The following is a 1002320-nucleotide window of genomic DNA, read 5'->3' on the forward strand; positions in this document are numbered from 1 at the left end:
GTTATGCTTCATAAGATATTTCCTTTGCTATAATTAGATCCATTTTCTTCTAATATGTTTTTTGACTTTATTATTTACCAACAAGTAATCTGGGATTTATTTTTGTTTGTGGTAAGTGATGTATCCAAATATGTTTGTTTTTCCGAACGTCTAACTAATTATTTTAGAGAAATTTGTCAAATAACTCATTTATTATCTGCTGACTTAAAATGTTACTTTATTTCATATATATGATGACATATATATCTATGGAATTTTTGATGGGATTTCTATTCATTTCCACTGACCTGCATATTCTGTTTTATTACTTTTTTCAACTTTTATTATAGATACAAGGGTACACATACAGGATAGTTACATAGGAATATTGTACCCAGGTAGTGAGAATAGTACCCAATGGGTAGTTTTTCAACCCATGCCACCCTTCCTCCCCACTTTAGTAGTTTACAGTGCCTATTTTTCCCATGTTTTTGTCCACGTGTGCTCAAAGTTTAACTCTCACTTATAAGTGAGAACATGTGATATTGGTTTTCTGTTCCTATGTTAATTCACTTAGGATAATGGCCTCCAGCTCCATCCATGTTTCTCCTGCAAATGACATGATTTCATTCTTTTTTATGGCTGCATAGTGTTCCATGCAGTATATGTACCACATTTTCTTCATCCAATCCACTCTTGTTAAGCACCTAGACTGATTCCATGTCTTTGCTATTGTGAATAGCATGGCAATGAATGCACAACTGCAGGTGTCTTTTCAGTATAATGACCGATTTTCCTCTGGGTATATACACAGTACTGAGATTGCTGGGTTGAATGGTAGCTCTGTTTTAAGCTCTGTGAGAAATCCCCAACTGCTTTCCACAGTGGCTGAACTAATGTACATCCCCACCAACAGTACATAAGTGTTCCCTTTTCTCTGTAGTCTTGCCAGCTTATGTGTTTGTTTGTTTGTTTTTTTTTTTTTTTGGTTTGTTTGTTTGTTTGTTTTTTGACTTTTTAGTAATAGTCATTTGACTGGTATGAGATGTTATCTCATTATGGTTTTGGTTTACATTTCTCTGATGATTAGTGACAAGCATTCTTTATATTTACTGGCCACTTTTATGTCTTCTTATTTTCTTTATGTTCTTTGCCCAATTTTTAATGGGGTTACTTGTTTTTTGCATGTTGATTTGTTTAAGTTCTTTATAGATTGTTGTTATTAGACTTTTTTTGTTGGATGCATAGGTTGTGAATATTTTCTCCCATTCTATATCTTATCTGTTTACTCTGTTGATGGTTTCTTTTGATGTGCACAAGCTCTTTAATTTAAACTAAAGTAGGTCCTATTTGTCTATTTCTGTTTTTATTGCAGTTGTTATTACAGGCTTAGTCAAAAATCCTTTGCCAAGGCCAATGTCAAGGAGTGGTTTTCTTGATTTTCTTCTAGTATTTTTATAGCTTGAGGTCTTATGTTTAAATTTTCAATCCATCTTGAGTAATTTTTGTATATCATGAAAGGTAAGGTCATGCTTCAGTCTGCATATGGCTAGTGCGTTATCCCAGCACTATTTATTGAATAGAGAGTCCTTTTGCCATTGTTTGTTTCTGTTGGCCTTGTCAAAGATCAGATGGTTGTAGATGTGAGACTTTACTTCTGAGCTTTCTATTCTGGTCCATTGGTCTATGTGTCTGTATTTGTATCAGTACCATGCTGTTTTGATTGCTTTTGCCTGATAAAATAGTTTGAAGCCAGGTAGTATGATGCCTCTAGCTTTGTTCTTTTTGCTTAGGATTGCTTCGGCTATGTAGGCCGGATCAGACTGATTCACAGCCAAATTCTATCAGACATACAAAGAAGAGTTGGTATCAGTCCTACTGAAGGTATTCCAAAAAATCAAAGAAGAGCTACTTCTTCTCCTATAAAACCAGCATCAGTTTTACACCAAAATCTGGTGGAGACATGACAAGTAAGAAACCTTCAGGTCAACATCCATGATGAACATACAGGCAAAAATTCTCAACAAAATACTAGCAAACCAAATCCAGTAGCCCATCAAAAACTTAATTCACCCCACAATCAAGTAGATTTTATTCCTGGGATGCAAGTTTGGTTCAACATGTGCAAATTAATAAGTGTAATTCACCACAAAAACAGAAATAAAAGCAAAAACCATATGATCACCTCAATAGATGCAGAAACAGCTTTTGATAAATTCCAACATCCCTTCATGATACAAATTCTCAACAAAGTAGGAATCAAAGGAACATACCTCAAAATAATAAGAGCCATCTATGACAAACTCATAGCCAACATCACATGAAACAGGCAAAGGCCAAAAGCATTCCCTTTGAGAACTGGAACAAGGCAAGGATGCTCACTCTTACCACTCCTATTCAACATAGTATGAGACATCCTAGCCAGAGCAATCAAATAATAGGCATTGAAATAGAAAAAGAAGAAGTCAAACTATCTCTCTTTACTGATGATTATTCTATACTTAGGAAACCCTAAAGATTCCACCAAAAGGCTACTAGAGCTGACAAACAATTTTAGCAGGATTTCAGATACAAAATCTGTGTGCAAAAATGAGTAGCATTTCTATACACCAATAACATCCAGGTGGAGAGTCAAATCAAGAACACAATCCCATTTACAATAGCCACAAACAAAATGAAATGCCTAGGAATATAGGTAACCAAATAGGTGGAAGGTCTCTACAAGGAGAACTGCAAAACACTCCTGAAATAAATCGGAGATGAGTCAGATAAATGGGAAAACATTCCATGCTCATGGATAGGAAGAATCAATATTGTTAAAATAACCATATTGTTCAAAGTAATTTACAGATTTGATACTATTCCTATCAAGCTACCAACGCCATTCTTCACAGAATTAGGAAAAAGATAGTCTAACATTCAGGTGTTTTGTCTTCATTCTATTTTCATTGTAATTGCTTGTAGTATATAGTGTATTTTAGTATTTGGTAGAGTAAATCTTGTTCCATTAGTCATCTTTTCTGAAAAATGTTTTTATATTCATCTGCTTATTAAAGAATGATGGAGTATTTTAAGTTTTGAAAATTAAGGATTTGGCCAGGCATGGTGGCTCATGCCAGCACTTTGGGAGACCGAGATGGGATAATTTCTTGAGCCCAGGAGTTCAAGACAAGTTTGGACAACGTAGGGAGACTCCGTCTCTACAAAAAATAGAAAATAATTAGCCAGGTGTGGTGGTGCATGCCTGTGGTCCCAACTACTCAGGAGGCTGAGGTGGGAGGATCACTTGGGCCTGGGAAGTTGAAACTGATTGAGCTGTGATTGTGCCACTGCACTCCAGCGTGGGTGACAGAGTAAGACACTGTCTCATAAATAAATACATAAATATTAAGAATTTAAGTTATTTTTATAAAATACATAAATTTATTTTGAGAGATTTTGTATTTTATACTTTAGTGAGTCTTTTTTTATCGGGAATATGGTAGAACTGTCTAATAAAATCTTGTTTCACCACCTTTAATAATTTTATATTATCTTCATATAACTAAAAATTTCTTGCTGAGTTTAGTAATATATGTCACAGTTTTGTCTTCACTGTGCAGTTTAATCAATATGAAATAATCTTTGATTCAATACATTTTAAAAATTATTCTTTATGACCTCCTTTTACTTTATATTTGTATAAGTCTTTCAATCTTTTCACTTTTAATCTTTGTTATTTCACTAGATATTGGTGAATCTCTTATAAACACAATGCAATATCATCTTAGTCAATGAATTTAAGAACCTATTTTACCTTTTTAAAGAAATATGGTTTATGTGTATTTATTATTATTGACATATTTATTTTGCTTTATCATCTTATATATTTTTATTTTTGTTTACTACTTCTATAGTCGTCAAATGCATTATTTTCTCTGTATCTTTTTAAAGTCTGTTAGTCTAAGAGTTATAAATTTTATGTCATTTGCAGGTTATCTTGTTTCTCAAAAAAGCATTAACTAGAATTCTCCATTCAGTTGAACATAAACTGAATTCATAACTTTTTATTTCTCTTTATTTAAAATACATAATCAAACATAATTGTGCTTTCATCTAAGCTTAGAGTCATGCACTTATCTTTGTTCATGTACACCAATATTAAAATAAGATTATCATTTATTAAAATGTACATATTACACTCACTGCTTTCAGAATGATTTTGACATTGTAACATTTAATTTTAAACCTATATATGAAATAATCATTTAAAATGAGTCTGTGTTTAATGTGTTTCTTTACTTATTGCGTGTCCTTCAATTTTTTAATTTAACCTTATTTCTGGATTTTTAGGTCTTCAATTTCAAGTATATGAAAGGCAGTATATTTTCAGTGTTGTTACATATCTAAGAATATATTTTCTTCATATGTGAAAGAGAAACTTTCTGTCCTCTTACACTACAAAAGTATCTACTCAGATGTCTTCATTACCCTTGATGAGTACTGTGAAGAGAAAGTCACATGCCATTGTGATAATATTCACAGGGCTCGAGGAGATTTTCATAATCTTCGTATTTCAAATATTTCTTCTTCTTTTAGTTATCTAGCATAGAAAATGGGGAAACCTACACATTTGCTAATGTGAGTATTTTTTAGTCCAGAATATTTTCTCAAGTTATGTTATTGATTTTGACCAACACTTTTTACTCCTTCTTTAAATGCTTCTCTTAAACTTACATTTTTATTTTATTATCTGTTGTCCAAATCTCTCTTGGATTTTATTATACGTAATAATAAAATTAAATTAAATTAAAATTAACCCATAAATAAAATAAAAACATAAGTATAAAAGATAATAAATATAAAAATAAAACCATAAGTATAAATGATGCATTTGAAGCTCCTAAGCTGTAGGGTAATTTGCAAGTCTGTACACTGAATGACTAATTAAATTTTCTGCTTTGTCAGTTTTGTATTTTACTACCTCGAGTACTTGCATATTTGTTTCTTAGAGGTATTTCTTATTTATATCTGTTTATAATCTATTCTATTGACTTCTTATTTTAGATTTTTTTCTCTTAATGGTTTAAAAGCATTATAGTGGCCTTATCTTTAAATTTTATTGAATGTTTCAATTTGTTTCCTGAAATATTTTTTCTGTTTCCAAAGTAGATCTATTTTTAGAGATTTCTTTTTAGGGCTTCTTACTCCATTGTTTATAAACACCATTTTCTAAAGCTATTTTATTTTTACTGTGATCTTACTCAAATTAGGTGAGATATCTTCAGACTTAATATTCACTAATGCATATGAGTCTGGACTACTTGAAGTTGGAAGATGATCAATTTTCTCCTGTGATTTTTCTTAGCCAGATTCAAGTTGACTTGCACAGAACCTATATAATTCTCTACTTTTGGTAGGCATTAACACACTGTTTAATAACCAGTGGAGCATATAAAATGCTACACTACTAAGCTGGTAGTGCTCCAGGCTCCATTTTATCTCTGTTTGACCTAATGCACTTTACTTGTAGGAACCATATACCTCTTAAGCTGCAAAGCAAGCTTATTTTCAACTTACTGCCTTTTTGGCTTTTGTAATTTACTAAACTTGCATGGATGTGAATAGCTAGGCTTGAAGAGTACAGACAGGCACAGTCTTCAGGCTTCTCTCAAAAGTAGTGCCTTATGAGAATTGATTTGGCATAGGCTGCGGGTCTCTTTCTGAGATAATATGAAATATAGCATATTTACTTATTCTTTTTGTAGGCAGGATGCATTGAAAAGCAAAGCTTGGGTAAGATGTTTTTCCAAATCAAACTCATCTGCCTTCCACTGGTGGGATTCTGGCATATATTGTCTTTCTTCTATATCAGTGTTGGTTTGTGAGTTTTTATTTTTTTAACTGTCTCTGTAAGTTTTCTTAAATTGGAATTTGTGAGGATCTGCATTTAGAACTAGGGCTGAGGTCAATTTTTATATGTCCACGTTTAGGTTTTTAGAAAAACGTAGTGCTTGTGAATTATGCACTTAAGCTATGTAAAATTACATGACTAATAAAAAAATTACATGACTGTATTGTTGACAATTTCTAAATCTATTTACAAGTATCAACCAATAGTTTGGTAATAGGCAATAGCCAAAATGATAATAATTTATACCTTAAAATATTTTCAATTTATTAATCAAAATTTATATTTCATAACTTAGTATCAATGTCATCAGAAGCACTATAATAATATCCAAAATGGCATCAATGATTCTCTCCCAAACTTAAGCACTCAGAGATGCCTAGAAAGATCAAATACCATTCCAATGCTTCCCTATGCTCTACCTCCTGCCAAACCATGCTTGACATTCCAAATTTAGAAGTAGTCGGGTTTAAATTCTGCTAGGGATTTATTCATCTTAATGCTCTGGTTTCTGGTAAATCACTTGGGTTAGAGCACTTAAAACTCTCATCATATATTTATATCTCCCTCTGAAGAGGATGTAGGCTTGAGACATAGAAGAGAGGGGAAGATTGAGGAGCGAAGCTGCATCCCCAGGGTGAAGAGATGCTTCCACTATTTGGGGAAAAAATCAGAGAACACAGAAGACAAAGGATAAATATGAAAAGCAGTCTTTACCCACATTACAGTTTTGCTTCGAGCTAACACTAACCTGACTCCATGTTAGTCTACAAATAATTTCTTATCCACTACAAATCAGAATGTGATTCCATAGATAATGTCCTATGTGGGGGTGGAGTATTTGATCAAACAATACTCAGGAGATAGACTTCAATTGCCATGCCCTGATTGTTGAGGTTTTGAGATGTTCTACTTGCCACAGCTTTTAACATGGCTTAAACCTTCTGAACTCGTTTTAAAATTTCTCTTAACCTGAATCTGCATGTGAAAAACTTTTTTTTTTTAAAAAGCTCATTAAAAACAAAGCTCTACAGGGACAGGGACTTTTTATTTTTCCCTTCTGTATTCCTGGCATTTAGGGGAGTGTTTGAAACATAATAGTTCCTCAGCAAAGATCTGTTGATTGGATAAGTGGATAAATAAGAGATGAAGGAAGTCAGGAATCAACAAAGGGAAGTATGAAGATTGTCAAATGTTAGGAAGAGTCTTTTGTAATGAACAGAGCACTGGAAGAGACATCAGAACTGGATTCTTATTTGTGGCATGGGGCCATGGGGCTAAACGGCTGTGTAACATTTGATCAACAACTTTATCCCAAACTATTGAGTTTCTCCCAGCCTAAGGTTTCCTTTCTGTAATATAAGTTCTGAGAGAGTGTTTAATGAATATAATTAGTACAAACTTCTCCACAAACCCAAGTAAGCAAATATAGCCATAGCCATAGGTATGGTTTTTTTCCCCAATAAATTGCTCTAATATCACATGTATCATGTTAGCCAGAATATGTTTCTCTCTTCCCCTGAATCTTCTGTTGACCTTAGGGCTTATGCAATACAAAGGGAGAGAGAGAACATAGAGTCTCACCTGTCTGCTCCTATTGCTTTGCGCTGCCACATGGTATCTGTCACATTTGACAGATGGCACCAGGCCATCCAGCGATGATGCTCCTTTAGTCCACGTATCTGGCCCTCCTGCCATGGCTCTAAGGGAGGGAGAATAATTGTAATCATCTGAGTCAGCTTGGGTAGCTCTTAGGTTGCAACAATTAGTGTTCAACTCTGAATCCTAAACCAACTGGCTCCCAGAATGCAGAGCTAGCATCAGGACATGATTTGTTCCAGTATTTGACATCTTTTTGAAGCAGAATGATCACCCTCTTCCCTTTGCAGTGTTCATACCTACAGAGAGTGGGTTGATTTTCTTTAAACCCACAGAGCATAGGTTGTCTGGTCATCATATCTGTTTAATATAAGACACACCTGATTTCACATATTTCAATTTAAATTTTAATATATTTAAGGACTGCCCTCCTGCTGACATCCAGGCTGGCTCTTTTTACACAGTCTTTCACCACCCCAGGGGAATGTCAGAAAGCCAAGAAGCCCCTACCTAAAAGCCCTGTGGCTTCATCAAGGCTTGATAGTCTCTTTTATCTGAGAAGGAGAGGGGCGGAATAGTAACTGAAATCAACTCTGACCAGCTGTCTGGGAGCAGCTTGAAGCATATTGGTACAGAGGGGGTAATTGTATTTTATACTCTGGCAGATATGCCTTTCCTCTGGCAGTGGGACACTTTGCCAACCTTCTAAGAAAAATATCTCTAGGTGCTTCCAGAGATTCCAAAACCCACCTTTTGGAAGGAAGGCAGCTTCTTTCCAAAGATGATTTCCCATTTTAGGAATTAGAACAATAACACACAATTGTTATTCATCTCTGGGCAATGAAAATAAAGAAAAACAAAACATTGTCCATGGAATTGGCAAGCTGTAACATGTCTAAATTTAATTTGGAGTCTCATTGTCAAAGCCAATTTCAGGGAAAATTATGACACAGATAGATCCCTACTCTAAACACTTTGCCCTAGCTCAGCATCTCCCTTTTCTATTCTATCATTCTGTTCCCTAAAATTCCAACGCTCAGGCACTCAGGACTTCACACATGTATGTTTCTCTCTTTCTGTCAGTATGTTCCCAACTAATTCCTGCTGAGACTTAAGGTAATAACTATGGTATTGTTCACTGTTAGATATTAAGGAAAAAGATAGTATAAAGAGAATTTGCATTGCTGAGTCTTTTGATAGCTGACAGGTTTAATATGTTTGAGGGGAACATTGGCCTAATATTTCAAGTTGACCTGGGTGCACTTCTACTGAAAAGGCTTTTGAAAAATGTCAGGACTCCAGCTCAGTCTCCCAGCCTTGTGGCTAGGGACTCTCTGAACATCTGGTCGTAGCCTGTTTGGCTTCATTGAAAACCTTTTCTGATTCTCATTCTTCCTACAGTATATGAAACGTTATGCTGAAAACCCACTCATAAGGTTGTGTGTGTGTGTGTGTGTGTGTGTGTGTGTGTGTGTGTGTCTGTGTGTGTTGTATGTGTATGGGAAGTTTGACACTCTAGTAGCCGCCTTCACGTCCTACCTTTATTGAGAGACTTGCTCTGTGTGTTTCTACTGTGTCATTGAGGTAGTGAATAAAATGAAGAATTGGAAGCCTCTTCAGAAAGGTTATTTCACTATAAAGCAAAATATTATTATCTACATTTTCCTGTTTTTCTTTATCAATGTACTTACCTTTTTCTGCTTTGCCTACTAGCCATTCTAAAATTAAAAACATAAGCATATTTAATTGCAACCCACTCACACAGTCAACACCATGTCAATAGCTAGACCATCGTGACAAGAGCCTCATGGGTGGGTAGTAAGCCTCTTTCCATAGCCAGATTCTGGTAGTTATTGCCAGAACACAATCCTACACATGGTATTAAATGCAAGTATTTTGATCGGCTCATCAAATGTAGTGTGAAGGGAGGGGGAAAGAGGTTTTAATACAATATTGCATTTGAAGGGACTTTCCCAGCATTAATTGATACAACAAAATTTGTAAAGGGTGAAAGTCATGGATCTAATTTTAAGTATGGTTGCCCACATAAGTTTACGTTCTACATGCTTTAGTTGCCAGTTTTGAAATTGCTTACTTTGTGGTCAGGTTACAGGTAAGGGGGGATAAAGAGGAAAGGACACTTACCCAAACTGCAATCGAAGTTGGACAATGTTTCATTCTTATTTCCACTTAAACTTGGAGGATATTTTGGTAGGCTATATTTAAAATCTGTATCTCTAGCACACACCCTAAGTCCTGACTCGTTTTTATTAATAATGCAGAACTGTTTTCTTTTTTAGGAGGGGTGAAATAATTGCATAGACTTTCTTCAATTATATTGTACCATATGTTGTAAGATAAGTTATATGAGCATATGTGTTTCATTATGAATATGAGCATATCAAGAAGAGAACACAAGATATTTGGACACTTATGCTGCATGCCATCTCTTCTCCAACCCCATCGAAACCTCTGAAGTCTCAGAAAATTTGGATGATAATCACCTGTGAATCTTCTCACATAAAATTTCCAGTAGTTCCTGAAGTTAATACAACCAAAAATGCCAATAGAACAGACTTTGCTATATTACAGAACATCTGGTTCTGATCCTGGCAAGAGAAAATGAAAAGTAATGGAAACCAATATTTTGCCAGGATATGTTTTTTTCAAGGATTTTTTTAGAAATGGGCAGAGATTCAATGGGCATCAATTCCCGGAATCGTTTGTTCCCTCCCCATTTTCGGTTCTATAGCTCTTTCAATTATGCACACACCCAGATTTATATGTAGCCATATCTTCTTTTATTTGTAGAGCAAATCTTTACTTCACTCGAAATTTCCGATCTATAAGGTGGTACACTTGCAACAGAGTCAACGTGATAAATCTTTCAAGTAAGAGGATTATAGCTATTAATTAGAATCTGTTTTTGCATTTACTATTTTAAAAACAAGCGGTGGGTGTTCATAAGATGTCAGGGACACTGGCCTCTTATTATATTCATATTTCTCAAAGCTTATAAATCCTCAAGAGATCTCATGTTTCACAGAAACAACACAGTTCTAAAGACAAAATATGTTATTATGTTTGCCGTTGAAAAAAGGAATTTTTTAATTCAACATTTAAAAATAGCAAAATAGTATGTGTGTGTATGTGAGTGTGTATATGTCTCCACATGTAACAAATATATTTAATTTTACATAAAAGAAAAGATCATTTTCTTTTAGATACATTAATGAAAAGGAATACATTTGTTTATGGATTTAATATTACAGGAATATTTATCAAAAAGCCACATTCCTAGAGAATTCTGAAGAGGGTTTAGCCAGGTATAATAAGATGTTTGTCTGGGGATGCTTTACATTCATTTTATATGAAATTAAAGCCACAGAATGGTCAGATGTTTGTGACTTTGCTAGGAAAAGAGAATATTTTCATTTTCCCATAGCTGTATACCCCTCCTTCCCTGTAATCGAAGTAGATTTTTTTTTGTGAAAAGTGGAATTTTAGCTACTTTGAACAGAGAAAGATGGCTTTGTGGAAACAAAGGGACAATATGAAAGAAATCACACAAGACATGTGGAAGAAATAGGAATGAGGAAAAACCAGGAATTCAGAAAATTGGAGCTACAATCCTTCTAAAGCAATCTGTGGCATTACAAAACTTTTGTTTTTAAACTGATATCATGTTCCTATCATATTTATATCATTTTACCTTTTCATGGTTCATGTTACTAAAGATTTCCGGTATAGAGATTTAATCCTAATCAACTCAAACAACATTTCTCTGAAGTATTTTTATTCAACTTCCTAATTTTTATTCAACTTCCTAATTTTAGAAGATCAGATCTGCTGGAATCGGTAAAATATTGGGAAAACAAAAGATTTAGGGTCTTTCCAAGCTTTTCTAGAAGACTGGTCTAATTCTGTGAAATGTGCCCTCCTCTCTGCCCCCGGCAGCCTGTGAGTCAAATGGAGCTCTCGTCCACAATGTGCCTTTCTCCTCAAAGCTTGTGTTTGTTCAAGGTACTCACACCATCCTCCTTTTCTCATATCAGCAAATTTCCTAGGAATGGAGAAAAACTTGCACTAAATCCTTCAAAACATTAAGTCCTGTGTAACCAAAATGAAACCTACACAAAATATTTTTCAAAGTTTTCAGCAGTCCCTGTTTTCCTTCCATATGCTCAGTGTTTGTTTTTTATACTAAACAAATAAAAAGGGGAAACTTGTGTTAAGAGAAGTATGCTAGAGTTACTTTAGTGAAGTACTGCGTAACTATCAAAGCCATTCTCAGTTTTGGTGCAGAAATAGATGCAAAATTTAATTAATACGTATATTCAATATCATGGCACGAAAAACGTATGCATCACAAAGGCTTAGGCAGGCCACGATCTGTCAGGTAAATACATGTTTTGATGCGTGTCCAAACCCCAAATAAAATTTTGAAACCATGTGGGAAGGTCTCAAGTAAATGTTCTTGATATTTAAAATATGCTCTGCCTTACCATATGTTTGAAGAATTATGAATATTGGCCAGTTTCTCTTCGCGAACAGTTGCAGTGCTAGGACTGACTTTTAGAAATTCCTCACTACAGGATAGTGTCTCAAGGATCATTTGAATTCTGTGTGTATGAACTATACGAAATTTTAAGTTTGGAAGGATTTGTAGCAGGGCAGTTGTGTTGGTTTAAATGCAAGGACTTGGAGGCAAAATTGGTTGCAAAGAAGCAAGGTGTATTCTTCGAAAATGGCAACATAATAGGCACTCTGCAGCAACACTCTGCCTCTCTTTTTTGTGAGCAACTGGAACAATTCCCTGGAGCCACAGAAAAGGGGTGAAGGCAAAGTGCTGTGAGACCCATGCAGTGAAGAGCAGAGCACACCACAGGTGTAGCTGAAGACCACCCACTCTATGTCTTAAAGACAGCTGAGGAGCAGTATGTGATGAACAGTAGAGAAGGACCCTTACAACCACATGAACTGGCTTTCCGTTCCAAATCAGACTTTCTCTTTGGTAGTTCTGGGTAAGCTGCTTAACTTCTCAGACCTTTAGTTTCCTCATCTGTAAAATGGGACTAATCATCAAATCAATCTATACAGAGTTATATTAAGGATAAATGAGCTAACCAGTGAATATATCAAGCACATGTTATTCTTTCAATAGGAATTCTCTTATTGAAGAGAATAAAATCATGCAAGGAAGGTATTCTCTTTCAGCATACCATCCTTGCATGATTTTATCCAAGCTTGAGATTTAAACTGAAATATGTAACGATAACTCCCAAATCTCTAATTCCAACCTTGCCTTCTCTCCAGAGTTTCAGACTCACACAACCAGGCACCCTTTTATCTCTCAACTGGGCTAACACAACAGTTCCCTAAACAGTCTCCCTGCCATATCGCCTCAAATGCATCCTCCACACACTAGGCAAAGTGATCTATCTAAAATGCAAATCAAAATGTTCTGCTCCTTTAAAAATAATTCAGTCATGCCCCATCACTTGCTAAAAGAACCTGCAATCTACAGCCCAAAGGCCACAGAAAAGAGTGTCCAACAAGATTACATGTAGTTCATAAAGGCTAAAATATTTACTATCTGGACCTTTACAGAAAAAAAAATCTGCCAACATGGCACTCTTTAAGTCTTGATGCCCACACAGCTCTCCTAATCTTTCTCATTCTCTTCCTTACTTTCAGCCAGACTGAACCACTGATATGGTGTTTAGTCAAATAGAATCTACAATTCCATGCCTCTACACCATAGTAAAGTCTGTGGTTTCTGTCACAAATGCCTTTTCTCTTACCTTCACCTGACTAACACCTACTCATTCTTCAATTTTTGCATTAGCTCTCATCTCCTCCAGGAAGCCTTTGAGTATCTGCCTCACCCATACTTACCAAGCAGAGTTAATTGTCTTTTCTGCTGCATTCCCATAATTTCTTATGAATGTTCCTATTTTAGTCCCTTTAGGCTGCTATAACAAATGTACCATTGACTGGGTAGTATATACGCAACAGAAATTTATTCCTCACAGTTCTGGAGGCTAGGAAGTCCAAGATCAAGGTGCTAGGAGATTTGATGTCTAGTGAGGGCCTGATTCCCATAGATGGCAACTTCTAGTTGTGTCCTCATATGCCAGAAGGAGCAAACAGGCTTCCTTGAGCCTCTTTTATAAGGTCACTAATCCAATTCATGAGGGCCCCACCCTCATGATCTAATAAATTCCCAAAGGCACCAGTACATAATACCATCACTTTGGGGGTTAGGTTTCAACATGTGGATGGGGGTGGAGGGACACACACATTCAGACCATAGCAGTATCTAATATTATAGTAATTCATATTATATGATTTTTCTCACTATGAGTCCTACTTTCCAGCTTTTTTGTATGCCTGATGATACCTGACTGGATGCTAGACATTGTGAATTTAATCCTGTTGGGTATGGATATTTCCATATTCTTATAAATAGTTTGAACTTTGTTCTGAGGCATCTGTAAGTTACTTAGAAAGAGTTTGATCTATTTGGGTCTTGGTTTTAAGTTTTGTTAACTTGGACCAGAGCAGCCTTTTGGGCTAACTTTGAGCCACTACTGAGCAGTCTACCTAATGCTCTGTGAATTATGAAGTTCTTCACTCTGGTTGGTGGGAAAAAAAATCATTCTCAATCCTATGTGAACTCCAAGTATTATTTCTTTTAATACTTTCAAGTGGTTCTTTTCTTGACCTTGAATGGTTCCCTCAGATACATGTGCTAATCACTACTGGGTTGAAGACTGGGAGAGAACTCTCTTAAATCTCCAGGGCCCTTTCTCTGTGCGGTAATTTTCTTTCCTATAGTCTACCATGAGAACTCTAGCTGCTTGTTCTCCCTGAACTCTCAGCACCAACCTAAACTCAAGGGATCCGCTGGGCTCTGACTGGGTTCCTCCTCCCTACACCATGGCTTGGAAACTTCCTCCAGGCAGTAAGTTGGGGCTATCACATATGGCTCATCTTACAATACAAATCATCTCATGTCTCAGAGATCTTTGTTGCCTGATGTTAAATGTCTTTTTAAAAAATGTCTTTTATATATATTGAACATTTTTTAAAAAGTTGCTTCAACAGAAGGGTAAATTCCTGTCCCTTCACCTTGATCAGAGGTGAAAGTGTCTTATAATTATTGAATTATGATTACACTATGGTCTGAATGTGTGGATCTTCTCAAAATACATATGTTGACATTGTAACCTCCAAGGTGACAGTATTAGAAGGAGGGACATTTGGGGAGTGATTAGGTCATAATGGTGAAGACTTCATGAATGAAATCAGTGCCCTTATAAAGAAAGCTCTTTATTCCCTTCTGCCATGTTAGAACATAGCAACAAGAAAGTCATTTGTGAACAAGAAAGGAGGCCCTCACCAATAAATTTTGCCAGAACCTTGATCCTATACTTCCCAGCCTCCATAGCTGTGAGAAATAAGTTACTGTAAACCACCCAGCCTATGGTATTTTTGTTATAGCAGCCCAAGCCGACTAAGGTAAACTGTGTTACTAAACCCTGTGATCTTTAATAGCAGGGATTTGTATGCCTAGCACCTGGCACTGCATTGTGTTTCACACACAGTAGTTTCTCAACAACTTTTTTAAACAAATTACTGTAATGACAGAAAAGTGAAGAAGAGAGAGACAGAAAATTAAATGGATTCTACGTCTTGTATAGGGTTCTCCAGAACACTGTTATTGCCAGTACTCTCTTCAAACACAAGGTTGAAAGCTTTCTAATACTAACTTTAAAGCAAGCCTGCCTACAAAGCCACATAACAAATGGAAATCAATACATAGCACATGTATTATTTATCACTATTAATCAGAGCCCACAAAAATATGCTATAATAAGGTGAAAATCAAATGTAGTTTGACTTGATAATAAGTACTGAAGCTCCCTGAATTACAGAGTTTCTTTCATTGATAACCATTTGACCTCTTCTAGTCATACTGCTATGTTGTAGGAAGACAATTATATGATGTTTAACTAAAGAAATGTTTCAGTAATTGCTTTCATTAAATATCTCATGTAGATTGCTATATGAGATATTAACACCTGACAAACTGACAAACCTGCACTCTTTAGTGGAAGAAAATGGTATCAGATTAACGAATATTAGCATTAAATCCCTAGTTTTACAAAAAGCTGTCACTACCAGAGATGACTTAAAATACTTTTATGGGTTGAATCATGATCTCTCAAAATTCATACCTTCAAGTACTAACCCTGGAATGTGAGTACATCAGAATGTGACTTTATTTGGAAATGTGGTTGTTGCAGATGGAATGAGTTATATGAAGTCTTACTGAAATAGGCTGGACCCTAATCCACTCTGATTGGCCTTCTTATAAAAAAGGGAAGTTTAGACACAGACATGCACACAGAGAGAATGCCATGTGAAGATGAAAGCAGAGATCAGAGTGATGGTTTTACAAACCAAGAAATGCCAAGGATTGTCTGCAAACCAGTATAAGATAAGCAAGAAGGATGGGACAAATTTCTTTCCCACAGTATTCAAAAGAAACTAACCTTGCTGGCATCTTGATCTCAGACTTCTAGCCTCTAGAACTGTGTGAGCTAATAAATTTCTTTTGTTAAGCCACTCAGTTTGCGTTACTTTATTGTCAACCTTGCAAATTAAGGCAAATACTAAGTTATTCAAGTTCAAATATCCATTAAAGATTATCTAGTTCAAGGGCAGGAAGTTGGAAATTAGCATCTCTTGAGCTTCCACCCTGGTAATAGTATCTCATTTAAGTATTACATTTCCTTGATGTAAGGCTTCTCATCCTTGTTCTAAATTGAGACTCAGATTAAATATCTTGTTCAAATCAGAATTCAAACCCTTGTTTGTTCTATCCAAAGTCCATATTTCTCCAATAATACTACTGTGCCCTTCAAATGTCAGACATGGAAAAGGAAGGAAATGGAAGCATAGAAGTCAGCTGATAAACAACCTTAATCCCATCTGCAACCTTATTTTCCCTTTGCCATGTAGGGTTATATATTTGAAGGCTCCAGGGATTACCGCATGTTTGTTTAGGGGGCGGGGCATTATTCTGCCTCCCACAGGTCTAAGTCAGGTTATATGGGGCTTACAACAAGCCCATGTCGAATTAGAGCAGAATTATTTAACGTTTTAGAACAAAGCCTTCATCTTTATTAAGTGTTTATTCTCCTTTTGGGAAACAGCTAATAGTTTGGCTTGCTACTGAACTCTCATGGAGACTGAATCCACAACTATGGAACGTCAGGTGAAAATGTTTTGGAAGACAATTCTCCATGGGTCTCTCATGTTTCTGCACATCTCATTTTCAGGTCTATGTTTCGAACTCTCTCTAAGGATGTTTTCGGGGGAAACAGTCTTGGAAGATGGAGATTATGTGGCCCTCTGATACAAAGGTTGTGCAAGTTTGCTAGCGGCCCCTTTTAAAGATTAGGGTTTCAGCTGGGAGTGGTAGCTCACACCTGTAATCCTAACACTTTGTGGGGCACAGGTTAGAAGATTGCTTGAAGCCAGGAGTTCAAGACCAGCCTGAGCAAAATAGTAAGACCCTGCCTCTATAAGAATTAAACAAATTAGCTGGCAGGTGGTATGCACCTGTAGTCCTAGCTACTTGGGAGGCTGAGGCAGGAGTATCTCTTGAGCCCAGGAGTTGGAGATTACAGTGAGCTATGATAAATCATGCCACTGCACTCCAGCCTGGGTGACAGAGAAAGACCCTGTGTCTGGCAAAAAAAAAAAAAAAAAAAAAAAAAAAAAAAAAAAATGGTGTTTCCTAAGTGCAGGCCTCCTTAGCTGTTATGCAAACCCATTGTGTGTGATCCACCTGGGCCCTCTGGGACTTTGAAGGAAAAGAGAACCAATACAGATAAGAAGCTTTGTCTACTTACTCTGCCCTGAGTAATAGAGTCCTTTGTCTCTAACAGAGGAATTGTGTGTCTTCTGCCAACAGCTATGAAAATAATGGCAGGCTACTTTGTTAGCTTGTCAGAAGGGTCAAATCTCAGACTCTTGAAAGTTCTTGAAAGTTTTGGTGACAAGGATGGGATGCTGACAGACTTGGCTTTCTAAAAGACAAAAGGACAAGGGGTTTTTGTGAGCTGGGTTAGGGAGTATGGGATGCCTTCCCAGCATCCAATAGGGAATGCTTTCACCCAAGTGGTGGGTTAGATGGAGCTCAGAGGATCCACCACTGCCTTACCATTCAGTGAGACTGAGGTCCAGGATGTAGGATAGCAACAAGCTGCCTGAATGGTATGTTTGCTGTTCATTCTCCTCCAGGCATCAAGAGAAACAGTAAGGGGTCTCTAAAGCTTAAAACTCAAAGTCTCAGCTGGAACAGAAGCTTTAGAATTTCACTGGGTTGAGCCATGATACAGTTACTCAAAACCAGAGTGCCTTGCTTGCTTACTCTTTTGGAGGATGCCTCTCTCTCTCTCTCTCCCTCTCTCTCTCTCTCTCTCTTTCTGTGATCCCACTCCTTCACTCTCACTTGACCTCAACTATAGCTACTTCCTGAATGTGCCGGGGAACGGCCTACAGAAACCCAAGGGAGAAAGATTACCTGTGATATTGTTTGGATTTGTGTCCCTGCCCAAATCTCATGTTGAATTGTAATCCCCAATGTTGGACGAGGGGCCTGGTGGGAGGTGATTGGATTATGTGGCCAGAGTCCCCATGCTTTTCTCATGATAGTGAGTGAGTTTTCATGAGATCTGTTATTTAAGTGTGTAGCTCCTCCCTCTTCATTCTTTTCCTCCTGCTCCAGCCATGTAAGATGTACTTGCTTCCTCTTCACCTTCCGCCATGATTGAAAGTTTCCTGAGGCCTCCCCAGCCATGCTTCCTGTACAGCCTGTGGAACTGTGAGTTAATTAAACCCTTTTTCTTTATAAATTATCCAGTCTCTGGTAGTTCTTTATAGCAGTGTGAGAATGGAGTAATGGAGCCTGGACCCCAATGATGGGGTTTGAGCAGGGATCCTGATGAGGGAGAGAAGTTAACAAGACCTGCTGAGGGGGTCCTTCAGCCAATTCAAAGTATTGTTTTTATTGTTTCCACTAATTGATGTGTTATATGCTGTACTTCCTTGTCACATTAGTGCCAAGGCAGATTATCCCAGTCTGGGAAAAGCTGCAGATAGAAAAGTGGTAGTGGGGACAAATTCCATTGCCATTTGTCACTGGAGGGCTTCAGGACTGAATATGAGTGTTATCTCTTTCCTCTGATATACAAAACTTTCACTATAGAGATGGAGACCTTTTGTTTGGCAAATCAGAAGTCCCAGTCTCAGTAACCCTCACTAAGAAGTGTACTACACCTCTACCAAAAGTGATGGCTGATAAACTCTGAGAATACTTGGGTTTGCCAAGTAAAGCTTTTTGGAGCTATGAGGATGGATTTGTAAAGCTCAATGTCAAGGAACAGTCAGCATCAGTCAAGGAACAACTGTTGTTTCTTTGGTGTCTTACCACAAAAAGGAGGTGCAGCACCTTGTTGGACCCACAAATCTCTGGAACTGATGATTTTACCAAATGTAGCCTTTAGCAAAGTGAGGAAGCCTCTCCCTGGAGGCAGCCCTTGCAGCTTTAAATCTGTGGCCTTCCAGATAAGTCTACAAGGCAAATACATTTTGAAAAGTAGCTACTAGCTTGCTACTGAGCTTGTGTTAAAACTTTATGTCTGGCCATGAAAGCCTTGTGATTCTTTGGCTTGACATTCCATTTTGAGTGGGTTAATTTGGAGTCAATAACTAATGAGGTAGACAGGGTTCAGAAGAACTAATTGTCAAATGGGAATGGTATATTTAAGAATGTACCCCACCTGTCCCTAGCAGCAACTCAGTTTTACATGAAAATGTGACAGCTATCCTTCTGGGAGAAACTTTATCTCCTGCTCTTCAATGTGAAACTAAGCTACCGGCTCAATAAGGCCCTGATTTTCAAAGATTTTCTTAAATTCCTGCGTCTGGTTTACCAATGTTGACATTTTTTTCAGGACTACTGATTAGCCGACTCCAGATGCACCAGTGTAGACCCTGAAATATATCTGTGGCATGTCTTTGGCTTTCCGAACCATTTGCCATCAAACAATAATGCAGCTTTTTATCACAAAAGCTACTTCCCTTAGTTCTGGTTCCCCTAATCCATGCACCTTAGCAATGCAGTTTGGTCATTGGATGCAGCTGTTCCCAGAAATAGCTAATCTCTTTTCAGCTGTGCAGGGTGATTACCAAAATGAGAGAGGCTGGAGGTCTTACAGTTATATTTTGAACATTCACGATTCCATCTTGAGCATGACTGTGAATGGTGCATCTTTATATTCCCCAACAAGAAATCCAGGTGAGCCTGGTGGGCCTATCCTCCAGGTAGAAATTTATCCAGAAGAGAGCCTAGAGAAATCAAGCTTAATTCTGGGTAATTTGATTTAAAAAAATGCCATTGTATATCTGGGACCTGACCCTTCCAGATGATGAGTCTGGATAAAGCATGACTGGGGAAAGGGAGAGCTTATAGCTGCTTAAATGGGACACAGTGATTTTGTGGTAAGGGAGGGATAACAACACCCTGGCACCTGAAGATGGGCCTCCTTATACCCTGGAAAGTGTGAGAAAGGGAGGGACATTAATGCTTTCGGCATCTTCTTCCAAAGGGACAACACCAGTGCCTAAAAATGAACTGCATGCTGGCCTGCCATTCCCAGCCAGATGGCTTTAACCATGATTTGAATGCCACTGCCTGTACTCTGACCATGAAGTTTATCAGAGGCAGCAGGGGATGGCCTAGGTTCCAGCACCTCCCACACAAAGCATGAGTCAACAGCTATGGATGTTGTCTCCACTCCTTATTTACTGTGGTAGGTCAATGCCACCTAGCTGATGGCATGGATGAATAGGATTCCTCCTCAGGCAGCTCCTCCAACAAGTACTAGACCCAATTATTTACACTGAACTAAGAATTGTAAGGCTCACCAGCCAGAAAAGAGACCACATACAACGCACTGTGAGCCTGTGTCACTGACTGATATCTCTCTGAGTGTCCCAACACCTGTAAGCACTTTCCTTCCAGAAACACTGCAGCTACCCGTAGGATTGTACTTCTTTTGTGAAATCCAGGCATTGATTTGTTTACCTCCTTAAAACACAAACCCACTGTGCATGCAGGACCCATCTGAGTCTACTTCCATATTGACCCCCTGGGACTCTGGGGCAAAAGAAATTTGATACAAACATGAAGTTTAGGCTACCTGCTTGCCATGAGTTATAAAGTCCTTTGTCTCTGATCCAGGAGTCTCATGTCTCCCTCCTATGAAACTGTGGCAGTCTAACCTCTTAGCTTGCAGTCAGGATAAATTCTTAGATCCTTCATAGGTATTGACAAGCTGCCATCATGAACTGGGTGTTATCACTACTTTCGACTGTAAAGTTGGACACACACAGTAGCCATCAAATGGAAATAGCATCTACAAAAACAGTTATAAGCTAGCTGGCCAGAAAGTCAAAGTTAGCTACATGTGCCTTTAGCTTTTCAAGTACTGCATTGCTTCCTCTTTCTTAATTCCTTCGGCTTTATGGAGAATTTCCTATGATCAGTTGACTGGGCATGAAGAAAATCTCAAGCCTAGTATATTGGCTTTTCTTGATAAGTTAGCACAAGCTAAAGTGGACTGCTGTGGTATTACAGCCCCATTCAGTATGACCCTAAAATTTTCTCAGTAGGTCTATAGTGATTTCTGGCTAGTGACTAATACTCTGGCTGGGTCTTCAGTTTATATATAGACATTCTCTAAAAATAGGACCAGAACATGAGAATATTTACATCTCAGATGATTACTCAATAAAAATTTTTCCCAAAATTATGCCATCTCCATGTAATTTATTATATTTTTTTCTTTATATATCTGAACTTTGCTGCATTCAAGAATTTGCATTTCTTTTTCTTTTCCTTCCTTCCTTCTTTCCTTCCTTCCTTCCTTCCTTCCTTCCTTCCTTCCTTCCTTCCTTCGTTCTTTCCTTCCTTCCTTCCTTTTTTTCTTTCTTCTTTAGAGATAGGGTCACTGTGTTGCCCAGGCTGGCCACTGCACCTGGCTAAGAATCTGTATTTCATGAGTCAGTCATTTTTATAGCAAATTTGTGGTAAAAATCGCTATTCACAAGTGCCAGTGGTCTATATATTTTATAGAAGCTATCAACAGCCCTAAATTCTCACTAACTTTCAAGATCTAATCTCATTTTGTCTGGCTTATCCTAATTTTATCTAGAAAATTTACCAAACTTTGTGTTTCTATTCTAGCATGTCACAATACACTAAAAACTACTTCAAATAATTGTATTTCAGCATATTTAATTGTTTCACCAAGTAGTTTTTGTGGTCTTACAATTTATACAATATTGCCTTAGGGTTTAGGGAATGGAAAGATGCAGGAGACAGAATCTTATCCTTAGAACATTAGCAATTATAGAAAGTGTCACCATTCACTCAGTGAAAGATTCTCTTAAAATTCTAAAATGTTTGAATCTGAAGAAAATGCTAAAGACTCATAGCTAGAATAACATTCTCTAGGGTACAAGAAAACAATATTAGCCTAAAGATAAACTAATGCTCATAGACTGCCTCCCCCACTAAACCACCTACATTCTGTTAAATATAGATACTAAACCAGAAAGTCATATTTAGATTAATTTGGAGTTCTTTATGTTCCTTACTGACAGCCTGATGAGCTGTTCAATTTCTCCTCTGAGAAGTTTGAATGGTGGTGTCTCTAAGAACTTAAAATTTTAACTTTGTATTTCTATTTTGTTTAATAAGCACTTTTCATAAACCATCATTTCAACTATTAGTTTGAGAAAAGTAAGTTCTATTACAACATTTCACCAAATTTTGGAAGACTTTAAAAAAAAACTAGTCTCCAACAGGCAAGGGAATTATCATCTACTGCAACATTAACTAGAATGAAGTTAAAAATAGTAAAACCTATTTCAAAAGTTGACATTTTCTTTACAATTCTTCCCAATGTTTTTCTTTCTTAACAATTTATGTTATAATTTTTTAAATCTTCACAAAAATGATATAACTGCTGCACAGCTAGGTTATAATGACTGCACAGTTATGATTTCCAAGTATCTTGCTCTTTGTTCAGTATATTTCTTTGCTCCTTGAGAAAAGGTTATTGTACAATAATTACACACCTTGTTATACCTTATTACCTTAGTATTTTACACTCTTCCCTCTTACCTTATTAGCAAAAAGGAAGGGATGTGACACAGGACTAATGGAAGTATTGACAAAAATAAGCCCTTAATAATTCCTGGCTCCAATCAGAAGCACCAATTATGATGAACATAATTAGATTAAATGAATAAAAAATATAGCTAATATATCCAACTACCTTCAGATTTCTTTCCTCTTCTTCTCCAGAATATAGACACTTTTAATAAAAAAAAGTTGAGAAGATTAGTGTTAAGCAGAGGGAAATGAAGAGGAAGGACTTCATTCCTCACTCCATATCTAAGTTCCTCACTATCTAAATTCTGGTTGCCATTCAAGCAGAAGATCATAGAATTAGCCTATACTATTCCTTGTTTCCCTCTCTATCTCCCAGTTTTTAGTTATTTTCTCTTCCTTAACTCATTGAGTTTAAGACCAACAGCTAACGGATATCATCTCAACCTCCACTATAATTGTTCAGGAGTTATTCGGTATTATTACGTCAGTCTCAGATGAGCCCTGGCACAGTATTTCAGGCAATCAATAAGAGGACAAAACCTCACTCATTCAAATACTTATTGAATGCTCATTATGAACTAGGCCCTGGTCAAGTACTACAAATTAATTGGTGAGAAAGACGGATATAATCCATGCATTCATGAAGCTTATGGTCAAGAAGAGATAAATGCTGAACAAGAAATTAAGATGCAAGTGTCATGAAGGAGAAGTATAGGGTAGAAGCATGTAATGAGGAACTAAATTACTCTGGGGTGGGACAAACTGACTTGGAGAAAGTGAGGAAAGGCATCCTGGTAGGAAATACAACTTTAAATTAATCACTGAAGCCCTGCAGAAGTTAGGGAAAATGTTTGAAAATGGGAAAAGGAAGTTGATGAAGATTAAAAACAATTCAGGAAGAGAAAACCTTTGCAGAAGTCTAGAAAAGGGAAACTGTATGCCACAGTCCATGAACTGAAAGACAGTTAATATGACAGAGTGTTGAGAACACATGGGGCTTTCCTTAAAGGATTTCCTTGAATCTCTGTCCTAAGCCCACTTTTCTTTCATTTTATACTGTTTTTATTGGCTTCAATGGACCACTGCTTTTATTATGACCTACTAGGTCATAATTTTACAATTTTTTTTCTGAATGTCACACATTTCCTTTGAACTCTAGATTGTTATATACTACAGTCTATTCAAGGTTTCCAATTAACTTCTTCAAAGGCACCCCAAATCCCACGTGTATAAAATCAGACTCATCCTCCTCCTCTGAAAATCAGTCCTCCTTCATTGGCCCCTGTCTTCCCATTATCTTGGCTTATAGACAAGAAACAGGAGTAATTCTGGACAATTGTCTCCATCCTCCTCCTGGTGATGGACTGCATGTTTGTGATCCCCACCCCGAATTCTTATGTTGAAACCCTAATCCCTCCCCATTATGGTGGGATTTGGAGTGGGAACTTTTGGGAAGTAGTTAGACTTAGATTAGGTCATGAGGGCAGGGCCTTCATGATGAGATTAAGGCCCTTATAAAAGAGAAAAAGGACAGGGGATCCATCTCTCTTGGTTCTGCCATATAAGGATACAGCAAGAAAGCAATAATTAACTTTCGTAAATGAGAAAATACGCCCTTACCAGATTCAAATATGTTGGCACCTTAATCTTGAACTTTCCACACTTACCCAACCTCTGGAACTGTGTGAAATAAATTTTTGTTGTTTAAATCACCCAGTTTGTGGTTTTGTTATAGCAAGCCAAACGAAGATACTCCTTTACACATCCAATATGTAATCAAATGTCTTTATCTCCATCATCACCACCTTAGCCTACATAATTATCAGCTTACCACTGGACTATTAAAGACATACTGCCTAGTTTTTCTCCATTCATTCTAGCTATGCAATATTTATTCTCCACACTGGAACAATGAAATAATTCATACAGGCCGGGCACAGTGGCTCACACCTGTGTTCCCAGCACTTTGGGAGGCCAAGGTGGGTGGATCACTTGAGATCAGGAGTTCAAGACCAGCCTGGCCAACATGGTGAAACCCCATCTCTATTAAACATACAAAAATTAGCTGGGCATGGTGAAGCACACTTGTAGTCCCAGCTACTCTGGAGGCTGAGGCAGGAGAATGCTTGAACCTGGGGGACGGAGGTTGCAGTAAGCCAAGGTTGTGCCACTGCACTCCAGCCTGGGTGACAGCAACACTTCGTCTCAAAAAAACAAAATAATAATAATAATAATAATAATAATAATAATAATAATTTATGCGCTACAATATACATTTTCTGCTTCTGTTTAGGATGGAAAATACTAGAAAGAAAATATCTTCTAATCTTAAAAAACAAACAAACAAACAAAAACAGGATAATCTGCAAATTCCCATGATTTTTTTTTTGAACCACATATTGAGCAAAGATCACAGAGTAAACCACTAACCTGAATCTAAGGAATACAGGTGCTTGCAAAGGGAGCATGTGTTAACACAGAGCAATGGTAAGAATAATTCAGCTAAAAATTTTAAGAAATAGGAGAAAACTCAGCCAACATCATACTGAATGGGCAATACTGAATGGGCAGAAGCTGAAAGCATTCCCCTTGAGAACCAGAACAAGACAATGATGCCTACTCTCACCACTCCTATTTAATACAGTACTGAAAGTCCTGGTCAGAGCAATCAAGCAAGAGAAAGAAATAAAAGACATTCAAATAAGAAAAGAGGAAATCAAACTATCTCTGTTTGCAAATGACATGATTCTATACCTATAAAACCCCATAGTCTCTGTGCAACTGCTCCTAGGTCTGATAAACTACTTCAGCAAAGTTTCAGAATACAAAATTAATGTACAAAATCAGTGACATTTCTGTACACCAATAATGTCCAAGCTGAGAGCCAAATCAAGAATGCAATTTCATTCACAACAGTCAAAAAAGAAAAAAATACCTAGGCATACAGCTACTCAGGGAGGTAAAAATATCTACAATGAGAGTTATAAACTATCTATGAAAGAAATCAGAGATGACACAAACAAATGGAAAAATATCCCATGCTCATGGATAGGAATAATCGGTATTGTTATAACAGCCAAATGGCCCTCCAAAATTTATAGATTCAATGCTATTTCTATTAAACTACCAAAGACATTCTTGACAGAAATAGAAAAAACTATTATAAAATACATATGAAACAAAAAGAGCACAAGTAACCAAAGCAATCTTAAGCAACAGAACAAAGCTGGAGACATCACTTTACCTGAGTTCAAACTAGACTAGAAAGCTACAGTAATTGAAGCAACATGGCACTCATACAAAAACAGACACATAAACCAATGGAACAGAATAGAAAGCACAGAAATAATGCCACACCCCTAAACCATCTGATCTCTGACAAAGTTGACAAGAACAGGCAACGGGAAAAGGACTGCCTATTCAGCAAAAGTGCTGGGATAGCTAGCTAGCCATAGGCAGAAGATTGAAACTGGACTCCTTCCATACACCATATACAAAAATCAACTCAAAATAGATTAAAGACTTAAATGTGAAACCTAAAGCTCTAAAACCCTGGAAAATAACCTAAGAAATACCATTCTGGATATAGGCCCTAGCAAAGATTTCATCACAAACATACCAAAGGCAGTTGCAACAAAAACAAAAATTGACAAATGGTACCTAATTAAACCAAAGAGCTTCTGCACAGCAAAATTAACTATCAACAGAGTAAACAGACAATCTACAGAATACAAGAACATATTTGCAAACTATGCATCCGACAAAGGTCTAGTATCTAGAATCTTTAAGAAACTTAAACAATTTTACAAGCAAAAACCAAACAATCCCATTAACAAGTGGCCAAAGAACATGAAAAGACACTTTTTCAAAAGAAGACATACATGTGGCCAACAAGTATATGAAAAAATGCTTAGCATCACCAATAGTTAGAGAAATGCAAATCAAAACCACAGTGAGATACCATCTCATGGTGACAGAATAACTATTATTAAAAAGTCAGAAATTAACAGATGCTGGTGAAGTTGCAGAGAAAAGGAAAGGTTTATGCATTGCTGGTGGTAATGCAAATTATGCAGCTGGAAGAGAGTAACAGAAGCAAACCGCCTACCCCTGGAATAGGGGCAGGAATATATGCTGTGCCAAGAAGTAAGGCTGCAAAAGGACAGGAGCACTGAGAAGGCCACAAACCTTAATCCCAGGGACAGAGAGCACTTGCCATGAGACTTACTGAGAAAAACAGTGAATACACCACACTGTCTCTTACCACCAGATTAACGGGTTTAGAGTAAGAAGTAACTACAGTGTAGTGGTTTAAGAGGGGCAAGAACATGAAGAGAGATCCTCTCAGAGTAACAGAACAAAACAGAGAGCTACAACTCAGGTTGGAACAGATGCTGAGAAAAACTCTCTAGCAAATCAACTCCCACTTAAATACAAAGTGATGTTGGAGGTATTTGAAGTCTGTGGTGCTCCTTATAATAACTGTAGCAGCAACATATCTACATCTGGCTCAACTCAAAAAGTAGACTCAAAATCTCACACTAAAGACTTAGAACAAGGAAATGTATACCTAGTTCCAGCCATAAAACCTCAGCCTCTGCTGTCCTAAATATGGTGTATGTACATGTTTCAACTAAACACTGAAAGGCATACACAAAATCAAGGAAAGGCAATACAATAACAACAGACAAAGCAATATGTGATTTTAATCAGACTCAGGTATGACAAATGTTGGAACTATCATGACAGGTAACTTGAAATAACTATAGTTAATACTTCAAGTGCTCTAATGAAAAAGGTGGAAAACAAATAGGATGAGATAAATTATGTTAGCATAGACATATAAACTATAAGAAATGATCCAATGAAATGCTATAATTGTGTTTTTATACAATAAGAGAGATGAAGAATGTTCCCAATGAGTCCGTAAGTAGATTCAGTACAGACAAAGAAAGATCAGAGGTCTGAAGATAAATCAATTGAATTTATCTGAAATTAAACAGGAGGAAGACGAACTATCTGTTTGCAAACAATGTGATTCTATATCTGAGAGAATAAAATCTCTCACATATAGAGAATCATGTCATTTGCAAATAGAGAGGAGTGGAGGGACAAAGAACAAAACATTCCATAACTTTAGCACAATATCAAATTGGAATCACAGAAAAACTACAGCGATGCAAACAGCAGAATTACTTGAGAAAATAATGCCTGAGAATTTCTAAAAATCAATGATAGACAGCAAACTGTAGACACAAAAACTCCAGGGAACAACACAAACAAAAAAATCTAGGCATATTCTACTTAAACTGTTGAAAACTAAAGACAGAATAAAATCTTGAACACAGAAGGGATTGGGGTGGAGAAGATACATTACCTACACAGAAACAAAAAATAAGAAAATAGAAGACTTCTCATCAGAAATTATACAAACTGGTAGAAAACAGAATGACAGCTCTAAAGTACTGAATGAAATATCATGTCAACTAAAAATTCTACAGCCAATGAAAATATTTTCCAAAAACAAATGAACAATTAAGACATCATTAACTAAAAAACAAAAACTGAGAGAATTATTTGCCATTAGACCTCTTAATGAAGTTCTCTAGGCAAGATACATATAATAATTTTTTTCTACACAAAGAAATAAAGAGTGTTGGAAGTAAAATAAATATAGGTAAATATAAAATTTAATTTTTATTATTTTAATTCCCCTAAAATATCATAGACTGCCTAAAGCAAAAATAATGGCAATGTATTATGTGTTTATTGCATATGTAGAGGTAAAATGTATGAAAAAAATAGCACAAAGAATAGAGGGGATAAATTGGTAATATAAGGTTGTAAGGTCCTGAATCTACTTATGAACCAATATAATATTTTAAGGTAGAATGATGAATTAAAGATGTAGATTATAAAATCTAAAGAAATGACAAAAAATGTAGTTTGAAGAGTGTAAATAATAAGCCAATAGCGGAGAGAAATGGAATCACAAAAATTACCCAAGTAATCTAAAAGATGGCAAATAATAAGGGACAAAGCAAAGAACAGATGGAACAAATAGAAAGCTTGCTATATGGCAGATTTTAATTCAACCATATAATGATTATAATAAATGTAAATGGTGTAAACACACTAAGTAAATAACAGAGATAGATCAGATTTGATGAAAAAAAGTTCAACCCGCTTTAAAGGCATGGATATATTAAAAATAAAAGGATGAAAAAGATACACCATGCAAACTCTACATAGCTATAATAATATCAGACAAAGTGAACTTTAGAATAATAAATATTACCTGGAATTAATAGGGCCAGTTCATAATAATAAAGGAGTCAATTCTGTAGGAAGGTATAACAATCCAAATGTGTAATCATCCAAAAACATAGTTTCAAAATATATGAAGCAAAAATGGATTAAGCTGAAAAAAAAAAACAATAGACAAACCCACAGTTATGTTTGGAATCTTCAACATTTCTCTCTCAGTGATTGATGGAAAAAGAAGACAATGAGCGAATAAGGATACAGAAGACCTGAAAAGCACTATCAAGCATTATTAACTATTTGACATTTGTAGAACATTCTACCCAACAATAGCAGCATATGTGTTCAAAGACAGAATAGACTCTAGGTCATAAAACAAATTTAAACAGAGTATATTCTCTGATAGTAACAGAAATCGAAATAAAAGACAGATATCAATAAAAGATATTAATAGAAATCAGTAAGAGAAAGATATCTGGAAAATTCAAAGTAAAAGACAATTGAACAAAATACTTCTAAATAATCAGTGGGTCAAGGAGGAACTCTCAAGTCAAATAAAAAACCATTATCAACTGAAAGAAAATGAAAATAGAACATACCAACTTTGTGTGGTGCAGTGAAAACAACGCTTAGAGGAAAGCACAATCTTAAATCTTAAATTCTTATATTAGAAAAGAAGATAAGTCTCAAAACAGTAATCTAAGATTTACCTTAAGAAATTAGACAACGAAGAGCAAATGAAGCCAAAACAACCATAAAGAAGTAAATTAAATCACTGAGAAGAGAAATCAGTGAAATTGAAGATAGAAGCACAGGAAAAAAATCAATGAAACCAAGAGCTAGTTCTTTGGAAAAAAAAAAAAAAACCACTAAATTAATAAACCACTCACCAGCTTAACTAAGCAAAAATAGAGAAGACATAAATTGCCACTATGAGAAATTAAAAAAGAGAAGATCACTACAGACCCAAACGACATCAGAAAATATTAGAAGAATACTATGAATAACTATATACCCATAAGTTTGGCAACATAGACAAAATGGATCAATTTCTTAAATACACAAACTACAAAAACCTAGTGGAAAAGAAATACACAGACTAAACTGATAATCACAAAGGAGTCAATTCTCTGGAAAGGTATAACAATTCAAATGTGTAATCACATAAAAACATAGTTTCAAAATATATGAAGCCAAAGTGGATAAACCTGAAAAAAATATAGACAAATCCACAATTATGTTTGGAATCTGTGTATTTAAAGCAAACCTATGTATATCAAAGCAATTAAGCTCTTAGTCAAGTACCTTCCAAACAGTAAAACTCCTGGCCCTGATGGTTTTTCTGGTAAATACTACCAATATTTCAAAAAGAAATTATACCAAATATACACAGCCACTTTCAGAAACTAGGAGGTTGGAACAGTTCATATATCATTTTAAGAGACCAGCATCCCTGGAAACCAAACAGGGCAAACATATTGCAAAATACAAAAGTGTAGAACAACAAATTTCATGAACATCAATGCAAAAATATATTTAACAAAATGTTAGCAAACCGAGACCAGCAATATATTAAAAAAGACAATATGTTGTACATACATGCATTACCAAATGACTGTATTCAAGAAATTCATGGTCAGTTTGGTATTCAAAAATAAACCAGTGCAATTTGCTTTATTAAAAGACTGAATAATGAAAACAATACCAGCATCTTAATTGTAATGGTATTTGACAGAATTTGGCATCCATTATAAAATATCTTTTCAAATCTATAATAGAAAAGAATATCCTTACTATGATTAGGAGCCTCTACAAAATTCTTACAGCCACCATAGTATTTAATGGTGAAATATAATGAAATGAAATATTCCCCTCCACTCCAAATCTGGAAGACAGCAAAGATACCTCTGTCACTACTTCTTTCCACCATTGTGTTTGAAGCCCTAAACAGTGCAATAAGGCAAGAAAATTTTTTGGAAGAAGAAATAAAGCAATATTTACTGGAAGAAGAAATAAAGCATTTTTTTATAGCAGAGGCATAACTGTCTACACAGAAAAAATTCCCCCTCCCGATTCCAATAAATGTTTTTAGAACAAATAAGTGAATTTGATAAGGGCACTGCCTACGAGGTCAGTATACAAAAGTCAATCATATTCCTTCACACTAGAAATGAACACTTGGAATTTAATTGGAATTCTCTTATTGCTGGTGGGCACACACAATGGCATGGAAATCTGAAAAGTAATTTATTTTAAGGTTAAACACACACTTAACTTATAACCCCAAATGCTACTACCAGTTGGTGTTTATCCAAGAGAAATAAAGACATTTTTCACATAAAAACCTATATGTGAATGTGTATAGCAGCTTTATTAATAATAATAGCAAACTAGAAGCAATCTAAAATATCCTTCAACAACTGAATGGATAAACTTTGGTATATTTATACAATGAAATACACTTCAGCAATACAAATGAACAGACTGTTGAAACATGCTACAACAGGCATGATGCTGAGTGAAAGAAGCCAGATCCTCAAAGTTACATGCTGCATCAGATAATTTATATGACATTTGGAAAAAGACAAAATTATAAAGACAAAGAGCAAGCTAGTGGTTGTCAGACTTTGGGAGTGGAGGGTGTATTTAACACAAAGAGGGAGGGGGGTGGAAAGAAATTTGGGATGTGATAAAAATGTTAATGTTTTGTTTCTCGAGTGTGGTGGTGGATACATAACTACATTGCTCAAAACTCATGGAATTGCACACCACAGATTGCATTCTACTCTATGTAAATTTTAAATGTCTTGAAATATTTTTATAGCTTCCTCCTATTTTTACAAGAACAAAAAAATCTTTAACATTATCTCAATGGCTCTATATGGTCTGATTCCTCCTTACATCTCCATCCTAATTGTGTATCAGGGTAACCCTACTCTCAAAGCCCTTAATACATCCTTCTTTCACTCTTTGAATACACAATGCTTTCTCTTATTTGGAGATTTTGAGATATGGTTTACACTGTATCGAAATCTCTTCCCCCATCTAGCTTGCATGCTATTATCTTAGTTGTTTTCTATTCTTCCTTCAGATTCCTGTGGAATTATTATTTTTTCAGAGAAGATTTCTCTCATCTTCCTCTATTACAAGCTTTGTATTTTCCAATCTCTTGTTCATAGAATTTACTTTCAATAGCATTAATTATTTTGTTAATGTTTTTCTTACCCACTAGTCCCAAGTATAGTGCATGACATATAGCAGGTGCTAAATAAATGATTTTCTTGATGGAATAGACATGTAAACACATTTTTCTCTAATTTACAAATAAAAACTGTATATAGTTATGTTGTACGACATGATGTTTTGATATGGTAATATATGCATATGTTGTGGAATGGCTAAATCAAGCTAATTAGGATAACCATTACCTCACATACTTATAATTTTGTGGAAAGAATATTTAAAATCTATTCTTTTAGCAGTTTACAAATATGTAGTACACTAATATTAGTTATTATGTGCAAAAGATCTCTTGACCTTGTTCCTCCTAACAGAAATTTTATATCCTTTGACCAACATTTCCCCAATTCCAGCCCCTGGTAACCACCATTCTACTCTCTGCTTCTACAGGTTCAACTTATTTAGATTCATATATAAGTGAGATCATGATGTATTTGTCTTTCTGTGCCTGGATTATTTCACTTAACCTAATGTCCTCTGGTTTCATTCATGTTGTTGCAAGTGAAAGGATTTTCTTCTTTTTTAAAGGGTATACAGTACTTCATTGTGTATATGTACTACATTTTCTTCATCCTTTCATCTGTTGATAGACACTAAGGTTGAGTCCATATCTTGGCTATTGTGAATAGTGTTGCAATAAGCATGGAAATGAAGGTATCTCTTTTAACATACTAATTTAATTTTCTTTGGATATATACTCAATAGTAGGGTTTCTGAATCATATAGTCATTTTATTTTTAATTTTTTGAGAAACCTCCATGTTTTTCATAATGGGTGTATGAGTTAACATTCCCACCAACAGTGTGCAAGGGTTCCCTTTTCCCCACATTCTTGCCAACACTTGTTATTGTTAGTCTTTTTGATAAAAGCCATTCTAACAAGTGTGAGGTAATATCTCATTGTGGTTTTAACCTGCAATATCTGCTTAATGAGATAGGAAATACTGGAGAAGGCAGGATTTCTAGGATGCAGAATACAAAGCTCCTCAGAGCATCTATCCAGAATGATCATTTAACTGCTGAAAATTACAAACAAAAAAGTATAAGAACCCCTGGAGATTGTCATAACAACATAGAATGAATAGAGAAAAAAGTTATATAAGAAAATCTAATTACTTCTCAACAAGAAAAGCAAAAATCTTGGCATCTGAGCCATGGTTGCTATTTTAACACCCCTCTTCCAGTTCTGTGCTAGGAAAGCTCTACCCCAGGCATTCTACTTCAGCAAGTTGTAATCATGAAGATAGGACTCCTCGCCCTTTCATCTGTTATTCTGGAGCTATGGTTTTACCCTGGGAGTGTCAGGCCAACAGTATTTCTCATGCTTCCAACCCTCAGCTCTGTGTTACAAAAGGTCTGTTCGAGGTAAGTATAGTAGAGGACTAGGTCTCCTTTTTCCCACTCAGTCTCCACTTACAGGGTGGAAGTCCTTTTCCAGATGTGACAGGCTGAGAATACTGCATTCACATCTGCCCCTACCTAGCTTGCTTAGGTTTCATGCCACTAGGAAAACTAGAAGCAAGCTACTACCCCAGGGCCTATTCATGCCCATTCATACAGTGGGAGTGCATGCCTTCTCCCCCAAGTTCCAATGTAATGGCTCAAGGGTCTGCCCCAGTGGGAAAAGCAGGCTACTTTTGAAGGATACTTTAGGGTTCTGGTGCTCTGCCTGAAGGAACCAACTTTACTTAGAACAGAGCAAGGAGAATCCATACCTAAAGGCACTGCCAAACAGTAAACATCTAGGTAGTTCCATGATACCTGCAAGACAACAGAACAGCCAGAAGTTTAATAGACAAAATCAGGGAAAGAGACAATCAAGAAGAGCCCTTTGGGAAACACAGTCAATCCTGGATGTTAGGAAGATTGTGCACATGCACAGAGTTGCATCCACTCTGAATCAATCAGAGCAGAACATGGAGTAGATTTGAAAGTTTTCCCCAAGGCAAACACAATCCCAAAAACATACAGTGGAAACCTCACTGGTGAAAGTGGCTTAAGCACAATCTCTGATCAAACACTGACTGAAAAATAAATTAGTCTAGCCAAGGGGTGACTCCTAGGAAGCCAGGGTTAAAAAATAAAATCACACTCATTTCTGTCAGTCTGAGAAATTACGTATATGCCCCAGGCTGCACCCTTTCAGAAAGGATCAGAGTAAAATTCTGTAAGCCACTAGCCCCTAATTGAACATGGGTTAAAAAAATAATAATAAGGTAAACTCACTGAACTCTGTTAGCAGCCTCCAAGCCATAAATATATTCACAGTAAAAGCTTAAATTCTGACTGGCAAAGGGGACTTAATCACAACCTTTAACATATAAGTGACTTACGTTGACACCAGTGCAACCCTAGATGTGAAACTAAACATTTTGCTAGGGATAAAGATAGTCACTTTATAATGATAAAATATTATTTTTTCAAGAAGAAACAGCAGTTATATAAACATACATGCATTTAACAACAAAGCTCCAAAATACATGAAGCAAAAACAATTGGAGGGACAAATAAAGAACTAAACAGGCTGGGGACGTTGGCTCACGCCTGTAATCCCAGCACTTTGGGAGGCCAAGGCGGGTAGATCACCTGAGGTCAGGAGTTTGAGACCAGCCTGGCCAACATGGTGAAACCCCGTGTCTACTAAAAATACAAAAGTTAGCTGGGCATGGGTGTGCATGCCTGTAATCCCAGCTACTCGGGAGGCTGAGGTGGGAGAATCGCTTGAACCCAGGAGGCAGAGGTTGCAGTGAGTGGAGATCGTGCCACTGAACTCCAGCCTGGGTGACAAAGCGAGACTTCGTCTCAAAAAAAGAAAAAGTAAAAATAAAAAGAAAAGAATTAAACAAAAACAGTTGAGGACTTCAATACTCCACTTTAAATAAAAGTTAGAATAACTAGCACAGTGTATCAAACTCTATGGAATGCAGCTACCACTGTGCTTAGAGGGAAATTTAAAACTTCAAATGCCCATAATAATCAAGAAGGAAGATCTTAAATGATATTGCAGTATTCTGCTTTCAGAAACAAAAAAAGCAGAGCAAACACACCTGAAGAGAAGGAAATAAAATGAAGGATAGAGTGAAAACAAATGAAGTACAGAATAGAAGACTAACAGTGGATATCAAAAACCACCAAAACTTTGTATTTTAGAACAATCAGAAAAATCTGAAAACCTTTAGGTATGTTGACCAAGAAAAAAAAAAAAGAGAAAATACTCAAATTAGTAAAATCAAGAATAACAAAAGGGACATCACTACAATTTCTACAAAAATAAACAGGATTATAAGAGAATATTATGAACAACTGTATGCCAACAAACTAGATAACTTAGATTAAATAGATGAAGTCCTAAGAAGATATAGATGCTGAATTTAAATCAAGAAGAAAAGGAGAACCTGAATATACCTATGACAAGTAAACGGATTAAATTAGCAATCAGAAACTTTTCCCACAAAGAAAAGCCCAGGACCAAATGGTTTTGCTGGTAAATTCTATCAAACATTTAAAGAATGATTAATGCCAGTTCTTTACAAACTCTTCTGGAAAACAGACAGCAGGGAACACTTCTTAACTCTTTCAATAAACCTGTATTAACATGATACCAAAATCAGACAAAAACATCATGAGAAAACTATAAACAAGTATTTTTATGAATATAAACACAAAAATCCTTTAAAAAACACTAGCAAACCAATACAACAATATATAAAAAGAATTATATTCCATGACTAAGTAGGATTTTTTTTTGTAGGAATTCATGGTTGGTTTAATACATAAAAATCAATTGATGTACTACACCATAACAATAGAATAAGGAACAATAACAACTAGTCATCTCAGTAGATGCTGAAAAAGCATTTGACAAAAGTCAACACTCTTCTACAATTGAAATCCTCAAGAAACTACAAATAGAAATCTTTTTAACCTGATAAAGGGCATATAAAAACAAAACACAGCTAACATCATACTTAATGATGAAAAACTGAAACTTTCTCTTAAAATCTGGAACAAGACAAGAATGTCTGCTCTTAATACTTCTATCCAATATTGTGCTGTAGGCTCCATGCAGGGCCAATAGGTAAGAAAAAGAAATAAAAGGAATCAGATCAGAAAGAAAGTAAAACAATGTCTCTTTGCAGGTGACATAGTCTTATATATAGAAAATCCTGAGGAATTTAGTAGAAGACTATTAGGAATAATAAACAAATTTACAAGATCAACATGTAAAAATCAATTGCTTATCTTATACTCTAGAAATTCACATTTCAAACATGAAATTTTTAAAAATTCCATTTACAATAGCATCAAAAAGAATAAAATACTTAAGTATAAATTTTTTAAATGTATAAGACTTGTATAACTTAAACATTTTTTTATTTTTCATTTTTATGGATACATAGTAGGTGTATATATTTATGGGGTACATGAGATGTTTTGATACAGGAATGCAAGGTAAAATAAGCACATCATGGAGAATAGGGTACCTGTCTTCTCAAGCATTTATCCTTTGAGTTACAAACAATCCAATTACACTCTCTAAAGTTATTTTAAAATGTACAATTGTTATTGACTACAGTCACCCTATTGTGCTATTAAATAGTAGATCTTATTCATTCTTTCTAACAATTTTTTTTGTACCCATGAACCATCCCCATCTGACCCTGAGCCCTCCACTACCCTTCCTAGCCTCTGGTAACCATCCTTCTACTCTCTATTACCGTTACTTCTATTGTTTTGATTTTTAAATCCCACAAATAAGTGAAAACATGCAATGTGTGTCTTTCTGTGCCTGGTTTATTCCTTAAAAATATTTTTGAAAGAAATTAAAGAAAATATAATAAATGGAAAGACATCTCTAAGTCTATTTACAGATAGACATCTCAGACATCTGTAAGTCTATCTACAGATTCCATGTAATCCCTATCATAATCCCAGCTCATTTTTTTGTAGTAATTAACAGCATGATCCCAGAATTCATATAAACCTACAAAGAACCCAGAATTGCCAAAGCAGACTTAAAAATGAAGCACAAAATTGGATAACTCACACTTCTTGATTTCAAAACTTACTACAAGCTACAATAATCAAAATAGTATGCTACTGGCTTAATGACAGAAATATAAGCCAATGGAATAGAATATAAAGCCTAGAAATTAGTCTTTGCATACACAGTTAATTGATTTTTGATATGGGTGTCAACACCATCAATGCAAAAAGGACAGACTTTTCAACAAATGTTGCTGAGAAAACTGGATATCCACATGCCAAAGAATTAATTTCAACGCCTACCTCATACCATACATTATTCCAAACTCAAAATGAACCATAGACCTAAATGTAAGCTAAAACTACAAAACTCAAACAAAAGAGCTAAGTATGCCCATTAACAAATGAATGGATAAAGAAAACGTGGTACATATACTCAACGGAGTAGTATTCAGTCATAAAAAAAAAGAATGAGGTCCAGTCATTTTCAACAACATGGATGGAACTGAAGATCACCATGTTAAGTGAAATAAGCCAGGCACAGAAAGACAAAGATTGCATATTCTCACTTATTTGTGGGATCTGAAAGTTAAAACAATTGAACTCACGGTCATAGAGAGTAGAAGGATGGTTACCAAAGGCTGGCAAGAGTAGTGGTAGGTTGTGGGGAGGTGAGGGTAGTTAATGGGTACAAAAAAAAAAAAATAGAAAGAATGAGTAAGACTTACTTTTTTTTTTGCTTTTTTTTTTTTTTTTTTTTTTTTTTTTGAGACAGTCTCACTCTGTCATCCAGGACAAAGTGCAGTGGTGTAATCTCTGCTCACTGCAATCTCCACCTCCCAGGTTCAAGCAACTGTCATACCTCAGCCTCCTGAGTAGGTGGGAGGCATGCACCAACACACCTGGTTAATTTGTGTATTTTTAGTAGGGACAAGATTTCCCCATGTTGGCCAGGCTGGTTTCAAACTCCTCGCCTCAAGTGATCCACCCGCTTTGGCCTCCCAAAGTGTTGGGAGTATAAGCAAGAGCCACTGAGACCAGCCAAGACCTACTATTTGACAGCACAGTAGGGTAACTATAGTTAACAATACTTAATTGTATATTTTAAAATAACTTTAAAGAGTATAATTGGATTGTTTGTAACTCAAAGGATAAATGCTTGAGAGAATGGATACCCTATTCTTCATGATGTGCTCATTTCACTTTGCATTTCTCTATCAAAACATCCCATGTACCCCATATATACACCTACTATATACCCACAATTTTTAAAAACAATAATTTTTAAAAAATTGTTGTGACTTTGGGTTAGGCAATGGTCTCTTAGATATGATACCAAAACACAAGTGACAAAATAAAGAATAAGAGATATTGTACTACATCAAAATTAAAACCCTTTCACTGAAAACTATACTATCTATCAACAAAGAGGAAAATGCTGCTCACAGAATGAGAAAAAATATTTATAAATTAGATCTATAACACCTATATCCAGAGTATACAAACAACACATAACTCAACAATAAAAAGAAAACCCAATTTAGAAATGTATTAACTGTGTTTCTAGCTTCCGTAAGTTTGATGCTTTAACATCTGCCCTACATGTACATGCTGGACACACCTTGTTTCAGACAACTTGATAAAATGCCTAAGTCACCTGCTTTCCTCATCTCCCCCATCTTCTCCCCGGTTGGCTCCTCCCCCCAGGGATGTGCTTTTCAAATGCAAACCAATCAATCAGGAGTCCACAACCCAACCACCTCCTTTATAAAATTCTCACCTTCTGGGCCAGTATACACCTGCCTTGATGTATAGTGGCCCAGGGCCAGGTAACAGACAACTAGCGATAGCCTCTATACCCCATAGCTCACTGAAATTATTCAAATTAGCCAAACTAGCCTGCTTGCCCTGCCTCACTAGTTCCTTCCTGAAGAAACGGCAGTAAAGGCCTTGCCCTCAGTTCCCTCCTTTCTCCTCTCTTCCTCATCACTGACCCTGGTCTTCTTCTTCTGGCCCCATGTGGTGTCGCATGCCTCCTCTCCTTCAACTGTGAGTAATAAGTTGTCTTTTCAAAGGCAGTCATCTCTTGACCTATAGGCTGCCCCTCCCTCCCTCCCTCCCTCCCTCCCTCCCTCCCTCCCTTCTTCTTTCCTTCCTTCCTTCCTTTCTTCCTTCCTTCCATAAGGTATTTCTTTGTCACCCAGGATAGAGGCTAGAATGCAGTGTTACAATTATAGCTCACCACAGCCTTGAACTGCTGGGCTCCAGTGATCCTCCCTCACAGCTGGAACTACAGGTGCATGCCACCATGCCCAGCTAATTTTTTATTTTTGACATTTTTTAGAGACAGTGTCCCGCTATGTTACTGGTCTCAAAGGTCTCAAAGGTCTCAAAGGAATTTGAGACAGGCTGATCTCAAATTCCTGACCTCAAGGGAGCCTCCCACCTCAGTCTCCAGAGTAGCTGGGATTACAGACATGCCACTGTACCTGGCTCTAAATTTCTATTAATACAAGTATTTTAAAACAAATAAAGGGCCAAAAATTTGAATATATATATTTCCAAAGCAAATATCCAAATGACCAATAAGCACATAAAAGGATGTTCAACGTTAGTCATTAAGAAAATGCAAATCAAAACCACAGTGAGATTCTACCTCACAACAACTAGGACAGCTATAATAAAAAATACAAACAAGTATTTTTGTAACAAGTATTGGCAAAGATGGGAAGGGCTTGAAACCCTCACACATTACTGGTAGGGATGTAAAATGATTCTGCCACTGTGCAAAAGAGTTTGGCAATTCCTTAACATATTAAACAGAGTTACCACATGACCATGACTCGAATGTCCTACTCAATCCCATCTAATGAGTCAATTTCCCTATGTTTACCCAAGAGAAATGAAAACATACATCCACACACAAAAAAATTGTACACGAATTTTCACAGCAGCATTATTCATAATAGCCAAAAGGTAGAGACAACCCAAGTTTTCACCAACTACTGAACAGATAAACAAAATGTGCCATGTTCAAATAAAGAAATATTATTCAACCACAAAAGTAAATGAAGTACTGATAAGTATTACAACATGGATGGATCTTTTAAAAATCATCCTAAGTGAAAGAAGCCTATCACAAAAGATCAGACATTGTATGATTCCACTTATATAAAATGACTAGAATAGACAAATCTATATGGAGACATAAAGTAGATTAGTGGTTTCCTGAGGCTAGGAGGCTACGGGTAGGAAGTGACTGATAATTGATTTCTTTCAAGGAAGAAGAAAGTGTAAAATTAGATTGTGGTGATGGTTGCACAATGCTGTGCACTTACTGAAAAGCAATGAGTTTTATATTTCGGTGGATGAATTGCATAATATGTGAATTATATCTCAATAAAGCTATTAAAAATATTGAAAGAGTAGCGATTCCTTTGACATCCAAGGGAAGATACAAAGTTCCTGGCTGGAAATACTTATCTGATAGGCATTTGCACACAGGGAAAGACATATGAACTCACAGAGGGAGGCAAGGAGGTCAAAATAAGGGCTCAGTTGACTTTCTTCACTTTACTAATTCATCAAAGGGAATTTTCTTTCAACCCTTGAAAAAACTCAAAGTAAGAACTCAATACCATCTAATGAGTACATTTTTATTGTATTTATAATAATCACAGTTGCTACTGCAAGTGCATTGTGAATAGCTCACTTTTCTATGGGTTTTGCTATTTCAGTTGGCTTTGAAAGTGTCTTAATGGTATTATAAAGCTGGGCAGGGTTATTAGCCCATTTACAGACAATGTGCCTGGTTGAGGAGTAGAGGAAAGAAAAGCAGAAGAGAGAAGAGGGGGAGCAATAGATATAGTAACAACTTAATAACTCCATTAACATTCTTTATTAGGATGTTCTATGCTTTGGCAGCCACCCGATGAGTGAGATATTTGGTAGCTGGTGCTGGGGCATGGGGAAAATGAAATCAACCAAATCTCTAGTAACTCTGGTGACCAAATTTCAAACAATATCCATTTTTTCATTTATGACAATTTACAAATGTGTAACTGTATTTAAGAGGGTAATTAGACATTAAATAATTTTTGTAATAATAGAGAAGCTAGTATTTCACTTTCATTTATGGAATATTGTTTTCTCAAAGACACTTTTCAAGAGCAATGAATGCAACTGAATGCCAGCTGAGCAACAGTGTAGAAGGTTCTCACAGTCATGCTTCCCTCTGAGTGGAAATGATGAAGACCTTTCTAATAGAATTTCAATTATGTTTAATTAACTTGGCTAGAGAGTACAAGTAGAATTCAAATGAAATCTAGCAAAGTTGTTTAGGTATGTGTTCAAAAAAGCAGCTCATAATTAAAAAGAGGACACCCACAAGACTGGGGACAGGTGAGACAGCTTAAAAAGTTAACTACTAACTTCATTGTTGTGGAACATATCACAATTTCAAAGAAATATCCATGTCTAGTTACTGTGGAGGTACTCTTCACATTCTAGCTTTATGTTTTTCTTTCCTATCCTCACCCAGCTTCCCTACAAAGTGGGTAGAGATTGTGTGGAAGCACCCTAGCATATATTAATACTTAAGTCTGATATTCAGTAAGAGATTACACAGTAATAGCATATCAGAATTTATATAAGAGGTTGACAAATAAAGGGTGATTTTTAAAACACATTGTATTTGATAATTTTATATTGGAAAAAAAACTATTGTTCCTGTAAAACAAGAAAACTATATAGAATAAGAGTTATCAGCCAGGTGTAGTGGCTCACACCTGTAATCCCAGCACTTTGGGAGGCCAAGGTGTGTGGAGCACTCAAGGTCAGGAGTTCGAGACCAGCCTGGCCAACATGGTGAAACACCATCTCTGCTAAAAATACAAAAATTAGCCAGGTATGGTGGTGCATAACTGTGATTCCAGCTACTCAGGAGGCTAAGGCAGGGGGGAATCGCTTGAATCTGGGAGGCAGAGGTTGCAGTGAGCCAAGATCAGCAGGTCATTGCACCCCAGCCTGGGTGACAGAGTGAGACTCTGTCTCCAAAAAAAAAAAAAAAAAAGAAGAATAAAACTTATCAATATCTTACTGATCAGAAGGCACATTTGGACTCTTTTACAAAGAAAATACTCTTAAAGTATTGGCAGGTGTGTGTATGGAAAGTGCAGTTTTATCTAAAGGTGAAAATGTCTTTAAAGGTTCAGAAACTTTGCTTTAAATAAATTCTTAATTTATCAATATTGTAAGTTTGAATTTTCAGAGGCTTTAAATAAATTCTTAATTTATCAATATTGTAAGTTTGAATTTTCAGAGGTCTCTTTCTTCAAGCACATATATGCATAAGACATATATGTACCCATAAACACATATTTCCACCATATACATCATAATTTAAGTGATAGAGAGTTTCATAAACTAATTTAAAACAACTGACTTCTGTGGGGTTTTCTTGTTTTTAGGGTGTGTGGGTTTTTTTTTTTTTTTTTTTTTTTTGAGACGGAGTGTCACTCTTGTTGCCTAGGCTGGAGTGCAATGGCACGATCTCAGCTCACCGCAAACTCCACCTCCCAGGTTCAAGTGATTCTCCTGCCTCAGCCTCCTGAGTAGCTGGAATTACAGGCATGAGCCACCACAGCTGGCTAATTTTGTATTTTTAGTAGAGACAGGGTTTCTCTATGTAGGTCAGACTGGTCTCGAACTCCCAACCTCAGGTGATCCACCTGCCTCAGTCTCCCAAAGTGCTGGGATTACAGGCGTGAGCCACCATGTCCAGTAACTTCTGTGTTTTTAATGTAAAATATTTCCTACAGTATATGTTATAGTATTATGATTATTTAAGAATATGTTAGACAAATCCTTTCTACTCCTTTCTTTTAGGCAGCATATCTGGTTATAAGGAGATTTTTCCAGATTAGATCATGAATCAAAAAAAGAAGTCTCTGTCCAAATTAAACTGCATACATCTGGTCAGAATAACACCTGAAATAATCAGACAGGTGAGACTCTACTTAAGGAAGAAACTCTAGGGAAACTATGCCTATGACCTTGATATGATTTTGGCTACGTGTCCCCACCCAAATCTCATATTGAATTGTACTCCTATAATTCCCACGTGTTGTGGGAGGGACCCAGTGGGAGATAATTTAAATCATGGGGACAGTTTCCCCCATACTGTTCTCATGGTAGTGAATAAGTCTCACAAGATCTGATGGTTTTATCAGGGGTTTCTGCTTTTGCATCTTCCTCTTTTCTCTTGCCACCACCACGTAAGAAGTGCCTTTCACTTCCCGCCATGATTCTGAAGTCTCCCCAGCCATGTGGAACTGTAACTCCAATTAAACCTATTTTCTTCGCAGTCTCAGGTATGTCTTTATCAGCAGTGTGGAAACTAATACAGTTGAGGACTAATACAGACCTCAGCCACGGCTAATAACTCTCCTGTGTAAAATTTCTCCTTATACTTAAAAGGAATCATTGCTGATACACTGCATCTACAACAAATTTTTTTCTCTTTTCTAGAAGACAGACAATTATTAATTGGCCACCATCTTTCAAATGCCATTTTCATTTCTTCTCACAGTTTATTAAAATTTTTAGAATTAAATAAATGCAAAAAAAAAAAAAAAAAAAACCTCATTGGCTTTGGGAAAACACCAGACAGGGCTTCAAAACAAGGTTCCTCACATATTGGATGTGTAAATTAATATTATTCAATATTGGTCTCTTGGCTATAAAAGGGTATAGTCATATCTATCTCATAGGGTTACTGTAAGGTTTAAATGAGACAAAGCAAATAAGTGATATATCATAGACATTCAGCAAATGATATCTCTTATCATAGCATGGACGAAAATTGGTAGAGTTTGCAGATTCTGTTTCCTCTCTTCTCATAAGTGGGAAAGTGAAAACCACAAAGTCAGGCAACAACTCTAAAGTCATCCAGCATATTGATGACAGTATGAGAATCTAGGTCTCCTGACTCTCTCCTTCACCAGCCTCCAAGGGCTTCTAATTTCACACAGGAAAAATTCCAAATTCCTTAACAAGTCGTAAGGCTCTTAAGTGAGCTCTGCCTATCTACCTGTCCAGGCTCACTTCCTATCATGTAGCCCTTCATCCCTATACCCCAGATTGCAGAATTTTTCTAAAGTCTCAAGGGATTTCAAAATCTCGCCAGACTCCCAGACCTCCTGTGCTGTACTGGGTGACCCCTCCACTAGAAACTCTTCCTGATCGTCATCCTCCTCCAGATGGAACTGTCCACTCCCTCTTGCATACTTACTACACTGTGTTCTTTTTCTTTTTAATCTCATAGCACTGTGACTGCACTGCAGTGGCTTGTTTTGATGTCTGAATCTGTCTATTAGAACACAAGCTCCTGTGGAAAGCACTATAGTGAGGAGCACTTCTGTTTCTGCTTCTGATATAATCTCAACGGAGAAACGAAATGTAGGGCAGTTGGGAAGTGATTACTTTTGGCGTGAATATTCGAAAACAGCTGGGAGTGTTCCAATAAGGTCCTCTGAACAAATATGTATCTCCAAACATCATGGGAGGTAGGGGACTGTGTCAGTTATTCAAATAAATGTTGGAGTGGAGTCAGATGATAAATATTTACTCTCTTAGGAATAAAATGATTCCATGTGTATATTATGCTCAACTGGGGATTTCATCTACTATTTGTTTACTTTTCATGATTTTCATACTTATTCTAATTGTTAATACTTTACTTTCATCTTTAATAAACACAGCGTTTTAAAACTCTTCTTGGGTCTGTAATTGAAAAAAATACACTTATTACTTAGCAACCTACACAGAAGCAAACTCTAAAACTCTGACCTATTATATATATCTCAGACCTAGTTGGTAACTGATACACACAAGCTTTTTTATCCTCAGGAAAGTCTCATTATTCTTCCAATTCCTCTCTCTCTCCCCACACATATACACAGCCTTGTTCAGTATCTCTCTCCTCCCTCTCTTGTAGTACTTCTCGGCTGCCACAGAGTGAGTGACAGAAAAAAGGGGGGGAAAAAAACTAACAAAGACCAAAAGAAAGTACAGTGTGACAGGAGATGCAAAAAAGCAAAAAGGAAAACTTTAAGCAAAAATGAGATATGAGTGAGTGAGCGGCAGGGCTAAATTATGAGACAGTGTCATAGATTCAAAAACTTCAAAAACAAAGACCAAAATAATATAAAGGTTTGGCTGTGAATTAAATGAGGAAGGAAAATCAAGGATGTGTCAAAATACATAAAAACGCCTTTTCTCTTCAACAGGCAGATGGCTACACACGTCCATAGCCTCTGCTCTAAGCCTTTATGATGTATTTGAGTTTGTCTGTATGTATATATGTATGTACACAATTATGCCTAATTTTCTGATCATTTTTACTTTCTCAAAAAGAGTGAATTTAGGAAATCAAACATTCCCAAAGAAGTATCATGTGCAGATATTTTTTTCACGGAGTAATTATTATCAGATCTTCACTCAGGACCCAAATGAAGCAAACTAATAATTTGTGACCCTTTCAAAACAATCTTTAAGCAATATTCATTCAAATGTATTCAGTAAAGATGGAGAGGTACCAATTTTCTATTAATAAATATTGAATTCACATATACATTTGCTTACTAATATATTGCAGTGACTGAAGTAAAAAGGCAAAATGTTTTCTAATTTTTGAGGTTTACATTTCAACCCCAAATTTATTTTCTAAACCAGGTATGTTTCAGGAAGCAGCATAGTAAAGTGTTTAAAATTTAAGTAATGAGGAAAATCACTTGTTCTCAGTAAATAGCACTGTGCAACCACAATTGTGTTTCAGAATTTTAGCTGCTAGTTACTGCCAAGTTCAGGTGACTGTCTACTAGTTAGTTTCAGAGTTGGCTGGCAAAGACTTGAGTGTTGGGGTTTCTTTTTTGTTTTTAATTTTCATTCAGGGCAGCACCACTTTGGCGGGAGCAGGACCAATATTCATTTTGCCAATAATATAAGGAATTGCTTGTGGAAACCTGAGTTTTTTTGGCACCGCATATTTGATTTATTCCACTGAAGTTTTAGCGCCCTTACGGATTAGCACCCCTGGTGAGAACCAGCTGGCCCTGAATCCAGCTTGTCCCTCACTCAGAGAGCACTTGCTATTCGACATTGTTCTGGACTTCTTAGCACACTAGACAGGAAATAAGAGGTGTAAGGATCGGAAAGGAATAAACTAAATTGTCAGTGTTCTCAGATGCTATAAGTTTCTAAAAAAAAAAAAAAGGCCAAGTTAATCTATGAGAAAAAATGCAAAGTTTAGCAAGCTTGGAGGATTAATGGTGTTCCTACACCTCATTAACAAACAAGTATAAAAATTAATCACATAAGATGTTTAGGTTCAAAAATCACACAAAAGCTGTAATGCACTTAGGAATAAGTTTAACAAAATATATATAAGACCTTCATGTAGAAAGTTAGAATATTTATTTAAAAACGTGAAAGAAGATTCACCTAAATAAAGTGGCTCATGAATGATGATGTGAATATTCAATATTTTAACAGTGTAAGTCATCTCCAAATTAATCTGTACAGTTAACACAATCCCCAATGTTTTGAATGGGAGTTTACTGATTGGAAAATTCTGATGGACTAATAAAGGCTCAAGAAGAGCCAGTAATTTAAAAGAAAAAGAATAAGAAGTTGGCACTAAGAGTCATAAAAATATAATATAAAACTCTGGTAATTAAAACTATGTGGCATTGCAGTAGATATTAGAAAAAAAGATAATTAGACTATATTAAAGGGTTGTGGAAGAGCCCCAAGTGTGGAAGGGAATATGGTTTACAATAAGAGAAAAAGGACAGAATACCCAATGGATGGTGAAATTGTGCAGAGTTAACTGTCATTGTAGGAAACTAAAATTATATTTTTATCTTCCAATCCTCAGAAATACATTCTAGATGGATGAAAGTATAAATGAGAAAAGAAAAACTTTAAAACATTCAGAAGAAAATGCAAAGACTTTGTTTATGACTTCAGCATAGAGAATAACTTTTGAAAAAGGCATTAAAAAGCAAACTGTAATGACATTACAATAAAAGTTACTTTATGACACACATACACAGAGACACATAAAACCCACAGACTGAAAGAAGATAAATACAGTCCATACAACCAACAAAATTGGTGTTCAGAATAAATAAATAAATGACTACAAAACATAAGGAAAAAAGTAATCCACCAAAGAGGAAAATTGGCAAAGGATATGACTATTTAATTCACAGGAGGAAAAAAAATCATAAGCCAAATAAACATTTGGAAGGCCTACAGCTTCAGTGTTCAGCAGGTGAAATGGGTGGTATGGATTGACTCACTCTATGTCCATTCTTCCCTTCTTAATTGGAGAGGGAGAGAAAAATAAAAACACATTTCTAGACTTTCCTAGCTGTGAGGATTCTAGATAGCGATTAGGTCCTATCTATAAGGTGGACTCAAGAGAAATTCACAAGGCAAAGTGAAAAGGAAGCCATTTTCCCAGTCCATTTCAGCTGTTGTCCCAGGCAACCTGGGTGGAAAGAAACATGATCTTGCCTGCAACAGGGTTCAAATGTCCATTCTGCAGCTACCTGTGCTTTGAGAAGTATTTGCAGCTGATGCGGCAGTAGAAGGAATTTCTTGACTGTGGCTTTCTGGTCACTGGTTGGCAGCTATCAAGCATGTGATTTCAACTCATGATATCCAGCAATAGCCTCAGAACTGATAATTCTTCCAGAAGGGCAGTTCTGCTTTGCTCTGAAATTACTCCTGAAGAGCTAGCCTAAAGGCTGACCTTCAACTCTTCCAATAATTTTGTAAGCTCTCAATTTCTGTCTGAAATCCCTTCCTAATCAGTATACCTAGAAAGTCTTCTTTTTTTTTTCTGCACTGAACATTGATTGATACAACAGATACATGTAAATTAAAATTATGCTCATTTCACAGCCCTCCTATAGACAAAAATTTTCATTTCTGATACTAACCAAAATTGCTGAGGAGAGCAGGCAGTAGTCAGTGAGAAAGCTATCAATTAAGATTTTTAACATCAAAAAGATAGGAAACAGGTAATATAACTTACTGATTAAGGACATAGTTTCAGATCCAGATAAGCAACGGTTCAAATCATAGCTCTCCTAGTTACCTTGGAAAGTCTCTTTATCCAAATTTCAGTGTCCTCAGCTCTAATACGTATAATAGAAAAAAAACCAAAAAACCTAAGTATAGTAAGAGAATTAAATGCAATAATGAATAGTGTTTATTGTGTCTAAAACTATCAGACTATAATTCTAAAAAGTGAAACTGACAAAAATACAAAATACATGGGAAACAAAAGTGAAATTCCAGAAAATAATAAAACCTCTGGATATATTAGAACTTTGGAGGAAATGAGCAATTCACATCTCCTGGAGTTTTCAGATTGTGCTGAAGAATGAGATTACTCATTCTTTTTAAATATAATTTATTGTTTTATTTCCCCACTGATCTATTTTTCCCCACTGATCTGTTTTATTTCCCCACTGATCTATTTGCTACAACTATCACTCTCAAATTGTCTCCCTCAGTTTATTTCACTCCAGGCTTTCTGTCTCGATGTCAAGCTGTGGACACTGCCACCGACCTTCATGGGATGATGGGTGCCCTACTGAGCCCCGCTCTGCTCTGCGGTGATGGCCCCACTCTGACCATGGAGAAGAAGCGGTGATCTTAAAGTTTCCCAGAATATAACTCAGACCAAAGGGAGAATGCAAACAAGGCTTGCTGCAGGCTTGTGAAAAAGGATAATACACCAAATATCTTAAAAGTGCTTTAAGTTATGTCTCTTCTTAGAACTCCCATATTGAAAGCAAAAATCAGAGCCCTTGTGTTACACTGACAGTCGCTACACAGCAGTAATCAGCTGCTCTCTGACCACCAGGTTCTCTAGTTATCTCCAAACGGTAACATGTGGCCCAATCTCTTTCGGCCTACAGAAAAATGGAGATTTATTTCAGATCTTGCTCCAGGACAACTGTGGAACATTTTCATTTGTTTCAGGGAAAATTCTATACCTCAACATGAGTTTTGATGCCCCAAAATCTGTTAATAATTAAGTACAATGTTTTACACTGATAGGTTTTCTGATGTTGAACTACCTTTGCTTTCCAGAGATAAGCCAAAATTTGATCATAATGCATTATTCCTGTAATGAACTACTGCATTAATTTAACATATATAATTTTACATTTAGCTTTCTAGAGAAAATTGTCCCTCAGTTGGCCTTTTCTGTGAAGTTTTTGTCTGGTTTTGTATCTGAACAACGCTAACTTCAAAAAGTTAGTTCTATAACATGGCATCATTTTTAATATTCTGAAACAGATATAAAAAGTAGGAATTCCTGTTTCTTGATGATTTAGTGGACGTCTCCTGTAAAATCACCTTTGCCTTATATCTTTTTCTTTAAATTTCTGTGGATATGTAGTAGGTGTATATGTTTATGGGGGTACATTAGATGCATTGATACAGACATGCAGTAAGCAATAATCATATCATGGAAAATGGGGTATCCATCCCCTGAAGCATTTATCCTTTGTATTACCTTTTTAGTTATTTTCAAATGCACAATTAAATTATTATTGACTATAGTTACCCTATCGTGCTATCAAACACTAGGTCTTATTCATACTTATTCATACTTTCTTTTCCAAAACCACATTCCCCAACTGCCCTTCCCAGCCTTTGGTAACCATCCTTCTACTTTCTATCTCCATGAGTTCAATTGTTTTGATTTCTAGTACCCACAAATAAGTGAGAACATGCAAAGTTTGTCTTTTTGTGTCTGACTTATTTCACGTAACATAATGACTTCTAGTTCCATCCATGTTGTTGCAAATGACCGGATCTCATTTTTTTATGGCTAAATAGCACACCATTATGTATATGTACTACATTTTCTTTATCCAATCTTCTGTTTATGGACATTTAGGTTTATTCCAAATCTTGGCTATGGTGAATAGTGCTGCAACAAACATGGGAGGGCAGATATCTCTTCAATATCCTGATTTCCTTTCTTTTGGATACATACCCAGCAGTGGGATTGTTGGATCATATGGTAGCTCTATTTTTAGTTTTTTTGAGGAACCTCCAAATTGTTCGCCACAGGGTTGTACTAATTTACATTACTACAAACAGTATATGAGGGTTCTCTTTTCTCCACATCCTCACCAGCATTTGTTATTGCTTGCCTTTTGGATAAAAGCCATTTTTACTGGGGTGAGATGGTATCTCATTGTAGTTCTGATTTGCATTTGTCTCATGATCAGTGGTGTTGAGCACTTTTTCATATACCTGTTTGCCATCTGTATGTCTTCAAAAATTGAGAAATGTCTACTCAAATTTTTTGCCCATTTTTAATCGGATTATTAGTTTTTTTTTTTTTTCTATAGAGCTGTTTGAGCTTCTTACATATTTTGGTTATTAATTCCTTCTCTGATGGGTATTTTGCAAATATTTTCTCCCATTTTGTGGGTTGTCTCTGCACTTCGTTGACTGTTTCCTTTGAAGTGCAGAAGCTTTTAAACTTGTTGTGATCTCATTTGTCCATTTTTGCTTTGATTGCTTGAGCTTGGGGGGTATTACTTATGATATTTTTGCCCAGACCAACGTCCTAGAGAGTTTCCCCACTGTATTATTGCAATAGTTTCATAGTTCGACATCTTAGATTTAAGTCTTTAATCTGCTTTGATTTGATTTTTATATATGGCAAGAGTTAGGGGTCTAGTTTCATTCTTTTGCATATGGATATCCAGTTTTCCCAGCGCCATTTATTGAAAAGACTTTCCTTTGCCCAATGTCTGTTCTTGGTAGCTTTGTCAAAAATGAGTTCACCGTAGGTGTGTGGATTTGTTTCTGGGTTCTCTAGTCTGTTCATTGATCTATGTGTCTGTTACCTTTGCATTACCTCTATTGCAGGATGATGACATCACCATTTTACTTTCTCTTACTGTAATTGGTTCATTCAAGACTTTTTAAAATTAATTTATATCTCCCTATTTTTTTCATTTTATCTAGATTCCTTTTCCATTTCTGACGTTATTATTGCTTTCTGCTCTTGATTAGTTTTTCCAGGGTCTTGTCTACTTTGTTAGTTTTTGTAAAGAAAATTTTTTTGGATGTATTGATTACCATAATTGGCTTTTGTGTTTTATTTCATTATTTCTGTCTTATATTTATCTCATCTTTCATTTGGATTTATTTTATTTTCCTTCTAGCAGCTTCGGGAGTTGAACATGTAACTTGTTTATTTTTAATATTTTAAATTTATTAAGAAGGTTTGTATATGGTGTTTCTATGGTCATTCAATTGCAAATGTTTATAATTTCTATTCAGGGTTTCTTTTTAATCAATAATTTATGTATAAATGTGCTTTTTAGTTTCCAGATGGGGTGGGTTATTGGTTAATGAGTTTTCTGCAAAAAGAAAAGAAGTTGTACACATTACTTTCTACCCAAATAATAATTCTTTTGGTTATACAGCTTGTAGTGTAATTTGGTCATATGATATTCCATAATGCCAGTGATTCATAATTTATGTAGTCTTCCTCTTCGTGTTTGATTTTTAGCTTGGTTTTAATTTTTTCTTGTTAAAGTTAATGCTTTAATAACTTCACGCATAATGTTTTTTTTTTTTTTCCCTTCTGGAGAAAATGGAGCTTGGTATTGGTAAGAGAAACCTGAAAATCTGGGGCTTCACTAGGGAAAAGATTTAGGATAGTATCCTAATGCAGAATTAAATGTGGGGAAGGAATGCTGTCAGTACCACTAAAGGGATAATTTTCTCTTGCAAATAAGAGGAAATTCAAGGAATTAAGTATGGATGAATATCATTAAATTTAGTAAGCTATAATGACACGCAAGCCATGAAGAGAAATCAAGATAAATTTTAAATACAACACAGCGTATTATACAATACAGTATTCATAGTAGTCATGCCCAAGAAAATTGCTTTCTATGTCTCCTGGATTTTGAATGGGTCCTTGAGTAATCAGTTGTTGTTTTTATCTGGGCCACAGCATTTAGGTTTATTTTCCCAAGCATTTCACATCTCATTTGTAATTTCAAAAGCACATGAGGCATGGATGTGCAAAAAGTGCAGGACATGACAGACAAGAATCTTGCCACCAGTAAAGATCTCTTCCACCCTTGCCATTTTCAAGGACTTGCAGAGAGAAAGCGCTTTCCTCTTCTTCAGGACATTTCCATTTCCTCCAACTCCCCTGCTTGGATGTTTCTTTTTCTAAGTTTAATTGGTTTTTATTTATTTACTTATTTAATATTCAGATCTTTACAACAAAACAATGTTGTGCTCTTTTTTTTGATGGGAAGATGCTTTATTCTTTCTAAACAACAGCCCAAAAGCCAAAATGCATGTTACCTTTTCTTGACCCTTAGCAATGCCTTGTGACATACTCATCAAGAAGCCACTACCATGTCACCTTTCTGAGTGTCTTAATGAAAATGTAAAAACCACCTAAGTCCTTGTTAAAAGTCAAACTAGGTATATTTTGTTGATGTTTCTTGCCTGAAATGGATGTCTTACTTGCCTCCCTCTGCTTTATGTAACTTTGCCCAGCTCCAACCTGGAGGTTTGCACCATGTCTACAATCAAACATGGCAGAGAATGTGGATTTTAAATAACATTTTCCTTCATAAAGGAGCTGAGAAAAAAAACACCATTTCAGCAGTTCAAATGTGCTATTAGAGCAGGTAATATTAGCATTATCCTGGGAGGAAATCTAAAACTTGGTGGTCTCTTGAGTCACTCAAGTGAAAATTTTAGTGGATTCAACATTAAAAGGGATTTGAAACCATTAAGGGACTACAGTAGTGCTGCTGTTCTCAGAGTCTCCGTGCTTTTAATGACTTTTCTCTTTGCCTCCATGACCATGTCTCCTTCCTGACTTCTTATAAAATCAATGTAAAAATAATTTTAAAAGAGAAGATACATAGCTAAACAAAAAAGAATAAACTAGGTAAAAAATAGAGATGATTAAAACAAAGTTGACACCATAAAATAAAAGTTAGAAAGGTGAGGTAAAGAAATAAAATGAGATATTAGAAGAGTACTTAACATTTGTAAGTTGAGGAATAAAATAAATTAAATGAAATTAATATAATGGTAAAATCACAATTTTATTCTAAAGCAAAATCAAACAAACTAAAATCTTGGGGAAAAAGTTTAAAAAAATACACATTAACAGTGGTTTAAAAAGGATTAAACTAGTAAAAGAAAAAACTAAATTACAAACTAAGAGATTGAGAACAAGAAATAATTTGAGTAGTAAGGTATCTTTAAAGAGCAAAACTTTTTTTCCAGCCCCCCAACTCAAGGTCCCTTTAAGTAATTCTTTTCCTGTTCTCTATCTCGTGAGCCACAATATGGCTGGCAATGTCTTCGGCAGAAAAAAAACCACTCTACTCTCATCACTGCATGTGCTGTCCATTCTTTCCAAGAGTCTCATCAGGCCCAGGTGCATAGCGAGTTTGCCATACTGATGCTTTGGTTTTCACAGGCATGTCTGGAGGAACATGGTTTCTGTGCAAACTGAACTCCTTGGACTGCCATTACTTCTCTGTCATCTCCCTCCACTCCCCACCAACCTTCAGATTCTATATGAATACAAAAATGGTGAGAGCAGGACAGACAAATTCTTACTAAGCTGACCCTTGGGAGACACACTACGTGCCATTGCCAAGAGGAATCTGACACTGAGAATGCCAGTCCTGACTCCTGAGTTTCTAGGAATGGAGTGAGTTTGGAGGAACCAATGTTGGCCAAAGAGCCCCGAGGAATGGGTTAGTGTCTAGAGATTATTTCAAAACCTAAATACAATGCCCTGGGATTGACTGCATTAATTCAATGCTCTGAATTAGTCCTGCAGCTCCACCACCTCCCTAAGCACACTGGGATGGAGGCTGCAGAGTCTCAGGTCCCCCCACCCATTTGTATCCATCAACTCTTTCTCCCCCAAAGGCCTGCAAGGAAACATGCTATCTGGATATAAATAAACACATGCAAAGCCTCAGAGCAAATTCCCAAGTTCCCACTTCTCCTCAATAACTGTGCCCAGATAGCTCCTGCAAGGACATTCTGGAGCCACCATAAGCTCCACTAGAGGATTTCTAGGAGGCCTTGGAAGGCACCACCCATGGGGGCAGCAGTGGGACCTCCTGAGGAGGGCCCTCAGCACAGTGATGTCATTTAAGAAGCTGGCCAGAGAGTGGCAGCTTTGACACTCTGAAACAACCCCATTTCTCCTGATCACAGGAACCAGCAACAGCGAGAGTGACAATATGCATATTTACCTATTGATACTTAGTGGAGAAAGTGAAGAACAGCTGCATGAGTTTGTTCATGAATATACGTCAGACATCTCCTTAGGACCCCAAGGAATGAGTGGGAGGAGGGTACGTGGCAGGGCCTTGAAGACCTGTAATAATTGGAGGGTTGTAAAACAGAAAGCCAGCAAAATATTCCTCTCTATCCCATTTTTCCTCCAAGTTTGCTGTGGCTAGGGAAAATGTACAAAGGCATAAAGAAGGTAACTAAAAATGACAGTAGCCTGAAGTCCACAACTGAGATGAAGTCTGATATAAGTTGAACATTCTGTAATAATATCTCAGCCCTCAATTCTCTAACTCTCCTTAAGGTTTTATTCCTTAGGGAATCACTCTCTGTCATGATATAATATTGTCTTTACCCTACCAGTTTGCAAAGAAAAAGGAATGTCATGCTTAACAGATAACTTGGAGAAGGTCCAAAAGATCATAACAAAAATGAGCAGGGCTGTTAAAACGAACAATTAGAAAATGTTAAAGGAATCAGAGTGATGTGTCCTTGAGAAAAGAAAAGTAAGGATGGCTTCATAAGAAGTTCAGGAATTTCCTTTTCAGACCTGAATAAAAGTTTTTGATTAGATAGAGGGAGTACAGAGAGGGGATGCAGAGGAATGTCAATGGAGGTGTACACTGAAGGACAACTCTTCCTAGCAAACAGTGAAAAAAACAAAATTATCAATAACAAACACAACAAAAAGTGTGTGTGCAACAATTCATCTTTTAAAAATATACATTAAAACTCTACATTAAATTCAACCTCAAAATTTAGAAAGAAGATTAGATAGTATTTGAAACTTGGAGAGAGAGGTATTCTGTTACTAGGAACATATTAAGTAATATGAATTATTATTTGTCTTTGGACCTGTGAGAGGTGCTATAGAGAAAGATCTAGAACAAAAACAAAAAGCAATGTCTGGGACAAAGCAGAAAGAAATATATTACTAAACTTATTCCTGAGAAAATCATTTGATATACGTAGAAAAATATATGAATATAATATCTAGAAAATAAAAAGAATTTCTGAACTGCCATAAAGTTCAGAAGCCTGGGGCTTAGCAAGCCTGTCAAACTTCTTTTTAATATAAAAGAGAAAGAATTGGTCATGGAATGTTCTTCCTTAGGCAATTATATATTTCACATGACTGTTAGGCAGCTGTCAGTGTCACAATGACACTATGAAAATGGAAATCTTAAAAAAAGGTCCTGTTTATATTGATTAAAAAACTCTACTAACCAAGTGAAAGAAACACAATAATGAGAAAATATATGAGTAGTGATCCAAATACATAGTTCTTTATTATCCCTGAAGTTTCCCAAGAAAATTCTGATAGAAAGAAAGTGAATCTGAATTTGTCATAGAAGATAAGAGATAATATCAGATTTGAGTCAAAAGAGGATCACCTTTTTACTCCTCTCATTCTTTAAAACAATGAACGAAAGTTCACTAATAAAGATTTACGGCAACACCTCATCTTTTCATTTTACTTATTTTATGTATTTTACTTACAGCATTAGGCAAGGAAGGAGCAGCCAGTGACAGGCTTGCAATGGTCTGAGTCAAGCTCTGGCCTCCATAGACAGGTAAATTTCTGCATTAGCTGTTTGTCCATCCAGTTTGAAAGATTTCCATGGTTACAACTCCAAAATCTCCTCAACATTCCTATTTGTGGGGTTCTCCCTTTAGTCTAACTGGTGTTTACATATACAAATCAACCATCTTTTCTTGATTAGATACAGGCTGGTCTTTGTTATTGGTCTTTAATGTTCTCTTTGCCAGGTCAAATAGTAACAATTCCTTTAACCTTTCTTTGGTTGTTCTTGTCTGGACCACATCAACACTCATAGGAGGTCACGGTTTTTAAGGAAACAGACTTTTACAAAACTATTACACTGTACTACCAAAGGGTTCAAGGCAAGAGAAAGAAGGCAAATAGCTTCCCACTATTATGCATTTGGGCTTTATTTATTTAAGGGTGCCATATTGAGGGTCAAATTGAGCTATCTTAAAATAGCAGGATATTATTCATAATGGTTGGCCCGTAGGTCAGGTTACCTGGAAAAGAGGTGTTCTTTGTAAAAACAAAAATTCACACTCTCTCAAATCACATAACCCTGAAAATAAATAGGAATGAATTCATAAGAAACACTTATTTATATTCATACACAGAAACAAAGCATTAATTAAAGCTACAAATTGTTAACTCCAATAATCAAAGTAGAAAATAAAATGTAGAAATGTTCTCTTCCTTCCTCCTGTAGTTTTCAAATTCATGATCACTCCAGATACTCCTTTCTTCAGATTCCATGGCTTAGCACTGAAGCATAGTCAGAAAAAGTGATCAAATTTGGTGCACAGCACCTGCCAAGGACCTACTTTCTCCATTACCTATGCTACCCAGAGGCGAAATGGCAAATCAGCACCAGACAGCCACCTAGCTTCAAGGTAGGAAATAACCTACACTATAGATGTATTCATTCATGTTCCAGTATAATAAAATACTGGAACAAACAAACACAGCCTGGGCTTTCATTTTCAATAAAGTGGCATATAGCTATAGTCTCTTTTCTCCCCCTGGGCTTCAGGCCATGCCCTCCACTTGGCCAATGTCAGTCTGTCCACTACCCCTTCACACAATGCTTGACCTGGTAAGTCTATGATCCCCACAACTGGTGCACTCTCCTTCCCCTAGTTTGCCAACATCACTCATCTGATACTTTTACATAAAGACCTCTTCAGGCTCTACCTCCATGGTATGACTTTTTTTCTCATTAAATAAAAATAAAGCTTCTTCTCAATTAATGGCATAGAGCAACTCTTTATATCCTAACCTGTTGTACATGATAACCCTTAATTTTTTCCTTTCTGTTTGCTTTATGCTTTAATTCAGCATATAATCTCACAGTGGCTTGTTATCACTTTCCTCAGCCTATTGTCATCTGTTTTCAATTGCAAACTTTAAAGAGCAGCAGGGAGTGTGTCTGTGAACTGCGCTGTATGGTATCCAGCGCAGCACTACACAGAGGTCAATGTCGACTGGATGTTCATTAATGACAGTGTGCAGGAGGTTCTGTCTTCCCAGTTCCCTCTTTTATTGAACTGTCCACTAGTGAAAGAGTGTTTAGGAAAATTTTTTTTGTTAGAGTCTAATCAGAATGCCACAGCACTGTTTCCCTCTTTGTGCCATGCCCTACAGTGGCTCTGGCATTTGAGTGAGGGGCAAAGGAGAAAGAAGGCCAATGTTTCACGTTAGGCTATGATATAGAAGGTTTAAAACATGGTGTTTGATTGGTGGGGAATTACAATTCCATTTGAATTATACAAAATGCTCCTCGGCAAAGGGGCTTGGTTGCTTCCTTCTTTCCTTCTTTTCTTCCTTCCTTGCTTTCTTTCTCTTGATCCATTCAGCTTTGAACAATTACAGTGGAGAATATTTTATATCACCAAAGACATAATTACATGGTGAATGTAAGAAATAACAGTTTGGTACAAGTTTCTATAGAAAATGTATTTTGCATTGTTATTTCAAATACTTTCACCTTACCTTGAAAGAAAAGCTCTTTCAAAGAAGCGTTTGGTTTTTCATCACCTATCTGTTTAGCCATCGCTCCTGGTATATGCATATATAGGTTCTGTGAGTTAACAGAAACAACCCTTTTTGTTTCTCTTAAAGATATCTAACTAAAGTTTCAAGTAGCCAATTAGCTTTTTGACCTAAGCTTTGTTGGCTGCAGAAAGCCTGAATCCCAGGAACATTTGGTTCTCAAGGCATTTGGATCTCATAAGAAAGATTCAGTGCCAGCACCAATCAGAATGGCTGCCAGTTGTTATTCTTCTTCACAACTGGCGGCCATTTCCAGCACTGTTAAGGAGCCGTGATCAATCTCTGCACCTGTCTATCAGTGGATGTTCATAGAGAGAACAGTGTGGGCTGCATCTGCAGATACCACATGTAACTAAAGGGGAGAAAGGGGAGGGAGACTATAAACCCCTGAATATGTAAGTGAGAAAGGCTACAGGGAGAGAAAAAAATACACGAAAATATGCAACAACTAGGTATATGCCATTAAAGTCAAAATAAAAGAGGAAAAGAATGATCTATAATAGGATGTTTTTTGTTGGAATACTGTTTCCACCCCATGCGCAATGTGTAAACTTAGTCTTAACCCTTGAACAGATTATCTGAATGTTTCATATATTTATCTTCTTTGCAACAACATTTCAAGCTTCCTACCAAACCAGAAAGTCTTATTATATTTATATACCCTATATCCTGTGTTGTTAGACTCCTTCTGTGCCTATAATTATGTGCTACTGTGTAAGAACTTGGTATGTTCATTGTTTTCTACAGGTTTTTTTTTTTTTTGGTAAATCTGTTATCAACTTACTTCTTACAAACAAGAAAATTGAGTTATAATTGTGACAATTAATAAAAGAGACTGTAATATGCCTTTAACCAGGCATCTATAAAGTGTTCATGATATATACCTATCTTTTATATTTGTGAATGTTGTAACTCTTTCTTGAGACCTGTAACAGGAAATTCTAAAGAAAATATTAGACTTTAGCCAGGTGCAGTGGCTCACGCCTGTAATCCCAGCACTTTGGGAGGCCAAGGCAGGCAGATCACCTGAGGTCAGGAGTTCAAGACCAGCCTGACTAACATGGAGAAACTCCGTTTCTACTAAAAATACAAAATTAGTCTGGCGTGGTGGCACATGCCTGTAATCCCAACTAGTCGGGAGGCTGAGGCAGGAGAATTGCTTGAACTCAGGAGGCAGAGGTTGGTATGAGCCCAGATTGTACCATTGCTCTCTAGCCTGGGCAACAAGAGCGAAACTCCATCTCAACAACAACAACAACCACAACAACAAAATATTAGACTTCATTTAAAAGTATTGCTTTTTATATCTTTGCAAATGTATGTAGTTATGTCTTTCATATATTGAGTACAAGGTGCAATGTACGATTCCTGAAGCCCTTTAATTCTGTGTTGAAAGCTAAGTTCACATTGATGAAATTTCTGTTTAATTGACCTGCAATGAACTTTGCCCCTCAGCACTTCTCTCTCAGTGAGCTTAGAATGCTTTACATAGTCAATCAATAAAGTTAACAGTTTAATATTCCTTCTCTGATTTCATAATGTTGTTTTATAAGTATTCCTTTCAATTTCTGTGTTCAGTAAAACTTCTTTGAATAAATAGATTTGTGTTAGTTTAAAATTGGAATGGGGAGAAAGCATTTTCTGAAATCTTAACTCTAACAAGATGTCTCATATAGTTGAAAGATCAAACAGTCTGAAAGAAAGAGTGGAAACACAGACATATTTCAAATTTAACAAAACATTAAAAATATTCCACATATGTTTAGGGATCTCAGCCCTCTGTGGTACCAGTTGAATCAGATCAAGGAATAGGCATTTTAGGGAAAAAATGTATATATGTAGAAAAAAATATACATCTCTATCCATCTAAAAATCCGTATTTCTTGAGATTATGACCATACGGATTTTTAGACGGAAATGGGGAATAAAGGAAAAGATATCTGGAATTCTTGTGACTAGGATTGTCAAAGGTTGTAGGCAGATATATTATTTGATTTAATTCACAATATCTGTAGACCCTCCTCCTAAAAAAAGGCTCAGAAATAAATATTATTTTCAAGACAGCCTACAGCTCAGCTCATTTGATAAAACTTAGTCCAAAAGGATGGCAAGTTTTGTATCTTCTATGGTTAAACTATGTATTTCTTCTACAATAGAAACATTGTCTTTTATCAACTCTAGCAGAGCCTAATGTTAATTAAGACAGAATTCTCCTTAATAAAAGTCTCATCACTTACAGATTTTTCTCATATTTTCTAATGAAAAAGTAAACAAGACTTCTCAGGACTCAGCTGGGAAGAAAGCAAATGATTATATTACTTGGGTATCATTTTAAGAGATAGATGTTCAATATTTCTGTTTTGGAATATGGTCTTTTTATCTGGATGACAATAAAGACATGAGCTATCCCACAGAGTTAAGAATTCTGTAATTAATTTGCTGACTGCTATAGCCTGAATGTTACTGTCCCTCCAAAATTCATATGTTAGAGCTTAACCCCCAAGGTAATAATATTTAGAGATAGGCCTTTGGGAAATGATTTGGTAGTAAGTGCTCTACGCTCATGGATGGGATTAGCGCCCTGATAAAAGGGTTTCTGGGAGCAAGTTTAACTCCTTCTTCCACATGAGGAAGCGGCAAGAAGTAGCATCTATAAAACAGTGAGCCAATTCTGTGAAGAAACTCATTGGTAGCTTGATGGGGATGGCATTGAATCTATAAATAACCTCGGGCAGTAAAGTTCATATGGAACCAAAAAAGAGCCCGCATTGCCAAGACAATCCTAAGTCAAAAGGACAAAGCTGGAGGCATCACGCTACCTGACTTCAAACTATACTACAAGGCTACAGTAACCAAAACAGCATGGTACTGATACCAAAACAGAGATATAGACCAATGGAACAGAACAGAGTCCTCAGAAATAATACTACACATCTACAGCCATCTGATCTTTGACAAACCTGAGAGAAACAAGAAATGGGGAAAGGATTCCCTATTAAATGGTGCTGGGAAAATTGGCTAGCCATAAGTAGAAAGCTGAAACTGGATCCTTTCCTTACTCCTTATATGAAGATTAATTCAAGATGGATTAGAGACTTAAATGTTAGACCTAATACCATAAAAACCCTAGAAGAAAACCTAGGTAATACCATTCAGGACATAGGCATGGGCAAGGACTTCATGTCTAAAACACCAAAAGCAATGGCAGCAAAAGCCAAAATTGACAAATGGGATCTAATTAAACTAAAGAGCTTCTGCACAGCAAAAGAAACTACCATCAGAGTGAACAGGCAACCTACAGAATGGGAGAAAATTTTTGCAATCTACTCATCCAACAAAGGGCTAATATCCAGAATCTACAAAGAACTCAAACAAATATACAAGAAAAAAACAAACAACCCCATCAAAAAGTGGGCAAAGGATATGAACAGACATTTCTCAAAAGAAGACATTCATACAGCCAACAGACACATGAAAAAATGCTCATCATCACTCACCATCAGAGAAATGCAAATCAAAACCACAATGAGATACCATCTCACACCAGTTAGAATGGCAATCATTAAAAAGTCAGGAAACAACAGTTGTTGGAGAGGATGTGGAGAAATAGGAACACTTTTACACTGTTGGTGGGATTGTAAACTAGTTCAACCATTATGGAAAACAGTATGGCAATTCCTCAAGGATCTAGAACTAGATGTACCATATGACCCAGCCATCCCACTACTGGGTATATACCCAAAGGATTATAAATCATGCTGCTGTAAAGACACATGCACACGTATGTTTATTGCGGCACTATTCACAATAGCAAAGACTTGGAATCAACCCAAATGTCCATCTGTGACAGACTGGATTAAGAAAATGTGGCACATATACACCATGGAATACTATGCAGCCATAAAAAAGGATGAGTTTGCGTCCTTTGTAGGGACATGGATGCAGCTGGAAACCATCATTCTTAGCAAACTATCACAAGAACAGAAAACCAAACACCGCATGTTCTCACTCATAGGTGGGAACTGAACAATGAGATCACTTGGACTCGGGAAGGGGAACATCACACACTGGGGCCTATCATGGGGAGGGGGGAGGGGGGAGGGATTGCATTGGGAGTTATACCTGATATAAATGATGAATTGATGGGTGCTGACGAGTTGATGGGTGCAGCACACCAACATGGCACAAGTATACATATGTAACAAACCTGCACGTTATGCACATGTACCCTAGAACTTAAAGTATAATAAAAAAAAAATTAAAAAAAATAAAAAATAAAAAATAAAACAGCAAGCCTTCACTGGGTAACGAATTTGCTTGCACCTTGATCTTGGGCATCCCAGCCACCAGAACTATGAGAAATAAATTCCTATTATTTATGAACTACTAAGTAAGGTATTTTGTTATAGCCCAAATAGACAAAGACATCGACCATTAAGTGTTTCATACTACAGTCCTGAGATAATATAATTTCATGATCACTTGAAATTGATCATTTGAAACAGAGCATAGAGGAAGCCTCTGGGCAATTCGGTGAAGTGGTGAAGTTGGTCTTCAGCACCCTCCATTGCTCTTTCTGGGCATGCACTTCCCTTTTAGTGCTCACTATTATAGTATTCTTTGTGGGCAGCCCAGTGATCCCGATTTGGCTCTCATCTTTCTCAATGAAAGCTCCCGCTATCAAAACTTGGCAGTTTCGGCCGGGCACGGTGGCTCAAGCCTGTAATCCCAGCACTTTGGGAGGCCGAGACTGGCGGATCACGAGGTCAGGAGAACGAGACCATCCTGGCTAACACGGTGAAACCCCGTCTCTACTAAAAAAAAAAATACAAAAAAAAAAAAAAAACTAGCCGGGCGAAGTGGCGGGCGCCTGTAGTCCCAGCTGCTCGGGAGGCTCAGGCAGGAGAATGGCGTGAACCCGGGAGGCGGAGCTTGCAGTGAGCCGAGATCCGGCCACTGCACTCCAGGCTGGGAGACAGAGCGAGACTCCGTCTCAAAAAAAAAAAAAAAAAAAAAAAAAAAAAACTTGGCAGTTTCATGTCTAAATCCCTTGTTTCCAATAGGAAAAGTAAACTGATCAATTAACTGACTTTAACATTTGAGTGGTTCATAACAGTTTTATCCGATGTTCTTCCTCTCCAGTGACCTGAACATCATAATAGTAGAAGAATATGTACCACGGAGACTTTAAGCATGATGCAAGACAAGTGAGAAGATACCTGGGGCAAGAGTATCAGTGCCCATGAAATCAAAAAAATAAAGAGGGCTACTATTTCAAGAAGTCACACTTTCTACATGGATGCTGGGCCTTGAGGAAGGTGAAGACTTGCCAATCCTCACCACTTCTTGCATATTACTTTTGCTGCTAGTCCAATTTCTTAAACAATAGCAACCAGCCCAGTTGACTGTGTCTAGCTATCTTACTGCTCCTGGAGTTTGGAGGTGAAGATTCCTCCAGAACTAACCCATAATGTAAAACTTACGGCTTAAAACCATACTAACAATTTCTTCACCTTCCTCTGGCTTTGATTCCAGTCTTGTAGGCATGAGTTTCTGACATCCTGCTTTCTTCTGTGAGCACCTTAGCTTTACTTTCTTCACCTAACCATGAGAAACTGGCTGGCTGCTGATTGTCCCCAGAAGTTTGCGAAAAAGTGAAGGATGAAATAGTGTACGATTTATTTTTAGACTTTTATATGACCTTAATGAGGAAAAGAGAGTTTTGTATAACACCACAGGTCCATATACTGACAGCAAGGAAGCATACCTCCATATGGCATCAAATTCCTGCTGCAAGCAGAATTCAAGCAAATAAAAAAATAGAAGAGACAGTCACCTTTACTGCAATGTAACTTATCGTTATTTTCTTGCTGGAGTATAAAAGTGGCATGTAGAGATAAAGCCTCAAAGTATTATTTTATGAAGTCAACATTACTACTTTCAAGCCAAGTCAACATGCAATGACTGTTAACAAATCCACATTTCAGTGTCAATAAAATGTGAGATTACAAAATTGCTTTTATTATAAAAGAAATTCAATAAAAAGTTAATTATCAATCTGAAAAGTGCAAAGCAGAAAGGCTTCTAATCGATCAGTCATGCATTCACTAAATATCAATAAAACACCTACTTTGTACAATAAATAGTGTTTGTTATGAGTTTAGATATACTAACTCATTTAATCCTCAAAATAACCCCATGAAATCAACATGAGACTGAGAGAAGTTATGTAACTTGCCAGTACTCAGAATTATTTGGGGTATACAGATGCATGAGACATGTTTCTTGCCTTTGAGAATTTTCATTTTGGGAACAATTTCATTTGAGAATTATAATCAATGGAGGCAGAAGTCATGCATGTTCTATATTTGATCCTCCACTACCAGTACAGTATGTGGAACCTAATATATACTAAGAAAATATTTCTGGTAAGAATAAAATAATTAGCAGAATTCTTCTTGAGGAGAGTGTTAAGTACCTGCAAAGGACATTTAAATTGTTGAAGGGTCTCTGTGTAGGGGTAGATGAAGATAACTTAATTTAAAATATCATTTTATTTATTTTGAGATGGAATCTTGCTCTGTTACCCAGGCTGGAGTGCAGTGGCTCAATCTCGGCTCACTGCAACCTCCTCCTCCTGGATTAAAGCAATTCTCCTGCCTCAGCCTCCCGAATAGCTGAGACTACAGGCATGTGCCACCACACCCGGCTGATTTTTTGTATTTTTAGTAGAGACGGGGTTTCACCGTGTTAGCCAGGATGGCCTCGATCTCCTGACCTCGTGATCCACCCACCTAGGCCTCCCAAAGTGCTGGGATTACAGGCGTAAGCCACCGTGCCCCTCCTAAAAATATCATTTATTTAAAGTAAATATGATTAATATCAAATGTGTTTTGATGACATTGCTTTTTTAAAGCATCTTTAAGTAACTTTGACTTTTAAGTTCTAGTTTTTACTTGAAAGATAAGTCAAGGAATCCAAAATTGTCTGTTATGAGATTATAAGAGATCATAATCTAAATATCAAATTGTTGGAGGAAGTTTTAAAACAGAAAGTAATTGCCCTGGCGTGGTGGCTCACGCCTATAATCCTATCATTTTGGGAGGCCAAGGTGGGTGGATCAAATGAAGTCAGGAGTTCGAGACCAGCCTGGGCAACATGGTGAAACCCCATCTCTACTAAAAATACAAAAATTTGTGGGGTGTCATGGCAGACGCCTGTAACCCTAGCTACTCAGGAGGCTGAGGTGGGAGAATCGTTTGAACCCAGGAGGTGGAGGTTGCAGCGAGCTGAGATCGCGCCATTGTACTCTAGCCTGGGCAACAAGAGCAAAACTCCATCTCAAAAAGGAAAAAAAAAAAAAAAAAAGGAAAAAAAGTAATCAAAGAATAACCTAAAAATTATGAATCAAGGTTTTGGATCTTGTCATTCTCTGCCCTTAAAAATGATGACTCTTTTCCTTTATGGAAGAAAAGCAAATGTCTTTGCTTTGTATTCAAGTTCTGCCTCAACCTAATACCATCATTCAATACCAAACTCAAAAGCTGCCTCTCTTTTAAAGCCTTCCTAGATTCTCCCAGAGAACTAATTTTCTCTCTTCTCCTTGGCACAGCTACTTACATTGAAGTAATATATCTTTTACAATGTTTAATATAATACTCTACTTTGTATTAGAGCATTTTGTTATTTCTATATTAAGTGTGGATTGTTCCAATGAATAGAATATATCTTTCAACCACTCTTTTGGGGAGGGCTCTTTAGAAATTCACAAACTGCACTGATTATAGTTCAATGTCTTTCTGTTTTTACTTTCTGATAAAGACAATAACAAGAAAAGAAACAGTAATATGGTAGCCAACAGCTTAAGGAAATAATAATAATGGCGAACCAGAATCACCTTCAAACTGAGCCATATGCCTCTGATTACCTAAAAACACAAGCAGAATGTGATACAGAAACATCTGAATGAGGTGAAAGGAGAAAATTGTAGAAAAGACAATTGGGTAGGATCACTGAAAAAAAGAAATGACAGGAAGGAAGCTGTGCCATGTCATTTCCCCTGTATATCTTGGGAGTTCATGTTTTGAGCAAGAGTGGTTTCTATAATAACCAATGAAACACTTATTATTGAGCCCCTGCTATGCGACAAGTTCTGTTAGATTTTGAAATCACTGTAAAGTTTGACCGTAAGGAAAATGTTATTTAGGTTCCATCAAAGATGATATGTGAATAGGATTTACAGACACCAATTCTGTGATCAGAATCCCTTCTTATATTAAGGACTGCTAAACTAAATACAGCTGCATTTGGCTAGCACCACTGTGGACTTAGGCAAAGTTTCATTGATACCTAAGAAGACAAAGAGAGAAAGTGTGAGAAAGAACTCTTGAACAATTTTTACATGACACCTAATATCAAAACATTCTTTTAATTTTTACCGTAAGTCTCTTTTCCAATCAAAACACTACAAAAGTTATTAAAATATTTAAATTGCCTGATTTTGGCATTGGCTTTCCCCCCATTTTTTTGGACGTGTTTCCACTTAGTGCCTTCATTATTAGTTACATAAAATGAGAATAATATTTGCCAAATTTCATTATGGTATAGGGGAGGAAAAGACTTCTTTTTCTCACCCTTCAGTAGGTTCATACCTGAGGCCCCTATAACAAGAGACAGATTAACAAGAGAAAAGCAGACACATTTATGTAATATGGTTTATGTGACAAAAGAGCCTTTAGAAATGAAGACCCAAAGAAACAGGTAAACCTGGATCCTTTTATACTGAGTTTGATGGAGTGGACAGGCATTGAGAAGTATGAATGGATTTTTAAAAAGTATAATCTAACAGTAATTAACTGGGGGTAACTTAGAAAACCTTGTTTGTTCAGATTCTTTCCTGTGTCCTTGTGTCTTCTGAGATAAGGATGTTCTTTTCCTCCATAGGAAAGGCAACTCTGAGTTAGGGTCTTACAACCTTGCCTTAGGGAAGAGGAGTGAAGGGAAAGTAAGAGTGATCTTATTACTTCTGCTACTTTCCCAAATGCCAAGGTGCCATATATTGGGGTAGTATGTCCTGAACCTCATCATTAGCATTGCAGTGGGAACCAAACAAATATGCAAATGAGATAAATATGCATATGAGAGAAATAAATTTTCAAAACACAGGAACAATTATATTCACTTATACTGTAATTTATTATTCAAACATACTAATGACCCCAAAAAGGAACAAGAAAATGAAGCAAGAGATGTAAGTAATTGAGAAATTATTCAATTATGTCTTACTTTGTTTGGAAATAACATTATAAAGAAACTGAAATATAACATTGTCCATAGCACTTATGGATTAGAAAAATGAGCTTCATCCTGACTCAAAATTATGAATCAGGCTATTTAAATATTCATTCAATTATTTGGAGGGCAGGTGTGAAGGCTTTACTCTTTGGCTTCCCATTACATATAGAAGCTAATATGGTAGGGCTTCTTATTTCATATGGGAGTTAATATGAACTTTAAATTACTTCCAGAAAAATCATACCCTATGCATCTTTGAAGGAAATAATAGAGGCTTAAAATTATGAATTTTTTTGTTTGCCAATGGAAACTAACCTTCGGTTGAGGAAAACATTGGTTGTGTTTATACATCACCAAAAAGGCTACCCATTTTTTAAAAATCAGGTAAAAAAATTACTTAGCATTGCTTAAAAAAAAAAAGCAAACTCAATTAGTTTGACTAATTAGCTTCTCTGTTTCATTTAGCTTCATTTTCATTTAGCTTTGTTTCTTAATTCAGTCAGCTGGTCCCAGTTCCATAAGTTGAGTGAACTTGTCCTAAAAGGAAAGAACTGTAGTATGGTAGAAGGATGCGGCAGGGAGGCTTCACTTCCACACAGTCTGTGATTTAACCCTGCAGGAAGCAGGAACTACCTGGCTCTGTGAGTCTTGGAAAAGCAAGACTATTGCACTGTAACAAGAAATGACAGGGAATTGCCTGAGAACTGTCTTCAATAAATTAATGAGGAAAAATACAAGGAAAGGAGGGCATATTGTGAAATTTGGAGAGAAGTCATGCTCTTTCTCCTCACATAACATTGTTATGTTAATGATTGCAACTTAGTGCAGTTAGAAAAGGATTGAATAATCTATCACAAGCTAAGAAATTGTTGATACCTCTTTCTATTAGGAAAGGTTTGTCTACTGCTGGTTTTTAACTTTTGTTTTTAAGTTACATGTTAATAAATATGGGAGGATTAGATAATATCTACACATGTCTTCAACAGGAAAGGAAATGCATAAATAAAGCAAACAAACTTGTCTCTTAAGACTTTTTGTTTTGTACTTAACCTCATAGTCCTGATTTTAGAATAATAGTTACCTTTTATGTAATTTATCCTTCTTGGCTATAGTTGTGGTAATTCAGAAAAATTGAAATGAATTTTGAAGGTGACGCCCACATCGATCTTGATGATTTAAAGAGGTTGGGAGGTTGGCTTACCCCTCCTTTCATGCAGGATTATCTCTAATGTTTTCCAGGGAACCCAAGTGCATCCATGCAGTGGTTCCCTAAATCTTTTTCTCTACAAAATAACCAGCCAGAATTCTTGGGATGGGCGATGAGAGAGGCAGAGACATTAGGATTCTCCAATGCACTAATTGATTTAGCAGCAGTTTAAAACAATGTTGAGCATTGTCAGAGATGCTCCTTTGAGGTATTAAATCAAGTTTCCCAAGATGGATTGCATGCTAACCACATACTATCTAAAAATCTCCAGGGCTGTTTATTGTTCTGCAATTTATGATCGCCTTGTTAGAGGGTTGCACATCAGCTTCCCTAGAGCCTAGGAAGAAACAGAGACAAATAGCATGCAAACTATATTGAACAATTCATTATATTATACTGTAGAAACCTAAGCACAGTGTGGAGATAACCTTTTTATGCACACTGCCTTATTGAACAGTAATCACTCTGCAATGCTTTAGATATTTAAATCATATTTATAATAACACATATTAATGTAACATCCCTCATAAAATTCTCAAGGCATTTTATGGGATATATAAACCATGGAAAAATACAAAATTTTAAAATGCAGATATACCTACCCTGGGGTCTTTGAGGCAACCTAATGAGGAATATATACAAAATCCCAGGCTGACAGTTTAACTATTTAAATAGCATATAGAATAACTCAAACACATTTTAAGATATTGCTGGTTACGAACTCATTCTTTATCTAAATATTTGGCCAGGTTGTGTAAGTGCTTATTTTCAGTTTTACTGTTATGGGTAAAAAGGAAAAGGGATTAAAAAGGTTTAGAACATTTTCAATCAAAGCTTTCAAATTCACATGCCTGAAAATCAATCACTGATTTGGGTTTATGTATTCTGTAAAATTACATTATTAGAGCCTTGGGGTTAATTTTAAGGCAAATGAAGGCATTTATCTTTGCATGGCTTGCCTAGATTTAGTATAGTGCTGTGCGTTTATGTGTCTGATAGTTTGATAATTAGTTGTTGACTGATTAATCTGTTTATCTTCAAGGAAATGAAGAGTCTCCGTGTTTAATGGGGACATTCTGTCCCTTTCACAGTATGGGAGGTAGATCATAGGAGGTCTAAACCGACCTAGTTCCTTCACTCAAATTTTTCTTTCCGTTTTTAATGTAGTGGTGCAAGCATGCAGCATTGCTAGAATGACTGCTCCCCAGTCTTGAATGTTCCCACAGCAAGGACATCACCATTTAGTGGTCAGTTTGCAACTGATGTAACTGTATACGTGGTAGTATTTAAAGCATTGGGGTCATTTTTTAGCATTTTCTTATTTGTAACACTCAAGGCAGAAATAGTATGAGTTAAAGCATATTCTACTTTTGTTTTAGTTACCCTGCTTTCATATGAATAAGACACATAATTCATTTTCTAAAACTTACCATGTTCAAAATCATAGAGGAAAGAAAGTAAGAAGAGAACATCCTGAAAACAAGCCAGTCACACCATTAGTAGTTTTCTACCAGTTGTAGCCTTTCACTTCCCTTTACTGCACTTGGCTTGATTCTATTGTATGCATCCTTTATTCAGAGGCTAGGAACACATTGAGTGTTGTGAGAAAGCAACAGAATAAATGCAGAATAACCCAACTTGGTCAGGAGTTGTTCCAGGGTCAGAAGCCTTTCTCAACAACATCATCTGCAAGACATTATACAACTTAGAATGTTTCACATGAAGGACACATTACAGTGTGAATAAATGGTTTCCTTTTGGTTGGGAAAGAATGGAACCCAGAAGGAATCTGTTATTGGCATTGACAGTCAATTGTTTAGATATAATGAAAGTTTTTGCAGTGATATCCTGCAGGCTGTCTGGTTCTGTGTTCTTAATTTTTTAGAAAGCTGTTAAATCCAGAAGTCTGTTCACTAGCATTGCCGTAATCTGTTTAAGTTGCCGGGCAAGCCTCCTTTTATGAAATTAGGACTTTCTGGAAAAACAGCTAAGTTCAGGTCTGACAGTAAAAGAGAAACTCTTGAGAATGATGGGTAGCTCTGCTGTTTTAACTGGCACTCTCTAGACCACTTATCTTCAATTTCCTTAAGTTTGGAACTCAAGTCTCTGGAGTCAAAACATAAAATGACAAGAAAGATTAAAAACACTTCCAGAGGTCCTGAAACTTTAATAAACTCAATTCATTCTGGCTGAATGTTTTTACATAATTCCTAGGAATGACTACCTATTGCATTTACTGTGATCCATTCAGCAATTATTTATTGAGGTCCTGTTAGATGTAGGGTTCTGTGCTAGTGCTGGGAATTCAACTGCGAACACAGAATCCTTGACTGAATAGGTTTCCCAGCCTAAGCACTTCACATTTTCAGATGATTAGACAATTGGGGGATTGGGGAGAAGAAAACACAGATACAGATATAGGTGTCCAAAGTAGGTTATGCCTGTTTGCTTCAATGAAATAGACAGATATGGGCTGACATGTACTCTCTTATTGTAAGCCATTAGTCAAAATTCCTCATACATTATAATTGAGAACACCTCCAACAATATTACTTGAATTAGAGGGAGTGACAGTTCGCTGAGCACTCTTGCTAGTGCACATGCTAAGGGTGCTCGATGGACTGAGCTCTATGGAAATCTCCCTGATAAACTCCAGGAGCTCTGTCTTCTTCCCATTGCCAGTGTTACACTGATTCCTTTTAAAGTTGCCCCCAACAACCAATAAAGACACTATTTTCCATCCAAAATAAATCAGAGAGACTTCTTATTTATTTACTTTTTGTACTTTTTTTTTTTTTTAGAGACAGGATCTTGTTCTGTTACCCAGGCTGCAGTGTAGTGGAATGGTCTCGGTTCACTGCAGCCTGGATCTCCCAGGCTCAAGAGATCATCCCTTCTCAGCCCCCTGAGTAGCTGAGATTTTACGAGTGTGCACTACCACACCTGGCTATTTTTCTTTTTAACTTTTAGTAGACATGGGGCCTCCCTATGTTGCCCAGGCTGGTCTCTAACTCCTGAGCTCAAGAAATCCTCCTGCCTTTGCCTCCCAAAGTGCTGGGATTACAGACAAGACTTCAGATAATAGGTTTTTATCTAGTACCCTGTTTGTGAACAGCACTCCAGAGAAGCTACCCATGTTAAGGTGTTCATATAAATGGTTGATCAACAGACTAATTCCAAATCTGTCTCCACACTGTAACTTTTACTAAAAGCCCTTATTTGTGTCTTTGGATCAATCCAGAGTCAGCCTCCTTTCTTTATCACAGGATAGCTTTTAAAGTGTTTTAACCCAACTGTAATATTTTTTTCTAATCTCTTCATGAGACTAAACACATCCAGTTTCAACTACATCATTTGATGTCATTCAGGGATTTCCCAACATTATGATAATCCTTTTCTCTCTGATCCAATTTAAGTACTTCCTCAGTTCTCTACTCTGGAGGGATACTATTGATGAAACTTCTGAAGTCAAAAACCTTCCATAGTGCCTTAGATTTTGTCCAGTAATCTAGAATCTTTACGTAAGTTTCCCATTATGATTTCACCAATAATGACAAATGTGTGTGGCAGCAGTTATAGATGTGGGTCTGGAATTAAGCTTCCTGGATTCATATCTGACCTCTGCCGATTACTAGCTCTGTAACTTTGAACCAGTTGATGAACTTCTTATGGCTTTGTTTCTTAATGCATAAAATGAAGATGATAAGTATAGTGCCAAGTTCATATGGTTGTTGTGAGAGACAGCGCAATAAATGAAATAAAGTAATAAACACCTGAATGGAAACTGAAATACAGTAAGCATAGGAAGAGCTGTGAGCTATTTTATTAATGTCAAGAATATTTCCAGAAATGGCAAATAATCTGATACTTAAACCAGATAATCAAGTTTGTTTTTTGGCTCTGATTTTTTAAAATTAGAATATCTGGTTTTTAAGACATAATGTCTAAAATGATATAGGTCATATGTGAAATCAACTTGTGATTTCCCTTAATATTTGAAAGCTCCATTGAACTTTGAACATGATAGCTCATTCCAAATGTGACAGCATCATTGTTTAAAACGTCGTTGTCCCAAATGTGCACAGGTCTGATTCATATGTCTTAAGTATATATGGTTCTTTTTATAAGACTAGAAGAGATTTAGAAACACAACTTCATTTTCTTCCAAAATAGTCCTTGAGTTTAAATGAAGAAGATGGCAGTAATCCATATTTAGTAGGTGGAGAAACTGAGGAATTGAAGATTTAAGTGAGCTATGACCACTCTGCTACTTAAACATATAATGGATATTATAAAAAATGTTTCCTGTTTCCTGTGGAATTTGAGTTCTGTTGCTCCTAAGACTATTTTGAATAAGAAATCATATATATCCCATAAATCCTGAAAGATTAGCTTATAGAGGAAGTGAGCAAAACATCAGGTAAAGATATAAAGTAATTGGCATTGGTTAAAGCTTAAAGGAAATGGGACACAGTCTGCCAAAAACAACAAAAAGCAAATGACATAAAAAATAGTTAAACAAGGGATATTAAAATACCACCAGTAACAGCGAGCACAAAGTGAAAACTGAGTGTGAAATTTGTGTGACTTTGAAGTGGCCAAGATATTAAACTCATTTAAAAAAATCTCTTTAGCATAAAAAAAGAAATTGGGCTGCCAAGTCATGAAATCTTGCAAAAATATATTTCAACTGAAAGCCTGTTTGCGAAGTACATTTTCACTTGAACATAGATCAGTATGTCCAGATGACAGGGATCTAAGGGTATTAGTGTAAATGGCAAGTGAATTTTCTAAGCTTCTTACAATTATGTTAGAAGTCTCATGTAGTCACAGGATATGCTAAGAACTGTCTTGGCTGCTTTTCCCTTCCCAATCTCTTATAGTAAGTATTTAGGTGTAGGTTCCTATTTGGAGTCATCTAGTGACTGAATAAACAATCTAGCAGGTTTAAGTAATCCAGAGAGCTCACTGTTCCAGATATTTAGAAAGCTTCAACACTGCAATTTTGTTTATATATGAAATGACTTCTATTAGTAGATTAAGTCTTTGCTCATTTTAATACCCAACCTGATTATTCTTTTAATTAATATGTTCTTTCAATTCAATCAAAAGAATCAATTATTTTGTATGTGAACATATATAACACATGTGCATTAAATCAGATTTTGCTTAATTTTGAGGTTCTTGGGGAACCCAATTATCCTGGATTGAGTTTGCAAATCCAGGATAGAAGAACCAGAAAACTTGGTTTACAACTCTATTATGTCATTTTGAACGAGTCACTTCATTTCTCTCAGTCTTTGTTTCCTCATCTTTAAAGAGCTGTATCAGTCAAGATTGGGTAGGCTATGTTGCAGTAACAAATAATTTCTAAAACCTAATGATTCTTTATGGCAGTCACTCAAGGAGCCAGACTTACAGATGGTATATTCCCATGCTTTCATGATTGCTGCAGGAGAAGAAAAGTTGCTTGGTGATTAAGTGTTCCTGTCTGGAAGTGACATATGTCCTTCTACTCAGACTTCATTAGTTAAAGCAAGTCACATGGTTGTATCTAACGTCAAAGGGGTGGGGAAACACAAACCCACCATATGCTTGAAAGAAGATGAGCTAGTTTATTTATACTTAGTCCTATTCACTACCTAATAATTAGCTCTCTAGAATAAATGAAGCTACTTATTTGAAAATGCTTGGAATATGCTTAATTAATGACTGCATTTGGTTTGTTTGTATTTTTAAAGAAAAGGGAAACAGAATATCAGAAGAATTGTAATATATGAAATAGAATGACTGAACATGTTTAATCACATTTTAAGTTCAGATTTTATTATAATTTATCACCATTCTTATGCACAAAAGTTAAGGTCTCTCTAAAAACTTGAGAGGTCTCTCTAAATACTTGAGTCTCTCTAAAAACATAAACTGGAGCTCTATTTTTAAAATTAAAATACATCTTTTATTTTTCAAAATGAGAAAATAAGAACATTAATGTTAAATGAGGTAAAAAATTTTGAAAAAAAATTCAAATTTACTTGTATATGTGGACTTACTTTTTTACTTCCTCATGGTTTACATTTATATCTGTGAGGTAAATTAGAGAACAGAGGTAATTCAAGCAAAAGTTACTTCTGCTTCATTTTCGTGCAGACAAAATTACTAGGATAAATTACAGCAAAAATTAGTCAGAGGGCTGTGTTTAAAAAGAAAATGAGTTGCTTTCCTTAGTTTGAAAGTCATCAAATCCCTCCTATTTCTGTCTCTTTATTTTCCAGCGCAATGAAAGCTTCAAGCATGTAGAGAGAAAAACAACAGGACATCTCACCCAAAGAGATCAACCTCCGCAGTGGGCAAAGGTTGCCAAAATAGGCAACCTTCTACCTGGATCAATTTCCACAGTAGGCAATGCAGCCAAAGAAGCCATGGAGAAGTTAGTTTCCACCCAGTTATTCCTCTCCTGGCTCCATCCTTGCTTGAGAATTTCTTAATGAAAATGAGTCCTAGCTGAGCATAGAGAAAGCATGTCAAAGCAAATTCTCTCTGTATTAAGACCTATATACATTGCTAGCAAGATTCCACTATTTAGTGGGAAGCATACCTCTGTCACTTTAAAGATGTGTGACTTGAGCAAATTACTAAATCTCCATTTTCCTGTTGTAAAATGGGTAAAATGTTACTTATCTACACACCGTGCAGGATTTGGGAGAGAAACAAAGGAGATGAAGTTTGTAAAAGTAATCTGCAATGATAAAAATCAAACAAAAAATAAAATAAGATCATTTTTCTCTATCACTATGCCCTCTATGCTTGTTTATATTTCTTTCTACACATGAGATGACGTTGCCTACTGCAGCACTATCTTCATATGTGGCACAAAATCCAGGGTAATTGATAGCTGGATATTTCTTCCCATTCAAGAAAACCCAGCATAATTCAAGTGAATACAAGTGGTATTATTAAAGAATAAACTGGATTTCTGTAAATTCATTTTAAAAAGTACATAATTTGCAAATGTATGTACTTCAGTTTAGTGAAAACCCTTTGTGGCTTATCTCACAATAGATTATAACTCAACAGATCTAGACTCTGTGGTAAAAAGCCACTTTTCATTCACTTAGAAAAAGATGGATTTCTTACTAGTCAGGGTCATGCACACTCTCTGTTTTGGCATGAAGAGGTGGTATGTGTAACATCCGTTATTGACTCAGACGGTGAACAACAGCAGAGACCACAGTGGTAATAGTGAAGGCAGCATCCCAACACAGGAAGCTAACACTGACTCCTAAGATAGTGTTTGCCCAAGCATAAGAATCTGGCAGGTCTCTTTATAGGTTGAATAAATGATAGTGTGTTAGAGAAAGCAAGAATGGATAACAGGCTTGTATATGTCAGATTGTAGGTACCATTGGAGCTCTCACAAAGGGCATCAGTCATAAGAGGGGGACAAATTACAGAGAAATTCACCCATGACTTTCCACATCATTTCCCCAACACTTCTTCATCTCTCATCAAATCCAAAGAAAATGACTATTTTAGATCCTAACCTGAATGGAGTGTCTCCCCTTGCATCTTGTTGTTGTACCTTTTTCCTGTCTAGTCATAGTATGCACCAAAAACAACATGTGAGGAAAACTTTTACTTAGGATATACCCCGTGGCTCCAGCACATGGTTCATTATAGAGCTGCTAACAGTCAGAGGTTGGCAGTCTTACTTAATAGAATAACAGATAGAGAGCAAGGATAATAGCTCCCTTGTCTCTCAGTCTATTAATAGTGGAACCATTAATATTGCAAAATGACTGGTAATAAGAATATTTTAGGGGGGAAAAAGCCTTTGCAATAAGTGAACTTTTATAGCTAAAAGGCTTGTTAGCACACAAGTCTAATGCTTAAGAAAACAGAGCACCAGTTTACTGAATACACATATATTTATTATTTGTTATTATTGTTTGTTTACTATGTTATTCTTCCTTCCTAAAAAACATGTTTAGTCATTTCCCCCTTAGCATCAATGTCCAAAAAATACATGGCAATTCATGACCTAGGAATATATTTATATAACATCACCAACGTTTTCCATGGCAACAAGCCTTGTCAAGCTGTCAGATGCCATGAGACCGACTCCTGCGCAGTTCCCAAACAAATATAATTCTAATATAGAAATGAATAAGATCCCTGCTGCCTTACTGTAATATCTAATGCTGAACCCCCAAACATATAGGACTGTATATTGAAAAATGACATAAAATAAAAAGGGAAAAATGATTTACCTCCAAGATGCATGCCACATAAACATTGTCTCCTTGGGAGATGACATGTTGTCATTATCTGAACTCCACTTACTTGAATAGTAGTCTATTTTCAGAAGGTTTGACTATTGTCTTGAAATTCTGGTGATTTTTCTCAAAGAACCATGTTTCTTGAACAGTTAAAATTCAATAAAAGTTTTAGACACTCAGCAGTGAAAGTAACATTGGTGCCATTGATATTCCCCTTATGAAAATTGTAAAGACTTAAAATTAAGGTAATAATGGCAAAACTTTGCTTTTTCCATCTCAGCTCTCCTATACTTACTCATGGGCCAGAAAGCCACAGAGTAAAACAGACATTTGATATAGAATTGCAGTCTAGTTCGTTGGCCAAAAAATAGAAGGCCAAAAAAATAGAAATGGGTAGATAATATATAGGTGAAATGGATATGGATGGATGGATGAATGGATGGACAGATGGATGGATGGGTGACTGCTGGATCCATCTCATGGTTAAATGACAGCAGTCATTAAATCCAGGATATAGAGTACATTCTAGTCAACAAGTTATTTATTATACAAATTGTGCAGTTGAGAAAACAGGTCAAATAAGTACAGTTATTCATTCTGCATTCTTTATTAAGTTTTTATTAAAGAATAAACAGTATGAGTTCCTTGCCCTAGATGACCTACGTTCTAGAGCTCAGAAGACATAGATTTTTGTCCCGATTCCTCCACTGTTTTGATTAACTAATGCTATGTAACAAATTACCCTTAATCTTAATGACTTTAAAAAATTAAATTTCTTGGCCGGGCGCGGTGGCTCAAGCCTGTAATCCCAGCACTTTGGGAGGCCGAGACGGGCGGATCACGAGGTCAGGAGATCGAGACCATCCTGGCTAACCCGGTGAAAACCCGTCTCTACTAAAAAATACAAAAAACTAGCCGGGCGAGGTGGCGGGCGCCTGTAGTCCCAGCTACTCAGGAGGCTGAGGCAGGAGAATGGCGTGAACCCGGGAGGCGGAGCTTGCAGTGAGCGGAGATCCGGCCACTGCACTCCAGCCTGGGTGACAGAGCGAGACTCTGTCTCAAAAAAAAAAAAAAAAAAAAAAAAAAAAAAAAATTAAATTTCTTATGATTCTGTGGATTGGCAACATTTAGCTCAGCCCGGTCTGGAGGGTGATAATCTATGTGCTGCGTGTATCAGGGGGGTCACCTGGGGTTGGGACACTGGGTCAGCTGGATGCTGTCTCTCCCTGCAATGTGTCATAACCACTCCCTCTCTTTGTGACAGCTTCATTTGGTCTCTTCTACAGCATAGCCAGACCTCTAAATGGGGTTAAGGGATTCCAAGAGCACAAAAGCAGAAGTTTCCAGGTCATCTTAAAGCTTAGGCCTGGAAGTAGCACAGTGTCACTTTTGCCAAATACTATTCATTACTGTGAGTCGCAGATTCAAGAAGAAATAAATACATTACTATATCACAAATAGTGTAACCTAAATAATTGTTTCCTCAACTGTCAAACTAAGACGTTGGACTACATTAAAGTCTACCTTTAATAGCTCAAAGTTCCCTGAGCTGTTCAATACATTATTCCGTGAAAATGATCTCCAAAACCCATAAAGTCTTAAGCTTATTTTCAAATCCACATTGAACATCTTTGATGTCTGATGGAATTGGCAGGCATCTCAAATGAGCACATTTTAACTGTGATCTTACTTTTATATCTGCTCTTACCCTTATAGTCCCTATTTCAGTTGATGGCACCTCATACTCCTAGTCATCCTTGTCCAGAAACTGGAAATCATTCTTGACTCCTCTTCCCAAAAATATCCACTAATCAGTAAGTAATAACCACACAACGAAGAAGGTACTATGATTATCCCCACTTTTTAAACGAAGAAAATAAGACACAGGGAGGTTATAAACTGCCTAATGTCACAGAACTAAGCAGTGAAGATTTGTTCTTAATTATGATGCTGTGTTAGGAACAGTGACCTCAACAGCTCCCAAAAGGATGAGAAGATTTGAATTTCAACTTCATTATTGCAAAGACATGATTTTTTTTGGAAAGTATAATAGATGCACTTAGATTGTTTGTGTAATAGATAATTCATAAAATGTTCAGTTAATAGTGTAGGTCTAGGAGCATGACTTTAGGAAAAGAATCAACTGGCCATCTTAAAAATACTTTGTAGCCAATCATCTCACACACACACACGCATTCATACACACACACACACACACACACACATCCCAGCACTTTGGGAGGCCAAGGTGGGTGGATCATGAGGTCAAGAGATCGACCATCCTGGCCAACATGGTAAAACTCCGTCTCTACTAAAAATACAAAAATTAGCTGGGCATGGTGGTGCACACCTGTAGTCCCAGCTACCTGGGAGGCTGAGACAGGAGAATCTCTTGAACCCAGGAGGCAGAGGTTGCAGTGAGCTGAGATCACACCATTGCACCCCAGCCTGGTTACAGAGAGAGATGCTGTCTAAAAAGAGAAAAGAAAAAAGAAAACCACATTTTGTTTTAGTTACCTTATAAATTATACAGAGGGCTATAATATAAATTCTGTTTCATGGATGAGGAAGACTAAGATGCTCATGTTAAATGATTCAGCCCAGGGGAGCTGGCACTAGAATCAAGTGTAGAAACTGCTAGCAATGAGTAGCTAATAATTAATTAGCTGAAGGAACTTGGACATATGGCCTAGGTTAAAATTATTCAAAGGCCATGATGCTGAGGTCAGACTCTCAGTAACACAATTAATCTGTTACTTTGTATCTATTTTAGTTAAAACCATTGCAGAAAACTGAGGAATGTTAAGCAAGGATCATGTGCTACAAACTTGAACTAGCGAAATAGTTTTGAAACTATTTTTAATACAATGTTTGTGTTGGGGGTGTAAGATAAGGTCCCTAAGACACTTGAAGTATATATAAAGGCTTTTCTGGAAATAAGGGAAACTATTCTTGGAAATGTTTCTTCTCCTGAGAGTGAAATAAATCAACAAATTACTATTTAAAGCATGCGAATAATCCCCTTCCCCCAACTTTTTCAAATTGCTTGTTGTGGCTTTGCATATTTTTTTCCACGATTTTTCACTGCCAAAAGAAAAATACCACATTGGCAAGGATAAAGAAATTTTCCTTGCAGCCACTGAATGGTTACAGTGTGGCTAGTCACACTCTCCCTCTTCTTGTCTTCTGGCTGCCATTTGACAGGAGGACCCTCCCTTAGGACAATGAAGGAATTTCTTCCATCTTTGGTGTCTCCCGACGATATACATCAAAGACAATCAGGAAAGAACTTCACAAAGACTTAATAATCACTTATCTATATAGTCTCCTCAAATTCATGCGCTTTCGTTTCACTCAAAGATTGCTTAACTTCCTCAAACATTCCTCAGAGCTGCCCTCTGTTTGTGGTTCCCAATTTCATCCAGGCTTAATATAAGTTACCATTTAGTTTATGTTACCTCCTCCTCCATCCTAGCCTTCTGGCAATTCATAAGTCTACTACATCTAAATTCATCCATTGCTTGCTATTAAACTCCACTAAATTTATATGTAAAAAATACACATTCGCTACAATGAAAAAAGGAATATAGAAGTGTCCATTCCTCCTACTGCCCCAAATTAAGTGTGGAACTTTTTTTTTTTTCTTGCCACATATTCATCTAGAGCCAAGTCACGAGGAAAGAGCAGAAGAGGTTTATGAGGATGCTTTGATCTGAGGCTCAGAGTAAATTGTCCACTTCGCAACCCTATCCCAAGTGACCCAGTCAGAGTGCTTTCTCATGACATTTCTGACCTCATCCCAGGGAAACCATAAAATCTTCTGTATAATGCATAGTTCAGCTGGGTTTTCATCTAATAGAGATAAGTTATCTGAGTTTATATTTAGAAAAACAGAAACATTTTACTAATATATTTGGTCCAAATTCTAAAGCCAAAAAAGAGTTAATGAAGGGATCATCAAATTTCACGGCTGAAAGTGACTTCAGAGAGTATTATAGTCCAACTCCTAAAGATCCCTCAAAATCCATCCTCTTTTGTCTTTCTCCACTGTCACTGCCTCCACGTCAGCGGTGTCATCTCCCATGTGGGCTACTGATTCCTCTCCCTCTTCTCTGACTTCAGGCATCACACCCTCTCCCTGCCAACTGCCCCCCCTCTTCCTCTTCCACCACCACACACACACTTACTGCCAGAGTCCTTTTACTGAGACAGAAGCCTCACCTTATTCCCTGGCTTACAAATCTCCAGTGATTTGCCATTCCCTGTTGGATGAAACCTAAACAAAACAGCGTGGGCTTTCCAAACTGTTCCAACATCCCTTACAAGGCTTATCTCTATCTCCTTCCTTCTACCCTGTGTTTGGACAGGCCAGACATTTCACTGTTGCCCCAAAAGCATCATGGCCCTTCATAGCTTCTCACCTTTGCGCAGACTGTAATCTCTGTCTACCTGCCCTTCCTCTCCTGCTCCTCCCAGTAAACTCTTTATCTTTAAAGACCCAAATCAAACACTGTCTTTTTATGGCGCCTTTCCCATTATTCACAGGATAAGTTGATGTGTAGATTCTATGCTTCACTACCACTTCGTACATATATGTCCGCAAGAGCACCCACCATGCTATATCAGGACTAAATTTACTTCTCCCTACTGGACATCCAGCATAGGGGTCATATCTTTCTGTCTCACATCTTTCTGTCTTGATTAGTGCTTGCATAGAAGAAGCACTATACCTTTCTCTCTCTCTCTCTCTCTCTTTTTTTTTTTTTTTGTTTAAAAAAAAAAACGGAGTCACACTCTGTTGCCCAGGCTGGATTTCAGTGGCACAATGTCAGCTCACTGCAACCTCCGCCTCCCGGGTTCAAGCAATTCTCCTGCCTCAGCCTCCCAAGTAGCTGGAACTACAGGTGTGTGCCACCACGCCTGGCTAACTTTTTGTATTTTTAGTAGAGATGGGGTTTCAGCATGTTAGCCAGGATGGTCTCGATCTCCTGACCTCATGATCCGCCCACCTCAGCCTCCAAAAGTGCTGAAATTACAAGCGTGAGCCACCGTGCCCAGCCAGCACTATAGTTTTCATTCATTCATTCATCTTCTGAATAAACATGATATGACTGATATACACAGTGTTAGTACTGAAGAACATATCAGACATGGCTTCTGCTGTCATATAGATTATAATTAAGTTGGGGAGACAGACACTAGACAAACACAAATGAATATACAATTACTGTCTGTGATATGTACTTTTATAGAAAAGAGCAGAGCACAAGAAAGAGAATAAGGAATGGATAGAATAGCTAATTTAGATGGGGGGTGTGGGTGGCAGGAAAGATATCTCTGAGAATGTGGCATATAAGCTGGAATCTGAAGGATGAGGAGAGGGTAGCCAAGAAAAGAGTGAGAAAAAGCCTGTGTGAAGGTCTCGAGGCAGGAATGAGCTTGTGAAAGGAATTGGAAATAGGTCCAAGCAGCTAAAACCGATTGAGCGAGGGGAGTAGATTGTGGAGAGGCTGGAGGGACAGGCAGGGCCAAATCACAAAGGGTGGGGAATTTATCAGAAGTGCTTTGGGAAGCCCTCCAAGTGTTAATAAATGCTGAATGTAAGTTCCATGAACAGAGGGCACATTACCTTTGGAGTAACAAAAGACTTTGTTCCTCAGAGATCCTGGATGAGAGATGAATTGAGCTAATGCTAGGATACAGGCCCTGGGCAGGGGAGAGGTTATCACTTATTCTTATAGAGTGAAATTATTGCAAGTACCCTGGGGGCAAGCTGACTTTATTTGTCACCAAGAGCTACAGTTTCAAGTATCTGAAAAGTTATGAATCACCCCCTTATGACTGAGAAAAGCATGGAATAGGTCCTCAAAGGAGCAATATTCTGATGGAGTACCAGGTCACAAGTGTTGTATAACTAGCACATAATAAGCAGCACAATAGATAGAGATATTTACTGTAATTCAAAAAGTCACTTCCAACTCAATCTGCATAAGATGGGACATACCTTCCTCAGTCTCCCACCCTCCCACTGCTACCTATGTCTATCAGGCCTCCTCCCAGCGTTCCCTGTCTCAGTGCATGCTGGTCCCATAAATTCCAGGTATCAGCACTGATACCTTCCTGGCCCTCATCACCCAGAAACAATTCATCACTAAGTCCTGCTTATTTCACTTCCTAAAGATCTCTCAAATCTGTCAACATTCCTCCACCTCCACCACCATCACAGTCAAAGCTGTTATCACCTCTTGCTGAAACCATCTTTGTAAAATGATGACAGGAAGAGAAATCTGACATAGCTGACTCTATCTTGCTTCTGACCTCCAAGCTGTCCTTGGTCATTCCTGGGGCATAGACTAAGTTAACTTGGTGGGGGGGAATTTAGTTGATAGTTTAACATGAAAGCAAGGGTGATAATAGCTCCTCCTTAAAACTCACCCCATCTTTGCTCAGGGACCAAAAGCCACTTTTGTTAAGACTAATCAAAGTTTGAAACAGTAGGATTATGGGAGGGGCCTGAGCTCTACAAAGATGTAGGCATAGTTTCTATTATACTTTACTACTCAGGAGTCATGTGGCCAGAGATCACAAGATTTGTGACTTCTCCAATTGCTCCTATAGATAACATTGCTATCGTAGAACCTAAGATTGGCTTTTTTAGATATTTTTTGGACTGACCCTGCCTGGACCCATGACTAACGGCTCAACTGGTCCTGTGTCACCACCCAGAGGCTGACTCTGCACATGAGGATGATTTTCTACATCCCTCTGATTTCATCTCCAACCAGTCAATAGCACTCATTCCCTAGCCCCCACCAAATTGTCCATAAAAACCCTAACCTTTGACCACCAGGGAGAGTGATTTGAGTGATAACTCCAGTTCTTCTATGTGGGTCAGCTTTGTGTCAATAAAACTTTCTCTACTGCAATGCCAGGGTCTCAGTGAATTGATTTTGCCTATGCAGTGGGCAGGAAGAACCCATCGGATCAACACATTGCCTGGACCTCTGCAATAGCCTACTAATGGATCTCCACTGTCAACTCTTCAACCCTCATATGTTTAGTCTTCATCCCAAAGACAGAGGAAGTTCTAAAAATGCAAAATGGCTCATCCTCACCCTTGCCAGTGCTTAAGGCAAACTTGCAGAACAAAGTTTACTATGTACTGTATACTGTGACTTTGGATACACTAACTAGCCAAGGTTCTGTGTGTTCTTGCTTCTGTATACCTTTCTAGCTTCATCTTGTCTTATATTTTCCCCTAGCCCCTGCCACATTGTAGCTGTCATACAGTTTCATGAAGGCACTGTATTCGATCTTTCCACCAAACCTTTATGCAAAATGTTCCATCTGTTTGGAAAGACCTACCCACTCTTTGCCTTGCTAATACATATATGGTCTTCATTGGTCAGTTCAACCACTACTGAACTAAGTAAATCTTCCATTGCATCTTTAACTATTGCAAATCCCCTGGGTCAACCTGAAATCATCAGAAGAATTAGAACCCAATTTAAAATAAATTATTGAAGCACAAAGCTGAGATACACATCTGGGTAACACAAACTCCAAAGGAATGAGGTCAGTGCTCAGAAGCTGAAAAGTTGAGGTCTTGCTTGTATAGGCAGAAAACAAAGAAATTTAACAGAATTACCACATTTCCCAACAAGACTGGTTATGAATTACAGCAACTTGATTAGTTACAGCTTGTTTTCTCACTCTCTCTCTCTTTTTTTTTTTTTTTTTTTTTTTTTTTAACAATTTAATAGAGTATATTTAACACTCCATCTTAGACAACATGATTAGTTGCGGGGTCTTGGTATAAGGGAAGTAAGAGGGAAGTTAATGTACAATGAAGATCAACAGTTAAGAGAGAAGAAGTCTTCTCTGGCTTCGATTAGTCTTTCACAACGTCGTGCAAAACAATGTAGGTAAAGAAAAAACACTAGTCGATAATCAGAGGAACTAAGGTTACCGCTCTCTAGGTTATAGCTGCCTGTCACATGACTCAACTTTCGTAATTCTATTTCTTTAAGGCTCAAAATAATTTAAAGACACAACAGCTTTGATTCTGAATTACTTATTTTCACATCTGTAGTATTTTGTCATAGAGCTCTATATACCCATCTTGCATAACCTGTAGTTGATGTTTTAGATTTGATTAAGGTTTATCTCTCACTATACCATAAGTTCTAAATAGCATAAATCCTGTCTTCCTTGATTCTTTATCACATCCTGGTTGCCTAGAATGTAGTAGGTACACAAAATATCTATTTATTGAAGAAGTTAATGCTTATCAGTAGAAAATCATTGCCTGGGTGAAATGAAGTGCTCCTCCTCCCCACTCTGTGCTTTACTAGCCTCTAAACCTGTTTCTTCTCTGGGGTCTCTAAGAGACCTCTTAATAAGTCTGGGAGGAATTAAAATACCCCTCTCACTCAATGTTTTAAAATTCATTAACATATGTCTGCTCATTTCCTATATTAAATATCAGGTAATTCTTCTACCATTACTGAGTTTAGACGATCAACTTCTATTCTCTTACAGCGACGCAGAGTTGACCCTCCCCATGCCCACTCTTCCCCCATTTTTACTGGTTCTCTGGCTTTCCTAGAATGCGTCCAGAGATGACTTTCTAAAATGAAAAATTACCTAGCTCCACAAATTTCACTCAAGTTAATGTACAAACTCTTTCTAAGGCCTTTTATGAGTTGGCCCTACCTATTCCACCCCACCACTCCCTCTACCTCCTACTCCACACTCCCAAATCACCTGCTCTCACTCATTGTAGGGCCTTTAGACACTCCCTTCCTTCTGCCTCAGCTGTCCTCTCTAATCCATGGTCTACCCATATCACAGGTCTCAAACTTGGATGCTGCCTCTGCCAGCCCTTCCCATTCTCCTAGACTTTGCATTAGGTGATCCCAGAACACTTGTGAAATTCAATCTTCCAGCTCCTTTCATACAATATTGCAGGTTCTATGTAGTAGACATGGTTTTGGCCTGAGCCTAAAGTCATTCAGACTTGGCTGAGTAAATTGGATGAACAAATGATTGGTAGCCCTGTAAGATATCTTTAGGTATGAGTTGAACACAGTGATTTTCTGCTAAAGAATGAGAAAATGAGGGTGCGTAAAACTTCGAGTAGGATATTATGAGAAGGTGGTATTAGCACCCAGTTCCCTCACAGAATTCATACACAGGTTTTGAGAACTGAAACCATGGTAGGTAGCTTTATGATTTTGTGGGCTCTAGGCACTTTTGTTTTCATGCCCCACCCCCCAACACACACACACTGAGAGAGAGAGAGACAGAGAGAGAGAGAGAGAGAGAGAGGTCAAGAAATATATATATGACTATGTTGACATAAAGACAAATATATCAATATTACATAATAATAAAACATTTTCTTTAACCTAATAATTCACTTTTTTCTTCTGATTTAAAAAAGAGAAAGGATGTTCCTGGGCCCCTAATGGTATTATGGGCCCCTAGGTGCCGTGCCTCCTGGGGGAGTCAGTCCTCACCGAACGTCATGCATCCTGGTTTGGTGCCTGGAGTGTTTCGCAGGTCTTGAATGGTCTCGGTGGAGTGATGGTTACTGAAGTGGTAGGATGCTAGTGGGAGAAAGCAGATGCTCCAAATACACAACAGACACTAGAAATGCCAAAGGGAGGCTGGGAGGAGGATATTAGCCCGAGGGGCATGAATATGTTCTTGAAGATATGTGAGATGGTTTCTTATGAGACCCATAGGAAAGGGCTATCTTGTATGATTGTCAAGGTCCCAACAGAAAACAGATGGCACACTCAAATAGGGTAGTACATGGAGGGTTATTTATAAAGGTGATATTTACAAAGGTGTGGGTGTAAGAGAAGCAGAAATCAGTGGGAATGGAAACTGTCAACTTATTCTGTATGGGTCAACCTCCAGGGAAGAGAGCAGGGTAGACAGGAATGGAAGATGGGTCTGCAGGGGCAGTGGGAAATCTGATCATTTAATGCTAATGTGATTTACATTTGTATTCACAGGGTAAAGCTATCTGGGATAATTTAGGTTCAGCCCATTCATTGTTTATATTCTTCAGTAGACTGTGAAGATGGAAACTGTATCAGGCAGTCCACATTTATATCCTTAGCACCATTCTCAGTGTCTAACACATAGTAGTAGATGCTTAATAAAGATTTATTAAATAAATTAATAAATTAAAAAAACATATTTCTGAGGGTTTTCCTACTAAAGTCGGGGTTGCTAAAGATAATTAGAGAGGTACACATTTTTTCAAAAAGAAGACAGGGACCCAAATGTGGTTTGCACTGTGGTCAGAGGGAGCAAAATGCCTCTCAGACAAAGCACCCATAGCAGAGACCTGGAGCAGATCTGAGGATGGAGCTTCAGACTCTGGAGATTCTGCTACAGGTCTCCCATGACATGAGTATTTTTCTAGAGAAAGTAGTGCCTATGTGAGCATTTACTAACTTGTTTTTCCCTATGTGAAATGAAGTATGCCACGACTGATCTTCCACATGTGAATGGCCTTCCTTGTATCAGCTAACTTACCTAATGACTGAATATCTGTCCTGCCTCATATGAACTCCATCCCAAGAAACAGCAAAGCAGCAACACTGAAGTAAGCTGATGATATTACTCTTGTATATCTGTGTGGTTAATCTAGCTGAAATCTCTTAGGCTTATGTCAATGTGAGTCTTTGATACAGAATATATATATAAATGTTTTTTCTGAATTTCTATTCAAACTGTGAGCAATGTTTTTTATGACTATTTCTAAATGTGTGTATGTAGTGAACATCAAGTAACCATCCCGTTGAAACCCCATGAGAGGCTTTATTTCAGTGATAGATAGAATGAGCAGAGGAAGTTACTCATTAAGATAAATCAAGCTTTGTTCAAAAAAGAGCAGTCATTTTGATATTTTTGTTCCTGATTAGTTAGAGCAGGAAAACAGAGTAATTGATACTTGTGATACTTGTGACAATTACTATATTATATTTATTCTGTGCTATGTATAACATATTATTTACATAATAATATAGCATTATTAGGTAATAATATATTATTTATATCATATAAACAATATAAATATATAATAAAATCATATATAATAATATAAACATAATAAATATATAATAAATAATATAAATATATAACCAATATGTTATTTATTACATTATAGTATATATATTTTACTGGTATATATTGGTTTTATATTTATAGTATCAACCAACAGGTTGTTAATAATAAATAACCTATTACATATCCCAGAAAAAGTAAATATATGAATGATAATGGGATCAGATTTCTCATGTTTGGAAAACAGACCATAAGTATTGAAATCAAGATGCTAGAATAAGTGGTTTTTTATTAGAATTGGAAGTATCTTTATGAATGCATAGCAGAGAAATAGAGACAGAGAGAAAGAGACACATAAGTTTATGTCTAAGTATGTATGCATAGCCATAAATACATATACATACATACACCTCTAACTTTGTCCACTGAGAAGACTTGGGAGCAGCACATCTCAGTAGTACTAAACACATTTATCTCTCAGATCTTGGCTTCTAAATAGCATTCTGCACTACGAGGACCAAGGATCTTTGGAGAAAGGGTTGAGTCCAGGGCTGTGGCAAAGGAAGTATAAGATTATTCTGGAATATCTTTTTGTCCTGGAAATCAAGGAACTGTTCATAGAATGATTAAAACCGTCAAAAAGGATGTGGAAGGCAGCTTGAAGGGATGGCCACTGATCGAATCTGGGATAATTTAACATTAAAATAAATAACACTTATAACGAATTATAACTCATTGAACAAATTTGGAAACCATGAGTTCAAACAATTATATATGAACAAATGAAATAAAAGAAAATAATAAACGTAATATTTGATGAGAAACAAGCTATTTTACATCACTTCAGAGTACCCATAAAAATGCTTATTGTCTAAAAAGAAGAAGAGTAACTTTAAAGTAGGGAAAGCTGGCAGGCAGTGCTTTAAACAAGTGATCTAAATAAATATGAATAGTGGGTCTGTCAAAATCATGCTCCCTTAGATAAGATGCAATAAATACAGAATAGCACCATTCTGTGATTCTTTCTGTCAAAGATGCATGATCCATTCCTAATCATGAGAAAACACTAGACTAACCCAATTTGAGAGATATTCCACAAGATAACCAGCCTGTCATCTTTGAAAGTATCAAGGCCATGAAAGTTAAAACTGACAAACGATTCCAAAATGAAGGGAACTAAAGAGGTACAAAAAAGAAATCCAACTCAAGATTCTAAGTTGAATCCTTTTGTTATAAAAGACATTATGAGGACAACTGGAAAATTTTGAATGAGGTCTGAAGATTAAATGGTAGTAATTCATCAATGTTAATTTCCTGATTTTGATGGTTGTATTGTGGTTATGTAAGAAAATGTCCTTATTCATAGGAAATACACACTAATGTTTCAAGAGCAAAGGGGTATAGGTCAAAAAATCATTCTTCAATGATTCCAGGAAAAACAATTATCTTTGCACTATATTTGCAACTTTTTGTAAGCCTGTGAGCCTTTTAAAATTTAATCTAAAAAGTTTTTTTTATCATAAGCACTCTTCAGTGAGTATATCAGCTCTGACACAGGGGTTATCACTAGCTTAGGATGTGTATATCATAGGACACACAAGTAGATCAGTACATGCAACTAAACAAAGCAAAGAAATGAAAAGGGTTCAAACCAGAATCCCAACAGACACTACCCAGAACATGCCAAACTAAGAGATGTTCTGTTAATACTCTAGTAGTTAGGGATTGATAGTTACTGGTACTTGTCCTGTAAAAATACATTTGAGTAACTGTTCAAAATTTATTTAATGGTGAAGTTTCAGTTCATCTCAACTTCCTTTTGTTGAATTTTCAAAGTTCTGTATGTAGAAGATGTCAACTTGCAGGGATTCAGTGGTTCTTGCTCTTCTGGTGAACAAGTAGCATGCGTTCACAAATGATCACTGAGTAGAAAAAATTATCAGGAGCTCAACCCATTGAATTTGATGGAAGCCCAGTCTGCCTTATTCAAAAAGCCTATATGGCAAACCCTAGCTAGGCGTTTAAGTGAAGTAAAATTCTATTCATTTTTTTGAGAAAAAGAAACTCACTTCCAACTCACTCTACTTCTACTCAGTAGAAAAAACACAATACACATAATATACACACTTACACACAATATGTATACACACACTAAATATATATACATGCTATATATAGTTATTTAAAAAATAGAGTCAAGAGACTCCAAAGTTACCCCAATCTATTGAACATAAGTAAAAAATTGATTTTTTTGCAAATTTCTCAATTTCTAATTTTTAAATATTTACTAATGTAAAGTCATAACTTATATAATTTTATATCTAATGCAGAAAAATTCTTACAAATTTATTACTCTACATTCCATATTTCTAAATTACTGTCTTTTAAAAGTTGGTTTGCCTTTATTTCTTTTTCATTTGTCAAATTCCTTCTCTATAAAAATAGGGTTTATTTGGTGTTTCTCTACAAAATGGTAAATATAATAAAAATTTTCAGAACTATGATAACTAAAAATGTAGATATTTGAAATCACTGACATCTGTATCCACAGTTTACTTTAGCCTTTTTATTCCCCAAAGGGGGAATAAATCATGGATCCAGTGTAATTTAATCTGCAATGTAGAGTATAATGAAACACTTACTGTATTTTTTGCCTTCATATTATTGATTAATAAGAAAAAATGCTCATTTCCCTTTAAAATACACGTGTTTTTAAAGGAGAATAATAGATTTTTTTTTCCCAAATGGAACTCAAATACAGAATGCTAATTTCATCAAAGGTGCTAGCTAGTTGTAGTTTTTTTCCCCCATTTTTAACCTATAAGTGGCTTTCCCTGGCATTAATCACATCGTTCCATGTATCTATATTTATAATTTTAACAGATACTTCATAAATATGGAATCAGGCTATTATCTTAATAATGTGCCACTTTTCTATAAATACAGAGATAGGGTAATTACCACTAGAACTATTTGATAAAATTCAAAAATAGATAAATAATGAATAAGTCTTCCATTCAGTCATTAAAATTCAGAAAACAAAACAAAATATATTTAGCCATTATCCTTTTGATGAATTTGGCTCTCTGCCTTCAAACCACTACCAATTTCAGCTGGCATATAAGGAGCGTTTTATGAATACTGCCCAGTATGCGATGAACTGAACTGGAGACACTAGTCAATAACAGCCCATTAGCATTATCCAAATGAAGAGGCAAATTAAGCATGAAAAATATTTTAAACAATATAAAAATTGACATGAGAAATACAAAAATCTATGAAATTTTAAGTGAAGTTCAGCATGTTTTATAATCCAAATTATGTTTCGAAACTAGAATACAAGATTATTCATAGATATATTGTCAGGTGCTATCAATTCCTGTGTAAGTATTGCAGAATGATAACATGACTCTTTACCTGTTTAAAACTTTATTACTGTAATGTGATACGGCCACTATAAAGGGCTGATATGGTTTCAGGCTGCGTTAGTACTGGAGGGTCCCGTTAATGTGAATTAATCTCACTCTACATGATCCTCAAATTCGTATGTGGAGAATTGTGTTCAATCATTCATTCAAGAAATATTGTTTTCCTATTATGCAATGGGCCTTTATTTATTCAATACATTTCTCGACAAATATTTATTTGGAATGGGACCTGTGATAATTCTTGCAATACAACAGTGAATAAGACGTTTTTTCTGGTTGCTTAAATAAGTAGACAATTTTAAAACCACAGTAAGACTACGATGGTGTTAACCACTTTGTGCTACAAAAACATAGAGAGGAGAATCCAACTAGCCTTTAAAAAGGGATTTCTGCTGGAAAGACTACTTCTAAGAAACTTTTCTAGACTGCCTAGTGTATGTTAGATTGTGACACCCTTTGTCTTTTCTTGAGGCCAGGTTTTACACTTTGAAATTCCATGTCTATTTGAGAGGTTTTCCTGTTCAGTCTCCTCCATTCAATTTCAGGCTCCAAGAGAACAAGGGCAACCGATTTTGTATGCCATTGTTTCTCCATTACTTGGAACCTAGCATGTGTTTAATAAATGACTGTGTGAAAGAGATAATTTCACGTTTGAACTCCAAGGATAGCTAAAAGTGTGTTCAGTAAAAAAAGAAAGAAATTCATTTTTAATAGGTGGTCCAAAGGCATAAAACTGAAAAAAATCATAGTGTATTTACAAACTAAGGTGAATATAGTTGACTGAAAGGGAGTTGGGGCCAAGGGAAAGGTAGGAGTTGCATGAAGGAGGGAAGAGTTGCAAGAGTTAAAACTAAAGAAAGGAGCAGAGTCTAGACCCAGGAGAGTCTTGAGAAATAACTAAAACAATCTACATAAAGTGGTTAACAAAATATCTGGCACATATTAAGCATTTGATCTTTAATCATTAATTTATTCTTTCACTTAGCAAACATTTATTGATAGATCATAGGTTTCAGGAATTTTTCTAAATACGAGGGATTGGCATTTAACAAAATTCAATAGTTCCTTCATTCATGTAGTTTGCATTCTGGTGAGCGAGAGTGAGACAAGAGATAAGCAATAAATAAATAATTAAACCAGAAACCATACTGCGGTCATAAAAGCTGAGAATAAAACTGGGGGATGTGATGTAACAACTGGAAAGCTATGTAATATGGTCAAGAAAAGACTCTCTAAGAAGATGACTTTGAAGTTGAGAATGAGTGATAAGATAGGAACTGAAGACCTAGGAATGAGCATTCTGGGCAAATTTCTTTTTAATGTGGGATTCAGCTTGGTCCAAATTTTTTTTTTTTTTTTTTTTTTAATGTGGGAACCAGCTTGGCATGTTTCAGGAAGACAAACAGAACCAGTTTGATGGGAGTGTAGCGAGCTAGAAGAATCACTGATGGAGATGACTTTGAAGAGCTAGGCAGAAACCATATACTTCTTCTCATAATTAAAAATCTGAGCTTTATTTTTAGTGCAATGAAATAAATTAGTGTAATGAGGAAACAGAGGATTTTAAAAAAGAGGGGTTATATTAACAGACTAATATTTTAGAAATATTATTTTCAGTGATGTGAAATGACTAGATTTTATACTGAAGGGAATATGAAAAGATAAGTTAGCCATAGTGCCTGCTCAGTAGAGAAAAAATAAGTAAATAATTTTATAATATTATCTGGTGGGGATGTAATAAGGAAAGAGAAACATTTGCCCTTTGGGGGTAAAAGGCTTATCATAGATGATCCAAGTCATCACCCTCTCTCACATGTACTATTACAATAGTCTGTTAACCTGCCTCACCTCTTCCACCATTGCCCCCATTCAGTCTATTCCCAAAACAACCACCAGAGTGATCCTTTAAAACAGTCAAATCATCATGTCCTCCAGGTTCTTCCATGTAGTTGCAAATGACAGGTTTCCTTCTTTTTAAAGGCTGACTAGTGTTCCCTTTTGTATATATACCACATTTCTTTCTCCATTTGTCCACTAATGGACATGTAAGTTGATTCTATATATTGGTTATTATAAATAATACTGCAATAAACATGGGAGTACAGATAGCTCTCAACATGCTGATTTCATGTCATCTACATCTATACCTACTAGTAGGATTGCTGGATCATATGATAGTTCTATTTTCAATTTTTTGAGGAACCTCCATACTGTTTTCAATTATAGCTATGCCAATTTACAATCCCACTAACAGTGTGCAGGTGTTCCCTTTTCTCCACATCCTTGCCAACATGTATCATCTTTAGTCTTTATCTTGATCTTATCTTTAGTCTAACAAATGTGAAGTGATCTCTCATTGTGGTTTTAATCTGCACTCCCCTGATGATTAGTGATGGTGAGCACTTTTCATAAACTGGGTTAGCCATTTTTATGTCTTATTTTGAGAAATGTCTGTGTAGAGAGTAGAATGGTGGATACCAGGGAGGGGTGGTGGTTGGGAAAATGTTGGTCAATGATACAAAATTTCAATTAGATAGAAGTAATAAATTCAAGAGATTTATTGTACAACATGGTGACTATAGTTAATATTTTTTATTTTGCAAATCACTAAGAGAATACATTTTAAGTGTTCTCACCACAAAAACAGAGTATGTGAGAAAATATATGTTAATTAGTTCAACTGGGCCATTTCACAATGTATACATATGTCAAAATATCATGTTTTACATGATAAATATATATATTTATTTATTGTATTTGTCAATTTAAAAAATAAAATTACCATTTTTTTCAAGATGGTTGACCAGGGACTTCAGATACCAACTCTCCTCAGAAAGATCAAGTTACAGGTGAATGGCAATGATTTGAATGGAAAGCTGAGGAAAGAGAGCAGGACCTGTCAGAGCCCATGGAAAGAAGCTGGGTTACAGAAAAGGAAAGTAGCAAGTTTGGCAGAGATTGACCCTTGAGGAACCCAGAACCATATGGAAATGGTAGGTGGGGTGCTTCTCTGCTTCACTCCCTCCATGACAATTTGCTGACATCCAAAGTGTCAGCAAGCCACTCTGTCCTTGTGATCCTGAGAACCACTGTTGGTGGCAATTTAAAAACTTCCTGGAAACAGGAAACCAGGTGGCCAGCTCACATAGGTATGCTCACACTCCCCTCAGGCCTGAACTAAAATAGAAGACACCATATTGAACCTGCATCCTTTATGAACCATTGCCCTGCCCAGGGAACCTCAGCCCTTAGGTCACTGCATCACCAGGTCACCCACAAACTTACCCCACAACTCACTCTGACTTTGGCAACAAAAGGGGACTGGTAGGGCCCTGCCAGGTCCCTGCAGCTACAGGGTTCCCAGAAATCTAGACCTTGGCATGAACTTCCCCTAAGGGAGGGAGGAGCACAGTCCACCAAAGCCTGCCCCGAGACAACGAAAATGCGGGTGTGGCACCGTTCACTGAAGCAGGCAGCATCAGTGGCCAGGAACACATGTGAGGAGAGGATTATTTCCCCATCCATCTAACCCTGTTGTGGATGGAGGAGAGGCTCCCCTTCCTGGAAGCCAGTGCATGAACACTTAGAGACAGCCTTTTCATCATTTTGTTCTGCAGCTGCACCCTGTTGAAAGTGAGCCCATGCCACATGGGCTTCCACAAAGAATGGGCTCATCTCCCTCTCCTCACACACAACAGCAGTGTCCCAGCAACATAGGGCAGACAAGCTGCAGAGCTGTCTGCTCTGGACTAGGGGAAGAGGCTCTGCCCCAAACCCATTTTGGTGGTCAAGCTAGAGGAGTGTTTCCACAGTCCTCAGCCTTGACTGGGAGTCAAGGGACAACACCTAAATGAACTGAAGATCATGACTCTGCATCAGGGGTAATAGGAAAGTGGATTCCAGTCTTGCCTTCCTAGGATGAGGAACTGGTGCAGCCCCGACCATGCCCCTACCCCTGATACCTCAGCCACCCCAACATGATTCCCCCATCCCCACCCCTACCCACCATCAGGGTAGGCAGCTCCACTCATTAATGGGCACCTAAGGGTGAGCTGGCTCTTACTCTTAAGCACCACTTACTGGATAGGAGATTGAACTGCCCCACATAGTATACCTGTAATAGTAAACCTGCTGTCAGGACATAGCACTAGTATATGAGATAAGTTTCCTAAGATCTCCATACTCTTAGCACTGCAGAAGATAGTGTGTCAGCGCATACAACCAATATATCACTTTTAAAAAGCAGCATTTGAGAATGCAACCACACAAAAGCTACCTCAACAACCAAAAAACCCACATAGAGCCTCAGCCCATTGAAAGCACCCAGAAATGAAGTCAAATGACAGCGTATACCACAGTCATACACTCAAGGAAACAAATAATTTAAAAAATTTAAAAGGCCTATTCAAATTATAGCATATGCAAATTTAAGAAGCAACAGCTCCATCAGATGAGAAAGAATAAGTTCAAGAACTCTGGCAATAAAGACAAAGTGTTTTGACAGCTCCAAAGACTGCATTAGCGCTCTATGAATGAACCCTAACCAAAATGAAAATTCTGAAATGGCAGATAAATAATTCAAAGTATGAATTGCAATGAAACTCAGTTAAATTCAAGAGAAAGATGAAAACCACCACACACACACACAAAGACAGAAAAATGATTCAAGACATGAAAATGAGATAGCTATATTTTAAAAAAATAGAACTTCGAGAGTTAAAAAATTAACTGAATGAATGTGAAAATACGATTAAAGTCTTTAATAATAGACATGACCAAGCAGAAGAAAGAATTTTAGAGCTTGAATGCTGGTCTTTTGAATTAATATAATCAGACAAAAATGAAGAAAAAGAATTTTGCAAAATGAACAATGTCTTCAAGAAATATGGGATTATATACAGCAACCAAACCTGTGACTAATAGGCATTCCTGAGAGAGAAGAAAAAGTAAACAACTTGAAAAACATATTTAACATATTTAAGGGAATGATTCAGGAAAATTTCTCTAATCTTTGTAGAAGTAGACATTCAGATACAAGAAATTTAGAGAACACCTGTGAGATACTTTACAAGATAAATATCACCAAAGCAATATAGTCATCAGACTATCCAAGATAAACGCTAAAAAAGAAATCTTAAAGACAGCTAAAGAAAAGGATTAAATCACCTATAGAGATAAACCCACTGGACTAACAGCAGACTTTTCAGCAGAAACTTTATAAGCCAGAAAGGATTAGGGGCCCAATTTTAGCCTTCTTAAAAAAAAAAAAAAAAGACGCCAGCCAAGAATTTTGTATGCTGCTGAATAAGTTTCATAAACAAAGGAGCAATAAAGTCTTTCTCAGATAAGCAAATGCTAAGAGAATCTGTCACCACTAGACCAGACCTGTAAGAAATGCTCAACAGCATTCTAAAGACGGAATTGGGAGGACAATACTTGCTACCATAAAAGCATGCTTAAGTACAAAGTTCACAGATCTTATGAAGCAATTACACAATTGAGACAACAAAGCAACTAGCTAACAACATGACAGGAACAAAACCTCACACATAAATATTAATTTGAACATAAACAATCTAATCCTCCACTTACAAGATATTGGCTGGAAAATGGGATTTAAAAAAAGCAAGACCCAACCATCTGCTACTTTCAAGAAACCCATCTATGCACCCAACACCAGATCACACAGGTTTATAAAACAAATACTATTAAACATAAGCAAATAAACAGCCATACAATAAAAGTGGGAAAGTTCAACATCCAACTGACTGTACTACACAGACTATTGAGACAGAAAGCTAACAAAGAAACTCTGGACTTAAATTAGACTCTTGAACAAATGAACCTAATAGACATCTACAGAACATTCCACCCAACAACCACAGAATAAACACTTTTTCTCATCTGTGCATAGCACATTGTTCAGAATTGACCATATGCTTGGTCACAAAGCAAATCTCAATAAACTAAAAAAACTTGAAATTATATCAAGTGTTTTCTCAGACAACAGTGGAATAAAATTAGAAATCAATACCAAGAGGAACTCTCAAAGCACACAAGTTCATAGAAACAAAACAACTTGCTCCTGAATGACTTTTGGGTAAACAATGAAATTAAGGCAGAAATCAAAATAAATTTGAAACAAATGAAAATAGAGACAGCATACCAAAATCTCTAGGATACAGTAAAAGCAGTGTTAAGAGGAAAGTTTATAGCATCAAATGCCTACATCTTATAATGTACAAAGATTTCAAGTTAACAACCTAATGTCACACCTGAAGGAACTAGAAAAACAAGAACAAATCAAACCCAAAGCTAGCAGAAGAAAACAAATAACAAGGATCAGAGCAGAATTAAATGAAATTGAGATTTTAAAAAAGTCATACAATAGTTGAATGAAACAAAAGGTTAATTATTTGAAAAGATAAACAAAGTAGACTGTTAGCTGTATTAGCCAAGAAAAAAAGAGAAGATCCAAATAAGCAAAATTAGAAATAATAAAGATGACATGAGAACTGATACCATAGAATACAAGAGTTCCTCAGAGACTTACAATGAACACCTCTGTGCACAATCTATAAAACCTAGAGGAAATGGATAAATGTCTGGAAACATACAACCTCTCAAGATTAAACCAGGAAGAAATTGAAATCTTGAACAGACCAATAATTAGTTATAAAATTCGATCAGTAATAAAAAAAAAAATCTATCAACCAAAGAAAGTCAAGTAGCAGACGGATTCACAGCTGAATTCTACCAGACACACAAAGAAGAAGAGCTGTTACCAGTCTTATTGAACCTATTGCAAAAAAGTTGAGAAAGAGGGATTCCTCCCTAACTTATTCTACAAAACCAGTTCATTCTGATACCAAAATCTGTCAAGGACACACACACACACACAGACACACACACACACACACACACACACACAGAATATCAATAGGCCAATATCCCTGATGAACATAGACACAAAAATCCTCAAAAAATACTAACAAATCAAACACAGCAGAAAATGAAAAAGGTAATTCATCACAATTACATGGATCTTACACCAAGAATGCAATGTTGGTTCAACATATGCAAATAAATAAATATGATTCAACAAGAGAACTAAAAATGAAAATCATATGATCATCTCAACAGATACAGAAAAAGCACTTGATAAAATCCAACATTCCTTCATGATAAAGACCCTCAAGATTCTAGGCATTGAAGTAACATACCTCAAAATAATAAGAGCTATCTAAAACCCACAGTCAGCATCATACTGAACAGTACAAGTTAGAAGCATTTCCTCTAAGAATTAAGGCCAGGCACAGTGGCTCACACCTATAATCCTGGCACTTTGGGAGGCCGAGGCATGTGGAACACCTGAGGTCAGGATTTGAGACCAGCCTGGCCAATATGGTGAAATCCTGTCTCTACTAAAAATACAAAAAAAAAAAAAAAAAGTTAACCAGGCATGGTGGCAGGCACCTGTAATCCTACCTATTGGGGAGGCTGAGTCATGAGAATCACTTGAACCCAGGAAGAAGAGGTTGCAGTGAGCCAAGATTGCACTACTGCATTCCAGCCTGGGGGACAGAGTGAGACTTGGTCTCAAAAAACAAACAAACAAACAAAAAACAGAGTAATCAGGCAAGAAAGTTAAATAAAAGGTATCCAAATTAGAAATAAAAGACATCTATTAGAGAAGAGTAATGTTAAATTATCTCTGTTTGCTGATATAAGAGCTAATACCTAGAAAACTCTAAAGATTCCTCCAAAAAATTCCTAAATCTGATAAATGCCTTCAGTAAAGTTTCAGGATACAAAAGTAATGCATGAAAATTAGTTGCATTTCTATACACCAACAATGCTCAAGCTGAGAACCAAATCAAGTACTCATTCTCATTTACAATAGCCTAAAATATTAAAATACCTAGGAATATATTTAATTAACGAGGTGAAAGACTTCTACAAGGAGAACTACAAAACACTGATGAAACAAATTGTAGATGACATGAACAAATACGTAAACATCTCATTCTCATGGATAGGAAGAATCAACATTGTTAAAATGACTATACTGCCAAAAGCAATCTACAGATTCAACACAATTCCTATCAAGTTGCCAACATCATTTTTTACCGAATTAGAAAGACAATTCTAAAATTCATTTAAAACCAAAAAATAGCCCAAATAGCCAAAGCAACCCTAAGCAAAAAGAACAAAGCCAGAGGCATCACATTACCTGACTTCAAACTATACCTCTCAAGTCTATAGTAACCACAATAGCATGCTAGTGGTACAAAAATTGACACATAGATCAATGGAACAGAATAGGTAACCCAGAAATAAAGTCACACACCTACAACTAACTGATCTTTGGAAAAGTCAACACAAATATACACTGGGGAAAGGACACCCTATTCAATAAATGATGCTGGGAAAATTAGACAGCTATATGCAGAAGAGACTGGACTCTTATTTCTCACCATATACAAAAATTAATTCAAGATGAGTTAAAGATCTAAATGTAAGGCAAGAAACTATAAAAATACTAGAGGAAAAACTCTTCTGGATTATTGGCCTAGGCAAAGTCCACAATCAACTCCTCAAAAGCAAACACAACAAAAAAGAAAACAGACAAATGGGACTTCATTAAACTAAAGAGCTTCTGTATAGAAAAAAAAAAAATCAATGAGTAAACAAATAACCTACAGAACGAAATAAAATATTTGCCATCTATGCATCCAACTAAGGACTAATATCCAGAATCAATAATGTACTTAAGCAAATCAACAAGAAAAAAATAACTAATCTCATTTAAAAGTGGGCAAAGGACATGAACAGACACGTCTTAAAACAAGACATACAAGTGGGCAACAAACAAGAATGAGTGTTCAATATCACCAGTCATCAGAGAATGCAATGAGATACCACATCACATGAGTCAGAATGGCTATTACCAAAGTTTTAAAAAATAACAGATGTTGATGAGGATACCAAGGAAAAGGAACATTTATACCCTGTTGGTGGGAATGTAAATTAACTCAGCCTCTATGGAAAACAGTACGGAGATGTTTCCAAGAACTATAAATAGAACTACCATTCAACCCAGCAATCCTTCTACTGGGTGTCTACCCAAAGGAAAGGAAATAATTATACCAAAAATATACTTGTACTTGTATGTTTATTACAGCACTATTCACAAGGGCAAAATCATGGAATTAACCTAAGTGTTCATCAATGGTTGAATGCATAAAGAAAATGTGATTTATACGCAGCATTAAATACTATACAGCCATAAACAATAATGAAATCATGTCTTTTGCAGCAATACGTATGCAACCAGAGGTAAGTATCGTAAGTGAAATAACTCATAGAAAGTCAAACACTGCATACTTTCATTTATAAGTGGGAACTAAACAACGGGTACATACAGACATAAAGATAAAAATAGTAGACACTGGGAACTCCTAAAGGGGAGAGTATGGGAGGGAGACAAGGGTTGAAATACTACCTAGTGGGTGCTATGTTCACTATTTGAGTGACGGGTTCATCTGAAGCCAAAACCTCAGCATTACCTGTGTTAACAAATCTCCACATATACCCCTTGAATCTAAAATAAAATAACTAAATAAACAAACCGTGTGTGTTTGGCTGGTTCTTGTGTTGCTATAAAGAAATACCTAAGGCTGGGTAATTTATAAAGAAAATAGGTTTAATTAATTCGCAATTCTGCAGGATGTACACAAAGCACGGCATTGGCATTGCTCATCTTCTGGTAAGGCCTTGGTCTGCTTACAATCATGGCAGAAGGCAAAGGGGGAGCAGGCTTGCCACATGGCAAGAGCAGGGAGCAAGAGAGAGTGAAAGGGAGTGCCACACATTTTTTGAACAATAGAACCTAGGGAGAACTCACTCACTATCGTGAGGACAACACCAAAGGGATGGTGCTAAACTATTAATGAGAAATCCACCCCCATGATCCAGTCACCTCCCACCAGGTCACACCTCCATGATTGGGGATTACAGTTCTACATGAAATTTGGCAGGATAAATATCCACACTATATCATCACTACAACAACAACAAAATGGTCAGAATCCTCCAATGTCTTCGATGTCATTCAGAGTAACAGCCAAGGTCCATACAACAACCAGGCAGAACATACATAAGCAGACTCTCCTGCTACCTATTTTTATTCATCACCTAATACTCTCCTTCCCACTACTTCTACTCCAGTCTTTCTAGGCTTTTTGTGGTCTCTCAGGCCAACAAATAGGTCCTCACCTCAGAGCCTTTGCATTGACTATTTTTTTTTTTCTGCCAAGTCTCCTCTTCCTAAAACCATTTTTATGGCTCAATTCCTCTCTTTATTCTAGTTTTTGGTAAAACACCTCCTTTACCAGTAATGCTAATACTCATTGCTTGGATAAAACATACATAACACACATACTGTAGTTGGCTGATAATGGCCCCCAGGATATGGTCATGTCTTAATCCCTGGAACCTGTGAATATTACCTTATTTAGAAAAAAGGTCTTTGAAAGTGATTAACTCAAGGATCCTGATTTTGGATTATTCTAGATTATACCAGTGGGCCTTAAATTGCATCACAAGTGTTTTTATAATAGAGAGGCAAAGAGAGATTAGACACCCAACAGAGAACAAGGTGATATGGAGATGAAGACAAAGATTGAACTAATGTGGCCTCAAGCCAAAGAATGCCAACAGCTACCAGAAGCTGGAAGAGCCAAGGAACAGTTTCTAGCCCTAGAGCTGCTGGTATGAGTGTGGTCCTACTGAAAACTTGATTTCAGACTTCTGGCCTCCAGCAATGTTTAAGAATAAACTCCTGTTGTTTTAAGATACCAAGCTTGTGCGATTTGTTAAAACAATAATAGGAAACTACTACACATATCAAACACCTAGCCTCTTTACCTTCCTTTGTTTTTATTCCATAGAATCTCTTTTATCTCCCATAATATGCAATTGCTTTTGCTTGTGGTTTTAAATCACATGCTGCTAGAATGTGAACACCATAATGACGAGAACATTTTGTGTAGTACCCCATTCTAGAACAATGCCTGGGACATAGTTCTCAATGATTACTTGAGAGAGGGAGCAAAGAGAGGAAGAGAGGGTGGAAGGGAGGGACAAGGGAGGAAGAATTGAGTCTTAAATTTTTCCAGGTGGAAGAGGGATAGCACTCTATGGCAAGGAGGATGTGTCCTGTTCTTAGTACTCTCATTATAAGGGCAGGATAATTAAGTGTAGTTGGAGGAAAGCACCAATGATAGTGAAAGGAGTAGCACACTAATGTGTAAAATGTGATTGTAGGAGCTAGACGTCTCTAATTTAGAGAAGATAATTCTCGGTCTAAGTGTGGGAAATAGATTACAATGCAAATGGACCAATGATTAAAAGCTTTGTAAAAGTGTATTCTATCATAGAAATGGGGAGTAGAATGGGGGAGTAGAATGGTGTTTACCAGAGGCTGGTGTCAAAGGGATCAGGAAAGGGGACATGTTGGTCAAAGGGTACAAAGTTTCAGTTAGACTGGAGGAATAAGTTTTAGTGATCTGTTGGACTGCATGATGATCATAGTAATAACATTGTATATTTCAAAATTGCTAAAAGACTCGTTTTCAAATGTTCTTGCTGCAAAAAAATAAGTAGATGAGGTGATGGATATGTTAATTAGTTTGACGATTCCACAAGGTGTATATATATATATATATATATATCAAAACATTACATTGCACCCCATAAGTATATACAATTATTATTGTCAATTAAATTTTTTTTAATAAAAGCTTTGAAGAAATTCTAAAAGTTAACACTGAATGTATATTAGTACACCCTTTATGGAAAACAGTATGGAGATTTCTCAAATAACTTAAAATGGAACTACCATTCAATCCAGCAATCACACTACTGGGTATCTACCCAAAGGAAGAGGAATCATTCTATCAAAAAGATACCTGCACTTATATGTTTAAAGTAGCACTATTCACAATAGCAAAGATACGGAATCAATCTAAGTGTCTATCAATGGATGTTCAGATAAATAAAATGTGGTGTATATACAGAATTGAATATTATTTAGCTATAAAAAGAATGAAATCATATCTTTGGTAGCAACATAGATGAAACTGGAGGCCATTATCTTAAGTTAAACAACTCAGACACAGAGTCCAGTACCACATATTCTCACTTATAAGTGGGAGCTAAATAATGCACACACATGAGCATAGAGTGTGGAATGATAGATGTAGGAGACTCCAAAGGTTAGGAATGTGGGAGTGGAGTAAAGTATGAGAAATTGCTTAAAGGGTACAAGTACATTATTCAGGTGATGGATACAACAAAAGCCCAGATTTTACCATTAAGCAATATATCCATGTAACGAAACTGCATTTATATCCCTTCAATTTGTAGAAATTTTTAAAAAGAAAGAAAAGAGAGTGTTATCTATATTCGGACACTAGAATTGACTGCATCCATAACATATTTCATGAATGGAGAGATGGACAGGACTAGACTGGCTCAATATTCATCAGGAATATTATAGGAAAGATTCCCACATTATGTAGCAAGTTTGAAAGGCATCTAAAGTTGTTTTTATTTAAATTGGAAGAGAATTAATCACGCTAATAAATGTTTCTGCTCTGATTTAAACAGTAGATTAGGACACCAATTCTGAGATAGCACTGATTGTTCATAATAGTTTATCTATCAACCTTTTTGTTTTGATAAAACAGAGGAACAAATAAACTCCTATAAAAATGATGGGTCACTAGAGAGTGGTTTTCCACAGAATGGGGAGTACATCAGAATCTCCTAAGATGTGAGTGGAGTCATGTATAGTGTATAGTTTAGGGGGAAAAAAATGATGGTTCTGCTGTGCTCATTGAGCTGGACATGTCTCTGCACTTATTTATTGGCCTAAATCAAGGCTATCCTTTAAAAAAAATCTAATGATTATCCTTTTAAAATGAACTGAAACACTTGATTTTTGGAGGGAGGGGATCTTCCACCTTCTGTATGGTTCCTTATTTTTTCACTTTGGATAAGATTTAACGAGTACTAATAGTGATAATGAATGGAAGTGCTTACCTAAATCACTTTCTTTTTAGAAGTAAAACATTATTCAAAAGAAAGCTTAATGTTATTTAAATGATTCTTAAAAACTAACAATTATTTAAGAGAAATTGAGAAATTTAAGTTTTTTCATTTGCTTATTTAACATTAGATGGAAAGGGAGGAAAGGAAGGAAAAAAGGAAATAACTTACCAAAAATATTTTAAGAAGTTAGAAAACCTGAATAGCTGTATAAATGTTAAATCAAATAAAACAAAAATAAAATATTTTCACACACACACACAAAAACAGAAAAACACCAGACTCAGATTTTTTTTAAAAAATGAGTTCTACTGAACAGTTAAGGAACAACCAATTCTAATCTATACTATAAACTATACTAGAGTATAGAAAAGTAACATAATTCCCATCTCATTTCAGAAACTCAGCATAACCTTGATAATAAATTTTGACAAAGACATTATAAGAGAGGAAAATTATGAGACTAACAAACAATTACAGATGAAAAAGGTGCTAAAGAAAGTATTAGTAAACCAAATATGGCAATGTACAAAAATCATAAAAACTCATGACCTAATGAGTCATATTTTGGGAATGCAACATTGACTTAACATTAAAAATTAATCAGATTAAAAAAGAAAAGCCATATAATCACCTCAACCTATTTTTAAAAATTAGACAAAATTCAACACCTGTTAGATATTGTTAGTTAAACCTTGGCAAATTAGAAACACAAAAGAATTTCTTAACATGAAAGAGAATAACTATAAATAACAACGCAATCCTACCATTACATTGCAAAGGGTGAAATTATTTCTTTCAAACTTAGGGACGAGAGTTCTTGCTTTTCTCAATTTTATCAACATTGAATTAGAGGCATAGGCAGTACAGTAAGGCAAGAACAATAAATACAAGAAGTCAGACATAGAAAAAATAGAAATAGAAAGTCATTATGTAGAGATGACATGGTTTTGTACATAGAAATAAAAAATAATCAAAAGACATTATAAGAATTAATGAGAGGTTAGCAATATGGTGAGACATATAACTTAATACTATTTCTATACATCAGCAACCAAACGTTAGAAAATACAATCTGTAAACCAGACACCGCTTGGAAAGAACATTAAAAAATCTTTCTCAGAATCTATCTAATAAAAGTTGCACAGTTTTAAAATATGATTGCAAAATTGACAACCTTCCCATCCTGAGGAGGGATCTATGCCCTCTTCCTTGAATCTGGGCTCTGCAACTGCTTGACTATCAGAATCTGGTGAAAGTGATACTATGCCAGTTTCCAAATGCAGGTCTCAAAGAAACTGGCACCTCCATTTCCAGTCTCTCAGGATGCTGGCTCTTAGAACTCAGTACACCTTGCTGCAAGGAAATCCCTACCTACCCGTGTGGAGAGACCACAGGGAGAGATCTGTGACTGCATGAAGTGTCTGGCTATCTTTCGACTGCTGGACATTCCCCCTTCCCCATCATCCTTACCCCATCCAGCATCAGCCACCATCTCACTTCAACCATGAGAAAGATCTTGAGCCAGAACTGCCAGTTGAACCCAACCACAGAAACCATAAGGGGCAATAAGATGATTTTTATTGTTTTTAAGTCAGTAAGTTTTGGGATGATTTGTTACATCAACAATAGATAATTAGAGATGTCTCTATGGTGAAATTTTAAAATTTTGCTGACAACATAGATTCAATGCAACTGCACCAAAATCTCAACAATCTTTGTTGATGGTGCTCCTTAAGAACAAAGTGGGGTCTTTTCATATATCAAGAATCATTCTGAAGTTATAATAGTTCAGTGTGGTATTGGGGTAGACATAACAAATTCACTAAAACAAGGAAGAGCTCAGGAGCAGAATCACACGAATATGAAAAATTTCAATATGCTCTAAATCACATTACAGACTGGTTGAGAAAGAATAGCATTTTCAATAAATGTTGTGAGAACATTTGTTATTTGTGATGGAAAAGCAAGAGGACCTATACCTCACACCATATACAACCAGCATTTCCAGGTGGAATAAAGACTTATCTATGAATGATAAAATTATAAACTTTTAAGATACGTTATAGGAGACCTGCATTACAATGGTCTACTAAGAATTCTCCCAATGCATTAAGAACTTCTGTAAAACCTTAAGAAAAAGACAGACAACTCAAGAGAAAAATGAACAAAAGTTATGGGCAGGCATATCATAAAAGAGAAAGCCCAAATTGCCATTAAAATCTTAAGAAACCTAAAAAGGGTGAATTTTACTGTATGCAAATTATACCACAATAAACAAACCAAAATAAAAATGTGAAAAATATGACCCTTATGAGTAATCTTGGAAATACAATTTAAAATCACAATCAAAACATTTCTCACTACCAAATCAGCCAAGAAATAAAAATTCCAATAAAATAAAGTTTTGGCAAAGATATGAAGCAAATGGAACATCTATGTACTGCTGGTAGGAATACAAATTAGCACAATTTTGGAAAACAATTCAATGTTAATAAGCTACGGATGGCACAGCAATTCCTCTGCTGGTTTTACACCCTAAAGAAATTCCTACAAATGGGCACCAGAGTAAGGTAAGAGAATGTTGTAGCATTGTGTGAAATAGCAAGATTCTAGAAATAACTCCAATTTACCAATAGTAAAATAGCTAAATATATTGTGGAAACCAATAATGTAAAATATACATCAGTGGGAAAATCAAGGAACTAGATTCACAATAGTCTATAGGCAGTACGAGACCATTTATATATAATTTTAAATCATACAAAACAATGCTATGCTTTATTTAGTAATAGATATATTGTAAAGACACTTGATGTGTATGTTCATTGCAGCACTATTCGCAATAGCAAAGATATGAAATCAGCCTAAATGCCCATCAATGATAGACTGGATAAAGAAAATGTGGTACATATATACCACGGAATACTAACCTGCTATAAAAAAGAATGAGATCATGTCTTTCGCAGGGAAATGGATGGAACTGAAGGACATTATCCTTAGCAAACTAACACAAGAACAGAAAACCATATACCTCATGTTCCACTTATAAGCAGATGCAAAATGATGAGAACACATGGACACATAGAAGGGAACAACACTCACTGGGGTTTATGAGAGGGTGGAGAATGGCAGGAGGGAGAGGATCAGGTAAAATGACTAATGAGTACTACGCTTAATACCTGGGTGATAAAATAATCTGTACAACAAACCCCCATGACACAAGTTTACCTATGAAACAAACTTACACATGTACCTCTGAACTTAAAAGTTAAAAGAAGAGAGAGAAAAATAAATTTTAAAAAGTCATTTAACTGGTTACAAGATGGTCGAATAGGAACAGCTCCAGTCTACAGCTCCCAGCATGAGCGATGCAGAAGACGGGTGATTTCTGCATTTCCAACTGAGGTACAGGGTTCATCTCACTGGGGCTTGTCAAACAGTGGGTGCAGTCCACGGTGTGCGAGCCGAAGCAGGGCGGGGCATCGCCTCACCCGGGAAGTACAAGGGGTTAGGGAATTCCCTTTCCTAGCCAAGGGAAGCCATGACAGACTGTACCTGGAAAATTGGGACACTCCCACCCTAATACTGCACTTTTCCAACAGTGTAGTCTCCTGGCATACCAGGAGATTACATCCTACGCCTGGCTCAGAGGGTCTCATGCCCACGGAGCATCACTCACTGCTAGCACAACAGTCTGAGATCAAACTGCAAGGCGGCAACAAGGCTGGGGGATGGGTGCCTGCCATTGCTGAGGCTTGAGTAGGTAAACAAAGTGGCTGGGAGGCTCAAACTGGGTGGAGCCCACTACAGTTCAAGGAGGCCTGCTTGCCTCTGTAGACTTCACCTCTGGGGGCAGGGCATAGCTGAACAAAAGGCGGAAGAAACTTGTGCAGACTTAAACGTCCCTGTCTGACAACTTTGAAGAGAGTAGTGGTTCCTCCAGCACAGAGTTTGAGATCTGAGAATGGACAGACTGCCTCGTCAAGTGGGTCCCTGAACCCCAAGTAGCCTAACTGGGAGACACCTCCCATTAGGGGCCGACCGACACCTCATACAGCCAGGTGCCCCTCTGAGACAAAGCTTTCAGAGGAAGGATCAGGCAGCAACATTAGCTGTTCTGCAATATTTGCTGTTCTGCAGCCTCTGCTGGTGATACCCAGGCAAACAAGGTCTGGAGTAGACCTCCAGCAAACTCCAATAGACCTCCAGCTGAGGGTCCTGACTGTTAGAAGGAAAACTAACAAACAGAAATGATATCCACACCAACACCCCATCTGTATGTCACCATCATCAAAAACCAAAGGTAGAACCACAAAGATAGGGAGAAACCAGAGCAAAAAAGCTAAAAATTCTAAAAATCAGAGCACCTCTCCCCCTCCAAAGTAATGCAGCTCCTTGCTAGCAACAGAACAAAGCTGGATGGAGAATGACTTTGACGAGTTGAGAGAAGAAGGTTTCAGAGAGTCAATAATAACAAACTTCTCTGAGCTAATGGAAGTTGTTCAAACCCATTGCAAAGAAGCTAAAATCCTTGAAAAAAGATTAGAAGAATGGCTAACTAGAGAAAACAGCACAGAGAAGACCTTAAATGACCTGATGGAGCTGAAAACCATGGCATGAAAACTACATGGCGCAGGCACAAGCTTCAGTAACCGATTCAATCAAGGAGAAGAAAGGGTATCAGTGATTGAGGATCAAATGAATGAAATGAAGTGAGAAGAGAAGTTTAGAGAAAAAAGAGTAAAAAGAAACAAAGCTTCCACAAATATGGGACTATATGAAAATACCAAAACTATGTCTGATTGGTGTACTTAAAAGTGACAGGGAGAATGGAACCAAGTTGGAAAACATTCTGCAGGATATTATCCAGGAGAACTTTCCTAACGTAGCAAGGCAGGCCAACATTCAAATTCAGAAAATACAGAGAACGCCACAAAGATACTCCTCGAGAAGAGCAACTCCAAGACACATAATTGTCAGATTCACCAAAGTTGAAATGAAGGAAAAAATGTTAAGGGCAGCCAGAGAGAAATGTTGGGTTACCCACAAAGGGAAGCCCATCAGACTAATAGTGAATCTCTTGGCAGAAATTCTACAAGTCAGTAGAGAGTGGGGGGCCAATATTCAACATTCTTAAAGAAAAGAATTTTCAAACCAGAATTTCATATCAAGCAAAACTAAGCTTCATAAGTGAAGGAGAAATAAAATCCTTTACAGACAAGCAAATGCTGAGAGATTTTGCCTGCCTCACAAGAGGTCCTGAAGGAAGCACTGAACATAGAAAGGAACAACTGGTACCAGCCATTGCAAAAACATGCCAAACTGTAAAGACCATCAATGCTAGGAAGAAACCATCAACTAACGAGCAAAATAACCAGCTAACATCATAATGACAGGATCAAATTCACACATAACAATATTAACCTTAAATGTAAATGGGTTAAATGCTCCAATTAAAAGACACAGATTGGCAAATTGTATAAAAAGTCAAGACCCATCAGTGTGCTGTATTCAAGAGACCCATGTCACGTGCAGAGACACACATAGGCTCAAGATAAAGGGATGGAGGAAGATCTACCAAGCAAATGGAAAACAAAACCAAACAAAACAAAAAGCAAGGGGTTGAAATTCTACTCTCTGATAAAACAGACTTTAAACCAACAAAGATCAAAAGAGGCCATTACGTAATGGTAAAGGGATCAATTCAACAATAAGAGCTAACTATCCTAAATATATATGCACCCAATACAGGAGCACCCAGATTCATAAAGCAAGTCCTTAGAGACCTACAAAGAGACTTAGACTCCCACACAATAATAATGGGAGACTTTAACATCCCACTGTCAACATTAGACAGATCGAGGAGACAGAAAGTTAACAAGGATATCCAGGAATGGAACTCAGCTTTGCACCAAGAGGACCTAATAGACATCTACAGAACTCTCCACCCCAAATCAACAGAATATACATTCTTCTCAGCACCATATCTCACTTATTCCAAAACTGACCACATAGTTGGAAGTAAAGTATTCCTCAGCAAATGTAAAAGAACAGAAACTATAACAGTCTCTCAGACGACAGTGCAATCAAACTAGAACTCAGGATTAAGAAGTTCACTCAAAACCACTCAACTACATGGAAACTGAACAATCTGCTCCTGAATGACTGCTGGGTGCGTAACGTAATGAAGGCAGAAATAAAGATGTTCTTTGAAACCAGTGAGAACAAAGACACAATATACCAAACCTCTGGGACACATTTAAAGCAGTGTGTAGAGGGAAATTTATAGCATTAAATGCCCACAAGAGAAAGCAGGAAAGATCTAAAATGGACACCTTAACATCACAATTAAAAGAACTAGAGAAGCAACAGCAAACACATTCAAAAGCTAGCAGAAGGCAAGAAATAAGACCAGAGCAGAATTGAAGGAGATAGAGACACAAAAATCCTCCAAAAAAAATCAATGAATCCAGGAGCTACTTTTTTGAAAAGATCAACAAAATTGATAGACTGCTAGCAAGACTAATAAAGAAGAAAAGAGAGAAGAATCAAATAGATGCAATAAAAAATGATAAAGGAGATATCACCACTGACTCCTCAGAAATACAAACTACAATCAGAGAATACTATAAACACCTCTACACAAGTAAACTAGAAAATCTAGAAGAAATGGATAAATTCCTGGACACATACACCCTCCCAAGACTAAACCAGGAAGATGAATCCATGAATAGACCAATAACAGGCTCTGAAATTGAGGCAATAATTAATAGCCTACCAACCAAAAAAAGTCCAGGACCAGATGATTCACGGCCAAATTCTATCAGAGGTACAAAGAGAAGCTGGTACCATTCCTTCTGAAACTATTCCAATAAATAGAAAAAGAGGGAATCCTCCCTAACTCATTTTATGAGGCCAGCATCATCCTGATACCAAAGCCTTGTAGAGACATAACAGAAAAAGAAAATTTTAGAACAATATCTCTGCTGAACATCAATGTAAAAAAATTCTTAGTGAAATACTGGCAAACTGAATCCAGCAGCACATCAAAAAGTTTATCCACCACGATCAAGTTGTCTTCATCCCTGGGATGCAAGGCTGGTTTGACATATGCAAATTAATCAGTGTAATCCATCATATAAACAGAACCAAAGACAAAAACCACATGATTATCTCAATAGATGCAGAAAAGGCGTTTGACAAAGTTCAACAGCCCTTCATGCTAAAAACTCTCAATAAACTAGGTATTGATAGGACGTATCTCAAAATAATAAGAGCTATTTATGACAAACCCACAGCCAATATCATACTGAATGGGCAAAAACTGGAAGCATTCCCTTTGAAAACTGGCACAAGACAGGGATGCCCTCTCTCACCACTCCTATTCAACATAGTGTTGGAAGTTCTGGCTAGGGCAATCAGGCAGAAGAAAGAAATAAAAGGTATTCAATTAGGACAAGGGGAAGTCAAATTGTCCCTGTTTGCAGATGACATGATTGTATATTTAGAAAATCCCATTGTCTCAGCCCAAAATCTCCTTAAACTGATAAATAACTTCAGCAAAGTCTCATGCTACAAAATCAATGTGCAAAAATCACAAGCATTCCTATACACCAATAACAGACAAACAGAAAGTCAAATCATGGGTGAACTCTCATTCACAATGGCTTCAAAGAGAATAAAATACCCAGGAATCCAACTTACAAGGGATGTGAAGGACCTCTTCAAGGAGAACTACAAACCACTGCTCAGAGAAATAAAAGAGAACACAAACAAATGGAAGAACATTCCATGCTCATGGATAGAAGAATCAGTATCATGAAAAAGGCCATACTGCCCAAGGTAATTTATAGATTCAGTGCCATCCCCATCAAGCTACCAATGACTTTCTTCACAGAATTGGAAAAAAAACTACTTTAAAGTTCATATGGAACCAAAAAGAGCCTGTATAGCCAAGACAATCCTAAGCCAACAGAACAAAGCTGGAGGCATCACACTACCTGGCTTCAAACTATACTACAAGGCTACAGTAACCAAAACAGCATGGTACTGGTACCAAAACAGAGATATAGACCAATGGAACAAAACAGAGTCCTCAGAAATAATAACACACATCTAAAACCATCTGATCTTTGACAAACCTGACAAAAACAAGAAATGGAGAAAGGATTCCCTATTTAATAAATGGTGCTGGGAAAACTGGCTAGCCATATGAAGAAAGCTGAAACTGGATCCCTTCCTTACACCTTATACAAAAATTAATTCAAGATGGATTAAAGACTTAAATGTTAGACCTAAAACCATAAAACTCTAGAAGAAAACCTACACAATACCATTCAGGACATATGCATGGGCAAGGACTTCATGATTAAAACACCAAAAGCAATGGCAACTAAAGCCAAAATTGACAAATGGGATCTAATTAAACTAAAGAGCTTCTGCACAGCAAAAGAAACTACCATCAGAGTGAACAGGCAACCTACAGAATGGGAGACAATTTTTACAATCTACCCATCTGACAAAGGGCTAATATCCAAAATCTACAAAGAACTTAAACAAATTTACAAGAAAAAATCAAACAACCCCATCAAAAAGTGGGTGGAAGGATATGAACAGACACTTCTTAAAAGAAGACATTTATGCAGCCAACAGACATATGAAAAAATGCTCATCATCACTGGCCATCAGAGAAATGCAAATCAAAACCACAATGAGATACCATCACACACCAGTTAGAATGGCGATCATTAAAAAGTCAGGAAACAACAGGTGCTGGAGAGGATATGGAGAAATAGGAACACTTTTACACTGTTGGTGGGACTGTAAACTAGTTCAACCATTGTGGAAGACAGTGTGGCAATTCCTCAAGGATCTAGAACTAGAAATACCATTTGACCCCGCCATCCCATTACTGGGTATATACCTAAAGGAGTATAAATCATGCTGCTATAAACACACATGCACACGTATGCTTATTGCGGCACTATTCACAATAGCAAAGACTTGGAATCAACCCAAATGTCCATCAATGATAGACTGGATTAAGAAAATGTGGCAAATATATGCCATGGAATACTATGCAGCAATAAAAAAGGATGAGTTCATGTCCTTTGTAGGGACATGGATGAAGCTGGAAACCATTATTCTGAGCAAACTGTCACAAGGACAGATAACCAAACACTGCATGTACTCACTCACAGGTGAGAATTGAACAATGAGAACACTTGGACACAGGGTGGGGAACATCACACACTGAGGCCTGTCATGGGGTAGGGGGAGCGGGGAGGGACAGCATTATGAGATATACCTAATGTAAATGACGAGTTAGTGGGTGCAGCATGCCAACATAGTACATGTATACACATGAAACAAACTTGCACGTTGTGCATACGTACCCTAGAACTTAAAGTATATATATATACAAACATTCAAAAAAATCCATGAGGTTGATTTTAAAAATTCATGATTGTGGCTTTCTTGGGTTGTGCTATTGCATGAAACTGGTGGGGAGACACTTGCAGGATGACAAGTCTAGGCTGGGTGTCAAGCTTAGTGTCTAAAAAGTTGTTCAATATATTATTAACTATTTCTTTATTTTGTCTGAAGTAGTCCATAAATATTTTTGAATTTTTATGTCAGATGTTGATGGCCTGAAAAATTTACAGTTTTCTGTATATATGAGGCTATTACGCCAAGACAGGGTGGAGGATACGTATTTCAAAGTATGAATGTTAGTTTTATGAGAAAGTTGGATCATAATTTCTAGGAATTATGTTCTGTGATTTAGAGAGAGTTCAGAGGTTGACATTCTATTTTTAACTGAAAACAGACCTGTTAGCCCATGTTTCTACTTCAAAAGTATTCTTTCCAGGTGGCAGCAATGAAAATGTCTGAATCTAGAATAAGGGATAATTAATATTTATTAATCTCTTAAAGATAGGTAAGATTAAGACAATACAGGAAGGTTAAAAGATCAGGATCTTAGCATTGATTCTCAACTCTGAAACTGTGGTAGTCACTGAAAAATATAACTAAAAACAACCTCAGGGTCAAAATGATGCATCTGTTTGCTTTTTTTTTGAGATTGAAGATTCATGTTTGCTGACTCACTTTGAACTATTTGAATCTGGTTTATCTGCTTAAGATGAGACACAGGGATCCATGGTTATGTAGAATTTTCTTCATGTGATTGTAGTCTTTTAAAAAATCTGAGTAAAGATTTTTAAAATGTTAAATAGGGACACATTTTGATTGTATCTATGATTAAGCAGAAAGCAGAATGAGATCAGATGAGGGCCAATCTAAAGAGCAAGTTTATCAACTGAGAAAGAATGTACAGAAACCATTTTAAATAAAGCAACTTGAGTTAATTCCATTTATTGATGCCCTAAATACCTTGAGGGATTGACATTTGATTCTTTCAAGAACACTGAAGGTGGAAATATTATGTCATGGCCTACATGAAGGGTTAACACACATGCCAAATGTTTTCACCCTTTATTTTGCACCTTAAGTGGCAGAGCTTGGGGTAGAAGAAAGGGATGAGTCATATACATTAGGGAAAAGATGATGGGCTGTTCGGTCATGAAATCCCTACCCTGTTAAACACCTGAATTAGCCTTCTCTTTAGTCAAATAATATTTTGCCTACAACTTTCAATGTGTTACATTAACAATTTTTTTCTTATAAATTCCCATACTTAGGTTATCTTTTTGTGTCTGTCTAGCATTTTCCTCTTCTGGAATCATGACATCAGATACAGAATTTTGTTGACATGTTAGGTCTTTATTTTGCCGACTCTTTGATTATAATATCTCCATGTGACATTGTTTGGCATTTGCTCACATAGTAGATTTCCATACAATTTTTAATTATTTCATCCAGATCCCTAAATGTTTTGACAAGTTAAGCTGCTCTGATTCATTTGCAACAACCTCAGCTCTGAGAAAGAATGCCTTCAATTAAAATAATGAGTGAACAGTTCAAGGAAGATATTGTGGAAAAATAAAAAGGGATGCATAATACCATTGTCTATGCTTCACTGTTGAACACTCCAGCTTTTTTTCCATGGAGACATAACTTTCGGCTTCCTCTTTTACTATTAAAGATTCAAGGCACTTTATCTTAAACTACCATGCTCTAAAACTCTTTAAAAACGTTGATTTGTGGGCCAAGTTCCAGCAAAGAAAAGAAATCACATTGTATGTTGTTAAGATCCTATAAATTTAAGATTTCAGGATTAAGAATGGCCATGTTTTAATAAATTGCATGACTGGGTGCTGGCTGTCCCATTCCACAGGCTGTAGAATCAAAAGCATTCCACTCATACTGCTATGTTCCTATAAAATGAAACACAGTTTGAGTCAGTGTGATCAACTGCAGCAAAATGAAAGCTTGTCATTTACACCAATTTAGATGAATATGCCAAAAGGATCCAGTTATTAGCTACTGAAATATGGTTCTATGGGAAGACATGATTACTGAGCAGTAAGATCAGTCTATTTCAACTGAGATTTTTTTGTTTTTAAGACCATGTAAATCCTCAGGTCAATTGTTACACATATCCTCATTTTAGCTTTTTTTCCCTTTTAATGCAAAACATAGACAAGAATTGCTTTAATAATTTAAAATAATTGCAAAATATGTAGATAAATGAAAATTGTTGTAAAATCTAAAAATTCCTCCCTCAATTATTCATGCACAAATAGAACTTCAGAGAAAAAAGTTACAACTTCCTTTCAATGGGAAGTTAAAACTTATAAGAATACAAAAAAATAAACATAAAAACCACATTGGATCAAATCCATGGTCTAGCAAGCCCAAGATTCTATGTATTGTCACAACAAAATCTACTTAATGATTGCCATCAGTGATATCATCCTTAAAAATCAAGACTTTAATTTTATACAAATAAATCAATTAATCACGTGTATATCAATGATTAGTTATATACCTCTTTATCTCTTTACAAACATTCAGGTCTCTTATTGTCTACTGTAAACTCTTAAGGAAAATTTGGGCTTGCTAATATATCCCCATGCTTCTTGGGAAATATGAGGTAATTTGTTCTATTTGGATAAAAAGGAGCTTGCAGGCTGAGTTGTTTAATAGCCTTAGAATCTCTTGTACTGCTTTTACCTTGTATAGCACAAACAATATGGACATGGAATGTTAAAAGTAAAAGGTATTATTGGCTATTATAGCCAGAGAGATATTCAATCACATAATATATGTCCAGGATCTGATGAGGATTGGTTTTCATGTTGCACTCAGATGGAAAGTTACTGTTTTTCCATGAAAGAGTCAGAAGAGAAACTATATAATTACACCGTAAAGTAAGGAATATATACAAAGATGGGGGAAGAGGAGAAACAAGTTTGCTATACCAGAAAAGGAGCAGAACAAAGGAGAGATACTGTAAATATAAATATTTTATAAGATATTTCAAAGGGGAAGTAGTGTTAGCCAATAAAGTGAAAAGATGCAGGGTAACTTCTGAAAAGGAGGTTAAGGAAAATTATTATATTTAGACATTAAAAGACATAATTATGGTGAGAGAGGACCATGTCTCCAAATTTTTAGAAGAAAAACAATTGGGAAAATGATAGAATTATAACAAGCAACAGAAAGCAGTCATAAATCAGTTACAGTTTCCTCCTTGGTAATTGTGACTACTGAAAACCATATAAAAACTTTTTTCCCCCTGAGGATCTTTATGTGGGGAATGTATCTCCAGCAGCTGCTTTCTGTTTGCCATGCCTCCTTCATTTCTCTCACCTGGTTAAATCTGTCTTCCAGCATTTTGTCCACCCAATTAGGAGTTCCCAGAAGAGGTTAGATGGGGAACCCCCAAGCCATAGCATCTAGCAAGTCTGAGAGGATGAACCATTGACCAAGGGAAACACTGCAATTCTCCCTCTTCTTACCTCCATCAGAACCCCCAAATAGTTAACCTATATTAGATGGTTATAAATAAACCTAAAGGGAAGAGTTTTACAAAACGCTGTAGACAAAATTTGTATTTCATTGGACTGAGAAGAAATTCTATGGTGAGTAAACAGAGGCAATAACTGAATAACTGTAAGAGTTTTCCTGAGAAATTTATTGCTAAAGAGAGAGAGTGCAGCAATTCAAAGTTTAAATCATTAGCATAGCAAGAGGACATGCTAACTGGAGATGGTTGCTACAGAATTTTGTCTATGTTTGTGTGTTATTGGTGGATGATGCCTTTTTACATTATCGAATAATGCTTCTGATAAAAGAATCCTGTTTATGCTCAAGAATTAGCCTGCTGTTGTTTTAAAATGTTTTTCTATTATCTATAATCAACAAGTGTCATTGAAACATTCATGATCATTTTAACAAGCAAACCTTTAAAACACTTCATACCCTATTTACAGACATTAAAAATCCATTACTCACAAAGTAAAAATGGTAATATTCTAGACTTACCAAATTTGATTCTATTGCCAACACCTGATCCCTTCCCTTGCTTAATAGAAGAAAAGCATATTGACTACTGGATTTCAGAAATGGTCATTTGGTGTCACTCTATTCTTAGCCTCAAAATTATTAACACAGGAAAACATAGATATGTCATTATTATTTTTAGTGAGGTTTTTTTCCCGAGGTAGACTTCACCTTGGTGTGATAATGGCTTTGTTAAATGAAAGAGCTGACATACTTGTAGGGGGTTGTAAAAATTCAAAAGAGGAATACTTAAAGTGGAAATATTAAATTCATCTTTTGACAGGTTTTCCTATAGCAAGGATGAGAGGGAGACTTTAGAGGCAGGACTCTCCAATGAGGCTTTGAATGGTCTTATTTGGTCTGCATTGAGCTAATTACCTGGCTATCTGCCAAAAAGCCCCTTTACCTTGTGCTATGTAGAGTCTAATGTTAGATAATATCTAATTTTTAATGCTAAGAAGTGGCATTTGATGTTGTTACTAGTATCTGGTGGAAAGCAAGGGACAGGAGGTCAGAAACAGTTTCCTGGGAAGTGCTCTTAAACTGTTTCCTATGCAGCAGGGAAGGTGAACAAAGAGAAACCCTGTAGCCACCATTTCCTTATCCTTCATGAGAATAAAGAAAAAGGAAAAGATTTAACATAACCTGCTCAGCAGGAAACTCAACTTTACAGTTTCAGAACAGCATAATTTGGATATTTTATATTAGTCTATCGTATCCAAGCATTTCGAAAATAAAACAGGAACAGCTTTAATGCAATCTGTGTTTACTAATATGAGCTAATAAAATCTCATAATATTATTCGGTATTGCACTAATGGATATTGCATTATAGGATATTAGTTAAATCACCCATTATTTCAGTATTTGGTGTGTTATTCATAGTAGAAGCATACACACCATAGTATGAGAGATCTGAGGGGAAAAATAGGGTGCAGAAGAAAAGATGGCCTTTTAAATAGGTTGATATTAAGAGAAGGAAAGAAAGAGGGAACAATAAAGCAAACAGGGCATTCATTTATGGAAGCTCTAAACCTTATGAGGGAGGAGGCAAAATACAGCTTCTTAGATTGCCCTGGTGACTTACAGGTTGCTCCATTAAGAATATAAATTCAATGCTAATGGTGTTTTGAATGATGAGAATTCTATACCCTAAACTCTACCATCATCAAGTTTGCCATCTTCCTTTTATCTCCTCAAATCTAAACATACAAGCTTATATGCTGAGATGAAGTTGAGCCCAAACTTCTATGGATAATAAATGGTGGAATGCAGACATCACTGAGGCTATTCTGACCCCAGCCTACTATGTTACACTGCCTTCTTATCATAGTGTTTAAAAAATGCCATTACATATAATTCTGTGCCCAATCAGATACCATTACTCATTAGGGGGTACTGTGAGTGGTTGGAAGCAGGGATCAAACATTTAAGAAAAACACCCTGTGTTCCTGTACATCAATATTAATTCATATTTAATATTAATATTAATGTATAAATATTAAGCTAGACAAGATGATCCAGAGTCTAGAGACCTTTATCTATTTCATGAAACAATGTGATGAGAGATTGTGGATTCCTGTGAGTGGGGCAAGTCTACAGAACATTCCTTAAGAGCATGGATCTTGAAATCAGTGACAGCCTCTCTTCTTTCTCAGTTTGGCCTTTTCTAGATGTGTGACCACACGATGACAATTAAAATTTCTATCACTTGGTTTCTCTATCTAAAGTATTGGGATAATAAACATTTCCTTAAATATATTTTAATGGAATTAAATAAAATTATAACTAATATTTTTATTCAGTACCACAAATACAATAAATTCTCACTAAACAGACATAATAATTATTTTGAAATGCATAATAATAGCTGGTACTATGCACGGTGACTCACACTTGTAATTCTGGCACTTTGAGAGACTGAGGCAGAAGGATCACTTGGGGCCAGGAGACTGAGACCAGCCTGGGCAATATAGCAAGATCCTATCTCTACAAAAAATATAAAATAAAAAAACAGCTAGGTGTGATGGCACACGCCTATAGTTCTGGCTATTTGGGAGGCTGAGGTGGGAAGATCACTTGAGCTCAGGAGTTTAAGGCAGCTGCAGTGAGCCATGATTGCACCATTGCACTCCAGTCTGGGGGACAGAGCAACATCCTATCTCAAATAATTAATAATTAATTAAATTTAAAAAGTAATAGGTGGGATGACCTTACATCCTGCTTTGCCTGAAGCAGTCTTGTTCACACCTATTATTCCAGCAAAATTATTCATGTTGCTCTTTCGTTGTCAAAATTATCTTTGTTTGAACAATAAATTCTTTGGGTTCTTTAATGATAGCTATGACTTAATGAATACTTACAATATGCCACTCCTGTTTTTCTTAAATGCTTATTAACTCCCTTAATCCTTATAACACTTGAAAGGTAAATACTATTATTATCCCCATTTTATAGATTAAAACAAAATAAGGCATGTAGGAGTGAAATAGCTTGGGGATTTTAAAGCAAACTTTGCCATGAACTCCTAGAAATTTATTTTTTAACCGTGTGTTTATTTGGGTGACCTTAGCACTGTAACTGCTCAAACATAGAAAAATAAGGGAAAGAGTAGTGATGAAAAGAGGAGAGAAAAAAGAACAAATAATTCCTGGATCAGCTCCCTGCTCTGGATGCTATAACCATGCATTAGTTTTCTTAGTTGCAATCTCCAAAATTCTGAGCCCATTTGAAATAAAGTTTATTTGAGGCGCTGAGATATCTGAATTTCTATATTCAACTGTAACTTCCACAAACATTAATTCTTCTTCTTTTCTGTTATGATATGACAGTGGCATTTTATAAAGTTTCATATAATTTGGGTTCATCTGACTGTTTGCTCATGATTAGCTTTAGGTTATGCATTTGGGGAATAAATTCTACCTGAGCAATGTTGTTCCTTCTCATGATGTCACCAGAGGAGTATCAGGGTGTAAGTTTGTCCTGTTACTGCTGTTATATTTCATCACTTGGTTTAAGGTGGTATCCATCAAATTTTTCCATCATAAAGGTATGTGTATTTCACTTTATAGTTAATATATGACAGTTGGGAAATACTTGAAACTGTCTAAAAACATCCTGTTCTTCAAAAAACATCCTCCCATTGTTTCATCATGCATTGCTGATTCCTCCCTGAATTGATTATTCTATTGTAAATAGTTATTTCCTAACTATATTCCTTCAACATTTATTGATTGACATTCTATCATAAAACCAATCTTTCCCACTCATCTTTTCCCCCTCCCTGGGTTCATTGGGTTTTTTAAAATTAAACATTTTAAAAATTCAATGTATCATAATCAATTACTGACTTTAATCATTTTGCTGCTCAAACTGACCCAGGTTTGTCCAGCTAGGGTCCCATGAAGCTGGTCCCTGTGTCCTTTGAACATGTTCCTCCTTAGTTTCTGAGCATCTTCTTGCTCTCTAGTAAAGTAAGGTATTTCAAGCTCAGCTTGTTCTTGTTCTTTCTTAGCCCTGTAATGAATCATTGTATAACCTTCCCTTGTTCCTTTAAAACCAAGATTTGAATGCTAAATAAGTGCATTGCTACTGAGGTGTTATTGTTTCCAAGCCTTTTAATGGACAGAACTAATATAATACACACACACACACACACACACACACACACACACACACACACAGACACACAGAGTTGCATGCATTACGCATTTGAGTTATACATAGATCATAAAGCATAAATATATTATGTATATCACTGATGTGTCATGGATTCATATTACTAACCATAATTACAATTCTACATCACAAAATTCTTTCTTGCACTCCCTAATTCCTTATTGGTATCTCTCTTTACTAACAGTGAGAACCCTGGTTTCTGACAATATCAAAATATTTATAAAATTCCTGATTCCCACAATACTTAAGAATCATTTCAGGATTAGTATACCAACACCATTAAAAACAACTAATTTTACTAGGTAAAGTTAATCTCTGTTATGTATAGTTAGGTTTTTTCCTGTTTGTATTCATTTTTAGGAAGTTGTTTATCCTTGTTATTTTAAACTTCTTGGATCTGCAGAATGTGAATATGGTTCCAACATGAAAAGTATAAAAAAGAGTATACTCCAAGTGTTGCTGCCTCTCATATTCCTCCTATCTCATCCCTGTCTAACCCTTGTAGATAATCCATTTCTTTTTCTTTTTTGGATTATCCTTCTTGTTTTCTGTGTTTCTTTTTGTGCATGCATAAGCTTATTTGCCCTCCTTCCTATGATAGGTGTAGAAAGAAGTAGAGAAAATAAGCACAAACACACACACACACATATACACAGACGTATAATTTTATTACTTTTTCATATATTCTAAATATATAAAGTATATATTATTTATGTATATAGTATGATATACTATACATATTCTTTTGTATGTTGCTTTGCTAACTTAAAAATATATCCTGGAAATCACTGTATATTGGTTTCTAGAGATATTCCTGATTCTTTACTATTGGGTAGATATATGCCATTGTGTAGATACACCATAGTTTATTCAAGCAATCTCCTGTAGATAGACCTTCAATTGTTTACAAAATTTTGCAATTACATATAATGCAATAATTCTGCAGTAGTTCAGTGAATACCTTGTACATTTTTTCATATTAACATGATACCTTCAGGGTAAATATTCAGAGTTTACTAAACAAAATGTAGGTAGGAATGGAGGTTTTTTTTTTAGATATTACCAAATTCCATTTTATAGGTATCATATTTCATTGCGTTTCCTTAGGTATTGTATAAAAGTTCCTGTTTGTCCACAACCTCAACAACAGAGTGTGTGATCAATCTTAAACTTTTGCCAAACTGATAGGTAAAAATAGTGTTAAAATAATTAACAAAATAGCAATAGTAAATCCTTACCCATCAATAATTACTTTCAATGTAAATAGATTAAATTATCCAAGAAAAAGACATAGAGTGGCTGAATAAATAGAAAATAAGATCCAACTATATGCTGCCCACAAGATACTCATTTTAGATTTAAAGACATATATAATTTAAAAGTGAAGGGATGGAGGAAACTATTCCGTGCAAATAGTAATCAAAAGTGAGCAGAGGTGGCTAAAGTTATATGAGATAAAATACACTTCAAGTCAAAAACTGTCACAAGAGACAAAATAGGGTCACTACTTAATGATAAAGTGCTCAATTCATCAAGAGGGACATAACAGTTGTAAATATATATGCACCTAACATCAGAGCATATATGTGTGTGTGTGTGTGTGTGTGTGTGTGTGTGTGTGTGTACATATACATGGCAAAGTTTAATGGACATGAAGGGAAAAATAGCAATACAATAATAGAATAATAGTAGGAAACATCAATACTCCACTTCCAACAATGATCAATAAGACAAAGTTAATAAGCAAATGCTGGAATTGAAATGCACTTTAGGCAAAATGCACCTAACTGATGCATACAGAACTTTTCACTCAACAGCAGCAGCATACACATTCTTCTCTAGTGAATGTGTAATATTTTCCAGGATAGACCACATAGTAGGCTACAAAACAAGTCTTCACAAATTTAATAAGATCAAAATCATATTAAGTATTGTTTTCAATTACAATAATATAAAACTAGAATTTTGGAGAAATATTGAAAAATTCACAAATATGTGAAAATTAAACAATGGTCTCCTAAACAATCAATAAGTCAAAGAAATAATAAAAATATAGAAATATTTTGAGAGAAACAACAATGGAAACACAGCGTACCAAAATCCGTGGGACATGTTAAAAGCATTTTTAAGAGAGGTTTATAGCAATAAATGCCTACCTTACAAAAGAAGAAAAACCCCAAATAAATAGCCTAACATTATGTCACAAGGAAAAAGAAAAATAAACTAAACTCAAAGGTCACAGAAAGAAGGAAGTAATAAAGTTTAAAACAGAAATAGAAACTATAAAAACCATAGAAAAGATTAGTAAAAATAAGAGTTGATTTTTTAAAAAATAAGTAAAATCAGCAAACCTTTTGCTAGACTGAAGAACAAAGAAGACTCATATATATAAAATTAGAAATGAAAGTAGAGACATTACAACAGATGCCTTAGGAATAAAAAGGATCATAAGGGACTATTATGAACAAGTATATGACAACAAATTTCATAAAAAAGGAAATGGATAAATGTCTAACAAAATCTAGCATATCAAGCTTGAATCAAGAAGAAATAGAAAGTCTGAACAGACCAATAACAAAGAGATTAAAATAGTAAATAGAAACCTTCCAATAACTAAAAGCCCAGATGAGGTAGCCTGATGGCTGAATTCTACCAAATTCTCAAAAAAGAATTAATACCAGTACTTCTTAAACTCTTCCAAAAACTAGAGCTGGAAGGAGTACTTCCTAACAGGTATCAAGATGGTACTGGTCTTGTCAATGTGTTACAAGTCAGACATCAACACCAAAAGAAAAGAAACTATAGTCCAGTACTTCTGATAAATATTGATTCAAAAATCCTCAATAAAATAATAGAACATCAAATTTAACATCACATCAAAAATATTATACATCATGATAAAGGGGTATTTAATCCCTGGCATGCAAGTCTAGTTTAATACATGCAAATCAATCAATGTCATACATCATATTAACAGACTGAAAAACAAAAACCACATTATCATATCAAGGCAGAGAGGCATTTGACAAAATTTAAAGTTCATCTGTTCTTCCTGAAAACTCTTAATAGTTTAGGTACGGAAAGAAAGTTTCTCAACCTAATAAAGTCCATTTATGAAAATTACACAACTAACGTTATAATCAGTCAGGGGAAACTCAAAGCTTTTCCTCTAAGATCTAATATAGGGCAAGGATGCCCATTCTCAGCACTTCCAATCAACATAGAAATAAAAGATATCCAAATTGGAAAATATCTCTATTTGCAGATGACATAATCTTATATGTAGAAAACACCAAAGATTTCACCAAAAAACCTGTTAGACCTAATAAATGAATTCAGTAAAGTTGCAAGACATCAATTCAAAATACAAAAATTTATGGCATTTCTATACACAAATAATGACCTAGCCAAAAATAAATCAAGAAAACAATCCTATTAAGGATGGCATTAAAAATACTTAAGAATAAATATAACCAAGGAGATAAAAAATATGTACACTAAAAAGTATAAATTATTAATGAAAGAAATGAACACAGCACAAATAAATGGAAATATATACCATATTCATGGATCAGAAGAATATCATTAAAATGTCCATGCTACCCAAAGCAGTATATAGATTCAAAACAAATCCTATCAAAATCCCAGTGGCATTCTTCACAGAAATAAAACAAACAATCCAAAAATTCATATGGAACCACAAAATACCCCAAATAGCCAGAGCAATTCTGAAATAAAAGGAATTAGAGGCATCACACTTCCCTATTTAAAATTCTGTTATAAATCTATAGTAATCATAACAGCATAGTACTGGCATAAAAACAGACATGTAGGCTACTGGGACAAAATAGCCCAGAAATAAATCTAAACACATACAGTTAACTAATTTTTAGCATGGTCAACATGAAGACATAATGAGGAGAGGATGATCTCTTCAATTAATGGAACTGGGAAAATTAGATTTCCATATGTAAAAGAATGAAACTGGACCCTTATTTTAAACCATACACAAAAATTGACTTTTGTTTTTGCAGCCTGACTCAAAATGGATTGAAGACCTAAACGTCAGACTTACCACTATAAAACTCACAGAAGTAAACACAGGGGGAAAGCTCCTTGATATTGGCCTTGGCAATGATTTCTTGGTAACAAAAGTAAATAAATGAGACTACCTCAAACTAAACAGCTTTTGGACAGCAAGGGAAAGAAACAACAAAATAAAAAGGTAACCTAAAGCTTGGGAAAAAATATTTGCAAACCATGTATCTAATAGGGGGTTAATACCCAAGATTTATAAAGAACTTATACAACTTAATAGCAAGGAAATATATAACCTGGTTAAATAATATGTAAAAGATTTGAATAGATTTGAATAGAATGATTTGAACAGAATGTCATCTATCCAACGATGACATAAAAATGGTCAGCAGGTATATTAAAAGATATCCAACATCACTAATTATTAGGAAAATGAAAATGAAAACCACAATGATGTATCGCCTCACACCTGTCAGGATGGCTATTGTAAATGTTGGCAAGGGTGTGAGGAAAAGGAAACCCTTGTACACTGTTGGTGGGAATGTTGATTTGTACAGCCATTATGGAAAACATTGTGGAGGTTCCTAGAGAAACTAAAAACAGAATTACTATATGACCCATAATCTCTCTTCTGGGTATATACCCAAGAAATCATCACCCCATAAATATATCTGCACTCCCATGTTCATTGAAGTATTATTTCCAACAGCTAAGATATGGAAACAATTTAAATATTCATCAGTGGTGAATGGATAAAGAAATTATGGTATATATACAAGGGTATATTATTCAGCCTTAAAAAGGAGATCCTGCCACTTGCCACAACACAAATAGACTATGAATAGGGTACATTTTGCTGAGTGAAAAACACCAGACACAGAAAGAAAAATATTGCATAATCTCACACATATGTGGACTCTACAAAAAGAAAAGGTTAAAGGTGTAATATTGTGTTTTGGAATACGAATATGGCCATATCAACAGGCATCAAGGAGCTAAAGATAATAAAAGGTGACTTCTTTGATATGTCTAGTACCATATTAAAAATTGTCAGATCATCTGGGACAAGGATGGAAGTCTTAATAGTCTGCAACTGGACAGCCATTTGCATAAAGATGAAATTGGATTCATGCCTCACACTACATAGAAAAATAATCTCTAAGTCTAAATCTCTCATGAGAGGTCTGAATATACAAAGTAAAACTATACAAGTAGAAAAAGTGAATGAATCGCTTTAGAACCTGATGAGAGAGAGAAGGCTTTCCAATTGTGACTCAAAATCTATTTGTACTATAATTAAATATTGGTAAATTTAAATGTCTAAAAACAGAATTCTTATGAATGATAAATATCACCATTAGCAAATTCAAAAGGCAAATGACACGCTGGAAGAAAAGATTTGCAACGTAGGTTGTAAACGAGAGGCTAGCGCTTTTTATTTTTTGAAATGAATTTTATTGTGTATATTTAAGGTATGCCACATGATATTATAAGATACATATATAGTAAAATGGTTACTATAGTGAGACAGATTAACATATCAATTATTTCATATAGTTACACCCAATTTTCCCCCTTTGGCAAGAGCAGCTATCATCTGTTCATTTAGCAGAAATCCTGAATCCTGAAACATAATATTGGGGAAAAGAGCAAGCACAGTTACACGTTTTCATTTTAAAATACACACAAAACTAAAAACTGTATCTTAGCGTAGGGATACCTTTGTATATAGTACAACTATGAAGATATTCAAAGGAATGGTAAGTAAGAAATACTGCTTCTGTTTGAGGAAAGGTGAATGTGGGAAGTACATGGAGGGCTTCAAAGTTTTAGTAATATTTTATTTCTTAAGCTAGGTGTTGTTTTATTAACATTTGTTTCTACCTTATATTCCATTCCTTTATTTATTCCACAAAGATTTCATGATCACTTACTATGTGGCAGGCATTCAAGGCAATTGACACATGAATGAACAAAACAGATGAAAAATCATTACCTTTGTGGATTTTACGTTCTAGAGGAGAAATACAACAAAACAGATTTTAAAATATTATGTTAACAAAATTACATAGCATGTCAGATGGTGGTAAGGAGGGTCAGCAGTACAGGCATTAGAGGGGATATTCATTGTAAATAACTCAGGCTGGTAGGACTTTTGAGGTGACATTTAAGCAAGGACTTAAAGGAAATGAGCAAGCATAAAATATTTCAGAGGATAAGGATTTTGGCAGGTGCAACACTTTGTACAAAGCCCTAAGGCTGAAAGTCTTCAATATAGATGGAGCCGAGTGAGTGAAAGAGAAAGTTGGAGAAAATGAAGTCAGAAATGGCATGGGAGGTGATCAGAGGTATTCTAGGGCCCTGAAGGCAAGTGTAAGAATTTTGGCTTTTACTCTGAGTGAAATGGGGAGCTGTTGAGCAAAGAGTTGACATTTTTTGCTTACTTTTTAAAAAGTATCAGTCCAGCTGAGGTATGAAGAATAGACTGTGGGAGGATAGGGGTGGCGAGAGGGGCAAAAATGAAATCAGGTTAAGCGGTTAAAGAGCTGCTGCAGTCATCAAGGCAAGAGATGATGATGATTTGGAGCAAGGGAGATAGTACAAGAGGTGGTGTAAAGTAGATTCGATTCTGGACTTAGAGACCACAGGATTTCTGAAAGGATGAACACAGGATGGAAGAAAAAGAAAAGTCCAGGATAACTCTATAGATTTGAGCATGGGCAAAAGAAGCATGAAATTGTATTGAACTGACTTGGGGAAGACTGTGTGTATATTAATCTGCTAGGGTTGCCATAACAAAATAGTACAGACTGGGTGGCTTTAACAACATGAATTATTTTCTCACAGTTCTGGAGGCTAGAAGTCCAAGATCAAGATCAAGGTGTCAGCAGGTTTAGTTTCTTTTGAGGCCTCTCCCCTTAGCTTGCAGACAGCAGCCTTCTTGCTGTGTTCTCATATGGACATCCCTCTACGTCCACTGATGTCTAGCACTTGTCTACTTTTTTCTTTTTCTTTTTTTTTTTAGATGGAGTCTCGACACTGCAACTTCTGCCTCCCAGGTTCAAGCAATTCTTGTGCCTCAGCCTCCCAAGTGGCTGGGACTACAGGCATGCAAAACCACACCTGGCTAATTATTATTATTATTATTATTACTATTATTATTATTATTTTGTATTTTTAGTAGAGATGGGGTTTTGCCGTGTTGACCGGCTTGGTTTTGAATTCCTGGCCTCAAGTGATCTGCCTGCCTCAGCCTTCCAAAGTGCTTGGATTAGAGGTGTAAGCTGCCGCCCCTGGCTTTATGAGGCCACCAGTCAGATTGAATCAGGGCTCACCTGTACGATCTCATTTTACCATAATTACTTCATTAAAGGGCCCTATCTCCAAATGCAGTCACAATCTGAGGTGCTGGGGGTTACGACTTAAACATATGAATTTAGGAGGGCAGGAGAGACACAATTCAGCCCATCACAGTGTACGAGTAGGTTTGGGGATGGATATTAAAAAGTTAAGTTTCATGCATGTTAAATTGAGGTATCATGGATGTCTGCATAGGGATTTTGAGTAGGCAATGTGAAAAAGAAAGGGTCAAGGTTGGAGCCATCATGCCTCCAACAGTAAGTCATCAATGATCAGCAAGAAGCTCAAGGAAAACTAAGGAGAGACCAATAGGAGAAGAAAATTCAGTTAGCAAGACAAAAAAAAAAAAAATGGTTGCAAGGAAGAAATGATTGTACTAGTAAATGTTGCTGATAGGTCAAATAAAATGGGGTTCAAGAATTGGTCAACGTGAATGTAATTGATAAAATCTCTAAGTCTGTTCTATTGGTAAAGTGGTGAGGACAGAAGCCTGGTGGAGTGGGCTTAAGAGAGAATAAAATGAAAGAAGCTGGGCCGGGCACGGGGCTCACACCTGTAATCCCAGCACTTCGGGAGGCCGAAGCAGGGGGATCACAAAGTCAGGAGATCGACACCATCCTGGCTAACACGGTGAAACCCCGTCTCTACTAAAACCACAAAAACAAAATTAGCCGGGTGTGGTGGCGGGAGCCTGTAGTCCCAGCTACTCGGGAGGCTGAGGTGGGAGAATGGCGTGAACCCGGGAGGTGGAGCTTACAGTGAGCCGAGATCACGCCACTGCACTCCATCCAGCCTGGGTGACTGAGCGAGACTCCATCTCAAAAAAAAAAAAAAAAAAAAGAAAAGAAAAATAATAAATTGAAGTCAGAGTAAAGATGCTGGTTTCAAGAGAGTAGCAGAGAAAAAGAGTAGCTAATGGGGAAGATGGAGTTAAGAGAAAGTTTATTTTTATGATGGAAGAACAATAGCAAGTATGTGTGCTGATGGGAAAGATCCCATAGATAGGGGAAATCTGACGGTGTAGGAGAGAGAAAGGGGATTGCTGGGTCAATGTCTTCAAGTCAACGAGTAAAAATATCATCTACTAGAAGGATTATCTTTAAATAGGAAGAGGCAAAGATAATAACAGGGAAATATACATTTATATAATTTGTTATATACACATATTTATTTTAATATATTTACATTTATGTATCATATATTTATTTACCAATATATTAAATATGTCAGTCTTAAGTCTGGCTTAATGAATAGTTGCTGTTTTACTTGTTCTCCCTTCCCACCTTCATTCTATTATTCTGGAAAATGCTCCTTCATACCAAATGGGTGCTTCTGCAGAGTAGAGGTAGGCTGCCCATTGGCCTGAAAAATGAAGACATGATTCACAGTGGTTTACAGTAAGTGGTCCAGGTATGGTCATGGGATTCAGCTGGAACACTCAGTGTCTTTTCCTGAAATTTTCAAATGGAATTTGAGGAAAGGTTAATCATAGCACTGCAAGGTTGTAAGCTTGAAACTCATTGATGTGTGGATACGCTGTCCTAGAGAATGAAGCCAGTAAAGGGTCAGAGGAGATGGAGAAGAATGTATTCCTGACATTGTCCATGTCTATGGTTCTTGTTGCCCTCAAAGTCATTTCTGCAGAATCCTTCCCACTAAGCTGAACTGTAAATAATTTTTTTTTTTTTTTTAGCTTAAGCCAAAACAGGGTGGATATTCGAGATTCTCCAGGACCTACAGAGCTGATACAAATAGTGGTTCTTACCATTTGCTCCTGATGTTTCATCCACACTCTACTTAAAATTGTAGTCAACCTTTTCTCTTTGTCATTTCTCATCCCTCACATTCTAATCATTATCCAGTTCTTGAACCTCTACAATCCAACTATTTCCAGAGCCATGCCCCATCTCACCATCCTAGTCCTCTGCCATTCTAGTCCAAGTCACTCTCATTTCTCACCGTGTAAGGTAAACAAATGATTCTTACTCCCTAGATTTTTTCCTACATTTGTTCATGTTGTTTACTCCACCTGGAGTCTCCATCAACTCAGCCCAAAACTACACCCTGCTCTGCAGGGGATCCTGATCCCTACAACCTAAGTGACTTCTCCTTATTAAAACTTCTTACACTTCTCATATCATTTGTTTCATTTTTGCTTTGCCTTCCATTATTTGGATCTCTTTTAAGATGACAAGTACCCTAAGAGCTGTTTAGTCAATAATGTTTCATCTGTAGCCCCTTGTATTTATTACATTCTCAGTAAGTACATATTGTTCTAAGTTACTATAAATTAACCTAGTCTTTTTGTCATTTGGATAAGAGTATTTTACTGGGGGGAATATTATGATAAACACTACTACTACTCATAAAGTGACTTTTGGTAAATATCTGGATTCATAATGACAAGTGGTGAAAAGATATAAGAATTTATGCCTCTTGGCATGTTCCCTTCTCCACTTTAAATCTCAAGATTCAGAAAGTTGAGCAATAATGAAGGAAAAGAATGTGGAAATGTAGCATTTCAGAAAAGAACATGGATGTGCCATTATTCTTCAACTGCATTTTTTTGTTCTATAGAAAAATATCACTGTGACCTCAGTTCAAGATAGCCTTCTGAACAGAAACACATCAGTTCACATCTCCACATAATTGTTGACCTAGAAACTGCTATTCTAGCTTTATAAATATTGTCTCATTTCTGAAATGTATTTGCTTAAATAAAAGCTGCTGCTATGAGGCTTAGAGGTTAATTATGCCTATTCACCCAAAAAAATGTTTGTTTTAAATTTGTTGCTAAAAATTTCTGGGTTGAGTAGCAAAATTATGTTCACATAAAAATTTGTAGTTGAAGTGCTAATAGAGATAGCTGCCAATGACTCATTGATACTTTTACACCTTGAACCACTCATATCTCTCCTTTTAATACCACATTTTGTCAAATACACCAACATGAAATGATGGCAATTAAACAGCTTATGATTGTCTGCATAAAACCACTCTTTCAGCATTAACATTCATCCCAAACATCAGAAGATACCAAACTGAAAGGAATTCTAGTCCATGATCATTCATTTTAAAAATCCGGTTTTACAGATGGTGAACCTAAATAATAAAATGTATTATGCTATAAACATACACTAAGAAACCCCCACTGCATGATAAAGCTAATAGCTTGTCTCAGCTACAAAAGTGGAAAAGCAGCACTATTCGACTAGTAATGCCATATGATCTACCATGTAATGCAAATACCGAATATTCTATTCCTAAACAGAAAAAAGTGGGAATTTTGTTTCATGGTTATGGAATGTTGTATACTCTTTGGATTATCTTCTTTGCGCTCATTTTTATCCTGAGATAATGAAAGCTTTGCATGAGTAACCAAGGATAGACTATGGTCTTTTGAAACTAACTTTTTCTTACTGCCAACTAAATCTCTTTTAAATATGTTCTCTGTGAGGCAATCATGACATCCATTGGCCAACTGGATCTGGGGTTATGCCTGGATACTTTCCACATTGCACGTGGTCGTCAATTTGAATTGTGTATCAACTACCCATCATATTTGGCACATCTGTACTTAACATTGGCATTAATTTTACCCTATTGTTCTAATTGCAGTACTTTGATGTAATGACACCATTCAATTCACAGATGGTACTGGTGGGGGGTTTTCCCAAAAAAATATAATGTAATTTTAATTTGGAATCTGAGAATGCCAAAAATAACAGCTTCATTGATTAAGTTATCTCAGCCTGCTAAACAGTTGAACATTTGAACTAAATAGGAAAAACTGGGAAAGAGAACAGCAGGTTTCAGTACTACTGCAAGTGTTTTGTTTTTTGATTATAGTCTATGGGGCATGCAAGACTTATCTGTTCATAAACAAACTTTGACATACTTGAGAAAAATAAAATCTGTATTTTCGAATAAGATAAGGGCATTCTGTTAAAGATGAAGTCTTTGCGAATGGGAAGCCTGCAATTTGAAAGGTAATCATTTAATTTAAAATATTAAATGTAAAAATTATTTAAAATATCACAGATTTGACATGTATATATCTCTCTCTATACCTATCTTTTAAATATATATATTTACAAAGATTTACTGGAGTATCATTCTCACTATTTCCTATGACACCATTAAGTAATGCCTATCACAATTTACATTTTATAGAATCAAATCAGGGGATAATTAAGGAACTTTCCAAAGGTCACAGGACCCCTCACTGATGGAGGAATGACTAGAATACAAATCTTTATTTCTTACATGAATGTATTTTACGAGATGCTGCCAATTTTATTGAATTTAAAAAATGCTACCATGTTGTTTCAACAGGAAACAGACCACCTTTCCTGTTAAGAAGAGTGGCAAGAGGTGTGAATGTGAATTACACTTAGCTTTGGAATGGGGTTGGGAGAGAAGGACATTAAACCATAAGAATAACTCATTTTAGCAAGTTACCTAGAAATAAAAATTGGTGCTGGAAAAAATCATAAAGGCAGGGAGAGGCATCTGACTGCAGTATGAGTAAAAATCCAAAAGGACTTGCCACAAATCGTCAATTTACTTCAGTCAAATACTGGTAGCCAGGGTCCCAGTGAACTAAGAGAATTTTATCATAGCTGGTATGTTTGATGAAGTGATGGGATAGTAGACCTTTGAGGTGTGTGTGTGTGTGTGTGTGTGTGTGTGTGTGTGTGTGTGTGTGTGTGTATCCAGAGAAGGCTGCAAGATGTCAAATCTCTGGTCCTCCCCTAGCACTCTAGTTGGGCCCCATAGGAAACAGGCTGCAGATTGAAGCCAAAGGAGCTATTTTCATAATGGATATTTCTTTATCTTGGCATCATAAGCAGTACTTCTCCGGTGTGTGCAGGACAAAGTTCTTCCCACTTCTGGGTGAAAGACAGATGGCTTCAGTTCAATGATGGCATAGGAAATTCTGGGTTGTTTGGTACCATAAATGCTGATTGTATTAGCTCATACCTTTGCCACAGGGAGAAGTATGAAGTGACTCAGTATCATTCTCAAATAGCATTATAAGTAGCAGATATTAGAATGGGGTCCAGATTCTGGGAAGAGTCAAGGAGTATTTCTGAGTACATCTGACACACCTTGAAGTTCTGTCAGATATAACTGAATGAATGAAAATTTTGGAGGTAGATGAAGAACTTGTTCATTAACTTTCACTCACAACAGAAGGTTATGTTTTACACTTACTATAAAAATCATAGGCGGCCGGGCACAGTGGCTCACCCCTGTGATCCTGGAACTTTGGGAGGCTGAGGTGGGTAGATCATGAGCTCAAGAGTTTGAAACCACCCTGGCCAACATAGTAAAACCCCATCTCTACTAATAATATAAAGAAAAAGAAAATTCCAAGCACGGTGGCGGTTGCCTGTAATCCCAGCTACTCGGGAGGCTGAGGCAGGAGAATCGCTTGAACCCGGGAGGCAGAAGTTGCAGTGAGCTGAGATCGCACCACTGCAATGATGTCAGCCCGAGTGACAATGTGAGACTTCATTTCAGAAAACAACAACAACAACAAAACTCATAGGCTGAAATGTCTTGGGAAACTTGTTTTTAATGTGCAGTATTCTCAGAGCAGCGATCTCTCTAACACCTTGCTCCCTGCCAAGTGTCACAGGAGCCCCAGCCCATTAAAATTGCCAACTTGTGTTACTGCCCATAAAAGATATGCACACACTGTATAGATGGCTGACCTGGGAAGATGTAGAGATATGGAGGAATGCTGACTCACTGCAAGCATACTTTTGAAACTATCATCTGCATTTCTGTTCAAGCTCTTTCTTCTGAGCCCCTCCCACTTTTATATAAGAAGTAGTTATATCTTTAAATGGCATCTACCATGCAAAAAGTTATACTAAATTCTGTTTTAATTTCTCATTGTTTCTTATGAAATTTCAATATAAATCATCCCCAAATTAGTATTGCCCTTATCTGCAGGGATCATTATTAAAATGTTGGCCTACCTTTGATTTTTCTAGATCATGTCCTGAGTGGTAAATTCTGTCTCATGAGGTCAGTTAGAAGCCTCAGATGAGAAACCCCATTCCTACCTCATGGTGGCTTTTCAAATCCTTACACATTTTTATATGCAATGGACCCCAGGAAAAGCTAATTGTGGAGAGTACATGTGTGCTAAGAACTCAGTGGGCCATAAAAGAAGGTTCCTGATAGCATAAATTGCTCCCTCTACTCTTAGCTAATAGGCATCTTAATTTTAGACAGGCATCCTTTCTGAATAAGTAAACAAAGAGGGCACTTTGCATTTCTATATTTTACCACTTCTTTTTACCGTTACCTAGAATATATTTTCCTTCCAAAAATACCCTGCTACCTCTCCATTTAATTTAGGTTTATCTGTTTCTATATGTCTGTTACCATATTTTTTTTTTAAAAGTTTTATTTTCAGGTATATATTTTTATTTTACGTATACGTGTGCATGTGTGTGTATATATAAACTTCCTCATTTACTGCCAAAAGTTACTGCATTTTAGTTAATTTTTGAAGCTTGTGCAGCTGTTAATTAAAGTGTCCATTACAAGATGAGTTAGCATATAATTTTAGAATAGCATACTGCAAGTTTGAAAAGACCTACACCTGTGTTTACCTGAGTACTATAGCTGGTTTTAGGGAAATCCAGATGAGACCCAGGTGCCCAACCCACTTAGTTGCAATATTTACATTTTGCACTAAATGTGTTTATGCCTCACATTTCTAGTTACACAGTCATAATTATGATGAACAGTATTTCTATACTTTCCTCTGGGAAGTGGAATTGCTTTTTTTTCATGAAGCAGAAATACAAAATTGACTTATTGTTGTGCTAATTTTTCAAGCTTATTGGATGAAAATTCCAGAGCATTACTTTTCAATGACTCTCACTTTTAAGATAACTAAAGTAGTAAAGCATCTTTTACTACTGTTTGTAAGAGAAAAATAAGATACTAAGACATTGGAGGGAAGAAGTTTGATCAGACGAACTCAGAAGAATTGATAAAAGTTTGCATAGCTTTTGAGTCTACAATGTTAAATATTTATGCTAAGTAACATGTAATGCTTGATTTTTATTTATTTATTTTTTTGAGATGGAGTCTTGCTCTCTTGCCCAGGCTGGAGTGCAGTGGTACAATCTCAGCTCACAGTAGCCTCCACCCACCAGGTTCCAGCAATTCTCTTGCTTCAGCCTCCCAAGTAGCTGGGATTACAGGCACCCACCACCACGTTGGGCTAATTTTTTGTATTTTTAGTAGAGATAGGGTTTCACCATGTTGCCCAGGCTGGTCTTGAACTCCTGAGTTCCAATGATCCACCTACCTCAGCCTCCCAAAATGCTGGAATTACAGGTGTGAGCCATTGTGCCACTGCTTGATTTTTTAATTTGCACCACCGAGACTTTTGAATATACTCTCTGCTCCCTTTCTCTTCACTGTATTCATTTGATACTTGTTGTGATGAGAACTGAGAAATTCTGAAATGTGATATTCCAGCTGAAAAGTTCTGGTTACAGGTGATCAGATTTTAAAAATTCAGGCAGCTTCCAATTAATTTCCTGAAATTAAGTCTAGATTCACAATACTCAGAATATTTGGTTTTTAAGCAACCTGTTTTCCAACTAGCCTAAAATATGATACCAAATTAATGTAGGTTTAATCTCATTGTCTTAGTCATCACACAGGCTCTTCAGACACTAAAACGAAAAATATTTTCTTAGTTGTTTTTCATCTGGCCAGTCATTCATTTTGACCTAACGTGGGTGTCCTTTGCTCAAGATATGCTATAAGTAGCACAGTATGAATATATTTGTAGTAAGTCTGTGGGGTTATCCAATGACATCAGCATTTTCTGGCAAATGGAGTAAATCCTTCATGCGTATTTTTTCTGAGTTTTAGATGTTCATGATACTGATTTTTTAACTTGTCTATATAGTAAGGACTTTTTTCACACACAAGAGTACCTTTAAAACCACTAAATTCAGCATGCAATATTTTGAATGATCTGAAATCATTCACTGGGCTGATAATAAAACCCTATCATTTCGTTGCCATCATTTTAAAGTGATATTCTTGAGTCTTAACAAAATATTTCAACAATTTTAGGTGTGTGTGTGTGTGTGTGTGTGTGTGTGAATGTCTGAGCCTTGTCTGTGGGCACTAAGTTTCTTTATAGGAAACATTATAATATATATTATATCTATATTTATAATAATGTATATAATTATAAACATAATAATCACGATAGAAATGAGTTAAGGCTACTTAGCAGTTTCCTTTACATATTAGAACAACTTTTTTTTTCTAATGAGGGTTATGATGACATGAATTCAAAATATTTACTCTTTATTCCTTCTAAAAATGAAACAAAACTTATCACTACAGTCTACTGAGGTCATATCTTCTTTTGTTTTTGAGAAGGAGTCTCGCTCTGTCACCCAGGCTGGATTGCCGTGGCACAATCTTGGCTCATGGCAACCTCCACCTCCTGGGTTCAAGCGATTCTCCTGTCTCAGCCTACTGAGTAGCTGGGATTACAGGCATGTGCCACCACACCTGGCTAATTTTTCTATTTTAAGTGGAGACAGGGTTTCACCGTGATGGTCAGGCTAGTCTAGAACCCCTGACCTTAGGTGATCCACATGCCTCGGCCTCCCAAAATGCTGGGATTACAGGCGTGAGCCACCATGCCCAGCCACATCTTTTATAATGTTACTATTTCTTCATTCAAAACATATTATGACTTAAAAGTATGCAAAAGTTGTGATTAGATTGCCATTTTGTCATAATACCAACCCATTGTCCCATGCCTTCATGCTTGGACTTCCATCAGTCAGATATTCAAAGAAATATGAAGCATGATTCTCTCCTATTTAGAACACAATGCTTGATATTAATCAGTTAGAACAAGATAATATGTTTTAAATGAGAATCAACTGGCTGTTACTTGTGTCCCAAAGAAACGGGGAATGAAACTACAGCACAGTTATTTAATTGGCTGTGTTCTAAGTTCTAAGCTAAACATTTTACTTTTTTTTATTTGTTTACTCCTCATAAATGCCATGCAACATTATAAAATTCCAATTTTATAATTAAAAAAATAAATTTTGGAGAGTTAAGGCAATCTTCTCATGCTTTATCAACTACATCCTTATAAAATGTCTTAGAGTTGAATTTATATATACATCTTCCAATTACGAGAGGTCGCACTCAACTTTTGGGCAAAAGTCACTGGCAGAGGCTAAACGCATCCCTACGAATTTTATAAGACTAATCAGGGAAGAAGAGAGGGGAGAAATGAGAATATGCTCAGCCTGAGCATATTCAGCATTCATCATGAGATCAGCCGGTTCTCTGAGCTGCTTTCTCAGAGCGGTTTGCTGCCTAGCGCCTCAGAATCATGTAGACCCTGTCATAAGATTAGAGTTCCCCTAACCACCTATAGGTAATAGCTTAAGCACTGTGAAATATTGTTTTCCCTTTGAGATGTTCTTTCAGGTCCTGCATACCACTAACATCCACTGATCTAAAAGACCCAAAGAGGAGCTGAATCACCAAAGAAAGGAGTTTCTACATCCTAATGATTTCATCCCCCTTACCCCAACCAAGCAACGACCCCAGTTTTCCAGCCCCTTGCCTTCCATGATTCCCTTAGCAATCCTAGCCCAGATCTCCTAGGAGAGATCGATTTCAAGGGTCCCTCCCATCTCCTCATTTGGCCGCCCTGTGATCCTTAACCTATTTCTCTTCTGCAAACCCTGAGGTCTTGCTGTACTGGTCTGTTGTTGCACAGTTGGTGTATGAACTCATTGATCTTGTAACAAGGTATACAGCAAATTTTCAACATACCTAATTTTAAACTTCTCACAAAAACATCAGTTACATCTATATGTCAAGTAACATCAAGCTGAATTATATATCAGTTAGTGCTCTTAACATAATTATCAACAGACTTCTTAATTAACCTGCCAATTCTCTCCAAACTAAAGCTCACTTTGGCTTTATCTGTGAGAGTAGGTTAAGCACTTTTTCTTCCACTGAGTTTTTATTGGCTGTATTGGCTGCAGGGTCATATAGCCCAGGGGAATGTATGTTTGTCATAGCGACTATAGAAAACATATATATCATTTGCAGCACACACACAAGTGAGAACTTAAAATGTACTTTTTTTGTGACACTTCGTCACTTCATACACAGTTGAGATATTTATTTAAATAACGTAAGCTTTCTTTACCTTTTACGTGGATCACCCATGTTAAGCTACTCTTCTGTTTATTGAGTTTGATTTACTGTCAAAGACTCTGAGTGTGGAAATAAACCACAGGAATCAATTGAAAATGGGGGACAGAAATAGATCATGTCTAACTTCCCCTCCCAATTCTAACAGACAGGAGCTCTTTAATGTCACCTCTAGGATAATTCCCTATGCAGCATCATAATGAAGACTTATAACTAGAAATATACAATGTAAGAGAAAAATGGAAGCTACCAATTAGATAACACTTATTATGAGACAAAACTATGCCAGGAGTCAGCATACTTTTTCTGAAAAGGGCCAAATGGCAAGTATTTTAGGCATTACAAGCTATATGGTCTCTTTAGAAACTACAATCCTGCCATTATGACATTGAAGCAGGTTTTGCAAAAACTAAACAAATGAGAATGGTTTTATTTTAATAACATTTTCAGTAGAAAAACCTGCATTTGGCTGGGGCCTGGCAAATGATGTATATGTTTTCTGTAGTCGCTGTGACAAACATCAAAGAAAGGCATTATTTAATTCTGTAGATGAAGAAACGGGGATTCAAAGATATTTAGTATACATCAGATCTATCTGGGAAAACAGAACTGACCACCAGTAATTCGGTAGAGGGCATTTGATACAAAGCACTAGTTAAAAGGATGTTAGAAGTGCTAAGTGCTAAAGAAGGTACAGTAAGACAACCCCAAGGTTAGCAACAGAAGGAAGTTGCTATCATCCAAAAGGAGGCAGTGGCATTCACAGAGCCCAGAAGCTGTCCACCAGGGACCTCCCTGGAAAGGTATGTCCAGAGAGTCCTGGGATCCTGGAAGAGATCCAGCAGAATGGGGAAGAGGTGTCCTGTCATCCTGCTTCCTGCCCCCAAATCTCCCACCACAGTGGTGGATCTTAGCCCTGAATTTTAGTTTGCAGATAACAGCTTCTTGAAGTACAGAGCACAGCAGGGAATTTATCTCAGAGCACGCAAAAAGGATCAAGTCATAGTAACATTGTCATGAGTAGGATCTCGGCCTGTCTCCTCCAACTGCCATGCACTTTTACTGTACAACAGTGTAAGTAGAGCTTGCCTCTTATCTTTTCTTCTCACATTTTACAAATGTGATATTTCTCATGCTCAAAAATATAGCTCTTGAAATTTCTAGCTTCACTCTACAGCACTCAATATTCTCTTTCTGTAAAAAACAAAGGAGTGATGTCCATATCCACAGAAAAGTGAAGGTAATTCTTCTAATTTGCCAATGACTTATTTCACAGTGTTGAAAAGAATGTGTCTATAAAAATTTTAGCTGGTTTTCTATGTTATTTATTTAAATCTTCATATGGGATGCACATGAGGACCATCCTAATTTTATTTGAGTATTAAGATGGTAGATTTTCATTCCCCTTAAACCTAGTTTCACAAGATTATTTTCAGGATAGATAGTAAAATAGTCGTTGATAGCTTGACAGCCTTAGTAGTATCTACATACATTACTCAAAAGATAACCTGTCTTGCTGTTTGCTAAAGTCACTTTGAACATATGCAGCCTACATGACAGCTGGCAGAATGGTTAATTTTAAAGCTCCGGGGTGGGGGGGTTACAAGAAGGCAAGATGGACAATAAATTGAGATGCCCAGAAATTATCATTCACTCCAAGATTCTCTACCCTCTGGGGGAACCTTTTCCATCACATTTCAACATGGAAATTTTTCCTCAGAGTTAGGATCAGTAACATCATGAACAGACCAAGCAAATCAGTAAAAGTTTTTAAAGAGATAGTAAAGAAAGCTGTGGCACCACACGGACAGTGTGAGGGCTTTTCCCTCACACCAAAAAAAAAAAAAAAAAACAAAGAGGCAACAGGAATTTGCAGAATGTACAGTCGACCCTTGAACAACATAGGTTTGAACTGCGTGGATCCACTTATACACAGAGTTTTTCAATAAATATATTGGAAAAAATTTTGGAGATTTGAGACAATTTGAAAAAACTCACAGATGAACTGCATAGCCTAGAAATAGTTTTTAAAAATAAGAAAATGTCAAGTATGTCATGAATATATAAAATATATGTAGCTTCTAGTCTTATCATTTGCTACCATAAAACATACACAGATCTATTATAAAAAGTTAAAATTTATCAAAACTTACATACATAAACACACACTGTAATGGTGCCATTTGCAATCGAGAGAAATGTAAACAAATGTAAAGATGTGTTATTAAATTGCAAGTGCATAAAATCAATGGTAGTGCACATACTGTCCTACTGGAATAACTTTGTAGCCACTGCTTGTTGCTATGGTGGTGAGCTCAAGTGTTACCAGTGTCCGCTTAAGCCATGCTGTGACGCTAATCATTTCTGAGTGAGCAGTTCGTCTCTGCAGTAAATTGCGTGTCACAGTAAAAAGTGATCTCTTGTGGTTCTCGAGTATTTTTCATTGTGTTCAGTGCAAAACAGTAAACCTTGAATAACATCATGGGACCCATATGAAGTGCCACTAATGATGCTGGAAGTGTTCCCAAGAAGCAGAGAAAAGTCATGACATTACAAGAAAAAGTTGAATTGCTTGGTAGGTACCATAGATTGAGATCTGCAGCTGCAGTTGCCCACCTTTTGAGAAGGACGATTCATCTTGTAAACAGATGATGTAAACTTAAGGTATCCATATATACAGTACAATACTGTGAATGTGCTTTCTCTTCCTTATGATTTTCTTAATAACATTTTGTTTCCTTTAGCTCCCTTATTGTAAGAATACAGCACATAATACATATAGCATACAAAACGTGTGTTAACCGACTGTTTATGTTATCTGAGAGGCTTCCTGTCAACAGTAGGCTACTCATAGTTAGATATGGGGGAAGTGAAAAGTTACATGTGGATTTTTGATGGCATGAGGGTGTTGGCACCCCTAATCCCCACAGTGTTCAAGGATCAACTGTACTTAAAATGGAATCCTGTCACTTAAATATAAGTATAATTAAAAATCTAGAATCTGAATTCAGAATTTGAATTATAAACAATTGCAGATGGGAAGACTAAGAGTTCTCTGTGGTTGGAATTCTAACTCCAGTAACAAAATGCAATAATCACTCCACAAACTGACATGGAAACAAAGAGGAGGCCCAGGAGACATTTCAGACTTACACCCTGAGAGAAGACACTTGCTTTAGCCACACTCACCTCTATGCCACATCCACCACTTCCTGAGAAATTAAACAGAACTACACCATTTATTATTTACAATCAGCTATGTATTTATTTCCTTTTAGATGTTCTGAATAATTGACAGAATTTAGTTCTCATTTCAAACTCTGGCTACCTCTATTCTGAGTGGAGACCCTGAAATTTTCCCATAGTCCTGAATTAAAAGAAGAAATGTAATTGCTACTGAAGGAAAATATTTGGTTGTATCCAACTGGCAATTGCTCTTGAGTTTCTGTGCCCAGTGCGCTGATCAAGGGAACTGAATAATGTAGTCAGTAAAGGCAGGTGCTCTGGGTGCATGGGTTTGAATCCTACTCTGCCACTGACTCACTGCAGGCATTTAATTAATCCAAGTTCTTTGTGTCCTCTGTGCCTCAGTTCTCTCATCTATAAAATGAGGCTAATAATAGTACCTTCCCATATTGTTGTTGTAAGAATTAACCAAGTAATGCATTCTGATACAGTGCTTCTCAAACTTTAATGTTCTTTACAAATCACTTGGGAATCATGTTGAAATGCAAATTCTCTTTCAGTAAGTCTGGGGTGAGGACTGAAATTCTGCATTTTTAACAAACTCTAGATAATGCTGAAGGTATTCGTTTGTGAATCACGCTTAGAGTAGCAAGGTGTCATAAAAGTGCCTGGCACATAATAAAAGTTAAATAAGTACTATGTACAGTATTATTATTTCACGACATCCACTGTAGAATCGTGGCTCACTATATCTCGTCCTATCTGGCTGTCACATACTACATACATTATGTTGCAGATACCATCTTCAAGAGTAGTTACGTTTTTCTTCTACTGGCCTGCCTTAGTTGCCTCAGGCTGAGTCGTTTTACTTTTGCTGATCCTTCCTTTTCCTTACCATATCTACTGAAGAGGTCTTTCTCTATTTTCTCAATTATTATAGAACATATTTTCTCTAATATTTTTGCAAAATGACCATGTATCATCTTTTGAGAACTTTTATACTGTGTTAATATCTTTCTCTCCAAATAGATTGCACGTTCTCCTGTCTCATCAGCCTTCTGTATCAACCCCTTTTCCTAAGCTAAAGCTCTGTGTGTCTTAAGTGCTCAATTAATGTGTTTGGTCATTTGGAGTTGGAGAAGCCATTGCTCATCCATACTTTCTTCTTTCTAAGGTGAGCTGACAAAGGTTGGGATATGAGATCCTCTTTCTTTGTACAAGTCCTGGGATACCTGGCTTACTACATTTATTTTTCTAATCCAGTTTGAGAGAGAGATGCACAACATGTTTCTTTCCATTAGAAAGGAGGGCAATGTGAATAGATTCCTTCCAAACATCTCCTAGCACTGCCAAAATCTTTAAGGCTGCATATGAAAGATTTGAGGCTAAAAAGTCATATATATATTTTCAAATATTCTGAGTGTCACTTGTGCATCACAAGTTCTTCTGATAAGCGTTTTTGGTGTTTTCTGTCTCTGCTAAAAATTTTAATTTGCTTCATGTATGTGTCTGTGCTGGTGGTTGGATGATTTTATAAGCGATTCTTCTGACTTGAATGGAGTCTTTTTGGTACTTTCAACTTTATAGGTCTAAACAGAAGAGAACTTAAAGATGTAGACTTCACATTCATGAAGACCTAGGTTTTAATCCCATCTCCACTACTTCCTGACTCTGTGACTTAACAAGATACCTAAACTTTTTGTTCCTTAGGTTTCTCATTAACTACATTAGAGTAACTAATAATTTTTGTATATTTGTCCAGTGTCTGGCACAACAAAAGTGATCAATGAATCTGAGTCATTCTCGTTGAAGAGAATTATTTTCATCTTTATGAAAGTCAACCTGAAGTTTATGATAATCAAGTTCTTCCATAAAAGTCATCCAGTATATTCATTCCTCTCCTCTTTTATGAAGCTTCTTCTCCATAAATCAGAGCTTCACTCGAAAGCACGTAATTTATGGACCAATAAGGATTTATTGAATGCCAAATCAATTGAGTGTTTAGCACAACATAGGAACCATGAGTTGAATCAGAGGGAGTACAAGGAAGATTCATGTCCTAATATTATAATAATCCCATAAGATTATTATGTTGTTTTATTCTGAAGAGTTGTTTCTTTGCCTTGTTTTCTTTTTTAAAAGGTCAGGAATATTAAGATTGTCTTCAATTTTGGTCAATCAAAAGCATGAAGATAGGAAGAAATAAATAAAGGGAGAATAGCAACAACAGAAGTCAGGGAGGCAGGGACAGAGGGACAGTAGGGAAGGAAAGAAACCAATTGCGTTAAGAAGAAACTGATAAATAAGCAGTCAGGTGAAATCTCTCTAGAGAAAGGACAAATGAGCACAACTTGACTTTCATGTAACCCTTAATCTATTTAGAGAAGGAAGAATTGGGAAATGAAGTACTTCTCAGCAGTAGTTTAAGAACTAAAATTAATTTACTTGACTTTCCAGCTATGAGACTTGTTTATACTCTATAGAAACCACAATTTCACACTCCTAGATTCTAGAACAATGTTGACAAAACAAATTCCTTGAAAAATCAGGCAAACTATTCACCACCAACTGCACTGCATCCAAGATGTCTTTATTGTGTGAGATAATCACCCTTCTACTAATTGAATAAAGCAAACTCCTTTGGAACCCAGAAAAATATATTTGAAAGATGATGGACATGGTTACTAGGGTCTTAATTTAAAAGAATTGTTGTTACTTCACATTAATTTAAACAGCAAAAACTGTGAGAACTCTATCAATACAACTGAATACTTATACTGAGCCAACTTTTTAAAAATGTCAATGGTCTAAAAATTTTTAGGCTAAATAAAGAAGAACAAACTTTTAAAGCAAGAATGCACTTTTTATTTGAATTATTGGAATACTAAATGGATATTATTGATGCAATTTGATCCAAAAGTAAAATTATTGTAAACAAATCCAAAAATGAAATTATTGTAAATAACTATAGCCAAGATTTTTACTCTGAAAAACTGACCTCAAGAAAAAGTTAAATTTAAAACAAGTTGTATGCCAGATAATATTCTGCTATATTTGTATTAATAAATGTATATGAAATCATCATTTTTTGTATGATAAAAAACTAATGCAAAGGAGCTGGATCATTAGTTGCTACAGAATCTCCATGTATTACTGTTGTATTAGCTAGCTATTGCCAGAACAAAGCTACGTAACAAACAAACAAAAATCTCAGTGCCACACTATTAGAGACATTTTTTAAGGTAATATATCTGTGGGTGGGGAGGAAGTTTATTGACCCAGTTGGGTGCCTCTCATTCAAGTTGGGCATAGTTACCTGCTGGGGTTTCTGCTTAGGTTTACTTCGTGTGTGTTTATGCTTGAGCTCATGTTGACAAGTCAGCAGCTAATGAGAGGAAACTCCTCTCATGTCAATGGCAGACAGCACAAGAGGACAAGTAGAAATAGTCAAGGTCTCTCAAGGTCTGGCCCTGCAAATGGCATACCCTCACTGCTACCCCATTCAATTGGCCATAGCAGAAAAATTGTGGGAAGATCTGCAAAGTCACATGGCAAAGAGCATGGTTATAGGAAGGGCCTTTAATTATGGTCTGTTATGCAGCCCAACACCACAACCATCTTCATATAAAACAATATCATTGTTAGTAACAGGAAGGACCACAAAGGACAATTATAAATCTATGAATATTTCCAAAGAGATATCTGAATGGAAGTTGTCTAACTGGAAGAAGACCCAGTTAGAGAAATACACTATAGTATATCAGCGAGGAAAAAAGTAAGGTAAAGTCTCAACTCAAATAACTGAAGAATGATGCATTTAATATCTACTAGAAAGCTCAATATTTAAAAAGCAAGAATGTTAAAAATTGAATTTGGAAAAGGATCTATTCCTCAGCAAATTTTAAAATCCAGGTTTTTTCTGTTCTTTCTCTCTCAAATAAGAAGGGAAAACAATGCAATATTGAAAATATGCTTTATTCTTTCATGTTATATATATATGCACATATAAATATTTCATATATATATGTACTATATATATATACACACACACACAACACATATGAATGTGTCAATGTGTCAATTTAAAAATGCAGTCAGATGATGGTCTACCATTGAATGTTATGTTGATATAATCACTACAGTTGGAAGGTGCTGAGTGTCATGGTGAGGCTCAGATGGTACCATAAGAAGCCAGGGAAGAAAGTATGTGTTGGCTGGGCGCGGTGGCTCACGCTTGTAATCCCAGCACTTTGGGAGGCCAAGGCGGGTGGATCACGAGGTCAGGAGATCAAGACCATCCTGGCTAACACTGTGAAACCTCGTCTCTACTAAAAATACAAAAATTAGCCGGGCGTGGTGGTGGGCACCTGTAGTCCCAGCTACACCGGAGGCTGAGGCAGGAGAATGGCGTGAACCCGGGAGGCGGAGCTTGCAGTGAGTGGAGATGGCGCCACTGCACTCCAACCTGGGCGACAGAGAGAGACTCCGTTTCAAACAAACAAAAACAAAACAAAACAAAAAAGTATGTGTTAACTCTGCCCTGAATATTATCTACTTCCCTTTGGGGTTTTTAACGGAGAGAGCCAAACTCAGCTACCATTTCACTAGCTGAAGAGGCCCTAAAAATTGGGATGGTGACATCTGAACAGTCTTCAGTGAAGTTCAAAGAGTCGAACTCACAAATTCCTCTGAGCTTCCCTTCCTGGCAGAAGCAGCCCCTGTTCCACGATCTGAATCTAACCTCCCCTTGTCTGAAGACCTGTAATGACTTCTTATGAAGGCATGACTTTGAAAGGAACTGCTGGTCCTCCCTATGACCCATGTCTACTGCTTCTCAGTGTCTCTAGACTCAGATCTAATTAGATCAGAAGTACAAAGTGTGAACAGGTGGAGATACCACAGACCCCAAGAGAATTTCAAGATTTTTGCCAATTATTCCTGAGGAATACGTGTGTGTGTGTGTGTGTGTGTGTGTGTGTGTGTGTGTGTGTGTGTCTGTAGGTTCTAAAGATGATAGAACAGGGTGACAATAATGTGATATTTGATCTGATTGAATTTATCGATATTGGTACATTAACCAGAGATTGATAATTCAAAGGGGGATGATAATAATTTTATCAATTTACTTGAATGACAGCATAAACCTGAACCCACAGTACCCAGCAATAAATGAAGTATAAATGCCTGAACTTTCTTGGTATACTGTAGAATGGACACAGGTCAACAAAATGTAATTCATGGACCAAATCCAGCCTGCAAACTGTTTTAGTAAATAAAGTTTTATTGCCACACAGCTATACTTGTTATTTTATGTATTGTCTTTGGCAACTTCCATACCAAAACTACAGAGGTGGGTAGTTATGACACAGATCATATTGCCCACAATGCCTAATTTTTCTCATCTGGCCCTTTAACGAAAGTGTTTGCTGACCCCTGCCAAAATCCAAAAGTCAAGAGAGGGGCTGGAGTTAAACTTACTATATGTGATCTACTTACCTTCCCCATATCTATTTTTTTCTGGTGAATCTAGAGAACTCTTTTTTCACCAAGACCCTGAGAAATGCATAGGTAAAGGGAGCACCAAGATATCTGATAAACTCTACAAGTCAGGAATGCTGCTGGGAAACATTACTACTGAAAAGAGCTTCCAGATTCTAACAAAACAGATGGAATCCTGGAATAACAGAGGTCAAGTGGAATACTTAATTGCCAGTGACAAGGTGTGGATAATTACCGAGATGTGCAGCCAGACTGCAGCAATAATCTGAATGGCTTGACCTACAGAAACCTTTGTTAATGATTAAATGATTGTGGTGACCCTGCAACTGGTATAAATGGACATTCTACTAAAGTCTTACTTGATTTCTAAAAGCAAAGTGAGTCACAGCCCACAACACTCTTGCCAGCTAGAGTCAATCCACAGACTGATTGAAGTAGTTCTCTTTGAGGTTCTCTTTGAGGAAGAATCCTATTACACTGCCAAATATTTACATGGAAACATTCCTCCTAGCCTAACCAAAGGGACCTGTGTTCATTTTCTAGGGCAGTCATGCATGGGAAAAAAGGGAGAAAATACTTAAACTTTTCAAGGATTATGACCCTATATGTGAAATGATGCTAAACCCTTGGGACTCCAAATCTCACTGTGGTCCACTGGCCCATCAGAGTGTGGAATTATGGCAATTAAGTGAAAAATGGACTTTTGACTCAGATCCATCCTACAATAGGCCCAGTGGATTCCTGAACTCATTGTCTAGCAAGGCCATGTGTTTGTAACAAAGAATTAACCATTCAAAAAGCATCTCTTGGATGGCACTGGGCCACAGTAGAGAATAAGAACATAATCATGAAATATTGAATGACCATGCAACCAGATACGCTCATCATGAGCTAGGCATTGTCAAACCTACAAGTCATACATTTGCATCAGACACAGGAGCAAAGGTATATATTAAGATTGGACACAGGTAAATTACATGACCCAAACCTTATGTCATCTGTGTACATTACACTTATTCCTCTTCCTCTGCTCACATTTATTGCCTGATGGGGAATTTCCTATGATCAGTTGCCAGAAGATGAAAGATACCCAGGTTTGGTTCATCAATAACACAGTTCAATATGCTGCAAGACAAAATTAAAATGCTAACCCTTAAAGGCCTCCATGAGGGGTGGCCCTCAAAAACAGTGCTAGGAAATCCTCTCATTGGTAGAGATTCAAGCAATACCCCTGGTCTCCAACTTGGTGTGGAAGTGGAAACTGCCTAAGGTAAGAAAATAAATAGACCCTCTCAAATGGTTCAGTTGGTTGTTCATGGTCTAGAAGACAATTTTGAAGGACCAGGAAAAAGAAATCTGGTGAAAAAGCATGATGGTAGACTTATAGGAGTGGATTCAATGTGTCTCACATCAAGACCTCCCAGAAAGCATATGTTGCATAGAAGGTATTGCACAACGAGTTAGATGGGATGATTCATCTACAGTCTGTCCTTGACCAGCCCAGTACTTCTGCAATTGTCCAGTGATCCAAATGCCATGATGGCAAGAATGGAGGCTATACACGGGTCCCATAGCATGAACTTTCATTCATTAAGGCTTATATAGCTACTGCTGCTTCTGAATATCTGACTCAGATTTTCAGATTGATATCTTTTGAGTACATCAACCAGGCACTTACTGGCAAGTCAGTTATATCACACCATCCATCCTATGAGAGAGAGTGATATCACCTTGCTGAAATTGATAAGAGTCTGTTTGTGGGTTTGTTTTTCCTGCCCACCACTAGCACCACTACTACCTGTGCTGTTATCCAAGAACTCATCTATCATCATGGGTTCCTTTATAACATGTCCTTTGACCAAAAGACCCATTTTACATTGAATGAAGTATAGCAATGTATACACAACTATGGGGTACATTTGTCCTACCAAAAACCACATCACCAGAGCCTGCTAGCCTATTAAATGTAAAACTGAGGTTCCAGCTTGGGTGTCATACACAATAGGGTTAAGACACTTTTCTTCAAGATGAGTTCAGGCATGTAATGAGGGATGGTAGAGGAAATTGAGGATACTTGTAGGGAAATTGGCTTTTTCTTCCTGAGTGAAATGGGATGCCATTAGAGAGTTTGAACAAAAGAGTGAAATGGCTTAACTTATGTTGCACAGAAACCACTCTGACTGAAGTGGAGCAAGGACAGAGCAGGATGATCAGTTAGGTGACCTATTGTAATAAGCTATGCAAGGGACGATGATAGCTTCGCCCAGCTGGGAGCAATGCAGGTAGTGACAAATGATTGGATTTGGGCTATAATGTGATGTTAAAGCCACAGAATTTCTTCTTTTAATTTGCATTCATTTACTAGTGAGTTAAACATTTTATCAGGTAGATGGATCACATGCGTGCTTTCTTTGTGATTTTCCAATGTATTTGTTCCATCATAATAAAAAATGGCAGCCCAATGAAGGAAACAATTTTGATACTTATTTTCATTCAGTAAACAGATTCAAAATCCCCCAAACAGGACACTTAAAGACTCAGATTATGTTGCCTCTTCTCTGTAAAAGTCTCTTGAAAAACTCAAATCTTCATTAATCTTTCCTTTAGAATGCTTGGTTTGTGTCAATCCATCTGAAACCTGATTTTTTTTCTTATATTTTCTTTTATACTATTTTAAGTCCTTACATACCAGTTCTTTGTGATTTTTATGAACTGAATTTTATCTCCCACCCTCAAATTTATGTTGAAGTCCTAATCCCCAATATGACAGGGTTTAGAGATAGGGCCTTTAATGAGGCAAAGGTAAATGAGGTCATAAGGGCAGAGCCCTAATCCAATAGAATTGATGCCATTACAAAAAGAAGAAGAGAAACCACAGAGCACTCCCTCTGTCCAAGCAAGTACAGAGAAAAGGCCATATGAAGACACTATGAGAAGGTGGCAATCTGCAAGCCAGAAAGAAAGGCTTCACCAGACACCAACCCTGACAACACCTTGATCTTGGTCTTCTAGCCTCCAGAACTGTGAGCAAATAAATTTCTGTTGTTTAAGCCACCTCGTTTGTGATACTCTGTGATGACAGCTTTTGTAACTAAATACTCTTTATATATTTGGACACATGGCAATTGTTAAATAAAGTTTTGTTGAACTGATCAGAGGTGAAAATTAAAATACAGTATCTAGGATGGTTATAAAAAAGAAGCAGCATATGCAACAATGAATAAAACAGGAGGTTCTGTCTGTGTAAACAGGAAGTTTTGACCTCCAAATATTCTGCAAGTATTTATTGTTTGCAACCTTGAAGATATTTTCCTTTAGGAATAATGTGATAGCTACTAGTGAGATATAGCTTGTTCAGATCTTTTCATAGTCCATTCTTTGCTCCCACTCCCCTTCACCATGATTATTTTCTTATCATTGAAGTTTCAGCATAAATACTATTTCTCAAAGAGGTTTTTATCTCACGCACACTACCTGGAGTTGCCCTAGTCACTCTGTCTTATTATCCTGGTATATTTTCTCCATAACATTTATCTCAATTTGAAGTTATCTTATATGTTTGTTTTCTTTTTTTATTTCCCATGAAAATATAAATGCCACATGACCTTGTTTCTTGCTCACTGCCATATTTCTAGCATCTAAAAAACATCATAGGGATTCAATAAATATTATGTGAGAGAAATATTTTTAGAACTGACTCAAGAAATCACAGAACCAAATTTATGGTTTACAATATGGCCCACATTCTGTGAATTAACTTCAATGAATCCAACATTTCTACCCATATTTTCCTTTAGCATTAATCTTAGTTCATCTCACCATGTTACATACTTTGTAGATTGTCATTGTATCTAAATATCTTTGCAAATTGTTATAAACATGTTTTGAAGAAAGCATATAAATAAGCAAACAAAAATCAAAGTTAAAATTCGAGATTTTTATTCAAAGGTGTTTACTCTGTCATGAAAATGAAGTAGACCACAAAAGGAGTGTTTTGATTATAAACGACAACTATACACTATGTAGTATTTCTCCTAATGGCTTAAATACACTAGTTTGATTTTTCCAACTGTAGTAGCCTGCTGTTGTTCCCTGCCACCTACCCTTTTCTATGATTCATTATGTGCATTTCTCTGTCTTCCTCTCCATCCCACAGGGCTGACCTCCAGAGCTACATTGCTCAAGTCCCCTTGCCATCTGGCTTCCAGTTGGATTCAGCCAATGGCAGGAACTGACAGGAAAATGGAGGATGGGAGGAGACAGAAGTTGCGTATTTATCACCCTGGGTTCATGCCCATACGCTCTTCCTGCCTTGCCACTGTCCTGACAGTGACAACCTTCTGCTTTGACCTTGGATCCCATCAGACTCTTTGTCTTTCACAGCTCCAGCATCCTTCATGATTTAGGAACATCCTTCCTTCCCTTTACTCTCTCAGACCTAAGAGTGGCAATGACTTCTCACTGTTACTAATCTCTAAGGTGTTTTATCTCCTTGGCTTCCTTAGTCTTGGCCCACACAAATAATTCTTTCATTTACTACTCTTCAGTTAAACTCTTTGGATATGCCATCGTTTTCTTGCCAGCAAGGAACCTGATTGCATCTAATAATGAAAAGTTCCCTGGCTGTGTTTTGGTAGAAGAGGCAAGTAGTAAAACTACTCCTAACTATACCTTCATTCAGTACATATTGAGCATGTAACATATGCAATGCACTGTGCTCTTTGCTATAACAGCTACAATGCTGCATAAAACATGACTTCTGTTCTCAAGGGAATAAACAAAGGGGAAAGTAACATAAATTATTCTGTTTATTCTGACGTCAAAAGGGATGATTCTTTTTGTCTCTATATTGGCTGAGATCCCCAAATCTGAGAACAAAAGATATTGGTACCTTTTCACAATAAAAAATGTGTCAGAACATCCTTATAGAACAGAGACGACCCCCAAAATATCAGGCAACACTTAGCCATCACTCATTTTCAGACTACATAAGGATAGGGGAGAAAGAAGATGTCAAGAGAACCTTATTGGTACCTACTACAATGTCTTTATAAATATGAGAGATTTGGGAACTAGTATCTGACTTACGTCTGAAAAACAGTCTAAATTTTAAAAGCTGGCTAGGTCTTTGTTATTATAGAATATTCAGAAGAATGCACCACAATCTCATCTGCAGTGGAGAAAAGGTGTGCTTCCCTGGGACCAAATGAGAACTCTGATGAAGGGATATGATTCTGAATTATCTTGGAAGAAACTGTGCAAAACCTTAAACAGGGAAAAGTGGACTCAAAGAATCCAGGGACTGGGTAAGAGGCATAAGGAGATAGTGGATTGAAGCCAAAGTTCTTAGTGGAGGAATCTCTGAGAAACTCATTACAGGAAGGATCAGCATTTGGACAAGTGTTCCCATGCCAGACTGCACATTTACCAGTCAAGCAGTAGCTTTGTATCTACCCTCACCTCTTTTCTTCTCCCCATTTGCAGTGGACTGAAAGCTTATGTTTTCCCAAAATTTGTTTGTTGAAATCTTAATCCCCAAGGTGATGGTATTAGGAAGTGAGGCCTTTGAAAGAGCTCTGCCCTCATGATTGAGATTAGTGTCTTTATAAAAGAGACCCCAGAGGGTTAGAATCTAGTGAATCCCTTTCACCATGGGAGGACAGAGCAAAAACTGCCATCTATGTACCAGAAGTTTGGGCCCTACCAGATACCCAGTCCGCCTTGATCTTGGACTTCCCAGCCTCCAGAATTGAGAGAAATAAATGTCTGTTGTTTATAAGCCACTCCATTTATGATATTTTGCTATAGCACCTAAATAGACTAAGATGCCATTCTACTCCCAGAAGAACCCTGAGACCACACAGTGAATGGAGGTGATGAGTAGTAAGGCAGGGTGGGGAAAATAAGATTACTCAGGCTGAGCAGTGAGAGGAAATAAGTTTGAATTTCATGAGAGATTGAAGATCTAATAGAAAATGAGATAATTTGTTTATGTTTGAAAATGAAGATAAAGGATTTGGCATAATCCTAAAATATCACAAGATTAAGAAAAGACTTAGAAGTCCATGAAAGAAATGCAGTGGTATGAAAAAATGAAGTTGCTTTTTGGTTGGCCTCTCTCTAACCCAGTTTACTCAATAACCTCATTAATACTGTAACCGAAGGAAGAATGAGTGTTGTCTTAGTCTGTTCTCATGTTGCTAATAAATACATACCCAAAATGGGTAATTTATAAAGGAAAGAGGTTTAGTTGACTCACAGTTCCACGTGGCTGGGGAGGCCTCACAATCATGGCTGAAGGAGAAGCAAGACATGCCTTACATGGTGGCAAGCAAGGGAGCTTGTATAGGGGAACTTCCATTTATAAAACCATCAGATCTCATGAGACTTATTCACTGCCACGAGAACAGTATGGGGAAAACTGCCCCCGTGATTCAATTATTTCCATCTGGGCCTGCCCTTGGCCTGTGGGGTTTATTACAATTAAAGGTGAGATGTGGGTGGGGACACAGCCAAACCATATCAAGCGTGACAGGAGAAAGATCTCAAATTTACATTTTGGCTTGAATAAGACCATGTTTGCTCAGGCAATAGATATAAATACATTATTTAAATTTACCAGTTCCTACTAACCTGTTGGTAAAAATCATGTACAATTTAGCTGAGATAATTTTTTACCATATTACCCAAAGAATTCCAAGACTGTATTCAAACTTGCAACAAAATTTGCAGCAATTTTTAAAAAACCAGTTTTGCTAACTCTACTTTTGAATTTTCTTGTATATCAACCCTCTCATATGATTTTAATTTTTCTGGATCCAGGATCTAGGAAATTCAAGGCAACTTAAATATAGTACAAATAATAGTAATATAGTAATAATAGAAGTAGTACAATAATAATAACTTTTAAAGTGCTAGACACTTATGAAACTACTATGTGCTTCATATGTGATATATTTTAAAATTTCAAGATTCCTAGAATATACTAGATAATATTGTTTCAATTTCCAGATAAGTACATATGTTCTTAAAAGTCAGACCTGATTAAGATTTTTTAAAAAAAGGTAGTTCTCAACTGTAAAAGGCCATTAGTCTATAGTGAAAGCACATTTCACTGAGACTGTGATTTGTGAATTTTTCTTTTCCTACCACTTAATAAAGGCCATAACATAACCAATTTAGAGAAGACCATTCAATAGGGTATTTGTTAAATGAATTAGTAATAAAAAATGTTGAATGAATATGTAAGACTGAATTTTCTATACCTTGTAACAGAGGTTAAATAATATAAAATAAAATTTAATTCCTTGAAAAATGTCTATCTCAAGTAAATATAAATTCTTATGTGACAAAAAATGACAAAGAGGCTATCACCACTGGTCCCACCTAAATGAAAACTACCATCAGAGAATACTATAAACATCTCTACATAAATAAACTAGAAAATCCGGAAGAAATGGATACATTTCTCCCAAGACTAAACCAGAAAGAAGTTGAATCCCTGAATAGACCAATAACAAGTTCTGAAATTGAGGCAGTAGTTAATAGCCTACCAACCAAAAAAAGCCCAGGACCAGACGGATTCACAGCTGAATTCTACCAGAGATAAAAAGAGGAGCTGGTACCATTCCTCCTGAAACTATTCCAAATGATTGAAAAGGAGGGACTCATCCCTAACTCATTTTATAAGGCCAGCACCATCCTGATACCAAAACCTGGCAGAGACACAACAAAACAAGAAAACTTCAAGCCGATATCCCTGATGAACATCGATGCGAAAATCCTCAATAAAATACTGGCAAACCAAACCTAGCAGCTTATCAAAAAGCTTATCCACCACAATCAATCCCTGAGATGCAAGGCTGGTTCAACACAGCCAAATCAATAAATGTAATCCATCACATAAACAAAACCAATGACAAAAACCACACGATTATCTCAATAGATGCAGAAAAGGCCTTTGATAAAATTCAACACCACTTCATGCTAAAAACTCTCAATATACTAGGTATTGATGTAACATATCTAAAAATAATAAGAGCTATTTATGACAAACCCACAGCCAATATCATACTGGATGGGCAAAAGCTGGAAGCATTCCCTTTGAAAACCGGCACAAGATAAGGATGCCCTCTCTCACCACTCCTATTCAACATAGTATTGGAAATTCTGGCCAAGGCAATTAAGCAAAAGAAAGAAAGAAAGCATATACAAATAGGAAGAGAGGAAGTCAAATTGTCTCTGTTTGCAGATGACATGATTCTATATTTAGAAAAACCCATCATCTCAGTCCAAAAACTTAAGCTGATAAGCAACTTCAGCAACAGCTCAGGACACAAAATCAATGTGCAGAAATCACAACCACTCCTATATAGCAACAATAGACAAGCAAATCATTAATGAACTCCCATTCACAATTGCTACAAAGAGAATAAAATACCTAAGAAAGCAGCTAACAAGAGACGTGAAGGACCTCTTCAAGGAGAACTACAAACCACTGCTCAAGGAAATAAGAGAGGACACAAACAAATGGAAAAATATTCCATCCTCATGGATAGAAAGAATTAATATCATGAAAATGGTCATACGGCACAAAGTAATTTATAGATTCAGTGCTATTCCTAGCAAACTAACATTGACGTTATTCACAGAATTAGAAAAAAATATATATAATAAATTTCATATGGAATCAAAAAAAGAGCCCATATAGCCAAGACAATCATAAGCAAAAAGAACAAAACTGGAGGCATCGTGCTACCTGACTTCAAACTATACTACAAGGCTACAGTAACCAAAACAACATGGTACTGGTACCAAAACAGACATATAGACCAATGCAACAAAACAGAGACCCCAGAAATAACACCACACATCTACAATCATCTGATTTTCGACAAACTGGACAAACACATAATAAGGAAAGGATTTCCTACTCAGTAAATGGTGCTGGGAAAACTGGCTAGCCATATGAAGAAAACTGAAACTGGACCCCTTCCTTACACCTTATACAAAAATTAAGTCAAGATGGATTAAAGATTAAATGTATAACCCAAAACCATAAAAACCCTAGAAGAAAACCTAGGCAATACCATTCAGGACATAGGCATGCTCAAAGACATCATGGCGAAAATGCCAAAAGCAATTGCAACAAAAACCAAAACTGACAAATGGGATCTAATTAAACTAAAGACCTCCTGCACAGCAAAAGAAGCTGTCATCAGAGTGAACAGGCAACCTACAGAATGGGAGAAAATTTTTGCAATCTACCTATCTGACAAAGCTCTAACATCCAACATCCAGAATCTACAAAGAACTTAAACAAATCTACAAAAAAAAAAAAAACTCATCAAAAAGTGAGCAAAGTATATGAACAGACAATTCTCAAATGAAGACATTTATACTGCCAACAAATATGAAAAAAAGCTCAACTTTACTGATCATTAGATGTATGCAAATCAAAACACAATGAGATACTATCTCATGCCAGTCAGAACGGCAATTATTAAAATGTTGAGGAACAATAGATGCTGGTGAGGCTGTAAAGAAATAAGAATGCTTTTACACTGTTGGTAGGAGTGTAAATTAGTTCAACCATAGCGGAAGACAGTTTGACAATTCCTCCATGATATAGAACCAGAAATACCATTTGACCCAGCTATCCCATCACCTGGTATATGCCCAAAGGAAGTTAAATCATTCTACTATAAAGACACGAGCACATGTATGTTTGTTGCAGCACTGTTTACAATAGCAAAGATATGGAACCAACCCAAACGTCCATCAATGATAGACTGGATAAAGAAAATGTGGTACATATTTACCATGGAATACTATGTAGCCATAAAAAGGAGAGAAATTATGTCCTTTGCAGGGACATGGATCAAGCTGGAAGCCATCATCCTCACAAACTAACACAGGAACAGAAAACCAAACATCACATGTTCTCACTCATAAGTTAGAGTTGAATGATGGTAACACATGGACACAGGGAGGGGAGCAACATGCACCAGGGCCAGTCGGGTGGTGGGTGGCAAGGGGAGGGAGAGCATTAGGACAAATAGCTGATGCATGGGGAGCTTAAAACCTAGATGGTGGGTTGATAGGTGCGGCAAACCACCGCACATGTATACCTATGTAACAAACTTACACATTCTGCACTTGTATTCTGGAACTTAAAGTAAAATAATTAAATAAAAAACTCCTATGTAACTATTTCATCTCATTGATTTTAGCACTACTTATTTGCTGCTAAATGTGGTAAATATTCAGCTCAGCAGTTAAGGATATTAACATCTTGACAATCATGATGCCCTAATTGAGGTTAATTTGGGATCTATTAAAATCTGATTGAAATTTTAACCCTGTGAGAGAGATATTAACATTCAACAATATATTTTTTTAACCAGAAAGCTTAAGGCACCCTGATGGTAAGGACCTGATCTAAATGGACGAAAACTGTGAAACTGAAACATAGAGATTTCTAGCAACAGCTCTTAAGCAGTTGTACTGGAGGGTGTTCTGCACAATTCCCAAAGCATAACATGACATATTTGGCATTCTGCCTGTTGCATAGATGAAACAAACTCACAGTTCTCTAACTCCAAATTCTGCTCCAATTGCCGCATCCTTCATGGAACCTTCACTGAACTCCACAGACCAACGTAGTCTCTCTACCCTCTGTGCTCGTGTAGAACTTAGTTTAAACCGTTCAATCAGTAAAGAGCTGGGTTAAAAAAAATTAAAGCAAAAATATTAATATGAATGAGCACAGGACAACAATGTCCAATAGATTTTAGCCATTTCTGGATTAGTGTCCTGAGTTCATCCCTGGATTTCATCTTTAGAACAGAATAATGCAACAATGTGCAGATTTCCATGAGAAAGAAATAGGAAGAGGAAGACAGAAATGGCCACCTGTTGTCTTAACATCCTTTCCAGGAAACCTGCAGCTTGTATCTGATTCAAGATATAAACAAATCTAAATACTAAAGGATTGTGGTGGTATTTGGGATATGTGTGACTGCGAAGGAGGCTTAGATACAGTGTTTGTTTTTAAGAAGACAGCAAATTTGTGAAGAAGTAATCAGAGCTTCAGCTGCAATGCCTATTGCTTGATTTAGCAGAATACAGAAGATCAACAGGCATGCAGACCCTGGAGTCACTTCTTGTCTCAGGAAATGCTCTTTTCCTTAACCTTATGCACTGCTACATCCTATGCTGTTTTCACCTTCTCTCAGTATTTGAGAGTGGTACAAGTAAGTGTAAAGTTTTATATGTACACATACACATATTTATATAATTAGCTAAAATATACAACGGTGGGCAAAAATCATTGCAAAGGTAATATTAGAAAATAGAAGACTGTCCAAACAGTCATCCTCAAATCTCAAAACATAAACTAAACATTAGACTAGGTGTAAGAAAGGCTGAAAGTTTAAGTAAATAATCTTGTGTATTTCAGTGGATTCTTTCTAATGGGGATAATAAAACCAAATATCCAATTGTACTTTAGAAAAAGCGGTGATTTTGTGAGAAACCTTTTTAAATTATTGTACACTATTACCCCAATTTTTATAACAAGCTGCCATCTCTATTTGCAAAGGGAGGAACAAAAACATGTATCGTCCACTGGTGATGAACTCAAATAAGAGAATTTCAATTGTTCCAAATTTTAGTGGTTTATTTACATAATTCAGTCCTATTTAAGAATCTCTGATTGGTAACAAAGACAACTGAGTTTGGACCCAAGTATTTGCACTAAAGCATTGACACTTTAGATGTTTACTTTCTAATCTCTCTTAACTAAAAATTTTTCCTTCTGTATTTGGGGATAATATATTACAGAATTTGGGAAGTAACTTTTAACAATATATGAAAAGCACTTGGTTAAATGCCAGGTAGCTTGGAGGTCTCAATAAATTTTAGTAATAGCTATGCAGGCTATCTTAATTTTCAGTGGAAAACAATCACATTTTTTAGTCACATCTGATTTAACAGAATGATCTGGAGAAATGGTACTTAAGGGACTCACTGTTAGATAAGATCGAAATTCAATGGTTCTCTAAGCTGCAGCTTTGAGGGAGACATGCCCTGAGGTTGTCTCAAAGGAATAGTTACAGTTATTACAGTAATCCTAATAAATAATAAAGTGTGACTGATACAAAAGTAATTCATATTCATGGATTAGCTGGGTACATAGGTTTAATAATATTGACATTACAGTAATATGCTTAATAGCACATTGTCATAGTATCATCTGTTAAGTATTTCTTACCAATGCATTTCATATCCCTGCCTAATAATAATTTGTTAAAGGCAATGTAGCTGCACATATTAATTCTTTCATAAATGTGAACATCACATTCTTGAATGGCACATAACTTAATTCATGATAACTTGGGTTGCGATTACATGAATAAAAACTCAGCCTCATCTGAATTGGAAGATTGCACATTTGTAGCCTTATTATAGTTAGGAAATTGAAATGTGAAAGGAGTGACAACTGCTAAGATATGCAACAGAAAACATTTGACTACATGCAGTGTAACTGTTCTATGTCACCTTGCCACTCATCCCTTGCCATTTTAACCTCCGATTCTGAAATGTATAGCAAGATGGCTAAGAATGAAATGACCTCTCCCCTCAGACACTCAAATTATATATACATGTTCATTTCACCTTGCCTAGTTCAAAATAAAATCGATAGAGCTCAACTAGTTACATTTTCATCTATCTTACTTATAAGAGAATATTATGTTTCATTCACTTATTCAATAAGCATTTATTGATCACCTGCTACTCACCTGGCAATGGGTTAGACACTATAGATCCAAGATGAAAGTCAGATTTCCTGTCTACAAAGCACCGTAATCAAGAATAGAGATTATATAGCAAATTAGAGATGGAAGAGACAGATAATGGGCAAACTGCAGCAATACTTGTCAAAACTTCTTGTCCAAAATGTACCTACTTATGATTTTTAAAAACTCATCAAGCAAGTTGTTTGCCTTCTAAATAATGTTATTCTTATGAAAGACAATGAAATGCAAGATTACATAAAGATCCTTTAAATGATTGATGTTAAATATGGTAGGCAGGTCTGATTTTTATGTCTTCCCTATTACTCATCATATAAATCTTGCTAAAATCCATGAGATATCTCTTCTCCTGCCATGAGTATTCTCATTTTAAATATTTTATTTCTTGTATGACCTTTGATTTCACATACTTTATACAAAGTATCTCCCGTGATAAAACTGATAACCTTGAGACTTAAACAAATGGATCCATTTAGACTTCAATTGGGTTGTTCTCATTTTATTGAAAAGCATCAACAGAGAAGTAACAGATTGTTTCATCTTTTGTTTCTACACACAGATTATGTCTGCTTTGCTTTCCAGGTAGTGTGAATAAGGAATTAGGCAGATCCTATTATTTGTCTCATATTTTTCTCCTCCCCTCTCAGACAGCTATTGTTCTCATTTTTCACTCTCTATTATTTGCAGAAAAACAAAAACAAAAACAAAACAAGCTGATTCTAAAATTCATGTTGATATTCAAGGGACCAAATGTAGTCAAAATAATCTTGAAATAAAAAGTAAACAGCTGGAATACTCAGAATTCACAATTTTCAAGTTTACTACAAAGCTACAGGAATCAAGACAGTGTGGTACCCGCATGAGAACAAACATGTAAATCAACGGAATAGAATTGACAGTTCAGATATAAACCCTCCATTTACTATTGATTTTTTTAACTAGGGTTCCAAGACAATTAAATGGATAATAATAGTCTTATCAACAAAAGATGATAGAACAATTGAATACCACATGTAAAGAGTAATATTGGACCCTCTACTTCACATGGTACACAAAAATTAACTCAGAATGGATCCAAAGCCTAAAACTGTAAAACTCTTAGAAGAAACATTAAAGTAAATCTTCACGATCTTGGATTAAGCAATAATTCCTTAGATAGGTTCCCAAGTACACAAGAAACTAAAGAAAACACGTATAAACTGAACACCTTCAAAATGGAAAACTTCTTTGTGTCAAAGGACATTACCATAAAAGTAAAGAGATGATCTACAGAATGTGAGAGAATATTTGCAAATCATATCTCTGATGAGAGTCTTGTCTCTAGAATATAAAAGGAACTTTTACAATTTAATAATGAAAAAATAACAACCCAATTTTTAAAATGGACCAAGGATCTGAATAGAAACATTTTTCCAGTGAAAATATACAAATGACCAATAAACACATGAAAAGATGTACATTGTTAGCCATCATAGAAACGCAAGTAAAAACCACAATGGGACATCACTTGATTCCCAATAGGATGGCTATAATAAAAAAGACATAATAATAGATGTTGGTGAGGATGTGGAGAAACTGGACTCTCATACACTGTTGGTGATAATATAAAATGGTGCAGCCGTTTTAAAAAACAAAACAGCAGTTCCTCAAAAGATTGAATATAGAGTTACCATATGATCTATCAATTTCACTCCATGTATGTACTCAAGACAAATGAAAACATGTATCTACACAAAAGCTTGTATGTGAATGTTCATAGTAACATTTATATTTGCCAAATATCAAAAACAATCCAAATGTGCATTAACTAATTGATTACTTATTTCACTCAGTATAATGTTTTCAGTGTTCATCTATGTTATAGCATATATTAATACCTTATTTCTTGTGATAGATGAACAATATTACAATAAATGAAGATCTAGAGAGAGCAGCCAGTCAGATAAGAGGCTGACACAAAGAGAGTAGAGCACTGGTAGCTCTCTCTCTTTTAATATTTCTTTTTTTTTTTTTTTTTTTAATGTAATATTTTAATAATTACATAAAATACCTGCCAGTGGCCTTTAATCGGCCAATGTCATGAATATCCCAGCCATCATAGTGAGGTAGGTAACATAACATGTTAGAAAGAGCACAGGCTTTGGAGTCAACTGAACAGGGGTTCAAAACCGGACTCTGTCATTTCTTTTTTTTTTTTTTTTTTTTTTTTTTTTTTTATTATACTTTAAGTTCTAGGGTACATGTGCATAACGTGCAGGTTTGTTACATATGTATACTTATGCCATGTTGGTGTGCTGCACCCATCAACTCGTCAGCACCCATCAATTCATCATTTATATCATGTATAACTCCCCAATGCAATCCCTCCCTCCTCCCCCCTCCCCCCTCCCCATGATAGACCCCAGTGTGTGATGTTCCCCTTCCCGAGTCCAAGTGATCTCATTGTTCAGTTCCCACCTATGAGTGAGAACATGCGGTGTTTGGTTTTCTCTTCTTGTGATAGTTTGCTAAGAATGATGGTTTCCAGCTGCATCCATGTCCCTACAAAGGACGCAAACTCATCCTTTTTTATGGCTGCATAGTATTCCATGGTGTATATGTGCCACATTTTCTTAATCCAGTCTGTCACAGATGGACATTTGGGTTGATTCCAAGTCTTTGCTATTGTGAATAGTGCCGCAATAAACATACGTGTACATGTGTCTTTGTAGTAGACTAATTTATAATCCTTTGGGTATATACCCAGTAGTGGGATGGCTGGGTCATATGGTACATCTAGTTCTAGATCCTTGAGGAATTGCCATACTCTTTTCCATAATGGTTGAACTAGTTTACAATCCCACCAACAGTGTAAAAGTGTTCCTATTTCTCCACATCCTCTCCAACACCTGTTGTTTCCTGACTTCTTAATGATTGCCATTCTAACTGGTGTGAGATGGTATCTCATTGTGGTTTTGATTTGCATTTCTCTGATGGCCAGTGATGATGAGCATTTTTTCATGTGTCTGTTGGCTGTATGAATATCTTCTTTTGAGAAATGTCTGTTCATATCCTTTCCCCACTTTTTGATGGGGTTGTTTGTTTTTTTCTCGTATATTTGTTTGAGTTCTTTGTAGATTCTGGATATTAGCCCTTTGTCAGATGAGTAGGTTGCAAAAATTTTCTCCCATTCTGTAGGTTGCCTGTTCACTCTGATGGTAGTTTCTTTTGCTGTGCAAAAGCTCTTTAGTTTAATTAGATCCCATTTGTCAATTATGGCTTTTGCTGCCGTTGCTTTTGGTGTTTTAGACATGAAGTCCTTGCCCATGCCTATGTCCTGAATGGTACTACCTAGATTTTCTTCTAGGGTTTTTATGGTATTAGGTCTAACATTTAAGTCTCTAATCCATCTTGAATTAATCTTCGTATAAGGGGTAAGGAAAGGATCCAGTTTCAGCTTTCTACTTATGGCTAGCCAATTTTCCCAGCACCATTGATTAAATAGGGAATCCTTTCCCCATTTCTTGTTTCTCTCAGGTTTGTCAAAGATCAGATGGCTGTAGATGTGCGGTATTATTTCTGAGGACTCTGTTCTGTTCCATTGGTCTATATCTCTGTTTTGGTACCAGTACCATGCTGTTTTGGTGACTGTAGCCTTGTAGTATAGTTTGAAGTCAGGTAGCGTGACGCCTCCAGCTTTGTCCTTTTGACTTAGGATTGTCTTGGCAATGCGGGCTCTTTTTTGGTTCCATATGAACTTTAAAGCAGTTTTTTCCAATTCTGTGAAGAAAGTCATTGGTAGCTTGATGGGGATGGCATTGAATCTATAAATAACCTTGGGGAGTATGGCCATTTTCACGATATTGATTCTTCCTATCCATGAGCATGGTATGTTCTTCCATTTGTTTGTGTCCTCTTTGATTTCACTGAGCAGTGGTTTGTAGTTCTCCTTGAAGAGGTCCTTTACATCCCTTGTAAGCTGGATTCCTAGGTATTTTATTCTCTTTGAAGCAATTGTGAATGGAAGTTCATTCCTGATTTGGCTCTCTGCTTGTCTGTTGCTGGTGTATAAGAATGCTTGTGATTTTTGCACATTAATTTTGTATCCTGAGACTTTGCTGAAGTTGCTTATCAGCTTAAGGAGATTTTGGGCTGAGACGATGGGGTTTTCTAAATATACAATCATGTCATCTGCAAACAGGGACAATTTGACTTCTTCTTTTCCTAACTGGATACCCTTGATTTCTTTCTCTTGCCTGATTGCCCTAGCCAGAACTTCCAACACTATGTTGAATAGGAGTGGTGAGAGAGGGCATCCCTGTCTTGTGCCAGTTTTCAAAGGGAATTTTTCCAGTTTTTGCCCATTCAGTATGATATTAGCTGTGGGTTTGTCATAAATAGCTCTTATTATTTTGAGGTACGTTCCATCAATACCGAATTTATTGAGCGTTTTTAGCATGAAGGGCTGTTGAATTTTGTCAAAAGCCTTTTCTGCATCTATTGAGACAATCATGTGGTTCTTGTCTTTGGTTCTGTTTATATGCTGGATTACGTTTATTGATTTGCGAATGTTGAACCAGCCTTGCATCCCAGGGATGAAGCCCACTTGATCATGGTGGATAAGCTTTTTGATGTGCTGCTGAATCCGGTTTGCCAGTATTTTATTGAGGATTTTTGCATCAATGTTCATCAGGGATATTGGTCTAAAATTCTCTTTTTTTGTTGTGTCTCTGCCAGGCTTTGGTATCAGGATGATGTTGGCCTCATAAAATGAGTTAGGGAGGATTCCCTCTTTTTCTATTGATTGGAATAGTTTCAGAAGGAATGGTACCAGCTCCTCCTTGTACCTCTGGTAGAATTCAGCTGTGAATCCATCTGGTCCTGGACTTTTTTTGGTGGGTAGGCTATTAATTGTTGCCTCAATTTCAGAGCCTACTATTGGTCTATTCAGGGATTCAACTTCTTCCTGGTTTAGCCTTGGGAGAGTGTAAGTGTCCAGGAAATTATCCATTTCTTCTAGATTTTCTAGTTGATTTGCGTAGAGGCGTTTATAGTATTCTCTGATGGTAGTTTGTATTTCTGTGGGGTCAGTGGTGATATCCCCTTTATCATTTTTTATTGCATCTATTTGATTCCTCTCTCTTTTTTTCTTTATTAGCCTTGCTAGTGGTCTGTCAATTTTGTTGATCTTTTCAAAAAACCAACTCCTGGATTCATTGATTTTTTGGAGGGTTTTTTGTGTCTCTATCTCCTTCAGTTCTGCTCTGATCTTAGTTATTTCTTGCCTTCTGCTAGCTTTTGAATGTGATTGCTCTTGCCTCTCTAGTTCTTTTAATTGTGATGTTAGAGTGTCAATTTTAGATCTTTCCTGCTTTCTCTTGAGGGCATTTAGTGCTATAAATTTCCCTCTACACACTGCTTTAAATGTGTCCCAGAGATTCTGGTATGTTGTATCTTTGTTCTCATTGGTTTCAAAGAACATCTTTATTTCCGCTTTCATTTCGTTATGTACCCAGTAGTCATTCAGGAGCAGGTTGTTCAGTTTCCATGTAGTTGAGCGGTTTTGATTGAGTTTCTTAGTCCTGAGTTCTAGTTTGATTGCACTGTGGTCTGAGAGACAGTTTGTTATAATTTCTGTTCTTTTACATTTGCTGAGGAGTACTTTACTTCCAATTATGTGGTCAATTTTGGAATAAGTGCGATGTGGTGCTGAGAAGAATGTATATTCTGTTGATTTGGGGTGGAGAGTTCTATAGATGTCTATTAGGTCCGCTTGGTGCAGAGATGAGTTCAATTCCTGGATATCCTTGTTAACTTTCTGTCTCGTTGATCTGTCTAATGTTGACAGCGGAGTGTTGAAGTCCCCCATTATTATTGTATGGGAGTCTAAGTCTCTTTGTAAGTCTCTAAGGACTTGCTTTATGAATCTGGGTGCTCCTGTATTGGGTGCATATATATTTAGGAGAGTTAGCTCTTCCTGTTGAATTGATCCCTTTACCATTATGTAATGGCCTTCTTTGTCTCTTTTGATCTTTGATGGTTTAAAGTCTGTTTTATCAGAGACTAGGATTGCAACCCCTGCTTTTTTTTGTTCTCCATTTGCTTGGTAGATCTTCCTCCATCCCTTTATTTTGAGCCTATGTATGTCTCTGCATGTGAGATGGGTCTCCTGAATACAGCAGACTGATGGGTCTTGACTCTTTATCCAGTTTGCCAGTCTGTGTCTTTTAATTGGAGCATTTAGTCCATTAACATTTAAGGTTAATATTGTTATGTGTGAACTTGATCCTGCCATTATGATATTAACTGGTTATTTTGCTCGTTAGTCGATGCAGTTTCTTCCTAGCCTCGATGGTCTTTACATTTTGCCAAGTTTTTGCGATGGCTGGTACCGGTTGTTCCTTTCCATGTTTAGGGCTTCCTTCAGGGTCTCTTGTAAGGCAGGCCTGGTGGTGACAAAATCTCTAAGCATTTGCTTATCTGTAAAGGATTTTATTTCTCCTTCACTGACGAAACTTAGTTTGGCTGGATATGAAATTCTGGGTTGAAAATTCTTTTCTTTAAGAACGTTGAATATTGGCCCCCACTCTCTTCTGGCTTGTAGAGTTTCTGCCGAGAGATCTGCTGTTAGTCTGATGGGCTTCCCTTTGTGGGTGACCCGACCTTTCTCTCTGGCTGCCCTTAAGATTTTTTCCTTCATTTCAACTTTGGTGAATCTGGCAATTATGTGTCTTGGAGTTGCTCTTCTGGAGGAGTATCTTTGTGGCGTTCTCTGTATTTCCTGAATTTGAATGTTGGCCTGCCCTACTAGGTTGGGGAAGTTCTCCTGGATGATATCCTGAAGAGTGTTTTCCAACTTGGTTCCATTTTCCCCCTCACTTTCAGGCACCCCAATCAGACGTAGATTTGGTCTTTTTACGTAATCCCATACTTCTTGCAGGCTTTGCTCATTTCTTTTTCTTCTTTTTTCTTTTGGTTTCTCTTCTCGCTTCATTTCATTCATTTGATCTTCAATCGCTGATACTCTTTCTTCCAGTTGATCGAGTCGGTTACTGAAGCTTGTGCATTTGTCACGTATTTCTCGTGTCATGGTTTTCATCTCTGTCATTTCGTTTATGATCTTCTCTGCATTAATGAGTCTAGCTGTCAATTCTTCCACTCTTTTTTCAAGATTTTTAGTTTCTTTGCGCTGGGTACGTAATTCCTCCTTTAGCTCTGAGAAGTTTGATGGACTGAAGCCTTCTTCTCTCCTCTCGTCCAAGTCATTCTCTGACCAGCTTTGATCCGTTGCTGGTGATGGGCTGCGCTCCTTTGCAGGGGGAGATGCGCTCTTATTTTTTGAATTTCCAGCTTTTCTGCCCTGCTTCTTCCCCATCTTTGTGGTTTTATCTGTCTCTGGTCTTTGATGGTGGTGACGAACTGATGGGGTTTTGGTATAGGTGTCCTTCCTGTTTGATAGTTTTCCTTCTGACAGTCAGAAGGACTCTCTGTTGGTCTGTTGGAGATTGCTTGAGGTCCACTCCAGACCCTGTTTGCCTGGGTATCAGCAGCAGAGGTTGCCGAAGATAGAATATTGCTGAACAGCGAGTGTACCTGTCTGATTCTTCCTTTGGAAGTGTCCTCTCAGGGGTGTACTCCACCCTGTGAGGTGTGGGGTGTCAGACTGCCCCTAGTGGGGGATTTCTCCCAGCTAGGCTACTCAGGGGTCAGGGACACACCTGAGCAGGCAGTCTGTCCGTTCTCAGATCTCAAACTCCGCGTTGGGAGATCCGCGGCTCTCCCCAAAGCTGTCAGACAGAGTCGTTCGCGTCTGCACCGGCTCCCGCTACTTCCCCTGTTGGTCTTCAGCTGTGCGCTGTCCCCAGAGGTGCTTTAATATTTCAAAAGCATTTTGAAGATTAAGAAACTACCAACTCCATTAAATGACACTGAGACGTTGAATAAAATTAGGATTGAAAACTCCCCCTGAATATGTTGATAAATTAACCTTAACAGAGTTCTTTGAGTGAAATAGTTGGACTGAGTTCAGGAGAGAAAAGGAGAAAGCAGAGAAAACTAAGAAAACAAACATTGCCCAATCCTGTAAGGACGTTTATCACACAGAGAAGCAGAGAAATGCTGCAGAAACTGGAGAAAATATGTGGTTAAGGCTGTATGTTTGTAATTTTTAAAAGATCAGATATATTATGGTGTATAGAACACTAATGGAACAATCTAGTGAAGCTGGAGAAGTTGATGGTGTAAATAACCTAAGGCAACCAGATTCCATATCTCACTTCTGATCCTTTCAAGCCAACCACTTCTTCCAAGACATTATTACAAAGGCAACACTCATATAGATACAAATCTGCAAGAGGGAGACAGAAAATTTTATCTATCAGGTAATGGGAAAATGTGGAAGTTCTCTCCTGGTTGCTTCTGTTTTTATCAATGGAATATGAAGCATGCTTCTGAGTTGAGAGTGCGGAGGAGGATGGAATATTAAAATTTTTAGGTATGCAATAGTCACCTGGACAGTAAGGGAGTGAAGTAAATAGAAAAATAACTAAGAAAACATGATGACATTGGCAGGCACTATCAAGGGCCCATTAGCAGTTTGTGGTCACAAATTCAATTTGAGGCCAGACATTATAGATGTTTGACTATGATTGCCACATTCCACCCCTTGAATGTAAGCACACAGCAGAAGGAGAGTTGGAGTTGAAAAAGTTGGTTTTTTACCAGGTGTGTAATACAGAGGGAGAAAGAAAAGAAAGTAGAGATTCATGCGTGGGAATATGATAATAATGGATAAGGATGGACCATGCAATCTGAGCTTAGTTGGGAGAAATATGTCGATAAAAATGAAGTGATAGACAGTGCAAATGCAGTAGGGTCAATGGATTGGAGGTTCTGGTTTGGTAAAGAATTAAGGAAAGAAGACAACGTGAAAGGGAATTATAGCAGATAACAGTCAGAGAGTATAATAATTTAAACCGAGCAGCTGGAAATCCTGCAATTACTGGTGATGACTTGGATGAGGGTGAGACCTTGGGAGTGGGTGGCTGAGGTTAATGGAGAACAAGATCAGTGAAGGTGAGGAAGCCAATAGCTGAGGGGGTAGAACTTGTTTAAAATGGATTGTCCATGGAGATATTGAAATCACAAAGACAAGAAGAATAATGATTGCAAAATGGCTAGTGGAAGGAAAGCCAGCCACTATTAGAGAAAACTAAAAGGGAGCATTTTTGTTAGAACCAGCAGATTGTGATTAGGGCAAGAGAGTAAAGGGATTATTCAGCGAAGAGGCTGAAAATATAAGAGATTTTTATAAATATCTATGCCAGAACATATGTCTATAATAGGGAAATGTTTGGGATCTTGGGGAAGGTAGAAGATGTGGTCAGAATGGCATATACAGAGCTATGTAACAAGTACAGTGTGCATGGCTAGCTCAAGTTTACAAACTGTGTTTACAATCATACAGTAGTTTGAAAACCTTAAGACAACATAAATACATGAACTTTCATTTTCCATCAAAAGGAAAGATTTGAAAAGTTTAGCCATTTCATCTAATTTTGTGTTTGTGGAGGGAGATATGTCAGAACACCTAACCATGTGCTGGGAGATGCTGTATTGATTAGAATTCTTTTCATTTCCTTTGAGTATAGCCAAGAGCTTTTTTCCTCACACAGAATACATAAGGACTGAGTATCTGTTTGCCAGCGGACCACTGGATGGGATGAAGACAGCTCATTCTTTATTCCACTTCGATCTCTGGCCTGTCTGATGGTACTGTCAACAAGGGGGTGACACAATGCCAAGTATCGTTGTGATTTTTATGACCTGGACATCTGTCTAGTATGTACTAGACTAGGACCACAAGTTCTGTCACAGAGGCCATGGAAAAACTGCCAGATGGTAATGAATTTTAGCCACTGCTGACTTCAGCTGGATACAAACAAATGACCTAAGGGGACCAGATTCCATATCTCACTTCTAATCCTTTCAAGCTAACCACTCCTTCCAAGATATCATTACAAATGCAACAATCATGTAGAAACAAACATGAAGCCATGGAGGAGCATTAAGGTACATAATTTGGACAACACAGCAAATATAAAACATGTTTAGGCAGATATTGAACCAAAAATATTACGTTTTTTGTAAACCTTTGTATTCCCTTACCTCATCTCAAAAAGCCAGAAACAGAAATAATGAAAATTTGCCACGTTTGTTTTCTGTTCTGTTAACCCCAAAATAGAAAAGGTTATTGCAATCATTACCTCACTCACAACATTCACAGAATAATATATCTGAAAGATGAAACATTTTAAAACCAGGTGGCTTATAGCCAAAGGACAGATAATTTTGTTCTGACAAATGTAATTTTCTAATAAACGAAGTGTTTTGTTTCGTTTCTCTTTTCATTTTTGTTTTGGTTTCAAGTCTTACCAACTTATCCAAATGTCTAGGTACTTAATTCAACAACATAGTAAATGGAAATGACTATTTAATTGTCTGCAGAGCCTACTAATGAATCTTAGTTTGGATGGCAGAAGACAGTAGACTGGATTTATACTTACCATGGCCTAGTTATGTTCACAAATACGAGATCTTACTAATATGAGATTGAATTCCTCTATTTTTTCTCTCTCTCCCAGAAATGAGGAGAGAAATAATCCAACCTCATTTATGGTCAAAAATAGTCGGTGTTCAAACTAATTAGCTCCAACTAATTAGTGAACTGAGAGCTAAAAATAGTAACCTTATATCCCTAAGTTCACTTTCTAGACACAAATTCACATGGTAAATTGGGTGGGATCTTAGTAGGAACTGTGCAGAAAGAATGTGGTAGAAAAAGTAAGAAAGATCCAATTTTCAGTCATTTTTATTTTAACACACTGTCCAAATATGAGGACTTCAGGTCCTTTCTCCCATACGCCAAGTTGGGCTACAAAGGAAACTTTTTCCAGACAGATTCTCAAAGGCCTATGGCAAGTGATTCTTATTGTTCAGCTATTAGAAGTTTTGATAAAAGTTCAGTATGAAATGTTGGTTTAGAGGCTCCATATTTTAAGAGTAATGTAGAGAAGTAAAATAACATTTAAAATAAGTGCAGTCTGTGAAGAAATAGCCAAGAGGAAAATAGTTGCACAATCACCTGGATGTGAAGATCTCCTTTCCCAAAATTCTTCCTTGTATTTGTTTTGTTTTCTTTGGGTATTTGTCATATTAAGCTTTCTATATTTGATTGGCTTTTATTATATTTCGTCAAATCAAAGACTCAAGTGATTGTACAATGTACCCTATGTTATGTACTTCTAAGGAAGAAAAGAGATTTTGCCACTTAATCTATGACAACATCAGTTATAAGACTCATTTCGATTATAGAGATGTTAGAATATGTGGGGCAAGGAGAAGTGCATTTTTAGAATCAAGGGCATACCAGCTCTTATAATAAGATGCCCTATCTTATCTTTCCTACTGAGTCACAAATGTCTGTAAGGTGGGAACTATGGTCTCATCCGTCTGGCTGGTATTTTCCAGAGAGCCTTCTATACAACATGTGCTCAATAAATATGTGGTAAATAAATGAATTCCCTAAGAGAAGTATCTCCAGCAGCAATAAAGTTACAACCAGAAAGTTGTTGCTATTGTCTTTTAACTAACCAGTAAAGAAATTTATGAAATCAACCAGCCTATAAATTACATGTTAATTAGAAATTGCTTAACTACCTACAAGTAGGAATATTCCTAGGGGAAGCCAAAAACTAAAAATAAAAATGATAGTCCCTACAATTTAAAGCTAATAATCTAGGACAAATAAGAAATAAATATATAAAAGGAAACTAAAATAAACACACCAACTATTATGCAAGAGAATGTAAAGAGGAGTGGCATGGACCCAAGTAATATAGACAGTTGTTATCAAAATTATTGATGATCCATTAGGACTGTCTTTTTGGTAGGTATATCTATCGATATTTGCCATATTCAGTTCAAATAAAAATTTTAAAGAATTCATTACTTCACTCAAAATAATTAAAAATCATTAGAGGCTAATAGTAATATTTTATTTTGAGGACAAAATAGCTATATTTGTCAAAACCAAAAAAACTAAGAGCCACATAGACATTATTTCAAATCTCTTTAATGTCCAACTTAACAGAGGTAAGCTGAATTCTCACATTTCCTTCTGCATTGATTCTGTTGCAATCCCATATGCCATGTAGCCTCTGGAAATCTCCACACTATTTTCATGAAAGAATGAGAGAGAAAACAGCAAACAACATTTTATCATGATTATAAAAATTGTTTTGATGTTGCTGATCTCCTGAGAGGATGTGGTGGCTATAGGGTGACAGTTTCACACCTTGGGAATCCCAGATATAGAAAGCTAGGACAGACATAGCAAGTCAGAGAGAGGCGAGAGAGTGATGAGTCTGGAAGAGTAGGAGAAACTTTCACGGGATGTTTTCTGAAGTGTCTATGCTGGAAAGCATTCAAGTCTAAAGACGTAGAATTGAGACTTCATGAGTCATTTAAACATTTCTGCATTTCAATTTCATTGTCCGCACTTACCAAGGTTGCTGTGAGAATGTAATGAGCTAATATATATAAAAAGGCTTTGTGAAATATAAAGCTTTTTATACCTGCTATTACTTTTGTTTAGTAGGCTGGTGAATTAGGATTCAAAGGATGAATAATCAGCATATGGGTGTCTAGATCAGGGAGAATAGAATGTTCTATTTCCGTGTATGTCCAATGATCCACTTTAGTCCTCATTGAACTTGCCCTACCAAAATATTTGACCCTGTTGATCAGTCTTTCCCCCTTTAAATGCTGCCTTTATTGGGCCATCAGTCAGAACACTGCTCTCCTATTTTCCTACCTGGGGACTCTATTTCAGCTGTCTCTGCTGGCTCTTGCTCTTCTCTTGGAGCAATTACTGTTGGGGATCCCCAGACCACTGGTCTTGCCCTTCTCCAATCCATTTGCCCTCTCTCTGTAAGCAATTTTGCCCCATCTCATGGATCTCATGACCTGAAATAGCATCTCTGTGCTGATGAACCCCAAATTTGCATTCCTAAACCTGAATAACTAGCTGCCTATTTTACATACCTACCTGGATGTCCAATAGCAATCTTAACATGTCTAAAAACAACCTCTACCTTCACCTTACTGACTCCATCTCTTATTCCTAGCTCCCTTCCTGTTTCAATATACAGGATTCCTTGACCTTCCAACACACCTCACAGCCTCTTGCTCAAGACCTTTCCAGAGCTCTCCTCTCCTACACTGATCTTCCTGCAAATATGCCCCTGGCCCCTTCCCTATGGAATCTTTGCTGTGATGTCACTTTTGCAGTCAGACCTATTTAGAAGCTGCATGCTTATTAAAACTTTCAACTCTATGCTCCTCACCCTTTCCTGGCATTCTCTATCCTACTTAGTATCTATCTTAGCATACTATAGTATGTAGTACATGCTAAAAGATGGCATAACTATTTATTATGGATTTGTTTTTCTCTTGAGTTCTAATTTTATTCGTTTTCTTTCTACATAAGCTCCATAAGGATATAGATTTTTGGTTTATTCACTGACGTATATAATTCACAATAATGAAAGGTAAACCTTGAAATAGGCTTTTCAGGGATGCTACGAAGTCTTGTTCCATGGAGATTGCTAAAAATAGAGAGAGCCATTTGTAAGCCATTGCCTAGAGTAATCTATCTGGAGGCAGAGGCTGAATAAGATTCCTTGGTCCTTTGCAGTTCCATGTCTTGTGATATATGAATATGAATTTCAACTTGAAAAACGTGTCCCTCACTAGTCCAGTATGGGCCCAGTCTGTTACCTAATAATATAATATAGTTTAGATAAGTCTGTTTTTGAAAGACTCCAAATAAGAGAAAGAAAATGAATGGGAATATGCATTGAGGAGGATTTGAATTATCTTCTATGAGTTGTTTTTTAAGTTATATTTTTGTTTTGCCACGTTGCCAAAAATAAGGCTGGCAACTGGGTTTTCCATTTTTTTCAAAAGTCTCTATGGTTTTCTGTGCCATTACAAAGCATTTCCCAATCTTCAACAAAGATACATTTTTCAATAAGGGAAAACCTGTAGAACCAAGTTTGAAGGTTAAAAACTCAGTAATGAACGTTCTTGCTCTTCTGAGTTATCTCAGATCCTCAGCATTATTTTAATGTCATTTTTAATGTGAATTTCCATGCTATTTTAATTCATTAGTCATGGGCTATCATTTTTTGAAGTAATTACTGTAATTTCATCAAATGACATAATTATAGTAAATACTTTGATGTAATTACCATAAATATGGAAAGAGACACCCGAAGGTGTAATAATGTCACAAACTAAGATATTTATGATGCGTAAAGACAAATTATGATGACATTTATGACATGTAATAACATCACTGAGTTCTATGTTTATGTTGTATAAAGAATAATGATATAAATAGAATGTAAAATTACATCATGTAGATTAATTTCTTTTATAAATAGTATAGAAACTTGAGAACTCCACAAGGCCTCAGGTTCAGATAAATAGATCATTGCCACTTTTTAGCACTTTTCTCTTTGGACCCTAATAAATGACTATGCTATTTTATTGGGGTAAAAGCATTTGCCTTTTAAAAGCCTAGACATAGACACAAAGCAGAAACACAAGATGAGAACACATATTTAGTCCTTGAAAAAAATGTTCATTTGAAGAGTTGAAAATAATTATATGTTTGGGAAATAAGCCAATGTTTGGTCCATATTGTTGGTTCAGACTATCAGGTCACTTTAGCATTTTCTTAAAAAGGAATCAGCTTGGCCATTTGCTACTTACCAAAGCAGACATCTATTTAATTGAAATACTTCTTCTCTCATCAGATTGTTAAGTTTTAAGTTCACGAAGAAATAACTTTGAATGTCTTCATTCTGCCTATTTGAATAATGTGAAATAGGTTTTGAGAAAAAAATAAGGTAGAAGATCTCAAGCCTGAAACAAAGATTAATTTTGTGAACAATTTAGTTCTGGTTAGACTGAAGCAGACAAGTGCTGTAAAAAAAATTTCTACTGTAAAGCTGTAGCTCAGGCTGAGAAGTATTATGGCCATCAATCAATTTATTTATGGTACTATTACTGATTAGTCTCCTTTGTATACAAGGGAAATTCAATGACAGAAAATGATAGCCTTTTGCTAACATATTACAGGATTTTTTTTTTTTTTTTTTTTTTTTTAGCATTCACTCAATCTGATTATACTTTGAGCCTAGAACTTCATAGTTTGAATTAGTGATTCTTTCTTACTCTCCCATGCATCTTGAAAGATGCTTCCCATTCCACAGCCTTCATATCCTCCTGTCCTTGATAATGTTTTAGGGCATGGTAATTTTCCCTCCACGGATACTGAATTCCAGATGAGTACAAGAGATGATGCTGCTAAGTGTTTTGCAACTTTTTGCCATGAACTGCCCAGGCTCCAATCACTATATAGCAAGTGGATTATGCTTGTGTTTTGTTTGCAAAACCAACAAGACCCAAGAGTCAACCATGGATTCCTATTTCTTGGAAGGTTTGTTGAATGCAGGCACTTCTGATTGCAACTTCTGAATTTGTAAGTGTTCTTAATTGCAAACAACAGAATCGACTCCAGCTAGTTAAAGCAGTAAACAAATTACTCTGGAGTTTACATAATCACCATGAGGGCTAGAAAATTAGGCTCAGAAACTACACTATCAGGAAAAAAATCCAAATGATGCCACCAGACTGCTTGCAGGCACATCACTTTCACAGGGAAAGCTTAGCCCTTCCCTGGGAAGATGATCACAGAGCCTTGAAAAGTTACTGCTAGGACCTCTGTCCCTGCTATATCTGAAGCTCAATGTCCCTGTCCCATGTTCCTCTACACATGTCATCAACAGGATGGTTGCTGAACATGCCTCATTTCTCACATTGCTCTTTGCTGCAAGGAAGTCATTGCCTTTGTTTCATCTGCTTGTTGAAATCTGGGTCATGTGACTATCCCTCACCTACACAGGAGGTAGAAAGGTGAGGTCTTGGCCTCAAAATTGAAGAAGAAATGACAATGTGGAAAATTATCTTAGAATCTGATTTTCAAAAATGTGGGGGCTGACAGAAACTTTATGCAGATGCTTCTTAATTTACCGTTTTGTTATGTCCTGATAAGCCCACTGTAAGTAAAACATATCACTAGTTGAAATGTATGTAATATCCCAATAAAACCTAAAGTTAAAAAATCATTCAGTCAAACCATTATAAGTCAAGATGCGTTTTGACTAGTGACAGAATTATCCTCAAAACATAAACTTTCATAAAGTTTAACTTTTGTTTAAAGTTAAACATCAACAGGCTGAGTGCAGTGGCTCATGTCTGTAATCCCAGTGCTTTGGGAGCCCAAGGCCGGGGGATCACCCGAGGTGAGGAGTTCAAGACCAGCCTGGCCAAAATGGTGAAACCCCATCTCTACTAAAAATAAAAATAAAAAAAATTTAGCTGGGCAAGCTGGTGTGTGCCTGTAATCCCACCTCCTGGGGAGGCTGAGGTGAAGAATCAGTTGAACCAGGAGGCGGAGGTTGCAGTGAGCCAAGATCGTGCCACTGCACTCCAGCCTGGATGACAAAATGACACTCTGTCTCAAATAAATAAATAAATAAATAAATAAATAAATAAATAAAAAGTTAAACATAAACATATATAGAAATATAAACTTCCATAAAGTTGAAAAATGAAGTTATACCATTGGTAAGTTGGGGGCCATCTGTTCACATTCCCTATATCTAGGGGATAGTCTATGGGACTTCAAGTTTAGAAAACATGTGGTAATATCTTCAACTGTTCCCAAACTATGCTACTCCAGGTTTACTTTTTTGTTAAATTACAAAGACATTTACATGCTTTTGAGTTTCTCCCACTGTCTTAGTTACTCTGCCTCTTAGAATCAGGTTGTGGTGTGAAGAGGAGAACACAAATGAACTCTTTTCTGAATGGTTGCAAGAACGGGAAAACATTGTTCTGAAAACTAAATGTCATTGTAATTTATTACATTTCATCTGTTTTAATTTAGAATGCTTTTGATTTACACTAATTTACTGGGGTCACTACCATATATCTGCCACCAAATTGACCTATAGATACCATGAGTTCAGTTACGGTTTCTCACAGTGATTTGGACAGGCAGGAGAGTTCAGTACCAGCCAGTCACTGGGGTAGCCCTGAATGTTGGATCAACCTTCTTTTGAGCCAACAGGTTTCATTTTGGAGAAGAGAATTACAGTGATTTAGGATCATGCCATAAGTAAGTGTGTGTCCACACTCAGCTGACCCTGTTTTTGGACCAAGTTGCCCCCTACTTTAGCTCAAAGTTAAGTAGTTTTCCCAATAGAGAAGTTCACCTCACAATCCTGCAGGATGAGGATGCAGATAGGTTGAAACACAAACAAAATAGAAAGAAAAACTAGTACATACAAAATTTATGAGATTTTCCAGATATTTGGGAATGGGGTAAATTATTAAAAACTATCAGAAATTTAGTCTACTGTGTTGAAAAACACAAGGCCTACTTTGGAAAATTCCAGCTAAGCAGCTGAGGAATGAAAGTCAGAATAATCATTTTTATTAGAGTATTGAGAAGCAAATGACTGAATGTTTCAGAATGTATATATTTAGCAGAGATGACACAAGCAAAGTTAAAATTTGCAAGTAAAACTGGAGAGTACAACTAATATTTTTAGTGATTTTTAGTTTCCTATAGCGAATTATTTTCTTAAGTCTACTATCAGCGTGTCCAGTACAGATGTGGAAAATGCTGCACTTCAACTCCATTTTGCCTTGTATTCTTTTTAAGCCACATTGCACCAATAGTTTCTCAATCACTAGAATTTCTTGCTATCTAAGGCCTAAATGGTGTACTTGTAAGCATCTGTTCTATTTTCCACTTTATTCCTTCATATTGTTTGTTTGTTTGTTTGTTTGTTTTGAGACAGTCTGTCCCCCACGCTGGAATTCAGTGGCACGATCTCAGCTCACTGCAACCTCTGCCTCCAGGTTCAAGTGATTCTCCTTGCCTCAGCCTCCCAAGTGTCTTGGATGCACCACCATGCCTGGCTAATTTTTTTGTATTTTTAGTAGAGACGGGGTTTCACCATGTTGGTCAGCCTGGTCTCGAACCTCTGACCTCATGATCTACCTGCCTCGGCCTCCCAAAGTGCTGGGATTACAGGCATGAGCCACCACATCCAGCCTATTCCATTTTAAATTAGTTTTATGGCACAGAACTGTTTTGGAGGTTTGATTGAAGGCTCCACTTTCTCCACACCATCTTCAATGAGAAGATATCTGAATTAATAGACTTTCTGAAGAGGTTAGTTAGGATAATGAGTGCCACTAATTCTGAATATCAGATATCAGGAGTGCTGAAGGAGAGATGTTAAGCAGCCCAGAATGGGTGGTGTATTTAAGACCTGTTAATTTTTAATTTGCTTCCATTCCTGCCTTCCTGTGTGCTGCCCTGGACAGATAACCTAACCTCTCTTGCCTTGTTTCTGTTTTTGCTCATCTAGTGAATTAAGAATTGCTATGGTATGACATGAATATGTTCGAAACTAGTAGAACGTGTTCAGCCCATATCCTCAGCAAAATGAAACAAGCTCCCATTTTATTTTAAGAGTGAACTCGGTTGCCTGATTTATGCTGTCACATGTTTGCAAAGACTGTAAATTGATTTTCAAACAAAACAGACTGAAAAGTCAAAGTACTTGCCAAACTTGACATTACTAACCTGTTTGAAAATGCTCACCAAAACCCATGGAACCTGATGGACTATAAATGTTTAAATCAGACTCTTGGAGAGAGAAATTCTAACCAGAAGCATCTCACAGAAGTAAGCTAATTGTAAGCCATACAAGGAAACCAAAAAATTCTCCATAGAAGTGCAACACTCAGTTTTTCTCCAAACTGATTAATTCAGTACAACCAGACTGAAAAGGCCTTATACGTATTTATTTTGAGAAAACTAACTTCTCGCGGCAGATATGCAGGGTTTACATGGACCAACATTTTGTGGGGGAGGTAGTACTTTTTTAAAATGTAGTTGACTTGGGGTAGACTTGGAAGTTTCAGAATGCTGGAAAAAAACTCAGTAGGAACGTGACTTGCCATTTCGCTGTATGTAAACACGAAGGCTAAGAGCTTAATACAAGCTTTGGGCAACACTGGGTTTGAAATTAAGTTCTGTGATTTAATATTCTGTGCTTTTTTCATCATCTATGAGGTGGCAACGATAATGATTCTGACCTCATAGGGTTGTTGTGAGGGTTAAACAAGGTGAAGCCCACAAAGGGATCAACATGGTAAATGCTGAGTGAGTGGTTTTTAGCAACATCTATGAAATCAAAATTTCTTTTTATGCCTTCTTGAATAGGAAAGAAGGGAAATATGCTCCAGAATTTTTGCAGGGCTTTTCTAGAACAATCAACCATCCAGGTTTGTTTAAGGCTTGGCTATTATTATTATTATTACTTTGAGAATGTGAACATTCAATGCTAAAACCAGGAGAGTCCTTGGCAAACTGGAATAGTTGGTCGCCATAGCCTTTGCTAAGGAGAAACTAAGACCTAGTAGAGTCAGAATCATGCCAAAAGTTAGTGGGAGCCTGGAATAGAATCAAAACTGACTGTATGCTTTTTACTTGTCTACATATCCCTTGGTGTCATAAACATGAATCAGCAAATGAGTCCAGTCTTCTCATTCATTTAATCATTCAATGAATGAGAAGTGAACCAGATGACCAGATGTTTCCACAAACTTTTATTGAGGATCTGCTATCCTCAATAAGTAAATGTAGTTGGAATGATAAATATGTAACTTCATAAATGAGATAAAGTGTGACAGCTGCTACAATGAAGGTAAGTGCAAGGTACAGCACATAAACAAATTTAGCTTTATTGCCGAGCTCATAGTGCTATTTTCTGTTAACATGTGACTCTCTCGGCATATCCTAAACTCCTTGATAACAGGACTTGTGTGTGTCTTCTTCACCTGTAAGTCTGTGGTATCTACAGCAGTGCCTGCAATATAATAGTTGCCCTGTAGGCATTCATCAAACAAAGTATTACAGGACATTCAAAGCATGCTCCTACAGCACATTATCACATCATCATCAATAAGTATTTCTTACCAAGAGATATATTGAGTTTTATATGCCTATAAGATGACCAGATCAATATGTTTGTTTAGCAATATATACATACACAAATGCACGCTTATATAATATGTGTGTGTGTGTGTATCAGGGAAGAATCTGAACTAAAGATAATGAATTGGGGATTATCCACACAGAGGAAGTTGGTGAACACATTTTTAGACATCCTAAATGGAGAGATATAGATAGGATGGTAAAGTGACTGAAATAATATTTTTAAAAATAAGCTTTCATTGTTTGAATATTTTTCGATTTACAGAAAAAATGTAAAGACAGAGCAGGGAGTTTCCATGTACCCTGCACCCAGTTTCCTCTATTATTAACATCTTGCATTAGTGTGGTACACTTATCACAATATCAAGGTTGATATATCATTATTAACCAAAGCCCATACTTTATTCATATTTACTTCGTGTTTTCTTAACATCCTTGTCTGTTTTAGGATCTCATTCAGGATACCACATTACATTTAGGTGTTGTGTCTCTTTGGCTCCTCTTGGTTTTGACAGTTTCTCAGACTTTTTTCTTCTTGATGCCCTTGACAGTTTTGAGAAATACTTATCAGGTATTTTATAGAATGTCCTGTATTGGGATTTGTCTGAGGTTTTTCTTACGATTGGACTGGGGTTATGGGTTTTCAGGAAGAAGAACACTGAGGTAAAGTGCCACTTTCATCACATCATATCAAGGGTGCATGCTATCAACATGACTTATCGCTATGGATACTGAGCTTGATCACCTGTCTGAGATAGTGTTTGTCAGGTTTCTCTACTGTAAATAAGGTTTTATGTTTTTAATAATGAGTTTGAACTACACATATAATTTTCCTGAAAATTACTTAAAATTTTCAAGAAAATTAATTGAAATGAATCTGCAAGAGTTACTGAAAAGAGAATAATGTTTTCATATATAAGACATATTTGAGAGTTTTGTTTTATAGTGGTAGAACTTTACTCTTTCAGTTTTCCATTCTGCTGGTGGTTGAAGTTAGAGAACAATCTAGCCCTATGGAATGCACTCTGGGTAAGGGTGTCAAGGCAAATCAATGCATTCTCTAGACATTTGAATCTTCCACTAAGAAAGTAGTCAAAGCTGGTTCAATATGAGTGTGGCACTCCTAAGAAACTATTCATTAATTCTGACTATCTAGTTTTTCAAAGCTCTTTCAATTCCTCCTGTCCTTCTGGTTCTTCTTCTTTATTTTTTCCTTTGATTTTGTGACTGACTCTATTATCTTCCCATTTACCCATTCATTTTTTTCTTAATCTAGTTGGCTTCTGATGCTTACAGAGGAAAAAATCATTAGCTAATACAGTTATCTAAAAATAATAATGAAAAAGTTTATGTTTCAACATTAGATTATACTTCTCCCTTTTTCAGCTAATAAAAGCTGTCTCCCACTTTCTCCACTGCAGTTTTGTTAGTCGAGCTATTGTTTTATATTTTCATGCAATCTAATCGTAATGCTTAATCTGGGTTACAAGCAAACTTAGATCTTAATCGCTCAACAAAGGTTTTCCCTGACTCCTGCTCTATGTGCATCTCAGGTGTACCGGAGGCTCTGCTCCATGTGGCTTTACTCTAGATAGGATTTCCATATTCCCGACAGGCAGCAGTCTTCAGCAATGGAGAAAGAGAAATCCGAATTCCTGATAATTCTTGGGAATTTCCCAAATCATAGGTTAATCAGGATGCTTCATTGCACTCTACATACATATTATTTAAAATAAAAGACTGGTCATAGCAATAAAAAGTAAATCCTTTTTCTGTCATAGGGTTCTACTAAAAGTTTCAGAAGTTTTCCTTAAAGAGAAAAAAAAAGATTCTTTTGATGGGTATAAGGCTTCTTTTGACTGTGCTAATCATGTTAAAAAATTAGGTAGTAATGTTGTTTATACAACCCTGTCACTATACTTAAAACACTGAATTGTGTGCTTTGAAACAGTGAATTGTATGTATGTGAATTATATCTCATTAAGGGTGTTCTAAAAAAATAATAAAAGCATAGTTTATAATTATTATGAACCAATATATAATGAGATTTTATATAAAATATAGCCTAACAAAAATTTACTATATCATATAAATATATGTTATATAGTATATATTACTATTAACCAATAGGTGATACTATACATTTTTATATAGTATATATTAGAACATATATTACATAGTAAATATACAGCATACATATGTTCATTATATTATACTATATAATATGTACTCTAATATGTACACTATATACAAATATATGTAATCTTAAGATAATATACTGGTTAATATTAATAAACTAAATTTTGTTATATATAACTATACTTATAAAAGTATTTGTTGTAAATTGTATATATTATATGTAATTATATATACATATATATACATACACACCCATATAAGAATAACACATGAAAATTATATTTACCTAATATTGATGTTTGATAAAACATTTAAAAAAACATTATCCCTAAAATTAATGTCAAATAAACATAATTTAAATAATTGATAGATAAGATTGCAAGTATTTAAACTCCCCTGCCAACCTTACTATTTTTTGATGTTTAATTGGGGCTTGATATTTTTGGATGAGTGTAAGTTTATTCATCTATATGTACTAGCACACATTGAGAGAGTAATTATGTACGAGTACTGACACATGTCATTTGTTAAAGTACCTCTCAGACTTTCCCAATATCTCCAGTTTCCCCTGAGTCTCTCTAATTCCTTAATTTTCCTCAGTATTCTGAAATTCTGAGTATAATCCTCTCTAATATTAGTTTAGATGTTTCCTATTTTACTTGGTGTATATACCTATATTTAATATAATTTCCTACATCTCTTTTATATTATAGATTGAGTATCCCTAATCCAAAAAATCCAAAAATCAAAATGCGCCAAAATCTGAAACTTTTTGAGTGCTAACATTAAAATATGCAAAAGAAATGTTCATTGGAGCATTTAAGATTTTGGATTTGGGATACTGCACCAATAAGTATAATGCAAATGTTCTAGAACCTGAAAAAAATCAAAATACTTCTGATTCCAAGCATTTTAGGTAAGGGATACTCCACCTGTATTTCTTCTTCATTCATTTTTCTTTTTTGATTACTCAACAAAAAAAGCATTTTAATTATTTCCATCTATTAACTTGTAAGTTATACATTCTAATTTATAATTTAGACTATTGTTAGCTATACTTCTCCTGATTATCATAGAGATTACAACACACATTCATGGTTTAAGTGGAAATAATTAAAATTACTGTTTTAGCCACTTTACTAAACATGTAGAACCTTCTGACTTTTTTGTCTATTGATCCCCTCCTAATTTTTGTGTTTTTATTCTCTTGCATTTTAGCAGTGCATACATTTTAAATACTATAAGATGTTATTATTGTTATTTGGAACAGCCAATGTCCATTTCTAATTATCCACATATTTTTCTCATCTAGTTTTCATCCAGTCCCTCCTGTATTTCAATGTATCTATCTGGAATCAATTTTATTCCTCTAGAAGGGTTCTAGTTTTTGTTTGTTTGTCTCGTTTTGGTTTTAGTTTTTACATTTTAAGTCTGCTGTTGACCATTTTCTGTGTTTGTTTGAAAATGTCTTTATTTCATTTTCATTTTAAAAATAGTTGTTAAACAGCCTTCACAGCTCTTAAAAATATCACCCTATTGCCCTCTGATTTTTATTATTTCTGCTGAAAAATCAGCTGTCAGTCTTATTGCTACTTTGAAGGTAATGTGATTTTTTTTGCCAGTGGCTGTTTAGAGTTTCTCCTAATCTTTGCTTTATAGAAGTTTTACCCCACTGTGCATAGGTAGGGTTTTCTTTGTGTTTATTCTGAATTGGGATTCTCTGAGATTCTGAAATCTGTCAGTTGATGTGTTCTTTATCCCCATGAATTATGTTTCTGCACCACTCTCCTTCTCCTTCTGAATCTTCAGTTATATGTACATTAGAACTTTTAAGGATATCCAACATATCTCATGCTCATTTGTTTTTCTTTATTGAGATATAATCAATGTACCATGACATTCACCCTTTAAAACATTATAAGTGAAATAAGCCTGTCATGAAAGGACAAATATTGTGTGATTTCACTTACACAAGGACTTAGATGGGTTGAATTCATAGAGACAGAAAGTAGAATGGTAGTTGACCGAATTTGAGAAGAGGTGGAAATGGGGAGTTATTGCTTAATAGGTGCCGAGTTTCCGTTTTGCTGGATGAAAAATGTTTTGGAGATGAATGTTGATGATGGTTGCATAACATAGTGAATGTACTTAACACTACTGAACTGCATAATTAAAATGGCTAAAATGAGAGTGAGGCCAAAATGGCCAACTAGAAGTACTGACCTTCAGAGGCTCCCATCAAAAAAAAAAAGCACACATAATAAGCATGTGAATCCTTCACTGGCAACCAAGCTATCCAGGTTCTCTCATCAAAATTGACTAGAAGGCTGGTGTGACCCATGGACAGAAGGAAGAGCAGTGTGGTGTGTCCCACCTGAGAGCCACATGGGAAAGGGGAACCCCCTCTCCCCAGCCAAGGGAGGCGATGAATGAGTACACTACCCAGCTAGGGAAACTGTGCTTTTTCCATGATACTGTGCAACCCATGGATCCAAAGATCCCATGCATGAACCCAAGCCACTGGGGCCTAGCATCCCAACCTGGGAACGTAGAGACTCTTGTAGCCTCTCAGCTGGAATCTGCTTAAGCCTAATGAACTCCTGGGAGAAGGGGTGACTAGCACCACCTGTGCTGCCTGCTGTCTAAGCCTTTTGAGCTCCTTGTGGGAGGGGCAGTAGCCAGCAACTGGGACTCACAACTGCCTAATATGCTAAGCTCCCTGAGAGGGGAAGGGCGGCACTCATTTCTATAGCTCCAGGCTGCGCTTTTCCCCTGCTGGAGCCAGGGAGGCTGGACGGCTTGGTCCCAAGACTTGTCCCCACAGTCCAACATACTGGCTTAGGCAGTCTGTGGCCAGAGTGGCTCTTCAGGTCTAACCCTGACCCATTCTTCCTCATTGGACAGGGCTTCCTTACAGGATCTCCAATAACTCCAGCCAGAGGCTCAGGGACAAAATTCGGATCTCCCTGGGCCTGAGTCCCTCAGGGGAGGGGTGGTCACCGTCTCTGTGGAACAGCAGACCTAGCCCCTCCTCCTGGTAGTTCTGAGGAATCTGGGTAGCCCAAATGAGTGGGTTTTCCCCCAGCAAAGCACACCCTCTCCACCAAGGGACAAGGTACTTCATTAAATGAGTCCTATTCCCTGTGTCACCCAACTGGGTGAGGCCCTGTAACAGGGGTTGTCAGACACACTATACAGGAGCAATCCTACTGGCATCAGGTTGATGCCCCTTGAAGTCAGAGGTCCCACAAGAAGGAGCAGGCATCCATCTTTGCTGTTCTCCAGCCTCCTTAACTGACATCTCCACGCACAGGAGCAAATCAGAGAAATAGGGCTGGAAGTGAACCCCCAGCAATCTTCAGTAGCCCTACAGAAGATGGACTTGACTATCGAAAGAACAACAAACAAACAGAAAGTGACAACAACAGAATCAACAACAACAACAACAAAAAGCCTCCACAAAAACCCCATCCAAGGGTCAGTAACCTCAAATACAGAAACCAGACAAATTCATAAAAATGAGAAGCAATCAGTGGAAAAATGGTGAAAACCCAAAAGGCCAGAGTGCTTCTTCTCCTCCAAATGACAACAACATCTCTCCATCAAGGGTGCAGAACCAGGCAGAGGATCAGATGGATAAGTTGACAGAAGTAGGCTTCAGAAGAGGTTAACAAAAAACTACCTATGACGAGCTAAAGGAGCCTGTTCTAACCCAATGCAAATAAGCTAAGAACCTTGATAAAAGGTTAGAAGAAAGTTCTAATTAGAATAACCAGTTTAGAGAGGAATGTAAACAACCTGATGGAGATGAAAAACAGCCCAAAAACTTCATGAAGCATATACAAGAATCAACAGCCAAATCGACTAAGCAGAAGACAGGATATCAGTGTTTGAAGACCACCTTACTGAAATAAGACATGCAGACAAGAATAGAGAAAAAAGAATAAAAAGGAATGAACAAAGCCTCCACAAAATATGGGACTTTATAAAAAGACTCAACCTATGATTGATTGGAGTACCAGAAGGAGATGCGGGAATGGAAATGAATGAATGAATGAAATGAAATGGAATGAATGGAAATGAATGAAATGAATGAAATGAAACACACTTCAGGATATTATCCAGGAGAACTTCCCCAACTTAGCAAGATAGGCCAACATGCAAATTCAGGAAATACAGAGAACACCATTAAGATACTCAATGAGAAGGTCAATCCCAAGACATATAATCATCAGATTCTCCAAGGTTGAAATCAAGGAAACACTGTTAAGGGTGACCAGAGAGAAAGGCCAGGTCACATACAAAAGGGAAGCCCATCATACTAACAGAAGACCTATCAGCAGACACTCTACAAGCCAGAAGCGACTGGGGGCCAGTATTCAACATTCTTAAGAAAAGAATTTCAAACCCAGAATTTCATATCCAGCCAAACGAAGCTTCATAAGCAAAGGAGAAGTAAAATCCTTTCCAGACACGCAAATGCTGAGGGATTTTGTTACCACCAGGCCTGCCCTGCAAGAGCTCCTGAAAGAAGCACTAAATATGGAAAGGAAAAACCAGTATCAGCCACTGCAAAAACACAGAAAAATATGAAGAGCAATGACACTGTGAAGAAACTTCATCAACTATTGTGTAAATAGCATCATGATGACAGGATCAAATTTACACATAACAATACTAACCTTAAATGTGAGTGGGCTAAATGCCCCAATTAAAAGACACAGACTGACAAATTGAACAAGGAGTCAAGACCTATCTGTATGCTGTATTCAGGAGACCCATCTCATCTGCAAAAACACACACAGGCTCAAAATAAAGGGATGGAGGAAATTTTACCAAGCAAATGGAAAGCAAAAAACAGCAGGGGTTGTGATCCTAGTCTCTGACAAAACAGACTTTAAACCAACAAAGATCCAAAAAGACAAGGAAAGGCACAACATAATGATAAAGGAAACAATTTAACAAGAAGAGCTAACTCTTGTGTGTGTGTGTGTGTGTGTGTGTGTGTGTGTGTGTGTGTGTGTGTGTGTATCCAATACAGGAGCACCCAGATTCATAAAACAAGTTCTTAGAGACCTACAAAGAGACTTAAACTACCCCACAATAATAGTGGGAGACTGTAACACCCCACTCAGTATTAGACAGATCAATGAGACAGGAAATTAACAAGAATATTCAGGACTTGAACTCAGCTCTGGATCAAGTGGACCTAGTAGAGGTCTACAGAACTCTCTACCCCAAATCAATAGAATATACATTCTTCTCAGTGCCACATGACACTTATTTTAAAATCAACCACATAATTGGAAGTAAAAGACTCCTCAGCAAATGTAAAATAGCTGAAATCATGACAAATAATCTCTCAGACCACAGCAGAATCAAATTAGAACTAAGGATTAACAAACTCACTCAACTCACCAAAATCACACAATGTCATGGAAATTGAACAACCTGCTTCTGAGTGACTCCTGGGTAAATAATGAAATTAAGACAGAAATCAAGAAGCTCTTTGAAACCAATGAGAACAAAGAGACAACATACCAGAATCTCTGGGACACAGCTAAAGCAGTGTTAAGAGGGAAATTTATAGCAGTAAATGCCTACATCAGAAAGATAGAAAGCTCTCAAATCAACACCCTAACACCACAATTATAAGAGCTAGAGAGGCAACAGCAAACTAATCCAAAAGCTAGCAGAAGACAAGAAATAACTAAGATCAGAGAAGAATTGAAGGAGAGACACCAAAAAACCTCCAAAAAAAAAAAATCAATGAATCCAGGAGCTGTTTTCTTGAAAACAAAACAAAACAAAACAAAACAAAACAAAACAGATAGACTGCTAGCCAGACTAATAAAGAATAAAAGAGAGAAGAATCAAATAGACACAATAAAAAAACGATAAGGGAGATATCACCACTGACCTCACAGAAACACAAACTACCATTAGAAAATACTATAAACATCTCTATGCAAATAAACCAGAAAATCTAGAAGAAATGGATAAATTCCTGGATGCATACACCCTACCCAGACTAAACCGGAAAAAAAGTTGAATCCCTGAATAGACCAATAACAAGCCCCGAAATTAAGGCAGCAATTAACAGCCTACCAACAAAAATCAGAGGGATTCACTGCTGAATTTTATCAGAAATATAAAGAGGAGCTGGTACCATTCCTTCTGAAAATATTGCAAACATTGAAAAGGAGGGACTCCTCTCTAACTCATTTTATGAGGCCAGCATCATCTTGATACCAAAACCAGAATGAGACACAACAACAAAAAGCCTTCGGGCCAGTATCTCTGAACATCAACGTGGAAATCCTCAATAAAACAGTGGCAAACCAAATTAAGCAGCACATCAAAAAACTTATCCAGCACAATCAAGTCAGCTTCATCCCTAGGATGCAAGGCTCATTCAATATATGTAAACCAATAAATGTAATCCATCACATAAACAGAACAAAGACAAAAACCACATGATTATCTCAATAGATACAGAAAAGGCCTTTGATAAAATTCAACATCCCTTCATGTTAAAAACTGTCAACAAAGTAGGTATTAATGGAACACATCTCAAAATAATAAGAGCTATTTATAACATACCCACAGCCAATCATACTGAATGGGCTAAAGCTGGAAGCATTCCCTTTGAAAACCAGTACAAGACAAGGATGCCCTTTCTCACCACTCCTATTCAACATAAAACTGGAAGTTCTGGCCAGGGCAATCAGGCAAGAGAAAGAAATAAAGATTATTCAAATAGGAAGAAAGGAAGTCAAGTTGTCTCTGTTGCAGACAACATGATTTTGTACTTAGAAAATCCCATAATCTCAGCTGAGAAATTTCTTGAACTGATAAACGACTTCAGAAGTGTCTCAAGACACAAAATCAACGTGCAAAAATCACAAGCATTCTTTTACACCAATAACAGGCAAAAATAAAGCCAAATCATGAATTCCGATTCACCATTGCTACAAAGAGAATAAAATTCCTATTAATACAGCTATCAAGGGATGTGAAGGACCTCTTCAAGGAGAATTACAAATCACTGCTCAAGGAAATAAGACATGACACAAACAAATGAAAAAACATTCCATCCTCGTGGATAGGAAGAATCAATGTTGTGAAAATGGCCATACTGCCCAAAGTAATTCAAAGATTCAATGCTATTCCCATCACACTACCATTAACATTCTTCACAGAATTAGAAAAAAACTATTTTAAATTTCATATGGAATCAAAGAAGACCCTGTATAGCCAAGACAACTCTAAGCAAAAAGAACAAAACTGGAGGCATCATGCTACCTGACTTCAAACTATACTACAAGGCTATAGTCACCAAAACAGCATGGTACTGCTACCAAAAAAAGACATATGGACCAATGGAGCAGAACAGAGGTCTCAGAAATAACACTACACTTCTACAACCATCTGATTTTTGACAAACCAGACAAAAACAAGCAATGGGGAAAGGAGTGCCTATTCAGTAAATGATGCCAGAAAAACTGGCTAGCTATATGAAGAAAACTGAAACTGGACCCCTTCCTTATACCTTATACAAAAATTAATTCGAGATGGATAAAAAACTTAAACATAGCACCTAAAACCATAAAAAAATCCTAGAAGAAAACCTAGGCAATACTATTCAGGACATAGGCATGGTCAAAGACTTCAAGACAAAAATGCCAAAAGCAATAGCAACAAAAGCCAAAATTGACAAATGAGATCTAATTAAACTAAAGACCTCCTGCACAGCAAAAGAAACTATCATCAGAGTGAACAAGCAACCCACAGAAGGGGAGAAAATTTTTGCAATCCACCCATCTGACAAAGGTCTAATATCCAGAATTTACAAGGAACTTAAGCAAATTTACAAGAAAAAAGCAAACAACCCTTTCAATAAGTAGGCAAAGGATATGAACAGACACTTCTCAAAAGAAGACATTTACACAGCCAACAAATATATGAAAAAAAGCTCAACATCACTGATCAGAGAAATGCAAATCAAAATCACAATGAGATACCATCTTATGCCAGTCAGAATAGCAATTATTTAAAAATCAGGAAACAATAGATGCTGGCAAAGCTGTGGAGAACTAGGAACACTTTTACACTGTTGGTGGGAATGTAAATTAGTTCAACCATTGTGGAAGACAGTATGGCAGTTATTCAAGGATCTAGATAGATCTAGATCTAGAAATACCATCTGAACCAGCAATTCCATTACTGGGTATGTACCCAGAGGAAGTTAAATCATTCCACTATAAAAACACATGCACACATATGTTTACTGCAGCACTATTTACAATAGCAAAGACATGGAACCAATCCAAATGCCCATCAATGATAAACTGGATGAAGAAAATGTGGTGCCTATACACCATGGAATATTATGCAGCCATAAAAAGGAACAAGTTCATGTCCTTTGCAGGGACATGGATGAAGCTGGAAGCAATCATCCTCAGCAAACTAACACAGGGACAGAAAACCAAACCCCGCATGTTTTTACTTATAAGTGGGAGTTGAACAATGAGAACACATGGACACAGGGAGGGGAACAATACACACCAGGGCCTGTTGGGAGGATGGGGGGTGAGGGGAGGGAACTTAGAGGATGGGTCAATAGGTGCAGCAAACCACCATGGCACATGTATACCTATGTAACAAACCTGCACGTTCTGCACATGTATTCTGGCACTTTAAGTAAAATGCAGATTTTAATAATGTAATCATTTGGTGTCTGTGTTTTATGTTGCTCATTGTTTTGTTGTTCTGATTATTGTTTTCTCTGTCAATGTTTATTACTTTTTTTTTTTTTTTTTTTTTTTGAGACAGAGTCTCACTGTGTCACCCAGGCTGGAGTGTACTGGTGTGATCTTGGCTCACTGCAACCTCCACCTCCCAAGTGCAGGCAATTCTCCTGTCTGGACCACCCAAGTAGCTAGGACTACAGGCACCTACCACTATGCCTGGTTAATTTTTCTGTTTTTAGTAGAGAAAGGGTTTCACCATGTTAGCCAGGCTGGTCTTGAACTGCTGACCTCAGGTGATCCACCTGCCTCAGCCTCCCAAAGTGCTGAGATTACAGGTGTGAGCTACTGTACCTGGCCTGTTCAGTGATTTTTTTATTCAATTTTGTCATTATCTATAAAATAAACATAGAAATGTTATTTTGTCCAGAGATATTACCCTTTTTTTCTTTTAAACAAATAGAATGAGAGGCTGATTACCTCATTCAGGGATTCAGCTGGACCTGGCTGCATTGTCATTTTGGTAAAACTGAATCTATCTCGGGTGTCCCCTGTTTTTAGGGCACGGCTTTCTTGGGCTTTTGATTTAGAGGATGATGGAACTTTATCTCATTCATTATAAAGTACTTGAGGAAATTTAGTTCTGTCATTCAATTTCCTAGCCCAACTCTCCAGCATTGCACTCTGCAACCTCAAAATCTGGTAAATATTTTGAGGAGACAATGGACATGGTTTGATGTAGGCCCTTTCCCCATGGCAGGACTTTCCTAAGCACAGTGAGCCTGGGTTTTACATTCTGTGAAATCCCTGACCAACAGTGACCCAGGTTCTCACTCTCATGTCACTCTTGGAAAGGAGATGAGAAGTGTGCATTCAGTTATTCTCAAATAATCCACGTTTTTCAATAAAATTCTGAGAAAGTGAAAACTAAGTTTGAGTAATGCTGTGCCCTGTATCCCTGACTGTATATGATAACTCATCATAGCATATAAAAGCTCTGAAAAGAACTATAGTGAAGAAATTGTTTGACTTTGTTTAATCAGATACTTTCCCAAGTTTTAAAATCTCAGAACTCTATATTTAGAAGACCCATTTAATACTCTGCCCAACATATTCTGGGAAATGTTATTAGAAGATTGATAGTATCTGAACCATATAAATCTACCTATGACCTAACATGGTAATTGAGGATGTTTGTATATATGTTTGGTATCCAACCTTTACTTAATTTTAAATTATTTACAAAGATATATATAATTTAATATTGTAGTGCAAACTAAAACTGAAGTGACTGAAGGGGAAAAAGGGAGGTAAGAATGTTTTAAACCAGAAATGAGACAAGCTAAAACTACATGCTAAAATCAGTAAAGAGTTTTTTTTCCCCCAAGATGGCAGACTAGAGACTTTTAGTGTACCTCAGCCACTTGGAAATAGCAAGATAGTATGTAAAGATCAACTCTGTGTGCTTTACTTCAAAAAGAAAAATGAGAGTCCACTGGAATTGTGAAGGACACCCCAGATCCCACAGAGGATAATGCCGACAAACAACCCTTGTGTCGGCACACAGCTGATAAAAGTGAGTGAAGTTCCAGGCAAAGAGCCTCCTTCTGTCACTCTCCTTTCTACTGGGGATCCAAACAACCCAGACCTTTGTTATTCCCAAGCACTGGAGCTAACATGGGGAGAGGCTTGGAGATGCTGTGAGACAAAGATACCAAGAAAAGCTGTAGACATTTTCCCAGATCCGGGACCAAGAGCAAGATACCATTTTTAATCCAGATGCATGCAAAGTCAGCTATTCTTTGACAACTTGGCAGCATGGCTGTGCAGGTATTTTAGCCTTGGGCCAGACACTGGAGCACCTGTTCTGGAGTAGGGTAGGAAGCTTCACAGCCAGAACAGTAAAAGGCACCTCAGCAGTCACTGCTGGAATTGTGCTCTTTCCTGTCACAAGCCTGGGGTGGTAGTAGAGCTGCTACAGCTGGAGTTTCTGCTGGTTGGGGAGATTTGCAGCCAGGGCCAGCTGAACAACATGGAACTAATCCGCATGTGCCACAGCTAGGCGCCCTCCTCTGCCCCACCCTGATGTTGTGGTGCAACTAGGCCCACTTCACTCCAGCCCCAGGCAGAAATCCAGCTAGTTGAATCACTCATTTGCCTGGACAGCAGCCTCAGCTGCCCCACCCTTCCTGGACAGAGATCATGGTGAAGGGGGGTTGGCAGTGCCTCCGCTCCACACCCAGGAAGATCTCCAGGTAATTAGAGCACTTGCTCACCTGGATCAGCCACCTGATTCACCCCACCCTTCCTGTGCAGAGATCCTGGTGCAGGGAGGTCTTTTCTGCTTCACACCCAGGCAAATCTCCAGAAATTCAGAGCACCTTCTCATCTGCTTCAGCAGCCTGAGTCACTCCACCACTCCTGGACATAGATTGTGGTGTAGGGGAGCCCTTTTTCCTCCACACCCAGCCAGATCTCTAGGCATTCAGAGCACCAGCTCACCTGGACAACAGCCTGAGTCACCCCACCCTCTTATACAGAGCCCCTGGTGTAGGGCAGCCCTCTCTGCTCCACGCCCAGGCAGATCTCCAGCTATCTGGAGCACCCACTCTCCTGGATTAGGAATTTAGGATACAGAACAGAGAGCAGCCCCTGTACAGAGAACTTGGGGATGAGAGGTTTCCCAGCTGCATGCCTAGGCAAACCTCTGGGCACTTAGTAGTCACCCCCAGGACACTTCCTCATTGCTGGTACATATGCCTGCCATCAGTGGACCTGTAGGTCGACCCGCCTAATCTAGCCCTGCCCTTCATGGTTCCCAGCTCCCCAGGGGTCAGAAGGGAGCTCAGACCACTGCACATTTGAGAAATCGGTCCATTGCCTGAGGCAACGGAGAGCAACTGCCAGGTAAACAAGGATTAAGTATATACCCAGCCACATTGGCTACAGCCCACTCTTAACCTAGTGCTGGCTATCAACTACAGATTTGTATGTCAAACTTCACAGCCCAATATGAAACCTACTAATAAAAAGTGCATAGGGCTATTAAGAGCAAAACCAAAAGACCCTACCCAGCATTCCTTCTGTTGGACCCCCTATGAAGGCAGGAAAGAAAAGGTGGGCAAAACAACCCTGCAATATTATAGTGAGAGAATGAAAACAAAAAAGTCCTACCTGCGCAAAAATAATTACAAATATTAGAAGTGCCAGCATCTTCAGATGATAAGAAACTAGTGCAAAAATTCAGGTACCATGAAAAATATAAGCATAATGAAACCACCAAATGATTGCACTAGCTCTCTGGCATTGGTTCCTAACTAAAATGGAAATTCAGAAATGACAGATAAAGATTTCAACTCATGGATTGCTAGAAGGTGCAATTAAATCCAAGACAAGATTGAAAATCAATACACAAAAACATCTAAAGCAATCCAGGAAATGTTTATCTCTTTAGAGATAAACAACTTAAAATAAATCAAATCAAATAAATCAATCAGAGCTTCTGAAATTTAAAAAAAAAGAAAAAGAAAAAGAAAAAAAGAAAAAAACTCATTTAAGGAATTTCAAAAATACAATTGAAACCTTTATCAGTATACTGGATCAAGCAGTATAAAACATTTCAGGCGAGGCACAATGATTCACGCCTGTAATCCCAGCACTTTGGGAGGCCAAGGTGGGTGGATTACCTGAGGTCAGGAGTTCAAGACCAGCCTGGCCAACATGGTGAAACCCCATCTCTACTAAAAATACAAAAGTTAGCCAGATGTGGTCATGTGATCACAGCTATTCAGGAGGCTGAGGCACAAGAATTGTGTGAACCCAGAAGGCAGAGCTTGCAATGAGCCAGAGACAAGATTGTGCCACTGTATTCCAGCCTGGGCAACAAAGTGAGGTTCTGTCTCAAAAAAGAAAAAAAAAAAAAAAATCAGAGCTTGGAAAACAGTCTTTTGAAGTAACTGAGCGTGACAAAAATAAAAATAAATATTTTTAATGAGCAAAGCCTTTGAGAAATATGGGATTACGTAAAGTGATGAAACCTATGAATTATTGGCATTTATGAGCGAGAAGGAGAAAAAGTAAACAAACTAGAAAATATATTTGAGGGAAAATTCAAGAAAATTTCTGCCAGCGCAAACTTGTGGACATGGCTATCCTGCCCCCACCAGAGTGCACCTACACCCTGCACTCTACCCCCCGCCCCCGACACGCACACATGCTGCCACACTGCTGCCACTGCCGCCACTGCCAGCACTTACTTGTGTGGACATGCTGTTGTGGGCCTACCAGCACATGTGCACCTTGCCACACTGTCACTGCTGGCACACCTATGCACACAGACACTTCCACCCATCTTCATGTGGAGACCACCACCTCAGCCCCACCAGCATCCTGACCCTGGTGATGTGTGCACACTCCACCATGCAGCAACTGCTGATGGCATAGCCACACATACAGACGCCACAGCCATGCCCCCACTGGCACACTTATGCAATCTACATCACTGCCACTCTGCTGATGTATGCACATGTGTGTGGACACCCCCGCCTCACCCCTGCTTATGCCCCACCCTCATCAACATGTATGCACCCCACTGCATACCCCCACAGTTGGCAAATGAGTGCAAGCACAGACCCCACTACCAGCACCCTGACAAAGCACTTTGGTCCACACCCTCCAGAGGAGTGTTGTTGCCGGCAGACCAGGAGCAACTCAGACCCTCCAGCACAGCAGGGGCTTAACCACAAAGAACCAAAGAACAAAAGCTTGGGCCTGGCATCAGCCCCCCAGGGTTAGAGCATGCAGCCCAGAAGTGCTGAGCTGAGCCTTGGGCTTCTGAAATCTTCCAGAAATGAAGCCGGTAAACCCAACTATTACCACAATTAAACTGCAAAGGGGATAAAAGGATACAAAAGCAAAAAATCCTGGCAACTCAAAATTCCAGAGTATCTTTTTACCTCCAAACAACTGCACTAGTTCCCCAGCAATTATTCTTAAACAGGTTGAAATGGCCAAAATGACAGACATAGGATTCAGAATTCAGATTGGAATAAAGATCACTGAGATTCAGGAGAAAGTCTAAACCCAATCCAAAAAAATCTAAGAAATCCAGCAAACCAATATAGGAGCTTAAAGATGAAATAGCCATTTTAAGAAAGAACCTAACTCATCCAATAGAGCTGAAAAGCTGACTACAAAAACTTCATAATACAATTGCGAGTATTAACAGCAGAATAGACCAAGCCGAGGAAAAAAGTTGCAGAGTTTAAAGACCAGTTCTTCAAATTAACACAGTCACACAAAAATAAAGAAAACAGAATAAAAAACAAAGAGCAAAACCTCCAAGAAATATGGTATTATCTAAGGAGACTAAAGTTTGTGACTCATTGGTGGCCCTGAAAGAGAGAGAGAAAGAGGAGAGAGCAACATGGAAAACACGTTTGAGGATATTGTCCATGCTTGGACTCGGGAAGGGGAACATCACACACTGGGGCCTATCATGGGGAACGGGGAGGAGGGAGGGATTGCACTGGGGAGTTATACATGATATAAATGATGAATTGATGGGTGCTGACGAGTTGATGGGTGCAGCACACCAACATGGCACAAGTATACATACGTAACAAACCTGCACGTTATGCACATGTACCCTAGAACTTAAAGTATAATTAAAAAAAAAAAAAAAAGAAAATGTCCCCAACCTTGCTAGAGAGGTTGACATTCAAATTCAGGAAATGCAAAGAACCCCTATGAGATAATGCATGAGAAGACCATCCCCAAGACACATAGCCATCAGATTCTCCAAGGTCACTGAGAAAGAAAAAATATTAAAAGCATCTAGAGAGAATGGGTGGGTCACCTACAAAGGGAACCCCATCAGGCTAACAGCAGACCTTTCAGCAGAAATCCTGCAAGCCAGAAGAGATTACAAGCCTATATTCAGCATTCTTTTTTTTTTTTTTCTAATTGATGAATACAACAGATTTTATTGATGCAGATTTATCAGAAGCTTCAGTAACATCATCAGGATAAACAGGTCTTTGAGAAATAAGACCTCCAATAAAAAAGTTACTGGTTATCTTTTTTTTTTTTTTTTTTTAGCATTCTTAAAGAAAATAAATTTCAAACAAAAACTTTATATCCAAACTAAGCTTTAAGCTTCATAAGTAAAGAAGAAATAAGATCCTTTTTAGCCAAGTAAATGCTAAGTGAATTTGTAAGCACCGGACCTACCTTACAACAGGTCATTAAAGAAGTGCTAAGCATAGAAATGAAAGACTGTTAGAGGTCAACACAAAACCACACTTAAAAACATAGACAGTTAATACTGTAAAGCAATTACACAATCAAGTCTGTGTGATACCCAGCAAACAACACAATGGCAGTACGTATCAATATTAGCCTTGGACATAAATATCAATATTTGTAGTACATATCAGTATTAGTACATATCAATATTAGCCTTGAACATAAATGGACTAAATGCCCCCATTTAAAAGGCACAGAGTGGCAAGTTTGATAAAGAAGTTAAGACTCAACTTTATGCTATCTTTGAGAGAGCTATCTCACATGCAATGATACCCATAAGCTCAAGATAAAGAGATGGAGAAAAATCTACCAAGAAAATGGAAAACAAAAAAGATAAGGAATTCCTATCCTAATTTCAGACAAAATAGACTTTAAATCAACAATGATCAAAAAAGACAAAGAAAAGCATTACATAACGACAAAGGGTTTAATTTAACAAGAAGACTTAACTATCCTAAATATATACACACCCAACATTGGACCACACATAATCTTAAAATAAGTGCTTCAATACCTACAAAAAGACTTAGACAGCCCCACAATAGTAGTGGAGGACTTCAGAAGACAAAAATAAATAATAAAGATCAGAGCAGAAATAAATTAAATTGAAATGAATGAAACAATCCAAAAGATAAATGAAACGAAACTTTAGTTTTTGGAAGTCAAACAAAATTGACAAACCTTTAACAAGATTGAGAAAAAAAGAGAGGACCAAATAAATAAAATCAGAGATAAAGTAGTAGACATTACAACTGATACTCAAAGGATCATTAATGGCTACTAAAAGCAACTAAATGTCAATAAAATGGAAAATGTAGAATAAATGGACAAATTTCTAGATACATACAATCTACCAAAATTGAATCAAGAAGAAATCCAAAACCTGAACAGACCAGGTATGAGATTGAAACAGTAATCAAAAGTCTCCCAGCAAGGAAAAGCCTGGGGTCTGATGGCTTCTCTGCTGAATCCTACTAAACACTTAAACAAGAACTAACACCAATCCTACTCAAACTATTCCAAAAAAACAGAGGAACGGTAATAATTTCAAACTCATTCTACAAGGCCAGTATTACCCTGATACCAAAACCAGACAAAGACACTTCAAAAAAATAAAACTATATGCCAATATCCCTGATGAAATTGTTGCAAATATCCTCAACAAAATACTAGCAAACTGAATTCAAAAACACATTAAAAGTATTATTCATCATGACCAAGTGGAATTTATCCCTGGAATGCCAGGATGGTTCAACATACACCTATTAATCAATGGGATACATCATAGGAACAGAATGAAGGACAAAAATTATATGACCATTTTAACTGATGCTAGAAAAGCAGTTGACAAAATTTAATATCAATTCATGATTAAAAAATAAAAAAACTTCAAAAAACTGGATATTGAAGGAACATGCCTCAACATAGTAGAAGCCATATACAACAAACCCACAACTAGGATCATACTGAATGAGGAGAAACTGAAGGCCTTTCCTCTAAGATCTGAAACGTGACAAGCATGTCCACTTTCACCAGTGTTACTCAAAATAGTACCTCCAACTAGAGCAATCAGACAAGAGAATAAAAGAAAGAGCATACAAATTGGAAAGGAAGAAATTTTCATACAAATTTTCCTTATTTGCAGATGATATGATCTTATATTTGGAAATCCTAAAGACTCCATCAGAAAACTATTAGAACTGATAAACAAATTGACTAAAGTGACAGGATATAAAATCAACATACAAGTATCAGTAGCATTTCTATATGCCAACAGTGAGCAAAATGAAAAAGAAGTCAAAAAAGCAATTCCATTTACAATAGCTGCAGATAAAATTAAATACCTAGGAATTAAGGAAGTGAAAGATCTCTACAATGAAAACTATAAAACATTGATGAAATATATTAAAGAGGGCATCAAAACTGGAAAGATATTCCATGTCCATGGATTGGAGGAATCAATATTGTTAAAAATGTCTATACTACCCTGAGCAATCTACCAATTCAATGCAATCTCTATCAAAATACCAATGGCATTCCTCACAGAAATAGAAAAAATAACCCTAAAATTGATCTGGAGCCACAAAAGACTTAGAATAGTCACATCTATCCTAAGCAAAAAGAATAAAACTGAAGGAATCACATTACCTAACTTCAAATTATACCACAGAGCTATAGTAACCAAAACAGCATGGTACTGGGATAAAAACAGACACATAAACCAAAGCAACAGAGTACAGAACCCAGAAACAAATCCACACACTTATGGCAAACTCATTTTTGACAAAGTTGCCAAGTACTAGGGAAAAGAGAGTCTTTTCAATAAGTGATGCTAGGAAAACTGAATATCCATAAACAGAAGCATAAAAACAGATCCCCTATCTCTCACTATATATAAAAATTAAATCAAAATGCATTAATGAGTTAATTCATAGACCTCAAACTATGAAACTACTACAGAAACCATTGGAAAGATCTTCAGGATATGGGATGAGAAAAATTTTCTGAGTACTATCCCACAAGCACAGGCAACTGAAGCAAAGATGGACAAAACAGATCACATCAAGTTAAAAAAACTTCTGCCCTGCAAAAGAAACAATAAAGTGAAGAGACAACCCACAGAATGAGAGAAAATATTTACAAACTACCAAACTAAGAAGAGGTTAATAACCAGAATACATCAGGAGCTCAAACAACTCTACAGGAAAAAAAAAAAAAAAATCTACTAACCTGATTTAGAAATGGGCAAGAGATTTGAAGACATAGAAATGATAAACATGCACATGAAAAGTGCTCAAAATCATTGATCATCAGAGGAATGAAAATCAAAACTACAATGAAATATAATCTCACCCCAGGTAAAATGACTTTTATCCAAAAGACAGGCAATAACAAATGCTGGTGAGGATGTGGAGAAAAGGAAATTCTCACACATTGTTTTTGGGAATGTAAATTAGTACAACTACTATGGAGAACAATTTGGAGGTTTCTCAAAAAACTAAAAATTGACCTACCATAAAATCCAGCAATCTCACTGCTGAGTGAATACCCAAAAGAAAGGAAGTTGGTATATCAAATACATACCTACACTTTCATGTTTCATGCAATACTATTCATAATAGCCAAAATTTAGAAGTTATCTAACTGTTAATCAATGAATGAATAAATAAAATGTGGTACCTATATACAACGGAGTACTATGCAGCCATAAAAAATGAGATCGTGTCATTTACAACAACACTGATGGAACTGGATCCATTATGTTAATTGAAATAACCCAGGCACAGAAAGATGAACATTGGATATTCTCACTTGTGAGATCTAAAAATCAAAACAATTGAACAAATGGAGACAGAGAGTAGAAGGATGATTACTGGAGGCTGGGCAGAGTAGTGGGACAATGGCAGCAGAAATGGGAATGGTTAATTGGTACAAAAATAATTTGAAAGAATGAATAAGACCTGGTATTTGATAGCACAACAGGGTGACTCTAGTCAATAATAATTTAACTATACATTTTAAACAACTAAAAAATTACAGTTGGGTTGTTTATAACACAAAAGATAAATGAATGCTTGAGGGAATTGATATCTCATTTTACATGATGTGATTATTACACATTGCACGCCTATATCAAAATATCTAATGTACCCTATAATATATACATCTCCTATGTACCCCCAAAAATAAAAAATGTAATAAGTAGTGGGGGATTTCAATATCCCACTGTCAGCATTAGACAGGTCATCAAGGCAGAAACTAACAAAGAGTTTCTGCATTTAAACTAGATGCTTGACCACTTCGCCCTAATAGACATCTACAAAATACTCCACCCATCAACCACAGAATATACATTCATACAGAACATACTTCAAGATTGAGCATATGCTCAACCATTAAGCAAGTCTCAATAATTTTTTTAAAACTTGAAATACATGAACCATACTTTGAGAACATAGTTGAATAGAAATGGAAATCAATACCAAGAAGATCTCTCAAAACCACACAGTTATGTGAAAGTTAAACAACTTGCTCCTGAGTAACTTTTGGGTAAACCATGAAATTAAGGCAGAAATAAAAATATTGTTTAAAATAAATGAAAACAGAGACAAAACCTCCTGAAATCTCTGGGATGTAGCAAATCAGTGTTAAGAGAAAAGTTTAGAGTATTAGATGCTACTTCAAAAAGTTAGAAAGATCTCAAATTAATGATCTAACATCACACCTAAACCAACTAGCAAAACAAGAACAAGCCAAGTATAAAGCTAGCAGAAGAAAAGAAATGACTAAAATCAGGGCAGAACTGAATGAAATGCAGACTCAAAAATCCATACTAAGTATCAATAAAAACCAAAAGTTGATGCTTTGAAAGGATAAACAACATCAATAAGCCACTAGCTATATTAACAAAGAAAAAATAAATGAAGATCCAAATAAGCCCAATCAGAAATGACAAAGCTGGCATTACCACCAATCCGCAGAAATACAAAAGATCCTCAGAGACTATTATAAACACACACTTCTACTCACATAAACTGGAAATTCAAGAGGAAATGGATAAATTCCTCAAAAAACACAATCTCCCAAGATGGAATCAGGAAGGAATTGAAACCCTGAACAGACCAATAACAAGTTCTGAAATTGAATCAGTAATAAAAATCCTATCAACCAAAAAAGCCCTGGAGTGGATGGATATACAACCAAGTTTTGCCAGACATGCAAAGAAGAGCTGGTACCAATATAACTGAAACTATTTGATAAAACCAAGGAAGACAGATTCCTTCTTAACTCATTCTATGAACCAGCATCACTGCCATGCCCAAACCTGGCAAAAACACATTGAGAAAGGAAAACTTCAGGCCAGTATCCCTGATGAACATAGATTCAAAAATCCTCAACAGAATTATAGCAAACTGAATTCAACAGCACGTAAATATATTGATTCACCACAGTTACGTAGGCTTTATTCCTAGGACGCAAGATTGGTTCAACATACACAAATCAATAAATGTGATTCACCACATAAATAGAATTGAAAACAAAAAGCATATGATCATCTCAAAAGATTCAGAAAAAGCTTTTTGTAAAATTCAAAATCCTTTCGTGATAAAAATCCTCAATAAACTAGGCATCAAAGAAGCGTAGCTCAGAATAAGAGCCGTCTATGGCAAACCCACAGTCAAAATCATACCAAACAAGGAAAAATTGGAAGCGCTCCCCTTGAGAACTGGAACAAGACAAGGATGACCACTCTCACCACTCCTATTCAACCTAGTACTGGAAGTGCTAGTCAGAGCAATCAGGCAAGAGAAAAAAAATAAAAGGCATCCAAATAGGAAAAGAAGTTAAACTATCTTTCTTCATAGATTTATGATCCTACACCTAGAAAAACTTAAAGCCTGCCAAAAAAGCCCCTGGAACTGATGAACAATGTTAGTAAAGTTTCAGGATACAAAATCAATGTACAAAAATCACAAGCATTTCTACATACCAATAATCTTCAAGTTGAGGATGAAATCAAGAATGCAATCTCATTTACAATAGCCAAAAAATAATAATAAAATACCTAGGAATATAGCTAATCAAGAAGGCGAATGATCTCTACAAAGGAAACTACAAAACACTGCTAAAATAAATCATGGATGACACAAACAAATGGAAAAACAGTTCGTGCTTATGAATTGGAAGAATCAATATCATTAAAATGACTATACTACCTAAAGCAATATATAGATTAAATGTTATTCCTTTCAAACAATCAGTGTCATTTTTTTCACACAGTTGGAAAAACTATTCTAAAATTTACATGGAACCTGAAAATATCCCAATAGCTTAAGCAAAAAGAAAAAAAGTCAGAGGCATCACATCACCTGACTTCAAATTATACTATCGGACTACAGTAACCAAAACTGCATGATACTACTGGTACCAGAACAGGCACATAGGCCATCGGAATAGGTTAGGGAACCCAGAAATAAAGCTACATTTCTACAGCCATCTGATCTTTAGGAAAGTCAACAACAATAAGCAATGGGGAAAGAACTCCCTGTTCAGTAAATGGTGCTGGATAACTGGCTAGCCATATGCAGAAGAATGAAACTGGACCCCTACCTTTCACCATTTAAAAAAATTCACTCAAGATAGATTAAAGATTTAAATGTAAGACCTCAAACTATAAGAGTCCTAGAAGAAAGCCTAGGAAACACCATTCTGGACATCAGCCTTGGAAAAATAATTTACGATTAAGTCCTCAAAGGCAATTGCAACTAAAACAAAAGTTGACAAGTAGGACCTAATTAATCTAAAGAACTTCCGTACAGCAAAAGAAATTATCAACAGAGTAAACAGATAACTCACACAATTGGATTAAGTATTTATAAACCATGTGTCTGACAAAGATCTAATATCCAGAGTCATCTAAAAGGAACTTAATTCAACAAGAAAAATAAATAAATAACCCCATCAAAAAATGGGCAAATACATGAACAGACACTTCTCAAAAGAAATCGTACAAGCAGCCAAACAAACATGAAAAAATGCTTAACATTACTAATCATCAGAGAAATGCAAATCCAAGTCATAATGAGATACCATCTCATACCAGTCAGCATGGCTACTATGAAAAGGTCAAAATCAACAGATGCTAGCATGGCTATGGAGGAAAGGGAATGCTTAAACATTGTTGGTGAGAATGTAAATTAGTTCAGCCACTGAAGAAAGCAGTTTGGAGATTTCTCAAAGAACTTAAAAGGGAAATACCATTTGACCTAGCAATTCCATTACTGGGTATATATCTAAAAGAAAACAAATTGTTCTACCAAAACCACACATGCACTCATAAGTTCATCGCTGCATGGTTCACAACAGCAAAGACATGGAATCAACCTATGTGCCTATCAACAGAGGATTAGACAAAGAAAATATGCACCATAGAATATTATGCAACCACAAAAAAAGAATGAAATTATGTCCTTTGCAGTAACATAGATGCAGCTGGAGGCCATAATTCTAAATGAATGAAACCAGGAACAGAAAACCAAATAGCACATGTTCTCACTTATAAGTGGGAGCTAAGCACTGGGTACGTCTGTATATAAAGATGGCAACCATAGAAACTGGGGACTACTAGAAGGGGGAAGAAATTGGGGGAAAGGGTAGAAAAACTAACTGTTGGATATTATGCTCAGCACCTGAGTGATTCTTAACCCAAATCTCAGCATCACTCAATATACCCAGGCAACAAAACCAGCACATGTACCCCCTGTATCAAAAATAAAAATGAAAAAATAAAATGAATAGCACTTTTTTTTTTACTAGTGGACAATAAATTTCACTCAGGATTCTGATACCTAGAGCTAAAAATATAAACTAATGCCCTTCCACAATGTTGTTTTTATTATTCTTTATTATTGTAGTACATAATTACTTGTATTTTCACATATATTAATACGCTCTTCCCAATGACCTAACAAGGGAGAATTTATCAATATTTCTTTTATGTATGAGGACATTGAGACTTAGGAAAATATGTAATTTGACCAGGATTGCACAGCTACTAGATGCCATTTGACTAACTTATCGACTCCATATAATGTTCCAGGCACATTACTGTAAAAATTACAAACTTACAGCACATCTGAGAGCTAAGTATTATATAATCTACACTTTTTATTAATGAGTACATCTCAAATGTCCAACTGGCATAGAAGAACGCTTAATAACCACATTGTTACCTTAACAGGATAAATAATCAAATTAATTTGACCACTGGAGTTACTTGTGAAAACGAAGGAGCAGGAATTTTCCTTCAAACATAGTTTCCAATTAACCCTGCAACAAACAATGTTTCTAGAACCAGATAAACATGGCCCTATAATTTTTGGAAAGGTGGACCAAGGTGGAAGATAAAAAATGTGAAGACAAGCACATAATTTTGTTCCTAGCTTGCACTGTCCCTAAAAATTTAATAGAAAAGAAAATATTAGCTATGCCCTTGGTGATAAATTGGCTACTATCCTTAGCTTCTGTGGATACTTGGATCTTGCCTTCAAATAAAACTGCTTTGAGGCTTTTGTGTTGCCAGTAAAGTCTAAGGTCAGTAAGGTTGTCTTCCCTCTCTGTGCTGGAGAAATTTTGTGCTATGAAATTTATGAAATTTGTTTAATTGTGGAGCAGCAGTGGACAAAATTTCTTATGAAGGACACTCCAGTGTCTCAAGTAAGCTGCTCAAAGTTGCATCCAGAGTCATTAAACCTTTGACCTATACTGTCTGGGCATATGCCCAAATGAAACAAATAAAATAAAAAACCTCAACCCCATTACTACCTCTTGCCCTAAGCTCTTTGTCTTGGTGAATAATTTGTATGTGGCAGAATTATATCTCTTCTTGGCAAATGTTTGCTTACTTCCGTACTCAGGTGTCTTTTGAGATGACGAATATCCTCCACAAAACTGAAGCTTAATATTCTTACTTCATTCCTTCAGGTGAGAACATGGGAAGTACATAGAATTTTCAATATTATATACTTGTGCTTCTTCTACTGGTTCTTTTCATTTATTTATGTATAAGGGCAATTTCTGCAAGTCAGTGATTAAGCAAATAAAATTGTAATGCCAAGAAATAGCTCCTTGTACAGATCTTATTTTAAGACAATTAAATAGAGGGATAGTGAGGAAGAGAGGAAGGGGTTCTCAGGCAGCACAGAGAGAACTATTTTATATGTGTACACACGCATGATCTAACTTTGTTACTGATTGATTTTACATATAAAAATCCCTCAATTATAAATTTACATGTATCTCTTTTTTTGTATGTTCTCTTTAATTTTTATTTACACTCTTACTTAATGGGTGTTAAGTAAAATCTCCTTCTGTCTTATTCTAATATTGCCACTTTACCTCCATGCCCCCTACACTAACACAAGGAAACCAATTTACAACTGAGTATATAGATATATTTTCCATGCATTTGTAATTATATTAAATGAATATATGTATATGTGAACATAGGCACATATCTAAGGTGTTTTGGTCTTTGATATTGCTACCAACTGAATGGTGTCCCCTCCTACCAACCCCGAACTCATATGTTGAAGCCTTAACCACCAAAGTGATGATTGCTGGAGATGGAGTCTTTAGGAGATAATTAATGTTAAATGAGGTCATAAGGGTGGCACTCTAATTTGATAGGACTATCTCCTTATAAGAAGGGAAAGAACTCCTGACCTCAGGCAATCTGCCCTCCAAGGCGGTGAAACCTGTCTCTGCTAAACATAAAAAAAAAAAAAAATTAGCCGGGCGTGGTGGTGTGCACCTGTAATCCCAGCTATTAGGGAGGCTGAGGTGGAAGAATTGCTTGAACTAACCAGGGAGGTGGAGGTTACAGTGAGGCAAGATTGTGCCACTGCACTCTAGTCTGGATGACAGAGTGAGACTCCATCTCAAAAAAAAATAAAAAATAAAAAATAAAACAATGAAAAGGAAGATATTTTTCTCACTATCTGCCATGTGAGGGCACAATGAGAAGGTAGCCATCTGTATTAGTTCATTCTCCCCTTGCTATAAAGAACTACCCGAGACTGGGTAATTTATAAAGAAAAGAGGTTTAATTGGCTCACGATTCCACAGGCTGTGCAGAAGCAGGGCTGGGGAGGCCTCAAGAAACTTATAGCCATGGCAGAAAGTGAAGAGGAAGGAGTCATGTCTTACACGGCTGGCGCAGGAGCCAGAGAGAGAATGGGGAGGTGCCACCCACTTTTAAACAACTGGATCTCATGAGAATTCACTCACTATCACAAAAACAGCAAGGGGAAAATCCTCCTTCATGATCCAATCAACTCCCACTAGGACCCTCCTTCAACACTGGGTATTACAATTTGACATGAGATTTGGGCAGGGACACAAATCCAAACCATATTATCATCTACAAGACAGGAAGAGAGTCTTCCCCACAAACCCACCATAATGGGAGCCTAATCACAGACTTCCAACCTCCAGAACGATGAGAAAATAAATTTCTATGGTTTAAGCCATCTAGTCTGTGGTATTTTGTTATGGCAGCCTGAGTAGCCTAATACACACAATAAATATCTTTCTTACAACTCGTTCTTCCCTTTCAACAAAAGTTCTTGAAAATCCATTCAAGTCAAATGGTGTGATCCTAACTTACTCTTTTTAATGACTACAAAATATTCTAAAGTGTGGATTTACCATAATTTATTCAGTCTATCCCTATTCACAGTCATTCCATTTGTTTCCAGTTTTCTAAAATTCTAACAACTATGAATAATGCTGGAATAATTATCCTTGTACATATTTCCATACGCACTGGTGCTTTTCATTCCTTAGGATAGATGCCCAAGAGATGAATTACCAGGTCAAATCGTGTGACAGAGTAGGCTGGGCAGGATAACTCGGGCTCTGCCATCTTCAGGGGCACCCTCACTCACCAGCTTAGACAGCTGGAAGGAGAAAAGAGCACAGAGGAGCATATACCAAGTATGGGAGGTTTAGATGGGCTGGGCCTGGAAGAAGCACACACCAATCCTGCCACAACAATCCTGCTCACAGTCATTGGATATATCTGTAAAGTGAGGCCAGAAATTGCAATCTAACCACATGCCCAATAAGAAGAGGAAACATAGATTCTTGGAGAGCAGCAGACATTCTTTATCAGTGTGTGTGTGTGTGTGTGTGTGTGTGTGTGTGTGTGTGTGTGTGTGTGTAGAGCAGCAGACATTCTTTATCAATATGTGTGTGTGTGTGTGTGTGTGTGTTTATTTTACTAGATAATGCCTATTTGCTTTCTAAAGTGTCTGCAATTCCTCATTTCTTTATTGGATGAACATAGGTTTTTAACTTCAGATACTGTGCTAGTTTTACAGTGATACCTCATTTTTTAACTATAATTCACATTCATCTTTCCAACAAGTAAATTTGAACATCTTTTCAGATGGTTGCTGGCCACTGTGAGTTTGCGTCTCTATCAATTGCTACTTCATATTGTTTGCCCACTTTTTAAGTGAATAGTTTTTGCCTTCGTATCAATTTGCAAAAGTTTTGTTACAGTTATTAATTTCTAAATTGCAAATATTTTTTTTACTGTGTTTGCAGTACTCTTTCCTGTAAAAATAGTCGTTTTAAATATTAAAATATCTACCTTTTCTCTTACTGTTTTTGGTATGCCATCTTGGTTAAAAAATTCTACACCCTTCACCCCAGAGATTGGGCACATAATCTCTCACATTTTTATATGTAACTTTATTGTACTGATAAAGTTTAAATCTTTGATCTACCAGGGTATTATTCATGTTAGAGGAAGTGATAAAACTGTGGATATGAGTAGTAAAATTGAGTTAATCCAAACAAACACGTTGGCAGAACATTGGCCCGTATAGTGTAAGACAATCCAATTTTATTTTCTTCCAAATGTATAAGGGTCCAACCTCTAGGTTTTTATTTTTTCAAAAATATTTAAACCGATATTAAAATTTTTCTTGTCATTTTTTCCTATTGTCCTTCTCTTGGAGTGTGACAAAACAAGTCAAGGAGATCACTATAAAAAGTCCTTTGAGAATTTCTGAGGAAGTGAACATCTCCTATCTCATTGTAAAGAAGATATGCCTTATCCAGGCAAATCCAGGAACTGATCAAATTCTGTTTAATTCATCATTTGATGTCATAGGGAAAAATAGAACTATAAAAAGTTAATTACAGTTATGTGTCACTTATCGATGGGGACCTGAACTGAGACGTGCATAGTCACGTGTTTTGTCATTGTGGGAACATCCTAGAGTGGGCTTACACAAACCTAGGTGGTGTAAGATGGGCACAAACCTAGAACTCATTGTTCATGGGCTACAAACCTGTACAGCGTGTTACTTTTCTGAATACTGTAGGCATTTGGGACACAATGGTGTGTAGCTAAACATAGCTAAACATAGAAAAGGCACAGTAAAAATCTGGTATGAAAATTTTCTGGGACCACTGTCATATATGCAGTCTGCCCTTGACCAAACCAAAACTCTGAATGATAAAAGTAATACTACACATCTACACCATTAAGGAGACTACAAATGTGAATGTCTCACACATGAACATATTTTTTCCCCATCATTCTTTTTGCCTTTATGTTCAGGAAGTAATTGTGACCCACTCATTCTTTTCTTTCATTGTCAAAGAAAAATGTCAAGGTGAGAAACCACTTCCAGTCACATGACTGTGGAGCTTTACTCTGTTTTCTCCTTCCTCATTTAAAAGCCCTTTGCTTGGGCTTAGTAGGGCAAATTGAATGTCTAAGATCTAAAATGTCATAAAGAAATGCTCTTGTTAAAAAAAAATCACATTTCCATGAACAGAAATATTCAGAACACAAGGAGAGGATAGCACATTTTAAAATACCAGAGTAAACCATGGTATTCTTTCCCCAATCAGCTGTACACAGCTTCTGTTAGATTGTATGCTAACGGAGCCCTCACACACAGAATGTCACTGACATGAAGAAATTCTAAGAAAAATTTTTAAATGAAGTTTGATTTTCCTGGCAGACATTGCTAAAGCTATTTAGATGTTCTGAGCACAGCCCTGAATTTCAGCACTTCTCTAGTTTCAATCACTTCCACAGGCATATCTTTATTTAATCATTCCAGTTTGAAAGGCATATTTGTTGTCCATTTTAAGCACATTTCTTTCATTATCACTTTGTCACCCGAAAATAGTATTTTCTTGAGGGCTCATTTTTATTTAGCAAAAATGACCATAATGCCCTTTAAAAGTTGTGAAACCTTCTTTTGAATATTTTCAAATACCTAGAGCTGCACACTCAAAGATTTTCTGAATAATTTAACTCATATTCGTGTATCAGGCTAAAATATGTCTGGAGAAGAAATAAAATAGTGTGTGTAGTTGAGTGGTGATTTCTTCATTGTAAAATTTGAGACCACTCAAACAAACAATTTGTCAGGAATCTTTTCTGAAACTATTCTGTCCATCTTCTCAAAAGCATTTTCTAGTAAGAGAACCTTTGTGAGTTACCTGGTTTCTTGTTCCTCTTTTTGTAATGCTTTATGTTTAGAGAGTGGCTTGATTCAGTAGCTTCTCTGATGGCTATCAAACATTATTGCATCTAGATGTCATGAGAAATGTAATCACTTGATTATCTCCAATAGTGGCACTTATCTACTTGGGTTCTAGAAAATTCTGAGAAGCTGAGAAAAAGCAAGTTCTTTCTCTCATGAAGAATGAATATAAGAACAAACATTGGCAGGTTGGTGAGGTGTTTCTTCAACTTCATGAAGTCCATTAATTTAGACACTCTAAACATTAATTTCCTCTTTGAGGTAATCTATTCCTATATAACAATATTGTCCCAAGCTTTGTACTTAAAACTACACATACTGGCCAGGCATGGTGGCTCACACCTGTAATTCCAGCACTTTGGGAGGTAGAGGCAGGTGGATCACCTGAGGTCAGGAGTTCGAGACCAGACTGGCCAATGTGGCAAAACCCCATCTCTATTAAAAATATCAAAATTAGTTGGACATGGTGGCGGGCACCTGTAATCCCAGCTACTCGGAGGCTGAGGTAGGAAAATTGCTTGAATCCGGGAGGCGGAGGTTGCGGTGAGCTGAAACACCACAAAGAAAAACACCTGCACGTATTTATCTTCTCACAGTTTCTACACGTAGGTATTCAGGCTAAGTTTAGTAAGGTTCTCTATTTCAGAGTCTCACAAAGTTGCAGCCAAGAAAGGTGTTGGCTGGGCATGTGGTCTCATCTGAAGCTTGACTAGGGAAGAATCCTCTTCCAAATTGTGTGGTGTTGGCAGAGTTCAGTTCCTTCTAGGGCCTTGAGGTCCTCAGTATCTGGCCAGCTGTTGGTCAGAGGCTGCCCATCATGCCTTGCCACTTGGCCCTCTACATTGGGGTCCCCAACCCTCGGGCCACAGACTGGTAGTGGTCTATGGCCTGTTAGGAACCAGGTCACACAGCAGAGGGAGAGTGGCAGGCTAGCAAGCAAAGCTTCATCTGCATTTATAGCCATTCCCCATCACTCACATTACCACCTGAGCTCCGCCTCCTGTCACATCACTTGTGGCATTAGATTCACATAGAAGTGCAAACCCTGTTGTGAACGGCACGTGCAAGAGATCTAGGTTGTGTATTCCTTATGAGAACCTAATGCCTGATGATCTGTCACTGTCTCCCATCACCCCAAGATGGGATTGTCTAATTGCAGGAAAACAAGCTCAGGGCTCCCACTGAATCTACATATGGTGAGTTGTATAATTAATTCATTATACATTACAATGTAATAATAATGTAAATAAAGTACACAATAAATGTAATATACTTGAATCGTCCTGAAACCACCCCTGCTTCCCTGGTCCATGGATAAATTGTCTTCCATGAAACCGATCCCTGGTGCCAAAAAGACTGGGGACCACAGCTCTACATGGTCAACTCAAGACATTACAGCTGGCTTCAGTACAGCCAGCAAGGGAGAGAGAGTCTTCTAGCAAGACCATTTACAATATTAAGTAACATAATAATGCACTCATTAAACATACTTGCTGTCACCTTTGCAGTATTTTGCTTAGAAGCAAGCCACAGATTCCTCCTACACTCAAGAGAAGGAGAATCACACATAGGTATGAACACCAGGAGGTGGGATCAGGACAGCTGCCTTAGACTATGTCTGTCACACTCATCTTTAAAAAAATTGGGCATAAAAATGCCTGCAGTATCTTCCTTACGAAGTTGTAAAAAAGGTAGAAAAGAGATTACGTATAATAAGAGATTCTGAAGGGGCCATTTGTTTTAATGGGAAGGACCCTGATATGGTTTGGCTGTGTCCCCACCCAAATTTAATCTTAAATTATAGATCCCATAATTCCCACATGTCATGGGAGGGACCTGGTGGGAGGCAATTGAATCATAGGGGTGGGTCTTTCTCATGTTGTCTTCCTGATAGTGAATAAGCCCCATGAGGTCTGATGGTTTTATAAAGGGCAGTTCCCCTGCACATGCTCTCTTGCCTGCTGCCATGTAAAACGTGGCTTTGCTCCTTCTTTGCTTTCCATCAAGATTGTGAGGCCTTTCCAGCCATGTGGAACTGTGAGTCCATTAAACCACTTTTCTTTATACATTACCCAATCTCGGGTATGTCTTTATTAGTAGCATGAGAAGAGACTAATACATACCCCATACTTTGGCTGTCTGCAGGTTGTGTCAGCTGAGAAGGGGCTGGAGGAGTTTATACTGATTGAAAATTTTGCTGCCACAGGTACAAACAGGAGAAGCCCCTGTCTATGAGGAAAGCAAATTGTGGACGCATCACAAAAGAGATCAGAGATAGTGCTCTTCTTTTTTTTTTTTTTTTTTTTTTTGAGACAGGGTCTCACTCCTGTCAGCCAGTCTGGAGTGCAGTAGCATTATCTTGGCTCACTATAGCCTTGAACTCATGGGCTCAGATTATCCTCCCACCTCACCCTCCTAAGTAGCTGGAATCACCAGTGCGTACCACCATGACTCGCTACTTCTTTTTTTTTTTTTTTTTTTTGTATTTTCAGTAGAGATGGGGTTTCTCCATGTTGCCCAGGCTTGTCTTGAACTCCTGAGCTCAACTAATCTGCCCACCTCAGCCTCCCAAAGTGCTGGAATTACAGGTGTGAGCCACTGCGCCTGGCCTGATACTGCTCTTCTGATAATGGAGCCATGAAATCTGGAAGCACACCTGTAAATAAAGTCTGCTGGAAAAAAGGCAACTTCATCTGAATACTTTTGATTACTTTTGCCTAATGCTAAACCTAGTCTTAAAACCTCTTAATGGTTTGAATTTGAATTGTGGCTTCTTCAAATTTATTTTTAAATATATTTGGTTTATTTCTCAATCTCATTGTCTCTTTAATTGCTAATAATATTTTATATTACTTATGGTATTTTGTTGTTTTATTCTTTTAGATCTCTGCTTTTAAATATTTTAAAATATATCCTCTTTATGAATCCTTTCTTTATCCCAGGTAGTAGAAATGACCATTGTCTCCTCGGGGCCCACTTCATAATCTGAACATACTTCTATTGTGGTCATAATAATCATATTCTATATTTACATTGCCATGTTTGTCCTCCCCTTGTCAGATAGCATATTCGTTAAGGTCAGAAATGACCATTTCTTTTTATATTTACAGTGTCTGAAACTTAGAACGGTTTATAAATGTTTATAGCATGAATACATGAATGCAAAAATGAATTCTGCTTTTAATCACTCATTCTTAATGTATTTCATGTTAACCTATTTTATAGCTCTTTTTTAAAAAAAACACGTGTCTCATAATAATTACCCTTTAAAGTTTGTGTGCTAGATGCCATAACTGTTCTAAGCCCTTTACATGTAGACGCATTTAATACTTACAGCAAGCTGTGGAGTAGGTATTGGTCACGAGCCTCATTTCCAGATGAGGAAGCTGAGACACAGAGATTGAGTCATTTGACTAAATGGCACTGCATGTCTGTGGCAGGAATACTACTCAAACCCAGAGCGCCCGATTCCAGAGCATATTCTTAACCTTTATAATATGTTACTTCCAGTGCCAATCCTTCATTATTATATTTGATTCTTTTCTTTGCATTTTTTTCTCTTTTATCCTTATGTTTTCTTTTTGTCTTTTTTTGTTTTTTCTGAGATAAGGTCTTGCTCTGTCACCCAAGCTGGAGTGCAGGGGTGCAACCTCGGCTCACTGCAACCTCCATCTTTTGGGTTCAAGCAATTCTCCTACCTCAGCCTCCCGAGTAGCTGGGATTACAGGTGCCCACCACCACAGCAAGATAATTTTTGTATTTTTAGTAGAGACGGGGTTTCAACATGTTAGCCAGACTAGTCTCGAACTCCTAACCTCAGGTGATCCACCTACCTCAGCCTCACAAAGTGCTGGGATTACAAGTGTGAACCACCACACCCAGACTTATCTTTACATTTTCAATAAAATATCTCATTTTTGTATATTTATAACCTTATTTCCTTTGTCTTCCATAGTTTATTTTCACCAAAGTTTTATCATTAATATTTGCAACATATAATAATGCTGAAAGAACATTACATGAAAATCTCTATCCCCACCAGCTAGGTTCTACCTTTAATATTTTACTATACTGGATTTTTCACATATCTATGTATCTATATATCCCTCAATCTGTTTTATTTTATTTCTTTGTGTATTTCAGAGTGTAGACACAGCAGACCAATCTGGCTCAACTTTTGCATAACAAAGTTGTGAGTTGTTTTTCAATTGCCCTAAACCACCAGGCTGAAGATCATGTAAACTGAGCATGCCCAGATGAACCAAATGTACAACTGCAGGTAGAACCTAAGTATCAGACCAAGGAGTGGGGACTGAATTAAGAAGTGGACCTGCATGGCAGGATCCATGATCCAATCAGATTGAACTGTGGCATTACCCTATGGCAGGATCCAATCAGATTATGCCTCCTGGCATCACATCATTGTAAGATCCAATCACATCATGCCTCATTACCCTCCTCTGCCTATAAAACCTGCCCCAGCTCCCAGCTTGGGGAGACAGATTTAAATGTTTCCTCCTGACTCCTTGCCAGTGGATTATAATAAAGTTTTTCTTTTCTCAAAAGTCAGTGCCTTGGTATTGGCTTTTAGGCACATTGGACAGCAAGCCCATTTATTGCTCAGTAACCAAAGTAAGCTATTTTCTCATATAGTTGTGACTATAGGGTTTTGTTTGTTTTTGTTGTTTTGTTGTTGTTGAAGTCATTATATCCAAAGTTTCATTCCTTTTTAAGATTTTTCTTCTGCTATACTTTCTGTTATCTTAGGACATGGAAGATAGTAATGCCAATAAATTGTCAGCATTGTTACTATGAAACATTTGGACTTTTAAAATACTGCTATTTTCTCACAAGGTGGCCCATTAACTGCTCCTAAAAAAGTTATATGTTTAAATTTTGATCTGCATCTTTGTTAGACATGTAAACATATCAAACTACATAAACAGCTCACAGCAAAAGAAATGAAAAAAGGAAATAGTTGGGAGGTTCCTTGTAGGAAAGTGTTCTCAATTGAACTTCACAGATTTCATTTTCATAAAGATGTCTATGGTCTTGAGCATTCCATAAAAGTCAACTGGGGTGCAGTTAACAGGGCCAGCTGAGGCTGTGTAACCCTTCTCTACCAGCTACCTCGGACGTGTTTATTACCAAGATGATGCGCATCCTTCTAGCTATAACTTCAGAAGACTCTTCATAATACAAGGTTGAAAATTCCTTTAACTTATGACGGGAATGAAGTGAAGGTTGGGGGACAAGGGCTGCAATTATTCCCAGAAGGGGCTTTAGAGTGAAGGAGGTTGCACTTTCTTTTCTGCTGAGAATTATTTAGCTGCCATAAGGATCTTGCAAAAAGATCTTTTAAATTGAACAAATCAATAAACAGCAGCTCCAATCACCCTTTCCTCCAGAAAGTGCAAACCTTATCCAAATAGGTGTGTTACCTATTCAAAACTCATCGTTCATAAAGAATTGGTAGAGTTTAAACTTGCTGGGTGTCTTGGGTTAAAATTCTAAATGCCACTCAATGTTTTAATGTATTTTTAATTAAAATAATGATAATAATTCTGAATTTCTCAGTAGAATATGGAGTAAAAATTTAATAGTTCTAAAGTCCTTAAACACGTAACAGAAAGCTGTGCTCTGTATTTAAAACAGTTAAGTAGTTTTTATAAAATTGATGAGTTACTACGTATTACTTCTTATTTTTTTTCCTTTTTACAGAAAGGATTTGGGTTATATTTGTTATTTTCAAAAGGGACAGATTTATTGTTTCCAAGCCAAATTATCAGTTACTTCATGGGTAAGGTGATATTTATTAAATAATTTTAAAACCCCATTAGTACTATAAGAATTATATTAGTTATAGTAATATAAGAATTGTTCTCTCTAGTGCCTATGTTGCTCAAGGTTCTTGGGCGATAAGTTACCATGGAAGATGGGAAGAGGGAGAATTTAATGCTGGGTAAGGTGGTCACCAGAGGGCTTCAAAAAGATGATTCATAAAAATTTTTTGAAAGTAGTTATAAGTTTATAACTTACAGTTAAAAGATTGTCCAGTTCAATGACATCATTTTATAGATGTAAAAACTGACAAACATATCCTGAGTCATATGTACAGCTGGTAATAAAACTCGGCATTCAACTCTAGTCTGTCTCTACTCTTTCCACTTCATTTTGCTATTTCTGTCTTCAAGGATTTTCCAAGCAGAAATGGGGGTTTTGCTTGAGTCAGACTTATGAATTGGGTTGCAGAGAAGAGTCCTTTATCATAAATGGAGGTCACCCATTCTTTCAATGGAGATTCTAAACTCCTTACTTTCAAAACAAGAAAAATCTTTTCTGAGGCAAACTGAGTGGAGGCTTAGGGTGGGAGTTCAATTGCCTTAATGTGGGGATAGTACAAAATCGATTACAAGCTAACAGAGATGTAAATTTGTGCATTTTATGGAAGGAAATGTAGCCTGAAATTTTTTAAACAAGTTGTCTTACTAATACCTGTAAGAAAAAAAAAAAAAATCAAAGGCTTATATATGTAAATGTTCACAATATTATTTATAAAGCAAAAATTGAAAATTATCTATGTGTCTAAATAGAATGTTAAATAGAATGTTAAGATTTTAAACAAAAAGGGAAGTATTACATTTATTATATTCTCAATTTCATAAAATGCCATGTGTAGAACTAATTCTCCAGGGGTTAAAAACTCCACCATGACCATTTAATATTATTCCTGTTTTATACTGACAACATTCTTAGCACGTTACTTTTAAAAGCAGAAATAAATAGATAGGTGTATTTTATTTTATTTTATTTTATTTTTGAGACAGAGTCTCAGTCTGTGACCCAGGCTGGAGGGCAATGGCACGATCTGAGTTCACGGCAACCTCCGCCTCCCTAGTTTAAACAATTCTCTGCCTCAGTCTCCCAAGTAGCTGGGATTATAGGTGCGTGCTACCATACCTGGCTAATTTTTGTATTTTTAGTGGAGACAGGGTTTCACCATCTTGGCCATGAACTCCTGATCTCGGGATCCACCCACCTCGGCCTCCCAAAGTGGTAGGATTACAGGTGTGAGCCACCATGTCCGGTTTTTTAATTGGTGTTAATCCATACATTTTTGGATTATTAAATTAGAAGATTATGACATCTTAAATTGATATTTCTTTATTTCCTAAATCTCTTTGTTGGGTTAAGTCCATTCTGATATACGAGAAGTAGAACAATGACTTAGCAGATGGAACCATGCTAGTCGAAATCAAGTCAGGCCCAGTTGTGCTATCATTTTGGTAATTTGCAAGCTACCGCAAATGATAAGAATTCCTAAGCTGCCAGTAGATTATTGGCTTAAATGAATGCAGTTTCCATTTAACTAAACTCTTTAAGAGGATAGTCATTAATATTTTGAGAACCTCCATCATTTGTTATTCCTGAAGTTAAAGTCTATAAACTGTAAACTGTAATACAATAAAATAAATTTAAAATACTATATTAAAATAAAACAAGAGTTTTCATTTTTTCAGTTGTTTTTAAGGCACTAGATACTGGGCGACAAAGCTAGCACTACAAGAAATTTTGAAAACATTGCTTCAAAGAAAAGCTCTGTTATCTTATTGATAAACTGATATATTATTATTAAAACCATTTGCATTCAGTATTCAAATGTAACAGTCCTTTCAGAAATACTGGGAGATGCTTTAAGAATAATGCATTTTGTCCATCATTTACCTTCATCTGTCATTTAAACACTGATTTTTTTTTTTTTTTTCGGGAAAATAAAGAAAGTTTTACCACTGTTTTCAACATGCTGTCAAGGACATCTTTATTGTCATTCGAGGAGTTGTCTATGCAATTTCCCCCTCCCTGATAGGATAATATATTGACCTTCCTTATTCAGGCAGAATAAAGTAGGTTATGATGGTACTACCCACCTCCTACATAGAACTTCACTTTCTATCAGGAAAGAGACAAAAGAACCTTTGAGAATTAAAATCACTTCTACTTCATTTCCCCAGTGTTCCTTTCAGGTGGAATTTGGAAACTGAGGTGGAACAATAACTATGGTCTAAACATTTGCAAACTTCCTCTGAAAACCAACCCATTCATAAGTTGTCCTCTTCACTCATAAAAGAGAGAAAGCCACAAAGTATTTTATGAAATTTCAGAAACAGAACACATTCTTAAGACATGCCCAGGAAAAGTGGCAGTTCCAATACGCCTCCTCTTTGATTCTTCTTTAAGTAAGAAAATACATATATTATGAATGCTATAAAGGCACAGTTTCTGGGAGCAGGTTTTTGGTTTTTTTGTGTTTTTGTTAAATGGATAAACTTGTGTCTTAATTGTTCATATTGATTTTTCAGAAAATTAAGAGTTAGAGCTCGCTCTCAAAACTAGGAGCGAAGATCAAAGAACGTATAACAAACTATTTACTCAGATGGATTAATGAATTTAATAAGAATGACCTTTAAAACATCAATAGAATCAAGGCCTCAAGGCTGAGATGTAGTTAGCCCAGCTCTGGGGACAGGTTTACCAAGTGTCAACACAATAAGAGTATCACTCTTTAAAATTTAGTAACAATCTCACTGATGTCATTGAGACCACCTGTGCAAAAATTAAGATAGTAAGAAAAATCTGACATAGGAAATTTGTGACAGTGAAAGAAATCTAACCTAACAGATTCCATCTGGCTTCTAATCTCCAAGCTGTCCTTGTTCATTCCTGGGTGTAGGCCAAGCTAACTCTGGGAAGAAGTCAGCTTAAAGTTTACCTTTGAGACAGAGATAATAATGGCCCCTCCTTAAAGCAAAACCCTCCTGGCCTAAGGGCCAGATCACCTCTATAAAGCTAACAATTGGCCACTAGATTAGAAATTATTGTCTAGGAGTCATAACAGCCAGATGCCACAAGATTCCTAACCTCCCCAATTGCTTCTATACATAACATCACTATTATAAAACCTAAGATTGATGTTTGAGGTGTTTTTCAGACCTTGTAGTCTGATGGACTAGCTAGAACCACCCAGACTGGTAATCTGGCATAACTAGTTCTTCAGTCTCACCTGGGAACAGAAGACAGCAAGAAAAACCAGATATGACCCCATACAATTTCATCTTCAATCTAATCAATCAGTATTTCCCATTCCCTAACCCCTCCCTGCCTGACAAACTGTCTTTAAAGTACCCTAGCCTCTGAATTTTTTAGGAGGCTGGTTTTAGTACTCCAGTCTATCATTTAGCTTCCCTTACATGTAATAAACTCTTTCTCTATTGCAATTCCACTGTCCTGACAAATCAGCTCTATCTGGGCAGTGAGCAAGATGAAACTGTCATTTGGTTACATTATTGAAATCCTTAGTATTTTAACTTTTTTTTTTTTTTTTTTTTTGAGGGAGAGTCTCACTTTGTCATCCAGCCTGGAGTGCAGATCATGGCTCACTGCAGCCTCAACTTCCCAGGCTCAAGTAATCCCCCCACCCCAGCCTCCTGAGTAGCTGAGACTACAAGGCATGCACCACCATGCTGCTAATTTATTTTTTGTAGAGACAGGGTCTCTTTGTGTTACCCAGGCCGATCTCGAACTCCCATGAGCCACCAAGCCTGACCTTAAGTTAGCTTTTAAAGCAGTTGCTTTTGCAGATGAGAATAGAAGATTCATTTATATGAAACTATGAACAAGAATCATTAGTGAAATCTCCATGTCCATCATCCATCTATTCTTTATTATTTTATTTATTCTCCAAATTTTTTGTTTGTTTGTTTGTTTGTTTGTTTGTTTGTTTGTTTGTTTTGAGACGGAGTCTGGCTCTGTCGCCCAGGCTGGAGTGCAGTGGCCGGATCTCAGCTCACTGCAAGCTCCGCCTCCCAGGTTTACGCCATTCTCCTGCCTCCGCCTCCCAAGTAGCTGGGACTACAGGCACCCGCCTCGTCGCCCGGCTAGTTTTTTGTATTCTTTAGTAGAGACGGGGGTTTCACGGTGTTAGCCAGGATGGTCTCGATCTCCTGACCTTGTGATCCGCCCGTCTCAGCCTCCCAAAGTGCCGGGATTACAGGCTTGAGCCACCGCACCCGGCCCTCCAAAGTTATTGGCGAGTGTCATGTACTATTCTAGGCACCGATAATATGTCACCAAAAAAGATGCACTCCCTTCCCTCAAAGATATTCACACTTCAGGCCGGGCATGGTAAATCATGCCTGTGATCTCAATACATGGGGAGGTTGAGGTGGGTAGATCTCTTGAGCTCAGGGGTTTGAGATCAGCCTGGGCAACAAGGTGAAATCCCATCTCTACACAAAATACAATAAATTAGCTGGGTGTGGTGGCATGCCTCTGTAGTCCCAGCTACTTGGGAGGCTGAGGTTGGAGGACCACTTCAGCCTGGGAGGTGGAGGTTGCAGTGAGTCGAGATCACACCACTGCACTCCAGCCTGGGTGGTGGAGTGAGAGTCCATCTCAAAAAATGTTCACAGTCCAATTAGCAAAACATTTGCAAAATAATAAATACAATATTGTGTTTTAAATAATATTTTTAAAGTATACACAGCTTACAAAGTGACACAAAAGAATAACTTCTACTACAAAGAAGGAAAGGCAGAAGAGATTATGTGAAAAACATTTAAGCAGAGAATATAGCAAAGTTATCGAAAATGATGTCATTCCTCTTACCTTGAATCTTTACCAAAAAAAAACTGAGTATTACCATTACCTATTAGAACTTCAGCTCAAAGAGATTCATTAACTTGCCTGAAGTTGCTTAGTGACTAGAAGTAGTATCAGATTTTGAATCCAAAATGTTCTGTGCCCAAATCCCATGCTCTTTATTTTTTTTTAATTTATTTTAATAGTTTTGGGGGTATAGGTAGCTTTTGGTTACATGGATAAGCTCTCTAGTGGTTATTTCCGAGTTTCGGGTGCTCCCATCACCCCAGCAGTGTACACTGTACACAATGTGTCATCTCACTCTCACTTCCCTCCCAACCTTCCCCTGCCATCCCCAAACTCCATTATATCTTTTTTTTAAATTTTTTTTGAGATGGAGTCTCACTCTGTTGCCCAGGCTAGAGTGCAGTGGCATGACCTCAGCTCACCACAACCTCAGTTTCCCAGGTTCAAGTGATTCTTCTGCCTTAGCCTCCTGAGTAGCTGGGACTACAGGTGCATGCCACCACACAGGCTAATTCTTTTTTTTTTTTTTTTTTTTTTTTTTTTTTTTTTTTTTTTGCATTTTTAGTAGAGATAGAGTTTTACCATACTGGCCAGGCTAGTCTCAAACTCCTGACCTCGTGATCCACCTGCCTCAGCCCCTCAAAGTGCTGGGATTACAGGCATAAGCCACTGCACCTGGCCTCCATTATATCAGTCTTATGCCTTTGCATCCTCATAGCTTAGCTCCCATTTATAAGTGATGAGAACATACAATATCTGGTTTTCCATTCCTGAGTTACTTCCCTTAGAATAATGGCCTCTAGCTCCATCCAAGTTGCTGCAAAGGCCATTATTTCATTCATTTTTGTGGCTGAGTGGTATTCCATGGTGCATATATATATATATATAGCACATTTTCTTTATCCACTCATTGGTTGATGGGCATTTAGGTTGGTTCCATACTTTTGCAACTTTTAATTGTCCTGCTATAAACATACACGTGCACGTCTTTTCCAAATAATGACTTCTTTTCCTTTGGGTAGATACCCAGTAGTGAGATTGCTGGATTGAATGGTAGTTCTGCTTTTAGTTCCTTAAGGAACCTCCATACTGTTTTCCATAGTGGTTGTACTAGTTTATATTCCCACCAACAGTGTAAAAGTGTTCCCTTTTCACCCCATGCTCTTCTATATAATACCATTTGTAGCATGCCTCCTTGTCAGCGAGTCTGCCATGAAGATTTTTCTCCTCTCCTCTACTAACTTGTTTTTACACCATTGTTATTGAAGACATTTCTTCCTGTTTTGGACATTCATTGTATTAACTTGTTCAGTGAGCTATAGAACCTTAGAGTTGGAAGAGATATTTGAAGCCATCTAGTAATTAACACCCAACAGAAAACAAACAAAGAAGAGAACAGAGACATGACTTGAGAAAGATCCTAAAGTTAGTCAGTTGCAGAGTAGCTCCAGAACCACCTTCTCCAGCCATGTCCACTTAGGGCTGAGCTGTCACGTCTCTGAGTATCATAATGTCTGGTGCCTATCTTCAATGAATACTGTGTTTTAGGGAAAGAACTGGCTTTCTTCTTTTTTTGCTTCAAAAAAAAAAGTACTAAGTATGTGGAGGTAGGTAGCTTAGAGGGCAGGAGATGAAAGGCAAAAACAAAATAAATAACTCTATTTAGACTTAAGAAATGCAAAGGGTTTTGAGTATGAAAAAATGAAAGGAGAATCAAGAAATCGGAGCATTCAAGCTGGAGCCCCAAATTGTCAAGGCCAGAAGGCATTCTCAGAAGCATAATTGGCATTTTAATTTAGTTGTGTGGCTGCAAGTTGTATACTCTGTCTTCTTAAACTTTCAGAAAAACCTACCATGTATCCATCAATGTCTTGTAGAATGGAAATGAAAGGGAAAAAAATTACATTTCATTTCTGAATTTATTTTGTCAAATAAAAAACAAATCCAGATTTAGCAGGGAGAGACTATATTCTAAAGGACATGGCAAGGAGGGAGGTTGGGGTTTCAAGGGGGACAATGACAATAGAGAGAACTCTGACCATTGAATCTGTAAGAATCTCTGGAATTAGGCAAAAAGATGTTTATTATTTTATTTTATTTTATTTTTTTGAGAGAGAATTTTGCTCTGTCACTCAGGCTGGAGTGCAATGGCACGATCTTGGCTCACTGCAACCTCCACCTCCTGAGTTCCAGCGATTCTCCTGCCTCAGCCTCCTGAGTAGCTGGGACTACAGGAGTGTGCTGCCACACCCAGCTAATTTTTGTATTTTTAGTAGAAATGGGGTTTTGCCATGTTGGCCAGGCTGGTCTCGAACTCTTGACCTCGGATGATCCTCCTGCCTCAGCCTCCCAAAATGCTGGGATTATAGGTGTGAGCCACCACACCCCACCAAAGATGTTTCTTTTATAGTGAGGAATAAACAAACAAACACGGCTAGAAAGAACCAGGTGTGGGGAAGTGGGATGGAAGGCTAGCCTGATGAGCTAGTAGATACAGGCATGTTTGACCATGAGGCTGGGCTACTCTTAGAAGGGGCTACATGCTGGCTCAAACTGAGAGTGAGTCAATGTTCAGGGCCCGAGGGAAGGAGAGAAGCTTAACCAAAATTTGATAAACCAGCATTTTATTCTGATTGAGACAAGCAGTTCTGCTAACTATGAGGTGAAGACTGGAAATTTGAAAGACTGCATCTGGCCTTATCACAGGAAAACAGGGCAGGCATCCTTGAGTCTTATCTAAATCATTTGGGAAAGGGTAGTTCTTTGCAGTAAGCCATTTCCTGGAACACAAAGGGTTTCAGAAACTACTCTTCTCCAGGAACATAGGGATCAGGCAAGATTCAACACTGTCAACTTGGAGCAAGAAGGAAATAGCTGTGAGAAGTGACATGGGAGTCAGATAAGAGATCTGTGGAAGTAAGAATTGAAAGTCACCAAGATGATACCTGAAGCCTCCAGAAATGCATAGAAATCTTGTGCAAGCTTTGTGGATTAAACCATCAGGGTTGGTCCTCTTCCATTATAATAATTAACATGTGTCTGCCTCCACGCCAACACTAGACTGTAAGCTCCTAGAGGACAGATTGTCGTCTCTGTCTGTATCCATAGCACCTGACCCCAAACAAGTGCCAAAAACCAAACTTGTGTTTCTAGTGCCCTGTCCTTAATTCATGTCGTCATTATAGGGAAAGCACACAGGTTTTTCTTAGCCAAAGTAAAGCTGAACTTACTCTGTGGATGCATAATACAGCCATGGGAAGGAGCACCCGAGACGACAAGCCCAGCACCAGGTAATGTAGGTAGCGGACGGGCGGACACTGACTCCTCTACTGCGGGGGAAGCAGGAAGAACTGAGAACTAACAGGAGTCAGCAGTGGAGCAAAGGAGAGGAATTGCAAAAGCACCTGGTGTGAATAAGCCATGAATAAATGGAGACGTAAAAGTCAGGGACCCAGTTGTAGGACATAATGCATTTATTAACAATGGATAGGCAAGGCTTATGTTTTTTAAGCTCGTTGTTAGTGGGACAGCTGATGACTCACTCATATTGTTGTTGAGATTTTAGTCAGTTAATTCTTTCCTTCCAAAGTACTAAGTAAAATAATTTTTAGTGACATGGTGTCAATCATTAATGAACAACAAGCTAGGTGGTTAACATCCGGGTGTTTGAGGAAACTCCACCGTTGCTTGCATCAACACAATTGGTTTCACTCGGGTGGGTGTCCACCATTAAAGCTAGCCTGGCCACCTGGTCTTAAACACACATTTACCCACTTGGTGGAGATTTGTTGAAAAGACATGACAAAAAGAGCTTCACATCATTATTACCCAGACATAAGAGTGAGTATGCTCTCACGAGGGGACTGTATTATGATTGGGGTATGCTTTGCAGTGTTCGGTAAGCTCTAGTTAGTCTGTTAGAAGATAACACTAAGGTGAATTCAAACCTCCTGTTGTCATTATCTAAGTCAAGGCACAGCTGGAGGCCTCCAAAGCCCCGTCATGTCTTTCTTATTCCCTACTGTTTGCAGGAGGAGAGCTATAGAGGAGGAGAGAAGAAGCGCAAAGGGATATTCTAATTTGAGAGGAAAGCCCACAAAGAAAATGAGATAAAGCAGCAAAGGCTATATATAAGGTACAAAAAAATAAATAAAAGCAAGGGAAGAATTCATGCATTCAGAAAAACGAGGAGCAGAACAGAAGGTAGAGAAAGTACAGGAATAGAAAGAAGGGGAGAACAAAAATGCCACTAGCCACTTGGGCAATTTCTTTTTCCTGAAGCTTGTTATGGGGACAAAAGAATTCTCCATTACTTAGTTCATAATATGAAGAACTTGGAAAGGGACAAGAAAAGAGACTAGAAGTAGCCTGGAGGGGGCTTATGAAATCTGTTTGAGAAGAGAGTGCCCACACAAGAGTGCAGGAAGATCCCATGCACCAGAAGGAGGCAGTAGTGGATCCATCTCCCTGAAGACAGTCTGCTCTGGAAGGAAGAGAAAGCCCTGAGGTACCAGCCCACATGTGTTCCAATGGTAGCATTGGGAGAGCAAGTAGAACTCATAGACATGTGGTCATGCTAAGTTCTGTTACCTATATCTAGAAACAGATGGGGACACAGGAAAAATGAGCAAAGTGGAAATGAAGCAATGGTAATTAAGTAGATTCCAACAATTAGAAATATGTCAAAAAATGGTCAGAGGCAAGTGTACCAAGCAGAGAACAAACCATTTATTCCACATTGGGTAGCTATATTGCTAACTGGTAATTTTTAAAGTGTTACTATGGCTTTGGGGAACTAGGAGTCCTTGATATTGTTCTTAATTTCAAAAGATATTTCATCTTGTGCCTATGCTTTTGTTGGTGCCTCAGATCTCTGTTGGAAGCTGTAACAGCACAAATATAGTGTAAAGCAAAAATAAAATTCTAGGGTCTGTTTTCTGTAATGTGATGTTATATCAGAGTCAGGCCTTACCAATGGACTGAATGAAACCTCTTCTTGGCCAAGAGGACCCAAAGAAACCTGAAAAACTAGTTCAGGCCATGATGGGAATGTGGGGTGGGACATGCCTCATTATACTGTCCTCTATTTGGAGTTTAGGCACAACTGACCAGTATTAACATAATTTAGAGATCCTAAGACTGGCAGAACAGACTGTTCATAGCAATAAGATACTAAGTCCAACCTGACTCTGATGTAACATCACATGACAGGAAATAGACCCTAAAAGGAAATCAAAGTATTTTACTCCAAAATATATTTCTTTGACATATTTTGAAATGTTTCTCCAAAGCTGTCTCTTGTTGGGGAAATTTGCATTCTGTATAGAATCCCCTTTCCTTATTAGGTCTCTCTGGGGTCTGACACATTTGATAAGACACATTCACATCTATTCTCTTTGAAGCCTGCTACCTGGAGGCTTCATCTACATGACAAGACCCATGACTTCCACAACCCTGCCCCTTACCTTAACTAAAACTGACTTCAACTCTTCAGGGAGAGCATAACCCTTTCAATCAACTGCCAATCAGGAAATCTTTACATCCATCTATGATCTGGAAGCTCCGGCTTCCAGATGTCCCATCTTTCCAGGCTGAACCAAGGTACACCTTATATGTATTGATTTATATCTTTGCCTGTAACTTCTGTCTCCCTAAAACGTATAAAATCAAGTTGTAATCCAACCACCTTGATCTCCTGTTCTCAGAACTCCCTAAGGCTGTGTCATGGGTCATGATCCTTAACCTTGGCAAAATAAACTTCTAAAATGATTGAGACCTGTCTCAGATACTTTTTACTTTACAATAGAAAACTTGAGCATTTTCAATCACAATGGTCAGTTATAAATTGCTCAAAAGCAAATATTTGAGAATTTTTTTTTCTTTTCTTACAAATATACTTTTAGATTAAGTAAATGGAATATGTGATTTGTGTTTGGAACTTATTTAAAATACTTCATGATATCAAACTTATAAAATAAATGATGTGTTTTGAGAAGAACTGTGTCAGAACACAACTTATAATTCTCTGTTAGAAATACTATTACTAGTATTATTCAATACTATATATGATTAATTCTAAAATGCACTTTTTAAAATATTTTTAACATCTTTGGAACCAAGATTCATCTTGCAATCAATGTGACAAGAAATTATCATATTTTAGTTTAATTGGTGACTTTTTTTACTTTCTAAATGTCCATAGATTTAATGGTATGCTTTATAGAGGATGGCTGGAGTCTTTGAGTTAATGAAGATATATGTGTTGTTACTTCTTCCTGAATGTGCCTTTCAGTCAAATCTTTACCTGTGAATTACAGATTTTGCCTGTGAATAAGGAAAGGGAGCCCTCATTTAATAAGCCATATAATTCTCCTCCAACATCTCATGTTCCATGAGCTTCATGCAACCACAGTTTTGCTCATTTCCTTGCTCACTTGGATTACTTCATCAACCTCCTTGCTCATCTCTCTTTCTTCAGTGAAACCAAAGATAGGGCCATATACAATTCTGCAACTTAAAAAACAATCATGCCCTAATGGTAGACTAGGGCTGGGGGTTGAGAGAAATGAAGATTGGCTGCTAGTGGGTGCAGATGTCTTTCAGGTATGATAAAAATGCTATAAAATTGACTGTGAAGATGATAGCCCAACTCTGTGAATATGATAAAAACTATTTAATGAAAACTTTAAATGGGTGAATTGCATGGTATGTGAATTATGCCTCGATAAATCTGTTATACATTTAGTCTTAAAAAGTAATTATTATTTTCTATTTCTTAATATTTTCTGGATAAAATACAAATTTTTGTGATGTTCTTCTAAGAGAAGGAAATGAAAGTACTGGTTAAGAGCTCAGTGGCTGGAGGTGGGGGAAGAAAGATAGCCAAATAAAAGCCTCCACTGATCGTCCTCTCCACAGGAACACCAAATTTAACAACTATCTACACAAAAAGCAATTTCATAAGAACCAAAAGTCAGGTGAGCAATAACAGTACCTGGTTTTAACTTGATATCACCAAAAGAGGCAACAAAAAAGGTAGCAAAGACAGTCTTGTATCACTGACGCCACCTCTGCACCATTCTCTGGCAGCAGCTTTGTGGCTTGAAGACTCTGTACAGTCAGGTGAGGGAGAGCTCAGTGATTTTGGAATTTTGCACTGGAATTCAATCCCACTCAAACTATTCTGAAAAATAGAGGAGGAGGGAGTACTTCCAAACTTATTCTACAAGGCCAGTATTACCCTGACACCAAAACCAGAAAAAGATACATTAAAAAAACATAGAACTACAGGCCAGTATCCCCAAGGAACATTGATGCAAAAATCCTCAACAAAATACTAGCAAACTAAATTCAACGACACATTAAAAAGATCATTCATCATGACCAAGTGATATTTTCCTCAGGGATGCAAGGATGGGTCGAGATAAACATACCAATTAATGTGATACATCTTATCAACAGAATGAAGTATAAAAACTATGTGACCACTTTAGTTAATGCTGAAAAAGCATTTGATAAAATTCAATATCCCATCATGATAAAAAATACCCTAAAAACTGGTTATAGAAGGAACATATATCAACATAATAAGAGCCATATGTGACAGACCCATGGCTAACATCATACTGAATGGGGAAAAACTGAAAGCCTTTCCTTTAAGATCTGAAACACAGAAAGGATGCCCACTTTCACCACTGTTATTCAGCAATGTACTGGAAGACCTTACTAGAGCAATCAGACTAGAGAAAGCAATAAAGGGCATTCAAATTGGAAAGGAAGAGTCAAATTATCTCTGTTTGCAGATACAATAATCTTATATTTGAAGAAACACTAAAGACTCCAAGAAAAACTATTCAAATTGATAAACAAGTTTATTAAAGTGGCGGGATATAAAATCAACATACAAAACTCAGTAACTTTTTTTTTTTTTAGTTGGAGTCTTTCTCTGTAGTGCAGTGGCACGATCTCAGCTCACTGCAACCTCTATCTCCTGGGTTCAAGTGATTCTCATGCCTCAGCCTCCTGAGTAGCTGGGATTGCAGACGCCCACCACCACACTTGGTTACATTTGTATTTTTAGTAGAAACGGGGCTTTGTCATGTTGGACAGGCTGGTCTCGAACTCCTGATCTCAAGTGATCCACCCACCTCGGCCTCCCAAAATGATGGGATTACAGGTGTGAGCCACTGTGCCTGGCCCTCAATAGCATTTTTATGTGCCAACAGTAAGCAATATGAAAAAGAAAATTAAAAAAAAACTTATTTATAATAGCTATAGATAAATACCTATTAATGAACTTAATGAAAGAAGTGAAAGATCTCTACAATGAAAACTATAAAACATTGATGAAATAAATTGAAGAGGACACTGAAAATGGAAAGATGGTCCATGTTCATGGATTGGAGGAGTCAATATTGTTAAAATATCCCTACCTACCCAAAGCAATCTATAGATTCAATGCAATCTCTATCAAAATATCAAAAGTCATTCTTCACAGAAATAGAAAAAGGAATCCTAAAATTTATATGGAGCCACAAAAGACCCAGAATGGCCCAATCTATCCTAAGCAAAAAGAATAAAACTGGAGAAATCACATTACCTGACTTTAAATTACACTACAGAGCTATAGTAACCAAAACAGCACGGTATTGGCATAAAAACAGACACATGGACCACGGAATAGAATAGAGAACCCAGAAACAAATCCACACACCTACAGCAAACTCATTTTTGGCAAAGGTGCCAAGAAGGATAGTCATTTCAATAAATGGTGCTGGGAAACTGGATATTGATACACAGAAAAATGAAACTTGACTCCTATCTGTTGCCAAATACAAAAATCAAATCAAAATGGCTTAAAAACTTAAATCTAAGACCTCACACTATGAAACTATGACAAGAAAACTTTGGGGAAAATCTTTAGGGCATTGGACTGGGTAAAGATTTCTTGAGTAATATCCCACAAGCTCAGGAAACCAAAGCAAAAATGGACAAATGGGATTGCATCAAGTTAAAAAGCTTCTGCACTACAAAGGAAACAATCAACAAAGCAAAGAGACTTTATGACAAGGGATTAATAACCAGAATACATCAGGAGCTCAAACAATTTTATAGGAAAAATAATCTAATAATCTGATTAACAAATGGGCAAAATATCTGAATAGACATTTCCTAAAATAAGACATACAAATGGCAAATAGGTATATTAAAAGGTGCTCAACACTATTGATCATCAGAGAAATGCAAATCAAAATTACAATCAGATATCATCTCACCCCAGTTAAAATGGCTTCTATCTATAAAACAGGCAATAACAAATAATGGCCAGGAGGTGGAGAAAGGGCATCCTTGTACACTGTTGATGAGAATATAAATTAGTACAACCACTATTTGAGAACAGTTTGGAGGTTCCCCAAAGCTAAAAGTAGACCTACCATGTAATCCAGCAATCCTACTGCTAGGTATATATACCTAATAGAAAGGAAATCAGTATATTGAAGAGATATCTACACTCCTATGTTTATTGCTGCACTGTTTACCATAGCCAAGATTTGGAAGCAACGTAAGTGTTTCTCAACAAATGAATGGATAAAGAATGTGGTTCCTATACACAGTGGAGGACTATTCAGCCACAAAAAAGAATGAGATCCTACCATCTGCAACAACATGGATGGAAGTGGAGATCATTATGTTTAGTGAAATAAGTCAGGCACAGAAAGAAAAACTTCATTTTCACTTATCTGTGACAGATAAAAATTAAAGCAATTGAATTCATGGAGATAGAGAGTAGAAGGATGGTTGTCAGAGGCTGTGAAGGGTAGTGAAGAGAGGGAAAGGGGCAGGGGTGGTTAATGGATACAAAAATAGAAATAATAAATAAGACCTAGTATTCGATAGCACAACAGCGTTACTATAATCAATAATAATCTACTTGTACATTAAAAATAACTAAAAGAGTATAATTGGATTGTCTGTAACACAGAGGATAAATGCTTGAGGTGATGGATACCCCATTTAGTGTGATGTGATTATTACACATTACATGCCTGTATTAAACTCTCTTATGTACCCCATCAATATATGTACCTACTATGCACCCACAAAAGTTAAAATAAAAAATAACTTAGTGACTAACATAAAAGCAAACTGAATTTGAATACCATTTACAATTTATAATACCCTGAGCAAATTACTTATCTTGTACTTCAGTTTCCTCCATTACAAAATGTAGAAATTAATAGCACTTTACTCATTAATTAATAAAGATCAAGTTACATAATGCATGCAGCAATGTTCTGAACTGAACTGTGTCCCACCAAAATTCATATGTTGAAACCCTAAACTCCACTCTGACTATATTTGAAGATATGGCCTTGGGGAGGTATTTAGGGATAAATGAGGGCACAAGCATAGAGTTCTAATGCAATGGAATTGGTGGCTTTATAAAAGGAGGGAAGACATCAGAGAGCTCTTTCTCTTATTTGCGGGTACCAGGGAAAGACCATGTGAGGACACAGTGAGAAGGTGGCTATCTGCAAGCCAGAAAAGAGCCCCCACCAGAAACCCGATTTGTTAACACCTTCGTCATGAACATCTGACTTCCAGTACTGCGAGAAAATAAGTTTTTGTTGATTAAGGCACCCAATTTGTGTGTTTTTTTTTTCTTTTCCTTTTTTTTTTTTTTATAGTAGCCAGAGCTGAGTAATATAAACAGGTTTAGCATAGTTTCCACAATCTAGAAGCTGCTCAAAAAATGTTAGTAATATTAATAATGTTACAGGACTCCACCACTTACCCAAAGTTAGTCTTTGGGTTAGGGGTTTCCTTAGTGTCATGCCTTCTGTGGTCACCAGAAAGATGTTACAGGAAAGGGGTCCCAATCCAGATCCCAAGACAGGGTTCTTAAATCTCGTGCAAGAAATAATTCGGAGTCCACAGTGCAAAATGAAAGCAAGTTTATTAAGAAAGTAAAGAAGTGAAAGAATAACTACTCCATAGAAAGAGCAGCCCTGAGGACTGCTGGTTGCCCATTTTTATGGTTATTTCTTGATGATATGCTAAACAAGGGGTGGATTATTCATGCCTCTCCTTTTTAGATCATACAGGGTAACTTCCTGATGTTGCCATGGCATTTATAAACTGTCATGGTGCTGGTGGGAGTGTAGCAGTGAGGACAACCAGAGGTCACTCTAGTCGCCATCTTGGTTTTAGTGGGTTCTGGCCAGCTCCTTTACTGCAAACTGTTTTATCTGCAAGGTCTTTATGACCTGTATTTTGTGCCGACCTCCTATCTCATCCTGTGACTTAGAATGCCTTAACCGTGTGGGAATGCAGCCCAGAACGTTTCAGCCGTATTTTACCCAGCCCCTATTCAAGATGGAGTTGCTCCGGTTCACATGCCTCTGACAATAACAATACATGCATACATATATACACACACAATAAGATTCTACAGTTGTATAGTTTTCAAAAATAATTTCCCAAGGATCTTTTCAGTCAGGTTCTAACTTGTCTTCCCAGCCTGGTCTCCTGACAGCTTCCTCCGCATTATATGTACAAGGGGTCTACATCTCTGAAACTGCCATACATTTTCAGAAGCCCATGAGTCTGCTCACATTGTTTCCACGTAGGGAAACACCAGGCCTGCATTCTCTATATGACAAACTCAAATCTACCCATTAGGCCCCAACTCAAGTTTCATTTCTGGGAAATATTTCTTTGACATTTCTAGTGATAATTAATAAACTCTTTCCTTTTGCTCCCATTTCCTACAGCATGACTAAAATGATACTTAACAAATATCCAGTAATCACAGCTCAAATGCTTTCTTTCTGTGGAGAGATGCTTATGTAAATGTACAAAACAACCAGATGTAACAGCTGGGAGTGCTAGTATTGTTGTTGCCCAGTGGAGGAGTCAGGCCCAGCCTAAAGGCATTCTAATTTGGATTAAAAACAAAACAATGTGGCTGGACACAGTGGCTCATGCCTGTAATCCCAGCACTTTGGGAGGCCGAGGTGGATGGATTACCTTAAATCAGGAGTTCAAGACCAGCCTGGCCAAAATGGTGAAACCTCATCTCTACTAAAATTACAAAAATTAGCCGGGCGTGGTGCCGTGGACTTGTAGTCCCAGCTACTCAGGAGGCTGAGGCAGGAGAATCGCTTGAACCCTGGAGGCAGAGGTTGCAGTGAGCTGAGATCATGCCACTGCACTGCAGCCTGGGTGACAGAGAGAGACTCTGTCTCAAAAAAACCCCCCAAAAACCCAAAAACAACAATAAAAAAACAATGTGCCGGTGGAAAAAAAAAAAAACCACAGGATGGATTCACGTGGTAGCCTACCAGTTGACATCCTCAGTTCCATAGCTTCCCTCTTTTTGTTAGACTAAGAACTTTTGTGAGTAGACACTGTCTTTTATCTTCAGTGCTTTACCCAATGTCTGAAAAGCAGCCATTATTGAATGAATAAATGAATGAATGAATAATTAAAGCAATGTGCCCTTCTTTTTAATCAAAATCAAAACAATTGAACCAGCCAAGAATCCTATGATTGAAGCAAAACAAGGCGGTGTGGTAGCTCAAGAGACAAACTCATTTTGGACGGATGCTCTCAGAGAGTTGCATGGCCCACCGCTGACACTATGTGCTTTCATCCAGCCCACAAATATGTCAGTCACGCTTTAGTGAAAGAGACAGATGTGAAATAGTCTATATGAAAACTATTATCACAAATACCAATTTAATTTGGAAAAACACAGTGATTTTCTAAAAAGACTTACTAGCATTCTCCAAAGTACCTGGTAAGGTACCTGAACCAGTTAGGAAGAGTTCTCTGTCCTTCCTTCTGTGGTCTGAGAAGTTCTGAGTTTGTCCGTTTTACTTGTTTATGATAAAGGAAAGGAGAAGGAAAGGAAAAGGAAAAAGAAGAAAACGGAAAGTGAAATCTTCAAACCAAGGAGAGACATTGGAAGAAATCAACCTGCTAGCACCTTAATCTTGGACATCCAGCCTCCAGAACTGTAAAAAAAATATAGCAGCCTAAACTGACTGATACAGCAACTATTGCAGTAAGTGAAAAACAATGAAAAAGCTCATCTATTTTTCAAACGTCACTAAAAAGTAAAGGGATAACTTTGAAACCTGGATTTGAATTTCAGTGCTTATGCAATGGACAGCATTGGCCCACTTCATTTTATCATATTTATTCTCTTATTAACTAGAGAGACATAAGTTAAATTTTACACTGATCCTACCATTGAGGGTTCTCCTTATTTCTCTTTAAAATTCTTTTTCAATAATTTAAAAAATTAAGGGAAAAAAGAATTAGTTGACTGTTTCAGAGTCAGTTTACAATCTGGTCCAATCTCCAAACAAAGCCAAGAAGCCTGTTTACATACAGTTTGTCTGCAAAGGGTGACTCCATCTCTGCTTGAATGGATGATGGCATTCTTCCTGCAGTTCCACACTGGAGAACTCTAAGTATTTACCTCTCTAAACTGATTGGATACCTGATTTCTTGCAAATTCCATTGATCAATCTCCGTTGTATACTCTGCAACAACAGAGAATGAGGCCATTCCACCTATTTTGTGACAATCCTTAGAGTACCTAATGACATCTTTTGTGGTTGTGCCCCAGATCTTTCTGCAGGCTACTTTTCCCTGATTCATTCTGCTGCTCCTCAGTTGACATAGTTCTAGAACCCTCACCGTTCTTCCTATATATATGTTCCTTGTTTTGTTTTCCCTTTCAAGTATGAAACAATATTCTGGGAAGTTTCCCCCAGAATATTGTTATGATGTCCTTATATAAACAATTTAAAAATGGCTTTTAGTACACTAAAAATTACTACATAAATTTTATAGAAATATGATCATCACTGTATGCAATTCATTAATAGAATCTGATAGTAATTATAGAATAGGGTAGCCTAGCTTTATATATTTTAGAGAAGATACAAAAAGAAATTTGGCATATTTATTTTTAATCATTTCCTTCAGGCATTTCTTCTTTTTGTGCTTTCATCTTTTTCCTTTCAACTCTTAAATTATGTTAGTTCATGTATCATTTACATATATAACTTAGAGTAGATATTTTCTGTTTTGCCTTGTGAAGATTCCCTGATGTTCTTAGGCTTTAATACTATACTTTCTAATCTGTGGTTGTGGAGTGTAAATGAGATTGTTTGCATATCAGAGTAATTTTGTTGTATTCTTAACCTCATTCAAGAAGAGTCAGTTGTAAAAGATAGTAACCTGGTTCATTACTACAATTTTACAAAATTTAAAAAAACGATTACCTAAACAATGCCTCAGGTAGCATCATTTTAAAACTCAATTAAAAGGCTGCAATTAGACAAAATTGGTGATAGTTTTTCCATAATCTTATCTATTCCTAGAAACTTAACTACTATCATCTTATGAGTGAAATCTTCCTAAAGTACTGTAAGTGACTATGGCTTTCATGCTAAATAATTGCTCAATAATAAATAAATAATTGCTCAATAAATATAATTAATTCTATTGATCTTTTCAAAGAATCATTTTTATAGACTTGTTCCTTTTCTCCATCATTCATTTTGTCTTTCAGTGATTTATGTACTTATATTTACTGTTGCTTTTTTTTGTAATTTCCTTAGGTTTTATCATTTCCTCTAGCTTCTTGAAATGGAAACTTAAGTCATTTTTCTCATTTCCTTTTTTATAATTTACTTATTTAAGACCATGCACTTCCCTTAAGCACTGATTTAGATGCATTGCATGTTTTGATAGGTCTTATCTTCATTCTAGTGTAGTGAAAATTTTCTAATCATCATTTTGATTTTTTATTGATTTATGATATTATTTCATATCCATGTAGTTGCAATTTTTAAAGTTATATATATTACTTGTTTATTTTTCATTCAATTCCATTGTGGTCAGAGAATATACTCTGAATAATTTATGGTGCAGACTCTTGTCAATTTTGGCATATGTTCCACAGGCACTTGAAAAGAATTTTGTTTTGTTTTGTTTTGAAACTGAGTCTTGCTGTTTTTGCCCAGGCTGGAGTGCAATGGTGTGATCTCAGCTCACTGCAACCTCTGCCTCTTGAGTTCAAGGGATTCTCCTGCCTCAGCCTCCTGAGTAGCTGGGATTACAGGCACCCACCACCATGCTCAGCTGACTTTTTTGTATTTTTTAATAAAGATGGGGTTTCACCAAGTTAGCCAGGCTAGTCTCGAACTCCTGACCTCAGGTGATCCACCTGCCTTAGCCTCCCAAAGTGTTGGGATTACAGACATGAGCCACCACGCCCGGCCGGCACTTGAGAAGAATTTTAATTTTATCATTGTTGTGATCTGCCTTCCATATATGTCAATTAGGTCATGTTTGTTAATTCCATTGTTCAGATCTTCTATATCATCACTAATTATCTTTCAGCTTGTTCTAGCAGCAATTGAATGAACTGTATTAAAGCCTTTTGTTATGCTAGTGGACTTGTGTATTTTTTTATTCACTTCTGTCAATTTTATTTGTTTTATATCATTTGCAGTTATAATATTTAGTATATGTACACTTTTAAAATTCTCATATCTTCCTGTTGGATTGAATATTTTATCATTATCGTTGGTAACAATTCTATCTCCTTTAGTCTGATATGATTATAGCTACAGTAGCTTTTTTTTCATTAATGTTTGCATAATATAGCTTCTTCCATGCTTTTACTTCCAATTATTTTGGGGTGTGTATATATATATATATATTTTTTTTTTGTCCTAATTTTTTGTAGAGATAGGGTCTCACTATGTTGCCCAGACTTGTCTTGAACTGCTGGGCTCAAGTGATCCCCTCACTTTGGCTTCCCAAAGTGTTGAGATTACAAGCATAAGCAACCACACCTGGCTCCTGGGTTACATTTCTTGTGGTAGCATATAGTTGCTTTTTTTTTAAAATTGTATTCGCTCTGACAAGTTAAATTTCCTTTAGATCAAAATTTTTTATTTCTTTTTTCACTTCTGTGAATAAGTTAGTTGTACACTCTTTTTCACCATTCTATTTTTGATTAGAGATCAGAGCATGCATCATTGACTTCCTGATATTGTTAGAAATTTAGAATCTTTTAAATCCATTTAAACTTTTTGTCTTTCCATTATTATTGTCATGTGTTTACTTCTATATTTATTTAAAAATTGAGAAGGATTGTATACAGATTCACCTCATTTATATTAACACACATATGTTATCATTTTCAATTCTCTTTAGTTATAGCTTCAGTTCCATTTTTCATGTAGAATCATTCCCTTCAGCTTGAAGAAATTTATTTGATATTTCATTTAGTCAGATATGCTAGTGATGAATCCTGCAAACTTATTTGTCTGAAAATATCTTATTTCACCTTCATTGTGATACAGTAGTTTTTGTTGTGTCTAGAGTACTAGTCAGACACATTTTCTTGTGGCACTGTAAAATTGTGACTTCATTGTTTCTTGATTCCATTTTTCTATTGAGAAATCAGCTGTCGATCTTATGGTCACTTTTCTGAAGATAACATTTTCTTTTCTCTCATTACTTAAAAAAATTTATCTTTATCTTTGGTTTCCAATGGTTTCACTCTAATGTTATATGTGGGGTCTTTGTTTGTTTGTTTATACTGCTTGGATTACTTGGGTTTCTTGAATCTGTAGAATATCTTTGATCGGTTTTGAAAAATTCTCAACAATCACCAGTTTAAGTATGTCTTGTGATAAATATGTATATTTTAAAATTAAACTGTTTTACTTTTCACTAATCTTGTGCTTTTCCATTTAAATCTGATTATTTATAGCGTTCACCTTTTTATCTATTTTGAGGATTTTCATCAATTTTCTTGTATATATTAGGTATAGTTATGTTAACATCTTTATTTGCTAACATCACTATCAGTATCATTTGCATATCTGCTTCTAATGTTTGCTTTTCCTTTGATTAATTTTTGAAAATATAAATACATAATTTATTTAAAAATAATACATTTTATATAAAATAAAATACATTTTCAGGCATTTTTGTGTATTAATTTTTTAAAAATTAATTCCTAAGCATTTTATATAAAATTAACTACAAAGAACCCATAGATTTATCTTTCATCAGAGTGGAGTTTCTGATTATACTTTCTTATCTAATAGGACTAGGTCAAAGAGCTGATCACTTTAATCTTATCAGGGATTTAGCTGTGTTGAGGCTGATTGGCAGTTTAGTAGTACTCAGGCATCCTTTATTTTGTCTCAGGGCATGATTTTCCCAAGATTTGCTTGTGAACATGGCATTTGTCTCCTTAACCGTGAAAGACTACAGGGAATTCAGATCTGCTCTTCCAATGTTCCCAGCCCAACTTTCTAGTATCCTTACTCCTTCAAGATGAAATCTGGCAAACATCAAGAGGCAAACTAGCTATATGCTTGAGGTGGGTCCTCTCTTTCTGGTTTGTCTTTGTTTTTTAAGCAGTAAATGCTTTCAGTCTTTCTTTTAGAAACTCTGTCATACACTGTCAGCAGCATTCCACAAAGCCCTACAACTCATCAAATATGTTATCAGTAAAACTAGTCTTGCATTTCAGGTCCTCAGGACTCCAATTTGTCACTTTAGAGCTACACAACTGCTTTGCTGGTTTGCTTTCTTCCAGCAGTTGCCAAAGCTTTTATAGCAACACCCAGAATTTGCTTATGCCTTCACTAAATAAAAATGGCTAGCAATCATCAGTTTCACTTTGAATGGATTCTTGCTTCTCTAGAACTGTGGTTCATCTAGCTCTCATTTCTTCCAAAACTTTTTAATGTTTTTAAAACACAGTTTTTAAAATTTTCCAGCTTTTTCTAGTTCCAGTAAGAGGCTGGCCATTTACCACCTACTACATACTATTTGGAAGCAGAAGTCTCAGTAAATATTAAAATGATTCTTGTTTTCATTTGAAATCCTGTATCACTTAGTTTCTGGTTCATTAATCATTATCTTATATTGTTTTGTTACGTAATGTGTGTTGGTCTTATTTCCTTGCACATTACGAACTTTGAGGGAAGGATTATTGTTTTCTATCTTGTATAGACCTATCATTATACTACACATAGCATAATTAAAACTCAATTTGAAACACCTGATAGTTTAAAAATCTAGTCTGGTGACGTGATATTCATCATAATCACAATTCTTCCAGCTTTATCCTTGTAAATTCTTGTTTAATCATATATCCAGTTATCTATCTATATGTATACTATCTCTCTGACCCCTTGCAAATTGTCTTTATAAAACTCTGCTCAAGGACTGATATACATAAAACAAACCTACAGCTTTTGTATATCTATTTACCAAAAAAAGATGGGTATTTGAATTGTTTCTTATTCCTTAAATGTGAAATCTCTCAGAGAATTTATGGCAATGAAAGGCTTATTTCTCATTATAAACTTGCATGCTTCTTTCAATTAAGCAATACGAATTCTCTAATTCATGAAGTTTCTTATTTACTGTATCTGCTATGAAAATAAGATCTTGGAGTTGTTCTCATCAGTGTGTATACACACACACACACTTTTGTGTGTTATTGTATGTGCAGATATTTCTGTAAACACACATGTGCATGTATGTGTATATACACACATATATACATACACACATGTGTATGTTTGTCTAGTGTGTGGGTTGCTGTATGATTCCTTATTTCTTACTGCTTATCTTTTTTCTCTTTATTTGTGCTGTGTTAACTGTGTATTTATTGTAAGTCGAATCAAATTTTGAAAATGGATAAATGAGCCTATGAATTGACATAAGCTAACACAATGACCTAAGGTACCTGTGACTCATCAACTTTGGCAAGAATTAGGCTTTTCATTGTCAGATGGACCAGGTTAGCAGCATTCATTTAATATTTGCCAAATATTGAATCATTAAGACAAGAGAAAGACAAACCACAAAATCTCTTAAGGTTCCTTTTTCTTACCATTCATTTTTCCTGACTTGCATTTTTTGTTTATAAAAATGTCTAAAAATCTTTCCGTGATTCAAAGTCAGCCTTTATATGCTTAAACTTTGTGTGAAAAGTGTAAAATTTAGAAAGCTGTTTTGAGTTTGTTGACATGAACTTTGGGAATCTTGAAGTATTTGAAAAAATTAAGTGATCTTTTAAAGTTTTTACTATGACAATAAAAGACAAAGGTATATCTCCAGCAGAGGATTTGATAAGCCAGAGGTTAAGAGATAAGTGACATAATAGGCTATAATATCAAAACTTGTAGATCTATGGGATTAGTCAGTTAGGAGGAAATTGATCTCTTTAATGAGTACAATCTAAAATCTTCTCTTTGAAATCTACAGTTAAACACTTTTGTTCCCAAATTGTATACCACCAGAAATTTCAATCCATTTTCCAGATTTTAAGAAATATCTGCCAAAGAGTTCAAGACCAGTCTGGCCAACATGGTGAAACCCTGTCTCTACTAAAAATACAAAAATTAGCCAGGTGTGGTGATGCATACCTGTAATCCCAGCTACCTGGGAGGCTGAGGCACAAGAATTGCTTGAACCCGGGAGGTGGAGACTGCAGTGAGCCCAAATCATGCCACTACACTCCAGCCAACAGAATGAGACTGTGTCTCAAAAAACAAAACAAAACAAAAAAACCCCAAAAATCTGCCCATAGAAAACCACGTTGTTAATTCTGCTCATGTATGCCTACCCAGTAGAAGACAATGTTGCTAGGATCATTTCCAAATAAAAATGACAATTCGTGTATTTATTTGGGGTCTACTAGTGACTGACTGTAGTCCTAAAGAAATTTAAGACTAAAGAAACTTAGGTTCACACAACCAAAATTTTAAATTTGTACTCTACACAATTGTAGGTTTGAAATACAAGGCAAAAAGAATCCTTACTGAGGGTCAATGCTGGAGCAAGTTGAATACAGTCAGCCTTTGGTGTAAATAATTGCCTAAATATGTTCTATGGGTCCCCCTACCTTCTTGCAGGACCATGTGAATTTATAAAAAAATTATCACAGCAGTAATTTTTATAAACAAAAGACTTTATTTCAAATATATTTTACAGTTTGTGTGTAATTAGGATTGCTTTCCAGATTGTGAAATTTAAGAATAAATTGAACAAGCAATGTACAAAATAGTGGTGTTTACTTAGGCCTACTGAATTCCTACAATTGTTCTTGTAGTTTTTTTTCTTTTTAAATTGTATGGGTGGAGACATCAATGATAACACAAATTTCATCCTCTTGGTTATATTTTGAATAGCAACAAAGTACCATTCCATTCCATATTTGTTTGCATCTTTAGAAACTGGCAATAAGGGGAGTAAAATCTCATGTATCTGGACCTAATTGAAAAATGATAATGTATTGTTAACAGAGCTGAACCAATTCATTCTTTGTGGTAAAAAGTTTGCTAAGCAAATCGGTAGAATAACTAAAATTGTAGGACAGATGTTTAGCCTCCTTAAGAAAACATACTATTTTAGAGAACTTTTAGCAATACTATTGCATACACTTTACATACTAATTACAATGCTTACTTATAAAACAGGTCTTCTCAGCTAGCTATTAGATTGCTTTAGAAACTCAAGAAAATAGATTGGATTTTTTTCATAAACATTCTTTAAATCAGACATTGAACTAATAATTCATGCTTACCTTCACCTCCATTGTTATAATTGAGGTTTCAATGATGATGTGAAGTTATAGAGATGACTTCAGAACTTTTAAATTTGGTAAGAATGACAGTATACTGATTTTAAAAACACATACATGAACTTCAAACACCAGCAACTAAAATTAGCAAAATTGAGATTTTAAAAAAAGAAGGTGTTTCCTTTTCACTATTGCCAGTATTGTTTTTGTTGTTCAAGGCATTGGCAATAGGAAAATAATCTATTATTATATGCTAGTCATAAATATTACATAAGAAACCAAAAAACCAAGGAAAGAAGGTTTCCAAGTAAACTTTATTTGGTAGAAGAAAGAGGGTGGTGGTTGGGGCTTTCCACCTTGGTGAGCCAAGTTTCCTAAACAAGCAAGATTTTCCCCATCCACATAATACTTAGCATATCCTGGTAATGTTATTTCCTGAAGAAACGTAGGGTGAGATCATGACCAATGTAGTGATAGGTGGTCCATTCTAAACACTGTACAGAATGTTTACTTCTCAACTCCTACGATGGATAGTTTCCTTTCAAAGAACCTCAATTTGTTTTGCAAATATTCAGTGGGTTGTAGTTTTCTATGTGTGTTATATTTGTAGTGTTCCTCTTGCCTGGAGTCTCTGAAGTCTACTGCTTTGCCATGATGGGCAACACAAGACAGGGAAACAAGGAGTGGCAACGTGGTTCTGATGGACCAAATGCCCTCCAAACAATAAAGAGAGGGACTGGGAGCTCCTTAAAACCTCAAACCCTTGCCTACTTACTGACCCTGTTTCAAGGTTTTCTCAGAGGCCTAAAGAGAAAGTATGGTAGGTAATAGGAGTTGCAGAATTTGACATGCAAAGAAAAGGTAGGCAGAGGAAGAGAAAAATATCCCCACCTCCTGATTGTTTTGGAACATAAGAGTATGCAGAATTATTTAGAGCTGTTAAATAGCAAAAGCTTTGTTCTATCCCCAGAGATTCTGATTCACTACATCTGGGGTTGGGCCCAGGAATCTACATTTTTCACTGTTAATTCTGAAGTAGGTGGTCTATGGACCAGATTTTGTAAAATACTCCTGTTAAGGGATACAGTGGGCAGTGTTTCTAGAATAAACCCTTTTATATACTTGTATTCATTTGAACCAAATGTTACCTGACCCATTGTCTTGATACCTATTTAAAAAACCCACCCACCCACCCACCCACCCAACCAACCAACCAACCAACCAAACACCCTTATATGAAACTATTACATAGAGAACTATCAAGGTAGAAAAACATATTATGGTGGAAGAGACAAGCAAAAATGGCCATTGAAAGGAAAGGAGACTTCTTGTTTTTAACATTCACTAAAAAAGTTTAAGGTAGAACTCAGAGGCTAATGTTAAACAATTCAGAAATATCCATTATTCAAAATTAGATACCAGCGAGGTGAAAATTATTTATAGTTCTTAGTAATTTCATGATCTGAAATTTATAAATCTTCTATACAAAGAAAAGGATAAAGCACAATTCTAAAGCGTAGAAATCCTCCATCCCCCACCCAAGGATAGTGTCCAGCCAGGGAAAACAACAATATTAAAGGTGCTTTAGACTGTCGGGTTTTCAATTGTGTTGAATCAATTACATATAAGAACAGTATCTTTTGACAGTATGGTGAAGCTAGATCTGTCTGAGTGAAATGCATTATATCAAGTCCTGACTGTCTTTCCGGGAATGTCCACAGCTAAAAATTAAACCTTTAGTTCTCAAAGTCAACTTCAATAAGAGGGATTATTTATATTAAAAACAAGATTAAATTTCCATACTTTCGTTCTTTTCATAATAAAACTAATAATTACACCCTCATAACAATAATTGTGAAAAGAAACACAGTATAATAGGTAAAGAACACATTTGCTGTTTTTATTGGTGCCTTGCATGGCAGTAATACTGAAAAAGGAGAATGCAAAAAAATAAAATAAAATAAACAAAAAACAAAAACAAAAAACAGGTTGGTGGCAACCCACATCTTTTTTTAAGAGCACATAAACTCCTGTTTTATTTTTATTGTGGCATGAATGATAACATAAAACCAAAAACATGAAAATATACAACTTATATTACACTATGTGTTATGAACAAAATATAAATCTATAACTCTATGTTATATTTACATAATTATTTATTTCATTAAATTTCAAGTGAGATGGTAGGTTGCACATACTTTGTTTTAAGCTCCAGGCATTTGATTGTCTCTTTTCTATTTTTTTTTTTCCGTTTTTACTTGTAAAATCCAAAATGTTAGCAGGACTAAGAGCTTTAGAGCCAGTGGAGCTATATAAATACTGTTTTAGTGAACCAGTGACAGAAACACTGGGGAGGACAGGAATCAATCAGTAGGAAACTCAACACATCATCTTCAACCTGGGAAGTTGATAGTTACAGGAAACTTTAAAATTAAATACTGTAAAAGCCTGGCTAAACCAACAGCTATGTCCTACAAGACAAAGAGATACCTGAACCACTTTAAGTGGCCTTCATAGTTTTCCTTGTGGACCCCATAAGTTTTATTTTACTATTAATTTGATAGACAAATATCTTATAAACCTGTTTGTAAATATACAGTTGTTTATTACAATTCAATAATTTACCCATTAGAATGAATGAAAGTGTAATTATTTTTTGTTTTAAATGTGATATAAGAGGTTTCTTCTGGGAACAGTCACAGCTTCCGGATTACGAAAATATCTGAAGTTGGACCAAAAAATGGTTAACTTTCTTTAGATGAATTAAGGTAAAATTCTACTCCAGAAATCAAATCTATAAAATAGCTTCACCAAAGAAAACTTTTTTTTATATTTGTTCTTTATAAGAGGATTTGGTTTTAACAATGATGACTATGTTCTTTGGGAGGGATTTTATACATGGTTAACTCTTAACTGCAGATGCCCAATGAACTTTAAAAATGGACTTCAGTAATTTAGGTATAAATGTATTGAAGAATAGTTTTATATTTTATCCAATTGTAGTAACTTAATCACTAAGTTATTATTAGTAACTATAAATGAGTAACTTTATTTTCTCCAGTGATGTTGTCTTAGATTCATATGAAAACAGGACTATTTTTAGAGAAACTGACTACAACAACATTAAAAACCAGAATTCTGGCAAGATTATTTCTCAGTGTTGGGGCAAGTGTGTGTGTGTGTGTGTGTGTGTGTGTATGTGTGTGTGTGCGCGCGCATGTGAGAGAGGGAGAAAGGAAAAGAGATAAAGTGTGAACAGACAGATAAGAAAGCAGAGAGGAGGGAGACTGTTATGTTTTAGTCTGATCTTTTGATCTTACTCTCATTTTCTTTATCTTTTTTGGTCATTATGAGGCACAGAAAAAGAATACAGGGTTTTAGGATCCTTTACCAAAATTATAAATCAACCAATGCCAAAAAGGCAATGTAGTAACACAGTAAGTTGCTATTCATAGCACCTTTTATCAAGTGACTTCAAAGCACTTTCAATATTAATATAACTATTTTTGCTTTTGTTTTCCTTTGGGGAAAACTAGGGCAAAGAAAATTTGATATCCAGTGAATTAAACATCAGAACAAGAGAACAGAATGCAGGGCTATGAACTTGCTTTTTGTTTCAGTTCATGCACAGTTTAGTCTCGGACATAAACCTAACTAAAATCAACTTTTGAATTTCAGCAGTTAAAAGTCACCATTAACAATTTTGTTTTCCCCTTCAAATAAAACAAAATAAAACAAACAAACAAAAAAGACCAAACACCAACGTGTTGTCAATTCACTGGTAAGTGTGTTAGAATTGGTTTCAGCCACGAATGCCTTCAATGGCATCTACCTGGAGCTAAAACAAAGTATTCTTGTAGCCCAAAGTCATGAAATGAAAACAAAGCATCTTTTATAACATGGTGTAAAGTAAGTATCCAGCAAACGTGAGAGGTGAACCCACATAAATCAGAAGGAATTTGTTAACAAAGACAGAGAACAAATTTTTTAAAAATCTGTTTTCACATTGTACATAAAAATGATATAAAAACAAGTGTCTATTTTTTCCTTATCCAGAGTGCTTGAAAACAAAACAAACAGAAACAAAAAAAAAATTGGCTCTAGATGACTGTGGCAATTAAATAACTAAAATGAGTGATGAGAGCATAAGTTAATTAAGATTGAACACGACCCTCCTATTAATTCACTCCTTTGTTTTAAACATCAGAACTGATATTGTTGGGGCCAAAATTCTTAAAAAGGAGAAAACTTATGGAAGGAGAAGTAAAATTGTGGGTAAATGTGTGTGTGTGTGTATATATATATGTATATATATACATATACATACATATATGAGTTGGAGATGGAAATTTGTTTTAAATATCTAACAGCTTATTGGCTGCACTTCCAAATCAGAGCAGAATAAAATAGAAAGGGAGAAATAAAATAAATTATACATAACTTACTAATCTGGGAACAGCTGACCATTATTATTATTATTACTATTATTATTATTATTTTATCATCATCATCATTATTACAACACTAGCAAAAAGAGGCAGTTCAAATGAAAGTAAAGTCATCAAAAACAAACTGAAAAACAAACAAAATGAAATCTCTGACATGCAGGCTATGATCAGCTCCTCCAAGCAAAACCCCAGAGCAAGTCTTCTGAGAGAGAGAAAAATAAAAGGGATTTTTTAAAAATTATTATTTATACGTAAAAATCCGACTTTAGGGTGGTGTTTCGGGGGGTGAGATAGGAAAATGATGACTGGAGTGAAAACTATAGCACATCGAGCTACTAGTTGCAGTATTTACTATCTGATACTTCAATACAAATAATGGCAATTGACTTGAAATGATTTTGCATTTATTTGTACAGGCCCTACAACTGCCTTGGCATTTGGCTGGCAAAATCTACATAAGCAGTCCCATCACATTCAGTTGTTGCTCTTCGCAAATACTCTGCTCGAACCAAAGTTGGACTTCAGTGGATTCATCTGACAGCAGGGAAGAGCAGTGGCAAGAATCCCTGGGTGCAGTCAGGCTCCATTTTGTTGGACTGCAATGACTTTTAATTAAATCCTACTTTTTATGGCATGAACTACACATGGCCCACACTTCTGAAATGCTAAAGGCCTCCACCTCGTTTCATGGAGGGGTGAAAAATACCTTATAAAATCATCAGTTTCATTTCCTGATCGGGAAAGGATGGAATGTTGAAGAAATAAGCTAATTCTATTTGTCTGAAAAATGGCCAAATATATTCAATGAAAACAATGATTGTTTTGCTCGAAATATCAACAGGAAAAACAAAAATCACTAAGTAGCAAACGTTAATGGAACCAACTGACCAGGGAGAAAGGACATCTGGGAGCAGTTTGCTAGTAGCTTCCATGTTATACATGCACACCTCTATTACACAGGGCCACCTGATCCATCCAATAATCATCATATTAGACATTTAAAAATATAATTTCTGAGCCCTATACTTGGTTACGTTGTCATTTGAAGTGCAAAGTCAAGGTCAAGATTATTTCTAGACCAGTCACTTGGGAGGATGTGGGATTTCATCCCCAGATGTGGGTTTAACTCACAATGGTCCAACGTTATTCCTATTAGTACCATAATCACACACATACATACACACAAAAATCCAAGATCAGAAAATATTTTTCTCTAAATTTCTTATGTCTCTCTCTCTCTTTTCACCTGAGAACAGCACCTACAGTTTCCATTAAAAAAAAAAGTCAAATCTCACCAGCTGCTGGTATTTCAGGTTTTTCAAGGGATTGTCTAAGATTTAACACTGTCCTAACTTAAGAAGGAACAGGAAAAAGTAAAGGGAAAAAATGAACTTGGTCAACACTTCAGTACAAATTTGGCACTTGCTCAAAGATGTAGTGTGGTGTGCAATAGATAAAGAAAGTCCTCTAAAGAAAATAATTGCTTATTTTGTGGTGTGTAGCAAGGAAGTTAAAAACAGGCTCTTTTTCCCTCTTCCCCCTCATGCACAGACTTCCATCTTTAAAGTATAGAGATGGAGAAGGTGGAGAGAAGTAAAGAGAAATTCATTTTTCTTTTTTTTCTGTCAGGTGCATTACAAAGAAAAAAAAAATGAAAGGAAAGAAAAAGAAAAGGAAAAAACCCAGAAACCCCAAAAAACAAAACAAAACTTATTTCTTTTTAAAAATTGTAGCACAAAACAACAAAACACATTCACAAGCCACTTGTTGGCACTGTGTACCTGAGTGAGAATTTCTAGAACATTGTAGAACAAACAGCCATAAAGTTTATTTAAAAAAAAAAAAAAGTTGACGGGTAAGACTTCAGTGCTTGGATGTAGCAGCTGAATTACTGGCATTATTTTACCCATAGCTTATTTCAATCTCTTGTTGTTGATATTGTTGTTTGCTTGTTGTATTTTTTTTTCTTTCCAAGCCTTTTGAGGCTGAGGTCTATTAGTCAGCTGATGTCCCAACTATTTAAGACTAACAGTTAAAGTAACAGTCAGTGTATGAGAAAGTTAATGTGCTTGGCCACTGGTAAGGATGAACCAGTTAGGGCTTCTTTAAGTCCTAAGGTCACAACAATTTTTTGACCCTTATCAGTTGGCTTGTCCTGCAATATGGTTTTCACTGTCACTCCCATAATCTACATCTGGATCATCCTCTTCCTCGTCGTACTCATCATAAATTTCTCCATTGATGTCCTCGGCCTGTATCTCTTCTTTGATATGTGGCTCCTCTCCTTTCACACCATAAGTGCTCTGGATAACAGGCATCCCAGGCTCTGGGCTGCTAGACACGCTTGAGTGCTCCGAGGGCAGGTGAGGGGAGGGCATTCCAGCCATGGCGATGGCTCCAGGGTACACAACACCGGCAGTGGCAATGGGGATCTGTGCTTGTTGCCTGTCAAGAAAGGAATTCCCAAAAAGATATCATGGGTGAGTGAATAGTTAGATGTGGACTTTATTACATAATTAATTTGCTCAGCAATGTCCAATTCTAAGGTACTGATTTTATCTAATTGCCCAACATTTTTCAGACTGTATCCTACTTTGACTTTAATACCTTGTTGTTTTTTTTTGTTTTTGTTTTTGTTTTTTTTTGAGATGGAGTTTCACTTTTGTTGCCCAGGCTGGAATGCAATGGCATGATCTTGGCTCACTGCAACCTCTGCCTCCTGGGTTCAAGCGATTCTCCTGCCTCAGCCTCCCAAGTAGCTGGGATTACAGGCGTCTGCCACCACACCTGGCTAATTTTTGTATTTTTAGTAGAGACCAGGTTTCACCATGTTGGCCAGGCTGGTCTCGAACTCCTGACCTCAGGTGATCTGCCTGCCTCAGCCTCCCAATGTGTTGGGATTACAGGCATGAGCCACCACGCCCAGCCTAATACCTTACTTCTATGTAGTGCTTCATAGAGTACAAGACATTTACATGTGTTGTCCATCTTATTCTTAATCCTGTTTTGTTACTACTGTTTTATTAAAAAACTGAGGTGTAGAAAGTTGAAGCAGAAGAACCCAGGTCCTTCATTCCAAGTTCATTTTTCCTTCACTATAACATGCAGAAATAGTATTTTTCCCCAGAATTAAATGTAAAGATAATTAAATTTTAATGGGAAAATCCTAAAACATTAGAGTTCTCAAAATAAAACTTTACTGCCCAGAACACACCAGAGCTGAACAAATTCACACTATCCACTGAGTCTCTGAAACAGTTTTGGCCTCGTAGTGGTAGGAGGTAGGACCAGCTTCATGGATGTACAAACTGTGCAGCTACACTAAGGTCCCATACTTGATTTCAAGTTGTGCTGCCACAGACTTGAAATTCTTAATAACTTTTTAACAAGAGACCCTGTCTCCTCATTTTTGCACCTAGTCCTATAAATAACGTAGGTGGTCCTATTGGAAGGGATGAAGAGATGATGTTCATCTATGATTTTATTCATTCATATGTTTACCATTTGCCCAAGAACTGTTGGGCTCTGTGTTTAGCTTTGTAAGGAGTCATGTGCTTGCAATATGAATCACAGAGCCCTGGACAGAGCATGCAGCCTCTTCCAAGGAACTGGAGGGGACAGAGCAGATTCGAAAAGGTTTTTATGAGTTTTTCTCTGCCCACATTTAGAACAATATTTATTGTTCTAAGAAGCTCTTAGAAACTAACTTCTGTTTCAAATATGAACAACTTTATCTTGGGTTTTTTTTGAGAGAATTCTCTAGAAGCAATGCATTTCTGTAGCACATCTGCAACACTGTCAACAACCTGGCCACGGGAGAATTGTCAAACATCTCGGAGCTGCGTTCTCAATTCAGAATGAAACCTCCTGTTCACAACCTTGTTATGCTCTAAGTAGAATCCCTAGCTTGTGTGATCCACAAAGGTCACACGTGTACCTTGATAGTTCACTAACCTCTCTGTATTTAGAAATAAGTATTTTTTAATTTTGAAATGATTTTTATTTTGTATCGTCTAAACAAAGTTGTTAGTTTTAGAACTTATCATGGTGAAACTTAGGAAGTAATGCAAACCAATGAAGAAAAGAACCAGTTATACTTCTGAGTTTTTAATAGAAAACTTCAAAATTATTTACTTGTAGATATCTTGTTTTTAAACCAGTTGTTAACAAATCTCATGTTAGAGGAGGAACTTGCAGTGGATTCATACTGGCATATTTCTCAAGATCATGTGGGAGACTATTTGTCTCTGAAAATACTCTGAGCTCAGATTCTTTTTCAAAATGCCTCTTCGCAACTGAACAAATATGTTTTACATCCCATTAAGTATAACAGGAAGTTTGCTCCATGAGAAAAATAACTAAAAGGTCCATACCCAACATTGAAGTACTGCCGCATTTCCTGCCGCCTGTTGCGCATGATTGCCTTATATTCACCAATGCGCAGCTTTTTGCCATCCACGAGGCAGGTGCGCTTTGGCCTGGGCTTGTACTTATAATCAGGGTACTTCTCCAGGTGCTGCTTGCTGAGACGAGCTTGCTCCTCATAATATGGCTGTTTCTCTAGGTTTGTCATAGCTTTCCAGCGAGATCCTATGAAGAAAGGAGGTTAGGATTCCAATCTGCACAGCTTCTAAGCATTCTAAAAGAGATATAGCTGAGAACAAGAAAATCTAAAGTACAGATGTTGACCAAAACCCAGAAATACATAAACCTGTTTTTGGTTAGTGAGATCCCACAAGAACAGAGGTGGTGGTGGTTTTGTACCTAAAGACATAAACACTGGGCAGTATTTTTTTTTTTTTTTTTCTGGCTTGCATTCTAGTCAAACTTTTGTATTATGTACCTTAAAGCTCATAGATAATTTAATGGATATATTTCTCATTTATACATTAGATCATGATATAATTCACCTGCGAACAGAAAAGTTACATGATATGTTATCACACATTTTGAATCTGAGACTATCCAGTTACTGAATATTTTTATGTGGGAGATGTTTTTTACTATAAAAGTTCCCAACATATCTCATGTAGTCTCATCCTCCCCAAAATGTTTAAGTATTTTAAGCTTACAGGAATGGCAGTAATTAAAAATTCATTTTATTAAAACTTTATAATTAAAATTATAGTATTAATGAACATGGAGTGGGTAACTGCTATGTGCCAGATACTGTGCTAAAACCTTGACGTATGTTATATTTTTCCTACCTTTTACCTCAATCTTATAAAATAGACAGCATTTCTATTTTCATAGATGAGAAAATTGAGATTCAAACAGATGAACTAACTTAGCCAGGGTCATAATTATTGAAGTGCAGATCTGTGACTCAAACTCAGATTTGACATAACTTAAATTGTGCTATAATGTATGCCCTTTCCTACATATGGCCACCTACTATATAAAATATAGCAGAGGTCACAATTGCAGTAAATGTGTATTATGATTTTCTCTTAATAAATCAATTTCAATAACATACAAAGATGTCACTTCCCATGATACAGTCTGCATTAGTAATAATAACCCAAATTGTTTTCCCCCTTTCTTTTCACTATTAATTTTGCTGTGAATTTAGTTGGGATTAAAAGAGACAAGTTTGAAGCTTACATAGAATTAGTGTATGCTAATTCACATTTTAGATATGATTTAAAACTTGGATTCTGTCAGTATGGCTATGTGTAATAGAAGTAGTATTAATTTTTTTTTTATTAAGAGAGATTTAAGAATCTATTTGCAGATGAAGTGTGTTTATCTGCAAATAGTCATCTCAACTCAACGCGAGTGCATAAAGACTGAAAAACTGGAACTAGGATATCCCTACCAAATGGTCTTATACCTGCCTTCAAATGTCATCTAAGTAAGATCTTAGAAGCTTTCAAATGAGTTCATTACTCACCCATAACTCCATATCTTAAATGCAAATAGCTCACTGTTGAATAGCTCTTTCTTACACATGTAGAGAGTTCCTCAGTATGGGCTGTTACATTTATTAAAGCATGCAGTGAAAGAGGCAGTATCTCTTCCATTAGAAATGTTTCCATTGGAAGAGATATTGTATTACACAGGTATAAATATAGATTTTTCCAAATGTATAAATATAGATTTTTCCAAATCTAGAAAGCCAATATGAATTTATTCTATTTACAACATAAACTCAGGTTACAGTTCAAATAATAGAGTTTTTTTTTTTTTTTTTTTCTATTCCTTTCTTAAACTTCTGTTTAAATAGCATCATCCAACATTTTAAGTTGGTTGGTCAAGCCATATCATTTGTAGGTACAATCTCAAACTCCTTGTTGGCCCAGCATTATTCTCTGAAGATTCTTGAATACCATTATGTTATTCTCAGGACCTACATAAACACAGATATGGTTGTGATCCTATTGAACTAGCACAACCGTTTTAATGGATTTTCTTCCAAGCATTTATACCAGTTTTTTGAACTTCAGATCAGAGAGTGGAAAGTGAGCTTACCATAAATAACTCACAAATAGGAATACACTGAAAAATGGATCAAGGATGGTTGATCTAATATAAAATTTATTAGCTATCATTATCCCAAAATTCAAAAACAAAACCAGTATTTTCAATTAGAAGAGGAATTGACCAAGATTCTTCTCTAAGTTTAAATGATGTAAAGGCCAAAAGCTTTGGCCTCTCAAAGGAAAGAAAATATTTATGCTTTGAAGTAATCTGCCTTGGAATGCCAGAGCTGTTTGTGTATTTCCTACTATGTGCATAGTGTTGTATTAATTACTGAATATGTAGTAGTGAGTAAATAAGAAAGTTATAGTTCCTGTCTCTTTGGAGCTTATATCAGTCAGGGAATATACATTAAATATCTAATTACAAAATTTATTATTTTCCTTATAGTTGTGGGAAATACAGGAGGGTATGATAAGGAGGCAAGATCAATCCTCTGCAGGTCAGGAAGGCTTTGCTGTAGAAATTACTCCCATGGGGCTCAAAGAGAGAAGAACATCCTATTGAGGAAGAATATAATAGTTGAGGTCTTTCAGTGGAAAGAGGAATTAGACTAACTTAAAGAAAGCTGGTCTGGCTTAAGAAAAAAAAAAAGAGGAAAAAAAGATGCATGTATATAAAGAAATGGGATAATAAAAGATGTGTAAATTCTCAGATAAGTTGGCTTCCAAATCTGGCATGAACGGTAATTATAAAATAGTTTAACTCTTGATAGTATAATTTCTTTAAGAGTATCACTGACTCCTAAATTACAATTTAAAATATGGTCATATAAATCCAAGTCTTCAAAATTAAGAATCAAGATAGCCTAAGCACTAACTGGGTCAAATGGCTGACTACTACATTTTAGGACAGTACAGGGCAGTATTTCCATTTGGTGGTAAATCCAGTTTCATTTCAAAATCTTACCCTCAAATTAGGTTAACCAACTGAAAAGTTTGGTTTTGATTTCAATGGCTTTGCAGGTACAATAACCATTGTAGGCAGCTGAGGTGTTAACTAACCCCTGAAACACACTTGATGAGAATGGTAGGAAAGCATTTTGGATACCACCAAAAAAAAAAAGATAAAAAATATCTACTTGATTTGGGCGTGGCTGGCTGCTTACTCTGGACTGATGTACAGGGAGTTTACCCTGCTCCTTTCAAAAGGTTGTTCTTTTAGAATAAAAAAGCAGGGAAGGACAATTGGGTTTTCCTCCTGATGACAAAAGAGGAAGTTTCAATCAAAAGTATTTGATGCTCAAAATAGGGGAAAAAATAAGGTCTTATGATTATTCCTTTCCTTTCTAAATCTGGCAATCCACTGAAAGTGAAGAGTTTGGGCTGAGCAACACTGTCATCTCCACGGGGTCTGTAGTGAATTTGCACATTTTACTCCAACTACTGTATATCTAATCAGAAAAAGATGTCCCTCATCCCCTGATCTAGCGCCAAGCAGTAAAAGGTGATTCCTTATGTTAACAATTTCAGCAGAATGGCTTATTAAAACCAGATTTTAGGGTATTATAAAATGCTTAGAAGCCCTTTAAAATGTCAACCAGGATCCCCAGAGACTACGTAAAATGTCAACCCAGCTCAAGCGCCTGTTTTAAGCAGAATGAATTAGCGGCATGCTGTCGGAGGCTGTTATCCAAAACAATCAGCAAAGAGGAAAACATCAAGCTTTCTTTGTACTTTTGTATGAAATGGGTCATTTAGAATGATCTTGTGGATATTTGAAGATCACTTATTTATTTAAAGCTGTGACTAAATATTGAGGCCCACAACACCTCAATGTTTTATTTGTTCCCAAATATAAATGCTATATCTTTAAAGAATACATTTTCATCAGAAAGACTGAAATTAGGCAGTATTCTCTTTCATGTTGTCTATTATAATATAATCATATGGCCATTCTAATATTCTTTCCCTCACATCAGAAGGGAATTCTCTTAGCCAGTCATTTCTTTTCCATAGAGGCTTTTGCTGCATTTCCTAAAATATCATTTCCTATCATCAAAACTGATATTTCTCTTATAGTTAAGATAGTTTTAATTAATGATTATCACGTTTTTGGTATTCAGACACATGAATTGAGTAATATAAAGAGAGTTTTGAAATCTTAGTATTCAACTAGCTTTTTATTCTGACAATTTTGGATTTCTAATTTGGGAATAACTGATATATTAAAACGTGAAATATGCTTACATAAAGTATTCTTTTCTAGGGCTTTTCCAAATGAAACTGGTATGTTGTTTTTTAAAGACGGGAAATTTCATATGGAAGGTAGAATATAGTCACAAAAAGGAAAAATAGATCAGAGCTGGTAGAGATGTAAAAAATGTGTATTTCCTCTTGATCAGTTCAAGTTTTTGATTATGCATGATATATATTTTTACACACAGATTTTCATATTTTCTACGTATACTACTGAAAGCTTTGCATGTTCATGTCTTTTTAGATAACATTTAGGTGAAAAATGAGACACAATTTTAAGTGGCTAATGGTTTCTATTTTGATCCCATTACAAATGGACCTTGTGGACTAGGTGGCATCTATTACTTTTGTTGAGAATATGGGATCATAAAAACATGCAGCCAGGCGCATAATGCCTGTAATCCCAGCACTTTGGGAGGCCAAGGAGGGCGGATCACCTGAGGTCAGAAGTTTCAGACCAGCCTGGCCAAAATGGTGAAACCCTTTCTCTGCTAAAATACAAAAGTTAGTCAGGTATGGTTGGCCCGTGCCTGTCATCCCAGCTACTCAGGAGGCTGAGGCAGAAGAATTGCTTGAACCCAGGAGGCAGAGGTTGCAGTGCGCTGAGATCACACCACTGCACTCCAGCCTGGGTGACACAGCAGGACTCCATCTCCAAAACAAAACAAAACAAAAAACCTCATGCATATGTTAGCCACTTATAGATGATCAGTAATGAACCAAAAGTGATATTATCTTTATAAACTCCGTGCAATTCCAAGTGCCTTATGAATTTTAATAAAACTTTAATAATTTTGACAAATTTTGTTACTTATTTGTTAAAGCCAATGTTTTCTGGTAAAATGTTTCTCTTCTATTTTTGTCACTTAACTCTTAGAAGTCACAGAGTGAGTAATCAAAATTTTCTTATGTTGTCCCGTATCTGGCCATCAGGTTACTTGAAGATGAAGATGATGAAGACAAAGACAGTGATGACATTAGTGACAATGACAATGATAATGATGTCAGATAAGGTACGAAAGCAATGGAATCTTCTCTTTCCCCCGCCGTCCCTCCAGGACCTGAATTGGTCTATAATAGGTATCTTTCTAATCCGCACCCTTTCTCCCGCACCCTTTTTCTGTGTGCTTCAGTGTCTGTGTGGGTAGAGTAAATGTGTACTTTGTTTTCTGTTAAATTGAATGTTGCAATGGCAGAAAAGTATTTAGTATTACTAAAAGTACCTTGAGTACTTAAGGTTACTAAAAGTATAAATGTAAAAATGTACACTCTACATCTTCTTGTGTTCTGAGACACTAAAACTGATTTTCAATTATAGCACTGGAACAAACATCTTCCCCACCTCCACCCTCACCCCCACAACATGATGAATTCTGCAAACAACACTCCTTATCCTTCTGTTACAGAGGATGATGAGAGAGGAAGGAGGCCTTAAGATTAACAATAACTTGTCTCTAGTATGCAAGGAAATGAGTACAAATGATCAGTCGCAATATCTAGTGGCTCATGTGAAAGCAACTTTTTTCTCAGCCTTAGTAAAAATATTTCTAGATTTTTGCAGAAGATAAAGCATTAAAATAATTACTATGAAGACACACCGCTAAATGAGGTATAGAAATATGGTATATTTCTCAATGGACATAGAATGCTTCATCACCAGAAGAAGCCTCAATGATGATGTTTATTTTCTGGATAAGCAGATAACATGACCTGCAGGGCCTCCAAATTCAGGATCCTTCCACAGCTCCAGAAAACACAACAGTACCTTTATTCCATATGTCACTGAGTTCTTAATGTTTTCTTACCCAATATCTTGCTGATGTTGGAGTTGTGCATGTCAGGAAAGGCTTGAAGGATCTTTCTCCGTTCATCTTTAGCCCACACCATGAAGGCGTTCATTGGACGCTTTATGTGGGGTTCATTGCTGCCACGCCCTCTGGATTCCCTATAAATTCTTGACTCTGAAACTCCAGCACTTCCTGAAAACAGGAAACATCACTTAGTGTTAGTGTTAAAACTCTGGCAACTCTTTTCCTTGCATTCCTATTTTTCAGTCTATGAAGATATCTGAAACAAAAAGTACTTCTGATAATGGTACTGCCGGTTCTTAAGACAGATGCTTGTTTATGAAGTTTTTGTGATAAGCTTTGTGGTGGCAAATGTCCTATTTGTATTTTTAACTCATTTCTAATCTGTTCTCTCTTTCTTTCAATGGACTGTTTCACCATTTACTTTCAACAGCTCAAAATAAACTCTGATAAGGGATTTTTGATGCCATTCGGAAAGAGGATAGTTAGATTAAATCAATAGGCATACCAGTAGTGTGGAAATATTAAATAGGTAAAGAAGCACAAATCAATTTGGCAGAATGGATGATTATAGGGGAGGATATATCTTTGCTACTTAAAGAAGGTCTGAACATATAATACCTTATGTTCTTTTTCTCTCTCCGAGGTTACAAAAATAAAAACACCAACCAATTTTTTAGGTCAAAAACAATATATATATTTCCCTGTAATATAATTGGCTTTTCTTTGAAATTCTATGCTGACAAATGCATGACATATGCTGATACAGCAATGACAGGTCTGCCCCCAAAAATATATGTAAAAATGGTACGGAAAAGAACAAATGAACAATTAACATTACTCTAGTTTCTTAAGGAGTCTACAGTCACATGTTTAAGATGAGAAAAATAAAAATTTCCTTTGAATTTTCCCCCTCATATTTAAAGTTATCCAAAGAGTCCCATGCACAGTTACATTTCAATCAGTAAGATTCACAGATGATAAAACACAATTCATGAGTTAACAACAATATCTTTGGAAGCTGTATTCACTCCTCCAGCCTATGTGGCTCCTTAGAATGGCTTCAGCAGATTAAATAGCTTCCAAGATACTTGAGTTCAGGCAAAGAGAAAATAAGGAGAACCAGTAGAACTCTGACAGTAGGTTTTCACTGGTTATTACCACAAAATAAGTAGATGTATTTTGATAGTATCTAAAAATTTAAAAATACTTTGGAGACTTGTAGAGACTGTATTCTCAACAAAAGCACTGCTTTTCTTTTTTTGCTTTGTAGTCATTCCTCATCTTTTCTTTTTTTTTTTTTTTAAATCTGAGGACACAAGAATCAAACAAAATTGCCCAAACTTGAAGACCTCTATAGCAGCACATTCAAAACATAGCATACCTGTTGGTGAAGTTTCTCAACATTTCTCATTAATAACATGCTCTTTGGTTTAATGAAAAGTGGAAAATATTTCACAAACAGCATGATTGAATTTAGCTAGTGACAGCAACAAAAACTTTGATGTTTTAATGCTGATTACTGTGGGTATATTTTATCATGCTAATACAACTTAAAATTTATGAAATGTGTTATTACCAGTAATTGTCTTTTATTGACAAAATAAGTGCAAATATATGGCAACATCTTCCTAAAATGGGTTTGTAACTAGCAAATGATCATTTGCACATCTGCCTTTTCTTGTTCTTACACCTTACAGCAACATAAGCAATAAAATGAGCATTATGTGTCTTCATCAAATCTAAACAAGCTCTTTAAATGTACATAGACTCGGTTTATCTCAGCTAAGTGAAGCAGAAAATAGAAGAAAATATTTGCAACATTAGACCCAGGAAAATGCAAATTGAATCCAATTGAATAAAAATCAGTTTTGATAGAATTATGTGTTTCAACGTTCAGGTTTGTTTAGTCCCTCGACTAGTATAGACCTGGTTTTAAAAGTAGAATTGGCTCAAGGCACAGAGTAGACAGCTGTGTATACTGGAGGATTCAAGGGGGCCCCCTCTCAAAATATGCATCTCACTGATTTGCCCCTGTGCACTCCTCTCTATATGCAGGGAAATTCCCTGTAGTAGTACCAAAGTTGAGGTCGGTACCACCAAAGGAATGCCTAACATACATGGATGCCACCTGACAGTAGAGAGATGCTCCCCGCCAGGATGTTGTATAAGAAGAACAGCACTTCTTCTTTTTCCCTCTTTGCTATGCTCTTAAAAATCAGAGTATCGATTTAATTTGTTGTCACTGTCAGATGTTTAGAATATTCAGAGATGATACAGAAAACAGAAGTCTGGAGGCCTAGGAGAGGGGAGCATAAAGTTGTACAGCTGAATTCTAGCTAGGTTACGGAGAGTGGGCAGGACACTTGACTATGCAGTATATAGCACTGGGGAGAAGGGTTCCAAAATGGAAGAAACTATCCTGGAAATGTCCTCTGAGCCATGTATTCTGGTCAGGGCTTGACAAATGGAAACTTAAAAATGAGCCAATAGAAACAAATTTCTGAAAAAGTACATTTTGGGTACAAGAAATAGGGAAGTGAGGCCACGTGCAGTAGCTCACGCCTATAATACTAGCACTTTTGGAAGCTGAGGTGGAAGAATCACTCAAGCCCAGGAGTTTGAGACCAGCCTGGACAACATAGTGAGTCCTTGTCTCTTAAAAAAAAAAAATTGCTGGGCATGTTGGCATGCACCTATAGTCCCAGCTACTTGGGAGGCTGAGGTGGGAGGATCACTTGAGCCTGGGAAGCTAAGGCTGCAGTGAGCTGGGACTGCACCACTGCACTCCAGCATGGACTACAGAGCAGGACTCTGTCAAAAAAACAAAACAAAACAAACAAACAAAAAAGACAAAGAAGGAAACAAATAGGGAAGCGAGGAGAGGAATGGGGAAGATGATGATCAAGAGCATTTGCTTTAGAATCCTGCCATCTCGATTTAAATTCCTGCCTCTGGCACTTAGAGCCCTATGACGTGGGGAAAATGCTTCAAAACTCCTGAGGCTCAGACTCTTTCTCTGCAATGGGCCTGACTAGGAATTAAATGAGATGATTTATGCAAAACACTCAGCAGAGTGCTTGGCACATGGGAACTGCTCAGTATATGTGACCTCTTAAGGTAATGATCAGGTATGAGGTGGCTGTCTAGTCTATTTTTTAGCAGTTTTAATTGGCACTAAATAGACACTTTCTCACATTATTAGAATATATATGAACAATTTTCACAAACCATCAGAATCTCCACTCAGATTGAAATCCATCATTGCATGGCTAAATTTTCCTTCTTCATTCTGTTTAACTGCCAGTTGCTGAGTCAGACTCTCCAGTGTTGTTTTTTCCTTTAAAAAAATTATAATGAGAGATCAGTCTAGGAATTATAATTATTTGAAGACTTTCTTTTTCTTGGGCCATATATAATACATTAGCTCCTGGAAAGGATGCAGTGTTGATTTCTTCACCTTTTTACGTTCAGCACATTAACCTGAAGTCATTAAGAGAATGATCAGCAGGATCTTTGAAGGAGCTCTGATTCTCATAGACCCCTATAAAGTCTTGGCATTTGGGTTTGGTATGCCTAAAGGATATATGCCGGGATCCTTGGAGACAACCGTCCCAAATTACAAAATGTGCATAGAAATTTCATGGAAGCAACCTGTTTTACATTTGGAATGTCTGCTTTATTTTTGGCCAGACAGTAGAAGTATAGGAGTGGCATGAAGCCCAGAGAAAGTCTTCCAATAGTCAGGTGACCAAATAATAGAAACATAATTCACAGTAGTGCCCTCTGGTTGCCATCTTCCCAAATGCCATCTGTATTCCTCATGCAAGGGTAATGAAGACGTTTAAATATTCATTGCTAATTGCTTGTCAAGTCTCTGTACATCCAATGTGAGTGCCTGCTACTTGGACCACAATTTGATTTGGATTGCTAAGCCAAAATATTGAGTTGGCGAATTATTTGAGATACAAATATACCAAAATTAGATCTACAGAGACATCAAGTTGTTTAAGCATGCAGTGCACGATTCACATTCATGGAGAACATGGCATTACAAAATAAATTATTTTCAAGAAAAATATAATGCTTAATCTAAACCATATGAGACATTCCAAATTAAGAAACTGGGCGACTTTAGGAACAGAAAAAGCATATAATGAAAGGCTGATAACTTTCTCTTGAACTCTCCAGCATTGCTCTCAGGATGATGTAGTAGCAAAACAGTTTTAAGAAAAGCATCCATTGGATCTCATCACATTGTCTCAAGTTTCTTTATAATTATTCATCTCATTTTCTGAGGAACATAGCCATGAATCATACTAGTGAACAACATACACTGCAGAACTGCTATTGATACAATAAAATGTTCACAGAAAGTAATCAATGATTTAAGACAATTGTATTACAGGTAAAGGGCCCAACTAATGTTCCCACCAAGAACTAATAAGATATTGAAATTCTTCACACAGTACACGCTTTATCTCAATGAAGTCTCTGACAATGTGACAATTGTGCATACTAGATTAAAAAGTCTCTTAAGCCAGTGGCCTTGGAACTCCTGTACTCTATTCATCAAAGTATGTACATTATTTAATAGAAAACTATTTTTAAATTGTCAATCAGTATAAAATACAGTAGAGAAACTGGGACAAAATAGTTTATATTAACTTTAGTTGTATAGAATTAAATAGTATTAAAGTTGAAATAAGTTACGCATTTAACACTGTAGAATCTGACTCGATTTGTTTTGTGTGTGAGGTTGTTGTTTTCAGCTGTTTTATATGTTTTGGATGTCTTTTGCTGAGAGAGTCGGCTGTATATATTCAGCTGAGCTCAGGAGCATCAAGGACACCAGCTTAACAGACTTTCTTTACAGTAAATGTAGCTGTTAAAACAAAAGACAGTTACATTTGAAAACACACACACACACACACACACATTCCATCAACATGATCTGATAGTCCTCGGGTCAATGAAGACTTTACTGTACTCTCTTTGAGGAATGTACTGGGCTTGGATCACCTCTTAGCTTTTGATTTAACAGTATAGGGCAATAATACTACACATTTTCTAGAGAGTTTTCCATTCTGAAGAAAAGTCTTTCAAGAAGAAAAAGCAAAATGAACTCAATCAAAGTAGAAAAAGAATGACACGTTAAGTGACTTCCAAGGTTCTGAGTTCAGCTATACAGATGCCGTGCTGTCTTACCAAGAGGCTAAAATTAACAAACATGAGCAGGAAAGTCACACTCAGTTTTCACAATAAGTAACCTATAATTAGCCACCACTAATGTGCCTAATATTAATAAAATGATTAGCTACCCAAAAGTAAAACTTACTATGCTTCTCAAGAGGATGTCAGTGGCACATAGTGGAAGTCAACACAGCAAGCTGTACTTTCTCATAATAGTATAGTAATTTATACTATTTGTATAAATTTAAGTTTTTTGTATAGTAATTTAAGCTAACAGACATGTGAACAGGCAAAAGGAAAGGTGATTGCAGGAATTGGAGAACATGAGGTATGCCTTTAATTAAAGCAGATTACAACAGCATGTAAATCAAAATAACATTGCCACATTTTTTTAAAAAGTATGGACAATACATTCAGAAGACAAATAAACTGATGTGAGGAGGAGATAATAACAACTTAAGTAAAAAATAATTATCCTATAATTCCATATGAAAACTGATCCTATAAAGTTGATACATAGTACTTATGTATAAAAGTAGATATAAATTTATATGTGGTTAGGTGTCTAGGTAATATATTGAACCACCAAAAGAATGAATTGGATTTAAGAATAGTTCTCAAAAGTTTAAATGCAACTGAATGGCATATAGGAGGGGAAACAATCAGCCAAATGCTATAAAGCAGAAGTGCTGACACACTAGAAAAATCTCTCCTACTCTATCCTTTTAATCCCACCTGTCTCTGGCCATCCCCTCTCTGAAGGGTTCACCTATGCACTATCATGTATAAAGCTCAACCATTTGAGATTCTGTTCTGTGGGTTAAATATTTCCTTTTCTAAAAGTGTCTGTTCATAAGAGTAAATACTACTGGAAAAGGTAATATTTTGATTCTCAAAGTTCTTATAAATAAAATAATCTTTTCTAAATAGAGGCAGCTGGAACAAAACAAGGACAGTAGATTTCAGGTAAGCAGAGGGTTAAGAGGGAAGACGTTGAAAATGGGAAACACCCAAGAAACTGCTTTTGGGAAAACAAATATATGTTGATGGGCACAAGTGACCATTTTTTACCAATCTTATAATCTGATAAAAATCATGACTCTGATTAAAATCATGTTAGTCAAGAGTTTGTGCAGAAAAATAGCATCCCCTTCCCTGATTTAAAGATCAGTATTCTGGAACACAAATCCAGCCCAGCACTTAGAAATGTTGATATGAAAATGACAAGATTCATTGGTCTTTTCTCCTTTACCTTCTTTTTATTAGAGAGAAAGCAAAAAAAGAAGAAAAGTAAACACATTTAAAGGAATACTCTCCAAAATGCTAAATGCACTGAATGATGTCAGAATAGAGGGCAAAAATAGATTAATTACAACAAAGTAGTCAACATGTTAAAGTCCCGGGGTATGGGCCAAATAAGATGACCTGCATGCTTTCTCTCTTGAATAAAAACTAGCAATGGGATAACAACTAGATTCCTTTGGAAAGATGAGTCTTATCTGCCTAATCACGTCTTTACAACTCTGCAGGTTTGCTGAGATCAAGGAGAAACATTAGGTTAAGTCTGTTTAAAAACAGACTTGAAAAAATCTTCTGATTTTATGTTGACTTGAAAAAAGATCCAAGTGAATTGTATCTCATCGACAGAAGAAAGTTGTAGACCGCATGGTTTCCTGGGTGCAAATGAATAACTCCAAAATCTGACATACAAAAAGCTATTATTAATGTATTAATATTCACTTGGGGGACTTGGTAGCTGGTCTTGTGCTCTGTGACTTATCCACAGACTTGCATAATGGAAAACAGCATGTGTACTGTTTGCACATAATCCCAGGCTATGGTGGGAATAAAAAAGGAGAGCCAAGAAATAGCTAAAGAGATATGGACACTTTGTTGATTGGAAGTAGTCAGTATCAATTCATACTTCTAAGGCCAAAAACCATTCTGAATGACGAAAAGCCACAGGGATTCATGGGAAGAGGACATTTTTGAGGTTGGAAAATAATGAGTTTTGGCATCAGGAATATCACATTTTAACCAAACTCTCTGCCATATATATTAGCCATATTGCTTTAGACAAATTAGTTATCCTCCTTGAGTTCCAGAATCCTAGTTTGTAAAATGATAAACATGTGTTAGATTCTCATTACTTTGAAAAGTTTAAGATAGATATACTTTTAATATTATTTTTAAAATGTCAATGGGGAAAATTGAAAAGACAGGGAATCTAACATGTAATAATTATAGAAATAGTTAAATTTGAGTATTAAGTAGCCTGTTATGATGATAAACTCTATTCTGTATGACCAAATATGCATTATACAAGGGAATTTTAGTCATAACTCTAAATATTGTCAAAAGTTTTCCCTCTTTTTCCTACCATTTACCACAATATATTTGATCATTGTTTATTATTTCAATTTCATACTCAGGCATGATGAGTTAACAGTTCCAGACTGTAAATCTAGTACATAGTTTAACTGAAAAAATTTCCCTACTCCATTATTTCATCTTAAAACACATCGAAAACAACTGATAATTCACTATTTTTGCAAAGTTTCTAATAGGCATCCTATGTTGGTATTTCACAGAGCAGTCAAAACAAAGGAACACACAAACTATACTTTAGAGGTAGATATTTCCTTAGTTACCTAATCCTAAATTAAACAGTGCATGAGTAGATAAGTCTTCTATTACTCCCTGAAACTGGGATTCAGCTAAGTGATGAGCTTTGCTCTCTACCTGACAAACATACACAAAGAGATGGGCTGTGGATCAGCTATCATAATGGACATCCCTGAAATAAAGCTCACAAAGCTATAAAACTCATAAAAAGCACATGCATGAAATGACAGAATAGAGTGTGACTGTCAAATGTTGACTCAGTAACAGTTAAACCCCTTCTGGCTGCACTTCTTTATGGTCTCCTACTATATTAATGACATGGGAAGAAAGAAGAAACAAAAAAAGGTTTTCAACCCTCTAATTATGTGAACCTCACAGACCACCAAAGAAGATGAAAGATTATTTATAATGTCATACAATTTATCAGTTGGAGATTCTTTTCATCAGCTTAAGTATAAAGAAATAATTCACATGTCTACTCTTTAACCTCCTGGTTTCACTCTTGCTTATTAATATCTCAATTTTTTAGAAAATATCATCTACCCACATAATATAACACCGAAAATGGGAGAAAAGGCTTTCTTGTAAGTTATGTATAAATGACATATAAACTATGTATGTGTGCACACAAATACACACTCACATAAATACACATTTTCCTCTAACTCTAACAAAAGTACATGTTGAAGAGATCTGTCACTAATTTTACCTCTATTAAGTGTGAATTTATCCATTAGAATATCCATAGACCCTTTGGTATTCTGGAATTTAATAATCCTTGAAAAAAAGAGAATTTTTCTATTCATTTTCTCCATCGAGAATTATAGCGAGATATGAACTAAGGGGATGGAAAGGTCCATATACATCCTCTGGTCTAGTCATCCACAAAAACCGCCTGATTTAATTCTGACTTTTTTCCCTTTCTGAACTCCCTCATGAATTAAAACCCATAATTTTGTTCCACAATCTAATTTCCTCTTGTAAAATTTGGTAGCTAGCTTCATGAAAAGTTGCTTGTATAATTCTGACTCAACTTCTCAGCAGGTTAATTTCATCAGGCAATCTGATCATGTGAAATGTATCAGCAGATCAAGTTTTCTTAAGCAGTACTACAAAGTCAAAGATGGTTCAGAAACACACAGCGTAGAAACTTGAGAGTTTTGATCTTGGTGAATAACTTTTCAAAATCTTAAAATGACTTGATAATACTGATAAATCCTTATTAATGATTTTCAAAGAAGTGATTTTAAAATGGGAGCAATATTTCAAAACTGATGACAAATATCTAATTTTGATTTTTATGAAGAAAGAAAGAAATTTGAGGAAATATGACTTTAGCACCTAATGTATACTCCAGAAAAGATGGGGTTACCTATAAAGATTAGTTCAGAGCACTTGGTAGAGGCTGTGGTAATGACAGGAAGTTGGTATGGATTCACTAAAATAATGTTATAATAGCCTCATTTTCTTTTTAAATAGGTATTGGAATGCAGACCAGGGAAACTCAATGACAATAATTGTTTGGACTTAACTCAGTTTAACTCAGTTTTTTAGCATCCCCCTATCTCTTAAACCTTGTTGTCATAATGAAGAAATTACACAGGATACTGAAAAAAAGGGTTTGAATAGAGTAGGAAGAAAAAATCAACAATCATTGTCTTTAAGTATCTTAAGAACCTCCACGTTTAAAAAGAATAAACAGCTATTGTTTGTGAAATAGAGATAGAGTTTGTCCATATGTAGTTAGGAGATAGAACACTGATCAAAGACTGTAAGTTATCAGGTGAAAGATAATGAACTACTGAAGGAAGAGAGATCTAATAGTCAGAGCTGCCTATCCATTGAACGGGCTGTCTCAGGATGGAAGAAATTTCCACCTTCCTAGAGATTTTCAAGTGGTGGACATATGACTACCTGCCTAGCATATTACAGATACTGAAGAGGCAATTCAAGGTTGAATGATAGGCCCTTTTCATTTTCTTTCAAACCTTCAATTCTATGATTTTATGTCCTACTTGACTGAACTCAATATAACAAAACTGTTTTGACATATATCTCACAGAAAACAGGCTTTGATTCTTTTTAAACATGGAGCTGTGCAAGGTATTTAAAGACAACTATTGCTGATATTTTCTTTACACTCCACTGAAGTCTCTTTTTCAGGTTCTTGTGTAATTTGTCATACTTTTATACGTTCTCTATTCATAAAAGATAAATTTTCTCAAAAGTCATTAACAAGTTTCAACACTTAAAGCTATGGGTTTGTAATCAATAATTCCATAATTCTTTTCTTAAATTCAAGGAAGACATTTCAAATTATGAAAAAAACAAAAATCTGATTGCTTTTCGGACATATTTTGTGAAGAGACTATCCAACAGTAATTAGACTTACAAATTCAGGTACCTTGTTAAAGACACACTTAAACATTCCCAGTCAACATTACAAATTTAGTCGTTAAGACAGAAAACCACTGTCACAGGGAGGAAAAAATCCCTATGGCCAGAATGTGTAATGTACAGAAAAGCTACTCAAAAGAATGTATAGGAAACAAAGAATTCACTAAGAACTTTACACAAGAATACTATCACAGTAAAGTACGGGCCCTTGCTTCTTTGTCATGATGGTGCTTATGGTGTGTATATGTGGAAGAAGGGAGGCAGGAGGGGAAAAAAACAAAACCTGGGATTTTAAATGTCTTTATATATGGTCAGGCTACAGCCAACATCTAAAGAAAAGGTTGTGTTGTTCTTCCAAACCGTGGCAGACAGACATATTATAAATACTGAGTCAAATCAGAAGGGTTAATGTGAGAAAATCAGGAGGCCGACTAAGAAAAATAATAGAATTTGCAACCTACACAGGATGTCCAGTTGGTGGGAGGGCTACACAAATGTAAACACAAAAGTGGAATATTGTCTGATGATAATTATTCTATAAACAATGGGTAACTCAGTTCCTGAGCTACAGAAACATATAGGATTACTTTCTTCAAATTTTCCTTTTCATGGAATAAAAGCTATAAAACTGTCAGCATTCTTACAAATGTAGCCTCAGTAGCCAGTAGTTACTTCAGTTAAATAAATATAATCAGACCATTTTAAAGAGTCATGGCTTGGTTCAGAAATGCTGGGTCTGACAATAGAAACAGGCACATCAGGGTTATAGTTCTCTTTTCAACTATCCATGGTAGTTTTAAATACACAGAGAGAAAAATATATATTAGAATAGATATTTTAAATCTCTTTTTAATGAATAGCTGAAACTTCATCGCTTGTTTTATCAGAGCTGCTAGGAGAAACAAAGTAACTAGGATTGAGTATGTTGTTTTTGCTTTCTTGGCTTATTCGCCAGTGATGGGGTTTGGTGCACAGTGAAGACAGGAAGAAGGAAGGAAGGAGTAAAAACAGGAAAAATGAAGATTTGGAAACCAGATGTACAGATTGTGGAGATGGTGATTGCTTAAATGAAATATTTTTGATCAAGTCTCAAAAATGTGCTGAGGACTACACATGACCAATGCTGGGGCACAAGTGAATTGAACAGGAACTGGGTTACTTTCTGGAATTCCCTCTCCATATTCCATTAGAAAAGAGACTGGGGTTTGAGCTGTAAGAGTTCAATTGAAAGACTGGTCTACCACTTGAATTCCTCTAGTCTTCTCAAATCTCAAGTTTAAAAAGATGTTTTAAACAAAGAATACTGTTCTACTTACACTACAGAGTGAGACCAAAATATGATGGGAAAGCCCTGAGAAAATGTTAAGGTACGAAATCAATATCAACAGCTGTTATACTCCTATGACATAGGCATGAGCAAATCTTTTTTATTTGTAAAAGAGAAGAGATGTGATTGGAAAGATTCAATGAGACCCTTTAAATAAATGCTACATTCCTCATATTTTCCTAATAGCTTTAAATCCATACTGGTAAAATAGCTTGCAATAAATATAATAAAGAATCTATCTAGTAAATATATAGGATAACTGCAAAACAAACTTCTCCTTAATTATTTCAGTGTCTTAATGTGTAAGTGTCTTGAGGGCAGCTGTTTGATCTTGAGGAGAAGGAAGGAATCAAGGGGGAAAAGGAAGACTTCTCTTTGATAGGCCAGGCTTTTATAAAGAGCAATTCTGGCCCAACAACAAAAGTGAGTCTTACTTTACTTACTGAAAATTAGAAAATTCAGAAATGTGGAAATACATATGAAAACGTACAACCCCATAACCTTGGCATAACCACTGCTGACATTTTGTTGTATATTCTTTTAGTCTTTTATCTATGCATTATGGAAATAGACTTTAAAAAATATCGACATCATTCTATACATGGTGTTTTCAAACTTATTTTTTCATGAGTACTATTGTGAGCATATCCTCGAATCCCTAAACAAACAGACAATTTCAATCATCAGAGAGGCCTGTGGGTGTCTCTCTGAAAGCCCAATTTGGCATGCCCTATGAGTCTCATTTTATTGGACCATCCTACACTAACCCCTCTACCAGAATGATGTAAAGAACACAAGACTCTCTGTTTGAAAACATGCACAGCTTTTCTAGGCTAGAAAATTAAACCATAAAAAGTTTACTGGAAAAAAAAAAAAACCTTTAAAAAGCTCCTTAAAAACTCACACCATAATTGCTCCCCACCAAGCGTGGGCACTTGCTAGCTGCAAGTAGTGGCACTGTGACAAATGTAGCGAAACTGAAAGCAGGCTATACTAAGAGAAAGAAAAAGTCTTCCACTGGCCATCTGTGAAAATAAGGCATGTGGCCATTAAATGCAGAGGCTGTAAATATACACAAACTCCATGAAGCAAATGGCAAAAAAGGACTAAACTTCAAGCTCAAACAAATCAAAATGTTTAATGCATAGTTACCACTGCTGGACGAAAACAGCTCTGATCTTTGCAGTCTGCAAACTCGGCATGTATTTCAATTAAATACCCCCAAAAAGAAAAGAAATAGAGAGAAAGAAATGAAAAGACACAGAAGAAAACCGTCTAGAACAAAAGGCTACAGACAGCCTATACTCAATTTCTAAAAACAAACAGCCCCTTTAGCTTGCATCAGCCTGTCGAGAATGTCGATTGGAATTATTGAAAGGATGACATATAGAGTGATGGATGGTGATGACATAATACCTATTTGCCTTTTTGTCATGGTCTTTCAAAACTGGCTGCTCTGTGCTGATAATATTCACTAAGGGGTTTTCCTCTCCCCTCCTGTCCCATAAGAAGTGTTCCCTAGCTAAGACACTCAGAATTAAGAAGGTTTTATGAATGAAAAACAAAAGGAAAGAAAACCTAAGGATCAAATGCCAACTTGCACATAAAAAGCTGGTCTAGATGTTCTAATAATCAGTTGCCTAGAAAGCCGTTTCCCTTTCATTTTATATACATTTTCAGAGTAGAGAGACTCCAATAATAAGAAGGCAAATATTCAACTTCGGGTTTTGTGTATCTTTTAATTAAAGTCACCAAATAAATAATTACATGTAAATGTAGAGATTAAAAAATAATATATGCTCACTTTAAAAAGAGAAAATACTAATCACTTATGTTATTTTAATTTGTTCTTAGGCAAATTCTAACCAGAGGATTTAAAACATTGGGAATGTTTTTTAGAAACACACACACCCCTAGTAAAATCTGCTTTACCACACACTGTTGCAAAAGTCTGTCTTACTTTCCTCCAGAAGGATTTACCTAACATGCCTACTTCCTTTATACAATTTTTCTCTAGCTATTGAAATATCTATTTCTAATTTGACTTTTAGAATTCATTTTAGCTAAAGGCAACATTTATAAAACCCATCCGTAAATCATTCATTGAGGCATCTTCCACTGACTGAAGAGGCATGGGTTCCTTCATATTCACTTTTTTAAAGCGAAAACCTGTAATGCACAATTCCTCACAGGCCTTCTTCTTATCTAAGGGAAGGAACATGTGTTAGATAATGCTGAACTACATACATTGTGTCAGTTTCCGAAGAGTTAACACTGCTGGCCCCATCCATCAGATGGCCAGCGAAGCATCAGGAAAGAATGATGGATGTAAAATTATTACAGGGCTGCCATCCGATACACTTACTGCCATTTGTAACTAATGCTGGGAATGACACACTTTTTTTCATTATTAAACATCCACATTAAGTCAACATTGGTCACTGTCATTTCATGTTTGGCACTCTGTTAAAGGGAAAGAAGAGGGTTGACAATGGCAGGAAAGAGGTGGGTGTAATGGACGAGTTTCCCAGTGCCAGATAGATAAAATTAACCTTTGTTTACAATCAGCCTATATAGTCTGTGGTAAGGCTTCTTATGAATATGACTCAGAAAGCGTCAAAAATGAAACTATTGTCATTACTGAGTCAATTCTTAATTAAAATATACACGTTATTTACCAAATTTCCATCTTATTTGACAGAAAATTACGAAGAATTTTCACTAAAGCTCAGCAGAAAAAGTAAGACATTTTTCCAGCTATGATTTACAATGATAGATGAATTCATAGCACGCATTATATGTTTATATTCCAGGTACACTGTAGGCAATTAATGTTCAGTGAATAAATTCTCTTCCTTAAGAAATATATGCACACATATGCATGCTTATTTTTGTGAGTGACATCTGTTTTACATAAGAAAAGCAATACAGAAGTTGGTCTTAACATGTATAAGGTGTGTATGTGAATATACTTTTATAGATTTAACCTGTCATCAAGCAAAGTCTTCTTGTGCACATGCTCGTGTGTCATTTAATTCTTCGTGAACCCCAGACAAGGTATAAGAACCCTGGACATGGTCTAGGCACATTGGCTCATGCCTGTCATCCCAGCGCTTTGGGAGGTCAAGGTGGGCGGATCATGAGGTCAGGAGATTGAGAGCATCCTGGCTACTATGGTGAAACCCTGCCTCTACTAATAATACAAAAAATTAGCCAGGCGTGGTGGCACACACCTGTAGTCCCAGCTACTCAGGAGGCTGAGGCAGAAGAATCACTTGAACCCTGGAGGCAGAGCGTGCAGTGAGCCAGGATCGTGCCATTGCACTCCAGCCTGGGTGACAGAGCGAGACTTCGCCTCGGAGAAAAAAAAAAAAGAAAAAGACCCTGGACATGTAATAGTGGAAGAGCAAAAGACAGATAGATGGCAACAATTATAAAACAAACATAACCAACCAGTTTCATGAAGGAAATATTTGAGAGCTTTGATATCATTTTTTTTATATGCCTATGGCTGACAATCGCCTTTTCGTATGCAACAGCCATTGTCCTTTTCTTCCCAGCTAACATTACCTTCGATCTGAAGATAATCCCTTGATCTCAGAGAAGATAGGATTAGCTCTCTACTTTAGTGGTAAAAAATAATTTATGATCAATTTAAAGCAGTCTCTTTTCCTTTGGCCAGTAATGGTCTTAAAGATGTTCACATGACCCAGTTCTAGTCAATGAGATGTGTGTGGAAGTCAGCTTGAGAAGAGGAATGAAATACCCCCGTATGAATGAAGACTGAAGTTAGCAAAGAGAAAATGACTTCTCCTTCCTGAATCTGCCTGCCTTCATGCGGATGGGATAGCTGCAGGTGCAGCAACCATTTTGTGACCCAAAGGGAAAAGACAAGAGAATCACAGATTTCAACTCTGATATCAAGTTGATGAACTAATGCCACCAAACTCCTACTCCTGAACTTCATTATGTGATAAAAATGAACCACTATTTTTTTTTTTTTTTAATTTTTTTGGAACGGCGTTTCACTCTTGTTGCCCAGGCTGGAGTGCAGTGGCGCGATCTTGGCTCACCACAACCTCCGCCTCCCAGGTTCAAGTGATTCTCCTGCCTCAGCCTCTTGAGTAGCTGAGATTACAGGCAAGCGCCACTATGCCTGGTTAATTTCGTATTTTTTAGTAAAGACGGGTTTCATCATGTTGGCCAGGCTGGTCTCTAACTCCCAACCTCAGGTGATCCGCCTGTCTTAGATCCCAAAGTGCTGGGATGACAGGCGTGAGCCACCATGCCTGGCCATGAATCACTATTTAAGCTACCATATTCAGGTTTCCTGATACATGTAGTGAAACTCATTCCTAATAGCTATGACAGTATAGGTACAGTCTTTCCAGGATAACTATATTTGGAGTGAGTGACACAAACGGAAAAGCTTCTGGTCTATTTCTTATTTCAGCTGAGTGCACTGGTTCTCCATTGTATTAACACTGTCTGGTGGGATCAGGACAACAAAAACTGAGCTTTTTATAATCTCTTATTAATATGGATACTTTCAAACACAAGCTCAAGAACCTGTACTTGACTCTGTGAACAAAATTGTGCCATCTAGGTGGTAATGAAGCAAAGTGTGTTTTTTACAAAACAAAATATGAGAGGCTTCTTTCTGTTCCTTCATACCTGAGAAACTCACCTTTTCATCCACAACACTAATCTGTAACAAAGCCATGTGGCAAAAGATAACATTATTTGAACATAAAATCAGTCTACAATTAACCAGAGATGACAATTATAAATAATATTGTGTCCCAGAGTTTCCAAGAAACCTGACACACACAGTTCTTGGGTATGCTGAAACACTTCCAAGAAACGTAAAGAAATTTAAAAAAATCTCTTAGAAGTCTTCCATTAAAATGTGTTTCAGTAAAAATGACTTTCATGATGTGTTTTGGTACATATCACTGAGAAATCATTGGTCCCTATCTTCACACCTCTAATTGTTTTCACTGTCCAATTACAGCTTTTCAGAATTAAGACCTTCTAGCTGGGATAACCACGTGGCTGGCTATTTGAGATATGAAGAAAAGTTAATGTGTATAAGGCTGTGTACCCAAGAAAACAGATCTCCACCACAAGATTTCAATCATCTGGAGCTCAGGTCATGATATCTTTTAGGTTGATGTAAAGCACCAGGCTGAACTTCTTTTCTTTTTTTCCTTTCTCCCAGTTCCTTTCCTTCTTTCTTTCTGCTTTGTCTCTCTCAATCCTTACCTTACACATATTTTCTGGGTTTAGGGAGTTAGGAGTATTATTATTATTATTATTATTATTATTGTTATTATTATTTGAGATGGAGTCTCGCCCTGTTGCCCAGGTTGGAGTGCAATGGTGCGATCTTGGCTCACCGCAACCTCCGCCTCCCAGGTTCAAGCAGTTCTCCTGCCTCAACCTCCTGAGTAGCTGGGATTACAGGCGTGCATCACCACACCCGGGTAATTTTTTTGTATCGTTAGTAGAGACAGGGTTTCACCATATTGGCCAGGCTGGTCTCGAGCTCCTGACCTCATGATCCGCCCGCCTTGGCCACCCAAAGTGCTGGGATTACAGGCGTGAGTCACTGCGCCTGGCCAGCAGTATTCCTTTAGACAGAAAAAAATGCCCTTATTTTGGGATTCAAGTGATATATGATAGTACAAAATGTAAGAGGAATTTATCATATATTTTTTACATCTTTCACTAAACTCTATGGCAAAACTTCAAACCAATTACTAATCCACATATTTATTGGCCATAGATAATACTGAGTGATTATAAAAGTGTAATAAAATGATAAGTGTTAGAAAAATAACACAATATGCATAAATATATGGTTAATATGAGAGAAAACAACTCAAGTATATAACTGATTTGATACGGTCAGCAATATGGGGTCTTTATTCAACTCCTATGGGTGGGCTCACACACATAAATATGTAATGAGTAACAGTCAAATAATAATTTGATCCAAACTGTAAGCTCTATAAAGGCAGAACTCATATTTTCTGGTTTAATACAATACCTCCAGTACATACCACAGTCTCTAATACATAGCATGTGCTAATGTTGAATAATTACTAATTAAAAGATATAAGTGTGACATTATTATCTCATTTTCATGACTTACACAGACATAGATTGATCATTAATATTCTAGAAATGACACCCAAGTTATTTCAACAGGAAAAGTCAACCACAAACTACAGTAATACCTGCTTCAAAGAGTTTCAATAATCTCAATTTCATTTTCAGGTGTCAGGGTAACATAAGGGATGAGATAATTCAGATCCTTTGATTGAGAAGGTTTCCTTTTATATTACAAGAGTTTGTCATACTATTACAATAATGAAACTACTTCATTTCCATAATTTAAGTTTTTCACTTAAAAACTCATAAATTATAAGACTATAGCTCAAGATGTAACTCAACTGCATTGAAAGTACATGATGAAGAGATTCAGGAATGAAGATCTTCTTGAGAACAGAGACATCTTAACTGTCCAACAGGTTTTGGCAGGTATTATTTCAAAAACAGATTTTTTAAAAGTTGTTATAACGGTACAAAAGAGAAAGGAAAATTGAAGCAGTAGCTATCAACAGAGGCAACTCTCACTCCTGCAACCCAAGCAGGAGGTGCTAATCAGAGAAATAAAGTATGACTGTGGAGATGGAACGAGAAGTGGCAATAAGGTCGCCTAACAATGGACAAGTATGGAATAAAGTGAATGCAGATGGTTTCACTCCTGTTACTTAATCAAAAGGCTGTGCAGAGTCACTGGAGCCAGCATAAAGTCATGTGTTAGAACAACAGCTGATCTGTATTAGAGAAGATTAACTCACAGTGCCATGGTGGAGGGCCTAGGATTATTTTATGTACTTCCATTGCCTTACAAGCCGTCAGCACAATTATTGCCCTCCAATGTGAATGACTGATCTGTAACCACAGCTAAACAGCACGCTGCTTAGGGGCCTAGGAGCTTCATGAAGATGAATTTCCATACCATCAAAGCACTTTTAATGGGCTCCCTGATTCAACCACAAGGCCTGCTTTGCAAGTATATAGAACTCAGGATGAAGGCTTCCTGTCCAAAAGGATTTGGTCGGTTGTCACTTGACAATTCCCAGCCAGCACTGGGGAAGAGAAGGGGGAGATAGGTAGAGTTGTCTCTGCTTTGGAGGATTTAAAAAAAAAAAAAAAGGGTACAGATGCTTGCTGAATGCAACCAACTGCTGTATCCACAGCTGAATTCAATGCGCTTAACAAATAACGGCAATTTAGCTATGCTTGCGAGGAATAGCTTGAGTCACTTTGCATTAGCATCTGGCTGAGTGTTAAACTCATTTCTACGTGGGGAGCAGAGAAAAGGAATTTCTGTTCAAGCATCCTTTCAAGAATGTTTAAATATTTGAATATAAATTCCTTTATGCTTGCTATCATTCCTTCTTTAGATCTGTCACTTTGCTTTCTCCCTTCCTTTTGGTGCTTAGCTATAAAAATGTGCCCTTCTCAGGACACCAATGTCATACGTCTTATGTTGTAAGACTGCAAGGGATGTATACTGATCTATCCTTTGCTCTCCCCTCTGGACACACAATAGAATTGAAATCATTTCTCCATCCTTAATTTTTACCATATTAGGACCAGGGAAAGAGCAGTTGTGACAGGATCACCCATACATTTCACCTTCACTATGCAGATTGCCAGCTTCTTAGTGATTATACATCAAACTCCACATAAAACCTGGGAAACTAGAAAGCTATCCAAATTAGCAATCTGCTCATTCTGGACAATTCTGTTTGACTCATAAGCTTCCCATTATGATTAATTTTCCAGTTATTGCTAAGTAGCTGATCATTTTTTCTCTTATCTACTGGATCTATTTATCTAGAGGATTCTGTAAAGAGGACTGGGTAACATTTTAAAATTTCAATTTAAAACATATCAAATATTCCAAAAGTACATAATTCTGAGGATTTTACAACTTATAATATTTTTCTAAATAAAACACCATGTATGCTTAGACAAAAGGGCTTGAAATCACTGTCTCTCAAATTCAGAAGTTTCACTGGCCTTAGTTATAATACAAATAATGTCAAAGTTTTAATAAGTACATTTTGTTTTATGATAAAGTCAAAATTTCCAGTCATGAACTCATCTAACACTTGACAGTGCTTTACGCTGGAAACGTATTATGACAAGCTCAGGATCCTAAATACTTAGAATATGAGCATGGATATCATCCAAGCTTATGCTGATTAAGGAAGATTCAGCATTTCAAATCCAGCTCATCCCCAAATACAAGTTAAGCATCTCTGAAAAGCAAAACTTTTAGTCAGACTCAGATATTTCAAATGCCATTTTGTTTTAATACAAGCTGGTGGCATAAAAGGGGATATTCATTGTCAATAAGGTTTGGAGATGGATCAAGAGAATTATAACTCTATTTCCAGATGGTTTTGATTAGGAAGTTGATGAGGCCGTCTATATTAATGGAGGGAGAAAAGGGACAGAGAATCATTCTGAGGATGATAAGAAGATGGAAATATATATATATATTTTTTTTATAAAAGCATCAGGCGATTTAATTAAGTATTTCTAGAAAGTAAGTTATGTTATGAACTGACCTTTTCTGTCCGGCAGTTATTGAGACCCAGACTGTTCACAACAGCCACCTTCCCATCAAGCACCTGTTGTTCCCGTCGAAGTTGCTCCTTCATTTGCCGAGCTTCTTGGATTGCCTTGGTGACAGCATCATGGTCATTTAAGTAACCTGAACATGAGACAGATCAAAGGATATCTTTTGTATAAATGCATGTCTAGGCTAGCCTGTAACCATAAAAATCACTTCTTTTCTTGGTAACAGCTAGTGTCTGGCCTATAATGATTTCTCCATGGGATTTATCTAAAATGAATGAATGAATAATTGACAATGACTGATTCATATAGTCATACATAAATATGTTTCCAATATGTTCAAATATCTGTAATAAAAATATAATACCTAAGTGAAATATGGTTGTTTCCAACTATTTTGAAAGAAGTTGAAAATGTAATTTTTAAGTAAATGCTTTAGTTATTATTCGAATATTATTTTGTAGTGCAAATATAAAACCCATTTTTAATTTTTTTTTCCTGCAAGGAACTTTTGAATTTTAGCACAGGATTTAGGTATTCATAATTATAACTATGATTATTGAGTCTCTCCTAGTATTAGAAAGGCCACTTAAGAGGGTCTGTATAGCACTATTAGGTTATATACAGAAGAAATAAATCATTACTAACCGACTGAGGAGCATTTTCTTCCTAAAAATCCATTTATGGTGAAATAAACCACAGGTGGCAGTGGTTTGCTATGGATGCAAACTTGTAATAGTTAGGCTAAATTTCAAGCACAGAATGTAACCAAGCACCTGTAATTGTTTGATAAGAAATTGTGGCTACTCTTAACTATAGTCACACTTAATTCACACTCTTAATAAGATGGCCAAATGATCAGCTTATGCATGCAACTCCACAGTCCATGGTTAGTAATATACACTACCAAAATATTGTTTTTACAGAATAACAGATGTAACAACCAAAACTATTTTTATTTAATTTTATTTTTAACACTGGTCATTCATTTATTTGATGCATATTAGTATGATGATCTGCATTATATTAGAATAGAATACTGACGGAAAAAGATTGTTTTGCAAGTATTTAAAGAAAAGCTAATATCTCATCTTCCTCTCTCCCTATCTTTTAACTAGGGCATAAAATGGCATAAAATGAATCCGTAATATGAAATTGCCCAGAAAAGGGACTTGTTTGTGACACGAGGCTAAATCTAACCAGATCCATTGGTGAATTGTGACAGATGGAGGGACTGTGAGACAGAAGGCAGGCACTAATCACACATAAAATGACCGGCTTGCCTCAACATGTTCCATGGATTCCAGCAAACTTTACACCCTAATCCATTTTTAGAACAAAAAACATCTGGGCCATAAATCCTCTAATCTGCCAAAACACGCTATTAAATCCCATGATTTGTTGAAAAACACTAAGATTAAAGAAAGGAAATATAAAATGGCTAACTGCCGTGGTAGGAAAGTGTTATTAATACTCTTTGTCTCAATTATGAATGTTCTGGTACTAAGAGCCTTGTCTAATCATGTCAGATTACACATCCTTGTTGTATTGCTAGACTCTTCTATCTGATCTGCTGATTGCCAAAAAACATAGAATATTTTCTTGCTGCTTAAACGTTTCTATTGAAGAAACTGATGTCAGAAACTGATGCAGTACTTCAGTGCTGGCAGGTTTCTAAATGATCCATGCCTTTTCCCCTGTTACTATGCGCAGAGTAGACCTGGTCCTCTGATCTCCTTGAGGCAGAAAGAAAAGTTCCAGTGTAGGCGATAGAAAAGGGAAGCTTGACAGTGATTATATATTTTGCCTTTTAGAGCTAAATTCATTGGAACTTATTCAAAGAACAAAACATCTCTGCTCATTATAAACAACAGTGAATTGAAAACAACTCTAAACCTAGAACAGATCTTCAGGGCTAATATTTACTGTAAAAGATGGTTGTATTTTATTATCCTCAACATCCTAATTTGGATCTCCTGTACAACGTTCTTAATGTATAATTCTTGAACTTGTTCATGAACAATATTACTCTAGATAGAAATACAACTCTTACATGACCGTGACGGTCTTGGTATACGTTCATTTAGTAATATCTTAAGAAGATCAGTCTGATTTTCCTATGCTCTAACCCCTGTTTATACGCAACCTGGCATCATACATTTTTGTAGTCTATTTAGCTTCTATGTAGTCTAATTAGCTTCTCCAGAACACAAATACATTTGAAATGGCTTGGCACATGGCACTGAATAAAAGCATGAATTCTTTATGCTTTTTAGGGACTGCCAAGATAACATTGTGTAGGAAAAATGATTAATATAGATGCAAGAGGAATGTAAATTATTATGAGGGGGAGTAACTGACAGACCTATATTCTGTAATGGTTATTTCCAATTTGAGATGTGTGTTTCTGTGCAGGTAGAAATAACTGTTCACTTTAAAATAAACATTCTTGCTTTTAGAGACTCTTGAGTTTTCGTTATAATGCTATATGAAATGTTAACATTTGTCTGCTACGTTAAATCATAAAGCCATTTATATATGACAACATTCAATCTTAATAGGATTGTTTGCTGGTTCTTTACAGTTTGTTCTCCTCATAGTCACCAAATCCTTAACCCTGCTGACTCCGTCTCTCTCAGCAAATGGCCTTGCCTCTGATTTTGCAAAAAGCAGTAAGGCTGAACTCTCACCTTCCTGACCCTACCCACACTCTTACCTTCTGCTGCCTTCAAATTTATGTCCATTTATGCCTATTTTGCTCCTCCTGTTTCAGTAAAAATGGTCACTTTGCTTTCAATCAAGGCAAATCTCCTAATAAGAGTTCTAGATTTCTATACTTCTTCATTGATTATTCTGTTTCTCATTTGTATCATCTATCTAATTATCTCTACCCTCTCTACTACCTCAACCTGTAGATACTTAAGGTTCTCTTTTCTCCCAAAACAAGCAAATAAAGTGTCTTCTTTAACTTTGTTTTGCCCTCTCTTTCCAATACTGTTTCTCTTTTTATCTTTGAAGTCAAGCCTCTCAAAGATGTATTATCTCATAATCTCCCATTCCCTCCGTACTCTCCAGTTCTCACTGCAATCTTGTTTCTGGTGCTATTGGTCTTTAGTTGTCGAATAAATCCAGAGGACATTTTCCATTTCTTGAGAGGGATGACAGCATTGACCATCCTCTCATTATTGAATCTCATTTTAGCACTGTTCCTTTTTCCTCATTGCCTCTCCTCTGTGTTTGTATCCCTGCCTGGGACCCTTCCTTCACCTAATCCTTAGATTTTGATTCAAGATTCCAATTATTAGAAAAAGCATGTGTTCTGGAGCTGGGCAAGCCTGAATTAAAATCCTAGCTTTGACACTTACTAGCTACATAAATTATACAAGTTGTTTTACTTTTCTAAGTTTCAAGTAACTTATGAGTAATTTCTCATAAGTTAAATAGGGATAATACTCACTAGATAACAGAAATGTCAAGATTAAGTGAGGTTATATAGTCTTTCATCATAATAAATGGTCAATGAAAGTTATTCAGTAACTGTCACTTTATAAAATGGCATAGTAAAATAAGTAGAATTTGGAAATTGGATTCAACTGGATCTGGGATTTCCACTTCTTGGTAAGTGTGATATTTGACAAATTTTAATGCTCAATCTAAGTTTTCACTTCCCTTAACCACAAAATGAAGGTAAAGTTGATGGAAGAATTAGACGAAATAACACATGTGAAGGAGGAAATAGCACGTGGTATCTGCAGAGGCAGGAAAAGATGTTAGACTCCTTTCTTACTCTTTACACTTTCATTTCCCCTATATGTTCACTCTTAGCACTCTTGTTAACATGGCTTTGACTATTATGATGCAATCTGTGAGGAGATGTCATTCCTTGGCTGGCACAGAGGTTCAATTAAATGGGCGTCAGACCATAAAGGCCAAAGAGACACATAATGGCTATCTGATAGATACATTTTATTCTGCCTTCATTATAGATTCAAGCAACAATTGCATCTAAAGTCAGGATCAGATGGGAGGGCATGTGTATAGGAGAGGTTTGGTGAACCTCAGCCTTAAGAGGAAAACGAGATGGCAAAGGTTAATATAACTTCCAGTTAACATCTCAAATGAGATTTGGAAAATGTGGGTTAGAAATCAGTAATGTAAGAAATTTGTGAGATTCTGTAACTTTGTTAAATTCACTATAATGTTATTTATTTATTTAGTTAGTTTTGAAACAAGGTCTCACCCAGGCTGGAGTGCAGCGGCACGATCATAGCTCACTGCAAACTTGAACTTCTGGGCTCAAGCAATCCACCTGCCTCAGCCTCCTGAGTAGCTGGCACTATGGGCACTATTACCCCCAGTTCCTTTTTAAGTTTTTGAAGAGATAGAGTCTTGCTATGTTGCCCAGGCTGGTCTAGAACTCCTGGATTCACCCCGTTCTCCCGCCTTGGCCTCCCAAAGTGCTAGTGTTACGGGTGGGAGCCACCGCGCCTGGCCTGCAATTCCATGTTTTATGCTTTGGTGCTTCTTCTGAACCATCACCAAAAATATTCTCAAAATTCTTGTTTTTCTTAACGAAAAAGGTCCCTTATATATTTTTTCAGAGGCAGAAAAGAAGGGACAAACCAGAAAGTCTAATTTTTGAGGAGATCAACTCTAAAAGGAAAGAATTAGTAATGGCTGCTATACAAGGAAAGAAAATAAATACAAACCCACTTGTAATGGGTTGAATTTTGTCTGCCCAACAGATATATCCAAGTCCTAAACTTCATTATCTGTGACTCTGGCCTCTTTTGAAAACAAGGTATTTGAAGATGTAATTAAGGATCTCGAGGTGAGATCGCCCTGAAATTAAGGTTGATATTCGTCTAATCCAATAACCAGTTTCCTTAAAAGAGAGAGATTTGACCCATAGAAATAGGGGAGAAAGCAAAGTGAATAGGCAGGCAGAGATTGGAGTTATGCATCTATGAGCCAGGACTGTCTGCAGCATGGAGGCATGGAACAGATTCTCATTCAGAGCTTCCAGAAGGAACGAACCCTGCTGACACCTTGATTTCAGATTTCTAGTCCCGGGAATAGCAAGAGAATAAATTTCTGTTTCAACCCACCCAGTTTACAGTAATTTCTAATGGCAGCTCTAGGAAACCAATATGCCACCCCTGGTCTTTACCATGTCTCTAACAATTGAGAAATGATCCCAAGAACTGTAAAATAACTACTGCTTGCCTCAAACCCTTCCAGATTGCCAGATACATGTATCTGTTTATTCACTAAGCTTCTCTACTTGAATGTCCCATAAGTACCTGAAATACAGCTGTCTGGTATACAATTCATCATCTTTCCACAGCCTCAATCCCTGCTTTCTAAATTCCATAGACCTTGTCAGTTGCCCTTCCAATCCTTGGGAATAATTTAAGGTCTCTCCTCTACCCTCTAAAGATACAAGGCAAGCAAGCCCTGACAGCTGCACTTCTTCCTCAGCTCTCAAATTTGCTTCTCCATCCTCTGTTTTCATGAAAGTCACCTGATATCCCACTGTGCCTTAGCCTCCTAACTGGTTTTCCTGTCTTTAGGCTTACACTCTTTGAATTTGTGTCTACTCTCTTTCCAGATAAAGCATTTCAAAATATTTCAAAAAAAAAAAAAAAAAAAAAAAATGCCGGGTATGGTGGCACATGCCTCTAATCCCAGCACTTTGGGAGGCTGAGGTTCATAGATCACTTGACCTCAGGAGTTCGAAATCAGCCTGGGCAACATGGTGAAATCCCATCTCTACAAAAAAACACAAAAAATTAGTGGAGCTTGATGGTGCTTGCCTGTAGTCCCAGCTGCTTGGGGGGCTGAGGCAGAGAACTGCTTGAGCCTGGGAGGTAGAGGCTTCAGTGAGCCATGTTCACCTGCCACTGCACTTCACCTTGGGTGACAAAGCAAGAATCCGTCTAAAGATAAAAATAGAATATCTATTTATTTATCTATCTATGTGTATTAAAAAAAAATTGATGTCAAAATCCCTGATTACAAACTCTCCTCTGGTACCCTAGTGCTTCCAAAAACATTTCATAAAATAATGACCTGTAATAGCCCACGAAAAAATAATTCCACCCGGGCACGGTGGCTCATGCCAGTAATCCCAACACTTTGGGAGGCCGAGGCGGGTGGATCATGAGGTCAGGAGATCGAGACCATCCTGGCTAACACGGTGAAACCCCGTCTCTACTAAAAATACAAAAAAATAGCCGGGTGTGGTGGCGGGTGCCTGTAGTCCCAGCTACTAGGGAGGATGAAGCAGAAGAATGGCGTGAACCCGGGAGACGGAGCTTGCAGTGAGCTGAGATCCCGCCAATGCACTCCAGCCTGGGCGACAGAGTGAGACTCCGTCTCAAGAAAAAAAAAAAAAAAAAAAAAAGAAAAAGAAAAAATAATTCCATGTACAAGTAAGTGTAGGAAATACAAAATTTAAGTTAACAAGGCTTAATTGCATGAATTTTTAAAATCCTGAATATGTGAATGTGCATTGTGAATCTTCAAGAGATCACAGTGTACAGCTTTTACTGGAACTTTTAAAACTCTTCCATGTTCCCGGAAAATCATCATTCTGAGATAAGTCCCAAACTCTTTCACAAGGCCTAAGAATCTCCTCATGATATCAACTCTGCTTGTCTTTCCTGTGTCCCCTCTTGCCAGTCTGTCATGAGTCCCGTGTTTAAGCTGTACACGACATTCTCCCTTTTCCAAGGACAGGCCTTCATCCTTTCACTTCACACTCCTGTATCCCAAGTTTTCCTCTTTGGCTGAAAGGCTCTTTCTGGGGTGTGTGTGTGTGTGTGTGTGTGTGTGTGTGTGTGTGTGTGAATTTATTCAAACATCACCCCTTCTGTGGGAACTTCTCTCACATACCCTAGACATGTTCTTGGACAAGATTAGTGCTTCCCACACGTGTTCCTTCAAAACCTTGTGAATGTTTTTATTGTCATATTGTCTTGCATTTGTCTTTCATAGTGGTCTATGGACTACTTGGCATTTTTTAGTTCAATCTATTATTCCTTTGGCCCAGGGCAGGATCTGTTGAAGAAACAAATGCATATTCTAAGTTGAAAGTATCTGCCTTGATAATTCCAAGTCTATTGATCATTCCTGTCTTCTTATCAATAGAAGCCTGGACCATATGGTACAGATTTATTAAAATTCATGGATTTAACAGATGATATTAATGCAACACAAATTCTTATTTACTACATATTTATTTTATATAGGACTTTTCAGTTGTAAGTAAAAGTAATGGCATACGTGTTTCCAGTGGTTTTCAACAAATATATTTTTTTCTATTTTTGTGGTCATTGATAAGCATTACATTTTTGACACCCAGATAAATAGACAATTTTTTATCTGTGAAAGCTCACAGGAATTAGATAATACATGTGAAAGCAGTTTGCAAACTGTAAAGTGTTATGCAAATGTTAATTGCCAGATGTCTTTGAATGATATCTCCAACTTCCTGATAATCCAATGGCTTTCCATGAATCACAATATTCTTTTACATTCCTTCAATCACTTTCCCGCAAACAAGGTTTTTCTCATTAAAATCCTTGTATAAATTTTGCTTATTAAAAACCAGCTTGGCATAGTGACTCATGCCCGTAATCCCAGCACTTTGGGAGGCTGATGTGGGCGAATCCCTTGAGTCCAGGAGTATGAGGCCAGAGTGGACAACAAGGGGAAATCCATCTCTAAAAAAATGCAAAAATTGGCCAGGCGCGGTGGCTCACACCTGTAATCCCAGCACTTTGGGAGGCCGAGGTGGGTGGATCATGAGGTCAGGAGATCGAGATCATCCTGGCTAACACGGTGAAGCCCTGTCTCTACTAAAAATACAAAAAATTAGCTGGGCATGGTGGCGGGTGCCTATAGTACCAGCTAATCCGGAGGCTGAGGCAGGAGAATGATGTGAACCCAGGAGACGGAGCTTGCAGTGAGCCAAGATCGCGCCACTGCACTCCAGCCTGGGTGACAGAGCGAGACTCTGTCTCTCTCTCTCTCTCTATATATATTTTTTTTCATATTTTTGAATTTTTGGTGGTACATGCCTGTAGTCCTAGCTACTTGGGAGGCTCAGGTGGGAGGATCATTTGAGTCCAGGAGGTGGAGGTTGCAGTGAGCTAATATTGCACCACCACACTCCAGCCTGGGCAACAGACAGAGTAAGTTCCTGTCTCAAATAATAATAATAATAATAATAATAATAATAATAATAAATAAAATAAAAATGTAAACTAACAAACTTTCAAAATAATATTCTCCTTCAAATCATCATATATTAAACTGGATGCTGTACAAATCAAGTAGCCAATTAATGGACTTGGAAATATGACCCTTTGTTTTACTGGGTCAATGTGCATTTACTACATTTGCTCAGGTATAGTTAGTTTTCAAGTGTTAATGCCTCTGAGGAAGGAAGGCTAAGAACAGTACATTCCAATATGTTTCAAAGATGTGCTAGGAAAAAGACTGCAGGCACCGAAAGTCTCAGTCCAAGGCTGTTGTCTGCTTACCCTCCAGACTAAGCAAAACGTATGGCAAAGGGAGAGTATTTAAATCTCATTTGTTACATGTATGAGTGAAATGATAAATGACCCTAAAGAGCATCTAATGCAGAGTGGCTACTGAAAGGCAACAACTAAAAAGAATGAATGCCAACCAATAAATTATGGTTATAAGGCTCCAAAATCCATTAGCTCTAAGTCTGGATAAGTTACTAGATTTTTATGTACATTTATTTCCTTAAAATTAAAGCTGAGGTAATAGATATAGAATCATAGAATTGTCTACGCTCTGACAAAAAACTACTTCAAATCCCTAGGTAGACACATAGGTTCTTGAGGTCTGTGTTCCCTATTTGCTAAATAACAAGCTTTGACTAGATTATATGGATATCTACTCCATCTAGTTAAGGGTCTATAATTGTAGAACAGCTGCAGTGAGAAAATAGATGAAAAAAATGCTTTGAAAAAAAGTTAAAAGTGTTATACATATGTTCGATATAGGTGGAAAAAGCCAATAAGGGAAAGATAACATCTGGTCAAAAGATTCTAAAATTATCCATCATTCTTCTGAACTATTCATGCCTTTTAAGGATCTCCTTTCTTTGGAGCTGCCTATCATTTGCGTACCATATCAAAAGCATTCTTATAGAATACACTGTAATATTGGTCACCAACCTCAAAAAGTCACTTTCTATATTTGTAGCTAATAGATATATAGCAAAGAGCCACATGTCATTAACGATAACTTAAGTCATCTTTCAGTCCACAGTTTTCTGTGGTTTAATAATGGCATCACACACTAATTCTTCTTTCAGGAGTGACCTTTACAACACCATTAATCCTCACAGCTTTTATCCAACTACATTATTACTCATTAAAGTTTCAGCTTTCAACATCTGCATTTGTTGAAAAGAGAAAAGTAAATTGTAGTGGACTTAAATCCTTGGAAATTATGAGGGATGTGTATGTGGTGAAGGGACTTTTCAGAAAAAAAAAAAAGAGATGTTTTAGTAGTGGGGAAAGTCATGATAAATGACACTTAGTATGTTCTTGCCTTTCTAAAATACTTTGCCATACTTAATCCTTGGGAATGCTAAAGAAAAAATATTCATACATGCTACAAATAAAAACATATTAGTTATTCTACTAGTCACATATTCCAGTTCTAATAACATCGCAAAAGTTGCTCATGTACTAACACTATGACATTTATAAGCTTACATGTATATTAGGATAGTGAATGATTCTTGCCAAATAAAATATTTTTTCTTTTACATAGTACATAAAAGTAAATCTAATCTTGGAGCTCATTTAGGATGCTGAGCCGAGTAACTGGAGTTAGACCATAAGATGAAAAAGCACACATGTGTCTGAAACCTTTTTCAAACTTCTCCAAACTTCAGTTTTCACTGTTCCTCTTTTCACTGTGGCCCCACTGCCCAGATTGAATTCCTCTTAACAAATAATCTGGAATTCTACTTTGTGGAGATTAAAACATTTGATACACACTCCTTCAGCCTTCATTCTGATCATTCCAAAATTTCTCTGAAATTTTACCATTTATCTCTTCCTTTCCTTCAGTCTCAGGAAGAAGAAAAGTTTTTCTCCTTTACCAGGGTTAATCCCTTCCCATCACTTTTCGTATCTATACATGTCTTTTGCACTTTTTCATATCTATACATGGCTTTAACTCTTCTTCCTCTCCCCCCTTGAAGCGTAATATACATATTCCTATTTTAAAACCTCTCTCTACTTAGCCTTCTCAAAGTATTATCACTTTCCAACACCAAACTTAGAAAGAGATGAGTTTATGCCTCCAAATTAACTTTCTTTCCTCATAGTCTTCTGCTCTGTACAACTGGAAATCTATTCAAACCATTCTATTAAAGTTTCTCTGTCAGTCTACCTGTCCATGAACTCCAACCAAATCCTAAGGCTCTTATTCTTCACGTTCTTTAATTGTCCTGCAGAAGTTGCACCATTAGATAATCCCTCTTTTTTGAAACTTAGTTTTCCTAGGCTAGCATGACATTACCCTATCTTCACTCTTATTCTAAAATACCCACTTGCTCTTTATTCTTATTCTCAGACACTCAACTTACTCTTCATCAGTTTTGCATCTAAAAAAAGTATAGTTGTTCTAAAATATATCCAAAGATACTTTAATACTCTCTACTTCAGTTGGAGCCTAACTCTCCTTGCCTTGAGTTGGGCTGGATTTAATGATTCTCTTATAAGAAACAGAATAAAGCAGAATTGCCTCTAGATGAACTTGGAGAACAGGTTATAAAAGACACTGTGCCTTTCTCTTTGTTCTTCTCTTGGATCACTCACTCAGGAAGGTCCACTGTCATACTACAAGTAGCCCTAGGGACAGGCCTAATGTGGCAAGGAACCGAGACCTCCAGAAAACAGATAATAATAAATGTTAAACAATAAATAATAATACATTAGACAATAAATATTGGTTGTTTTCTGCTGCTAAGTTTTAGGTTAATTTGTTACACAGCAATAAATAATATATTAGTTATCTATATTATAATATTAATATCAGTTATCTATCTATTAGTATCTAATGCAATACCAGCTGCTAAGTTTTAGGTTAATTTGTTACATAGCAATAAATATTAGTTAGCTATATTATAATATTAATATTAGTTATCTATCTATTAGTATCTAATGCAATACCTATGATTCTTCACTCCACTTCTTTTCTTACCAAACACAGCCTTTTTTGGTGGACTTATTTGCTCTCCTGTGTTCAATCACCTCATCAAGGAATAATTTCCGTATCTAAAATTCTAGTACCCCTTTTACCTATGAGGCTTATATTTCCAGCTTCTTCCTGAACATGTCTACCTAAATAGTTCCTTGTGCTTATAATTCAACATATATTACATGTTTATGTCTTCTCCCAAACCTGCTCCAATTCTGGGCTCCCCTTTAATTGTTAATAGAGGCATAATAATCCTTGTTATTTCATAAATTCAAAATTCTAGTTTCCTCTGTCTACAACTTGACCTTTACCAGATATATTCTATTGTGACTGAATTATGTCAACTCTTCCTTAATTAATATCTTTTTAATCAATTCTCTCCTTTATCACTGCTTATTTCTATCTCATGTAACTTATTCTTGCCCTACACCTAAACAATGGTTTCCTGAATTCCAACATCATTCTGCCATCTCATCCTCTCAGCTTTGGCTGTGATCACTTTCCACCACATATTTTTTCTACAGTCTAGACAAATCAGTGCATTTCTCAAAAATATGCTATTTCACTTTGTGATTTTTTTCTTACTGTCTAGAATGCCTAGGGATCTATCCCTTCTTCAAGGCTCAGTTTGAATTAGGATATATCTAATTCATACTCTTCTGTATTCCTTCCCAGACAGAATCCAACAATCTCCTCTCTTTGTAGAATTTTATATGTGCTCTGCAATAGCACTTATTACAGCTGACTTATACCATAGAATGAATGACTTTCCTTTAACTAAACCATGAGCTCCTTGAGAGCTGGCCTCCTTAAAAATTGAATAAAAATAATAAAAATATCAATAAATCTGTGTTGAAATCAGTATATACAGTGCGATTTATGTATTCTGAAATTAAAATCATTGAATTTTTCAAAGTCAGCTTATAAAAGTGTTTTCTACTATTTTGTTTACTGAATTTACAATTATACAGAATCGAAGCTACCCACTCTTTATAATACTTTGGTGCTTGCAAATAATCCTCAAGCAGAATGAAAGTGAACAAACTTCACATCCTTATGGTTGACTGACGATAGAGGCAAAATGCATTTCATCATAATGTATACTTTGTGCAATTCACACAAAAAATGGAAATTTCAATGATGTAAAAGGTAAGTCACCTAACAATAACATTCTGGAACCATCACTGCTCACTGCAATTAGTCATTTAGTCTTCTTTTTATATTGTACGGACATAGTTAGAAATATAGGTATAACCTACACGATTAGATTTTCAGGAGGGCATTATAACTTAAGACTTTAGTGTGAAATTTCATTTGCATGTTTAAAACGGACCTAGATGAACTCAAGCCGTGTATAGAGTGTGTGTGATGTGCCATTTAAAGTTGATTCCATTCAATAGCCATAAACAGAAAATCAGCAAGAACAAAAGAAACAGAACTTACCTATTGTGCTAACTCTGGCTGAAGGGCTAGCTAACGCTGCTGGGACAGAGGCTTTGAGGGGGCCTGCCCCACTGTTTATTCTCAGAGCTGGCATATGGGGAGAGGTGGGTGATGTGGGTGATTTGCCATCAGAGGTCTTGGGTTTAGCTGATAGGTTCAGTGGCTGTGCCACTTCATCCTGCAATGATCATTAGAACATGAGCTGTGATAAGGAAAGGCTGATCAAAAATGCCTAGAAAAAAACAGGTATGCAGCCTGTCATTTCCCATCAAATTACTCTACCAATCAGTGATCTTAACATTCATTCTGAACATTACAGCATTTGGTTAGATGCCAACATAATGTCTCCTTCAACTACACATTCCAAATACCTTTCGTATAAGAGAAAATACATGTGTACTCAACTATCCACAGAAAGCAGATAATTTTTGTAACCTGTAAGAAATATTCTTAAAAAGCTACTCTTGGTACTATATTCATTTGTATTGAGAGACATTATACATTAAATTTGAAATATGATGTAGGTAGGCTTTTTTTTTTTTAATCTCCAAAGAAAAGGGGTTGGATCTGATGCATGTTTGTACGCTGGTGCCTAAGCAGAGCACCTGGAACACCCATGATGGAGGACCACAGATACTTGTGTGCCTCCGATCAGAACTGCTCTCCAAATTCAACACACACACAAGAAAAGTTCTAACTTTCTTAGAAAATAATCCTTTCTCCCTAGGTTTTGCAGAAACACCTTTGAAGTTGATCTAAAAATGAAAAGAAACATAATTAACATAACCCTAATATGTACAACTTATTTATATGTCATACTGTTCTAAACACTAAACAAACACCATGTTTTCAAAATCCAGATTTGTTTTCCAGGTTTTTCTTTTAGTATACTATATGTGTCATGAAGATCATGTGATCAGTTCAGCATGGTTGATGATTTCCAGCTGTTCTATGGTTTGACAGGTCAAAACACAGTTTATACTCAATTTTAAATCGTTCTCAGGTAATTTCATACATGAGACTTATGGATACAGTATCATTAAAATTTATATCACATCATATACAAATATAAGAATGAGATAATATTAACATTATATAACTTTTTAAATTAGAAATTGAAAAGGTTATTTTGTTCCTTTCCTGTGCTCTAACATTGGAATATCGTGCCACTTGTTTATATATCAATGTTTACAATATATAAAATTTTACATTAATATTATTGTAGAATAAAAATTTAGTTTCCACTTAGCTATTTCATGAGTTAAGAACATAAAATATTTACCAATAACAGGATGATCTGTTGAAAGTAGAAAAATTTTTAATCAAATGGGGTAGTCATGTGATATTAAAGTGTATGTTAATTACTGTATACAAAAGTTTAATGCACAGTTTTACCAAAAGAACCACTGAAATAAATCACTTTACAAAATGGTTAAATGGTAAAATATGACATCAATTTCAAGTTTATATATATATATACACACACACACACACACACACACACACACATATATACACACACATTTTTTTAACTTAATTTTTTTTTTTTTTTTTGAGATGGAGTCTTGCTCTGTTGCCCAGGCTGGAGTGCAGTGGTGCAATCTTGGTTCATTGTGATCTCCGCCTCCCAGTTCAAGTGATTCTCCTGCCTCAGCCTCCTGAGTAGCTGGGACTACAGGTGCACACCACCATGTCTGGCTAATTTTTGTATTTTTAGTAGAGATGGGGTTTCACCATGTTGGCCAGGCTAGTCTTGAACTCCTGACCTCAAGTGATCTGCCTGCCTTGGCCTCCCAAAGTGCTGGGATTACAGGTGTGAGCCATGGCACCTGGCATCAAGTCTATATTTTTAAGTGGCTTAATATTATTAGATTATTATTTGATTCTGTGGTTATGTGCACTTAAGAATCCCATGAACAGACTAGGAAAAAAATTACTCTTGTAATACATCTTATTTCAGTTTATATTGTTTGTTTCAGTAAAAGAAATTTTGAAAATTCATGAGATAATTCAAATTAGCAATCTTCTATGATGTCAGATACGTAAGAAATTAAAGATGATTATACCAAATCTATATTGATTCATAGGATCTTGACAGGAAATGAAATAATTCCATGATTGATGCAACATATAATTTGGAGAAGTTTACTTTAGCATTTTAAAAACTACAGGGGCAATGGCCGGGTGCAGTGGCTCACACCTGTAATCCCAGCACTTTGAGAGGCTGAGGCGGGCAGATCACAAGGTCAGGAGATCAAGACTATCCTGGCCAACATGGTGAAACCTTGTCTCTACTAAAAATAAAAAAAGTTAGCTGAGCATGGTAGCACACATCTGTAGTCCCAGCTACTCAGGAGGCTGAGGCAGGAAAATCACTTGAACCGGGGAGGCTGAGGCTGCAGAGAGTGAGATCGCGCCACTGCACTCCAGCCTAGGCAATAGAGTGAGACTGTGTCAGAAAAAAAAAAAAAAAAAAAAAAAAAAAAAGCTATAGGGGCAATATTATCCCTAAATTGTTCAATCTGAAACATGACCTGTTCAACCATAATCTCTATATATGATGTCATAATTGGCAGCAATATGGAAGTATTGTATCCTCACATTTTAATCTAGTATGAATGAATACTTCTCAAAATGTGGTTCACAGACTAGCACCATAAGCACACCTGGGAACTTGTTAGAAAGGCAAATTCTCCATCATAGAATCTCAGAGGATGGGTCTAGCAACCTGTGTTTAACAAGTATTCATTCCCAGGTGATTCTGATGTACACTTAAGCGTAAGAGCCACTGCCTCATCTATTAATAATATAAAGGGAGACTATTGAAAAAGTTTTATTAGACTTCCAAAGCCTTTAAAAAGCTTCTTCTGTATAAGAAGATAACATTAAAAATATGTAATATTACCTCAGTGTTTAAAATATAATTGGGACATATCATATGCTAATAATGGAAACATTCATATGCATAATAAATTGAATGTTACTGAGATTCCATGGGACAATAAAGATTAGAATCCAGATCTACTCTTGGTCAGTTAAGTCTAAATATCCTGACTGTCAGGGACTTTACTATTTACTACCCAGCTGTAAATATTCCAGGCACTGTTTTCCCCTCTCAATGTAGTATCTGTTTACTACCTTCTGTGTGAAACTGACTTCTGTCATGACGCCTTTAGAACTTCTTTTTGACATCATCATAACTCTTGCAAAAGTTTCGGGAGATGCTTGGATCAAAGATGGCTGTTTTACTTGAATGTGAAGAAAAGAAAAAGAAACAAAACAAAAAAAGCAAAACAAAGCAAAGAAAAGAGAAGGACTGTATTCCTAGAGTTGGAACAGGGAAGATTTTTATGAGCAGAGAGGAAACACAGTGTGAGTGTATAGTGAGGGGGGAATGGTGGTATTGATGAAGATGATGTGGATGTGGGTGCTGATGGGATGAAATTTCGTATGTCTTAGCTTTAAGCACTAATAACTATTATATGCCCATGCTGAAAGATAACTATTCAAAGCATTTATTAGAGCAAGAGACCCACTGAAACTCTTAGTATGCACCTTCATTCAAGGCAGCACAGATGTCTGAAAGCCAAAAAGTGCAAGGCCCCAAGGACATAATAGAGGTTGACAGTTCCAAAGTTGATATAAATGTCATTCAAAATTGCCCTTTCCTTCTCTTCCATTGTGTGACCAGGCTAATGGTATATTAATAAGAACTCACATTCTTGATCTTTATACTGGTAACTGTATAAATAATTTTGACCCATTATATGATATTATTTCACAATTTTGTTCTTTTAATAATTTACTACTGAGCTGCTATACCAAATGCCTATTATTTATGAAGAATACAAAAATTACACTAGTTTCCCATTTTATATTAATTGTTTTTCATTTGAGTAGATGAAAATTTAAAAATCTTAACTATAAAATGGACATGAACAATTTATTTCTGGAATGCATTCTTATAATATGAATATGTGCAAAAAATGCTGAAGGTAAGACTTTTCTTTTGTTTTTTACTTGTAATCCTATGTTGGAGAAATTTGAAAGCTTAACATGATTAACTCCTATTCTTACAAATAAAACACACATTTAAACATGTTAAATAAATTACTTATGAATAAAAGGATGTGAGTAATTTTCAAGGTCAAAAATAATTGAAAAAGATACTATTTCTATCAACTACACCATCAAGCAGTGAGCAAAGCAATTTCCTGTTAATTACTTGCCTAATAGTTAAATGAGGTTGCCAATTGGAACTTTTGAAAATAACATATTTCATAATTATTTCATTTATACACAAAGAGTTAAGAATTTAGTTATCTGCCTAGTAGCTCCAAACTTGTATATCATAAATATAAAGTAAGCATTTATGTTTAAGTAAATGTGTAAGTTAAACAAATTTTAACTAACAGAAGGCTATAATTTACATCTATAGGGTTCACTATAAATATTCCAAAGAATTTATTTAATCTTCAAGACTATGAAGTAATTACTAATCTTGTGGAGGAAAGTAAGGCTTAGAAAGTTCTAATGAAACCCAGGTTTTTGGACTCAACATACAATACTCTTTTAATTTCTGTGACAAATTTAATCTTAAATTTAAAAAGGCATTGATGGAATGTAACTTCTGAAATTCAGTCCTAGCTATATAATTCTGCTACACAATAACCGCATGAAAAATAATATATCTGCAATAAAATGATGTAATACAAACATTTGCCATTTTATACATAAAAAAGTTAAGGCACAAATTCACTTGTCTCAGTGAATTGTTTTGTGCTTCTCTGTCCTCTACGCTATGTAGCATTGAAAATTTCCTTTAATACTAAACAGTGGTTTGGACTATTCTTTTGGAAAAATCTCAAGAGTTCATGTACACATGGTACAAGAAAATAATATTTTAGAAGCTCACTCATGATATAACTTCTTCTAATCAATTACTAAGCTAATCTTAGTTTTCTGGGATAGAAGGCAAAGTAAGTAAAATCCAAATAAACATATAGGTCTGGGATGTTCCATTTACATAATTATAGCTACGATAACTTATCTGAAAGCTAACATCTCAATACCAGGTGGTCACAGTAGTAGAAATACTATAGAGGCCTTAATCAGTTAATCCCAGCCAATGACAATTTGCCACACAGATGAAAATAAATTGCATAAAGAATGTGGAACAAATATGTAGCCTTAGATGCACTGAGGGAATACCAGTTGTCACCATAAACTTATTCCATATAAAGTTAAACACTATAAAATAAATATACAAAGTTAAAATATATTTCATTTAGTTGGTTTTCAAATAATTTATTCTAGAAGAAAATATGTTACTGTCACATAATTGTATAAAAGTCATAATTTTATAATGTACAAACACCAAATGATTTAGAGAAATCAAACATAATTTAATAAACAGAAAGCAGTCTTAGCAATCCTGGGGTGTTATTTCTCTCTCCTCACTCCTTAGCTTTTCAATTCTTTGTTAAGGAGTTTTAATAGAGAACTAGATAATAGAGATCCAAGCATCCTAGAGAATTCTATTTGTTTCTGTTTCTCTGTTCTTCTTCTCACAACACGGAAATATACCCACATGTAGGTTGCTAGACCACAAAATGCACTACCGAGGACATGCACATGATTAAACCTTTCAGAATTTAAATTTCACCTTTATTTACATCTTTATTCACATCTTTATTCATTCTCATTATCTAATTGATGATTTGGTTCATTCCATATCACAGGTGTCTCAAAATTCCACTTCCTCAAATATTTACCTAAATTAATTATTGAAAATCAAAATTTATTTGGCAGTTAACACATGTATACCAGTCTAATGGCAACAGATAAGAACAGATACATTTATTCAATCATCCATACATTCATCCATTTATTATTTATCCAATGGTATTTCAACTATTTATTAATGGCTATTATATGCCAGGCATTAGAAACCCATAAACCAAAGGACATTTAGGCATGGAGCTTTGAGGCTTTTGTTTTACGTGGTCAGTAATAAAGAAAATAAGTCCACTTACTTTTTATTTAAAACCTAGATATATATTTAAGTGGAAGTGTGTGTATGTGTTTAAACTTCTTTGAGAACAGTTTGTCTTTATACTCAATATAATGTTTCATTTATAAAAATACTTTGATTCTTCAACAGCCACACAATGATTGAAAAAATAGATATACATATATATCTGTGTGTGTGTGTGTGTGTGTAAATAAAATTTCAGGCTTGTTCCTCTGCATGATTTGAAAATTGTGATTGTCCCCATGTTTATCATAAATACTCATGTGAAATAAATAGCAGTAATAACAAATGGGGATGAGTAAAGGCATTCATGAAACATGTTGCAAAATTAATCATGCTGCTGCTATTATCCTCTCTAATGAAATAATCGTATTAACCTAAGTAGGGAAGTTACACGACAGCCTGAATTACATAATGTGCGCTGTTGCTGCACCTCTCTTCCCTAGCTTGTGCACAACTCATCCTTTCTCATTCGTTTTCTACCTCAATGCACTGCGGGAGCCCTCTTTCACCTCTCCTACCCAAATAAGGCATTTCTTTGCTACAGGTCCATAGAGGTTTACTAGAAGAAACAAAACAAACAAATATCATGAGGATCTACAAAGAGATTGAAATGTACCTGCTCAGCAGAACTTAAAGGAGAAAAGGTTTACGTTTATGTGCAAGAGTCAAAGTAATCTAAGACAAAAATACTAACAATCTTGAAATTATTTTCTTAGTCCTCAAGGAATTAATAATCCTACTTACGTAGCCATCCCAACTCCTTATTTAATTAGTAGGTTCCTAAAATTCAAGTCTATCATTTTACATAGCACATAGTCTTGAAACCCCTTTTCATGAACAAATGCTTACTTTTAGATTTACAAATTGCAAAATGCTTTGTTAACCAGGCAGAAAGAGCTCCAGGAATTCTTTGATAGGTATGCGTTTCCTTTGTTAATGCTACCATTAGACTTGGTGGCCATTTAAATGTAAGTCTTACTTAGCTGAGGGTAATATGTTCTAGCATCTCATTTGGCTTCCTTATTTGCCATTTTACACTTTTGCTTAATATATACCTGCTTCTTTTAAAAGTAGATGCTAGTAGTGTGGTTGGGGACATGTGCTTCAATGTGGTAATTACATGTTGCTTTACATTTAATTTGCTGGCCCTTAATTAATTTAAAGGTATTCAAAGAGTACCCATCATTTTATTTGCTGTTTAAAATGCCCCCGCTCACTTTCCCTTAGTATCTCAATATTTTCCTTGTTTTCTGACTTTGTTGAATTAATGCCTCAATGCTGTAAATGATACACGCAAGCACACACATATATTTAAAAATAAATAAAGAATAGTGTGGCTTCTGAAATATCAACTATACTTCACATTCCCTTTTTTTCTTTTTTTTTTTTTTTTGAGATGGAGTCTCGCTCTGTCGCCAAGGCTGGAGTACAGTGGCGCGATCTCAGCTCACCACAAGTTCCGTCTCCCAGGTTCACACCATTCTCCTGCCTCAGCCTCCCGAGTAGAGACGGGGTTTCACTGTGTTAGCCAGGGTGGTCTCGATCTCCTGACCTCGTGATCCACCCACCGAGGCCTCCTAAAGTGTTGGGATTACAGGCGTGAGCCACCGTCCCTGACCCCACATTCACTTTTTAATTTCAAAAATTGCCTTGAATTAATCCAAATAGTGCCATACCATTCCTTTTTACATTTTCCTTCCTTCTCTTTTAATATTTATTCTCCTTTCCCTTTAAGATCTCTAATTTAGCTTTTGAATTTTTCATTTTAGATTAACTATCTAATCTTACTTTTTATTTCCAAAATGTCCTAAAAATACACCATATAAATACAGTTTCCACATATTTACCAAGAATAATGTCATATTAGAAGACATTTAACCCACAATATCACATGAAAACCCACTCATAGAAATTCCACAGAGTAAGTTTTTCTAACTATACTTGAAAAGAGGAAGAATGGGAGGAATACACGTGTCAACAATAATGTGTGATGAGAACAGTTATAGTTATAACATGAGCCAGTAGGAAATGTATGGTGTTTCCAATTCAACTTTGTTTAACCTCTGGTCCCCAGACAACTTCAAATTCCTAATAATAATGGCTATTTTGTCCTATAGTGTCCATTACAGCTGGATGATTGCTGTTATCTTTTGAAATGATTAACAGTTCTTCTACCAAGAGGCTAAAAGGAAGCATAGAGCAGTAAGAATTGATGTTAATAATCACACCAGTTCCTCTTTTTAACCTCTAAATGTAAATCTCCAAAATCTTTTAAAAATGCTTTAGAGAAATTAAGGAGTTGGTCGCTCTTGTACAAGAAAATGTAATGTGTTTTTGACACCACCTGGTAAGTCCTTAAATTTATAATTACAAAGCATTTGTCATTATTGCTTTCCTGTTAGTTCCACTTGAAGATCTGTATACAAACATAAGCCAAGAACTACAAAACTGTTAAATGATGGAACAGATTCATTAAAAAAAGTAAAACAGGAGCTCACAGAGCAATACAACTTTATAAAACAAAGAAATGGAAGTCATGCTGATCAAATTCTACTATCATCTCTATGTTGGAAATGGCATTTCCACCTGAACCTAAATGTACAAAAAGAGCACATCAGCATCTCTACTGGAATCTACAAAAGGAATTACTATCAAAAGGAAAGCAGAACAATATAACATCATCAAAGCAAATCAGTGGTAGAAGGTTTGATCCATTGGAGTCATATAAAAGAGAAGTAAAAATACCACATGAAGGCATGGATAGCCCATTGAGGCGGGGGAAGAAAAACTCATGAAAATATTAATGAAACACTGATGAACTTGAAACAAAACAAAATGAAACACTTTGAAGGAGTCTCAGAGGACTCCAAAATTCCTTTTCAAAATAGTTATCTATGGCTCTCTGAGAGATTTATGTTTTCTCAGATATTTGAAAAGTTTGGTCTGGTTATATGCAGATATACCATCTTTAGATAGCAACCTGGCAGAATGGGAGAAATAATAGAAAGCATCATTATGCATAAGTCATTTATTACGAGCTCCAATTAATTACATCAAAGAGTCATTCCCAGTGCTCACAAACATGCATGCACAGCTCCTATGGCACAAATCCCCAACAGTCTGGTGAACCCACTATAACTGACTGTTTAATGAGTAATGACAGTTACGACAATTAACTGATATAAACCATGCATTGGTTTATATTTGGGAGATGAGTGAAGGCCAAATTGTCTAAGGCACAGAACCTTGGAGAAGGACAGGTGTGTAGGGGTATGTGTGTGTGTGTGTGTGTGTGTGTGTGTGTTTAATGGATTAGACATTAGAATGAAACACGAAGCAAGAAAAGGCTAGGGAAGCCTAAGGCAGCACCCTAGTGTTATTGACTGTAACATTCATATCACTGTATTTCATTTTATTGTGTTGTTTTCTTGAATTGTTGATGGCTACATAATCAAATTTCAAATACTTTAAGAAAACTTTCCTTTTTAAAGTGTTCTGAGTATACTGTTTACACCCACATATACCTTGAATAGAAAAAAATTTACTAAATACTATTAACTACTAAATGTTTAATGGATAGTGGAGATTAATGAATAACTCGATTAATTCAAAGTTTTTCCTATTGTTTTTATTATAGCATTTCAAAAGTTATTTACCTTTATGTATGATGCACATACACATCCAGCAAATGTTACTTTGACTTGTGAATAATAGAATAGGAACATATGCAATATCAAAATGTATCTCTCTATATTTAAATCTCTTGTAATGAATTCTCCTCACCACTTGAATTTCAGTTCTTCTCAGTCTTCAGAACTTTGCTCCCTTGCTTTCCTCTTAAGAGTTGAAAGTTTGATGTCCCTGGGACTCACTGCTTTCTACTCAGAGATGTCTGCTAAGAAAGCCATTGTCAGGAACTACTTAGCCACAGGCTTCCTCCTATTCATGTAACTTGAGTCTTGACTAGGTCAGTACATCCAAACTACAACTCTTTTCATTCCATTCATTACAGATAGAGAAAAAGGGGCAGTCACTGAAGACAAAAGGTAAAAAGTCCAAAAATAAGTAAAAATAAAATTTAAATGCAAAACTCACTTCTCGTACCCTACTTACTTTAACCTAGACTGAGATCTACTCCTCAGGTTAAGAGCAGTACAGTAATAGTGATATAGGAGTTAGTAAGAAATTATTTAGGCAGTTAGTGAGAATAAAGGAGTTCTCAGTGGAATTTTCCTTTAATAAAAAGCAGCCCCTGAAACATTTCTAACAAAAAGCAGCCTGAGAAATCAAACTGCAAGCATAGATAAGCAAGCTAGAAGCTTGCATAGGTAAATGCCGGCAGCTATGCCAGAAGCCAGGTACCTTCAACATGGAGGATATCTCCTCCCTTCTCTTTGTCCCTGTGTGAGTGTCAGGGTACCTGCCAGATAAACTCCATTTGCATAATGAAAGATCACAGACTATGTAAATGGCACACCTGACACTGGGCAAAGCAATCTCCTGGGCCCAGTGTAAATCAAATACGACCTCCTCAAACCCCTCTGTAAAATGGACCACATCTCTTCCCAAACACAGAAACCCCTTTGAGCATCCGCAGGAGGAAGTGCTCTCACTCGTTCGTCCCCTTCCTCCGCAGGAGGAAGTGCTCTCACTCTCTCTCTCCCCTTTCTTTTGCCTATTAAATTTTCTGCTCTTAAACCCACGCCGTGTGTATGTGTCCGCAGTTTTGCTCTCCTTAGCACAAGATCACGAACCTTGAGTATTTCCCCAGACAACAAGGCCACTTAATTAGCAATTTTCCTTTATGAACACAAAATTAGAACAGTTGTGCCATCTACCCCTGTCTCTTCTTTTTCCCCCAAGTGGTGGGTTAATTCTTTAATTTGTTAGACAAACACTATTCCCAAGAGAGTGATAGGTCATGAGAGAGAAGAAATTTATACACTAGAAGATAAAACATTTTAAGGCAATGTAAGTGACTAGGAAACTTCGATAGTGAAATAAATATCATTATGATTAAAACAATGTCATGAAGGAAGAGTTTTACGGGGAAAAAAATTTCTTGCATTTCATTTCATTTGGATTATTTAGATTGAATTCTTCGTCACTAAAGTGATTGACTCTTGGATTTGAATTTTGGATATTAGGTGTTTAATTTTTTTAACTTTTCATAAAGTTATCAATTCCTTATTCTGTGAATCCTTAGACCACCTTTTTTGTTTTTTCTCGAAGAGTCTGAAGACTTAACAAAAATATATCAAGGGCATGAGTTGTTGGAAGATTAAGTCTCAAAAATTTGCTTTTTGGATTAGATGAATTTTTACTAGAAATGACCTAAAGAGTATTTTCCCCTCCTCGACATATTCATCAAATCAATTATTTGTCATTATGATTGACTTAAACTGTTTTTTCCTTTCTTCTTCTAATTAACCTATTAGTGAATAAATAAAAGGCACAGTATAAGTCTATTTGAATACAGGAATTATACATTATATATTTTTTACATATTTTTACCTGAGAACTTCTCCCTACACCAAAAGAAATGCTAATTTTATAATGCAATTTTGTCATGGAGAGAGCTAGTTTTTAAAAAAGAAATAAATGCTTAAAGCCCAATACACTATTTGTTATACAAACATTTTGAAGAGTAAGTTAAACATTAAAAAACTATGAAAGTATGTTTAGTGGGTTTCATAACCTAAAAACTTCTAACTTTTAAAAATAATTTAAATTATTATATAGCAGTTCACTTTTCAGGGCTGATTTTCTAACACGATTTACTCCTTGACATCAAAATTTTACAAGTTACAAAACATCTCCATATATTTTATTTTATTCTTAGAGCAAGAATACAAGATATCATCAACCCCACTTCACAGATAAAGAGAACGAGGTTGAAGATATTCAAAAATTTGCTAACAGTCATACCTTTAAGAAGCCTCCGACTTGAACCCAAGTCACAGAGGTGTAAGCTTAGGCAACTTTTCAAAGCTGCTTCTCTATTATTTAAATGCCAATAAGAAAAATAATCATTAAGTAATAATTTCTTTGAAAACTTAGACTGCAATAACGTAATTTCTTTTTAATTCTGAAGAATTTTTTTTTACCCCATAGATAGGGGCCTTGTAATACTCAATTTGAGTAATACTGGTCGAGACCCTCACAAAATTTTTATGACACTAAATCATGAAGTATTTTAACAAAGTAGCTATAATAAATTCAAGATGTATTCAGAATCCTAAAATTTATATCAAAAGAATACATATTTCAAATAAACACCATGAATATCCTTAACACTATTATTCATATAGACCTATTTGCCTTCAACTTAATACACATGTCAATTTATATACTTCCAATTCCTTTCCAGTCACTTGGAGAGGAACTAATACTGCAAGAAATGAAGGAGAGGATGGAAAAGACCTTTAGCCCACTTACTGGCTCAGCCAAAGGCTACAAATCCATTCCAGGTTTATTTCAAATCAGTTGTGTCAAAGGTTACCCACCGGCCATTTTATAGTGATTTATAGCTGATGTCTGCAAATCTCCTTTATTTTAATGATAACCTCAATACAGTCATTAAGGCATTCTTTGTCTTCATGGCAGTGACCAGGAGAGAACTGATGTCTTTAAAGAATTCCAAGGAGGATGACTATTTATACAGAATGTCAGTTAAGGCCAGTTTTTATGTTGTGCTCTGAAGACAAAATATTTTTTTCTCAACATATTAAAGATGCTTTGCTTGATGATATATTCTGCCTATTGATACTATAATGTTAAATTCAAGGTATGGGTCAAAGAAAATTCAATTAAAGATGAAAAGGCTTAGAACTGAGCATCAGGTAAGAGTTTGATCTTAATTATAACGATTTTGAATTTGTATTAAAGCTCTCACATCATAACGATTCTTAAGTGTCTATACTGAGTTAAGCATGTCATGAAGCATGAGGAATTGCAAGATTGATTTATCAGATATTCATTTAACAGTCAATTAAAATAATTAATGTGTAGTGAAACTCAGCTGTAATGCTCCTTGTTTAATTTTTCCCAGCCCATAACATTAAAAGAATAATACATTTAACAGTCTGAATTCCATAAAAGACTTTATATAGTAACTCTAATGACATCATTACAGAAGAGTTTTCATCACACCTTTTAGAATGAATTAAAGAGAAAGAATGAGTATATTTGCCATAGATTTTATCTTATTTTGAATGTTGCTTTGGTTCATTACATTGCCAGATAAAATTGATCTGTATTCTTGATTATTGTAGTATGGGATAGCACACACACACACACACACACACACACACACGTACACATATAAATATATGGTCATGTACTGTATAGGAACACCAACATTTTGGTCAACCATAGACTGTCTGTATGACAGTGGTCCCATAAGATTATACTACTATATTTTTACTGTACCTTTTCTATGTTTAGATACACAAACACCATTTTGTTACACCTGCCTAAACTATTCAGTAGAGTAACATACTGTACAGGTTTGCAGCCTAGAAGCAATAGGTTGTATCATGTAACCTAAGTGTGTAGTAGTCTATACCATCTAGGTTTGTATAAGTATATGCTATGATGTTTATGCAACAATGAAATCACCCAATAACATGTTTCTTAGGACATATCCCCGTCATTGTGTGTGTGACTATACATACATGTAATATATCCATACATATAATATAAATGAATATGTCTTTGTGTGGGTGGGAAGTTTCTCTGCCACTTTTGAGAACTTTTTTTGGCATAAAAGAGAAGCAGAGAAAAATAACCTTACAAAATGAAAGAAAATTTTTTCCCTCCTAAAATTTTATTTGAACTATCAATTAAACAATATAACAAAACTGGACACTATTTGTATAGGCTGGGTCTTTCATTTCAGGATCGACTTGATTCTTCAGCAGCTTGCGTAAGGGAGGTCACTCACTTAAAGATGTATTCATAGTATACTAACTCATGGAGGTAATGCATAAAACAGAATGCCCATTAATTCATTTATACATGACCTAAATATCGCTGAGTTTCCTACAGTACACCTTTTCTAATTTCAAGATATCTACAAAAGCCAACTTCACAATCAGAACCAGGGCAAAAAGAGGTAAATGGTGAATACTTTATTCAAAGCACAGTAAGGGCTGGGAAGTAAGGCATGGTTCACTATAGATAATAGCTCTCCAGTGATCAAAGGTTCATATTTCCTAAATCCAGTATATTTTACCTAGACTGACAAGTTAAATAAGAACAAATCTTACTTTTAAATTGCATAATCTTTTTGTATAAATAACATTGTTTCATTTCTCTTAGGTACAATCTTATTCTACTCATACTGCATTATCTTCCAATGATCCAAACCATTGACCTTTGATAATTTATTTATTCTTCTAAAAGAAGTAGAGCATTAATTACATGCCAAGTATTGTGCTTGGTGCTAAGGATGATTAAGCTATAATCCCTACCCTCATGGGACTCAGGATCATACAAGGGAAGACAAGTACAATGAAGTATTATAAGGGTGCTTTGATAGTATTCAAGGAGTATGTGTTTGTGCAGTGGGGTGACATACGATGTAATAGCCAATTCTATTTAGAATTCTATATAGAAATGATGGTTTAAATGGGTATTATATTACTAGTGGTGCTAAAAAAGAGAGAAAAGTGAAATGAACAGGGCAGAAACAACCCAGAGAAGTCCAATGTCACAAACATAGGCAAAAAGAAGTGAAATCGCATGATACCTGAGAAAGTGATTTCGTTTGAAGTATACATTTTTGGAACTGGGAGAAAGGCAGAAGTATTAATTAGCCTAGTGAGGTAGGTGGGGCTAGATTGCAGAATGCCATGATAAGGAGGTTAGACTTCATTTGTTACACACTTGTATCTTTACATTTTCATTCTTCTTAAATTCACTCACAAAGTTCTACAGATGTATTACACTCAACCTTGTTTCTTTCTCCAAAATTCAGGTAAAATCCAACCTTTTATTCGTTCATAACTATGTGTCCTTGCACAGACTGTTTCCATTTTACTTCAAAAACCTTCTAAATGTCACATCTTCTGGAACCCTTTTGCTTATTCTCCTATTTCTCCCCGGGTTATGTTACCAACTTTCTTCCTCACCTCCATATTATTATTTGAATAGCACTTAGCCTACAGTATTTTAATTGTTGGCTTACTTGTTTATTTTCCCCCATTACATTGTACTGTGTGTTAATTGCTGTTCTTTTTTTATTCTACCAAAGTGTCCAGCATATTAGAGGTTCTCAAAAGGTTTACTGAAGAATTCTTTATAGAAGTTGTTTTGACATTTCTAAAAGTAATTCTAGAAACTTCATCTGTGAATAACAGTCATTACATGATTTTTAAAAATTTATATAAACAACATATTGCTTTGTTTCAAGCAAAATGTAAAGTCTCTTGCTTGGAACAGATCAACAACATGTCTCTTTCCCACAGAAAACATTCTCATCTCTCCTTACCCAATAGAAGATAACTCATTTATGACAAGTTATATTTTATTAATTATCTATTCTAAGTGGATCTTGGTTTTTAAAGCAGAACTCAAATATATTTTGAAAAAACATATTTTTAAAAATCATATTTCTTTTTGTCTTATTAAATTCTCAATGTCTTATATGCCCATATTCTAAAAAAATATAGCTATACAAAAGTCCAAAGTTCACCTTAACAATAGCTAGAAAGCAATTACTGCAGTTAAAAAAAACTTTATACAGACACATTCTCTTAGATTGTGTTGTATTCATAAGTATAATTTTGCAAAGATCGAAACAGTGAAAACTATATTACAAACTATAATAACTAGGGTTCAATTCATATTGAGATTTATTATTATAACATAAACATTAATCAAGTGTACATTTGTTAAGAGTCTATTAGGGGCCAGCTATTTAAATTTCAATAGATAGAAGACATGTTTCTAATGTGATCCATCCTATAGAATTGATATCTCCTTCACTTATTTTGTTGTAACTCCATCAACTATAGTCCCAGATAGAACAGATCAGAATTCTAGTTCAGTACAACTTAATGAATGCTAATAGAAAAAGATAAGCAAAACCAAAACAAACACAAATTACCTAGAGGTTCTTTTAAAATGGGATCAGAATCATCATTTTTTTAGATAAATGACAGCATTATTTGCATGAAAACTGGCACTAAAAATTCCATCATTTGACCCAAAATTCTTGTCTTGCCCTGTATTCATGTAGGGTTGACCTGAATATTGAGCTCCTACTGATTTAAAATGAAACTTTGATCCTCAGAAGAGTTGCATAGAGAAGTATAGAAAACACAAATCTGTACCTATTTAAAGACATTCCTGTTGCTGTCATAATGCTTCTTAAAACATACTTCACAACAGTATTTTTTTTCTTATGTTATTTTAAGTGCTACTGGAAATACCACAAGAGAAGAATTTTTGTAGTATTTCATCCTTTCTATTTCTGGTCTCTATTTTTCTCCTATTTATGAAATATCTACACTGCCAAAAGTCATCAAAATTGTAAAGCAAATCATAACAGCTCAAATTATATAAAAAAGTACAAAAAAATAAGATTATTTGGTTTTTAAAAGGTCCAATTTAAATGAAAGTCTCCCACAGAATCCCAATGCTGGAAATTGGCCTTGCAAAGCACTACAACAGAGCTTTAAGAAAATATAATTTGTGGTTTCATGAAAATGTGAGGTTATTAGACTTTTTTGGTATTGGCCAAAAATTTGAGAGAAAAAATATTTTTATCTATTTGAGTATACATTGTTTCTTTCATATTATTCTGATAAGACCGGAGAAATGAAAATTCTCTTTATTTTCTATAAATTTAGAGGTCTGATTCTCATCTTTCAAAAAACCCAAATCATAAAACATATTTCTTAAACTGTTGGGTTCTGAAAATGTCAACCAATGGAATCAGCTAGTTCACATTTGAAAATGCAACTGCTAAAAGCTGTGGGATATTGCAATTTAAGTCCTGCAGCTCACAAGGTGAAGTGTGTAATTCTAAGAAGTATCAAAAGATACTATCTATAAGGAGATTCAGGACTAGAAAAGGAGCACGTTCTTCCCATTACAACCTGGTATATGACTCGGGTTTAGAGAAATTCCTACCTATTCTTAATATTTAGAAACTTCTATTTTTCAAGCAGCAGTCTGACAATCAGGTTCTTAGCAATATTCAATAATTCTGAACCATTGAGAGTGCATGCTTCAAATTTAATATTTATAAGTTTGAAGATTTCAATGAGCAAAATTCTTATTTCAGTATAGACAAATTTTTAAATATATAGTCAATTTAAATAAGAGATACAAGATTACTCTGGGCTGGCCGTGGTGGCTCATGTCTGTAACCCCAGCACTTTGGGAGGCCGAGGCGGGTGGATCACCTGAGGTCAGGAGTTGGAGACCAGCCTGACCAACATGGTGAAACCCCATCTCTACTAAAAATACAAAAATTAGCTGGGTGTGCTGGCAGGCGCCTGTAGTCCCAGCTACTGGGGAAGTTGAGACAGGAGAATTGTTTGAACCTGGGAGGCAGAGGTTGAAGTGAGCCGAGATTGAGCCACTGAACTCCAGCCTGGGCGACAGAGCTAGACCCCACCACAAAAAAAAAAAAAAAAAAAAAAAAAAAAAAAAAATTACTGTTTCCTTTAAAAATAGTTTTTCTAAACTTCATATAGGTAGTCCACGTTTCTTATGTTCTCCAACTTTACAATACATAAGACAAAGAATATGTGTGCCTACAAATTCCTCTGATCATATTACACAGACTCTAAACAATTCACTTAATGTAAATTATACCACTGCATCTGCTGAAGACCTTTCCCCCCACATTTCATACCAATCAAGTCATACAATTTCTGGTCTTTGTTTTAAAAACCATAATTAAGAATGACTGGGTTCTTCAGCTGATTATTAGCAGTAATGAGAAACCACATGAATAATGATGGAGAACCTCATTTTCTTATAATATTTTGGACATGCTCTGGAATAAAATAATCTCTATTGCTCCTTACATTAACTTTGTGCAATTAATGCCACTACCATATTGTATGTACATTACTGAATGTGAAAACAGGTAAGACTAAAAAGAATCTCATTTTATGAAATACAATGCAATAAAACTGATGTATTAGATCTTTGCATATAAACTCATCAATTTCACTAATATAAATTGAATATTAAGTGCTTTAAGAAAGTACATGTTTAAATAAATGATATAATGATTTTTTTTTACCAAGAAAATAACATTATTTAAAAAAATTTATAAAACCTTTACAGAAGTTTTTGGTGTTTTTCTTTGTTAAGCAGGTGGCATTACATGCTTATATGACAGGAAGTGTCACTTTTAAAAAGCATATACTAACTGGAAAGAGGTAGAGAAGAAGGAAGAGAAAAAAGACAGAGAGAGAGAGAGAGAGAAGTGGGATTTAAAAATATACAAAAGCAACCATACTAATCAGAAATTTGGGTGTTTTTTCTTATGTGACTTGTTTACCTACTTAAAAGACATTATGTAAAACAAGAGCTCCAAAACTCTTATGAGCACTAGTATATAGCAATTATAGTTTTTTAAGGTGACTATTTTAAAATCAATACTCATGTAATAGTGTTAGTGCCAAAATATCATCTAAAAAGTTGACTTTGTAATTTGCTTCACATAGGTGGTGACAGGTACTATCAATGGTATGTGTTTTCCTATATTGCCAGTGAAAACTTGCTGATGAAATGAATCTGGAAAAAACAAAACAAAACAAAACGAAACAGGAAATATTCTGGGTTGAATCTACACTTCTGGTCCATATTTACTGCCCTTCTTGATTGTCTCTATCTACATTCTTCTTCATATCCCTCACTTTATACACTCTGCTACATGAGCACACATATCTGTCTACACTGTTCACCACTATCCTCAGGTCCTAGGACTCCAACACCTCTCAGGCAATTAACAAATATTTGTGGAATTATGTCTCTCCAACAACAACATCCAGGATATGTCATTAGGGCTCAAATTCCAGTATGTTTCTAAGGAAGCACTGTAGAAGCACTTAAAATATTAATTAATTAATTGGCACAGGAGAAAAAAGAATTCCTTTGCTATAAAGACATGATACCTGAGAGGAAGACAATGAGTACATAATAACAATAGCTTGATAAGTAGTGTGACAGATAGAAATATATCATTAATCTTTAAAAATGAATATATTTAGAATATAATTCAAAGTCCTGAACATGAGAAAATCCTATAGGATCTGATCTTTCTCATTTCCCAACCTGTCTCCTTATCATTCTCCTTCATGTTCACTGCACTTTAGCTACCCCAGCCTTTTCTCTGAACCTTGAATTCACCAGCCTCATCCACATACCAGAGTCTTTGCAATTACTTTCCCTCCTGTTTAGAACAACCTTTCCTTAGACCTTTACAGGTGTCCTCCTTTTCATGATTTCAGAGAGGGCTTCCCTTAAAGCTCTGTCCCAAGAAGATACCCTTTCTTGTCCCCAGCACACTATCTTTGACCATGTTTTATGTTTTTCATAGCACACTTACCATGCACAAAATTATCTATGTGTTTAATTGCTCATAGTTTGCTTTTCCCCATTACAACTGTGAAATTGTAAGAGAATTACTGTTTTGTTTACAGCTGTAGTTCTACTGGCTTGAACTAAACTTGATACATGATAGAAATAATATTTGTTGAATCAGTGAATGGTAGATGTAAACATAGGGTGCTACAGAACACTATAAAGGGACCATCCTTTTAAGAATGAAAACCAGCAGAGCTAGGAAATACAAATCAACTCTGTATGATATTGTTTGGCCTCCTGATTAAACCACACATGAAATCAGAAGAACTTAAAAAAAGAAATTGCGGACCAGGCCTGGGCCAGCACTTTGGGAGGCCGAGGCTGGTGGATCACGAGGTCAGGAGATGGAGACCATCCTGGCTAACATGGTGAAACTCCGTCTCTACTAAAAATACAAAAAAGTTAGCTGGGCGTGGTGTCGCCTGTAGTCCCAGCTACTCGGGAGGCTGAGGCAGGAGAATGGCATGAACCTGGGAGGCGGAGCCTGCAGTAAGGCCAGATTGTGCCACTGCACTCCAGCCTGGGGGACAGAGTGACTCTGTGTCAAAAAAAAAAAAAAAAAAAAAATTGTGACCAAATGTACTTCCATTTCCTGTCACTTGCAACCGAAAGAGAACAACTAATGTAATTGTTATTCAGTGACACCAAAAGAAAAAGTCCTGGAAAGATGCTTTCAGTTCTCTTTAAATAAGAACATTGTGATATTAAGGCTTATTCTGAAATACTACCTGTTGGGTACAATGTACACTATTCCAGTTATGAGTCCACTAAAAGCCTAGGCCTCATCACTAAGCGATATATCCTTGTGACACAACTGTACTTGTACTCCTAAATCCATAAAAATAAAGAAAATAACAAAAAAGACTTATTCTGAATAAGACAATGCTATCTCATTAACTGCTGGACTCCTTGACACTGTGAGACTCTAGGCAGAAGCAAAGTGACCTTGAGACTGGGTTATTGTGTCTTGGACTGAATACTTTCTGGATTTCCTTCTGACTTAAGCTTCCATACCTCTATAAATAAAATATCTTATACATTTTATCAAATAAATACAACTTTTGAGTACTTTGGGTTTTTAACTTCTCTTCAGTTTAGAATGTTTCATATCTACTTTCCAACCCTCATGTCTACCTGTTTACTTTGTATATTGTTTTCTTTCTGCTCTCCATTTTGTAATGTTTAAAAATATTAATAGTATTCTTTATTTTCTCTAGTGGAAAATCTAGATAAAATCTATTGAATAATTTTGCCTATATACTATTTTCCATCAACCTAAATAAGACATCAGTAACTGTTGTTATTTTACAAACAAATTTATACTTTGAGGCATCTCTGTAAGAGAGACTGCTAAAATTCTTCTTCTTTTATGAATAAGAATGTGTAAGCAATGTATATTTAATAAAGAGAAAGAACCAACTCTGACATTAAGAATAGTCCTCCTTAGTTTCACATATCAAGTCTCAAATCAAACAGTTCCAGTACAGGTGATGGCTGAAGTGACAAAAAGGAGTTGATTATTGACAGCTCCAAAGGAGGCAATGATCAATAATTTAGCATAAAAAATATTTCAACTGTTTTAAAGTATGCTTTAGGAAGTCAAAATTATAAATGATTCCCCCCAAAAAAGAGTAACTACAGAAATGTACTTTTGCTTTCTCAGTCTCTGACACAATAATGACTTAGCATTTTCAGCTATGATATTCATTGAGGTTTTATTAGATACTCCTATATCCAGACATCCTTTATTGTTCTGTTTTTATTTCCCTAAATGACTTAGGTTTTAACTACCTGCTGTTTTTGATTACAATGCTTCAAACACACAGATTTTTAGATGGTGAATCTACTTTGGGTTGCACCTATTTTAGAGTGCAAGTTTCTCTTAAAAAAATGTGATTCTGGGCCGGGCGCGGTGGCTCAAGCCTGTAATCCCAGCACTTTGGGAGGCCGAGACGGGCGGATCACGAGGTCAGGAGATCGAGACGATCCTGGCGAACACGGTGAAACCCCGTCTCTACTAAAAAAATACAAAAAAAACTAGCCGGGCGAGGTGGCGGGCACCTGTAGTTCCAGCTACTCGGGAGGCTGAGGCAGGAGAATGGCGTAAACCCGGGAGGCGGAGCTTGCAGTGAGCTGAGATCCGGCCACTGCACTCCAGCCCGGGCGACAGAGCAAGACTCCGTCTCCAAAAAAAAAAAAAAAAAAAAAAAAAAAAAAAAAAAAAAAAAAATGTGATTCTGTGGATATTCCTTAGTCTGCACATGCTCCACATCCTCTTCTTTGTCCATGGTTTGCATTATTAAAAAGCTTTGACATGGCTCATCATGCTGTGTGCATGAGACATGGCTCTGTCAAAACAAAATCAGTATACTGGGATACACAGCCCAGGCTGGGAAAATTTAAAGGACATTACCTAAATCATTCTGCATATTTGTTTTTTTCGTTTAATGCTGAGATTACAACTAGCCTCTTTTATAATTTTTATTATTTTTATGGTAAAAATGTGACCAACCCTCAACTTTCCGCGTCATAAGAATATATCGCCTAATGATCTGGACATTTAATACCACAGAGCTCAGAAAAGCCTCTGTTTAAGTACCTAGCCGTTTGAGATTTCCATCAACTGAATAAAGATGAAAAGGAGAGGAGGAGGCTCATCACAGGGGTTCTGTTGATAACATTTCATTTAACTTATTTCCATGTAGCAACACAGAATCACAAAAAGAAAACTATTTCATTTAAAATGACAGGGCGACTATGTTACATCCATTGTAAATAAGTCCCACCCAGGAAGTGATGATAATGATAACGGGCTGCATTTGCAGTTTATGGGGTGATTCTTCTTAGATGAAATTCACCTCTTCAGTATATGACACATCCATATCACATCTCAAAGGCTAACAAAATAGTTATTTCACAGATACTGAAATAAAGGAGAGAAAGGGGTTTTCAACAGCTATGTAACAAAGCGTAGAGAACAATTTATTAAGCAGATTCTGGCATTTAAGTGATATGCCAGACACTGTTAAGACTAGAAAATGGTCAATTTAAATGCGGTTATAATTAGCTGAGGCTAATACCCCTTTCTGTCCTGAACTTGTGAGAGAAATGGAATCTACAAAAGTACCAGGCCCACCAGTTTCAGGATGGATCAGTGATTTGATGCTGATATATAGAGATAAATGGCGGCTCCTCTTTTATCAACACTATTTCAGCACTGTGAATTACTTAGAAATACTACATTCACAGACCAGTTTTAGCCCTGTGCAGTAAGTCGTGATTTGAGATTTTGACCTTAAGAGCTCTCAGAGTAAGTCAAATAGTAGTATTCTAAAACTTTTACATATTGGAAATAACACCCCTAGAAACTACCGCTCAAAATTTCACATGGTCAGATGAAATGTGAAAATTATTAAATGAGGTTATAGTTACATAGACCAGTGCTTTTTGAACTTTTCATCATGGAAATATTCCTGTGGAGGCCTTAGCGCTTCCTAGTCCATTTCAAACTCATGAAGTCTCTTTGTTGTCTTGTGCTTTATCTTTTTTTTTTTATTTTTATTTTTTTATTTTTATTTTTTGAGACGGAGTCTCGCGCTCTCGCCCAGGCTGGAGTGCAGTGGCGCGATCGTGGCTCACTGCAAGCTCCGCCTCCCGGGTTCACGCCATTCTCCTGCCTCAGCCTCTCCAGTAGCTGGGACTACAGGCGCCCGCCACCTCGCCCAGCTCATTTTTTGGTATTTTTTCGTAGAGATGGGGTTTCACCGTGTTAGCCAGGATGGTCTGGATCTCCTGACCTTGTGATCCACTCGCCTCCGACTCCCAGAGTGCTGGGATTACAGGCATGAGCCACTGCACCCGGCCACTCTTGTGCTTTATCTTCAACAGATGTTTTTTGTCACAATATTAAGAATAATGTTTTATACTTTGTGTTAGTGGTAGGTAGACTTGGTTGTGATTATGCTGTATGTGTGCTTTGTATTCTGCTTTTTCCCCACTTGGCATTATAAAACACTGTCTCCAATTACCAAAAATGGGTTCATTTCCCAAATCTCCTGTGAGAACTAATCCTCAATCAAGACGAATCTTGATTATCCTCTGATTTCTCATACTGCTAGCATATTGCTAAGTAATCTTGTGTATATGTGTACCACAAATGGTGACTCATAGTATTAAACTACAAAATTCTACCCTGCAGATCAGTGTGTATTGATATAATGTTTACTTGATAGCTTGAAACCATGTGATTGGTACCATTTCAGCAAAAAATAGGTTCCCTAATAGGAGTCATCGGCACTGCTGATATTACTACACAAACAGGTGGTACCACATCGGGCAAAATCTTTACTATGCCTTTGAAAGAGGATCAGATAACAATAAAGTTCCAGTTCTTGCTTCTGAATTTGAAGCAATATTATAAGGACTGTGCAGCTCAAAGAATCTGGTTGTGTCTGGTCATCACATTTTTTAGGGCCATTTCTGGCTTGTTGGAGAAACATTTCTTTTCCTTGTCATACTCCCAGGTGCTACTGCTGAGCAAATGGGAACATCACTGTCAGAAGTATTCGAAAAGAACAAAAAAAATTGATTAGGACAATCTGTGTGCTCTTGCCATTGATAGAAACACAACTGTGACTTGGGGTATGACTAAGGTCCTGGTAAGGTTAAAAGAAAAGCACCCAGGAATTCTCTCTTGTCTTCGGCTTTTTAAACTGACTGTTCTTGGCTGCTGCCGGCAATATGTAAGTTTCCATCAAATACCAAGGGAGGTTTTATAGTATTTACAAGTTGCTCTTAGGATTTTCCCAAGAGGTCGCTACTTTTACAATGGCAGAACACTTACAATGTGAAGTCTGGATTTTAGCACACCAAGTCTTAACATTTGAAGACTTCGTGATAACACAGAACTATAAGCCTATTCATAACTAACAATTATTATGAGCTGTGTGTGAAACTGAGTCTAAATACTCTTCCTCCTAAAGTAACTTAAGTCTGATACTGATTCCGTTAAATTTACAAGAAATGATTTATTTTTAGAAAACAAATGTACCAAAAGATCAATTACTATAACAAAGCAAAGGTCATCTAGTCTCTTAAAAGACTACACGAAAGTATGTGGAAATTCATTTAAATAAATATGTCGTGCAAAAATGAAAGTTGCTGAATACATTGCAGTTCCTTCTGTGGCAGAAAGTTAAACCACAAGCAAATAATTAAAACATTTGTTAAGGCTATAAGCAGATTCAAAACAACATTATTGTATACGTAATTCAAATGTCAATACTGCTTAACAAGAACTCAATTAAATAATTTTCTTTAATGTGAGAAGGTATAATTATTTTTATAATTTTCATTGAACAGGATCTCTTGTCATAAAATTTCAAGGTTTTATACTTTCACTCAGACTTATTTACCAACATTTAGCCATAAACTTAGCTGTTAGGACATACAAGAGCTAGAATAGAGCTAAACATATTCGCTTTTGTGGGTCAATGAAAAACAACAGTCCTGGAGTAACATCCAAAAGGGAGCAAATTAAATAATTGCTAAAGAGACAAATGTACAAATATTTAGAAATATTTTATTGTAACAGCCGAGAAATTTTAAAAATCTGTCAATGTTCTTAATTCTGTATCATCCAGTCTTTGGCAAGATAGACCATGGGGGGAAAAATATATATATATACGTATGTATATACATATAACTATATATATGTATATGTATGTATATATTTGGCTTGGGACTAATAAAACCAAGGCATTGAGAAAAGAAAAAGTAACTCATGACAATATGTCAGGCATTAATGCAAACAGTTCACAAACAGTAAGTTCAAGGACCTGTAACTCAACAAGCAACACTATGCATGTTCTTGAATGCAGATTTTGAACAGACCAGATTTCTTTTCATGTTTTCAGATTTACAGAACACAATTCCACTGTGCCATTTTCAGAGTTCACTGTGAGTCCTCTAAAGGTTTCTTTATCATTTAATATTATAAATAATTATGCTCCTGGGCGGCAGTTCAAAGCTCAGTACAGCACTCGTACAACACCACAGGCAGGTCAGGTGACCTTTCTCCAATTCTCCTCTCTCTGGTGCTGAGGACAGACAAAGTGATATGTCTGTCATACGCCATTACCATTAGAACAGAATCTTGTTCTTTTATTACAACTGAACTCCGCCAGATTTCTCAGCAGGAATGCTAAGTGAAATCAATGTCTTGGATTTCCAGGCTGAGCTTGGAGGTCACAGCCACTCTATCATTTCTCAGCATTATCCTTTCTCTCTCACACACACACTCCCCAAGCCTCCAACTGGCATACAGCAGATTGAAAACAGCATGCATCAGAGGACTCATGCTGTACAATTTTACAGTCTTTTGGAGCCCCCTCCTTTCGATTCCCCCCTTCCATTTTTTTGCAAATTGCAAATAAGTTTTGTTTGTGTCCTTCTCTAGAGTTCTGAGTAAAAGGCAAAGGCATACCCAGGAAGAAAGGCAGGCAATACAACTCAGAGAACATGGTGAATTTTTGACAGCTATCAATAAGATCATTATCCTCACATCGTCACCTGGATGTGACTTACGATTCCATTGTTCCAAAGAGCAAATACACTTTTAACTTAAACCATCAATTTGGTTTATGCCAGGTAGGTATGTAGACAACACAAAATCCTTTAATAAAATAACTCTATTTTATGGTAACACAGACATGAAAATTTGCCAATAAAACACACAGAAAATACCCCCAGGACATTAATAATTATTTGCTTAAAAACATAAATATGATAATAAATGATAGCTATTACACATGAATAAAATAGCTTTGTGAAGTCAAAATGTTTATTATGCTATGTATAAATGTCAATTCCAGGCTATAAGAAAGTAAATTCATGTATTGTAATGGGTCCTCTTTATTTACTATAGGTGGTATTTTTTTGGCCATGTTCTTCATTAAAATGACAACAGTATTACTTATTGGTGTGGCTATTTTTAACCCACTACATTTTACTGCTGAGTTGAAACACAAACACACTGAAGAAATCTTTTCTGACAATAAGAGCAGTTGTGGACAGTATGCTAGAGGGCACTGAGCAAAGAAAGGGCATAGTTTTATTCAACCATTGTTACTTGAAAAGAGGCACTTTATTCTTAAACCTTTGTGTATTTTACAATAATTGTGGATGGAAAGAAGTACAACACCCACTGTTTTCTTAAACTTGATATGATAGAAAATTCATAAAGGCTTACTTTCAAAAAGTAATTGAATTTCAAAGAAGAACTATATTTTTAAATAATGTATAATCATGGCTACGGAAACACAATCAACTTTTTCACTTGTATTAAATAAACAGAGGTATATAAAACCACAGGATGTGGCAGATTTCTGACACTACTGAAAGAATGATTCTCTTTTGCACGAAGTCTATAAGGTTCTACGAATGTATAGAACTATATAGTTCATAAAGCAATTTCTTAATCTTAGCAAAGCAAACCTTCAGTTACTTTAGCATTTTCCATGGTTACCTAAGAAAATATCATTGTAGCAACTGCTCAATAAACATTTGAATGGATAAATGAGTGAACGGACAAATCAGCAGATGCATAAATGGATGAGGCTGACTGACATCAAAAGCTTCATGATGATTTGTATAAGTAATCCGGTGAGAAGGTATCAATGATAAAAAGTGATGGTAGGTGTAAGAAAAAAATCCATCAGCCATTTAAAAGTGAGCAACATATCCTAAAATCATAAAGTGAAATGTCCTGATGTAAAGCCTCATTATGAAACATGATGTGAAATCACATCAATAAATCAAGGGAAAAAACAGAGAATAATAACTCACAGATGTATCTGTGTATAACAATGACTATGCTGCTACAGCGATTTTTTTTATCTGAAGTACATTTTTCTTTACAGGTGATACATGAAAACTGCTGGTCCACAGAAACACTAAAATTATCACTACTTTAAAATTAAATGTATTTAATAAATGTTAAAATTATTACCAAGTTTTAAAAACTTACATGCTGTTGTGATTATAAAGAAAAGCAGACCAGGTCTTAGATATACATTAAGCACAGAAGATGCATGGTCCATTAAACAACTGAAATAGATCTTAAAAGTGGCATATGTATACTCCTACTGTCAATGCAGTGTGTACAATCATTTTCATTAAATATTTCTACATATTGTTGAAAAAACATGGTCTAAGGTCCTTGTCCAGGTTAAGTTATATTCCCCAAAATATTTGTCTTTTAGTAATATGGAAAAGGACTGGGGAATTCTAGGAAGATGGAGGCTAGAGTGCCCTTTTCCAAATGATTGATTGATTCCTTCTCCTTACTGATTTACTCTCTGGAGTATACAATAACTCTGAACGACATCCTGACAGAGCCACCAGGGTACTAGAGAAAGATTTTTTTAGGATTCTTGGATTTTTTTCTTTTAATATTTTCTAATCTTTTTCTCTGTGTATTTCAACGATTGTGACTATTCTTACCCTAGTTTGCTTTAGACATGTCAACATGGTATTCATGGGATGGAGAACAGAAGCAATTTTCTACATAATTCAGCAAAAAAAAAAATATATATATATATATATATATGTGTGTGTGTATATATATATATATATATATATATATATATGTCAGCTTTCTATTCAACATTTTTTAATAGAATCAAATTTTCTGTGGTTGTTTCCCTGAGTAATCTCAAGGAATATTGCTTTATGATCACTCTTCTTATTTCTTGCATGGAAAGCTTAATATATTTATACAATATCATTTAAGCAAGATCTTAATACAAATACAATTTTAAAATCAATTTTTCTCTCCTTTTAGGCCAAGAAACATACATTATTTGACTTTTCTCTGATCCTTTTTCATGTGTTCTAATGTTTTCTTAGCTTAAAAACCAAAACTACTTCTAAATTGCCTTACTTCTAACACTACTATTATCTTCATTTCCTTACATCATAATCTCATTGGGTGGGTGATTTATCTAAAAGTATATCTACACTGCACCACATCATAACAGTCACTGATATATATATATATATATATATTTTTTTTTTTTTTTTGAGACGGAGTCTCCCTCTGTCACCCAAGCTGGAGTGCACTGGCCAGATCTCAGCTCACTGCAAGCTCCGCCTCCCGGGTTTACACCATTCTCCTGCCTCAGCTTCCCGAGTAGCTGGGACTACAGGCGCCCGCCACCTCGCCCGGCTAGTTTTTTGTATTTTTTAGTAGAGACGGGGTTTCACCGTGTTAGCCAGGATGGTCTCGATCTCCTGACCTTGTGATCCGCCCGCCTCGGCCCCCCAAAGTGCTGGGATTACAGGCTTGAGCCACCGCGCCCGGCCAGTCACTGATATTTTTAAAACACCTTCTGTAGGTCCTAATTCTACTCGCATTTGAAGGTCTATTTCAGTTGTCCCTTCTCTGGTAAACTCCTGCTGGGATCTCTCACTGAAGATCATCTCTGCCTCCCAATATAACTTCCAATGTACTTTATCTATAACTTTTTATAAAATTTATTTTGTATCATAGAGTATGGCTATCTGGCTATTTTTATAAATATCTACATAATCAGACTGTAAGCTCCTTGGGTACAAGATACCCATTTGATTATCTTTTTTATCACTCACATTTTCTGCTATAGTTATCAGTACATGCATATTGAACACATGAATAAATGAATGATTACATGTATGCAGATAAGTTTACATGCACACCTGTTGCCCTTACTTGATTCTTACCTCCTTGTACACGCAGAGTTTAACCTAGCTGCTGGCATATAATAGACATTTAATAAATACCATTGAATGAAAAATAAAACTAAGTGGCAAGACAGTGGCTTCTTCAAAAGGGTACCTTGCTTTTGGGTGGTGGGCTGTTTGTGCTCTTGTCTGTGTGAATGCTGGTAGGAGATACAGCAGCACCAAGGTTACCTTGGGGTATGCCTGGCAGCTTCCCTCCTGGAGATACCTGCATCGCAGCTAGCTGGGCAGCATATAACTGCTACAGAAGAAAAAGGGGGGGGGGGGGAGAAAGAATACTATGAATCATAAAATAAACGTACCTTTCAGAGAGTACATATATTCAGATGTGGTATTTTTCCTATGGGGATTTTGTTTAGTGTACTGGAATATTCAAATAAAGAAGCCGTCACCTCAGATTTCATTACTTTTTAGGGGAGAAATGGCAGATACCACATATAAGTGATCTCACCTTCAGTATGTCCAGGGACTCAAAGCAAATAAGAGCCATCCATATTTACTTTATTCCAATGTCTATGGAAGGCAAGTATAACATATTATCCAGTTAAGAGCTCTTTATATTCTACTTTGAATTTATACAGTGTGTTACAAAAGGATGCTTCATATACACAGTAATTTTCTACTATCCATATTGGTTCAAGCCCTGTATGACTCTTTGATTTCTTGAAATGGGCACCTGAAACAATTTTTCTGAGGGTTAGGTGGGTAGAAGTAAAGAAAAGTCACTGAAAGGCAATGGAAAAAAAGCACTTAAAGAATATTATCTGGTCAGTCTATCTATGTTGATAAAAATTAACTGATGCTTGCCAGAAGTTTACTTTACTTCATGATATATAAACCCAGACAAATCTCAAATTATCTTGAGGATTAAGGTTTTAAAGAATACTGCCTAAAACACATATTCTTCCACTAAGCCATTACCTATTCTTAATAGAAATTGTCCAAGTAATTAATAAAAGAAAAATTTTACTTTGATAATGATAGCCATATGATACATTATCCTAAAACAAGGAAGTTGCTTTAAATTCAAATACTACATCAAATATTTAGATTATTACTCTTTTCATCTTCTTTTTGCACTTTGTTAAAATTTTAAATAACTACATAAGAAAACAGTTATTAAATAAATATATCATTTAAATTACTAAATAGTTAATATTAAATAAATTTTATACACACACACATATCCCAGTTTCTTATTTCTCATTCGTCTTGAGATTCCATGGGTAGCATTTACAATGCAAGCTAAAATTTCTACAATGAAGCAAGAAAAAAAGCTCTCAAGGAGAAGTACTGTGAAATAGTTATCTGGATTATCTTAATTTTTTTTCTGAAAGAGAAATTCCAAAAGACAAAATTGCTCACAATAAGCCACAGATCCTGATTAGCAGTGTCTCTCTCTAAATAAAATAATGAAAACTGGAGACAGCACACATTTATGTGAAAATACACATACATAATTCTCCAGACACTATAACCTAAATAAAAATACATTAACATTATCGATAAAAATTATGGCTTATTTTTATGCAAAGTAATGTAAAATATATTCCAGAGAAAAACTGAAAACCAGAAAAATATTTTTATATTAATAATTGTCTCATAAGGGTTTTATGTGTTGTAATAATTACATCTTTTCTTAACCCAGCCAACTGGAAAGAATAAAAATGATTGTCTTCATAAACATTAAAAGGATAATTCACTTCAAAAGTGAAGACTTCAGAGTTTACTATTTAAAGAAAAACTACCAGAATTGATCCATTTCTCCCACCTGTGTTAAAAATCGATGGCATTATACCCTGCAATTTAAATGTAGGTAAAGAAAATGTGAACAAAACAGTTATTCAAAATTTAATTTTGATTCTTCATATTATTGACAAAATTATTGGTTATTTGTGTTATTTAGATATTTAAACAGCTTAACCAAGTAGTCATTAAATGTGATTCAATATTTAAATATTAGGCACCAGAGACAGTCATAATTTCCAAAGAAATATAAGAACTAATATTAAAAATACAAGATTAAAAACTCTAAAATAGTTTATTGAGTTAAAGGATTTAAAGGATGGAGATGACATATATTTGGAAATAAAAGTTATTCATATTCTTTCCTCATTGAAATAAATGTACTTTTACCCTTTTAAACATGGAATTAAGGTGTATCTGAGTAAAACTGTCCTAAAAGAAATGCTTTTGAGTTGAAAGGGAAGAAACATTTGTAAAAGAGATAGACCCAGTTAAATAGGCTAATATTTCTATAATAACAGTATGATATTATTTGCCTTGCTGGTATTTCTACAGAATACAGAGACTTAATGTAATTTATGATGAGAGATAAGCCTGCTATTCAGTTCGAGGGTGGCTAACATTAGGGTGCTCTTCTCTACCCCAAATTGCCCATAATCCCTTTCTCATATTTGGCTTCTGTGCAAGAGGACAAATTTTAGAATTACTCTTACCCAACTGTGATCAGGTTTCTACTATTCCCACATCATTGCATTTTCCACTAAGCATATCAAATTTTCCTGGTTTGCCAAGGTATTGAAATAAGGCCAGAAAATATCTATTTCAACACATTTTGTGTCACAGATATATTTTCTTAAAAGTTACATTATAATACAAAAGCAAAAATGAACCCCGTCCTAGAGAATTTAACATACTTTGAGTCTGCACAGATAAGATCAGGAATTTTAATACTCTTGCGTTCTACCTTAGCCATTCACAAATTAATAGGAAATTTCAGTAAAATTAAAGAAGCTGACAATAATTCTTCTATCTGGCTATATATGTAAGAGTGGATAACTTTTTTAAATGCTGCTGTGACTTATTTTAATTCAAAGTTTTAAAAAAATATGCTCCTTTTTCTATCCACTAAAATATGTGTAGCATTGATTTTACAACAAAGAAGCCAAGAAATGATGAACAGTTTCCTTCTTTTATTAAATGTTCTTGAAGCAAAATCCAGCCTAATAACAGGTGTTTACCCTGAGTGAAGTCAACAGTCACAGAACCCTTGGTTGACCTTGTAGAGGGGAAAGGGGCATGAAATCTAGTGACTACTAGAAGGTCACCCAAAGTAAAAAGCATCTGGAGAACTATATAATCCACTTATGTTTCTATGTATGTCTTAAAGAGAAAATCTGGTTAACATCTTTCTTTACATAATGACAGATAAAACCCAAAGTTAAACATAATGTATATTATGATGAATGTATTTTTATGAGAGCGAAGTTGTCTAAAACATCAGAAACAAACAGATAACACTAAACATAAAAGGCTGAGCTGAGCCAGGTTTGGTGGCTCACACCTGTAATCTCAGCACTTTGTGAGGCAGAGACAGAAGGACTTCTTGAGCCCAGGAGTTTGAGACCAGCCTGGGCAACATAGTGAGACCTCACCCCTCCCCCCCACCAAAAAAAAAATAGCAGAGGAGACAGAAATTGTACAAACATAGTATCTGCCTTAAGTCAAGACCGATAAACAGAAAACAATGAGACTATAAGTGTACTGTAACTGCATGTCACTGTTGAAGGTGTTAGAGAGAAGAAATGCATCAGTGCATTCAGGTATGTTTTCATAGAAGAGATGGATTAAGGTGGACATAGAAAAACGAGATAATATAATATTCTAGGAATGAAAGGCATGAGAGCAGGAATGAGCTAGTTGCTGCAAAGGAAATATAGACGTTGGTGTGGAACAGTGAGTGGTAGAAAGGACAGTGCATACATAGCCATGTTAGAGGAAAATAACATTAGTTTTGTAGGCTACATTCACCTTATGAAAGCTTTTGAAACATAAGCAAAAGAGTTTTCATTGAAAATGTAGTAAGAGAAAGCCACCGACTGTTTGAGAGCAAGAGATATAATGTATTTAGCTAGAATATCGATAATACAGAAATATCAGCTATGAGGTTATCAACATTTAACAGTGATAATTCTGACCATAAGAACTTGAGTTGCAGTAACAGTTGTGAAATGAAGATGGAAAAAATAATTTCAAGTTCATAGAACACTGGGCACATAAAAATTGCCAATTAACTGGGGAAAAGAAAAGAGAAACAGAGGAACAGAATGGTAATACAATTTATACACAATCTTCATAAGTATGTAAGTATTCTCACCAATCATCTATTCTCATTTGTGTATATTCATCATATTATCCTTTTAAGAAAAACAAAACACATATACTATATTTTTCTTTTATTTCTTTCTTTCCTTCTTGGCAAAGGAAGAATTAATTCACACAGAAAGGATTTCCCTGAATGACTAGATTCATTCAATCATGAACTTCCCCTAAAGTGTGGCTCATTAAAACACTTTTAAAAAATTATGAACGGCCGGGCGCGGTGGCTCAAGCCTGTAATCCCAGCACTTTGGGAGGCCGAGGCGGGCGGATCACGAGGTCAGAAGATGGAGACCATCCTGGCTAACACGGTGAAACCCCGTCTCTACTAAAAAAATACAAAAAACTAGCCGGGCGAGGTGGCGGGCGCCTGTAGTCCCAGCTACTTGGGAGGCTGAGGCAGGAGAAAGGCGTAAACCCGGGAGGCGGAGTTTGCAGTGAGCTGAGATCTGGCCACTGCGCTCCAGCCTGGGTGACAGAGCGAGACTCCTTCTCGAAAAAAAAAAAAAAAAAAAAAAAAATTATGAAAAGTGTGATGTTCTCCACCACCAACAACATAAGCTTGAATTGTATCTAACTTACTCAAGTCTAATCAGTTTTTCTTGTAATTTATTATTATGTGCACCAAAGCACTACTGGGCAGTGGGCTGGCAGTTCATTAACAGGCATTCTTTCTGCTCATCTCTAATGGCCCACTATGGGGCCAGAAAAGGTCTGGTAGGATAACAGATATTTTAACTTGTACTAATTAACTGTTGCTATTTTTGGGGAAAAAAAATAGTATAATTGTATTTGGACGACATAGCTTTTATGCTATGGTTACAATCAATAGTGTTAAATCAATCATGCTTTTATATGAAGATACCCATAAAAATACCTTAAACAAGTACTTTTCAGTGTGAGGAGTGGAGAAATTCTACAAACAGTTTATTTAAATTCTAAGCTAGTCTATTTCATTAATTCCTAGAGGTGATAAATTCTTGCCACTTTTCTGTAATAGCTTACTTTCCTGAAATTGCTAAAAACACAACTTCTCTCAATGACTACTAGTCCACTGTCTAACTGCCATCTGGAGTATTTGGATTCAGTGCATTAGGCACTGACAAAAATATCTATCAAGATTTGTTGCCCCAAATCATTTACTGATCAGTAAACCCCTTGAAGGCAGAGATTATGTCCCTGCTAATCAATGCTTTATCAGAAAATTTTAAAAACGAGGAACAGTAAAATTGAACAAACACAGAAATTGACTATGTAAAATATTAATATAGATCTTTTGTACATATTTAATGTATTTCATAATGATAGTGACTACACAGGGAACAAATTTTTAAAATCCGAAAGGAATTTGGAATGCTTGTACAATCCGAAGAATTAGAAAGGAAGGCTCATTAATAATACAGATAAAATTCACATTCATTCACTCATTTCATTTGCTTGAGAGAAAAAAATGAATTTAAATCTTATCAGCATAAGAACAAAATAGATTGTTAATACCCTCATTGTAGTCATAATCATAATAGTAACTGAATTTCTGTTTGCAAAATAAATACCAAAAATGGGTGAAGATTTGAAAAAAGTTAAAAGTATCTTTTCAAAAGACAACAGAACCAAGAGTTGAAGCATATGGATATTCTGAAATATTTTGGAAAAGACAGATGACAAATGCCTTCTTTTTGATAAATAAATATACATGATTTACTTGCTGAATCTTAAATATTTGCTATTTAGAAAGTAAAAGATATTTAGCAGTAGTTATGGTTGCTGGTAGGTATAAGCTCTTTCTTTGGGATCTTTGTAGTTTGCTCAAAGTTTAATTTTCTATTTTTAAAAATTATTACTTGACCAGTATCTCCTCAGTCCCCCTTACCTTCTACCCTGGTAATCACTATTCTACTGTCTACTTTCATGAGTTTGACTGTTTTAGATTACACAGGTAAATGATATCACATGGTATTTGTCTGTCTGTGCTTTGCTTATTTCACTTAACAGAACATCCTTCAGGTTTATCCATGTTTTCACAAATAACAGGATTTTCTTTTTTTTTAAGTGCGAAAAGTATTCCATTGTGTGTGTGTGTGTGTGTGTGTGTGTGTACACATATCACATTTTCTATATCCATTCATGTACTGATGGACAATAAGGTTGATTCCATGTCTTGGTTATCGTAGATAATGCTGCAATCAACATTGGAGTACAGATACCTCTTCAACATGCTGCTTTCATTTCCTTTGGATACATGCCCAGAAGCGGGATTGCTGGATCTTTAATTTTTATTTTAACTGGGATCTTTCTACAGGTCTCCCTTTTGTGTGCCCAGTCAATCTGGATAAAGGCACAGGAGACAGAGATGATGCCATATACAGTCACTTACTTAAGAGCCAGCAGCATATGACAGTGTATGGTTTGATCCAACTATTTTCCTTTACTTCAGGCATGGATTAGGAGATGGAGATATTTCTACTTTATTGTGAAGACAGTGCAAAATAAGTTATGTCCACCATCTTCTCTCTACCCTTACTCTCCCCCTTTCACCCTCCTTACATTTCTTCTCCCCAAATCACCAACTTCGTAGGAGAGCTGGGCACAAAAGGCATTTTAAATTAAAAAAAGAAGAACAGTAAGATTACAACTGAAATATGTCTTTCTTAAATACTGTATGATAAAACATACTGATTCCTAAAGATAATCTGTGTACTTTTTACACTGTCATTATGTGAATGGAGAGTGCTAAGAGCATGCATACCATTTAACACAGTTTTTTTGTGAAATTGTTTAAAATTATTTTTGTAAGTATTATCCTTTTCTGCAAGTGCAATCTCATATCAAACACCAGTATATAAAACAGAGACAGAAGAGGTATGTCATAAATGAATATAAATAAATTTTACATATTTTTAATATATTTTATTGCTATACATTAAATGTACATATTTTGAGGGTACATGTGATAATTTGATACAGTCATATAATCCAAGTCAGGTAATTGAGATTTTAAAGTATTTAATAAAATGTGACCAATGAGATTGTTTAGTTTACCCCAAGAGTTTAAGTAGGCATAAGGAAAAAGTTGTAATCCTTTTTCATGCTCAGTGATAAAGTCCTCACTCAAAAATAAAGAGCTGTCACTTCTAAAATTGCACATAAGCAAATATATAGACTTACATCTTCTAAAAGAACATTATAGAGCTAAAATCTTGCTGATTAATAGCTTCTCCCAGGTCAAACATACATATAAAAATGGAAGATTTCTTTTCAATCCAGGGTTTGAAATATGGCAAGAACAATTAACATATGTGCAATGTGTTAAACATTTGGAATAGAGATTTTAAAATATATGTCATCTATTATGATTTTAAAAAACAGTTGAATATGAACTGTTAAAGTTTAAATAAAACCTAAAAAGATATATACTATATATATTTGATGGAAAAGTATTTGTTTATTTCTTCTTTCTTTTCCTGTTTTCAAGAGGAGGAACAGGGAATATCATTTGTGAGGAAAAATTCAAAAAGCAATTTCAAGGCTCCATAAGTGTTATCTTTATAGCTTAATTTCAGCTTCTTAATGTAACTTAAATGTGGAGTTTAAAGAGAAACTAATGTACTGGAGAAAATCTTTCAAAACATAGCAGCATGTTTCAGTGTGAATAAATTTGCTTTGCACATTATTTTTCATAATGTTTTTTCACAGAAAATTATCATAGCAACTTGAGTTTAAACAGGGACTTTCCGTAACATTATCAGCATTTCTTTTGCATGTTCTTCAAGTGTAATGCGTGAACACCAGGATAGGCCTTAAATGCACTGAATACCAGGACAAAAGCAGAGACAGGAACTCACATGTTGAATGTACAAAAATGAAAAATTCATAAGTCTAGTTAATGAACTGTCTAATTAAACATGTTTCATTCTCCCGTCTTGACAAACCTATTTTCAAAATGACCTGGATGCAATCAAAAGCAGAAGAGATACTGCTTCACACCCATTAGGATGGCTACTATCAAAAAAAAAAAAAAAAAAAAAAAAAAAAAGGCACCAGAAAATAACAAATGCTGGCAAGGGTGTGGAGGAATTGGAAACTTGTATATTGCTGGTGGGACTGTGCAATGCTCCTGCCACTGTGAAAAATAATATGGCAATATGGTGGTTCCTCAAAAAGTTAAAGACGGAATTACTATATAACCCGGTAATTTTACTTTTGGTAATATACAAAAAAGAACTGAAAGCAGGATCTCAAAAAGAGATCTGTACACCCATGTTCATAGCAGAATTATTCACAATAGCCCAAAGGTAGAAACAATTCAAACGTCTATTGATGGATAAATGGATAAACAAAATACGCTATATACATACAATGAAATATTATTCAGCCTTAGAAAGACATGAAATTCTGGCACATGGTACAACATGGATAAACCTTAAAGGTATTATGCTATGCTAAGCAAACAAGTCACTCACCAAATAACAAATATAGTATGATTCCACTTATATGAATTACCTAGAGAAATTAAATTCATAGAGGCAGAAAGCAGAATGGTGGTTGTCAGGGGCTCGGGAGAGGGAGGAATAGGAAGTTAGTATTTAATGACTACGGACCTTCAGTTTCGAAATCTGGAGGACAGCTTTGAATCTAGAATTCTTGCTCTCCTTGCGGCTCCATGTTAAACCTGGTGGCACAAGGACAGCAGGTTTGGGTGTGTACCTGTGTCCCTCCTCTTCCCACCCCTAGCTCCATTCAAGAGACAAGAAGTGGTTTCTGTTCTAAATAGGCTCATCGTCTTGACTTCAACTGACTTGTAAAGGCTTCTGAAGTGGGGGCCAGGATCTGACATGGCTACAGTCCTGCTACGTATGTCCTCAAGGAAGTGCAGGATGAAGTTAAAATGCAAGAATATTCCAGGCAAAAGGAATAAAACATGCAAAGCCATAAGGTTAACCTTCAAATCAACCAACAAAGTATGTTTATTAAAATTTAAGGCTTTTCTGTACACAACAGAAGACCTTCCTCTCCCTTTTTAAAATGAAATAACACATTCCTTCTACTTCTCCTTGGCCAGATGTGAGGTAATGCTATTTTGTAGTCCCCACTACTGGGGCAATGCTGGAAGAGACTATAGAAAAAGTGATCTGGTTTCTTTCACTTAGTGTAACATTTTTGAATTCTCTCCAAGGTGTAGCATGTATCAGTAGCCTGTTATTGTATTGTTGAAAAGTATTTCTTTGCATGGGTGTATAATATTTGTTTATCCATTTATCTAGTTGATGGATATTTGGATGACTTTTTCCAGTTTTCCAGTGAATAATCCCGCTATGAACATTCCTGTACAAGTCTTTGTGTGTTTTCATTACTCCTGCTTATCCATGTCCTAGGATTGGATTTGTTGAGTAATGTGGTATCTTCATGTTTACCTTCTAAGGAAATTGTCAAACTTTTCTGAAGTGGCTGAACCATCTTTCATTTCCATAGCAATGTATGAGAATTCCAGTTTCTCTATATTTTCTTTCTTTCTTTTTTTTTGGAAACAGAGTGTCACTCTGTCACCCAGGCTGGAGTACTTGTGGCACGATCTCCGCTCACTGCAACCTCTGCCTCCCGGGTTAAAGCAACTCTCCTGTCTCAGCCTCCTGAGTAGCTGGGATTACAGGCGCCCACCACCACGCCCAGCTAATCTTTTTGTATTTTTAGTAGAGACGGGGTTTCCCCACGTTGGTCAGGCTGGTTTTGAACTCCTGACCTCGCGATCCACCTGCCTTGGCCTCCTAAAGTGCTGGGATTACAGGCATGAGCCACCACACCTGGCCTTATATTTTCATCAGTACTTGGTATTGTCTTTTTAATTATAATGATTTTAGGAGGTATAAAGTGGTATCTCATTGTAGTTTTAATTTTGCATTTGTCTAATGATGTTGAGCATCTTTTCATGTACTGATTAGCCATTCCTGTCTTTTTCGGTAAAATATGCATTCAGATCTTTTGCTTTTTTTTAAAAAAAATTAAGCTGTCTTATTGAATTGTAAGAATTACTTATATATATGAATTTTATTTAAATTTTTTTTAATTTTAGGTCCAGGGGTACATGTGCGGGCTTGATATATAGGTAAACTTGTGTCGGGAGGATTGTTGTACAGATTATTTTGTCACCCAGATATTAAGTCTAGTACCCAATTGTTATTTTTTCTGCTCTTCTCCCTCTTCCCACTCTCTACCTTCAAATAGGCCTCAGTGACTGTTGTTCCCCTCTGTGTGTCCATAAGTTCTTCTTATCATTTAGCTCTCACTTATAGGTGAGAACATGCAGTATTTGTTTTTCTGTTCCTGTGCTAGTTTGCTAACGATAATGGCCTCCAGCTTCATTTACGTTCCTTCAAAAGATATGATCTTATTCTTTTTTATGGCTATATAGTATTCCATGGTGTATATGCACCACATTTATCCAATTTATATTTCTTTAGGTATATACTCAATAATGGGATTGTATTTATATCCTGTAATGTATTTTACAAATTGAGCTGTCTTATTATTGAGTTGTAAAACTTCTTTATATATTTGAATTTGACTTTAAAGGGTCAAATTCAAAACCTATCAGAGAGACTGTGCAAGAGTTCGGGTTAATAGTACTATATAGCTATTATCAAAATATTCATAATAATAACATAATAGTGGGAAAAGGTAATACAAATAGTTTCCTCTCAAATGAATTTTTTATATACTTACACAAAAAGTAATTTTTTATTCTTTAATTTTCAAAAATCCTAACAGAGGAGAAGTACAACGAGGGTTCTAAAGGGATATGTGTTCTTTGTAACCATCAAGGAATACTGGGCATGCCAAGGTAGGACTCTGAACATGACGACTTTCATTAACCACTAAGGTGACTCCTGGAAAAAATGAAGAGTAGACAGGGCTGACAGCCAGCTCTCAGGACTGAGACTCTTGGTCAAACCTGAGTGGAAAGGGACAGGGGTAGGGAATAGATGGCAAGAGTTCTCGGCTAACCTCCTAAGTGGTTAACCCACAGAAGTGGGTGGAGGCTGCGATTGTGAAACATTTCTCCCGTTGCCTCCCCAGTTCTATCACAGCCCATGGGGGAAAAGTGACTGGGGAAAGGTGCCTAGAGGAGGGTGGGAAGGGTTGTCACTTATTTTCCGGTTTAGAGTCCCAGCTGGGGAAGAATTCATCCTGAAGGGAGTAAGGAAGTGTATACTAAGGCCTAGAGGCACTGGGAGGAGCAACTTCACATACACATGATCTGGGAGATTTAAAATCTTTTGTGTTTGTACACAAATTCTAATGAAACTTGACGTCAAGAAAAAAATGTATTACAATGAAAGAATGAACAAACTCAGACTTGCTACAGATTTGTCCATATGAAGGGGAGCTAATAGCTGTTATGTCAATACAGCATAATTTAAAAAACAAAGAAGTTGCAGCTGTTGGGTGTATAAGGGTTTGAATTAGCAGGTCAAACAAGAAAATGACTTGGGTGGACAAAGGCCTCAAAAGGCTGAAGAGTTAGTCGGTATCACCAGAGGTTAGTGATTAGGTGCTGAGGCTCAAGCCCATAATCCTAGCACTCTGAAAGGCCAAGGTGGGAGGATCACTTGAGCGCAGGAGTTTGAGACGAGCCTGGGCAATATAGCGAAACCCCATCTCAACAATAACTTAAAAATAAAATAAAATTAGCTGGGCATAATGGCATGTGCAGTCCTAGTTACTTAGGATGCTGAGACAGGGGGATTGCTTGAGCCCAGCAGTTCAAGGCTGCAGTGAGCTGTGATTGTGGCACTGAACTCCAGGCCTAGGCAATATAACAAGTCTCTGTCTCAAAAAAAAAAAAAAAAAAAAAAAAAAAAGGCAAAAACAAAACAAACAAACAAAAAGATGTCAGGCAGGAGGATAAGCCATCAAGGGAAATACGTTACCAACTTCAGAAATGAAATGTTCTGCCATCAGAGAAAATAGGTGAACCACTGGGAAGCATGCTTGGTGAAATAGGGGGCTTGGTGGTATGGGCTCCAAGGCACACATTATTATTATGACCCACACCTCCTTGAAAATATCACTCTTGTCTGATATAACCTGGAAATACTTGGACACAAAAGTAAATAATTACATCTGGCTATAGTTTGAGTTTTACTGTTAAAAAAGCTATAGTGAATACATGTACAGAAGATATAATGTAATTTATTTAAAGCTGCTATCACCAAATATTAATAATACATAGACAATCTTGATTTTTCTATTCCAAATTCAGTCTTACTCAGTGTGATACTTGGATGAAATACGAAGCTATCAATGAGGGGTGGAGTGTTAGGAGGGTGTGAAGATAGCATCCTGCTAAAAATTAAAGATACATTTGAACTTACTTAAATCTTAAGACCTTTTTCACAGGTGTGATGCTCTCATGCTGTTTCTGTCACATTGCAGATACTAAAGCCTATAAATAAGAAACACTTCAAATGCACTGGGTTTTAAAAGGCTTTCTTCATTACACACCGGTAAATCTTAAACAGCTAGAAAAAAACATTTTGACTTTTATAATTGAAGCAGTTCCTTAAAGAACCAGATATATTTTGCGAGAGTCATGTAAGAACACCCTAACTGATAGTTTCTCTTTCGCTCACTCCCTCCCTGTATTTCTACTCCATAAGCCATCTTCATGTACTGCACAGTAATCCATTACAATATGTTCCAACATCTGCCTCCCCATATGATGTATGACCTATTCGATTGACCCTTTTTATGCCGCTCCAGACTTGCTGTTCATTACTGTGGGAGGATGAACACTCTGCATCTATTCCTGAGGTCACCAACCAGTAAATACATCTCCATTTGGCAAGGTAAGAAGGACACTGGCTGGAAGACTCTTCGAATTTCTTTATGTATCAGTGATTATACTTATATCTTTAATCAGTTTAATTTAGAGAAAAATATTGCTGAAATTCCCTTCAAAGCAACAGTAAGAAGAGAAATGCATGTTCATCAGGAGAAAAAATTTCTGTTGTTACCAATTTTCATTATTTAATTTGGGTATTATCAGAATTATAGTATTATCAGAAAGAGTTCTAAAGCAAACACTTGTCTTTGGCTAAGTTCATATTTGTGAAATCACTGTTCAATGTATCCCAATAGATTGGAGGGTAGTAATCAAGTCATTTTTAAATAGCATTCTACCTCAATATAAAGACAATCTAAGTCATTTCATATTAAATCAGACTATATATTATTTTGCATGTCATAAAAACGTACCTCCACAGTACATCCTTGCTGGAGGCTTGCAAATACTTGAAACGTATAGAGGGAGGAAGTACAACAACCAAGATTTTCTCTATGACTATGAGATGTTAATCATTTTGCTAGAAGCTTGCATACTATTTCAGGGATCACCACAGCAACTTTGTGAGTTTAGTGAGAAAAATGAAAAATGAATTCAACAGTGGTTCAGTAACTTGCCACAGGTTAAACAACTGGCAGTATCAGAAGTCCCAGTAACCCTGAAATTCTTCTGTGATGTAATGCTACTATGGGAAAATGCCTTCCAAATAAAATGTTACGTGATTAAATTCATCTCTTCTGCAGTGGGATGCAGGTGGAATCCCCCACCTGCTGGCCAGTGAAAAAAGGAATTTCCCCTGAACTCTGAGTCAAAAATAGAAGTTTCCAGGGCCAAGGGTTAAAGGCTTCAAGAGCGAAAGCCTCCTTGAGTCAGTAGTAACAGAACTCAACTTTCCCTGAAGAAACCACAAAGTCACTTAAGTTTGCTCTTCTTGTTGTTTTGCTTGCTGTTTTGTTTTGCTGTTATTACTAACAAACAACACATATGAGAGGTTTTAAAAAAGGACTTCTTCCTATGGATTCCCCTCTTACTTTTTTCTTCCTCCTTCCCTCATAAACCTTTAAGATTAAGAAAGTATCACATATAAATATTAGTTTGGGCTCTTTGAGTATACAAATTATGCTAAATAAAACTACATTTCAGGGAAAATCTGGACAGAGAATAACAACAGCAGCAATAATAATCATAACAGCTGAAGTTATAGAATGCTTACTGTGATACATGTCCATGTAATATCTCTTAGAACCTTCTCAACAATCTTAGGAAATAGGTATTATTTTTAATTTATGGAGCAGGACATTGAGGCCAAGAGAGAGTAAAAGTCATCTGTCCAAAGTGGCATAGGTAAGAGACCAAGCTAAAGTCGGAATCCAAATCTTTTTGACTTTTTACAGAGCTTCTAACTCTTAGCCTATGTCTTAGGAACATTTTTTCTAGTCTTTTTAATATAATAGTAGGGTTTGTGTACTCTAAAACCAAGAGTTAGACAAACTTGGGAAGGGTAATTCAGAAAGCACTTTTTATGGAGGCTGGGCTCTTCTGATAAAAGTGATAGTACTGGGAACACAGAACAAGAAAGAAACGTGAAGTGTCCAACAGGAAATTTTTCCTGGCATCTTTCATCCTTTTACTTCCTTTTGGCTACTGGCAGTAAAAAGCCCTTCAGTTTGGTTTTCTTCTCAATTTGATACTTATTTTAACCATTTAAATAATTGTAGGAAACAAGGCAATGAAATATGGAGAAACCTGTTATACTTATTATCTTTTATCATTTGTGCTTTTATTCATTGAAAAAAATTATAAAGTACCAGTTTCATTCTAGGTCTTCAGTTCCATAGAGCTTACGTAGAATAAGAAAGCCATCAGTGAAATAATTATACAAGTGAAAAGTAAAATCCCAAATGTGCAAAATACTACAAAATAGAAGTATATGGTGCTCTAAGAGCATGCAAACGAGAGCTACACTACAGGCAGGCAAAGCAAGAAAGACTTTCCTGCAACTATGAATACTCGGAGGTCAGAAAGATGAGCTGATATAATTACATACATACAGGAGGAAAAAGACTGGCAGAAAAACTACGTGCTGGGAGGAAACATGACAAGTTCGTAGTATCAGAAAGAAACCAGTGAGACGCAGCGCAGTGGGAGAGATGTCTACAAAGGTAGATGGAAATATATAATAATTTAATAAGAGGAATGACAGAATTAGATTTATACTTCTACAAAATTAGTCTACACATGATATGGAGAATAGATTGGGAGGGTTTGCTTCACCTACAACCTACTTTTAATTGAAGTAATATCTACCTAATCACATTTTTACAGATTTAAACTTGATTTAAAACGATTATAGAATAAACCTGTATATACAATTTTCAACATTCTGAGCCTCATTTTTATTTAAATATTTGCTCTTTCTTGTATAATTTATATCAAGAATTAATCATATAAAACTGTATGCTTTGAGTAAATTCATGGTGGCCAATCTCAATTTTTCTAGACCATTTGAAAAAGAAAAAGGTAGAGCAAAAATGAGTCCTTTTCACCACCCCAGCACATGTAACTAATAAATCAATTAAAATAACAATAATACACTCCAATAGCGCCTTGTATTTACAATTCATTTTTACTTTCATTGACTTTTTTGATCACAATAGGCTTCATTATCAATTGCACAGGACCTATTCCTCATGTACCAATGAAGTAGTACAGAGAAAAAACTCTTAACTTCTGCTCTCCTGCCTTAAATTGATCCATTAATTTAATAAATATTTACTGGGGATCTATGATATGCCAAGCACTACTCTAAATAATTAGTAAATAACTATCTCTGCTTTCATGAAAGGATTTTTAAATTTTTTCCCAAGAAGACTTGCAAGAATTTGATCTTTCATTATTTGTCACATAGTTGTTTAATATTTCTCTATTTGACACTACATATTAGTTATGATTATTATAATTGAGAAGTTATATATCCACAATTCTTAACATTTATAAGTAAATGTTGTTTTTGAGAGAACCAGAGTCATTCTTAAAGTGTATATTTGAGGGATATATGCGACAACATGGATGAATCTTGAAAATATGCTAAATGACATAAATCAGTCACAAAAGGACAAATAGCATATGACTACATTTATATAAGGTACTTAGGATATGCAAATTCATAGAGACAGAAAGTAGAAGAGAGCTTATCAGGGGATGGGGAAGAGGAAATAAGAAATACGAAATAATTAATAAATACAGAGGTTCTATTTTGCATGATGAAAATGTACTGGACACAGACAGTGGTGATGGCTATATAACATTGTATGTAATGCTACACAGAACTGTACACTTAAAAGTGGTTAAAATGTAAATTTTATGTTATACATATTTTACCACAATAAAAAAATGCATGATTAAGAGGGCATTAGAAAAAAATCACTGTTTTCCAGGACCACATTAGGCTTTATTTTTCTAAAACAGTTTCCTCCTATTTTATTCCCGTGTGTTGGTATATGAACTAAAGAGAACAGGTGCAAAGGGGGGAAGGATTATTGTGATTTTAAAGTAAAAGAAAGTTGGAAATATTAGATACTTTAAAAAATACTTAACATACTCCCAGCTTTGGAGACAAATACAAATAGAAGAGGAAAGAGTACCAGACCCTAAATCAACCAAATCCAGTAATGCCTTCCAAATTAAAGAATGATCTGAAACAAGAGCTATGAGATCAACCCACCCTTCATTAACTTTGCAAAAACCACGGCATTTGCTAGTCACACCGTAAAAGGTAGTTCTCTCTTCACTTTCCCTTCCTACTCCAAAGCTAGCTTCTTTTTCATATTCAGATGACTGTTTATGAGCTCAATCCTGTTTCAACTGTCACTCTTTACATCAAGGAAAGATAGATGGGACACACCAACCCCAACCTAAATGACCTTTGGATGTGACAAGAGTTTTAGGTCAGCCTTGCTAAATGGAGGCCTTGGTGTATCAAGACATGCCTTGGGGTGAAATTTACAGTGAATTTATTATCTCCCAATGCCCTTTGGACTGCTTCCCACCATCAAACACCATGGCAGCACTTGGAACAGGAAGAAATACATTAACTGGAATCTGATCGTTTTAAAAGGTTACAGCTGCCCAAATATAATTTAATTTCATACTTGCCCTTTGAGGGTTTGGTGTATATTTTCATTTTATGACTGCAAATGATAAAGCTCTTAGGATTCCAGGCAATAAAAAGAGAGAGAGAGAGAGAAAAAAGTATTTTAAGGGTTAGAAGTCTATTCAGTTCATATTCAATGAATGAAGTGACAAATTAGCTTTTTTAAAAAAATCTAATATTTCTCTTTTTTATTTGGATCATCCCTTATTCCTTTTCTGATCCTACACTTCAACGTTTGGTTGATATCAGTGTGTGAACTCCAACCTCAGATCTCAGTGTGTGAACTCCAACTTCAGAGCTCGGCGAATTTGAAAATAAAAAGGGTGATTTTTTTTAAATGAAGAAAAATCCATCTGATTTAAACTGAAAATATTTTAGTACAAGAAACAGATATTTTTCCAGTAGCATTTTATCTCACATAATTGGGAAAATTTACCCATTAAAATATATCAACACTGCGCCAACTTACCATTGATCCCGTATATCACACTTCCATAAACTTTAATAAAAGATTCACAAAATCCTACTTAAATACTATGCTATATCATTAATTGGTAAATAGTATTTCTATTATCTTATTGACAGAAAATCAGAGATATGGTATTGTTAATGCCACAGAATGAATCAGAAAATCAGAAACAAAATTCAGATAAACTCATCTATATTCTATTATTTGAGCCATTTAAAAAAAAATAAAAAACTTTTGCCACCTTTTTCTTCAACTCGATACCTTTCCAGAAGACTTAAAGGTCCTTTAAAGATCATTCCAATAGAGTCTGAGGCAATGCATACTTTGGATTCAAGGGTAGTAATGAGAAAAACAACATTATACAGGTCAAATGCAACAAAGTTGTGCCTGTGTGTGTAGGAGACTGGCACACACATGCATATGCATTCATTCATTCTTTTATTCAGTCAGCAAAAACATTTTTTGAAAGGTACTGAGTTAGATCCTGTGAAGTTTATGCTTTTAAAAAGTATTTTAGTTATAAAAGAGTACTCCTTACATATGAACAGTAGAGACAGAAGCATAAAGCATTTATGTATTATTATAAGACAAATGTATTTGATAATTATAAACACTGATATATTTTTATTAGCAAATTTTAATTTGATCTTGATGTGTTACTGTGTTCAGAGTTTTGCACATTAACTTGCATGGGGAAGGAAATACTACTATTCTCATTTCTAGATTATAAGATGTAGCCTTACAATCAGGTAAGGAAACTGCCCCAAGTAGCAACTCTAGCAGTTACTAAGACTCAAATGCTCCAGATGGTAATTAGAAACAGTGTTATTCATTTACTTGTTCATTTATCCCTCTTTCATTCAAGAAATATAAAAGGCCCACCTAAAGTGAGAAATATTACAAAGTAAATATTATCTAGGAATCAATTCCCAGAAGTTTTATCAAAAATAATCTTATTCACATTTCTACAAAAAAGATATAAAATTGGCCAATAAATATACAAAAATATACCTAACATCACTAATAATTAATGAAATGCAAACCCAAATCACAATTACATATCACCTCACATCCATTAGGGTAACAATTATACAAAAAGAAACATAGAATTACCACATGATCTAGCAATTCCACTTTTGGGTATATACCAAAAAGGGATTGAAAGCAGGATCTAGAAGAGATACGTGTATATCCAATGTTCATAGCAGCATTTGTCATCATAGCCCAAAGGTAGAAATAACTCAAATGCCCACAGATGGATGAATTAATAAACAAAATGTGGTACATAGATACAATGGTACATAGATACAATGGAATGTTATACAATCTTAAAAAGGCATGGAATTCTAACATATGCTACAAGATGGATAAATGTAGAAGACATTATGTTAAATGAATAAAATCAAATATGGAAGGCCAAATACTGTATGATTAAGTAATATGAGGTACCTAGAACAGTTAAATTCATAGAGAGCGAAGGTAGAACACTGGTTACCAGAGGTGAGGAGATGGGAGAATGAGGACTTGTTAAAAAATGGGTATGTAGTTTCAGTTTGGGACGATGAAACGTTCTGGAGACAGGTAGTGGTGATGGTTGTACAACAGTGTATGGTTGTACAACAGTGGTACGTAATGCCATTGAACTGTGTACATAAAAACGGTTAACATGGTAAGTTTTATGTTAAACATATTTTACCGTGATAAAAAGAAACCTATAGAGGATTCACACAAATTAGTAAAGTTTTAGGTCACAATTAAAATTTTTAAGAATAAAATTAAAAGCAGAAATTAACCCCAGCAAAATAAGGTGAGGAGTAAATATAAAGGGAAAACCAAGTGTTTACTTTCTAGAGAAAATGCTGAATTGAAGGACACTAGACAGAGCTGAAAGCAGTATTAAAATGGAGGGAGTGAAAGAACACCTATTACAATGTAAGACATCTGGTTCCTGGCCACTCTCAAACTCCACTGTCTTATCAGCCAGGGTCAGACTTTTTGAGGAGGAGATGGGAGAATTGTTTTCTGAGTTTGTCAAGGAGACCAAGAGAATTTTGGGGGTTGATGGAACTGTCCCATATCCTGATTACAGAGGTGGTGAAAATTCAGAATTGTACATCCAAAATATAGCCAGTTTTACCATATATTAATTTTAGAAATTACAAAACAAAAGATACAAATGCAACAAGATAAAAAGGATCTCAGTCAACAACTTTGACTTTTAATTCTTAAACATTTTGGACCTTCTTCCTAAGAAAGAGTTAGAAAGTGGGAATTTGCTACCATTTTAGATTATAAAGGTTTTCTAAAACACTAGCTACTTTAGATTGATCCCTATATATGTACAATATGCCATATGGGTATAAAGAATGAATAGCAAATGTTTTATGTGTACAGCACAGCAGGTAGTCAGGGTTCACCATACACCATTTAAGATAATAAGAATATAACGTAATGACAGTAGACTCTTAAATAAACAAAGTGAAAAGCAATTCTTTCCATTTCAACTGATGCTAAGAAACCAATTGTGCAGTACTTTCTGAGTACAAAAATAATGAGCTGTGCTTCCACCTCTACGTTTTTCCTTGCCAAGAGAACTCACACTTCCTTCCCAATCTCTGAAACACAGTTTGAAAACATCTCATTCTAATGGGAGAGTGGGTGAAAGTGGGGGCTGTTACTGGTGTTATGGTCTAAGCAGAATCCTCTCTCTTTATAATTATTTGGCTTTATTAATACAAAGAGATGAAATACGGATGAAAACATTTTAAGGCTTGTATCTTCTAATATCTATGATGATATTAATTATATTTAGATAAAACAATCCCAGATATCTTTTTCTTTAATATTCACCATCCTTGCCACTTGAAATTCCCAATTCCAACTCTTAACTCATGTGCTCATATATGGATTACTAATACAATTGTTCAGCTGACAGGCAAATATTTGCTTTTGGTTTTGTTTTTTGTTTTTTGAGACTGAGTCTTGCTCTGTTGCCCAGGCTGGTGTGCAGTGGTGCAATCTTGGCTCACTGCAAACTCTGCCTCCCAGGTCAAGCGATTCTCCTGCCTCAGCTTCCTGAGTAGCTGGGATTACAGGTGCCTGCCACCACTCCCAGCTAATTTTTGTATTTTCAATAGAGATGGGGTTTCACCATGTTAGCCAGGCTGGTCTCAAACTCTTGACCTCGTGATCCGCCTGCCTCAGCTTCCAAAGTGTTGGGATTACAGGCATGAGCCACCGCTCCTGGCCTCAAGCAAATATTTCTAAAGAAGACAGTCCCTCCATTGTTTCACAATTGTGGGATAATAAAAATGTAGCTAGAACTTTAAGATAAAAGAAAGGAGGAAAGTATTGAAGAAAATAGTTGAGGGGAAGAAAGAGGTAAAGAGGAATTAACAGAGGAAGGCAGTTAAAAATAGAGGGAAAAAATGAAGAAAAAAGATAGGAAAGAGAAAAAGAGAGAAAGAGAGTCAAGAAATAGGAACAGAAAGGTAAATATTTGGAAGTTCCTATTTTTAAATCTTTAGGAGCCCTAAGAACTAAAAAAGTATATGGTGTCCATCTAGTTGGCTATGCAATTCAAAATAAAACAACGTTCTGATGACTACTATGAAACTACTTTATGTTCAACTTGTTATTTATTTATTTATTTATTTATTTCTAGATGGTCCTTCTTTTCATGCGTAAGCATATTCTTAATGTTCTTAGGTTGTGTCTTGGGTTATCCAGCCCTGGTCTGACGTGCTCATCTTCCTTCTTATTCCATGGAGCTGGAATGAGAATTATTAAAACTTTCTTGCTTAATTGGATCTTCAGAGCTGGCTTGACAATTTTCAAGGTTCCAAAGTATTTCTTTCGAATGCCTCAAATCAATGCTTGCCTCAATATTCTTCTCCCAGTTTTTCCTTGACAACACATGAATAAATGTATCCATGAATCAGGAAAGTCCACTCACAAGGTACAGAGGCTCCTTCTGGGGATTTCTGGGCTCCTGGCTACTTTCATTAGTGCTTTTTTAAAATCTTATTTTATCCCTTTCTCCATGAGATATAGGTAGATAGCTATACTTATAGGTATTTAACAAATAAGAAAACTTGAGTGCTGGGTAGGTTAAAAGACATGAGACCAGATTCATACATCACTTCAGAGGCAGGTTGAGACTAGAACCCTTAATCCATCTATGCCAGAGGTTGCAGTTTTTTTGTGTGTGAAAAATCAGAACTTGGCAATGACCTTAAGCGGTAGGATATAAATAACTCCCACAAACTTAGCGTTTCAATAACGGAACAGCAGGCATACGTGGGTTAATTCACTGCTGTACTTGTAGAGCAATATGGGAGGTTAGAATGGATCATCATAGGTAGGCCAACTATTTCGGTTGCCTTTATAATGCCCTAACTATTCATTCTTGCTGTAAAACTCTCGTTATTATGACAAATACAACAAATTTCCAGTAACACAATGGCTTGCCCTTCAGAGAGGAATGTTTGTTCCTTTCACAAATATCTGTCAATGCTATTAAAGCAAAGCTCTAGTAACTCTTACGGAATGGAAAGAAAGAGAGACAGATTATTTATATTTTTAGTAAGAATTGAAACATACATTTTTGTAATCTGACATGCAGAAGAAAAGATTTTTATACCGAAGGGATATTTTGTTTTCATAAAGACATTTTGCTTGCATTAAATATGAGGACTTGGCTCCCAAAGGTGTTCAACCCAAACTTGAATTAAGATGAATTTCTCCATTTGCCTTAAACCTTTATACTGCAGAATATAATTTCTGCATCCAAGAAAGTTACTTGCTAACTTGAAATATGGATAGGCTCTTTGCCAGTTTTATACCTTTGAATCTAGGAGATAATGATGAATATAACAGCTAATGAGGCTGAATGCTTATGTGAGGCTGAATGCTTATGCTACGCTGAGTATTTTGTGTGTGCCATGTCATTTAATTCTCACAACACCTTTATCATGTAGGAATAACAGTATCTCATTTCACAGGTGAAGACACTGAGACTAAGTTATATTCAATATCTTCATCAAAGATACATGCAAATAAGGCCTGTGTTATCCTAGAGCTCAAGCTCATAACCCATTACATTATACCTACCATTTAAATATTATTACTTGTAAGTTTTAACATTCGTAAATGTTAAATAAGATTTAGTGGAGCATGTTTTAAAGGAAAAAGAAAACACCTCAAATCATCAAAGTCATCTAACTGGTTACTCTCTCTCAATATAGCATTATAATACTAACTGGTTACAATGCAAATATTCTATGTATAAAAACTTGATATTTTATGGTTTTATATTATATTTAATGCTAGGCTTATGTTTCAGGTGACACAAAAATATCAAAATTTAAAATTTCCCTGGAAGAAAACCAGAAGCAGGATGAATCAAACCAAAATAAGAATAAAAGTAAAGAACGTGTAAGGGTCTTTACTTTTTTTTATTGTTTAGTTTAACTTTTTTTGTTGTTGCTTGGTTAAGTGTCTTTGCTTATCTCCTTTCTGTTAATCAAATATTTTAGTTGTACTATTCCTACTAATTTAAAATTTCTTTTAAACCAAAGAATGAAAGCCGGGGGTTGGGGTGGGGAACTAGCCATAGGAAAAATACTTGGAGAACATATTTAAAAGAGTAGGAGTCATATACTACAGTATAGTGAAATTTCGGATGGAATTGTCTCTGTTATCTTAAGCAACTATTACAGATGAAAGGACAACATGATATAAATGATGACCTGATGGGTGCTGACGAGCTGATGGGTGCTGACGAGTTGCTGGGTGCTGACGAGTTGCTGGGTGCTGACGAGTTGACGGGTGCAGCACACCAACATGGCACAAGTATACATATGTAACAAACCTGCACGTTATGCACATGTACCCTAGAACTTAAAGTATAATAAAAAAAAAAAAAAAAAGGACAATATTTTCTATAGTTCTGCTTCACTCCATAAAGGAGGTAATTGTAACTTTCACTAACACTATTACTTTTAAAATTATATGTTGAAGAAGTTCTAGTAGTAGAGAAAGCAAGACATAATATTGTCGTAATTTTCATGTTAGAGGCATTAATTACGCTGCCCCAAAGCTCGCTGTAGCAAATAATCTGTGAGCATACTTTAAGTCTGTTCCTCCATTTCTTCCTGTTCACTTTCTTCATTCAAGGAGCGTTTGGATAAGAAAAAGGAGTATGGCATTAAGAGAAAGGTGAAGGTTAAGAAAAATGGAAAAACTAGAGTTCATCCCTCCCTTTCCTCTTGTTTTCATACCCTCAATTTGGCAGGAAAATACTGAAACTTCCACAGGAGACAGCAATTTTGAAATGTGCAGGGCTGGCTGAAGCTTTTTTTTTTTTTTCTGTAGGAATCAAATAGGGCTCTATTTTCAAGTCTTGGGAAGACACTTGCCAACCAAACCCAGCTCAAAATTGTAATGTGGTGTTTCTTCTTGGTCTTTCTCTCAGAACAGTTCATTCATGACTGCAACATCTTATCTGCATGATTATATAATCATTTTTGAATACTATCTTTCTTCTCAAAAGCAAATAGAATGTCATCAAGACTTGTGATGTAAACAATCTCACTTTGAACCTTCTATGTACAAATAGATACGAGACAGCGCGCTTCTCTGCTGTTTTGTTTTCTAAATTCCTTGATCTTTCAATAGCTTTCCACAAAAGAATTAATTCACAGAACACAATCACTGAACTCAGCAAAATGAAAGCAATTCAGAAGGTTGCCGTTGTTAGCAATATGCAAATCCTAACCATTGTTTTATTCATTCTTTCTTAATTTAATGGCCTAAGTGCAAAATTAACAATTTCTCTTCCCATCATTTTAAACAAAACAACTTAAAAATAACATATAAAAATACATGCGTTTAGTTTTAAGACTATCATGGCAAAATGGGAAGAAGGTAGATTTAATTGTCAGTTGCTAGGATTCCGGGCACCCTTTTGTTAATATCTGTTTTAGCCAGGTCACTATTTAGAGTCTAAATTGCCTCATCCATAAAATTAAGGAGCTGGAATAGAAGAATGGTTTTTAAGTTTTGTTTAGCAGCAGAAATCTTTAACTCAATTTTAACCAGTAGAACTTAATATATAAAACAAATAAAAGTCAATGGTACTATTTGGAGGGTGCTTGAACATACTTGGAGTCCGGTGAATAGTTTGAAACAACATTTTCAACCATCTGTGAGGTCTTTTTCATTTCAAATATACTTGTTAGAATGATAGGTTGTTTGCCTTTCTTCAAACTCTATTCCACTTTCATATTTCATTCATTCTCTTTCATTTCAACCTCCTCTATGATCCACCAAGGATCCTTGACTGATTCATCTTTGCATTCCTTATAATGCTTAGCTCAATAGCTTACAAAGAATAAATATTTGCTGAATAAATAAAGTTTCCAGGATACTATGGGTCTCTAAAAATAATTCACTTTCACATTCAAGTTTGAAATAAAACTGTTGGGTCAAAGAAAAATTTTCTCAATTCAAGAAATAATTTTGCTGTGGACAATATATAGGTGGAATAAAGGACACGTATCCTAGTGTATCTAGGACACGTGTCTATTACCTAGGAAATAAATAAGCTTTGAAAATATTTACAAGAAAATACTTTATATTATTTATAAAAAGTTGCATATTACATTAAAAGCACCTATATAAACATAATTTATTTTAGACTTCGTAAGAAATTTATTTAGAATAGTTAGAGGCAGCACATAGAAACAATTCATTTGCATTACCTCTGTGGAAAAATGGGAATTGACTGGAGATGTTATTCTCATTTTACAGATACAAATACTGTAACAAGGAACAAACAATAGCAAAATACTGAAAAACTACCCTTCAGGAAACTACCCACATTGTCTTCTGGATAAGTAAACTCATTGCCTACCATAGATTCTTGAGATGGGCCTTTATTTTATACCACAGGGGTGAATGAAATTACTTCTTCACAAATAAGACATGTTGTCTCAGTTTTATTAACATACTTTAGATGCTGCTCTGAAACATAAGGAAAGTCTGCCATGCCCTAATTTTCAAGACTTCCTTTAAGCAATAAAAAATAGTTCTCAAGCCTACTAATAACAGTTATTAATCAGCTAATACTATTAAATATTAACTCTAATCCAGCACATGGTATTTGAGAAATAATACATTTATTGTTCTAAGATTTTGCATGTATTATCTCATTTAATCCTCAACAATAAGAGATCATTTATACCCATTTTACAGACAAGAAAATTGAGGCATGGAGAGGTTAGGTAACTGGCCCAGAGTTACCGAGCTAGTAAGTAACAGTATCATCATTTAAGGAAGAGATGGCTGCAAGAACCACACTCATAGCCATTATGTTATACTGCCTCTCACTAAATGAAGTGCTTCTTAGAATATTAATCTAAAGACAATAGCTTAATAAAATAAAATTACTTTCATCTTCTTATCTTTCCTCTATCCCCTAAGACATTAAATCTTTTGTGTGTATCTATATATAATTAAGTAAATTTTTCTCTGTATATTTAATTAAGACTCCACCCTATGTTACAAGTTGTATGTAATGCAATTTGTATATCCCAGTTGCATGCTTTGACTTAACCATACAAACAATGGATAAAAATCCATGGATAACATTAAATAGTTTTCTAGTATCAACAACAACAACAACCACCACCACCACCACAACAAAAGTCCCAGCATTTGTTTCTCTTAAGGAGCATCTGTCTTCATTTGGGTTATTGGTCCTATTAAGGTGATAACTTTTACTTAGGTAAAATTTTACTCCCAAGATTGAATTTGTCTTCATAAAACGTTCCTTAAATAAATTAAAGAATACTAGTAACATAAACTAAACCAACAAATAGGCTGAAGAACAAATTTCTAAGATAAACATAATCTGTGAACTTGAAAAATATTAGTTGCCCTCTCTTCTTATCCATAGCCAAGATTAGAAAACTGAATATTTCTGTTTTTCTTGATAACATTTTAAAAAGGATACCTTAGAAATTTCAAGAAATTGGTATTGTTCGTAGAATTACATCTGTTGCTGGTCTTGGGCCAGCAATTCCTTTATGTACATTAATTGGCCCAAAAACATTTTAGAGTCACCTAAAATATGTTTTGATTAAGATAACACAAGGAATGGGCACGGACTTGTGACCAGAAAACCTGGTACTGACTAAAGTTATATAGCTTTAGTATAGGTAATAACAAAATTTCAAATATAATTTTAAAGTTTACCATTTATTTAATTGGTCATTACAATAAAAATGAACACTTTGGAAAAACACACGTGTACTGATGTTTCTGTTAGCATGTAGTGAGACACGAAGCTGCTGAAAGCAAGAAAACACAGAAATAGTATGAAAAAGATACTGTGTGTACTGACTCCATTGTCCAAATGTCAAGCATCTCCTGGGAACTCTAGGGGTGGTAATAACTATGGAAGCAGTTCCTAATAGGTTCTTCCTTAAAGGGGATTCTTGAAAAACTGCTGGGCTCTGACTCTAGCCCATACGGACTTGGAAAAGTCAGAGAAAATGTTGGCTGCACTTTTTCAGGCCTATTTGCATATGTTCTTTAGTATGCAGAATGTCTCTGTATATAATTTAATTGTTGTTGGGTTTTTTTTTGCCTCTATTAATACATATGCAAATGACTCACTCTTGCAGCTGTGCTGTATTAATCATATGTATGCTTCTGTCTGTCTGCCCTCCAGGCTCAGGGTCGAAGGCAGAGGAAAAGAGGGAATTCAGTCTTTTAACCTGCAAGAAAACTCACTCATGCAGACAGAAGTCCAACAGCAAACAGCACACCAGGGCTGCGACTGAAATGAAGAGCAGTTGATCATTATTCACCCTGTATGAAAATGATACAACCTAAAAGTTTAACCAAGTACTACAATAGTTGGGTAGGTAAAGATGAATACTTAACAAGTATACATGAATTTAAGTAATTCCTTCAATAACAAGATAAAAATCCTCGCATCTAGATCTTTCTATATGGTTATTACTTCCTTATTGATTTTCTGGAAGTTTCTCTTGGTGAAGCATATAAGGCCATGCTCAGTCACTCACAGTGCTGGGAAATATGGAACATTCATTTATCTGTGTCCTGTCATAATTATTGACCTTCTTCAGAGACTGGCAGGAGTTTGATAAAAAGATAAGCTTCAGTATTTCATCTACCTCTACGTTGATGTTACTCTCCATCAGACAGGAGCTTAAGCCATTTCCAGTATTACTGCCTATACCTATGATTGCTAAGAAAAAAGATTGATTTCAGTTGATATTTTGTATGATTCATTCTCTACCACGATCACACATCATCTATCATTTTCTCTATTCCAGAGAATGCATACTACTAATATTACTGGTTACTGAAGCTGTAAGCCCATGAGGTTTCATTTATGACAACTTGGAATTTTGAGTCTTTATTCCAAAAATATTATTATGAATTTTTAAAATAGTCCTACTAAAATAATTGTAAAAGTTTAATTAAGTCAATAAAAATCATGATTGAACGCTACTTGCTTATTTTGAAATAAGTAAGACCGTCCAAAAAGAATTTCAATCTTTTTTGCCTTCTGCTTATCACTATCAATCATTGGTTGGAGTCAACATTTTTGGCTTCCTATAGGTAGAACAGGTGGTAACCATCTTTTGGCCAAGACAAATACAGTATTTATAAAGTGAGAAATGAGTGGATAAATATTTCCTTCTAATTTCAAATCTTAGAAGTGTAGCAAAAAACAGAAACAGTACATTACAGAAGAATTACTACTATTAAAAATATTCATGATGCCCATTAAGTAAAAATGCAAATTATAACAAAAATGAGTATGAGAAATAAATGCTAGATGGACTGTTGCCATCATTTGATCTTATTAATTAGAAACAGATGATTCACTTAGCTGATTTTATCTTGTCACAAATGTCCAAAAATTCAAAGTGTAACTTCATTTTGTGTAAATAGTGATATTCATTTTTAATATTAAAGTGAACATAGATAAGTAAGCTATATAAATGAATCCCTCATCTTTAAAAAGAGTCAGCATCAGTATAATAAATAAGTAAATATCCAAATCATCATTGGCTCTTGGAGATAAAAAAGAGTACTTGAGGATGTAGAAGAATGAAAAAAAGAAGGAAGGAGAGGAAGAGAGAAGACGGTAAACTCAGTGTATGGTATTGCTAATTGGCTAGTAATTATTTTGATAAACAAATCCTTTCATTATTTATAAATAATTTACTTCAGTATTGTATTGGCAGAATAAGCCATAATGAGTCAAATAAAAGTACCTCCAGTAGTTCATATTTTTATATATGTCTATACATACACTAACACATAATACAGGAATTCTCAAGTATTGTAACATTTGTTCTTTTCGTGTAAATTATAATGATTTTAAAAGAATTAGATAAACTGTAATAAGTGCTAAAACACATTCTTTATGCAGCAACCCATTGTTATGATAAGATAAAGGGAGGAAAGAACAGGAGAGAGAGAGAGCTGTGGATTTTTCATACTCTTAGAGTCTTCCAATGGGGGCAAGATAAAATATCAAGTTCCCTGGCCATTAAATTAATATCATTTACTGCAGAAATCAATATATACTGCTTTGTTTTATTAAAACTTCTTATGACCATTAGCCATGATAGTTTCTTTCATTTGCAAGTAGCATTGAATACCTGCTATTTGCTAGGCATTCTTCTGGATACCTGAGATACATTATTGAACAACAGCAACAATTCCTGTCCTTGTGGCGTGGTACATTTGGAAAAGAAAGAAAATACATAAGAAACATAATACATTTTAGAGTATATTTGAAGATGACTAGTGCTATAGAGAAAAATGTAGAATAAAAGAGCTAGGAAGTGTGATATCTCTTAGGATCCATCTTACGATTTTAAGTAGGTTGGTTAAGGTAGGCCTCAGAGAGATGGTATTAGAGTAACTACATGAATGAAGTGAAAGAATTAGCCTTCCATGCAGAGGGAAGAGCTAGCACAAAACTCTAGGAAGGGAGTATGCCTTGGTAAGATAAGGGCCAGAAAAGAGCCTAATGTATCTGGAATAGACTGAGTAGGTGATGTGGAGCAAAACAGTTACAAAATTAATGTTTGTAAACATTGTAGTGCCAAACATGCTACTAGGCACAGAGAGTGTTTTCATACATTTCTTTTATTTCATTAAATGAGACAGTTTATTATAAAATTTCAACATTATCTTAATTAACCAAATTCAAACTATTTTTTTCCTCTATCAGCAAACCATGCCTTTGATATTTGAAATTCTGCTATTGTCTCATTTTAAAAGGTGGAGATTAATTAATATAGAAAACTAATTATTAGTATTCAGTTTAATTTCAATATTATAAAGCAAGATAGCTATTTGAGCAAAATAGATGAATAAGTTAATGAAAGTACACTGTTATGAGTCATCCTTCATTCTCTATTTAACACATATTTCTTGAGTCCATAAAATATTTCAAGCACTTGGTTAAGTACAAATGATGGTGAACCATTGACTTTACAGATTTTACCATCTGGTAGATGCCAGAAAGTAGGATTTAAAACATTCTACCAGCAATGTGAGAAGGGAAATGCAGCGTGCTCTCAGAACACAAGGGAGCTACTTTAAGCCAGACTTAAGACCAATGAATTCTTTTTTTTTTTTTTTGAGATGGAGTCTCGCTCTGTCGCCCAGGCTAGAGTGCAGTGTCTCGGCTCACTTCAAGCTCCGCCTCCCGGGTTCACGCCATTCTCCTGCCTCAGCCTCCCAAGTAGCTGGGACTACAGGCGCCCGCCACCTCGCCCGGCTAGTTTTTTATACTTTTTTTTTTTAGTAGAGACGGGGTTTCATCGTGTTAGCCAGGATGATCTCGATCTCCTGACCTCGTGATCCGACCGTTTCGGCCTCCCAAAGTGCTGGGATTACAGGCTTGAGCCACCGCGCCCGGCCTAGACCAGTGAATTCTTCCCTGAAAAAAGTGATGTTTTAACCTGAAACCTGAGGGGTAAGTGGGAGTTGGTTAGTAAAGATGGTGAGTAATGGGGTTATTTCCTGGGGTTAGTCCAGGATGAGGAAACACCACTTGTAAAGATCCAGAGTTGAGAAAGAACTTCAAAACACCAGAGAGTCATTTAAGGTCCTTGAGCAGGAAGAGGACATGACAAAATTTTCTAAAATCAGCAAGGGACATGGATGAAGCTGGAAACCATCATTCTGAGCAAACTATCGCAAGTACAGAAAACCAAACACCGCATGTTCTCACTCATAGATGGGAACTGAACAATGAGAACACTTGGACACAGGATGGGGAACATCACACACCGGGGCCTGTCATGGGGTGGGGAGAGGGGAAGGGATAGCATTAGGAGAAATACCTAATGTGAATGCCGAGTTAATGGATGCGGTACACCAACATGGCACATGTATACACATGTTAGAAACCTGTACGTTGTGCACATGTACCCTAGAACTTAAAGTATAATAAAGAAAAAAAAAAACATAAAAAATAAAGATTATTCTGACTAATGTATAGTGTATAGTGGAGAGTGCATTGAAGGGGGCAAGATGAAGACAGAAGACCAGTTTAGGGGCTGCTGTGGTGAATTAGGAAAGTAGTAAGGATAGCTCAACCCAAATGAGTGATAATTATGATGGAAGAAAATTGATAGACTCTTGGTTTATTAGTAGGTGGAATGAAAAGCTAGTGAATGAATAAATGTATGGGGAAGAGGGAGGAAGAGAAGCTAAGAAGAACTCTCATGTTTCTGGGTTGAAAAATAGATGAGATGGAGTCATTCACTAAGACCAAAGAATAAGCAAGTCTAGGGACAAGGCAGACAACTACTGATGAATTCCGTTTTGGACTCAGTTTACAGTGTCTGTAAATTTCTGTATATTTCCTCTTCATAGTCAACAAGCAGTTGGCTAACGTGATTTGAAGCTCAAGGAAGATTTAAAATGCATAAAGAAAAAGACAGATTTAATATTAAAATAATAAATTCTGTCTATGGTACATGTTAATTTGTATTATTTACATACATGATCTAGATTAAGCTGACTTTCTCCATAAAAATAAATATATATGAAGATTTTTAGAATATTTTAACTGCTTCTGAAAGTACACAGTAAGGTGATGTTTCTACATGAAGAATTTTTTATTATATAAGGATCTCCAGGGACATAAAATAATAGTTAAGTAATAAACAGTAGTTTCCTTTAAAGCATATAATTTTGCTTGTCTTTTAAAATAATTGTACTTGTCTGCACTCTTTAATAAAAATTTTGGATTTGCTTATCATAATATTATCCAAGTGTGAACAATTATATGCAAAAGGTTATTTCAAATGAAAACACATATGGTAGGTAAATAAAGTCAACCATAAGTAGGAATAGATTTATAATGTCCCTTATTTAATCTAGGTGTTCAAGAAGAAGTACTTGAATTAACATATATCCATGTAAAGAGGCATCAAATAGAAAATTCAGAGTCTGAAGTAGACAGTTGTCATTACAAATCCTGCTACTTCTTTCATTATTGCAAAGCAACAGAGTATTTGTATTAATATCAATTAGTCAGCATTATTGTTATAATTTCACTAGCTGGTTATGAGTTAACAAATGTCTGAAGAGGGCCAATGTCTCCAAAGATTAACATAAAGTCTCCTGTACTTGAAGAAGCAAATATAACTGTTTAAAGCCATGGATTTTGGACTCTGTGACCCAGCTTTCTTCTTTGCCAAATGGACATATTAATACATAACACAAAATGTTGTAATATGAATTAAATAAGATAATCCTTGGAAAATCTTTACCAGAGAAACTAGCTTAAGAAAATATTCCATAACCATGGGTGATATAAACTAGTGACATCAGTTGTTATAGCACTTTACATGAGTTAAAATCATTAGGTTTGGACCCAAGGATAAGAAAACAGCATCCTTTTGTATTTAAAATATATATGACAGCATCCTTTTGTGTTTAAAATATATATCCCCTCCACATTACCATTGAATAAAACCACTAGTTCTTTGACAAGACTATTTCAGTTGTTACTCCAACTGGTCTTCCTGCTGTTACCTCAACCCATCTTACTGCTGCCTTATCAAGTATAGCTGTGAGTTTATCACTACCTACTTAAAACATACACGAACAGATTAAACAAAAATAGAAAACGAATAAGAACAAGCCAACAACAACAAACTCTTCAATGGTTCTAAAGAAAGACACCAGCAATTGGTACTAGACAGCACCCATACCACCAATCATACTCCCCTTATTGAAACCTTGCTGTCCTGGCCCTACTTCAGTCAATGTTCATGACTGTCTCTCACCTCTCTCTCATTCTTCTCACCCCATCTTTCCATTCCCACAATACATATGAGCTTATGTCTGGTGAGGGAGCTGAGGAGAGAGAAGACTCGGTTAACAGCTTTACAGGGTGGCTTGGTTCTTAGTGGTCTTCCCTGCTTACCCAAAAAGCAGAATTCGTAGAAACTGGAGAAGCCAGAATAAAGCAAAAACTTGAACGTTGTTCCTCAACTGGTTTTTCGCTGAGCTAAAAACCTAAAGACTCCTGCATCCATAGAAAGGTCTTAGGAGAACTGGACAGTGTACAGCTTGGTGGTGTATTATGTAACTAAAGAGAGAGTAATGCCTGTTTTCTCTACTGAAGTTATCTAAAGCTGGAGGTGGGTTGCTGGAAAACAGTGTGGTGTTTGCTGCAGGCTGAGATGAGGACTGCGATGTACTACCACCACAGCTCTAACAGGGCACAGAAGAGGACCTCAGTAGAAGACTACAGGGTTCTCTATGGAGCAGCACAGAGGGTGAACAAAGGCAGGTGTCATGCTACCCATGTAGCTCCTGGCCAGTAGTGGTGACATCCCAAATAAAAAAAAGGGCAGGAAGCATAGATCAACAGACCTGGCTACCCCACTCTTAACAGACCAAGAAAAGCTGTTCAATACACAAGAAAATAACACACGCACCGTCTCCACCGTATCTCAGGGCAGACATACCTTCCTAAACCCACATCTGCACAGGAACAAAATTGGAGCTAAAGAAGCAAAAGAGTAAGCTGCACCCTTCTTACTTCTGGTCTCTAGAGCTGGGATTCTTAACTAACGATGGAAGGGGAAACAGTGAGATATGAAATGGATGTAAGATTAAAGTTTCCATCAGGACTGAATTTTAATAACTGAAAGGACTGGAAAGTGATGCAGTCTACACTAGGTATTAAGAGACGGAAAATAGAGATTTAACAGAGCATAATTAAAAGCAGATTTTGGCGAAAATTAAAACTGGCCCATATATTATACTCCACTGAGATGAAACATCTCAAAAATAGGTTTCAATGATTGGGGTGAATTTTAGGTAAGGCTAAACATCTGACTCGGCATTGTAGTTAGCTTTTCTGTCACCCATCTCGGCAGGTTTGTGGAGAAAAAAAGAATTTGGATGCTATTCTAAGGCAAGGGGAGGGAGAGTAACAGATATCCTTTATAGCTCTGGGGAAGGCTGAAGTCAAGGTCAAGGGGTCTGTGAATACTGTGTTAGGAACAAGCAGAAAAGTGAGTTGGTGTAAGCATCCTAGCAAAAGTGAGAGTCAGTCCACTTCAAAGAAAAGCCAGGTTCTCTGATACGACATGTTTCAGTCATGTGTTTGATTCTGAATAACAGTTATTTTCTCACTGCAAAAAACAAACAAACAAAAAACCCGTGTTTTTGTATGTTTATGTGAATGTGTTTTAATAGTAGCTGATGGCTTTCCATGAAAAACTTTTGGATTATTAATTTTCTTGTTATACTACAGTATTGATTATTTGAGGCTATAAAACTCATGCATTTTAAGGGTACAATACCACTTGTATGAAAGGAACTTTATCCCATTTACATATCAAATCATAGTTAAAGTAAGAGCATATATGTTTGGTGTCTAAAGTTTCTCTTGTTCGGTGACAAAACTGTTTATATTTTAATATCTCAAGATAATCTCAAATATAAGAATAAAAATAAAAATCAGCATCAAACAGTCTCATACTGTCTCTATAGGAAAAGTTGATTAGATTGTTGCTTAACATAGCTACTTTCGAAGTGAGTCCTGCAATGAACATAGGAGTTGCCTCTAATTTGCTCTCACTTCCTCTCGTCACTAATCCAACGGTCAAAGGAGAATGTCTAACTTGCTTTGAAAATCAACATCTGAAATCTCTAAAACCCCTATTCCTATATTTAATCTATTGCTGGATATTATTCCCTCTTGCTAATTCCACTACTCTTTTTAGTTTTACCTATTACAATCACTTTTTCATGTTATAGTTATTTCCCAGATGCCATTTCAAAGGGTAACAAATGTTATGTTACTTTTATTGTCCCCATGGCTCCAACACTTCCCAAGGCATTTCTAGCTCAAAGAAAACAGATACTCACAGTGTAGTTCTTCGCAGAAAAGGTAGAATAGAAATGAATGTTATTAACCTCTGTAGAACACAGTATGTCTCAGCTTTCACACTGGTAGTTCCTCCTGTGAAACTCAACTGGCCTTTCAGAAACCCACCAGGTCTTCTGATAAACCCATGTGCAGGCCAGATGTATCTGTCTCTTGATGCTACAATATAAAACTATATTTTCCTTATAGACTAAGATCATCTATCATGATAATACCTTTTCACGAAGAAAAATTAATTATTAAGTATAACTGCTTTATCTCTGGCTTCATAGGCATACTGTGTCTTTCAGGCTAACGAACATATAAAACTTCTCACAAGAGGAGAGTAATCCTATTATTAGATGATTTTCTATTCCCATTACTTGCATAATCACAAGGTCCATAGCCATAGAAACTAAGGAATGTTTTGTGGGATGCTGATTCAAAAATGTCAACAGTTAATCAAAGCTACCTGTTACTCTAATTGTATTGATTTTCTTTTCAACCTCAGAGACAAAGCTTCTCAAATCACTTGGACATCTGGTAAAATTATCGTTGACATTCTCGGATTATAGGAATATGTATTCCGCATGGCTAGAAAAGTCCTAATTGTAATGACTGGGATACAGTTGTGCTTATTTAGTCTCCAGCTTATTTGGTCTACTTTTTCCTTGCTTGCCCAACTGAGCTGGCATTAGCGGGAGAACAAAGAGACCTACAGACCATTTCAATGATACTGGGCATCCTGAGCAATTTTAAATACATTTTTGTTAAGTCACCTTGCTCCTCAAGTGTCTGAATACCTTTTGCAGGTTGTTTTGTTCTTTTTACCTTGATAAGGACCATTCTGTGACAAAATTATGGCACACAGTCATCAAAGCAAAACTACAGCTCACTTTCTTAATCATACAGGCAAGAAAAGAAATACAATAAGCTATGTTTAGTACAGAAAACAGGGCTAAAAATTAAGAGAATCAACATTTCAACTTTTGGTTGAGGATCAGTACAAATAAATTTAAAAACAGAAAGTGTGAGACAAATATCACGAGTCAGTTTTATTTTGCTTTAACACCATAATAGCTGTTTTCGATATTTACTTAACCTTTGTCTCCTATGTATTGTTTCCTGACTTACCTGCAGTTGGAGTGGGCCTAAGCCTGGTGTTGCTGCGGCAGCAGCTGCCATGGTAGTTGGGATCAGCTGAACAGGGTAAGGGTCACCTAAGTAAGAGAATAATAGAGGCATCAGCACCTTTTATCTACTCTCCACCTGCAAATTAAACTCATGCATTCACTCTTTCCAAAAGCCTTCTTTTGTGTGCCTTGCTGAGGCCTAATGAAAAGCTCTATTGTGCAGCCTTTTACTAACACTCTTTTCACAATTCTGGCTGAGAGAGGAATGTGAATAAAAGGCACAAGCAATTAAGGCGGAAACCTCATCCTTTTTTCATGATGTATTTAGGAAAATGGGAGGGAAAGTGAGCATTGATCAGAGGGCTGCACTTTACAACACACACGCGCGTGCACACACACACAAATTTTAATACGAGCACAGTAACTCCTCAGCAAATTTACAGTATTATTATAAAAGGAACTTAACTTACTTTTATTTTAATGAATTAAACTCCAAAGATTTAAACAAAGTAGCTTATCTTTGAAATGCTATGTTACTGTCTTGATTCAAATAATCTCTTAAAGAATATCTTATGGACAAATTAACAATGAAGAAAACATTTTATGTGTTTTTCAGGTTATATGAAATGTTGGCATCTTTGTTATCCAGGGATAAATGTTTACAAAACTATATTGTAATGAAAATGGAAAATAGATCGCTTCCCCCCCCCAAGTTTTTTATCTATTAAAAAGACATAGTAATTCAAAATTAATCCTGAAGTTTTATTGTTATATGACCTGTAAAAATATAGGCACACACACAAACATACAGAGAAGCACATACAGAAGATTATTCTGCTTATTTTTGATGCAAATCAAGGGGCTTTTCTTAATGAGTAAAGAGGTACAATAGTTGCATAGGGCCCAGTGATTTGCTAAGAAATACAAGTAATGTACATTATTTGTTATCTGACACATGACCATAGCAAATAACTAAAAATAATAGAATAATTCTGTAATACATCAAACATTTTGTAGAAATCTAATTTATAAAAAATGTGTTGAATACTGTATACATGAAAAATATAACTTAAAATAACTCAGTTAATATAGCCATTCAAAAACATTTATCGAGTAACTGCTATGTATTAAGCACTCCTCTTGGCACTAGACATAAAGCTTTGGAAAAGATTAATATGCAGATGTGAATTTACTGGGAGTTTAATGAAGCTTAAACTTTGGGCTTTTGAAAAGGGCCTCGCAGTATGTTCACTATATATTTTTATATTTGTCATATATTTTTATATTTATCAGTTTTTGTAATTTGTTGTGATTTCTTGTTATAAATGAATATTCACTTTTGTACCTAAGTGTGTGTGTTTGTGTGTGTGCCTGAGTACATAAAATTTTTGCATTTTTATTCTAAAGAGAGTCTGCCAGGTTATTTTTTAGGCTTCAAAATAGCTGGATCTACCTCTGCGGATCTGGCCTTCCAAAAGTTTACAGTTTATTGGGAGAAAAAGATAATTAAATGATTAGTATCAAATATAATGGCAGTTAAGACAATGAAGTAGATAATGCTATGGACTGCACTGTGATTGTCCCAAACCTAGTCTAATAGGTCAAACACAGCCTCCAGGAAAAGGTCATGTTTAAGCTGAAACTTGAATTAAATTATAGTTAGCTAGACAAAGAAGGGAAGAAAGAATGTTCCCGGCAGGGAGGCAATTTTCATGAAGAATCAAATGGAAGTGTTAGTCATAACCCAGTCCCTGTATTGCTGAAGTACAGAGAGCAGGTAGGGAATGAGATCAGTGGGATTGGGGAGGGAGTCACATGCCAGATTATGTATGATTTTTGTAAATATTAAATGATCTAAGCTTTATCCTATAGGGTAAAGGAAATCATGAACGTGGAAAACAGATGGGTGGAATAAAATCACTTGAGTTGGAGGTTGAGAGCTGTAATCAACTAGTAAACGGATGCAGAAATCTGTATAAAAGGTAATAATGGTCGGACTAGGGTGGTGACATGGGGATGGAGAGTGAGGCAGGGACTCAAGTGATATTTAAATGGTATAACTGGTAAAACTTAATGACTGTTACATATGAGAGTAAGAGAAGATTCAAGGATGACTTCCAGGTTTTTCACTAAAACAACTGATTGACATGTGGTGGTACATACTGGGTTAGTAAACACTGATTAGAAGCAAGACTGCCAGGTGGGGCCTAAAGGGTGTTGCTGGGGGGAAGGAACAAAGAGTTCTGTTTTAGATATTTTAAGTTTGAAATTATGATTAGATATCTAAGTTGAGGTATTTATTAGATACTTGATAAACATGTTAAAATTTTAGGGGAAAAGCCCTTATAGGAGATACATACTTGAGAGTGGTTAGCATGTATCTGGAATTTAAGCTGTAAGCCTTGATGAGACCACTTAGGAGTTAACTGTAGATAAAAAAGAGGTCCAAAAAATTGGACTGTGGGATGTACTAACATTTATAGTCAGGGAGATAGGTAACTAGCAGAAGAGACTGAGAAGAAATGTAAATTTGGTATTCCAGAAGCCAAGTAAAGAAAGACTTCCAGACAGTGATTATTTTTTTTTCCGTGCTGGATTTAATAATGTGGACATCATTGGCAACTGCAACAGTGGCGGTTTCAGTGGAGTGGAGGTTGAGAAAGCCTAATCAGAAAGAGTTTGATCAAGAGAGGATGATCGAAAGAAAGGAACCGGAGGCAGGAAGTGCAGACCCTTGCTTTTCAATGCAAGATTCTAGATGAGGAGCATTGGCATCACCTAGGAGTTTCTTGGAAATGCACATTTTTAGAACCCACCCTAAAGCTACTGTGCAGGCAGCCCCTAAGATAGAACCTCCAATGACTCCCACTCCCTGGTATTTATGTCCCATGTAATCCTCTCCCTTTCAGTGTGGCCTGGATCTGGTAATTGCCTTCTAATGCATAGAATATGGCTAAAGTAATGATATTTTACTTTTGAGATTAAGTTACAAAATATTTTGGCTGTCTTGGTCGCCCTTACCCTCTCTGTTGGAGCAAGCAGCTAGGTTGTGAGCTGCTCTATGGAAAGACTCACAGAGCAAAGGACAGATGTTTTTGGCCAATAGCAAGCAAAGAAATGGGGCATACCAACAGTTAATGAAGGGAGCTTGGAACAGATTCTCCCCAGGCCAAGCCTAGAGATGACTGCAATCAAGGCCAGTACCTTGACTACAGTGGGAAAGATCCTGAGCCAGAGGTACCCAGCATGGCTGTGTCCAAATAAATGTTTGTTGTTTTAAGGCACAACATTTTTAGGCTAATTTATTGAAGTAGGAAACATGTGACATCTGAATCAAAATTTAAATTTTAACAAGAGCCCTAGATTATTTGTATGCATATTAGAGTCTGAGAAGTGCTAGAACAGACAATTACACTGAGGTGTTTTACAGTAGCTAGTGAAAGTTATGTGATCAAGCAAACTTTATAAGAAGGTACATATGTGGAGAAATTATACCATGCTCATATGCTAATGAGAAAAATTCAGTAAATAGAGCAAAAACCTATGATACAGGAGAGAGAAGGGACTACCAATATTACATGATGATGCTTTGTTTATCATTTCATATTTTTAGTATTTAATCTCCAAAACACTATCCAATTTTATAACAGGACATTTAGATATTTAAAAGCTAAATTCATGCAAACTAGTTAAAATTGTAAATACTATTATAGTAAGACTATTAGAATTGACGAATTAAATGCTTAAAACTATGTAATTCATTTGTATTCTTAACTTAGGCTGCATCATCTTAAAATTAACAAAAGCAGAATTGTAGAGGCCGTGGTACTCTTCACAGTGAAAATTCATTTTATATTATTTATTTTCCCTGTTGTAAATTAACCAATTCATAAGCACTTTAACATTTCTCATCAACAGAATTCTGCTAGCTGCTGTGAGACAAAACAAAACTTGGTCTGTATTTATTGCATTTCTGTCTTTTCTAATTAAGTGCTTATTTGAATAATGCTGACCATCATCAGTAGATACTATAGGCGGTAAGGGAGAACTAATCTAGGCTTGGCTTCAATCTTAAGGGAATAAAGAAGAAAATAAGAGTGAGCTTGGCCTTGAAAATGTGCAGGTGGAGGGGAGGAGAGACATTTCAGGTAGGGTGAAACGCATCAAAGCAGGAGTATGACATACTAAAGCAATGTAGAGAAAAAAAGTTTAAATAACAGGTGATAGAATAAAGTAGAGGGAAAAGAGATTGAAGACAAGGAGTTGGGAAACTTTTAATACTCCAATCTTGAGATCTGGATATGAAAAGGCAATGGACAAGAAATGAAACTTTAAGAAGCATTATTAAAGAGGTTAAGTAGTAGGAAGTATTAAGGATCACCTGATTCTCCATCCTAGAGACAAAGACATTTTCCTAAATTTGTTTGTGATGTATTCCTAAATTTGCTTAACTCCTAAATTTAGCAAAACACCTGCAGATGTTTGGGACACTTTTGCTTTACTGGCATCTAATTATTAATATCAAATTATATATGCATTTAAAGCTCATTACTTGCAATACAGATTATTCCATAAAATTTTAAAATATGCATTATGTTAGACTCTTTTTATTTATTTCCTAAATTAATGAATGTGTATCAATGAAATTAACATTATCTTTCTTTTGGATATGTATACATATATAAATGGCTATTATGTTTTACTCATGTCATATTGCATGTGTGTAAATGTATGTATACACAGGAATACCTTGGAGATATTGTAAGTTTGGTTCCAACTACCACAATAAAGCAAGTATCACAATAAAGCAAGTTATGCACACTTTTTTTTGTTTCACAGTGCATATAAAAGTCATGTTCAGACAAAACTATAGTCTATTAAGTGTGCAATAGCATTATGTCTACAAAATATACATACCTTAATAAAAAAATACTTTATTGCTAAAAAATGCTATCATGTGAGCCTTCAGTGAGTTGTAATCTTTTTGCTCGTTAAAGGCCTTGCCTTGATGTTGATGGCTGCTGACTGATCAGGATGGTGGCTGTTGAAGGTTAGGGTGGCTGTGGGAATGGGAATTCCCTTCCTTTTCTTCTCTTTTTTTTTTTTTTTTTTTTTTGAGACAGGGTCTGGCTCTGTCACCCAGGGTGGAGTGCAGTGGCACAAACATTACTCACTGCAGCCTTGACGTCTCGGGCTCAGGCAATCCTCTCACCTCAGTCTCTTGGGTAGCTGGGACCACATGCCCACACCACTCCAACCAGCTAATTTTTTGTAAAAACAAGGTTTTGTAATATTGACCAGGCTGGACTTTAACTCCTGGGCTCAAGAAATCCACCCGCCTTAACCTCTCAAAATGCTGGGATTATAAGCATGAGCCACCGTGCCTGGTGGGAGTTTCTTCAAAGAAGAAAACAATGAAGTTTGCAACACTGACTGACTCTTCCTTTCACAAAAGATCTTTCTGTAGCATGTGATGCTAACTGATAGCACTTATCTACAGTAGAACTTCTTTCAGCTTTGAAGTTCCATCAAACCCTGCCACTGCTTCATCAACTACGTTTATTTAATGTTCTCAATCCTTTGTTGTCATTTCAATAATGCTCACGTCATCTTCACCAGGAATAGAATTCATTTCAAGAAACCATTTTCTTTGCTCATTCATAAGAAGAAACTCCTCACCCATTCAAGTTTTATCACGAGATTGCAGCAATTTAATCATACTTCAGGCCCCATTTCTAATTCTAGTTCTACTGCTATTTCCAGCACATCTGCAATTATTTCCACCACATCTGCAATTATTTCCTCCACTGATGTCTTGAACCCCTCAAAGTCATCCAAGAGGGGTAAAATCGAATTCTTTCAAAATCCTGTTAATGTTCGTATTTTGACTTCCTCCCATCAATCATTAATGTTCTTAATAGCATTTACAATTGTAAATCTTTTCTAGAAGTTTTTCACTAATTACTTTTTTCCAGATCCATCAGAGGAATCTCTATGGCAGTGACAGACTTATGAAATGTATTTCTGAAATAATAGGGCTTGAAAGTCAAAATTAGTCCTTGACTCGTTGGCTGTAGAACAAATGTTGTATTAGCAGGCATGAAACAACATCCATCTCCTTGTACACTACCATCAGAGTTCTTGGGTGACTGGGTGCAACTGTCAATGAGCAGTAATATTTTGAAAGAAATGTTTTTTCTGAGCTGTTGGTCTCACTAGTGGGCTTAAAATATTCAGTAAATCACGCTGTAAGTAGATGTGCTGTCATTCAGGATTTTGCTGTTCCATTTATAGAGCACAGGAAAGGTAGATGTAGCTTAATTCTTAAAAAAAATTAAGATTTTCAAAATGGCAAATGAGCTTTGGCTTCAACTTAATTCACCAGCTGTAGTAGCTCGTAAGAGTCAGCTTGTCCTTTGAAGCCAGGCATTGATGTGTCCTCTCTAGCTATGAAAGTCTTGGATGGCATCTTCTTCCAGTGAAAGGCTGTTTTATCTACACTGAAAATCTGTTGGTTAGTGTAGCCACTTTTGCATCATGACCTTAGCCAAATCTTCTGGATAACTTGCTGGTGCTTCTACATCAGCACTTGCTTTATCTTGCATTTTTATGTTACGTAGATGGCTTCCTGAACCAACCTCCCCAACATCAAACTTTTCTTCTGCAGCTTTCTCATCTCTCTCAGCCTTCATAGAATTGAAGAGAGTTACAGGTCCTTGCTCTGGATTAGGCTTTGGCTTAAGGGAATGTTGTGGCTGGTCTGATCTTCTATCTCAATTACTCAAACTTTCTGCAACTCAACAATAAGGCTGTTTCACTTTCTTATTATTTGTGTGTTCACTGGCATAGCACTTTTAATTTCCTTCAAGAACTTTTCCTTTGCATTTGCAACTTGTCTGTGTGGTGCAAGACGCCTAGCTTTCAGCCTACCCCAACTTATGACACACCTTCTTCAACAAGCTCAATCATTTCTAGCTTCTTATTTAAAGTGACGGATGTGGGACTCTTCACTTGAACACTCAGAGGCCATTGTTGGGTTATTAATTGGCCTAATTTCAATATGGTTGTGTTTCAGGAAATAGGGAGGCCCATGGAGAGGAAGGAAGAGAGGAGAATAACCAGTTGGTGAAGCAGTCAGAACGCAAACATTTTTTACGTTTCCCATCTTATGTGGGTGCAGTTTATGGCATCCCAAAACAATTAAAACTGTAAGATCAAAGATCACTGATCACAGATCACCATAACATATAATAATAACCAAGTTTGAAATACTGCAAAAATTATCAAAATATGACAAAGAGACACGAAGCGAGCACATGCTGTTGGAAAAACGGTGCTGACAGACTTGCTCTATGCAGAATTGCTATAAACCTTCAATTTGTAAAAAATGCAATCTGCATGAAACACACTAAAGTGAAGCACAATAAAATGAGGTATTGATTTTATGTGAAAGTTTATATAAGCTAAATAATTTTTATATGTGTTGTGGGTTGAATTATGTCTGCCTACAAGTTGATATGTTCAAGTTGTTACTACTCGTACTCCAGAATGTGACTATATTTAAAAATACACCCTTTAAAGAGGTAATTTAAGATAAAATTAAGTCATATGCATGGAACTTAACCAAATATGTCTGGTGTTCTTATAAGCAGAACAGATTAGGACACAAACAAAATAGAGTCTGGTATGACCAGGTGTGGACGTAGAGAGAAGGTGGTCATCTACAGGCTGCAAAGAGAGGTATCAGAAGAAACAACCCTGCTGACACTCTGATCTCAGCTATATGGCATACAGAGCTGTGAAAAAATAAGTTTCTGTTGTTCAAGCCACTCAGTCTGTGGGTGGTATTTTGTTATAGCAGCCATAACAAATTTATGTTTTATGTTTGCCATATACGGCCTTATGTCAATATATTTGGTGTTTAAGTGAATTGGGGAAAACAAAAGACTGGCAGCAGGAATTTAAAAGACTACTACAGTTATTACGTATCTTTAATCATATATAGTTTCAAATATACAAATATAACCAATATGTCGACTAATTTCAAAAGGATTTTGTCTAACAGCACTATGTTATTTCAACGATGTTCACCCAGCACATAAGCACGATTAACTTAAAGCATGTCTCTACCTTGTTATCATTTTTTTAAGCCAAGATTACTTTGGTTGAAGTATGCTCCAAGTTATAACAAAGTAAATACAAATAAAATACCTGTGAAAATTTTCAATACAGTCATTTAACTCTCAATTTGAAAAATTCAAAATATATTACATGGACGTGTCAGTGTTCTACAGTGGACAGAGAATCTGCCAAGCTTCACAAACAAGGTCGGGGTAATTTTTAATGGCAAAGAAAAAATACAGAAGCTGCTGTAAAAAAAAGTTTTTATTGAAGTAAATTCTGTCATCTATTTGTACCATTCCTCAATTAACTGTACTAAAAAAATTACAACAGGTTCATTTTGTAAATACCTCATGAGGTTCATACTTAGTAAAAAAATCATATAATGGAAAACTTTGACTTTTAAAGTTCAACCATGTGTAAGTTATTCAAATTGACTTTCAAGTAGTTAAAAGTAATTTCTTCTACTCTTCCTTAGGTTTTAACCATTTGAACAATTTTTCCCTAAGCCTTCCAAAATTAATTTGCTTCTTATTTCAAGACCAAGCATGGAAATTCTAGCTCAAAACCAAAATATTTCAAAAAGCTAAAAAGTATACTGAGGCATGTTAGTCTATTGTTTTCAGAATATAACATAGCTTACAGTGTCTACTGACACAAATGATACAGCTCATATTAACTCTTTAAAAGCATTCAATTGCATCATTATTATAGTTATGCATATTTAGATATTGATTATCTCCAGTCATACTATGAAGAATTCATCTCTATACTATATAACACAGCCTAAGAAAAACAATTTTTCCAACAAGATTATTTAGGATGAAGAAAAATGTGAAATGCAGATGTGGTTTTAACAAGAGTCAACAACACACACTATTTCATCTACTGAACTAATACAAAAGTTTTGGACAGTTTTATGGCATTATCTTCACTGAAATGTGGAGACTCATTCCTTTATTAGCCTTTCATTTCTTTTTGTTTGTTTTTGTTTTGCCTCCTTGACAAATATCAGATTGCCTTCTCTAGGTGCTGGGAAATATGAAAATTAACCCCTTCTCTGACATACACACATACAATCCTGTCCCAGTCTTAATCAAGTGAGGAGGATTCACCATGTAAACTAATCCAAATATACAATAAGCAAAGTAGAAGAGTGTCAAAGTTATTCTGGAAACCTGCAAGAAAGAACTCAACCTGAAAGAGACTAGACAGTCAAGGAATTGTATTTACTGAGGTGTCTCTTAAAAGATGGGCACTATCACTACCAAATTATACTTCGGGACCATTTTACTACCTCCTTTCCATGTATTATAAATGGTAGAGGGTCAACAGTAAGCATGCCCCTTTCAGTGCAATGAGGATTGCTCCTATTAAAAACCTTCTCAGATTGGTACTGAAAGTACCCTGTTCTTACCACTCTCATTTCCAGGTAGAGGAGGCCTTGTAGAAGTCTAAGACAAAATGAAGGTAGTAAGGACACTGTAGATGGAACTTTGGAAGAAAACTGCTTTCTTTCATCTCATGTTACTTTCTTTCATATCATGGGCTGATAGAGAAATTGGTGGGTGCCTTCTACCTGGGGGAGCCCCCTGCCATTCACAGAGCTAACAATAACAACTATCCTATATTTATACCTACATCCAGGGATATTTTCATTACCCTCAGTGTTTCTGATGCAGAAAGGGAACGGGGAACTATTCAGCTAAAGAAGCAAGTAAGCTCATATCTTGAAGAGCCTTATGTTTTCCTTTGAAGGCAATGTTAAGTCACTGAAAGGTTTTAAGCAGGAAAGTAGTATTTTTTTGTTACTATTTGTGTTCCAGATATATCAGTTTTGTGGCAAGGCATAGAATGATTGGAAGAAGGAGAGACTGGAGATAGATATGTTAAAAACTATTGCAGTAAATCAATGAAGGAGAGCAGAGAATAGCTTTGGGAGACAGAGCTGATAACTGATTTGATGAAGTAAAAGAAAAGAAAATATGTGAGAATTTTTTTTAATGTCAGAAGTTTTATTTTGGTATATGATTTAAGAAATATTGTTTCTGCAAATATTTAATTATTCCCACATCCTTTTTGAATAATTACTTGTTTTCCCACTGACTTGAAATGTGGAAAGCTATTATTTGTTGACTTTTGGCACTCTGTTGAAAATATTTTACATATACATATACACATATATGTAAATGTATAAAATTGCTTTCAATCTTCACAACAACTCATTAGGGTAGAAATTATTATTCCTATTCTATTAAATTTTTAAAGCTGCTCAGGATTATTCCAAGGTTAATCATTACTAGAGTCCTTACTATTTTAATAAGGAAAACATTAAATTGTAGAACACACAGACTACTTTTAAAGCATTATGCAAACGTACACTTCAATTTTCATAATATATTCACCTAATTTCCATTCAATTAACATGTATCAAACTTTTACTATGTGGAGAACACGAAGCACTAAAAGGTACAATCCTTGCCTTCAAAACACTTTCAGTTATGAAAATAAGACATATAAATATGGAGAGTGAAATGAATCAAAACTATACAATTGGAATCAAATGAATATAGGCAGTAATTACCACAGAAAGGTATTTATACAAATTGGATCATTGGGGAAAGAATCAGTGGAGGGGCTGAGATTGAGTTAGGCCTTGAATATAAAATATGAAGTAGAAAAGATGAGAGAAGCCTATGAGCTGAAATGCCTGGCATAGAGTAGATGCTCAATAAAAAAACGAGCCCCAAAGGAAGAGGTACAACAGGATCACAGAAATGACCAAGCAGAATTCTTCAAGAACCAGCCTGTAGCTGAACCCATTTCACCTAGTAGCAAAAAATATTTAGAAGGCTGATTACAGTCTATCGATGACCTCAAATACCAAAGTAAGAAATTTGTACATAATTATGTCTTTAAATATATGCACAATTACCTCCTATCCTAAAAAACAAAGAACTCTCTAGAATATAATACCTCTTCTAAAACCACCATCTATTTTCTCTCATCTAAATTGTTAAAAACTAGTGATAATCTTAAATCCTTTTCCTACACTTTAGTCCTCAATCAATATATTTTTGGGGAAATGCTTTATAAATCTACTAATGACCTCTAAATTGCCAAATTTTAATCAACAAATATCTGCAATAGCTGACTCTGTTAATGATTCTCTTCTTTTCTAATTATATCTATACATTCTCTTGGCTTTTCTTAAAACAGCTGTCCTGGTTCTCCTTATACCTTATTCATGCCGACTTTATGATCTGTTTCCGCAATAGGCTGTTCCACCTTCCTTCATCCATCCCTTCCTAAAATATTGGTACTCCTTGGGGTCTAATCCTTGGCGTTTGGTTTTTCTCCTTCTATTCACTTTATCTGAATGTTCTTATCCAATCTCATGGTTCAGCAACCATACACAAACTAATATATTCCAAATCAGTGTCTGTAGCCTAGACCTCTTCTACGGTTTCTTCTGAGCAATTCTCCCTAGCTGTCCCACAATAAGCTCCATCTTCGCATGTACAAAATGTAATTTATCATTTCTTCCAAAAGCTGCTTCTACTCCTGGTGTTCTTATATCACTTGGTGACACTCAGTCACCCAGACTATAAATATGAAAGTAACCTTGATTTCTCCATCCCTTTTACCCTCCATGGCCAATAAATCATGAAGATCTTTTCCTTTAAACTCCTAGGTCTACATTTCTTTCTATTATAAGAGCTTCTCAATCAGTCTCCCAGGCTCTAGTCCTCTGCTAATGAAATTCATTCTCTATCTAGTTTCCAGTAGCATTCAATCAGGCAATCTGTAGTATTCATTCCTTGTATTTAAAGTATTGCAAGTATTTATTAATGATATACTATGTGTTAGGGGCTGAAAATAGAACCGTGGACAAGAGAAGCATGCCTTGATATGGATATATGGATGGATGAATGAATATAGATGGATGGATGGATGAATGTACAGATAGATGGATGGATGGATGCCAGTATGATCTCCATCCTAGGCTTCAGCCCTTTAGTGGTTTTCTGGCTCCTATAGCATTTGTCTACACATATTTCCCTGAATTGGTCTCATGTCCTCAAAGTACTACTCACTTGTCACTTCCTACCATATACATTATTCTTAACACTTAATTGTTTATAGGGCCACATCCACCCAGTTTTATCTCTTGCTTTCTGGTCTTTAGGCTTTTTTTTTTTCTGCTTGGAATAGTCTGTCTGTATCCCTTCAGCCCGTTCACTTCTTCTATTGTATAGCTGCCTTTATCCTTTAGGTTGACTTGAGACCCCTCACACTAAGAATCCTTTCCTGATACTTCAACACTCTTGGATTTAAAGTAATTCCCTTTTCAAAGACTTCTCTTAAAATGTGATGCATATCTGTATATTACCAGTGCTTATATCCTTATTTTGTCTGTTGGGGCTGACACAACAAAATACCATAAACTGGGTAGCTTATGAAGAACAAACATTCGTTTCTCACAGTTCTGGAGGCTGGGAAGTCCAAAATAAGGGCACCAGCAAATTCTGTGCCTGACGAAGGCCCGTTTTTTTGATGAATAAATGGTGCATTCTTTCTGTGTCCTCACATTGTAGAAGGAGCAAGGCAGCTCTCTGGGGCCACTCTTACAAGAACTTTGCCCTCATGACCTAATCACCTCCTATTAACTTGAAGGTGAGGATTTCAGCATATGAATTTAGGGTGAAAATAAACATTCAGACCACAGCAATCCCATTCTCCCCAATGAGACTAAGAGCACCTAAAGGGAGGAACTACGTCTTACTCATCTTTAAATCCCCAGTCCTTAGCAAAATGACTGACACACTGAGGCCTATTAAAATGTTTATTGACTGAATAAACGAAGGAAGAATTCATTTAAGAAATTAACAAATTTCAAATACAAGAGACAACTGTTGGTATATCAAAAGCTTAAGGTTTAGTAGAAAAAACAGATTATAAGACAATAATTATACAAATAAGTAACAAATTAGTTTTTTGTGCACGGTTTAATTCAAACAAATATATGTTGACTTGTAAATGTTAAAAGGAAGGATAATGAAAGGTGACAGAGAGGCATAGAATTTAGGGGCAGGAGGAAATCAGGACCCAGATAAGGTAGTTAAAGAGTAAAATAATCTCTTTTTAACATATTTGCATATAGCAATAATTCTTTTATAATATTCCATAATTTATCTCTTGTAAATTTTGATTTTATAAACAATTCTTATCCTCTTGGGTATGAAAAGTAAGTATGCACTTCCAAACTCCTAAAATGATTTCTGTTCATCAACAAGAATCTTTTATTATGATTTCATTAAAGCACTGGCGCTTGGTCATTGTATCCACTAGAAAATAAGATGTTACATATAAACATACAATGAAAACAAAATCATTCTTTATTGTGATTGTTTCATATCATTTTATACTTTCTTAAATCCAACCAAGATGAAATTTGTTTCCTTATGGCAATAAGCTCAGCTATACTTTTTCCCTCATTGTAAGTAGTTATGTTTATAACAATTCTCCTACAGAATCTTGAGCAACCAAGAACAAGTAATATGCTATATACAAGGTGAAGGAGTTTCTAAATGCAGAAAATCTGTACAGCCTTTTGAGATTTGCTAGAACAGTATAATATGACTTTAACATTTGAATCTTTTATAAGAAATGCTAATATTTTGAATTACATTTCATAGAATGGTAAGTAAAGAACAGGAATATTTCATATACAATTTATTTGAGAGAGTAAAATAAATTAGCTCTTGTTTGACTATATAGATATTTTAAAATAAGACATTATAAGGTAATTGTTAATTCTTAACTACTTTGTCACAGCTCACTATTTTCAGTAAGAGATTTTTAAAAATAAAATATATTTTTATGACTTCTCAATGTAGCATAGCAAATGAAAACTTTATCCTACTTAATTTAACAGTTACCTACTTGGCTAGTTTAGAAAGAGATTAATTTATGAACTCTTTAAGAAACACCTCTCAGAATGGGAAGACCTTTCTGCATATAAAAAATACAGCATTGTTCTTCATCTTTTTGCCCATAAATTGAAGAATGTGATTATCAATAAAACTTCTTGGATTAATTATCTAAGAAACCTGAGTATCCCTGAAAAGGTAACAATGAATCAAAAATGTCTCCTTTCCTTCTGTATTTCTGCCTGACTGCTAAGGCATCATTTAAGGTATTGCACAATAACTCATTTTAAGCTGCTTAACAAGAATCATTAGTTATGGAACTGCTTCTATATCCAGCTCTATCTTAGAATACTATGTCTACATTTTGCTTCTGTGTCTTATGAAGAAATGAATGGTCTGGAGAAAATTCATCCAAAATGTTTCAAGTATTAGAAAATAGGAATTTGGAAGAGGGGCATTCGCATAAGCCACTTAAGACCAAATCAAATGCAATTTCTCTTTTATTTCCCACTTTTAATATTAACGCTTAGCAACGATTTAATTTGTTGACTCCCTTTATAGCCATTGCACCTTTTTCTCTTATCAGGGCTTTTGGCAGACATCATATATCTCCTTAGTGTATCTAGGGGTCTGAAGTTCACAGGTGAGAACAGGAAGCTTTCTAAATCACTATAATGGTAAGCCTATGAGATACACATTTGGTATGATTGCTGGCCTAGAGATTCCTACTAAAACAATAAATGTTAAACTTCCAGAAGTTAATAAACGCTGTCATTAACATGAATGAAAATGAAAAAAATACATAATATAAATGTCTTGAATGGTCAGAGGCATAGTGACCTATAATAGAAGAACTCCTGACATCCTTTTCATTATGACATATTAAATAGTTTCAAAACAGAAGTATATATTTAATGAATAATAATGATATTTTACATTTATACAATAATTTGACTTCTTTAGAAATGCATATACTCATCCTATTTAAATTTTGCAATCTCCTTATGAAGTATGTAGAGCAGACATTACTGTGGCTGCCTGAAAGATGAAAAAGATAAAACATGGAGAGGAAGATGACTTGCCCAAGGGCACAGAATAATATGAAATGGGACTGTGACTACTAAGGTCTTCTAACCCCTTGTTTCCTTTTTTTTTTTCTGATAGAATTTATTAAAGCCAGACAATTAGTTTCTGATTACAAGTCTTATGAATGCTAATTCATAGATAACTCGGGCCACTCCATTTTGAAAGTTTTAAATTCTCCATTAACAAACTCAGAGAGCATTAGAATTTAGAGGCAAACTCTCAGGTGCAAAATGTTCGGAAAGAAACTAAAGTAAAATATCACATACTAGAAATGGAACTGGTTACATGAAAAATTCATTTGGGGCAATATGTGCATACAAAAATATTCATTGTAGCATGGTTTGAAACTGTAAATGCTGTAGAAATACTTAAAGGTCCATTAGTGGGGGAAACCAAATAAAATATGATGTATCCATCATAAGGAAATATAGAATAATTTACGTCTGAAAGTATGGAGGAAGAAGATATCCATAATGTGTTTTTCATACATGCAAGTAGTTTGTAATCTATATAGCATATATCCTCACATATATTTTATGATATACAGTACATATCATAAATGTACATAGTGTATGTATCATACTATGCACATTACAATACACAGATAGCTATTTTGCTACATATTACATATCTATATGTAAATATTTTTATACAAATGTATATAATGGATTCATATTTATAGGTATACTTAGCTCTGTTAATGAGATGAAATTCCATTCTTGCTGTGGCAATGAAAATAAAAACTTAGAAGTCTGAGGGTTAGGCTCAGCTATGACAAATTCATATGGTAATACCATATTTTGAAGTCTTTTGGCTGATAGCATGGAGTGCCATTAACCACTCTTTCCATTTTATGTTTATATATCATCAAGGAGGAGACTCATGTCAAAAAGAGAATACTAAGCTGAATGAGCGTTCGGTTTAAAATGAATGACATTCTTATGTTCTTAATTGTTAAAAAGCAAATGACATGGATTAAAAGAAAAGCTAGTTATGGCCTAATAAAATCTGAGAAATGTATCAAAGAAAGAGTCTTTGCTTTTTTGTTTGCTTGTGTGTATGTATTTTGGTGGTGGCAGTGTGTATATGTTGGGGTGGAAGTTGGATGAAATGCTGGTTACTAATATAGATCAGTTATATCTCACAGAGTTATGACGATTAAAATCATTAAGTGACAATATTTAATAAATAATACAGTACAGTATAAGCTATTATTTTTATATCAAGTTATAATACTGTGATTGCCACAACAAAGACATCTCCCTTTTTCAGTAATATAATCTTAAGACAATAATATCAACTCCATTTTTAATCAAAAGATATATTTTAATGACCTAGAAACACTTTTCTCATGAGAAGTGGATGATGACTATCACCATATAATTATGGAATGTTGTATATATTTTTGAACCCAGTTCTCTTTGTTGTTCAATCATTTCATATATATATATACGTATATATGTGTATATATATATATATATATTTTTTTTTTTTGAGACGGAGTCTGGATCTGTCACTCAGGCTGGAGTGCAGTGGCGCGATCTCGGCTCACTGCAAGCTCCGCCTCCCAGGTTCGTGCCACTCTTCTGCGTCAGCCCCCGGAGTAGCTGGGACTACAGGTGCCCGCCACTTTGCCCGGCTAGTTTTTTGTATTTTTAATAGAGACGGGTTTCACCGTGTTTGCCAGGATGGTCTCAATCTCCTGACCTTGTGATTCGCCCGCCTCGGCCTCTCAAAGTGCTGGGATTACAGGCGTGAGCCACCGCACCCGGCCCATTTCATATTTTTAAACTACTAATATAACTACCTCAAAAGGGAATTTAAATGATTGGTCATTCAGGTACCAAAATAATTCAATTCTTTACAAATATAAATATTTACAAAGCTTTACAACTAAATCAGGATCTCCCAAAGTCATTGGTTTACAAACTTCTGGGAAGGCAAAGGAGAGGGGAAGAGCTGGTCACAATAATTCTAACACACAAAACACAGAAGCCAGCTGGGCAGTATGGCTCATGCCTGAAATCCTAACACTTTGGGAGGTCAAGGTGGGTGGATCACTTGAGGTCAGGTGTTTGAAACCAGCCTGGCCAACATGGTGAAACCCTGTGTCTACTAAAATTACAAAAAAAATTTAGCAAGGCGTGGTGGCAGATGCCTGTAATCCTAGCTACTCAGGAGGCTGGGGCAGGAGAATCGTTTGAACTCAGGAGGTGGAGCTTGCAGTGAGCCAAGATCATGCCACAGAACTCCAGCGTGGGCAACAGAGCGAGACTCCGTCTCAAAAAAATAAAAAATAAAAACAAACAAAAAACAGAAGCCTAAAGACACGATTATATCCTCTTCTCTCTGCTTATTTACAAAGAACATACAGTATATGATCTTGATAACACATTTCCTATGTTGGCAGTTTGATAAAAGCGTGCCATGTTGATGGTTTTTAGCTTGTGCTTTGGTGATTATTTCAGCACTCATCATTAATAACCTGTATGTCAGCTGACATAGCTGACACAGTTAAATTAGAAATTAGCATGCAGTCTCCTAAAATGCCAGACACATGAACTCTTTGCATAAGAGATATAATGGAACCCATATGATACTCCCATTAAACAATGAAACATGTGACATTAACTAAAAACAGGAAACACATCAGCAAATATGCCTGAGGAAGTTTATAGTATTTAACTCCTAAACATTAATTTTATTGTGGTGTATGAGGAACTAATTAACTGAGAGTTTCCCTTTTTATTGGAAACGGAAATACTGTTCAGAAAACTGATGAGGAGTAAATACAGCATATTTTAAGTTTATTAAGCTTGGCTCATCGACTTCTATTTATTTAAGCTAATCTCATAAGGCAATTAAATATTTCAATCAGTAACTTTATAAGGCTATTTAACACATTTCTGAAAAATTAATCAATGTTTTAAAATGCAGAATGAGTATGTGAATATATTTCTAGTTTTATACAGCCAAAACAGTGACTAAATACATTTTCTAAAACTCATGAGCTCCAATAAAAGGACAAGTAAAAAACAACAACAAAAAAAGTTTAAAACTGGCCAGGTGCAGTGGCTCATGCCTGTAATCCCAGCACTTTGGAAGGTGGGTGGATCACGTGAGGTCAGGAGTTCGAGACCAGCCTAGGCCACATGGCAAAATGCCATCCCTACTAAAAATAAAAAAATTAGCTGGGTGTGGTGGTGCGTGCCTGTAACCCCAGCTACTCAGGAGGTTAAGGCAGGAGAATCTCTCGAACCTGGGAGGTGGAGGTTATAGTGAGCCAAGATCACACCACTGCACTCCAGCCTGTGTGACAGAGTGAGACTGTCTCCAAAAATAAAAAAATAAAGAAAAAGTTTAAAGCTTGGTGATTATAATAAAAACAGGTAAGGCTAAGGTTATATTAAACCAAACAAATGTTTTCATCAGCACTCTGCTACTTTTCTGTAAACAGTTCTTTTCCTCAGTCAGAGGAAGCCTCATTCATGTATGGCAGAGTGAGTTTGATCCTAACTCAAAGACAGTGAGTGATGAAATGTCATCAAATGCCAGGTGTGATTTTAAAATCCTTTTTTCTTTTCAAAACAGCATCAGTATTTTGCTCGTACTATATTATCTCAGTCTTTATCACTTATAAATAACATAACAAGACAGGCACAATGTTAGGCACCAATTCTTAGATAATTACATTTGATCACTGCAACAATTCAGTAAAATGGATCTTATTACATTATTGTGTAGATGTAATAACTGAAGCTTTGTAACTTGGATTAGGACAATCAAAGCATCAGAATAAGGCAAAATCTCATCCCAAGTCGAGGCTCTTTCCTTCAAAGTACCTCTCTATTTGTAGTGGCCTATTTGAGATTGCATTAATTAAATCAAAACAAATAAACCAAATATTGAATGCTTGAAATCATATTGACAAAGGAATCAATTGCTATAGACAAGTAATTGAGTATCTTCATAATACTGTACATAGCATTGTTAAGTGGAAAATAAATTTTATTATAATATTCTGTTCTGTGGTTGGCAGTATAACAGGTGAACGACAATAACTTCCAGGTTAAAAAAAAAATCACAGTAATTTTTAAAACAAATATACTCTAGGACAAAAGTTTCCGAACTTTCTACAATTAAGGCACCACTGATGGTTCAATAATTGTTTCATGGGACTCTTAAAAACAAAGGAAATATCCAACCACTCAATTTTATTTAGTAAAGTCCAAACAACTTACCTGTGAGAGTTCACACAGTGTCCAATAGATGCCTTTGTATTTTCTCTAAAATTTTAAAATATCCTGTTTCCCTATGAATTAGCTATAGCACCCTGGGAACCTTCACACACAGTTTGAGAACCATGGCACTAGGCACATGTCCAAATGTTCTTGGTAAATATTCTCTATCTGTAGCTATATTTCATATTCAGTTCGATACTTTGAGCCACTCTTTTACTATCAAGCCAGCTCTTTCATAATTGTTGGTTTTATACTGTATAGAAAATGGGTTATTTTATTGGATTTTGTCATTCATGCAGATTTAAAAAATTTCCACGTAAAATATCTTCCAGTTAAAATTTCTAAAGCATCTAACGGTTACAATTATAGGACTGCAGTCTCTAGTAATAAGATAATCATCGATACCTCTAATTTCTACCTCTAAAATATGTACTCTGAAGAAATAGAAGTGATCCTGAACACGGGGTTCAAAGAAGCCATGTGCTGCAGAAAGAAGCCTGGAGTGACAGTCAGAGAAAGTGTTTTTGACTAACCTTATATCCATCAACCACCTTATCTCAAAAGTCTCTCCCAAGTATAAAATGTTAGGCTGACACCAACACGAACATTCAAAAATTATTTTCCTTTAAAGTTGATTTTTTTGTAAAGGAGAATTTGCTCTAGGATGAGCCAAAGCAGTATCTTTCCAAAAGCACAAAACTGTTCTACAGGCACCAAAGGTATTTATATTTTATTTCAAAAATATGTGTCTGACACAAGCTTCACAGCTCACATGTTGAAGTCTTTGATAAATAGTTTAGGATACTACTCAGACTTTCCAGCAGGGGCAAATGGACTGTGTTCTTGGACTCTTCAACCATCCACTGTGTACCTGTGTGTACTTGAGCCAATTCATTTGTACACCCAGTTATTTCACTAATTTAGAATTGAAACTTTAGTTACGTAGTTGTTCAAACTTAAAGGGCTGTAATAATTATTTTCTGATTAAAATGAGCAATATGCACAAATACAATTTACATTTGAGATTTTAAATTATCTCTTATACGGTCTGGGGTGTGTTTATGTATAACTAAGTTGACAGTTTTAATAGAACTGAGAAGTTCAAAATACAGATTATTCAACTAATTTTTTTCTTTCCCTGAATGAACTGGTCTCTGAATGAAGCTGATTGATTTAACCAGTGTTTTCATGTAATTATTTTCAAGTTCTCTATTTTATACACACACATTTTGTATATATATATATATATATATAAATGTGTTATATATGTATATATAAAATGTATGATATATATATAAATGTATATATATATAAATATATAGTGAGAGAGAGTGAGAGAGAGAGAAAGGATTTGATTCAAGAATACATATCATTTTTATGCCCTCAGACGTTTTCAAGCATTTTTAGGATTTTAATAAGTAAGGAAAGCAATACCTAGATATGGATCCATGAAGTGGTTTCATGCTTAATTTCATTAATACCAAATGCCCAAACAGAATCCGAGATGCTGCTAATACTACACCAACATCTGTGAACTGATCCACATACTCATGGAAAAAAATGGACAGCAATATTCTTTAGAGTTTGTTTTCTGTCTGTCTAGTCAATTTTCTCTGATGTGCCTGGCTGTGCTGCTACTAATTTACTCTTATATTGCTTAAATGATATACATTCTAGCACTCAAGAAAGGCTCAGGAACCACATTTTGTGGGTTTCCAATCCACACCATATTTCAGCTATTATGTATTTCTTAAAGAAAAAAAAATCTTTATGTCCAACTAAAAGCTTTTATTTCAGAAACAGGAGATGCTAACTCAGTTTACAATGATTAGGTTCCTTAAACTGTGTGTGTACTTTTTTTTTTTTCTGTCGAGTACATTTAAAGTTTCTAGTTTAGTTCCAGAGATTTAAAACTTATTTTATGTATTTTATGAAGACATCTAGTCTAAACAGAAACATACTGATGTATGATGTATGTTCGATAAATGGATTGATGAAAAGTATCTGAATTGTTGATAGCAACAAATAGTGTATCTTTCATATTTGCTTGAAATTGAAAGCAAGATGGGTTGGTCAGTCTCTTTTATTGAAGACTATGTAATAAATGGAAATAATTGGCAACTGGAAAAGTCATAAATGGTTGACAACTATAAGGGGAATAAATCAGGAAGTCCCACTGAAGAGCAGAAACAGCACAATTTCTTCTCCTACTTCTATTCCTTTCCTGAAATGTGACTAGGGTGGACGTCGTCTGGACTACTTTTCACTTCCAACCAGTTCTTCATTCAAACGGACTCAAAATGCCAGGGGTCAACAAGGGTGGCACTTCCTTTTGCTACTGGCTTCTGCTTAGTTCTAGAGTTTGGTGTGATCCCAGTTTCAAGCTTGCCAGCAGCTGTAAAGGCTTTTTCCTATTTTATTTCCAAGGTTACAAAAGAAGTGGTATCATTTATAACTGTAAGCATTAAAAGTATGAATATCAAATGGTTAATATACTAACTACTTTGGAAATGGAAAAAATTCTCCATGCCACATTACATTAACACTCAACACATTTAGTATGCCAACTCTGTCAAATGAGAGTGAGGTAGAGGTGTTCTTGACCTTTTCCAGGTCTACAGTTTTGCTATTGTTCATACTAAATGTGGTTTTCTCTTCAGCACAATATTTGCTATTGGGACTTACTTTTGCAGTTGCTTTAAAAGACTTTTTTGTTTTATTGAAAATATAACTAATCTATATGTATATATGACAGGTGCAAAGGCAACTAATGATTTTAGAAAGTGTCGTCTTTCTTTTCTTTTCTTTTTTTTTTTTTTTACTAAAAACACACGTATGGCATGTGTTTAATGTGAACAGTAATTCCTTAAGAAAACAGAAACAAAACAAAAAATCTTTCATGACTTAAAAATGAGAACTAAAAAAATCAGAACTTAGTGTAGCAATAAAAATGAAAATTCTATTCATAGAATTTAAATTATTCTTAGAATTTAAAATATTTAGAATGAACATAGTATTTAATTACAAAAAAAATGTTGGTGTGTATGGATGAATTGATAACCTACAAAGGTAGGATGATATGAAAAGTAATACTAGATGAATAAATTAAGGGTCCAGAGTGAGAATTCCGTTTTAAAACACAGGAAACCAAAGTAAAGAGAAAGATGTCCAAAAGCAGTATGAAAATCTCAAAGAGCAAAGCATCACACATATGTGAATTTTTATAGTCTTGAATGCAGACCACTTTTATCTCAACTACAGAGTTGCAATCTTCTAATCTCAAATGGCTTTGCATATTTAAGAAATTACAACCCATTTCTTCTATATGATATAGAGAAAGATTTAAAGACGAGAAATAAATGTTGAAATCCCCAATGTGAGTATTTAAAACATCACCTAATAGAAAATGTAGAACTGATTTCTAGTAATGTTAGAGTTTCTCAAATTAATTAAATACTAAAGCATAACAAGATGTTAATGACACAATTAATTTATATATAAATATATATATGCCAAAATGCACTGCAATTTAAAAACAATATCCTATGTAATTATCTAAAATAATGTTTCACTAATTTTTTCAGTGGTATTCACTTCTATCAATGAAAATATTTCAATCAACTTGCTTTTACTATTTTCCTTCTGACCATGGTAAAGATGTTCTGGAAGATACCTAGCTTAGCAATCTAGCCCCTCTTTAGAATGTGTTCTTATTTTTATCTTACAGAATACAGTTGGCATTTTGACTATAACTTTTTCAAATGATGTATTTTTTCCTAAGACTAACAATGTGCAATTTATATTTGGGTAAGAAAGAGAAAAAGGCATGACATCACAGGCATCTAAAGTTAATAAGCAATATAACAGTTATTCTAGTATATCACTTAGCTCAAAAAAGTCCTCTATATTGCTTACGTATTCATTCATTAATTCATTCAAAAATGTTGAATGTTGTACTAAAAGTTGAGATATAACAATGAGTAAGACAGAATCAGCAACTGCCTTCAGAAAGTTTACAATTAAAGTGAAAAAGAAAATATACAGAAGCCAAAGGAAGCAGGAGAGAGGGACCTAACTTAGATCAAGTCAGACAAGTGCTCCCTAATCTGAGCTAGAAGCACTTCACAATATGAAGGAGAGTGAATACTGATGACACGAGTCCAGAGTCAAGAAAAAGAATGGTTCGGTCTAAGAACTCAAAAGACTGGTGAGAATTTAGGCTGTAAATATTTGGAGGAGACAAATAACAGAAGGCCAACTCATTCACATTAGGAAATTTGGGTTTATCTCACTGTTAAAAAGGTGGTAAAAAGCATATTCCTATGTCAACTGTGCAAAAAATTAAATGAATCCACAAATTACATTCATACATTAACAATACACTGTAAATAGAAGTTACGAAATTGAGTTATACAGAATATTGGCTTCAGAAGCACAGACTTAATCTAAGCCCTTTTAAATACTAACACACTTCTCCACACATTCTGTGTGTTTCCTCTTTAAAATAAAAATGCTATATAGGTGATCTCATTTCTTGGCGTGGCAGTAATATTAAATTGCCTAATTTAAAGCTTTGCCCTCCACCCACTCCCAGATGAAAAATCAACAGTACTTACTACATCCAGCCTTATAGCTGAAGCCTGGAGGGAGGAGGAATCCTTGCTGGGCAGCTGCAGCCAGTGTCCGTTGATCAGGAGGGAATACGGGAATCATTAATGGCGGCAGCTGACCTTGAACCTGCTGAACGTGATAGAGCGAATCAAAGAGAAGAAGTTTCGATGCTCCATGCTTCTTCCCACCCTCCTTATTTCATGATAAAAGAAAATCATTTATTCAATTTAAAAGACTGACATAGAAGCTTGCTGGGATACTGGCCTTGAGGATATGCTTTGGGACTACCTTAAACAGCAGAACTAGTAAATCCTAGAGCTGAAAGGTATTACTAAGTCAACTCTCTAACACGATGAATAATTTCCCTACATGATATCCTTGGCAGTGATGAAAACATCACTACTTTGCATGATAAGCCTTTTTCTTATTGCACTAATGAAATGGCTCAAAAATTACCCCACAGAATGAACTGAAATCGCCCTCTGCAAATCCTACTTGTTGGGACTAATTCTACTGTCTAAAACAAAACTAAACCTGTATCATTTTATATGTAAATAGCTCTTCATTATTTGAGGACAAATTCTCAAGTTCACACATAATATTGAATTTTAAAATTCTTGAATACAGTAAATCGACCTGGAAGAAAGATTACAGAATAGCTAAAACTTTTAATCTTTTTTTTTTTTTTTTTTTTTTAATAGAAGAGGTAAGGTAATGCCAAAAGATAACTGACTTGCCACAGAATTACTTAGACCTGGGTCTCGAATTCAGTCTCTTGAATCCTGCTACAGATTTTCTCTGTACAATATTTTTGCCTGTATCTATCCCTTTGGAAGCAATTGAACCACTCCTCAGACCACAGGGTCTCTGTTTTGGTTGTCATCTTTGGAATACACTCTAATTTGCTGGTCCCACTCTCAGAGTATGGGGCTACACTGGTTAATAAATAATCCAGCACAATAGAATCACTATCTTCTTTGAACTGAATAGGAATTTTTAGAAATATAACCTAATGTAACCATTTCTGCAGCCTTGTCACATTATTAGAGATTTGTCATTAACTACAATAGTTTTATTTGAATAAATATTTAAGCAAGATCTCCCTGGTGAAAATGATTATTGGTTAGTGTTTACTGATGGATGGATATATGGATGGTAATTTGGGATCATGTTTAAAATTACATTTCTGACAATTTATTCTCCTCCACTAGTCTTCCCACACAGTGAACAGTTATTTGTAAATTATTTAATAAAATATCTACTATGTGCAAGAAACTGAGGTAGGCAGTAGAGATGCAATAGTGAACAAGAAAACCAAAATCCCACATCTATGAAGCCTTGATTATAGTAGGGATGATGGCGGTGAAAAAAGTAAAAGAAACAAACACACAAAGATAATTACATATCAATTCAGTCACTAATCCTAACAGCACCTCTGAATTGTCTTTCAGATCTGTTTTCTTGTTTTCCCAGCCACATCACACATTCCTAGGGTTCTTACAATTCTTACAGTTCTCATCATTTCTCACTTTAAAAGCCCACCTTCAATTTCTCCTTTATTTAATCTTCCACAGTAAACCTCTGAGCTATTTCTGAGATTTTGGTTGGTGAGTGTGGGGGGCAGCAAGTACTGAGAGAGGGAGAAGGGGAGGAGAAGAAGGGTGAAAGAGAAGGCAATGTGTGTGTGGTGGTGGGGGTGGCATACAGAGGGAGAGAGAAGAGCAATGTGTGAATGGTAGATCTGTTTTCAGGAATGACACCAAATTACAAAGCATTATATAAGGAAAGTTTTATTGGTTATATTGTTAATTGGTTATTATTTGTATATAAAGCATTCTTGTTATGGTGGTTTTTATCTAGGTAATTTATACCTTAATAGTTTATAATATTCTTTCAGATAAAATTTTTAGTATTTTAAGGAATAAATTGCAATGAATTCTGGAGCTTTTATGAAATCTGTGCATTCTAAACTTCGGTCTTTTATAGATTAAATTATTAAAATGCAATTTGTTTTAGTATTATAATTTGTTTTAGTGTCTAAATTTTTCAAGATCCACTTGTAAAGAGTGACATCGAAATTTAAAGCTGAGAAAGACCCTAGAGATTATCAGCAACAACATAATCATCATGCTGATGAGGAATTAACACCTAGCTTGGCCAAATAAATTGTTCAAGATCACATATTTAGCTGAAACCAAACTTACACTGGAACTGCGTCTCCTGACTCAATCTAGTGAGGGGAAGTAGCAGATAGAGGAACTACAAGGTGGAAATAAAGGAACTAAATGAAAAATAAACCTAATTTCCCATTCCCAGTGATGGGTTTTTATTAGACTATCATAGAACAGACTGTAGAGAACTGTACAGTAAATAATAAGAATACAGTAAACAGTAAAATAAATGTAATCCTAAATGTGTAGCTAATCTATGTGAGTGACTAAAAACACATATCAAAATATCGTTAATCCTGATGATTTGTGGATTCTATATTTGCAAATTTGCCTATTGGCTGAAATTTACTCATACCCAATTTTAATAATGCCACTTTCCTGGTCATTTGCAGACGTGCACAAAGCAGGTAACAATTTTGTTGATAATTTTTTGTTTAAAAAGCTCCCAAGAATAATGCTTAAGTGCTGTCTAGTGTTTATGAGGCAAGAGGGCTGTGGTGTGACTTACGGAGAAGACTATGTATTAGATAAGCTTTGCTCATGCATGAGTTATCCTGCTGTTGGCTGTGAATTCAATGTTAATGAATCAATAATAAATATTAAAAAAGGTATTTTTAAACAACAACACACACAAAGTTATGTATTGATTAGCTGATGCAAAGGTTGTGACCAGAAGCTCCCAAGAACCTATCTATACTTCCTTTAGGAGCAATTGTTCAGCATTCACTAATTCATCGTTCACAGCAACTTTATAGACCATAACACATATAAATAATGAGCAGTGACTGTATTATTCCTATATCTTGATGGATTTTCGTTGCACTGCTGCGGAAATTTAGCCAACATTTGGGAGAAAAGGACACACAATATCAAAACAATATTTTTTTGGGTAGATTCTAAAACTAACTTGGTATAGGGTTAGTAATTCATTCTATATATTTTCTAGTTTTGAATATTTCCAAATCCTAATCACTGTTAATTTCTTTTTTCTTACCGAATGTATGAAATTTCCTTTAAACCACTAATTAAAGTTGAAAATGTGTGACATTTATAATTAAGTTTCTACAAAATACTTTTGTCGTAAATTTTAAAAGATGGGGGCATGTTATTCGCAGGTTAAATAATTCATAATACACATAAGAGGCTACTTCCTGTATTTTGAAAACTTTTTAAAAATCCTGTCTTAATGCTTTTTGTGTCTACCTCAAGATACTACATAGTCTCTAAAATATTATGAATCCAATACAAATCAATTATATTATCCCATTTATGAATAACAAGTAAATGCCTATCAATTACTCATAGTTAAATATTTTATATTTTATGTAAATGTTCTATTGTTGAAACATTCAATGGCTTCAAGAAATTAACATATTAAGTAGATTCTTAAGATTATTTAATGTGAATTTCATTACGTCCCTATTTATTTATTTATTCAATCAACATTTGCTAAGTAGAATATGCAGTTGGTGGTAACTAGGGATTAAAAGATGAATTCACATACGTGGATGCTCTCTAGGAGCTCTGAATCTGGTGGGGCAAATAGACAGATAGTCATAATGCACTCCTGTTAACCCAATAATACAGACTTGTAGAGGATACTATGGCAGTACAGAAGAGAGGCTCCTAACACAGCCAGGAGAAGTCACTAAAGGCCCTGTGAAAGCAGGTGCGGCAGGTATAGGGCCTGAATAGGTAAGGAGCAGAGACAGAGACACAAGAAAAGGAACAGGGACAAGAAAAAAGCATCATGTGAGGGAGACACTACCAGCAGTTAGGAATGGCAAAAAATATAAAGAAAACAGTGGTGAGAGGTCTGCCTGAATCAGTATATGCATTAGGGTAAGAAACTACAAATTTCCCCTGTAGGCTCTGGGGAATTATGGAGGGATTAAATTAGTGTCAGTAGAATACTCTGGTGGATATGGAAAAGAGATTGGAGAGGCCCATAGAGACCAAGTGGGAAGTTAATAAAAGGGAACAGATTATGAGGGCTTGATCAGTAGAACAGTGATGGATGAGGAGAAAAAGAAAAAGAAATATTTAAGGAAAAAAAATGGCAGTACTCATAGATGAAAAAATGACAAAATCAAAGATAATGTTTACTTGATGTCACTCTACTTAGAATGGCATCGAACAACTAAAAACTCAGAGTAGTAGTGATAATTTTCATGCAAAAATGATGGCTACAGGTTTGGATATGATGTGGCTGAGGTGGCTGAATGATGTTGCACTGGAGTTATTTTTCCAGCAGATGGACACTCCAGTCTGAAGCTGAGGGAGGAGATCTTCAGAGGCCACAGTGTGGGGAATCATAAGTAAATGAGAATAAACTAGACAATCTAGAAAATATTTGAAGGAAAAAGGGGAACAGCTTAACATCATCTGGGTTCCAACAACAGTTCAACAAAAGGTGGAGAAAAGGAGCCTATCGGCAGATAACACTAGTTAGGCAAAAATTTTAAAAATCATGAAGACTATGGTATAACAAAAGCCAAGGGCTTTGGGAGGCCGAGACGGGCGGATCACGAGGTCAGGAGATCGAGACTATCCTGGCTAACACGGTGAAACCTCGTCTCTACTAAAAAAATACAAAAAACTAGCCGGGCGAAGCGGCGGTCGCCTATAGTCCCAGCTACTCGGAGGCTGAGGCAGGAGAATGGCGTAAACCCAGGAGGCGGAGCTTGCAGTGAGCTGAGATCCGGCCACTGCACTCCAGCCTGGGCGACAGAGCGAGACTCCGTCTCAAAAACAAAACAAAACAAAACAAAACAAAACAAAACAAAACAAGCCAAAGGAATTTCAAGATTGAGGGAGTAAACTAATTGTGAAAAACAAAACAAAACAAAAAGCAGAAAGTATTTGAGAGACAAAAATAACATCTCTGGGAATGATCAGAAGATGAATTTATAATAATACCACTTCCATTAGAATAGAGGGTAGAAATCATATTGTAAAAGGTTGAGCACTGAATGACAGGCAATGAAAAGGAGAAAGCAAATGAAGACTATTCAGAGACAGTTGATGAGAGGTGAGGAGAGACATTGATAGTAGCTATAGAAAGATGTAAAGTGAAGCAAAGACTTTTTTTTCAGGTAGCAGGGTTCTGAGCACATTTATTGGCTGAAAGGGGTGAACAGAAATGGAGAGTTTTAAATGTAGGAAAGAGAGAAACTAACCAAAATTCCAGAGGAGGCTAGAAGACATGGCAGAGGTGGAGGGATTAGTTTGGAATGAGAGTAGCATCTCATCCTCTGGGCCCTGAGGAATGGAGCTATATAATGGATGAAGGCAGATGTGCTTTATGGATAGAGAAAGGGGAAGGTAAGGAAAATCAGGCCTGGCAGAAGAAATTTTCTCAATGATAAGGCAAGGTCATATGCAGAAAATTAGAGAGATTGGGAGTGAGGAAGAAAACTGGAACAAGGTTCCAGGAAGTTCTCGATGATCATTGTGAGAAATGAAAGAGAAAGCAAACCACAGAAATTAAAGAGTGACAGAGGATGCCAAGACCTTAGGTGAGACCACATGAATTGGTCTCCATTTTCTGTGATTTGTCTCAAAACGTGCCTAGTAACCGTGATTGAGGATCAGAGAAGATGAACTCCAGCATTCAAAGGAAGGGAAGTGGACTGGAGGACTTTAGCAAAGGCAGGTTTTGAGGAAATAAAAATTGCTTTTGATCAACAATAGGCTTTGGGTTTAAAAACAGGGTGTGAGGCCTGGAAGGCATCACCAGACTGGGAAAAATACAGGAATCAAAGAACTGGAAGAACTCCATGATCTTAAGGAACAGGTCTTATGTGAGTTTGTATGAAAGCTCAAACAGCACAAACTTATGGTAGGATATTTGTTTAAATTACACACACAAATGTTAAAATGAAAGGCAGCTCTATGGTTTATGTCAGCACAATTACAAATAAACTGTAATATCTAAAACTTTTTCAAATGTTCCTCAAGAGTTTAGTCCGATGAGTGCTATAGTGTTCAAATACACACCATCGTTAGGGATCAGTTCACCTACAACTGAAATTCAGTCACCTTCAGTGGGGAGCATAGCAGCTGTTTAGAAGCACACAGCAACAATACACAGCAGTTTCTGAGCAAATGAAGAATATAATATCCAAATGAGATTACAAGAGGGGTTTAGGTAGGCAGAATATAATTACCCAAACTGGAGTAACCAGGATAACAAAGCTAACTTTCCACCATTAGCAAGAAGAGACATGGGATCTTCAATGACCCCTAATAGTCTGATTTTTCATTTCATATAAAAGAAAGTCAATTTGTCAGTTTTTCCGACTCAATGCAATGGTCTTCAGGAAAAATTAAAAATAAAGGAGTCAATTTATCTTCCAATTAATCTACTAGGAAGACTAAAGAACATCTCATTGAGGAATACAGGCACATAAAAACATTGCTAAAATTGCAATCCCTGCCTCTCACTTCCCAACAGTCATATTGAAGTTGTATCACCTCTAATTTCATTTGATTCAAGACAAAGACAAAGTAGCCATATTCTTTTAGAACAAAAATGAACAGCCATGTGGATTTTTTACATAGTACTCTTCTTCGGCAAAAAGCCACAGAACTTTTTTTAAAAATCGTTTCCAAGGATGAAAGTGACTTTGCCAAGCAAAGTGGCTTCAAAACAGGCCTCAAAAATACTAATAGAAAGACAGATGGTTCTACTAAGAGCTTGGCTGCCAAAGTGGAAAAAAAAGTAAAAAAAAAAAAAAAAAAAAAAAAGGAGTGATGCTATTGAAGCTGACTGCAAAGTTATCTGATGACTACAAATACTTTTGTCCCATAGCAAGTGCTAACTCTGCCTCCAGGGCTGATATAGCCAAAATACTAACTTCCCCACATCCAATCCCCCTGTATTCCTACCCCTCCTAAATGAAACCTGTCAGTGCCAAGCCCCACAAAACAGCACAAGCATGCACTTGATTCTGACTGACTGCTCTGCAGAAGCAAAATATTGCATTGAAGAACTCCTATTTAGGAATAGACCCACAAGGAAAATTGCTTTTCTTTTCAAAACTGCCTGTCACATTTTCTTTTTCTAATTCCCCTCTTCCTCCTCCTTCCTGTCACCAAAGGGCCCCTGGGCCCTATGAGTTTATATGATACAAACTCAATTTGTATAAAGAAGGCAAGAAGCAGCACCACAGAGAGGTGAAGATAGTTTGCAAGGATAGAGAAATAATCCAGTCAAGACACAGTGCAATTTTCTTTCTAAACTACTACTACAATAATACCTCTACTTTATTTCCTTCAGGGCAACTGTCATTTCTTTTTAACCAGATTGCTACTAGATATAATAGAAACTGAAATATTATATGGTCACTGACTCCTTCTTTCAATGCCTCATTTCACTACTGCATTTTTACTTTTGCATGATGTGTTTATTGTTGGCAGTGTTACTAGGATACAACCACTTTCAAAGGATATAGAATTAAGACCTCTGTTACTTTAACACAATAAAATTTCATTCTTAATGCTATGCAGGTTTGTCTTAAAAATTCTTGTTGTCTAATAGTAAACTTTATTTTCAAACCTGAAGCTTTGTTCTTACAAAGAATTAGTTCTTACTAATATACATTAAATTCACATCAAATTTCAAAAAATGATGACATGTATTATAAATGCAATACATGCTTAAACAAAATATATTTGTTGACTTCAGGTATAATCTCCATATTAAAAGTTGCTAATCATAGAAACCTAAGGGTTGCAAAAACATGGTGTAAAATAAGAAAATGGTGAAAAGATATGGGAGAAACACAGCTATTTCATTTCCCAAAAATCATTTTGAGCTGAATAAATGAATTCAAACGGTAATTATTAAAATATATTAGATAATTCATTATTTAAAATTGGGTTATTATTTCAATATATAGCTATTTCTTAAAGTATTATTTTTACACAGCTGTTGCTTGATCAAATCAAAATCTTTGTTATACAATTCTACTTGTTTCCTAAAGCGTGTGTGACTATTTGTATTACTTATTGTGGTTCTTGACCACAATACAGCATGGTTCATTTGAGTATGCTTGTCTGTTAATGTGAACAGAATAAAGCTTTGCAAATACTACTAATACAATCTTATTTTATATCATGCATTACTACATTAATTGTCATTTACAAGAAAATGAATGAGAACATAAAATATAGTGACCAACATGAAATATAATATAGTTTTCAGTTATATTTCTTAGGTATCCATGATTAGAAAACAATAAAATTCACTATTAATTTCTAATTTGTGATGTTTTACCCAATGGTTTATATTAGATTATCAGTGATTTTTTTTCCCATGTAATATAAAATTAATATAAATGTCAGTATTCTTATGTTGAATTTCAGCTCAATGTAAGTTCTTTAAAAAAAATCTCAAAAATTAACAAATGTGGGGAGGGATGAGCTGGGGACAGGTAATGGGTACAAGGTTTCTTTTGGGAGTGATGAAAATGTTCTGGTGATGGTTGTAAACCATTGTGAATATATCAAAAAGCACTGAATTATATACTTTAAAAGAGTAAGTTTTATGGCATGTGAATTATATCTCAATTTAAAAAACTAGCCAAAGCTAGTAAAAAAAAAAAAAAAAAAAAAAAAACTTACAAAAATATGTAACTTCACTAATACCTGAAGCAAGATTGAGTGTACTTTGAGATAGGCATGTTTTGGAAAAATGTTTTGCATTTTTATAAAGTGCTGTCACAAACACTAGTTCATGCATACTTTATCCAGCCTCCTAGAAATCAGTAGGCCAGGTGTTATTTCCAATTTTATCAATGAGGAAAACTGATAGGAAAACAAACAGTTTTGGGGACTTACACATGATCACATAGCCACAAATTCTTTGATTATTCTTAGCAAAGTATAAATCAAAATACAGTAATTTCCTGATATAAAAATCCTGATTCAGATATAGAGTACAGAAACACTAACAAAATTAATTCCCAAATATTTTCTCACCATAAAAAGGAATAATTTTTTTTTTTTTTTTTTTTTTTTTTTTTTGAGAGGGAGTTTCGCTATTGTCACCCAGGCTGGAGTGCATTGGCACAATCTCGGATCTCTGCAACCTCCACCTCCCAGGTTCAAGCAATTCTCCTGTCTCAGCCTCCAGAGTAGCTGGGATTACAGGCACATGCCACCACTTCTGGCTCAGTTTTGCATTTTTAGTAGAGACGGGGTTTCACCATGTTGGCCAGGCTGATTTCGAACTCTTTACCTCAGATGATCCACCTGCCTCGGCCTCCCAAAGTGCTGGGATTACAGGCATAAGCCACCACACCCGGCCAAAAAGGAATAATTTTTAAAAGCTAAAATTCTATTATGTCTTAAGAGATTTTTATACCAAGGGTGGCATTTTGGCTGATTTTAATTTTCGTCTTTATATTGTGCCTTATTTTGCTTTTTGTTTTCTGCATAAAATATTTTTCAAAATTGCTCTATATATACTACTATATAATATATATACTACTATATAATACTTTAAGAATCTGAAAATGGAGCAGAAAAATAGAGATGCAATAGAACGTCACAGTACCTGGCATAAAATAAAAGGATATTTAACATAGTAACTGCCATTTGGTGTTAATTTCTTAATACACCCTATCCTGAAGATCTTAAACTGTTAGTCGGCTTTGTCTATTTTGGTAGAAAACAGAAATTTATTTTTTGATATCTGACTGAAGAAAGATTGATCATAAAATGTTTACATTTCACTCCAACCGGCTAATTTTCATAAAAAGTATCTGATACTCACATTCACTTCAAAGTCTCTTGAAATCATTACAAGATTACAAGAGGGGTTTAGGTAGGCAGAATATAATTACCCAAACTGGAGTAACCAGGATAACAAAGCTAACTTTCCACCATTAGCAAGAAGAGACATGGGATTTTCAATGACCCCTAATAGTCTGATTTTTCATTTCATATAAAAGAAAGTCAATTTGTCAGTTTTTCCGACTCAATGCAATGGTCTTCAGGAAAAATTAAAAATAAAGGAGTCAATTTATCTTCCAATTAATCTACTAGGAAGACTAAAGAACATCTCATTGAGGAATATAGGCACATAAAAACATTGCTAAAATTGCAATCCCTGCCTCTCACTTCCCAACAGTCATATTGAAGTTGTATCACCTCTAATTTCATTTGATTCAAGACAAAGACAAAGAAAGATTGATCATAAAACGTTAACGTTTCACTCCGACCGGCTAATTTTCATAAAAAGTATCTGATACTCGCATTTACTGAAGAAAGTAAATGTATCTGATACTCACATTGACCTTGACGTTGACTCGTTTCTTGCTGATATCTCCCACACCACTATGTATTCTGTGCAATGAACTTTCGATTATAACAACTTTAACATTTTTAATATCTTGCCTATGTTGGTTTACTCTTCCTCAAAAGACCTACAATTCTTTCTGGCCAAGAGACATTTTATTCTTCTATCCGTTCTCAGAGTGCAGACTGCACAGTGTAGCTGAAAACTTCACCTGACTTAGCCCAGAAATAACCCCAGGCTTACAAGGTCAACTAATTTTCAACAAAGGCACCGAGATCACATAATGTGGAAAGGATAGTCTCTTCAATAAAAGGTGCTGGGAAAGCCAGGTAACTACATGCAAAAGATTGCAATGTGACCCTAAGCCATACACCACACACAGAGAAAGTCAACTGAAAATGGATTAAATACTTAAATGTAAGACCTGAAACAATAAAACTCCTAGAGGAAAAAACACAGAAAAAAGCTTCTTGAGACTGGCCTTGGCAATGATTTTTTAAATATCACACCAAAACCTCAGGCAGCAAAAGCAAAAATAAACAAGTGGACTACTTCAAACTAAAAAGTTCTGCACAGCAAAGGAAATAATCAACAAAATGAAAAGAAAGCCTATGTATTGGGAGAAAATACTTGTGAACTATGGGGTTAATGTCCAAACCATATAAGGAACCCAACTAAAAAATTCAACAAAGGACCTGAACAGACCTTTTCCCAAAGAAAACATAAAAATGGCCAATAGGTATGGTAATACCTATCAATCATCTGGGAAATGCAAATCAAAGCCACAATGAAATACCACTTCATATCTATTAGGATGGCTATTATCAAAAAGACAGGAGATAAACGTTGGCAAGAGTGTAGAGAAAAGGGAATCTGTATGTTGTTGGCAGGAATGTAAATTAGCACAGCCATTAATGCAGGGATGGTGAAAATGGGGAGATGTAGGTCAAAGGGGACTAAATTGCAGTCATATAGGATGAACAAATCTAGAGATCTAATGTACAGCATGAGAGCCATAATTAATAAAATTATATACTGAAAATTTGCTTAAAGAGTAGATTCTAGGTGCTCTTAACACCAAAAAAAAAGTAATTATGTGAGGTGATGGACATGTTAATTTACTTGACTGCAATAATCATTTCACTATGTATATGTACATCAAAATATCATGTTGTATACCCTAAATATATACAAATAAAAAAAAAGCAAATGAATAACTGAATATTTTTTATCCATGAACCCCTAAAAAAGCTACACTTTATACTCAAGAACAACTTTTTCCTCAAAACCCGGCGTTAAGTGTCGCTGTCTTTATGAAGACTATCCAAACTCTTCAAGCAAAATACATTCATTCATTGAGTGTTCACTTGGTGCCAGGTATTGTTCTAGTCTCTAGGGACATTGCAACGAATAAGGCAAGTGCTGTGAAGTAAGTGAAGCTAGGGCAGAAGAAAAGGAATGCTGGGGCAGAGGCTGCAGGTTTCAATGTGGAATCCATGACACAGTGACATTTGAAGACATGGAGGAAGTCAGACAATAAACCTCTGAAATATGTAGTATAATGAACTATGTAATGCCTTGAATTATGGCACTTTTCATTTTCTGGAAGAGGAGATGCAGAAAAACCTAAGTTAACAGTGTTCTTACTGTGTTCAACAGTGTTGCCCTCTCCTGTCTGTCCTCCATACAACTCTCCCATTAGGTTGACATTATCTGTGTCTGTCTCCATGGCTAAGCTGCCTGAAGAGTAAAGGCATAGCTAACTCATATTGGTATCCACAATACCTAGCTTAATGCCTCAAACATAATAAATGCTCATTATTTCTTAACTGAAGTGATTATTTAAAAAGATATTCACTATTATAAAAGCTTACTTTTGTTTTAGCTTTAGTTTCTTCTTGTAGTTACTAACTTATTAAAACATTCATATTATACAGTGGATCTTAGGCTTTATTCCATTTTCATTCAGGATTCATGACTTTTCCTCAAAGTAATGCCTTGAACTATGGAAAATAATTGATTCAATTTCCCTCCACCCTTTCCATTCTGCTCCTCAGATCCTAGTTTCAGCCTTGATGATGCCCACAGTTAGGTTTCGTGTGTTTCATTAGATGGAGAGAAATAAAAAACGTATGTGTCCTTAATGAAATAACCCAAGAACTGCTTTTACATGTTCTTTAAGATAAAAACCAAATCTTGATTACTCATATGAAATGAATGTAAGCTTATGAGAAAATCAGAAATAATTAGAAAATAAGTTCAAGTGTGAGAGACTGTGTGCCGTTAAACACATTTAAACTTTTTGCTACTTCAGTTACCAGGAATATAAAGTAACATAACCGGAACATATAGCAATACATGAAATACAGAGCTTTAGCTGAAGACATGATCTGTATATGTGGAAAAAACCCAACAAACCTAAAGCAAAAGAAAAGCTTTTTATTAAAAATTCAAATCAATAGCTGCATCCTTAGACTCTGTGCATTATTCTTATTTTGTTGCAGAAGGTAAATGTGATTATCCTGCTTATATTTCCTTTGTTCAAATTTCCCAGTGAGTAATTTCTATTTTTTAGCTAGCAGGTGCTAGATTGGTGTGAATGGCTAGTGATTGGATATTTATTTGTTTGTAGCATGCAGAGTATACTGAGTCAGTAATGAAAAATGTTACATTAGCGGTAAGAAGCCCTTAGTGTAGCATTCCCACAAACAAAAACAAAGATAACATTTCAATACAGCTCCCTCAATTCAACTATATTAGGGCCAAGTTAATGTCTAGTTCCATTCTTTAGGATGTGAAAAATCATGCTCTTTGAGTAATAATGGATGCAGTCTCACAGTATCTGATGGAACACAGCACTAAGATGCTTGTCTAACTATACCATAGCTAAGGACACACTAGCAGTTTGCCACTCACTAGAACACTTGTCACTGAAAATAAAACATGTGTGAAATTACCAAAAAGGCCATGGTAGATGTTTCTTGAGCTGAAAATGTGAAATATTTTTGTAATTGGACAATCCATTGAACATAGTGTCATTTATGTAATCATGAGTTTTTATATCTTCTAGTCAAGAAGAAATATTATACAATCTACCATTGTAAATATATCCAATAATAAGGAATAGCACATTACTTGCAAAAATCTGAGCAAAGTATGGCTAATTTTACTACTTTGCTAAATTTACTTTATACTTTCCAGCACAAAGCACTGTAACCTGCCTACACATAATGACAATATTTAAATAAAGATGAATTATGTAATACCATGGGTATCTTACTAATTCTATAGACTGCTTTCTTAATTAGAAATAATTTTCCTTTGTCATCAAAATTATGGCAATTCTAATGTTATATAGACATTTTATGGGATGAAAAGAGAACATAGACTGACAACATGAATTCTTTCCATCCACTTGCCCTCTACCAAAAGGACTTTGATGGGCAGTTGTTAATGTTAGTACCTATTCTGTTTCCCTCAGCTTCTTTTATAACGCATTTTTTTCTGTGTTGACCTTTGCACAATTCTATCTTTACTCTTTGAAACTCACAAAAACCCTATAAGATAAATATTTTCATCACCCCTATTTTACAGATAAAGAAACTGAGGCAAGCCTAAAGTCAAACAGATAGCAAGTAAAAGAGCTGGAATTCAAATCCAGGCCAGCCTACCTATGAACTAGACTTTTAATCACTATACTTTCACTTGAGCAAAAGATAAAATACTTATAAATAAATCTTACATTTCAAAATAAATTATAATTATAAATTAATCTTAAATATCAAAATAAATTATAACTTACATAAAAATATTAAAAATGGCAAAAACTTTGACACAGCATGAAAATAATTATTTCAGCATGTAAATTCTTCTAAAGTATGGCTAATGGTTACAAAAAACTACTATTAAACATTAACATTAGATATCCTAGAAATCTTTTCTGCTATAATACAAGTAGATCCTGGATGCATAATAGACAATATACTTTTTTTAAATGCACAGCCTCCAAGAAAGTTGGAGGTAGGAGAAAGCGAAATCTAGTAAATCAAAAGTAGTTTGGAAGAATAGGGTAAATGTAGATAGCACCTAGAACTTAAGATGATGCCTTGGGTCCCTCCAAACCTCACTCTCTCACACTAACCCAGGACAATCAAAGGGGATATTCCCTTGGTGAAAGATTAGTTTAAAAAGAAAATCTTGCAATTAAGAAAGGTGAGGATACCAGGATCTTTCTACAGTTCCTTTGGTGGAATACCACTGCTGCTGTTGCTGTTGCTGCTGCTGATTCTTTGACAAGTATTTATTAACTGCCTATGATGTATCAGATACATTCCTAAATACTTAAAATACTATAGTGAATAAAACAATAAAAGCCTTGATTTCATGAAGGCTACCATCCATTGCAATAAAATGCTAATGAAAATAATGTACTACTATAAGGCAATCACACAGACTTTACCTAACTTAGATCTGGAGTTCAAACCAAAACTTCTTAATGGTCAGTAAAAACTCAATCTCCAAAATTAGAAATAAGTGTTTCCTAGTTTGTACTGCTTACTAGAAACTTGTAGAATAACTCAGTTCAATATTTAAGCAGCATCAATTTAGATACTCCGATTCCCACAGATGAAGTTCAGCCAAACATTAATACGTAATTTAAATTTAACAATATTTAATACATAAGGAATGATTCAGCATGTGTGAAGGAGAATAAGGAAAACAGCAGATTCAGATACCCAAAGATATGGAAGTAGTGGATAATCAGATAAAAAATAAAATAACATGCTTAAAATATTTGCTTATAAAAAAGTTGCAATAAAAATTAGTAACAAGTAAAAAAAAAAAACAAAGAAGAAGTTCAGGAAGATTTGAAAAATTATTGAAAAGAACTTTGAGAAATGAAAAATATAATAACAGGCCGGGCATGGTGGCTCATGCCTGTAATCCCACCACTTTGGGAGGCTGAGGTGGGCAGATTGCTTGAGCTCAGGGGTTCAAGAGCAGCCTGGGCAACAGAGCGACAACCCATCTCTACTAAAAATACAAAACTTAGCCAGGTGTGGTGGCATATGTCTGTAATCCCAGCTACTTGGGAGGCTGAGGCATGAGAATACCTTGAACCCAGGAGGTGGAGGCTGCAGTCTCAAAAAAAAGAAAAAAAAAAAGGAAAAGGAAAGAAAAAATAAGAAAATTGTAATAACGGAAATTTAAAACTCATCAAATAGACAGCAAATTAGATGTAAGTGATGGGAAATGTCACTAACCATAAACGAAATCCAAAGAAATGAACCAGAGTTCAGTTCGCAGAGACAGAAAGATGGAAAATATGAAAGAGAGGTTAAGTGTCATAGAGTCTAAAATAAGATGGTTTAACAAATGTCTGGTTAAAAATTTTAGGAGAAATATTTTTTTTTTTAATGGAGAAAGGCAGTATTTGCAAAATTAATGACTGATGACTTTTCTGAATTTGAAAGATAAAGGTCTATAAATGCAATGGGTAAAATTTACACAAGCAGAACAAATGAAAAGAAAAGGTCACTTAATATTCTGTTATAAAACTAAAGACAATGAAAGGCAAAGATAAACCTTAAAAGCAGCCAGCTAGAAGTCATCAACCTAGGTATGATAATTAGTTTAACAATACATTTCTCAACAGTAGTATTAGAAGTTAACAGAAAAAAATAAAATAAAATAAAATAAAATAAAATAACTGACAACTTAAAAATATGTTTCCAGTAAACACTTCGAAGGATAAATGCAAAAAAAAAGGCCATTTATTTTCCATAAAAAATAGTCCATCACAAATTCCTTCACTAAAGAAATTTCTAAAGGATGTGTCTCAGAAACAAGAAAAGGGAACCTAGAAGAAATAGGTAAGATGCAAACAGACTAGTGAGTGAAAAAACTGGTGAACATGTGACTAAATAGAAATAAACTTTGTATTAGCTAGTGTCTAATATTTGAAGAAAAATGAGCTAAATTCAACAATATTAGCATGTAAAACAAGAGAGGAGTAACCACAGCCATGGAGTGCTATGGTTATTTTAAAATTCAGGAGGAATAATAGAGTACTTGTTAATTTTAGACTCTCTGAGCATAAGTAGAAATGTTAAATTTTCAAACATAACCCATACAAAATAGAAATATAGTAGATATATCCAAACTGATAAATAGAAAATATAAAGAATGCTAAAAATTAATACATAAAAATAAAAGAAAATAGACACAAAAGGTGATACAGGCAGAAAGTATGAATTAAATGACAGACCTAAGTTTAATTACAATAAATATAAGTGGAGTAAGCTCATCAGTTAAAAAATAGAGACCAAGTGATTGAATATGTTAAAAAATCTAGCTCTAGTGTACAAGAGATATACTCAAATCATAATAACAAAAAAAGGTTGAAAAGGATAAAAAAACATTTATGAGGCAAATATTAACCAAAAAAGTAAACAGGTCTAAAGTATCTATGTTAGTATTAGACAAAATAGACTTTAATACACAAAGCATAATTATGGGTACAGAGCTTCTATTATAACTTAAGAATTATTATATCTTTCTCTTAATTCAAACTTCAGTGTTATACAAATAATAAAAAGTTATTACTGCTTCAGCACTTTTCAAAAGAATCCAAATATGTATAACAAAGGCAAAAATTATAATTGTATATTTTAATGTATTTTAAAACATTCATATCAACATGAAATAGTTTATAATGAACTAATACTAAAGTTTCAATTAACAGGAAGATATAATAATTCTTGTTATATCCATCCAATAAAATATTCTCACAATTTATGAAGAAAAAATTTAGAGAGCTACAAGAAGAAATTAGCAATTCCCCACTATAATGGAACATTTTAGTACAACTTTCTTAATTACTGATAGCTCAAGTAGACAAAAAAAATTTAGGTGATATAGGCAATTTCTACAACATAATTAGCAAGCTTACTCTAATGGATATATGTAGAATTCTGCATCCAATAATTACAGAATACAAATTCTTTTCAAAACTCACAGAACATTTATAAAAATTGTTCACACACTAAGCCATAAAGCAAGATTGAACAGATTTCAGAGATTTAGTGCTGTGCAAAAATATGATGATAGTATTTAGTTTCAGATGAAAAGGAAATGTTCATATTTTAATATGAACCAAAATGAACAATTTCATTTTCTGAATAAGTAGTTTTGCCTGTAACTTTAGGTTTATGAGGTATATTTTAGAAGAGGCTGAAACATTTTCTTGTGAATTGTGTCTAAGTTTCCATTAAAAATACAATTTGATTATTGAAATATGATCCTTGTTTTCTAAATGTGTTTTACCACTGACAAGTGGGATCATTAAAATTGCTGTGTTTGTTCTAATTAATGTGTGGGTGGTTGGCAAGAATTAGAGGTTATTTAATATCATGTAGTGGTTAGCAATTCAAAACCTGTACAGTTTGAAGATTGCACTATTGGGAAAAACAATCAAGAATAAATTTAAAGCCACTATGTTTTTTAAAAAAATCAACACCACACACAAAGCTTTTAAATTCTCAACATGTATCTTAAGCTCTTTATATAATATCTTCTTCATTGAAATAACAAAGAAAGAATTAAAAACATTATGTTTGTAAAAATACATATATGTATAAAAATGTTTTTCAAAAACTGAAACTAAAACTTAGCAATGAAATTGATATTAGCAGGAAATAAGATGAAAGCTGACTCCATCTTGTAAAATAAAGAAAAAGCTGTTTAAGTATTTGAAAATAATTTTGATAAAACCAACATCTAATGTTTTCAGTTCCCATTTGTTACCTGACTTCTTGAGCACCTTTGAAAAGAACGCAAATATGTATAATAAAGGCAAAATTCATTGCATATTTTAATATATATTAAAATCACATTTATATCAACACAAAATAGTTCATAATGACTAGCTTTTTTACAATTATTGTGATAGCATTTACACAAATTTATAAAGGGAGTAAGATCTCCAATGTGATATGCAAGTAATTATGTGATAAGCAAGTAACTACGCCCTAATGATGGTATAAATCTGAGTATTAAACATATTTCTACATCCAGAAGAAGGAGATACATAATAGAGATTTTTTAGCTTTTTAGTTATTCTGCTTGTGTCTGATTGTCCACACTGCCAGTGGGATTATTCTTCAGTACATTCCATTTTATATATTTTTTAAAAATGAAATGAAATGTATCAGAATTTCAAAAAGAAAACTTTGGTGAAAACTTCTGTTCATGTCCTTTAATTAATGCTATCTCATAGTTCATAACTGATCTGCAAAAATGTCAGTGTATCACTCATTCTTAGTGGATCATTCATCTTTTAATACTACTGTTTTTCATTTATTAATCTAAAACATGATTAATATTGCATACACAGCTACTACTCCTAAAGGTCATATGTGGTTCTCAACACCACACATGAATTTAGCAAGACCTGATCCTCATCACAGGGAAACTTTAGTCTGTAAATGGTTCACCTGGTAAAATTTAACAGGAAAAAAAACTCAACGTTTCAATGTACACATTGATCAGCAATAGGAAGCATATTTCAAAATGTGAGGAAAAATAGTATTTTAATTTTATTAGCAAACACTGTTTACTTGACATTTTGTATGCATTTGCTGACAGTTTTCTTACTAAATCATTCTCTGCACTAACCCTAACACCCCATTGGTTGATAAAATCTTTTCACCACATAATTTGGAGTAGAATGGAAAAAAAATAAATAATGAAAAACTTTTCAGACAAGCCCATAGAGTTAAAAATACTGAAGTTAACAAAGGAAGTTAAAAAAGATGAGACTGCGGATGGGAGAAAGGGGAAAGAAAGATGTCGAGAGACACAAATACATGATTAGGGTAGCATGTTCCTAATTTCAGTATCACACTAAATACACAATAAAGATTTCCAGGTTTATCTCTTTTAACTAGAAATGTGCTCTACTCTTAGTTCCATTTCTAAGCCACTATAGGTATTAAACAGCAATTTACATATGATTTGCATATTTTTTTGTACTTGTGGTTTTGGTAAGTCTTCCAAACCTAATGACTGTTCCTTTGGCCAGCAACATAAATGCTATAATCACACAATTATTGTGCTGGGAACAGTTTAATTCAGCATTTTGTTCTCAACCACAGAACAATTTCTCAACAATTTTGGTTAACCAGACTAGCTAGCTGCCTGGAGAGAAACAGAAATATTCACAAGATCTATTGTCTTACATAAAGGCAGCTACTAGATCTGCTGGAACTTCCTAGTATTGCTTTGCTCACTTCTCTTTTAGGATCTCTCACATATCTGTCCTACAAACAATGACAAACTGCAGGTTTTCCTTTAAGGATTTGCTATTTGTTCAGTTCTTTTAATTACACATTGGCATACTTTTTAAAGAACATGAGGTTTTGGTGTGTCTGGAAATATAGGTCTATAGATAAATGTACTTTAAAAACATTTAATATAATGATCTTGATACAAAGAACTGCAAATTCAAAAGTGTTAGTTCAAAACCCTTCCTTACAGCTATCCTGTAGCGCTTAAAGTGATGGTAAAGGCTTCCCAACTGCGGGTGATCTCATCTGTCATTTAAATTACATGACTTCCTAACTGTGCAACTGGCTTAATGTCAACCTTCATTCTATATTTTTAATTTTGAAAATAGAAATGGAGGCATTTAACATAAGGATGGCTGCTAAATGTTCTTTTTGTATTGTTATTTTAATGTTAATTTATCAGAATGGAATAGTATGGGCTAAGCATATTGCTATAAAAATACTTAGAGATGCAGTATCAAATAATTTATGTACTTGTGTAAAATGTATATTGAAATTATCGGCCGGGCGCGGTGGCTCAAGCCTGTGATCCCAGCACTTTGGGAGGCCGAGACGGGCGGATCACGAGGTCAGGAGATCGAGACCATCCCGGCTAACACGGTGAAACCCCCGTCTCTACTAAAAAGAATACAAAAAACTAGCCGGGTGAGGTGGCGGGCGCCTGTAGTCCCAGCTACCCCGGAGGCTGAGGCAGGAGAATGGTGTAAACCCGGGAGGTGGAGCTTGCAGTGAGCTGAGATCCGGCCACTGCACGGATAATGCAGCCTGGGAGAAAGAGCCAGACTCCGTCTCAAAAAAAAAATTATCATCTTCCTTGACTATTTCTCATAGTAAAGACAACCACTAACTTAGTACCATGTCACACTTCATAGGTCTTGAAGCTACTCAAACGAAGTTGTCTATAGTGAACTGAATCAGCAAGTAGTCAAAGGTTATAGTGAGAGAAAACAGACAACCCTAAAAGAAGGCATTCTTTTCTCTCCTGTTGTTTTTTCTTCTACTCCCTTTCTTTGTTTTCTTCTTTCTATTCTCCTGCTTTAACTTTAGAGGATAGAGAAAAGGGTAGAGAAATTATAATTTCATGGTTAGAGAAATCCTAAGTTATAGTAAACAGCAAAATTCTGGTTTTTCCATGTAAAGATACTCTCTGAAAACCAGAAGAGAACCCAACATGAAGATAACCCCTTAAATCAACAGGTGAAGACAAAATAGACATGAGAATTCTGGCAACTTAAAATTTTAATTGTGTGTGTCTATACATTTGAATAAGCAAATAAAAATAATGTAGTGAAATACATTATCCAGAGGTTCTTTATGCCTAGATTATTCACTTCCTAAAGCATGTTAGTCTAGTAAGAACCTTACATGCATTGGTTTCTCACATTTTTTCTAGCTCTAAAAATCCTTTTTGTCCCCCACAAAAATCTAATATAGAACCCTATTTATGAAAGCTCAGCATGGGAAGCTCAGGTCATCCACAATGACCTGGTTCTCCCTCTCAATACCAAGATCCCATCCCAGTAGCCCCCTGGAAGAACTCCATGGACCCCATGAGGTATTATCAAAATAATTTGAAACTACTGATTTACCATATGACTTCATTATAATTATTTAATACCAACATCTGAAATAGTTGATGAAGTAGGAAATATTGTGTCTAATTAAAACAATCAAGTATTCACTTATTATGGTGTCATATAGACTATCAGTTGTAGTAATGCACGAGTCTATTCCAATCTAGAGTCTTCATTTTTTTCTAAATAAAAATTCAACAAAACACAACAATCTTCCACACAACAGGCACGGAATTAATTTCCCTTTAAGCATGAAATTCATTTACCTTATTGTAAAAGTCCCTGGTATAATTTCTAATTATTTAATCTAGGTATTGAAGTGAGCTATAATTAGAGAGCAAACATTTGTAGAACAGAGCACAGTCTATAAAAAGAGAATGCTGAAATAGTATCAGGTTCTTTTGAATGAATATAACTCAACTTACTGCAAAATTTATGCTAAAGAATGAGCCAGATATTAAATTCAGAATGAAAAAAAATTGTCTATATCCTTGCCACTTCCTGGTTAATTTGGCTGAGGGCCAATTTTCCAATGTTATGACCATCCTGTAGCCCCAGTAAGTGTTTTATTTATTTATTTTTGTATTGCATAAAAATATCAGCTTAAGAAGGGAAATGTGAAATGGATGACATATTTTAGAACAGCTTCTCCCAGAATACAAAAATATTCCCCAACTAAAAACTGAAACAAATAGTAGAACTACCAAGCAATGCCAATTGGCGACTCTCTAATGCCATTCAAACTTCACAAATACTGGGCTCTCAAACTGATTTTAATTATTCAAAAGAAAACTAGGAAATGGTTCAAATATCAATTGCTTTCACAGAAATACAAATTCTCTTTTAAGAAAAGCATATGACATATCTTTTCTATATCCTATTACATTGCAGTAATTACCTGTTCAGTTGTTTCTGAACAGCGCCATGGAAAAAAAGGTAGTTCTCATCAGTAATCATCAAGACTATGCCTCTTGAAAGTTATTATTGATATAGGATATAAAATATGTGAAAATAGATACATTTACCATTGAAAACTAGAGGAGACAACAGTAAATAAAACATGGTTCACTACGTCCAGGTACTTTTCCACTAGAACAAATTCCAGGGATAATTTAAAAACAGTTTCTATTGACAGGCAGTCTTTATTTAAGAAAAACAGCCTCTGGTGTGGTGTAGTGTCAAGTTATACATGGATTATTGTAAACTCAGTTTGTTACTAAGGATTTATTTTACTATTTGGCATAGGGTTTATGCTAAGAGATTCTGTATATTTTGTACTGAGATTCAATGACACAGCATTATGACATCTAAATGGTTTCATACATATGAGAAATATGCACTAGTCACAGTAATACCACTTAACGTCAAAAAAAATTGTATGGGCCTACATGTGTCATCATTAAGGAGAAAAACTTGTATTTTCAAGGCAGAATTTAGTGAACATAAAGCAAAATAATTTCTGATTAAAATTACTGGAGCTCCTGAAATGCATGCTGATGTCCAACCTTTGGAAGTTTGTGTATATATAAATGCATGAAAGCATATATTTAAATATAAGTGTATACAGTATCATATAGTATGATACACACACACACAATATTATACTAAATATAGAAAAGAAACAACAGCATTGCTTTTTTTAAAAAGCATTCTTCGGATGAGCTGATCCTAAAGGAAAACAATGTTTTCAATGACTTAATAAACCCTACAGCACTTTCAATAAGCAAGGGACTCATAGAATTTTAAATATATCTAAACCCTTAAATAATAAATCTGAACCTGTATTTTCAGAATCTGGTTTTCAACATGAGTCATTCATTCCCAGAAATCATGGGTCCTATGGTTGGCTGATGGTAGCACTCTAAATTAGTAGCTACACAATAGAGAGCTTATATGATTGCAATGGTCCATATCCAGTGAAACTACCTAAACACACTGAATAATGAGCTCAATCTATAATAATTGAAAAAGAACCATTTACAGCTGCATACCACATATGACCATCTCTACAATGGCTACAACGAAGCACTGGGGACTATTTTCTCTGAATCAGTGTATTATTGGGTAGTGCCAGTTCACTTTTTTTTTTTTCATTTTAACAAAAAGGTTTTGTTTGGTGTTTCAATCAGCCTGCCACTGATCACCTTTCACATATTAGCCTCTCCCCTAGAACACTCTAGACAATAGTATTGGTTCCATCTGTGCTTCCCATTAAATCCTGATAATCCTTTAAGAAATAGGTGGACCTTTGGGTCCCAAACACAAACTCTCTGTAGATCTATTTGGCTACAATTATGCTGATGCTGTACTTACATCTTGCTTGCAAATGCCTTTTATATGGTCCTTTGGGGTTGTGAAATAGAATGGCCTGACATCACCAATTCAACAATACAATGATATAGTTCTCATCTCAATTATAATGTGATATTTAGTCACCTCTAATACTGAGCTGCACTTAGAAAATTATTTTTTAGACATATGACAACATTAATGACAAGTTTCCAACTACACTGTATTATTAAATAATCAGGAAGTAACATCTTCAGTTAATCAAATGGTTCTGATACACTCAGTATTGGAAACACTGAAATTTTACATTTTACTCAAGCAATTACAGTGAGCAGCGAGAACAGTAACTTGTTCTTCCAGTGTAAAATAATTTCATTAGATTCACCTGACTACATAGCAATAATAAAAATTAATGGCAAAATAGGAGTGATTGTAAAGTTACATGAGTGGTCTAACCGGTATCTGTAACTAGTGTTTTTCTATGCCTCACTTACATTCTATACCTCTCTCTGTCCCTTATTTATTTTCCAATAGTTTAGCAAATTATCAGAGGTCCTTTGCTAAATACTGCCCAAGTAATTGCTACAAATTGGGCCTCAGTTTTGCCATTGTTGTAGGAATCATTCTATCATTAACTAGAAAAATGGATCTTAATATGCCCACAATAATGTAAATATCACATGCATGTACAGGAATTCTTTCTTGTGTGCAGTATTATCTTTTCCATTTCAAAAAGTACCTGAAAGTGTAGGCGTGTTCAATAAATGTTTGCTGAATGAACAACCAAATAGATGAGAGTATATCCTTTCTAAAAAAAGATCAGGAATTGCTGTACAACTTTTCCCATCGATTCCGATATTTCACAAGCATCTTTCAGAAAATTATTATCTGACAGAAATCCCCAAGCTAGTGTAAGCTCCCTTTCTTTTGTCTTACCTTCCACGTATACTGAAATAGTCCTTTCATATATCTAAGGGTCACTACTAAGTCAATATCAATTTTTTAGGCCATTTAGAGCTAATCCGTTTAACCCTTCTTAATGCTTAAGTAGCCTTTGTTTTCTCCTCCCCAACCATTTGGCTACAGCATTATCCTACGGGTACAGTTAATTCTTACAGAGGAGTTACTTTCTGATATCCAAATTGTATATTCTTAATTATGTTTGTTGCTGTTGTTGTTGTTGTTGCATATGCTGTCGAAACCAACTTTTTAAAAGCTTGGCAAATGTGCTAGCTGCCTGCCGCTGAGCTTTTAATCTTCCATGACTCGGGGCTGCTGCTTCTGTCCTCATTCATAGCCCAATATTCAAATACTGCTTATTTACTTTTTCCCCTGTACATGCTCTGCCATACTACTTTTATTATTGACCATACTTCGTCAATTTACTTAAGTCATTTTTAATTCTAATTAATCTCTGGAGTTCTGATCACCTCTTCTCATCTATTTTTATGCTTTTATTGTCAGATAAAACTTCATTAGTGCATTCTCTATCATGTCATTCCAGCCGTAAGTCTTTATCCTAACTCCCAGTAATACATGCCATATACATCACCTCATCTGCTGTTTGAGCTTTGTCATGATAAGATGAGGAAAATGTAGAAAAAAAAGACATTGTTAAGGCAAGGTAAAAGGAGAAGGAAACATGAGAGAAGAGAATAAGGAACAAAGGATTTGGAAGTGTGTCCTAGAGTCAGGTAAATAAATAAATTCTCATAGTGAGAGAGATGTTTAATTCAGAAAAAAATACATTTAAGATGCATTGCTGGCACTGAGGCTACCTGGAGGAAATGCTTTTTCAGATTCGCATATATACATCAAATTTCTTATCGATATGGTTTATTTCACAATGACTTCACATGCAACATGAATAAAACCGAGCCCTTTTCCATATGGAATCTGCTTCTAATGCATATAATCACTATCTCAAGTTGGGTCAGTCACTTCGTCGACAAAGTAATTTCACTAATTCCTATTCAACATTCAGTTCAGGCCTCACTTTCTCCAGCAAGTGGTCCCTGACTCCTAATTCATGCCCCTTGTCTCTTCCCAATTTGGAGGGGCAAGTATATTGGCATTATTTCATTCATCACATTAAATTACAACTAAAAGGTCTGGTTAAAAGACAGGTCATACCACAGAATATAGAACAAACTCATCTTTGGCTATGTGCCAGAATTGGCCATAAGTGGCAGTGAAATTCTATTCCTTCGTCTTTCCATGTAACATGTACAAAGACACATTCATTTATTCACACAAGAGTACAACCAATGATTTATTTTGTGGACTCTTATATGCCAGACATTGTTAGACACAGATTACAAAGACATGGTCTAATCAATTAACAAGTTGATAAATATTTATTGAATAAATCCTCTACCCTTCATGCCTACTTATTTCTAATGTTGCAAATGGAAATGAATATCCTCTTTATCTTTTCCTTTCACTATTCATAAAATTTATAACTGCTATTCACTCAGCCACCAGGTGTATCCAAAATGCAAATCTATTTTAAAACATGTTAGCAATATCCTATCCAGAGTATGTAGCACTGATTTCTCAACCTGTCAAATGGCCTTGATCTAACTCCCTCCGACCTTATTTCCTGCCTGCCCACTTTCGTGCCTTCCTAACAACTGAAGATTCGCATTTCCTTACACACACTAGCTTGCCAGGATCTCAATGGCTTTCTCATTTTAGTCACTGTACCTGCAATTTACCTTTTCCCACTTAATTCGCTCATTGCACTCATCTTTTAACATTCAGCTCTGGTTGACTTATTCCAGTAAGTCTTCCTTAGCTCTCGAATCCTGATTCTTGTCTTCCTCCCTGACTTTCCAGACTGGGAAGGGAGCACACCCTCACCCTGAATGACAATTACTCATTTTCTCCGTCTTCAAGTTGGACCTGAGTATCTTGAGGGCAGAGCTCTCACAAGAGAGAGTTGGTGAAAGGTTTTAAGCATGGGAGGGCTCTTCCCTCCAAGAAAGACCAAAATTGAGAGCAGTGAGAAGGGAAATTTGGAGAGGCAGCCAGGCCAAAGGCAAAGAGGCCAGATAGAAGAGTATTGAAGTGACTATGCGAGGGAGAATATAGGCATGAAACAAAGCAGGAGCAATGAGTGCCCCAAGATTCATAAATTATGTCTTATGTCACACTATTATTTTGTCTTTAGATTATCACAATTCTGTGATATGCAGAATATATGTATTTTTTTTGAAACCTCAATTAGCTTTAGTTAAGACTATGTCAATTCTTAGAATAAATTAGAAGTGAATCTCTCTTTTCTTACTATCTGGAAGAGTATACAATCAGAACAATCTATTCTTTGAATATCTAATACAATTGATCTGTAGAAACTAAAATTTCCTGGACCTAGTGTTTCTTTGTGGGAATATTTTAAATCACTAAGTCAATATATTTAATGATTATAAGACTATTAAGACTTTCACTTTTCTATCTGAACAGTTTCTATGAATTTAATTTTTTCCTAATAATTTGTCTACTTATTTTTTCAAATTAGTAGCAAAAGGTATTTTCAGTTCTATCATATTTTAAGTCTTTGCTATAGCTGAATTTATGTCTTCTTTTTTATTCTTTGTATTATTTGTGTCTTTATTAGTGGTAAATCTCATAAAAGATTTGTCTATTTTACGCAAGTCTGTTCAAATACAAAAATACCCTTTGGCTCCAATAAGCCTGTGTACTATATATTTGCTTCTTAGTTCATTAATTCCTCTAGTGCTTATTACACCTTCTTCCTAGTTTGTTGTTGTTGTTCATCTCATCTATTATTATTTCCTTAATTTCTTGAATGGATAGTGACTTATTAATTTTCTTTATTTACTGAGATACAAGAATTTGATATTAATAGAAAGCACTATTTCAGCAATACCAAACTTTTACACATTAGTTCTTAAAAAGAAGTTCTAAGAACTCTTAAATTTCCTTTTATAAATTCACTGCCTCCCAAAATTCTTGCTTTGTCTATTGATTATTTAAAAATGATTTATGGCTGGGCGCGGTGGCTTATGCCTGTAATCCCAGCACTCTGGGAGGCCAAGACAGGCAGATCACTGGAGGTCTGGAGTTCGAGACCAGCATGGTCAACATAGTGTAACCCCATCTCTACTAAAAATACAAAAAATAAGCCAGGCATGGCAGTGGGCGCCTGTAATCCCAGCTACTCGGGAGTCTGAGGCAGGAGAATCGCTTGAACCTAGGAGGTGGAGGTTGCAGTGAGCCGAGATCGTACCACCGCACTCCAGCCTGGGCGATAGAGCAAGACTATGCCTCAAAAAAAAAAAAAAAAAAAAAAAATCTATATTTTCCAAATATTATTTATATTTTGATTAACTACTAAGTTAATTACATTATTTGCAGTAAGCACTGTATAGTATCACATTCTATAACAGTTGCTGAGACATGGTTTATGACCTAAAATAGAACCAGTATTTTAAAATTATATTGTGTATGTGTATGTGAAAATAATATTTATCTTCTAAATGCTTATCTTCTAAATACTGAATACAGGGTTGGGTAGAGCTTTTCACAATTCTTTTCAAATATTCTGTATTTTCAATAACCTTGTACCTACTTGACCTTATGATTGAGAGAGGCATGGTAAATTTTTCCACAACAGTGGCTGTTTCACAATTTCTCCTTGTAGTTCTATCACTTTCTCTCTAAGGTTCTCTCAAGCTGGCATCATATAATCTGAGGATATTTTATTGTACTATAGTTTAGAATGGTAATATCTTCCTGATAAATTAAATGGTTTATCATTACGTGGAAGCCTATTTATCCCTAGTAATGCATTTTGGCTTAAAGTCTATTTTTTCAGATATCAATATAATTCCTTAGCTTTGTTTAGATTAATATTTGCCTATTATGTCTTTTTGCCATTCTTTGATCTTCAGACTTTCTATTTCCTTGTGCTTCCTTATATTTTATGTTTCCCTCAACAACAGCATACAGTTGTATTTTTATTTTATTTTATTTATTTTTTTGAGACAGAGTCTCACTCAGTTGCCCACGCTGGAGTGCAGTGGCACGATCTCGGCTCACTGCAATCTCCACCTCCTGAGTTCAAGCAATTTTTGTGCCTCAGCCTCCCAAGTAGCTAGGATTACAAGTGTGTGCTACCATACCTGGCTAATTTATGGATTTGTAGTAGGGATGGGGTTTCACCATGCTGGTCAGGCTGGTCTTGAACTCCTGACCTCAAGTGATCCACCTGCCTCAGCCTCCCAAAGTGTTGGGATTACAGAGGTGAGCCACTGCGTCCAGCCCTGGTCTTATTTTTAATTAAATTTGATAAAACTGTTTTAAGGTATAAATAGTTACATTAAGTACTTATATATTTTGAACTTGTTTCTATCCACTTACTTTGTGTTATTCATTTTTCAGATATTTAAAATGCTTTTTTCTTACTCTGTCTTGATATTTATTATCATTATTATAAAGTTTTGGAGTTGTTGTGTTTTGTTTTCTCACCTGCCAGTGCTTTAGAGGTTTTCTTTTAGCAGTTACCCTTGATGATTTAACATAAAGTTAGCTTAAAAAATCGGAATAGATTATATTACTCCCCACCAAATAAAAGAACAGAAGTATCTAATCACTATTCTCGCCTTATATAGTTTTTATTCTCTTTGTCTTATTTTCAATCGTAAAATTATAAACTATGATTATTTTTCACAGAGACTTAGAATTATTAAAATGTTTTTAATTTATTTGCTTTCCATTCAAAATTCAATATCTACGTTCCTTTTCCTTCTTCTGAAGTATATCTTTTAGACAATTATTTAAGAAAAGATATCAGTAAACTTGTTATTTTGGCAGTAGACTAGTTATTTTAGCCTTTACAAAAATATACTGCTTTGCTCTGAAAGATAAATTGACTGTGGTATGCAATTTTAGGCTAATAGTTACTTTTTCTTATTTTACAGACTTTTGCTTCTGTGATTATGTTTGAGATGTCTATTTTTAGTCTACTTGTGAGATTTTATAAACGATTTGCCTTTTCATGACTGTTTTTAAGATCATGTCCTTTGGTATTCTGCATCTTTAAACAATGTGTCTATGAATGAATTTCTTTTTATGTATACTCCTTGATAATACTGTGCTTCATATATCTAGACCCATGTCTTTTATCAATTATGGAACAGTCTCAGCTACTTCCTCTTTAAATATTAACTCATTTACTGTCTCTATTCTTGCATTCTAAGGCTCCAATTATATATATGTTAGAACTTGTCAATCTATCTTCTGCCCCTTTTAACCTCATTTTCATATTTCTCATCTGTGTCTCTCTGTAATCTAGTGAATTTCTTCACATTTCTCATCTAGTTGATGAATTCTCTCTTTACTTGTGTCTAATCAGGGGCTTAACCCATTAATTAAAATAAATTTTTTGAAGTCAGCTTTACAGAGGTATAATTTACATACAATAAATACAATAATATTGTAATTTTATGTGAAAAATGCAGAAAACCACCAACAACACAATCACAACATAGAACAATTCTGTCACCACAAGCACTCTGTACCCCTTTTGAAGTAATTCCCTTCTACCTATTCTACAACAACAACATAAGAGCTTTTCATCACCATAGTTTTGCATTTTATAAAGGCAAATGGAGAAATATCGCATGTAATATTTTTTTTTTTCTGGCTTGTTTCACTTTGTATAATGCTTTTGAGACGCATTCATACCAGGCATGGTGGCTCATGCCTGTAATCCCAGCACTTTGGGAGGCCAAGGCAGAAAGATCACCTGAGCTCAGGAGTTTCAAACCAGTCTGCAACATGGCGAAACCCTGTCTCTACAAATTTTTAAAAAATTAGCTGGGCATGGTGGTGCATACCTTTAGTCCTAGCTACTTGAAAGACTGAGGTAGGAGAATCACCAGAGCCTGGGAAGTCGAGACTGCAGTGAGCCGTGACTGTGTCACTCTACTCCAGCCTGGGTGACAAGGGAAACCTTATCTCAAAAAAAAAAAAAAAAAAAAAAAAAAAAAAATCAATTGAACATACATTTGTATGTGTATATTCCTGAACTCTGTTCTGCTCCACTGATCTGTACATTTGTCATTATGCCAAAATCACACTGTACGATTAGCACAGCTCAATAAGCCAAAATCAGAAAGTGTAAATTCTCCAACTTCGCTCATCATTTTCAAAAATGTTTTGAATTTCTATAAAAATTTTCGAATTGGCTTGTCAATTATAAAGCACAGTGATGAATACAAATTTTAAGATTATGAGCACGCTTATGAGGACTATGTTCAATTCAACATTAAACAGGACGATAGTTGTAAGTTCTGTGTAGAAATCCTTTGTTCAATTGAGAAAAGTTTCTAGTCCTAATTTGCTGAGATGATATTATCTTAAATAAGTATTGAGTTTTGTCAAATGCTTTTTCTGCTTCTATTAAGATGATTATTCTATTGATAATCTATTTGTAGTAGAAAATTATTTTATTAATCCAGTCAATTAGCTATACTTGTTTTTGGATGATACAGCAACCATGTATATACAGTAAAAATACAACATATTCATAATGTATTATCCTTCTTATATATTGCTGGATTCAGTTTGCTAACATTGTAAAAAAAATTGCACCTATACTTGTGAGGAATACTGGTCTATAAATTTCTTTCCTTGACATATCTTCATGTGGTTTTGGGAAGTATTCATTCCTCTTCTACATTCTGAAAGTTTGTATAAAATTGGCATTATTTTTTTTCTTAAACATTTGGTACAATTCACCAATGAAACCATCTGGGCCTGGAATCTTATTGTGGAATGATTTTTAACTGAAAAGTATATTTCTTTAGTCGTGTAGAGGTATTCAGGGCATGCATTTCTTCTTGAGTGAGCTTTGGTAGTCTGCCTTTCAAAGAAGGTTATCTGTTACACATGAGTTGCCAAATTTATGGGTATAAAGTTTTTCATAATAGCCCCTTGTTTTACGGTCTGTAAAATCTTCAGTGATGTCCTTTTTCTCATTCCTGCAATTTCAAATTTGTGTCTACTCTGTTTTATTTCCTGAGTTGTCTAGCTAGAGGTTTATCGATTTTATTAAAACCAAAGAATAAACTTTTCAATTCACTCTTTTCTCTTATTTTACATTTCTAGTTTTACTACTCTTAATTTTTACCTTTGGGTTTAACCTTCTATGCTGATCTCCTTCTAGTTTTTTAAGGTGAAAGCTTAGGTAATTAATTTTAAACCTTTCCACTTTTCCAATATGTATACTTAATGCTATACATTCCCATCTACATTCTGCTTCAGCTCCGTATCTCAAATTTGGAATATGTTATGTTGTAGTTTTCATTCAGTTCAAAATATTTTCTCACTTTCCTTATGGCTTCTTCTTTGACCCATGAGCTATTTTAGAAGAATTTTATTTAGTTTCCAAATAAACTGAAATTTTCCAGATATTGTTTGCTTACTACTTTCTAATTTAATTTCATTTTGATCACAAAACATGGTATAAATTATTTCAGTCCTTTAGAATGTATTAAGACCTTTAATGGCCCAGAGTGTAATCTGCTCGCTAAATTTTCTGTGTGCACTTTAAAAGAATTATTCTTCTGTTGTTGGGTTCTATAGACGTAAATAAGGTCAGAGTAATGAATAGTGTCATTCAATTCTTAGTAATTTTCTAACTTCTTGTTCAATCAATAATTGAAAGAGAATTATTGAAATATCCAACTGTAATTGTGGACTTCTCCTGTTAATTTTATTAATTTTTATTTTCTGTAATTTGAAGCGCTGCTATTAGTTACACAGGCATTCAGCATTTTTATGGTCTCTTGATGAACTGCCCAAGTTAAAATCATAAAATGACTCTTGGTATCCTTGATAATATTTCTAGCTCTGAAATCTACTTGACACTTGCATAGCCATTCCAGTTTTCTTTTGATTAGTGTTAACTTGGTATATCTTTTTATATTAACCTGTTTCTTTATACTGAGAGTGGTTTCCTGCAGACAACATACAGGTGTGTCTTCCGTCCTTTTTGTTAACTTAATTTGACAATCTCTGATTTTCATTAGTTTGTTTAGATAATTTACATTTATTTATCATTATGATTTATTTATTTTTTTTTAAAGGCAGAGTCTCACTCTGCCACTCAGGCTGCAGTGCAGTGGTGCTATGGCAGTTCACAGCAATCTCTGCCTCCCAGGTTCAAGAGATTCTCATGCCTCAGCCTCAGGAGTCGCTGGGATCACAGGCGTTCACCATCATGTTTGGCTAATTTTTCTTTTTCTTTTTTTTTTTTTTGAGACGGAGTCTCGCTCTGTGGCCCAGGCTGGAGGGCAGTGGCCGGATCTCAGCTCACTGCAAGCTCCGCCTCCCGGGTTTAGGCCATTCTCCTGGCTCAGCCTCCCGAGTAGCTGGGACTACAGGCGCCCGCCACCTCGCCCGGCTAGTTTTTTGTATTTTTTAGTAGAGACGGGGTTTCACCATATTAGCCAGGATGGTCTCGATCTCCTGACCTCGTGATCTGCCCGTCTCGGCCTCCCAAAGTGCTGGGATTACAGGCTTGAGCCACCGCGCCCGGCCCAGGCTAATTTTTATAGTTTTAGTACAGAGGGGGTTTCATCACGTTGGCCAGGTTGGCCTCGAACTCCTGACCTTAAATGTTCTGCCTGCCTTGGGCTTCCAAAGTGCTGGGATTACAGGGCTGAGTCACCACACCCACCTGATAATTTACATTTAATAAAATGAATGACATGATCAGGAATCAATCTACAATCTTGCTATTTGTTTTCTGTTTATCTCATTGGTTGGTTGTTCCCTTTTAATCTCTTCATTCCTTTTTTTGTATTAAGTATTTTACAATAACATTTTATTTCTATTATTGACTTCTTAGGTATTTATTTTTATTTTACTGGATACTCCATGATTTACGGCACAACAATTAAACTTATCACGGTCTACTGCAAATGATGTTATGATGTTATAACTTTTCATGTACAGTGTAAGAAGAACCTTACAACAATTTACTTTCTCTGTATGGATGTGTTTTTTTTAATTTCTGGCAGCTTTTAAGTTTTTCTGTTCATTGCTTCTTTTCACAATCTGACCATGTTTCTTCGGCTTAGGGTTCTTTGAGGTTCTTAGATATATGAATTTATAGTTAATGAAATATTTTGAAAGTTCTGGGACATAATTTCCTTAATGATTTTTGTCTGTCTCCTTCCTTCACCTCACTTCACTGACATTCTGGTTTCATTTTTTTTTTTCCTGTTTTTATTTCTGAATAGTTTAAATTGCTATATCTTTAAATGCAATAATCTATATAATCTATATCTTTAAATGCAATAATACTGCTCCTTTGTGTTTTGCAATTTTTAATTTTGAGTATATGTTTCCTTAAGTGGAAATCTTGGAGAATGAAATTAGAGATACTTTCTTTCAGAGAGGGTTGGTTTGTATGCGATCAGGTTTTCAGGGGCACTACTGATCTTGAACACCTATTGTGATAGAGTTTACTTTTAAAATAAGCAGAAGCAGTGTAGCCTAGTGGTTAAGAGAGTTTACTTTTAAAACAGTTGATGCCCTACTTTACCAGGTTCCTCTAGAAGGATTTTTCTTCCCACACTACTGATGCCAGACTTGGCCACGTGACTTGCTCTGTTTTATAAAAAACATGGGAAGAAATGATGGGTGCAAATTCTGAGAAAAAATTTTAAGAGTCACTGCATATTTCTGCCATACCTTTTCTCTCTCTGCTGTCAAATTATCATGTTCCAGACCTGTTCTCTAAGCCTTGATCTTGGATTGAAAAGAATGTGGAGCAAAGCTGCTGCTGACACACAACAAACTTAATACGAGTGGAATTTATATCTCTAATTTTTTTTTTTCTGTTTTTTAACTTAGTCTAAGCTTAATAAGAGAGTCTCAGGTTAAGCTCCACCATCTTATGGATTATCCAAAGCTTATTCTCTGATGCTAATGTTGCTGTAAGAATTTGACTGCAGGGTAAGCTCAGGTTTTGTGTTAGTTTATAGTGTAGTAGTCTATGCTGTAGACTCATCTTAAACTTCTTCTCGGTTTTCTCTCTTGAGACTTTTCATTTAATTCTCATAAGAGCAGAAATATATTATAAAGCACTTTTATCCAGAAACTAGTTCTTTCATCAAGCTCAAAGTGCCTTTGAGCACTTGTTCCTTCACAATGCCACAAGTAAAGGCCTCACAATTTGGGGTACACGGAGCAAAAGCTGACCATACTCTCCTGGTCGTGACTCTAAAATCTCTTTCCCTTGAATGGTGGCCACTACAATCTTAAATGTCAAAGTATGGCAGACAGGGTAAGAATAACGAAAACTTTCCCTTTATGAAGTAGAGAATGGGTTAATAGTTTTCATAAATATGTAGAGAGGAATTAAGGTGACAGAAATTATTCAAGTCAAATAAAAAAGTATGAAACTAGATTACCCAGAAAATAGAGAACAGCCCAAATGAGTTCTTCCTTAGTGTACTGTGTTTATGTGTCATTAAATATTTTATTATACTGATAGCTAATAAAAGTTCTAAAAGCTTCAAATAGAAATATATATATACACATATATATCTCAGTCTTAATTTCATATGGAGTATTTAAAAACTTAAAAATTAAAAATTACTATTTTCTCTGTACTGTTTTCACTTGTTTTAATCTGTAATTTCATCCTGAACCAATAGATTTTTGAATTACCTCAGGAAATGAGTTGGCCTATTTAGACTTCTCAGTTATAATCCTTAATTACTGCAATTATTAATTTTATTTTATTTTGGTTTAACTTTCCAACCACTCTGAAGAAAACTGTGGTAGTGCTCAGTGTGTGCCAATATCTACGGCATAGCAACCACGTTTCTTATCCCCAACAGAACTTGTTCATCAAGAAATCACACACAAGCTTGTATTAAGAGAAACTGGAATTCTGAGGTTTCTTGAATTTTTTTTTTTTAAATAAAAAGGATCCTTTTCTTAAGTTGCAGCTAGATTGTTATTTTTAGAAATGGTTTATCCCCCTCTGCAAAATCCTTTTCTCTCTTTATCATAAACATAGCCATGGATAACTCACATATCAAAAACTTTAATACATGAATCTTTAGAGACATATCATTAAGGTCAAATATGGTCTTTATTTCCCAACTTGGGTAAATATTTAGAACTACAATTAATTACGAATTCCCTCAACATTTGCTATTTGTTTGTCATCAGACACTCATATTATTGTATAATTACTTAAAATGTAAACAGGTGTTTTAGACATGAAGTCCTTGCCCATGCCTATGTCCTGAATGGTACTACCTAGATTTTCTTCTAGGGTTTTTATGGTATTAGGTCTAACATTTAAGTCTCTAATCATCTTGAATTAATCTTCGTATAAGGGGTAAGGAAAGGATCCAGTTTTCAGCTTTCTACTTATGTCTAGCCAATTTTCCCAGCACATTTATTAAATAGGGAATCCTTTTCCCATTTCTTGTTTCTCTCAGGTTTTGTCAAAGATCAGATGGCTGTAGATGTGCGGTATTATTTCTGAGGACTCTGTTCTGTTCCATGGTCTATATCTCTGTTTGGTACCAGTACCATGCTGTTTTGGTTACTGTAGCCTTGTAGTATAGTTTGAAGTCAGGTAGCGTGACGCCTCCAGCTTTGTCCTTTTGACTTAGGATTGTCTTGGCAATGCGGGCTCTTTTTTGGTTCCATATGAACTTTAAAGCCGTTTTTTCCAATTCCGTGAAGAAAGTCATTGGTAGCTTGATGGGGATGGCATTGAATCTATAAATAACCTTGGGGAGTATGGCCATTTTCACGATATTGATTCTTCCTATCCATGAGCATGGTATGTTCTTCCATTTGTTTGTGTCCTCTTTGATTTCACTGAGCAGTGGTTTGTAGTTCTCCTTGAAGAGGTAAATGGGATCTAATTAAACTAAAGAGCTTTTGCACAGCAAAAGAAACTACCATCAGAGTGAACAGGCAACCTACGGAATGGGAGAAAATTTTTGCAACCTACTCATCTGACAAAGGGCTAATATCCAGAATCTACAAAGAACTCAAACAAATATACGAGAAAAAAACAAACAACCCCATCAAAAAGTGGGGAAAGGATATGAACAGACATTTCTCAAAAGAAGATATTCATACAGCCAACAGACACATGAAAAAATGCTCATCATCACTGGCCATCAGAGAAATGCAAATCAAAACCACAATGAGATACCATCTCACACCAGTTAGAATGGCAATCATTAAGAAGTCAGGAAACAACAGGTGTTGGAGAGGATGTGGAGAAATAGGAACACTTTTACACTGTTGGTGGGATTGTAAACTAGTTCAACCATTATGGAAAACAGTATGGCAATTCCTCAAGGATCTAGAACTAGATGTACCATATGACCCAGCCATCCCACTACTGGGTATATACCCAAAGGATTATAAATTAGTCTACTACAAAGACACATGTACACGTATGTTTATTGCGGCACTATTCACAATAGCAAAGACTTGGAATCAACCCAAATGTCCATCTGTGACAGACTGGATTAAGAAAATGTGGCACATATACACCATGGAATACTATGCAGCCATAAAAAAGGATGAGTTTGCGTCCTTTGTAGGGACATGGATGCAGCTGGAAACCATCATTCTTAGCAAACTATCACAAGAAGAGACCAACACCGCATTTTCTCACTCTATGGGGACTACAATAATCACTTGGACTCGGGAAGGGAACATCACACATGGGTCTATCATGGGGAGGGTAGGGGGAGGAGGAGGATTGCATGGGGGTATACATGATATAAAATGAATTGATGGTGCTGACGAGTTGATGGGTGCAGCACACCAACATGGCATAAGTATACATATTGTAACAAACCTGCACGTTATGCACATGGACCCTAGAACTTAAAGTATAATAAAAAAAAAAAAAAAAAAAAAAAAAAAAAAAAAATGTAAACAGGAACGTTAATAGAGGTGATTTTCCAGTGGAAACATTTTTTGGTCCCCCAGCAAAAAATAGATTTGTAGTGACATAAAATCCCTTTCTCAACATCCTGGTAATTTGTGCCAGATCCCACCAAACATTGCCACAGATCAAGGGAAGCTCCTGGTAGGTAGAAACCAAAAGATTTTTACATTCTCCTCTATTTCTCTTCTATTTCTCTTTGTTATCACATACCCTTTCTTTACCTCCAAAAATATGCCAAATTATACCAATCCTTAAAAATATTGGAAGTTGTTATTTGGCATTCCATAGGCTACAATGAACACGAGTATCCTAGTAGCAAAATATAGATGCTAGGGCCAAAAAATGAAGAAAGATTTCCCTCATAGAATACACAGCTGAAAGTCCAACTCAAGCGTCTTATTTTGCCTGTGGATGAAACAGATTCATATCTCTTGTATGCTGTTTTAACTGTAATAATACATGTCTCTAACCATTTTTTATTAAATACCTATATATCTCAAGATTCCCATGTTTAATATCTACACTACAATATTAAATAATTTAAAGGACTAATTACAACTAAGGTGAAGATGAGAAGGTTGACTCTTGCAGAAGTTATCTGTTTAAGATAAAAACTAATTTTAAACAGTTTATGCCTAAGTATATATACATTTCTAGGTCTCCAAATTTCCCCCAAAATTTATCAGCTAAAAGGTCAAATCCATTTTGATTCATACCCATCAAAGTTGGGTATTTAATTGAGTGGTAGTAGTTACTAATTATATTTGGATGTGAACCAAATGAAGCTATTTGTTCATTAAAACTAGAGAAACCATATTTTACTTTGACTGAAAACAACACTTAAATATTAACTCCTACTGATATCAATGGGAATCCTGAATAGAGTTCAAGCATAGTCTCTGGCCCTGGCATTGATTATGTTTCTTGAAATGATAAGAAAAAGAAAAAAACTTTTCTCTTTTTGAAAGGATGTTACACAAACAGTAAAATTCCAGATTCTGTATCACTTCGGTATGAATAAATTAAATACCACCAGTGATCTAATCTTATGCTGAAGAGAAATGAACCAAAAAGAGAAACAGAGAGTGTGTGTGCGTGTGCACGTACACATGCATGTATGTTTGTGTACAGAATAATCAAATAAAGTGGTCATATAGTTTAGATGTAAAAGGATTCACTCATCTTCTCTTATCTAACAGAAAAGGCCACAATGAGTGCAAGCTTATAGAATATCTCACAGAAACCAAAACCTTCTTATTATAATTTGCAATTGTCCATGGGTAACTGCACATTCATTTGAATTCCTGAAAGACTGAATCTTGTAAAGAGAACAAGATGGGCCCATATTAAAACTTTTAATGACTTTAGTAAAAAAAGGTGGAACTTTGCAGCCAGCTGGCTCCATACCGAAAGCCAGGCTGCACAGCTTGAACTTAAAGCTATCTTAACATAATGAATAAGTGCCAATAATTAGCATATGTAGTGTGAACAGGTTTGCTGGCACAAGCAAGTGAAAAACTCCAAGGTAAAGTTATTATTAGGGAGTAATTAGCTCTGTGAAGTAAATGAGTGAAACAATAGCTGCCAGCACTGACAATATGGCTAACATCTGACTATGTGGAAGATAACATTGTAAAGTATTGCTCCCTGAGCTAGAATCTGTTAATAACCATATGTTAGTGTAATTAATGCAGAGTCTTTCTGACCTGTTGTCACATAAGAACAATACTTTCTTGGAAACATTCAAACAGGCAGTTCCACACTCTGGGTAAGAAATAATTGTGAAAGTTGCTTACAAACAACTCTTATATCTTTTTTTAAAGGAAAAAAATCAGCGAGTGAAAAAGCTGAAGGATAGAAAATGAAATGAGGTAAAATTGTTTCCCATCTGACATCCCAGACACTAAGAAGTCAACTGCAGTGGAATGGATCCTTCAAGGTGACTGAAATTCAGTACATATTTGGACAGACTAAATTAGGGATAGACAAAATATTTTTTGTATGAAATTTTCGAGCTACATACCAAAAGCTTCCTCTTCATTTCTCAGAGGACACACACGCACGCGCACGCGCGCGCGCACACACACACACACACACACACAAACCCCACGATATAGTTTGAGAAATACATCAAAAAAGTTTAAGTTTCAATACTCTTAAGCACCTATTGCCCATAAATCTAAGCTTCTCAGGAACAATGACTCCATCGTATTCATCTTTTTATTGTCTGTGAATGTTAAGAGCAAACTGCACATACTATATTCAGTAAGTATTAGATGAACGTATGGATACTTCTGCATTCTCAGTGACTTTGGCAACACAGTTAGAAATAGATTGGGCACATGGGGGAGATGATTAATATAATATGATTTTTAAAAGTGGTCTTACATAATACTATAACAGCAGTAGACAGAACTGCATGGCTTTTTCCATAGCATAATTAATTATCATTAGTCTTCCTTTTCTGGTTCCTGTTTTCCTCTTCTACTTCTTCCAATGACTCCTCCCCATCTTCTAATGTTTGTGAGTGTGTGTAAAGTTTTTATCATCTTAAAGATGCTTTCATTTACATTATTTCATAATTATTATCTATGCTCACAAGTTCTTTAATAATCATCTTTCTATTAGTGGTGATAAGACTGATAGCCATATCTTGTTTAACCCTAATTTAAAATTAAAAGAATTGAAAAATCACCATTATAAAGTGCAAAATATGCAAAATCAATTCTTCTCCCTTATTTTGTCAATTATGTATAAATGTTTTCCTAAGAATTTACAAGGAAATTATCATAAAGCCATGGCCTTATGGCATTAAAATGCCAAGCCCTGTAGAATACTTCTTCTACTAGCTTGTATGACTCTACAAACAATAAGGTGAGGACAATTTATAATGACACCTAGGAAAGTTGTTACCACTAGTAAGACATATCAATCCAACTGACAGAAATCTTAGGTCTGCATTCTCCTGTGATAGTAATGAAATAAAAACATAATTGATGACACCAAGTATTTAGCTCTGGGTATATACATGCATATATATACACATATATACACATACATGCACACAGATATCTACTGTATACATTTTACTTCTTGTCAAAGAAAATAACAGAAGACATTCATAACATTTATTCGTTATACACACTTGTAAAGAATTAATAGTGATAATACAATTCACTATGGAAATTCTGTTAATTTTTTTCTGTATTTTCATAATCATGAATTATTTCATCCAATATTATTCTAAAATTGTATATTACCAACATAAAATACATATGTTACTTGAATATTTCTAGGTTTTAGTTACATTTAATTTACCTTAAATGTTCTATTTTAACTAAACTTTTCAAATATGAGACAGAAACACTCATAAACTAATTAATAAGCATTTCATACACTATAAGATAAAGTACGGTCATGTTCATCAATTCCTGCAGAAAGTTTGATAACTTTCAAATCTCAGCTGTGTTAAATCTTGATAATAAAAGAAAGGCTGAGATTTAATGGAAGCTTGTTAGTAACTTTTTCACCCCTTTTAAAGGAGTAGGTTTCTTTAGCAACGTTTAATACTTCACAGACTAAGGTGGCCAAGTAAAAGAGCACTGCGTGTTTGAGATCTCACACATTCATCTTCTCACTAAACATCTGTTTAAGGTCTGTGTGATCTACCTGTCAGCACTAGTGATCCATAAAGTGTTTGAACCTCCCGTCACAAATCTCTGAGCTGGTTTGATCAGAGGCTTTGTGCACACTAATCACACCCTTTATCTTTCTAATGTTGAGGGGGAAAACACATACATACACACACACATACACAGCAAGGCTGTCTTCTCAACCTGACTGTAATTAATCTTTCTGAGGGGGGACCTGCCTGGTTTGAAAAGGAAAGATCTGATGGGCTGCTGCTCTTTTTGTATAAAGGCCTTATTTTCCTACCAGGCATCTTTATACTTGGGTGGTACTCTTTACAAACCACCTTAACTGTAGCTCAGTGACAGTGAAACAACCTTCAAGATCACCTTATGAATGAACCTGTTGGTAACTTTACGTAAGAAAAGAAACCAATAAAAGGGGGTTCTACAGGAGCTCGTTTAAATGATTCTCTCTTTTTAACTGCATGCAGGAAGAAAGGAGCCAGAATGTGAAGCGGTTCCCTTTTCATGTTCCTTGTAAGCTTCTCTCTCCACTAATAATCCCACTGCTACTTTTCTCTTGCTCAGTTGCACACAAATGTATTGAGAGCTGCAGGAGCTCCTAGAGAGGGAACATTTAACATCTCTCTCTTTTTTTTTTAACTGTTTAAAGTAATGCTTTATGCATCTTGCTTCTTACTACTATTTGCTTTTTATTGCTTTAAGTGAGATTAATGACATGGTTGAAATAACTCGGAATGGCACTGATATTCAAAATGTAATGGACCATTCCCAAGGGACATAATCCCTCGTGTAACTGTTTAAAAACAATTTGGAATATAGTAAACAAATGGCAAAGAGGGGGGAAAAACAATATGAGTCAGCCATAAAAGTAGATAAAAAAGTACAAATTATAGTTATCTGATGATCTCCAATAACTGGTCCTGGTATGAAATATTATATTTAGTATTTATACACACTATTGGAACTAAGGACCAAATGTTATTAGAATGCACATAAATCCAACAAATAAGATATTTAGTCAATTGCTGGATAAATTCTGTCTAGTTATGCAGATAAATTCTTACAGGATTGGGTAGCATAAACTAACCTAAATGAAAGCATGTCAAATACATGGTCTCATGAAGCTTACAACAAAACTCCTAGCTGTAGTTAAAAGTTGGAAAGTCTAAAATTATAGAGGGACAAAATATACCACATTTTATAATAACTCCAGCTAGGTAAAAAACATTAAAATGTGGAATGAAAAATTATAGTGAATATTTTTAGTACAAAAAAGTATATTTATTCAAAATAGGGCTAAAATTTTAAGTTAAAACACTTAAGGCAATATAAAAAGATTCAAATAAATAGTATTTTAATGTATCTTGCTTGTTAAAAATTCTCTATTTTAAAACCTTAAAATATTAACCATGGAGAACTTTTACATAACGTGTTATAGTGACATTTTAATGTCACTATAAACTACTTATTTCTCTGTGGATGTTATATTTTAGTGCTAAAATATAACATCCAATGTTGTTATATCAAATTTTGTTATATATATCCAATGTTGTTATAAACAAATTTGAAATTGTTGCAGAATGAGATAGAGGATATACCTACATCTATATCTATGCAGTCTACAACTAATATGTTTATAAACCACACTTCAGACTATATGTACATTCTCAAAATACATATATTTTAAGACACTTTAACTCATGGCTTAAGAAAATTATGATGTCCAAATGATCAATAATAAACTAGATTTCCTATTAGAACAGTTATGAAATAAATTATTAAATGATTAACTTATATAGAGTTACAGGACCAGGTTTAAGTTTTATTCTATTGAAGGTATGGCTGTAGTCACCTTGCATGTGCCTCCTGCTCCATCCTAATTAAAAGCCTATTCACTGTATTGCCATTCATGGCTGATTGGGAGATTTCTGTTGTTTTTAGGCTGGTTCTTTAGGTCGTCCGATCATTAGCATGTAGTCATATCAAGAGAGGCCTGGCATAGGACTAGATTTTTAAGAGTACTTCTAAATCAAAGCAAACTACAGAAATTCCTATCTGTTCAGCCCCTTAGTCTTGGCCATCCTGAGTGAATTAGTCTGAGTTTCAGGAAACACGATTCAGACTGAATGTGTATGGCATTCACTTGCCTTCAAAAAGGATTCAGTCCCAGGAAACTTTGCATTCTGATATAGGCCAGGGCATTCTACATTAGAGATAAGGTTAGAATATACAGAGAGCAATGATTATGTGCTACAATTTAACTATATATATTTAAAACATCACAATTTATGGGATCATTTCACTTTCATAGTCTAAATTTTAGTTTTGGACTTCTTTCATAAACCTAAAATTAAAGTAATACAGCATTTATTCATTCATTTTAAGGCATTATTCATTATTCATTATTCAGCATTTATTCATTCATTTTCCTTTCAGAAACTTTTTATTTTTTAACATAATGTGACTAGTGTTTCAAAATAAGCACCTCTTTCATAAAGAACTATGAGGTTAATTTGCACTTCCACACATTTTCATGAGAACAATCTGAAAATGTTGCTGATTGTATAAAGACTCCTGATTTGATTAAAACATTATTTTCAGAGAGTGGTTTTGTTCTCTATATTAAACTTTTCTAGATCAGAAAGCTGAGGATTTTTAATTCTTTTCAACCGATGCCTTTATTGAGTAATTAATATACTTCTCTTAAGAGACTCAAATATATGGTGTAAAAATGAAAAAATAAATACTATCTAGATTCTCCTCTCAATAAGAGAAGATAGAAAATTGCTTAAGTAAGTGTAATACAAGGTAAAAAGTAGTAGGACCATAAAAGAAGCAGAGAATGGTAAATACTATAGAGGTTCAGAAGAATTTTTTTGTTCTAGGAAAACTTGGAAACTATTTACAGATAAGAAATCAGGCCAGTTTGGCCTTACTGAATGTGACTACATCTGACATGGAGAGAGGTAGTAGAGAATACTATTCCAGGAAAAGTAATTCACATAAATAAAAAACATAGAGGCTAGAAAGTATGAAAAGTGTGGAGAACAGAGGAACGATTAAATTTGACTGAATCATGAATTTGTAAAAGGAAATAATAGAAAATAAATTCAGAAAAGTAAACTAGCACCAAATTGAAGAGGGGGTCTTCAATGACAGGCAAAAATCAAACATTTAATTTTGTAGAGAGTCAGTAGTTGTCAAAGATTTTTGAGTCAGGGATAAACATTAGGAGAGTTTTTCTTTCAGAACATCGATCTGACAGCAATGCGCAGAGCTGACAGGAGAGCGAAGCTCCTGGTGTCAGAACAGTTAGGTAGCTGTTGCAGAGATGAGTGATAATGAGAACTTGAACGTGTGGCAGGAAAGTGGAAACAGAAAAAGACATAAGGGATATCATAAAGGCAAAATCAATACATGCACAACGTTATAGAAAACAAAATGTGCAGTAGAAGGCATCAAAAATGAATTCAAAGTTTTGAAGTTAGATGATTGGGAGACTGGTGATACTATCATCAGTCATTTGTAGACCACAAAGTCACAAGATTAGAACTTCTTCATAAAATACATGGCTGGTATTTCAGTGACTAAATGTTAATACATGGTACCTCTATACTACACTTCACATTAAACATATAACATCATCATGAAAACCATTTCATAGAGCTGGAAGATTGTTGTATTGACTAAGAATCTTTTCCTCACTGCTCAGAACTATTTGTCACAGAGTATAAGGTTAGAGACAAACAAAATGGGTTCAGGGAATCTTTTATTCTTAAATTTTACTTATTTACTTATTTTGAGACAGGGTCTTGCTCTGGTGCCCAGGCTGGAGTGCAGTGACGTGATCATGACTCACTGCAGCCTCTAACTCCTCAGCTCAAGGGAACCTCTCACCTCAGCCTCCAGAGTGGTTGGGACTACAGGTGAGTGCCATCATGCCCAGTTAATTTTTTTTAAATTTTTTTTTGTGGAGACGGGGGTCTCCCTGTGCTCCTCAGACTGGTCTCACACTCCTGGGCTCAAGCAATCTTCCAACCTTGGCCTCCCAGTGTGTTGGGATTACAGGTGTGAGCTACAATGCCCAGCTCCTTTACAAAGCCTAATTACAGAAGCATCCTCTAGTATACTCAGACCCTTGGGGTTTTATAGAAAAGGAAATGAAAAATGTACTCAAAGGGCAATATTCTCACGATTCAGATGTATTAACAAGTATCCTCAGAGAAACCAAAATCCTAAGAGAGCTGCTTTAATTCTACTCCAATAGGAGTAAATATAGAAAATATAGAGATTAGAGAATAAGGGTTTTATATAATAATAATTCTTAGGTCACCAATTTAAACAGGATTTCTAATATAAGGACAGTTCTCCTACTGGTTAGGAGGTTGTGCATGTATGTGTTTGTGTTTCTGTGTATGTCTGTGTGACCTACATAGTGAAAATACTACATCAGGATAGGAAATGTTAAATCCTGCTAGTATCAACATAGCTTTGAAGTAATATTTTAGCTTTAAGGTTGACATATGAAATTGGGTGAATTTTGAACATTTAATTACAGCATAATATTAATTCTAGTGTTATTAGTACTAAATAATTTGAAATGGATCTTCTGCCCAGTCCAATATTTCAGCAGCTTGAAGTGAGAAGGAATGGATTGTTTTGGTATTTTTTTCTTATCATATCAAGACCTATTTTTACTGAAAAGCATTGTTTCTATGGTATTCTAATGGACAAAGTCACTTATTAGAAAAACACATGCCTTTATTATGGGATGATAGGTTACATACAGACACACACCACACGCACACACTCAAAGACACACACATGGTAAGAAAGAGAAAGTTCCTTGTTGGATTAAACAGACAGCTTGTTATATGTGGCACATAATTTGGCCTGGTATATTTTCAACGCATTATATGATATTAAAAACATCGCCTTCAATACAGATCCACCAGTTCAAGGAGTGCCTTGAAATTAGGAATGAAAAAAATGTATTGCTCTATTTACCCTTAATTACAAATATACTCATCTCATAATAAAAACAAAAGAGTACCTTATTTTCAAAAAGAGTGTATTTCTATGTTGTCTTTTTTCTGTGTTTACACTGGCAATGTGGCATATTAGTATGTCAGTTTAACAAAGATCTGTTACTTGATGAAGCCTTATTATCTCCCATATAGAAATAAAACTAAGAAAATAATTCACATTACATCGTAGGGTTGGATAGTCTTCACTTCTTAATTTTTAAACTTAGCACTATCAATTAACATTTATCAAACATACCCTGCGGTTGTATTTTTGGCATAATTTTTGTCAAAGCTATAAAATACAGGCAAAGCAGTGTACATGTCTATATGCATAGGAAATAATTGTGCATTTAAATACATATTTATGCCAAATAAACAATGTTGCTACATATATGCTGTATATCTTTGAAGCAAAAAAGTATTATTTTATTATTAATATTTGAGATTAATAGCCTGTTTCTAGTATCTTCTAATACATTATTGTTTTTCTGTATTTCAATGCATCTTATAAAAAGATATGCTGATGAACTTGATATAGCTTATAAAACACATGATGAAATATATGTTATATGTAAGCAAAACTAAACAGAAAATGTTAACAGAAAGAATCTGAAGTAATTACAATTGGAAAATAGAACTAGAAAGCTTAAAAATATTATATTGATAAAGTAATCATCCTAACACAATATAACAAGTCTTGGCACTTACCTCAAAAAGAAATGAAACAAATCATTTCATTGTAAATTCTATTTCTGAATCATCATCATCACCACAAAGATGCTATTAATATTTTCTTTTTAACCACCATTACCAAGTACCCTCTTTTAGCTGGACACCAACTTGGTGCTCTAATTTATTTCTAATCATTACAACAAACTTGAAATAAAGATATATTATCTGTATCTTAGAAATGAGGAGAATGAGTAAATTGCTCAGGTCCTACAGGTAGTGAGTAGCTGAGCAGCCATTTAAACTTTGTTTTATCCGACTGGTGAGAAACATGCTATTTTAACTGCATCTCTTACATGAGAATCATGTGAGAACAATGCCAATACACCAGCCACAACTCTTAAATCAATAAAAACGCGGTCGATCATGATCACTTGTTTAAAAATTTGACTGAATTCATCAAATATTTCGGTATCATATTAGACACCGCCCAAAAGGGATACATAATTTCCTATTCGCATGGTCAGGAGTCTAGAGTATGGTGGTGGTAAGAGCAACGGAAAACATGTAAAACTGGTATATTAACATTTTTTAGTGATGAAGGCAATTTGTACAGATTTCATCCACTGAACTGATATGGATTAGGTACAAATGAGTCTTAGGCTAGGTCCACACACTCAGCAACAGAGCTGTTAAGAGACTTCTATTGATTGTAACTTCAGGACAAACCCAGCAGCCAGGTTTATCTGGAGAAAACATGTGGTTATAGTCACCATCATAATGAACTTTTCACATATTAGTATTATTAGCTAGAATTTACAAATGAAGAAATTAGACCTCAGAAAGATTAAGTAACATTCTAAGTGTACGCAACTAAGTGATGGGCCAAGATTTAATCAAAGTGCTTTGACACCAAGTTCAGAATGCTATAGACTATATCATTCAATAATAATACTGCGTCTTTATAAACCACAGCTACACCGAAAAACAACTATGCAATATTACTAAAAGTTAAAGTGAAATTATATCTAAAATAATAAAGCAACTTTGCATATTCAGTGTTCCTGAAAGCCATACACTCATCCTTCTCTCTCCTCCTTCTTTTTTAGTAGCAATACTTTCTCACAGACACAAGATATCCAACAGTCTAAATAACTGCAGTATAAGGTATAAATAATTTTAATAGCTGTAGTAGGTTGAATTGTGTTCCCCCAAAAGATATGTCCAAGTCCCAACTCTTGGTACTTGTGAACATGATCTTATTTGAAAATAGAGTCTTTGCAGATGCAATAAAGAATGAGATAATCTTGGATTTAGATTGGGCCCTAAATCAAAGAGTAGTTTCCTTATAAGAGAATGGAGAAGCATATTTGAGACACACAGACATAGGGGAGCAAACAATGTGAGGACAGAGGAAGAGATTAGAGTCATGCATCTACAAGCCAAGCATCCCAAGGATGGCCAGTGGCTGGCTGGCCACCAGAAGCTAGGGAGAGGCATGCTACGGATGCTTCCTCAGAGCCTCCAGAATGAATAAACCCTACCAACACCTTGATTTCAGACTCTGACCTCCATAATTGTGAGGGAATAAATTTCATTTGTTGTAAGCCACCAAGTTTGTGGTAATTTATTACAGCAGGCCTATAACACTAATATCATAACAGTTCTAAAACTAGTACATGAAAACTTTACTCTCCCAATATATGGTAGTGAAGTGTGTAAAATTTCCTCCAGTTCTGGATGACATAATCCACATCATTAATTCTGTCCTAGGGAATTTGTGGGATGTCGATTCTCTAATAATAATCTGAATCATTAATACTGTGGCATTTTTTAGTTCTTTCGTGTTCCACTAATAATATAAGGGAAAGATATACTCTCTAGTGTCTGTCTCTGCGTGTGTGTGTGTGTATTTAAATTATTTGGAATATCTGTATATATTTTATATATATAAAAATATACATGTGTGTATATACATAATCTATGATTAGCATTCTTTATTTAATAATATATATATGGATTATTGTTGGCCAGCTGTGGTGGCTCACACTGTAATCCCAGCACTTTGAGAGGCCGAAGCGGGTGGATCACTTGAAGTCAGGAATTCAAGACCAGCCTGGGCAACATGGTGAAACCCCTTCTCTACTAAAAATACAAAAATTAGTTGGGCGTGGTGGTGCGCACCTGCAATCCCAGCTACTCACGAGGCTGAGGAGGATAATTGCTTGAACCCAGGGGGCAGAGGTTGCAGTGAGCGGAGATCGTGAAACTGCACCCCAGCCTAGGTGACAAAGCAAGACTCCATCTCAAAAAAAAAGAAAAAAAAAAAAAAGATTACTGGTCATGTTTCCTTGTCGGTACATTTGCTCTTTCCTAACTGTTTGATATGTGTACGATATTTCATGATATGAATGTACCGAATAATTTTTCTTCTAAATAGTTATCTAAAATTTATCTTCTAAATACTTTATGTAAATGATATAAAGGCAATAGCAATAGACTAACTTTATAACTAAGTTATAAATATTTAAAGTCCTTTTTAACAGTACGTCTACACTTTTAGGCTGGGCACTGTGTCTCAGGCCTATAATCCCAGCACTTGGATAACCTGAGGTCAGCAGGTGGATAACTTGAGGTCAGGAGTTTAAGACAAGCGTGGCCAACATGGTGAAACCCTGTCTCTATTAAAAATACAAAAGTTGTCTGGGCGTGTTGGTGTGTGCCTGTAATCCCAGCTATTTGGGAAGCTGAGGAACAGAACTGCTTGAACCCGGGAGGCAGAGGTTGCAGTGAGCCGAGATTGCGCCACTGTAGTCCAGTCTGGGCAACAGAGTAAAAGTGTATCTCAAAAAACAAACAAACAGCAACAAGAAAAAACCACAACTGTATGTCTACACTTGTAATCATTTTCTATGTTAAGTATGCCTTGCTTTGAGATAACTTCATTTAATATACATAAAAATCCAAATGTAAAAAGAAATAAGATATTATCTATAGATGAAAACAAATACTTGCTTTTCAAAAGAATAATAAATGCAAGATTTTTAGATGTGCTGCTTGAATTTCAGTCGTACTTTGTAAAAATGATTTATTTATAAAGCTTGATCAAATTTCTATGCATATAGTAAGGTACACCGGTAAGAAGAAATCTATATTAATTTTATATAAGTAATTAATATATGGTGAAATTTCATGGTATTGGTTACAATTAATAACTCTATCTTTGAGAAGCATAGAGTTTCCTGTTTAAAAAAAAATGCATCCTACGATGGTACTAGTAGACTCACTTTCTTTGTTATTATAACTAAGTATGAGTTTCACCATTTCACATCACCTTATTAATGACTCAGCATGCAGTACATGCTAAAAAAATACAGAAACTTAATGTTTAAAATGAAATAAAATAGTTAAAATTTGCACAGATTTTAATTTGTATGACAGATCAGTAACATTTAAAAGTTCATACAGAAATTATATACTTACTTCTACTCCTCAGAGAGCCCATTATTACTCTAAGTACCTTAACAACTTTTATGACCAATAACAACATTAGTAGTTATCCACTAAATACAGCTATGCCAGATTATTGGACGCAGCTGGAGGCAAGACGCCAGTTGTGGCGAAGCAATCAACTGCTCCCATATGCTCCTGTAAAGCATGAATTCTATACAGAAATATGAGTGGTAACGCATGCAGCAACTTAGCAGAGAAGTCAATAAATGATGTTGTAAGGAAAGAGTAGTAATTTCTCACAAAAAAAAAAAAACTTGGCCTCAAAGGATAGCTAACAGATCAGTTAACAACTAAATAACCTTAATCTCACTATCTATTATCCAAACATGATTATCATTAGTAATAAATCTTATTAAATTTGGGCTCAGATTAAATATTTCCTGGTCTCTAGTTAAAATTTCCCTAAGTAAAAAGCGATTTAAGTTTGTTGTGTAGGTGAATCTAGGATTTCCTTGAAGCTTACCAAAATTTTGATTCCAAAGATATGGAGGCACCTGAAGTTATTCAACACACAAAGTGTTGTGACGCATGATGAAAAGAAAATTTTGGTAAATCGTGTAATTTAGTGTGCTTATATGCAACTTAATTAACGTAAAGGTTTATAAAGTAGGCTAATACCAAAATTAAATTTGACTAAGGTCAAAATGAATTCAGAGATGTAAATCGGTAAATATATTGAATGCTAGCATTCATTATTGACAGAGGAAAAGAAAAAAGAGAACTTTGGGATAGTTAATGATTTTGTCAGAAAACAGGCTTATCCATTGTTCTTACAAACACATGTCTTATTTCATATGTATGATAATGAAATATGTTGTAAGACATAATACCGGGACAGTGGATTGTGATCAAGCAAACTCTTTTAGACACTACACTAATATGTATGCCACTAATTAAAGCTATGAAGTAAATTCATAATTCTTTAGCTATTTTCTCTCTGACTCTTTTTTCTTGATGAAAAAGAAACATCAACAAGAAATAAGCAAAAGTCTTTCTGGGATGTTGCACTAAAATTTCAAGTTCAGAATGATAAGATGAAGCACAAGAGGAAAAAACAGATTTCCAAAAACATCATTAGTATATTCTGGTTCTTTCATAAGGCCCACTTATATCGTGTATTTAATTTTTTATCTTGACAGTTATGAGAGAGATACTAAAATGTCCAGTCTATTTCTGAAGAGACTGAGAATCAATGACATTAAGTGACTTGTACAAAGTTATATAATTAAAAAATAGTAAAGTCTCCTGTTTCTAAATCCCACAATCTATGTACAACCCAAAAAAGCTTTTAAAGGAAAATACCATCATTCTTCTCATGTGCCCTCTCTCAAGGTACCCTTAGAGATACAGCCACCATCCACACACAGAGAAATGCTTCTGTGCCCCTGTGCTTGGCTCTTCCAAGTCCTATGCCCTTGTTATGGCCTTTTAGCTGATGCTCCTTATCCCTTGCTTAATTTGGCCCTTCAAGATACTTTCGTAATAAACGAAGTTATATCACTGACTTTTTCCCACAGGATTCTGACAATTGGAGTCATGTGTAAGCATTGTTTCATATAATATTTTCATGATAGTAGAAAAAAGATTTGGGATGTTTGATCTCTACCTTATTGATATCAATTTGGGGGTATTAATTGCATAAATGTTAACACTGTTACTGAACTTTAAAAGGCCAAAAGTATTCCAGTTGTGTTGGTTACACACATTGCAATGAATTGTGATTTTATTCACTAAGACATCTAGCAAATACAGTCTCTATTTCATAACTTTCTGTCAGCCCTCAACCATGACTTTTTTTCTTTTACCCATCAATGACAAAAAAATGTATTCTTACTTAATTACTGCTCTTTCACTTTTAGCAAGCTATTAAATAGTGAGCAGAAAACAGGCCTGAAGCATTTCTCACCATCATGTTTATTAAGAGCAGCTCAGGATCACATAAGGGGAGAATTATATTTCCTATGTAAGCAGGTGGGTATATAAGATTGTAAAAAGAGAGCCTCAGTGAAAGAGTCCTGATGAGTAAGAGCAGATCATTATAACAGATGATGTGGGCAGACATCCCGCTGATATTTAGTACGGCTTAACACAGCCAGAACGGAATAAAACTTAATAGTGGTCAAGGTGGAGAGAAGGGATGAGTACTAATAAAGTAAACACAGCACATCCTGACGTTATATTCTGCTTCTCCTTTAAGTTAACACTGTACTGCAAAGAGAAAAGTTTTATAGCTATATTCCAGTTATCTGAACAGTTATTGGCACTGGGGGAAAATGTCTACGAAACTTTTCATGTATTTTCTTGACGAGATTTTTCCTTTTTGATTTTAACAGACAAAAATTATAATGTTTGCCTTATTACCTAGATGATAGTTATTAAAGTACAAAAAATCCTTAAGCAGGTTATTAGCATCTTTAAAATATTTTAAAATTAAAGACATATTCCAAGTTCATGATAATTTTTGAAAACCTTTCTGCAAAGGAATATATTTTTTAAAAAATCAAGCCATAAATATGTGTGTATGTGGTAGAGATTTCAAATAGAAAAGAACATCAAAGTTTTAGTATGTTAGCACTTCTTAATGCTACTTACTGGAAAACACCAGTTAGACGAAGTGAAAAACATAAATCAAAGGGTGTAATTGAGACGGGCGGATCACGAGGTCAGGAGATCGAGACCATCCTGGCTAACAGGGTGAAACTCCGTCTCTACTAAAAAATACAAAAAACTAGCCGGGCGAGGTGGCGGGCGCCTGTAGTCCCAGCTACTCGGGAGGCTGAGGCAGGAGAATGGTGTAAACCCGGGAGGCGGAGCTTGCAGTGAGCTGAGATCCGGCCACTGCACTCCAGCCTGGGCGACAGAGCGAGACTCCGTCTCAAAAAAAAAAAAAAAAAAAAAAAATGGTGTAATTATTCTGGTATACACACATGACTTGTGCTTTCTAAAATATTATCAGTGAAAATAAATTTAAATATTCAAGAATTATTCCTTCATGAAGACATTTCCATTTCATTTTGAGGCTGTAAAACTCTTAAAGATAAGGACCACACTTCCCATCTTAATCTTTGCATCCAGAAAAAGAGATTAGAAAAATGGAATCAACATCTTAAGGTCCATAATTTCAGGAACTTGGCAGAATTAGACCACAGTAGGTTAATCTAAGTTGAACTAGGATGATTGCAAAATGCAATATTTTTACAAACCATGTTTAATCTCTCATATTTTCCTCTAAAATGCAGATGATTTTGATTTTTCTAAAGCCCCTCTGTGTCTGTTTTCCTATTATTATTTCACTATTATCCTGCATCGAAAACCTTACAAAACAATAAATTGAGTTTTAATTTGAAAAGTTTTGTTATTTCTTATTTCCTTTCTATTTTCTCTGATCAAGTGTCAAAATGAGAACAACCCAAGTGAGAGAAAGGAAAAGGAAAGGACTGAAAACAAATGGCTGCTAATGCAGCTACATGGAGGAGACGGGCAACAGGAGAACATTAATTCCAAGCGGTTCTCAATAGGCACTAAAAACCTTAGCGAAAAGGTACCTCTTTACCATTTTAGAGAAAATATAAAATTCTAGGGATTTGATCAGAGAGAGAAGGAGAAACGGGGGAATATTATATCTTAGCATCAGAAGCCATTGAAAATCTCAGAGTGGATAAAGTTATAGCATACACGGTTTTGAGAACTTTTGTTAGTTGCATGAATATTGTTATTTGATACTCTTTAGTGTGAAAGTAACTCAAGAATGTCCATGGATTGGCTTCAATATTTTTTAATTTTTTTTCCTGCTATTGACTTCTCTTATGTTATTTTTGTGATTATGATTGTATGCAAAAATAAAATTATCGGATACAATGCGTCATGACATGGATGAGCACAGATCCATTGGATGAATTGGAATCTAATCACTTATTACACAAAGCAGATTTTGTTTACATGTATTAACATTTTATCTTACGTTGGCCACATAAGAGACACATAAATGCCATTTGATAATGACAGTATGGGGAGAAGTGAGATTCACAAGGTTTCTAAGCTCTCCTCATAACTGTAAAGATTATTAGCATTTTCATGCTACCAGGGTACTAATGTTTCTTTATAAAAAGCAGCTATTTGCCGAGCATGGTGACTCACACCCGTAATCCCAGCACTTTGGGAAGCCGAGGCAGGAGGATTCCTCAAGGTCAGAAGTTTGAGACCAGCCCGGGCAACACAGGGAGGGCCCTGCCATCTCTACAAAATATATTTTTAATTAGCTGGGCATGGATGGTGGCATGCACCTGTGGTCCTAGCTACTCAGGAGGCTGAGGTGAGATGATTGCTTGAGCCCTGAGCCCCTGCCCATTTTGAGGCTGCCGTGAGTTATGACTGTGCCACTGCATGAGCCTGGACAACACAGTGAGACCCTGCTTTCAAAAAAAAAAACCGAACTATTTACCAAAAAAAAAAAAAAATCTGACGGATAGTTATTTCCCCATTATGTTCATTTCTCCTAAATTCTCACAGCGACGATCTGCTATTCAAGAGTGATTTTGTATCACGAGCATGGGAATGACTGGGTACAAAGCAATCAGGTAAGAGACAGTGTAAAAGAGAGGAACAAAAATGGTATGAGGCAGTAGAAGATAGGTTTAAGTAACGATGTGTTGATGGAAGTATTTACACACCTCAAGATCATGCTTGTAATACATTTAAGAGCAGTAGCCTTTGTAATCACAAAAAAGACTCATTCCATGTTTCAAGAGATCAAGATACAGAGAAAGTCTTGCTTTCCTGCTCTCTTATGTGAATGAAGCACCTATTACAGCACAAACCAGAAAGAATTTTTTAAAACAATAGGAAACTAAGGAAAAAGCCTTCAATAAACGGTAGAAAAGAAAGAAGCCTAATAAATACCCTACATGTGGAAAACGGTGAATAAGCAGTATTTTATAGTCGGAGAAAAAGTAAAATCAATTGCATAATGGGAAAATAATTTTCTTAGCCAGAATATTCATTTCCTAATTTAGGTTTTTAAAACATAGTATCAAATAGGCCCTCTAAAACATTTGAGTCTTACTTTAAAAGAGCCTCAACTACTGTTTGTCAAAAGAGCACTTTTCTTGGAGAAAAATTTATCTATATTTTTATACTAGAACATCATTTTTCCTTTATTTGGTTAGTTCACAGATCCACATGATATGCTTGTTAATCATTTTGATCCAAAATGGGTCAAGGAGACATACTAACTTACTGTAAAAATCTTTTAAAAAAAATACAGGGACTATCATGAACCAATGAAATATATGTTGTTAAAGTTTTTTATATGTACCTTCCAAAATAAATTACTGATTTTAGTGAATCAAAATTTAAGATTTCCTAATTGTTCTCTAAGTAATGTGTCATTTACAATTTTTATAAAAACATATAAATATTGTTCCAAATGTCTTCAGCATTAGACTTAATATTTGTTTCAAATTCCAGATAAAGTCAATATGATGGGCTCTGCACAATTGCTGTTATTTTGTGTTCATCAGTACCTATGATCTTGATCTACTTAATATGATTAACCAGAACTAAGGTAAGACCCAGAAGAACAGGGTCTGTGCCTAATTAGTTAAAGGACTTGGGCACTGGCCCTTTTCATTTCTGGACCATATCTTCAACTACAAAAGAAGAAAAAAAAAAAAAAGCTGGACTGAATTATCTCTAAAGTCTATTTTTCTATATTAATTATTTTATTATATTTATTTATTTATTTTTGAGACGGAGTTTTGCTCTTTTTGCCCAGGCTGGAATGCAATGGCATGATCTCAGCTCACTGCAACTTCTGTGCTCCTGGGTTCAAGCGATTCTCCTGCCTCAGCCTCCCGAGTAGCTGGGATTACAGGCATGCGCCACCACGCCCGGCTAATTTTGTATTTTTAGTAGAGACAGGGTTTCTCCATATTGGTCAGGCTGGTCTCGAATTCCCAACCTTAGGTGATCCATGCGCCTAGGCCTCCCAAAGTGCTGTGATTACAGGCATGAGCCACCGCGCCTGGCCTATATTAATTATTTTATTGATCAAAAAGTTCTAATTCGGTACTACCCACAGTGTTGGTCTGTGATGAGGTAAGTAGCTTATCTGAGAGTATAAACTACCAAACTGTTACCCTCATCCAAAAAAAAAAAAAAAAAAAAAAGTCTTACAGTGAAAAAGAATCTCAGCTAAATTAAAGTGCATCTAGCAAGCTCCTTATCTTATTGAAACTTGTAGCAGTTCACAGAATGGCCTGAGTTCCACACTGTCCTAACACATTCTTCCTGCTCACTCAAATGACTGAGTATACCCCAGTTTGTACAGCAATATAAAAACATCAGTAGTCTTCTATTCTATGGCATGAGAGGAGTGAAATAATTTGCAGGATCAAGAATTGCACCCACCAAGCATGCAGTTGGGTAAGAGATTATACATGAAGTTTAGCCTACCAGGTGCACAGGCATAAGCCAAGGAAGCTTGGAAAATTAACCATGAATATGGTTATTATTACCATATCTCCAAATTTAAAATGAGGACATACGAAAGGACAGAAACAGGTTTATTTATGGGTTATCGAACTGAAACCAGTTATTTAAATAAAGAGCGTGGTGTTCACAGGAGGGTAAATATCATTGAGGAATACTGCATCTATTAGGGGTCCAAAAAATACAAAATTGTGTGAATACACAGACAAAATATTTTGAAACATAAATGCCCTAGAAAATGTAAAGGATGATGCACGTTCTATACACATTAGTCTAATCACTGAATATAAAAAATTGTTATTTTCAGAAGTTCCTATTTGTGGAACTTACAGCTCAGCAAATCTGAATATACTTTCACTAGAACAGTCTCAAAACTATGTTTAAAATAAAAAGAAGAAATATAAACTTACCTGATTTTATTATATAACTATGATATTTCAGTTAGAGATAATGGAATATTTTTAAAATACTTATTAAATATTAAATATTTACATAAGAAGGGAAGGGGGGAGGTGAATTGAGATTCTCCCTCAGGGCAAAAATTACTATCTATGTTAGTGGATGACATTCTTATTATTCAGGTGCTCTGAGACATTCATTTGGTCAACGCTAGCTGCTCATATAAATAAGGCTGGAAATCTATAGTTACATATTTTTTAATTTGGAAATTTCATCACGAATGTATATAAATGATTAACCTTGGATTCATTTCACAAATTGTTACCTCAACAACAATGCTCTTTCTTTTACCCTTTGAAATTTTGCTTGTGAAATGATTTTTGTCTCTCCTATATATACATACACATATACCACAATTCTATATACATCACTTCATTTTAAATGTCTTTTAGTGCTCCTGAGTCCGACTGATGTAAGATGTTATTTTGAACATGCCAAAGCATCTAAACGGCTCCAGTCTTTTCTTTTCAGCCTGCATTCCTTGATAAGTGGCAAAGCTTCCCACTTATCAGTCACTCAAAGTGACTGTAGCTGTCAGTTGTGTACAAAGCGCAATCAGTTTGGAAGCGGAGACACCAGCATTTTTCTTCTCAGCTTGAAGCAAACACGTTTTGACTGCTAGTCATTCAATTTTAAAGCATCCTCAATTAGGGGCGGATGAAGATATAAAGAAAACACATCCTAAATACCTCCAGCAGGCAGCAGAAAAATTTTATTGTTATCTCTTGATTTACCTTCCAGCAGCCCTATCCCTCCTCTTTTTCTGGCTGCATGACACCGGTGCTCATGACAACATACCCTCGATCATGAAAAGATTGCCATAACATATTATACTAACTATCTGGGAAACCTCTCTTTGGGATTGTTTATGTTTTCTTGCTCTCTCTCTCTCTGTTTCTTCCTCTCTCTCTCTCTCAAATTGCCCCACAGATAGTCAAATAATTGACTTTTAAAATGAAAACAAACTCAATCTTTCCAACTTACTCTGTTTATTACTGATCAAGTTTTTATTCAATGAAAACATGAAATCTGATTGGATAATGAAAAGGAAAAGAAAAAAGTTAGCTAGAGAAAGAAACTCCACATGGGAGGGAAAAATAAAAAGAGTAAAATAAATCATGAGTGGCTATGTCAGACGATTCAGCAGCAGGTATGGATGTAGGTGTTGTCAAAGCCATGAAAAGGAATACAGAAGTAGAAAGAGAATTAAAAATATATTCAGAACTAAATGGTGGTAATTAGAGAAGAAAAATTATAAATATATACACACACATACACACACCCCTATATGCAACACACCCACACACCTATAAACAGAGAAGATAAAGGAAAAGTAAATGATCAAAAAAAGATATATAGAAACCTGAGTATGTACGTATGAACACACATACAATTCATATACAATGTATACACATAAATTAATATAAACCTGTAATTTAATACATGTATATGACATTAAAACTTGCTCATTAGTTCTCTTAGTTAAACATTTATGTACATTATAAAAATTAGTTCACTTTTTCTAATTTACTATGTAGATATAAGCCTCAACATAAGATAATTCTCTTTAAAGAGATGATATTCATCTATTATAAGCACAGCATCCTATTTTCTTAGCATTTATCGGTGAAAGTTTAGTAGTATGCACTATTTGCATATGTGGAAAATGTCTTTTCCTGATGTATAAATATTTATTTTCACCATTTATAAAAGGACAATCAATCTCTTGTTTTACTGCAGAAAGCAAAAATAAATTACTTTAAAAACAAATCCTGCCAAATTTGCCAACCTGGTAGATTTAACTCAGTTTGAAAGACCAATTAGTCTTATTTTCTAGACATCATCTGAATTAAAATCACTCATTACTATTCTAGTAAGAAGAGGGAGGAAGAAGGTACCCTTTCAGTTTACAAAGTACTCAACTGTCAGGGTCTCAGAATAACACACATACATACACACACACACAGGCCTCAGTTCTATTATCTATAAAGTGGATATAATAACACAAACTGTCTGAATTCTTGCGCTGATAATGTAAGATGACCTCTGTAAAGTGCCAAATAATAAGCTATAGGCTGCTCCTTCTTCTTACCAGTACAGTACAAAGGGATCATATTTTTTCCCTATTTATAATGTCAAGTCAAAAATTTATTGAAATAGAACGACATTTCAAAGGTGGTATACTAAATAGTTCATGGCTTACAAATCCTAAGATTACTAATTTAACCTTATTTGCTACTGGAACTACTAATCTTTAAGATAGGAGATTTATGTACCCTAAACTGTTTGATAGGGTTACAAACCCTAGATATCTCTAGGGAGTTTTGGGATTAATTTGGATTGGGCTGTCAGAGGTGGCCTCCCTGACAAGTATGGCATTTGAAGAGATTTGAATGAAGTAAACATGTAAATTATATGATTAAAAAAGTATTCCAGGCCATGAGAATAACCAGTACAAATGACCTGATGGTAGAACACTCTCAGCATGTTCCAAGAAACCAAGAAGGACAGCACAATCACGTTTAAAAGATCACTCTAGCAGCTATGTGAAAAATCTACTTGGGGGGATAAACAAAGGAAGTAAGGTGAGCAACATGGTTAGGAGCTTACTGCAGTAGTCTGAGAAATGATGGTGAATTTAGACAAAAATGACGTTGGTCAATTTGACAGATGTTGGACACAAAACGAATATAGATGGATTACTTGTGAGATGTGAAAGAATGAGGATTCCAGGATGTCTCCCAGGTATTAGCCACAGAAAACAGACAAATGGTATCATATTCAGAGGAGGGGAAACTGGGAAAGAATGAGTGGGGAAGATAATTAAAGGATATGTTTTTGAAGTGTGAACTTTGAAGTGCCTATTAGGTATCCATTCGTATTAGTCTGTTCTCACAATGCTAATGAAGACATATCTAAGACTGAGTAGTTTATAAAGGAAAGAAGTTTAATAAACTCACAGTTCCACGTGGCTGGGGAGACCACACAATCATGGCGGAGATGAAGGAAGAGCAATGGGACGTCTTACATGGTGGCAGGCAACAGAGAGCTTGTGCAGGGGAACTCCCCTTTAAAAAACCATCAGATCTCATGAGACTTACTCACTATCATGAGAAGAGCATGGGATACACCCACTCCCATGATTCAATTACCTCCCACTGGGTCCCTCCCACGACATGTGGGAATTATGGGAGCTACAATTCAAGATGAGACTTGGGTGGGGACACAGGCAAACCGTATCACCATTTAAATGGAACTGGGGTATCTGACTCTGAAGATCAGGAGAGACATTTAGGTTGGAGAGACAAATTTTGGAATATTACTTTCAGGGTGACATATAAAACCACTGACCAACTGAGACCGTTTAGAAAGTAAGTGTAGATATGGAAGTCAGATGATGGAGCATTATCACAATTCAGCCTTTTAAGGACGGGCAGAGAATCTACCAAATAAGACTGGGAATAAGAAATAGAAACTTAAAGAGAAAAGCAAAGTGTGGTGTTTTAGAGGCTGTACTGAAAAGCATTACAAAAATATGGGAGTGATCAAATTTTTCAAATGCTGCTGTAAGGTCAAGTATGATGAAGACTGAGAATTTGTCACTTCTAGAATATACTCTTTGTAGAAGAAGCTATCCCAGTTTTTCCTTTTGCTTCTCCTTCAAGGGAAAACTAGGGATAAGCCTAGTGGCATACAGGTGTCCTTAATTCCCTACTCATCTTTTCTTTCCCAATTTATTCACCTGTTTGGCTCTCTTTCCTGAAGAATAATGGTGTTAAATACACACATCCCCGAGAGAGAGAGAGACAGAGAGAGAGAGAGAGAGAGAGAGAGACAGAGAGAGAGAGAGAGAGAGAGAGAGAGAGAGAGACAGAAAGAGAGAGAGAGAGAGAGAGAGAGAGAGAGAGAAGTCAGTTTCTCACTGTTTGTAAGTTACATGAAAATGTATTAGCAAAAGCTCAAAAGAGTAGAAGTTAGTACTCTGTATAGGGAGCTGAAGCAAATTTGCCATATGTTAGAGATGTCTGGAATGTATGTCTTGAATCATGATGTAACTCTGCTCTTCATAGAGTAACTCGTTTTGTTAACATTCTGTTAATTTCAATGGCATTTATTTTTCTGCCTATTTGTTAACTCTTTTCAAAGACAGGAGGTAAAAATTCATTCTAAAGACTTTATGAGTACTCACAGCTATGGCATTTATTTTACCACACTATTGTGTAAATTAAAGTAAAATAAAAAGTGGTTCATTTTGGACCAACATACTGACTTTGGCCAATATTCCCAAATCTTTCTGTTGTTGTTGACTTGCTTTGTTTTGTTTCTACTACTTGAAAATTACATTCCCAGGGTCATATCTAAGCACTGACAGCCCCTATTTTGTTGAGAATATGGAAATATGGACTACAGAGCCTCAGTGAGAAACAGTTCAAGTTTGTCCACAGGTAATTTTGTTTGGGAAGAAGTTGAAAAGTCATGGGAAAAATGACTGTCAGTCTGCCTTCTGGGCCAATCTCAATGATTCCAGAATGGCCATATTTACAACTTGTGAAAAAGCAGCTGCTCCAGACACATGGCAGGTTTGGATAAAATGTTCCCAATGCTGAAGCTCGCTGGTTCTGCGGCTCTGATATTTCAGTTTACATGCAGATCTCTCTTCTTTAGACCATAGCAACACTAACCAAAGCTTAAACAATTATCTAAATAGATTAAATGAACTCAGGATTCACTTCAGAAATCATACTGCAAAGATTGAAGAAGAAACACAGAAATGGGAAAACAGGAAAATAAAAATAATAAAGAAATTTGAGATTCCAGATAAAAAAAGAAAGAAAAAATGTCCTTCCATTAAGTGCATTTTTTAGTTTTTTTTTTTTTTTTTTTTTTTTTTTTGTGAGAAGCTCAAGTCAGGATAAGTTATAAAACCAGGATTACAACTTCTAAACATTGTTATCAGCATCACGTCAACATAGTAATCAGCTTAAAAGCAATACAGACTTTGTTATTTCAAATAGGGTCTCAATAAAAATATTAAAAAGTTCAAAATATCAAAGACATAGAGTAGTTAAAAATCCTATATAAATATAACCTCTCATGTTTGATAAATTCATCCAAAACAGGGGGTCACAGGGCTAGAAAGCACGTATCCAGGGAAAGGGGATTCTGGAGGTTTTATTTAATCATAAGAGTTTGGAGCAATTTATGGAGATAATAAGATCAACAACATAAGGAGAAAAAAATAACAGAAATTGGCAGTTGGGAGTGAGAGAAGAGGAGATACACCATCCTCATCTGACAAGGCAAGTGCCAAGGAACACTTTATACTCGATTGAACAAGAAAAGGGGTTGTAAGTAAAATGAAGTTTAATAGTACCTACTCAATACATTTAAATAATATATAACTGTATCTTGAGGAAGGGGAAAGGAGAGGATATCAGAGTGGCAACAGGGGAGCTAGTAAATCTTCATGTTTCCTGGATCATGGTATTTAAAGTTGGTAAGTCAGAAATAGCACTATCATTAAATTTTTTGATAGAGAAGTAAATACTAGGAGGAAGTCTATCAAAAAATAAAAACTTGAAGATTTTTAAAGTGGCTCCTTCTGAGTAAAAGAAGAGTAAAGCATAGAGAACTGGGTTTGAGATGGTTGCTTTCATTTCTTTTTGGTACTTTCTTAGCCATGTAGCATGTGTTGTATCAATGAAGATGAAAATATATACACCTGTCAATCTGTATCTCTGTCTACAGAGACAGGTTTGCCTAGACAGAGAAATCAGATGAATGACTGGATTTCTACCATTAGGTAACTGCCAGGAGATGTACTGAAAAAAAGAGAGAATACTTAAGGAATTTTAAAGTGGCTCCCTCTGAGTGCAAGGACAGGGCTGCAGGCAGTTATCCTTACGAACCCTTCAGCGCAGGCCACCTGTCTTCTCAAATGGAAGTTACGCATCCAGAAAATACAAAGAAGAAAGTCATCCTTAAAGCTCCTTCTTTATATCTCCATATTTCCTCCTCTTCTAATCTATCTGAATGCCAAGAAATTGTATCCTGTCCAGTTATGATATATAACATTAGTTGGAGCTCAAGGAGTTAATGCATGTCTTTCTCAGGTTGAAATGCTACCTTAACTGCACAGTGTTTATTTTTGGCATTTACAGACTCCAAAAGAGACAAGGTTACTTTGTAATCTCTTTGTGCTCTTGTATGTGTGTAGGGTCTTTCGAGGGGGATAAAATGCCTACCACACTCAGGGAAAGAAATCATAAATCAGCAGGTCAGTCAGGTACATACTATTATTTCACCTTTAACATTATGTTTCAGTACAATATTTCAATGGATTTCTTTCTGCATAATAATTTTTCAAGAATTACCAAAACTCTAATGAGCTCAGAGAACTTTGGTGCCAATAAAATGAAACCTTTATCACAAATTAGTTGAGCCCATGACTGCAACTTAATCATTCAATTGTATATAAGTCAAGTTGTATTTTCACTGTGTAGGAATAAGTTCCCAGGGAAAGAAAACTCATTTTAAAACTTAGGGCCATTAAGCCTTAAATGGTAGAATATTGGTAAAATAAAAATGAACTGGGCCAAAACTCAGGTAACTTGGAATTGAGCCATCGTTCCACAAGAAACAACTTATGTGACACTGGGAAACATTTCTAACCTTACTTAGTTTTAGTTTATAAATGTCAAAATGAGAGATAGATAGGTCTAAATAAAGCCTTTCTAAAAACCTCTTATAGTTCTAAAATCATATGAATATGGAACACTGAACTCACAGATTTTAGTGACTATTACCATGTAAAGTATATTCTTTTTTTTTTTTTCCCTAGAAATTCTCCTCTGGCTGGAAACATTCATGAATTGCTCATCACTGCTCATCACAGAAAGAACACATTTTTCTCTCTAATGACTTTGGCAAAAATGTTTAGCCCATGTACTTGGTAAATACCAGTCACAATCCCACTTAATCTTCAGAGAACCAGGTGTTAGTTAGGTATTATATTTCCTTTTTTATAGATTGGAATAATGAAACTCAGAGGGAGTAAACAATTTTCTCAAGATCACACCGCAGATATCAGATGTGAAGATGCAAAGACTGAGTTCAGGTATATCTTATTCCAGATCACTGTTCTCAATCATTTTTTTAAAAAACTACTCAACATAATTAAAATTGCATTTCATACAGGTAATTATAATCCTATACCACCGAAAGCAACCAAGTTCCTTCCTATATACTATGCAATGCACACTGTCAAACTAAGAATACAAGAGAATGGAAATATTTTCTTGGCTCTGCCCTTAGGTTCAGACAGAATCAGTGACCCAAAGCTATGACTAGTCCTGCACATGCTTACCTTATGAATCAGAAACAATGACAGGAGATTATTAAATACCAATTCTTTGCTTGCAAGAGAACACAATGAACAATAGTTGGAAAAGTTAATCAGATGGGGAAATGGGGTAAATTTTTGGAATCTCTTATAAAAGTTCTAACACTGATGCCCTGGTATGGGAATCATAAAATATACAGTTGAAAAGAAGTACAGTATCTTTAAACTTGCACTTAAAAAGTATCTTAAGTAGATTTCATGATAGAACACATTGTCAGATTAGCCCTATTAGTTGCTATAAAGAACCTTAAATTCCATTAAGTATTATTGAAAAGGGGGAAGAAACTTATAACTAGGACATACTTCTCACACACATGCCCAAAATTATAGAAACCCTGTCCCACCAGAAGCTTCAAGATGAAAGGAAACTTAGGTCTCCAGGAACACTCAATTTGTTGTCATAATGAAAGCTGTGTAGAGGTCACTCAGTCACTTCCTGTAAAACAGTGAATCAGGTCAAGATGAACCACTGGTCCAGGATCTTTATTGGAAACATAAATCAACTGACTATCAATATTAGAAACAGGTTGATTTGATGTGAAAAAGAAAATACAAAATAAAATTGCTAAAAGATGGGGACTGTAGAACAGTCAACAGAATAAGAGGGGAAAAAAAGAGCTTCCCTTCCAAAATAATCTAGAATGATATATTATTCTTAAATATTTAAAAATTTCATCTCATGTATTGATGTGCATTAAAGTCAGCTTGATACAGTAAATTGAAATTTAAAAATTCTCTTTTAAGTCAATCAACAAAAATATTAGAGGGAAATATTCCTGAATAGTAGAAAAATAAGACAAACTTCTTAGTGCTTCTAAAATTAAGAGTCTCATAGAAAAGTGGACATGTTCTTGAGGGAAGATGGATGGTTCTCGTATTTGTAGAGTAAACTGATTTATGATACTGCAAACAATAACAGAAAACATTCTTAATACTTAATGAATTAGGTGGGTCAACCTGGCAGAAGACTGTAACCCTATAAAGTCTTTATAAGGAAGAAATGTAGATTGAGTTTTTAATCCAGTTAGAATTATGTAGTTTTAGAGCTAAGGTTGCTTTTTAAAGAAATATAAATAGTTCATAAAGAACTGAACCTGAGCAATTAAATAAAACTGGTTCACTTGCTGATTCTTATGGCATTTTCTCCAGAGTAAGTTTACCTACCACCAGTTACCTACTACCAGTTAAATGTATCACCACTCTTTTCATCAGAGGTTGAGAAAGATTTTAAAATGTCAAGAGAAACTTGAAATAACCTGGATGTGATGATTAATTTTAGGTGTCAAGCTGTCTGGATTAAGGATTACCTAGCAACCTGGTAAAACATTATGCTGTGGTGTGTTGTGAGGTTGCTTTCTGAGGAGATTAGCACGTGAATCTAAGTGGCCTAGGTGGGGAACATTCACCCTCTCAATGTGGACAGGGACCATCTAATCTTCTGAGGATCCAGAGAGTACAAAAACAGAGAAAAGGTGAATGCATGGATCTGTCTGGTGGGACTGGGATACACTCTTCTTCTGTCCTTAGACATCAACTTCAGGCTCCTTGTCTTTGTACTCCAGGACTTACACTTGCAGCTTCCTGGGTTCTGAGGCCACTGGCCTTGGAGTGAAAGTTTTATCAACAGCTTCCCTGGTTCTGAGGCCTTTGGACTTGGACTGAAAACCATGCCGCCTGCCTCCCAGTGTCTCCAGCTTGCAGAAGGCCTGTTGCAGGACTTAGCCTCCATCATTGGCTCACACCAATCACCCAGTAAGTCCCCTCTCACATATCTATCTATATCTACATCTATATTTATATTTATATCTATCTGTATCATCTATATCTATATCTTCTATTGATTCTGTGACTCTGGGGAACCCTGAGTAATACACCGGGGTATTAGGGTATGTAAATGTTTGTGCATACACACAAACAAACAAACTTGTTCATGCTTTTTAAATCAAATGACATATATTTCAAATGGAATAAAGATGTCTAAATTGACTTCTCCTTTAGCGAGATCTCACAAGAACAATAAGCAAAATGTAGGAAAATATTATCTTCCCTGTCATTTGACATATCCATCAAATGAAAAAAATTGCCCAGCTCTAACTCTTACCAATCGAATCCACACTGCAGATCTGTCTAACCCATTTGATGTATTGGATTCCTTTGCTAAAACTGGACCAAGATAATGTATTTTGTATTCATATATGAAACAAACATTTTAAAGGCATACTTAATTGTGGACTATAAAACACTGCAGTCATCAATACACTACACTCCATCAATATATGCATTGTTTTCTAAGGTCTGGAGCAACAACGGTACAAAACATCTAAGAAAGTACAATCAGGATGAATAAGTTAGTATGTTTATTTCTACAAGGTATCAAGGAACTGTATTAAAAAAAGTAGATCAAAATTCTAGATGAGTATTTTCAAATGTCAAATAAGATAATATACAGTAAATTATTTTGTGAGCATTCAATTATATATCCATTTTTAATTAAAATAAATCTTAAAATATTTGTTATACACTCCAATTGCCTTTTGTGATAGCAGATTCTATATTTACTAGTCTTTATCCTTCCCTATGCTTCCATGAAAAATGAGGCAGTAGGAAGAAGGAGAAAAGGAAAGAAAAAACATTCTAAAATGAAATATGGCAATGATTTATGTGGTGGGAAAATTAGTCTGTTCTACATTTTTAATGTCCTATTTCTATATATTCCACCACATCAGAGCTTTCCATAATTGTTTGAACAATCTCAGAGTAGACTCAATAATTCAAATATGTTGTTACTTTCTAACTGTTAAGTGTTTATAAGACTTCTCCAAAGTAACAATTGACAAAATATATTTCAGAACTATACTTTACTGAATATACTGGAAGCTGTGAAAATGAATTTCTTTCAGGTTATCAGTCTTGCTCAGTACTTATTTGTTGCCTGAAAGGGTTTTGACTCTGTCAGTTTCATTTATCTGCACTAACCCTAGAAAGAAGACAAATATATTTATATATCTCAATATCTCAATGTTTCCCTCAAATTACTTTCAGTGTGACTTTATTTCCTTTAGGGACTTTTTCTTTTCCCACTCTGAAATAGTAGAGGCTGGCTGCTTAACACTTGGATCAAATAGAAATTCTACGCTTTTAAAATTCTCATACTCCACACAAGTTCTATTATAGTCAGAAAACTTTGCTTCTTATCCTAAGCTCTACCAGTTTCTAATTGTGTGGTCTTGGGCATGTTGTTAAACTTGGCCTTTGCTCTCTGGAATATAGTTCCTATAGTTATAGAATTTCTAGAACATATCATTTTTAAGTGCTTTTCATTAAAAATGTTCTGACTTATAAATTATAGTACTTCATGCTCTGAAGCAAGAATCCATCTATTTCAACTTTCTGTCATTATGACAGGGCTTAAAATCCACATTGTGAATGTAGTGGTCATAATTGTGGAATAATTCCTAAGAAAGCACTGAAGGTGTTGGCTAATCTAATTGGTCAGAACAGTTTATTGAGCTTTACACACATTTACAATAGGAGTTGAAATCTATTTTTGCCATTCTGTATAACCAAGGACTGATTTCAGTATCACAGAAATTATAAAAATCTAAAACTATTGGTACACTTGTCAAATTGCAGTGAAATCAAGTGACTACCACGTTGCTGATTATGGAATTACCTTACTTAGAATAGGAAAGTGCCATAACAATATTAATATCTATGTTTTGATAATTAAAAAAAAATTAAATGCAGGTAACCAGCTACCATCGACTAAAGTCAGTGTACTTTGAACAACATGAAGTTCAATGAACAGTTTTAAACCACTGAAATGAATAATCAAACTTCAGATATGAATGGATTGTAACATGTTAGAAATGTGCTGATCATAATTACAGTTAAGGAGGGGAAAGGTCCCTGGCTGGAACATCTTACTGAACTTCCACTGTCTCACTGAAGCTATCTACAGGTCATTAAAATCCCAGGTAGAATAAGAAAGAAGGAACAGTGACAGGTCCGTTAAATCCATCGAAACTACGTGTGCCTGACTCAAATAGATACAATGGGAGAAATCTGGATGGCAAAGAAGTTAAAACAAGATTAATACAAGAGTGAAATAATTTTGACACATTTGCTTCCTGTCATTTATGATATTTACACTTAATAAAATATGTTGGATCTCAAGATATAATTTCAAGAGAATCATGAATTTCTCTCCAGATTAGCATACTGCAAAGCTAACAGTTGCCTCCAGATGGATGATGTTACATGGGGTTGGATTCACAGCTCCACGAATTAGGTTCCTTGATAGTCACAGCAAGTGAGTACTGAGCACTTACTAGGTGCCCTGACACTATGCTAAGGCTCTTTATCCATGATTTCCTTTAATCCTCAAAAATCTCTATATGAAGTAAGTGCTGTTGAGAAAGCAAACTGTCAGAAGGGAAACAAAGCTGAACTTTTGTCAAAGTTTATGACACTAGCAAGTGGTGGAAACAAGACATCACTGGAAACTTTTTTTCTTTTTGTTACCAATACAGCTGCTGCCTCCTGTATTGATGCTCCTTATCATTGCAAATTTCCAAATAACGAAAATATGGAGGTCCTACAGCCTTCAGGCTTGTTTTCTCCAGGCAAAACCACAGGTAAATCAACTTCAACACCAAATTATTACCATCCCTGTGTTTCACCTTTATCACACATGGCTCTCCGGCATACAATAATAAAGTTCTCCCTGGCACTACTTCTCTAACTGAAAACCTAGGTACCTTTCTGCTTTGGTTCCCTGCACTTACCCAGTTAAGAACACTTATAGACACAATTTAACATTAAAATATAGATAAAATGAAACTTTTATCTACAATCATTTCTTCTTAGCATAAGATGAAAATAACTGTTAGTTTGCTTAGATTGAAGCTCCCTGACACAGTAGGGCCTGTGACTGACAGACACCATTTGCAAGATTCGCATGGCAGAGGAGGTGCTATGTCATGAATTAGCCTGAAAGTCATTTTATTTTGGAGGTCATTTCAGTTAGATATTTAAGGATAAGAAACAGAAAATATTTTTTTAAAATTGTAAGTATATTGAAATTATGATTTCTGACCTGGATCTGTTGCTGGAGCAAATTGATTTTGTGTTGTTGCTGCAGAAGCTGCTGCTGTTGTCTTGCAATCTGTGAAGAAATTGCACATGAGAAATTTACAAGTATATTGGAGTCCGGGAGGGAAGTTACTAATGTTCTGTTTCTCAAAGTTTGATTTGACACTGATTAAGATGATGAAAATAGATGTGTCTGTGCTCTGAAATTTTCCACAATTCATCCTAAGATCAAGGAAGATATTTAGTCTTTAGGAACAGTTATGTTTCTTTTAGCCTAAAACAAATGAAGTCTAAGATACTAGGACAGTGATCAATCCCAGAAAGAATGTCTGATTTTCAAACATTCCTCTTTCTGGTGATAAATTAAGAAAGGTGCTGCTTCTGACATTTTCAGCCTTTCACTATGACAGAGTGCTTCACAAATGGGGAGGGGGAGGTTTAAGACTGAGGAGTTCAGAGTAGCACAAAGTATTGCAAGACACTGTATTTATTAGTAAAGTTTTTGTATTTTTTTGTTTGTAGGTAAATAATTTTCTTATTACTGCCTCTCACAAACCCCTAACCAACAATTCAATGCATACTATTGTGGTTTCTGCTTCCCTGTCTCTACCAAAATGATTCTTAAGAAGGTTGCCAATCACATCCATTATTTTAAAATTCTGAAGCGTTTTTCAGTCATCACCTTTTGACCTCATTAGAATTCAACACTCAAATGCTTTCCCCTGATCAGGAACTTTATCTGTTGCCTTCTGTGACATCATCATACTTTCCTGGTTTCATCTTTGCCTCTCATGTCTTCTCCTTCTTAGTCACCTTTAATGGCTCTTTCCAGACATTAAATGTTATAATTCTCTGATACTCAATTTTAGACTCTGTTCTTTTCCTTTGTACTTACTTCCATATGTAAGCCAAGTGCTTCTAAATTTGCTTCTCTAGTCTAGACCTTTGTTTTAAGCATCAGGTCCATTTATTGAGAGACTTATTCAAAGGAACCTCAAGTTCAACAAGCCCCAAACTAAATTTGAGATTTAGCCTTCCATATAGTCATCTTAAGTATTTCCTAACTTAGAGAACAGGACAATCACTTCCCACTCCCACTGTTATTTGCATTTATGACACCCTCTACATTTACTTAATATTATGTCCATGCTATGACTTTATATTTGTTGTTAACATATTTCTGTCTCCTAGGGAGAAGTCCATAAATTCAGTGAGGGTAGAGGCCATGTATATTTTACTCACTGTTCTCAGTAAGTCCATTATAAAAGCAATGCTGAATGGATATCTGATAAGAATGCATGAATAGATGAAATGAAAATTGCAAATATTTCATCACATGGGATAGGATGTAACTTCTAACATCTTGAAACTTATCAGTCTCTTATAAATAAGTTCTAGATCTCATTCTCATCAAGTAATAGTCACTAACATTTTTATTTTTTTAAAAATCTCTTAACCTCTATACCTGAAAGTCAAAAACTCAGGAAAAAACTCACACATCACCGTGAATAAAATAACCCATGTGATAAGGATGAGTCTACATGGCTGCACAAAAAAAATTATTTCCCTATGGATGTTGGTATAATTATAATTATTTTAATGCTTTAATTTTATCTTTGGAATATAGTAAAAAAAATACATTTTTTTCTTTCTTCTTTTTTTTTTCTTTTTTTTTTTTTTTTTTTTGAGACAGAGTTTTGCTCTTGTTGCCCAGGCTGCAGTGCAATGGCGTGATCTCGGCTCACTGCAACCTCCGCTTCCTGGGTTCAAGCAATTCTCCTGCCTCAGCCTCCCGAGTAGCTGGGATTACAGGCATCCACCACCATGCCTGGTTAATTTTTTTGTACTTTTACTAGAGACAGGGTTTCACCATGGTGGCCAGGCTGGTCTTGAACTCTGACCTCATGTGATCCACTCACCTCGGCCTCCTAAAGTGCTGGGATTACAGGCGTGAGCCACCATGCCCGACTCACAATTTCTTTTTTTTTTTCTGAAGAAAGTGGTAAAAGAGACAGTAGAAGGAAGATTACCTTTCTCATTAACTCTAGTTCCTTCCTCCCACATATCAATATTTCAATTGCTTTTTGCTCCTGCTCCCTATAGTCAATCACAGACCAGCATCCTGAGAGTACTTTTTAAAATATGAGTCCACTTTGGGAGGCTGAGGTGGGCAGACTGCGAGGTCAGGAGCTCGAGACCAGCCTGGCCAATATAGTGAAGCCCCGTCTCTACTGAAAATATGAAAAATGAGCCAGGCATGGTGGAGGGCGTCTGTAATCCTAGCTACTCAGGAGGCTGAGGTAGAATCTCTTGAACCCAGGAGGCGGAGGTTGTAGTGAGCCAAGATCATGCCATTGCACTCTAGCCCAGGCGACAGTGTGAGACTCTGTCTCAAAAAAAAAAAAAAAAACCACCATATATATATATTTATATATGTAAAACATATAAATATATATGGTTTATATATATATATATAAAATATATAAATATATATAAATATATCATGTCATGCTATTCATCTTTCCAAAACACTTCTCTCTCACTCAGCAAAAAGCCGGTGTGAATATAATGCCTGCAAGGCCGTATATGTTTTGGCCTCCTGCTACCTCTCTGATTTCATCTCCTCCCCTTTCACCTCATGCTTGCCACATTGCATTCCTAACTGCCTCTTGTACACACCAAGGATGTTCCTGCCTCCCAAGGATACTCCTGCTTCTCGGCCTTTGTACTTACATTTCACTCTGTCTGGAATACTCTGCCTAGACAGCCCCATGGCTCACTCCCACACCTCCGACAGGTTTCTGCTCACATGTTCTCAGTCAATAATGTCTTCCCTGAGCATCCATTTTAAAAGAACATATTCCCATAGATAATACCCTCATCCCCAGTGCTCTACTTAATTTTTCAACATAATACTTATCAACATATAGTTTACTGGTTTATGTATTGTCTACCCCTCTCAGCTAGATTTCAGTACACAAGGGATTTTTGTCTGTTTTATCCCCCTACTCGACTCCCACTAACTAGAACAAAACCTGGCACCAAATTGGTGGTCAATGAATATTTATCTACTAGATGAATGTGGAATGGAGCTCAGAATCTGAGGGAAAGGCTTGTCAGTAAACAGGTCCTTTAGCTTTTGTAACAGCTATACCAGGAGTATTAGAATGCACAGAATGGGGACATTCTACATTCAGTAGGGAGTGCTGGGAGGAGTGTCAGAAAAAGACTTTGCAGGAGAAGATGAACCTGCCCTGACCCTTAAAGAATAAGTATTAAATGCCCTTCATGAAAAGATCTGCCACCACAGAGTGGTAACTGTGCATGCCTGCTATGTATGGTAGAGAAGCGCTGGGAGAGCCGAATGGGCTCTAGAAACATGACCTGTAGCTATCACCAGGGATCTTCTCTCAGGCTGTAGAGGCAGCACTGCAGGACGTCTCTCCAACACAGGAGAGAAATTCTTGAAGAACCTAGGGGTTTGTAAAGTTCCAAGGAGAACGTCAGAGGTCTTGGGAAAGTATTAGAATCAAAGGATTCTAGAATCCTTTTATAATATTCAGGGATGGGCTAAAATCTGAAAGAGATAAGAAAGAAACTTCCTCCCCATCAGTTATTGCTTAGATCTTTCAGGACATGTGTGCCCTCAGACCCATCAAAGCAAATAGGGATTATTTACAAAAAATATCCCCAGCCAAGCTACATTTTCAGAGGCTCCTAGGATTCTCCAGAATTCAGTTGACTGAAAGATTGAGAGTTCAGGATAAGAAAAGAGTGGTGTTGTTTTATGCTGTTACAGGCAAGCATTCTGAACTCTTTTATCATAGGGACAAAGCTAGAGGCATATGGGCCGTATCCAAAAGCAAGCCAAATATATCTTTAATGAAAGTGATGAGGCATTTCATTAAAAATAAAACTAACATCTTTTAACAGACATAAACCACCAAGTAGAGAAGAGTAGAATGGGAATAAGAGGGTAGAAAAAAGGAGCTCCTCAAACATAAACTGAGTATTTCTTCATGCCATTCAATCCTGCTAGCTTATACTTTGAAAGATGTTTAGAAGGTTTTGCAGGGATGTGTAGACACACGAATATTAAATAGTGGCCATCCTCCACTTGGGGTGGTGAATGGACTATGCCCAGAACATGGAACAGGAAAAGGACTTAGCCATGAAAAAGAGGGCCATACTTATCTGTAAGCTGAAACTATGTCACCTCCCCTCTATCTTACCTTCTATTTACTACCAATTTTTTTTTAACTAATACTTCATAGGCATTGCCTCCATTTTCCTACTACGTATTTTCCAGTTTTTATTGTCTGATTTCGGTTACTAAAACACCATAGATGTCTTACTCTTCAAGGCCAACAATGAGAATCTAAATGAAAAATCTAGTAGTTTCAATTTCATGTTAGAATGACTACTTTTCTGTAGCATTTAACACTGTTCCCTATGACCTCTTAAAATCTCAATTTTGTTTTCTATGACACGGCACTCCTGGCCCCACTTCCATATCTGATTCTTTCTGCATATGTTCATTTTCCTTTCTCTGCCAGCTATATAAGCCAGTATCTCCCAAGGATCTACCCTTAGTTCCTTTCTGCTTTCTCGTAATATTACCACTATAAATTAAGGCCTATAAGCCTGCCACATCTCTGCATAAAACACTCCTGTCCCCGATATTAACATGGCTGCCTTTTGTATGTCATTTAGATCTGAGCTCAACTGCCAAAGCTTCAGATAGATCTAGCCACCCAATCTAAGGAGCATTGCCTTGTCAAAGCAATCAACTTTTATCTTTTTACTCTGTTCATATTTTTTCAAATTATTTATCACTATATAATGTCATTTTGTTAATCTGTTCCTTTATATGTCTCTTTCTTTCCACTAAAATTTAGGGGCTTTGTCTCTCTGGTTAATTGAGATAGCCTCAGTAATTAGTTAGTACAGTGCCAGGCACATAAGAAGCACTAGATTACTATTTGTCAAATAGATGAATGAATGTTATCTCCTCCGGTAGAGTTTAAACCACCATTTCTCTGTAAATAACCTAAGAAACACCTGAGCTCTCTTCCAAAGTGCTGATTGGTGTTTCTAGCTGTCTCTCACATATCTCCAACTGGAAAACCTGACAGCAGCTCTAATTTAACATCATAAAACCACTCTCTTTTCCAAACTTGCTCTTCTTCTGACTTCCTCTGTTTCTGGTGATGGCATTCTCAATCTCCCTATTACTAGGCTCAACACTTTCCCTTTCTTTCCCTTTTGCCTACTCAAAGAACTCTACTAACCATAACTCTTCCACCTGTTTATTCCTTTCATCTCTTTGTCCATGGTCATTACCCTGACTAATTTGGCTTCTCACTCTTTTTAATTTAAAGTATTATAATGACCTTGTAACTGAACTTTCTGCCCCCAGCTGAAAACTCACTTTACTTGTTGAAGCCCACAAGTTCTTCAAAGCATATCTCAAATGTCAGCTCTCTAATGAATTCTTTCAAAATGTTTCTTGTTGAAAATGTTCTCTTGACTCTCCATGGTTCTTTTATGGTATTTTTCTCATGATTTATCAGAATTTACCTTGATTAACATTACCTCTGCGCTACTTACCAACAAAGTAGTTACTAAGCATCTTAAAATCTGGGTTTTGTCTGTGGGTGGGTTTTTGTTTTGTTTTGTTTTTGGCCTTTTAATTTATTTAACGAGGGAGGTGGAAGGTACTCTTATTCATTATTGTGTGCCTAGGACAGTGACCTATAAGTAGCAGGCAAAACAATGTCTGAGGAGTTTGATTGCATCGTTAAGTTCTTACTCACCTGTTCTTGTTGCTGCTTGGCCAGCTCCATTTGCTGACGCTGTTTCTCAATCTGAGAGGCAGCTAGTTTCTTCTGCTCATCGTGGGCAGCCAACAGCTGCTCTCGTAGGCTGGTCAGCTGGTTGATCATGCCCATGAGTTGCCTTTCTTTCTCAGCTAAGCTCTCGGGAGTCCCTACAAATCACATGGCAATAAAACAGACAAAATACATGAGAAAAAGTAATGATTTCAATGAACATGGCTCTGTTGTATACAGAGCTAGTCCAAATATGAAGTTCAATAAATACCTACCTTGTTTTACATTTTCATGCAACAGTAAAAAGTGATGGCAATTTGCCCTTTACAAAATACCACAATGAACCTGGCTCTCTGGCACAATAGACAGCACATTGGGCTTCTAACAAAATACCAGAATGACCGAACATTTTGAATGTTTTTACACTTATGACCAGTAATAATCTATAGTTTTTTTAACTTTTATTTTATAAGTAAAGTTTTAAAAAATGTTGGCTGACCGTCTAGTTTTTAATGTTCTATGCTAGGGCCTGCTGGAAATAAAAAGATGTCCAAAGTACAGTTCTTGGCCTTGAGAACTATAGTTTTTCATCTAATTAAGGAGGCAAGACAAAGACATAAAAAACTAATAGCCATAGTTATTAAGAGGTCAAAGCATTCATATTAGTGATATGATTCTCCCTTTCTTTTAAAAAAAGTTAAAGATTCAGACCTAAGAAATTCTATGTTAAAAGAGAGCAAACATCTATTTAGATAATCAGGATTTAGACTGTATTCCCCATATGCCAATTCAGAGTCTATCTTCAAAAATAAAATATAGTTAACTGAGCAAATACTTAAGTTTGAGAACACAAATACAGCAATCGTGAGATAATGTGGTTGGTAAATTAGCATCACATTATGGTCATGCAAGCTAATACATAAATCCAAGATTTGGAGAAGTCGTGGTAATCATTTAAAATACATATTACACTTAAGATATTTAAAACACACCAAGGAATCTTATTAAGTTAAAATGTATATTTAATATAAGGGAAATGTGTGTGGTTCACTGTAAAAGAAACAGTATCACTTTTAGTTGTTCTTTTAGAACTCACAAGATAGACAAGGCCCCTATGATAAAGTACTACCAGTAGGAAAGAACACCCTCCTTAATTACAATTTTCACTTCAAACATAACACACTATGCACTGGTTTACTACTGCATTTGCCACCTGTATACATATATAGATAGAAGGATCTGTTATAACTCAGTCACCCTTCTTAACCCTACCAGTTTAGGCTGAAACGGTTTGTTCTATTTGAGGAAGTAGCAGCTATAGTTAGGAGCTTATAATTTTTATATGCCCTTTTGGAATAGAAAGAAGGGTTCTAATGTATTTTACACATAGCCTAAAGAACAAATATTCAGAAAAGTAAATGTGTGAGTAAGGGAGTAACCATTTCTTATGCTCTTTCTTATTATCAGTGCCTATCCTTCTTCAAGGCAGGTGGTCAATAATGTGTTGCTAATAATTTATTATATCTCAGATATTTGGATTCCATCAGAATGAATGAACGTTAACTCTATGAATAGTCACATGACTATTATATTCTGATATTAAATAATATAAATATATCCTGGGAAGATTTATTTAATGAAAATATTCAAATGCTAGCAAGATAAACATCTTCCTACATTGTTAATAGAGAAGCAAATTTCTACCACATTTCAAGGAATAAACACTAGGAATAGCAATACACATCATGTCTTAGAATGCGCATAACCTACAAAGGATAATTCCGCTTTTAGAAATCTAGCCCAAGGCTGGGTGCAGGGGCTCACGCCTATAATTCCAACGTTTCAGGAGGCCCAGGCAGGAGGATCACTTGAGGCCAAGAGTTCAAGACCAGCCTGGACAACATAGCAAGACTCCATCTCTACAAATTTTTTTTTTTTTTTGAGACGGAGTCTTGCTCTGTCGCCCAGGCTGGAGTGCAGTGGCCGGATCTCAGCTCACTGCCTCCCGGGTTTACGCTAAAAAATTAGCTGAGCGTGGTGGTGTGCACTTGTAATCCTAGCTACTTGGGTGGCTGAGATGGGAGGATCACGTGAATCCAGGAATTTGAGGTTGCAGTGAGATATGCTGCATAAAAAAAAAATTCTAGTCCAAAAATATCTTAAGAAATGTGGGTTAAATACTAATCATTTTAAATGAAATTCTAGAAACAACCTAAATGTCAAATAAGAATAATCAAATAATTATGGGTCATCCACGGTAGAGTATTTTGCAACCATAAAAAATTATTTTTGAAGAAAATTTAATGATGTGGGATCCAGTTTATGATATAAAGCTAGGTTTAAAAGCAGTTGCAGAGAAATGAAACATGTGTATAGTCACTCAATGCATGCACATGTCTATGTTTAAGATATGAAAGCAAATTTAGCTACATATTAATAGTAGCTATTTCTAAGTGGTGGAATTATAGTTCATTTTAATTTTTTTGTTCTTTTTTTTTTTTTTTGAGATAGAGTCTTCTTCTGTCACTCAGGCTGGAGTACAGTGGCGCAATCTCGGCTCACTGCAACCTCCGCCTCCCGGGGTCAAGCAATTCTCCTACGTCAGCCTCTCGAGTAGCTGGGATTATAGGCACACACCACAATGCTTGGCTAATTTTTTTGTATTTTTAGTAGAGACGGGATTTCACCATGCTGGCCAGGCTGATCTTGAACTCCTGACCCCGTGATCCAACCGCCTTGGTCTCTCAAAGTGCTGGGATTCATATTTTTGTATTTAGAAATTTTTCCACAATGGTTATCATTACATTACTTCCATACTCAGAAAAAACTTATTTCACCTCAACATGCAGAAGTATAATTTAAAAGCTTAAGCAAATCAGCACATACTCAACACCTACAGTTGGTCCTGTACAACCCACTTAAGTTAGGCCTTTGCATAGGTGGGATTCACATTCCATGAATACTGTATTTTGGATCTGTGTTTGGCTGGGGAAAAAATCCACATATAGGTGGACCTGTGGCATTGTAGCCTGTGCTGCTCAAGGGTCAACTGTATATATTTGGTGATGAGAATTAACAAATATCATTTTGTCATTAAGTATGTGAAAGATTAACAAAATTATTTGTTTATTTGTTTTCACTTAGTCATAAAGACATAAATAAGATTTCAAATTTAAAACAAAATTTCTAATTTTATAGTCCATATCCATATGAAACTTTTTGAACCTTCAGCCCATCTTGCTGCATCTTAAGCATTCTCACATGACTTCCTAGACACGATTTCATTCCATTTCAACTCCTACTTAACTAACTTTTCTTCTCAATCTTTTTCACTGAGTCCTCTTTTGCCACCCATAAATGCCCATATCCTCCCCAGTCCAGTCCCATTCCATTTCAACTCCTACTTAACTAACTTTTCTTCTCAATCTTTTTCACTGACTCCTCTTTTGCCACCCATAAATGCCCATATCCTCCCCAGTCCAGTCCCATTCTTTACCTTTTCTGGTCTTGAACTAACATACTTCAACCTCTAAGCACTATATTTCAACAATGCTTAGCATACTTTAACCTCTTGAGTTCTAAAATACATAGTTTCATAGTCAATGAAATAATAAGGTATGTGCCAACCCTAAGATTGTCCCCCAGTCCTATTAGCTTATTTTTAGATGCAGAATGGGGTATCTCTGAGGGTGTAGCTCAGTCATAAAATTCAACATGCATAAAGTGAAACTCACCATTTTCCTGTAATTTTAAAGCATTATCACCAATCAGCATTCTAAAATATTAATGTCTTCAACTTCCTTCTCAACTACCCATCCCTGCATTGATATTAATCAATCACAGTAATTTTTCCTCAACATAGGTTTGTTTTTCCTTTAATTAAAATTGTATGTTTCAATATTATTATGTTCATATTAGTAAATAATGATGATAAAGGTGTATAGTAAAAGATCTGCTCCCAACACTGCCCCTTCAAAGGTAACCACTATTATTAATTTTTGTGTGTCTTATCCTTGATAACACAGATTTAAGCATATACAATAATATTTCTGTATTAGTTTGCCAGGGCTGCCATAACAAAGTACCACAGACTGGGTGGTTTAAAAGACAGAGATTGCCTTACAGTTCTGGATGCTAGAAGTCTAAGATTAAGTTGTCAGCAGGGTTGATCTGTTCCAGGTCTCCTTCCTTGGCTTGTAGATGTCTGTCTTCTCCATATGTGTTCACATCATCTCGATCTGTACATACCCATGTCCAAATTTCCTCTTCTTATAAGGATACCAGTCATCTTGGGTTAGGACCCACCATAATAAACTCATTTTAATTTAATTCCCTTTGTAAAGATCCTATCTCCAAATATGTTCATATTCTGATGTTCTACGCATGAGGACTTCAACATATGAATTAGGGTTGGTGGGTAGGGGAAGGTGGATAGTTCAACCCATAAGAATGCCTTTTAAGCAAGTGATAACATAAACACTGTTGTACTGACTTAGAGAGAGCTCTTATTCCAGCCTCCCTTCCCTATCTTCACTGCCATTTTTGTCATCTTTTTTCATGAATTTTTGTAGCAAATTTTTAAAATAGAACTTTTAAAATAGAACTTCCTGCCATCAATTGATCTCTGTACAAACCTATCCTCTAAAACTGGTACCAAAATTACCTTCCTAGATAACAAAGTCATGTCATGTCAAAGTCTAGTCCTGTCACTTCCCCTGTTTAAAGACCTCCAATTGCTCCCAATTGGCTTCAGAAAAAATTGTCAAGTCATTTTTATGAATTAATGAGGTCCTTCAAAGTATTACCTAATCTTCCCACTTCCTCTGTGCATCCTAAATTCTAGCCACACTGAATGTTCTAACATTACCCCACCACCAACACTCTGAGCACTTGCAAATGCCATCCTTAACAAGTGCCTTGCCTGGCCCAGTCTCTCCCTAAACATTCATTCTTCATGTTCCAGCTCATGCATCTTGTTTTTTGTGGCTCTTTTCCTGATTTCCACGGATGACAGTTGTTCTCTTCTTTGGGAATCTACACAGCATATGTGTAGATCTTTATTATAGTATTGAATCGCTGCATTGTATTATCTTATGTTCACATTTTTCTCCCAAAATCAGGAGAGGTAGCTGCAATAGCAGCAACTGTAAATGATGGACTTTTCTATCCTCATTACCTACTATAGGTAATGGCAAATAGCATATGTATTGCATATAGCAAATCATCTAACACTGTTTAATGAACAACATAAAGAATAAAGCCTCTTCCCTTTAAACCATTCTCAAGTTTAAACATGCATAGGAATTCTAGTTTTGGCTTAAGAGAGTTGAGCCAAAAAAATAAGCTTTTGCAAAAGAAATCTTCCCCATTTTTACAAAAGTACTAAACTGAGATGAAGAAGTCCATCCCACGGCTTCATCTCTAAATTATCATGTTCTTCATGGTCATCCCCAAGTGTTCAGAGAGGACTTAGTAAGTGGTCTGTGAACAACGGAGAAAGTAGCAAGAGTCACAAGACATCCTTGACTTTAAAAAATTGAAAGGAACATTAACCAGATCCTTGGAATACTCCAGAGGTCTCCCACCAAAAAGGAGCTACTCTTTATTCACCTAGATTCAGGTTTTTAAGAGTCATAACTTATATATGTGTGTGTCTACATAGTGTATAACCCTTTGGAGACACAGTCATGTATATATGAACTTGTTCCATCTAAGTCAGATAGCTAATGCCATGAGTTCACTTGTGTGTGACTGATAGTAATTTATTTTCATGTTTCAGTTATTTGCAGTCTTGTATGTTTTTAATCTATGCTAGTCCTGCTCCAGTCCCCTTCGAATGAAAGATAACTGAAGTAAGACACAAAAATATTGTTTCAGCCTTCCTCCTGCCTAAAAACTGCAGGCATAGCAGTCATTTATACTTCTGTATTCCACAGAAGCAGCACATGTCAGATTCCTTAAGGAACTAGCTTCAGTCATCATCAGCTCAGCAAAAGACATCATGATCTCATATGGTTTGGCTGTGTCCCCACCCAAATCTCATTTTGAATTTAGCTACCACAATTCCCATGTGTTGTGGGTGAGACCTGGTGGGAGGTAATTTAATCATGGGGCTGGGTCTTTTCCACGCTATTCTCATGATAGTGAATAAGTTGCACAAGATTTGATGATTTTATAAAGGGGAGTTTCCCTGCACTAGTTCTCTTCTCTCGTCTGCCGCCATGTTTAGTGCCTTTCACTTTCCACCATGACTGTGAGGCCTCCACAGCCATGTGGAACTATAAGTCCATTAAATCTCTTTCTTTTGTAAATTGCCCAGTCATGGGTATGTCTTTATTAGCAGTGTGAAAACGGACTAATACACCATCCATACATTGCTTGGTCAAAATCCAGGTGTTCATTTTTTTGTCTACCTCATCTTCCCTACATAATTAATTGGAAATTGAGCAACCTTAGAACATATTATAAATTAGTCTCTGTATCTCGTTTCCACTACTACTCCTTAATCCAGGCCACTACCATCTCTTGCCTGTATTACAACAACTGCTTTCTAGCCGTTGTCTCTATTTCTACTTGTTTCCTTACTAAAATCCATTCTCCAAACAAATGTTCATAGTTATCTGCTGAGAAAGGTAAATCAAGTCATGTCACATGTCTGTATAAAACTGTTTCAAAGCTTTATTCTGCACATGGAATAAAATGCAAACTCCTACCCTTACAAAGCCCAGAATGGTGTGGCCCTTGCCTTCTTCCCTGGCATCATCTCTTCCTATTTTCTCTTTTGTCAATATGATTCTTTGAGTTCCTCTAATACCAATATGCAAACTTGCTCCCACCATAGGACCTTTCATTGTTAACTGTTACTCTCAGAAAACTCTTCCCCCAGATCCCGGTTTCTCAACCTCAGCACAGTTGACATTTAGGCCAGACAATTTTCATAGGGAGTTGTCTTGCCTCTATCTTCTAGATGCAGGTGGGACCCTCACTCCTAGTTATAATGCCCCGAAATGTCTCCAAACACTGTCAAATTTCCCCTGGTAGAGCAAAATCATCCTCTTTAAGTGACTGGCTTTTTTCTTTACTTCATTCAGCATATGTTCACAGGGCAGCTCCCATGTGCCTCATACTGTTTTTAAGCGTTGAGGATCCTACAAGTACAAGCCAGAAAATAATGCAAGCCTTCAGATAGTTTAAATTTAAATGTAAGAGATAAAAAAAAATACAATCAAATTTATCCAAGGTAATAACTTAAAGGCCAGCTCCTGGGAGGGCCTTCGCGGACCACTGGAATTATAAAAGCAATCACAACTTACTTTCTATCACATCACCCGATTTTTATACTATAGTAGTTAGCATTATATGTTATATTCTTATTGATATAGTTATTTATTTATTGTATCTCCCAGTAGAGTATAAGCTTTATGATAATAGGATACTATTATAATTTGTTTTGCTCAACACTGTATTTCTAGCATCTACAGAATAATGCCTAACACATAGTGGATACCTTTATACAGATTTATGACCACTTGTTGAATGAATAAAATAAATAAACTTAAGAACAAAGAAAAGTCCTTGGTTAGCTGATATTGTACAATTTTATGCACAAGAATAACCCTCATCAGGGTTGAATTAAAGATGATCTCAAAAACATAGAAATAATAAGAAAAAATACACAAAAATTACTATTTCCCCAATATTGTTTTACTCCACCCAAATGAAATAGATAAATGGCTTGAAATCAAATCATCAAAATCAAAGTAAACCATTGGGAACTATTGTCCAAATAAAGGAAAAGTAAAAGTAAACTCACTTTAGAAAAAAATGTCCTAGAAGTTTAGAGCTAAAAGTAAACTAATTACGTTTCTTCCATCAAAAAACTTACCAAAAATTTAATTCTTTGTTTCAAAGTGAATATCTTTGCAAAGGTGTTTTATTTGTTTTATTATTCGCGTTTATCAGACTACTAGTGTTACAATTTGAATAAGACTTTACTTGGTTTAATTTTTTTATGGAAATGTCACTTTCAACTGGTATTTCACTTGAAACATCTAAAAATCATTCATTGTGTTGCCTTTTAATATTCCGCCTGATGAAGAACTACTACTAAGCTATAAGCTCTAGGAGGGCAGGAATCTGTCTACTAAATATTAATGGTATTTGCTACCATTACATCTACAGAGCTACCACATGGCAAGACAGACAACAGCTTTTGTTGAATAAACTGAAAATAAAATGAATAAAAACTAAGTTAGTCTAAATGTATAAGGGAAGCTTCTTTCAGGAGCACTCTTATCCAGTGAAAGAGAAAAGGCAGACCTCCCCTCATCAAAAAGGCTAAATAAAAATGGCACTATTACAGCTCATGAAAGGAGTATTTTTTGTTATGTTATCCTACATTCAAACATCTATTAATTGGTTCTTTACATTAAGAAAGAATTTAATCAGACTTTGATAAAATTTAGCTACATATTCTTTACTGCAATATAGATATCCTTCAGAAGTTGGAATCAATTAAAATTATGTAAGGAATACTATAGTTTATTACATGACTGAGTATACATTAATTGACATCTTGTACCCTGCTAATACTATAAGTATTCTTACCTTTTTAAATATGTTTCTGATTTATTTTGACAAGATAGTGTTGTTTTTGCTTCAGTCTCCTAAAAGGTGGGCCTTGGCTTGGATTTAAATATATCGAATGTGGAAAACTTTCCATTTTAAGGGTGACACCATCAGAGTGAATAAAATAATTAACAAGTAGCTATAGTCTTCACTACAGTTGCCACATGGTGAATGTTTTGTTTCTGGGACATTATGAAAGAGATGTATGCATTATAATTTCTATAGTGAGTGAAAGGGTTATTCTTGTTACCTTTTTAAAAAAGTATTGCTCTGTAAAACATCTTATTAAAAAATGTTGCCTTTTAATGGAGACTGTAATTTTAGGAACTTTTTCCAAGACTATTCCATCCACTTACTTATTGTAGTTGAAACATAAATCCATTATTTTAAAATATCACATTAAATGTGCTGCATTTGGAATGTAGTCAGTAATAGTTATCCCAAAACATGGCATTTTTTACTTGTCATTCATTCCTCAAATATGCACTACATTCCAAACTTTGAGCCAACAGAATATTAGGTAGTCTACAAGGGACAGGTCAATATGTAAACAGGGAACAATACAAAACTGAGTGTGTGTGTGCTAGGGGCAGATCTAAGGACAGAGTATCCTGGAGGCAAATTATAGAAGTTCTTCATCCAGGTTTGATAGGTCTCTCCAGTGTTAAAGGATTCTAGAGATCACCCAGTCAAACTCTGTTGAAGACAGACCGCTAAGCGTTACATAAAACACACAGGCCTTAAAGGCAGTTCAAATTTTGACTCTGCCACAACTAGAGAATGTGGTGTTTGATAATTAGTTTCTGAATCTCAATTTCTTCATATGTAAAATTAGAATTAAATGACGATGTCACAATAATTGTGTAAGAAAGATGTTCACACAGTGCCTGTAAGAAGATGTTCACTAAGTAGCAGGCAATAAATCATAATCGGCAACTTTTCAAAAATGAGTAGATGAGGAAATAAACCAAAAGTGGTAGCCCGATTGTCACAAGTGCTTGGAAGAATCAGCCCACATAACATCAAATCACTGTGGCTATACCATGCTTTCCTAGTAAATTTTACTACAAAAGAGGAAAAGGTTTTAGGTTAACTGCATTACCCAATAGTCTGGAGAGTATTTAAACAGCTTTGGAATTCATATCTACAAGAAAACAAATAATGTGTTTATAATTATTTTAATTTTAAAATCTTTATGCTTCTCAAACAAGCGATTTTTTTAAATGAATGAATGCATTTTTAAATGAGAAACACGTTGAGGAGAGTATTTTTTCCAATACAAAACCCAGATTAAATATGTAAGTGTTTAATATTTGATTGACTGTATGTTTAAAACACATTATTAAGTACCTTAAAAAGTACACAGTATATAAAACTTCCTAATTGTGAACTGGTCTATCAATATACAGATCAATTGAGATACAGTGACCCATCCTTTTCTTCCAATCACTAGCTGTAATTACACACTGGCATGAGGACACTGGCATTATGAGACAGAGCAAGTCACTGGTTTATAGAAAATGCAGTCACTCTTTGCTTTTATAGACATTGCCAAACTTATTTTGAAAACTTATATTCTACGCGCCAGCAGTCTTTCTTTAGTTCTTGTGAAATAGTTTTTATAAAAAGTGAAAACATTACTCATAAGCAACTACAGAGGAACTATAAAACAAGCTTAGTAGATTAAAAACATTAAACATTTACTTTATTTAGAAGTAAATGACTACATGTTGTGTACCTTCCTTATGGCTGACTCTTGTATTGAACAAATTCCAGATCCAACAGTTCTCTCAGAAAATAATCAACATTTCCAACCCCTTTGTAAAAATGTGCAGATATATATGTTTTAGGTTAATGCACAAATGTAATAATCACAAGTTTACTATTCGTAAACCACATGATTCTTAAAGCTTTACTGGATTTTAAAAGAACATGTTTGAAACAACTTTAGAGGTGTTATAAATCCTTACATATTGAAATGCTGAAATATTAGTTTCCATGTTTTAAATTTATAAAACTTATATTACCTAGGATCTGATTCCTATTCTAAGTCTGCTTTCTTCAAATCATCTAATGTTATTTAGACATAATTATCCCTTTCAAGCCACTGACTGACTCTATATATCTTCTATGTCAAACATTTACATGCCACCTAAAAGATTATCTACTTTAATCCACACACTGAATCTACATTGCATATGTCTTTAATTCATGAGCTCTGAAAGGCTATAGTATTGCTGAATGGATTATCTCCTTGAATCCCTTATTGGCAGTTCTAGAGGTGTTTGGTGTTTGCCTTTATAGCCCTTCTTCTAGAATACACAAAATTATAGCCTTGCAAAAGAACCATTTGTTGAATTATATCAAATGCCCCTGGCACTTTTGTTAAAAACAGATCCAACAGTTTGTGGGCATGAATTAACGCACTGTGACCAGGGTCAGAAGAATCCATCAGAGATTCTGAGGGGAAACAAACCAGGCTCTAAAAAATTCTTGAAATAAGGCAGGTAGAGAAACTGGTCTAGAATTTTTTAAAGTAACTTGGCCAGAGAACCTCCCATACACAGCTCTGCGTTTATCAAGATAAAAACAATTGAGAGTATTTTGCATGCAGATATTTGTGTTATAATTCTACAAATAAATATTAAGTCAGCAAAATACAGATTTTGCAATTACTTTGTTGAAAACCAAATGATCTGCTTAGATTAGTTAAAGCCAACATGGATCCCCAGATACTGTCCTCAGGTGAGGTACCAATGCAATGACCTTCAGTGTAATGGAATTTCATGCTAGCTGAAACTGTGTGTGACTATTGGTTGCCAACTGGAGTACAGGCATTGTTTCTCCCTCTGCACTCAATAACTATGAGACTCTAAAGTATATGTCTTCACCTTTCACATTACTGTTACTCAGTGCTTCTGCTATAGATAAGGGCAAAAGTCTCTGTAAACTGACCAGTCATACTGTGTCACTGGCAAGTAAAGAAGAAACAAATAATTCCTTTGGGCAGCTAATCAGTTTATAGCATATATTGACTGCTGTTGGCAGAACTTTTCAGTCAAACTGTTTTGTTCTGCAAAACCAGATCGAGTGTCCTTTTCATGTGTTTGCTAGAGGATTGTTTCTAACGTAACTTTAAAACCTAATTCACATTTCCAAAGTACCAGAGCATAAAATGGCATAAATTCTAACAGGTAAAATAATCTAACATGAAAAATAACTTTATGCTCTTAGAAGTAGGTGACCTTTACTAACTCACATTGTTTCTTGAAAAATGAGATTGACTTTAAGTGGGCATGACAACTATTTATTGATAGCTAAACTCCCCAAATCAAATGCTATTCATTTTTCCTATTTTAAAAAGTCTATCATTCTTACTTTTTGAATATTAATAGTAAGAAACACCTCTCTAAACCCTTCCAAGCTATGATTGTAATATTTGTCCAAATGCTCTGAAATGAATTCACTGATAGCAATTGAAAACAGCACTTAAAAATAGAGCTCAGTCCTTACTTGGCTATAGTATGAAATATTCAGAAAAGGGAAAAGGGCACACACACACGCACGCACACACTCATTCACTCACACATCTCCTGGAACTAATTAAAAATTAAATGGAAACTGGCTAATAGAAATGGAGGAAAAAAGTTTCCATGCACACCAAGGCTCTGTGAATACTGCAAAGGCTGGAAACATCCTAATATATGCAAAGGTTCTCTTTAAATATATTATTTTAAATTAACCTTAATAAATAATAATTCAATACATTCATATTTTTTAATTTACTTATTCTTCCCTCCCTCAACTAAACAAGTATAGGAGAACATAAGACTTACATCTTTATTTGCCTCAAAATATTACTTCCAAAACAACTAAGCCATTGTTCTTGTCTGACTTCTGAAGTGGCAGGAAAACTACATTCCTGGGCCCTATATAATCTTTGTGCCTGACCCCCCCCAAGAACCTTTAAGTCAAATTCACTTACCCCCAGAGGGTAACACACTATTGTATCCTCTCCACTTTCTAACCACCTGTGAACAATGGATAGTAATTGCAACTGTCATGGGCAGTCAGTAGGAAAAGTAACCCAGTGCTGTTTTCCAGGTTTACTGCCAAACCTGAGTTGAACACCTAATAACCAAGCCCTGAACAGAAGAAAGACCTACAGTTGCTTTTAAAATGCATCAGAAAACAGTGTTTTGAACAGAACCAGAGGACAATAACCTAACTTGTACTCTGAATGTGAAGCTTAAAAAATTCAGAATTAAAGACAGAAACTTCTTTTGTGATTGTACTGTAGCTTCCTAAACTAACCCCCAAGGCAAGCCTGAAAGGGACAGCCGAGCTTTCCTCTAAGCTTGTCATCACTGCTGTTGCTGCTTTTAAGTTTGACTTGTGAAGGAAAATGAGAGAGGGAAAAAATGTTTGTCCTCCATTGGAATGAAATCAGAAGGCTTGGAAAAGGCAGTCTTCTCTGCTCTACTGTGAGTTATTACCTAGGTCAGAGGAGAATAAAAAACCTTGGAGAATGCATCCTATGCCTCAGGAGTAAATGGGTTAAAATCCATCAAAATAATATCAAGGACCTGCAGCCTCTGAAGATGAAACCTCTCAGTTCTCCTTAAACTTTGTCTTCAAGCTATTTAAGGCATATCAATTCTCATTCATTTGAATTTGATTCCATTGTAGATTTTGTTTACTGAATTTATTGATTAGCACCAATTCATTTTCTCATCACCCTTTCACAAGTAATCATAGCCTAAATACATGTAATTCCAAATGACTTGCATGAAAAATGAAATATATAGTAAAACATTTTGCAGATGTGTTTAGATAACCAGATGTTAATGTCATGTAGGCCAAACATTTAAGACCGACGCTCTGCCTTTCTCCAGGATACACTGATGGAGTAAAGCCTTAAGAGAGAAAATTGCTTCTCTCATTGGGAAAACACTTGCACACACACACATATGCAAAAAAGTTATTTACACACATATTTCACATGTATAATAATATAAATCTGGTGATGTTTTAAATATATATTTAGCCTCTACCAAAACTATACACAGTAATATATAACCAATAACTAAATATTTTATACTGATTACTAAGTATCTTGACTTTCAAAATCCTACTGTAGAGCTCAGAATCTTAAGTGTCCTACTAGCAACAAACAGAAAACCATAGATTGCCTACCATGTTTTGAGAAAACATACTTTTAAATTAATTGAAAGGATAATTTGCTTTTATTTTATATGAGGAAATTAAATCTTCTCCCCTTGTTATTAGTAGGAGTTTATTAAGATATGAATAGTTTCACAGAACTTTTCTTCGTTGGATGTAATTGCTGATTCAAATAAAACCAAAACAAAATTTTTACCCTGACTGGTACAAAACAACCTTCTATTATGCTCTCCCTATTCATCATTTCTGGTTTTAAATTTAGGTTATACACATCCATATTTCTTATATGTACAATGTACAAAATTATCTTATAAAACACAGTTTTTAACCTTGCTGTAGGTACATTCTTACTTATAAAATAAATAATTTAATTTTTTTTAAATGATGAAAATCAGAGCCTGTTAGAGGTATAGTGGAGTGATTCTGTTGAAAACAACATATCATTTATTCTATAAGGCACAAAGAAAGAAAGAATATGAGAACCCTGCTATGTCCTCCTTTAAGACAGAAAGAAGAAACCACAAACACATAGAATGCAAGCAGCAGAAGAGGTGAGGGCAGACATACTTTATCACCATTAATATTCCTGAATATCAACTTCATTTTGGTACATTTTGGATCAAAATAATCACACTATATTACCTTTTATTTCGCCAAAGTTCCCCGATCCCATTGCAAGAAGCTTGTCTTTCCAGTCCTTTGAGAGTAGCTTTTCAATACTGGGGGTTTCTAAGTAAAGAAAAAAAGAAGTAAGCAAATCAACATGACTCTCCTTACAATGGAGCTCATTAAAAGTCTATCAGCTAAAAATAAGGCCAATCCTATCCCAGCCCCACTTTATAATGGCTTCATCAAAAAACTGATAACGGGGTGGAAAAAAAGAATGTGTTTTGTCACCTGCTGTTTCAAAATCATTAGCTTTTTCCTCTTGTGGAACAAAGCCATACTAATTCTTTATGACAATGGGTACACATAAACCTTGCAGTTCATTGTTTTTCAATTTGGTGAACAAATTCTTGCTATAATGGATGCTTGTCAATTTCAGGGTGTTAGTCTCCAGTCAAAAAATAATTATGTTGATAAAATGCGGAGTAAAAAAAGGCAAAGAATTAGCTCTTAAATCTGCTACATGTAATTATATCCCTCTGTGTGTTTACAATTACATCCACTTTATAATATGTGTTTAACATCATGTGGCGGTAAGCACACTGTGGTAAGATTTGCCAGTACCGCGAACATAAGCAAAAAAAAAAAAAAAGTTGGTATAAAAGAAGCTTTAAAAAGATTGCAAAATCTAGAGAAGTGAGGAATGCCTATATAATGGAAACCTATTACTTGCTTATTTCAGATTTGTATCACACTCTTTTACAATGCCCTGTGTTCGGACAGGGCACACACATTTTAGAAAGCAAGGTTCTGCTTTAGTCTGGTATTTGTTTCTACATATAACATAGTTTTTGACCTTTCCTTTTGTGTTGAACTTTAATGTATAAGTAAATATAAATGCTAATAAAAACTCCCAAACATTAAACTCAGTTTCAAACAATATAATTGTATATTCTTGTCAGCACTTAGATGGGTACACAATTACAATGGCTTTCAATCCTGCGATTAGCACAGCATTCACTTAGAAAATGGAATGTACTAAAAGATAAGTGTCCCAGTATGCTCCATCTAAATAACAATACCCACACTTATTATATAGATCTAAGACATACACTGCCATTCTCCACATTGGTGTTTATGTGTATTTGTGTTTGTTCAGGCATTTGTTTACCTCCTACTAGGAGCATAAAGGGCATACATGTTAACTTATCAAAGAGACCCTCTGGCCTAGAGACCATAATATTATTAGAAACTGGTTAATTTTCCCCACAGTAAAATGCATTTTAAAGAGTTTTCATCATCATGTTTAGTTAATGCTATCTACTTTTTCCAGGGTCCCATCTTTACAGCAGTCAGCTAGCAGAGTCAAAAAGCCTGTGTGGAGTTTTCAACAAAGCAGAGGTGCAATTTTCCTTGGGAAAAAAAAAATAACAATATGGAACACTTCTGTCTCACATGTAAGAAAATTGTGGAAAACAAAATGGTGAAAAGCTCTGAATGATTACTTTTTTACATAGTCTATATGTATACATATATACATATGTGCAAATATGTATATGCACTTACAACAACTTAATATTTGCACATTTACCTATGGAATGAATTTGAAATGAATGAATGCAGTTGAAATGAATGAAAGAAAAATGAATTTTTTCCTTCGGAACAAAACACATAGCTCTATTTTTCACATTTAAGGAACTAATACTGAAGAATTTACTTTTAGTTTTTCTTAAAATATCCCAATTTCTCTGTGGGATTGTTTCAGAATATTAACAGCAACTCTAGGAGTCATAAAACAGAGTAAATATCTTCATATTGTAACCAGTATTTCTCTTCATTGAGGCTTTAAAAGTAACTTTGAAATACTTCCGCAAGGACTTCCAACATTTCTACATTCCCAGTAAACAGTTTGAGAGTAAAATTATTTCTTAAACCTTATCAGAGTAGGTCAAACAAACACCACTGTTTCTTTTTTCCAGCACTCTACAAAAATTCTTGAGTAGCATGTAAACAGGGCACAGCCAATATGTTATTTGCAATAGAGTACTGTCAGTCATTAAAAGCTAACAAACCTTTGCAAAGCAGGAATGCAGCAATAGAAATCCATTGTGCACTAACAATAGGCCCCTGAACCTCCAGGCACCAAAAGCAGACCATTTTACTTTTAAGGCTATTGTCTGCAAAGTCCATGACAAAGCTTTTCCCCTGCAGCTAGACAAAATATTCACTGTAGTGTGCTCATAAAGAAACAGAAGTCTTCTGTCTAAGTTGCAGAGTTAAAGAAACAGCAGCCAGATTTCTGAAACCTGCAGAACATTCCTGGCCTCTTTATTAACTAGCATAAAGATATAAGCCTGGTAAACAGAGCCAGTTTGTTCAAGTACTTGACTTTTAAGCACACACTACAAAAAAAAAAAAAAAAAAGAAAGAAAGAAAAAATAACTTCTTTAAGACTAAGTTATTTTGAAAATGTAAAATCAGAAACATACCTAACTCACGGTTGTCATGTCTGTGGATGAATAAAGACACTCATACTTACAACTTGGATGAGGTATATACTTTAAATTCAGATTAAAATACATTTATTTAGCAGCCTACGTGCCAGGAACTATGCTAGAGGTTTTATCTGTATTCTCTCATTTAATGATAATAAGTAATTGAAGACTTAAATTGTGTTATTACGTCTATGTTACTGGTTTAAAGAGATGAAGAAGCACCAGCAAAAAGAAAAAAGAGAATTGCTCTGAGGTTCCACAAAATGTAATGGGCAGAATTGAGGTCTTGAACTAAGTTGTTTTTTTTTTCCTACACATTCCTAACTCTCTTATCAACAACAAAATGATAATAATAGCTACTATTTAGAGGGCTACGTGCTAAGCAAAGTACCAGGTCCTTTACATGTGGTATCTCAAACTTTTCACAGTAATCTGCTGAATTAGATATTGGTACATCTGTCTTACCATTTAAGAAATCAAAACTTAGGAAGTTATCCTGACCTGCCCAATGTGGAGCTCAATTCTACCTATTGGATCCCAAAATCTTTGTTCTTTGTAGCACATACATTGCTATGGTTTAATGGGTCCCCACAGAAGCATGTGTTGAAAATTTCATCCCTAATCCAAAAGCGTTGGGAGGTGAGGCCTAATGGAAGGTATTTAGGTCATAAGGGCTCCACCCTCATGACTGGATTAAGGCTGATTAGAGAAAGGCTTCAGGGTACAAGTTCCATCTGTCACTTGTGCGTGCACTCTCTTATTCTTCTGCTTTCCACCAAGGGATGGTGCAGCAAGAAGGTCCTCACCAGATGCTAGCACCTTGAGGTTGGACTTCTCAGTCTCCAGAACTGTGACAAATAAATTTCTTTTCTTTATAAATCATTCAGTCTGTGTTATTCTGTTATGGCAACACAAAACTAAAACACACACACACACATGCACACATGCATACACTCCCTCATTTCATTTACAAAACAGTCCTGGATAGTAGGAAAAACAATTCTTACTAACTCCTTTGGATGGATGAAGTAAAAACTTGATAAACATTCTAGGGTAACACATTTGTATGAGCAGCAACTGTGGAATTAATAGGTAGGCTTTTTTACAGTTTTTGTTTTCAGGGTGTGGTCCAATTACATGCCTTGCCATCTAGGATTCTGGATAATTTAGTGACAACCTATGAGTATATAGCAGAGATATACAATGAAATGATTCTTTTTACTTATATAGTAGAAGGAATATTGGGCTATAAATCAAACAACCTGGGTTCTCTCCACGACAGTGACACTGGCTAGATGGGGGGGGGGGGGCTGTGGGAGGGAGGAGGGAAGGGGATCATAAAGACATCATTTCACCCACTTCACCCCTCTGTCTGAATTTCTGTAAAGCAAAGATCTTCAAAAAATCCACATTCAATACTCTACCAACTGCTACAATTTCCATTGGTAGTTCTTGAAATAATAGTAAGAAATGATCTCATAACAATGAGCACAAAGAATGGACATGTAGCAGTGATTAAATTTCTCTGAAAATGGTAAAGATACAGTAGAAAATTCATGTTTCAAAATGTAAAGGACCAAATGGCAGAAGCCCAATATTTACAATACACCTGTTTGTTAATGTGTGAGTATGGGTAAAGTGAAATTTGACACAATTCTGTAAGTGCTGCTTCACTGCTTACGGAGTGAATAGATAGTACTTATCTATTAAATATTTAATTTTCTAAAATAAGATTTAAAAAATGCACAAACATAGAATCGCATTTTGTACTATGAATATGGTATGTAGGATGCCTAGTTATTCGCAAATGTTCAAACTCTAGAGTTTCCTTTAATTTTTTAAAATTTTTGTGGGTACAATAGGTGTATATATTTATGAGTTTCATCTATTTTCATGTTAAGATGTATCATGTTTTTTCACTTAACTCTAAAAGATTCTCCCAAAAATTCCTTCTCCTGAGAGTTCATTCTCCCAAGTGCTGGAATATCATGATTACCTTCAAAGTAAGAACTAGAGTTCCTTATATTAAAATAAGTGTGAGTTAATAATTATTATTTGCATAGCATTTCCATTTACAGAATGCTGCCAGATACAATTTTGTCAGTGGCATATATAATTGTTATATCCATTTTGCAGATGAGGAAACTAAGGCTCAGAAAGATGCTTTGCCCAACATCAGCTCATCAGTAAGTAGAATAGATGGAATATAAAACCAGGTTTTCTTAATTTAAGGATCTGTCTCTTTAGGGGAAAGGTAAATGCATATATTTTAAAAGAGAAAATAAAATAAAGTTAGGAAATAAGCTATAATATAATTTAGAAATAAAATATACCCTTCATCATCAACATACTAATATTAAGACGAGCCTAACTGGATTACTATTGTTTCTTTCTGCCAACAGGACCCTTCTGATACATTTGCTTGCTTTTCCCTTCTCACCCTTGCCTCTTTTGCTCACATATGCTTCTTCACATCAATGCCTATGGCAATCCCCACCAGTGAATGGCCCCCCCAACTGTGCCAGCCATTGTTACAACAGCATCCTGCCTCTTTAGGGCCTGTTCATTCCCTATAACTCTCACTCCTTTTTCCCTTCAGTGCCAAACACTCTTAAGACCGACTCCCTCATCTGGAACAATGAGACCTAGAGACTCATGCCAACATATTGTAATTCTCCAACAAGCTGCCAGTGCCAAGAATTAAACCACATTCGCTCCAGTGCAGTAGCTTTACACACAAGCTCAGGTATTTGCTTTGTGTTTATGTAGGCTTTTTTTTTTTTTTCTTAATCTCCCTTCAGCTGCTGTGGCAGAGCTCACTGAAAACTCGAACAAGCAAAAAGTACGTTATGCATAATATTTGACTTTTAAACAAAGTTGAAGGAGTTAGGTCATACCAAACCTATCACTGTTTATACTTTAATTTTGTAGCTGAAACTAAGCTGTGTTATTCTTGACATGTGATAGTGTACACATTGAGGAATGGAAGTTGTCTTTTGGAGGGAACTAGATTTCAAAATATACCAGTATCTCCTTCAAAGCAAAAAAGTAAAAGCATATGTAGACTATTCATGTCATAAAATAAGAATTGTAGAGCTGAAAAGGTCTTTATACATCATTTAAATAAGCATTTCATAAAAGCAATTGAGAAAAACATATATCTGACATAAATGGAACATAAATGGTTTGGCTACTTAAAACTAAAATGACATAAACATTCGATTGTCATGCAAATCTAATTAACACTAAACAAATTTATATTTCTCCTTTACAAGATTTAGATCATTTTGTGTACTAACAGATTGGCAATTTTTAAGCTAGTTACAGATTACATAGTATTTTTTATTTTTAATATATTTGACCAAGGAAATTAGTGTTGGGAGATGACTGTGTGTATAGCTCAATACAATTTGGGTAATAACTGGTTTAGACCAAACTTTTCATTTTACAGACTAAAAAAGTACAAATTAGAGATGCTAAATAACTTGGCTAATATCACAAACCTATATAAAGATAAAGGCAGAATTTGCAGTCCAATTTCCAGTTCAGCGTTCTTGACAGTATATTACATACTACCACAAAGTTTTTTAAATAGATGGCCAAACTCTTGAAAAATGAAATTGTAGTTCTGTTTTATTCACTTCGTCTGTCTTAAATTAGTAATTATTTGATAGGGGGTACTGGAGGCTAATCTGTGTTAGAGCTAGGTATTATTAACTCGATAATCTCTCTTTAAATTAGGCACTGTTAACCTGATGTTCTACTCTTAGAAGCTTTCATCTGGTAGCCCCATGAAACTGAAGAGTAAACACAAGTTAGTGCATTTATTTAACCAAATTTATTTTTCTTCAAAAGGCTAATAACAATTTCATATGTTGCTATTTATTAAGTTACTTATAATAAAATTATTTTTGAGGGGAAGATTGAGCTAAATCTGGAAATCATATATCAGTAAGAGTTCAATTCATGTTGACAATAGCTGCATATCTACACAATATTCGGAAGCAAATATTAAACAGCACAGTGTAAGTAATATTGACTTTTACATATCTGGAAAGCTATTTATACACTAAAAACCAGATGGCCCCATAAGAGTCCCCTTAGTCAAGTATTACAGCTAGTCTGCCACTGGAAATACCAAGCTCTTCTAGGAAATATAAAAAAAATAAGCTGGACACAGTGGTGGGTCTACAGTCCCAGCTACTCAGGAGGCTGAGGCAAGAAGATTGCTTCAGGCCAAGAGCTTGAGGCTGTAGTGCACTTTGATTGCACCTGTGAATAGCCACCACACTCCTGCCTGGGCAACACAGCAAGAATCCTCCCTCTAAAAAATTCGTAATATAACACATACCACAACAAACAATAGAAACACACAAGAAATTCCATAGCATTAAGATTTAGATAAGCCTCATTTTCATATGTGATTGTCCTGAAGTGAATTAAGCTCTGGAAATACTTTACGTTTAATATTGCCAAAATATTTGTTTGTTTCCACTTGAAAGTTAATGAGAGCTTGTTAATACAAAAAAAAAAAAAAAAGTCTTTGGCTGACTCAAGTTTTACAATTTTTAATGTGGAGTTTTTAGAAAAATGTAATGTAAGACTTAAATCATTAGTCATAGGCTTAAATTTTCTTGTTGCTTCAGCTGAACCTGCTCAATTATAATTGGTGTTATATCACATTTTAGAAGAATGTCTTTTATCACATGATTATGCCATAATCAATACAGTATCATTACTACATATCAATAACCTTAGGTTTACTCCTCACAAGACATATTTTCTACACAAAAATCTCCATTAAAAGATAGGCATTATTCATATGTGATAGAATAATGATGGTTTCATCCACTCCATCATTCACAAAGTAACTGCATTTTCTTACATAGACTACAACTCTTTGTTTTGTTCTTAGTTTAAATATTAAATCCCAGCAAAAAGCATTTCAACAAGAAATTGAAGAGCTAGTACTCATAAACAAAATGCATACTGATATGTGATTTCCAGATTTAGCTCGATCTTCCTTTATGTTTTACTACTAAATATTTACAATGATAATGTAATGTCACATATAACCCGACTCCATCACTTATTAAGTTTTGTGCCCTTTGGCAAGTAATGTAACCTCTCTATGCTTCCATTCACTTAACCTGCAAAAGAGGCCAATAACAGCATTTACTTCATATGGTTGTTGTGAGAAGTCAATGAGATAATTTATGTAACACCCTTAAAACAGTGCCAGGCACATAGTGACACCCAAAAATGTTGACTAACATTACAACTACAACTTACTATAAAACAACCTAAGAAAATAATTTCAAAAAATCAAGTAAAATATGTTTCACCTTGCCTGTCATGAAAACTATCCCAAAATCAAAAGTTTTATCAAAGAGTGATAGGTCTACTTGTACCCATTTTTATGATAATAACAACCTACTATTAATGTATTTGGTTATCTACCATTCCTTTGACTTCTTCGGTTTGATCACATCAATAAAGATGATAAAGGAATGTAGTAAGTATGAATGACTGGGGAGGTGTCATTTCTATTAAGTTAATGTATAAAATGCCCTTAAACAGCACAAATACAAAATTGCTCAATTAATCTTTGCCTTTTTTTTTTTTTTTTTTTTTTTGACAATTGTCTTTCTAACTTCCCAAAGGTTCTATTAGGTCCTCAACAATACCTAAAGCTTTTCAGCCAGTGCTGTTGACAAGTGAAAGAGAACAACAAATAGCTTTGTAGTGCTCTTTCCCAGGGTCATTCAACCAATGGTAATAGTTATTATTTTTATATATTAGCACTGAGCCCTGTCCTCTATTATGGCTAACTCACCCAACCCTCCTGACAGCGAAAACATTTTAACTTTCAATAAAAATGGGAGAGTGCAGCACTCTTGTGTAAGGCTCTTTCAGTAAAGTGCACAGCTAATGAATATTGTCCATTTGGATTCAAAAAATTTATGATGTCAGCAGAGTGTGGGTGGGGAGATGTGAATCAAATTCTAGCTATTAGTTACAACGAGAAGGGTGAAAGTGGAGAATAGGAGGGTTACTAAGGTGAGAGGAGCAGAATGAAAAAGCAAAAACAACTTGATAAAATATTGGGAGGAAAAATATTTATGATGCATCCATAACAGTCCACTTATAAAAATTAAAATATTTCCTACAAAAGATTTTCATGACTATTTTTGTTGTTCATCCATCAAATAAGCAACTTTCTTACAGACTAATTGTAATAACTCTTATTTTCCATATATTCCATTTGAAATAGTATTTTCTCAACTGGTTACATGTGAGATAGAACAAAAAAATAGAAAAGAATACTGTAAGAACTATAAGCTATACATTATGGCATAAAGTATATGAGAATCAGGCATTTAAAAACAAAGTTAAATTCACAAGGCAAATTTATAAAGAAACTGAGGAAAAACTTAAGATATCTTAAACATGTTGCAGCTTAGTAAAGATGAAAGTGCATAGTTCTGAGCAACTTATACATGCCTCCTGATATATTTAAGTAAAAACTACCTAAATATGTATTTGAATTATAAATGAAGCAATTATCCTACTATAAAAAGTGAATTCACATAGTCACTTTGTGTAATTGGATGTCTAGACCATGTTGAGAACAAAAATTAATATTTGCAGAATTTTGTTGTTATTTAAAATTGTGAAAGTGGGTGGTAGAGATAAAGAAGATGCAAAACATATAGAAATAGAAAACCATTTAACATATATTAGAATAAGAATTTCAATACTTAAAAAATATGACAGAATGTTTTACCACTGGAAGTGAGAATTAAAGCACATACAGCCTGATAAACCACTACACATCCTGAATCTTCTCCATCACAACATATGTGAAAACAAATTACAATCTCAGCCTGCCAGATGCCTGAAAAGATATGAACAATAAAAGCTGACATGATTCATACGATAAATCAAAGATTGTGATATGCAGGTAGTTGACTAGTTGAGTTGAAAAGCTAGTTATAATTCAAGTTATATGTTTATGTTCTAATACATAGAATCAGATTTTAAAATTAAAAAAACCCTCTGATTTGCTTAAAATCATGTATTAAAATTTGTATATACATATATAGCCTTCTCAACCAAAGTAGTCCATCTGCCTTAACAATTTGTTATTATATGATCTCTTATAAACTTTCATGAATTTCATATTTTTGTCGTTTTCAGAGCAAGTTTAGGTAAGAAAATACAATAGCTTTATTTGCAAAAGGGCATTTAATGTCCACAAACTTCGATACGATCTAATCAACAATGAAACCTGCAGTCATGTTAGCTATGATGCTGCTGTGAAGTCAAAAGTGTAAAACAGCAAAAAAAAAAAAAAAAAAAAAAAAAAAAAGCCTGTCAGAGTTTTCCTTCGAAGAAGTATTTTCATATTAGAGGGAATAAGTGAAATAAGACAAAAAAGAAGCAAACAAACAGCAACAATAAATAATTAAAGGAAGCCTGGATACTTAGAAAAAGAGAAAAGCAGAGTGTGGAGTTTTACTTTTCCTGTATCACCAGAGATTTCCCATTCTTAATGATAAAGGCAGTGGGTATAAAATTAGGTATGTATAATCTATTGACATATTAATTTAATCTCTGAACTTTATGAAAAGTATTATCTTTGCTTTTAATGGCATAAAGTGCCAAGTGGCATAAAGTGCCAAATGGCATAAAGTGATAAGAACAAAGACATGGCCTCTGTACCTTAGGAAACTCACCATCTCCTGAGGAAGATATACCAATTGTGACCATCACTAAAACCATTTATTCAAATTGCTATAGTGTCACTGAGTTGTTTTCCAAATGTTTCATTTATTGAGGCAAAATTAGAGCTAACGATGCCTTACTCGAATTATTAAATTAGTGAATCGTAAATAAATGCGCAGACAGACTTTTCTAAATGCCACTATAGCAGCATTCCCATAAAGTAAAAGTTCTGAAGTAATCTTCTGGTCATCGTTAAACCTGCTATAAAAATTTCTAATAGGCAACCAAAATTGGGAGCAATTTCTCATCTTGTCTATAATGAGGAAAATAATGGAATCATAAACAATATAAAGTTAAATTTAAACTATATGGATAAGAATAGCAGAGACTATTAGTTCAACACACAATATATACTACATATTTTTCCAGGCATGAAGGATATTATCAAGAGCATAATAGAATTGAACCTTACCCACCTAAAGTTCAAAATCATAGGAGGCTTTCTTAAAACGCAAAATTCCAGGGCCATCAGAGGGTGTGGTTCATTATATTTTGTTTGAATCCCAGGAATATGAACTTTTCTAAGACCTGAGGTAATTCCTTGATGAAAACACTGACTTGGGTTATTAAAATATGGATAAAAGCATCACGACAAATGTTTAAAATTTTGAATTTAAATGACTAAGATGTGAAAGAATGAAATCTACTGAATTCTTCTCAGAAAGTTAAAAGAATTTTACTAACACCACACTATCATGAGTTATAATTAAATATTAAAGGCCGGGCGCGGTGGCTCAAGCCTGTAATCCCAGCACTTTGGGAGGCCGAGACGGGCGGATCACGAGGTCAGGAGATCGAGACCATCCTGGCTAACACGGTGAAACCCCGTCTCTACTAAAAATACAAAAACTAGCCGGGCGAGGTGGCGGGCGCCTGTAGTCCCAGCTACTCGGGAGGCTGAGGCAGGAGAATGGCGTAAACCCGGGAGGCGGAGCTTGCAGTGAGCTGAGATCTGGCCACTGCACTCCAGTTTGGGCGACAGAGCGAGACTCCGCCTCAAAAAAATAAATAAATAAATAAATAAATATTAAATATTATCAACAAAAAATCCAAATATATTCTAATATATTTGCTGTTTTACAACTTCATGAAATGTAACATTTTTAATGCAAGAAAAAAAGCCAAAGTAAAATGCTGTAAAAACTACTAAGGAGATAATACTGTACATAAATTATCTATTATATAGGAGAAAATGAAGAAAATGATTTACTGATGTATTTTGATCAAAGATTTTGCATAACTCTTAAAGAGATTATGAATCACATGACCACATATTAGAAACACACTTGTAATCCTAGCACTTGGGAAGCTAAGGCAAGAGACTCTCTTGAGCCCAGAAGTTCAAGAACAGCCCGGGCAAAATTGTGAGACCTCGTCTCTATCAAAACCAAAACTAGCTGGGCATGGTTGTGAGTGCCTATAGTCTCTGCTATTTGGGAGGCTGAGGTGGGAGAATCATTTGAACCTGGGAGGTAGAGGCGACCTTGAGCCAAGACTGTGCCACTGCACTCCAGCCTGGGCAAGAATGGACCTTGTCTCAAAAAAACAGAAACATACACATATATATTTTCATCAACATAATGCACTATACACATAAAAGGCATACATATGTTTATGTAAGTTGCAAACAGAAAAGAGAAACTCCTGAGATGTCAGCCAAATAACCAGAACATCGTCTCTGAATTGTTAAGAACTGAGGTGAAGTAAGTTCAGAGAAGAATGGTAGACTCATGTTACAAGTAATTTGATGAATCAGAGGAGAACAAATGAGATAATGTCCTCTTTATTCAGAAAATTCCCTGTGTGAATTCTTTAAGGGAATGGCAGGACCAGAAACTATGAATCCTGGAAAGGGTGGCATGGTAGAAAATAAAATAGTCTACATACCTTGAATATAACTAACAGGGATTTCTACAGGACAACAACATTTTGAATGATTATTCCTTCTATATTCTTAAAAACATCAGTGAGTAACGTCCATAAAATCATGTCTCACATCTAGTAACTGAGAGGAAATCATGATATATAAATATTTGAAAGGATAATGAAATATGGGGAAGGTAAGAGAAAGATTATTGTTGAATATTATTTCTCCTGCACTGATCTTTTCAGAAGTAAATGTTAAACATCTTCACTCTTTTATATATACATATATAAATTTATATAATTACATATATATAATTTATTTTATATATATAAAAAATAAATGATAAGGATACAGATCTGTAGATATATATCACTTAAATCTTTCTCTTTCACACACATGTGTATTTAGTATCGTTAATGTATAATATTTACATAAAATTTGAACTCAACCCCTCATTACGAATGTATCTGAAGAAAAATAGCAGGTGGGGTAGGGGGCGCTCCAAGGATGCTCACCATACTACGCCATGGATTCCATGCTTTCCTAATGAGTCACCCATTTAAAAGAATGGCATTTTAAAAGGTAGAAAAATGCTTACTTACAACATTCTAGGGGTTTTTGTGAAATGCAATGAAACATAAGCAGCTAAAAAATTGAGGTATAGATCAGTATTTCATCTCGAAGGGATAGATGAGTCCAATAAAATAAGAGACCACCCAATTTTCTGACCTAGGGGTCAGAAAGCAAGCTTTTACAAACTTGGAAAGGGTCTTTTTTAAAGCCTTGAAGGTCTGTGTTCCACATGTCAGAAACTCAAAGGTGTTTATACCTATGGGAATCTTCTCTAAGGTATTAAAAACAACAACAACAACAATAACAACAACAAAAAACCCAAGAACCTGCTATGGCAGTTTTGTCTCAGCCCAACAGGGTCTCTTTTACAGAACAATTAGATCTCTCACCCAAGTGAACACCAGGATGAATATGAAAGTTTCAAAAAAAACTTCACTGGCCTCAACTAATTGGAAAAAGTCTCCCAATTCTTCAAAGGAGATGATTTCAATGAAATATTGCTAATAATTAGGATAAATTAGAAACAAATATTTGAATCATTCTTACAAATTACAGTGTTCCAATAATAAGAGTTGAGATTTTCAATGAAATTACAAGCATTCCAACTTGAAATTCCAACTACAGTAGCTGCTCATCACCTAGTTGCATTTTTTTTTTTAACAAGGCAAATATTTTCACTTAAGAAATCTGGGAAGTGAAACAGGTAAGTCATTGCAATAAATTTATAATCATCAAAATTGATCTTTATTACTTGACAGGGATCAACACTGAAGGCATATTACCTACTTAAAACATACATTTATGAGATTAAAAATAAAATATTTCATTTCTAAAGAAAGAAACAAAAATGCCATTGTTCCCTGGTAGCTACCAAAGAACAAAAGATAAATTACTTCGTATAATGAGGGTAGTAAATTCTTCATAAGAAAACTTCCAAAATGTTTAAATTACATTAAAGTAGATACATAATCTAACAAGTTTTCCTATCACAGAGTAGGTGTCAATGTATTATTTTAGTCCATAATTCTAGACATAAAACTTGGGTTATTTTTCTCTTTTTTTTTTCTTAGCAAATTGTTCAGCTTATAGAGTAGCACCCTCAGAAATTATGAAGCAGCAAAAGCAAATCTCCAAACATGTGAAGAGTTCTGTGACAAATGAAGGTGTTTAAAAACTAAACCCAGCACCTTTTAAAAGTACCTGATTTGAGCTTAATTGAATCTCTTGTTTCCATACATATTTTGGCCTTTCTGTTGTTGATGTGACATATAAAATACTTAAAAAATAATGATCAGTGAAGTTTCACAGCATGGAAGGGAAAAAAAATGAGGGGAAAAAGTTTATTTCACACTATTTGAATTACCTGTAGGTAGTTCTCTATGGGGCTACTACCAAATCCTTTAAGCCCACCAGCTCTTACCTACATTAAATTAATGAGGCATCTCAAGCATTCATTCTTCACCAGCAGCTCTAGGCTTTCCAGTTGGACACCTACAATTTACTAAATTACAAACAGTGACCTAAGGGAGACATCTGTTTGTTATATACAATATTGTAATACAAAATAAACTAGAAGAATATTTGAGACATTAAGATGATAAGATACATGTTGAACTGTATTTTCTGGGGTTAATAGGGGCCGGTCTACAACTCTGTGATCTTCTCTTTACCATTATAAGTTCCTGTTTTCCCATCAGGAAGTAAAGGTCTCTGAAGATCAGCATTATGAAATACAATACTTATGAACCATCCAATACTAAGAGGTCTGTATTATGCCATGATACTCACTATACCTCCATATAATACTTTAATTAAGCTTAAATACATTCAGCTTGATTATAATCAATTTTTTTATAATACCACCTTCTGACTAATGCTCATAACACTTGGCTCCCAGGGATGTACTTATAATGAGATGGCCGGGTGTATTTTCCATTAAAGGCCTCTGTTGGAGTTTCTATAGTGCTTTTTTTCATATATTTCAAGTTAAATGCTCCCTCTTTTTTTTTTTTTTTGCCTCACAATAACCAGTCACTTTTCAATGATTAATTTTCTATCAAAAAACAATTTGCTTCATTTTCCTTTGTCCTGTCATGTTTTCAGAACCACCTCTTTCTGTTTCCCCTATCCATGGCAGAAACTGACCTCTTCCCTCCCGCCAGACCACCACTTTCTAGTCCCCAAATTGTTTCTAATGATGTATAGTCAAAGATATTTAGGAGCACCCCCTTACCCCACCCACCCAAAGCAGGCGACTACTACTCAATTAACAAAAACAAAACCCTGAATTATCAAGGCCATAACTGAGCCAAAAAGTAGTGTAGCCATTTATTTTATATGACCTCAGCAATTTCTTGATTGAATTGCAACCCTGCATTAAAGCAAACACTGTGTGTGTGATTTCATAAATGCTGGGTGTGTTAGGTGGAATCTAGGAGGTGAGAGAGTGACAAAAAGATTATTTTAAAAATCTCAGGAAAAAAATTCTTTTTGCAGAATTTTTTTTTTCCAACATGCTCTTTACTTTGTTATGGAACTTATACACATTATGTGAAATTCTCTGAATGGTATTCCTAGGCAGGTTTAAACAACAGAAATAATGGAAGCATAATTGATTGCAGCTGGGAACTGTCCGCCTATCAGTAAGCAGCACCTAACTGACAAATACTACAAGCTTGTTAAAGATTCCTTTATGAACTGGGCAGTGTAAGAAGACTGGGCATTCTTTATCCCATGTAGTTAAATCAAAATCTTCACTGACTTATTTCTCAAGTTTTACTCGACTACAAACAGTAAATGGTCAGTTTGTTGGTCTCTATTCAGTTGGTTTGGGCAGGGAAGGTGGGATGCTTGTTTTATAAAGTTAAATACATAACAGGTTTATAAGCATACTATATCTTTCTGTCACAGTGGAGATAATCAATAAAAACAGTCTTCTCAGTACACGAACTTTCATAAGAGAAAGGAGAAAAAGTAAAATCTCTTACTTAGAAATCCATTTTTGTGAATCAGATTACTATAAATTTCTTCATACATACATATCATATTCTAATCAGGGACTACCAAGGTTCAATTCTTATCTAGAAGCAGCTTTTATATCAGTTTTTAAGTTTACTTAACACAGACTTTCCCAAAAATGGAGCAAAAAAAAAAGAAAGAAAAACTAGTAACTCCACATTAAATTACTAAGAGAAAAGCTACAGTAAGTCCCTTTTCCTATTTTCTTATATTTGTGTAGCTGTTAGACATTTTGCAAAGGAGGGGAGTACCAGCCAGCCTTTCACAACAAAAGACCTACTGTCACTGAGCCAGTCCCAGACATGGTGGAAATCAGCCCACAGGAAAAGGCCTGGCTCCAATGTTAGGCCCCGGCCGAGTACAGTCACTATATTCACTCAAATTGGCAACAGGTCTCAGTGTTCCTGGCTTTGAGCTGTGAACAAGGGTCGGGATTGAATAACCAATTATACAACCGCTGACTGAGTTTATCCAAGGTTTGCAAACTGCTATAATAGCTCAGTATTCAACCAACTGTTTTATCCTTTTCCAGATATAGTGTCATATCTCCCCTTGTGCTCCATTTACATGTCACTTTATTACATACATCCATTAAAAAGGTTAATACAGTGTCACACTCAATGCCTAAATGTTGCCTTACTGGAGTTCTGCTTCTCTCCGGGGCATTTCATATAGACACCTTTCTCTGTCTTTCACTTTCTCTCTGCAAGTTAAACCAAGTTTCTGTCAAGACTACAAAACAGTGCATGAAAGAACAGTAGCCAAATGTCAACAGTTTCAAAAATATTCCTTATACAAATAGGCTGCTTTAACCCACCTTGGTATATAAAAAATGTGAAAACTCTGAAGTCTGGCAGTTCAGACTAGCACCCAAATTTGAGGTGCTCATATAAATTCATAGAAATATGTGCCTTCCTCCTCTGCCAAAATGGACCTCTCTCTCAAAGTTCAAGAAGACCTGAAATTTCTCCCAGCATATTTGCATGCCTGCTTTTATACTAAGTGGTTATGATGAAATTAAAAAAAATAAATTTTCAAGTACTTTTCCTAAATATCTACAAATGTGAAATTCCTGAATGAGCACCTTCCAGTTCAATAAAGCATAAGAGAAACGGTAGAAATATCAGTAGCTGTGAAGACGTTGGCAATTTTTTGATGTCTTCATCTTTGGCCCTTTATTTTTATTCCATGCTTTGTGTTAACAGGTGTTTTACGCATAACTTGTCTTCTCCACTGAAGCTATTTATCTTTAAAATCAATAATACAGATTCCTTCTAGAAACATGATATCCAATGGATTATACGAAAAGTATACCAACATTAAATGACAAAGCTGGCTAAAAATGAGAATCACCAACATTATGGAAAATCACTTACATCTTCTGTAAATATTTGAAATATGTGTAGGTCTTTTGTTTATCTGTAATTAAAATAAAAGAAAAAGTTCTCTCAAATGCACAACGAAAACCTTTTATATAGAAACTACTAATTGAGAGCTAAATGATAATTAACCTTTAAGTGCTTTACATATATTTATTTTTAATTCTTACAAAATGCTGTTTGTATTTGTGAAGAATAAGAACTTTATAGCTAGCCTTCCCCTTTCATTTACAAGCCTTGATATCTGGTTTACTCATCCATACAATTAGTATATACCTAATATACCTAACATATAGGACTATCTAAGGTATTAAATGACTTTCTCTAAGTGAGATACCTCAATATACTAAATACGTTTAGGTGTTTGTCACCATCAACATCATTGTCATCAGCATTATGACCATATTAAAGAGTAATTTATTGACCAAGTAACCAAATCTCAAGCAGCTCAGTGAGTGGCAGAGTACATGACAACCTTTTGCTTTTTCAAGCAACTCGGTATCTGCAAGCATTTCCTTACTAATAACAGTCTTCATTTACTGAGCATCTACTATGCTTAGTTATTTGCAATGCCAAAGTGTAGGAGAAACACTATTCTAATAAAGAACTCAAATCTTATTTCTGCAACTCTTGAGTTTGATATAAATACTTAACAATCTGAATTCTATCATCCTTTAAATCATTGTTAATTCTAGCCAGAAGTGGTAAGCATGACTATTTTTGTTATTTTATATTTATATATGAATATACAAAATAATTAATACTTCTAATTTCTTGGCCCTCATCTGTGACTAAATAATTTGTTCACCAAATCCAGTGGTGGTAGAGTTGGCAAAAAACAATCTATTCTGAAAAACGAAACTGTAAAACTAAATATAAAACCCCTGTGCAGCCTTCTCTTTGTTACCAGGGCTTTATTTATTTATTTATTTATTTATTTATTTATTTATCGAGACAGAGTCTCACTCTGTCACCCAGGCTGTAGTGCAGTGGCGCAATCTTGGCTCACTGCAACTTCCGCCTCCCAGGCTCAGGGGAATCTCCTGCCTCAGCCTTCCGAGTAGCTACAGGCACATGCCATCACGCCTGACTAATTTTTGTATTTTTAGTAGAAACAGGGTTTCACCATGTTGGCCAGGTTGGTCTCAAACTCCTGACCTCAAGTGATCCACCCACCTCAGCCTCCCAAAGTACTGGGATTACAGGTGTAAGCCACCGTGCCTGGCCCACCAGGGCATTTATTAACTTAAAACTTGTTGCTGATCTTTTAAAAAGGAAAAAAAAAAAATCGAGTTTTACGTATTTACATATTTGTGGTTTTTGGAGATACAAAGATGACAGTCAAAAAATCAATATAAAACCTAAAATGCAATGCAAAGTATTAAAATGTTAATGGAAATCAAGTGTCTTAGGCTGACATTTCCAGGTTGTTGAATAAATCAGTTTCATTACTTTATCAAAGGTATAATAGTAGAGGGAGAGGAAAACTTCAGAGTTAGTCAAAACCAGGTTTGAATTTTGGTTTTGTTCTTTATTGACAAGCAGATGTAGGCAAGGTATTTAGCCAGGGTCTGTCTTTGCTCATTTTAAAAAGTAAAATTATGATGCCCACTCACAGAGAGAAAAAGGAAGACAAAAAGAGAGAGACAAAAATGGTGTCTACACATTAAGTGCTTAATAGAGGATAGCTGCTATAATCTTCATCAATATCATCATGTTACCTTTTCTGCCATTATAAATATATCTATAGAAACATTACTCTAGAACAAATAACCAAAATAACTATTTATGGGTTTAAATATGCTTTCTAAACCAAACTGATGTTTTGATCTGGGCCCTATTACTAGAAAATGATAGGGAAACAAAGAATAGAAGCTAAGAAAAATAAACCCAATTCTTTTACATATTTTGGTTATAATTGTAAGTGGCACTAGCCAGAATATTTATCTAATAAGTTTCCCTCAAATTTTGGAATGATATAAAAGACTGCCATTGAAAAATAATATTTTTATTTTTCTTTCTTTGCCCCCGAAATTCTAACTTCAATGATATTCTAATGAGTCAAATTTTTGTTCTAAATTTTAAGATGTTATTTAAAATAGATGTATAAAATAGTAATAATTGATTCAATTATAAAGTCATAGTAAATTGTTACTATTTTGACTATGCTTATCATTATACTCCAACAGCATCAGCATAGCAAGGAGAGAAAGTAAAGGCAAATGTGAAATTCTTCACATTCTATCACCCTAAGCAAAAGAGCAATTCTGCACTGAGAAGCCCTCTATTTTTACACTGTCTCATTCTTGTAGTCATTTTTTCTGGGAAAAAAAAAAAATAGTACTGGAATATTAGTCAAGCTAACTGGCGAAATATGAAGAACATAGTATTAAACAATTTATACAGATAAATATTTAAGTATTAAAAAGATTTTTCTGGTATACATCTTTAATCCGAATCCATGACTTTATAGAAAAATTTTTTCCAGTGATGCTCTTTTAAAATATTCGAAATTCAACCACTTATCTCCTTTTGTGTATATGCAAAATAGAATTTGCCTTAAAGCAGACTCTGCATTTGTAACAGCTATGACAAACCTACATAGTTTAACAAATGATAAAAATTACAAGACCAAAGAGACAACTTTGTCACACTAAGTCAATTAAACAAATGCTCTAAATACCATGAATATTGTATATTTTGGAGGCTATATTAGGCATTGTTCCCTTTTCCCTATCTTGTACATAATAATATGGAAATCACTAATACTTATTGACTGTTTAAAATGTACCTTGCATGGTGCTGTGGTTTATATAATTATTTAATTTTCAAAAAATCCTTAAGGGGTAGGTAATATTATTATCATCTACTCAGAGGAAACTGAAACTTAGAAAGGTTGAGTCATTTCTCAAGGACACATACCTAGAGAAGAAATAAGCCAGGATTCCAACAAATGTCTGTTGAATTTCAAAGACTGTTCTCTTAACCTGTAACAGTACTGACCCACCAAGCCCACTAACACGAATAGGTGGCATAGCACAAAAAGAACGGAGTGCATATAATGCAATACCATTCTGAGCTCCTGTTGGTGATGATTTCTGAGTTTTCCAGGGTTGATCCTTATTATTTGAACTTAGAATGTTATCCAAACTTCTTACCAAGGTCTACAGAGTTCTACGAGATTTGGCCTTCATTTATTTCTCCACGGTTATCTTGTACTGTTCATCTGGTCATCCACTAGCCACTGTAGCCATCTATATACTTTGCCAATTAGCTGAGTTCATTGTCACTTCTGTGTGTTTCCACTATCTGTTTGCACTTTTAGGGCACTCTTGTCCAAAAACCTCATGTGACTGGCTCCGTCTCTTATTCATATCTTAACTCATATTTCACTTTTTGAGAAAGGCCTTCTTTGACATACCGTCTAATGCCACGGTCTCCAACCTTTTCGGCATGAGGGACCAGTTTCATGCAAGGTAGTTTTTCCAAGGACTGTGGGCAGGGGTGCGGGGAGTGGGGAACGATGGTTTCGAGATGAAACTGCTCTACCTCAGATCACCAGGCATTAGTTAGACTCTCAAAAGGAATTAAACTGTGTTTAATTCTTTCACTGAATTAAGTAATGCTAATAAATATAATTGTACTCAGAGAAAATGAAATTCATAACTTGAAAATTCAAGCACAAAAAATTTTCAGAATTACAAATAGATGAACTTAGTCATAAAATTTCCATTAAAAACATTATCTTTTTTTGACCAATTAAGTTCTCCTGGTCACTGGAACTTAAATGAACTTATATAAATTAAGTTTAATTAGTAACAAGTTATTTTCCTCACTGTCTTATATTTCTATATGAATGTAGAATTATGACACAGTTAAAAGGACAAAAATAAATGATCAACTACAATTAACAGTCTTCAAACTTTTAAAGAAGGATATAACTGAGGAAGGCAAGAAATTTTATTTTTGAAGCAAATTAATTTATCAGAGAAGAGACTATAGAAGCAGAACTGTAGAGTTGAAAAGGACCTTAGAAGTCACATTCCGTGAGATGTTAAAGACTTACACAAGACCATGCCATTGATAAGGAAGGAGTATTTGAGGTTCCCTTAGAGCAGTGGTCCCCAACCTTTTTAGCACCAGGGACCAGTTTTGTGGAAGATCTTTTTTTTTCAATAGGGGGGTTGAGGGAGGGAGGATAATTTTGGGATTAAATGGTTCTACCTCAGATCATCAGGCATTACATTTTCATACAGAGTACACAACCTAGATCCCAAGCATGTGCAGTTCACAATAGGATTTGTGCGCCTATAAGAATCTAATGCTGCTAATGATCTGACAGGAGGAGGAACTCAGGCAGTCATACTCGCCCACCACTCATCTCCTACTGTGCGGCCCAGTTCCTAACAGACCACAGACCAGTACTGGTCAGCGGCCCAGGGGTTGGGGAACCCTGATCTAAAGCAATACAGCCTTATTGTCACTTCCAGTCAATTTCTATCCATTTTCCTTTATTTTTATAGCACTCGTCACTAATAGAAGTAATTTTATTATTCATTTATTTATTTTTTTCTTCCTCCCCACTAGAATACAAGTTTGAGGAGAACTGGAAGTTATCTGTCTTGACATATATCAGACACACAACAAACATTTGTTGAATGAATAAATGAGTATATGAATATTCTGTTGCACTCTTGGAGATCCTCTTTGCTTTAAGGTAACTCAAGATTACATATGATTTGGAGATCATTCTTGATGTGAGCAAAGACCATGATTTCAATTACTCATAATTATAGTACAAAAAATGATAAATTTGCATTATCTAAGTTTCTTAATTATCTCCCATGTATGCTATACATCAAAGCAGTTATACCGTGGATAGAGGCAGGGATATTATTGTTAGATCTAATTAAATTTGTTAAGACAGACAGTAATCAGAATATGAAAAGTTACAGGGAACTAGTAATAATATAATTTCCTTGTCCTCTTAAACAATTCTGGGCTCACAGTTTTCCAATTTTTAATAAATTCAGACTCTTTTTGGGTACACTGATTTTTATGTCAGAGAGCAATGACCATAACATCTGCCTCTATTCTCAAATTTCAGTAAGCACATATACACACAAAATAATACATACCATTGCTTTGTACATGTCTAACTTATATATGCATGCATATATTTTCTGAAGCATATATAAAACTCTGACAATTATTTGGGTAAATTAAGCAAAAAGATCCCTTTCATTCATTTACTCTAGAGTCACACTATATAAACATTTAACTCATCTAAATTCAACTATGCTCATTTGAAAAAAAAAATTGAAAGAAAAAGTAAAATAAAACAAATTAAATAGGGCAGATAATTTTGTCAGCCATTACCTTCCACGTACTTGCATGGAGTAAGCTGACATACGATACATAAGACATGAGACTGCTATTCTCTCAGTTGGTCTCAGTTCTAGCATGGTTCTCATGGTTACATGAGTTCTAGCATGGCTCTCATGTGCCAAGAGTGGGTTTATATTTAAAGATACATACTTTTCATAAAATATGAAACACAAATCAACAACTTCATTTGAGGCTTCACCAAAGAAATGGCAACATGTTGCAGTGGTTTGATGGACTGATCAAATGAAAAGGGCATGATAGTCTTCATTGTGGAAACTTTCTGAGGTATTTCCAAATGTAATTGTCCTTCCCAACTTTACAACTGTAACCCAGTTTAAATGTGGCTCTGTTGTATTTATTGCAAATAAAAATTGATTAAACATTGAATCCTGACTTTAATATGCACATCTAGGCAAGAATAAACTGTTTTCTTCCAGTTGCTTTCATTTTCTAAAAAAAATTTGGACACAAAGGAAAGACATTAATGTGGAAGGTCTGCAGAGGAAAACGAGGTTAAGTGAACCAAGTTCTATAAGCTAAAAGGAGTTTCCATAGGAATGAACAGGACAATATCATCCTAAGCAGGGGAAGCAATAAGGAAAAAGGCATGAGAGACAAAGCCTAGCATGTTTCAAAAGTCAAAAGAAGTTTGATATGTGTAGGGCATAAAATGAGTATCTTAAGTAGAGAGAGCTAAAGCTATAAAGGTAGAGAGAAGTCATACCATGAACGATCTTGAATAGCATAATAAGGAAACAGCAAGGAATTTAATGAACTTAAGCAGGAAATTTATATAAGCAGATCGGTAAATTCCCCTCCTTTAACAAGAAGGGCTGGGAGAGTCAAACTGGATGACATGGTCCTGTACCAATGATGTTGTGTCGCAGCCCTTTTACCTAGAGCTCTGGATACTTGAAGAGAAAAAATGAGAGGAAAATTATCATGTCTTCTTCATAAGAGAGTGGTGAGACTCAAGGCCAAACGGTGTTTAAATGGCTTGTGAAAGCAAGACGGATCTGCAGTAGGCCTCAGAAGCTGGAGTACTGAAGGTAGAAACTGAAAAGTCAGAAAAATTAGAACAAAGCACCACAGATCAAAATGGTTAGATGAGAGCACAATCTCAGTGAATGCAATAAATGAAAGACTGTTAAGTCATTTTACTGGAAAGGCAGATCACTGTAGTAGAGAAACTGTTCTAAGCTTATGACCAATGTGTGTGGCTTTACTGCTTCTAGCATAAGATACTTTCATAGTAAAACTTTTCCATGGTGGATTCTAATGTTTAACTATTATGTCCCTAAATACAAAATGGAAATTTTCATAAATTGCCATTGAGCAATACTCATCTAACGTAGGCCTTAAAAAATGCTATTTTGAGAAATGTTTATTTTTTTATGACACTTCAGCCACAATAGCAAATTCAAGAGCAATCATTGCAAAAAGGGGAGATTACACTTATTACAAAATCATCTGAACCCAGTAAAATCATTTTGATTTTCCTTCCACTGAATAGACTAACTCAGGCCCTTCTCAAACTTTTGAGACTTGCTATCTAGTACGTGCCGTCAAGCACATCCAAATGATAAAATGAATGAACAAGCAGCAAGAAAATGCTAATAAATATTAACACATATATTCAAAAATAATCAATCATGGTTAGTTTGACTGTTTTTTACCAAATTCAGAAGCTAATGTGAAGATATCTGTGATTTTAATATGCACACCTATAATATGTTTAAAAATGGTTTAAAAATGGTTCCTAGTCCATATGACAAAATTAAATTGTTCATGGTTTGACCTAAAGTGCATCATAAGGAAGAAACACTAGCCTAAATTCAATTTCATGGGAACTTGTTATTTCAGTTTTCTGGCAACTTCTTTTGATCTCAAACATATAGCTTTGGGAAATTTCCCAAAAGGTTTACTGTTTCTTGAATCTTCAATTTCACAGATTAAAAAAATACATATATATGCATACATACAAATAAATATATGTACATACATATGACTAATAACCTAATGATACGTGTGATCCAATTAGAAAAAGATGTGTGTGTATGTGTGTGTGCATGAGACACAGCAAGAGACTCTGTATGTATGTTATGTGTGTGTGTGTGTGTCGGTGTGTGTGTATTTGAGTCTAAGGTTCCATACTGACCATTAATAAGTACTGTGATGATACAAGCAATTTTCCCTAATCACTGTTGTCTTGACAAAAATTTTTCAGTTTTTATTCTAATAAAGATTGATATTGTCATTTTAGGATTATCTGCACAATCTGAATACTGGACATATTATGTACTAGAGGTAAAATGTCTAATAAACTACATTCTTTAATAAAAAGCTGGCTAATCCTCATGTCAGCAGAAATAGTACTCAATTTTTCTGAATTTTATAAATTTTCTATTACAAGACTACAGATTATATACATCATTAAAAAAAAAGAAAAGGAAAACCAGTAAGTCAAAAAGCTAAGTTATACGTTCAACACTTTATTGTATTTTATAGATTTTTTTTCTTCAATTATAAAAATTGGCTTCTACTTTCAAGGATCTTACAATGTAGTGAGAGGTTTTTTTTTGTTTTTTTTTGTTTTTTTTTTTTTAGCTGATATGCATGAAGCAAAAAAGAATAATAAGTGCTAACTGGGTGATACTGATTTTGAGTTTAATAAAATATTAGAGAAGAAAGAAATGTCTCAGGGCTAAAATTAGTCAGAATCTCTTGAATGAGGGAGAATTTATTTTAAATCAGCAGATTTAGAGCAAGAACACAAAAATGGGCTATGAGCAAGCACACAGAGTAAGTGAAAATGTTGTGTGGCAATCCTGGTAGGTAGACTAGTTGATGAATATGGAGCAATTAATTTGATCACCGTTTGGAAGTCTTAAAAAGGGGCTAAGAATTTGCATTTCATGAAGCATATACTATAGAGCCAACAAAGTATTTTATATGTAAAATACTAAGAATGATATTTAAAAATCTGAGTCTGGCATTATAAGATACAGTATGTTGGTAGGGAGTGGCAGTAATGGCAGGGAAATGTAGAGGCTCTACTCTAGACATGAGGAACTGGGCAGAAAGTGGAGGAAATTTCTGAAAGGGAAGAAGAGTCAGGGAAGAATGGCAGCCATACCACTCATGAACTAGAAAAGCTCATTTTTATAAAATATTATTAACCACTCTTAATACATTTTTACTGATTTTGGCAGTCATGTTGTCCATGGAATTCCCTTGTCTCATCACAGACTCTTAAATGTTCTATGAAAACAGAGACAACAGTCCCCATATTTTGGAAACAGGGCAAGGTATCAAAGGTAAGGTTTCTTACCTAAGGAAGCAAAAACAGCTCAACTTTTCTGTACTTCCTTTCTTTCATGCTTTTAATGGAAACCTCCGCTGTTACCATGGAGGAATTTTTTTTTTTTTTTTTTTTTTTTTTTTTTTTAATCTCCCATCTCTGCTCTGGCCAACAAACCACAAGGCTAAAAGCTGCCTCCCTTTCTAATCTATGTGTTATGATACTGCTAACAGATGACTGTTACTAATAGATAACTGCAAACATGAAAATAAAGAAAACATGCATGCATACAAGGTCTGACTGTTAAAAACAGCTGTGATTGCCTTTTCTAAAATAAAAACAAAAACAAAACAGTTTAATTTTACTACTTACTATCCTCCTACATTTAAGGTAATTCAAAAACTACTTTAAAATGATGAAAGTAAAAGAAGGGAAATGGTTTCAGGTAGACTATTAAAAATAAATAACAAAATATATTAGCCAAAGAAAATTTAACACTTTAAGTAAAATTTCAAGCACATTATAATGTGTTGTATTTTCTCTCTCTCTCTCTGTCTCTCTCTCTCTCTCTCTCTCTCTCTCTCTCTGTTTCTCCCTTCTACTCCCTTTCTGGGGGTATATACGTGTATATGTATTTTTTACTTGTCTGTTCTTTAGAATACAATCTATCTTTTTTTGGAAATAATGCTTTTTCTTTATTCCTAAATCAACACAGGATCAAGGAGAATTTGGAAAACTGAAGCTAAATTAAAGGCCAAATACAGAAATTACCTTTATTTAGGTGAAGTTGCACTGAAACGAGTCATGATATTGTTAAACTAATAGAATGTAGTATCTTTCTAAAGTTAAAAGAAATGAATGGAAACTCAAAAAGACGAGGATTTCTTGCTAAGTCTGGATGTACATGTTTTTTTTTAATTGACTAGAAAGTTCCATAGCATTACACTCAGCACATTAGAAGCATGCAACAAATGTGAAATGTCAATTTCATTCTAATATCCAGTAGTATATTATGTAGTGGTATAATGTCAGTTTACAACTGTAGGGAAAGATGTAGAATAAACAAACTATGGAGCTAAAAATATTTATGTCATAGTGATACTTCTTCAACAACAGTTTATAACCACATTCTTCTGGATAAGCTTTTACCTTGTGTCGTTTTCAACTAGGTAAACATGTGGACAATGAGAATATATAGGATCCGTGTTTTCTCCAAGAATTTGGCAGTAAAAAATACAGTTATATAATAAAGAGATAATAAATCTCAGGATCAAGACATAATAGACAAATCGGAGATATGCAGAAGCAGATGACTGTAGAAATCTTAATAATTTAATGTAATATTGTTTGAAAGTGTTAATATATCCAAAAAGTCAGGGAGAAAGTTCCAAGTATCTAAAACTTTTGAGTGTAAGGAGAGTGAAGTTTTGATGAACAGAGGAAAGAGGAAGAACAGCAGATTTAACGAAAATGATCAAAGATCTGGCACAATGGCAAGGCCATCCCTATTGTTGAAGGTGCGTTTACTACAAATAACAAATTCTTAAAACTAGTTTGTTCTACTAACATGCTTATCATGATCTTTAAGAAAACTATTTGTCTACTACAAAGACACATGCACACGTATGTTTATTGCAGCACTATTCACAATAGCAAAGACTTGGAATCAACCCAAATGTCCATCTGTGACAGACTGGATTAAGAAAATGTGGCACATATACACCATGGAATACTATGCAGCCATAAAAAAGGATGAGTTTGCGTCCTTTGTAGGGACATGGATGCAGCTGGAAACCATCATTCTTAGCAAACTATCACAAGAAGAGAAAACCAAACACCGCATGTTCTCACTCATAGGTGGGAACTGAACAATGAGATCACTTGGACTCGGGAAGGGGAACATCACACACCGGGGCCTATCATGGGGAGGGGGGAGGGGGGAGGGATTGCACTGGGGAGTTATACATGATATAAATGATGAATTGATGGGTGCTGACGAGTTGCTGGGTGCAGCACACCAACATGGCACAAATATACATATGTAACAAACCTGCACATTATGCACATGTACCCTAGAACTTAAAGTATAATAAAAAAGAAAAAAAAAAAAGAAAAAAGAAAAAAAAAGAAAAGAAAACTATTTGTCTTTCCACAAAGATCTATCTGTTTCTACAGGAAGAGAAGCATTTATTTTGCCATAAAGAGTTTCAGTATTCTGAACTTAGGAATGATTATGTTTTTTAAAACTACAGTTTTATATTCCGGTTAAATAGTTTAGTCTTCTGAACTTGCATGAAGCAAATCTACCACAGAGACATAAATGTGTGTGTGTGTCTGCGTGCTTGTGTGTGTCTGAGCTGGTAAAATCAGATTTACAAGGTTATAAGCTCTCTGATCATCAAGTTTAATACATATCCTGGAAGCCCCTTTGCGAGCCTTTCCTCTGAAGAAAGCACACTGCCACACCTGTTAGTTCTCAATTCAAATGCTCCTTTCTTAGACACTTTTTCTGACCATTGTAGGTATCTAAATTAGCTCATCACAGTCATTGTCTATTATATCATGTTGATTTATTTTCTTCAAAGCATATACTGTCTGAAATAATATTTTCTTATTTTCTTATAATCTGTCTTCATCCATTAGTATATAAGTTCTAAAGAGAAGGGACAGTGTCTATCTTGCTATTCAATGTATCTCCAATGCCTAGAACAATATATTTTATGTTCCCCTTACAAATGTAATTTAATGTGGAATGAATGTAAGATAAAGGAAGTATGTCTAGTTTGTATAATAGTAACTTAATGAGAAGGATAGTACCTTAGTCATTTCGTTAGGCAATCTTGAAAGATGTACTGATTTTGGAGGAAGAACGGATAATCAAATGATAATTTTGTTTGACCAGAAAGAACTAAGCAAAAATTTAAAAGTAGTTTTAGTGTATTACAATCTAGAAATATAGTAAATTTGACCATGTGCTGAGGAATTAAGTTGAAATAGAGAATCAATTTATATAGCAAAACATGAACTTAATCTGAAAAACATTCTCTTGTCTAGAAGCCTTTACTTTTTGTTCTAGCAAACAGAAAATAATAATACTGCTGCAAATAAAGAAGCAAAAAAGGAAGGTGCTAATCCATATGAAAACCATTTAGCACAAGGTCTTATCAATTTTTCTTTTATTTTTATCTTTATAGTAACTTTACCCAAATTTTATGAAAAAAACAGATATTTTGATAATGTTTGATAATGTTTAATTGACATGGAACTGACAGGCTCCAAAGAGGCCACTAAAGTACATTTCCTCCACATGCAACAAATACAGATAATTTACCATGTAGATTCCCAGACATTGGACAAGTGTCTGGGAATTCGGCAATAAACAAGTTGGGCTCTCTTACCTGCCTTCATGGAGTTTATAACCTGAAGGATTGTTACAAAAACAACAACTAAACATTGGTGACGCCATTATTCTTCTCTTAACAAAACTCAATCAGAATGTAATTGCTGAATAACATCTAAAATTTCCAAAAAGCTCTTTAAAATAAGCTAACAAATTGAGTATATTTAATGCAATATTATGATGCCGAGAAAGGAAAAAAAAAGTAACTATGCACAGACCTCAGGGTGGGAAGACTTGGCTCATTGAGCTAGCTCTTTTATCAATCACTGAGTAGCTCTGGGCAAATCATGAAATCTCATAGGCTTCTCCTTAGCAAAATGAGGAACTGGATGACAAAATCTTGAAGATGCCATCTAGCCCTATGGATGGTTCTTGTATTGTATTGTATTGTATTGTATTGTATTGTATTGTATTGTATTGTATTGTATTGTATTTTTATTTTATTTTATTTTATTTTATTTTTATTTATTTATTTATTTTTGTTTTTTTGAGACTGAGTCTTGCTCTGCCACCCAGGCTGGAGTGCAGTGGCCGGATCTCAGCTCACTGCAAGCTCCGCCTCCCGGGTTTAGGCCATTCTCCTGCCTCAGCCTCCCAAGTAGCTGGGACTACAGGCGCCCGCCTCGTCGCCCGGCTAGTTTTTTTTGTATTTTTAAGTAGAGACAGGGTTTCACCGTATTAGCCAGGATGGTCTCGATCTCCTGACCTCGTGATCCGCCCGTCTCGGCCTCCCAAAGTGCTGGGATTACAGGCTTGAGCCACTGCGCCCGGCCTTAATTTTATTTTTTGAGACACAGTGTTGCTCAGTCGCCCAGGCTGGAGTGCAGTGGCGTGATCTCGGCTCACTGCAAGCTCCGCCGCCCGGGTTCACGCCATTCTCCTGCCTCAGCCTCCCGAGTAGCTGGGACTACAGGCGCCCGCCACCACACATGGCTAATTTTTTGTATTTTTAGTAGAGATGGGGTTTCACTGTGTTAGCCAGGACGGTCTTGAGCTCTTGACCTCGTGATCGGCCCACCTCGGCTTCCCAAAGTGCTGGGATTACAGGCGTGAGTCAACGGGCCCGGCCAATTTATTTTACTTACACATTAAATTTACATAAAAACCAAAATAAAATGGGAATATGCAACAAAAAATGGTGTTGTGTGAGTACGCAGACTTCTCCGAGGTTCTACTGATTCTTCAGTTTTGAAGAAGCACTACAACTCTTTCCTCATAACATTAGAAAAAAATCATTGGCCACGCACGATGGCTCACACCTGTAATCCCAGCACTTTGGGAGGGCAAGGCGGGAGGAATGCTTGAGCTCAGGAGTTCAAGGTCAGACTGGGCAACATAGTAAGACCTTTTTTTTTCTGCCAAAATTAAAGGAAATCAGCTGAGCGTGGTGGCACATGCATGTAGTTCCAGCTACTTGATAGGCTGAGGTGGGAGGACCGCTTGAGACTGAGAGATCTAGGCTACAGTGAGCCATGATTGTGTCACTGCACTCTAGCCTGGGTGACACAAGGAGATCCTGTCTCAAAAATTAAATTAAAATATCATCTATTTAATCAACACTTTGTGCATCTTCTTTGAGAAAGATCACAACTGAGAAGTGTTTCTGATGCACATTTATTTACCATTAATGACATGAATTGTACAAAGTAAATTTTATAAGAGGCGACTGTTCCCCAACCTGAGAGCTTTTATTGAAAATTTACACATTCGTTTAAAATTAGTCTTGAGAAGTTGTAAATCAAAACCTACTACCTTAAATACCTAATTTTTCCATTTCCATCGGTTTGTTGTTACAGGATTAGTATAAATGCTGAATTGGTGTCATTTGTGTTTAAACCAAACATTGATTTATTTGTGGGGAAGAAAACAAGTGGTGGAATATTGCAAAATTAAATAAAAACATTTTAATGAAAAGCCCAAATCATTTCAAATAGTAAATTTTGATAATTTATTCCAAAAGTTTACTTTTTATGTAATCACCTGCCTTCCTAAGAAAGAATGCATGAACAAAATATAAAGTGGGTAGTTTACGGTTTTGTTTTTATCAATTCTAAATTCACTTATTAGGAATGCACAAATAAATCAGTTATATGGATAATAATGTTGAATAATGCTATACATTTAAAAAAATGTTCATAAGGCATTAAAGTGACTTATAGTTGGAATATACATATACACAGACACAAACACACAAACACTACTAAAATGCATTGGGGACACTTCTTGATGTAGAGAAAATGTAAGACTCCTTAACTTTAGTAAGTCCATCCAAATCTGTTTAGTCTCTCAAAGTAAGCAATAAAAGAATTACAGTGTTTTTAGATTTTTTTCATGGTGTTGTTAAATTAAAAATTTTTTTCCTCTCATTTTTGTTGGCATTTTCTTTTCTTGTTTGGGCCAGAATTACAAACAGGAAAGTAGAACTGTGAAGATTTTTTAAATAGTGGGAAAACAAGTTACCTACGCTTCTTTAAATTTAAAATGAAAATGTTTTTTTTCTAGTTATCAATTCAGTGCTTTTATTTTTAAAAAGAATCATTAAACCATTCTTTTTCCATTGCTTATCTAATTCTTTTCCTAAGGATAATGAAGTTTTGTTATAATAGAATATGAATCTTAAGAAATCATTGGTTTATCCCACAACAGCTAGTGTTTCAATCATACCAGAAAGACATCCTTCCACTTACAAATATTAAAAAACAGATTCTATACTCTTGGTAATAGATTTTAGGCAATAAGTTCAAACTATTGTATGTAGCTATTTAAATTATAAAAAGTCCTTGTTTTAAACATACATTTTTCTTTTCAGGAATGATAATTACTGCTTAGATATTGCTTGGTAACCAAGGATTTTAAGAAAATTCTGGGAAAATAATCATGTGAATGGAATAAAATCAGTTCTGGAAAGGACTATTTTATTTCTGTTCTAAAAAATTTAATAAACACCCAGTTTTCCAGTGATGGACAGAGTGAGACTCCATCTCAAAAAAAAAAAAAAAGAAAAGAAAAAAGAAAAGAAAACCTAAGCTTTTGTAGGTACACCAGTGTTCCTACTGTATCAATCAGGTATTATTTTTCTAGCAGAAATTGTAACAATAGGGTAGGTATGCAACTATAACATCAAAGTATGACAAATCCATGAATAAGACACATTTGAAAGCTAAGTACTATAACATTTACTGTCTCTGAATTTTTATTAATATTTGCCTGCCCCATTCTTCATTTGACTTGTATCAGCTAGGCAATGAGTAGCATCACTGATTTTGGAGAAAAGTTACAAAACAAAAACTTAAAATTACGCAAATAATATCTATTAACATGTTTTTTTCTTTTTCTGAATTAGTTGAGGTTCTTGTTTCGGGTTTTGTAGTGAGTGAAATGAAAGGTTTACTGTGATCACAGTTTGAGAACTATTGATATTACCCATATAGTCGCTGTAAGCCAGAACAAAAAAGGTCAGAGGAGATTATTTTCTCCCATAAACACTCTGCCAACAATAAACAGCTTTAGATAATTCACAGAACTTCTTTTGGTCTCGGATGCTAGTGGAGGAAGGAGCAGAGTATGTATTAGAACCACATAATTTCTATACATCTTCAAACTGCAACTTAGAAGCATTAAATACTCATTAAAACTTAACTGTAGGTTCATCTCAGTACAAACAACTGATGAAACAAGCATTTAGGAAAGTGACTGGTATGATAAAGGCACTTAAGATTTTAAATACACCAATCAGGAAGAGATCTGAAATTCTGAAGTACCAAAGCTGTCTGCTCTATGAACTATTTAAAATAGTAAGAAAGAATTTTGTCTCACTTTTTTCCATCTTCAATTCTTTTGTGACTACTTAAAACAAAAGATCTAAACCCACTAATTTTATATTAAATGGCAGTTAGAAACCTTTCTTTTCCATATTATTGGTTAAAAGAGAATTACACATTTTCTTTGATCCAAAGTTTGCATACAAGATGAACACAGTCATCTGAAATATATCAATAGCAACTTCATTAGAATCAAAATTATATTCCTTTCAAGTAACACCCATTGCTAACATGGAAATTTAAAGTCTTAAGTAAGAGAATATATTAAACCAAAACAGACTAAGAACATAGTGTGACATACTAGTCTATTTTGCAAACAAACCACAGTGATTGTTGTCATCTAATCAATCAAAGAGACTTCAACTTAGTATAGATTGATTAAAAACCTAGAAACATGATTGATGTCAGCTGTAAAGTAAAATAAGAGTTATAAATTCATGACACTGTAGTTACAGGCTCAATGCTCATAATCATTACAGATCAACTGTAGCAGAGATAATACATAGGAAAGTGAGAAAGTGCTCCTATTTAGACCTGAGATGCTGCAGCAGAATTAACAGAATCTAAAAGTCTTATCAAATGAAGACAATGAGAAAGATACTGCTCATATATTTATTTAATATTGGAATTTGAATAGATATTATACTAGATATAATAAAAAGGAAGACTAAATACTAGCTAAACACAGGTGTGAAAGTGTTATTAAAAAGTTGCAAGTATTCATTTTTATTATGGTTTTTCATTTAAAAAAACAAAATTGGAGTTACTGAAAGACAAAGTTCAAAAATAAAAACACATTTTAAAAGGCAGAAAAAGAAGGACTTGGAAATAAAATGAGTGGAGAGATTTAGGTCAGAGAGTAGTAAATGTAAACCTAAGGTTTAGTACAATTGCTAGGGCATCTTATTGTCCACAGCTATAAGAGAAGCAGTTTACAGTTTTATGATGTCCATCAGATAAAAACAAATCAGTTGCACAGAAACAAGCCTTTCCTAATACACAAACCTGAGTAAAAATTTTCCCATGGGTCCTCATTAATGGAACACTTGATTTGATTTAGTGAACTATGTGCTTGTAATAGCATGTTTTTTTTTAATGAACATTTCTTTTAAAATTCTTCTGGGCAGACTTATGAGGTAATGTCAAAGCACGGTTTAATAAAAGCAATTGTATGATCGCCTGGGAATGAAACATGATAAAGTTCTGTTTCATCCAGGGATAAAATTTAGAAACCTTTAGGTATGCTTGGATTTGGAATAATCAGATATGAATATTCTATTTTGTAAGTGAGCTTTTGATAAGAATTTAATGGCAGAGTTCAGATTTTATACAATTTGACAAGAATACAGCAGAAATTCTATATTGTTGAATAAATTGATTAAATAAGTAATTTCATATTAATCAATATTTCAAGATATATCAATTAAGCACATACCGTGCCACACAGCATTCAGTAGAAATGAATAATATTGAATTTAAACAATAAAACGGATTAAGTACCAAAAAATTATACTGTTTCTGTGTTTATTATAGCTGAAGAAACCCAATACAAGATAAAAGTAAATATATTAAGGGCCATAGAGAATATTTGTAACCTATTCCTAAGGTCTGCCAATGAATCTTTTCTTCAGAGAGCAGAGCTGCCACATTTAAGTAAAAATGTTGTCAGAATGTAAGTATAAATCATAAATCTCCAGAACTGATATAAGAAATATGTTCAAGAAATTCATTTTTTTATGTATGGGCAAGAGCACATAGAAAAGGATGGTAGAGAAAAGGAAGAAAGAAAACTGAACGAGTGACTAGACCATAATGCAATCAAAGATTATCCATTTTCTTCCTTTAATTCTGATCCTTTCTTTGAAATAAAAAAAAACTAAATTATGTTAGCATTTTCAGAGGCCATCTTGCCATGTGCTTAACATATATTTTAATTCTGAGGGCAACAATGGTGATTGCCAACAATATCCAAGGAACATGCGTTTTTTTCCCATTCTTAGCAGTATTAACCTTTTAAATGAGATAATTAAAATCATCCTTTTCTAATAAATGTGATCTGAGGAAGAGTGTGAACCAGTTTTATTCTATCTGCCTCTGACCTCTTCTTAAAGGAGAATACATTTCTTTTTAGGATATTCTTTCAATTGAAGTATCATGGGTTTAGGGGCAAGGTCTCATGGATTAAATACTCATGTGAGCCAGAGAGAGTTAAACTGTTCATTGGTCACATGCTATTGATTAGGTGAAGCCCAGAATATGTGATTGAATCAGTACAAATATATCACTACTACTGGGAGGGCATTCAGAACCAGCATACAAACAACATTCTAGCTTTTCTTATTGTTTCCTATTGTTTAAGCAGTTGGAGGAAATATAGCTGTTCATTCAAACAAACTTCTTAAAGTGTGAGCCTCAAATTTTACTGACTCTTTCAAAATTAAAACTGCTACAGACAAGATTCATATTTATGGTGGCATACAGTTTAGCTTTTTTTGCCTAACCCATTTCAATAACTGAGATATGCATTAAGAGAGCCTCAAGATTTAAATTATCATGTTAGAACCAATTACCTTCCTAGTAATATACAGAGAAATATTAACCTAGATCTTGAAAGGCTAATTTCCTATTGTATTAATATAGTCAATGCTACCATTAAAACTCTCAGGATAATTTATCTGTCAAGTAAATAAACTTTCAAAATATCTAGGAAAGAAAATCATATTTACAAATATGTCAACCTCAATTTCAAGTTTTATAAGGAGATCACAAAGAAAGGTAATAGAACACAAAAATTACTTTTACTGCTGTTGAAATGCAACTAATAAAATCAAATCTTGATCTGGATATTACCAGATATATGTGAGAAAGCAAATAAGAAAAATAACCATATATATAGAAACACTGATACATTTCATACTTTTGAAAAACAGCAAATCTGTGCCTCAGGAAAATATAACACTCCAGTTTTTTCAAGCTCAACCCCGCAAGTCCATTCCTAGAATAATTTATATGGTAAATATCACAGAATGCTTTTTATAAGTACTATTAAGAGAACTATGTAAAGCAAACCTGTAACAAATCCTTACACTCTGTCTAAAGAGTATCAAATAAAGAAAATATGTTCATATAGAAGGTACCTAACAATTTGGACTCAATCTGATAATCACTATGATAATAACTATAAAATTGAAAAATAAATGTATGAAATAGAACAACATTTGCTTTAATTTTTCCAGTTTATGTGTTCTACTTAATTGCCAGAAGACATTATTTCTCTTCATTTACATAATTTTCTCTGTGTTTATGTGAATTTTATTATTTCATAATCATATCTTAAGTGTCATGATTTGCAAAATATACATATGCACGTATTAAATATGAATAAAGTTTTCAAGAAAGGCATTGTTTTAGAAAATAAAAATTCTATCAAGAACTGGATACCATATATTCAATAAATAATAGTGACTTTATGATGTTACTCTCTTAATTCTCTTACTTCTTTCACAACTTCATTGGCCTGTCTTACAGTGCTGCCCTCCCTGGTACCTCTCACAACCCTCTCTCTCTCTCTCTCTCACACACACACACACACAAACACACACACACACGAAAGTTCTGTGAACACTCTTCTCTTTTCAACTGATACATTTTCCACTATTGATCTCAACTATTCCCATTATCACTTCTATGTAAATTAATCCTGAATCATTCTACTTATGACCAGACTCATGTTTTCAACTGTCTCCTAAATACCTGTGATTGTCTTTCAGTTACAAGTCGACCTATCCAGACTGTACCCTACTAATAAAAGTTAGTGTCTAGTCATTGAGTACAGACAAAGGGCCAAGCACAGTAATAGGCTTTTTCTATGCATGCAATCTCATTTAATCATTTATACACCCGCTCTATAAGGTAGACAATTAATAATCCATCAAAACTGAGAAAATGTTGCCTACATTCTTGCAGGAAATAATTGGCAAATTGGCATTTCAACTTAGGCAAAACCCTAATTCTTCCATTCTTCCAATGTCCCTCATCTCAATAAATAATGTTACCAGTCTAACAATGGTTGAGGATCAAGATTTCAGAGGAAACTTCTATTTTTTCCAACCTATCTACCAGTAATGAAGACTTGTTAATTACACAGAGGCAGCTTTTCTTAAGAATGGTTATTACCACAGGCGTACAAGATGACAGGATTCATGCTACACAATCCAAAACACTTTCTTGGGTCCAACTCCTGACTATGGAATAATCATAATTACATATTCGGGTTCTATTGTCTCAGATACTGTTTTCCTGAACTATGCAAGTGTGCTTGAATTTCCAGTTGTTTTTATTTTTAGAGAAAGGGTCTCAGTACGTTGCCCGGACTGGAATGCAGTGGCTATTTGCAGGTGCGATCATAGCATACTATAGCCTCAAATTGTTGAGTTCAAGTGATCCTCCTGCCTCAGCACCCTGAGTAGCTGGAGACATAAGCATGTGCCACTGCACTGGCTTTAGCTGTTTCTAGTGGAATGAGATATTGTGTTTCAGAGCATTTCAGCTGCAGTGTTCAATAGGCTGATGGGTATCCTGAAGACATAAAGGCCATAAGGTACTATGGAAATTTCATTGCCAAGTTCCTTATCCACAACCTGTGTTGTTGTGAATGGATATCACATGCTAAAGTTCAGACCAATTAGACTACATCTTTAACTAATAAAATAATATCAGAGAAGATGAGATCTTATAAAGATTGATCACACACTTACTTTGTTTATATGAATTATTATTGAGACTCAGTAACTTCTAAATTGTGATTGATGTGGCTCTTTTAACATAGCATATATTAACTGAAATATCGAAACTCCCAAGGATGGACAATTAATAAAATTAATAAGTGACACCTATTTCAAATACACCTATAGACAAGAGTGACTATAGCAAAAATTAGTGGAGGATATAGAGTAAAAATATTAAATTATCTCTTTCTTAGATTTATTCTCAAATTCAATTTTAAAATCAAATTTATTAATCAGGAAAGATTTTTAAATAGTATCTGAGTTTTCATTTTTATATGTGAAAATTATAATATAGAAAGTTATTTGCAGGTGTCAATAATGTACACAACTATATAGAAAAACTTCATTGTAAAGTGCTGATGAAAGACCAGAAGGAAAGCTTAGAATGTTAAATATAGGGAAGACATTGAGAGAGTGTCTAGACAGGGAATATAGAATAGAGAAAGAATGGATACGAAAACCCCACAGTCAACTGAGGAAAAATAGGAATGACTCATCATTTTACATATGGGGATACACATAAAAAAGGTGATAAAAATCTTGGGCAGGCCAGGCACAATGGCTCATGACTATAATCCCAGAACTTTGGAAGGCTGAAGTGGGCGGATCATGGGGTCAGGTGTTCGAGACCAGCCTGGCCAACATGGTGAAACATCACCTCTACTAAAAATACAAAAATTAGCTGGGCGTGGTGGTGCATGCCTGTAATCCCAGCTATGCGGGAGGATGAGATAGGAGGATTGCTTGAATCCAGGAGGCAGAGGTTGCAGTGAGCTGAGATCATGCCATTGCACTCCAGCCTGGGCAACAGAGTGAGGCTCTGTCTCAAAAAAAAAAAAAAATAAAGAAAGAAAGAAATAAATAAAATATAAATCTTGGGCAAAGCACTGCAATAGGGAGCAGTTTCAGATGCTGCCAAAGAATTCCTTGAAAAACAACTGTATTGTCTGTATGTGATGATTTAAACTGCTCTGACCTCATCATCTGTTGTAGTTTCTGTCTTTCGAGCTGAGAAGTCTTGCTCTTACTTTTGCTTTCTTTTCAAAAAATATTTTACTGTCCTGGATGAACAGAAAGAAATCAGTGGCTAGTTGATGGCAACTCACCTCTTCTTTCTGTTCTCTGCCACTAAGTAGTCTTAACGGTAAAACTGGCTAATATTATAAAGAAATCCACTGAGACTTTAATTAAGGTTTTTGAAATTTCGACTTGATAGTCAAGACAAAAAATTTCAAGGACAAAACCTAGAAAATAGAGGAGAAACCTAAAACTTTCCTCATGTAAGACTTTCACCTAAGGATTTTAGCACTTCCTCTGAAATTACAGTAATCTTCCTGTAACTATAAATTCTCCTCATGTGAAAACAAGTAGATATACATTTGTGTATTTTTCATCACTGTGAGAATTCTTGATAAAATATATGTGAATCATGAATGACTACAAGTTTTAAAGTAAAAAATTGGTAGTTACAGTGTAAGCCATTTATTTAACATGCATTTATTAAGTGCCTACTCGGTGCCATACACTCTGCTAGGCCTTTAGGGTGAGGAACAGATAGTAAAATCAGTACATTAGCCAAAAGTAGCTTATAAAGAAAATAATCCTTGAAAATGGGTTTATCCAGAAGGTATAGTATGTATTTTGTAGTAACTGTTTACCCAACCCTAAACAGTAACTTTTCAGCACATGAATATTTAAGAAGAACTCTACTGGACTGAAGGAAAAACAAAACTATTCTGTATTTTATGGGGTATAGGTGGGGAATTCTAAAAAGTGGCTTTCTGCAGAATTTGCTCAATTGCTTCATGCAAATCTAGGGTAAGCAAGATAATGTTGTGTGAAGATTAAGCAAAATAGTGTGGAAGCTGTAAGAAGCAAGGTTCTGAACTTAATACAAAAATCAAGTGTGCATATGTCATAACTACAGGGTATAGCCAGAAGTAACATAAACCGGATCTCTGTCTTCAGACCTGGACCAGACAAAGGTGAAGTAAGAAAAGCACCAAAGTGCAAAATTTAAGCACTTGAGGTAGCACACTGTCAACTCTTCTGTATTTTCCAGACACCAAGAATGCATTCCTTCTTAAATTTTGTCACCTAAGTACTAGCATTTTACACCAACATTCCAAAGAGACAGAATGGTTCTCCAGGTCTCTTACCATCACAGGGTATGGTGACTGTGGCATACTTGTTTTGTTACAGATAAACCTACAAAGATGTATACAGTTTTTCTTTATAATCCATCATTGAAATGTTTAATGTAATATGAATTAAGAATTTCATTGAAACCAGAAAGTAAAAATATTTTTAAAGTTTTATCTAGAAAAAAATCCTCTATTTTAATATACTCCTATATGATATGAAAAGTTTTATTGATTTTCTCTTTAATTGGTGTGCTGTTATTACTGGTTTGTTTTAGTGAACAGAAAAATAAGTATTTATACACATATTTACCTAATATTTACTTATTAATATTAATTGATGTAGGTTCACTTATAAATCTTACTCCCCATAAGGTCTTAACTTATTTGGGAAATTCTCTTACGAGTTTTCAAGAATATAATCATAGAGTTGATGTCAACATACTTTTTCCACAAAACCTGTAGTCTAGCAGCTACTATATGTACCATTGTCTCCCAGTAGATTGTAAACTACTGGGTTAAAAGAAACGACATAAGATAACTGCCAAAAATGATAGTACTATTCTTCGTTTTTTACCTTCAGCAGGCTTAGAGGTAGAGCCTTATTTATTTTAGCACTCCCTCCAACAGATAGGATAATGTCTATTATGCAGTAGTCATTTAGTCAATGTAACAAAAATAAAAATGCAATTTTTACAGATAATACCTCATGTTCCTTGTAAGAAGAACATTTAAAAACTATTTCTGTAAAAAATACACAAATAATTTTTTATTTCATCTTTTTCATAAAAGTATAGCTGTGAGCTACATACATTCATATATTCTGCTGGTACAACAGCTGATTACCTTAGGACTAGTTTAGGTCTACAAAATAACATCTCATTTTTATAGTATTAGCATTACAATAGTATTATTTCTTAGTCAAAAAAGTTACATTTAGATTTTCCTATAGATATTAAGCATATCAATGATTTTTAAAATGTACTATTTTACATAAGAAATTTTTTAACAATTCAGCAGATATATTAAAATTTTAATTAATTTATTTCTAACAAAAACACAATATGAAATTCTCAACGGTAAACTGGAATACCATCCAGTGGCTACGGCTCTTGTATTTAAAGTTGTATTGGCAGATTTGACCATGAGTATTCATGTTGCAGTATCTTAAAAGTGATAGGTTACAGGACACCTTAACATAGTTGGGATGTGACCTCTTCCTAGAACAGAGTAGCCCTTTGCATTTTTTGGAAAATGGGAGGAATCAGTGTAGGTGGCAAAGAAAATAAGAGTAGTGCATTTTTAAAAAGGGTAGATTCAAAATGGAATCTTTTACCATTGACTTTTTTTTTTTTTTTTTTTTTGATGGATGGACTTGTATAAGATTTTTCAAAGAACACAGAGCTCATAAAAAAATTCTGGCAACAGATGCTCTAGAGACTCTTTCTGTTTATCAGAAAAAAGTTATATTATGACTTTAAATACAATTTCCCCCTTTCTGTACTTCGACCACGTTCCTCAAATTTTACCTTTTTAGACTACCTTTGGATTTCCTTTTAATAGAGTTCACACAAGCTCCCTTAAGTCTTGCCTTGTGGCTAAACTGAGCATCAGATCGAGCCAAATATGAGGGTGGTTTTTGTGATGTGGGATAAGCATGTATGTGAGTGTGCGAGAATGCGTGCTCATGTGTATGTGCCTATTAACTGTTCAAATAATCCAGGAAAACAGAAAAAATGCTGAATGGGAGTTTTGTGGGTAGGACTAGCCAGGCAACAGAGCCTTTGCTGTGTATCAGTTAGTGAATTTCCAAAGGTTGCTGCTATACAATGAAGCTACAGTTTACAGACAGCCACCCTCAGGAAAATGTATGTTTGTGTATATGTATGTATATGAAATATAAAATTATTTGTAACATCTCTATTGATTACCATTTTTTCTTCCTGGAAACAATCTTCAAAGAATGAACCTTTCTGGTATTTAAAGTACTGAGCTGTATTTAAATAATAAACTAAAAAATATTCTGAAGTCTGGGTGACAAGGTCAAGAAAACGAGTATAATTTAAGAGTCTGAAACCTGCCTGATGTGCAGCTGTCATTCAGCCACATAAAAGGGAGTCTAGAAAACCTCTAACTATTACTTATCGATACTCAATCTTTTACCAAATCCTTTTAACTACAACTCAGTTATGAAGAACACTTTTAAATTATAATGAATCCATGGTGTTTATAACTCAAATTACACAATGCCACTTCATTCAAAGTCCTTTTGCCTAAAATCTTGCCTGGCAACAGAATTCTTTCTTACTTAATAGTATACATTGCAATGCAACATTGAACAAAGCCCTGCAGAATCCAATAAGATGGTGATGGTCAATGGAGAAAAGCAGGGAAAGTAAATGTGTCATTATTCAAAAGACCTGTAAGTATCCCTGGAGGATAAATTTCAGGAAAAGGGTAAAAGAAAAGTATATTTGAATGAGTAGTTTGAATTTCATAAGTTAACAGCAGTCAAAGGTCACGTATTCATAGCTGAGTTGCATAGCTAATGGTTAAAAATCATATCAAGGAGTTTAATGACAGTGAAAGTTGTAGAACAAGCAGGCGCCAAATATGAGTATCACTGGTGGTGGAATTTTCATATTCTACAGGGCCTTACTAGGAACTAGGTAGGAGGAATTAAGTCTGGATTAAATTCTCAAACTGTGTTTAGTTTCTAAACTGTGCCTCCTAAATGAAGACATATTGCTCCTAGCTCCAAAATTATAGGGTTTTATAATTCTAATGCATGAAAGAACTAACTGAAAACTACCTAAAGAGATATAGTAATTTCCAATATAGTAATTTCCATTCTAATGTATTGTATTTACTCATTTTTATATAGTGTTGTGTATATATGTGTGTATATTTAAGCATTTTTTCACATTGCAAAGCCTTAAGACAAAATATATTTATAAATACCTGAGAGAAGGTAGAGCTAAGTACGATGCTCTGCTCCGTGCTACTGCACAGTAGGTATTTTTATTTAAACATTTAAGGGGAAAATTAGTAACTATTTTATATATGTTAAAAATCAAAACATGAGTCCATCTCCAACGTAAAATCTGAAAACAACACAGCTTCAGAGTAGTCTTAATTAACACTATATACTTTATCAATTCAAATCATATAACTAGAATGGATTCCTGACACCCACCTCTTCTTTTGGTACCTTACTTAGTTGAACTCTTGAAAAGTAAGAGTATCATTTTTTTCAGATTAGGTATTGGTACAATCAGATTAACAGAGATATTTAAACCTGTAGGGTTTATCTTTAATAATTTTTGGGCAGTGGTTCAAATACCTGCTTTAAATGTGTGAGGATATAGACAGATGTATCCTGGCCATAGAACATGCTTTTATTGAATCCACCAGGCTATGTGGGTCAGTTGGACAATTTCCCAAGTTGTGAAGCAATGGTGAGACCACTGAGTCACCCACTACTTGAGTTTTGGCTATAAATAATCCTGAAAGAGAGACTTCAAAGTGAAAACTCTCGGGCATTTGCACCCCTCTCACCTTTCCACAAAAAAGAAAAAAATCCAAATCCTTAGAGTAAGTCCTAATGGATCCCAGGAAAAAAGTTCCAGGAGTGCAAGCAAATGCTAAGTACCTATCTGATTTTGGATTAAACATTCTGGGATAATTCCTGAAGCCTCTAAAAGTTCAGGACTGTTCTACAGAAGTCTGAAATAAGAAATATTTTATGCTGGGCTGTAAAGACATTTCATTTCTCTGCTGTGTTTGAAAGCTTCCAATAGCTTTCACTTCTTTCCACAAAAGACAAAGCTATGCACTAGCTTTCAATACTGGACAATCTAGCCCCTCTTTACCTCTCTCAACTTACTACCTCCTAATCTCGCCTCAGCTTATTTCATTCTAGCTATACTGGCCTCCTTGCTGTTCTTCAAAACTGTCAGATCCTTTGTTTGTTGTTGTTGTTGTTCTCTTAACTAGATGATCTTCCCCCAAATATCCACATGATTCATTCCTTCAACTTCAAATGTCATTTTCTCAGGATGGATTTTTACATTTATCTTTTCCTATCATTCTCATTCCCCATCTCCTGCTTTATTTTTTCCCATATCACTTATTGTTATATGGCAAACTATATATTTTACCTATTCATCATATTTTTAATCTGATTACTCCCCCAGGAGATACATAAATATAAGCGCTTCTATCTTGTTCACTGCTATATCTTCTGTACCTAGAACACTGACTTGACATTCAACATTCATTGAATTGAATTATATCTAAGGACCTAATGATTTGTGCTGCCTGCAAAAAATACAAAATTGTTATCTTTCTCTTTCCTATGACTGCCATTTGAAACACTGCAAATTAAGGGCTCATACTCTTAGTAGTTTTAGAGGCAGAGACTTACATGGCAAGTCTTAAGTTTGGGTATCCTTTATTATTTGGTTAATCTCAGTGCATATAACTTTATAGATGCATACAGAGTTACACATATATACTCATGCATATAGCAAATACAGATTTACATTTATACACACATATATAATAGCAATATCCCAGTTTTATTCCTAAAATGGCAAAAGAACAACAACAACGAAAAACCAGTACTCTCTTACAACACACACATACACACATTTACGTTTAAATTTAAAGCTGTGACCAGTCACTCTTGCCACTCTTTGGTGATATAACTATTTCTACTCTCAGGACATAACAAAACATAAAACTGTATTTTAAAAAACTTGATAAATTTGAGAAGATTACTAAAGTAATATAGGACTGTTAAAGAAAATAAATGAGAATCTTCTACTAGAAACATACTAAAAATTTTTAAAGAATATTTGATTTGTAAAAAGCAAATATACATGTACGTTTTCATAACAACCCTATTGTATAAAATGAGATATAATGGTACTGTTTAGCCAAAATAGAAGCATTGACATTACTAATTAGAAAAAAACAAGACTGGTTTATGAAAACTGTCATCGTACTATAATTGGAAGACTTCTTCCCTCCTCCTTGACCATAGTAATACTTACAAAAGGTCCTATCTCTTTAAGAGCTTTTTGGGGGTTCCACTATCCTCTTCCCCCACACACAGAAAATAAGGGTGTATTTTGGTGATATCAGCCATTTTATATTGTTTTCTTCCAGTAGATAAAGGTTGAAAGAACAAAGGTTAAGAATGTATAAGCATTCTAACTTATTCTTGTTCATGGATTTGGTAGTACTGATACTAACAATGATGCTGTAGTAACAGGGTAATAACAAAATCTGTTTGAACATTAAAGTCAGAACCTTCCTTCTAGTGCACATTAATTCATATGATGTGATGTGAATTATCTAAAAATGATACTGAGCTTCTGAAGTAAACACTATATCCTTTCTCCCTAACAAAGTAGCCAAATCGTTCTAAGATGCTTGATGTGTTTCCCAACAGAAATATTGTAGGCACACCCTACCCATAGTGACTATAAAATGGGTAAACAGTGAAACCCTCAGCAATTTCAGCTTGTGTTAAAGTATGATAAAGCAAACAATATCCGAAGTGAAAATATTCTACATAGGGAGGATTTCTCCAAGAGAAATTTATACTAGAAATGTTCATGTTAATGTCCATACTGAAATGCTTATTTCACAATAAGTTTGGTCCGCCTCAGCTAATACTTTTTTGCCTCTATGAAGTACATAATAAATATTTTCAGTATTATTAATACTAACAAAATTTGTCCAAAACAAAATTATAGACAGTGTTCTAGAGACAAGATTAAGCAAACCATATCACAGACCTATGCTCTTTTCTGCTTGAAACAACTATATGAAATTTTAACAACTTATTTATTTCATCTGTGAAGATTTAGACATAATGCATTTCACAACAGGTAATAATCAAATTTTCAACAATGTAATTTCAATGCCAGTCTTCCAAAGATATTGAGCTAAATGTAAGTGTTTAAATAAAATATGTCATTGGCTCAAATAACAGTGTACTTGAAAGACAGCCGGAATATTCTTAGAGTGAGATCTAAAATGTCATTGAGTGCTCGTGGTTGAGATGCTAGTCCAGGGGTCAGTCAACTACAGCCCATGGGCCAAATCGTACCAGCTATGAAAACAGTTTTAACATTTTTAATTGGTTCAAAAAAAAAAAAAGAAGAATATTTTACAATACGTGAAAATGATATAAAATTTAGATTTGTGTCTATAAATAAAGTTTTGTTGGAACACACACAAAAATAAATTAACAAAATGTCAATGAGAATAATGGAGGATATAATGATACTTTCTTAATTCTGATAGGAAACACTGATAAGGTTTGCACAAAATTATGTTATCCCAATACTCAAAACACACTAACTCCATAAATATTTGTTATATGAATGAAACACTGTCAGATAGAGATGAACCAAAGAAATGAACATAGTGAGCAAAGGATGCTTAAAACGTACATGATGATGACTAGTGAGAGATGGTAATATTTCAAAGTTGGGACATAAATGGTACAACGTTTAAGTATCACTCTTTAAAATTAAAAAAAAAAAAAAACGAAACACTTTGGTATAGAAATGGGTTAAGCAGCTATACCACTAAACTGTTAACATAGATGAGGAACAGAAAATTTTATTCTATTTCCATTTACACCTGTCATATTAACCACTCCTCTAAAGTACTACATTTAAGGAAAAAGAGCCTTGCAACTGCTTACATGGAAAACTATGTTTACAATAGTAACAGGTCTGACAGAAGGTATATCATAAAATAAATCCGTGTTCTCATTAGAAATTCCATTAACAATACCATATATATGGCCTTTATCTGTTTGCTTAGCTGTCAAATTCAGACAATCCTACCTTATAGGATTGTAATAGGAAATTAGATAATGGTCACCTGGAGAACTTGTTAAAACACAAACATACTGAAAACCACTCCTTGTTATTTTGAAACAACTAGTAGTAGTACACTGGGCCAAACCTTGAGAGACACTTCTCGGAAAACATCATACTGTTGTAGCCCTTTCCTCTTTGGATGTATTTTCACAAAGCACAGATGAGAAGCCATACTACGAACAGGAAGTCTTGTTACTCATCTTTCCCTTTGCTCCTAGGGCAATTTTACAGCACCCAGGCTTAGTGACACCATTAACAGCAAAATCCAGTGCATAGGACTTATTTGCCAAGATAAAACTGGAGACCTGTTTTGATTATGAAACATTGGTCTATAAGAAGACAGGGTGAAGGAAAAAGGGGACTGAAAGAAGAGAAAGAAAAGGAGCCAAAGAGAACATGAACAAGGAATACGAAAACAGTGTGACAGTTAAAAGGCCTTCCTTCCATCTTCCAAACTCATTGAAACCTGCAGTTTTTTAAAGGTGGCAGTCAACAGATAGTAGTCACTCAACCACAGTTAACCCCTGGCTTGACTGTGCCAGGCATTATCTATCATGCTAAAGACCAAGGAAGTGAGTCCAAATTTCCATCTAAATGATTTCCTTTCCTTTTACATACATTTTGTGAGTAAAATTTTAAAAAGTAGCTTAATGTAGTCAAATATTAGGACATTAGATTTCCCACCTTTTATATATAAAATTTTCTTTTTAGCAAAGCATGTATTATTGTGCCTAGGATTTTCTACACTTTTTAACATTATTAATTAATACTCAAATCTATTAAATTTTTCAGTTAACTACTATTACATAAATTAAATGTAATGGTGCTTGGATTTGGATTCCATCCCTACAGTTGACTTCAGATATAAATTTTATTCATGCTTTCACTTATACTTTCATTGATAAGTTGTATCGTTAGGGGAAACAGACTTGAGATGTCAGCTATTTCACCACCTTGACTACCACTATTTCTTAAGAGTCCTGTAGAAAGAGGATTGACAACATCAACTCAGAATTTATAGACAACATCCTTCAGAATTTACGTATCAACTATTAAAATATGAAAGTCTTTTTCTGGGAAATACATGCTACAATTATAGAATAAAATTAAAAATATACATAGAACAAAATTTATGGAACACTTATTTTTTTTAATTTTTAAAATGAGACCCAACTCAAAGTTGTACAAGAGAGCAAGTCTATGGATACGCACAATGAGACTTAAATTAAAAATACCAGCCATCCCATTCGTCATACTTTTTTTTTTTTTTTTTTTTTTTTACCAATTTTGGAGTCTTATATCCTAAAATATGACAAATTTCTAAAACATAGCTTGCTTATGGAAATCAGTATAGCTTGTCCGTGTGATTATCCTCAATATGCAATTGTGGAACCATCTAAAAAATCCACCTTAACCTTTATATCTCCCCAGATGTGATAGGTGATATCAGCTACAATTTTTTCTAAAATGTATTTCTACAATACATTTCAATACAATCCATATAAACATCCTCCATGGGTTTATATGTCATACTAGGTCAAAGTGGAAATACCTCATACATAATTATCTTAACTCTGCTACTCACATAATTTACCACCTTATTGTGTCCCTTTATGTGTCCTTAGTCTTGCACTCTGGCTTCTGATCATATTAGTAACTGCCTACTTCTCAACCACACTACAGAATATTAAACTGTTAAGCATTTCTACTCCTGCCCCTCTTCCCCAACATTCTCCAACATTCCTAAAACTACACTCAATCTTAACTTTCCTAAATTATTATTTCCTTGTTTTCCTTTTTCACTATGTATTCTCTCGGACTCTTCCTCCAAATGTGCCAGAATTAGCTGCCCTGCAAGATTCAATCATCCTTCTCTCCTCTAAATTCTCTATCACAATTTCTCCCACTAATGCACTTCAACTATCGTTAGTATGTGAATGGTTCACTGATTCCTGTGTTCTTTCTTGACCTCTTTCAAGTTCTAATTTCTTACTAACTGCTTATTTAAGCATCTCAGTATGGCCCACTGTTACCTCAAAATCACTATATCCAAAAGAGGACTCATTATCTGTCCCAACAAGAAATCAGCTCCTACTCTTTGCTCTCTTACAACAGTTAATGGCACCTTTCTTTCACAAGTCATTTTGCATCTTTAACTTCTCTCTGTTTTTATCTTCACATACCATCTGTCACCAAGTCCCATTAATTTTTATCCTTCAATATTTCTGAAATTCTTGCTCTCTTCTCTATTCATAAAGCCAAAAACCCCATTTAGCTCTTGATTTTTCCCTACTCTGATAGCCTTGCTAATGAATCTCCCTACCTTTGATCCATAACTTTTTAAATAAATATTTAATACTAATCTGCTATCTACCAAATACTGTATTAGCCTAGAAACACAAAAATGAAATGACATAGTCCCTGCCCTCAAGAAATTTATAGTCTAGTGAAGAAAGAGATTGTGAAATAGTGTGATTAAGTGCTGTGAGATAGAAACAGTAAATCTATGTAAGCACAAAAAATGAGCACAGACATATCATTTCTAACCAGGCTGACAACCGTAAGAAAATCCTTCCCAGAATGGGTCTTGTTTAGCTGAATTTGAAAAGACACAGGAACCTCATTCCAGAAAGTGAAGGGTTAAGAGCTTTCATAAAGATGACACAGCATGAATAGAAGAATCTCATCTGTGTGATTAACCGTAAAGTCCACAAAATCTCAGATACAGATATCTGTTCAGGTAGTTAGAGACATCTGTTCAGATACAGGACAACAAAAGGTTCTAGGGTTTTTTTTTTCAAAATTTTATCCATTTAAAAATAATTAATAAGTATTCAACAATTACTCATCAATTCCCTCATTCAATGAACAATAATTAGGCAATGATCATATTCAGAAGTGAAGCTATCTAGTAAATAAACAAGCTTCTTAAGCCTCAATAATCTCAAAATCTCATGGAAGAAATAATTCTTACAAGGAATAGAGTAAATACAAATTCTACAAAGTAATAAAACTCTTGGGTGGCTGCATCATATTAACATAGGTTAACTGATCACACTATAGTATCTCCAATCTGAAATCCCATTTAAATGGAAACAAATCCATAGATCCATATCTATATTAGCATATCCACTGAGCTACTGTTTGTTTAGTTATTATTGTTGTTAGTCAAAGGAAATTCCAGTAAGTGTGTGGCAAGGAAAAATAGGTATGAGAAAAATGGTTTGTGAGAACAGAACTTTGATCAGATCACTCCACGGTTGGAAAATCCTCAGTAGCTTTTTCAGTTCCTAACCTACAAAGTTTCAACTCTGTAGCCTGGCATTCAGGACTTCTCAATCCTAACCTTTCTCCATTTGGAATCTAATTTGTTTTCCTTTTCTCAATTTATTTGCCCTATGTCCTCAATAATTAAAATTATTTATTATCTCTGATGGTACCTGATGCATTTTAACCTCTATGCTCTTAGTTGAACTATTCATCCCAACTCAATCCCTCCAGAATCCAGCCCTAGAGTGTCCTCCCCTAATGGAACTACTGACCACCTTCAATGACTAATTTGAATATCATTTTCACCTTAAACTCCTCCTTCATCACTCCATCATGAAATAATCCACTTTGTTTCTGATTAAGATGTCTGTACCTTTCTTATGGAATTTATCATTTCCTGATGTTTAACATTTTCTCTATTTACCCATCATTGTATTTTACATATATATATATATATATATATTCCTTTAAAAAAATCTTCAACATAAAAATGTAACTTTCTATGTGACAAGGTTGGCACCTTACTTGTTTTCCATGAGAGTGCTTTGCATGACTAGATTTTTTTTTTAAAAAAATCTGTGGAATGAAAGAAGGAATGAATTAACTCATTCATTACATCATAATTCATTCATATTTAACTATGCTCATCACATGCTTTGAAGTTGTGGCAAATAATACAGTGTAATAATTTAAAAGCTAGCTTTGTGCTGGATATCTCTGAGATAAAATCTGCTTTTACTAACCTTGTAAATGGGTAATTTATTTAGCCCATTTAGACATCAGTTTTTCCATCTATAGGGGTATATGTTGGTGCATATGTGTGTGATATATATGAATAATAAAAAAAGGCATATATTGGTAAATAGAGTGGTTACAAGGATTAAAAGTGCTAAAAGAAATAAAACATGTAAAGCACCTTGCCTGAAAGTAAAACCATACGCTCAATAAATGTTATCTACTGTTATCAAAATGTAGCATCACTAAAGTCACTACAACCTTTCAAAGTAACCAAAATTATTTTGTTTTGCTTCTTTTATTCATATTCCCTACCACTACAAGAAAAACAGAAAACGGTTTATGCATTTTATACAACCCAAACACAATGTGTTAGAAATCTAGAGGACAAGAATCAGGCTGGTCTATACAAATGTATATGGCCAAACAGTAATTCAGAACAAAGTCAAGATTATCATCTAAGTGAAAGTTTTAGCAATCAGAAAATTTTCTATATACTGTTAACATTTCCTTCAAATTTATAAACTTCCGTTTAATATTTGACTAATTTGCTGCATGTGTAAATTTTGGTATGTCCCCAGTTAGACAAGGTATGCTGTGAAATGTATTTGTTCATTACTCTTCTAAGGGTAATGCAGAGATAGACAGAATACATACATATGTTATATCAAATATTATTTCAGTTTTTAAAATTAGAAATATTCTAAGATTTAGATCATCAATTTTATGAGTAACTACATTTTTTTTTTCTGGCAAAACAAATATTTTAAAAGTGGCAATTCCTCTTAATTCTTTTTCTGCTTTAACTTACAATAATAGCCTTATAGAGCTAAAGAAAAGTAAGAATCTTCCATTTCCCCTCAGTTTTGTTTTTAAATTTCCATTAGCTCTCTACAGTTCAATGAAAAAATCAGTCTTCTACACTGAAACCTAACATTTCTCAACACCACTGCTAAGAATGCCATGAGAAAGCATTAGGACAAGAATATAAAGGACGACCCTGCCTAACAGAGGCAAGGTCAAGCAGCATGCCTCAACACCTTCTCCTCCCCAATCTGGAGCACTGAAATGGGAGAACTAGCTTTGGCTACAACACTCTGCTCCTAATAGGTGGTAGAGACATGTTTAACTCTGGAATAAATACAAAGAGTACAACTTTACTCAAACATTTCTTTTGATCTTTCTTTGGTTTATAGCATCAGATCAATGTAAAATGTAAACCAAAAACTGAGGTGCTATTTTACAATGTAAAATTTATCCTTTTTCCACTAAAATAAAAAGAAAAAAAAAACTTTTCCTAAAATAAGAAAGCATAGCATCAGAGAATAGTGGAGTGGAAAAAAAAAAAAAAAAGACAGGGTTTTATTTAGTAGGTTGCAGTCATTTCTGGCTTTATTTTTAAAACAATAGTGTTGGACGAATAGAGCCACAGTCCCAGTAAGAATAGAATACAAGGTACAATGAAACAGCTATAAACCCTCTAAATAACTTTTCCAGTCACAAGGTACTATAATTTGCTTCATGCCTACAATAGGCAGGATCAGCATCTTTGGGCGATAAGATGACTTGCAGGGACAGGTGAGCATTTTCTGCTACAAGGAAGAAGAGTGTTTGTTTTCTGCAATCTTTTCACCTCCCTTTCAGCATGATTTCTAACCTTTTCTCCACTTTCAGATATCTACCCAGGGCCTTATGGCCAGCTTTTGGATGGCCACATTTCCCAGTTAAAAGTCCACTTAGTTTGAGTGCCCTATATCAATGTTTCCATGACATCAAAAATAATGTATTCTTCTTTTACACCTCAATATTTAATTTTATGTGATACCAATTTAAACTCATACCATGATGAAATTAATTCATAGCAATGTAGAAATGGTCAATTGGCCCATCTATCCACTTGTCTTTGCATTTTTAGAGTGTCATGGATCAAAACATGTCCCTGAAAGGTAAGTCCCCAGTGACGATGAATATAACCTTACTTGGGACACTTCGGTAAAGTCTTTGCAGATTCAGTCAAGTTGAGATAAAGTCATTAGAGTGGGTCCTAATTCAGTATGATTGAGTTCCTTAGAAGAAGATGGCCATTTGAAGACCCAGACACACAAGGATGAAAAATCACAAGATAACAGAGGCACAGACTAGACTGATGCAGTTGCAAGCCAAGAAGTATCAAGGCTTGACAGTTACCACCAGAAGCTAGGAAGAGGTAGGAAGGATGCTACCAAGGGTTTCTAAAGGAGCATGGCTCTGTTGACAACTTGACTTCAGACTTCTAGCCTCCAGAACTGTGAAAGAACAGAAATTCCTTTTTTTTTTTTTTTTTTTTTTTGGAGACAGAATTTCGCTCTGCCACCCAGGCTGGGGTGCAGTGGCACAATCTCGGCTCACAGAAGCCTCCGCCTCCTGGGTTCAAGTGATTCTCCTGCCCCTGCCTCAGCCTCCTGAGTAGCTGGGATTACAGGTGCCCACCACCATGTCTGGCTAATTTTTTTATTTTTAGTAGAGATGGAGTTTCACTATGTTGGCCAGTCTGGTCTCGAATTCCTGACCTCAAGTGATTTGCCCACCTCGGCCTCCCAAAGTGTTGGGATTAGAGGCATGAGCCACTGTGTCCGGTCAAAAATTCCAATTGTTTAAAGCCACCCAGTTTGTCAAACTTTGTTAAGAGTAGGCCTAAGAAACTAGTATAAAGAGCATATTATTAATCCAAATATCTCAATCTTTACCCAGAATATGTGCAGAATATATGTTTGAGCAAGGCATCATTGTTTTCCCTTCAGACTTCTGATATATATATTTTTACATGAACAAGTATGTTCACAGGAGCTTCTTCTTCCAGCAAATTTTAAGGGGAGATGTTTCTACAAATACAGCTTTGGAAATGAATCAAAATTAACTCTGCATTCCTATCACCTTTTCAGTGACTTTCCCATGATCCTTTGTAATGTCCCTTCCCACCCCATCATCTCTCACTTGCTGCCTTCACATATAAGTTTTGTATATTCCCTTAGTTTTTAATGACACTCTCTTCCAATGTAAGCTGATGTTTATAGAAACTAAAAACAAAATCCACTGGTAATTGACTTTTATTAGCATCACTAAAGATGGTTCACTTATTTAAGATTTAATCCTTACCAATTAATCAAATATTAATTAAAAATGACTAAAGCAAATATTCAAATTAAAACACTTATTTGTAACATATCTAAGATAAAAATATTTCACACTTAAATTTCTATACAAGCATGCATGTATACTATAAAAAATAAGATAATTTTATCACTACTATCATTCTACTTTTAAAAATTAAAATATAACTAGTGGGCATCTTTCCATAGTTTTACAGATTAGGATTCTTGCCGTTTAACAGTCTTATCATAATCCATTTATGAATACATAATAATTACCTTAGCCAGTCCCCTGACACTTAGAATGTCTCTAGTTTTTCTGTAACAGTAATGTCATATGTTCTTACATATTCCAGCACATATATGTGAGAATATTCATACCAATAGCTTCTAATAGTGGACCTATTAGGTTTAAGAATATCTTAATATTGATAAATATTGACAAATTAATCAATATTCTTTATTCAATTTAAATTATAATTCTCAGGCACAAAATAAGTAATTTGCATATACACATCATATACATTGTAATCTTATCCTTCAAACTCATGTATTCATATGCTTTTTTAGAGAAGAGACATCATGTAAATCCAGAGATAATGAAATACAAATTTGGTGTGTGTATGGGAGATATCTTTCTGATATAAACCACACGTACACACACAAACTGATATTTCTACATGTTTATATATTTATATATGCACAGAACATCTCTGGAGAGATCTAGAAGAAAACATGTTACATAAAACCTAAAAGAGGAATGGGCTGGTGAGTAGGGAGAGGCAGTGGTAGGAATAGGAGCAGAAAGCAGAAATATTTTTCAATTTACATCTTTTATTGAATTTTTCACTGAGTACCTTGTGCATATAATATTCTCTCAAGAAATAAGCCCCATTTTTATAAATAAATGTGAAAACCAGAATTTCTTAGAAATTAGCATAGAGTATTATTCAAATAAATTAGTGTAAATGTATTCAACACCAGTATTACATAAATTTTAAAAAACTGTAAAGTGGCCTCAAATTATGTGACTACTACATTTTATTAAAGATTGTTTTCATTAATGATCTGTTTATATTATTCTTAACTTAAAATCAATTTAAGAGTCATTTATTTTTTGAAACACAGTTTAGTAAAAAAAAAAAAACCTAATAGTCAAATTCAATCTTGCTTAACCAAGCAGAAAATCTATAGTTTTTCCCTTTTTTAATGTGTAAGGTTAAACCAGGAGGAAAACTCATTGGTTCCAGATGGTTACATCAGTGACAAATGAAAGTCTTAAAAAAAAAAAAAAATGAGTTGAGAGATTACTACACATTTTTAATAGATTACAATTGATAATAGACCGAATTTCCCAATACATTTTCCACAATATTAGCTTAGAATGCCCCTAACAAAATAGATCCCAAGTACTGAAATTATATAGTAAATGCCTCTTATGATGTAAAATGTTCAATAAAAGAGGATCTAGTCAAAGACAAATATTTCAAACCAAATATTTGGTTTGAAAGTATAGAGTTACTCAAATTTAAAATGCAACAAAACATTCTACTGCGTATTTTCGTGAAAGAGAAAAAACATGTATCCACTAGAAGTAACTATTGTTTCTGGAAACACAGAAGCTATCAAAAGCAGGTGCGATACTATCTTCTGTCTCCTACCTTCTTTATTATATCTCGCCCTTTTATGCTTTCCAAGTTGACTTACTGTTCATTGAATTAAGTACACCAAAAGTTACATAACACACGACAGAATATAGATAAGAGTGGCACACAGCACATGGTTAATTTATACATTACAAAACATGGCACCAGACTGTATTTTGAAATTATTATTATGATCATTTCATGTGTACAGCATCACAATACCAATCCCCTTTAAAAAGCCCACAAATTGTTACTCTAGTGCATTCAGAGAGACACACAATGCAGGCTCAGATCTTGGCAACCTGTGAAAGTGCCCAGTCGAAAATTACTAACAGCTGGAGATGACAGTTGTTTTAACAGCTGAGCTGACAGGATTAATTTAAATGCACTGAAATCAAAAGTAGATAACACCTGTTTAGTCTTCTAGGGCCATTCGACAAGGTAGGCCAAAGGAAAAATGCAGAGCCAGAATTGTGTCGCTTTTTCTCCTAGAAGGACAGAGGGGCTTCAGAGGAGAATGTCACCTTTTTGATGGAGGTGGGGTTAGATTTTAGCAGCAGGGGGCTGGTCAGCCTTTATCAGTTTTTAACATCTGGTTTCTATAATGTATCTCCTTCCCTTTTTTCCTTCCTTGTCCAAGGTCTTTGACCCAAGCTCAACAGTGGATAAAGATCACTACATTTCAAAGCTACAGTTTCTCACTACAGCTTCCTAGAAATTCTCTTGGGTTAATTAATATATTCTTTTTGAGCTTCACAGCCACAGAAGAGCTGCTTCTTTTTTCCCCCTCTCTTCTTATCTTTGGTTCCAAAATATGTCATACAAGAGTTTGCATTTCAAATGGTTGCCAAAAAAACTTATTCAGAGGTGGTTTTTGTGTTAGATATTTGTCAGTAGTTGATTATTTTAATCTGAGTGGGGGTGAGTAAGGTATTGTGTTTTCCTCAAAAGATGCTTGCAAGCCTCGATTTCTGTATTCTTATGAACACAAGTATATAAATGAAGCAAAATCAGTCTGAAAGCAGAAGTGTTCATTTTGCTTCACTTCCAAGAATTAGGCTCTAAATTAACTTGAGGAATATAAAGATTATTTTCCCCCCACACAGAGGAATATTTTGGTCTAATATTAAGAATCCTGATATTCACAGATTGAAAACCATACCATTAAAATATGTTCCCAAATTGCACTCATATTGTTTGCCAGTAACATATATTATATAAAATGAATTTTTCAGTAGACATAAAGTTTGCCCTTTAAAATTTTACCAAGTTCAATACCTGCCCTATTTAAAAGAAAATATACTTCTATCCTGTAAGGCAGGGAAAGGAAATATCTTCAGGATTAAGGCTCCTTGCTTCTTAGCCAGCTCTCAATGTTGAAGAGAACAAAACATAAGGTTTTTATGTTTATTTGATTTACAGCCAAAATAAAGAGATAAGACAATAATGCTTTCCTTTTTCCCGTTTGTGAGAAAATATGCGTGCCTAAACTATGTTGAGAGGCAAAATTTTTGAATATTAAATAAAGTTAGGGCTTTTTAAATAGTCAAAAGTGACATATATTTAAAGAAAAGCACGATTTAAAATTTTGATGAATGATGAGAAATACTGGATGAAGTATTTCATGGGAAGGCCAAGTTCTAGGCACACAGTACTTCCAGTTTTCCTATTTCATAAAAATAAGTTCTGAATTAGAAGTAGTTAAAAATAAGCCTAACTCGTAATAAATCAGAAAGTCTTCTTGAAACACTCTTTTTTAAAAAGACATATCTCTTTGTTAACTTCAGAATATGTGAAAAAGCTTAATCAATAAAAAATAGCTTTTAACGTGCCTTAGTTTTGCTCATTAACTTATATGTGTAGTAAGTGTAGCCACTGTAAAGAAATAAAGGCAAAATGCTCTTATTTTTTCAAGTAATTTGCAATAATGTTAGGATATTTTTAAATCTTGAAGACCTATCAAATCATTGTATTTCATGAAATGAACTGAAACAATACTCAAAAGAAAAAAGCTAATAAATAATAATTTCTGGTAGTTTCTACAACTAAAGTCTGGCATCCAGTAAATGAAGTTGTATGATAGAAAACAGCTACTAATGGTATATATTTCTGTTTTTTAATCATCTAATAATAAGTCTACACAAATATTAATACTGATGACTGAGATTTTATTATCAAACAAGCTGCAATAAAGAAACTCTTGGTCAAATAATGACCATCATATTTTCTTGCCTACATCAAAGTTATGACTGTGTCATAGACAGTAAAAGTGTGATGACACATTTTAAATACTTTGGGTCAAAATACATCTATCAATAATTTGTTCTTGGTAATATCTTAAAGCAATTTCAAAAAGAAAAACACAGATGGGGATTTTTTTTTCAGAAAGAAACATTTATACTTTAAAGGACAATCTGTTATATGGTATTGGTTATTAGATCTCTTTAGAAAAAGACACAATAAAATTTTGAGCCCATAAATAATATGAGCAAGGCCAAACCAACCAGGAGAATTTTAAGAAGTATAGGTTGTTTGTTTTGTTTCTTTGATATCCAATACCTGCATCAGGAACAGGGGGTGTCAGAGGGAATAATGACCTTAAACACCATTCCGACTTTAAAGCCTGAAATATCAAAATCCCACTGATTGATGAAGAGCTTTGCCTAAAAAGACGAATACTGATGTACTGTATCTCAGAAACGTATTATTCTCATAAAATTTACACTGATACATGAAAGTATCTATATGAAGTATGCAATATGTAAAAAAAAAGTAAAAAGACAAGTTCGACAGTAACATTCAAGTGGCAGTTATTGTGAGAACTAAAATTGCTAAATGATAGGAAGAAAAACTCCTCAAACTACATTTCTTTTTCCTCTTACATTCAGTGCTGTCTAAACAACGGCAAAAAGCACACATTTTCAGAAAATCTAATTGTATTTCTAAACCATTCCATTCCAGAAAAATCTTTGGCTTTTTTGCCTTATAGTTATTTTAAAGTTCTCAGTGTATTGAGTGTACAACAGTAACTGTCGCTCTATTCTGCCTAATGATAGATTCTTCAACTTTTAAAAAATAAGGAGCAGTTTCTTTCCTGCTTTTTATTTCTTTACACAACTCAGAGACTCAAAGAAGATAATTACAAACAATGCCTGAAGAATGGTTCAGTTAATGTTAATTTATACAACAAACTAATTACTACCAAATGGTAAAAAATCACATGTGGAAGTCCCTCTCTCCCACGCACATAACTAAACCAGCAGCCATCTGTCTCAGCTTGGGGAAAGCTCAGGGACACCCAGGGAAGATAAGGAAAAAGAAGGGTGCAGATGCATCGATTCATTCACCTACATACCAATCACAAGATCTGATGACCACATTTCTGAGCATTTAGTATTTTCAGAAAAAGCAAAAAGTAAATACATAGAAAGAAGGTATTTCAAATGTGCTTTAATAAAAGTATATGTTGTTCTATAATCATTATCACAGGTAGAATCTTATCTTCGGCAAGTAAGTGCTTATTTTGTTTTAGATAAAAATGACATATTTTAAAACTATCATTCTTCATCCATGTACCATTTTGCTACAGAAGAAAGAGCATGCGTGCTTGAATTTTAATAAGGAAGTTCATAATTTCTGAGTTCTGGGAAGTGTGTCTGTATTTTAAAACAATTAGTAAAATAATCTCTTTAGACGTTATAAATATAAAGGGAGATACTTGATGAATTATTCTTATTGAAATAACTTCATACATTTTTAGCAATAAAATAATGCTATCAATACTTTGATATTTAATCAGCCTGTCATATGCAGCAAAATAAGGGCAATATTTTTTCTTTAACATCACAGTGTGAATCTTGACTTATAAAAAGCAATGAATTTTCAGATGAAAGAAGAATCTAAATGAGAATTTGAGTATTAAAATGCTTTTTATTTCTATAAATTAAAAGAATATTTATTTATGGATGTATTTTGGCATTCAAAATTCCAAATAGAGATTTTAGTGCTTGGCAAATATTTTTTCAGTAATAAAAAGGATAAGAAAACTAAACGTAGTATCAATAATGCCAATTTCCCCTGACATATATCCCCTGTGGAATTTAAAAAATGTCTTTACATAACATGTGCTGATCTCATTGAAACTGATTCTCTTGCATTGCCTTTCACATACTTGCTGGTAACTAACCTGATTCAATGATAGGCCACAAAACAAACCCTGAAGCAGTGGGCCTATAGGAAACTTATTCCCTTGTATAATATGTCCCATACTGAAGGGCTCCAAGGCCTTCAATATAAGAGGTTCCTGTAGAAAGCAGTGGAAAAGACTGCAACAGAGCAGCAGGACCCAAATACCGGAAGTGAGGAAATGGGAAAATTCCCTTCATATGAAGATATTTCTTGAGCTTATTTCATAAAAGTTGATAGATCTTCTACAAAAGAATTTTTCTGAAAATTTTCCTGGATGTACACAATTTTTTCACTTCAATTAACAGATTCTAAATTATTGGAAGCATTTTTTGTTTCCGCTATTTGTCAACTTCTTTTAAGATAACAGTCCCACATTTAGAAAAACTGATCAATTTTACTCAGGCATATTCTTGAGAAAACAAGAATATTTTTAAAGTCTATTATTTTGAAATATTTTATGACCTTTTAAAACAGGTTAAGAACAGCTATAAACTGCAAAAGAGTTTTCATCCAAAGACTCCTTAAATAACTATTGTGATATTTTCCTTCAAGAAATCTTTATAGAAGGGCCAAGATTACAATAGGCATCCCTGTTAGAATCAAAGAAGTCACTTTAGAGTTGTAAGAACTTTGCAATTCTCATAATCTATATAAAGCATGCAGGTCAGTTACCAGCAATTTCCTCCATCTAGCTAGGGGTGGGGGGCCGTATAAAGGAGGAGAAAATGATAAAAACAGAAATAAACACAGGATAATTCGAGATTCTAGCAAAATTTAAGATTGAAAGTGTCTGTCTTTAATTATTTGGACACAATTATCACTGAAAGTAAGGTAAATAAATTACTATATAGACCACAAATCTTACAATACAAGATCTTCAATTCCGATGTACCAACAACAACGTTTTTTAAAATTTGGATTACCACAGAACACCTAATCAACACCAATGATAAAACTGATACCTGATAAGAGTTCATTATTCTTTTTTTCTTTTGGTCCATATGTCTTAAATGGTCCATTGACTTAATAAAAACATTGATAGCTCTAGAATTTCATGCCTGAAAAGAACTATAAGACTTTTTAAAGTAATTATTTTATTTTCAAATGAAGGGAAATGAAGTACTTGTCCAAGATCATACAGATAATGGCAGAGCAAATGCTATAGGTCTTCAGAATTCAGTATTTCCTCTATTAAATGGCCACTAGGATCAGAGCCAGGAGCCCTTGTGTGAATGGTTCAGGTCAGAGATAGCCTACTCAACCATTTAATTAACTTGTTCAATTAGGAGTCTCTATGCTAGGAATTCTGGATAATGGAGTGTCTATGATTTTATTGCTGTTCTTTAGGACAGGGGTAGGCAAATTTTATCTATAAAGGGCTAGATAGGAACTATTTTAAGCTTTGCAGGCTGTACTACTCAACCCCACCATTGTAGCATTACATGACATTAATATGTAAACGAAAAATCATGGCTGTGTTCCAAAAATCATGGCTGTGTTCCAATAAAACTTTATTTATAGGCACAAATTTGAATTTCATATAATGTTCATGTGTCATGAAACATTATCTTTCTTTTAATTTTTTTCAACAATTCATAAATGGAAAAACATTCTTAGATCATAGAACATGCAATACTAGGCTGAGGTAGATTTGGCCTGTGGACCTTATTTGCTGACCACTGCTCTAGGAGGTCAAAATCTAATGGAGGAGAGACACTTGGACAAGATTTCTTTCTTTTCTTTTCTTTTCTTTTTCTGAGACGGAGTCTTGCTCTGTCTCCCAGGCTGGAGTGCAGTGGCGCAATCTTGGCTCACCAAAACCTGTGCCTCCAGGGTTCAAGCGATTCTCCTGCCTCAGCCTCCCGAGTAGCTGGGACTACAGGTGCACACTACCATGCCTGGCTATTTGTGTGTGTGTGTGTGTGTGTATTTTTAGTAGAGATGGCGTTTCACTATGTTGGCCAGGTTAGTCTCAAACTCCTGACCTCATGATCTGTCTGCCTCGGCCGGGATTACAGACATGAGCAACTGTGCTTGGCCAGGAGAAGATTTCTTAAGGAAGGGAGGATGGAGGTTTACATCTAGCAGAAAATTCCTGATAGAGGGGAAACTTGAACTAAATAGTGAGGATGAATGGCCATCATTCAAATGCAGAGTAAGGTAAAGGCATTGCAACCAGATACCTTAAGCAAATAAAAGCAAGGTGGCTAGGAAAAACAGCAGGCAATTGAGCGTTGCTAGAGCAAATGTCATAAAAGGGTGATGCAAGGAAAAGGAGGAAATGAGAAGTGGGGCTGGAGAGTTACACAGGAAGTGAGCTCACTGCAGCTGCAGGTTGACTACGCCCACTTTAATAACGATCTCTGGGAGACCCAATAAAATATATAAGACGACACAAGTACCACATCACACACCACTAAGGCTCTTTTTCCATTCTCCTTTTTTTTTTTTTTTTTTTTTGAGACGGAGTCTCGCTCTGTCACCCAGGCTAGAGTGCAGTGGCGCGATCTCGGCTCACTGCAAGCTCCGCCTCCCGGGTTCATGCCATTCTCCTGCCTCAGCCTCCCGAGTAGCTGGGACTACAGGTGCCCCCCACCACGTCCGGCTAATTTTTTGTATTTTTAGTAGAGGCGGGGGTTTCACCGTGTTAGCCAGGATGGTCTCGATCTCCTGATCTCGTGATCCGCCCGCCTCGGCCTTCTTTTTCCATTCTTGAGAAGGTATTAAATAATTCTACTCTCCTATCACTGAAGCTGCTCCTCCATTGTCTTTTCCCCTCATGCAGAAATATTTAAAATTATAGATTACATTTTAAGAGCCAGCACGATATCTGACCATGTCACAATTAATGTATTATTACTTTGTGTTATATTTATCTGTTATATATTTGTGTGTGTTAGAATTCAAGCAGTTTTGGTTAAAATTGGGGTTACAGTTACAGAGCAAATAGCATTTTAATGAATTTTGGCTAAGCATATATATTTTTATTAAGGATCAGCACAGGAATCAAGAATTTACAAAGCTAAGTGTATTTTAGTCCTCTGAATAAGATTAAGGTTAGGTACCTATTATTATTATTGTTGTTATTATTATTATTATCATAATCTTGACTCAACTTTCCAAGCAGCTTTCTGCTGGTATTAAAACAAAGTTCAAAGACAATATCCTCTACTTTTTAAAGTAGGTGAAGGCTAAAGATGGATAAAGGGAAAGTCATACATTATATGTCTAGCCTTATTAGTCGCAGCACCTAAAGGAAAGCAATTAAAATATTTTCTTTACAGTTGTAAACTTTTCTCCAGAAGTTCTGAATAAGCAGAAATGAATAGTTTGAAAATGTCCAGATAAGCTGGCATGATGAGTGAAACTACTTTAAAAGAAGTTGCATCATGGAGAGAGAGATCCAGTGACTACTGGAATGGTTTTTGCATAAACACTGAAAGCAAATTGGCTAGAGCAGTCATAATAACCATATGACCTCAAAAAGTGACATAAATAATAAAATGTCTATCAATATGTAAATATTAATTCATTTTAAAAGATAAATAATAGAATGCACTGATTCTACATTCACTTTGATATAAGTTCCCTCCCCTCTACTTACAGAGCCTCCTGTGCCTCCTCACTCACACTCCATTCACCAAAAATAACATAGTTAGTTTCTCTCCCAAAAGGCCATAAACAACTTGAGAACAGGAACTGTATATTTGATTTCTGTCTTTTCATTAACCTATAACATAACTAGAATATAGTAAGACCTCAATAAATGTTTGCTGTCAGAATGAGAGAATGACTGAATAGGCGATCACACAAAAAAAACAAAGGTTAAAGTTGTAGAGAAAGGAGATATTGACTCTGTCTTGGACATTTAGAGAGATTTTATACAAGTCGTTAAAATAGGAATCCTAAGGTAATGAACAAAACAATAAAACATAGGACAGAAGTGGGAGTTCCTATTCTGTATTGAGATCCTGATCTGTGTACAGTCACGCATTGCTTAATGACAAGGATATCTTCTGAGAAATGTGTTAGGTGATGTTGTCATTATGTGAACATCCTAGAGTATACTTTCACAAACCCGGCTGGGATGTAGTCTACTACACACGTAGGCTATATGTTATGGACTCTCGTTTCTAGGGTACCAACCTGTACAGCATGTTACTGTGCCGAATACTGTATGCAACTGTAACACGACGGTAAGTATTTATGTATCTAAACACATTTAAATACAGAAAAGATACAGTAGAAACAAGGTATGATAGATAAAAAGTGATACACACATATAGGGCACTTATGAATGGAGCTTGCAGGACTGGAAGTTGCTCTGGGTGAGTCAGTGAGCGGCAGGTGAATGTGGAGAGCTAGGACAGTACTGTACACTACAGTAGACTTTATAAACACTGGATTCTTAGGCTCAATTAGATTTATAAAAAATATTTTTCTTCAATAATAAATTAACCTTAGCTTACTATAATTATTTTATTTTACAAGCCTTTAAATTAGTTTTATAATTAATTTAAATTAATAATTTAACTTTTTGACTGCTGTAATAACACCGTGTAAAACAGACACATCATATAGCTATACAAAAACATCTTATTTCCTTATATCCGTATTCTATGAGCTATTTTTCTATTCTTAAATTTTTAATTTTTCAAAACGTTTTATACGTTTTTGTTAGACACTAAGAAACAAACACACAGGGACTACACAGGGTCAGGATCATCAATACCACCATCTGCCACCTCAGCATCTTGTCTCACTGGAAGGTCTTCAGGGGCTGTAAGATCCCCTGTGATCTCCTATGATAACGATGCCTTCTTCTGGAATACTTCTGAAAAATGCCTGAGGTTGTTTTATAGTCACCTGGTTTTAATAAGTAGGAGTATACTCTAAAACAACTATTAAAATGATGGCATAGTAAATACATAAATCAGTAACATAGTTATTATCAAGTATTATGTACTGTACATGACTGTATGTGCTATACTTCCAAATGACTGACAGCACAGTGTTTGCTTACAGCGGCATCACCACAAACTTGTGAATAACGTGTTGTGTTATGACCTTACAACAGCTACTGTGTCACTAGGCAAAAGGCATTTTTTAGTTCCATTATAATTTTATGGGGCCATTGTCATACATGTGGCCTGTTCTTGAATGAAATGTCATGTGGCACTTGACTGTACTTTGTGTAAAAACTTGTTCTAGGAAAATATGTTTAATTTAGAGATTAAGATTGATAAAAATGCTCTCTAAATGTAACTGTAATTTTTTTTTATTATACTGTAAGTTCTGGGATACATGTACAGAATGTGCATGTTTGTTACATAGGTATACATGTGCTATGGTGGTTTGCTGCATCTATCAACCCGTCATCTACATTAGGTATTTCTCCTGATGCTATCCCTCCCCTAGCCCCCCCACCCCCCAACAGGCCCTGGTGTGTGATGTTCGCCTCCCTGTGTCCATGTGTTCTCATTGTTCAACTCCCTCTTATGAGTGAGAACATGCGGTCTTTGGTTTTCTGTTCCTGTGTTAGTTTGCTGAGAATGATGGTTTCCAGTGTCATCCATGTCCCTGAAAAGGACACGAACTCATTTTTTTTTTTAAGGCTGCATAGTATTCCATGGTGTATATGTGCCACATTTTCTTTATCCAGTCTAACATTGATGGGCATTTGGGTTGGTTCCAAGTCTTCGCTATTGTGAACAGTGCTGCAATAAACATATGTGTGCATGTGTCTTTATAGTAGAATGATTTATAATCCTTTGGGTATATACCCAGTAATGGGATTGCTGGGTCAAATGGTATTTCTATTTCTAGATCCTTGAGGGATTGCCACACTGTCTTCCACAATGGTTGAACTAATTTATACTCCCACTAACAGTGTAAAAGCCTTCCTATTTCTCCACATCCTCTGCAGCATCTGTTTCTTGACTTTTTAATGATCACCATTAAAACTGGTGTGAGATGGTATCTCATTGTGGTTTTGATTTGCATTTCTCTAATGACCAGTGATGATGAGCATTTTTTCATATGTTTCTTAGCCGCATAAATGTCTTCTTTTGAAAAGTGTCTGTTCATATCCTTCACCCACTTTTTGATGGAGTTGTTTCATGTTGTAAATTTGTTTAAGTTCCTTGTACATTCTGGATATTAGCCCTTTGTCAGATAGATAGATTGCAAAAATTTTCTCCCATTCTGTAGGTTGCCTGTTCACTTTGATGATAGTTTCTTTTGCTGTGCAGAAGCTTTTTAGTTTAATTAGATCCCATTTGTCAATTTTGGCTTTTGTTGCAATAGCTTTTGGTGTTTCAGTCATGAAATTCTTGCCCATGCCTATGTCCTGAATGGTATTGCCTAGGTTTTCTTCTAGGGTTTTAATGGTTCCAGGTCTTAGGTTTAAATCTTTAATCCATCTTGAGTTAATTTTTGTATAAAGTGTAGGGAAGGGGTCCAATTTCAGTTTTCTGCCTATGGCTAGCCAGTTTTCCCAACACCATTTTTAAAATAGGGAATCCTTTCCCTATTGCTTGTTTTTGTCAGGTTTGTCAAAAGATCAGATGTTTGTAGATGTGTGGTGTTATTTTTGAGGCCTCTGTTCTGTTCCATTGGTCTATATATCTGTTTTCGTACCAGTACCGTGGTGTTTTGGTTACTATAGCCTTGTAGTATAGTCCGAAGTCAAATAGTGTGATGCCTCCAGCTTTGCTCTTTTTGCTTAGGACTGTCTTGGCTATACAAGACTTGCTCTTTATGGATTCCATATGAAATTTGAAGTAGTTTTTTTCTAATTCTGTGAAGAAAGTCAATGGCAGCTTGATGGAAATAGCATTGAATCTATAAGTTATTTTGGGCAGTATGGCCATTTTCACAATATTGATTCTTCCTATCCATGAGCGTGGAATGTTTTTCCATTTGTTTGAAGAGGTCCTTCACATCCCTTGTAAATTGTATTCCCTTTGTAACAATTGTGAATGGGAAGTTGCTCATGATGTGGCTCTCTCTTTGTCTATTATTGATTTATAGGAATGCTTGTGATTTTGGAACATTAATTTTGTATCCTGAGACTTTGATGAAGTTGTTTATCAGTTTAAGGAGTTTTGGGGCTGCGATGAAGGGGTTTTCTAAATATACAATCATGTAATCTGCAAACAGAGATAATTTGACTTCCTCTCTTCTTATTTGAATACACTTTATTTCTTTCTCTTGCCTGACAGCCCTGGCCAGAACTTCCAACACTATGTTGAATAGGAGTGGTGAGAGAGGTCATCCTTGTCTTGTGCCGGTTTTCAAAGGGAATGTTTCCAGCTTTTGCCCATTCAATATGATATTGGCTGTGGGTTTGTCATAAATAGCTCTTATTATTTTGTGATATGTTCCATCAATACCAAGTTTATTGAGTGTTTTAGCATGAAGGGGTGTCGAATTTTATCGAAGGCCTTTTCTGCATCTCTTGAGATAATCCTATAGTTTTTGTCATTGGTTCTGTTTATGTGATGGATGAAGCCAGCTTGATCATGTGGATAAGCTTTTTAGTGTGCTGCTGGATTCAGTTTGCCAGTATTTTATTGAGGATTTTCACATTGATGTTCATCAGGGATATTGGTTTGAAATTTTCTTTTTTTGCCATGTGTGTTGTTATTGGTCTATTCAGGGATTTGACTTCTTCCTGGTTTAGTCTTAGGAGGGTATATGTGTCCAGGAATTTATCCATTTCTTCTAGATTTTCTAGTTTATTTCCATAGAGTTGTTTATAGTATTCTCTGATGGTAGTTTGTATTTCTGTGGGATCAGTGGTGATACCCCCTTTATCATTTTTTACTGTGTCTATTTGATTCTTCTCTCTTTTCTTCTTTATTAGTCTGGCTAGCAGTCTATCTATTTTGTTAATCTTTTCAAAAAATCAGTTCCTGGATTCATTGATTTTTTGAAGGGTTTTTTGTACCTCTATGTCCTTCAGTTCTGCTCTGATCTTAGTTATTTCTTGTCTTCTGCTAGTTTTTGAATTTGTTTGCTCTTGCTTCTCTAGTTCTTTTACTTGTGATGTTAAGTTGTTGACTTCAGATCTTTCCCACTTTGTCCTGTGGGCATTTAGTGCTATAAGTTTCCCTCTAAATATTTGCTTTAGCTGTGTCCCAGAGATTCTGGTACATTGTGTCTTAGTTCTTATTGGTTTCAAATAACTTATTTATTTCTGCCTTAATTTCCTCATTTACCCAGTAGTCATTCAGGAGCAGGTTGTTCAGTTTCCATGGAGTTGTGAGGTTTTGAGTGAATTTCTTAATCCTGAGTTCTAATTTGATTGTACTGTGGTCTAAGAGACTATTATGATTTCAATTTTTAGCATTTGCTGAGGAGTGTTTTAATTCCAATTATGTGGTTGATTTTAGAATAAGTGCTATGAAGTGCTGAGAAGAATGTATATTCTGTTGATTTGGGGCAGAGAGTTCTATAGCTGTCTATTAGGTCTACTTGGTCTAGAGCTCAGTTCAACTCCTGAATATCCTTGTTAATTTTCTGTCTTGTTATCTAATATTGACAGTGGGGTGCTAAAGTCTCCCACTATTATTGTGTTGGCGTCTAAGTCTCTTTATCGGTCTCTAACTTGCTTTATGAATCTGGGTGCTCCTGTATTGGGTGCCCATGTATTTAGAATAGCTAACTCTTCTTGTTGCATTAATCCCTTTACCATTATATAACGCCTTTCTTTGCCTTTTTTGATCTTTGTTGATTTAAAGTCTGTTTTTATCAGAGACTAGGACTGCTTTTTTTTTGCTTTCCACTTGCTTTGTAAATCTTCCTCCATCCCATTATTTTGAGCCTATGTGTGTCTTTGCACATGAGGTGGGTCTCCTGAATACAGCACACTGATGGGTCTTGACTCTTTATCCAATTTGCCAGTCTGTGCCTTCTAATTGGGGCATCTAGCCCATTTACATTTAAGTTAATATTGTTATGTGTGAATTTGATCCTGTCATTATGATGCTAGTTGGTTATTTTGCCCATTGTTTGATGTAGTTTCTTCATAGTGTTGAAGATCTTTACATTTTGGTTTGTTTTTGCTGTGGCTGGTACCTGTTTTTCCTTTCCGTATTTAGTGCTTCCCTCAGGAGCTCTTGTAAGGCAGGCCTGGTGGTGACAGAATTTCTCAGCATTTGCTTCTCTGTAAAGGATTTTATTTCTCCTTCACTTATGAAGCTTAGTTTGGCTGGCTATGAAATTCTGGTTTGAAAATTCTTTTCTTTAAGAATGTTGAATATTGGCCCCCACTCTATTCTGGCTTGTAGGGTTTCTGCAGAGAGATCCACTGTTAGTTTGATGGGCTTCCCTTTGTGGGTAACCCGACCTTTCTCTCTGGCTGCCCTTAACATTTTTTCCTTCATTTCAACCTTGGTGAATCTGATGATTATGTGTCTTGGGGTTGCTCTTCCAGAGCAATATCTTTGTGGTGTTCTCTGTATTTCCTGAATTTGAATGTTGGTCTGCCTTGCTAGGTTGGGGAAGTTCTCCTGGATAATATCCTGAAGTGTGTTTTCCAATTATGTCCTATTCTCCCCATCACTTTCAGGTACACCAATCAAACGTAGGTTTGGTCTTTTCACATAGTGCCATATTTCTTGAAGGCTTTGTTCATTCCATTTCATTCTTTTTTCTCTAATCTTCTCACTTTATTTCATTCAGTTGATCTTCAATCTCTGATGTCCTTTCTTTCGTTTGATTGATTCAGCTATTGATACTTGCATATGCTTCACAAAGTTCTTGTGCTATGTTTTTCAGCTCCATCACCTCATTTTTGTTCTTCTCTACACTGTTTATTCTAGTTAGCAATTTGTCTAACCTTTCTTCAGGGTTCTTAGTTTCCTTGCAGTGGGTTAGAATGTGCTCCTTTAGTTTGGAGGAGTTTGTTATTACCCACCTTCTGAAGCCTACATCTGTCAATTCGTCAAACTCATTCTCCATCCAGTTTTGTTCCCTTGCTGGCGAGGAGTTGTGATCCTTTGGAGAAGAGTCATTCTAGTTTTTGGAATTTTCAGCCTTTTTGAGTTGGTTTTTCCTCATCTTTGTGGATTTATCTATCTTTGGTCTTTGATGTTGGTGACCTTCAGATGGAGTTTTTGCATGGTTGTCCTTTTTGTCGATGTTATTGCTTTCTGTTTGTTAGTTTCCCCTCTAACAGTCAGGCCCCTCTTCTGCAGGTCTGCTGGAATTTGCTGGGGGTCCACTCCAGACCCTGTTTGCCTGAATATCAACAGCTGAGGCTGTAGAACAGCAAAGACTGCTGCTTACTCCTTCCTCTGGAGGCCTCATACCAGAGGAGCACCCCCCAGATGCCAGCCAGATCTCTCCTGTATGAGGTATCTGTTGACCTCTTCTGGTAGGTGTCTCCCTGTCAGGAAGCACAGGGGTCAGGGACCCACTTGAGGAGGCAGTCTGCTGGGACATCCACTGCTCTCTTCAGAGCCTGCAGGCAGGAACATTTAAGTCTGCTGAAGCTGTGCTCACAGCCGCCCCTTCCCCCAGGTGCTCAGTCTCAGCGAGAGGGGAGTTTTATATATAAGCCCCGGCTGGGCCTGCTGCCTTTCTTTCAGAGATGCCCTGCCCAGAGAGGAGGGTCTGGCTACAGCAGCTTTGCCGAGCTGTGGTGGGATCTGCCCAGTCTGAACTTCCCGGCAGTTTTGTTTAAACTGTGAGGGGGAAAACCGCCTACTCAAGCCTCAGTTATGGCGGATGCCCTTCCGCCAACCAAGCTCAAGTGTCCCAGGTTGACTTCAGACTGCTGTGCTGACAGTGAGAATTTCAAGCCAGTGGATCTTAGCTTGCTGGGCTCCATGGGGGTGGGATCTGCTGAGCTAGGCCACTCGGCTCCCTAGCTTCAGCCCCCTTTCCAGGGGAGTGAATGGTTCTGTCTCTCTGGCATTCCATGTGCCACTGGGATACGAAAAAAACCTCCTGCAGTTAGCCCATTTTCTGCCCAAACAGCCATCCAGCTTGTGCTTGAAACCCAGGGTCCTGGTGGTATAGGCACCCGAGGGAATCTCCTGGTCTGCGGTTTGCGAAGACCATGGGAAAAGCATAGTATCTGGATCGGAGAGCACTGTCCCTCAGGGCACAGTCCCTCACGGCTTCCCTTGGCTAGGGGAGGGAGTTCCCTGACCCCTTGCGATTCCTGGGTGAGGCGAGGCAATGCCCTGCCCTGCTTCTGCTCACCCTCCGTGGGCTGCACCCACTGTCTAACCAGTCCCACTGAAATGAACCGGGTACCTCAGTTGGAAATGCAGAAATCACTTACCTTCTGCGTTGGTCTCGATGGGAGCTGCAGACGGGAGTTGGGAGTTGTTCCTATTCGGCCATCTTGCCTGGGGGCCCCTATTATTTTTATTTTATATGTATGTGTTTGTATGTGTGTATTTATTCAGAAAAATTTTGGAGATCCAACAGAGTTGGCAAAATTTTGTCCTATGGATAGTATCAATATAGATATAGAAACAGATATAGGACAGAGATAGATTTAATACTACTTTAATTTTATGTTTCCAAAACAACAAATAGATAATATTTTAGAAGGTTTCATATTGTTTGCAATTTAGATAGAACATTTCAAAAGGTATAGTGTATAAATATCTATATAATATGTATACTTTAAAACTGACCGAGCAATTTTTTATTCAAATCGTTTTAATTTAAAAAGCAAAGGAAAAAATTCTGGCAAAAAAATTAAGAACTCTAAGATTTACTAATCCTTTTTACTTAACTAATATTCTTTATTAACTCCTAATTGTAATCCTGTAAGTGAAAAAGCTGTGTTAAAGAAACTGAACAATTTCAACTTATCTTGAGTTACACTGTTTCATTTCTCATGATTCCCATGCCACCAAAGAAGAAAAGAATAAGTCAAGCAACAACGGCTTGTCCTATTGCAGTGCAGAAAAATAATGCCTATAGTTCTCCTTCAAAACTTCAGCAATGAGAAGGTAAAACATGAGCAAACATATCTAATTCCTATCCCATTTACTTGGATACAGGATGTTTTTCTCTCCCTGAAAGCTGGAGAGCTATACTATATAAAGACTGAAAACTGACCTCCCTTATTTATACTGCACTGCTCCCAATATGGCAACCTCCCCATTTATGTGTTCACTAAGACATGGTATCTTGACATTAATGAAAAATCCTAAACTCCTGGAGCAAGGACTGATGCAAGAAAATTAGGACTTAAAAAAAAAAAGAAAAACTAGAGAAGGAAAACAGAACCCCAAAGGGGAGAGGGTGCATTTTGTTCATTTATATGGCTTTCTGCTTCCAAGTCTTCTACATGACTAATGTCACACTGTGGTAAGTAAACCTCTCAGGCAAATTTTTACAAACAAAGCATAACTTCTCAGAAAAGAAAGGTCTAAGCAACAGAGATTTAATTCCTGTGAAAGAGCAAATCAATTCTTATCTATTAACACAGTAAATACCATAATAGGAGCACTGTCCTGTTATAATAAACAGACGTGCTCAATTACTGTGTGTTTCTGCAGCTACTGATCTCTTCAGTAATTATACCATGCAATGAGCTCTACATTGATATTATATTAATGTGTGGGGAGGAGACAACTGAAATAATAATTAAATCAAGACTCAATATTTCAGTGGAGCTTACATAAGGCCTGAGAACAAAGGGCACATTTCTTAGAAGGATATTAAAAAGGTGATTTGTAAGATATCTCCTTATGTGTTTCTAAGTAAAAGGTTTACATATAAAAACTATCTTGAAATTCTAGTCTCTTAACTGTCCATTTCAAATTAAACTGTCTATCATGTTTCATAATCACCTGTATTTGTCATGTTAATAGCAATAACAACTTCAAAAATTATTTTACATAGAGAATTTACAATAAAAAGAGAATGGTAAATAGAAAACTTTTTCTACAGAGACAAACAAAAGGATAAAGTTCAAGAAAAGTTCCTTACCCCTTTGCAGAACTGTCAAACAACTTCTATTGACCAAGAATAGCACACAGTAAACACACCAAACAAAAGAATTGATGAAAGATGTATTTACTTGTTCAGGGCCCTTATTTTTCTTTCTATTTCATATACACCCACACTGAACAGTCTGCATTGTGTTAATAAATAACCAGCAGCAACTTAGTGAACAGAGGAGGGGTTTCTACGTTGCTGTCAGGTACCAGACAGTTGCTTGGCACTGTGGATACAGTTCTCTACATGTGAGCTGCATGCCCACATAAAAGAGAGAGGATATAGGTTAATAGATGGATCCTTTAAAATATTAAATGTGATGGAAAGAAATGGATAAAAAGCTGAAAAACCATAGCTTTTTAAAAAAAATTGTCTAACTCTTTCAATTTGGGAAGGAGCAAATCAATTTTAGGTACCGTGTCCTGCCAGAGCAGTATTTCACCGGATTACTGGCTGTGGTTATTCAGAAATTAGCCAAACTATCATCTCAACTCTTCAACATTTAGGAATTCTTCATTACTTTATTTTTCAAATGGTTTCTAATGTTGGCCCTATGAGTTATTCCACATACAGTTATTCTCCACATAACAACATTAATGTCAATGACAGACCACGTATACAGCAGGGGTCCCATAGATTATCATACTGTATTTCTACCGTACCTTTTTATGTTTAGATATACAAATACTTACTTTTGTGTTACAATTGCCTACCGTATTCAGTTCAGTAACATGCTGTACAGGCTTGCAGCCTAGGGGCAATAGGCTACACCATCTAGTCATGTGTAAGTGAACTCCATGATGTTTGCACAAGGGCAAAATCACCTAAGGACACATTTCTCAGAATGTATTCACATTGTTAAATGATGCATGACTGTGTCTGTACGTGTGTGCATGTGTGCACATGTATGTGTATAAAACTCAGATCTAATTATAAAATTCTAAATATATTTTTCTATATCATTTTTTAAAATACAAGAAGAGTGTAAATAATACACATGAATTGGGAATAAACTGCACAAACTCAGAGGTCAGTGTTTTAGAATTTACCTTACTTATGACATTTAATACACAAATGAGAAAAATATTGTGTTGTGTCAGTCTGTGCCATTTTCAGTGTTCTGAGCTTATACGTCATAAAAGTTTGCGTTCAAATGTCCTGTGACAGCCCCAAAACAATCAGAGTAGAAGTAAACTCATATATGTGCAGTTATTATCTCATACATGACTTCTATATAATGTGTACATGAGCTTGGAAACAATTAATGTAAAAGATAGATAAATAAAAGTTGCTTTTCAAATTTAGGACATCAAAAAAAGAGAAAAGCACTTAGTCTTAATTTCAAACAAGATCTTCTCCTAAGCCTCCAAAGTTGGTCATCCAAAAAAATGAGAGCAAGCAGCACAATCTGGTTTTCAAAGATTATCAACATGTAAGATGGGCTATCTTAATCATCCAAAATGCCCAGGTCATATGCTCATCCTGTTCTGCCCTAGCCTCGTTGCCCCTTCACGATGCTGGCCATATTTGTCCTCAACGTCAAGAGTAGTTCAGACGGGTACACTGGGAGTCCTTGAGGTGGCAGAACTCTGGGAGCAGGTGGCAAAGGAAATTCTGAGTGAGCTCTCCACTGACTCTAGTGCTGTCCATGCCTTTCCCATAAGCAACTCCTATTTAAAAAAAAAGACCAAGCATCCACTAGAACCAACCCAAGCAGGCCTATTTAATTAGGGCAAATGCTTGATATCCACTTCTTCACGTTAAACATACAGCCACACAGGCCTAGGAGGTCTGATTAATTTTAATATGCACGGTCCTGACAAGTGCCTCAAGGGTAACTGAGTGAAAAACACACATGCACACACAGACACACAAAATCCTCCAGCTAGTCTTGACAAATTCGTTTTAGAAAAAATGCTATGTACGCTGCCCAGATTAGAGTGTTACTATTCAGCAAGGGCCTGGACCTTTAATGGGAGGGAAAAGAGGCCTCAGAAACAGGTGGCTGGCTCTTCACTCTTGAATAAATGATATCCCCAAAAGCTGTGGCACATAAGCAACAAGAGAGACTGGCGCATTCTCCTCATGTTTATTTGTAAATGTAGAGTCTGGGTCAATGGGTCTTCTTTAAGTGATCTATGAATTGAAACTGAAAGTCTAGAACTGCTAGTTTCAGTGAAGGATAAGAAAACGGGTACACCATTTATCTGAGGGACTTAGAAAGTGCTAGAAATGCTTGGGTAAAGAGAGGTTTGGAATGACTTATATAGTCCTGTTAGTAGACAAACTAATGTATGAGCAGGAATCAAATACATTCCTTTTTATTGAGTCAAATAGCCAAATAAGAAAAGAATGATGGCTTGATTATTAAGAGAAGATGAAGAAAATGAAGGCTGTAATCTTAAATATCATTACATTTATTAGCAAAAGTACAAGCTCTAGTTAAAAAGAAAAATAGAAGCTTTCTGGGACAAATGATTTTTTTGTACAGACAACACTGGAACTCAGCTCCAGGACCTGCTATATAAAAAGATCACCAAGGGCAATCTCTGAGCCTTTACGATCCAAGCCAGAGGTATTTAAGGAAAATATAAATTAATTTCCTATAACACTAATGAAATAAACAATATCAGAATAAACTGCTATGATGGATACCACTTGAAAAGGAGATGACAGTGAACAAGTTTCACTTTAGTGTTGAAAAATTACCAGGCTTCAAACTCAGCTAACTCAGTGCTAAAGTTAAAACACTTATTCCGGAAGAAATAGGCTCTACAGCATTTGAGGGTGTCTTCTTGTCCTGACCTTTAAAAAATAAACTCTTTTCTTTATCATCATTTTATAAGTGTCGATTTCCATACAGTGGTGCTTTTGAAAAGGGTGCCTGAAGGTTAGACTCTAGCTTGCTCAACAAGAAGAGAGACATTTTTCAGTGACAGACTGCATAGATGAACACATAGCCACAATGCATTAGGAGTAGCCTCCAACAGCAGCGGGAGTGTGAGGAACAAAACTTAAAAGGGCTCAATTGAAAAGTACCCTTGTTTGTCCTTCAGTGGAACAGCACTTACAAAGCCTCTTCAACATGTACTTTGTCAAAAGGACAGTGAGTAACTAAACAAAAGCAACTCAAACCTCTGCCAATTAAAGTATCTTTAGGCTTTTCCCCTGATCCGTTCACTTTTTATTTTTCCCACCCCATCAAATGTGATTTTAAAACAAGAGTGAATTTCAAAGTGCCCTCTTCTTTGCCCAATTAATGGATGCTTTGGGATTTTGAATTTAAGAAAGCCAATCTCCATAATTTCCCCATAAAAGTAGTAATTAAAAAGTTGGTAAGATTAACGGGTAAATCTGAATCTCCAGTTTAACCTGCCTGTTGATGTAATATGGTTCAGTTTAATTTCTAAAGGGCTGCTCAACAACAGATATTTAAATGATAAGAACAAGCACTGTGATTTATAATGTCAACTCAAACACCAAACATGCAATGCCTGTAGAGATGTTCACAAGGCCAAATATCCTGCACCAGGGGCCTGTCTTTTCTACAGAATAATTACATGTAATTCTGTAGCACACCACAGATGAAAATATACTGCTAATAATACCTTCTTCAGCACCCATAAAATAAGTCTTAAAACAGGGAAATAAACTTTTATCTGTTTAGAAGATCTAATGGTTTTTACAGGTCAAAATATTTGTAATAAAAATTAAAAGGACATTAACATACTTTCTGTAAAAAATACAAGTATCACAAAAGGTGCAATCAATTAAAGTGAATTATTTTTGTGACAGATACAAATATCAAAAAGATAAACAATAATGTTGATTTTTTTCAAGTTTTGAAAGGATAAATAATGAACATTGGATATGTTACTGTTTTTTTTATAAACATCCAGGAATAAACACAAAACTGTCGAATCCAATTCCACAAATTGTACAGGTGGGATTAAGTGGGTGTTTTAGGATATTTGCCTCCAAGAATTTGTATTGCATTACACAGTACAAAGGAGAGAGGGATAGGTAGGGGAATATGAATGAAAATCCTGGTATTTCCTTTACCCAACAATGGTCTATACTCTATAGATGATCCTTAGGGTGAAGGCTTGAGGTCTGCCACCATACATACCTTTTGAAACTCATTGCATTATTTGCATTAGTTCTCAGAAGAGAACTCTTTTTTAAAAGTCCATAGTAAAGGCAATGAACTGCTTCATGTAAAGTAACACTAGGTAAGTTTGGTAATAAGTTGTGCCTTTAGGGTCTTGAAATATAAAACCGTGAGCAAAGATTTTCTGAAGAAGTTCAGGGAAAAAGTTCTAGTTGTTTAAATAATGATAAAGTCTAGTTCTCGTAGAAACAAAAATTTCACAAATAAATGCAGTTTCTCACACACAAAGAGCACACTCATCATGGCAAAACAATTTTGGAGGTGTAGGCGTCATGCTCAGAAGGAAGAACACTGACAGATACAGATGCTAAATAAAACCAAGCATATGTGGGATCTGAAAGGGGAACTACACACACACACACACACACACACACACACACACGCGTGCGCACATGCGCACACTCAGGCACACAAAAGGAAGGAAAAGAAAAAAGTAAAGTGATGGAGTGGGGGAAATAAACCACGTAAGGGAAAGCTAAAATCTTAGAAACTATGAAAATGTGGGCTTCAATTATATTTGTCTTCAGCTCATATTCACATTTACTGTGGAAACAGAAATATCACAAATCCACAAATCCAACGTTAAAACTGCCCTTTCTGATTTCACACTGGTCACAAGTTTCAATTTAATCCCTATCAATTTAGGAAAAAAAAAATTTGTAAAGTTATTGTTCATTTAGGCAACTGCCTAACTACATATTTATTTGGGGAAATGTATATAAACTTCAAAGTAACTACCTGTCCCAGGATTTTTATGACTGTTGAGTTCGTTATTGTTCTTATTGTTGACTACCCATCCTAAATTTCCAGATATTTGCAGCTCTGAATCCCAGCGTTTCAGTACATAAAAGTATGCTTGGAAAGGAGCATATTTTAACGATATAATATTAAAAACGTATAAAGAAGAATTATATTGAAATACATAATGTTTCTGGTATATCTAAAGTAACAATGTTTCAAGGTAGCCAGAGTGAAATAGTGACAATAACTGGTACAATTCCAAGTTGTTTATAATTTACAAAGTACTTTGATATACATCACTTCATTTGTCTCCTTCAACAATCCTCTGATGAAAGTAGGGCAGTTAGCATTGCCAACTGAGGGCAGATAATTATTACATTAATACAATTATTATAGCAAATTAAAGGACAAATAAATATAATTTTTTACAATGTGAATTATAAGGTAGATGCTCACTTTTAGGCAAAAAAAAAAAGCCCCTTACTTTAAATTAAAATTTGCATTTCCTGCAAATGATGCAAAATTCAAGAACCAAAATAGACAAAATTATACTCCCAAATATTGCTAAATATCTGCAAATTATCCCCTCAAAATTGATCAGAGACCAAACTACATAGATGTTAAATTATAATCACTTAGTAATCAGTGGCAGACTCAGGACTGAAACTCAAACACAGAATACTAACAGTCTAATTACTCTTTTTACATTGTGGATTCATTTGAAAACCAAAGTTATGGATTATCTCCCCCAAAATGTACAAATACATTTATTTTCATCATTTTGCAAACTATTTCCAGGATTTATAAAGCCTCTGAAGAAACTCATGAATCCTGAATCTGGAAACTCTGCTACCTCTGAGGGAAGCTGTTAGACACCTTGGAAGACTAGAAGGAACAGGAAAGGTCTTAACAGGAACATTACATTTCTTTCACCATATCCCCTAAGAAGAACTAGGAAAGGAGAGGTCGTAGAGGAAAAGATTCGATAATAAAATTGCCCCAATCTGGAGCCCCTCAGAAGAAATATAAACTGTCTCCCATACCAGCTCTATTTACCTAGAAAAGGGTGCTTGTCTCCATTATGTTGAAATACTATTAAAGAACAAGTTATAGCTTTAAATTCTGGAAAATTTTTCAAAAATCAAGCCAAATCACTTCTCACTTTACCTATAGCAATTGAAGAGAATTATTATCTATGGCCACTAATCCATAGAGAATGTTACCATATCTTCTTAGAGAAGTGTGCAATATTAAAGTCATTTAAAAGATTCATGTAAATATAAAATTTTCATTTGTGTAAAAATCACTTCATGTGTGTATTTTAGTTTTGTATCTTGGGTATTAAAATACCTTACTTTATGACCCAGGAGAATATTTTAACCTCTAAGTCACAGAAAAGATGGAAAGAAATGATCTTTAAATTCAATAAGGATAGGGATATACATATGAGAAGAAGGTTGGAGAAGATGGAATAAGTGAGTCAAACAGGTAAGGAGGCAAAAGAAGAGTGTGAGGATACATTGAAAAAGAGAAAAGCAGAAATTGATTAAAAAGACAAATGACACCTAATCAGTTTGTAGGGGAGAGTTAACAAGGCTACAAAATGTCAATTAGTAGGCTGACAGTCATCCATAGTTAAGAGAAACAGACACCTCCAAAGTCCCAAGCCCATTATTACGAAGCGAAGCACAGAGAAATCAAGAACACTTTATTTAGACAATCACATGCTATTATAGAAGACAGAATATAAATAAACAATAATAATGTGGTAAGAACTATAGAGATGAGTTACATTAGCAGTGTTGACTGACCCGAATTCTGACAAGGTTGTTTGAGGAAATCACTGAGTCTTAAGAAGTGAATAAAAATTCATCAGGTAGATAAGACAGGAAACGACAGTTAAGGCAGTGGAACGGCATATGAAACAGCACAGTAATATTAAAAACAGAGAGTGTTGAGAGAACTACATGCGATTTGACAAGATTGCATGACAACATGTACTTTGAAGAGTGGTGGAAAATAAGGTCAAAGTGGAACAATAGGGTAGAGTCAGATCACATATGATTTTGTGGTCAGTGCTAAGGAATTTTAGCTGACAGTACTTTCATTCTAATTCAAGTTCCTCCATATAATAACATGAGCAAATCAAAAGTCTTGTTTACTCACTTTTAAGATAAGAACTTATACTAATTTAAGAGTTTTTGAAGATTACATGAAATAGCCCACATAACACCTGGCAGGAGAGTTGGACATTTGTTAAGGTCTCTCCTCTCCTTTACCCAAGGCAACAAGAGGGCAACACTGAAGCAGTAGAAACATTCTTTCCACAAATATTACACTTCCTTCAAAGGTAAGGAGTTTAACGTTGCAGAAAAAACTGACAAATAAATGAACAATTTTGTTTGAGTAAGGATAACAATGGAGGCAAATAACAGTTCTTAAAGAGGTAAAAAGGTGAAAATAGCACGTGTATACAACTCCTTAGCAGTTTAGGCTTGGGGACAAGAAGGATAGACTTGTAGATAGAAGGGATGGAAATCAATGAAAAGTGAATTGTGTTTGCTGTGGCTCTAGCAGGAAGAAACTTAACTGTGTGTATAAGCTGAAATGACCATTTCAAAGAGATGCTGAAGGTGACATAGACATGAATACAGAAAGATTAAAATAAGAAGCCAGTTAAAATCTTGTTTCTGTAAGGATTCTATTTTAATTGAGATTTCTAAGGTTCTTGTCATGGTAAAAATTATTTTCACCTAAACTGTAATTAGCCTAAAGTCCGAATGAAAATCAAGTTTAAATCAGACTCCTCAATTTAACTGCTGATCTATGTTTACGACCACTCCTGGACACCTGGAAGTTGAGAACACAGAACATTGATGGATACTTATCTACCTTTACTTATTGGCGAAATTAAGATAGTTGGTTGCCTTCTGTTTGTTGGAATTTAATGAAATGGTCTTTAAAACTAAGATGGTAACACTATTACTAAAATATATATAAAAAAATAATAATATCTGAATGTATGATGTAACTGAAAGGGAAAAAAGGAACCTGGACCCATAAATCATGGACTGGATTCTTGCTTTAGATTTAGCATCAACTGCTGTGTGAGCTCAGGCATATATCTCTGTGTTGGTCTTTGTCTTTCTAAAATGAGAATGGAGTCCTAAAATGTATCTATGTTTCACTCAAATTTTTAATTCCTGTTATTCCACAATTATTTTGCTCTCAGACATTTTTCTAAAATGAATTTTTTATTAAGGCATTATTTTTGAGCAGTAAAAACTGAGTTAATCTCCCATTAAAAGTTTGTGGAAAATTGGTCACTATAGAGGCATAAGAAATTTACTGTAGTAGAAAACTGTTAATCACTACTATTATGCAATACTATTAAATATTTCAGGTAATATATTATTCAATATTTAAAATTTAGATACACATGTGTGAAAAGATAATAGTAAATGATTATTTGGCAAAATCTCTCATTGGAAGGAACAGCAATAAGTATTGGTTAAGGGCATAGATTCTAGTCTAAGGTTGACTTTAGGCTGAAAAGTGACCCTGACTTGGTCACTTTAAAAGGTATTTAATTATCAGTTGCCTCATCTGGAAATGGAGATAATAGGAATCAGGATATTGAGATCATGTGAACGGTAATCCCTGAAACTGGAATGGCTATGCACAGGAGCCCTGGTTACACGGTTTTCATCAAGACTGAAGGAAGCACTTTACATAAATTACTTAATATTGTAGTTAACACATAATATACACTTAATACATGGTAACAATTTATATATTTATGTATAGCAATTTATATGTTTTATGCATTTCCCTTCAATATGTAATTATTTATTCAATGTCTTGATACAGGAATTATAGAAATTATGTGTCATATAATGTCATATTAAATTTCATTATCACTCAAGTGTTGGGTTTAATAGCTGAAAACCAACTGATAGACCGTAGTTATTACAAAATATAAAGTAACTATGTAACATAGGCCAGATATTTAAAACCATGAATATACTATGCACTTTAGCATTCCAGTCAGTTAAAGTGACACTGGATAAATAAGAATAAATAAGAATCAGAGCTTTTTGTGTAATGACAGGGAAAATTTCTGATAGAAAAAAAAAGATGCAAACCAAATATATCAATATATTATTCTCCTATTTATAAGTTGCAAAATATTTTAATTAATCACTTGAAAAATAGGCTGACTAAAATAAAAGAGAGCTGTCTTTTCTTCAACCCATATGCAAATCTAATTTTCTTTGTAACCATTTCACCTCAGTGGCCTCCTTTTGTATGGCGCACTATTCTTTTCTAACTTCTGAATTTGTGTTAGTTTGCTGTTGGCAGGGGTAAGGTCGGAAATAATACGGACTTTCTATTGAAATCTGCTTCCCCCCCTCGATGAAAGGAAGCAAAGACATGAATATGGCACCCTCATAATGATTTAGCTGGGGCTTAATGAAATTTTCATCACAACCTGCTGTTCATTTTAATGGCCTTTGAAAAACAATGGAAAAAATAGCTTGAGGGAAGAAAAGATTTTTCTGCGGCATATATTTGTGAGCTTAACATTTAGTTACATTCACTCTACCTTTGCTTCCCTCATCGTCATGATGTTGTTCCCATTGCAGAGCTATGAAAATATTTGTAGTTTTTAGAGTATACGTTTTTTAGTTATTTTGTTAAATTTACTCGTAAGTATTTTATTCTTTCTGACACTATGGTGCATCGCACAGCTTTGGCACATTTGTGCTGTACGTCATGTCATCGTCCTGATGCTCAGATGACGTAAGGTTTTGGTGACTATTCTCAGGTCAAATCATACTCTTTGATTAATGAAGTCATTTAAGTCAATGTAGCTTTCCAGCTGTTGGAAGAGGCATATACATCTCCATATATATATAATATATAATATATATTTATATTTCTATTATATGTAATATATAATATATATTTATATTTATAATATATATTTAATTATATATTATATTAAATATAAATACCCATTCTTCTTTCTTTGTAATTTAAAAAAACAACATTCTGTCAACATTCTACTATTCTTTTTTATGATACAACTTTTGCTTTGTTACTGTCTCTTTTTATGGTGATTAGATCATTGCCTTACTCAAATACATAAATTACTCCTTGATGCATCTCTCCCATCATTGCAGTTATTAAATAAACATTCTTGTCATAGCAAATTCTCAGTAAAACTGAGTCTATTTATAGTTTTGTATATTCAAAGTACATATCAAATAATCTTGTGTATATAAACATAAATGCATCTTAGTGGTTCTATGTTTATGCTAAAATTACCTTTCTGAAACTAACACTTTTAGATGCTTGCTTTTTGCAATTTATATTCCAATCTTTCATAAATACTACCTCTGTATTTTCTCTTTGTCTTTATTTACCAAGTCACTCCTCAGCTCAGCTTTTAATATATTTGTAGAGAGGAAAGTACAAAAGGTACATTGTTGTAGGAAATAAAATAATAAAAACATTCTCATGTTCAGGTACAATAGTGACGTTTCTTTGTGTCTTCCCTTCCTGCTATGGATGCTCTATTGCTCTATTTCTTCTTTTATACCCAAGTTATTCTTTCTTGGTATTACCCTTTTCTAATTCCCAGTAGTTCTTTTTTTTTTTTTTTTTGAGACGGAGTCTCTCTTTGTCGCCCAGGCTGGAGTGCAGTGGTACGATCTTGGCTCGCTGCAACCTCTACCTCCGTGGTTCAAGTGATTCTCCTATCTCAGCCTCCCAAGCAGCTGGTATTACAGGTGCCCACCACCATGTCCAGCTATTTTTTTTTTTTTTTTGTATTTTTAGTAGAGACAGGATTTTACCACATTGGCCAGGCTGGTCTCAAACTCCTGACCTCAGGTGATCCTGAGCATCACCTGAGCATCAGGTGATCTGCCCATCTCGGCCTCTTAGAGTGCTGGGATTACAGATGTGAGCCACTGTGCCTGGCCCTCAGTACTTCTTAATGTCTCCTGCTAAGAAAATTAGGTGGGGGAGGTATCTATCTCCTGCACTCTTTTCTCTTGGGACTTACTCACTGGGCTTGGCATGTCATACACTTCCAAATTAAGTGTCTACGTATCCACTTAGAAGTCAATATGATACAGTGGGGGAATACCAAGGCCATATACCAAATTTCCATAGAGAACATCATCTAAAGCTAAACTCCCAAAAGCTACTTTTAAAATACAACACATACTATCACAAAGCTGTTCTTAGTAGACCTCAGCCCTGAACTCTGAAGGCACCTCAAATGAAAATTAAAAATTAACATGAGAGGGAACCACTTGCTAACTCATTCTATGAAGCCAGCATTACCAACCAAAAACAGATAAAGACGTTACATAAAATGTAATGGTGTATCTCATAAACATAGATGTAAAAATCCTTAATAAAATATTAACTGATCAAATCCAACAATATATAAAAATAACTATAAATTATAATCTAGTAGGATTTATTCCAAGTTTGCAAAGCCTGGTTCAACATTTGAAAAGCATATCACATCAATGGTATAATGAAAAATAAGCATACATCATATCAATAGATGCAGAAGAAATATTTGATAAATTCTAACAAATACTCATAATAAAAACTCTCAGCAAACTAGGAATAGAGTGGGGCCTTCTCAACTTGGTAAAAAAAAATTACAATAATCTCACAGCTAACATCACACTTAATGGTGAGAATTAGATGCTTTCCCCCTTATAATCAAGAACAAGGCAAGGATGTCCCCTCTTACTACCCTTACTTACTCAACATTGTACTGGAACTCTTAGCTAATGCAAGAAGACAATAAAATAAAATAAAATAAAATAAAATAAAATAAAATAAAATAAAATAAAATAAAGCTCACATCTTTAAAAGGAATAAATACAACTATCTTTGTTTGCATATAACATGACTGTCTACGTAGAAAATTTCAAGGAATCAGTAAAAACTACTAGAGCTAATAGTGAGTCGTTAACGGCCAAAGGATGCAAGGGCAATATACTACAGTCAATGTCCCATATTTCAGCAACAAATAATTGAAATATAAAATTAAAAAGAATATAATTTATATTTACATTTAAATTTTTCTATCAAAAAAGAAATAGGTATAAATGTAACAAAGAATGTTTAAGATCTATATGTGGAAAACTATGAAACTCAATAGGAATCATTAAAGATCTTCATAGAGAGATATTTTATGTTCATAAATATGATAACTTGATATTTTTAAGGTGTCAATTATTCCCAACATAATCTACAGGTATAACACAATCTCAATACAATTCAAGTAAGTTATTTTGTGGATATCAACAAATTGATTCTAAAGTCTACAAGAAAAGGTAACAGACTCAGGACACCAACACAATATGGAAGAAAAAGAAGAAAGCTGGAAGGCTGACACTATCCAACTTCAAGACTTATTATCAAGCTATGGTAATCAAGACAGGATGATACTGGCAAGAGAACAGACCAACTGATCAATGGAACAAAATACAGAGGGCAGAAATAGATCCACACAAATACGTTCAATTGATCTTTGGCAAGGAAAAAGGCAAGTCAATGAAGAAATAATGGTCTTTTCAACAAATGGTCTTGGAATAATTGGACTTCTATATGCAAAAAAAGCAAAAACAAAAACAAACAAACAGAAAAATCAAATAAATACAGACACAGAACTACCTTTTACAAAATTTAACTCAAAAGGGATCATAGACCTAAACTGCAAAATGAAACACTATACAACTTCAAGAGACAAGATAGGAGAAAATCTAAGTTACCCTGGATTACGTGATGATTACTTATAGACATCAAAAGCATAATCCATGGAAAACAATTAATAATTAGATTTTATTAAAATCAAAATGTTTATTCCTCAAAAGACAATGTTAAGACAATGCAAACACAAGCTGCAGACTGGTAGAAATATTTGCAAAACACATTTCTGACAAAGAACTTGTATACAAAATATACTAAGAACTCGAAAAACTCATTGACAAGAAAATGATTCAGTTAATAAATCCACAAAAGATCAAACCAGCCACCTCATCGAAGGCATATAAGCACATAAAAAGATGCTGAACATTGCTTAAAATTAGAGGACTACAAATTAAAACAATGAGATACCACTACACACCTATTTGAATGAATAAAATAAATGGACAATATCAAATTCTGATGAGAATGTAGAACAACAGAAACTTACATTCATTCCTGGTGGGAATGCAAAATCTTACAGCCACTTTGGAAGATAGTCTGGCAGTTTCTCTGAAGGCTACAATATAATCTTCTCATAAATTCCAGCATTCATATTCCTAGGTATTTCCCCAATTCAGTTAAAACTTATGTCCACATAAAAAACTGCACGTGAGTATCAATAGAAGCTTTATTCATAATAACCAAAAGCCAGAAGCAATCAATATGTGCTTTGATAGGCAAAACGTATTTATAAAATAGTGGTATACTCATACAATGGAATATTGTTCACTGATAAAAAGAAATGAGCTATCAAGCTACAAACAGCTGTGGAAGAACCTTAAATTACTGAGTGACAGAGCCAGTCTGAAAAGTCCCCATGCTGTATTATTCTGATTATATGATTTTCTAGGAAAGGGAAAACTATACATTGTAAAAAGATCAGTGATTACTTGGGACTCTGGGGAAGAAAAGAGGGATGAATAGGTGAAACATAGGATAGTTTAGAGTAGTAAAGGCTATTCTACATGATACTGTCAGTGGTAAGTAAGTGACAACATGCATTTGTCAATGCATACTGCATTGTACATTGCACATTTCTATGCATTTGTACATATAAATGTATAATACAACATAATAAGTGAACCTTAACATAAGTAAATTAAAAAATATCATTGAGCAGTGTGAGGGACACCAGTAAAGAATACAGAACTAATTTAACTGTATTAAAAATATATGAAACAATTTCACTGAATGGGGTGGGGGGAAAGTAAGTTACCTTAGTCCCTTTGGAAATGAACGGAATCTGTAAGACTAAAAGCAAAAGGACCCATACACTGTACCCCAGTTGACAAAGATATTTCCCATGGTAGTAGCAGTTAATTGTTCTGATACTCTTCTACATGTATACTAGAAGTAACAATTATATAAATGAGTGGTGGTTAGTAGGAGCCGTATTTCTCACTGTTCGGGTGGAAATGTACAGATCAACAAGAAATGAAGCTTCAATAATCCATGCAGAAACAGATTCAAGTTAGAGACATTAGTAAGAACTCATGTTCAGCTTAATATAGACAAACATGGAAATATTTATAAATGTATACATATATAGGTTAGTATACACACATATATTTTCATTGCTCTGTCCGCTTAGAGGCCCTAAAAGAAATGATACATCAGAAGCAAAGGGTATACCCAGCATTCAGATCTTGCATTCTAATATTCTCCAATAAAAGGAGCCAGAGCTTCTTAGAGATATGGATGGTTCTAGCACTGGCGCAAGAAATATACAAAATAAGCCCCCAGTATCTTACAGTGTCAGAAAGAAAAGAAGTGCTAAACTAATAATAATCATTATCACAATCACAATAGTGGTATGTAAAAATGACACCCAAAATATAACATAATATTCGTGAATCCATACGGATGTAAAAAATGATTGAATGAAATAATAAATGGTAGAGAAGAGATAAATCTCCCATGTAGAAAAATCCAAATAAATTATGTAGACACTCCGGCTCTAGTACCATAACTCCCTATTCCTTAAGTGTGGCTTACACAGAGCTCCTCCCCTCCAAAGAGTATGGTGTAGAAAGGGGACAGAGAGTGAGTTTACAATGGAGAAACTTGCAAAACACTACTTCAGCCAATGAACAAGGTCAATGCCAACATTCTTAATTACACAGAAAGTATGTAACTGATATGAGATGACAAATATGGTATTTTACTTCTGTGGTCTTTCTCCCAAAACTCCAAATCTCATCTGATTGAGACAAACTTCAGACAAATTCCAATAGAGAGATGTCCTGCAATGTATCTGAACAGCACTCCTCAAAACTCTGAAGGTCATCGAAAACCAGGACATTCTGAGAAACTGTCCACAGCCAAAAAGAGCCTAAGAAGACATGACAACTAAATACAATGTGTTACCCTTAATGGTATCTTAAAACAGAAAAAGCACACTTGGTAAAAACTAAAGAAGTTTAAATCAACTCTGGACTTTAGTTAATAATAATGTATCGATGTTGGTTTGTTATTTTAACAAATATACCATACTAATGTAAGATGTTAATAAGAGAGGAGACTGTGTATAAGGATGGAATACATGAGAACTCCATACTATCTGCTTAACTTTCCTGTAAATTTAAAACTGTTTTTTAAAAATCAAATGAATGTATGAATTATAATAGTAAATCATGGCCATACTTTAGAATATTTGAAAGTCATTTCTTTTTTTTTTTTTTTTGAGACAGAGTCTCGTTCTGTTGCCCAGACTGGAGTGCAGTGGCCCAGTCTTGGCTCACTGCAACCTCCCCCTCCCAGATTCAAGCTATTGTCCTGCCTTGGCCTCCCGAGTAGCTGGGACTATAGGTGCACACCACTACGCCTGGCTAATTTTTGTATTTTTAGTACAGATGGGGTTTTACCATGTTGGCCAGGCTGGTCTCGAACTCCTGACCTCAGGTGATCCACCTGCCTTGACCTCCTAAAGTGCTGGGATTACAGGCATGAGCCACCGTTCCCAGCCTTGGCAGTTATTTCTTTTTAAAGTATATTACTTGGCAGAAGACACACCCATACTATAATTCTAAATGAAATAGGAAGCACAATATTTTAAAAGTACAGATACTCCTAGACTTATGATAGGATTATGTCCTTACACCCTTTGTAAGTTGAAATTATCATTAAGTCAAAAATGCATTTAATTCAGCTAACCTACTGAACATCATAATTTAGCCTTGCCTACCTTAAACTTGCTCAGAACACATATGTTGTTACCCCACCATAGGGCAAAAATCATCTGGCAACACAACGTACTGTGGAGTATCATTGTTTACCCTCTTGATTGTGTGGCTGAATGGGAGCTATGGCTCCCTGCCGCTGCCCAGCAATGAGAGAGAGTATCCTACTGCATACAGGAAAATATCAAAATTCAAAATTTGAAGTATGGTTTTACTGAATGTGTATTGCTTTTGCCCCATCTTAAAGCTGATAAATCGTAAGTGGATCCATGGTAAGTTGGGGACCATCTGCATAAAGCTAATCATAAAAAATTAGCAGAATACATAAAAATAAACACTAAAAAATACATCCTAAGGATAGGAATCCTTTTAACTTCATATTAACATTATAAGGAAGAAAATAAAAATCACCTGCAGCTATGACTTCATGCAAAAAATTACAATGCAATCAAGTCTATTAAAACATCAAAAATATCAAAAAAATCAGATAAGATATCCCATTTTGCATGTCTCTAACTTCCTACATCTTTCAAAGAGGAGGAAAATTTTTTTTTAAGTTTAGTATATTTCACAAGTATTCTAAACTGAGTTGCTGAAGCAGTATAAAAATAATTAAACATTATTGCTATTTCACACAGGAATAGCTATGACTTCAGGTGATTTTAATTTTCTTCCTTATAATGTTTTATTTTTTAAAAATAATTATTATAAAACTGTATTATTTTTCATATTAGGAAACAATCCACCACATTAAAAACATAAGGTTGTCTGGATCCCCCTCAACACTCCATTTTTATCTCCATGAGAATGGGAGGACATGTAACAAAATATCCAAAATCTTTGGCTGACAAGAATATCTTTAAAATTCTTTCCAATTCTCAGATAATGAGAACTGCATAAATTTTAACCAAAATTCAGATCCCAGCTGTGCATTTGGTAGGGAACCAGAAATATTTAATTGTCACACGACTGCCACATACACAGGTTAACATAATTTTGTGTCAGGTATCCTCATAATTTACCAGTGTCCTAACAGACTAGAAATGAGCCCAACTTATTGTTACACAGTATACATGCAGTATATTTTTGTTATAAAGTATTTCTGCACATCATTGTTTGTTTGTTTTACATTTCCATCTGATTGAAACAGGAAGCATGTTCTTGTGTGCAATATGGTACTCATGCTTAGGATGGACACAGGTTTAAATAGGAGTTAGTAAGCATGTGTAACATAAAGGATGATTGTCAATTATGCACAAGTTTGTATAACTTGCAACAGTTATTTTAGTGGCTTGTTTGCTTTAATTTTAAGATTAGTCCATTTGCATATTACCTGAAGGCTCCTATCAGGAACTATTGAAGAGATTTAGAGGATAAAATCTTAAAAGAAAGACTTTCTGGAAGTTGAACAAATAGGAACTTAAGCATTTCTAAAAGTTAAAGAATCACTAATTTGTAAATACATAATAGTCCTAACCATATTAATTTTTGACTATACAGGAAACAGGTAGGATAAGATTATTAATATATAAAGGTTATGAAATGTAGTGAAATTCTACATTAATCCACAAGGGGGAAAAAATGGAGAGAAACAAATAAGACTGCAGATATTTGACAAGTAGGTGACTATTCCCGGTTCTGCTGCCACATTCTATTCTTGAATCATTTTCACTCAACTAATTTACTCATATGTAAAAATAACATCACAACATAAATTAATGATTTAAAAAATTGAGATAGACAGGCCTAAGTGTTTCTGAAAAAACTATACCAACCATCTTCATAGCAATAAGTTTCCATTTTGTCCAACTTAACTTTAAGAGTATAAATCAAAAAACAAATCAAGAAGTTAAAATCAAAGTATTAAAATCAGGACACAGCACCAACTTTGTTTTCTTTTCCAGCCTTTACCTTCCGGCTCATTTTTGATGAGCTCTTCCATTTTCCTCTGCTTCAAGGTGTCAACAACATCAGCTAAACTGCCCTTGCGCCGTTCAGGAGTTCCCAGGGCTGTACTAGACAAGGACTCGCCACTCTGTCGCCCACCTTCTTCTGCCTTCTGAGGTGAGGTAGATGAGTTGTGTGGGGCAAATGAAGACATAACTTTATTGCCATCAACTTCCTGAAAGAGAAAGCAAAAGGACAAATAATTGTTTAAAATTCAGAAACTTAAAAAAAATTGGTTATATGGCTTATTCAGCTGAAAGATTGAAAAGTGAAATGTCACGCTGCAAGAGGCAGAAAAATAAAGAAATTTCAAAAAAGAATAAATAAAAAAGGATGAGTTTGCGTCCTTTGTAGGGACATGGATGCAGCTGGAAACCATCATTCTTAGCAAACTGTCACAAGAAGAGAAAACCAAACACTGCATGTTCTCACTCATAGGTGGGAACTGAACAATGAGATCACTTGGACTCGGGAAGGGGAACATCACACACTGGGGCCTATCATGGGGAGGGGGGAGGGTGGAGGGATTGCATTGGGGAGTTATACATGATATAAATGATGAATTGATGGGTGCTGACGAGTTGATGGGTGCAACACACCAACATGGCACAAATATACATATGTAACAAACCTGCACGTTATGCACATGTACCCTAGAACTTAAAGTATAATAAAAAAAAAAAAGAAAAGAAAAGAAAAAAAAAAGAATAAATTAAGTTTGCATGGTAGGACTAGAGTAAGTCAAAGATCTGTTCAAAGGAGAACCCAAAATTTGGAGATTCTCTCCTTTAAACTGAGTATAAATGACAATATAGTCTTATATGAAGCCTATATTATTAGATTTGTTTATTTTCCTGCTTTTGTTTGAGAGTCTCGGATTTTCCTATGGATATTAAATGTACTGATCATTTGTGTTAAACTTCCTGACTTTGTAATATTTAAACAAATATCATTACACATAATTTATTTTCATTTTCAGTAGCTGCCTCTTCTTGATAAATACTCCAATTAAAGTTTTAATTTTCTACCTCCCTTTCCTACTTTTAAGAAAGCATCCATCACATGGGTTATTTGACATCAGACAAGAATATTCCAAGTTCAATTTTGCCAATGCTGAAGACATTTTCAATTTCATTTGTTACATGAAGCACAGTTTCTGTCAATATTCTGCTATTTTGTATTTTAATCCTCATTTGCCCTATAAAATAAGGTCTGTTGCAGTTTTTGCTTCTTCATAATCATGTGAGTATGTGAATGAAAATAATTTATTGTGTGGTTCTAAAATGTAAATATCTTTTTATAGTCTATTGTCATCATTTTCTCACATATTCTAGCACAACTCTGGTAATTTGTATAATATTTGGGGAATATTTTGTATAAAAGATACTAAGTTGATTTTTTAGAAATTATCAGGAGAAGTGATAATTAAAATTAATTTTCCTAAAGATTTTCCTTGTAGTCTCTTACTTCCATAATCCTTTATCTTTCACAAAACAGACATCTTAAACATAAAGCTGTATCCTAAGATCTTTGAGTCTTACCCTAAAAATATTTCTTAATTCTGCAACATTAAAAGTTTGCATTAAAATATATTTGAATGTGTGCCTATTTAATATTCAGGATATTAGTTTATACCTGTTGCACATTTCTTCTCTACCTATTTAAGACACGTTAATACAATCTGTTGACCTCCAAAAAGTAACAAATCACACTGATTGATACTCAATGTTTTTAAGGTTAATGCAATATTTCCGACTAGCTTAAAAATATGCTAACATAGTTGGTTAAAAAACTATCAGTGTAATTTTAAAAAATAGATTAAAAATAGAGATGTCAACACAAACATAATCTGTTAATATGATTTTTTTTGCTGTTAACATATTAGTGAGTACAGGGACAACAGGCTATGCTACAAACATCAGTTTGTTGCATGTGGCTGAGGCATTTGGGGAAGGCAAAAAAAAAAAAAATGCGCAACAGAATCTTCCAAATTATAATGCTAAATCTCAAATGGCTTTCATTTCTCACAAACATTACAGAATATGCCTCTGACTAGCACTATGCCTTGAGTGAATATTTTATGGACAAAGTAGCTTATAACACACTTGGATTTAGAAATCAATATACAAAATGTAACAATTACAAACTCCTGCAGGTTAAGTGAAGGTACACTTCTGGTATTATTAAAACCTACATATATATACAAACACATAAACACACACATACACATACACACCCCTAAAAAGAGCAATCACAAATTCATTCAGTAAATTAATAGGAATGTCTTTATGAATGGCCCATAACACACATTAGTTTAGTTTGTGCAAACCAGAATATTGCGAAACATTATTCTGGTTTGTGCAAACCAGAATATTGTGAAACATCTGTACTAATTTTCTACTGATCTTTCTTCTCATTTCTTTCCAGGACCAAAAGCAGAAACATCCCAATGTTAGCTTCACTTTGAACCTTTCTCTACCTGTACTCTGCTTTCACATTATATGATGACAAACATTAGAAACAATAATTGGGGAGCTGACCTTTAATTGCCATAATTGAAAATTACAATGAAATCAAGTCTATTAAAATATCAAAAATGTCAACAAATATCCAGATAACGTATCCCATTTTGCATACCTCTAACTTTCTATACCTTTCAGAGAGAAAAAAAAGTATGTTTTAAAGTTTAGTATATTTCACAAGTATTCTAAACTCAGTTGCTGCAGTCATATAAAAATAAATTAATTAAACATTATTGCTATTTCACACAGGAATATTTATCTTATCAGTATTTCACCTGCCTGATTACATTTCAGCCTCTGGCACTGTTAATCTCCTCAACAGTTTTATGTAGTTAACAGCTGTTTGAGTGTGGGACTCCATTGTTCATTTGCATGGTGAATAGCTTGTTAAGGAGTGGTAGCAGTCTTCAGTCAAGGAAATCCTATCTTTTTCAGAGCACCTTCCCTGGGATTGCATTTGTCATACATGAAGTAATGATTCCATGTTTCACTTCACTTTGCTGGCAGGTGAAATCAAGAGAACCAGCTAACATAGGCATAAGTGGTCCAGACCAGCAATATCTATTTAATCAAGTTGTGTGAATTCTAAGGGCATACCAGTACTTTGCAAACAAGTTCCCAGAACTGTGATATACAACCTCTAAAGTCTAATCTTAAAAGAGGTTTCTCAACTTTCAAAATAAAGTTGATAATCTTCCTTTGTTATTTTTGAACAAGTTTTGCTTAATCTTACCCCTTTTGTTATCTTTGCAACCAATAGAAAAAGGGTCTGCCTAACATATATATTCTCATTAAAATATCTTTTTAAAACTGAATTCTTGTTAATTCATTTTAAGGACAGAATATTGCTATGAAGACGTTGAAAGAAATATTATTTCCACCTTAATATTTAAACTCTAATTTATATGATGAGATAGTTAAGAAGAATTAACTCATTTTATAAAAGAAGAGATTATATGAAATAACCAGATACATGTGTTTCTTTTATTATTCAAATGACATTTCATCCTTAACTTCTGGCCTTAAGAAACATATTATTATGCTTACTTCTTGGCCTTATAAACTGAAATTAAGTTCATGCTTAGAAACATTACATTAATATTCCAATCTATCAGACAGTAATTGATAAGAATGATAGCAAACATGTATTGAATACTTTGTGTTAGGCACAGCTTAAAGTGCTTTACATGTATTAACTCAATTCTCATGGCAAGCCTAATTATAATTTCCATTTCATATCTGGATAAACTGAGGCAGAGAGACTGAAGCACAGTATATGCTCAACGTCACATGACTACCAAAAGGCAGAGTGAAAAATCAGCCCCAACCTATTGGGCTCCAGAGCTCTCATGGACAAAGCCCTTATGGACAAAGTAGCTTATAGCATACTTGGATTTAGAAATCAATGTTATTATACCTCTTTCATCTATGTCTGCATCTATCAATGTTATGGGTGAACAAGACATTTGTCTTTTTAATAAGCATGAAAATGAGAGGTTTCCACTGCAATATGTTCCAGTCCTAAAGAAAACAAATGAGATATATGTGTTTAAATTAATTAAATCAACCACATTCCAGACTTATAAAGCTCTGTCCATCCAAATATCCACTGGTTTATGTCATATTTGTTAAAATAAATTTTAATGTTTAAAGAATTATTTAAACCAAATATATAGATTTATATTTCTACATGACTAATCAGAGTAATGGTACTCAGTAGTCTGTTTCTGTAACTATCTTTATAAAATTTGTGAGCATCTCCAGCATCCTTTCCAGTAAAATTAAGTTTTGAATTTAGAAAAAAGCTAGTACAGAAAATCTGGACTATCATCAATTAGATTCTCATGAATGCATGTTCAGTAATTTGGGTACTGTACAGAGATAGCATAGGATGAACTACAGATACACAGAGAGGATGCTTTGGTGCTCAGTAAGTTTTGATACAGTCATGTTCCTCTTCCAGCAACAGATTGTGATTTATAAAATATCACCAGGATTGCTGGGCATGGTAGCTCACACCTGTAATCCTAGCACTTTGGGAGACCAAGGTGGGCAGATCACGAGGTCAAGAGATCGAGACCACCCTGGCCAACATGGTGAAACCCCATCTCTACTATAAATACAAAAATTAGCCGGGCATGGTAGCACACGCCTGTAATCCCAGCTACTCTGGACGCTGAGGCAGGGGAATCACTTGAACCCACAAGGTGGAGATTGCAGAGAGCCAAGATCGCGTCACTGCACTCCAGCCTGGCAATAGAGCTAGACTCTGTCTACAAAAAAAAAAAAAAAAAAAAAAAAAAAAAAAAAAAAAAAAAGAAGAAGAAGAAATCACCAGGACAACGTAAAACAAAACTTCAAAAAATATCTTAAAAGCTATAATATTTGACTGTTCCTTAAATTCCATCAAAAGAGGATAAAAATATAACTTATTTCAAATGTTGAAACTAAATTTCACTACTTGTAATCTCTTCTGCCAAATTAGGAGGTACCAAATTGAATTTAGTTATAGAAAAAATGTAACTATTGTCTAAAGAGCTCTTTCAATTATTTTTCGAGTTATCTTGATTAAAATATTTTTTCATAAAATGTCTGCATGAAACCCTAAACCACACTTACTCCTTTGGGACTACTGATCCCTTGAAGATAGCTATAAACGCTCTTTTAAACACATATGCACATGCATAAACACACACTCATGTGATTGCACACATAATTTCATATAGTTTTACAGAGTTAACTTTATATGTTCATAGTTCCAGTTATGAACCTCCTCCAGGAAATTCGCTATGAACTCTTATGAACCATGGATTCCAGGATAAGGAATGTATACCTGACCTAAATGTATACCTTCCCAGAAAAATAACATAAGCTCATCAATATAGACAATTAGGTGGTTTTAAAAAACCAGTTGCTTGCAAAAAAACAAGAAACAAAAAAAAAACCTTATTAAGATAAAAGTGTATCTTTTATCAAGATAAATGTTTATTCATCTTGGCCGGGCTCGGTGGCTCAAGCCTGTAATCCCAGCACTTTGGGAGGCCGAGACGGGCGGATCACGAGGTCAGGAGATCGAGACCATCCTGGCTAACACAGTGAAACCCCGTCTCTACTAAAAAAATACAAAAAACTAGCCGGGCGTGGTGGCGGGCGCCTGTAGTCCCAGCTACTTGGGAGGCTAAGGCAGGAGAATGGCGGGAACCCAGGAGGCGGAGCTTGCAGTGAGCTGAGATCCGGCCACTGCACTCCAGCCTGGGCGACAGAGCGAGACTCCGTCTCAAAAAAAAAAAAAAAAGTTTATTCATCTTTTATCAAGATGTTTATCTTTTATCGAGATAAAAGTTTATTTAAGGTATATATGTTAATATCTTAAAATTTTACTGCTCCAAAGATCAGCATTTAGAAAGAGATACATATTTTAGTTATTCTTTAAAGAGTAATAAATATGGCAATCATTGTTTTCTTATTCAGCAAACATCTTGTGATAATACGCACCGAAATCTGAAATGCAAGACAGAACTGCTGACTTTTACAAATGAATTCTGCAATTTTGACAGCAAGTTTTATCAGCTCAATTTTCCAATATTAATATTCCTAAAAATGAGTTGTAAATATAAAAGAGATACATTGAGGCAAAACCAAGTTTAAAAAACTCAATAGAGAACACTAAGAAATTTTCTTCGGTTAAGATGATCAAAGTCAGTACTCTGGGAGCAAGATATTGTCGGTTTCCAATAACTACAGAATAAAAGTCAGCACTTCCAGACAGACCTCTGAAGAGTGTTTGTTATAGTAATGATTATGGATGAAGTCATCCCATTTAAAACCTTTCCTTAATTTTTGTCTGAAAAATAGCTAATTGTACTTAGGTCCAGTAGTTCAAACAGTGAAAAATAACAGAAATAATTTTGTTTGGGCTATTACAGTAATTCACCTAGAGAGAGAGAGCTTATCACAACTGGTCATCCTTGTATATTTGAAAAAGCCACTGATAATATCTTTGTAAAACTTCCAGATCAGCACTTATAACATCAGGAATCCTTAGTGCCTAACAACTACAGGGTACACTGCTTACGATTATAGATTTTAGATAAGTGGGCCTCGAATCTATCTTGGGATGGGGTCAGGAAGCTACATATGCGCATTTTTTAAAGTTCTCTAAAGAAGTGTGATGATCAGTGGCTAGGCTGGTATGCGCTGGCCTAATCTAGACCACTTACAAACAAGTTAACAGCCAAGTCAGTTTTTAAGGAATGTTTATATTTTAAATATTCAATATTATTATATGATTGAAATTCTCTGAAAATTAGTATTCTGAATCCTTAGAAACATTTATTCACCACAATATTAAAAATGGGTAGAAATTCTAAAATACTTAAATAGGCATCTGCATCCTTTTTTCTCTATGATCTAAGGAAAGCTCTAATTTCCTGAACTAATGAGTTCTAATTTTTTCTAACTTTCAAAGAACATTGGAGAAACTTTACAAATTAATTTGTGTCTTTAATGCAGACGTCGCACACTCTTGGGGTAGACAGAATATTCTAGACAGTAACGGTCCTCATCCAGTTCAGGCAAAAAGATGATCATTTTATAAAAATGGCCCCATTATACTTCAAAAATATAATCCAGCCCGTATTTCAAACATTTCTTATGTATTTTGGGACAGTGCAAACAGAAGTGAGAACTCTTTAATGTTTTTTTCAAAGCCTAAAAATATAGACTCTTTTAAAGATTGCTATTCAACAGGATGGAAATTCAGCAGAAGTCTAACTTGGTTTGCATTTCTTTGCCAAGCATTGAGATGAAATGTTAGTTTAGGCTTATGTTTAATTACTAATTAGGAAACCAAATAAATATTTAAAAGTGTGTTCTTCAAAAATTGCATTCAAATGGTACTAAACAACAATAAAGAATGCTAGCATAGTGACAGGTGATTTTTATAAACATGATTCACAAACGGTGGTCCTCAAAATAATATCATTGGCATCACCAGGGAACACTTTAAACACTTTTCTCAGGCCTCACCCCAGACTTCCTGAATCAGATGTTCAGGAGGTGGAGCCCAACCAAATCTGAGTTAACAAGCCTTCCATGTGAGACTAAAGTTTGAGAACTACTGTCATAGAAAAAACTGTTAAGAGCTAAGGGGAGAAGGAGATGCAGAGAAGGAAAGGGGGGAATTATTAAAAGCTGCAGTGGGGAAGAAAGACATCATTAAAGTAATGGGTCAGGAATTTGAGAAGAGTGAGAAAAGGTAAAATATATTCCAGGGAGGAAAAGAAGGGTACTGGGGATGGAGGAGAGTCAGCAAACATGCAAAAATTATATATATATATATATATACACATATTGTAGAAGAATGACTTTTAATTTTTTAATAGTCATTTTGGCATTTGTTGAAACAGGCTTGTGTTTCCTGATGTCCTACTAACTATATAGATTAGGAAATCCAAGATTTGTGTCAAAATTGAATTGTGAAAATAGATTATTTTTAGAAATTTTAGTTTAAATTTATTAATAATTAGATCTCATTTATAATATAAAAATATTATATTTTGTTTTATAAATCACTATCATATTTACCATCTAATTTAATTCTGGTGAATGAAACAGAAAGTTAAAGGCAAATTTTGTGATTATCAATAAGAGATGCTATAAATAGGATAAACAGTTTTAAAAATATCTTTACTTTTATGTGGACGCTACATGGGCAAAAGTGTCTAACGTGTTTTTTTCCCCCCAAATGCTCCTTCAGAGTATTTGAAAATATTCCTTCAGAATCACATTTGCTAATAATCTCAGAAATGCTGCATTCAAGAATGTATGTTTTCATGTGCTCTCAAAACCTCTTAATAAGCAAAAGTGGCATTTAGAAAATTGCTAATACATTAACTAATAGAACCTGTAAAAACAAAGAACATTTTGTGCTGTGACAGCCTCATTATCTTCCTGCAGATGATTTGTGCACTATGTCTTACTTATGTTTAAACATCTAGCAAATACACTTTAAGACATTTGATGATCTCTTCCCTGAGCAAAGACCAACCATAAGATGTGTCTAAACAAAAGTGAGACTACAAATCAAAACATTTCCTTTCAACATTTGTAATAAATTTAACATTTATTGTAAGTAGCCACTGATTAGATATAATTTTTCTGTCATTCTCCTAAATCTCTAGAACCTTTTTATTGTCGTTTTTAGTAAACTTGACTAAATATTCACTCTCTGTGTCTGAAGGAATAAATAAGATATAAGGAATTTCTCAAATTTTCATCTGTATTCTGTACCAAAATTTGTCATAGAGTTGCGTAAATATAGGAAATTGAGGAAATCACTTATTTTTATTCCACATAGCAACAAATGCAGTTTTTTACACAGAGCATTCACTCAGTAAAGAAGCTAAATGTTTGCTAGCACTGCTTATAACTGGAAACTGACTATGTCTTCAGTAATAAATAAAATAGATTGTGGTACCCCCATGCAGTAAAATAAAATGGTACCAAAGCAGTATAAAGCAGTTGTTAAGAAACTGGAGGCAGAAGTCTGGATATTTGGGTCAAGGACAGGCTCTGTTATTTATAATCTGTATTATACAGTTATATATAATTCTATAATCTAGGGCAAACTGTCTAAACTCTCTAAATCTGTTTCCTCATCCAGAAAATGGGGTAAGTGAAAATTAATACATATGTATATAATTGATCTCCAAAATTTAACAGTAATGAAAAATAAACATTTTAAAAAGGAAATATTACTTCATTCACTCTATTTTCTCTTTCAATTATGTAATAAAATGTTTTGAACGCTAACTTGCAGGGCAGTATACAGATGGGTTAAGTACACAGAATTTGAAGCGAAATAGCTTTGGTTCAAATCCTGGCTCCATCATTCACTAGCTGTGTGACCTTGGACAAGTCACACACATACAATTCAATCCTTGTATGCCTTAATTTTCTCATCTGTAAAATGGGGATAATATTAGCATTTAATACCTCACTGCGCTGTTAGAGGATTGTAAGTTAAAATATAATGAGTTATATGAGCTAGGGTATTACATAAGTTAATAACATGTGTTATGAGCTATAAAATTCATAAAATGGCAACAAATATTACAAGAGTTATATGAGTGTTTGTTAAAATAAGTGTGCTTCCAGGCATATTAGCCTATAAAGATGAATAAAACATAGAATATACAAAAATGAATAAAGCAAAAAATAGACCCTTTACCAGAAAAGTGAAGAAAAAAGATATTAGGAGGAGAAAAGCCCTTTCTTTCACCCACCCTGCCAAAAACAGAATAGGCACATACAAGCAGTTTTTAGAGTTATTTCTGCTAAAATCAAACTGTATCCAGGGAAACATTTTTTTTAATAATTTAAAATGTATTTAATGTGGTCCATTTTTAAAGATAACCTAATACAAACTTTTCTTTGGTTTTTAAGGGAATAAAAGGTATTCCACAAAATGCCATACAGCATTAGTAGGCTTTTACATCTGTTTCATACTCAGTTATCAAATATCACAGTTTCATGGTTCTCTTGAAAGTGATAACTCAGGGAAAAGATCAAAGAAAAGATGTTCAATTACTACTCATTATGAAATAAAACTTTTAAAAGTGAAAGTTTGAAAAAAATGAAGAGGAATGAATTGTTTGTCATAAATACATGACACCAATTACTTTTTATGTCATATTTCGACTTTTTCTGTTTCTGAGATGTGCACATCAAGCTTTTTCTTCCTTTCTGAGGACATCAGCACCACTAGATTGCCTGGCAAATAAATCCTTAGATTCCTTTACAGGAAAAATATGAAACAACAGTAGTAATACGAGGAAGGGTTCTATCAAGTACAAATTCTCCATTTTTGCTAGCTTCTCCCTGCTATGCTCCAGCAACATCTTGAAACACAGTCTTCAGGGAATTTCTCTGAGAATCATAAAAGAAAAAGTCTGTAAAACATATGCCTTCTCACTATATGAGGCTAATTTCATAGCCTAAAGTCAATCCGCTCTGTTACGCCACCACACTAGTCTTCCCCTTAAAAAAGTGCTAAAGACCTATTTTTCTATACTAATTAAGACTCTCAATAGAGAACTATGTTTAGGGCAAAAGAAGCTTTTTTTTGTGTGTGTGTGAAAGAAACGTTTAACATGAACTGACATTAGGCAGTGAGTTGAGAAATAAGAAACACAAATTTCAGTTCTCAGTCTAAAAGTAATGGTAAGGTATTAAACAGTCCACGGTCTCTTACAAAATTTCTCAACTAGCCAAATTATTTATTCACACTATAAAGCAGAACTTCCTGAACCCACTTTAGCGGGCCCATAAGGACCATCCCACAGCACACACAATCACTGAGATACTGGCATTCTTAATGTAAAATATTAGGTTCTCTGCAAAGATTATTTTCATGTAGTTTACATGAGCAATGCTTACACATAGATTTAGTCAATCTTATAGTTTTAAAGGATATAAAAAGCACCTTTGATGAGATACACAAAATCTGTTTATTTACTAATGTTTCAATAAAATTATAGCTACCAATTTTGGAGTTCTTAAAGGCACTGTTGCAAATGTTCTATGAACTTTAAAAAAATAATTCTAGGAGCAATTCCCTGAAGAATGTTATTGCTGTTTAACATATGATGAAATTAAAGTTCTAAAAGTAATTTATCCCAAATAATAGTAAGAAATGGTAAATTGGAGAATTAAATCTAAGATCCAATTCTAAACTCCTTGCTGTGGTCATCATTAAGCTTCCTCAACTGATTCAGGTGCTGCAAGAAATGCCAAAGGTATACGAAAATAAAGCTGGTTTTCTCTCTCTTCAAATAGTTTAAAATTAAATTTGAGAGGCATTGAAATGCACCTGAAACAATTAGTAATCATAACAACTATAATAAGTACTAATTTTTAGAGTAGCAAATTATACATGCAAAAGACGTTTAGAGAAGAGAGAATGCTGGAAATCAAAGAAAAATGGAAAACTTCTTATCACAGTACTAATCACACTCTTTTGGGATTGTTCATTTAATTTTCTTTCTATACCATGAAGGCAGGGAACATGTCTGATTACTCACACACACACTATGCCGTTATTAATGTTCCATTAATACATATTGAGTTAATTATTAATTTATTAAATCTTCATGTATAGAGAGTCTTTTAGTTTAAACCTAGAAGAAATAAGTGAAGAGGAAAAGATACAGAGCATTCCCGGAGGCACCACCCGGGAAATTTTACAGTGCATATACACACACACTACAGGGGGAAGTGGCTTAACCAAAAGAAATGAAGAATAATAAATACAAGACTAACATAGGAGAGTCATTTCATGAAGGGTCATGAAAGTCAAGTAGGGTAGTTTACATTTGACCTAGCAGGCGAGGAAGAACTATTGTTGATCTATAGTGAGTGATTCTATTAAAGTAGCTTGTTAGGAAGATTAGTCTAGCAGTGGTATGTAGAATTAATTGGGTAGAGGAGAAAGTAAAGATCTCCAATGAATAGGAAACTGTTACCATGACACATATGTGACAATAAAAGGCCTTCCACTAGATTGTAGCCGTGGAAGTTGAAAAGAACCATCATATCTATCTGTCATCTGTGATTATCAACTGTTTTGGAAAATAGGTTACACTCAGCAAGGAGCTTTTCCATACTGCATATATTCAAATTATTTTTGTTCACGTTCCAGAGTGCATTGCCCTTCTCTCTTCATCCACAGTCTAGTGATAGTTACTTCTATAGGGACAATGACGGGAATGTGTAAGGCATATGGAAAAAGGCTAATAGCTACTTTTAGATAGTTAGATACTCTATACACAATGTGTGATAATCGACAGTGTCCTTGGGAAGTATTTTTTTTTTTTTTTTTTTGAGGTAGAGTCTTACTCTGTTGCCCAGACTGGAGTGTAGTGGCACGATCTTGACTCACTGCAATTTGTGCCTCCTGGGTTCAAGTAATTCTCCTGCCTTCTCCTCCTGAATAGCTGTGATTACAGGTGCCCACCACCACAACTGGCTAATATTTTGTATTTTTACTAGAGACGGAGTTTCACCATATTGGCCAGACTGGTCTCGAACTCCTGATCTCAGGTGATCCGCTCACCTTGGCCTCCCAAAGTGCTGGGATTACAGGTGTGAGCCACCATGCCTGGCTGGGAGTTATTTTAATTTGTAATTTAATATGCCTGTGTGTGTGTGTATGCAAGGCAGGTGCATATATATGCACTTTGTTGTTTTTTGTTTGTTTGATTTTATAATGTATGCTAATTTCCTATGAGAAGGGCTAAAAAATAATAATAATAAATCACTAATTAAACTTAAGAGCCTCTGCAGAGCAAAGAAAACTATCAACATAGTAAACAGACAACCTACAAAATGGGAGAAAATATTTGTACACTATGCATCTGACAAAGGTCTAATATCCAGCATCTATAAGGAACTTAAATTGACAAGAGAAAAACAAACAGCCCTATTTAAAAGTGGGCAAGGGACATGAACAGACACTTCTCAAAAGAAGACGTACATGCACCCAACAAGGATATAAAAAAAAAAGCTCAATACTATTGATCATTAGATAAATACAAATAAAAACCACAATGAAATAACATCTCACACCAGTCAGAATGGTCATTATTAAAAAGTCAAAAAGCAACAAGTGTGGTGAGGTTGAAGAGAAGAAGGAATCCTTATACACTGTTGGTGGGAGTGTTAATTAGTTCAACCATTGTGGTAAGCAGTATGGTGGCTCCTCAAATAGCTAAAGCCAGAACTACCATTTGACTCAGAAATCCTATTACCTATACACAGAAGAATACAAAGCATTCTACAGAAACATGCATGTGAATGTTCATTGCAGCACTGTTCACAATAGAAAAGACATGGAATTAACCTAAATGCCCATCAGTGACAGACTGGATAAAGAACATGTGGTACATATACACCATGGAATATTATGGAGCCATAAAAAAGAATGAGATCATGTCTTTTGAGGGAATATGAGTGAAGCTGGAGGCTATCATTCTTAGCAAACTGAAGCAGAAACAGAAAACCAAATTCTGCATGTTCTCACTTACAAGTAGAAGCTAAATGATAAGAGCTTATGAACACAAAGAAAGAAACAACGGACACTGAGGTCTTCTTGGGGGAAAACGGTGGGAGAAGGGAGAGGAGCAGAAAAGGTAACTATTGGGAATGGAGCATAATACCTGGGTGGTGTAATAACATATACAACAAACCTCCATGACATGTGTTTACCTGTATAACAAACCTTCACATGTACCACCAAACCTAAAATAATTTTTTTTAAAAAAAGAATGTTAAAAATACGTTCTTAATCCTAGAGACAATTTGAAGGAAGCAATGATAGGATCAAGTAACTTGAAAATAAGAAAAAAAGAGTCAAAGATAAACATGGTTTTTGCTTGGGAAGTTGAAACAATGATTACTGTATGGACAAAAACAGAATAGTTAGCAAACAGAGATAATGTTTTCAATAGAATTGGTATGTCTAGTACATTTTAATAAGTCCGCTCAACTAAATTAGTTTATAATTTGAGCATCAATCCTGGTTTCTGACCCCAGGACTTTAAGAGATGCCATATAATCTCCCTCAGGAAATTCAAATGATGAGCTAAGTGTTTGAGATCTTTAAATTTATATATGGAATATCTAAAGGTAGATGTGCCTACAAAAGGTAGGTGAAGAAATAAAGGCTGTAAAATAATGACCTATGAAGCATTTATGTGCAGTGAATGATTAAATCCACTTCAGGTCATAAGCTCTTAGAGAGTATCCACAGGCAGAAGAGCAAATGGCCAAGCTCTCTTCACCTATGCCTAAAAATGGTGGTTATAAAAGAGTAACACCTTCTCCTTCAGTAACTTGCGTTTAACCCTGTACATTTTTGAAAGTTTATCATTATTTATAATTAGATTTTGAAAAACAAAGGATATTTTGTAAAAAAAAAAAAAAAAAAAAAACCTGCAAACTTAGAAATAATAATGAGCACCTATAGAACATGCCAAACAGAGAGAGAAACAGGAAGATGAGAAGGTTCTAGAACAACAATGCAAGAATAGAAGACTTTTGTTTTGTTACTCCAGGAAGACTAAAGCATGACAAAAAGATATCATTGTAAAACTAAGGGATAAAATTAGAAACTGAAGCAACTTTCCCTTACTTACAATGAACAGGCTCTCAGAACACTGAGTTCTTGGTGCTGTGTGTTCAGCCTCCAAAATTCTTGCCACATAAATGTTAGAATAAAGGGGGAAAATGAAATTTGTCAATATAAAAAAAAAAAAAACATTTTTCAGACTCCTACTGCTGTTTAGTACTTTATTGAGTTGTGACTACAGGTGACAGTATTTTCACCCCCATAAAGAAATTACTTTGTCTTAGAAACTTGGTGAAGATACACACATAATACTAAAATTGCATTTAGGTTATATTAAATTCTGTGGCATATAAAGAGGAGACAAATAATTTTGAATTTTGGAGAGATGTTTCCTCTTCTACAATTCTACTTGAAATCCTGTTTTGTGAATATCTTTGGATATTTCTGCTACCCCAAAGTGCTCTGACTTGGTGCTCAATAACCCTTAAAAATGCCGATCTAAAATAGAAGTATTTAATCTTTATATTCCCAGCTTCAAGAGAATACAAGCTCTATTTATGTTTTAAAGCTACATTGTTTGACTAATGGATCTCATTTTAAGTAGTCATTTTCTTTAAGTCTCAAACGTACTAAGACTGAGTCTCAGGATGGGAACCAACCAGGTACTGCTATGCTTACCAGCTTTGAGGTGATCCACATTTAGAGGCTCCTTACAAAAGTCCTTTGCTATCTATTCATTATACTTTGCAACATCAAACAGGAAAAAATAATTAAAAAGCTCCTATTGAGCACCTAGAGACCTTGAACATAGACAGGGGGTAAACACAAAGACAGAATATTTGGTTACAAGAGTCACACTTCATCTTTTTAATTAATTATACATTTTTTGGGTTTTCCATTATTTCCCTTCTATTCCCTTGGTTCTAACAGAAGTATACACTTACATGTATATATTTCATTAAGAGGAAATAAAAGGGCTGTCTTTAGTTAAGATGTTTCCATTCACAGAGACTACACATTTAAAAAATAAATTGCCTGAATAAATTCAATTATCTAGAGAAGCAAAGGGAATCACATGCAAATGACATAATATGAAGAGGCCATTCCGACGGCTCCATGTTTATTTTTATTGTTTCAGTCAGTGGAAGGGAAAAGCTGTCAAAAAATGTAACATCTCTTCCTTTTTAAAGGCCCCACGTCTCTGGTACTGAAAATTGCATGAGAGAAGAATATTGAGAGAAGAAATTTGTCTACTATTGAATATAGGATCAGGTTCAGATTCTCACAAACTTACCACCAGCACACAAGTGGGCCACCATATTCCTTGGTTATATTTTGCCTACAAAAAGCAAAGACTACTTAATTTGTCAGTATCCAGATGAATCTGGCCAATGAAGACTGGTTTTAAAAACCAGTGTATCTTAAAAGCAACTAATAAATCCACTTACGTTAAATTTGCCTAAAACATGACTGCTCTGTCTCTGACATCAGCATTGTAAATAGTAGGCGCCATATATGACTTTATCAGAAGGGACTCTAGCCTTGCACATTCCAATGAATAATAATTTATGTTTTGCCTTATTCTTTCAATCTGACAAAAATAAATGAAGATTTAGGCTGACTTTGCAATAGGTTTTTACTGAAAATCTGTCTTTTTACACCGAATTTATGTGCTACCTGAGTTCTCTTGAAGCGTGAATGTACCAAGTAAATGTGGCATATGTTTGTATTTTCTTGCCAATTCCAAATTCATTCATTCAAATCACTCACTGTAGACCAAATTCTTATCCAATTCCACAAAGCCACCGATTTTCCTAGAAGTGAATAACAGCTTTGTGCAAGGAAACAGGGAAGTCAATAGCAGGTCTGTTGGAAGAACTATGCAACTAGTAGACAGGATAAGAATTTTGACCACAGGGTTTCTTGAGTGTGGTAGAATAGAGTTTGAAACGACCTAAATGATGACGCTTTCAACACTTTCACTTAGGTGTCAATCCCAAACCCTGACAATTGGAATACTGTGAATTTTTCATTTTCTACTCAGTATATGTCCTTATTTTTACTTTTTCCATGGCAGTACTGCATAGCACTTTGACTGTAACATGGGTTAGCTAATTCTTTCCATCTATCCATGTGTGTTACAATGCTCTTTCTCATGATTAACCTCAGATTGCATTCAGAATGTGAGAACATATTCTGGAAAAAAAAAAAAGCATTATTTACTAAACTGATTAATGTGACAATCACTATATGAGATTTTAGTAGGCTATTTCTTTGATTCTTTCTAACAGACCTATGAGGTAGGAAATATGATCAATGCTTTTACACACAGAGAAAATGAGTGTAAGCCATGACTTCAAGTTAAATAACAAACAGTTTGAATCCACGTCTCTGATTCCTTTGAATGTGCTTTTAACTATTGTGTCATATGGCTTCTCATCCAAATAAAACACTTAATTGTTTTAATTTTACTAAACTTACTCTAATTTTCTCTTTACAGTTTGTTTTATCCCTATATATGTCATCTCTCAATACCATACGATGTTTCTGATACTCTAGTTTGGTTTCCTAAGGTACTCGATCTTCACCTTTTTTTTTTTTTTTTTTTTTTTTTTGAGACGGAGTCTCGCTCTGTCACTCAGGCTGGAGTGCAGTGGCACGATCTCGGCTCACTGAAAGCTCCGCCCCCGCGGTTTCATGCTATTCTCCTGCCTCACCTCCTCCCGAGTAGCTGGGACTACAGGCTCCCGCCACCATGTCCAGCTAATTTTTTTGTATTTTTAGTAGAGACAGGGTTTCAGCATGTTGGCCAGGATGGTCTTGATCTCCTGACCTTGTGATTCACCCACCTCGGCCTCCCAAAGTCCTGGGATTACAGGCATGATCCACCGTGCCCAGCCATATCTTCAACTTCCTATACTACTTTTAATTGGCTATATCTTACATTTCAATTTTCTTAACTTGTACTTCCAAAAGAAAATTCAGAAATTTTGTCCACTCCTAAATAACATTTTAAACAAACTACATACACACACACTACAACAAAATATGTTTATCATGTCCCTACTTTTTGAAAAGCACTATCCTGAGTCCTAGAATAAATAAAAATACAGGAACCTTGTTTTATGTTTTATGGCACTCTGCTTTACTGTGCTGTACAAATATTGCTTTTTATTTTTCTTTTTCTTTCTTTCTTTTTTTTTTTTTTTTTAACAAATTGAAGGTTTGTGGCAACCCTGCATTAAGCAAGTCTATTGAGATCATTTTTCCAAAAGCATGTACTCATTTCATGTCTCTGTGTCACATATTGGTAATTCTTACAATATTTCGTACTTTTTCATTATAATTACATCTACTTGGTGATCTGTGCTCAGTAATCTTTGATGTCTGTATTGTAATTGTTTTGGAGCACCACTAACCGCATCCATGTAAGATGATGAACTTAATAAATGCTGCATGTGTTCTGACTATACCACTGACTGGCTATTTCCCATCTCTCTCCCTCTACTCGGGCGTCCCTATTCTCTGAGACACAATATTGAAATTAGACCATGTATTAACCATACAATGGCCTCTAAGCGTTCAAGTAAAAGGAAGGGTTGCATATCTGTCACTTTAAATCAAAAGCTAGAAATTATTATATTTAGTGAGAAAGGCATATGGAAAGCAGAGATAGGCCAAAAACCAGGCCTCTTGCACCAAATAGTTAGCCAAGTTACGGATGCAAAGAAAGGGTTCTTGAAGGAAATAAAAGTAATACTCCATTCGACACACAAATGATAAGAAACCAAAACAGCCTTATCATTAATATAAAGTTGTATTGGTCTGGAGAGAAGATCAGAACAGCCGCAAAATTCGTTTAAGCCAAACCCTAATCCAGAACAAGGCCATAACTCTCTTTAATTCCATGAAGACTGAGAGAGGTGAGGAAGCTGTAGAAAAAAAGTTGAAAGATAGCAGAGGTTGGCTCATGAGATTTAAGGAAAGAAGCCATCTTCATAAGATAATAACGCAAAGTGAAGCAGAATATGCAGACATAGAAGCTGCAGCAAGTCATCCAGAAGACCTAGCTAAGATAATCAATGAAAGTGGCTATACAAAAAACAGGTTTTCAGTGTAGACAAAACAGCCTTCTGTTGGAGGAAGATACTATATAAGACTTTCATAGTGAGAATGGAGAAGTCAATGCTTGGCTTTGACGTGTCAAAGAACAGCCTGACTCTCCTGTTAGCGGTTAGTACATCTCAGAGTTAATGGTGACATTAAGTTGAAGCCAATGTTTATTTACCATTCTGAAAATGCTAGGGCCCTAAAGAATTATTCTAAATCGGCTCTGTCTTTGTTTATAAATTGAACAATAAAGCTTGGATGACAGCATATCTGTTTACAACATGGTTTACTATTTTAAGCCCACTGTTGAGACCTACTTCACAAAACGAGAGTTTCATTTAAAAAATTACTGCTCATCGACAATACACCGAGTCACCCAGAAGCTCTGCTGGATATGTTCAGGGAAACAAATGTTGTTTTTGTGTCTATTAACACAATATCCATTTTGCAGCCCATGGATCAAGGAGTCATTTTGACTTTCAAGTCTTATTATGTAAGAAATACATTTTGGGGCTGGGCACAGTGGCTCATGCCTGTAATCTCAGAACTTTGGGAGGCTGAGGTGGGCAGAGGTCTGGAGATCAAGACCACCTTGGGTAACATGATGATACCCCATCTCTACTAAAAATACAAAAAATTAGCTGGGCATGGTATCATGTGCCTGTAGTCCCACCTACTTGGGAGGCTGAGGCAGGAGAATCACTTGAACCTGGGAGGTGGAGGTTGCAGTGAGCCGAGATTGCACCACTGCATTCCAGCCTGGGAGACAGAGTGAGACTCCGTATCAAAAAAAAAAAAAAAAAAAAAATACATTTTGTAAGGCTATTGCTGTCATATATAATGATTCCTCTGATGTATCTTGGCATAGTAAATTGAAAAACTTCTGGAAAGGATTCATCATTATAGATGCAATTAAGAACATTCGTGACGCAAGGGAGGAGGCCGAAATTTCAGCATTAAGAGGAGTTTGAAATAAGTTGATTTCAAGCCTCATGGGTGACTTTACGGGGCTGAAGACTTCAGTGGAGGAAATTATTACAGATGTGGTAAAAACAGCAAGAGAACTAGAATCAGAAGCAGAGCCTGAAGATGTGACTGAATTGCTACAATCTCATGATAAAACTTGAATGAATGAGAAGTTGCTTCTCATAGACGAGCAAGGAAAGTGGTTTCTTGAGATCAAATCTACTCTTGCTAAAGATGCTGTGAATATTGTTGAAGTAACAACAAAGTATTTAGAACATTCCATATCTCTGAGGTATACCTGTCTGTACAAACATTTACATACAAATGTACACTATGGCGTAACTATAGCATAATAGCTATACACACATATGCATATCCAAAGGAAAGGTAACTATGTTAATTTCAGTAATATATATTTATGATTTGGGCAACGAAAAAAGATTCTAATATATGGATTTTTAAATATATGAAATAGTCCAGATTGTAACTAAGAGTTTTAAATGTACATATAATTTGTTATGAACAATTAGATGCTAGTAATGCAAAAGTGCCCAAAACAGCTCTGTGAGCGTTTTGCCACCAATCCAAATTTAGGAGTAAGCCTCTATCACTAGGATAGGCATCCAGGTCATCTTTAAAACTTCTGACTAATCTCTTGAATGATGCCTGTTAACACGTCATTTCTTGTCCATTGCCTTTTCATATTCAAAGCAATATTCTCTTTATTGTGGTAGTGTGGAACTGAGCCTACAACGTCTCCAAGATATGCCTATAATCTAATAGTCAAATCCAAAGTTTTTAATAACCTCCTCAATACATTTGAGACTACCGAACAGTATTTTTTCTAGCTTTCTGATGGCCTACCCACTACTGGTTTTTCATCCTTCTTTCGGGCATTGCCTGTTTTCATCTTCAGTCCTCTAAAATAAATTTAATGGCCATAACGAGTTCTGATTTGAGCAAATAAAGATCTCGTTTCTTTCTAATTTCCCTTTTGGAGATTTGATCTTGACATTGTGTTGCTGAAGACATTTCTTCAGCTTCCACCTAGTTTTCAGAGAAAACTTAGAACTCTTTGGATAATGTGCGTACTCAATTATCATCACTCTCCACTCCACTTAGTGATATAACCATAACTCCTTGCTTTCCCCTGGCTACGCATTCCTTATTTTCTCAACTCCATGCCTCTCCTCAAAAAACTTCAAGCTTTAAAACATGGCATAGGTTTACTTCCTCGGGGAATTACATATTCTCGATCTCTATCTCCTGATCTTGTGATCCACCCGCCTTGGCCTCCCAAAGTGCTGGGATTACAGGCATGAACCACCGCACTCGACCTACATTCTCAATAAACATTTGTGGAATTAATGACTCTTGAAATTTACAATTTCAAATCTCATCTCATATACACAGGTGAATTTCACACTTCCATCTCATGGAAGAGAGGTTTTAATCACATATTTCCATTAGTCCATTTTCCACCAATATCTCCTATGTCAAACCCAATAATAATAATGTTAACTCAGAATTCTGTCACACAAACCTGTTGTTCTTTTTGGCTTATGCTTCCCCTCCTTAAACTGCCAGCAACATTTTCCCAGTCACACAAGATTAAAGCAAAAACCACACTTTTGATCTTAGGCAAGTCTCTTAACCTGTCTGAACTTTAATTTTCCCATCACAAAGTTAGATAGATGGACTAACAGACCTCTAAGACCTAATGCCAAGTTTAAAATTCTATAGATCTGTGAATGGTAAATATGCAAAAACACAAGCTGGTAGTTGTCATACTGTTGGTCTTTAATCGTTCTAAAATTCTTATTATAACAGCTTTCTTTGAATAGACCAAATTAAAAAATCCAGATTCACAATAAGATGATAAGGAATTTGTATTATTGCTTGACACTGAAATGAATTAAGTGGGATAGATCTATCCCCACAGAAAGGAATAGGTCTTTCCTATACACTATGCCACCAACATGAACAGTGATGCCTCTTACTTTGAAAAGCAGATCTGTAAATTAAGCTCTAGCTATGTAAAAACAGTGATAGTAAAAAAAATTCTACATACAAAACACCATTAATATAAAAATTATTACTTTTATTGCTAATAATAAGAGTAGATATAATTAAATAACAACTAGGCAGTTTAACCTCAATCAGAAAAAAATTGAAATTGTAAGGATGTGAAGAAATGACAAAAATCATAACTACTTTTTAATTTCCTTCATTTCTTCCTTTCTCCCTTCTTTCTCTCCTCGTTCCCTCTTTCTCTCACTCCTTCCTTCACTCCCTCTCTCCCTCCTTCCTTCCCTGCCTCCCCCTTTTTTTCTTGCTTGATTTCAAAAAATGTGTAAAAACATCACCTGCTTTTAATATTAGCTGGTTTAATAAGATTTCCTATTTGACCTTTTTGTACATGTAATGAATTGTTCTATTTTATGGCCCAACTTCGTATTTCCAGGGAAGTTAAGAATGTTAAGATTTCTTTTTGCTGATTACTCCAACATGTTTGTTTATTTATCTAATTTTCCACCTTCTAACTGGCCTGGGAAGAATAAACAACTTTAAGGCTGAGAAAATTATATCAAGTATTTTGAAGCAAGAGCAAATTCATTTTCATATTTGAGTCAGAAAAGTAACAATATAGGTACTAGCTGTCATTTCTCATACTCTTCACAAAACCCACTCTTACCATTCACTTTTGCTTGTGGCAATCTCTATAATTCAACCCTAGGTTACATGTACAACTATTTTTCTCACACATAGCAGACCAAAAAAAGTCTGGTCTTAATTCATAGAACTTACTTGACAATTTGTGTATCTCACTAAAATACAAATAAGCCAACATCTTTGAGGGATTTTCTTAAACAGAACACTCATATCCCTTCATTCCCACAATTGTGCTTCCACGAATTTGGTCTGGAAACAAACTAGTATTAGGCTTTTTTTTTTTTTTTTTTTTTCACCGCTTCTTAAAGATACATATTTTGAGTATAAACTAAATACTAAATTGAGTTCACAAGATAGGATTTTTATTAAGCCATTTGTATCCTCCAAACCTCTCATGACTCCTCAAAAACTGTAATTATAAATTCCTAATTTTTTATGGCATGCAAGGCCCCCCAAAATCTGTCCTCCATCTACCTTTTCAACTTTTTCACATTAAAACATAATCTTTCAGGTCAGGTCCATTCTTAGAGGTTGTGGACCTTTATTTTATGCTCTGTACTTCTATATTTACATCACTAAAATGGAAATAATGATAGCTTTGCAGACGGTTGTTAAAGATTTCATGACATGATGACTATAAATACTTCACCTAATTCCTAGCCCACATTTACATATAGATAAATGTTATTTCCTTTTTACTAGATTCCTTGAAAGTACACTCTACATCAAATAAATTAACTTGCCTAGCATTCCACACACATACCCAGAAATTCCCTGGAAAGACAAAAAGTAGTACTGGTTATATGCTACGTAATTTTCACAACATACCTAGAATATCTGTTCCTTATCATAAGCTCTTTTCCTTCACTTTACTTGGAATATCTTCCCCTCAATTTCTCTCCACTTCCACTCACATTTTCAAGTCATACCTATCCTTCATGACCTCGCTTAAATATCTTACGTAAAATATCTTATTTTACGAAGGCTTTCTTCATTTCTACCCTCTCACTGAAACCTCACCACCTTACTGCCCTACTTTTGAAATTGATCTACGCACCTCTGTTTTGTTCTGATCTGTACATGTATATTGGATGTGGGCCATGGTTCTCTAGAAGGATGGTCCTCAAAGCACCAGTCTACAACAAGATAAGCAGCAGCCCCAGAATGCAAATCAATGCTATCACTAAGTACTCTGCTTAGTTCAGCTGATGTTCTTTCCATACTAAGACTTCTTGATGAAAGAAGCAGCTCAGACCACATTTGTGAGTAGTACTGCTCTAAAATCATATGACAGAAATGTCCTATTCTCCTTCTGTCAGAAAGTATTGTTCTTCCCCCATATACTCCCATGACGTATCCTATATCCACCCATCTGTAATATTTCCCACAATATTATCACAGCCACAATTAAGACTTCTATGTATATCCATTTTCCCCACCAGACTGAGTTTCCAGTAGATAAAAATGTGCCTTTCTCAAGTTGAAATACAATATATTTTATACATAGAAGATAGTAAATATTAGTTTAATTAAAATGATTTATCTCCCATGTCACTATATTAAAGGACAAAACATTTAAGATTTAGATAAAACACGACCTCATTCTTTCCCACCATTTTCTCCTATCATACTGTTACTCAGAATGCCCTTAGGGTCCAAATAGCATTAGAAAAAGAGTACTGAAGTGAGAGCTAAATATAGAAGGTGATTAGAAAAAGAAAAAGACTGGGAATATAACTGAAAATAAAATAAAGAAGAAAAAGGTACACAGAAGTCTAGGGTCATGAGTAAAGGAAAGTTGATCTATTTCTCATTGATTTAACACAGTATTGAGAAACTATCTAAAATTCAACTAGAATATTATAGGGATACAGGAATGGGGCAAAAGCATAAGTAAGAGTAAAGATTATACCTAATTTCCAAACTTTTCCCCTAAACCAAAGGAAAAAATATTTTTACTCTCCATTATAAACCTAGAGGGCTTCAAATTCTTAACACATTTCCCCAATAAATATAAACTCTATTCTTTTTTCTACACAGGAACACACTTGACAATGCAAACTGTAAGGAGTAATGTTAGGCTATACTAGATAACTGATAATAGATCCACTTGTATGATCCAACACGTAATCTTTCAGGACTGAGCTACAAAGTCTACAGTTCTTATCACAATCCCATAATAACTATTCAACCTATGTTTTCCCTTTAGCTTTGTAGACCAGGTATTTGGACATGAAAACAAGACTTGGTGCTAAATTTTATTCTAAATTGGATTTGTGCTATCCATTCCAAGTGGTTTTGAGGTATTCATATTTCTTAACTAAAACTTCTGGTTATACTGATCATTCAAGTTTTTCCACTATTGCTACTTATGTAAGATTTACTATGATGTAGTTTTTTTTTTTCTTCCTCTTCAGTAGTGGTGCATAAATGAGGTACTTCACTCACTAAAGAAATCTCTTTATAATTATAGGGATCATATAAAAATCCCGTTATCCACCAAGAAAATCTGGTAGCTATTTAAATGTAACAGAAATACTTAACTATTAAGAATTAGATGAAGGGACTACTATCTTTTTTAAATTATAAAATAACAAATTTAAGGAGTATATTTTTTCTGAAAAATAAGCAATAGCATTGAGAAAAATATTTAGAGATGATAAATGCCTATATATAGCTCATATATTAAACTAAAAGCATCTCAATTACAAATAATCAAGTTTTCTTTTTGATATTAGCTTTTGACTCTCATACTGTCTGAATGAAACCACCACCTATATGTATAACTGCTACATTTTATGTTAACACACAAAATGAATTAACATAGGTCTAAAATGAAAAATAACTTTATCTTTGTTTTGGTCTACGCAGTAGATGAACATAAAGATCAGTCGGTCAATATCAATTCAAGCTACTAAAGGATTGTGATAACAAACTGACCTGTAAATACGAATGAAATGCCAGCTTCAGACCCAGAATGATTAAAGATGAAATGTAAAAGAGTGGATAGGAGGACATGAGAGGAGAAGAAAGGAAAGTGGTAGGAGCTACATATAAAAGACAACTTTGTAACACTTTTTCAAAATTGTGTTTTATGCTGCTACCAGGGTTACATCATTACTTTCTTGGGCCCTACGATTTTTGCTCTTGTAAACTCTTTTGTCCATAAAAAAATTAATAAATACAACAAAATATTTTAAAATTATATTTTATGATTCTGTTGGTATAAAAACTAATCTATTAATATTATGTATCAAATCAAAACATTTTATTCAACCTCAATGTTCACTTGCTTGTCTGTTTTTAAAAGGAATGCAAACATTTTCATGAGATCCTGAAAGTATTATAGGTTCCGGCACTGTGCCTACAGTTCTCAATGGATAAGTTGGCCTTGGCCCTGTCTATGACAATAGAGTTTCTTCCCAACGATCTTTTCTTTCCTGTGATTATTCTAAGAATACTTGAGAGGATAACATATTTGCAAAGCTCGATTTAACACAAGCATTATATTACATTTATTCTTTTTTTTTTTTTTTTCTTTTTTGAGACGGAGTCTCGCTCTGTTGCCAGGCTGAGTGCAGTGGCACGATCTCGGCTCACTGCAAGCTCCGCCTCCCGGGTTCACGCCATTCTCCTGCCTCAGCCTCCCGAGTAGCTGGGACTACAGGTGCCCGCCACCTCACCCGGCTAATTTTTTTTGTATTTTTAATAGAGACGGGGTTTCACCGTGTTCGCCAGGATGGTCTTGATCTCCTGACCTCGTGATCCATCCGCCTCGGCCCCCCAAAGTGCTGGGATTACAGGTGTGAGCCACCGCATCAAGCCTATTTATTCTTATTGAATCTTTTGTACATGTTACATTTATCTACTTCCATAAAGTTGCTGACTAACAATTCTACCAGCTTTCACCATCAATACTCAAAAATACAAGCACACGTGTCACTAGACGGCTTCCCATTTCCCAGAAGTTATGTTGTCATTAAAATACCTGAAAATGTAGTCCCTCTTACGGTTTGATATGAGATAAAGCATGCAAAAAATAGAAAACTATGTTTGTTCCAGGTAGACACTGGCAGTAAAAATATTAAAAAACTGGTTAATTAATTCGCATTTAAATATTTGTTTTCCCATGATTTTGTTGGACTGTAATGTCAGAGACTTAATATACACTTTTACGAACATAATACCATTTAGCCAGACCATATGGTAACCATTTGATGTATAGGTTGTGAGTTTTATCAAAGTGACTAATACAACCTTGATTTTAGATAGCTGGGAAGACCGATGTCTTTGAAAGAATTTTAACGATTGCATATGGAACTATGCAAGAAAAGGAGGTAGCAACTTAGGGAGCCGGGTTAGCCAGATACACCCTGGATATTAAAAGAGTGATAAACATTCTTGAAAGATCCATCTTCATATTCAGTGACTAATTAAAGCTAGACTAGAGAAATAAGATGTTTTTTTCTAATTGCATAGTCAAAATGACCATTGTTCTCAAACTCTATAAACCTACAAAATACAGCAAAGTTTACCTTAATATCTTACTTTCCTTATATGAGACAACCTTCGCCAATAAATCATTCTCAAAAGTTACTTTATTTCTAGCTAATAAGCAAAAATGCTTTTTTTCACTATAACTCAGGCTCAACATTTGAGTTTTTCATTAAATCATCTCTGAGCACTCAATTTAAGGGTCAAGAAACGACTGCAGGCCTGGCGCAGTGGCTCATGAGGCAGACAGATTGCTTGAGCCTAGGAATTCAAGACTGAAGACTGGCCTGGGCAACATGGAGAAATTCTGTCTCTACAAAAAAAAAAAAAAAAAAAAGAAAAAGAAACACACAACAACAACAGAAACAAACAGAAAATAACCCAGGCATGGTGATACACACTTGCAGTCTCAGCTACTGAGGAGGCAGAGGTGTGAGAATCATCTGATCCCAGGAGGTCAAGGCTGCAGTCAGCCAAGATAGTGCCAATGTACTCCAGCCTGGGTGACAGGGTAAGACCTTGTCTCAAAAAAAAAAAAAAAAAAAAAAAAAGAAAAGAAAAAGAAAAAGAAAAGAAATAAATACAGTGCCATTGCTGACACCAAAAATAAACCACTTGTTTGCATGTTTATAAACTTTTATTATAAAATATCAGTTTCTGTGTCTTCAGTGCCAAGTATATCATTCTCACCAATAGCTCAATTGTAATTTCTTTTTCATATACACTAAATGTCCATCCTATATCCCTCCTTAAATCAAACAGTCTCTATTATTTCTGCTTTAGATTATAGCATTTTCTTTTCTTTGCCACAAAGGATATATAAGAGACTACAGGTAAAGAATTGCTACCACTGTGGAAAGGGGTATATAAAGATCATGTAATGATTGTTTAAGAGATTCACAAAGCAGGTTTGAAAAGCCACATGTGGTTAACTGGTCATTGTGCTATAAATATTTACCTTCTTTTTAGATAAAAGTTTTTCCAATACTTTTGATTATAAAAAACTCACCAGATGGACTTTACTACTGAGTTACAGGTTTTCTGGTAAGAATACGGTTAACGGTGAGACTCCTTGCAGTGGGTTTTCTGAATAAAAAATATATTGAACATTAGGTACTTCAAAGATGGTGATCCACAGAAGTATATTCTCTTGTGTAATAAATCAAGGAATAAAAAAATAAGCATGAGAAAATGTATAAAGGCAAATCATACCAGAAAAAGGAAAGATGGGAATGATTTTTCTCTGGCCTAGAAACCTGAAGACAATTCATTTCCAGTAAGATTTAAAATGGCATTTCCTCATCTAAATTCTTAGGTAAACATTCTCATTAAAAATAAATTCTAATATTCATTTATTTATGTCTAATAAATCGACACTACAGCTATTCAAAGAGGAAGTAAATTCCGGTGCCATATTTTGTCCTTGGGTAGTCACTGCTGATTGCGGACTTGAGGCAATCAAGTTTAGCGATGCACTATATGCAGACCACTGCAACCTTGTTGCTCTTAGAAATCTCTATAACTTTTGAGGGAAGCCCAATTATTCTGTTTTTAAAATTTCCCTAAAATGAAAGGAATGGGAAGAGAAAATGTAATGAAAACATAATAGGTTTCATCCAGTAAAGACATCATGTAATAGAGAAATCGGAAATAATACAGGTAGCAACTTAAAAGAGAATTTAGCCCAAAGCTAGAGTTATAAGAAGAGGGAGAGAGTGAACAGATGATCCCACGATGATGCAGCTCCTAAGATGAATTCCAAGAGGCACAAGAAAAGGTCAAGGATTCTACTGAATACAAATATACTCTCATGAAGGGGTATTTAAACCTGAACTGAGATTGGGGAAGTCCTGAGAGAAAGGATTAGTCTCATAAATCATGAAAAACTACTATAACAGATTCTACCTACAGCAAAGTCCTCGATGTCCTGTATCCATACTGTTTTCCAACGCAAACCACTGAGTACCATAGAAGAAGGGGGAAAGGCAGTAGGAATATGTTGAGTGCATACTCACTTAGAGCTCAAAAGACCTCAGGCTTTATGTGGCCTATACGGACATTTTAGAACAGTGAGGAATTTAAGGATAGGTCTTCAACCTTCATTGTGTTTCCATTGTTCTCAAACAATGGCCCAAAGTTCTGACCACAGGACAGTGGATTTCTCTGTGCATCTTAAGACTGTGTGGTTTACGTAATGTCACACCTGTAACTAATAGTTGAGGATGAGTTTTATTCCTCTGTGGAAGTAAAAACAATCTTATAAGAAAGCAGGAAGTTTTTCTTCAGTAATCATGAAGTGAAACCTTTTGATATAAAAACAGTAACACATAAAGAGGCATTATGAAGAGAAACTGTATATTAAATTTGCTTTAAAAAAATCAAAGATTAAAGAGAAAACTATTTGTTTGTATCATTAGGAAAGTTGGCTACTGAAAGGTTTTCATAAGAATACCCAAGGACTTCAGGAGATCATTTTAAGTTCCATAATTCTGGCCAAATAACCCCACTGTTTTTTTCCTGATTAAAATGTGTTATATATAATTCTGCAAAAAATCCTCACTGTTTTTTCTTCAGTAAAAAAGTTTCATTGTTTTTTCTTCATAGAAAGGAAGGAAGAAAGGACGGGGAAAAAGAGGAAGCAAAGGAAGGAGAGAAGGAAAAAAAAGGAGGAGGAAGAGAGGAAAGAAGGCAGGAAGAAACCTGATAAAATAGTATCAAATCAAAGTAGTGATAGTGAGCAAGTCTGAATTACCACTGACTTTAAAGAGAACCAGAGAATTTTACCATTAAGTTTGAAGCAATGCTAGGTTGAGATTATACTGCTATCACTCTATTAACTACTTACAAGAACTGTTTAAGCAGTGGATGCTGAATTTTATCAAAGACCTTTTTGAGAATTTTCATAGAATATTTCCCCTTCAGCCAGTGAGAATATAAACCAGAAGTCGGCAAAGACTTTCTGTAAAAGGTAATGTAGAAAATATTTCAGACTTTACAGGCTATTGGGCCTCTATTGGAAATACTATAGCAAAAAAGCAGCTATAGATACTAAGTAAATGAATTAGTGTGACTCTCTTCAATAGAACTCTATTCACAAATTTACAAGTAGTGGACCAGATTTTCCAGCAAGTTGTAGTTTGTTGACCCCTATGATAGATTATGTTAATATATATTTCTTTGTATAAACTTTCCTGGTATTCCCTAAACTAACTCTTTTTAGGCATGGTCTATTAAAAGTATAGTAAAAGGCACTGATAACTTTCTCATCACAGTGAACAGGCAACCTACAGAATGGGAGAAAATTTTTGCAATCTATCCATCTGCCAAAGGGCTAATATCCAGAATCTAAAAGGAACTTAACACAAATTTACAAGAAAAAAACAACCCATCAAAAGGTGGGTGAAGGATACAAACAGACACTTCTCAAAAGAAGATATTTATGTGGCCAACAAACATATGAAAAAAAGCTTACCATTACTGGTAATTAGAGAAATGCAAATCAAAACCACAATGAAATACCATGTCACGCCAGTTAGAATGGCGATCATTAAAAAGTCAGGAAACAGCAGATGCTGGAGAGGATGTGGAGAAATAGGAAGGCTTTTACACTGTTGGTGGGAGTGTAAATTAGTTCAACCATTGTGGAAGACAGTGTGGTGATTCCTCAAGGATCTAGAACCAGAAATACCATTTGACCCCGCAATCCCATTACTGGGTATATACCTAAAGGATTATAAATCATTCTACTATAAAGACACATACACACTTATGTTTATTGCAGCACTGTTCACAATAACAAAGACTTGGAACCAACCCAAATGCCCATCAATGATAGACTGGATAAAGAAAATGTGGCACATATACACCATGGAATACCATGCAGCCATAAAAAACGATGAGTTAATGTCCTTTGCAGGGACATGGATGAAGCTGGAAACAATCATTCTCAGCAAACTAACACAGAAGCAGAAAACCAAACACCCCGTGTCCTCACTCGTAAGTGGGAATTAAACAATGAGAACACATGGACACAGGGAGGGGAACATCACACACTGGGACCTTTTGGGGGTCAGGTGCAAGGGGAGGGATAGCATTAGGAAAAATACCTAATATAGATGACAGGTTGATGAGCACAGCATACCATTATGGCACGTGTATGCCTATGTAACAAACCTGCACTTTCTGCACATGTATCCCAGAATTTAAAGTATAATAAAAAAAAGAAAATAAAACTTTCTCTAATTTTATTTAGAATTTTTGCATCTCTATTCAAAGTGTTAAAGGACTTATTTTTTCTTTTCTTTTCCTTTTTTTTTTGGAGGAGAGTTTGGTATTGCAGTTATGCTAATTGTGGAAAAGTTTAAATTTATTTTTGTGCTCTGGAAAACAGCCTTATTCAGAGTGGAAATTCTCTGTTCTTTAAAAGTTGAAAATACCTGCATAGTTACAGTTGCCATTTTTGGAGATTATTCTTTGAATTTAAAAAAAATTGTTCATGAGTCCAGTCTGTTTATGTTTCCTCATTTCTCTGTATGTAGTCCTATGAAATCATACAATTCATCAAGATTCTCAACCTTATTAATAAATAGCTTTATGTAGCCCCATTTGCCAGTGTGAGTTCAATGTGATATTACTTCCTGGTAATTTATTTAATAAGAGATATATTAAAGTAAAGATGTAAAATTAAAGGTGGAAAACATGCAAGATTAAACTGAATAACAGAACTGACTTCTCAAAATCTTCAATATTCCATATGGAGTGTGAATACAAAAAATTGGGATATACTATGAATTGCTTTCTAAATTGATTTCACTATATAACCTTCTTCTTGGACATTATATGAAATGTGTATTCTTTGGAACAAAATTTTGAAAATGCTAGTATATGCTATAATAATTTATCATATCTCCACAACTACAATCACTTCTAATTTTGTGCATTTGTGTTTTCATGTATTAGTATAGAAAAAAGTTTATCTAGTTTTCTCCCAGTTCATTAATTTATTTTCTTATGCTTTTCAGGTTCTGGGTTATGACTCTACTGAGGTAGTTTTATTATATTTTTTCTGCTTCTAAAGTTAAATACTTAATTCTTTTATCCCATTTATTCTATTTAATAATGAATGCATCTAAAGTTATCAGTATTAGAACTCTGATCATTTCACATGAGTTTTGGCATATACTCTTCATGCTGTTATTTTTAAAGCATGTAATGAATCTTGATTCTTATTTTAAACACAAGATCACTTAGTAGTATAGTTTCTTAAAAGCTTTCAAGTGATCAGACATATAATAGATCAACCTTATTAACTATTTATCAAATCCTCCACATCTTGGTGTTCTGCCTCATCCATTTGTCAAAGAGAAACAGATAATTCAAAATATTTCTGTATAATTTGTTTCTGTCAACACCTCATATTTCTAACATTTTTTTTCTTTTCTAGACTTCAATATACTCAAGTACCTTTTCCTTTATGTAGTTTACTTAGTGTATAAATGTTTATGACGTTTTATCTCTATATAACAACAAAAATATCTGTTCCAGGAATTTCATTCAACTTGGTCTGATAAATAATAATGCTACCTCTGCTTTCTGTCTATGGATGCCTATTACATTTTTACCTTTCTTTTACTTTTAACATTTCCATGTTATTTTTCTTTTTGTCTTTTTTAATGAGCATGAAACTAGAACAAATCCAGAAAATATTAATCTTTTAAAAATACATTTATCCATTTAGTGTGAGTATGGACAGCTGTTTTTATTACATTAAGCTATATATATAAGTTTATCTGTTTATATTTTTTATTCTCCTTTCCTTAAAATTTCTGCTTTGTTAGTAGAAAATACTACATCATACTGACTTTCCAAATATTAAAGAACTCCTCAAAAACAATCTCTAATATTAAAATATTCCATTTATTGCAGGAATCCAATCCTAGGATAAGACTCTCTATCATTCCATGTCTCAGGTATCTGTGTCTCCCCGCCCCTGAAGTCACTCTTTCTAGCTCTGAGTTAGGAGATAGTAGTGAAGTTTGCCAGAACCTTCTCCTGCACTTTTTGACATGTTGCTACTTCATGAAATATAAAATTTTGTGTGTCCTTTATGGCTTCCCATATCAAATACAATATTTATTTGAAAGAAATCCTTTCATGTTTTAATATGAGTGTTCACAATGCTCACTAAATATATTTATTAAATAAATAAGAATTTGAAATGAGGAATAAGGAAAAGCTTAATGTTTCTGATAACACCATATCAACTTACCTCTAAGTCCTGAACTTAACTAAAAGAATTAATTCCGTGCTAGAAATAATTAAATGTAGGAGGTAGTGGCTACTTAGTGACTCTTTATTTTAATTAAAAGAGTTGCTAATATATCTAATCTGATGAAAAAAAAAAACTAGAAAAGAAGAAATTAACAGGAAGAAAAAGGAGGAAAATACTAATTTAAATAATCACTCTTTAAAATTAGTTCCCAATAATACATAGCATAGAAAGGCAACTTGGCAAGGTGTTTTTAATTTTCTTTTCTTTGAAATAATGCCATGTGTATGAACATAAGCAAATACTGAACATAAGCTAACTGCTTTGACATTAAAAATCCTGTATTAGTTAAGCAGCATGGTACCAGGGCATCATAGGACAGATGTAACTATTGAGGCCAATCTTAAATTAATGTATGTTTTCTTTTTCACAGTCTCACAACATGCAGACTTGGGAAAAAGGTGGGAAGGAGACAGTGAGTAGGAGAAAGCAACTTATCAAGAAAAATGGAAAAAAATACATTGCACTTGTTTCATATACCTCACAAGCTAAATAGTCTTTTTGTATCTCTAGATTCAGGGCCTTGAATCCAGGGCACTGGAGAACTGAACCTCACTCGTATTCTAGAATTATAGTGAGTCTATGGCTCAAAAAGTGGGTTAAAAAGATGCTACAGGAATAGTTTTAAGTGGTCAAGAGCAGTAGGTGGACTGTAGGACTAATTCCAGCATGGCAGCCTTGTAAAAAGTCTCCAAGGCAAGCTAAGTGAATATATTTCATGATAACAAAATAAACAGGATCACAGCTGTGACTGTAAGTCAGCTGCCAGATATATAGCCCCAGTGTGAGGATGCACCACAGCAACACCTAAGAAAGAATTAAGCTCTAGAGGAGCAATCATCTATTTCAATTGCTCAGGCCCCTTAAAGAATATGATCAAAGCTGTGGACACTCTCCCAAGAACAATATGTAAGTGCATATATCACACAGTTTCAGGGGGTTCACAGGTTTCGAAAAGCTCATCCTTCAACCCTTAAAGTGATTTAACACCTAGGTTAAGAACCCTTAACTTTAGAGGTTAGTGAGGAAGCAGTTCGGTCTTGAGCTGAAGACATAAGTGAATGGACACCCATATTACGGTATTATGAAGCTTTGATTTACCCCTTCCTTTGACTCAAATTCCAATAGCACTTACTGAGTGAAGAAAATTACATATTGGATTTTGATTGTTTTATCAACATTTTAACATAGGAGAAAGAAAAACATAGGAGAAAGAATTCTTACTATATTTCCTATGTGTAGATTACAGAAAATACAAGAAGGGAATACCTGCATCCTGAAGAGGGGTGAGAAATTAATCTCAACTTTCTCTCTCTGTCTCTCTCATTCCCTCTCTCTCTATCTCCCCTTTTAATAACCAAGTAAAAATAATACAGGGAATGAAGTAGCACCTGGTAAACTGTAGGGAAAAAGCAATAACCCGGTTACCTCTATATAAGGCACAACCCCCTTCCTAGTTCTCTTGGACTATCCCCCTACCTGACCAGTGGGAGGGAACAAGTATGTCATCTTGCTTTCCCCTATAGAGATCATCACCAAGCAAATCTTATGGAAAGTAAAGAAATGAATGCTTACACAAATGAATAGACTAACCGTAGAATAACAGTAAGATTAAAATGAAATGATCACAAATATATTCTTAATTCTGATATATAAAGATAACATTTTTAGAACACTGACTAAAATCATTTTTTCTACCCAAAGTGGCCATTTGATCTAACTGAAACCTATCTATTGTCTCTTTGATATAATTTTTTTTTCTATAATTATTTAAACATAGCTACTGTCTAACCCCAAAATGCTTTAAGCCTATAGAGGGGTGGGGAAAGGGAGACAGTGTCTTAAATACCACCTATCTTCTAGGCAGCAATTTCCCCAGATGAAGAGGTCACCACTGTTTAACAGTGTGCTGCCATGTTAATTTAGTATGACAAGATAAAGCAGTAATCTCAGCTCCTGGAGGCTGTAAACCGCCTGCTATCCGGGGACATGCTCAAGTCGATTTGCACTGTATATCACTTTATACAATTGCCATGACAAAGCCCCCTGAATTCTCACATGTAAATCTCTCTATCCTTCTCTTCCTTTGGCCCCCTCTTTTTCTCTTTCATTCCCTCGCAATTTCTTTCTCTTTGCTTCATCACGTACAGGTAGATCACATCCACTCAGCACTAATCTCTGAAAACTTAATGCTCTGCCTATGACAAGGGACATACAATACACACCCCTCTCACAAACAGTCTGTCAAGTCCCCCAATTTAAGAGAAGATGTTCAGGGACTTAGATAATCCATTGATCCCACTTGCATCGGCTTTTATATTTCAATCTGTCGTGTTAAGTTGTCAAGGGGAACGATTAAACTGATGTTTCATGATTTGAGATTTACTTTCCTAGGAAAGATAGTTTTCAAAGCTTCTCTTACTAAGTAAGTTCTGCTTAAAGATTATCCCTAAGAAAGCTGGTGTATTCCTACTGGTATAAATCTAGTAATAAAACAATACAGCATTTTAGATGAGGACATTTTGGAGATATTCAGGGTTATAAACCTAAGAATGTAAAACTGAATAAAATTTGGATTTTTAAAAGTGTCATCTGTGTAGTTCTCTCTGCATGAAGCAAAAACATCATATGTAAAAAGGGAGGAAAACATGTGTCTATCTATGTAAAACAAAAATAATTATAGAATCACTGAAAAGGACATAGTGAAGAGGGAAGAATTTATATGATAGGAAATAAAAAGATCACATGAAGCACATTAAGAAAGTGACAAGTCAAGGTTTTACCCTCCCCACCAAAAATGGCAGAGATATATATTTAATCATCAAGAACTAGTGGTTGAAGATATACACGTCCTTGGTAGGTATGTCAATTTGAAAGGCAACATGTCAGATTTCTAACAGTTGAGCTGTTATATTATAAACATCCACATGTATTGTGCCTTTCTCCTATATCATATCCTTTTTAACATCATTTTAAGCCCCTCTTGCTGGTAACACAGAAGCAAGATTAAAGGCCTAAAAAGCAATAAACACAATGATAACAAATGAAGGACTGAATCCTTCACAGTACCTCTAAAATCCCTGAATGAAAAGGAATTTTAAGTGAAATGAAATATTTAAAAAGTAAGCGGATATACTAAAAAAAAAAAAAAAAAAAAAAAACCCACAGTAATAAACACAAACCCCTGAACCATGTCCTAAAAGAATTTCATCATATAGCCTTTAGAATGTTCATGCAAGAAAATTAAGCAATTTTAAAATATATTATATTCCAAAATTTTGTTTGGTATTATGTTATTGTGTTGATATTGTTATTTTTCTCTTGTAAACGGTTTGGAGAAGTATAGTATATGAAGCTACAGAAGAATGATTCGATTTATCAGAGTGAGTTGCAGAGCAACTGGGCTGAAAGGATTACAAGGGTGATGGAAAGGGAGTTCACACTAACTGAAACTCACTACATAAAAGTACTATGTTAGGTGATTATCTCATTTAATGATTATATCAGCTGCTTATGCATTAAATATCATTATTTTAAGATTTAAATAAGGAAAATTACAATTAAAGTGTCTTGTGAGCACAGGCTTTGGAGACATTCATGAATTCATCCATTAAACTATCTTGAAATACTTGCTGTGTGTCAGCCACTGTGCCAGATTCTAAAGATAATGATAAACAGACAAACATGTTATCCCAATAGAACCACAGAGCTTTCTACTTTAAATGAGTTTGCATCTCATGTTTAAGGTGAATTACATCCGAGGATATTGACAGACCTTCCCAGTAAGACTACTGAATCACTTAAATGGGGAGTCACGTGAGTCATATTCCTTTCGGTTATTAAAAGGAAAACATGACTATTGGAAACCTACAAGAAAATACAGTCTTTTGTTCTGATAAATAATTGTAATTAGTAAAAAGAGACAAACTATGTAAGAACTGTATCATCTATTCAGTGCTTGCTATGTGCCAGGCACGGTGCAAAGCCATTTGTGAAAATTCTGAAAATATGAAAATTTCTGAGAATTTTCATATGGAGAGGTTCTCATCACTATGACCATTTTAATATGAGAAAACAAAGGCACAGGGATCCCGCAAAACTTAGACAAGATCACACACCTTGCATGATTTGGAACCTAAGCAGTTTAAGGGCAAGCTTAGGCTCTATACCGCTTCATTATACATCTCATAATCTTATCAAAACATGGTTTTTGACTTGGCTTAGGCAGACATTGTTGTGGTGGTTTTAGTGGAAGTGGTTGCTATTGCTGACTATCCTTAACAGCATTAAGCAAAATATTGTCTGCAAATAAAAATATTTTTAAGAACTGAATCTGTTACAAATATTTGACTGAGAGATAATATCTCAGATTGAATAAATGATCTTTCAGTGACAAGAGACTGAGATTTCTACAGTATTTGATTCTCATTTCAAACGTTTTTTTTTTTTTTCTTTAGCTTAAGGTTTTCTTATAGGTGACTTAAGTTCATAAGCATTGAAGCCAGCTGACATTTCATACAACATACTCCTAGATCACAGAACTTAAACATTTCTCTAGGCACTTGTTTAACAACTGACAATTACTGAGTATCTGCAGAGGCCAGCAACAGAACGTTTTATGTGTCTTGACTTCTTTAAACACTGTACGCACCTTCTAGGTTAGATACTATTTTTATTGCTGCCATTTTACAGATGGCAAAGATAAGGGAAAACCACTTCCATAATTTTCCAAATGCAATACAGGTTTCAAACAGACCTTGGAATTTGCCCAGTAATTTTGTCACTCAGGGTCATGTGCTTAACTACTACCCTTTGCCAATTCTCTTCTAGCCAGAACACAAATTAATAAATTAATACTAATTATTACATGAAAGGTTTAACAAGTAGCTCTTTAGAATCTCATATGTTACCCAATAGCCTATTATTCTAAAAACAGTCAAATTCCTGGCCCATTTAAAGCAGCTAAAAAGATTTAAAAAAACTAAGTTTTCCATAATGGTTGAACTAGTTTACAATCCCACCAACAGTGTAAAAGTGTTCCTATTTCTCCATTATGGAAAACAGTATGGCGATTCCTCAAGGATCTAGAACTAGAAGTACCATATGACCCAGCCATCCCATTACTGGGTATATACCCAAAGGATTATAAATCATGCTGCTATAAAGACACATGCACATGTATGTTCACTGCAGCAGTATTCACAATAGCAAAGACTTGGAATCAACCCAAATGTCCATCAGTGACAGACTAGATTAAGAAAATGTGGCACATATATACCATGGAATACTATGCAGCCATAAAAAAGGATGAGTTTGTGTCCTTTGTAGGGACATGGATGCAGCTGGAAACCATCATTCTCAGCAAACTATCACAAGATCAGAAAACCAAACACCACATGCTCTCACTCATAGGTGGGAACTGAACAATGAGATCACTTGGACTTGGGAAGGGGAATATCACACACCGGGGCCTATTATGGGGAGGGGCGGGGGGGAGGGATTGCATTGGGAGTTATACCTGATGTAAATGACGAGTTGATGGGTGCTGACGAGTTGGTGGGTGCAGCACACCAACATGGCACAAGTATACATATGTAACAAACCTGCACGTTATGCACATGTACCCTAGAACTTAAAGTATAATAATAAAAAAAAAAGAAAAAAAAAAACACTAAGTTAACCCTAAGTTAGGGTAAAATAAATAATCAAGTAAAGATTGTTCTACCTGCCTCCCCCACAAGTATTTCTAAAGGCTGTTCAAGTTATTTATTCTGGGCCGGGCGCGGTGGCTCAAGCCTGTAATCCCAGCACTTTGGGAGGCCGAGACGGGCGGATCACGAGGTCAGGAGATCGAGACCATCCTGGCTAACACGGTGAAACCCCGTCTCTACTACTAAAAAAAAAAAAAAAAAAAAAAAAATTAGCCGGGCGAGGTGGCGGGCGCCTGTAGTCCCAGCTACTCAAGAGGCTGAGGCAGGAGAATGGCGTAAACCCGGGAGGCGGAGCTTGCAGTGAGCTGAGATCCGGCCACTGCACTCCAGCCTGGGCGACAGAGCGAGACTCCGTCTCAAAAAAAAAAAAAAAAAAAAAAAAAAAGTTATTTATTCTGATAAAATATTTTTAAAAAGATTTTAACATTTATATAAGTGCAGAAACTGAGCAGAGTTATTAAGTGTTTGGGTTCTAAAACCATGAACCCAAACTGTATCATTTATTTATTAGATAAGTCATTTTAACTATGAATGTTTTCCATCTGTAAATTGGGTATAACTGTAGTTGCTGAACTCATTGGGTTAACATAGGATTGGCTGAGATAATCAATGTAGGGTGGCTGGTACCCAGAAAACATTGAAATATTATGCATTGCTATTAATTATTAGATATCTTATTCTAAGGAGCACTGACTGAAGTCTTCCATATTTGAGTTGCACCTATCAGACTGAAGATTGGCTATAAGATATATTCAACAAAGCTTTCAACGTTGCTTTCTATGTTCTACTGATGACCCTGGGGAAATCAGAATCTCAGATACATAAGCATGTTCTCCAGCTTCCATGTCCCTAGTGGTGCAAAGCATGCCAGCCACTGTCACAAGGCCTGAAGATGAATACTGATAACAGCTTAGCAATCTCTCCTACTCCAGAATGTGTGTTTACACAGAGGGAAAGGTCTAGTAGTGGCTGGAGAGGTGGTTACAAAGCTTTGTACAGTAAGTGTAATGCTAAAATTAATGTAACTTATTTTTCTTATACTAACAATAGGTTTCGAATTTTCACGTGGTACCTAGTTTCTATTTTTTACATAAATTTATAAAGCCATATTTGGAGCTATTACCCCTATCATCTTTTTCATATCCTATCTCCATTTTAATGTTTTTATTAACCCTTTGAATATCACTTTGTAGTTTAGGGATATCAACAAACAAGATTCATTGTTTTATCTCAAGACAGGCTGGATTTTTAAGAGCTAAGAAGAGACACTGAAGTAAACACTGCTTCTCTATATAATGATAACATTGTTTGCCCTGCTGCCACGGAAGCAGCCTTGACTAAATAAGACACAAAATCTAGTCACTTGTGTTCATTTCCTTTATCACGTGATGTCAGTGTCACAGAGCTGGCCAAGGCTGCTCTCCTTATATCACACCTCATCTGCTCACATGGATCATTCCTAAAAAATGGTCTATGGGAAAATTTTAAAAAGCATTTTGCACACAAAGGAGATGTGTAACCAAATGGGCCATTTACAATTGTCACCTTAAGTTAGCATTACATTTATTTCCCATTTCAGACACCAAAGAATGTTCCCCCATTCTCTCTAGTAAAATACAGGAAAAAAAAAAAAAATGTGCTTTCCAAGACAAGAAATAGGAAGAAAATGGCAAAAAAAAAAAAAAAAAAAAAAAAAAAGATTAAAATGGGTAGTATACTAAAATTCTATCATGAATTGAGTTTTAATGCCAGCTTTAATGCCAGTACAAATTATTAGTATCTCAGGCTTGTGAAAGAAGGAAAGGGTTTAAATACACTGAATGCTTTTAATTTACCTAATGTATCACCAATGGTGCTCCAAGCATTTTTAGTTCTGATTGCATTCCTTAAGAATCATTTTTTCTTGAAAATGCTCCCACTCATCATTCTGTGAGATTTTCTTTACTATTGAATCATTTTAATATTTCTAATTTATCATTTCCAAGTATTTGTCCTTGTATATACTATTAAGAGTAAGCCATACAAATATATTATTGTCAAAATATGTGAAAAAAGAAAATCCAATACTATACTCCCTTATATTATTTTTAAGACTTGACTTTCTTAAGATCCAAATGAAGTGTTAATGGTTGTATTTTTAAAATAGGTTGTTATACAAAGATCCCTTTTTAAGTACAATAGGTAGTTGAATCTAACTGATGTGGCCAAGAAGAAATATGGTGTAAGCATTATTTGATACATTTGAGTTCCCATGGACAAATGAGTTACCACGTGTTACAGATTTCACTCTAGTTTCTAGAAATCAGGCACCAACACTGCAAGAATTTTTTTTTTCTCTTTTGGATTCTGTTAGGTGGCTGTCATTTGAAAGTGCAATAAAAAATAATGACAAATGCACTGGTATTATCACTTATATTAAGTCTACACAGTGACACTAACGTTAAGATTACTTTCTAATTTTATAAATGATCTCCTTCCCTATTTCTTAAACTTTTTACTAATCTCTATAAAATCTCAAAATTAAAAAAGAAATAAATTTGAAGAAAAAAAGATTTTAGTTAAATCAAAAACTGATTGGAAACAGTGACACATGCTGTCAAATAACTTGAAGTGAAAGTTAGTAACAGGCACATAAAGAACACCAGTATCTGCTAAAGCGTAAGTTCACAGATACTTGGATTTACTTAGGTAAGATTTCGAAACAAACTTTGGGAAACAATACAGGGTTTCAAGAGTTGTTTAGCTAAGTAGGGGCACTGAAAATAAAACTACCATTTATTATCAACACTGGATCACCAAAGAGAAGTAAAATAATACAATGTCAGAATAAATTGAATATACCACATAGTTTTGTGAAGAACTCACTACATAGTTTCTGTTACTAAAAACAAGTTAAAACTTAATCATAAAACAACAGATCTTTATTAATCATACGCAGTAAGAGAAACCTAGACTGACTGCAGGAAGGTCTGGCAAAGCCCCAAGAGGCAACATATAAGAGGAAGGAAGTATATATCAGGGCACAATGGTGCTGATTCTCCTACCCTGTCTTCCTTTCCAATAATGGCTCTATTGAGATTCACAAGAAGATCCATTAAGAATGTTTTCTGATAGAGGCAAATTGAAAGAAAGAGGAAAAAGAGAAGCAAAGGAGGAAAATAATCAAAGGAAAGATGAAGAATTGAAAACAAAATATCTATAATAAAGTGGGATTGCAAAGAAACTTCTAATTATTTTTAACTTCTAAATATAAGTAATCCTTTCTTAATGCATGTCTGAGAATAACAAATGAGATAAAGATGACCACCTATCCATGCCACAAAATCAAGATCAGCATTCATGCAAGTCTACAGCATTGCTTCTTAGCGTCCTTGCTATTTCCAGTATCCCAGCCAAGTATTTCATCATTCTCTCCACTGCATTCAAGGTGGTCACCCAGATAAAGAAAGGAAACATTTAAAACTTCAATATCTAAAGTAGTTGTTTTTATCCCTGTTAACATGAGGTGCATATTTTCCTAACTTTTCTACATTTTACATTAAAAGCTTCGTAGTATATTTTCTGGTCAATTTTTTCCCTTTTTTTTAACATCCTTTTTTATTTTTCCTGAGTTACTTCTGTTGGAAAAGAAATCTGTATGGCAAAAGCAAAACTATATTCCAGTACAAAGTAAAGACCATGAATTAATGGTAATTGGTCCAGTGTGGTGTGTGTGTTTGTGTGTGTGTGTGTGTATCTATCTATCTATCTATCTATCTATCTATCTATCTATCTATCTATCTATCTAGATGTCAAGTAATTATTTTCAGTGGAAACAATTTCGACTTAATTTATTTTGATCGCCACAAATGAGAAACTTTTCAACTGTGAGGCTCCTGTATCAGGGTTCTAATATTTTATATTACATTACAGTGATTTTGTGCTTCTCTTACCTTCATACTACATACACACAAAAAAACTACATGAGGGAAGATACTAGTTTTTATTCATTTCTATACCTCCACTGATAACTATTCATTGTATATATTTGAGTTGAATCTTTCTGCAGCACTTCCTATTAAATGAAAGTCATTAGATTCCATTAGATCAAATCTTTTCAAGCTAACACATTTCCCCCCTATTACCACGGCATTGGAAGCACTTGCCTATTCCCCTACCCCCTGTCACTGCATTACACTGTGTGGGGATAATAGTAGACATTCATTAAGTGTCCTGAACTATCTCACAACTCCCATAGCACTTTTTTTTTTTCATGTGAGAGAATACTCATTAATTTCTCAAGGTCCAGTTAACTTTACTCTCAACAGAAGTACTTCAAATACTGTGGACATCATATGAACGAATCAAAGTTTTCTCAGTTTAACATTTGACTCCTTCTCCCACCACTGGATTGAATGGAATTGTATAGCAATAGGACAAAATGATCTATTGCACAACTTATCCAGTGGCTTTGATGGACCCCAACTGATTGTTTTTCACACATCCCCATTCCTGCTAGCCCTGGGGGTAATTTCCCAAAACAATGCAAGTATAATGATTGAACCACTTACACTTAAACACAAGCCTCGGATTATATCTAGATAAACAGTTTCATGTGGTATTTTGTGACAACATTTACAGAATATTGTTTGTAACAATGTAATTTCATTGTATGATAAACATCAATTTACCATAAAAAACAAATACACGCTTGTCAGCATTTTTACCTTGTTTCAACTGAATTAGCCTTGTTCAGATAAGCAAGACTATCTCTTACAGAAACAACAGTTTATAGATAAACTGTGTGAAATCGGGTATGTGTGTGTAGAATTATACAGCCTACTATCATAATTTTATACTGCCACACTGCACATATGGCTTCCGAGCTTACTTTATCTGAATGTTTCTGAATCTATTCTCCATGCTATTAAACTGAGCACATTCCACATCGTTCAAAAGTAATTACACTTTCGTCTAGAGTATAGGAGAATGCTCTCCCTAAACAATGAAATTCTCATTATTAGAACTGGCACAATAACCACACTGGTTTAACAACAATATGCATTATGGCATCACAATAACTTATGCTAAGTTCGATGTACAAAGGTAACCAGAAATTTTAAAGCTTATAAAAAGCACCAGATAAAAATAGAAATCTTTACCATACCGTAATTAAGGCCCTATTCTGTGACTCATTTTTAAGTAACACATGCATTTTTCTCTTTTCCTTGTTAAATTTTCTGAACAGTATTATACGCATAACACCATCCTAGTCAAACATTGAAAACGCATAACTAACTGTTAGATTGTAAGCAAAATTTATATAAAGAGTATTTCAAGACATAGCTATAATACAGCAATTAAAATTATTTTGGGTAAATAAAGCATCCCAGGAGCTGCCAGTGAGCCTGAGCAAGTAAAAGCCTCTCTATCATGTGCACTGAATGAATTCTTTCAGTGTTTAGGGTTGGATTTCATATGTTGGAGACTTGCTATAATGTTATACTTAGGATCTCAGGTATATTTCCAAACTTTCCAGAAGATCAATGTAAAAAGATACTTTTTTCTTCTTTTGATGGACTTCAGGAAGAAAACTGACTCACGGTAAATGTTGCTTTATGATAATCAGTGTATGTGTAGTGTTTAAGCATATTAACATTAAGATATATGACAAAGTCAAACTAAGAGATTATATATTCAGAGTTCTTTAACAATTCCAAGAAAATGTCATCAGTATAAATAAAAATTAGATACTAATAACACATTTTCAAATCCAATAGATCTTTATACGTGAAAAAATACACACACACAGTATTTATTTCATAATAAAATTCAGCTACCTCTAGAATGAAAAACCTAAATTATGTTTTAAAATAAAAATATTGGCCGGGCATGGTGATTCATGCCTGTAATCCCAGCAGTTTGGGAGGCCAAGGTGAGCGGATTACTTGAGGTCAGGAGTTTGAGATCACCCTGGCCAACATGGCAAAACCCCATCTCTACTAAAAATACAAAAATTAGTTGGGCGTGGTGGCAGGTGCCTGTAATCCTGGCGACTCGCAAGGCTTAGGCCAGAGAATCACTTGAATGTGGGAGGCGGAAGTTGCAGTGAGCCGAGATAGTGCCACTGCACTCCAGCCTAGGCAACAAGAGCGGAACTCCATCTCAGTAATAATAATAATAATAATAATAATGGACAATAATAATAATAATAATTACACTGTTCACGCAACACACCAGTATTTTAAGGAATCAAAAGAGAATTCGGCTAAGATAAAATGTGCTTTTTATTTAAATAATGACAACTGATTATTCAACAACCACAGGTGGTCAAGACTTTCATTTCACATCACATTTGACACTGGAACAACAACCTAACCAACAGAAGTAGCATACAACCAGACAGAAAACGAGCACCAAAATGGCCACCATAGAGTTACTGCAGCTGCTTCTGATATTGCTACCTGATTTCTCTTCAGAGGTACTCTATTCCTTTCTGGTGCCCACAAATTCTCATATCGATTGACATGAGGACGCACTCTGGAGAGTCCTTTCCGTCATCAAATAAATCAATCTATATCCAAACTATTATTAAAAGTGACCCCAAAATTACAGTGATTCTTGCTTGTCTCTAAAATTTTGAAGCAACGGCCTCCAAAGTCAAGTTGGAAAAAAAAAAAAAAAAAAAGAAAAAGAAAAATAAAGGAGACCATTGGAGATTTAACTACCAATAAGAATAAAGCTCAGGACTGCCTTTTCACTAATGTCAGAATCAGACTTTCACATTGCTTTCAACTTTGTGAAGATTATATGAGAATCAAATGTTGCTCTTAATTGCTTGGCAAGATTATGAAAGCTTCAGAGAAGGAATCAACCAAATCAGTCTTTTTCATAGACTTATAACAATGTCTCAATCTTACCTTGGTTAGAAATCTGACAATATTTTATGAATATATGTATAAGTATATAGTGTGCTTAAGAAAGCTCATCTGTAGTACACTCTGAACACTGAGTGAAATATTCCAGGAATAAATGAACTTTAAGTATTTATACCACTTACAGTTGTTTAGAAGTCGCTCTTAGGCATTTAGTTTGTTTCTCCAGAACACTGAGGCAATAAACACAATTTCAGAAAGGAAGAATTACATCTTTATCTGACTCAGTTTTAAACCTTAACATTTGCATAACCTGAAACTGAACAAAGCATCCTAATTCCTCCAAGTCTTTACATGGGAATAGCAATTAAGTGTACAAAACTTCTATCTCAAGAACTCTTTCCAACTTAAGTTTTATACTGAAAGCACTTCTGCATAACTTCAAGCCAGCATTACAGGGATTACTCAACAGTTGTATTTTGTCTCTAACCTATTCAGGCAATACAAAATATATACCTCCCAGCATCTCTCTTCTTTATTTAAGAATGGAGTATTAATGTCACACACAAATGCACAATGAAAAACTGTCTTCTTTTTTTTTTCCTTAAATTGAACTCTGTGATATAAAGACTATAAGCATTCTCTGTTTTCAAAGATATGGAATAGAAAAAAAGAGAGAATGTATTTCCTTACTGAAATAAAAGAACCTATTTTGTGAATATGACAAAGGCCTGGTAGCCAGAATAAAAAGAGAAATTATTTATATTGAGGAATACTACAAATATATTCAATAGTTTTGATACATGAGTAAAATAAATCTTAATCAGTTTAATAATTTGAATATATCATGACTTTCTGTTTTCTGGATATATTATACATTAGTAGATTCTACTTTAGTTCTACAATTGCTAGAAAATGAAATCACTATTAATTGCTGTCCTTAACTACTCTGCCTAAAACATATTTACTCATCCATGTAAACTCACTTAGTCAATAATCATAAATTGAATATCTAGTATATGTTAGATCCCAGAAACATAAATATACATATATATGACTATGCCCTCAAAAAGGAATACAGTATATAGAAAGGCAGATATGTCAATAAATAAATTATAAAGTAGATCATGAGAAAATATATAAATAATTCTCATGGATGAAATAATAATGCAGTAACCATTTTGCCTTGGGAGGTCAGTAAAAGCATCTAAGAAAAAGCAATTTTTTGAACCGAGTCTTGTGGGAGGAAACATAATTCACCAGGAAGGTAACATATGAAAATAGAGAGTTTTCCAAGTAGAAAGAATAAAACTGTGCCATTCAAAGGCCATCTGGTATGTTCATGAACATGTGTGAAAAGCTTGGCATCACCAGGGCATTGTGTCCATAGTAGGATGTGTTAATAGAAGACACTGAAGCCACAGTTTGATGCTAGTCTACAGAGATTTTTCTTTTGCTAAGAAAAGGTGTTTTGGACTAAATTCTATGTGCAACAGGGCACATGTTAGTTTCAAAAGTGATGTAAACAATCCAAGTCATTTATCAGGAAAACAAGTCTTGTGGAAGTTGAAAGTAAGTTTGGAAAGAGGTTGAATGTTTGAGACCATATAGGTAACTCTTCCAACTATCTACTCAAGACAGAAAAAAACAGCTGGAATCAAGAAACATGTGCAGCAAAGCAGAAACAAATTTGGAAACTAATTAAAAATATAAGAGAAAAGTATAAGTGCTGATGTCACTAAAACAATCATTTGTATCCAAACTGTACTAACTTCTAGAATAACAGATCTTAACCTTTTAGGTTACAGATCTACTTAAGAATCCAATGGAAACCACAGTGCTACTCTGATATGCTCACATATAGAAAAATTCTCAACTTTTTTTAAGAAGATCTATAGACCCCAGTTAAGAAATTGTGCTTTAGAGCCCAGGAGTTCGAGGCTACAGTGAGCACCACTGCATTATAGCCTGCGTAAACCTGTCTCTTAAAAAAATAAAAAATTAAAGAGAACTTCTGCATTAGATGAAGTTCATCAAGGAAAGAAGTCTGCATCTTACTCAAATCTATTTCCATAGTGTCTCGCATAAAACATGGTACAGCATAGGCAGTTCATCATTTTTTAGTTAGACTGAATTCTCCATTAAAAATGCAATGGTTTTGGCCAGGTGTGGTGGCTCAGTCCTGTAATCCTAGCACTTTGGGAGGCCGAGGCGGGTGGATCACGAGGTCAACAGATCAAGACCATCCTGGCCAACATGGTGAAACCCTGTCTCTACTAAAAATATAAAAATTAGCTGGGCTTGGTGGCAGGTGCCTGTAAGCCCAGCTACTTGAGGGAGGCTGAGGCAGGAGAATTGCTTAAACCTGGGAGGTGGAGATTGCAGTGAGCTGAGATCACGCCACTGCACTCCAGCCTGGCCACAGGGCGAGACTGTCTCGAAAAAAAGAAAAAAAAAAAGGAATGATTTCATTTGTATTAACTATCTGCATCACAGCATCCCCTCATGAAACTACATTATGCATCAATTTAATATACTTTCCTCATACCCATCCTTGAGTATACTTAAAATCATCTTCCCTTTATCTTTTTGGTATTCTTCTAGTCATAATTATCTATATTCATCTCTTCAAATGTATATATTTGTGTTTATGGTACTATCACACTATTCCCAATTAGATATTTTCTGAAAGAGGACAGTGATGAAAGCATTAAACGTGAAAAAGGCACAAGGAGTGATGTCATGCCAAATGGAATGTCTGACTTCCTTACCCTACTGACCTGTGTACTACCCATTTTCCCCTTTCCCTAGTTTAATCTTTATAAGAGGAAGATAAAAAGTTTGGTCATTGTACATAACTTATGTAAGTTCATAGTAAAAAGGAGAGGGAGGAATGAAGCGCAGTAAGATTTAACTTGCAAAGAAATAGATAATCAGAATATAAAATATGCCTGTGCTCTTGTGAAGAAGCAGCATGCATAATGTTTGTAAGCATGGACTCCAAAGACAGACTGCTTGGTTAAACCCTGGTCCTTCCATGAATTAGCTGATCTGAACAAGTTATTTAACCTCTCTTTGCCTCAGTTTTCTTATCTGTAAAACAGAATTAATAATAATATCTCACTCAATTACTGTGAAAGTTAAATGAGTTATTACACCATCAAGAAATGCTAAAAACACCACTTCTATATGTCTGACATATGAGTTAGCTAAAACATTACTATTATTATTATTGAGATGGAGTCTCGCTCTGTCACCAGGCTCGAGTGTAGCGGTGCGATCTCTGCTTACTGCAGCCTCCGCCTCCTGGGTTCAAGCGATTCTCCTGCCTCAACTTCCTGCGTAGCTGGGATTACAGGCACGTGTCACCATGCCCAGCTAATCCTTGTCTTTTAGTAGAGATGGGGTTTCACTATTTTGGCCAACTAGTTTTGAACTCCTGACTTCAAGTGACCTACTCGCCTTGGCCTCCCAAAGTGCTGGGATTACAGGTGTCAGCCACCAGGCCCAGCCTAAAACTTTATATTTGGTGGAAAAATCATGGCATTGTCAAATGCCCAAAGAAATCTTGACCTATGAGACTGAAATGTTGAATGGGAATATTTAAATCTAATATGAAAATCAAAGTATTGATCTATTACACAGCTCTCAGAAGATATCTGATCCTTCTTCTTGATTTAATTCCACATGCAATAATTCAAAATCACGAACAAGTGGACATATTTCAGTTCTAAGTATATTTATGACAGGCAATAATTTCCTGGAGGAAAAATAAAGATTTAGCAGAATCAGAGCTGTCTTTAAAGGTATAAGAATGTAAGATAAAATATATTTTTGTTGGTGTAATTCAGGTTCAAATTAACAACACTAACATCCGTAAAGTAGAAAAGGTGGAGTGGTCACAAAAATGTGACATCCACCCAAGAAGCCATGTTGAAAAGGTGAGGATGCCTCTAACGGTAGGTAAGGGCCCTGCCACCTCCTTAACATTATGATTCTATGTATTTAAGTTGCTAAGAAGGACCACAATGACTTATTTGTGTTTGTGTGTGCTGTTTAAGCTGCAGCCAGAGATGCTATGCTAGCTTCTTTCCTCTCATCCACAAAGTCCTGGTTTCCTAATTTTCTACAGTGATCCAGACCCCAGGATAAGAGATCAGAGGATTTACCCAGAGTTGCATATTCCAGAATAGGATGCAAAAAAAAAAAAAAAAAAAAAATTAGTGAATTAACAAAACAACAGTGTGAATAGGCCTGAGTTAGAAATTAGTGTAGTCATATTAGAAAACTATACTCTCTATGAAATATATTCTTCTATGAAATTCCAAGTACTGTTAAGGAATATTATAGAATCCAATCTTGGCAAAGCAACAAATATTAAAACACTGATTTATCATGGTGGAAATGTTCAAACTGTGTTCATTGTAACTCTATCAGAAAAAAAAGAAACAACTTTTATTAAAAAAACTGATGACACCAAATTTTCAGGCTGAATAATTTTAAATATCTTACTTTAACATTATTTTTATATTTTGTATGATTTTTTCTCTCTGATTAAATTGTAAGTGTCTCAAATGCAAGAAGTCTTGAAAAATACAAAAGAAACAGAAAACAGCGTATCTTATGCTGCTTACTGGAACAAATTTAAAGAATTCTAAGATGCCAGGGGTGAATCTTGTGCATGGCTTATTAAGTAGATGTTAATTATAAAGCAAAGGACTGAGGCCAAACTATTAGAGGAGTAGACTGGTCAAAAAGTGAGTGTAGGCACAATAAACCATGAGAAACCTACCATTGTATTGTGCTGAGAAGTGGGAGTCCTATGGCCACAAGTCTCTTGCGTCAGCAGAGAAACTGGCTGAAATTCCTCAGAGTGAGGCTTGTTGGGAAAACTCACATGCAAGGGAAGGTGAAAGGCTGGGAGCCCGTCACTCTCCTCTTCTTCCACTTTCTGTCTGCTTGTCACCATGGCTACCTCTCCATCTGCTTCCCCATACGGAGAGGCTGGTCGCTTGGAAGACATCCTGGAAGGAACAAAAGAGGAGAAAATAATGAAACCTCCACATAAATCCTTAATGCCGTCATTGTGTGGTTAGGGGCCATTGTAACAGAAATGCCTTTTTGTGCTAGCAGAGAGCAGGAAACCATCCAAATACCACTGCAAAGCACACACAATCAGAAACAATGGCCAAGCAGGTAGCAACAGAACAGTGCTTGTTTGTTGTGAGAATAATACACTAATATAGCACTCTCTTGTATTCTGGCTTCTTAAACAAGAGAATTCACCTAAGAACACTGCATAATGAAAGACCATTCCATTTTAGAGGAAAGAAAAATACCCATCTAGTTTTACACTCTGATAGACCTTATTGAAGACAGAACATCTATGAATAGCAAATACTGTTGGCATTTTTAAAGAAGAGAAATAACTAAGATTTCTTTCATCAAAAAATAGACTCAATATAAAAATGATTGCCATTAAAACAAATTTGCATTTTATTGAAAGTAAGATTATTGTAAAATGTGGAAATATTGGTTATAAGCTAAACTCAGAGCAACTGACAAAGTTTAATATTTGTTTAAAGCTTATTAAGGATTTAATAAATTTTAAAATCACTGTTAATCTTAAAACATTTGAGAATTTTCTTTCTCTCATCTCTCCAAATTACCCAATTTGGGCATTTAGTTATAATAACAAAGTTGCAAGGTAGTAAAAGAAAAGGTGAGAATATTCAAATATTTCAATTCTATTTTCACAACTCCATGAATGATTTAGATGTGAATAATTCTGGCCTATTTATCCTTAGGATACCTAAATAAAATAAAAAAAAAAAAAACACAAAGAAGGATATTTTGTTTTGATGAGCTAAAGCCTACATGAAAATGAGCTTAGATAATTGAACAAGAATTAAACATTTTCTTTGTACTTGAGTCTGATTCAGAATATTACCAGAGGTTAAAAATATGTGGCAAATATTTTAAATAGAAAATTCCTTTTCCTTTCATTAAATTATTTCTATAGAAATAAAGTTAAGTTAAAATATTTAATTTAAAAAAACTTTCTTGTAGTATTTACAACTTAATCTGACCTTGAAAAAGCTGTTATTTTTTGTTCAACAAAGAGTGTTTACAAAATCATTCATTCTTATTCTAGACCAGTGAGATGGGAGGCAGGGAAGTATTTACTAACTACCACAACACTTCCTTCATATAGATCACTGATTTTTAAATTTAAAATGTGTTCCCCCAAATGCCTCTAATCATTGCTGAATAATATTATTTTTAGTGTTAGAAGTTTCAAAAGAAAAAATGCATTCAAGTACAGGAGATATGCTATTAAAAATATTAGGACAGTAGAAAAATATAAGGGCTTAACAATCAGACAAGTCAGAATGAAAATACTGATTCTGTCACTTACTGAGACTTAATTTCTCTATCTCAACTTACTTATCTTTAAGGTGAAAAACATACACTCATAAGGCTTTTTGAAAATGGACTATGTACCATGTGAAAAATAACTAGTGTATTATTTAACACAGAATACACACTCAATAAATAGCCCCTGTTTATTTAACAAACTAAAACTACAGTGTGCCCCACCCACCCTCAAAAAACAAAAACACTCAAACATGAGGAAAACAGATTGCCTAATAAAGGGTTTCACTATAAAATCAACATAAAATAGAAAGTTTCCCTTTAGAGAAATGCTCCCTGGCCAGCAACACTTAACATTAAACCGATCAGGTATAATAGCAAGTGTTCAAAACAAAATCTTAATAGTACCGGTGTTGATCAGCCAAAGAAACAGATAAAGAGGAGGAAATAGGGGCAGCTACCATGTCAGCACTGTCTAAAGGAGAAGTAGATTTGGATACCACATTTCAAGTAATTTTAACTATTTCCAATCCCACGAACAAGGCCTATTGCAAATATATACTCTAAGTATGGAGAAGTATGTGAGGAGCTAGAGTTAACAAAGCCAGAATAGTTCTAGTTTAATTGGCAATACCATATCACACACTAAATTGATATATTATTAAACATCATAACCCATGAACACTAGAGATATTTAATTCCCACTGTTCTGATTCCATGTTCTCCAGGCAAACTTCTGATTCTCATGTAAAGAGTTTGTGGACTGAACAGGCTTAAAATGTTTGAGGTCTTTGTGAAGTGATTTATTAAACTGATAAAGAAACTTTTAATTATTTCTTAGTTTTGCATGTAGCTTGACTATAAGGAGATTATGCCTTTGTTATACAAACCTTAGCATTTGTGGTCTGAGTGGGCATTATCATTCTTACTGGAATTAATACATTGGTATTCTGGTGTCTGCCTCAGCCTCATATGCAGTCTCTCAATGTCTAAAAACTCTAGTCTGTTGACAAGAGCCAGTTTCTGAGTCATCAAAGCAGAAAGCAAGATCAGCTAGCCTTTCCTAAGTTAATACAATTCTATGACCTTCAGAACCATGAACTTTCTGTTGATTTCTACTTTATTAATATCATTATTAACATCAGTTATGAAAACTGAAAGTCCAAAAGTAGACATAGGTTGTTAAGGTAGACAGACAAGACATTGATAGTTTTATCAAAACTTCTGGTTATTTCAGAACCTAAATTAACTTTCTATTTAACTGGGTAAGTATTCTCTATATACAGCATTCTAGAGAGCAAAAAGGCTAAAGTTTATAACACTGAACATGAAATAGTCATGATGCCAGAAGGCAAACCGGTCCTAGAATGTCACATATTTCAGCTTATTTCAGTTCCATTTTCAGAGTGTTATAGAATGTTCTTAATGCATTGGACTTGAACGTATTTTTAATTCAGGTAAAAGATTGCTTAAAGATTTGTTAAATCATTATAATAAAAGCAACCATGGCTATATTTCAATGATAGGCTACTAAGTCAGAAAAGTAAACTATATAACAAATTATATATAGATATATCAATCTCTTGGTTGTATTATTCATGTTTACTATGACCCACAGTACTTCTAAAAAACATTGACAACAAAATCACCAATAACATCAGATTCTTAAATTTTTGTCTATCCATCAAAGTGTTTCATCTTGGGCAGAAAAAAGTCTCATTAAGAAGTCACCACAGGCCAGGTGCAGTGGCTCATGCATGTAATCCCAGCACTTTGGGAGGCCGATGCAGGCAGATCATCTGAGGTCAGGAGTTCCAGATCAGGCTGACCAACATGGAGAAACTCCATCTCTACTAAAAATACAAAATTAGCCGGACATGGTGGCGCATGCCTGTAATCCCAGCTACTTAGGAGGCTGAGACAGGAGAATCACTTGAACCTGGGAGGCGGAGGTTGCAGTGAGCCGAGATCACGCCATTGGATCCAGCCTGGGCAACAACAGCGAAACTCCAGTCTCAAGAAAAAAAAGAAGGCACCACAAGTTTGCATGTATTGTTCCTCTGAGATATATAGCTTATACTATATGACTTACACTAACTACATATCTGTGTTGCAATTTGTAACAATGTGAGCATCTAGGCTGGTATATGCTCTTATCCTTTAGAGATGATTTTTGTCACTTCTGTGGCGCTAGATTTACCAATGAAAAAAATTCAGACTTCAAAGAAACTGACATAAGACAGACAAATAATATCTAATGTGACACTGCCTTGGGGAGCTATGATGACATAACACTGGTCTTAGCTCACTTTGTGGTCAAAAAACTTTCTTGAAAGAAATGACATCTAATTTTAAGGCACAAGCAAAATCTTCCAAAACATTAACAACGATTTGATGATCATCTACCATGTGCAAGACACTTATTTAATGGGAATAAAAACTTATTTCTCGGCCTCTGGTTAAAGAAGCTTATGAGCTGGTTGAGAGTATTTTAAATAAAATAATAAATACTAATGAAAGAGAGTTCAGTCCAAAGGCTAAATGACATTACAGCTAAGTATCTGAGAGTTTCTTGAGGACCAGAGCATCCCTAAATGTTTCACAGAACTGTTGAACCAGTTGGCTTTCAAGGAAAAAGGATAAATTAAAAGTCTTAGGATAAATAGAGAGGGAGTTTCATATGGGAAGGAATAATAAAAGCAAAGATGCAGAGATACTTTTAGAAAGTATTATATAAACTTAGGGTTCAAGCTTACTTGAAAAAAAGAAGAGATTGAGGAATATGGATCAAATCCCAACTGTAGTCTGTAACACTCCTGGAATTGCTGAGTTACGTGAACAAAATAAGAAACATGCTTACTTGTAAAAAGTAACTTGCTTTTACAAAGAGTCTCCTTCCCTTTACTTCCCCTTGCAGCATTCTGCATAATTAAGCTACTCTTGATAAATGTGACGGTAAATATAAAACTACTGGGGTCTTTTGCTATTGGCTGAAGGCTCTCCAAGTGCCTTATAATCACTCTGCAAGTAGATTATCCCCAATGTGTTCAGACACGGAAGGCAAACTTAGTGGTAGTGTAGAAGGTGTAAGGCTGCAACAGAAAGATAAAGCAGTGGTTCTAAACCTTTGCCTGCACATTGGGATTACCTGGAGAGGTTTAAAAAATACTGATCCCTGGGTTTTACCCTTAGAAATTCTGATGTTATTGGTTCTGGAGGGTGACTGGATATCAGAAATTTTTAAAGTTCCCCAGTGATTTTAATATGCAGTCAATGTTGCAAATAATTTGGTAGTAGTAAGAATAATGTCCCCCAGACCAGGCTTGGTGGCTCATGCCTGTAATCCCAGCACTTTGGGAGGCTGAGGTAGATGGATCATGAGGTCAGCCTGGCCAACATGGTGAAACCCCGTTTCTACTAAAATACAAAAAATCACCCGGGTGTGGTGACACATGCCTGTAGTTCTGGCTACTTGGGAGGCTGAGTGAGGCAGGGGAATCGCTTGAACCTGGGAAGCCGAGGTTGCAGTGAGCCAAGATAGCGCCACTGCACTCCAGCCTGGTGACAGAGCAAGACTCTGTCTAAAAAGAAAAAAAAAAAAAAAGAAAAGAATAATGCCCCACAAACCAAGATGTCCAGGTCTTAATACCTTACGTGTCAAAAGGGACTTTGCATGTGTAATTAAATTAAGTATTTTGAAATCTGAACTGGGGACATAATTCTGAATATTGTTGGTAAGTCCAACGAAATCATAAACACCCTTATAAGAGGGAGAAGAAAAGTCAGAATCAGAGGAAGAGACTGGATGAAACTATGCTACTGACTTTGAAGATGGAAGATGAGGCCATGAGCCAAGCAATGTAGGCAGCCTCTACAAGCTACAAATGCAATGGAACAGATCTCCTCCTAGAGCCTCTAGAAGAAATGTGGCCCTGACAACACCTTGATTGTAGGACTTCTGACCTCCAAAACTGTAAAAGAATAAATTCATATTTTTAAGTCACTACATTTGTGATAATTTGATACAGCAGCAATAAAAAAAAAATACCATTGATTTAAGCACTTCTTTTTCATAGTTGGTATTTTAATCAGTCTGGAATCCTCCTACCCTAGACATACACTTGCCTTCTTCCTCTCTTCATTTAGTTTTCTGCTCAAACATTATTTCTTCAGTAAGGTCTTCCTTGGTCATTTGTCCTAAACCTGCACTCCATTCCATTCTTAGTCCTTACTCCATTTTGTTCACAGCCTTTATAATCACTTAATACATTTTATACTTATTTGTTTACGGTCAATCTCTCCCACTATAAGATCCATGTAGGCAGACTATATTTTTGTTCACAGCTACTTGCCCAGTACTTAGACCCTTTCTGAAAATAATATTCTTCCAGTATACATGTTACATGAATAGCTACTAACTAAAACCAGCAACCCTCTGATTATGCCCTACCTATGTATAGCTTTAAGATTTAATCTTACAGGACAAGTATGCTTCGAATATGTCTCAGTATTGTCAGAAGTAAGAAAACAGAGTTCAATAACAGTATCCTTCTTTTTAATAATTTCAACATAAAGGAATTGGTAAGCTCTGTATAATAATGTTTTTAAAAAATTTGTGAAAAATAGTATAGCTCTGGTTAAAAATATTATATTTAACACGTCTAAGTAAAAGATTATAAGAGTTAAGTAAGTTTACCAATAAACACTACATAGTCAATTACTAATAGACTTATTACTGAAGTATCACCTACTTACTGCTAAAAACTTTAAAAAAACTTTAAGGAAATGTTCTTTGGTACAATTATTCTGGAAAATGACAACATGTACAGAGTTAAAGATATTCTGCATTTGGAACGTTATAAGACGAAAGACTCAGAATAGGAATTGCTTTCCTTATATAGTAGATTCTTTTTTAAAGTTTCTTTTTTTAAATATTTTAACCTTTGACTAGATAATACATCAATTAAAATCCTAGGATGCAGTGCCTTCTACTGGTTGTTCTTTTGGCATGATAATATAATTTATCTTAAAGATGGCAGTTATATATTTAAAAATTGCAAAAATAAATATCTAGAAAGAGGAAACTCAAATTCCAGTTCTTCTCAAAGCCATCCCTTCTTACCACCATGGCAGAAGCAACACTGTCCAATCTCAGACTATATCATCAACCTTTTCAGTTGCATGCATAGAAGAATTAAACATTTTTTATTAGTATATACAGTATCTGAAACTACAAGAGAAGCATCTGGAAAACAAAAATGTCATTTTTTAATTTCTTCAATTCCCGTTATCATGTAGCACGTCTTTCATGTAAAATTTTTTCAAGTACAGTTCTGTTTTTGACTATTTCACTTTATGTCAGCAAAATTAATGTGAAGGATGTGACTTTACGTGTATGATAAAGGCCTTTCCAAATTGCTCTGCATTTGTTTTCCCAAATATTCTAATCCTCTACACCAAATGAGACACAATTAAAAATAGGGCAGTATACTTCCTAGCACATAGTTGGCAATGCGTTTCTTTTATTAATAAATTAATGAATGGAATGAGTCCCTATTTTGTGCCAAGCAAGTTACCTTTGTGTTATAAATAAAACAGGCAATTTAAATATGATGACCCTTCTGCTTTACCTTTAAGGAAGTTAGAGTTTCAGTGGAAATAGGAACTATATACCTACTCTTCCATTTATACACATTCATTCATGAGTGGAAAAACATTTGGTGAAAAATACTATGTGCCCATTAGCAACATAATTAATAAATCAAGAAAGAATATTGTAAGGTGAATGCCTTTTTAAAAATATGAGTGCTACAGGAGATAGATAGACAGATAGTAGATGATATCTCACTAATCAGAAAAAGCGTCCCAGAAAATACAATAATTCAACAGGGTAATGAAGAATGGGTCAGACACAGAGGGCTCGGTGTGGTTGCTCACCCCTTTATTCTAGCACTTTGGGAGACCAAGGCTGGAAGATTCCTTGAGCTCTGGAATACGACACCAGCCTGCAAAACTGGGAGACTCTGTCTCTACAAAAAAATCACAAAATTAGCTGGGCATGATGGCCTATGCCTGTAGTCCGAGCAACTCGGGAGGCTGAGGTGGGAGGACTGCTTGAGCCCAGGGGAGCAAGGCTGCAGTGAGCTATGACAGTGCTCCTGCATGACAACGTGGGCAATAAAGTTGAGACCCTGTCTCAAAGAATTAGTTTAATTAAAAATATTTAATAGATTGCATCTTCTTAAGGGAACACTGAAGACGGATATGCAAAGCAAAAAAAAAATTGGCAATTCAAAGAGAATAATACTTTCCTAGAAGTTATGTGTCTTAAGTTTTTTGAGTAGCAAGACTATTTGTTCAGGACACTTACTTGTCTGGTTCCTTTTGTAATTAAGGTTGTTGTGAAAAGACTAATCAATATTAGGAATTAAACTTTACTGTGTATTAAAGATTCTTTCACAATAGAATGTTACTTATCCAATATGGCAAATCAAAACATACGTTAAGCTTGAATAGAAAGGTTTCTAATTCAAATGAATGAAACAACAAACACTTTTATTTGATGTATAAACAGAATTACACAAACTTAGCATATCACTGCAATAAGAAAAAATTCAATTTCATTACTTTTATCTCTGAATTTCAATTATTATTATATCTTATAGCTCACACTTTCCTTTTCCCTCTTACATGTTTTGAACATCTTTATTTTTCTAAGTTGAAAGTTTACTCTGAGCATTCTGTGTCAATTTTTTTAACCAAGTCTTTCATATATAATATTCAGAAGTCTTTTAAATAGAAAATTTATTTATGGTAAACACGCAGTCTTTCAAACTTCTATACCATTTTTCTTCTCTTTTCTCTAAATCTTCTTTGCCATCAGTTTCTGATATAGAACATGCCAATCTCCATACTTCTCTACCCATTTCTTCCCACATACCAAGATCTCATTCATTATACTGTTATTTAGCGGCATGAACAAGTTCATCAGGTCCTGGCATAAAATATAAATTGAAGTAGAAACACAAATTTCAAAGAAATATAGAAACAGACAACATAGAATAATAAAAAAGATAAACGTCCTTGTAATCTTGACTATGTATTTCACCAGTAAAGATGAAATACAAAAGATCAACAAAATTTACCATAACATGTAAATCTAAAATCAAAACTACTTTTGAGCTATATTTACTTATGAATAAATTAATATTCTGTTTTTAAATATAATCTGAGTTTATACAAAATCTTTTATTACATGTTACAAAAGTTCAAACTGTATTTAAAAACATATTCATCAAAAATGTGGTCATCAACAACTTTTGAAGTGATCTTCATCAACGTTGCCTCCTATGTTTAGCTTGCCACATGTTTAGTTTCTGAGATGTTCTCTGCATTGAGATCAAGTACTTCGTTACATCTTTCCTTCTTTCTGACAGGAAGAGCACCACTTTTCATTTCTTCACCACCTTTTTGCTGTTCTCTTCGCTAGCATCACTACTTTTACCAAATAGTTTTTCCCAGCCTCTTCCATGCCACCAAAGTCGGAGATGGAGGGGAGGATAAGAGGCGCAAAACAATGTAAAGGTACAAAGTTCTCCCAGGAAATGGTATAAAATGAAAAAAGAAAAAAAGCAAGTTGAAGATAAATAAGGAAAGTCTCAGAAATAGAATCTGATTCTTGTCATTATCTGAAAGAAATTAGTGCTTCTTTACTACTAGTTGGACACAGAATATTTTAAAAGTTTTGGAAATAATGTACCTAAAGTGAGCAGGAAAACTAACTATAAACTGTCCATTTTTGTTCTGTTAATTCCACTTCTACTGTTCTATCCTTTTCTAAACAGGGAGACAAACATTTAAAAACAGTTTATGGCAGCCAAATTCCATCCTACAGTGATTCAGAAATCACAATTCAGCTCTTCCTTTGCTCCTTTGTTTTCTTACTGCTTCACTAATAACTGTAAATCACTAAAATTTTACTCCAAAATTAGGCTTTGTCTTATTGGCTGGAGACACCCAGAAAACGTTCCAGTCAGAAGACTGTTTTATTATGAGTAATATAGTTGGGCTAGGGGGTTGAAATTTATCTAAACAAGTATATCTGCCAGCTAAAATGTCTTTCTGTTTCATTACATTATTTTGATATTAATCCATACTTACTATGTGCCTAAAGTAACAGTAATCCTGATAAATAAAACAGAGGAAAAAATATTTAATTAAACTCCACTGAAATCATTTTATAATGTTTAATACTTGAAAAAGATTAATTGGAGTTAATTGTGATACATACAGCAAAACTGAAGGAAAACTAGTTTATGGGAACTTTTATGACTCCTATGTACAAATTCACTTTCATTAAAAAGAGGTGGTAAATGTTTTAACATAATTCTATATTGTTTTGAAAAAAATTACAATACTTTTCTCATGATCTACAAGAAAGAGTATGGCAATAAGCACGTTCTACTTAAAATTTTGCCGAACTTTACCTTGAATCATTAAAAATTGTAATAATTTTATTTCCTTATCTCAAAAACAGAAACACCTTTATTTGAGATAAAACATTTGATCACAGAATCTCTCTAATCATCAAAGATACTAAATTTCAATCAAGTCACCTTGAAGAAAAATAATAGAAATGATTAAGACTTTTAAGTATCGAAGATAAATTTCTTTTAAGTTGTAGACAAAATGACCAAACACATAACTTTGGGAGGAAACAGCGACGTCCAATAAGAGCATTTTGTTGTAAATTATTTAATTCATGTATTGTTACACATTTGTCATTAATCGCAAACTGAAAAATACGTTTAACCTTCAGCCATCTACAGGTTAAAAATGTCAAAGTCCTCTTGTTCCATTTATCTATAAATTACTTAGAATAATCGAGCCTTAAGATCTGTGATTCTGTAACTTTTTATTTATAGTTAGAGAATGTATACTTTTTACGGAAATAAAAAGCTTTTCCCATTTGAGCATGGGTTTTGCCTTTCTGACAGCTCTAAGTCCACAGGATGTGGAGGGATGATTTAAATTTTACATCAAAATTGTGACTGCAGTAGACTTTTCCCCCCTTCTCAAGGGAGGCATTGTTCTTGCCTTTCCATAACCAGGCGTGACAGCGCCAGACTGGAGTCATACGGCTGGTCTCTGAGTCAGCGTGAAAGTGCTCACCTCCTGAGTTTCCCCAGATGCTCGGCTCCTTGTGTGTCTGAAAGCTAAGCAGAGTAGCCACATACCCCATTCCTGGGACAGACACAGGATTGTGGGGAAGAATCTAGAGATTAGTAAAAACTATCTCTTCCGATATAGGCTGTAAAAATCTTTTATTAATAATATGAAGTACTAAAAAACAAAGCCCCAGTATTTAATATAAGTACAATTTTTTCCGACCCAAAAGTTCAGAGAATTGATTAACAAATTGATTAATGAGGAATACTGTGCTTCCGGGTTAAAGAAATAAAGACAGTATTAAAAATCAGAAGCTTTTTGGATTTTTCTGAGACATATGGTTGCCATATGTATAAATTTTAGGTTATAGACAGCCGAATAGACAGCAAAAAATACTATGTGAAATGCTTACCCATTCTCAATATCTCTAATAAGGTATCTTTAAAAATTATCTGAAGAATCCTTGCTACAGGGACAATCTTTTCTGCCTTCTATCAGAACAACTGCTAGTGAAAAAGGAATTAATTCCATTTCTATTGTTCTATCCTTGAATAAACCTGTCAGGCCTAAGTTTGGGAGGTGTCTGTGTCTTGTTTATATATGCAACCATGTGTGTGCACGTGTGTATGTGTGCACACGTGCGTGCAGAAAGAGAGAGACAAAAAGAGGAATTAGAGGAAGAGGAGGAAGAAGACAAGGAGGAGGAGAAGCAGAAGGAAGAGAAACTTTACTATCTAATGATATGTTAATGAACATTAATATTCTTTTTTTCTTTTTTTTATGGAATCCCCGTAGTAAGGATTGGACCATATCACTTTAATCACGATCTGATGCTAACAACTTTCAATAATATATAATTCAAAACTATTTGAAAGTTTTGTATATTTTAAAGGAAAATAGAAGTAGAAAAAACTCCTTCCAATTTGTTAACCCATGAAAAGGAAACCCAAATGATACGTAATTCCTGAATATTACTACTACAGTCAGTATTACTAATTTCTTAGTAATACTAGTCAATTTTTTCATGTTATCCTTATGAGGATGTATTAATGTCTACATAGATCACAAATGTGTATATGTGAGAATGTTTGTAATAATGTGTAAAAACAGTTCACCATATTCACCATATTCATCATGCAAGAAGATAGATGTTCATTTATGGATAACACTGCTCAGGTGAGGTGCACAAGCGAAAAAAAAAAAAACTTTTTGAGTAGGAAAGAATATCTATTCAGGCTTTATAATACTGAGTCCTCTATAAAAATTCATTTCACTTGTTTTAACGACTTGGTCATTTTGACCCCTTCAGGACTTTACAGTATTGCAATGGCAGAACTGCAAATAGGATATACAATTTTATTTTCCAAAATAATATCCTTAGGTACATATTTTGAGCATCTTCCCTGACTTCTTAATCTGGGATTCTTCCTGTTAAAGTGCCCATCCCCACTCTTGCTCTCTCCCTCTCATCTCACATTACTGGCTAAGTCTAAATAAATAGCAAACTGTTCCATAATCAAAAGTGACTTATTCTTAGCATGGCCTACGTCTTGAAATAAAATCTGTGGCATGTTTAATTTATTTAGGATCTAATAATGATGACAAAAATAATTAAGTAACCAGTCTAGTTTTAATTTCTTTTGTTTTCAAAGGTCATTGTGAAATCAAGCAAGTTAAGCCGTCTAAAGAAACTCTCTAGAGAATGCTTCCCCCCAGCAGAAATGAGAAAGGCCCACAGCTAAAATGAGGACTGAACATCAGCATCAGATTTGTTGAAAACTGACTGTCTAAGTAGTCCAATGAAGAGAAATATTATGACCCCCTACCCTCTTTGGAATCCAAATAACCCTGACAAGGAATAGTTTATATATTGCTACATTCTGGCCAATTTAGGGGGCTCACTCTTCCTTTCCATGCCCCATACAGACTTGGTTACAGCCTGTTTCTACAACAGCTGTTGAAAATGTACAAAGTAGAAAATATTTACGTTATATTCAAAATAGACAGCAAGGAACGTATATACAGTGCACAAATCTTTCCTCAAACAACAGCTTCTGATGTGAGAGACAGGCATACTAGACAAAGACAAATTTTCCGAACTTCTCAGCAAAAATAAAGAATATGCCATCCTAATTAGGCAAAGTCCAAAAGTAAGGGTGCAGTGCCAAAGACGATGAGCATCTATCAACCCAAACTCCAAAACAGCGGGATGCAGCTATGGTTGATGTTATAAGAATGCTGAGCCTCTTCATTGGCTCCTTTCATGCCAAAGCTCCTTTGCTTGGATGAATATGAATTAAATCCATAAGCTTTCCTATTTTTCTAGCTTGACCTCTAAACTCATTTTATGTCTTAACTGTTTACCTTCTTTCCCCATTAATCTTTCTAGTTTTAGCACATGCCCTGTTGTTTTTAGAAAAAAAAAAAAAAGAAAAAAAAACTTAAAAGCATGGTTCATACTGCCACTGTGGGCAAGTTAGGAATGCTAACCCCCAAAATAAAAATTCAAAGGTTATGGTATATACTGCAGAGAAGAAAATCATCAAACTCCAGCAACGGTATGACAAGTATAAACACACAATAAGATCCCAGTACAAGATTTGCATTATATTTCAAACAGGGCTAACAGTAATATTACTATTAAGTTCCCATTTGTTCATACTTTAAAAGTATGTCATAGAGATAAGCCTTTTGAAATAAATAGCTTTTCCTATATGCTTTCTCTTTTCAATCAGTTCTATGCCTTGGCACATACAATGGAGGTGTTTTCTGAAACACTGTAACTATAACATGAATATCTAGTTTCAGATGGTAATATACCCGAGTTCATTCTCATCATTTGTTAGAGTATAGCCGATAAGAAATTTTACTGATTAACACAATCAATTTACCTATATCACCACAAAATCTGTTAGTACGAAAATTAAAACAAAAATTTTAAAAGTGTTCACCTTACAAATCTGTAAAACAAAAACTTAGTAAAATAAAAGCAAAACCTTCAAGCTGGAATCTTGCATTTCAGTACAGTATTTACCATTTACCATTTATAGGTACTCGGTCTGCCATCTTTTCTGCTGTTCTCTACTGTTTCCCCCAAAGCTTAACAAAGGCCCAGCTGTATAAACCAGTCCTGTCAAAGAACATAGTTAAGGGATGGATAAAACAGGGAGGGGTGTCTAACATGCTGACCACTGTCTGAGCTTATGAGGATAAAGGAGCCTTGACGGAGAAAAGTAATCATCCATTGCTGTTTTCTTTTTTTTTAACCTCATTACCACATGCTAGAACATTTTTTTTTCCACTACCCAAACACCCCCATTCCAATCCTCGACAACTGAAAGACCTTTGTGTTCCAAAGGGGACCGAATCCACCCCAACCTCTACTTCCATCCTCTTTTTTTTTGTTTGTTTTTTGTTTTTTGCTGCTGGCAAGTTTATGGAGGCATGATCATTTAAAGACCTCTCAAAATACTGGTTTCCTCTCCATCACACCATCCACACACGGTTCCCTGAAAACATTTTTAAAGGCTATATAAACTTACTTGCTTTGCATTCCTTTTTTACTAAAATATTATCAACAACTTTTGATTTCAAGATAGTTATTTATGCTAAGGACTCTAGAAAATGAAACATGCCTTTAAAAGATATTAAAGCATATATAATAGAGGTAGAATGAGTGCTGAAATATAGGATATATAAATTATATTTTAAAGAATGTGTTTCTTACAGAATATGTATTTCAAAGGGAGTTGGCTAAGTGCTTACTCAAAGTGTGTAGCAACTGTGAGATATGATTCTGAAATTTGAAGGAAAGTTAGGCTAATCTAATTAATCCTTTCAAAATCCTAGCTCTCATGTGTCCAAGAACATCAAACCATGTGGAAGATTTCCCGCAGATTTAAATACGCATTTCCTATTTTCAAGTTTGTCATTCTTACATTCTATGCTGACATTATTTATAAAGGACTGAAGCCTAATCCCCACAAAGATAGCTACCATAACTGTATTAGTTAGTAAGCAAAACACAATAAATGTCCAAGGAAATCCCTGGGCAAGAGCCACCAGACCTATATGGAGAGAGCAGTATCATCTGTTAAGTTAGTTCTATTTCAGGGTTTCTTTTGAGGTTGGGACAAATATTTGAATATTATTAAATCCTCTATTTATCCAAAGACTGCTGCAGCTGCAGTGTAAGTCTTCTTCATACTGTCCTCTCAGTGATCTAAAGGGATTGTCCTTTTTTAAATAGGGTAAAATGTGATTTCTTCCCCAATCTGTATATTTTTCTATTCAACATAAAATGTATATTTGTAACACAAAACATAGTCTCCACAGAGTAAACTATTATCTATAGTTGCTTTCAGATCCAACATTCATGGCTGGTTTAGCTACAATAGCAATAGCTACTCTTATTCAGACTTGCTTCATGCAGTAGCCCACTTTCAGAAGTAATTGAGTAGTTTACCTCCTAGTATTTTTTCTTATGAAACAGATATTTTATTTCAAAGTATATAAAAAATAATACTTTCCAATGTCATATTCAAATCATAGTACAGAAGTGAAATACAGAAGAAAAACAAAAAAATTCCATTGCAAAATGGAACAATGTTTAAACTCACCTCCTTACCAACATAAACTTCTCACCTTGCCTTTCCTTAAAATATTACTTAACTTTCCAGAAATACACGTGGATAATCTATCCAATACTTACAAAACCCAGCAAAATGTTATTTTGAAAAATAAAACTAAACCACTAAAAAAGACAACATTCTGTGACATCTCAAGAGATGTTAGATATTAATTAAAATGATCACAAAATATAAGCCAAATTTTTTCAATTTCAATATATTTCCCAGAGAGTCAATTTTGTTTATACTACAGCATGTCTTCATGCTAACAAACTTATAGAAATGAACAGGAGAACCTTAAATCTGCTCAAACTTGTTATTCTGTTTTTCTTCCATGTCTCTGAATTTTTGTTACTGTAAATGACTTATTAATAATAACATGTAATTATTAAAACCTCTCTGGAAATTTTTTTTTAATGATGTATACCGTTTATTCCTTATAGTTCCTTGCAGAGCAGTAAGAACAATAATGTGAGAGAGACCTAAAGATAGGTTCTAGTACATATTCATGAACTTTGGGTTCAAAGTGGTTTGAATAACTCCCACTAATTATGCATTGATGAGTGCCAGTGACTGTGCTAGGTGCTTTCCATGTATTATTTCTGGTCACCAAAACAACACATTATTGGACCACAGACATAAATGTAAGAGCTAAAACCATAAACCACTTAGAAGGAAATACAGAAGAACATCTTCGTGGCCTTGGGTTAGGCAATGGTTTGCTAGATTCAACACCAAATACACGAGTGACAAAAGAAAAAAACAGATAAATTGGACTTCATTAAAATTAAAAACTTTTGCACTGAATATGATGCTAACAATAAAGTGAAAAGATAGTCCAAAGAATGGGGGAAAATACTTGAAAATATGTATCTGGTAAGAGAACTGCATCCAGAATTTATAAAGAATCTTGATAATTTAAATATAAACATATATGTACATACATGGAATTATTGTACAACACTTACAATAAAAAGATAATCCATTTTTAAAATGAGAAAAAGATCTAAATACACATTTCTTCCAAGAAGATATACAAATGGTCAATAAGCACATAAGAAGATGCTCAACAGCATCAGTCATCAAGGAAATGCAAACCAAAACCACAATAAGATGTCACTGCACATCTGCTAGAATGGCTAAAATAAAAAGGACAGACAATAACAAATGTTGGAGAAGATGTGGAGAAATTGGAACCATTAAAGATTGCTGCTAGGAATGTAAAACAGAGCAGTCACTTTCAAAAACATTTGCCGTTTCTAAAGAGTTACCATATGACCTAGCAATTCCCCTCCTTGGTAAATACCCAAGACAATTGAAAACATATGTCCATGCGAAAACTTGTACACAAAGGTACATAACAGCATTATTCATAATAGCCAAAAAGTGGAAACAGGCCAAGGATCTGTTACATGATGAACGAAAAAACAATACATGCCATATCCATACAATGGAACATGATTCAATAATAAAAAGGAATGAAGTACCGATACATGCTACAAAACTGATGAACCTTGAAAACATGCCAAGTCAAAGAAGCCACTCAGAAAAGACTACGTATTCTAAGATTCCATTTATATGCAATGTCCAGAACAGAAACATTTGTATAGAAAGCAGATTGGTGGTTGTCTAGGGCAGGGTATGGGGGTGGGGAGGGGAAATGGGGAACGACTGCTAATAGTCACAAGATGTCTTTTAAAGTAACGAAAATATTCTAAATAGATTGTGGTGATGATTGCACAATTCTGAAAATACTAAAATCCACTGAATTATACATTAAATGGGTAAATTTTATAGTACTGAATTATATTTCAATAAAGCAATATGCTTTAAAACTACAAAACACACATTATCGCCTCCATTCTACTGATAGAAACAAGCTCAGAGATGTTACCTAAGATGACAAGGCCTCACAGTTAGAAACTGGCTGAACTAGAATTTGGAGCTAGACCTGCTCCAAATATTATCACATTTTCATTATTAATTAAAAGTCAAATTAAAATATTTTTATGAAAGAACTTAAATATATGTTTTAAATTGGATTTTCCACCAAAGAATCAAAAATAGATTTCTCATTTCTATTGCTTTTATGTGAATACAAGCTTTTATTGAATATTGTTATTGCATCTACGTTAGACACACGTTTTTTCTTTTCTTAACTTTTTCTTAAGTTCTTTTTTTTAGCTCCTTCTCTCTTTGCCACATCAACTTTTTACACTCCTGATAGGCAAATATTTGATGACTGTTCTAAAAGAAAGCACTCAATAGGCCGGGCGCAGTGGCTCACACCTGTAATCCCAGTCCTTTGGGAGGCCGAGGCAGGAGGATCACGAGGTCAGGAGTTCGAGACCAGCCTGGCCAACATGGTGAAACCCCGTCTCTACTAAAAATACAAAAATTAGCCGGGTGTGGTGGCATCTGCCCATAATTCCAGCTACTCGAGAGGCTGAGGCAGGAGAATCTCTTGAAACTGGAAGGTGGAGGTTGCAGTGAGCTGAGATTGTATCACTGCACCCCAGCCTGAGCAACAAGAACTAAACTCTGTCTCAGAAAAAAAAAAAAAAGAAAGAAAAAAGAAAAAGAAAGAACTGAATAGACTGACAATTCATTACTAACATTTACATAGAACAGACAATATCTTGTTCCCCCACAGAACTCCAATGAAAGATTATAAAATTTTTATGTCATTTTTACTAATATCTTCATTTATATGCTTAAAAAAGATAATATGGGTTATCTTATTACCCCATAGCTTAGTCTACAGTGGTCTGATCCAGCATTTCATCCTTGTTAACACAGGTAAAGCTTTGGAAAGGTAGCTCAATCTTCAGTTTGTCACAGGAAACTTCTGAAGGAATTAAAACCTTTGCAAATAACTTCTCGAAAAATCTCCAAAATAATAATTATTAGGTGTTAATATCTGTTTCCTCCATATCCAGAGCCTTAAATTAATTCATTTCCTACAAAATCAACTATTGTTGGTGCTCACTGTATAATGAAGTCTTACTTTTTTTTAAAAACATTACAGAGGGTAAGTAAAATGGATAAGCCGATGATTTTCTAAATATTTTTCATAGTAGTTGTTTTACAAATACATTTCCACTGTTATAAAAGTAGAACATTATACTCAGTTAATATATCATGCTATATTCCATGATGCTTTCCACTTATGATAGTAGTTGGAATTAATTTAGAGCCATGCAACTTAGGCTTAATTAAATAGACATTGATTTACCAGGAGAAGTAACTTCAAACCAATTTAGAAATCAGGATTTCCTTAAGGTATATCTAGAAGCAAGTGTTTCAATTTTTATTTCCTTCAAAATAATTTCATCTCTATCACAGCAGAGGGGAAAGAAGTGAATTAGAGGGAAGAGTCACAGACATTTGAGTAATACCAATAATAACAAACTCTGTAAATGTAAGCAGTAAAGCAAAAGAGCTTACTGATTCCCAAGGACCTGGATATTTAAAACATCAATTACTAGTCTCATTATTAAAGTAATTGTTTTTAAATTCTGTACTAGTAGTTTACATTTATTCATTTTTATCTTCTTTCAAATTTAGCTCAACTTTTTTTTTTTTTTTTTTTTACTATAGTAAGTAATGTACTTGAAAATTCTAAACAAAAATACAAAATCTCACATTTCTGGTCTTTCTTTCCATTACAGAAACCCATCTAATAGATGTTTAATCCGGAAGAAACTTTTTAACCAAAAGTGAGTTTACTACTGGATTGTAAACTCTGAGCCAAAACCAATATTACTCATTTTTCAATTTAATGAAGGACCTAACATAAAGCATAATAAATCAAAGTAGAGGCATGAGGGCAATGTCTAAGAGCATGAGCTTTGATTAGACAGACCTAGCCTGAGTCTTAGCTGTGTTCTTTCCTACCTCGGTGACCTCGATCATGTTACTTAACCTCTCTGAGTCCGTTTTCCCATTATAGGAAACATAAATAGTACATTATTTATGGATTTTTAGGGAAGTAAATGAGTACATGTAGCACCAAATCTAACACTATACATAATAAATGCTATCTATTATTATTGCTTTTTTTTTTTTTTGAAATGGAATTGAGTATCATTTAAACCACTTAGCTATAAACCATAGTTAAGGTTAGGATACGACACAATCTAATTAGCTATGAGAAGCCATCTGTGTTTAATATACTTGGACCTTTGAAAAGGAGTCAAGAGTTATTTTAATATTTTTATACAGCCAAAAATTTTATTTCTGAATTTAAAAAATAAGACTTAGAATTCATGGTACGAAGCTAAGATTTCTGAATCTTGCAGAAAAGTGAGTAATCAGGTTCTTACAACTGGCTCTGAAGCATCCTGGGCCTTCAAATAACGTTAGTTTCTAACTAAGTTAAAAGAAATCACTTGAATGACACCGAGAGCTATACTAACAGTCTTCCTACGACCAACATACCAAAACCTCATCCCATCACTAGGAATTCAGAATATGGTTTTTTGCTACATGACATTTATTTCCAAATAACATAGATAAAAGAAATTCCCACCATGTGCTTCTTTAGGAGACGCTGAATCCCCTTAAAATCAAGGACAGAAGGACATGTTATTGTAAGATTCAGTCATTGTGAAAGTTTCATTAGAAACTGCTATTCACATAAACAGTGGTTCCCTCATTCTATGTGCAGGACTTAAGACTTCCAGACAAAGAAATGGGTTTCTATTGTAAAGAATAAATGTGGGACACAGGTGCATTGTATCACTGAACTTGCTGCACTAGCATTGCAAGAAAAATCACAAACTCTTAAGTTTGGCTTAGATGGATACCCTGCGTTTTGAAGGGCCATCTGAGGACCATGAGGTTAAACTCAAAAAGATGATTTTTGACCAGAAAAATCAAGCTAACACAAGAAATAAGAATGAAAAAAGAAAAACTAGTAAGAATGTCCTTTTCAATCTATGTAGCTATTTAGCTACTGAAATAGTTGATTTACCCTCTTTCTTACACACTATCATCAATAATTTTGGCCATCAGCATTCCCAAAATGACCATGTTGTTCATCTAAAAATATTTTATACTTCTAATAAAATGTTTGAAAACAAAAGAGTGTAACCTCACACACTCCAAGAGAAAACATTGAACTAGAATGCTCTATCAATCATTTGGCAAAAGAAAATCAATAGAAAATGTGCAGTGCCAGGTAGATTTCTGCAGGCTATCACCAAAAAGCAGAATGAAATAATAGCTACTTCAAAATGGAGTGATGTCGAGATAGTTTAAACACCACCGATTACTTGCCATATGGACTATCTCCCCACAGCTCATGGAGTATTTAGAAACTATTCAGAATTAATAAGCACTGCTGTCGGTGTACTGTCAAGAAATGTAAAACCCTCATTCATATTTTGGAGATAATGTGGATAAATATAAGAAACAATAAAGAACTATAATCTAAGGGAAATTTGTACTTCAATGTTACCAATGTTGTTTAAATTGCAAACATTGGGTAAAATGTATTTTATAATAAGTAATCAATGTAGCCTTTCTGGTTCTTAGAAACCCACAGGGAATTATCAAGGAAAGTAATATTAGAATTCCCAATTCAGTATCAACGTGGGCATCAATCCAGAAGCTACCAATAAAATGTAAGTTTTAAATATTTGTACCAACTCATCTGATTACTGCCTATGGAATTTCTATCAGGGCTTTTTAATATCTAAAGAAAAATTAACCGTTAGAATTTTATACATGGATATTTTGTGCTATATACAGAACACAGGGCTCACTACACACATCTAAGAAAATTGCTGAAAGGTAACCATGACATGGCATAGGAATTCTTGTATTTATATTGTGTGGTTTTAGAGGACAGAATCTGAACTATTCATTCATTCATTTAATATTTATTGAAGGTCTGCTATGTACCAGGTGCCCTATCTTGTAAAGGCTAGCATATAAACAGATAATTATAATGTTATATAATATACAATAGATTTACAAACAGAGATACAAGATTTTTAAAAAGAATTAAAAGCATTATTGAGAGAAGGTACATTTAGGCTCAGTATTAAAAAGAACCTTCTGGCTGGGCGCGGTGACTCATGTCTATAATCCCAGCACTTTGGGAGGCCGAGGTGGGCAGATCACATGATGCCAGGAGTTCGCAACCAGCCTGACCAATATGGTGAAACCCTGTCTCTACTAAAAATACAAAAACGAAAACAAGAAATTGACAGGCGTGGTGGCTCATACCTTTAATCCCAGCTACTCTGATGGCTGAGGCAACAGAATCACTTGAGCCTGGGAGGCAGAGGTTGCAGTGAGCTAAGATTGCACCACTGCACTCCAGCCTGAGTGAAAGAATGAGATGTTGCCTCAAAAAATAAAATAAAATAAATAAAAATAAAACATAAAAAAAACCTTTTAACAGTCAAAGCCAACCAAAAATGATGGCATTTTTCTTGCTTCAACAGGTAGTGTGCTCCACAACACTATAAGTACCCAAATAGAAAGCAGATCATTTATCAGAAACGCTAGACAGAGGATTCATGCATACCTCCAAAACGCTGGACTAGTTGACCTTTCTGGTTCCTCTTACTGCTGATATTTTACTCTTCTTTTTAAAAAAGTGGGTAGGATTGGCTAATATTTTTATTATGTATTATGATTAGCAGCAGACTGTAACAGGTCTCAGTTAAAAGTTGGGAAATGGAAATTATAATGGTATGAATAAGGAGTTTCAAGAGAGTCAATCAACTGGATATCTACTAATTATGAATAATTTTTCATGATATAGTAACGAATGTATGTTATAAATTACACGGTATGGTTTCCTTCATTTCATAAAATAAAGACTAAAAAAACTGGTAGTAGGTTATATGAGTTATATTCTAAGATTGGTGGGAGATTTGAAATGTTTACTCTTTCCTCATTCTTCCTCTAAGACGGCATGTATTTATATATTATATATATAGACAGATACATGAGAATATTATATGCATGTTTTATGCCTACTAACAATACAACTGTAATATTTTCCTTAACTCTGTTTTTCTATTTCATAAATAATTTTTACAGTCTTTCATCTGGCATTTTTTTATTTAGTCAAAGTATTTTAAAGGACATGGTTCCTAGAGAGTTCTAATTCAGGGTAACAAGGGCATGCAATTTTAGCATCTTCTGTTTTCTCCAAATGTCACATATCCTTCTATTACCAAGAAGGGACTAAGTCTTAAATTACTGGTTAAAATACCTGAAGCTAGCAATAATCAATATTTTAGGATTAACTAAAAATGAGATTGAAAATTTTGCCCAATAACTCATCTCAGGTAATGAATATGGTTCTTTATTTGTTGATTATTTTTCTACTTGTAAGGATTTGGCATATACTAGAGTCCTGCTATACTTAACCATGCCTTTCAAATATTTTACCTGCCTATATTTCAGGGACTGATACATATAAGAAAAAATAGGCCAGGTACGCTGGCTCATGCCTGTAATCCCAGCACTCTGGGAGGCTGAGGTTGGGGGATCACCTGAGGTCAGGAGTTTGAGACCACCCTGGCCAACATGGTGAAACCCTGTCTCTACTAAAAATACAAAAATTAGCTGGGCGTGGTGGCACCTGCCTGTAATCTCAGCTACTAAGGAGGCTGAGGCAAGAGAATTGCTTGAACCTGGGAGGTGGAGGTTGCAGTGAACCGAGATCGTGCCAGTGCACTCCAGCCTGGACAACATAGCAATACTCCATCTCAAAAAAAAAAAAAAAAAAGAAAAGAAAGAAAGGAAAGAAAAAAAAAAATGGCCCCCAATTCTTCCATTGTACCCCGAACAGCCAAAATTATATTTAAAAAATTACACTAAAAATCAGGACACACTGCAGAAAATCACAAAAATCCAGAGACTGAAAGGTAATTAATGGGTAACATCAATGAGTAATGAAGATGACTAAGTAAATGCCTGCATTGTGCATGTGTGTGTTTGGGGTGGTGGGGAGATTTAAGTGACAGGTAAGCTGCAGAAATCTGAGCATGTGCCCCAACTAGAGTAGCTCCTGTGACCTCACTGAGGTTCACTGTTCCCAGGTGAAATTGGTAGTTTCATGTAGCTAACTCATACAATCATGAGGAAAAACCAAAACTCTGGATTTTTATGAGGAATGTCCAGATTTTTACTGTTAGTATAATCAAAAGAAAAAAGAAGAAACACCCACAGCCAGTACATCAGTTTCTGAGCTTTGGTTTAATGTGAATTAAACAGTAATGATACATTCAATATTAGAACTATCTCATAATATCTTGGTATTTGTTGTCACTTTAGCCATAGTTCTTTCATTTAAATGTGGTAAGAAAATGTAGCTAATACTTACATAGCAACTAAGATATCACACTGAGATGTATCTCCATATCTGGCTGTCTACTTACTTACCTGCCTACCTATCTAATCTTTACAACCGCCATGCAAGTGGGTACTATTCCTATCTCTATTTTATAGCCAAGGAAGCCAAGGAATGAAGGTCAGGAGATGCCAAGGATCAGAAGCGAAGTGATTTGCCTGAAGTGCCACAGCTTCAGTAGCAGGGCGGAATTCAACCCTGAGCCTTTCACCTCAGTCTATGCTTTTAGCCACTACACTGCTTCTATTGGAGATTTTCTCTGAAGTGCACTACATACAGAAACTATCTTTTACAAAAATAACCCTAAAAATGGCATTTCTGGCAAATATATTTGTTCAGTTATGAATGAGTGAGACAGTTTGAAAAATATAGAGTCCAAAATGGAGAGACTTTTGGATAATTTGGATGGGTTGTTATTATATTTGACACTAAAATTGTCCCAGAAAATCCCATAAACATGATTAGTAGACTCTGTTATATATCTCATCTATCTTCCACAGCCCTGTTGCCAAACATCAGCATTTATTTAATCAGCACTATTGCCTAAAAGTCTATTCACTTATGGCATTTTCTCTTTTCCAAAAGCCTTTTCTAATCTCTGCTAAAAAAAAAAAAAGTTAGTTTTAATAAACTTCTAAATAGAAATTTCCCAATACAACTAAATGTTTTCTACAAAAAGCAATACAAAAGAATGTTCTTAATAATTTGCCTTTTTAAAAAAATTTAATTTACCTGAGGTATAATTTTCTTTTTTTATTTTTATTTATTTATTTTTTTTTTTTTGAGACGGAGTCTCGCTCTGTCGCCCAGGCTGGAGTGCAGTGGCCGGATCTCAGCTCACTGCAAGCTCCGCCGCCTGGGTTTACGCCATTCTCCTGCCTCAGCCTCTCGAGTAGCTGGGACTACAGGCGCCCGCCACCTCGCCCGGCTAGTTTTTTGTATTTTTTAGTAGAGACGAGGTTTCACCGTGTTCGCCAGGATGGTCTCGATCTCCTGACCTCGTGATCCGCCCGTCTCGGCCTCCCAAAGTGCTGGGATTACAGGCTTGAGCCACCGCGCCTGGCCTAATTTTCTAATTCTAAGATATTGTTTGTATTTCACTGAGCGATGGCCCTCGGTATATTTCAAGTAAGAGACAAACTTTAAGACTGCCTATTGCCATTTTTATGAAAATGTGGTCGCCTAGATGGATGATTCTCTAGATTAGTAATAGACTAGTTCTAAGACAAAATCCCCAGCATGGACTACTGGCATTTCTGCTTCTTTTATCTTATTTCCCATTTTGATTTAGGTCCAAGTTGAGGATAGGAATCACAACTTTTGGGCAGATCACATATGAATTGGAAGTAGAAGCTTCTTGACATTGTTTCCATGAATCTTCTCATGAAGAGCTAAAAGAAAACAAGAATACCATTGCTTTTATCCATGGACCTACTCCTTATGCAATATGCTTGCCAAAACTGTCTATAAGTGGGAGAAAAGAAGTATGTTAGTGGAGAAAATCTGAAAAATCTTACCTAGTCCTGAATTTTCCATAGTTACTTAATTTGAGGTCCTCCAAAATAAGCGGTTTGTATATGTATGCAAAATAGCATGATTCAAAACAAAAGTATCCTGTTTACAAGGTCTATTAATAATATTGATAATGGCTAAGAACAAGTATTATGAAAAGGGTACATAAAATTTTTAATGGATAACTAGATAAAGCTACTATTTAGACTATAAACTTTATGAGACAGAGATCATGGATATTTTCTTCATTTCTAAATACTTTGGGCTAACACAGTGTCTGATATATGAAATATTTGTTGAGTGACTGTCCAAATATCCAAAATAATTATTGCATCTATATAGTTAAAACAATTACTGGTACATAATCCACCTAATATGCTCTCAAGAGAACCCAAGTTAGAATAGCCTCTGTGCTGCCAAGGAAGCCTAATAAAGAAGTACAAAATAATCAACAGGAGCAGTGCATCAATCAGAAGAGGTCTGATCATGATTAAATAAGAGCATTTTTAAACCTCAAATTTCCGTTCCTAAGTAGAATTTAAAGCAGCTGTTCAGCGCTAGCACAATGTATGCCCTATGAAAGGCAAATCATGGCAGCAGTGAAACTACTGCTCTAAGACCTCAAAGTTGATACGACCTGTTAAAAAAAAAAAAAGTGAAAAAATCCAAAGGGACAATTTTCATTTTCATATTGCACAGCAGACAAAAATAATTTGGTATTCCAATGTTGGGGCCTCTGTTTTTAAACATGAAGCTGAGGTGTTTCCCTTAGAAGCAAAGGTCTTAGGGGACATGTCTGTCACAGCAGTTATTTTCTGTTTCACTTGTTGGCAAACTTACATTTCAAAACAACAACAAAAACGAGCCTCCCCAGCTCCCTGTAAACCAAGGAGGTAGAAACAAAAAATATTTCAAAGCAAGAAAGCAAACAGACTGTGAGGACTGAAACTCAGACCAAAGGCATCTGCTCTCTAACTCACACTCCCCACAACCACCCAGCCTTCTTACAATCTTACAGATTTTCCTAAGAGATGTTGCCATTTTAGCTTTGTTTTTCCCTAAGTTCTGGCAAAACCCATCACTGCAGGCAAGGCAGCAAAGCCACTAGCAGAATCCAAACCGGAAAACAGAAAAGCTGTTCTGTCTTTTCTTCCCTGCCACTCCATTACTAATTTATTTTTTTCAAAGTAAAACTCCCTCATTCTACCCAAAACGGCAATCACAAACTTCCAGCATATAACAATTATTTCATTAAGGGCAAAGAATACAAAAATGATTGCAGTCTGCAGGGCTAAAAGATGGACTAGCTGAAATACCAGACAATTTCCCCCCTGGCCTCTCACTTTTTTCAGGGAGAAATAATACTATAAACCAGCTAGTGTGTTCTTCCTTTAAAAAAGACCAAAGCAGTCTTTGTTTTCACTCCTTTCTGGTACACCTCCTTCTGAATCCCACCAAATGTGGTGGTTGCCAATACAGCTTCCTGTTCAGTCTTGATAAAAAGAAGGAAAGAAAAACAAAATAATAGGAAAGAACAAAATGTCCAATGTCATGTGTCCATTATCAATATATCATTTCGAATATAAGAATTTCACTGTGATACTTCAAAAAATATCATTTTTGAAATTCAACCCATACACGGTGCTTATATTTTTCTCCTTTAAATTTACAATTAACAGTCCACAAACTAAACCAAGGGTTTTGTGTCAAGAAAAATACGAAGAAAAGAAGAGGAAATCCACCTGCATTCATGGGTCACTTGTGTCTTACAAATATTTCTCTCCGATTTACTATATTTTGCTTCATATGCATAGGTGAAGTTGAAACCGGTCTTTAGACACTATTACAGAGAAAATGAGATCCTAGAGCTACATTTATATGTAACATGTGTCATATATATCCTATGTTAAAAATAAGTTCAAGTGCTATTAAATCTATATTAAGTTTGAAAATTCAATCCAATTCAATAAGTATTTCTGTAGTGTTGATATTGTGCTTGGCATGAGGAAATAAAGATTAATGAATTTTAGTTGACGCACTCACAATCTAGTGACATTGCAGTCTAGTGAGGAAAAACAACTGGTAAACATACTGAAATGGAGTAGAAAGAAGATTCTGTGCAAATGCCAGAGGGAGTATATGACTCTCAGTTAGTCAAGGGAAGCTTTTTTTCTTTCTTTCTTTCTTTCTTTCTTTTTTTTTTTTTTGAGACGGAGTCTCGCTCTGTCGCCCAGGCTGGAGTGCGGTGGCGCCATCTCCGCTCACTGCAAGCTCCACCTCCCGGGTTCACGCCATTCTCCTGCCTCAGCCTCCCGAGTAGCTGGGACTACAGGCGCCCGCCACCACGCCCGGCTAATTTTTTGTATTTTTAGTAGAGACGGGGTTTCAGCGTGTTAGTCAGGATGATCTCGATTCCCTGACCTCGTGATCCACCCGCCTCAGCCTCCCAAAGTGCAGGGATTACAGGCGTGAGCCACCACGCCCGGCCAAGGGAAGCTTCCTAAAGGATGAAGTTATACCACCCAAAAATAAATGAATGAATGAATACATAAATAAATATGTAAAGGCATAACAAAAGCAAATAATTAAAAGAAATATAGAATGATATACAATAGCTACAGACTAGCATGCATAGTAGGAATCGGTAGACAAATAGCTAGTGGGATAAACAGCTAGAAGGTGAAATTAAGGTCTGATTATTTAATAATCATCAATGGAACGTCAAAAATGTACCTAGCACTGAGCCATGAGGATGCTGCAGGCAACTCAGAGTTATCACATGTCGTTAAATTAAGAAGTGCCATGACCAAAAGACACTTTATCATAAACTCCATAATGCAATCCCCGCCCCAAGCTCAAAGAACAATACTTTTTATTGCTTATGAACTAACAGCCAGTTTTGAAGTTTAGGGTCTTCCATAGCCTGTCCCCAGCTTATGTTTTATATCCAGTATCTCAGTTACATGAGATTCTTGCCATGTTCAAAGCTGATCATGATTACGTGGTTTTATTTATGCTGGTGCTAAATCTGCAATGTCCTTTCAACCCTATACTGGGGTGCTCCAAAAGCCTACACAACCTCTAGGTACCAGTTTGAAAGCCATCATCATTGTATAACCTTCTTTAATCTTCAGAGTTTGAATTTATCTTTCACTTCTTAGGACTCCAATGACATTTTATGAGTATCTACTGTAGCTGTTCTATAAAGTTGTCTTGTGATGCTTATATCAGCATTTCTACCACTCAAATGAAAAACATTGAGGGATAATTTTTGTCAAACTTTTCCCACAAATGTTGCCTTAAAAGGCTTAGGATTTAGTATACATTCAACAAATATTTACAGAATTGTACCAAGATAAAATATTTAGTATGTTAGAATATCTAAGTGATTGTAAAAATGTATGAATGCTATGGAAATACCAAAAATCTCACATGAATTTAACGTCAGAGATTAAGCTGCATAAAGAATATCATATTATTGCTTCTTTCATATTTGATAGGCTATGTTGTCACTACTTCCTCAGCCTGTAGCTACTACTGTAGCAATTCTTCCTGCATTTTTTTACAGATCTGGGACCAGACTTTATCATCAAGAAATTACACAAGGTGACATGGTAGATTAAAATTATGGGAAGCTAAATTTACAAAGGCCTTATATAATTTAACAAATTACAGTGCAATTTTGGTGAAAGCACCAAAAATGCTAATACAATGTTTTCTTCTCTATCAGAATGTCCTTAGTTGTAAGTGAAGGTGATGCAGGTTTAAATCAGGTGCAATGGAGAAATATTACATTTGTAAAGTCTATAACTTGCAGGCTACCAGTATCTCAGCCTTCCATTTGTGTTATCATTCCTAGAGAATATTTAGTCAAATGTGAAATTTGAAGGAAAGAAATTTTGAAAAAAATTAGATCACAGGAATTCACAGAATTGATATAGCAGCAAATTACTTTGTTTTGGTTTTACTTAGGTATTTAAATTATTACTATTGACTTCAGGTCATCAAATAATTGATACTTCAACAAGGTCAATATTTTCAACTGAAAAAAAGTTTGGTTAAGCTCTCATGGTTAAATCCCTATCATTTTAATTTTAAACTTCTTTCATTCCTGCTCATAAAATAAGTTAATAGAAAACCCAAGCCATGGTATATTGTTCATGTATCATGCCAATGAATTATCGCAAATATATTACCATAGGTGTGAGATTTTAAAATTATCCTAGCAATATAATATTTTCATAATGCAGCCACAAATCACAATTACGACCTCATACATCAGTACAATGCTTTGCCTCTCTATTATAGGTAGAATTCAATGGAATTTCTCTCACAAATCAAAAATGCACAGTATGTCTTGATAATTCTCTGTGTGTTATATTCGAATAATTTACTGAATCGAGTTAATGTGAATTTTTAGTAGAGGGCAAGTGGTACATCAATGTGATTTTTTAATATGTCACTAATATCCAATTTATAGGAAAGTGGTTCATAGCTGGTCTCTGACATCATCTTCTGTAATACTCCTGTCTTATTTAACAAGAACAACTTCACAGGCAATTTCAGAATATAATTGGTAATTTAGTGATAGGTGCCAGAAAAAGTATTTTCCTTTGAAAACTCCATCACAAGGTCAAGTTAAATATGAAGATGAACAGTAAATGTACATGGTGACTAGTAATCTGTATGTAGGAAAGTTATTACAGGGTTGTTTTAAAATTATATTGAAGAGGTCCATAACCACATTATATTGTTTGAGGCTGAATATTCTATGCCATAAATGATTTTAGCAAAGGAAATCTGTTCAAGATACAATAACATTTTTAGGGAAGTGATATAAATCGTATTTGTTTATCTCAGTTTTCCTATAAATAAACTGATCTTAGAAACAAACTGACAAAGTTTATGCCTGTATATGTTGCTCTGACGTTACGAATAATATTTCACTTAACCCTTACAGTCACCTTTAGTGTAATTAAAAATGATAAATAAAATATCTCACAAAAGAGTATAATGTGGCACCAACCAATTAGAATAAATGTTGGCAATCGATAACCAACATAACCATACTGGTTATAGCAACTGAGTATCAGCCCTGCAGGCTGCTGTGAGAACAGACTCAGTAAGGGAAGTAACATGCTGGAGTTATCCATCATCAATTTGATAGTTGATAGTTCCAGGACACTGGAATGGCTTGATATTTTAATTGCTAACTAGCTCATATTTATTTACCATAATACTTTTTATTGAAATGAGTTGAATCTGTAGTTGTACTCCTCACATTTTTGGAATCTTTTTAAATAGGTATTTTCAATTTTGTATTCAGTCGTACATCTCCTAAGAAGATGCACTGTAAGAAGAAAATTTCTCTCACCAAATAAATTAGGGGTAAGCTACATGAAACAAGTTTTCTTTCTTTTTCTTTACTGTAGGACTTCTCAGAGTCTGTAATATATATAGTAGGAGGGAAGAAAATAGGTAATCTGTGCTTTTCAGGCAAGAAATCATCTACATGGGGAGAGCAAGTATTAAAAGACACAAAATATTACTAATTCACTGGTTTAGTATATTTTTAATCAACATTGCTGTGAGGACACCTGAACTTATGGATTATGTTTAGTATATTCAAAATCCTATGCTTTACCTGAACTTATGGATTATGTTTAGTATATTCAAAATTGTATGGTTTTTTTTTTTTACCTGAGAGCATTTCATTTCTTCGTTTTAAATAACTGACACATACATTTGTGTCCTACAAAAAAAGCATAATTGTGATGACAGATTTGAGTATTTTTTAATAGTGTCAAACAAATAGTATATGGCTAAGGTTGTCTATGAGATATGCTTGTCAAGTCATAATGATCTACAGGGAAAATGCCTTTGAGAAGCACAATTCTCAAAACACTTAGATTGCAAGGTTTATCAACTTTAGGAGAGTGCAATACCAAGAAGCAGCCTATTCCAGATGACTTAAAATCCATCTGCATTAGGTAATAGGATAAGGAACTTTTTGTTGCATGCCAGAAAGGACCTCACAATTCTTATCTGTCATGTTTACTACTAAAAAATGAAAAAGATGATCTGCTAATACAAATTTTGAAAATTAGAACAACCAGTATTAGAGAACCTCATTTCAAAAACTGGACATTCCTTTTTTTTTTCCAAAAAGATTATAGTCTGGATTTTATGAATCAACTTTATAAAACATTCTTATAAATTAGCAAAGTTCTTGACTGCCTTTAACCATTACAGCAATTATTCAAATTCACCTAAAATAAACTACATAACCATTCTGGGGGAGGCTCTTGGTTCTTTAATAACTTCTCCTCATGGGAGAAAGAAGGGCTATCCTTTCCACTGGAAGTGTATCACTCTGTGAAGAATTCATAGCATTTTACTAAAGCCACTCCTCATTTTTCATCACTGTCTCTATTTCTCTCCAAGTTAACACCTCTTTTTCCTTCTCTCTCTCCTTTTTATCTCCCTCTCTTTCATTCTCGCTTTATATACACACATACATATGGAAATACATATAAGTAAGGCTACAGGATCTAGGATCTGAGACACTATATTTTCCATAATTAGTGGAAAATCCTTCATCTTTTTAAAATGATGATCATGACCACTAGTTATTTTAATTTTCCTGTTTACCTCACAGACTATATAAAGTCTAAAATCTCTCCATCATAGTTTAAGGACAAGTTATACCATCTATACATCATTTCTTTTTTTTTTCTAAAAACGAACCTACAATGCTAAAATCCATCTTTAACAAATATGTAAGATACTACTTCTGCTTGATTGCACTTTGTCTTCAAGAACCGTTGGTAGGTCTGCTGTAAATGACTTACACTTTGATGATCATGAGTAAGACCAAACTCTGTTTATACCTTTCAGTGTGCTAATATTATGTTCCACAAAACATAGAGATCCTCAAAAAGTCACAAATAAGCTCACCTTGAAATTTATTTGTCTCCAGAAAAGCATTACATTTTCCAGAACCCAGAGGATTTAGTAGCCATTAGATGGCTATGAAATGCACTCTCAAGTAATAAGAGCATGAAGGAGCAACTGGAGAGGATGAAACCAGGGCAACTAACAGTCATGGAGCTCCCCAATGAAAATCTATTGGGCAAATGAGGAAGGACAGTGGAGTACAGCACAGCTCCCTGGAGAAATAAGGTAACAAAGCCTGAAGGGAAGCCAGATTAGCCCAGAGAAAATACAGGTGAAAAGCTAAAAAATCCGAGTAGGACTAGGTACCAGGAAAAACATAGGACCTGCAGTAAATCCAAGCAGCTAAGAAAACCAGGATCTCAGAGAGTCAATATCCATTAGCAGAGGGCCCTTTTGAAGCAGAAATACAGATTTTCCTCGCTGTCCTTAATGTTGCTCAGTACTCAGGTGTGGCCAAGGAATTTTGTGGGAATTGATAAGTTACACTTTAACTGAAATAGAACTCTTTAATATTAAAGCCCAAGAAACTGACATTCAATGTATGAAACTTAAGAACCTAAAAGAAAATGGCTTATTTTATGGGTGTTTAATTTTTATTATCCACTACTATGTTTAAACTCTCAATTCATTATCAATTAGCTGTTGCTAAATTATTGCAAGTAAATATAATTACTAAAATAATATCTGAAAGAAAATTATAATAAATGAAGTGACTCTTCTGGTAGATTTTAAAAAATATGCCTTCTATGAAACAAAAACACAGAAAAGCTTAACATTAAAACCACAGCAGTGTTACAGACATATGGATAAATTAAAAGTGGAACAATCAGAAGCGACTTTGAATTATCTCACAAACAGCAATTCCTTAAACAACAACAACCCATTTCCTTCCAAATACAGATTGTTCTCACATTAAAGTCTGTAAAACAGACAAACTAATATAAACTCTTAAAGTATGTTACATTGTAGAAACAAAGTTATATATTGAACAATGACATAAATGAAAGAGAATTTTAAAAGCAAAACCGTCAGTTAAGAAACTGTTAAAAAGGATAATGTTGCTTCATTATCTCCCACCCTCATTTTTTTCCTTAATAAAAACATTCTGTGCTGTGAGCTGAATATCAGATAGCCAATTAAATTCAGGGGTCTTCTAAGTATGAGTCAAAGTTCACACATCATGGGGCTAGCATTTATCTGAGCATTTGACAATAAGTATCCAATATAGAAAAGTGAAAATGAACCTTTTAGCTGTTAAAATTATTTAATCCCACTGTGAAAGAAAGAAAAAAATCTACAACCTTTCTAACAAAATCCAACTAGTCATAATTAAGATCACAAAAGGAGATTAAATAGCATACATCAATATAATCTACACTTGTACAATTCTTAATTTTTTTAAAAAATAAGTGTTTCCACCTGATATTTAATACCTTTGAAAGCAATTTTTAGAACTACTGCTTTTTAAGACATAACCTAACATGACAGCTTGCATTGAACCAACAGAAAATGTTATATTTAGAAATTTTGCAGTTGAAAATCAGCATTGAAGTTTATCAGAGTCCATCAATGAACAGGATAATAACAACAGTTTAATCAAATCAAATCATTCTTTATTATCTCCATTTAATAAAAGAGGACAATCAACAGGCTGTTCAAAACTAAATCTTCCCCACAATTTCTCTACTCATCCTCATTCTGACCACACAACATCTCTTTTCAATTCAAACCATGCATTCTGGAGCTCCCTTTCTCACCCCTCACAAACCTTAGTGGAATGAAGGGTATTAAAAGTAAACAACCAATAAATGTAACTGCGTTACTGTGTCATGTGGGGAGGAGGGCAATGTGCAGAGAAAATGGCTAAGTTGTTCACATTGGTAAAGCAGACTTTGTTCCATAAACTTTCCAAGAACATTGGTAGAATGCTTCGTTTTTAATTTATTCAAACCCACTTAAAATTTACCTGAATGTAGCAATTTGGCTAGGTTATTTTTTGCTCTCACAAAGTGCCATTTTTATTAATACACCAAGAAAAAATATAAATAGCCTCAGTTTGATATTCAGACTTGTGTTTTGAAGATCAGACTCAGGTAAACCTAGAAAAGAAAGCTCTGTATATATTTATAGGGGGAGGAGGATGAAAGTTGAAAGAATTCGCAACATAGAACTATGGTACAGTTATATCTAAGGAATAAATTAAGGTGTTTTAGGTCCTTCAAGTGATTTATTGGTGTTACCAGGACTTAGTACATGCTGAACCCTCTGATAATATAGTCAACATTTATTGGGTACTCAAAATGTCAAAAGGACAGTTCTTAGTTGTTCTTAATCATCTCTTTTAATTCTCAAAACAACTCTGTGAAGTAGGTACTATTATTATCTCCTCTTCACAAATGAGTAAACTGAGGAAGGCCCAGGGAAGTTAAAGAATTTACCCAAGGAAACTCATCTTGCATATGATAGAACCAGACTCATGAACTATGGAAGATTGTACTCTACAGCCCACACTCCTGGCCCATACAACTGTCTAGGTCTGGAAAATTTACCATTCTTCACTTTCGGTTCGCACCTCCGCCCCAGAAAGACCCTCTCTAACACACAGCACAGGATTAGGATTCCTTGTGTTCTACCATAACACTTGAACTTACTTCCCCACTCACATTTTCCTTTATTGCAGTTGCTTGCTTAATATGTCTCTCCCACCAAACTATAAGCTTCACGAGGACAAAAGCCACATATTTCTTTGATTTTTTTTTTTTTTTGAGATGGAGCCTCGCTCTGTCGCCCAGGCTGGAGTGGCGCGATTTCCAAAAGCCAGGTATTTCTTATTCATTTTTAAATCTCTAGAAACTAGCAGTGTCTAGCATATACAAAATATTCATTAAGTGTTTCATGAAAGAATGCACAGATATTTTACTACTGCTTTAAAAATCTGTTCTAATGTCCAAGTGCTATTCAGGAATCCCTATGAGTTATCACATATATTGACAATTCACCATCAATAATATTAATAGCTACTATTTATGTAGTGCTTACTATATGCTTGGTCCAATTTTAAACAGTTTACATACATGCAATTATTTACAACAAAAAAACCATTTTACATATGAGCAAGATGGAATTCAGAAAGGTTACATAACTAGCTTCATATCACACAGCCAGTGAAACGTACAGTCAAGATCTGAATACAGGTGTCTGACTCTAGAGTCTGTGCTGTACATTACCTCTAAAGTGGGGCAATTTTCCAATTGATAAATCTGTTTGAATAGAGAGGCATGGTATAAACTAGTTAGAACAGAGAACTAGGGAACTTTGGTAACAAAAATATCACTCCATCGATCTTGAAATATATTTCTTTAATAGCAGAATAGTAGAGTTAAAAGAGAATAGCCTGTACTTGCTTCTAATTTCTTTTGAAATTTATTAAATGTTTTGAAACTTTAAACAAGATTATTTCTGATTTTCAATTTGTGATCAGTGAATGACAAATGAGGAAATGAGTTGAATCTGTTTTGACTGAGGTAAGTGGCATCTAGCATTTTTTCATAAAGAACAAATGTTGTAGTTCTAAGTATGAACTCTAACAAAATACACTTATACAATGTCATGTTATTACACAGACTTTGCAATCAATATTTTTAGATTATCTGCAAAAAATGGTAGTCATGGCTATCTTCAGAGTAGACATTATGAATATGTGGTGATGGTTTCTTGAACTAAGGAAGCCCTATTTCCTCAACAAGGGTCAGTTAAGCTCTATGCAGGACAAATCACCATAGCTCAGATAGCTTTCTCAGAACAGATTAGATTTCTTAAAAATCTAAGCCAAAAAAAAAAAAAAAAGTTTCCATGAACCTGGTACACCAAAATCTGAACTTGGTAGGTACTTACTTCTGACACATCTAATTACAATCTTAAGTGGTATAAAAGAGAATGATGGTCCAATACCTGTCTTAAAAGCCCTGTATCTAACCTGAATCTAATCATGAGGATAAAATCAAATCCAGATCATGAGACATTACATGAAGCAAGTGGCCTGTGCTCTTCAAAAATGTCAATGTCAATGTCAAGGCAGAGATGGCAGGGTGCTATTTACAATTTAGCTAGAAACTAAATGCAATATTTGATGCTTGACTGGATCCTTGATTTTAACTTTTTAAAAAGGCATAAAAATCATTCCTGGGACAGTTAGAAAATGTGAATATGAACTGTATGTCAAATGTTATTACTTTATTAATGTTAACTTTCTTGGATTTGCTAGTATTATTGTGATTAGATAAGAGAATGACCTAGTTCTTAGGAATGTTAGCCTCAACTTACTTTCAAGTGAATCAGAAAAGAAAGAAATAGAAAGTGAAGGGGGCAAAGTTAATAGTAAAAAGTATAGAGACGCTCACTGTGCTATTATTTCAACTTTTCAGTACATTTGACTTTTTTTGAAATAAAAACGGAGAGAAATGAAAAAGGTTTCTGGATCTGATTAAATAAATATTTTTTAGGGGACCATAGTGTTTTCAGTTATAGCAAATGTAAAATCAAAAATCTTGGTTGATCACTTAGATAAGTACCTAATCGTTGTCATAAACAGAAGTTCTAGAATAATTATGCCACAGACAAAAGCATTAGTTTTGAAGATGTGTTAGTTTGCAAGTGGAAAAGAGCAGTATTTTAAAATAATATTCTCATGTTGCTAAAATGATAAATTATAAAATGTCCTTTTTATTTCCTACTCTTTCCTGCAGTAGCCATCCCCACTGCTTTCATTCACATTCATGTGTACTTTTCTCCTGCCAGATAACTTGCAGTAGACCCCCTTTTACATAGTTTTGCTTTCTAAAATTTCATTTACCTACAGTCAACCGAAGTCTGAAAATGTTGAATGGAAAATTCCAGAAATACAGAATTTATATGTTTTTAATTGTGTGCTGTTCTGAGAAGCAAGATGAAATCTCAAGCCATCCTGCTCCAGCTAATCCTGGACCTGAATCATCTCTTTGTCCAGTTTGTCCACACTATGCATCCTGCCTCAATTATCGGATGGAAAAAACATAACATATACTGCACAGAGTTTGGTACTATCCATGGTTTCAGGCATCCACTGGGGGTTTTAGAGCATGTCTCTTGCCTTGCAGATAAGGGAGACCTACTGGTATTCACAAAGTAAGTGATCAATAAATATTTTTAAATGAATACATCAAAATGAAAATATTTCTATGTCTACAGCATTCTAAATGTGCAAATAAATCATGAGAAAGCATGTAAAGTTACCTTATCTTCTAATTTAATTTTTAGGATGACTTTCAAAATTAAGTCAACCTGGAGGGCCCAGTGAGATGCAGTATTGCTCAAAATCTGCAGAAATGGCAATGGATCAGAACAATAAATATAAAGTTTTCATGCCTCAAATGCAGACAACTTGTGTTATGTTTACTATACCGAATTCTAGGGTCTCACTGGGATGCTCTTCAGGTACTTAAGCAGATCCAAAAGTGCTTCCTGAGGAAAATTCTTGCTTTGTCTCTATATACTCTTAAACCCAGAGCAAATTTAAGGACAGAGGTGGGAGTGCCCTCAATCTCAGCAAGAATACAACTCAGTCAAGAACTGATTGTTCCTCATCTCTTAGCAACAGCCTGGATGTAACAACTGTTATTTAAAGGAGATAGTTTAAAGGACTTGTTAGCCTTTTCTTAGATCTCTGCCTGTATCCTTTCACCAAGAAATCTACATACCTGGCAAACATTAGTTTAGCTACTTATAGAAATGCCTTCTTCCACTAAGTTAGTTATCATTCAATATTCTTTTTCTTATCTGGTCTCTACTAAAAATGGCAGTGTGAACAATGCCTCTGAATTTTCTGTAATACTTCTGTTGAAGACATTTTAAGGATTCATAAAATAAATTATTCCCTCAGATATCAGGGCTCCTAAAACAATTGTGATTACTGATACAATAGTGAGCTTCTTTCCATTAGAAAATAACAAGCATAAACCTCATTATGAGTCAGGTAACTCAGAATTATTCCCAGCTAAGGTTTCAGTCTTAGAAATTCTCTTCCCCCATTTCACTTTATATATACACATACATACATATAAAATATTCATGTCAAAAATCAATTTTATATATTATACATATGCATATGTATATCACATATGATTATGTGTATATATGTATGCATACACATACATGATGTAAATGTATTATATATTTATAATATATGTCTAATATATAAAATATAAATGATTATACAACATGAATATTTTATTTTAAATATTTTTTCAACCTCTTAAGCAGCCATAGTTCTGATAAATCCTGTATGAACCACCGGTTATACAACACATAATATTCAGCATAATTTACTAGTACTTGATATTTATACATCCATAGGTAGTTCAATGTTACCTACCATATTATATGGAGTATTCTTAGAACTCTTTCTCTTTCTACATGATTAACATCTGTTAAAGAATAATCATAACATACATTTCCTAAACATCTTAAGTTATAAATGATTTCCTATTAAAGCAGTAAGATGACCTATAATATGGGAATAATTATAATCTCCATTTCACAGATTAAAGAATTAAGGCATACAGAGTTTATGTAGATAGCAAAGATCACAGAACTAATCAATAGTGAGGCTATAAAATAAATGTAAGCAGTCTGACTCCAAAGCACACTTGCAACTGCAAAATTAGATGGCTTCTCCTTACTAAGGTATCAAGAAATCAAAAAAAGCAACAGAAGCCTTGGACATATCTACATGTGGAACACTTAGAAGATTAAGACTTAAAACAAAGATTCATGGATCAAGTCTACATTGACATGTATTCATCCATCAGTAAAACTGAAAAATCCAGTGGCTGAAAAACATGAGGTTCATTTCCATTCCCCAATGCCTTATTGTTACCATAAAACTGCAATCATAGTATCAGTCACATTATTTTATCATACCTAATTGAGTTTTCTACTCAAAATTACCACACTCTTCCTGCTACCCAAATAAAATTAGTTCATCATGGCTACAAATTAAAGAATTAATATCATATTAATTATACCATTATTTACCAATTCATCATAAACTTTTCTAAATCAATATCCCTACATGAGATGTGAACACTGACACACTTAAGAATTACTATACTGTAAAGAGGCTTTCTGTCTACTGAGCTATCAAATACAAATCAGATAATTTTTTTAAAGCAAAAATACTGCCTCTCTGTAAAGATATTATTTCAATAGGTGGCTTACTACAAAGGACTTGAGAAATGGATATTTGAGAAATACTAAATAGTTACACTTCTCCCAGTAAGAAGTATCCATCTATAATGTGCACTGGAAGTCAGTATCTCTCAAAAACAGTCCCAATTAGCCATTACCAAGAAACCCTTTACATAAGTGTACACATGCCTGGATATCCACCACCCAGCATACCACCTTGTGCAATGAATGAGTTAATTCATTCAGAAAAAAATTAGAAGTTTATATCACAATTATTTTATATCATTTATATCATCTACATTTTCAATATTTATTTAGCATTTAATATAACACCTGGCATAGCAAGAATGTAAAATGTAGTTGTTGAATAAAGAAAGAAATATCTGCCACTAAAATAAATAACAGATTATAAAGTTATGGAAGTACATTATTTTCTAGATCAATACTATAATGTGATGGTTAAGAGTGATAATTAGAGTTTGAATGTCTGAGTTTGTATCCCAGCTCTTCCACTTATTACCTAGAAATTAGGTAACTCTCTGTTTCATTTTCTTCATTTGTGAAATGAGGTAAAAAATAAGATTGTTGTGAGGCTAGAGTGAAATAATGCATGTAAAGCAATTTATAACAGAGTCTGGCACATAATAAGTACATACTGAATGTTAGCTCTATCTTTATATCTATCTCTATAAGTGTATCTCCATATGTATAGAGAAAGTTTGGATCACATCTTGTGGGTCAATTTAAGAAACTGTGTGTAGTATCAGCTGGGATACAAAAGCTGAAGGTATTCCTATCCCTCCACAAACTTCTTTAAAACTCAATAGTAAAATTAAAGATACACATAGTGGCATTTCAAAACAGTAAATCTAATTTCCCATTCCAAACATATAATCGCTAAAATAATTTATATAATTCTTAAGCAAACATCTTCCTTTCCATTGTAACTCCATGGAAGTTTGAAGAAAGCGACAGTATTCATGAGGTAAATATTACATCTGTGAATGTGAGTGTTAATTACTGTAGCTTTTTAAAAAGTAATGCAATTCCACCTTGTAGAAGAAAGTTAAGAATAAAGACAGTTAATAAACCCCTAAGTCTTTCTAACTGATTGCTACCCTACTGAGCTACGAACCACTAGAATCTAGATAAAGATAGAAGTTTTGATTTCCCTCCAGCCACAGGAAGGTATAAAGTAGCATCATCCAATAGAAATATAAGAGCCACAAATAAGAGGCACACGTGTAGTTTTAAATTTTCTAGTAATCATATTTAAAAAGTTTTTAAAAAGAGGTGGAAATAATTTTAATATATATTTTATTTGTGCCAATATATCCTAATGTCATTTCAACATATAATCAACATTTTATAACTTAGTAAGATATTTTACATTCTTTCTTTCAACCTATATCTTTGAAAGCCAGTGCGTATTTTATATTTACAGGACATTTTGGCTCAGATTAGTCACATTTCGAATACTTAATAATGATATGTGGGTAGTGGCCACCATATTGGAAAGCAGCACAAATAGAGAGGGGCTCTGAGAGCATTTCTTTATGCTTTCCTAAATCACATACTGTTCATCAAGAGCTCAGAAGGTCTCAATATGTATTTATCAATTCATACAACCTACATATACAACCTCGACAAATCAATAAGCTAACACATTCTAATAGCTTGATTTTCCTAATGTTTAAAAATACAAAATATATCTCAGCTAAAGATAATACAAAGTCAAATCATTACTTAGTCAAAAATTTATGTTTTGCCTACTATAATGATAAGGAGCAGTCTATAACAGCTCTTGCCAACTGGTCTACAAATGTAAAAGCATCTAATGTATGATATTTACCAATATTCTTCTATTGAGCATTTGGGGATTTCTCCCTCACCTTTAGGTAAACAAAATGGGTCAAACAATTAGATTTTGCCTATAATTTCCTACCCACAGCATGATTTTCCTTTACTGAATTAGTGATGAAACAGTACTGCTCTGATTTAATACTATAAATTCAGAACAAATGGGAAAGCATTAAATTTAGAAGTGCTTCTGGACCATTAACTTCCATGCTAATTTGACATGCACCATAGTATTCAGGCAACAGACTCAGGAATATAACCTATTCCTAAAGCAAACAGTACTTTATCTCATAACCGTCTGGGGTTCTCATCCTAAGGGCCACTTGCTTAGTGTTGTCTGGTATTATTTAATATCCTGAGGTACAGCACTAAACCTATTTTATTAGTGAAACCTATTTTGCCAGGATAAGAAGACTGACATAGAAGAGATTATGGAGGGAACAAAATTTTGGCTGAGGCCCTTGTTTGCATTATTTAGCTGAAGAAAATCATTGGTTACACATGCATTCAAAATCCTATGGTTTTTCTAAGGTACCAATAAAAGTAATACCATTCTTAATGTGGACAGTGGTCTCTTTCATATATTGCCTACAGTCACAACTTAAGTGCCAAGCAGATGGTTGAAATCTGTTTTGTATAAAATGTGCGCTTTTTTTTCCCCAACTGTGTTCTTTGTATTCATATTCAGCCTAGGTTTTAGCCATCAAAACACTGGCACTATGTCGATCATTAGCAGCATTTTAGACAACTGGCAACTAAGGTATTCACTGTTCTCCACAAAATGTTCAGCTAATATTTCCCAGATGTATAATTAAGGCAAAAGATCATCTTCTTAAATTGGTATCAGCACTTTGGATGGCTTCTGGCTTTCAACAGATTATATCAGTGAAAACAATTTTTTATCAAAAATAAGGGTTCTGTTTCTTAGGTGATTTCGTTTGCTTGCTATAGAGCTCCCCGTAAAAAGAAATCTATGTATTTCTTCAAGCTTAACCTATAGTCCAAAGAATATTTAGCCAATGCAAAACTTCTTATGTTGCTTTTACTATGAAAATCTATAATGTACTGGATTTGTATACATAATTGTGTCTTTAAGTTATTTAATGTTTTCTAGTTTTCAAAATGTTCGTACAAATAATACTTTAAAAAGCAACAGTATGTGTGTGACCTTCTTAGATTAACAGAAAAATCACTGTTTTTAGTTGTTCAATCATTTATTCTATGAAATGATTCATTCTCGTGATTATGCAAAAATAAGTGAACTTTAATTTGTACATCTTAAAGCATAGGAATATGTTAAATCAGCAAATTCATTACTCAAATACTTAATATACTGATACTTGCAAAAATAACTATTAGTGCATCAGACGTCCTATATATAAAGTGACAAGAGATGTGTTTTTGGAATATTTAATTATTAGCACTAAGCAGTTACAGGAAACTATAGTTGCATTGCTGCTATTTAAGTATACGTTACCTGGGATCAATAACCGTAAGTACATTTAAAACAATTATATTAACTACAAAACTAAAATATAAGCTAACCAATTTCTTACATGTATTATTTTATATGCTGAAATAATTTGCAGATATCTGACTAGTATGTTATCAAACAAAAAATCATTTTTATTAAAGTGCTGATCATTTTACATTTGCCAAAAATTAAACTTAGTTTTAAAAATCTGAATGCAGCGGCTTGCATTCAGACATATCCAAATATTTTTATAAATTTTTATAAGTTTAAGCTGGCTCATTTGCATTGGGGGATAAATAATTTTATACTTATTTTTAAGTCCATTCATAGATGCATGGCTGAAACCCAAACGATGTAAGTGACTTATACATCACAAAGTTTTAATTCTTGATTTAGAAACTGTAGGAACATATGCCAACTTTGTATATAACTAAATGCTGGATTATAAAATATATTAGCAGTAAGTTGCCCAATTGGATAATTTCCAGATTTTCTTTCTGGTTTAACAGTAGGATATTTGCACATTTCTCTTTGGTCCTAGTTCTAAATGTAGTGCTGGTTCAGGGAGGTTATTTTCTTTCTTTCTTTCTTTCTTTTTTCAACATTTATATCTATAGAAGGAGAATAAGAGAATAATACCCATTCTTTGTGCCTAAATAAAAGTGGCAGGAATCAAATAAAACAATCTACATCATAATTATTCTGTAAAAAAATTAATTTTAACATAGCAGATTCCTGTTATCTCAAATACATGAATCTATTAAATATAAACTAATTTGTACAAAGATTTCATGATACCACAGACATATTTTCTAAGTAGAGCTAATGCGGAAGAACCTTAGATATGTATGTTCCTGATGGTATAACTACACTGTTTTTCCAACACTGCATTAAAAAACAAAACCAAACAAAAAAACAGCATGCGACCTGACAAATATATTAACAATATATGAAGCTTCTCTGCTCGATATAGCTTTTTAAATGCATACTTCATTGCTTTTTGCTCTACTCCCTTGCTTTGTAGAGTTTAAAATTTCTTGAAACTGCCAACTAGCAAGTATAGTATAATGCATATCAAATTGGCTGGCCTGGTAATGCTAATAGTTATTTATTTTGAGAAACACTCAAAATTTTTCTTTGGATTACATGTTTGTAATATTAGTTGATCTTGCTACTTTCCAGCCCAATGTTTTAATTATTCATATAAGGACATATACTGTCCATAGCCCCTGTGCTGTACTAATGCTCTCCTGAGGAATCTTCATATTTTTTCTTTTCTTTTATCCCTATAAACAGACCTTTAGATCCCTGACCTAAAGTGCCACTCTTAGGCTTTTCATATTTCCCCATAGTGTCTTGTTCATTTAACCACATAAATTTATCTTTTACAATATTTGTAATTGTTCAGAATGGTGATCTGATGCCTGAGAGTTTCAGGATCATAGAATGTGAATCTTATCTTTTGAAACACTTCAAATAGCTCAGAGCAAACTTGGGCACTTAATCCTAAATAAGAATTATACATGGTATTTAGATTAAAAACTCCTAAGACACTATGGTTGCTTGTTCCTGTGTAATGATACCTAATTGACAGGTAAACTGAAGTGATTCTATATGTAAAGACTGGCTATAGAGATAGTCTCCAAATAGCTACATAAATGCAAGAATTCTGACCACTAGAGTTATGATCTGGGGACACTGCACATGTAGTTCAAAGTAATGAAATTTTAGAGTTAACCGATTTTAGAAATTATCCATCCTATCTTCTAATTTTACAGATGCATACACTAAGAGTCAAAGAGATCTCAGATTTTCAAGAAGAACTAGAACTTGAGATCTTAACATCTAGCTAATAGCGCTTGGTACTATGTTACATTGCCAAAAAAAAAATCAGTGAAGATACTGGCAAATATACATCTTACCTAAAAGAGGAAATTATTTTATTTATAGAGGAGATAAGTCATACTACACACACACACATACACACACACTCATTCATTTGATAGGTATGCTATAGACCCTGAACACTCAACTTTCTTATTATCTCAACCTAAAATCTCAAATATCCCCAAATGTTACTCGAGCATACCTTGATTCACCCAATGTCTTCAGTTCAAATTTTCCATTAAATATACACCACAATACCACCTTCAATTTTTTTCAAGCTGGAATACTATTATATGTTCCTGTAGCACATGCCACAGGATTCTGAGCTGCAAACAAGAAAACGGGAATGAACCTTGTTTCTATTTCTATGAAATATTTCTTCCTTTCAAGATTTTTTGACAAAACTGCAGCTTCATTAGAATTTGGCAGGATTCATTCAAGAGATCAACTGCCCTATAAATGAAAAAGTTTCTCCTGGCTTTCTAACTTTTGCATGTGCACACACGTATAACTATTACATTCACTAAAATAATCCTTCACATAAGTGTTAGTGAGTTCCAACTATCGTTTCATTTACTTATAAACGTCCAAATATATTGCCCCATCATTCTGATTCTTTAAATTGCTATCAGGATCTTTTGGATATGCTTTTATTTCTCTAGAAGAATGCTTTTAAAGCATTAAATATTCTTAAATTGTTTATAGGTCAAATTAGATCCATATTATTTGTCGAGTAATGCTAATATTTTTAGAAATAATTATCCTATAAATATTTATATATCATAATCCTTAGGGTCCTAAAAACAATACCTTTTCCTCTATTTCCCAAACTGTAGTTATGCTTAGGACTGGAAGAAACAGAAGTTCTACTCTCAGGAATAGCATTCATAGTTATCTTCCTTTTTCCATTCCTAGGTGTTCTGTCTGACTATTGGTACTTTGAATATTACATGAAATATAATAATACATAATGCTGTATTATAGATGACAAAGAATCTGAATCTGATATTTTATATTCAGTTATCACTCAAGGTCAAAGTTGAATTAGTGAATGCATACTAAATTGAATAGTCTGAGCACCAGTTCATTCCGTTGTACACTAAATAATGCGAATACTATACATTATCTTAACGAATCTCCAACATAGACCTCTTAGAGTACAGATAAGAAAAAAGGAAGGAAATATTAACCTTAATTATATGTGACATCCCCCTGCAACCTCTTTTCAAACATGTTATGAAACTCACTAGCTAAAAAAAAAAAAAAAATAATGACAAAGGGACCTCAGGAGAGAAGTGAAAAAAAAGTCTTTGGACTTTGAAAACCATTGCCCAACAAACACTGGCCCAGGGCAAATAACCAAAGGAAGAATTGTAGGCAAACAAATAATACTTTAACTCTGCAATTAGAATAAAAGTGTTTCAGAACTTTGTCAAGCAACCTAATTAACTGTGACTGAAAAATTAATAGTATAATAAAGTATTACTTTTCCACTTGCGTTCTCTTAGGTTAAGGAATATTTCTCATTTTCAGTGTTGTATTTCTTTTTCATTTGGATATCTTTTATTAGATAAACATAAAATAGTTTAAAATGATATGTGAAAGATCTTCTGTAAAAGTTTCACAACCAGTGTTCAACTCTCCCTGGTATTTCAATCGTACTTAATACAAAAACAAAAACAAACAAACAAACAAAAAACAAAGGCAAATTCAGTACTAATGTAAACACTGACTACATTCTGAAATAAATTTTGATTAAAAATATGCCAAGAAAACATGATTTGGGTCTACCTCTTCTTTTACTCCTACACTAAGAAATTAACAACAGCAACACAGGTTAACTCTTTCCCTTCTTTTCTTGAAAATGTTCCTGAAGCCCTAAATGAGAGGATACATCCTTTATAAAATTTCTGCTTAGTGTCCCAATTGATCTAACTCCCTTAAACTGCCAATATCAAAATCATATAAGGCTCTGAGGCTTTCTTTGGCTCTATGCAGTGAATTTCATTTCTTCATATTACACTTACTCTCATGCATCTGATCCTTAGGTTTCAATGTGACAGAAATGATTGGAAAAGGTAGGGGAACCAAGAGTGCATAGAACATAATGAAACCCTATGCATCTCCACAATGCGAAATATTAAAGTGGAGCTACACATACATTTTTAAGAAAGATCATATCTTCTGTTTTTTAACATTTTCTTTTCTAAAACACACTTTCTTTCAAAGATGTGAAGAGCAGAAATAGAAACGCTGTTACATATGAAAGTTTCAACGGATTTGCTGCCAGCAGCTTTTCTTTATAGTGTTCCTCTTACCTACACTATGTGTTGGCACTGGCAGGTAGCCCTAATTCGTTAGTAGCCAAATTATTTTTGTCCCTGAAGTACGAGAAATCTCCATAGCACATGAATGAGACATGGTTTACTAGTTTACACACATTTTATAACTCCAAGAAACCAAAACTCATTCACAAATGCTTTCATTTCAGCAAAGAGAAGGGCCACAGAATATCAGAGATACCCACTTTGAATTTCTGGTCCCATTGTTCATGAGAAAGTGAAGAGAAAAAAAAAAAATCTCTTTAACTTCAATAAAGAACTTTGATCCTTAATGCAAGAAAAATAAACAGCTTTCTGTTCACCACACTCCACATTTCATTTAAGTCAAAACATTTCAGTACAAGGCATTAAGAGAAAACGTCATTTAGTAATAAACCTAAATGTCTCCAGATAAAAATTCATCACGACGGCATAGTACGTTTAGATAATGTGGTTCATAATAACTAGCATCCTCATATTGCATGATCATCAGATACATTTATACGCTACTGTACCACCTTCACTAAGTTACAGAGAAAAATAATAAGAAATAAGCAACACTTAGAAAGAAACACATAACACAGAAATGCTGATTTAGCCACAGCAAAACAAATCTCTGAATTTTAAGACAAGACAAAAGTAAATGTATTAACACTAAAGAGCCAAGTGACTAAAATGTTACTTAGATAAAAGAGAGGTTTGAAATACAATGAGCCGAGTTCAGGTTTGAATTGATTTAAGGTTTGACACTGATTTCAAATGTCTATGAACATCCATAAGCTTTTGTTTCAAATTTTCCTTCTGTCATGTTTATGGGCAAAAACTCCTTAAACTACCTTGTAAGATAGATTAATTACTTTCAAGCTGGGTGACAAAAGGGCATAATGACCGGAAAATGATACAAAAGAAACAAAAAACGCATGTTAACAAGTTTATCAACAAACCTGGGTAATTCTCATGAAGTACAGATTAAGGTTCAGTGGTTCCAAACTGGCAGCATTCAAATTGGGTTCATATTTGGGTTTTTTGTTTTGTTTGTTTTTTTAAACCACCTGTCCTAAAACGACATTGTTTATGCTAATTATCTTTGTTTATGCCACAATTCTGTTTGTTTACTACATTCTTTTAAAATACCATATCCCTATAAACAGTTCTCACCAGAATTCTTCTAAATCTTGTTTCGGTCTGGTCCTTCTCGGCAGCCCACTGAGCAGAATGCAGCTCTACAATGAAGGCGCAAGAGCTGGGAACAACTTTGAGTCTCTGACTCCTCAGGCTGGCAAAGGGAGGGAGTACTGCTGAGGTTTTACTCTCAGGCTCCAAGGGAAAAGGATACTGAATGTGGAGAAATGCAACACCCCCCATTGGACAAGCAAAACCATACGCCACAATATCTCCAGAGAAGATGTGTGAACTCTCAATTAGTAAGTACAGAAAAGAATAGACAACCCTGAAGGAAAGAAAGAACAGCCTCCAAACTGCAGGAGAAAACACAGAGGTCAGAAAGAATAAAAAGGTCTTCTCCTGAACCACTATCAGTTCCTGATCATAATGAAGGAAGAGTGGCATTCTCCTAAAGCATGTCAAATTTAAATTTTTTTCCCACTCTAGCAATACCACTTGATCCTGTTTATCGACATAGTAATCAAATTTCACATTGAATACAAATGATGATGTTACCAATCAATGAAAGAGAACGAAGGAGAGAATGAAGGAAGGAAGGAAGACTTTGTTATGTTTTTGTCCATTTCTTGTTCAAGAAAATTTTCCATCAGGAAGGAGATATTTCATGCTTTGGCTAAACCTTTAAAAATCTTTTTATCTTACTGCCATTATCGGAATCAGAGACCTGGCATATTGGAACTATACATGAGTTAGTACAAGAGAAAAACTTAGATTAGTTTCTTTCCCAGGCTGTTGGATAACCCCATTGAAATTATAAATGAACAACAAATTATGAAAGAAAACAAAATTCATCAGTTATACTTATTTAACTAATCTATAAAAAGGGAGGTATTCAGCCTACCTAATGCACATCTGCATTATACAATATACTCATTAGGTTGCTGAAGAATTGATAGTGGAAAGAAAACAGACAATAAAAATCAGCCTTTATCCATGAATGTAATTTTGCTTTCTAAATGCATTATGAGTGCAATTCATATGAAATAGTTTCCAACTCTGTGGAGGACTAATGTGCTAAAGAATCAGAACAGGTCTTATTATCTGCCTCTCATGTATGATGCATATACAAGATTTTTGCCAAAAGCTTCCTAAGAACAGGTAAATACTTTAACGTGTGCTTACTATATTTGAGAAACATAAGATAAGAACACACCAACATGTGAAGTAATCATAATATTTGCACATTTCTATGTCTATCAAACCTGCTAAACACTGAGCAGTACACAATGTCACCTGACATTTAACCCTTAATTGTTCTTGGTAATCAGTCAGGTCTCCTACCAAGTCTTCAGGACAGTATTTCAGCATGAGTGTGATAGAAATGTGGTTTATGAACTGCCTCATGCAAGCTGCATTCCAAACCAATGTCTTAGCTCAGTTAGCTTGCAAATTATTGACATGGTAATTAAAATCTATACTCAGTTGTAGACATTATCTCCTCTACAAAGTAGCAGTAAATAACAAATAAATAAAATTACCAAAAGCTATCAGAACATCCTGAAAACATAATATCAAACTTACAGGTTTACAGTTGCCATTAGGTGACAGAATGTGAACAGATAACTTTTCTGTGATTCACACCTAGAGTGTGCCTGCTAACCTGAATGCACTTATCACTCGTGAGCACAATGGATTTTGTTGTTGTTGTTGTTAAAGTTTTTAATTAAGCAAAATATATCTGTGTAATAAATAGTTCATTACTATGGTCAAACTTTAGGTAACTAAAATACCACTAATGTCAAAGAGTAGTTTTTTGCAAATGTCCAGCAGTAGCTTTTCATGGAATTTTATGAATTAGTTTGTAAAAGGATCTGATGTATATTTCTCTCTTCAGAAAAATACTGAAAAGTTTCCTAATAAGAAAAATTATTTAGTCAGCATGAGCAGAAATACATTTGATGGAAATATGAAGTAAATAAGTTAATGTTTATTGCAGAAGGTTTTACTATTGTAGGTGTTCCTTTCAACATCTAGAAAATCTGCTGTCTGTTGTCTGCGCCAATTTGGGAGAAGCAATCAAATAGGTGATACTAACAACCTAATTTGCATAATCCCACGACTTTCAATCCCAACTTTTTTCTTCTTTCTAGACAACATTATCAGAACTGTCTTCTTAAGCAATCATCTTACACTTGCTATTTAAGTTTCTCACATAAAGCAATTAGAAACTGTAACGAGTAGCTTAGACACAAAACTATTCTACTACAACCAAAGAGGACAGATAAAATAAAAAGGAAAGAAATAGAATATTGAGAAACTATCAAAAATGGCTATTTTACTTATCATGAACAAACTAATATTGACATTTAAGGCAAATATTTTCATTTCTTCCTTGGAATATCAAAAAATAGGTGACATTCTCAAAGGAAAACCTTAAGTCACAATTTTTCATTATCTACTTTCAGTTAAATATACACATTTATTGACTTCTTTTAAATATTTGGGGTGACTTTGGGCGTTCATTCTAATGATGCTATTACTCACATTTAGACCATGTTGCCAGCTATGTTTTCTCTAAACGGTAAAATGTAAAAGACTTTCCTTACGAATAATTTTTCAAACATATACGCCCATTTGCTTCCCACCTGGGAATTGTGTTTTTCAGTAATCATAATCAGTTTATCACAAGGATGTTTGAAAATAAAAATACTTCAAGTTCTTTACCTTTCAGAATCACTGTTCTATTTGCACTACCTCCTGCATATTTTTAACAAACAATGAAATTGTTACTACTTCTTAACTATTTAACAACTGCTTATTAGTCTGAGAGTACTGACCATGTTCATTTCTAGGGATGATAATATAGACACATACAAATCTAAACCCAAATTTTGATCCTGATATTTAAGTTTTGAATATTCCTTAAAGTTCAAATAATCTACAGGCTGGGAAGAATAAAAGATGGACAAGACTCTACCAATGAAATTAGTTAAAAATGATCACATAAAACTTTTACAGTACATGAACCCCAAGCAATTTATTATGTTCTCTAGATCAAAGTTCTCTATTTCACAAAGAAATTTAGAAGTCTTCTTTTAGATTTCTAAGTTTAAGCGGAAAATCATCTGTAGCAAGTGATCCAACAGAATAAAAATTAACAGTCAATAGAAATGACCTATTTATTCAACGAAAGCTGCAAACAGTTGAAAAGGCAAAAAAAAAATCTAATTATATTTGATAGTTTCATTACATCATAAATACCTCCTTTGGAGAATATAAATATTCAATATTGTGTCTACATGATATACTGTATCATGCATGGGTGCCTATAGAGACAGTCACCCGTACAAATTCAATGTAAACAAATAGTAATGATTTGCTGAGATCTTTGTATGTATTACCAATTACAACCACAGGGGAAATTATTAAGGAACGTTATATTGTACGGCATTTTTCAGAATTATTTTAGATACTAATATTTCTAAATTTGATAGTCATACTAATAACCCTATTGATTATCACTTGCTTATTTAATTAGCTAGTTAGAAAAGCATGCCTCTGGGTGAAAAAAAAAAAAAATGAAATTCCCACCAGGAGGAAAAAAGATGTTAACAGATTTGAGCATCAGAATAGGAAAGGGAAAAGTTTAGTTTAAAAAGAGATAATTGAAAAAAAAATACAAATAAAGTTCACAGCAGGAAGCTTGCCTATATAGAGAAATAGGCTGCAGCCTGTTAATATGTAACTACCTTTTTATAAGTACAATCTGTTAACAGGCTTACAAATCAGTCTCAGAGTTGTATTTGCAAAAAGTATAATTAGAATTAAAGAATATTATCATTTAAGTGCTACTCTGTGCATTCTAGAAAACTTAACTGTGTTAAATTAGCAAATCGCTACATTAGGTAATGTATAGTATGTTTCACTATGAATAACTTCAACATCTACCTATGAAATAAGGCTATATTTGCAAATAAAAGCTCACTAATTAAAGAGTTAATATATAGAACTGAAAATTTTAATTCAAAACTGTAAAGAAAGCTCAAACATTCGCTGGAATTATCTAGTAAAGATGCACTTTAATTATACAAAAAAAACACACGGAAGAAATCAAAGAAAGATGACAGCACTGAAGTATATATGTTGGCTATTTTACTTTCTTCCCTGATTTGATACTGGCTTCTCTAATATGTGACCACATTCAAGCATTACTTTATCCTCAATACTCTTTTTCTCTTCCATTGCTTCACTTCTAGAATGTTTTAATCTTTGTCCTTTCTTTTTTCGTCTTTTCATATCAAATTCAGTCGTTTGAGCGATGAACAGCTTGACTTAGCATATTTTTAACCAGCTGGTCTAGCACCTAGCTTGCATTGCATAGTCAGATACAACAAATGTTTATACAGAAGGTAGCTTTCATGAAAATGAAAAAAAGCCTGGGTATCATGCATCCTGGCTTTTTTTAGCTTTTTTTTTTTTTAATTCACCATACAGAATACAAAGTTTGAATTCTTTTTAATGGCAAACAAAATTCTATTTATAGTTCAAAAAAAATGAACTTATGCTGGGATAAGAACTCAAATTTAAAAATTGCAGTGTGTACTTATAGGAACATTAAGAGGGCTAAAATTCTTTCAAAGCCCTGCTTTACTTGCAACAACATCAAATAAAAGGATGTTGCAGATACTTCTCTAAATAGGAACAACTTAATTACAAATACACTATTCCCATCATAGCAAAAGGGGAAAATACAGTAAATTAAAATTCAGTGAAGACAGCTAACACAAAAAGTGGTCACTAAAACTTAGAAAGGGAACAGCCCCATTTACCCCCTTTCCCCCCCTATTTTTGACACTTATGGAGTAATCTAATATAGCGGTGATGTTAAATTTTCTTTGGAGGGAAAAAAAAAAAAAAAAACGCTCTCATATCAACAAAAGGTCATGTGCTTTACTGAGCAGCTTCCAAAGTTTTACGGAAGGATCAAATAGGAACTTATAGCCTCCGTTTAAAGCACCACTAAAACCTTCTGTCACCCTAGAAATTACATGAGACTGAGATGCTGAAAATGGTAACATTCTGCACAAAAGCATTTTTAAAAGGTGGGGAGAAAACAATCAATGAAGGAAGAAAATAAGACAGTGAATGAGAAAGAGAGAAGCAGCGAGTTGGGGGCAGAGAGAGATGCTTAAGGTTCCCTTAATTTGCTGTTAGAGGACGCAACCTGAAAACATTAGCAGAAATCCCGGAGACTTTGCAAATCAGTTCAATTTGGTCCGGGCAACCACAACAAAAAAAAATCAGCTAACAAGACTGCAGAAGCCCAAGCTAAAAGCTTCTCTAACAAACACGTTTTGGGGGAGCATCTTCCAATGATTCAGAGACTACTGTAAAATGGGAGAGTTGTACTTCAATATATTAGGGGGAAAAAACTGTACTCACCTTTCAAACTCCTGAGGTAAATCAGGGTCAGTAAGCATGCTGGAAAAGCACAATTTCCCTTTGTCACAGCAGCCACCTATGATCGTCTCCAACTGAACCTGTCAAGTGAGTCCAAACCTTCTAAACCAATTGATTTTCTCTCTCTCTCTCTTCCCCCCCTCCCTTCCTCTCTCTCTCTCTCCCTCTCTCTTCTGTCTCTCTCTCTCTCCCTCTTTCTCCCCCCCCTCCTTCCCCTCTCCCTCTCCTAGGACTCCTTGACCAGTCTCTTAAAGGGGTAGTGCACTTCCAGCAGCGGGGTCTGGCTGCTCCCCCCTCCGCGGAGCCACACGCTCCGGCTGCAAGGCTCTAGACAACCTCAGGGTGCCTGTCCTTTCCTTTTAATTCTCTCTTCTAGACATCACTGAATGTGAGAAGTCAACTCATTTAACACGTCTCCCATACTCTGTCTTCTGAATCATAAAACTCACACACACACACACGCGTAACAGTATGATTTTGTAAAACGTATTTGCTGATTAAAAACCAAGTCTATATAATAACAGAAGCTCGATTAAACTGCATTTATTAACTAAGCAAAAAATTTAAATGTTAGCAATAGCATTTTTACACAAAGAATTGTTATTCCTTCTCACCCTTTTCTAGGCTCTCTCCGTTCACACACGGAAATACACACACACATACACATGCACACACACACACTCACACACACAACAATCGGGCATTGTTCTGAGGGAAGAAAAGCAACTTTGACAGATTGAAATATAGCAGAGGCCCCTTCAAGGAAACCTGTAAACAACTTGTCACTCACTCTGTCCGTCTCCCTGTTAGCTCGTGCTTTCCGCAAAGTGGTGCGAACGTCCTGGCAACCCAAGCAAAGTTTCCTCAGCTCTAAACTCCATAAAACACGATGTGCGATGTGGAGGGGAATAGGTATCCACATGCCAAAATAACACCCACGAGCGCACAAAAACCCAAAACGAAATCAAAACATAACAACAAAAAGACGCTACTAACAAACTGTCCTGTTTGGGATCGCTGGGGAGGTCAGGAGTAGGAAGCGCTCCCCTGGCTGTGGATCTCTTTAATTTCCTCTGCCCAGGCAGCCACAGATAACAAGGTGGACAAACTGTGGCTTTACAGATTCTAAGCTGGCTGGCAAGGCACAGCCTCCATAGCAGTTCCAATTATCTAGATAAAAATCTGGCAGGCGAGAAAGGTAATCAGGTAATGTACCTTTGACATGAAATGACAGAGGCACATACACACACAGAGAGAGACACTTACACAGACATGCATGCAGAGATGGTGGCTGCCCCGTGCACCGCAGCATCTGGTCAGGGAGTAAGCACACACTCACCAACACGAGATAGTGTGCATTCTTCACACACGCATGCACACACACATACACACACACACATACACACTCAGTCACTCACACACGCTCTCCACTCCTACTGGGAGGGTTCATTCTGCACAAAAGGCTACATTACAGAGCCCGCCCCAATAAGGGAAAGAGAGGAAAAAAAAGCCTTCCATTGTTGAGAGGGCAGGTCAGTTGATTAGATTTTCTGTGGAGAATTCCACGAGGAAATTCCCTTCAAAGCCGAAGTGATTAACTGGGGGCTATTCTGGAAATGGAGCAGACAATGGCTCAATAGTCTGTACAGCCAATGTCCAGGCTGGCACTGAACTCACTTAAAAAAAAAATAAAAGCCAGACTCCCTGTTCTTTTCCACACATTCCTCCCCCCCCAACCCCCTCCACTCCTTCCAACTTCCCCTCCCAATTCCTTTTATTTTGCAGCTGGACAACATTAAGAGCCTTTAAAACCACAAGGGTTGACCCCACGGCAGTTTGATTAGGTCCCACTTTTTTTTTCTGGAGACAGGCAGACAGTAAGTTTACTTTTTTAGACATTCACAATGATACATCATACACATATTCCGAAGACAAAAAAAAATCAATTATTAACTCATATTAGTAAATTTATTCTTCATTCAAAGCTTATACATTTTTGGACAAGTTGATAATAACTTAATATTTAACTCTATCATCAGGAGATATTCTAAAAATATACACACACACACTACAAAATCAATGTGGAATAAGATTTAAGCATGTCACTATGGAGTTAAGACACTAACAAAAACACAGAACTATGACCCACCCTGAAAAAGCTGTTAACAAGGGATGTGGCAAAAATGACTTGATGCTGACATGATTTTCACTTTCAGCAGTTGGGGAAGGGGGGAAGAATATTACTCACTAGTCTTTCTTGTTATTAATCTCAAATTATGTTTTGTTCCAGCAACAACTTACTCCTACATAGAAAAATGAGAAAATTGTTGCATTTATTTTAAATATCTATTTTTTCAGCCCGTAAGGGACCTACGATCTAACATGCTCTAATTGATAATGTATACAAACGATAATGTATACATTGTATTTTTCTTCATTTGTTAATGGTGGTTATGAGAATTAGGGTATAGTAACTGCATAGCTATACACACTTTTAAAAATATTTAAAAAATTTTGTCCTAATTAGGAAAAATCTTGCTTATCTGATATCAATAGAGGAAAAAAAGTGAAGAAGGAGGATGGGTGAGTTACAGGGAGCCATGGGAGCTGGAGTCAGGAAGAGGAGGAGGCGGGAGGGGAGGAGGCAGAGAGAGCACAAGAAGGAAACATAGTGGCAGCATAAAGATAGAAACAAAGATAATGGCCATAAGGCGGGATGCTGAGATCCGTATGGTCCCAGCTGCTGTCTTGCTACAGCTACTACCTCTGGTTGTTTCTCTGAAACTCTAATCTAGAAGGTCAACAGAACAGGTAAGAAAGAGAGTAGGAGTGTCTGAGGCCAACTATAGTATAAAGAAAAGATACTCATATTAGAATCTTCCTTATATTTGATTTTGATTTTATTGGCACTTAATATATGTATACATATGTACATATGCCAAATAAACACATAATATAAGAGAATTTTAAATGGTTTGAAAGTTAGTTTTTTGACTTTAATATATTCTGCAAACATTACTGTAGCCATTTAAAAACAAATTATTTCTTGCACAATCATCTATGTCGAAGGAGTTGAAATAGACTAGGAACTAGACAGAAAATATGCCAAATATAATAATGATCATCCCAATAATGGTAACTTGAACTAATGGAACTCTAAGATCATAAGGAATTTTGTTCACATAAATTAGCTCATGGATCTTACACAGTGTAGAAAGGGGTAGGTATGTATTTCCCTCATTTTCCCACTGTTCAACTTGGGCAAACAGAATTTAAAGTCATTCAACTGTTAGTAGCCCTTTTGTTACTTGAAGCCACTTCTATCTATTTCACTTGTGACACCATAATGCAGAATAAACTGATCCTCCAGAATTTATAGTTAGATGAAAATCCCAAGATGGTACTCACATTTTAAGTGATCTGAAAGGCTTTCAGGTAATTGTTATAAAAAATAAAATTTATAAAAGCTGTCATTAAACTAATACTGTATATGATGGTTTAATTGAATAAATATTTTAAAATGTACCTCTCTAAGCCATAAAAGTTTTCTTTCATTTGAATCCTATATTGAAAGTTAGCATTTCTGTTAGACTTCAGAATATCAACAAAAGGAAAGACTGTTCCAAAATGTTTTGGTTAAATTTTGCCATGGGTTATTTTATTAAATGAGCAAAATGATCCAATCAATACAATGTTCAATATTAAAATACTGTTAATTGAATCATCTTTTAAATTTTGCATTAAATGTTAAAATGTTTAAATATTAATGTGTTGATGACTAGCACATATATTAAATGTAAATTCTTTTTCAATCATCTGAAAAGCTTAAGATATTCAATTGACTATAAGTATTCTTTAAATCAGAACTAATACCCCAATGTGATGTTTGTTAAGGTTTCAAAATATATCTTTGTTGAGAAACACTTTTGCATTTACTTAACATCTATTAAATGCTTACCAATATGTTAAGTGCTGTGGCTTTAACAAAAGAGTTCAAAAAAAGTTATAACAATTCTAATTATATATATGTATATAAAACCAAATTTCCAATCAATTTTTTAGTATCCAAGCCTTCTGAGGCAGATGTAGTGAGAAAAGTTAAAACAAAAATAAAAAAGCAAATGAACAAAAAATAGTGCTAAGAACTTAACTGAATAATACATAAAATGGTAAATAAGTACGATTGACAAGCACAGATACACAAATAAAATATATTTTCAGAGATGACCAAAGTACAATAGAAACCCCAATACAATTTTACATTGGATGAGTCTTTTTGACACTGCTGCAGCAGTATTATGGAAAATGGAATGAACATGAAAAAGTGCTCTTTTGATCTCATGTTGTTTCCATTGCAGATATTAAAAGGGGATTCACACAGGCTAAGGAATATAAGATATGCTAGAGAATACTGCTGGAAAATTCTCAAAGAGGCTATCAAGAACTTTTAAAATCACAAACAAGTTATTTTCAAATTTAACCCCTTTTCAGGTATAGTTTCCAGCATGCATTCCTACTATTTTTGTCCTCATTTTAAAAGGGTATATTTTCATTCCTCTATTTTAGATTAGAATCATTAAATATCTTCTATTTTAACATCTGAAATAAAAATATGTGGTCACAGGTGCAAGTTACACTTTCGCATTTGATATGTATTCCTACCATCAAGCTAGTTTTCACATCTCATAGAATTTGGAAAACTTATTGTGAGAAATAAAACTGTTACTATGATAATCACAATGAATTCAAAGCATATCAGTGTCAGACAATACTACCATTATATTGCCTTCAGGTGACATAATGGGCATTAAGAAAATGCCTTTTGCCTTTGCTATTATTTACTCTGTCACAAAAAATTAAAATTAAAAAAGGACACTTCCCCTTTCAAAAGGAAAGAAAGAAAGAAAGAAGCTTCCAACCAATGTACATCTGTGAGTCATTCACCAGATGCCTGGTGAGCTCACTATTGACCTATCACATGTAGCTTAAAATTCTTAGACTAGTGTCTTGTAATATTGGACCTCTTCAAAAAATGTCTTAGGCATTCTATAGCCTATCTTCTTTTTTAAAGATCTAAAATTCAGTTCCCCCTAATACATGTATGCCAAGGAACTGGTACACAACAGCCTACAAATTCAAGGTCTTTCTAACTTCATACTCTTTCTATTGTCAGTTGGTTAGAATACACAGATGAATTGTTCTCAGATTGCGTATTTGAAGAAACAGTGTTCTTCAGAAACACCTTCACCTTAGAAACTCTAGCTTCATACTTCTTTCAAAGAAATGAGGTCATTTCTAGTAACTGCTTTCACTGTATGATCTTATGATTTATCTTGTTATTCAGAATAGCTTGAAATAATTTTAAATAAAAGTTTTTTTTTCTGAGGAATTCCTATCTATTTGATACATAATACAAGACATTATCTTATTTAACAGTCAAAACAACTATTTGCGATATGTAGACTTATCCCAATTATGAATGAGCAAGTCCCAAAACTAGTAGGTGCAGGGCTGGAGAACATCCAAATTATAGATAGGCCATATTTCCTGCATAGTTTTTAAAGGCAATGAATTTTAGTTCATCTCAAATACCGCATAATGGCAATTAAGTATAGAACACACAGGAAAGTGCTTTACGAGTATGTTTCTACAGTAACCAAATGTCCAAATTTTGGACTAAGTCAGGGTTAGAAATGACTGTCCCATTTTCACAAATAACATAAAAGATAGTTCATTCACACAATTAAAACAGAGAATAGTATTCTTATCTCATTTGTAGTGATGACAATCACCAGAACTAGTACTACTCTTCATGTAATTTGGCTCTGTTTTTAAGAATAATTTCTAAAACAGGTTTCCTTGCCTAATATAGTTACAATTTTTACAATCTCAGGTAAAAACCAGGGGCCAATTTTCTGGTCCCTGTGCAACTCCTTTGCAATGGAATTTCTGTCTTATAGAAAGAATCAATTATTTCAGGCAAAGGTTGTCAATTAGGAAAATAAGACCTACTGAATTTATGCTTTTCAATTTATTTTTTTACTCTACACTATCATCTCTCCCTGGGATACATGGTGATGTCTAATGGTTTGTTCATTTATGAGGATGAAAATGATGTAACTCAATCACCCTTGTGGTAAAAATCAGAAGGTTTCTTTTGAGTAAAAAAAAATTCATATAACCCATAAGAAGAAAAGTCATTCAAATGGGACCATACAAATAAAAGGGCTCTTGGCCACCAAACTTTCGGCATTGTAATTTTTCAACCTAGAAGGTAATTCAGGGAACATACTGCAAGGACATTTAACCTAGAGGTAGCAGCAAAGTGAAAAGTGGCACCATTATTTTGCAACAATGTAGTTCTGTTAGGTAACATTCTTGTTAGGTAATGTCGATAAAATATTTTAGTAGACATCATTCAGAGAGGTTTTCCCACCACCAAGGTATACATTTCATTTTATTAACTAATCAGAGAAGAAATGAGAGTTAAAACTGATGAAAGTGAAAATGCTTCAACAATTTCCTTCGTTTCTGACTACATTTGTCTATTCTCCATATTCTCCTTTGCTTGTATACTAAGTGAATGACAAATCTTATTCATAGTGAATGAGAATGTTACCTGTTAACAATGTTCAGTCTACTTGCATCTAGCACAGTATAGTGGAAGAAATTATGGCTAGGCTGAAAGTTAGGAAACCTGTACTCTAAGGCAGGGGTCCCCAACCCCCAAGGTCAGTACTGGTCCATGCCCTGTTATGAACCAGGCCACAGAGCAGGAGGTGAGCAGCGGGCTAATCCACCTGAGCTCTGCCTCCTGTCAGATCAGAGGCAGCATTAGATTATTACAGGAATGCAAACCTTATTGTGAACTGCGCATGTGAAAGATCTAGGTTGCACGCTTCTTATGAGAATCTAATGCCTGATGGTCTGAGGTGGAACTCTTTAATCTCAATACCATACTCCCACCTCACCTATCCCTTCCCACCCCGCTGGAAAAAATTGTCTTTCATGAAATTGGTCCCTGGTGCTAAAAAGGTTGGGGACCACTGCTCTAAGAGAGCCTCAACTACTCCTTCCTTATTAATGGCATGGTCTTGCCTAAGTCTTTTTTTTTAAGGGAAGGGGAACAGAGTCTCACTCTGTCACCCAGGCTGGAGTGCAGTGATGTGATCTCAGCTCATTGCAACCTCCACCTACTGGGTTCAAGTGATTCTCCTGCCTCAGCCTCCTGAGTAGCTTTGATTACAGGCATGTGCCACCACACCCAGCTAATTTTTGTCTCCATGTTGGCCAGGCTGATCTCAAACTCCTGACCTCAGGTGATCTGCCCAGCTTGGCCTCCCAAAGTGCTGGGATTACAGGCATGAGCCATCATGCCCGGCCATTGCCTAAGTCTTTAATGTCTCAGAGAACATGATTTCTAGGTACCTTTCAAGTATAAACTTCTGTTTCTATGATCTCTTCTTTGATACATCAATTTATCATTTCAAAACTAAAATTTCTTGCATTCCTCAGTTAAGTCCTTCTTTAACAATTTAAAGACTATTACTTGTAGTTGACAATTTATTTTGGCCTTTTAAACTATGGCATAATTCTACATTCATACAGCAATATAAGACAGTGAGGAAAATAAACTGTTACTAATTAAAGTTAATTTATATAAGTTCATTTAAGTTAAAATAACCAAGATAACTTAATTGGTTCCCCAAAAATGTTTTCAAAACTCATTTTATGACTAAGTTCATCTATTTGTGATTCTGAAAAAATTTTGTGCCTGAGATTTTAATTTCCTAAGTACAATTATATTTATTAGCATTACTTAATTCAGTGAGATAATTAAAATAAGTTTAGTCTCTCACTATAGTAAATACCTCACGTGTGTGATGGAACTGTGATTGGTGTAGGGGGGAATAAATACAAGGGTTTTTGCCTGTACCAAAATTTCAAAATATCAAATGACAAATTCAAACGCAAACTAAAAAGTTGTAATGTTAGAAATCCTGACAAGCAAATTGTGTTCAAGAAAACCTAGTTCTTAAAATGCATTTTGTGGACATTCTGAAGAGCTGCTTCCATATAGACAACTTGCTTTTTTCATGTTGTTGTTAATAAAATGACTTACTGCCACAATTTAGAAAATAATTCAGAAAGACTATGCACAGGATGAAAGTATAATATAGACATTACCAAATGAATGTATTCATTCAATTACTCAATAAGCATTTATAGAATCTTAAATTTATACCTATATTTTAAATCATCTATATATTAAAATTTTAATGCATAAACTGCATATTTTCATAAATAAGAAAAAAGATAAGTTAATGTTTGTAATTTTCCCTGATGCCAAAGAACTGTTTGGGAATCAAATGGTATATTACTATTTGAAAAACACCTGTTAATACCTCTAAATAAATCATGGGTCTATAATCAGAAATATTTATTTTCAAATCTTGCATAAAGTCAAAGTGTAGACTAGAAAACTGTAAGTATTTGTAAAATATGCTAGTATCCTAAGCACATCTTAAAAATAAGAACATATATCTAAGGTCAACAATACTCTTCCTGGTATGGAAAACCAACTTCAGATTTACTCATTTTTCATAACTGGGCCATTATTCTTAATCTTAGTAAACAAATCAACTTAATAAGCATTGTTCTTATATTGAATGTGTGCCCTGAATTTTATGAGGCACACTGAGAAAAAAGGAAAGAATCAATACACCTAATGGTTTTTTTCTGACCATCTTTTCTGGGCAGAGTACTCTGATAAAAAGTAGAAATGCAAAAATAAACTTTTTTCATAGAATTATGACCTAGTTCAGTATAAGGACATCCTAGTCTGTTTCATAAACAATTATCAAGTTCTTATAAATAGAAATCAATAATTTTCACACAGATTAGTTAATTTAATTTTTAACAAATCTAAAGGAAAATACAAGGACAAAAATTAACTAGCTTTTGATTTCACAGCTTATAAGAGGAAGAAAAACTATTTGAACCAAAGTCTTTTGATTACAAACCTAGTGTCTATTTCACTAGGAATTGACACTAGGTTTCTACAAGAAAACCTACCTAAAATACAAAATAAAATGATAAAAATGTTGTTTTATAAACAAAATTATGTGGGGATTTTTAGTTAAAAAAAATATATATCAAACTGAGATGACCAGCTTCTAAACTTTGAGAATTTAGAATTAATTTGTTATACTTAGTAAAATATATATTAAAGAATCAATTGAAAATCCCCAGAAGTCCTATGAGAATTCAGAATTACTGTGGGGAAAAAAGTAATATATAGAAATCAATATATTTCATATATATGATAACACCTAGTCATTAGAGATAAAGGGAAAAGACCCCATTAGTATTGGTAACATAGACAAAATACCTATGATGAAGTCATTCACATACAAGACCTATTTAAAGAAAGCTTTAATATAATATGAAAAGACATACCAAGTTCCTCAATAGGTAGCATCAATATCATAAAAATATCAATTCTTCCTAATTTAATGTATAAATTTAATGAGTTCAAAATTAAAGTACTATCATATTTAAAGCGCTAAATAAATTCAAAATTTATATACAATTAAACAAGAATAAAAGGAAAAATTTTGAAAAGAAAGAAGAACGAGGGCTTAATTTACTAGAAATGAAAACACAATATATAATCTCAATGATTAAAACAATGTAGTATTGAATGAATTGAAAATACAATGGAATAGAAAAGAACATAGAGAAAAACCTCAATTACATAGAGAGAATTTATTATATACTATTAGTCAATACTATAGGTGGCATTCAACAAATGCCCTATATGCTCAAATATCTAAACATAAAGAATAAAATCAAACTATTAGAAGGGAACATGAGTGAACTGAAATATAATCTTAAAGAAGAAAAAGTCTTACTAACAATGTATCAAAATCCACAATCCATGAAACAAAAGGTTTATAAATCCAGATATATAAACACCAAAAACTTCAAAGTGACAGAAGGTATCTATAGAAATAAAAAGACAACAATGACGATATCTAAGGAAAGGGCTACTCACTCCATGACCTATAAAGAGCTCTTTCAAATCAATGAGAAAAAGATCAACAAATCAATAGTAAAATAAGCAAGCAATATAAATTGTTCAAAGAAAAGGAAGTAGAAAGTGTCCTCAAATAGATGAAAGATGCTCAACATATATGATTGTTCATGCTCTGGCCTGGCCTCCTTATCCAGCTTCATCTCTCCCTACATATCACAAATTTCATATGCTAGGTACACCAAAGTGGTATAGCTTTTGTCTGAAGTGTACATTACTCTTGGAATATCTTCCCCCCTTCCCTTCTCCCAATTTATAAGGCTAACATCTACTTATCCTTAAAGATTTGTTGAGGTATCACCCCCTATTGGAATCTTATCCTAATCCATCACCTGTCACTCTTCTTCTGTAATACCCAGTAGAACATAAATTCCCACCACTTGACGATAAGCTATATAAAAAGAAATGTTTATCTTTTTCATTATTGTATCCTTAAGATGATTTCACAGCATTGTATGTAATACTACTGTGCTCTTTACCTGAAGAAAATATCAGAAGACTTCAGGACCCTGTTCGTGTATCGCGGTATTCCTAGGCCATTCTATAATCCATTCCTCAAGATTAGAATATGCTCTTCCACTTTCAACATTACATCTAAGTTTAAATATTACTTCCTCAAAGAAGAGAGATTAAAATAGAAGAAACAACGTGGAGTAAAGTACCAATGTCCATTGACAACAGCGATGTTATTAACAGAAGTTTGGAAATTGGAACATTCTGGTGGAAAAAGTGATAACCTACATTGAATTTTACATAATGACAGAATATCTAATAGAGGTTTCCAATGTAGAGATGGAAATGCTACACTGAAATGTGTAAAAATCTCATTAATGTTTTATTTCATGAGCATAAAAGACTGTGTGAGAAGGTGAATAAAGCACTAAATTAGAAAGGATAAGAAAGGACAAACACCACAAAGAGTTAAACAAACAAACAAAAAAGACCTATGTGAAAAGCCATTAATTTGGACAATTAGATAGTCAGTGGTGACAGAGACTCTTAAAAACCAGGAGAATAGAGTTCATCTCAGGCAAAATGGAACCATAAATTCTATAGCCCTCCCTCACTCCATGTAAACCACACACGCAAATACAGAGACGTGCATACCCACGCATGCAAATGTTTCGTTCCTTTCAATAAGAAAACATAGGGTTTCCACATTAAAAATTATATATTAAAAAGGAAAAAATGAAGGCATACTCCAGGAAAAATACACTGATGAAAGAAACAATGCTGAATTTTAAAAATGTCTAAAATATTTGAGAAAAAATAATGGACTAGCCTCTGCTTTCATAACATAACGGACCTCTTTATTAATTTCATAATGGCAATAATCCTGTCAAATACAACTGCCATTCCATTTTTCCATGTGTCCAGATGCTATTTTTGCAATTAGGCAGGCACTGCTATTTTGATTGCATTTAAAGTGATCAAATATGCAATTGCCCACTGTTGTCCTTTTCTTCTAGTATGAACGATTTGAGTCTTATTTTTGATCTAAAAATATTCCATTTACATCTCTTTGTTGATAGATTTTCCTGTTGCTTTATTTCAAGGTACTGCAGAAATCATTAGTGACATTATGCCAAGGGCTGAACTTCATAAGCAACCTGAACATTTTGATTCACTGAAAAAGAAACCCGCGATTCACTAAAAGAAAATGTAATGATGACCCTGTCCAATTAAAACTGTTAAATTAAATGAATAGAAATTAATGATTTCCCCTTATCATTCTGATACTCTAGAGGCATGGCAGGGGAACAATAAATACCACCACATATGTTAAAGATGACCAGTGATTTCTGGTTTAAAGAAAGCAAACAAATTATTTTATAAGGAGACTGCACTATTTTATAAAAGAATATTTTAATGGATGTATCTAGGTACCAAAAACCCAAATAACCTCTAAATTAAAACATATCTAATTCTTAACCCAATTGGCAAATAGGAATCTATCCTACTAACATGCTGACAAAACACAGGAGAATATAGGAAATGCTGCCTGAGCATTAGACTAGTCATGAAAATTCAAAGGAGATATCACTTACGTTCCACTACTTCAAAAAGAGTAAATTTATCTCATTTCTATTTCTCTATAATTCCAGTCAAATACACATAATCATGCTTTTCCGTCACATATCTGTAGTTTTTTTTTTTAATTATAAAAGCAGATGCAGGATTCAGGGGAATGTCCTTGATCCTTGAATCTGGCATTTCCATATAAGAGCAAAATTCAGTATCAGGGAGGACTAGGCAGGTTAATGTAACAATCTGACTTTAGAGAGCATTCAGGGATATTATCAACAGAATTACAACAACGGACTAAATCCTGAGTCTAGCATACACTCATGCAGGCATGCATGAACGAAGTACAAAAAATTGGAAGACTATACATTCTATACAATGGATAGTTTTTGGAGTAGAGCTCCTGAGTCCAGCATACATGCATGCAGGTATGCACGAATGAAGTACAAAAAAACTGGAAGGTTATACATTCTATACAATGGATAGTTTTTAGATTAGAGGTATACACTATCTTAAATAGGAATTCTGAAAATAAACCAGGTTGCTAATAAACTAGTTATTAAACTAGTTATAACTGGTTAACAAAACACTAAAGCAGTAGTCTTCAAACATTTTGGCCTTGACACACTTTATCAGAAACCAAACTAAACCAACCAACCAAACAAAAAAAAATTACGGAGAATAGAAATATTGCACTAAAAAATAGGGTTGAATTTGTGTTTGTGTAGAAAAGGTGGGAACAGTGTTCCACCAAACCTCTTTCTCTTCAAAGTATAGTTTGATAGCATCACACCAAAATAATCCTAAATGGCTCCAGGAACAAATTAAGATATACTATGGGAGATAAATATTGGGAAATTAAAAAAAATTAAAATACTCATAACTATTTATAATATGTTCCATAAAATGCCTCGTTGTAATTATCACGAGTTTGTCTTTTCCCTGTATCTATTATTTCTTCACTATCCCCATATACAATATTACTGTAATTCTCACCATGTTTCCCACGATTCACGTGTATTCCTTAAAAAAGCTGTTTAACATCCCCTTCATTTACTTTGCAACCATTCCTGGGACAGAAAAAAATGCCAGTCATTGAGTATTTTATGCTTGGTTGAAAGATACATCGTTGTCCGTTAGCATAGTGGTACCAATATAGGATACCCACAAGTATACAGCATATCCACATCTCTTTCAAGGCCAGCTTTGTAAGGGAGTTAATATAATATCGTCCTAGAGAAGACTGTCAACTATCTACAAGTGTAAAGTCCAGCACAACAATGGAGGTTTTTCTGTTTGCCTTGTGCTTTATTACTTCTATTTATATAAGTATATATGAGGTGTTAATAATTCAGGACAATCATTTACCTCAGTGTTTTTCAAGCATCTAAAATCGAGCAATAACGACTTTATTAGATTATTTTAAATATAAATGTGTGTTTGTTCATATAAATACATATATGGGCATCTGTTTATACAATTAAAAGTATATTTACATATTTCCGTTAATTTATGGCTCATCTTGAGAAATGAGCCTTAGACAGATGACCCATGATATCAAAAAGTTGACAGGCTAGGCTTGCTTTAGCGAATAAATCAACTTGTAGAACCAGCCACCAGGGGAACAGACCTGGGCAAAGGTGACGCCAGGGCCAGCGCACGGCGGTGCGTGGCCAGGTCCCGGAAGCCCCCAGCGAGCACAGCACAAAGGGAACGTGCTGGGTGTGCCTGTCAGCACTGATGTTCTCCACGTGCCCTAGCAGGATACCATCTACCGTGGAGCAGATGGATTATCCAGATGGTGGCCCTGCCTGCCAACTGACCTTCTGGTGGAACCTGTAAAACCTGCCCACATTCATTGTCTGGAACAGGTGGTCAAGGGCATCCGTGGTGGCCTGAACGCTAAGAATGACCATGTGTCTGGGCACTCCTGGGTGGCCTGCACTACATGTTTGAGGCGAAGGCTTACCTGCCTATCGGCTTGTCCTTTGGTTTTATTGACCACTTGAGGTTCAAAACTGTCTAATCCTGCCTCCTCTGCACCAGCCACCATAGTTAGATGCTGGGGGAGACCTCAGGCACCAAGAACAGAGGTAAAGTACTCCAACACTGGATAACTTCCTGCACAAATTGCAAAAGGACCATTTGTGCTAGTGCTCACCATTCTCTTGTGATACTTGGACTATGATAACCACAACCACTCCACAAATGTTCAGACCTAAGCAACATTTCATTTTTTGTTGTTTTGTTTTTGTTGTTGTTTGTTTCTTTTTGAGATGGAGTCTTGCTCTGTCACCTAGGCTGGAGTGCAGTGGTACAATCTTGGCTCACTGCAACCTCTGCCCCCCAGGTTCAAGCAATTTTCCTGCCCCAGCCTCCCTAGTAGCTGGGACTACAGGCGTGCAACACCACACCTGGTTAATTTTTGTATTTTTAATTGAAATGGCATTTTACCACGTTGGCTAGGCTGGTCTCAAACTCCTGACCTCAAGTGATCTCTCCACCTCAGCCTCCCAAAGTGCTGGGATTACGGGCATGAGCCACCATGCCCGGCCATTTCTTTGCATTTTTATAATTGGCTTTGTAGCACCTTGAGACTGATTGTTCAGAGCACAATGATCTTCAACCATAAAAGTTTCCGTGTTGTCCATTGCTTAATGCAGTTTATTTCATTATTCATCCAAGATTTCAAAGAAGCAGCAAAAATGTCCTTTCATAGGAACATATGCAGTCATTGAAATTGAGGCCTAGGATTATAGGGCAAGATGACTGTGAATCTAACATCTTTTTTTCCAGAACACCCGCATCCCCAGATTTCTTCGGAGGGACACTCAATATCCAAAACAAAAGCTGTTTGGGTAAAGGGCCTGTACTGGACTTTTTCTCCTACCGGAATGAGGGAAGAACCAAGTTTGCTTGCACTGGGGCAGAAACTGAAAAGACTGGAAATTTTGTTCAGTGATTGTCATCATAAACATCTAAGTAATACATTTTATTTTGGGGTGAAAATAAATACATTAAAATTAAGTTGATTTAAATGAAATGATTTGGCCAGAAGTGAAATTAAAGAAATGCAATGAAGAAAAATATATTGAACTGCCCAGCACAGGTAAATTTTATTAATTTAATTAGCAAATAGGCCAATTTCTGAACATTGACACTTTATATACATACCAGCCAGGTATAGATATATATTGATTTACATTTAAAAAATCTCAGAAGTGATATAATGAATAAACACAAACATTTATTATGTTGTGTCTAAGAACCTAGGTTCAAATTCTAGTTCCGACCTATAATGTCTCTTATGATGTTCAGTTGTCTCATTTGTAAATTAGGGATAACAGTACTTATCTTGCAAAGATGGTATGGACATTTAATATTAAATGTCCAATGGATACAAAAAAGTCTTTGTAAACTGAAATGTAATATGTATTCACAGTTATTACAGCCAATAAAATGTTGCTGATAAACTTTAAAAAGTAATACCAGCATATAAAATAAATCACACAAATTCCTATGTAAAATGACCTCTTTCAGTAAGATTACTCTTCATACCAGTGATTATATTTTCCTCTTGAGTGAATGATGCCGAAAGAGCAATAAGATGCTTTCTAGCAGCTGTCTGTTTAACCAATAGTCAATTATTTTCAGATTGTTTATGTTGCATGCTCAATGCATAGCATAAGAAAACAAACAAAAACATTAAGCATCTGAAATGAGCTTTTAAAAGTTAAGATTATTTAAGCATTTCATTTATTACACAATATATATGAAGTATAGCATAAGCATACACACACAGTAAGGAAATGAATTTGAAAAGTCGACACTAGGTGGGTCCATAGTAATGAACTGAACATTTTAAATTATAATGTGAAAAATATCTCTGTTTAAAATAGATGCATTACAGCATAAAAAGCCAATTGAAACTGAGCAAAATGAAAAGCTCAACTGGTATTTTAAAAAAGTATATTATATATACACAAATAGAAAATATAAAAAGTAACTAAACATGCAAAATATTTTAAATTATTTCTCAATTTGGTGACTTAGCATATGCAAGTTCCTTTTCATAAAATTGTACAGACAATATGCAATATACAGTAGAAATAAGAAGATAGATATAAAATCTATAAATTATATGGAATAATGGTTCCCCAGAGTAGTGACTTTTCTGATTAAAAACAATAATTTTCAAATATCCTCATGATTTCAGAATAATTTTAAGCCAATGGTTACAACAAAAACACTACATTTTATCTCTGCAATAAAACATTGTGAGATGATAGTAAGTATAAATAATAATGTAGCTTTCGTTGCAAGAGAATGAAAGGTTGGAAAGACTCTTAACTAAGTATTAGTAATGAATGATTAAAATTATTATTTAGGATAAATAGCCCTTAGTTTTTCCTGTCTGTATCCTCTGATTGTTCTGGCTTTGGTGTTCCTAAATAGAAATTTTTTGAAGAGTATTAAGTTTAATTTTGTTGCTAAGAAGATTCCATAATATCAAGGATATTACAATATCCAGACCAAGGATAATCATAGCTCACATTTAATAAATGCTTACTAAGTAGCAAAGCCCCATTACAAACCACTTTGCATGCATTAGCTCTTCTACCAACCCTTCAAGGTAGGCACTATTGTTTGCATCATTCTCATTATAAAGATTAGGGCACACGATCAGAGATAGTAATTTGCCAAAAGTCAAATAAATAGTTGATGTCAGAATGCAGACTCTACTAGTATCCCTAGTAGTTTCTTTGCCCCTTTTCTGCTAAATAACCTCTAAGGGATGTCTGCATTTGTGGTTACCACACAACAACTTTGCATTTACTTCTCAGTGAAATAACGTATAGCTTTTATCCACATACAGTGTGACCGAAACTACTCTATTCGAGATTAACAGTGACCTCTATGTTACTAAATCCAGTGGAAACTCTTCAAGTCTTATACTACTTGACCTTGGCCAAGTCCGCTGCTATGGTTTGACTATATCCCCCAAAGTTCACATGTTGGAAACTTGATTTCCAATGTGATGGTTTGGAAATGGGGCCTAATGGGAGGTGTTTAAACCCTCATGAATGGATTAATGCTGTCATCATGAGAGTGGATTTGCTATCACGGGAGTGGGTTTCTTATAGAAGGACAAATCTGCCCCTACTCCTTACCCCATTCTTCCATCTACCCTGAGATGACACAGGAAGAAGGCCCTCACCAGATGTTGGCCCCTCAATCTTGGCCTTCTCAGCCTTCAGAATCATAAACGGATAAATTTGTTTTCATTATACATTATCCAGTCTTGGGAATTCTGTTACAGCAGCACAGAACAGAGCAGGATACTCTCCTTTAGTCAGCGTTCCCTTCTCTTTACTTCTACTGCAGCAGGCCTGCTTTTTATCCTACCTCTCTGTCTGCCCTTTCATTGATTTCTTTGAGTCTTGTTTCTTCTATGCTCACCCTCTGAATCTTCGAGATGCTTGGTCTGTGAATTCTCACTTTTCTCTCTCCCATTAGACACTTTCATCTGTTAGTTTCATCTATTTGTCAAGACTATTTCTATTTGAAACCCCTCTTCTAAATTTTGTATGTCTTCGTGGACGTCTTATAGGCATATCAAACTCAACATGTCCCCAAATTAAACTCATCACCTCTACCTTTGACCCCAAATATTCTATCATGATAAATGGAGTCAACATCCACCCAACTGTTTGGGCCAAAAACCTACAAGTCATTTATTCTTGACACTTTCTCCTCCCTCACCCTCCCAAATCTATTCATTCTCCAAGTCTTTCTAGTTCTATTTCCTAAACATATCTCGAATCATGTAATTCTCTACTGTCATTGTCACTGTAAAAGTCCAAAGCATCACCATACGCTGCTAAAATATAATTTTCTCTCAATTAGTCTGACTCTACCCACTCTTGCCCTCTTCAATCGATTTTTTTCCCACACTGTACCAAGACCAATGTTCTTCAAACAAAAATTTGATCACGCCATTTCCCATGCTTAAAATCCTTCACAGTCTTCAATTTCTCACGAAGAATAAAATCTAAAACCTTTAGTATGGCCTACACAACACCTTCCTTGTTGCTACCATGTACCAGTTACAGCAGTTTTATCTCTGTTATCTAGATACAGGAAATTATTGCTAAACTAAGGCTTTTGTCCCCAGCTATTTTCTCTGTTTGGCATTGTCTTTATCCAAATTTTTATTTGACTAATGTCTACCTACACTTTAAATTTCAATTCTACTTCTTCTGGGTAACTCTTCTTTACATCCAGACTAAGCTAGCTCAACCTAGTTTTTATTGTTACAGCATTACAGTTGTGAGTTATTCCATTTATTTTCAGGGTGAAAAGTGATAGCTTTACATGATTTAAAAAGTTGTAACATCTGGAACAATATTGAGCTAGATCAGACTATAGCATCAGGTACCAATTCAAAGATGGCTGGGTATGATTCAGGATTGCATTCTTTCGGTTCACTACCAAACCAGCAAACAAACAGTACAAATGTTTTACATGAGCTCAAGGATGCAAGTGTGCTGGCAAAGCTCCACAATTACTTTCCAACAAGAAGGACCTCAAAGTTCTGTGGCCAACTGTCCCCTGCCCCAGCTAAATGGGAACTCTATGAAAATGGAGAAGCATGTCAGCGTGCACAAGTACATCCTACTGACATATAACACATTCTTGCTGTGCAACAGTTTATCACAATAACATTCTATTTTACTCTGTTACATTATTCAGTATGGCCTATCCCAGTCTATCATAAAAATGGAAAAGTAATGACTCCTTCCCTCCTCACAAAGGTGCACCTCAAAAACTTTCAGTTGACTTATTTTTTTGGTTTTTTAAAAGTTTTGTTGAGATATAATTCACATATACAATTTACCCATTTAATGTGTATAACTAAATGGCTTTTGGAATATTAATTTTAATTATGATTAGATAGATAGGTAGATAGATATCTTACAAACTTTGCTATTTAAGTACAATTCAGTGGCATTAATTACATTCACAGTGTTGTGTAACCATTACCACTATCTGTTTTCGAAACATTTTCATCACCCGGAGCAGAAACTCTAACCATTAAGCAATAACACCCCATTCTCTCTTCCCTTCAGTCTCTGGTAACCTCTTATCTACTTTCTGTCTTTATGAATTTGCCTATTATAGATATTTCTTATAAGTGTAGTCACAGAGTATTTTTCTCTTGGTGTCTGGCTTATTTTACTTAGCATAAAGTTTTCAAAGATTGTATAGTAACATGTATAATTGCTTTTTATGGCTGAACAATATTCTGTTATATGAATATACCACATTTTGCTCATCCATTCATGTGTTGATAAACTCTTGGGTTGTTTCCAATATTTGGCCACTGTGAACAGTGCTGCAATGAACATTGGTGTCCATTGGTGTTTGGGTCCGTTTACAATTCTTTTGGGGTATATAACTAAGAGTGGAATTGCTAGGTCACATGAGTTTTTTTTTTTTTTTTTTTTTTTTTTTTTAAGAAATGGGCTTGATTCTAACTCCTGGGCTCAAACAATCCTTCCACCTCCGCCTTCTGAGGAGCTGGGGTTACAGGTTCATGCCAGCACTTGGCTTACAATGGTAATACTATATTTAGCTTATTGAAGAACCATCACGTTGTTTTCCGTAGCATTCCCATCTGAAATGATGAAGGCTCCAATTTCACTATATGCTTGTGAACACCTGACACTTTGTTATTATGAGTAACAGTAGTACAGCCATCCGAATAGGTGTGTCAGCTGACCTTTTTTTTTTTTTTTTGAGACAGAGTTTAGCTCTGTCACCCAAGCTGGAGTGCAGTGGCGCGATCTCAGCTCACTGCAAGTTCCGCCTCCCAGGTTCACGCCATTCTCCTGCCTCAGCCTCCTGAATAGCTGGGACTACAGGAGCCTGCCACCATGTCCAGCTAATGTTTTGTATTTTTAGTAGAGACGGGGTTTCACCGTGTTAGCCAGGATGGTCTCGATCTCCTGACCTCGTGATCCACCCGCCTCAGCCTCCCAAAGTGATGGGATTACAGGCATGAGCCACCACGCCCGGCCAACAACTGACTCATTTTTATTCAACACCCACAAATCTATCCAGGGGGATATTAATCACAATTACCACCACCCCATTGCCTACAGTGGAGAGGTTTACTTCCACTTCAGAATATACATATATACATTAAATTACAAAATGTAAATTATATCATTGATTCACAGAAGGCAATAGTTTCTTTTTTTTTTTTTTTTTTTTTTTGGTTGAGGCGGAGTCTCGCTCTGTCGCCCGGACTGGAGTGCAGCTCCGCCTCCCAGGTTTACGCCATTCTCCTGCCTCAGCCTCCCAAGTAGCTGGGACTACAGGCACCCGCCACCTCGCCCCGCTAGTTTTTGTATTTTTTTAGTAGAGATGGGGTTTCACTGTGTTAGCCAGGATGGTCTCGATCTCCTGACCTTATGATCCGCCCATCTCGGCCTCCCGAAGTGCTGGGATTACAGGCTTGAGCCACCGCGCCCAGCCCAGCCATACATTTTTTCACATCAGCCAAGTAGAGAAAATGAAAAATGTAGATATAATAATCATTTAAAAATAATTATCTTATTTTGAAGAGAATAATTATCTATTCTTATTAATAATTCTCTTATCTTGAAATGTGAACTACAGTACCCGTTCATTCATTTACACTTCCGAAGTCTGTTAATTATTTTGTCAAATAACAGATTTGGGGAGAGGAAAATCAGCACAGTTTGAAAGCTGCTGAGGGCTAAACTTGTGCATGTACTTTATACCAGTAAATTACACATTCCTCCAAATAGGTAATAATAGGTACTTATTTTTTCCATTTTATTGATGAAAACGCTGAGGCTCTAAAGGAAACATTTATGAAAAGAGTAAAATTAGAATAAATGAATGGTTCTCAAAATTTTACTGTAGTATCCATTTGTGCATTCAATAAATATGTGTTAGGTATTCAATGTAGTCTTATATAGCATCACAGAACACCAAAGAGATTAAAATTCTACTGCTTTGGCCTAAGGATGGGGAAGACCTGTAGACTGCAATAGAACCTTACCCTGCATGACCACTTATAGGACTGTAATGTGAAATAAATAAGACTAGTGATTTCAGTGTTACTTCAAGGTATGTCAGTTGAGTATTTTTACTTAGGAGTCAGAAGCTGAGCATAAACATTTTAGGGTATCAGAGAATGAAACTAAAATGCTAAGTCACTAAAAATATCCTGGTCAGATTCCTAAAAATATTTTTCTTCCTATGTTTTGTTTGTTTGTTTGGTTGGTTGGTTTTGTTTTGTTTTTTTTTTAGGTAGAGTCTCACTCTGTCACCCAGGCTGGAGTGCAGTTACCACTGCTCACTGCAACCTCCGCCTCCTGGGTTCAAGTGATTCTCCTGCCCCAGTTTCCTTGGTAGCTGGGATTACAGGCGCCCACCACCACGTCTGGCTAATTTATTGTATTTTCAGTAGAGACAGGGTTTTGTCATGTTCGCCAGGCTGGTCTCGAACTCCCAACCTCAGGTGACCCACCCACCTCAGCCTCCAAAAGTGCTAGGATCACAGGCATGAGCCACTGTGCCAGGTCCTTTTTATGTTTTTTTTTTAAATACATTTTTAAAAATTTTTTAATTGACAATGTATATATTTATGGGGTACGGTGTGATGTTTTGCTCTATGTGTATATTGTGAACAGATTAAATAAAGCTAATTAACACATCCATCAATCCATCAATGTATCATTTTTTGGTGAGAATGTTAAAAATCTATTCTATTAGCTATTTTATAATATACAACATATTATTATTGTGATCAGCATGCAGTGTGACAGATCACTAAAACTATTTCTCCAGTCTAACAAACTTTGGACCCTTTGATCCACATCTTTCCTTTCCCCATCCCTCACCACTCCCTCCCCCCAAGCCTCAGGTAGCGATCTTCCTACTCTGTCTATATGAGATTGACTTTTTTAGATTTCACATATAAGTGAAATAATACAGTATTTTTCTTTCCATGCCTAGCCTGTTTCACCTATTATAATGTCCCCTGGGTCCATCCATTTTGTCACAAATGGCAGAATTTCCTTTTTTTTTTTTTGAGACAGAGTGTCACTCTATTGCCTAGGCTGGAGTGCAGTGCCAGGATCTCAGCTCACTGCAACCTCCGCCTCCTGGGTTCAAGTGACTCTCCTGCCTCAGCTTTCCTTGTAGCTGGGATTACAGGCACGCACCACCATGACTGGTTAATTTTTTGTATTTTTATAAAGATGGGATTTCACCATGCTGGTCAGGCTGGTCTCGAACTCCTGATCTCATGATCCACTGGCCTCAGTCTCCCAAGGTACTGGGATTACAGGCATGAGCTGCGGTGCCCAACTAGAATTTCCATCTTTTTAAAGACTGCAGTTAGGGGGAAGTCACTGTATATATACAAAACAGAATACTATATAGCCTTTACAAAGAATTTGCATATTTTTAAAGGCTGTATAGTATTCTGTTTTGTAAATATACAGTGACTTCCCCTTAACTGCAGGAGACATGTTCCAATACTCCTAGTGGATGCCTGAAACGTCTGATAGCACCAAATCCTGTATACCAGGGGTCCTCAGTCTCCAGGTTGTGGACTAGTACTGGTCTGTGGCCTGTTAGGAACCAGGCCACACAGCACGAGGTGAGTGGCAAACGAGTAAGCATTACCATCTGAGCTCTGTCTCTTTCTGTCATATCAGCGGAGGCATTAGATTCTCATAGGAGTGCAAAGCCTATTCGGGACTGCACATGCGAGGGATCTAGGTTCTGCGCTCATATGAGAATCTAACTAATGCTTGATAATCTGAATGGAACAGTTTCATCCTGAAACCATCCCCACTCCCTGCCTGTGCGTGGGAAAAAATGGTCTTCCACAAAACTGGTCCCTGGTGCCCAAAAGGTTGGGGACTGCTGCTGTATATGCTATGTTTTTTCCTATACATATATACTTATGATAAAGTTAAATTTATAAATTTAGCACAGCAAGAGATTAAAAATTAATAACAAAATAGAAAAATTCGAACAATGTACTACAATAAAACATAAATGAATGTGATCTCACGCTCTCTAAATATCCTGTACAATACTGTGGGTGACAGAAATCACGCAAAGCAAAACCACGGACAAGAGGGACTACTGTTACCATATTTTCTTTATCCATTCATCTATTGATAGACAATTAGGTTGCTTCCATATCTTTGCTATTTTGAATAATGCTGAAATAAATATGGGAGTGTAGATATCTCTTTGACATACCAATATCCATTCCTTTTTTATGTTTTTGTTGCGCTTATTGACACTAATGTTGTTTACCTTAGGTGACCCAGACAAATTCTACTCTCATTCCAATGTAAAAGAGAAAAAAAAATTGCCAAAACACAATTTAACCAGTATTGTAAGATGAAAGGATTACAGGGAAAACAATCAGCATAGATATATTCATAATCAGCCTATCTTCTTTCTTTTCTAGATTAGTATCTTCCTTTAAACAGACCCATTCTTCAGTTCTCTGAAATCACCAAGCTTCCTGGCAGGAATGACAGGAAGATAGTGGTAATAAGAGAGTGAATCATCTTGGAAGAAAATATAAGGGAAAATTCATTTGTGGGATCATAATTTTGTATTGAATGAATTGATGCACAAAAGGGAAAACAAATAATTAGTGACGATGTTTTGGTGATATGAAAATTAAGGAAAACTGGTAGAAAAAAAGTTGGGAGAATTAGAATAAATTAACAAAAGAAGGAAAATTTGAAATATGTTATAAGAAAAGCAGAGAAGAGAAAATATTAAGGAAGAAACTATTCTAGATATGTTTGGGGGGAAAGTACAAAAGCAACCTGACAAAAAAGAAACTAAAATATCAATCTGAACGTAAATAACTTCTATTTAATGCTAAGGTAAAATAAATCACTTCTTTTTCACTATATGTCTGCCTTGTATTCATTTTTTTTAGTTACAAAAATAAATTAATCTGCAATATTGTTTAGTACTTCTATAGTCATTTTAGACTCCTGTTCACTAGAAATAGTCATATACCCTAACAGAGGAAATATTCAAATATTCTATTTAAATGAAAAAAGATTTGCAAACATATTAAAATGTTGCATAGCCAGGGAAAGAGCACCATCTAAATCTTCTTTTATTGTTTTCCTTTCTTATTGATAGCTCAATACTGTAACAATAAACCAAACCAGACCTTTACTCTTAAGATGAATTTCATACATAATAATATGATATACATATTTTTTAAAAAGTCAGCGAAAACAATATTAAGTGCAAAGCATGAAAGTAATACAAAATCATTGAATAGGGTCCTATTTATTCTTCATATATCTAGACATAACTTCTCTTTTCAGTCATTTATGTTGGTTGTTCTGAACTACAGTTTGTTTTATCTTTGTTATGGTCATTATTGTCCTGCTACAAATCATTTGTTTACATTCCAGAAGCTCTGGAATGCTCTACGTTTCCTTGTAGTGGGACAATGTGATGTCATGATTAAGCCATGGGATCTAGAGTCAAACTATCTGGGTTTACATTCTGTCTCTGCCACTCATTAGCCACCTTCTGGGCCTCAGTTTTCCCATCTGGAAAGTAAAGTTGATAATAATTATATCTGCTTGTTAAGGTTATGCGAAGGATAGAATAAATGAATATAAATAAGGCACTTAGAAGAGTTCCTTGAACATAATATGCACTATAAGTTTTTCTATTATTAAGACCAGAAAGGAAGTCAGTAGTTTTATACACTGTGACTTCTATTTAACCAGGCTTGCTACTTAACCTAGCAGATTATCTTTAACTTGCTTATAGACAAAATTCTGATGTATAAATTATAATTAGAATATATCTTCTACCTGTAGACATCAACTTCACATATAATCAATATAATTCATTTTAGCTATTTAACACCATGATGAGCAAAAATAAACATTATATATATAATATAAATTTATAAATTTAAAGAACAAACTGATTTTGTATTGACTCTCTTGAGACAGCCATTTTAAAAACAAAAGTTGAATAATTTAAATTCCATCAGATTGTAGAACTGAATGAAATCACTGGACAGTCATAAAATACTTTTCTCTGAGATTAAAGAAATAATTCTGTCTGGAATTAAATAAACCTAAAACTTATTTTGCCAAAATTGCTTAGAAACAGATACCGGACAGTTGGTTAATTCTTGGAGAAATTCTTGGAGAAATGGATGTACAGTCCCATAAAAGACTTTCAGTTTCTTAGAGACGATGCATTTAAATACAGGCAAACACATTTCTAAGAGGTAAATGCTATTAAAAAAAAAAAAAAAGAAGAAGAGAAGGAAAGTAAACAGGATGAGGAAGAAAGGTAAAGAAGTAAAGTTAGTAGAGCCCAAGAAACAAATTCAGGGATTGGCCTAATTTTAGTTATTTTATTAAAAACTAAATGAATATAATATTTGCTGAGACTAGCAATCACATGATTATAAGTAGATTTGGATAATACAATGAATATTGCTTGGGATGTGATGTGGAAGTCCACTAGACATTCCCTTGAAGGTGGATTTATAACTGTAACAAAAGTCAATAAACAACGTCATTATAACAATAGAGTCCCTTTTATACGCATGGAGTGTAAGGAAGAACATCAGTCCAGCTGATAACTCCCCTTTCAGTGATTCTATTCATTGGAAACTCGCGACTTGTTTTTTTTGTTTTTGTTTTTGTTTTTTTTTAACATATTAAAAAAAAAAAAACTAGTAAAACCTGTTGACTTGTAGAATAATAGAATAAACTGTGAAAAGCAAAAATAGGAAGCAAAGAAGGGAAAGGAGGAAAGAAAGTAAAAGAAGGAGGATTCTCATTCTACAAGATGGGCCCATTTCCCAAATATACCAATATACCTACTTTATTGTAACTGAACTTTGTATTTAACCTCATTATCCATCTTGAAATATCATTAAGTTCATACTTAGATAAAAACTCTTTGGGGATAGAAAGTAGAGACAATAGAAAGACTGTATTAAGATCTGTTGCATAACTTAATATAAATTAATTTAGTCAAGATTAATTTCTTCCAATATTTCATTGAAGACATCGACACAATATAGGAGAAGGTTCACAGAGAGGTAGTAAGGAAACATCATTTTGGAATTTGGAGCATGCTATAAAATGATGCTTTGCTAGTCCATCACCCTTCCACCACCCAGCCTCCAAAAAAGTACAGTCAATAGGACTGAAGTCTGAGGAAATAGAAAAACAGTATAATAAATAAAGGTGGGCCGAGCACAGTGGCTAACGCCTGTAACCCCAACACTTCGGGAGACCAAGGTGGGCAGATCTCTTGAGGCCAGGAGTTCAAGGTGAGCCTGGCCAACATGGCGAAACCCCATCTCTACTAAAATACAAAAGAATTAACTAAGACTCGTGGTGCATGCCTGTTTTCCCAGCTACTTAGGAGACTTAGGCACAAGAAATGCTTGAACCCAGGAAGTGGAGGTTGCAGTGAGCCAAGGTGGTACCACTGCACTCCAGTCGTCTGGGTGAGAGTCTCGTTCTGTCTCAAAAAAAAGCATAAAAGCAGGTTGAAAGTGTTGGAAACAAAATTTATCTCATAATTTTATCTAAGACATCCTTGTACATAAGAAAATAAAATAAAATAAATGCCTTTCTTGTTTCTCTTGAACCATAACCCCATCTTCACCCCACCTATTAGTTCTAACCCTGTTAGAACTGGAGTCCAGATACTAATTTGTGGATTAAATGGGCTTTTGTTGGCTGGCCTGGTTATGCAAACACAATTCATAACTTTATTTCTGTAAGAAAATGTGTTGTGAATTCCAAATTCCAAACAAACTACTTGAAACAACCTGTTCACAAGATTGGGACAGCTTGCACACTGTATGTTTTGGATTTAAGAAGTTAAATGACACCTTACTGGAGAAAAATGTATTATGACATGTGATTCATATAACTATTATTAATCTTCAATAAATTCTGCTGGAGTAAGGACCCAAAGGTGTGCTGAATTAATTTAAACCACTGCAAAATTTGCCTGGTAAATTTCCAAGAACAGATTGACTCAGGATATTTTCAATGTCCAAAAATTTGTCTTTCAGTCATAAAAAAATCATGTTGCACATTTCAACACTTATGTCTTCATCTTAAATTAAAAAAAAAAAAGAGTCTAAATGTAGCCAATATTAAAAGTAAACCAATAAAACATACCAAAGTTTAAAACTGTATCTTTTGATTTATTTTTAATACAAGAAATAAAACTTTGGGGTTAATAATAGGAAGCAGGAGTGATATCAATTACACACAAAACTAAAACATGAGACCAGAGATGTGATATCAAGCTTCCCTAAATACTATCACTTGTTTGTGCTATATATCATTTTCTAAGCTGGTCAATGCCCTTTTATGATCATTATGCAGTCCTTCTTCACAATACATGACAGAAATAATGTGAAATATTTGCTTTAAACCTAAAGGATAAGAAATTCATTGCCTTTATCATAAACCAATCTAGTTGTCAACGACAACTCAGATTATTTTTTTTTTCATTCAGTGTTCTGTGTTCCATATTTAGTCTAAATGATGTCATCCATTTATTTGAAACTTATGACTGGTTAATACTAATAGAAAGTTACTTAATATCTGTTAATTTTTGTACCTCTATGAAGGAATTATATTTTCCCAAGCACTCTATTAAACGATTCATCACCTTTAGACACTATCAAAACAATTAAGTGCTTAGGAATCTTACACTATCTATCATATCTCCTCTTCCCTCCTGCTTTATGTCTTTAGATATATTTTTCCTTAGTTCTTCTAGTCATTGCCTTTCTGAATTTAAATACTATAAATGGCAAATTTAAAAATGTATCAACTAAGACAATATCTACTTATTCTTTGCTATGAAAGATGTGACGAATAGTAAACCTTTTCTTCACCTCTCCTCCTCACTCACCTCAAAAATCCTTTAGGTATAATTTCATATTTTTATTATGAGGATTATTTATATTGTTTGGTCACTTTATTTAGGACAACTAAAAGCTGATTCTAAGACTTTAAAATAGTAATTAATACTTGTATTTATTTATTTATTTATTTAGAGACGGAGTCTCACTCTGTCAGCCAGGCTGGAATGCAATGGTGTGATCTCGGCTCACTGCAACCTCCACTTCCCAGGTTCTAACGATTCTCCTGCCTCAGCCTCCTAAGTAGTTGAGATAACAGGCGCCCACCACCACGCCCAGCTAATTTTTGTATTTTTAGTAGAGACCGGGTTTCACCATGTTGGTCAGGCTGGTTGTGAACTCCTGGCCTAAGGTGATATGCCTGCCTCAGCCTTCCAAAGTGCTGGGATTACAGGAGTGAGCCACCATGCCTGGCCCTGATACTTGAAATATTATTTAACTGTAGAACTGAGTAATTTTATTGGCCTCCTATAAAAAGACAATGTAATCTTACATCTTAATTTTTTTTCTTTTTGACGATTAATTTTCCCAGCAATCAAAACCTGATGAATTGTTTCTCATTTTCTTCCTTTTTTTTTTTTTTTTTCTTTTTTTGAGAATGGATGTTACTGTGTCACCCAGGCTGGAGTGCAGTGGTGGGATCATAGCACACTATAGCCTCAAACCTCTAGGCCCAAGCAATCCTTCTGCCTCAGCCTTTCAAGTAACTAGGACTACAGGCACATGCTTCCATGCCTGGCTGGCTAGAAAGACAGATAGATAGAGAGTAGAGACAGAATCTCACTATGTTGCCCTGGCTTTCTCAGACTCCCGGCCTCAAGTGAACCTCCTGCCTCGGCTGGCTTCCCAAAGTACTGAGATTACAGGCATGAGTCTCTTATCTTTTTATGGCCATAACGAGTTTTTTAGCACTTGTATTTCATATAGTCTTTTCTATGTTTCTTTTTCTTGATTGTTTTACTGGTGAAGCCCTTGAATATTCTTTTCATATTGGGAGACTAAATAATAAGTAAACTAAGTTTCTGAATGACTGGAAGTCTCTTTTGCATAATACAAAGTGCAGCTAAGTATCTTTTTTCTTCCTAACTTTGAAGATATTGCTTCATTTTCTTTGAGTATTCTTTGCCGTTGATGAAATTTTAATGTCAATAATATTCCTTTAAATGTAATATTCCTTCATATATGTAATTTTTGAAGAGGGTGAGTTCTAAAATCTCAATACAATGTGGTAAGATGTAGAAATATCCTCAGTATGTCCTGTACATGAAATGACTACCATTGATGTTGGGAGGTAACATCAACAAAGAATCCTGATGCATATTTGAGGAAATGTTTCAAAATGTTCTATTTTGTGATTGTCTTATTTCCAACATGTCTAAAACATATGCCAAATGACAACATTTCTGGTATATTCCCATTTGGCATTTCGGACAGAAAGAGAGAAGACTCCCTGCTTCTTTCCCCCTCTTCGGTTTTCCCCCTTCTTATGCCCTGCTGTATCTGATGTTTGTCTCCACCTCTCTCCCAGGGAACGACATGGCTCATGAATCACCCCTTGGGCCCGAGGATGAGTACCCACAGCAGCAAAATCTTCCAAGGGAAACCACACTGAGGAAGACATGGGCAAGCTCCGGCAGCAGATCAAGCTGTTATGGCAAGAATTCCTGGTTCTGTGTCCTCATCATATAATATTGAAGATCTGGGAATGGGGTCTTGGGTCTGTAATGTCTGTGATACGGCTCCTCACATTTTCTTATGTAGAGTGTCATGGCCAAAATGGGAATAACGTGTTTGCCCCTCTAAATTCCCCAGTAGTCTGAGTCTGAAGCTAGTCTGAAGCTAGTACGGTCTATTTTAAGGGATTCCATAACATGTTTGAATTATATCTGTATGGTAGGGGCTTTCAATCAGTAGCCAGGATCTGCTACTAGATCTCCAATTCTAATTCCGTAAGCTGCATACCTCCCTTAGAGGCCTGCCAAAATTCTTATGGGAGGGCATGGAAGTTGGTAGCCTTCATTTAGGGATTTTATTAACACCTTCTCCCTCTCCACAGCCCTAGTATAGATAATTGCTTAGTCTTTTCATTCTGAGAAACTCAAAATTTCAATGAAATGAAAAACAAGAAAATGAAACATTTTTTCCAACTGAAATTCAAGAATACTTTTTTGTGGTGGTGGTGATGTGGTAATTAATAGTAATTAAATTATATAACAGTCATGAAACCAATGTTGACATTCAAACTTTGTTAAAATATGGATCGTGTACTCGTTAAGATCTGTCAGGAATAATGACCAGAGATGGATTTATTTATTGCACTTTTTCACTATAAATTACACATATGCACTTATGAAGAGCTTGGTTTCTGGTTGATTTTGTTCACTTTTATTTAAAAAGTTGAATGTGGCCTCTAAAATATGTTTTCTGAGCGAGGAATCCTGAAAATAGTGGATGACATTTGCCTATTTTTTGTTTTTTCTTGTTTATGGAGATGGGAGTTTTTATGTACATTTCATCAAGAGGCTAAGGACTGTTATCAAATTAATAGTCATTTTTGTAAATTCTCAATATGCAAGTTATTCTTCCTAATTCATAAACACAATTCCTTGTTTTCTAGTGGCCTCAATGATCACCAGAAAATTAACTAGGGTTCTTTACACACTGATATGTGAAAATATTGCATGTGTCATTGTAATATTTATGGCAATACTCTAATATTTAATATTGATTTAATAATTTAAAGGCCTAGCGTGGATGACCTAGAAGGTAAAGACCATATCATTTTCTATATGTGATCAACATCCAGAATATTCAATGAAGTATGATCGATGGAGATATATACACAGAATGATCTCCTTGAGAAGGAAGTGGGCACAAAAGAACATTTGAACCTGAACTCTGATTCAAAGCATCAGGAAATGTATTTGGAAGAAAGTCTCTTGAATGCATATAACCATAAACTATCTCCTTTTCATAAAAGCCCATTTTCATGACTGCCAGAAAAATGACTATCTCTCCTTCAGAATTTTCACCCTCACCAGAATAGATGCCAGGTCTCCCTGTGAAATAGGAAAAACTTAGAATGCTTGTAACATTCCAGTGAGCATAACGTTTACACTTCTTTCATGGGAATAGATGGTACAGAGAACTGGAGAAGAATCATTGCTTTTCTTTTTGTGTAAGTATATACTTTTCCCAAATATCCATTCAGAGACGTGTATAAGAGTGTTTAAAGATCCATTATATAATAAAACATGTTCTGCAGGGATACACTGGTCACCATTCTGAGTAAACCAGAAATGCTGCATGATATATAATTTGCAGTAATCGTGCTTTGGTGGCTGAGATTCCTTGTAGTGGTCACTGACGCTAGAGGTTTTATGTTACCTACCCTAACTGCTTCTTACAGTAGAATTGTCCAATAGAAACAGATATACAAATCACACATACAATCTTTATGTTTTCTAAGTAGTTACATTTAAGTAAAAAGATGAAAATAATTTTAATAATTTATTTAACCCCATATATCCAAAATATAATAAATTCAGTACATAATTGATAGTAACAATAATATCTTTTAAATTTATATTTTCTTACTAACCCCTTGAATCCAGTATATAGTTAACACATCTCAATTTGGACTAGTCACATTTCAAGTGCTCAGTAGCTAATAGCCAATGTTTTTGACAGCCAGCAGCCACTGGCTACTCTATGGAACAGTGTAGTAGGTGTGTCATGCTCGGTCTTCACCAGCACTTTTCAGGTTTTTGCAAACCACTAGCCCAGCACAATCAAGATCCTGAGTTAGTCTTGGACAGCAAGAAGCAGAAAATTCTCAGGTTTGGTAGTCACTGGGATCTGGAATCCATTTTCTTTTTTTTAAGTAAGCCCTGATACACATGTCCTACGAGAAGCCCTTAAGCTAGTCTCAGCTACTCGGGAGGCTGAGGCAGGAGAATGGCGTAAACCCGGGAGGCGGAGCTTGCAGTGAGCTGAGATCCGGCCACTGCACTCCAGCCTGGGCGACAGAGCGAGACTCCGTCTCAAACAAACAAACAAACAAAAAAATGGGCAGGTGCCATCCTACCCACTGCTTTAAATCAGTGATATGAAGCATTTGAACAGGCTATGTGGTGCTTCAGAGTTCGTAAGCATCACCTGCTTCCCTCTGAATGTTAACCTTCCTGAGTGATTCTCCAACTTTTGTTGTAGTGCCAAGCTCAAATCATGCTTTCTGATTAGAAGTTTAGAATTTTTGCCGAAGCATCAAAGGGTAACACTGTGCCATTCTGCATAATGGGAATAACCATGGAGTAAGAAGACTGGCCTTTAAAGCTCATGGCTGTCACGGGAGGTCTCATGAGCAGTTAGTTGAAGAAAAGGGAATCACTTTTCCTCATCTGTAAAATTAGTGAGTGGTTGGGCTAGATGAGCTGGAGACTTTCCTCCTATGTTGACATTGTAAGATTTTTGAGCAAGCAACTAAATATCTTGAAAGCATAAATCTAAAATCATTTACTGAATACACTCAAATCTTATTAATTCAGAATTATACAAATAAGTACATTCCAATTTATGAAAAGCTGAATTTATGAAATGTTATTGCAGAGAGATTTTTTTTTTTTTTTTTGGACCAAGAACTTACAAACTAGATTTTCCTTAAATTTTGTCCTAATTTATTATTAGCCAAATTATTAAGAGAGGATATTTTCAAGATAAAAGTTTATAATATTATCCTCTAAATACATTTTAAGGTAAAACAAATTAAAACAAAAAATAAACATGAAGCAAAATTAAAACAACAAAATAAAGCTCAATGTGCAGCTTGGGTAATCCAAATCCACATGAATGATCTGAGGCAATACCAGAAACACCATGATTTCTAACTTATTTTCCAGTTCTGAGACTACAGGTTCAGACTAAAGAAGAAAAGGCCAACCCCTTCTCCTTTGATTTCTCTCAATACTTCATTTCTCTGTATTTTACATATTTACTGGTTCATTTATTTAGTAATTTTCTATTGAAAACACCTTATATGACAACACTGTGCTAAGCATCAGAGATATTAACATAATAATGTACAATGCACAATCCTTGCCATAAGGAAGCTCAGAGAAATTGAGGGACACAGAAAAGTGAAAACCCAATTTCAGCCTGCTGTGCTAAGTGCTACAACAGGAGTAAGTTTAGAATAAAAGGGCCTACAAGAAGCACAAAGCAACACTGGAGAAGCATTTAGCTAAGTCTTGGATCACTCACAGAAAACTTTCTAGAGCAGGAACTTATAAACTGAAGCTGAGCTCTGTGCGACTCAGAAATCCACCAAGGGGTAGAAGCATTGGTTGGTTGAAGGCGGTTGGCATATTTCCTACAAAGCAACAGTGTGTTCACAATTCTATAAAAGAGAATGTGGCCATTTTGGGGAATAGTGGGTCTTAGTATGACTAGATCATTGAATATAGTGAAGTAGTGAAGAGAGACGGGATAGAGATGTATAATCTGTGTTCTTATTGTCACTATCTCACATCTGAGAAACTCAAAAGTTATTTGAATGAGAGAAGAGTTGAAAATGCCAAAATAAGAGTATATTTCAAACTGTAGACCTTTTCAGTCTGTAAACCTATTACTGTCATTTTATTAGCACTATATGCTTAAATTAGACTTTGCAATAGATCTAGCAAACCAAAGTTTTAAAATGTTGCTAAGGTAAATACTGAGTATGCATTTGTAGTAATGGACTAATAATTACAATTGGTATATCAACTCTTTCTTTGTAAATATACGATTTTAACCTATTTATGCCAGAGGTTGCCATTTTTTGTGTGTGAAAAATCAGACTTTGGCAATGATCTTGAGCAGCAGGATATAAATAACTCCCACAGGCTTAGCGTTCCAATAATGGAGGATTAGGCATAAATGGGTTAAAGTATTTGAAATTGCTTTAAAAGAGTTTATTCTTTTAAGTATTTTAAAGATTCCCACTATAAGACAAACACAAACCTCAAGTGCATCATTTTTAGTTAAACAGAGAAAATGCTACCTACCATTATAAAAATGGTTATATAGAGATTGGGGAGATTAAGATGATTAGGTTTTTATTTTTATTTTTTTGATTTTTAAAATTTATTTATTTAAAGACAAGGTCCCACTCTGTCATCCAGGCAGGCTGTAGCCCAGTGGTGCAATCAAGGTTCACTGTAGTCTCAAACTCCTAACCTCAAGCGATCATCCTGTCTTGGTTTTCCAAAGTGCTAGGATTACAGGAATGAGCCACCACACCTGGCCTGTATTTTTTAATTTTATACATTTCCATCTCTAAGGGATAATGAGTGGTAGTGCTCACTAAAAGCAGATAACTTAAAAGTTTGTAATTAAATTGCACTGACCAAGTTTGCCCAAGATTTCCCACAACACATGACCAAAAGGTTCTGCACAAGAAACAAACTTGAAACAGAAATAACAATGCTAAGTGAAAAGCCTTCACAGATACACATAGAAACATATCTACTACCCTTCCTTGAAATGCTTCCTTTATTTTTTTTTTTCCCAAGAGGAAGAGCAAAAAGGAAACTGTATGAGTTCCCTGTTACTGCGATACCAAATTATCACAAACTTCATGGCTAACAACCACAGAAACGTATTATCTTGGTGGTCGGAAGTCCAAAATGGGTCTCACTGGGCTAAAATCATGGTGGTTGGCAGGGCTCTATTCTTTTCTGGAAGTTCTTGGGAAGAATTCATCTTCTTGCCTTTTCTAGCTTCTAGAATCCGCCCAAATTCTCAGCTCATGCCTCCCTTTGGTGTTTAAAGCCAGCAATGGTAAATTGAGTATTTCTCAAGATAACAACTCTCTGCCGCCTTCTTTCCCATTGAAGGGGGCTTGTGATTACATTGGGCACATCTGGATAATACAAGATAATCTCTTTATTTAAGGTCAACTGATTAGCAACCTTAATTTCATCTTCAACTTCATTTCTCTCTCGATATATAATATAACATATTTAAGGTTGTAGGGATTACAATGTGTATATCTTTTCAGAGGGGCATTATTCTGCCCACCAAAGACATTATCAGTGTAAGCAATAAATCTATCTTTAACCGACATTGTAAACTCTACTATATTTTTCCCAGTAAGATTTAATTCCCATTTATGATCCTTTAGTGGTTTGTGTTATAGATTTTATCAAATTAGCCAATTTTTTTAAAATACTTAATTCTCTTCTGGGAAAGAAAAAACTTAAAATTCTACTTTAAATTTCTCCTCCTTTTGTGCTAACTAAAGACTCATTTAAAAATCACTTTCACTCTGTTAGAAAAAAAAGAATATTTACTTTCTTCTCTCAAGTACAGAATGTAGTAGAGTTCAGTTCATTAACAGGTTTTACTTGCTATACATTTAAAAGGCTGATTTCAACTGCTGATTTAACGTATTTATTAAATGCCTACTAAGTGTTAGGCACTACTCCAGAAGATGTGACTATAACAGAAAATAAGACAGACAAGGAGAGACAAAACTATATAAATAAGCCAGAAAAGATGATCACATGGTGACAACTGCTATGCCGAGAATTAAAATGAATGATGTGATCAACAGTGACTGGGTGTCTAGATTGTGTGGTCAGAGATGGCCTCTCTAAAATGATGACATTTAGGCTGGGATCTTACTAACGAGGAGGAGTCAGCCATGCATAGAGTGGTAGAAGTACACTCCAGTGGCCCAGTGGGACCACCAACTGATGTAAGCCTTAATGCAAACTCGATGTGTTGGAGATACAGAAGACCTGTGGAGCTGGAGAATAGTAGGGTAGCAGGTAGAGAGTACAAAGTGGTCTTAGAGAGGCAGCCACAACACCATCATGAAGAGCTGGGTGTGGTGGTTCGCGCCTGCAATCCTAGCACTTTGGGAAGCCAAGGTGGGCAAACTGCTTTAGTCCGGGGAGTTCGAGACCAGCCTGGGCAACATAGCAAAACCCCATCTCCACAAAAAGCACAAAAACTAGCCAGGCATGGTGGTGTGTGCCTATAGTCCCAGCTACAAGGGAGACTGAGGCTTGAGGATCTCTAGAGCCCAGGAGGTAGAGGTTGCAGAGAGCTGTGATCAGGCCACCACCTTCCAGCCTGGGAGACAGAGCTAGACCCGGTCTCAAAAACAAAAACATCATGGAAGATTCTAAGACACATGGTAAAATGATGGGAATTCATTGAAAGGTTAAAAACAAGAAAAGGATACAGTTTGATATATATTACGAAAAACATCATTGCTGCTAAGTGGAGGGATAATTGATTGTAAGGGGGAAAACGGAACTAGAGAAACTTAAAATATTATAGTAATCCAAGTGAGAGATGATGGTAGTTTGACTAAAGTAATGTAATAGAAATAAAGAAAACTTAGCATTATCTTTTGGGGATAGTTCAAAGAATGTGGTGATTCAAAATGGAATAATAAAAGATAAAAATCAATAATGACTCACAACTTTTTTTTTTTTTTTTTGAGACGGAGTCTTGCTGTATCCCCCAGGCTGGAGTGCGGTAGCGCAATCTCGGCTCACTGCAAGCTCCACCTCCCGGGTTCACACCATTCTCCTGCTTCAGCCTCCCTAGTAGCTGAGACTACAGGTGCCCGCCACCACACCCGGCTAATTTTTTTGTATTTTTAGTAGAGACGGGGTTTCACCGTGTTCATCAGGATGGTCTCGATCTCCTGACCTCGTGATCCGCCCGCCTTGGCCTCCCAAAGTGCTGGGATTACAGGCTTGAGCCACCGCGCCCGGCCTAATGACTCACGACTTTTTAAGTTGAAAAAGTGTTTAGGAGATTATGCTATTTACAGTAATGGAGGTGACAGACGAGCAAGCCTGTGGGAAAAATGAAGAGTTCTACTGTGGCCATGTTATACTTAAGATGCTTATCAGACATCTGGGTCACCTGGGACATCATTCAGTCACCTAGGACTAGTAAATCAGTACAGAAGAGAGCCTGAAACATAGGCAAGGAGATCCCAGCCTTTAGAGTGAGCAGAGTAGTAACAGCAAGGATTTGAAGAGCCCATGGGCCCTGGCAATAGTTTAGAACATTATAGGGTTGGGATTTGAGGAAATTAATGTCTAATGCTTTCAATATTTTGTATTCACTTTTTTGGATCATATGCGATATGGGCATCTAAGGTCAAGCAAAAGTATTTGAGAGTGATGTGGGAGAGAGGAATAGGCAGGGGCCAATTAAGGAAGAAAACCATAAATGAGCAAGCACTAATTAATATGATTATATTATTTCCTTCAGAAGTGCTATAAGTTAGGTATAGAAACAAAGGACACTTAAACCAAAGTGACTATAGTAGAAAAACAAAGTGAGACTTGTAAGTACTCACGAGAGAGTAGGAGAAGTGATACTCAAATAGGTTTGGATTCAAAAGGGAATTAAGTGAAGTTAGAGGGACTGATGGGTTGGCAGACTAAGGAAGACTTAAGGGATTGAAGTTTTCTAAATCACTGAGGTACAAGTCTAGTTGGAGCAAGACGGAGTCTCTTTTGCACCACTCCAGTGGAAGACATTCACATTAAGCTGAAGTGTTGTGCTAACACAGAATACAAGATGAATAGTGTTTTCTAGAGTTATATGATGTGGCAGCCTTAAAGGAATAGAAGATTGTAGTTAGAGTCTTGAGTAGGAAGTTGTTATTTCAGATGTAGAATATTTCTGAGTGATGATAATGAACAAAGTTTGGTCATGTGAATAAGTGGCTTAGGCCAGGGATGGTGGCTCAGGTCTGTAATCCCAGTACTTTAGGAGGCCAAGGCAGGTAGATCACCTGAGCTCAGGAGTTGGACACCAGCCTGGGCAACATGGCAAAACCCTGTCTCTGCCAAAAATACAAAACAAAAAAAAAGCCCGGCATGGCGGTGCGTGCCTGTGGTCCCAGCTACTCGGGAGGCTGAGGAGGGAAGATCGTTTGAGCCCGGGAGGCAGATGTTTCAATGAGCTGAGATTGTGCCACTGCAGTGTAAGCTGGGTGACAGAGTGAGACCTCATTTCAATCAATCAATCAATCTATATCTTAATAGACTTTTAGTAGGATTGACTGTAGGATATTGAATGGATAGTTTATAAACATTAAAGTCATCTAAAAAGGAACATGGAAACTATCAACACTAGATGACAAAAGGTATAAACTGAATGTCAGTATCCTCCCAGAATTCACAGGTTGAAACCTTCCAAAGTGATATTAGGAGGTGCGGCCTTTGAGAGGTAATTACAGTTACGTGAGGTCATGAGGGTGGAGCCCTCAGGAATGAGATTTGTGCCCTTACAACTACAACTAGAAAGCTTGCTTCTTACACTTGTTCTCAACAGTGTAAAGATACAAGAAGCAGGAATTATGCAACACTGAAGAGGACCCTCACCAGAGCCCAACCATGCTGTCACCCTGATCTCAGAGTTCCAGCCTTCAGAACTGTAAGAAATAAACTTCTATTGTTCAAACTACCCAGTCTCTGGTAGTTTGTTATAGTAGCTTGAACAGACTAAGAAAGCATATTAAAATACAATCAGAAGTGCCTCCACTTTAGAAATAGAAAATATTCAGGTACAAAGGAAAATATTTTACTTAAATGAACATTAATTAGATTTGCAAGTATATAAAGAGATAGTGCCATTATTAACCACAATATAATTCTAATTAAGAGGAAGAAAAGAAGAGAGGGAAAAAAAAGGAGAGAGGGAGGGAGTGAAGATACAAAAAGGAAGAAAGATAGGTTTTGACCAATTAAGACCAAAAGACTGAGCTATAGATTATGGCCTCTGTCCCCTCAGTTGCATTATTCTCTTACATAGTCTCTGTCTTATTTTCATCTGGTCCATCTTTACAAGACTATGCAAGAGATCTTTTTAAGATGAAAAATGGATCACAGAATAATGGACTCACCTCCATAAACCCTTCAACAGCTTCCCATTATCCACAGAATCATGTCTAAACTCCTTAGAGTGGCAATCAAGGATCCTGATGATCTAATCACAGCCTTTTCCTCCAGGCATGTTTCTCACCACATTCCCCATAATTCTCTTGCAATACAATTACTTGTCCTTCCCTACAAACACTAGGTCACTTCAGACATCTGTGATATATGCAGGCTATTTCTTTTAACTATGATGTATTTTGAAAACTGCATCACATTCTCTGTGAAACCTTCTCTAGTTTTCTACTCCTTCCCATTCTTCCTTCTCCTAATTGTTTCATGCCAAGAAAGAAACATCACCTCATCACTTCTATTCCATCCTACACTTCCGTATCTTCTACATGTTTCTATTATTCCATGTATTCATGTGTATTATTTGTTAGCTAAGTCTCTAAGCTTCTTAAGGGAACAGACATTTATTTCTTTAGGCATTTAAGCTCAACACTGTTAAGCATCTACCCATGCCTAGCACATCGTAGTTGCTTAACAGTGTTTGCTGAACAGATGTTATCTGATACAAAATAGAAAGCTTCACCAAGAGTTAGTGAAAGATGCTACACAATAGAAATTTTAAGTAACAATAAAACCAGACTAGAACATTTTTGGCATTTTTTTCTACGATACTGATGGACTTAAATTTAACTGTTAATATAAGTGAAGATCTATTTGGAAGATCCTTTATCCAAATCCATAGAGGCCAAATGAGCTTCGTAACACTGAGAAAAAAATGTGTTATAGAAATATAAGGCTGGGTATGATGTCTCATGTCTACAATCCCAGCACTTTGGGAGGCTGAGGAGAGAGGATCGCTTGAGCCCAGGAGTTCAAGACCAACCTGGGCAACACAGTGAGATCCTGTCTCTACAAAAAAATGTTTTAAAAATTAGCCAAGTGTGGTAGCATGCAACTGTAGCCCCAGCTACTCACGTGGCTGAGGTAGGAGGATCCCTAAAGCCAGGAGGTCAAGGCTGCAAGCCCTTGTCTCTCTCTAAAAAAATAAAAATAAAAAAGAAATACATATACCACATATCATATAATACTACTAGTGAGGTCTGGGGTAATACTTCATAATCAAATATATAGATATTTCTGCAGTAAAATACGTATTTACACAAATACCCTCACGTCAGATTAGTTTAGATTTTCCAAAAATGAATTACTAAAAATTTTAAGACATCTTTTCCAATTTTCCAGTTATAAAATAAATTACAAAAAATTCAAAGCTACAAATAAGGAATTATAAATTTGCATTAAATGCTGTTTTATAGATACTAAGAAATTTATAATCAATATTTTCATAGGCGGTAGTAATTTTAACTACTTCAATTTCCTTCATTTGATAATAAAATAATGTATTAAAAGAACACAGTGAATCAAATACAGTAACCAGATAGACAAATACAGGAGGTTTTTTTTGTTTGTTTGTTTTTACTTTATACATAATTATGCAGTACGAGTACTGAAAAGAATAGAACACAAATTATGTAGACCAAATTGTCACATGAAAAGAATACTTCCTAGTCTAATCCATAATTCTGATAACACTTTAATCTGGTTTTAAGACTACCTTTTTGATAATTTCCAGGTATCTCTTGTTAGAATATCTTTACCTCTGAAAAGAAAGAAGCAATATGAAATCTTATTTTATACTACGCAGCTTTCCAAAAATTGCTTTTTCTGTACCCTCATGCATCTTTCATCATCATCAGTAGCAAAAACAAAAATAAGAAACTGACAGCCCTAGGAAACCCAGACCAGTACTGGTTGGGCCTTACTAAAGAAAAGAAATGCCTTCCCTCATAAAATTCCTAAAAATCTACAGGTCAGTAGCTTCTAAATATTTTTTGAGGAGCTTTGGTCTGGCAACACCCTTAAAGGAAGTTGGTCTAGCAATACCTTTAATTGCATCTTTAGTTAACAATGATATTTTTTTAAAAACTAGATTTTTCTCCATATTTTCCTCAGGTAGAAAATTACTTCAGTAAATTTGCACAGAAACGAATGTGCCACAAAAAAAGATTGCTTCTCTAATCAGTTTATTAATTTGATCATACTAACTTACATTATTTCAAAGTCAAATTATGTAAGTAAACAAACTTAAAAAGACAAGGTTTCATACATAATTTGTAAAGTAGTCATTAACAACTCTTTCCTATTGTGAATTATTAAAATAATAATGATCACCAGATGTTTAATCTTTTTTATTCCATAAATGCATCATCTACTTTTCAGAAAACTTTTTTTCATGAGTTCTCGCTCTCTGTTCAATAATCATTTTGTACATTGTCAAGAAATAATTGCTTCTAGCACTCTGAAGAATGCCTGCATAGATGACCATTCAAATATACTTATTTTCTTCTTTGAGGTTCATTTTAATTTCTTCTTTGAGGTCTGTTTTATATAACATAGTAACTTTTAAACACCAAAAAGGAAAGGGAAACTTCTCTTTAATAGTAATGAGCTTCCCAAAGCCAAAGTGAATTGTAAGTTCCAGTGAAAATTTGGTGAGATGGCTGTATGTCATAGCCATCAAGCATGCATGACAAAAGACAAGACTCTATGCTGGTATTGCCTCTACTCAACCACTCTGTAGTAGAATATGTGAACGAAAAAAGAAGGATGACAAAATACTTATAGTATGTGACTTCTCCTTCTGGTCTTCGTGGTCCCCTTCCTACCAATGAGTATATCGACAATTAACTCTACTCAGAAGATTGGGATAGTTCCACAGAAATTTACTTCATCCTTGTACTAGATAAACAGAAGCAGTGACTGAGCGTTTAATACTCATAGTTTGTTATAACCTACACTCTGGTCTATAGGCTAGAGATCTCAGACAGTTGACACTGTTCAAAATAATAAACATATGAGATAGACAATCAATGAAACATAGAATTCCAGCTTTAAAAAGCTGACTTCACAGTGACATAAAGCCATATTCCAAATTACTTATTTTTAAATACAACAAATAAGCCATATTAAAGAACAGAACTTTGGTAAATCAGAGTATTAATATTAAAAGCAAAGAAAAAATAGACATTTTGATATCTACCTTTAATCTAGTTCAAGAATACACAAATGGATTTAGCCCCAAGAGGCAATGTTTATTTTTCTGTTGGAGCAACAAAGCAAGTCAATGCTGTAAAAGGAGATAGGACTCAAAATGGTCATCATGACTTCATCTCAGACTGTCAACATGACACTATTTCTCCCAGATAATTCTGTGGTCCAGATTCGGTAATCTTTCCCTTACCATCCCCAACATACTCCTCCCATTGTGCCAACAGTCACATGGAGTCCGAAACGAGAAAGGCTTTTTCAGGAACCTTTTGAAAAAAACATCCTTTTAAGATATTACATAAAGAAAAGTATAGTGACAGAAAATGTGAGAAGCAATAGATGTGAAAAAAATATTTTTGGCTGGCTAGAGTGTCTCACACCTGTAATCTCACCATTTTAGGAGGATAAGGTAGGAGGATCACTTGAGTCCAGCCTAGGCAACATAAAGAAACTCCCTCTCTACAAAATGTATGTATATATGTATGTATGTATGTATGTATGTACACATGTATGTATAAATAAATAGCTGAGAGTGGTGGCGTGTGTCTATAGTCCCAGCTACTTTGGAGGCTGAGGTGGGAGATTCATTTGAGCTCAGGAGGTCGAGGCTGCAATGAGCCATGATCACACCACTGGCACCACTGCATTCCAGCCTGGGCAACAGAGCAAGACCCTGTCCCCAAAAACAAAATAAAACAAAAACAACAAAAAGGAGTGTTTCCATAATGGTGTAGCATGAGAGGGAAATCTGATGTGAATGAGTGAAGACACATAAAAATGCTAAAATAAGTATGATAGTAAAGGAAAAATACAGAGCAAAACTGAAGAACAGATAGTAAAATGAAATTAAAGGAATTATTACTTAAATTTTACTTATATAAAAAAACTTCAAGTCACTTTCAAATTTTAAAGAAGAGTAATAAATTAGCCCTTTTGTTATATAAATTTGACTGAATAATCTTATTTCCTCCAACATGTGTATGAATGTGGATAGATATATAGATACAGATACCTACATCAATATATGTGCCTTTTGTCTACATCTAAATATATGGATTCTTTTTGTTTGACATTATTACAGTATTCAAGGATTATATGACCAATACTATTTTCCCTGTAATTTTGCCCTAACTTCTTACTGTCTGTATTCATTCTTTCAGGGGAGAAAACTCACACATGAGCATGGTGGGGGCCGGAGGGGCATGGGAGGTGTGTGGGCAGGAGGAGAGAGGAGAGCTCTAAATTAAGAAAACAATAGAACTATTTTCCCTGCTAGGCTAATACATCCACAGTTTTGGTCACTAGATGAGGTTTACTAGCAAATTTCCCAAACCTTCATAGATAAATATGGAAAAGTTGGAATGAGCTTTTTTGTGCTATTGGTGTAACGTGAGAAATCAAGCTGTTACTGTACTCCTCTCTGTAGATGGCCATAATTTGATAGACAAAATGTCTAGAACAATTGGATCACAAAGTGCCATAAATCCTGACAGTACAAAAATATGGCTATTACCTACAGTATGTCCAGAATCAATCTTTGCAAGGGATGATTATGGTTGACCTGATATGTGCCAACTATATTTTCTTCCAAGAAGTCCCTGGTGCTTCCAAGCACAGTCCCTGCTGGGGATACATTATATGCTCCAAAATGAACAGAATGTTAAAAACTAACAAGATTTGTGAGAGTCTTTTCTTGGCAAATTTGACAACAATTAGTGTCTATTAAGTTTTTATTAGTCACATAGTAAATGAAATGGAGGATGTGATATTTAAATATATACATTTGACATTTAGCAAGATAGATTATGACTGTAAAGACTGATGGGAAAAAGTGCTTTTTGTTTAATAGTTTGTAAGTAAACAAATTAATAAAAAGATCACATTTCATAAATAATTTGCAAAGCGGTCATTAATATCTCCTAACATGAATCATTAAAATAGTAATAAGGATGAGCACAGTGACTCATGACTATAATCCCAGCACTTTGGGAGGCCAAGGGAGAAGGATCACTTGAGGTCAGGAAGTTCAGACTAGCCTGGGCAACACAGTGAGACTCTGTGTCTACAAAAAAAACTTTTAAAAATTAGTGGGCATGGTGGCACATGTGTATAGTCCTAGCTACTTGAAAGTCTAAGGTGGGAGGATTGCTTGAGCCCAGGAGTTGGAGGTTGTAGTGAGCTATGATCATGCCACTGCATCCCAGCCTGGGCAATAGAGCAAGACTCTCCCAACTACAAAATTTTTTTGAGTCCTAAAAGGGATCCAATTTTATTTTAGAATTCACACTAACAAGGATAGTGATAATATTAAAAGCTAATACTCTGCTCATAGTAGTTATATATTATTCACCTACAAAACATTTTCAGGTCTAGATACCAAAGTGGACATTTTCAGTAGCAGTTAAACCTCTAATGGAATAAAGACCAGTGTGAACTTTTCAACCATAAAAGCTCCTTTAGTCTGCTTTACCTTGGGATATATGTCAGTTCACATTATGGAATATAAGCCTATAAATATATAGACAAAATTATTTTCTCAATTAATTTTAGTTGTTAGAATGACTCATTTAATAAGGATAGGACTGCATTATCGCTGTGTGGGTATATTTAATGAAGACAGGGAAAATTTAGGAAATCAAACGATATCATATAACATGTAGTAGAAGACACTGTTGTACTGACGAAAAGCTACTAAACTTAAATTCAGAGATCTGAAATCTAATCCTTGGATTGTTACATGATTCTTGCTTAAAATTTGAAGAAAGAAAAGATGGTCAATATTATTAGTCATTAGGGAAATATAAACCAAAACCACAATGAGATACTGCTTCACACCTGGTAGGATGACTATAATAAAAAAAAATACGGAAATTTCATGTTGGTGAGCATGTGAAGAATTTGAAACACTTATACATTGCTGGTGGGAATGTAAAATGATAAATCTACTGTGGAAAACAGTTTGGTGGGTCCTCAGAAAGTTAAACATAGAATTACTCAGCAATCCTGCTGAAAATAGGTACTCAAAAATACTTGGACATTAAGTGTTCACAGCCGCACTATTCATAATAGACAAAAGATGAAAATAACCCCAATATTCATGAGCAGACGTATGGATAAATGAAATATGGTAAATATGCACAATGGAATGTTACTTTGCCATGAAAAGAAATGAATTACTAATACATATTACAATGTACGTGAGCCTCCAAAGCAATATGCTAAGTGAAAGAAACATGTGATACAAAGATGTCCTATGAATTTACCTGTTCTGTATTATTCTATTTATATGAAATATAAAGAACAGGTACATGCACAGGGCAAAAAGCAGGTTTGTGTTGCCAGGGTCTAATGGGAAGGGAAAATAGGGAATGGCTGCTTACTCAGTATGGGATTTTCTTTTGGGATGATGAAACTATGCTGGAACTACACAGAAGTGGTAATTGTACAACACTGTGAATGACTATGCCTCTGAATTGTACACTTTAAAATGGCTAATTTTTTGTCATACAAGTTTCACCTTAAGAAAATGTTGAAGGAGAGTCTTTTTGGATGGCCACATGAAGAACTCAGCATATTTTCTCACAAAGACAAAGCTACATAAACTGTCAAAAACAACCATTTCAGATCTGAAAATTGATTAAAGACATAGAAAAAAATAGTGAAATACTTATTCATGTAAATCTGTTAAGCCTCAGAAAAACAGTAAGAGTCTGTGGCATTGCATCCTTGAGCAGTTTCCACCCACCTTATTCACCAGCCCTAAGCTCTTTATTGCTCTATTTCTACCAGACATGGTAAACTGTAAGGGACGTCGGCTTTCCAACCAAACAGAGAAGAAATAATTTGGAGCTAAGCTTGAAAAGGTCCATGTCCTGAGGTGCTGTCAAAAACAATAGCAATCTTGGATGGCCAACAATCAGAGAAGGCCAATATCACAGCTTGCCTGAGATTACAATACTGGAGATAAGAAATAGACCTGCCTACAGTCAGAAATTTTATAGGGAGATCTGAAGAAAGCAGCAGACATAGTGGACCTTGATAAACTCGCACATATCCTGGGGGTTGGGAAGGCTGTAAACATTAGCATGAGATTGTGGACAGATTCCTAGCTATCTACTCCTGTTTGCCTGAATGTGATGCCTTATACATGAAGAAAGTAAAAGATGGGGCAGATTCATAAACTACCTGAACTTTCAATCTGTTTCTCAGTGCAAACACGGATCCATCAGCAAAGGACAGAACCCTTCCTGGCTCAACGTGTTTAAGCACAACCTCTGACAAATCATTGTCTGACCACCAAAACGATTTAGAGGAAACCCTAGAAAGACAGATTTTAGAAGGAAAAGATTAAACAAATTTTTCTATAAAAAGAAACATTAGTCAGAGACATCAGTTACAGCCATGAGAGACAAGATAGAATTTCCAAAATTAGTCCAGGCAAATCATTAATCAAATTAAAAACAGAAACAACAACAACATCTACTACTAGGGTGGGGGTGCAAGGTGAAGAGGTCAGAACCCAGCATTGCTATATTATCAAATTGTACAGTTTTCAATGAGAAATTGCAAAACATGTAAAGAAATAGGAAACTGTGACCCAAATATAGGGGAAAAATAAGTGAATAGAAACTTTATGAGGGAGCCCAGGTGTCAGACTTGCCTAACAAAAACTTCAAAACAGCTATGACAATTATGTACAAGAAATTAAACCATGTTTTAAGAATGACAGAAAATGTGACAACAATGATTCATCAAACATATATCAATATAAAGATAAAATTACTGAAAAAAAATAAAATTCTAAAGTTGAAAAAATACAGTAACTGAAATGAAAATTTTACTGGGGGGGCTCAACAGTAGATTTGCCTGGCCTGTAGACATAATGAGGAATTCTGAAGACAGATCAACTGAACTTATCTTAAGAAGGTTAGAAGAAAAAAGAATGGGCCGGGCGTGGTGGCTCAAGCCTGTAATCCCAGCACTTTGGGAGGTCGAGACGGGCGGATCACGAGGTCAGGAGATCGAGACCACCCTGACTAACACGGTGAAACCCCGTCTCTACTAAAAAATACAAAAAACTAGCCGGGCGTGGTGGCGGGCGCCTGTAGTCCCAGCTAGTCGGGAGGCTGAGGCAGGAGAATGGCGTGAACCCGGGAGGCGGAGCTTGCAGTGAGCCGAGATCCGGCCACCGCACTCCAACCTGGGCGACAGAGCGAGACTCCGTCTCAAAAAAAAAAAAAAAGAAAAGAAAAGAAAAGAAAAAAGAATGATGAATTGAGAACAAATTCTAAAAGACCTATGACAATACTTCAAGTATACCAACATATGAATAATGGGAGTCTCAGAAAAAAGAGAAGAGGAAAAAAAGGGGCTAAAGGCTGGGCACGGTAGCTCACGTCTGTAATCCCAGCACTTTGAGAGGCCGAGGCTAGTGGATCATGAGGTCAGGAGTTCAAGACCAGCCTAGCCAATATGACGAAATCCCATCTCTACTAAAATACAAAAATTAGCTGGGTGTGGTGGCTGGGGCTTGTAATCCCAGCTACTCGGAAGGTTGAGGCAGAAATTCCTTGAACCTGGGAGGCGGAGGTTGCAGTGAGACGAGATCATGCCACTGCACTCTAGCCTGGGTGACAGGGTGGTGAGACTCAGTCTCAAAAAAAAAAAGTGGGGGGGGGAGGCTAAAAATTATTTGAAGTGTAATAATGGCCACGAACTTCACAAATTTAATGAGCAACATTAAATATATATTCAAGAAGCTCAACAAACCACAAGTATGATAAACAAAAGAAATCCATATCTAGAAACATAATCATCAAGTTATTAAAAGCTAAAGACCAAGATATAATTTTAAAAGCACCAAGAGAAAAATAACTCAAATAAAACATAACCACATTAAGTTTAACAGCAGAATCCTCACCAAAGAAGAAGAAAAAAAAAAAGACCAGAAGCAGTGGGATAGGACATTTATATAGGTAAATAAAAAAGACTGTGTGTGGGGTGTGTGTGTGTGTGTGTGTGTGTGTGTGTGTGTGTGTACCATTGCTTCTCTTAAGTGATTTAAAAGACAACTGCATGCTACATGATCTCACTTATATGAAGAATCTTTAAAAATTGAATGCTTAGAAGCAGGGAGTAGAACTGTGGTTACCAATGATGAAGTGGGGGTGAAGTGGGGGTTATTTACAAGATAAATAAGTTCTGGATACCTAGTATACAACATACCATGTTGTATACTATAGTTAATAATAATGTACAATATACTTAAATTTTCCTAAGAGAATGGATATTAAGTATTCTCACCACAAGAAGGCAACGATCTGAGGTGACAGATATGTTAACTAGCTGAATTGTGGTAATCATTTCATAATGTATACATATAGCAAAAATCACACTGCACATCTAGAATATATTCAATTTTTTGTCAGTTACACCTCAATAAAGCTTAACAACAATTAATAAATAAGAGTCTTTTACCTTAAAAAAGACAATTATATAAAGCAATAATTATAACATTATACAGTAATCAAAGTGCTACAGGAAAAAACTGAACTGCTAATCAAGAATTTTACATACAGCAAAGCTATCCTTCAAAAAATGAAGGAGAAACAAAGATGTTTCCAGGTGAACAAACAATGAGAAAGTATTGTTATATTGCTATACCTTCCTTATAATAAATACTAAAGAAAGTCCTTTGGCCTAAAAGAAAATGATACCAGCTGGCAACTTGATTCCACTTAAAGAAATAAAGAGCACTATGAAGATAATATAAAAATAATATAAACACATTTATTTTCTCATATCATCTCTTAGTGAGTTTACAAAAGACAATTTCATAAAATAATTATAAACCTGTATTTTTGGGCTCACAGCATATGAAGATGTCTTATATATGCATGTTGTGTGTTGTATATCTATTACGGTAATACATATGTATATTATATAATACATAAATATCATGTATATGCTAGCAAAAAGGAGGTGGAGAGAATGGAACTATAATGGAGCAAGAAAATTAGAACAGATAAGAAGTTGGTAACTTCGATCCACAGAAAGAAATGAAGAGTGCAAGAAAAGGTAAATATGTGGGTTAATATTTTTACAATTAAATACATTTTCATCCTTTTCTCTCCAAATTTTTTTAATAGGCGTACGATTGTACACAAAGCAATAATTATAACATTGTATTTCTTAGTATATATGCAAATATATATTGTAATAATAGCACAAGTAGGTGGAAAGATTGAACTATAATGAAGAAAAGTCTCCATATTTTAAAAAAAAATCGGTTAGTATCCAACTGATCTACATTGTGATAATTAGAGATGCATTTGTAATCTCTACAACACTGCTAATAATTAACTGTGTTTGTGTATTTTGGTGTTTCTGTGTGGTAAGTAAAGCAATTAAAATAAGACTAGACAATATTTATTACAAAGAAAGCAATAAAGGAGGACTTGAAGAACAGATATAAGATACATAGAAAACAAATGGAAAAATGGCAGGTGTATATCCAACCCTATAATAACTGCATTAAATATAAATGCATGAAATACTATAATCAAAAGGGAGAGACTGTAAGACAAGATTTTTTTAAAAAAAGATTTAATTATATGCTGACTATAAGAAATACACTTTAAAGACACAAATAGGTTGAAAGCAAAATGATGGAAAAGATGTATCATGCACATAGAAATCTTAAGAGAGTTAGAAATTAGCCAGGATATACAAGAATTGAACAACATTGTCAAACATTTGACCTAAAATCTATAGAATGCTTCTTCCAGCAGAATCCATACTGTTTTCAAGTATACATAGAGCATTCTCCATGATACATCATATGGTAAGCCATGAAAAAAGTTTTCATTATTGCAAGAGATTTGAAATCAGAGAGAGTATGATTTAAACTAGATTTTTAAAAAATTGAGACAGGGTCTCAATCTGTCACCCAGATTGGAGTGCAGTTATACAATCATGGCTCACTACAGCCTCAACCTCCTGGGCTCCAGTGATCTACCTGCCTCAGCCTCCCAAGTAGCTGGGATCACAGGTGCACATCACCAGGTCAACTAATTTTTTGGTTTTTTGGGTTTTTTTTTAAAACAGAAATGAGGTCTCACTATGTTGGCTAGGCTAGCCCTGAACTTCTGAGCCCAAGTGATCCTCCCACCTTGGCCTCCCAAAGTGCTGGGATTACAAGCACGAGCCACCAAACTCAGCCTAAATTAGATTAAATCTAAATGGATTTAAATTATAAATAAATAACAGAAGAAAGTTTAAAAAATCAGTAAACATTTGGAAATTAAAAACACATTTCTAAATAACCCATAGGTCAAAGAAAATACCACAGAGAATGTTAGAAAATAGTGAGAGCTAGGCTGGGTGCAAGGGCTCATACTTATAATCCCAGTACTTTGAGAGGCAAAGGCAAGGCCAGGAGTTCAGGACTAGCCTAGGCAACACAGTGAGACCCCTTCTCTACAAAAAAAAATTTAAAAATGCATTTGTAATCTGTACAGCACCACTAATAATTAACTGCATTTGTGTATTTCAGTGTGTGTTTATGTGAAGTAAATAAAGGAATGAAAATTAGACTAGACAATATTTATCACAAAGAAAGCAATAAAGAAGGACTTGAAGGACAGACATAAGATGCAGGTACAGTGGTGCACACCTGTAGTCACAGCTACTTGGGAGGCTGAGGTGGGAGGACCACTGGAGCCCATGAGTTCAAAGCTGCAGTAAGCTATGATCACACCATAGTACCCCAGCCTGGGAGTAAAGTGAAGCCCTGTCTCTAAATAAGTTAAATAAATAAATAAATAAATAAATAAATAAATAAATAAATAAATAGAAAGAAAGAAAGAAAATAGTGTGAGGTAAATGAAAAATAACAAGAAATAAAAATCACTGGACACAGATAAAGTAATGCTTTGGGAAAATATATAGCTTTAAGCACTACAGCAGAAAATAAAAAAGTTCTCAAATCAATGATTTCAGTTTGCATTTTTAGAAAGAAAAGAAGGAATCAAATTAACTCAAAGCAAGAAGAAGGCAGGAAATAAGAAAGATCAGATCAGAGTGGAAATCAGCAAAATAGAGAATAGACAAGAGAAAAAAAATCAATGAAACATCAGTTGGTTCTTTAAAAAGATCAATAAAACTGACAAACCTTTAGCTAGACTGACAAAAAAAAAAAAGAAAAAAAAGTGAAAAAACCTATATTACCAAATCAAGGATGAAAGAAGAAACGTCACCACTGACCTTATAGAAATACAAAGATTTATAAAGGGCATTCATTGAAAAACATGATGCTAACAAAGTAGACAACTTAGATGAAATGGAAAAATTCTGAAAAAGACACAAATGATGATCAAAAAATGGATCAAGAAGAAACAGAAAATCTAAATCTACCCAGAATTACGTTAAAAATTGAATTAGTGGCCGGGCGCGGTGGTTCAAGCCTGTAATCCCAGCACTTTGGGAGGCCGAGACGGGCGGATCACGAGGTCAGGAGATCGAGACCATCCTGGCTAACACGGTGAAACCCTGTCTCTACTAAAAAATACAAAAAACTAGCTGGGCAAGGTGGCGGGCGCCTGTAGTCCCAGCTACTCGGGAGGCTGAGGCAGGAGAATGGCATGAACCCAGGAGGCGGAGCTTGCAGTGAGCTGAGATCCGGCCACTGCACTCCAGCCTGGGCGACAGAGCGAGACTCCGTCTCAAAAAAAAAAAAAAAAAATTTCTTTGCACTGGGTACGTAATTCCTCCTTTAGCTCTGAGAAGTTTGATGGGCTGAAGCCTTCTTCTCTCTATCACAAGAAGAGAAAACCAAACACCGCATGTTCTCACTCATAGGTGGGAACTGAACAATGAGATCACTTGGACTCGGGAAGGGGAACATCACACATCGGGGCCTATCATGGGGAGGGAGGAGGGGGGAAGGATTGCATTGGGAGTTATACATGATATAAATGATGAATTGATGGGTGCTGACGAGTTGATGGGTGCAGCACACCAACATGGCACAAGTATACATATGTAACAAACCTGCACGTTATGCACATGTACCCTAGAACTTGAAGTATAATAAAAATAAATAAAAAAAAATTGAATTAGTAATTTTCTTATAAATTATAAAATCAACTTGTAAGTTCCTTCCAAAAAAAACCTGCTGTCATTTTTATAGGGAGTATGTTTAATATTTCCACAAAAATATTGTATAGGGAGTATGTTTAATATTTCCACAAAGAAAAGCCCAGTCCCAGATAGCTTCACTTGTAAGTTCTATCATTTAGAGAGGAAACAGTACCAGTTCTTCATAAACTCCTACAGAGGATAAATTAACAATTTATTTTATGAAGTCAGTATTACCTGGGTAGCAAAGCCAGACAAAAACATCATAAGAAAACTACATACCAATATTCATCATGTATATAGACACAAAAATTTGAACAATATATCAGCAAACTGATCCAGCAACACATAGAAAGAGTTATAAGTGGAATTTATCCCAGGATAAAGGGTTGGTTTAATATCTCTTCATCAGTTACTGTAATACACCATATTAATAGAACAATCAATGAAAATTGACTATCACAATGGATGCAGAAACATTTTTGACTAAACCCAACACCTATTCATCTTAGAAATTCTCAACCAACAAGGATCAGAAGAAACCTGTCTTAACACTATAAAGAACATCTGTAAAATGAAGCAGCTAATATCATACTTAACAGTAAAAGACAGAATGCTTTTCCCCTTAGATCAGGAACAAGGTAAGGCTGTCTCACGATTTCCATTTAACATTGTACTGGAGGTTCTAGCCAGTACAATGAGTTAAGAAACATAAATAAAAGTGATCCATCTTACTGGAAAGTAAGATGTAAGACTGTCTTTCTTCATGGAGTGTTGATCCTATATACAGAAAATCTGCAGAAACCCACAAAAACTGCAAAACTGATGAATGAGTTCAGCAAGGTTGCTAAATACAAGATCAATAAACAAAAATCAATTATACTTCTATATACTAGCAATGAATAATACAAAAATGAAATTAAGAAAATAATTTCATTAACAATCACATCAAAAAGAATAAAACATTAAGAACCTTAACAAAAGTAGCACAAGACTTGTATGCTGAAAACTACCAAATCACTGAGAGAAATTAGAGAAGAACCAAATAAAGGAAACGATACTCCATGTTCACAGACTGTTAAACTCAGTAAGTTAAGATGGAAATTATCCTTAGATATGTCTACATATTAAACATACTCTCTATAAAAATGCCAGCAGTTTTTTTTTTTTTTGGAAGAAACTTACAAGTTGATTTTATAATTTATAAGAAAAGGAGAGAGAATGTCAAAATACTTTGAAAAGGAAGAACAAAATTGGAGGACATACACTTTTGTATTTCAAAGCGCAATATAAAGCTACAATGATCAAGACAATTTGGAAAAGTCTCTAGAACAGAACTGAGAATCCTGCAATCAACCCTTATATTTATAGTCAATTGATTTTTTTTTATTTTTATTTTTTTATTTTTTTTTTACTAAGGTGCCAAAGCAATGTAAATGAGAAAGGAAGTCTTTTTAACAAATGGTGCTGCGACAATTAGATATCCATGAGCTAAAAGATACATTTAGATGCTGGCTTCTTATCATAAACAAAAGATGCTCAAAACCGATCACAGACCTGAATGTAAAACCAAATCGATAACTGTTTAGAAGAAAACAGAAAAAAAAAAAAAAATCTTCCTGGCCTTAAAGCATGACATACACAAAAAAACTGATAAATTGGATTTTATCAAAATTAAAAACTTTTGTTTCTGAAAAAAAAAACCACAAACATATGAAAATGTAAGCCATCAACACGAAAAATATTTTACAATAATATTTAAGAGAAAGGACTTGAATCCCAAACAGATGAAGAACTCTTAAAACTCAATAAAAGAAACAGCTCAGGCTCTGAAATTGAGGCAACAATTAATAGCCTACCAACCAAAAAAAGTCCAGGACCAGATGGATTCACAGCTGAATTCTACCAGAGGTACAAGGAGGAGCTGGTACCATTCCTTCTGAAACTATTCCAATCAATAGAAAAAGAGGGAATCCTCCCTAACTCATTTTATGAGGCCAACATCATCCTGATACCAAAGCCTGGCAGAGACACAACAAAAAAAGAGAATTTTAGACCAATATCCCTGATGAACATTGATGCAAAAATTCTCAATAAAATACTGGCAAACCGGATTCAGCAGCACATCAAAAAGCTTATCCACCATGATCAAGTGGGCTTCATCCCTGGGATGCAAGGCTGGTTCAACATTCGCAAATCAATAAACGTAATCCAGCATATAAACAGAACCAAAGACAAGAACCACATGATTGTCTCAATAGATGCAGAAAAGGCTTTTGACAAAATTCAACAGCCCTTCATGCTAAAAACGCTCAATAAATTCGGTATTGATGGAACGTATCTCAAAATAATAAGAGCCATTTATGACAAACCCACAGCTAATATCATACTGAATGGGCAAAAACTGGAAAAATTCCCTTTGAAAACTGGCACAAGACAGGGATGCCCTCTCTCACCACTCCTATTCAACATAGTGTTGGAAGTTCTGGCTAGGGCAATCAGGCAAGAGAAAGAAATCAAGGGTATCCAGTTAGGAAAAGAAGAAGTCAAAGTGTCCCTGTTTGCAGATGACATGATTGTATACTTAGAAAACCCCATCGTCTCAGCCCAAAATCTCCTTAAGCTGATAAGGAACTTCAACAAAGTCTCAGGATACAAAATTAATGTGCAAAAATCACAAGCATTCTTATACACCAGTAACAGACAAGCAGAGAGCCAAATCAGGAATGAACTTCCATTCACAATTGCTTCAAAGAGAATAAAATACCTAGGAATCCAGCTTACAAGGGATGTCAAGGACCTCTTCAAGGAGAACTACAAACCACTGCTCAGTGAAATCAAAGAGGACACAAACAAATGGAAGAACATACCATGCTCATGGATAGGAAGAATCAATATCGTGAAAATGGCCATACTGCCCAAGGTTATTTATAGATTCAATGCCATCCCCATCAAGCTACCAATGAGTTTCTTCACAGAATTGGAAAAAACTGCTTTAAAGTTCATATGGAACCAAAAAAGAGCCCGCATTGCCAAGACAATCCTAAGTCAAAAGGACAAAGCTGGAGGCGTCACGCTACCTGACTTCAAACTATACTACAAGGCTACAGTAACCAAAACAGCATGGTACTGGTACCAAAACAGAGCTATAGACCAATGGAACAGAACAGAGTCCTCAGAAATAATACCGCACATCTACAGCCATCTGATCTTTGACAAACCTGAGAGAAACAAGAAATGGGGAAAGGATTCCCTATTTAATCAATGGTGCTGGGAAAATTGGCTAGCCATAAGTAGAAAGCTGAAACTGGATCCTTTCCTTACCCCTTATACGAAGATTAATTCAAGATGGATTAGAGACTTAAATGTTAGACCTAATACCATAAAAACCCTAGAAGAAAATCTAGGTAGTACCATTCAGGACATAGGCATGGGCAAGGACTTCATGTCTAAAACACCAAAAGCAACGGCAGCAAAAGCAAAAATTGACAAATGGGATCTAATTAAACTAAAGAGCTTCTGCACAGCAAAAGAAACTACCATCAGAGTGAACAGGCAACCTACAGAATGGGAGAAAATTTTTGCAACCTACTCATCTGACAAAGGGCTAATATCCAGAATCTACAAAGAACTCAAACAAATATACGAGAAAAAAACAAACAACCCCATCAAAAAGTGGGCAAAGGATATGAACAGACATTTCTCAAAAGAAGATATTCATACAGCCAACAGACACATGAAAAAATGCTCATCGTCACTCGCCATCAGAGAAATGCAAATCAAAACCACAATGAGATACCATCTCACACCAGTCAGAATGGCAATCATTAAGAAGTCAGGAAACAACAGGTGTTGGAGAGGATGTGGAGAAATAGGAACACTTTTACACTGTTGGTGGGATTGTAAACTAGTTCAACCATTATGGAAAACAGTATGGCAATTCCTCAAGGATCTAGAACTAGATGTACCATATGACCCAGCCATCCCACTACTGGGTATATACCCAAAGGATTATAAATTATTCTACTACAAAGACACATGCACACGTATGTTTATTGCGGCACTATTCACAATAGCAAAGACTTGGAATCAACCCAAATGTCCATCTGTGACAGACTGGATTAAGAAAATGTGGCACATATACACCATGGAATACTATGCAGCCATAAAAAAGGATGAGTTTGCGTCCTTTGTAGGGACATGGATGCAGCTGGAAACCATCATTCTTAGCAAACTATCACAAGAAGAGAAAACCAAACACCGCATGTTCTCACTCATAGGTGGGAACTGAACAATGAGATCACTTGGACTCGGGAAGGGGAACATCACGCACTGGGGCCTATCATGGGGATGGGGGAGGGGGGATGAGGGAGGGATTGCATTGGGGAGTTATACATGATATAAATGATGAATTGATGGGTGCTGACGAGTTGATGGGTGCAGCACACCAACATGGCAGAAGTATACATATGTAACAAACCTGCACGTTATGCACATGTACCCTAGAACTTAAAGTATAATAAAAAATAAATAAATAAATAAATAAATAAATACAAGTTTAAAAAAAAAAAAAAAAAAAAAAGAAAATGTGGCAAAAAAAAAAAAAAGAAACAGCTCAATTACAAATTCACTAGAGATATGAAAAGACATTTCATCAAAGAAGATACACAAGGAATAGCTATATACGTATAAAAAGATGATCAGAAACATTACTCTTTAGGGAAATGCAAATTAAAACCATGATGAGATATCACTACACACTCACAATGATGGCCATATTTTAGGAAGACATACAATAACAAACCTTGGCTAGAATGTGGAGAAACCAGCACCTGCATATATATTGCTGCTAGGTATGTAAAATCATGTAGCCACATTGAACAGTTTAGCAGTTTCATAAAGAGTTAAAAATAAATTTACCATAAAATCTAGCAATTCCACTCTTAGATATCCAAAGAGATTAAACATATGTCCACACAAATATTTGAATGTGAATGTCATAGCATCATTAGTCATAATAGACAAAAAAAATTGTAAAGTAATCCAGATTTTCATCAATGGGTGAAAGAATAAACAAAATGTTTATCCATTAATACAATATTATTCAGCAACAGAAAGTAACAAATAGTCGATGCATGCTAAAACTTGGAGTAAACTCAAAAATATTACCCTAAGCAAAAGAAGGTGAAGCCAGAAGACTACATATTGTATGATTCCAATTATATTAAATGTCCAAAAACGCAAATCCACAAACCTGGAACAAAGATTAACTGCAAATGGACACGAGGTATCTTTTTGAGGATGATGGAAATGTTCTAAATCTGTACTGTGGTGATGGTAGGTAGCACAGCTCTATAAACTTACAAAAAAAAAATGACTTATAAACACAAAATTGGTGAATTCTGAAGTATGCAAATGACATTTCAATAAAGCTATTTTAAATTATTGAAGAGAAATATGACTGATCTTTAATTACATGATTATTAGAAAAGAAGCATCTATAATATAGAGCGTAATTTTTAGTAAAATATTCTGATATTTTTCTTGTTACTAAATATCAAATTCATGGTAAAAATGCAGTCCTTTTGTTACATTTGCCCACATTCTAATGCAAGTTGTGTGCTATCGTGTTTCTGCCTCAGAGCCTTTTCATCTACAATTCTCTCTGTCTGGCATGCAGTTCCACAATCAGTCCGACATCTCCATGACTCATTTCTTCACTAAGTGCACTAACCATTTGCAACTTCATTGAAGAGGACTTCTCTGCCTAAAACAGGTCTTCTGTCCTGTCTCATCCCCTTTAGTTTATACGTTTTCCTCATGATATTTCTTTAAAATCCATTACTAAATAACATAAGTGCTCTAGAATATTTGGCACATACTAGGAACTCGATGTAACTACTCATTGAGTGAATGAATGATGTCGCAGATATAACTGTCACCATGCATGAGAGAACTTGAAATTATATTTTAGAAAACTTTTTATTAAAATACAGAGAAGCTAAATATAGCGCTATACCATACATTTTCGGGGCTTGGAAATATTTACTATATATTTATTGCAGAAGCTTTTCTTATGGAATAAAATATAGAGAAGAAAGATCCTGGAAGTAGTGCTTGAACCTTCAATCTGCAAGCAGAACAGTTTTTGCATTGATACCCAATCTTATTCATTCCTTAAGCTAGGTTTATCACTGGCTAATTTAAATAGGCTCTTGATGTCAAAGGCTTTTGTAATAATCTTCAATGGGAAAAAAGTATTACTCAGACCCAGTCAGTAAATAGGAAAGCATTTGTTACAGCATCCAGTGGTCACTCTTACGCACAAAAAGAAGGTCCCCATCTTTTCATCAGGATAGTAGAACAGAAAGAATATTAAAATAGGAAGTTGACTGGAAAAGGAAAGTAAGAGAATCTTTTAATATACTCTCTCATTACTGGTTAAATGATGAATCCTAAGATGTTACAATAACAAAAAGCTGGGGAATATTAGTGGCAAAACGCATTCTTCTTGTTGACCTTACTTGTGGAGTCCCATTGTCCTGAAATTCTGTTTATCATGGTCCCCTTATTTACTGCTTTCTAAGGGAGGTGCAGAGCTGTTTTTCTTCTTCTGGTGGGTTTAGAAGCAGAAATTGAGCATAAGTCACTCAGTCCCCTTCTCTCTCTCTCTCTTTTTTTTTTTTTTTTTGTCTCGGGAGCTGGATGTTTACAGAGATCACAAGTTGTCCTTGTGATCTGTGACTGGACCTGTGCCACTCCTTCCAGGACTGTCCTTGTCTACTCCTTCCAGGATTGGGTAGGCAAATCTGCCTGATCCTGGAACTCAGTGTTAGGAAGATTCCCTGTCCTTATTCTCTGATATCACCTTTATCAGTAATAAAGGTAATCTTTTAGTCCTCATCTGTCTTATAACGGCTATTTAAAAAAACAATCAGACAGAAAAGATCTATTGATTAATCCTCCTCAAATAACGCCAAATAAGTCTTAGCTGATTCTGATTAGTATTAATATCTTAACTGAAGCCGGCCATGGTGGCTCACGCCTGTAATCCCAGCACTTTGGAAAGCCAAGGCAGGCAGATCACCTGAGGACAGGAAATTGAGACCAACCTGGCCAACATGGTGAAACCCCGTGTCTACAAAAACACAAAAATTAGCTGGGCATAATGGCGCACGCCTGTTATCCCAGCTACTCATGAGGCTGAGATGGGAGAACCACTTGAATCCAGGAGGTGGAGGTTGCAGTGAGCTGAGCTCGTGCCATTTTACTCCATCCTAGGTGACAGAGCGAGACTTCATCTCAAAAAAAAATATATATATATATATACACACACACACATATATATATATCTTAACTGAAGAAACAGAGGCAGTAAGTAAGATTTAGGGGGTACTTAAGTCCTTAATCTTCCATTATTTCTGAATTATTTTATGCTACATCCATTTCTTTAGTTTCTAAATAGTCTCACAAAGCCTTCCTAATTAAATTTAAGAAATGAGCTGACAGAAAAAGTATATCTTCTTTGGTATTTTAAAGTATAACTACCACTCAATAAACTAGAAATGTCTATAGAGAGAAATAACTAAAGAGACCAGGAATATCTGAAACAAGAGACTAAGATTGCTATTTTTCTAGTCTACTAATTTAGGGACAGTTTGATCCAAACCATTTGAGATGACAAGAGTGAAAAATGGATGAAGGTACTTTTACCAAAACACTTTTTAAGGATTTTCGGTGCACATTTTGCAAAATATTATGCCAAATAAACAACTATTCGAATATAGAGGACACATAGTATCAATTATTATCACCGTCAATCGGAGAATAAAAGCATTCTACAATGGGCCTTGACAGAACCAACTATTATGATTGTTTCTGCAATGTTGGAAATACGTAAATGAAGACACTCAAGAAGACTTTGACACAACAGGTTTAACAGATAGGGCCTAATTATGTCAGTCAGTGGAATTCAATTACCAGGAGGCATAGATGGACATCCTAGTACAGAGCTTGGATTAAATCTGCCTATACATTTTTGAGGTCTAGTTCAAAGTAAAAGGATATAAAAGAAAAAATATCCAAGCTCTTAATTCCCTGAGTTATTTCTTTAAGGTATTATGACCTCCATTTTAATATTACGTAAAAAAAACTTATGGACTCTATTGAAAAATATATCATTTTCAATATTACAATTTAAATATTCACATTTTGAATAACTTGCAGGTAAATTCCTATGTTATTAAAGAAGTTCTCTCCCAAAAGACAGATATGGCCAACACTTAACTGGGTAGGTGGTAGCTAGCCTCTAAAGATGGCTCCCTAATGAACCATGCTTTCCAGTATTTATACTCCTATGGACTCGCCTCCTCTTAAGATTGTGTGTTGGCCTTGTGACTCACTTTTAGACCCATAAAATGAAGCAGAAATGATGCTGCATGACTTCCAAGGCTAGATCATAATACATCTTGCAGCTTCTGTCAAGGTCTTCTGAAATGTTCACTTTGGAGGAAGTCACTTGCCCTGTAAGAGACTGCCATGCTTTGTAAGAGCTAACTATGTGAAGAGGCTGCAGAGAAAAGAAAGATACCAAGCTTACAGCTATTACAGCCAACCTAGCAGACATGTCAGCCATATAAGTGAAAAAACTATCTTGGATATCCAGCCCAGCCATGCCTTCAGATGACTTCAGCCCTGCTGTGATCTGACTACAACTACATAAGAGATTCCAGGTGAGACTCATCCAGTTTAACCCAATCAAACATCAGGAGCAGAAGAGAATAACAAATTGTTGTTTAAGCCTCTGAGTGTTGGGGTGATTTTTAATGCATCTCTAGATAAATAGAAGTGGGTACTGAGTGGAAAGAATTCAGACTAGGTAGGAATTAGCCTTTTTGATTTTTAGGATGCCATTCACTGCTTGTGTGGTCTTATATAAATCAAAACTTACTTGCATCCTATATTTTCATGTGTAAAATGAACAGAGTAGACTACACCTAGGTCAGATCTGAGAGCCACTGAAGAGATTCATGGGTTCTACAAATTACCTCAAATTTAGAGCAGAATCTTATGTATGGATGTATAAAATTTTGGAGTGACAGGCTCTATGGTTTTCAGCATTTTTTCAAGGGGTTATCAAATTACAAGAAGAGATTGAAAAGATCAGAGTATCTCTAATGCCTTTGGCTTGAAACGTCCATTATTTTATAAAAGCCAAAAAGAAAATGGAAGCTTACAGATGGCCTATGGTATTTAATCAAGAATATTTTTATGATTGAATTTTATAAACAGATATCAGGTCCCATTATTTAAGAATATGTTTAAATCCGTGCTTGGTCAAAATGGTATTGGGTTTCCACCCATCCCTATACCCTCCCCCCAAAATTGCAACTAAAAAAAACTACTAAATTAAGGTACAAATTTTGAAAAACTTAAGAAGGGACAAAGAACAAAGTAGAGATTTCTTTCTGGAATTATATTGTCAGCCCTGACCTCTTGCAAAGAAGGTATCTTCCAATGCCTAGCATGATCCCATTAGCTGGTATTTTCTTATCTTCATTCAATCATCCAAATCTAGTCCAACCTTTGGATTCAGTTTCCATCAGTAGAAATATACTATTTTTATGTGTTTCCTAGCAATAAAACAATTTCTCAAAACTAGAAAATTTACTGAATATCTACAATGTGCCAGAAACTTTTCCATTTATCAATAGATTTATCAATGTTTCCAGAGTCAAGATAAGCTTATTAATTTTTGACCTTTCTCCCTACTAGACTATAGTTCCACAGGGGCAAGGATCTGTGTTGGTTTTGTTTCCTCACATATCCCAAGATGTATCCCTAGGATTATGTCTGGCAATACAAAGATAATAAATATGTGTAAGATGAATGAATATGTGTGTATGGAGGAGAGAAATTTGAAAAGGAAGTAACTAGCAATAACACATTGAATTGCCTCCTGAGAAATCTGATCCCCGTAAGAAAAATGTTATAGAGGTAGAAACAGAAATAGGAGGTAGCAGTTGCTTTGCCTAAACTGCACATACAAGAGGCCAAACCAAGGGACACAATCATCATCCAGGGACAAGGAAGAAAGATAATTTGCACCTTATTTAAAAAATTGCCATTGCTACTAAGTGCTGTGCATTTCTTGGAGAATCTTTCTTTAGAAATTAGAATAATACTCTAGGCCGGGTACTGTGGCTCATGCCTGTAATCCCAGCACTTTGGAAGGCCAAGGCAAGTGAATCACTTGCGGTCAGGGGCTCATGACCGGCTTTGCCAACATGGCGAAACCCCATCTCTACTAAAAATACAAAAAAAAAAAAAATTAGCCCGGTGTAGTGGCACATGCCTGTAGTCCCAGCTACTCAAGAGGCTGAGGCACAAGAATTGTCTGAACCTGGGGGGCAAAGGCTGTAGTGAGCCAAGATCGTGTCCCTGCACTCCAGCCTGCGTGACAGAGCCATGCTCCGTTTCAAAAAAAAAAGAAGAATATTCTGAAATATTAATAGGGTTTAGATGCCAAAGAGACCAGTGAACTAAATCCCAGGGACAACATAATTGTTAAACACTACTTTCGTTTTAAGAAGTTATGTATCAGAAGTATTTATTTTCTAACAAAGGGGAAATCATGACAATGATGCAGCAATAAACTGAAGTAGCCTATTTAGAAAATTGCTTGTAATACAGCAGGGATACTTACATATAGGCAGGATTGCTTATTTGCAGATTATCTACAATTAGTCAAATTAAAAAAATAGAAAACAATGTTCCTCATCTTAAATACAATTCACATGTGTACATTTCACATGTGTACATGCATACACACTCACACACACATACTCGAATTTATTTTACCTAAATACAAGTGGCCACCATGGTGATTCAGATCAATAACTTCATAATGGTCTCCTATAGTTTCAGGATTGGGAAATACGTTTTATTTTACTAAAACTGTAGATGAGCCCATTGTGACTAAAAATTTCCTTATGTATTTTCTTTCCTAATTCTCTCCCTTCTTTGTATCTATTCTTTCCTTTTTACTGCCCCAAAAGAAGAAGATTCCATATTTTTTGTTAACAACTTTTATTTTGTAGAGTAGGAAGAGATATTGACAGTTCTGGCCCATTTCTTGAGTTATTCCTTTGTGGTAAAAACCTCTTGTTGCTCATTCTTCTTGCTGTGCCTACAACCTGATTCAGGCTTGAGTTGACTGGAGTTAAAATCACCTTAACACTGGAGGCACAAGTTAACAGTGACCATTCTAAAGTAACAGTTAAGGATAGTAAAATAATTTATCTGAAGTGAAACTTATCCCCTATTGCAGTTTATTTATTATCTTGGTCAACTTTTAAAATGATACTTATATTAGGAGTCTTCCTAAATGAATGACTATTAACATGGAACATTCCCTCTGCCAATTGACTAACAAGAGAAAACATTATTTTCTCCTATTAATCGTTGATACAAGTGTAAAAAAAAAGAGAAGGTTAAACTGAGATATCTGATGTCAGAATCACACTCAGGTGAACATTTTTCCCAAGGACTTCCAATTTTATTAAACAGTTAGAAGTTTATGTGTTCTTTACCCACAGATCACTTTTGCTAACTTTCTTGATTTTGTGAGTAATTACGTACTAATAATACAAAATTTCATCAAATTGTTGACTTTGGCAGAAAAAAACAGAAATAGTAAATTTCTAGAATCTTAATTTGCAAATGGGTTATTTAGGAGACAAGTGGTTGTTTATTTTTACTTTAAGCAACTTCTTTCCATAGTGACACAAGCAACTAGAATGAAGTATGTTCCCTTGGCAAAGCAGAATGAAGAAGTCTTGTTGATGAGGGCAGTTTCCAAGTCAACATCACAAAGGTAACTTACATCAGACATATTTTTCCACACTGGAAAGAGTCCAGAAGACATTCAGGACATGGAAATTTCATATGACATGGAAGTCCTACTGTCTACAATTGTCAATGAGATGTAAAAAACTGATGAAATGATGGATTTGAATTTTTTTGAAACCCATAATTCACAGTAGATAATTTTAAAGTGAAGGAAAACATTTTGTGATCAATCCTTGCATATCTCTGAATCATCCTTATAACACCATGATTACAAAACTGTAGCCTACAAATCTAGGCTTTGTACTTGTCACCTATGGCTTAATAAATACTACCAGGTACTGCTAGATCTTGTCTGATAAACCTCCAAGGAAATCATAATAGCTTTAGGATGAGAAATCAGCAGGTGGCACTCTTTCCTCTACATCCATTTTTAACCACTGTTTTAGGGCAGAATATTAGAGGTTACATCCTAAGAGGTGGATACCGAAGGTGTTGGGTGAACAGGTGTAAATCAGTGTTGAAGACAAGAGACATCACTAGTGCAATGGAGAACTACCAAGCACTTCCTAAATCTATTCAATAGAAGCACCATAAACCTATTCAGTAGAAGCAATATGAACTATTGATAAATCATATTGATAAGTAGGTATTGCCATCTCATTTGGTGATCACTTCATTCCCATAAAAAATTAATACATTTGTGGTTCAAAAATTGTGTCTTATCCAACATGAACAAAAAAAGTTTCTGCACATACTAAATCATCTTCACATTTTATATTTTCCGACCTTTACAGCATATTATCAGTCAAAGCCTTTATAAAGAGATGAGGTTCTGTATGTGACTCTAGTCAAGCTTAGAGCAGGAACTGGATGGACTGACTCTGCAAACAGATGAGAAAAAATATAATGGTGCCCTCTTAATTAAGTACACATTGGAGCTTCAATACTTTCTGTAAAGAAGGCTAGTCTGAGCAGTGTTGACTTAACTGCTATAACTACTTCTCTGTATATCTACGAAACTTACTTTCTTCATAATAAAAAAGAGGTATTGAGAACACGTCCCCTCAAAACCTAAGACAGCTTAATAATTTTAATAAAAAATGTTCATTCATAGATAAGAAGAGACCATTTCATTTGTCAATTTAAAAAGAGAATTTCTAAAACATATCTGCGTATTTAATCTTTGCCATTGCCAAGAGCAACCCTGGTTTCCCAAACTTCAGAAAGGTGCTCTAGTTTTTAATAACAATGTGGAATTTGGTAATTTGTCCTTTACATAGTAAAAAGATACTTGGAGAAGATCCTTGTGGAGGGTCTGCTATAGTGAACTCATTTGCATCTGATCTTATTTGAGGGACTCATGGGAAAATTGCAAAACTAATTTGATTTCCTTCAAGGGCATAACAAATAGAAGACCATTTTTAAAGCTGAAGTTTGAGATATAAAGTAAGGTTTATTATTTTTATCCATAAAATACAGTAAATATTAGAACAAATTAGAATGTCATAGTTTAAATGGTTTTCATAGATTTCTAAGAACACGTATCCATCCTATTTCACATGAGATACCCCATTTGGAGCTGCCCAAAGGGTATAGTGGAAATAAGACAAAGCACAGCTGTTTTAGATGGCTAGATGAGTGATAAACACAATCAATTTGGGTTGGTATCTTCTTCCCATTTGCAAACAAGACAAGAGAGATGGGTAATACCATTTGAAGAGAAGTGTCTATTAGTCTATTAGTGTAGAAGAATCTGAGAACCCTTCATGACTTGTAGTTTTTATGAAAAGATTTACTTTCTTTTATTAGCAATGGATTTCAGAAACAGAACTGATGAGGAGACACCCACGGGTATGAAGCATGGATTCCACAGGGCATTTTAAAATAAGCTAGTTGCTCTTATTTCATCAATACATTCTATGACTGGAAAGCTCAGATAAGCCAACATTTCTCTCTTAGAGTCTCCTTTAACTGTATGTCATCACATATAACCTTTCCGGGTAACTACTCGTTATGCATGATGGCATACCAACCTGTGAGAACACGATGGGGAAAGCATTATGCTCATCAGAGGCTGTGCGTTTAGCCAGCATGCCTAAAGAAGCCCTGAGATTTCTGAGCCTTTTAGCCTCTTTCAGTTCCTGCTCCATCCTCAGCCCTTTCTCTGGTGACTATGTAAAAGGCAGCAAACAATCTGGCAGCACCACCCATGTCTGAGCGAAGTAAATGGCCATCCTTCTAAAGACTTAAAAGTTTGATGTACAACAAATGCCAACTGGAATTGAGTAGTTAATAAGCCTCGATCTTGGGTAGATTCAATAGGTTTGTTTCATCCATTGAAAAGTCAACTCATACGTCAAACATTGTGTGTTACCATAAAATGGTAGGTTTTGGGAAAGTCACTTGGAGAAAAAAAAAGTAGAAAAGTCTAAGTTAAGTTGCATAGACAAAACCTGGACCCATAAGTAGTAGCTTCTTACAATCACTGATTATTTAGTATGAAATTTTAAATGACTCCTTAAATTCACAATCAGGGGGCCTTGTTCCTAATATAGACTACAGCATGTTGAGAAGCACAGTATATTATTTCATTAAGTGCTTTTTGGGAGAAGGGGATTTAGAGGTAAAACTGCTGGCTTTGTGTGGCAAGGTCATGTCTGGCTTTGTGTGGCAAGGTCATGACCTTTGACAACTTTGGAGCTTATCTCTTTCATGTTCTCACTCACCAGAGACCCCTAACTTGTAGAGGAATCAAGCACATAAGCCTGGGCTAGGCAGATTTCATCATTGCTGTGGAGCTAGGTTCTCTCTTTCCCTCTCTCTCTCTTTCTCTTTCTGTCTCTCTCTCTCTCTTTCTCTCTCTCCCTTTTTTCCCCCTCTAAACAAAACAGATCTGAACTGAGCCAAGGAAACAAAAATGTATTGTTCCTCGCAGATGGAAGCGAGTGTCGCCTAGGTAACCAGATTAATCTCCTTTTTCTCTCCCTTCCTCTCTTGTAGTGCGGTAATCGGTGGGCTCTTTTCACAAAAAAGCCAGCCTCAAAGCTGGGGCTCTAACTAGGTTCCTAATTAGCTGCAATTTACAATGAAGACAACATGATGAGATAATAGAAATTTGCAAAATAATGACATACCTCAGCAAAATATTCCTCCTCCTAAGAACCATTTTTATACAAAAACAATAAAGAGGGCCCTTCTAAAGCAAAGCTGGAAAATGGTGGTGTATTATGTGACACAGAACATTATTGTTCGCCTCTTGTTCCCCCAATCAACAGCTTATTGTTTGGCATCTTAAATAAAAATGACTCAAATACAGGCCACATAATGATCTCCATTGCGCTAATACACTGTATATACTGAGTAGTCAAAAATGTACGGGAGCCAATGCCAGTGGGGCTGATAAAGTAGCAGGGCCCAGGAAGGTAATTTACAATACAATGCAATAAGCATTATTACTGTTCTTAATCACACGTATCTTTCTGATTCCTGTCAGGATGCAACTCTGACATCAAAAAAGGGCACCCAAAAGGAGGACAGCTAGTTAATGAAATATGATGGATCACATTTGTTTTCATGTGGTGGTTAGCTCAAATGAAGCAGCCTCCAGACTGTTAGCCAACAGTATTCTCTTGTGTGACATCAAAGACTACCATTCAATGGGGACAGAAAAAAAAATCACAGTAAGACAGCACAGAGGGAGGAGCTCCTAGGAACTGAAAGAACCATTAATAGTAATCTCTACCTTATGTCCAAAAGAACAGAGCATGAGGAAGAAAGGCCAAGACCAACCAGTCAGTGATTTCACAATGAGGATCATCAGCACCTATGCTGATTTTGGGAGAATGGTGCCGCTAACATGCGGTGGGCAAGATTTCACATTTTGCTACCCAGGAGCAATTTGTCACTAGTGACAGGAGGTACATACCCTCATGCCTTGTCTAAATCAAGATTACAGCACCCTATGAAACATGGAATCCAAATAATAAAACAGAATCCAATGCCATGTTTTGCATCAACAAGAATCATTCATAAATGGCAACAGATTGTCTAACCAATCAGGGGAAAAAAAACAACCATACACAAAAAGTAAGTCCACATTTGCTTATGGACGAGTAATTGTGAGGAGTACAGCTGCACATACTTGAGAACTAATGGTCCCTGGACTTCCCCATAAATAACTACTGACTAAAAACCAATTGGCCAGGGACAGAAAAAGCATTAACCCCTTGGTCATCTGGCCCTCAGCAACAACAAGACAACTAGATCCCCTCACAGAGTAATTAAAAGGTAACAAGTAGGACAGATTAGAGAAGGTGCCAAATGGGCTCTAATGACTTTGGAGGAAAAATTGTTGTATTTGGTAATAACATTTGCAGAAATGCAAAAAAAAAAAAAAAGGAGACCATCTGGGTATATCACAACCCCAAAGAGTTTGGCATCCGCCTTTTGGAAATGTGGCCATAATATATTGACTTGCATAGGACTATCAACCTTTTCCAAAGTTTTTTTTTTTTTTTTTTTTTTTTTTTTTTTAATTGAATCTCAGCCAACAGAGAAAGAGAGCAAAAGGCTGTGACACCGTGCTGAAAACCAAAGATTGGTGATCATAGTTATCTGGGTTTCTGCTTCTAGATTTTCCATAGATTTGATGTTTACTGTAAAATGAGATCTACTCACCAAAACCACTTTACTTTTCAGTTTTATGTAAACCTTACAAGAAATGTTCTTATCCAAAGAATTCACTGAGTGACTCAATATAATATTTTTGGTGGAAATAATGAAAAAGAATGTGTCAAACTATTAACAGACTGTATACAGTGTTGGGACAAGAATATTTGTGAGGCATTATCAAGACTCTAGTGGCCCCATTTAACAACTCTTTAAACTGTCAATAATTGTGTTTGTCTTTTAAATTTGTTTGAGGAATTAATAAGGCAAAGGCACCAATGCATATAAGGTCCTCTTTATCTCTGTGCATTTCTTTTTCAGAAGCTCCCATCCTGACTCAATCCAACAACCTGTCTCTTCTGCACATCCAACCTGAGGTAGCTGAACTCAGCTGGAGAAAATCACGCAACAGGTTAGGCGTGGTGGCTCATGCCTGTAATCCCAGCACTTTGGGAGGCTGAGGGAGGTGGATCACTTGAGGCCAGAAGTTTGAGACCAGCCTGGCCAACACGGTGAAACCCCATCTCTATTAAAAATGCAAAAAAAAAAATGTATCAGGGCGTGGTGGTGCACGCCTGTAATCCCAGCTACTTGGGAGACTGAGGCAGGAGAATCACTTGAACACAGGAGGTGGAGGTTGCAGTGAGCCAAGATCGTGCCACTGCACTCGAACCTGACACTCAGTGACAGAGTGAGACTCTATCTCAAATAATAATAAATAATAATAATAATAATAATAATAAAGAAAAGAGAAGCATGCAACTCCACAGACCAGGGCCACTACCCCAGGCAGACCTGTGCTCTTATCCCTACTCAAGAATCTTCTCAGTTGTCGTTTCACATCTCCTTTCACTCATTTTCACAGCTGTCTCCAACCTTCACTATTTTCTTCACTTCTCTATCACCATCATTTTCAGATGACCTCACTTCCCATAGGGATGTACTACCTGCCTCGTCCACACACACATCACTTTCTGCAACCCTCCTTAAAACATCTCTGCCGGAAAGATGCATTATCAGAGGACTAGGCATCTTTCCCTCTGTTTGAGGTTAACCCCCACTAATGATTGGGATCCACTCTGCTCACATTAGCTCAGGATCTTGCTCCATCAGTTTTTCCCAAACCTTCTTTTGTCTTCTGTTCTACCAGCTCATTCTCCTTAATCAATATACACATGCTCAAATCAGTCTTATCCTCTTAAATCCTTCCTTCACACCTCCATCTTCCTTTATCTGCCCCCACATCACCTGCTTTCCCAGAGATTCTTCTTTTCAGCCCAGCCTCCCTGATCGTGTCCACCTCACAGCCTCTTCTAAAAGATTCTAAAAGTGAAAATTAGAATTTAAAATATGGACTAAAATACCTTCTCCCTTGCAGTTTGTTGCTGTTTTATCATTTGCTTAGCATTTTTTAACCTGTATTTTTCTATGTATTTATCCATAAACAGCTGAAAATATTTTAGGAAAGAAAAACGTAATATTCAACATATCTGATGCAGTGGTTCCAAAGTCCTAATTGTGATGAAATTATTAGAATTACAGAAAATCAGGATTGGAAGGACTCTTAATTTTGCATAAGTTGGAAATGAGACTTCAACACTTTAGGTCATATTTACAAGAGCAGAGGTGGCTGGGTGCAGTGGCTCATACCTGTAATCCCAGTACTTTGGGAGGCCGAGGCATGAGGATCACCTGAGGTCAGGAGTTCAAGATCACCCTGACCAACACGGCAAAACCCTACTAAAAATACAAAATACAAAATACAAAAATTAGCTGGGCATGGTGACATATGCCTATAATCCCAGTTTCTCAGGAGACTGAGGCAGCAGAATCTCTTGAACCTGGGAGGTGGAGATTGCAGTTAGCTGAGATCTCACCCATTGCACTCCAGCCTCGATGACAGAGTAAGACTCTGTCTCAAAAAAAAAAAAAAAAGAAAAGAAAAGAAAAGAAAAGAAAAGAAAAAAGCAGAGCTATAATCTGGCATGAGGTTCCCTGACTCCCAGTTCAATGTCCTTTCCTCTAGAAATTGAATTATATTCTCTAAAATACTCCCCTTCACACAGAATTCTTATTCAAAAATTAGCAAACACAATACGACATTGATCAATTTAAAATATAATCCTGCATTTTTTTGAGACAGGGTCTCACTGTGTAACCCAAGCTGAAGTGCAGTGGCACTATCACAGCTCACTACAGCCTCAACCTTCTGGGCACTAGCAATCATCCCCCTCCACCACCTGGTAGCTGAGACTACAGCTGCATGCCACCATGCCCATATAATTTTTAGAAAAAAAATATGTTGTACAGATGAGGTCTCACTAAGTTGCCCAGGCTGGTCTCGCATGCCACCATGACCATCTAATTTTTAGAAAAAAAAATATGTTGTAGAGATGAGGCCTCACTATGTTGCCCAGGCTGGTCTCGAACTCCTGAACTCAAGCCATCCCCCTGCCTTGGCCTCCCAAAGTGCTAGGATTACAGGCATGAGCCACCATGCCCAACTACAATGCATTTAAATAAAAATGCTTTCCAGCCTTTAATTCTTTAGATAACATACAGATATCTCTACCCAAGGGAGGCCTACTAATTTTCATAGATCCAAAACAGAACTAGAAAAATAAATTGCCAACTCTGGGAATGGAAATGAATTACAGATACATAGAATTATAAAGTTTTAAAGATGAAAGGAACCATAGCGATCCTCTGGCCCAACGTCCTGCTATTTGTTTGTTGTTTATTCTGAGGCCTGAGTCTCAGAAAGGAAATGGTCATAGAGCAAGTGAACAGCTATGTTTATTTCACACTGCATCTTTGTGTAAAGCTTAAAATATATAGTGATGAAGAGTCAATTTCTCCTAGGTTAGTCAGACACTTGGAGGTGGGAGTAAGTTACCTGTGGAGTCGTACAACAATCCTCACAAGCTCACTGCAACTGCGGTTAATTAAATGTGCCCAGTGTCTCAGAGTTGATTTACTACTCTAAGAAGCCATTTTCTTCCAGGGAAAGGCTTAGTAACTTGGTGAACTGAAGCTCCATTTTACTTAACATCATTTGATCTAGATCTGTAAATTATATTTCCCTCTTAAACTACGAGAAGCAGTTGAGGGAATGGAGGCAATTAATTACTTTTACCAAAGGGGAAAAATTATTACTAAAACCTCACGTGGATGCATCCTGGTTCCACACTGTGTGCCAAAGCAAGTTTGGTGAAGCTAAACTATAATTAGGCCCTTTTAGTAATTAAATCCCTTTGAACAAAGTAAAAGAACCATGTGATACTGAATTCTGGAAAATTTAAGTCACATTGGAGTCATTTTTAAACTGATTTACTCCTACAACATTTTGATGAATCAATGTTGAGCAGTCCTTAAGTATATCAAAGGCACCAAACTCTATACAACATGTAGATAACTAAGGGTCAAAGTTCTTTGACTTGAACCTCAACATTAACCAACCCCCGATGGCCCATGATGATGTAGTTCAAATCAGTAACTGAAATTATGACTCGAGTAATCTCTTTGATCATTACACCTGAGGTTACTAACACAAACCTGGGTTTCTCTCCACCCTATTCCAAAGTCAAGACAAGCAAAAACAGACAAAAGAAACTCTCCCAGTTCAGAATTAACAATGTTCAGGCAGTGCTCTTTACTTAAAGGAAGAAAACAATTAAGTGAAACCTTGAAGTAATCTCATTCTGCCTGTTTAGCCTCTTCATCCCTCAATGTGTGGTTAGCAAGTGTGGCAATCAGGGCTAAGGCATGCTATCATTCGGCCTTAATTAAAAAAGACACAAGCAGCGGAGCTGTGAATTAGAAATGTAGCTATGCACTACCCCTGATTAATTCGAGGCTCATGTTGGATTAATAACTCCAAACAAAGAACAAAAGGAAATTGTTATGCGAATTGCAGCCCTCCCAGGCCAGACAAAGGTCAAATCACAGGATTTCAATTTCATCCGGAGTCGCTTAATCAACTCCCTCGGAAGGAAGACCATATGTAGTTCTGAAAGCTACCCATTGTAGTCCTCTTGTCACTGGACCTGAGAGACGGCACAGTCATCCTCTCAAACTATTCTCAATCGCTTCTCTTCTTTCCCCTTTAATATGACAAAAACATCATTATTACCAGTGATTAAAGAAATAAGAGATCTGCCCTGCAGAAACCATCCCAACAACTGCTAGTTTATGGAGTAAGTTGGACACTGTTGGCACAAAGCCTGCAGACTTTGCTCCTTTTCCTGAGAAAGGTCTTCACCAGCAGCGACAGAGTCACAACCACCACAGAAGTGAGTGACATCATTGGCAGGGCATTGGGAAGGTTTTGTCACTCCACTACATTTACTGAGAGATGACGATAATAACTCTGCCTATTAAACACAAAGGAAGTGCATGGAAGGTACAGTCCAGGAGATTTCAGAAGGTATCAGAAGACAGGGCTCTCTCCTATGGCTGAGTAGAAACTCTGCATGAGATGGGGACAGAGGTCTAAGTGGCTCAGGAGACCGGAAGGGCAATGACAACCACCTACCCCTACCCCAGCAGTTCTAGTTTCACCCACATTTGGGGTTTTCTTCTCTTGGAGACTGCACTAAGGTCTAATGTAGGCTGAGAATGGCTGACTCTCATTAGCAAGAAGGGATTAAGTGGTTTGAAGATGTGATGACTTACACTACAGCATTAACACTTTTCACCCTGTCAACACCAATGAGCTATTAATGGTAAACTCTCAGGACCATTACAACTTTGTCCTGTATAATCAAGACCCAGCGTTTCTCAAATGAAATTCTAGCAAACTAGATGGTTCTTTCAAATGACAAAATAATAATCTTCAGAGATTTTAATATGAGAATTCCAAGATAGCCCTTTGGCCTAATGGAATCAGCACCAGTATCTTATGATAATGATGGCAAATGTGATCCTTCTATGAGGTGATTCACTGGGGTGATTTACGGGAGTGCTTAATGAAATACACTTTGTCAGAGAGAGGCTCATCATCACAGATTGTCAGAATTTGTATCATCCAATGTGATGTGGCAAAATTCTCAGCCTCTGCCTTCTTCAAGGAATGCAATAATAGTTGTCACCTTCATGTATTCTACACTTAGTCATTTGGGGAATTCATTTATTCCTCTGAATTCCTAGTACTTTGGCGGGACTTCTCTTATTGAACATATTATTTTCTTATGTATATCATGTTATTCATTCACTTCTTTATCTCTTATTCACTGAACAAATATTTATTGAATGCCCACTATGTGTCAGGCACTACACTAGGCACTGGAGATAAAATGTTATCTAATAGCAGACAACGTTCTTGCTGACATGGCCTTTACAGTTCAGTCAGTGAGACAGATCATAAACAAATGCAAAGTCATAATATGCCACGTGTTATTTAGGAAATACATGATAGCATGAGGTTTTAACCTATTAAGGCTGTGAGAAATTTCCCTGAGGAAGTGACACTTTTTTCTCAGATATAAAGTAAGAGTATAAGTTGAACTTGATGAAAAGAGAGACAACAGAGGCAGAGCCTCTTGTCTGAGGGAGCATGACAAGTGGATTAGTGTGAAACGGACATGTGTCTAGAACTTAGGTGGCAAGGCAGAGAGCAGAGCAAGATTAGTCTAAAGAGGTAGCACCCTACAACAAAAAAGCAGCCTTGTAGGCCATGTTAAGAATGCTGGTGTCATCCTGAATACAGGAGGAAACATCTAAAATCCTGTAAGTGGAAGTAGTCAAGATACAATCAGAACTGTGTAGCCACTGTAATTTGCCTACCGTTCTACAAAATCTCTAGTAGTTAAAAACAGTCCACTGGTGTCCCTTCCCAGTGCCAAGCACAATGCTTTGCACAACAGAGTGGCATCTTGTTCCCAAGGATTGGCAGGGCTGATTCAGTTTTATATTATTGCTCCATACATGTCCCCATGCCTAAGCCATAAGCATGGTTGAAGAGGATGGTCCTCTTAGCAAGAGGAGAAACATTCCTTAATTTAATTTTCCACTAAATTAAACTGAAAAGCATTTAAGTATACTGCTTGAATGGTGAATACACCAATGAATGAATAAATGGCTTTAATACCACACTGGAAAATGGCATTTGCAATCACTGAGGACATTAGCGCCCCCAACAAAACTTCTGACCATTGGTAAAAAAACTGGCATGCTTTGCTCCTTAAAATTGTATTGCTATTGTTTGGGTTGGATGACTTCTCAAGGTAAAACGATAATTTCCACCTCCCGAGATATTCAAAGGTGTAACGGCAGTGCTTTTTCCAAATCAACCCCATATCTGAAACATAAAGTCTGCTATTTCAATTTAATGGCTATCAAAAAAGTTACACATTTATCTGTGAATCATAATTCCCAGGGAGCATTTATGCAAGCCATGTTCTTTATGTGACATACAACGATCAAATAATGAGCACATTCACGAAGCACATTCAGATGTTTGTTACACATGATAGAACAGCTGCATCAACAGAGCTTTCTGAGGATTATTCTTCAAGTTTCTTCTTAAAGCCACTTCATTTCCTTTCCAAAAACCAGTATTACTTGATCTGCATATTTAAGACAAACCTCAGAAATTGGATGAATGTTACATTTTTCATATTAGTTTGAAACCCAGAGAAGCTGTCCAAATCCCAGTTATAAAATGTATAATTATCTCGTAGACAGTTTAAGTCTTATAGTGTCTGATTGGAGAAGGAAAATTTATCTCAATACAGAACTTGTTGACTCTTTTAGATAGTTTGTAAACATTACTTCAAAATACACTCAACAAAATAAGTGATCAACTTAATTGCTAAATCTCATTGTTCCTTTTACTGAGTTTTGACATTGGCACAGGTAGTGGTAAATTAGGGGTCATCTAAACATGTATTTTTAGAGTTGACATAGAGGAATGATAAAAGTGATTCCCCATTAATTGATCAATTAAATGTCATAAACTCAACTACATATACATTTATTTGTCTATTTTATTTATCTTTTTAAAAAACTGAGCCATGTGCTGCAGGTATCTGTTTATTAATTCATTCATTATTTACTGCATGATTGCTAGGCACTGTGACTATAGCAGTCAATAAAATAAACATAATCCCTGCCCTCAGGATGCTTTCATTATCTCTTGGACACGTGAGGAAAATGTGGGAAAAAATGCGAAAAAAAGTCAATTATCTTTACGTGTCCTGTTATCATATGTAAAGTGGTAGATCCATGCTTTTGAAATCCAGAGTCTCAGATTTTAAGTATGCTGTTATTTTTTTCTTAATATAGTGTAACTGCAATAAGCGTTTAGCCAGGCAGTCTCATGTTAGAAACTAATTTAGGCTAAGATAGGTTATTTTGAGGAGATTATTTAATAAGTTATTAAAATACAAAGAAGCAAATTATTGCTCAGTATTTTAGAATATAATGAAAAATGGAATACAATGGTCAAAAGCAGTTAATTTTACTTTCCAGGACAGCAGACTTCTATTTTACACACTGTAAAGGTCTACTGTGTTTTAACTACAAAATGATTTCTTTTGATTTCTTGTAAAGTGTATTTCATTCACCCAATCAAAACATCAAGTGAATTTTATATTAAGACAATGAAAGCATACAGTCTGTTATTTCCATCTACATTGCACTGTATCACATTAACTGAAAACAATTTTTATAGCAATACAAATCAACTCAGATTTAACCTCCCAAATAACTGCTACGTGACAGCTATAAAAAGTAAGTAGTATAGCTTAAAAATAACTACCAGAATTCAGAAAATACGGGAATTCTTAGGCATTTGCTCAAGATGAATATTTTGCTTCAAAACAGGTTGAGCTGACTAAAACTGACTACATTTCAGACATTTCTAAATACGTGTAATAATTTTCAAACGCTAATTCCAAATTATTGTACTTACAAACGCTCTCAAGGTAACAAGTAGAAATCTATACTGTGTTAGCATTGGACAGAACACATTAACAAGGACTATAACCTTTAATCTCCATAACATACCCAATCTGTAACTCTGAGTACTCAGAATTTCATTTCTGATTATGGAAAGATTATAAAGCTTGAGTATAAGCACTTAGATTTTCACTGAGCCAAGTACAGTAAGACTGATAATTCACATCAAACTTCTTTACCCTATAGGAATTCCAGAGGTGATTTCTCTGAACAAGATAACCTATATGCATATAAAAAGTGACTACTAAAATAAGTAGTGACCTGAGTTCTATAATTAAACATTTACTAAAATCCTATCTTTTACTACATTTTAAATTTGCAATGACTTGAGAAAAAACTAATAATGATGTAAGGAAACCTGTAGAAAATACTTCAAAACTGACGATGCTATTTTTAATGTATAAAATATAAAAAAGAAAAGAAAAAAGAAAACAGAAAGTTCCCTAATGATGGGATGAGAGCAAAGTTGAGGAGGATGGGCCTTTGTACTGAAGGATAACATGAGAGTGAGAAATGGAAAGATGGAAATACACAGATTGTAACCCAAAGCGGAGGCCACAAGAAATCTGAGACCCTGGTAAACACGACGTGTGTCTAAGGAAAAAGAAACGTATTTCTCTAAACTCATGCAAAAGGTTTGAAGGTTACATAAACAATGAAAAGAATCCAGTCTAGAGTGAAAGAATTGAAAGTTACTACCTCAACTCTAGTTCTCTTGCTTAAACATCTCCATTTCTACTTTTTAACATAATAAATTTGCTAGCAGTTTTCCCAAAGAAAATATTATTTTAGATACAGAGAACAGTGACTCTCTGTCTGGCCTTTTAATATTCAAAGAAGAATGGATCCTTCTTAGGCTGCAAAGACTCTCTACCCCTATCTAGTGGTACCTAATGCTTATTACAGGGAAGAGTAAAATATTTGTCTCAAATTCCAGAATTAGTTGACAGCTGATAAACAAGTGGGCAATGTCAAAATGCCAGTAAAACTTTCAAAGTAATTCACAAATAAAATAGCACACTTAAGAATACAAATGACTGCAATTACTGAAAAAATTCCATAGAATAAAAATACTCATTTGTGACCATCCAATGTTCCTCTTACATGAATCAGAAGAGTGAACTGGATCTCACTAAGGTGAATATTAAGATTAGTTGGAAAAGAATGATAAACACAGGAACTCTGTAAGCTTCACAATTAGCTCCTGATTACAAGATGTGCTTTCTAATCCATATCCCTACAATAGATTAGATTGCTGGATTTAAAAAATATTCTTAGACTCTGAACAACCTACTATGGCTCAACTTCTATTTGAATGACCAGACTTAACATAGCTCCACTCTTAAAAGGTAGTAAGAAGAAAACAAAATATCTCATGATATTTAAAGTAAACACAGTGAAGAAGGAAGCAAAGGAAAACTAAATTTGGCAGTTTGGCTCTTTTGCTTCCTAAAGGAAATGATTTTGACGGGGTAACCATGGGAGTGAGGGTTACAGTGATCCTTACTTCCTGGACTACAGAAGCTGGCATAATCCTAACATGGATATTTCTCCAACTCGGCGTTAGATATTCTGAGTATAAAGGATTTATTATCTCAGAAGAGATATCCAAGAACTTTTTTAAAAAATTCACTGATTATAATTTAATAGTGGCCGAGAAAATCCCATTGGTACTGTGGATAGAACTGGTGAGGCCTTGACCATAGAGAAGATGTTGACCCTGACTACGAATGTTAAATTGTGGTCAGGTGTGGTGGCTCACATCTGTAATCCTAGCACTTTGGGAGGCCAAGGCAGGTGGATCACTTGAGTTCTGGAGTTTGAGACCAGCCTGGGCAACATGGCAAAACCCCGTCTCTATGAAAAAAAAGCAAAAAAAAAAAAATTTTGCCAGGCGTGGTGACACACACCTGACCCTATTTAAAAAAAAAAAAAAAAAAAAAAAAAAAAGTTAAATTGTATGCATAGAGTTATTTAAAGTTCTCCATAGCAAATCTGCAACTGTTTTTTTTTTTTTTTTTTGAGATGGAGTCTCACTCTGTTGCCCAGGCTGGAGTGCAGTGGCGCGATCTCTGCTCACTGCAAGCTCCGCTTCCCGGGTTCACGCCATTCTCCTGCCTCAGCCTCCTGAGTAGCTGGGACTACAGGCGCCCGCCACCATGCCCGGCTAATATTTTTGTAATTTTAGTAGAGACGGTTTCACCGTGTTAGCCAGGATGGTCTCAATCTTCTGACCTCGTGATCCGCCCGTCTCGGCCTCCCAAAGTGCTGGGATTACAGGCGTGAGCCACCGTGCCCGGCGCAACTGTGTTAATAAAAACTCATTCACTCAGGAAAAGCAGAAGCCACTGAGGGAATTGTGCATTGCCATCATAGACTCACACCAGGCTCTGAGGACTTTGCCATGATCGTGAATATAAAATCTGAGACGACAGCAGCAATGAAGCATTTAAGAAAGATTTATAAACAGCTGAGTTTTTAAAGGTTAATTTTAAAGCAGGGAGTACCCAGAAAGCTTTGTATCCTATTGTTATAGTCCCTTTGGCTAACATGGATTCTTCTCAAACTTGTTTCTGATTTATTACTCAGCCAATTCCAATCCACTAAAACTGATCATGTTGATAAAACAAATAGACACTATTTACATATCTCTTTCTTTTACTTAATTCCACAGCCTATCTGCAACTACAAAATATTCCTACTTCTTCAAAACACCCTCCACCTTAGCTTCTGAGATTCTAGCCTCTTTAGCTAGACCCTTAAATTTTGAACTCCTCATGACTCACCCTAGGCCCTCTCCTTTATTTCTGTGTTAATTACTCCAATGACTTCTGGCACCATCTGTATTAAAAACAACACTCAAATCAGCTCTCCTGGCTCTAGACTATCATATTCTACTGCCTTTCACATCTTCATTTGGATGGTTTGCAGGCTCCTAATATTCATTCTCTCTCTCAGCTTCCTCAATGTTTTCCAAGTGACATTGCCATTCACTGAAACCCCAAAGCTAGAAACACAATAATTATCCCCAACATGCAGTAAATGACTAGGTACTACTGATCCATCTTCGTAAATGTCTCTTAACTGTGATGTCATGGCCACATCACTTCACTTGGGGCAGAGGCATAGCAAGAGGCAGAGTAGTGGGATGGTAACTCCCCTGCTACTTGCTGCCCCAAAGCTCTGTCCTTTCGTTGAAGGGTTATTCAAGTTGTCATCCGAATAACCTTTCTAACTTACCATGTAAGATGGTAAGTTTGAAGACCAGATGAAAAGTAACAACGAGGGGGACGGGAAAGCAAAACTTGGAGACTACGGAAGAGGCCCTCACATGTAAAATCCTTTGTCATGTGTCCACTCCTCCATCAATCAAAGTTACCATCCTGCCCTCAAGTCCATTTCCCAAATATTAGAGCTTGACTCTGCCTTTAACTTGAGGTTGCCATAATCTCTTCTCTGGACCACTCAAGTGGGCTACACATCCATCCCCTGCCTCTAGTCCTGTTCCTCTCCAATCCATTCTCCATCCTACATCCAGTGTCATCTTTTGAAAATGCAAAACCAGTCACATCAAACTTTTCCCCTCACACCACAAGTCCACGAAAAACATCTTTAACAAGTTAACAGGACCTTCTCCAATCGGGTTCCTCCTAACTGCACTGCTCATTGTGCTCCCTGCTACTCTGCATTCCTCATCTTGCAATTCCTGGATTTCATCATGCTTTCTCTCACTTCCAAGCTTTAGAAAATACTCTTCTATGACTTATGTGGTTTAGGGTGCAGGGGGCAGGCAGGGGGGTTTCCCTGGCCACCTAGATTATGACACTTCCCTGTTATGGCTCTGTGCAGTCATAATGTCTGTAGCAGTCACCAACACTTTTGTGATTACAGTATGTACTTATCAGGTGACCATACTGTCTTCTAGTCTCAATGTCCTTGAGGGCAGGAGATCATAACTGTCTCATTTAGTGCAAAACTCCCAGCACAGCACAGTGCCTGTCACACAGCAATGCCTTCTCAATATTGTTGGATGAATGAATTTGCTTGTTTCTTTATAATTTGGATTAATAGGAGCCATGGATCACAGTTTTAAAGTAGTAATATATCAAATATCTAAAACAGAGTTTCCTTTAAACTAAAATTTGGACAATAGAAAACCATGTATTGATTGTCCCATAAGGAGATGTGGCACCTTCCTTCTAGCTGCTTGAATTTGCATGCTACTAGGCTGGTATGATAAACAGACTAATTTAAAAATCAAATAACAGACTCTAAGAAGTTATAACAATCCCCGGATTAGTACAGGATGATAACTAAAGGATCTGCTATATTAAGTCATGACAATAAAAGTAAAATCCCTCCATCTTTTCCTGGATTACATTTAGAGCTCAAATCAGAGAGCCCTAAATGAATAATAATGAATGTATGCCTCTGTGAATGATTGAAGACTGAATCACATTTTAACTAGACAATATTTATAAGTCCCTTTGGATGACATAATTACAATTCAAACCATACACTAATTAGTAGCAAACATCTATTTAATATTATTTAATGGGTTTAAAATATGTTTTGTTTCTGAAAACAGCAAGAGAAAGGACACTTTATGTAAAATACAAGAACGCTGAGGATTTAAGTCAACAAATAAGTTGGTGCTACTTAGAAACAAAACCAATTACACTTCAAAAATACATAACCAAACCAATTATATTTCAAAAATAAATAACCATATTTTATTTTTCTGATTAATAATAAGGACTAAATATACTCATATACAGGAGATACTGCAAAATTATTTTAAATATAGATTTTATCAATGATAATAAAGTTCCTTTTAAATTGGTGTATTTCCTCATCAGTTTTACACTGCAGTTAAATGTACCTTAATAGAACATTTACCAAGAGCCAAAACTTCTCCAACATTTTATTTATTTATTATTTATTTATTTATTAGAGATAGGGTCTTACTCAGTCACTCAGGCCAGAGTACACTGGCATGATCATAGTTTACTGAAGCCCTGGACTCCTGAGCTCAAGCTGTTCTCCCACCTCAGCTTCCCAAGTAGCTAGGATTACAGATATGTAACACCACATCTGGCTGGTTTTTTTTAGTTTTTTTGTACAGATAAGACCTCCCTATGTTACCCAGGATGGTTTCAAACATCTGGACTCAAGCGATCCTTCCACTTCAGTCTCCCAAAGCGCTAGGATTACAGGCATAAACCACTGAGCCCAGCCCATTTTAATCTTTAGATATAACTCAGTTTTGCCCCAGTTTTGCCTGACAAGTGAATACTTGTTTAATTGGGTTGAGCTACTAATTGCATTTATTTTTATTTTTCAGAAATGTTGATCATTGCCTTCTCATATTACTTGTAAGTCCTTATGCTTTTTTAAGTTCATGAAAGAAGAAGGAATTAGGAAAGAAGCCATAACAAATTTCAAAATATACTAGTTTGAAGATGAAATTATTTTTTTAATAGGAGGACAGCCAACATTTAACATTTTGTTCGGTAAGGTATCTTTGGATAGTTATATGTAATGGAAGAGTAAAGAAATGTTAATACTGTAAATTAACCACATCTATGTAGTGCTTCATATGTGGCAGGCTCAGTTCTCACTGCTTCATGTGTATTAATGCCTTTCATTCTCATTGCGACCTTATGAGGTAGGTGTTGTTTTCACCTTCATTTTACTGAAGATAATTTGAAGCACAGAGGATTAAGTCACATGCTCAGTCACATAGTAAATAATGAAGGGGCCCGGGTTTGAATTGAGCCCATCTGGCTCTAGAAAGTATGCTCTTTGTGGGTATATTACGCCAACTCTGTAAAACACAAATAATACTATTTATTTTTTGATAGTTTACTAATAAAAATACTCTCCTCTAACCTCAAATAGCCAAGTAAATCTCCAGCAAAAAGAACATACTGAAAGCATCATACTACCTGACTTTAAAATATACTACAAAGTTATAGTAATCAAAATAGCATGATACTGGCATAAAAATAGACATGTAGACCAATGGGGCATCGTAGATCCCAGAAATGAATCCAGGCATTTGCAGCCAACTGACTTTTGACAAAAGTGCCAAGAATACATAATGAGGAAAACATAATCTCTTCAATAAATAGCATTGGGGAAACTGCATATCCATGTGCAAAAGAAGGAAATTAGATCCTTATCTCATACTATATAGAAACTAAACTCAAAATAGAAGAAAGACTTAAATGTAAGATGCAAAACTGCAAACCTACTAGAAAAAAACGCACAGGAAAAGCTCCATCACATTGATCTGGGCAATCCTTCTTCAGATATGACCAGAAGCACAGGCAACAAAAGCAAAAATAGACAAATGGGATTATATCAAACTAAAAAGCTTCTGCATAGCAAAGAAAACAATCAACAGAGTAAAGAGATAACCTACGGAATGGGAGACAATATTTGCAAACCCTATATCTGATAAGTTGTTAATATTTAAATCAGATCAGGAACTAAAACAGTTCATAGCAGTAAGACAAATCATCAAATTTTAAAAATAGGCAAAGAACCTGAATAGACATTTCTTAAAAGAACACATGCAAATGGTCAATGGGTATATGATAAAGTACTCAACATCACTAATCATTGGGGAATGCAAATTAAAACTACAATGAGGTATCACCTCACACCTGTTAGAATGCTATTATGAAAAAGACAAAAGGTAACAAGTGTTGGCGAGGATGTGGAGAAAAGGAAACCCTGGTACACTGTTGGTGGGAATGTATATTAGAACAGCCATTATGGAAAACAGTATGGAGGTTTTCAAAAAATTAAAAAAATTAAAAATAGAAGTACCATATGATCCAGCAATCCCACTGCTAGCTATATACATACAAAGGAAAAGAAATCAGTATATTAAAAACATATCTACACTCTCATGTTTATTGTAGCATTATTCACAATAGCCAAGATATGGAGTCAACCTGTGTCCAATGATAGATGAATGGATAAAGAAAATGTGGTACATCTACACAATGGAGTATCATTTGACCATAAAAAAAGAAAATCCTATCATTTTGCAACAACATAAATGGACCTGGAGGAGCTAGGCCCAGAAAGACAAATACTGTATGACCTAATTTACATGTGAAATCTCAAAAAGTTGATCTGACAGAAGTAGAAAGTAGAATGGTGGTTACCAGGAGCTGCAGAGGTGGATGAAGGAGGTTGGGAAGTTGATGGTCAAAAAATATAGTTTAAAAATTCTCCTGATTCGAATCCTATGTACACTAGCTTCTAACTTACAAGTTAGTAGTCATCTTAAGTCATTTATAAATTTTTATTTAGCAGTCTGTGTTAACCCATAAAAATGTTACATAATGCCCTATTTTTACACATCCTGAAGAATGAGAATCATTGGCATGCAGCATAAAAAAAAAAAAGAAAGAAAGAAAAGAAAAGACTCGGAGTAACTTAGTATTGAGTATGCCTGGAGATAATGTAGGGAGAATGGCAAGAACTGAGGCAGGAGTCACATTATAAAGTTCTATGGTCCCAAATGCAATTTTGTAATTTTATCCATAAGAGAATGAAAATAGAAGAAAATTATTTTAAGCATAGGCATGAGATAGTCAAACACATGTTTTATGAGGATTATAACAGAGAAAATTTGAATATAAACTGGAGGCCAGGTAGTTATTTAAAATGCTGTTGCGGCCGGGCGCGGTGGCTCAAGCCTGTAATCCCAGCGCTTTGGGAGGCGGAGACGGGCGGATCACGAGGTCAGAAGATCGAGACCATCCTGGCTAACATGGTGAAACCCCGTCTCTACTAAAAAATACAAAAAAACTAGCCGGGTGAGGTGGCGGGCGCCTGTAGTCCCAGCTACTCGGGAGGCTGAGGCAGGAGAATGGCGTGAACCCGGGAGGCGGAGCTTGCAGTGAGCTGAGATCCGGCCACTGCACTCCAGCCCGGGCGACAGAGCGAGACTCCGTCTGAAAAAAAAAAAAAAAAAAAAAAAAAAAAAAAAAAAAAATGCTGTTGCCATTAGTAAGCAAAGATGAAACCTAAGTTTAATTAGAGTGGGGAAGAGGAGAACTAAATAAAAATCAACACTTAAATAGTAAGTAGACTAGATTTGATAACTGATAACACTGAAACTGTTGGGGAGGAAATAAACCATGGGCAAATTATAGTAACAGCTAATATATACAATGTTTTAACAATGTTTTGATTTTTAAACAAAAAATCCATAGGCAGCACAAGAACAATAACATAAGCCATGGTTTAAAAAAATTAGGTTTTATCATACACCACTCTTAAAATTCCATTAAAATCTTCATTTTAAAAGACCATCTAACTGAATTTAGTTCCTGAAAACATGAGTACCTTTTATAATTTCACCTATAATATAATCAGCCACCACTGATTAATAATATATTGTTAATAATATATTGTTATACTAAGGCTTGGATAGAAAATAACAAAAATTTATCATCAAATATATTTCACCTGTTCAATGATTAAAATCTATAATTATAGATAACATTTCATAGCAAATTTTGCATGAAGAATTAATTTGGTTTTCTAGCATTTCCTGCTGTTAACTGTTGTAGCTACTTATAAATGACATTTAAAATTAACTCATTCATTCATTCAACCAGGCCATGCCAGGTAAGTACCAGGTGGGTAAAACTACTAAACACGATGGGAAATATAAGTGAGAGAGAAGTTATAGTTATTATCTGAAAGAAATTTAAAACTTAACTAAGGAAACTAAATGTAGGGACATCTCATTCTAACAGTAGCAACTAAACCTGTTAGTGAATAATATTTTATTTTCAATGAAATTACCTTCAAACTACACTCTCTTCTGCTGCTTATTAAGATTAAATATAGCAGGTTATATATTTCACACTTTGTAACACTTGGACTTTTTGTTGCCCTAAACTGGGATTCTCAAACTGGAAGTTGGATTTTGAATCTTGAATTACATTGTAAGTTTGTGTATAAGCACATTTGTAAGGAAGTCTACAGATTTAATCAAAATTTAAAATGGTTTCATGACTCCCCAAAAGGTTGAAATACCATGAGGTCATTTAGAAAGTAGGTAGGCAAGTAGAAAATGAATCTGAATCATGTTTCTCCAAAGCCAGTTGAAGTAACTTATTTTAATTTGTTGTTATATATGTTTTCCAAGTGACTTTACAATTTTGCAGAAAGAGGAATGAAAATAACAAAACCTCACCCCAAAAGTCACTGTCCTAAAATTGTAAGTTAAATACCTAGCCAGTCTTGAGATTTTCAGTTATAAAATTTAAGATTTTAACAAAATATTTATGTGTTAAAATAAGTTTTCAAGATTTTTCATGTCTAACTTTAAAAAGTGCTTTGAAACTCACAGGACCATTATAAAGTCATTTAAAAAAAAAAAAGTATTAATCCAGGCTTTAAAAAATAAAGTTTCTATGCTTTTTGTGAAAATTCAGTTCCACATGTTATTTTTTAAAGTTACAATTTTCTGCAGCATCAAAAAATTCCATTTTGAAGACCAGAAGTGTAATCCAGACAGGATCTTTCTCACTGGCCTTCTAAAGCAATCCACACCTACTGATGTAGGCTTACAGGTAAGTAAGAAGATGGTGATTAACACCTTCAGCAACAGTAGAAATCTTTGTGATTTTATTTAATCTCTGTTGAGCACAGTGGATATGAATGAATTCAAATTTCCAGAAAATCTGCCAGTAGGTAGAACAAATAAAATATTTAATCACAATGGTCTGGAATCAGTACTCATTTCTGCTAATAGCACAGTTGTATAAAAGAAGACACAATGCTACCTTATGTTAGTTAGCCTGACTCAGACAGGATTAGGAATAGCCAAAACCACAATATAGTTCCCTTTTTTGCTTGTTTTCAATGATGCTTAGTTGGGATTTGTCATCTGAAGACAGCATTTTTTATAGGTCATAATAAGATCAGTCTATAATTAAAGTCTGTAAGTCCAGTCTATATTTTATAAGTCCAGTCTATAACTGAAGACACCAAATTTAGGACTATCAGTCTCAGACTTTGGAGAAACATAACTGTTTTGATAATCCAGGTGATTTTAATTTTCTCCAGTGGAGAAAGTGAAACATCTCCAACAGATTGATTGTCACCAAGAGTTTTAATTTTTTGAAGAGGACAAAGAATTCCATTCAGCTTCCAGAGAATGAGTGAATGAGAAGGCATTTCATTTTCCAAAGCTCCCTTTTCTCTCATTTCTCTAACACAATACACTTGGAAACAAAAGGCAGATTATTAACTTTTAAAATGAAGCTACTTCTTTCTCTCCCCTCTTTAGATGCCTGGCCCCTCCTCTCTCTTGCCTCTCAGCACATCTGGTAACCATGTGTGGCAGTGCTAATGAAGACTTTCCTGAGTGAGTTACAATTAGTTCCGACTGCCATGCAGCTTTCCTGGGCTGTACCAAAGTAAAACATGGGAATGGGGGCAAAGGAGAACCAATAACTATTTCACTTCTCAAAACTGAGTTCTCTTCTGCCCCTGGGACTCTCATCACCAATGCTTGGGACGATTTTTTTTTTTTTTTTTTTTTTTTTTTTTTTTTTTTTTTAAGGTGTAAGCAAATACTTTCATAGTTTCCTCCAAATCAGTATTTTACCCAACTTGATTGAATGCAACAGGCAGGCAACAGTACTTCTATGATCCTCTTAACAATAAAGAATTGTTAAATAGATGCTATTCCCCCTTCGTGGCCTAAGTATTATACCTAACAATTTTATCTACTTTAATAGAATAAATTTGTGTGTTTGTGTGTTTCACTATTTGATGGATTAGAAGGAACTGCGGAAGCAAATGTACTGTATACAATTAGGCTGTCCTGAAAACGTACATTTTTGTTTACTCTAGGCCTCTTCCCCCTTCTCAATCAAGCTACTAATAGAGCTGTTTTAAGTTTCAACAAGGACCATATTAACTGCGGGTCTCCACATGAAACAGAATGCTAAACCCCAGAGTCTCCTGACAATGTAAGCTCAAAGTCTCCCAAATCCTGTCTCACATTTTTGTCTCAAATCATGGTAACTTCTTTGCAATGCTTTTTTCTGTACCTAGCAAATTATTAGTGCTCAATAGACAACATATGATGGCAGTGATGCCCTTTGTGAGCATATTTTAAGTGACATTGAGGGTAGAAAACTTGATATAGTTATTTTTGACAACTTGTATCTATGCCTTATGATTTTAATGGGATCTACTCTTTAATTTTACCAACTCTGCTCCTTTTATATGGATTTACTCGGTAAAAGCTAATCAATGATAACAACCACAGTTTACATTTCAGCCTGCCATGCATATTCTCTATATACACACAGTAGGCCCATGAACCCCTATAACAATTAAGAGTTACAAATAAACATTTACAAATAAGAATTCAAAATCAGAAATAAAAGCTGGATTTCCTAACAGGTCACTTGAAGCTGTAACAATGTATAAATCAAATCATCCCCAAAACAAATAAATATAGCAGTCAAGAAACAACAGAAGAAAGCTGTGGGAGTGTTACTTCTTCTTTTAACAGAAACCAAAATGAAATGATACAACATCCAGGAACAGTGATCATAAAGAAAATGCAATCAGCATATTAGGTTAAAAAATAAATCACACTCCTTCAGCCCCTCTGGAACTTAAATGTAAATAGTTTCTTAATAAAATAAAGAAAAACATCTCCCTCACTACATATAATTGAAAAATATTTCAAATTCATACAACTAAAATTTCTACAACTGTTTTCCCTGCTGCCTTCTCCCTCTCTCATTAAAAATGTGAATGATTTAACTGTACAGTACCAAATTCTCAGGCTAGAGAATTCTCTGAGCTGGCAGCTGCTTGCATTCATGTCTCGGTGACTATCCTTCCGAGTTGATCTCTGTCCCTTTCAGGAATGATCAAATTTATGATAAAAACAAAAATCCTCTGCAGATCTTTTGTAAGGTGTGTGGGTGTTTTTTACACCAGGAGAAACCTAGAGAACAGGAAAATTATACAACACACGCAGAAAATTTTTATAAAAGTCTTTAACTTAAGTGATAAAAATACTGAGATTCATCTACATTTCAAAATGCCAATATAATTGGCACCACTAACAATAAGTTAGTTAGCAACACAAATACTGTGATATAGAATGATGTGACTTTCAGTACTAATTTTTTCTTTATATTTATGAATAGGATGCTGACTTTACTAGCAATAATGACAGTTAATGACAACCCAGTGAGCCATTGCCCAGTGCCTCCTGGGCCTTAGGAAGGGGATAGCTCCATGTATAAATGATAATTAATGCCATTAAATATTCCAACACTATACTTACTTAACAGCTTTTGGCATTCAAATGTTCAAATGTTCCTACAGTACCTTACAAAATAATTAGATACTGTGAAGATACATAGCTTCATTTTCAAATCAAATACCTTGATTTTCAAGGTAACTGATATTTCTCTTTTTATGTTCACAAATCAGTTTTATATGTCGGCATTATATTTTTATTGAACTAAGTAATAAGCTGTGTAAGAATTCAATACACAGTAAGCTGTGCCCCTCACATAGTTGACATCAATTCTCAATCCCTGAGTCACTAAGGTTTGCTCTGCACCTGATGCTGCTATGGCAAATCAGACTGCTTCTAGATGTGATTCAAATGCATTTCTATAAACTGTGAACTCAGTGATTTATATAATGATCATAGCCCTACTCTCAATATTTCAGGAAGGCAGTAGGAGGTAAAACTAAGTAATACAATATTCACATATTGGATAACATCTTTAAAAGTTATTTAATGTTGGTAAACATATATAATAGGATCTGATTTCCTGACAATAAAGAATCCTTTTATTGTATGTACAGATGTTTAAGTTAACACACACATTCCATTCTTATCTCTCTTAAATTCAGCAGGATAACTGTAAGTCTTTGCAAGGCATGTTATCAATGTAAAGGCAATAAAAAAGTCACTCTCTTGTGAATTACTATTTACAGTATTTCACAAGAATGGCATTCACACCCTCCAAATGAACAAGGTTGTCTCTTTAAATTGAAGGACACCACAGGCACTCTTCATCAGTGAGCATTAGCGATAGGGGGAGGAGGAGGGAGAAAATAAACCATTTTTCCATCATTTGAACTCTGCGTGAACCTTGCAGCATTCAAGTATGCTCTTAAGACAATTAAAATGAATAACATATATACACATACATAGAACAGACATACAGACAGCAAAAGATTGAATCCTATTAAGTAGATAGGTTGATAGGTAGACATTCACCACCTTGAAACCTATTTCTTGGAATTGTCATTGAGAGCACAAGAGTAACTCCCATGAAAAGATACTAAAAACATTCCACGATTTTAATCAATAATTATGTGAACCAAGGTATAGACTTGTTGTGAACAATCTATAGATAAAAGAGTTAAATGGATAAAATATAATAAGAAAAAAGCCACCTGGACATATAGTGACTTCAAATTTTTCCACATATGATTATGGTTGTACTAGTTGGAGAAAGTGGGTAAGGAGACTGGCAAATATCAAATGCACTAAGAAGTAAGTATACAGTGAAATAGATCATTCAAGCAACATTTAGCTTAAAAAATTCAAAATATCCCAGTCTTAAACTTATTTCTATTCCAAAAGTTAAATATAAAATTTTAGGAAAAGATGTTACATGTCATGAATGTGCACTTGTACACATCTACAAATACAAAATTATTTATTCATTTTTACGAAAATATTTGCTCAAAATAGAGACTAATTGGTGTCTGTCTAGCAATTTTCAACACCACTTCCCCACTTAATTTGCACTACATGCTGGAGTCTTAATGGTAATATTACTGGGCCAATTGCAATTTTTTACACAGAACACTGATAAAGATAGTAACCCAAACCTGACAGTTGAATGCATTAAAAAATCATGCATGAATCATGCATGTAAATACTTTAGGTTGCTTTCTGAAGCCACTCAGTTACCTCTAAAGACATACAAAAGGAGAAAGGAGTAGAAATCAATACTTAAAATGTGACAAAATTATCCTCTATAAATCGTACAGTTTCTAGACGCAAAAGCAAAATCCTACCGAAATTAACAGAGGAAGATAGAGATGAAAGAGTCCCAGATAAACCTTTCTTCCAGCCAGAAACCATGTGAATGTGGAGGTTTCTTCAGAGTGAAACACGTGTCTTGGGTTCCCAGGAAGCTCTGTCAGTGGCAGGGATGTGGAATTCACTGGCTCTGCACACTCATCCCTCCTGGGCTTTCCTGCTACCTTCTGGAGCAGTGACAATACCAATTCTAGAAACCAGGAGTAAAGAAGGAATTGCTCAATCGTGATTCCCAGTGACCCATAGAGCAGGATTTCACTAGTCCTATGACATGTGACTGAGCTTGGGGAGTTCCAGTGTCAGATCCAAAAATCCTAAGGTGGGGTCTTCACTTTGTGAAGCAAATTAATTACACAACCAAATACTGCCATATTCTTGAGGTCTATTGACACAATGGGAACTTCAACCTCTACTTTACTTAGTATTTTTTTATTTCAAGAGTTAAAAGTGGTCCAGGTAGAGTACAATATAATTTAAGTAAAGGAAGATTAAAAACATGTCTTTATCCATTACCTATGGTGGAAATTACATGTTTTAGATTTGAGGTCCCCCTCTCAAAAAAAACCTTTCAATTTTGTATTATTCACTCTTGAATAGTATGTGGTAGAAAATGAGTGGAAATCAGTTTGTCCACTATTTCTGAGTCTTCTGAGCTGCAATACTTCTATCAATATTTACAATGCCTCAGTCCTGTTTACAGATGTGTATCACATCAGGCTCAACCAAGTTACAGAATTCCCTATGGTTTTTATCTGGACATCTAATTAAAAACTAAGAGTTATTATTCTCACAATTATCACTGCGTTTTAAAACCAGTGTATTCACTACATGTTCTTCTTAGTTTCAAAAAGAGGAAATAACCAGTATTGTGTGCATAGGATATCCAATAATAATTTTATTAAGAAAGAGACTTAAGAAAATCTTCCCTTTTCCCATATCCCTGCCAGGATAAAATAGCATTTCTAATGGTAAATACTAAAGTAAAAAAATGTGAACGGTCATGGAAACTGTGAGTTTTCCCAACACATGTGAGTCACTTAATATCCCCAGAAGTAATGTAGCCACCCGAAAAAAAACACAGAATTCAAAAGGAGATGATGATTTGATGGTTTTTCCTGTGTCTAAGTAAGATTGGCTATGACTAAATAATTTCTCAATTGCTGGACTAAAACAAGCCAAAACAAACAGTCTTTAAAACTTTAAAGTATATTGTGTAGTGGTGACTGTCCAAGGTCTTGCTAAAGTCAACATTGATAGATAATACTGAGATGAGTTAGATGCAAAGGGCCGTTCTTCACTTCACTGGATTATAAAAACAAAAAATTCTGCAGCATTGTTGCAATCAGAAAAAAATAAAAATAAAACATTCTCACCTATATATTAACAAATCCAACATGATTCACATTTAATAATAAGAGGGGAAACATATATACCTGAGGTAGTTAAAGTTTAAATAGTTGCAAAATGGTAAAATCTTTTTCTTAGTATACTAATAGTAGAATTAATCTCAGCATTTTCAAATCAATAAAAATTTTGCCCATATCCTACAGTATATACATATTCATTTTCCCTAGCCCTTTTGTAATCATTCACATTTCTTTAAATGAAAAAGTACCAGGAGTATAGTTTAAAATATTAAATTGAAACACTGAAACCTAATCAAGGAAAAGTCATTCATTTAATCAAGAAACTTTTATCAAATGCCTATTGTGTCCTACCAAAAGTGTCTCAGTTCTGTCGGAAGTTAAACTATGCAGATACAATAGAAGTGAACATTTGTTTCCTAGCCTTGCTAATTTTAATCTTATTATGGAAACTAGGTAGACATAGCAATTTTTCTAAATTACTTAAAAATTTGATTCATGTCAATGTGATCAAACAGATCAGTTTCTTTCATTGTCCTGGTTCCATTATGTTAATATTATTTTCCCAGGAAGATAATGTTCCTGGGAACATATAGATTTTTAAAAACAGCAAATAGGAAAAAATGTATGTTATAGACTTCTTTTGCAGCTAGACTTTGAAAAATGAACAGAATTCAGTATTGAAAATACCCATGGTTCTAACTTTCTCACTGTGTAACCTTAAATAAATTACTTAACATCTCTGAGTCTTTACTTTCTAAACTATTAAATGGTTTGTGATGAAACTGCTCCAAGTAAAAAGATCACAAATTTACCACTTATAAATTTTAGTAGATACTTGGAAGATGGTAGAAACAAAGTAAATGTAACCATGCCCTTGGTTGTCCAAAATCTACATGAATCTTCTATGATAACTTAACAATATAAATGCTTCAATGTTCCATTACGAATATGAAATATTTACTTAAGCTATATGCCCATAATGCTTATTAAAAATTCATTTAATGGTAGAATTGTGATTGGGGGAAATGCTAGTGATTGGGGGAAACAGCAGAATGCTTAGAATACTTCATGATTAGGGGAAAACACTTTGTAAATAACAAGGACTTAATAAGCTAAGTACAACTCTAAAGTTAAAAATATTTTCTCTTTACCAGTAATCACAAGTATTATTATTTCTTAAACTACAGAATTTGGACATGTAGGAAAACTGATGTAGCTGCAAATGGATAAGAGATACCAAAGCTGAAGAATCCCAAAGATCAGTTTGGATTGTCCCAGTGGGATAGGTAAACAGGGCTTTCTCCATCTTTTGAGTCCCAAGTTTTGCACATCATAAGGCTCACTGAATACTTCTTGATTGAGTGATACTAATCTTAGATATTCATATAGTTTCAGTGTCTCTATCCCTTAAAAAAAATTGTCATGATCAGGATACTGAAATTATAAGCTTCAAATTACTTACTAGCAATATCATATGCCAGAAAAATGACAAATTATTGGGTTCAGGAGACAGACAGAGGGATCAATTTGGTGCTTAAGAAATACTGTCAATTAAGAATTTCATGAAGAAAAAAGAATTTGGGTTCTTATGATTAAAGGTACATATTTACAATACAATACCATAACTACATTTTTTAAAGCCCTTAAACCACTCACTTTATTATCTCTTTATCAAAACTCAACTTTTCTTGATAATTGATAACTGCAATCAATAACTTTCCAAACTGTTCCCATGATCGAACTTTAATGGTGAACAAAATATTGAAAGATCCTTATATAAATTAAAACACAGGTGAAATATAAAATTGCTATACATGCTCAGAAAACATCATAAAGAAGTCTAGATAAAAAGCAGATAATAACATTAGATAACATTTTTTGTACCTGGCTACAAAAACTACCATCTCCAAATTTCAAAATGTCCCAATGTCCCTGTGACAAATGACAAACTAATAAATTCGATAAGACTTGCTTTATTTGATATATCGGTTAATAATAATTTGTAACTTATTTTAAACTGAATTTTAAAAATAAACATTATGTGCTCATTAAATAATGTTAAGTCCTCCTGTAAAGCCCCAAATTAATCATTAAGGCGGTTTGTTTAACATCTACCATGCATAAAACACAGTACTAGGCACTTTAACTATATTTTAAAGTTAATAAATAGATGAAAGATTAATCAACACCTAATTTAATCATTTGAGTATATGTCTTCAAGTACTGTGAAAAAAAAGTGTAGAGTTGAATACATGTAACATTTTTATTATAAAAATAAAGGACTAAAGAAATATGCAAGGCATATAAACAAACAAGTTTAGGAAGCCTTGGTACTATTGGTTCTAATAAGTATGCATTAACATTAGCATGATAATATCAACATGTACCTTTATAGTATTATATATACAAACTAGTAACAAAGCAGCTAAAATTGATAAAACAGATTGTACCATATTTATCCTGACCTGGAATCCGTCTTGAAATCATGCCTAATATTCATAGTAGAATCTAGAGTTCAATAATATATCAAGTATGCTCCACTAACAAAATTTTAAAATATTTCTTCCTGACCAAGTTTTTCAGCTATACTGAAGTGTGACTGACTGGGGTATTTTAAAGTTTCTATAGATAATGCAATTGTGCCATCCATATCCATCATATGTATTTAGCCTTTTTAGAAAAGTATATTTAGTATATCATTTGCTTTAGCAATTGCCAGCAGCAATGAATTCCACAGTTCAGTTTTATGCTCCATAAAAAATTACTTCCTTTTAAGTGTTTTGGTCAAGATATTTTATTTCACTGGGTGTGTACTTGCATTTAGAATATGAAGAATGCTAAAGAAATCCACCAATAGATATGTACTTTCATTATTATCTTCAATCAATACAGAAAATAGCCTTCATTTGAGTCTCCTATTTTACTCATGACTAAAATACAGTGCTGGCATTTGTGATTCCTTATTTCTCAATGATTTCATTTTCTGCTTTTGTGAAGCACACAGAACCTTCAGCAAACATTTCTCAAAGAATGCATTGTTTAATATTTATCAAAGTTTGTTATATTCTAACTATTGAGTATTAGTAGAGGAGAGACTGGAACAGATAACCTAATGTTGAGGCATATAAAAATAATTGAGAATGCTTCCCATCAAAGCCTGAGCCAATTTGAGGTTCACATTGTGTTGCAAACTACCTAAAGAAGAGATGAATTGTCTCCACAGACTTTCTGGTTCATAAATTTCCTGTAGAAAGGAAGTAATTGTTTTTGTTTAAAGGAAACATCCTGGGTTAAATTAAGCAAAAGTCTCATTTTCTGTCAACAGAAGACAAAGCAGAGAGGTAAAAAGGTCAATAAATATCGGAAAGCAAGAGACTAACTGGTATTTATTTGGTAGCTTGCATGGGTAAGTATTGAGAACACCAAAAAACCCCAAAATATCTCAATTCCTGAATTAATTTCCCTTTTTTGTTCAACTATTTTGTATTTTGTGAAGGCATGATATAAAAACACATTGCTCACCATACAATAAATATATATGCTAATGTTTTAAAGTTTAAATGCTTTCTAATTCAAATTAAAGCATGGTAGAACTGGGGCAATCTTCTGTTCCACCCGCATGTGTCCAACAGGTCCAACAGAACTTTCTTGCTGAATTTCTTCAGAAATTAAGGTAAGGGTCCCCCAAGTTCATCATGGGATGGGGCATTTCTGTGTTTTTAGTATCCTAAAAAGGCACACATTTCCCTAATCACATGCTGCACATATAAAACCTTTCCTGATCTACATGAGTTTTCTTTTTGTGGATACTTAAAATGTTATGGAATTACTCATAAAAATGTAAATATAAGATATAGTTACTTCTTGAATTTGGACTACTATATTATTTCTTAGAAAGGAGAAATATAATATATAATTTTTACTTTCTTGGTCTTTTCCATTAGTAATGTAACAGCAATTTTAATTATAAAATACTGAAACCTCGATCACTTATCATCATTTTCAGTTTAACCTTACAGCAAAGCATGTACCCACTTCAGAGATTTGGGGAAAGGATTACATTGAATAAGTCATGCTAAACACATAGAGGAAGACCTAATATATAGTAAACAATGCAAATAAATTATCATCGTTGTTTTATAAAAGGAATGGTCAATGTCTTTAAAGACTCAATTTGCCTTGGGGCATCCACAATTTGAATAATATTACATAAGATAAAGGTGTCTATGCATGCTTTTGATTTACATGTATATGCGAAATGTATTTATCAATGTATTCAACAATTTTATACTGAGTACCTCGTATACGTGCATGACAACACAGAGATGAAGGACATAATGCCTCAGTGGAGAAGCTTAGTTTAACAGGTAAGTATAATACTGTTGCATTTAATAGATAAGTCTGAAATAATACATTATGTGCCACAATAGAACTAAGAACAGGGTATACTAAGTGCCAAAATATTGCTGCCTTTTCCAATCCAGGAGGGGCAAGGATTATCAGAGAAAACAATGAATTAAAACTTTTATGTTTCTTAGAAACATTCTCACGATAAGGCAGGATCTTCTTCTAAGTATGTTTATCTATTGTCATTATGGTATTATGTTGGCAGAGTCTTTGGGTATGCAACTTTAAAGAATGTTTCCGTCTCCACATGATACTTCTAAATATTAGATTCAAATTGTTAAGTTGTATTTTATCCTAGTGAGTTAAAAAGTTCCTGGCTATTTCCAAATATAAATTGCTGTTTATATTTGAGAATGTCACTGTCTTCATAAGGATTTCTACAATGCATACTGCACATCAGACTGAACCTAAAATGCATCCCTGATTGACTATGTCAGCCAGAAGGCGATTCTATTATCCATCATAGTGCCTGGCATGTAGTAAGCACTCAAGAATGCATATTTGTTAAAGCAACAAATGAGTAAATGAAGGAATTAACTCTCAGTCCCTTACCGTCTTAGAAGAGCCTTGGACAAAAGCAAAATACTCAATATTACAATAAAAGTAGCACGTTCTCACTATTTTTAAAATATTTCTTTTGGATCTGAGGTGAACATTCAGAAGTCTGGATATGCTTCTGAAACAAAGAATGGGTTCCAAAAAAATCTGAGCAGGGTTTGCAAACAACTAAGATCAGACAAATCTCCCACTAGGAGGGTATAGCCATGCATACCTTCAAAATACCCAGCAACAGCATAGGAAGTAAGTAAGAGAGTGGACTCTGGACTCCACTGCTTGAGTTCAGATCAAGTCTCTACCCCTGACTAGCCATGGGACATCTGGTAAGTTACTTCACCTCCCAGTGCTTTAGGTTATTCATTTATAAAATAAGAACACAATAATGCTTCCCTCATAGGATTGTTTCAACGACCAAAGAGTTGAAGTAACTTTAAACAGCATCTGTACGTTTTAGGTACTCTATTGGTGTTTAATAAATCAGTAGTCATTTAAAAGACCTCCCAGGCTCAAGCAGCCTTCCCACTCAGCCTCCTGAGTAGCTGGAACTACAGGCATGTGCCACCACGCCCAGCTAATTTTTAAATTTTTTTTGTAGAGATGGGGGTCTCACTATGTTGCCCAGCTGGTTTCAGACAGCTGGGCTCAAGCAAGCCTCCTGCCTCAGCCTCCCAAACTGCTGGGATTACAGGTGTGAGCATCTTGCCGACCAGAAGACAACCTTCTTAAAGACAGGGGCAATGAAAACTGTTATGTACTTCTGTTGAACTGTCGTGGAGTTCCTTCCTATGGGTATTTGTAAATTTAAATGTGTAGACCATCCACTATGCAGAAACCACTATGGATGGTGGCAGCTACACAGGTGTGTTTCGAACATTATAGAATTATCCCTCTGTATGGGGAAATCCTTTACACATTTCAGTGTAGGATTCCCTCCTTGAACAATTCAAACATGTTGTTTCTATGGCCAGGGAGCTGCATGGTTCTCCTCTGTCTCACATGTTTTGGTTTATTCCATAGCTCTTATGTGTCTCCTGTCACTCTGGCTGTTTTTGGTTTTGTTGTCTGTATTCAAGCGAGGCTTGTGGTCATGTCTATCCCAAGCGTCTGTGTTGCGAGTTGCGCGGTTTGCCCCCTCTGTCTCTCATCATTCCTTTTGGCTCAGTCCCTTGACAGGAAATGAGAGATTTATTTTATCTGGCTTGAACTACATTGTTCCTTCCTGACTACTGGTGTTACTTCACTCTAAATAACGTGACTTTGTGCTCACAGTCTGCCCAAGGTCAAAGCCTGAGGGTAATAGACACATTTAAGAGAGGAGAGGAGACTGTAACCACAGCAGGGTGGGCAAGAAGAGAATTTCTAAAGGTAGTGATGTAAAAGTGAAACTTGGGGCAGGTCTAAATTTTCTGGTGAACTTGAAATAGAAGAACTGAAAGGAGAGCCTTTTTTCCCTTTCCAGATGTTATCAATTTAAAATGACACTGTGAAGTAATTTAGGCTTGAAATTTAAATTTAGCTTTAAAAGAAAGCATGAGTTATCTGGCAGAAGAATTTACAAAGCTTATTAATATCTGTGATATCCTAATTGTATGATATTAAATTGACATCATTATCAGAATTCAAATATTCCTCTTTGGTGTGACATAAAAGTATAAGAGAATTATAGGACTGCATAAATCAGTAAAGACAACTTAATCATGAAAAAGTAAAACAAAAGACATGCTACCTAGCCTCAGAACTTGTAGCCATAAAAAAGATTTTAAAATGTGTGTGTCTTTTTTTTTTTTTTTTTTTTTTTTTTTGAGACAGAGTCTTGCTCTTGCCCTTCTTGCTCAGGCTGGAGTGCAGTGGTGCAATCTCAGCTCACTGCCTCCCGGGTTCAAGCAATTCTCCTGCCTCAGCCTCCTGAGTAGCTGCCTAACACCATGCCCGGCTAATTTTTTTGTATTTTTAGTAGAGACAGGGTATCACCATGTTGGCCAGGCTGGTCTCAAACTCCTGACCTCAGATGATCCACCCGCCTCGGCCTCCCAAAGTGCTGGGATTACAGGAGGGAGCCACCACGCCCAGCCCTGAATTTTTAAATATAAACAAGAATACAACATCTTCAACCTATTCATATTATTTCCTTTCCTTCTTATTTTTCCCCCTTTGGAGGTATGAATAACACTTTCTTGGTTTCCTCAGATACCTCTAGTGTTTCAAAGAGACAGTAGGATGACAATCAAAAGACATGGTGAAAGACAATATTTCAGTGTCACTGGTCACACCAATTATGCTGGGCTGAACTTTTCTGGAATAGTTTTAAGAATTGAGAGGCAGGGAGAAAACTGGCTAATCTAGAAATATATTTTCCTGTTTTTTTAACAGATAGTCATGTTATCTAATAATACTTCTGCCTCAGAAAAATAGATTTAATGGAAATGGACTTTAAATGAAGCAAAAAGGATTTAGGTTACATACAAGGCCAGGTTTCGCACACAGAAAATTATTTCATATGGATACTCCATTCTTGGGGAACATGATGCAATGCTGAAATTCCCTTTACTAATGATCTTTCAACACTCATTCTCTGTACTGTAAGCACAGTTTATGCTGAAGTCAGAAGGACATTCCTAATGATATCTTAAAGACTGTAGGCGTTTATGACTTACGACATCTCCTTTATGAAGCCCTACGCAACTCTATGGCACTAGTGGGCATTACCACATGGGATCAGCCAGGACCCAGTGTCTGCAAATCATAAATAACTTGTTTCTTTATGCAAATATCTCGGCTTTACACATTCTCTAACTAGAAATTATTCAACAAGTTCATACTTCCTTTACCTGTCAATTTCTCATGAGATGGTCTGCATGTGGAATGAACCCTCAAACTCTAAAATTTGGTTGACACAACTGCATAACAATTCCAAGAAAGTCTCACTTTTAACATTAAGTTACTAGAAGTCACAGCAAACAGTGTTTTGTAGACATTGTTTTAAATGTTTTCTGGTTGTTAAATTCTAAATAAAGTCTTGAAGAGTAAACATTAACAAGTGATCCTTTTCTTCAGTTAGGAGCTTCTAAATCATCCAAGAAGGTTCTCATGTGAATCCCTAAATCATCCCAAGAATCTTCTCCTTGTCAGTCCCTATACCTGAAGTACTCAGTAGCAAAAAGATAAGAAACAAAGGAAAATAACATTCATTAGAAAGTTACTATATGATCAGCACTGCATAAACAGCTTTCTGATACATCATCACATTCCATGCACACAAACTCCAGGCAAAATCAGTGTTATCACCCTCATTTTATAGATGGCAGAATGAAATTTCAGAGATATTAAGTAACATGCCCAAGATCATAAAGTTCATAAGTGGTGAAGTTGGGATTCAAATTTCGATGTATTTAATTATAAAACTCATGCCTATTTACCCTTCTGGAGTAGGAATTAAAATGATGAATTTCAGAATTCCACATGTATGAAGTCCAATTGTGTTCCTTACCCATACAAAATAAAGAGCTATAAACAGGAGCAGTTCTTGTGTTCTTCAAAAGATTAACCATAGAGCTACTAAACGATTCAGTAATTCCATTCCTAGGCATATACCCAAGAAAAATGTAAATATATGTCAACACAAAAACTTGTACCTAAAATGTTCATAACCACACTATTTATAATGTGAATTCATTCCCACTGGTTCCAAAAGGTGGAAGCAACCCAGATATCCATCAACTGATAAATGGATAAATAAAATGTGGTATATCCATTCAATGGAATATTATTTGGCAACAAAAAGACCTGAACTATTAACATATACTACATGATGAATGAAGCTTGAAAACATTACGCTAAGTGAAAGAAATCAGTCACAAAATATCACATATAATATGATTCCACTTATTTGAAAGTGTCCCAAATAGACAAGTTTATAAAGACAGAAAGTAGATTAGTGATTGCCTGTGGCTGTTAGGGTTTCTAGGAAAAATAAGGAGTGACTGTTAATAAGCATGGGATTTCTTTCTGTGGTGATGAAAATGTTTTAGCTTTGATTGTGGTGATGTTAGTACAACTCTATGAATAATACTAAAAAAATCCACTGAATTCTTCAGTTTATATTTTATACAACCACATCTCAATGTAAACAATGTCCTAATAAGGCTCTTTCCAAAAAAAAAAATGCAGTTACATAAAATCTTAGCATACATGTCCTAGGAACAAATAGGTAGGACATTCCCTGTGGAGACGAGAAACTACTGAACAAATCTAGCTATAGCAGCAGGGAAAGGAAGTTGGTTTTCTTCTATCATGTTCCCTTAGTATCAGTAAAGCTTTAGTCTATTAGGTCAAGGTAGACTTCTAATAACTGAAAGGGTTGAAAAGATATCACTCCTTGGCCAAATATGCCTTGAGACCAAGACTTGATGAAAAAGTTAAAACCACAAGCTGGTAGTTTATTTACCCATGCTAAACCACTTGCTTGACATTTCCTATCTAAACTGACCAGTGATTTGAGCGTTGTATAGACAGCCACAAAGAACAACTGAAGCAGTGAGAAAGTATTATTTTAAAACATCTAAGAGAATTGCCTGCTTCTACCCATATTCAGTTCTTCATGTTCCAGTGAACATGGCAAATTTGTCAATATGATTTTTAGTCCTGCAGCTCATCATTAGATGACAGAAAAACATCATGTTGTGGCAAAGAATCAGTAAGTAATAATCAGATATCTCATAATGCTGACATTTCCCAGTCCTCCATAGTTTTTTTGTTTGTTTGTTTGTTTGTTTTGGGGTTTTTTTTTTTTTTTTTTTTTTTGGAGGTTGGGGGAGAATCCCAGAACTACCAGAACAGCAGATTTATGAAGGGCCAGCTCTCTGGAGATAATGATACATTTATCCCAATAATCTTTAGATGCTTATACCTTAAAAGTTACTCAGCTGAAGTTGCTTTCAAATTAAACACCATTGCTGCAGTGTTTCTGTTGTGATTGTCGGAGGGAAGTGGAGCCAGTGCAATTTGTCCATGTTTTACAAATCACCATCTGGCAGGGATATGGCAACATGTGAAATCTTCACAGGACTCTTGTTTTTCTACTATCTGCTGGATAACTAAGGAGATCACCAGACTGCTGGGACGCCTGCCAGATGGTAAGCAGGTATGTTTATGAGTTTAAGATTCTTATTTTCTTTCAATGCTTTCACATGCTGTGGGCGCAGAGGCGAAAAAAAAAAAAAAAAAGTAAAAGAGAGAAGGGGAGTGGATAAGTGACTGTGTATGATCATTACAAATGTGTTCGAGGTTTCTTAAAATGTGGATTTTCTAAGGTCCAGATTAAATTATTTTCTCTCAAGGTAGAAAAATCACCAGTCATATGGTTACAAGATATTTTAAAAATGCTACATTTTTCATTTTTTTGTAAGCATAAACAGGTGTATAATTTCTTCAATCCTGTTGACTAGACATACATTACTCAGAGGATCATAAGCTTCGTCAGCAAACACGGGTGAGTGTATACCTGTTCACGGTAACCGGGCAAGCCATTTCAGTGAAATAAATGTGAGGGTCTGTTTATATTTTACTTTGATTACTTAAAAAAAACTGTGATAGACAAAGAATACTTAGAGTCATAACAAAACCTCTGTAACAATAAAAGATCCACAGAATTGAATCTGAGAAGTAGTAATAATTATTTTCCATGAAAAGGGCATCCTTTTAAACAGTTTTGACAGAAAATAGGTGACTATCACAAAAGAGGTCATGTCTACTATATAGAGAGGTACAGTTCTTTAAAGTTATATATGCATGCCTGCTCAGCAATATACCAGAAATTCACTGAGCTTCAGTAAGCTCATCTATATGGTGATAACAGTTCTATCTTTTATGATTGTTATGAGGTAAGAAATATAAGAAATGCAAACTGTCTAGCAAGTATATAGTTGTTCAATAAATGAAGCCATTATTATTATTATTATTTGGAGAGATCTCCTTCTAGGTTAAATCCCTAGATGTAAAATTTACTCTTGTGAATATTGAAATATACATCTAATCTCAAATATTTGTTACTGAATTTAGATACATATAAGGTCTATATACAGCTGTATACTTCTATGCACATATTCAAGTATATAAGTATATATGCTTAATAATAGATATATCCTGCCCAACTGTAGCGAACAAAAATATTTTAACTTTAAGCTCTGTAGTTATATTGATTAAATATTAATAAAGTTTTCGTTTCCAGAAGTGATACTTTGTGCAAATCACCAAACTTATCTGTGTCCTTATCTATAGAATGCAGGAAAGAAAACCTGCTTCACGGAATTATTATAAGGTTTGAATGTGATTATTTCTACATAACACATTGCACAATGTCTGGAGGACAATAAATGAATAAATGAATAAATGTTTGCTTCCTTCCCCTTCCCCTTTAATTGCCAATTTTCCTCCACCTCTAAATTTAGCTCTGTGATTGCCCAGCGTTACCTCCTTCCCTTAAGCTGAGGGATAGATATCTCTGCTTCTTTCTGACCCTTATAGTTAAATTCTTAATTTCATCACTCTTTCTACCAGAATAATTTTTCTCCTTAATTACATGATCCTCTCTCTTTTTTGTCATACATTCCATCTCATCCACTAGGTCTTCTCCTTAGCCGAAAATATACTCATTTTCTCCACCCTAACTCTAATGTTCTTTAGGATAAGTTACCAAACTTGACAGAGAGATGGAAAGCCTGAATAGGCCAATGAGCATAGAAGACATTGAGAAGATTATTAAAGATTCACCCCCGCCCAAATTCAAGGCACAGGTGGATTTTTTTTCTTTGACCCTGTTAGTTTTACATTAGGTACTAATAAAACTGACTAGAAAAGAATGGTTTTTTTCTTCTTTAAAGAGTTTCAAAATTTTACAATGATGGGAAGATTCAGTGTTTTAATAAGACTAACATAATTCTGTTACCAAGAAGTAATCGAGATACTCTAGTACACACACATAAACACAAGCACACACCCATACATGCACACGTTATATATCAAATGCACTTAAAAGTAAGGAAAGAAAATCCTGGCAAGACAAATATTAGCAAATAGACCTCAGGAGTAAAAATTAAAGAATACAGTGTAATCATATGGAATTCATTCCAAGAACGAAGAGCTAGTTCAATACAAAGGTATCTATTTAAGTAATTTTTTACATTTAAGATTATAGACTAACAGAAAAAATCCACAAGAAAATTGTTAAAAGTCTTTGAAAAAGGTGCCACGTGTTCCAGATTTGTTTAGTATAAGTTAGGAAGAGAAGAAAACTGCCTTCTAAAGGAGATTATTTGTCATAATACCAGTCAAAACACATAGTTAGTAGTAAAAGAATCAAATTTTCTTTTGTTAATCCAACTTCCCATATTTCTAGCTTCATTCACCTTTTTACCAACAACCACATTACTTGCAAACTAGGCCATGTTTACTGTCTCTTCTTAGTAATCTCTTATACACTGTTCAACTCATTGCAAATTGCTTCAGCTCCTACCTTTTTACAGAAGCTCTTTTCTCAAAGATTATCAATATCCATTTAATTTCCAAGTCCAGTGGCCTGTTCTCTGGCCTCATCCTATTTAACCTCTCCTTAGCATTTAAAACTATCACATACAATCCTCTTAGCTCTCCTCCCTAGGCTACCTTCAATAGTGCCTTACTTGACATTCCTTCCACATCTTTGCTTGTCCATTTTCAATCCCTTTACTGGCTCTTCTTCATTTACCCTCTCCTTAAACACAGGAGATCCCAGAAATCTACTATTTGACCCCTTTTTTCATGCCCCACCCAGAGAATAGGAATCAAACTTAAACAGCAATGAGAGAATCAAGACACTACTAATAAAACAAAGCAAATGAAATACTGCATCAAATACAAAATTTTCACCTGACTTCTAACTTCTCAGGTCACAGTATAAGCGAAACAAATTTTTAAGAAATATTGCAACATGAATGAGATCTACCTATATTACCTTCAAAACATTTAATACTGTCTTAATTTTAATAATAGTTTTTAATATTAAACTTAATGTATGTCTTTCATGCTATTGTTGTTACTCAGTTTTCCTAAATATGTTATTGACATTGATAATTAAATTACCAATTTAAACTCAAAATATGAGTTTTCTCATTTTACATTACTTGATTTTTAACCCTTTCACAACCTAATTAATTTGAAAGCAGTTAGTGTTGTCTGAATTATTATGATTTATCTGGATATAATGTATCTGGATATAATGTACCTGGATTTAATGTAATAGAATTCAGCACTCATTTATTGAATTCCAGTAACATGTGAAATGCTTTTTTATGGTCATCTTTTAATACATAAATTTCAGCCAGATGCTACATAAATGAAATTGGCTAACTGGCTTCAAGTAACAATTTTAAGGAAGTGCTGATGTTTTAATGATTTTAACCCTGAAATCCCATTCTTTCACTAATTTGTAACCAATAATACATTCAAACAAAAATATGAGAAAGAGAATTACATAGTTGTTTCCAAATTCCTTATTACAAGTTCAGCCATCAATCTCCCAATAAAATCTCCAGTCAACTTAGATCATCTTTCCCCCATTGTCCCATCTTACAACTATTGCTAGATCATTTTCTGCTGCTATGTCCTCCTTGTCTGCCTTTGTAAAACTTAGAGATGACTTTTCCATATTTTTTGCAAATGAAAACTTTTTCCACCCTTTGCTTCTTCTTTTCTTCACTTTGATATGTGGTATCCCTTAATGTTACACCTTTCCAGTAACTGATGAAGCCAATGAACCCTTTTTTTTTTTTTTTTTTTGAGATGGAGTTTCACTCTGTTGCCCAGGTTGGATTCTCCTGCCTCAGTCTCCCGAGTAGTTGGGATTACAGGGGCCCACCACCATATCTGGCCAATTTATTTATATTGTTAGTAGAGACGGGGTTTCACCATGTTGGCCAGCCTGGACTCGAACTCCTGACCTCAGATGATCTGCCTGCCTCGGGCTCCCAAAGTGCTGGGATCATAGGTGTGAGCCACTGCACCTAGCCCCGTACTCTCTCTTATATCATACATGTATCTCTCTTAAAGAAAATGTAAAATTCAAAAACTCAAACCTAGACAACATAAAATAGTCACTGTTCACTCTATAAAGAAGAGATATTTAACTTTACCAAAACAAAAAATGTCCTACCAAATCCCCATAGTGATTTTATCCACTGCATGAAAAGAGTAAGTCAATTAAATAACATACATTTATACTCAATTTTTCCAAAATCATTTCATTGTTTGCAAAGTGGGCTGCAACTTATTCTCTTCAAATTGTTGCACCTCATGTCTTTCTCTTTATTGACTTGACATTGAGTTTCCTTAATTTCAATAAATTCTATATTTCATATTTAATAGCTTTCATTGAGTGTTATTAGATGGCAGACATTGTACTGGGTACTTAATGTATCTTATCTCCAATCCACATAGCAACCTAACATAACAGGTATGATTACTGCCTTTGTAAGAATAAAGAAACTGATATGCAGGGAGGATAAGTGACTTGCCCAAAGCCTTACAACAGTGAAGTAATGCAACAGAGATTGTCCCCCAAGCTCTATGGCTCTGAAGCCCGTGTGTTCTTTCCATGGCACCACAAAATCACTGTCATTGTGCATCAAGAAAAATGGGAAGATGCAACTCTTTACTGTATTTGAAAACAAGACATTAAAGAACACAGACTTCTTGACTCCAGCTAAGGAATTTGTTCTTCTAGAGCAGCGGATATCAAACTTCTTTAAAAGCTGTCAAAATATTTCTTCCATAGAAATCTTAACAAGGACACAATATACAAGAGAGATTAAAGTAAAAGAGTTATGTCCCTTCTCTTCCCTCCCCTTCACTAACTGGCCCCGGGGTTACTGCCAAAGAACCTGCATCTTCCTTAGAGAACAGTTTGAAAACAATTGTACTGGACTATTTTCTACCTATCACTAAAGATCTAGCTATTAAAAATCATAATCTTACCACAGATAGAGTCTCAACACGCCCACTTGGGAGTCCCTTGGGCACTACACATGGGCATGGCTTTCTTCTTTGTTTAGAATGCTACCCAGGACATGGGTCACACACACAACAAATGGTCAATGATGGTAACAACAATCATTTTTAAAATAATGAATAGATAAATCTCCTTGACACAGGCATGGTTTCCTTTTCCTGTGCCAATTGCTCTGTCTGTGCCAACTCTAACACACACCCCTTCCAGGAATGGCACTCAGCCATCCTGGCAACCAGAATTAGAGCAAAGAAAATATGAAATTTCTCTTCAAAACATAAGTGGAAAGATAAATGCAATGCCAAGCAAAAAGTACCCAGATTCAACATGCACGTTATTAAATGTCACTTCATCGGAAGACATTCTATGAAAGTCAAGTGAACATGGACATGTATAAACTGGGGGAGAAGAGGTATAACCTTGTTTAAAAGTATCAGCAAATAATGTAAATCTAGAATAACACATAAGTCACCAGTTACAACTGTTATTTGTGGGGAGTGAGGAGAGTGGAAATTGAGCAAATGAAGAATGGGAATGGGGGAGAGATTTTTTCCTGTACACATTTTTTATACTTTTGAAATTCTGAACCTTGTGAGTCTATTCAAAAAAGCAACTTAATAAACTAAAATTTTCAAAAAAAAATGAGGATAAAAAGATAGCTTTTATTTTCAATAGATGGTTCTGGGTATCTTAACATAAAAAATGCGCTCTTTTAGTTTTAGGGAAAAAAGCCATCAGCAGGAGAATGTTTCATCCCAAGGATCATTTAGTCTTAGGCCAAGCAGGTCCATCAGTCAGGAATGCTGCTGCTTCTACTTCCAAAAACTCCTTCAAGAAAGAGGGACCTAATGATTCATGCCAATGACTCATGCCCTGATTATCAAAGAGGGATACAATATGGCAGGGGTCCCTCACAGTCCTTATAACTGATGGAAGTCTGTAGTAATAAGCTACAGGTCAACAGTCTACAGGACATGGCAAAAAGGAAGTCAATGTCATACTTCAAATTAAAAATCAGAAAGGAAAGTTCACCGCTCCCTCTTTGTCACAGCAAAGTTTCAAACATCAATCTCTGCCACCCTGAGTGGTATAGACCCTCTTTTCTGCATTGTGTTTCCCCCCGTGAACCAGGAATAACATGTTGGTTGACCAATAGGTCTTGGTCTGTACATTTAAACACCAGAAGGGTTCTTAGAATCATCAAAGACTGATAAAAATGAAAAGATGTAAGATTCTTTCTAAATAAATGGGTGATTCAGCCAATCATTATTTCCCATCATCTTGTCTAACAATTAGTTGCAAAGAATATTTTAAACAATGAAAAGAAAAAAAAAGTACAATGACATTTTAAACAACGAAAAGAAAAAAAAGTACAATGACATTTTAAACAATGAAATGAAAAAAAGTACAATGACATCTAGGAGTTACCATGGTTTATTTAACAGAGTGAAAAGTAAAACCATCTTAGTAAATGCCATGTTCCTGTTAGTGTTCAAAGGCGGCTGACCCTCCATGAAGCCTGCATTACTTATCAATTAACAAACAGGTCACACTGGCCTCTAGGAAACAGAACCCACAGCACCATGATTTGTGAAAAGGGGATAGCAGTGAACACTCTCAATCTTTAACCATGTCTAGGGTCACATGTGCCACACCTTTTTAAAACATTGTTATGCCATGACTTCCTTTACCTAGGACAGTTAAACACTGAATTCAAGTACTAGTGTATGAGCCATCACCAAAACCATTTATCATTAAAAAAAATACACACCAATTAGGTGCCTAATTGTGCATACTGTTGAAAATACGTGCTTTTAAGTGATCAATGACTTGTTCCCCACCTTTGAGAAGTCCAAGACTGAGAGACCCACTATGTGGATCCACACTTCCACAACACACAGGAAGCCAAAGAGATGAATGATGTTTCAACATGAAATGCTAACTCCTGATGGATATAAACCCATCACGAAATAATTTCAACTCCATTTAATCCTGTAGTTTTAAATTTGAGGTTACTTGAAGTTTTTAAAAAGTCAGACTATAGTTTTGAAACATATTAATGCTTAAAATTACAAAATTAGTATTGGATTTTTAAAAGACAGATGGACATCCATGGTTGCTCTATTTCTCCATCATGACTCCCCTTAATCTTTCCAAAGTAATATTCAGAAACTTCAACTCAATTCAATCCCATGGCTTTGGGGAGGTGAGGTGGGTATTAAAATGATTCATCACTCTGTTGCTTGCACAAACTTCTGTGGGCCTCTTATACTTTACAGAAGGGGGTCAGATACTATATCAAAAATTCAACAAAAAATAAAAGGAAGAAAGTAAATGGCCTCTCTGTTCATGTTACAAATCTTCTATAGCTAGATAACTTAAGGCCTTCTTCAGAGGGAGATAGACTCAAAAAAGAAGTGCATTTTAACCTGTGTATCCTCGTTTCAAAAAGATAAAAGAAGGAAAAAGTCTAGCTTCATTGACATGAGGATGGTGTGAAGACAAAGAAAATTAAGGGAGAGAAGACACAAAGACTAATATAAAGAAGGAATTGATAAAATACTATACCCAAAGCAAAAGTAAACTAAAACTAATAAGAAAAAAGAAGGAGCAAAATAATGTTAAGGGTAATTACATTGGGAACAAACATAACTAAAGCACAGCAAACATTGTTTGGATTTATATTCTTCCTTTGAAGACACTCAGGCATATCTCCCCCTCTTTACATGCTAGCAAATTATCAACGCTTTTGTATTATATAAATTTTTAAACTATTTTAAATGAAAGGCGCATGATTTAGTCTTTTTAAGATTCCTACATGATGTAATCATTTTGTTTTAAATTTAATCACAAATGCAAATTGACTCAGGTATGTCTTTATTAGTAGTGACTGATTAAAGTAACAAAAATAAGTGGCATCCAAATGACTGTTAAACTTTCTTAATTCTCTTCAATAATGCTGTTAACAAAATTAACTTCAAAAAAATTATCACTGCACAACACAGGCAATAATATATTACCATGTGTAACTATAAATACAAACTTTTTTTCCTGATTTCATGTTTTCCACCTTTTTGAAAAAAGCATGTCAATAGTTCATTTGTGATTTGAGGAACTATAAGATGACACTCACTGGAATGGCATAATGTATGTAGCCAATAGCAGCAATAAGTCTGCTGGTGTAAAATCTAGAAATTAACAGCAACCTTAATTTCTCCACCATCTTTAAATTTTTTGCAAAGAGAAAAATACTCAAAATAATCCTTGTATTTTCTTCTACGTTCCAAAATGTGCCATAAAGTAAATCCTTCAAGCAGAATCTGTATGACTGCCATCTCTTTGCAGCTCTGCAAAGCAAGGTAAGACAGCTCAGCATAGCTTTTATCTGCAAGGATTCCCTGAGGCAGTTTCTGTAAAAGGGTTAATGACAGATGTTTCCATTAAATCTGACCTACCTCTTAATTTTGCCATTGCCTGATAATATCCTGGCTTTGTGCTTATTTGCATGGGCAAATGGAGTCACTCCATAACAAGTAACACACCGCCCTCATCGAAACAAAAGGTCAATTCATTTTAAACCGATGTGCACAATATTTTTTGTAGTTGTAATTTAAAAAAAAATCCCCTTTCACACAATGCTACTACTTACAATGAATTAAAAGCTCTGTTTTCTGAAACCCTGGACACAATGTACATCTGTAGGCAGAGACCAGTACTACCAATAGAAATCAATACATCCCCTCGTAGGTAACCAACTAGAAAAATCACTTCTGTCTGTACGATGCCCCACTAATTTTTATACTAAATACAACAGGACACAGTAAATTTTCTTTGCTGGTAAATTAGCTGAGAACTTCAAAATGCTAGCAGCACTTTCTTGTTTATCGTGTGTTATTACTTTTTCAAAGAAAAAATTTCTGTAAGTATAGAGGAAATAGTTATTGTCTCAGGTTGATTAAAAGATACAGGCTTTTTAGCCTTTAGGATACCAGTCTAAAAGCTACAGTTTAGAAGGAGTCTTTTTACTCTAGGTAAAAAGAGTAAATGATCCTGAACCTTCATCAGGTTGCTGTAATAAGCCCGTTAGTAAGTAAGTACATAAATAAATAAATATAGTTCATGCACAAGGTTCCATTGTACATATGTAGTTACATATAAGTTTCCATTCCAGTCGCTTCTTCTGGTGGCAGGACCAAATAAGGTGAATATCAACATCAAGGGGCCTTTCCACGACTCCTCTGAATAGATATCTCAAATATGTGCTTCCTGGAATGGTGAATAGTCTATAGCCAAGACTAAAGAAACACTGCATTAATCTAGCTATGCTGTTTCATTTTATTATAACATTTAAGGAGTTTAAAATTATCACTTGCTAGAGAAATACTTTCTACATAATTATATACAGTGCTTTATACATATATACACATATACTATATGCATATTACATTTTATGTTTATCATTAGAGTCTGATCTCTAAGAGATTTAAATATTGAAATTCTGACATTAAATTTCACCTTACTCTGAAAATGGCACTCCTGTGTTTTTGATAGAAAATCCATATTCACAACACTCTCATCACACCAAAATCTTTAAACTATCTGTAGGCTAGATTCGTGCTTAGAAGAGAGGTACTTGCCAAATAGCCAATTTCTTCATTCGAGATAAATAAACCCCACACTTGGCACTTAAGTATTTCAAGCCATTGAAACAATTTGGAAAACTCTACTTGCCTAGTCCAAGGTTTGGTTTTTTTAATGAATTTGCTAAAGAAAATTCTATTCTCACCATGCTGCCTCAACTTTATCTGAAAATGAGGTAGATGAGGAAGGAACAGTAAGTGACTCCCTGCAACAAGCCCAGGAAGGACTCTTCTCAGCAGAATGTGTGGTGGGGAGTGGCATGTTGCCCCCTCCCACAGGAAGCCCACATCTGATCCTCTGCCCCAACCTCAAACCTGGATTTCACTCCAAGTTTGAGAGTCTATAAGTCTCCAGGGAAGGGAATCACATCTCCTCTGTCAATTCCCCATGGATGGTCATTTAAAATGAAACCCACAATCGAGAGTATAAAAAACAAATGAAACTCGAAGATATTTACAGAATACATCGTTAATGCAAGATTCCAAGTACTGTGAAGGATACCGTGAGAGAAAGACATGGTTACCTTCCTTCACAAACATATAGCTTCATTAGTATAAGGAGTTAAACAGTAGTATCAGACAATAAAAATGATATTAAAATGTAAACAATAATAAATTACATGAATGGAATTGTCCATGCTGCACTGTGAAAGACATTAGGGATTTTAATCAGGTGATGCATAGATACATAAGTCCAGTTTTGGGCCTAGAGTAAATCAGCAACTAAAGTGAAATCTCAACAGTGGGTGACTTGTATCATACTTTTATGGTAAGTTGAAATAATTATAATAAATGACAGCAGTTATTGAGCATCTGTTATGTGGCAGAAACTATACACAGCAGTCTATATATTTATGTCATGTGATCTTCACAATAGCACTATGAAGTAGATACAATTATTATCCCATTTTATGGATAACGAAACTGAGGCTTGAAAAGATTACATACTTCCCTAGGGCCACAGAGCTAGGAAGTGGTGGAGCCAGGAACTGTACCTATATGTTTTTACTGCAGTCTTATACTCTCAACCATGACACCTCTCCTGCAGGTGCATGGGCTTTGGAATCAGACAGAATGGGGTAACAGTTCACATTCTTATATACAGTCCATATATTTGCTATGTGAGCTTAGGCAAAGTTCTTACACTTTTAAAGTAGGAAAAATACTACTACTCTGTTATCATGGAGATCAGTTGTTTTGTCCTGACTGACATGTCTCCTGGTAAAAGACCCATCTCTTCCTATGGGAAACAACTAGTCCCCCATTCTCAAACAAGAGCTAGGCATACGACCATACCCTAGCCAAAGAGCACGTTATCTTCTCAGCCATGAGGATGAGTTCAGGTATGGACCCACACAAGTCAAACTAATAGTTTCCCTATGTAGGACTTCGATAAAGCCATAAATAAAGAAATTCTAGCTTTTTAATTTTAGGAAATGGATAGGAGCTGCTTGGGCAGAGACCATACGGACAAAGTTTGCTTAAAAATGAAGCTAACACAGAGAAAAGCAAAGAAAGACAAGAGACGATGACAGCAACTGAGCCCTGTGATCTGATTATGCTTGAAGCTAGGAAGCTCCTGAAATTGACATTTATTTGAAACAACAATATCCCCTTCCTTTTTATGATCAAACATATTTGGATTATGTTTCTGTCACTTATAACCAAAAAAATCCAGTATCACCTCACAGAAACAATGCATGTGAAGAACGCAAAGTAATACCTGCAATTAGTAAGGACCCACTAAATGTTGGCTGCTTTCATCCTCCTCCTTCTTTTTTCTTTTTCTTTTTCTTTTTTTTTTTTTTTTTTTTGTAATTGCTATTGTCAAGTTTCCACAACAAATTGGGGATCTTTGGATAAAAAAGGACCAAGAGAAGAAATGACCATGTGACAGTTTCCCCATACAAGGCACAAGCAGAGAACAAGCGTAAAAATTTTAAGGATCCATAGGTATCCCGTAAGTATTAAGTGTTAAGGGACACCAGAAGTTAGCCTCTCTTTCTTCCCAGCTAATCTTAGCATGCTCAATTAGCTTCTCTGGGCCTTCAAAACAGCCAGAATATCAAACCATCCATTATTGCCATGTATCCACTTTGTAGTCACAATGTTCAGTCATATCCAATGATTATGGATATGGAGGTCATATCCATAATCCAAATGATTATCCAGGCAGAAATAACATTTAATGAAAACCAAGGCCCCACTTTACTTACCTACTGCTAAAGTTGCAATGATAACATTTGCACAAAGCTCTAAACATAGGGCATTGCAAAAAAGCTAAGCAATTTGGTTCTGAGAACTTTCTTCCATGTTACCCAAAAGCCTAAAGTCAGTAATTAGGTCCCTAGTCGTAACTGAATCACTTAAGGTTTACATGATGGCCATATACCTATTGCTTCAATATGACAGGAAAAAAACAAACAAACCAACCAACAGAAAAAAACCTTTCTCTCTTCTGTTTCCTCCTTTCAACAGGCCCTATAATGCGAGAAGCAAGAAAGGTTCCAGAGGAACTGTTGTGAGCCACTGCATCAATCACAGGAACATTAAAACACTGCTTGCAGTCTTTACTATATGAAGTATTCTCTTGCTTTGTGGAAAATGGTTTCAAATAATTGTCTGAATGAGAGTTTTGCTCTTTTTTCACATAGCCATTTGAGAGAGAAAAAATGTGGAAAAGAAGATACATTTAAAAAAAAATTAACAAAGTTGCATCAACTAATTGCCATCAAATGGTATCATCATATTTGCATAGAAGTCACATATTGTAGGCTCATAGGCTACAAGAATCCGGCCCACCTAAGCAAACAAAAGTCTCCTCTCACTTCAAAAACCTATTATTTTTGCCAGGCTGCTCCATTGCAGAGCTAATAAGCATGATTAGAATGACACTTAAAATGATTTCTACCTTTATTTCTAACTTCTCTTTCTGGTTTCAGCAAAGTTGATCTTTACCATTGATAGTTTATGGTTTGTGTTAGAGAATGCCATGTGATATAAGGACAGTGTAGTTGTTTGCCGAAAAGAAATTCACTGGGCTACTGGTCAAATATCAGTAGCTCTAAATGTTTCTGTGTGACAGGGACTGATGAAGGAATATATTACAGTGTCTTAGATTCAAGCCAACAAAGACTCAGACCATTATTATAGACTGGAGTTCTTCAACTATGCTTCCTCTGTAGGAAAAAGAGCTAGGCAGAAGGGTGGGGCCTCCTGACAGCTTTCTAAAGACATGGCCCTGAAGTGTTAGAGCTTGCCAGTGGGCCACCCACAGAAAATTCTGCTTATATGTAGCATCACGCTAAGTTATAAGAAAATAAGTGAACGAAGTATCCAGGCTAGCAACTCCTTCAGAGAAGTTCTCAGGCTTAGAAAGTGAACAGGGAATTATGAGATGGGATGCTGCCAATCTTTTATGGAGTGGCCCTGGGCAAGTTATTTTGTGTCTCATATTCTTCAGCTATAGACTGTGGTTAACACTGCTATTACTGATAACAAAAACATCCTAACAACTCCTAGGTACAATATTGTGAGGATTTGTGTTGGTACAGTGATTTAAGAATGAGGGAAGAAAGGCACAATGTTATACTATTAGCAAGCACTTTATCAACCAGCATATTGCATAATGTGTTATAACATACCATGTGCCCATGGAAACATGAAATCATTCATAATTCTTAAGTACTGCCAGATGCGCAGCTATAACAAATTTCAGCCCTTTCTGAAGAATTCACCCACTCACTTCTCCCACCAGTATTTCCACTAGTAACTGTCAGAGTTGAGAAATCATAGAATAGACCCTTATTCACATCTCTGTGGTCATTACATATAGTTTGCTTCATATTTGGCTTGGGAATATGTCTTAATCATAATTTTATAACCAGTGACCTTCCCTGTTCTGGTACATAATGAGTGCTCAACAAACGTTTATTGAATGAATGAATGAACAGACAGACAACAATCAGACATAGTTATCAAAGAATAAATATACTTCAGTAATGGCACTACATAGACTCAGCAGAGTCTCTAATGCAAAAAATATTTAGAGTGGAGGTGACCAAAGACTGGCTCCTTCCCAGTAAGTCTATATGTTATTTCCTAGTATTAATTCATTTGTCACTTGTCATAAGTTTCTGGAATGTGCAAGCAATCCTATAACAAGAGATACTTGCCACTCTCTATGAAGGCATCTGGCTTTACTGAAGGATGGTAAATGATTTCATATTTCAATGGTTAGGAACATGGCCCATTACAACCTTTACACAGATTGAGGAATCTCTGAATATTATAATATACCTGTCATAGGTGAAGAAATACTCTAAATTTTCAACGAATACACATAAGGCACATGAACATAATGAAATGGGAAAAAACTCTGGACTTGGAATCAGAAGACCTAGCTCTGCCACATACTTGCTCTGTATGTTTAGCTTACTTAATCATTAATATCTCTGGGCCTCTGTTTTCATCTGTAATGACATGTATGTCTAATAAAAAATTCATACATCCTAGGTCAATGAGGTAATAAGTCAAATAATGTATACAAAAGTACTTTATAAATGGAAAATGCCACAGTATAGAATGACAGCAGGGAATAAAATGGTAGGGAGAGGTCTATGGTGTCAGTAAATTGCAAGATCCTTAAGTTCAGCATCCAGAACTACCATCTTGTAGTTCTTATGCTTAATACAGGACCTAAAAGAATACCAAATGAACCATCAATCTTAGTCTTTGAATTGGAGACACCAACAAGACATATGCATTCAATTATCTTCGCGGCCCTTCTAGGGTTCCCTTGTGAGAAACTCTCCAACACTGGTGCTCTTCAAAGAGTGGCCCTTCCCTAGCTAGTGCCCTGTTTGTCTAGATTCATTTAAAATGCAGGCTCTCAAAACTCATCCAAGGACATTGTAATGCAATACAGCAAGTACCCAAGATGACTCTTATGTACACTGGTATAGTAGGTTCCAAACTGACTTTTGAACATCTGGTAACCACGGCACCTGATCAGTTTCATCAGAAAGGGTGTGTGCTCATATATCAAGTTACATACATGTAACTCATATATCAAGCTTTTTACAGTTAATAAACTGTTTTCAAATATATGAAGTATAATATGCAAAACAATCAGAAATAATTTAAAAGCTTTAAAGTAGTACAGAAATAAAATACAATATAATTTTTAAAATAAAATTGAATCCATAATCAATTTATATTTGTTTTTTCAAAATGTGATTTTGGTTGTTATCTGTTCTCCTTATGAGACTGTGTTCAATATGGTGCTGGAACTTTGTTTTGTTCCCAGCTGTATCCCGACCATAGAAAGGTCCTGGCATGCAGTAGATGCTCAAAAAATATTTCTTGAACAGAATAAGGACTATCTATAAGTGAATATATATGTCTCAGAAGAGGCGTCAGTTCAAAATCTTCCTGCTGATACATAAGGATGGGTTCGTGTGACAGATTACAGCTCAGATTATCTTGATCAGAAGCAGGGACACAGGGCACAAATACAGGTTATCAGCCAAAGAGAGTTTATATACATATATTCCCCTTAGATACTAATTTTTAAACCGAGGTTGAAAATGTAAACTGGAAGGTAATCTCCTTAATCACCAGATGTTTTTATTCCTAAACAAAATTATGCTGCATAAAAGGGCTTCCTAATGAAGAATGGCACTGTGCTCCACATTAAGGGGGTGAAAGAGCACAGTTTAGGGATGTGAGGATGTGTAAGGGTCAGTAGATATCGGAAGAATGACAATGGGCTGGCAGAAACATTAAGTTCCTGAGTGTGACCGTGACTATCTCCCACCCCTTGGCCTCCAGTTCTTACCTAATCACTCTGTGCCCTCCTACTCCTCAAAGATGAGGGAAGGTTGCAGGCATCAGGAACAATGATAAGATGAAGGCAAGAGAATTAGTCATGCTTTGCTAATCCTAGAACAGAAGTCCAGTTTCCACAGGGATGCCATTTGGCTCTAATCCTCTCTAGAGGCACATGGAGCTGGATTCCAGAAGATGGAACAGGGTAAAGTTTGGGGGTACAAATGCCTCCAAATGAAATAATCACTAGGACCGGGTATGGTGGCTCACGCCTTTAATCCCAGCACTTTGGGAGGCTGAGGCAGGCGGATCACAAGGTCAAGAAATCGAGAACATCCTGACTAACATGGTGAAATCCTGTCTCTACTAAAAATGCGAAAATTAGCCGGGTGTGGTGGCGCACGCCTGTAGTCCCAGCTACTTGGGAGGCTGAGGCAAGAGAATTGCTTGAACCCGGGAGGTGGAGGTTGCAGTGAGCTGAGATTGCACCACTACACTCCAGCCTGGTGACAGAATGAGACTCCATCTCAAAAAAAAAAAAAAAAAAGAAGAAGAAGAAGGAAAGAAAGAAAGAAAGAAAAAGAAATAATCACTAAATGAGTTCAATGCTAAAGTCTATACTTTTAGTTGCTCATTTCTTACAATGACCATTGTCAACCAGGAGCTTATTCACTTCGTGCCCAGGCCCTTAATCTCCATGAAATGTATATCCCTTTCTTATCTCACTTCACTTTGCAAATGACAAAAAGCTCAACACTCATAATTACAAAACCACCAGAATCCTGAATTAATTCTGAGTAGGGTGAGGACATAGTTAACTTCAGCAAATTTACCACTAAGGAGCTTTGTTTCTTCAGAACGGTCCATGCTTGTTCATCCATTGTCCTCTTTTATTCTTTCATTTGGGAAATATTTTAATGCCTTAAGAAACTTACACTCTAAAAAAAAAAAAGTAGGATTTCGATAATTGAGCATTAAATGAATAAATACAGAACTAACGAATGCACTTGGGATTAAAATGGCTATAATTCTGGAATGAACCAACTATCCATAAATTTGCCAAAAAGATACAAACTCTTCTCTTAATTATCCGTTGATATAGAAGGCTGATACATGCATACAGGTCTTAAAATTGGTTTATGATGTTGAACTAATGAGTATCAACACCAAAAATCACAATGTGACTCATGTAAGTATTAGCAAGATGTAATAAAATCCTGGACTTTAAGATAATATGAAGTGAAAAATCAATCAACCATAGAAATAAAAATATTCTATGATAGCTTCCAATGAAGATGTAGTGAAAAAGATAAAATAGCTGCACATAATAGGTGCTCAATAAGTGTTTGTTGAAATAATGAGTCCTTGAAAAAATCATCTTTAGAAGTAAATAGAAATACCAATAAAAGAATGAATTTTAAAAATGTGAAAATTTGATATTGTTTGAATATAAATGGTATAAACAGCAAATTTCAGAAGGTAAATAACTAAAGTTATTTCAAAGTTTATCAGAAGGAGAGTAGAAAAAAAATGTCCTACATTTCTGCAGAAATTAATTAACAACTTACTGAAACAAAGCCACATCTGGTATAAAATGTAGCAGGGGTTAAAAGTTCATAATCATTCTTAAAAATGTTTTAAGGAACACAAGCAGGAAAATATAACACCTATTTATAACCAAGCAATGGGGAAAAAGGTGAAGGGTAAGTAAGTGTCCAAACTGGTACAAAGTTGAACCAACAAGATGAACACAGGTGGTCAGAGGTTTTATTTCACCTTTCCCCTCAAAGTTGTCATCTTTCCGAGAGAACTAACACTACCAGTGGCTCAATTCTGATTCAAAAGGAAAAGAGTCACTTTCTGAGTCATAACATCACTCTGGTTTTCCTTTCAATCCTCTGTTCCAAACCCTACCAAATCCCAACCCATTTTAATTTGTCTAAAGGTGGCCTGGCCAGCACCAGAATTTAATGCTTCCATAAATGAACTCTGATTGACATGAAAGATGACTCACTCACAGAAAAACTTGTATTGCTGCCATTTGGTCAGTTTGGGGTTTGTTTTTAAAATGAATGCCAGTTGAGGCTGAGCAGAAGCCAGGGTGTGTTTTTATTTTATGTCTCGAATAAAAATAAAGAGCTGGGTATGAATAATCAAAGTGGCAGGCGCCTCCCTGGATACTTCTAAACCTTCCAAAAGCAGTCCCGAGGCTCAGCAAAACGTTAATATAGTCAAAACAACCACGAACAGCATTAGTACTAAGGGTTTGCCCCAGAAAAATAACATACTTGCCATACAGATTCCCTTGCAGCCCCAAACTCCAGTGCCTTTCAACATTATATTAAGTTAAAATATCCTTTGTCGGTGGGTAGCAGTCCTAGAAAGAGTATTCTTAGAAGTTAGAATGATAGCAGATAATAGGAAGATGATATTATTATTATAGTAAAACTCTTAAAGCAAACAGAGATTATTCTAATTAGCTATATACGCTTTATCACTCCCTAGGAAATGGTAGACGATACATGGTCTTCCTTATTATTCTGAGATTCATCAACAATTTTATGGATTATACATACTCTTCACTTCCTTCTCTCCAGCTTGCTTTTTCTTTGATAGCTCTCAATACTTATGCAATCAGTAAACAAAAAAGGAAGAGAGCGAGAGAGAGGAGAGTAGGCAGTGGAAAAACAAGAAGGTGAAACCAAGAGTAAAAATAAATAAGCAACATGGATCAATTCTTTAAAAACTTCAAGAGAGGCCGGATGCGGTGGCTCACGCCTGTAATCCCAGCACTATGGGAGGCTGAGGCAGGCAGATTACCTGAGCTCAGGAGTTCGAGACCAGCCTGGACAACACGGTGAAACCTGGTCTCTACTAAAATACAAAAAATTACCCAGGCATGGCGGAGTCCCAGCTACTCAGGAGGCTAAGGCAGGAGAATCGCTTGAACCCAGGAGGCGGAGGTTGCAGTGAGCCAAGATGGAGCCGCTGCACTCCAGCCTGGGCGACAGAGCAAGACTCCATCTCAAACAAAACAAAATAAAAAAAAAACTTAAAGGGTAACAAGTAAAGGCAAATTAGCAGATTAAAAGAGGCTTCTGTAAAATTTATGGATTTTAGTCATCAATGTGTCCTAGAAAACGAATTAGAGATTCGAGGCCAGTATACACAGCGTAGTTGGAAATACTGATAACATTGTTCACAAAAATTTGGAACACGGAGCCAAAAGAAATCTGAAACCTTTGGTTTTAATATGGAATAAAGAACAATGTAAAGCATTTTAGGGAAAAAAAGAATTTTAGGAAAGAAACACCTATATCATGTTATATTTGGAAGTAATTAGCTCTACAGTATATACTGTGACGATAAATAAAAGAGATTATTTTCGAAAACTTGTGATGTTATAGAAGCCTTCATTTATGTATGGTTTTGCTCAAGTTAAATGCTACTGCCCAGTTGCAGAATGGAAGTTATTCATTTTTAAGAAATCCTATTGCTGATGTACTCATCTCAGCAACACAACTCTTAAGGTATCTTTATTTTTAGAAAGGTCAAAGTCTTATATATATATATTAGCACATTAGTTCCTAGTTTCTATCCAAGATAAATAGGTATTGCTATCACCACTATATACATATGGCAAAAAAGATGCGGAAGGGCTGGCCTTCAAGGGCCCTAGAAGTGCCCTGAAATAGTCTAATGAGGAACACCTTGTCCTGTCACCCAGAGTTAGAGCCTCAAAAACAGGAACTTATTTTTATATAGCTCAAGGAGTTAGCATAACCCCAGAAACTTAGCAGGAATTTGGGGAAAAAAAAAGTTGAAAATGAAGCTCAGCAATTCAGAAAGATCTCAGGGACGAGGTTGCTTGCATAATCAGAAAATAATATTCTGCATTCTCAAATGAAACTCCAGACTTAGGGCCTTAAAAAAAAAAAAAAAAAAAAAGGCAAAGTTTTCCTGGAGAAGTAAACCACCTGTAGAAATGTTTGTTAGCACTTTAAGTGACAATGATTTGTGAGGTGTTTTGAATTTTATTGTTTTAAATCAGCATGGAAATCAAATAGAGCATGCTTTCTATTTAAAAGCTCTACCTCAGAAATAGGTATGCATCTTTTCTCCACACCTCAAGTTCATGGTTTTACACCATGTACATCAAACTAAAGTTTCACCATCATTCTGGCCCAGTATTGTAAAAGAAATAGCTTTTCTTAATCTAAAATTAAAGTGTAATAATTGCATAGCAAAGCAATGATGTAATTAAAATACAGTCTTATGTAATTTTAAAGATACATCATTATAAAAATTATTATGAGAACAGACTTTAGCGTTACAAGTGGAGAACCAATATCGGAAAGAGTCTCCCAAAATGACATAGCAGTGATTACACAGTGACAGATCAGTGTATCTGCACAGGGAAAATCCCCTAGTTAGAGATCACAGCAGGATCCCATCCATCATATTACACATTAGTTCAGAGAACTAAAACTCTTGAAGCATTTTTGGCAGCAGGGAGAACTTCTAGCATCCTAATGCTTTTACAAGGCTGGATTTTTCTTTTCTCCCCAATGTGCTTCAAGATTTCATAACACGAGAAACATAGGAGCAAAAGTTAAAATGCTTTAATGGTCCCCATAGGCTATTTAAATAAACACGGTGATTGCAATTTAGACAATCTGGAGTCCATTCAATATTAAATCCCCACCCCACCCTACAGCTACTACACAAATAGGGAATTCATGGTATCCTCCACATGGCCATTTACTACTGCACCTATTGCTTCTTGACAATCAGGGGGAGGAGCCAGCCAGGCCTAACATTACACCAGTTAAATCTGTCAACAACTGGGGAGAGCCCTCTGCTGAGCAAACATACTGATCCCTCTCACACAGCCCGTCTTTGTCCTGAGTTCGCCGCAACAACACTAATCTTCTCATACTATCTTCAGCAGTGCAAGCAGAAACTTCTCCTGCCACCAGCTGTAACAAAAGATGCCTTTCTTTATTTTCACACACTACATGTATATATTTATGCTGTCCCTTCCGCTCCCTCCCCCTCCATTTCCACCCCTTCCTACAGACCCAATTCTAAATAAAGCTTGATTGGAATAAATCATAAGTGATGCTTCATCTCAGAAAAATACAGAAAGAAACAGGCAACAGGGCTGATCAGGCCCTTTGATCACACCCTAGTAAAAATAATGCTCCATAATGGACAGTTTTGTCTGTGCCAGGGAAAAGAGCAGGTCCCAGAACTAGGTGGGCAATAAATATCCTAAAATATGGTGTGCCAAATTGAAACAATGGGGGTGGTGAAATACATATAACCACTGAATGTTCCTCCAACTACTTCAGACCTCAGGAAATTCATGGAATCATGGTGTCCTTTTTCATCTTTATTTATTGTTTAAAAAAAAAAAAACTATTGTAAAGGACTGATATTTTAACCATGCCATTAGAAAAATAGTATTATCATTAGTTGAGACTTTTTCCAGTATAAAAATGTAATATGGTATTTATGTTTGGGGAAGAGAACAAACATTTTTAGACATAATTTATATTCAGTAAAATAAAAAAAATCTTAAGTGTACAGCTCAAAGAATTTTTACCTGCTTATCCATTTATATAATCATCCTTGGATTGAGATACAGCCTATTTCTGTCATGCCAGATGGTTTATGCATGCCCTTACAGTCAATTATCCACCAGAGGCAACCTCCATAGATTAACTTTGCCTAGAACAAAACTAGGCTAGTTTTGCCTAATCACCAAAGGTTAGTTTTATCTGGAACAAATATGTTTGAACCTTATATGCCAAACACTATGCTGGAAATTTTCTGTACATTATCTTATTTTAAACTCACTTAGTCCTGAACACAATAAGAGACTGGCATTTCTGTCCCAAGTTTGCAAGACAAAGGATAAGTAACTTGCTCAACATAAAGCTGCATGTGAAAGTCTGCATTTATTATACTTAAACAATTAGTTATGCTATATTTATACCATGTAGACCATTAAATATGACCCCAATTAATGGCTTAAAAATTAAATGCATCACAAAATAACAGTGTTAATAACAATATTAACCCCCTTCTATCTGGCAGGTATTCGGCAAAATGCCTAACTGCATTAGCTAATTTAATCCTCACATCAACCATGTAAGGCAGCTATTGCTATCTCCATTAGGCAGCTGGCTCAAGAAGGTGAAAAGATTTGCCCACAACAAGTGGAATCAAGCCTTGTTTTCTAATCCATAGTACTTAGTTTATAACAGGTGCTCAATAAATATGTGGCAAATCACAGAATTAAAGAATGATGAAAAATGCTTGAGGAGGGGTAGATTATGTTTTGAAAATGCTAGGCAAAGTTGTTTATCACTGCCATGATAGCATCTGCAGAAACAAATTTATAAAAACTGAAAGTTAGATGGAATCTTAGACATTAGTTGATCCCTTTTCCTCATTTTAGAGATGAGTAAACTGAAGCACAAAGTAACCTGTTCAAGGGAACATAGCCAGATAATGTTGAAACTTGGACTGGAATTCAGGTTTCCCAATTCTCATTCAAGTGTTAGCTATGTTCTATTTCTATGGTTCTGAATCAAACATACTGCATGGGTTCTAAATAAGTTTGCAATTGAATTTGATAAGTTTATCAACACTTCAAATAGCTGTGACAACTATTCTGTAATGTGTTAAAAGGAGAAGGGGAAAAAAGAAGAAATATAGAGCAAAGTTTCTTTCCTGGAGATGCCTGGATATTTCATTGGCAAGATAAGAATTAACCTTATGAGACAGTGAATATTATTAAAATGTGTGCTCGTAAAAGAAATAAAAACAGATTGCCGTATAAAAGATTGTATGATAATTTATATCATTAAATATAATCAACTACCACAGTTTATGGAACAGATAACACCTGCAATGAAAGTCAGAAAGGGATGAGATCAGTGTTGGCAGGAACTATGAAGAAACTTGAGACCTGTTTAGAAGTCATAATAAGCTCACATATTTGAGAAATCATCCAATGCAATTGCTAGCTTTAGACAGGAGGAAGTGTGTCCTGGGGGATAAGAGCTCTTGTCCATGGCTCTAAAGCTCTTTGATAGCAGCAATGTGGCCATAACTACTTACTTCCAGTCCACGGTTCTGTCCATTAGCACCATTTTATCAACTTCTCCATGAGACATTAATGGAAAAAACCTACTCCTCACCTCAAACAGTAAAATAAATTAAAATATTAATAAAGTATCTCACATGCCTTAAAAGATACCTATAAAAATATCACTTCACAGTATAACGATTGAATTGTTTCTATTTTGAATGCTTTGACAAACTCTACCTGGACATTTACTATACATTAAATTAAACCCTACTTTACATGCAGAACACATAACAATTTTTTTTAAAGAAAACAGACAAATCACAGGGAATGTTGAATGTATCTACATTGTAATGTTGGACGCGTATGTCCTCCAAATCATTTACTATCCTAAAAAGGACACCTTAAAGAAAAGTAAAAATGGAAAATATATTTGCAAAACAAAGATTTTTTTTCTGACATCTTATGATGGAATATACTTTTCTTCTCCATTTAAAATTGTCAGTGGTGCACAAGTGATTTCATCCTGTGAACCCAAGAGGAATGCAACCACAGGCAAGCCTTCCAGCTGTTGTTCATCAAGGATTGTGATATTTATTCCGGAAGAAGCAAACAACAGATGCATTTGGAGAACATGAGTTCACCTGGATCCTATAGCATATGAGCTCAAATCCAATCTGCTAGTCAATAAACATCTTGTAAAAGAATAACCACCAAAACACAAACAAACAAACAAACAAAAACCCCACACAGGGTTCTAAAAATTTAAGTTTACGACCCCATGGACAATCTTGACTCTAATCTTTATCTCCATACACCTCCATTTACACTGTTATTAATAACTAAGTGCTGGGGACACCTCTGTGAACATGTCTTTTCATTTCAACACCTTATCATGCTACCTTCTGTAAAAATGGTCTCTTCATTTCCTGGGGTGGTAACTTATTGTTGCTCTAAAGATGACATAAAACGTATTTGTAGCTTACTTTACTGATTTACAGCCATTTTCAATAAAACTGCCAACCACGCATGAGAATCTATGAAAACACTTCAGGAACCGTGAAGGACCATCTATCATTTTTCAAATAAACATCGGCATTAGAAACTAGAATTTTTCAATAGTGATTCAAATTTAACCTTTTACCTAGCACAAGTGCTCTGATTACATATTTTTGATATCTTCTGAGAGGAAAGATAAATAAATAAATAAATAAATAAATAAATAAATAAACACAATGAATTTATGAAATTTTATAAAACCATGCAGAAAGAATAGATAATAATGTTTATTTCTTTACTGCTGCTTTAACCTAGGTCCCAGCTTTTAGCTATTTCATAATTAATATGGAAGAGTAAATGTGAGATAGAGAAAAGGTGAGACTTCTATCAGATTACTTTTTGATAAATTATCAATAAAATCTGACACTGCATTCTAGCCTGGATGACAGAGACCATGTCTACATCCCTCAGAAACAAGCTCAATGTACATAAGACGCAGAGCAAGTTCAGTAGAACCACACAGCTCTCATTTCTCTTTCAAATTCATGGGTTTTATTCCTAAATTCATAAATGTATCCAAATGGAAATATATATGCACCTGATCTCTCATCAGGTCACACACAAGAATCATATACATTTATTTCCTCTTCCCCCAGCACTTCAGTAATGTCCATGATTTTTAAATACTGCATTTTCTCTGGACCACAAATGACACCAAATTCAGCAGATCAAATCAAACTTGTATACTCAAATTCTAATTCTATAGAAAGACAGTGAATGATTTCATAATCTTAAATCAGGAAAAAAAAATAGCTACCTCCTGCACCTGGATAGTTACCAGCAATGACTATAAAAACTAACTACATTAAATATAGTTAAACATTGCTGTACATTTTAGTACCTATTTGATTAATGACAAGAGTAGTGACAGACAGTTGCAATATGGAATCTAATGTTTATACCCAAACAGTACATCAGTCATTTAGCCCAAATTTACCTTACTCCCACACAAACCTGGTGTCAGGCTCAATGTTTATTTCTGTAAATTACCAAAAAAAAAAAAAAAAAAAAAAAAGCTCAATATTCAATTTAAGAAGTCTTAATTTTTTTCACATGAACAAAATTTGTATGTGTTAAAGAAAATTCCAAAGCTTTTCATACCACTCTTGAATTTACTTTCGCCATTTCTCTGAAGCATTTATCACACTTCTCTTGAAAGTTTTGTGACCTATTCAGAAATCTTAACAACGACTCTACTGTATAACTTAGGAAATTTGGTTTCTACTCTTTGGATTACTTTCTTTTGTTTTTTTGTTTTGTTTCATTTTTTTACTCTCCAAACCTAAATTGATTAGCTTCCGGCTGATAGTCCTTTTCATTAATAGGCTATGTCAGCCAGGCATGGTGGCTCACCCCTGTAATCCCAGCACTTTGGGAGGCAGAGGCGGGAGGACTGCTTGCGCTCAGAAATTCAAGACCAACCTGGACAACATAGAGAGACCCCAACCCTACAAAAAATAAAAAAGCAAAAATTAGCTGAGCGTGGTGGTGCTTGCTTGTAGTTTTAGATACTTGAGAGGCTATGGCAGGAGGATTGCTTGAGCCCTGAAGTTTTGAGGCTTCAGTGAGCTATGACACCATCACTGCACTCCAGCCTGGGGCAACAGAGTAAGACCCTGTCTCAAATTTTAAAAAAATAAAAAGTCAATGCCAGTCAGAAACAGGACCTGCAGGTTTTCCTAATTTTTTATAGCACCTAAGTCTTAAATGAAAACTCAATATTATATTTGTCAGTATGTTTTGAGAAATGAGAGGCTAAGTATAAGAAATCCTGTTCTTTCTTATTAGATGGCTATGACCTACATTATCTGGACTGTAGGAAAAAGGAAAAAAATACTTAGTTCTAATGGTAGTCACTGTAAAACTGCAGACAGATATATAGGGGGTAGAGCCATAATCCAAAGCTGCCCAAAAGTTTCTCTAAAAGAATTAAAGAAGCTTTTTATTATTTTAATCAAGAAAATTACACTTTAAAAAACATGTTTGAGCCATTTTTTTAAAAAAAGACATGATCGAAATAAGCAAACCCAAAGTTTAAATGCTCCTCAGCTGGAATCTAACTGAGAGTAATCGCTGAATCTCATGGCTTGTTTTGTTTGTTTTTTCAACTTTTCCTAAACTGTTTAACTCATGACGATTTTCCAAAGCAGCCAAGGAGGCCAAAGTAAAATTATACTAACATATAATGTAATGCAAAGGAAATGCTCAGAATGCGCAAATTCCTGCACACAAAGGCAAGATGCTGATTCCCGCCAAAGAGAAATGGAGTTAGCAATTGGAGAGGAAGAAATGGAGATACTCAATAATTAGATGTGGAGTAAAGGAGGACACTGGGGAGGAAGATCTCTGGGATGGAAAATGAAAATGGCTGTAACTTTCGCCCCATTGGTTTACTTTAAATCCAGCCTGTAGAATGAGAGAGGGTTTTTTGCCGTTGGTTTCTTTCTCCCTTCTTATAGCCCTCTCCAACATGTGTGGCATCTAGCATCTGGGTTTGGGCGGCTTGTTATTATCTCTCCAAACATATAGTTTGATATTCCTTTAATTAAAATGGTGACCATCACCTAAAACAACTTTTCTGGAGACGGACCTTGTAAACCCACAAAACCCAGGCATGGGTTTGTTGAACCTGCAGGCAGTTTTGTTTAAGTGAGCATTAAAGACTTGGCAAGCCCTCCATGCTCTCATTTACTTACTCTCTATTATCTATCCACTTAATAATTTCAGAAACTTCAATCAGACTCTGACCAAAAAAATCCACACAGTGCTTGGGGTAGAATGATAATACCATCTGTTTTCATTCTTACGTGGGTTCTTTCCAACAGCACAATCCAGCATTCTGGTTGCTTATTTTATAATGATCCTGACATTATAGGTGATTTAAAGAAAACTCTCCTATGTCACTTGCCCCTTGCAAACATGCAGAATCTTTTTCCATTTGAAAAAGTCTAAAGTATTTTCATATTCATGTTGATTGCATTTGAATTCTATAGATAAATAGGACCAATGTGAAATACTAAAAAAGATCCAAAGCTAGCTTTTTTTTTTTTTTTTTTTTTTTTTGGTAATGGTTGGTAAGACTGAAAGCTCTTCTAAGGAGTTTATCTGGCATGAGACCTCTAATTCTCTTTCACAAAGTCTAGATGGCAATTTTTTCTAAAAAAAAAAATAAAGTCTAAACCATCCCTAAAAATAGAAACTACTAACTTACTGAGAACCTTTCATATACTGACTTTTCAAATGTGAAGCTCTCCTTTATAGTATTCCTTAAGAATTAGATTACAATACCATTATCCAAGCCCTATGAATAAACAGTTCTATCATTTCCTTCAAATCATGGTAACAACTGAGAATTGAGAGTGAAGGTCAAATGTTTTAAAACTCTTTGACACAGGAAGAATTAGCCAATGGGATGGAAAAATACATTCCAAATAATTCATTTTTGCAGATTTAACAATCAATATGGAGCACCATATGATAGCTATGGCTCCAACAATCTGTATCAATCATGAAGATTGGCAGTGGCAAGCTACACAGACCAATTTTTGTCATGCTACCACAGTCGACTTTACAGTCTATGTGTAACCAAGACTGACTCTGGTGCTTTCCCCGACACACCACACAGCCCCTTCCAAGATCTGCTTCCAACACATTCAAGGGCTTTTCTGAACCAAACCTGACTGAAAACCTTTGGAGACTGGCACACAATTCTTCTGATACTCCATGTTTTCCTTCCAAAGGCTGCATCTTTAATACATTATATTGGGTTTTTCCCATCACACATTTAATGTGTGAAATTTCTAAACTCTTCCCCTTCACTTATCTAAATTGAACTTTGGCAGCCAACAGTTAACTGTTGGAGAGTTGCTTAAAACGATCAAACCCTTACTAGATCTGATTGCAAGGAGTATCAGTGCCAAGATAGAAATTTCAGTCTTCATCATACACAAAATCAATATGTATGCTTCGCTCTGGAAAGAAAGCCACCTTGAAAATAATTAATAAAACATCAAAGCTGCACACAACTTCAAAAATCCACATGAGACTGAAACATTGGAGGCAATTAAAAGAAATTACTAATTTATACAAGGTGGTACTTCTCTTCGAAAGGTATTTTCAAATATATACGTAGCTCAGTGAAGACAAATCTCAGTTTTGGCTTCAAAATGGCAATTTAAAATCTTAACACACCCATAGCAATTCTGAATGTTACATTAAATACATAAGCTTTGAGAAGCCTTAAGAATAATTCGGAAATATTTAAATAATATTAAAAAAACCATGGAGAACTGCAACCTATATTTCCATTGAATTATAGTGCACAGACATATTATTAGAATTTATATTTAAAAAGCATAACTTTTATCTTTATAATATGTACATAGATGAAATAACTTCCATAAAACACATGACAAAATAAATTTCATCTATTAATCACATTTTACTGTCTTACAAAGTTACATTTGCTTATTTTTAAATCTTAAATAGATATGCTGTGTTTAGTGGCGGGTATTTTTAAAAACAGGTTTAGAAAAAGGCGACTAAGAAGTAACACTAGCTATGGGAGAGGGGAGAGAGAGAGAACTTTGTGAAGTGGGCGTGATAATACAGTTTGTACAAGGAGGAGGAGGTACCTGAAAAAGGAAAGCTTGACAGAAGATATGATGTTAGTTGTGGCTTTTAAACATGAGCCATAGTTACTGAATCTGTGAATTACCTGGACAAGGGTAAGCAACCACATATAGTGAAGGCTGGAAAGCTCTGTTGGAGGAAGAGAGAGATAAGGGTCTTTTTGCCTGGCTTAGGTGTTTAGACTTTAGCCCACAGGCAACTGAAAGTCATTGAAGGCTTTCAATCAGGAGGATGACATAACCAGATTTGCATTTTTAAAAGATAACTGGCATCACAGTGAGATAAATGGATCTGTAACAAGAGACAGGAGGCAGGGAGTCTGCTTGGGAGAACACTGTGATACACTGTGACCCATGGTCAGAACCTCAAGTAAGGTAAAGGCACTGATATTTGAGAGCAATTATCTCTATGCTCTCCACAAAGCCTCAACTTTATATATCCAATGTGTTAATTTCCAGGAACTACAAGCCTTTTCTAAACTTTATTTAGCATTTCTAGAATATGTATCTTTACAGAGCACTTTTTAAGGCATTGCTTAACCAAACCTCTCAACTTCCTTAGCAATGAAAGAATGTTTTATCGTCATTATAGAACTTTTTAATAGAAATATGGTTATTACAACTTAGTGTCTTTCATCAATGTAGTGAAACCATCAACTGCCCTCCTTCTCGCCTTACCATTAATGTTTTACACCTGATGATACAGCAAAAATTACAGCTCTGCCCAGGTGCAATTTATGTCTCCCTTCCCCCATGAGTTTTGCTCTGTTCAGTATCACCTCACGAAGCAGCCAAAATGATTAAAAGACATGGCATTTGTTTAAATTAAGAGAAAAAAAAGTAGGGTGGATAGAAATGCTCTAATAATAAAATTAAAAAGAAAAAAAAAAAACTGGCTTCACAATTTACTTAATATTTTCATTTTAAAGATAAAGTAACCTTGACCCAGCCAAGTTAAATGACTTGCCCAAGATAAGATCAACTGCTGAAAGGGTTTTTCTGCCAAGACCACAGGGAACCATCTAACTGTTAACCCATATTTCCAAAGTTGTTCATGTTATAAACTATAACAAAGTTGTTAAACGCAACTTTGAGAAAAGTTATTTTCCAAGTACCTACAAAATGTATGACATGAAAATAAATACTACATTTTTGCATATTTCCTAAATTAAGGAGAATGTTTTTATTGTTTTATTTATTTATTTTTATTAAATGACAGAAGAGTAATTTGGTATTTATCCACCAAGTTGCATTAATAATATACTAATCCTGCAACGACACTGAAACACTAATTTGAAACGATTGATTAAAAAAATTGTTTTCTTGGGTCCAATATATATATATACTAAGGAGACGGGTCATTACATCAATATAGTATCAATATATATACAAAGTATCAATATATAGTATCAATACATATACTAAGGAGATCATTCAGTCCTTTGGTTATTGATGATTTATATGTTATAGCATGATTGAACTGGTCAACTCTTCTTTTTGAGATACCTGATTTTTAAACACCTTTTCTTGGTAGTTACAGTCGAGAGCTGATGTCTATTTTAATAAGTGATTAAACAAGTAAAACACATTAAAATCCTTATAAGTCTACCTATGAGTTTTAAGACAGCTTAATTATTCCACAGAAGAACTAAAAGTAATTAGTAGATAAACTTTCTGTGTTGTATACAATTACTACTGCTTTATTTTTTCAGAGTACAAGCAATGTAAGGCTCACAGAGGAAACCTTGGAACAATGATATATTGTTTTAACTTCAGGAATAAGTTCATACTACTTTTATTTCTGATTACTTACAATTTTTAGCAAAATTGTGTAAAGTTACTGGGAAGGCAAATTACTGCATGTAAAATAAAAATGCTTTTCTGAGAGGACAAAACATCTTGAACTGAAAAGAATGCCTTTGTGTATTTTAGTCAGAAGCAGTATTAATAACTACATGACACAAAAACATGTGAACACTTTGGAAAAATATTTAGTATAGATTAACCATTTCTATGATTGCAATGCTAACATATAGGAACTCAATAAATAAATGTGGAATGTCAAATTCAAATTTGACATTAACTACGTGCCACAATGTTATCTCCTACAATGATATATTTCTTAAATTTTCCCACATTTCAAGAAAGTAACATCATGCTCTTAAAAAGATCAAAATGAAATTTGGCTTAGTTGACTTTAATTTTTGTGTGCATTTATGTAGACAAATATAATTTTTATCCGCATTTGAAATTTTTATTGCCAATGCTGGTTTCTATTGTCTATTTACTTGACCCAGGACTATGGACTGTGTTTTGAAACTTCCAGTGTTTGAAGATCTGCTTCTTTGCCCTCTGAACTGTAAGTCACTTTGGTTCCAAAATATTATTTGCTGCATTCTGATTGATCTGTGTGTTTTTGCGTCTTCCCCAGGATTCTACAGCTATGGCACATTGCTTAAACCATGCAGAGTGAGCACAAATATTTGATGAGCAAAGCTGAATTTTTAAAAAGTCTTTTAGGGGGAAGAAATGGCATTGTAGCTACTGTATGATTTTAATACATCTCATTGGAATGGCTAAGTTAAACAACAACAACAACAACAATGAAGACTGCCAAAAAAGTAAACAAAAAACAAACTTTAAGGACAATTCCATGTACTTGTACTTCTGTAAGTTAGAATTATTTTAGCCTGGTCTCTGTAATTATTAGCAGTAATATGCTTATTAACTTGTGAATTTAATACATATGGCATCAGTGTAAAATCCAATGATGATATAAAGAGAAATCACAAAATGATCGTTTTCTCTCTTTATCCTAAGCTGAGCAAGGAACCTTTCCAAACAGTGTGAACTCATTGGCTTCGCCATAACTCTACAGAGCTCGCGCTGCCATATAACTGGGAATCAGAGAGGTGAGGTCATTTCATCACTCCTTGCAAAAAAATGCAAAACGTCTGCTAAAATCTGACTTCATTTGATTTACTCTCCAAGACTGTTTTTTATTAAATATGTTTGACTGCTATCTCTAATTAAATGTAGAATTAATTTTGGCAAACTAACCACAGATGCAGTTTATGTTCAATTTTATCAGACAGATTTATTTATAAGCTGTCAACTTCTTGAAAGACTTCATTTTGGAGCAGTTTTAAATTGCTAACAGTAGCTGTAAATGGAGCTACTGTTCTCTGGAACACTAAAGGAAAAGTATGCTATAAATGTCCATTCCATCTGTGAGGAATCATAAAACAATCACATTCCTTTATTTTTTTTCCTCCGTAGGACCTTTATTAAATTAGTTCAACTCAATTAAAAATAACTTCAAAAACATTTCAGAGCCTTTTGTTTCATGGAATACTTGGAACTCTCTGCACGGAACGTCACCCTTTTAACTAATCCCTTTTACTAAATGGAGGAGAATAGTGGTATTGTGACTTCAGACAGTGCTTTCAAGGGTCTCTACTGTACCGAATTGAGGTCACTGCAAGACAATGCTCAACACCCAATAGCCATTCAAACGTTCTTCACAACTCTATCAAACGTGTCTTTCTTTCTCTCACCCGCTTTCTCTCATGGCAAACTCAGAGGACAATGGAAAAAGCCTCCAGCACCATTTATGGTCACCATATTTGCACATGACAAAGTCTATTCTTCCTGGTTTGCCAACTCCCTGTAAAAAGAATGAACCCTGGGATAGATTTTCCCACCATTACTGTTATTCAAACTTATTTTGTATTTAATTTTGTTGTTGTTGTTGTTAGAGGGCTGGTACATGGCATTTGAGAAGCTGACTTGCTATTTTCGAGCATGTGTAACAAAGCAGAGACTAAATGCAGAATTAAATATGTCACATTATAGCCAGCATATGCATGACGGAGCGTACAACTCAGGACAAAGCAGAGACAAATGATGGGATTGGAACTATTATACCTTGTCTTATTGTTTAGCATTATCAGTATTACAAAACTCAGTGTTTCCCTGTGAACCACCATGTCTGAGCCCCACAAGCACTATTTAGTTTTGCCTGGGAGTTTTAATGGCTGCAGCCACAAACAAACAAAATCAATTGCTGCAAATTTTTCTCACCAGGGCTGCTCCTTTCGAAAGGAAAAAAAAAAAAAAAAGATGTATCCAGAGCCTCATCCTCCAAACAAACAAGAAAGAACACATATTTGCAAGCTATATAGTAAAGTTGTTACAATTAAGATTTTGATTTTAATTAAGAATGGGATTTGTAGGACAATTAGTGAGATGTAATATTCTTTGCAAGAAACGGTGCCCTTATTGTAAATACCATATAAAATGGAATTGGGGACATCTGGAGCTGCAGAGAGACTTGTTTCTATGGATTTTTACAGATAATGAGAAGAAAAATACAAGGAAAATGTAGCTACCTCACCTGAAATGCAGAAATATTAATACTGTTTGATCTTGTTTTCCTTAATTTTTTCTTCTTTTTAATTCAGGTCATAGTTATCTATGCTGTTGAGATTTCAGTCAGGTGTCCTCTTACTATTAATATACTTTATAAATTCTTCATTTATTCTAAACCACTAATTATTAGAAGTATACCTCATCTCATTTGATTTTATAAAGATTTAATTACACAAAGATATAATGATACATTTAATGATAATAATGGCAACAAACTTCTAAGTTATGTTGGTCATGCTTAGCTGCCCTAACATCACAAAGAGGACTCTTTCTATTATTGTGTCATATTAAAGAACTGAATTTGTATAATTCCTTAAATGTTAGAATAACCATTTCCTTGACAGCATATAGATTTTCATGTGTTATGAAAACTAAAACTGCATTCCCTAATGAAATGGCTGATAATTTTTCAAGAGTATTCAATGTATTCTATAATAAAACGTTTATTTCTCCTCTCCACCATAAGATTAAACCTTAGTAAGCAAATTAAAGGACCTCCTTCCCTGAACACATGAAAAAAAATTGTAATAGTGACTATTTTGTCAGTTATTACTGCTGTGAATTATAAAGATCAAATATATATAATCACACATACGAGATTTAAAACATATTCTGAGCACCAACTTTCTGCAACATGTATTCTACAGTATTTTCTAAGCATATGCTATCTGCCAGGCATTGTACCAAGCCATGCTACAGTACAATACACATTGTAGATGCCTTAATGCAGTTTATAATCAGCTGGGAAAACATACAATTAAACATTTGTAATCACTCACTGTGAAGCACTGTAGGTGCAGAAATAGGTATGACATTTTTTTTTCTCTCAGTTCAGAGGTCAAAAGTGGAAATTCCCCGGAACTATGGGAAGCATCCTGAGTGTAACTTATCACAGTTATCGAGTGGTCATCTGAAAAGCATCATGCTAAGTGTATCAGGATTGAAAGGTAAAAAACTTAGAATATAGCTATAGCTGGGGTTTGAGAAAGAGTAGAGAAGAAGCAAGAAGAAATAAAATGTAAAAACACAAGGAAACAGTAATGTGTGTGGATCATAATGAGGAATAATTAGTGGCCCACTTTATTTCTAATGAGGCTATTTATATGGAATTAGGGCAAAATAGGTCTGGAAATCTAGGCTGGAGGCATAGGGTAGTTGCTGGTCCTTAAGTGCTACCCTTAAGTACAGCTGACTCGTGTGGGACCAGATAGAGAGCTAGAAAAACAAATGCCAAGGCTACTTCAGGATTTCACTGGAGAAGGAATGAGGGTCTGGTGTTTCTGCAGTGAAAAAGGAAAGGAGGAAAAGCACTGAGGAGATAAAAAATCTGTATGATTTGGAAACTACAGATATGGTAGCCAAAAGAGGAAGGAAGTCAACATGATCTGAAAGGTTTACATTAGGCTGGATGTATCTATAAGGTTGAACTACGTGAAATTGCCAATCTAAAATATCCAGGTGATATTTGATCAGAGGCAGTGGAGAAAGAAGAGGAGTCCAAGGGGAAAAATTCAGTTTGTGTCTAGATTCAGGAAGCAGAAGGGTGAAGTGGGGTCAGTAAAATAGTTAAGTGAAACAGTCTACTGTAGAGATGGGATTCTGACTTAATTTTTTTAGTATCACAGAAAACATGGGGGAGATCCTGACTTTTATCTCCAGTGTTAGCTTCAGAATAAAATCGATTTCATATCTTGAGTATGTCTCCAAGACCTAAGATTCCTGATTCCTTATTTTGCTCCTTCATTATCCTTTAATTAAATCCCTTATGTGTGACATTCTTTAAAATGAAATCTTAGTTTAAAAATAATCCTCTATACATTTCATTTCAGAATCCATTATGTCAGGGGAAAATATTGAAAGTAAAATATGAACACAGCACATTTCAACAATTCAAACGTCCACCCATCCTACCAGTTACAATAACTTCGCTCTTGTTATCAGCTGTCCGCATTAGTTTCAAAAGTGGTGCTCCTCACGACGTTTCTAATTATGTTCCCCTTCCCATTTTATTCTAGAACTCCAGTGTAAACTCAAAAAGCATAAATTGCCTTTTAATAGTTGTTCTGTTATGGATAGTGATGTGATATAACTCATCACTACATGTTTTTCATTAATACTATAAATGATACATCTTAACTACAGTTATCTTTGTACTAACTGATAAACTTTATATAATAACACTGATGCTAACAGAAACCTTTAAGTGATTATATTTATATTTATATAATCACTTGGCTATCTGTCTTTTTCGCTTTCTAACTACCTTATGGAAGAAGTGTTTTTAACATCACACTCTCACAATGATTATGTGAGACACAGGCTGACTCAAAAACCACAAGGACTACCTGAAGAAAGAGGGCACATGTTCTTAGTATGATAATAAAACCAGCTGACATATACAGCCACCACTAGCCTACTGGGTTCCTCTGTTCAAATTAAAAAGATACTTTCTTTTGCCCAACCTTGCCCAGCAAGTGAGAGCATGGCCAGCAAGAAGGGAAACAGATGCCTTTCAGCCCCTGTTCACCCCAAATTCATCCCCTCAATGGAACACCTTTGAGCCATCTGAAAACTACACAATGTAATGTGGGCTTATGCCAGGGACTCTGGTATATGTGTCCCAGATACACTATCTCAGTTAATTCTCACAATGGATCTATGAGTTGGCTACAACTTTATGCCCACTTTACAGAGGTCAACTAACTTGCCCACAGTCATAGCTAGTCAGGGGAAACATCAAAGTTGTCAGATGGCAGTGTGAGCTCAGAGCCCTCATTCTTAGCTCCAACAAATTAGTGAAAGTATCATTATGTTAAACCAGGACTTTATTTCATACAACTACATCATTATATTTTGTTAACTATTTGGTAATAATATATATGTATGTTAATAGTTACGGGCAAAGTCCCACATACACCCTAGAAACTACTATTTCCTTATGTAATTACTTCCTAATAAATGGGAGAGAGGGATATCTAGAAAGATATCTCATCAATGTAATTCTTACAACAAAATGAAATTTGTTATATTTGAAAGAAGAAAAGTTCTTCATTTTGGAAAGAAAAAAATCTTGTCATTGACAAAGAAGAAAAACTAATAAAAAATTTGGGTAAAGAAATTAACTATGAAAATATCCCTCCCTCTGACACCTTCCTCAAATAAAAGCTTACACAGCACACATAAATTGGTAAAATAATCCCCACAGGTAAGATAAACATCATAAGTTGTCCACACAGACAAGCAAGCATATGCCAAAACAAAAAAAGTATTTGAAATTACACTACAAATATTTTACTTGGTAGTAAAATACTTAAAGTATTTCTCGCCTCAGACTAGCTTTGCCAAATCAGAAGTTTTCTTTTGGGTGGTTAAGAAAGCCAAGAGTATTCAAAATGTTTTTTAAACTGTTCTACCTATGACTCTCTCTGTTTCCAGTGGAAGCATTGGCAAACATAATTTGGCTGTTAAGGAAGGGGAAAATGCAGTACTTTTTTTTTTTTTTTCCATTGTCAAAATATACTCTTAGTTAAGAAACCCCTAGTTGGAAATAATTGAAAATCTCTGAAGTGTAATAAGTACTTACCTAGACTACATAGACTCTCAGAATTTGTTTCTCCTAAGACATGATTACAGAATCAACTCAGGGCACAATGCTAAATTCCTATAGTCCTTGTAAAAAGTGCCACAGGAACAGCAAATCTATTTGCTAGCTTTGAAAGTAATCTTATATTACTTGAATGTAGTGTAATGTAAAATTCTCAATAGAATTTTGGTAAATAATGATGGGGAGGGGGAGAGGAAGAGAAGGAGAAAGAGTAAACTGTCATGTTTTAAGAAAAACTAGTTTAAAAATACACTCATGAAACTAGTCAGAAGAAGATTTCAGAAATGATTCTTCTGGTACTGATATTTTACCTACAAACCCAATCTTTTGTTTATACTATGTTATTACTTATTTGTTCACTTCTAGTAACTATATTCTTTCTATGGAGTTTGAGTGGTCTGAAGGCCCAGGAGATGGTTAAAACATTCAGCAAAAACAGGTAAGCTCTTTTATTTTCTTTTTTTACATTAGTCACTACATATAAATTCCCTAAGGTTAGGAAGAATCTCCAAACTCAAGGAAAACATAACTGTGAAACACAAAAACACAGTCAAATATTCGAGGTTTAGAATATTATGTTAATTCATTCGAATAATCTTTAAATTGGTCACAAGTGATATTTCAAGAATAGTTCAGAATGTACCAATCTAAGAGAGGGTTCTAAGATTATTAAACAAAAATGGCATACACATATCATGTTTTCACAAAACTTAGAGTGACCTTTTTCTAAATTATTTAAATATACGTTTAATTAACTCAGTATTAAGGGCTCATGCATATGTTTCTACATGTTGGACACTGCCCAGGCAGTTACAGTACAACCACATGCTTAAAGAATTATCAAGAGTGTGTTCTCTGTCTCTCTCTCTCTCTCTCTCTCTTTATATTTTAGACTTGCTTATCATTATAGAATCAGTAGTAATAATAATTAATCCTAATTGTTGTTTCAGGAATTGCCAAAATTTTATAATTTGAGTGAAATGTATAAAAAAAAAAGGACACATTCACATTGACAAATTTTCAAATAGAGATGTAATACTTCATTTGTGACATCCACTGTTACACATGCAAAGGAATAATAATAATTGATTATGTCCCTTATCTTTATTACTCATCATCTTTTGCTTCTATTTTTACCTTGTGTGTTTATTAAAGTGTACAGAGTGAAACCAATAGGGTCCTTTGCCTACAAATGTCAGGCAGATTTACTTGGTTACTAAGGTACAAAGGTCTACATGGGGAGGATGAGTTTATTTTATCTTTGACAAAATGATTAAAATGGCAGATAATATGCTTTTCATTTTGCTGAGAGAAAATACTTGAAAAGGAATTGTGAATGTGGTATATTGAGAATGCAATGGCCTTCAAATTAAGGCATAACCCTGGCTTGTAAACTCTGAGATCATTTAATTTACTACTGTATATACATGTTTACAATATGTAGAATATGCCTCTTTTCTAGGAGCAGATTGTTAAACTTTTTTTTTTTTTTTTTTTTTAGTATAGGAGATCTTCCTTTTAAAATATTGATGGGGGTTAGTACTTCAAAATAAACCACTCTAAATATTCACATCCTCTATTCATATGAATAACAGGCAAAAATAAAAGCATCTCTTATTTGTCCCCCTCACTAATAGAACTAACAGGGTCTTGGGTGTAATGAAGGAAAGGCAGGCTCTTTAGTCCTCAACCTTCTTCCAACTAGTGAGTTTCTAATGATATCTCCGAAATGGGCCAAAATGCAGGAGGAGGCACTTGCATTCAGCAGGAAAGCTACAAGCAATGGATAATAATCTCTGCTATTATATTTTAGAAATATTAAGAGAAAGTATAGATATGCCTTTTCATTAATCTCATCTTTAAAAAAAATCAAGGATATGTCAACACAGGGCTACTGAACCAAAAACATATTGATTGATATTACATATTTTTCAGCATCAATTTAAGAGTAAATACATATTTTAGGGAAAACTGTGCGTTTTGAAGATAGGCTTTTCCTTACCCCTGTAATTATAAGCTCTGAATAAGCTGTGTTAAAAATTGTCTATTGTTGTCATTTACATAGTGTAGCAAAAGTTTTTCATTTTTGAAAGAACAGTCTACTATCAATTATTTTCACTACTAAAAGCTGCTTTAGTGACGTTTGCATGGGCACTGACTTACCAAAACTTTCCACATGCACCTTTTCCATCAATAAAAGATAATAGAATACTGATTGGTGAACAAGAGAAGCACCGAGAGAAAACACACATATGAATTTGATAACTTGAATCTAAGAGAATATTCTAGAGATCTTATATGAATGAAGATGTGACTTATTAAATGCGAAAGGGCCCATTTTAGTCTTTTCTCTACTCACCCTCTAACCACTACCATTTCCGAGTATTTGTTGTTTCTACTTGAATATGGCTATAGATTATACTGAGAAGACATAAGCTTATTTCTAAATCAATCATTCTCAAACTTTTCCAATTCAACACATTTGATTATACAATCCTACTGCTAACAGTGGATTATGGCAGTAAATTTTAATAAGGGGGATATTTTTCAAAAGAGGAAAAGTATGATTTTTAAAAGTGCCTTCTTCACTGGCCTTCTGAATCACACCCCATGGAACGGTTATATCACACGGATGTGAATCATTGCCAATTTATTTAAGAATGAAACAGGATATTCCACTATTGATGTTTATGCCTGAGATGCCTACAATAAAAGTGCTGATGACTCGTTAAAAAGAATTTAGATAACACCAGTTACATACTCCTGGTTGCAAATGAAAAATACTGGTTTCATCCAAAGTCGGTAATATCTCAATGTAAAAATACTCATACATTTTCAGAAGATAAAAATATTAGTGAAGTAGGAAGATAAGAGAAATATAATTTCTAGCTGATCAGTAATTCCTTATTTTAGCCCTTGCTTCTAACAAATTCCTCCATATATAGGAAAGAGCAGATTTTTCTGCTTCATCCTAAAAAACAAAGAACGATTGCTACTCCCTTCCCCCCAGTTTCTATATACAGTCACTAAGATCCATCTGCATTACAGTCGTCATTACAAATGATAGCTTTGCCAAATCTAGTCCCACAAATTGATATATTGGAAAAACTGGCATGAATATTTTAATGCCCTGCCATTCTAAAGAATAAGCTTTAGGCTTTATATTTATACATGAATATTAGGAATTTATGTATGACTATACATGCATGTCTTTATACATTCAGGAACAGAACATATAATCAAATAGAAAAATTAAATGTTTGTTAAATTATTTTTATAATTAACTACAGAGCTATATTGTCATCTTTGATAAATGTGGGAAATTGAGGCACAGAAGTACCCTCTAGGTGATAACCAAACAGCATATGACAAAGAGCAGAAAGACTGGTAAAACGCCCAGGCCTTATGTGCTTTCCTCTCTGGTCTAAACACCAGATTGCCATAGAGATTCCTATAAGGAATTCTTTAAGATGAGACCTGAATAGTTAAAGTAAATGAAAGATGCATTCTGAATACGGGAACTCTCAGCTATTATATTCCCTTCTTCATTTCTGGATGGTTAGTTATCCCTCCACAAGTGTTTGGTACAATAAAGGAGCTATAAAGTGGTTCTAATGACTTAATGACTTTTCCAATTATTACACTTATCTCTGTTATACAGGAAATGGAAAGTAACATGTAGGTGTTTTTTTCCTTTATTCAAATAATCAATACGTAAGACCAGGTAAAACAACTTAAGAATGATCCAGTATTCTTAAAATAAAACATTTTAATGACTAAATATTTTAGATGTTTAACAGCATCATAACGTTTGATGTAAAATGTCTAGAAATCCCCAGAATATGGAGACTACCTCATTTTTTAAAAATGCATTTTTATTAAAAGCCAGTTAAATTATTTTCCATCTCTTTTCATTTACTTAGATCTTGACTTTAAAAACAACAAATCTATAGTTTACAAGTGCCCTTTCCAAATCCTTACCTTCAATATCAGTGAAAGTTATAATTTATCTCACTTTGGAATGATAGTTGGCTAACGAAAGGGAAGCATAAACTCACATTCACTTACATTTCTATGTGACCACTGAGAACACTTCTAGAATTACACAGTGCTCTTTCTTACTGTTTGGTCAAAGACCACTGACTAAATCATCCCAAGAGCTCAAAGAGACATATGTAATGCTGGTAAGTGAGATGACAAAATTATATATTAGTACAATTCCATGAAAAGAAAATATTTTAAAAATGAAAAAGTTACTGTACAGTCAAGGAATCTTCTCAATAAAAAATTCAAATACTGGATATTCCAAATACTTCAAATATTCAGATTACAGCATGGCCAAAATATAGACATATTTTACTATAACAGTAGTTTCATTATTATTGTTAACAATTCCATTTTACCCATACACTATTAATGAAAGATAGAGCAAGATCTGTGCCATAGCACTTTCAGGGTAATTAGTGACACAATGAGGCATCCAATCTGAAAGCAAATCCTAAGATGGTGGGGAAATGATATTTAGAGACAGAATAAATTACATAACACTGAAACATCTGAACTGGAGCTCCGAGTGCTTGGGAGTGGTGGGAGAGGGATGCCACAGAGCACCTGACAAACAAGACTGCTTTTTGTGTTTTCAGTCTTCAAGTTGACAGAGAACTGTCGACACCTTATGGAAAAACTTGAAAACCATTCCAATAAGCAAGAGTTCTCCCGCCATATTTTCTTTACTTCCTGCCTTATAATTGTTATTCAGAACAACTTTTAAAGAACAAAGCCCAAGTGTATTCTTAAGTTTGGTTCTATGTTCGCCAATTAAAAAAAAACAAACTTGCTTTCTGACGTTGCCTGAGAAGAAATCACAATGTTTCAGAGATTCTCGACTTCTCAGCAGAATACACTGTAGGTACTGATACTTTCAAATATCACAGGGCTTGTATTTAAGCTGACAGGCAATAAAGGGAATAGAGGATGAATGAAACATAATTCTATGTTATAAGCAAGTTATGATATATTATTGTCATATACTGTGTCATTGGTGTTTTCCTAGTTAAAGCTAATGGCTACATTTCAAATCTGAGAAGTTTCTAAATGGAGAAAATAAAAATTAGAATTAAAGAAGAATAAAGTAAAAAGAGAATACAATTTTTTTTTTTTTTTTTTTTTTTTTTTTTTGAGATGGAGTTTTACTTTGTTGTCCAGGCTGGAGTGCAGTGGCGCGATCTTGGCTCACTGCAACCTCCACCTGCCAGGTTCAGTGATTCTCCTATCTCAGCCTCCCAAGTAGCTGGGTTTACAGGCACACACCACCACACCTGTCTAGTATTCTGTGCGTGTGTGTGAGGATACTATTTTATAGCGAATTTTAATAAAATAGTCCTATAATCAGATGAGACAGAGGCAAATGGCAGAAATAACTTACTGGGGTATGAGAAATCTATGCTAGGATTGAAAATATAATTTTTTCTTTAAGAGACACCAATCATTAAGCTTTGATATCAGAAAATCCTAGTTAGGTGGAGGCTTTTGGGGTCATCTAGCCATTTCTTTTTTCTAATTATTTCCTTCCATTTCCATAGACCCCTCCTTTTACATCTACTAAAATTCTACTCTTCCATTTAATATGAGTTCCCCCAGGATACCTTACTTGATCTCTGCAATTAGACTATTAACTCTTTCCAAGACATGGCTTATCTATCCAGCCTCTGCCTAGATGCTTTTAGGGATGGTACTTACTGCTTGACACAGCACTGCATTTTTAAACTACTATACATCCTAGAAGATTCTTTCTCACAGTGAGCCAAATTGAACTCCTTATACTTTTAAAATGTATTCAGTAAACATTTGAAGCTCATTTGACCTCAAGAACATCAGTTTTCATCTCACTCTATTCCTGAGAAAAATTCTCGGATTACAGTAAAGTAAGTGTGGCTAAACTTCTCTGATTCATTGTCTTCCTTCTCTGCTATTCTGGGGAAAAAAATAAACTCCTAAAGAAAAACTTACTGACTTGATTTTCCAGGCTTAGGATACAATGCTGTCGATTTTTTTTTTTTTTTTTTTTTTTTTCAGTTCTTATTGAATCTACTTTAAAGATCCCACAAACGGGGACTCTCCTACAAACAGGATCTTGCATTATTTAGGAAGCAGAACACTACACTTCTTATTTGGTCTCAGTAAGTGATGCCTCCTAATCTTTAGAGGCTGAAATACATGGCAGTCCCCAAAGTGGATGCTTCACCAATAAATCCCTCCTCAATATAGATGCTCACACCCAAGAGGCCTGCAGACTCTTTGACTGGAAGTAACTGGTTAGACCTAAGTCTTGGGTACTAAATTGAGGATAAAGCCATTTTACTAATAGATGCATCTTCAGCCAGCCCTAAATAAAGGAGTTTCATCCAAGCAACTGATAGAAAAGTTTCATAGATCAAGTACAGATACCTGTGTAAAAACATCTGTAATATGGACAAAAATGTCCACAAATTCCTTTCATCCTTATATAAATATTCCTTTGCAATGTGACTTGGCATCTATTTTTCCACCACCAAATCTTGTTCTGGGCATGTTTCTTGCTTTAGACCAATAAATAACAGCAGTAGTCCACAAAAGTACTTGTGCATTAGAACTTGTCCTTTCTTCTTGGCCTTTAAAAGCCACAGATTGACATGTGAAGAAGCCCAGGCTAATGGACTAGAAAGTGTGAGACCACGTGGTGAGAGGCCCCAAGGATCCAAGCAGTCTCAGCAATCTCAACTACCTTAAAAAATCATGAGCTAAATAAAAGGGTGGCTATTTCCGACTAAAGTTTCGGAGTGATCTATTAATCATCAAAAATGCTAACTTGATACAACACCTTATCTGATGTACTAATCAATACATTGTCATTACAGCTGCCCAATCAGTGAAAATGTCACTGAACTGGATGTTCTATAAAAAAACCTTCAAAGCTGCTGGGCGAGGTGGTTCACACTTGTAATCCCAGCGCTTTGGGAGGCCGAGGCGGGTGGATCACGAGGTCAGGAGATCGAGACCATCCTGGCTAACACGGTGAAACCCCGTCTCTACTAAAAATACAAAAAATTAGCCGGGCGAGGTGGCGGGTGCCTGTAGTCCCAGCTACTTGGGAGGCTGAGGCAAGAGAATGGCGTGAACTTGGGACGCAGAGCTTGCAGTGAGCTGAGATTGTGCCACTGCTCTCCAGCCTAGGCGACAGAGCGAGACTCCATCTCAAAATAAAAACAAAAACAAAAACAAAAAACTTCAGCCTTTCTCCATTCTGTTCAAAAAAGTTTCATCATATCAAATAAATATTTTATATTGATCTATATTAATACTTGTCATCCTAGTTTCCCCTACAATTTATTTCTTGTCTGTTGAAAATATTTTGGTTGTCCTTTTTTTTTTTTTAATTGAATAAGACTGCAATGGACAGTCTTGTACAAGTCCTGGGAGCTGATATGCTGGTCCCACAGTATGTGCATATGTAACTTCTAGATACTGACAAATTGCTCTCCAAAATGGTTGTACCAGTTTCTGCTGCCACTAAAGTTGTAGAATTCTTGCTGATCTTCACATTCACCAACACTTGGCATTTTCAGGCATTCATTTTAGGCAATCTGATGCGTTTGAAATTGTATATCATTTTAATTTGAATTTCTGTCATAGCTAAAGTTGCCTATCACTTTATTGAACATTTAGGTTTCATCTTCTGTAAAATGTCTGTTTATTACCCTGTGTCTCTTTTGCTATTATGTTGTCTTTTACCTGCTGCAAAATTGTGAAGATCTAAATGCTTATTCTTTGATGGCTTTTCCAATACCTCTCCACTATTAGTGGCTTATTTTTTGCTATTTATTTAGAGGTGCCTTTTGATGTGTAGAAAATATTATTTTTAAAATGCCAGATTTACTCCTTGTTTCCTTTATGAAATCCTTCCTTAACCTGAGGTCATAAAAATACTCCTATTTTTGACAGTAAGATTTTTAAAGTTTTGCTTTTCAGTTTAAGGTTTTTGAGCCACCTGGAATTTATTCTGTCACCAGGATCTAATTTTACTTTTTCCCATATGGATAACCAATTGTCCTAGCACCATGTACTGAGCAACCCATACTTTCCCCGCCGGCTTTTAATGCCACCACTGCCACGCATCTTGCATTCATATAGGAATTTAACCATTTCTGGACTCTCAATTCTTCCCCACTCTGGCCCATAAGATGAACTCAGTGCCAACTCCACACTATCTACATCTTTTAGCATTACAATAAGTCATGATTTTTTTTTTTTTTTTTTTTTTTTTTTTGAGATGGAGTCTCCCTCTGTCGCCCAGGCTGGAGTGCAGTGGCCAGATCTCAGCTCACTGCAAGCTCCGCCTCCCGGGTTTACGCCATTCTCCTGCCTCAGCCTCCCGAGTAGCTGGGACTACAGGCGCCCGCCACTTCGCCCGGCTAGTTTTTTGTATTTTTTTAGTAGAGACGGGGTTTCACCGTGTTAGCCAGGATGGTCTCGATCTCCTGACCTCATGATCCGCCCGTCTCGGCCTCCCAAAGTGCTGGGATTACAGGCTTGAGCCACCGCGGCCGGCAAGTCATGATATTTTAGAGCAAGTCATGCCCACATTTGTCCTTCTCTTCAAAATTGTCTTGGCTACTTCCTATTTCCTTTTGTTTCTCCGAGGAAATCATGTACAAGTACAGCTTATCCTTCTGGAAATGATTGATAATTGTCTTGAACATAAAGATTGTACATTACATATCTTTTACTTTCTTACAATTTCTAGCCACGACACACACACACACACACACACACACACACACACACACGCAGAGAGGAGAGAGAGAGAGAGAGAGAGAGAGAGAGAGAGAGAGAGAGAGAGAGAGAGAAACAGATTCCTTTCCCAATTATTCCAGAAAAAAATAGAGTCTCAAAAGAGCAAAAGAAAGGAAAAAAAACTACAAATCCCCAGGTTTTATAATTAAACAAAATAGAATTTTAATTGTCTCTTTTCTTCCTTAACTCTGTTAATATTATGTGTGGCAAATAGTTGCTTGACCCCTTCCTTCCTCATCCCATACAAAGTTTGGGGAAGTTTTCATTGCCTGCTTGCCCTCTCCCTTAGTTAGTTAGTTAGTTAGTTAGTTAGTTAGTTAGTTAGTTAGTTAGTTAGTTTTCTTCTCAAACTTGAACACAGTCTGGGTTTTAGTTTCCTGATAGAAAATTCCTGATGCTTCTTCCTCTGCTTCTGGCATCACTTGGAATCACTTTGATTGTACTGTTTAAAATAACTTTTTAAAGTTGTATTCCAAGATTATCATTAACCAACTCTGATATGGTTAGGCAGTATGTCCCCACCCAAATCTCATCTTGGATTGTAATCCCCATATTCCCTACCAGTCAAAGGAGAGACCAGGTGGAGGTAACTGAATCATGGGGCTGGCTTCCCCCATGCTGTTCTCATGACAGTGAGCCAGTTGTCATGAGATCTAATGTTTTTATAAGGGGCTCCTTCCCCTTCACTCAGCACTTCTCCCTCCTGCCACCTTGTGAAGAAGGTGTCTTGCTTCCTCTTTGCTTTCTGCCATGATTGTAAGTTTCCTGAGGCCTCCCAAGCCATGCTGAACTATAAGTCAATTAAATTTCTTTCCTTTATAAATTACCCAGTCTCCGGCAGTTCTTTATCACAATATGAAAATGGACTAATACAAACCTTTTACCTGAACAGCTCTTTCTTATTGATTAGCACTGAACTGGAAGATTAATTCTGCTCATTTTTACTATTAACTTTTAGTTTTTGTTTTTTCATTCATCATGGAAAACATTTTAAACTATTTTTTTATTACACTTTAAGTTCTGGAGTACATGTCAGAACATGCAGGTTTGTTACATAGGTATACACGTGCCATGGTGGTTTGCTGCACCCATCAACCCATCATCAACATTAGGTATTTCTCCTAGTGCTATCCCTCCCATAACTCCCAAACTTTGAATTCTTATTGTGGTAAAATACACACAACATAAAATGTACAATGTTAGCTATTTTAAATGTACAAATGTACAATTCTATGGTATTAAGTACACTTACAATGTTGTGAAGCCAAAAACTCTACTTCCAAAACATTTTCACCACCCCAGAAGGAAACCGTGTACCCATTAAACAGTCACTTCCCATTCTTCCTTTCCCTCAGTCCAACAACCACCATTCTACTTCCTGTCTCTATGAATTTGACTACTCTAGGTACCTCATATAAATGGAATTATACAATATTTGTCCTTCTGTGATTGGTTTATTTCACTTAGCACAATGTCTTCAAGGTTCATCCTTGTTGTAAATTGTGCCAAAATTCCCTTCTCTTTATGGTTGAATAATATTACATTGTATGTTACACTGTATGTACAGACACATATTATGTACCTATTCAACCACTGAGAATGTTTGGCTTCTTTCTACTTTTTGGTTATTATGATTAGTGCTATTATAAATACTTGTGCAAAAGTGTATCTGTGTGTTCTCATAATAACTTTTTGGTTATTATGATTAGTGCTGTTATAAATACTTGTACAAAGTGTGTGTGTGTGTGTGTGTGTGTGTATGTTCATTTTTCTTGAGTATATATATAGAAGTAGAATTGCCATCCCATATGGTAATTTTGTGTTTAATGTTTTGAGGCACTGCCAACCTGTTTTCTACAGCGGCTGCACCATTTCACATTCCAACCAGCAGTGTTTCAGGGTTCCAATTTCTCCACATCCCTACCAATACTAGTTATTTTTTGTTTGTTTTAAATTCTGACCATCCTAGTCAGTTGAAGTTCTATCTCATTGTGGTTTTGATTTGCATTTCCTTTATGACTAATGATCTTGAGCATCTTTGTATGTACATGCTGGCTATTTACATATCTTATTTGCAGAAATGTTTATACAAGTCCTTTGTCCATTTTTAAAATGGATCTTTTGTCTTTTTGTTGTTCAGTTGCAAGTATTATTTAATAACAGTAGACTTATTATATATAATCTTCAAATACTTTCTCCCACTCTGTGGGTTATGTTTATACTCTTTTGATGATAGTGTCCTTTGAAGCATAAACATTGTATTTTTGATGTTCCCCTTCCTGTGTCCAAGTAACAAACCTGCACGTTGTGCACATGTACCCTAGAACATAAAGTATGATAATAATTTTAAAAAGTATTTGACAAAATTCAACACCTATCTATGATAAAACTTTATAAAATCCATAACAGAAAAAAATTAATTGGACTTTATAAAAACTAAATTTTTTTTTGCTACTTGTGCATTTTGTGTCATATCTAAGAAACAACCGCACAATTCAAAGTCATGAACATTTACCCCTATATTTTCTTCCAAAAATTTTACAGGGTTTTTTTAACCTCTTATATTTAATTATTTGCTCCATTTGAAGTTAGTTTTTGTATATGGTATAAGGTAAGGGTCATCTTTATTCTTTTGGATGTGAATATCTATTTGTCCCAACATTACTTTTATTTTTGGAGAAATTTAATCAGCAATAAAACAAGTCAGGTATGAATTAATTAGTTTCTCTATGAACAACCCTCCCTCATGTATACGATCGGTACATACATATTATGAAGGTAAATGTTTTACCTTCATAATATATATCACTATTGATTGCACTGTCATTTGATGTAGATCTTTGAGCAAGGTGTCAACTTCCATTGTTACACATTCCTCTGAAGTTTTATCCTAGAGTATCTCGCTATCTTTATTAAAATGTAAAAGTCTACTGTATAATTCATCTCCCATATATTGCTATTTAAACTTTTAAGCATATATGTACCTCTCTTAATTATTCTCACTGTTACAATTTTTTCAGAGAAGTTCTGAGAATTTAGACATATCTGAGAAGTTCTGAGACTCTATACTATTGTATGTCACATTTATGATCTTCCATGGTTTCCTGCTTTACCAATTTATTTCATTATTTTCCTTTTACTCCCTGAATTTTAGTCACTAGAGTGGTGTGATGCTTGGAAGTAGGTAGGTACTTCCTACCTAGGTAGCAGGTGCGATGCTTGGAAGGAGGTAGGTGTCAGTGAGTTTTCTAAGTAATCATGAGTCCTTTATTGCTAATAAAATTGGTTACAAGTTGGAGTTAACTACAGCAATATCAATGCACATATCCTTATGAACCACTTAGGTCTATAAACAACCACTTTAATACTTCCAGCATGAGTCCTCTATTATAAATTTCCTGCTCTTGGGGTTTCCAGTGGCAGTTCACTATTTTTACTCTTATCATAATTTTGCAGAGGCAACAGTGCTTTGGAAATATTTATTTTAGCATGCACACACACACATGTAGTAGTTTTCAATTGCTTGGAAATTAGTATCAAGTTGACCCTTTAATTGAGTTGGTTTACCCACCCTTGCCCAAGAGACTCCACCTGTAAATTATAGGACTTATTAACAGGACAAGTGTAGAGAAAGGTCCAACACATTTACAAATACGGATTTGAATGTTATCACTGTCTTGATAAACTAAATATTGTTCTTGAATATCAGAATAAATCTAGAATAAGAACAAAAGCAAAATTTGTCTTGGTGAAGTAACTTTTCTTTCCAGAAATGTGTATAGTTTATTTGCCTTGAATACTCTCAGCTTCTCCAGACTCTCTCTCTTCCATCCCTCTCCCAGAAAAGGCAGCCTTGTGCAGCTCCTGAACACATACGTACCAAGGGTAGAGGTAAGTAGGAGGTAATTCCCCACCAGAAGGAAAGCTCTGAAATTAGCCATGTGTCCATATGTTCAGACTCGCATTAGCCCTGGGTATCTTATGTGCCCTCCACCCAAGTACAGCTTTCTTGTTCACTGGGTTTCAACATGGTTTATGTCTAGCAAAATGACTGTTTGTTAGTTCTGGGATCATTCTTGATCTCAGTTTTCCTACCTAAGGCTCTGAAAACTTCTAAAATTTTTGTTTGCCACTTCTCTAGGAGGTCAAAACCTGATATCCATAATCCCCCAATCTCTGGCTAGGGTCTTATTCCAAATGAAGTTAATTTTCCACAATCATAATCCTGATGTGCAGTCTAACTTTAATGTTTTCTTTCTGTAATAATCCACCTTCCAGGTGTGACGTTTAAAAGTATCCAAGCTGCATCTGACCAACCTCAAGATTGCTGTCTTGGAATTGTTGGCCCTACCCTCTGTGAGTGTTTTAGGCCAGGATTCCTGAGGAAACAGATCTTGAGCTAGAAACTTGCATGCAGGAAGATTATTATTGGAATCGACAGTCTGGGAAGAAACAGGATTGGTCAGAGAGAGGAACTGCACTATGATATAATCCAAACTAAGGCTTTAGCAGATCCTACAGGAGTCTCTGGTGGCCATTTAGAGCTGTCCTGAATTTGGATGAAGGAGCTACATTGTTCTCCCTTTCATGAACCAATCATTGGATGCAGAGTGCCCACAGTAAGAAGGTGTGACGTGGAACAAAGTAGTTATTTCCTGATGTAGTGAGTCCAGGAGGGTGACTTGGCTGAGAGTTACTGGCTGCCAAAAATTCTGGCAGTTGGGGGAAAGGAAGCTTCAGTCTTGGAAAGGGGATCTGGGTAGCATAACGTATCATGCACTAGAGTTAACTACATTTCAAATCCCAGCCACTATCCTGTCTATTGGTTTCTTGAAGATGTATTAAGTTTATTCATGGATGTAAATGCATTAGCTATGGCATAAAGTAAGAAAAGGCTTTCTCCTCCCTACACTTCCCCTTCATCAACAAATGGTGCTGACTGGATACTCCCCAATTCATTAATTAGCTGTGAGACAAGCTGTAAATCTTATCTCTTATCTGCACCTTTGTTTGGTCAGCTGTAAAATGAGAAATTTTGATGTGATGAGCTCTGAACTTACCTTCCAACACTACTGTTCTATGATGAGAGGCAAATTGTGTCAGGTTAAATGTTACACAAAAGCAGAAATGCCATTTACCAAATTTCGAATCTTATACTGAGTAGTGCTCTTCTTTTAAAATACTTCTCTAGTTCAGTTCTTTCTCCCATTTCCTGCATCTACAATCTCTCCCTTCTTACTGGATAATGGAAAACAGAGTATCAAATGCTCTGTTATTTCCCATCTTAAAACAAATAAACAAAACTTCCTTTGATCTCCACATCTCCCACTATGTTTTAGGCTCCTTATTCACAGCTACAATTCCATACACCTCTAACCTCACTTTCTCCACTTCCAAACCACCCAACTCATTCTTTACTTACTCCGGTCTGCTATAATTCCCCACCACTGCATTGAAATTATTCTTTTCAAAGTTAAAAATGACTACATTTCACCAGTCAGTCCTCCATTCATATCTTGGCAGCATTAACACAATTGACTCTGCCATTCTCTCCTCTCCTGGGCTTCCTCCTACATCACTGTTTCTTTCTCAGTCTTGTTCCATTGTTCTTAAAGGTGATTGCCTCAAATTGTTCAGGGAACCCTTTTTTATCTACACTAGTTTTTATCTACACTACACCTAACCTACACTACATCTAGTTTAGGTGATCCCATGAAGGCCAGTACCATCAGATGCCACTTTTATGTGCTTCTGATGAACAAATTTATGTTTCTAACCCAAATTTTTTCCATTGATCTCTAGATTTTAGTTTTTAATAAACTACTTGACATCTTGGCTTTGATATACAATAGGCTTTTGTACACTTAATAAATCCAAACAGAGCTCCCAGAACTCTTGATTTTCTCAAATCTGGACTTCTCCAGTTTTCCCAATTTCACTAAATGTCATCTACGTATGTCTAGAGTCCAGTCACAAAAATACAGAGTTATTATTGATCTCTTTCCCTCCCTTATATCCCATCTGCTTCATTAGCAAGTCATGTCAGTTTTACCCCCATAATAAGCATTAATATCCACATTTTTCTCCACCTTTGCAATTACCATCTTAGTCCACAATTTATCAATTATATTGCAATAACCTCTTATTAGGCCCTTCCATTTTTACTACTGACCTTCTCCAACACCTTCTCCACAGAGTGAACAATGATCTTTAAGAAATCAATGAGCTTGAGTCACTCACCCTCTTAAAATCCTTCAATAATGTCTACTGCTCTCAGAAGGAAAACTAAACTTCAAACTAAACCTTCCCTTGATTTGGTTCCTGCCTCCATCTCCAATTTTATCTCCTAATTATGTTCCACACAAGTAGCAATACTCCAGCCACACTAGCTTCCTTCCTGTGCCTTGAACATGGCAACACTAGGATCACCTCCAAGACAGCTCCCTTGTTTTTCCTTCCCCAGGAAAATCTTCCTCTACAATTCCTGTGAATGCCCCATTTGTATTCTTCAGTTCAAAGGAAACCTTCAGAAGCTCTATCCTGCCTCCTCTTTATTTCCTTCATGACTAACACTCATTTCAATCTACAATTACCTTTTTTAACTTAATTATTGTCTACTTGCCCCAGTAGAACAGTCACCACAAGAGCAGAACTTCTTTTGACTTGTGTTTGCCCTCTTTGCAGTTTTGGACATATAGTAGATGCTCAGTTAGTAGTAATGGTTGAATAAATGAATGACTGAACACTATACATCAAAACTCACCAGCAGAAAAAATAAGTGAAATACCTCCGTCATTCAAAATTAATATTGACTGTTTCCTCTGCAGACTCACAAGGGCAAAATGTGATTTCCATCCTGGTTCCTCCTCCTATCCTATGCTTCTCACCTGCCTTATTAAGTTGGAAAGATTTGCTCAGGGAATACAAGCTATTTTTAACATTAATCTACAAGAAACATGATATCGAGGATAGACCCATACCAATAAAATCTCATCATTCTTTTAACAAATATATAGAAAATTGGATTACTCAATATTTTAAATCATCTGCATACTGTTATCTTCCATTGAATGAGATTCTCAAGAGTTGAGGATAAATCTCCACAGCAAAGGATTCCTTTAAGTACATCTTTCACTTGGTTCTATTTTCCAAGTATAACCCTGACATAACAAACCATGAGGATACAAATCTCCATTAAATTATCTGCTTTTCCCTTTACTGAATACAGAATTGTTGTTTTGGCTAGAATCAGTCAGGCACAGTTAGTACAATAACACTCAGTGCCTTCCTGTGTAGCACCTGCTGCATGTTATTTATTTCTTGTTAACTACATAGTACAACAAATTGTGTCTTTTAACAGCTCATTGAATAGAGGAGGAAAAAGTGATGGCAGTGGGATTGTTGATAATGTTCAATGGTGTCAATACATTTCTTTTCAAATAACCAACTAGTAAATTTGCAATAACACCATTTGTTTCCCTGGAAAATGTCTCTGCCACATAATTTCTAATGACCTTCAGCCAACGCAGCATGAGTGGAATAAGTATAGGAAATGACCTATGGCTTTAACATATTAGCAAAGGTGCTTTTAATTGGATAAATGCAGCGTAGGGAAACAAATCAATTCTTCTTTTCAAAAACCTTAAAACTGTTAAGATGGTATATTCAGTTGTCAGATTTCCATACCTCATCTAGAGTTCTTTGGATTTAACACTATGGTTAAATGAAACACCATCAAGAAAACAAAATCTATACTAAGAAGTTTCTAGGGCACTACCATGTCATTGAAACATCTTCTGGAATAGCACAGTTGCATTAAAGTCTTCTCAATCTATGTGGGCTCTCATTTGACAATTTCCTATCTTATCCACTAATTCAGTTTCACTGATGAGTAAGATCCAACAAACAGTGTTTGAATAAAGTACAGGGCAGTGGCTACTAATTTTTTCATCTGTGCATTTTGTTTTATTATGTTAGAGACTCTAATTGAACTTTGTTCCAAGCTATTAACCTATGACAGAAGACTGTGGAAATAAGATTTCACTGACATATAGAACAAAGAGAAAGAAAGGGCGTGAAAATTACAATGACAAGGTTGCCTTAGCAGTTTTGAGGTGGTAAAATGAAATCCCTGACTAATAGGCCTAGCTAACATACGAAGGGTGAGGATGTGAAAGGGGAAGACAATTCGGATTGAACCCACTGAGAGGCTTCTTTGAGAATCCATAATAGATACACACTGTTATTGCAAAGTTCAAATTGCAAAGCAAATTAAAGTATGCCTCTAATTGTTATAAGTTGTACAAGAGGTTCATATACAAGGAACAAATTAAGGAACATTATGAGTAAATTGTGAATGTTATCTGAGCAGCCAATTTTTGTTTGAGAAAAGGCTAAAATCTTAGCTTTACATTTTATAAATTATTCAGTCTTCTTGGCTTTCAGGATCTCAAACATGTTCAATACTAATTGTTTTCTCAATATATATATTTTTTAAGAGTAGGTTCTCATTATGTTGCCCAGTCTGGAGTACAATGACACAATCATAGCTTACTTTAGCCTCACACTCTTGGGTTCAGGTGATTATCCCGCCGCAGCCTCCCAAGTAGTTAGGACTACAGCCATATGTTACTATGCCCAGCTAATACTATTTTTTTGCAGAGATAGGGGTCTTGCTATGTTGCCCAGGTTTGTCTTGAACTCACGGCCTCAAGCGATCCTCATGCCTTGGCCTCCCAATATCAGTATCTGAATTCACACTTGAACTGAAAAGAATAAAGTATAAAAGTTTTATACAATTGTTTAACCTATGAAAGAATTGTACATGGAACTTTACATAACATCATATGAACAAACCAATCTTTTCTATCAAAATTATGTTCTGACTCATAATTTGAGTGGTATTTCTCAAATATGGGTAAGGAGTACATGCAAGACGGAATGGAGATGTGAGTTTAATGTAGCTCATTAACACAGTCTTCTTCCTGAAAAACAATGCCAATGTTTTCCTTCCTAGCCAGCATATGTGATGACTTTTGATGAGATAAAAATTGCTAAGGAAAGTCTTAGAGGATTTCTTCCAGTTTAAAGCTGGAAGAAATAAAGCTGTGCAAGTATTGTTTTCCCAGAACAAGCCAGAAGGGTACAAGAAAGTTTTGAGTTGATTTTATAACCAAGTTTTGAATCTATTTATTTTAAAATTTTAATGATTTCAAATGTATCCTCATGTAAATAGTAGATAGAATTTTATCTGTGTTATTGGTTGGCTCATTGTGAACATACATGCAAGAAAGTTTATGGAATGTATGTTAATAATGGAATTGAAAAATTTACATGTTGAGATACATAGAAATTAGAAAATATTATCACAATAAAATTAGTTCAAAAATTCTGTATCAAAATGACTAATATTAGGTTCAATTATTTATTTATTTTAAGTGGTAAGAAACATTATCTACAGGTTTTATTCATCCAAAAGCCAAAAATTTATTTTCCCATTGGAAAGGATACTGTTATAATCTAGAGGTAACTTCTGGGAAACTAAATACACAACTATAAGAGATCATATCAACCTGACATTATACAGATTTAATTTGAAAAACCTCTAAAAATTTACTATAAAATAATGATGTTTAGGGAAAAATTTAAGTAACTTATAGTATCTAGGGCATATAGAGAATGCTTGGTGACATCATTATTGTTATTTTTATACAGTTTCACTACAAGCAATGATTAACTCAAAGTTCATGATGATGGCAATATCTACTATTCTGCTTTCCCATCAATACTTGCCAATGAGGAGTGTGTGAGCCATTTCTGGCCCCGACAACAGAAACAGTCCCCTTTCAGAAATGTCTCTGCCAAAGGGCATTTTTGCAGATAAGCTCATATTAAGTCAGAGCACTGGCCTATCTTGAAGACAATATTATGTTCCAATATAACAGTTGGGTTTTATGTTCAATTGTTTTATTCCAGGACAGCCATACAATCTGGAACCCTGATCACCAGTAAATACAATTGCAGACTGCTTTTGTTTCACCCAAGCAGCATACAGTCCTGTCAGGTTTGAAATATTATTTTGAATTATTCAGATCCTTACTTTGGAACAGTCTCTAAGTTTCTATATAAAAAGAATACTATTAAGAAAACGAGGCCGGGCGCGGTGGCTCAAGGGCCGGGCGCAGTGGCTCAAGCCTGTAATCCCAGCACTTTGGGAGGCCGAGACGGGCGGATCACGAGGTCAAGAGATCGAGACCATCCTGGCTAACATGGTGAAACCCCGTCTCTACTAAAAAAATACAAAAAAAAAACTAGCCGGGCGAGGTGGTGGGCGCCTATAGTCCCAGCTACTCGGGAGGCTGAGGCAGGAGAATGGCGTAAACCCGGGAGGCGGAGCTTGCAGTGAGCTGAGATCCGGCCACTGCACTCCAGCCCGGGTGACAGAGCGAGACTCCGTCTCCAAAAAAAAAAAAAAAGAAAACGAGACACAGTATATCATTTACTGAAGAATGGAGGCAGCCATCATTTTGGTCCATCTGATAATGTCATTTATATCATTGGTAGCTGAAAACTTTATTTCAATGCCTCTATCTTACCTTATCTGCTATACCAAAGGTAAACCTGCCCCTAAAGCACATTTGTTTAGGGTTTATACTATCAGTTTTTCATCTAAGTCCTCATGTTGAATAAAAAACAAGTAAATGATTTAAACCCATTTTTCAGCCAGGCACGGTGGCTCACTCCTGTAATCCCAGCATTTTGTGATGTCAAGGTGGGCAGATCACTTGAGGTCAAGAGTTTGAGACAAGCCTGGCCAACATGGTGAAACCCTGTCTCTACTAAAACTACAAAAATTAGCCAGGTGTGGTGGTGCACGCCTGTAATCCCAGCTATTCAGGAGACTGAGGCAGCAGAATCACTTGAACTTGAGGGGTAGAGGTTGCAGTGAGCCGAGATCGTGCCACTGCTCTCTGGCCTGGGTGACAGAGCAGGACTCCGTCTCAATCAATCAATCAATCAATAAACAAACCCATTTTGCTTTTCAGGACATTTCAGTGAAACCATTCCAGATCTATAAACCAGTAACTAAATATATTGTGAAATATAATACAATTACATATGTATTTGATAAACTTCAACTTGCACATAAACTATATGTAATATCACCTCAACTCTAAAGTAATTATTCCAATTTCCCAATCACTTTATGTTACCATATTCAGAGTATGTGCATTAATGGTAATTTTCTGATAGGGAAAGCATTCAGAATAAGTTTTTCTCAGAGCCAAAAAGTACAGAAAGCAGCTTTGGTATCATCATGAACAATTTAAGAATCATTCCTCCTGACTTTTTTCACAAGTTAGGAAATTATTTCATTCTTTTCCCCTAATACTTTAGAAAATCTTCCTTACAAACATGTTAAAGGAAACAGAGTAGCAAACCATTGCCCTTGGGTTAGTCAAAGATATCTCAGACATATACAAAAAAACAGAAACTATAAAAGAAAAAATTGATAGATTGGATTTTATATAAATGAAAATTATTTGCATTTCAAAAGACAATGTTATAAAATGAAAAGACAAGTCAAGGAATGAGAAACTATATTTGCAATGCATGTATCACACAAAGAACTGGTAATCAGAAAAAAATAAAATTAAATAAGCCCAACACACCAAGTCCTAACAAGTCAATAACAACCCAGTCAAAATCGGCAAAATATTTAATCAATAAGTTTGATTACAAACAAGAAGTATCCACCTCAAGTCATTGCTCAAAAACTATGTAAATAAATGGGACTGTGGATACTTATAAAACATTATTCTATTGGGGAAATATTCAAAAGTATACATGACATCTAGAGAAATGAAGCAATGTGAAATGTAAAATAATTCATGTAAAATATATCTTCTAAAGATTATAAAAACAAAAAAGTCAAAGGGTTAAAAATAATATGAGAAGCCAGGCGTGGTGACTCACGTCTGTAATCCTAGGACTTTTAGAGGTTGAGGCAGGCGGATCACCTGAGGTTAGTAGTCCAAGTCCAGCCTGGCTAACATGGTGAAATGCTGTCTCTATTAAAAATACAAAAATTACCTGGGTATGGTGGTGAGTGCCTATAATCCCAGCTACTTGGGAGGCTGCAGTGGGAGAATTGCTTGAGCCCAGGAAGCAGAGGTTGCAGTAAGCCGAAATCATGCCACTGCACTCCAGCCTGGGCAACAGAGTGAGATTCTGTCTCTAATAATAATAATAATAATAATAAATAGAAGCATATTAGAACTCATATTATTTAAGATTACAAAGGATTAGAAATACCTTAAAAGAGATTATAAATTTGATTAGCTGGTCTCTAACATCATGAAATCAATACAAAAATCAAATGAGCCAAAATTGTCACAAAATTGAGGAAAGGTAAAGAAGAATCCTGGAAGTATTGAGGTACGATTAACAATCCTAAGTGGAACAACTGGAAAGTAATTAAGACAAGCATTTCATCATTTATACTCTTCCTCTGGAACTGTGTCTAAATCTGTTACTATTGGATACCTAATAATCCTCTTCTCTAATCTTTCCAACCAAACTTTGTTTCTTCTACCCAGAGTATGTTATGCCTCATGACAACAAGCTCTTCCAATCCACCTCAAACACAACCAAAATGTGAGTATCTTTGGGGCACCAACTCCTTTCTTATTTTTACAATGCATGTATTAGTTAATAAATGCTTTTTATGTTCTTAGTGTATTGTAGATTATAGTCCAAGGAAGAATGATTGAGTTGCTAACACTGTTTAGACCTTCTGAATATACCCCATTTGTAAATACACTAAATCAGAAAGGGAATTTATTTTATTTAAAAAAGTGGAAGTATAAATACTTTCAGTCTTTACAGGGTATACAGAATTTTAACAAACTGCCACGTATACATTACTTAATTTAAGTGGAGAACGCCAGGGCTTCTTGAAAAAAACAAACAAAAAACCCCCAAAACAGCCTTAGTGTTTCATTGGTGTTTAGCAGAAGTGTGTTTTATTCCACCTACGCTAAAGCTCCCTAAGGAAGGGTTTAAAAGGAGTTCCTGCATCTTTAACATAAGAGGATGAAGACCTTGATACGACGAAACGACAAAGCTAAGATTACAGGGGAGAGAAAAGAATTGAAAACCATCAATGTGTTGATGCTGGCTTAAAGAGGGTCACTGAGAGATCAGCTTCACCTGCATCTGTTGCTTAATTAAAACGAGAAAGATGACAGTGTCCACTACTGATCACTATGGTAACATTTAAATATCAGGCGATTTTGACCAGCAGACCACTCAAAAGCAAAGCTGAGTGAATGGTTAAATAAATTCATGCAGTGTATAGGCTGAAAACATGTGTGGCAGAGCTTCAAATAAAGTTTTAAAATCAAGTCAAGTGTTAATTTTCTTCAGCCATCTTGTAAATTGGAAATATTAAAAGAGAACTTGCTAATGAAAAGGCAGAATAGGATAACATATTTGTGAAGGGGAACTCTTTTAAAAGAGCTTTTGAACAGATTTCCATTGTTTCTCTGTATAAGTTGTATTACATTATCTTTTGCCTTTTCACCATTTCAATGATACAAGCTATATCCACCCTAATTGACATATAATTTCCATTGTTCACTATGCTCCATGTTGATCCTGCAGAAATCTATTTTGCTTACATAAATTATTATTTGTGGACGTTTTTTGTTAATTATATTTTTTCATCCTTTTTTTCTTGCTATTTCCTATCTCCTCATTTAATTCATGCATCATTACTGTCATCAAGAAATGTTCATCGCTGAAAAATGTAGTTTTATTTTCAATAAATTAAGGAAGACCTACAGAACTTCTCTTTTCTGAATGATGTGATTTATCACTGATTAGTCTATCACACACACTACATTGTTGACTTCTGTCAAGTTAACTCTCTAATTATTTGTTCTATAAGTATCTTTATAAGTACATAGAATAGGAAAAAGTTTAAAATGACATTAATTATTGCCTATTAACAAATTAAGAAATCCTATTTTTACAAGTGGAATAGACATTTGTTTTATATTTTACCTGGCCTTTCACAATATCAGAAAAATTATCAAACATGACTCTGACATACTATACATGCAAAATGCATTTTATTAACAGAGTTCTCTTCTCTACCAGTGTTTAAGTCCTTTATGAAGAAACAGGCTGTTTTCCTATTCAAATGATACCTTTCTTAGAACATAACCAGTTCCATGAACCATCAAGTTATTGTACAATGAAGTGAAAGTAATAATACTGTTTGCTTAGGCAATATGATGTTCTACTGATATTGGGTTCATTATATAGTCATCATTAATATGATTTTTACTTAAACATGGTTTCTAGCTCTTTGTAACTAGAAATATTTGAAGTTTTTGCCACATCACAGGTATTTATTCTGCTTCTCTTACTTCCAATGTTCTGAATAGCAGCATATTTGAAACCCGCAGCCCTAACGTAATAATATTTTACAAAATCCAAATGAATCTTTATTTTTAAAGTTTATCATTTAGGTACTATAAATAGATATCTTACATGTCTTATTTTGAGAATATGTCTTTAAAGAGTAATCAATTTTCATATCATCAATTTCTTTCACTTGTTATTCTTGCTTTAACAAATCTAACTTGAGATCAGATATATAATAGCATCAGATTACACTGACTAATTTTAAACTGTTAGCCAATTTAAGTGAAAAAAAAAACACAAAATAATTGGTAAAAATCCTTTTCTTTAAATAGTGCTTTGAAAAACTACAAAAGCATCCCACCAACTTTTATTTAAGATATTTATCTTTATCTAAGTTTAAAGAATTATGCACTTCTACCACTTTCTGCCTCATTAAGACTTCCTAAAAAGGTAATTTAACCACTTGGAGTTCCTTTATTAAAAATAGTAAAGACAGTTTTGATCTTGTAAAACACTTCTGAAAGTGAGAAACAAGTAACAAAGTTTCACCCACCATCACCTGCTTCTTTATGCAAATATCGAAGCTAGCTGCATCTCATATCCACTAGGGGGATCATTACACAGTAAAAATAGATTGGTCTCTTTATAGGTGTTTTACTTTCCCACTTAATAGCACAAACAAGAAAATTAGTTTTAAACAACAACAATGAAAATCATTTCAACAGACCTGGTGGTAAAATATTTTTAAAATATCAGATGTTGAAAATATTTTCATTTATTTTAAAAAGCTATTATTTTAAAGTCCACATTTGGAAACTAAGCCTACAGTCCATGTCCTAGTTTCCAAAAAATAAAGACAGAAGCAGAGTCTTTGCAAAACATACATCCACAAACTCAAATATGCTATAGCCATTAAATTTACTTTAATGCTAATTTCATTAAAATTTTTTTCTGATGTCACAATGTTAGAATAACGATGAGGTTTCAACATGAGTTTTGGAGGACACATTCAGATCATAGCAATGATGTTCACATTAAAAAAAAAAAAAAAAAAAACTTACAAAAGTCCTTTACTGCATCCCTTTGCCCATAAGAGGTTATCACTTACCAGTGGTCCCTCAAAAGTTTCGGTCTATGGATTATTTAAGCAAGAAAATAGAACAAAACATTCTGCAAATCAGCTATCTTGCCCCATTCTCTTGCCAATGCCAATAAAGCTCTCAAAACTTCATGACAAAACTACCCTCGCTCTAAAGAAACCTAATGAGTTGCTATCATGTAAGAGAACAACAACAATGCAGTCATCTTTACCATCTACCTACCATTCATTAATCTAGATTATGAACATCTCTTATTCAGTTTTGTATAGTCAACCCAAGTCCCACATCAAGTGCTTGCTAAAAGTTTGATAAACACATGGATGGCTGATCTGGGAAGTGACAATGACAACCGCTGATTTCATTATGATACAGATATATAGGGAAATGCTGCATTTTTAAATATCTCTATAAAGAATGTATTAGAAGTGTCTCATTGATGAGCATTATTTTCCTAATTAAGAAGGTATGCATTTACGCCAGGCGCGGTGGCTCACGCCTGTAATCCCAGCACTTTGTGAGGCCGAGGCGGACGGATCATGAGGTCAGGAGATTGAGACCATCCTGGCTAACACGGTGAAACCCAGTCTCTACTAAAAATACAAATACAAATACAAATACAAATACTACTACTACTACTACTACTACTACTACTACTACTACTAATAATAATAATAATAATAATAATAATATAGCCAGGCGTGGTGGCGGGCGCCTGTAGTCCCAGCTACTCAGGAGGTTGAGGCGGGAGAATGGCGTGAACCCGGGAGGTGGAGCTTGCAGTGAGTGGAGATCGCGCTACTGCACTCCCAACTCCAGCCTGGGCCACAGCTCGAGATTCCACCTCAAAAAAAAAAAGAAGAAGGTATGGATTTAAAGAATCTTGATTCTTGATGACTTAGTTCTCAAATTTTACACAAAACCAGGCTTTCTCAACCTTGGCATTAATACTTTGGGTCCAACCTGTCTTTACTGTGGGAGACTGTGATATGCATTGTAGGAAGTATAGCAGCATCTCTGGCCTCTCTACATACTAGATGCCAGTAGCATCCCCCGATTGGGAAAAGCAAAAATGTCTCCAGACATTGCCAAATGTCCCACGGGAGGTAAAAATCACCCCTCATTGAAAACACTGCTCTAAGAAAACCACATTTCTCAACTTGAATCACCAAGAAAAATCTGGAAAAGGCTTCAGGGAATATCTTACACATCACTTAACACCTGTCAAAGGGCAAAGTTGACAGTCATCATCTGTACTCATGCTTCAAGGAATGAAGAATTTGTACAATGCATCCTATGAGTGATGTATCAGACTAGTCAACACCGTCAGATCTTGTGTTTACCAAGTCTGACTAAAACAATTACCAAAAAGTCATGCTTTAGTATCATTAAAAATGAAATGAAAGGTAATACTGTATCGGTTATTTCCATACCTAACAAATTTGTGCATATCATTAAGAAATAAGTATGTCATCTAGTTTAGTTCAAAATTGATCTTTCTCAAATCCATATATTTTAAAGTCAGAAATTCCAGTAATTCACATTGTAGGCTGACTTCAGTTTCTACTGATTCTTAAAATCATGATGTTCTTTATGTGTGAACTGCTAATCTTTTATTTAAAAAGGGATTTTTCATCAAATTATCAAAGCTAAAAAAAATACTACCATTAAACCTTGGAATTCTTCATGGCAATTCTTCAAATATGTGATGACTCATGAGGCCCTTGATAACTTTCCGTTTCCCTTATTATTCACAACTTCGATCATTACTCATAAATTATTTTTCCTTGACCTTTAATTATTTTAGGTTAATTTATTATAGATATTTTCTGCCTTCTCTACATTCCTTCTTAATGAAAGAATCTCTATTCCATTCCGTTTTTGTAAAGGATCTTACCATCACCAAGAATGGTGAGAGAATAACAGTGGTGTTTTTCTAGGTACGAAGTAGCCAAGCGTATCAACTGTCATGACAAACGGCCAAATAAAGAACAAGGAACCATTAGCAAATATTAATACCTCTAAAGTCACGTATACCATGGCTTCGCTACCAAAGTGCATCCGAAAAATTTAAGATGTTTAAATGGTTTTGCTATTGGAAGGGATAAAAACATCATTATCAAGAGCCGCCCAATGAAACTGGAAGGTTTGATAATCTCAAAGATCGGGGTCTGGCAAACTATAGCCCATATGCCAAATCCAGACTGTCATCTATTCCTCTCAAAAAGGTTTTATGAAAACATAGCCATGGTTATTCATTTATGTATTATCTATAGCTACATTCATGCTGTAAATGCCAGAGTTAAAGTGGTTCCAACGGAAATGGTCTAGCCCTCAAAACCTAAAAATGCTTACTCTCTGGCCCTTTACAGAAAAGGTCTGTTGACCTCTATTGGAGAGCATCAAGTAGAGAACAGGTAGATGGAATGTGATTGCAAGGATACAGAACCACTTCAAGGTGTTTTTTTTTTTTTTTTTTTTTTTTTTTTTTTGAGGCAGGATCTCACTCTGTTGTCCAGGCTAGAATGCAGTGGTACAATCACGGCTCACTGCAGACTCGACTTTCTGGGCTCAAACTACCATCTCACTTTAGCCTCCTGAGTAGCTGGAACTACAGGCATGTGCTACTGCCCAGCTAATTTTTTTTTTTTTTTCTTTTTGAGAGAAGGGGTTTCACCACGTTGCCCAGGCTGGTCTTGAACTCCTGGGCTCAAGCAATCTGCCTACCCACCTTGGCCTCCCAAAGTGCTGGGGTTCCAGGCATGAGCCACCATAAGTACCCTAAGATACTTGTTTCCTAATCATTGCTTTTAGAAAGTATCACTGAAAAAAACTTTATTTAGGGTTCCGTTTTATTTTCAATATGTGGAAGTTTATTCTTATTTTCCTTATAAAGACTGAAAGCCATAAAATATTTCATCTTCCACTGGTTCCCAACCATATCAGACCAAAGCCCTCATTTTTAAATAACAATTTTTATCATCCCTTTACTATTCTGAAAGTTCAAAATTATGTAAACTGTTCAGGTGCTTATTTAGACAAAATCAATACAATGTCCTACCTGTAATATGAAGTAGAAAATTAAGAGGAATGAATATGTAACAAAATTATATATTTATTTGAATATGTAAAGCTCAGCATGTCTACTCTGGAAGAGAAATGATCAACTCAGATACTTGCAAATATATGTAGAATCATAAAACAGCTAAAAGTGCAGATTGATACAACTAGGTTGTTATCTGATAACTCAAGAGGTAAATGATATTTTGAAATGGTGAACAGCCCTTGGTAAAGTTCAGGAAAAAATGAAGTATAACATTTATTTGTTTTCATATTTGTGTTGCATTTCTGAAAAAAATTATGTATATTGAAGTTTACAAAAATATTTTGCTTTGATAAATGGTAGAAAGGTCTTTGGCTCAAAAAAATCATCAACAATATAAAACCTTTATTATTACGCTGTGATACCCAAGGCTTCCAGTTTAAGATTACAAACATTCTTCTCCAATCTTTCAGAGACACCATAACTACAATAATAAATAATAATAAAGATAAAAAGTTTAAAAAATGAAGAGTATGGGATGCAATTATCAGTGGATTAATTTTTTCAACAGATTTCTGGATAATGAAAGGTGCAAGAGAAAGAATGACAAAGCAAAATCTAGGAAACTGAAACCTGGAAAAGCCAAGAAGGTGCTAAAACCGAAAAAGTAACTGGGTGCCCTGTTATCTGTTATACTTAAGGAAGATTCAAGACTTGGTAATATTAGCTAATGGAGGCCACGAAGGAAATCCTAGAGGGAAAATTTGGCAGTTAATAGAATCAAATCCCCTCCCACTCACTTTACCACTGCATGCATGTTGCCTGGAATTCACTAATGCAGTAAACTCCCTCACAAAAAATGTGAGAGTTGTGTTAATGAAATTGGCAGTCCTCCAGTAAAAGACCTCTCTATTTTGAAGGACTGAGGAGAATTTAGAATTATGGCTAGCATCTGACCCATCTCCCCGAGTGAAGTCTGCCCATTGATAAGCTCTGTCCAGATATGTAGACATCAGAGTCTGCAAGTTCATACAGGCAACCAAGAACCATCAAACATTTGTGGAAAGATTATAGTATGAAAAGGAGAGAGAAAATTTTCAAAAAAAAAAAAAAAAAAAAAAAAAGTCCTGGGAGAAGCAGAATGCAAGGAAGATAATTTTTTTAAAAAAGAAATTTCACATTAAAATGATCAGAGACATAAAAGACAGGCACAGTGGCTCATGTCTGAAATCCCAGCACTTTGGGAGGCTGAAGTGGGCAGATGGGTTAAGCTCAGGAGTTTCAGACCAGCCTGGACAACATGGCATCTCTACAAAAAAAGAAAAAAATTAGCTGAGTATGGTGTGTGTGCCTGTAATCCCAGCTTGCTGGAAGGCTGAGGTGGGAGGACTGCTTGAGCCCGGGAGGTGGCAGTTGCCGTAAGCTAACATTGCATCACTGCACTCCAGCCTGGGTGACAGGGCAAGACCCCATCTCAAAAAATAAAAATAAAAATAAAAAAATAAAAAAATTAACAGGCTTGAAAAAATATTGAATTTATAAAATAATATTCTGGCTGGGCATGGGCATGGGGGTTCATGCCTGTGATCCCAGAACTTTCAGGCCGCAGTGGGAGAATCAAGTGTCTTTTGAAGCCAGTTCAAGACCAGTCTGGGCAACCCAGCCAGACTCTAAACAAAATATTTAACTAGGCTGGGCATAGTGGTGCATGCCTGTAGTCCTAGTTACTCTGGAGGCTGGGGTGGGAGGATCTCTTGAGCCCAGGAGTTCAAGATTGCAGTAAGCTATAACTAGGCCCCTGCATTCCAGCCTGAGTGACAGAGTGAGACCCTGTCTCTAAATAAGTAAATAAAGTAAAATAATATTCTGTGAAAATGAAGTATCAAAAAAGAAGTATACTTAAAAATTGAAAATAGATGTGATAAAAGTTTTGTAAATTTCAAAGATAGGCTTGAAGATTTAATTGAACAAAGACAGATGGAATGTATAAAAGAAAAGCTATAAAGAATCAATAGAAAATGTTTCCTATAAAAAAAGAGAAAAGAGAAAGCAAAGTGGCAGAAAGTAAAGGAGATGAACCCAATACAGAAGACATTACCATTCTTGATAAAACAACCCACAGATTAGAGGCGGAGTCTTGTTCAAAACATAAACAAGAACAAAAATAAAACAAAATATCGATTAGAGAAACAACTAGTCTTGATATATCTTTGTGAAATTTTGAAAAGGTGAAATGGTTATCAACTTGGAACTCTATATTCCACTAAATTATAGAAATCAGTGTTTGAGCAGAATGAAATTATTTTGACACATAACATCTCTGAAATTTTTGTTCCTTGCAAAGTTTCTTGGTAAGTTACTTGAAGATGTACCCTGATAAGCTCTATAGCAACCCTAAAAACAACCAGAATACCGCAATTCAAAGGAGAGTTCAGAAACGGGAGACCCCAAGGAGGGAAAACAACAGCCCTCCCTGTTGGAGGAGGGAAGTATATTTACTGGAATAAGTGAGATGCCAGAAAGTGTGAGAAAAAATTGAAGATTTGATAAAGGCAGAGATTGCCAAAAAATCAAATCGGAAAAGAAAGTAATTATAAACTTCATCATGAAAAGCAAAGAACTGCTCAAAAAGGTTATATACTCACTACAGTGAAAACTTGCATAGTCATAACAATGTAAATAGTGTTCAAGATCTTCAGTGTTGAAAATCAACATATAAATGATTGGAGATTTAATTGTGTTTTGAACATCGTTATATTTTTTAGAACAGAATGCAAATGCTATTGTTTTTGAGATTGTTGATATAAAAGTAATGATGACAAATTGGAAAATAGGAGGGTGGAAGCAAAAGCCCAAGAAAAGGATGGGGATGCTAATATCTTCCTGTAGGAAAATAGAACATGAAGAGACACAATTAATTGCAATATTAATTAAGGTATATACACAGATCCCTAAATTTAAAAGATAATCAATTGAGAAGCAAAGTAGAGTAATAAACTATCAAAAGATGAGGGGGAAAGAGGTGATAAAATGCTACAACTGAGTTCAATCCTCTTCTTTCATAGCAGAAAATGCCTTAAATACCTAAATGTGATCAATCAAGGAACTGTGGTATATACACAGTATTAACAATAGAGATTGTTAACATTTGTTTGGCATAAACACTATTGGCAGTCTGGTGAAGCCTTTGAAACTGTCCTCAAAATAATATTTTAAATGCATAAAGCAAAACACCTAAGATTACAAAGGAAATAAATTATATTGAAACACAAAAAGATTAAACAAATGTAGCAATTGATATAGCAATAATCTTGTTTATTAATGCATTAAATGATAAGATCTAATTTGGAAATAGAGATGAGAAAAAATAATATCTCAAGACAGATTTTTGTAAAAACTTAATGTGATATGCAAATATTTCTAAATTCTTTTTTTCCATAACCTTCTCATAGTTGTCTCCGTAATTATTTCAGAATTCTCTCACTGACAAAGTCACAGTACTGCTGATGTTATTGTGGATTGTTGCCTATGCTAATTTCAATTTACAGATTAATGAAAATGAAGATATAACTATTTTTTCCCTAAGCACACAGACCTTATGAATTTTATTCATGCATTCCACATTAAGAATTCCTGATTTAGAAGTATGGAGAAGAAATCATTATAAGAAATGTAAATGCTTGTGTTTGAGAAATGCCACAGGGCTTATGGATGTGGTAAGGTACTGCTGCTCTGTATTGTTTAATTTTTCAAATCATGTGCATGTATTATTTTGATGACAGCATTTAAAATACTTGAAAATTTTAACTGCCATATATAATGCAATACATATGTGTATAAATATTTATGTGTATGTATGTAATAACATAATGTGAAATGTTGGGCCCTATATTTCTAAAACTTTATTCAATTATCTAAAAATACAAAAAAAAAAATCTGTACAGCAAAGAAAATAAGAGAATGGAGAGACCGCCCACGTGCTGAGAGAAAATATTTGCAAACCATATTTCAGATAAGAGACTAATATCCAAAATATAGAGGGAATTCAAATAACTCAACAGCAAGAAAACAAATACCCCAATTAAAAAATGATCAAAGGATCTGAAGAGACATTTCTCAAAAGAGATATGAATGACCAATAGACATATTTAAAAATGCTCAACATTACTCATCATCAGGGAAGTGTAAATTAAAACCACACTGAGATATCACCTCACACCTGTTAGAAGGGCTGCCATCCATAATACAAATGGTAAGTGTTGGTGAGGAATTGGAGAAAAGGGAACCCTTGTACATTGTTGGTGGGAATATAAATTAGTACAGCAATTTCGGAGAACAGTATGGAGGTTCCTCAAAAAACTAAAACTAGATTTACTACATGATCTAACAATCCCACTTCTGGATATATATGTGTGTGTGTGTGTGTGTGTGTGTGTGTGAATTGAAATCACTATGTCGAAGGAATGTCTGCCCTCCCATGTGCATTTCAGCACTCTTCGCAGAAGCCAACATATGAAGGCAACCCAAGAGTTCATCAGCAAGTGAAAGGATAAAAAAACTACGGTATTACACACAGTAGCATACTATCCAGCGTTAGAATAGAAGGAATTCTGTCATTCACGACCACATGGATGGAACTGGAGGATATTATGCTAAGTGAAGTTAGACAAGCACAGAAAAACAAATACTCTATGATCTCACTTATTTGTGTAACCTAAAAAAGTCAATCTCCTTTGGGAGGCCGAGGTGGGCGGAGCATTTGAGGCGAGGGATTCAAGACCAGCGTGGCCAACCTAGTGAAACCCCATCTCGACTGAAAATACAATTGTAATCCCAGATACTCAGAGACCAAGGCAGGAGAATTGCTTGAACCTGGGAGGCAGAGGTTGCAGGAAGCTGAGATCCTGCAACTGCATTCCAGTCTGGGGAACAGAGTGAGACTCTCACTCAAAAAAAAAAAAAAAAAAAAAATCCATCTCAAAGAAACAGAGAGTAGAAAGGTGGCTACTAGTGGCTGGGAGGTGGGAAGGGATGAGGAAAAGGGAGATGTTGATCAAAAGGTATGAGGTTTTAATTAGACTGGAGGAATAACTTTTAGTGATCTTTTGTACTGCATGCTGGCCAGTTAATTATGACTGTATATTTCCAAATTGCTAAAAGAATAGATCATTAATGTCCTCACTACAAAATCATGGTAAGTTGGTGAGGTGATGGATATGTTAATTAGCTTAAGTATTTAGACTATCTACTATGTATACATACACTGAAACATCACATTGTACCCCATAAATATACACAATTATTATTTGTCAATTAAAATAAACTAATTAAAGGAATAAAATAGAAATGCAAAATTCTTAGGACCTTATTTGCCTTGAACTCATTGACACAGACAGTTCTCAATGACACAATCATAGACAAGAAACTACTAAAGGTCATTAAACATCTTGATAACATCAAAACAATATGATGAGATTACTTGACATGATCATACATCTTTTTTTAAAAAAGCCTAGGAAATCCCTATTCATCAGTAATTGTAATTATTCAGTTGTAGGCAGGAAAATTCATCTGTAGATGAAAGCAGACATCATGGTCTTGGTCAAACTTTAAAAAGCTTCAAGTGAAATAGAATCTAATTGACCTACATTATTCTTTAATCAAGGCATCTACTGTGTCAAGGAGAATAACATAACAGGAGGATATACCAATACCAAAATAAAGTTACTGTAAACAGGCATTTGGCAGATAATATGAGAACAACTTTAAATTACACAAATGTGTTCTATTAATACCCACAGTAACTGAGATTACGCAAGTGAATATTCTTCACAGACTGGAAAGACAAGCACTGAAAAATCTTGGAGAGTTTTGGTCTCAGTCATAAAATGTATTAATGATATATCTTTAGAAGTATCCCTTAACTATTTGGGGTCTGTTTCCTCATGTAAAAAATGAGGAATTTTTTTTAATGTTTGTTCACATACAATTATAAAAATTCTGACTTTATGATTCAAATTTAAGTTGGTATTTTCTTACTAGCATTAGACACTAAAGGAGCATTAGGTTGTCTGAAGGGAATATTCTCTCAGGAACTATGAGGACAGTGAGTACAGTTTGGGGAAACTTCCTCTGGATGATTAATGCTTTGTATAAAGAATCAAAAATACCTTAATCTTCAGAGTGAACAAAACATTGAGTAGAATTTTCTCATTTTATAAAAAACTTTTTGTATCATTAGCACTATTCTCACCATCAACATTGGGAGAAATCATTTAAAAATAAGAGGCATTATGTTGGGCATGCCTCACACATGACTGACTGATTTACACTTGAGGCTACATTTTGCTTTTCACATTTTGTAAAATGAATGCAGATTCTTAAAAATATCTCTGAACTTGGCAAGAATCATACCTTAAATGTAATTATGTAAAGCCATACTTTATGGAGTACCTCTATTTAACAATCTATGCCACTCGATGTACCCTAATTTTACACTAAAATAGGTAATAAGATATTAGAGAATATTAAAAATAAATAAATTTCCTTTAATTATGAGTAATTATTTCATTGAACTTTAAAAACCTATTAGTTTTTCATTTTAATGTATTATTAAAGAATAATTTACACAGAAAAAAGGATACAGGTCAATGTATGCACAGCTCAATATCTGTAACCAATACATCTGTGAAATCCTGCAGTCAGATCAAGAAATAAAGCATTACTAGCACCCCAAAAGCCTCTCTTCTTTTATTCCTTTCCAGGGGTAACAACTATCCTTAATTTATAAATAGCAAAGATGAGCTTTGCTAATTATTGTACTTTGTAAAAATGAAATTATACAGTATATACTATTTTGTGTTTGGCTCACGCACTCATTGTTATGGTTGTTAAATTCATATATAGTCGTGTGCAGTTGTAGATCACACATTTTTATTGCTGTATAGTTTTCCATTTTAAGAATAAACCACTATTTATGCATTCTGTATTTGTTGGGCATTTGGATAGTTTCTTGTTTTGGGCTACTATGAACAGTGATACTCTGAACATTCTAGTACGTATCTTTCGGTGAGCATATGTATGTATTTCTGTTGGATATACACTCAGAAGTGGAATTGGAGTCACAGATATACATTCATATGTTCAACTTTAGTAGATACTGCTAAACGGTTTCCTGCTTGGTTATGCCACTTCATATTCTCACCAGCTGTGTATTATGAGAGTTCCAGTTTCTCCATATCCTCACTACAGTATACACTTAGTTTAAAAAGCCTATTATTTTTAATTCAGTAAATTTTCCTTCAGTATTTACCAAATATTAGCCACTGTATACTGGTCATGTTGTTCAATACTGTAAATGATGAAAATCCAGAGAGTAAAAGTACTTTTGGTATCTAGAATACATTTCGAACTATTCTTTCAGAACTACTGAGCTCTCCATCACCTAAACAACAGAACGCAAAATGGTTTTATTTGGAAGGAAATGGAGGAGATTGTTACAAACTATGATACAGACTTCAAAAATAAAGCATTCAATATTCCTTTGATATCCCAGTCAATATCATGTGCACCAGTCTATCTGTGATCTTATGGCTAAATAAACATATAATATGTTTGAAAGCAATGAAAATATAACATATCTGTAACTTTTTCTTATGGCAGAGAATTCAAATAGATGATCCAGGGACCTGATATGACTCAGGGTTCTGTTTTGTTTAGTCTTCATTGATTTATCCACCTTTTTTGGATAAACATTGGAAAACTCAGACAATCAACACTCAGACTTCTGACTTTTCTTGGAAAAAAAAAAATAAGACTGAGTAACAATAAACTCAATACGTGAGAAAAATTTACAGCCCCTGTGGTTGATGCAGGTGCTCTCCAGATTCCCATGGTCCTTACTCCCTCATTATCCCTTCCATGGGGTCTGGCACCAGAGTAGAACTGAGAACCAACCAGGCACATTTTGGGATCACTGAGTTCCTACACTAAACCCAGTTCATTCATTGTATTACCTTTCTCACTCTGGGGTTTAAATGCTTACAAAACAGACACTCTATTTTGTCACATCATTATTTTATAACAAGCTACCAAGAACTTAGAGAAAATGACTCCAGATTATAGAAATATTTACAATGACTACTGATAATAAACACAGATCCATGAAAATGAGCGTTCTTCCAAAAGTTCATGGAAAATGTGTATTACTAAAAACTATGCAGGGACTTTAAAATATTTTGTACCAAAACAAACTCATACTAATTTGTTATAACATGTCTGAACAGGATCTAGTTTGAGCCACTAAGAAGGATAAGACATCAGCTTGAACAGAGCCCCTACAAAAGCAAATGAGTTTTGCTGAAACTGAACAGGAACAAATATCAAATTTATGATAAAGCATGGGTGGATCAATGGTGAAATCACTGATGCTTTACAAAAGTTTATGGGGACAATGACCCAAAGAAATCAGCAGTTTACAAAAGGATAACTTTTTTTTTTTTTTTTTTTTTAAGAAGGGATGAGGTGATGTTAAAGATAAATCTGGTAGTGGCAGACCATACATATCAATGCAAGGAAAAAATTCGTCTTGTTCATGCCCTAACTGAAGGGGGCTGATGATTAACAACAGAAACAAAATCACAAACATCTCAACTGACTCAGCTTACAGAATTCTGATTGAAAAATTGAAGTCGAGCAAACTTTCCACTCAATGGGAGCAAAAATTCTTGCACCCAGATCAACTGCAGACAAGAGCAGAACTTTCAATGGAAATTTTAAACAGATGATATGACGATCCCAAAGCATTTCTTTGAAGAACTGTAACAGGAGATGAAACGTGGCCTTATCAGTATGATCCTGAGGACAAAGCGCAATCAAAGTAATGGCTGCCAACAGGGGGAAGAGATCCAGTCAAAGGAAAAGCAGACTAGTTGAAAGCAAAGGTCACGACAAAAGTTTTCTGGAATGACCAAGAAATTTGGTTTGTTGACTTTCTAGAAAGCCAAAGGACAATAGCATCTGCTTATTATGAGAGTGTGTTGAATAGATGAGCCAAAGCTGTAGCAGAAAAAATGCCCAGGAAAGCTTTACCAAAGAGTCCCTTTCTACCATGACAATGTTCCTGCTCATTCCTCTCATCAAACAAAGGCAACTGCAAGAGTTTCCAATGGGAAATCATTCGGTTTCTATCATATGGTACTGATTTGAATCCTCTGACCCTTATTTCCTAATCTTAAAAACAACTATAAAGGGTTCCCATTTTTCTTCAATTAATAATGTCCAAAAGACTGAACTGACATGGTTAAATTCCCAGGACTGTAAGTTCTTTTGAGATGGCTGGTATCATCACTTACAAAAGTGTCTTGAACTGGATGAAGCTTATGTTATGAAGTCATGTTTATAATTTTTATTCTTACATTTCAACTCCATTTTTTCATGTACTTTTTGGATTCTTCTCATATATCATAACTTAGGGAAAGACCTATAGGCCAGGTGGGACACTGGGGCTGGGGTGCTGAGTATCTCCCTAAAATAAAGAAAGTTCCTCCCTTACTTTTAAGAGTTATAAAATTCTAAATTACCCAACAGAGGTATCAGAAGTGTATACACAAGATTCAAGTCTAATTTATTAAGAAGGGGAGGGTTAGGATTCAAGACAAACTGCCATCACAGATTAAAACATGCTATCACCCCAAGCATAGTAATTATTTAGTGGTGCATTACACTTCCTTTTGACATTTTGTCAAGAAGACAAAAGTAAACTAGAAGATCAGAATGTTTAATCTATATCCTGTAAATACACCAGAGTTGGACAAAGAAGATGTTAGCCTATTTAAAAAATAGTTGTAGCCCTATTGGATATTTAATTTATATTATAAGTTATAATAGCCTCTGTTGAGATAAACTATTATGTCTTTGTTTTGTTTCCATTTATTTCCTGAAAAATATGAAAAAGAAAGTTTCTTGAAAGCAATTTCTATAAGTGAATTAGAGGTCAGCAGAACATAACTACAGAAAAAATGTTTGAAGGACACAATGTGATGTTAACTTGAAGTAATGTGATGTTTACTTAAGGAGCTGAGAAACTGCTCTTGGGCTGCTGTGAAGCCATTAGAGGCAAGTTCAATGTCAACCAAGGTCGAGGTTAAACATAAAGCTCCCCACAAAAGCCAAACCAGATTTGACTGGCAAGTTTTAGTTAAAATCATTTCTGAAGAAGAGCAGAACAGTCATGGCAGGTCTTCCACAGTCTGTGCACCTCATGTGCCCTTGCCCAGGTATATGGACAGCTCCTCTGACATATGCATGATCTTCAGAGGAACTTCCTCAGTGCCCATTTCTTCCTATTCACTAGCATCTGAGGGGATGTTCTTTTGTTTCTCTGTTGAAAAGAAGTACTTGGATAGAAAAGATTCTATCCACCAGTGTTAATAATAAAAAAAGGATAGAGGTAACTAATTCAAAATAGCAGGGAATACTATAAAATATGCCATTATATCTCAGAGATAGATATAGTTAGAAAATCATTTTCTTCCTTTTTAAATTCCCTGAATTACATTGAATATACATACTAACTAGCAACATAAAAAGTCCTTCTCTAAGTTATTTACAGGAAAATTTTTAAAGAAAGGCAACTTCCTCTTGTGCCTTCCCCAAACCCTTCCCCTTCATTAAAGCTTACTTACGGGCCATTTTTCATTACCCAACCATCATGTAGTTGAAATGTGAATAATTGGATAATTTATCTAAGAGCATTACAGAGAAGTTACATACGCTGCAGTAAGTTATAGAGCATATCTCAAAAGCAATATAAATTACAATAAGATATACACCTTTCTTCTTCTTCCTTGTCCCAACTTTTAGATTCAATCAGGAGTCGACTATAAATCATTTTGGCATAAATACCATCAGGCATATTCCAAAACACAGAAATAGTTACAATTGTGTTTACCAAAACAAACTGCATATCATCATTGACACATAGGATATGAAGTTCTTCCTCAAACACCCTCCCTGTATTGAGGACCAGGGTTGAGCAGCTAGCACTCCCAGCTGGGTAGGTGATCCCAATCTCACTCACTCTCACTACATTCTTCCAGAAGTTGCATGCTAAATGCAAGAGTCTCACCTTGTGCTAAAAAGTTGATAGTTAAGTGGATTCTTAAAATACAATTGCATGACTGGTTAAAATATTTCTGTAGAGCTAAATTTTGGAAGGAAATCTAGAATAGTAGCAGGCTCCTCTTAAATATGATATGCCATTTTTCTTTTTTTAATTAAGAATTTTAAAAGGACCTGTATCCTCCTTTGGTCCCACCTGCTGTCCTGATCCACTTTGTACTTATACTTCTCCTCCCATACAATAATCCTTCATATTGTGTCTGCTCAGCAGCAAATCATTCTTGTTGGCTGATGCAGATTTTAATGTAAGGCAGAAAAATTTTGCTGTGAACCATCTGCACAGAAATTACTTGGAAAGCAGAATGACACAATCCATACAACAGGTCTCTTCTAATGGCCACAGAACATTTGGAGCGTGGCTTTTCCTAACAAAACCATTCACTGAGAAGTTCACATAAGAGGGTGAAAAGTCAAATGCCTGGGACACTTCAGTCATTCCTCCAGCAAAAAGAACAATCTGAAAGTGCAGGCCTCGTGGAAAATAGCATACCTTCCCTTATGCAAATGTTCTCGTATAAATCACTTGAGGAATGGGACCACCCCTCCCTTCCTCCCCCTCCCCCCACCCCCAAAAAAGAAAGAAAGCAAAAGAAAAGGATTTTGGATGGATCCCCAGGACTACAGTATGATACAAAGTTGATGAAGAATCTTTTACTTTGAAAATAGGAAGAATTAGAGTCCAGTAAGCTACATTCACCACTGGTCTCCATTGGAGACTAATGGACTAATTGGAATAAAATATTTCTCAAAGATAGCCACTATCCTTTCTAAACCTAAAAGGGGTTATTCAGCCTTTATTTTAATTTAGTCATTCAGCATATAAGAAATGAAGAATAACCATAAATACATGATAGTAGCATTTGTGACACATATTCAGATACACTCATGTGTAAAACAGGGTTTTGTTTTCCTCCAGATTCCATTCTGAATAATGTAGTGATATCATATATTTCCTCAAACTCTAAGCACAAAGAGAATCTCTGTGAAAGTAAGATGGAGCCATTTTCTGATGATTATAAATACAGCCATTTTTTCTAAAAGAGAGAATTATGAATTACATCAAAATTAGACTAGCTTTTAATCCTAGGTCAAAAGTATATGAAAAACCCTTATTTTTAATGCAAATACAATTCCCCATTGTAAAACTTCTGTGTATGAATTTATTATATAGGCCAAACTTTCCCTAAAGGAGGAATCTCAGAGCAATTTCATGAAGGATATAAAGATCTCGAAGACATAAAACATAGATCTCATTAGAAAACACCAGTTACAGGTTTACTTCTCATTTCCTTTCTTCTCCTCACCACCAGTTTTCTTTCCCTGAATCCCAATCACTCCCTCTTCCAAACCCCTTTCTTCTCCTTTTCTATTATTTTCCTTTTCATCAGGAATAGCATGAGGTACAAAACAGTTATTCTGTCATTTAGCAAATAGTTACCAAGGCCATATGACATCTGTGGCAATACATTGCTAAAATATTCCATCAAGCATGAAGTAATGTCATGCCTCCCAGTCATTACAGGTATCCTTTTTGCCCCTTCTGTTTTCCCAAATCTCTCAGACATGATATCTGAGTACCAATAAAAGAAAAACTTAGGGAATACTGAGAAATCATCTCTATGATGGTTTAATAGATGTGTTAAGGATAATACACATTTAATAGATGTGTTAAGGGTAATACACACTTTTAATACCTACCCTTTAACCTCTCTGGTTCCTTCCCTCAGAATTCAAATTACCTGAAGTCTGTTTCATCTTAAAAACACAAAAGAAAAGAGAAAACAAAAATCTTTCCCTGGATATCACTTTACCTCCAAAGGTAGATAGGTCTGGAGCTTTCTTTTGAGGATATTTTTCTCACTTTTTACTCTCTTCTCTACCCACACCATTCTGGTTTCTGTGGCATCATTCTTTCCAGGAGGAATAGTGGAGCTAGGCCTCTAATAACCAGTGAATGCAAGGGAGCCTTTTAGATCTGTATCTTGCTTGGCATCTCAGTAGCATTTCAAGGGCCATGGTCACTTCCTTTCTTACACGATCTCTTCTCTGAGATTCAGGAGACTCCACTTTACAGGTTCTCTTCCAGTAGGACCTGTCCCAAGGTTCTCTCCCGCAGCCTTCTCTGTAAATCCATTTCCCCCCCTCAGCCCATACCTTGAATGCTGAAGTTCCTCAGGGCTATGTCTGTATATAAGCCCTCTTTTAATTCCCTATATAATCACATCCACTCCATTGTTTTGAATTCCCCTTCCAAATCTACATTTCTCCCTATATCCTTATAACATGCCCCAAAGCCCACTTAATCCAAATATCTACTCAACATCTCCATTAGAGGCCTTTCAGAAAATATGAAATTCATGTGCTCAAAACTGGACCCATTCATGTGGGTGCCACTTTCAGCATTCCTTATTTCAGTAAGGTCATCATGAAGCACCCTGAAAGGCAAAAACCAGGATAGCCCCCTTATTGCTCTCCTCACACCATGCTATCCTTACTAATAAATAAGCTAACTAATAAATAACATGGTGCTGCAGAGTCTACAAAATTCAATAGGTTTTTAATCTGCCACTTCTCTGCATCTCCACAACCTCCATTCTATTCAGCCCATTAGCACCTTTTGTTTGGAATGATGAAATAAGCCACAGAAACATTGTCTCATAATGGAAACCTGACAATTTTATTCCCTAGCTAAAATAACTACTTTGGGTTCTTTCTGCACAAATCCTACAAATGGTCGCGGGATGCTTCACAATCGAGCTGCAGTTGCTTTCCACCTTGTCACTGGGCACCTTTGGTCTCTGCTGCCCTTGGGACTCCAGTATGCTGCTCTTTCTGGGGTCACTGAACATGATGGGGATCATCTCACATCCACCTTCACACAAATGTCTCCCTATATGGAACTCCTCCCTTTCTTCGAACTTTTCACTTAACTACATCCTGTTTCAGATCTCATCTTAAAAGGCTTCTTAGGGATGTCTGCCTTGAAACTCAAATGAACAGTTTTATGGTTATGTGCTTAAATACTATATAACTAGTACATACTACATATGCATTTAACATAAGATTCTACATTATAAATATCATAATACTTCCAAATGAAGACCAGATATAGTAAAACAAGTTGATACCAGGCACAGTGGCTCATGCCTGTGATTCCAGCATTTTGAGAGGCCAAGGCAGATGGATCACGGTTTGAGCACAGGAATTCGAGACCAGCCTAGGCAACAGGGTAAAACCCTGTCTCTACAAAAAATACAAAAATTAGCTGGGCATGGTGGCACATGCCTGTAGTTCCATCTACTGAGGAGGCTCAGGTGGGAGGATTGCTTGAGCCCAGGAGGTGGGTTCAGCTGTGAACTAAGAGACTCTCCCACTGCATTCCAGCCTGAGTGATAGAGCTAGACCCTATCTCAATAACAAAAATAATAACAACAAATTGATTATCTAGTCTACCTCATTATCTTATTGATGCTATCAGGTCACTACTGCAATACTTCTGAATTTCTATATTCCTAAATTTATCTCTAAGCCACCTTGAAGGTAGATATTGAGGAAGATCTTAAGCTTCTCCTCCATACTTCTGTGATCACTTCAGCTGTGACCACAGTGTGGGAATAAAAGGAGACTATATCCTTGGGCTACAGCCTTGACAAGGCGTTTACATTTTTGAATCTTCTTAGTGTGCCTCCCCGGTGAGATAAAAAATCACCAGTCTCTTTGGGAGGGGTATGATACATGCCCCCAACTTCTACTCCAATACCACCTCACCCTAACTGGGGAAGGGAAGCCTGAGGCATAAACCAATCACATAGAGAAGTGAGTGCATTAGAGGTAACACTGTCTCATTTGGTCCAATTTTTATATAAGTTGCACCCTATAGTTTTCAGATCAGCCCACAGTTCCCAAGGGAGTCTACCATTTCCCTTAGGGAAATAGATTCAATCCGGCAGATACCTAGCATAGCCTCCTAGGATTTGGAGAAAAATGCTTTCTTACGAGTAATGTTTTACACCATAAATCAAACCAGTTTTTAGTGGTGGTATTCTCCTCCTTCTGTAAGCATTCAACCTCAGTTAACTTGACTGGAGGGTTGTTTGTTATCTTTTGTTTTGATCTCCCCTTAATAAACTTTCTCTTTTTAGCAGTTTGCTGCTGCCATTGTGGGTTTTGCTGTTATTTGTATTATTATCATATATAAGAATATTTAAAAATAGTTTATCAAATGGATACATTTATTTAAGAGGTTACTAAATTCATTGTCAGTCATTTGATAAGCATCTTCTGAGGAAAAAACATCTGTGCCAGTCCCTGTGCTATTAACAGGACCCTGTGAATGAAACAGGCATTGACCTTTACTCCTTGCTCATGAAACAGACAACTAGTGGGGGAGAGAGGAAATAAACAGTCAAAATGATATCAAATACTGTCATTGTAAGCATACAAAGAAAACAAACATGGTGAAACGCTAGCAATAAAGACTGAGGGACTATTTAGATAGGGTAACAAAAAAAAGACCTCTCTAAACTTGATATTTTAGCTGAGAGCTAAAGGATGAAAAGTCAGACATGGTGAGCAGATGTGAGAAGGGGGCAGCTCTACACAGTGGGAACAGTATATGCAAAGGCCCTGATTTGGGGACAGCTTTTGGCATGTTCTCAAAATGGAAGTGACAGAGGTAAGCAGAAGCCACATCCCGCAGGGCCTTTTTCGTCATGGCAAATACTTTAGTTTTAATTCGTGTATAATGAGCTGCTATTGGAGGGCTTTAAACAGAGGAATAACATGATATAATATAATCCGATTTATATCTTAAGGGGTCACTTGGGCTGTTGCGTAGGAAATGGATTTGTGGGGTTGGGATGAGAGAATAGGCAAAGTGACCAGGTGGGAAACTATTGCTGGAGTCCAGGAGAAAAACAATGGTGGACTAGGAAGGTGGCAATGGAAAACAAATACAAATGGAGAGCTTCAAGATATAATTTGCGAATAGAAGCACTGGGATTTGCTGATGGATTTAAACACAATTATGCATATTTACGAGAACATCTGACTACTATTAATCTACACAAACATTCAGTCATGACTTAACTTCACATTGTGATTATAATGGGTATAATCAGTTAGATGAATGATACTAATTTAAAGCAAAGAATAATTTAGAGAAAATATTGAAAATACATCCATAATGAAGGTTCTTTTGAAATAATGTTAAACACCTTTTCATTTGAATAAACCCCTTATTGTCATTAGCACATATTAACAGCTTTAGTCTACGTCTGTTAAAAACAAGTTCAATACAATAGGAATATTGTTTTTGACATGACTAATGTACCCTTTACTAATTTTTTGAAAGTAATGCTATGGACTCTATTAGCTACAATTTTATTACCCAGTGTGTTATCCCATTCCTCATCTGATCAAAACCCTTTTTCTTCGGGGTGTTCCTCTCCCATACTTTTGGGAGTACACATGGTCCATGCCTGTCACTGTGCCTGAACTTAGTGGCCTCAACAAAATTGTGCAGGGGTGGATGGGCATATACCCAAATGTGGTCTTCTCTGGATATTTTTTAATTGCACATGGAGGGTGACAGTCCATTCCCAATGTAGAGCTGGGGCTGTCAGATCACAAAAGGTTGAGTTCAGCCTGAGCCTCAGAAAATAACGGGAGCAGCGTCAACCAGAAGAATACAAAAGAGGCAGAGGGAAAGAGAGGTTCTGAAATCAAACTAGTTTATCTCACTACGATGGGGAGTCGTAACTTATACAAAGGGAGACACATTTAATAAAGAGTATTCAAAAATATTGGGAGACAGTTTTGAAGGTTAAAGTTGAAGATTAAAAAGACTGAAAAGCCAATGTTAGAGTTTTAGGTTTTCGTCCACTTGTTTTATTTTCTTTTAGAGTAGATTTCGACATGTTTTATTTTAAATAGTTCTAACATACCCATGGTAAAAACTGAAACTAAAAATGCATATGTGTGTTTGTGTGTGCATGCCTGCATGTATGTATGTGTATATTTAAGATAGTGTATATTGCATATATCTGGAAAGACACGCAGGAAATTATTAATAGTGCTTGTCTCTAGGAGAAGCAAGAAAAAAGAAAAGAATACAAGTGTGAGAGGGAACTATAGGATCTGCTAGAAATATAACCAAGGAGCATAGAAGGTAGATATGAAATAGCGTATTTGAAAGCAGTGATGTGAAAATACATATTGGAATGAAGGACCTAACCCATTCAGGTCCTCAATAAAATTACCATATTAAGTTGTTACTGAAGAAAGCTACGCATCTGGGGTGAATAATGCGGGTGGTCACTATGTCTTTTGAAAGTCTCTTTAGCTCCAATGAGTAAGAAACATATTGAGAGAGAACATAAACGGCTCAGAACAATCTGCTTTCAGGTATAAGAAAGAGGGCAGGTGGTATAAAATCATGTTCTATGTGGATCTCACATAAATCGAATCCTGCTCAAATCTGTGCTAAACTTAGAAATTCTGCATTGTTAACTTATTCATACATAGATATTTCATTTCAATGAATGAAGTTTAGTAAAGAATGGTTTGCTGGGAGGAGCAGCAAAAGAAAAACAAGAGCATCCTTCCCTAGACCAATTACTATAGACATAGGAGACAAAGAGAAGAGAAAAGGAGACAGAGTCCAGCACCTTCAGCTGCAGTTATCTTAGGAATTCACGGAGCTGACCATGGCTGTCTCTTCTCACCTTTTGCTGGCTGCTTCCCTGTGGTCATTTCTCTTTTTCCTCTATGCATTCTACACAAGCAAATTGGTGCAACACATGGCTTTTTTAAGCTACCTTGGATAACTCAAGACTGCCAAATGTCTATCTTCAACCCTCATTTCTATTCTACGTGCCAACTCCACATTCCTACCTAGGACATCTAACATCTAACACAGCCACAAGTGACTCACTGTTTTCCATTCCTGAAACCTGTACTGCCTTCTCAGTTCCAGCTACAGCATTGCCATTCATCTAATTATCTAAACTAGAATCTCTGAATTGCCTTCAAAAATTTATCATTCAAGATTCAACTCCAATGAGAGCTCATCTGAAACTTTTACCTGCTTCCTCTGAGTTATTTCCTTGCACCATCGAAATTATTTTAATAACCCAATTAGAGGTGAAGATAGTAAACCAGAAAGCATAAAATGTTCTAATCTCTGTATTAAGATTAACAGGTAAAATATGCATAGCATGTGTTTAGGATCTACATGCTAATTGTACTAATTCTCCTCTGAGTTATTAACTCTCCTGGGTACACCCACGGTATTGTGTAAATGTCTTTATTATAGCATTTATAACACCATGTTGCAGGATTTTATTTCTGTGACATAATTTGACATTAGACTGGGAGTTCCTAGCGGGCAAGAGATAGTGAATGAATTTTTCAAAACCCAGAATATAGTATGTCATCTATCATATAAATAAAAGCCCAATGATTGCTCATTGAACTCATTTATTTATACCACTTGATTACATTTCACAAAATAAAAATAATCCATTTTAAATTAGAATGCATTACTAAACTAACACTTTAAATATGCAGCATTAACTTTACATATATTTATAATCTCACTGTAAGAATATGCAGAAGATGAAAATGTACAACAGAAGTGAATATCAGGTGGATGATTTTAGCTCTGCAGCTGCTGTTATTTATACTTTAGGAATTATGAACTATGTGAGTAATGGCACATAGAATAAATTCATGTGATTGCCATGTGTAGGCTATGTGCAAAAAAGAGAGGGAGAAAAGAGTGGTACACATCTGTTTTATTAAAATGGTGTCTTTGTTTAAAACAAGTATTTTTAGACTTCACAGGATGGTTGGGTACAAATCCATGACCTATACATTTTGTCTACACGGACTAGCTTTCCCGCATTTTTTCTTTTTTATCTCTTGTGTCAGAGGCTAATTCAGACTTACTGAAGTTATTTAGCTCAAGGAACACAACCACATCCTTGTTATCATTTCATTGATAATGTAAGAGAGATTTTGTTTGCTCTACATTGTGTTATGTTCCCATTCCAGGCTCTCTTCAACCACTAATGCAAAGTAAAAAGTGAAAAACAAAAGGCTTACTTCAGGTACATTCAACAAACACGTGTGGATCATACATGTGCCAAGTAGCCTACTATGGGCTGGAATACAGAAATGATAGATAATTAGACAATGCCCATGATCAAGTAGCTCTCAATTAAACAAATTAAACAGTTAAGATTAATCTTGCTACATATATCCTGTATGCAACTGGTAAGTAAATCTTTCGAACACAGAGCAAGCTTCCCAACAGGACAACTAACCTTTTGTGAAGGTTTAATGTGTTTTACAAAACCAAAGATTTCTTACTAACACTTTAGGAAAACAATGTGATATCTATATCTATCTATCTATCTATCTATCTATCTATCTATCTATCTATCTGTCTGTCTATATTTAATTCATTTTGACTTCTCACATTCTGCGCTATTAGTTATTACAAGACTAAATGTTAATCAATGTTCATGTACGGTGGGAAAACAATGGAACGAGAAAGGAGACTCTTAAAGTTATTCCAAAGGAGGAAACCATTAGATATACAGTATCCATATACTTGGGTTAGAATTTTAAGAAGCAACTCTAGGAAACCAAATTTATACAGCAACTATTCTTAAAGAGAATTTTTTAAATTCCTTCAAACATAAAAATTGATTCTAAATATTTGAATTCTAGTTTTAAAATCAAACAAGCAAAAATGCCACCACCAAATGATGATGGGAAACATGACAGAACTCATAAACTAAATTTTAAATCCTAACATTCTTAAAAAAACAGGATAGAACACATTAAAGGAGGGGACGGGAAGAACAGAAATGATAAGCTTTTGCAAGGTTTTACACATACATCTAATTACTGCATTTGCCTGGACCACAACCTGTCCATGCCTAGAAAGGACTGCCCAAAGTACCATGTCATTACATCAGGAGACCAGGATTGCAGTAAGTAAAAAATAAAATCAACCTAGCACTGTCATCCTTGGAGGTAAGATGATACACCATCCAATTCTATAACTTTTAATAATCATATAATATTTCCAACAATGCAGTAAAAAATAACAATAGGCATATAAAGCACTCACTGGCATAAAGGCTTCCCACTCTGCTTTAATAAAAAGGAAAATCATTGCAGAAATGCATAAAGTTACTGATGAGATTCTGGGTCTTGGTACTGTGAGCAAGTAGATTACTCTGTATATGTCACTCCCTGGAGAAAGACTCATGTGAACAGCTTTAAAAAGTCATGAAGGAAAGTCTGGAGTAGTTTCCTTTCATCCAGGGTAATAGTTTTATAAACTATCCTACTGGCCCTGGTGCCTTACCCAGTTGTCAAAATAACCTGGAACATCCTCTACATTTAAGAAAGATAAAGAAGAGATGACTATAGTGTCTAATCAGACAGGGTAAGGAACTGCCTTCCCCTTTTAAGAGCAGCATCAATTAAACCCAGGGGAGGTGGGTACAGTTTACTAGTTAATTAGTCCAGGGATGTAGTTCTTTCATGTGTAATTCAGAACAGGAACACCTGGTGTGCGGCTCTTCAAAGCACAAAGGGGGGTGTGGGGGACGGTGGTGGGGATGCTAAACAATGCAAGAGAGGTCACAACGGAAAGCAAGAGCACAAGAACAAAAACTGTTTCTATGTGACCTTCACCCTGCTGTAAATAAAATGAGATTCCCTAGGGTCCTCTCCCCGACTGGTCCAGGGAGAACAAACAGCTCCTGGCCCTCTCCGGTAGTTCTAAAAAGACATGGTGTTAACTAATTGTTTTATAACCCAATTAAAAAGAAAACAGATAGTCAGAGAAATGCAAATAGGGGCATAATGATTATAATCACATTCTGACATATAGCACACACCAAAAATATTGGCATACTCTCTCTCTGCCATGTGACCAGAGCTGCGCAGGTAACATTTGACAAAATCAGGAAGGGAGGCTTCTACTTTAGGATAAATTAGCTTGTTCTATTGAATCAGAAATTGAGCAGTTTGCTAATGGAACACCTCTTCCTGTGAATTCTAAAATGATGAGGTAATTTTTTTTTTTTAAATTGTTGCTTCCAAACATTCTGGTTGCAGACAGGTTGATAAATGCAGGTGAAGAAACATTAATGTTTAAATTGAGCCAAACAATGTATAATTTCAGCCGTGGCATCCATTTAAAGACAAAAATAATAAATGTTTGAGGGTTGTATTAGTGGGTTCATTCAGAAGGAATGAGGAAAAGTATCTGCTGGAATGGATGGAATCTGCCACCTTTTAAAAACCATTGCTGTGAGAAATTCTACAACAGAGAACACTGTGTGTGAGGATACCAGGAAAAATCCTGCCATCAGGAATTTTTCACTTAAAGACTGCAGGTTCTGAAGAAAGCAGCTTAACAATGTCTAGCATTGATTATATTTGTTTCTGCTCTAGAGAAAACTTGAATAAAGACAGTCTAAACCTAACTTTGTGTGTCTGTGTCAGTGTGTTATAAATGTGTTTATCTCACACACACACATAAACACACATACACAAAACCAGGCTTCTGATCCATTAAACCAAAGACATTTGAGAGAGGGAGGTGAACAAGAAAATGAAGAAATGGTGAAAATGTTCTCAGAATGAACAATGGGCCCGAGACAGGAGAGTTGAACAAAACCACAGAATTACCCAGTGACGCAAGGCAAAGTAAGCCGCCCAAAGGAAAAGTAAAAATAAGTGTTGACAATTTACTTGAGATTCACTTTTAAACACTAAGCATAAGGAGAATGGTATTCTCCCAACCATTCAAAAGGATTAGTTTCACTATCTAGTTTTTAAGTAATAATCCAGGGATAAAAAAAGTACCTTTCCTCTGTATTTTTTTAAATGCATTCATTTATTTGTAAAAGTTAAAATCTGTCCTGGACTGAGAGAAAACAGCCTTGCCATGAATCAGGCTGCAAAGACAGACACAGAAAAAGCCAAATGCAAACAAAACAAACAAAACAGAAAACACTGTTTCTCCCAAGGCCATGCAGGAATTACGAAATGCCATTAAGGACTCCCTCATTTTTATCCACATCACTCTACCCAAGACCTGCTCTGCTATTTTCATTTCTTCCTGGGAATACCTATTGTTGCTAAACCACCCTAGCCTAAATTATGACAGCATCCAATCATTAGTTAATTCCCACTTCTAATCTCGCCTCAGAAATAGCAACCAATCCAAAACGGATCCCTCCTTCCCTTAGACCCTCCTCTGAATCCTTCAGTAAGAAGCCAACCTCACACAAGTTGCTCTCTCCTAACTCTTGTCATGGGAATTCCATATTTCCTTGGAATTCCCTCCCTTACGAAGTCAATAAATCTGATTGTGTTGGACTCCAACCTTGTTCCTGTATAATCTTTAGCTGATTAGGCTTTTACACATGCAGTAAATAATTATTGAGTATCTGCTTTGTGGAATGCACTGGTGTTCTGTGAAAGATAAATGAGAGTAAGTAGCATTCTCTGCTTTCCCAAAGTCCTACTATCTTAGAGATAAGACAGATATGTACATAATATAAATAAATGTAACTTACAATAATTACAACAGGACAGATGTAAGCAAAGCACTCTGGATGTTCGGAGGACGGAGGGATGGCTGTCAGGATGGGATCTGGGGATGCTTAAGAGAAAAAGCAGCATATGGTCTGGACCTTCAGAGAATGAGAGTTCATGAGGCCTGGGGGCAGGCAGTCCAGGTGGAGGGGAAGGAGGAATCAAGATGTAGATTTTGGGAAGGGCGCATGTGTTCAGGGAGTGGCAACACAAAGAATGCACTTGAAATCACTGGGAAGTCAGCCTGAAATCTGAGACTAAAATGGATATATTTCATTTGGTAGATGATATGAAACCATTAAAGGTTTTTTTAAACCAGGCAATGGCTCCATCAGTGCTACACTTTAGGGCAATTTATCTTCTATTGATGTGAGGGACCAGCAAGATAGAAGTCCATTTTAAAAAGTCCCAAAGCGATGGGGGTAGGGTTTGAAGTAGGATCCTGAAAACGGGAATGGAAAGGAACAAAGAATCTAAGAGAGACCATAAGTCAAAGAAAATGATGACAGACAGGACACGTGGAGCAAGAGAGAAGTCAGAGGACCGAGCTCTGGAATCTGGGTAACCAGGAGACCCAGGGAGTCCTCAAGGGAAGCTGAGAAATCCTAAGGGGAGACATGCAGTGAAGTACAGTCGTGGGTTTTCATTCCACCACCATCCAATCCACAGCAGTCCCAAATCCCATTCTGTTTCTGTCCTACTTTTAATAGCTATCCTGGAGAGTGAGCAAGCATTGTTTTCAGACAATGACAGACAGTATCTTATGGGAAATCTGGGTTTAAGCACCACTTTGTCATTACTAGCTATGTAAACTTGGGAGTTACTTAACCTCTCTAACCCTGAAAGTTTTCCTTTGTGCATAGGGGATTATAACAGCACCTGCCTCATAGAGGTGCTCTGATGACTAAATTAAATTAATGAAGGATGTGCCACTATTGTTTAAGGAGGGTTCAGAACTTGTAGCAGTGGTGGGGGAGGAAGGTGGGAAAGGCAGTCTTGGCTAATCAGGGCATCTTTCAGATCCTCTCCAAGCATGTGCCTAAAGGGAATGACTTTCCCACTCCTTCAAAAACAAACAAAAAAGCTGCTTGAACATCAAATTCCCATTTTGGAAAAAGTCTCTGCTTCTACTCCAAAAGTTGAATTTAGTTTGTTAGGGTTTTGTTTTTGCTTTTGTTTCTATATATGTATGCTATCTGATGTATTCAGACTGGATTGGAGGTCTTTGTTACACGCTAGCTCAAATAAATTAGAGTTTTAATGTCTCCTGCACTATAAACATTATTTTAGACCTGTTCTCACCCAAAATCTCATACTATGATCCAAAAATATCATTCATTCCTGAACAGAGCTAATAAAGATCTGGAACTTTAAAGTGTCTTGGTGTTAGAGAATAGATCTTTAAAATGAAGTATACTATTGACATTTCAAATGTTCATGATCCAGTTTTCAAAATCCAGCTTCTTTTTAGTGGTTTGTTGTACACAGGAAAACATTCAACGTATTGCATAAACACCAAAATAAATGCAGTCACTATTGACAATTATGGATGGCATATGTGGTCTAAGAAAGTAAAATAATGAATCTACGCTGGGCAACTTCTCTCCTGAGATTCTGCTGTGCCTCGTGGTGAGAAGGTACAAGGTTAGAGGGGGCTGGAGGTGGCTGATATCAAGCTCCCTTTGCTGAGCTGTGAAACTCTTTCTAGGCCAGGCACGGTGGCTCACGCCTGTAATCCTAGCACTTTGGGAGGCTGAGGCGGGTGGATCACAAGGTCAGGAGTTCAAGACCAGCCTGACCAATGTGATGAAACCCCGTCTCTACTAAAAAATACACAAATTAGCCAGGAGTGGTGGTGCGCACCTATAATCCCAGCTACTTCAGGAGGCTGAGGCAGGACAATCGCTTGAACCCTGGAGGCAGAGGCTGCAGTGAGCAGAAATCATGCCACTGCAATCCAGCCTGGCAACAGAGGAAGACTCCATCTCAAAAAAAAATAAAAATTAAAAATAAATAAATAAATAAAAACCTCTGTTGTAAGTCTTCAAACTTCATTCTAGGCCTCTATAACATTAGCCTTGACAATGATCATACTTAAGTTCCCAACTCACAAATATCATATTTCTTGATCTTATATCACAACTAGTTTGAAGAAATGAGAGCTTACGTACAAGAATCAGTAAAAAGACATGTAAAGTTCAAAGCAATTGGCTGTAGCCAGGATCGTGATGCTGTTTGTGCCTTTTAACTAGATATGATCAAACTCACCCCCAATCCCTGATATGCTACATCTTTTGAACTACAGTAGCCCACTGTTGGGCAGATTGGGATAAAAAGTAAAGAATCCGGTAGCTAACAGAGCTGGCAAGGAACCCGTGTATGGTGGAATGTAATTATCCATTAAGGACAGGACTCAAGCCTTAAGAAGAAAAAGGTATCATGCTATTTTGGAGGCCACAAATAGGTCGAGATCTGCTTTGTATTTCATTCTTAAACATAAACTTTTAGCCAAAATTTGCCACTTAAAACAATGTTAGAGGAAGTTTCAGTGCACCAACTCAGAGAACGGAAGCGTATCCACTTGATCATCAGCTGTTCATTCCTGTGTTCTTTAGCAGAAGTACGAAAGCAAAAAAGGAAGTGTGCTTGCTTTTGAGAATTGAATTTTTCTCCTGTTCATCTGCTAATATTCTCTTACATCGTAGTTTGCATTTATTTTACAAGGGCTATATTGATCTTATACACAGAGATGACACCACTCCCCTCCAGGCTGGCCTGTCAATCAGTATACCATCTCTTCACAGACAACATGCTCCAGATTTCTTTGCTAACATAGCCAGTGGTGTTTTGGTTTAGTTGTGCATTAAGCTAATGCTACTTTTTCATGAACACTTAAACATCAGATCCAGAGAACAGGATAGTGGGCATGAATTACAGAAGCATTTGTGTGGAGGAGGTTGGTGGGGGATGGGCATGGGGAAAATGCTTGCAAGTCAGGTAAGAAAATACATGTTTTTCATTTTAAGCATATTTAGTCTTAAAAATTCAGGTCTAAAATGCTACTTTTACAAAATGACCTTCTATGCTGAGTGTACGCAGGTGAAAGAGCAGATAATAATAGGTACACTTCGGAGACATAAAAATTTCTCTCATCAGTTTCAACTATGCACATCTACAGGATGATCCTAGAGATATTCCCCCCATTTTAAAAATTGCTGAAGGATATTCAGGCTATTGCAACTGTGTGTATCCCAGGCAACATAATAGATTATACCTCGACTCCTTAAAGAGCACCCTGATAATATGCAAGGCTAAAATGTCAGAAGCTATTAGAAACTCTCAGATGCACAATATATCTCCATCCCTGAGTTTTCCCCTTACACTGCGAAACACCAGACAACAGGCATGCAAACTGCTCAGCTGCAACTGTTCCAAGTCGAATAATTACAACTTGTCAGAAAGAATTAATTTTCCCATTTCTCATAAAGATGTGTAAAAATTACCATGTTATTATACACTGACACTCTCTGGAGGCAGACACAAAATTTAATTTTGAATTCTTTCCGCATATTAAATTAAATCCATAAATAAGAGTTTAGGCATTCACTCGGAAGCATATGTTCATTGGGAGCGAAAGCCAACACGAGCCCGGCTGTAATGGCTGTTGTAATGTTTTAATAGCTCGCTTCTTCTAAGCACCAATAAATTTACATGATCATAACAGTCGTGGGCATACAAGAAGCCCATTACTGTCTGGGCACAGGCAGCAGCGTTAACAGGATGGAAAAATGGAAAAAGGAAAAAAACTCTTAAATAAAATTAGGCAACTGCACTTGTCAGCTGCTCCATGATTGAATTTTTAATATTGTGGTCAATTGGTCAAAACAAATGATGGGATAAAATATTTTAATGTATTTAGAACCTGTCTCTGTGGTTAGCCCACAAAAATAGCTTTTTGTTTGTTGGTTTTGCAAAGAACGGACCGCTTCAATCTTGCTGTTTTGAACAATTTTATTTTTAAAGACACACACTGCAATTTTTAATCTCTTAGAGGACATTTGCTCTCTATATGCCCATATTTAAAAATTGGAGCATTTTAAATTCGGCTCAACGGGTGATTCTTTTTAGCCAATGGAGTCTCGTCTGAAGGAAATTGCTTGGGGTGTTAAGAAGTTAGCTCTAAAGCTAGGTACTGGCAAGCCTTGTGGAGCACACCAGTGCATTACCTGCCTGCCCTCTGCCCGGATATGGTGATGCTTTTCTTAGGATATACAAATGAATACATGCACTGTCATCAGAATCCACACTGCAAAGGAAACACAGAGTCTTCAGGCCATTACTGTGGTGGCACAGATTCCACTTATCAGGTTTTTGTTTGTTTGTGTTTTGTTTTTTGTTTTTTCCTGAATGAACAGATTACTTCTTAAATTCTATGAGCAAATTCACCCTGGTTGTAAAAACAAAATAGGGAAATACCCATATCATATTTCATATTACTTAAGAGTTTTTCAAACATAAAAAGTCCAAAGTAATGGATGAATAGTGTAGGTCGATGCTGGCCAGTTGGCATTTCTGATCTTGATCATACATATGCTGTCAAAGATGGGAAGCTACGGGGGTAAGGAAGGGGTGGTTGTGTTAGAGAATTAGAGAGGAAGTAATGTTCAGAAAAAAGGGATCTGTTGGAAGGATAAGTGAATGGACCAAGGATTCATCCTAAAGGCACGATGAGTGATGTGTTCTTATAGAAAGAATACAAATTAAGGGTGTAAATTTTTAGAAATTCATTTTTTGAAAAATAATGTGGATTTTATCATGTATATCATTATAAGTAAAGACTATGGTCATACAGGTATTGCTTATCTCTCTGATCTCTCTTAAGAAATTGATGCCAATGAAATATATTACAGCTTTATAGCTCAGTTTTGAATCCTGAGATGTTGATACATATTCAGGTTAATAAGGAAGTCAATGGTTTGAGAGTTCTCTGTTTAGGAATAAGGATTAAATCCAATCATTTGCAAAACAAAGATAGATAATTCTCTTCCTCAACAAGAAAAGATGTTAGAATCTTTCAAACAACGTACGCATTTACTCCTAAATGGTCTATAATTAATTTTTACCATTCAATAGAAAGTCAGAATAACTATTCTACTTTTCCAAAGCATCCATAGATATAACGACAAAAACTCTTTTAAAATTCAACTGAAATTGCTCAATAAAAACTGAAATTAGCTTCAGGTTTTCAATTAAATTTACAGAAAAATTGAACTAAAGAAATACCCTAACACTCTAAATAGCACATAGCTATATTTCTATCAAGTTACACATATTTTAAAAGACAGTTTTTAGAAAATAACTAATCTTCAAATACTTTCAAGAAAAGGACAGAGAATATACAGTAGGTATTGCTGCGTCAGAAATAGAAGAACAAATATAAAACCATCAGAACATTCTCAGAAAAAAGACACACCTTCCCAAAACTTCATTAAATTATTCTGAAACCTCTCTGCAAACCTCTATTCATGGCTAAAAAACAAGGTATATATGGAATGGTTTTCTGAACATCCTTTTACATCTTTCTTCTCCTACATGATTTAGTCCAGGGTGCTATTAAAATGGTTTACCAGGTGAAGCATATTTATATCCAAAGTGTTGCAAAGTGTTATTAAATAAAGGAAAAATCTGTCAGTAAAAAGTTCTAAGGGAAAAATGGCTACAGACTCTATTCAGGTAATGGAAGACAGTGGACATATTGACCAAAAGTTAGAAGGTTTTTCACCGTTCAATATGTACATAGATTGATGAAAAGAACACAGGCCAATTAATACTATTACTTGTAGTATGAAGAAAGATTTGGAATGGAAGAAGATACTAGTCTAATTCACCCCTTTTGCCTAGCAGGGTCTCTGGTTTTATAAATGGTTGGAAGAATCCTTCAGGAGCCAAATGATGTTCTGCTCAGTTCATGATGGACACTCACTGTCCCAATGAACAGGTACCTTCTCTTGAACTAATGGATCCTAATACACACAAATGAAAAGATCTCCATCTCAAATGCTATAAATTGGTTTATTATTTATACAACTACATCAATGTGCTGTTATGCCCAAGGTTCTAGTGACAGTGTAAACAGGTGGTAATGACAATTTAGGTTAATAGGGCCTGAAATGTGACAAAAGGCAAGTTGGCATAGTTTTTCAGGAGGATGGAGAATGGAAATGCCCCACATGTTGAATTAATCACTGGCTGAATCATGTTTATATTTGGGTATGATGGACTTTGTGAATGGGAAGGAATCCGTAACTATAAGGTAAGGTAAGCCTTACAAACTCTGCTTGAGTTTTCTCTGTACTAAAATATCCAGGATCAAATTATCTAGTTTTTACTTTCTTATTTCCCCTTTTATGTTTCTTTTAAATGGAATTTTGGAAAACAGAAAATTTCTCCTTTTTCTGCTTTGTCCCACATTGTAAAAGGAATTACCACCATCAACAGAGGTAGGTTTCCCCAGGAACAGAAATCAAATCCACAACCAGGTGCCCACTAGTATGAGGTACAGAGAAAAGAAACCGAGGACATTGGGGGTCAGCAGCGTTTCTGCTTCTCCTCAGCGTTCCCCATTCCATGTCTCGAGATTGGCCTTAAATTGGAGATAAGTGTAACTAACACTGAACACCCAAGTCATGGGAGGGAGACTTAGGGATTGTTTTCAACACCATGAATGAAAGTGTATACCTCCAATAAGATACAAAATTCGGATTATGGCATATCTGTTCTAGACTACATCCAAAGTTGTATTAATGGTTGTGTATAGAAACATGGTCTAGTTCCTGTTTCTTCTCTATAATGGGCAATTTGTGGGGTGGACATTTTATAAAGATACTTTACTTTTTACTTAAAGCACAAACTATTGGAACAAGATGGAGTAACAGGGGCTGGATTTACTGTTTTGCCTGAAGTAATGTTTAAACAATGGACAAAATACATGTAACATTGCTTTGCAAATATTGAACATCAGGCAACAGAGAACATTTATCCCCAAGAACCAGGATACAAATGAGAGAAGCCCTTTGACTGGCCCAGCTGACTGTCTTGAGAGAGTTTCCAGACTGTGGCTTAGGGAAAGAGAGCTCAGATGGAGCTGGTAAACTCCACCTGCATGAAGAAAGAGCTGAATCCAGGAAGACAGAGGCAGCTACAGTTTATAAGGCCAGCTACTAGATAAGACAAACCTGCATAGAGGACTTGGGAGATGCACAGAGGGCCTGCCTGAAGTACTCAGCAGGACACTGGTCAGCACCTGTGCAAGGAAACTGCCCAAGGCAGGGAAAAGAGCCACCCAAGAGGATTAGAGGAAACAGTAACTGGGGTTTACCCAGGCTAGGAATAAAGCCTATTCTGACCAGCAATGCTGGAAAAACAAACAATTCACAGAACTATGTTAGAGAATTCAAAAGTGTCTCACTTTAGTAGTAGAAAATAATTAGCTCTGGAATACATGCTATTAATACTTTGGTCCTACCTAACAAATAATAAAACTAAGACCCAAAGGGATTGATCTGCTTCCAAGACACTTCACTGAGTCCAGGAACAAAGCTCAAGAATATTTATAGGAGTACAAAAATACCTAGCATCCAATGAGGTAAACTTCACCAAATCTGGTATCCAATAAAAAAAATTATCAGCTTTGTGAATAAGCAGGAAAATAAGACCTACAACTAGAAGAAAAATTAATCTCTGAAAATTAACCCAGAAATGACACAGATGTTAGAACTAACAGAATATAACAGCTGTTTAACCATATTCTACATGTTTAAAAACTTAGGAAAAGATGGAAAATATTAAATAAAAACCTTGAAAATGTAAAGACCCAAATATAACTTCTAGATATGGAAACCACAACGTTCCCAGGGACAAAAAGAGCAATACTTAAACTCAGAAATGCACTGGATGGGATTAATAGCATAATAACAGGTAAGAGACTAGAGGAAAAACAAGGTTAGTGAAATTGTAAATACAGAAATAGACACAATCTTAAGTAAAACATAAAGAGAAAAATGACTCAAAAAAAATGAACAGAGAATCAGTGAGTTGAGGGACATACTACTCTGGGAACTGTGCATTCTTATATGTGTGCAGACAGAACGACAGATAAAAAGAGAATGGATGGAGAAGAAAAGGAGAAGAAAGAGGAGGAGGAGGAGGAAGAAAGAAGGAGGAGGAGGAGGAGAGAAGAAGGAGGAGGAGGAGGAGGAGAGGAGAAATAATAATAATGGCTATAATTGCTAAACAATTTTCCAAGTTTCGTATATCCACAAATAAAAGAAACTTCTTAAAAGACCCCAAGCACATAAAATGAGAAAATTACAGCAAGTCACATCAAAATCAAATTGTACAACCTGTGGTAAAGAGAAAAATCTCAAAAGCAGCCAGAAAAAAAAAAAAAAAAAAAAAAAAAAAAAGATGTCATTACAAAGAGACAGAGCATGACAGCAGATTTCTCATCAGAAACAATGAAAGCAAGCAGTGAATAGAGTAAAATCTTTAAAGTTCTGAAGAAAAATAACTGACAACCTTGGAAAGGTTAGATACAAAATACAAAATGCAAATACAAAAGCTGAATGATTTTAAGACCAGCAGATCCATCACAAGTCCTTTAAGCAGAAGATAATGACATACCAAAGGAAAATAGGGATCTCCAAAATGGAATAAGAAACACCAGAAATGGTAACCACATGGATGTTATAAGCTTTTCTAATTTATTTAAACCTATCTCAAAGATAATTTACTGCTTAAGCAATAAAAATTGTGTAATGTTGCATTTATAACATACATAAAAACAAATTATATAATTAAAATAGCACAGAAAAGCCAGGTGGAGCAGCTCACACCTCTAAACCCAGCACTTTGGGAGGCCAAGGCAGGAGGATCGCTTGAGACTAGGAGTTTGAGATCACCCTGGGCACCACAGCAAGACCCTATCTCTACAAAAAATTGTTTTAAAAATGTAGCCAGCCTTGGTGGTGCACACCTGTAGTCCCAGCTACTTGGGAGGCTGAAGCAGGAGGATTGCTTGGGCCCAAGAGTTCAAGGCTGCAGTGAGTTATGGTCCTGCCACTGCAATCAAGCTTGGGTGAAAGAAGGAGACCATGTCTTAAAAAAAGAAAAAAATAGCACAAAGGCTACAGGGGAAAAGTGGAAATATACTATTCCAAGGTTCTCATAATATATGGGAAACGGTATAACATCTCTACAAAAAAACTACAAAAATTAGCCAGACATGGTGTTGTGCACCTGTAATCCAAGCTGCTTGGAAGGTGGAGATAGGAGAATCAACTGAGCCTGGGAAGGTCAAGGCTGCAGTAAGCCACAATCAGAGGCATTGCACTCCACCCTGTGAGACAGAGACCTTGTCTCAAAAAAAAAAAAAAAAAAAAAAAAAAAATTAACAAAAATAAAGAAATAAAAAGGGAGGTATATGGTAATTTGAAGATGTATTGACTATAAATCCTAAAGCAATGCTATGACAACAAACAAGTAGTTCTAGCTTATACCTCAAAGAAGAAATAAAATATAATTATAAAAAAATTAAATTAATTTGTAAGAGGGAAGTAATAGGCAAAAAACAAAAGGGACAAGTAGAAAACAAATAGCAAGATGGTACATTTAAACCTGACCATGACAATAACACCATCAAATGTTAATGGTCTAAATTACCCAATTAATAAACAGAATGAATTTTTTTAAAAGCTCTAACTACATGCACTTGACAGAAACTCTAGTTTAAATATAAGGATATACAGGGTTAAAAGAAAGTGGATTAAAAAAGATATAACAAAATAACTTTTTTTTTTTTTTTTTTTTTTTTTTTTGAGACAGAGTCTCACTCTATTGCCCAGGCTGAAGTGCAGTGGAGCAATCTCGGCTCACTGCAGCCTCAACCTCCCAGGCTCAAGAAATCCTCCTGCCTGATCCTCCCAAGTAGTTAAGACTACAGGTGTGTGCACGATACATGGTTGATTTTTTTTTTTTTTAATTCTTTTGCAGAGGCAGGGTTTCACTATGTTGCCCAGGCTGGTCTTGACTTCCTGAGTGCAAACAATCTGCCCCCTTCAGCCTCCCAATGTGTGGAATTACAGGTGCAAGCCACCACATGTGGCCAATGCCATTAATTTTAAAAAGCTGAAGTGGGTATATTAATAGCAGGCAAACTAATTTTCCAAAGAAAGAATATAACCAAGAATTAAGAAGGTTGTTTCATAATAATGAAAAGGTCAATTTATCAAGAGGACACAGCAATCTTAAACATCTATGAATGAGATAACAGAGGTGCAAAATACATGAAGCAAAAACTGACAGAACCACAAGAAGAAAAATAGAAAAATCCACTACTATAGTCACAGATTTCAATATCCACTGCTCAATAATTAATAGAATAAGTAAATACAAAATCACTAGGGATACACAAATTTGAAGATTATTGACCATTTTGAACTAACTGGCATTGATAGAACGTTCTACCCAACAGTAGCAGCGTATATATTTTTTCTCAGTCTGCATGGAATATTTACAGAGTCCATATTTAGTCCATAAAACAAGTCTTAATACATTTTAAATGATTCGAATCCTACATAGTATGTTCCCTAACCATCATAAAAAAACTGTAAATTAATGAGAGTATAATATCAGGAACATCCTCAAATACACCTATAGTCTCAACTTCTTGGGAGGATCAGGCAGGAGGATTTCTTGAGCCTGGGAGGTTGAGGCTGCAGTGAGCCGAGATTGCTCCACTGCACTTCAGCCTGGGCAATAGAGTGAGACTCTGTCTCAAAAAAAACTAAATGCCATACTTCTAAATACCCCAAGGGTCAAAGACAAACTCAAATGGCAAATTAGAAAGCATTTCAAACTAAGTGAAAATTAAAATATAGCAGGTCAATAGATGTGAGGTCCTGCTAAAACAATAATGAGGGAATAACTAGTACTTTCAATGTCTATACTATTTTTTTTAAAATGTCTCAAACCCATGACCTTGGTTTCCACCATAAGAAACTAAACAAAGAGAGCAAACAAAAGATAATGTTAGCAGAAGATGGGGAAAAAAACAAAGAAAAGTAAATTCAATGAGACAAAAAATTTAAAAATCTATAGAGAAAATTAATGAAACTAAGATCTGATTCTTTGAGAAGATTAATAAAATTGATGAATCGATAGCCAGACTGGTCACGAGGAAAAAAAAAAAAAAAAAAAAAAAAGAGTGAGAGAGAAGATACAAATTACCAATATGAGGAATGAAAGTCGGAACATCACTAGGAATGCTGCAGATGTTAAAATGATAATAAGATAATAGTATGATTAACTTCATATCAATACATTTGACAACTTACTCAAAAGGAACATATTCATTAAAAGATACATACTATCAATGCTCAATTAAGAATAAATAGATAGGCCGCGCGCGGTGGCTCAAGCCTGTAATCCCAGCACTTTGGGAGGCCGAGACGGGCGGATCACGAGGTCAGGAGATCGAGACCATCCTGGCTAACACGGTGAAACCCCGTCTCTACTAAAAATACAAAAAAAAAAAAAAAAAAAAAAAAAAACTAGCCGGGCGAGGTGGCGGGCGCCACACCCAGCTACTCGGGAGGCTGAGGCAGAAGAATGGCGTAAACCCGGGAGGCGGAGCTTGCAGTGAGCTGAGATCTGGCCACTGCACTCCAGCCTGGGCGACAGAGCGAGACTCCATCTCAACAAAAAAAAAAAAAAAAAAAAAAAAAAAAGAATAAATAGATAACACAAATAGCTTTATGTCTATTTTTTAAATGAGATGATAGTAAAAAATCTTTCCACAAAGAAAAATTTAAACACAGATTGCTTCACTGGTAAATTCTGCTAATCACTTAAGAAAGAAAAAATAACAATTTCTACACAAATTCTTTCACAAAGTTGAAAAGAAAGAAATGCTTCTCAAGTCATTTTATGAGGCCAATATACCTTGATACCAAAACAAATAAAGATTTTACAAGAAAAATGCTGACCAATCACTCATGAACATAGATGCAAATATGCTTAACAAAATACTAAGAAATCAAATTCAAGTGGAGATTACACCAGGAATACAAAGTTGTTTTAAAACCTGAAAATTGCTCATCTAATTATATTATCAAACTACAAAGAAAACCATGTAATCATATCGATAAATATAGAAAACACAAAGTCCAATATCCATTCTTCATAAAAATTTTCAGTGTACTAGGTATAGGAAGAAACATTCTCACCATGCTGAAGAACACCTACGAAAAAACTACAGGTAGCATCCTACTTAAATGTGAAAGAATGAACGCTACCTCTTAAGATCAGGAACAAGAAAAGATGTCCACTTTCACAATTTCTGCACTGAAGGTTGTACTGGAGTGCAATAAAGCAAGAATAAGCACTAAAAGGCAACTATACGTGAAAGCAGTAAGAAAAACTGTCTTTAGTCACAGAAAACATAATTGTCTACCCAGAAAATCTGACTGAATTTACAATAAAGCTACTAAAGCTAATGAGTTTAGAGGGCTGTGAAATATAAGATCGATAAACAACAATTAGCTATAGTCTATATATCAACAAGGAAAATTCAGAAAATAAAATTTAAAATACATCTACAATAGTATCCACTTTTTAAAAACCTAGGGATTAATCTTAAAAATGTATAAGACCTACATATTGAATGTTACAAATTACTACTGAGAGAAATTAAAGAAGGCCTACATAAATGGAGATACTTACTTCATTGGTGAAAAGACTTGATATTGTCAAGACGTCATTTCTCTCTAAATCATTCCATAGATTATGAACAATGATTCCAACATGATCCTAATATAAAATCCTAGAGTTTTTGGGTAAAAACTGACAAATTCATTCTAAAATTTATATAAACTGCAAAAGCTCTGGAGTAGCCATAAAATTTTTGAGAAGAAAATACAAAGTTTGGTGCACCAACCAGATTTCATTTCAAGACTTGTTATGACACTATGATAATGAAAGTATAAGTCGCATAAAGAGGGACAAACAGGCCTGGCACGGCGGCTCATGCCTGTAATCCCAGCACTTTGGGAGGTCGAGGAGGGCAGATCACGAAGTCAGGAGTTCAAGACCAGCCGGTGGTGGTGTGCACCTGTAATCCCAGCTACTCAGGAGGTTGAGTCAGGAGAATCACTTGAACCCAGGAGGCAGAGGTTGCAGTGAGCTGATATTGTACCACTGCACTCCAGCCTAGGTGACAGAGTAAGGCTCCATCTCAAAAAAAAAAAAAAAAAAAAAAAAAATTACAGACAAACAGATCAACAGAACAGAATAGACTTTAGAAACAAACCCACAAGGGCTGGGTGTGGTGTCTCACATCCTTAATCCCAGTGACTCAGGAGGCCAAGATGTGGGAGGATTGCTTGAGGACAAGAGTTTGAGACCAGCATGGAAAACATAGTGAGATCCCATCTCGAAAGAAAGAAAGAAAGAAAATAAAGAAGGGAGGGAGGGAGGGAGGGAGGGAGGGAGGGAGGGAGGGAAGGAAGGAAGGAAGGAAGGAAGGAAGGAAGGAAGGAAGGAAGGAAGGAAGGAAGGAAGGAAGGAAGGAAGGAAGGAAGGAAGGAAGGAAGGAAGGAAGGAAGGAAAGAAGGAAAGAGAGGAGAGAGAGAGAAAGAGAGAAGGCAGAAAAAGAAAAGAAAGAGAAAAGAAGGAAACAGAAGAAAGAAAGAAGAAGAAGAAAAACAGAAAGAAAAAAGAAAGAAAAGAAGAAAAGAAAGAAAGAAAGAAAGAAAGAAAAGAAAGACAGACAATAAGACGAAACAGAAGGGAGTTTTGTAGGGTTGTTTTTGTGTTTGTTTTTTGTTGTCCTTTGCTGTTCCTGTCACTTTACGGCACTTGCCTGTTCAGTTTCCTTTCTTGAATTTAATTACTTACTGGGCATAAAGGTTTCAGTAAGCATCCGGCTCGACCAATACAAATGACTTCTTTTTATGTGGCCCATGCATGTAGTACTGGCTACTTGGAAGGCTGAAGCAGGAGGATATCTTCAGCCAAGGAGTGTGAGTTTATAGTAAGCTATGATCCACACCATTGCACTAAAGCCTGGGTGACAGAGGGAGACCGTCTCTAAAAATAAAAATAAAAACAAAAAATTTAACCCACAGATATATTGAAAACTGATTTTTGATGAAGCTACAAAAAAACTTAGGGGATAAAGTATAGTGTTTTTAATAAGTGGTGCTGGAACAGCTGGTTATTCATATGGAAAAACAAAACCTTCGATCCCCACTTTGCCTCATATGCTAATATTGATTCAAAATGGATCACATACCTAAATATAAACCCTAAAACTACAAAAATTCTGGAAGAAAACATAGAAGAAAATCTTTGTGGTGTTGGGTGAGACAAATATTGCTTGGATACTACAGTAAAATAATATAAAAGAAAAAATAAGTTGATTTCATCAAAAATTGTCAAAAGACATTTTAAAAAGAATAAATAGTCAAGACACAGGCTACAGGAAATATAAATCATATATTGATAAAGAACTTATGATCCAAAATATACAAAAGACTCTCAAAACTCAATAATAATAATAATAAAAAACCCAATTTAAAAATGGGCACGAGATTTGTACCGACATTTCACTAAAGAAGATATGGAGATGGCAAATAAGCACATGAAAATATTCTCAACATCATTAGTCATTAGATAAATGTAAATTAAAATAACAGATACACCCATCCATTAGAATGACTAAAATTAAAAACACTAGCCACAACAAGTGACAGCCCAAAGGAACTGGAACTACTATTGTATTCTCCTGGCAGGAAAACAGTTGCAGTTTCATAAAAAGTTATATGTGCATCTGCCCTATGATCCAGTCATTCCCGTTCTAGGTATTTACTCAAAAGATATTCAAGAATATGGCCATAAAAAATTTGCACACAAATATTCATTATCTGCTTTATTTGTAATAGCCAATCCAGAAACACCTCAGATATTTACAACAGATGAATAAAACTGATGAACAAACAAATACATACAATGGGATATTGCTCTGCAATAATAAATAATGTATTATGTGATACACACAATGACATGGATAAACCTAAATAATTATGGTGAGTGAAACCAGATGCCCCCCTCACAAAAAAGAACATTGAAAAAAATAAATGTGTATAATCACATTTGTATAAACTTCTAGAAAATGCAAACGAATCTACAGTGACAGAAAACAGATAGGCACATGAGAAAACTTTTAGGGGTGTAGGGCATGTTCACTATTTTGATAATGGTGACCACTTTTTGGATCCATACATACGTCAATACTTATCAAATTGTATACTTCAAATATGTGCAGTTCATTATCAGTTATATCTCATACAGTTGTTAGAAACTCATTGTACAATACGTGTATGATTTGTTTTTCTCCTTTACTAAAATGTATGCTCCTTGCAGCCTGGATTTTCTCTATTTACTGCACTATTATATTCTCAATGCCAAAAAAGAAAAATGCCTGGCTATCAGAAGGTGCTAAATACATATTTTTGTATTGAGGAGTCTACAAGGATGTAGATTACAGAAGACTTGATTTTGGTTGGACTGAAGAAAATATCATCAATTTGAAAATGTGAAATTAAGCTGTTTGTGGTACCTTCAAGTGAAAATGTGAGTAAAAAGTTGTCATGGATAAGTTTATGGACTGAAGATAAAAATTTGGTGACCATGAGCATTTAGGTAGCAGTCAAACCCATTGACCTGAATGAAATTACTCAAAGAAAATTAGTAAAATAGAAGGTAAAACGCCCAACAGAACCTGCAAGATAATCATCATTTAAGGCAAGGGCCAAGGAGGAAGATGATATAAAGGAGCTTAGATAGGGTAGCAAGAAAGATAAAGATAAAGCTAACCTAACATTTTCTTAAAAGCCAATAGAGGTAAAAATTGTGAACAGGAAGAATTAGTCAATACCTCACATTCAGCAGAGACACCAAGTAAAACAAGGGCTGCATTATTGTTCCTGGACATGGTAAATGAAAAGATCTGGGGTCTTGGTTAGAACAGAAGAGTTGCAGGGCTGGTGGCAAAGGCAAGATCTCAGTGGAAAGAAAGTGAACTTTTTGAAAAAAAAAAATTTCATTCATTCAATGAAACAAAGGCTTTGTTTTAGGAAAACATGATCATTGCACAGGAGATAAATTTAAAAACAGAATCAGAAAGGAAGATTACTTATAAAGTGATATGTGAGAGTGAGGTGAAGAGGATTTGTATAAAAATGGTCAGTGGAATAACAAAATTAAAAACACTGAGCAAGATCACAGAAAAAATATTGTGTAACTTATTAATGCATTTGGTGTAAATGTCAGAAGAGATGAAGGACTAAAAGGTGGTTCCATGTTTAGAGTCATGACGAACTGGGAAAATCAGGATAATAAGAACAGTAACGAGAAAGTTTGGAATGAGACCTGGTTAGAGGAGGAGAGAGCAACATTTTAACTTACTAAGTATGTTTATTATACTCTAATTTCCCTTTCCAAAGTTTTAGAAATATCTGCAAAGGTGTATGTACATAATGAATATATATTTCATGAAAAAAATTATACACTGTCATTGGATTAAAAAAATATTGATATGGCTACCTAATGAGACAGTGTATCATCTGTAATTTATTTCGGTGTTATTGGTAACATCACAGCCAAAATGTCAATTAACTATTTACAATTGAAGAAAAGTTCTCTCTGATACATTTGTTGAAACTTTAACTATTTTGAAGGTGGTAGTAGAGATGATGATGATGACAACGTGTGAGCTTTTTTTTTTTTTTTTTTTTTAAGAAATCTTGATGTGACAGCAGTGTCCTGAGGGAATCATATTAGTTGTTTGGTGTTTGAAAGGCAACTCCTTTTTCCTGAACTACTCAAACAGCAAAATGAACACAATATACTCTGCAGTTACTGCTATGCCCTCAAGCTTGGGTTGCAAGTTGAAATGAAAAACTTCTCATTGCAGTTCTTTTTAATTAGGACTGCAGAAAACCTGTGGATAGACAATGTCTCTCCTTCTTGAAAGTGAGTTCATAGTATATGAGGCAAGAAGTAAAAAAAAAATAATAATAATAATAATAATAACAAGCTTACTATTTCTCAAGACCATATAAAATACATTTATTCTATCATAATATGTTTGATAGTCCCCCTATATTTTATTTCTGGCCTTGAAGAAGCAAAGAAAATGTCTCATTGAATTCATTAAAAAGTATTCAAACATTTAAAACTCTCAGTCTTCCTCTATCACTGAAAGGCTTTCAACTGATTTGTTTTCCACCATACCAGTATTTTCTATTCTGTAGAAATCTTATCTCAAATCTTTGTGACTTTCTTTAGGCTTTCATTACTATCCTATATTTTTAAATAAAAATGAAAGTTGACATATGTCATGGGTACAACTAAGTTTTTTGAGAGTTCAAAGATTTTTATTCATTAATTAGTTAAAAGCATATTACAGCATTTCATATGTCATTGATTAAAGAGGTCTTTTGTCTATTTATTCCCAATCCAGCATGACTTCCATGAACATTTTATGAGTTTTTATGCGGTAGGTTTTAGCTATCTTGAGCAAAAGTTCTTTCATGACCCTCATAGTGGGGTGTCCCCAGAAAGCAAGCTCTGAGTGAGTCACACCTCTTAGCCAGCCTTGCTTTGCTCCTGACATACTTATCCTATCCGCGCCCTGGACTCCCTACCTGTGAAATGGATATACTTTTTGCTTGGACAGACCTGACAGGTTTCAAATAAAACAATAACAGAATATTGCCTTTAAAGTGCTTCAGAAAAAAAGCTATACATGAATAAAAGTTAACATGCTTATCCACCAACACAAATATATTCGATTTATTGTTGTTACTGTAGTTGTTCTTTGAAAAAAAACATCTTAAATTTGATAAAGGTTTTTGAACATGTCATCATACTGGAAGTAATGCCATAGGACAGGATAGTATTGCTTTATTTGCTAAGACTTTGTTATAAAACTGAGCACAGAAAACAAAATGAGGGTGCTTTACTGCACTTCAGCACTGGCGCAGGAAAAAAAAGAATTGTAATCATATCTAATTAGTGTTAAAATAATGTTTCCCTTTGAAATGTTTAATTAGCTCTGTTTTATTACATAAACATTCTTGATGTGGAGCACACCGTAGAGCTCGAAGACTCTGATGAGTTAAATGGTGCAAAGTGTTCTCGCACCCTATGTGGAGCAGAACCTGACCAGGAGTGGCTGTTGTCAGCAGATATCTGGACCACTGGGGAAACCATGATGCTTGCTCCAAGCAGCAGGCCATCATTTCAACCTTTGTTGCTTCCACCAAACCTCCCATTGTGCTTTCAATTTAACAGCATCACAAGCAGACAAAGAAATTTCTTACAATTTGCCCTTCGTTTCAGAGATGAATCCTATTTAAACTTGTCTAACCTCTCATAACATATTAGTTATTGTTGCCAGCCTGCGTGTGTCCTCTGGCAATGAGCTACTCGTTCTGGGAGAAGGAGGGGGTGCCCTTCAGTTTGATAAAGCAAGACCAGATTTACTGGCACACTTACAGGAGGCTTGTCTCAAGACTGCAGCAAATTTAATTAACCTTATTACAAATATGGGTTTCTTGATGATTACATCACAGTTTGGTATTACTTTGCCTACTGCTGTTTCAAAGTAATATGTGCTTTCTAAAATAGTTTTCTAGAAAAGGCCAGGATATTGGAAGTAGTAAACTTATCCTAGCCATGACCTACCCTACCTATGTCCTGTTCCCACACATGCATAGGTTATCAACATCTTCTTTCCTGCATCTCTTGACCTTACCTCCGTTCTTGCACATTCCACTGAAATAATGGCAAGAGGTAACTTTACACTTAGAATGAAAGTGTTTCTGGGACAGTAAACATAGATCAACACTCTGCTATGAAAATCGATGCCAGACTACTTGCTGCCCTAAATTCCTACCAAAGAGATGATCCTGATCTGTGAAAAGTACAACGCATTTTATCACTTTCAAAGTGCTAGTCATGCCTTTTACAAATAAAATGTTCTCACTTGAATACACACACACACACAATCACGCACACAGACACACCCCACTCAAGACACGTTTATCTTCAAAGAACCTTCCCCTCCCCAGCCCCTGAGACCTTCAGTCACTCTCTAGAAGTAAATTCGGAACTTAAGAAGGAACATTCCATCTTTCAGTCCATCAGACTAACCCTTAGTATGCCCAGGACCAGCATCAGCACCAGCTCCAATGTAATGTGCTTTCCTCTCTGCAAACAGCTTATGAGATTCCTCTTCCTTTAGATTTCCCAGGTTATCCAGGAGAGCGGTAGTAAACTACACCTCACCCACAGGCAACCCTCAAGGTTGCTTGAGCTCTCAAAATACGCATGTAGCCTTTTGCTTATATGTGTTATCAGCCAATGGAAACATCTGTTATTTAGTGCTATTGAGATCTAGGCCACTCACTTGACTTTAGTCGGTGGTCAAAGGTATGAGGTATTCTCAACCCTGTCTAGAGCCCATTACTGACTATTATGAAGTTTTATTCCCAATAGAAGGCTCTGGTTGGCAGGAAGAAGATATACGAGCACTGCAAAGGCTCAGTAAACAACAAAGGACTCATTGCTATATGGAAAAGTTCAATCACTGAAAGTCTGGCTCATACCCCTTTTAAAAGGGTGAAAGAGAAAAAGTTGTAAACAAGTTAGGTGTCCAATGGTCAGGGAACTGTTAACCTAATAACTCATTCAATGGAATGCTTGGGAGGCATTAAAAAAATTTATGAAGAGTTTCTAACAACAGAAAAATGCTTATGTTTTCATTTTAAGTGAAAAGGGCAGGATATAAAAAGTGTAAAAACAACATACAAAAAGTCAAATACCTGGATGAGAAAAAACTACATTTAAAGTGGTGAAAAAGAATTTTTCTCTTTCTTGGGCTCTGATTTTTCATAATATAATAATACAATTCATAAATGACACTGGTAGAATTAATAATAATAATGTGTTATTGTATATGGAAAATTGGGTATAAACTTTATTTTGAAAATTTAAAAATTAAAAAACTGTTCAGAGGATGATTATAGAAGTAAATCACGCCTTTTTATCAGAAATAAGGTCACAGTATATTATTGGATAGCCACTGTGACACTATTTCCTCCATCATTTTCACTTGGCTCTCTAGTCTTGGCTAAGTACTTGAAATTGAACATAAATGGGTATATCTTCCTTGAAAACAGGCATCATTGTACGCTAAGCATAGCTCAGACGAGTCTCATCACAGTAAAGGTCCTCTATAAATATTTGAAGAATGAATATAGTGAACACTCTTAATACATATTATTTTCAGGAGTTTCTTGCAAACAAATTACATGTATATCAACCTATGTAGAGATGAGAATTTAGTCAGCCATACCCTGCTGGTAGTAGGGGGAATAGAAAAAAAAATATTCATAATTGCTAAGACAAATGAAAAATGTTCCCTTTTTTTTCTTCTATTATCATGTGTTTGTCAAACTATTTTGAGTATTTTGAAAGAGTTTTAACTTCTTCATTATCGAACTTCTTATTTTTTTTTTGACATGTTTTCCATAATTTTGCTGTCATGACATGAGTTATTTTGAAACTCAAAGTAACTCAACCCACAAAGTTGCAGCTATGACAAAAACCTTTGGGTTCAGAAGTACAGAAAGCAAAATTAGCAATCTAGGGCCCCTTTCCACCCACATGGTGGCCTCCCTGCAGAAAAACTTCTTTCCTTGAACCGTGTCAAGTCCTCTTCCCTTAAACTGTCTGAAGGACTATGATGAGATGTTTTAGGTTAACAAACAGCTTTTAAACACAAAAGATAAAGTAATGTGAATGAGTTCAAACCCATCTCTTCTCAATACTTAGCTGAGTTGTGCTAATGAAATGAGACTTTTAATTGGGTATGGAGAGAAAGTACATGGTTAAGCATGGAGCAGTTTGAGGAAGGAGGGCGGGCCTGGACATGGGCATCTGGACAGCGGCTCAAGAGCATCAGGTCCTTGAGAGTTCAGGAGGAACAGTAGCAGGAGGTGACAGTAGATATAGAAAGAGCAGTAACAATGCAACAAATATAAATACTTCTATTTTGAAATGCTGTTTGTGGACACTATTGCTGCTCAGACCTGATGCTCTCTTTAGTGGTTAGGAACACCCAAGCCCCAGTGGCTATGGGCTTTGTTTCTCCTGCTTAGCACTGTGAAGTTTCCTCTGAGCACACCTTAGGCCACTTAGGCCTGTTGCAGTGTAGGAACACGGAGCTGGAAGTGCCTGGGAGTGGGTGTTTCATCCCATTTCCTGTAGGCTTATGGCCAAAGACTGCCTAGTAGGACAGTGTGAAAGTCCAGTGCCCTTGCCTGAGATGATATCAACCCAGAAGTGTAATTTATATTCCACAGCTCCCCTCGAGACTACATCAGGACTTCTGAAAGCATAACCTGCTAGGACTCTGGCCTTTCCTGTGCTGCTGCCCCCACCCCTTTACTGGTTTCTCCTGGGAGCACTTCCTTAATAAATAACAAGCACATGAATCCTAGTCTCAAGGACTGCTTCTGGGGAACTATAATATAATACACCTTGGAAAGCAAGACTTGTTACCATTCTACTTTTCTCCTCCTTGTCATTTTCTGTTCCTGGATTCATTCCTCCCTGATACCAGTTTCCAGAACTTACAACAGATAATTATTCCTAATGTTTATCTGCTGTGTGTATTAAAACAGGTGTACCCAGCATAATTCTAGCAGAACTTAACACTTAAGAAACTATAATACAATTAATTTATGTACTCATGTATTTCATTGCAAGGATAATTATACATTTTCTCAGATACAACACTTAATGAGTTCAGTGGCCTACTTCTCAAAAGAAAAGCATAAGTTGTCCATAATAAAAGAAATACAGGAATTTTAAGGGTATTACCATATTCTTTCTATAGCATTAAAAATCTATGCATGGAATAGTTAACTGAGAAGGTAAAACTTGTGAGAAAATGTCTTTTGGTAAATAATGGTGTTTTGTCACATGAATTGAGAAGGGTGCATGCTATAAAAACAATATCCAAAGTCTCTGCAGTGTTCCAAGTTATAGGACATATTCTGTTTTATGTTTGTCCATGATGATTACAACTTATTTCTGCTTAGCATTTAGTACTTCTCTTTGATTAGTCTAATGATATTTTACTTTCTCATTTCCAAGTGTTTATCTTTAGTGTTTTCTTTCCATTTTCATTGTAGTAGAGTTTCATTTCGGCTTCATAATCTATTTGATCTCCCTTTTTGTTTCATTAGCATTTCTATGGTACCTTGGCATTCTTATACATAAACATTTTAAACTTCTTAAAATGTATAAATATTTGATTAAGTAAATATAAATCCAAAACATTAAAATCCTTCATTGAGCTAAATTAACGCCCAGAATTGCATACAATTATTATAACACACTTAAATACTACACTAAGTTCAAAGTAGGTGAAATACATTTAACATTCCACTTTGTAGAAACTATAAGCTTAATTAAAACAATAATTAAACAAATGCAGAGAAACAAATACAACTTATCTAGTCACAACTTGTTTCTCACCTTTCAATGTCAACAGGTATAATTTACTAATCTCTAAATGCTTACTTGTTCACTGGGGCAATACAACTGTTTCAAATAGATATCTAAATGGGATTTGGTTGGACAGATTGAAGATCCAGCGCATTACAGTTATCCTATGGGTCATTGTACTCTGCGTTTCAATAAGTGATTTGCCAATGAATTCCATTTAGACAACCTGTCCTAATAGAAGCCTTATAGGCACTGCCTTCAGATTATGTATATAAATAAGTCAGCTAAGTCATTCCCCGGATCACACCTGTTAAGTGAAGCACCAGTATTTATGGCATGTAAAATCATATCTCACCCAAGAACAAGACAATAGAGTAAAAACATGGTGCCACACATGGGCTTCCGCCTCCATCAGTCAGAGTTTGCCTCTCCTTCTTTTATACTTCCTTTGTCTCTGTTCTACACAATAGCCATGAATGTTCCAAAATAAGATGGTATATAGGATTCTGTGTTAGCATTTACTATTTCAGAGTACCTCATTTATTTTACTTTTGTTCCTTTAAAAGGAGAGTCTTAAAGACTGAGGTTAGAGGTGAACTAGTTATTAAAGTAAAGGCAATTTCTACCAAGGTCGGTTTTTTCACAAGAAAAATCCAACACATTTAGAAAACCAAAACCTTTCAAATGATTTTACTAAATTAATTAGCATGTAGGTCATACTAACATTCCCATAAAAGGGGGCAACGCAGGTAGAAAAGGCGGCATATCATTTTATTGCTTTACACCACAATAGCTAATGCAATAAAAATGTTTATTTAATAAAACAAAAATCCTTGATCCTCCTGGCACTGACAAACCATTAGTACTATATTTTAAAATTTCAGAATTTCATTCTGACCAGGGAAATATTTTACAAAATAAATAAGACTGAATTATTGCTGCTCAGGAGGTCACAGGAATAACAAACATTTACCCAGAATGAATATATATTTGAAAAAAAGGCTTAATTTTATAGAAATTCATCAATACATATTTGTAACTTTCTCGGTAGGTCAAATCACAGTAATCTTTATGCCATTAAATGTAGCTTTGAGGTATGGATAATAGTTTAATAAGACTGCTTTTTAGACATACTTTCAAATGGGTTTTGCCCCTTCAAAATAGTCTCCTTGAAAACAACAAACTTATTCCAGTAAATCTATTGTTCAACTTCTTTTTGGAATTTTCACTCAGAAATTGCAACATATTCTTTGAGATACACCTCAAAAAGCAAAAATCCTCTGAAGACATATGTGATTTTAGAGGAACAAAAGTCATTTTGAGCCCCTTGCTGTCTACTAACTTAGGTCAGAGCACTTGGTTAACATTTGGTTAAATTTTTGGGATGTTCTTATCAAATAATGAATCAATAAAGTTGTTTTCTTATATAGCTTTAAAGTTGTTTTGAAGTTAAAAACAAAATAATACTTTCAAAATTACTTTGAACCATAGCCTATAAGGGTTAAAGCAATCATTTTGAAAAATGGCATTAATTTGGAGTGATATGATGTGTTTTGGCATGAAATGATTCACAGGTATATCATGTGCATAGGAATTTGGTAATCTATTACTTTCCATTCATTACTTCTATTTCGCTAACTTCTTAACAAGTCTTTATTTCATTCACTCACTCATCTATCCATGCATCTATCCATCCATCCACTTAACCATTCATTCCTTTATCCATCAAACATTCTGTGAACTGTTACAATGTGTCAGGCTAAATTCAAGGCCAGAAGTTAAGTAAAACAAGGTCCCTGCTTCTCTTCTGTCTCCTTGGATTTTTCCCATAAATATTACAAATTTGACTCTCTGTTCTTAAATTAAAAAATGTTGAAAATAATTTGAATCTTAAGAAAAATATTTATTTTGTAACAAACTCTATTCTAAGAGAAAATATTCAATGAATTTACTAACTTTGAGATCTTGTGTTTTCCCTGTTACTGTCAACAACTAGAGTAACCTGTCACTTGGTTTTGAAACTCAATAAATTTTTCCCAATGAACTCATTATCCATCAATTAGGCATAGAAATGACTTAATCACCCAGCATCTCATTAACTGAGTTCTTAACCATATATTATTTTCTAAGCCTAATTTTAGAAGATAGCATATGATAAAACAAATTTATCTATCAGCTTATTTTAAGGAACACGTTCCAGATAATATTCTGGGATCAGTATCATTCAACCTAACACTAGTCATTCAACACTCAAATATGAGTAATTGACAAGGTGAATAATTATGCAGAAACATGATGCTGACAGACTGCAAAGATCTGTAATCCTTATGGATGGAACGTTATTCAGAATACAGTACTTGGACGAAAAGTATATTCTCCCCAGTGTTTTCAACAACAACAGATAACGGGTAAAATATTTTTAACCAGGATATGCCTTTAGGCAAAGCTTCTCATCTCTGGGTATCCAATAATTAAAGTTCAATACAAATAACCATTACATATAGAAAAGCATAAGCAAAATCTACTAATTATTGCATACAGATCACCCCCACTATCAAGAGAAAAAAAAATTAACATCTTAGCTTTCAGCTTTACATGCTACTATTTTCGGTTAGGAAATCATGAAATGATAAAATTGTCAATGGTATTTTTTTCTAGAAAGATGTTAGTAAGTTTTAGTGATAACAAATGAATACATAAGAAATTACTTAAATGGGGGGCGGAGCAAGATGGCCGAATAGGAACAGCTCCAGTCTCCAACTCCCAGCGCGAGTGGCACAGAAGACCGGTGATTTCTGCATTTTCAACTGAGGTACTGGGGTCATCTCACTAGGGAGTGCCGGACAATCGGTGCTGGTCAGCTGCTGCAGCCTGACCAGCGAGAGCTGAAGCAGGGCGAGGCATCGCCTCACCTGGAAGCGCAAGGGGGAAGGGGATCCCTTTTCCTAGCCAGGGGAACTGAGACACACAACACCTGGAAAATCGGGTAACTCCCACCCCAATACTGCGCTGTAAGCATACAGGCACACCAGGAGAATATATCCCACACCTGGCCGGGAGGGTCCCACGCCCACGAAGCCTCCCTCACTGCTAACACAGCAGTCTGCCGCGATCTATCCGCAAGGCAGCAGCGAGGCTGGGGGAGGGGCGCCCGCCATTGCTGAGGCTTAAGTAGGTAAACAAAGCCGCTGGGAAGCTCGAACTGGGTGGAGCTCACAGCAGCTCAAGGAAGCCTGCCTGTCTCTGTAGTCTCCACCTCTGGGGACAGCGCACAGCTGAAGACCAACAGGGGAAGTAGCGGGAGCCCGTGCAGACGCGAACGACTCTGTCTGACAGCTTTGGGGAGAGCCCTGGATCTCCCAACGTGGAGGTTGAGATCTGAGAACGGACAGACTGCCTGCTCAGGTGTGTCCCTGACCCCTGAGTAGCCTAGCTGGGAGAAATCCCCCACTAGGGGCAGTCTGACACCCCACACCTCACAGGGTGGAGTACACCCCTGAGAGGAAACTTCCAAAGGAAGAATCAGACAGGTACACTCGCTGTTCAGCAATATTCTATCTTCGGCAACCTCTGCTGCTGATACCCAGGCAAACAGGGTCTGGAGTGGACCTCAAGCAATCTCCAACAGACCAACAGACAGTCCTTCTGACTGTCAGAAGGAAAACTATCAAACAGGAAGGACACCTATACCAAAACCCCATCAGTACGTCACCACCATCAAAGACCAGAGACAGATAAAACCACAAAGATGGGGAAGAAGCAGGGCAGAAAAGCTGGAAATTCAAAAAGTAAGAGCGCATCTCCCCCTGCAAAGGAGCGCAGCCCATCGCCAGCAACGGATCAAAGCTGGTCAGAGAATGACTTGGACGAGAGGAGAGAAGAAGGCTTCAGTCCATCAAACTTCTCAGAGCTAAAGGAGGAATTACGTACCCAGCGCAAAGAAACTAAAAATCTTGAAAAAAGAGTGGAAGAATGGACAGCTAGACTAATTAATGCAGAGAAGGTCATAAACGAAATGACAGAGATGAAAACCATGACACGAGAAATACGTGACAAATGCACAAGCTTCAGTAACCGACTCGATCAACTGGAAGAAAGAGTATCAGCGATTGAAGATCAAATGAATGAAATGAAGCGAGAAGAGAAACCAAAAGAAAAAAGAAGAAAAAGAAATGAGCAAAGCCTGCAAGAAGTATGGGATTACGTAAAAAGACCAAATCTACGTCTGATTGGGGTGCCTGAAAGTGAGGAGGAAAGTGGAACCAAGTTGGAAAACACTCTTCAGGATATCATCCAGGAGAACTTCCCCAACCTAGTAGGGCAGGCCAACATTCAAATTCAGGAAATACAGAGAACGCCACAAAGATACTCCTCCAGAAGAGCAACTGCACGACACATAATTGCCAGATTCACCAAAGTTGAAATGAAGGAAAAAATCTTAAGGGCAGCCAGAGAGAAAGGTCGGGTTACCCACAAAGGGAAGCCCATCAGACTAACAGCAGATCTCTTGGCAGAAACTCTACAAGCCAGAAGAGAGTGGGGGCCAATATTCAACGTTCTTAAAGAAAAGAATTTTCAACCCAGAATTTCATATCCAGCCAAACTAAGTTTCATAAGTGAAGGAGAAATAAAATCCTTTACAGATAAGCAAATGCTTAGAGATTTTGTCACCACCAGGCCTGCCTTACAAGAGACCCTGAAGGAAGCCCTAAACATGGAAAGGAACAACCGGTACCAGCCATCGCAAAAACATGCCAAAATGTAAAGACCATCAAGGCTAGGAAGAAACTGCATCAACTAACGAGCAAAATAACCAGTTAATATCATAATGGCAGGATCAAGTTCACACATAACAATATTAACCTTAAATGTTAATGGACTAAATGCTCCAATTAAAAGACACAGACTGGCAAACTGGATAAAGAGGCAAGACCCATCAGTCTGCTGTATTCAGGAGACCCATCTCACATGCAGAGACATACATAGGCTCAAAATAAAGGGATGGAGGAAGATCTACCAAGCAAATGGAGAACAAAAAAAAGCAGGGGTTGCAATCCTTGTCTCTGATAAAACAGACAATAAACCATCAAAGATCAAAAGAGACAAAGAAGGCCATTACATAATGGTAAAGGGATCAATTCAACAGGAAGAGCTAACTCTCCTAAATATATATGCACCCAATACAGGAGCACCCAGATTCATAAAGCAAGTCCTTAGAGACTTACAAAGAGACTTAGACTCCCATACAATAATAATGGGAGACTTCAACACTCCACTGTCAACATTAGACAGATAAACGAGACAGAAAGTTAACAAGGATATCCAGGAATTGAACTCATCTCTGCACCAAGCGGACCTAATAGACATCTATAGAACTCTCCACCCCAAATCAACACAATATACATTCTTCTCAGCACCACATCGCACTTATTCCAAAATTGACCACATAATCGGAAGTAAAGCACTCCTCAGCAAATGTAAAAGAACAGAAATTATAACAAACTGTCTCTCAGACCACAGTGCAATCAAACTAGAACTCAGGACTAAGAAACTCAATCAAAACCACTCAACTACGTGGAAACTGAGCAACCTGCTCCTGAATGACTACTGGGTACATAACGAAATGAAAGCGGAAATAAAGATGTTCTTTGAAACCAATGAGAACAAAGATACAACATACCAGAATCTCTGGGACACATTTAAAGCAGTGTGTAGAGGGAAATTTATAGCACTAAATGCCCACAAGAGAAAGCAGGAAAGATCTAAAATTGACACTCTAACATCACAATTAAAAGAATTAGAGAGGCAAGAGCAATCACATTCAAAAGCTAGCAGAAGGCAAGAAATAACTAAGATCAGAGCCGAACTGAAGGAGATAGAGACACAAAAAACCCTCCAAAAAATCAATGAATCCAGGAGTTGGTTTTTTGAAAAGATCAACAAAATTGACAGACCGCTAGCAAGGCTAATAAAGAAGAAAAGAGAGAGGAATCAAACAGATGCAATAAAAAATGATAAAGGGGATATCACCACTGACCCCACAGAAATACAAACTACCATCAGAGAATACTATAAACGCCTCTATGCAAATCAACTAGAAAATCTAGAAGAAATGGATAATTTCCTGGACCCTTACACTCTCCCAAGGCTAAACCAGGAAGAAGTTGAATCCCTGAATAGACCAATAGCAGGCTCTGAAATTGAGGCAACAATTAATAGCCTACCCACTAAAAAAAGTCCAGGACCAGATGGATTCACAGCTGAATTCTACCAGAGGTACAAGGAGGAGCTGGTACCATTCCCTCTGAAACTATTCCAATCAATAGAAAACGAGGGAATCCTCCCTAACTCATTTTATGAGGCCAACATCATCCTGATACCAAAGCCTGGCAGAGACACAACAAAAAAAGAGAATTTTAGACCAATATCCCTGATGAACATTGATGCAAAAATCTCAATAAGATACTGGCAAACCGGATTCAGCAGCACATCAAAAAGCTTATCCACCATGATCAAGTGGGCTTCATCCCTGGGATGCAAGGCTGGTTCAACATTTGCAAATCAATAAACGTAATCCAGCATATAAACAGAACCAAAGACAAGAACCACATGATTGTCTCAATAGATGCAGAAAAGGCTTTTGACAAAATTCAACAGCCCTTCATGCTAAAAACGCTCAATAAATTCGGTATTGATGGAACGTACCTCAAAATAATAAGAGCTATTTATGACAAACCCACAGCTAATATCATACTGAATGGGCAAAAACTGGAAAAATTCCCTTTGAAAACTGGCACAAGACAGGGATGCCCTCTCTCACCACTCCTATTCAACATAGTGTTGGAAGTTCTGGCTAGGGCAATCAGGCAAGAGAAAGAAATCAAGGGTATCCAGTTAGGAAAAGAAGAAGTCAAATTGTCCCTGTTTGCAGATGACATGATTGTATATTTAGAAAACCCCATTGTCTCAGCCCAAAATCTCCTTAAGCTGATAAGCAACTTCAGCAAAGTCTCAGGATACAAAATTAATGTGCAAAAATCACAAGCATTCTTATACACCAGTAACAGACAAGCAGAGAGCCAAATCAGGAATGAACTTCCATTCACAATTGCTTCCAAGAGAATAAAATACCTAGGAATCCAGCTTACAAGGGATGTAAAGGACCTCTTCAAGGAGAACTACAAACCACTGCTCAGTGAAATCAAAGAGGACACAAACAAATGGAAGAACATACCATGCTCATGGATAGGAAGAATCAATATCGTGAAAATGGCCATACTCCCCAAGGTTATTTATAGATTCAATGCCATCCCCATCAAGCTACCAATGAGTTTCTTCACAGAATTGGAAAAAACTGCTTTAAAGTTCATATGGAACCAAAAAAGAGCCCGCATTGCCAAGACAATCCTAAGTCAAAAGGACAAAGCTGGAGGCGTCACGCTACCTGACTTCAAACTATACTACAAGGCTACAGTAACCAAAACAGCATGGTACTGGTACCAAAACAGAGATATAGACCAATGGAACAGAACAGAGTCCTCAGAAATAATACCGCACATCTACAGCCATCTGATCTTTGACAAACCTGAGAGAAACAAGAAATGGGGAAAGGATTCCCTATTTAATAAATGGTGCTGGGAAAATTGGCTAGCCATAAGTAGAAAGCTGAAACTGGATCCTTTCCTTACCCCTTATACGAAGATTAATTCAAGATGGATTAGAGACTTAAATGTTAGACCTAACACCATAAAAACCCTAGAAGAAAATCTAGGTAGTACCATTCAGGACATAGGCATGGGCAAGGACTTCATGTCTAAAACACCAAAAGCAACGGCAGCAAAAGCCAAAATTGACAAATGGGATCTAATTAAACTAAAGAGCTTTTGCACAGCAAAAGAAACTACCATCAGAGTGAACAGGCAACCTACAGAATGGGAGAAAATTTTTGCAACCTACTCATCTGACAAAGGGCTAATATCCAGAATCTACAAAGAACTCAAACAAATATACGAGAAAAAAACAAACAACCCCATCAAAAAGTGGGGAAAGGATATGAACAGACATTTCTCAAAAGAAGATATTCATACAGCCAACAGACACATGAAAAAATGCTCATCATCACTCGCCATCAGAGAAATGCAAATCAAAACCACAATGAGATACCATCTCACACCAGTTAGAATGGCAATCATTAAGAAGTCAGGAAACAACAGGTGTTGGAGAGGATGTGGAGAAATAGGAACACTTTTACACTGTTGGTGGGATTGTAAACTAGTTCAACCATTATGGAAAACAGTATGGCGATTCCTCAAGGATCTAGAACTAGATGTACCATATGACCCAGCCATCCCACTACTGGGTATATACCCAAAGGATTATAAATTATTCTACTACAAAGACACATGTACACGTATGTTTATTGCGGCACTATTCACAATAGCAAAGACTTGGAATCAACCCAAATGTCCATCTGTGACAGACTGGATTAAGAAAATGTGGCACATATACACCATGGAATACTATGCAGCCATAAAAAAGGATGAGTTTGCGTCCTTTGTAGGGACATGGATGCAGCTGGAAACCATCATTCTTAGCAAACTATCACAAGAACAGAAAACCAAACACCGCATGTTCTCACTCATAGGTGGGAACTGAATAATGAGATCACTTGGACTCGGGAAGGGGAACATCATGCACTGGGGCCTATCATGGGGAGGGGGGAGGGGGGAGGAGGGAGGGATTGCATTGGGGAGTTATACATGATATAAATGATGAATTGATGGGTGCTGACGAGTTGATGGGTGCAGCACACCAACATGGCATAAGTATACATATGTAACAAACCTGCACGTTATGCACATGTACCCTAGAACTTAAAGTATAATAAAAAATAATAATAATAATATCACTATTAAAAAAAAAAAAAAGAAATTACTTAAATGCAGTTAGACATGTTAAATTTTACAATATTCCTGAAGTTTTAATGGTCTTAACATCTATAGTAGGAAAAATATATAGCAGAAAAAGAATCACTATCCGTCATCATATTTCTCAAACTCCAAGCCTGATGTACTAAAAGAAGAATGGCCTAGTGACCAGGAGGACAGGGGAGGTTGGGTAAGCTTGAAAAGCGATGCTACAACATTTACATTGCATCCTTGCGCCATACATATGCAACATTGGGTCATTAAATGTTTATAATCAATGAAGTGACAGGATCAACTTTCTGTTATTGGAAAGATCACTCCATTGGCAGTGATCTTTCTTTCATTAGAAGTGATATTCTGTTATTAGAAGATGGATTGAAGAGAAGGGAGTGGACAAAGGAAAGTTAAAGATAAAGAAGGCCTGAACTAAAATCATGATTACATAGAGAGAAAGGGAAGAAAGGACGGATATAAGCCACACTTGAGTAATGTACTGAGGTCCAACCCCACCGAAGTGTTTTCTTCTGTAGATGTTTATGGCCCAAACTGAATTGACCACACATCAACCTGCATGAGAAGAGCAGCTTAATACAAAAAATTCTAGACAGTAAAGATGTGATATGTTTCAAAACGAAGTTGTACAAATTATTTTTCAGGGGATGACCTCATAATACACCACCTCCAAACACAAACAATAGCATGTGCAAACACACTCCTCCCTTTACCTACGGAGTTTTAAAATTAACAGAGTACTGCTATATGTATTATTTAATGATCACAACAACCTTGCTGAAGTAGATAGCATTATCCCCACTTTGCAGCTGAGCAAACTGAACACAAAGAGATGATTCTATTTGTTGGGGACATTCCACTGTGAAGTGGTGGGCTTAACTCCAGATGCTCCTATGCTGAGGTATTGTTATCCTAACACCAAGTTTTAGTCCTGCCTGAAAGGCAGTGGTAGACTTCTAGACTTCCAAAGGGTCTTTTCCAGAGGGTCTTCAATCTCCCACTTATTGACCATATAATCTTGGACAAACAAGTTACTTCTTACTGAACTTCAGCTGTTGTGACAATAAAACAATAATAAAAAGTGCCTTTGGCATTGTCCAGCAGTCTTATAAGTCCCAGTCTCCATCAAATATTTGAAGATAGCTACAATATCAAGCAGAAATGTCACATGGGCCATGTTTCACAGATCAGCTTTGAAGTATACAGAGTTTGAAACTCTGAATATACCCATAGGATTTGTTTATCAGAGCAGAGAGTATAAGCCAGTATGCCTACTATTAATGAATATTAGTTAAAGAGGCTAAATAATAATAGTTGGATAGAAATCAATTAAGAAATAATATTATAAAAAGTCAGGAGATGAGAGGTTCAAGTGGTTGGATATACCCAATAGAATCAAATGTTGCAAAAAGGAAAAGCAGAGTGACTACAAATGACAACTTAAAAGTCATGGCTCACACTTTAAACTGTCATCCATAAAACTGATAAAGATTAAAAAAGTTAATACACAGTTGTTAGTGAGGGTCCAGGGAAAAGGGAAATTCACGCTCTGCTCTTCAGAATGTCCACTGGAGTCACATAGTATCCAATAACAAAAGTCCCAAAGTGTGTACACACACTTTCCTAACAATTCCAAATTCAAGAAGTCTTCTCAAAAAAGTCAGAACTCTAGAAGCAACCTAAGGATACAAAAATATGGTGTTAAAGAAAAATTCATGGTAAATGGGAAAATTTAATAGAAATCATTGGTAAGGAGAATTCTGAGCAATGCTGAAGACATTTTATTCCCTCAAGAATACTGGCAGTAAACAGAAGGAAAGAGATCAGTAGAAAAGACATTAGAAAAATCCTGAGCCTGGGTTGGTCATTGAATTTTTTTGACAGTAATTAAGTTTTAAAAATCCTACTGGGGTTCAAGAGTGTTGACATGTTTTCTCCATTGTGCTTTTATAGAAAGAGATACAATAGACCAGAGTCTCTTTAGCAAACAGATCAGGTACTCTAAAATCTCTAGTTAATCTAATGATAAACAAAGGTTGAGAATGCTTCTGGATTAGTAAGCTAGTGCATATTATTTAAGTACACTTATCTAGTTTTATTCAAAGTCATCCTCATAATTAGACAAAAGTAATGACTCCTAAGTAAGTCTGATATCAGGGTTGATAGAGAAGACAGCGTTCAGTTGTTGAGGACTTTTGGCCCATAACTATTGGCACAGATTTTCCTCAAATGGATACCTTAATCTAAATGCCATATAGTAAGGAGAAATAGTAATGAGGAAACTAACAACTAATTTTCTCGAAGTAACTGCAAACCACCATACTCTGTATTTCTAATTAGGAAAAAACTGTGGCTTACAATCCCATCAGAGAAGAGCCAGGATTGTGTGAATATTATCCTTTATCCTCTGGGAAAACAAACCCTATGGCTAACTTGGTCCACGTAAAGGACATACATTGTTTTGGAAAGGAATCCTTTTTTTACTCCCCTTTTCTCTCAAGGTTACGGGTTACCTATTTTATCCTGTGGAATGTTTAACAACAAACGTACTTGAAGACCCATTTTCAACAGGTTTTGCCACTTTCAAAGAGCTAAGGAGTCACTGCCTGGTGGGTCATCCACTTCCGACAGAGAAGGATGACCCAGATGATGGGCACTGATGCCCTCAGCCTTCTTCACTTCAGTAGAATTCATCTGGCCTTTTTTTGGTTTGTTTCCAATGTAGGTAAATGAGCTCTGCAAATATTAACCCGTGTCAAGCATGCTGTGAGCCTCTTCCTAACGAGGCCCTAAGGATGTAAGCTGGAGGAGCTATTTCAGCTGGTCTAAAGGCACTACCTAACAGTCAGACTTTTAATTTCACTTAAGTGCAAATCAGAGAAGGATAGTCCTGGAAGGCTTTTCAAATATGAAGGAATAAACTCAAATCATAGCATAATTCAGTTCATGACATAATAGGGCTTTCAGAAATGACCTAAGGCAAATGATAAAGCAATGATTTAAAAAAAAGAAAAAAATCCCAAACTAGTCACACAGCATTATGAAGGTCTGTTAGTTTGAAGTGCTCCTTTGCAGACACATCTGCATTTATCTTAATAAACAGTAGGCCTGATCCAGGATCTGGGAGGTAGTCATATGATAATGATCTTGGTGCCAGACCTATTTGAAGATACTGTATTAGAGAAGATCAAACTTCAGGAAAGTTCTTTTTGTCTACTCATCACACTCCTGCATTTCGGGCCTTCTAATTTTTAATTCCTTTTTTTTTTTTTTTTTTTTTGCTATTTATTCTGAGCTTTATTCTGCAATCTCTGCCTTGTAGATGCACACCGCATTATCTGGCTTGGGTCGTAAGCTCCTAGAATACAAGGATTCTATCAGTCTAAATGGCTTTAAAGAGTATGAAAACAGCATGGGGCATGGGTCTTCAAAATGTTTTCTGATGATAATTAATCTTTTCTGAAAAGTTAGCAGCAGCCAATCAAATGATGAAAATAATGATTTTTTCTTTAGCCTCTTGTTCAGTGCTCTCTTTTATCTGCTTTAAAAAGCATATGTATGGATCTCTGTCTCTCTTTCTCTTTCTCTCTGTCTTTGCCCATTTATCTATCTCCATATTTCTCTCTATATCTCCAGGCAGAGAAAAGTAGCAGTATGCCCTGATTCTGCAATTTGTGAAAAAACCAAAAGGCAGACATCATTCAAATCATTTATCAAAATTATTTCAATAGAAGAGAAATTATATGGTAGAAATTAAATGGTATAGTATATGATACAGGTTATTTCAGTAGTTTAATACAAAAATAATCATATATATTTGCCCATGGAGCAAATAATCCTCTACTTATGGTCTCAGAGAATGATCTCTAGTGAGGAAATATTGCGTAAGTTTGTACCTTTCACTCCATTTTCTTCAACGAGTCCCCAGATACACAATAATACAGTGTTCTATGACACAGAACACACTGGCTGTTATGAGACAGAAGTAAAATACCCATCAGTAGAATTGAAGCTGATGTTTTATTCTTCAAACATACACATTTCAGAGTGTATAAACTTAAAGCTTTCTTCCTTAAATTACTGTCACGTCTAAACATTACAATAATATATGCTTTCCTTTTTAATTAAAAAAGCTCCAACATACATATATATTTTATCTAATGTCTCACTCCTAGGCATATAATATTCACTTTTGAAACCAAAATGATCATTTAACTTATTTACCAAGGAGAAAAATAGTAATGTTGTCTACTTAACTGTATGCCCTATGAAATTTGGTTAAAGGAAAAAATTGTAAATTAGATTCACCTGTCCCAGTTGCTGATTACTCTGGTGTCCCTGAATGGAAACAAGTACTTAATTTATGCCAAATTACTATCAATGAGCTAATTATCAAGTCACTACTTCTGTATAAGTATTTATGACAAGAAAGTGAAAATGGAGGAAATAGATTGGAAAATATTTAAAGGTTACTTTTCACCTGTGCTACCTAAATGCTTCCTACCTCAATATATTGCTTCATTCCCCTACTTTTCTGTTTTAAATTATGAATTGTTGGTAAAAAGTGGTTAATAAGTTATTTGTTTAAATGCTTTCAAATAAAGAATTCTTCTCTACAACATAGTTTCCTGTTATATTGAGTGGAACTAATGGCAATTTGTTCTCATTATTTTACAAGAGGGTATCTTTGAAAGTAATATATTTTTTAAAAAATCCAGAGTGTAAGAAAGCAATATAAAGTATGTTTAAAGGCATTTTTTTTAAGTATACAGGAAACTAAATATATTTCTAGATATCTTGCAAACACCTTTTCCTTGCATCATTTATTTACAATGGGTACATAAACACAGTAACATTCACATTTTCAAAGTGATATTTCAAAAACTTAGTGGGTACACCTAGTTAACATTTGCCTTATTTCTGCAAGGTAAAATAATATCTATTATTAAATGTTTTGACATCATGTGTTCCCATGGCAACATAATCAGTTTTTCAATATAACAAACATTTGCTGAGTGCTTAGTATGTGTAAAGCATGGGATTATGGGCTATGGAGCTTATAAAATAAACACACACAGTTCCTGCCCTAAAGATGCTTAAAAACTGAAGGATAATTTATTTGCATTTACAAATCCCACAAATGTTTCATAAACCGTAAAAATTCCTATTTTATTTCTGAAATGATATTCCATATCAGAGTATTCTAGATTATTCAGATTTACCAGTCCAATGGATTCAAATTTTGCTTTTAGAAATTCAATGCCCTCATTTTCACTGTTTTTATTCTAATGGATCAAAATAACTATAAGTCAAAATGTATGTGATGCTTCTATTGCATAGTTTTTGATTTATGAAGGAGTACAAGATAACTGCATTTCTTAGAGTCTTAAAAGGAAGTATAGCGGCACATCAAAGGACAGGGTTGAGAAGGGCATTCCAAGCATGCAGAAATACACAGGAAAAGGTGTATAGGTTGATATGGCTGGAGTTTGGAAGAGCCAACGGTGGGTAAGAGTGGAAGAGGAAGAAGTGTAAGAAACAGGTTGTAGAAGATCATCGTTAAGGGGTAGTAGTTACTGGTTTAACAAATCAAGACTTTTGAAGCCATGCTAAGGAGTTTATACTTAATCAAAAATTAAGGGAGGTCACCAAAGGATGTGATGGAAAACAGAGATATATATGAAACACGTGAGATTAGGGAAGATCTGACAAACATGTAGAGGATGTTTTGGAAAACAACCATACTAGAAGCAGAGATATGTTTAAAGAGATAGTACAATAACCCAGGAAAACATCATTAAGGTAAATGAACTGGGGTAGTGGAATAAGAGACATAGAGGAGGGGCTGGGCTGGAAAGAAACGGAGAAGGAAGAAGGAAGAAGGAAGAAGGAAGAAGAAGAAGGGAGAAGGGAGAAGGGAAAGAATATGATCACATTGGATGTGGGGAAGGGTGGTGGGTTGGGAATGACAAATGGGTTTTGGCTTGAGCGTCATTTGTAAGTAAGAGATGGAAAATACAAGAAGAGGAGTGACTTTTACGTGTTTCTTCATAGAAGAGGGAGAGAGTAGCGTGGAATCATGAATTGTTTGAGACATACTATGTTTGAGCTGTCTGCAAGATATCCAAGTAAAGATGTTCAGCCAGACAATGGATATACAGACCTGCCGTTCAAGAAAAAAGTGTGAGGTGGAAATATAAATGTGTGTGTCATCAGCATATATGTTGACAAATGAAATCTTGAATGTGAATGAGATTCTCAGGAAATACAGAGCAATACAAGAAACAGTGAAAGAGAGAGCATTAAAACAACTGTGGCCCTCCTAATTTTCCAAGCCTTACACTAATAAGATTACCTAAGTTTTGATGAGAATTAACTCCACTCATGTCACCATTATCTATAGCACCTCTTCCTTCTCATTGTTATTTGCCAGTGATTTCAAAACTCAGTCCTATTTTTGCTTATTTTAATTTTGTCCCATTTACTATTACCCAAAACCATGTTTTTAAGACTTATGCATGCTATTGCATATAAAGCTAGTTCATTCATTTTAACTAACATGCATTGTTTGCATGCTCTTTGTTTACTCATTCCTCCCTTGGTAAATATCAGATAATTTCTACTTTTTTGCTACCAAAAACAGTGTTGCCTTTATCTCACCTCTTTGAGCACATAAGCAAAGTGTTCTATGAGGAGGTATTTACTTGGAACTGGAAGGACTCAGCACTCAGAATGCCCAGTCACATGATTTCAGGAGAAAGGCAGTGAGGTGGAGGGTGAGTGAATACGAAAGAGGAAAATATGTTTCTGAAAGAAATAATATATATGAAAATATGTTTAAGCTGTAAAATGTTATTTGGATGCTAGCTATTATTAACCTTATTTTCTTTCTTCCTAAACCAACTTTATTATATTCAGTTCTTGTCTGTGTAATATGACAAGGATCAAAAAGTTACTCATTTCCCAAATGACATTCTATCTTTAGGAGGATAACAATAGTTCTATGATCTTTTACAAGGAAATCATGGTGAAATAAATTTGGGATGCGATACATAATATGTGCATTTCCTATAGGATTGAAATTCATATTAAATATATTAAAAGCTCCAAGAATTATTATTTAAGTTTGCTTAACTCAGTATTTGACAAACTTATTTTACCTAGGAACCTCTTCCAAACACACCTATTAACAATTTATGGAAGTAGTGGCCTGTGGAGCAGGTTGGAAGAGATAAGCTGAATTCGGAATTCACTGCTGAGCTGATAAAACCTTCAGAAGCAGCACTGTGATTTGTGCTGGCCCGGTCCCTCTGGACTTGCCCCTGGTAATGTGATGCTAATGTGTCCCTTTCCACTCTTTCCCTGACTCTGCCACATTCTGAGACTTCCACTTGAGAATCTATCACAAAGGAAAATAATTTTTGTCTCTCAATGCCAAATCTTAAATGGATCTGCAGAAGGTACACATTTTCTTTGTTTTACTAAAAACAGCCACTTATTATTCTAAATATTTATTTTGTTTCGATGTAGTCCAGCTATTGAGATCTTTATTTTCTTTAACAAACATGACACAGTACTTACTATATGTCAATCACTATTTGCTTTAATTATATACATCCCCTCAACCATCCTACAAGAGTCTAATTATCCCCAGTTTGCAGAAGGGTAAGGTGGGGCTCAGAGAGAGAAAGGGAAAGAGCCAGGGTGCAAACCCAGACATTAGCCGGTTCCTCAATGTTCTCACTGCCATCTGGCCCCCAAAGGCAAGCACAGACTGCCATCTCTTAGAGGAAAGGATGTTCCTTGTTTTGGCGTCACCTCAATTCTTTTTTACTTTTCAAAGAAGGGAAGGCAAGGGGCTGAGGGGAGGCAAACGGAGATACATTTCTGTTTTCTGGTATTATTATACATTATTTAAAATTTATGCATATTTTGGAAAACTAGTTGACCTGACAAGAATAAGTCAGTCTAAACTTGTAGAGTTAAACAGTCCCTCCATGGTGAGATTTTAGATTGATTCAGAGTTGTGTTAACCTAATGACTGATACACTTTATTTTGGATTGTAGTAAATAACAACAAAGCTAGGTTTTATGATGCTTTTGTCCTACTAAATGTGTGTGAAAGCCATTTACAAACCCATTTGGTGCTATTCTTATCCTTGAGGTTTATTTATTTGCTTTTTAAAATATATTGCATTGTCTCATTTAAAAAAAAAAAAAAAGTCAACAGAAATAATTGCAAGGAAGTGTGGAAAAGATCAATGACCTGTAATTTGTATTTCAATAGAGATACTAAAATAAGCTGCTTTTATTCTTGATTTATTTTAGAGGATGGTTTCAAAACCTTCTTTTGACAGCTACCACAACCCTATACTAAAGCAGGAACTGCTTGGAAAATATCTCACTCTCCCAAAATATCAATAAAATGAGCAAGAAAAATTAGCTTCACAGCAGGCCACTTTAATGAGACACAGAAGAAAATTGGACAAGGCAGATAATATGATGCCTTTTGGAATATACTAGAGAATAGAATTAGTAAGTATAAAAGAAGCCCCATCGTTATATAAATCAAACTCCCAGGGAGGCAGGAACACCTTACATATCTATGAAACGATGGGCAGGCGTGCATGTGCTTATAGGTACAAAGGATTCATTCGTTCTAGTGTATGTATTTCTGTATGTGGATGCAAATGTGTGCATATAGATTGTTCTATGTAAAACCTAGTATGCTATCCCTATCACAACAACAAATAAACATTATTACTACAACCCAACTTTCAAAAAAAAAAAAAAAAAACTAAGATAAGGGTATGTGTAGCTCTTGAATGTAATGGAACATTTCCTAAGTAGACAAATCAACTGCTTTCAAAAATGAAACTACATTGTAGAAGAAAGTGAAGTGATTCTTATAGTGAATAGTGAAAACCACATACAAATTAAGAATCTCTTAGGATTAAAAGGTCCTTCTCAAGTAAAAAAAAGTCATTTTTATTATGACAGACATAAAGGTCACCAACTTTTGCTATATTCTCCGTGGAAGAAAATAAGGTACTGATTGATAAATGTATTATTTACAATTTCACATGCCTAACAGAGACATCTTATAGAAAACTTCATGAGATATTTTTAAAGTCTTCAGGAAAAGAAATTCACTTCAAATCATCTATTGTCAAAATCCATTATCAGCTCTCAAGCAGGTCATAAAGACTCTGAGCGATGTCTTTAAAAATTCGAGCTGTTATATAGTAAATTCTCACTCCAAATCAGTTCCTCAGAGATAGTTTTTTAAACAAGTGATACTTCAGAAGAAACCACCATCCACAACTGTTTTACTTGGGCATTGTCTTCATAGTGCTTCCAGGGCATTAGCATCTTCACACACAATGTGTTTTGGTTCCTGTCCTCGTTCATTCATCCAACATGTATTTCACATGTATTGTCCTGCACTAGGCTAAAGATAGAAAATTAGACAAGAAACGAGAAGTATTAAAAGTGTAGTGACTCTGAAATTAGAAGGACCTAGATTAGGACGCCATGTGCAATGCTGCATAATGGTAGCCTTGAGCAAATTATTCCCCTCAAAGATGTCAAGGGTCTTCTAGCCCTTTGTTTATAAACATTGTTTCACTATAGATACATATTAAGCAATGGATCTGACTGATCTAAGCTATGTTATGCCATCCTCACCACCCCAATCTCAAGGCTGTCCAGCCTTATACCTGTACAGCTATTTGGAGGGCTGGTAGAATGAGTTCATTAGGTGTATTTTTGCCTGAACCACAAAGGGCATCGTGGGAGAAAGTAATAACAGAGGCTAATGAACTAAGTGTAAGGATCATGCATTTTTTTCAGAGGAGAGTGGCACCTTCCAGTACAGCAGGCTTTATGGCTTAAGATTGTTTCCTGCCTCCGCCATTTTTCTCAGGAACTCGTGTCAGAGTCCTGGGGAAAGAGAAAGATGAAAATGAAATAAAAGAGTGGTTTCACAGCATTCAGGAGGAACACTGGAAACACAAGGCAGCTCTCCTCTGCCGTCCACAAAACAGCAGGCAGCGCTAGTGCAAGGACAGGGAACTTGCGTCACATCTGCAAGGCAACCCATAGGGTGGCCGTGACATTTCTGCATTAGTCAGTGCAAAGGAGGAGAACTGGGGCAAATGCCACAGAACAAGCCAGGCGCCATGCTTGTGAACACTCATGAGACCCAGTGTCAGGTGGGAAGAAGACAGAGGAGTAAGGGCAGGAGTCACTGTACTTCTCGATAAGGAAAATCGATTTTACCCTCAGACATACACAGTACCAGGAGAAGCAGAATTAAAATGTGCCCTTAGGACCTCTGTCACTTGTGTTCCACATGTTTCTGATGTCATTTGCAGCCCACTGCACACCCCGTCGGCCCACACATATACCTATTCGAATTTGGGTGATAAAACTTGAAAATCAATGAGATTTATAGTACTTGGTTTGCATTTAAACAAAAGGTCTCCATGACTTTTAATGAATTATCAAGGGCATTATGAATACACATGGTACAAAATTATCTCCCCAATTGTCAAGAATAATGGAATTTGGCTTTCAGTAGTGTAGTCAAAGTGAAGAACTGGATTAAGAGGACACAGCATATCGCAATGCCACTAATGAGATGCCTTGGCCAAGCCACTGCTGCATCTACCTACACTACTTCATTTGCAACATCATTGTAAATTCATGTGGAATAGGGAATAATTGCCCCTTCCCCAAACCACCATAACCTAGAAATGTGGCTTAGCAAATAGCTATCCCACTGAAGCATCATTTCCAGCTCTTCTTGCTCTAGTGGGCTGCCAGAGTACAGGGGTCCTAGGTAGGCTTGGTTGTTAAACTAGGTGCTGTAGCAATGGGGAAAAATGAAACTTTCATAGTTTATTCCCTACTTATTTTGCTCTAAGCCTTTCCCTCTGCTCCCAAGACCTATTTTTTTGGCAAACTTCTAATAGTGATTTTGGTTTTTTCTTTTATTTCATTGGCCAATAGACAGTTTTTTGTTTGTTTGCTTGTTTGTTTTTTGGAGGCAGAGTCTTGCTCTGTCTCCCAGGCTGGAGTGCAGTGGCCCAATCTCGGCTCACTGGAACCTCTGCCTCCCAGATTCAAGCGATTCTCCTGCCTCAGCCTCCCAAGTAGCTGAGACTACAGGCACTCACCACCACGCCCAGCTAATTTTTTGTATTTTTAGTAGAGACGGGGTTTCACCGTGTTAGCCAGGATGGTCTCGATCCCCTGACCTCATGATCCACCCGCCTCGGCCTCCCAAAGTGCTAGGACTACAGGTGTGAGCCACCGTGCCCAGCCAGCCAACAGACAGTTATTAAAGTGTTGACTATGATTTGCTCAGTATTTTATGAGGCAATGGAGAAAAACAAAACAAAAACGGCTTTCATATATGGTTTCTGAATGAAGCAATCCTAATGCAATGATAACACTGAGTGTTTAGCATGGAAGTGTGAATAGGGGGCTAGAGAAGCATATAAAGAAGGGACACTTTGGCCAGGCGCAGTGGCTCATGCCTGTAATCCCAGCAATTGGGAGGTTGAGGCAAGAGGATTGCTTGAGCCCAGGAGTTCAGGGCCAGTCTGGGCAACACAGCAAGACCCCGTCTCTATTTTATAAAAAAAGAAGAAAGGACCCTGACACACTCTGATTGAAGGGGAAAGTTTCCATTTTCACAGAGAAAGTGGTATTTAAGTTGAGTCTTGAAGTTAGGGTTAGAGTTTATGAGGTCTTCTACAGAGAAAGACAAAATTAAGCAAAGGGCAGAAAATGTGCACTAGATGCTAGAGAATATGAGAACATGCCACTTTGAGGAATAAGGGATAATATACTATGGTTGGAGAGTGTATGTGTGTGTGTGTGTGTGTGTGTGTGTGTGTGTGTGCAAGCGTGGTGTAAGCAGGCTTGGGGATTGGAAGTGGCGACAAATTCTGCAAACTAAATTTGCATTTAAACAAATCCTGGAGAGTCCCAGGACTTCAAGCAGGGGAGTCACAGGGTAACATTTCCTTTTAGAAAGTTTCAGTTTGGGCCGGGCATGCTGAGTCACACCTGTAATCCCAGCACTTTGGGAGGCTGAAGCAGGAGGATCTCTTGAGCCCAGTAGTTTGAGACGAGCCTCGGCAACATGGTGAAACCCTGTCTCTCCAAAAAACTGCAAAAATAAGCCGGGCATGGTGGTGCATGCCTGTGGTTCCAGCTACTCAGGAGGCTGAGGCGGGAAAATCACCTGAGCCCAGGGAGGTCGAGGCTGCAGTGAGCTGTGTTCATGTGATTGCACTCCAGCCTGGGTGATAGAGGGAGAACCTGTCTTAAGAAAAAGAAAAGAAAAGAAAGATAAGAGAAAGAAAAATAAAGTTTCCGTTTGGATCGGATGAACTGAAAGAGGGAAATCAGTGAGAAGTGTCGCTCACAGCAACAGGCAAGGGATTCCCTCCTGGCAGAAAGAGAAAAATCTCTGAGGGAAAAGCAGGAAGATGCAGCAAGTTACTGTCCCCACTGTGAAGAGGATGTGAGATTTTAAACATCAGAAATTTCAATTCAAATAAGTTTGAAAGAAGCAAACAGGTCCAATAAAAGAGAGTCAATTATGCTATGAAAGCAGAGTTTTCTCAAGAGAATGAGAAAGGTCATCAATTCCCGGGGACAGGGATGCTAAATCTTTATTATTTTCCCTTCAGTGAAACTTTATTATTAAAAGCACCCTAGGAATCTTTTCATAAATTAGGTGCTACTGGTAGAAGTCTCACTTTTTATTTTAATCTCCTACAGCAGGAATTCCAGAAGTTAAAAATCATGCTTACTGGGAGGAAAGGGGGAAAACCTAGGGAGAGACATTAGGAAGTTGAATTCCAAAAGGGTGGTCCAGAGTATCCACAGTCACACTCCCGTGACATCTTCCTCTCCTTTCATCTCATATAACCCATCACATTGTCCTAGCCTCTCACACATGTGTACACTTGAGTTTTGAGCCATACATCTTGCAAAGTCTGTCAACTGACAGCCTAATAGCATGAAAGAAGTATCTGCAAACAAGATGGTTTCAAGCCATTGCTCATGACCCCGAACAAATCAGGGCCTGGTTCCCGTTGCAGTTTGGAGTCTCCCCTTTAATCACTTCACTGGGCAGATTGATGTGACACTTATGAAATAAACTAAGAGGTCTGTTTTCCAGCTATCTACTGGTCTCATTGACTCTTTCCCTAACAGTTAAGTTGAACTTGTCATATTTTGAGACCTAATCAATGTACAAATGAGGGGCAGCTGATATGCTGGCCTTTTCTGCTCATATTAGTTATTCATAAGGAATGCAGCCTTTTCCAGTTTTCTACCTGGTAATCATTGAGGAGTATTCACATAGCAACATGGTGAGGTTAAGAGCTAAGGCCATGGTTATCAATCTTGGGTGCACAGAAAAAATTGCCTGAGGAGTTCAGTTGTTGCCGGGGTCAGGCTGGGGGAGGTGATATTTTAATATTTTAATACCGATGCTTGGGCCTTAAACCAAACCTAATAAATTAGAATTTCTGGGTATGAGGCTCAGGCATTTTTACAAACATCCACTGTAAAATTCTGATGTTCAATCATAGTTAGGAATAAGCAGTTATCCCAGATATTCATCCAGTTACTACCAGCCATGGAAAACATTGGTCCACAAAGCAATGTTTCCCTGGGAGAAGCATGCAAAAATGCAGTTTCCTGGAAACTACTGAGCCCTACTGAATCCGTGTGACCCAGAAATCTAAGGATATGTTTGTTTGTTTGTTTTGTTGATTTTTTGTTCATTTGTTTTTGTTTTCGTTCTTGTTTTATTTGTTTATTTATTTATTTATTTCTGAGACAGTCTCGCTGTGTCGCCCAGTCTGGAGTACAGTGGTGTAATCTCAGCTCACTGCAACCTATGCCTCTTGGGTTCAAGTGATCCTCCAGCCTCAGCCTCCCAGGTAGCTGGGATTACTAGTGTGCCCCACCATACCTGGCTAATTTTTGTATTTTCAGTAGAGACGAGGTTTTGCCATGTTTGCCCAGGCTGGTCTCGAACTCCTGAGCTCACGCAATCTGCCCAACTTGGCTTCTCAAAGTGCTGGGATTACAGGCATGAGCCACTGCACCCGGCAGAAACCTGAGTTTTGACAAACTTCTTAGATGAATTTTAGATTCACCAACTTTTGAGAAATACTCTAAAGGACTCACAAATAGCTGCTTTGTTTTCTTACTCTGCCATTTCTAGCAGATGTTATCATTACTTGGGGAGACAGAGGGAGTCTGGGAGATCTCGGTGAGACCTAACCAATTCCTATTCCAGACGTTAGTAATGAAACAGAACGGGGGGGAAAGAAAACACAAAACAAAAACAAGGAAGAAATAATTTTTCTGCCTTAAGAAAAGAGAACTTTGGGAGGCTGAGGTGGGCGGATCACCTGAGGTCAGGAGTTTGAGACCACCCTGACATGGTGAAATCCCACCTGTACTAAAAATACAAAATTAGCCAGGCGTGGTGGCAGGTGCCTGTAATCCCAGCTGCTCGGGAGGCTGAGGCAGGAGAATCGCTTGAACCAGGAGGCAAAGGTTGCAGTGAGCCAAGATTGCGCCACTGCACTCCAGCCTGGGCAACAAGAGTGAAACTCCGTCTCAAAAAAAAAGAAAAAGAAAGAAAAAAGAAAAGAAAAGAAACACTACTTAATGGAGAAAATAATCACCAAGCACCCAATGAACAAGATTACAAAGCCACAAAAAGAAAAGTGCAGAAACAGGAAGGGGGTACCTTGCAGCCTGTCTTCTTGGCAAGTTATACTTCTGGAAGTTCATGTTCAGAGACTAAAAGCTACGTTTTGATTAGGAAGCATCCCTTCACAGGGCCCTACCTCAAAGCTCAAAAGTGTACCCCAGAGTTGTCCGAAAACTACATGCAGCGTGCAAGTATCTTCAACATTTGTTAGTTATATTTAGAATCATACTTTACACGGCAATTAAAGTTAAATATTCCTTCGCCTCACCTCATATTTTGTCATTTTGGTGTCCATGTTGTTCAGTTCTCTAACATCTTTCATGTAGTGGGAACAATTTTCTAGCAGTTTTGCACATAGTATTTTCAGTTCAACCACAAGGACTATGTGATATCTAAGTGGGGAACCCCATAAAAGAGAAGAGCAACCCAAAACAAAAATAAAACTGGGACATAACAAAAAAGTACAATGGATATTTGGGGTGACAGCATTTCTCTGGAAGCAGTACTCTACTCTCAGAAGCTCTGTTTCCACAAGGGTGGAAAAACTGTCAGTTTCCTGTGCAGTAAGCACAGTGCATGCACACTGGAAGCAAAGGTCTAAGGTCTTACACAAATACACACAGACACACCCTCATCCCTTGTATCCTTGGGCTATAAAATGCCACCTATAATCTATAAAATACACTACATATATATCATCTACGTCATATATATTTTATATGTATGTATGTGTGTATATCTGTAGATACATATATCTCTATCTATATTCCTCACATTCACTCCCTGTCCATCCCCAGTGGTCACTACACAAAGGCACAAGATTTGTGGAGCCAACATGAGAGGGACCGACTGCCTTAGACCAGAGTGTGGACTGTAAGATACCTCAAGAAAATAAGGAATGGGTATTATCATTATCTCCTGACTATACGAAAAATAAAAATGGTTTTCACTAGAAAGGGCTTCCCTAATGCCACAGATTTTGTATCTAGGGGCCTCTGTTACAAAAGGGACCCAAACAGCCTGACCTGGGCAATGACTCCTCTATCATGAAGCAAGCTAGTTTCTCTTCTAAAGGCAAGAACCACCAAGATCCATTGAAAAAAAAAAAAAGAAAAGAAAAGAAAGAAACTCTTGAGACAGCAAAAATTGAGATTAAAAACTAAATGATAAGGTTGGGTACAGTGGATCAAACCTGTAATCCCAAAACTTTGGGAGGCTAAGGTGAACAGATTACTTGAGTTCTGGAGTTCAAGAGTAGCCTGGGCAACATGATGAAACCCCATCTCTACAAAAAATATAGACATTAGCTGGGTGTGGTGCTACATGCCTGTAGCCTCAGATAGTTGGGAGGCTGAGGTGGGATAATCACCTGAGCCCGGGAAATTCAGACTGCAGTGAGCCATGCACTCCAGCCTGGGTAACAGGGCAAGACCCTGTTTTGGGGAAGAAAAAAAAAAAAAAACAACTCAAAGATAAAAAAGTCAGGGTCAGTGAGTACATTTACAGTAGAAAGCATACACATTTAAATTTTCAAAGGCAAGTAGAGAGAAACAGTGTATATTAAATATTATTTAAGTACATAGCGCTTTGTCTTAAACTAAATCATTGGCCACAGGTGAATGTCATTACAGCCTGCTGTGGTTTAAGAAGCCCGCTACAATGAGCAAATTGCCCACAATGTGATTGTATGGCTGGTGCAAATAATCATACGGTCTATGATCCATGGACTAAAGGGGGTTTGAGTTTAAATGAAGATAATCCACTGCTACATCCAAGCTCCTCGCTGCAGTGAGAGTCTGCTCCTATTCCTGGTATTTTCTTATATACATAGTATTAGGGGCAAAGATGTGGTGGCAAAGTGGAAGTCCAAGAGAATCTTCAACTTAGATGTCCTAGGTTTCCCATATTTTGAATTCCCCATCCCTTCTAACACTGTAGTCCCTGGATCTACAGCTCCAGATTATAGATAAACAGCTTATTTCTGATGATTACTTGTCCACCAATAGACCAAACCATTATTTTAGGATGCGGTAATTTGTAGTACTTCACAGTATGTTCAGAGCAGTCAAGTTTTTTTTGTTGTTGTTTTTGTTTTGTTTTGTTTTGTTTTTGTCATCAATTTAGTTTAGATTTGGTAACTGAATGGAATAATCACAGGTCACTTCTTTATTCAAGTTCAGGTTGTGTTTGAAATATATCTTAAACCAAGGTAAGAACAAAACAACAGCATTGCTTGGGCCTTTTTATGGGCTAAGGGATTATTAACATTATCTCATTCATTCTTCTCACTCACATAATTAGGGAGGTGCTATTACAACCTGCATTTTTTAGCTGAGGAAACCGAAGAAATATAGAGGGTAGAAAACTTGCTTAGGATTCCATAGCTGCCGTATCCATGTCAGAGCCCAACTTCTGATACAGGCAATTTAATTCCAAAGACCCCTTTCAACCACCATATTTCTATGTCTCATCTAGAGTACACTCAGAAAAAATCATCATAAATGCCCTAGAAAAGGCAAATGTGATGTTTAAATTCACTGTGATACGTTACGGGGTATTGTCTAAACAGAATATCATAGAAGCCTGAGTGCCAGGATAATCTAGAAATAGATCTCAAGGTTTCTATCTCCGTAATTGTCTCTCACATTTTGGACTTAGAGTCATGCTACTATTTTCATATTTAAAGGATTGTTTTTATATTAAAGTGATGACTGTACTCAACTCTTTCTCCCATAAGTATATTCTGTGGGGGACTCTTCAGATAGTGCTCATATGGATAATGGTGTGAAATTTTAGCCTGAGGGCTAAACAATAGGTCTATTTTCCTTGGGATAATAAAATTAATAACACTCACAGGGTCACTAGGCTCCTGTAAAACCAGTCATTGAGTTTTTCTCATTCAAAAGATACACTGCAATAATTGACCGAGGACTATGTTTTAATGTGTGTGTTTCAATAGGATCCTTACCAGAACATCAGAATAATACCAATCCTGAATAGCTTTGCCATTTGTTTCAAGGATGAACATAGCACTTTAATTTTACAAACAGTGTGTCATTGCTACCACACTCCAGGGCAGTCCAGGACAAAGGCAGTGAAACTGAAAACACTTGAAAATTCACAGTCATCAGTCAACAGCATTAATTGAGTGTCCATGTGGTTTGGAACCACAGTAACAAAGTTTCTTTACGGAAGTTCAGTTCCAAACACCCAGTGTCATCTTGAGAGCACATCAGCCAACTTTCAGTTTGGAAAGTACAAACACCTTGAGTAACAAAACAAGAGCTCGACTTTTTTTTTTTTTTTTTTTCCCCATGTAAGCACTGCAAGTATTTATTTTTACAGATTCTATTGTTCTTTGGTGAAAATATCATGAAATGATTCATTAGGAAAAGGAAAATATAGTGAAGAAGTTCCAGGTGCAGAGGCCTAGAGAAGTCATTTAAAGCACTGCAGTGAGCTGTTTAGCAAATGCTCTGTCCAAAGCAGCAGCCAATACTCAGCTTCTGCCTGGAGTTCCAAGCAGAACTGGGGAGGCTCTGTGCCAGAAAATACACTTTTTCAAGATAAGTGAGAAGTACAGATTTTTATGTGACAGTTACTGATGTTTAAAGTTGGCAATTACTTCAAATATGATTTTTACAAACATTGTGTAGGCCAGATTTGGCCCTTTGGTTAAAAACCCTTGTGAAAGTATTTCAGATTAAAAAAAATAAAAATAAAAAAATCTTGTTTTCCTCCTAAAAACCTTTTATAGAAAAGAAAGCTAAGTTGTCTGGCACCTGCTAAGTGCCAGGCATTGTTCTATATGCTACTGTATAAAGTAGAATGAATTATTTCTATTGCACAGATGGAGAAACTAAGACAGAGATCAAGCAATAGTCCTATGACCACTCAGCTAATGTATTCATCTAAGTCTGCCTGTCTTCAAAGCCTGTGTTTTCCCCCCGATACCCATCCTTGACAAGTTCCAGATAGATAGAAACAGAATTGGAGGACAATTTCAGTATATGTAACTGTCTGAAATAGAATTTGACATAAAAACAACGTAAAATATATGGGATTTACCATCTGCAGAAAAAATGACAGAGAAATGGTTGGTCACATAAATATGGTATCAGGGTGCTTGTTACCTCTAATTAGATATTTCAAATGGTATCAAGGAATCTAAAACATAACTAGCTCAAGTTCTTTAAACTGTGAGCTAAATAAACATTTAACATTGTAGAGCACTCTTTTACATAATTGAATAGTACCTAGAAAACCAAAACACAAAAGAACCAAAGGCGAAGAATCAATTTTTGTAACACCTTCCATGGAAAACGTGCCCTGGTGTGTTACCTTGACATTTAATTGCATACAGACGGTCCTGACTTAAAATAGTTCAACTTACAGTTTTTTGGCTTTACCACGGTGCAAAGTGATATGCATTCAATAGAAACCATACTTTGAATTCTGATCTTTTCCCAGGCTATCAATATGCAGTAGGATACTCCCTCGAGATGACAGGCAGTGGTAGTGAGCTGTGGCTCCTAGTCAGTCACGCAACCATGAGGGCAAACAACTGAGACTATACAATGCACTGTGTTGCCAGAGCATTTTGGATATTGTATTTTGTGTTTTTGCATCCCATCATGTATACAACATGCCCATCTGTGTCTCCTGATTCTGGTACAGTATTCAGTAAATTAGATGAGATATTCAACACTTTACTTGAAAAGGCTTTGTGTTAGATAATTTTGCCCAGCTGTAGGCTAACATAAGTGTTCTGAGCACATTTAAGGTAGGTGCAGCTAAGTTACGGTGTTCAGTAGGTTCGCTGTATTAAATGCATTTTCAATTCCTGACATTTTCCACTCAGGATAGGATGGGTTTATCAAAAGGTCAACCCACCCATTGTAAGTTGAGGAGCATCTGTATTCTGGTCTATTATGAGTTAACGAATTCACTCTTCTGGAGGACAGAAAGGCATATTAGGCCTTAAAATCTGCTTTAAAAAAAAAAAAGAAAAAAAAAGAAAAAAAGATATGGGGTCTCACTGCGCTGCCCAGGCTGTGCAGTGGTAGTATCATCGCTCACTGCATCCTCCCACCTCAGCCTCCAAAGTAGCTGGGATTATAGGAATTAGAGGATTATAGGAAAAGTTATCCGCATTTAACTTTTAATGGTTTGTACAGATGGGGTCTCATTATGTTGCCCAGGCTGGTCTCAAACTCCTAGGCTCAAGGGATCCTCTCGCCTTGGCTTCCCAAAGGAATGGTCATTAGTTATCATGCCTGGTCATTAGTTAAAACCATTTTACAGCTTCTCCCTCCATGTTCATGGAACAATCTTCAGAAACATAGCAACAAACAGCCCAAGGAGATCTTCTCAGGCATATATATACATATCTGTCTTATAAATTCAGTTAACATGAATTAGTCCCCAGAATCCTATAACTCCTAAAAGAACTACTGCAAATGAGCTTCTAAGTCCTAAGTCTAAGGACTTGTCGTGGCTGTACAGACCTTTCCCAGCATTCCACTTAGCCCAGTCTGGAAGTTTATAATCCCTTGACAGCAATGGGGTATGCGCTGTCCCTTTTATAACTGTCATTACTATGCCACTTTACTTCATTCTCTCAATTAATATACCATTGAGCTTCTTCTTCATCCTTTTCCTCTATCCAAGCATCAATTTAAGCTGCATAGAAATAAAATACTGTTTATGTTACAAATCATCAACATTTATTTCATATAATATATATTTAAAATTATCTGACCGTACATTATACTTCAGTTTCACATCATACATGCATTTTTATGAGAATTTCAAGTATTCTCATATAGGAAAACTAGGACAAGGTTTAAGTAGTCAGTGTAACCCATATAATTCCACAACCACTCTACCCAGCTCACCCATGGCTCACACAGGAGACGTGAATTTGTAGTTGAATTAGTCTCAGATCTCCTATACGTCTCATGGTTTAAGCATCTCACCATCAGAATGACTCTGGTGTTTAAAGAGAAGTATTTTTCATGCTGCTTCTCATTACATGGTTCTCAACACAACCTGTCTACATCCCCTACTTCTCATCTAAAAAGCAAAATATTCCACTGTTGGAGGAAAAACTAGCTGTATTGCATCTTACTGAGGAATGGTATACTGGTCTCAACTATAAGGCTTACTGGGGATTTTCAGGAATTCATCATTTCTGATATTCACCTTAAACACTGACTTTTTGACCTGGCTCCCCAATGGGGTCTGATTCCACGGAAATGCAAATTAGATAATGGCTACTTAATTTTGGTTGGATTCCCTTCTCTACTCTCATAGGTTTGATCACCTTGCCCTGTTGCTCTGTATTCTGTCAACCAATGCTGTCTCAATTTGCATTCACTAAGGATGACCAGGCTAAAATAAATACATCTAAATTAATGACTGAATAGTAAAACTATAGTTTACCAATAACATAAAGAGCCATAGATTCTCTTCTTTTGCATGTTTATATTGTTTAATGTATCTCTCTCCATTTACTCTCTGAGTCTGAGCAAGTTACTTGGACTCCTTGTGTCTCAATTTCCTCCTATGTACATAAGGATCATAGTATGTCCTGGTTTGTTATGACAATTGAATGATTTAACACACAAGAAGCATGATTTAAAACCCAGAAGCATGACTGGCACATGGTAAGCAATATTTTAAAATTAGCTAGTATTATTGCTGTTTTCTATTTTAAATATATACTGAACGGTGTTTTAGGTTCTAGGAGGCAAAGATGCAAAAGGTAAGATAGTGATCTTTCCTTTAATATGGTAACAAGGATAGCTGAAAGTTCAGTGGGAAAGAAAAGCAAAATCAATAACTATGATTCAAAAATGGCCCTCTATATATGCCTCCTTAGAATATCATCTAGATTTTTCAAATAGGTAGGCTTCCAACCCATTTTTCAGCTCCATCTGTATACTGTGTGCAACAAGTTTAGTTTTCTTTCATTTATTTTATGCTACCAGATTTGTTTTCCATGAAGCACTTCCATGTAGAATTAAGTTAGAAGTAAGTTCATAGGTTATAAAACACAACAGGTTTTTCAAGTAACCTTCTTTGTATATGGTCCCCCAAATTTTTAAAGATAATAGTTATAAATAAAGGAAAAGATATTTTAGAGGATGACAAGAGAAGATGATAGTGAATAAATACTTTCCAAAAGGACAAAAAGACATCAGTAGGCCACAGCAAACATAACTAAAAGGATACAAGATAGAATTTAAAGGTGAGAGAATGTAAAGGGGAAAGATCTTTTCAAGTGCTCTAAGTCAAGGGGGTCCATTTATAGCTTTGGGCTTAATTTAATAACTTTAAGCAAGAACACTTAACTATCTACAAGAAGGACCAACAGCATAAATCAGATATCAGTCCACATATTTCAAGATCAAAGCTGTAGAGCAAAATGATTTGTAGCAGCACTCAAACAGCTCCAATATATTACAAGTATTTTCAGAGAATACTTAAGCATATTAGTTATCCAAATTAGGATTTTGTTGTTGTTGATGGAGCAAAAAGAAAAGTACATGCTATTGGGACTTTTTTTTTTCCTTCTCACCTACAGGATACTTTCAGTGAATTAAAAGCTTTCTCCAACATACTTTAATGATAGATTACTCACATAAATCTAATTCATTGGAAAAGTCCTAAATATATAAATTATTAGAAAAACATCCAAATTTCCAAATTGCTAATGTTTTTTTTTTTTTTTTTTTTTTTTTGAGACAGAGTCTCACTCTGTCGCCCAACCTGAAGTGCAGTGGCATGACCTCGGCTCACTGCAACCTCAGTCTCACAGGTTCAAGCAATTCTCTTGCCTCAGCCTCTGGAGTAGCTGGAATTACAGGTGCCCATCACCACACCCAGCTAATTTTTGTATATTTAGTAGAGATGGGGTTTTGTCATGTTGGCCAGGCTGGTCTTGAACTCCTGACCTCAGGTGATCCATCTGCCTTGGCCTCCCAAAGTGCGGGCATTACAGGCGTGAGTTACCCATGGTCGGCCCCAAATTGTTAATTCTTACTGAAATAGTGTCACTTTTACCAGCATTACAATTTGCATCAAATCATGAGATTTCTCCCACAAAGAAGCTAAGAACCAAATTCTAGTACCAAATACAGGACAACCACATACACATTTGTTATTAGTATGCATTTTCTAGATTATGTAAGGTCATATTTAGGCATTTTTTAAGTTCCAATAAAACTATATACTACTCCACTGTTGGAATTATCTTTTAAAACCTCATTTTCTTGTCATTTTACAAACCTCTGATGTTGCCACAATTTTAAAAAATTTATTGAAAACAGCATTCATGCACGAAAACACCATAATCAGCATGCCTGTGTTGTTTACATCCATGAATGACTGCAAAGGTTTTAATGTCTTTCCCCACAGCTAAGTTTATTGTTCATTTGCTATTATGTTGCCAGTGTACCATAAGGAATAGAACTAAGCTGTCCTCGCATGTAATTTGTCTGAGGGTTTCCTCAACTAAGTTGATATTATTCTCACAGACAGCAGATATCCACTAAAAGTCATTTTAAATATATAGTATATTAATTATTTTAGATTGAAAGCAACATATTTTTTAAGTCCTCAATATATGGAAGGTTAGAAAAAATTCTAATATGAGAAAAATTTCCAAAAACTTCTTCCTGAAAGTGCCACATTACTTCAATTTTTATGTTGTTTTCCTACAGCACATAAAAAATTAAGATTCCTGAGTCAATACGGTTTGAGCACCAAAGTTGGAGCCAGACTGTGAGGGTACAGTTCCTGACTCCACTCCTTTCTAACTATATGAACTTAAGCAAGTAATTTAACTTCTGTGCCTGAGTTTTCTCATCTACAAAATGTAGATATTGATAGTACCTGCTCACCTTCATTTAATTTGTGAGAACTGATGTATGTAAACACTCAGAAAGGTGTCTGACACAGAACCACTCATTACATATTTTTATTGTTATTTACTTTACTAACAATATATAAGTTCACGCTATCTATATTGCTTTTGTTCAGAAGCTTTAATTAAACCTATCTGCAAATGCCTTAGATTTGATTCTGGTTTTCAGTAGAACTTTATTTATTTATTTATTTATTTTTTGAGACGGAGTCTTGCTCTGTCGCCTGGGCTGGAGTGCAGTGGCTGGATCACAGCTCATTGCAAGCTCCGCCTCCCAGTTTTATGCCATTCTCCTACCTCAGCCTCCCGTGTAGCTGGGACTACAGGTGCCCGCCACTTCGCCCAGCTAGTTTTTTTTTTTTTTTTTTTTTTGGTATTTTTTAGTAGAGATGGGGTTTCACCATGTTAGCCAGGCTGGTCTCGATCTCTTGACCTCGTGATCCACCTGTCTCGGCCTCCCAAAGTGCTGGGATTACAGGCTTGAGCCACCACGCCCGGCCTTCAGTAGAACTTTTAACAATAAATTGAAAAATTACAGTAGAGATAAATGGACAATTAGACAGCCTTACAGCTAATCAAACGACATCTGGCAGTCATTGACAACTAGAAATAAATCTTTAGTAAAATAAGTGCTCTAACTTTAATTCTACCTTATTTGATAGTATGATCAACAACAAAACCAAGGTTGTAAAAAGATTTTTCCAAGTACATACAAAACAAAAATCTTAGAAAAACAAATATTACACTAGATGAGAGAATCACTATTCAAAAAGATTTTAACCAAAATGATTACATTTAAATCAATACAGATAAATGTAAAGCTGCCAAGTTCAAACAACCTATGGCATAAGCAGAGGATAAAAGATAAATGATTTCAAGCAGTTCAGATAAAATTTTTATAGAATATGAATTCAATATGAATAAACATTATGTTACTTTCAAAATACTAAATGTGATTTTGAGGTGTGTTAATTAGGACAGACACCCTAAATAACAATTCTAATAACCTCATTATTTCTCGACTGGGCAGAATACATGTAAAGTTTTGGCTCTGAGTGATACAGCTAATGAAAGAATGGGTCCTTCACAGTCTTGGTGAAACATTACCTGGCTGAAGGATCTAAAACAGAAACATTTCAAATAACCTCCTTCAGTTATTTGAGGAGTATCCCAGAACAGGATTTGTACTCATTCTTTACAGGTCCAGAAGGCAAAATTAAATAGAATTACAGGAAATTAGATTTTTGGCTCAAAATGAGAAAATATATTCTCACACATAAAGCTACTTAATGGACTCTTTTGTGAAGCATGGAGTCTCTAGTTTCTGGAAATCTTTAAAAAATCTCTATAACGATTTTTTAATTCACTTAGTCAATCAACAAGTATTTATTGTTTTGCTACATTTTGCAGAGTAGTGTGTTAGATCCAGTGAATAAGATAATGAATAAAGAAGGACATCAGCATTGACAGTGCTCACTGCCAGCCTGACACTGCCCTAGACACTTTGAAACACATTTTCTCACTTACCATTATATAGGTATACAGATATAGGTCTATCTATACCCTTACATAGATATATTACCATCTTTATTGAAAACGCTTCTCTGTGCTTACAGAGGGATTTTACAAACTAAACATACCTTTGAAACACCTGCTTTAAAAATATTTAATCACTTCCCATTGCTCCTAGAATAGATATCACTTAACATGGCCTATAGGATTTTGAGTTCCACCTCAGATGCACTCCAATCCTCTCCCTCACCCCCACCATTCTCAGACACTGCTAACCCCCCAAGCTATTTAAAATCTATTACCATTTCTCATAGTGCTATACACTTCCTCTTCATAGCACTTACCATATTCTAATTTTATGTTTGTTGTGTCACTATTTATTTAGTATATTTCTCCTCCACTAACCTGAACATTCCAGAAAGGAGAGACTATGTCTGATTTTGTTTGTTCTAGGAGACAATAAATCATCTTGACAATGAGGACAGGTGAGAACAGACCACCTGGGTTTGAATTGTTGTTTGGCTACTTACTACCTTTGTGCCTCTCACAAGTGCTTAACTTCTCTGTTCCATAATTTCCTTAGTCATAAAAGAAGGTTAGTAATAGAAACTGTTGTAAAGATTAAATGAGCTCACATGTGTAAAACACTTGAAACAGTGCCTCATAAATAGACATTCCACCATCAATATTATCCATTATTAACATGACTTGTTTGCCATTGTACGTCAAAGCTCCACATGGGGTCTGGCACATGGAAGGTACTTAATAACATTGGTTGAATGAATGAACGCTCAAATTGACATGGACAAATTATAGGAGATGAATTTTGGCTTCACACCAAGGACTATAAGAGTCCAAAGACTACCAGGATATGCTTCTTATTATACCATGCTCTCAACTATATAACATGAGAAAGACAACAACCATAGGTTATTGGGGCATAGAGTCCACAACAATTAATTTGATTGGGAGAGTCAATCAAGATAATCAGAAAGGCAAATTTAAGCTTGTCTTTAAGAATAAGTAGGATATTACCAGGCAGAAACAAAAATAACAGGCATCATCAGCAAACAAAAAAACAAAACCAACAAAATACAACACTGGCAAGGACATCAAGGTAGCAAACTATTTGGAGAATCCCGAGTGGTATGAGGTGAGTGAACATAGGTTAAATGGTTAAGTCATAAAGGTAGAACATGAGTAAATTAGACAAGAACCTACAAATGCTGAGAAATTGTTCTGAAAAAAATGGAAAGTCATCAAAGCCTTTATACAAGCCACAATCTTTAAAGGTGTTTGTTTTTGTATTTGCTGCTTAACTTATTCTACAAAGATTTGATAGTTCACTCAACACAAGCACTCATTTGAAGCAACTTTGAAATAAATCATTTAAACAAGGTAAGATGAGGGCTTTATAATAACTCCATGAATGGCAATGGGAATAGAAAGCAGAAAATAGAAAGCAAAACTAATTGCCCATAAACAAGGGATTGAATGTGTTAAGTCTGGTACATATAGTAGAATATAAAACACTTTGATATGCAAATCAAGCATAAAGAATACCTAACTATATAAAAAAGTATATTCCCTTAAACAAATAAGTTGGCTCTAAAAGTATTACAGTATGAGTTTCTATTAAAAATATGTTATTAATAAATATATCTTATATAAATTTGTCTTTTTTATAACAAAGACTATATGCCAAAATCTTGCTGGTTATTTTCTTTGGTTGGCAGAATTAGCATATTTTAAAAATTATTTTCTTCTTTTTGCTCTTTTTTCCCCTGGAATTTCTCCGATGAACATAAAATGCTTTTGTGAAAAAGAAAACATGATAAAACATATTGGAAAAAAGTAAATGTAGGTGAAAATGTCAATGAAATTCTGGTTTGTAGAACCACCAAACCTTGGAAAAGTTTAATAAGACCACCAGGAAGAAGAAGGGGAAGTTTCCAAACTGATTTCACATGCAAGGAGGGCAGGCCACGGAAACAGGTAAACCATGGAAGTACAATCAGTCCCATCTCATGGATATTCTACCTGGGGCTTTTACTTCAGGTGGCTCAGAAGCATCTGAGTGTTAGACCAAGTAGAAAGATAACTCCAGAAGAAAGATTTAATAGTGCCACGTTTATGTAGTTGATTGATCTAAAACTTGGTTGATGACAAATCACCTGGGACAACAGCAAGAAAAGTTGCGTTCCAACCCACCAAAGTCCCGCTGCTTTCTGAGCTGCAAGTACCATATCACTTGCTTTTGATCTTAAACTTAATTGTTAAATATCTGCAAAAAATACTAAGATGCTGAAAGCAAGTTAATTTATAGAAAGAGTACAAGGTATTACATCAAATGAAAGCATCAATTTGAAAAGGCACAGACAGAAATACATTTGCTTCATCACTGCACTTTGAGTGTTTTTACAAAATTGGGCATTGTGACTTTTCATTACCATTTATCTATATATTAGTTTAAATTTACATCTCTATCCCGGACCTCTTGCCCTTTCTCTAGTTTCATTTTTCTCACTATCTACAGGACAATTATTTGGACACTCTCTGAATCTATTATCACCCCTTCCTAACATATTCTTTGCCAACTATCCTCCTCATTACCACTCATCTTTGAGGTTGTCTGCTGTTTGTTAATGGAGTCTAGCATTGTCTTTCTGATATGAGAAAAAAAAATCAACTGTGTCTCAGTCATTTGTCCAAAATTCAATCTCATAGAATATGGGAAGCTCCTCCTTGTGTAGTCTTCCATGGCTTAAGGACAAGCCAAGTTTGATTTTAAAATGGCCTATTAATATCACTACTTAGCAACCGAGTTTTAATGTAAAATCTTTTAGAAAAATCTTTACTACAGCAAAAGGAATATGTAACTTCTGCTGTTCTTATAGATTTTAACGGATTTTTAATCTACCAATAGTAGGCTGTAAATTCAAGCTTAAAGGAAACACAAGTGCAACTCAATGGGAAGTTTTATTGGATTGCTTACAGAGAATTATAGTTATGATCAAAAGCTGGGAGTGAACAAAGCCTGAATGCTTCTCTTTTCTTTTCAAGTAATGTGAATGCTTCATTTCTTCCTGTGCACTTCCTAAGCTAAAATTTAAATGAACAAGGCAAAGAGCCAGAGTTAGGTAGCATGAGAACAAAGGAGGAAAAGCAAAGTTTTGGAAAATCCACAAGTGACAAAGAGCCCCCTGCATAATCAATTTTTGAAATATTTATACCGCAGTATTGTTGTTTATCCAATCTATTTTTATTCTTTATAATAAATAGCAAATGATGTATCTATTATGTATAGACTGTACAGAGGAACAAAATTTGTCAAGCAACAAGTATTTATTCAGTATTTAAAAGTGAAAAAAAGAAGGCATTATTTTCTAAAACAATGGGTGAAGATTTTAAAAAGAAGTACATTTGAACTGAGCCTTAAAGGGTAACAGTAAGTAGAAATATGGAAAATAGTAAGTCAACGTAAAAATAACCTGGAAATCAAGTGGAAATCAAAAAACAGTAGAAAAATGCAAAGTATGGATAAAGAGTAACATAGTCGACTACAGCATCAAGGACAAGGCCAAAGCAGAGTCTTAAACATTAGACTAATAAGTTTAGATGTCATTCAGTAGGTCCTTCAGGGAACCATTTCTGAGCAGGGAAGTAACAGGACCAGAGCTGTGATTTAGGAAGATTAATCCATTTGTACTAATGAATTACAGGAAGAACAGGCTGGGGGCAGAAAAATCAGGTGAAATGTAACCAAAACGCTCCAGATGAGATGATGATCCATATATTGTATCCTCTAATGAAGTAGATGTGTAGTTATGGAAAGTGATTTCTAAAAATGATTTGTTGCAAAATAATATCCCATTATCTTCAGTGATCATGTCCAAGATATATTCCACCAGAAAACATTACCTACAAGGACAGAAATCCTAAATTGAATGCCCTATCTCAGTTACCATATCCCATCTAATTTTTGCTACAGTAACTTTTTCCCTTGTGTGTGTCTGTCTCTCATTGGCAATTATTGGAAACTTCCTCAGTAGGCAGGGCTTTGTGATGGCTGTTAGAACTTGACTTTCTATTCAAGTACAGGCATTCAGCATCCAGAGTCTCTCCCTGCCTCCTCACTGCTGAAATACTGACCTGTTCTCCAATACTTGAAAGGCCTAAGAGCCAGAGATCCGCCCATATTAAATAAATCTTCATTCATCCTTTAATTTCTTAAGTTGGAAACTTTGGAATTCTTCATTTTTAAATAAGAGAGTTCTTTCTCATATTCAAGTAAGAAGTGATATTCAGGACACATATGCTTTTCTTGGGGTACTGTTGATAGGTGATTTGAAATATCAACTCTAATACTGCATCAACCGTGAATAGTACTAAATGAGTAGATGGTTTCCAACCAGGCATCCCAAGTAAGTATGAGTATTCTTAAGTCTCATCTGGGAGGTCTCATATTAACATCCAATTATTCCTCAGTGGAAGTTTGATACTGCCTTCAAAATCAGATCTTTGTATCTGGGGAAGGTAATATAGCAAAGCCCACAATTCCATATATAGCAGTTGTTTTTTTAGTTTGTAGATTCTAATTCTTACCCTCAGACCCCTCATTTCATTTTCTCAGTAAAGTCATATTGTGTCTTCTTTCTCATTGACTCTATGCATTATTTTTGTCCTATGAAAATTTGATGTAAATCATTTTATGTATTTATGCTTTATAAAATCATGAAATCGAGACATTGTCCAAATATTAGGACACATTGAGACAAGTTCCCATATTGAGACACATTCCAAATTTTAAGCTTACCAATGGCAGATACCCTGTAGCTCTTACAATAGGGAAAGAAGGGCTTCTATGTGGCAGAATAAAAATATATGTTAATTCAAAATAAGAAATTCAGGGAATGATATAATTACCTCACAAGTATGTGTTTCCTTTCATAAAGACAATGAGAAAAATAAAGTTTCATGTATTATTCACTGTCCCAGTCACAAATTTGTGCTTATTTTAGACAAAGGTGAGAAATTTTATAGAATATAGTAACCAAAATAGCATAGAAAACACAAAGTTAAGCCTGAGTTTCATAATATCAAGAATTATACAAATACATAAATATTACCCAGAAGTTTTTATACTGGAAAAGGATCCGCTAAAGAAAGAAGACCCTGTGTCATTTCCAAACTCCAGAATGTCACTTTTGGACACATACATATATATGTTTGCAGATGGAGGGATTATGTAAACTCTGTTCATAAAATCTTATCAGGGTAAAGGAGATATCAGATGCAATAGATGCATTCCTACTATGAAGACACAAAATATTTCTTAAAAACCTAAAAGGAGGTCTCCCGTTTTGGAAAGCCCTGTCCGATTGCTCTTTTCTTATGATGGAATTGTAGCAAGATGTGGAAAAGGTGGCTTAGGAACTCAGGGGATTTTATTAACTACTGGGGCTCTATGAAGCCCCATGACATTTAGTGTCAGTGACATCACAGTGACACCACAAACATTCTCTGGTCTCTGTGATTCAGATCATATTTGGAGCCATTGTTGGTAGCAAAAGACTCTTAGATAAGCTTGGTATTTCATCCAAGATGCCATTAATTTGAGGACAACCCAATATTTCATGTGTCTCCAGGAAAAAATACTCTGGCAATTAAATTATGATAAACCATCAATTTAACATGCATCCCAATCTCATAGGATAAAATGTGCTAAACGTGTCTTAAACTAGTGGATTATGGTATAACCTCTTTATATGGATTACAGCAAGTCTAAGAGGAGAAAGCTTATGATTGGGAGAAAACAGAACCAAATAAGATAGAAAATAACCTTCTTTTAATTAAGATAAAAGTGGAAAAAAAAAAAAAAGAAGAGAATGAGGATTATGTTCTCAAAAATTATATGAATTTCTTCTTCTTTTTTTAAGAGGTGGGGTCTTGTTATATAACCATGGCTGCAGCAATTCTGGACTCAAGGAGTGGCTGGGACTACAGGCACGCACCACTGCCCCGGCTTTAAATTCTCCCTTTTCCTGCCTTGTGTGAGTGAGATAAGCAGTAGCCATGAGAAGATCTTAGAGGAAGAAAGTCAAAGAGGATGATAATGATTTGAGCTGCTTCACTGTTTGGCCCCAAAGCCAGGCAGACTTCATAGTTCTAGAAGCCAGGATCCTGGTTTTAAGCAGTGTCAATAATTTTAGCGTTTTGTTCTTTTCCTGAGTCAGCACTTAGTTTCCATGATTTTTACCTGAGTTTTTTGGTTATGGGGTCTTTAATCTGGGTTGAGGATTTGGTGTCTTGGGAGAGTCTGCTGCTTCTGCCAAGGCTTCCTGCTGCTCCAGGCCGGTTTAGCTGTGTGACCGCTGCTTACCATCAGCTGACAGAGCTTCCAGTTCCTGTGCTCCAGCCTTGTTCCCCGGACACCTACTACAGCCAATAGCTAGATATTCAGCATCTGTCTGACCAGACACTTTCCTACAGAGGTGATCTGCTGCTTTGTATGCACGAGCTTCCACATATTGCTATATTCTGCTCCAATGTCCTACTCCTTGTTGGTGATTTTCTTCAGTTCTCAGTGACCAGCCTTCCATTGTCCCAGTGACAACTGGGCCCTGATTCTGTCAGGTACAACAGATATTTTCAGATAGCTAGAGATGGCAGGGAAGGATTAAAGTATTTCGTTTGTTTAGCCTATGTGTCCTAGATATGGTAAAATGATGAACTAGAGAAAAGCAAAACTATCCAGTATTGGGAAAAGAACATTTCAGAGGCAGTGAGACTTCTCTGGGGAAGATCAAAGCTCTATCATACAGAATCCAGATCAGGTTTAATCTCAAACCAAGATTCCAGGAAAGTTATGAAGAGGAATTTCTAATTAAGGATTATAAGTAAAACCAATACGATAAAAGACAAATTATTAGTGAGAAAAGTACTGTGTTGTAGCTTAAAGCTTACTTTACAAGGTAGAGTATTTGCTACTATTTAGTTAAAACTTTATAAGCAGGTAAGTCAAATATATTAAGAATCATTCCTATTCACAATGCAAAAAACTGAGACAGGGAAGCTAAGCAACTTATTCATTTGGAAATGATAAGAGTTTGTAAGAGCCAGAATCGAACAACAGTTCTTCCGACTCATAGGCTTATGCTTTTCCTACTGCCACTAGCGGGCAGGTTTTCAGATTAATGGACAAAATTTATGCTTAGGTTAGAACTAAATTATTTTGTATTTCATTTTATCACTTTTCTTGTTGAATAAATAAAATAACAATAAAATGTTCTAAAAAATCAATAAAATGTTCTAATATGGTTGGCATACAATTAATGTTGATTTTATTATTTTATCTTTCTATATATTACAATACATGATCATGGATGAAATATCGAATTTTAAACATGGCCATCAAATTATGACATATCAAAATATTGCTTTTCAAAATCAAAGACACATCCTGCTGCCTTACAAATCCAAATTTAAAGTGCTTATTAATGGGAGAAAAGACTGACAATTAACATGGAAACGAACCACAACATTCTTGGGCACAGATAGAAATTTACTAGTTTTTCATTCTAAATGAACTCACACTGTATAGATGCCTATGATCCCCTCTGCAAGCTCAGCAACTGTCATTCATCTTCCCTGCCCTCCAGCCTCTTCCCCCAGGTAAAGGAGAGCAGATATGTTTGAACCATAGCCTACAGAGCAGCCCATATCTGCCACTATATCTGTTGCTCCTCTTGCCATTATTTATTTTTATTTGTCTTTTATATGTGTCTCTTAAAGAAAAAAATTAAATAGAGAGTAAATGTATGGAACACAAATTATTAATGCAGGCTAAAATAATAGGCATCTCATAAAATACTTCAGTTCTGTTCTAGTATAGTCTAAGGAAGTTTAAAAGCACATAACAGCTTAAAACCAAAGACAGATGCACACACACACAAAACTATAGCTCCATATATCCCAGCAATGACAAAAATAAAAACCCCAAACAAACAAATAAACAAAAACAGAACCTGCAGGAAGACATTAAGAGGCTGAATGTAATTACTCGATTTGGAAACTGACCAGGACACTGCAGTTAAAATCCTCTTGCTAGAAAGGTTCTGAGGAATCCTTAATGACTACAAATGGCTAGAACCTCATGTCCACACCTCATCTGAAAGATGATAACAACCAGCAGTAAGTCCTCCCCACCACTACCCAGGGACTGAAGTCAATCCTGACTCAGAGACTAAAGGGCCATCTACAGAAATTGACAGAAACATTTGCTATCCTTGGCAGCCTTTGCAAACTGGTTTACATGAAGCAAATGACTGAAATATCTCAAGTATCACTACCACATTTTAATAGAAAATATAGTGATCTTATTCCTCATCTCTATAAAGGAATATAAATTAATGCTATGCACTCTCTTTGAGCACAAACTGTTCAATCCTTGTGTTTGGCTAATATTGAGTAATGAATTTGTACATATCAGTGAGGCATTAGATGGTTACTGTTTAATCTATGTATGCCCACTATCACACTAACTTATTTTAGCTTTTTATATTTTTCAAGAAACTGACTCAAGTGCGATAATTAAAATACATTACAGTAGTGCAAGTGAAATTTGGAACACTGCCAACGTTTTCAAGAACTTATAATTTTCTTTTTCAGAGAAAAAAAGTAGTTTTGACATCTTTGTGCAAAACAGTCACTAACAGTCACTTACAATTTCAGGAAAATCACTGTTTTAATCATGACCTTTCAGCTGTCCTTGATTGAAAAAAAATTGGCCACCTACAGAAATAATTCTGTTGGGCCCTCATCCCTCTGCTGATTGATGGCCTCATGTGGCTCTACATGTTCACAATTATAAATAAAACTATATAAAAGTGGCAGAGCTTAGCTTCCATCCAACCAGATAAGGATAAAACAGTTCTAATTGACAATAAAAGGAACTTTAAGTGACATCTTTCCCATGTACTGTAGCAAAGTCAAATGGTAAATTTTTCTCTGATTAAATGTGTATTATTTTGGTCACCATTCATTACAACCATTAATTTAGCATCCATTGTGTAAAGGGCACTATATCATACTCTGTGGGGGGTGATGGAAAGTGGATAAAACAGCTTCTGCATTTAGAGAATCTATTATCTGATGAAATACTCAACCAGCTAACATATAATAAACATGGAACCCATACATACAACATGCAGGTGTATCTATCTATCTATCTATCTATCTATCTATCTATCTATCTATCTATCCATCTAGATATGTGTGTGTAAAAACTGGATTTGGTTCAATAGATTGATATAAAAATGCATGCTTATACTTGGGAATCACATATCTATATATTTAAACTTTTATAAATACATGTGTAATTTGTCACATCAGGAAACTTTTCACTAAAACATTAGAAGCCCTCATATGTTAGTCCATGAGCTTTTCAATGGAAATGAAACAAAGATTCATCCTACTAGTTAAAGGTTTCCCACCTACTGTATAAGCAACAAAAATAGAGCTGGAATTCAGGACTCCATTAGACGTCTATTGAAGCTCTGTGAGGCTGGAAAGCTTTTAGGAGTTCAGCATAAATCATTTAATATGTCAAAAAAAAAAAAAAAAGACTTAAAAATATACTCCCTTTGTATTCAATTTCCATGAGTGATCTCCAATTTACAATCTTATGTTCAACCCAGAAATTGAATTAATCAATACAATTATCTTTTGGAAATCCCTTTTGTCAATTACCGCAGTTCATAAACTAGAAAGGAAGACTGAGATTCCTTAGACAGTAAGCTTGGTGACAAGATTCAGCTATACTATGGGACTGATTAAAATGGTCATGGTAAAGTTTCCAATATTGTGTTTGAGGGATCACAAAAATTAAGTGATTCTTTTCCCTAAAACGTAAAGAAATTATCTACTAGTTTCAGTCCAAAATAAATTGTTTCTGGAAAAAAAAAAAAAAACCTAGAAAAATATTTCTAGGATTAGATCACGAATACTAATGAAAAACATTATCACATGAAATTCTATATTGAGTCATCGATTTTAAACAAGTAAACTTGTATTTCTGGAAATCACCAAATTTTTCATAATCATCAATTTTTAAAAATTCAGTCTATTTTCTGTTTTGGAAAAATTCTTAGTAATGTTCTAGAGTCACAGCTTCAACATAAAAACTACAAGAGAACTGAGGCAATTATTCAATTATTCAGCTAATTTAGGCCCAAACAATACTTTCTCATGAAGTGGTCAAATAATTAGGGCAAAAGGTTTTTTTGTATTAATCATCTTTATCATACATATTTCCATTGCACATATAACAACCTTTGGCAAATTTAACATTAAGAATGGAAAGAGAAGAACTCAATATATCTGCCTAACTAGAATTTTGTAAGTTACTAAATAAAAGAGGAAATATTAGACCTATGTGTTCCAAACTGCACGTCCCTCTTGTCTACATACGCTGAATACCCCCGCTCTTATGGAGTTAAGTCAAATTTGAGAAGAATATACAGATTTTTATGAATCTGAAAAGTCTATAAATCCTAAAATTCAACCAACATTTTCAATCAATTAAAAAAACACATTGATGTTAAGAATTAAAAACAACTTAATACTCTTAAGAAACATCCTAATTGCTTATATAGTCTCCATACACAAACTCTGTGCCTGTGTGCATGTGTGTGAGGGTATGCATGTTTGTGTGTGCGTGTTTTGAAACAGGGTCTCGTTCTGTTGCCCAGGCTGGAGTGCAGTGGTGTTATCTCGGCTCACTGCAATCTCCGCCTCCCAGGTTCAAGCGATTCTCCCACCTCAGACACTGGAGTAGTTGGAATCACATACCTGTGCCACCACGCCTAGCTAATTTTTGTATTTTTTAGTAGAAATGGGGTTTTGCCATGTTGGCCAAGCTGGTCTTGAGTTTCTGGTCTCACGTGATCCACCTGCATCAGCCTCCCAAAGTGCCAGGATTATAGGAGTGAGTCACCACACTGGGCCCATTAACTGTGAATAAGTATTTATTTGGTTTGTGCCCAGCTTTGTGCTATCTGCTGTGAAGCACATGGTTCTGAAGTAGCTGAAGATCAGTTTGTAATTAAAAAAAAAATCATATATAAATAACACTCACAATGACATGATAAAACAGTAACAATGCACAAAAAGAAAACAGTATTGAGTTAGTGCTGAGTTAGAATTCCCATGACTTACCATACTATTGTAATGTATTTTACTGAAATAAACTCTATGGACCGGTCCTGTATATACAGCAGCATTTTCTAAATGGAGAAACTAGAGTAGCACAAGAGATAAAGGTAACTTTTTTAAGGTGGGGTCAATCAGATGAAGAAGCCACATGCTTTATATTTTACCACAGTCTTCAACCAATCCATCTCACTGCTTAAAGGCACTTCTCTTGTTTATATTCAAACATTAGAGCCAGGCACGGTGGCTCACGCCTATAATCCCAGCACATTGGGAGGCTGAAGAGGGCTGTTCACTTGAGCCTGGGAGTTCGAGACCAGCCTGGGCAATATTGCAAAACTCCATCTCTACAAAAATACAAAAATGAGCCAGGCATGGAGGTGCAAGCCTATAGTCCCAACTACTCAGGAGGCTGAGGTAGGAGGATTGCTTGAGCTGGGGAGGTGGAGGTTGCAGTGAGTCGAGATCACACCACTGCACTCCAGCCCAGGTGACAGAGCTAAACCCTGTCTTCAAAAAACAAAAAACAAACATTAGGATACAAAAGAATAAATAAGTTAATGGAATTTTAGCCTCCTGAAGTTAAAAACATACTTCTTCCTGCAGCTAACATTCTGATGGACATTTTTTGTTTCATCAGGCTTGAAGAGGAAAAATGTACAACTCAGAATGGCCTAGCCTATAGGAAAACATTTCTATCCTCATAACTAACCATTTGTCGGTTAGCAATTTGGGAGGTGGAAAGAAGCTTGAATTGGTTGACAATTTCTCTAACCTTGGTTGGTGCCTTAAGTTATCATTTCCAGATCAATTTAATAGCCCCTTAAAAGCAGGTCTGTGCCAAATATTTGCTGAAGACTCTATGTAAAATATTCCATCAGAAGATGAGTACTCATCCAGTCAAGAGACATATGATGTGGGCCTATATGTGTGTGTTCTAGTAAGCGTAACTGTGAAGGAAACCCTAGACAAAGGACAATTTATGGTGGACTTTAAAATAAAAAACCAATATTCTCTATCCCTATTTTATACTAAGACTGGAAAAGGCAGTCATACAGGGGATTAGGAGCTGTGGCAGAGGATACTAACTGGCTACCCAATATCCCTTCCCTGGCTCCTGCTTGATAAACTGCACCCTGCTTACAACAATGAGATGCAAATGGAAGTGGGGGCGGGATTCAGTGAAAACCTTCTAGAAGGGGACAGCCCTGACTGCCTTGGTCTTGCTGCTCTGTGCTTTGTGCTTCTCTCACTTCCTTCCTAGACAAGACCTAACAATGGCCTGCTGCAGCCCTACCAGCCTTCTTGTGAGCATTAGCATGAAGAGGTGCCCCCAGTGCAGAGGAACAGAGAGTTAGAAGTCTGGGTCCCTGATAGCAAGAGGAGACAGCTGGCTTGGACTGCATCCGCGTATCCACTGTCACTCGGGTTTCTGTTACTTGAAGCTGAATATAATCCCTAAGTGTTAGGGACTCACAGTTTGGTGTCAAATAAAATCCTGGTCTGCCCACTTATCATCCTGTGCTCTTAGACACATACTCTCTCGTTCTCTGCATGAACTTGCTCATCCGTAAAATGAGGATAATAGTGATACCCATCTCAAAGGGCTGCACTAAGAACTCTGATAATTAACAAACTCCATCTAACACACAGAAAACAAGATCAAAGTGTTTCATCATTATTTATTAGTATTCATCTTATTGGGCTACTCACACTGTAAGAGAGCAGCTCATCCATCGTTCAAAACTAGGCAAAAGTTAGCAATGCATGTGGTATGCACGGAACACAGACCTTTTACCAAAATCGCTATCCAAAATGAGAACAGAAACAATTGTACAAAGAAAGGGGAGGGGGGGAAGAGAGTTTAAATTTATAGCATTCTTTTCCACTTGGATAATGATGTGCTATTGTTCAACCAGACATTTGGGAAGTGATACACACTTCAAAGTCCTCTTTTTCATACAACTTAAACATTTTTTTTTCTAGTTGTTTATCTGGATTTCTCTATTGAGCTGTTTGTGTGTATGCTTCTACCTATAGTTTTGGAGAATTACAAAAAAAAACAATAAATTCCATGTGAATTCACTGTAACCCCAGGAGGGCAGGGTATGTGTCACGTCTACTTGCCACTGAGACCTCTGCATGACGATATATGAACTAATAACCCGATCCATTAACCCTCTTCGTTCCACAGACAGTCTTTCTCATTTGGGTCACAAGCAACCACAGGAAAAAGAATAAAACAAAACAAAACTCCTGTGCTTTTACATACGGGAAATTACTGTTTATGTGTAATAGCAAAAGACTGTCAATGTTTTTGGCACTTTTGATTTAGGGAGAAGAAAGATTCACCAGGAAAAAGTGACCTTACATGCTAGTATGAGGTCACTACACTTTTAATTCCTGCAGGGCAAATCTAGAGTATACAGAGGTTTGGGTGGGATAGAAAAATAATAAAAACCCTTTTATATTTGGGCTCTGAGTAAAATGATAACTGATGGCCTGCTCCCCGTGTGGCACTCCAGTGAGACGGCAGCCTTGCAGACATCCCATGACAAACTAAAGCAGGGAGAAAAGAGTACAGACATGGCTGCGCAAATGATCAAGGTCCGACAGGCTGGGATGCCCCCTTTTCATCCCAATGATGTGAAAGTTAGTTGAGGGACAGCACTGTCAGCCTGATGAGGCCTCACTGAGGATTGTGGTAAGGATGCAGACATGAGCCAAAGCACGGCCGCTGTGTCTGAGATCACGAGAGATGCCAGCAGGGATGGATGCCCATGATTACAGACCATGACAGGACAATTGTACAATGCATCTGTTCCAGAATAAGATAGGTGAGGGCTGGAAAGTAGACATCACTTCTCACCTTTTTGCTCACCCCTGTACAGTTAAATGTATCAATATCTAAGTCCCAGCACCAAAATGTCGCAGTAATTACTTCCTGACCCGCAATTAAAGCCTGCTGCATTTTTCAGTCATAACAGCCAATTCTTTCTGAGTCATACATTGAACCAATTAAACTTAGAATCTCTATGTCTGAACGGATGACTTCTAACGAAAAGGGTGAAAGCTTCTAACCTCAACATCCAATCATATCTCTGTTTGGTAAATCAGGGGGAGAAGTTCAACTGAATGGCTTGGAATGGAGCCCATCCCAGCAGATTGTGCTGGGTAGAAATAACACTAGTCTGTCTAGGTAAGATCAGTGCCAATGGTTCCAACTAAAATTAGAAAAAAGGAGACAGTACCTTGGCTCATGCTTATGCTGGAGACAAGACTCTAACTCCTGCTAAAGCCAAATGATGGCAATTCAATTCCTGCCTGCCAGTTGCAAATCCCTACACTACCACTGCAGTATTATCAAAAGACATTTGCAATCCAGTGCACCTAACAAGAGAGGTGATTTCTTAGATTAGTCACTTAGTGGGTTAGCAACTCAAGAGCTAGTAACTCAAATGTATGCATACATTTATTCTGAAAGAAGTAAGTAATTTCCAAAACTATAGGCAGATTGTTGAAAAAAGAAATCAGTAGAATCTTGCTAATTTGAAATAGATAAAGGATACTATTCATTTATTAGATTTAAAGTGTAAAATGGGGGGGGGGGAAATCAAGGATTGAATGACCCCACTCCTTCCACAAAACATTATCAAAAGACCCACAACACTTCTCACGCATTTCAACAAATACAATTTTGCTCTAATCTCATATGTGTCATAAGGCACCATGCCATAGTGAAAAGAAAACTGGGCTAGGAATCAGGAAATCTGGGTACTTTTTCTGGCTCTGTCACTTATTAACTGTGTAAAATGATGCAAAATTTAACCTCTCTGAGCTTCAGTTCCTTGTCCACGAAAGCAGTGACTTGGATACGTGTTAGCCAGCTCTTAGAGTCCTTATTGCTTTCTCAATCATTGGTGATTAGATTAAATTTTAAATTTTCTAAGATCTTTGTAATACATCTTAAGTCTTTTATAAATCTTGGGTTTGAAAGTCAAATATACATATACTTACTATGTGTGTATATACATGAATAGCGAACTCTGATTATAATAGTAAAGCGTTAATTTTTTTTTTTTGAATTTGATCTATGCTGCCATGACAACACCCACACTCATATATAAGGACTCATATATATAAATATTTGGGTGTCTGTGAATACTGTAACCTTTTTGGCAAATGTCAAAGCCATATAGAAACTCTAATATCATTCAAAGTATTCTTCAAAGAAGTACAGTGTCTCTGGACAGAGGAATCTTCTCTAATGCTCCAGAGTAACTGAGGAAGCTAAAACTCCGGCAGCTATTGCAGGTGGCAGACAAGACGACACATTCAGAATGCTCACCCAAAGGCCTCTGCCATATTTAAAAGACATTTTCCTTCCACACAGGTAAGATAATTCTACCATACTTCCTAATTCCACCTAGAGAATTCTCAAGCAATCCACAGAATTTTATTTAAATCGCCCTTATGCTCAAAATGCTAATTGATGTCTCAGCAGAACACTAGAACTCAGTTGCTATTCAGGTTTCCTTTGGATCTGACGTCCTCCACTGGTACCAGACATGGGAACCAGACCTTCACCTCCCTCATCAGTGAGGGACTATCACAGAACTATCCACACTGAAGACAGTTCACAACATGGTCAACAGGAAAACCACTTCCCTGAAATTGTGAGCAGCCGGAGTTCTGGTTTTAGGTACTAACTCCTGTGATTCTGGGCAAGTCCAGAATCTCTCTGTTAAATCATTTACTCTCATACTGATGCTTCTTATGTGTACTATAAGAGTTATACACGACTAAATCCAGCAAAAGTATTTCCACTCCATGCTGTGCACTCGTGTGGAAAGAAGATTTTATATTTTGTTATGTTTTAGGTCACAGACACCTTTGAAAATCTGATAAAAATCAACTGATTTGTATCCTTTTCTCAGGAAAAAAATGTACCTACGTAATAATATACACAAATATTTTGTGTACTTTTAGGGAGTTTCCTGATGCTAGAAGGTTCATGATCTCAAAGGAATACCCTGGTCTAGAGTACAAGTCCATTCTCTACTAGCAGTCTAATTTGGGAAACTCTGAATTTCAGTTTCCTCATCTATAAAACATAGTTAATGATGTCAATCTCTCCGTTGACATCTTGTAACTATTTTGAACACAAAATTTTTTTAACATCAATGTGTGGGAAAACAAGCTGGTGTTGCACAGAACTCTGCTAACTCTTAAGTTGCCATCGATCTTTTACCCTAGTCCTTTCATGGTGTCACAAAGTATTAGTGAGTACTACCCTGATCTCACGGGCATCATCAAGCTTTGGGAGGTGTGAGTCATCAGACATTGTTTTTAACTTAACCTGGGCCCTTGGAGACTGACTGGATGGCTGCACCGATACTGTGCCCCTTACTTCCTTTCCAGCTTTTGTTTGATTACTGATCTCTTAACACACATCCATGGAACTTAACGTACTAGCTCTGCTTTCCCTCTATGAAAATACTTTCATAAACTGGAGTTTTACATCTACCAGAATACACTTGGCTCTTCACTGGCATTAAATCTCGATCTTCACTTGAGTGCTTCTTAAAATTATTGTTTTGGGGCTCCATACTTCATATCTCTCCTCTCCTCCATTGGTGTGAATAATTAGAAACTGTCTTGCTAGATCATTATTTCTATTTTATTGGCAAATAGACTAGCAAAATATAAAAGTATAGAAAGTTCCCCCGGGGTTTACATAGTGGGTGACAGAGCAAGTTAACAAAATAGGACCCAGTTCACAGTGTAACATACCTATCACTCTATTACAATTTTCCTTTCTTCCTTGAGTCTACTGAAGTCATCCTTTTATATAGCAATGAAAAATAAAGAAGATTGGATAATACATACATACATTTTATTTAAGGCACACGATTTGTATGTTTCAATTTAACTTTTCATTTTGAAATAATTTCAGGCTTAAAAAATGCAAAAACAGTACAGAGTGCCCATATATTCTTTACCCAGGTTTCCCACAAATTAACATCTTATAGAACCAATAATACAATTATCAAAGTCAAAAGATTAACATTGTTAAATACTATTTGATGATCTATGGCCCTTTTTGAAATACCAACAATTGACCCACTAATGTCTTTTTCTTGGACCATGAGCCAATATTTAGTTGTGATGTTTTCTTCATCTCTTTCCATCTGGGACAGTTCCTCAATCTTTCTTTGTTTTTAACGACCTTCACACATTTTTAAGGGTCCTGCCAGGTTATTTTGTAGTATGTCCCTTTTGGGTTGTCTGGTATTTCTTCATGATTAAATTCATGTTATGCATTTTTGGCAAGAACATGACAGAAATTACTTTTTGTGCCTTTCTCAGTGAATCATATGAGAGGCACATGATGCTGATATGTCTCATTACTGGTGATGTTAACTTTGATCATTTGTTTCAAGTGATGTCTGCCAGGTTTTTCCACTGTAAAGTTACTACTTTCCTTTTATAATTAATAAGTATTTTGAGAAGAGATACGTTGACACTCTGTAAATATCCTATTTATCATTATATTTTCACCCACAAATTTAGCATCCATTTGATGGTTCTTGCCTGAAACTATTATGACTGTGGTGTTTACCAAATGGTGACTTTCTATTTCCATCATTCCTCTTAATTGGCATTCTTCCTGTTAAAAAAGAGCTTTCTTTTCTCCCTCACTTATTTATTTGCTCAATAATTTCTTACAGCCTTATGGACTATATTAAGAATATCCTATTACTCTCATTATTTTCTTGCTCAAATGTCCCGAATTTGGAAATAGGGAGCCACTTCAGAGAGGATCCTGTGTTATTTCAATGTTTTCATCATTGTTTACTCCTTCCCTACTTTCTGGCACCACAAGATGTTCCAGACTCTTATGACATACGTTTCTGGTGCTGGCCCTGGATCATCCATTTCTACAAGCATTCTTGGTTTCTTTTGCTAGAGAATGGTATTTAGAAACCAAAAACTAGGTACCAAATGTGCTCATCACTATTGGGGTGTTAATGCTTCTAGGCCCTCTCAGCAGATAGAGCTGGGAATATATAAATGAACACATGCACATACTCCTATTTCATTATTTGTATATCTGTGATACATATTTTTCGTACTGATATCTAAGATAAAAATCTAATAACCAGGCTTCATTCTAGCCCTCTTCCTTTCTTTGACAGAGAGAAAATAGCTCTCATCCACAATCCTAGGAGACATTTGAAGCAGTTTTGGAAATGCTAAATCTCACCCCTGTGGAAAATTGAATCACTCACCCATATCTTGTGAAATACAAATATTCTGATAAGAGTGCAATAGTTCTTTTTTATTAATTTTTAAAACACCTTAGAGCCTAACTCCAATTGTTGTTTATAAGTCACTTAGATTAACTCTTTTTTACCCACTTCCTTCATCTGTAATTCCTAAGAATACAGTTAAGTTTTCTTGCTATTTTTTAATATTTCATGTGGGGTACCCTGAATACTCTAATTCACTTCGATTATTTATTTTTTGAGTATGTGAAATATTAACACAGTTCCAAAATCAGAACTATATCAAAAATGTCCATTCAGATAAATATCACTCCCTATCACCTCTTCACTCTTGTTCCCTATTCCCATTCTTTCTATCCCCTTCCCCTGGGCCCAACCAGTGTATTTAATCAGTTTTATTAATTTCTGGTTTGTCCTTCCTATTCTTGGTTCCAATTAGCAGATACATGTATACTTTCTTATTTTATTTCCATTCCAGATGATGTTCTTCATTCTGTTTTCTTCAACTACCCTCCTCTGCATGAACATTTAGGTAGTTTTTAATAGGTTACAATTATAAACAATGCATGATGAATAATCTTGGGCATATAGTTTTCTTTTTCTTTTATTATCATTATTATTATTTTTGGAGATGGAGTCCCACTCTGTCACCCAGGCTGGAGTGCAGTGGCGCAATTCTGACTCACTGCAACCTCCACCTCTCAGGTTCAAGCGATTCTTATGCCTCAGCTTCCCGAGTAACTGGGATTATGGGTGGCCACCACCATGTCAGACTAATTTTTGTATTTTTAGTAGAGACAGGGTTTCACCATGTTAGCCAGGCTGGTCTCAAACTCCTGACCTCAAGTGATCCACCCGCCTCAGCCTCCCAAAGTGTTAAGATTACAGGCATGAGCCACCACCCCCAACCCAGGCTAGTTTTAATATTGTTGTTATTGTGTCTTCAGGATTAACTGCTAGAAGTGGCATTGCTGGGTCAAAAGGTTCAGTGTATATGTAGATTTGTTCAGACATCACCAGCTTCTCTCTCAAAGGCTTGTATCAGTTTGCATTCCCATCTGCAATGTATGAGAATAAAGCCTGTGTTTCTAATTCTCCCTGAAATCATTTTAGCAAGATGCTGAGCAGCATTTGAATGGTTAATTCGTGTTTACCTCCTCTCACTGCCTATAGATAATCATCTAACCATGGTGCTAACAATTAAGGAAAAGGTTTACATAAATGTAAAGGAAGAAGAACAGAAAAAAAACAAGGAGCTGGGAAAAAATCACTCTTGGAAAAAAAAAATAGTTGGCTTTGATCACAGTAGCTCAGGATGAAACTATACAGCTTAGCGTCTTCTCTTTGAAAGCTTAACAAATCAAGAAGATTTTGCAGTAATTTTTCCCATGGCCAAGATTAAGCCCTGCCTCCTTTATGTCCCCAAGATCTATATACTCACATTACAACAAGTGGCATATAGTACTTAAGTTATCTGCTTAAATGCCTGTCTTGCATCAGGCTTTATACTTTTGAAGTAGACACCATATATTATTCAGTGTATTTATCCCAACTCCTAGCACAATGTTCAACATTGTGCTTTCCCTGATAAAATTTTGTTAATTCAAATATAATTTCAACAAACTTTGTTCAATCAAATATAAATTAACATTTTCTGAGTGCTTCTTCTGTGCCAGACACCACCCCAAATATTTTGCAAGTATTATCTCATTACATCCTCAAAACAATCATACAAGGCTCGTTTTTTTCTTATACTAATTTTATAGATGAGCAAACAAAGGCTTGACGAAGATGACAAGTAACTTGCCTAAGGTGATAGATCATGAAAAAATGGAGTTGAGAGTTGAGTGGAATTTGAACTGATAACTGTCTCATTCCAAAGAGCAGCAGGGAGAAATAGGAACCTTCCTCATCCCACTTAGGTAAGCAAGTTCTCACTCTGCCTATGGTAAGGACGGAATAAATTCTATATTAATTGAAGGATTTCATGCTAGTAGGAAGGAAAGAAAAGGCGGTGGTTTAAATGGTTTCCAAATAGACTCTTAGGAAAGCTTTCTGAGCTTTTCACCTTTATGGTGAACAAAGCTCTGGCTGCTCGGATATATGCACACATTTATTACACCCTTGTGACTGTGGTTTACGTACAAGCATCCTATTAAAAGAGCTTTTAAAAGACTGAAATTTGATTTCCTTTCGGACAGCAAAGCGAAAATAAAAAGATGTTCTTTGCCCTCCTGTTCTAATCTGTGTTTGCAAGTGAAGTCTGTAGTTCCCAGAACTCTCTCACCAGCTTGTTACATTTCCATAAATCTGTCCAAGAAAATACAACATTGTTCACGCAAAAATGTAATATCAACTGTAAAACACATGCACATGATACCTGGGTCCAATTGGCCCTCATTTTGTATATAAGTAAAAATAAGCGCTGCTTTAACTCTTAGAAATGACAATATCACATTATTTAGATAAGAGCCAAAAAATCGTTATTGAAATTCTGATAGCATTTGCCTTACTGGTAAAAGAAAATTACCTGTAATACATAGTTTAAATAATTACTTTTAAACAAAAGCTTCTTTTCTGCATTGCGTATTTATCTTTTGAGACCAACTCAGCAGGGCTATGTATTTTATTAAAATTGCCTTCAGACTGCTAATGGCAGGGCGTCTGTTAGCACAGGAAAAGTGATGGCAGTTTGACTCCTATTCCTAATATTGGGAGTTAGTCCAGACACTTAAGAGCCAGAACTCTGCTGTGCATTTGACTATGTTATCAACACTTTACTTGCTAATGATACTAGTGACAGCATTTCAATATGATGGGTCAGACTTCAATAGGAAAGCTTGTAATTATGCTTACGGAACCAAAGAAACCCCCCAAAAAAACATCAACTGCCTCCCCCCAAGAATCTCTTTTATCAGCAGATCAGTTGGTGTTAAGCTTCGTGACTGGGAATTATTTAGTAAGCTTCTGTTCAATATTGGTTTCCTTCTCCACCTTCCACCTTGGATGGGGAGCCTCCATCAACACCTGATCTCTCCCCATTCAGAAAATGACAACTGAAAGCTTTCCTGTGGTGCAACTGTGTGCCAACTACCCAGCAGAAGGTCACACTGATGACTTCCCTGTGGCTTTTATTTTCCCCAGGGAAATCCACAGCCAGAGCTGACTGCTTGCCAAATATGCTGAGTGCCACAAACCAGTAGTGCTAAGATCCTCCCATCCTTCTTGATGGGAAGCAGTAAGCAACTGTGCCGAACACCTGTGTCAGCTCCTATTTCTGGGGACATCCCAGGCAAGCACTCATTCAGCATTCAGGGAATAGGGCTCCCCTCTTCCAACGAGCACTTTTGTCCAAAAACTTCTCAGTAGTCATATGATAATAGTTCTGTTTGGCAGATCTCTGTAACATCAATGTGTTTAACTACTGTTAAAGAGGATGATTTAAATCATTTGTGAGTTAAATATTTTACTATAAGCATCTAAATGAAATCAGCAGAAAGATTCTTTTCTGTTATTGTAAAAGTAAAGGCAACACTCGCCATCACTACCTTTTGGAGCTATCTCAGCCAACCTGAGGAGGAGGAAATGTAGTCTGAGGTGTAAATGGCATGACTCTATAGATGGATGAGATTTAAATCAATCAATCTTTTTCCTATAACTGAGAACAATATCACCAAATTGAACCAATGAAAACACTAGCCAAGATATGAGATGGAGAAGAAGTCAGGCAGTATAATGAGGGTGCCTGTCACAGAGTAAGTCAGTAAAAATACATGAATGAATAAATGAGTAAATGAATGAGTACACAAACAACTTTTGATACTTCAAAAAAAATCCATAATGTAGAAATGATTATATTCTAGTGAGCCAATAAAGCCTGCATTTAGTGCTTACTGTTTGCAGACCACTCAGGAGGGCCCTGGGCAGATATTAAAGATAAATAAATGAATACACAAACCAAATACTACTTCAAGACCATACAGTTTGTAAAGCAGCAAAGCTATAACTCAAACTTGAGAGTTTCCTTTATTTCCACTATTCCACGTGATCTTCAAAATTCTACATGACATTCAGCACCCTCATCTTGCAGGCTATCCCCTCAGTCTACATTGCTCTTCTTCCACTAAGGAGGCAACTTTCAGCATCAAGTTTCAATTCATATAGCTGCATCGTCAAATCCCATGCCAGGTCCCAGAATCTCCAACGTGGAATACTTCCTCAATATATCAATATTGGTAACTCAAATATAAAAACTCTCAAAACAACTCATGCTCTCTGACCAAACATTTTTTAAAAAGAATAAATCAATAAAAACAAACTGCTTTTTGTGATTTCCTATATCTGTGAATTGCATGGCCTTTATTTCCATTATTCAAGGTTGAAATTGATCCCTTAGCACTCTAGGAAGACATCAAACCCTATCGAATCCATCTTCAGATTTCTGCTTATATCTGTACCCTGGTGTTACCACTTCATGCCTGACTTTCCTGAACTCTTACTTCATGATTACATTAGTAATCTATCTTCCTTCTTATAGCCATAAAGTTTATAAATCAATCAGCCTCATAGTGACATCATAATAATTAATTAATCCAACGCACAGCCCTAGTCATCACCCTACTTTCTCAAGACAAACAAAAAATTTTAATGACTCCACAAGTCCTGTGGAGTTAGGACAAACCACTTAGCATAAGATTCAAAGTCTTCTTATTATTTGAACCCAACTTACCTTTATAGTCACTATTTTCCTTTTGTATCCCTTGTGTTGCATCCAAACTCAAGCCCAAAGAGGAACATAAGACACCACAGCTTTAAATATATCCTTGGCAATCTTCCCACTGTCCAACATCTCTGCTGGGTAAAATCATATGCATCCTTTGAAGCCCAGCTCAAATACTACCTTGTCTATGAAACTGTATCTTTTCTATGAAGCCTTATACACTGCCACCTTGTAGATATTTTGTAGCCTTTATGGCATTAGATTTCACATTGTATTCATTTGGCTATAGCTCTTCACACCAAATTTATTCAGCACATGCTATTAGCAAAGCACTTTAAAAAGTGTATTAGGGATGAAGTGATGAACAAGACAGTTCACTTCCAAGTGAAAAGCAGAGGGAAGATAGTCCTTCAAAAACAACCAAAAAATGGGGTGAGGGTTGGAAAGTCATCCACACAGCTGAATGCAACTAAGGATGAAATAAGACAATGACTAAAAAATACCTTTTGGATTTAGCATGATAATGGTTATTGATGATCTTAGCAAGATTTGGCAAGATAGAAGTGGAAGAGGGTAGAGGAGTGAGAAGGAGAAAAGAAAATGACTGCAATTGAAGATAAAGCTTTAGGAAAATTTGTACATGAAGGGAGTGGTAGCTAAAGGAAGAGGTAAAATTTTTTAAAGAAGTTTTTATTTGTCTTTAGATGAAAAATTTGAGCATGTTTAAGTATTTTGCTTCTAGTAATGCAGAAGAAGTTGAAGGTACTGGAGAAGAGAATCAAAGTTTGTTGAAAAGGCAATGGGTAAGCATAGGTGGAGGAACTAACTCTTGTGGGAGTGGAGAATTTCCTCCACTGTCTGTGGCAGAAAGTGAAAGGAATCACTCCAGACTCAAAAACAATCACAGATGAATACGTGAAGTTGAAGTAGGCATGCCCTCTCCAAAAATTAATGTCAAAGAATAATTTCCTTATTTATCAGTTTAATCATGGAAATGATTCTTATTCTTATGACTGAAAAGGAAAGAATTTAGAGTAAGAATTTTTAGGAAAATAATATTAAATATTCATAAACAAGTATGTATGTATATATTTTTGTTGCATGAATATTCTGATATGCAAATCATGAAAATCTAAGCCTAGATAACCTAGGTAGAGATTTTAAATAGTTTCTAATGCATTGATTAGAAATTTGAAAACTTTCCGGTAAATACTTATTTGGCAATTGAAAACTGCTGCCACAAGATTGCTAGAGGAAGGCCCTCCCCACCTCCCAAATTACTTTTTAAATACTTATTTTGATACTTCACATGATAGAAATGATATGTTTAGAAATAATCCTTCCTTCCAAGTATCAATAATATCTACTTTGACCCAATAATTTTCTGAAAATAAATATGGATCTTATCCTCTGTTATTTACATGAAACCATATCCCTTACTTTCTCATTTGTATTATACATGGTTACTTCTAATGTAAGTAACTCTTTAGTCACCCATTTTCTCTTTATTACCTAATATGTGTACAATGGCTTGACAAACGTGAAGGAACTGCAGCAATAACAACACTGCACTTCTCCCATAGGTCATGGAGGAAGCAAACAGAAGTCAAAGACACCAAGTCACGCAGCTAGTAAGTTTCAGAGCTGCCTTCAGGATTCATGCCTGCGAATTCATACTAAATTGATTTGTTTAACTACTCCATGTTTCCTGCTCATGAATAGTCTCATGGATTGGAATAATAAAAGAGTTACATGATTTTCAAACACCTTCCTTTGCAAATAGGAGATAAAATTCAGGACTTGTTTCTGGACTTATAGAAAGCTATGTGGTTTGGGTTGAAATTATAAATGGCCAACAAATGAGAAATTCAGCTGTGCCAAGCAATTAATTGAACACACACGATTTTTAAATATTATATATCATTATCATTAAGGTCCCTATTATAAAACAATGTTACTATACAAAGCCAAAAACCATAATTCAAATTCAAAAGAATTCTGCAAATTAAAGACATGGAAAAGAAAAAGGATAGCTGTATTATCTAACATTAGCCCCTTGAACACAAGCATCGGTCAATATCCTGATTAGAAAATGTTGCCCTAATCATTATTACATCTATTTTTACTCATAATTTAGACTCTGTCTATAAAGGGAAATTTTTTTAAATGATGTGCACAACTTGTAAGTCAGACTGATCCTTAAAACATATGAACCTTAACATGCTAAGATTCCTTTAATGATCTCCATCTCCCTCAGAATAATATTCAAGGTACCATCATAGTCTACCAGGCTGTAAATGATGGACACCACTCAGCCTCCACAGTGTCATCTCTCACTTGTCTTCTTCTATCTTCCTACCACTGCCCTTGCCATTCCTTCAACACACCAAGCACACTCTTCATACTGGCTCTTCCTGTTGAATGTACCTCTCTTTCCCCACATTTTGACATTATTCTCTTATTCCATTCAGTCCTCTGTTCCATTCTCTCCTTATTAAAGAGCCTTTCCCTAGACAGTGTATCTGAGATGGTCTTTCAGTGTTCTCTAGTGTCCCTGCTTTATTTTTCTTCTTAGTACTTATCCCCACTGACATACTCATCAAAATCTTCACTTCACATTTTCTTCCATAAGAATGAAAGCTCTGGGAGAGTAGGAATTTTCCTTGTATGAATAAATGAATTAATGAACGGATCATCATCTTTTTATTTCATCTAGCTAAAGAGAAAACTTTTCCAGGGAAATGGCCCTATCAAAAACATTTTTATGATCTTGATTTCTTTGAATATTAGTATAATTCAAAGTGAAGTGTTAGTACCAATAGTATTCTTTATCAAATGATAAATAGGCAAAATGGCAAATATGATGGTATTTTTATGTGTGTGCATTATGTAGTATGCAGAATGATTTGTGTTCCATAACCTGCGAGGTAGCATAATGTAGTAGACCTGCATCATGCCAAGAAACATAGATTTAGTTTTATTACTAATGTTTCATGTGACAGAGGATAGAAATTTAGGCTTGTGAAATAAGTTGATTAGACCAAGTTTCTGTCTATCTCATAAGACTATAGGGATCTATGAGATGTTTGTCCCTTCCTTCTTGATTTTGCTTCCAAACATGCAAAAGTCAAACAAGTGTATTCAATTTAAGGTCAATATTTATATAATAGTTGGATGCCAAGAACACCCACCACATTTAGCTTCAACTTATTTGGTTTTAATGTTTATTTCCATAATATTTGCAAACTAAAGATTTGGGGATGTTTATTATCAGAATACTCTTTATCAAAGTATCATTGAAAAGTGGTTCTTAACTCTGCAAGAATCTGTGCAGACACACTTACGTTGGCGTATCATTTTAAATACAGCTTTTTGCAAGACTCTTACCTAATTTAGCTAAAAGCAGAGACTTAAGCATATGCATTGCATCAAGATATAGTTGAAATGTATCTTCCCTTTAAGCTGGTAAGCAGTGTTCTCTCAAGGTACATGCCAATAAAAATTTGTCTAATCCCTAATATCCTAATGTTTATGCTAAAAAATAACAAAATCCCTGAAGCATCCAGATAGAATCACTTTAAGCTTAGTTCCTTTATGAGTAAGTCATTTTAATTGAAGAGATCTGATCACACTGAAGGACAAATAACATTTCTCTCTCTGTATAATGAAAACTGAAAGAGCCATTGGTAGTTGTTCTACAGAAGACCTGGATGTGGAGGAGCTAAGACACACTCCAGGGGAGCTGTGGAAGTGGTAACACGGGAGGGGTAACAAAGAGGGAGGGAACCAAGTCTTCACTCATAACTAAGCAATAATAGTGAGAGTTGTGAGCATTGTTGAAACAACCAAGACACTTCCCTGGACCAAGGAATGAGCACACAGCCATTAGCCACATTCATGGCAATGGGGACTTCAAAGGCCAGTGTGGCTCCAGCTTACTGAGAAATGTGACTAAAACTAACCTTGTACAATGACTGCTGAATGCTCCCAGGAGACTCTTCGACTATTGAGACCTTTTATTTACACAGAAATTGTCCGATTTAATTAACTTTCATTTCATACATGGTAGTCAACATTCTGTAGTTACTATTAGTGTTGGCAAACAGATTGACTCTGAAGCGTGTCAAGAGCTTTGAAAGGTGGACCCTAGCACAGAGTATATGGCAGAGAAGAGAAGAAACTCGATTTTCATGACCTGGGTGCTCCACCACTACAATTACATATTCATTAACATTCTACATGTTTTAAGAATTTGATTCTTAAAAGTCATTAAGGGAAAGTCATTAAGAAGTTTCATTTCAAAACAGTTTATACAAGGAAAAAATATAGAAAAAATATACATTCAGGCATCAATGTAACTTAGGTAAGAAATTTTTTTTCTATTCTTGATAGTTTCTTTTCATTGGTTTTTTTTTCTCATCTTCAAACTATAAAAGGAAGACACCCAAATGCTCGGCTTCTTATACTATTAGAGTGTTATTCATAAATTGCAAACAGAGAACAACTCAAGTAAGCACATGGAAGAAATAAGCAAGTGGCAAGAGAATTGTAAAACTGATGGCAAAAGAATGACCAGCAAATGGTAATGCAAATGTCCTGACCTGCTGAGTCTCCCAGTCCAATCTCTCCCACTCCCGATGTCCCGGTCTCCTTGATATTATCTATTTCTTGAAATGCTAAAAAAAAAAAAAAAAAAAAAAAAAGAAAGGAAGAAAAATTGAAAGAAAGAAAATATTAAGTGAGAAATCAAAGTAATTCCAAAATACTCAAATAAAAAAATTGAAAATCATAAAGATAGTTAAATGGGATTTCTATTGCAAAATGTTGGAAAAAATATTAAGTAATTTCATTGTAATAATTTTTTTTTCTAGACCAGATTCATAGCCATAAAACAACATCAGACTCATAGGACTGTACCAGTTAGTGGCTGATGAATGACAAATCAATGAAAAACTAAAAAATTTTTATTAATGACATTTCAAGATACAATGACAACTGAAATGTAAAAATATGAACTAATTATTTAGGAGACATATCAATTAAATCACTTAAAAGTCATCATATGATTAATTCAGTCATGTGAGCACACATGTGTGATGCATGGACTCACTCACACAAGTGTGTGTATATAGCCTGAAGTGATCCTAAGCCTAGTTTTACTGAGACAATTACATCCATTTTTTATAGTCCATGATAGGTAGTTTAAAATAGATGTATAATGCAATATTACTTAGAGCTACAATACTTTATGCAAAACATTCTAATGGGCACTGAAATTTATGGAATACATATGTGTATAAATTTATAGAATAAAATTTATGGAATACATGTATATGTATAGATTTATGAAATAAAATTTATGGAATATATAAGCACTTAGCAAAACATGGTGCTACATTGTACTAGGACACTAAGTTATAGAAGAATAAAGACTTCACAAACCCATTGAATAATTTCCAGGCAAAAATACCAACAACAGGAAGAACAAAATAAAAACAGAAATACTCTATAAGTGGTCACTTTATCAGAGTGAGACTGCAGGGTCATAAAAGCAGAATTTAAGTATCAATTTCCAGGAATGTTTTTGCAAATTTATCTAACCTCTTGGAGGCTTATTTTCTCAATCTATAAAATGGCTTCATAAGCTTGTCATGAACCCCAAATCCAAGTTTTCAATACATATAGCTATTTTATTATGATTTTATAATTTATTTGTGATTGCTGACTATTTTTTATGTGGGGAAGTTCATCAGCTATTGTCTGCTTTTTAAAGTTTGGCCACCAAAATGATGACATGATATGACTTCAAGATGTTTAAGCATTTATTAATTATATATGGGATCTTGCAACAAGCTTATTAAAATTGTATAAGTAAAAAGTTTATCAATTTTTTGTCCTACGTTGGTCCTATGTTATCAACCAGATTATGCAGGTTGGTATTTTAATGACAATACTTCAAATTGTACTTTCAGGAAAATAGAATTCCACTTCTGAAACACTGGTGCTGCAGACTTAGAGGTAATCTAAGACCAGGTGACTTGTGCAACTTTTATTTATTAATTTATGTTCTTTTCATTTTAAAAGCCTAAATAATTTTGGAATATTTAGATTATTTTAGAGTACATAAAATAGCAAAAAGAATTACATTCTATAACCAAGTCGGATTTATCCCAGGAATGCAAAGTCGATTTATCATATAAACATCAAATAACATAACACACCATATTAATAAAGGGAAAAATCATAAATATCTCTATAGATGCTGAAAAGCATCTGACAAAATCCAACACCCTGCTTTAACACCATCAAAACATTAAACAAACTAGCAATAGAAGGAAACTTCCTCAACCTAGTAAAGACCATCTATGAAAAATCTACAACTATAATACTTGATGGTGAAACATTAACTGTTTTCTCCTTAAAATAAGGAACAAGAATGCTTGCTCATATCACTTTTATTCAACATTTTGTTAGAGATTACAGACAGGTTCACTAAATAAGAAACAGAAAGAAAAGGCATTCAGGCTGGAAAGGAAGAAGTATGATTATTGCTCTTTGTAGATAATGTTATTATTTTTACTTAGAAAATCTTAAGGAAGTAACTAAAAAACTATAAGAGCTAAAGAACAAGTTCAGTAAGGTTGCAAGATAGTTGATCAATACATAATAATTAATTGTATTTCTTCACAATAGTAATGAACATTCTGAAAATGATACCAAGGAAACAATTCCATTTACAATAGCATGGAAAGAATAAAATAGGTATAAATTTAACATTAGAAGCGTAAGGCTTGTGAATCACAAACTAAAAACATCATTGAAAAAAATTAAAGAGTATCTAAAAAATGAAAAGACAACCCACATTCATGGATGAGAAAACTTATTATTCTTAAAATGACAATACTCCCCCAATTAATCTACAGATTGAACATAATTCTTATGAAAATCCCAGTTGGCTTTTTTAGAGAAACTGTCAAGCTGATCCTAAAATTCATATGGACATACAAAAAGTCCAAAATAGCTAAATCAATCCTGAAAAAAAAAAAGAAAAAGTTAGGGGATGCATCCTTCCCAACTTCAAAATGTATGACAGCTACAGTAATCAAGACATTGTGGTCCTGGTATAAGGATACACATACATATCTAATGGCACAGAATTGAGAGTACAGAAATAAATTCATACATTTGTAACAGTTGATTTTTGATAACGTTGCCCAGATAAGTCAATAGAAGGAAGAATACAGTTGTCAAATAAGTATTAATATATTTTTTAAAATCTGGTCTTTGTCCCTGGTTCCTGGCACAGAGTTTCAGAAATTCTTGAAATTCCCTGAGTGATAGATGTGCCTTTGTTGTGCTAATGAAGTGGCACGGGGTTGTTGCCACAGATAGCCTACAGGATGGGGAAGGCTGGCAGAAGAATAACAAATCTCATGTAATTAGAGGCATTCCCAGTCCTCTCCTACCTCTGGGGAAAGAAGAAGATCTGAAGATTGAGTATAGTCACGTGGCCAATGACATGCTTACGTAATAAATACCTTGAATAAAAACTATGAACACAAGGTCGGGTGCATTTGCTCATGCCTGTAATCCCAGCACTTTGGGAGACCAAGAAGGAGGGCAGATGCCTTGATGTTCAGGAGTTTAAGACCAGCCTGGCCAACATGGCAAAACTCCATCTCTACCAAAAATGCAAAAATTAGCTGGGCATCGTGGTGCACGCCTATAATCCCAGCTAAACGGGAAGCTGAGGGAGGAGAATAACTCTAACCTAGGCAGCAGAGGTTGCAGTGAGCTGAGATCAAACCACTGCACTCCAGTCTGGGCAACAGAGGAAGACTCCATCTTAAAAAACAAAAAAACTACGAACATGAGGCTTGAATTACTCCCAGGATAGTGAACATATTGATGTACCAGGAGGGTATTGCAACCAACTCTATGAAGACAGAAACTTGTGCTCCAGATTATTCCAGACATATCCTGTGTACCCCTTTACCCAACTATTCATTTAAATCCTTTATAATAAAATGGCAATTGTAAGTAAAGCACTTTTTGTGAGATAGGTGAGTTGTTCTAGTGAACTATCAAACCTTAAAGGGGTTCTTAGGAACTCCCAATGTTGTAGCCAATTCTTCCAAGCAGAAATAAGGGTAGCTTGGGGACCCCACTTGCAGTTGGTCTTTGAAGTAAGGACAGTCTTGCTGAGGACCTTGTCCTTGAATTTGTGGGATCAGATGTTAACTGTGAATAGTTAGCGTCAGATTGAATTGAACTACAGGACACCCAGCTGATGTAAGAGAATTAGTGTTAGAATGTAATACAATCTTCAACAAATTATTCTGGGATAACAAAATATCCACATGCAAAAGAATTAAACTGGACCCTATCTCATATATAAGTAAGAATTAACTCAAAATGGATGACATATACCTACATGTAGAAACTAAACTATAAAACTCTTAGAAGAAAATGTAAATATTTATGACCTTGGGTTTGGCAATGGGTTGTCAGACACAATAACAATAGATATGCCAAGCAACAAAAGAAATAAACGGATAAATTGGACATTAAAATTAAAAACATTTGTGCTTCTAAGGACACTATCGAGAAAGTGAAAAGACAACCTACAGAATGGGATAAAAAATTTGCAAATGATACACTTGACCAGGAACTGACTTACATCCAGAATGTATAAAGAACTCATAGAACTCTAATATAAAAAGTCAAATAACTAATTAAAAAATGAGCAAAAGATCTGATAGACATTTCACTAGAGAAGACATACAAAGAAGATGCTCAATATCATTAGTCATTAGAGAAATGTAAACCAAAGCCACAATAACATGCCACTATATATCCACTAGGATGGCTATAAAAACAAGATAGATAATTACAAGTGCTGGTGAGGCTATAGAGATGTGGGAACGCTAGTAGATTGCTGGTGGAAATATGAAATGCTGCAGCTGCTATGGAAAGTAGTTTGCAGTTCCTAGAAGTTCACAACTAGAGTTACCAAAATGACCTAGTCATTCTGCTACTAAGTGTATACCCAAGATAAATAAAAACCTATGTCCACACAAAAATAAAAATGTGTATACATATGTTCATAGCAGCATTATTTATAATAGTTAAAAGGTACCAATAATCTAAATGTTTTTTAACTAGCTGACAAATGAATAAACAAAATTTGGTACATCCATTACAATGAAATACTATTCGGCCTTAAAAAGGAATGCAATTATTACAGCACGGATGAATCTTAAAAACATTTTATCAAGTGAAAGAAGTCAGTAACGAAAGACCATATATTGTATAATTCTAAGTATAAGAAACGTCCAGAATAGGCAAATCTATAGAGGCAGAGCGCAGATCAATGGTTACCCAGAGTTATGGGGGAACACTTGAGGAGTAATGCAGAGTGAAATTGAGTGCAAACCCTCTTGTTGTCACACGGAAATATTCTAAAATTGGGTAGTGGTGATACTGAATAATCCGTGAACTCTCTAAAAAACACTGACATGAACACTTTGAAAGAATGAATTGTGCCGGGCGCGGTGGCTCAAGCCTGTTCCCAGCACTTTGGGAGGCCGAGACGGGTGGATCACGAGGTCAGGAGATTGAGACCATCCTGGCTAACACCGTGAAACCCCGTCTCTACTAAAAAATACAAAAAACTAGCCGGGCGAGGTGGCAGGCGCCTGTAGTCCCAGCTACTCGGGAGGCTGAGGCAGGAGAATGGCGTAAACCCCGGAGGCGGAGCTTGCAGTGAGCTGAGATCCGGCCACTGCACTCCAGCCTGGGCGATAGAGCGAGACTCCGTCTCAAAAAAAAAAAAAAAAAAAAAAAAAAGAATGAATTTTATGGTACATAAATTATAACCTAACAAACCACTCTTTTAAAAATTATGTACCATAAAACAAAAACACATTAACTTAGTCTCATTATCTTTTTTAAAAAAGTATGCACATCTACCTTGAAAAATCTAACAGTGTTAAGATAATACAAAATAAATGTAGATTACTCCTTGATACATAACATTAATGGCATACCATGGCTAAAAACTAATAATAAAATGTGTAATAGGAAGATGTTCTACTTTTAAATTAGTCTTCAGAGATTAGTTTTTCAACAGTACTCAAGTGTTGTAATACAATCCAAGTATTATTGTCTCTTTATCAAGGCTTAGACTGTAAAAATATTTTTAACATAAAATACGGCAACATTTAGAATACAATTTGTTAATAGCTGGAAATCATGGACATTTTAGAATTTTGTAAAACCAAAGAGATTTTAGAATTATGTATTTGAGAATAACTGCTAGAAAAGAAAATTTTAGCTGCTAACCCAAAATAGATAAATACATGAGAAAACGTCTGCTTTAAAAACATCACATTTTGAAAGGGGGAATAAGAAGGGGATGATTAATAGGATTCAAAAATACAGTTAGAATAAGATCTAGTGTTTGGTAGCACAATAGGGTGACTACAGCTCACAATAATTTATTAAATATTTCATGATAACTAAAGAAGTGGAATTGAAATGTTCCTAATACAAAGAAATGATAATTGCTTGAGATGATGGATATCCCAATGACCCTGATGTGATTATTATACATTGTGTGCTCAAATAAACATATCACATGCACCTTAAAAATATATGCAACTACTTTGTCTCCATAATAATTAAAACTTCTAAAAACATCACATTTCAGTAACATAAAATTGAAGTTCCCCACTTCTATCTACGTAACCTTTAATTTTAATATGAATGCATTTAATGAAATACTCAAGAGGCTACATATCCTAAGGGACTCACATTTATCCAATTTCATGATCATAAGAGTTATATGATTAAACAGCCTCAATTCCAGTTACACCACCTAAGTGTCTAACCTCTCTGTTTAGTTAATACGTATTTTACTATTCAAGTATATTTTCTGCCACTGAAATTTAAATAAGACTCCAATCCCTTCTCTAAAGTGTGCATACACATTCCTTTGAGTTAAATTGGGGATATGTTGAACAGAAACCATCCAACCATTCATCTGTTCATTTACTCAACAAAAAGTTCTTGAGCACTTATTATAAGATATTGCATGTAAGATAAGGCAGAATGGAGAGAGAAAAATAACATGTACTTTGGGATCACACAGTTCAGGTCTCAACTTATTATAGGTGGTAAAACCTTTCTGAGCCTTAGTTTCCTCATCTTTAAAGTGATGATTAATTGAACTAATGTGCTTACAAAACTCGATAATTAATGTTAATATCTTTTTTCCTGCCTATTTGAAAGTTAAGTAGGTTAATCAGACAAGAATTCTGTGTCTTAGGAGGTAACAGCAGATATTGTAATGTGTATAATTAAATAACATGAAAAATTACAAGGTAGAAATTTCCAGTGATAAAATAAGTGAGATGATTTATACTAGATACAGAATATAGTATCATGATTATCATCAAGTAGATATAGCATTTATATTGTTAGCCACTGAGATAAGTAATTATCAAGTAACACTAATTTTCTTCCAAAACATTAATGTTTCAAAGTATTAACTATGGGAAATAATCAGAGGATTTGTACTTTATATAACCAATGATACACTCACATTCATACATAATATAAAAATGATTCAAAGTATAAATGCACAATATTACAGTGCTAATTCAGAATTACAGGAATTTTTTACTGTTTTCTTTTACTAAACTATATTTTCTAAATATTTCTCCAAGAAATTTTATAACTTTCTCAATAATAAAAGGGCTATTAAATAAAGTGACAAAACATACATAGGTTATATGTTATTATTTTAATAGGGCAAAAGAAAAAAAAGTTTTCCAAAGATTCTAAGTTGGCACCTAGTCCCTCATACCCAGTCTTCCACCACAGCACACAGCTCTCTACTGGGGCACCCCATCCAACTGGAAGCAGCTAATTGCATCCCTGCTAGAACTTTTTCTAGCATTTTGCCTGCTCTTAAGAATAAGAAAGCAACATTTTGAACAGTAGTGCTCATCATATAAACATGAAGTCTCCTCCAAACAGTACTGAATAACCAAACCCATAGAGTCAGAAAACTATCATTATCTTTGTATTTATATCACATTTTACTCCACTTCCTATGTAGCAGCCAAAAGTCTGAAGAAAACATGTATTGACTTACTGTGTTTCATGTTAGACACCTTATCTACACTGGTTTTTGATTTCACAACTACCCCGTCAAGTGCCCACGGTCAACTCCACTTAACAAATGAGGATATTGGGTTGGACTTAGTTGTCCATGATCACATGTGACAGAGCTGAGATTTTAATTCAGGATGGCCTGATGTCAAAATTCATTTTCTTCCCAATATATCACATAACCTCTTCAAAATATGCCTGTGTATCATTTTCCCATTTTATTTTCAAGTGTTTGCTAATGCATTAAATAAAGTAAATGTTACTAATATGGAAATGAACTAGTCAAGTTATAGTGAAAAAAATACAACACATGAAGGCCTCCTCCACCCCATCTATCACTCCTCCTTCTTCTTTTCCTTTCTTTCCTATATAGCACTTGCCACCTCTAAAATTAATTTGTTTTATAACCATGTCTATTTTGTTCATTGGTTTACCTCCAACACTTAAAACAGAGCCTGACTTCAAATAAGAGTTTAAAAAATACTTAGTAGATGAATAAATGTGTTCATGAGAACATGTGTACATTCTTTGTAGTAGTTAAGTGTCTCTTGACAAATCTACTAGCCTCTGTCAGCTTTTAAATCTCCATTTCTTAATGCAGTACTACCTAAGGCTGTTATAAGTTTAAATTTATTCACTCAAAAACTGCCCACTGAGCACCTACCACATGCCAGATTCTATTCTTAGCAATGTAATCACAGCAGGGAACAAAACGGACAAAAATCTCTCATGCAGCTTACAGTCTGGTGAGTAAAGAAAGACAAGAATACAACACAATGTATTAAATAGCAATAAGTGCTTTGGAGACAAAAACAATTTGTAGGTAAGAATCTGAGAGCAGGATCTGCAATTTTAAGCAGGGTGACTAGAAAGGAAGATACATGAGTAAGGAGGTAAGGGATGTGTAAACTGGGGAAATAACTTTTCACACAGAGTAAATAGCATGATGGCATACTGTATTTTCAGAATGGCTGCAATGGAGTGAGTGAATGAGAGAGTAATAGGAAGTGACGTCAGATAAGTGAGGGAGAAGGCAAGGGTTGTGTAAGGCCTACAAGGCCATAGTTAGGATACTGGCTTTTGTTCTTAGAAAAATTAAAAGCCAATATGGAGGTTTGAGCATAAGTGGAAAATCAGGTGACTTAGGTTTTAATTGGTTCAATATTTCTCAGTGAGGTTGTTAATGGCATTTTGAGTGGACAGCTCCTCTTTGTTCCCCCCACTAGGCACATGACAGTCCATTTAGTGTCTCTAAACTGGACCCATGAAATGCCGGTAGTACTGCTCCAGTCTTTTGACCACCAAAAATGTCCCTATTTATTTCCAGGGCTAGGTTAAGAATAGGCTTAAAGTAGGTAGAGTCTATTTTAATAATATTCCAGGCAATGGTTTATATTATCTTGGGCCAGACTAGCAGTGGTGAATGTGGAATTTTTTTTTTTCTGCAGAGAGGTTTTGCCAATGGACTGGACAGGGGTATGAGTGAAAGCTAGGAGTCAAGGATGACTCCCACATGCTTAAAATGAGCAAACAGAAAGATGGAATTACCATTCGCTGAAATTGTGAAGATTGAATGTGGGTGGAGCAGATTTAATGGAAAAAGTAGACGTTCATCAAGGCACGTTACAAACTACCATGTAAAAGCAGATATATCTAGGTTTCATCCAAGAATTTCGCAAAATGAGGAAATGGGAACTAGTTCTGAACTGAAGGATTTTGTTAGAGCATGTTTTGGGAGGGGATAGGATTAACAGAAATAAACATTAAATAAATGAGTGAATAAATGATTACTGAAAACTAGTTGTAATATATTAGCTCTTCCAAGCAATTAGATTATGCTATAAGAAACATTTTTTTAAAGTATAGCCCAGAGGATTGAATCTAATTGTGGGATTTCAAACAATACATGGTATGGTGGTAGGCAGGCTTTTAATGTTAAAATCACACTGTGCCCATATTGCTTGGAATAGACACCCTACAGTGAGACTAAGGCTGAACCCTGGGAAAACAGTGGGTGATACAACTGTCTGGCACCCCATACTGACTAAGCATCACCACTTTCAATACTGCAGAGTCAACTGGTCAATATATGTGACCTTTTCTCTATTCATGGGTAATTTGAGGATTTCAGACGAAAAGCTATGTCCAGATACTATTTAGATGCTTCTTCATGTGTAGAGTTGAGTCATCCTTCCAGACAGATGAAATTATTTGAATGAACACAATAAACTGATTGATACAAACACACTATTTAGAGTTGCTAGGAGGAAGTGGCTGATTGCATCACTGTTAGAACATTTTCCAGCATTCTGCCTGCTCTTAAGACTAGAAAAGCAGCATTTTGAACAGCAACGCTCATCATATAAACATAAAGTCTCCTCCAAAAGGTACTGAATAAACAAAGTCAAAGAGTCAGAAAACATTCATTATCTTTGGATTTAGATCACATTCATGAACACTGTGTCTCAAGATTTCTTATTAATATCCCCCATGAGTAGATACAAGTAAGGTATTTACATTCCAAAAGAAGTCCCAGGCCTGGCACAGTGGCTCACACCTGTAATCCCAGCACTTTATGAGGCCAAGGTGGGAGGACTGCTTGAGGCCAGCACTTTGAGACCAGTCTGAGCAATGCAACAAGGCCAGGTTTATACTGAAAAATTTTAAAATTAGCCAGGCATGTTGGCATGTGCCTGTAGTCTCAGCTACTCTGGAGGCTGAGGTGGGAGGATCATTTGAGCCCAGGAGGTCGAGGCTGCAGTAAGCTATGATTGCACCATTGCACTCTAGCCCAGGCAATAGAGTGAGACCCTATCTGCGAGACCCCCTATCTCAAAACAACAACAACAACAAAAACAAAAAACATATACGTATGACTGAGTTTTGCTTCCTTTAGAAAATGTCATCACGTTTCAGACTGACTCGACCTATTATTAGAGATGCTTTTTCTGTGACAGTAGTGCAAGAGAACTGGTTGCAATTCTTCGGGCAGGTGGCATCTCCAATCACCAGTTAGCTAAAGAACTTACAGGCGTTATGCAAAGGTGGTCGCTTGAACTAAAGTGGAAAGGAATGAGATCAGGAAGCAGCAGTGGTAGACAGATGCCCCACTGGCTTCGCATTGTTGTTTCACTGGAAGGACATAGTGTGTCATAACGAATTACCATTAATTTGAGCCAGCAGTACTGTTAGATTGAGCCCGGCAACCCAGGATGACAAACAGTGCCTGCAAGATCATCTAATGAGGGACAAGGCTGCTTCAGTTGTGCCGCTTCACTCAATTAGTGGACAAGGTTTTTAATGCTGTTCTGCACAACTAAAGCAATTTTGATTACTTAGAGCTAAGTCTCCATTTAGAATGTTTCGGAAGCTGACATAGGTTTTTTTTTTTTTTTTTGGCCTTTTTAAATATAAATTATCTAGAGAGTATTTGAATGGTAATAAGCTATTTGAAAGCCAATCACATTATTCCTTACTTTCGCTTAAGTAATATCAAAATATATTTTTTTAAAGTTCAAATGATAGAATTTACTCTAGCAAAGGAAATGTAAATAAGATAGCAAATGATTAAGAATATTCTGAGGATGTATGTGTGTGTGGGTGTGGGGGTGGGTGTGTGTGTGTGTGTGTGTGTGTATGCAGGCACTATGTGTGTCTCTCTGTGCCAGAATTACAGTTGGTGAATTTCACTTCATCAGCCAACATTATCAGGAGGGTTGCATATTTATTCTATATATCCACATTTTTTAAAAATTCCAGATCTTGCCTTCTTTGGCTGGGAGCACTTGTATCTCATAGCTTTTGATATAGGGAACTGATGCTTCTACTTCATTATTTTTTTCACTATGTCACTGCATGAACACTGATAAGTGCAATGGTACCACTTATTTAATATTGTGATCACTGACTTATCTCATAACTAAAACCTTACCCACACAGAGGCTACTTAGGCCTAATAAATACTTTCCATTCTCTTTAGAAACACAGAGGGTGCTCACTCTCTCTTTACACAGCATTCTCCCATCTTCTAGCTTTTTTCTACTTAGTGTGTTGAATTCTCAGACTGCCTCCCCTGGGTGAAATTTTGCTTATTTAATTATAAGGTCATTGGATAAAAGAAATTACTCAAGTGCAGGATACATAGTAGGTATCCATACATTTTGGTTATATTGAACACAAATTCTACCCAGATAAAAAGTATAAACCTCATTGTGACGCGAACATACCCCCCGCTTTCTTTCCTTCACTCAGGTGGAAGAGAACATCAGGACCAAAATTTGAGAACATGAATCTCTAGTTATACCTAACCCATCATCAAAATCAGCTTGCCTACCCGTAATTTTTTTAAAAGCACACTGCTTAAAGGAGGTCCAATACAAGCCAGTTTTTCAGTGGTACACACAGCCACATCTTTGTTTTATAAAAGCACTATAACAACCCAACAAATAAAGTCATTTAGGGCAGAAAATTGGAAAAAGCTTTGAAATTTTAAAACTTTTGGGCTGCAGGAAAAGCCATTAGTTGAGTAAATAAACAATTATCAGAGGTTTTTTTCCCCACTTAGAGTTATATTTCATTTTCTTAAAATAATTTTAACAATGGCTAATATCTTGTCTCCAAAATAGTTAACTCCAAAAGCACATGTTATACACTTAGGAGAGTTGGTTACACATTAGTAGAAAACTGTACATCACTGCCATTGTTGATGCTGTAAATAAAAATTAAAGGGGAAAGACAATATGGTTCTTTAGGAAGCAAGTAATATTTCCTATAATGGTGTTCTATTTTTAATGACTGTAATGACTTACAAACTGTAAAATAATTTGCACAGATTCTATATCCCCTCTTCCCAGCATATATAAGAAATTACATCACTGACTCAAATTATAATTGTAGAAAAAATGATTAACAGTTCCATTTATTCTCCTCTCTTGTCAAAAGGGGTGGTAGGAGAAAGGGGGAAGGAATTCTTGTTAGTTGCAGGAATCAAAGAAACGTAAAGTTTGAGGATTAAATATAGTGGGATAGTACCAGTAACATGTACAAGTCAGTAGGAATCAATCTCTTAAGTGCTTCCCCCTTCACTTCTCTTTGTTCTTTAGGAGGGTATTGGCTTGAAGTACCATCAACAATGATTACCATTTGGCTTTCCATCCAAGTTAATATCTAACATCTCAGATATGTTCTCATCTTCGATCAAAATTTACTTTTAAAACATATGTAATATTTGCATGGTTCAAAAAACTATATAACTCTGGACTCACGTGCATCCCCATCCGTTTTATTCATTCCCACCCACACATTACACATAATTATTTTCTTGATTAAGGCTTATACTTCCTGTATTTTTGCAGAAATAAGCAAACGTATGTATTTATTCTTATGTGCCCTTCTTTCTTATGCAAAAGACGGCATTCCATATATACTGTTTGAAGCTTTCTTTAAAATTCCCACCTAACAATCTTTCTTGGAAATGTCTCCATAATAGTGCATAGAGATCTTCCTCATTATTTTATTTTATTTATTTATTTACTTATTTTGAGATAGAGTATCATTCTATCCCCCAGGCTGGAGTGCAATGGCGCGATTTCGGCTCACCGCCACCTCTTTCTCCCAGGTTCAAGCAATTCTCCTGCCTCAACCTCCGGAATAGCTGGGATTACAGACACCTGTCACCATGCCCAGCTAATTTTTGTACTTTTAGTAGAGTTGGGGTTTCATCATGTTGGCCAGGCTGTTTTCGAACTGCTGACCTCAGCTGATCCACCCGCCTTGGCCTCCCAAAGTGCTGGGATTACAGGCATGAGCCACCACGCCGGCCTGCACAAATACTTTCATAGCAAGAAACAACTCTTAACTTTCTTTAAATTTAGAACTCATATTAGGGGTTTCAAAATAGTGATTGAATGAATGAATGAATGAATGAATGAATGAATGAATATACTGGATCCAACAGCAGTCTGACACAAGAGCTTGGGGACGGCTTTCAGCAAATATAAGCCTGATTTAGAGTTCTGAAGGCAGGCATATGTGTTTAGCAATAGCTTTTTCCTACTCTTCGGAAAATGAGGCAGCCTGGAGATGAGGTGAAGACTACCTTTCCTGCAGTTCCTATGTAATGGACGGGGTGCATCCTGGTTTGTGGCTTGAGGCTGCTGTGTGTCCAAGTAACACATTCATTCTGTTGTTGTAAACCTTACAGGAATGATGACTAATGCTTTGAGGAAACAGTAGAGGTCAGACAGCAAGCCCAGAAAAACCTGCCAGCACCAAGAGGATGTCCTCAACAAGTGCCTGGGGGACATATCATTCTAACTGAAGGGACCAGAGCTTCCCCAGGAAGGGAAGAGGGGAGAAATGAAGAATTCTGTGTTCACGTTTGCCAAAAACAAAAGTCTGAGAAATCGCTGAGAGACTCTACATGGGAGGTGAAATTTAGCTTTTCTAAGACAATTGTTGATTTTCCCTTTACCCTTGAAGTGAACTGAAATATCACTAATGGTCAGACGAAAGCTCAGAGGTTCTAATAAAGAATATGAAATAGGTTAATGCTACTGCACCAGGATTTGACTGACTGTTAATACCAGGTTTTAAAATTCACTTGTATCATTTATAATACAAATACCTGATTCACCTGCATTCTTTTGTTGCGGGGCAGTGAGGGAACCTGGGTGTGAATGGCCTCCTAAGCAGCAAAATCATTGCTAATATCAGCATTTTGCTGTCCCATCATCTAATTATCACATACAGTGCACTAATCGAAGCACCTCATTTAAAGTGGGAAAAGCTTTGCTAAGGGCAGATGATTCAGCACGGCACCTCTCGATGAGTACTGTCACTTCAAATCCTTTTTAAGAAGTAGGTATTGTGTAACTAATAAGTGAAACGAAAGCATAAAGTTTATTAAGAAGTTACATGTTCCGTTTTTTAAAGTCTCTGTAGTCACGATCATCCATTTTCCCCAAAACTGCCCTGTCACATAATAATATGCATACATACAAAACTTATTTCATGTTTAAAAGGCATCCCAGAGAGATGAGATGTGGATGGGTGTGAAGAGTGGATCTGGGGAACCGAATGGGTGCAGATGTCTCCACTGACAAAGAGAAAGGCATATGGCTTCCTTCCTCCCTGGTGTGCCCGGGTCTCAGAGAGAGCTGTAGATTTCCCTGTGATAAGCTTCTGCTTTCGAGCTCCACTGGGAAGATATTTTGTATGCCACAGAAAACCAAGATGTTTGCATTCCCACCAATCCAGGGATAAAGCATTTTCCTCATACAGACACAAAACATACAGTATATGAATGTTTAATGGAGGCTAAAACTGGGAGAGGAACAGAAAACAAGAACAGAGCAGGTTAAAAAAATATCTGGTTTCTCTCTATCAAAATACTAATTAAAATTCATGTTCATGGGGATGATTATACATATGTTTTTGAACTAAAAGTCTAACCTGGCACTATTTTTTGGCCTTATTTTTGTGACAACATTTTTGTCCATATGGCATGAAGTGAATCATTTTACATCTTTTTTTAAGCTCTATGTGTTTTTCTTGTTGTCTATTCCCTCTTCTCCCACCACACACACACTGGCAGCCGCTACCAAGTTACCAAATGCCAACTCAACCCTGCAAGCTGGCTGCATGGAGCTATATAGTACTGGCATCTTCCTTTCTTTGCAGAAATATTCTCTGTGTGTGCGCGTGTGTGTGTCTGTCTCTCTCACACATGCATGCATGCACACACCCCACATACATACCACTGAAGCACCCTGAATATTTCTCCTTCATTTCCATGCTCATCTTTCAACTCCTCGGGATTCTGCCCAGCTTCCAGTGTGTGTGCGGCACTGGCTGCTGGCCTGCTGCAGAAGACCACACCAGCTTATTTGGTGCCCCTCACCCCTGGCCTTCCTTCTCCATGGCATTCTGACAATTAGTCGTTAACTTAAGAACTGCTATAAATGAATGGTTAATCGAGCCCATATAATTAGTTTAGTCACAACAAAGTGCAAGACCCATGATCGTCCAGTGGTTCTCCCCCTACCCCAATCTCCCGTTTTAAAAATTACAACAATCCATGTTCCCACTTTTGCAGACAGGAGAACGCTCCTTATCTGTAGTGCAGCCACAACCGCCTAACCGCCTTGGTTGTGGATGGCACACGTTTTGTACACGTGCTGCCTCCACCAGCATCAGGCACTGCTGAGTTTGTGTGGAAGGGCAGCAACTCCACCTAACAAATGTAACTTTAACAACAGTAAAACAACCTAATAGCTTAGCATGCCAGGGGGCTAATGTGGCGGGCCATTTACTGCTGCACTAAATAGCCCCGGTTTGATTCTCATTGCCAAGTGTCGAACTGAGAATTGCAAGGCAGGAGTAGCTCCTAATTCATTAGATAAAGGGGGTCATTGCTCATAGGGCTGGGGAAACTGTAGAAGCATAAGAAAAAAAATAAACAAGGCATTCCCTTTTCAAAGGCCATCAAAACCTGGGCTAACCATGGTCAGGAAAAGCAGAGGCTGCTTTCTTAGCACTCATATGCTAACTTCTAACTTTGGGTAAATGTGCTTTGTCTTGCAATGTTCATCTGGAAAGAGACTAGAACAGAAAGGGATCCTAATATTGAGCCATGTCATTTATTATTTGTAAATCACTTTGACACCCTTGGAACAAAAGCAACCACACAAGAACAAAGTATATAATTCAGCCTTGGCTGTAAAATGAGCCACTACTGACATGTCCCTGCCAGCTATTCCACCTTGTGTGCCCTGAAAAAGTTGCTGTGGATGGTTGTGACCCGGCTAATAGGCTGGGCAGGAAAAAGACCGCTAGCAATAAAAGGGAGAACAAAATTCCTGTTAATATTGCTACATCTGATAATATTGTCTTTCTTTTTCCTTTTTATTTTTATTCCAGGCAGTTATAAAGAGTTCTAAGTTCAAACTGCCCTCAATGGTCATCATACGGTTATGTGGACAAAACAGTTCCCCTATCTTGTTTTTTAATAGAAAAGAGAAATGATCAAAAATTTCAAATGAGATCCCTAAAATGGGACATCTTTATTTCCTGAACATTAGCCCTAAAACAACTGATTTCTCTAATTCCTGCCATCACTCAGATTGGCCTTGAATTACCTCCCAATAGGCCTCCCATGTGCTTCTAGATGAGAGTGTGTAATGGGGGATCTGTTAATTAACTAGAAGCAAAGTTGCACGGTGGGGATCAAACACTGGATACGTCCTAAAACTCCCACAGAGAAGATGAAATGCAGCGCAAACTTTAAAGACTTCCCGTCATTAGCTGAGACCTTGCTGCTCCTGGCCCAGACCCCTCCTGTTTCTGAGAACAATGAGGACAATGATGGCAGAAATGAAATAGTGCAGCCAGGAACAAAGGAACTAGCTATTTACCGGTAGAAAAAGAAAAAAAGGAGGGGGGGAGGGGGAGAAAAAGGGAGAACTTTCTTTTTCTGTGGTTCCTGTCTACTTTTAATTAATTTATGACTGCCAGGGAATTGCACAGAGAGTACACCCAGGCGCATTGTACCCCAGCTCAGTGTTAATATATGTAACATCTACTGTTTACTCCCAGGAAAAGTGCAACCCACTGGAGAGAGAGAGAGGGACTCCGAGGAAGGAGAGAGAGAAGAGGCTGGAATGAAAGAAAATGGACAAACTGTCAGGCTGAACTTTCACACTTAAGATCAGGGTTCAAACTAGAAGATGATAAAAACAAAAGAAAAAAAAAAAAGCCAACCCCATCCCAGGAGTAACACATCCTCTTAGATCACTGCAAAAGGTAAGAACCATGCCTTGACACAAAGCTCAAATTTTGCAATTTTCAGAGGTTTCCTGGTAATATAAATTTCCTTCCATATAAATATAAATAAATATCACATCAATAGCAAAAGCACATAGTCATGATATTGACTTCTTAATCTTCCCTGTTTCTTGACAAGATAAATCTAAAAAACGGCACTGAAAATTGAGAGAACAGCTGAATAACAAAACCTGACTAGTAAAAAACTTGGTCCTCGTTTTGCATTCCCTGTTTTTGCAGAATTGAAATCAGGAGCTTTTCCATATATCTAAATCACAGGCTTCCATGGGATTAAGAGAAATAAGAGAACCAACAAGGTGCACAGAAAGGCAGCTTTGACCTTTGTTACTTCATGTTGAAGCTCTTACTTTGAGATGGACCAGTAGATGAAGAGAGTCATTATTCAGAGGAGCTGCTCTTGCTCTTCAAATTTCAGTTAAAATGGCCACACTAGAATTATTTTTTTTTTTTTCTTTTTTCACTTGTTCGTGATTGGTCATAATTTGCAGAAGCTTATCTATAATTACCCCAAAGTAAAAGCAACCCAAATGTTTATCAACAGATAAATAGATTTTCAAAACTGTGGTGTAATCACACAGTGGAATACTACTCAGCAATACAAAGGAATGAACCACGACGGATACATGCAGCAGCATGGAAGACTCTCAAACACATCATTTTAAATCAAAGAAGTCAGGTGTAAAGAGTACATACTATATAATACCATTTATAGAAAGTTCAAGAGCAGGTAATACTAGCATGATAGAAAGCAGAACAGTGGCTTGCTTTGGGGGTGGAGGAGGGGAGGACCCCCTGGTTAGTGGCATAAAAGTGATGGGAATATTCTCTACCATGACTGAGGTATGGTTTTTACCAGTGTGTGTATATGTATCAAAACCTAGGCTGTAGTGTGCAATTAACTGTATGTAAAATATATCTCAATAAAAATCAAAAAGTCAAATTTGTAAGTACTACATGTTGAAAACATGGCTCAATAATAGTTCGTATGATAAAGAAATATGGCCTCAAATAATCTATAACTGATTTGAACCACAAATATGAGGTGATTTTTAAGAAAAAACTTTACACTAATAAAGGTTGTATACCCAGGTCAAAGTGGAAAAAATATAGCTATACCAGTTTTCTTTTGGTAAACATTTGCCAAGTATATACACTTTTTATCTTTTTGCCTTTAACTTTCCTGTGTTCTTATGTTTACAACATATCTTCTAAAAGCACTTAACTATATTCTCAAGTAACCAATATAAAGTGATGAAAATCTGAATTATTTTATGTTTAAACTTCCGTAACAAGACTCTCCTGTTTTCAAGCCACGTGTTTATAATAATCAGTGGAAACTCTGCAAATGGATGAAACAAGCAAATCCCCCAGGACTGTTTTGTGACTGATTTTCTTACTTCTCACCTATCTAATATGAAGGGTTTAAATTTTGCTAAGCTCAATCACAAACTCAACCCTAGGGAGAAAAGGTCTTAAGCATATGGTTCAACCAACTGAAAATACTATACAATCAAAAGGAAGTATAGGCTAGAGGTTTACCATTAGCTGCTTGTACGTTCTAACCAGTATTAAAGATTAACTCCACAACGAAGTGAAAGATACACCATCAGTTACTGAGAAACTTATCTTATGTCTCTACACATATACTCACAAAGAGTAAGGGATTCCCCACCACGTTTTGTGATTGATATGACTATGCCAGTTACCAATGCTGATATGGCAGGATGGCATAAAAGAGTAGGAATGAAAGGGCCCACAGTTATATTCCTCCCATCTAAAAACTAACTGTGTGTCTTAGAAAACATTATGTACTCTACTTGGTCTCAGTTTCCTTGGGGATGATAATTCTCCTGATCACTTCATAGGGTTGTTTCGAGTATTGAATGATATATATATAAATGAAACTATTCAAAAAAACAATCCATTTACTTTCAATTTGTCCTCAACTGTTCCTAGAACAGTGCTGGATCTAAAACAAAAGGTATTCGGGAACTAGGAATCTACTTTAGGGTTACCAATTTCTTTGTGATTTTATAATTATCTTCAAACTTTCTGAATAAATTCGCAACTCAATCTAGGAACAATCACTTTCTAAAATCCACTTCAGATCATTCCATCCTGGCTTTCATTTACCTATGTTTTTTCATTTTTCTCCCTGTGCACCTACCATGGTATCTTGTGAGCAGGCTTACAATATTTTCTCCAAAGACAGTAACGGCTTACCTATTTTTGACTTCGTTCATCAATTTTCATCTTCCTGTTTATGTAACATTCTATTCATACAATATTCTCTAAAATTCTTAATATATTTTGTTAACCTTTCAGAGCTTCTGAAATGTGGGGATAACTCCAGAAATTTCCTTTACATTTAATAAGAGTTCTATAGGTTGCAGCAAAATCAAAATAACAAAGAACAATGACAGAGCCACACTTACAGCTGTAAAGAAGTAAGAACGATTTCTTGACACAAAGAGAAGCATACTAATACTTAATACATTCAGGATTCAAGTAACTAACAAGAAGAAAGTAAGTCTATTCCTGAAAGAAGGAAGACTCCTTCAAGGGAATAATCCTGATCATTAAGATCACAGTTGCTAGAGACAGACATGCCCCAGGACAGGAAGGCAGGCCAAATATTGCTGATTTCTGGCTCTAAGAATGACTTCATGTGAGTAAAGTGTTAATTCAATTTAATTTAACTCCTGATTTAATTCATAATTCTATTGATTATATATCTTGGCAAGGGAAAAACATACATAACCTGGCTTTCATGGTCACCGTAATAGCTTTGAGAAGTACCTGCATACCACTCACTGTGTTGGTATTCTGTTTGGCCTTAGTGTTCACATTTTTAAAAAAGTATTTTCCACTATTTAGAAATTGAGACATTCCATATAATACCCATATTTCTGTCACTTAAAAAAAAAACTTGGATGATCTGTCAAGGCTATGCCCACCCTTCCACATGGCAGCAATCTACTGGTATTAAATGGAAGCCACCATGTGATAGAGACACATAGCCCTTGGGTTCATCCCAGTCCTCACCAGTCTGTCTGGCTCCTGTGTAAGTGGAGTTGTTGACACCTGAAGTTTTTGAGTAGGGCTTTAGGGGATTGAAGTCGTAAAATATTCAGAAACTGTTCTCAGAGCATAGATTTCACAGCTGTTCCCTCTTAAATGCCTAACTTCACGATGAAAGACAAAAATGTAAAAACCAATAGAAAAATACAAGATAATAGTCAGGCAAAGGAAATGAGAAAATGGATGTTTAAATAAATGCAAGAAAAACAGGATAAGGGTTAAAAACTGTAGAGAACATCCTCACCAATATAATAATATGAATAACAATGAAAATATAAAAAGCACACCAAAAAAAATCTAATCAATACAAATTAGAAAATTTAAAAACTGCAGATGATTATGAAGACAAATATGATGAAAAATTAATAAGCAAAAAGTATGCCACAGAAACCATAACTTAATATGAAGAATTACAATTACATTAAGGAAACAGAGGCACAATTACAAAACTGGGGATCAAAGAATAATTGTGAAAATGTGGAAAAGGGAAAAAGTTAAATTTAAGTGGCAAGTCAGACTCCAAAGTTGCACATACCTTTGCGTAAGCAAACTTTAAACTAAGTTAGCTGTGGACAATCTACCCATACAGTTGTCTTTCCAAATGAGGGTAATAAGCATTTTCTTGAAGGCAACACTTAGTTGGTAAGGTTTGCGAGTTCTCTGAATTTGGGACTTTCAAAATGAGACTGCAGTGAATGGAATTGTCAACGTTGCTATTTGTCCCTCTTGAGATATAATGCAGCCAGCACAAGAAAGACCTACGTGCATATTTGGCGTTAAGTAACCAGGCAGTTTTTTAAATAGATCCCAGGAAAGAACAAGCTGGATAATAGGATCATTTTTCTTCATGCTCAAGGATGAACAGATCAAAGATCAGAACTTGTATCATGACTTTTATCTAGGCAAATGTACTCAGAATAATAAAGGAAAGGCACCACTTGCATTCCAAACGATCAAGAACAATCTTTAGGGAAACTTTGTTTCGTGAACTCTTGATTCCTATCCAATTTGGGCTGTCCAAATCTACACATGAATCCGGGGCCAACTTCCTCATACTTCCTATTGTGCTAGGGCAGTTTCTGCCTACTGTTCTATAATGTGTGCTTGGGAAAAGAAAGATAACTTTAGTATCAGTGGAAAGGGTCATGCCAGAGGACCCATAATATTTCATTGCATAATTGAGAAGGCAAATATTTTGCAAAATCATATTTGATCATTTATTTGTTCAGTGTCACAAGAATCTAAAGGATTCTATGTACTTGAATTTCTGAAATTACTGAGATTTGCCATATAAACAACACAATGTTTAAAAAATTTCAATCAGTAGCTTCCCAAAAATACATTACCTATTTACCTATCATGTTAGAGAGAGCAGGCTAAAGATGGCAATCTTTGTCACCAAGCCTGTAGTCCAATGGCACAATCTCGGCTCATAGCAACCTCCGCCTCCCAGGTTCAAGCAATTCTCCTGCCTCGGCCTCCCGAGTAGCTGGGATTACAGGTGTGTGCCACCACGCCTTGCTAATTTTTGTATTTTTAGTAGAGACAAGGTTTCACCACTGTTGCCCAGGCTGGTCTCGAATTCCTGAGATCTGGTGATCCATCCACCTCAGCCTTCCAAAGTGCTGAAATTACCAAAGTGCTGGTGAGCCACCACACCAGCCAAGATAACACCTTTTGATGGCTTATAGTTATGTTAAGGAATATCACAATTATATTTTGAAGGATCCTGAAGGTTTATAGAGTTGTTAAATGCTACAGTGGTGGTTCTCAATAGGGGTTGATTTTGCCCCTGCCCAGGGGACCTTTAGCAAAGTCTGGAGACAATTTTGTTTGTCACAAGTGAGGTGGGAGTGAGAGGGGGTGCTAGTAGCAACTAGTAGGCACAAGCCAAGATTGCTGCTAAACATCCTAAAACACATAGGTCAACTTCTTCCCCATAAGAGGATAACAGAACCCTGTGCTACAATAAACTGGATCAGTCTACACGCCTGCAATATTTGCATGAGATTTTTGTTTTGTTTGTTTTGCTTTTTAAAATCTCCTCTGTACTGTCTCATACTAAAAAGACTTCCGGATGGCCCTTCATCTTTCTGATTTGCTACTTTATTCTGCTGTGGCTTGGAAAACATTTTTTTCAAGCTTCAGACAATCATATAGCCTATGAAAGATGGCTTTAGAGCTATCCTATGAGTAAAGCTTAGCAGCTCAGAGGCATAGAGTAATAAAATAATTCAATATTTTCTAAGCTTATTTTTGGTTCATATCTATTCAATTAGTAGACATAAATAAAATAATTTGATATTTTCTAAGCTTATTTTTGGTTCATATCTATTCCAATTACTAGAGGTCACCGGACTTCAAATATGTGAAGGAAAGTGTCTTATTTATCTAAAACTAAAGAACCAACTAACAAATGAAAACTCATAAAACAAAGTAACAGAAACCCTACATTAATCTGTACTCTACTAATACAGGACTAATAATATCTTGAAAAAGGTTGAGCTAAAACGTGCCTTCTACTCTGAGTAATTATCATAGCCAAATTCATATGATAAATAAGACCCAGAAGAAGGGCGCAATGTTTATCTTCTTAAGAAAGTACCATTTGTTATATGTAGTTAATTTTTTATGAATTTCATTATAACTAGTGATTTTATATGTTAATGATTGTTAAGTCTCATCTATATCTAATTTCCATAGTCAACTTTACCTAGTTTATGCATTTGAGACTAATACAATTTTTTTTTTTAAATAAGGCTACTTATATTCAAGACTTTCCTTTTAATTAATCAAAAGTCGGGAAATTGTGACTAACAGACATGCATGATCCATTCAGGGAATAATAAAGAAGTAAAAGGCCAGGCACGGTGGCTCACGCCTGTAATCCCAGCACTTTGGGAGGCCGAGACGGGTGGATCATGAGATCAGGAGATTGAGACCATCCTGGCTAACACAGTGAAACCCCGTCTCTACTAAAAATACAAAAAATTAGCCGGGCGTGGTGGCGGGCGCCTGTAGTCCCAGCTACTCGGGAGGCTGAGGCAGGAGAATGGCGTGAACCCGGGAGGCAGCGTTTGCAGTGAGCCGAGATCGCGCCACTCCAGCCTGAGCGGCAGAGCGAGACTCAGTCTCAAAAAAAAAAAAAAAAAAAATTAGCCGGGTGTGGTGGCATGTGCCTGTAGTCAGTCCCAGCTACTCTGGAGGCTGAGGCAGGAGAATGGCATGAAACGAGCAGGCGGAGTTTGCAGTGAGCTGAGATCACGTCACTGCACTCCAGCCTGGGTGACCGAGTGAGACTCCATCTTAAAAAAAATAAAATAAAGAAGTAACAGTGATGAATCAGGTGACAGAACTTGGGTCGTTCTTCTCATATCTGTTAGTCTATGTACCTAGTGCTGAGAGGCATTGCTTGCTGTCCTAATCCAACACATTCATCAATCAGACTACACATTAAATTCATTAACTTAATGATATGGAGTTACCAACTGTAAATTTGAGAAACTGTGAAGATGAAATTTAGAATTTCCATAGGAAAATGTTTTCAATTCCAGATTGTTGCAAGCTAACAGGGAAAAAATTGGTCCAGGAAGCACAAACAGCTAAATTCTGATTCACTGCAACTGCCATCACAAAGGCCAGTCTTGGGCTGACTGATGTACACAGGACTATTTGGTTACAGCTTCCTTATCTTCTAATTAAGTACTCTGAAATGCAGTTGTGGAAACCAGGGAAAGATTATAAGCAAGAAACACAGTTGAATTTAAATTTGGGAAGCACTTGGTTGCCAATAAGATACCAATTCTTTGTTGAATTGAATTCAATTCTTGTTTTGAGTTTTTCAGCCTTTAACCACAGGGACTCTAGCCTATATTTCTGTATTGATTTACGGTAGAGGGGCTTGAGGGCATGAATGCAGGTGAAAGTAATAAACACATGGGGGTGTTGAATGAAAGGTCAGTCCCAGCCCCTCAAAAATAGTTCAGTATGTACAACTCAAAAAAAAAAAAAATGTAGATCTGGAATGCTCAGTGAATCTTCTAGAAGCCTAAGACAGGGCATCAGTTGGGAAAAGATCAAGAAACTCTGCCACAGTCTTTTGATCATTAAAAGTGTACATGTCTACTAGAAAATGAGAAGCTGCCAAGAAATTGATAATTTTTGATGTAACAACTCCAGAATACAACTCCCAGCAGCTTATGTATATTCTGAATTTACCATGTTAGTGGGTATGAATAAAGGTTATTGGGCATAAATAAATTTCAGGCATCTACTGGAAGTCAGGAAAGTTAACCCATTCGATTGGTAACATCCCAAAGAAAGATCCCTTAATACTTCCTGAGACAGAGTTCCCCAGAGACGTCCTGAGTCCTGCTCTTCTAAGGTTTGGGGCAATAGGATACTCCAATATCCTACAACTTTTTGAAAAACACCTGGCTAGTTCACTGTCATATGGAACCAAATGAACCTTAGTTGATTAATTGAACTTTAATTGGTCAGTATGAAAGTCATTAATAATGTAAGCTTTATACATGTATGTAGATTATTGGATACTAATAATAAACATTCTAAAAACCAGAAGTTAAAGTTTAATTTGTAATTTTCTTCAAAACTTTAATTTGTAATTTCCTTCAATCTAACCTAAAATTTGAATAAACTGCAGGTCTGGAAGTCATAAGACTTTTTTTTTTTTTATAAGAAAAAAGTAACGATTATGAAATATTTGAACTAGTCAAGTTGTATTTTTCTAAACATACATAATGAACTTATTTGGTTTGCTCTTGATAATATACTATTTTATTTAATTACTTGTTTCATATGTACTATCTTATTTACATATATAGCCTACAGAAGTCATTATGGATTAACCTTGCCTGATATTTCCAATGAATTCTCCATAGCATCAAGCACAAATGATCTCCTAGGACAGTGGCGGCTTCTGAGAACGCACAGGAAAGTGACCAGGGAAAGAATGATTCCATCTCCAGGAATCCCTGGTGCTCTTCAGAACCCAGACAGGCCCCTGCTGGGTCATGGTAACTGAGAAACTGAGAAGCAGATACAGTGGTCCCTAACGCTGGCAACCTCAGCTGAAGAGGAACAACTCTCTCTATAATCAAGTTACCAAGAATAAAGAGCAAGTGCAAATTATTTATTTTCTTACTTTTAGATTCCTGCTAGGATAACAAAGAAAGAATTTTATATAATAAAGGGCCATGACACAACTACATGAATTTCCAAGAAAACATAAAGTCACTGGAAGAAGGGATTACAGATGAGGGCCCATTAAGAGTAAAATAGAACATCTTTTCTCTCCATGGCGGATAGCAGAGAGGCAGAGAGAAAGAGAGGGAAGGAAGCAAAGAGGAAGAGGAGGTAGAAATAAGACTCATCTATAGGAAGCCATGCTCTGCACTAGGCACTTCACGAGAGTAGTTTTTTGAGTTTTGTTTTTGTTTTGTTTGTTTTTTATTGCCCAGGCTGAAATACAGTGGCATGACCTCAGGTCACTGTAGCCTCAGCCTCCCAGGCTCAGGTGAACCTCCCACCTCAGCCTCTAGAGTAGCTGGGACTAAAAGCACATGCCACAATGTCCAGCTTATTTTCTGTTGTATTTTTTTCAGAGATGGGGGTTTGCCATGTTGCCCAGGTTGGTCTTAAACTCCTGAGCTCAAGTCATCAGTCCTCCTCAGCCTCCCAAAGTGCTGAGATTACAGGAGTGAGCCACAGTGCCCGGCCACAGAGCACTCTTACTGCCATTAGTTGACTTGTTATGCTGCTTAAACCCCACTGCCTGAGCTCTCAATTTCTACCTTCTTTTCTGTCCTCTTAGATCCTACATAACTTACATAATCCAAATAATGCACCTCGCTTTCAACACAATAGCAAACTAATTCCCATTTTGCACATGGCATATTAAAGTGTACTCCAAAGCAGGACTTCTGCCCATCTCTCACATTCAATGTCACAATAGAAAGGCTTAATCACATATAAACTGCCTCTCCCAACGTTGTTTTATTTCCCAATTGTTCGTTACCGTGTAGGCCACAAGAGCTAACAAAGGTTTGACAAATGAATAGAACTGCCTTTTATTTATAAGCATCTGTTGATATATTAACTACAATAGAAATACCACATTTTGGTCAGGGTGAGACAAAAAGGTAACAACCTTCAGAATCCCAACATATCATCATTCAATATTGCATTACAATTGCTGTTCAGAAGAGGTTCTGAGTGGAATAAATAATGAGAAGTGGATTACTGCACTCTACTCAAAGGAAGCATTCCTACCAAATAATAACTGCAGTGATTAATAGAACTATTTACGAATGCTTACAGTATAGATGCTTGAGTAGTAGCTCACTGAATCAAAAAAAGAAGATACAGTCTTCAAACTCACTACATTTCCTTAGAGATGACAAGGAATAAAGTCCCACGAAAATATCAAATTTTATCTTTGGCAAAAGATGTAAGGTTTTACATTATTGTCTCAAACTGCATATTCTGATACTTTTTTTCCCCCTAGACTTAATCTTGGCCTGGTGTGCCTCATTTTTATAGGACTTCTGAAACTAGAAATCACCAGCGTGGGGAGAGAACATTAAAGGCAGAGGTGTCTCTTATAAGCACAACATGTGACCAGGTAATATTGTCTGGATTAGCAGCTTTACAGCCTAACTAAGCCCTGGAGCTACAATTATCTGGTCGCATTAAACTGAAATCACCTGAAAAACTTCACACTGAACAAGCCCTTGGAAATGTCTAATCTGCCAGTTTACACTCAGACGTGAAAGTGGAATTCAGTTGTTAAGGACAAGAAAACAAAGTTTTCTGCTAGGAAGAGTCTCACCTTAGAACCAGTATAGGGTCTGAAGACATTTCTGCAATGTATTTTTATGCCATTCTTTCACTTTTATTTAAAAAGGAGATTTAACCTGACCATTCTCTTTCAAGCCGATGTCCCAAGTACATATGTTTGATGAGGGTACAGAAGACATAAGGAATAAAACTGCATTGCCACAGAGGGAATACACAGCTCTAGATACAAGGCTTTATGCTAATTTTAGCAAAATGTATGTATCTTTTTATATACATAAAGTTATGGCACTATATAAAGAGATCCTTAAATGTGACATACACTGAAGTCCTATTTACTGCTTGACTATTCCTTTTAAAAAATAAAAACTACAAGTAGTGGTTGTGTTAATATTAAACTATCTCCAAAATTCATTTTAGTTCTTTGACTTGTAAGATAGAGCCAACTCATACACTCAAAATTAAAACCCAGATTTTAGTACCAGATTACAGTTATTTAACAGCAGATCAAAGCAGCTAATCTTAGGCTCCAAATTAGGACCTCACCACTCTGTCTGTTGTAACGCCTCACTTGCCTCTGGTTCCTGTTCTTCATTTGTCAATACTGATGCTGAAAATTCATTGTGTCAGGTTGCAATATATTCTATAAAACCACATTTCCCAAAAGAACAACTACTTTTCTGTACAAAGACGCAATTTATGGCAATTTGGCCGTCTTATATCTTGAAGTCAAATATCAAGATTTCCAGAAAACAAAATTAAATTCTTAAACATGTACAAGTTTTAAAATTCTTTATCTCATACATTATTGTTTTATTGGCCAAATTCCTATTTGGGCAAGAATTTAGGTACCCCTTTCCCTCCTCAATTAAATCAGTAAGAAAGAAATAACAAAACACTTCATTTTCTATCCCAAACTAATTTTTAATACTGTCACAAGACTGGCAAGATTGACAGTTGAAATTTACTCCAGAACACTTACCCTTAGTGGCAAATAGGCAAAATTCACTGCAAAATTACATGATTCTATCAAGTGGCTGTTAACTATCGAACAATATCTATGGTGAACGTATTGCTTTCCATACAGCCATTCTATTTTTCCATACCAATTAATACGCAGGGTAAAATTTCAACTTGAGATACTTATTAGTGTACAGATTTTTCTTAATGACGTCATTTTAAAACAATGTGTAACTCAAGTATTCACTGAGAACAGGTTCCTAAATCTTTTTTTGATGACAAGAGTTTTGTTTAAGTGTGATGGTTCATATGTGGTGCCATGAAATAGAAAGATTGGTTTGATGTACCATGAATTCCCTCTCTCAGTTTTTATAAATCTAGAAGAGTAGAGAAGGCCTAAGCTTGTGTGGACATTCTTCTCAAGAATTTGAGGTTCATAGTCAAAATTTCTGTAATTTATAAGTAAGTCATATTGTTTTGCAATTAAAAAGAAAGTGTGATACCAGGATATATCAATACATCCAAAACCACAAGTAAGATTTTTTCTTACTAGTTAAGATGAATCTAGATTTGGGCACAACTTAAAATAGTTTTGATATAGATAATGAGATTTTAAATACATGAGTGGCTCTGCCTGATTTCATTACAAAAGCCTCTTGGTTTCTATTCTATGATCTTTCAGTGAGAATTTAAAACAGAATACTTTCTCTAAATAAGAACAAAATTTGAGACAATTTAAAACGGTCTCTCACTCTTCCTGGCCAGGAGTATGCCAAGAGGGTTCCTTAAATCAGAACTAAGGTTCACACCCAGAGAATATATCAAATGAATTTCCATGAAAGACAAAAACCATACTCTGTGTTTACTATTGCTGTACAAGGTATCCTCTGCAAATCAAAACTCCATTCCTAGTTTGCAGCGTTCAGGTGACCAAAGCTACCTCTGGAGAAGACACTGAAAAATGTACTTCACTTTCCCCCTCAACAGAATATTCAAGCTCATTAGGCTGCTATTCAAAAATGATATAGTTAAGATCCCCAGCATGCAGCTCTGGCAAACAAGCAAAGTTGCCATTTGTAGAATATCGATATTCTGGATTTCCCTTCCATTTATGTTTTTAAAATACAATAAGTATTGGTTGGTTCATGAAAATTAATCAGCCACTAAAATTTGTGATTCTAATTAAAGGTATTGGGAATAAAATAAGTTTTCTTACTGTCTATAGTTTTAATTTTTAAGTGAATTTAGACACTTAGAAACTAAAAAATAAAAATAAAAATACCAGAAGGATCTGTTTTAATCATTTTTCACTATCCAACTCTATGAAATGAAATAATTCATGTTGTTAAGCTTGCAACTTTTTCTTTGGGCTATTCAGCTGGCCATCGAAAGTTATTTTTTGTCTGTTTTATAAAGTTATGTGCAGAATCTCAAAGATTTGCACAGAATAATAAATGTCATAAAGATGGGAGGAGTATTAATAAAATTTGAAAACCTTAAACTGAACTAATTGATTTGCAGCTGTATACTGGTTAGAAGCTATTTTTTGATATAGAAGTGGAGAAAAATGTTTAACCTGGTTATGGCTATAAATACTGCATCTCTTCTAAATTAAATCAATTTTCTTGATGAAACTAATTTCTTGCCTGAAAGGTATTAAAATAATTTCATTATAAAGAAAGTTTTGCTACAGTTCTGCTCATTCCCCCACTAAAATAAATGTTTCAATGTATGTGTCATGACATGTAAACCACTTTTACAAAAAATGAGGACATTCTGAAAACACTGGAAGATAAGAAATAGACTAATATAAAAGATTCATTTCCAACTTTCTAAATCAACATGATCTTTATTCCCAATGAGTTTTTCTCTTCTTAAACCATCCTATCCTATTCCAAACACGTATATTCACTAATAATCAAAGAAATGCAAATGAAAACTGCAATAAGATATCACTTTTCAACTACCCAATTGATACAATTTTAAAACAAGATCATTCTGAGTGCTAATAACTGGCAGGGTGGGGGTGGTGCAGAGGAAAAGCAGATCCTCATGTATAGTTAGCGAGAGTGTAAACTTGTACACTTTCTGAGGGCAGTTTGGCAAACTGGGTGAATATTTTAACTGTGCAAGATTTTTAGCCCAGCAATTCCACTTCCAATAATTTCTCTTATATAAGTAACACTTAAGTGTATATGCGCAAAAATACTCATTTGAAGTATCATTTTCCAAAGCAAATAATAGAACACAAGCCTCATGTCCATCAGGGGAATTAAGGGTATATAACAACAATTTTAAGTGAGTAAAGGAGTGTCTTTATACATAGCAAGAGGATATTAAACCAACTGTAAAAGTGTTTATCTCTGGGAAAAATGGGAGTATGAAGGTTTTTGCTTGAATTACTCTGAATATTTTAAAAAATAGATTTACATTTTACAATCAGAAGAACATAACAAGAATTAAAAAAGAACCCCATGAACCTGGAACCCTATCTATTTACCTGATCCTAAAACACGTATTATTTAGATAAATACATGATTTACCAGAGATGTGTTATAACAGTCTTAACAACTATTTCTCTATTTCCAGTTTATAATCTGTAAAGTTTCCTTTGTTTCATAGTGTGTATAGTGTTTAAAGTGTATTTTTGTGTACATTATGAATGTATAAAGAACATTCCAATTAGGGTAATAACAGTATTTTCTGTCTTATATTTGTCTTAACTGCAACAAAGTCATTAAAAGTAGAAAGCTCAATAACAGCTTTTTAGTAATTCAAAGAGAAAAAGAATTAACACGGAAGATGCTATTCCATATATAAACTATATTTTAACCTTGTCCTATATTGTTCTAATTAATTTTTAATCTTCTATAAATGGTCTTTCTTTTCATATAATCAGTCCATATAAGTATTACTTTTAATGTATTGTTTAGATAGAAAGTCATTCTAAAACCCTACATTGCGTCATAGAATAGCAGTATTATAGAATGATTTAACTAATCACTTATCAAAAGAAAAACAGGATTTTCATTCATTAAGTATATATGGGGTTATTATGCACTTTTAAATTTTTTCTGTAATTATTATTATAATGAGACAGACTGAAAGACCCTTAGCCCAAACCCAATGAGTCAAGTCCCAATACTAATTCAATAAAGTTTCTCCACCTAACTACACGTGGAACTTCCACCTGAGTAGAAGTATTGTTAATTTTCAAATAGCCAAAAATAGCAATGATTTTTCCCAGATATGATCAATGTAACTCTTACATTACAGTTCTGCAGTTATTCTGAATTCGAGCTATCTAACTTATCAATTTGCAAGTGGAACAAGATAACCACTGATCCTGTTAGGAAGATTTAAATTTTGAATGTAGGCATACTGATAAAAATAAATAAATAAAAAGTTGGTCGTTTTACACCAGTCATAATTTCCCTATTCAAGGGCAGAAAGAAAAGGCTGGGAAGAAGAAAGCTTTACCACTTTGCTTATTGTGCTGAACTTCTCTAACCTTGAGCCTATGTGGTTTTCCATATAATTTAGAGTAGATCCACTTAAACAACACCCACGGGCGATTTGCTACGCCTTGAATAAAGATGGCTTCCTTTGAGTTGAACTAAGACTTTTGGGAAGCAAGGGGGTCTGGAGATGCATGTAAAGCGAATGCAGGCAGTTATGTACCCTGGTGGCTTCCTCTACCCTTTATACTCCCACTGGTCTTCCTTCGGCCCCTCCTACTGACTGTGCTGCATATTTCCCCCTAGGGCCTATGCACCAGCTGCAGTCCCTGGAAAATTCTTTTCCCCCTCCTCACATAGGCAGGAAAAAGGTGAATGGTTAAACACTTGGCTGCTAGCACAGGCTCCTAGGTAGGAATACTCTCAATTTCTGGTCTCCTTCTGCCAACTGCAGTGAGGCACTATTGTGCCATCCTCCCTGGAAATTTGGGGAGATTAGATACATTGACACAAGTAAATCACTCATCACAGTGCCTGGGGCAGTGTAAGAGATCAATAAAGGTTAACTATTATTATTCTGTTATATATATATATATATTTATCTATATTTATTTATTTATGTATTTATTTATTTATTTGAGACGGAGTTTTGCTCTTGTCACCCAGGGTAGAGTGCAATAGCGTGATCTTGGGCCTCCAGGCATGCACCACCACACCTGGCTAATTTTGCATTTTTAGTAGAGATGGGGTTTCACTCTGTCAGGCTAGTCTCAAACTCCTGACCTCAGGTGATCCAACCGCCTTGACCTCGCCTCCCAAAGTGCTGGGATTACAGGCGTGGGCCTATCACTTTTATTATTCACCTAGTTATATCTGACTCATGTTTCAGGGAAGCCTTCCCTAAACATCCTGATTAGGTGAAATTCTCCCATGAGAGGGCTCATCACAGTGTTTACTCTTTCTTTGTAGCATTCATCATAGTCACAGTTTTACATGTCTTTGTGTAATTATTTAATTAACATTAATTTTTCTTATCACTAGACTGTGAGCTTCATGATGGCTAAGAGCATCATTTGTGTTTGGGGAGATTTGTGTTTGTGTGTGTGTGTACTTTCTACTTACTATAGTAATCCCAACAAGTAGGATAGTGCCTGGTAAAGAATAGGACTTAGAGAAATACTTCTGAATGAGTTAATAAATTAATGAATAAACTAAAAATAGGGAACAATTCTTTAAAAAAAGAATGAAACTAAGGCAACACATGTTAAACTACTTATAAACTGGACAACCTGACTTGCCTGAAATTAAGCTGGCAAACTAATTTGATCTGCCTATAACTTGATCTTAAATTTGTCCTAAATCCTGGGCACCTTAACACAAATAGGCAGACGGGGTGACACACTTGGTGGATTAACATCTGAGTTGGGGTCTTTGCCAGCTTGGGGGTAGGGGAGAAGAACTGTGAATATGTACATGCACATATGTGTATACTATATGGCCCATGTCTAGAATTGGTTTACGTGAAAATTAGCTAATTTTTAACGAGGTTTAAAACCCAACCAGCAACAATAACAACATTTGGCAAAGTAATAACATAAAAGAAAGAGATATATCACATAGAGAATATAGAGGAGGTAAGGAAAAGATCTATGTGAATGCAGAACTCAAATTTAATAAATAAGGAGTAAAGAAATAGTAAACAGAAACAGTGAAGAAAAAAAACTCGTTAGTGAAAAAGAGAAGAAAATAGCCATTTTAGGCATTTGTGTCTTAATTTGTGAAAATTTTTACTTATCCAAGGCAGAAAATGGCTTTAATGTAGAATTGTATGTTTATTAAGTGTTTCTGTGTTCTGCTAAACACGAATATCACTGGCTAATATCAAGTGTTCATTTCAGACATGGACAGAGTTCAGTCTTTGGCCATAAAATCTATACCTTTGACATTACACCACTGGCGTGTGTATGTGTGTGTGTGTGTATATATATATATATATTTTTTTTTTAATTTTGGTTTTAGTCTTGTTGAAATGTTTTTAAAATGTTTTCTTATAAAACGTCTTAGTTGTCACATCACATTGACTATTTTACAAATTGCTTACTTCAATTTTTTGCCTAATTTTTTTTCCTGTTGATGTTCTCAAATTATAGGCACAGGTTTTTTTTAAAGAGTGTTGGAAGTAAAAGATTTTATGATGGTTATATCAGTCATTGTCCGTCATATTAAACCTAATGTTTCAAACTAAAAAAAAAAAAATTCAAGAAAATTAAAATAATAATTCAACACCAATGATTATCAACCTAGAATCATACCACCTGAGAGAAACTGTAAGAGACTAAGAGCCAGGAATACATTCTCATGTTATCAACTTTTTTTTTTTTAATTCTGAAATTTTGGCTCTTTTTGCCTCAGTTCCTTCATATTATAAACACTGGCACGTTGGCAGCAAATCAAGTAATGACTGGAAAGTGCTTAAAGCTTAAATATTCTTGGAAGAGAAGTAGTGTACAGGTGCAAAGTAAAAGAATTTTTTAAAATGTTTCCCACAAATTGAGAAAAAATAATCATCACATTCTTTTTGGGCCATGTTTACACAAAGATAAAGTATTTTCAACACCACTATAATTGTAGGGAAATGGGCTTTCCTGGGGTTGATACTGCTCTCACTTATTTATTATTGGATACCCCAGTGCTTCCAGAAAGCGTTGAGACAGCTTATAATGAAATACAAAATAAAAAGACAAGAGGTGAATGATAAAGGGAGAGGGGATTTATGAAACAGTCATACAAAAAAACTAAGAGAACAAAAAATGCAAGGTTTCTACCCATCACTTTCAAAGGAAAAAGATGATGGCGTGTAAAAATCACATTTTAAAAAAAGAAACAAAAGCAAGCCTGTTTCTTAAGAGAAGAAAAATGTACCAGTCCTCAACGACAAGAGTGATTTATTTTTGGAGATGTCACAGAAGGGGCATTCATTCACACGACATATATTTCCTGAGTGCCTCCGATACAGTGCCAAATACTGTGCTGCGGGTAGGGACATCAGCAGGGGGAAAAAAGGCCTGATCCTTGCTGGGAGCTGTTAGCTTAGAAGGGAGATAAACATTAATCGACTAGTGGGAAAAAAAAAAAAAATGACTATGTGATTCTAGACTGAGATACTTCTGGAAGAAAGGAACACAGTAGGAGGCTGGATAATAAAGAACCCTATCTAGACTGCAGAGTGAGTGAAGGTTTCCTTGAAGAAGTATGGCTTAAAATGAAATCAGTTCGAGGGCTAAGAGTTCTGGCAGCACAGGATGGGATTGGTTAGAGAGAGAGAAGAGTTTGTGCTAAGGCCCAGGAACAGGAGAGAACTTGGGGCCTTTGAGGACTAAAAGGAAAGGCCCAAGTGGCGAAGAACAGAGCCTGGTGTGGTAAGGCTGGGGGAGCTGTACAGGGGTTGGATAAGCAGAGTCTTGTGGGAGCATTACAACTTTACTCCAAAGTACTGCAATGATTATGTATTTATTTATTTATTTTTGAGATGGAGTCTTGCTCTGTCACCCAGGCTGGATAATGAAATACAAAATAAAAAGACAAGAGGTGAATGATAAAGGGAGAGGGGATTTATGAAACAGTCATACAAAAAAACTAAGAGAACAAGAAATGTCTCAGCTCACTGAAACCTCTGCCTCCCGGGTTCAAGCAATTCTCACGCCTCAGCCTCTGGAGTAGCTGGGACTACAGGTGCCTGCCACTACACCTGGCTAATTTTCTTTTTTTTTTTTTTTTTTTTTTTTTTGTATTTTTCGTAGAGACGGGGTTTCACCATGTTGCCCAGGCTGGTCTTGAACTCCTGACCTCAAGTGATCCTCCTGCCTCAGCCTCCCAAAGTGCTGGGATTATAGGCGTGAGCCATTGCACCCAACCAGCAATGGTCTCTTGATGGCTACTTTTTAAAAATGCCAGAGACATTTTCTTGTAAGCTACTTCTTATACTGTCTCAAAGTTTAGGGTCTGGGTGGAGCCTTTCTGGAGCTTATCATTCAAGATGAAATTTTACTGAGCTTGTCAGAAAATGATTGAGAAGTTTCTGGGTTTAGCATCTCTCTTCAGGGAGAGAGAAAAGGCAAGAACAGGATTTTCTGGAAATACACTGTTGAGGAATTGAATGCGAAGCTTGCAGAAGAGAGACTGATTTGGACATGTGGTAATTTGCCTTTGGAGGGAGAATTCCTAGGGTAGCTTCCCAAGACCACCACACTCAGAGAGCCAATATTCCTGAAGGAAGCAGATTATAGTCTTCAGGAAGCTGGTCCACCAAAAATTGGAAATCACTACTTTAATGCGTTTGAAGAAAGAAACAAAATGTGCCTTTCTTTTCTGCTTCTTCTTTGAGACTAGTTCTACTGCCAAGGTGGGAGTGCAGTGGCGCAATCTCAGCTCCTGAGTTCAAGCGATTCTCCTGCCTCAGCCTCCCAAATAGCTTGGATTACAGGCGAGCACCACCACGGCCGGCTAATTTTTGTATTTTTAGCAGAGACGGGGTTTTACCATGTTCGCCAGACTGGTCTCTAAATCCTGACCTCAAGTGATCTGCCCGACTTGGCCTTCCAAAGTGCTGAGATTACAGGCGTGAGCCACCACACCTGGCCCTTCTTTTCCTTTTCTAAAGCTTTGTGAGGTCCACATTCTCACTCTTTCTCCTTCGTGTTCATCCTTGGACTGTATAGTTTCTTTGTTGTTCTCCCTTTCTGTATAGAGTCTGTCTTTCTAACTTTGGTAAGGTTACTTGTTTATGTTTTAAGGACATTTTGTCCTAGGTGAATGTTGTAATAGTCACAAAAGAAATGATAAACAGGAGAAGATCTTGCTGCTCAAATGACTGAAAGAAGATAGTATATAGAAAAAGGCTAATCATACAATGGCAACCATTAGTCAAGCCACTGATTAAAAACACGTCCTTTCAGTAGAAAAAGTGCCAAAGAATGACTTGCACGGATGTATCGATCCATCATGCCCACACCATTGATCAGCTCTCTGAACTGACAATAATATTTATCCTGAAGCAGTCATTTCACACTTGCCCATCACATTACCTGGCATAGAGTAGTGCTGTGTAAATGATCAGTGTTGAAAGAAATGTATTCCCAGTACTGGGGAGGGAGAGTAAATGTGAAGAGGCCTTTCATAGGCTTGCACTTGCCCTCCTAACCTAACTCCTTTCCATTTGAAGGTTCCCCTGTGCAATCACTGGTTCGAGTCTTTAATTTGTAAGGTTGCTAAGACTTTTCCCATTCAATTGAGAGACAGCGTTGGCATGCAGGATTTATCTATCTAGAGAGAAATGGGTTCAAAACAGAAATATGGGTGCATAAGTGATACACAGCACAAGCCCTTTAAAAAAATCATACCTGCTCTAGACCTTTCAGGGCAGGTTTTCGTGGTGTATCTTTTTTCTAATCTTACATCTAATAGACAGCAGCCTGTAATTTTACTCATCGTTACATATGGCCTATTGACAGTTGACAACAACTTTACTCATCATTACATATGGCCATTTACAGTTGACAGCTGTCACCCAGGCAAGTTCACATACGTTGCTTCACAATCAAATGGCATCACAAAGAGGGTGAGATCCCAGGCCAACATGCCATTGATCAGTCGGTAATGAACCACTGCAGCTGGAAACCACCTCACTGAAATAAAACAGATCATCCCACAGACAGTACATATAACCTAAGCATGCTGCCATTAAAATGGTACCAACCCATTCAAATTAAATGGTCTTTTATATTTCACTCAATACTTTTAGATCACTTTTGTTCTGGTACTTACTTCTGGCACTAGTGCTTTTTTTTCCCTTTCCTATTCAAGTTGATTTCCTGCAGAAGGAAGGGAAATAGTATCATGATATTTAAATCACAAGAAAGTCCTGCTTTTAAAGACAGTGAAGCAGGCATATTTTCACATTGAGCCTCACCAAGCACTGCCATTATATTAAGTGAATGAGAGAAATCATAATAGTTAGGAAACAATAATTATATCACAAAGATGTAAGATTCTAGAAATCCATCTAAACTGCATATTCCCAAAATCACCTCTGGTTTGAAATACAGTAGAAAAGAGTTGCTACTACTACAATGAACCAAAAGTTTATGAAGGTAAAGTTTTTGTTCTGTTTAAATTTTTAAAAAGGAATATAAATTCAAGAAGCATAATCATCCTCAATATAATTTATTCACCTAGCACATTTTATATCATTGCTGTATTTGTGCCAACCTATTCCAAGCAGGTCTTATGGAAGGGGTTTTAGTCAGTACACAAATCCCTTTGCAGCTAGTGAATTCTAACCTTATTACCCCAGCAAGAGACAGACACTTTTTGAGACACAGCCTAAACAAGTCAAAAGGTTGGTGTTCCATTAATACCAGCAGGAGGAGAAAATGACACTGCAGTTGTCCTTGGAACAGAGAAGCTGACAGATTTGCTGAAAGGTTCAGCCATTGTAGGATTTTGTTAAAAATCTACAGGCAACAGCATTTCGCTTTGAAGTTCTGAAACATCTTGGAAATCAAAAAGCTCAACAAAGAGTAACGGGGACAATTGAGTTTTTCAAAACTCTATTTTTAAATAACTTTTAAAACATTTTGCCTAGTAATTTACGTTGTCAACTCAATCAAAGGTACAAAGTAAGTTCATTAAGAGAGATCACTGAAGGTACCCAAATAGACCTCCAATTCAGAAGACAGATGCCAAGGTCTAATAAGTTAAAATTAAACTGCCCTACCTTCCCCATGGACTTTCCCAACAACTCTAATTGAAAGGCACTTAACAGAGGCAGGCCCACAATTCTGTATATTGTATACCGGCTCTCATACTGAAGCTTCCTCCCATACAGAATGTGAAAAGTCAGATTCTAGGTCCCTTGCCCTTTAATTCCTATAATCTTTTTCAGTTAAACTTAAAATCTGAGTTGTACAGTAAAGACCAATATCCAAGACCAAATTTCCTGGAGTTGGCAACTATGTTATTCTATATGGGAAGTGTTTGGGTAGCAGCAACAGGCTGAGTGAGACAGCTGAGACTAACAAAAACACTTACTTCTACTAAGATTTATATAATTACTGTACTTCTTCTATATAAATAACAGATCTTCATTATTTTTCTCACAAACCTGGTATTTAGGAATTTAACTTGGTTCATTCTTTTCCTAATCATTTATAGACTTGATTCAACTTTAGGATTTGTCTAACTAACTGCTAAAAGTATGTTAAGATTGAACAACTATAGTCTCAAAATACATTTTAGTGATAAGATTTAGCATGGCAGGAAGTTCCTTCATTCCCTCCATTAATGTTTTGATGACCTTCTTGAATTCCCAAAATGAAATACTTTTTACATTTAATAAAACAGGTCCCATTTGCCTTATTTCTTAGGGTCTGACAGTCTATATTATACCCTAGCTCTAAATATGAGTGAAAGTTCCAGACCCTTTTGAGGAGACATCCTTCTTCTATTGAACTAGGATGGTCAGGTTTTGTATGTGTGTGTGTGTGTGTTTTTATCAGACGAAGTCTTGCTTTTGTAGCCCAGGCTGGAATGCAATGGCATGATCTTGGGTCACTGCAACCTCCGCCTCCTTGGTTCAAGTGATTCTCCTGCCTCAGCCTCCCAAGTAGCTGGGATTACAGGTGCCTGCCACCACGCCCAGCTAATTTTTGTATTTTCAGTAGAGACGAAGTTTCACCATGTTGGCCAGGTTGGTCTTGAACTCCTGACCTCAGGCGATCTGCTTGCCTCAGCCTCCCACAGTGCTGGGATTACATGCATGAGCTACCGTGCCCGGCCAGATTTTTTAAAAATATATTAATAAGGCAGTATATTTAATCACACAGCCCAATACACCTCAACATCACAAACCCAGCTATTTAAAAAAAAAAAAAAAAAAAAAAAAATCCTGCTAACAACAGAAGAGAAGATTTTTGTTAAATTTGCTAAGTTTAATATTTTTCTTTCTGCAAATCTTAATCATTTTTGCTTTTGCCAACATTACCAAATGAACAAATCTCAACAGTGAAGAAACGGTGGGAAAAGAAAGACATCTCCTATGTACTCTCACACAAATGAGCACATTCCTTAGAAAACAGACTCATTTCCCCTCACTCTTTAGAGGAAAAAAATGTCTTTTACATACATCCCAACTGTATCAGTTCTATGGAAAATTAGGAACATAATGAAACAAGTTAATTTCCTAAATGTCAGACATATAAGAATCATAGCAAAGACCTATGAAATTTTACTCTAGTATTTAAGCAAAAGCAATTGCTGTCACAATTTGCCTCACTTGCCTTCATTTTTACATAGAGAATGTGTTTGGTTTCACAGGTAATTGGTAGCCTTGAGCACATGTAACTTACAATCACTGAATGAAAAGATTCGCTTTGGTGAATTAAAATGGAACAATTTCTCCAAAATAAAGGGGGAAAGGCCAAAAAAAAAAGTTAAGGGGATTAATAGGAAAGTGTTTCATCTATTTTTGCATTTAATTTGATGTCATGAAAGCTTCAGGCATCTAAAAAATACGCCTCTTTTATTCTTGTAAGTCTGCAAGATTTGGCTTTTGGAATAGAAACTGTTTAGGTGGGGAGGAAATTGTTGAATTCTGTCTCTATGCTTAAAAAAAAAAAAAAAAGAAAGAAAAAAAAAGAGGGTTGACCATAACCCGAGGCCCCAGCTCCTGCAGAGTGCCTGTTGTTATGAAAGCAAGGTGCTCCACACGATCTAATCATAGCACTAAACCTTGTTACAAGCCCTTTTACAGCTCCAATATCTAGGTTACATGGAAACACGCTGGAGAGCCTCCTTGTACTATGAAATAAATGTCATTCTGACTGGCATCCTCTCTTCCAGCAAGTAATTTCCCTCTGCTGATAAATCGATACAGCAAAAACAAATGAGAGCGTACAATGGGCACAGTGAGGATTACATTTTTATTCATTTCAGAGCCCCTGCAGCCAAGTTTTTTAAGCACAATAGCAGAAAATGATGCACTTGAGCTAGGAAACAAGAGATACAGAGACACTGAGATAAGAAAAGAAAGACAAAAAAGAAAAGAGGGAAAAAGTGGGAACAAAGAGAAAGCCAAGAGAAAGGAGGCAAGCGTATTCCTGCCAAGCAGCTCAGACATAAACTTTTGTTTGAGAGAAACATTAATATTAGAATTCTTGTTCAGCTCCTGATAAAAATCATCAGAGAAGCACGTGCACATTTTTTTTTTTTTTTTACTTCTTTTTCCTGTAAGTTTCCAGATAATTTGAAAGGGATCTAAGATTCAACTTTTATTGATTAATCATTGATACCAACATAGATACAACATAGGATCTTATCTAGAAAATAAAAACTAATCTAGAAAATCCGAAACTAGAAATAGTAGAAAAGACACCATTGATCTTTATTCATCTTTGGAAGTACCCTCAAGTCATTTATATTTTTCACTGTCTTTAAAGCAAAGATGGAAAGGGCAAACGAAAGAAAAGCAAGAGCACAGTTACTATTTGTAAGAGGTGTGGGAAACCCCCATATAAATACATTTTAAGATACTAATTGTCTAAGTCTCAATATAATTGAATGGGTTATCATGCAGAAGGAATGTGGCGCACATTGTAAAGTGAAAATTTTAAGACATTCTGTCTTTTGAAGGCAAAATGGAAAAGACCATCTCATAAAACCTTGAAAACCCCAAATTTCCTGTGAAAGGATGGCGTTAGGTTTCCTGTTATTTACTGTGGCATTTAACTCTTCTTAAGGCAATGGAAGTGAAAATGAGAGAATTCTAAAGTCTTAATAAGGCTTTATAGACAACATGCTCTTGTAATCCTTCAGTTTCAAAATAATTCTTGGGCAAGTTACTTAACTATCTGTGTCTGAATTTCCTCATCTATAAAAATGGAGATGATGGTAATAGTAAGTACCTCTCTGTTTTGGGAAGAATTAAATGAATTAGTATAAGTGCTTAGAACAGTTCCTGACTCCTAGTGAGTGCCACATAAGTAATGACCATCATCATCATCATCATCTCATCATCATCCATTGCTTCCAAAGCTACAGTTTGGGTGTTGTCAAAATTTTGTTTGATCTACAAGGTAACAATGCATTCACAGAATACATTCTTAGTACTACTAAATATTCTTAGTACTACTAAAATATTCTGAACTGTCCTGTGATATCCCAGAGTCAGTATACTCTCTTGGTGGTCACAGGAAGGGCAAGTTAGAAAATGTATCACTATTACAATCCATTAGTATAGATGCTCCTTGATTTGTGAGGGGGTTATGTCCTCACAAACCCATCGTAAGTTGTAAAAAATAATCAAAAATACATCTAATACATCTAATCTACCAAACACCATAGCTTAGCCTCACCTTCCTTAACCATTCTCCGAACACCTATATTAGCCTACAGTTGGGAAAAAATCATCTAATACAAAGTCTTTTATAATCAAGTGCTGAATGTTTAATGTAATTTATTGAAAATTGTACTGAAAGTGAAGAACAGAAGGTTGTATGGGTACTTGAAGTACAGTTTCTGTTGAATATGTATCACTTGGGTTATCAAGTAGAAAAATTTTAAGCTGAATTATTATAAGTTGGGGACTGTCCATATTCTTTTTTCTTTGGGTTAGTAAAATATATATATATATATTTCCTATGACTTTTTCAATGATAATTCAAAGACAGTATTTAATATATTGTAATGTTACTTATGATCTTTCTCATTTGGTCTTTAATTTGATATTCTTCTTTCTAGAAGTCTTTTAAGAACTTGGATTAGTGTCAGCTTCTAGTGTCTCCATCATTCATAACTGTACTGTGTTGGTCCACCCACTTTATTCCTAAAGAAGAGGTAAGAAACAGAAGAGGAGATCATAGTGGCTCTTCAACTATTAATATACCACAGACTTCAATAATAAATGAAGACAAACAAGAAAAGAAAGCAAAGCAAAAAGAATGGTACTGCCCTCTTTCTCTCCTGAACCATCGATAAATCAAGGGTAGGTAAAAGCCTAAATCAGTATTTCTCCAGTTTTTCACTATCATCTTCCCCAATAAGCCATTTTAAATAGTTTTGCCTAATCACCCAAATATGAAATGTTAATGCATTAGGTATACTGTGTATGTATATGTATCTTTGCTGTCTATACAAAAAGAGTAAGCTTTTGCTGTCTCCAAGAAGCAATTGTTGCTCCCTAAGTGGCAATATTGCCTTTTGACAATATACGGATTAATTCTTAGGAAAACGGCTTTCCCCTTATTAGAAATATTGGGTCCAACATCATTGAGAAGGTAGGCTGAAATTCACTGTTGTAGTTGCATGGTTTGCATGTTTTTAGCAAACCTTTAAGCACTACTCTATAGCTGTATAATTTATCTTACCCCAATTCCAAAACAGTACTTTGAGGGTGTAAGAGATATGACAGTTTGTGAAAGATGCTTGACAAACTACAAAGCAGTTTAAGGACAAGAAATAACGGGAATGGAGAGTAAAGTGGAATTGTTTCCAATTAAAGCAGCTAGGGAATTAGGTAGGTGGAATGTAATTATCTGCATTGGAGTTTGGCCAGGCTTCTCGACTCGGAAGAAAATGCTCTGTGATCTTTAATGAATAGAGAGGTAGGTCCAAGTTTAACATCTCATCCAAAAAATGAAATAAGATTTCTAAGTCCTTCTTTCCCGGAACATAAGTGGCATTCTTCTTTAACGAATTTGAAACTGCTTATAAGTTCCATACTTCAATTTAAAATCATTATTTCATAAAGCCATGACTTCTGAAATGGGGAGTGTTGGAGAAAAGACAGTAAAATGGCTCCAGCAATCAATAAAAGAGGCTCAATTAATAGCAAATAAAAGTGAAATCTGCGGCATTTTAAACCACAAGTTGTTAAGTCATACCAACATATATCAAAAACTGAACAAGTTGGTTAATGTTTTCTTAGTTACCTAAAGAAGGAATTTTTAAAACAGGTTAGTTTGCTCAAAGTGTGCAAACCTTCCCCAATGACTGAGCTGCCAAAGCAGTGTAATGAAAACTGATAAGCTATGCAAACTTGGGAAGCCCGAGATGTGTGGCCGATAAATGTAAGCAGACATTATATCTTTCATAATCAGTGCATAAGAAAAATGTGAACAGAATAAATGCTTGAGAAATATCATAGATTCCATTAGATGCAAAGATTGAAGTGTTAGACACCTTTTAGCTCAACTTTCATTTAATTTATGGCTTTCCATTCTGTAGTCTGAAGGGACTGAAAAATTCGTTCTCTAATTTTTTCCCCTTTCATGGCTTGACCACGAAGATGAAATTGGGGTACTTTAATTACCATTCAGAGCCAAAGGCTTGCCCTTTGATATGGAAATCCCACTTCTGCGACCGCCTTTTCCCGGGGCCCTTCTCCTTCCAGTTGCCCAACAGGAATTTTAAGCAGCTTTGTCACCAGCTGATAGGGAAAGCTAACTGTAGCTCTTTTCTATTAAGTTTTGTTTTAAGTTACACTACCTTTCTTTCACCAGATTGGAAGAGCTGAAAATGAGGGAGGGGGACAGAGAGAGAGGGAAAGAGAGAGAGAAGAGGGGCAGGGTGGGTGGGGAATGACTGATTGACTATCCATTAGAGTTGCAGAATTATAGTTTCTCCCCTGTCAGCATGAAGTATGGCCCATCCTGCACAAAGCCTCTCACTTTAAACACACACACAGAGCATAAACCGATGAAAACTGCCATGTACAGTTATCCCGTTATTGTCATCTGCCTGCTGCATGACTCCCGGCTTTGCTATAATTATTAATTGCACTTGTCAACTGTCATTAATTCCTCTTTAGCATCCCTGTCTTTGAGTAATTAGACAGAACAGCCTCACTGAGCCCATTGTTTAGAGCCTCTTGAAAGAGCCCACTGGGCTTTCTGCGGAGAAAACCATCAGGAATACAATAGAGCACTTCTGAGTTAACCCTTTGGAAGTGTGAATAGAAGGGAAAGTGCTTTCACAGGTTTGGGTGGCCCACTTTGGTTTCTGGGTGCAGAAAGTCATGGCCAGACACCTAATAAATGGAACCATGTTTTAAATGTTTCTTTCCTGCAAAGAAGGGTATTTAAGTTGAATGAAAAGTCAGAGAAGGACCTTAGGAAAAGCATAATTTCCTAATTAACACCACTCAATTTATAATGATTTTCTCATTTGATCATATGTTTTCTATTTTGGAAGAAACAAAATTTTTAGAAATAATATCATCCTACATTTGTTATATACATTTACATGTATAACATATAGATGCATACACAAATATGCATATATTATGCACAAAATTGTTCCTTTCTGATTCTGTAAGTCATAAAAATTTTAGAAGAACAAGATTGAAGCTCTAGTTTTTTGTTTGTTTTGTTTTGTTTTTTTCTGAGACGGAATCTCGCTCTGTTGCCCAGGCTGGAGTGCAGTGGTGTAGTCTTGCTTGGCTCACTTCATCCTCTGCCTTCCAGGTTCAAGCAATTCTCCTACCGCGGCCTTCTAAGTAGCTGGGATTACAGGCACATGCCACCACGACTGGCTAATTTTTGTATTTTTAGTAGAGTTGGGGTTTCACCATATTGGTCAGGATGGTCTCGAACTCTTGACCTTGTGATCTGCCCACCCTGGCCTCCCAAAATGCTGGGATTACCGGCATGAGCCACCACATCTGACCAAAGCTCCAGTTTTTATTTAAACCTTTTTCCAGCCTCCCACAGAAGAATCCAGTTGATGGTGCTTTTAATTGTACAACTAGCACCTCTGACAACATGGTTTTATTTTCTTTTAAAACCCCTATTCTGGTTGGGCACCGTGGCTCACACCTGTAATCCCAGCACTTTGGGAGGCCAAGGCAGGTGGTTCACGAGGTCAAGAGATCGAGACCATCCTGGCTAAAATGGTAAAATCCCACCTCTACTAAAATACAAAAAATCAGCCAGGTATGGTGCCGGGCACCTGTAGTCCCAGCTACTTGGGAAGCTGAGGCAGGAGAATCGCTTGAACCCGGGAGGCGGAGGCTGCAGTGAGCTGAGATCACGCCACTGTACTCCGGCCTGGTAACAGAGCAAGACTGTCAAAAACAAACAAACAAACAAACAAAAAACACAAAAACACCTATTCTGAGAAACTTGAGAACTAAGCCATATTTGGTTTTGGACCCTTGGCCCTTAAACATTCCCTGAATTTAGCCAGTCTCCCCCAATTAAAACAAAACAAACAAACAAACAAACAAAAAGTGAGCTACATGGTTTACCTTTGAGCAGTAATTAAAAATGGGAATTACTGTTATCATTTTAAATGACATCATGCATAAAGAAAGCACTTGAAAACTGTTAAGTAATATAAAATGTCATTGTTATTTATCACCATTGGCTAATAAAACTAAATTCTGTTAGCCATTTTCTAATAACAACCCTCTTAATAATATTAAAAAGTTACCTGTTATTTGTTAGAAAGTTGCCTGTTATTTGTTAGAAAGCCCTCCTGTAGAAAAGCTTCTTGATCTAGCTGTTCCAGTAAAAAGCAAAAATCATAAGAATTTCTCTTGAAGAATATTAAGGTCTATGGAGTTGTGGAAAATAAACTAAAGTAAACTTGATCACTAGGAATCATTAGAGCTATTTCCTGTATTATCTTAGCTACAAGATTTTTTCAGATACTAGGTGAGTGCTTTTTAGCAATAATAACATATACTGAAGTCTAGATATGTACTCTATGTACTTTATATACATTAATTCATTTAATGTCCAAATCTCTATGAAATAGGTACTATTATCTCAATTTTAGAGATGGAAAAACTAAGCAACAAGTAGTTACAGAAGTTGTCCATGATCGCACCGTTAGACAACGGCAGTCAAGCTCTGGTGAGCCCAAAGGCTCCATTCTTAACCACTCTTCTAGGCCACCTCTCCAGGATGGAAGACACTATCTTTTTAGGTTGCCAATCAATAGGTAATGTATCTAGATTTCTGGTGGTGTTTCCTACAGAGCAAAATAGATTAATGTACCTTTAGGTTGGTGCAAAAGTAATGTTTGTCATTAAAGTATGTTAAAAATGTGTTGAACATATTAGGAACTTGGCATTCTATATATTCAATGTGGAACAGTGTTGGGGAGCACAAGTGAGAGACAGAAAGAGAGCTAGTGAGAGAGCAAGCAAGCGAGCGAGAGTGCGCACATGAGTTTTGCAAATGTTGTAGACTATTGTGTGTAAATATTAGGCTAAACTAAGAAAAACATGTTTATACATTGTGTGTATATATTTACATATACATGCATATTGAGCTATTAACATAGTTCAATGCATTGTTTACTGTGTATTTATTGCATATGTAGACTGTGCTAAATATGTAAGGTACAGAGGGAAATAGAAAAACATAAATTGTGATTCCTAAGTACAAGGCATTTTCAAAGTTACTGAAGACCAAATTTTGAGAACCATACAATTAACACACTACAAAATGCTAAATGGAATATGATCAATGAAATAGATTAAATGAAACAGCTAAGATCAATAACAAGCAGTTACAAGGAAGAAAATTTTGACTTATTAAAAGGAAAACTTTTCTAAGTATTATATGTGTCCAACAATACATCAGGCTGGCTTGATAAGTAATGAATACCCATTACTAAAACATTCAAGTTGGGTGATGATCTATAAAAGAACAAAATAAAAGAATTTCTATAGTCGGTGCAACATTGAAACAGCCTAAATACTGTTAGTGTCATCGTGTATATTTTAGATTCCATAATTCCAAAAAATGGGTTCAAACATGTAAAATACTTTAGTAAGGGAGAGGAACTTTATTTTGTTATTTACAGAGAAGTCACCTTGAAGAAGTTTGGTGTTGGATTTGACTTTGAAAGATGAATTGGATATTAAGAAGTGGTAAGAAGAATAAAGAAAAAAATTCCAAATAGAATTACAAGCACAAAGACAGAGATGCAGAAATAAACATTTCTTGGAAAGATAAGCTTAAAAGGCCTTCCTCACTAACTCAAAGGGTAAGATGGCAATGGTATGAGAGGAGTGGGTGGCGATGGTATGAGAGGGAGAGAGGAAGAAATAACAGAATAAAAGCTGTATCTGTGGAAAAAAGACACACTGGAGAAGAGCATGATGAAGCATTGTTTTCACGGATTCACTGAGAAGGAGTATGATGGCTGTCCCGTTAATCAGGAGACATTGGAGTTTATGACTGAGTTTTATGGGAATAGAGATCTCATTTCCACTACCAACAAAGTGACCTTAGGTAAATTACCCAATCTTCCTCTAACTTAGTAGCCATATCATAGGATTGTTACGATGACTAAAAGAGTTAATCCATAGAAAAACATTTAGAAAAGTGCCCACCACACAGCGAGCATGTAATAAATGTTAGCCATCATTATTATTACAATATACCTATTGCTAACCAATACATTTTAATTGATGTTTAATGAGTATAGCACAGGGGAAGAGAGATGATTTAGGGTGGTTACTTTTCTTTTTTCTTTTTTTTTTTTATTTATTTATTTTTATTATACTTCAAGTTCTAGGGTACATCTGCATAACGTGCAGGTTTTTTACATATGTATACTTGTGCCATGTTGGTGTGCTGCACCCATCAACTCGTCAGCACCCATCAATTCATCATTTATATCATGTATAACTCCCCAATGCAATCCCTCCACCCTCCCCCCTCCCCATGATAGGCCCCAGTGTGTGATGTTCCCCTTCCCGAGTCCAAGTGATCTCATTGTTCAATTCCCACCTATGAGTGAGAACATGCGCTGTTTGGTTTTCTGTTCTTGTGATAGTTTGCTAAGAATGATGGTTTCCAGCTGCATCCATGTCCCTACAAAGGACACAAACTCATCCTTTTTTATGGCTGCATAGTATTCCATGGTGTATATGTGCCACATTTTCTTAATCCAGTCTGTCACAGATGGACATTTGGGTTGATTCCAAGTCTTTGCTATTGTGAATAGTGCCGCAATAAACATACGTGTCATGTGTCTTTGTAGTAGAATAATTTATAATCCTTTGGGTATATACCCAGTAGTGGGATGACTGGGTCATATGGTACATCTAGTTCTAGATCCTTGAGGAATTGCCATACTGTTTTCCATAATGGTTGAACTAGTTTACAATCCCACCAACAGTGTAAAAGTGTTCCTATTTCTCCACATCCTCTCCAACACCTGTTGTTTCCTGATTTTTTAATGATTGCCATTCTAACTGGTGTGAGATGGTATCTCATTGTGGTTAGGGTGGTTACTTTTCTAACAGAGCTCCTGCAAAGTGGAATGGACTTCCTTAAGTAGTGATTTTTTTTCTTTTCTTAAAGTACTTATGATGAAGAGAAGTCATCTATCATAATGTTGTGAAGAGGTTTTCTGCAAGGAATGAGAAGTTGGATCACATGTCTCTTAGCTCTCTTCTTATTCTAAAGTGCTGAAATTCTAAGTGATTAACAATCAATCTTACCAGTTAATAAGAAATCCATATTTTTAGTCATTGGGAAAAAAATGAAATTTAGGTAATAATTTCTCAAAGTTGGGCTGATGAAGCACTATACTATTAAGAGTGTGAGCTTTGCAGTAAGATTATCTAGACTCACATCCCGGTTGGTTCATTTAATTCTACTTGTGTAAGCTTGGACAAGGGCACTTTAATTTGTGCATGCCTCGGATTCCCAAATTAAAACCAAGATGATGATAATAATACTAATTATTATAGGTTTGTTTTGAGGGTTCAATGAGTTCAAATATGTAAAATATTTATAAAATGCTTATGAGTGTTTAATATATGCTAACTATACCCTTGTCATTAAGATTTTACATGCAGAATGTGAAATAATAGGAAATGCTAAATTTTAGAGGAAGAAAACTGTATATCTACAGCAAGAGCACATTTTAAAACTCTCTTTTCATACTTTCATTATTTACCCTTTGTAGTACTTCAATCAATGTGACTAAAATTTTTAGCAGAAAAGGTAGCTGATGGACTCATCCTGAACAGTTTTGGAGTCTATGAGCCATTAAGGACTTTGTAGCAAAGGATCATTCCATTGAATTTCCCTTACTTGGATTTACCATTGCTCCCAACACCCACTCTCCTTAAGGCATTTACACAGTTTCTATTGGGGAACCTATGTAACATTTTACTTTTGGTTTCTTGAATTCCAAAATCCACTCCCACATACCCACTCCAAAGCCACACCACACCACACACCAGAAAAATCTTTGAGGACATAAACACAGCATATGCTGAATATTGACACTACCCCATAGGAAAAAAAAAAAAAAATCAATGGCATCTCACTACTCACCAAATTAGACAAGATTAGCAGGTTGAATTTAATGACCTGAAATTACAGACTTATGTGTCACTACTGCCTTAATATTTCTGAGTCATACTGAACTACACAGTTTTTTCTATCTCTGCACCTTTGCGCATCCTGTCTCAGTTCTCTGCTCACTTCCACCATTCAAGGCCCCACTCAAATACCATTGTCTTAGCTTTGCCTTTTTGGATTCCCACTTCTACTCCATAGCCTCTTCTTCCTCCATCCCAAGCCTGCGAAACCTCTTCTATTTCTGATATATGAAATATACCAAAACATATCAATTTTAAAAGCATGAGATTGTGAAAATAAAAATGAGAGGTTGTACTGAGGTAAATACATTCCATAAATGTTTATATCTTTGGCTACGGAGACTTCAAATTTGGCACCATTTTAGTAGTGAATGGCAAGAAAGAGTACTGATTAGGTATACAATTCACACTCATCATTAGATAAAAATAGACAACATATTGTCTATTGTCTATGCTCAGGGGCAACAAAACATGTAAGTGGAGTCAGAAATTTCTCCCAAGGAGTCTCAGAGACTACAAACTGTAGGTTGCAATGAAACATTTCTGCAATGCAATTCTCGATGGGTATAATGAGTTTTATGGGACTCGTTCTTACAGTAGCCCTCAATCAATGACAGTGACACCATACTAAAGCATAGGTCTTAGAAACCACTTCCTTGAGGTCATTAGAAGGCATTCAAAGACACATCTCCTTGCATCTCTGCCTTAGTTTAGAGGTAGGTTTCAAAATACCTCCAAAAAACCCACATATCCCTCAAACCACTTTTCCTAAGTATTGTTTGTCACCATTGACAAACAATGGTTTCTCCCAGATGTTGTGAGGCAACAAATTTGAGATTGTTGGCTCTAAAAGAAGTGGGATTCAGATAATCTACATGGGCAAACATTAAACCAAATGCCCACCATTAAACTCATAGCAAGGTGACCCCATCTTGAGACAAATGGCATTCCTAATACGGACAGCTTCTGGATGCAAAGAGCTCAGAAGTGAGCTATTAACCTTTGCATTCTTCCTCTCACTGGAGGGACTGATGCATTTTCTCCTCTCTCACCTCCAGCTCCACTCTAACATTTTTGAAGACAAAGGTCCCATTTTCCTTATTCTTGTGTCCTCTGCAACAACCCGTTTTCTGCCTCCTTTTCCATCCAACTCTTGACACAACTTCTGACAAAAGACTAGAGAGGATAGGTAGTAGGCATATCTGAAATGGGATTACCATCAGTAGACCAGGAGTGCAACATATATTGCCTCCAAAATGTCTCATAAAGAAATTACTGGGTTGGGCGCCGTGGCTCATGCCTGTAATCCTAGCACTTTGGGAGGCTGAGGTAGGCAGATTACCTGAGGTCAGGAGTTCAAGCCCAGACTGGCCGACATGATGAAACCTCATCTCTACAAAAAAAAAAAAAGTACAAAAATTAGCCGGGCATGATGGCATGTGCCTGTAATCCCAGCTACTCCAGAGGCTGAGGCAGGAGAACGGTTTGAACCCGGAGGCAGAGGTTGCAGTGAGCCAAGATTGCACCACTGCACTCCAGCCTGGGCGACAGAGCAAGACTCCATCTCAAAAAAGACGAAAGAAAAGAAAGAAAAGAAAAGAAAAGAAAAGAAAAGAAAAGAAAAGAAAAGAAAAGAAAAGAAAAGAAAAGAAAAGAAAAGAAAGAAGGAAGGAAGGAAGGAAGGAAGGAAGGAAGGAAGGAAGGAAGGAAGGAAGAAGAAGAGGGAGGGAGGGAGGGAGGGAGGGAGGGAGGGAGGGAAAGAAAGAAAGAAAGAAAGAAAGAAAGAAAGAAAGAAAGAAAGAAAGAAAGAAAGAAAGAAAGAAAGAAAGAAAGAAAGAAGGAAAGAAAGAGGAAGAAAGAAATTACTAGGTCAGGCGTGGTGGCTCACGCCTGTAATCCCAGCACTTTGGGAGGCCGAGGTTGGTGGATCATGAGATCAGGAGATCGATACCATCCTGGCTAACATGGTGAAACCCCATCTGTACTAAAAACACAAAAAATTAGCCAGGCATGGTGGCGGGCGCCTGTAGTCCCAGCTGCTGAGGAGGCTGAGGCAGGAGAATGGCGTGAACGCAGGAGGCGGAGCTTGCAGTGAGCTGAGATCACGCCACTGCACCCCAGCCTGGGTGACAGAGCGAGACTCCATCTCAAAAATAAATAAATAAATAATAAATAAATAACAAGAAATTACTAAAAGGAAGATGAAACAATACAGAATATATTAATCTTTGTTTCTACACATTTCGAGTATTTTGTTCAAAGATAACCTAAGCATATCGTTAAAATCAAGAAAATAGAATAAAATCTTAGGTAATGAACATCTTGGAGATTGCTATGCAAGTACTCAGTATATATGTAACTAAAATAAATTTGCTGAGCAATATTTCCCTACTTAGCATTTCTACTTTCACAGGGCTGCTGTTTCAAACGAAGTTCCTCAAAGAAATTTCAAATCAGATTTATCCTCTGCTGGCATTCCTGCACACTTGTACTTTCTAGTAGTTATGCAGTCTTAATCTTCTATAAATTTAGATCATAATTCCAAGAGTTATTAGGTTGGAAAACAGCTTCTGGGCAAATGATGTTATTTCAACAACTTTTTACACCAGAAATAATAGTTGGATTATTTCTGCCTCATAAATAGTCTTCAGGCTTGATTTTTAATGTAATTTAAGTACACTGACATAATTTTTTTTTTTTTTTTTACTTTTAAATAACAATACTCTTAAAACATAAGGGAGAGATGAGGGGATAAAGATGTGACAAGGGTTTTTAAAAGGTTAACCTTTGCTTTAAGCTTCCGTTTCTGTCCAGTTTAGCCTATTCTTCTGTATTCCAATGGCATTAGATAGATATCTTGGTATTTGCCATTTAAGAGTCAATCAACACATTGAGTTCTATTAAATTTCTGTCATTCCTTTCAAAAAATAGCTAGTCAATGTATACATTTTCTTTTTTTTTTTTCTTTTTTTTGAGACGGAGTCTCGCTCTGTTCCCCGGGCTGGAGTGCAGTGGCCGGATCTCAGCTCACTGCAAGCTCCGCCTCACGGGTTTACGCCATTCTCCTGCCTCAGCCTCCCGAGTAGCTGGGACTACAGGCGCCCGCCACCTCGCCCGGCTAGTTTTTTGTATTTTTTAGTAGAGACGGGGTTTCACCGTGTTAGCCAGGATGGTCTCCATCTCCTGACCTCGTGATCCGCCCGTCTCGGCCTCCCAAAGTGCTGGGATTACAGGCTTGAGCCACCACGCCCGGCCCTACATTTTCTTTAAAAAACACACACATTTTTCTTGCTGTTGAAAAGTTATATTTTTCCTAAAATTTAAATATTTGTCTATGAATTTTGATATCAGTACAAAGTGTAAAAATAGAAAAATGTTCAGGTACTAAAACTCACTTATTGAAACCTCACCATCTGAGGGGTGTTGAACAATGGGAGAACACAGAATTCGTTTTGTAAAGGGAGTTCCTTTAGAGTCAAATAGGTGAGTTCATTTGAATAAGCTATCAAATGTATTTATCTTTATTTTAATAATTTGCTTCATCCTCTGCATCCTTTCATTACAATAATCACTTCTTCAAATTAAGGCATTCGATTATAAAAGTGTAGGGAAAAGGTGGAAATGCAGAGCCTTAAAAAAATCCCACTGTAAATATATCTGTAAATTCATGGATATGAATCATGCTCACGAGATAACTGCTTCATTAATAAAGGAAAAAGTGACTACAAAAACACTAGAAGAGTGGTAGAAGGATTTGAGTTTTCAAAAGGTGAATATCACAATAAGGGATGATGTCTATTATAAAGGATCCTGAATTTATTTTCAAAGTATTCTAAAAATCCCAAATCTGGAGTATTGTTCTCAGCGACAGGGGAACCCAGTGAATTCAAATTAAGGCAAAAGTTGATACGACAGGAAGAACTACCCAACTAGGGGAGGCAGATCAACCCAAAAACCCGCTGTCTCCGGAAGCAGTGTGTCCCCCAACTTACCATGGGGATTTTCTGAGCAAATATTGGATAAACTTGTTCTCACTGTTATAGCATATTATTCTGCCATGTAGACTTGAGTTTCAATATACTGAAATTTTCAAAAAACATTTTTTCCTCTAGATTTTTTCTAATTAACAAATTAGGGACAGGCACGGTGGCTCACCCTGTAATCCCAGCACTTTAAGAGGCTGAGGCGGGCAGATCACGTGGTCAGGAGATGGAGCCCATCCTGGTTAATACGGTGAAACTCCGTCTCTACTAAAAATACAAAAAATTAGCCAGGCATGGTGGCGGGGGCACCTGTAGTCCCAGCTACTCAGGAGGCTGAGGCAGGAGAATGGCATGAACCCGGGAGGCGGAGCTTGCAGTGAGCCAAGACAGTGCCACTGCACTCCAGCCTGGGCAATAGTACAAGACTATATCTCAAAAAAAAAAAAAAAAAAAAAAAAAAAAAAAAAAAAAAGCTTAGATTCTGAGTTGAAATAGTAATTCATGTATATAGAAAATGCTCTCATTAGAAATAATATGGCCGGGCGTGGGGCTCACACCTGTAATCTTAACATTTTGGGAAGTTGAGCCGGGCCCTTGAGCACAGGAATTCGAGACCAGCCTAGGCAACATGGCAAAACTCAGTAAAATACAAAAAAGTTAGCTGAGAGTGGTGGTATGCACCTTCAGTCTTAGCTATTTTCGAGGCTGAGGTTGGAAAATCGCTTCAGTCCAGAAGTGGAGATTGTAGTGAGCTGAGATCATGCCACTGTACTCCAGACTGGGCAAAAGAGCGAGACTCCATCTCAAAAAAAAAAAGGGAAAATAATATATAAAGACTACTACATTGATATTTATGGTTTAAAAGTGATGTGCATTTTTCTTAAAATGAAAGTAATATATGTTCATTAAAGAAAAGTAGCTGAAACATAAATTGAGAAGAATAAATTTTGAAATCAGCTATAATCCTATAGTGTAGGTAAAGCATTTTAATGTTATCTATACACTCTTGTTCTATGCACGCATGTGCACATATGTACTCATTCAACCAATATTTCTTGAATATTTACTATGACCCTGATGTGTTTTCTCATGTCATTATAAAATTATTTTTCAATAAAATTAATACTGCATCATACACAACCACCACAATTTACCTAACCAGAGTCTTATTTTTCTTGAGACAGGGTTGCATTCTGTCACCCAGGCTGGAATGCAGTGGCATGACCATGGCTCACTGCAGTCTTGACCTCCCGAGGAGCTGGGACTACAGGTGCATGCCATCATCCTGGCTGAATTTTGTGTGTGGTTTTTTGTTTGTTTGTTTGTTTGCTTGGTGGAGATGGGGTTTCTCCATGTTGCCCAGACTGATCATGAACTCCTGGACTCAAATGATCCATCTGCCTCAGTCTCTCAAAGTGCTAGAATTACAGGCTGAGCCACCGTGCCTGGCCCGGGGTCCATTTTTAATAAACAGGTTGTTTTCAGTTTTGTGTTACTATTAACACTACATCCTTTTAGCTATAATTATGCATATATGTATAACTAAATATAAATATATAACTACATACACACACATATATTATATATATATATGGCAAATTGCTAGAAGCATAAGCATCAACATTAACAGACTTTTAGTGTGCACTGTGTGAAATGGTTATGGTGCAGTAACAAACTTGACACAACTGGACACAGAAAGTGACAGGTTGCATCTCACCGCAATTTCTTCAGCATTGATTACTGTGGCATTTTTAATCTTCACCAATTTGCTAAATGAACTATGATCTCAATTTAAGTTGAATTACTTAATGATTTATAAAAATCGAACATTTTATGTTTATTCTTCATTTGACTTCCTTCTCTTATTAATTATTTCTATTATTTCTGTTTCTATTAATTTGTAAGCAGTTTAAATGATATCCTAATTGCATCTGTTGAACATAGGAAAATGCCAATAGTTGACCAGTTTTAACAAAAATGGCAATTTATGTTGTTCCACCTACGGTACTGCAAATACATATCTTAGATTTCCATTTGTCTGTCAGTCTTATCATTTAAGATGCAAAGAAGCTTTTTCATTTATGTGATCAAACCTATCACAATTTTTCTTTGGTGATTATTGCCTTTGGTGTAATGCTTTAAAAGGACTTTCAATCCTCCTCCTACTTCTATTCACCAACACTGTCTCTTAGTATTTTTATTGTTTCTTTTGATAAGAATTTAAATCTCTAATCCTTCTAGAATTCATATTGGTAATGGTATAAAATTGTAACTTTTTTCTAAATACACATCTGCCTTGAAACCATATCTGTCACAAAGATTTCAAATGCCTAGGATAACACTTGTGCTACTCAGGAGGCTGAGGTGGGAGGAACACTTGAGCCCAGGAGGTCAAGGTTGCAGTAAGCCAAGATGACATCACTGCACTTCAGCCTGGGCAACGGAGCAAGACCCTGTCTCAAAAAGAAAACAAAAGAAAAGAAAGCAAACAAACAAAAACCTTACCATGTTATGAGGGGAGTTGTATTCCCCAATTACAGTCCAAACATCATGTTTATATTTTGTTATATCATAGAATATCATAAAACACCAATGACTCATAAAATGCAAGTTACTCTTTACAAATTATCTAAAAGATGCATAGATATGAGCATTATGTAAGAAAATACAAAACAATTTGTAATTATGAATTAGGGAATATTTTTATATTCATTTGACAATTAACCTCAGCACTTCAACCTCACTTATGTATGCCAAATATATTTGCATTTACAGAATGTGACTGTGGACAACACTTCCACTGAAACGATGTATAATCTAGAATTTCTGTAATCTAACTTTGCAGAAAGTACTACGAAAACAGTTTGGGTTCACGGTTTTTACTTAAATTATTCTTGTTAGGACAACTTCTTTGTCTTTCTAAGGAAACACAAACAATAAGCAATTGCTTGCTCACATATATTATGTTAAAGGCTTTTAGTCAAAAGTTCATGTATTATTTTATTTGGAAGTAAAAATCCTCTTCATTACAAATAATTGCTGGACAACAGAATGATGCCTAAGCAATTATTGTTATATTATTAAGGAGTAGATTTTGTCATCTGACTTTTAAAAAGTAATAAAACTCAAATTGTCCCATAACTTTTGAGAGATTCACACATATTTTTAATCAAAGAGGAAACTGAAAAGCCATAGCCAAAAAAACTGTACGTAAGACCATTATATTCTGCCAGGCTACAGTTTGAGGGCTGCTTCAGGTGGATCAGTATTGGCTACTCAAGTAGTAATATCTAGTTCCAAGATCAGGAAAATGCAGCATTTCTACTGAGATGGCATTATGTTACTTAAATTGACATACCTTTTGAAATTAACTCTGTAATTTAAAAGTGTGCTAGTAAAACTCTCCTAGTGAATTACATGTACATACACTTGAAACACCCAGAAAATACGTCAAATAATTTTATGCTAACTTATTCAGATAAAATACTTGTATGTAGAGGACGAAGACAATCAAGTATAATCAGGCATTTAAACAAATAATGTTGTGTTAAGAAAAAAATTGTAAGAGTATGGTAGCATTAGATTTAAGTATTCCTTTAGCCTGCTTTGCATGGTGTTTTACCGAAAATGTTTCATTATCTTGGTAAGACTAAACTGAAAGTATATTAGAAAAAGGAGTCTTACTCAAGATATTTAGGTGTACAATAAGAGACAATTTACAATGATTTATAAAAGTTCTGAAAGACAATGAGAAATAGAAATAGACTACAACAGAAATGTTATACCTTTCAGAAGATATATGATCATATAATGAATTATTAAGAAACAAAGGATGTACATCCAAAGACTACTTTCAGGAATCAATTCTACCATACGTTACAAGAGAAATGAGGATGAAATTGTAAAGCAGGAACAATTAGGTGCACAGGTATGTAGCCTCAGGAGCCTTTATTTGTACAACCTAAAATATGTGCCTTCTTTATTAAAGTAATAACCAGGATTTTTATTTCAGAGGGTCATCAGATTTGGCCAAGGTCTTTCATTCTTGTTAATTATTATGTGTTCAGAGTAATGCACATTTTTATCTACAGGTGGCAGACCTTTTAAAATCAATTTTAGTCATATTCAGTATTTTGTTTTGGTGTGTGCATATTTTTTAACTGCCATCCCCATTAAAATGTAAGAGTGTGCTGTTCAGAGTTCTCATTAGAGTTGCACAATTTAGATGATAGATTTGTCAACAAAGTGGCTCATTCTCAAAGGCCAGTGAACCCTGTCGGGATAAATGCCTTAAAAATTGTATATTGCAGGGTAATCTTTAATTATATAGAACTCACTTGACAATTTACAGTATATTGGGATTATTTTCCTTTTTCAAGCAATAAAGTGTTTTACTTTGTAGATTAGGGTGACTGAGGAAAAAAAGTGATTGGATTTGATAAATAGTTAAAGCAAAGAGCTTGCTTATTTGCAAGTAAAAGAGAAAGGTGACCAAAAGGCGTGTACAAATGACAACCACTTAGGATCACAAATTATTAAGTGGCTAAATGGTTAAAGCAAATAACTATAAATGCAGTGACATTTTAAAAGAATGTTAACACAGAAAGAGATAAGCAAAACAAAAATATACTGACACCAATGGTATAACTAATCATTATCCTCAATTTAACTTCATAAAATCTTGGATTTATAATACCTATGTGAAGTTTCTTATTTTGTTGTGTTGGTTTTGGTCAATTCAGGACATAATCTGGTGATCACCTGAGCGTTTTTGTGACTACTATTGATTTGTTGGAAAGGATTTTTAACACAGAGAAGTACTCAAAATATATGTAAACATCCATAATTTTAGAGTTCTCAAAACATTTTTATTCCATTCAGTCTAATACCCTTCTATGCTTACTATCCTTTATCACATTTCTTTATTTTTATTCTTATGTTTTTGTTTGTTGGTTGGTTGGTTGGTTGGTTGGTTGGTTGGTTGGTTGGTTGGTTTTTGAGACAGGGTCTTGCTTTGTGGCCCAGCTGGCATGAAGACAACTCACTGCAGCCTTGAACTCCTGGGCTAAAGGTATTCTACTGACTCAGCCTCCAGAGTAGCTGGGAATACAGGCATCTTCCGCCATGCAATTTTTTTTTTTTTTTAAGAGACAAAGTCTTCCTACGTCACCCAGGCTGGTCTCGAGCTCCTGAGCTCAAGGCATCTTCTCACCTCGCTCTCCCAAAATGCTGGAATTACTGGCATGAGCCACCATGCCCAGCCTGGTATTCTTTTCCAGAATATTGGACAGAATAAATGCTTATTTTACTATGCTATTTTTCTTCATTTCTAATGTTGGGAACTCTTTTTCTTTTTCTGAGATGGAGTCTCGCTTTGTCGTCCAGGCTGGAGTGCAGTGGCGAGATCTCGGCTCACTGCAACCTCCGCCTCCCGGGTTCAAGCAATTCTCTGCCTCAGCCTCCCAAGTGGCTGGGATTACAGGTACCCACCACCATGCCTGGCTAATCTTTGTATATTTTTAGTAGAGACGGGGTTTCACCATCTTGGCCAGGCTGGTGTTGAACTCCTGAACTCGTGATCCACCTGCATCAGCCTCCCAAAGTGCTGGGATTACAGGTGTAAGCTACCATGCCCAGCCTAATGTGGGGAACTCTTTATAAGACCTTCAATTATTTTACTTAATTTTGAAAGATGTCTCCACTTAATTTACACTATTTGCCAGGATATTTCTCCCACTTAAAGCATAAAACACCACTTAAAAATTAATAAAATCTATCAATTATTTGCTCTATTATTTTAACATTTATCTATCATGAGATATATATAGAAAATATGCTCAGTTTAACACATAGTAATAAAGCACATGCCCATGGAAGCACCACACAGGTCATTACTGGCACTCTCTCTTGAGTTAGAAGTGTTCCTGGACACAAATTCTCCACCCTCACCTCAACCTCTTTCCTCATTCCTAGATATCAGCACTCTACACTAGTATTTCTTGCTTTTCTTTAGTCTTCCTATCTACAGTGCATTCCTAAATGATATAATTTAGTTTGCCTGGAATCATCCTGTGTGTTTCCTGATGTGTCTTGATTTTTCCAGCTAATATTAATTACAGCATTAAGATTCTTCCATTTTCAATACTTCACATGTCATTGTACGATTGTTCTATAATTTTCCAACTTGCTGATTACAGCTGAGTTATTTCCAGATTTTTGGCAAATACAAATATTTCTCCTGTAACCCATCTTGTAGATGTCTTCTGACACATACATGCACATATTTCTCTAGGATATTTATCTCTAGGAATAACAGAGTTGCTATTGCTTAAGCAAGGGCTACAAATTTCAACTTTACTAGGTACTGTATCTAAGAGTAGTTGTTCCAATTTACATCCCAACAAGCCCTAGATGAGTGTTGCTGTTGCTCTCCAACCTTGTCAATGCTTTGAACTGCTAGACATTTTACTTTTCTCTATTCTGAGGCATGGGTAGTGGAATCTCATTATGAGTTTATGTTGTATCTCCTGGCTACTACTGAGATTAAGGATTTTTTCATGTCTTGGACATTATTTCATATATTGAACATTATCAAATTATTGTCCATTTGGATTTCTTCTTTTGCCTTTTTCTACTGGATTGTGTGAACTTTACCAATGACTTGTAGTTTTTTAAAAATCAGTTCTGAATACCAACCTCATCAATGATGTTTTGGAAATTTATTCTATTACTCTAGGTCCCGTTTTTCACTCTTTTTATGGTGTTTTCTGATAAACAACAACAAGAAAATGTGCTGTGTGCTTTTATGGCTTAAAGAACCCTTCTCTACTCCTAAGTCATACTCCCAGGTTATAATCTTAGAGTCTCTCAATATTGTTCTGTCCCTTACACTTAGGTTTGGGCCAACTAAAATTGATTTTTCTGTGTGATGTGAAGTAGAGATCCAATCTTATTTTTTACATAGAAAATCAATTTTCTCAGTATCCAAGCATTGAAAATTTATTTCTCTACTACTTTAAAGGACTGCCCTTATTAGAAATAAAGTATCCATATTTGCAGGAGTCTGAGTTCTCTACTGTCTCTCATTTGCCTACTTGTCTATCCATGCAGGAATGTCACACTTTCTGAATTAACAGAGCTTAATAATATGTGTAGGGCAAGTCTTCCTACACATTACTCCTTTATAAAGAGTATCTTGACTATCTTTTGTCTTTGGCATTTTAGAATTAACTTGTGACATTTCTCCCTCTCTCTCTCTCTCTCTCACACACACACACAGTACAGATAAGAAACAAAGACAAAAACAGCATATTTATTGTGATGGCATGGTACTTATAAATCAATAAGGAAGAGACATCTTTACAATACTGGATCTTTTCAATGCCTGAATATGGTATATCTCATCATTCATATCAGCCTTAGAAAATATTACTTAATAATGTTTCACAATTTTCCCCATAGAAATATTGCGCATCTCTTACTACGAGAAACTAGAAAAAAATGATGCTGATACATAGAAACACTGTACATTATATGTATCAGTCTTGCAAAATTGTCTTATTAACTCATATCGTGTGCCAATAATAATGGTTGTTTCTTTTTCAATCCTAGTAACTTTATTTCCTTATCTTTCTTTACTGCATTGACTAGCATTTCTAGAAAAATACTAAATGGCAGGGGTGATAGCAAATATCCTTGTCTTGTTCTTGAACACAGAAGGAAAGCCTTTAACATTTTACTATTACAATTTATCTTTGCTGTATGTATTTTATATCACATTAAGGAAGTTCCTCCCTGCTTTTAGTTTTCCAAAAAAATTTAAATACAAGAAATAGATGTTGAATTTCTTTTTTTTTTTTTTTTTGGAGACGGAGTCTCTCTCTGCCGCCCAGGCTGGAGTGCTGTGGCCGGATCTCAGCTCACTGCAAGCTCCGCCACACGGGTTTACGCCATTCTCCTGCCTCAGCCTCCCAAGTAGCTGGGACTACAGGCGCCCGCCACCTCGCCCGGCTAGATGTTGAATTTCATTAAATGCTTGCCCTGCATTTATTGAAATGATCATATGATACTTTGTTTTAATCTTTACTAAATTGTTTATTTTTTTACATATTATCAAACCTTGTATTTCTGGAATAAACCAACTTGGCCATAATTTTTTTATTAAATGATTAAATGATTATTTTTATATATTGCCAAATTTGAATTGCTAATATTCTGTTGAGGATATTTCCACTTATAATCACAAGAGGAACTGGCCTGTAAGTCCTTTTTCATACTATTCTCATCAGCTTTGGTATGAAAATTATATGATAATTATTAAATGAATTCGGATTGTTACCTCTTCTATCTTTTGAAAATAAAAAATTATGTAAGATTAGACTTCGGCTGGGTGCAGCAGCTCACGCCTGTAATCCCAGACTTTGGGAGGCCAAGGCAAGTGAATCACTTGAGGTCAGGAATTTGAGACCAACCTGGCCAACATAGTAAAACCCCATCTCTACTAAAAGTATAAAAGAAATTAGCCAAGCATGGTGACATGAGCCTGTAATACCAGCTACTTGGGAGGCTGAGGCACAAGAATCACTTGAACCTGTGAGGCAGAGGTTGCAGTAAGTCAAGATCAGACCACTGTACTCTAGCCTGGGCCACCCAGTGAGACTCGGTCTCAAAAAAAAAAAAAAAAAAAAGGTTACACTTATTTCTTCCTTGAATTTGCCTGCAAAGCCATCTTGGTCAAGATTTTTGCTTTTGCTTTATCGGATGATTTTTGATTACTGAATTAAATTTCCTTTACAGTTATAGAACTATTCAAGTTCTCTATTTCTTTTCAGCAAATTTTGGCATTATACACATCTGTTGTGGTGTCTCCTTTTTCAATACTGATATTGGTAATCTGCCCATTTTTCTTGCATTGTAGCTCAGTCTCATCAGAGGTTTGAAACATTTATTCACTTTTTCCAACAATCAGTTTTTTGGCTTTCTTAGTCCTCTTTGTTACATGACTGTTTTCCACCTTGTTAATTTTGTTCTTACTTTAATTAATTCCTTCCTTCTACTACACTGAGTTTATTTTGTTGTTTTATAACTTCTTGAGAGGAATTATTGGCCTATTAATTTTTGCCCTTTGTTTTTATAATATATTCATTTAGGTTATAAATTTCCCAGTAAACACTTCTTATAGGCATTCTACAATTGTTATATGTAGGATATCTATTATTGTTTAGTCCAAAAACTTTCTAATTTCCCTTGTGATTTCTTTTTTTTTTTTTTTTTTTTTGAGACGGAGTCTTGCTCTGTGCCCCAGGCTGGAGTGCAGTGGCGCAATCTCGGCTCACTGCAAGCTCCACCTCCCGGGTTCACGCCATTCTCCTGCCTCAGCCTCCCGAGTAGCTGGGATTACAGGCGCCTGCCACCAGGCCCAGCTAACTTTCTTCTATTTTTAGTAGAGACAGGGTTTCACCGTGTTAGCCAGGATGGTCTCGATCTCCTAACCTCGTGATCTGCCCGCCTCGGCCTCCCAAAGTGCTGGGATTATAGGCTTGAGCCACCGCGCCCGGCCTGAGATTTCTTTTTAATTGTGAAACTATATTCCTAGCTCTATTTTTGTTTGCAGCTTAATTTCATTGTGGTATAATTTTAATTCTTGGAAAATGGTTGGGGCTTAATTTAATGAGATATTCAGTGA

At 35.6% G+C, this 1002320-nt stretch overlaps 1 protein-coding gene and 1 long non-coding RNA gene across 2 annotated transcripts; one reads left to right on the forward strand and one right to left on the reverse strand.

The window, feature by feature from the left end:
• Positions 1-244572: 244572 nt before the first annotated feature.
• On the reverse strand, positions 244573-938589 carry SOX5 (SRY-box transcription factor 5). The gene is made up of 15 exons (XM_030939629.1): positions 938513-938589; positions 611554-611785; positions 560941-561151; positions 470388-470474; positions 455919-456091; positions 450107-450175; positions 380138-380258; positions 356142-356227; positions 320061-320207; positions 290536-290713; positions 277827-277972; positions 260862-260970; positions 257628-257801; positions 251518-251734; positions 244573-249589 (listed from the first exon to the last, which is right to left on the reverse strand). The coding sequence occupies exons 2-15, from the start codon at positions 611782-611784 to the stop codon at positions 249286-249288; spliced, it is 2253 nt and encodes a 750-aa protein (XP_030795489.1). The 5' UTR covers position 611785; positions 938513-938589; the 3' UTR covers positions 244573-249285.
• Positions 938590-948422: 9833 nt separating this feature from the next.
• LOC104671829 lies at positions 948423-952637 on the forward strand. The gene is made up of 2 exons (XR_004059712.1): positions 948423-948475; positions 952291-952637. It is a non-coding gene; the product is annotated as an uncharacterized LOC104671829 (long non-coding RNA).
• Positions 952638-1002320: the final 49683 nt, after the last annotated feature.

Source organism: Rhinopithecus roxellana, chromosome 10 (genome assembly GCF_007565055.1).
Source record: "Rhinopithecus roxellana isolate Shanxi Qingling chromosome 10, ASM756505v1, whole genome shotgun sequence".
Classification (NCBI taxonomy): Eukaryota; Metazoa; Chordata; class Mammalia; order Primates; family Cercopithecidae; genus Rhinopithecus; species Rhinopithecus roxellana.

Coding starts and splice junctions, on each gene's coding strand:
- SOX5 (XM_030939629.1), bottom strand. CDS start 611,784: ATGTCTTCCAAGCGACCAGCCTCTCCGTATGGGGAAGCAGATGGAGAG. Junction 356,228..380,137: donor CAGCTATAAGGCTGGATGTA/GTAAGTACTGTT, acceptor TCTCTTACTTAG/GTGACCCTTACCCTGTTCAG. Junction 320,208..356,141: donor TAGGCCCACTCCAACTGCAG/GTAAGTCAGGAA, acceptor TTTCTTCTGTAG/CAGTTATATGCTGCCCAGCT.